Source organism: Meles meles, chromosome 13 (genome assembly GCF_922984935.1).
Source record: "Meles meles chromosome 13, mMelMel3.1 paternal haplotype, whole genome shotgun sequence".
Classification (NCBI taxonomy): Eukaryota; Metazoa; Chordata; class Mammalia; order Carnivora; family Mustelidae; genus Meles; species Meles meles.
In genome coordinates, this window is record NC_060078.1 from 72,386,722 (window position 1) to 73,375,929 (window position 989,208).

A 989,208-nucleotide genomic window follows, 5' to 3' on the forward strand; every position below is an offset into this window, starting at 1 on the left:
AAGGAAAGGCACCCATTTTGTTCTGCTCTAATTAGTATGGGAGGTAGTGCATGACTTTGAGGGCGGGCAGATGCTTCAAAGGCGCTTGTAACAGAGATCTTTATTAATTTCCGCGCTGGATTTATCCTTCTGCCATGTCTAGGCCGGAGGTGACGGCCCAGGAGGACGAGCAGTGCAGAGCGCTCACCAGCCTAAGCCAGGTGTTACCAAGAACAAGTCACCATGGTGAGAAAATGGCATGTTCACAGTCTCCCACGTTCTTCTCCATCAGAAACACAATGTTCATTATTTTATTCAGGGATTCAAAAAATCATTTTAAAGTCAGTAACAAGTCTAATTATAAAGACATTTGCTGTGAAGGTGCAGGGATTAAGGCTAGTTTGCCACCCCCTCTTTCGGAGGAAGCCAGGATGGAATCATGCAGAACGTTCACTCTGCCTTTTCTAATGAGGAAACAGAGACCCATGTGGCAAACTAAGGATGAAGAGACTAATTAGTGCTCTAGTCCTTTTATTAAGCACTGAAATCTTGGTCCAGTAATACATTTGTCCAGTAAAAGGAGCTTCCCTAACTAACTGGTTCTCACCCTTGTTCTTGAAAGGGCCTGTGCGTCCTCTACAGACTCCCAGAGGGGACTTTGCCTCCACTGCTGAGAGACCAAAGCCTCACCTGTTCGAAGTGACATTCTGCAGCTCATGTCCCAGCAGCACTAGAATGCCTGAGCTCCAGCAAGCTGCCTGGATGGTCAGTCCATTTAATTTCAGTGAGTACTTCGTTCTAGTTAACTGAGCATCTGCTTCGTAGAAGGCACTGTGGAGGCTCATAAATGAGAGGAACACTGAGAGTCTACCTGGCCAATAAAACATCACTTTGGGAAATGTTTAAAATGGAGGTAAGCTCCAGGGCTTCCTTTAGGCTAGAATTCACAAGCTCAGATGCCTGCAGAGGTCCAGCTGATGACATAAAGGAGTGATTTGGGCTGGATGTGAAATAATTTGGGGTGGGTGGGTGGGGGCTGTGGGCTGTTTCCAGCTGGAGAGTGCTTTCCTGTTTTAAAGGGGCAGCTGCTACTCATTCCCGGCCAATTGTGTGCCCATGCAGAAAGTCAGGACCAGTCTGGCCAATATTGAAGATTTCCCAGAAAAAGCCAGAAATCTCCATTTTTGGGTAAAATCCCTCAAAAGGACTGTGCAGGCCAAATGGACACAGCTCAGTTTGCTGTCTCCCGCTTAGCCATGTGCAGAGCGGTCCCAGAGAACAGGGCGCAATGCCCTTCGTAATCGTTCTTTTTCATCCCCTGCCATACCTTTCCTTTTCCTGCCTGGCTGTACCCTTTCTTCTCCCCCGCCCCCCTGAACCCAGGCCCGGGTTCAGCGAACATTCCAGAGGAACACTGGAACGTCTATCGTGGGCTCAGTATGAACAAACCTTGAGCAACACTACTCTGGGGTAAGCACCTCACTGTAGATTTGTAATTTTTTAAGAAACGCAATACGCATCATTTTCTTCTTTCAAGGGAGAGCTGTATCCATTTTGGTAGGTGCTTCGAGGCTGACAAAGGTTAGGGCTGTACGAGCATGCGCAGTAGAGAACTCTTTTCTGCAATGAGTGAAAACAGTGTCAAATGCCACGTGAAAGTCACTGCCAGAAGCGTTACATTAGTGTTAAAACTGGGTTAAAAAATTCTGAAGGGACCAATGGACCAACCATTAAAAGACCTGCATGTGACCCCTCTTTCTCTTTCTTTTTCTTTTCTTTCTTTTTTTTTTTTTTTTTTTAAGATTTTATGTATTTAAGGACGCCTGGGTGGCTCAGATGGTTAAGTGTCTGCCTCTGGCTCAGGTGATGATCTCCTGGTCCCGGGATCGAGCCCCAGGAGCCCCACGTCTGGCTCCCGACTCAGCAGAGAGCCTGCTTCTCTCTCTCCCTCTGCCCCTCCACCCCCATGCTCGCTTGTGAATAAATAAAGTCTTTATTAAAAAAAAAAAGATTTTATTTATTTATTTGACAGACAAAGAAAAAGAGCACAAGTAGGGGGAGCAGCCAGCAGAGGGAAAGGGAGAAGCAGGCTTTCTGCTGAGCAACGGGCCCAATGCCGCTCCACGCAGAGCTGGGGCTTGATCCCAGGACCCTGGCAGATGCTCAACCCACTGAGCCATCCACATACCCCTTTCTCTCCTTCTCTTAAAGAGATAATGTGAATGTCAGAACAATAACTGCAGACAGACCGTGTCTACCATATTTAAAACACTGCCTATGACGCAGGCATCAGGAGCTGTCAGCTGAGGGAGCACACGAGGAGTTAATCAGAGATGGGAAACAGAGGGAATGAATGAGATCCGAGGAGGACGTTCCAGTTATCCCCAAGTAGAGTCTGGAAAAGGGAAGGAGCAGACCATCAGAGGACATGGTGTGGAAGAGCAGAGTTATGTGTATTGGGAGAGATGACTCTGGAATACAAAATAGGAAGGTCAGGAGTCAGCAGGGGATGATAGACAACAACGAGCTGAGAAGGGACTAGGGGTTATCTATAAATATATGTACACAAGTACACAAGTACAATATTATACTGGAAAATGGCTAACCAATGGCCCTCCTGGGGTGGGGGGGGAGCCTTGATTTGTAGTATTTGCATATCACGTGGTATAAATACTCCTACAGTGACTAGTTTCAAGCTTTTGACCTGAAAGCATTGAAGGCAGAGCCGGGAAGAGGTGTGCACGGCCGGGCCCTGCAAGGTGGAAGGTAAGCAAGGGGACAGGACAAGGCCCAAGGAAACTCAAGATCCTGGGGTGCCTCAGCGATGAGGAGTAACAAAGTCTGAAGAGCGGCTCGAGTGGAGTGACGGCAGAGGTCCTGAAGCCAGAGAGGTGCGCACAGAGATTAGACGGACACCTCCAGCTAGGAGGGTGACCGTGGAGACAGTTGTGGAGGCTGGAGCCATAGAGGGCAGTGTGACATTGCGCTCAAGGTCAGTGAATGTCAGAAGGAGATGTTGGGATGTTCTGCGCCATCGTCCATTGCAAGTTGCTGAGCATCTTCTATGGGCATGATGCTGGGTGGACTCTAAAGACGTGTAAGACAGCGTTCCTATCCGTTTAGTAGGGAGATGAGGCCTGGACATAGGACATACAGTGTCATGTGACTGATACAGGTTAGGGATCCTATGGATTAAAAAATGAGGCTCTTAATATTCATAATAGGTACCACCTATCTGAGCCCTTAGAATGTGCCCAGCACTGTGTTAGGTAACCTTACCTGCATTTCTTTTAACCTTCAGAACAGCATCCCATTTAACAGATGAGGAAATGGAATCAGAAATTTTAAATAACTCATCCAGATTCACACATCTGGCAAGTGGCAGAGTCAAGCTTGAAACCCCCATCTTTCTAATGCCAAAAAGCCTGTCCCCAGCCGCTGTGCATCCTAGCCCCCTCCCCCTTAAAGACAGGGCTCCGAAGGAGATGAAGGAGAGTGTAATAGGAGATTTGGAGTTTCTTTTTAAAAAATTACTCAGCTTGCATATTCCTAAAGAGTCAATTCATGTTAAGAAATAATTTCCCTTGTGCTCGCATGTGACATGTATTTTTAGGATCTGCTGTTAGCAAGTGTATTTTTGTGTGATTGAGTGGGAGAGTGGGAAAGTTTTTGCAGAGCTGTTTAAACCAGAATGCAGGGGGCACAGCAGAGACTTTCAAATCTCTGTCATCTAACGTCTTGGAAAAACCACAAAGAGACGTGTTCTCAATTTATTATTCTGTGTACATCCCCAGATGAATGACTAGTTAAAGGTATTGTTAAAGCATTTTAAATGACCCACTTCCAGCAGCGAACAGAATCACTTGCTGTGCCAAGCCAACTGGCGTTTCTGAGATTATAAAACCACAAAGTGAGGAAAACGTTAAAACTGCTAAAGCAAAAATGATACACAATAATGGAGAAGGATAAAAACTGAGCTTTATTGTCTGCGTAGGCAGATGGCTGACCACTAGGTGGGCCTCGGTGTAATGTCCAGGGTAATTGGCTGCCGGGGTGTTTCTGGCGAGGAAGCTTCAGACTTCAGCTCCGTACACAAAATCCTGGCGCATTCTTCCCTGTGCCCTGCTCTCTGCCTTCTCCTCACGACTAGATCTGACACTTGATCCAAGCAGGCAATTGCAAGCAGAAAGTTACCTTTATCTTCAAATGCTTTTCTGAAAATAATGACATGAAAAGTAATTAAGGACCGGATTTCCTATCCGCCATTCTCTTCTGCATGTACAATTATCCGCAGATATAAAATTGCCTGCTTTGATAATTATACCCTCCAAATGAGGGGCAAGTGGCTAATTATGCCCACATGTGGCCGATTGCACTCTCCATTAGCCAATTATGTGCACGATTATTTGTGCACATAAATAATTGTACTCATGGAAAATAGCCATCCTCCTTTCAAGTGCTCCTGCTTAGAGTGGCTGATGGAGGGATTGTCACACTGGAAATGTACTTGTTGGGAGTGAAAGAGTATCAGATACCAGGAAACGCACCAGTGACCAGAGCTTGCAGGTGGGCACTGAAGCAAAAGGCAGTAGGAGTCCAGGAGAGCGGGAAGGACTGCGGGACGGAAGGGAGAGTCTGTGGGTGAGGAAGGTGCTTCCGAGGTTGGCGGAGCCGCTCATGTGTGGTGACCTTGGGCAGGTTTATTAACCTTCCCTCGGTTCTACTGGTTCTGCATACACAATGAGAATGATAATAATGCCCAAGTCCCAGCTCTGTTGTAGGATGGATCTGACAATTCAGGAGGGTTTGTCGTCTACTTCGGATAAAAGCACTACATGACAGGAGGCATCATGATTTCCACTTGCCAAGGAGGGGTAATGACCCTCCTTAGCAAAAAAATTTGCTAAGGGAGAGGAGGTACGATAAGAACAGGAAGCTTGATCCCCCAGGGCACTGATGAGACACCAGAGAGTGACATACAGAATTCATTCATTCATTCATTCACCTCTTCAACAGACAAGAGTCAGCCTTTCGCCTGGAGCTTCTCTGATTAGTAATGAGGGGAAATTTACTTCACACCTAAGAAATCTGGCATGGGTTTTCATAGTCTGAATGACAGACAAACTCAGTGCCAGTGAATGTTGTGAGGCAGGGTCCCTTTTAGCAACCCAAGAACTGTGGTTTTGATGCCTGTGCTAAGAAGTAGGAGATGTCACAGTGTCAGGGGGAAGGCCGAGAGGCAAGATTGCAGCCCTGCTGCCTGACTGTGCTCCCGTCTTCCCTTTCACACATGATAGTATTCTGCCTCATGGGGAGAAGGAAGAAGATTCACAGAGGCAAATAGGCTAAGTTAGTTTTGAAAGAAGAGGTGTTTGCCATATGGGTGCGACATGGAGGGATGGGGTCGTATTCTAGAAAACTGAGGCATAAAATAGCCTGTCTAGCGTTAAATGTGTGGACTCTGGACCAGACTCTGCCTGGGTTTGAATCCTGGCTGTGTGATATTAAGCAAGTTACTTAACCTCTCTGCATTTCTGTCTGTTCTTATAAAATGGGGATTCTAATAGACTTAGGTCATAAAGTTTTATAAGGGTCCAATTAGTGCATATGTAGATAGAAGTATTTCGAACAATGACTAACACAGAGGAAGCACGGTCTGCCATTACTGTAATTACTAGACTAAAAATAAACCAAAAATCCCATCTAAGAAAAGTAACACTAGTGGTTCTCAATCTTCAGTATATCCAAAAACCACATGCGTGACTTTGCAAATAAAGCCAATTCCTGGATTCCCGCTTCAGAGGTGCTCCCTCACCAGGCTGGGCTCGAGTCCAGGCGTCTTCACTTCAAACCAGCCTCTCCCCAGTCCCGCCCCAAGTGAGTCCTATGCCGGTGACCCGCGGACCAGGCTTTGAGAAATAGAATCACACAGAAGTGGCCCCTGACCACAGCCCATTCCTTACCTGGGGGATTTCTGCTGACAAGAGCCTCTGCGGGAACAGGCGGCGGGAACCCGGAGCGGCAAGTGCGGGTCTCCTCTGAGGCAGCAGCGTGTGAGCTGCGTGGTCCCATGGGCCCGCTAGCAGCTGCCTCCTGTAGCTCTTCTGTACACTCAGCAGACGGGATTTCTTAAAAAAAAAATTGATATCTCTATGATGAGACAAATCTCGTGTCTTTTAATTCTGCAAATGAGGAAACTAAAGTGTAAACATCTGCACTTAGGAGAACGAGTTACCAAAGCCAGACGCTCCCAGCCCCGGGTGATCCCCAGCAGTGGGAACGAAGGTGGACCTGCCCAGAGTGCAAAATATGGACCTGTGGCTGCAGGCGCCACACCTGCCAGAAAGAACTGGTTCTGCCCGTGGTGCGTCCATGCTTAAGGCAAGCGCTTCTTCAAAATGCTGGTTTTGAAAGCCCGGCTTCCCTAAATAGGAACATTCTAATGGTAGCAAAAATGAAGACGTCTTCTGGATTGAAAAGGGACCCATGGCGTAACGGTTATCACACACCCCTCTCCCTGGCTGATGAGTGGCTGCCTGGCTGGCCTCCATCCCCAGGGTCCAGATGCTAAAGCAATTATAGACAAGATCCCAGGCCTACCGGACACTTCTCAGAAATATGTTGTTGGCATAAAAAGAAATATTGATTCATGATAATAAAAATGTTGGACTTAAATACTACTCCCCCAAAAAAGAAATTTGCTGTCCCCATATCTACATATTGAATCTTCATGAAGACACGTTCCCCTAAAAACCCACTAGTGTCGGAATGTGTGTTGTCCTTTGTGGTGGATGCACACAGATCTGGTAGACCCAGTCAGGAACCGCAGATCGTGAAGGTCATCCGCTCCCGGTCTGAGCCCTCTGCGTCACAGCCCTAAACACAGCCTCTTCCCTCTGCTGGAGGGCGGATTCAGCGGCCCGCTGCTCTCAGCCCTGCTCCAGCGGACGTTTCCATCCTCGGCTTCCAGATGAGACCATCAGGGGTGTGCTTATCTGGAAGGAGCCAGTCAGGCCGGAGGGAGGGATTGAATCTAACAAGACGACATGTGATAAGGATAATCATGAAGCTGAACTCCAGACCGGAGGAATCGAGCACCACATTTTTGAGAACAGCAGAGATGAGCTTTGGTGGCTGGGCACTTCGTCTGCCAGAGCAGCCATTCCATCTGGATGGGTCGAACTGCTGGAAAGTTCTTCTCCACATGGTGCCCATGTACCTTCCGTCCATTCTTGCCGTGGTGCTTGCTTGCCCCGGCTTGCTCACCCTGGCTTCCCCTATCTCTCCCTTATGTTCCCCTTCTGCCTTAGCCCCCTCCTCCTGACTAACGAGTGCCAGCCACCCTGGGGCATTTTTTCGGGTCCTTAATGGACTAAACCCATTCCTGCATCCAAGTCCTTACACCTGCTGTCCTACCTCTTGGCAAAGCTGCCTCCTTCCCGTCCTTCAGGACTCAGCTCTGATGTCTCCTTGCCCAGTGTCAGCTTCCTCCCCCTGTTCCTCTCACTCTCTGTACCCTGTTAACTCCCTTCTAGCGCTCAACATTTATACTTATTTAAAAATAGAGCTATTTGTACACTCTCTCCTGCCCCCCCCCTTCACTGCAAGTCTTCATAAGCTAGTCCTGAAAACCCAGTTAATAGATAGATATCGGACAATTATATATCATTTTCAGTCCATCCTGAGTTGATAAATATATTTTAATGTATTGGGCATGAAGAGAGCAAGGGTATTTGTTCTTCTGGTCTTACCTATCTGAAAAAGATTGAAAGTAGACATTTTGGGGGCCAAAGATGTGTGGTGATGAGACAATCTTCTGTTCCTAAATACTCAGCTCTTCCAGCTCATTGTCCCGGCATGGGCATGTCAGGCCTCGGGTCCCCTTCAGACCGTGTGGTCTCTGGAGCTGTGGCTCTCTAGGGCTGGCAGGCAGAATTCTGCTTGCACAGGACTGGGTCATTCCCGACCTGGTCTGCAGGCCGGAGCTGTCAGGAGCCGAGGAGGTGGGTAGCTGCTGCCGTGAATGCCTTTCCCTGAGTCTGCCAAATGGCCATCAGACAGTGTTAATGACTTTTGATTTAGGTTTGAGCAGAGCAGTCCCTTGGGCCATTTACTGTGCTGTATCATCCTCTCTGGAAAGTGCTCTCTAAGTAACTGCCCAGCAGACTGAGGAAATAAAATGCTCACAGAGGGGGAAAAAAGCCACATACACAGAGAGGCCGACTTCTCATAACACGCTGTTTAGGTCTAGAACTGGATCGTGAAAGGGTGCTTAAATTTTCTGTATTCATTGCATAGAACAGTCATTTATTCCCTCCTTTCCCCTCACACCTGCCTGCCTCTGTCTCTCCACCACACAGACACACATGCACACACACATGCACACACACACTGAGTCATTGCCAATAGTAATAGAGTTGCTTCTTTACCTTTTGGAAAGAAACCTCATTCTGATGAGGACCGTGCTGACTAGCCTGACTCTTAATTGCAGAGACAATGCTTTATGCCATTATCTCTGCACAGCTGAAGGGCCTGGTGGAAGCCATCCTCTAAATGAAATAAGGTAGAGAGATTCCTGCCAAGGGTTGGCAAAACTGCAGTCTTCTCCCCCACGCTCACAGCTTCTGAGAGAGAGAGCAAGGTGGGGGTGGGGGAGGGGGGGCAACAAGCATGTGTGGGCAGGGTCCCCTGAAGGGAAGATGGGGAAGAAGGGTATGTGGAGGTCAGGCTGACTGACAGAAAGGACATACCCCTGAGTAACTGCTTTACCCCTCCGATCCCTGCTCTGAAATACTCGGCAGAAGTTCACAAAAAACCCGATTGCGGGGACTAGAGGAACCCCTTAAGGCTGAGACCTTTATTCCTGCACAGACTCTGGAGAATGTACCCTGCACAGCCGTCCATATTCTTGCTCTGACAATGCCAAAGGCAAGGACTGCAGGTCATGGGCCTTCTCCCGGGATTACGGCGGAAGGTGACATCTCCTGAGGTTCACCGTGTGCCAAGGGCTGATGGAAGTGCTGTACTGTACCATCCCATCCAGTCCTCACAGTTATCAGAAGGGCGTGGGTATGGAGCAAAATCCAGTAAGGGTGTCCAGGAATAGCTACCCTCCTTGGGCCCCTATAAACATAGTAATTGTGTTTTCTTCTTCAAATCCTATGTATTACTTCTGTTGCTGAGATAGTCACTGTAGAAAAGAGACATAATAGTAATAATGTAAAAGGGTGCTGGGCAAGACAGCATCCAGCCACAGTGCTCACTGAAGGCTGAACCTGAAACTCTAGCTTTTGGATCGTCCCATGATGAAGATCGCTTGGTTGGAAGACAAGCCAGGTAAATGGCTACTCTTCGTTACATAAATGAGCAGCCTTCAAGAGAAATGTGAAGAGATCTTTGTATTTTCTGAGATTCAAAAATCTGCCCCACTCTTTGGGTGGCAGGTAAAGGCCGTCCAGGCAAAGCGGGAGCCGGTACCTCTGGTTCTGTAAGGTGGCAGACCCTGAAATGCGAGCCACACTTGGAGCCCATGTGCCCCTGGCTCTGTGCACGGACTGCCAGAGCTAATCACGAACAGCTGAAACTTTGGAACAAGTGCAGCACCTCCTTGGCTAAGGCTGGCCGTGACAAAGAGGGTTGTCGTCCCATAAGAACCCATTGCATGTGTGCTTTCCTCGAGGCTGGAAAAGGCATGATCAGACTAGTAAAAAAGCATCATGAAAGAGGCTGTGACTTCTTGTGGAAATGGTCTAAGTAGCCTCTGTTTCCATTTGGTGTTGGGAGAAAATGGACCCATCTTTGTGCTCAGCAAAGCCTTGGGAGAAGGCAGCCTTACAGAGGAATATACTGTAGTTTGTGCGGTGTGAGGACAGAGAGAGGAAGGGCGAGTGCTGCTGCAGGCAGTCATTCAGGAACCCGGCTGACAGCTCATCTGCCATTTTTAACATTCGGTTTCCAAGGTTATTCCCATCCTTGAAGTCTCTACTGCAGCCCTTGAAAGAGGATGGCTTGGAGGAGCACAGATGGGGATTTTTATGGTCCAGACTTGAAATGGGCATATACCATTTCTGATCATACCCATTGAATGGGGGCTAAGAAATAGAGCCCCAGGAATCAGATTTTGTGGACAGCTAGCAATTTCTGCCACCTAAGACAAGGGGGCTCTAAAGCTACTTATTAGGCAAATATAATTAAAAATGGTGATAGCTAACATTTATTCAAAATTGACTGTACCCCAGCTGGCACTCTAAGAGTTTTCATGGATCAACCCATTTAACCCTGACAGTGGCCCTGTGAAGTCAGTGCTGATATTATCCCCATTTTATAGATAAGGAAAATAAGTCTGGAGGGGCTTGAGTAGAGAAGTGGTCATAATTGTGCCCTCGGGCTTTGAGCAGTTCCTGCAAGTATCACCTGGAATCTGATGTGAGAAATACTGAGACAGGGTGGGAACAAGGAGTAGACGGGCACTGAGACTCAGTTACTCAGTCGGGGATGGATGGATGAGTGGGTTAAGCTTGAAGTTTGATAAAGCTGATGCTTGCCAATTTTGCGGAGCCTTGAATGGTGAGAGGGACTTCACTGGACAAACTGATAGGTCTGGCAGGCAGGAGGCAGAGGAAACTATACCCCCACCACAGAGACACTGGAGAAACTATAGCATGTTTCTAGTGTTAAAGGATAATTCTTTTAAAGGTAAAGTCATGCCCTCATGCAGATATAAAATGAATACATGTCAAATATTTTATTTAATTTTTAATTAATGAGGAAACCAGCAAGATGTTACAACTGGTTCCAAGGAGAATTCAGAGAACCACACAGTGGGCAATGAGGAATGCTGAAGTGAGCTTTCAAGTAGATGCAAAATGGGTTTTCCACAGAGTGAGAATCAGCTGTTTTCTACTAGACATGATTCAGGTGCATTTCCATGCATCATTATCAATTTTGTATAACACGCAGAGTTGTAACATAGCTCAATGCCAATGAGAGGCACGACTAGCCCACAGGGTATGCTAGACAAGATGCCCCCCAATTTTTCTTCCGATAAGGAAAAATTTTTTTCTGATAAGGAGTATCAGCGATTCCTTGTGGCAGGAGATGAGACGGAAGAGACAGCAGAGCCCAGGTTTAAGAGGTGATAAAAGTCCTCCAAAGGCATACGGACAATATCCTACAGGTCAGGGAGTCTCACACTATTAATAGAGACTGCAATAGAGACACCTGTCGAGCTTGTCCTCGTACACTTCTCAGGCCCAGCTCCTAAAGGGTCTGAGACACTAGGTTTCAGGTGGAGCCTGATAACGTGCAGTTGCGTGAAGAGGCCCCCGGGTCATTGAAACGCACTTCGAGAAACATTCGTGGAACTAGTAAAGAACCATCGAAGGTTTTTAAGCAGGATAGAAACCTGAAGACATCTATGTTGCAGCAGAGGAAAGTTGATTAGGAGGGAGAGAAGCCCGATGGTCCTAAGAGCTGCAAAGCAATAGCGAGAACAATTCACATTTGAGGGCTGATGGTGGCCCCCGAATGTGTGAGGCAGGTGGTATGTTGTAGATAGGAGAGCGGCCTGAACTAATTCAGTGTCACGGGGAGGAGCGGAGGGGACAGAGTTGAGAGTGATTTTCACTGCAGCCTGAGAACTCCGCCCCTCCCAAATTCAGACCCAGGGCTGCACCCATGGACGTGTGTCCAGCTTCTTCCTGGACCTGTAGGGATGGGCTTAGGCACCTGATAAATAGGGAGACTTCCCAGCAATGTAAAGCCTAGTCTTTGGAAATCTCTGGATGTGATTCATGCTTTCTAATAACGATGGAGATCTGAACCATAAAAAGAATCCAAGTTCCTCAAGTCATAAAGGCGCTCATCATTTGGAAGGGGTAAAACACTGTCACTATCTTCAGTCATCCGTGAAATGAACATTCTGGGAAGATACAGTGAGTTGATGCACCACCCTTGAGCAGGGGACAGAATGAATGCTCACCGGGGATACTTGGTATTTTAAGAGGATGGCAAAGGGAAGGATAGTGGGGGTGGGGCAAAAACTGAGAGAGATAATTAAATTATAATCTTAATTGAATAAGCATTCATGGGGCCCTATTGTTTGAATTGCCTCCCAATAGTTCATGTACAAATATGATACATTGAACCAAAGCTATTTTAATAAAACATCCATTTTCAGAAGCTGTAATGGGTTCTCCCAAGTCAGATTTGGTAAAAGCTAGAAAGAATAAATGCCAACTCATATTTTTCTGTGATAATGGGAAATAAAGAGAAATGGTTCAAACCAATAGTTTAATTTTAGACAAGAGTTTGACTCCTTCTCTCCTGTCCTTTCACTGGAGCTCTTACCAAGTAACCAAGCCAGTTGGCTCGAATCTCCCTGTTCGGCATTCACACTTATCCCAACCCTCTGTGCAGACAGTCTTCATCAGTTAAATGAAACAGTGGTTGTATAAGTGGGGCTGTCCTGAGCTGGGATTCCTGAGGTCTACGTCCTGGTCCTCTCTTGCCGGCTAAGTCTGTGAATGACCTTCAGCAAGATGCCTCAGGTCTGTGTAGAATTGCAGGCTTGTCATCTCAAAGATGGAGTTGATAATCCCATCTCTCTTGAGCCCACACCGAGAAAAAGATTACATGACTGCAGTTATTGGAGAGCCTCATGGAAAGATGTCTTATAAATATTATAATTAATGTTATCATTAAGTATTGCCTTAGTGCAGCTCTCCCAAGTATAAATATCAGCAGAGTAAGAAGTCAAAACTGAAATTTGAAAATGCAAGTTGGAGGAGCCTATTTTGCCATGGATGATTCCAGAAATTCTGCAACACATACATAATTTTTTTCCTACATGGACTATTGACGACAAATTTTGACTTAAAATTTCTTATTTCTAGGACTGTCCAGAGCCTTAATAATAAAGCCCCATGGGAGGTTTCTAAAATAGTTTCATACAACAGTTTTCATGACCATTAAATTTTCCATATAATATCAGTCTATATAAAAGCTCAGAACCACTATGTGTTTGTCAATTGATTAGAAGAAAATATACTTTAATTGTTATAAATGAGAACATTGACTTATTATATATAATAAACATTTACAAAAATATACACAGTATCATCCTTTGGCTCGTTTAGAGGTTAGAAGAAACTGTTGCAGTGTATTGCAGTGGACAGAGGACAGGACCAGGAGTCAGGACACCTGGGTTCCTAGGAAGCACTTAATAAGGCTGCATGGTACAACTTAGAGCTATTCCAACAGTGGACCAGCCTGGCATCACGGGTTCCTACCCAAGGTCTTATTAGAAATACAAATTCTTAGCTCAATCTACTAAATCAGAATCCTTGAGTGTGGGCCATAAAATCTGTATTTAGCAGATTCTGGTGAGATTCTGTTGTACAGTAGAGTTTGAGAAGTACTATGTAGTTGATCTTGACTTAGACTTACCAGGAATATGATCTTGAATACGCTACATCATCTCACTGAGTTCGATTTTCTCATATTTAAAATCTGCACAATAATGTCTACATTACAGGTTTGCTTGGAGGATTAAACAAGATGTTGACATCTGGTCTAACGCTGACATTGAATAAATGGTAGTTTTCTTGCTTCTCTGCTTTTCTGTAGACTAGTTGGTTAAGTGTGAGCAAGTAATGAAGCTGTTCCCTGTTTAGTTTCTTCATTTGTAAAATGAGGGAGACATCCGTTGTACTCAGTTCACGAGGTAGTTACCAGAATTGGTTGAAATTATGTGTGTGACAGCTCTTTGCACACTTTAAAAGGATTAGACACATCTAAGAGATTAATGGGCCTGGGTTGCTGATTTTTAAGCTCAAGTGGGTAATAAGATTGACCCTGTTCTGCATCCACATAGAAACTCTAGAGAATATGCACGTTTGAAACAGAGGTGTCATCCTGGGAAGGTGACCTGTTCACCCAAACTAGTCCACACAGATTGGTCTTCTGATGGTATGCTGGAGTCAACCTGCCCCAGCTCATCAGGCCAACTGATAAACCTCCAGGAATTTTGTAAATTGGTTGTTTAAACTAGCCATTACTTAAAATTAAGTTATATAAGTTAACTTACAATAATATTAAATAAATTAAAAACAAAGGTAATAATTACTCTACATTCTTCCCTTCCTAATTATTTTACCTGTTGCATACATATGGCAACAATACTTCATAATGGTATGCTGTCTCCTCACTCCACAGACACTGACATTGGGCCAGTAGCTTGAAACTGGCCATGGTGGATGAGTATTTGCATCATGGAGATACGCCAGAGCTACAGATACAGGCTTTTTTACCACTGGTCTTACCTTTGTTAATTTACCGCAGCTCAAGTTCTGACTCCAGCCTTAGAAACCGAGATTTGCCAGCATGCTGAGAATAGAACCATTTTATGGGAAGGACTCATTACCCAGGCTCACAGACTGATATATATACAATCAGAATATCCATTTATTAATTCACAGCAAGGAGAGTTGCCATAGGACATACCCCAGGGAAGGCAAAAGGAGCTACTTACACTTAATGTCATTAAACATTAGGCCAAAATGACATAGACCATTCTTCTCCACAACAGGGACACCAGTTGACTTAAGAGAGGGGCAAGCTAAGTCCTTGGGCAAGGTCATCCTCTCCTTTAGACCTTACATGGGCACTGTCCACTTTGCCCAGGGACTCTCCTTTCTTGACATGATTATAGGCAAGTTGACCTTGCCTTTCTGCCCCCACTGAGGAGCTTATCCTTTCTTAATACATGGCAATGACTCCAGTCAGGTCATAGTCAAAACCGGACAGCTGTTCTTCATCTTCAAGGCACTGTCTTTCAAAGACGAGTTCAAGGACCATATGCATCAGGATCATTTGGATGAGTCTTTAAAAATGCAGATACTCAGGGGGTGCCTGGGTGGCTCAGTGGATTAAGCCGCTGCCTTCGGCTCGGGTCATGATCTCAGGATCCTGGGATCGAGCCCCGCATCGGGCTCTCTGCTCCGCGGGGAGCCTGCTTCCTCCTCTCTCTCTGCCTGCCTCTCTTCCTACTTGTGATCTCTCTCTCTGTCAAATAAATAAATAAAATCCTTAAAAAAAATGCAGATACTCAGGCCTTCCCTACATCTGTTACATCAGAGTTTCTGCCAGTGGGGCCCAGGAATCTGTATTTTCAACAAGCTACTAGGTAATTTCTATCCACACTGCAGGCGTGACAACCAGTCCTAGAAGTTTCTTTGCACATTTCCACTGAATACATGAAGCTATTAATTTCTGAATTTTACTCCCAAGACACCTGTAGCTTCAAGCTCCAGAGGGCACCACACTGCAGTCCCCCTTACTGCTCCCACCACATCTGTCATGAGAGACAAAGCACCAGACAGTGTGGCTATATTAGTACAAATTCACCCCCATTTAGGAAAACTCAGTTCTAATCCTGACTGCGGGCCGGTAGCCACCTTTTCAGTCCCTTTCATTAAGGGCCCACCCATTATTATTCCCCCTTGACAGCGGAGCTAGCGATGCAGGAGTGCAGTTTGTTCTATGTGAAATCTTAAGTGTACACAGAAGGAGGATGCATGGGTTTTGGTACCATCTCTAAGCACCAGAAGGAACGAACTTCGGTGAGTAGGACACGATCAGAATCTTTCTAGCTCAGTGGTTCTTGACCAGGAGTGAATCTGACTCCAGGCAACTGTGGCAATGTTTGGAGACATTTCTGGGTGTTGCAACCGGGGGTGGGGGGGGGGGGTGGGTGATGGGGTGCTACTGGCATCTAGAAGGTGGACACCAGGGATGCTGTTAAACATCCTAGAAAATGCAGAACAGTCTCCCCAACAAAAAATTATCCAGCCCCGGATGTCGATGGCTCTAAAGCTGAGAAACCCTGCTCAAGCTCCCTTTTCTCTTTCACATTCTAGTCATTTGTTTTCCTTTCAGCTTTAGGATTCATCCAACAGCCTCATGCCCCTGCAGTTTCTGGAGAATTTTTAAGGGCTGAATCATTTTAATGTCACAAGAAAAAAATAAATTCCCAGGAAAAGATGGGTCATTTTGTTTAATGATGTTTTGCCTTTCACCCAGCAGGATCTCAATAAACATTTTTTTTATTAAATGGATGAATAAATTAAAACATTACTTTCACATGTGTTTGAATAACAGAAAGATGGCTTCATGAACATTTATAACTTGTTCTGGTATTTGTCTTGAGTGGGTCATCAAATGCAGGCTACATGCTTTTCCCCTTTGAATGGATCCAATAATAATGCTCTTTAAAAAAGAAAGGAAAGTGGCTGTGATTTGCTGAGAGTGTAATGCTCATAAAAGCCAGCCCTGAATCCAACCCCCTAGATCTATTTACGGAATTCAAAGAATGTCGGAAAAGCATGTGGCTTCAAGGTTAATGTGTAAAATTCACAGAAACTTGAAAAACACTGTGACTAAAAAGAAAGTATGAGCACTCTGGATGCCTTTAAGTTAGAACGATGGCCAAAGCCAGTTAATGAGAAAAACAGCTAATTTAACAAGTTTTTACATTTGCCGCCTGCCCCACCTCCCATTTAATCAATATGCCTTAAAGAGAAATAATGAAAAAGCGAGAGCTCTGACCCAAATTTGCTTGATTGTACACACCCCAGTCAAACACTGCATTTTCTATCTGCAACTTGGGGGCGTCCATAGTTTACTAGTCAGGAAGCAATGCAAAGAGAGGAAGAGATGGACCCCAGAGCTGGATTTGGTTTCAGAGCCTGACAACATCATTGAGTGATCTGGGATCTAGGGCAAGCAGGCAAAAGAAGTTCTAGATAAAGGAGCCTCATCATTGTCACACCATAAAATCACAGACTCCTGGAAGTGTACAGACGATGTGATTAGAAATTTAAAAATCCAGTCTTTCTGGTTTTCATCTGAGAAAACAGATGCCCAGAGAGGCTAGCTAAATTGTTCAAGAACACAAAGCACAGACCACCCTAGAATATAAACCCTTTAGCAGAGCATCCCAAGCCTTTGATCTCTCCAGTCAGAATTAGGTAGTGTTTTCCACGGTCTCATATCTGCCTCTGTTTAGCGCATTTGCCAGTCTGATGAGTTTGGGAGTTGTTTCATTATCTACCATCTACCATTATTGTACCATGACCTCCCCATTCCTCTTCACTTGGCTATGCCTTGGACTCAGTAAATGTTGGTTAAATCAAACTGAGTTGAGCCCAGGTTTGCTGATCAGTCTGGTACACTGGGAATCAGGATAGCTTGCGATTTGTCTTACCTTTTTTTTTGCTCATTCACTTTTTCCACATGTAGACTTTCTACAGATGTTATTGAAATCTGATACTAATGCTATATCTGGATTCTTGTGATTAGATATCTCAGATATATCTTGGTAATCTCTACACATCAAGTTGTTCTGAATTTTATTTTTTTAATTAATTAATTTGTGTTTTAAGTAATCTCTACCCCCAACATGGGGCTCGAACCCCAGATCCCAAAGATCAAGAGTTGGATGCTCCATGCCCTGAGCCAGCCAGATGTCCCTGTTCTGGATTTTAAAATGTAATTGGGTGAGCCTTGGGATAAGACCCCAAATGTATTTTTGTTAATTTTAAATTTTTTTCTTTTGTTCTTTTAAGTAACTTTCGTCTTATTATAATTCCTGTTCATTATAGAAACCTGAGAAAATAGTAGATAAATAAAGAAATAAGATAAAAATTACCCATAATTTCTTTTTTTTTTTTTTTAAAGATTTTATTTATTTATTTGACAGATAGAGATCACAATTAGGGAGAGAGGCAGGCAGAGAGAGAGAGAGGAGGAAGCAGGCTCCCTGCCAAGCAGAGAGCCCGATGCGGGGCTCGATCCCAGGACCCTGGGATCATGACCTGAGCGAAAGGCAGAGGCTTTAACCCACTGAGCCACCCAGGCGCCCCAAAAATTACCCATAATTGTACCATACATTTTTTTAAGCCCTAGGTAAATGCTAGGAATGCAGTGTAACATCAGAGGTTAAAGTTTGGAGGAGCATAATTGACTTAAGAAATTTTCCAGGCTGGACAGTTCTTGCTGGGGTAATTTTACAGATGACCTTATTGAGAGAATAAGTGACTGGCCAATCTCACACGGCGAGGAAGGGACTTAGGAGGATATTGGAACCAAGATTTCTAGTTTCCAAGGGTAGTCAAGGGGAAGTTCTAAAAATCTGACAATATCCCTCTGGATGGACATTTATTCTATTACTACAATAAGCCACATGGTAAGTCATAAGGGGCATTTCGTACTTCTAATCTGTCTCTACTGTATTTAGAATCTGATAATGCCACTATTAGAATTCATCTCTTTAAGAATAAAAGGAACCAGGGAACTAAAGAGAGGGTTGCACTAATCCATTAATTATATCCGTTAAGCTTCAGTTACAGCTAATAAGGAATATCACATGACCACGGTGCGTGCTTGTTCTGAACAATAAAGAACATGAGGAAAGATACGATTCAGGACCGAAATGTCCTTCAGCTCTGTGTAGGTAGTGGTGATGAAAGTCATTAAAAGAAAAATTGATTGAGGTATTTTAGTAAACAAAAGAACTCACTGCTTACCCTTCAGGAAGTGTATTGTTAAGATAGTGCCGTTCAGCCTCTTGGAAGAAAATGTTTCTTCATGCTTCTCTCTTTAGCCTAATTCTTATCCTGTCACATTTCAGGCAAAAAAAAAAAAAAGAAAAGAAAAGAAAAAAAAAGACAAGATTGAAAATGATGGCCCTATTTTATTTGCTTCAAGAGAAACAGGCTGTTGCATTGTGCTTGGAACAGTTTACTTTTGGCCTTGACGTAAGTGTGAAAGGAAGACCGTGTAATTGACAAGGCTGTCTCTGGGGAGGCAGCAAATATAGTGTTAAGAAGATGAACAGGGGTGAAAACAATGACTGTTTGGTAAAAGTAAATTTCTGCAGCGAACATGTTCTCAACATACTTTCTTTGATACTGATTTGCTTAATAGGACAGTAACAGAACCGTAAGTAGCTTGTGGGCATTGTCTTTCTGATATTTTTTTTTCTTTTGCATTCTTGAATTTATAATCACTCACATTTGTATTACCTTGGGGTCCCACTGAGGATCTGTAACTTTTATTAAAATCTAGAGCATCCAATACCTGACATATATCTTCATTCTCTGAAATCTTACGATTGAATTAGAACATTCTTGTGAACACTGGTATATTAAAACAGAATTTTTTGTCAACTGAAGACATGAATGCCAGACTGCCATACAGGCTTTAAAAAAGGTCTTGGAGGGGGTGGAAAGAGGAGGGGGGAATTCAGTTCCATGACTCTTGTAATTCACCCTTGATAAGAGTATATAAGGGTGGAAGTTGGAAATCAGGAAGAGAGCATTTTTGGAGAGGGGTGTTGGTTTGCTATGAATGAATGCTGCCCCTCCCCCAGGGGAGATAGCCTAGGGGAGGCCTGTCTTTCCCTCTATGTCTCGTTGGAAAGGGCCCTCCACAAAACCATTTCAAGAGCCTGCTATGGGAAAACTATTGCCCGGGGAGCATAGTCCTCCAGACTCTGACTCCCAGCTAAAGGGGGAGAGACAGTTTGGCTGGCTGCTTTGATGGTGGAGTCAAGATTGCCTGCACTGGACAGCCTTGTGGGGGTCGACTTAAGTCTTATCTGAGAGGTACCCTGGAAGAAAGAACATGTAGCTACAGAGAAGATGGAGGTCGCTTCAGATGGAGCTGAAGGAGAAGTAAGTAACCAATCGGGACTCATTCACCCTGTGGAGGGAATGACACAGGAAAGATCCCCAGTGATGGGGGACAGGGGTGTCTCTATAAATGACAACCCTCCACCCCACATACACACCCCAAAGCAATCAGCTTTAAACACATGCCGAATCTTGGAAAATTCATATACTAAACCACCCCCAGAGCATCTGGCAAGTAAGAACTTTCTGCTCCCCTTACCTCTTCTTCCTCCTTGTGCTCTAACCCTGGCGACCCCAGCAGGATGGGCTGGAGAGGAGCAGAACCCCTGGGCTGGAAATCAGACCAGAAGTCTGCCCTCCTGCAACTGCGGGTTCTCCCTTGCCGCTGGCCTGAGCTGGGGGAAGGAAGGAGATGTTCCTTTTAAATCGAGAATAAAATGTTATTTCATTTAATGCTTTCATTTAAGCATTTATGTATTTATATATCGACTGGATGTCTTAATTATTAAACCAAGACCGTGTTTGGTAGCTTAAAGTGATAAGAGACATCTTTTTATTGCCAAAGAGCATCCGGAAAAGTTGAGGGCCTGCCTGAGTGTTCGTGCAGTGACGGGGAAGAATGAGGTCCTAAGCCGATTTTACAAGTATAGCCAGAGCCCTCAAGGGATTGTTTAATGTGGTGGTTCCGTAGCAGGTTTGTGCACCATAACTTGTGCAAAGGGGAGAAAAAAGAGCTGTCTTATGTTTCTCCCATTCCTTTTTAGAGGAGGGCTCAGCAAACATAAAAGCCCAATTCAAAACCCAATGGGTATATTTGCATATTCAAGTCTAAGCCATATCACGTAAGAACTGAATTATGGCATTCATTATTTCAAGTGACAAGCTGTGGGGGTTTTTTCCCTTCTAATTTAACAAATTAATTTTCTTTGGAACCTTTTGGTTTGGATTTTAAGATTTTAAGCTTTCATCACGAAAAGATGACAGCCTTGAAGATTAAAGTGTGGTTCTTCCCAAGATGTTCTCAGCCCCGCCAAGGATTCTGTGCAGATTCAGGCTTCATTCCTCTCCCATAACCTGTATTTCTTGATATTCTCTTTACATTCTGAAAGACTTTTTTAAAAGAAAAATATCTGTGGTTGAAGGACATTTCAAAGAATAGAGAATACAGTTTTAAATCAAAGGAAGTTTCATGATATGACTTTAGTAGCTCATTTGACTTACAGTGTATCCTTTCCTTATGAAAGTGTTAAAAAGCTCTGTACGGTAAGCCTGGCAGTCTTTCTACGAAACACAGGTTTGTTGGTTTGTTTTCCTGCCCTATAGAATGTATTTTTTCAAAATATGAATATCAGCAGTTAGAAAATAGTACATCTTATATATGTATCTACTATATACATAATATGTATGTCTATATATTTTTTACTTCTTTTTCAAGGTCCTCAAAAACCTATAACCATGAATATTTTCTCTCCTCAGTATTTTTCCCCTCCCGGAAACTTTGAAGTTTCTTTGCATAACACCAGGACAAATATATTATTATTATTATTATTATTATTATTATTATTATTATTATTATTATTATTTTGTAGACATGAAAGAGGGTGCCATATCCCCAACCAGGTTTAGGAGATTCTGAAGTCCTCTATTTTCTTCCTTCGTTTTGCAAAGAGGCCCTTCTCTTTAAGAGAAGTAATTTGTTATTCACAGTTTCCTTGTCCTCATATTATCAAGGGAAAAATTGTAGAAATTTTAAGAAAGCTCTAGGCAATGTTTTCATCGCCGAATCTTTGGGGAGTTATAAAAACAAACAGATTATTGAACCTACAAGAGAAACAATTGTGAAGTCATTCCATGTTAAGCATAAAGCAAAAATCTCCTTCTGGATCATTAAGTTATAGAAGAATAGAGAGATTTTGCTTTGAGATTCTGATAAAGCTAGGTAACTTGGGAGGCAAACAAGTAAAATTTTACAATTCAGGAATATTGACAGCAGTTGAGTATGATAGACTTCTCACATTCCAAACGTAAAGCTTCCTTCACTGAGTTAATCTCTATGTGGCACTGCCACAGGAGATATTTAAGAAAAAATAAATAGAATGAGTCGACAATTTAAATCTAAAATGTGTTTTTTATTCATTCTCATTCACATACAATTTTTAAGTCATCATAAGAACTTTGAAAGGAGGGGGCAGAAAAATCACCCACTTTCCTTCTCCCCAACTGTCTCCTTCAAATGTGTGCCTTTTCCTCAGAGCGAGGCACTCCAAAGAGGGAAGTCTGGGCAGCTCAGTACCCATCAGCCCAAAGCCACTGACCTTCCAGCTTTCTCACCTCCAACTTGTTCTCAGCCCTTGACTTTTGGCTTTGTTTTGGCTCAAGTCCTGTGACCTGATTTGGCTTATCAGAATGAATAGGTTAATGTTCCTCCTTCCCTCTTAATTGGCCTAGCCCTATGGTGGGCCCAGCTTATTCAGAAAACGTAGCCATTCACAAGGACCTGGTTAATTTCCTTCCAACATTTTTCCTGTATCTTCTTTTCCTTTCTAGTTAGAGTAGTACACCCACGCATGTATTTGATTGAATATCTTGTGTTTTTCTTTAAAATCACACTTTAAACTTTTATATCATCTCTGTAATTGTCACTTTTAAAATAATACAATACTCTCCAATTGAAATATAATAATTTCTTTGGTCATTCTGCCATAGAAGTAGACATCTGTTATTCTTCCTGCTCAGCATCATTCTTTCCTTTCAGGAAATGCCACTCCCCCTCATATGAGACTGCTGATTACGGTATTTTCATCCTGCATTTCATCTCACCAAGCGGCAAGCAGATGACCCAAGCCAGGCCAGTTAGATATGACCTCCATATTCTCTGCTTAGAGAATCTTAAGCATGGTATCACCCTACTCAAAATTTAGTTGGTAAGTAGAAGGTGATTGACTAAAAGCTCTACTTTTACTAAGTGAAATAGAATGACTCGGTCCTTCTAACACAGTATGCCAAATAAAGACTGTCCTTACGACCATTATATGAAGGTCCCTAGAGTTACCCTGGTTCCCATCCTTCCTGATGTCATTGATTTGAGGAACTACCCAATCTTCCCAATGTTCTCTTTTGCTAAAGAAAGTCAGATTTCCCGTCTGTTCTTTGCAACTAAGGAACTCTAAATGATAGACTTGTTGCTAGACATTTTGGTTATTTTTACTATTTTGGATACTTCTGTGATAAACATCTTTGTGTGTGTGCTTGTGTGTGCATAATGACTTTTTACATATTTTAAATAATTTCCCAGAAGTGTAATTACTTAGTCAAAAGATATGAAAATTTTTCTGACTCTTAATATAAATTGCTCAAATGTTTTAAAGAGGATTATGTGAATTTACATTTTCTATATTACAAAGAACATTACTAAAAAAATACTACAAAAATCTGCCTCTCCGTTCTGAAGGACCTTGTAATAGATGTTGTGTTGAATGTACTTGATATAGGAACAGTGCTTTCAGTTTGGCTCTAAAATAATTTCACTGGGTTATTCATAAGATCTTATGGAGGTATCGAGAACAGGCATTTAGGGGTTATTTGCATCGGACCCTGGGCTAGTGAACAGATTGTATATTCAACAGCCTTAAGTCTGTGACAAAAAGCTGATACTTGGTATTGAATATACACTTGCTGGTGGCTTTGCATTATTCCATGAAATCTACAAAATGACCCTACTGTTATCCCTATCTTATAAGTAAGGAAAAAAAACCCAAAGGCTGTACTGGGCCTAGAACCCAAATCCACGTACCCCTTAACCCTTCTTATAAAACTGTATCCTAGTCATCTCTTCCTACAGAACATGGGGTCAGAAAGCCAAGTCATACTCATGACTCCACCAAGTAGTAGTTGGATAACCTTGGAAAATCCACTCAATTTCCTTGAAAATTAGTTTTCTAATCTATAAAACTAAAATAATAATACCTACTCTACCTACCACATAAGACTTTGTGAAACTCATACAGATAATGTGGGAAAGTGCTATACAAATGTAAACAATTAGCATGGTGACTTAGAGTTAGCAAACCCCATGGGTAAATATCTCTGAGGTCATAAAAGAACACTGGGGTCTTGGGATACCCATTCTTCTCTTTCTGCCTTGAGTTCTAAGTCATTTGAGACACACATACAAGCCCAATAGATGAGCATGAAATATATCAGCTGGACTGGAAATGTGGTTTAAGTGTGTGGCCACAATGGGCTTCCTAATACTTCAGACTGATTAAGGAGATAGACGTACCCACCCCTCACTGACAGAGTGGGACCCTTCATATCTCTCCCCTGTCTCCTGTTCTCCACCTGTGCCTGGTGGCAGAAGAGAAGGTTGGCTGAAGACAGGCAACTCCAAAACACAAGCATGAATGGTGCTGAGCGCACATGGTCAGGTCCTCCTTCCTAAGTAAACAGTCCCATCATTTGTCCTAGACAAAGGTACTGAGGTGGCATAGAGAAAAGGTTGCAAGACTCCCAAGGTTTACCCTTCTGGGAATCTTTATGGGAATATGGAAATATGAGGTTTGAGAGAGTAAAGTTGCCCTAAGCCATGAAGAATCTCTGTTGATAATAGGAAAGCAAGGACCACGGAGAGTCGTTCTTCAGCTCTACTGCCTCCCACTTGGCTGAACCATCTGAAGATGGCTGAAGGAAGCCATCTGTGGCTCCTACATACAATTTTGTCAACTTTGTAATTCCACACCCACTCTTTAATTTCTCACCATGTGGCCCTAAAACTCCTTTCATATTATTCACTTAAAAAATAAAATGTGTTTCCGCTCCTATAAAATACAGTTCATTGTCAACACTCTTGCATGGTTTGCTGTCTGATGTAACCCTTTCCCACCACTTGGGCTGCTTGCTCTGTGTGTCTCTGTGGGGTCTGTCCAGGTCCAAGTGTGTGCCGGCCTCATTTGGGCAGCAGAAGGCCCATGGAAGGGCATTAGGAGACAAGAGCTAATTGGAGTTTTGTGATTTGCTGTCATGGATGCCTGGTCCTGTCAATAGTGCTCAATAAAGTCACAAGGCCAAACATTTCCTTCTGCATACTGATTGCTGAGTTGGATTTCTCTGTGCAGAAGCACTGTCCAGGCAGTCAATTTTAGAAAATTAGTCTTGGTTCTTAAGTGGTTAAAATCCAAGTCTGGAGAATTGTTTGTTAGGGTTGAGATTTTGCTATGATATTTTTGCCCTTCAAATCTTTCCCCAGTTTCTTAGATCCCTAAATTTTATATCTGATCAGTGATCTCCTTCCAGTCTCCGAGGGTGTAAGTACATATTCTTTTTTTTTTTTTTAAGATTTTATTTATTTATTTGACAGAGAGAGAGATCACAAGTAGGCAGAGAGGCAGGCAGAGAGAGAGGAGGAAGCAGGCTCCCTGCAGAGCAGAGAGCCCGATGCGGGGCTCGATCCCAGGATCCTGAGATCATGACCCGAGCCGAAGGCAGCGGCTTAATCCACTGAGCCACCCAGGCGTCCCGTAAGTACATATTCTACCAGGCTTAGGGGATAGGACTTCTAAACGTCTTTCTCCTTGTCCCCTTTTCCTTCTTATTGCCACCCTGCTAGTCCAGGCCCTTATTCCTCATCTACGCTATTATGATGACCATGAAGGAGGTTTTCTGGGGCTACCCTAGTTCCTGTCCATCCAGAGTTCTGTTGGCTAGCCCTTTTTTTTTTGGTCCTGTGAACTGCCTTGTCATTATATTTCTGTTTTGGCTTAAGTTGGCCAAAGTCTCCTTGCAACCAAAGGACAATAAAGCACCAGCTTGCAATGATCTGTGTTGGTTTCAAACTTCTCCAGCATTTCCCATCTAATTGATCTACTGATTTTTAGTAGTTTCTTCCTTTTAGTGGGTAATTGTCTATTTGTGTGTACATCTTATCTCCTCAAATAGAATGTGGTCTTCTTAAGGTGTTGGGCCATGTTCTCTGCATCTGTAGATGCCTTATAGCACTTAGTGGAGCCTTTAACAATGAAAGTCCACAATAGATATTGATCGATCACTCCATTTTCTTCTTCTTTATCTCCAGCTCCTCCTCAGTCATATTAAACATCTCCATGGGAGTACTAGAGGAAGCACTTTGCTTTACCTGTAGCTATGGGGTTCTATCCCCATGGTAGCTATAAGAGGACCCAGAGAGGCAAATACAATCCTGCCTTGGTATCACGTCCCTGGCCTTCTGAGGGTGCATGGCAAATAGCGGAGTGTGGGGGTTATTGCTTGATCAGCTCCTCCCCCTGTGTACCCACTCCCTGCTCTCTATGGGGTCTAAGTCCCTAAAGTAAAGGGGCCAGATTAGAGAAAATCATTATTTTATTTAGTAATCCAGTATAAATACTGAGTATTCTGGTGTGTGTTTATGATAAGGATACCCTTCTTCATCGGAGAGAAAAAGAAGAGTAAAAACTAGATTATCATTATTATTATGTATTTGTTATAATACATTAGTGTACTATTTAGAATGCTCTGATTGTAAGTGATGGACACTTAACTCAAGCCAACTTGAGTCAAAAAGAAAGTATACTTAATCTTATAGCAAACGTGTCAGGATAGGTGGACTCTCAGGGACAAAGGAATGGGATATGAAGATTAATCCAGTGTGAGTCAATGGCCCATCCCAGAAGTGGTAGTGCTGGTATGGAGTGTTATTAGAGGAAGAGGGGTGTGTTAGGGTGAGGGGAGTGCTGAGCAGATAAAGATAAGGGCAACAACAGCAACTTCTTTCAAGATATGTCTCTAAAGGCAAAGGAAACCAAAGTGAAAATGAATTTTTGGGACTTCATCAAGATCAAAACCTTCTGCACAGCAAAGGAAACAGTTAACAAAACAAAAAGGCAACCCATTGAATGGGAGAAGATATATACAAATGACAATACAGACAAAGGGCTGATATCCAGGATCTATACAGAACTCCTCAAACTCAACACACACAAAACAGATAATCATATCCAAAAATGGGCAGAAGACATGAACAGACACTTCTCCAATGAAGACATACAAATGGCTAACAGACACATGGAAAAATGTTCATCATCACTAGCCATCAGGGAGATTCAAATCAAAACCACCTTGATACACCACCTCACGCCAGTTAGAATGGCCAAAATTAACAAGACAGGAAACAACGTGTGTTGGAGAGGATGTGGAGAAAGGGGAACCCTCTTACACTTTTGGTGGGAATGCAAGTTAGTGCAGCCACTTTGGAAAACAGTGTGGAGATTCCTTAAGAGATTAAAATTAGAGCTTCCCTATGACCCTGCAATTGCACTACTGGGTATTTACCCCAAAGATGTAGTGAAAAGAAGAGCTATCTGTACCCCAATGTTTATTGCAGCAATGGCCATGGTCGCCAAACTGTGGAAAGAACCAAGATGCCCTTCAACGGATGAATGGATAAGGAAAATGTGGTCCATATACACGATGGAGTATTGTGCCTCCATCAGAAAGGATGAATACCCAACTTTTGTATCAACATGGAAGGGACTGGAAGAGATTATGCTGAGTGAAATAAGTCAAGCAGAGAGAGTCAATTATCATATGGTTTCACTTATTTGTGGAGCATTAGAAATAACATAGAGGACATGGGGAGATGGAGAGGAGAAGGGAGTTGGGGGAAATTGGAGGGGGAGACAAACCATGAGAGACTGTGGACTCTGAAAAACAATCTGAGGGTTTTGGAGGGGTGGGGGGTGGGAGGTTGGGTGAGCCTGGTGGTGGGTATTATGGAGGGCACGTATTGCATGGAGCACTGGGTGTGGTGCATAAACAATGAATTCTGGAACATTGAAAAGAAATTTTAAAAATAAAATTTTTTAAAAACTTGAAATAAAAAAAAAAGATAAGGGCCAACAACCATTTTAAAAATGGTTTCCTTTAGGGGCGCCTGGGTGGCTCAGTGGGTTAAAGCCTCTGCCTTCAGCTCAGGTCATGATCTCAGGGTCCTGGGATCAAGCCCTGCATCGGGCTCTCTGCTCGGCAGAGAGCCTACTTCCCCTCCTCTCTCTGCCTGCCTCTCTGCCTACTTGTGATCTCTGTCTGTCAAATAATAAATAAAATCTTTTAAAAAATAAAAATAAAAATGGTTTCCTTTAATGTCTTCCTAAATTTTGCAAATGCTTTCAACCAACAGGGAAAAGAACATGGAAACTATACTAGTGGGTGTTATGTTTGTATCCTGCCTTGTATCCCCGTGCCTGCCTTGAACAGCTCACTCACTTCCTGTACCCAAGGCTATAGGTGCCTGGTGAAAAGCTTCTACAAGTCTGCTCTCGTGCTGGGCTCCTCAGGTGGTGCTGTTCCTTCCCTGATGCTTCACACCACTGATCTCCCTCCTCTACTGACCTCTGGGACTGATGTCTTGTTTGCATGGATTACCTAACTTTGCCCTTCTTTCCTTCCTTCCTTCCTTTTTCCCCTCCTTCCTTCCTCCCTCCCTTCCTTCTTTCCTTCCAACTTCCTAACTTCCTTTCTTTCTTAAGATTGTATTCATTTGAGAGAGAGTGCATGCACATGGGCACACATGAGTGCGGGGAGGGGCAGAGGGAAAAGCAGGCTCCCTGCTGAGCAGAGAGCCAGATGTGGCGCTAGATCCCAGGACCCTGAGATCATGACTTGAGCTGAAGTCAGATGCTTAATGGGGGTTGAGCCACCCAGATGCCCCACTGCTTTTGTTTTCATTCTGGATGACAAAGTCTTCAGATTATCCCAAACCTGATCAACTGTAGCCAACTGTAGCCAGTTGGAGGAGGGGCTAGTTTCCCCCTCCTCCCACTGGACATTGCTCCTTCCCCCTAGCTTAGGTCAAGCACTCCTGGGAAAAGAAAAGTCATGGTTCACAATGGACATTCTGGAAATGGATTGTTTCTGACATGTTGCAAAATTTATTCACGCTTTGGAACTAAAGCATTTTCCCACTAAAACCAACACCAACCAGGCTGCCCCTGGAAGGTAAGGAGGCCCCAATACGGGATGTTCTAGAGAGCTGTATTTGGAACACTTAACATATTCTCCAAAAGATTTGCTTAGGGCCCAGCGCTGAAACTGACACAGTGAGGTCTGTCCTGTCCATGGAGTTGATCTCATGGCGTGCAGCCTCAGAAGGGAATCCAGCTCCTCAGTGTGGCTGGCCTGCTTCCTCTCAGAAGGCAGCTGTGTTTTCTGCTGATTCTCCCCAGGAAAGGCAGCGCCTGAATCCTCAAACCATCACCAGGAGTAGTAAGCACTCCTGACGGTCCCAGGAAGCATCCAGTGCTAGAGACCCAAAGCTTGTGATAGATTATGAGAGAGAAATGAGAAAGCGGAGCTCTTCAGAAACCTTTCTTTTTACAAATCCCCTAATTTGACTGCTTAATTATTTTGAACCCACGGATAATTTGTACAATTTTCCTGTAAGTCATTCGCACACAATTCCTTCTCATGCGACGCTTGGCTTTGTTAACACATATCTATTAGTGAGAGCTGTACTTCTCAAGTGCAAATGTTTTATACGTGTTGTGGCTCTCAGCTTACATATAAAGGGATATTGGGTACTAGGATACCAAGATCTTTTATTTACATATGTAAAGAATTCACTGGATTGGCTAAAATAAACTCATCTGTCAGTTTCTGTACACGCTTGTAACAAAGAAGTCATTAGCTAAGAACAAAAAAACACATTCCATGCAATTAAAAAAACAGACCGACTGTGCCCAGTACAAAAATAAGACAAAAGAAACTGCGTGAAAGACAGTATTCCTTTAATCAGGTCATTGAGAGTCTATTACAAAGTATTTTTTTCTTTAAGGTGAACACTCTCTTGACTCAAGTGAGCAGTGATGAGCTCTTGGGCCCTTTGTGTCCACATAGAGTAGGGGCGTTGCCATAAAACTCTCACCTGACCCAGGTATGAGAAAGCGCTCAGGCTTGCTTTTCAAAGCACTCCATGCGTTTTCACCTTTCAGTGAACGAAAGGGAATTAAAAAATATATATTTATCTCTGTTACAACAGCTCCTCCATTTTCGGGGAAGTCATTCTGCCGGGGTTCTATCTGGTAGTTACCTTTTCCAGTTCATTTAAAGCTGTGCAAGGCCCCAACACTGCTAATTTTTCTCTCACTTGTGATCAGTTTAAGCGTGGGGAATGACGTATTCAGCTTCCTGCCCTTTGGGAAATATTCTTACTGCGAAGATGTCCTAGGGAAGGAACTTAGATTTTTGCAGAATCTGTATTCTCCCTGCCATTACTCAAGCCCATTCAACTGTTCATTCTGTCCACAGACTCTGGGAACGAGGCATGAGGAAGGTGCTGCACCCTCCTCCATTCTCCGTGTGGGAGAAAAAACATGTGTGGCAAGGCTGACCTGACAAAGGCACATTAACACTTGATGACAATGAAGACCTTCTCTAGGTCATTCCTCTTAAGAAAAACTACACACATGCGCACACACGCGCACAACATTACTGCAAAACAACTGTGATTGCGGTTTACGTACTGAAGCTGCTGTTTCCCTAGAATGTTTTATCCAACATCCTCTCCAGACAGTGAATGCAGGAGACCTAGGGTGGAAAAGTGCATTAGCTTTTGATTAAAGGTTGGATGAGGGCCAGTTAAATTTTTAAATCTGAATGAGCTTGCTGACTCAGGCTCCTTAGCAGCATAATGGACAGACAGTCCTCAAAGCTTTCATTGAAAGGGTTTCTGGTAACTGATGTCTAGAGAAATGAGTTGAAATATAATTCACTGAACTACTCAGCTTTCATCTGAAACAGAATCTGTAATCTCAGAGAATTCAACTGGTCTCTTGAAATTTTCAGGTAAAATTAAATTTAAAGAAGCTCGAGCTTAAATATTTTGAAGAAAAGAAACCTCCAGTAGCTTTGTGACTAAATCATTTTATCCTCCAGAATCCTGTATTTAATTCTGTTTATTGCATTTTAAGTGCAGCTGGAGTCACCAATCTGCTGATAATAAAGTCTGGAATGGCTTGTGGGAGGTTCTCAGGATGTATCAGAAACTGATTTGATTTGAGTTTTATTTTTAATTTTGGGTCCTCTCTGAACTCCGCCTTCTCATTTTTGTCTTTTTCTCCTTAGTGGTAGGAACAAACTGTCTTTGCAGAAATCTCCCCGGGAAGCCTAGCTATAAAAAGGCCACAGAAAGGACCCTGACCTTGGAGGCAGTCTCATCAGGACCAGTAACTCTCAATCTTTAGGCTGTGGCCCGAAATAATGCCCACTCTCCTTTTGCAATGACCCTAGAGGTGAAGATGCTCTCTCTCCTGTTTCTCATGAAAGGATGTAAATTATATATTTTTAGTTTCTTTTCCAGGTCCAGTAGTCTCTTGCTCAGTGTGTGAGATTGGATCAGCACCTCTGGAAGGGGGCAGCAACAATAATGGCTGCTTCACAAAATGGGTGACATCTTTGCAGTCAACGCTGGGTTGAATTCTTCATTGATAACTTGTCTTCTCAAGGAGACTGTGAGCTCCTTAAGGCAGGAATTCTATCTTTACTGCTCCCCAATCTCCCCAGCCACTCCCATGCAATAAGATTCCAATAATCAGTTGCCAAGCCATTTATATTCTTTTTTTGACATGTGTAGTAGATACCTTTTAGAGTGTCTGCACAGTTCCCAAAGACCACAGCCCTGTCTTGAAATCAGCCCTAGCAGCCATATTTGTGCAAGACGACTCTTTCAGAGGCGGTAGCTTATTGGAATTGTGATAGGCAACTGCCACTAGCTGGACCGATCATATTCTCTTTATCTCTTTCTCTCCCTCTCTCTCTGGAATTTCAAATTGAGATTCAGAAACAAACCATTTTAGTCTCCGCGTGTGGCTAGAACTGAAACATATGAATTCAGGCTGTAGGGATACAATATTCTACCAAGTGAAGAGAGACTCAAAGGAAGCCAGCCTGCACAGAGAGAATGGAGTAGCAGAGAGAAGCAGACATGAATTTAGAAAAAGCCTGACACCTTTCTAGTTAAATTCCAGTCAGTTCGGAGGCCAGATGCATTCCTGTCCAGGAGCATCACAATCATCTTTTGTAAATCTATGATAACTTCCTTCCTACCCTTTTGCATACTGGCTTAAGTTCTTTTGCCCCTGAAACCAAAAGCGTTCTAAGTGGTATAAAATGGCTGTCATACGGAAAGTAAAATGGCACTTGTCAGGGGCTGTGGGGTGGGAGTAACAGGAGTTGTTTAATGGGTGCAATTTCTGTTCAAGTTGAAAAAGTTCTGGAGATTGGCTGTACACTAATGTGAATGTTCTTAACACTACTGAATTATATGCTTAAATATGCTTAAGATGGTAAAATTTATGTGGTATGTATTTTACCACGATTTTAAAAAGAAATGAGAAGTATCTGTTATAGTGGATTTCCTGTAGTTTCCATTGCCCTATTCAGGTTCCATTGCCCCCGGTGTGGACATCTGTGGTCACCAAACTGGTCTTCCTACTTCCATCTCCTTGGAACTTGGTCCCCAGCTACCAAGCAGTCTACCCTGCATTCCTAAAACAGTGCTCAACCTCTACCTTTCTCCATGCTACCCACTGAATTCAGGATCAAGTACCACTCCCCCGCCTGGCATACAGAACCTAACAAACCTTTCCCACCTTCTTATCCACTGATTCCCTAAAGGAAGATTGTTCTACCTGTTCTACCAAGCTGCCTAGATTGTTCGACCTCCTATCCCGAACAGCACTTACTTACGCCATTTTCTACCTTGGATCCCTTCCTTTTGCTCACCATATCTCATCTCTCTTTCAGAGTCTAGTTCTAGGTCCACTTCTCCCGAGGAACATTTTCAGACCACTGTAGCTCTCTAGGGACATTTGTTATTTGAATCACACTTGTTGACATTTAAATATACATAGTTTTCTATGCAACTGTTTCTTATTTTGCTAGTTTACAAATTGCTTGATGATAGGGACTGGGTCTTACATTCTTTGATTTGATTTTTTCCTTCCTAAATTGTCTACTAAGATACTATATTTTGAGGAGGCTCTTAATAATGCTTGTTGAATGAAATCAGAAATAAGGAGGGGTTGCTTCATCAGCTCGCCTCGTTAGGACAAGCACTTGCAAGGAAGTAACAGAAACATATATTGAACACTTAGTATTTGCCAGATAGCATGTCAAGTGTTTTACATGGACCGTATACCTCATTTAAATCACCCCAACAGCCCTATTAAATAGATATGACTCTTATCCTCATTTTACAGAAGAGGAAATTCAGGTACATACAATTAAATAACTGCCCAAGATCATCTCAACTGTAAGAGGCAGAGTTATGATTTTGAGCTAAATCTATTTGGCTCCCAAACCTTTGTTTTTTCTACTGTATTGCCACACATTCCATACTCTATTGTTACTGCTAGCTTTCTTGCCTGGTTTTTCTGTAAATTATAACTTCCCCCAGGGCAGGAATCTTGTCTTAATATCTGGTAGAGGCTCACTAAAAATCTGTTAAAGAAAGGGAAGACAAGCTGCCTTTCTGTCTCACAAAGGATGGGAAGGAAAAAAGGAGGGAGGTTGGGTAGGTGGGATGGGTAGAAGAAACTTGGGGTAGAGCCTGTCCCCCTCCTAAGCTTGGCAAGGTTCGTTCTTGCAAGGGGCTTGGCTAGAAAATGCTGGCTCATCTTTCTGAGCCATATTCCCAGTGTCATTGATCCCTTTCCTCTGCGGAGTTTATTCAACCATGTGTTCCCTGTGTGGAGGATAGTTCATGATGAATATTCTCTTCCTTTGGTCTCTTCTGGCCGGGGTTCCTTGGCTCCCAGCCTGCTCCTTGCTTGTTTTGAACAGATAGTACATAGCCTTCTTTTCTGTCTGGTAAATGCTGAACTCTGGCCTCTCTTAGCCATTAAGTCTCTAGATAAGAAGAAAATATGGGGCTCCCTGCCCAGCTGTACCTATTTTGTACCCCTGCCTGGTTATGCATGGGAAACTACAGAATATTGGGTGGTGACATATGTTTAAGGATGGATAGGCAGATAACCCTTAACTACAGTTCCTGAAAGCATACTACTGGGGATTAATTCTTTGTGTTAAAGAGTTCCTCCTCCTCCTTTCCCACTGCCACACCCCCTCGCCCCCATATCTCAGTTTCCTACCTATAAAATAGAGATATTAGGGTTGTTGGAAGTATTAAAAGAGTTAACACATGTATGTGCTCAGCACAGTACCCAACACCATGAATAGTAGTTATTGTTGTTGTAATTAGTAGTAGTAGTAGCAGTAGTATTAAGATGCATGATAACCTGGGAAAAGTAGCTCATTAAGCCAGGATTAGTCATGAACTACCTCAGGGGAATTAGTTTACTAGCATTTTTATGCTACTTCCCAAAAGAATGGTTCATTGAGATGAGAAATATGTAGAGATGACTCCCGACAGATTTGGAGTCTGGAAATGAGGAATGCTGTGTATTCAGGTGCAGTGTGAGAAGACAGGAGGGAACTGGGGCCAGACGCAGTAGTGTTCAGTGAAAAATCTTTGGTTTGCAAGGGACAGAAAGCTAAATCAAACTAATTTAAGCCATAAAAGAACTTTTCAGAAGGGTACTGGGTAACTGCAGAGACCAGGAAACAGGGTTCCTACCCCCCCCAACTCCCAATTTTCCTGAATTCTACAAGGTTTTAAAATTTTTATTTATTTATTTATTTATTTATTTATTATTTTTTAAAATTTATTTATTTGACAGATAGAGAGATCACAAGTAGGCATAGAGGGAGGCAGAGAGAGAAGGGGAAGCAGGCTCTCTGCTGAGCCCGATGCGGGGCTCGATCCCAGGACCCCGAGATCATGACCTGAGCCTAAGGCAGAGGCTTAACCCACTGAGCCACCCAGGCACCCACCAAAAAAATTTTTTTTTAAAGATTTTATTTATTTATTTGACAGAGAGAGATCACAAATAGACAGAGAGGCAAGCAGAGAGAGAGAGAGAGAGGGAAGCAGGCTCGCCGCTGAGCAGAGAGCCCGATGCGGGACTCGATCCCAGGACCCTGAGATCATGACCTGAGCCGAAGGCAGCGGCTTAACCCACTGAGCCACCCAGGCGCCCACCAAAATTTTTTTTTTTAAGATTTTCTTTTTATTTATTCTAGAGAGAGAGAGAACAAGTCAGCGAGCAAGCACATGCACAAACAGGGGTGGGTGGGGAAGGGGCAGAGGAAGAGGGATAAGCAGACCTGCATCTGAGCAGAGAGCCTGACAGGGGACTGCATCCCAGGACCTCAATCTCAGGACCTCTATTCCAGGACCCTGGGATCATGACCTGAGCCAAAGGCAGATGTTTAACTGACTGAGCCACGCAGGCACCCCTGAATTCTACAAGGCTTTATTCTCTCTTGCTACAAACAGATTTTCTCTCCACGGTGGTAATGATAACTGACATTATCTCTTACGTCTCCTCTTTTCAGCTCTCTGACTAAAGCCACAAAGCTTCAAGTTTTAAAGAGAATCCCGGGGTGGAGCATGTATTGGCCAGGCCTGCCTGGGTTACCTGTCTACCCCTGGTCTTCCAGTCAAGAAATCAGAAGGAACATTGGTTCTCTGCACAAGACTCACAAGAACAGAGCAAAGTAGAAACTAGTCAAACAGAAAACAACAGATGTCCACTGATTTTATAGTATATGGGTCTGGGAAAGCAGACATCCTGAGATTAGATGGCCTGCACATTTTCTTTCAGGCAGATGAAAACCTACATTCTTCCAGCTAAAATTTTCCATTCTCTTTGTGAGGAGTTTCCATGGAGAGGCTAGCTTCATGGAATAGAGTAGCAAGAACACAGCTCGTGCTGTTTCTCACTAGGGCACGTCCTTTTTGCTACTCCAGTCCAGTCCTTCCCACAGCTCACACGTTAGTCCATACTCTTGTGGGTTATGGGTTTTTTCTTTCTTTACATGCTGCTCATATTCCCTTCCCTAAAAGCTACTCTATTAAGAGGGAGATTAGCCAAGTGGGCTGGTTTGATTATGTGCTGATTTAACTCGTAATCACAGACCTGGAAAAGAAAATGTCAGACACACTTTAATGGCTCGGGATATAAAACACGGAGTACAAAGCAAACGGCAGGCTTTCTCATTGCCGAACTGTAATTCTACTACAGCAGACAAGGCAAGAACATAGTGAAGAATAATATTTAACATCAATTGTGGCAATGTCCAGTTTTTGTTTAGGAAAACTATGGCAGTGGGGGATGGAAGGGGATGACATTAAGTCTTCAGAACAGTGTCTACATGTTTCAAGCTAAGGCTGAATGATGAGAAAAAATAAATACAGTTTCATTGGCTATCTGATTTAGGCCTAGTACGAACTGTATCTGTGATGGTGTTATTAATTTGGAAACATTGGACATTGTTCTTCCCTACTTGGCAGGGTCCTGACTGAGATGGAGAGAAACAATCATGGTTTTGCAGTTTACGAAGCACTTTCCTATAAAAGAAACCATTTTAATCCTCCCAATTAGGCTGGGGGAAGTAATGTTATTCCCATTTCACAGAGTGAGAAAATTGGGCTGGAGCCCAGAAACTTGGCTGATGAGTTTGAAAAGTTGAGCATCAGCGGTGTTAAATTTTAGGGCACAGAAGCCCCTAGCAAACTTCTAAAATGCATGTTCCTGGTTCTCTACAGCCAGCGTCTGGTTGAGTCAGTTTGGGGAAGGGCCCTGGAAACTGAATTTCTATCACGCACCCAGGGGATTTTGAAGAATGTACACTTAAGAAACACTGTCCTTGGCCCTACCCAGGGGGCTATGTGAGAAACTGAAACACACAGACTGTGTGGCCATCTCATTCATCCTTTCCGAGCCTTGGTTTCCTCATCTGGAAAATGGGTGATGGTGATAAAAATAGCTAGGTGCCACACCAAGCAGTTTCCATATGCTGTCTCCATGAACCCTTTCAATAACCCTAGAGGAGCGGTGCTATTGTTGTTCCCAGGTTATAAGACTCAAAGGCAAACTGTTTCTACCCTCTCCCTCTTTGCATAACTGCCAGGAAGAAGAGAAGAAGTAGGAAGTATCTAGCACATACTCGTGATGTCGAATGAACGGCAGCATCTGTTACAATTAACTGCTAAGACTGACAATACGGATAAGACAGCCACCGCTAAGAGGGCCAGAACCAGCTCATCTCCAAATCCCCTTCCAGCTCCCCTGTGCAGTGATTTCAGCATATCAAGTTCTTCTACTGGGGTTCCTACAAAGAGTGTGGCAGTAACTTAACTGAACTATAATGAGTGACCCAATTCTTCCTTTAGATTGAAATTTGTTGACTTTTTTTTAAAAGAGTGAGAATATATAAAGACTAGACAGATAAGGAGAAAAATGAGAAGAAATCTTGGGCTTTGATAGTATGGTTATGGATGATTTTTTTATTTAAGCAGTTTATTTTTACATATGCTTTTTCAAATATTTTTATTTATTTATTTGAGAGAGAGAGAGAGTAAGAGAGAGCACAAGCCAGTGGGGAGAGGAAGAGAGGGAGTGAGAAGCAGACTTCCCACTGAGCTGGGAGCCTGATGCAGGGCTTGATCCCAGGAACCTGGGATCATGACCTGAGCAGAAGACACTTAACCGACTGAGTCACTCAGGTGACTTTTAAATATGTTAATATAGTTTCTATGAGAAATAAAAATTTGGGAGAAAAGCAGGATATCCAATTTGTTTTGTGCTGCCAATTTAATGTATATTTCCCAAATGTATTCTTTATCACAGCCAGCAACTGAAAGTTCTCTATTAAAAAAAATCAACAAAAGAAGGTATCAGGTACCAAGGAAGAAAGACTTCAGAGCTGATGGACCTAAATTACATGCTCATTAGCCTTGACTTATCTCAAAATACTAGAAGTAAAATATCCAGTCTGTATCTCCTGCGCAGTGTCATGTTGTTTAAATAAAGAGTTCTCGGAACAGTCTGTATCATCACTGAAACACGTCATTCAGTTCCTGGGCATTAAATGTAATCTTCTATTCCTGCCGCATATCATTGAACAGTGCTCTCAATTTCATCGCAAAGGCAGCTACTGGGAGCCTAATGCTGTACTTTTTTTTTCTTTTTACATTAGACATAAAGCATAAACATTTACAGTTATGAGCCTAAATTTACTTTGCTCTGGAAATAAGAGTTGTTGATGAAAGAGGAAATCCCTTAGATCCCGTGACCTTACCAGCAACGTATAAGAAAATAATTTGTCTTTCGTTTAAAGCAGTTGTCAGAGAAGGTAATCTGTATTTTCATTTGCTCCTTAATTATCCTTTAGCTTTAACAGAGTGAACCTGCAAAGTCATATTTTGAGTTCAGAGAACATGGTCATTGTAGCAATGAGGGGAGGAATCCATGTCTCAATGTCTTAGATGATACTGGCGTGCACTAGAGAGCGTGAATTTGAAGACGAGGCAGGAGAGTAGAGTGGGCAACGGCATGGACCTCACAGATTCAATAATCTAGGGGTAGAGATGATGGTGGTTTACACTTGGATGCCAACAGCAGAGGAGTTAAGAAGTGCATTATGGATATGCCCGGCTGATTCACTCTTATATGCCCTATGCCTAGGTATGGAACTTGGCACATAGTAGGGACTCAATAAATATTTCTTGAGTGAATAAATGAGGGGGATTTGGGTAAAATTCTCTAAGGCTCAGTTTTCTCACCTTTGAAATGGGGGTGAGGGAGGGAGATACTAATAGTATCTATCTCTGAGGGTTATTGTAGGGATTAAATGGAATAATTCCCATAAAGTGCTTAGCATAGTCACAGAAACATAAGATAATGGTAAGATGTGTTTATGAAACACATAAATATAAAACATTTGGGAAGAGCTTATCTTTGGAGAGATGAAGAGAGGGTAGACTTTCACTCTTCACCTTTTTTGGGGGGGGCAGAGGGGGAGAAAAAGAGAGAGAGTGAGACTCTTAAGCAGGCTCCACGCCCAGGGTAGAACGTCACTTGGGGCTCTGGCTCATAACCCTGAGATTATGACCTGAGCTGAAATGTCAGGCATTTAACGAACTGAGCCACCCAGGCACCCCTTATTCTTCATTTTATACACTAAAAATAAAGAAAAGAAAAGAATACTGGATGGAAAGGTGAGCCATTTTTTACTTCTTCTTTGCACTTTTCACTACTTTTTGAAATTTTTCTCTAATGAACTTGTGGAGTGAAGACAGGAATTAAAAGATAAGATCATTCAGAATTTTAGGATTTTATAAAGCATCGGAAATGTGAGACTTTTTTTCTGCTCTTTCTGCATGGTCCATTTCTCTGGCTCTATGAATGTGGGTATTATGCTTATCATCCTCCTCTCCCGTCTCTTTTAGGTTCAGAGTAAAGTGAGCTTTTGAAGCTATTACAAAACAAGAACAACAACCTAGTTCATCCCCAAGGTCTGGAGCCTCTCATTCCTTCAAAGGAATAAACACATGTATTTAGTGGTTAAGAGTCCCTTGAGCTGAAACCATTCATCAGAGTAACTACACTCCATCTGCCTGAGGTATAATTTATCACTAACGAAATGGGGCTCCTTGTTGGGATTTACAAACCATATGTCCAAAGAAGGGACCTGATGCTTTTTAAGTGGGGGCACCAAAAGGTGGAAAGTAAGGTGTGCAGTTGGAGGCATAAGGGAGGGCAGAGGCCAGCAGGAGATTTGACTGTTACGGCTAACGTTAGCGTCACCTCAAGAAATAACTATGCCAGGATGAGCTCTCAGTGTTTAGCAGGGCTCCTGCTGCCAAACACCAGAGGCCCTCCCTCTTCAATTTCTCTTGCTCTGCTGGTCCTAAGCATCCCCTTCATGTTTGCCATTCTAGTGCTGGTGTGCTTTTTCCTAAGGTTTGCTCCCTGCTCGCACATAGTTGTTGTTGCTAAGATCAAGAAGTCCGTTCTTCTCAACCCTAGCTATACTTAGGAAACTCCTGGGAAGCTTAAAAAAAGAAAAAGAAAAGAGGGTACCTGGGCCCTCTTCAAGACCTGTTAACTTTGAATTTCTTCTTGATGGATCCTGGGCATTGCTTTTTTATTTTTATTTTATTTTTTCCCTTAAGCTTTCCAGACGGTTCTAGCGTGTAGCCTGCATTGAAAACCACACAGAGAATTAAAGCTCAAGAAAGACCCCTCCCAGGGAGAGTTTACTTTTCTTAGAAATCTAGGCGATCAGGAAACTGTTAATACACAAAGGCATCTAATAACACTCTTCACAACAGCAACAATAATAGTAATAATGTTATTAATATTGATAGCTAATGTTCATTGTGCTGTATGTTAATTTCATTCTCATCAACTCATTGAGATAGTTACTGTTATTAATATGCCCATTTTACAAATGCGCAATCCAAGGCACCAATAATTTGCCAAGCAAGGGAGTGCCCGAGCTGGGATTCAAGTCTAGGCAGTGCAGCTTAGCGCCCACAGTCTTCATGACCGCACTCTACTGTCCACTTAACACTGCTGAAATCACAGAGGTGACGGCACTGTGGACACAGTGCTGGCATTCTCTCTCCTCCTTCCTGGGTAAATCCATTCATGTTCCAGAGGACACACTTTAAAAGCAGGATGTGAATACTATATGTAACTTCTCTGATACAATTTGAACTAACTGAAATACCCCATCCTGTTTTTAAAGCAATGTAAATTATTAACCAGCCTTCTATGATTCCTTTTGGAATCTAATTCATGATATAAATCCATGGCATCAGTTAGTATCATAAGTTTTCTATAAATTGCTCATCAATCAGTATGTGATGTAAGATAAAGCAGTAAGAGTTTTCCTCCAAAGAATGGTCTTTCTGTTTGTGACAAATTATTCTTGGCATTATAATTAGCCAGTGGGGTTACTGAAACAGATGGGAAATGTTTCTTCCAAAATTTGAGAACTGGAATGATTCTTATTCTGTCTTGTGATAAATGCCAATTAAAATAGTTTTCCCTTCACAGGAAAAATTCAGAAAAAAATAGTTTAAGGAAATATCAACCCCGATTGCCAGAGGAAATTTGTTTCTGCAGTAAAACAAGCAAAACAAATCAAATCCCTTAAAATTAGGAACAGACTGTCTTCTGAAGTGAAGTTCACATCTGGAGATTTTTATAAAATTTATTGGAAATGTTCCGGTTATATCTATTTTTAACATAACAAAAAGATTCTTGTTTGTTGAATTTGATCTAAAATGTTACTTCTAAGGCAAGTCCTGACACAGCTTTTGCGTGGCTGGAAAATATTCTCTGTGTGGAAAAAGAAGCAAAGATTTTAGATATTGAGGCTAAAGTGGACTATTGATCGGCTGGGGACTCAAATATTCTTTCTAAATTATATCTAATGCCCGTCACCAGGGGTGTGACCAATAAGCAAAAAGCAAAAATACCCATGCAAAATTCAAAGTTCAGAAAATTGAAATGTTCTTTTGGTCTTGCTAAATTTTGATTTTTTAAAAAATCCATGAAAATGAATCAAAAGCTGTTATTTCACAAGTAAATTGGCTTTTTTTTCTTCATCTTGTACTCTCGTCATTTCTTTTTCACAGTTGCCATTTATAATTTTTCTTCCTCATAATTTCGACCTTCTCATAAATTGAGTTCTAACCTTTTTGCTCCTTCTCTACCCAGTGGTCTCACTATCTCTTTCTGCACAAATTTTCAGCTTGAGCTCCTGTTCCTGATTGCTTAATCCTTTCTATATTTCCTAATTCAAATTCCCAAAAGTGAGAATTTAATTGCCCTAGTTCATCCCTGTTTGATTAGAGCTTTTGCGCCAAGTCACCTTGTAAAACTGTGGTGAGCCTAAGGATTGGCTGCCCTGAGACTGGCAGATGCTTCTGTGCTAATTATCTGTGGCAGAAGAGAGCAGAATCATGTGTACCAAACATGGATGCCTAAGTAGGCTTTATCAGTGGAGGATAAGGAAGGATAATTTTCCTCAGAAGGAGTTAAGGGCTTATCTCTCATAATTATCTAACATAGATGATAAAGGGGTAGTGGATTATTCAAAATCCATAATCATGGAAATCTGTAAGTACCTAGACATTTTACTTAACCACATAGATGAACATACCAAAGGTAGAAATTTACCTTGAAATTCTATGATTTTAATGTATCTCAGAAAGAAATAATTTAAACAATACACTGTGAGTATTGAATTAGGTCTAACCCTTTGGAAAATATATAGACACCATCACAAATAGTTCAAAGAATACAGCTTAAAGAGCTGTGGTAATCAATAATAAGTGGCCTGGTTTGTAGAAAATATTGTGGTAATTTCTGTTCTTTTTTACAAAGTGCACATTCTAATTTTGAATGGCATGTTCCATTTACCTTCTTCATCTCAAAAATGACTGAGCCAGATAAGGAATAATTTAGACAACGTCAACTAAAATAATTATAGCCGGTGGAGCAATCTAGAACCCAGGGGTGAATGACTTTTTCGTTGGGGTAAAAAGAGTAGAAGTCTGGTAAGAGCTATAAAATAATACATGTTAAAGACAAGGATAATTGGACATTTTAATTTATATTTCCTAATAACGCAGGACTAAAAGGATACATGATAAAATGGAAAAGCAGAAAAAATTTAAACTAGTGAAAGAGTCTTTTTTTTTTAACTTAACAATTAACTTTAGAAACTTGAATCATGGGATAATTGCTGCAGATAGTTAAGATGATTCAGAAAGATTAGGCATTCATATGAATGAGGATAGCAGTTGCAGCAACAGAGTTAGAATAAAAATAATGAGCACTAGGAAGTCCTGAGGCTTTAGGGCATACACTGATCATAAGCCAGGGAAATGTTTCCACCTGATATAACATTGTAGACCCGCCAGGACTGATGGGCGTCTACAAGCCTTGGGAGTATGTAGGGGATTGGCACTGGTTTCTTTGGTGGTTTCCCCTGAATTACTGCACCCTCAACAGCATCATACCAATGCAATATTGCTGCTTTGCTGTTTATTCATACATATTTTTGGTGTCTGGCTAGCTCAGAATCACCCATATTTTTTTCCTTTTAATGAGGCTGATTTTTTTTCTTATTGTGAGTGATCATTTCCAGTTTCACCCTTTCCAATCTTTCTCTAATAAGTATTTCATTTTGACTAGTCTGCAGTTTAAAAGAAGATCAGTTGAGCCAAGAATCTGTCAGTAATGATGTTATTATTTATGCAGAAGAGACTTGGGGTAAGTCTTAGAGCTAGACATTTCCTTAAGCCTTCTCCTAGCCATTAAAAATAGTCAGAACTCTTGATGATTTCTGCCAGACTTGAATTTGGGGAGGGTGCTTCCTAGTGAAGACCTAACCTTTCATTCTAATTCTCCTCTTAAATTTATTCATTGTGTAGTCAGAGATGCCAAAGACCCACTGTAATTCAATCTCCACTTGGAAGTACGTAGCTATCTACTATGACTGACTTGAGGTACATGTCAAATCTTTCATCCAGGAGCTACTGTCTAAAAAATCTCACTGTTAGTATTTAATTCCTTTGTGTTTGTTCCCTCACTGGCCTTCTTTGAAAAATAAAAACATTTGCTCATGGATGTTATATTCTACTAAATCATTAAAGGATGTTAGGACTCAAAAAAAAAAAAAAAGGAAAAAACAAACAAAAAAAGGATGTTAGGAATCCTCAGGTTCATTTTCCTTTGAACAGACCAGGTAATAGTCAAGGAATGTTCATATTATGTGTGTGCTGTGTGTGCTGGGGTGGGGGCCAGGTTGTTGGAGATGACAATGGGGGTAGGATATATCTTTATACTTTTCTTATATTCCTTATCGCTCAAAACTATCAGGAAATAGGTACAGTCATTCATGTTAATGACTGGTACAAAGTAAGTGTGTTAGCTCTTTAAAGCCCTTTGCAATATAACAAGTGCCCTCCAAACCTTAAGTTAAAGGACAAAACCACGGAGTTCCAAGTTTTTGTCAGAGTGTGGCGGTTGTATGTTTTGTTCTCTGGTCACTGTGGTTCCGCCACAGGTTGGTCACTGACCTCATCTGACATAAGGCAATGCGCTGCGAAGTTGCTGCCTCCTGGGAAAAATGTGATGGGAATCAAGAGGCAGGGGAATTACTATGCTTGCTCTGTGGCTCTCTAGAATCACATGGCCCCTCTGGGTCCTATAACGGTGTTCTTCAGGAAAGAGTGAAAGCAGGTGCCATCAAGTAGAGCTTCACAGTTTTAAGAAATAACTAACATTTTACATCATTTGGCATTTTAATTCTCCCAGCAACATTCAGGGAGGGCCAATATTTCTTGCTATGTTACAAATGAAGGAAGTGCAGGTGAGTGAGGCATATACCGTCCGGCTGTGGAGATTGGATCTTCTCTTAGTCCTGTTCCCTTGGCACTGTCTTGTGCTATCTTCCTAAACTGAAGGACTGTGTCCAGTGGAAAAGAACATGACTGTAAGATATTTCAAAAAATATCTGCTATCAAGCGGTTTAGGTAATTTAATAAACAAAATTCTTGCACATGCTTTCTAGTTGTGGATAAAACATTTTCTCTGTTTATGAAAGAGCCAGTTTTCCTGGAAAAATATGTCCTCTTCATGTGCAAAAAGACTTTCAGACTACATTCCAATTTTTAAAAAAATGGAAAACTTGGGGGTCTTGCTTAAAATCAGCAATGTTCATGTTGACTTTTTTTCATTTAATTTAGAATTTCACATCAGCTTTGCAGAGGGACATGGGCAAGGGACTTACAATAAGAAGAATTGTAAGGCTGGTTTTAATTTACTTGTGTACATTTTCAAAATTACTGTGCCTGGAGTCTTCCAAGACTGATGTTTTTAATAAGTAGAATGTCGTGTTATCAGGATTTGTGGGGCCTGGCTATCATTTGTCAGATATTTTTCTTTTTCTATATATGTGCTGTTTTGCAGTTCTTCTTTGTCTCTGAGCCTTATTCAGGGAAACCTCACCGTGTTCTGATGCTTTGTCTCTCCTGATCAGGTCCATAATTCTCTTTCATGCTCTTTTCCTTGTAAACATAAACATATTTTCCTGTGTCAGGACCCCAAGCAGCTTTCTAAAAGCTAGTATGTTATTCTTATGAATTGTTTATTTTGCTTGGGAGCTTTTGTGTTTTAAGTATTTCCTGTTTTTCTTACTGTGCCTGCTTTTTCTTCAAACAGAGGGAACATGAAACAAACCTCAACTCTACCAAAGGCTTATGGAGATTCTACCTGGTTTATCTGTATGTGGGTGATTCTTTAGGAGTGTAATTGTAGCAGCTGGATTTTTTTACAACTAAAAGAATCCTTTGTTACTCAAAATCACAAGTACGTCCCTGGGTTCCATGACACTACTTTCCAGGGCATGACCCCATTTTAAGTTGGTTTGTTTGGAATTGTAAGATGCCTGATGCAGCTTAGTGCAGTGATGACTAATCTCAGAGTCATCTTGAGAAATTAGAATTACCAATTGGGGAAAAAATTATGACTTTTGAAAAGAAAAGAGTGTGATACCTTCTTTTTTGCTACCTGATTCAAATTGGACTTTTGTTCATTTTTATTGACAGAACTGTATTTTTAAAAAGAGTTTTTCCTACCTTCTCATGAAAGAAAGTGACAGCAAATGATCACCTGGGTGTGAAAGAGAGAAAAGGTCTCTCACTTTTTTATCTTTAAGGTGACCTCATTCCTTTCAGCATTATCCCAGTGAGGAGAGGATAGGGAAGCCTCTTCGGTGTCTTGTAATAGGTTGGAAAGTTCCAAATTTAGTCATCCCTTCTTGACACATTTTGTCAGGCATTGGGCCATGTCTTTTCTTCTTACATATCCACTTTCAAGAGGAATTTTGCTGCTGGTTTGGCTTGTCTAATTGCATTTTTAAAAAAAGTATTCCTATTTCCTTTTTGGCTTTTTTCTCTGTACTCAGGCGGGAACTTTAGTCACCAAGTTAACGGGTATTAATTGATAATTTTTATGTTGCAGACTTTGAGCTGAGCTTTCAATATAGGCCTTTACCTCTGCCAGTAAATTTGCACTTGGTTCCAAGTTTCAGGTTCGAGGTTCATTCTTTGGCTGTCTGTCGTTTGTTTGGTTTAGTTTTGGCTCTGCTCTCACTAACTTGTATGACATTGGGCAAGTCACTTTGCAGAGCTATGGAAGGCCTTTCTGGAACTCAGCACCAATGACAGATAAACCTGAACTTGTCTCCCATTAGCCTGAACTATGAGGTATAGGACAAAGAAAACTGCATTGCATTTCAGAAAAACTAGGGTTTTAGCTCTACCACTGTGTGAGTTTGGATAAGGTACTTCAATTTTCTGGGTCCCAGCATCTCATTTGTAAAACGGATTGGCTCCATCTTCAAAATAATGAGGGTTTCTTATCACTTTGACTGCTTCTTTATGTTTTTGTATTTTGTATTTGTGTGTATCAAACCTAAATCTCTTTCGATTCCATGAATTCAATTCATGGAATTAGAATGAATTCTGTTCCTAAGAGTAGTTTTGATGAACATTAAATATCAAAGTTTGTATAGTGCTTTACCATTTACTGTGTGCTTTCATATTTACGGTTTAGATCCTCATGTGAGCTTGGAAATGGACATGATGCCTAATTTGATTTTCCCATCTTAACAGTGGGAAAACCAAGGCATAGAGGTTAATGGGTCATGCAAGAGTAATCCGTATATAGGGGGCAGAATTAGAAATCAAACCCAAGTTTTTTTCTTAGGCCATATGCTACCTTTAAAATTTTTTATGAACCCATATTTTAAATTAATTTATTATTATTTTTTAGAAGTAAATTTTAATTTTCAATCAAAGAGTACCAAAAGCCTTATAATAAATGCTGCATCTCCTGCCCATTCCCTATTTCCTAAGACAAGGCAGCTTTCAACTCTTCAGTGTAGTATGATTATACTGCTAGTTCTAGATTTGTCAGTTTTGGACATGCAATCACTTCTTATTAAGTAACTAAGGATTTAGACCCACCCATCTTTATCCTTCTCCCATTTTTAAAATTTTGACATATTATAAATTTTTTGTAAATCAATAGTGTTTATATAGTGAGTAGTGTTTACTGATAAACCATCTTGTACAAGTTTCCTTTTTTCCTTTAGTCAATGATTGCTTCGTTTTGTTCATTTACTTGTTTTTCTATGTGCTCATTCCATTTTCCTTCCAAATTCCCCAAGATCTGTCACATATTATTAGTATTTTTTCCCCAAAGCTCAAACAGTTCCAAATACTTGTATCTATTATTTTTCTAGTTATACCTCCCTCCTCAGCTCTGTTCCAGGTTGGACTGGTTGCTCTATTGGCTTGAGACACAGCTGTCTGTCATTCTAGGATATGTCTTTATAATTCTTTAATGTTCCATCTCTTCTCCCTTCACCACTTACCACGAATTTCTTAAAGAATGGCACCCTACAGGAAAAATTTTACAAATGTTTGTGTGTCTGAAAATAACTTTATCCTCATACTTGATTGATAGGTTGGCTGGGTATAGAATTCTAGGTTGATGGTAATTTCCTTTCTACCTCCACTTTTAGTTTTGCTATTGAGAATTTCAATGCTATTCTTATTTCCAATCCATTCCGTTTGCCTTTTCCCCTTTTTTTTCCATTTGTGAGTCTTTTAATTCAATGTTTTGGGCTATAGTGGGTAAGCAGGCTCAGTTTAGTTTTGGGAAATCTTATGTTGAAGTTGATACAACAAATTTTGTCTTCTCCTACATAGGAGTTTTGCATTGTCACATTAATAAATATACAATATTGTAAATTCTTAATTTAAGAGTCTGTTATGCATAATCATTAGTGAATCTCTCCCCCCCCGCCCAGTTTTTCCCTCCTTGATAAGAGGAGAAACTTTGTTTTTTTATTTTAATTTCTAGGAGAGTTCCTAGACTCTATTTTGTAAACTTTCTTTTATTGTATTTTAATTTTGGCTACCCTATTTTCATTTTTTGTTCTCCGAGTATCCTTTTGTTTATTAAGGAGTATCTAGTTCTTTTTTTTTTTTTAAGATTTTATTTATTTATTTGAGATAGAAGGAGAGAGAGAGAGCATGAGTTGGGGCAAGGACAGAGGGAAAGGGAGAAGCAGACTCCTCACTGAGCAGGGAACCCAACGCAGGGCTCGACCCCAGGACCCTAGGATTGTGACCTGAACTGAAGGCAGATGCCCAACTGACTAAGCCACCCAGGCATCCCTCCAGTTCATGTTCTATGACTGCATAAATATTCCCTTGTCACTTGACTGTGTTTCCTCTGATTTCCTTTTCTGTTTGTTTTGGTTTCTTTTATGGCTAATGAATCCCGAGTGCTTGTATTTATAAAGAGAGTCATGAAAAAAAAAAAAGATTGGGTGAGATTTACTGACTCAGCAGCCTTCACTATAGGGTGAGCTGTAGGTTGGTTTGCCATTTGGTTTGGAGACCCCCAACTGACAATATATTTTTCTCTTGGACTATTCAGTTTCTGCAGATAATTATTCTTCAGTTTTCTGCCTGGAGGTTATTCAGTTGACTATAGGTATTCAGGGAACATGTAGGAAAAAATCCACCATTTAATATATAGATTTTTACCTAATTTCCCCATTTTCAGCTCTGTACGTCTCTCCCTCCTTCCATTATGACTGGTGCTCTAAGTCTGGAGCCTCTAGCATTCAATTTCTTAAGAGATTTAATCTCCTGTCAGGGTTGGGTCTGTGGTCATCTTTGGCTGCTTGGGGTGAGGAAGGGGACCATGGGCCTTCATATTTCCCTCAACTATTTTCCTAGTTTTCATCCTTGAGCCCCACCTCTACTTGTCATTGTACCTCTTACCTCTGAGTCCCGGATTCTTCAGGCCTGTTTCTTACTGTTATTCATCTCTGTAGGCATAAATGATTAGTTATTGCTTCTCCATTCCCTTTCCTCCTTCCAAAGCTCTGACACTTTCAAATGCATTGGCACCTCTTATCAACTAGTTGGCTCTTTTCTTACTTTCTTTGTTATTGTGAGTTTGTACCTTTAAAATTAAAAAAAAAAAAATCTTTCCTGTCGAGTTGGTAGAGTTTGGAGTAGCAGTAAATGCTCATACTTAGTCTACTACGTTTAACAGGAAGTCCTAACTCATATTTTTATTGAATTAAATTTCATGAAAGACAAATTTCTGCAACGGACTACTGACTACTAGCAATAAATGTCTTTGGGGGTAATAAGTCTGAATATTTAGGATGAAAGTTGAATTATGTTCATTTTATTTCCAAGTTAAAAGAAATGTAATAGCCCTGCATTGAGAATTTAGAATCTTTGGAGTTATTTCCTTGAATTTACTTATAACAATATGTTTGAAATGTGTTAAGTAGAAAAATTGGCAGGATCAGAGTGTATGTGTGTGTTTGCAAGTGTGACGGCAAGAGAAACTGATAGAATCCAAGAGAAAAGCAGAGTGTTAGATTTTGGTGGGGAGAAGGTTGGTATTTCAGTACATAGCCACATGAATATTTTTAATACCATCAATAATTTTTGATGAGTACCTAAAGTTGATTTTTTCTTTACTATCTAATATCACAGACCATTCATACTCTATCAGTGTCTTAAAAATATGGTCCCAATTACACTAAGGATACATTTGAACAAACAAACTTGTGGCTCTTGTGGCCAGGCTATCTGCAACTCTCATTATCTCAGCTGCTTTCAGAAGCCTCATGAGCCAAACGGTGAACAATAGAGATCATTCTTCAGTCAAGCAACTGAGAAGGGGCTGCTTTGGCTCATTAGCCCAAATAGGATCTTTTACTTTTTGAGTTGCAGTCAAAAGATCAGTGGAACTGTCATTTCTCTTGTTCTTCTTAAAAAATCATGCGGATTTCCTTTAATTCGGCAATGTTAAGTCTTAGCTTCTTGTCCATCATTTTATAGTACCACTCTTAAGTGGTATGAATGGAAATGAAACACATTCCTGAAATATCTGAAGGTCCTGATATACGGCTAATTGTGGAGAAAACAAATATATTTTTCTTATCTCTTCCCCTTGGAGAAACTGTAATAGATAATTCCAATCATAACAGTTTCATCCTACTTCAGTAAAACTGATATTCCCTCTACTACCTCTTTAGAGTAGATTTTCACCTTTCTGCTGGATTTATGACTGCTATTACCAATACTGTGAGTTATTATAGTGTCGGACAGCACTACTAGAATGCTGACTCTACTTTTTTTTAGAAAAAAGAGATAACCATGTTGGAGCTTTAAAATTTCTTGATCATAGAAGACACTGAAACATTAGTCCAGATTCTAGGCAAGTTTTATCACTGACTTTTTGTGTGACTGTTGTAAATCATTTAAGTTTCTGTGTCTACATCTGTAAACTATGTGACCCTTAACTGTATAAGGAATTCCCAATCTACTGAACCCAATAGATAATAGATAAGCTTATCCAGGGGTGAACCTCATGTTTATTTATCTTTGTTTCCTCTTCCTTAAATTCATAATAGTTTAATCAGTAAATGTTGACTTTTAAAAGAGTATGAAAGAAAAAAAATCGGATATAGAGTAAGCAGTAATCCTATGAGATCCTGGTGAGAGTAATTTTATATAGATTTAGTATATTCAGCTTGATTCTAAAGGCAAAGTTGAGAGGAAGACTGTGGGGCTGCATGTTCTTCAGTAACGTGAAGTACTAAGCTGATTATAGTGGTTACAAGATTAAAAGATAGATACTTTTAATGGGCAAATCCTTTGCTTGAATTTAGGCTACAGTGAGCATGTGGCTGAGCAGTGATCTCTCTTGTTAAACCAGCTCCCATGTACCCTTTGAGTTACCTTCACACTCACTGACTGTTTTAAGAGCTTGGCTACCTTCCACATTTCTGAAAGCAACTCTACACGGATGTGAGAAGGATGTGGTTCACTTTAAACTTTGGCTGGCATGAGAGAAGAATGGAGAAGGCAGGAGAGATTGTTCATGTATGGCTACTACTAGAAAGAGTTCTGGATTTTATAGTCATGGAAATTAAACAGTGTAATCCAGAACAATATCCTTCTTTTGTTTTTTTTCCACCCTCCTAGAATGTTCTCCTCTTTCTCTTCCTTCATCCCAGGTAGTCGCTAAGGAGCATCCTGATGTAGAAAAGATGTGAAAGGAAGAAGGGGCTGTCCTCATTTTCAGGTTTGAGGATGACATTATGGGGGGAATTGTGATTTCTTTGTTATATTAATGAAAATCATGGTTTCCTTTTTTCTCCCTTTTCCTTTCAAAGGAGTCACCTCTTTCTGGACCTTTGTTTTCCCTCCTTAAGTCACTGCTGAGGTATTTGCAAACCAAGCCAACACATTTTATTCACCAAAGTAGAACAAAGCAACTGCTAATAGAAATAGCTTGGTAACTAATGGAAAGACACGGGACTGATGGAAGTCACAGGACTTGTATTTAAAGCTCCATTCATTACTTACCCCCAACCTGCCATTGACAAATCTTTCAACATTTCCCAGTCTCTATATCCTCATCTGCAAAATGGGGTTAATGGAGGATTTCATCTGCAAAGTGGGGATAAAAGAGATTAAAAGAGATGACGTGGGTACATGATGCCAGAAATAAACATGAGTTGAATCTTAACAATAATATGACTGTGTGGTTACAACTAAAACTTTTTCTCCTTTTGCTGTCAGAATGGTCTTCGGTAGATTTCAAATTCTTTTTCATACTGTCTGCTCTTCTTTGGTGGGGATCCCATTACATTGCTTGTAACTCGAGTATACATGGCTGCAATTTGTGTTCGGCTTCCTTTCTCAAGGGTTGAAACAGGCTTTTTGGAGAAGGCACAAAAGTACAAGCAAAAATTTCAGCACATGCCATCAAATATTGGAAAGTCATCTAAAGGAGGAAAGATTGCCGCTGAGAAAGGAAAACGGCTCTTTTCTGGGCATCGTTTCTGCTCTTCTGAAGGAAAAAAAAAAAAAAAAAGCCCAGATGTTGCAATATTTTTCAAAGCAGAATATTGTCCCAGATGGAGGAGGAAACATTGACAAGCAGAAAAGGGAGATACCTGGGGTTCCGAGGCAGCACGGGGAAGGGGTGGTGCGCCCCGGGCTCAGAATCTTGTAGCTCTTTGTTGGGGGCGGGGGAGTCATCATTTCGGCGGAAGAAATGGCTCCCCCTTGGAGAAGTCCCCACGCGGCCACGGCTCCAAGACCCTCCCGGCCCCTAAAACCCCGCCCCTCACAGTTCTTGCGGACCCCACAGCGTGTCGGACTGCGGTGCCTTTAAGACTTTTGCCTGCTGCACAAGCTCAGCTCTTTGTGTGTTGTTGGAGTTTTTCTAAGAAAAAAAGAAGAAATAGGCAGGAGGATGGGGCGGAGGAAGGGGAGACGCAGGGGGGAAGAGCGCTGCACTTTTGCAGCTGTAGACGGCCGACGGGAAGGGCTTCTTTTTTGCTGAAGCTGCGAAGCCGGCCGGGTCTGCTCTTTCGCTGGTGGGGCTCAGGGGACGCGTGGTGCAAGCGGGGCCGAGTGCCCCCCGCGCGCCGAGGGGAAGGACACCGCGGGCACGCGGGCCACACCTGGGGGGCCAGTCTCGCTTCAGCTCGCGGGCCGGGCCGGGTGGGCGCGCGCGGGGGAGTCCCCGGTCCCTGTCAGGGCGGGGCGAGACCACAGCGCGGGCCTGTGGGGGGAGGAGCGTGGGCACGCGCGAGTGGGGGCAGGCGGCCCAACCTCCGCGGGCTCCAGCCGCAGCCCGGGTGCCCTGCTGACGGCACAGGAGAGAAGATGGCTGCTGGGGGGCCTTTGGCCGCCGGCCTGGCGGTGCGGGACTGAGCCCCATTTCCCGAATTCCCCTCCCGCGTTGGGCGCGCCCACCTCGGGGGCTCCCGCGGGCCCCCGCCCTCCCTGGCGCGCGGGGCCGGAGCCGAGGCAGTTGGCGCGAGCCGCGGGCGAGGCGGGGCCGCGCGCGGGGTCCCCTCCCCCTCCCTCAGGTCCCCTCTGGAGCGCTCCGCGCGGTCCGCGTCGCCCGCTATCCGCCTCCGGCCCGGCCCGGGTAGCCGCGGCGGTGGGCTCCATTCGCTGAGGACAAGGTCAAGAGACCGAGAGGCGATGCCCGAGTGCGACTGCAGGGGGCCGAACAGAGGCGACGGCGACTGGGATCTGTCCCTCCACACCGGGGAGCGGGACTGGGGCAGGCGCCGGTGAGGAGGAGGAGAAGCGGCGGCGGCGGACAGGTTTTCTCCGGCCGAATTTCCGCCCCCCTCCAACCCTGGAGCATCGCTGTACGCGCCCGCGAGCGCAGCCCGGCCGGGCAGGGGCGCCCGAGAAGATGGAGCCGGGGGGCCGGGCCCGCATTGGCCCCCCGCAGCCGGCGGCCCCGGGGCTGTGGAGGGCTCGGCCGGCGGGCGGCGGCGGCGGCGGCGGTGGCGCCTCCTCCTGGCTGCTGGACGGGAACAGCTGGCTGCTGTGCTATGGCTTCCTCTACCTGGCCCTCTACGCGCAGGTGTCCCAGTCCAAGCCGTGCGAGAGGACCGGTTCCTGCTTCTCGGGCCGCTGTGTCAACTCCACCTGCCTCTGCGACCCGGGCTGGGTGGGGGACCAGTGCCAGCACTGCCAGGGCAGGTTCAAGTAAGTGTCTTCGCGACCCCGCACCTCAGCCCTGCCCCATACCGGTCGTGCCCCCTCCCATCCTCTGCGTCCCCGACCCTCAACGCGGCCTCGGGTCCCGGGCCTGGGAACCGCCCGCAGCGCGCCGCCCCCCTGCAACCCAGGCGCCCGGGGCACTCGGCCGCTCGCCGAGCCCTGCCCGCGGGGCACTCGAAGCCCTCGCGATGGTCCAGGTGTCCGCAGCGGCTTCTGGTCCCTCGCTCTTGAGCATTTATTTTCCATACTCAGTTACGGTGCCAAACACCATTTTTGTTAGGTCACTGTTTTTTAATAAAAAATGGTGCAAGTAACTCATGAAATACTTGAACATTGCGAAACATTCAAACCATGCAGAAGTGTAAAGGTTAAAGTTACGGGCTACCAGTACCTCCCTTTACGCCCATCCTACTCCTCTCTCTAGAGGTAACCACTGCGAACATTTTAGTTTATTTAGTATGGTAATTGTGATCCTAAGAGTTTATGATGGGCTTACTCTGTGCCAAACACTGTTAAGCGCCTGACGTGGATTATCTCATTTGTTCCTCACAACTCCGTTGAGTTCCTAGGATTATTATGCTGGATTTACAGAGAGAACTCGAGGCAGTGAGTTTAAGTCATTTGTCCAAGATTACACAGTACTAAGGGCAGAGTTGTTATTCCAAGTCAACTAGTCTAACTCTAGAATGTTTACTTTTAGCCAATATACTATGTTGAATTTGCTACGGCAGTTTTGATTGGGAATACAAGAGTGACTTTGGGTAACATAAAATGATGAACTATGTGGGCTTTTTTAATGCAGGGAAGGTAATGGGTTTTTCGAACTGTTTATTTCACTATCAGCGGTTGTGTGAGAGCATCACTTTGGTTTTTCTCTGAAGCTCAAGGCCGTAAGAAGTTTGCTTTACAACGGTAAAAGTGCCCTCCCCCTATTGGCTGATGTTTATTACATTCCTGCCTGATATGAGAAGAAATGGGTGAATTTTGGGGAGCAGCAAGTAAGATAGTTGAGGTAGTCATCTGACATTTGCAGATAACAGTCACTGAGTCAACTTCTTAGACTTCTAGATAGTTACTGTGAAATTTGCTGGCTGTTTTGCATCTCTAGAATTACACTATGTAGATTGCTGATATTTATTGTCACAATGATAGCAAAATCTAAGTGAAGTGTTTCGGGCTCTAAGGCAAAGGTAGGAAGTATGGTTCACGTTATTAATGATTATAGGAAAATGTCCTGGGAGTTTTAAATACAGCATATTTTCCATTTATTTATTTATGTATATATTTATTTATTTATTTAAACTATTGCTAATTTAAACCATGCCCCTTAAAACTTGTGAAACTGTATTTTTTTAAAGGGCACTTTTAAATTTTAGGTAGATCCTATTTAAATTAATTTACAGCGGTTTTTGGAAGTGAAATCTTAAAATGAAGCTTCATGAAATTCATTTGTTTCAATAGACTGAAATGTTTTCTCGCTTCCTAATAAATTAGTATAATACTGTACCTTTTTTAAATTTGAAAGAAGTGCTAATAAAAGTTTTAAAAAGTGTTTCAAGATAAGGAAAGATATCTTACTGAATTGTGCTTGTTGGTAGCCTTTTTTACTTAAGTGTTTTGAAACTTTGGCTATGACAATTACAGCCAGACTTTTTATCAAGCAAGAATTTTGAACATATAAACTGGCAGCCAACAATGAATAAAGCTGCATCAATTTTTTATGTCTTTCTATAAGTAGGAAGATAACCCATTGTATATGGGCTTTAGGGATTTTGGCCTTTTTGTGGGTGGATTTGGTCCATTTATCTAAAGAGGACAGAGATTGCTATGATTTTGAGAAGCTCTCTTGTACATTTTATGGTAGTGGAACTCGTTAATCAGCTAGCTAGATCAGCAGCCTGCAACCCCGCTAGCAGATATTGTCTCAGTTAGTAGGAAAGATCGCAGATCAAGTTAAACTATCTTAATAAATAAGATGCTGTTCATAAACTTTACACATTAGTGAGTAAAATAGAAATAGCTTCTTAAATATAGTCAAATAACAGTTAACCCTGAATTAATCATTGAATATAAATCATTTCCTTGGAAACTTTTTTCGTATGATTCAGTGTACTCTATTGGTAAGTACTTTTTCATTTCTCTGTGGAATACGGCTATTAATTATAGTAAATATAACTGGTACTATTCCATGTTTTATGTATACTCTTAGGGGTAAAATGTGGTATTTAATGTTAAAGGGAAGAATCAATTTAGAAGAAAAGAATTCTTCATGGTAAAGTATATGCTAAGCTAAAAAAGGTTTATTTGAGGATGGTGGCTTCTTTTATTCAGCAGTTGAAGGAATAACATAGTGGGAAAGACTAACTGGAAATTCTCACTTCATTAAAAATTAATTAAAAATCTTTTACTAAGCTGAAGGATAGCAACCTAGCAAACAGATATAAAAAATGATCAATCTTGGTAAGCAGGTGTCAAAATTAATTGGCTAGTTCCATGGTAACTTAGTTTTTTTCCTACCGTGGGGATTTCACTAGGGAATAAGAAAATTCTTCAAATGGTTCTTTAGAATGGAAGATTGATGGTGGGTGGGTGGGGGACTGCAGAAGCAAATATGGTATCAAAAGTGGTATGTTAGTTTTCTTAGCACTGATTTCTGTCTTTAGTTTCTATTTGAAAAGAACAAAACACTCAGAATTATAAGCCATTTCTCACATAGGCAAAAATGAATACTTACCTTTGGCTAAAACTAGGCTGAAGGGTTTGAGAATCAGAAAGGACAGTGGCAATATGAAATATAAGAATTAAGGGTATAAAATATGCTAACTTGAATTCTATTTACTTGAATTAGGCTAGTATAACATTAGACTAGAAAACATTTTACTACAAACTTTATTTAAATGAATGACATTCTCTTTTAGAAACTAGTTCTTTAGAATTATTTCTGTAGAGTAATTGAGATTTATATTTATATAAGTTTATATTTTGTGTTCAGACTTGGACATTTTCTTGCTAATGTGACATAGGAAACTATGACTTCTAGTTTGTAAGTAAAATAAACTACATTAATGCTCTGAGATTGGAAAATATCTCATATTGTGAATAATCTCTAAATGTAAATTTATTAAAATTTTTATTGAATATTTTTCTAAAATCATCTTTACATCTTATTATATGTTTAATGTGTATATAGATTTTTTTTTAACTTTTTAGATTAGTCAGATGTGGATACTGAAATTCTCACATTTATAATGGAAGTATTCTATTTCTTCTGACAGCCCCAAAATGGGGATATAATGATGAGGAACTTCATTGCTATTATACACAGAAAGGGGCAGGGTTAAATATGTAAATATGTTTCCTTAGCTATTGGTAAAAAACCACACATTTGGAATCCTTTCTTTTTTTTTTTTTTTTTTTTTTTTAAAGATTTTATTTATTTATTTGACAGATAGAGATCACAAGTAGGGAGAGAGGCAGGCAGAGAGAGAGAGAGGAGGAAGCAGGCTCCCTGCCAAGCAGAGAGCCCGATGCGGGACTCGATCCCAGGACCCCGAGATCATGACCTGAGCTGAAGGCAGCAGCCCAAACCACTGAGCCACCCAGGAGCCCCTGGAATCCTTTCTAATAAGACTAGGAAAACTGTCAGTAACTATAAAGTTGCACTGAATGCTCCCTGACTTCTAGTCTGTATTTTTTCATTTAAAATTTTAATGTTTTTACCCATAAATTTTTTTAAGTTTTTATTTAAATTCTAGTTCATTAACATACAGTGCAGTATTAATTTCAGGTGTATAATACAGTGATTTAACACTTCCATATAACACCTGGGTACTCATCCCATCACCTATCTAACCCATCCTCCCCCCACCCCCTTCTGTAACAGTCTTATTTATTTTATTTTAATTGATTAATTTTTTTAGCAGGAGAGAAAGAGTGCGTTGGGGGGGGCAGAGAAAGAGGGGGTGATAGAATCTATTTTTTTTTGAAGGTTTTATTTATTTGATAGAGAGCAGGAGCTAGCCGGTGTTGGGGTGGATAGGGAGGGGCAGAGGGAGAAGCAGAAGCAGACTCCCTGCTGATCAGGGACCCTGGGATCATGACGTGAGCAGAAGGCAGATGCTTAATCCACTAAGCCACCCAGCCAACCCGAAAGAGAGAATCATAAGTGGGCTCTACACAGCAAGGAGCCCATCCTTGGGCTTAATCTCATCATACTGAGATCTTGACCTGAGCTGCAGTGAAGAAGAGCCTGCTGCTTAACTCACTGAGCCATCCAGGTGCCCCAGTCTTCTTTATTTTAAACTAGGATTATAGGGGCGCCTGGGTGGCTAGGTTGATAAGCGTCTGCCTTTGGCTCAGGTCATGATCCCAGGGTCTTGGGATCGAGCCTCACATCAGGCTTCCTGCTCAGTGGGAAACCTGCTTCTCCCTCTCCCTCTGCCCCTGCTGTATTCCCTCTCTCTGTCTTTCTTTCTCTGTCAAATAAATTAATAAAATCTTTTAAAAAAAGGGGAAAATAGGATTATAATATGTAATTATATCCATGGGTTCTTTTTATGTTATTAAAACATAATTACAGAGTAGAAATTTAAAATTAGAGTATTTCTAAGACCTAAATTGATAAAGTAAGTTACTTGGAGTAACAAGATTTTCAAAGATTTTATTTATTTATTTATTTGAGAGAGAGACAGAACGAGCATGAGCTGGGGAGGGGAAGAGGGAGAGCAGGATCCGGTGGGTGTGGGGGAGGGGCAGCGGGAGAGGGACAAGAGGACACCCAGCTGAACATGGAGCCCATCCTGGGGCTTACAACTTTTCTATGTGGTATGTAGTAGTATCTCATTGTGGTTTTAATTTGCATTTCTTGAATGAGATGATGTTGAGAATTTTGTCATGTGCTTATTTGCCATCTGTATATCTTCTTGGTGAGGTATTTGTTCAGAACTTTTGCACACTGGGGCGCCTTGGTGGCTTAGTCATTCGCTGTCTGCCTTCAGCTCAGGTTATGATCCCAGGGTCCTAGGATGGAGCCCTGCATTGGACTCCCTGATCAGTGGGAAGCCTACTTCTCCCTCTCCCATTCCCCCTGCTTGTGTTCCCTTTCTTGCTTTGTCTTTGTCAAATAAATAAATAAAATCTTAAAAAAAAAAAAAGATCTTGGAGCACCTGGGTGGCTCAGTGGGTTAAAGCCTCTGCCTTGGGCTCAGGTCCTGATCCCAGGGTCCTAGGATTGAGCCCGGCATTGGGCTCTCTGCTCAGCATGGAGCCTGCTTCCTCCTTTCTCTGCCTGCCTCTCTACCTACTTGTGATCTCTGTCTGTCAAATAAATAAATAAAATCTTAAAAAAAAAAAAATCTTTTGCACATTAGAAAAAAGTTTTTTTTTCCTTGTTATTCATTTTTATGGGTTTTTTACGTCTGGATACTAGTTCCTTTTCAGATACATCATTTGCAAATGCTTTTTCCCAGGCTGGGGTTTTCATTCTCTGAACAGTGTTTTCAAAGAACACAGGTTTTAAATTTGATGAACTTCAGTTTATCATTTTCTTTTATGAAATTTACTTTTGGTTTTGGATCTAAGAAACCTTGGCTTAAGTCATAATTTCCCTTTAATTTTTTTTTTCTAGAAGTTTTGTAATTTTAGATTTTACATGTAGGTTTATAGTTCATTTTGAGTTAATTTCTGTATATGTAAGAGGTATGGATCTCTATGGATCTCAGTTCTTTTCTTTTTTTTCATGTAGAAATTCAGTCTTCAGGGCCATTTTAAAAACACTATTCTTGGGAACTGTGGTGACTCAGTTAGTTAAGTGTCTGACTCTTGATTTCAGCTCAGATCTTGATCTCAGGGTCCTGGGATTGAGTCCCACATTGAGCTCTTCTGCTCAGCATGGAGTCTACTTGGGATTCTCTCTCTCCCTCTTCCTCTGCCTATCTCCCACTCTCTCTCTCCCTAAAATAAATAAATAAAATCTTAAAAAAAATAAAACAAAAAGACTCTTCTTTCTCTGAGAAGTCACTTTGTATCTTTGCCAAACTCAGTTGTTCATGTACTTGTGTATTTCTGAATTCTCTGTTCCATTGATTTCTTTGTCTATTTGTACATCAAGACGATAACCTCTTGATTATTGTAGCTTTATTAAGTCTTCAAGTCAGCAAGTGGTAAGTCCTTTAATTTTGTTCTTTTAAAAATTATTCTGGTTATTCTATTGTTTGGTTATTCTGGTTCATTGCATTTCCATATGAATTTCAGAATCAGCTTGCCAATTTCTACAAAAAAAGCCTGCTGGGATTTTACTTTGGATTGTGTTGAAGCTGTAGATGAATTTGGGGGATAGTTGATGCCCTATTAACACTGAGTTTTCTGACTCCTGAACCTGGTATATCTCCTTTTGTTTAGGTCTTTTTATTTATTTATTTATAAAGATTTTTATTTATTTATTTGACAGAGAGAGACACAGTGAGAGAGGGAACACAAGCAGGGGGAATGGGAGAGGGAGAAGCAGGCTTCCCCCTGAGCAGGGAGCCCGATGTGGGGCATGATCCAAGGAACCTGGAATCATGACCTGAGCCAAAGGCAGACGCTTAACACCTGAGCCGCCCAGGCACTCCTGTTTAGGTCTTTTTAAATCTCCTAGTAGTCTTTTAAAATTTTCAGTGAACAGGTTTCACAGTGCTTGTCAGATTTTTCCTTAAATATTCCACATTTTTTGATGCTGTTGTAAATTATATCCTTTTTAATTTTGATTTCTGATTGTTGCTATTATATAGAAATACAACTGTTTTTGTTTATTAATCTGATACCTTTCATTCTTGCTAAACCATTAATTATAGATTTTTGTAATTCCTTATGATTTTCCAAATAGATAATTATGTTGTTTACATATAAAAATACCTTTGCTCCTTTCTTTACAATCTTGGTTCGTTTTCTTTTTCTTGCCTTATTTCACTGGCTGGAACCTCCATTGCTGTGATCTATACTATTCATGATTTAGGGGGACAATATTTAATCTTTAAGCTAAGTGTAATGTTTCTGTAAGTTTTTTATAAATCCCTTTTATCACATTGAGGATGCTTCCTTCCGTTCCTAGTTTGATAAGAGTCTTTATTGGAGATGGATATTGGATTGTGTTTTCTGCATGTGTTGAGATCATCATATCATTTTTCTGATTGTTCATTGATATTATGAATTCTGTTTCTTAGTTTTTAAATGTTGAACAAATGTTACCTTCCTGAGATGAGGACCATCTGAAATGATATATTTTCTTTCTTTATATGTTATTTGGATTTGATTTAAAATTTTGCTTAGAATTTTTGTGTATATGTTCATGAAGGATATTGGTCTGTAGTGTTCTTATAATGTCTTTGCATAGGTTTAGAATCAGTGTAATGCCAGCCTCACAGAATTTGGAAGAAGTTGGAACCTTCCTGTTTACTTTGCTGGAAGAGTTTGTGTAGAATTGGCATTACTTTTTCATTATGTTTTGGTAGAATTCACCACTGAAGCCCTTGAGGCCTGGAATTTTCTTTAACTCCAGATTCAGTTTAATTAATATAGATTTATTTGATTTAGCATATTTAACTACAAGTTCAATTTATATAATATATATAGAATTTGTTGGCCAGAACAAGATTTATTGGCCAGAATATTGTCCATCTTGGGAAGCATTCCTTGTGTTTGTGAGAAGAATGTGTGTAATGGGTAGAATGTTTTATAAATTTAATTTAGCTTGAGTCGATTTGTAGTTTTGTTCGTTTTCTAAAACCTTTCTGATTTTCTGTCTACTTCTATTAGTTATTGAGAGAGAGGTATTAAAATCTTCAATTATAATTTTGCATTTATCTATTTCTCCCTGCAGTCTTATCTGTTTTGCTTCATTTATTTTGAAGCCCTGTTATTAAATACATGAAATTTTATATCTTCTTGATAAATTGACCCATTTTTTCATTATGAGATGAGTATTGAAAAGATTTTTTTTTTTCCATGTCTTTGTACCTTTGTTGAAAATCACTTGGGTATGTCTATCTCTATATTTGTTTCTTGATTCTGTTCTGTTCCTTTGGTCCGTATGTCTGTCTTTTTGAGAGTCTCTTTTTTGACTATTGTAGCTTTGTAGTAAGTCTTGAAATTAGATAGAGAGATTCCTATAACTATTTTTATTTTGAGAATCTATTTAGTTATTCTAGTTCATTTGCTTTTCCACATTTTAGAATCTGTTTATCAGTTTATCAGTTCAAACACTGGGATTTTGGGTGGTATTGTGTTGACTTGAGATCATTTCAGGAAGAACTGACATCTAAACAATACTGACTTCTCCAGTCCATTAACGTGATATATTTCTTCATTTATTTAGGTTTTCATGGATTTCATGCACAAGTATTTTGTAGAGATATATATATATAGATCCTACATGTATTTTATTAGATTTATACCTAGTTTATGTTCTTTGATGCTATTGTAGTTGATATTGTTTCTCTTAATTTCACTTTCTATTTGTTCATCTTTATTATGTGGAAATACAATTGATTTTTGTATATTGACTTTGTATCTTGCCTGCAATGTTGCTAAACCCATTTAGTTTCAGTAGCTTTTCTTATAGATTCCTTGGGATTTTCTACCTAGACATTATGATATCTGTGCATGGAGACAGTTGTACTTCTTCCTTTGCAATTATATGCCCTTTATTTTTCTTCTTGTTGTATTGTACTGGTTAGGACCTTTAGCTTGATATTAAATAAGAAAATAAGAGTGGTTGTCATTGCCTTGTTCCCAACCTTAGGTGGAAACATTCAATTTTTAAGCATTAAGTTTTTTTGGTAAATGCCCTTTATTAGGTTAAGGAAGTTCCTTACTTTTCCTTATTTTGAGAGTTTATCATGTATGGATATTTTTTTCTGAATCTGTTGAGATGATCTTTTGGTTTTTCTTCTTTAGTTTGTTGATATTGGTGAATTCAATCGATTTTCAAATGTTTAATCAACCTTACATACATGTGATAAACCCCACTTAGTCATAATATTTTATACTTTTTATTTATTGGTGTATTTGATTTGCTGTTATTTTGTTGAGGATTTTTGCTTCTGTGTTCTCAAAAAATAGTATTTTGTAATTTTCTTTTCTTGTAATGGGTTTGATTTTCTTGTCATAATGATTTTGTTTGATTTCTTATTATGCCCTATAAAATGAATTAGAAGGTGCCTCTCCTTTTTTCTGGAAGAATTTATGTAGCGTTGGTATTACTTTTTTTCATCAATGTCAGTAAAATTCATCATCATTTAGTTTTGTGTGATACCCAGTGTTCATCACATCATGTGCCCTCCTTAATGCTCAGATGGACCAAAGAAAGGGCTTGCAACTATGAATTTAGTTTTTAAATTAGATGTAAGGACATTCATTTCCTTGATTTCTTTTTGGGTGCATTTTGGTAGATTGTCTTAGAAAGATTGGTCCATTTCAAGTTTTCAAATTTGTGAGCATAACATTTGTACAGTATTCCTTTATTATGATTTTGAAGTCTGTGGCATCTTTAGTAATATTTCTTCCATTTCTGATATTGGTAGTTTACATTTTGTTTCTTTTTTCTTGCTTAGTCTGGCTAGATATTTATTGGTGTTATTGATCTTTTCAAAGAATATATTTGGTTTCATTGATTCCTGCTATTTTTTCTTTTGTTGTTATTTTCAGTTTCATTGATTGCTGCTTCCTTTGTTATTAATTTTCTTTTATTCTAATTTCTTAAGATGAAAAGTTCACATTGTTAATTTGAGGTGTGTCTTCCTTTCTAATGAAAGTTTTTTTAATGCTGTTTGTGTTCTTCTAAGCACTGCTTTAGCTGCATCTCACGTACTGGTATGTAGTACTTTCTTCTTTTTTTTTTTTAAGATTTTATTTATTTGACAGACAGAGATCACAAGTAGGCAGAGAGGCAGGCAGAGAGAGAGGAGGAAGCAGGCTCCCCGCTGAGCAGAGAGCCCAATGCGGGGGGGTAGGGGGGAACTCGATCCCAGGACCCTGGGATCATGACCTGAGCCGAAGGCAGAGGCTTTAACCCACTGAGCCACCCAGGCGCCCCTGTAGTACTTTCATTTTTATTCAGTTCAATATACTTTCTGATTTTCCTTTAGACATTCTCTTTGGCTTATGTAGAACAATTTTGTTTAACTTTCAAATATTTGGGGATTTACCAAAGATTTTTCTGTTACTTATTCCTAATTAAAGTCAGTTATGTTCAAAGGACATACCTTGTATGATTTCAGTTCTAATAAATTTATTAAGACTTGTTTCTGGGGCACCTGTATGGCACAGTTGGTTATGACCTTCGGCTCAGGTCATGATCCCAGTGTCCTGGGATGGAGCCCCACATCGGGCTCCCTGCTCTGCGGGAGGCCTGCTTCTCCCTCTCCCACTCTGTCTCCTTGTATTCCCTCTCTTGCTGTGTTGCTCTCTGTCAAATAAATAAATAAAATCTTAAAAAAAAAAAAGACTTGTTTCTGGAAAAAAATATGGTGTATTGTGGTGAATTTTTACATTTGCAGTTGAAAAGAATATACATTCTTCTGTTGAGTGGAATGTTATAGAAATCTCAATTAGGTCATGTTGGTTGTCGTAATTGTTCACATGTTCTTTATCCGTACAATATTCCATCTAGTTTGGTTGATTACTGAGAGAGGAGTGTTGAAGTCTCTAGCTGTAACTATGGACTTGTCTGTCTCCTTTCACTTCTGTCAGTTTTGCCTGTGTTTCAAAGTTTTTTTGGTGGGTGCATATACAATTAGAACTGCTGTGTTTTTTGGTGAGTTGACCCATTTATCATAGTATCATTTTCTTCCTCTTTTTCTTTGGTAATTGTTTCTGCTTTCAAGTCTTCTTTGATATTAATAGCTATTTTATTATATATACATATTTCAATCCAATCTAGTTATCTCTTTCTATTTGTTTATTGAGACTTTTTACATTTAATATATTTGGATATATTTTGGCATTCTATTTTAATTTGCTATTGGCCCTTTAGGTATATGTCTTTTTAAAAAAATTTAAATTCACTTAGCCAACATATAATACATCATTAGTTTTTGGTGTAATTTTCAGTGATTCATTTGTTGTGTATAACACCCAGTGCTCATCACATCATGTGCCCTCCTTAATGCTCATCCCCCAGTTACCCATCCCCCCACCCACCTCCCTTTCTGCAATCCTCAGTTTGTTTCCTGGAGTTGAGTCTCTCATGGTTTGTCTCTCTGTCTGATTTCTTCCCATTCAGTTTTCCCTCCCTTCCCCTATTGTCCTCTGCACTGTTCTTTATGTTCCACTTATGAATGAAGCCATATTATAATTGTTTTTCTCTGACTGACTTATTTTGGGTATATGCCTTCATATTATGTTTTAGTGGTTATGCTAATATGTTAGTAATTACAGTATGCATATCTAACTTTTTAAAATCTATTCAGAGTTAATATTATTTTTCTTCAGGTAAAATTAAGTTTTAGAACTCTATTTGTCCATTTATCCATCTCCACTGACCTTTGCTATAATTATCATATACATCACATCTACTTGGTATGGCAAACCCTGTTAGATAAAGTTATAAATTTTGCTTTCAACAATATACATATTTGAAAGAACTTAAGAGAAAAAAATTGTCTTTTGTATTTTCTCAGATATCTTCTCTTTCTTTTGCCCTTTGCTTATGGCTAGAGAGAAATTTCCTTTTAGGGTCATTTCCCTTTAGTGTGAACCATTTTTTTTGGGAGGGTGCATCCATTTCTTTTCAAACATGACTGTTGCTGATGTATTTTCTTAAAAATTTTTTGACCTAACGATTCCTTTATTTTGCGTTGTTTAGTGAGGGATATTTTTACAGGAACAGAATCCTGGGTTTTCAATTCTTTTCTTTCAGCATTTTAAAACAGATTGCTCAATTTTTTTCTGGCCTTTCTTGGTTTCTGATGGGAAGTTTTCAGTCATGCTAATTGTTTTTCTCCTATGTATATAATGTCATTTTTCTCTAGCTGCTTTCAAGATTTTTCTACATTTTTTGCTTTAAGCAGTTCAAATTATGTATCTGGATGTAGGTTTCTTTAAATTTACCATGAGTGGTAGGGTTTACTGAGCTTTTTGAATTTATATTTTTGTCTTTCGCCAAAATGGGATTTTAGAAAAACCATTATTTCTTTTAATATATTTGCAGTAGTCTTTTTTGTTTCTTCTCCTGGGACTTCAGTGTCACTAATGTTAGGTTTTTGATTTAGCTACACAGGTCCTTGAGATTCTGATCTTTTTCTTTCTTTTTTTAATCTTTTCTGTCTTCAGATTGTGTTATTTCTTTTGAACTATCATTAGCTTCACTGACTATTACCTCTGTTATCTGCATTTTGCTTTCAAACTCATCCAGTCAGTTTAAAATGTAGGATGTGGTATTTTACATTCTTAACCTTTCCATTTTGTTCTTTTTGATGATTTTTCTTTCTTTGTTGAGAATGTCTCTCTTTTCATTTCATTTTATTGTCTTTACCTTTGTCTCGTGGTGTCTAGTTTTAATAGTTAATGTCTGTCTGATGATGCAAATTTTTGGATCTTAGGATTATCTGACATCCATTGATTATCTTTTTCCTTGAGAATTGTGTATATTTTCCTAGTTCTTTGTATGTTGAGTGATTTTTGGATTTATTCTGGACGTTGTCAAGGTTATCTTGCATAGGTTATGGATTTTGTTATGTTCTGGGGAATGTTGATTTATTGATCTATCTATTTATTTGTTTATTTTTATTTAGTAAACAACAAATCAGTTAGGTTCAAATAGCAAATTCTCTGTCATGCTTTCTGAGGGCAGTGGTTATAAAGCCTTTGGATCTGAATGCACACATGCCACTCAGGAATTATTCTGAGACTTGTGCAGTGTTTTAGTTTTATTTCAGTTCTCGAATCCTTCATTAAGCTGCTTTTGGGTCTGTTCCTCATGTGGGCTACTCAGATTGAATCTGAGTCTTATGTGGGTTCATACACAGAATTAGGGGATTTCCATCATCATCAATCTGTTACTTCGGACCTCTTGCATACTCTGGTAGCAGGGGTACTTTTCCCCAGCCATTTTTAATAGAAAGACAGAATTTCTCCTTTAAGAGTCCATCTGCACATGTATGTATTGCTGTCATTCTCAATGTTTGCCATACTTTTCATCTCTATGGCCATTGTTTTAGTAAAGTCCTGAATTTTTCTCTACTGGGTTGTTGCAGTAGCTCTTTAATTCATTTTTCTTCTAATTTTCCCCTTGCTATTTTCTTCTTTATTGCTACGGAAGTTTGCTTCCTAGGATACAAATTTGATTATATCTCTTCTTTTCCTGAGAGCTAGAATATTTAAAGCAGTGACTCTTAAGTTTTCTGATGATGAATCTATTGTCATTCAGATTATTGTTTTCTAGCTGTTGTGTCGTTTTCTTCTGGCTTTCTTTTTTTCCTTTTAAGTTTCAGAAATTTGCTTATGCTATGTGTGGGTATGGAATTGTTTGAGTTTTTCTTGTTAATTGCTCTTCTTCTTGCTCTGTAGGTTTATATCTTTTTCAGAATTTATAAGATTTTCTGTTATCATTTTTCAGCTCCACACTCTTTCTTCTTTCCTGTGACCCCAAAGAGACAAATATTATATCTTTGTTACTGACTTCTAGGTCACTAAAGCCCTATTCAGTCTGTTTTCTTTCTATTCAGGTTGGATAACTTTTATTTATCTATCTTTATGTTCATTGATTCTTTCCTCTGTTATCTCCATTCTGTTATTGGGCCCATCTTGTGAACTGATACAAAAAGTTTCATTTATTGTATTTTCCATCTTATTCTTTATGCCTTCTGTTTCTTTGCTTGAAACTGTATTTCTGTATTTGTTTTGAAAGTATCTGCTGCTTCTTGTTGTATTATTTTTCTGATAGCTACTTTAAGATTCTTGATAGATAATTCTACCATCTTTACCAGAGCAGTGATGGTAACTTCTGATTGTCTTTTTCAGATGAGTTGGGATTTTCTTGTTTCTTGGTATGGCAAGTAATTTTAGATTATATCCTGGACATTTTGAGTATTGTGTATGACATTCTGGTTCCTGTTTAAAAATTCTGTTTTAGGAGGCAATCAACTTGTTCTGGTTCTGCCTACATGACCTTCACTTTTTTTTTTTTTTAATATAACAGCTTTATTTAGTTATAACTTATATAACATAATACTCACCACTTTAAATGGCTCAATTGTTTTTAGGATATTCAGAGAGTGGTGCAGCCATCACCATATCTAATTTTTGAAAAATTTTTTTTTAATTATCACACAAAGAAAGCCCATTTCTTTCAGCACTCATTCTATATTTCTGCCAACCACCAACTCCACTAATCGGGTAGCCACTAATTTGCTTTCTGTCTCTGTGAACTTGCCTCTTGTGGACATGTTATATAAATGGGATCATATAATGATTCCAGTCTTTTGTCATGAGCTTCTTTCACATATCATGTTTTCAGGTTTCATTCATGTACCATGTGTCCATTCCTTTTTATTGCTGAATAATATTCCATTGTATGGATATTCTACATTTTGTTAATTCAGTTATCAATTATTGGACGTTTGAGTTGTTTCTACCCTTTTGCTGTTATGAATAATACTGCTGTGAATTTTTGTGCCAAATTTTTGTGTGGACATATGTTTTCATTTCTCTTAGGTATATATGGAGGAGCGTGTTTGTCCATTTTTGTGCTGAGATTCGAATGCCAGTTTAGTTTCCAAAGCCTTGGTTGTACCATTCTGCTCTGCCCTGTTTGTCTGCTCCAAAGAGACCATTCTGAAATGCAGGTGATATTCCATACCGTAGTTAAATTCTAAAACTTTTTTGCTTTGTTGGTTGAGATCTATTTCACATACGGGCTACCTGAGAGTGTTGTACCCAGGACTTCATACACAGATTTGAAGGATCTCCTTTTTCATCATCTTCATCTTTGTGTAATCCCTTTCCATTCTCTAGTTAGGAAGATGAGGGGTGCTGACTCTGCTGTCATTTGCGTAGTGCAGAGTGGGGATGGTCTGCCCCAGGATTTCTGCAGCGGCTGCAACCCCAGTGATGAGCGTCAGGGCTGCCGCCTCCTTGCTGGCACTTATTTAGTGCATGGCAGAGATCACTGAGGGACCCTACCTCCACTTTTTCTCCGAGTGGGGAGGGGAAGATACTTAGTATTTTTATAGGAAACATGTAAACATTTTTTTTAAAGCACCATGTACATTAAATACTCTCAAGTTGATTCTCTGTGTCTCATAAAAGAGTAGAAACTCTAAGAGCATTTTCCATGTTTTGATATATTATTTATATGAGTTTTTGTAGGCAGGGGGTGTTCAGCTTTTACAAGATTCTCAAAAGTGATCTCAGATTTCCAAATGGTAAGAATCATTGTATCATAGGAAAGAAAGTCAAATAATGGTCACCTTATATGTATAGCTTGAAAACTTATTTTTTCAAGACATGGAATGGTCTCAAAAGTAGTTTTTTTTTTTTCAAAAATAGTTTTTAAATATATTTTTTCAAAAAGCTTAGGAATATTATACAACAAGGATAAAAGATTCTTCCTGTTTTTAATTGCTCAACTAATCCAAACATTTACATCTATATTACACAGAGAAACATATAGATACAATGTACATTTATATATATTTACATATATTACAAATATATTTATATATTATGTATATACATATATATACCTGACATATTTCTGTAAATACATATCAGAGTGATGGGGAATAGTCCATATTCTTCTATGTATGTATCATCACTTTACATACTCTACTTTTATTTGCTATTTGTATATTGTCTTTCCCCTTTTATAACCATATTGTCCACTCTGGCAGTTACTAGCCACATATATCTATTAAAAGTAGTTAAAGTTAAATTTTAAAGGGTCAGTTCCTTTGTTGCACTGGCCGTAATTCAAGGGCTCAATAGCCACATGTACTGAGTGGCTCCCATATTGAACAGTAAATATATAGAACTGTTCTATCATTGCAGGAGGTCCTGGACAACATTGCCTGGAATGTAAGGTCCAGGAGGGCAAAGACAGTTTCTTTTACCATGTTTTTTCTCCACTTTTTATATTAACGGCTTTATTGAGATATAATTTACATACCATAAATCTCACCAGTTTAAAGTACACGATTTATTGGTTTTTAAATAATTACAGTTGTGAAACTATAACCATACCTTTAAAACATTTTGTTATTCCATAAAATAACCTGAGCAGTCACTTTCTATTTTCTTCCCTACTCCTTAGCACTGGATTGCCACTAATCTACTCTTTAGAGATCTTTTGAAGTTCACTGTTCTTATCCCCCATGCCAGGAATATTGCCCCATTCAATAAATATATCCGAATCAGTGAATGACTATGTGTATATATTTTTTCTGTAGTCTACTTAGGGAGAAAGTCAAACTATATAAGTAAGTTTTTTAAAAAATTTTATTTATTTCTTTATTTTTAAAGATTTTATTTATTTGACAGACAGAGATCACAAGTAGGCAGAAAGGCAGGCAGAGAGAGAGAGAGGCGGAAGCAGGCTCCCTGCTGAGCAGAGAGCCCCATGTGGGACTCAATCCCAAGACCCGGGATCATGACCTGAGCTGAAGGCAGAGGCTTGAACCCACTGAGCCACCCAGGCTCCCTATAAGTAAATTTTTATCTGTGACTTAAAAAAATAATTTACAGGGTATTTTATATAGGTAGTATAAAATCAAACTAATCTTATACTTTAGATATATGAAAATTAACTTTCATAATGATGTTCCTGAGGTATTTAACTATCCTGAGTTATGAAAACACATTAGCTCCAGAAACTTAGTAATATAGTAAGTGTGATAAGGATAATTTTAAGAAGACCCTCTTGACCTTTGTCCCCTGGTGTTACTGTCATAGTTATGTTATATGGCTGAAGGGAGATTATTTGAGTAGACTTAATCAAGTCACATGAGCCCTTTAAAAGCAGTTTTCTCAGGTTGCTAGTAGAAGGGGAAGTCGAAGACTGGAGGTGCAAAGAGAATTTGACATATCATTGCTGGTTTGAAGACGGTGGGGAACATTTGGAAAGGATTGGAGAGTGGCCTCTGGAGCTGAGAGCATCCCTTGACCAATAGTTGTCAAGGAAATGAGACTCTCAGCCCTATAACCTCAAGGAACTAAATTCTGTCAACAAGCTGAATGGGTTTAGAAGTGGATTCTTTTTTTTTTTTTAAAGATTTATTTATTTGACAGCTAGAGATCACAAGTAGGCAGAGAGGCAGGCAGAGAGAGAGAGAGAAGAGGAAGCAGGCTCCCAGCCAAGCAGAGAGCCGGATGCGGGGCTCGATCCCAGGATCCTGGGATCATGACCTGAGCTGAAGGCAAAGGCTTTAACCCGCTGAGCCACCCAGGTGCCCCTAGAAGTGGATTCTTTTCAAAAGGTTCTAGATAAGAGTCTAGCTCACCTCGTGCTCATCTGAGTCCACAGGGACTTCTGACTTATAGAACTGTGAAATAATAAAGGTATGTTGTTTAAAGCTTATATGTTTGTGGCAATTTGTTAACAAAGCACTAAAAAGAAACAAATTCAGGAACACATTAAGCAACAAGTCATTGAAAAAAGGTATTCTTGAGTTTCAGTTAATCATATTGTTTAGTTAACCAGAAAATTAAATTAAATTACTTCCTTAAGCATGGTGGTGAATTGAGTTTTATTATTTTTAACAGCAGTAATAATGCAGGATGATTTGTGAGTTTAGTTTTTTATCATGCTTTGTTTACTTCCCTCTCCTTCCTCTCTTTGGTCTGCCATGAATGATGGGAATTAACACTGAATGGTTGGCATAAGTTTACTAATTAATATTTGGATTCTTGAAGATGCTTTGACATTTTAGCTATCTGATCTATTTAGCCCTATTTGATCCACAGGATACTATTCATACCATTCATTTCATTCTGAAATACTACTTGAGCCAAAGGTAATGATTATACCTTTAAAACAGCTGAACCATATAGCACCTAAAAGTGAATAGGAAAAATACAGACAGCTTAAGGTTTAAAAATGATTAGTAGATGAGAAGTCAGTTTAGCCAGAAGTGAAAAAGGTTGTCCTTATTTATTATTAGATGGTAGATGAATTTGAGAAGAAGGATACCATGGGGAAGACTGTATGACTAAAAAAATTGCTTGGGTTGTATAGTCATCTCAGTGACTTAAGGCAATGCTGAGGAAAAAAATGCTTAATAGGCTAGAATCCTCATATTTGGGAATATAATTATTAGAATTTTTGAGTTCAGAATTAGTTGAGAAATAGGCTCTGAAGTCAGATCATTAATGGTTAAAATATCAGGTTTATGGGTGCTAATATGGAGATGATGATTTTTTTTTAATTTAAAGATTTATTTATTTGAGAGAGAGAGAGAGTGCACATGTGCACATGGTGGGGAGGAGCCAAGGGAGAGAAAGTCTTAAGCAGACTCTGTGCTGAGTGTAAAACCTGCTACAGGGCTCCATCTCATAACCCTGAGATCAAGACCTGAGCCAAAACCAAGAGTTGGATGCTTAACTGACTGAGCCACCCACGCGCCTCTGGAGAACATGACTTTCTTTCATGTGTGGCCATAATGGGCTATCTAATATTTCACTTCAAAATTAAATTTACCTGCAGCCAGAGGTAAGCAACTGCTGGTCTATGTTTCTGGGCAGGGCTCTTACAGTGCTTGGAAGAAAGTAAGCGTAATGCATTCCCTCAGCCTCGAGTTGGTGCAGCTTTCAGCACCCCGTTTTTTTTCTCCTTACCAATCAGAAGCCACCCCTTCTCCATTGAGGAAGAAGGAAGGAGTGAGATACGGGCAGAGAGGCGAAGAGTGTCACTCTAATTAAAATCCTTCCCCGTGGAAATATTAGGAGTGAATAATATATTCTTTCTAACAATCAGTAAAAAATAGATAAGTACAACTGAATCAAATCTCTTCAAAATGAAGTATCTTGCCTGATGACTTAATTTCTTCAACCCTATGCCTGTAGCTTCTTTACTCAGTATGAAGTCAGCTTTACAGTAAGCATATTTAACACGTCCAGAAATCTTGAAGTAAATGCCTAATTATAATATTTGTCCAACAATCTGATGTTCAAATATATGCACGAAAGACTGCTGAGTACCCGATTGGCTGCTATCAATTCCAATATAACTTATGCACAGTTAAGTATTGACACACAGCAGGTAAAAGGTTAAAATGCTGAAATCTTTTTTGATACTGGTCTTAGTAACATCTATCCTGAAGGCACTGTTTGGTCTTGGCAATTATTTGAAGCCTGGTTGAGATTGGGAAATATATGCAGTGGGAATGCAGTATTTTAAAGGAAGGTTTGATTTGCTGGAGGAGAAATGGTAATGGTCTTCCAGTGGCAGTCCACTAGTAGTCAATTATTTTTCGCCTCAAATCATGCAAAGGGTGTGGTATAAACAGCTCCTTCCTCTTCCACTAGATGTGAGAGCACATACTATTTGCTACCACTGAGGCCAGTCAATAGAGGAATTTTTGTTAGTGTGTTCTGGTGCCAGTCAGCTACTGTAGTCAGCTTGGTTAGTGTACTTACATGGGGTAATACCTATTTGGCCAGGATATGATTCGTTCCAATTAGTGTTAAGTGGGATGGTACCTAAGATGACTTATTGGAATGTGGGAAGAAAATATTAGGATTTCTAGTAATGTTATTTTTAATTTTGATTTTTAAAATTTATACTTTATAGTACATAATATTTAATTTAATTTAATTTTTAAAAGTAGGCTCCATTCCCACTCAGCGTGGAGGCCAATGTGGTGCTTGAACTCAGGACGCTGAGATCAAGAACTGAGCTGAAATCAAGAGCCAGACACTTAACTGACTGAGCCACCCAGGGGCCCCTAGTGCACAATATTTTAAATAGTACGTGTATATTTACAGGTAAATATACATATATTTGAGTTATGTAATAAAAACTTTTACTGACAAGGGAGCGTGTAATTAAGGTTTGAAGACTACTTACTGCTCTAGCAGGTGAGGTCACTTAAATTTTTATTAGGAGTTGGATGGATGGAGAAGGCATACTTAGAAGTGGAGGATACACAGTGCTCTGTGAAGGAAAAAGAAGAAATGCAAGCTCAACAGTGTAATACAATAATGACTGTGCAGAAAGGAAAAAGAATAGTTAATACCAATGAATATAATCTTTAGGTACTCTTTACTTTGTTTAAATGTATAAACTGTTAAACAATATTTTAATTAAAAACATTCTTTTAAAAAAGACTTCCTTATGAGGATGGATTGCAAAGGTGACTCTGCATAAAGATTCCCCAAATGGATTCAGCTATTCCTTGAGTAGTTATTGTGAGCACTAAAACCATGTATTTTTAAAAAAGATTTTATGTATTTATTTGTCAGAGAGAGAGTGTATACAACAGGGGGAGCAGCAGGCAGAGGGAAATCAGGCAGGGAGCCTGATGTGGGACTTGACCCTAGGACCCTAGGATCATGACCTGAGCCGAAGGCAGATGCTTAACTGACTGAGCCACCCAGGCATACCAAAACTGTATTTTTTGATAAATAAGATTTATTATCTTAGAGACTTTGTACCATTTAAACTACTGATTTTTTTCTCATTTTTATGTGTTTTAATCAAATTTTGTATTCATACCAAGGATAGAGAACAATATAATTGATTTAGTTTTAGTTTTATTTAATGTTTGTGCTGGGTTTCTTAACAGTCCAGTGTGTTTATTTGATCATGGACTCTAGACTGGGCAGTTTTAGCTAGATGAGACCTTTGAAGACATAGGCATGTGACATGCGTCTGGACAGGGATTGGCAAACTTTTTCTATAAAATGCCAGTTAATACATATTTTAGACTTTGCAGGCCTGATGGTCTCTGTAGCCACTGCTCAACTCTGCTCTTGTAGTGTGTTAGCAATCTTAGACATGTATAAACAAATGTGTGTAGGAGAATTCCAGTAAATCCTCATTTACACAAACAGGCAATGGGCCAGTAGATTGTGGAGCTGTGATCTAGATTAACATGTCAATATGGCTCTCAATTCATGAACAGGAGTGCCACAATAAAAAATTCATTATTTGTTTGAAACTTAGAATACATTGTAGAAGCAACATTAGAAGTGGCAAGTTCAGTGTCTGTGTTTCTGTGGGGACAGTTTCTGACAACCTCTGCAGATGGGCCATACTTTGTTTTTTTGCCTGCTTGGTAATTTTAGTTAATTTTTGTGATGTGATAAGGCTAGGATTAGAAGTTTCTCCCTCTTTAGGTTTTTTGTTTTTTGTTTTTTTTTTTTTTTTTTTTGCATATGTGGGTTGTAGTTCATGATTTTTCTAAACAACTTTTGTAATGCCTGTATTCTATATTGCATATGGTCTCTAAAGTCTCTGTTCTTTTAGCTTGTGGTCAGCTAGTGTTTTGAGATCGATTTCCTTGAATGCCTGGAGCCAAGGAAAAACGAATAACTCTCTAGTCTTTGCAGACTGACTCTTTCAGGGCACTCCTACAGTTGCATAGCTAGGTTGTTTATGACTCTACCTTAGCCTTAATTTCCTTTTTGCTTTCAGTCTAAAAGTTAACCAGAGGTTAACTTTCAGGTCTTTTGTGAGCATGCAATCTTCCCTGGGAATGCATGTGGCTCCCTGTGTTCCCCTGTATGGGCTCACATACTGGATAGTTTTTCAGTACCCTAATTCTTCAAAGAATCTCTCCCCAGATTTTCCTCCCAGGCGTGTGGTGTATCTATTGTTTGCTTCCATTGTGAGCTTTTGCCTCATGCAGGAGTGTTGCTGGTATTTGCCTTTCAAAGTTTTTAAGGAATGCCTTCTGTATAACTGCTTTTTTTTGCTCTTAAGGGGTTTTATGCTAGACATAGGATGATTTCGTGAATTAAATGTAAAAATTTTAGGTAAGTTTAAATTGCTCAAAGGGTTAATGCAATTAAATTTATGGTTCCTTCCTTGAACCACTCCGAGTAACCATTGAATCTATCTTCTCCATTCTTGTAACCACTGTCATCTGGATTTCCCTATAGTCTCATCATTAGACATTCCCAATTGATTCACTGAATGAGTTGTAGTCCCCCAACAGAGGAATGCTATTTCCTGAGCCTCCAAGTCTTTATACATACCTCAGTCAGAATACTGTTATATATATTCTTTTTATAAAGTACTAGATTAAATTTGATTATATTTTGTTTAAGATTTTTGCATGATGGATTATTCATAATTTTCATTTCTTCTGTTGGTTTCATTGAGTTGTACTATTTAAAGAACCATTCCTTTCATCTAAAATGTCAATTTTTTATAAAAAATTTTTTTTTAAATTAAAAAATTTTTTTAAATAAACATATAATGTATTTTTAGACCCAAGGGTACAGATCTATGAATCGCCAGGTTAACACACTTCACAGCACTCACCATAGCACATACCCTCCCCAATGTCCATAAACCCACCACCCTCTCCCGACCCCCCTCCCCCCAGCAACCCTCAGTTTGTTTTGTGAGATTAAGAGTATCAGATGGTTTGTCTTCCTCCCGATCTCATCTTGTTTCATTTATTCTTTTCCTACCCCCCAGCCTCCCCAAGTTGCAGCTCCACTTCCTCATTTCAGGGAGATCATAGGATAGTTGTCTTTCTCCGATTGACTTATTTCGCTAAGCATAATACCCTCTAGTTCCATCCACATTGTCACAAATGGCAAGATTTCATTTCTTTCGATGGCTGCATAGTATTCCATTATATATATATACCACATCTTCTTTATCCATTCATCTGTTGATGGACATCTAGGTTCTTTCCATAGTTTGGCTGTTGTGGACATTGCTACTATAAACATTTGGATGCACGTGCCCCTTTGGATCACTACGTTTGTATCTTTAGGGTAAATACACAGTAGTGCAATTGCTGGGTCATAGGGTAGCTCTATTTTCAACTAAAGAGGGTGGGAATTTATTTTTCTCACTGTCGACTTTGGCTCCTGAAAGACTTTTTGCAGGCTCAAAGTGTAAAAAATATATAGGAGTTCAAGGTTCTCAAGTGCATCTACCCAGATGGCACCCTCCTAGTTATCAGGGTTTTACTTCCTCGTAGGGGCACTATCTTTAGCACTGAAGTTTTGTCACAGCTGTGGATTAAACTTTTTCTAGAATTCTGCTCCTCTCACAGTCTGATCCTGGTCCTGTTTTTCAGCTTGATCCTCCCTTGGATTCAGGAGCAGAGATTTTTTGAATATTAGAGTCCCCTGGCTTTTACACTGTATCTAAAATTGGTGGTTGGTGAACTGGGTCTTACAGGTTGTTGGGAAAAGCTGCTCATTGAGCAGGTGTCTCATAGAGGGACTCTGCTACAATTTTCTTCCTATAGCATATCAGTGACTTTTTATAGCAGTCAACTCATTCCACAGTCCTTCTAATTATCCTTGCTACTGTACTTCTCAAATATTAGAGCTATTGCATTAGCCTGTTGTTCGTGCATAACCTTCTCCTGGAATGCCATGTCAGCTCTCAAGTAGAAGTCTTAGTCATCGTGATGCTGTAACATGCCAGGAGTTATTCCCACTTTGTCTACCATCTTCCCAGTGAGTGATCCAATAGAATCCTGTCCTGAAGATATGATTCCCGGTGGTAACTGTTAGTTTGGCCACCCTCCCCTCCATCACCCTGAAGCAGAAGTATCTGCTTTCACACTGAGCACTGGGCACATGTGGTATACCTGGGAGATGCTGGGACACTGACAGAGTAGTACACAGAAGTCGCCAGTAAGAAGTATATTATCAAGTCCACTACCACAGGGGGCGACCAGAGCTTAATCCAGCAATGATGTAGGTGCTTGCCTGAGGAAGTCAGGCTTAGTGTGTGGAAACAGTAAGGGGGTGTGAGAGGATATGACGGTAGGTAGTACAAAGACTGTTGGCTACTTTAAAAGATATGTCTCTTTTCAACTATGCAGCATAATTGCCAAATTTCTTTGAGGTTTTACTGATTTATTCCTATGACTACTCTTTTTTTCCACATCTTTGCCAGTATTTGATATTATTTTTTAAATTTTGGTCATTTTGTGTATGTGTGTGTGTGTGCATATTTCATTTTGCCTATCCTTGGTTATTATTGATTGGTTTGGGGTAGTCAGAAAAAAGAATCACAGTATTTTCAGCAGGAAAAGTTTAATGTAAATAATTTTTTATTGTAACAGAGATTGGATTAATGAGAAATTGGCTAGTAAGAAGTAAAGGGATCTCCAAACAACATGGAAACAGTGGCTATAAGGAGCAGCCGCTCCTATCCTTATGGTTGAGCTAGAACACTTACGTATAAGACCAGGCCTCCTGGCCTGAGATCCAGACCTTGTCAGGAGGGCATGGCTGTGGCCCACTGAATGGTACCATTGCTGTGATGTTGCACTGGCAGAAAATGCTTGATATCTGCCCTTTGGCACTTGCCATGGTTATCTTATTAAAAGATGGGGCATGCTGTTCATGGGGCAGTGTCCCGCTGAAGTCACTCTGCTGCAGAATTTCCCGAGGGGAGGTGCTGGGAGGAGCTGTTGGTAGCTGGGTTGGGAGCCTAGTCCTGGAGCCTAGTCCTGGAGAAGCCAAGCTGCAGGAGATCATTAAGTAACCCCGGTGCACTCTGTTGACAAAGCATGACAGCTTTAACATCAGGCCATCTGACAAAAAAGTATTTACAGGGCCCAGATCCATTTTCACAGAGTAGGCCAACTGGATTTTGAGGTGACAGGCAATGGATAATTGGCACTACCAATTATTTGATTATTCAGCTTTTTAATGTTTTATTTTTTCTAAACATATATGAATTCCCCTGCAATCAAACAACACTACATTTCTGTCTAAAGATACACATCTTCCTAGTGAAGTTCTCACCCTTCATCCAAAAGGAGGAAGTATGCAGTTGGAAGAGTCAGTATAGCTATGATTGGTTGTATTAATTACTCTTCACATTCAGTCACAGTCATACTGAATATGCCATTATCTAAAGTCTAAATGGTAAAGTTAACTTACAACAACTTGTATGTAAAGTGGAAATGAGGAGAGAAGATATACACATAACAAGAAAATAGAAATTATGCAAAGCTGTTATGATCTTTGTTTCTGTAATGTGTTATAAGATGATAATTGCTCTCTGAGGTTTTGTTCTTCCACTCCCTATTTTTATTTCTCCTGCTCTCAGCTAGAGTTTCAGGTTGTTGGAATTTCACCTGGTGGAGTGACCAAAACCCAGTGAGTTCTCAGTCCCTGCTTTGGTTAGATATTTTTTATGGGTCTGTCCTCATCCTGTTTTAGCTCTGTTTAAATGTGCTGTGTTTAAGTGTAAACCTGTGCCTCAAATTTTCAATTTTGATTTTGGTAGTTTTCAGTATTAGTATGTCTTTTATTATTTTTTTCAAATATATCTCTTACCTTTTACAGTTTTTAACTAAGTGCCAAAATTTTAAGTCTTGTCTTTTGCCTTTTTGAGCTTAGTAAAGTATATTTATTTTATAGGACAGGTCTGACAGTCTCTGTAACTGAAGTATCTTCAGGTCTCTTCCTGTTGTCCCTTTGTTCTTATTTTGTTGTCTTGCATCTTCATATGTCCTAGTATCTTTAATCATGCTAGACATTTTACTTGAGAAATTATTGGCAGAAATAATTTGAGACCTAGAATAATGTTACCTTTCTTTAGAGAGTATTTTTTGTATCTTGTTAGGAGCTTTGGCGTACTAGCAGTTCCAGTAACCCCTTAAGCCAGTTCTAAGCCTTGAGGTTTTCTGCCGTCCAGTTGACTCATAGCTAGGCTTCAGTACACATAGGGGCTGGTTTACTTCTGGTCCAGCCTTACCCTAATAACTGGTCATTGTGTCTCAGTTCAGAGGGCCATCTTGTTTGAGCCCCTACCTTTCATGGGCCATTGACTTCAACTGTTATCTCTCTCCCTATCCTAGACTGCCAAAAGCACTCAACTTTTTGATACTGTCTTCTCAATAGGCAAGTCTTTCCAGAACAAAAGCAGCTCTGAATGCCTGCCTCTTAAAGAATTTGCAACTTCTGGGTCTTGGGTTGGTAGATCTTAACATTTTGTTACTTATAAGATGCTTTTAAGATTGTAAACATTTACTTAGCTTTTTAAGGTTGTTTTCAGTGCAGGATTTGTCTGATTTATCTTTTTTTTAAAAAGATTTTATTTATTTATTTGACAGACAGAGATCACAAGTAGGCAGAGAGGCAGGCAGAGAGAGAGAGGAGGAAACAGACTCCCTGCTGAGCAGAGAGCCAGATGTGGGACTGGATCCCAGGACCCTGAGATCACTACCCGAGCCGAAGGCAGAGGCTTAACCCATTAAGCCACCCAGGTGCCCCTTGTCTGAATTATCTTATCTGGTATTGTTGGAAGTAAAAAATCAGGACAAGTTATTTAACTTGTTCTTTAAATTGTGCCTCAGTTTTCTCTTCTGTGATACAGTATTAATAATTACTTAATTCCTTATGAAGTTTTTGAAAATAAATTTTTTGAAGATTTTATTTATTAGCGAGAGAGTGTGTGTGCATGAGCGGGGGTGGGGGGAGTGGCAGAGGGAGAGGGAGAAGCCGGCTCCCCACTGAGCGGGGAGCCCTATGTGGGGCTCAATCCCAGAACCCTGGGATCATGACCTGAGCCGAAGGCAGACGCATAACTGACTGAGCCACCCAGGTGCCCTGGTTTAGAGATTTTTTTTTTTTTAAAGATTTTATTTATTTATTTATTTGTCAGAGAGAGAGAGGGAGAGAGAGCAAGCACAGGCAGACAGAGTGGCAGGCAGAGGCAGAGGGAGAAGCAGGAGAAGCAAGGAGCCTGATGTGGGACTCGATCCCAGGACATTGGGATCATGACCTGAGCTGAAGGCAGCTGCTTAACCAACTGAGCCACCCAGGCGTCCCTGGTTTAGAGATTTTTAAGTGAAGTAACACATAGTGCTTACATAGGTCCTGACACATAGAAAATGCTCAATTTATTGTTACATTAATTTGAGAGTATTGGAGTTTTTCTTAAAAAACTTTTCCAAGCATGAATTAGCCCATTTATTGCCTAAAATCATCTGCAGGGATTATGAAAGACTTACAAATAACATTCTTACTGACTGGCATTTCTGTCAACCATTATTTAGATAAATGAAATTTTTTTTCTAGTGTACTTTAAGACTAGTCTATAAGGAAAATTTAATTTATCTAAAACTAAATAATGACCCTGAGATCTATGTGCATATGTGTATGTTATGTATAATGTATGTGTTTCTGTATAAGTGAATATATAAAGACTAATCCTTGTGTGTTTGTTTCCGTGTGTGTGTGTCTGTGTGTGTGTGTGTGTGTGTGTGTGTGTGTGTATATGTACTTGCATATATTATATATAAAGGCGAAATAGGAAGGTATCTTAATTACTTAAAGTAGGGTTTTCTGTGGATAAAACAATTGGGCCGGAGCTGAGGAGAACAAAGTGAAGTAGAACTGAGATTTTGTTTTAAATGTTTTTAAATTCTAAAAACTGAATTTTTCTAATTATCTTTTTTATGTTTTAAATGGAAGATAATTATAAAACCTCAATTTATCCTATTTTTAGAATTGATTGAGTTTTTGGACTAGGTATAAAGTAGATAAGAGAAAATGATAATAAAAACAGGCAGCCCTTGGGTGCCTGGGTGGCTCAGCGGGTTAAGCCGCTGCCTTCAGCTCAGGTCATGATCTCAGGGTCCTGGGATCAAGTCCCACATCGGGCTCTCTGCTCAGCGGAGAGCCTGCTTCCCTTCCTCTCTCTCTGACTGCCTCTCTTGTGATTTCTCTCTGTCAAATAAATAAATAAAATCTTTAAAAAAACAAACAAACAAAAAAAACCCAGGCAGCCCTCAAACTCAGTAAAGTCTAGTGACAGCTACCTCAGTAATCCTAGTTTGCAGAAAACAAATACAGTGATATAATGGGACAGATGGTGACTATAGTTGGGGTGAACATAGCATAATGGACATACTGTTAAACACTGAGTTGGACACCTAAAACTAATATAACATTGTGTGTTTACTCAAAATAAATAGATAAAAAACTTATTACTTGAGAATAAACAACATGAGAACTGAAAAAAGCCAAGACCAAAACCAAAAGCAAATATAGCTAACACTGCAAGTTCAGAATGGTATGTACATACACTATTTCTCTATTTCATTGATCTGCATCTTTAAGGTCATTTGACCTTCCTTTTTTTGCCTCCATCTTATTTTTGTACAGAGGCAATTTAACTACATCTATTTTTGCATTAAGCATTAAGCCCATCAGTACAATGTTCGATCTCTCAGTGTGTTTTTTCACTGTGCAAAGTGAAACAGTCAAAATATGTCAAAGTTTAGAGAAATCCAAAATAAATTCTTTTGAGTTGTAGAGAGATATATGGCAATATGAAAGCTTCCCTAATTTGTAAGTAAACTCTCCCTATTGGAAAATGCTTCGTTCCATTTCTTTGGTTAAATGTCTTTTTAATTTTCTTATGCTACTATATGTTTTAAAGTTACTTTAAGGTAATCATTTTCATGATTTTGTTTTCTAGGTTAACAGAGCCTTCTGGATATTTAACAGATGGTCCAATTAACTATAAATATAAAACTAAATGCACTTGGCTAATTGAAGGCTAGTAAGTATATAATTTGGATTAAATTATTTTATTCTGAAATGATAAAGAAGAAGATCATTTTAGTTTTAAAGCATTACAGTATTATTTTATAGGTATATAGCTTATTCAGTTACTTATCGTTCATTCAGCCATTATTCATGATATTTAAAAATGAGATTTGCAACTTTTAGATATCACATTTAATGTAAATTATAGTACCCCATTAACTTGAGATAATAGTTCATTACATATATTTTATTTTTGAGTTATGTTAGTGTGGCAGTTAATCAAGTGGGCACTTTTTGGCTTGCTTTAAACATCTTGTTATAGAATTTGAAGATGCCATAGAAAGTATAAAAATATTTCATGCTAAATTATGCCATTGGTTCATTTGATTCCGCATTTTAGTTATAAGGGTGTTAAAAAAAGAACATTTTGTAGGAGAGAGTTAATTATCTTTTTAGGAAAATTTTTCAGTAATTAGGGTTTGAGATTGAATTGATCTATTTAAACATGCTGTGAATAGATCATAAATGAATTGATACAAGTTATTTTTGAATCATTTATGATTTATAAAGAGTGTATTTGGAAAATGTTTTTCTTTGGGGGGGTTATTTTAGAAAGTTTTTAGAAATTAAAAGTTCCTAATTCCCTTAGCACTTATGGTCCCATTTTGATTTTTTGTGTTTTGTTTGTTTATTGTTTTTTAAATAACCTTTATGTCCAGTGTGGGGCTTGAACTCATGACCTTGAGCTCCATGCTCCACTGACTAAACCAGCCAGGTGCTCTCCCCTTTTTTTTCATTTTGTTTATTTATTAATATATCATTGAGACCTTTTTATTACAATTTCAAGACCATATTAGGGCCTTTAGTTAATAAGCGTTGTGTAGAAATAAGACTTGTTACTTTTTGAATGTTGAATTTTAAAAATAAACTTTATTCAAGTATAATTTGCTTATAATACAATGCATATTAAGTATACAGTTCAACATGCCTTCAATAATGTGTACAATCTCTGTAATGTTCCCTTTAATCAAGACCTAGAATATTTACTGTTGACTAAATTTTTAGAAAATGATGATTTATATATGCAGTCTGTTAATAGATTTTGAAGTTGTATGTCATTTTTACAATTCACTTAATTCTAAAGTTTTATTTATTTCAGTAATCTCTATACCCCACATGGGGCTCGAACTCACAACCCTGAGATCAAGAGTCTCATACTTTTCTGACTGAGTCTGCCAGGCGCCCCTCATTTTTACAATTTAGAGAAGACTCTTTATCACTCTTTCACACTGGTAACTTAAGAATGTATACAAAATTTTCTATAAATAGTTTTTTAATACAGTACTCTTAAAATTTTTCAGACTCTGCTTTGAATGTTACATATTAATTAAATGTATTTTAATATTTTTTTCAGTCCAAATGCAGTGTTAAGATTAAGATTCAATCATTTTGCAACAGAATGTAGCTGGGATCATATGTATGTTTATGATGGAGATTCAATATATGCACCTTTAATAGCGGTTCTTAGGTGAGTAATAGTGTTTAATTGGTGAACTTACAGTCAGTTTTAGAACAGTAACTGTAATTTATTAATTTTAAATATATACTGCTCTGTGTTTAAAATAAATTTAGCAGAGGTATTGATGGCTAAATTCTAAGATGGTTATAATACAAGTTTGCATACTGTGACTGTCAGCTAAATTTTGATTTAGTAAAGATAAACAAGTACTCTTTCAGAAGCGTGTATTTCTTGATAAGTATCCTTTATTCTTTCCACATATCGTTTATTCTTTTAAAGTGATATGAATATGTTTTCAGAGATACCTGGTGGGTAGCTTATTGTGAGCTCTATGTAACAAAGAAATAATAGGCAGATGTATATGTTTTTTATAGTTGTCTTTTTATTTTGGTGAAATGATAGAATTTCCAATTCTGTGAAAAAAGGTTAAGGTATACTTTATGTAATGATTTAATAAATGTGTTTCTTTCAATATTGAATTGGGTTTTGGTTGTTTTACAATACTTATTGTTAGTAGTCAGACTTAATTTTATTTTTAAAAAATATTTTATTTATTTATTTGACAGAGATTACAAGTAGGCAGAGAGTCAGGCAGAGAGGAAGGGAAGCAGGCTCCCCCCTGAGCAGAGAGCCCTATGCGGGGCTCGATCCCAGGACACTGGGACCATGACCTGAGCCGAAGGGAGAGGCTTTAACCCACTGGGCCACCCAGGCGCCCCCAGACTTAATTTTAAAATTACAGTGTTTTCAGTATCAGTTTTAAAAATCCTTTCTGTGCAATACAAATTATTATTATTTTTAAAAATATTTTATTTATTTATTTGACAGACAGGGATCACAGGTAGGCAGAGAGGCAGGCAGAGAGAGAGGAAGGGAAGCAGGTGTCCTGCCCTGCTGAGCAGAGAGCCCGATGCGGGGCTCGATCCCAGGACCCTGGGACCATGACCCAAGCCGAAGGCAGAAGGCTTTAACCCACCGAGCCACCCAGGCGCCCCTGTGCAATACAAATTATTATAAAATGTTTTATGAATAGGAGAAAATATATTAGATATAGGAAATATTCGGATCATTTAATATTGATTTGGGGTACAATTTAACTAAGTTTGTTGTCGATCAGAGTTACTGATTAAATTATTCCTTATATTTCTTATTTCTGTAATACTGCTTACGTGTTCCATCATTGTTAAAATTTTGAATATAGATAAAAGCTTATTGTTCCCCTCAAATTTTTAAAAATTTCTTTCTTCTTTTTACTATTTATGTTGTAAATATTTTATTTACCAGGAATGTGAACTATTGTTTTTTTGGATAGACATGTAAGGACTTGTATTTCTTTTTTTTTTTTTTTAAAGATTTTATTTGAGAGAGAGAGACAGAGAGCATGAGAGGCGAGAAGGTCAGAGGGAGAAGCAGACTCCCGGCAGAGATGGGAGCCCCATGTGGGACTCGATCCTGGGACTCTGGGATCGTGACCTGAGCTGAAGGCAGTGGCTTAACCAACTGAGCCACCCAGGCACCCAAGGACTTGTATTTCTGAAGGAATATTTCACAGTGACTCTTTAGGATCTTAAACATAGTCTGTAATATTGCTATTGCTCTAAATACTTTAAGAATTTAATTTTTGAGTTGTTTGAAAATTATTTAAGGGGTTGCCACAGATAGCCCTTTATCCAAGGGTGATAGAAAATGGAATAGTCGTATGAATAATTACATTGTAAGATAATTTGTTGTGATAATTAGGTAAGATTCTGGGTTCATACATTAATTTTTAGTAATTTAGATTTTCCTCAGCTATCATTATTGTGTTTTTATGGCCTTTCCATTTGTTTTCTTCATAGTTGTAATGACTGCATTAATTAACAGTGATCCATTAACACTCTTAACAATGCTTTCTTGATACTAAAGCAAACTTTTGTAAGGTAAGGATGGGTTTTAGTATATGACTGTGAAGATGGAACCAGTGACTTTTCATTAGCAAATGTTCCTATTAGCTATCTTGAAGGAGATGGAAAGATGTTTATTGAGTATCCCCTTGATGCTAATCAGTGTACTAGGCAGTTTATATGTCATCTAATTCTCACAGGGATCTTGTGGTAGAAGTGCTGTTATCCCCATTTTATTGTTGAGAAAATTGAGGCTCAGAGAAATTGCTTTACTTCTAATAGATGGTGGAGCCAGGATTAGGATATGACATTCTCTGGACTTAAAAGCCTAAAATACTACAAATTCAGAATCTAAGTGTTTAAATCATTCCAGTTTCATAATATACATTACTCAACAAATACGTGATAACTTCCTCAGCTCCAGAGACTGTCATAAGCCTGGAAGATATAGTAAGGAATAAGGTACAGGCATTGCAATGAATTCACACACCAGCTGTCTAGAGTTGGGTCAAACTTCATAGTTGGGTGCACCGCCCTCCATAGGACTGCCCATAGTTCAGATACCAGCTGCAAGTCCAGAGGTCCTCAAGCCCCACCCACACTTCTGACCAGATGGCTGCAGATTTAGGGCTGCCCACCCCCCCTTCAGTTTCAATAATTCACTAGAATGACTCATAGAACTCAGGAAACACTATACTTATGATTATAGTTTCATGATAAAGGTTAAAAATCAGGACCAGCCAAATGAAGAGACACATAGATTGAGGTCTGGGAGGATCACAAACAACTTCTGTGTCCTTGGGATATGTTACGTTCCCAGCATACCAATGTGTCTCATCATCCAGGAAGCTTACCTGAGCTACAAGTGTCCAGAGTTTTTGTTGGGGTTCTGTTGTATAGGCATGATTGATTGAATCATTGGCCACAAGGTCGAACTGTCTCTAGTCCTCCTGCTCTCTCTGGAATTTGGATTGATTTCTTGTGGCTCAAAGCCTCAACCCTTTAATTGCATGTTGGTCTTTTTGGTGTGGCCAGCTCCCATCCTGAGTCCCCTCATTAGCATGAACAATCAGAGTTCCCATGAATAATGGAGACAATCCTATCACTTGGGAAATTCCAAGGATTTGGAGGCCGTATCAGTATACAGCAGTTTGGTACTGGTGGAAGCATGCATACAGTTTTTTTTTTTTTTTTCTTTTACCCAGCACATAAGTATTGTAATTAGATTATGAAAAGAGTGCTATATGATTTTAGAAGTAACTAATTCTTCATGGTGAATTTCATCATGGGCAGAAGTATAATAGACAAAGTGTGGGGGCCAGATGGGACATTCTCGGTAGAGAAAAACATATGTACAAAGGCACAGATGCATTAAAGAGCTTTATGTTTTGGGCTAATATAAGTAGTTATGAGTAATTTGATCCTAGGCTATGTGAAGGGATTGGTAGGAGCCAGATTACCCAATAAACAGTAATCATTACATCTACTGAATGCTTATTATGTGCCAGGCAGTATAAAGAGTTCTTTATATATAATAACTAATTTAATCTTCACAGTAACCCTTTAGTTAGGAATTATTATTGCCATGGAGTTTATAAATTCTCCACTCATAAATAAAGAATTGAGGCACAAAGAGATTCAGAGTGGTTCAAAGTTGCGTAGCTAGTAAGTAATACAGTCAGAATAATAACTGGTTTTATACTCCCTTATCGCTGTAGTATTGCTTCCTTCTTTACCACATTAAGGAAATGGGGCTTTATTCTATAGGCAAGACTTTAGAATGTGGAGAATGGATTGTAATAGAGAAGTGTTATTTTTTGATTGTGTGCTGGACAACTGCGTGCTGGACATCATGCTTGTAAAATCACATGTAGAAATAATTTGAAGCCTAGAAAGATAATATATTCCTATAGAGAGTGCCTGGGGACACTCGCAATCCGAATCAACTGAAGTTAGATAACTGAGGTGATTCACACCCAAGCTGTAATGCAGTCTCCTGGAGGGTTGATCTTTTACTAGTTCACTTTTACTTATAGTTTTGGGGTCCCAGGCCAAAGCAAAGACCTTGGGTTCCACTTTTTGTTTTTCTACCTCTGTAAAACAAACCAATTTCTCAGCCCTTCAAACCTCACTGCCAGCTTTGAAATCAGCAAATGTCCATAAGGAGAAATGGCCCCAGAACCTGGGCTCACCATCTTCTTAGTTCTCCAGTACCTTCAAACTGATTTTTTAAAAATTTTTATGTAATTTTCATTTTTCTCGTTGACTTCAGTGGAAGGGTTAGTTGGTCCAATTGCTTGATGTGTCATATAAGATGTGGAAACCCTCTCTTTTAAAGTTTATTTTTAAAAAATACATACTTTAATTAAATTTATTTACTTTTAAAATAAATTACTCTTTAAAAAAAAAAAAAACACTTATGGGGTGCCTGGGTGGCTCGGTTAAGCCTCTGCCTTCAGCCCAGGTCATGATCTCAGGGTCCTGGTTTGAGCCCCACATCAGACTCTGCTCAGCAGGGAGCCTGCTTCCCCACACCCCCAGCCTGCTTCTCTGACTGCTTTTGATCTCTCTCTCTCTGTCAAATAGATAAATAAAATCTTTTAAAAAACACACACTCATAAATAAATAACCAGTAAACATATCTGTCCTTTGTTTCAGAGAGATTAATTGTATCTATTATAAAGACCTGGGAATATTATTTTTAACAATGTACTCACATCAAAGTAACCTTACTATAGTGAAAAATATATGTAACTAAGACTGGTTAGTATAGATTTAGAATTCTTTTGACAGTCCCCTTTTAAAATTTTTGTTCCTTCACAAACAGGTTAGTAGATGCAGTAATAATTAGAAAAGCATCAAGATTTGATTACTTTTTAACTTGTTTACTTTGAGAATGTGTTTGTAAAATAAATCATTTGATTACTGTATTTCATTTTGTTCTGGCAAATATGATTTGAATGACAGTTCAGTTCCTGGTGACGCCTATACATAAATTTAACATTGCCTAAAGGAATGGACTATTTCGAGTAATGTAATTTGTTGTTAGCAGCTTCTTTTCTCATATTGCATGTTTTCACAGATTTAGAGAGGGTGGGATGGTATCAGTAAATGAAGATGTAATTTTTCCTAATGCATACAGAGATTGAAAAAGGAGAAAGTAGCAATTATTAACTGGTTACTGACTCGGAACTCTTGCGCATTACTATCTGCCTCCCTCCCTTTGTTAGTTTTCTCTTGTGTGAATATGGACTTAAATGTCTTTTGGAATATTAATATAAGTTGTATGAGTATGCAAACATTTTTTCTAATGACCTAAAATACCTGGATTAGTGTCCCGTAAGTGTACAAGTTTAATCAGAATGCCACTGTAGTCCCTTGGCAGGGGTGGAGTACTCTCCTTCCAGCTTCATCAGAATTTGCCACCAGAGGGAGAGATAGCAAGGCTCTATGTCGGCTTTAAGAGAAGGTTTACACGTGACTCAAGAGACCACCTTGTAGTATTATAACAGGATGGATAGGAGGATAAAGGTGGAAGTGGACACTGCGGTCCAGCTGGTGTCAGGGAAGAAGAGGAGGGTGGTGACACGAGAATGAACTTTTGTCCATTGGCAGCAGTAGGAGGGCTAATTGGGTGAAAAATGGAGAGAAGCTTGTTTTAGGCTTATCCTTCTATTTGCTTATTCTGTTACAGATTTTTAGTGATGCTGACAATATTTTTTGAGTAAGTTTTAATGTGATGAAGTCAGATGCGTATTAATATATATTGCATTCAATTTTGCTCTCTTACAGTGGTTTGATTGTTCCTGAAATCCGGGGAAATGAAACTGTGCCTGAAGTTGTTACAACATCTGGCTATGCACTGTTACATTTTTTTAGTGATGCTGCATATAATCTAACAGGTTTCAACATTTTTTATTCGTAAGTATTTTTTTTAAATTCTGTATTATAATGATTCTTATAAGACTTTAAATAATTGATTGTTTTTATAAATGTCTTTTATATGAGGAGCAGGCTAGTGTGTTAAATTTCAAAATTATAAGATCTTTTCCTACGTGACATAAAATCTTAATCATATGCCTCAAAGTACTGTTTGAGTTTGTATTCTAAGTCTCAGGACACTACAGTAGCAAGTTGGGTTGACAATTAATCATGAAATGTAAGATTGTCGGGAAAGGATTAAATGAACAAGTACAAACTAGGGAAACTTGTAGCAGCAGTCATGTGGGATCACAGGGGTCTTCTGTGCCTGTGCTCGAAGGTATTTGAAGATGGGCATGTGAACCAAGTTTGGGTAGTCCTTCTGCTTTCCAGAGGTTGTGCTGGATACTCTGTGTACACTACGTTCTTTGGTTCTCTTTACAACTGTTCTGTCCAGTGGGTATTTTTCCCATTTTACAAGTGAGGAAATTAAGGCTTAAAATAAGGTAAATGAATATACCACTGTCTCCTCTAAAATAAGAAAAATAATTTTTGTTAAGACTCTATTATGTGTCTGATACTTTATATAAATTTTCATGCCTGGAAGTCTCACTTCCATGAAGTGAAGGAGCCAGGTGCTTTCATGGGAAAGGCCACAGCAGAACTTGATACACTTCTTTTTTTCCTTTTCTTCAGGAATGTAGAATATAACTAGAGAATTTTCCTGCATGAGTAAAATGTTCTAAATATCTTCAGACTATTAGAATTTAAAATCAGCAAGTTGTTATAGGATCTATTTATCTCAAGTATGTATGCAAGGAAGAATAAATATGTAGTAGAATGTAATTGGCCAAAAGGCTTTAAAATAAAATGTGGTAAGCATCCCTATTCTTCCGTGGCAGTGTATAGGTGATAGCATGCTATGTAAATATTATATAACCAGGTTAAATCTTAGCTTTTCATTTAATCTCAGGTGTTCATGAATTTAATTATTTTCTGTAAAATGTATATTCAAAACGTTTGAGTACTTAATGCTTTACAAAACATTGTATTTGGAACTGTATATATCCTGAAAATGTTGAGTGTGTAGTTCTTGGAAGTTTGGAGCCTTGGTAGCAAAGTAAACTCATTGAATGAATTAAAGTCAATTGCAAATAAATAATAACTGAATTGCATTAGGTATAAAAGGGTCCAGAGGAAAGAATTGAAGTCACATTGTGAAATTGGGTTAAACAGAACATATCAAATACAACATAAAAGTGATAAATAAGGTTTACAAAATGTCAACCAAAATTCTTTTTTAATTACTTTGAATTTGAATCTATATGTATTATATTTTACAGGATTAATTCTTGTCCTAACAATTGCTCTGGTCATGGGAAGTGTACAACTAGTATTTCTGTTCCAAGTCAAGTGTACTGTGAATGTGATAAATACTGGAAGGGTGAAGCTTGTGATATTCCTTATTGTAAAGCCAATTGTGGCAGTCCCGATCATGGTTACTGCGACCTAACAGGAGAAAAATTGTGCGTCTGCAATGATAGTTGGCAAGGTAAGCATGTGTGGTGTGATGGCTTTTGAAACATTGATTCATATATCTAATAAGATTAAAAGAAATTCTATACTCATTTGTTTTGTTATAGTTTGCACACCGAGATCTCATGTATTTTATTTTTAGAATTTTCAGATGAACAATCAACTTCTTAGGATGTTTGTTTCTTCACAACTGGAGTTGTGTGTACACCTGTTTTGAGAATCAAGTGCTTCTTGGTGATCTTCTAAATTGTGGGTGTGTGATCAGTATGATATTCTGGAATTTTTGGTTGAATCCTGAAAAATTTGATGACTTGACTGAATTTAATGCAGGTTGCCTTCAAATTTGACTTGTAATGGGTAATAGTATACTGCAAAAATGCTTGTCTTCCATGGTACTGCAGGATTTTAACTTTCTTTCTTAGGAAAGACTGACCTCTTGTGGCTATTTTTAAAAGAACAGACTATTTTTTGAAGTACTTAAAAATTTTTCATTAAGGATTGGTATTAAGGATTTCAGCTGCTTATTTCAAGAGTAAGATTCCTGGGGAAGAATTGCTAAACAGCTTTTATAAGTATCTATGATTAAATATTAATTTTAGACTACACTGAAGAGTTTTAGCTTACTTAAGTATTTGGCTATAAAATCATAAATTTTGTCATTGTGGAATTAAGTGAAGAGGTACATCTAGTTATCCATATACTTGCCTATTTGGAGCTACTTTGTGCTAATTGTATTTACATATCGAGAGCTTGCCTTGTGTCAGCATGCTAATCCTGTTGATTGAGGCAGTTTTGACTCAAGAAATAAGTAATCCAAAATCACAAGATCATGTGTTTACAGTACAGGGTAGCAGTAGTAGCAGTAGGTCCTAAGTAAAAACCAAAGAGAAGTGCTCCTCATATGGTTGTAGTCATCATTCTTTAGATGACTTTAAGAAAAAAAAGTTACTAAGCATGATGAGTACTTGTTAAGAGGAATTAACTTAGGCTTTGTATAAATTATGCCCATCTTAAATCCATGATATCTCATTAAAAAAATTAGTTGCTCTGACACAAAATATGAGTGATTTCTTATTGAAATGAATTTGATTACCTATCATGATTATGATAGAGACAGATTTCTCTATGTTCTTTAATTATAGGAGCATGTATTTTATTAAGTGGTTATTTTAATAGTTTGTGATCTTTCTTCTCCTAAACAGTGCCTCAATACACCATTTTTTTTTTCATTTTAGTCTTGAAACTAAAATATTGTCCTTTTCTTTGGAGAGAATGGTACATCAGGAATATATTTACATTTAATGAAATTAAGGCCTGAGAAATAGAAGTGTAGCTTATACACAGTGTTTTTCAAAGTGGTCTTCAATGGCTCTCAGTCTCCCATCTCATTTCAACAGTCTTGAGAGCAAAAGAAGAATCCATTTGTATGCTGTTCTCTGTGAACATCTCTGTTCTTTTTTTATCTTTCTTTCTTTCTTTCTTTTTTTAAACTAGTCCTTCTTTAAAATGCTTTGTTTTCTGGGGGTTTTATAAAGTCTAGCTCAAATGTTATCTTTTGTTTTTTTGGCTTTTGTTTGACCTTTCACATTTTATTATTCTTGTCAGTAGTGCCTTAAGACAAAGGAAATTCCTGACTCTTACATATAAGAAATTGGAAATGGGGTAGTAAATACTGGGCATGTTCACTTTTAAAGCAAAGTGATAATATGAATAGTCCCATATTTATACCCACAGAAATATATCTATATTTTACATACAACTTTTTAAAATAAACCAAAATGTTGTACAGAAGTCAGACACATTTTTATACCACTATTCTTAATAGATAAAGAGTTGATCTCTGAGCTGATGTGAATGTTTTGAGGGTAGGGTGTTTGGTGAAAGTGATATTATGCTTCTTTCATGACAGATGACATACATATTGATTCCTTTGAGCTTCAGACCTGATCCCTGGTTTTGTATTTAAGGAAGTGTAGCTTAAAGTAGCTGGAATTACTACCAGAACTGCTAGGGGGAAAATGATGTTTCTATTTCAGATACGTAGAATGGGGACGAATCATTAAGGGGGAAATGAGAGAGAAATTTGTTTCTAGGACATCTGGGGAATGATCAAAGAACTTGAGATATTTAAAAATGAGAGCTGAGGAGGCAATCTATGATATTCAAAATCTGGCACGTTTTTTTTTTTTGTTTTTTTTTGTTTTTTTTTTTTTTTAAATATTTTATTTATTTGACAGAGAGAAATCACAAGTAGGCAGAGAGGCAGGCAGAGAGAGAGGAGGAAGCAGGCTCCCCACGGAGCAGAGAGCCCAATGTGGGGCTCGATCCCAGGACCCTGGGATCATGACCTGAGCCGAAGGCAGAGGCTTTAACCCACTGAGTCTGGCACGTTTTTGTAAAGTGTTATTTGGAATTGGATTCTTTGGGTTAAAAATAAGATTATTGCTACCTCCATTATATTTTATCCTTTTATGTTGGTTCATTTTACTTTCTCTGTTGGGTCTATGCTAATATACCAGAAAAAAGGAAGTATTGCTTTCTAGAAACTGAGATTTTATTAAAGAGGACAAGTGTGGAGGGGAGCCCAGCTTTGTTAAGTCTTAGATTCCCTTTCTAACATTTCTATAGTGCTTGTCCCACCTGGCTTCTGTTCCTCTTTCTAATTTAGTTTTTTGTGGGTACCTTCAAAGATTTCTGCTTACCCATCACCATACTTTTTCCTCCCTTAACTTTTTCTTCTTTCTTCCTTAATCATTTGCTATCATCTTTTTACTGTTTGAGGAATTTTTCCAAATTACAGAGGAATTTATTTTAATGGAAGATGGCGCTATCAATGTTAACTGGCCCCCCCTCCTCCTGTGGAAAGGCATGTTGAGAGGTGCCTGGGTGGCTCAGTGGGTTAAGCCTCTGCCTTCGGCTCGGGTCATAATCTCGGGGTCCTGGGATCAAGCCCCGCATCGGGCTCTCTGCTCAGCGGGGAGCCTACTTCTCCCTCTCTCTCTCTCTCTGACTACCTCTCTGCCTACTTGTGATCTCTGTCAAATAAATAAATAAAATCTTAAAAAAAATTTATAGAAAGGCATGTTGAAAAGCATACAGGTTTGTTGTATAATGTATAATTATGTCATAATGTATGGTTGTCAAAGATGATATATACATATTAGATTATTTAAAGGGTAGGGACCTCTGTGGGCTCATCTGCTTCTGTGATGATTTTCAGTTAATAGAATTATTTAAGTCTTAATAAGTCACAGAAGGGGAAAAGGGAGTTTTAAAAAGTAATTTTCTTTAGAGATGGCTTCCAAACATTAAGACAGATGAAGAATTTTTATTTTTTTTTTTAAATATTTTATTTATTTATGTGACAGACAGAGATCACAAGTAGGCAGAGAGGCAGAGAGAGAGAGAGGAGGAAGCAGGCTCCCTGCGGAGCAGAGAGCCCGATGCGGGGCTCGATCCCAGGACCCTGGGATCATGACCTGAGCCGAAGGCAGAGGCTTTAACCCACTGAGCCACCCAGGCGCCCCTAGATGAAGAATTTTTAAAAGACATCAAAATCATGATACAACAAATTGAGTTTATGTTCATATGTATTTCAAAGCAGCATCCAAGTTGTAGTATCTCTACCCTTCCCCCCAGGCCATCAATTCTCTAATTAGAGTGGCTCCAGGTTTCTGTCTTTTACATAAATTAAACAAAATCTGAATCGCTGGAAGTCTTTGATTATAAGCAGAAGCAGTTCTGGCTTACCTGAGCAGAAAAGGCACTTATTGGAAAGCATGGCACAGACTGTTGTTGCCCAGAATTCATTTTTCCCTTGTTTTTAGCACATGGCCTTCCAGCTGCATACCACATTTCTCAGCCTCCCTTGCAGCTGGTGTGGCTGTAGTACTAAGTTCAGGTCAGCAGGACATGAGTGGAAGTGCTGTGTGGAACTTTTAGATCATTGAGATCTTTCCAAATGGTGGTAAATGACAATAACATTAGTAACCAATATTACTTGCCCATTTGCTTTTGGAATTTTTCATTAGGGAGAAATTGAATTTTAGCTTATTTAAGCAGCTTAGTTTTGGTTCTCATAACCTGTACCCTAACTAATACAGAAGGGTCCCCAATAATTCTGAAGAGAGATGAAAGGCTAGACGAACCTTGGTCAAGTACAACAGAAAGACAGGTGGGTAGCTTCACAGTTATCTGAAAGATGAAGCCACAGGAATGTTTGATTAGGATATTCGTGTCACTCCACTGGACCCTGGGATCCCACTGGCATCCTTGCTGTGCATACGACATGCTTCAGGCATGGCTAGAGAGAATTCTGAATGTTTCCTACAACTTTGTATCACTTGTTAAGATTCAGAGTCCTGCTTAGTAGCATCTGCTTGGCTGAGGTCCTACTCATACCTTGGCTGCCTAGAGATACATCAAGAGAATTTAGCTTCTCTGATTCATGTAGTAGGAAGGGATCCTGTTTCTGAGCAGAATTCACACAAGAGAGATTTTCCCAAACAAGAAGAGGGTTTATATGATTAGAGTCTCTCAAACAAATACAAAATCCAAATAAAATATTTTTTAAACTTTTTAAAAAAGATTTTATTTATTTATTTGAGAGAGAGTGAGAGAGCGAGCATTAGAGCGGAGAAGTTCAAAGGGAGAAGAAGACTCCCTGTGGAACAGGGAGCCTGATGTAGGACTGGATCCCGGGACTCCAGGATCATGACCAGAGCCGAAGGCAGTCGCTTAACCAACTGAGCCACCCAGGCTCCCCCGAATAAAATATTTTAAAATGTAGATTGTTGCCTTAATTGACAAGGACTGGTATGAGTAGTTCTCTGATGTCTGCTCAGAAAAAAACTTTGCAGTGTGGAACAGATGGTGGAAGTAGACAGGTTAAAAAAAAATAAACCCGTAGGCTTCAACGTCTGATTTTCTTTTTCTTAATCCATTACACAAGACATTTCCCCCTATTTTATAGAGATGAAAAATAGGTCACCGTCTTTATATACATGACCATTACCTAACCATTTAACAGTTGTTCCTGTGATGTTCCTTGTTCCTTTCCTATTCCAGAATGTCCTGCTTAATCCTACTGTTCAGTCCTTTTAAATGTCTTCAGGATATTCTTTGTTTATAGTATTTCAGTTCAGTTAAGACTTGGTTCTCATATAAAGATTGGAGTTTGTTGTGTTAAGCCTTTAAATTATTGGTTAAAAGATAATATCTTACATATACAAATCAGAGAATTTGATAGTTTTATATAGAGCCTCTGATTCTTTATTTAAACTCATACTTTATTTGAACTTATTTCAGTTTCTTTCATGCCTCTTGTCCTTTAGTATTTCACGGCCTTTCTTATTTCTGAATTTCAACCAGGAAAACCTTACCCCATTAATATTCTAAGACCAGGTTGGATTCTCCTGTTGTATGCTTTCCTAGGACCCTACCTTTTTAATTTATAGCACTTAACACATTTATGTATGTATGATTTTTAATTTTCTTTCCTACTGGAGTAAAAGCTCCATGAAATGAAGAATGATTATGTTTTGATCATGTTTGTGTCCCTAGTACATATTATAGTGCTTGACGTGTAGTAGGCATTCAAGTTTTTTGTTGTTGCTGAGGGAATTTATTATTATTTTTTAAATTTATTTTTACTTAGTTAACATACAGTGCAATATTAGTTTCTGGAGTTGAATAAATGAGTAAGATTAGTTTAATGATATATAGACATTCAAGTATAAATGTTTCAGAAGATGAGTACTATAATAAATTATTTAATGTACTTAATTTATAAAAAATGACTTTAAATACTGAGAAAAACAACTGAATTTGAGCATGTGGTTCTTGGATTCTTTGTTTTCCAGTCATTGCAATCCTTTGGTTTCAGATTTTAACATTTGCCAGTAGGTGGCAGTATTGACTACCAGAACATACACTTAACCTCTGCCTTCATTAAAGTTGTAAAAACTTGATATTTTGTTTGTTTTAGAAAAATATAAAACGTTTTAATTTAAACTCATGAATATTTTATCTTGAAGTGTTTTTTTCTTGCGCTAGCCATGTGACATACTAGGACATGCTTAATTACTTTAGTATGTAAGTACGCATCAGAGTATAGGTTGTATTTTGAAAAAATTCACTGGATAAATTACCTTTCCTTTTTATATTTAATAATAATAATAATAACATTGTCCCTCTACTTTATTTAACTTTAATGACAGGTAATGTACTAAATTAAATTCTTTTCTTTTCGTCATTCTTCCCACTAGTAAAATCAGCAGATCTGACTTTTTGCAAGTCAGTAAAATTAAGTTTTTATTCCTAACCTACTTGAAAAATTGACTGTTTAAAGGTAGCATTGAGAATGTGTGTGTGGGTCTGTGAGTGTGTATATATAGCAAAATTTATGTATTTATGTAGCAGAATTTTTTGAGCATCTGCTAAGTTTTAGTCACTATTCTATGCCTTTCGGATACATCGTGGAACAAAGAAGTCAAGGATCTCTATGTAGCTTACTTACATTAAACTGGGAGACAGATCACAGACAATGAACATAATATACACGTTATAAGTATAGTATATTAGAAAGGGATAAGTGCCGTGGAAAAATAAAGTAGAGCTGAGAAAGAAGGGTAGATATGGGGATGGGAGTTACAATTTAAAATAGAGGGGTCAGTTTAGGCCTTACTGAGAAGGTGACGTTTGTGCAAGGACTTGGTACATGTGAGGGAATTGGCTATATCCTTAGGAGAAGAATATTTTAGGCAGTTGGAACAGTCAGTACAAAAGCCCTAAGTAGAAACATGCCCTTTGTGTTTAAGGACCAGCTAAAAGGCTAGTGTGCCTGAAACTGAATTACTAATGGAAGATTAGTCAGATAGGAGCTCAGAGAAGTTACAGAACAGGGGAGGGGATTGGAGATGTGCGGTTTAAGGGTTATTGGAGTGATGGAGGTATGTGAAGAATGGAGCCAGTTCAGCTAAGCCTTAGCATTGGGGACAACTGTAATGATTTTGATTTTCACCCTAAGTGAAATGGGGAACCACTGAAAAATTTTGAGCAGAAGATTGATCTAATCTGACTTAGTTTTAAAAGGTTTCTGTTGGCTTCTAATTGAGAATACTGAAGGCATAGTGCCAGTTAAGAGGTTACTGCTGTAATTATTACCCAGATGAGAGGTGATAGTAGTGTGGGCAGGCAGTGGAGTGGTAAGAGTGGCTTGAGTGCTAAATGGAACTTAAAAGGCAGGGTTAATAAGATTTGCTGATGCATTGCATATGGGAAAGGGTGAGGGAAAGAAAAGAGTCAAAATGACTAAGATTTTTTAGAACACAGAGGTAAGGTAGAGTTACCAATGGATACGAAGAAGAGTTTAGGAGGAAAATTAGTTTGACTTTGGTATGTGAAGTTTGAAATGTCTTTTAGACATCTAAGTGGAGTTGTTGAACAGACAGTTGGGGTTTAGTGGAGGACGTCTGTACTGTAGCTATAAATTTGGGTCTTAAAAATATTAAATTGGAAACTATTGGTGGTACTTCAGCCATGAAATCAAATGAGATCACCAGGAAAGTAAGTGTAGAGAGAGAGTGGAACAGACTGAGTTCCGAGTCACAATACAATTCACGGGATATTGTGTGAGACGAGTAACTTCCCTCCTTAGAGAAGCTTACCTTATGCTGAAACAAGCTCTTGTATTAATGTCTCTGACTTAGAGAATTAGAATAAACAAATCCTGCTCTCAGTCCTAACTAACTCTATGTTAATTATTTTCAACTAATCAGAACCAAAGTCCATAAAGCTTTGTTTTAATCCTTCCATGACTCAAAATAATATGTTAGAAAACACTTTTCTTTGCCAACAGGACAGTTCCTGTCTATATTATAATTGTATCATTGACCTAAACTGAGAGAACCAAATAATCCTGGAACAGAACAGTATAATGATAACCATTCACACAACTCATTGTTCTATAAAATTAAAATACTGTCAAAACAGCTGTGAACATTCACAATACGCGAAAATTCATGCCTGGTCTTTGGAGATCGGTTTAGTGGGGCTAGAAAATGTTTAGAATACTTTGGATACTGAAACAAAATCAGATTTTTCAGTGCTGTTAGAAGATGACTTATACTTTTGTTAACTTGTTTTGCTTTTTATTTGGAGAACTTCAGATTCAGTATACATACTAAATCATAAAATTATTTCTGGAATGATTATAATAAATTACATACACCTCTCTTAAAATCTCCCTTCTCAGCATATTTTTTCCTTTTCTGTTAGCAATCCAACTTCCTTTTGGGAAATTGCCTTTCATTTAGTTAAAGTAGTGATGGGATGATAAATCCAGATAGTTGCCTGTTCTAAACTTGATTTTTTAGCCTCATTTTGAAGTTCTCTGAATTTCTCCAGTAATTCCCATTTTTTTCCCTTAAAGTAGCCGAAATTAGTTTCTGTGGCTTACAACCAAAGAAATCTAGCTGATACACTATACCAGAGTATAGTGGTATTCTGTACTATAGTGCCCTCTATACTATTAGAGTTCATATATATATGTGTATGTATTTTATATTTCTGTTCATATATATATGTGTATGTATTTTATATTTCTGTTATTAGCTTTATTTAAAATACTAAAAGTGATATTTGCAACATAGATGTATTGATAGAAATTTAGCTTAACAATCTGCATTTGGTACAAAGTTAGCATTAATTTAGCGTTTTTAATTGAGAACTGAAAAAAAGCAAATAAATATAATTTGGCCCTTTAAGTCTATACCACCTTAATAATTTTCATCATGACTTAGATTAAATATAAATTAAAAGTATGAGCTAAAACTATATTAGGAAGTCCAAAATTCTAGAGAAAAATTAATTTTTCCCCTGAAAATCCCTTACATGACTGCATAATTTTTTGGTTTCTTTTCTTACTTTAAAGGATACAGAGAAACTCCACTCAGAGTAATTCTTGTTTTTAGAAATCAAAGCCTGCTGTTAAGTTATTAATTACTAAGGAACAATTAATCTCCCTCCTTTTTGGGGGAGATTGAATTTTACTTGCAGGTTTTCCTTTCTGTATCTTTGTACGTAGCAATTACAGGTTTTCTAGTAACATCGAAAATTTGTATTTAAATCTATTAATAATTTTTGGACCTTTGGGGAATTGCTGTTTCACTCATCTGAAAACTTTAAATTTTTATCTTCATATGGAAGCTAAGTTGTTTTATAAATTTCATTTGTTATATAAATAGATTTTTTTGTATTGATTTCCATTATAAAATCAGAGATAGATTCCTTTAGAAAAACTTGTCCAGTTTTTCCAGCGCAAAATACAACACTTTGGAGTGTAATTTAGTGGTCTGGAATTACTTTGGAAGAACTTTAAATATTTTGCAGTTCTTTCTTTATTCTAGGTTTTATCTTTGCATTTTTTTCTCAATTTGATTTCCCTGCTATTATAGGACTTTTTTTTTTTTTTTTTTTTGAGAGGGAGTGAGTGAGATTGATGTGGGGAAGGCAGAGGGAAAATCTCAAGCAGACTTCCTGCCCAGTGTGGAGCCTGATGTAGGGCTGATCTCACTACCCTGAGATCATGATCTGAGCCAAAATCAAGATCAGTTTCCTAACCGACTTAGCCATCCAGGTGCCGCTTGGGATTATAGGAATTTTTTTACTTGTAATTTTCCTTTTTTCTTTGACATGTCTATTTGTAATATCTAATGACACTAGGCTTTATTAACATAGATTGCCTCAAATATACTTAGTTTTCTTATATATAAAATGAGGGGAATGACTTAATAATAAGAATAGGATTATTGGGACACCTGGGTGCTCAGTCTTTAAGTTAAGCATCTGTCTTCAGCTCAGGTCATGATCCCAGGGTCCTGGGATTGAGCCTTGCATGGGCCTCCCCGCTCAGCAGGAAGCCTGGTTCTCCCGCTCTCTCTCCCCCTGCTTGGGTCCCTTTCTGGCTCTCTTTTTCTCTGTCAAATAAATAAGTAATCTTAAAAAAAAAAGGAGGATTACTGTAAAGGAGCTTGAAGAAGTAACTTGCCCAAGGTTTCGTATCTAGTAAGTTGGAAATCTTGGTTTACTTCATAGCTCATACTTTTGATCTTTTATAGCTCTAAGGTTATTTTTATTCATTCATTCAGTAAGTATATACTGAGACCACTCATAGGTGTTGGGCTATGTTAGGAATTTTTCATTTTGTTTGAAGTGTGATGGGAAACCACTGAAGGATTTTGAATAGGAGTGAATTCATATTTTTAATCACTCTGGTTGCATTGTGGAGAGTAGAATGTGATGAGAAGGGAACCAGAATGGAAATAAGGAAACCAGTTTTTGGAGACTCTTGTTCCAAATAGTTCCAAATAGGTGGCTAGGACTAGGATGGTAGCTGTAAAGGAAAGAATTAGTGGTTGGTGTCTAGTAGAAATGACAGAATTTAAAGATGTTTGTCATCGGTAGGGTACAGACACTCAGACACCAGCCAGTCAAAATGGATGCTGGCCTTAGGACTGGAGCTAGATCCTGGAGGAGCCATGCTGTGCCAGGTATCATGCCTTTAGTTGTTGACTGGAGAGGCTTGGATCATCTCAGGAAGGGGCCAGGGGAACTGGGAGGGTAGGCCAGGGGCTTGAGGCAGCATCTGCTTCAATTGAAACCTTTCCATATTTTAATGATCAGAAAGGCTATACGCCTGCATACCTAATGAATGGCAGTCCAGGATTTGTTGATGGATTGGATATGGAATGTGGGTGAAAGAGAGAGCTCAGGAATAGCCCCATGGTCTTTGTCCTGAGCAGTGAGGTGAGTGGAAGTGCCAATTACTGAGATGGTGAACACTAGTGAGGGAGCAGATTTGAAAGGGAAGAGTTAAGATTTTAGTTTTGGACATGTTGAGTTTGAGATTATTATTAGACATCCAGCTGGTGGAGATGTCATATAGGTCATCTGTCTTTGAACCTGGAATTCAAGAGGGATTGTGGGACTAGAGATACACATTTGGGAGAGATCAGAGTGTAATTCTACTCTCTATGATTTTGTGTAGAATGGCATTTTCCCTTCAAAAATATCTCAACAACCTTTACTAATCTCCAAAGTTACAGCATTAGAAATTCATTTATGCTCTTTGGATTATAAATGATGCACAACCTGTGGAAAATGTAGCGTATTAAATCTTTATGAAATCCCCACTGTAATGTGAATTAGTTTATTACATCTTGTTAAGACAACTGAGGTCTGCTGTCCCTTGAGGAGATAGAAGTTGTGCAGGGAGAGTTAATGCAGAGGGGCTGTATAAGGGGCCACATTAGGAAGTGGTAGATAGAGGACTTTTCATGGAGATATATATATATTAAAGATTTTATTTATTTATTTGACTGAGATCACAAGTAGGCAGAGAGGCAGGCAGAGAGAGAGGAAGGGAAGCAGACTCCCTGCTGAGTGGAGAGTCCGACACGGGGCTCGATCCCAGGTCCCTGGAACCATGACGTGAGACGAAAGCAGAGGCTTTAACCCACTGAGCCACCCAGGCGTCCCTCATGGACATATTTTTATAAAAAGGGAGTCTTGGGGTACCTAGATGGCTCAGTTAGTTAAGCATCCGACTCTTAAATTTGGCTCAGGTCATGATCTCAGGGTCCTGAGATTGAGCCCTGCCCAGAGTGGAGCCTGCTTAAGATTCTCTCTCTTCCTCTCCCCGTGCCTCTTCCCCACCCTCTAAAAAAAACTAAAAAGGGAGTCTTTGAGGGCCTTAAATGTAGATATCAATATTAGATTTTTAATGAATGATGAAGCCTTTGTGTATAGTGTATTCTTTGTAGTTATGTTTTAAATTAATGTTGTTTATAAAATTGCATTTTTTAAAAAAGATTTCACTTACTTATTTGAGAGAGAGAATGAGCAGGGGGTGAGTGACAAGTAGATTGTCTGCTGAGCAGGGACTCTGATGTGCAACTTGATCCTAGGACCTGATATCATGACTTGAGCCAAAGTCAGATGCTTAACTCACTGAGCCACTCAGGCACCCTATAAAATGATGTTTTTAATTATTTTAGTTATAGAACACAGCATGCTACAAATTAAGGTATCTAGTTTTCCTTAAACTTTTAAGCCATATTCATAAATCTCATTCTATTTATAAACTTCCTAATTTAGAACAAAATAAAGACAATCTATAGAGTTTGACTATAGACATTTCTTCTAATAATTGCCGGAAGTAAGATATGGTAGTAACAAAGATAAAAAAAATTTTAACTCCTATTTTGTGTAGAAAATCAGATTTCTTAGATTATTGAGTAAAATTTTAAAAACCTCTAGAATCTTGTTTTTCTGTATTAAATAACAATATTTAAATAAATTAAGTAATAAATTTAGTTATACATGTTAGTTTCTTATAACTGCTATAATGAATTACCATAAACCTGATGTCTTAAAACAATACACATTTATTAATCTCTTACTATCTGAGATAAGAAGTGTGAAGTCAGTTTCACTGGTCTAAAAACCTCAGGGCTTGCAAGGTCACACTCCTGGAGGCTCTAGATCTTTTCTAGATCCTTGACTTTTCCTGCTTCTAAAGCTGCAGTTCCTAGTTTTCCCTTCCTCCACTATTACAGCTTACACTACAGCTCACTTCAGTGGTCATATTGCTTTCTTCTTCTGTATTCAGATCTCCCTCTCTTGTTAAGGAAACTTGTAATTACATTCAGAGCCTGCCTGGATAATCCAGGATAAACTCCTGAGCTGGATTCCTAATTTAGTCGCATCTTCAAAGTTCCTTTTGCCAGATAAGGTAACATTCACAGGTTCCAGTGATTAGGACCTAGACTTCTTTGGGGCGGGGGGCTTTATATAGCCTACCACAAACCTGCTCTGAAATATTTTGCTTTAGCACAGATTTCATAAACATATTACGCTTTAAATATGGTTCTGACTCTCAAGAGCTTTATGTGCTGTTAATTCTCTGTCAAGCTCTTTGTCAAATAATACCCAGGTATTATTTGACTGCTCCCAACTCTGTGCCTTTAGGTGGTAGACTCTTTTTAAGTTTTTACTTAGAAAGTTTTAAATTTATGAAAAAATTTCAGAAGTAAGAATAGTACAAAGCCTATCCAAGCGCCCTTTACCCCCAGATTCACCTGTTGTTAACATTTTACCCAATTTGCTTTATTATTCCTGACTTACATGATTTAAAATAAATCTACATTTCCTATTTAAGAGAACAAGATACAAAAATTCATACCAATGAATATATTACTTATATATAACGTCCATATGATCTCATTTCTCGTCAGTTTACTTAGAGATTGGTGAACTGTTCTGTGAGTTTGTCTTTGTAGGCCACACAGTCGGTATTGCAGGTATTCAACTGTACTCGTGCAGAAGCAGTCACCGGTCGTACTTGAACGAGAACGCTGTGTTCTAATAAAACCTTGTTTTCGAAAACAGATAGTGGGCTGGAGTTTGCTTATGGGTTGTTGTTTGCCAACTTGAATTGAATGAATTCTAAGTGATTTAGAATTGGAATTAAAAAATATTTTTGACAGCAGTATGTTCTTTAAGTTTCTTCAGTTACGAAGGAATAGTTTGTAGTCTTCTCACTCAGAAATAGTAACATTTTCTGTATCTGATTTAAAGAATTATGCTGTTATCAAAGAGATAAGATAGAATGTTAACTAGTTTGTACCTGAAAAATATAGCATGCCACCATTGAAAAGGACTTTGAAGATGAATGAGTGAGTGCATGGGTGAGTGAACACATAAATAAATGGAAACTGTACGGGTTAATGTCTCTCACATCAGAGTCTGTTCGGATATTTTAAAATTTTGTGATTCAAGATAATCTAAAACTTTTTGGTATTAACAAATTTAAGCCAAGTGATTGATTTCATAATTGAGTAAAAATGTCACTTGGTTGCAATGTTAGCATTCCTGTTTGCTATGGATTTGAGACCAAGTGATGTTACTTACTATAGGCTAAAAAGAATATTCCTGAGGTGTTTTATGCTTTTGTGATAAGTGAAGTTCAAATGATAATATGGCATATTACTGAATTTAAACTATTTATTAAAGGTAAAGGAAAGAAAAGTGATGGGAGAATTATGTCAAGATAATATAGGTATGCTGAAGTATGTTAAAAAGGCACTGTAGTAATATCATTTTCAACTTGGGACCAATGATTTACTTTGAGCAAAATAGTATTACCATCATATTAAGTAAACATTAATTTTACTGGTTTTAAAAGTTTATATACAATTTATAAATTTTTGTTGGTTTTATATTTATAAAAGTACTTCAAACATAAGGAATTTATATCTAGTTTTATTTCAGTGTATTTTAGTTTCCTTAGAATTAAAATAATTTATGAACCTTAAGTTTGGTGAAATATATTTTTCTCTTAGGCACATTCCTTCAATTAGTTAAGTTTGAGAAACCTGATCTAGGCTAGTCTCCTATATTTTACAGAGGAGGAAACCAAGTCTCATGAGTAACTTGAATGATGGGTAGGTAAAGGCAGTGTTTTTAACTTAAAGTTATTTAAGTTATCCTGCACTTATTAATGCTTTTTATTTTATTATGCATAATAATTTTTTCTGTTTGAGGATAATAACCCTCTCTACTAATACCAATTTTGGTTGTTCTTAATATAGTGATACTAAGAAAAATATAATTTTTGGTTTCATATTTGTTTAATAGTTTATAATTTATAAATGCTTTCATTTCCACTGTCTTTTAAAAAATTATAGTAAACTTTAGGGGATCAATTGTTATTTCTGTTTTCTAAATGAAAGGTTGATGATGGGAGAGACAGACTTGCTCAAGGTCACATTTGCTGTCAGAGACCAAACGAGGATTTGCGTACATTGATTTGCAGTCTAATATTCCAGTAGCATTCTAGTAACGTACTAAAGTAAATATTTCGTATTACTTAAATGATTTTTTTTCAGGTTGTGGTATTTATGTCTGGTTGGGTATATGAATTTTTTGCCCGGTAGGCATCATTTTTGGTCTTAGAAATTTTCCTATAAGTTATATTTTAGAACATTTTATGTATATTGCATTTATAAATATCATGAGCATTGAATTCCTAAATTTTCTTAATCCATATATTCTATTTCTATAACCTAAGGTCTTTGTTTAATGCATTGTGTTTGATTTTTTTTTTAATAGGTCCTGATTGTTCTTTGAATGTTCCTTCTACTGAGTCTTACTGGATTTTGCCAAATGTTAAACCCTTCAGTCCTTCTGTAGGTCGGGCTTCCCATAAAGCAGTTTTACATGGGAAATTTATGTGGGTGATTGGTGGATATACTTTTAACTACAGTTCTTTTCAAATGGTCCTGAAGTAAGTTTTTTTTCAAATGTTCATAATCTATTGGATTATTTTGGTAATAAGACTATATTAAATTTCTTATTTTATTGTTGTCCAAATTTATAAACGGTTATATCAGTGGTAGTAGCTACTTACTACATGGGACTGATTTGAGAATATATGAACTCAGTATATACATAGTTAATTTTTGTCATTGTGCATGTAAGTTTGTTTTGTAGAAATTTTATTACCTCTTTAGAGATTGCTTTTCTCAAATTCTTAGTATGAAAATATTAACTTCAAAGAAGTAGGGGACTGTGCCTGTATCAGACATTAAAAATCCTGTTACCTTTCATTTTCTTAGAATGAAGTGTATTGCTTATTTAAAAATACTTTCAGTTTGTTCCATAAGTTTTAATTTACTTGAGCTTTTATTTTACAAGCTTTTGGGAACACAGTGCCAATATTATAAAATAAATCATTCATTTGCTGTTGGCATAATAGAGATTATCCTTTGCATGATTGGATGACATGAGAAATCACATGGGTGGCAGCTTTATCTGACTTTTTTTTTCAGCTGCCACTTTTATTTTATCAACCATCTATTAACAGAATAAAAGAGGAATTAGAAAGAGTAATTTGATTATCAGCTTTGTTTTCAATATAATAATATAACTGGTACAACCTGGGCATCAACCAGTCAGAACTGACCTTGTTAGTCTTCATTCTAAAATTGTATATGTTGCACGTAGGCTCCTTACAATATGCAATATACAAAATAACTTTAAAAATATGTATTTTTGCTTTTGTTCCAAATATTGCATGGGCACGCTAAAAATTTGTTGGTCGCTTATCTGAAATTCAGATTTAACTGAGCATCCTATATTTTATCTGGCAACCCTACCAAGTGAAAATACTAACCTTGTTACTTTGGAGAATATAAAAAAGTCTGTGTATAAGAGGAGATTGCTTTAAAGCTATGATTGAATACGATTGGAATTAAAGTCTAAAATGAATTCTGGAGAGGATGAAAAGGATAGTGATAGGCCGCTCCCCCTCTCCCAATCCCACCTCCCCCCAGCAACCCCCAGTTTGTTTTGTGAGATTAAGAGTCATTTATGGTTTGTCTCCCTCCCAATCCCATCTTGTTTCATTTATTCTTCTCCTATCCCTCTGCCCCCCCATGTTGCTTCTCCATGTCCTCATATCAGGGAGATCATATGATAGTTGTCTTTCTCCGATTGACTTATTTCACTAAGCATGATACGCTCTAGTTCCATCCACGTCGTCGCAAATGGCAAATACTTAAGTGAAGAATTAGAATTATACCTCATAGTATATGAAGGATAAAATATTCTAAAAAGAATTGAAGGAGAGTTGGTAGGATTAAACAAGTTGTTAAGGTATAAAAAGAACCTGAAGCAGTAATACAATTTAAATGTGGAAATGAGAAGGAAATTAACTATGATTAATGATAATGAAAAGTCTATGAAAATAAAATAAAACTTTGAATTAAACTGTGGTCTTTGAGAAGTAGAGTTGTGAAGATGGAGTACAGTGTTAGGGAAACATGGGAATCTTAAAAATTTGTGTTCTGTACAAGTTTAATAGCATATTTAAAATTAAGTGGTGAATATCATTTGATACTCTTAAGCTTATATATTTCTCATTTGACTCAGGTAGTTTAACTCTTTTTTTTGGTCTGCAACCTGTTTCTTTTGCCTATAGTGTTCAGTTCTGTAGTAAGTCTTGAGGTGTCAGATTAGAAGTAACCTGGTTGCTGTGTTCACAAGTTAGAGAATTTTTTGTTTTTTTTTTTTTTTTTTTTTTTTTTTTGTTTTTTTTTTTTTTTTTTTTCTCATTTTATTTATTTTTTCAGCATAACAGTATTCATTCTTTTTGCACAACACCCAGTGCTCCATGCAAAACGTGCCCTCTCCATTACCCACCACCTGTTCCCCCAACCTCCCACCCCTGACCCTTCAAAACCCTCAGGTTGTTTTTCAGAGTCCATAGTCTCTTATGGTTCGCTTCCCCTCCCCAATGTCCATAGCCCGCTCCCCCTCCCCCAATCCCACCTCCCCGCAGCAACCCCCAGTTTGTTTTGTGAGATTAAGAGTCATTTATGGTTTGTCTCCCTCCCAATCCCATCTTGTTTCATTTATTCTTCTCCTATCTCCTACCCCCCCATGTTGCTTCTCCATGTCCTCATATCAGGGAGATCATATGATAGTTGTCTTTCTCCGATTGACTTATTTCACTAAGCATGATACGCTCTAGTTCCATCCACATCGTCGCAAATGGCAAGATTTCATTTCTTTTGATGGCTGCATAGTATTCCATTGTGTATATATACCACATTTTTATTATTCTGAATGTAATTCAGTTGTAGGTAGGTAAGGATATTTATTGGCTTTTAGAAGTGATGTCAGTCATTAGTCAATTTCTCTTCTATAGAATTTAATTGAGGTATAGATGTTACATTTGTAAAAATCTTTTGCATTTTTAAAAAAGATTTTATTTATTTGAGAGAAAAGTGAGAGAAAGAGAGAGAAATAGAGCATGATCAGGGGTAGGGGCAGAAGGAGAGGCAGACTCCCTGTGAGCAGGGAACCCAGTGTGGGACTGTTTAACTATTAAAATGTTTGACTGAGCCACCAAGATGCCCCTAGATGTTATATTTTAAGACAGAATTGTTCAGTAAGATATAAAATTCTGTATTAGTGTATTAAATTAGAATATTTGACAGAACATATATGATGGGTCCCCCAATGATAGGTCCGTGATCAAAGAAGCGAGACTGATTCAAAGCAAAGGTCAAGCAAAGCTTTATTTCACGCCAAGCATCGAGAATCAAACCGACTGTTCAGGGCTACCTCTTACAGAGAGGGCGACCGCTCCCTGCCTTACTGACTAACTTTTAAAGGGCAAGGGCCATGTGGTTGAGCCTGGCCGCACACAGGTGGCCAATGAGATTGCAACATACAGAGAAAGCTGCATAGTCATGCTAGGTCACACACAAGTGACCAGTTGAATCACAGTTTACCCTATAGTAGATATTCGAACTAGCCTATCACCTTGGTCAGAATCGGTGACCAAAAGGAGCCCAAAAGGCGGGGCCCACACTCCTTGGTAGCTAGGGAGATAGTATGCGTGCCCTACTGACTGGATGTCTCAATCCAGCCTGACTCACCCTTGTATTTGGGCTTTGTTACCTGGGACTGGTTTCCTGGACTTGCTTTTAAGTAAGTCCCCTGGGTGGGGAGGGCAGGGTCAGTTTAAGTTTTACTGCATAAACAACAAAATCGCTGTTTAACCGGATGGAATCGCTCTGACTAAATAGGCCCTTACATTATATACTGACATTAGTGACAATTAACATGCATTTATGGGCATAACAAACTGTTTTGAATATTAACTGTGTGTTTGATATTTGGGATACATAGTGGACATATTAATTGTCCCTATATTTATGGAGTTAGTGAGGAAAGACAGGCAATTAGAAAAACATAATTACCATCATAAATAAGTACATTGTGTTTAAATTATATATATGCATATATATAAAGATAGATACCAAGATAGATAGGATAAGCAAATCACAAAGTACAAAGAGGAGAGTTATAAATGTAGTGGTCAAGGTAGGCATCATGGGAAAGGTGATAACAACGGATTTAAAGATATAAAGCATTGGCAGTGCAGTTATCTGGAGACAGAGAAAAGAGCCAGACAAAAGCCTTAATGTGGAGCTACTTGGACAGTACAAGCAGCAACAAGGAGGCCCCGTAACGCTCATGGAATACATGAGAGGGAAGCATGAAATTCTTGGGATAGTTGGGGAGAGAGACAGATCATGTAGAATGTTGTAGGTTTTTTGAGAGTCATGGGTATCTTTGAGCATGCTTTGACTTGTATTGTGCCTACTTTGTGAAGAATATACTGGGATTGGTAAGAAGAATAGAAATGGGGCTTGAGTTAGGATGAAATCATCCAAGGAATGAATTCTAGGTGGAGAAGAGAACCAAGAACTGAGCCCAAGGCACCATATCACTAGGAGGTCAAGGTAAAAGATGAGAAAACAGCAGAGGAGGCTGTAAAGGAGTGGCCTATGAGGTAGGAAAACCAAGTGTGGTATCTTTGAAGGCAAGGGAAGAGAGTATATGAGGAGGAAGGATTGATTAGCAGTGTCAAATGCTAATGATTAACCAAATCAAGGAAAATGAGGACTGAGAAGGGCCCAGGGATTTAGCAGGAGGAAGCTGGTTTCAACAAAAACAGTTTTGTTGGAGCAGCGTTTGTTGGAGTTTGTTGACGAGAACTCGAGTGTAGAGGTGCAGGGTGGGGTAAGGAAGAATAGGCATAGTAAAGAAATGGTGTGATAGCTTGAAGGGGGAGCAGTAAGGTCAAGAGAAATTTTCCTTTTTTTTTTTTTTTATAAGTGGGGAAAAATAACACCATGTTTTTATGCCAATGGGAATTATCTAGTAAATCCAGAAAGTGGTGATGTAAGAAAGAGATGGGAGAACTGCTAGAATGTTGTGGGATCTAGTGTACCCGGAACACAAATATAATTTATTGATAGCAGAAACAGCCAACTGCCAAGTAGGGGCCTAGGACCTAGATGCTAAGAATGGTTTTGCATTCTTAATGGGCTGTAGAAAAGAACCGAAGAAGACTGTATGAGACCAGTGTGGTACACAAAGCCTAAAATATTTATTGTCTGGCTTTCTACAGAAATAGTTTGCTGGGCCCTAATTTATGGTAACTTGGTAGAAAGCTGTGTGTTGGGTGCAGATATGGTAGGTAGATATAGGTAGGAGTCTGGAAGTTATGTTTATGTTCTGGTTGATTATATTTCCTCATTTATGTCATACACATGTATTTTATAACTCCATGGTAGGAAATAAGTTAAACATGATACTGAAGACAATTTTTGGTAACCCTTTCTCTCTCTTTATTTTATTTTTTTTTGGTGAAGGGAGCTCTCTTACCTTTCTTGATGAGTTGAAGAAAGAGAAGAGGGGAAATAATTGATAATGAGCTTCTTAAACAGTGTTCTAGCCAATTCTTAGCTGGGTGCTTCCCTCTTTTATGTTTTGGCAAATTGAGGAACTTTGAGTGTAGGAGTATGATGGTGGAGTTCTGTTGGATGAGCATTTGAGATTCATAGTTTGGAACTTTTGTTTTCATGTATATATTTTAGAACATATTAATTTTCTTTTTTTATCCTGTAATCCAATAAGTATTTTTACAGAAGCTTCTATCTTACTAGATTCATTTTATTTCAAAAAGTGTTCTGTGAACATGTTATATTTGGCATAGGAAATGCATACTTAGTTAATTTACATAATGCTAAGCTTAGTCTGTATAAAAGAATAAAAATGAATACATAAAGGAAATGGCTGTTATGAAAATGGGGAGAAGTTTTATCTATTTTGAAAAGAAAAAGGTGACTTTTAAAAAAACTTAAAAATGCAGAATAACTCACTTATTATTTAGGATAATCACTTTGTTGAAATTGTTAAGGGTAATTGAACAAATTAATTCCAGTAATAAATAGCCTACTCAAGTTAATATATATTACATGTTTAAATGATTGAATTTTGATTTAGAGTAGGTATGTCTTGAATCAGTATTAAAAATTTCTAGTGTGGCACATGAAATTATGAGTTTATTAGTTAAAATTATTTTTGAGTTCAATGAATACTTGAATACAAGTGAGGAAAACATGCAAATTAAAAAAACAAAAATGAATCTTAGCTTATAAATTTTTTTTTTTGCTTTTAGTTATAATTTGGAAAGCAGTATATGGAATGTAGGAAGTCTGTCAAGGGGTCCTCTCCAGAGATATGGACACTCTCTTGCTTTATATCAGGTATGGATCGTTCTTTTTAAATTCTATTTAATTTTTTTTTTAATGTTTTATTTATTCATTTGACAGACAGAGATCAAAGTAGGCAGAGAGATAGGCAGAGAGAGAGGGAAGCAGGCTCCCTGCTGAGCAGAGAGCCCGACGCGGGGCCCGATCCCAAGACCCTGGGATCACGACCCGAGCTGAAGGCAGAGGCTTGCTAAATCTCAGTTTTATTTCGAATCTTCATGAGAATAGATCATAGATTGCAATAACTTGAGATGTCACAAACTCATATAGTATTTTAGTAAAAAAATAGATTTTAGTACAAATTCTTCATTGAACATGAGAAAAAATGAAGATTGAGTTTTTGTCCATGGCTTTACCTAGTCATCAGGTTAATCACTTTTTATTAAAGATTTTATTTATTTATTTGGAAAAGAGAGAGTGAGTGAGAGAGCAAGCATTGGGAGAGGGAGAAGGAGAGGGAGAGGCAGACTCCCCTCTGAGCCAGAAACCCATTGTGGGGCTTGATCCCAGGATCCTGGGATCATGACCCGAGCTGAAGGCAGTCACTTAACCCACTGAGCTACCTAGGCTTTTAAAAAATTGTAGTAAAGTACGCATAATATAAAATTTACTATTTTAATCATTTTTAAATGTAGTTTGAGTGACATTATTAAGGATATTCAAATTGTTGTACAGCAGTTGCCACCATTATTTCCAGACCTTTTTTCATCCTGCAAAAATGACACTCTATACCCATTAAACAGTAACTCCCCATATTCTTCCCCAACCCCCAGCAACCACCATTCTACTTTTTCTCTCTGTAATTTGACTACTCCAGGAACCTCATATAAGTGGAACCATACAGTATTTGTCTTTTTTTTTAGCCCATTTGGGTCAAATTAATTTTATTATGCTCCATGATGAATTGCCACCAGTGCAAATCCTGTCACTATACATTTCAAAAAAATTCACATACTAAACAAAATTTCTGTTGATACATGGAAATGAATGATTGAAAAGTCTTTATGAATCTCACACATACAATGTGTGGCTAGCTGAAATTGTCTATCACGTAGCATATAAAAAGCCTCATGCTAGTTTGTTAAATGCGAAGGCTATCAGACAATCATTTAGCTGCAGTATATATGGGAAGCTTTCAGACAATGCACAGGTATAGTGCTGCCCACAGTGCAAGGTGACTGGCTTATTTCACTTAGCAAAATGCCCTCAAGTTTCATCCATGTAGTATATGCTAGAATATCCTCCCTTTTTGAGCCTAAATAATATTCCATTGTATGGGCATATCACATTTGGTTTATCCATTCATTCACTGATAGACCCTTGGGTTGCTTTCACATTTTTGACTCTTGTGAATGATGCTGTTGTGAACATGGATATATAACTATTTAAGTCCTGCTTTAAATATTTTGAATAGATAGCTAGAAGAGCAGTTGCTGGAATATATCATAATTCTATTTTTTATTTTTTTGAGGAATTGTCATATTGTTTTCCACAGCAGCTGCACCATTTTACATTTTCACCAGCAGTGCACAGGGTTCTAATCCCTCCACATCCTTGTCAACACTTGTTATTTTTTGTCTGTTTGTTTGTTTGTTTTTTATAATAGTCACCCTTGTATGAAATGGTATCTTATTCTGGTTTTGATTTGCATTTTTTCAATGGTAGGTAATGTTGAGCATCTTTTCATGTGCTTATTGGCTATTTGTATGCCTCCTCTAAATAAACGTATATTCAAGTCTTTTGCCCATTTTTAAAATCAGGTTGGTTGTTTCTTTGTTGTTGAGTTGAAAGGGTTCTTTATATATTCTAAATATTAACCCCGTATCAGATATATGATTTGCAAATATTTTCTCCCATTCTGTGGGCTGTCATTTCACTCTCCTGATACATTCTTTGATGTACATAAGTTTTTAATTTTGGCATAGTTCAGTTAATCTATTTTTTTTTTTTAAATTTTGTTCTCTGGGCTTTTGATGTCATATCCAAGAAGTCATTGCCAAATCTAGTGTTATGAATAACAATGTTATGTTATTTCCCTATATTTTCTTTTAAGGGTTTTAAAGGTTTAGTTTTTATATTTAGCTCTTTAATCCACTTTGAGTTAATTTTTTTGTTTATGGTGTAGGGTAAGTGTTCACTTTCATTTCTTTGCATGTAATACTTCATTTTCCCAGCACCATTTGTTGAAAAGACTGTCTTTTCCTCATTGAATGGTTTTGGTGGCCTTGTTGAAAATCACTTCATCATGTGTGAGGGTTTATATCTTTTTTTTTTTTTAAAGATTTTATTTATTTATTTGACAGAGAGGGATCACAAGTAGACAGAGAGGCAGGCAGAGAGAGGGAGAAGCAGGCTCCCCGCTGAGCAGAGAGCCCAATGTGGGGCACTCGCTCCCAGGACCCTGAGACCACGACCTGGGCAGAAGGCAGAGGCTTTACCCACTGAGCCACCCAGGCACCCCTATCTGGGCTATTCTTTTGATCTGTGTCTGTGTACCAGTACCAGTGGGACACAATTTTGATTATTATACTTTTGTAGTAAGTTTTGAAATGAAGTGTGAGACTTCTGGCTTTGATCTTGTTTTTTAAGTTTGTTTTGCCTACTTGGGATCATTTAAGATTCCGTATGAATTTTAGGTTAGATTTTTCTGTTTCTCCAATGTCATGAAGTTTTTGATAGGGATTGCGTTGTACTCACTTACCCTTGTGTAATTCATGAATTTAGTATGATTAAAATATAGGCTATTTAACTTTTTATTTTGAATCAACAAAGATTCTTGATTTTGTAGTCTGTGACTAGACCCACTAAATAAAAACTTACATATTTTCTGTGCTTATTTAAGAAAATTTGGAAAATACAAGAGTGATGTAAAAAATAATCGTCAACTCTTTTTTTTCGTGAACCACTTCTCGGCCTTTTGGCTAACATCAAGTGTATATGTGTTTGGTCTTGGCACTCTTGTCAAGTGTCAGTTGGCCCTAGATGTATAGATTTATTTCTGGACTCTCAGTTCTATTGATTTATATGTCTGTCTTTATGCCTGTAGTACACTGTCTTGATTACTTTTCCTTTATATTAAGTTTTGAAATTGAGCAGTGTGAGTCCTCCAATTATAATCTTCTTTTTCAAGATTGTTTGGATATTCTGGGTCCCTTGCAATTCCATGTGAATTTTGGAATCAACTTGTCAATTTCTACAAAGAAGCCGTTCAAGAGATTGCATTGAATCTGTAGATCAATTTGGAGACATTGCCATCTTAATCATATTAAATCTTTTGACCAATGAACATGGGATGTCTTTCCATTCATTTAGATCTTTTAAAATTTCTTTCAACCATGTTTTGTAGCTTTTAGAGTTAAAGTTTGTTATTTCTTTTGTTAAATTTATTTCTAAAGATTACTTCTTTCTTGATGCTTTTGTGTATGGAATTGTTTACTTAGTTTCATTTTTCATTTTTGGATTGTTCATTTTAATTCTTGATGCTTTTGTGAATGGAATTGTTTACTTAGTTTCATTTTTCATTTTTGGATTGTTCATTTTAAGTGTATAGAAATAGAATAGATTTTTAGTATATTGATTTTTTATTCTGCAGTGTGGTCTACCTTTTTGGTGGACAGTTCTTGAAGAAAACAGTGAATGAGCATAGCACAAAGCAATATCCATAGCTGGTAAAATTTAAGTGTAAGAAGTAGAGACTCAACAACTGAGATAATTAAAAACATAGTCAATTTATATTAATATAGGTGTTTTAAATAAAGTATTTTAAAGTAACTTTTTGAAAGCATGGATTTTTTATTTTTTCTCCCTTATAAGTAAAAGCATTAATTCCCATTTGACTTTCTATAAATAAAAACTATGCCTTGTGCATGTTATGAGAGATTACTAAAGTTTAGTGTTTAAATTAAACCTTTGTTTTTAATTATATTGCTAAGATGACTATTTTGCTTATTAATATATATTTTTAATTTACAGGAAAACATCTTTATGTATGGAGGCAGAATTGAAACAAATGATGGCAATGTCACAGACGAATTGTGGATTTTTAACGTACATAGTCAGTCATGGAGTACAAAAACTCCTACTGTTCTTGGACATGGTCAGCAGTATGCTGTGGAGGGACATTCAGCACACATTATGGAGCTGGATAGTAGAGATGTTGTCATGATCATAATATTTGGATATTCGGCAATATATGGTTATACAAGCAGCATACAGGAATACCATATCTGTGAGTTACTTTGAAAATGTAACTATATACTCTTTTCTTTATTAGTTGAGACGATTTTTATCTTTAATAAAATCTTCATATGAATTTAGTCAACTGGTGAGTTTTTTGAAATCAGAATTATGAGCTAAGAATTAATACTTTTTAATATAAACCTTTTGATTTTGTGTTAGGTTTTGTCCTTTAATATTTATCTTCTTAGCTAAAAGTGAGGAAGTGTTACATACCAGTTACACATTTTCAAGAATTGAGAATATTTATAAATATGACAAATTCCAACAGATGGTGCTATTTCTTTGGATTTTACTTATGAACCAAGAACTAAAACTTAGTCTCTTTACTATGCATTCCATGATTTCAGGATTTTCATTTTTCAGGGTTCTGTTTTTAATCTTACTGTAAGATCTCTATATGCGTATTTTTCTTTTAAAGTTAGCTTCCTGAAGATAGTCTGTTGTAATCTTTTATAAGAGATTATTATCTGGTGGGTGAAAGTGACTGAGACGATCTACATATGACTTTTTATACTATGCTCTTAAATACTCTTCTTTGTTTTTCTGGTACTTTAAAATTTTTTTGAAAAAATTCTTTCAACATTTTCAAACACAAGATTTTTAAGAAAAATTTATGTACATGTACCTTATGTTCCCTGTTTAGATCGAAGACCATATTCCATTTTTGGCTCTGGTCAGTATTATGAACTCAAGTTTTTGGCTCCTTTGTGTATAGACAGCTATATTCATCTATTTAGAGTCCTTGTGTAGTCTTAATGAGGACTTTCATGCAGAGCAATAAGGGAGTCCTTAATGTGCTCCTAAGACTCCTTTTCTAAAAATACTCCTCTCTTCCTCCTGCAGTCCTTTCAAGTGATAAGTTTTCTTTTCAAAATCCCCACTGCAGCTGAGTGGAAAGTGGAATACATATCCTTCTTACTTCTTATTGCCATTTTACACTATTCCCCTTCCTTCCTCCTTTAAAGCACTCACCTTTGAACCTTACATTGTCAAACTGTGTCACCTATTACTTCTTTACTTTTCTGTTGCCCTCAGATCACTGTGCTTTATTCCTTGAAAAATATAACTTCTGGTTCACTATCATTCTATCCCACAGAATATATTACATTACAATACATTACAAAGCAAAATGTTAGTCAGCTATTTCTCTATCCACTTAAAGAGTTATTCTAATTCTTGGATTCTCATTTTTTTTTTTTTTAATCTCTCTTCTGGGATCTTATTTTCCATCCTATTTGAGTCACTCTTTCCCATTGTCATACTCTTGACCTGTGTTCCTCAATGCATCCCATAATTTCCATTTCAGTTATCTTACTCATTGAGTGCCACTGATCTTTCCAGTTTACTCCTTCTAGTACCCCACCTCTGACAATGTGCAACCTTCCTAGAGCTGTCAGTCCATTGGGCCTCCTGTGGGTTTTCACTATCACTCCCTTATCTGTACTTCTAACCTTACCCAGCTTGAACCTCATAATCACCAGTCTTTCCTCCAACTCTCCCACGTTGACCATTTCATACATTTCCTCTCTATTTCATATATATTTCCTCTCTATACAAATTTATACATTTCATTCATATTTCCTCTCTAAACTTACATTGCTTCTATCTCCACAATTACCCTGAGCCAATGACCTTACTTCTATATCTTACTGGGAAAATAGAACAGATCTAAAGAGAATTCCTGCTGATGGGAACACTTCGGAGTGTAACGGTTAATTAGCGATGCTGTATTGGATAAACTGCTATGTACACACAGTATTGTTGTAACAGACTCATGGTGGCATTGAAGCACACGTGGCTGTCATTGCATTTCTTAGATGGGCCCAAGAGTTGTTTAAGCAGCAGTTAGAAATTTTCTTTGTAGAAAGGTGTTTGTTTTTTGATTTTGTTACTAATTTTTGGTTTTATTATGTTGTTCAGGGAATGTTGTTGGTATTATTTCTACTTTTTGTAATTTATTGAGATTTTCTTTGTGGGCCAGTTTTCATGTTTTATAGACACTTGAAAAGGAGGTAAATCTTATAATATCAAGGTATGGCATTTGATACACACATATATCTATCAAATCTACTTCATTAATCTGTTTAGGTATTCTATTTTTCCTTACTTTTTTTTTGTACTTTATCTGCTATGCTCTGAAAATTAAAGACTAAAAATGTTAGTTTATTTTTGCCTATTTTTCCTTGTATATTCTGGAATTTATACTTTATGAAAGTTGATATTATGGATATTCATAACTGTTAACATCTTTATTGCAAATTTTAACTTTTAATATTATAAATTGTTTTGCTTGCTTAATGTTGACTTGATTTGACTTGACTTGATTTCTCCTTTGTCTGATATTTAATATTATGGCTCTTGCTTTCTGTGGGAAGGGGTTCGGTATTTTCCTGGTATACTTTTGCCCTTTCTTTCATTATTACCCTTTCAGAATCACTTTGTTTTAAATTTGTCTCTTGTGTATAAGAGGGGATTGGATTTTGCTTCATGATTCCATCTGGTTTTTAAACACTGTGTTACTCTGTTGTCTTCTTGTTTTTAATTATGGCTCTTCTTACATTTAGGGAGAGAAAGCCTTTTTGTGGGAAGGAGCGTGGTAATTTTTGAGATCTGCTACCACTAGGTTTCTTCCACACTCCTGTTTCTCATCTTTTCTGCATTCTTGTGGCTTCTTCTATGTGACTCTCTTGGTTTTACTTGCTTTTTTGCATATTCACACCTTATTTGGAGTTTGTAGTTTTTTAAAAGTTCCTAGTTTCTCTGCATATTTAATTTTCTTTTTCTTTCACGTTACCTTCATGTTTTCCTTATTGTTTTACATGTCTTCTCTGAGGAAAATGGGAAGATTCAGAATTAAACTATCATGAAGCTTATGATTGAACCAGAGGTTTTGATTTTTGAAGTATCAAAAAAAATAAAGTCTAGAGTTAACTAGTACGTTCACTCTTTGGTCAACCTCCAATTTATAGGCTACTATTTCTGCTGCTTTACTTCATCTTGTTTTGTTTTAAGTATATTTGACCATATTATCAATATTTTAAACTAAGAGTCACAGTCTTTTCTGTAAAGGGCCGGAGAGTAAATATTTTAGGTTTTGTGGGCCACGTGGTTTTTATCATAACTAGTCAACTCTGCTGGTTTGCATAAAAGCAGCCACATATAATACATACACAAATAAGCAGCTTTGTTCCAAATTGGGCCCCCTTGGGTGTTAGATCGCCTGCTCTAGAGAGAATGTGTACTTCTGGGGGCCTAGCAATCTTGGTCTAAATTAAATTAAAATTTCGGCATGTGGTTTTTTGGAACCTTATTTATATGTAGGGTAAATTCATGCCCATAGTGACATGATGTCTAGTCTATGATGGAAAGTTTTTAAGGGACGCCCTTTCTCCTTCCACATAGGGCCAAGGCTAAAATAGATATTTTCTGCCTGCCTCAGCAGAGCAGATTAAAACAAAACAAAACAAAACCATTTTTCATTGAGGGTATAACCCTGACTTTATGTAGAAGCTCTCTGATTCAGTATTTACATGGGCTCGCATGCAGTATTGGCCGTGAAAACTGAATTTCTAAGTTACCTGATTAGTACATGCCTTCTCTACTCTGCCTCCCAACAATATAGTTTATAGTTCACAGAATACGTTGCTTTTTTCATATTTCCCTTTATTTATTTAATTATTATTATTTTTTATTTATTTTCAGCATAACAGTATACATTGTTTTTGCACCACACCCAGTGCTCTATGCAGTACCTGCCCTCCCTATTACCCACCACCTGGTTCCCCAACCTCCCACCCCCCCCCCCCCCCCGCCCCTTCAAAACCCTCTGGTTGTTTTTCAGAGTCCATAGTCTCTCATGGTTCATCTCCTCTTCCAATTTCCCTCAACTCCCTTCTCCTCTCCATCTCCCCATCTTCTCCATGTTCTTTGTTATGCTCCACAGATAAGTGAAACCATATGATACTTGACTCTCTCTGCTTGACTTACTTCGCTCAGCATAATCTCTTCCAGTCCCGTCCATGTTGCTACAAAAGTTGGGTATTCATCCTTTCTGATGGAGGCATAATACTCCATCGTGTATATGGATCACATCTTCCTTATCCATTCGTCCGTTGAAGGGCATCTTGGTTCTTTCCACAGTTTGGCGACCGTGGCCATTGCTGCAATAAACATTTGGGTACAGATGGCTCCTCTTTTCACTACATCTGTATCTTTGGGATAAATACCCAGCAGTGCAATTGCAGGGTCATAGGGAAGCTCTATTTTTAAGTTCTTGAGGAATCTCCACACTGTTCTCCAAAGTGGCTGCACCAACTTGCATTCCCACCAACAGTGTAAGAGCGTTCCCCTTTCTCCACATCCTTTCCTGTCTTGCTAATTTTGGCCATTCTAACTGGTGTCAGGTGATATCTCAATGTGGTTTTAATTTAAATCTCCCTGATGGCTAGTGATGATGAACATTTTTTCATGTGTCTGATAGCCATTTGTATGTCTGTTCATTGGAGAAGTGTCTGTTCATATGACCATAGAGTTGAGGGTCCATATCTGGGCTCTCCACTCTGTTCCACTGGTCTATGTGTCTGTTTTTCATATTTCCCTTTATTGAACAGTAGTATCATTCAGTTATGATAATCGGTTGTGATTATGCTTTCTAGGGATAGCTAGGAAGGCACATCAGATTTTTTCTAATCTATGAATGGTAAATGTTGATGTAGGTTATTAATTGATAAATTCATTGGCTGGTGGGTTTTTGTTTTCATTTGGAATAATTTGATTATGTAATTTTAATTGTAGTTTTGGTAAAATTTTAACTGTTTCTTAGAGTTCTTTTGGTTTATTCTATAACAACAATACTATTTATAAATAAATTTATCCACAGATTATTTTTGGCTTTACTTTTGTCTTATTAATTGTACTACTTTCAGGCACACTTATGAATGTAGTATAAGATTGATATGGGAGGAATGCATAGTTTATGAGTTTTATAAGAGTAATAGATGAATTGTGGGCAGTTTTCAAATTCTGTGAATTAAGCACAAAGTAGAGCTCATCAACTTTTCTGTAAAATTATGTCTTAATAATAATAATACAATTAACATTATTTACTCCTGTGCATTTTGAATTCACTGCTTATTGAAAGTATGTGATATCAAAGAATAATTGAAGTACTTTCACTTTGGAAAGTACTTACAAATAAAAGAATACAAAAACAATGAGTAAATATAGTTTAAAGATGTTAGAAAAATTAAGTTCTGTATATCATAGAAAAGTGCTTCTTTAGGGAATGATATATTAAGTAGGGCTACTTTGAACATCAGTAATAGGATAATCGATCATTTTAGTTATAAAAGAATACTTGCTGCCATAGAGAGAGTATATATTCATTTTATTTATTTAGTCCTGTTCTTAGTGGGAATTACTACACTGTGTTGGCAGTTTCGCCTCTTTATTCCTGACTGATTTTAATGGCATCAGGTACCCAAATGTAGGTTGGTTTTACTTTGACCAACCTTACATGTTAAAGCTTTTAGACAACTAAGGAAAAAAAAATATTTTTGTATTAAAGAAGGGACTATCTCTTTAACCAGCATCGTGGTGAGGTAACTGAAAAGAAAGAGTAATTCATGAAAACAGGTTATTTTGCTAGGTAAAAATTTACTCAGAAGCATACGCTAAGGTTATTGATCTCATGGTTATGTAGAAATTTTAAAAACAGGAAAAACTCCCAGTTAACAAATGACCCTTATTCAACTTTTAATAATATTGCAAATCATTCTACGGTATTTCTGTTTCTGCATTTAGTAAAATGATTCTTATTTGAGATTTTTGTATTATAATTTAGAACAAAATGACCATTTAGTTAACTTATCTTCAATTATCTTAATTGGAGAATTATAGATTAGCACTAAAAAATCTAAGATACTAGAGAATATTTTTTAACTGCTGTGATTGTAGGTATTGTCCTTGCTATTTTATGAGTTTTAGAGTTTTGTTGATCTAGGGCGTACTTCCTAAACATTGGGTTGACTTTGTAGCATATATGAGCACATTTTGGTTCTACTTGGTTTCAGACACATGCAGTATTCATACCAACAAATGATGAATCAGGCATTTTCCCTTAGCTTTGCAGAGCTTATTTCGAGCAGGGTGATATAGACAATAAAAAATAAATATAATACGGATGTATGCTATATGATGTGTTAGAAGATAGTAAGTTTTATAAAATAGGAGCAAAGTAAGGGGATTGAGAGAGAGATTGAAAGTAAGGGGAGGTAGTTACAAAATAGGAAGGAGACGGTAGATCTCACTGCAAAGGTTGAGTTTTGAGCAAAGAGTTGCAGGATGTGAAGGAATTTACCATGTGAGTATCTGGGGGAAGAGTGTTTCCTGGAAGTGGGAGCAGCTGTGTCAAGGCAAGAGCATGCTGAGCATGTTCAAGGAACAGTAAGGAGTCTGGAGAAGAAAGGATGGAAAGTAAAAGTGAAAGATGAGGTTAGAGGAGTAATCAGGAAGCAAGATTATTGGGTTTTTGCATTGCTTTTTTTTTTTTTTTTAACAGAGTTAAATGGAGAGACCTTGCAAGATTTTGAGCAGAAGAATGACATAATTTTTAAATGCATCATTTTGTGTGTGTTAGAAATAAGCTCTAGGAGGGAAAGAACAGAAGCAAGGAGGCCAGTTAGGTAGTTGTTAAAATAATCTGGACAGCGACGGTGGTAATATTGGAGATGATGAGAATTAGTTCATTTCTCATCAACATCTATATGTTTTTAAAGTAGAACCAATATTACTTGCTGAAGGTTTTGGATGTAGAGTCTGAGATAGATGAGTCAAGGATGATTTCGAGGTTTTTGGTTGAGCACTCAGAGAGATGAAATTGCAATACTGAACACAGAAGATTCTGAAGCAGGTTTGAGGTGAAGGTGGTTTGAAAGTCAGGAGTTAGTTTGGATATGTTATATGTGAGATATCCATTAGGCATTAGACTAGAGAGAGATCTGGGCTGGAGATGTAAATTTGGGGCCTGTTAGGATGTGGAAAGCAGTGAAAGCCATGAGACTGGATCAGATCACTAAGGAAATGGGTGTAGATAAACAGAAGAAAAGGATTGGGCCCCATGGTGTTCCATAAGAAGGAGAAGAAGATAAGCCAGGAAGAGTAGTGTTGTGAACAGAAGCCAAGTGAAGAAAGATTATTAAACAGAAATGTGATTAATTGTACCAGATGCTGCTCTGCTAATGGCTCAAGGAAAATGATTAAAAAAAAAGAGAGAGAGCACCCATGCACGCACACACATGCATGTGAGTAGGGGGATGAGCAGCGGGAGAGGGAGTGAGAGAATCTTAAGCAGGCCCCATACCTAGGATGAGCCTGTTTCGGGCTCAGTCTCAGGGCCCTGATATCGTGACCTAAGCTGAAATCAAGACGCTTAACTGACTGAGCCACCCAGGTACCCCTCAAGGAAAATGATTTCTAAGGATTGGCCGTTGAATTTAGTGCAGTGCAGACGATTGGTGATCTTGGCAAGAACGCTTTTTGTGTTATGGGGAAGGGTGGTAAATGCCTGACTGGATTGGATTTAGAAGGGAGGGAGAGCAGAATTGGAAACATTAGTCAAGATCAATTTTTTCAAGAAATTTGCTTGTAAAGGGGAGCAAAGAAGGTAGTAGCAGCTGGCAGGAAATACAGGATCTTTTTAAACTTGGGTTTTCCTAGAAGCAGACCATTAAGCAAGGATTCAGGTGAGAGAATTTTATTTGGGAAAATGCAGGTAACGCTACTCGCTATTCGAGGAGTTGAGGAGTAATGCCAGCATGAGAAGGCGGCCATGTTCCAAGCCAACAGCCACGGAAGTTATGGAGCTTAATGACCAGGCTTCAAATTAACATTTTATCTTTGAAATGTCCTTCTTCAACTGTTAAACTTCTTGTGAGTTGATGAATCCTGCTAGCTATGTCTCTAAAATCAATCTGTTCTTTAGCCGAAGACGCTTCATTCATTGTGGTGTGATTTATATGAAAATGTGTATAGATGTATAAGAACAGAATACTTGACAAAATAGCTTATGTGGGACACACACAAGTAGGTCTGGCAGGGAATTTTCCATGAGGGCGCCCTAGACTACAACTTCTAAAAGTGCTATATGGCTGTCAGGTGCTTAGGAGTGACAGTAATCCAGTGAGCTTCATGTACAGAATTATTGGAACAATCAGGAAAATGCATAATGAAGAGATCAGCTTGCAGTAAAGGTTCCCTAACCTTTTATTTAATTAACAAAGTAAAGGTGGCTTTCTTAATTATAAGAAATTTATAATTTATAATTATATAATTATTTTATAATTTAATTATAAAATTAATATAAACATAATATATATTATATTTATATAATATATAATATATATAATATAATATATATTATATTATATATTATATAATATATATTATATTATATTTATATTATATATTATATTTATATAATATATATTATATTTATATTATAAAATATAAATTATTATATTTTTATATTATTTATTTATATTATAAATTTATATTATAAAATATAAATATAAATTATAATTATATAATTATATAATTATATAATTTAATTATAAAATTAATTTATAATTATATAAATGGTGAAAAGACTCTTGTTAATCCAGAGCTATATTTGTGGAATTTTTCATTTTTTGGAAGTGGTTTAATTTTCCTCCAAATTCCTGTATCTCTTTGTTCATAAGTGAATTTGACACATATATGGCTTTATATAGATATTCTTCTTGTACTTACATTCTTCTAAGAAGTTTATTTTATTTTTAATTTTTTAAAAGATTTTATTTATTTATTTGACAGAGAGAGATTACAAGTAGAGAGGCCGGCAGAGAGAGGGGGAAGCAGGCTCCCTGCTGAGCAGAGAGCCTGATGGGCTCGATCCCAGGACCCTGAGATCATGACCTGAGCCAAAAGCAGAGGTTTAACCCACTGAGCCACCCAGGTGCCCCAAGAAGTTTATTTTAGAGCAGGAATCCTGCAATATGCCTCTCTGAAAGTGTACTTTCTAGTAAAGAGCTGTGTATTAAATGTTTGGTAAATATCTGAATAAACACATAGGATTTTGAGCACATGTTCTTTAAAAGTTGAGTCTATAGATTTCCTTAGTGTTGTTTAAAATACGTTAGCCAATTTTAAAAAATCGTACACTGTACTTATTATTCTCTTTCTAGTGGTGACTCAAAAAGTGTTATGCTTGATATTCTCCATGTGTCTCTCCAGAACCACCCTTCACCATTTCTGCCCTCCTCCTGTGCCCTCTAGCTTTCACTGGGGGCACCCACAGTAGATCAGAGGGTGGGAGATAAGTGAGGCTGAGGTGTTTTATTTGTCCCACTCCCTCCCTGCTGGGTCATATTGGGTTTGGGGGGTTGCCCTACTGAAGGCTAGACTGTCAGTTGTTTTTATCCATATAGCCACTCTCTAAGAGTTCTGGAAACTGTTACCTCCTCTTGCTTTTTTCAGGCTAGCAGATACTAAAGACTTCCTGCTGTGTTATTTCCAAGATATTACCCTGACCATTGTTTTAAAAGTAGTCTTTCTATTAGACTCTTTATAATTACTCATTTTTAGTATATCATCTGTTTTCTCTCAAGACCCTGGGGATTGTAGCAACTGTTGATTCCTTAGAGATTCAAATATAACTGTTTATCTAAATGATCCTTTACATGTATTTAGGTATTAGGATCCTGGAAGGTGGGAGAAAGAAGTATTTTATAAGAGGACTTCATCCTTTATTAGATGAGAAAAATGTCAGCAGAAATATAAACCTTTTGGAATAGCATGGGTTCTTTGGTCCATTTCTTTCTTTCTTTCTTTTTTTTTTTTTTAAAGATTTTATTTGTTTATTTCACAGACAGAGATCACAAGTAGGCAGAGAGGCAGGCAGAGAGAGGAGGAAACAGGCTCCCTGCTGAGCAGAGAACCCGATGCGGGGCTCGATCCCAGGATGCTGGAATCATGACCTGAGCCGAAGGCAGAGGCTTAACCCACTGAGCCACCCAGGCGCCCCTCTTTGGTCCATTTCTACTACTCTTATTATTGAGTTAAAATTTTTAATACTATGTGGTCCTTTGAAGCATTTTATTTTTTCTTAATGTTAAAGGTTGTTATATTTATTTAACATTTTTAAGAGCATTACCTATTCTAGTTTTTTTCAGTAAGCAGCACTTTTATGTGCCTACATATTGCTTTCTATTTATTTATTTATTTATTTTTAAAAGGTTATTTAGGAGAGAGATAGAGTGAGCCCGAGTGTGTGAATAGGGGGAGGGAAGAGCAGAGGGAGAGGGACAAGCAGACTCTGTACTGAGTGCAGAGCCTGATGAGGAGCTCAGTCCCAGGATCCTGAGATCATGATCTGAGCTGAAACCAAGAGTTGAATGCTCAACTGATTGAGCTACCCAGGTGCCCCAGCTTTCAATTTATTTTTAAAAAACACCCACTTGTTGGTTTCTTATTATGTTTACTCAACTCAACTTTATTTTCATCAGAAAATAAAAAGAAAATAAAGAAAATAAAGAAGTGAATGGTCACTTCTTACTAACAAAAGCACCCCAAAAGTATATTTGATAAGAGGAATATTATGAAAAAATATAACCATTTATTGTAGTCCTTTAAGTTTTAAAACTCTTTATAATTGTAGTCATTAAAAAAATTGTTGGATTTTACAAAACAGTTTTCTGTCTCTCTACTATTCTAAAATCTAGAATTTCTTATGGGTTTGTTTTTAAAAATAGCTTTTTATATGTGTATGCTTATATTGCATATTGTTTTATTTGGTTTTGAGTTTTATAAAAAGGAAATAATATTTTTTACAGTTTTCTGAGGCTTTCTTCTATTTCATTCACCTACTATATTACTAAGGTTCATCTATGTTATGTGTTACTGTATTTAACTCCTTTACATTACTGTGTTTCATTATATGACTCTACCACAATTCCTTCATCCATTCTCCTGCTCATGAGGTTTGGGGTTGGGTGCTTGGTTAAATTCAACCACAGCAGCAATTTTGAGACATCTTGATAAAAATACTGTATTTTAAAAGATAAAGAAAAAATCCTTAGGATTTTCAGGCAGAGAGATAAAATATTTCACAAGGGCAAGAGATTAGCTTGTATCAGATTTCTCAAAAGTAACATACAAATCAAGGCAACCAAAGAGCAAATTTTTCAAGAAACGTAAGGAAAGAAGTATGGTTTAAGGTTTTTATATCTTGCCAAACTGTCCTTCAAGTGTCAAGGTTATAGAAAAAACAGTTTGAACATAGAAAAACTCAGGTAATTTCGTGTATATTTGCCCTTACCTGAGAAATCTAGTAAAGTGGAAATGTGCAGACTTTTTCGTAGAGGTCTAGATAGTAAATTACTTTGGCTTTGTAGGCTACACGGTCGTTACTCAGTTCTGCTGTTGAGTCTGTACACATGCACTGGTATAAAATACATAAGTGAATGAATATGGCTGTGTTCCAGTAAAACTTGATTTACAGAAACAGTTGGTGGGCTGTTTGGCCTGTGGACTGTAATTTGTCAAACCCTGTCCTAGAGAATAAGCATCATCTAACAAAGAGATGAATGGGAACACTTCAGGTAAAAGACTGGTTAGAGGACATGTATTTAATTTTAGAGCTAAGACTAAAATAAGGGTAGAGATGTCAGTAGACAACTAGAATGCAGATATTATGTGTTCCTTCTAAGTAGAAAGGATGCAACTAAAAATGGGAGAAGGGTGAGAGAAGGAGGAAAGCGGATAAAGAGCCTGGATTCTTGCATAGGTAATTCGTAGGAGTCAAGAATGCCATTTAACTCTTAATACCATTAATGTTAGTCGGTCCCAATTTTAGTTGTTTGAACAAGCCTTCCTAACATTCTGTGAAGGCTGTTATTTCATAAATCTCATTCTTTCTTAGAAGTCTTTAAAGAACAAAGAGAACATTTGCTTACTTAAAAACATAGTATAAAATATTCTATCTGCAATTACAGATGGATCTGTTGGATGCTTTTACAAATCTAAGATATACTGTAGGATCTTAGTGTTTATTTTTATTATGTTTTAAAACACTTTGCTATTTCATTTTCCTAGAAATTAATTCATTACTCATCAGTTACTACCAACCAATGCTAAAAAAAAATTAACAAGAAAACAACTTGCTTAGGAGGGTGATATATGAATGAAATATATGGTCACTTTCAGTTTTCTTATTGCAGTGCCCAAAGTATTTTATTATTACATTTAAAAAGGTATAAAAGGACTGGAGGCACCATCATCGTAGCCTGCTCTTAGCTTTTATTGAACACAGTAATTAGATTCAATGAGATAGCCTGGGTTGTGATCCTAATGCCAGAGAAAGTAGAATTCAGGCCACCAAAACATTGTATGAGTCAAGAATACCTTATTGTATTAAAACCACAATTCACCAGAAGATGTAATATACAATAGAAGAATATCTATGTACCAAATAACCCAGCAACCAGCCATTTAAAAGAGAAACTATAGGTAGAAATAGATAGCAGCAATTTCTTTACAAAACAGTTCAAGCATTACTCTGTACACGACAAGACAAAGTAAGAGAAAGTACAAAGATCTAAACAATATAATCAAGCAATGTTAAGAATATATATCAGCACAACCTGATTATGGACAAAGTACTTGTGGACTTCTTAAGTATGCATGGGAAACTCATAAAAAGTGAGTAGACTGTATCTTAGGATATAAAGAAAACATCAGTGGGTCCCCCAAAAATGGAGATACTAAATAAAACCTTTAAGGTAGATATAAGCTTAAGTTACAAAATTGCTGAAAAATAATGACAGTAAAAGCAATACATATAAGAATCTATCAGATAAGTTTAAAGCAGTTATCAGAGGATTATTTATAGCATTAGACAACTGTATTAATATGAGTGAAAATAGGTGAACCACATTCTCAACTCAAAAAGCAAGAAATAGAACAAAATACATACAGACCTAGAAGTAATAGGATTCAAATAGTAAAAATGACATCTGAAATTACTGATGTAAGAACAAAAAGGCAATAAATCAATTTAATAGATTATATTTGTTTATTATAAAAATTTTAAAATAGGTAAGCCTTTAGCTAACTCATTTAATCAAGAAATAAGGAAGAAACCACAAATATACAAAATAAGAAATGGTAAGGGGAGAATAGTACTGGTAAAGAGGAAATTTTTTAAAAAATGAGACTACTTAAAAAAATAAAATGAGACTACTTTGTACATCTATGCAAATAAATTTAAAAATATAGAAAAAATAGATACTTTCTTAGAAAATAACAGTTCCTAAAATTAAACCCAGTAGAGATAGAAAGTTTATATAGATGAATTTCCATAGAACAAAATAGAGAAAGCACCAAGCCTAGATAATGTTATAGGTTAACTTTAGCAATGCTTGTAAATTCTTTTAGAGAATAAAAATGGAAGGAAAACTTACAAATTTACTTTAGAAAACAAGTATAACATTGCTACCTACAGTTATCTCAGAAACAGGAGATTATAGACCTGTGTGATTCAAAATAAGTTGACATGCTTTCCTTTAAAAATCACTTAAATAAAATGAACAAACTTTAACACACACCAAGAAGATACCATGATAAAGTAGGATATATAACTAGGATTCCAGGATGATTCAATATTAAGAAATACATTAATAAAATTCACTATGTTTATAGGTCTAGGGAGACCATGCTAAAAAAGCCCATTCCTAATTAAAATCTTAAAAAATTGGAATGGATGTTTGAACACAATAAATGTATCTATGTCAATCCAAAGCCAGCATCTTATATGGGGAATCAGGCATTTGTGTGAAGGTTAGGATCAAAGTAAAAATGTCCACAATCTCCATTACTACTAGACATTTTTTTGAAGGTAGTAGAGGAAACAATTAGAGGAATAGGACTTTGATAAGGAGAACATAAACTATTTGCAAGTGATACAGAATTCCTGGAAAACTTACACAATAATAGGACTAACTGAAACAATAAAACAATAAAAGAACTCAGCAAGGTAACAGGTTATAAACTTAATACACAAAAAGTGTGCCTGGGTGGTGCAGTCAGTTCAACGTCTAACTCTTGGTTTTGGTTCAAGTGGTGATCTCAGGGTGGTGAGATCGAGCCCCATGTTGGGCTCTGCTCAGTGGGAGTCTGCTTAAAAGACTCTGCCCCCCAATAAATCTTTAAAAATTAGTATGCAAAAATCAATATCCTTCCTGTATATAGTAGGCAATTAGAAGACATAAGAAGGAGAAAAACACATTTAGAAAGCTATAGTGAAGCTAAATCACTTAGGTATAAATTGAACAAGAAATGTTTAAATCTTTTTAAAGAAAACTATAAACCATTCCTGAAAGTCACAAATGTAGGGGGGGAAAAAACCCAACAAAATATATAATAAAAATACATATCAATTCCATTTCAAGGAATTTATGCTTCAGTTTTATCTCCAAAACACAGGAGCACTTTTTTTTTTTTTTTTTTTGTATGGACAAAACATTAACATTATTTAGAAACTACTGGTAGATAAAGCATGGTACATCCGTATTGGTGAAGTACTGTGTGGTTGTAGAAAAGGAAGAACTGTTTGAAATCTTATGATTTACAGGATATATCAAGTGCAAAATAGCATATATAGCATATTACTTTTTGTGTAAGAAAGGGGAAATCAGAAAATACTGTTACGCCTGTTTTTTTAAGCAAAAATGAACACTGGGAGGATAAACTAGAAGATGGTGGTGTTGGCTACTTACAAAAGATAGTAGAGAGTGGTGTGGGAAGGACAGAAAATGAAAGTATATTTCCCTTATGTAGTTTTGACTTTTCAGATTGATCTACATATAAAATCATCAAAAGGAAAGCTCTAAAACTCTAGAACAATGCAAACAGAAACTAATGAACTCACTCACGTCTCAAATGTATAACACAAACCACACTGAAGAGGGAGAAAATAACCCACATGCCTTTTTAACACAGTGTTTGGTTACGTGTCCTCAGGCTATGTGGATGTGGGGAAGAGCTGCTAACAAATTTTTTAAGTTTGTTTTTTGAAGGTTTTGGTGAAGTCATTCTACATTATTTTGGGTGTATTTGACAGATTAAAAAATCAGTAAATGTGTTGTTGGGAGCTGAAATTCTCAACATGGAAGACAGGAGATACAAATATGAAATGGGGAAGGCAAGAAGAATCCTGCCTGATGGACTGGACTTCTAGGTATCACTGTGAGCTTGTGGTATGATAGGCAGGTAGTAGGTAGGCAGGCGGCCCACAGTTACGGGTATAGATTCTTCTGAAAGGGCCTAGAAGCTAAGTCACCCCAGTAGTAGTGAGCACAATGATCACCCATATTCCAAGATCTAGTTTCTAAAAATATTCCCAAGAAAAGAAAGCAAGGCTCTTTGGAAAAGTGGCTGATTCTAGGGCTATGGCAGGAAAAGTAAGGATGAAATTGGTATATCTTATTATATCAAATTAAGGAAGTGTTCAGGAAAATGATGAGTCCTGTCAAAAACACAGAAGAATTGGCTTGAAGGGGGGTCCTTTGGTAAAATCTGGAATACTTTGACCATCAAAATAATTTAGGCAAATAATAAATTATAACATTGAAACAGGAATCCATGAGCTTATACTGATAATGGACAGATTGACAAATAGAGGAGAGGGATACACAGAATGCTGACTGGCATTGGGAATGCTGACTGGAGTTGGGAAAAAAAAATCATTGTTTAATAATAATTGTAGTATACAATTGGTTTGGGAAAGAATCATCAATAGGTTTTAAATCCACAGGGGTGGGGATAAATTTTTGATGAGATATGCATGGTATTTAAATGTCTTTCTCACAGATTGTTTATAAGGTGCAGAGAAAAATAGTACCTTGTCTGAGTAATCAAAATTCATATAAAAAACCATGGGAAATTATACATTGTGTGCCTCTGGATATGATAGCTGCTGAGAGAAATATCACTTAAAACAGAGTTTGGCAAACTATTTGTACAGGTTAAGACAGTAGATGTTGTGTGCTTTGTGGATTATACAGTCTCTGTTTCGTCTACTCAGTCCTGCCATTGAAATTTGAAAGCATGCCATAGATAATATGTAAATGAGTAAATATACCTGTGTGCCAAAAAATATTTATTTAAAAAATGAGCCACCGGCTAGATTTGGCCTATGAGACACAGGTTTCCTACCCAGCATTTTGAGTGGGACTGCCAACTTAAATCTAATCATTAAGCAGTATCATACAAACCTCAAATAAGGAACTTTTTGTTTAAAATGGCAAAGAGCTTTATTCTTCATAAATGTCACACTTGATCTTAGCCAAAAGGCCGAGAAGTGATTATTCTTCATAAATGTCAATGTTGAGGCACCTGTGTGGCTCAGTCAGTTAAGCGTGTGACTCTTGATTTTGGCCCAGGTCATGATCTCAGAGTCCTGGGATTGAGCCCCGTGAGGGGCTCCTCACTCAGTGGGAAGTCGCTGGAGATTCTCTCTCCCTCTCCATCTGCCCTTCCCCCACCCCCGTGCTCTCTCTCCCTCTCTAAAATAAATAAATTTTTTAAAAATGTCAGTGTCATAGGGAACAAAGACTGAAAAATTGTTCCAGATTAGAGGAGGTTTATGAAACATGACAGCTGAATATGGTAGGTGATCCCTGACTGTATTTCTATACTGGATGAAGGACATTACTGGCCCAATTTACAAACTAAAATATTTGTGGATTAAAGCATTCTATAAATGTTAAATTTCTTGACATTAATAGCTATAATATGGTGTATAAAAAGAAAGTCTGTTCTTAAAATATATACCATAATATGTAGGGATAAGAGAAATGATGTATACACAGTTATTGTGTTTGTGTGTGCCCACGTGTGTGCATGCGTGTGTGTGTCTGTGAGAGAGAGAGAGAGAGAGATTGATTGAGGTGGGGAAGGAAAGGGAGGGAGAGAGAAGAAGGAGAAATAATAAAATGAAATAAGGTATTAACAATGAATCTGAGAAATGGGTGTATGGGAATTCTTGGATTACTCTTGCAACTCATTTGTACCTTTGAAATAATTTCCAAATAAAATACTAGAAGTAGATTACAAGAAGTATATGTATTTTTAAAAAATATTTGTTTATGTAGGACATATATTTGAGGTGAATGTTATAGAGAATTCCTGTGAACTTCCTCTGGTGATAAAGGAAACGTCAGTTTGTCCTTTCTGCTATACTTAGAATTACAGCTTTTAGGGAATCTGTAAATCTCAGAGGGGACTTATATGGATGGTTTTACTAACTTGGACCATAAAGCTATTCTGGGTTAGTCCTGAGGGAAATTTATTTCACTTTAGGTTAGCAATACCTCATAAACTTTCTAAGAATCTCAATGTGAATCTCAAGGTTAGTATAATATTAATGTTTTGCTTTAGTATTTTTCATGCTTTTAGAATTTGAAAGGTGTAGTTGGGAAGCCAGTATTAATACCATTTTATCTCCACTTTTTTCCTTTTGATTTAAAAACTGTTAGATATGATACTTTTAGGGACTTTTTTTCCACCCTCTGTAAGTGTAGTGATATGTGACTTTCTCTTCAGCTTGTAACATCACATGTTTTTCAAAATTTGGTGGTGGATTTCAAGTGTGAATTGGACATTGCTTTTCAGAAAACTAGTGTCACAAAATATAATTCTATAGAACAGATGTATTAGGTGGTAGAAGTTAGGAATTTTTAATAGAGGAAATCTCCCCTTTAAAAATAATTCAGTCATAGGAATCATAAAACGCATACTTTTACTGTCTTAAAGTAGGGTTGGCATTTGATATGGAATTTCATTTGTGAAGAGCTTTTGAGGACTAAATAGGTAAAGTAAAACAGTTTCAGTGTAATAAGTAAAATATTGCTTTAATAAAGTGTTCAGTCTGTGTGACAAAGGCTGCTGTTCAGAATATATGTTTTCATATTTTCTAAGAATATCACAATAAAAAAGAACAGTTTTGGTAAGTGACTTTATTATATCATGTTTTTAAAACTGCTTATAAGCTATATGAATATTATATATTTAAAAATATGCATTGGTTATATCAAAAAAATTTCACTACGTATGTGTTCAGGATTCAGAAAATTCTGGTCTTTCTCTGTTTAGCATCTTTCATTGATGAAGATCTTAGTCCCTTAAAAGCTGCTACTGCATTGTTGTATATATTTTAAAAATTCTATTTATATTTAGAAGAAAAATGCACTTCTTGTAAATTTATACTTAGTTTTTCATGAGTATATAAAACTGTATAAGTTCTATAGTGCGAAGTCCCTCATGCTTCCACTTATTGGCTCTACAAAAGTTCTGAGATCTTACTTTCCACTTGCCTTCCATTCTTTAGACTTTTCTTTAGACAAGAATCTCTAGCGCCTTTAGTCTTCACTTGACCGGGCTTACATTCATAGCTTTTTGTTAATGCCTTACATTAAAACAAATGTTAAGGATTTAAAGAATATTTTGTAACAATGATAATAGCAGCTAACATTTATTTGCTGGGGACTTAGTCTGTGGTAGGTGGTATTATAAGTACCTCATGCATGTTAACTCAAAGTGAAATATAAATATAAGCTATTCTTACCCCATTTTATAGGCAAGGGAACTGACACACAGATGTGTCACATGGGTAGCCATGGTCACTCAGCTAGCAAATGGGAAGATCAGGATTATATAAATATAAGATACACATTATCTTAGTTGACCTTTTGTTATCTTGATCACCCTCTCTGGACAAACCATCCTTTGTAACAACCCTTTCAGACTTAACAGCGTTTAACAGAGTGTGGTGTGTTATCTAATGTGAGACCATTACTTTCCCTTATTCTAGATATGATATTTTCTTTTATACTGGTATTACTGTGTTGACCTATAGTTAGCCCAAAGAAAGCAAAACTTCTCATTTAGTTCATTAGTTTTTGTTTTTTATATAATTGCTGTGAAGGGAGATATATACTCTTTCCTATATTTGTTTAATTTTAGAAACTCAGTGAGGGGCTTATTAAAAGAGTTTCAGCCCATTATTGGTATAAGGTTTATAATTTATTATTAAAAGAGTTTCAGCCCATTATTGGTATAAGGTTTATAATTCTGGTATCTAAAGACTTAGTTACCTTGTCCTTTTATTGGGTCAGTGGTCATTTAATAAGTACAATTTTGCCTTCATCCTAGAAATTGACAAAAAATGTTAAAGAGTAAACCATTGGCAATAAAAAAAAGAGTTGGAGAATGTATAGATAAAAAGAGATTTAATAGACATATCAGAATATCAGACAACTGTAATGTGTGGATCTCATTTAGATCCTGATTCCAACAAACTTAAAAAAAAGCTTATAAAATAATTAGAAATTCGAACATTGACTGGAAACTTCCTGATTTAGATAATTATTAATTGTCTGGGTTTTGTTTTTGTTGTTGCTTTGTTTTGTTGTTGTTTTTTGAGAATTGCTATGCAGACCTCTAGGGTTTTGGAACAAAGCTACTATAATCTCTTCTACAGATCACTTTTTGAGAAACAGTTTCTCTTTTGTTAGTAGTCTTGCTGCCTATTATATGAGTATATTATTTTTTCCCTTGTCTGGATGACTTTCAGTTGTTAATACTTTTCCCAAAGATGTTTGGTAGAAATTGGCAAAGACATCTGAGTTTGGAATTTTCTTTGTGGCAAGGCTTTAAAATTACAGGTTTAATTAATATAATAGTTATATAGCTACTCAAGTTTTTTCTCTCTTGTCAGAGTTAGCATTTGATTATTTTTTCAGGATTTGTCTATTTTATTTAAATTTTCAAGTGTATTTACCTAAAGGTCTTCATAATATGCTGTTAGTGAGGTTTAGAATATTTTGTAGCTGTGCTCCCTTTAGGTCCATAATAATGGCTTATTTGGACTTTATTGTCTTGTGCAGATTCTCCAGAAGATTATAAGTATTAATACTTTTCAAAGTACTAACTTTGGGAGTTACTGATTTTTTTGTCTATTTTTTTTGTCTATTCATTTCTTACTTTTATTATTCCCTCCTTTTAATATATTTTGATTTGTTTAGTTTTCCCCCTTTCTTTATATTGATATTCATTGTTTTCAGTTTTCAAAAAATGTTTTTAAAAATATGCATTTCTTCTTTACAGTGTCTTTTAAAAAGCAGATATTTTAAATTTGTATAAACTATATCATAATTTTTTATGGTGTCTGGGTTTTCTATTCTGAGAGATCTTTGTCAAGGTCACAAAGGTTTTTCTCTTAAATTTTCTCCTAGCTGTTTTAGAGTTTTGATTCTTATCCTCAGATCTATCATCTATTTGAGTTGGTTTTTCACAAATGGTATGAAGTAAGGGGTGAGGTTTTTTTTATTTGTTTAATAAATATAAAAATTTTCCAGTAACATTTGTTGAAAAGATTTTCCTTTCCCCGTTGATAGATGTGTTGAAAAGTCAGTTGACCATATGAGTTAATGTTTGGACTCTCTTTTGATCCATTAAGGTATACAGCCACACTTCATTAACTACTGTGGCTTTATAATTGAGGCAGTGTAAGTCCTGTGGTTTTTTTTTTTTTCTATTTCCAAAAAATTTTGGACTATTCTATGTACTTAACATTATCATATAAAATTTAGAATCAGCTTGTCGATTTCTTAAAAAATAAAGCTTGTAGGAATTTTAATTGAGGTTGAATTATGTGTACAGAGAGGAAAATCAAGTCTTTAGTAATATTAATTCTCTAAACTCATGGGCATGGTGTATTTCATTTACTTAGGTCTTCTTTAAATTTTTCAGCAATGTTGTTTAGTTTTTACTGTACTGGTATTGCACGTAGTTTGCTAAATTTATACCTAAATTTAAAAAAATTTTGTGTTATTGTAAATGATGTTTTGCAGGTATTTGTATAGTGTAATGATTGTCATGTTTGCCTGTTAATGGCACTTAAAATTTCAATTTACAATTGTTAATTGCTAGTAAATAGGAAAGAAGTTGATTTTTCATATTGAATTGGTATCCTGCAACTTTGGTAAACACACTTACTAATACTTACAGCTTTTTGGTAGAGTCCTTATTTTCTACATAGATAGATGATCATGTGTTAAAACCATGATAATAAATTTTGTTTATTTTTCCTTTTCAGTCTGCATACCTTTCCTTGTTTTCTTTGTATTATTGCTGTGGCAGTATTTCTGGTACAGTACTGAGTAGGAGTAGTGAAAGCAGCTATTTCTGCCTTTTTTTCCTGTTAAGAGGGAAAGTTCCAGCCTTTTAATTATTACATTAGTGTTATGTTTTCTAGATGCTTTTTATGTGGTGAAGGAAATCCACTTTTATTCTTAGTTCACCAAGAGTCTTTTTCAAATCAATGATGTTAAATTTTATCAAAGAATTTTTATGCATCTATCAAGAAGATCATTTGTTCTTTTTTTTGTCATTTCTTAATATGGTGAATGACATTGATTTTCAGACATTAAATAATGTTTGCATTCTTGGGTAAATCCCATTGGTCATAATGTATTATCTTTTTCATATATTGCTGGAATTGATTTGCTAAAATGTTAAGGATTTTTATGTTTATTCAGAAGAGATACTGGACTATAGTTTTCTGTTTTTATAGTCTTTGTCTGGTTTTGCAATCTGGATAATGATAAAGTGATTTGGGGTGTGTTTTACTCTATGCTATTTTCTGTAAGAGTTTGTATAGAATTGGTATTATTTCTTTCTTAAACTTTTGATGGCGCTCACCAGTGAAACTGTCTGGTTCATGAGCTTTCTTTGTCAGAAAGATTTTGACTATTGCATTTATTTTCTTTAACGAATGTTAGAGATATTTAAATTACCCATTTCTTTGTGGGTGAGCTTTGGTAGTTTGTGTTAAATTTATTGGCATGAATTCTTTTCTTATTCTCTTATTTTTCTCTTCTTTTTAATGTTGTAAAATGTATAATGATATCTGATATGAATTATTTGTGTCCTCTCTTGTCAGTTTGACTAGAGATTAATAGGTTAAACAAATTTATTGATTTTTTTTAAAGATTTTATTTATTTATTTGACAGACAGAAATCACAAGTAGACAGAGAGGCAGGCAGAGAGAGAGAGAGAGAGGGAAGCAGGCTCGCTGCTGAGCAGAGAGCCCGATGTGGGACTCGATCCCAGGACCCTGAGATCATGACCTGAGCCGAAGGCAGCGGCTTAACCCACTGAGCCACCCAGGCGCCCCAAATTTATTGATATTTTCAAATAACTTGCTTTTGTTTCCTTTTTTTCTATTTTTATTGATTAATGCTCTATTTATCATATTTCTTTCCTTATTTGGGTTTTATTCTCTCTGGAAGAATAGATCATTGAATTGGTTGAGCCATTTTCCTTCTTTTTAAAAATATAAGTGTTGCTATAAATTTCTTTCTAAGCTAATGGTTCTCAAACTTTAATATACATAATTATGAATCACCAGGATGGTTGTTAAAATGGATTGTTGTGTCCTAACCCCTGATTTTCTTAGTATGTCAGCATTGATGACTAGAAACTTCCATTTTTAAAAAGTTTCTAAGTAATGTCATTTGCTGCTGTCAAGGAGCCATCTTTGAGAGTGATTGCTTAAGCTGTCTCCTGCATAGTGAAATGTGTTTTTGTTTCCATTTAATTCAAAATATTTTCTAATTTTCTTTGTGATTTTTTTTTTTTTTCCTGGCTCCTAGGTTGTTTAGTAGTATTGGTTTTATCCAAATGGATGAAGATCTTTCAGGTCTCTTTCTTGTCATTATTTCTTATTTCATTTAGCTGTTGTCAGAGACTATTTTTTGCTATATTAAAATTTTTGTGAGTCTTCTGAGAATATGGTCTATCTTGGTGAATGTTAAGTGTCAATTAAAAAGGGTGTGTGTGGGGGCGCATGGGTGGCTCAGTGGTTGAATCCTGTGCCTTCGGCTCAGGTCATGATCCCCGGGTCCTGGGATCGAGCCCCACATTGGGCTTTCTGCTCAGCGGGGAGCCTGCTTCCTTCTCTCTCTCTCTGCCTGCCTCTCTGCCTACTTGTGGTCTCTGTCTGTCAAATAAATAGATAAAATCTTAAAAAAAAAAATTAAAAAAAAAAAAAAAAGGGTGTGTCGGGACGCCTGGGTGGCTCAGTTGGTTAAACAGCTGCCTTCGGCTCAGGTCATGATCCCAGTGTCCTGGGATCGAGTCCCACATCGGGCTCGTTGCTCAGCAGGGAGCCTGCTTCTCCCTCTGCCTCTGCCTGCCACTCTGTCTGCCTGTGCTTGCTCTCTCTCTCTGACAAATAAATAAATAAAATCTTTAAAAAATTAAAAAAAAATAAAAAGGGTGTGTCTTCTGCTGCTGTTGGTTGGGGTGTTATGTGAATGCCAAATGCATGATGATGATGATTGTTCAATATTGGTATTTTGTTTAGTGTTTTCCTTAGAAACCTCCATTTATGGTTGTGGATTTAAGTATTGAATTTTTTGGTTCTATCAGTTTTTGCTTCATACATTTAGATGCTTTGTTATTAGTATTTATATAATTATAATTTTCAGGTCCCTGAAGTAAATTGTCTGCCTTCATTCCAAGTTATCTTCTGTTACCATTTCTGTTATCATCTGTTTGAACAGCTTCTTTAGCATGTCTTTTAGAGTAGATCTGCTGGATTTAGATTATCCTGTTTTTTTATATCTGAGGATCTTTTTATTTCACAATCATCCCTGAAGGATGGTTTTGCTTATCATGGAGTTCTGAGTTACAGTTATTTTTTGGCACTTTAAAAAGTGCTGGTACTTCTTCTGGCCTCTATGATTTCTTAGGATGAAAATCACAGTCATTCAAAATGTAATTTGTTGTTTTTCTCTAACCACTTCTGAGATGTTTTGTTCATTTTGAGTGTTCAGCAGCTTGATTGTGATGTGTTTAGGTCTAGATTTCTTTCGGTTTGACCTGTTTGTGATTTTTTCAGCTTCTTGAATCTGTAGGACCATTAATTTATTAACTATACCTTTTTGTTTTATTTTTGTTGAGGTTGCTCTAGGGATTAATATACGTTTTCAATTTATCAGATTCTACCTTTAAATAATGTTCTACCACTTCACATATAGTGTTAGAACCTCTGAATTTCCTGTATTTCTTCTCTTTTCCTTTGTGCTAGTATTATGTCTCATATGTTATGAACATCATCATAAATTGTTATGCTTTTTGTTTTAGAAAATAATTTATCATTTTAGGGAGACAAAAAAAGGAGAAATTATGTCTTTTATATTTATCCCCCAGAGACCTTTCTTGTAGTCTTCATTCATATATATATAAATCCAAGTTCTGTCTGGTTTCGACTGTTATTTTCATTCAGCTTAAAGAAATTCTTTTGTCATCTCTTGTAGGGCAAGTCTGGAGTAGTACATTATCTCTCTCTTTCTCTCTCTCTCTTTTTTTTTTGTCTGAAAAAGTTTTGTTTCATCTTTGGAAAATACTTTGTTGGGTATAGAATTCTATCTTGATAGTTACTTTTTTTTTTGGTAGAGAAGTCTAGGTTGACAGATTTTTTTTTACACCTTCTGAGTAGTATAAAAATATGAGACTTTATTATCTTTTTTTTTCCATTTTATTTATTTTTTCGAGACTTTATTATCTTCTGACTTACATTCTTTCTGATAAGAAATTAGTTGTAATTCTTATTTTTGTTTTTCAGGTTATACATCTTCATTACTTAATGCTATTCCTTGGTGTGGGTTTCTTTATTTCTTTCTTTATTTTTTCTTGCTTGTATTTCATTGATATAGTCCTGGAGTCTGTAACCAGTCTGCCTTTACACTTTTCAGATTTGTCTCTTGCACTGTTTTCAGTGTCTGTTGTTGTACTTAATTGGGGGGAGAGGAAGAAATGAGTCTATACCATTTTGTTCCACTTATCAACTTTTAAACTTTTGGTGGCTTTCTTCAAGCTATTTGTTAGTCTTTTTCTCAGGGCTGTTTAGAAATACAGAAATGTATGTGAGAATAAAGATTTCCTTTTCCTGTTGCACATCCAAAAATTTGGCATTTTTAATATTTCAGAATTTAATACACAGAAAAACCAGTCTTACTCAACTTTAATCTCTAGCATCTAACATAGTAACTAATATTTATTTAATAATTGTTCTTTGATTAAATGAATATTAATTATACTTAATTTACTCATAAAATGTGCTGTTAGAATTTATTTATTGGTAGTTTGATTATATATTAGTTATATTTTTAAATACTCCTTGAATTTCATGGTTTATCTTCTCCCATTTACAGCATCAAACACTTGGCTTGTTCCAGAAACTAAAGGAGCTATTGTTCAAGGTGGATATGGCCATACCAGTGTGTATGATGAAATAACAAAGTCCATTTATGTTCATGGAGGCTATAAAGCATTACCAGGCAATAAATATGGATTGGTAGATGATCTTTATAAGTATGAAGTTAACACTAAGACTTGGTGAGTAGACTGGGTAAAAGTATGATGAGAAACTTTGTCAATATTTTATTTTATATTTGTATAATAGTGGTGTTTATTAAATATTTTTAGGGAAACATTATTGTCCTTTTTTCCTATTTATTTCAACTAATGAAATTCTGTTGCACAGCAAAGGCAGAAAATAACACGTTTTCTATGTATTCATTATCACTTTAAGTGATTGACTTTAAAATGTTTTCTGATTACATAGATATGCTTATTCTGTATATATTACTTATAAGTGCTGATCTCATGTTCAATTCAGATGAGCAAATTTGCTTACCAATGTAACTTTGAGCTTTGATATTTTTTGCTCTGTGATTTTTTTCTTTGCATTCATATTTTAATGTCATTTGTAAATTTTAAAAGCAGTTCTTCAGTTTCATCATCTAATTTCCTTTGAAATGCAAAGCTTTTGCATTTTTTATTGTTGTTATAAATAGTGTTACATTGTACATCTTGTACTGGTTTCCTCATGCAGATACTTGAGAGTTTTTGTAGGACATATACTTAAAAGTGAAATTGTTGTGTCTGAGGATATTTACATCCTCAACTTTACTACATGTTGCCCAACTGCACTCCCAACTAACTGTGGTAATGTATACTTTCACCAGCCAGATGTAAATACCCCTGTTTCTTCATATTACCACCAACATTTGTAATTGTGAGGCTCTTTTCCTTTTGCACTTGAGGTGGATTTGCATGGTATCTTAATGATATTTATTGTGCATACCCAGATTATTGTTGTGACTAGGCATCTTTTTATAAAAAAGTGTTCATTTGCTACTTGTATTTCCTATTTAGTGAATTGCCTATTTATAACCATAATGTTCTTTTTTATGTTTGAAATATTATTAACTTTTCACTTACTATTTTTTCTATATATATGAGTATTAAAATAGATTTTTTTCTTTTTCTTTTTTTTTTTCTTAAGATTCTATGTATTATTCGACAGAGAGAGGATCACAAGTAGGCAGAGAGGCAGGCAGAGAGAGAGGGGGAAGAAGGCTCCCTGCTGATCAGAGAGCCTGATGCGGGACTTGATCCCAGGACACTGAGATCATGACCTGAGCCGAAGGCAGAGGCTTAACCCACTGATCCACCCAGATGCCCTGAAAGTAGAATTTTTTTTAAATAGAACTTTTGTTGTGCTCAAATATTTACCTTTGTAAAGTCTGGGAAACGATTCTGTTGTTGTTTTAAGACATTGTACATTCCTTTAAACTCTTAGGAAATTACTTTATGCATTGAATGAAAAAGAGTTTTTCACCAAATTTTGATTTGTTCTATCCCCTTCACTTTCAAACATACATTCTAAATTTTATTTTCTTTGAAAAAGAAAGATGGAATTTAAAAAAGAGACATTTCCTTTGCATGATTTGGTAATTTTTATTACTTTTTGTCTAATCAATACATTATTATTCTTTATATTTTTATAAATAGTAAGACTAGTAAATCACTTTTTTCCTTTATATAATTTTTGCATTGCATTTTATTTTCTATTTTAACCTTTTTAACTTTGACTTTTTGTTCTGATAGCAAGAGGAGCTGTGATTTAGTGATTAAGGCACTATCAATCTGCTTAACATATTTTTGTGATGTGAATGGATAAGAGAACTATGGGTATTATTTGAATGAAGTCAAAATGAGAGTTATTTGTTGCTCACCACTTGAAGCGGATTTGCTCAGATTTTGACATGATTTCCTTCCTGAAAGTTTCCCATAGTGAACTTTTATGTAGAAGAATGTAATTATCAATCTTGGCAATTTTAGTATATGTACAAATGCTATTGGATACTTATCCCTTAGGAGAATTTATTGAAATAATTTGCAAATTATTTTTAGTACCTTATTAGATATATATTGTAGATACATATGATTCTTTAATATTTTACTGGTTTCTGTGTTTTTAAAAAATATCATAAAATTATTAGTACTAAAATATTTTTCTATTATTCTTGAAGTTTTGATACTTGTTAGCTTAACTTTAAAGTTTGCTATCATATAGCAATTAGTATGTATAGGTTTATTTGTCAAATGTGATATAATTAAAAAATACATACCTGTTATATATTTTTAAATATATATACATATATATATAAATATATACCTGTTGTACAGATTGATTTTTAAGTTTTAAGTTTTTTTAAGTTTTTATCACCTCAGAACTAGTTTTAGTTTTTAGTAGATATAGTTTAATAGATAGGCTACTTTGTTGAAGTATTAGTAAATGGGTGTTTGGAGGAATTCTTTTTCATTGGTGTAATGGATTATTTTGGAATATTTTTTCCACTGAGAAGAATTAGGAATTACAACTTTTTAGGCACCTAAGAACTATCAAGGCAGTGAGAATCTGTGGGTCAAGATCTAGGAGAGGTGGAATGTCAAGGGAGGTAAAATTGGCATTTTGTGAAACTATTTTCCCTTTAGATGATAATAAATCCTGAAAGCTGTCTAAGAAACTGAGCAGAGCTTTTGTCAATTAATATGGAGGAATAAAATTGGATTTCCAAGTGTGCTAACAAAGATGGACTTCGCTACGCACTTAAGGATTTCGTTTACTCCCTGAAGTTCTAGGCCTACTAGTGTGGATAAGTCCACTTTGAATCATTGGATTATGGTGATCTGCTCATAAACTAAGTAGCCGGCAGAACAAAACTAAATCCTCTCTTGAGGAAAGTAATATCACACAGAGCCTCAAATTATTTCTTCAAAAAACATATGCAATATCTGATACAAAATGAAACAATAATAAGTCTTAGAAGAAGACAAGATAGGAAGAAAACAGCCTTTAGAAGCATAGCTATAGGATAATGGTGTTTCAGACAGAAACTTTAACATAAAAGGTAGAAAGTTAGGAAACAAGGGGAAGAGACGTATACTTAGAAATATCGTGTGATGAAAATCCAAACATGAAGGGAAAAATTTTAAAGCAGCCAATGGGAAAAAAGTCATACTCTTTAAAGGAACAATATTAAGAATGACAACTGATTCCTTCCTCCCTTCCTTTCTCTGTTCCTTCCTTTCTTCCTTCCTCTCCTCCCTCCCTCCATCCCTCCCTTCCTAAAGTTTTTATTTATTTATTTGAGAGAGAATGAGAGAGAACATGAGCTGGGGAAGGAACAGAGAGAGAGGGAGAAGCAGACTTCTCTGCTGAGCAAGGAGCCTCATGTGGGGCTCAATCCTGGGACCTTGGGATTGTGACCTGAGCCCAAGGCAGATGCTTAACTGACTGAACCACTGAGGTGCCCCTAGACTGACAACTGATTTCTTAACTGAAGAAATGAAATCTAGAAAACATAGTCTTCAAATTGCTCAAAGGAAAGAATCATCAACCAAAAATTTTGCACGTGGTGAAATATCTTTAAGAAATGAAAGCAAAATAAAGATATTTTTCAGAAAAACAAGAGTTAAAGGAATCTGACAAGAACAGACCTCCAATAAGGGAGATACTAAAAGAAAATGCTATTGAAGTAAAAGAAAAATGTTCCCAGATACTGGAATGAATAGAGAACTTAAGAGTAAATTGAAATAATTATTTGTTATTTTAAACTATAAAAATAATAGAGGCTTAAATGGATATATAATTTGAATGCATGATAATAACATCTTATACGTCAGGAAGAAGGACAAATGATGTTCAAAATACTAGGGTTTTTGTTACATGTGGGAATTGGTAAGAGAAGTAGTTTATTGGTAAGAGAAGTAGTTTATAGTAGACCTAAATAACTAAGGATTCATATTGTAATTATTAAGCAACAAAAATAAAAGTAGAACTTCATATCTAACAAGCTAATAGGAAGGAAAATAAGAATACTACTTAATGGATTTGGAAGAAGACAAGAAAGGAATGGAATAGATAGGACAAAGTCTAGTTGGGATACTTGTAAAGGAAGTAGGAAGTGTAATTAACTCCAGATATGTCAATAATTACACTAAATGTAAGGGAATAAATATTCCAAGTTACAGTAAATGTAAGGGACTAAATATTTCAATGAAAAGCTAAGGATTTTTTGGACTTAGTTTAAAGCAAAACCTAGCCATATGCTGCTTAGAAGAGATAAAAAAAATCTAAAAATATTTGGAAAAATTGAAAGAAAAGAATGGAAAAAAGATACACAATTGCTAAACAAAAGAAAGTTGGTATAACTTTACTAATACCAGACAGATAAGAATTTAAGTCAGGCATCTACCTGGAGGATAGAACAGTGAATTTATATGTACCTTATAACATGTGTTAAGTAAAGCAAAAAAATGACGGAACAAATGAGGACAGATTATATTGGAATGTTTTTATTTCTTTTTTTTTTTTTTTTTAAGATTTTATTTATTTATTTTGACAGAGATCACAAGTAGGCAGAGAGGCAGTCAGAGAGAGAGAGGGAAGCAGGCTCCCTGCCGAGCAGAGAGCCCGATGTGGGACTTGATCCCAGGACCCTGAGATCATGACCTGAGCTGAAGGCAGCAGCTTAAACCACTGAGCCACCCAGGCGCCCCTGGAATGTTTTTAATCCAGTTATCTTGGGAACTGATAGCACAAGGAGACAAAAAGCAAAAAACAGAAAAGATATGAATGATTTCAGCAGTCTAATAATTTTGTGTTCTTCAGTATTTGAGAGCATATTATCTTATAACTGCAGAATATGTCCTGTTTTTAAGTACATATGGAATATTTTCCAAAATTTACCATATGCGTTTTGATGCAAGTCTCAACAAATTTAAAAAGATTCAAATTATACAAAGTAATTGATCACAGTGAAATAAACAGAAGTAACTAGAAAATCCCTAAGATGTCTGGAATTAATAAATTTCTTAAAACTAAGGTCAAAGGAATTACACTAAAATTAGAAAATATTTTGTACGGAATGATGACAGATCAAAATGTTTATGATGCCAAAAAGAGGGACATTTATAACTTTAAATGCATTTATTAGAAAAGATTTTTAAAAAGCCCGAGAATCAGTGTTATAAACATAATCTTAAGAAGTTAGAAAAAATGATAGATTAGTCCCAAAAGAAGAATAGTATAAATAAAGATAAGAAAAAGAATATGAGATAACATAAATTAATGAAATAGAAAAGAAACATGATAAAGATGATCCATATAGTTACCGAAAATCAATAAAATTGGTTGTTTGGAAAACATTTACTTAAAAGCAATACAATTTATGCTTCTATAAGAACTTTAACAACTATGGAGTAAATAACAACTATGGAGTAAATGGAGTAAATGCAATGACATGTATGTAGGAACTTTACACAGAAAATTAAAAACCTTATTTAAGTGACAAATAAATAAGAGCCAAATAAATGGAGGTTACATTATGATAATTGTTAGAAGAACGGAATAGTGTAGAGATGTCTTTTTTTTTTTTTTTTTTTAGGATTTTTATCTATTTGAGAGAGAGAGAGCACAAGTGTGTGCATGAGCGTGTTGCGGGGAGAGGCAAAAAGAGAGGGAGATAGATAAGCAGACTCCCTGCTGAACGGGGAGCTGGATACAGGGCTTGATCCCAGGACTCCGAGATCATGACCTTGTGAACCAAAGGCAGATGCTTAACTGCGTGAGCCACCCAGGCACCCCTGTAGAGATCTCTCTTTTGCTCAAATTGATCCTGTAAATTTAGTGTAATCCCAAACAAAATTATAGCAAGTATTTTTTTAGAAGTTGATGTGCATATTCTAAAATTTATATGAAAATGCAAATGACCAAGTATAGCCGAAACAAAGTTTAAGAGGAACAAAGCTGGAGGACTTCTCTACCAGATCTCATGATTTTGAAGCTATGGTAGTTAAGTGTTGTTGCAAAGATAATGAAGTAGACCAATGTGGCAAATAGGAGTTCCATAGGCAGACTCACATATTTGTGGACATCTAATTTGTGACAAAGGTTAACTACAGAGCTGTTTTTGTGATAAATTGCTGTGGACCAGTAAAATATACAATTGAAAAAAATAAATATTGGGCCCTACTTCACACCATAACACAAAAATCAGTTTCAGATCGATTGTGGATCCAAATATGGAAGGTAAAATAATAAATGTTGTACAAGATGACATAGGCAAATATTTTTATATCATTGGTGAAGAAAGACTTTTAAGGTAGATTTAAATAATTTCCTTTTTTTTTTTTTTAAAGATTTTATTTATTTGACAGAGAGAGAGCACAAGCAGGGGCGCAGCAAGCAGAGGGAGAGGGAGTAGAGGACTCCCTTCTGAGAAAGGAGCCCAATGTAGGGCTCGATCCCAAGACCTGGGATCATGACCTGGGCAAAGTCAGATGCTTAACTGACTGAGCCACCCAGGCGCTCCTTAAATACTTATTATTTAAATCCTATTAGTAAGCGAGAAGTGATAAACTGAAATACATATGTTTAAAAATATAAAAAAGTGAAAAGGGAATCTGCACTGTGGAAAGTATTTGCAACACAGGAGGTCAACAAAAGACTGTCTCTTCCTGAAAATATAGGGAAGCACTAACAATCAGTAAGAAAATGTCAGATAACTCAATAGAAAATATGTAAGAATCTTGAATAGTTATTTCACAAAAAAGATATTTGGATGGCTAAAATACATATTAAAGGGTGCTCAATTTTCTTTGTTACTAGGATAATTTAAATTAAGACAACATTGACTACCACCACACATCCACTTAAATGGCTAAAATTTACCTGACTGCTAGTATCAAATATGTATAAATTGGTTTGAAGTACTCTGAAAAAATCTTTTCTGCTAAATATGAATACACTCACACTCATGTATGAAGTAGCTATTGTAGTTCTATATCCAACAAATGCATATATGTGTGCACTGTAGTCATATAGAATAGTATTCATGACAACTTATTTAAAACAATCAATAATAAAAAACAGGTGAAATATTTATCATTGGTTCAAATAGATGAGTTATATATTCTTACAATGGAATGCTATATAATAATGAAAATAAAAGAATCATCTCTGTATACATTCAGTTGTATCTCACCAAAATAGTGTTGACCAAAGAAGTCAGACACAGAAGAATATAATATGATTCCACTTAAATGAAGTTTAACACCAAGAAAAATTAATCTGTTTTAACAGGGATTTATAACAGGAAGTTATAACAGGGATTATCCTAGGCTAGGAAGAACTGAGTATTGATTGGGATGAGCAACAGAGAGGCTTCGGGAGGAGTTACACATATGTGTTCACTTTGTGATAACTCATTGAGCTATACCCTTAAAATATGTATACTTTTTGGTATGTATGTTCCATGTTATTAAAGTTTATTTAAAAACAGAAATCTGTATTTGATTTGACTTTGTAGGTTTAATAGTATATACTTATGGTTTATAATAATTGGAATAATGAAAGCGAGTCAAGTTTTTAAAAAATTTCTTTATGTATATGTGTGAGAAAGAGAGCGAGCTCAAGCAGGGGGAGGGGCATAGGGAGAAGAAGCAGGCTCCCCACTGAGCAGGGAGCCTGATGTTGAACTTGATCCCAGGACCCTGAGATCATAACCTGAGCCAAAGACATACACTTAACCGACTGAGCCACCCAGGTGTCCCAAGAGGTTCAATTTTTAATATATAGTTACCAAAATACATTTTTTTTTTTTTTGTGGCATTGTTAGAAAAGGACTGAAATGTAAAAGTTCTGATACACTAAAGCCATTGCTGCTATTCCACTACTTCAGGACTAGTTGAGTCTGGTTTCTTTACATTTAAGGAATAAAAGAGATCAAATGTCCTGTATTTTTAGGAATTCCCATTTCTCAAAAATGATTCCTTATATATTGTTGGAATGTACTATTCATTGATATCATCATTTAAGAGATTTAAAACTTTGCTGTAATGATTTTGGTTACTAAAGCCATTGTAGTCTTGATTTCTTAGCCTTGTTAGATAAGACATCTCATAATATTCTTTGCGCATACCTGTTTGTAGAACTTACAGTAGGAGGCTTTTCTGTGATAGTGGAAATCTTACCTTTTCTAGATCTTCTGTTGAGGTCCTTTCCTCTACTGCTGTCTTCTTTTAATCTGTGAAAAAGACCAGTAAGTTTTAGCACATAAGGAACATTATTAAACATTATCATTTATAACTTACAGATATAATGATCAACTAAGAAATCTTCTTCCATTTTTTTTTAAAGATTTTATTTATTTATTTGACAGAGAGAGAGATCACAAGTAGGCAGAGAGGCAGGCAGAGAGAGAGGAGGAAGCAGGCTCCCTGTGGAGCAGAGAGCCCGATGTGGGGCTCGATCCCAGGACCCTGAGATCATGACCTGAGCCGAAGGCAGTGGCTTAATCCACTGAGCCACCCAGGCGCCCCCCTCTTTTTCCATTTTTTAAGTGGAAAAAAATAGATTTTAGCTTTACTTCTAGAAATATTAAAAAGCTAAGTACAAGTCTAATGATAATACTTTTGTGGTACTATATTAATTCTGTACTTTAAAAAATTTTGGAATCACATTTACCTAAAATGTGTTTTTATAATGATGCTATGTCTGATTACATAAAATGAGTTCTTTTACATTCTTAAATTTGATATAATGGGAGTTATTTTTACATTGAAGGATTCAAAATTATTTTATTAAATTACTGAGTTTTTGTGATTTCTCTAAAATTTCAGCTGTCAGACTTTGGAAAGTGATATAAGACAATTTTATAAATGTTATTAGTTAACTTACCTTTTAGTAAATACTGATGAGCATGGTGTTCATCCTTGCTCATTTCTCTTCACGATGAGTGTCTGAAATCTTTTCAACAAACTTGTTGACTCTGTCAAGCACTGTGTTGGGAATAATTTTATGATATCCTCAGTAAGGAAGACAAATTTTATGGTTCATGTATATTTGGGAAATAATAGAAATACACACATACATATGTATAAAGAAGTGGCATAGCAGACTTATTAAAATGAACAAAATATATAGGCAAAAAATATTGTCTTTATAAACATCATGGTATGTTACGGGATTTAGAATTTTGGAAAGTATGATTAAAATCACACACTGATAATTTGAAGAAATACTTATCTCTTTAAGGTAATTTTGAGATGTGTAGTACTTACTTTTTTCCTAGTGCTCTTTTATAAACTAGGGAATATTGCTTATGGTATCTGAAAGCATACATTTACAGTTTTCGAATAATAATGAAGTGAACACCTTATCTTCCCGAGCTATGTAAGAGGACATTACAATACCCCCATCATGTGTGACTTCATGATGGCATTCCCTTCATTATCCCCAAAAGAGATAACCATTATGCTTAATACTGTGTTAATTATTTCCCTGCTTTCCATTTTTTATACGTATTTGCAAACAAACCACTCAGTTTGTCTCTTTTGAATTTTGCTTCTATTGTTAAACTTTGTATGCTTTCCTTAGAGATTTTTTTTTAAAAAATCAAATCTATGTGTTAGAGATATAATTTAATGGAGGGAGGTAGATAATAAAAATGGAAGTAAATAAAACGTATTTAAAAAATGATAATAATTGCTATGGAGAAAAGAGAAAACATGGAAAGAGGACGAGTTTTAGGTTGTTGCATTTAAATAGGGTAGTGAGAGAAGACATAACCAAGGCCATATGTGAGGAAAGACCTGAAAGAGGTTAGAGAGGGAGCCATGCCAGAATCTGAGGGGCAAGTAGAAAGGTAGTGCAAAAATCTTGAAATGGGAATATGCTTATCATTTGGAATAGCAAGGTGGCCAGTATAGCAGGAGTAGAGGCACTTAGAGTGGATTGGATGAAATGGTAGAAAATGATCTTAAAGTGGTAATTGGGAACACTGTCAACGAGCTCAGTATAAGGATTTTGACTTTTATAGTAATATGGGAAGCGATTGGAGGATTTTGAATAGAGAAGTGAGATATTCTGCCTTAGGATTTTAGGGGATCACTCTGGCTGTTGTGTTGTGGTTATGATGCAAGAGTAGAAGCAAGAACACCATTTAGGTTATTGTAGTAATCTAAGAAACAGATGATAGCATCTGGGACCAATGAGGCAATGTGCAAGTGATGAGGATTGGTTAGATTCTGAATATAGTTTCAAGGTAGAGCCAAGAGAGATTGCATAGACTAAGGGATTGTAAATAGAGCAGTAGAGAGAACAACTGAAAGAGGAATTAGACTTTTTGCCTGAAGACCTGAAAGCATGGAGTTGGTATTAATGGAGATGATGAATTTTTTGAGAGTGGGTTTGGTGTAGAGGAAAATGAGCAGCTCAGTGTTAGATATATTTAATTTGAGATATAGACGACATATCCTAGTGGATCTGTTTAATAGGTGGATAGGTACAGGAGTTTGGGCATCTGGACGCTAATTTTCTGGTCAGAGAAGTAAGGATAAATAATCAGAAAAGGCGACTGAGAATGAGTAGTTAAATGAGCAGAAAAACCAGGGAAATGTATGTTCTAGAAGCCAGGAATGTGTTTGAAAGGAGGGAGAAAATCTGTCACCCATCAGCAGCTGCTAATGGGTGAAGTAATATGAGAATTGGGAGATATTCATGGGATCTGGCAAGTTGAAGTTTTTTTGTGATATAAGTAAGTTCCAGTGGAGTTGTAGATTGAAGTTCTGATCAGCATGGATTTTGATCAGGATGAAAGAGGATTTGGAGAAAAGTACTGGTAAATTTTCTGAGGAGTTTAGTTTTAAGGGAAAGAGAAAAATAGGGTAATCGTGGGTAAAGGAGGTGGGGACAAAAGAGATCTTTTTTTTTTTTTTTAAGTTTGGAGAAGTGATTGTTTTTTGGCTTAAAGGGAAGATCAACTGTATGTAAAAGAAAAAAAACAAACCAATTATGCCAGAGGGAAGAATTTGATAGAAGGAAGTACTTAGAACAAGTAGCCATGGGGTCTAGTGAACACAAATAGTGAGGATAGGTTTTAGGAGCATAGACATTTTATTCATAGGAATAGGAGAAAAGGCAGGGTACATGAATATGGTGCAAGAAAATGGGTAGAGTGATGAGAACTTGGGAAGATTTGATTCTTTTTTATTCTTAATGAAGTAGAAAGTGAAGTTACCAGTTGGGAGAGAATGGGGGATATAGGAAGGTGGAGGATGGGCAGAATGGATGCAGGGAAGTGGGAGATATAGGCTTTCAGTTATGGAGTGTATAATCTAAGGAAATGAGGTACAGCGTAGGGAATATAGTCAATGGTATTGTAATAGTACTGTTCAGTGACGAATGGTAGCTACACTTGTGGTGAGCATAGCATAAGGTATAGAGCTGTTGAATCACTGTGTTATACACCTGAAACTAATGCAATGTTTTGTGTCAGTTATATTAAAAAAAAGAATTGGGGATATTAGAGGTTTGAGGTTTGAAGAGAGAAGTTGCAGTATGAAATGTTCGTTTAGGAGGAGAGTATGGAAGTATGGTAGAATTGCTGGCAGACTGCAGTTGTAGTCTTATGTGAGAGATACTTAAAGTGTGAAAATAGATCCTTTTTATATTTTCTGCCATAGATGGTATTTGGAATGTACCAAGTTTTATATTATGAACCATTATAGTATATATGTTCTTATTGAGTCTTCTCTTGTTTCATATATAGGTTTCTCTAAGCTATTTCCTTAGTATTATAAATGCTTGATCATAGGCAATGTCATGCTCAGTTTTACCCAACTATACTTCAACATCATTTCACTAATTTATACACTTACCAGTCATGAACGGGAGTTTCCAGTTCTCTACAATTTCTCCAAAATGTGATGTTTGAGTTTTAAAATAAATTTTGTCAATAGGATGGGTGTGAAATGATGTTCCCATTTGGTTTTCATTTGATTTTCCCTGATTACTAAAGAGGTGAAACATCTTTTCATGTTTATTGTCCATATATTTCTTCTTCTTGTTTTGTCCTACTGGTTATTTTGCATATCCTTCTTTTTGATATTAATCCTTTGTTAGTCTTCTACTTTGCAAACCTGCTTTCTCTTGGATCATGGCTTTTCATTCTGCTCTCTGTATAATGTTTAATGAATGGAACTTCTTAATTTAAATATAGAAATGATTAATATTTTCCTTTGTGGGTTGTATTTTGTGTTTTGCATAAATACTACTTCCATACCTTAATATTTTCTATATATTTCCTACCATTTTATATCATTTTATAGTTTTGTCCCTCACATTTAGTTTGAATCCAACTGGATAGGGATCTTTTTTTTTTTTTAAATGTGGATATCCATTTGTCCCAGACCATTCCTTTAGTGGTCTGTAATACTAATAAATTTTTGTTAGAATTATTGCTAGGTGTTTGATATTTTTGATATTTTCTAAATGATATCTCTTTTAGCTTTTGAAGGCTGAGATGACAAATTACCACAATGTATCCTTTCACAATTCTGTAAGCTAGATACCAGAATGGAAATCAAGCTGGGCCACACTTTCTCTAATGGCTCTGGGGAAGTCCTTTCTTACCTTTTCCAGCATCTGGTTAACTCTGGGCAGTCCTGGGCGTTCTTTGCTTGTAACTCCATTCATCACTCTAATCTCTGTCTTCCCATTGCCTTCTTTCTGTGTGTACGTATATGTGTTTTCATGTGGCCTTCTTATAAAGACACCAATTATGGGACTTAGGGGTCACCCTCATCTAGTGAGACCTTATTTTACTTAGCTAATTAAGTCTGCAAAGGTTATTTCCAAATAAGGTCTTGTTCAGAGGTTCGAGGTAGACTTGAGTTTTGGGGGATTCTATTCAACCATACATTATCTTTTTATTTCTTTTGGGCTGATATATGGAGATGCAGTTTTTTATATTACTTTTGTGTCTAACAGCTTGCTGTATTTTTGGAACGTATGTGTAGATATTTCTCAGTTTTTTATAATAGATGATCAGATTATATGCAAATAATGATAGCTTTGTTTCTTCCTTTTTGGGTCTTACAACTTTTTATTTTTCTTACCTTATCATTTTAGTAACCATCTCCAGTTCAATGTTGAATAGAAGTTAACAGACATCCTTTATTAGTTCTGAGCTTTAACGAAATGCTTTTGGTGTTTCTCCAGTAAGAATGATGTTCACCATGGGTTTTGTAGATGTTGTTAAGAAAGAGCCTTTTTTTCCTGGTTACCTAAAGGTTCATATCATGAATGGATGGATTCTATCAAAGATATTTTGGGGAATGTTTATCTGATTTTTCTACTCAATAATTTACTGTGGGTAATTACTTTAATTATGTTATCATTAACCTAATTTGGGTTAAGTCAAATTGAGTCAATATACATTACTTGTTTTTTGGCTTGCTAACATTTTGATAAACATTTTTGCCCTGATGCCAACAGATTTGCATGTGGTTTTCTTGCATATTCTTGTCAGTTCTTTGGTGGTGAGATTATGTGGGCCTTATCAAATGGGTTGGGGACTACTTTTTATACTTTGGAACAGTACGTATAAGACTGGGAGTATTTTTTTCTGAATATTTTATGATGATAACCTTCAAGTCAGGTGTTAGAAAACAACTTTATGTGTGGTATTTAGGTACTATGTCCAACATATATAATGGTTATAAATCTTTTTTTTTTTTAAAGATTTTATTTATTTATTTGACAGAGAGAGATCCCAAGTAGGCAGAGAGGCAGGCAGAGAGTGAGAGGAAGCAGGCTCCCCGCTGAGCAGAGAGCCTGACGCGGGACTCGATCCCAGGACCCTGAGATCATGACCCGAGCCGAAGGCAGTGGCTTAAACCACTGAGCCACCCAGGCGCCCTATAAATCTATTTAGATGCTATAATTAGTTCTTAAGTTTTGATGAGACCTATTTTTGGGAATTTATCCAAGAAATCAATGTCTTCTGTTAAATTGTTATAGAGGTGTGTTCATTATATTCACTTAGAATCTTCAGTATTAGCAACATTTGTAGTTATGTTCCCTTTTAATTATTTTTAAGCGCTATCTGTAATTATCTACTTAACCATCTGTTATCTATCACTTATTATTTTTTCTCAATTAATAGTGAGTTGTTGACATGATGTCACTTTTAAACCTAAATATTTTTATACTTATTTACTAAAAAACAAGGACAGTCTCTTCCATAATCACAATATAGGTATCAAATTTAGGGGAGAACATTAATAGAATTTACTAATACAGCCTGTAGATTTTATTCATCTTTCCTAATGACCCTATTATCTTTTTTATGAAAAGGATAACACTTTTTTATGGCTGATTTGATTTCTTAATAAATTTTGCATGTATGTTCACAGGTGAAATTGCCTGTGGTTTTCCCTTCTTATACTATCCTACTTAGGTTTTGATATTTTTTTCCTTGCCAGGTTTTGATGTTCTTTCCTGATCCAGGATTATATCTAAGAACACACAGGTGTTTAGTGGTCGTGCCCTTTTAGTCTTTTTTAATCTGAGACAATTTCAGTCTTTCTCTTGAAGAATTTACCCAATCTGGAATGTTTCTTCATGATTAGCTTCACTTTTTAAATTTTTGGTAGAATACCAAAATAATTCCTTGCATGATTTTTTTAAACAATTTTTGTTTAAAATTGTTAAAATAGCTATCATTATTTGCATAAAATTCATGTAACAATATTCTCCATTTTGACCATTTTTAAAGTGTACAATTTAGTGTTTTTTAGTATATTTATAATGTTTTGCAGCCATCATTACTAATTCCAGAATATTTCTGTCCCCCCCCAAAAGAAATCGTATACCTCCCTAAGCACTCTTCCTCTGTCTCCTACAAACCATTAATCTACTTTCTGTCTCTAGATTTGCCTATTTCTGATATTCCTATAAAGGGAATATACAATATGTGACCTTCTGTGTCTGGTTTATTTCACTTAGCATAATATTTTCAGACTTCATCTGCACTGTGATATGTTTTACTACTTCATTCTTTTTTATAGCTGAATGATATTTCATTGTATGAATATTCCACATATTGTTTATCCATTCACGAGTTGATGGACATTTGGGTTGTTTTCACTTTAGGATATCATGAATGAGGCTGCTATGAACATTCCCGTAGAGGTTAACTTTATATATTGGTTAAAGTGGTGGTTAAAATGGTTCCAGTTTTCTCAACTGTAAAGACACACTTTTTCCTTTTTAAATTAATAAACACCTGTGGAGAGATACTTAGAGACTATGTAAGTATTCTGTTAAACTTTTACCTAATAGTTTTAGTATCCACTGATCATTTTTGTGAGAAAGTTAATACCACGTTGGTTACTGAATAGTGATATCTAATTTTATTATTCCTTCTAAATCACCCTGAATTTTTCTTTATTTTGTTAAATGTTTTATAATGAATTACTGTTTTTCTTTATTTTGCTGCTCAAAGTGTCCCACATTTGGCCACTGTGAGCTCCTTTCAGCCAGGCTGCTGTGTTCTTTAGATGTATCCTCACTGTCTTTTGCACTACTCTACTTTCTGGCACACATACCAAAAAAAAAAATTCCTTCACGTTTTGTTCTTTTCCTGCTGGAATAAGTAATTTCCTCTAGGAACCCACATTCCTTTAGTGGAGAATAGCGTTTAAAAACTGAGATTAGGGCACTAGGTTTGTTTATTGCTTTTTTGATGTGTTTACAGATCCTCTCAGAAGATAAAGCCAGAAAATATGCAAACACACATATCTCTACCTATTTTTAGAAAAAGGCATATATCTCTGCCTCTATATATTTGTTTGTCTGTCTGCCTAAACCCTGTTCTGTCTAAACTGCATAATGATGCAGTACTACATCACAGTATTTATTCTAGCCTTCCCCTCTTCCACATTTGTAAATCCCTTCTGACAGTGAGAAACCTGGATCAAAAGATATCTTGATTTTTTTCATTGGAGTTTTGTACTTTTTGTTACATAGGTATTATATATATATTTTGTTAGATTTATACCTATTTTATTTTATTTTTTGGTGCTAATATAAATGGTGTGTATCTTTAATTAAAAGTATTTGTTATGCTGGTATGTAAGAAATCAATTGACTTTAGTTTATTAGCCTTGTATTCCTTACCCTTGCTATAATCACTTAGTTCAAGGGATTTTCTCCATAGACAATCATGTCATGTGTGAACAAATACAGTTTTATTTATTCCTTTCCAAATTTGTTTATCTTTTATTTCCTTTTCTTAGCTGATTGCATTGGTTAGAACTACCAGTACAATGTCGAATAGAAGTTGTTAGAGAGACTTTTTGCCTTGTTTTTTCTCTTAGAAGTAAAACATCTAGTTTCTCACTGTTAAGTCTGATTTTTTTTTTTTTTTGTAAATTTTCTTTATCAAGCTGAGGAACTTCCCCTCAATTCCTAGTTTGATGAATTTTTTTTTTATCATGAATAGATGCTGTATTTTGCTTAGTGATTTGTTTTCTGTAACTGTTGATATGATCATATGATTATTGTTCTTTATCCTATTGATGTGATAGATTACATTATTTGACCTTCAGATGTTTAATCAGCCTTGCATACCTGGATAAATCCTATCTGCTTAATCATTAGATTAAAACATTTTCAACTTAAAATGTTAAAATAAACTTAGAGCCATTTTATTCCCGCAGAAGGAAACCCTATACTTATTAGTGATCACTCCTTATTTCCCCTCAGACCTTCAGCTCTAGGTAAGCACTATTTACTTTCTATCTCTATAGATTTTTCTTCTGGAGTTATAAATGGATGATACAATATGTTTTTATTTTTTTAAAATATGCTTCTTTAAGCCTAAGTGAGAGCATCATTTCATATTGTAGTGTGTATCAGCACTTAGTTTCTTTTTTTGTTAAAATATATTCCACTATATGGATATACCACATTTATTTATCCACTTGTCAGTTGATAGAAGTTGGGGTTGTTTCTCCTTTTTAGCTATGGCTAATAATACTTCTATGAAAATCTGTGTACATGTTTTTGTGTAGAGGTTTGTTTTCATTGCTCTTGGGTATATATCTAGGAGTGGATTTGCCAGCTCTACAGTTACTCTACATTTAAATTTTTAAGGAATAGCCAGACTGTTTTACAAAGTGACCACACCATTTTATATTCCCACCAGCAGTGTATGAGGATTTTAATTTCTCCATATTGTCAGACATTTGTTTGACATGTTTGTTATTGTCAAACATTTTGTCAAACATTTTGATTACTGTGACCCTAGTGGGTATGAAGTGGTATCTCATTATAGTTTTGACTTGTATTGTTATAATTGCTGTTCATATTAAGCATCTTTTCAAGTGCTTGTTGGCCACTCCCTTGGAGAAATGTCTATTAGGATCCTTTGCCAATTATTTAATTTGATTTATGTCTGTTTATTATTGAGTTACGACGTCTTTATATATTCTAGGTGTAAGTCCTTTGTTAATTATATGAGTTGCAAATATTTCTCCCATTTTGTGTGTTATTTTTCACTTAGTTTACAGAATCCTCTGAAGCTAAATCTTTAAAAATTTGGTGATGTCCAATTTGTTATATATTTTGTCACTTATGCTTCTGTTGTCATATCTACGAATCCGTTGCCTACCCCAGTGCCAGGAATATTTACTTCTGTATTTTCTTCTATGAGTTTTATACTTTTAGTTCTTAAATTTAGGTCTTTTATCCATTCTGAGTTAATATTCATCTATATTGTGAAAGAGGAGTTCTTTTTTCTTTTTTCATGTAGATACCCATTTGTCCTAGAAACGTTTGTTGGAAAGAGTACTTTTTCCTTTATTTGAATTTACAATTATTTCCTTTATTTGAACTTACAATTCTTTGTATTGTAAATTCAATTTACAGTTCTTTGTATTGACTATTTCTACATGAATTTTAAGACCAGCCTGTCAATTTAAAAACAAAACAAAACTCCAGCTGGGACTTTTATGGGGAATGAGTTGAATTTATAGATCAAATTGTAGAGTATGGCCATCTTAACAATATATTATCTTCCAATCCATGAAAATGGGCTATCCTTCCATTCATTTAGGCCATCTTTAATTTCTTTCCTTAATTTTTTTTTAGTTTTTACAGTATAATTTTTATACTTTTTTTGCTAAATTTATTCCAAAATATTTTATTCTTTTTGATACTTTTATCAGTTGATTTTTAAATTATTTTTATCTTAGGATTTTGCATTGGTAGGTATACAAGTTGGTGGGTATAGATGTTCAACTGATATTTGTATATTCTCTTATCTCATAGACTTGCCAAACCCATTTATTATTTCTAATAATTTTTTGTGGGTTCATTAAAATTTCTATAAATAAGATCATGTCATCTGCAAATAGTGAGAGTTTTACTTCTTCCTTGCTAGTCTGGATGCCTTTTATTTCATTTCCTTGCTTCTTTCCCTTTATATAACCTGTAGTACAATGTTGAATAGAATTGACAAGAACTGACATCTGTGTCTTGTTTCTGGTCTTGGGGGAAAGCATTTAGTTTTTCACCATTAAGTATCATGTCAGCTGCTCTTTTTGTTTTTTTAATAGATGCCTTTTTTTTTTTTAAAGATTTTATTTATTTATTTGACAGAGATTACAAGTAGGCAGAGAGGCAGGCAGAGAGAGAGAGAGGAGGAAGCAGGCTCCCTGCTGATCAGAGAGCCGGATGCGGCACCCCGATCCCAGGACCCTGGGATCATGACCTGAGCCGAAGGCAGAGGCCTTAACCCACTGAGCCACCCAGGCACCCCTAATAGATGTCTTTTTATTAGATTTCTAATATGGCTGCTATAACAAGTTACCACACAATGTGTAGCTTAAAACAATAGAAATGAATTCTCTCACAGATCTGGAGGTCAGAAGTCTAAAATCAAATTGTGAACAGGGCCATGCCACCTCCAGAGGTGCTAGGGAAATTCCTTTCCTTTCCTTTTTCAGCCTTTGCTGCCTGTCAGTATTCCTGGAGTTGTGGATGAATTGTTCTGTTGTCTGCCTCCACATTATATTACCTGATCCTCTTTTCTGTGTGTGTCTTTTGTAAGGACACGTCATTGGAATAAGGTTAGCTACATAGTCCAGAATGATCTCATCTCAAGATCCTTAATTTAATTACATTTGCAAAGACACTTTCTCCAAATAAGTTAACATTCACAGGTTCTAGGGATTAAAACATGAATTTATCTTTTGGGTTGGAGTACCATTCAGCCTTTATCAGGAAGTTACTTTCTGTTCCTATTTTTTGGAATGTTGTTATCATGAAAGGGTATTAGGTTTTGTCAAAAACTTCTATATCTATTGAGATTATTATTTTTTTCCTTACTAATATGGTATGTAACATTGATTTTCAGATGTTAAGCCAATTATGAATTCTTGGGATAAACTCCACTTGGTCATGGTGTATAATCCTTTTTATGTATTACTGGGTTTTGATTTTTTAGTATTTTGTGCAGGATTTTTGTGTCTTTCTTTTAAAAGAACTAAATGACTCTTAATCTCACAAAACAAACTGGGGATTGCTGGGGGGAGGTGGGATTGGGAGAGGGGGAGCGGGCTATGGACATTGGGGAGGGGAGGCGAACCATAAGAGACTATGGACTCTGAAAAACAACCTGAGGGTTTTGAAGGGTCAGGGGTGGGAGGTTGGGGGAACAGGTGGTGGGTAATGGGGAGGGCACGTTTTGCATGGAGCACTGGGTGTTGTGCAAAAAGAATGAATACTGTTACGCTGAAAAAATAAATAAAATGGAAAAAAATAAATAAATAAATAAATATGCTGTAGTGTGAAAAAAAAAAAAGAACAGTAGTCTGTAATTTTCTTGTGATTTGTTGGTATCAGTATCAGATTCATACTTCCTCATACAATGAGGTGAATACTATACCATCCTATTTTATATTTTTGAAGAGTTTGTGAAGAATTTACATTACTCTTCTTTAAATGTTTGTTAGAATTAACCAGTGAAGTCATCTGGCCTTCTTTTTTTTTTCTTTTTTTAAGGAAATTTTAAAATTCTTAATTCACTCTCTTTATTTGTTATAGGTCTATTCAGATTTTCTATTTCTTCTTGTCTCAATTTTGGAAGTTTCTATCTTTTGAGGAATTTATTGCATATTGTTTGTATACAGTTGTTTAGTATTGTATTATATTTTGACTTATTTCTGGTAGGTTGGTAGTCATATGCTTTCTTTCATTCTTTATTTTATTTTAAAAAAGATTTATTTATTTATGTGAGACAGAAACAGCAAGAGAGTGTGAGTATGAGCTGGGGGGAGGGGCAAAGGGAGAGGGTAAAGCGGACTCCCCGACGAGCAGAGAGTCTGACTTGGGCTCAATTCCAGGATCCAAGATCATGACCTGAGCCAAAGGCAGATGTTTAGCCAACTGAACCACCCAGGTGCCCTCATTCTTGATTTTAATAATTTGAGTTTTCTGTCTCCTTTTTTTTCTTGTTCAGTATACCTAAGAGTTCGTCAATTTTTTTTTTTTTTTTGGTCTTTTAAAAGAAAGAATTTTGACTTCATTGATTCTATTGTTTTTCATCTATTTTCTATTATTTCCTGTTCTAATCTTTATTATTTTAACATTCTTTTTGGTGTAGGCTTGGTTTACCCTTTTGTCCAGTCTCTTATGGTTGAAGTTTAAGTTATGGTATGGAATTCTCATTTTTTCTTTAAATACGTATTTCTGCAAATATAGATTTCCCTCTGAAGTATTGCTTTTGGTGTATTCCATGTTTGTCTTTGTTTTCATTTTCATTCATCTCGAAGTATTTTTTGAAAAATAAATTTTTTTATTTAATAAAAAAAATTTTATTTGACCCATTTGTTATTCTAGAGTTTTTGTTTCATTTCCACATATTTGTGGTTTTCCCAAATAACTTTGTTTTAATTATTTTAATTTCAGTGTAGTTAACATCAGTGTTATATTAGTTTCAGGTGTACAGTGTAGAGATTCAGCAATTTCATACATCATCTAGTGCTCATCACTACAGGTGCACTCCTTCATTCCCATCATCTATTTAATCCATCCCTTCACACCTTCCCCTGTGGTAACCAGCAGTTTGTTCTCTATAGTTAAGGGTATGTTTCTTGGTTTGACTCTTTCTCTCTCCCTCTTTTTCCTTTGCTTGTTTTGTTTCTTAAATTCCACATATGAGTGGAATCATATGGTATTTGTCTTTCTCTGACTGACATTTCATTAGCATTTCATTTAGAGCTCTGTAAGCTCTATCAATGTCATTGCAAATGGCAAGATTTTATTCTTTTCTATGGCTGAATAATAATCCATTATATATATATATATATATATATATATATATATATATATAAATCACATCCTTATCTATTCATCCATTAATAGACACCTGGGCGGCTTATGTAATTTGGCTATTGTATCCTAAATGATTTCTGTTATTTGTTTTTAATATAATTCCATCGTGATCAGAGAGCATACTTTGTATGATTATAACACTTTTGAATTTATTTAGGCTTATTTTATGACCTAGCATTTGGTCAGTCCTAGAGAAATGTTAAATGTATGCTTGCAAAGAATGTGTATATTGGTGTTGTTGGCTACAGTGTTCTCCATATGTCTGTATGGGCTAGTTTGTTTGTGGCATTATTCAGGTATTCTGTTTCCGTGTTTATCATAGAGTTCATTCCATTTTTGAAAGTGAATTTTGAAGTTTGCTACTATTACTGATTTATCTATTTCTCTTTTCTGCGCATTTTGCCTCATTTTGGGGGGGTTCTGTTGTAACGTCATATACGTTTATAATTGCTGTATCTTTTGATGGACTGATCCTTTTATCTGTGAAATACTACTATTGAAGTCTTGGAACTTTTTTTTAAAATGTCTATTCTGTTTGATGTTATTATACTATATTACTCCAGCTTTCTTATGTTTATTGTCTGCATAGTATCTTTTTAAAATCCCTTTTCTTAATATATTTGTACCCCTCAATCTAAACTATGTCTCCTAGAGAGAGTACATAGTTGGTACCAGTTTTTTTTTTAAATCCTGTTTCACTCACAGTCTGTCTTTTATTTGTATATTTAATAACTTTAATGTTATTTTTGATATAGTTGAATGTCTGTCATGTTACTTTTTAAAATCTCATTTGTTATTGTAGATAATGCTTCTTATTACTCTTTTTTATTGCTCTTTTTATATTAAGTAAATATTTTCCAGTGTAACAGTTTAATGCTTTTTTTTTTTTTTAATACAGTCATTTTAGTTACTTCTTTACTGTTGGTTCTAGGGCTTATCATATATATCTTAACTTACCAGAATATACTTCCAGCTTACTCTAACTTAACTCCAGTGAAATATAAAAATGTTGCTCTTACATATCTCTAGTCCCTTTTTCATTTTTTTGCACTATTATAATTATATATAATATCTGTATTTGTTGTAAGCTCAAAAATATATTGTTACTTTGCTAACTTTATGCAATTTTTGTCTCTCAAAGAGAGAGTAGAAAGAAGAGGAAATATAAATTTGTTTTGGATATTTTTGTGTGCTGCTTTTTCATTTGTTCCTGTTGATTTGCATTACTATTTGGCATCTTCAACAGAATTTTGCTTTCATCTGTCACTTTGTGTGTTATTGTCAAATATATTGTATTTTTTTATGTTACAGATCCAATAATAAATGTGTTGTTTTATAATGTTTATCAAATTTATTAGGAAAAGAAAGGAGAAGAAATATGCATTTATACTTTGTTTTATAATTACATAATTGCCTTTTCTAGAACTCTGGATTGAAATGACTGATCTAAGACTGGAGAACTTCCTTTAATATCTTATAAACCAGATATTCTACCAATAAATTTATAATTTTTATTCATCTGGTAATGTGTTTATCTTGGTTATTTTTTTTCCATCTTCCTTGAACTTTAATTGACAGATAAGAATTGTTTATATTTAAGGTATATATGTGATGTTTGATACACATACACAGTGGGAAATGATTACCATAGTCAAACTAATTAACATATTCATTATCTTACATAGTTCCCCCCTCTTTTTTTTTTTTTGCTGTGTATGGTGAGAATACTTAAGATGCTCTGTCAGCAAATTTCAAGTATACAAGGCAGTCTTATTAACTGTAGTAACCATGTTGTACATTAGATTTCTAGAGCTTATGTATCCTGCATAATTGAAACTTTGTGTGCTTTGACCTATGCCTCTCCTTTTCCCCCATTCTCAGGCCTTGAAAACCACCGTTTTACTCTCTGCTTTTTGAGTTTGACTCTTTTAGATTCCACATATAAGTGAGATCATGTAATATTTGTCTTTCTGTGTCTGGCTTATTTCACTTAGCATAATATTATCCAGATTCATCTATGTTGTTGTAAATGTCAGGATTTCTTCCTTGTAAAAAGCTGAATAATACTACACATACTTATATTTATATTGCATTTTCTTTATTCATTCATTTATTATGGACACTTAAGTTGTTTCTGTATCTTGGCTACTATGAATAATACTTCAGTGAACATGAAAGTGAAGAGATATTTTTAAGGTACTGATTTCATTTCCTTTGGACATATACCCAGAAGTGGGATTGCTGAATAGTATGATAGCTCTTGGTAGTTCTATTTTAATTTTTTGAGTAGGGTCTATAATGTTTTCCAAATTGATTGTACCAATTTACTTTCTCACCAACAGTGTACAAAGTTTCCTTTTACTCCACATCATCATCAACACTTGCTATTTCTTATCTTTTCAATTATAGCCCTTCTAACAGGTATGAGGTCATATCTCATTTTGTTTTTATTTGCATTCCCTGATGATTAGGGATGTTAAGCACTTTTTCATTTACCTGATGACAATCTGTATGTCTTCTTTGGAAAAGTAGTTGTTCACATCATCTGTGAATTGTTTAATTGGATTGTTCTTTTTTATTGATTTTTGTGAGTTTTTTTTTATATTTTGGATATTATATTCTCCATTCTGCAAGGCTAGGTCCAGTGCTGAGGGCCTCCCATTTTTTTCACTTGGGCAGTGCCTGAACTGTTCAGGGTTATGCATCTTCTACCAGTGCAACAGAGTTGACCCAGCTTTCTGTGTATGTTCATGAACATCTGCAGGAGCACGAGTGTGCTACATGAGGAGGGATTTAATGGGTTGCTGGGGGCTATTTGGGGTAAGTTTGCAGGTGATGTATCCTATGAAGTTCATGGGTGGGCCTCTTGTAAGAGTTCATGAGGTGCTTAGTAGAAATGTTGAGTCTTTGTTGAGTTCTGTGCCCCATTTGCTGTGAGCACCCTTTTCTTACTCTGCCAATCTTCTTATCTTTCTGGATGGGATGAGAAAGAAGTGGTCCTCTTGGGCATAATCCTTCTTGGCTGTGGAAGCCAGAGACATACTGTATTCTCACTTCCCCCATGGGAGTAAATGTAGGTTGAAGGGGTTTCTCTTGGGAGGCAGCAGTTTTGTCTTGGGGAGAGGTGATGTGGTAATGTTCTTCCTCCCCTCCTTGGCACTCCTATTCTTGGAATTTTTGCTCCAAGTGGTCCTGGGGCTTCTGGGCACCCATAAAGGTACTCTTATCTCTCCATAGTTGATAAAATCTGTTTCTATGGGAGGATGAGGTCAGAAAACTCTTATTCCTTCATCATATGTCCCTCCCTGTATTTTGATTTTTTTTTCATTCAGCACTTTGCATGTCATTTCACTGCATTTTGACCTTTATTATTTCTAAATAATAAAAGTAAAAGTAAAGTCAGCTGTTTGTCCTATTGGTGTTCTCTTGTATGCAAAAAATCCTCTTCCTTGCTGCTTTTAATATTTTCTCTTTCTCTGTGGTCTTCAACATTTTAACTATTTTACGTCTGAATGTGGTTCTTTCTGTGTTTTTTCCTCCTTGTAGTTCATTGAGCTACTTGAATATGTATATTAATGTTTTTCATCAAATTTAGGAAGTTGTCACACATTATTTCTTGCTAATTTTTTACACTTTACTCTCTGCGCTAGTATTCTCAGTAAATGTGTGTTGTTGCTGTTAATGGTGTTCTACATTTCTTATAGGCTTTGTTCATTTTCTTTTCTTATTCTTCAGATAGCAGAATCTCTATTTTTCTGTCTTCTACGTCATTGATTTTTTTCTTCTTGCTGAAATTTACTATTAGATTTCTGTCATAAATGTAAAAATTTCAATTCTTATACTTTTGAATTCTAGATTTTTTTGGGGGGGGTAATTTCTGTATCTTTTGTTTTATATTTGATATGTCATTGTTTTATTTTCCTTTACTTCTTTAAACCTGTTTTCTCTAAGATTGAACATTTATAATAGCTGCTTTGAAGTTCTTTTTTGCTTCATCTGACATCTGGGTTCTTTCAAAGGCGATTCTGTTGCCTGCTTTTTCCCCTGTGTATAGGTTACTCTTCCCTATTTTGTTGCATGCCATAATTTCCCCTGAACACTGAACATTTTAGATAACATATTCTAGCAACTCTGGATCCTGGTTTTTCCTCCTTTTCTGGAACTGTTGTAATTTTACTTATGTAGTGACTTTGCTGAACTGTTTTAGTGAAGTCATTTTCTTCCTCCAGTGGATCCTCTGATGTTGCTCCTTAGAGGAAGCAGCCTGAGGATGCGTGAAATCCCCCCTGGATGACAGCAGTGTTAGTGGGGCTCTCTGACTTTTCCCTCTGACTTCTGTGGTAAGCTATCTGACCACATTACAACCACATGCTAGCCACCACTAGTTGCTGACTGTGGGTGATTTATTCTCAGCAATACTCTGGGGGCATAAATTCCTCCTTAGTCTGAATTCAATTTCAGCCCTTTTTCAGGCGTAGTCTTTGAGACCAGTTTTAGGGATTCTGAAGTATGGCTCTTACTAGCTGTCTCCCCCCCCACCCCCTTTTCTCTGGTGAACTCCTCTCTATTCTGTTTTAGCTGATTGCTCTCAGGGAGTTGCCAACTGTCTTAATTGCTTACAATGAAAACCGTCATTGTTTTTGAGAGTGCCCTTAGAGCTTGAAGTTTCTCAACCTTTGTTACAAATAAACTCAGTTCCCTTGGGACATCTGTGGCGCTCTCTTTTTCTTAGCCTGCATATCCCTGGTGTGGGATGGAGTGAGACTCTGTGCCACTACTTTGGAATTGTAGGTGGGGTTAGTAGTCTGTTCTCCTGGAGTGATTCCACTCTGTTCTGTGCAGGAAGTAGATGGGGGACAGTGGCCTTTGCTCTTCTCAGCTTGCATAGAACTTCTGCCTATGACTGATGTGGGGTGAAGATTTGTTGGCCCTCTTAGCCTGCTAGACCTGAGCGTATAGCTTACAGCATATGAATGGGGACTAGGTTGAGGATGAACATTCAGACCTCTCATGTATTTCTGGAGTAGAGATTTTGTTACCCAGAACTGGGGGCCATGAGAAGTACTGGCTGTCTGCTGTTCCTGGTTAGAAATCAGTGGCCTGGACTAGGAGGGGGGGGATGAAGGAGCTGTCTGTTCTCAGCTTTACCCACCTGGAGTTGAGCTTCCTCCTTGTTGAACTAGTTGTGTGTGTGTGCTGGAGGAGGGTGCTGATATGGGGAAGGATGGGAGTAGATAGTAGGTTAAGTGTCATGGACTCCTGCTGTTCTTACTGAAATTTCATAGACATTCTTGAGTAAATATTTGTTTGTTGTTGCTCTTACTAAATTTTTTCTGAGAAATTAAATGCTGTTTTTTGTAATTTTTACCAATTATAGTTCTCTCCCTATAGAGGTTGTGGGACTCCTTATCTTGCCATTATGGAAGTCAGCTCCATATTCTTTAAGCATTAATTGCTATGGGTTTTTGAGATATACTATACATATCTTACTCATTATACTGTATGTACTGGGTTTACATTCTGATTCTTTTTTAGTAACACTGCTTTATTTAGAATACTTATGAAATATTGATTCATATTGAGTCATGCAGTTTATTAGATTTCAGTACATAAAGGTGAAATATAATTATAAGCGTATATTTATAGTACTTTCAGTTAAACTTCAATTAATTAAAAACGTTTGTATTAATGTGATGTTTCTACAAATGCATTGTGATTTTACACAATATGGATCTATCTCAGAAATAATCTTGAGCAAAATAATGTGTATACAAATGGATACAAACTATATGATTCTATTTTATAAAGTACAGCAACGATACAAGTAGAACAAACAATCCTAAGATTGGTATGGAACCACAAAAGAATCAGAACAGTGGTAATCTTTTAAAAAAATACCTCAGTACTTTTTACAAAGTTATGTTCATCTGGTGAAATTTCATTGAATTTTAGACTTGTGCATTTTTAATATATGTTCTATTTAAATAAAAACTTAAATAGTGTATTATGGGATCCATGTGAATTATTAGTTTTAACTGAATACAATTCAGAGTAAATTTATTATATTAAACTTTCTATTTACTTTTGTATTTAAAACTTATGGTACTTTGGTCCTCTAGTTTTAAGGACACTTGTTTCCTACTTTTATAAATGAAATAAAAGTTCAAAATATAAATTATAAAATCATGAACAATTATGTATGTTTAATATTGTGTTTCCTCAGAACATTTTAAGAAACTGTGAATCTCAAAATATTTTAAAAATATTGAAATTTAGAGGACATTTATGAATTGTTAAAAAATAAAGCATGTTATTTTCATAATTTGAAGGAAAATTCTATATGCAAGTTAGACCCTTTATATAATATATATAAAATCAGGGAGGTCTCTTTATCCTTTGTAATACATTTTCAAATTTTATCCTGTAGGACTATTTTGAAAGAAAGTGGGTTTGCCAGATACCTTCATTCAGCTGTTCTTATCAATGGAGCTATGCTTATTTTTGGAGGAAATACCCATAATGACACTTCCTTGAGTAACGGTGCAAAATGTTTTTCTGCCGATTTCCTGGCATATGACATAGGTATGTATCTGTTAGGATTGTACAAAGTAGGAAATACCAGAAATTTGTCATATAGAGATTCTCAAGTATTAATTCAACATTAATTGACAGCATGTGTCTATGTCATTTTAGAGATAAATTCAGTGACAGATTATGAATGAAATTCTAATTTCAGCACAATAGTAGTATAGGCCAGGAGAACAGACACTCTAGGTTTAAGCATCCTTTTTGAGGGCTTTTGTATATTGCATCCCTATGTGAGCCCTTTATCAGTCTATTGTGTTGCCATAGTAGTTTTGATAACAGATAGATATGGGGCTCTGTCAAATTATGTAAATTACAAGTGGTAGGAATGCAAGCATTTTAGGGTTAGTATGTATGAGCAAAGATGCATTTAAATTAAACACAGAGTTATAGTTCCTTTGTGTAGGAAGATGATAGAAGTAAAGAGAGGAGTATAGAGACAATAGAGCTCAGGAAATAAGATTTGGGGACAAAATGAAAACCCAGAACATATCTGGGAATGGAAGTAACCAAATAAGAGTATTTTTCAGAGAGCCAGAAGTACAGTGCATTTATATATTTTTCTTAATTTTAATTATGCTATCTGTATTCCTTTAATTTCTAAACATTAAATGAATATATTTTTTGAAATACTAAATTTAGCTACCCAGTGGACCAGTATAGTGAAAATACTTCTCTTTGTGTCATTTTATAGATGAAGACTACTTGATATTTAAAATACATTTAACAGTAGTTTAGAGCAGTTTTAATTGATGGTGTAAAGTAATATGCCAATTTTAAGCCATTATGAAACTTCCTGATAAATAAAAATAAAAAATAAACTAAAGAATAACACACTTAGTGGATTTAAGAGATATAGTTTTGCTCTTAAACATCATAAAGGCACATAGACTACTTTGAAAAATTATTTCAAGTGGTGGTATTTAAAAAAATTTATGCCTATTAGTAAGGACTTTGGTTTTTATACTATTATACATTTGGAAGGAAATTCCTAGTGATAAAATTAAGCATACTTTTTGACTCTAAACTGTGAGTATCTGTCTGTGATTAATCATTATAAAGAATCCACTGCCTTTAGGATTTTTAGATACTAAATAATTAAATCTTTACCTTTTTGGACTAATAATTTGAAGTGATAATTCATTATCAAAATTGGATTGTCTTGGTTTATAAATTAGTGCTGAGATCCTGAAAAATGGATTAAATGATGTTCTGAATCTAGGCTCCTTTTTATGATCTGTCATTGCCAGGCTGGGGCTGCCCGCATACTTTTTTGGCTGTGATGAGACAGTAAGCTTATTCCTCTGGAGGTAGATGAAGGGATTTTGTTTCATTTCGTTTTGTTTTTCTTTTATGAACAAAAACTTAGAAAAGTGTAGAATTTGTTATTATTTTTAAAAATCTATGAAGTGAGATTTTGGACTTTTTCAGAAGATTCTTCAAGGAGTCACCACCTACTTTGTATACTTTAATGAAGGAGTTCATGTTGAGGTATTTTGTAGCTAACATATTGGGAAATTAATTTTATTCCTTCCATATTGTTCAAGATTATTATATCTTAGGGTTTATGTATCAAAAAAGCTTATCCATGTGAAAAATAATAGAGGTATTAGTTTGAGAGAGATCAGATTATCATTATTCTAATTACTATTGTTAAGTGTTTCTAAGGATTAGATAGTAAGCTAAGGACTTTATATACAATATCTTAACCTCTCTAATAATTTTGTAACAAGGTGTTAATAAACTCATTTCTGGAATATTAAGCCCAAAACCATGCAGGTGGTAAGTGGTACATCCAGCTTTTGTAACTCCTAAAACTTGCATAGTCTTTCTACTTGAGTACCTGATGCTGCTGTTTGGTTGGATCCATTTTATGTTCTAATTTTGTAACAGATTATCAGACACTTATGTTTAATAATGTTTTTTAATGCTGTGGAAAGATAGAAGCAAATACGAGTTTCGTTTTTCAAGCAAATTGTTCAGATGGGAGAAAGAATAACATTTTAAGCAGTTTTTACACTTAAACATAACATTAACAATTAACAAAATATTAACAATATTAACAAAACCTAAAACAATCGTATAATTCAACATAGGATAAAAGTGTTCTGTTTTATCTCATTTGATTATTTTTGTGCAGTTCCCAATAAAGCTGTCCCCCCAAATCTGTTTTTATTCTCTTGAATTTGTAGCATCAAATGTTGGAATATTTTCCTGGGAAAAGTATTTTTTGTATTTCAGAAAATGTTTTCCAAAATAGTTGTTTTCCTTGTGGAGTATATTTTATGGGAATAAAATACAACCATTGCATAATGAACCAACTAGAAAATAGATCTGTTTTGAAAAAAAGGTCATCTTGCTAATTTTTCTCTTTAGTACATTACCCTTGGACTTTTATGGCATATTTAACTGGAGTGCACCTGACGAGTTAGCTGATTGTATTGTGTTTTATGATGTTTAAATAAATAGGAATACTTGTGCCAATACATTGCTCTAAAAAGTACAATTTCAACCTTAATTGCCATAGTAAATTTTACTAGTGAATATTGTTAATCTTTGAGGACATAACCTTGACTTCACAGTTCTCATTGTTACACTATAGATGATAGATGTGGAAGGCACATGGCAGTGATTATTTAACATGGCTGTACCTTGGCATCCCCCTTGAAGACTGTAGGGGAAAACTTACATCTGTATAAACTGATTCTCTTAGATTAGGCACTGGGCATTTGTATTTTAAAAAAGTAACTCAAGTGCAATTGGTAATAGACCCAGGGCTGGTGAATGAGACTGAATCAACTCTAATATAGAATGATATATTACTTAACGTTCTTGTTTATAAATCTAGCTTGAAATCAGATAACTTTGTTATTTTTTTGTTATTGTTAGTGGTAGTATTACTGCTTTCCGAAAGCCACCATGACACCTTATTCAAGATGAAAATGATCTTTGTGGTAAAGATAACCTTCGGCTAAAGATGTAATGGAAAAACATGCCTCATGTTCATCTCCTGTTATTAGACATTTATATTCTGAAATTATTTGGCTGTGTGAAGTACGCATTGTCATAAAAGTTAGTTTTCTAAGGTTAGAAGGAAAAAGGTATCAGGTTGTTTTTTTTTTTTTCACATCTCTAAAGTGTCTGTACGTAGTTTGAGGATTTCAGCATTTACAAATGAGAGATTGTCCTGAATTGAAACAGACATTAAGAATGAACTGAATTTTGAGACATTATTTCAGAATCATCAAATGAAGAGCTATTACAAGAATGTTTGGTAGGCCTAACATAGAATTATGACCCTTTAAATACAAATGGTAGTCATTATTTTCCAGTAAGAAAATTTGCCCGGTGATTAAGAGGATGTATAGAATTCTGAACAAGATGAAGGACTACTCAGAGATACAGGGATCATATATTTTTTTCTTCAAAAAGATAGTAGAAACACCAAAGTGTGATTTCCTGAGTAGATTAGAGTAGGATTTGTATTAGAAATATATCTTGCAGAAAGCAGATATATTGAAACTGAAGTGGAAACTTCAAATCAGATCAAAATAATAAGAGTTCTAAAAATTTTTTTATTTCTGGGCACCTGGGTGGCTCGGTGGGTTAAGCCTCTACCTTCGGCTCAAGTCATGATCTCAGGGTCCTGGGATCAAGTCCCACATCGGACTCTCTGCTCGGCAGGGAGCCTGCTTCCTCCTCTCTCTCTCTCTGCCTGCCTCTCTGCCTACTTGTGATCTCTCTCTCTGTCAAATAAATAAATAAATAATTTTAAAATTTTTTTCAAGATTTATTTATTCACTTGAGAGAGAGAAAGAGAGGAGGAGGACCAGAGGGAAGAGAATCTTGAGCAGATCCCCCATCTCGAAGTGCAGAGCCCCAGATGAGGCTCAACCCAGGACTCTGAGATCATGACCTGAGCCACAATCAAGAGTTAGACACTTAACTGAGCCAGCAAGGCACCCCTATTTTATTTTTTTTAAGTGAGCTCTACATTCAATCTGGAGTTTGAACTAAGAACCCTGAGATCAAGAGTTGTGTGCTCTACGAAGTGATCGAGCCAGATGCTCTAATAATAAGAGTTTTTAAACTAAATTTCTTGAACATGACAGTTTTACTTATGACATTAATTTCTTGGTAGGTGATTATTTGAAAAATTCAGTAAAGAGAACTTAAAATTAATTTCATATTTTCAGAAGCAGTATTATTTTAATTGGCAATGTGTAGTTATACATACAGTTAACCACACAGTTAAAACACAGTGAAGTTGTAGTTCACCATACCATTAAAAATCACTTGACTAGTTTATGAAGCTTAGCATGCATGTTTTTGTACACTCCTGTAGAATGTGTGTGTGTGTGTGTGTGTGTGTATACAATGGATACAATTTTATAAGATATAATTTCATTAAAAATCATATTTAAAATAAAACATCTAATTATTTAATTATTTGAACACACCAGCAAAATTATAAAAATCCCAACCTACTTGCTCTTTATAATTATTTTCATTTTCTCGAGGTAATTTTTTTAGTTCCTTTCTTTGTTAATTAATATTTCTCTATACCCTTTGTTAAGTTGCTAGGGTTCTTCTTTGGTGAAATCAGCACCTCTTGCCTGGTCACCTGAAAGAACCCGTTTGTTTCTCTTTGTCATCAGAAAAACTCTTAAAATTATTCACACATTTTTTTCACTGCATTTAGCCAACTACTGTTTTTAGCTTTATTGTATTTTTTGCTCAAGGAGTCCTTTCTATAGTATACTATTATATAGAAGAAGTAGTATCTTCTTTTTTAAAAAGAGTCCAATAATTAAAGGAAAAAGTGACTTTTCATTTTGAGAAAAGAGAGAACTAGTATTTGTCAAACGTTTCCTTTGGTGCTTGGCACTTAACATGTGCTTTATGATATAATGCATCATAACGTCTAATAACACCTATGTAGTATGTATGGTTATATTATTTATAGGGGAAGAAACTGATTTAGCATGGTTAAACCCAAAGTCACATAGGTCATAAGATGGTCTATTTAGAATTTGAACCCAAGTCTAAGTTCAAATTTCTTTTGATTCTACCGCTATGCTATGATAATGATTTTTTCTCTGATTTAACGGAAAAATATTTGAATGATCTTTAATTGGGAAAAGGGCATATAATATTTGCTAATGTGGCAAGTCACTCAAGAAAATTACTTTTATTAGTAGATTTAGAGTTAATTAGATATTTAAGGTATATTTGAGTTTTATTGTGCCTCCCTTCTCCCACTAATTAATTAGAAAATACTGATCTCAAGATAGAAAATCAAGGAAAAAAATGAACAATAAATTTCTCTTTCTCTTAACAGATCTACTAGCGTTTTGAGAGATTGTTTTGAATGCAAAAATTGCTGAATACAGATTCTTATAATAAAATATAAAACTGGAAGAAAAGTTTTCAAATGTCTTAACAAAACCCCAGGGGAAGAAGGCAGGGGAAAGCAGTCATGAATATAGAATAAAAAATTTAAAATAAATTATTAGCAAATAGAACTTGACAGTGTTTCAAAAGTATAACAAACTCTGACCAAATAGGAGTTATTCTAGGAACTCATGTATGATTCATCATTAAGGAACCTGTAAATATTTTTACGTCAAGACTATACAGAAGCCAACAGGAAATATCATTGTATGTTAAAACTATAAAATCATTTCAATTAAGATTGAGAGTTGAATAGTGACACACATTTTTCCTGGCAGAGAGTTAGAAACTAAATAAATAGAAATATTCATTGAGTGAATCACAGGGGACAGATTCCTGAGTGGAGCTGTGGTGAGATAACCTAGGAAGAGTGTGCACCGTTTACATATTAGAAGACTTGGCCTAGTGGACCAAAAACCCAGTGAAGCACCGTCACTTAAGGGGCAGGTGGAAAAATTCTATGAATGTTTTGGCAACATCCATAAGTTTGGTTTTCTATTACAAAATATACAAATCAATAATAGAAGTTTTTCTTTATATCCATCTAGTTTTGAGTCTTATATATATAATATGTGTATTGTTTTTATTAATATGAATACTGACTGACTTTTGAACTGGCATTTCAAGTGGGTTATTGAAAGGATCTTTAAAATATGTCCTTAAAGTAGTATAGATGTATATTTTCATGAAAAATATGAATATTTTTAGAAAAATTAACCAATGACTATGCATTTTCCACCTGCACTGTTTTTTTTCATCATTGATAAAATAAACCAGTCTCTAATTTCAGCATAAGTTCTTAACGTAATTGTGTGGCCCTTCATAAAGAGACAATTTGGGTTTGAGGGAATGCTACCTCTAATTTCTTGATTTTTTTTTTAAAGATTTTATTTATGTATTTGACAGACAGAGATCACAAGTAGGCAGAGAGACAGGCAGAGAGAGGAGGAAGCAGGCTCCCCACTGAGCAGAGAGCCCGATGCGGGGCTCAATCCCGGGACTCTGAGATCATGACCTGAGCTGAAGGCAGAGGCTTTAACCCACTGAGCCACCCAGGCTCCCCTAATTTCTCGATCTCATGTGTATTGAATAAAATTTGTAAATTATTATTTAGTACCTTGCTGTATAAGTGTTTTTAAAAATCTGTATTTCAGAGAGTATATTTTAGTTGGTCGTTAATCCTGTGTGGTTTTTCTATTGTCATGGAATGGTGTTTCTGTCAGTTTTCATGGCGTTAGTAGGCTGTGGGGTTTTGCTCTCATTTGTGTAGCCTTGAAATGTTTGTTAGGTGATAATGACCTGAGTGCTCTGGAAATACATTGTCTTCTTGGCAAGAAATACAATTATAGATTGTAGTTAGATTAATAATAAACAGACTTTTCAATGTAATAATGGGAATAGACTATATGTAAACAAATTATATTAGTTTAATATTGAGCTTTAAGGCATTTGATAACTTCTATGTGTTACAGGAAAACCAGTCTGTGTTTTATAATGAATCCTGGTCAAGAATGTGAAAATTCAGCAACAAAATTTATCTAGCTCAATCTTCTATTTTGTAGCTATTGAAGAAACAGGAAGGGATAAGTAGAAAGCCTTTTGTAACAACTGCCCTTATCCTTTTCTTCTCTTATTCTGTTGAAAAATCCTGGCATGTTGGGCAAATATCAGCAAGGATCAAAGTGTCTATATCCGCAAAAGTTGCTTGCCTCAACAAGCTTTTCATAAGCTTGCAATTTAAATTCTGTTCTTCCTAAACTGTGTTTTTTTTTTTTTTTAATTTTATTGATTTATTTGAGAGAGAAAGAGCACAAGAGTGGGGAAGGGCAGAGGGAGAAGGAGAAGCAGACTCCCCGCTGAGCGGGGAGCCCAACACGGGGCTTGATCACCAGGCCCTGGGTTCGTGACCTGAGCCGAAGGCAGATGCTTAACCAAATGAGCCATCCAGGCATCCCATTTTCTAAACAGTTTTATGAATGAAAAAAATTTGCCAGCAATTCTAAGAAACTGCAGAGGAAACTCACATTTATTGTATTAGTACAGGTTAGTTTATACTGTGGCAACAAACAATCCTGCCTTCGTCTGGGTTTTCTGGAAAGCAAATTCTAAGACAGAGTTTAGTGTTTGGGGGTACTTACTGAGTCATTGGGATAAACAGCTGTGAAAAGGACATTGAAGAAGCAGGATTGGGCAGAGGAAAAATTCACATAGACTTTAACCACTGCAGTCAATCCCAAGGGAACTCTGGAGTTGAAATGTTCATCAGAGTTGTCCTTTGTTAGGATGGAATAGCCAGACCTTGATCAGTCATTGTGTGAGAGTCACTCCCAGGAGTGTAGAAACTTGGGTGAGGAAGCTCTGTGTGTGGAGCTAAGGCAGTCTCCATGGGGGCTGGTAGCTGAATGATGTTGCTTGACACCAGTCCTAGCAGCAGGGACAAGAGGTTCTTTCTGAAGGTGTATTTAGGCAGATCATGTCCATGTTCATCACAATTTGTTCTTTGATCTACTCAGTCTACTTCAAGCACATTTCTCAAGAGCTCCTCTAGGATTCCAGTGACCCATTCTTCCTGGGGGAAACCTGGGTTATTGCTTTGGCTTCTGTAGCTGGTTTCAGGGCTATAACTGATATTCAGCATGTCCCCCTTTTATTATTTTTTGTAAATATTCCTTACTTTCAGTTGGAACCTCTTACAATCTTTGTGACTTACCTGGTGGCATGATGCAGACCCTTACCCTTAGGTATTTGAGCCCTGGTCATTATGTACCTCCTGCTCTGGGTATTGAAGTTGCCTATTTACCATCACTCTTGGCAAGAGCATACCAAGGGACACCCAAGGGATCATCTGTGTACCAAACATATTCCCCTCCCCTTATTTTGTAACAGTGGTCCTATCTTCCTTTAATGGTCAAGGCCAATTATCCCTGCCAAGATGGTGACTCCTTTTTTTTGCCTGCTCGCTGGTACCTTGACAGAAGGAGCCTGAAGTGCCTAAGGGACACTATGGCTTATAGTTGAGAGGGACATTGCTTTGGCCTCTGCCGGAGTATTTCCCCTTTGGGGAATAAGATCTCTAATCCTGCAGAGCCCAGATTTCTGGGATAAGAAGCACAAATTACTCAACTGTATCACTGAAAGTGAGACCACTAAGAGTGGCTTTTACTCCTTGGTTCCTGGACTTTTATATTCTTCCTACTGGGAACAGATTACCATTTAAAGTTACTAAATTCCAAGGTGTATCCTGCATGGTGGTGTTTCATTTGTGCCTATCCAAAGGTCTATCAGACTGTGTGTTACGGGATCCAGTGGATCCCATGGTTATGGGCTCATTTCTATACTTCCTTTACTGTAGTGTGTCTTTTGATTACCTAGGATGCTCTGTGGCTTGATCTATTACTTCATAATTTCTAAGGCAGTCATACTGGTTAAGTCTCTGTGGTTGGGAAAATCAAATTGATACTCTGAGTATGTATCTATTCTTGTCCTAATGAATTGTTGGTCAGATTAGGGTGGAAGGGGCCCATTTTTAATCAGCTTGCCACTAAGTGTTTATTTGGTGGCCTTGGGGAATGGTTTCATCAAGGGACCAGAGTTGATATCTTACTGGCAGGCTGACCAATTGCCAGTAACAGTAGCTCGATCAGCTTTGTTCAGAGGAGCCCATGTTATTGCATCCCTAGATGTCTTCCATCTCTCTATCATGGCTAGTTTGTTCATGTTCTCATTGTGCCAGCACTCAGGTATCCTATAGTGGAGCCTAACTGATGCTAGCTGTTTTAGTCATTTGTTTGCTGGTTGTTTACTGTTGCTTCCATGTTAGATGCTCTCTGATGCCTTTAAATTGTGTCACAAAGATCTTTATATTTTGTGCTCGTTCAAATATATCCATCCACGTGCCTCTACCCCAGGCCCTCTTTGTTTCTGATCTTCCAGTATTTCTTTCTCTATGCTCCCTGATCAGTGAGCTAGACCACTAATTACTGCTCTTGGGCCATTTCTCTTTGCATACATTGTGGATGATACACTGCCCAAAGACCTGCTCCATTGAGAGGCTTTTTCCTTTTCTATTGTTCCTTGAAGTCACTCTTGAGTGAGGTTCTCTAGGTGATGTCCACTTTTGACTTGTGCCCACATATCAAGCTGAAATATTTGTACTTTTCTCTTCTTGGTATCTGGGCATAGAGAATTCTTCATATGACCATAGCTGTAAGATGACAGGTGCTGGTGCAACAGTGTTATTTAACATGGGGCCTGAACTACTTGTTTGTGCAGAGTGCTTGTGCATTATGTGATCTGTCTCATGCTTGATCTTGGGTGCCACTTCCATTTTATGTTCTTATGATTCTTGATGACAGAGTCAGCTCATAATATAAAACTCTGAACACATGGTCAGTTGATAACGCAGGGTCTCTATCTCTGGCAGGACCCAATAACATGGCAGGCATAGAGAATAAAATTTTCCACTGCATGGATTAAGCTGCTGCCTTCGGCTCAGGTCATGATCTCAGGGTCCTGGGATCGAGCCCCGCATCGGGCTCTCTGCTCCACAGGGACCCTGCTTCCTCCTCTCTCTCTCTGCCTGCCTCTCTGCCTACTTGTGATCTCTCTGTGTCAAATAAATAAGTAAAATCTTTAAAAAAAAAAAAAATTTTTTTTTCCACTGCAGATGATATGGCCTTTGGCATGTGTATGGGGTCTGCATTGGAATTCTACTTTCTGTATATTTCATGTGCTACTTTTCCCAACAGTGCCACCACCAATAGCTATAATTCTTCTGGGTCATGCAGCCCTAACTGCAAGTCTGCTTACAAAGTGAAGCCTGAACCTATAGCAGAGCTATTCCCTACCCTGGCATGTACTCAGAGCTGACAGCCTTTCATGTTCTTCAGTATGTGGACTAGAGCAGTATTCCCAGGACTGAAATAAGCTACCTTCAGAACCCAAAGAGACCTACTGGATGGTTTGCTTTCTGCTTTTCATGGGCATTGCAAGATGTAATAATTGGTCTTTCAATTTCAATTGAGCTGCCTGGAAATGTTCTTGATCACTGGTTCCCTAAATATTTTATTAATATGAAATCTGAATCTTTGTAGGTTTTATCTTCCACGCTTTGAAGCCTGTATGTCTTAACAAGGCCTCCATTGCATAAGCCTTTCTTACTCATCTGGCACAGTTAGAATGATGTCATTATAATGTAATGGAACAATGTAATGTTCTGCAAGATGTCCAATTGGACCAAATGTGTTCTACGTTATGATGAACGGAGGGAGAGTTAGTATGCTCCTGAGGGAAAATTGTGAATGATACTATTTCCTCTTCCATATGAAAGCAAACTGTTTTTGATCCTCTTGTTTGAAAGGATCAGCAAAGAACACATTTGCAAAAAATGGTCATGTTAATCTGCTCTAACAAAAATATGCGTTTTGCATAGTGACTACTATTTGGGCTACTACCTGGTAGTAGGCTCTTGTCATCCTCCAGGCTTTGTTTGGTTTGCAGGGCCTAGATTGGTGATTTAAAAGGAGATTTGATGGGGTCCATCATCCCTGCATTCTTTAATTCTTCAGGGCAATACCAATTCCTGCCACCCACACCCCCTGGAATGCAACATTTGTTTAAAATGTAATACATTATCCAGGGGGTGGTTGTTTCCGAAGTTTCCACTTGATCTTTTCCACTGTGAAAGCCAAGGACTCAATGTCAGTGTTGTGCCATTTGCCAGAAACATCCAGAACATGACCACTTCTTAGGTCTGCAGACCTAGTGACTCACTTTGAACAGGACCTTGGCCAGGATGTCATTAATTATCTCATTGCCATATATCTCTCCTGTAAAGAGAGGCTATGATGACACTTTATATCCAGGGTGTCAGTGCTAACTCAGACCTGTGTCCAACTGTACTTGAAATGTTTGTGCTGCTTTTTCCCCTAGTTATGCAAGTAAATGATCATGGGTGACTTTGATAAAGAAGTAGGGGAATTATTACCAGGTACACTTATTGTGGTATTGCAGGTTCATTCCCTGTAGGCATCAGAATTTTAAATATATCAAATCTGGACTTCATAAGTGGCTCAATTTCAGAAACTGAGCAATAAATTGTGACTTTTTATTGCAGCATCTACCGCCAGCCTCCTGATCATCCATCCTTGATTTCTTCTGATGATTTAAGTTAGGTAGTAGTGCCCTTGCTGGCTGCCTATTTTGCTTCTAGGGATGCTGTGGTCTATTAAACATCTCTATAATTTTTAATGTGTTAGTCTCCTTGACTGACGCTCCAACCTTGCTTCTTATTATAAATCTTGCCCTCTACTTGGATTGGATTCTGATGGTTTAGTGTCACCAGTTGGGCTGGATTATCCTCTTTTCTCCATCATTGATCTCAGTTTTGTTGTGGTTTCTCCTACCATCAGCTTTGGTCTGTGGCGAAGAGCCAGCGCATTCTTATTGATTCCAGTACCACTTTATCCCATTCTTCACGACTTTGGTAAATGGCATACCCTCTGGCCCTTTCCATAGATATAAGACCTGGTAGATTTTCTGGTGTTAACATTAGTATATCCACTTCAGAATGCCCATATTTCTAGACTTTTTATCCTGTCTTTGCTCTTCGTTATGGTAATTCTAGCATTTTGACCTTACTAAGCAAAGGCTGTATTTTTTATGTCTCTAGGCATCTTCTTTTTCTTTTTTAGCTTTATTGAAGTATAACTGGCAAATAAAATTATAAGATATAAAAACATGTACACTGTAATGATTTGGTATATGTATACATTGTGATAGGAGTCCCTCAGTATAGTTAATGCATTCATAAGTTCACATTTTTTTAAAGATTATTTATTTATTTATTTGACAGACAGATCACAAGTAGGCAGAGAGGCAGGCAGAGAGAGAGAGCCAGATGGGGAAGGAGTCTCGCCGAGGAGCGGAGATCCCGCTGTGGGGCTCGATCCCAGGACTCTGGGATCATGACGTGAGCTGAAGGCAGAGGCTTTAACCCACTGAGCCACCCAGGCGCCCCTTTTTTCCTTTTTTAATTGGATGTTCTTTGTAGAGTAAATTCTACTCTTTCAGCAAGTTTCAATGACACAATACTCTGTTGTCAAATATAATAGCCATGTTATATATTAAATCTTCATACATGGCTCATTTTATAACAGTAAGTTTGTATACTTTCTATGAACCTTTCCTTATTGCCCCTATTCCTCATCCCTGGCAAACATTTTTTAACTGTTTCTATGAGGTTGACTTTTTTTTCCCCTTTAGATTCCACAAATAAAGACAAGTACTGTGTAGTATTTATCTTTTTTTCTCTGACTTATTTTGCTTGGTGTGATACCTCCAATGTCCATCCTTGTTTTCTTAAATGGCAGGATTTCTTTCTTAGGGCCGAACAATATTCCATTGTGTATGTATACGTACACACATATGTATACGTACATACATACGTACATACATACATATATAATGCACACACATATATGTGTAGATATGTCAGATCTTCTTGAACCATTTAGCCATTGGTGAACACTTCGGTTGTTTCTATACCTTGGCTTCTGTGAATAATGCTGCAGTGAACATGGAGTGCAGAGATCTCTTTGATATCCTGTTTTCATTTCCTTTGGGTTTATACCCAGATGTGGGATTGCTGGATCATATATGATAGTTTTATTTTTAATATTTTGAGGAAACTTCCCGTTTGAGGGACAGTGACCGAACCAATTTATATCCCACCAACAGTGCACAGGGTTCCCTTTTCTTCATGTCCTTATCAACATATGATATCTCTTCTCTTTTTGATGATTGCCATTCTAACTGTGTGAAGTGATAGCTTATTGTGGTTTTGCTTTGCTTTTCCCTGATAACTAGCGATATCAAACACCTTTTTTGTTGTTTATTTATTTATTTGACAGTGTGAGGGAGAGAGAGAGCGTGCGCACACAACTAGGGAAAGGGAGAAGCAGCCTTCTTGCTTAGCAGAGAGCCTGATGTGGGGCGTGATCCCAGGACCTGAGGTCATGACCTGAACTTAAGGCAGACACTTTACCAACTGAGCCACCCAGGCACTTCTGAATACCTTTTCTTGTACCTATTGGTCATTTGGATGTCTTCTTTGGAAAAATATCTGTTCATTTCCTCTATCCATTTAAAAAAAAAAAAAAATTTATTTTTTAAAATTTCTTTTCAGTGTTCCAGAATTCATTGTTTATGCACCACACCCAGTGCTCCATGCAATACGTGCTCTTCATAATCCCACCACCAGGCTCACCCAACCTTCCACCACCCTCACCTCCAAACCCTCAGTTTGTTTCTCAGAGTCCACAGTCTCTCATGGTTCGTTTCCCCCTCCAATTTCCGCCAACTCACTTCTCCTCTCCATCTCCCCATGTCCTCTGTGTTATCCTTATGCTCCATAAATAAGCAAAACCATATGATAATTGACTCTCTCTGCTTGACTTATTTCACTCAGCATAATCTCTTCCAGTCCCGTCCTATTGGTACAAAAGTTGGGTATTCATCCTTTCTGGGTATTTATCCTTTATCTATTTGTCCGTTGAAGGGCATCTTGGTTCTTTCCACAGTTTGGCGACTGGGGCCATTGCTGCTATGAAATTGGGGTACAGGTGGCCCTTCTTTTCACTACATCTGTATCTTTCTTAAGGAATCTCCACACTGTTTTCCAAATTGACTGCACCAACTTGCATTCCCACCAGCAGTGTAAGAGGGTTCCCCTTTCTCCACATCCTCTCCAACACATATTGTTTACTGTCTTGTTAATTTTGGTCATTCTAACTGGTGTAAGGTGGTATCTCAATGTGGTTTTGATTTGAATCTCCCTGATGGCTAGTGATGATGAATATTTCTATCCATTTTTTAATTGGATTGTTTTTTTTTTCTTTTTGTTTCTGAGTTGTGTCAATTCTTTGTATATCTTTGTATATTAAACGTTTAACAGATATATGATTTACAGATATTTTCTACCATTCTGTAGGTTGCCTTTTCATTTTGTTGATTGCTTCCTTTGCTGTAAATAGTCATTTTGATAATGAGCTTACACCATCTCCTGGAGTCCGTTTCAGGGTATAAATCCTGCATCTTGGGAGAGTGCTTTTAAATCTGTAAACTCTCTCTAATCCAATATAAGACCCCTTGGGTCACTTTCCCCTTATTATCTAGTGCAATGTGTACTTCCCCAACTTCTGCCAATATTTGCTTTCTAGGTCTTCTAGATACTTGGGGCATCATCCCTTTCCTTCCTTAGCAGTCACAGCATGTCCCTGGCTGAATTATGCTGAGCCAAGATTATTGACTCCATGGCCAACAGGGAAGGAGTGAACAGATTCTGAGCTGGGGCACAAGTCTTGCTGGAGAGAAGTCTGCATTGTGTTCAAGCAAGGACTAGTACTATCTATGCAGGGGAGGGTGGACAACTTCTGCAGTCTCAGATGATTCTGGAAAATTTGAGTAGATTATCAGAAATGTCAACTCAGATGTCCCCAACCCATGTGTCATGGTCTTTTTCCTTTCCTAGCTGGGCCTTGACTTTGGAATAGCAGACATTCTTTAATTTGCAGACTTTCTATACTTGGCACCCTCTATAGATGGGACTAAGGAGAGCCGCTGGCTTTCTTGGCCTTTCTTATATTTTTATTTATTTATTATTTTTTTAAGATGTAATTTATTTATTTGTCAGAGAGAAAGAGAGAGAGAGAGAGAGAACGCATGCAGTAGCGGGGAAGTGGCAGGCAGAGGGAAAAGCAGACTCCCTGCTGAGCAAGGAGCCTGGTATGGGACTCAATCCCAGGACCCTGGGATCATGACCTGAGCTGAAGGCAGGCACTTAACTGACTGAGCCACCCAGGTGGTTGATTGGCTTATCACCAATAAGATTAGCCACCTATTTATCTTATTATTTTTTAAAGCTTTTATTTATTTGAGAGACAGAGAAAGAGTTTGGGGGAGAGGTAGAGGGAGAGAATCACAAGCAGACTCTTCCCCGAACCCAAAAACGTGGTGCGATCCCACAATCCCAAGATCACATCCTGAGCCAAGATCAAGAGTTGGACACTTGGTTGACTGAGCCACCCGGTGCCCCTCATTATCTTTTTTCTAGAGCTCAGTGGTGCTAAGCTGTAGACATGTGCTTTTAGTATATTAGTAGTTAACTGTTACCAGACATTGGATACTTCACATCTGCTAGAATATTCCCTTCCTTTGGCATACCTTCCTGATTTACCACTGATATAAGTTAATAGTTGATGACATCTTGTGTCAGAGGCTTTCTCTGTTATGCTTACAGCAGTGATAGGTTCTTTACTGCTAGCCTGGTGGTATGTGATGCAGCTCACAACCTCCATCTTACTTCCTGCTTTTCTTGTGACACTCCTGGTACCAGCTATCATAGTTGGGTTCTCTGGGAAGCAGACTCTGAGACAGAGTTGCGTGTTTATGATGTTTGTTGAGAGCCCTTAAAATCAGTGCCTTTGGGAGAGGTAGGGGAGAAAGCAGGATCTGACAAAAGGAAAAGTTGAGTTGTGATGCTGGATAGACAACCTTAGTCAGCTCAACTCACAAGAAATCTGGAGGTAAAATGGGTGGTATGTTGGGATGAACGGACAGGACCTTGAAAACCTCATGTTGATCAGCAGTTGCCTGTGGATCATCCTTAAAAAGATGTGGCCTTGTGTGAAGTGGCCCAAAGATAGTGAGGCACTTGCTGAAGTAGTTTGCAGCTGATGACTGCTCACCAACAGCTCGCCCAGCAACAGGGACAACATCCTTCCTTGAATGAGGTCTGGGCAGTACATATCTATGTCCACCATGAATCTCTAAGTTTTAGAGGATTAAGACCAATAAAAGTTAATTTCTCACTCATACCACATATCTATTGTTGGAGGCAGGGCAGATTAGCTTGTTGTCATCACGTAGGGACCCAGGACGAAATTGCACTATCTTTCATTGGTAATTCAGTGGTTCCATCTAGAAATACAAGTGTCACCGTAACTTGCATTTTATTGGCAGAAACAAGTCATCTTATCACATCCAACTTCTAGGAAGTGTGGGAGTTTAATTTTACCATGGGCCTGAAGGAAGAGAACATGAATATCTGTTAAATAACATCTCATCTGTAATTAAAAATTAATAGTGTACTGTACTATTTCTCTGCAGGGAATTGCATACTTTAAAAATATTACTACTTTCATGACATTAATGTTTATGTCAAAGAGGATATTTTGATGATATAGTGAGAGAGTATAATATAGTAATTAAGATCTTGTTTTGAATATGGACTTCACCATTAAATGACTTTAAGGAAGTTACCAAACCTCTAAAGACTGTTTCCTTACCTGTAACATGGCAACAAAAATATTTACTCCTCTGAGTTGTTTTCAGAATTAAATACTACATAGCATTGATAAGCAGTTAGTATATTGTTTTTATTAGGTAAAAAGTCATGACTACTTATCTCAGGAAGTTTTACCCATTTAAAAAGACTATGAGGGTTTTATGTGTTCTTCAGTTAATTTTATATAATATTATTATAGTAATTAAAAAAATTAACTTTTAGAAGCAACTATGTGCTTTCCTATTTTTGGAGGGAGACTCCAATGGCACTCTTTATATCTCTCTCTTAATACTTGTCACATTCTGTTGTTTTTCCTTCAGGGCAGGAATTCAGTCTCATTCAGTTTTATATCCATAATGTTGTTGTGTCACTGGATCTGCATTACATCTAACTTGAATTACTTAGTGATCGTCCTTTTTTCCAGTATTACCTAAATCTATAAACCCAAATTTCACTTATTTTTTTTTCCTATTCCTGGTTAAGAACATTTGATGAATTCTCAGTCTTCCTTTCTTTGGATTGAAACACCCAAGTTAATGTTTTAGTCTTGTTTCTGTTTTCAAGATTCACTCTTATGAATAGTGAATACAACTCCCTGATCTTTTAGCATTGTTACTAAATTGATATGTTCAGTTTTTATTTATTTATTTATTTATTTATTTATTTATTTAAGATTTTCTTTCTTTATTTGAGAGAGAGAGTGTGAGAGCACAAGCAGGGGCAGTTGCAGAAGGAGAGGGAGAAGCAGGCTCCCTGGTGAGCAGGATGGATCCCAGGAACCTGGGATCATGACCTGAGCCGGAGGCAGATGCTTAAACAACTCAGCCACCTAGGCGCTCTTGAGGTGTTCAGTTTTTAAATGTGCAAACTATTACCTAAATAGGAAGAAACTCAATGGATAAATCTCAAAACCCCATGGTTTTGACTTTCTGAGCCTTGCTCACTTTTGTTAGCTGTGTGATTTTGATCAGTAGATTTGTTTGATCACTTAGATCCCACTATTTCACTGTCTTGGACACACTCCCAGTATTCTTTCCATGTAGTTGGGAGTTGAGTTGGAGTTATCTATCTCTCATGTGCTTTTATTTTATTTTATACTTTATCTTATTTTATTTATTTAAAGTTTTTAAGTATTTCTGAAAATGGAATGTGCTGTGGACCTGAAACAGAAAGTTTGATTAAAAACCTATACAATTAGCTGTTAAATCCCCAAATTCCCTTCTTCAGCTTGTGCAGATGAGTATCTGTCCTGCCTCTGCTCTGCTGTAAGACAGAAGTTTCTTCTCTGTGGATGTTGACCCAGGTACCAGAACATGGTTGAGGGTGTCAGTATAATTTTGGAAACAGTGGAATTGCTGAAAGTGTACATACTTATGAATGGAACTGCTAGCTTTTTTCTTTACTTAGGCCCAGAATACTGTTACCCAGGTGTATAGCTTCTAGGCGGGAGATTGGAGGATTTACCTCAAAGAATCTGACCAGCCCAAGAGAAGGCATGTGCAAAAACTAACATTTGGAGGTCTTCAACTAAAATGATCCTACCTAGCAAAACCCCATACTGCTATATAGTATACATGAAAATTATTAAGAGAGTAAATCTTAAGAGCTATTATAACAAGGAGAAAAATTTTTTCTTTCTTTTTTTTTTTTTTTGGTGTGAAGTAAACCGTGTTTAGTCATTTCACTACACACACACGTCGAGTCATGTTGTACACCTTAAACTTATACAGTGTTGCGTATCAGTTATATTTCAAAATACAAACAAACAATAAGTATTCCAACAGTCAACAGCATGTCTTGGCCAAGCACAGAGTTTCCAAACAGTCTTTTTGTGCTTCATTCTTCAACTTGAAAGGGCAGCTAGTTATCATAGACATTTGCAAAAAACTGCTAAATCTGATGAAAATATCAAATGAATAGGAAAAAAACAAGACATCAAAAGAAATTGAAGGAGATAATAACTTCAATCTTTATGGACAGAAGATGTTACATTTATGAAATAAAAATGTGACTTTTAAAAATAGATCATTCAGAAAATAAAAAATGGGACTTTTGAAATTAAAATTAGGATAACAAATTAATGGATTTTAAGATAAAATGAAGACTGTGTTCCAAAGTAGTATGAACAAAGGAGAGATGTAAACTAAATTTATGGAATTTAAATGATTATTCCAGAAAATTTGCTAAGTAATAGGAGTAGCCAAAATAAAGAACAGAAAATTTTAAATGAGGAAATTATCAAATGAATAATTCAAGAAAAATTTTGGTCTTGAAGTACATGAATTTTCAGAATAAAAGATATCACTAAGCCCCAGAAGAGACTTGTAGCAAAATTGATCATGAAAAGTGGTGAGAGAAAGAAGACCCTAAGAACTCATATATAGAGTAAAGAAATAGGACAGGGCCTTCCAAAAGCAAAATCAGAAGCCAGAAGATTGGAGAGTAATACCTTTAATATCTGAAAATGCTTTCCAAGTTAGAGTTCTAAGTCCGATCAAATAATCATATAAGTAGTACGATGGTATGGTCGCTTTCAGAATTGCAGCCTCTCAACAATTTACTTCCAGTAAATTTACTTCCAGTAAAAAAACACTTTCTCTGGAAGCTACAGAAGTATGTCTCCTACTGATGTATTTGACTAAATAAACAAATATAAATTGATAAAAATTTAAATCCAAGGAATAGAGTAATTAATAGATGTGCAGAGAATCCTTCCTATGCTTCAGCCCAGAGACAAGTTTGAATTGTGGAAGAAAGATGGAGTTTTAGTAGGGATGTCTTCAAGACGTAAATGAAATGGCTAGATAGCTTGATATATTAGAAAATACTGTGAAACTTTGTACACATTTGGTAAAGAGGGATGAAGTAGCAGATCTATAGAAATCTAAACCAAAAAAATGATTTGCAGGGAAAATAAAAAGTTATTCAAGGATAAAATGAATTTTAATCTGCTACATGGCTTATCTGTATATAGAATATATCTGTATATAGAATAATACATAGTGAATACTGAATATTGGTCTAAACAAAATTATAAGTACATGAGGAAGATGGAGGGAAGGGAAGTATGTGTGTATATGTCTGCATAAGAGTTAAATCTTCATCTTTTAAAGAGAAAGTTAGAGATATTATCTGAAACTAAGAACTAAGTATGCCATTTAGAATAAGGAGATAAATACAAAAACAGGCTGCTTCTAGTTTTTTACTTAGAATTCAAAGTGCTTACCTCTGTGATTCAGGAGTAAACATTGAGAAGATAGGGAGCAGGAGAATTTTTTGTGATAAACCTTGTGGGATTATTTGACTTTTAAACTTTGCCCATACATATATTTGATTGAAAACAAGCAAAATAAGAACATACCAAATCAGTACAGAAACAGAGTGAGGCAAAAATAAGTGGATCAGGGTAAATATTAGCTTAATGGTTCTGGGAAGATTGGTATATGGTAATACACAGAAAGGTATAGGAAATACGATACATGGGAAAAATTAAATTAGATTCCTGGAGAAGATGCAAAACTGAGTTCCAAATGGATTGAAGATCAAAATGGTTAAAGCCAAACTGTACATCCTTTAGAAGAATATTGGAGATTAACTTTAAAATCTTGAGTTAAGAGTAAAAAGAATAAATCATGAAGAAAATGATAAGTTTGATCAGGTTTATGTACAAACTTTGGTAAAATAAGACTCCATAAACTACATGAAAATGCATATCACAGCATAGGAGAATATATGTTAATGCATATGATTAGCAAAGAATTGATATTTAGAATACTTAGTAAAGAATTCGTAAACTTATCAAAAAACCAAAATTCTGGGGGCACCTGGCTGGCTCAGTCAGAAGAGCACATGACTCTTGAATTTGGGGTTATAAGTTCGAGCCCCACATTGGGTGTAGTGATTACTTAAAATCTTTGTTAAAAAAAATAAAAAACAAAAATCAGATAGAAAAATGGGCAAAGACTGGAACAGTGATTTTACAGAAAGGTGAAAACAAATGACCTATTACTGTGAAAAAATGCTTGATCTTACCAGTAACTAGGAGAAAAAAACAAACAAACCATCAGATTGGTAAAAATGTAGAAGTCTGAGAAAGCTACATAATGGAGTGGGTGTGAAATAAGAGCCGTCATGCACGGCTAGTGTGAGTTTAAGTCAGTGCAACACTTTGGGGAGCAAATGGGTATCAGAGAAATCTAGTACAATTGAACTTATGTCTTTCCTTAAACCTAGTAATTTTCCGTTTAGAAATCTACCTTGAGAGGGGTGCCTGGGTGGCTCAGTGGGTTGGGCCTCTGCCTTCGGCTCAGGTCATGATCCCAGGGTCCTGGGATCAAGCCCGGCATCAGGCTCTCTGCTCAGCAGGAAGCCTGCTTCCTCCTCTCTCTCTGCCTGCCTCTCTGCCTACTTGTGATCGCTCTCTCTGTCAAATAAATAAATAAAATCTTAAAAAAAAAAAAAAGAAATTTACCTGGAAAAACTCTCAAAACCTGCAAAAGAAGGTGTGTGTAACTGAACAAACCAACATGTGACTTGTAGTAGGAAAAATCTGAAAAAAGTCTAATTCATCTTTAAAAGGATAAATATGTTTTCATATAATCATAATATGGAATATTATAACATGATGAAAATGAGAACATAGCACCACATATGTGCAATAAGTCTAAATGGGTTGTTTAATAGACATTTCTCCAAAGAAGATACATAAATGGCCAGTAAGAACACATGAAAAATCATTTGGAAAATACAAATCAAAACCATATTGAGATACCACTTCACATCCATTAGGATGGCTATTATCAGGAAATAGAAAAATAAGTGTAAGTAAGGATATGGAGAAACTGGAACCCTTGTACACTCCTTGTTGGACTATAAAATGGTACAGCTGGTGTGGAAAAGAGGATGGATGGTCCTCAAAAATTTAAACAAGACTTAACCACATAATCCAGCAATTCCACTTCAGGTATATACCCAAAAGAATTGAAAGCAGGTACAAGAACAGATATTTGTACATCCATGTTCATAGCAGCGTCATTCACAATAGCCAAGATTAGAAGCAATCCAGGTGTCCATTGATGGATGAATGGATAAACAAAATGTGGTATATATGTACAATGGGATATCATTCAGGCTTAAAAAGGATGGAATTCTGACATGCGGCACAACATGGATGAACCTTAAAGACATGGTAAAGGAAGTAAGTCAAAGACTAAAGGTCTAATACTGTATGATTTCATTCATCTGAGGTACTAAAATAGTCAAATTTATGGACAAAGAAGCAAAAAGGTGATTGGCAGGGGCTGGGAGCAAAGGGAATGGGGAATTACTGTTTAAGAGGTACAGTTTTAGTTTTGCAAAATAAGAAAGTGCTGAGATGGATGGTTGTGTTGTTTCCAAAATATAAATGTACTTAATGTCACTGAACTGCACACATAAACATGGCTAAAATGTGAAGAGAATAAAAAACAAAACATAATGTGTTGAAAATAAGCAAGTTGTAGAATTGATATTCTATACTATAATATACATTTGTATTAATACAAAGCTTACCCATGTACGAAAATTACTATATATGTATCATATATATAGAAACACTGATGAGCAAATACAGAATAGTAGTTGCATCCTAAGAAGGAAGACCTAATGGAGCTTGAATTGGAATGAGAGTACACAGGGAGCCTGTCATATCTGTAAAAATTTATTTCGTTAAAAAATCTAAAGTAAATATGGTCAAATACTAGGTTTGGCAACCGGTTAGTGGTACGTAGGTGTTTGTAATGCCATTTTTTAGGCTGTTCTGTGCGCTGAAAAAAAATTCATCTTCTACCAAAAGAAATTGGCTTATGAAATTAGAAGAAATCCTCAGGAAGCCAAATTTTTAGTTAATGCTTGTCTTTATTCTTAGCTCTTTTCCCCCTAATGCCTTAGTTTTTCTGAGCATTTCTGTGGTTCTCGTCTGGAAAATCTGCTTTCCTTCTTGCCTGGTTTGTATTGGATTCTGGGCCAAATTGCTTACCTTTTAGTCCTAGGTTAGCTCAGATGGTTGGATCACTTTCTTTTCTGGACTACAGATTGCCCCCAAATGATCTTAAAGATTCTTCTTTGGAGATTTTTGTAACAAACTGGTATCTGGCAGTCTTACTCTTTCATCTGACTCTTTTCTGTTTTATATCTTTGAAGCATATTCAGGTTTCTAATTCTGTTGTTGGAATACTACAAACAACACTATTTGTAAATCACTGGCCCTGTGTGTGTGTGTGTGTGTGTGTGTGTGTGTGTGTGTGTGTGTGTGTGTGTGTGTGTATTGGGTGGAATGATTGAAATCTATTTGCCCTAACTTATTTACTGTCTCTAACATTTCCATTTCTTTCTTTTTCAAAGCCTATGCCTTTTACAGGTCACCCTTTCCAAATGGGAGTAATCTTTCAGAATCTGCTACAAATATACTTTTAAATGTCAAATATTTTATAATAATTTATAGAAAAACAAAGGTAATCAAAGGGCTTTAAGCAAATTGCCTAACTTCTCCTAGATCTAATTTTTTAATTTTCTTTTTTAAAGATTTTATTTATTTGACAGAGGGAGGGAGAGAGAGAAAGAGAGAGCATAGAAGCAGGGGGAGCAGCAGAAGGAGAGAGAAGAAGCAGGCTCTCTGCTGAGCAGGGAGCCCACGGGGCTAGAATCTAGGACGCTGGGGATATGACCCGAGCTAAAGGCAGACGCTTAATCTACTGAGCCACCCAAGTTCCCCTAATTTTTCATTTTCAACATATGATAATACCTTCTGAATCAATTTCATTGGATTCTTACAAAGACCCTTTTAAATTATGTAGATGAATGCACTTTGGAAGCTTTATAGTACTATACACATGTAAGCATACTTCTTACATGAACTGTAACATGTAAAATTGACGAGAATTCAATTGTATGTTTAGGCCTCCTTCATTGTATTTCCCAAAATGCGATTTCAGAGCATTGGCTCTTAGAAATGTTGATGTGAAAAGTGTGACATGAACAGTGCTTCTGTGGATAAAATATTGGGAACATTGTGTTAGGTATAGTTAGGCTTCTATACGTCTATACTCTCTTTTGAGAGTATTTAATAGGCAGATGTAGTTTGTGAACTAAAGAGAGAGATTATATAAACTAAGGAATAACTTCTCTTGGGGGGGATTTGTGTTCTTTGGAATAGACTTCGGGAGATGTAATTCAAGGTGTGTTTTATTGCTGTCTGTTTTCTAGTTTCATTTTTTAAACCATGCTTTTGGTTTTTATAATTTCTTTGATCTTCATTAGTAGTGATATTGAATTAAAATCCAATTATTATTTTATTACTAGTGTTATAGAGGTAATCATATGAATGGGAAAACAAGTAATTTATTACAACTTTAACTTCTACAACTAACTGTATTTTAGATTATTCTTTTGTTCCCAGAGGGCTTCTAAACTACCTAAAAATAAAATTTGTTTTTAAAAATTTGTTACACCTACATGTTTTTATTAAATACTACTGCCTGCCTTTAGATATGGCATGTCTAAGAAGATGAAATCTAAAACACTGTCCTGAGGATGTCCCTAGTAACTGAAAACTGAATATTTGACATCTCAAAAGCTATGTTAGTGTATGTGTCAATTTTGAAGCTAGATTATATTGAAATGATACACAGTTTTCTATTATCATTTTTCTTTTCATATTTTTATATAGCTCATGAATTATTTAGGTTTTTAAATTTTTTTCTAGATTTTTGCAACTCTTTGCATTCTGTTTTATATAAAATGAACTATTTTGAAATACCAAATCATTAAAATGATTTAATGATTTTATTTTGATGATTCCATTTTTAGGCATTATTTCACTGAATATTATTTATATTCCATTTAATTTCATAAGCATGAATGTAAAATTTGGTTTAGTAATTTAATTTTCTAATAGGTTTGCCCAGTATTGGTATTCATGCAGTTTACTATATGAGCCTTGATTTATTTAATAAAGATTTGTCTTTGGAATTATCCTCCAATAAAAACTATACACCCATTTTTTTTTCATTTTCATCATTCTCATACACTTAAATTTATTTGTGGGAATTTTATGCAGAAGTTGTCTTTATTAAAGGAATGATGCCAGTTGAGTAGTGTTATCAAATTGTAGGTCATGGCAAGTTGATGAAAGTTTTCCTAATTTTAATTATTGTATCATCAATTTGACCAAAGATGGTTTTGTAGTATTTGTCTTGATTTATTGTTTTATTTCATTTTTTTGTTTTGCTGTTCTCTTTTTTCTAGCTTGTGATGAATGGAAAATATTACCAAAACCAAATCTTCATAGAGATGTCAACAGATTCGGGCACTCTGCGGTTGTTATTAATGGGTAAAAAGCATATATTTGTCAGTCATACTATCCACATATTCTGTTACTCTTTTTTTAAAATTATCATTTGTACTTAATGGAATTGGGTATTCTTAGTCTACTGTGGACTACATTTTGGTTCGTTAACTGTATCCTTCATTCTTTTGTGTTAAAATATATTTAAGAGAAAGGGGAGCAGTCAGACAGAGTTAAAACTGAGATAAAACCAAAGATACTTAAAAAATAAAAATCAGGGCGCCTGGGTGGCTCAGTGGGTTAAGCCGCTGCCTTCAGCTTGGGTCATGGTCCCGGGGTCCTGGGATCGAGTCCCGCATCGGGCTCTCTGCTCAGCAGGGAGCCTGCTTCCCTCTCTCTCTGCCTGCCTCTCTGCCTACTTGTGATCTCTCTGTCAAATAAATAAATAAAATCTTTAAAAAAAAAAATAAAAATCATCCTGCCTTTTCTTTTTGTAGAGATCAGACAATGAATGTCTTCTTTAAAAAAGGTCAAACTGAAATGATGAAAAGGCTAGCTGCTTATTTCTATCAAGGAGAACAAGGAAAGTGAGAAGAATTAGATTCTCATTTTAGTTCTGTCATTAACCCTGTGATTTTTGACAAATCCCTTAATGTCTCTAAACTTTAATATCTTAATATCCCTTGGGATTTTGGATGGGATGATCATTAAGTTACCTTCTTTTAAGTTAGTCGCATTTTTCTTTTCTTTTTAAGAAACGATTTAATTTATTTATTAGAAAGTGTGAGAGAGAGAGAGATTGATTGTGAGCAGGGGGCAGAGATAGAGCCAGTAGAGATAGAGGGAGAAGCAGACTCCCTGCTGAGCAGGGAGCCTGATGTGGAACTCAAAACCAGGACTCTGGCATCATGACCTGAGCCAAAGTCTGATCGATGCTTAACCAACTGAGCCACCCAGGTGCCATCATTTTTCTATTTCTACAGCAAAAATTTGGTAATGTGGCAGGAAACAGTGGGTCATTCATTAGGTTAAAATTTGTAATTTATAATGACATTTTTATAGGTTTATTTCATCACCACCTTATTCTATTTATGTAAAAATTCTTCAGGATGGTACTAAAAGCACATAGAAGTTAACCACAATGAAACTCTGTAATTGATATCAGTTAGCTTTCAAAACAGTAGTAAATGAAATTCAGAGTTTATACCTAAAACCTTTACACTTCTTTGTTGCAATACTGTGTTGGTTGACTTTTATTTTACTCTTTTTAAATAATAAAAGATAATATTGAAGCATTTTCTGATCTTTTCTACTTATTAATAATGTTGGAAATTAAAATTATGGTTTTTTAGGGTATAGAATTCTTTGGCTCTGGTAGTTGAATTAATTTGGCAATTGTCTGGACTTCTTTTCCTGAATTGAAGTTTTGAATATCTTTTTGATATTTTACCTTTGGTTTATTTCATAAGAGGGTAGTAAAACACTGAAACACAGATTCTGTATCTAAGTTCACTGTCAGTATTAAAAAATTGTAATTCTAGATAGCAGTTCTAAAGTGTATCTTAGTATCCATGTAGAGGCATTTTCTATTTCTAAAAAAAATTATTTACTACCTTGACAAATGTATTTAAATTTATTTTTCAAACTAGTAGGTTAGACTTTTCTTAATCTTGTTTCTTTGGGATTCTTTTTTTAAAAATAGGTCCATGTATATATTTGGTGGATTTTCTAGTGTGCTCCTTAATGATATCCTTGTTTACAAGCCTCCAAATTGCAAGGCTTTCAGAGATGAAGAACTTTGTAAGAATGCTGGTCCTGGAATAAAATGTATTTGGAATAAAAATCACTGTGAATCTTGGGAATCTGGAAATAGTAATAATATCCTTAGGGCAAAATGCCCTCCTAAAACAGGTAAGTTTTCTTTTTTTCTTTCTCTCTGGCACAAATCTTCTCTATTTGGTTAGAAGTAGTAATACATTTTGCTTATAAGAGTTACCTTGGTATAGCTTTTAGAAATTAAAAATTCATAATCCTTTAGTTAGGAATTTTGAAGTTTGAACTTAGCAGTGATTAACAATTTTTTATTAGCTATTTTTAGTTTTCTCTTTTAATTCTATATGTAATATTATATATACCAATATTTTATGTATAACATGGTCATGTGCATATATATATATGAACTATTTTCCTACATAAGTAAAAAATGCTTTAAAGTATACTCTAGGAACTACTGTGTTTCTAAGAAATACAATGAAATAATTTTTTCTGCACTTGGTAGTTTTTTTCCTTCTTTAGTATTGCCAAGCCAACCACAGAGTTAAAAGATTTTCTAGAATTTTGATGACTAATGTTTTAGTTTAATACTTATTATAAAATATTGAATAAGTAAGTCAAACATGAAAAATTGCTAGTAAATATTTATGAGTGAATGATTTGGATAAAAATTGTTCAATTTTCTTTAAATGGGTGGGGCTTTTATGTATTTTTTTATGCTACAATTAGTGATGTATTTTCAGTGAATCTATGATAACTGTGATGTCTCTGAATATCTTTATGAAGAATGATAACCAATGAGTATTTGTTATAATGTTTCTTTTAGATATGCAGTTTTTTTTTTTTAAATAAAAAACCTGTAAGTCTTTCCTCCCTCCATACTGGATAAATGTTAAATGGCAGTAGGATCCTGGTAGACTGAATAATTAAAATGAGGGTAGGAGGAATCTTAAAGCCTGCAAACACAATTCAAATTCAATATGAAGTTAAGTTCATATTGAAGATGTTATTTTGATGTTTTTGGCCATATTTATGGTGTAAAATGTCTTAGTGATTCTTAGACAGATGTTAAAAATGTGTGAATGAAGAAGTGTGACATTTTCTTTCTCACCCTGACGTGCGAGTCTCCCGTTTGTCCCGCAGCTGCTCCTGACGACAGATGCTACAGATACTCAGACTGTGCCAGCTGTGCTGCCAATACCAACGGGTGCCAGTGGTGTGATGACAAGAAATGCATTTCTGCAAACAGCAACTGCAGTGTGGTTAGTATTTATGGGGTTACCGTGGCTGCTTCCAGTCATTAGCTTCCCATTTAGTAGCCTCGTTCAGGAAGCACCTCACACATCAAGACACTTAGAAAATATGGAAGGAATCCCGCACTGTGTGGTGAAGTCACTCCAGCTTCTCGCTCAAATTTGTTAGTCTAGATTCCAGTAACTTTTGCTTCTTCCCGCCCTCTAAAAGACGACTAGAACTATAAATGTAGTCTTCTGTGCTGATAGAAACATTATATGGGTAAGTATTGGAATGATTTCCGTGCGATTCTGGTCAGACATACACATGCGTGGTAGTGGTGTGGTCTTATGTTTTGTTCACAGGCTTTGTGTGTAAGTTTACTCAGAGGTTGACAGTGGGAGTTTCCCTTTGTCTCCTTAGATCAGTGGTTCTCAACCACAGGCAGTTTTGTGCCTTAAGGGACATTTGGCAACGTGTGTCAACATTTTTGGTTGTCACAACTGTGGGGCTGCTCCTGGCATCAAGAAGAGGCCAGGGATGCTGTTAAAATTCCATAATGCATGAACACTCCCACAAAATACAAGTATCTGGCTCAAAATGTCAATAGGGTTAAGTTTGAGAAACCCTACTTTAAGTAGAAAATTGAAAAAAAGTTATGAAATTAATATTTATGGTAGATGAAAATGGATTAAGGCAGCAAAAATTAATCTTTTGAGCAGGTAGTATCAAAATATCGCATGTTTTTAAGATGTCAACAATTGGAAAGAAAAATTTCAAAAAGTATTAATAAGTATAACATTAAAAGGATTAAAAACTGTAGTAGGACCAAGAATTGTCTTACTGGGCTATAGCTTAAACCACTAAATGATGTCCTTACATATTTTCAACTAAGTGTAACATACATTATTTCTTTTTTTGAATCTTTATTAATCACCAGAAGTATTCACTGGATTTTTCAGAATACTATGTAGAGATAAAAGGTAAAGAAAAGGGAGTTTGAAAATTAAGTAAAAAACCTTTATTTTATCATCAAAAATTTTTCAATAAACAGTCATATTTAAAAATATTTGTTTTATGGTTCTGTACTATAATAATATTCAGAACTTAAAATGGTAGAAATTTTTCAGTTACTAACTCATCAGATTGCAACCTTTGCTTTCATACATATTGTGTTGGTATATACTTTCCCGTGATATAAGTTGCTTTAGTAACAGATATACTTCAATTTTATATGAATTTTAATGTTAATAGGACATGACTCTGCTTTGAAAATTTGAAATACTTTTTCATATTTGCATTAATATTTATCTAATGGGGGTTATTTTAGTGAGTAAAATAAAGCATGGGAATAAGAGTAAACTGAAGAATGTTATTAAATAAAAATTATAAACAGATTGTGTTTAAGCTTTGTTGGATAACCATGAGTTTAGGTATTGTGTTTAGACATTTAAACTAAATGAAAATGGGGTACCTGGGTGGCTCAGTGGGTTAACGCATCTGCCTTCAGCTCAGATCATGATCCCAGAGTCCTGGGATCAAGCCCCGCATTGGGCTCTCTGCTTGGCAGGGAGCCTGCTTTCCCCTTTCTCTCTCTGCCTGCCTCTCTGCTACTTGTGGTCTCCGTCTGTCAAATAAATAAATAAAATCTTAAAAAAAATAAACTAAATGAAAACATGCATATCTCAAAAATTGTGTTATGTAAATTACTATCAAGTACTCATTTTATTTTTTTTTTTTATTTTTTTAAGATTTTGTTTTTTTTTATTTTATTTTTTTAATTTATTTTTTCAGCGTAACAGTATTCATTGTTTTTGCACAATACCCAGTGCTCCATGCAAAACGTGCCCTCCCTATTACCCACCACCTGTTCCCCCAACCTCCCACCCCTGACCCTTCAAAACCCTTAGGTTGTTTTTCAGAGTCCATAGTCTCTTATGGTTAGCCTCCCCTTCCAATTTTTTTTTTTTTATAAACATATAATGTATTTTTATCCCCAGGGGTACAGGTCTGTGAATCGCCAGGTTTACACACTTCACAGCACTCACGATAGTACATACCCTCCCCAATGTCCATAACCCCCTCCCCCTCTCCCAACCCCACCTCCCCCCAGCAACCCTCAGTTTGTTTTGTGAGATTAAGAGTCATTTATGGTTTGTCTCTCTCCCAATCCCATCTTGTTTCATTTATTCTTCTCCTATCCCCCTAACCCCCCATGTTGCTTCTCCATGTCCTCATATCAGGGAGATCATATGATAGTTGTCTTTCTCCGATTGACTTATTTCACTAAGCATGATACCCTCTAGTTCCATCCATGTCATCGCAAATGGCAAGATTTCATTTCTTTTGATGGCTGCATAGTATTCCATTGTGTATATATACCACATCTTCTTTATCCATTCATCTGTTGATGGACATCTAGGTTCTTTCCATAGTTTGGCTATTGTAAACATTGCTGCTATAAACATTCGGGTACACGTGCCCCTTCGGATCACTATGTTTGTATCTTTAGGGTAAATACCCAGTAGTGCAATTGCTGGGTCATAGGGTAGTTCTATTTTCAACATTTTGAGGAACCTCCATGCTGTTTTCCAGAGTGGTTGCACCAGCTTGCATTCCCACCAACAGTGTAGGAGGGTTCCCCTTTCTCCACATCCTTGCCAGCATCTATCATTTCCTGACTTGTTAATTTTAGCCATTCTGACTGGTGTGAGGTGATATCTCATTGTGGTTTTGATTTGTATTTCCCTGATGCCGAAGTACTCATTTTATAAAGTGATCTTATTTATATTTTATTTTCTTTTTTAAAGATTTCATTTATTTATTTGAGAGTGAGAGAATGAGAAGAGAGAGCATGAGAAGAGAGGGGTCAGCGGGAGAAGCAGAATCTCCACCAAGCAGGGAACATGATGTGGGACTCCATCCCTGGACACCAGGATCATGACCTGAGCCCAAGGCAGTCGCTTAACCAACTGAGCTGGCCAGGCGCCCTATATTTTATTTTTTAAAATGATGTGTTAACAAGGAAGGCACTGAGTGAGATAGTATAAGTGACCAGATGGTACTCACTTATAATTTAGATTTTGATGTAATGTCTTTTAGACGATTTGATCAGAATGGTGATTAAATTAAACCAAATGCTAATGGTTACAGAAAGGTCTATGAGATTTTAGTATGAATGATGCCCTTTGATACCCTATTTTGTTATTTGGTCATATTTACTTGAAGTTGCGTATTTTGTGCTCTTAAACCTCAAATAACCTGCTTACTTATTTGGTTCATTAGGCCAAAAAGTACCAACCGTGTTTCAGAGTAACAGTCATCTTTCTTTCATCATTGGTTAAATTGGCCCCTGTTTGTGATTAAAATATAATTTCATCTATTGTACTGGTTCAGCGTCAATAAATGACTCTCCCGTTTGTAATGAAGAGCAGTGGAATTATTTGGATGGTGACTCTAATGGCACCATTGTTAGTTTAAAGACTGGCATTAAAACTGTTCTTTCTTTTATCCTAACAAGTTGTTCAGCTATCCTCCTGTCATTTTTACAGGTGATTCGATTTATCGATGGTTCAAGTAAATTTATTCTTTTCTGTTAGCTGACAAATGTTTGGAGCTATATGCTAATTATTATATAGAATAATGCTAAGATTTATATTATATATTTTTTTTCAGTATTTAAATTTATTTATTTTTTCAACGTAACAGTATTCATTGTTTTTGCACAACACCCAGTGCTCCATGCAATATGTGCCCTCCCTATTACCCACCACCTGTTCCCCTAACCTCCCACCCCCGACCCTTCAAAACCCTCAGGTTGTTTTTCAGAGTCCATAGTCTCTTATGGTTCGCGATTTATATTATATTCTATATGAAGACAGAAAACTACGAATTAGAAAAAGTAACAATGAAAAAATATGTCTATGTTCTGAATGAAAATGTGGTTGAATAAGAGTCACAAAGTAATTTGAGATTTAAAAAATGTATCTTCTGGTTTTTTTAGGATGAATAATGACAAACATTAGTATCTATCTACTTTTTATCTGTTACCTTATAGCACATGTAATTTGCTCTAAAGAAATGAACATCTTTGGAACTGAGGTGACTGCAGTGTGCTTTGTGTGGGAAGTATAGTAGTTTATAGAAAAATATTTGATGGGTGACATTTAAATTACCCAAGAGGATAAAAGTTGCTTCAACCATTTTTATATACGGGATAGGTATAATTAAATTTTAACTGTTAACTTTATTGACTAAAAAGAAATATTTAGCTCCCTTAGTTAAAGCCTGTGTTAAGTATTTGTATCTTTAGAGGAAAAAAAAAAGATTGAAGTGAAGCTCAGTGTTCAGCATTAAGTCCTTTATGTTTTCTTCTCAAGAGTCATGGAAAGAATTGAACCAAAAATTTTAATCATAGATATTGATGACATCATGTAAAATATCTGAACTTTGAAGTTTGTAGGGAACTCCCACCAAAGTTCCTGTGGTGCCTAAATTTTTTTCTTTTCTTCCTCCCCCCTTCTTTTTTTGACCTTTTTAACTTTAATCTCTTAATGCTGGAGTTTAGTTGACATATGATTATGTTTTATGGTAGTATTGGTCAAAGTCTGACTTCTGCGGCTTCTTTGCAGCCACCATAAAGGAAATGTGACAAATCCAGAAGTGTCAATTAACCAAAATGATTATTTCATGTCTGTGGAAATAAAATTAGTTTGAGTTATTATGAAAATAATTTATCTTTTTAGATCGATTTTGATAAAGTATCTCTTTACTTTTTACTACTTATCATTTCTACTTCATTTCTAGGGGTTCGTATGATAGTTTTATTATGACTAGAATTCTTTCATGTGGTCATGAAGAGCAGTGACTCTGCATTGGCTTTATTTATTGAACGGAAGCCTATTATCAGATTCAATAGAAAAGGTTTTCATTAGATGGTTTCTGTTTCAAATAAATGAAACAACATGGGATTGGGAGGGAGACAAACCATAAATGACTCTTAATCTCACAAAACAAACTGGGGGTTGCTGGGGGGAGGTGGGATTGGGAGAGGGGGAGCGGGCTATGGACATTGGGGAGGGGAGGCGAACCATAAGAGACTATGGACTCTGAAAAACAACCTGAGGGTTTTGAAGGGTCAGGGGTGGGAGGTTGGGGGAACAGGTGGTGGGTAATGGGGAGGGCACGTTTTGCATGGAGCACTGGGTGTTGTGCAAAAAGAATGAATACTGTTATGCTGAAAAAATAAATAAAATGGAAAAAAAAATAAATGTGTATTATATAAAAAAAAAAATTACAAAATTTGCACATTTTTTCCAATAAGTATATGTTGTAGTTCCAAAAACTATAGTTTAAAGAAATGAGTAAAAGAGATTCTGATTCAGTAGAATTGGATCTGGGGTGGCTCAGTAGGTTAAACCTCTGCCTTCAGCTCAGGTCATGATCTCAGGGTTCTGGAATTGAGCCCCGCATCGGGCTCTCTGCTCCGCAGGGAGCCTGCTTCCCCCTCTCTTTCTGCCTGCCTCTCTGCCTATTTGTGATCTCTCTCTCTCTCTGTCAAATAAAATCTTAAAAAAAAATAGAAATCTGAATTTTAAAATTTACTTGTGATTTATATTTACGATGCAGTTTAAGAATTATTGCTATACAAAGATAAAAATAACATGCTTTATCTTTAAACTTTCTAGTCTGTGAAAAACTACACCAAATGTCATGTGAGAAATGAGCAGATTTGTAACAAACTTACCAGCTGTAAAAGCTGTTCACTAAACTTGAATTGCCAGTGGGATCAGCGACAACAAGAATGCCAGGCTTTACCAGGTAAAGATTTCAATTTGGTAAATGAATTTCTAGTCCACAGATGAATGCCATTATAGTAAAGAGCATATAGTAAGAACATTCCAGTTTCTAAAATTAAATTAATAGCGAATAAACAATAATATTGGAGTAATAATAGCATAGTTTCTATAAGAAAATTTTGTATGTTTGCTTCCAGTTCTTTTAAGATGTTCAGGATTTCTTATAGTTATTATACTAGTGATTATATCTTAAATCATATCTTAAAAACAAAATAATAAGCACTGAGACAAATATCCAGATTTAATGAATGTTAACATTTCAACCTATTTGGTTTGTTTTTTATGTGCCCCTTATCTTTGAAATTCTGGGAACTTTTTTACTGACTACTTTTTTATTATAAATAACAATTTTTATAATAAGTTTTATATGATTTAATGAGACTCAAGTTATGTAAACCAGAGAAAAGCCCATTTTGAAAAGCAATTTCAAGTAATTTTTTACATATAACACTCTTCTTATTAGACTCTAAGTACTCTTCCTTTTAAATATTAAGGTAAAGTCAGAAACTAGAAGAGTAGTATAGGTATTTAACCAATTCCATCTTCCTGTTACACAGGTAAACTGAGACATACACTGGTTAAGCGACTTCCTCAAAGCTGCATGGCTTGTAAATGGCAAATGTAACTATTAACTGGGCGGTTAGTTCTTGCCTTTGTCTATCCAGTGGTTTTTGTTTGCATGTTATATTTTTTCAAAGAAAAATTTCTGTGCATATGTAACTTTAAAAAGTCCTTGGAAATCCCATCAAAGGATCTATGTCATGCTTAGAAGTTCATGTAATAAAAATTAGAATGCCTTTACAAGTACCATTCAGATTTTAGAATATTCAAATTTTGGGTTTTGTTTATATACTGACCTTTAAAATTTTTAAACAGTGATATGTGCATGTGTGTTCACGTTGAAAAAATTAGAGAATATTATTATTGCAGTTCCAGATTTTGAAAAGCAATAGTGAGATGACACTAACCTTGAAAGTAATATTGGTATCTAAATGTTAAATTCTAAAATTAATATGTAGATCAGTAAAAATACTTACAAAGTTGTTTTAAAAGTCTTGGAGCAAGGGGCATCTGTTGGTGCAGTTGTTTAAGCGTCATGGTCTCAGCGTCGTGAGATAGAGCCCCACCTCGGCTCCGTGCTGGGCATGGAGCCTGCTTAGGATTCTCTCTCTCCCTCTGCCCGTCTTACCCTGTGTGTGTGCTCCCTCTCTCAAATGAATAAATGTTTTAAAAAATCTTGGACCAAAATAAGATTTGACTGAGGGCTATATATATATATATATATATATATATATATATATATATATATTTAAAGGAAGATTGCTACAATGAGAAGGGAATTTGAGTGCCAGCGGAAGTTTGGAAAAATAAGCGAAGTCATATTTGGTCGCACCCATCTACTCATTGCCCAGGAAAGAATATTAGTTTGGTATAAGGGCTCTACTTGGCCAGGCTATTTTGGAGAATAATAAGTAACATACAGTAAATGTAATAAAAATTACATTATAAATTAACTCCCCTTGTTCTAGGGTCATGTTTACTAAGCAGCAATTTGGGTATATATAGTGTGTTTTCCACTCAGCTTGTCTTGAGGAAGTGAATGCTCCAGATGGAGGACCCCATCTATCCAGAGTTGTGCTCTCCCTTGAAGATTTGTGAATTGTATTTTTTAATTGATCTCACATAAACTTGGCAATTTGAATTTATCTCACTAAACTCATTTTAAAAATTTACCGCTCCCCATTTAACTCTGAAGCTGATTTGATGCTCAATATTACACAACCTAAACCCTCAAAATATCTGGGTCAGTGGTATTCTTTAGTTCAGCCCCAAAGACCCATACATTTCTTTTTTTTTTCTTTTTTATTTTATTTTATTTTTTTTATATTCCTTTATTTGTTTATTTACAGCATAACAGTGTTCATTGTTTTGGCATCACACCCAGTGCTCCATGCAGTACGTGCCCTCCCTATTACCCACCACCTGGTTCCTCAACCTCCCACCGCGCCCCCCGCCCCTTCAAAACCCTCTGGTTGTTTTTCAGAGTCCATAGTCTCTCATGGTTCATCTCCCCTTCCAGTTTCCCTCAACTCCCTCTCCTTTCCATCTCCCCATGTCCTCCATGTTCTTTGTTATGCTCCACAAATAAGTGAGACCATATGATACTTGACTCTCTCTGCTTGACTTATTTCGCTCAGCATAATCTCTTCCAGTACCGTCCATGTTGCTACAAAAGTTGGGTATTCATCCTTTCTGATGGAGGCATAATACTCCATTGTGTATATGGACCACATCTTCGTTATCCATTCATCTATTGAAGGGCATCTTGGTTCTTTCCACAGTTTGGCGACCATGGCCATTGCTGCAATAAACATTGGGGTACAGATGGCCCTTCTTTTCACTACATCTGTATCTTTGGGGTAAATACCCAGCAGTGCAATTGCAGGGTCATAGGGAAGCTCTATTCTTAATTTCTTCAGGCATCTCCACACTGTTTTCCAAAGTGGCTGCACTAACTTGCATTCCCACCAACAGTGTAAGAGGGTTCCCCTTTCTCCACATCCTCTCCAACACACGTTGTTTCCTGTCTTGCTAATTTTGGCCATTCTAACTGGTGTCAGGTGGTATCTCAATGTTGTTTTAATTTGAATCTCCCTGATGGCTAGTGATGATGAACATTTTTTCATGTAAGACCCATATATTTCTTTTCATTTGTATGATTTGTCAAATAAAGTGTTTTTGTCTCATAAAAAAATGAGACAGGGCAAAAGTAATCGAAATCCTTCCTTGATTAAATAAGGTAACAAAAGCCATAATAGAGCAAAACTTTTATACCGTTTCCTTAAGTTGATTAGGTACTTTGGATTCCAGAAGACAAGGAAGATTGCTATAGCTGTAGCCTGAAAAAGAAAATAAAGGTGTTTTAACAATCATAGTAAATGATAATTATACTTTATTGAGGTATTGCTATGTTCTAGGTTCTATTCATAGTACCCAATTCGGTAGGACTGCAGTTATTAAAGAACAGGAGTCCCATGCTCATGGACTCTCTCAGAGAGTCCATGAGGTCAAAACTAGTAATACTCATATGATTATTTACTTTTTAAATTCTGGTTCTGTCATGGGTTTATTATGGAGTTTTCCAAAGGCTATGTTTCCAGTAGTTTGGAGTAGATAGGAGACTAGAATTGTCTTATATTAAACCAACATTAAAGAGATGTGCAAAAATGCAAAAGAGTGCTATACTTTTTTCTATTTTTTTTTTTTTTTACAATATTATTTATTTATTTGACAGAGATCACAAGTAGGCAGAGAGGCAGGCAGAGAGAGATGCGGGGAAGCACGTTCCCTGCTGAGCAGAGAGCCCGATGTGGGGCTCGATCCCAGAACCCTGAGACCATGACCTGAGTTGAAGGCAGAGACTTAACCCATGCACCCCCTTTTTTCTGTTTTGAAGACTATATTTCTCTTAAAATAAAATCTACTTTTGATTTTAAGTTGTAATGTTTTTCCCCAACATTTTATTACAAAAAGCATTTTTTTAAAAGATTTTATTTATTTATTTGACAGAGAGGTAGAGAGAACACAAGTAGGCAGAGAGGCAGGCAGAGGGAGAGGGAGAAGCAGGCTCTCTGCTGAGCAGGGAGTCCAACATGGGGCTCGATCCTCATGACCTGAGCTGAAGGCAGAAGCTTAACCGACTGTACCACCCAGGCACCCCTATTTTGAGAATTTTTACACGTACAGAAAACTGGAAAGAATCAGAGAGAGGACACCCACCCAATACCCTTACCCAGATTCTACAATGAACATTTTGCTCTGCTTTATCCTTGATCTGTCTATCCGACCCTCTATTCATTCATTGTTCTTTCTTAATTTTTTGATGCCCGTGGCCTGATTTGAATTGTCAGCTTCTCTTTCTCAGGGAGAGAATTTGATGACACATCTCCTTTGGCCTGTATAAAGGCACAAGACACCCCCAAAAGGTAGAAGAGTGTGTCTGTAATGAATTTTTAAGTTATAATTTTAAGTGAACAAATAAATATATTTTTAAATGGTCATTTAAAATTTTTAATATGGTCAAAGCCAAAAGATAAAAAAACACAGAAAGATCTGTAAAGTCCTCAATAATCTTTAAGAAATAAAGGGGTCTCAAGACCAAAATGTTTGAGAATTGCAGCTTTAGAACAATTCCAGGAAATATGCACTACTGCATCTAGAGCCGAAAGGTCAAAGGGCGCTGCAGCATTTAATGTGGTATGGAAACGAAAATGTAGGCAAACTTTATAGAACAGTGTATTAATGAAGCACTGTATTATTAGCTAGTACACACTAGAGCATAACTTTATAATGTACTTATAAATGTGTTTTAGAAAATAGCACTGTTTTAAGATCAGCTTGTATTCTAAGGATAAACCACTGTTATTGTACAGTATGTTTAAATGTTAAACCTGAATATCTGTATAAAAATAAATGTTAGAAAGCAAAGATTATAGCTTCTTTATTAAACTTAAAAGAAATAAGACCTATCTCCCTACAGTTATAATTAAAGAATCAAAGAACCCAGCTTATATCAAAATAGTGCACCAGGGCTATGGAAATTAGATATGGAAAGGAGGAATAACTTTGAAATTGCTTTTGTTATGTGATATTTATTTTTCTTTAAAGTGATCTTGTATTATATAAATTGGACCTGAAGACGTAAATATAGTAGTGATTTTATTAACTGAGATGCCATATGCCAATACACTAAAAAAACTAGCAGGCAATCAACACATTTTAACAGATTTTATAGCCATAGCTTATATTATGCTTAAGAATTAAAGAAAAAATTAAGATCTTCTGTTTTTATTTTTCACCAAACTATTAGATAAATTTTGTTTAGTAAATCATATTGATATCCTTAGAATTTTTATCATTGGAAGTTTTTAAACAAATAAAGAAGTTGTATTTAGAATTCTAAAATAACTGAAGAATATACATGCCTTTTGGTAATCTAAAAATAAGATAGATTTTTTTTTTTTGTTTGACTAGCTCATCTTTGTGGAGAAGGATGGAATCATATTGGTGATGCTTGTCTTAGAATCAATTCCAGTAGAGAAAGCTATGACAATGCAAAACTTTATTGTTATAATCTCAGCGGAAATCTTGCTTCATTAACAACATCAAAAGAAGTAGAATTTGTTCTGGATGAAATACAAAAGTATACGCCACAGGTAACAGCTCTACTTGTTTATATTGTGGAAATACACAGAAAGTCCTAAAATCACTAGCAATGGTTCATTCTTTTTGTTTTTAAATAAATTATTTTTACAAAATCTTGGAAGTAAAGTGGACATGACTTCAAAGTCAGTTGGAACTGGACTTCATCTGCATATGTATTTGGGAGTAAGATTTTCTAAATTACTCATCTTATGTTTTGCATAGTAAACCACTACATTTCTTACCAAGAAATCATTTCATATGAATAAATATACCTTAAAATACATGTGTATAAAATTAAGATTTTGTTTTAAAGATTATATTTATTTATTTGTCAGAGAGAGAGAGCACTAGTAGGGGGAGCAGCAGGCAAAGCAGTCAGAGGGAGAAGCAGGCTTCCTGCTGAGCAAGGAGCCGGATGCGGGACTCTTTTCCAGGAGCCTGGAATCATCTCTTGAGCCAAAGGCAGCTGCTTAACTGCCTGAGCCATTCAGGTGTCCCACGAATTTGTTTTGAAGTGTAATGTCTTGTAACTTGAGATGTCCCTTATAATTAAAACACTAGAGGGACAGATGGTTGGCTCAGTCAGTTGGGTGTCTGACTCTTGGTTTTGGCTCAGGTCATGGCCTCATAGGTCCTGGGATTGAGCCTCTCTGCTGAGGGCAGAGTCGACTTGGGATTCTCTCCCTTTCCCTCTGTTTCTCCTCCGACTCAGGCTCTCTCTTTCTCTCTCTCAAATAAAGAAATAATAAAAATAATTAAAACACTAGACCAACACATTGGTTACATTTGCATATATGTATTTTTTGTGAGTATGTGTGTTTTTGAATTATGCTATTTTTTTAGGTGTAGATTTGCTTAAAATAATATATTAAGGGTTAGCCAAAATAAAACCAATTTTTAAAGTATGTAGAAGCTGTTGGAACATACAGAACTTAGAAACTGTTTCAAAATTTCAGGGGGTTTTATGGAAAATATTTCAATAAAAAAATGGAATATTTCTTTGAAAACCAGGTGATGGGTATTAAGGACGGCATGTGTGGTGATGAGCCCTGCGTGTTATATGCAACTAATGAATCATTGAACACTACATCAAAAACTAATGATGTACTATATGTTGGTTATTGAACATAATAAAAAAATTTAAAAATGAAAACTGTATTAAAATATTAGTTTATAAGATATTTCTAAGAGGAATTTACAGTATTTTCTACTCTTGGATCTTTAAAATATAGTCAACTCTTAAGAGTAGATTATATAAAGAAATTTGGAAATAATTTACTAAACCTAGTTTTGAAATACTTAGTTCATGTAATTACTTGAAGTGTACTAATACAAACCGTCATAGCATCATAGTAGATTTTTGTATTTTGTTTCAAAAATAAAATTAGAACTCAAAACAGATCAGGTAAGTGATAAGACTAAACAATAATGAAATAAATTTTATTTATTTATAAATAAAATATATTTTTATTTATAAATATAATAATTAATAATAAATAAATAATAAATGCCTTAAATCTGTAGTTTGTACTAGATTTGGCCTCACATTTAAGATAAAAACATAAGACACGCAGAGACACCCTATGGTCAATAATATACAAAGTAGAATAATTTCTATACAAATAATGTAGGTGTGTCTATAATTCAACTGTTACTTTGAAAACTCTATTAGGCCAGATCTCAACGACTTTATTTTGATTTCCAGTTATGATTTTTATTTGGACAAATAGTCTGTTGGTACTTCAAAACTCCACTCTGTATAGGACAGAAGAGACAATTTTGGCTTGAAAATATTTTAGAGCAAATATTACCAATTACTTGCTATAGAAAACTCAAGTAATGTTTTCTTGGTATAGCTGATTTTAAAGAAGCATTGAGGACCATCATCAAAGTGATGGAGAGCATGTAATTGGACATACCACTTATCTTTAAAACTTACTAGCAAGTTAATCTCTCCAGCTCTATATTCTTCATCTGTAACAGGGGTAGTAATCATAGCTACCTTGTAGGTTTATTGTCAGAAAAAATAAGATAATGCATATAAAGAATATATATTTTCTTTTTGAGGGTGTACAGTAATTAATATTGTTTGTATTTTAAGTGTTGTTACTTTTTTAAAAGATTTTATTTATTTATCTGATAGAGATACAGCGAGAAAGGGAATACGAGCAGAGGGAGTAGGAGAGGGAGAAGCAGGCTCCCCACTGAGCAGGGAGCCCATGCGGGGCTTGATCATAGAACCTTGGGATCATGACCCGAGCCGAAGGCAGATGCCCAATGATTGAACCATCCAGGTGCACCGAGGGTTGTTAATTTTGTATCACTTTCTCACTGCTGCTATTACTACTATGTCCAGGAGTCATTACTTAGAATTCTTAGGTAACTAAATGAATTTATTTGATGAATAATTACTACTGATATTAATTGTGGAAAAATATTTGCCCCAGATTACTATGTAATTTTTCAATAGTGAATGAGAAATCCTCCCTGCTACTCCCCAACCCCCACCAACTGCCCTGGGTACTTACACAGGACCTTTTATCTCTTAAGATCATTCCTGATTTTTGATGAAGAATAGGTTGCTGATTTCACCTTTACTAGTAACAAAGGAATATGCATCTTATGTTTAAAAAGTGACATAAGAACAGTTTTTATAAATGCTAAACAAAAATTAGGGGGACTTGTGCACACTCCCTTTTGAAATTTTCGTATGGACATTCACTTCCCAGTTACTGCTTACCCTCACATTTTTGGTGATATTAGCATGTATATTTCTGTTTTTTTTTAAAGATTTTATTTATTTATTAGAGAGAGAGAGAGAGCACAAGCAGGCAGAGCAGAAAGCAGGGAGAGGGAGAAGCAGGCTCTCCACTGAGCACGAGTCTGATGCGGGGCTCAATCCCAGGACCCTGGGATCGTCACCTGAGCCAAAGGCAGCCACTTAACCAATTGAGCCACCTGGCCCCAGCGTGTGTATTTCTTATGAGTATCAATATGATGATTTAACTTAAAATTACAGTTTCTAATTGTAGAGTCCTACCCCACACATTAATAAAATGTTTAAATTAATTATGTCCTAGGCTTTTATAAACATTCAAAATTTTGGGGCACCAGGGTGGCTCAGTGGGTTAAAGCCTCTGCCTTCGGCTCAGGTCATGATCCCAGAGTCCTGGGATCGAGCCTCGCATTGGACTCTCTGCTTAGCAGGGAGCCTGCCTCCTTTCCTCTCTCTCTGCCTTCCTCTCTGCCTACTTGTGATCTCTGTCTGTCAAATAAATAAATAAAATCTTTAAAAAAAATATTCAAAATTTTGAAGTGGTTATCACAATATACTTGTTGACTGTCAAATATTTATTATATGCCTGATATTAATAGAATAAAGAAAAACTATTATAATTAAAATATAATTATAATATATGTGAAAAACTAATCTGTGAAATCATTTTTGTGTGAACTGTAACTATTTTTCAGTGAAGAATGAGCCAGTATTCATTCAGTTAGTAAACATTTTTTGGGCACCTTCAGTGTACCTGGGAATCTGCTTCTTGCTGAGAATAGGGATCAAAAGACAGTCACTCGGGCGCCTGGGTGGCTCAGTGGATTAAGCTGCTGCCTTCGGCTCAGGTCATGATCTCAGGGTCCTGGGATCGAGCTCCGCATCGGGCTCTCTGCTCTGCAGGGAGCCTGCTTCCTCCTCTCTCTCTGCCTGCCTCTTTGCCTATGTGTGATCTCTGTCTGTTCTGTCTGTCAAATACATAAATAAAATCTTTAAAAAAAAAATCTTTAAAAATAAAAAAGTCACTCACGGGGAGATGGAGAGGAGAAAGGAGTTGAGGGAAATTGAGGGGGAGATGAACCACGAGAGACTACGGACTCTGAAAAACAATCTGAGGGTTTTGAAGGGTCGGGGAGTGGGAGGGTGGGGGAGCCTGTTGGTGGGTATTATGGAGGGCACGTACTGCATGGAGCACTGGATGTGGTGCATAAACAATGAATTCTGTTACACTGAGAAGAAATGAAATAAAAAAAAATTTTAAAAAAAGACGATCACTATTTTCAAAGAGATTAATGGTGAGGAAGACAAACACAATTATACTGCAGTGTGATAATTGCAGTAATAAATGGACATGGAATATATGAGGAAAGAAGGTGGAAATCTTAATAATGTGGACTTAAGGAGTTTCCTAGAGTGTGCCCTAGCTAACTTTTGTAGGACATTGAGTTGGCCAGCAGATGAAGATATTTGCAGGGAGGCAATAGAAACATCTGTTTGTTTTGTTTTTTATTAACATATAATCTATTATTAGCCCCAGGGGTACAGGTCTGTGAATCACCAGGTTTACACACTTCACAGCACTCACCATAGCACATACCCTCCCCAATGTCCATAACCCAGCTACCCTCTCCCTATCCCCCTCCCCCTGGCAACCCTCAGTTTGTGAGATTAAGAGTCTCTTATGGTTTGTCTCCCTCCCAATCCCATCTTGTTTCATTTATTCTTTTCCTACCCCCCCAAAGCCCCAACGTTGCAGCTCCACTTCCTCATATCAGGGAGATCATATGATAGTTGTCTTTCTCCGATTTGACTTATTTCGCTAAGTATAATACCCTCTAGTTCCATCCACGTTGTCGCAAATGGCAAGATTTCATTTCGTTTGATGGCTGCATAGTATTCCATTGTATATATATATACCACATCTTTTTTTTTATCCACTCATCTGTTGATGGACATCTAGGTTCTTTCCATAGTTTAGCTGTTGTCGATATTACTGCTATAAACATTCGGGTGCACGTGCCTTTTTGATTCACTACATTTGTATCTTTAGGGTAAATACATAGTAGTGCAATTGCTGGGTCATAGGGTAGCTCTATTTTCAACTTTTTGAGGAACCTCCATGCTGTTTTCCAGAGTGGTTGCACCAGCTTGCATTCCCACCAACAGTGTAGGAGGGTTCCCCTTTCTCTGCGTCCTCGCCAGCATCTGTCATTTCCTGATTTGTTAATTTTAGCCATTCTGACTGGCATGAGGTGGTATCTCATTGTGGTTTTGATTTGTATTTCCCTGATGCAGAGTGATATAGAGCACTTTTTCATGTGTCTGTTGGCCATCTGGATGTCTTCTTTGCAGAAATGTCTGTTCATGTCCTCTGCCCATTTCTTGATTGCATTATTTGTTCTTTGGGTGTTGAATTTGCTAAGCTCTTTATAGATTTTTGATACTAACCCTTTATCTGATATGTTGTTTGCAAATATCTTCTCCCATTCTGTCAGTTGTCTTTCGGTTTTGTTAACTGTTTCCTTTGCTCTGCAAAAAGCTTTTGATCTTGATGAAGTCCCAATGTTCATTTTTGCCCTTGCTTCCCGCCTTTGGAAATGTTCCTAGGAAGAAGTTGCTGTGGCTGAGGTCAAAGATGTTGCTGCCTGTATTCTCCTCAAGGAATTTTGATGGATTCCTTTCTTTTTTTTTTTTTTTTTTTTTTAAATTTCTTTATTTCCTTTTTTAAAAGCGGAGGCTTAACCCACTGAGCCACCCAGGCGCCCCTGGATTCCATTCTCACATTGAGGTCCTTCATCCATTTTGAGTCTATTTTCATGTGTGGCGTAAGGAAACGGTCAAGTTTCATTTTTCTGCATGTGGCTGTCCAATTTTCCCAACACCGTTTGTTGAAGAGATTGTCTTTATTTCATTGGACATTCTTTCCTGCTTTGTCGAAGTTAGTTGCCCGTAGAGTTGAGGGTCTATTTCTGGGCACTGTATTCTGTTCCATTGTTCTATGTGTCTGTTTTTGTGCCAGTACCATACTGTCTTGATGATGACAGCTTTGTAATAGAGCTTGAAGTCTGGAATTGTGATGCCACCAACTTTGGCTCTCTTTTTCAACATTCCTCTGGCTACTTGGGGTCTTTTCTGGTTCCATATAAATTTTAGGATTATTTGTTCCATTTCTTTGAAAAACATAGATGGGATTTTGATAGGAATTGCATTAAATGTGTAGATTGCTTTAGGTAGCATAGACATTTTCACAATATTTGTTCTTCCAATCCGTGAACATGGATAGTTTTTCCAATTCTTTGTGCCTTCCTCCATTTCTTTCATGTGTACTTTATAGTTTTCGGAGTACAGATTCTTTGCCTCTTTGGTTAGGTTTATTTCTAGGTATCTTATGGTTTTGGGTGCAATGGTAAATGGGATTGGTTGCTTAATTTCTCTTTCTTCTGTCTTGTTGGTGTAAAGAAATGCAACTGATTTCTGTGCATTGATTTTATATCCTGTATAAATTCTAGCAGTTTTGGAGAGGAGTCTTTGGGGTTTTCCACATAAAGTATCATATCGTCTGCAAAGAGTGAGAGTTTGCCTCCTCCTTGCCGATTCAGATGCCTTTTATTTCTTTCTGTTGTATAATCGCGGAAGGTAGGACTTCTAGTGCTATGTTGAATAGCAGTGGTGATAGTGGACATCTCTTCTGTGTTCCTGACCTTAGGGGAAAAGCTCTCAGTTTTTCTCCATTGAGAATGATAATCGCTGTGGGTTTTTCATAGATGGCTTTTTTTTTTTTAAAGATTTTATTTATTTATTTGACAGACAGAGAGATCACAAGTAGGCTGAGAGGCAGGCAGAGAGAGAGAGAGGGAGGGACAGGGAGCCCGATGTGGGGCTTGATCCCAGGACACTGGGATCATGACCTGAGCCGAAGGCAGAGGCTTTAATCCACTGAGCCACCCAGGCGCCTTATAGATGGCTTTTTTTTTTTTTTTTTTTTAGATTTTTTAATTTATTTATTTGACAGAGAGAGAGACAGATCACAGGTAGGCAGGGAGGCAGACAGAGAGAGGAGGAAGCAGGCTCTCCGAGGAGCAGAGAGCCAGATGTGGGGCTTGATCCCAGGACACTGGGATCATGACCTGAGCTGAAGGCAGAGGCTTTAACCCACTGAGCCACCCAGGTGTCCCCCTATAGATGGCTTTTATGATATTGAGGTGTGTACCCTCTATGCCTACACTGTGAGTTTTGATCAAGAAAGGATGCTGTACTTTGTCAAATGCCTTTTCAACATTTCTTGAGAGTATCATATGGTTCTTGTTCTTTCTTTTATTAATGTATTGTATCACACTGATTGATTTGTGGATGTTGAACCAACCTTGCAGCCAAGGAATAAATCCCCCTTGGTCGTGGTGAATAATCCTTTTAAGGTACTGTTGGATCCTACTGACTAATATTTTGGTGAGAATTTTCGCATATGTGTTCATTAAGGATATTGGTCTGTAATTCTCCTTTTTGATGGGATCTTTGTCTGGTTTTTGGAATCAAAGTGATGCTGGCCTCATCAAATGAGTTTGGAAGTTTTCCTTCCATTTCTATTTTTTGGAACAGTTTCAGGAGAATAGGTATTAAGTCTTCTTAAATGTTTGGTAGAATTCCCCTGGGAAGCCGTCTGGCCCTGGGCTCTTGTTTGTTGGGAGATTTTTGATCACTGTTTCAATCTCCTTACTGGTTATGGGTCTGTTCAGGCTTTCTTTTTCTTCCTGGTTCAGTTTTGGTAGTTCATATGTCTCTAGGAATGCATCCATTTTTATCAGATTGTCAGATTTGCTGGTGCATAGTTGTTCATAATATGTTATTATAATTGTTTGTGTTTTTTTTTGGTGTTGGTTGTCATCTTTCCTCTTTCATTCATGATTTTCTTTATTTGGGTCCTTTCTCTTTTCTTTTTGATAAGTTTGGCCAGGGGTTTATCAATTTTATTAATTTCAAAGAATCAGCTCCTCATTTTGTTGATTTGTTATATTGCTTTTTTGGTTTCAATTTATTGATTTCTGCTCTTGATCTTATTTCTCTTCTCCTGTTGGGTTTAGGTTTTCTTTGCTGTTCTTTCTCCAGCTCCTTGAGGTGTAGTGTTAAGTTGTGTACTTGAGACCTTTCTTGTTTCTTGAGAAAGGCTTGTATTGCCATATACTTTCCTCTCAGGACCACTTTTGCTGCATCCCACAGATTTTGAACAGTTGTGTTTTCTTTTTCATTTGTTTCCATGAATTTTTTCAATTCTTCTTTAATTTCCTAGTTGACACATTCATTCTTCAGTAGGATGCTCTTTAGCCTCCATGTATTTGCGTTCTTTCCAACTTTGCTCTTGTGATTGAGATCTAGCTTCAGAGCACTGTGGTCTGAAAATATGCAGGGAATGATCCCAGTATTTTGGTATGAGACCTGATTTGGGACCCAAATTGTGATCTATTCTGGAGAATGTTCCATGCGCACTAGAGAAAAATGTGTATTCTGATGCTTTGGGATGGAATATTCTGAATATATCTGTGATGTCCATGTGGTCCAGTGTGTCATTTAGGGCCTTTATTTCCTTGTTATCTTTTGCTTGAATGATCTGTCCATTTCAGTGAGGGGGGTGTTAAGGTCCTGTATTATTACTGTATTATTGTCAATGTGTTTCTTTGATTTTGTTATTAATTGGTTTATATGAAATGTGCTATTTTAGAAGTTGCATATTTGAAGGTTTCTTGTGTTAGTTCCTCATTTTTTCTTGCTTGTTTTTATAGATCATAAACATTGGGCTAACAGTTATTTTGGATGTGTAAGAAACTTAGATTTGAGAGTTTCGTAGGACTAGCATGTCCTACGAAAGAAAAATGTTTTGTTTCATTAGAAAGCTGAGCTGTAGCAAAATTTCAAATGTGGAAGCTTCTGCAGGGTGACATTACATTAAGCATATCTTTATGTAAAATGAATTATATTCTGAGACATTCCAGTTGTATACACTTAAGATAACACTTCCTTGGCAAATAAAGACGGACAAATTCATGCAATTTAAAAAGATATTCTGCGTCAAATAATCATTTACTTATTGGAAATGGCTAATGAAATGTTGTAATGATTTATGGTGTGCTGCAGTAAATTTTCATAATATAGTAAAATTTTGATTTTCAACTCCCTGTCCAGTTCATTTACTGGGTAATAGTTACTTTAAATGTTTTATCAGTGGCTTCATTTTTCTGTTTCTCTCCTCTTCCTCGCAGATCCTTACCATGATGAGTTAGGGAGTAATATTTCATTTTAAATGACTTGTCTTTACTATAGACAGTTTGAAATGTAGGCAGAGTCACTGTAATGTGAAGCACAGTCATTAATCTGAAATATCTATGTTGGATTGACTCCTGCTGTTATTATCAAGAACTATAAAAATGTTATAGTTTTTTTATTATCAAAATATCTTTCAGAATAATGTATGAAATATATGGTGATTGTAAGAAAAAACAGCGTGTGTATTTTTATAATTAGAAACATTTATTAAGTACAATCTCTATGTCAGGAATTGGATGGTAGAAAGTAACCATATCTGTTCTAATGTACTTTGGTTCACAAAATTTATTGACTACCTACTATCTGTACAGCATTCTACTAAGTGATATGAGATCTGTCATAATGAATATTCATAGGATATTTAATTGTAGCTAGGAGATATTTGTTGAGTGTTAACTATGAAATTTATTGTATTTATACACCTTGCAAATTTCTAGGTCTATAGCTATCTTTAGAAGCTCTATAAGACCATTTGTATTACATACTTAGAATAAACACTGGATATATCTATCTTATTTCTGTATGTTAAACATTCAAATAGAGAGACATATTTTTCTCTATCCTGACAGTCCACAATGTAAAAAGGTGACATGAATTTTGAAGTCACCTCACATTATAATATTATTAACTTAGTAACTGAAAAAATAAATATATTATGTGTATTAAGGTAGAAGTGTTTAGGAATAATGTCAGCAAGATGACAGAATGGAAATTTCCAGCTTTTGTCCTGTGTTGGTGGTATAGTGGTGAGCAAAACTGCCTTCCAGCTTTTGTCCCCTCACAGAAACATTGGTTTGAACAACCATTCTTATACAAAAACACCTTTGCAAGAACTAGGTAATCTTAGTGAGAGATTATAGCACTTGGGAAAAGTGCAGGAATAAGAAAGGACACTTTTATATTACCTGCGTCATCCCGTCCCCAAGCCCGTGCAGGGCAGTGAAGCATGGTGAGAGATACCTTCTACAAAGGGGAAGAAAAGTGAAATGAGCACCTGACTTTGCAGCTGACCCTAGCTTCAGGTTTTCTCTGGTGAACCCTGATGCCTGATTGGTTCCTCCTGACCCAGGCACCAGGCATGCTCCAGACTGATCCCCATGGCCTCACAGTACAGGCTGGCTTCCTGTGGCCCTAGGCTCCAGGAGACCTAAAGTTCAGGACCTGCCCAGTATACTCTAGTACTAGGCTGGTTCCTGTGGACCCAAGACCAGGCTCACCCCTGGAAAGTCAAGCTTGACACACTTCCCTGTGTACCCAATCTTCAGGCTTGACCCTGTGCTCTCAGGTACCAAGCCCATCCTTCGTGGACTCAGAATCTGGCCTGCTTCCATGGATTTGGTCATTAGCCTTACCCTAGGGGACCCTGGCACCAGGCTAGTCCCTACAGACTCAGGACCAGGTCCATTCCCATGAGTCCAGGTGCCAGGCTCACGCCAGGACTAAGCTGGCATCCATGGATTCAGAATTGAAAATTATCCCAGTGCCAGGTTAACCTCCATGTTTCCTTCAGTCTGTCCCAAGAGGTTTAAGCTCCAGATTGGCCCTTTTGGACCCAACTACAGGCCTGCCACCATGGACTATCGTTTTAGGCATACCCTCATAAACCTAGTTACCATGACTACTTCAATGGACCCTTGTACCAGGTGGCCCCTATGCACCCAGTGTCCAGGCCTGTACCTACAGACACAGATTCTAGGCCCACTCCCATGAACCCAGGCATTGGCCTACTCATGTGGACACAAACTCTAGACCTATGGCAATGGTCCCAGGCTTGCCCCTCTGAATCCAGGTACCAGGCAGCCCCCTGTAGACCCAGACTCTAGACCTGATTACCCACTGACCTAGCCACCAGGCTAGCCTAGCTGAGTAATCCAGCAGTAAACCTGCCTATGGATTCTACTTTATGGCCCTCTAGAATTTCTGGAATTTCTGGATAGGCTGAATGATGAAGGGTTTCCTTTCTGAAGTCTGTCTATAAAGATTAAAAGAAGTAGTTACTTCTTCAGATGAAACACTGATGCAAGGCAATAGGGATCACAAAAAATCAGGGAAATATGACACCACTATAGCAACAGAATAAAGTACCAGTAACTGACCCTAAATAATGGAGAACTAAAAACTGACAATTCAAAATAATCATCTAAATGAAGCTTAATGCTAAAAGAGATAAAGATAGACAACTAAATTATATTAAGAAAATGATATATGAACAAAATGAGAAGTTTAACAAAGACATGGAAATCATAAAAAAGAAACAAACAGGAATTATAGAGCTAAAGAGCATAGTGATTGAAATTAAAAAAATTCATATAGTACTTCAATAGCAGACACTGTTAGAAGAAAAGAATCATTGAGCTCAAAGTCAAGTCATTTAAAATCATCTAGTCAGAGGTAGAAAAAGAAAAAAAAAAGAATGGACAGAAACATGAAGAAAGCCTCTGGGACCTATGACAGACCATCAAATGCATCCATACATGGTTTTTGGGAGTGCCAAAAGTCATAGAGAAAGAGAAAAGAGACAGAAATTTCCTTTAAAGAAATAATAACAGGAAACTTCTCAAATCTGAAACTCCCCAAATGAATATCCAGATCCATGAGACCCCAAATAGCTTAAAAACATAAAGAGACCTTCACCAGGACACATTATAACAGAGAGCCCAGAAACAAATCCATGCATTTATGATCAACTGATCTTCAACAGAGGTACCAAGAACATACAATGGGGAAAGGACAATTCAATAAATGGTGCTGGGAAAACTGGATATCCTCATGCAGAAGAATGAACGTGGACCCTTATCTCACACCATATACAAAAATCTGAAAATGGATTAAAGACACAAATGGAAGCCCTGAAACTATAAAAATTCTAAAACAAAACTTGCTTGACATTAGTCAGGGCAATGATTTTTTAGAAATGACCCCAAGAGGGGCACCTGGGTGGCTCAGTGGTTAAAGCCTCTGCCTTTGGCTCGGGTCTTGATCCCAGGGTCCTGGAATCGAGCCCCGCATTGGGCTCTCTGCTCGCCGGGGAGCCTGCTTCCTCCTTTCTCTCTGCCCGCCTCTCTGCCTACTTGTGATTTCTGTCTGTCAAATAAATAAAATCTTAAAAAAAAAGAAAGAAATGACCCCAAATAGCAATGAGCAAAAATAGACAAATGGCATTGCATCAGACTAATCAGCGTCTTCACAGCAAAGGAAGCCATCAGTGCAGGAAAGAGACAACCTGTGGAGTGAGAGAATATGTTTGTAAACCATACATCTGATAAGGAGTTAAAGTCCGCAATATATAAGAAGGCAAATAACTCAATAGCAAAGAAAAGAACCCAGAGAAGAAATGGACAAAGGATACGAATAGCCATTTTTCTAAAGAGAATATACAGATCGCCAACAGGTATATGATAAAAGCTGGGTATCACTAATCATCAGGGAAATACAAATCAAAATCAAAGTGACCCTGTTAGAATGGCTGTTAACAAAAAACAAAAAACATAACAAGTTAGAATGGCTGTTAACAAAAAACAAAAAACATAACAAGTTAGAATGGCTGTTAACAAAAAACAAAAAACATAACAAGTTGGCAAAGGAACCCTTGTATGCTGTTGGTGGGAATGCAAATTGGTAAAGTCAATTTGGAAAACAGTATGGAGGTTCCTCAAAAAATTAAAAATGGAACTACCATGTGATCCAGCAATCCCATGTCTGGGTATATATTCAAAGGGAATGTAAACAGGGTATCAGTGAGACATCTGCGTTCCCATGTTCATTGCAGCATTATTCACAATAGCCAAAGTATGGAAACAGCCTGTGTTCATTGACGGATAAATGGATAAAGAAAATGAAATGTGATATGTGATATTGTGTGTGTGTGTGTGTATGTGTGGTATGTGAGATAGATAGATAATGGCACATTATATAGCCTTACAAAAGCACGACATCTTGCCATTTGCTACAACATGTATAAACCTGGAGGACATTACACTAGATGAAATAAGCTAGATACAGAAAGACAAATACTGCCTGGTTGTATTTATATGTGAAATCTAACAAAGTCAATCTCATAAAAGCAGTTAGTAAAATGGTAGTTGCCAGGGGCAAAGGATGAGGGAAATGTAGAGATCTAGGTCAAAAGGTACAAAGTTTCAGTTATACAGGATAAATAAGCTCTGGACACGTAATGTACAGCATGGTTACTAGTTAATAATCCTGTATTGTATACTTGGAATTGAAGATACTAGTGTTAAATGTTCTCACCACAGATATAAAGGTAACTCTATGAGGTGATGGGAATGTGAATCAGCTTGATTGTGGTAATGATTTCATGTTGACTGCATATACCAAAACATCAAATTGTACATGTTTTAGATACATATTTTTTAATTCAGTTATATCCCAAGAAGGTTAGACAAAAATAAAAAAAATTATGAAACCCCACATAATTCAGAAACAAGAAAATAAAGATAATTAAAAATTATCTTAATTAATTATTTTTTAATTTTATTTTATAAAAATTAAAAAATTTTATATTTTTATATAATTATATTAATTATAATAATTATAAAAATTTATAAAAATTAAATTTTAATTAAAATTTAAAATTAAAAATTAGAATTAAATTTTATAGAGTAGCAAAAATATATTTTAATAAACACATTTTAAAATTGATTAATGATTAAAATAAGATCTGTGTATACAGAATGAATTTCTTTTCAAGCCCCTTTTGAAATATTAATGAGAGCGTTAGGAGTATTTAGTTTTGTGGCATTTGGCAGTCTGTTAAATTTTAGGCAAAGGAGTCATATTTTATCAATTTTCTTGATCTCTTTCATAATGAAAGTAGATGACATAACTTTATCTAAAATTGAGTAAAAGTCCTGAGGTACTAGTAGAAGTCTGAACTAGGACAGAGGCAGTTATTCTTCTTAGTCCTTTCGTGAATATGTTAAGTTTTCGCTCACCTCTGTGTACAGTTTGTTGTTTTTATTTCCTGTTCTCTCACAGTGCATGTAATGGCAACTTAGCTGTAGATTCTTACCTCCAGAACTGATTAAATTGTTAAAGTAGAGCAGTGACAGAGCAGCAGCAGCACTATGTTAATTTTTTAGTGATCTTGTTTCATAAGGTAGGTATTTATATCAGACATTTATAACCTCATTTTGTAGAAGAGGCAACTGAGGTTCACAAGGGCTAAACAACTGGCCCCAATTATGTAGCATGAGTGCAAAATCTATTTTTGAAAAATAGTGTTCTTTTCTACATCATTCTCTAAAATATGCTGGAATTGTTAATTATCCTTGGTACAGGAAGTCATTAGAAAGGCAGTTCTATATATTTTAAAATATAATTTTTATTTAAAAATTTTTGTTTTTTGTTTTTTTAAAGATTTTATTTATTTATTTGAGAGAGAGAGAAAGAATGAGAGAGATCATGAGAGGAGAGAGGTCAGCGGGAGTGGGACTTGATGCCGGGACTCCAGGATCATGACCTGAGCTGAAGGCAGTTACATAACCAACTGAGTCAATAAGGCTTCCCTTAAATATAATTTTTAATGATAATGAGGTATTTGCTAAGGAATATGACTTTTTATATCTAACTTTAAAAAATACTCCTTTTGCTATTGTTTACAGAAAGTATCACCATGGGTAGGCTTGCGCAAGATCAATATATCCTACTGGGGATGGGAAGACATGTCTCCTTTTACAAACACGACGCTGCAGTGGCTTCCTGGTGAACCGAATGATTCTGGGTTCTGTGCATATCTGGAAAAGGCTGCGGTGGCAGGCCTAAAAGCGAATCCTTGTACATCGATGGCAGATGGCCTGGTCTGTGAAAAACCTGTTGGTAAGTAGTAAACTAGTATTTCTTTAAAATTATTACCATGCCTTTCCACTTGCGATAGTCTATGGGCTTAAGGTAAATTTCACCGTCTTTTTGTGATGTTGATTCCCTGATAATTTCGGTAAATTTTATCTTTATCTACATTCCCCACTTACTGTTAGTGAGTGTTACCTTGTGAAAATACCAAAATTTTATGGTTTTATGCAATCTTTATTTTTTGATTGAGTCTATTCTTAATTTTGTTAACAACTCTTACTTTTATAATTATAGTGTTTAGAAGGAAGATTTGTTTTTAAGATTAACAACTAATTTTGAATCATTTTCATCTTATAGATCTCTTTCATTTGGCTAGTATGAAGAAATATTTCTGTTCTTTTTTTTCCCTAATATGTCATTTTGTGGTGATTGACTTTTATTATTTTTTATATTGGCCATGACATTCAAACCCTAAACCTGTACTAATTGTGTTGTAATTTTTTATTTGGTTTTATTAGCCAGTATAAAATATTAGACATAGACATTGTTTTTTTTAAGTTTTTATTTTAATTCCAGTTAGTTAACATATAGTGTAATATTAATTTCTGGTGTGCAGGATAGTTACTCAACACTTCCATATACACCTGGTGCTCATTATGACAAGTGCCCTCCTTACTCCCTATCATCCATTTCAACCACCCACCTACCCCCACCTCCGCCAACCTCCTCCCTGGTCACCATCACTTTGTTCTCTATAGTTGAATGTCTGTTTTTTCATTTGTCTCTCTCTTTTTTCCCTTAACTCATTTGTTTTGTTTCCTAAATTCCACATATGAGTGAAATCATATGTGTGTCTTGAAATGGATTTTCATTAAGTGATAAAGGAATATTGAATTATTTCCTCTTTTTAAACACTTTAAAAAAATATATACACAATATAAAATTTACCATTTTAACCATTTTTAAATGCAAAGTTCAGTGTTATTGTGTGCATTGACATTATTGTGCATTAATCAATAGCATGTATCTCCAGAACTTCCTCATCTTCCCAAACTCTATACCCATTAAACAATAACTCTCCATACCTCCATCCCCCAGTCCCTGACAAGCACCTTCTACTTTCTGTGTCTATGAGTTTGACTAATTTATTTACCTCATATAGATGGAATCATAAAGTGCATGAACTTTTATGCCTGGCTTATTTCCCTTAACATAATGTCTTCAAGGTTCATTCCTATTGTAACATATGTTAGAATATCCTTCCATTTTTAATATGAATAATTATCCATTGTATGTACATCCAACATTTTGTTTATCTATTCATCCATCAATGTATACCTGAGTTGTTTTTACTTATTGGCTTTTTTATTGTTTTTATTGGCTGTTGTGAATAATGATGCTATATGTACATGGTTTTACAGATATCTCTTCCAGTTCTGGTTCGTATCTTTTGGGTATATAGGCAGAAGTGGAATTTCTGTATCATATGGCAATTCTATGTTCAGTGTTTTGAGGAATTGCCATACTGTTTGCCATAGAAGTTGTACCATTTTACATCCCTACCAGCAATGAACAAACATTCCAATTTCTTCACGTCCTTGCTAGCATTAAAAAAAATATTTATCTCAAGGTTATGATATTCTATTTCATGTAAAGATTTTATAGTGTATTGTTTTATTTTTATTGTTTGTTTATCAGAGACATGTTCACTGATAGGCATTTTTTTTGATAAGGTGTGGAATGTTTATGGAAAAAATTTTAGCGGGAAAGTAAATAATAAGAGTGTGTGTACTATTTAGCCAAAGACAGAAAACTAGATTATGGGCTACATCTCTATTTATAAGTTTTTAAATTATGTAAACTTATGTACTTTGTAAAGGATTAAAATTTTCAAAAGAAGTATGATTTTCAAATTTGATAATAAATTTAAGAAGTATTAACACCTCATCTTCATTTTCATTTATTGTATCATGTAGTTTTTGCTATAATTTTTATTCCACACTTGGCTTACTTGAAACATACATTCCCCAAACCTCAAAACAAATGAAACCCATATATCTGTGCTAAAATATAGTTAACAAATAAAATAATTGTATTTGTTGATTTATTCCAGTCAGTCCAAATCAAAATGCAAGGCCGTGCAAAAAACCGTGCTCTCTACGGACGTCCTGCTCCAACTGCACCAGCAACGGCATGGAGTGTATGTGGTGCAGTAGCACGAGGCGCTGCGTCGACTCCAATGCCTACATAATCTCTTTTCCATACGGACAGTGTCTGGAGTGGCAAACGGCCACCTGTTCTCGTAAGTATTTATCTAGAGTGACTTTTCATGTAAAGGCAACACAAACCAATTTTTCTGTGATGGAAGGAGGAATTAAACATCTGAAGAAGTTTTTAAAAGATGGGAAAAAGTGTTTGCTTTTGTTGCAGCAAAAACTGTTGTTCTAAAACCTGTAAATGGTATGAGCCCCAGAACTATATTATACCATCATTTTGAATTCTGCTAATTATTTTATCCTACATAGGCACACACATATTTTCCACATTTGTGCTCTCCCCAGCTCTGAGTGTACGTTGCAGAGAGTTTAACACTTCACGAAAGTGCTCATTGTTGCAAAGATTGCATACCACTTTGTCGTGCTCCTTTAGTGTCCTCTAATAGAGCAGAGTTCCCATGCCTCTTTAAAGAATCTACACCATTTGTTTTTTAAGTGTCCCAATTTGGATTTATCTAATTCTTTCCTCATAATCGGATTCAAGTTAAGCATTTGTTGGCAAGAATATCAATCCTATCAGTGGTGGTGCATCTACCACGAAGGCAGGATGCGGTCTTGGAATCACATGGGGAGTCATGGCAGCAGATCGGTACTGCACTTGCTATGGGTTGTACTTCAGGACAAGATCTTACCCCCTTGGGCTCAAATTTGGTAAGGATTTGACTGTATGTATCATATACCACTGTGTGGTTATGAGAGTGGCCTTTCTTGTAACGGCAGATTGCATCAGGATGCTATTGCCAAGGGAATTGCATAGCACTACTGAGAGCACCTGGTGTCCTTGTAGGAATTTGAAACCACATGCAGCTTTTTTTTTTTCCTTTGGGAAAATGTAGAAGCTACTGGTCTCAGCAAGCTTTGTGCGAGCAGAAAATATGGTTTATCTTTCTACAATCTACCGTCTGATGCTGGGGCTTATCAAAACACGCCTTTCCAACAGGGACATGAAGTAATTGGTGTGTTCAGATGTATAATAAGAAGGTAGGAACGATTATTTCCAGTGCTCCTCACCTGCTTTTCAATGTTGAATTGATTCATTCATGCCACACTAATTGGGGTCTGTCCTTTCTGTGACTGATCCAGACTTTGTGTCCTTTTTGGAGAACATATTCTGCTGGTGCCCAGGGTCACCATTCCACAACCACAGTTAGCTCTGGAATCACCTTAAAGTTGGAGTTCAAGTGTATATTCAACCAGAAATCCTTTATTTAAACAAAGCAAAACATCTATTCACTTGCTAAATTCAAGCAGACACAGAAGAATGAGAGGAATATTTTTTTCCTCATCAGTTCCCCACTTCCCAATGCCTGAATGTCTAGGAAGCTCACTGGGGCAGAAGGACCAGGAGTCCTTAGGTTTGTTTTATTTTAGTTTTCTTCCCAATACTATTACTTTCAATAAGTTGGGTTTGCAAGAGTGAATCCAGTTAATGGGTGCCAGGTCCCAAAGGAACTGCAGTTACAGTGCAGTGAATGGAGACAAAATCGCAGCCACTTGAAGCCCCATATGAATTAAACTCAGGAAGATATTGTAGTTGAAGTGTTGAATGGGATAAGGAAAGGAGTACTAAGGGAGTCCTCCTCAGGGGATCTTGTCATCCCACATCCCACATCTTCTCCTAACACTTGCTCTGATAGTTGTTACACATTGTTATGCCTTCTCTCACCTGATCTTTGCAGCTCTGGTAGGTCCAGTTCAGGTCTTTGCATCAGTCCACTGGCTTCCCTCTGTTCTTTCCCTCCTCCAAACAGGCACTTGTAGGTTCCCGAGGAGTTTGGGCCATAACACAGCTTGTTCCTGCAACCTTTTAAAAGTTTCGTCTGAACTTTCTTATCAGCCCGTTGGCATCCTTACATTTCCTTCCAAAGGAACAGCTGCTGCTGATGTAACCATGATGATGTATGGATAAATATCCTAGCAGCAGCATGCATTGTCCGACCATGCATTCTTCCTTCTATCCTTCCTTGAGCTCTCTTGCTTATACTGTAAGAGGAAGGAAGAGCTGCTTCTTTTAAAAGGAGCTTCCTAAGTCTGAGATACCCTTTGGTGGTGAATCTACTATTTCGAGACTTGCCCCTGGGACCTGGTAGCCCACAGACAACATGGCCAACCAGTTAAAAGCTCTTCTTGCTCAGATGAGTGACCTTGTCATTTTGAGGTAATCAGCTGCTTAAGACAGTGCAGATGGAGACTCACTGGCCTTTCCAGAGCTTACATCATTCCCAAAGATACCTCCACAGTCTACCAACCAGCCAAACCTGTATTTGCTCCATATAAGCACCACTGGTGTATGAAGAGCCGAGACAGAACAGTAAGTGCCACAATGTAGGCCAGAACTTCTAGGCTGTGGCTGTTCGGTATATTTGTTTCCCCAGGCTCCTGGCATCACGTGGAGAGGTGTTCCTGGCATGAGCATGACTGGGTATATTAGGTGTTGAGCTCTCGTTGCTATCCTTTTGGGAACTTTATTTATTTATTTATTTTTCACTTTTTAAAAATTTCTTTTCAGCGTGACAGTGTTCATTGTTTTTGCACCACACCCAGTGCTCCATGCAATACGTGCCCTCCCTATTACCCACCACCTGGTTCCCTGACCTCCCACCCCCTGCCCCTTCAAAACCCTCAGGTTGTTTCTCAGAGTCCATAGTCTCTCATGGTTCGTCTCCCCTTCCAATTTCCCTCAACTCCCTTCTCCTCTCCATCTCCCCATGTCCTCCATGTTCTTTGTTATGCTCCACAAACCATATGATAATTGACTCTCTCTGCTTGACTTATTTCGCTCAGCATAATCTCTTCCAGTCCCGTCCATGTTGCTACAAAAGTTGGGTATTCATCCTTTCTGATGGAGGCATAATACTCCATCGTGTATATGGACCACATCTTCCTTATCCATTCGTCCGTTAAAGGGCATCTTGGTTCTTTCCACAGTTTGGCGACCATGGCCATTGCTGCAATAAACATTTGGGTACAGATGGCTCTTCTTTTCACTACATCTGTATCTTTGGGGTAAATACCCAGCAGTGCAATTGCAGGGTCATAGGGAAGCTCTATTCTTAATTTCTTGAGGAATCTCCACACTGTTCTCCAAAGTGGCTGCACTAACTTGCATTCCCAGCAACAGTGTAAGAGTGTTCCCCTTTCTCCACATCCTTTCCTGTCTTGCTAATTTTGGCCATTCTAACTGGTGTAAGGTGATATCTCAATATGGTCTTAATTTGAATCTCCCTGATGGCTAGTGATGATGAACATTTTTTCATGTGTCTGATAGCCATTTGTATGTCTGTTCATTGGAGAAGTGTCTGTTCATATCTTTTGCCCATTTTTTGATATGATTATCTGTTTTGTGTGTGTTGAGTTTGAGGAGTTCTTTGTAGAGCCTGGATATCAATCTTTTGTCTGTACTATCCTTTGCAAATATCTTCTCCCATTCCGTGGGTTGCCTCTTTGTTTTGTTGACTGTTTCCTTTGCTGTGCAGAAGCTTTTGATCTTGATGAAGTCCCAAAAGTTCATTTTTGCTTTTGTTTCCTTTGCCTTTGGAGACATATCTTGAAAGAAGTTGCTGTGGCTGATATCGAAGAGGTTACTGCCTATGTTCTCCTCTAGGATTCTGATGGATTCCTGTCTCACGTTGAGGTCTTTTATCCATTTCGAGTTTATCTTTGTGTACAGTGTAAGAGAATGGTCGTGTTTCATTTTTCTACATATAGCTGTCCAGTTTTCCCAGCACCATTTATTGAAGAGACTGTCTTTTTTCCATTGTATATTTTTTCCTGTTTTGTCGAAGATTATTTGACCATAGAGTTGAGGGTCCATATTTGGGCTCTCTACTCTGTTCCACTGGTCTATGTGTCTGTTTTTATGCCAGTACCACGCTGTCTTGGTGATCACAGCTTTGTAGTAAAGCTTGAAATCAGGTAACGTGATGCCGCCAGTTTTGTTTTTGTTTTTCAACATTTCCTTAGCAATTCGGGGTCTCTTCTGATTCCATACAAATTTCAGGATTATTTGCTCCAGCTCTTTGAAAAATACTGGTAGAATTTTGATCGGAATAGCATTAAAAGTATAGATTGCTCTAGGCAGTATAGACATTTTAACAATGTTTATTCTTCCAATCCAAGAGCATGGAATGGTTTTCCATCTTTTTGTGTCTTCTTCAATTTCTTTCATGAGTGTTCTGTAGTTCCTCGAGTACAGATCCTTTACCTCTTTGGTTAGGTTTATTCCCAGGTATCTTATGGTTCTTGGTGCTATAGTAAATGGAATCAATTCTCTAATTTCCCTTTCTGTATTTTCATTGTTAGTGTATAAGAAAGTCACTTATTTCTGTACATTGACTTTGCATCCTGCCACATTACTGAATTACTGTATGAGTTCTAGTAGTTTAGGGGTAGAATCTTTGGGTCTTTCCATATAAAGAATCATGTCATCTGTGAAGAGAGAGAGTTTGACTTCTTCATTGTCAATTTGGATACCTTTTATTTCTCTTTGTTGTCTGATTGCCGTTGCTAGGACTTCTAATACTATGTTGAACAAGAGTGGTGAGAGTGGGCATCCTTGTCGTGTTCCTGATCTCAACGGGAAGGCTGCAAGCTTTTTCCCATTGAGGATGATATTTGATGTGGGTCTTTCATAGACAGATTTTATGAAGTTCAGAAATGTTCCCTCTATCCCTATACTTTGAAGCATTTTAATCAGGAACGGATGCTGGGTTTTGTCAAATGCTTTTTCTGCATCAATTGAGAGGACCATGTGGTTCTTCTCTCTTCTCTTATTGATTTGTTCTATCACATTGATTGATTTGCGAATATTGAACCATCCTTGTGACCCAGGGATGAATCCCACCTGGTCATGGTGGATAATCTTTTTAATATACTGTTGGATCCTGTTATCTAGGACCTTGTTGAGAATCTTAGCATCCATATTCATCAGGGATATTGGTCTGAAATTCTCCTTTTTTGTAGGGTCTTTGCCTCGTTTGGGGATCAGGGTAATGCTGGCTTCATAAAAAGAATCTGGAAGTTTCCGTTCTGCTTCAATTTTTTGAAACAGCTTCAGGAGAATTGGTATTATTTCTTCTTTGAAAGTTTGTAGAATTGTCCAGGGAATCCGTCGGGTCCTGGTCTCTTGTTTTTTGGGAGGTTTTTGATCACTGCTTCAATCTCGTTACTAGATATCGGTCTATTCAGGTTATCAATTTCTTCCTGGTTCAATTTGGGGAGTTTATAGTTTTCCAGGAATGCATCCATTTCATCTAGGTTGATTAGTTTATTGGCATATAACTGTCGATAATAATTTCTGATGATTGTTTCTATTTCCTTGGTGTTAGTTGTGATCTCTCCCTTTTCATTCATAATTTTATTAATTTGGGCTTTCTCTCTTTTCTTTTGGATTAGTGTGGCCAATGGTTGATCGATCTTATTGATTCTTTCAAAAAACCAGCTTCTAGTTTCATTGATACGTTCTACTGTATCTCTGGTTTCTACCTCATTGATCTTTGCTCTAATCTTGATTATTTCCCTTCTTGTGTGTGGAGTTGTTTTGATTTGTTGTTGATTCTCCAGTTCTTTAAGGTGTAGAGACAGGTGGTGTATTCTGGATGTTTCAATTTTTTTGAGGGAGGCTTGAATGGCTATGTATTTCCCCCTTAGAACCGCCTTTGCTGTATCCCATAGGTTTTAAGACTGAAGCGTCTTCATTCTCATTATTTTCCATGAATTGTTTAAGTTCTTCTTTGATCTCCTGGTTGATCCAAGCATTCTTAAGCAAGGTGGTCTTTAGCTTCCAGGTGTTTGAGTTCCTTCCGACCTTTTCCTTGTGATTGAGCTCCAGTTTCAAAGCTTTGTGGTCTGAGAATATGCAGGGAATAATGTCAGTCTTTTGGTATCGGTTGAGTCCTGCTTTGTGACTGAGTATGGGGTCTATTCTGGAGAAGGTTCCATGTGCACTTGAGAAGAATGAGTATTCTGTTGTTTCAGGGTGGAATGTTCTATATGTCTACGAGGTCCATCTGGTCCAATGTTTCATTCAATGCTTTTATTTCTTTATTGATTTTCTGCTTCGATGATCTGTCTATTACTGAGAGAGGGGTGTTAAGATCTCCTACTATTAATGTATTCATATCAATATGACTCTTTATCTTGATTAATAGTTTTCTTATGTAATTGGCTGCTCCCCTTTTGGGGGCGTAGATATTTACAATTGTTAGATCATCTTGGTGGATAGTCCCTTTAAGAATTATGTAGTGTCCTTCTGTATCTCTGACTACAGTCTTTAGTTTAAAATCTAATTTATCTGATATGAGAATCGCTACCCTGGCCTTCTTTTGAGGCCCATTGGCATGAAAGATGCTTCTCCATCCCTTCACTTTCAGTCTGGGTGTAGCTTTAGGTTCAAAATGGGTCTCTTGTAGACAACATATTGATGGGTCCTATTGTTTTATCCAGTCTGCAACCCTGTGCCGTTTTATGGGCACATTTAGGCCATTCACATTGAGAGTGATTATTGATAGATATGCTTTTATTGACATCGTGTTACCTTTGAAGTCTTTCTGTCTGTAGATTGTCTCTAGATTTTTTCTCTTTTATAGAAACCCCCTTAATATTTCCTGCAGTGTCGGCTTGGTGGTTGCATAGTCTTTTAAGCCTTGCCGGTCTTGGAAACTCTTTATCTCTCTATCCATTTTGAATGTCAGTCTTGCTGGATAAAATATTCTTGGCTGCATGTTCTTCTCATTTAGTGCCCTGACTATATTTTGCTAGCCCTTCCTGGCTTGCCAGGTCTCTGTGGACAGGTCTGATGTTATTCTAATGGGCTTTCCTCTGTATGTAAGGAGCTTCTTTGTCCTAGCTGCTTTCAAGAGGTTTTGCCTACAATCATAATTCTTCATTCTAACTATCAGGTGTCACAAGGACTTTCGAGAATCTAAAATCTTGGTGGGGGGGAACCTTTCTGCCTCTAGTACATGAACGCTGTTTCCATTCGTGAGGTTGGGAAAATTTTCGTAGAAAACTTGTTCCACTATATCTTCTAGACTTCTTTCTTTTTCCTCCCCTTCAGGGATTCCAATAGTTCTGACACTGGAACGTTTATTTCCCTGATTCTGTTTTCGTGGCTTCTGAGCTGTTTGTTCCAGGCTTCCTCCTGATCCTTTCTCTCTGTTTGTCCTCCAGATCACTAATTCTATCTTCTGCCTCAGTTACCCTAGCTTTTAGAGAATTTAGATTAGATTGGAACTCATTGAGAGCATTTTGAACATCATCCCTGGTGGCTTTCAGTTCTGCCCTAACATTGTGAACATCATCTCTGGTGGCTTTCAGTTCTGCCCTAATCAATCCCGTTTGGTCATCCCTGGCTTTCTGCAACCTAGCCATTGCCTGGATAATTGTTAGCCTGAATTCCTTTTCCGACATATTGTCTATGCCGATAGCCATTAGCTCTGTTTCAGAAGATCCATCCTCTGTATTTTTCTTCCGTTGGGCATTCCTCCTCCTAGTCATTTTGGTGAGAGATGACTGAACGGATGTAGCTGGATGTATCGACTGTGTTGCAGTCAAGGTGCACCCTGGAACGCTTCTGAGCAATCAGGATTCCCCACCCAAATGAGAGAAAAGAGAAAAGAAAAAGAAAAAAAGAGAGAGAGAGAGACAGGAAAAAAAGGGAAGATAAAAGAGAAGGCTCAGCCCAAATGGGCCCCAAGGTAAGATTATGAAGTATACAAACAAAAACAGACAAACAAAAAGACAAACAAAAATATTATCAAACATGATAAAAGTATATGACAAGAGAAAAAATATATATAAAATACATTAATATATTATATATTTTATATATTAATATTTATATATAAATAATATAATATTAATATACATTATATATATTAATATATATATAAAATATATATTTTTTGCTCATATATATATGAGCAAAAAAAAGGAAGAACCTCGTCAAAAAGGACCCCCAAGTATAAGATTTATATACTATCAGGACAAACACAAATACACAGAAACACTGGTGGAAGGAAAAGATGGGAGAGTGGTTATAAATTCTCAGTGTTGGCCAGGAAGGTTATTTTGATTCTTCCTGGATGTATCTTGATGTCTTTGTTTAAGGACTCCACTTTCCTAAGATAAAGGGGGATTAAAAATTGGTTTACCTATAGGGGTAGCATTGATTGGGGCAAGGGGATTACTTTGAAGTTTAACTCTATATGTGTATTAGAAAATAAAAATTAAAAAAGAATAAACTAGACTAAACTAAACTAAAATTTTAAAAAATTAATAAAAATAGAAAAGCAAAAGAAAAACACGGGTGTACGTATCAAAAAGTTCAGGTTAGAAGGTTATTAAGGAATTTGATGTACTGGACATCTCACTGTGATGGTAAATGGGTTAAAAAATTATCTATATGTATAAAAAAAAATGAACCAGAATAGTGGTAACGAGTTAAAAATAAAAGTTGTATTTATGAAGTAGTGGTGGTGGTTCTCTTGTCATCTTTTTTTTTTTTCCTTCCTTCCTGGTTGGTTTTCTGGGGGAGGGGCCTGCCACGTGGGTTTTCAGTCAATGATGTTCCCTGAGTTAAGTCCTCCCGCCCCCCTCAAGGGGGTGGGCTAGAGGAAACCGTTTTTTTCAGGCTTTTGTTCTCTGGAGGTTTTTATGTTTGTTCATCTGTTTTCTCTCGCCTTGACAGCTTTTGATGGTTTTTGGAGGTTTAGAGGAGAGCAAACTGTACCCAGACCTCCCTCTCAGAAGCCTCAGAATGTTCTGCAGCACTGCCGGCAGAGTAGGTTCCGAGTCACTGTCCCTGGGGATGCAGGAGGTCCTCCTTGTACCCAAAACCGCGGCAGCTCCAGACCGCCAGAGAGGTTCCAAGGAGCAATCGCATACTGAGATTTTCCCGCTGGCCCGGGCCGGGAGTGCCTGGTTTTTCTGGGTCCCAGAGCTCCCGGCTAGAGCCTGTGAGCACCTCTCCCAGGGGAGGGTGTGGGGTGCACGTATCTCTGGAACGCTGTCTGGCGAGGCTCCCAGCCCCTCATAGGAGCAGGACCCCACACGTTCTCGGGCGCGCTGGTGGCTCAGGCATGCCTGTGCCCCAGGGACGGAGACCTGGTTTCTCTGCCGCACTCTCTCTGGCTCAGCGCCAGGGGAGGCTGTCCTGGGTCCGGGGACTTAAGCCCCTGTCCCTAACCGCCTCGATTCCCACAATCTCCCCCCCCCCCCCCCCCCCCCCCGCGATCCTTTTCTCTTTTTTTCTGAGTGCTTTCAACCAGACTCCAAGCTAATGCTGGTCCCCAGACGCAGGGCACTCTCGTATTGGGGTATTACTTTCCAATGGGTCGCCTATGGTGGCTCCCTCCCCCTTTTGTTTATCTTCCGATATCTGTCCAACGTTCCCACTCCGCTTTACCTGCCACTGGCGTCTTCTGCTCCTGTAGAGATCCAGACGTGTATGACTCTGATCTCAGGCTGATTTCATGGGTGATCGGAGTTCTTTGGTAGGTAATCAGCTCACTTTAGGGGACAGGTTGAAATGGCGCCTCCTCCTACTTCCCCGCCATCTTGACCACCTATTTATTTATTTTTTAAATTAATTTCTTTTTTTTTTTTAAAGATTTTATTTATTTATTTGACAGAGAGAGATCACAAGTAGGCAGAGAGGCAGGCAGAGAGAGAGGAAGGGAAGCAGGCTCTCCGCTGAGCAGAGAGCCCAACGTGGGGCTCGATCCCAGGACCCTGAGATCATGACCCGAGCCGAAGGCAGCGGCTTAACCCACTGAGCCACCCAGGCGCCCCAATTTTTTAAATTAATTTCTTTTCAGTGTAACAGAATTCATTGTGTATGCACCACACCCAGTGTGCCATGCCATACTGCCCTCCCTAATACCCACCACCTGGTTCCCCCAACCTCCCCCCCCCCCGCCCCTTCAAAACCCTCAGATTGTTTTTCAGAGTCCACAGTCTCTCGTGGTTCATCTCCCCTTCCAGTTTCCCCCATCTCCCTTCTCCTCTCCATTTCCCTTTTTTAAATAGAGAATGAGGATGGACCTCATTCAGTGCAGGGCACTGGGGTTGTTGCAGGCATAAAAACACAAAAAACATTTATTAGGAGTCAGCTGCCCAGGGGAGCTGCATCCAGTGATGCAGTCTTAGGGGAACTGATAGTACCAGGCTCTCTTGCCTTCATAATCATGTTTGTCTTTCCACAAACATTAATGTTTGATGAAAGAAACCAGACACAAAAGATAATATACAGTATGGCTCCATTTAGATAAAGTTCAAAAATAGGCAAAACTAAGCTCTCTTGTTTAGGAATGAATATTTAGGTGGTAAAAATGTAGATTAAGGCAAAAAAATTAATGTAAATGATAGATAGTGGATGCTGCTGGGAGAAGACTGGGGTGGGGCTAGGACAGGGGTGCAAGGGAGGCAGTGTTCCACCTTCAGGCTGAGTACAGGCACAGAGCATTTCTGTACAACAACTTATTAATCTCACATTTCTCTGTGGACTTCTCTGTGTGTGTTATAGAATAAAAGGGTAAAGGGTAGCAAAAAAAAAAGGAGCTTGTAAACTTTCCAAGGTCTTACATGCTTAAGAACTTCCTAAAAATTGTTTAGAGTTAAATCTAAGTTGTCTTCACTACTCACAAATCTTTCTTGTATTCCATATCTTCCGTCTCATTATTAACCTTTTGGAGAATAGTCTTCAGTAATTCATTCAAATAAATTCATGGATAGTAATCTTTTTGAGTTTTTGCATGTCTAAAGTGTATTTTTTTTATGTTCACTTGAATGATTAAGTGGCTGGATGTGGGAGTTCGAGGTTATTCTTTCCTTAGACCTTGTAGTGTTTGATGGTGTGAGTGAGAATTTTCCTGTGAATTTGATTTTCATTCCTTTGTGGGGCATCTTTTTAAAAAACAATTCTTCAAGACATAAAAGATTGTAATTTTTTTTTCTCTTAATCCTTGGGATTCCAAATTCTGTAGTTCATTTCAATTTCTAGTAATTGAGTTAGATTTTAAAAATGGATTCTCATTCACTCTTTGAATCTGAAGAGTAGTATCTTTCTTTACTGCTAAAAATGGTCTTTAATACTTACATTGTTTTCTTCTATATATTCTTTTTTAGAAATCTTCTATTTATTCTTCCTTAGAAATCTTAAAATAGTGGTTGGAATTTCTTTTAATTATTATTATTATTATTATTATTATTATTATTATTATTATTATTTAGTCACCATATAGTACAGCATTAATTTTTGATGTAGTGTTCCATGATTCATTGTTTGCATATAACACCCAGTGCTCCATGCAATCTGTGCCCTCCTTAATAAATATAAATATGTCTTGAATTCACTTGAATTTATCATCTCTTAGTTACAATTCAGATGTTTTTTCTTCTTTATGGTTGTTTATTTGGGGATTTTTTATCTGTTTTAAAACAATGTTTTTGAGAACCTTGTATTTCCACCACAAAAATCTAACTGAATATTTTGAGAAGGTGTATGAAACATGATTAAACTCCAGGATGAAGTGTATCTTCACTGATGAACTAAATTATGACACATACTGCTGGGAGGGCTGTCCGCTAGAGGTGTGTACATCAGTTGTTAAGTTCTGCCTTCATGTTTTCTGTTTTTGACTCTTTTCTTTTTTTGTTTTCTTGATTTTGATTTCTTGAGAGTTCTGTGTTCTACTTCAACCATTTTTTCTTGGGCAGTTAGTCTGCTGCAGTTTTCTTTTCTGTAGGTCTTTTCTTTCACTGTTTGTGTCTGTTTTCATATTTACCTTCTTGGTGGCTATTTACAGTTAATTTGTGCTGATGATGTCCAATTATTTTTGTTCCATATCCTTTTAAATTATATGCCCTTCCTTTTGCATCCTTGTAGGGAAGAGGGCTACTGAACTTCTCTTCAAGGAAATCTTGTATTTTCTGGAAGTAAATACAAGTAAATCTGCTGGTGACCTACTCCTTGTGAGAAATAAACTCCTTCTCTATTATGTCATTCTTCTCTGCTTTTAACCAAAAGGCTTTTAATGAGCAATAAGGAAATGCCAGGAAATAAAATAAGGACTAGGAACAAAGGTGGCATCCTTTATCAAAATCCGAGTGCAGGGGTGCCTGGGTGGCTTAGGCGTTGGGCGTTCAGCCTTTGGCCAACATTGTGATCCCAAAGTCCTGGGACCCCATCAGGCTTCCTGCTCGGCGGGAAGCCTGCTTGTCCCTCTCCCACTCCCCCTGCTTGTGTTCCCTCTCTTGCTGTCTCTCTCTCTGTCAAATAAATAAAATCTTAAAAAAACAAACAAACCGAGTGCATAAAGTAGCTGAATATTATTGTTTCAAAGACATCAGCTTTTGGGCAACGTTTTTATCATACTTTTGCTTTTAACTTTATATCTTGTTATCTTGTTAACATTAATTATATACAATGGATTTACATGATCATTTCTACTACACGTGTCTGGTCTTCCACTAAACATTTAACAGTAATAAGTCTTTGAGAACATTCTTAGAGTTATAAATAAAACTGTGTTAGAAATGGTATACATTTTATGTTGCTTTTAGAAAGTTGTTTCAGGGATCATTTGAGGTTTCCTAGTAAATGGAACTGGAAGGAAATTTTTCTTTGCTAATGAGAAACAAATATGGATTTTATAATATTTGCCAGTGTTTTTTTTTTGTTGTGCTACTGTGACATTAGTACTTAAAATTTACAAATTGAAGAAAAGAAATATATCTTAAGAAAAGTTTTGCCTAATGTTTTCTGAGAAAGCTTTGTTAATAACTGCAATTATTAATAATTGAGATATTTTACTTAAAATATTGGTTATTCTCTTTGTGAAAATGATCTTCAAAAGGATAATTTAATGCAGTAATAGGTTTAGTTCTTAATATGTAAAATTTCAAATAAAAATATAATTAAATTGATACAGTGAAAATGGAAAAATAGGAAACATGAGAAAATAGTATACTCTCACAAATCTGTATTTCTTTTGGTATTTTACAAGTTTATGTACATGCTCAATTTAAACATTTTTTTCTCGGCAGTTAGGGAAGGTAATCTTTTAAAATTTGATTAAAATTTATTTTTTAGAGTAGTTCTAGGTTCACGGCAATTTTGAGAAGAATGTGCAGAGAATTCCTTAATGTCCTTTGCCCCCACACATGTATAACTCCCCCCACAGTCAACATCCCACACCAGAATGGTTCATTTGCTACAGCTGATGAACCTACACGGATACATCATTATTGCCCTATGTCTGTCATCCAAAATCCTCTGAGCTCTACCTGTTCATCCCTCTTTCTCTCCTAACTCCTGGAAATCACTAATATTTTTACTGTCTGTGTAGTTTTGCCTTCTCCAGAATGTCATGTCATTTGTATGTAGCTTCTCAGATTGGTTTCTTTCACTTAGTAATTTAAGTGCATTTAAGTGTCTCCATGTCTTTTCTGGCTTGGTAGCTTAATTTATTTTTAGAGCTGAATAATATTCCATTGTCTTTTACCACAGCTTATCTGTTCAGCTATTAAAGTCTTACTGCTTTTGGCAAGTTTTGACAATTATGAATAAAGCTGCAGTAAACATCTATGTGCAGGTTTCTTATTTTCTTTTTTTTTTTTAAGATTTTTATTTATTTGAGAGAGAGAAAATGAGAGAGAGAGAGAGTATGTGAAGGGGGAGGGTCAGAGGGAGAAGCAGGGAGCTCAATGTAGGACTAGATCCAGAGACTCCAGGATTATAACCTGAGCCGAAGGCAGTTGCTTAACTAACTGAGCCACCCAGGCGCCCCAGGTCTCTGTATGGACATAAATTTTCAGTTCATTTGTATAAATACCATGGAGTGTTTTTGCTAGAATGTATGGTAAAAGTATGTTTAGTTTTGTAAGAAACCACTAAACTGTCTTTCAGAGTGGCTGTATTTTGCTTTCCACCAGCAATGAATGCTTTGTTACTTTGCATTCCACATACTCACCAGCATTTGGTGTTGTTAGTGTTTTGGATTTGGACTATTTTAATAGGGGTATATTACTGTTTTTAGTTTGAAGTTCTCTAGTGACATTCGATGTGGAGAATCTTTTTGTACTTGCATCTGTATACCTTCTTTGGTGAGGTATCTGGTTACGTCTTTTGCCCATTTAAAAAATTGAGTTGTTTGTTTTCTTATTATTGAGTTTTAAGAGTTCTTCATGTATTTTAGATAAGAGTCCTTTATCAGGTGTGTCTTTTTGAAATATCTCCTTACAGCGTATGGCTTGTATTTTCATTCTCTTGACAGTGTCTTTACAAGGCAGAAATTTTAAATTTGAATTTAAATTTTAATGAAGTTTAGTTTATCAGTTTTTTTCTTTCATGGATTGTGCCTTTGGTGTCATAACTAAAACACCATCACCAAACTCAAGGTCATCTAGATGTAGCTATCTTCTGGGAGTTTTATAGTTTTGCTTACAATGCTCATCTGTTCACGCATGTTATCATTAGAACTTTCAGCATGTTAATCATAGTTGTTTTAAATTCTGGTCTGATAATTCTGACTTTACTGCGATGTCTGGTCTGATGCTTGCTCTATCTTTTCATATTATGTTTTTTGCCTTTTGGTATGCCTTGTAATTTTGTTCTTGATAGCCAGATATGATTTACAGGTAAAAGAGACTCTGTAAATGGGCTTTTGGTAATGTGGTGGCAGGGTGTGGAAGGAGCAGAAGCCTTCTGTAACTAAGTCTTCCCGTGAGTTTGTGCTTTATGCTGTGAACTTCCCTAGTGCTTCTCAGTTTCTTTCCCTTCTCTCGGGTTGCACAGGATGGCTGGCTGGGTTTGTGCCTTTCTTCCCCCACGCGGAAGGCCCGAGCAGGCTAGAATTGCTTATTTCCCAACAGGTCAGGTGGGCTCCAATAGAACCCCAGCAGTTTGGGCTCTGTTCAATAGTTTTTCCAGGCCTTGTTAAAAAGAACGGAATGCTCTGACGTGTTTCAGAATGGTTCCTTTTTGTCTTCCCCTGCTGGAAGCACAAGATTTTTCTTTGATGTTCACTGTGAGGACTTTGTAGAGCTCCTGGAAGTTAAAGAAGAAAAAAAAGTGTGGGAGTACCCATGTGACTGGGTCCTTCTGGGAATTTTAACTCTCAGAGTTGTCCACACTGAGCTTCCAGCCATTGATCAGCTGTAGGAGGCCCTTGGATCAGGGTTTCTTTCCCACATACTGGCTCCTGCAGAGGTTTCAAATGTGGTATACTACGATTCTCTGCATACTCCTGTCTGTCTCTCCAGTCTTGCAGGCAGTGATTTGCTCTGTGACCTCACTTCTCTGATAGATCTAAGAAGAGTTGTTGACTTTTCATTTTGTGCTGCTTCTTACTTTTTGTTAGGATGGAGTGGTAACTTCTGAATGCCTAACATTCTGGATCAGAAACCAGAAGTCTCCAGTAATCATCTGACGACAGAATTTCTTATGGATTGATTTCTCAACTTCTTACACATTTCAAAAAGCGTATTGAATGTTTAACAACATAATTTATCAAAAAGCCAAAATAAATAAAATAAAAATGATTGCTCTAATTACTTAGAGTTTATACATAGTCTCTCTGCTATTCATAACTTAGGAAAAATAGCATAGGCTACCAAAGCTTCCCTGTATTATTGTCTAAAAAACATTAGAATCTGTTAGGTTTTGAATCAATATTACATACTAAAGAATGAAATTTCTGTTAATCTTTTTAGCAGTGCCTGGTGCTTTTTACTCTTGAGCAAGAGGGAAACCAACATTACCTTATGTAATATTTTCATATGTAAAATAAAGTCAGAATAAAATGTTGCTCTGAACATGACATTTTGTAACTTGTTATTAAAGCCTAAAATCAAGTAGATCAATAGAACTAGAAGATTAAGAGTTTGTCACTCAGCAGTGCAAGAAACCCAGCATTCTTTCATCTAAGATTTCCCTAGTTGTTTGGAAAGTATTAGTAGGAATTCTATACTTGAGAATAGTTTTGATTTACTTTGCATGTAATGCTTGTTCAAGACTTTTTTTTTTTAAATTATATTTCCTTAAAAAGATAGCCCTAAAATAAAAATCACTTTCCTAGGAGATATTCATGGACTCTAAATATAAAACTAGATTTAATGGGGGAGGCCTAGTAAAAATCTACTTCAAATCATCACACAGTACACATCGGGCTTAGCTCTCTCAGGATGGGCAGGCAGCAGTTACACGGGACATCCACAGGCAGGTGCAGAGTTTTTCTTTGGAGGCCCTCCTAGGCCCAAGACCAGCTAACATGGCTCTACACAGGGACAAGGGTAAATGTGATCTGTAGGCCCCTGGAACAGCTTCCAAAAGGTCCTAAAACAGGTAAAAAGTTCTCAGCAACCTTTAAGTGCTGACTTCATTTTTCTCTATGTCATAGTTATCACACCTCTTTTCACCTTTAAGTCAGTCCATTTATCTCCTCTTTGCTCATGATGTATATTTTATTTGGTTTAAGTAATTGCTGTGTTTTAGATATTATTACCAAAAAATGTTTACATCAACTATAGACAACTTTTCCAGTCTTTTTTTAGACTGTATTTATTTTTCCATTACCTTATAATTCCATTTGAATATAAAGTTGTATAACATATTTTGTTCATGTTCCTGTCATGCAGCTCAAAATTGTTCTGGATTGAGAACCTGTGGGCATTGTTTGGAACAGCCTGGGTGTGGCTGGTGCAATGATCCTAGTAATACAGGAAGAGGACACTGCATTGAAGGATCTTCACGGGGACCAATGAAGCTTGTTGGGATGCATAATAATGAGATGATTCTTGACACCAGTCTTTGTCCTAAAGAAAAGAACTATGAGTGGTCGTTTATCCAGTGTCCAGGTAATAAAAATGTGATGAAATTAATTTCAGTTTGGAAACCAAGAATGAGTTGTTCTTTCTTATAGTAAATATTCAGGAAAACAATGAGACTCAAATTTCACAGATGAAAAATTATTCTTCCCTATATTCATCTCTATTGTGCAGATGGCATTCTGTTTGGAATCATTAAATAGGCTTACCAAATGCATGATACACAGTTGTTATATTTGGCTTCATATGAATTGCTAGGAGGAAAAATAATGGGGTCATACCAGTTTTCTACCTTATACTATAGTCTTTTATGTGCACAGTATAATAATAACTTAAAATTCAAGGCAATTCAGAGGATCCAGTCAAACTTCATGCTAAGTGTGGGAATGTTTTAAATGATATTTGTGATGGAATCAACAGGCCTCATTTTGAACACCATTCAATTTTGAAAGTCATTAGTTTTCAGGTTTTTTTTTTTATAGGAAGTCTGTTCTTATACTGAATAAAGCCAATCTCCTAGAAAAATTAACTTACTCAGTATATTTTTTTGAGTGCCTACTATGTGCCAAAGAGTATTTGAAGTGCTAGAGACACAACAATTAACAAATGAGAGTAAAATCACCGCACTCATAAAGCCTGTATTCTAACTGAAATTAACAAAATTAATTATACACATATGAAGTTATATGCTGTTAAGTTGCTGTTAAATAAATGAAGTAAGGAAGGGGGATAAGGCCTGCAGTTTAAGAAGGGTAGTGAGGTAAGAGCTCACTGAGAAATAGCAATAAACAATTCATATAGATGAGGGAGTGAGTCATAGGGATATCTGGGAAAGTGTTCTAGAACAGGTAACAGTCTGACACAAGGACTTGGATGAAAGAGTTTATTTAGGAGGTGAACCCGGGAGGCACAATTGAGGAAACAGAGTTTTGGAGAAGGGAGAAAAACCAAAAATACTAAGCTGGCTGCTGTCCTTAGAAATGTGGCCTCGCACCCACTAGGGACCTAGAAGAACCACGTAGAGTGCTTCTCAGAGTTAATCCACCGACGAAATGGGAGGGTAGGGCACTTATCTATGGATTCTCATTGGTCGAGTGATATCTTTGGAGGTATTGTACTTCTGAGCTGTGCCAGCATGTCTGATCAATAGTTGGCCCTGGCACTAGTGAAAATTCTGAGGTTGAAAAGTAGAGAGACACTGCAGAACTTTCGTTAGGTGAGTCACCAACGGCGTGCTGTCCTGAAACCAGATGGATTGTGGGAATGTGGCACAGAGTGCAATGAAACCTGCTACCTAAATTTTGAAGTATGTGAAAAGCAAAAACGAAAAAAACTATTGGTTTGTACAAGATGATTGAATTAAAAATTTTTTTTGCTTAGTGAAAGAAACCAGGCCCAAAGGCTACATGTAGTATTATTTCATTTATAAAATGATCTGGAACAGGCAGAACTGTGGGGATGGAAAACAGATCAGTTATTTGCCAGGAGTAGCAAAGGTAGGGATTTATTTCAAGGGGGCCTCACAAGGGAATTTTTTGTGTTATGGAACTGTTCTTTATGATACTGTGTTAGGTTGATACATGACTCCGTACATTTGTCAAAACCCATGTTGTTTACCACAAAGAACCAATTTTCCTGAATGCAAATTAAAAGGAAAAGTCAACTAGAATACCAGGGGATACCAGGATGTAAAGTATACTGTGACAAGTAAATTTAACTATATTACAAATGCCATAATGTAATATATGTAAGAAATAAATGTAAGAAAAAAAAAAAAGAAGAGCTGATCTAAGTAACTTTGGAAAACAGTTTGGATACTGTCAAGCTAAGGAAAAAGAAAACTATATATAAGATTGTATTCTGGTTAGTAAATTTGTGTATCACATGATATAAGTTAACATTTCTAATAATACTTTATGCATTTGCTAGGTTTAGACAAATAAATTATGTTTAATTTAAGCTAGGTTTTCCCCTGTCAGAGACAGAAGTTAAAAATAAGCAAGGACTGAAGACTACAAAAACCCCGGGGTGTTGGATTAGGGTCTGAGATAATAATGTGAATTCATGTTTATTCTAACATATATACACCAAAAAGTAAATATAGATACATATGCATACATAAGTTGGTATATATATGCAATGTTATTTCCTAGTTCTGTTTGTCAAGAGGGTCTAGAAGCCATGACATCCCAGTAGCAATGACCATATCTAGTGCCTGCATCTTGGTTTCTGAATACTGTTTTCCAGTGAAAGGAACCATGGCACCATAGAGAAATGGCTAATTCTAGCACTGGGACAGGGAGAAAACATGATGAGCCTGGAGCATTGTTTGGTGACAGAAAGTAAAAAAGAACTTAAAAAAAAAAGAGCGGATGGGATCATGATTATGCCAAAGGAACACAGTGCCAACCTAAATGAGTTCTTCATGGATGAAATATGAGCAAAAGATAATGATTGTATGGCATTAGAAGTCAAAAACCTAAATCCTGATTCCATATTGATTTAATGATTTAATAAATAAACAAATGGTGTGAATGGACAAGAATTCCTTATAGAAAAATTCTAAATAATAAGTGTAGAAGGAGTGAGGAAAATTAAAAAAATCACTCTTAGAATGCCACAGTATTAATTGCTATAAGAATAATCCACTTAATATTGAAATTGAGGAATGAAACTTTAAGGAGAAACAGGGTGCTTGTGTAGCTTTAAGGCTTCTGGTCAGTAATCACTTCTTTTCTTTTTTTCAATGTTTCAAGTTTTTATTTAATTCTAGTTATCTAACATAGTTTGTAATACTTGTTTTGGGAGCAGAATTTAGTGATTCTTTACCAACACACAACACGCAGTGCTCATCACAAATACCCTCCTTTATACCTCACCCATTTAGCCCATTTCCCCTTCCCACTTCTCTCCAGCAACCCCCAGTTTGTTCTCTATAGTTAAGAGTTTCTTTTATGGTTTGCTCCCCCCCACCTTTTTCCTTCCCATATGTTTATTTGTTTTGTTTCTTAAAATTCCACATATGAGTGAAGTCATATGGTATTTGTCTTTCTCTGGCTGACTTATTTCCCTTAGCTTAATACACTTTGGATCCATCCACATTGTTGCAGATGGCAAGATTTCATTCTTTTTGATGTCTGAGTAATATTGTGTGTGTGTGTGTGTGTGTGTGTGTGTGTGTGTGTGTGTGTACTGCATCTTCTTTAGCCATTCTTCAGTTGATAGACATTTGGTCTCTTTCCACAGTTTGGCTATTGCTGATAACACTGCTATAAACATCAGGGTGCATGTGCCCCTTCGAATCACTATTTTTGTATCCTTTGGATAAATACCTAGTAGTGCAATTGCTAGTTCATAGCAACTTTTTGAAGAACCTCCAAACTGTTTTCCAGAGTGGCTGTACTAGTTTACATTCCCACCAACAGTGTAAGAGGGTTCCCCTTTCTCTTCATCCTCGACAAAAAAACCTTGCCAAAAACATTTCCTGTTTTGTTAATTTTAGCCATTCTGACTGGTATGAAGTGGTATCTCATTGTGGTTTTGATTTATGTTTCCCTGATGATGAGTGATGTTGAGCATCTTTTCATATGTCTTTGGAAGAATACCTATTCATATCTTCTGCCCATTTCTTAATTGGATTATTATTATTTTTTTTGTTTTGTTTTAGGTTTGATAAGTTCTTTATAAATTTTCGATACTAACACTTTATCAAATGTCATTTGGAAATATCTTTCTTCATTCCAAAGGTTACCTTTTAGTTTTGTTGATTGTTTCTTTTGCTATGCAGAAGCTTTTATCTTGAAGTCCAATAGTTCATTTCTCTTTTGTTTCCCTTGCCTGTGGAGACGTGTCTAGTAAGAAGTTGCTATAGCTGATGTCAAATAGATTACTGCCTGTGTTCTCCTCTATAATTCTGATGGTTTCCTGTCTCACATTTAGGCCTGTCATCCATTTTGAATTTATTTTTGTGTGTGCCAAGAGAAAGTGGTCTAGTTTCATTCTTCTGAATGTTGCTGTCCAGTTTTCCCACACCATTTTCTATTGGATTGGATTCTATTCTTCCCAGCTTTGTTGAAAATTAGTTGACCATATACTTGTGGGCCCATGTCTGGGTTTTCTAGTCTGTTTCATTATGTCTATTTCTGTGCCAGTACCAGACTGTCTTTATCACTATAGCTTTGTAATGTACCTTGAAGTCTGAAACTATGATGCCTCCAGCTTTGGTTTTCTTTTTCAAGATTGGTTTGGCTATTTGGGGTCTTTTGTGGTTCCATACACATTTTAGGATTATTTGTTGTAGTTCTGTGAAAAATGCTATTGATATTTTGATATGGATTGCATTAAATGTGTAGATTGCTTTGGGAAGTTTAGAAATTTTAATAATATTTATTCTTCTAATCCTTGCCCATAGAATGTTTTTCCATTTCTTTGTTTCCTCTTCAATTTCTTTCATAAGTGTTCTGTAGTTTTCAAAACACAGATCTTAAATTTATTCCTGGATATCTTATGGTTTTTGATGTAATTGTAAATAGGATCGATTCCTTGATTTCTCTTTCTTCTGTTTCATTATTGGTGTATAGAAATGCAACAGATTTCTGTACATTCATTTTGTATCCTATGATTTTATTGAATTCATGTATCAGTTCTAGCGAATATTTTTGGTGGAATCTTTTGGGGTTTCTACATATGGTATCAAGTTGTCTGTGGGTAGTGCAATTTTGACTTCCTTGCCAATCTGGATGTCTTTTACTTTTTTGTTGTCTAATTGCTAAGGCTAATACTTCCAGTACGAGCAATGGTGAGAGTGGATGTCCCTGTCTTGTTCCTGAATGTGGAGGAAAAACTCTCAGTTGTTCCCCATTTGGAATGATATTAGCTGTGGATCTTTTTTATATGGCCTTTGTGATGTTGACTTACACTTCCTCTATCCTTCTACTATATTGAGGATTTTTATCAAAAATGGATGCTGTATTTTTTCAGATGCTTTTAGTGTATGTATTCAGAGGATCATATGGTTCTTAGCCTTTCTTTTATTAATGTGTTTAATCCCATTGATTAATTTGTGAATAAATTGAACCACCCTTACAGCCTAGGAATAAATCCTGCTTGGTTGTGGGGAATGATGTTTTTAATGTACTATTGGATTCAAATTGCTAGTATTTTGTTGAGAATTTTTGCATCCATGTTCATCAGGGTTATTTGCTTGTAATTCTTCTTTATAGTGGAGTCTTCAACTGGTTTTGGGATCAAGGTAATGCTGGCCTCATAGAATGAATTTTGAAGTTTTCCTTCCATTTCTGTTTTTTTGGAACAGTTTGAGGAGAATAGGTATTAATGCTTCTTTTAAAAAAATTATTTATTTATTTTTAAAATTTCTTTTCAGTGTTCCAGAATTCACTGTTTATGTACCACACCCAGTGCTCTGTGCAATACGTGCTCTTCATAATCCCACCACCAGGCTCACCCAACCTCCCACCCCCTCCCCTCCAAAACCCTCAGTTTGTTTCTCAGAGTCCACAGTCATTCATGGTTCATCTGCCCCTCCAGTTTCTCCCAACTCCCTTCTCTCCATCTCCCCATGTCCTCTGTGTTATTCCTTATGCTCCACAAATAAGTGAAACCATATGATAATTGACTGTCTCTGTTTGACTTATTTCACTCAGCATAATTTCTTCTAGTCCTGTCCATGTTGATACAAAAGTTGGGTGTAAGTGTCTGGTAGAGTTCCCCTGTGAAGACATCTGGCCCTGGACTTTTGTTTGTTGGGAGTTTTTTCACTCCCAACAATTTCTTTGCTGGTTATCAGTCTGTTCAAATTTTCTATTTTTTTCCTGTTTCAGTTTTGGTAGTTTATATGTTTCTAGTGTTGTCATATAATTTTTCACAATATTCCTTTATAATTGTGTTTCTGTGGTGTTGGCCGTGGTCTCTCCTCTCTCTTTTGTGACTTTGTTTCCTTTCTGTTTTCTTTTTGATAAGTCTGGCTTATAAGGGGTTTATCAATTTTAGTAGTTCTTTCAGAGAATCAGCTCCTAGTTTCATTGATCTGTTCTCTTTTTAATTGTTTATATATTGGTTATTTCTGCTCTAATCTTTTTTTTTTTTTTTCTGTCTTGTCTTTTTTTTAACTTTATTTTTTCAGTATTCTAAGTTTCATTGTTTATGCACCACACCCAGTGCGCCATGCAATACTGCCCTCCTTATTATTTCCCTTCTTTTGCTGGCTTTAGGCTTCATTTGATGTTCTTTTTTAGCTTCTTTAGGTGTAAGATTAGGTTATATATTTGAGATTTTTCTTGCTTCTTGAGGTAGGCCTGTGTTGCTTTATTCTGCCCTTTAGGACTGCTTTTGCTGCATCCCAGAGGTTTTGGATTGCCATGCTTTCATTTGTATTTGTTTCCATGCATTTTAAAAAATTTCTTCTTAATTTCCTGGTTAACCCATTGTTTATTTAGTAGGATGTTCTTTAACCTCTATAATTTGTGGTCTTTCCAATTTTTTTTTGTATGGTTGACTTCAAGTTTCATAGCATTGTGGTCAGAAAATATGTCATGGTATGATGTCAGTCTTTTTGTACTTATTAAGGCCTGATTTGTGACCCAGTATGTGATGTATTCTGGAGAATGTCCATGTGTACTTGAAAAGAATGTGTATTCTGCTGCTTTAGGGTGAAATGTTCTGTATATCTGATAAGTCATCTTGTCCAGTGTGTCATTCAAAGGCCTTATTTCCTTGTTGCTTTTCTGCTTAAATGACCTGTCCAGGTCATTTAAGTGGGATGTTAAAGTCCCTTACTAGTATTGTATTATGATCAATGAGTTTTTTTTTTTTAATGTTTGTTATTAATTGATTTATATATTTGGGTGCTCCCAAGTGGAGGCATAAATATTTACAACTGTTAGATCTTTTTGTTGGATAGACTCCTTTACTAAGATATTTGCTCTTCTTCATCTCTTGTTATATTCTTTGTTTTTAAAATCGAGTTCATCTGTTATAAGTATGGCTACTCTGGCTTTCTTTTGATGTCCATTAGCATGATAAATAGTTCTCCATCCTCTCTCTTTAAATATGCAGGTGTCTTTAGGTTTAAAATGTGTCTCCTGTAGGCAGCATATAGATGGGTCTTGTTTTTTTTTTTTTTATTGTTTTATCCAATCTGATACCTACGTCTTTTGATTGGAGCATTTATATCATTTACATCAGAGTGATAACTGATAGGCATTTACATCAGAGTGATTATTGATATAAATTTAGTGCCATTGTATTTCCTGTTAAGTCATCATTTCTGGAGACTTTGTTCTGTTTCTAGAAGTCTTTGCTGATTTTAGTCTTTTTTCCCACTCAGAGAGTCCCCTAATATTTCTTTCCTGGCCAGTTTAGTGTCATGAATTTTGTTACTTTTTGTTTTCTGGGAAACTCTTTATCGTTTCTTCTATTCTGAATGACAGCTTTGCTGGATAAAGAATTCTTGGTTGCGTATTTTCCCATTCAGCATATTGCATGTATCATGCCACTTCTGTCTGGCCTGTCAAGTTTTTGTGGATAGATTTGTTGCTAACCTGATTTGTCTTCCATTATGCATGAGGTATTTCTTTTCCCTTGCTGCTTTTAGGACTTTTTTCTTATTAGTATTTTGTAAATTTTACTGTGATATGTCTTCACGTTGTCCTGCTTTTGTTGAATTTGATGGGCATTGTCTGTGCTTCTGGGATTTGGATGTCTGTTTTTTTTTCCCCCCAGATCAGGGAAGTTTTCAACTCTAATTTGTTCAAATAAACCTTTCCCCATTTCCCTCTCTTCTTCTGGGATTCCTACGATATGAATAATATCTCCCCTCATGTGTTCCAGGCATTTCTCAGCCTTCACCCTCTCTGTGTCCCAGCCATCTGCCCATCTGTCAGCACAGTGCACCTGTGTTTTATCTCAGGGTTGCTGGTTGAGTTTCAAATCTTCAAACTTTAGGGACCCAATGTGGTGTGGATCCACGCTGGTCCTCTGGGGGAGGTTCTCATCATACTTTGGCTGGTGCTGGTTTGCCTCAGAAGGGTAGTCATAGGAATGCACAACAGCTTGAAGTTTATGGTAACGCTCTCCAAAATTTATCATCCAGGTTAGCTGCCCTCAGTAAGTGTCTCTACCCTTATGCTATGGAATGGGACAACACAATATGGGAACTGTTGGCTCTTTTGTTCCCCAAAATGCAGAGCAATCTCTCCAAGATGCATTCCAAGAGTGGGGAAACAGCTCTCCCAGTATATCCTCTGATCATGAAATTTCCTCCTGGCCTCTGCCCTTCTTCTTCATATGGGAACTGCTGGCTCCACTCCGTCCACTATGCGTTGGTTTTGGTCAGCAAACCTTGAGATGGCGAATGAAAGGATTGATTACTTCCAACACCTTAGTAGGAGAACAGAAAGGCCTGGGGATCAGGTGCTCTATTGGTGAAAGTCCTTGAGCCAAGCTCTGTCCAGGCTTTCATTATGAATTTAATTAATACACACATGCAAGTCAAGGAGTTCTTGAAGCACATGACCACTACAGGTGCCTGTATTTTAAACATCTACTCCTGGGAAGAGAACCTTGAGCTACAGTAAGACTGTCTGCTTTCAGCCATGAAACGTCAAAGGAGGCCTAGTGTTCTGGGCACTCCTTCTTTGCCTTTCAATTAATTTCATCCAGGGAACATATACAAGTCGGGTTTTATCTATCCAGGCACTGTGAATCCCAAGTGTGGACTTCTAAAACTTCAGTCTTTGAGCTCCGCTGGTAATAATCAACCTCTCTTGTTTTCCCAGTCAGTGATTTTGGTAAGTGTTTTTCTTGTGTGATCCTTTGTGTGCTACTCTTTGTCTGTCTGTCTGTCTGTCTGTCTCTCTCCCTTTCTTCTCTCCATGATCAGGGCTCCCTCTCCTCTCTAGCCCATGATTCTTTTCTTCTCCCAAATCACTTTTCCACACCTCTTATTTTCCATGATGTGGTCTCTTTTCCCCCTCTAGTTGTGCAGTTTGTTCTCTCAGTCCTAGGCGATTTCTTGGATGTTCAGAATGATTTACTATTTATCTAGGTGTGTTTGAGGGATGAGGCAAGCATAAGTTCCTCCTACTAATCCACCATCTTAACTCCCACCTAACAGTCACTTCTTAAACAGGACTCAAAAGATTAACTATATGGGAAAATATGACAAATTGTACTATATTAAGATCTAAGAATTCTTTTCATAAAAAACATTGAAAACATGAGCAAGGAAAGTTACAGAATTGAAGATACTTACTATGTTACCTAATAAAGCCTTTTATCCAGAATTGATATTTATTATACACCAGGAATAAAAGACTACACAAACGAAAAATGGCCAAGCAAAAATGAATATTTAAAAGACCAATAAACATCTGAAAGTTTGTTTAATCTCTTTGTTCTTAAGGGAAATGCAAATGAAAACCGCAAAATGATACCACTAATCCCCCATGAGCATGTCTAAAATGAAAAAAAGATAATTTTAAATGTTAGCAAGGATGTAGAGCAAATGGAAATCTCATATATTAGTTTTTGAGAGCCCAAAAGGTATAAACACTTTAAAAACATTTTGGAAATATCTGTTAAAGCTGAACAAATGTATACCTGATGATTCAAGAATTGCATGTCTAGGCTGTGGCTGGTAAACTGAAGTCTGCTGCCAAATTTAGCCTGTGACTTGTTTCTACATAGCCTGTGAACAAGAATGATTTCACATTTTTAAAACTGAAAAGGAGGAGGAGGAAGAGTGGGGAAGGGAGGAGTGTAGGAGGGAAGGAAATTAAGGAAGGGAAGAATCTTTGACAGTCTATACGCGCCCACAGTGTCTAAAAACACTATTTGGTCCTTTACAAAAAATGTTTGCTGATCCCTGGTTTAGGCCCAATAACCCGATAGGAAGCATAGTTATGTTCATTTACAGGACATGCATAGGGATGTTCATAGCAGCACTATTTTAATATCTCCAATATAGAACTCATCCAAATGTTCATCAACAGTTGGATGATTAAAGAAGTTGATATTATGCACAACAGAACATATAGCATGAGAATGATTAACCTATAATTGTATGGAACAATATGGTGGCTCTCCCATACACAGTGTGGAGAGAAGGAAAGCAGACATAAACAAGACACTGACTCAATTTACCTAATGTTCAAAACCAGGCAAAGCTGTTTTATGGTATTATATAGGTCAGGAAGGTGATTACTTTTGGGGCACAGCAACTAGTGACTGGAAGGGGGTAAAAACGTATTATTTTATTTCTAAGAAGTTTTCTTGGATTATATTTTTGAGTAGACTCTCCATTTCTGACCCTCTTTATTTCTCTCTGAATCACTTTATCGCTTTCTTGGTTGTTTTTCTGCCTTGCTTTAATGCCTCATTAAATTGTGAAGGTTATCTATTTTTCCTCGGATGTCTTATAATTCAGTGTCCATATCGGGGCTTGTTTTCTTTTCCTTCCATAGTTCAGTCAACTCTTTTTTCATTTCTTCCTCTTTTATGTCCATTTCTATTCTTAATTGAATTTCTGATTTAAGGTAGGTTTTAAAAACTCTTCAAATGTTGGTTTAACTATATTTATTGTTTAGAAAGTTGTCATAATTTCCTGCTCCATGGTTATATTTTTCAGGGGAATTTTCTTCAGTTAAGCTATGTTCTATCTGGCTCCCTGATTTTATTGTCATTTTTCTGATTTTTTAGGAATAACTGTGTAGTGTCATTTTTTTTTCTTCCTGTTTCTGGCATTGGTGTAGTTTGTAAGATTTCTGATTTTATGGTCTCTCTTTTGTGAGAACAACAAAGTTGTGGTGGCCAAGGTACGGATTGTGTGGCCTCTGAATTTGTAGCTTTCTTTTTTGTCTTGCAGGAATTTAACTTTCCAATTAATTTCTTTATCCCTTAACCACATGGTCCTAAAAAGGCACCTTTCTTACTTCCCACCTTTTTTCTCCATAATCAAGAGCAGTTCTTCAAATTATCCACACTTCTAAGTCATCTTCTTTGTTTCTGGGGAGACAGAGTCCTAGGCAGCCTTCATTGTTTTCAGTTATCAAAAAGTTCTAGGGTGTTTCCTCATGCCGGAACAAATGGGATTTTAAAGACATAATTTTCTAATGATTTGCTATTTTATTTTATTATTGTTATTTTAAAAAGGTTTATTTATGATAGAGAGAGAGAGCATGCATGCACAGAGTGGGAGGAGGGGCTAAATAAGAGGAAGAGAGAATTTTAAAACAGACTCTATGCTGAGTGCAGAGCCTGACATGGGGCTCAATCCCACAACCCCAAGATCATGACCTGAGCTGAAACCAAGAATTGGACGCTTAACTGACTGCACCTCCCAGGTGCCCCTAATTTGCTATTTTGTAGAAATACATTTTATTTTACTATATAGTATCCCTGTACTAAGTGACCTTGGTGATTTCTTTTGTTCATCCTGGTACATTTCTTATCGATTCCATAGGATTTTTTTTTTAATGTTGCTCTTCAATAAACAGAGTTATTTTTCCCGAATCATGCATGTTATTTTTTTTCCAACACTTTTAATTTATTTATTTTTTCAGCGTAACAGTATTCATTGTTTTTGCACAACACCCAGTGCTCCATCATGCATGTTATTTTTGTTCTTTCCCTATTGCTCTGTCAAGATCCACAGTGCAACATGGTATTGAATTAGTGAGAGTGTACATTAGTCTTAACTGGAAAGTATTTAGCCTTTAACCTTTAAGTAAAATGTTAACTGTTGGTTTTTCATAAATGTCCTTACAGATTGAAGAACTTCCCTTCTGTTCCTAGTTAGTTGAGGTTTTGTTTTGTTTTGTTTATTTGTTTGTTTTAAATCATGACCAGATGTCTAATTCTTCCAAAGACATGCATCTGTTGAGCTGATGGTATAATTATTTTTTGTCTTAGTTAATATCATTAATTCATATTGGTTGGTTTTCAAATGCCAAACCAATCTTACATTTTGGGATAAACTCCACTTATGATGTAGTATCCTTTTAGTATATTGCTGGGTTCAGTTTGTTTAAATCTTGCTAAGTATTTTTGGATTTATATTGTTGAGAATATTTGCCTGTAGTTATCTTAGGGTCTGGTTTGGTATCATTCTCAAGAGCTGGAAAATACTTTTTCTTCTTCCATTTTCTGGAAGAGTTTATGTAAAATTGGCATTATTTCTTAAATATTTGGAGGAATTTACCTATGAAGACATCTGGCCTGGAGTTTTCTCTGGGAGAGAGATTTTAACTACAAATTCTTTTTTTTTTTTTTTTTTTTAATGTAGGTATGAAGCTGTTCAGGTTCACTAAGTTTTCTTGAAGAAGTTTAGTAGTTTGTGTCTTTTGATGAATTTATTTCATTTAAAATGTTACTGACAGATATTCATAATAATTGCTATTATCCTTTTCTCTAAAGTGTCTTTAGTGATAACCTCTCTTTAATTCTAAATATTGATGATTTGTGTTTTCTCTCTTGAGCAGTCTGTCTGGAGGTTTGTCAGTTTTCATTGATCCTAGAAATAGCTTTTCATTGTATTGATTTTCCTTATTGTCCATTTGATAGTTCATTAATTTCTGCTCTTAATTTTTCCTTCATTTTGCTTGCTTATAGTTTAATTTGCTTTTCTTCTAGTTACATAAGCTTGAAACTTAAATAACTAAGTTGATAATTTTTTTCTAATATAAGCTTTTGATGTTATAAATGTTCCTCTTGAAACTACTTTTCAGTAGTGGTTTTATGATACACTTTTTCCATATTTTTACTTTAAGCTACCTGTGTTGTATTTTTAGTATGTTTTTTTATAGATAACACATTTTTAGGCTCTTTCTTTTTAATACAATTTGATAGTGTATGCCATTAAATTAATGTGTTTGGGTCTTTTAAAGTAAATGTTTTATCAATATGATTGACTTAAATTTCCTTCTGGTTACTTATTTTCTCTTTTTCCCATCTGTTCTTTGTATCTGTTTACCTCCTTTTTTTTGCCTTCCTTTGAATTAATTGAACATATTTTATGCTTCATTTATTGGCCTATTGACTATATTACCTTCTTTTGCTTGCTCTTGGATTTCTATTCATCTTTAACTTGTCATAGTCTATATTTAAGTGATATTATAACTTCACAGTAGTTGTAAGAGCCTTATTACTTTTAAATATGTTATAAATCACATAGAGTACTTTTATTAATTTTGCTTTAATGGAAAGTTATCTTTTAATTTTTTTTTTTAATAAAAAAAGACACTTTATCATCGAGCAGAAATGGAGTAACAGTGAGTAGGGTAACCAGCTATCCTGGAATGTGTCCCGGACTGAGGGCTTCCTTGAGATGTGGGACTTTCAGTACAAATACCAGTATAGTCCTGGGAATACTGGGATGACTGGTTACTCTAAAAATGACCCAATTTAATTGCCCCTACTTGAAACAATTAAGAAATGGGACAAAATGAAAAACACTTTTTGAGACATTGGACAGGAAGCCAAAGTTAATGATCCCTCAGAAACAGGAAAGGAATCAGGTGAACCTTACCACTATCCCCCGTTAGTGCTGGAAGAAAGTTTGCATGAGGTGCTGCAGTCAGGGGACAGAAGTAGAGTCTGGTTATCCTGTGTTGGAAAAATGGAACTGGGAATCTGGAGAGTGGAGGCCAAGGTGCCTGGCTGTTCCAAGAGGAGAGTTGAGCAGGGAGAGAGAGAATTGTGGAAAACTACAGAAGGGTATCCTCTGAATATTCAGCTAAAAAATAAGTACAACATTGTAGAAAACTACTTGAGTTCTGCAGGAAGAATTACTTGAGTGGAATACAAGGAATAGTCACCAAAGAGCACACAGGACTGGGAATTGCCTGGGCATTATTCATTGGACATCTTGTAGAGTACTTTAGAAGAATTTGTTTTACTTAATATGGCAAAATTATCACTAGACTAGATGTTGCAATTGTCCTGTGTAACATGGCCAGAGGATCAAACTGTCTTCAACATAGCCAAATTCCAGAACAAAGCTAAAGAATATAGGAATACAAAAAGTTTCCAGCATCCAAAATGTAATAATTAAAATTTACCATGTCTGGCTTCCCATAAAAAAATTAGCATGTATGCAAAGAATAGGAAAACCTTGACCCCTACTGAAAAAGAAAAAACAATCAATAGAAACCAACCTAGAAATTAAATAGATGTGAAGAGTAGACAAGCCTATTCAAACAATGATTATGAAGGTATTTCATATATTAAAAATTAAACTTTTGAGCATGGTAAGTAGAGTCACAGAAATAAAAGAAAACAAAAAAAACCAAGTAGAATTTATAGAGATGAAATATATTCTGAGATGGAAAATGAATGGGCTTAATATCAGATTAGACACTGTAAAAGTAGATTGGTATACTCTCAAAGACAAATAATAGGAAGTACTCAAATGAAGCACAGAAGGGAGAATAACTGAAGCAAAATGAAGAGCACATCAATGAGCTATGGGGCATGAGGCCTCGTATTTTTGTAATTGGATACTCTGAATGAGGGGAGAGAGAAAGGGCTTAGAAAAATCAGGAAAAAAAAATAATGGCAAAATTTTTCTAAATTGGATGAAACCCGAAAATCCAAAGAGGCAAGAATGTCCATAAATGTTAAGCACAAGAAACGTGAGGATATCTATATCAATGCCCATAATAATTAAATTGTTTAAAGCCAGTGATAAAAAGATAAAAGCAGCCCAGAGAGAAATAAGGCTCAGTATGAACAGAGAAACAAAGACAAGTTTGAACCAGATTTCTTAGCAGGAAAAATAAAAGCCAGAAAACAATGGAGCAGCAGAAATGCAGCATCTTTAAAATAGCAAAAGAAAAAAACTTGAAATTCTTTACTTAATGATATATATGTATTTTAAAAATAAGGGTCAAATAAAGACTCTTTCAAAGTTCTAAAAACTCAAATTCATTTTCAGTGGATCTGCTGTATAAGAAGTGTTAAGAAATCTTAAGTCCTTCATTCAGAAGAATAATTTCCATATATAAATCTGATCTACACAAAGGAATGAAGAACAAAAGACATGGTAGCACCATGTGTAAAGACTTTTTTCCCCTAAAACTTCCATATTTAAAAAGGGCAATTGAAACAAGATGGGATTGGGAGGGAGACAAACCATAAATAACTCTTAATCTCACAAAACAAACTGGGGGTTGCTGGGGGGAGGTGGGATTGGGAGAGGGGGAAGGGGGCTATGGACATTGGGGAGGGTAAGTGCTATCGTGAGTGCTGTGAAGTGTGTAAACCTGGCGATTCACAGACCTGTACCCCTGGGGATAAAATACATTATATGTTTATTAAAAAAAAAAAAATTTTGGAAGGGGAGGCGAACCATAAGAGACTATGGACTCTGAAAAACAACCTGAGGGTTTTAAAGGGTCAGGGGTGGGAGGTTGGGGGAACAGGTGGTGGGTAATAGGGAGGGCACGTTTTGCATGGAGCACTGGGTGTTGTGCAAAAAGAATGAATACTGTTACGCTGAAAAAATAAATAAAATGGGGAAAAAAAGGGCAATTAGTGTTTTAAGGCAAAAATGATAAGAGTGTAGTCAGAGTTTAATTTTTATGTGGAAATATACCCACAATACCTCAAAGGCCAAGAAAAGAATATTGGCAGTCTACTGTTGTAAGATTTTTTTTTTTTTTAACAATATGTGAAGTGGTAAATCTTGAACTTAATTTGTAGATGTATATTCTAAACCCTCAAACAACTACTAAAATAACACAGAGTCATAGTCAAGGAAGTAGATAAAATAATCCAAATGAAGGCAAGATAAGGGAAAAAGAGCCATGTAGAACAGATGGGACAAATAGTTCACTAATGGCAAATGATAGATTTAACCTCAGCTATTTCAATAATCATGTTAAATGTAAATGACATACTCACCTTAATAAAAAGGCGAGATTTTCATATTAGCTAAAAGCAAGACCCAATACCCTACCTCTAAGAAACCCATAAGAGACTATGGACTCTGAAAAACAACCTGAGGGTTTTGAAGGGTCAGGGGTGGGAGGTTGGGGCAACCTGAGGGTTTTGAAGGGTCAAGGGTGGGAGGTTGGGGGAACAGGTGGTGGGTAATGGGGAGGGCACGTTTTGCATGGAGCACTGGGTGTTGTGCAAAAAGAATGAATACTGTTACGCTGAAAAAATAAATAAAATGGAAAAAAAAATACAAAGATACATTTTAAAAGTGAAAGCATGGAAATAGATAAACTATGCTAACACAAGTCAAGAGAAAGCTGAATTGGTGACATTGATATAAGAGATACAGATTTTAGAGCAAAAAATATTACCTAGAATAAAGAGGATCACTTCATAAAGATAAATAGGTGAATTCATCAAGAGGACATAACATTCCTAAACATTTCTACCCAACAGTAAACATTCAAAATAGGTGAAGGTTCAACAGTGTATGATAAGGCTTCTCTTTTGATTTCCAGAGATATTGTAGGTTATCACTTTCTACTTAGAGATAAGTAGCTGCTATCACATCAGTTTGTTCATTTTTCTCCCACTGTTCTATTTTGGAGAATGTATTAGTTTTCTTTTGCAGCATACCAAATTACCACAGACTTAGAGGCCTAAACAATACACAGTTATAGCTTGGAATTATAGCTCTTGGATGTGGCCTGGTTGGCTTCTCTGCTCAAGGTCCTAGAGGCTGAAATCAAGGTGTCAGGCTGAGTCTTTGGAAGCTCTGGAGAAGAATGTGCTTCCAAACTTATCCAGATTTTTGTCAAAATTCAATTCCTTGCAGTTGTATAACTAAGTGCCTGTTTTTTCACTGGCTGTCAATAGTAAACCACTTCAGCTCCTGAAGTATGCTCACATTCTTTCCCACATGTCCCCCTCCATCACTAAAACTAGCAACATCATCTCAAAAGCTCACATGAAATCTCTCACTTTGAATCTCCTACTTCCAGTAGAGACCAATTCCTTTTAAAGGATCTTTTGGTTGGGTTCAATCAGAATGAGTTTCCTTTCTTAAAGTCAGCTATGCCATGTAATATAACTGAATCACCAGATTAAGCTGATGACCCTTCTATCACATATACAAGTTCCTATCACACTGAAGAGGAGGCCATTAGTGTTTGATTGAAAAATTGAGTACTGTAACCTAGTTTTATTGACACCAAAGATTAACCACCATACCATACAATTTACCCATTTAAAAGTATATAACTCAGTGAGTTTTTAGTATAATCAGAATTATGCAGCTATCACCACCATCAATTTAAAAGAAATTTTACCATCCCTAGAAGAAAACTTATACTTATCAGCAGTCACTATTAAGCCCCCACTTACCCTTGTCAGCTATAGGCAATCTTTATATCTTTAATGGATTTATGTATTCATTATGTATCTCTAATCTTTACATCTCTATGGATTTATGTATTTTGGACATTTTAAGTAAATTGAATCATAGTGGTAGTCTGTTGAGACTGGTTTCTTTCACATTCCATAATGTTTTCAAATTTGATCCATGTTGCAGCATATAGCAGTACTTTATTTCTTCATATTACCAAATAATGTTCAATTTTATGAATATACCACAGTTTATTTATTCAGTTATCACCTGATGGACATTTGGTCTTTACAATTTGAGGTCTTTTGGATAATGCTTCTATAAACATGCATGTAAGAATTTATGTGTGGACCTATTTTCATCAGTTTTGAAATGGTGTATCTTTACTAGATACAGTTACTTAGGGTCAAACAGCGACTACATCAAACCTTTTGAGGAACTACCAAACTGTTTCAGCTGCTGCTGTTATTTTATATTCCCACTGACAGTTCACAAGGGGTTCTGATGACTCTAGTTCTTTACCAACACTGGTTGTTTCATGTCCTTTTGATTATAGTTATCCTGGTTTTTGTGAGGTGGTATCTCATTGCAGTTTTGATATACAGTTTCTAAGTGGATATGGTGTTGAGCATCTTTTCATGTGCCTATTGGCTTTTTCCACTCTTTTTCAGAGAAATGTCCATAACATTCTTTGCCCATTATTTAATTGGGGTATTTGTCTTATTATTATTGAACCATAAGAGTTCTTTATATACTGTAAATATAAGTCCTTTATCAAAGATTGATCTGCAAATATAATTTCTACTCTATGGATTGTCCTGTCATTTTCTTGATAATGTCCTCTTTTGCACACACAAAAAAATGTTTTTAAAGATTTTATTTATGTATTTGACAGAAAAAGAGAGAGTGAGCACAAGCAGGGGGAGTGGCGCAAAAGGGAGAGGTAGAAGCAGGCTTCCTGTGGAGCAAGGAGCCTGATGCAGGGCTTGATCCCAAGACCAGGGATCATGTCCTGAGCCGAAGGCAGACAGTTAACTGACTGAGCCACCCAGGCACCCCTATTGCACAAAAATTTTAAATTTTGATGATGGCCTATCTGGTTCTTTTTTTTTTTTTTTTTTCCAATTTGGTGTCTTATCTGGAAAACCATGCATAATATAAGATCCCAAAGATTTACTCCTATGTTTTTTTTCTAAGAATTTAATAGTTTTAGCTATTACATTTAGGTTTTTTATCTATTTTTGAGTTAATTTTTATGTTTGATATGAGATATGGATCCAACTTAATTCTTGAACATTTGTTTATCCAGGTGTCCGAGCACCATTTGTTGAAAGATTACTTTTTTCCCATTGAATTTATTTTTTATTTTGTTTTATTTTTCATCTTTTAAAATGGTGTTTTAGTCACTTCTGTATTTTCTGTTTCTTTCCTTTTTATGTTCATGTTTTATTCTATATTCTTGAACATATAAAGCTTATTTATTTATTTATAGAAAGAGCAAGAGACTGGCGGTAAGGACAAAAGGAGAGGGAGAGAGAATCTTAAGCAGACTCCATGCCTAGTGCAGAGCTGATGTGGGGCTTGATCTGAAGGCCCTGAGAGCATGACCTGAGCTGAAATCAGGAGTAGACACTTAGCTGACCCAGCTACTCAGGCGCCCCAATAAAGCATACTTTTAATAGCTGTTTTAAAAATCATTCTGTGCTCATTCCATCATCTGTGATGTTTTCTTGTTTGTTTGTTCTATTGATATTTTTATTTGTTTTACTGATGAAGGAGCAGATGTTCTAGCTTGGTTATTTTTTTGTGGTATTCTAGACATTGTGAATTTTTGGAGTTTTATTATATAGTTTTGTTCTATTTCTTTTAGTGTGTTGTACTTTATTCTGGCATGCAGTTATTTTATTTAGAATCTGTATGATCATTTCAAGAATTGTTTTTAATTTTTTTTTTTTAAAGGTCCTGTACATAGCAGTCCTAAGTTCAGGACTAATTTATTTCCACTGCTAAGTCAGTGTCTTTCTATGGTCTCTATAGAGTGCTCTTTGTATTAAGGGGTCTCCACTCTAGTTGGACTACAAAGTATTCCAGTCCTTTGTGAGCTACTGGCATTGTTTGACTTACTGTTTTCTGGTGGTACTTTCTCTAACTTCATGGAGTTTCACACTCTGTGTTCAGTCATTATGCAGCCAAAGATTTAAGAAAACTCCTCAGCAGATTGATATGTATAGCTTTCTTTCCTCTCATGTTTTATCCCCGAATTCTAGCCACTGTGGCCTCCCCAGTCTTTGATCTTTGCTTTCTCAGCTAAATTACTCTCTGGCCTTTGTTTGGGCTTGCCTCCCTGGGCTGCTTCCTTAAATCTGTCTCCAGGTAACAACTCAGGGGAGTTATAGGCCCATGTTTCCATCTTTCTCAGATGCCATTCTTGAGCCGCTTGTTATGTGAAAGTAGTTGTTTCATATATTCTGTTTCATGTTTGTTGTTTACAAGTGGAGGTCAATTCTTAGAGGGGTTAATGCCTTATTGACAGAAGTGGAAGTCTTCTGTCTGTTTTTATCTACAATAATGAATCTCTTGTAAACAACATATAGATCTTGCCTTTTTTTTGTTTGTTTGTTTTTAAAATCTAGTCTGACAATCTCTGCCTTTTATCAGAGTGTTTAGTCAATTTAGATTTAATATACTGGTATAATTGAGTTTTAGTTCTACCATCATGGTATTTATTTTTAAAATTTCCTTTATTTTTTCTTCTGTTGTTGATTCTTCCTTTTGCCTTTTTTGGATTAATTGAGTGTTTTTAAAGTCCATTTTTACCACTTTTATTGGATTTTTAGCTATACTTCTTTTGTGTTTTTTTTAGTGACTGCTGTAGTGATTGTAATAGTCATCTTTATCTTATCACAGTCTACCTTGAATCACTATTATACTACTTCATGTATAAGGTAAGAATATTACAATAGTGTAATTCCATTTGCTCTTTTTCTGTCCTTTGTGTAATTATTGCCATATTTACTTCTGTATATGTTATTAACCACACAATGCATTATTAGTTTTTGCATTAAACAGATGATTTTCTTATAAAGAAATCATGACAAGAAAAAAATCCTTTTACTAACCCATGTAGTGTTTATTTTCTGTGATCTTCATTTTTTCCTATAGATCTGAATTTACTTCTGCTATATTTCTTTAGCTTGATGAATTTTATTTAACATTTATAAAACTACTGTTTCTCAATTGTAGTTATAAATGATGTTTGCTCTCATATACCTGAGAAATGTTTTTATTGTATACTTGCATGTCTTTATATTTGAAAGATATTTTTATTGGAAATAGCATTCTAAGTTGACAGATACATTTTCCCCCCCAATAATTTGAAGATGTAATTTCCTTTTTCTTCTGGATCCCACTGCTTCTCTTAAGAATTCCTTTATCAGTTTTATTGTTTACTTTTTGAAAGTAGTATTTTTTTTTAATCTCCGGCTGGCTTTTTAAAATAGATTTTTACTTTGTTTTTGAATATCAGCAGTTTTAATATGATGTACCTAAGGATCAGTTTTGTTATTGTGATTGTGAATTATATGGTTTATCTACCCTGTAGCTTGATTTTTTTCATCATTTTTGTATGATTTCCTGCCACTTTCTCTTCAAATACTGCATCTGTCCCATCATGTCACTCTGTCTTCTATTTCTAGGACTTTGCTTTACTTGTGTTAGGCTTTTTCATTATGTTCATAATTTTTCTTACTGTTCTTTGTATTTTATATTCTTGCATCTCCTTTGATCTGTGTCTCAGTTCATTGATTCTTCCTGTACATGTTTCTAGTTTTCTGTTACACTTATGTTTCAGTTATTTATTACTATTTAACATAGTACCCCAAGCTCACAGTATTAAAGCAGTTTTATTCATGATTTTGCATCGTCTCTTTTCTTGTTGAATTCTGCTAGGCAGTTCTTCTGTTAGTCTCCCTTAAATTGATTAATTGGTTGATTGATTGAGTAATTGATTTTTTAATGTGACTGCAGTTATCTGGCTTTCTGATTTGCTTTGACTGGTCTCAAAATGTTTCCCTCACATGTCTAGTACTTTGAGCTGGCTGGTTGGTCTAAGGGTCCTCTGCTATGGATGACTTTTTTCTGCTCTCCTATCATTCTCCAGTTTATAGACTGTGCTCTATACATGTTGTTTTTAGCATTCTAAGGAGAGAGCAGAGTATGTATGCCTCTTGAGGCCCAAGCTTAGAATTTGTATGCCATCACTTCTTCATTCTATTTTTTGAGAAGTCTTGATGCCAGTCCATGTTCAAAGAATGGGAAAAAAAAAATCCCACTTTTTTGGTGAGAGCAAGGATAAAATAATGTTATGTTCAACCTTCATAATGGGAAGAATTCAACCAGTTCAACCCAGATATGGGAAGAATTTGTGTCAATTATTTTTCAGCTCATCTACTTAGCTCTAATTTTTTTATATGTTTGTTGATTGATGTATAACTCATATGGCATATAATCCTCCACGTTAAAGTATATAATTCAATGGTTTGCAGAATAATTGGTAGGTTTGTAACTATCACCAGAATATAGTTCCAGTAAATTTAGGTACCCCAAAATAAAACCCCATACCCTTTAATAGTCATTTCCTAGTCTTCTTTCTCTTGGAACCCAAAAAATACTGATATACTTTATTTATGAATTTGTTTATTCTGGACATTTAAATATGGTTTAAATGTACTGTTTTTAGAATATTCCTTTGATACTTAATATAGTCTTTGGAGAATTATTGTAAAATTATGTAAGAAATAGCATAGAGGATCATAGGGGAGAGGAGGGAAAACTGAATGGGAAGAAATCAGAGAAGGAGACAAACCACAAGAAACTCTTGACTCCAGGAAATAAACTGAGGCTTACTGGAGGGAGGAGGCTGTGGGGATGGGGTAGGTGGGTGATAGGCATTAAGGAGGGCACATGTGGTAATGAGCACTGGGTATTATGTGCAACTGAAGAATCACTGAACTGTACCTCTGAAACTAATAATACACTATGTGTTGGCTAATTGAATTTAAATAAAAAATAAAGACAGTCCCAACATCAAAAATTATAAAATACATAGAAGTAAACTTACTCAATGAGATAAAAGACGTGTAAAAAAAATTAAAAAATAAAACTGTGTTATAACAGAAAAAAAAGTCCTTATTCATATTAGAGAGAGGAGTCAGGGAGGGGCAGAGGGAAAGAGGGAATCCTAAGCAGACTACACACTGAGTGTGGAGCCGACTGGGGACTTGATCCCATGACCCTGACTATGCTGAAACTGAGAGTTGGTCACTTAACCATCTGAGCCACCCTGGTGCCCTGACTTCAGTTGTTTTAAATTTTTTGAGGTCCGTTTTATGGCCCGGTATATATTGTATCGATGGAGAATGTTTTAGGTGTACTTTAAAAGAATGTATATTCTGCTGCTGTTATATGGATTCTTCTCTTTGTGTTTGTTTGGTCTAGTTGGTTTATAGTGTTCAGGTCTTCTCTCCCCTGCTGATCTAATGTCTAGTTGTTATATTCTTGTTGAAAGTATTAAAGCCTCCAACTATTTTGTTGAATTGTGTATTTATATTTTAATTTCTGTGTTTCTCCATGCATTTTGAGGATCTGTTAGTAGGTACATGTGTATTTATACTTTTAATATGTTCTTCATGAATTGACCTTTATTGTTACACAATGTCCCTCTTTATCTCTAGGAAAATTTTTAAAAGTCTATCTGAAATTTGTAACTTGTTACAGTAAAAATACTGTAACTTTCTTATGGTTGCTGTTTGTATGTTAATATCTTTTTTCCTTCACTCACTTTCAATATATTTGCATATTTAGGTGTGTCTCCTATACACAGTACACAATTAGATCTTAATTTTAATCCAGTCTATCTCTTCATGTTTTTTGTACTTAGAATTATGCTTCTTCAATGTGTCGATAACATTTTTTTAATCAAATTAGGGGCATTTTCAGAATTTCAAGTAAATTTTAGCCTCCCCTACTCTCTCTCATCCTTTCAACATTCCCATTACACGTAGGCCTGAGTACTTGATGGTTTCCCACATTTATCTGAGATTTTGTTCACTTTTCTCCATTCTTTTTTCTCTGTACGTACATAGTTTCTATTGACCTATTAACTCTTTCTTCTGTCATTATTAATCTACTATTGAGTCCCTCTAGTGTATTTTTTATTTTAGTTATTAAACTATTCTACTAATTTATTTTTCATTCACTTTTTAAAAATTTGTTTTTACTGTTGTTCTCTATTTGATCAGATATTGTCATCATACCTACTTTTACTTCTTTTATTCTTTGTCTTTCTTTTGAATATTTTCTTGTCTTCTAATTGTCCTGTGAGTCTAGTTCTTGGGCTATCAATTCTCATTTTTATTATCTCTCCCTTTCTTTCTTCTGAGTCTTCTTTTTGATGCTTTGTAAGTTTTCTCTTTGAGGTTTAACCCTGTGTTTTTGTTTATTTGCTTGTCCCCCACTCTCCCATAAGTCAGAGGTTTGCAAAGCAAGGCCTGAAGGCCAGACCTGGTCCCTTGCTTATTTTTATAAGTGGAGTTTTACTGGAATTCAGATATGCTCAACTGTTACGTATTGTGTATGGTTGCTTTTGCGCTATAATGCTCTATAATGGCAGAGGTGAGGAACTGTGAAATTATATCATCAGCAAAGCCTAAATTACTTACCATCTAGCCCTTTACGGAAAAACAGATTTTCTCAGTGTGTATTCTGTGTTGTATTTGTTTGAGTTTTTAGAAGTATTTCTAGGGGCTGTTTACACCTGATTTTGCAAAGTGTATGAGGCTTTTCTTGATTACAGAACAGATTTTACATTAATATTTGTTGTTGGAGTTTTTCTACCATGCGGACAATGTGAATTTCTTCCAATAGATATGTCTGGCATAGGCTTTAAGTTCTCACAAGTGGACTTGTGACGTGCTTTTCTCCCCGATGGATAGGGGCTGCAATTGGAGGCTTCAAGCCTTATAAGTATGGGTTAGTTTTGCTGTCTTCTTTGAGGATGCCAGAGATCATATCACCTGGCCATGTTGGGTTTTCAAACCCATGTCACCTTATTCTTGCTTGTCCATCCTATATATAGTGAAATTCTGTTACTAGCTCAAGATTCTCTTTAACATTCTTATTTTGAATCCCAGCTCTGATTTCTATCATCTGATAATCTCTTTTGTTTTAAGGTAGGGTATGTGTTAAAAAATGTTTTGAGTAAATTTTCTGTCTACATATTTTGAATTTTATTGAGAATGTCAAGCAGATATTTTTAAATGTTTTACATCTGTTTTAGAGAGCACATATTTTTCAAAACTATGTACCTTATTTGCATATCAAATGCTGAGTTTTCCATAGTATTTTTTTTTCTTTCTTTTTTCTTTCTTTCCTTTTTACCTGTTTGTATATATAGATAAGGAACCATCTGGGCTGGTTTTAAAATTTAGACAAAACAGTATGGATGGCTTCTCTTTAGCTTTATTCATGTTCCTCAGCCAGGTTGTTATTAGAACCTTTCTAGTAACAATGTATCCTGGAAGAACTATTAGATACAAGCTTCTATTACTCTTTGCTTCAGCACCCCCGTACTAGTGGGAATAAAACATAAGCATAGGCTTATTGTGTATCTTTTTCTTGTCTGTGTTTGCTACAGCCATTATGTCTGGGTTCCACTTTGTGTAGCATGCTTTCTCTTTTGCCATTGTCACCATGCTAGTTACAGGCTAGGACAATGGCCACCCCCACCCCCCTGCCCTTTTTCCCCCCTTGGAAATTTTGTCTGCAGTCAGATCTAAACTGTACCAACTTTTCGTGTGCTATATTCATTACCTTAAACATTACACTTACCTGTATCACACTTCCCATGAGCTTTATGGCATCAAGCCAATAATATGCTTTGTGATTGCCCTATGGCTCAGAAATGCCTTCTGAACTTCTCATTTGTAGGAAGAGACAGTGAGTGGCATTTTACCAGGGATCCTCTTTTAATTTCCAGAGGTATTGTGGTTTACTACCTTCTAGTTTAATTTGTGTCATTGTCACCATACCCAAATTCCTGTAGTTGCTGGTAAGTTTCCTTCTTATTTTAGTTGTGAGCTAACAAGAGGATATTAGATGTGATTGCTGAATTTAGACATCTTATTCAGAAGTTAAAGCATTTGTTTTTCTAGTGGAAATATGTCACCAGGAGATTCATAAAATACATATAGTAACCCATTTCTTACTTTAACTTTTTCAGGTAATGCTTTACATGTAGTGGGCACTCAATAAATTTGTTTTTACCTGACTGAATTAATTAGTAGTATCAATAATAAAGTTTCTATGAAACAATAACTTACACTTTTAAACAAATATTAAAAAACAAAGTTCTTAACATTATTATTTATTATAGAGCTAATATGAATTTGTTATAGAAAATTGATGATGCAAAAAAAATCTTACTAAACTAAGATAACCTATATTAACTTTCGATAGGCATACTTACACATTTCATTTTATTTTTTTAAACTTTGTTTTTACTTTTATTTATTTTTAAATTTAAGTTCAATTAATTAACATACAATGTATTATTTGTTTCAGGAATACAGGTCTGTGATTCATCCGTCTTACATAATACCCAGTGCTCATTATAACACATACCTTCCCCAATGATCACCCAGTTACCTCATCCCCCTACTCCCTCCCTTCCAGCAGCTCTCAGTTTGTTTCCTTAGATTAAGAGTCTTTTATGGTTTGTCTCCCTATTTTCATTTCTTTAAAGGTTTATTTATTTATTTTAGAAAGAGAGTGCTCTTGCTCTCCAGAGAGTGAATAGGGGGAGGGCCAGAAGGGGAGGGAGGAAGAGGGAGAGAAGGAGACTCCCGCTGAGCATTGAACCTGATCCTGGGCTAGATCTCCCGATTTTGAGATCATGACCTGAGCTGAAATCAAGAGTCAGTCAGATGCTACTGGGTATTTACCCTAAAGATACAAACATAGTGATCCGAAGGGGCACGTGTACCCGAATGTTTATAGCAGCAATGTCTACAATAGCCAGACTATGGAAAGAACCTAGATGTCCATCAACAGATGAATGGATCAAGAAGATGTGGTATATATACACAATGGAATACTATGCAGCCATCAAAAGAAATGAAATCTTGCCATTTGCGACGACGTGGATGGAACTAGAGCGTATCATGCTTAGTGAAATAAGTCAATCGGAGAAAGACAACTATCATATGATCTCCCTGATATGAGGACATGGAGAAGCAACATGGGGGGGTAGGGGGATAGGAGAAGAATAAATGAAACAAGATGGGATTGGGAGGGAGACAAACCATAAATGACTCTTAATCTCACAAAACAAACTGGGGGTTGCTGGGGGGAGGTGGGATTGGGAGAGGGGGAGCGGGCTATGGACATTGGGGAGGGGAGGCGAACCATAAGAGACTATGGACTCTGAAAAACAACCTGAGGGTTTTGAAGGGTCAGGGGTGGGAGGTTGGGGGAACAGGTGGTGGGTAATGGGGAGGGCACGTTTTGCATGGAGCACTGGGTGTTGTGCAAAAAGAATGAATACTGTTACGCTGAAAAAATAAATAAAATGGAAAAAAAAAACAAACAAAAAAAAACAAAAAAAAGAGTCAGTCAGATGCTTAACCAACTGAGCCACCCAGGCATCCCGTACTGATACATTTTAAAACAAAATTGTTGTCATTCTAAATATCATGTTTTGTATCTTGATTTCACTTAAATTATCATGAACATTTTTTCTTGTTCTAAATTTCTTCCTCATTGTTTCATAATGTAATATAAAATATGAAATCTATAATTTTCCTGTTTTATAGAGGATGATGAAGATTATTTAGCATTTCCCCATGATGACTTTATGTTATTTCTATACTGTCTTATAGTAGAGATATGGCTCTGAAAATTTCTATAAAGTATAGGTGTTCAGTTTTTACTGTTCTTGCCTGTGTCTTTCTTTACCTTTTGATGTTAGCTCTTGTGGATGACCCTATGTTACTCTCTTAGGATCTCCCTCTTTCATTTTCGAATTTTCTACATACAATAGCTATGGTATTTAATGTCTGGTCTTTTGATTCATACTTTCTGTTTATGTGTTTGTTTCTGCTTTTGACTTTGGATGGTTGCTTAACCCAGGCTTCCTTCGTGTGGTGCATAAACAATGAATCTTGGAAGACTGAAAAAAAAAAAAAAGTCTTAGAAATGGCCCCAATGTAATACCTAACATATAGAATTATTGTGAGGATTAAATGATATAATTTAGGTCTACCACCTGGTATACTATCTGGCAATTGAGTAGTATTTATATATTTTAAAAGCAATGCAATATGTACACTGACCGATCAGAATAGATGCTGGTCACAACAATTAGGTTGATGGAATATTGACCTCCCTGGCTAGAGTAAGAGGAAGCTCAATTAAGTGCTATCTTAGTTGTAATAATGATGAAAATGATTATGAGGGTGGCAATGATGATGGTGTGTGGACAAGCAGTTACAAAATTAAGTCATTATGTTCCAAATAGGCACAAAAGTCATGAGCTTTCATATATGAACTTTATCTCTCATCTGAAATTCTGTTGTAAAAATAATACCAGAACATAAGATTTCTTATGTTATGAACACATAAAGAAGTCTTATGCTTTAAATGTGATTTTAAATGTGATTCTGTTTAGTTCACATTCAAATAGAATTTTGACTAAACTTTGAAGCTTTTCTTATCCAAAGAAGATAAGATAATTTGTTTTTATGCAAATTAATTTAGAAGTGCTATTTTTATTAATCATACACAGAGTTTTTTGAAGTAAGGGCCTATAGCTGCACAGTTTTTTATATTTATTGATCATTTGTTATTATGTGTAAATATAATTAAGATGCAATTTAACATCCTTTATTAAAGCTATATTATTCATTCTTGTGTTTATATAACTTAATAGATAAATATTCATGTGAATCTTTAAGTAATGTGTTAAAAAAAGTATTCCTTTTTAGGGCACCAGGTTGTTTCGGTCACTTAAGTGTCCGACTCTTGATTTTGTCTCAGGTCATGATATCAGGGTCGTGAGGTCAGGACCTGTATTGGGCTCTATGTTGGGCATGGAGCCTGCTTAAGATTCTCCCCCTCTACCTCTGCCCTCACCCCTGCTCATGCACGTGCTCTCTCTCATAGCTATGTTATGTTTTACTTTATCTCTTTCCCCTATATTTTATAGAACATACAACAAAATTTCAATACAATTTATTACACATATTGTCCTGCATTCATATTTTAGACCACATATGTTTTACATAAAATAAAACTTGGGAAATGTCCTTTGGCCTCTGCTACCATTTAAATTTGTAAAATAAATTCCTTGTCTTGATAAGTGTTATACTTGCTGTGGTTTTGTAGATATTTATAATATTTTTTACTCTTTTCTTTAGCTTGCCAGTGTAATGGACATAGCACGTGCATCAATAACAATGTATGTGAACAGTGTAAAAATCTTACCACAGGAAAGCAGTGTCAAGACTGTATGCCAGGTTATTATGGGGATCCGACTAATGGAGGACAGTGCACAGGTAAGTATATTTTCTTTTACTTCAGTATATTTTTATTACAGAAAAGAAAATTGAGGAAGATACATATCTTGTGGAAAATATATTTTATAAAAGAAAATTTTTTCCATTAAGTTTCAATATTTTTAGAAGGTAGTATTTATTCAGTAGGGGTGATGTGAACTACAACAATTCTGTGAAACACTTTAAAAAGTTCTTATTGCAAAATTAATACATGTTTATTATAGGAAATTTAGCAAATGCAGGCACATTAAAAATTACCTGTAGTCTCACTATTCAAAAATAATGACTATGGATTATTTTTTAATAACAGTAAGTCATTGTTTTGACTCTAGATATAAGAAATAATTAAAGGTATTGTGTATGCCTTATATCAGATAAGCTTTTTTGGGTTTGGAATCAATCCTGTGCTGGTATCCACCCGCACTGCCACTGTTCACGTGTATGGCCATAACCACTCAACCTGTCATTGCCTCATTGTACTCATATGTAAAAGGGAGATGATATAGAGCAAATGAGGTCATATATAATAGAGGCACACGTAAGGAAATTAAAGCACAGTAAAAGAGCATTTAAAGTGCTCTTCTCATCGCATGTTTTTTTGTTCACTAAACTCTACTTTTCTCTATCTTCCTCTGTATCCTCCTGCTTTTTCCTCTTACTTTTTAGGGAATTTTTAGATTTCCTTTTAAAAATTTCCTTCTAAGCTGTGATTTTATAGTAATCCTTTTTTATCTCTATGTTGGTCCTTGTCACTTATGTTTTTAAATTTTCTATTTCTACATGGAGGTTACCCATACAGCACCCACAGACCAGCCTCCGTTGTTGTCTATGCAAAGATGAAGACTCCGTTAAACAGGGAGCGGGCCCAGGGCCTGACCTAGATAAGGATGTTCACACTGCTTGTGTGTTGTGGATAATGCTGCTGTGAACCTTACTGCATACGTCTTTGTTTGAATATTGGTTTTTAGTTCTCTTGTGCATAAACTAGAAGAGGCATTGTGGCAGTTCTGTGTTTAACTTTTTGAGGAATTGCCCCATTGTTCAGGTTTTCCATAGGGGCTGCTTCATTCTACATTCCTGCCAGAAATGTAGAGTATTCCAGTTTCTCCACATCCTTGCCAACATTTGTTATATTCCATTTTTTAAAAATGTTAATCATCTTAGTGGACGTGAAATGATATCCCATTGTGGTTTTAATTTGCATTTCCCTAATGATAAGTGATGTTAACTATCTTTGTCTTTTCATGTGGTTGTTGGCCATTGTATATTTTCTTTGGAAAATGTCTTTAGAAGCCCTTTACCCATTTTAGAAGAATTTATTTTCTTTTAATTGTGGTGAAATATACATAACATAAAATTTACCATTTTACTATATTTATATGTATAGCACAAAGGCTTTAAGTACATTTACATTGTTGTGAAACTATCATCACCATCGATCTCCAGAACTTTTTTCATCTTGCAAAACTGAAACTCCGTACCTATTAAATAACAATTCTTAATTACCCTTACTCAAGCTACTGGCAACCACCATTTTATTTTCTCTTATTATGAACATGACTTCTCTAGATAGCCTAAAATATGTGAAGTTGTACAGTATTTGTCCTTTAGTGACTGGCTTATTTCTCTTAGCACAGTTGTCTTCAATTTTCTTTCATGTCCTAGCATGTGTCAGATTTTCCTTGCTTTTAAAGGCCAAATGCTGTTCTGTTATATGAGTATATGCATTCTGTTTATCCATTCATCCACTGATGGACCCTGAGTTGCTTCCACCTATTGGTATTGTGAGTAATGCTGCGATGAACATGGGTCTGCAGATACTTGTTTAGGTTCCTGTGTCTTTTCATGTAGTTATTGGCCATTTGTAGATCTGTGGAGAAGTGTCTGTTAAGCCCTTTGCCCATTTTTTTATTTGGATTTTTGATGTTGTCATTGAATTATAAGGTTTTTTTTATATATATTCTAGATATTAAGCCCTTACCAGATACATAATTTGCAAATATTTTCTCCCATTATGTAGGTTGCCTTTTCATTTTCTTTATAGTGTCCTTTGAAACACAAAAGTTTCCAATTTTGATGAAGTCCAGTTTACTTATTTATTTTTTTTTGTTGCTTGTGTTTTGGTGCATATCTAAGGATCCACTGCCAAATGCAATGTCATGAGGATTACCAAAGTATTTTTTGCCAACATAGGCAAAAGGAACATTTGAATAACTATATTAGCTATAAAATGTTTTAAATTAGAATGTAAGTTTTATCACTCCAATAGACATAAGTGCTTTTAGAAATATGTTCCCCTTTGGGGATGATACGTCTCTTCTAGGTTTAAGACTAAGTTCAGTTATTCCATACTCATTTTTGTTGCTGACATTACACATCTGGCAAGCTGAGGCATAATGCAATGGAAAATTAAAGGAGATGAAAGATAAATGGCTATCTTACTCAGTACTGCACATTCTCTGGTAGTTTATGGAGCTTTAAATAATACCTTATAGTTTCATTGTTTCCTAAAGTTGGCAAGATATTATTTTGCTGTCTGTGACTTCTCTATGGTGATGTAATATATGAAAGTCATTTTTATTTCTTAGGGCCACATTACCTAACTAAATCAACAGTATGTCACATCTGGCAAATTGTTTTTAATGCAGCTGTGGCTAAAATCAATTTATAAAAAATAAGAAGTATAAATTTACTGATATTTCTTTATTTTTAGTTCACCTTTTTGAGAAAAGTTCATTTTTCATTAGTAGGTGCATTTATTAAGATTCAAAGTCTGCTGATATTAAGGGAAAGAAGGAAGTCGATTTATATTTGAATGGTGAAGTTTTAGAGGTACTGAAGATTCAGAGATTATTTTTTGAATTCAGTCTACTAAAGTCAATTTAACATTGTTGCCGATATTAATGAATGTACTTGTAGATTTTCCTCAGATATTTTTTAGACTATGGCATATTCGTAGCTATTCTTTTATTATAATTAACTATTAAAAGTGGCTTATTAGTAACTGTCAGAGGTTGCCTGGGTTGCTCAGTCAGTTAAGCATCTGACTCTTGATTTTGGCTCAGGTCATGATCTTGGAATGGTGAGATTGAGCCCTGTGTCAAGCTCTCATCACAGAGTCTGCTTGAGATTCTTTTTCTCCCTCTGCCCCTTCCCCTACTTTCTCTCTCTCAAATAAATAAATAAATCTTAAAAAAAAATACTTGTCAGAATGGCTAAAATTAACAACAGGGGTAATCACAGATGTTGGCAAGGATGCCGAGAAAGGGGAACACTTTCACATTGTTGGTGAGTACACAAACTGGTGCAGCCACTCTGAAAAACAGTATGGAGGTTCCTCAGAAAGTTAAAAATGGAACTACCCTATGATCCAGCAATTGCACTACTAGGTATTTACCTAAAGGATACAAAAACACTGAATTGAAGGGACACATGCACCCCAATGTTTATAGGAACGTTATCAACAATAGCTAAATTGTAAAAAAAAGCTCAAATGTCTTCAACTGATGAATAGATAAAGAAGATATGGGATACACACACACACACACACACAGAGTGTGTATTATTACTTAGTGGAATATTACCCAGCCATCAAAAAGAATGAAGTCTGGCCATTTGCAAGGATGTGGTTGGAGCTAGAGTATATTATGCTAAGTGAAATAAGTTAGTCAGAGATTTCACTCATATGTGGAATTTAAGAAATGAAACAGATGTACATAGGAAAAAAAGGAAAGAGAGAATGATTTAAAAAAAGAAAAAGAAAAGAGACAGTTAACTATAGAGAACAAACTGAGGGTTGCTGGAGGTGTGGTGGGTGGGGAGATAGGTTATACAGGTGAATGGGTATTAAGAGGGGCAACTTGTGATGAGCATTGGGTATTATATTTGAGTGATAAATCATTAAATTCTACTCCTTAAACTAATATTATACTGTATATTAACTAACTGGAATTTAAATAAGAAGTTGAAGCAAAAAACTTTTTTAAAAAGTGGTTTATTATTAAAATTATTTTATTTCTCATTGATGTCCAAGAAGATTCTTTGATACACATTTGCTCTGGAGTTGCTGTCTGTCTGTCTGTCTATCTATCTATCATCCATCTATCAATCGTCATAGCTATGGAAGAATATAACATTGTTAATGGCTTGGGCTTTGGAATCATACTGCTTGGGTCCATATCCAGGCAATGCCACTGTCACCTTGGGTAATTATTTAACCTCTTATTGTCTCAGCTTCCTCAGTTAAAAATTATATGAGTAATTTAATTTATTGTGAGGCATAAATGAAATACTTTACATAAGAAATAATTTGTGCTTCTGGCAATGTTTATTCTAGAATGCTGTCATTGTCATTATTACTATTATTTTTATTACAAAAATTTGTTACATCAGTAAACTTAAGTATGTTAATAAAAATATGATTTTATACTTTGTAACAGTATTATTTTTGTCATATTATCTTCACCTTGACTTATAAATGTTAGTAAAAGAACATAAGTGAAAGTTTCATTGACTAGAATGGCTCACTGTACTTTAATGGCTCAACACTATATACTGTATTACTTTGCAATGAAGGATTATCCTCGATTCACAAACAATTATTGAGTACTTAACTATATGCAATACACTGTACTAGGGCTTGAATTTCTATACATTGTAAAGGTGACATAATGGTGTTATGAAGACGTTGAATGATAGAACCAGGGACAAAGAGTTTAATTTGTTTGTTTGTTTGTTTTTGTTAAGAGACTTAACCCACTGAGCCAGCCACCCAGGTGCCCAAAGAGTTTAATTCTGATGGAAGGATCTGGGTGGGCCCTTTGGAGTTGAGTTCAATTTATAAGTTTCACTTTTATACCATTATCATTAATTCCATGCTTTTCATTATACCTTGTTCTAAGTGTAAGACAACTAAGCTATAATGCTATTAATCACCAAAATGTTTAAAAATATTTGTATGTACTTGTTTTATTTGATTATTCATAAAAAGATGCACAATAAGAACAACAACAAAAAAACCCACCTCTTCAAATCATGAAATATAGGCGTTTTAAAAATTGCAGACATGTGTGACCAATAGTTTTTTCATCTAGGTCTTAACTCTTTCTGGCTATTTTATTGCAAGATGTTTAATGGGTTAGTTGGCATTATCAATAAGATTTTTTTCTTTTACACTGCATTCATAATTGGTTTTAACATAGTCTAATTTTGTTATATCTTTTAGTTCATTTTGTTGTTCGTTTTCTAGGCGTTTGAATACTATACTCATCTGATTTTTTTTCTTTCTACATACTTTTTAAAATTTTATTTTATTTTATTTTTTTTCCCATTTTATTTATTTTCTTCAGCATAACAGTATTCATTGTTTTTGCACAACACCCAGTGCTCCATGCAATACGTGCCCTCCCTATTACCACCACCTGGTTCCCCCAACCTCCCACCCCCGCCCTTTCAAAACCCTCAGGTTGTTTTTCAGAGTCCATAGTCTCTCATGGTTCGCCTCCCTTTCCAATTTCCCTCAACTTCCTTCTCCTCTCCATCTCCCAATGTCCTCCATGTCATTTGTTATGCTCCACAAATAAGTGAAACCATATGACACTTGACTCTCTCTGCTTCACTTATTTCACTCAGCATAATCACTTCCAGTCCCGTCCATGTTGCTACAAAAGTTGGGTATTCATCTTTTTTTTTATTTTTTTTATAAACATATAATGTATTTTTATCCCCAGGGGTACAGGTCTGTGAATCACCAGGTTTACATACTTCACAGCACTCACCATAGCACATACCCTCCCCAATGTCCATAACCCCCTCCCCCTCTCCCAACCCCACCTCCTCCCAGCAACCCCCAGCGCATTTTCCCCCCATCTTTTCATGACATTCTCACTCATGCCCTGTAAGTAACCTATCTCAAACCCATCTCTGGTTTCTCCTCCCTATGTTATTTTTAAAATTAAATATGTAGAAACATGCATATTTTCTTAGTTTTTTTACACAAAGCATAACTTTTGTCATTTAATAATGTAACTTGGAAATCATTCCACATTACAGAGATCTTCCTCATTGTTCTTATAACTACCTAGTACTACATTATGAAGTTATACTATAGTTTTTAAAGTATTCTCCAACTGTGAATATTTAGGTGAATTCCAGTAATTTCAAATGTCAGTAATAGTGTAGTGGAAACTTTTGTGTGCATGTATATTTCTGTACTCTGAGAAGTGTATCTTCAGGATAAATTCCTAAAAGGGAGCATGTGAGGTTAAACACACACATTGTATTGCTAGTCATGGTTCTACCAGTCTGTACTCCCACTAGTAGTTTATGAGAGTACCTGTTTCCATATAACTTTGTGAACAGAAGATATTTTTATACTTTTTAACTTTTGTCTGACAGATGAAAATTTTAATTTTTAGTTCTCTTATCATGTGTGAAATTAATATTATCTTCATACATTTAAGGACCATTTTTATATTTATGTGAATTGTCTGTAATTTTTGCTCAATTTTCTGTTGAGATATTTTTATCCTCTTAATTTGGTGAGAGTTCTTTACTTATTTGGACCATTATCTATCTGCTGAACAGTTTTCTCCAAATATGTATCTGTCCTTTGACAATGCTCATGGTGGCTTTTTGTTTGTTTGTTTTGGCTGTGAAGTCTTTATATTTTAATCTCATCAAAGTAATCACTCTTGAGTTAGAGTTAGAATGCTTTTCCTTATATCCAACTTATCCAAGTTACCCATGTATTCTGTTACTTGTGTCGTTTTGCTTTTTTACATTTAGATCATTAATGGTTTTCGAGTTTAATTTTGTGTATGGTGTGAGGTATAGATCTAAATTTACCTTTTTCATCAGTTGTCCTCTTGACATTTATTTTAAAAAATTCATTTTGATCCATGATTTAATATACAAGCTTTTTATATTCTAAAGTTTCAAATGTATTCAAATATATATGGATTTTCTATTCTGCTCTGCTGATCTGTTTGTCTCTTGATGTGCCAGTATTATAATGTTTTTATTATAGGGCGCTTATAAGTGTTTTAATGTCTAGTAGGCTGGTTCTTTGTTTTTTAAGCTTTTCTTTTTTTAGTGTTTTCCTGGCTCTTCTTGCCTGTTTGTTTTTTTATATAATGACTGTTAACAATTTATCTATTCCCATAAAAAACTTGGTATTGGGGTGCCTGGGTGGCTCAGTGGGTTAAAGCCTCTGCCTTCGGCTCAGGTCATGATCCCAGGGTCTTGGGATTGAGACACAATAGACACAAAAAATTCAGTCGCTTGGAATTTAAGAATTTGAATTTGAGGCAAGTAATAATATTTGTGGATAGTTTTTAATAGTGTGTCATTCTTTTTTTTTTTTAAAGACTTTATTTATTTGACAGACAGAGATCACAGGTAGGCAGAGAGGCAGGCAGAGAGAGAGGAAGGTAGGGAGGCTCCCTGCTGAGCAGAGAGCCCAATGTGGGGCTCAATCCCAGGACCCGGGGATCATGACCTGAGCCGAAAGCAGAGGCTTTAACCCACTGAGCCACCCAGATGTCCCCAGTAATGTGTCATTCTTAAAAGTCTCATTTATAGCCCAGGATATTGGTATTTTGTTGTTTTTTTAGATGAATGAAAAACAGATTAAATAAAGTATAAGAAGTCAATTTTAAAGGATTAATATACTTTAATGGTAGTCATTAGCAGCAATCAAGAAATCTAGAAATCTAGCCAGTTAGAGTAAGAAAATAAAATATGACTAAAGGTTTATTCTTTTATAAAAGATATTGAAGCAAGATTAAAGTTACTTTTTTATAAAAGTAAACACAGGTTATTAAGAATTCAATTTTTAGAAGTTGAGTTAAAATTTATTTTGGTGACTTTTTAATATTTTAATATTTTTAATATTTAATGTTTTTGCTTAACTTTCTTCTATTAGGAAAAAGAAAACTAATTGTTTTAAATATGATTTCAGTTTTTAAAATTAAACCAGAATGGAAAGCTGACAAATTATGTGATTGCAGGCTTTGTGATTATAGATCAGGGACTGGCATGCTTTTTTTCTTCTAAAGGGTTAAATAGTAAGTTTTGTTTTTTGTGGGCTACTTATGGTTGCTGCTGTTGCCCTCTCTCCCTCTTCTGCCTCCTTCTCCTTCTCTCCTTTATCTCCACCTTCACCTCCTTCTCTTTCTTCACAATTCTTTAAATGTAAAAACCATTCTTAGCTTATGGACTGTACAATAATAGGAATTGGGCCAGATTTGGCCCCAGGGATATAGTTAGAATAGATGGTTAAAGTTTCTTCTCTCCATTTTTGAATATGTTGGACAGCTTTGGAATATAAAATATAAATCTTAAAGCCCTGTTGGCACTTTATGACTTTCTAACCTATTACTGAAATCCTTGAAACAGTGCCATTTGCTTGAAGGTTCCAGTTATTCCAGTTAAGTTCTGGATTCTTATTTGTCACTTTTTTTTTTTTTTTAAGATTTATTTATTTATTTGAGAGAGAGAGAGAGCACACAAGCAGAGGGAGACCTGGAGGGGCAGAGGGAATCCTCAGGCAGGCTCCCTGGTGAGCACAGAGTCTGTTGAGGGGTTCTCTCCCAGGACCCTGACTGAGATCATGACCTGAGTTGAAATCAAGAGTTGGATGCTCAACTGACTGGGCCATCCAGGCGTTCCTTCTTTGCCATCTTAAGTACAGTTCTAAAACAGTGCCTTATACCCCATCCCATTCAGTAAATACTGGATCTAGGGTTGAATAACTGAGTTTTACTACTTACTCTTTATTTAGGCAAGTACAGGTGTCAAATATCCTGACTAAACATAATCTCTGTAAGTCCGATTGATGGCCCATTTTTAATTATGAGAACTATCACTTTTTCAGTAGGAAAAAAAAATCACTCTCTCAACAACAGGTACATGGCAATAGTTGTAATTCTGGCATTTAAAAAAAAAGTTATTTATTTATTTGACAGAAGAGATCACAAGTAGGCAGAGAGAGGAGAGGAGGAAGCAGGCTCCCTGCTGAGCAGAGAGCCTGGCCCAGGACCCTGGGATCATGACCTGAGCTGAAGGCGGGGCTTTAACCCACTGAGCCACCCAGGCGCCCCTAATTCTAGCATTTTTAATGAGAAAATTCAGATTGTTAAGATAATGTTGGTATCAGCATTTCATGTTTATTTATATAAAAAAGAAGCAGCTATATTCTGTTTCCCCTTTTTCATAAACCATACATCAGTGAAAATTTGGGCTTAGAGTTATAAGTAAAAATGTAAGTCTGAATAGAATTTTAGATCAGCTATTTGAACATTTGCCTTTGTCAGAATTTTTACTCCCTTGAACTATAATGCATAGCAGATCTAGTAAATATCAAGTATAGTACGCTAGATGTATACCGTGCATATTAATTGGACATGATTTCCTAACTTCCAGGAATTATTGTTATAGGTATTCAACAGATAGTAAGGATCTAGCAATGGAAGGGACTTTGGCACATACGCTGACTTAGAAACAAGTCCTGCCAATGCTGACTACCTTTTTTGGTTTCATGTTTCTATATATTCTTCATGTACAACTTGTTAGAATAACCCTTAGAGCATCTTTATTTTTTCTATCCTTATTGTTCAGTCTTGGTTATAAGTTAATATTGCAACTTTATACTGTAGGGAAACAGAAATAATATGTGATCACACAATGTCCCTTTAGTGTGTGTCTACGCTATAAAATCATGATCATATAAAATTTGCCAAACAAGAGGCCACTGTATGATGATTTCATAGGTGCTTATTCAGCATAAAAAGATAACCTCAGATGCTGACAACAGAATAAATTCAACACTTTCTTGAAGTATAAATTTTAAACAATTGAATTTGAAATACATTTGTGCCATTTTAGCCTGACATACAGAACCACAAGGGAATTCTCTCAAAATTGGCTTACATTAAAAGGCATTTTAACACAATTTTTTTTTGGTCTCAGGAATTATTAAAGCTACTATACAATGATAATTCTATAAAGGAAATCTGCAAATATAACTCTTACTCAGTTCTGCCATAAAGGGTAAATAAAATGTTTATCTAAGTTTTAAAATATTAATATGCATCATTATTTTTAGTGAAGTTCTGACTATAAAACAATATTAATGTGAACCTCTGCAAGTTAATATTAAGATATCATGGTATATTCATTTACTATTTATGAAATCCCATGTTATCAGTGTATCTTAGAATCCCGTAAATTCATTTCTGTAATTCTCACATCATGTGTTTCCGTAGTTAATTCTATAAACTTAAAGGAAAATTATGCTGATTTATTTAAATATTCTTTAGGAAGAAAAAATAATAATTTTATGTAGAAATTTCTTCTAGCCAGAAAACCACGTTCTTCAGAATCTATCTAGTAGCAAAACTTACTTTATATGTGTGTGTAGGGGTGTGTGTATTTACTTTATATTAATCATCTATATTTTTCAAAGCAAATAATCATAAACAATTAGCAAGATGCTTAGTTTCTAGAGTATTTTTAAAAAATTTTATTTATTTATTTGACAGAGAGAGATCACAAGGAGGCAGAGAGGCAGGCAGAGGGAGAGGGACAAGCAGACTCCCTGTTGAACAGGGAGCCCAATGCGGGGCTCCATCCCAGGACCTTGAGATCATGATCTGAACCGAAGGCAGAAGCTTAACCCATTGAGCCACTCAGGCGCCCCGTTCTAGAATATTTTATATTTTGATTAAAACTCACTTATTTTTACATGTATATGTGAACCAAGAAAAAAACACATTGTTTCATTTATATCAGAGAGTGGTTTAACTAGCTGGAGGTGTGCAGGACATAGTAGTTCTCACTGAAGTTTTTGAAAGAGCTAGTAGCATGGTTGGCCTGGTCTCTTTAGGCTGTCTCAGGATTGGCAAATGCATTGTAGCCTAGAAATAACTGATGGTAGATCAGATATGTGACTGTATTGTGTCAGTCACATATGACTGTGAATGACACAGTAGTGTCAGTGTATGACGCTGACATATGTCCATGACATATGCTATCCCCCCGAGTACAGTGGTTATCACGATACTAGAGAGATTGGGCAGATACAAGAGAGACTGTGCGTGCTGAAATAGAACTTGCCAGTTGTTTGGATGGTGGACACAATAAATATGGAGTTTGTGTCCCAAATAATTGGAATGCTACTCTTTAACAAGGAATGCAAAATAATAAAATGAAATGAGTCCCCTGTTATGTTTCAGTTAATATTGTGGAATATTAAAACCGAGAGTGATCTCAGAAGATTATGTGGGGCAGTAAAGATTATGTGGGGCAATAAAGAGGCATCCTTTATTTACATGATATATAACTATATTTTTATTATTTTTGGCAATGTAGTAGTGGTAGAAGTAATAGCTTTATTTATTAAGTGCTTGATATGTATTTGATATTTAAAAATAAACAATCTCATTTAATCTTCACATCAGTACTAAGAGCGAAACATTATTATTATTATTATTATTATTATCTTTTACAGATGAATAAAATAAGGCAGAGAAGTTAAATAAATTGCCCAAGGTAGCTGATGATTACAGATGTGCATTTTGAATCTAAGCCTTTTGATTCCAAAATTCTTAAGCTCTTTGAAATTCATTTCCTTATCTAGAAATGAAGAGGAGCCCAAAGAAGAATACAATAATACTTGGATCCATACTTAACTTCAGGATACCCCAAAGTCTTTAAAGAGTTTCACAAAATTTTTCAATAAGTAAATTTACTTCCCTTTAATAAAAAATGAGGTAACTCTAGTTTTTGGATGGCCAGGGGAAAATACATGGTATAAAAATAAAGCCCCAAATGTAATGTGATGCATGTTTGTGATGGAGAATATTCAGTGTCATTTTCGTTTTGACTTACAGCTTGTACATGCAGTGGCCATGCAAATATTTGTCACATGCACACAGGAAAATGTTTCTGCACAACGAAAGGAATCAAAGGTGATCAATGCCAACTGTAAGTAAAAATGACTTTTTAGAACTTTTGTAGATTGAACTTTTGCTATAGACTAACTGTTACAGGCTTTCCTTTTTTAAGTTTAGTGTTGTGCTTGTTAAGCAACCCATATTATTATAAACTAGGTTTACTTGCATTTTATCAATTCTCATAAAAAACTTAAGCCTAAAAAATGGTAGTTTTGTGGAGGCTTTAAATGAACCCATAGAATATCTTTGTCTTTGGTATTTCTCTAAAACAAGAAACACTCTTAATTTTTTTGAAAAATGCATACATTAAATTTTCATTTTATTTTTATGATTTTCCTCCATAGCCTGTTAAATAAAAAATCCTATTTCTTGCCTTTCTTTTGAATCTGTCATTATTAATTATAATTGTAATTATTTAAGCTTTTTAAGTGGTTCCTTATACTTCTTTTTCACTCTTTCACTAGACACGAACACACTCTTTTTACTCACTTTCAATATTTGTTTAAAATATTTTATTTATTTATTTGACACACAGAGGTAGTGAGAGAGAGAGGGTACAAGCAAGGGGAGTGGCAGGCAGGCAAAGGGAGAGGAATAGGCTTTTCGCTGAGCAGGGAGCCCGATTTCGGGCTTGATCCTGACCCCAAGACAGATGCTTAATGACTGAGCCACCCAGGCACCCTGCTTTCAGTAGTTTTACGAATGATTTTTGTCTTCTTATAATTTAATTGTTATTCTCAAGATTTATTCTCTCCCTCAAGAAAATAACCCTAAAAAGCAGTTGTCTCATGGTATCTAAACATTCCTTTTTTCCTAATTTGTATATGCCATATAATATTAAAATAATTTTTATTTTGGAGTTGTATATATGCACTTATATTAGGTATAAATGTACTGTATTTGACACAAATCATCAACTCTAACTATAATAACTATAAAACTATGAAAAAATAAGAAAGGGTGAATACCCAACTTTTGCATCAACACGAATGGAACTGGAGGAGATTATGCTGAGTGAAATAAGTCAAGCAGAGAAAGTCAGTTATCATATGGTTTCACTTATTTGTGGAACTTAAGGAATAGCATAGAGGACTTTAGGAAAAGGAAGGAAAAAATGAAGGGGGGGTGGAATTAAAGGAGGAGAAGAACCATGAGAGGCTATGGCCTCCAGGAAACAAACTGAGGGTTTTGGGGGTTATGAGTGAGCGTGGTGATGCGTATTAGGGAAGGCACGTATTGCATGGAGCACTGGGTATTATACACAAACAATGAATCATGGAACACTACATCAAAAACGAATGGTGTACTGTATGGTGGCAAATAAATACATAAATAAATAAATAAGTAAAATAGCAGGTATTTCCCTTAATTTTTATCTGGACCATATGTATTATGAAGCATCAGCCACATTAGCACTTTCCACATGCATTTATAAAGTATTTTATTTAATTATATTTTTTCACTTTAATTTCAAAATAAAGAACATTTTCCATGGGAAAAAAATAAAACTTTTATATCCAAAGAAGTCTGTTAACCATGGAAAATGATCATTTTGTTTCTTTTTGTTTAAAACAAATATATTATTTGCTGTAGACTTATTTTAAGCATTTCAAGTTAGAAGAACATATCTTTGACTAGCCACTAAGGTGTCATAGGTTTTTAAGTTCAGAGAAGGTGAACAGACCAGTTTTTATTTCTTCTCCATAGTCTCTAAACTTAAAAAAAGGAAGTGAAAGCATAAGATCTTAGGGAAATTCCTATTAAGGAAGGCTGTTTTGGTCTCAATACCAGTGGATTTAAATCAGAGTTCTGTGTTCTAAGACAGAAGATACTTCTAATATTTCACTGAGTACAAAATTCATAAGTAGGGCCACCTTCTTGGGTGTGTGTCTAGAAGGGCATCGTGCTTGGTTTAATGTACTGCTATCACCATCTTGAAATTCTTAATGAATTTTTAGCAAGAGCCTTACATTTTTTTTTTCACTTTCATTTTATTTATTTTTTCAGTGTAACAGTATTCATTCTTTTTGCACAACACCCAGTGCTCCATGCAAAACGTGCCCTCCCCATTACCCACCACCTGTTCCCCCAACCTCCCACCCCTGACCCTTCAAAACCCTCAGGTTGCCCCAACCTCCCACCCCTGACCCTTCAAAACCCTCAGGTTGTTTTTCAGAGTCCATAGTAAGAGCCTTACATTTTTATTTTGTACTGCTTCTTGCCTCCCTCTGCCACAAATTATGTGTCAGGTCCTGGACATAGAGAAGAAATATTTTATTTTTGTTCTAAGATTCCATTATTCCATCAAATAAAACTGACATCTTTAATTTGTACTGTATTTTTACTTAAATGATATAACCATCTATAATTTGTGATGTGGTATTTTAGTAAGATGCTTTTGTTTCCAGATTAGTGAGAGCAGTATTTTAATTCATTGAAATCATGGGATTATCACTTTAGAAATACAAAGTAATAGGATTTGGCATATGTATGAAACAGTAGAAAAATAAATTATATAGTTCTAAATGATGAAAGTACAATTTGCCCTAGTTCTTATTTACAATTTTTGTAAGCAAGGGATAAATGGAATACAAATTTGTACAGTATTTTGTAGATAGCCTTTCTAGATAGAATTATATTCGTTATTTTTTCTTTGTTTTATTTATTTGGCTTTTGAGTGCAGGGCACTGAAAATAGTATCATCATTCTTAAAGCTATTATTTTCTACCATGTGCTTATACTAAAAAAAACCCAAACACTCTTTTTAGGAAGCAAAGCTAGTCATTCAAATTGCCAAATAATTATTAAGTTAGTGCTTATACTATTAATGAAGATGAATATCACATAGTTGTTGCTGAAAGTATCTTTCAGGCTAACAGAGGAGACACCAGCCAAAATGTAATATACTAATTTGCTGTTTCAGTGATTTGAAATGCTTGGGAACCTTTCTCTTTTCACAGGACAGTTTTTGTTTGGCTTTAAATTTATAGTTGGACATCACATCTTGTGTATTTATACCTCCTCAAACTAAAATTTTATAACCTCTTCAAACTAAAATTCATTCTCTTCCTATGTGTTAATGTGTTCCTTGCATTATCGGTGCACTTGCCTGTAACCTTTGCTAGAATGAAATTCTCTGGGGATCATGTCATGTGTACCACAGTGTAAGTGTTCAGTAAGTTTATAGTGGAATGGAATGAAGAACATTTTGCTGGAGTACTGAAAAGGTGGGATTAATTTACCTTGGAGGGACCAGGAAAGTTTGAGAAGAGGATACTTGAGCTGGAACTTAAAGGAGGAGGTGAAATATTCTGGGTGGAGAATATAGTAAACAGAAGGAGAAACTATATCAGTAAAACAAGGGAGTGAAAATGAAGAAGCTTATAGCATTTCAAGCTTTTGCTCAAGGACACAGAGAGCTGGCAAGAGCATTGCTCTGACCTCTACAGTGAAAGAAACAAGAGCTGGGAAAACTATAAATCCATGACTTCTCTGGAAATCATTGCAGAACTGAGATTACAGGGCAAACAAATAGTCAAAAGTCTGAAGGGAAACAAGAGCTTTCCGGGAGACACGAGACAGGAACACTGGCTTACCTGCAGCGAAACGAACTAGAAATGTAGAAGACTTGAACTGAGGTAGTTGATCGACTGCTGCTCTAGTTTGACGGGCAGTAGAGTGCAGAGCTCTTGGGGGAGGAGGCTACACAGGGATTGGGGTCCCCCAAGGGCTCTTTCTAGAGTTTTTTCCCCATGCACCCACCAGTTGCTCTAGGAAGAAAATGGAGAACATTTTAAGAATGCATTTCCTGTGATGTAAGCTGGGGGAGGGGGAATAGCAGAAGCAGACACGGTGAACAGGTCTTAAGTAATGGGGCCAAAATGTTCATTCAAAGGGGCACTGCATTTTTTGCCTTGCCAGGGTTCTGGCTCTGACCTAAACCACAGCTGGAACTCAGAAATGGTCACTTAAAGCATTATTTCATGGAGATATGAACTGTAAGATAAATATGTAATGAGTGAGGTGATAATTCTCTATGACACTTGTTTACTTTTAAGGAGTAACATGCTGACTTCAAAGAAAACACAATATGTTATTTTTGTAACATGTATCAGTTTTACAGTGTGAAGGTAATGCATGTTTGCATTCCGTGAAATGCAGTGTCTCTCACTCACTCAAATTCCTTTTCAATGTAATAGTGTAAGGAAGGTCAGTAGTTAATTTTTTTTTTCTTCAGGCTTATAACAACTGTTGTGATAGAAACTGGTGTTCTTCAGTGGGAGATCATTTATTTTAATAAAATAAAAATGGTAAAAGAAGTTTTGGTAAAATGTTGCGGCAGATAATTATGATGTATCTTGCTTAATAACTCCCTTGGCTGTCATACTTTCACCAAAGCTATAGGGACAGTTTCCCGTCCTTTCCAGTGTGCCACATAAAATAGGAGAATCTTTGTTCCTCTTTCAGTTCCAGAGATACTTATTTCTGCCCAGTGCAACCAGGAAATTTAAGATAGTTTATGCCGAAATGGGTCATCCTCCACCAATGAAGGGTGAGAGTTTATCCTACATTTCCCATTGTGTCACAGTGCTTCCTGAGATGACTGCCCTCAGCAAGCACCCCCATCCTGCCTTGGCATCTGCTACTGAGGTAATTCCAGCTAAGGCGGTTGCTCCTGAAAGTGGCTCTTCGTAACAGACCTTCATCAGGGGATGTTATGGTTAGAAGACTTACCAGGGGCAGTAAGCACTATGTAATTCTAACGGTAAGTGCGATAGTGGTTATTCTGGTGTGCTATAGTATAATTATTGAGAATATTAACTGTGTTTGATAGACTGAAATACAGACTAGAGGAGAAGTGCTGGTTTGTGCAGCAACTTTAGCATTTGAAAGCCTTGGCAGGGGGGATCATAACTATGATCGTGGTCTTGGCTGGCTTTTGTTAACTGCCATAAAGCCTTAAAGAAAGAGACTTCCATCAACTCAGGGCATCCTGTGAATATCACATGGTCTTCATGATAGCATTTGATGAACCTTACCTTCGACAGCTAGAGAGCAGAGTATGTTGAATTTATGCTAGGGATTTAATCACTAGTTCGGCTGGCTGCCAATGAAACTGAAAGATGAGCCATGACAGGTCACCCATGCTAGAGTCACCGCCTGGTGAGAATGAGTGGGAGTTTGAGGCATACAGTGGGGACACTTCTAAGTATGACCTCAGAGTCTTGAATCCTAAATTCATTGCCTGGAAAACTCCTGGGTAGAAGTAGTAATCTTCTGTCATTTGATAGAGTAAGGTCACTTCCCTTTCCCTGGAAAAGATTTCACCTGATGTTTATGTTTCATAAGAAGATGTTTGTCCTCCTCCAGAGTGCACCCTGCCTCCATTTATTGTCTCCAGATCAGTAACAAGTGTCTGGTCTCAGTGTAGCATGATTGGGAAGACCCAGTCTCTGCTGTAAGAGATAGCTTGTCACTGAAAAAGTTGCAGGGCCTGAGCAATATGCAGAGGCAGGAACCAGCAGCGGATATATGAGAGTTACCTTGAGGGTTTAGGATCAAAGAGTGTGAAATCTAATGCTGGAGAAGGGAGAATTTATTGATGATATATCACTCTCCTATGATCCAGGATTTTATGTCTTAGTGATACACCTGTAGTTGCTGATGGTTTTTTAAAATGTGAGCACATTTATATGGGGGGGGAGATGATGGAATTGTCGAGGAAATTTTGAGCATTGGAGTCAGAAAACCCAGGAAGCTGGATATGTTGGAATACACATATTACATAATATCAGATAGACCATTAATTGATTCTGTTTTCTTGGAGGTTTTCCAGAGCACTTTCTTCATTAAGACAATAAAGAGTACAATTGTAAGGGGAACTCTGGAGTCTTTGAAACTCAGTGGTGGCTGTTGTCTGTAGGTCATGGTAGACAAGAGAAAATACTACCTGTCAGCTGGGCTCACTAGTGTCAGAGTGGTTATGTTAGGATTCCAGAATCATAAAGAATGGGTGGTTGTACCTAACTTTTAATTACCTTAACAGTTAGCAAGACCAGATGGCTAACAGGATGTGTTAGTTGGCAGGGATTTGTGGTAATGCCTAAGTGAGTTCTGAGGGATGAACTAATTTGGCAGCCAAGTAGATTATTGTTTGACTTAAATTGCCAGAAAAAAAAAATCGTGAACCAGTAAGCCAAGGTTGATGTCAGCTGTCCCAATGGAAAATTGTGAATCTTCACTCTTAGGATTCCAATCTGAAACTCTGGTTCGAGCACCCATCAAATGAAGTTGAAGAAGCACCTGTACCACCTCATTGATATACACAATAAATACTTTTCCACTGTTTCTCCAATGGGACCTCAACTCATTTAGTAGATAATTGGTCATGGGAAAAGGAACAGAGATACTTCTGAGGGGCTTTGGATAAGGTATATGAATTGATATCAAGCACCAAAATGTCATTAATTTATTTGCTTAAAAAATCTTTTCAATATTGCTCCCATGTATCTTAGGAAGTTGTGTTAGTTCTTCTTAAGACACCATTGACAATTTTTATCTTAATTGCAAGTGAAGAAAAAAAGCAAAAACATGTTTCTGGATTGGCCATAGATTAGAGCTTTTCTAATCTACGACTTTTTTTTTTTTTTATTCTGTTATGTTAGTCCCCATACAGTGCATCATTAGTTTGTTACACACAAACAATGAATCATGGAACACCACATCGAAAACTAATCTACTTCGAATTACCAGAAAATATCTGAATTCCAACAAGTCAGTAAAGTGTTCTTATGTCTTGTAGACAGTAAATGTGAAGGTCAAAGTATTTTGGTTGGGCAGAGGAAAACATTATTAGGTCAATGATTCTCAATGGGGATGGAATAATGTTCTCTCTAGAACTTTATGGATTTTCATAATTAATAATCTTGAAAATTAAGGAATGTTCCTGGCATTTAGAGATGAAGAGTCATAGCCCCTTTGTAAAAATGGGAACTTACGGGGACTAGGTAATAAATTGATTTTTGGTATAAATCTATTTAATTGATTATATTGGGTCTGCAGACTCACTCTGTGGTAATTTTCCCTGTCTCTAAGTGCATAATTGGAATGGGTATATGTCACCTCTTGTGGAACTGCATATTAGCTTTTTGACCTGTGAGAAATGAGCTGTTAAGGTAGAAAGGGCTAAGTGGAAGAAGTCTCTGAAACTCCTTTCATTCACTCTGGACCCAATCAAGATAGTAAATCAGAAACTGGAGATCTCATGCCAAGACAGATAAGAGGCTGTTGAAAGGAGAAAATGAGGAAGTATTACATTTCAAGTATGAGCTTGATCTTTGAGTGGTTAAAATATGAACAAGATTATGATGAAATGCCACAGAAAATATATTTTCCGTCTTAAAGCCCATCACATGTCAAGGCATTCATTCAGTTTTTGATATTTAAAAAGACTTTAGAAACTATATCATTTCATTGATTTTAGGAAATAGATGACAGATTGAAAAAGATACAGTAATATTAGAGCCAAAAGAGTTGGACTGTAGGCTTCTGGGAGCATTTTAAGAGTCCCATGTTGAAAAACAATTAGCAGCCCCCAAGTAAATAATTTTAATGTGTGATTTCTACCACAAAGAATTTGTACTGTAGTGCTACAAATTAAAAAAAATAGGTAGGATAGAAATAATATAACTTTAATCACTTTATTAATGAAATTCAATGCTGCTAGTAAGCTGATACTACTAATATTTGGTTCTTAGTCTACTAAAAGGAGGCTCAGATATTTTCTAGACATGTGGTGTACTCAAAGATGTGTATTGTACATAGCTGTGATGCAATTTTATGAAATGATGAACACATTTTTGTTAAGTTCTAATCAGAATTGTATATGGTGGATTTTCAAGTCATATGGTTGCATTTCTAGAAAATTCAGTGTATGTTGTAAACATGCAAAGCTACTCTGCATTTATATGTAAAATGGATGTAAGTTCTAGATTCACATAATTATGAACAAAAAAATCCTGTTCATGGTTCAAAAAGCCATGTTGTTCAAAAGTTATGTGGGTTTTGGATCAATTTTTTGTTGTTGTTTTGTGGAGTTGCCTTGTACACTCAGGATGTCTACTATCCTTGGCATCCTTTTTAGCCCTTTTAGTAAGTTCTGTTAGAAATCCATAATTGGGGGAGGAGTCAAGATGGCGGAGAAGTAGCAGGCTGAGACTACATCAGGTAACAGGAGATCAGCTCGATAGCTTATCTAAACATAGCAAACACCTACAAATCCAACGGGAGATCGAAGAGAAGAAGAACAGCAACTCTAGAAACAGAAAATCAACCACTTTCTGAAAGGTAGGACTGGCGGAGAAGTGAATCTAAAACGACGGGAAGATAGACCGCGGGGGGAGGGGCCGGCTCCCGGCAAGCGGCGGAGGAACGGAGCATAAAATCAGGACTTTTAAAAGTCTGTTCCACTGAGGGACATTGCTCCAGGGGCTAAACCGGGGTGAAGCCCACGCGAGGCCAGCGTGGCCCCAGGCCCCGCAAGGTCACAGAAGGATCGGGGGTGTCAGAGTGTCGGAGAGCTCGCAGGTATTAGAACGGAGAAACCGGCTGCAAAGACAGAGCCGAGGACTGAACTCTCAGCTCGGGGTTACCTTGAACTGGTCGCGGGCTGGGTGAGCTCGGAGCGCGGCTAGAGGCTGGGGATACGGGAGTGATTGGGTGCTGTCCTCTGGGGGCGCACTGAGGAGTGGGGCCCGAGGCTCTCGGCTCCTCCGGGCCGGAGACTGGGAGGCCGCCATTTTCATTCCCGTCCTCCGGAACTCTACGGAAAGCGTTCAGGGAACAGAAGCTCCCAAAAGCGAACCCGAGCCGATTACTTAGTCCGGCCGCCGGTAAGGGCGGTGCAATCCCGCCTCGGGCAAAGACACTTGAGAGTCACTACAACAGGCCCCTCCCCCAGAAGATCAACAAAATATCCAGCCAGGACGAAGTTCATCTATCAAGGAGAAAGCAGATTCAATTCCTAAGACAGCAGAGCAATTCCAGAGGAGGAGAAAGCAAAGCACGGAACTCATGGCTTTCTCCCCATGATTCTTTAGTCTTGCGGCTACTTCAATTTTTTTTTCTTTTTTCAATTTTTTATTTTTTTTTTTCTTTTTTCAATTTTTTTTCTTTTTTCTTTTTTCTTCTTCTGCTAAATTTTTTTAAAAACTTTTACCCTTTTCTTTTTTAACGTTTTTTGACTAGTTCATCTAAATATATATATTTTTTCTTTCTTTTTTATATTTTTTTATTTGTTTTATTTTTTAAATTTTTTTCTTTTTTTTTTTTTTTTCTTTTTTTTTCAGAACCTGTTTTTGATCCCCTTCCCCCCCCCCCCACAATTTGGGGTCTCTCCTGATTTGGTTACAGCGCATTTTTCCGGGGTCTTTGCCACCCTATTAGTAGTTTATTTGCTCCTTCATATCCTCTTATCTGGACAAAATGACAAGGCGGAAAAAATCACCACAAACAAAAGAACAAGAGACAGTACCGAAGGCTAGGGACCTAATCAACACAGACATTGGTACTATGTCAGATCAAGAGTTCAGAATGACGATTCTGAACATTCTAGCCGGGCTCGAAAAAGGCATGGAAGATATTAGAGAAACCCTCTCTGGAGATATTAAAGCCCTTTCTGGAGAAATTAAAGAACTAAAGTCTAACCAAGTTGAAATCAAAAAAGCTATTAATGAGGTGCAATCAAAAATGGAGGCTCTCACTGCTAGGATAAATGAGGCAGAAGAAAGAATTAGTGATATAGAAGACCAAATGACAGAGAATAAGGAAGCCGAGCAAAAGAGGGACAAACAGCTACTGGACCATGAGGGGAGAATTCGAGAGATAAGTGACACCATAAGACGAAACAACATTAGAATCATTGGGATTCCAGAAGAAGAAGAAACAGAGAGGGGAGCAGAGGGTCTATTGGAGAGAATCATTGGAGAGAATTTCCCTAATATGGCAAAGGGAACAAGCATTAAAATCCAGGAGATGCAGAGAACCCCCCTCAAAGTCAACGTGAATAGGTCCACACCCCGTCACCTAATAGTAAAATTTACAAGTCTTAGTGACAAAGAGAAAATCCTGAAAGCAGCCCAAGAAAAGAAATCAGTAACATACAATGGTAAAAATATTAGATTGGCGGCAGACTTATCCACAGAGACCTGGCAGGCCAGAAAGAGCTGGCATGATATATTCAGAGCACTCAACGAGAAAAACATGCAGCCAAGAATACTCTATCCAGCTAGGCTATCATTGAAAATAGAAGGAGAGATCAAAAGCTTCCAGGACAAACAAAAACTGAAAGAATTTGCAAACACCAAACCAGCTCTCCAGGAAATATTGAAAGGGGTCCTCTAAGCAAAGAGAGAGCCTAAAAGTAGTAGATCAGAAAGGTACAGAGACAATATACAGTAACAGTCACCTTACAGGCTAATGATGGCACTAAATTCATATCTCTCAATAGTTACCCTGAATGTTAATGGGCTAAATGCCCCAATCAAAAGACACAGGGTATCAGAATGGATAAAAAAACAAAACCCATCAGTATGTTGCCTACAAGAAACTCATTTTAGACGCGAAGACACCTCCAGATTTAAAGTGAGGGGGTGGAAAACAATTTACCATGCTAATGGGCATCAGAAGAAAGCTGGGGTGGCAATCCTTATATCAGATCAATTAGATTTTAAGCCAAAGACTATAATAAGAGATGAGGAAGGACACTATATCCTACTCAAAGGGTCTGTCCAACAAGAAGATCTAACAATTTTAAATATCTATGCCCCTAACGTGGGAGCAGCCAACTATATCAACCAATTAATAACAAAATCAAAGAAACACATCAATAATAATACAATAATAGTAGGGGACTTTAACACTCCCCTCATGGAAATGGACAGATCATCCAAGCAAAAGATCAACAAGGAAATAAAGGCCTTAAATGACACACTGGACCAGATGGACATCACAGATATATTCAGAACATTTCATCCCAAAGCAACAGAATACACATTCTTCTCTAGTGCACATGGAACCTTCTCCAGAATAGATCACATCCTGGGTCACAAATCAGGTCTCAACCGGTATCAAAAGATTAGGATTATTCCCTGCATATTTTCAGACCACAATGCTCTGAAGCTAGAACTCAATCACAAGACGAAAGCTGGAAAGAACCCAAATACATGGAGACTAAACAGCATCCTTCTAAAGAATGAATGGGTCAACCAGGAAATTAAAGAAGAATTGAAAAAATTCATGGAAACAAATGATAATGAAAACACAACAGTTCAAAATCTGTGGGACACAGCAAAGGCAGTCCTGAGAGGAAAATATATAGCGGTACAAGCCTTTCTCAAGAAACAAGAAAGGTCTCAAGTACACAACCTAACCCTACGCGTAAAGGAGCTGGAGAAAGAACAAGAAAGAAACCCTAAACCCAGCAGGAGAAGAGAAATCATAAAGATCAGAGCAGAAATCAACGAAATAGAAACCAAAAAAACAATAGAAAAAATCAATGGAACTAGGAGCTGGTTCTTTGAAAGAATCAATAAGATTGATAAACCCCTGGCCAGACTCATCAAAAAGAAAAGAGAAAGGACCCAAATCAATAAAATCATGAATGAAAGAGGAGAGATCACAACTAACACCAAAGAAATACAGACAATTATAAGAACATACTATGAGCAACTCTACGCCAACAAATTGGCCAATCTGGAAGAAATGGATGCATTCCTAGAGACATATAAACTACCACAACTGAACCAGGAAGAAATAGAAAACATGAACAGGCCCATAACCAGTAAGGAGATTGAAACAGTCATCAAAAATCTCCAAACAAACAAAAGCCCAGGGCCAGACGGCTTCCCAGGGGAATTCTACCAAACATTTAAAGAAGAACTCATTCCTATTCTCCTGAAACTGTTCCAAAAAATAGAAATGGAAGGAAAACTTCCAAACTCATTCTATGAGGCCAGCATCACCTTGATCCCAAAACCAGACAAGGATCCCACCAAAAAAGAGAACTACAGACCAATATCCTTGATGAACACAGACGCAAAAATTCTCGCCAAAATACTAGCCAATAGGATTCAACAGTACATTAAAAGGATTATTCACCACGATCAAGTGGGATTTATTCCAGGGCTGCAGGGTTGGTTCAACATCCGCAAATCAATCAATGTGATAGAACACATTAATAAAAGAAAGAACAAGAACCATATGATACTCTCAATAGATGCTGAAAAAGCATTTGACAAAGTACAGCATCCCTTCCTGATCAAAACTCTTCAAAGTGTAGGGATAGAGGGCACATACCTCAATATTATCAAAGCCATCTATGAAAAACCCACCGCAAATATCATTCTCAATGGAGAAAAACGGAAAGCTTTTCCGTTAAGGTCAGGAACACGGCAGGGATGTCCATTATCACCACTGCTATTCAACATAGTACTAGAAGTCCTAGCCTCAGCAATCAGACAACAAAAAGAAATTAAAGGCATCCAAATTGGTAAAGAAGAAGTCAAACTATCACTCTTCGCAGATGATATGATACTATATGTGGAAAACCCAAAAGACTCCACTCCAAAACTGCTAGAACTTGTACAGGAATTCAGTAAAGTGTCAGGATATAAAATCAATGCACAGAAATCAGTTGCATTTCTGTACACCAACAACAAGACTGAAGAAAGAGAAATTAAGGAGTCAATCCCATTCACAATTGTACCCAAAACTATAAGATACCTAGGAATAAACCTAACCAAAGAGACTAAGAATCTATACACAGAAAATTATACAGTACTCATGAAAGAAATTGAGGAAGACACAAAAAAATGGAAAAATGTTCCATGCTCCTGGATTGGAAGAATAAATATTGTGAAAATGTCCATGCTACCTAAAGCAATCTACACATTTAATGCAATCCCTATCAAAATACCATCCATTTTTTTCAAAGAAATGGAACAAATAATCCTAAAATTTATATGGAACCAGAAAAGACCTCGAATAGCCAAAGGAATATTGAAGAACAAAGCCAAAGTTGGTGGCATCACAATTCCGGACTTCAAGCTCTATTACAAAGCTGTCATCATCAAGACAGCATGGTACTGGCACAAAAACAGACACATAGACCAGTGGAACAGAATAGAGAGCCCAGAAATCGACCCTCAACTCTATGGTCAACTCATCTTCGACAAAGCAGGAAAGAATGTCCAATGGAAAAAAGACAGCCTCTTGAATAAATGGTGCTGGGAAAATTGGACAGCCACATGCAGAAAAATGAAATTGGACCACTTCCTTACACCACACACGAAAATAGACTCCAAATGGATGAAGGACCTCAATGTGAGAAAGGAATCCATCAAAATCCTTGAGGAGGACGCAGGCAGCAACCTCTTCGACCTCAGCCGCAGCAACATCTTCCTAGGAACAACGGCAAAGGCAAGGGAAGCAAGGGCGAAAATGAACTATTGGGATTTCATCAAGATCAAAAGCTTTTGCACATCAAAGGAAACAGTTAACAAAACCAAAAGACAGCTGACAGAATGGGAGAAGATATTTGCAAACGACATATCAGATAAAGGGCTAGTATCCAAAATCTATAAGGAACTTAGCAAACTCAACACCCAAAGAACAAACAATCCAATCAAGAAATGGGCAGAGGACATGAACAGACATTTCTGCAAAGAAGACATCCAGATGGCCAACAGACACATGAAAAAGTGCTCCACGTCACTCGGCATCAGGGAAATACAAATCAAAACCACAATGAGATATCACCTCACACCAGTCAGAATGGCTAAAATTAACAAGTCAGGAAATGACAGATGCTGGCGAGGATGTGGAGAAAGGGGAACCCTCCTCCACTGTTGGTGGGAATGCAAGCTGGTGCAACCACTCTGGAAAACAGCATGGAGGTTCCTCAAAATGTTGAAAATAGAACTACCCTATGACCCAGCAATTGCACTACTGGGTATTTACCCTAAAGATACAAACATAGTGATCCGAAGGGGCACATGTACCCGAATGTTTATAGCAGCAATGTCTACAATAGCCAGACTATGGAAAGAACCTAGATGTCCATCAACAGATGAATGGATCAAGAAGATGTGGTATATATACACAATGGAATACTATGCAGCCATCAAAAGAAATGAAATCTTGCCATTTGCGACGACGTGGATGGAACTAGAGCGTATCATGCTTAGTGAAATAAGTCAATCGGAGAAAGACAACTATCATATGATCTCCCTGATATGAGGACATGGAGAAGCAACATGGGGGGGTAGGGGGATAGGAGAAGAATAAATGAAACAAGATGGGATTGGGAGGGAGACAAACCATAAATGACTCTTAATCTCACAAAACAAACTGGGGGTTGCTGGGGGGAGGTGGGATTGGGAGAGGGGGAGCGGGCTATGGACATTGGGGAGGGGAGGCGAAGCATAAGAGACAATGGACTCTGAAAAACAACCTGAGGGTTTTGAAGGGTCAGGGGTGGGAGGTTGGGGGAACAGGTGGTGGGTGATGGGGAGGGCACGTTTTGCATGGAGCACTGGGTGTTGTGCAAAAAGAATGAATACTGTTACGCTGAAAAAATTAATAAAAAGGAAAAAAAAAAAAAAAGAAATCCATAATTATTGGGGCACCTTGGTGGCTCAGTCAGTTAAGCATCTGTCTTTGGCCCAGGTCATGATCTTGGGGTCCTGAGTTCGAGTCCCATATCAGGCTCCCTGCTCAGCAGGGAGTCTGCTTCTCCCTCTGCCTGCCACTCCCAGTGTTTGAGCCCACTCTCTCTGTCAAATAAATCAAATCTTTTTTGATTTATTTGACAGAGAGATCACAAGTAGGCAGAGAGGCAGGCAGAGAGAGAGGGGGAAGCAGGCTCCCCGCTGAGCAGAGAGCCCGATGTGAGGCTCGATCCCAGGACCCCAGGACCATGACCCAAGCCGAAGGCAGAGGCTTTAACCCACTGAGCTACCCAGGTGCCCCCCCCCCCAAAATCTTTAAAAAAAAAGATAAATCCATAATTATGGAGATAACTAATTGTTACACTAGAATTTATCTCCACTGAGAACCAGTTACCTCATCAGTTTGTATTTTTTTTTAACCAAAGAACTTTGTTATTTCATTTATTGCACATCAGATCTCTGACTACTTGAGAAGGTTGTATATATTGTAGTATATATATATATATATAGTAGTATTGTTAGATATCATGTTGGTAGATTAGGGACCAGGCCTGGAATGATGGACATTACTTAATCTTTATTGGTCAGAACCCTATTACATGACCTCCAACCTAACTAACAGTAACTAGAAAACAGCCTAACTGTGTTCAGAAAGTGTTCTGAACTGTAGTATTGTTAGATATCATGTTGGTAGATTAATGAAAATTGATTGGTTGGTCCAGAATCATATTTTATTTTTTCCCACAATAAATTGAAGACTAAATTTCTCAAAAACATTTGGAATTATAAAATAATTACATGAGATATGGGTCACTATAACTATAAGGGTCACTATAAGGACCTTTTAATTTAGTAAATTAATTCATAATTGAATATTCTTTTCCTTATAAACTTTTCACTGATCATGGCTTTTTCATAGCTACTTATGTTAGGCTCAAGATACTAGTTCTCAAAATTAGTGTGAAAAAGAAATCTTTAGAAATATATAGACTTGAATTCTAGCTTGGGGACCCAAATTTTGCTTTATTACAAGTATTCTATGTGACTGTGAAATAATAGTCCTTGATGTACTTTGGGAAATATTCCCATAGGAGGATAGTCTTCTGAGTACTTTTTCCTCCCCAGTTTACCTTGAGGCCAGCAATGTCTAAGATTATTACCCATTTTGTTATATCTAGTCTTTTTTTTTTTTTTTAATGGGAAAGAGGCAGAGGAAGATGTCAATGTCTTTTCCATTTCAGGAAGATCAAACTTGTGCCTTCTTTGCTAGACTAGTTTCTGGCACATAACAGGGACTTTGTAAAATAAATATCTTAGGATTTTTGTTTTCCTGATTTCTCTTGTCACTTTTAAAAGTCTTCTGTATTGGGAATGAGGAAATACAGTACCTATTTCATCACTGTGCCCTAATCTACGTTATTACACAAAAAATACAAAGGAATCATTTGCTGTACAACCTGCCTTTTTATACTGTATCAATTTGCATATCGATTATTAGCTTCATAAACAAGATTGGATAAACAGCTGGTGAATAGTCTTCACATACTAATGCTAAATATTGCTTATGTTTTCTACCTCATTTTTGCCCACTGTAGTCACAACTACAGATAGAGCTAATGGTTTATTTGTGCTGATGAGCCAAGCAGCCTTAATACCTATGAAATAAGATATTTGAGGAACACCTATGCTTGCTTTATTTCAGAAACATTTTTTCAGTGAGATACCATAAAGCCATAAATGCTCATAAATTGAGCAAATAGGTTGCTAATTCAGTTTAATCTTGCCCCAGGTGAAAACAGATTTAATACTATCTACCTCCAATTCTCCAAGAAGGTGCTCTCCTGGTAAGAAGTCCAACTTAAGTAAGAAATACCCCTGGTTTCAAGAATATGTTTGGATTCTTTTGGAATATGTCTTCCTGCATTTAAAACTTTTGGATTTTTAGGAACACACTTCCAAATCTGTTAGCTTTGCAATTAGTCTTTCTAAGCCCCAGAACTGTATTAGATAGTATTTCATTTAGTTATCAATTGTGAAAACTTTCTGAACACAGTTAGGCTGTTTTCTAGTTACTGTTAGTTAGGTTGGAGGTCATGTAATAGGGTTCTGACCAATAAAGATTAAGTAATGTCCATCATTCCAGGCCTGGTCCCTAAAAAGCTATGTGCCACACATCTTCTTTGACCTCATTCAGTAGTACAGTGAAGAGGAGGACGAGGACCTGAATGATTATGGAGCTCAAGAACATCTCAGTTACGGAAGACTGCATGAAGCAAGATGTCTTCCCCAACTCCTCCTCTCTATACTGGACTGTGTCTTAAGTTATAATTAGACATTTATTGTGTAAAAGTACTGAGATTTCAGGGTTGTTTTTTTTTAATAGTAGTTAGCATACCCTTCCATGAGTAATTACTGTTCCTTTGGCACTTTGCTTGGCATCCTTAATTAAAGCACTTTCATTTGAATTACCTTAAATGAAAGGTATTGATTAAGTGTGTCTTCTGGTATTAGTTTAGTGAATTGTCTGTGGGGTGTTTGGGTCAATTTGTTCTTTTATCCACATTCATCTTTTATAGCCTTTGCATACTTTCCACTTCTTTTATTAGAGCTATTCTCATTGGAGGCTGTCTCTTAGGAGACTAGCATAGTCCTTGATCTCCAGTTTGATTATTACATTGATATAAGACATAGCAGAGTTAGTGGTTTTAATTCTAGATGGTCAGAGTAATTCTAGATGGTGTGTAGGTTATACTAATTGTAAGTAATTGGAATTGGAAACAATTACAGAAAGAAACAGACTTAAATACCAAAGAAAAAAAATGTACTTTAAACTTTCAATTTGTTTTGGTCATTCTATATTTATTATTAAAAATTATCTTAACATATCAGAGGATGAAATAGTCTCCTCGTATATTCCAACAAAACCTTCTGTGAAGAAATAAAGTACAGTAAATTTCAACATTTTAATGTAGAACATATATCTGGTATATGTGTAGGTGTTTTATCAAAATACGGATGCATTTCCAATCATGTGCATTTTAAGATGAATTACTGCTATATACTGCTGTGCCGGTTTGATTCATTTCTGGCAGCCCCAGTGCAGCACTTGTACTTCTAGGAAAAAAGACAGATGATTGAAAATATTCCAGTGTGATCTGTTTCTCAAATAATTGTCTTTTGGTTTTGCTTTGACATTTGCAGGTACAAATATAATGTCCTCTATTTTTTAAGTTTTTACTCTTCTTCATCGGTGTCGTTACTGTCGTCATACTTAACATATATTGAACTCCGCCAGATGCCTATCTCTGGGCCGGGTACTTGTATTCAATTCCTACAATAATTTTGTAAAGCAGGTGGTATTAATTGTCCCCGTTTTACTCTTAAGGGCATGGTAACTTACAAAAGTTAGTTTATCCAAGGTCACAATTTAATTACTGTTAGAGTAGAACTTCCATCTAGGTTTCTCTAACTAAAATACCAGTGTTCTTTACTTACTGTATACCCATCATTTTTTAAAATTTTTAAGAGATTTAATTATTTATTTTAGAGTGAGAAAGCATGCGTGCCCATGCACACAGGAGCTGGGAGGGGTGCAGAGGGAGCGGATCTCAAGCAGATGCCCTGCTGAGCCTGGAGCCTGGCCTGGGTCTTGATCCCATGACCCTGAGATAATGACCTGAGCTGAAATCAAGAGTTGGTTGCTTAATTCACTGAGCCACCCTGGCACCCCCCCATCATTTCCTTATTAAGGTTAATTGGCAAAAGAGAATCGAGGCACTATTTCTGGATTTGTTGAAAAATATATGAATAGTATTTGTGAGCTATTAAATCACAGTTTTAATATAAAATATTTAGTAATTAATTAAAATTAAGTATTGTTTAGATAACCAAATTATTAATACTGTTTTTTCCCTAGGGAAAGAATTATATAATGTAGAGATTGATTTTATTCTTCAGAGACTTGTGCTCTAACTCTATTAAGTTTCAGATTAATCACTCTTCAGTTTACATTTTTTTAATGTGAAATACTTTCTACTTTATCAGTAATTTCAATTTTTATTTTATTTTAATCCATTATTTTTAGCTTCCCCCCCTTAATTTTAAAGACATTGAATTAGTATTTTTTTTTTTAAAGATTTTATTTATTCACTCGACAGACAGAGATCACAAGTAGGCAGAGAAGCAGGCAGAGAGAGAGGAGGAAACAGGCTCCCCGCAGAGCAGAGAGCCCGATGTGGGGCTCGATCCCAGGACCCTGGGATCATGACCTGAGCCGAAGGCAGAGGCTTTAACCCACTGAGCCACCCAGGCGCCCCGAATTAGTATTTTTTTAATCTTTTCATTGACTTATTTTGTCAATGTGGATATTTTTTGATGGACTTTAGTTTTTTTTTTTTTAAAGATCTTATTTTATCTGTCTATCTAGCTAGCTAGCTATCTACCTATCTACCTGTTCTATTTATTTGTCAGAGACAGAGAGAGAGCACACACAAGCAGGGGAATGGCAGGCAGAGAGAGTAGCAGGCTCCCTGTTGAGCAAGGAGCCTGATGCGGGACTTGATCCCAGGACCCTGGGATCATGACCTGAGCGAAAGGCAGGCACTTAACTAACTGAGCCACCCAGGCATCCTTAGTGGATTTTAGTTTTTAGGGCAGGTTTTGGTTCACAACAATATTGAACAGAGGTACAAACATTTCCCATATACCCCTTACGTAACGCATAGCTTTCTCCATTATCAATACCTTTTACCAGGCTGGCACGTTTATTATAATTTATGAACATACGTTGACACATCATTAAAACCCAAAGTCCCAGAGTGCCTGGGTGACTCAGTCCTTTGAGTGTCTGACTCTTGATCTTGGCTCAGGCTATGGTCTCAGGGTCTTGGATCAAGCCCCGCATTGGTCTCTGCTCAGTTTGGAGACTGCATGTCCCTCCCCTTCTGCTCTCCCCACCTCCCACATACACTTTCTCTCAACTAAACTAAAATAAAATGACCCAAATCCAAGTTGACTTAGGGTTCACTCTTGGTCTTGTACATCCTGTAGGCTTTGGCAATGTATAAATGACTTGTACCCACCAGTATAGTACCAAACAGAGCAGTTTCAATGCCCTGAAAATTCCCTGTGCCTCTACTATTCATTCGTCTCCCGTAACTCCTTGCAAGCACTAATCTTTTATCGTTTCCATGGTTTTGCTTTTTACAGAATGTTATGTGGTTGAACTCATACAATATGTAGACTTCTCAGATTGGTTTCTTTCACTTAATAATAGACATTAAAGTTTCCTCCATGTATTTTCATGGCTTAATAGCTCATTTCTTTTTAACGTTGAATAGTATCTCATTGTCGGCATGTGCCATAGTTTATTTGTCCACTCACCTACTGAAGGACATCTTGATTGCTTCCAAATTTTAGCAGATATGAATAAAGTCATTGTAATTATTTATTTTCACTTTTCTCTGTGGACATAAATGTTCACCTTCTTTGGGTCAATACTAAGGAGAACAAGTGCTGGATCATATGTTGTCAGTATGTTTAATTTTGTAAGAAACTACGAGAGTGTCTTTGAATGTGGCTGTACCATTTCGCATTCCCGTCAGCAATGACTGAGGGTTCCTATTGCTCCACATTCCACTACTTATGAGCATCTGGTCTTAGTGTTCTGGATTTTGCCTGTTCAAAATTGTGTGTCGTCGTTAAACACAAAAGTCGATACACACTGTGTGTGTATCTTGTTGTTGTACTTTGAGTGTCCCTGATGACATGTGACATACAGCATCTTTTTGTGTGCTTATTTGCTATATCTTACTTGTGTATATTCTTTGGTGTGGGGTCTTTGGCCCATGTTTTAATTAGGTTGTTTGTTTTCTTACTATTGAGTTTTAACAGTTCTTCATGTTTTTTAGATAAAGTTCTTTATCAGATACATCTTTTGCAAATATTTTCCTTTAGCCTGAGGCTATATTGTGTTGTGTTGTGTTTCTCACCCAACAACTTTTGATATTTATCTAAGCTGTTGCATCCAGGTAGCTGTAATTGTGTCCTTTTCAATGATGTAGAGTATTTCGTTGCACTATTATACCACACTTCATTTATTCATTCTCCTATATCTTATTTGATAATCTTAGTTTTGTTTTTGTTTTATATGAAAACTAATATGCTTATTATTCTTCACATGTTTATCTCCTGGTTCACAACTGTGCGCATTTTTGCCAGGCATGTATTTGGTATCCATATTTTCAATTTCAGAGGATTAACTGTTTTGTAAAATTATTACACCAAATTATATCCTTTCCGGGACTGTATAAGTTTTCTTAATGTTTATGCACTTGACAATACTTGGTATTAAAAGATATTTTAGTTTTAAGGATTCTGATGTTGCATGTTGTATTTGGATTTTCTTAAGAATTAAAGTTCTTGGGCGCCTGGGTGGCTCAGTGGGTTAAAGCCTCTGCCATCAGCTTAGGTTGTGATCCCAGGGTCCTGGGATGGAGCCCTGCATAGGGTGCTCTGCTCAGCAGGGAGCCTGCTTCACTTCATCTCTCTCTGCCTTCCTCTGTGCCTATTTCTGGTCTCTGGCAAATGAATAAAAACTTAGAAAATAAAAGAATTAAAGTTCTTGAAGATTTATGTGTTTAATCTTCAAGAGACCAATTTTTCTCTTTTATGAAATTGTCCTCTTTCAAATGTCTTGTGTTTTTTTTTGTTGTTGTTGTTCTCCTGGATTCTTAATCATATGTAATAATGTTTTGTACATTCTGGATGCATGTCTTTTGTTAGTGATATGTGTGGTAAATACCACTATGTGGTTTGGATTTTCATTGTTTTCTGTGTCTTTCATGAAGGGACATTCTTAATTTTAATATAATCTGAAACATCAATCGTTTCCATATGGTTAATGATTTTTGGGGGGATTCTGTTTAAAACTTCCTTGTCGGGGCGCCTGGGTGGCTCAGTGGGTTAAGCCTCTGCCTTCAGCTCAGGTCATGATCTCAGGGTCTCTGGGATCGAGCCCCGTATCGGGCTCTCTGCTTGGCAGGGAGCCTGCTTCCTCCCCTCTCTGGCTGCTGCTCTGCCTACTTGTAATCTGTCTCTCTCTCTCTCTCTCTCTATCTGTAAAAAAGAAAAAAAAAATTTAAAAAAAAAACAAAAAAAAACAAAACAAAAAAAAAACTTCCTTGTCTTCTCCATTATTAGGTAATATCCTGATTGTGGCCAAATGGCCCTAGATTATGTGGAAAGGTCTTAATTACTTCTTTACAATAAGATATAAACTATTCAGTTCTTGAAAAGAATATAAACTATTCAGATTTTTAATTTTTCTTATGTCGATTTTATTCTTTGGTTTTTAAACAGAAATTGTTGGTACACTTAATTCTTCTTATAATTATTTTTTTCATTTATCATGTCAGGAATTTTAGAAAGTTCAGCCAGTGCTCCTCAAATGTTTCTTGTTCTCTGTTTCCTCTGTCTTCTGCTTTGAGACTCTAGTAACACCATATCTTTTATGTCTCTTTCATATTTTTCCCATCTCCTGACCCATTTTCCAGTTCACTTTTCTACTGTGTCCAATTTGTTATTAATCTCATTCATTCGGTTCTTAATTTTTGTCACTGCATTTTCATTTTGTTGTTTATTTATAGTTTCCACTTTTTCAGATTAAATTCTTAAACTTATCTATTATAATTTCTAATTGTCTTTCATTGTTTCTATTTTTAAGGCAAATTTCTCTTCTATTATAATAAAGATCATTATTTTAAGACCTGTGTGTTTTTCCTTATAATATCTGGATTGCCATAGCCCTGTTTCTGGTAGCTCCTGTTCTTCTTTTCTTATCTATTTCCATGTCTGGTTATTTTTCATTTTGTCCTCAATACCATATTTGTAAAATCTAATTATAGATTGAGGCCTTGTATGAAATCTTTTCCAAAGAGAATGTAATCCTGCTGTGTGCATGAGGACAGTAGAATCTTTTTTTTTTTAATTAAATAAATCCACATTTAAATTATATACATGATATATACATATGTATACATCATAGGCCGAGTATCAGGGTTTTTTTTAAAAAATGCAAAGAATATATTACAAATATCCACTATGACATTGTTTGAGCCAAAACAAAGGGATGCAGGCATATATTTGAATGTTTGATTCTAATCAATGGTAATAGAGAGATTCTAATAAATACTGATATATAGATTCTAAACATATAATTAAATACACACGTGACACATATAACAGTATACACAATAACATGTGATATACGGCGTACGTGCTGAATGCTATATGTATTAATTATATACCAGATTTCTATTCTAACTCTAGCCCTTAAATTAGAATGCAGAACTAAATATGCCAAAAAGTGATTCTTTTTGCTCTTTTATATTTTAAACTTCCACAAAAATTCTACATTGTTTTGTAATCATATTCCAGGATTATTAAAACCTTCAAAAGGTTGCATGGTTTGATGGGTTGCCCTCCCAATATTTACTGTTCCCATCTGCAGTGTGGCCCCAAAATACCCCTCTGAGTGGGGCCCCTGTGAGGCTATAGAGATGGACAGACCTCTTTCTGTTCGCTGCCAGCAAAGTACAGAGATGGACTCGGCTGAGCCTTCCAGTCTTCGAAGGCCTGCAGAGGGGTCTTCCTCTCAACTTCAGAGTGGAGCCTGGGAGAGATGGCAAGAGTGGTTGGACAGACGGTTCCCACTAAGTCATCTGTCTTGTCTTCCGCAGACAGTGTGCCTGTGGTCTCCTGGAGCTGTAGGCTCTGGATAAGCAACCGACAAGCTTCCAAGTCAGCTTCCCACACTTTTTCAAGGAGTGGACACTTGCAGCTCCAGGAAAGTTGCAAATAGTGATGAGCTTTTCCGCCTTCAAATATTTCACTCTTCCAACCGGTTCCTTCTCCTATCGCTCCAGAAATGTTAGTGGCTCCCATTGCTTGCTAAAGGACAGTAGAATCTTAATCACTTTTGGAGATAAGTGTCCTTCAAAGTAGATCTGCAGGCTCTGGAAGGCTTCACTATGCTCTAATTCCAAGATTACTCTTTAGGACTTAGCTCACTAAACTTTGGTGGGCCTGGGCTCTAATCCATTTTCCTGTGACATATCCATAATTAGAGACAAGAGGATCCCCAAGATGATCCTGGGAGTCCATCCTTTTCTGCCTCTGGTCCTGGTAATTTTTCACTCTTAATCTTCAGCCTTTTAAGCTGAAAAGTAAACTCTGCCTTTTTTAGTTGTCTGTAACTTACCTGGTTAGTTCTACTTATCATTATTAGTCTCTGAAATCCTTAAACAGGCTTATAATTTTAAAACCTGTGCCTACCTCCTGTACTGTTTGAGGGTTTACCTTACCTTTGTTTCTGATTTTTTTTAAGTTAAATTGCCTTAGAAATAAATATGTTATTAATATTGATATTGTGCTACTCCCTAATATCCTATTTTTCCTCATATAACATTTTAATGGGTATTTTTAGAGAAAAAACAAAACAAAAGCAAGTGTGTTTTATCTTGTGTGTACTTTTTATAATTTCTTGTGAAAATGCAAATTTATTATCAGATTCCCAGCTGTTTTAAATAATCTTTATGATATTTCAAAATTAAAGCAATTAGATGTCCAGCCCCCTTTTTTTGTTTCTGAGTAGGAAAAAAAAGTATATCTCATGATAAGATGTATATGTATGTATATTTAAATATTTAACTAATAGGGACAAGACAAAATGCTATATTTTAGCTCTTAGAATGTGGAATTATTTTACATTTTGCTTTTTACAGGTTATATTTATAATGCAATGTGATAATTCACAAAAGTGATAGTCATTATTTAGGTGATATTTGCCCTTTCAAAGTCCCTAATAAATATTTCAGTCTAAATCTGTTTTCCTAAAAGGTATGGCTATTTGTTTAGTTTGCTTACTGGAACAAGAGGATGATCATCCCTTGCTTTAAACACAGAATACTTTGATGTTATGTTTTTAATTAAACCGTTCAGAAGATTTCTGAAGACTTTTAATGTTTGTATCTAATCCTTATACAGAAGTATTCTGAAGTTAAAAATATTACTTCATCTACATATTAGAAATATTAGTGTAATTTATATTCAGTATTAATATGTTTAAAGAATTATTTATATCTATACTTTCCCTTCACATTACTTGACCTCCTATAATCTGAGTTTGAACTTCTTCAAATAATTTAATTTCTCAAATTGTTTGTTATGTGAATTAGATTAGTATATGTTCATGTCTCAAATAAATATATTGAAATATTTTATAGTAAATTTTATGTGTAACAAAATATTATGGTGGACAGACTTAGATAACTATCAATGATCTCTGCCTCCTGGAATTCACACTATTATATAGTGTGGGCAGGATTTTTGACTTCTAAATCAGAATACATGGCAAGGATAATGGTATATCACTTTATAATTATGGCATGTCACTTCCATACATATGCTTTAAGTATGTCCTTTTTTTAAAGAAGATTTTATTTATTTGAGAGAGAGAGAGCACCTAGAGGGAAAGTGAGAGGGAGAACCCAACTTCCCGCAGAACAGAGAGCCCGATGTGGGGCTCTATCCCAGGATGCTGAGATCATGACCTGAACCAAAGGCAGGCTTTTGACCAACTGAGCCACCAGGTATCCCTTTAAGTCTGTGTCATGCTAGGAAGTTTTGCTTTAGAGAGTTTCTCCCTTTCTCTCTCACTTTGAAGAAGTAAATGGAGTTGAAGGCATCTTCTGGGAGGTGAGGGCAGCCTTCAGCCAATAATAAATGAGAAACCAAGGTCTTTAGTTCTATAGCCATAAAAAAATAAATTCTGCTAGCAACCTGAGGGAGCTTAGAAGCACCCCACCCCATCTAACCTCTAAGGGCAACCCAACCCCAGCTGACACCTTGATTGCAACTATGTAGCAGATCCCAGCTCCAGCCAGTGCCTTGATTGTATTCTACCTCATCTCAGAATCCGAGAACCCAACTTTGCTCTATGTGCAGACTCCAGACCCACAAAATCTGTGAGATAATAAATATTTGTTGATTAAAGTTACTAAGCTTTTGTGATTTGTTACTTAGCAATAGAGAACTACTGCAAATATATCCAATTAATCTTTTATTTACTTGAGTTATATATTTGTGTATTAGATATACAATACACACCTTATGTGCTTTTAGGGTTTTCAAACCAAGAAGGGCATCTCAGTCTTTCATAGAAAAAATATACTTTCCTGAATGGGCAAAGTAATTTTAACAATGCAAATTAAGGCTTTTCTAAAAACAGATTATTTAAAAAGAAATTTTACTTTTGTGTTACTTAACACAATGGTTTGTTACAGAACAAAACATAGCTTGGGGCACCCGAGGGTGGCTGAGTTGGTCCCACTCTTGATTTCAGCTCAAGTCATGACCTCAGGGTGATAGAATCAAGCCCTGCGTTGGGCTCCACGCTCAACAGAGAGACTGCTTGTCTCTTTCCCTCTGCTCCTTCTCTTGCCTGTGCTCTTTCTCTTTCTCTCTCTCAAAATAAATTAAAAAAAAATAAATAAAATCCTTAAAAAAGTAAAACATATCTTAAAACATTTTCCTTAATCAGAATATTTCACATTCATATATGTAAAATTTTAGTAAGAAAGAATTTAGAATTTTCTTCTTCATATTGCTCTCCTTTTGTTGAAAATAATTCTGAGGTACTCCATTCTAATATTTTAATTTCATTTATGTATAAAGTCTATAATGAAATTGACAGGTTTTAATAATCTTGATTTTCATTCACATTATTATGTAGGTTACATGAAAATCTATAATGGCTGTACTAAACATTTCAATATAACAGCTGATTATATTTGTAACAGATTTGCATAAGTGGTTATATTAATTGATTTTGACATGTGGGAAATGAAATGGGAGGATCATTCATTTGCATAACACAGCATTAGGTGTGATACATTTATATATTTTTTTAAAATTTTTACACATATACATTTATATGTTTATTTGAGATTTCATTCATTTCATCTCTTGGTTGTTTTTTTGTTTGTTTTTCATTTCATCCCTTGTAATGAATATATTTTTCCATTAGTGGTAACTCTGCTATTAGAATGCAAAATCTTGGATTTTGATTAGAGATACGACAAGTAGACCTGATTTCTTTTTCTTTTTTTGTCTTTTTTGAATGAATTAGACATGAGACAAATTTGTCTTATAGGATTTTCATGTTTATAAGAAGAAATATTTGATTATTCTTGCCTGGTCTATCTTTACTATGATGATTACCAACTCCCATACTTCTACATTTACCAGTGAGTTTTTAAAATTCTGCTGTTAGCAAGAGCTCTTCCTTCTCCACCATTTATTTATTATTGGGATGAACGCATGAATTCCCGTTTTCTCCAGTCATTGATAAATCACTGTTATACTTAATCACTTAGCACTTAACTTGTTCCAGATTTGGCTAGTGGGGGCTACTTCAGGGAAGCTTGTATTTTTGTGACATATACCCATCATTTTGTGACTACTTCCTTACTTTCTGATATAACAAGATGTTCCAGGCTCATGTTATACCTGTCCTTTCTCAGATCAGCCATTTAAAACATGTTTTTGTAGATCTCTGATTCCTTGTAATGAAGAATTATATTGGAGGCCATTATCTTGGTGCTAGATATGTTCTTTGTTACTGAGGTATCTTAATGGACTGTTCAGTGAACAAAACTAAGAAATATTTATTTATATGTACAGATAAGTACATATATTCATGTACATGTGTGCATATGCATGAACATACACACATATACATATTTTAGAAAGCATTACTTAATACCTAGACTTCCAATTCCAATGCATCCCTCCAAGTTTCTTTTGGACCTTCTCTAGTTTGATACCTCTATATCTCTTCTTCCTCAGTGAAAACACTGGCTTCGGTGATGTAACACCTTCCTTATTTGCTCAATTCTCTAATACAAGAAATGCTTTCAGAATTGCTTTGTCTGTATCACTTTAATAAGCAGACCTAAAAAGATTCCAAAGTTTAACTCGTCCACCTTACTTAGCTCAGGATTGAGGATATATAGTCAGATACTGTGTTATGAAGTTATTTGGAATAGTCCCTCTTTTTTTTTCTTTCCTCCCCTCCTCCCTTCCTTTTTTCCTTTCTTTTCTGTTCTTCCTCACCTCTCCCTCCAACTCTCCTCCCTCCCTTCCTTTCTTTTCCTTCAGGATGGCTATATGGTATTCATTGGAAATTCATTAGATTCATTTCTTTTAGTTTCTGTTTTACGTTTTTTTTCCTCTTTCTCATTCTTACTGGTTTTATGTATATATTTCAGAATATGTTGAACACTGACATTCTTTCAAAAGATAAAAGTACTTAAAAATATACTCAGAGAGATTAGTTCCCATTTCCTCCTTTCTTCTCCAGGGGGTAACTGACTTCATTGTTTCTTGTTTATCCTTCCTGTGATTCATATATATATATATATGTTTTATATACATGCATATGTTTCTTATATATATGTATATATATATACACATATACATAAATATTCATTCTTTTCCTTCTTACACAAAAGGTAACATATCATAGATATGTATCTACATTAGGTCATAAAGATCTTTATTATCTATTTATTTGGTTTTATTTATTGATGTATGGTACTCCATTGTGTTTATGTACTATAGTTTATTTAACAAATCTTGCATGCATGGACATTTAGACCATTTATAATATTTTGTAATTATAAATGATTCTGTATTAAATAAACTTGTGCTCATATATTTTCATAGTGCTGGTGATTTACTTTCAAATTCCTTTAAGTGGGATTTTTGGATTGAAGAATAAGTGCTCCCATATATTTGTTAGATATTGCTAAATTCTCCTCCATAGGGATTTTCTCATTTTGCATTCTCACCAGCTCATAATTTTATAGGAGAGCTGTTTGCCCACAGTCTCATTCATAAGCAGAACATATTGCTATACTTTTAAAATTTTGACAATCTGATGAGGGAGAATTGGCATCTTAGTATAGTTTTTGTTCATATTTCCCTATTTGTAAGTAAGGTTGAACATTTTTTCACATAGTTAAGAACCGTTGTTTTATTTTTTTGTGTGAATTGTCTATGTCTTTTGCCAGTTTTTCTATGGAATCGTCAGTCCTTCCTCTTATTAGAGAGTTCTTTGTATATTAAGGATTTTAGCACTTTTATGTCACATACATTGTCAGTTTTCTCACAATTTGTCATATTTTTTTATTTTACTAATGGCATTCCTTTTACCATGCCTTTCAGTATACCCATGCTATCATGCAGTTTTTTCTTCTAATATGTTTAAAGTTTTATTTTGTATGCTAGGATGTCTGATCCATTTAGAGTTTTTAATATGTGTTTGATATGAGAACTGGATTTGATTTTATATTTTTCCAAATGGCTATCCAGTTTACTATATTTTGCCATTATGGTATTTTACCATAAATACCATTTATGAAAAAAAACTTTACTTTGATCATTTAAAATACACTTTTATCATGTGATATGCTAGAATTTTAGTATATGATATTGAGCTTGTTTATGGAATTTCTATTCTGTATCTTTGGTTTTTCTATCAATGCACTGATACTACACTATTTTAATTGTATTAACTTTGAATATATTTTAATATTTTTAAGTCTAGTTGCCCTCAAAGCTCTTCCTTTTCACTGCTTTTCCCCCTTTTTTAAATTAAATTTTTAATTTTAATTCCAGTATAGTTAACATACAGTGTTATATTACTTGCAGGTATACAATATGGTGATTCAACAATTCTATACATTACTTAGTGCTTATCATTCTAAGTTCACTTTTTAATTCTCATTACCTATTTCACCCATCCCCCTGCATTCCCTGTCTGGTAACCATCAGTTTGTTTATTTTTTTGCTTTCTCTCTCTCTCTTTTTCCTTTTCTTGTTTGTTTTGTTTCTTAAATTCCATATCATATAGTATTTTTTTTCTTCTGAGTTATTTCACTTAGCATTATACTCTCTAGGTTCATAGATGTTGTTAAAAATTGTAAGATATCATTCTTTATGGCTAAATAATATTCTATTGTGTATACATACCTCAATGTTTCTAACTCCTTTAAAATTTGCTGGAATTTTTATTTGGTAAAATTGAAAATTACCTTTCAAATTAACTGCCATCTTATGACATTGCAATGTACCAATGAAAAATAAGGAATGTGTTTGAATATATTTATGCATACTTTTGTGTTTTGCAGGCTGAGTTTTATGCCTAAAGTTTCATTATATTTCCTTTGGAACTTTTTATTTCCTTAGTTATTTGTAAGCATTAGTGATTTTTTTAGATGACAGCTAAAGTTAAATTACTAAAAATTGATGTTTAAGTTCCACTCATAATTATACACTTTGCAAATAATTTTAATACATTCAAAATTGTCTCAATACTTATTAATATAAAGATCTTTAGGTAATATATGATTGTCTAAAGAGTTTAAAATTTAAAAGAGAATATAATTCTATATTGGACACCTTCAAGAACTCTATAAAGCCTCTCTGCTTAATTCTTTTGTTTAAAGGTTTTATTTATTTTAGAGAGAGTGTGAGAGTGTGTGTAAGCACTGGAGCACATGAGCAGGGGGAGGGGCAGAGGAGGAGAGATAGAGAGGGAGAGAGAATCTGAAGAAGACTCTGAGCTGAGCACGGAGCCCATCATGGAGCTCTGTCTCACTACCCAAGATCATGACCTGAGCTGAAACCAAGAGTTAGCCGCTTACCCACCCAGGCGCCCCTCAACTTTGTTCTTAACAAGGTGATATTAATTCCTTATTTCCGTAAGTAATGAAAGGCAGGAAAAATTACTTCCTAAACAAGAATATATAATTTCTTCCTCCTGAGATAATTTGTAGTTTGGAGAAAATAAAATTTTAACCATGCCTTTATAAAAATTATATTATGTTGAAGGTAACATATCACAATAACTTCTAGTCCAATATGATATTAAATAATTTGAATAAACTTAATATTATCAACCAAAATAAATATTGTGTAACTTCCATATGGGGATAAGGTTTGTATCCAGAGCTCTTAATATCAACATATAGGTCAATTAAAAAGTACCTGAAATCCTTAACATTTGTCAAAATTAGTCATTTTTGATTGCTATGGTACTTTGAAAGCCATCTATTTAGACAAATAAGATATGCAGGGAATATCATGCATAACAATGCAGGCACTATTATTTTGAATATTTTCCTATTCTAAAAGTAGTATTGTGGGTTGCCTGCATGGTTCAGTTGTTTAAATACCTGCCTTTGGCTCAGGTCACGATCCTGGGGTCCTGGAATTGAGCCCCATGTAGGGCTCTCTGTTCAGTGGGGAGCCTCCTTCTTCCTCTTCCTCTGCTACTCCCCCTGATTGTGCTCTCTCTCAATTAATTAAATAAAAAATAAAATAAAACAAAAGTAATATTGAGATATCCATTTGCAACAAGTCGTTTTTATATTTTGTGACAGAAAATGGAATTATAATAATATTGTAAATCAGTCCTTCAGTATATGTATATATTTGGTACTAAGTCATGGGATTTATGGAGGAGAGCCTAAAAGAAGGAACAAAAATTAGAAATAGTAGAGAACCTTAAGTGCTTAACCTAGAAATGATGAGTATGATCATTTTCTACAGCCAGAAAACTGTATGTCACACATTTTGAAAGTTGCATTTGGGAAAGTCACAGGAAACCTAACTCTCAAAAGTGTCATTTTTTTCCCAGAGAATAAAGTTAGTCATATAAAGGACTATTATATTTCTACTTTAATTTTGCAGTTAGTATAGAAAGAGATTTACTCTTCAACTCATGAATAAAAAAACTAGCAACTCATGGCTGATAAATGCATTCAGAATGTAACCTGATTATTTAACCTATTTAACCTAGTCTCAACTCTTTGACCTTTTATTAATTAAAAAATATATATTAAAATTATTCCTGTGTTCTGATTAACTCTATTAAAACTAAAGACATTTTGTAAGGTCTTACTCATCTTTTAAACTTTTACATATACTTTAAATATTAAGTCACTTTATTCACTTAGCCTGGTGTGTTTCATTGTATAAAAATTTATTTTGGAGGGTGTTCCAGTGAAAAAACATAATGTGAAATCAAGCTGTATCAGTGTTAGGTGCTAACTCTCATTTTAATTGACTTCTGGAAGCAGAAATAAAAATGTGAACTTATAAATTTTTAGAACATTTATGATCTTCTCCCACTGCTATAATTAAGCATAATTTTGAAGAATTTAATTTAATTTAGAATTCATGATTTGGAATGCTCTTATGTTCTTCTGTTTTTTTATAATCTTACATAAATTCAGAGTTTGAGATACTGAATTTAGAGTTGGACAATTCAGAAAAAAACTTTTCTTTATTACATAATTGGGGAGATCTTTTTGAAAATATAGATTCATGTGTAGAAACGGGGAAAAATATATTGATTTCCAAGAATACCAGAAGTAAGAAAATGATGTAGATTTATAAATTCCACAAACTTTCTTCCTTCCCCTTAAAGTGTCTCTGTATCTTTATCAAGACTTTCAATTTCTTCTCCTATTATTAAGGAAGAATATGTATCTCCAGACTCCTAGTCTTATCCCATCTGCCTTATGACATTCCCTTTTATCATCTTGTGTGTGTGTGATTATTTGTCTTCACTGTTTCTTTTCTCTACTCATGCTCAAATATTGGCTTTCTACATTCATTATTTTAAAGTTTTGCTTTTAAAACTTTGATTAATGATACAGTTTTTAAGATGCTTTAATGTAGAGTTTACTGTTTTTCTTGAAGAAAAATATGGAGTTTTGAATTTTGTTTCTCAGTAGTAAATGAGGTTTTTTCCTAGTTATAGGTTTATTTTTCTCTTTAATTCTGTCATTTTAATTTATTTTTAATTTTTTATTGTGTTATATTTGTCACCATACAGTACATCATTAGTTTTTGATGTAGTGTTCCATGATTCACTGTTTGTGTTTTTATTTCTACAGATGTGACTCTGAAAATCGCTATGTTGGTAATCCACTTAGAGGAACATGTTATTGTAAGTACTTTTACTTTTTCATTTTAAATAATTAGTATTTTTAGTTTTAGGTGATTTTGCAGATTATAAAATTCATCTTGCATGCTGATGTTGTCATTAGTATGTTACCATTTCTATTTCTTAAATCTTATAATACAATTCTATATATGTTGCTAAGAAAGGCAGTCTTTTTGCTGTATTTTAAAAATTGTATTTGGTGCATTTTTTTCTACTCTTGAAGAGTGACATAGTAGTAGATCTTATTCTGGACATGGAAACAAAAATAGGATTTGAGTAATCTCAACTGAATTTAATGTGGTCTTTTCATTTTGATTAAATTTTGAACGAATAGAATTTTGTGATAGATTTTTGCAGGGGGACAGTTTTGGTCATCACTAAAAAGCAGTGTTGATTTTTTACTGTAAGATACTTTCACTGGGTAGTGATCATATGTGAGATGTATGATAAACCTTTTAAGAAAGAATTTTTCAAATGGTTATACCATTTTATATTCCCATCAGGAGTATATGAGTTTCAGTTCCTCAAGTCTCTCAATATTTCATATGGTTAGTCTTTTTAATTTTAGCTGTTCTAGTAGGTGTGTAATGCTATCTAATTCTCATTTACATTTTTCTAATGAGTAATGATGTTAAACATTTGTTGTGATTATTTGTGATAATTGTGATTTTTGATATATATTTTTTATTTAATGAAGTGTGTTTAAATCTGTTTTCCACTTTTAAAAATTGAATTGTTTTCATTATTGAATTTTCAGAGTACTTTATGTATTCCAGATATGAATATTTTATGTGACATATAATTTGCATTTTTTTTTTTAGTTTGTGGCTTGTCTTTTCACTCTAGTAGGAGTATTTTTATTTTATTTTATTTTATTTTTGGAAGAGGAGTTTTAATTAAAATGAAGTTCAACTTATCAATTTGTTCTTTTGAGAAATCTTATCCTAACTTAAGATCACAAAGATTCCCATTTTCTTTTAGAAGTTTTTTATTTTTATGTTTTCTGTTTAAGAATACTGTATATTTTGAGTTAATATTTGTATATATTTCAAGGGATGGATCAATTTTTTTTCTCCATATGGATATCCAAATGTTCTAGCACAGTTTGTTCAAAGACTTTCTTTTATTATTATTTTTTTAAAGATTTTATTTATTTATTTGAGAGAGAGAGAGTGTGTGAGAGAGAGCATGAGAGGAGAGAAGGTCAGAGGAAGAAGCAGACTTTCCATGGAGCTGGGAGCCTGATGCAGGACTCCATCCCAGGACTCCGGGATCATGACATGAGCCAAAGGCAATTGCTTACCCAACTGAGCCATGCAGCCTTTAAAAAGTCTTTAAAAGACTTTCTTTCAAACAATGAAATGCTTTTGGACCTTTGTGGAAAGTCTTTTGCCTGTGTATGAGTATAAGGGTGTAAAGGCTGGGGGCACCTGGGTGGCTCAGTCAGCTAAGTGCCTAGTTCTTGGTTTAGGCTTAGGTCATGATCTCATGGTCATGAGCCTGTAACAAGCTCCATGCTCAGTGTGGAGTCTGCTTGTCCCTCCCCCACCATCCTCTACCTGTTTCTCTCTCTCTCAAATAAATAAAATCTTAAAAAAAAAAAAGTGTAAAGGCTATTTCTGGAATCCCTATTGTGTTTTATTAATTAATTTGCCTACTTTTATACCAAAATAGCACTGTTACAACCACTATAGTTTCGTAATAAATGTTGAAATCATGTAGCATTTATTCTCCAATTTCATTCCTTTTCAATCTTTTGGCTTTGAGTTTAATTTCTTTTGTGTTTACATATGAATTTTAGAATTACCAAAACACATGCTCGGATTTGGATTGAGATTGTGTTTAATTTACAGACCAATTTGGGGGAAATTGATAGTTTAACCATAGTGATTCTTCTGACCAATGAACATATGTCTCTTTTTTTAATCTTAATTATTTTAAAATTTATTCTCAACAATATTTGGTATTTTTCACTATGCAGGTCTTTCACAGTTTTTTTCAGCTTTATCACTACATATTTTATATTTCTGATGCTGTTGTAAAGAGTACTTTTTAATATTTAATTTTTAATTATGTCTGGATAGTAAATATACAATTGATTTTTATGTTGATTTTTTTATCCTTAAGCCTTGTTGAGCTTAGTTATTAGTTGCAGTACTTTTTTTTTTTTTTTTTTTTTTTTTTTTTGTAGATTCCATTATATTTTTGATGTGGACAATAATGTGTTTTGCAATTAATGGAATTGGTTTGTTTTTTCTTCCTCTAAGGATGCCTTTTATTTCTTTTTCTTGCCTTATTGCATTGGCTACTACCTCTGGTACCATGTGTATACTCATACACAGGCAAAAGACTTTCCACAAAGGTCCAAAAGCATTTCATTGTTTGAAAGAAAGTCTTTTAAAGACTTTTTAAAGGTACCTCTGGTACCTCTGTGATGAGCATGGCAATATTCTAGTGTTGTTGATTTTGGATGGAAAACATTCAGTCTTTCACTATTAAGTATGATGTAGGTGTTTCCTAGATGCCTTTATCAGGTTAAAGAAATTCTCTTCTAGTCCTTCTAGAATGGGTGTTTGTATATGTCATATAGTTTTTCTGGATCAGTTTCAATTATCACAAGGTGTTTCTATTTGACTTTGCTAGTATAGCAATTTTAGTTTTTAAAAGTAATAAATGCTACAACATATGGATATACCACTTTTTTGTTGTTCAGTAGATGAACATTGGGATTATTTCTAGCCTTTGACTGCTATGAAAAAATGCTGATATGAACATTTATATGGACTTTGTATAGACATATAATTCCATTTCCCTTGGGTAGATTCCTAGAAGTGGAATTACTGGGTCATATGATAAATTTATGTTTAACTTTTTAAGTAACTGTCCAAAGATTTTACAATATGGCTGCACCATTATACATTCCTACTAGAAATTTATAGATGCTTCAGTAATTCTACATCCTCACCAAAACTTAATATTGTCTGTCTTTTTGATTATAGCTCTTCTAGAGTATGTGTAGTAGTAGCTTGTGGTTTTAATTTATATTTTTCTTATGACTGATAATGTTGAGCTCAATTTCATGTGTCCATGTCCTGCACATGTTTTATTAGATATGTAAAATACTAAATTTCTGGATACCTTTGTTGCTATTTTTTTTTTTAAAGATTTTATTTATTTATTTGACAGACAGAGATCACAAGCAGGCAGAGAAGTAGGCAGAGAAAGAGGAAGAAACAGGCTCCCTGCCGAGCAGAGAGCCCGATGCGGGGCTCGATCCCAGGACCCTGGGATCATGACCCGAGCTGAAGGCAGAGGCTTTAACCCACTGAGCCACCCAGGCACCCCCTTTTGTTGCTATTTAAATAATGTCTTTTAAAATTACATTTTCTACTTACATTTCGTATATAAAATTTAAATTCATTTTAGTACATTAATCTGATACTCATAAACTTTAGTGGACTCTCTTATTAGTTCTAATTATTTATCTATATATTTAGTTTTTAAATACAATTAATTATAGTACATATAAATACAGTTTTATTCTCTTCTATCCAGTTCTTTTGCTTGTAGTTTTTTGATTACAGATTCAGTTTTTTTTTTTTTTTCTAGTAATCACTCTGCTCAAATTTCTTTTTTCTCCCTGATTCAGTTTTGGAAGGTTAGTAATTTATGTCTTCTAGGTTGTCCAATTTGTTGGTATATAATTTTTCATAATATTCTTCATTCTTTGTATTTCTGTGGCATTGGTTATTATTTCTCCTCTTTCATATCTGATTTTATTTATGAGCCCTCTTTTTCTTGACGGATCTTGGTAAAGGTTTATTCATTTTGTTTATCCATTCAAAGAACTATCTCATGATTTCACTCATCTTTTCTGTTGTTCTTTTAGTCTTTATTTCATTTGTTTCTGCTCTAATCTTTTTATTTCCTTCTTCTAGCTTTAGCTTTGTTTGTTCTTTTTCTAGCTCCTTTGGTGTAAGGTTACATTGCTTATCTGAGATTTTTCTTGCTTCTTGAGGTAGGCTTGTATTGCTCTAAACTTCCCTCTTAGAACTGCTTTTGTTGCATCCCAAGGTTTTGGACCATTGTGCTTTCATTTTCATTTGTCTCCATGTATTTTTTTATTTACTCGTTGATTTCTTGGTTGATCCCTTCATTGTTTAGTAGCATGTTTGTTTGGTCTCCATGTATTTCTGTTCTTTCCAGAATTTTTCTTATAATTAATTGTGAATTCCATACCCTCATGTTTAGAAAGATGCATGATATGATTTCAGTCTTTTTGAATTTATTGAGACTTGTTTTGTGGTCTAACGTGATCTATTCTGGATAATATTCCATGTACACTTGAGAATAATGTGTAGTCTACTGTTGTTGGATGGAATGTTCTGAATGTATCTGTTAGGTTGATCTGGTCTAACAAATCATTCAAAGCCACTGTTTTCTTAATGATTTTTTGTCTGGATGTTCCATCCATTGATGTAAGTGGGGTGTTACAGTCCTCTACTACTATAGTATTACTGTTAATTTATTCCTTTATATGTGTTAATAGTTGCTTTATGTATTTAAATCCGTCCATTTTGGGTGCACAGATATTTACAATTGATATATACTCTTTTTGGATTGTTTTCTTTATGATTGTGTCATGTCCCTCTTTGTCTCTTGTTAGAGTCTGTGTTTTAAAGTCTGTTTTGTTCAATATAAATATTGTTACTTCCCCACCACCAGAATTAACCCAAGGAGGTCCACAGCAAGATACATTACGAGTAAAATGACAAAAGATTTAAAAGCAACAGGGAAAAACAGCTACATACAAAGAAGAACCCATAAGGCTACCAGCTGATTTTTCAGCGGTAGCTTTAAAAGGCTAGAAGGGAGTGGCGTGATATATTCTAAATGTTGAAAGGAAAAAAAGCTGCAACCAAGAATGTTCTACCTATCAAGACTATCATTCAGAATAGAAGGAGAAATAGAGTTTCCCAAACAAAAAACAAAAACAAAAACAAAAAAAGAGTTTCTCAAAGAAAAGCTAAAGGTGCTCATCACCAGTAAAGTAGCCTTACAAGAAAGATTAACAGAAATTCTTTGAATGTAAAGAAAAGGCCATAATTTGAAGTAAGAAAATTATGAAAGAAAAAATTTCACAGGTAAATATAAACATATAATAAAAGTGGTAGATCAATCACTTACAATACCCGTATGGATGTTAAATCACAGAAACTGAAAAATCAAGTAAGTTTACAAAAATCAGTCAAGGAATTAATAAAATTTAAAAAAAATGTGAAGTATGACACTATATACATAAAACATGGGGAAGGGAGTAAAAATGTAGCATTTTTAGAATGGGTTCAAACTTAAGTGACCATCAATTTAATATAGATTGCTATATGCATAAGATGTTATATATGAACTTAATGATAATCACAAATAAAAAATCTATCAATGATACACAGAAAATAAAGAGAGAAGAATCCAAGCATAACACTAAAAAACACTATCAAATCACAAGGGAAGAGAGTAAGAGAAGAAAGGAATAGAGAACACAAAAACAACTGTAAAACAAGTAACAAATTGGCAATAAGTACATTATCTATCAATAATTACTTTAAATGGAAATGGACTAAAGTTCCAATCAAGACATAGGGTGACTAAGTGGGTAAAAAAGCCAGATCCATCTATGTGTTGCTTATAAGAGACTCACTTCATACCTAAAGATACATGAAGATTGAAGGTGGATGGATGGAAAAACATTTACTATCAAAATGTAAGCAAAAAGAATTCTGGGGTAATAATACTTAGATCTTTCCAGTTTTTTTAATGCCATACTGGGAAGGTTGGGATCTCTGTTTAAGCACTGAATCAAATGATGGTAGTAGACACTACCATCAAGTAAAGAGTTTGCTGTAACTTATGGAATATTTCCTTTATCAAGTTAAAAAATTATTATCTATTAGTCTGCTACAGAATGTCATCATGAATGAGTTCTTCCTTTACCTTGTTTAGTGTGAAGTTGTATTAATAGGTTTTCTGATATTAAGTATCTTTTAATCATGGAGTAAACCAAACCTGGGCATGACACATTATTATTTGGGACACTGCTAAATGGTGCTTGTTTATATTATATTTAGGATTATTTTCAATATGGATGAGTGCAAACTATACTTTTACATTTTTTTCTAATGAGATGACCTCTGACTGTAATGTTTTAGTTTTTCTTTTCTATTTTCATGCTGGGTAACTAAGGTGATAGCTTTTTTTTTTTTTTTTTAAAGATTTTATTTATTTATTTGACAGCGCGCGCGAGAGAGAGATCACAAGTAAGGTGATAGCTTTTAAAAATAAATTTGAGAAGACTGAAGATCTCTTTTAAAATAGAAATAGTTAAAAAATATTAAGTGAACTTCAAAGACTAGCTAAATACAAACACAATTTTGGAGTCTTGTGCTATTTTATAGGTAGTGTTTTCTCTCTCTCTCGCTCTCTCTCTCTTCCATATTATAACATGGACTTTGGGTTTATACATCCTTTCCGTTGATTTTGTTTTCTAGTTCATCAGTTTTAGGGTTTGTCTAGTAATTTCCTTCTCTTATTTACTTTTTAATTGTTATTGTTTCTTATTAACATTATTTTCTACATAGTTCTTAGCAGACACTGAAGCTCAGTGTTTAGATTGTAATTGATTAGGGGTTGTAAAACTGTGATAACTTTAATTCCTTATTTATTTCTTGATTAGAAAACTTCTCTAAAAATAAATTTCCTCTCATCAAATATTTGGTTACTCATTGCTACAGTTTATATAGGAAAGGCACGGTAAATGTGATATTAGTTGTTTTTATTTACCAGTTTTCAAAGTAATGAATTATTTGCTCAATATCTCTCAAACAGAACAAGTTTTCTTTTTATCATAAACTTATGGACTCATACATACTTATTATGTTTAAATCCATTTGCAATTATTAACCTTACAGATGCTCAAATTGTTTTTTATGTCTTAAAAATTAACTTTATTCTCTAATTTGTCCACCTTAGTTTTGCTTTTCTTTTTCAAACATTCCCGATTTTTTTTTTGGGGGGGACATATTTTTGTGTGATTTTTTTAAAATTAGAAATTCCCCTTTGGTCCTTTTTTAATCTTTAGCTTTTATTGTGTCCCAAAGGAGTAACTAGTTACACTTATGGACATGTGTAAGTTATATTACACTTTTTTAAAAAAATAAGAAATATACTTATATTTAATAAATCTTTTATATTTAAGACTAAGATAACTTTTCTTACAGATCAATGCTATCCAATATAAATATAATGTGAATCACATATGTAATTTTAAATTTTCTACTAGCTACATTAAAAAATTTAAAGGAAACAGGTAAAATTAATTTTGATTATCTATTTTATTTTACTCAACATAGCTGAAATCTCAGTTTAACATCTAACAGTATAAAAACCATCAATGAGATATCTTTCTTTAGTTTTTTTTAAACTGAGTCTGAAATACAATTTGTATTCTATCCTTACAGTAATCTCAATTCAAATCAATTACATTTCAGTAACTCAATAGCCATTGGTGTATAGTGGCTGTCATACTGGATAGCTCACCTCTAGATTACATAGGACTCTCACTCTCTTAAAAATGTTAAAGGAATAGTCATAAAGCACTAGATGGCAGCCTTGCCATTTGTTATGAGACCTTTAAAAGTCAATAATGTTGGAAAGAAATGGTGTTTTAAAAAAGAAAAGGTCAGTAGTTCTTGTAATAGTGTTAATGGAAACTATTCTGGTCTTAAAGATTCCAGTGAAATTCAAAATGCAAGCGCATACTGTAGCTTAAAGCAATTGAGTGCAATGTGGTGTTAACTTAATTGAAAGTAATATACCAGCAGTTGTATCCTATGGACAGTCTTTGTAGTTTTTTGTTCGTTTATTTTTAAGAATTTTATTTATTTATTTGACAGACAGAGATCATAAGTAGGCAGAGAGGCAGGCAGAGAGAGAGGAGGAAGCAGGCTCCCTGCCCAGCAGAGAGCCTGATGTGGGGCTCGATCCCAGGACCCTGGGATCATGACCTGAGCCAAAGGCAGAAGGTTTAACCCACTGAGCCACCTAGACTCCCCTGTTTTCTATGACTTTTTAATCAGTGAGTATAAATAGCTATTTGAACAGAATCTGGCTGGTCCATCTGCAAATAGAGAAGTGACCCTGATGAACTCAGAGAATCTAAATTTTTTTGTTTCCAAGATTGAAGACATGTTGGATTGAGGATGATCTGACAAAACATAAATTGGCATTTTAACTTTATTCTTTGATTCATCAATGTTTTTGTTAAATTTCCTTAAGCTTATAAACCAGTAATTTTAAATTTTTATTTTGGAATTATTAATATTTTAGCATACTTTAAAATGAAGGGCAATATAACACAATTATGAAAAAGTTAAAAATAGCTGATAAAAATTGCTATTGGGAACACCTGGTTGGCTCAGTTGGCTAAGTGTCTGCCTTTGGCCTCAGGTCATGATCCCAGGGTCCTAGGATGGAGTCCCAACGTCAGGCTGCTTGCTCAGTGGGGAGCCTGCTTCCCCCATGCCTTCTGCTTCCCCTGCTTGTACTCTCTTTCTCCCGTTCTTGCTGACAAATAAGTAAATAAAATCTATTAAAAAATTAAAAAATTGCTATCGAATTAATCTAAAAGTGAGATGAAAAATTTCTTTGGCACAATATTTTATATGAAAGTATTAAATTATTCTGGTTATATAAATAATACAGACTCATTGTAAAAATAAATAAGGAAAGTTTAAGGAAGAAATAAAAATGTCTGAAAACATCCCACAGAGCTCCCAAATGGAGTTGGGCAGTCTGTGCCCTCTGCAAAGTTTCCAAGCTGCAGGAGAGAATGGGCACTGATATCTTGTGCTTACGTCTCTTACTAACGCACATAACCCGTCGTGTTATGTATCTGTTGTGAGCAGCGGGTAATAGTTCCTTATTTGTCAAAAGATGCTGAACGGGCAAAGGAAGGCCCAGAATGCTTTTCTAAATAAATCATGCCCTGAGAACGTTTTACATAAAAACTTAAAACATATAAAATATTCTCACCGTGAACAACTTTTTCCTCGCTGATATCTAGCTCATTATTTAGCATCATTTATTAAATAAAACATAGTTTTGGTCCAACCTGGAAAGCAATTACCTGACTTTAAAATAATGATACTAGTTAACATTTATTGAGCATTTACTGTTCCAAGCTAGTCTAAGCTTTTTATATTTATTAGTTTATTTAATCCTGAAATAAGAAGGGTATACTAATTATCAGCATTTTTTGTTTGAGGCAACAGAGGCAAGGAGAGTTTAGTTAATTTTTGTGAAATCACACATCTAGGAAATGACAAAGCCAGCTTCCATTCAGCATTCTGGGTCTATAACCCATACTCTTGACTATGGGTTATAAAACTAGGAAAACAAAAATTAATAATATATTTACCTCACATGTTTTTTTATGGATAAAATAGAAACATCATGTTGAAAGACATAAAAAGAGGTCTAAACATTTAAAAATTCAAACCATTTTCTTAAATAAGAAGTCTTCATATGAAAATATCATACTTAACCAAAACTGATATATACATTTTATGGAATTCCAATTAGAATTTCATTCAGTTCAGATTTTTGAAGTATATACATTAGAATAAATTACTGTAAAATTTATTTTAAATAATACACTTTTAGAATATTCAGTAAAATTATGAAAGGGAAAAAATAGTGAGAAACTCCCACCTGATAGATATCTAGACATAGTGTAACTTTATACTGATTCCCATACTGACATAGGAATCAATGAACTAAGTAGAGGTCAAGATTAGATTTCTCAATATTTGGGAATTTATATGGCAGTTATTTTATTTTTATAAAAGTTCTCAATGACTTAATCTGTTGGGTTTTTTTTTTTAAGATTTTATTTATTTGATAGAGATCACAAACAGGCAGAGAAGCAGGCAGAGGGAGAGGAGGAAGCAGGTTCCCCACTGATCAAGGAACCCGATGCGGGGCTTGATCCTAGGACCCTGGGATCATGACCTGAGCGGAAGGCAGAGGCTTTAACCCACTTAGCCACTTTATCTGTTTCTTTTTAAATATCTTAAACTTTGCCTTAGATCATGGCTTTTGCACTTAATATTATTCTGCCTTAAATACTTTTTCTCTAGCTAATATTCCATCCCACCTAAAATGGACTCTTTCGGGTATCACAATAACTTTTTTCCCCATCCTAGTACTTACATTGTATGAACTTATCTCACTTGGTTTATTTGTTTATATAAATGTGGGTTTTCTTTATTCACTAGAGTGGAAGTCTGTGAGCCCAGGACCTTCTCTTTTTGGAATACGTAGTTAGAAAAGTGTGTGTCTTTTAGGCAGGCTTTAAAAACTTCATAGTAGTAGTACACATATAAATTATCAACAAATAAGTGAATATGTATATATTGTAGCTGTATGAGTAAGTATTTTTATTGGTGGGTGTTTGACCAAAAATGTTTAGAGATCATGTTATAGGTAATCAAGTAAAAGTTGCTTTACATTTATTTTTAAATTTATTTTCATGAAGTAGTGAAATCCACCATTGAACAACTTTAAGCATCAGCCATTGATTTTTAAAAAAATGTCTCAAGACTTTGTTTTTTCTTAGTCTATTGAACATTTGCTTCACATAAAATCTGCGTAGATTTCCATATATCACTGCAGAGTAATAACATAGTTTAGCTACTTGGAGATACTATGACGTAAGGAAAGTGGCTTCTGAAGAAGTCATGACATATATGAAGAATCCTAAATTAGAATCAGTGATATATATGCATTGGTAATCATCATCAATCTTCTTTGATTCCCTGATGAAAAAAGTAAGAACCAATGAGTTTAAGTGTATATCCTAGGAGGCCACAGAATCAGTCATTTTCAGAGTAATAACAAAATATCTTTGTTTTTTCCTCTGAAACTATATCTAGCCAATGTTCAACTTTCAAATTTTACCTTTGGAATTATTCTAAATGTTCCAAGCTCAATAGAAATTTTTATTGTTTTTTATTAACATATAATGCATTATTAGCCCCAGGGGTACAGGTCTATGCCAGGTTTACACACTTCACAGCACTCACCATAGCACATACCTTCCCCAATGTCCATAACCCAACTACCCTCTCCCTACCCCCTCCCCCTGGCAACCCTCAGTTTGTTTTGTGAGATTAAGAGTCTCTTATGGTTTGTCTCCCTCCCAATACCACCTTATTACATTTATTCCTTTCGTACCCCCCAAACCCCCCATGTTGCCTCTCACCTTCCTCATATCAGGGAGATAATATGATAATTGTCTTTCTCTGGCTGACTTATTTCGCTCAGCATATTGCCCTCTAGTTCCATCCAAATCGTTGCAAATAGCAAGATTTCATTTATTTTGATTGCTGCATGGTATTCCATTATATATATATGCCACATCTTCTTTATCCATTCACCTGTTGATGGACATCTAGGTTCTTTCCATAGTTTGGCTATTGTGGACATTGCTGCTATAAACATTTGGGTGTATGTACCCCTTCAGATCACTACATTTGTATCTTTAGGGTAAATACCCAGTAGTGTGATTGCTGGGTTGTAGGGTAGCTCTATTTTCAACTTTTTGAGGAAACTCCATGCTGTTTTCCAGAGTGGTTGCACCAGCTTGCATTCCCACCAACAGTGTAGGAGGGTTCCCCTTTCTCCTCGTCCTTGCCAGCATCTGTCATTTCCTGACTTGTTAATTTTAGCCATTCTGACTGGTGTGAGGTGATATCTCATTGTGGTTTTGATTTGTATTTCCCTGATGCCGAATGATGTGGAGCACTTTTTCATGTGTCTGTTGGCCATCTGGATGTCTTCTTTGCAGAAATGTCTGTTCATGTCCTCTGCCCATTTCTCTATTGGATTATTTGTTCTTTGGGTGTTGAGTTTGATATAAATTCTTTATAGATTTTGGATACTAGCCCTTTATCTGATATGTTGTTTGCAAATAACTTCTCCCATTCTGTCAGCTGTCTTTTGGTTTTGTTAACTGTTTGCTTTGCTGTGCAAAAGCTTCTGATCTTGATGAAATCCCAATAGTTCATTTTTGCCCTTGCTTCCCTTGCCTTTGCCGATGTTCCTAGGAAAAAGTTGCTGTGGCTGAGGTCGAAGAGGTTGCTGCCTGTGTTCTCCTCAAGGATTTGGATGGATTCCTGTCTCACATTGAGGTCCTTCATCCATTTTGAGTCTATTTTCGTGTGTGGTGTAAGGAAATGGTCCAATTTCATTTTTCTGCATGTGGCTGTCCAATTTTCCCAGCACCATTTATTGAAGAGGCTGTCTTTTTTCCATTGGACATTCTTTCCTGCTTTGTCCAAGATTAGTTGACCATAGAGTTGAGGGTCTATTTCTGGGCTTTTTAATCTGTTCCATTGATCTATGTGTCTGTTTTGTACCTGTACCATACTGTCTTGATGGTGACAGCTTTGTAATAGAGCTTGAAGTCTGGAATTGTGATGCCACCAACTTTGGCTTTCTGTTTCATATCCCTCTGGCTATTTGAGGTTTTTTTGGTTCCATATAAATTTTAGGATTATTTTTTCCATTTCTATGAAAAAAATAGATGGGATTTTGATAGGGATTGCATTAAACGTGTAGATTGCTTTAGGTAGCATAGACATTTTGACAATATTTATTCTTCCAATCCATGAGCATGGACATTTTTCCATTTCTTTGTGTCTTCCTCAATTTCGTTCATGAGTACATTATAGTTTTTTAAGTATAGATCCTTTGTGTCTATGGTTAGGTTTATTCCTACGTATCTTATGGTTTTGGGTGGAATTGTAAATGGGATTGACTCCTTAATTTCTCTTTCTTCTGTCTTGTTGTTGGTGTATAGGAATGCAACTGATTTCTATGCATTGATTTTAATTCCTGACACTTTACTGAATTCCTGTATGAGTTCTAGCAGTTTTGGAGTGGAGTCTTTTGGGTTTTCCACATAAAGTATCATATCATCTGCAAAGAGTGAGAGTTTGACTTCTTCTTTGCTGATTTGGATGCCTTTAATTTCTTTTTGTCTGATTGCTGAGGCTGGGACTTCTACTACTATGTTGAATAGCAGTGGTGATAATGGACATCGCTGTCGTGTTCCTGACCTTAGCAGAAAAGCTCTCAGTTTTTCTCCATTGAGAATGATATTCACTGTGGGTTTTTCATAGATGGCTTTTATGATATTGAGGTATGTACCCTACACTTTGAAGAGTTTTGATCAGGAAAGGATGCTGTACTTTGTCAAATGCTTTTTCAGCATCTATTGAGAGTATCATATGATTTTTGTTCTTTCTTTTATTAATGTATTGTATCACCTTGATTGATTTGCGGATGTTGAACCATCCATGCAGCCCAGGAATAAATCCCACTTGGTCATGGTGAGTAATCCTTTTAATGTTCTGTTGGATCCTATTGGCTAGTATTTGGTGAGAATTTTCGCATCTGTGTTCCTCAAGGATATTGGTTTTAAATTCTCTTTTTTGATGGGATCCTTGTCTAGTTTTGGGATCAAAGTAATACTGGCCTCATAAAATGAGTTTGGAAGTTTTCCTTCCATTTCTATTTTTTGGAACAGTTTCAGGAAATTAGGAATTAATTCTTCTTTTAATGTTTGGTAGAATTCCCCTGGGATGCCGTCTGGTGCTAGGCTCTTGTTTTGAGATTTTTTTTTTTTAAAGATTTTATTTATTTATTTGACAGAGAGAGATCACAAGTATGCAAAGAGGCAGGCAGAGAAAGAGAGGAGAAAGCAGGCTCCCCGCTGAGCAGAGAGCCCGATGTGGGGTTTGATCCCAGCATCCTGAGATCATGAGCCAAGCTGAAGGCAGACTTTAACCCACTGAGCCACCCAGGTGCCCCTTGTTTTGGGATATTTTGATGACTATTTCAATCTCCTTACTGGTATGGGTCTGTTCAGGTTTTCTGTTTCTTCCTGGTTCAGTTGTGGTAGTTTATATGTCTTTTGGAATGCATCAGTTTCTTCCAGACTGTCATATTTGCTGACACATATTTGCTCATATGTTTTTATAATTGTTTGTATTTCTTTGGTGTTGGTTGTGATCTCTCCTCTTTCATTCATGATTTTCTTTATTTGGGTCCTTTCTCTTTTGTTTTGGATAAGTCTGGCCGGGGTTTATCAATCTTATTATTCTTTGAAAGAGCCAGCTCTTAGTTTTGTTTATTTGTTCTATTGTTTTTTTTGGTTTCGGTTTCATTGATTTCTGCTCTGATCTTTATTATTTCTCTTCACCTGCTCGGATTAGGCTTTCTTTGTTGTCCTTTCTCCAGCTCCTTTAAGTGTAGGATTAGGTTGTATTTGAGACTTTTCTTGTTTCTTGAGAAAGGCTTATATTGCTACATATTTTCCTCCCAGGACTGCCTTTGCTGTGTCCCACAGATTTTGAACGTTGTGTTTTCATTATCATTTGTTTCCTTGAGTTTTTTCAATTCTTCTCTAATTTCCTGGTTTCCTGATCTCTTTGATCTCTTGTTGGATTTGTAGGTGTTCAGAATGGTTTGTTAAATTATGTAGCTGATCTCCTGCTACCTGATATCATCTCACCCTGCTACTCCTCCACCATCTTGTGTCCTCAATATAAATTTTAAATTAATAATTGTAAACATGGATATTACTGTTCAGCAAGCAAAGAAAAACTAGTATCTATTGAATATTTATTATGTAGAAAACAATATTAATAATCTCATTTAATACTCACAAGAGTGACTTCTTTTTCCTCCTTAATTTACTTACTGAAGAGTTACACTGTTAGAGCTTCGCGAGGATGTCACTTATTGGAATTGACTCACTTTTGTTTATTCACTGAACATGTATCTATTGACTAACTACTTTGTTGGACTCTGGGGATATTACAGAGAACAAAATGGGTTCTGCTCCACTGATGCTTATTAACTAGTAGGGAAATTGATATTATACATGTTATACAATTGCCTAGATATATAATTGTCATAAAAACTCTGAATGAGAAATATAGATGCCTTGGGAATATATTATAAGAGCACCTGACCTAATTTGTGAGACAGGGAATAGGAATGGGTCAGGCAAGAGAATGAGGGAGCTTTGATGTGCAGATAATTTGATAGTGGAGTGGTGTACATGTGAGAAGGGAGGGTAGTCAGAGGGACAGCATGTACAAAGGTCATCTGGCTGGAAAGAACATGGCACGTGAGAAATACAGAATCAGGTGTAGGGAGGCAAGAGATGAGGTGCATGAGATTTGCAGGATCCAAAACATGCAGTGCTTTATAAAACCTAGAGGGTTTTGGCCTTGTAACAAAAATGGGAGCCATTGAAAAGTGTTATGAGGAGACTAAAATGTTAAATTTTAATTTTAAAATAGTCTGTTCGCAATGTGTCAGACAGCTTGGTAAGAGCAATCGAATATGAAAGAAAGCATTTTAGTTCATTTTCTGAGGCATATTTATGGATCTGCATGTAAAAATGTGAAACAGTAGGAGTTAAATTCACACAAATTCTCTCATTTACTAAATATATTTCTAAGTTGGCAAACATGTATTTATACAAATACTATTGTTTAAAACACATTTGGATCCTTAATATTTTTGTCCATCTATGTGCATCCTTTCCTGACCCCAGGATCACTAAATATATGTGTCTGATATTTTTCTCCTAAACATCTTTTTTCCAAGCATTTTCATCACATAAACTAATTGAGTGTAAGTCAATTCTGCCATAAAAGATAAAATCACAAAAAATAAAAGAGGGACATGCATTAAAAAGGACATAAATATGAAAATGTAACAAAATTAAAAACTCTTTATTGTAAAATACAAAATATTTGAATACCTTTAAAATTTGTGTGGATTCATGGCAATACTTTGCAAATAACTGATTTTCTTTTGCTGGTCATCCCTAAGAAATTGTTTTTAAATTCTTTTAGTCATACTGTTACACATTTTTTTTCTTCTGTGTTGATTTGTTTCCTCCTTTAGCATTATAGTTTTTCCTTTTCTGCTAAACATTTTTCCTTCTTTAGGAGGGATATCAGTTTCCAAATAGAAGTATGTATATTGGTACCTGGGATTTGTATTGCATTGTGAAAGCATTCTACACTGTTATTTATTCTTTCATCTTATCACAAGTCCACTGATAGACTTTCCAAAGTTCTGCAGGAAATCTGGGTTCAGAACTATGTGCCACTGTATGGACCTTTATGAGGTCTAAGATTTATATAGTATAAAAATGGGAGCACTGCATCAATGGAGAAGTGAAACCAAACAGGTGTTGAAGCCAAAAATCTGTCAAACCAAACTGTCACCAGTTATTTTTTATCTTTTATGGCAGAATTACCTTATGGCCAATTATTTGTACAACAAATATGCTTGTGGCAAAGCGATTACAGTGAAACTACATAGAACCAAATATATGTGATCATGAACTCATATTTATTTACAAATATGTAATTATATATAAATACACATATGAGAATCTGTTTGACTTTTGAAATTTTTTAGAATTCATTCAGAGCCAGTAGAGTAAATAAGAAAAGTGAAATAACATTTATTGAATGCCTTTATTTTGTAACAGTCTTCTCTAAGCCACGTACACACTGGCACAATTATATTTAACCCATAGAATAATCCTCTGAGATAAGCGGTTTTATCCCCATTGTGGCATCGAATCTCACTGAGGTTAGTTAACCTGTATAACAGAACCTTTTCAGTAAAGCGGAGACTACGATTGAGATCTCCTTAAATACTGTGGATGATGCTCAATTAAAAGTGAAATACAGCATTAATGGTGAAAAAGCAAATCATAAAGCCTCAGTTCCTTTCTCAAAATTTCCAAATTAAAAATTTCTGTAACAATTCAAAATTTATATAACAATTATTCTGGTTCTCAAATGAGCTAAAATTGAATGAACAGTATCATTGATATATACAAGTTAAGATCAATTTCATTTCTGATCCTGATATTTGCCTTCTTGCATCTCAAATATATAGATATTTCCAACATATATTTTGATGATTTTTATCACTGGTTATTATTTTCTTAGAAACTACATTATCACATGTAGCTTTTGTTGAAAGACTACAACAGATACTCATTATTTGCTTTTCATCACCTCACATATATAATGTTCTCAGAAACTTTCTTTACAGTCCAAGTTCTGTTTCAAAGAGCCTTTTGCTGTAGCATTTAAATTTTTAGTCATCTTTCCCAGTAATCATTAGTTTGGCCTCTTTAAATATTTTATACATGTTAAAGTCTTTTCACTTGATATTTTGTTTGCAAAAGCTTCTTTTATGGTGCTTTGTTTATTCATGAACTTAATTTTGTATGTAACATGTTATTCTTTGCAGTAAGTAGCAGTCACTTTTTTTGTTCCATGACTGCTAGTCCAGTACTGACTGAATTACCCCCCAAAAAATCTGCTCCTGCATGTTGGAACTCAACTCTTGGTTTGCTCTAGTCATAGAAGACTAACAAAAGAGACTGAGTATTTTACATGTTTTTTGGGTATACCTAAGAAGTAAGTGAATTAGAAATGAGATATGCCGTTTTTTGAACAGATATATAACTATGTAAATCTAATTACTTAATGCATAGTTTAAATCATTTGAGAAATGTGTTAAAGATCAAGGATCAAAAGAGAAAAGTCCTCTGAGCATCCCGTTTAAAAATCTTTTTTGGCCCAATTATGGAAGTAATACTGCACGTTCATTCTAGAAAAGAGATAGGAAAAAGACAAATTAAAATTGCTGATAATTCTACCTGGAGAAAACTGTTTCTAACTCCGTATTAGGTATTTCCCCAGTCATTTACTTATAAACTGATACTGGTAGGCTGAATAATCCCTCTTTCCCCCAAAGATGTACATATCCTAATCCCTAAAAGTTGTGAATATATTACCTTAAATGATTAAATTGACCATTTGGGGATGGGGAGATTGTCCTTGTAGATCCACTGTAATATGAAGATTTCTTAAGAAAGGGGGCTGAGGGACTACAGCTGTGGGAGATGTGATCATGGAAACAGGAAGCCAGGAAGGGGACAGGGATGAGCGAAGGAGTGAGCAATCTTTAGAAGCTGGAAAAGACAAGGAAATGAATTCTCTTTGAATGCCCCCAGAAGAAACCTCACCTAACACATTCCGTTTACTTTGTAAGGTTCATTTGGACTTCGTTAGGACTTCTAGAACTGGCAGAATAAATTCATGTTGTTTTAAGCCACTGAGTTTGTGGTCAATTTTTACAGCAGCAGTAAGGAACTAATAACTCACAAAGGGAATGTTTCTCAAAAGTATTCTCTAATAATTATTATTAATTATTATTCTTTACTTTTAAATTTATCCTTAGTATCTTTATGTATGCTGTTATTTTGTTCACTTGTAACTATCAGTGTACTTTAGTTTTAAGATATTTTTAGTCATCATTTTTTTTCATAGTGGCAGTTTTAAAAAATTAAATTTAAATTTATCTCATTTTAACATGAAATCTATGCTCTTAAAAATATTTTTGGTGTACAGCTGTAGCACAAATCTCCAGAACTTGTTTATCTTGCATAATTGATACTTTATGTCTCTTATTTATTTATCCTCTCATACCCACCTTTCTGCTCCCTGGCAACCACCGTGCTACTCTCTGATTTAAAAGTTTAACTATTTTAGAGATCTTACACAAATAGAATCATGGAGTATATGTCCTTCTGTGACTGGTTTATTTCACTTAAGTCCAGCAGTTTTACTTCTGAGTATTTATCCAAAAGAATAAAAATCAGGATCTCAAAGAGATAATAGCCGTCAATTGTTTATTGCAACTCTATTCAAAATAGTCATTATGTGAAAACAGCTTAAATGTCCATTGACTGATGAGTGGAAATCCTGCAATATGTATCATGGATGAAACTGGAGGACATATATGTAGTTTTTTAAAAAGTTCTTTTAACATTTTCAGTGTGAAATAATTACAGACTTACATATATTTACAAATATTTCTTTATGACCTTGACTCTTGAAGTATTGGATATTTATAGTATATCCCCCACTTTGGATTTGTCTAGTGTTTTTTCATGGTTAAATTCAGGTTGTGTATTTTTAGTAAGGATAGTGTAGAAGTGATGTGTGTCTTTCTCAATGTATCCTATAGGTGTGCATATGGTATCAATTTTTTCCACCATTGATGCTATTATCTTTGATTGGCTGTTACTCTGTGGTGGGTGCCACTTTTTCACTCTAAAGTTAGTTTCTTTTGTATCTAATGAGTATTTTATGAGGAAATTCTTTGAGATTGTGTAAATATCCTATTTATCATCATACTATTACCCATTATATTTACTATACATGTATTTTACCATACAATACTTACCTGAAAGAGTTTTTAATATACTTGCCAAATGGTGATTTTCTATTCTACTATTTCTTCTGCATTTATTAACTATAAAGAAGAGGTGCTCATTTTCTCTTATTTATTTGATTATTCAGTTATTTGTTTATATTAGTATTGCCTCATGGATATGTATTTATGGCTTATAATAAATTACCATCATTATTTATAACTTCAACTGCTCTAGATTTGGCTATTTGGAAAACCCTCAAATCAGCTCCTGCTTCCTTTGAGCATGACTCCATCATTTTCTGTGTATTTTCTTATTTTCTTGCACTTAAAGATATTTCAGACTTACCTTGTACTTTTCCCCCTTGCTCTGGAATCATCCATTGTTCCAGGAAGCCATGGTTTCTTATAATTGGAGAATGGTATTTAGATACCAACATATGGGAGCTAAGTATGCTCATTTGGTTCTGGGGTGTTGTTCTTTTTTCCCTTTATTTAAAAATTTTATTTTTTAAAATTAAATCACCAAGTATATTCTTTTTCCTCTTCCTCCATCACTTCCTCTTACCTCTTCTTCAACTCTACTATCTTTTTAAAACGCTTTTATTTAAATTCCAGTTAGTTAACATACAGTGTAATATTAGTTTCAGGTGTACAATATAGTGATTCAACAACTCCATAGAACATCTGGTGTTCCTCCCAACAAATGCACTCCGTAATCTCCATCACCTATGTAACCCATCCTTCCACCTCTCCCACCTGGTAACCATCAGTTTTTTCTCTGTAGTTAAGAGTCTGTTTCTTGGTTTGCCTCTCTTTTTACCCCTTTGGTTATTTGTTTTGTCTCTTGAATTCCATATATGAGTGAAATCATATGGCCTTTATCTTTCTCTGACTGACTATTTAGCTTAGTGTAATACTCTAGAGAGTACTGTGGAATTCCACTATCTTGTTGTAACTGAAACTTACTGTATCCTGAAACCTAGCTGTACCTCAAAGGAAGAGTTGACTGTTTTTTCATTCCTAATGTTGATACCTTAGAATGTAGACATGGGAATAGCATCTGCCTTGGTCTCTTTGACATTGACAAATAATTGCTTTTCTATATCTGTTCAAAAATTTCATCTCCTCTGAAGCATTATTCCACCTTCCTTATTCCTGCCTTTCATGGAAATCCTGTGCCCTCCATTTAATATTTTATCTACTTTCTACTCTTTCACCTGCCTCATTGTCTTTCTGTTATTATCCCTCTTGGCATGGTTCTTAGTTTCAATTTCCACATATATTTTAATTATGCATTAATTTTTTATGTTCAACTTCTAAAAAGACTTATATGACTCAAACTCTCTATACTCCCAGGGCAGCTTTATTATAAGCAAAATGTATGGATTTGAAAGAGTCTAGAGGGGCACCTGGATAGCTCAACGGTTAAGTGTCTACCTTTGGCTCAGGTCATGATCCCAGGGTCCTGAGATCAAGCCCCATATGGAGTTCTCTGTTCTGTGGGGAGCCTTCTCTCTCTTCCTCTGCCTGCTGCTCCCCCTGTTTGTTCTCTCTGTCTCCCTTTCTCTCTGACAAATAAAGAAATTAAATTCTTTAAAAAAATTCTTAAGAAAGTATGGAGATCTAAGATATTAGGGCTGTGTACTTGTTACTAATACAATGTGTGGTTTTTTATTTATTTTTGTGGAGAGAGGAGCATAATCACCAGTGTAACCATTGTAGTCAAATAGCCTCAAATCAGAGTTGTAGGTGCTTATATATATATTTTTAAGATTTTACTTTTAAGTAATTTCTATATCCAGTGTGGGGCTTGAACTTACAACCCAGAGATCAAGAGTTGCATGTGGCACTGACTGAGCCAGCCAGGCGCCCTGGTGCTTGTATTTTTATATTATATCTATATACTATATACTTAACTTGTTTATTATTTATTATTGTTTATTATTTATTATTAACTTGTTGATTATTGTTTATTATTTTAGTTGTTTTATATTTCTTTGTAAGCAATCTGTTTTAGACATAGATAATTTTGTTTTCTTCTTTTATTCTAACTTGAAATCTGTCACCTATTCACTGCCAGGCCTTTTCGTTATGCTGTTTCCTTATTTGTATTTGTCTTTTAGTTGTAGAATGTGATGAATAATTTTTTTTAGAAGAGCATATAGATCATGTCTTTTTAAGACATTTTTTACCTGAAATTTATCACGATGTTATTTTTCTGTGTAGCCAGCATGGCTGAGTATACATATTCCATAAATACTGCTCCAGTTTCTTTTCTTTTGATTTATATTGTAACCTAAGAACACTTGTCATCTTGTGTCATCTTCCTTCGTAAATAACTTATTTGTGTGAATGTGTGTGTGTGTGCATGTGTACACATGCTTGTATACAGACATGCTCAGATGTCAGTGATTTTATTTATTTATTTATTTTTTTAGTAATTTTTTTTAAATAACAGCTTTATTGAGATATAATTCATATGCTTCAAATCTTACTCTTTAAAGTGTACAATTCAGTGTCTTTTAGTATATTTGGAAAGTTGCGTGACCATCACCATAATCTAATTTTAGAACATTTCATCACTTCTAAGAGAAACCAGTACATAGAAGCAGTCACTCCTCATTTTTCCTTCCCCCACACCCTAAATAGTCTTCTTTTTGTCTCTGTGGATTTATTACTCTGACATATATAGAAATGAAAATGTGGAATATGTGGCCTTTTGTGACCGACTTCTTTTATTTATCATGATTCAAGACTCATGGTATACTAAGTATTAGTACTTCATTCCTTTTTATGGCAAAATAATATTCTACTCTGTGGACACATTGCCATTTTTTTTTTTTTTCACTCTTTTCCAATGGATGGAAATTGGGTTGTTTTTACTTTTGGGCTATTATGATAATGCTGGATTCTTTTTATTTTTATACGAGATGTTTCAGTATTTAAGTTTTAGTCTTCAACAGATCTTTTCTATCATATAACATATTATATGTATGATATATAAATATACTTTTTCAATTTGTTATGATGTCTGCTTTAGAACATTGGTCATGCTCATATTGAAAATTTCTATGCCTACCTCTTGAATGATTTTCATTTTTGTTCTGTTCTGGGAGGCTTTTTCAGATTTGACCTACATAGCACTGATTCAGTCTTATGTTTTAATTATTCTGTTTTCTGATTCTGTTATTATGTTTAATTTTTCCATTATTTTATTACTTTTTTGTGTTTGTATGTTTTTACAGTTTTAGTTTATTTAATTCCTTTTTACTATAGTTTTCAATGTTATTACCTCATTTTTTATCTTTAATTTTGTGGAGTTTTTTAGATTTCCCTTTTTCTTTGATGCATACCAAATAGATATTTTAAATGACTAGACAGTTTACTCATGTCAAATTATTATATATACTTATATATATAACATTATATATACTGTATGTTCACAAATATTTTTCTTTCTCACTATCCAAGTCAAACTAATTTAACAAAATAAAATAGTCAACTTTTTTGTTATTACTATTTTAATCTATGCAATTAGAATTTGCAGCCAGAATTACGAACAGCTGCATATTCTCCTTAAGTTCTGCCAAGTTATACAAAAAGTGAAAGAGCTGTTTAAAAAGAGTGGCTATTTTTTATGTCTATTTTACCCTTATTTGTAGGCTTCATTTTAAGATACAGTTGGGAAATTTATTGTGAATTTCTAATTTTCCCAAAATTATTAGAGATTGCTCATTGTTAGCCAAAGTATTTAAGAGTTGGGCATATCATTTACAGTTGTTCCAAACTTCAGGCCCCGGGCTGAAAAATCAGAGGATTCATTTATATAGTTTTTATCATTTCTTCAAGTTGTGACATATATCCCTTTGGTATTTTTCTATTCACAAAGTTTTCAAATGATTGTTTCTAGCCAGTAATATATTTAAACATGCAGTATACAGCTTGTATTTTGTAAATCAGGAAAATTTAAAATACACTGAGAAGTATAGTGTACATACTTTTATATATATGTTATATATCCTTCTGTAGTATATATAATATCATTTGGAAGTTGGGTATGTTACTGAGGTTTAGTAAAACTTAACACTTTGCTCTATTTCCTGCAGCAGTACAAGCTCCAGCTCTGCTCACCTTAGTGTAAGATGAACATGGTTTTCAGGGTTCCACCCTACATTTAGTCCCAACAGCAGGATTTTCCTGAGACTTTTTTTTTTTTCCTGTATGAACTTGTTCTTGCTTCCAGATTGTAGCTACTCTAGCACTGAGGTGGGGATATACTGGAAGGAGAAATGACAAACAAGCAAAAACCTCACAAATCTAGGGAATGCATTACTGGGCCACTTTGAGTTCCGAATTCATTGCTTTTTACCTGCAGGACATTGTTCTAAAATTTCTCCTCTCTCATCAATTTTTCCCTTTCTACTAAATTTATATTTATGCCAGTCAGTATAAAAACATGCTACTTCTCTCCATTTAAAAAGTAGTTTACCCTAAAAGACAACCTAATGAATGGGAGAAGATATTTACAAATGACATATCTGATAAAAGATTAGTATCCAAAATATAAAAGAACTTATACAACTTAACACCTGAAAAACAAATAATCCAATTAAAACATGGGCAGAACACATGAATAGACATTTCTACATCATCTTGTCATCTTGTGTCATCTTCCTTTGTAAATAACTTATTTGTGTGAATGTGTGTGTATGTGTACCAGCATCACTGATCATCAGGGTAATGCAAATCAGAGCCAGCATCACTGATCATCAGGGAAATGCAAATCAGAGCCACATTGAGATATCACCTCATACCTGTCAGAATGGCTAAAATCAACATCACAAGAAACAATAGGTGTTGGTGTGGATGTGGAGAAAAAGAAGCCCATGTGCACTGTTGGTGTGAATGCAAACTAATGTAGCCAATGTGAAAAACAGTATGGAGGTTCCTCAAAAATTTAGAAATTGAATTACCATATGATCCAGTATTCCACTTCTGGGTTTTTACCCAAATAATATAAAAACACTAATTCAAAAAGATATATATATCCCTAAATTTATTGCAGCATTATTTACAATAGCCAAAGTATGGAAGCAGCCCAAGGGTTCCATTGATAGAAGAATGGATGAAGATGTGGTGTGTTTGTACAGTTGCATATTATTCAGCCATAAAAAGGAGTGAAATCTTGTCATTTGCAACAACATGGATGGATCTGGAGAGTATAACACTGAGTGAAATAAGTCAACCAGAGAAAGACAAATACTACATGATTTCACTCATATGTGGAATTTGAGAAATAAAACATGAACAAAGGAAAAATAAAGAGACAAACTAAAAAAAGACAAATAAAAACAGACTCAACTATAGAGAATGAACAAACTGATCTTTACCAGAGGGAAGGTGGGGGAGGGTAGTATAAACGTAATGGATTAAGAATGCATGCAGCTTGATGAGCACTGAGTAATGTATAGAACTGTTGAATTTTACTATATTGTACACGTGAAACTAAAACTGTATGTTAAGTATACTGGAATTTAAAAGAAGTAGTTTTCTCACCTCTCTTGATCACACTTATTCCTCCTCTACTTTGTCATTACTCATTAATTATGATAACATAATAAATTGATTGTAGTCAAACAGGACTTCCTGTTTTATACCATAATGAAGTAGTTCATTAAAGTAGTACAAAAACTCATTTTCAAATTATGTACATTTGCCTAAACTTGATACTTATTTTACATTTTTTTTTTTTTAAAGATTTATTTATTTGACAGATAGAGATTACAAGTAGGCAGAGAGGCAGGCAGAGAGAGAGGAGGAAGCAGGCTCTCAGCTAAGCAAAGAGCCGGATGCGGGGCTCGATCCCAGCACCCCAGGATCATGACCTGAGCTGAAGGCAGAGGCTTTAACCCGTTGAGCCACCCAGGCGCCCCCTTATTTTACATTTTAATGTTTTTTGTTATGTGCTGTATTTGGCTATGAAGTTCAGAGTAAATTTCACCATTGAGATACATGTTTTTAGTGTCAGGTAATTATTCGTTGAGACTCCCCTAAAAACACACCAACATGATATTTAAAACTGGTGGGGGGAGAAATAGATCATCTCCTGGTTAAGTGGAAAATTGCACAGTTGGCTTCTGGAGGAATTTGATTCTAAGCATCTTTAAAACAAACCATTTTGTTAGGACCACAAATTTTATTCAGTTTATAGTAGTTAACATTCACTGACAGGTACTCTTATTAGTCACGTGAATTGAGTGATACTCCTACTAATTTTATTCCAGGATTCAGACTTACTTTTTTAGGATTGATCATTAGCATATATATCTTGTACTGATCCTGTTCTTCCAAATCGAATGAGTAAGAAAGAATAGTAAAATCAAAGTTGAATGCCTGGCCAAGAATTTGATGGGATAGGATTGTGCCACAGACCTAGGGTCCATAAAAGCAGAAGAATGGGGGCACTGCAGCCACTGCTCATGGCTGTGGGGTGTCCCTTGTTAGCAGTCCTTACCTCCCAGAGCAGTCTACTCCTGACTTCTTAATACTTTCATGCTAGAAAAAAGTAAATAGAATTATGTAGATTCTTGAAACTAATTTTGCAGTGCTTACATCTCCTCAGTCATATTTTTCCTTCATTTTGAATATTACCTTTCCACAGTATTGCAGTCTTACCTCTAAACCCCTGCCAGCTGGAACTGATCAGGCTGATTACTATTCTCTTTTTTAAACAATGTATTTACTTGACTCCCATGACACTAAATTCTGGTTTTATTCCTATCTCATAGGTTGCTATCTCTGTTTCCTGAGGATTGGTTATTTACATTGGTATGCCTCAGGGCTTATTGCTTGCACCTCTTCTCTATTTGTAGTTGGTGATTTCCTGGCTTCAGGGTTTCAGATCTCATTTAAAATGTTGATAATTTGCAAGTTGTTATCTACTAAACAAGGTCCTAAGCTTGATTCAACATATCGCTTGGAAATTCACTAAGTGGCTCAACCTTCACATCTTCAAAATTAGGCTCCTAAAGTTTCCTCCAACTCCCCCCAAAATAAAATCTAGTCTTCTTAATCATCTCAGTTAATGCTGACATTTTGTGTGGTCGCGGGTCAAAAAAGCTTTACCTTTCTTTCAACTGCTACATCCCATCATTCAGCTAATCCTTTGTGTTGAATGCTACCAAACACACTTGCAACATTGCTTTTTACGAGATTCATAGTTAAGACTGACTTTTTTTTTTTTAATAAGAGTTTTGTACTTGTTTCTTCTGCCTGGATTGCATTTTCTTCAGTAAACTCTGCAGCTTATATTACTAACATCTTTCATCTTTAAATGTTCCTTCTCAAAATTTCAACCAAACTCCTACCCTGACAGCAGTTTCTCTCCTTTTCACTGATTTATTATTCTCCAAAACACTTATTGTCATCTGTTATACTGTATACTTAAGTTATTTATTTATTTCTAATGTCCATCCAATAGGATATAAGAGACATGAGGAGAGAAATTTTAATCTGTGTCTTCAGTGCCTAGAACATACTGGGCTATTGATTTTACCTTTGCAGTTTCTAGCAGTCATATGAAAACTAGAAATATTACCTATTGCATAATTCTCATAATCTCATATAAATTCTGAGAAAGATGAAATGTTGTCTTACACTAAATTATAAGAGCAATGTATAAGGTGGATCTTATAAAAATATATGTAGTAAGCAACATATAAAGAATGATGCCTTGATAATTTTAACAATAATTTCAGTGATATTATTCCTATCCCTTTACTTTTTATTTTAATAGTGTTTAATGGCTGAGGGCATAACATGAAAGGTATGGATCCAAAAAACAGAAGTCATCTCTATTTAAAATAATTTGAAATGTTTTTTTGTAAAGGTGGCAGTTTAACATTAATGCGTAATTCTTCACTCTTGTATAACATATGAAGCTGCTCATGATACATAACCCTCACATGTTTCACCTTGGTTTCAACATTATATACGAACAAATTAAAAATTGTTTACCCAGATTTCTTTTCATCAATTGTTAATGAATTACTTCTGTAGAATGATGTTTATCACAGTCATTTTTAAATTGCTAAAGGTAAAAATTATCGCAATAATAAAGGAAAAAATCAATTCATTAGAATATGTGATGAAATATTATTTATATATTAATGCTCATGTTTTCAAAGAATTTTAATTTTTGAAATTAGGGTACCAAAATGTCTGCCTGTCTATTTTTCTATCTACAAGATTTTAACTGGACTCAAATGCACCAAAATGTTGCTTATATTTTTCTCTAGTTTTAAGGTTATGGTTGACTTTTTCATTTCTTTTCACATTTGTTTACTTTCCAGAATATGTATTCTGTTTGTAGAACTTTTGTAATGACAAGAGAAGTAATAAGTATAATTTTTAAAGAATTAGAATTTCTTCCATAACTGTATTTTGCTTTTTGTTGCTTGATAACAAAGATGTATATATTGGTAGTCTTGAATGGGCCACTAATAATTAATAATAGTTATTTTTAATACTCATAAACAATATGTTTCCACCTAACTTTTCTTTATCAGTTTGTGACAGAGCATACACCAGGATTGTATTTTTTTTTCCCCCACAGACAGCCTTTTGATTGACTATCAGTTTACCTTCAGCTTATTACAGGAAGATGATCGCCACCATACTGCCATAAACTTCATAGCGAACCCAGAACAGGTGAGAAGATAATTTAACTTTTATAATATAATTATATTAATCCTGTGGGATACAATTTTTTTGTTATTTTTCTATTGTAATTTTAACTCCTTCTCAGAATTACCACACTGCAGGGCTTTTGAAGAAAGACTAATCATGTTAAATTTTTTTTTTTGTAAAATTTATGTATCCTTGTGATTGAGGGAGTTTGTGTGTTCGATATTTCAGATCTGCCAACAGCCCTACAACTTAAATTATATGTTTTGGTTATTTTTTCAGTCTCATGACAGTGTTTGTGCTTATAATTATGCTCCTAAACTGGGGGTAACCTTATCTGAAAATAAAAGCTGTAAATTCAAAACATGCTATCTTAAATATGTTATTTTTCTTATACATTGTTGCACAGTAGTAGATTTTCCACTGTCTTTTCTTAAATCCACTGGATTATCTAAGTTAGATGCCTCCTGGATTCTTTTTTAATCATTTTTATTGAGATATAATTGACATATTACATCATATAAGTTTAAAGAATATATAACAGGTTGCTTTGATACATTTATATATATTGCAATATTATTACCATGGTAGCATCAGCTAACACCTCTATTATGTCACATAATTACCATTTCTTTTTTGTGGTGGGAATAATTAAAGTCTAGTCTCTTAGCGACGTTGAAGTATATCATACAGAATTATTGCCTATATAAGCTATGCTGTGCATTTGATCTCTGGGACTTATTTATTTACTGTTTGCAAGTTTTTTTCCTTAAACAGCATGTTCCCAATCCTGCCCAACCCTCAGCCCCAAGGGCTTTTATGAGTTTGGCTTTTCTAGATTCTACATATAAATGATATCATTACAAGTATTTGTCTTTCTTTGACTTAGCTCATTTAGCATCATGGAATACTTGTTTCTTTAAACAATTTACTGCTTCAGTGATATAATTTTAAAAGCTTGTGAAATTTAAATGTATGAAAGATTAATTGTAAGTCATCATAGAAAAAGGCTCGAAGTTTGGTAGTAACACACATCTATTCCTATCCATCTGAGACTGTATAAAGTTAAAAAGTCAAGGGAATAGAAGTATCAATCACACAGTTTATTTGGGTAGAATTTTAGTTCTTTTGAAACTGAAAATAACTCTTTCAAAATGAAGATGTTAAAAAATGAAGATGGTAATGAAATATTTGAATTTTTATTTTTGTTTACTGTGGTTAGAACTGTTAACATGAGATCTAGTCTCCTAAAAAGTTTTTAAGAGTACAGTACAGTATTGTGAACCATAGACATTGTATTATTCAGAGTAGACCTGATTCTTGCATAGCGGAAATTTTATGTCTGTATGTATATATACATACATACATTTATGTATGTATATATATACATATCTGTATATAATGAGGAGTAACTCCTCATTACCTCACTTCCACCCCCACCTCTGGCAATTACCAGTCTTTTCTCTGTATCTATGAGATCTGGGTTTGGTTTGGTTTAGATTACACATATGAGATCATACAATGTTTGTCTTTTTCTGTCTGGCCTATTTCACTTGGCCTAGTGCCCTCATGGTCTCTTCATGTTGTTGCAAGTAGCAAGGTTTTCTTCTTTCTTATGGCAGAAAACTATTCCATTGTATATGCATATCACAATTTCTTTGTGTTTTCATCCAGTGATGGATACTTACATTGCTTCCATATCTTGGGTGTTGTATATTGGCAATGAACATGGAGCACATATATTTCTTTGAGGCAGTATTTTCATTTTCATTGGACAAACATCCAACAGTAGAATTGTGGGATCATATGGTAGTTTTATCTTTAAATTTTTCATAAATTTCCATATTCTTTCCCATAGCATCTGCACTAATTTACATTTCCAACAATAGTACATAAGGGTCTCCTTTTTTCACATCCTCACCAACACTTGTTATTTCTTTTTTTTTTTTTTTTTTTGTAATAACCATTCTAACCTGTGTGAGGGGATAACTCATTATGGTTTTGATTTGCATTTCCCTGATAAATAGTAATGCTGAATACCTTTTTTTGGGCATCAGTGTGTTTTCATTAGAATAAGTCACAGGAATAAAAAATACAATAAGGGAACATAGTCAATGATCTTGTAATAGCATCATATGGTGACAGAAGGTAGCTGCACTTGTGGTGAACATAGCGTATAGAGATGTTGAATTAGTATGTTATACACCTGAAACTAATGTAACATTGTTTGTCAAACTGGACTCAAAAAAGGTTTTTAAAAGCCTATTCAGATCCTTTGTCCACTTTTTATTTTTATTTTTTAATTTCTTTCAGTTTTAATTTAAATTCTGGTTGGTTAACATACAGTGTAACATTAGTTTCAGGTGTAGAATTTAGTGATTCATCACTTACATACAACACCTAGTGCTTATCATAAGTTCCCTCCTAATACCCTTCACATTTTTATTCCATCCCTCAGCCCACCTCCCCTATAATAAACCTGTTTGTTCTCAGTAGCTAAGAGTCTGTTTTCTGGTTTGCCTCTCTCTCTTTCTGCTCCCTCCCCACCCCTTGTTCGTCTGTTTTGTTTCTTGAATTCCACATGTGAGTGAAATCATATGGTATTTTTCTTTCTCTGACTCACTTTGCTTATATAATGATATCTAGCTCTATCTACATCATTACAAATGGCAAGGTTTCATTCTTTTTTATTACTGAGTAATAATTCCATTGTATGTATTTGTACCACAGCTGCTTTATCCATTCATCAGTCAATGGACATTTGGTCTCTTTCCATTATTTGGCTGGCTATTGTTGATAATGCTGCTATAAACATTGGGGTTCATGTGCCCCTTTGAATCAGTATTTTTGTATCCTTTGGGTAAATACCTGATGGCGCAAGTTCTGGGTCATAGGGTAGCTCTATTTTTAAATTTTTGAGAAGTAGCCATACTATTTTTCAGAGTGGTTGGGCCAGTTTGCATTACCACCAACAGTGTAAGAGGGTTCCCCTTTCTCCGCATTCTCGCCAACACCTGTTGTTTCCTGTATTGCTAGTTTTAGCTATTCTGAGAGGTGTGAGGTGATATCTCCTTGTAGTTTTTATTTGTATTTCACTGATGATGAGTGATATTGAGCATCTTTTGATGCGTCTGTTAGCCATCTGTATGTCTTTTTTGGAGAAATGTCTATTCATGTCTTCTGTTCATTTCTTAACTGGATTATTTGGTTTTGGGGTGTTGAGTTTGATAAGTTCTTTATGGATTTTGGATACTAATCCTTTATCAGAGATGTCATTTGCAAATATCTTCTCCCATGCAGTAAGTTGCCTTTTAGTTTTGTTGATTGTTTCCTTTGCTGTGCAGAAGCTTTTTATCTTGATGAAGTCCTGGTAGTTTCTTTTTGCTTTTGTTTCCCTTGCCTCCAGAGAGATAACTAGTAAGAAGTTGCTGTGGCTGATGTCAGGGTGGTTACTGCTTGTGCTCTCTTTTAGGATTCTAATGGATTTCTGTCTCATATTTAGGTCTTTCATCCATTTTGAATTTATTTTTGTGTGTGGTGTGAGAAAGTGGTCCAATTTCATTCTTTTGCATGTTGCTGTCCGTTTCCCCAACATCCTTTGTTGAAGAGACCATCTTTTTTCCATGGATATTCTTTCCTGCTTTGTTGAATCTTAGTTGGCCATAGTGTTGTGGGTTCATTTCTGGGTTCTCTATTCTGTGTGTCTGTTTTTGTGCCAGTGCCATGCTGTCTTGATCACTACAGCTTTTTGGTATAGCTTGAAGTCCAGAAGTGTGATGCCTCCAGGTTTCCTCCCCACTCCCCCCATGATTGCTTTGGCCATTTGGGTCTTTTGTAGGTCTGTACAAATTTTAGGATTGTTTGTTGTAGCTCTGTGAAAAATGCTGTTTGTATTTTGATAGGGACTGCATTAAATGTGTAGATAAGTCCATTTCTTTGTGTCATCTTCAATTTCTTTCATAAATGTTCTCTGTTTTCAGAGTACAGATATTTTACCTCTTTGGTTAGGTTTATTCCTAGGTATCCTATGGTTTTTGTGGTATAATAGTCAGTGGGATTGATTCCTTGATTTCTGTTTCTGCTTTTCATTATTGATGTATAGAAATACAACTGATTTCTGTATGTTCATTTTATATTTTGCAACTTTCCTGAATTCATTTATCAGTTTTAGCATTTTTTTGGTGGACTCTCAGTTTTTCTATATATAGTATCATGTCATCTGTAAATAGTGAAAATTTGATTTCTTCCCTGCTGATTTGGATACTTTTTATTTCTTTGTTGTCTTATTGGTAGCCTAAGACGTTCAATACTATGTTAAATAACAGTGGTGAGAGTGGACATCTCTCTTCTTCCTAACTATAGAGGAAAAACTGCCAGTTTTTCTCCATTGAGAATGATATTAACTATAGGTTTTTCATATATAGCCTTTGTAATGTTGAGGTATGTTCCCTTTAAACCTACTTTGTTGAGGGCTTTTATCATGAATGAATTATTTCGTTCAATGCTTTTTCTGCATCTATTGAAATGATCCTATGGTTTTTATCCTTTGTTTTATTAATATGTTGAATCATATTGATTGAGTTGTTATTATTTTTTTTTTTTTAAGATTTTATTTATTTAATTGACAGAGAGATATCACAAGTAGGCAGAGAGGCAGACAGAGAGAGAGGAAGGGAAGCAGGCTTCCTGCTGAGCAGAGAGCCCGATGCGGGACTCGATCCCAGGACCCTGAGATCATGACCTGAGCTGAAGGCAGCGGCTTAACCCACTGAGCTATCCAGGCGCCCCGAGTTGTTATTATTGAGCCACACTTGCAACTCAGAAATAAACCCCACTGATCATGGTGAATAATTTTTTTTAACGTATTATTAGATTTGGTTTGCTAGCATTTTATTGAGAATTTTTGCAGCTATTTTCCTTAGGGATATTCACCCTGTAGCTTTCTTTTTTTGTGGAATCTTTATCTGGTTTCAGTGTCTGGGTTGGTGGCCTCATAGAATGAATTTGGAAGTTTTCCTTCCTTTTCTGTTATTTAGAATGGTTCAAGAAGAATGGGTATTAACTCTTTTTTACATGTTTAGTAGAATTTATCTGTGAACCTCTCCGGTCCTGGATTTTCGTTTGTTGAAAGTTATTTGATTACTGATTCGATTTCTTTCCTGGTTATCAGTCTGTTCACATTTTCTGTTTCTTCCTGTTTCAGTTTTGATTGTTATTATGTTTCTAGGAATTTATCCGTTTCTTCCAGGTTTTCCCATTTGTTGGCATATATTTTATCATAATATTCTCTTATAATTGTATTTCTGTGGTGTTGGTTATTCTTTTTCCTCTTTCATTTTTGATTTTATTTATTTGAGCCCTTTTTCTTTTTGATAAGTCTCACTGGGGTTTTTCAACTTTGTTAATATTTTTTTTTAATGAACCAGCTCCTAGTTTCATGGGTAATTCTACGGGTTTTTAGTTTCTATATTATTTATTTCTGCTCTCATTTTTATTATTTCCCTTCTTCTGCTGTCTTCACACTTAATTTGCTGTTCCTTTTTTAATTCCTTTAGGTGTAAGGCTAGGTTGTGTAGTTGAGATTTTTCTTGCTTCTTGAGGTAGGCCTGTATTGCTATATTCTTCCCTCTTAGGACTGCTTTTGCAGTCCTAAGACATCACAAATGTTTTGGACAGTTGTATTTACATTTTCATTTGTTTCCATGTATTTTGTTTTATTTTATTTTATTTTTTTATTTGTTTATTTTCAGCGTAACAGTATTCATTGTTTTTGTACCACACCCAGTGCTCCATGCAATACGTGCCCTCCCTATTACCCACCACCTGCTTCCCCAACCTCCCACCCCCGCCCCTTCAAAACCCTCAGGTTGTTTTTCAGAGTCCATAGTCTCTCATGGTTCATCTCCCCTTCCAATTTCTCTCAACTCCCTTCCCCTCTCCATCTCCCCATGTCCTCCATGTTTTTTGTTATGCTCCACAAATAAGTGAAACCATACGATACTTGACTCTCTCTGCTTGACTCATTTCACTCAGCATAATCTCTTCCAGTTCCATCCATGTTGCTACAAAAGTTGGGTATTCATCCTTTCTGATGGAGGCACAATACTCCATCGTGTATATGGACCACATCTTCCTTATCCATTCGTCCGTTGAAGGGCACCTTGGTTCTTTCCACAGTTTGGTGACCGTGGCCATTGCTGCTATAAACATTGGGGTATAGATGGCTCTTCTTTTCACTACATCTGTATCTTTGGGGTAAATACCCAGTAGTGCAATTACAGGGTCATAGGGAAGCTCTATTTTTAATTTCTTGAGGAATCTCTACACTGTTCTCCAAAGTGGCTGCACCAACTTGCATTCCCACCAACAGTGTAAGAGGGTTCCCCTTTCTCCACAATCTCTCCAACACACGTTGTTTCCTGTCTTGCTAATTTTGGCCATTCTAACTGGTGTCAGGTGATATCTCAATGTGGTTTTAATTTGAATCTCCCTGATGGCTAGTGATGATGAGCATTTTTTCATGTGTCTGATAGCCATTTGTATGTCTTCATTGTTTCCATGTATTTTTATTTTATTTCTTCTTTGGTTTCCTCTTTGGCCCTTTGATTGTTTAGTAGCAGGTTGTTTAACATCCATGTATTTATAGTATTTTCATATATTTTCTTACAATTGGCTTCTGGTTTTATAGCATTATGGTCAGGAAAGATACGTGGTATGATTTCAGTTTTTTTGTATATGTTGAGGCGTGTTTTATGGCCTAATATATGTTCGATTGTGGCGAATATTCCTTGTGCACTGGAAACGAATGTGTATTCTGCTGTTTTAGGATGGAATGTTCTGAATATATGTTACTTCCATGTGGTCCAATATGTCATTCAAAGCCATTTTTCCCTTGTCTTTCTATTTAGAAAATCTGTCCTTTGGCTTCAGTGGGGTGTTAAAGTTCCCCACTATTACTGCATTACTATCTATTATTTCCTTTTTAGTTGTTATTAATTGTTTTTTTAAATTAATTAATTTACTTTTTCAGCGTAACAGTATTCATTGTTTTTGCACAACACCCAGTGCTCCATGCAATACGTGCCCTCCCTATCACCCACCACCTGGTTCCCCCAACTCCCACCCCCGCCCCTTCAAAACCCTCAGGTTGTTTTTCAGATTCCATAGTCTCTTACGGTTCGCCTCCCCTTCCAATTTCCCTCAACTTCCTTCTCCTCTCTCTCCCAGTGTCCTCCATGTCATTTGTTATGCTCCACAAATAAGTGAAACCATATGATACTTGACTCTCTCTGCTTCACTTATTTCACTCAGCATAATCACTTCCAGTCTCGTCCATGTTGCTACAAAAGTTGGGTATTCATCCTTTTTTTTTTTTTTTTTTAATAAACATATAATGTATTTTTATCCCCAGGGGTACAGGTCTGTGAATCACCAGGTTTACACACTTCACAGCACTCACGATAGCACATACCCTCCCCAATGTCCATAACCCCCTTCCCCTCTCCCAACCCCACCTCCCCCCAGCAACCCCCAGTTTGTTTTGTGAGATTAAGAGTCATTTATGGTTTGTCTCCCTCCCAATCCTATCTTGTTTCATTTATTCTTCTCCTATCCCCCTAACCCCCCATGTTGCATCTCCACGTCCTTATATCAGGGAGATCATATAAAAGTTGTCTTTCTCCGATTGACTTATTTCACTAAGCATGATACACTCTAGTTCCATCCACGTCGTCGCAAATGGCAAGATTTCATTTCTTTTGATGGCTGCATAGTATTCCATTGTGTATCTGTGTATCTGTTGATGGACATCTAGGTTCTTTCCATAGTTTGGCTATTGTAGACATTGCTGCTATAAACATTCGGGTACACGTGCCCCTTCGGATCACTATATTTGTATCATTTTAATGTAAATACCCAGTAGTGCAATTGCTGGGTGATAGGGTAGTTCTATTTTCAACTTTTTGAGGAACCTCCATGCTGTTTTCCAGAGTGGTTGCACCAGCTTGCATTCCCACCAACAGTGGAGGAGGGTTCCCCTTTCTCCACATCCTTGCCAGCATCTATCATTTCCTGACTTGTTCATTTTAGCCATTCTGACTGGTGTGAGGTGATATCTCATTGTGGTTTTGATTTGTATTTCCCTGATGTCGAGTGAGGTGGAGCACTTTTTCATGTGTCTGTTGGCCATCTGGATGTCTTCTTTGCAGAAATGTCTGTTCATGTCCTCTGCCCATTTCTCTATTGGATTATTTGTTCTTTGGGTGTTCAGTTTGCTAAGTTCCTTATAGATTTTGGATACTAGCCCTTTATCTGATATGTCGTTTGCAAATATCTTCTCCCATTCTGTCAGTTGTCTTTTGGTTTTGTTAACTGTTTCCTTTGCTGTGAAAAAGCTTTTGATCTTGATGAAATTCCAATAGTTCATTTTTGCCCTTGCTTCCCTTGCCTTTGCCGTTGTTCCTAGGAAGATGTTGCTGCGGCTGAGGTCGAAGAGGTTGCTGCCTGCATTCTCCTCAAGGATTTTGATGGATTCCTGTCTCACATTGAGGTCCTTCATCCATTTGGAGTCTATTTTCGTGTGTAGTGTAAGGAAGTGGTCCAATTTCATTTTTCTGCATGTGGCTGTCCAATTTTCCCAGCACCATTTATTCAAGAGGCTGTCTTTTTTCCATTGGACATTCTTTCCTGCTTTGTCAAAGATTAGTCGACCATAGAGTTGAGGGTGTATTTCTGGGCTCTCTTTTCTGTTCCATTGATCTATGTGTCTGTTTTTGTGCCAGTACCATGCTGTCTTGATGATGACAGCTTTGTAATAGAGCTTGAAGTCCGGAATTGTGATGCCACCCACTTTGGCTTTCTTTTTCAATATTCCTTTGGCTATTCGAGGTCTTTTCTGGTTCCATATAAATTTCAGGATTATTTGTTCCATTTCTTTGAAAAAAATGGATGGTATTTTGATAGGGATTGCATTAAATGTGTAGATTGCTTTAGGTAGCATAGACATTTTCACAATATTTATTCTTCCAATCCAGGAGCATGGAACATTTTTCCATTTTTTTGTGTCTTCCTCAATTTCTTTCATGAGTACTTTATAGTTTTCTGCATATAGATTCTTAGCCTCTTTGGTTATGTTTATTTCTAGGTGTCTTAGAGTTTTGGGTGCAATTGTAAATGGGATTGACTCCTTAATTTCTCTTTCTTCTGTCTTGTTGTTGGTGTACAGAAATGCAACTGATTTCTGTGCATTGATTTTATATCCTGACACTTTACTGAATTCCTGTACAAGTTCTAGCAGTTTTGGAGTGGAGTCTTTTGGGTTTTCCACATATAGTATTATATCATCTGCGAAGAGTGATAGTTTGACTTCTTTGCCGATTTGGATGCCTTTAATTTCTTTTTGTTGTCTGATTGCTGAGGCTAGGACTTCTAATACTATGTTGAATAGCAGTGGTGATAATGGACATCCCTGCCGTGTTCCTGACCTTAACGGAAAAGCTTTCCGTTTTTCTCCATTGAGAATGATATTTGCGGTGGGTTTTTCATAGATGGCTTTGATAATATTGAGGTATTTGCCCTCTATCCCTACACTTTGAAGAGTTTTGACCAGGAAGGGATGCTGTACTTTGTCAAATGCTTTTTCAGCATCTATTGAGCGTATCATATGGTTCTTGTTCTTTCTTTTATTAATGTGTTCTATCACCTTGATTGATTTGTGGATGTTGAACCAACCCTGCAGCCCTGGAATAAATCCCACTTGATCGTGGTGAATAATCCTTTTAATGTACTGTTGAATCCTATTGGCTAGTATTTTGGTGAGAATTTTTGCATCTGTATTCATCAAGGATATTGGTCTGTAGTTCTCTTTTTTGGTGGGATCCTTGTCTGGTTTTGGGATCAAGGTGATGCTGGCCTCATAAAATGAGTTTGGAAGTTTTCCTTCCATTTCTATTTTTTGGAACAGTTTCAGGAAATTAGGAATTAATTCTTCTTTTAATGTTTGGTAGAATTCCCCTGGGAAGCTGTTTGGCCCTGGGCTTTTGTTTGTTTGGAGATTTTTGATGACTGTTTCAATCTCCTTACTGGTTATGGGCCTGTTCAGGTTTCTATTTCTTCCTGGTTCAGTTGTGGTAGTTTATATGTCTCTAGGAATGCATCCATTTCTTCCAGATTGTCAAATTTGTTCGTGTAGAGTTGCCTATGTATGTTCTTATAATTGTGTGTATTTCTTTGGTGTTGGTTGTGATTTCTCCTCTTTCATTCATGATTTTATTTATTTGGGTCCTTTCTCTTTTCTTTTTGATAAGTCTGGCCAGGGGTTTATCAATCTCATTGATTCTTTCAAAGAACCAGCTCCTAGTTTCATTGATTTTTTCTATTGTTTTTTTTTGGTTTCTATTTCATTGATTTCTGCTCTGATCTTTATGATTTCTCTTCTCCTGCTGGGTTTAGGGTTTCTTTCTTGTTCTTTCTCCAGCTCCTTTACGTGTAGGGTTAGGTTGTGTACTTGAGACCTTTCTTGTTTCTTAAGAAAGGCTTGTACCGCTCTATATTTTCCTCTCAGGACTGCCTTTGCTGTGTCCCACAGATTTTGAACCATTGTGTTTTCATTATCATTTGTTTCCATGAATTTTTTCAATTCTTCTTTAATTTCCTGGTTGACCCATTCGTTCTTTAGAAGGATGCTGTTTAGTCTCCATGTATTTGGGTTCTTTCCAGCTTTCCTCTCGTGATTGAGTTCTAGCTTCAGAGCATTGTGGTCTGAAAATATGCAGGGAATGATCCCAATCTTTTGATACCAGTTGAGACCTGATTTGTGACCCAGGATGTGATGTATTCTGGAGAATGTTCCATGTGCACTAGAGACGAATGTGTATTCTGTTGCTTTGGGATGAAATGTTCTGAATATATCTGTGATGTCCATCAGGGCCAGTGTGTCATTTAAGGCCTTTATTTCCTTGTTGATCTTTTGCTTGGAAGATCTGTCCATTTCAGTGAGGGGGGGGGTGTTAAGGTCCTGTACTATTATTGTATTATTGTCAATGTGTTTCTTTGATTTTGTTATTAATTGGTTTATATAGTTGGCTGCTCCCACGTTAGGGGCATAGATATTTAAAATTGTTAGATCTTCTTGTTGGACAGACCCTTTGAGTATGATGTAGTGTTTTTCCTCATCTCTTATTATAGTCTTTGGCTTAAAATCTAATTGATCTGATATAAGGATTGCCACCCCAGCTTTCTTCTGATGCCCATTAGCACGGTAAATTGTTTTCCACCCTCTCACTTTAAATCTGGAAGTGTCTTCGCGTCTACAATGAGTTTCTTTTAGGCAACATATTGATGGGTTTTGTTTTTTTATCCATTCTGATACCCTGTGTCTTTTGATTGGGGCATTTAGCCCATTAACATTCAGGGTAACTATTGAGAGATATGAATTTAGTGCCATTATTAGTCTGTAAGGTGACTGTTCCTTGATATTGTCTCTGTACCTTTCTGATCTACTACTTTTAGGCTCTCTCTTTGCTTAGAGGACCCCTTTCAATATTTCCTGTAGAGCTGGTTTGGTGTTTGCAAATTCTTTCAGTTTTTGTTTGTCCTGGAATCTTTTTATCTCTCCTTCTATTTTCAATGATAGCCATTGCTGGATATAGTATTCTTGGCTGCATGTTTTTCTCGTTTAGTGCTCTGAATATATCATGCCAGCTCTTTCTGGCCTGCCAGGTCTCTGTGGATAAGTCTGCCACCAATCTAATATTTTTACCATTGTATGTTACAGACTTCTTTTCCCGGGCTGCTTTCAGGATTTTCTCTTTGTCACTAAGACTTGTCAATTTTACTATTAGGTGACGGGGTGTGGACCTATTCTTGTTGACTTTGAGGGGGGTTCTCTGCACCTCCTGGATTTTGATGCTTGTTCCCTTTGCCATATTAGGAAAATTCTCACCAATAATTCTCTCCAGTAGACCTTCTGCTCCCCTCTCTCTTTCTTCTTCTTCTGGAATCCCAATTATTCTAATGTTGTTTTGTCTTATGGTGTCACTTATCTCTCGAATTCTCCCCTTGTGGTCCAGTAGCTGTTTGTCCCTCTTTTGCTCAGCTTCTTTATTCTCTGTCATTTGGTTTTCTATATCACTAATTCTTTCTTCTGCCTCATTTATCCTAGCAGTGAGAGCCTCCATTTTGATTTCACCTCATTAATAGCTTTTTTTATTTCAACTTGGTTAGATTTTAGTTCTTTAATTTCTCCAGAAAGGGCTTTTATATCTCCAGAGAGGGTTTCTCTAATATCTTCCATGCGTTTTTCGAGCCTGACTAGAATGTTCAGAATCGTCATTCTGAACTGTAGATCTGACATATTACCAATGTCTGTGTTGTTTAGGTCCCTAACCTTAGGTACTCCCTCTTGTTCTTTTGTTTGTGGTGATTTTTTCCGCCTTGCTATTTTGTCCAGATAAGAGGATATGAAGGATCAAATAAAATACTAAAAGGGTGGCAAAGACCCCAGAAAAATGTGCTGTAACCAAATCAGAAGAGACCCCAAATTGTGGGGGGGTGGGAGAAAGGGGACAAAAAGAGGTTCAGAAAGAAAAGAAAAAAATTTACAAAATAAAACAAATAAAGAAAAAATATAAAAAAGAAAGAAAAAAATATATTTTAGATAAACTAGTCAAAAAACGTTAAAAAGAAAAGGGTAAAAGTTTTAAAAAATTTAGCAGAAGCAGAACAAAGAAAGAAAAGAAATTGAAAAAAAAAAATTGAATTAACCGCAAGACTAAAGAATCATGGGAAGAAAGCCATGAATTCCGTGCTTTGCTTTCTCCTCCTCTGGAATTCTGCTGCTGTCTTAGGTATAGAACCTGCTTTCCTTGATAAATGAACTTCATCCTGGCTGGATATTTTGTTGATCTTCTGGGGGAGGGGCCTGTTGTAGTGACTCTCAAGTGTCTTTGCCCGAGGCGGAATTGCACCACCCTTACCGAGGGCCGGACTAAGTAATCCTCTCGGGTTCGCTTTCGGGAGCTTCTGTTCCATGAACGCTTTCCGTAGAGTTCCGCAGGACGGGAATGAAAATGGCAGCCTCCTAGTCTCCAGCCTGGAGGAGCCAAGAGCCCGGGGCCCCACTCCTCAGTGCGCCCCCAGAGGACAGCATCCAATTACTCCTGTATCCCCAGCCTCCAGCCGCGCTCCGAGCTCACCTAGCCCGTGACCAGTTCAAGGTAACCCCGAGCTGAGAGTTCAGTCCTCGGCTCTGTCTCTGTAGCCGGCTTCTCCATTCTAACACCTGCGAGCTCTGCGACACTCCGACACCCCCGATCCTTCTGTGACCCTGCGGGACCTGGGGCCACGCTGACCCCGCGTGGTCTTCACCCCGGTTTAGCCTCTGGAGCAATGTCCCTCAGTGGAACAGACTTTTAAAAGTGCTGATTTTGTGCTCTGTTGTTCCGCCGCTTGCCGGGAGCCGGCCCCTCCCCCCGCGGTCTATCTTCCCGTTGTTTTAGATTCACTTCTACACCAGTCCTACCTTTCAGAAAGTGCTTGATTTTCTGTTTCTAGAATTGCTGTTCTTCTTCTCTTCGATCTCCCGTTGGATTTGTAGGTGTTTGCAATGTTTAGATAAGCTATCGAGCTGATCTCCTGCTACCTGATGTAGTCTCAGCCTGCTACTTCTCCGCCATCTTGACTCCTCCCCGTTATTAATTGTTTTATATATTTGAGTGTCCCATGTTGGATATAAAAATGTTTGCAATTGTTATGTTCTTGTTGGATTTTCCTCTTTATGATTTTTGTAGTGCCCTTCTTTGTCTCTTATTACAGTCTTTGTTTGAATATCTATTTCATCTGATATAAATACTGCTACTCCAACTTTCCGTTGACATTCATTTGCATGATAAATGTTTTTCCATCTCCTCACTTTCACCATTGAATGTTACAGACTTCTTGTCCCAGGCTGCTTTCAGGATTTCAGGATTTCCTCTTTGTCGCTAAGACTTGTAAATTTTACTATTAGATGAAGGAGTATGGACCTTTTCTTATTGATTTTGAGGGGGGTTCTCTGCACCTCCTGAATTTTTATGCTTGTTCCCTTTACCATATTAGGGAAATTCTCTACAATAATTCTAATATACCTCTGCTCCCCTCTCTTTTTCTTCTTCTTCTGGAATCCCAATTATTCTAATGTTGTTTTGTCTTATGGTATCACTTATCTCTCAAATTCTCCCCTCATGTTCCAGTAGTTGTTTGTCTCTCTTTTGCTCATCTTCTTTATTCTCTGTCATTTGGTCTTCTATATCACAAATTATTTCTTCTGCCTCATTTATCCTAGCAGTAAGAGCCTCCATTTTTTATTCTACCTTATTAGTAGCTTTTTTAATTTCAACTTGGTTAGATTTTAGTTCTTTTATTTCTTCAGAAAGGGCTTTTATTTCTCCAGAGAGGGTTTCTCTAATATCTTCCATGCCTTTTTTGAGCCCGGCTAGTACGTTAAGAATCATCATTCTGAACTCTAGATCTGACATATTACCAATGTCCGTATTGATTAGGTCCCTAGCCTTCGGTAGTGCCTCTTGTTCTTTTTTTTATGGTGAGTTTTTCCGCCTTGTCATTTTATCCAGATAAGAATATATGGAGGAGCGAATAAAATAGGAAAAGGGTGGCAAAGATCCCAGGAAAATGTGCTTTAACCAAATCAGAAGAGACCCCAAATTGTGGGAGGGAGAAAGGGAGTAAAAGGAAGTTCAGGCAAAAAAAAAAATTAAAAAAAATGAAAACAAAGAAAAATATAAAAAAGAAAAATATATATATATTAGACTTGTGACTAGAATAGGGTCACACACTTAATTTTGGGAGTATTTTGATCTCTTAGAAGAAACTACCTCCCAAAATTTTAAAGAATGAAAAACATATATAAGGGTAAACACAATGAAGGGATGCAATATGCCTATAAAGGTGAAAAAGATTTTTTTTAATTTCTTTTTTTTTTCAAGATTTTATTTATTTATTTGACAGACAGAGGTCACAAGTAGGCAGAGAGGCAGGCAGAGAGAGAGAGGAGGAAGCAGGCTCCCTGCCGAGCAGAGAGCCAAATGTGGGCTCGATCCCAGAACCCTGGGATCATGACCTGAGCCGAAGGCAGAGGCTTTAACCCACTGAGCCACCCAGGTGCCCCAGGTTTTTTTTTTGTTTTTTTTTTTAATTTCTAAAAACAGAGTTGATAAGATAAGTTGGTTGGGAGAATAGCAAAAAAGAAAGTGGACAGAATTTGCTCGGGTTGGAGACTAGAACAAGCCCGGTGCTAGATTTAGGATGTATTTTGACCTATTAGAAGAAATTGTACCCCAATATTTTTAGAAGAAAAAACCCTATGTGTATATAAAAATAAAGTTAGATACAATGAAGGATAAAATATGACTATAATAATGAAGGTTCGAAAAAGATTTTTTTTTTTATGAAAGGTATTGTTGAGGTAAACTGGTTAAAAATGTTAAAAGAGGAAAGGATAAAAGTTAAAAAAATTTAGCAGAAGAAAAAAATAAAATTAAAAATATTACTTAACTCTGCAAGACTAAAGAATCATGGGAATGACTAAAGAATCAAACCATGAATTCCATGCTTTGCTTTCTCCTTCCCTGGAATTCCGCTGTTCTCCTTGGTAAGTGAAGTTGGTCTTGGCTGGATTTCTTGTTGATCTTCTGGGGGAGGGGCCTGTTGTAGTGATTCATAAGTGTCTTTGCCAGAGGCGGAATTGCACCGACTTTACCAGGGGCCATGCCAAGTAATCCACTCGGGTTCACTTTTGGGGGCTTTTGTTCCCTGAACACTTTCCGTAGTGTTCTGGAGGATGGGAATGAAAATGGCGGCCTCCCAGTCTCCGGCCCGGAGGAACCAAGTGCTCGGAGCCCCACTCCTTAGTGCGCCCTTGGAGAAAAGTGCTCATTCACTCCCGTCTCCCTTGCCTCTGGTTGCACTCCAAGCTCACCCAGCCTGTGACCAAGCGTCTCTGTCTCTGGCACACAGCTCTTCCTGGAGTCTCCGAACCGTGCAGATCCCTGAGCTCTTCCGGGGGTCTCCTCGGATCTTGTGGGGTCCTCACTCACAGAGCAGTGACCTGTGCCATGGCTTACAGTTAAAGGTAACCCCGAGTTGAGAGCTCACTCCTCGGCTCCGTCACTGTAGCCATCTTCCCTGCTCTAATACCTGTGCGGTCTGCGACTCTCAGACACCCCTGATCCTTCTGTGACCCTGTGGGACCTGAGGCCTCACTGTTTCTTCATGGGCTTCACCCCGGTTTAGCTCTGGAGTGTTGTCCCTCAGTGGAGCAGGCTTTTAAAAGTTCTGATTTTGTGCTCTGTTGCTCCTCCACTTGCCGGGAGCCAGCCCCTCCCTGCCGCAGTCTACCTTCCTATCACTTTGGATTCACTTCTCCGCTGGTCCTACCTTTCAGAAACTGGTCGATTTTCTGTTTCTAGAATTATTGCTCTTCTTCTCTTCAATCTCCTGTTGGATTTGTAGGTGTTCAGAATGGTTTGATAAGCTATCTAGCTGATCTTCTGCTACCTGATGTCGTCTCAGCCTGCTACTTCTCTGCCATCTTGACTCCTCCCCCATTCCATCACTTTCAATCTGCAAGTGTCTTTAGGTCTAAAATGGGTCTCTTGTAGGCAGTCTATAGCATATTGGTCTTATTTTTAATCCATCTGGCATGCTCTGTCTTTTGACTGGAGCATTTATCCATTTACATTTAAAGTTCTTATTAAGAGATATGTATTTATTGCTATTTTATTACTTGTTTTTTCTTGTTTCTGGGGATTTTCTCTGGTCCTTCCTTGTGTTTGTCACTTTCCGTCTTTCTTTGCATTCGAAGAGGCCCCTTTACTATATTTTGCAGGACTGAGTTAGTGTTCACAAACTCTTTTAGTTTTTGTTTGTCTTGGTAACTCTTTATTTCTCCTTCTATTCTGAATGATAACCTTGCTGGGTAGAATATTTTTGTCTGCAGATTTTTCCCATTCAGCACTTCTAATATAGCATTCCACTCCTTTTGGCTTGCCAAGTTTCTGTTGAGAAATCTCTAGGTAGCCTTATGGGTCTTCCGTTATAAATAAGGACATCTTTTGTCTTCCTGCTTTTATGATTTTTTTTACAAAAAGTTTTTATTTCTTTATTTTAGAGAGAGAAAGAAAATATGAGTGCGGGAGGTGCAGAAGGAGAGGGAGAAGTAGACTCTCTCCTGAGCAGAGAGCCCACCTTAGGGCCAAATCCTAGGATAGTGAGATCATTACCTGAGCCTAGGTCAGACGCTTAATCAACTGAGCCACCCAGGTGCCCCACTTAATATGATTTTTTATTTAACACTATATTTTGTTACTTACAGTCTTGGTGTTGGCCTGCTTTTGTTGGTTTTGTGGGAATTCTCTGCCTCCTGGCTCTGGATGTCTTTCCTTCTCCATATTAGGGAAGTATTCAGCTATTACTTTTTCAAATCAATTTTCTTCCCCCTTTTTTCTCTCTCTTCTTCTTTTGGGATTCATATAATATGAATGTTATTACATTTGATGGTGTCACTGATGTCTTCTATTCTTTCCCAAGTCCAGTGAGTGTCCTTATGATTATTGCTTTAATTTCTCCATCTGGCATGTTACTTATATCAGTTTTGCTTTGATCTCTGGCCATGACCTTTTCTTGTTCTCTTTTTTGGAATGAATTCTTTTATCCTGGCATTTTGTCTTAGTCTTTGACATCTTTTCTGTGTTAAAAAAGGCAGTTTTGTCTCCTCCTTTTCTTAAAGTAATGGCCTTATGAAGAAGAGGTCATGTAGAGTCCATGGCCTGAGCTTTCTGTAGTAGTTTTGGTATGTGTGACTGAGACAACCTTGACCCAGGAAGGCAGTCCCACCAGTGTGCGGGGGTTTGGGCTTGATATTAGCAAGTTAGGCCGCCAGTGATAGATGCTTCACCCTGTAGGTGGCTCTGTGTTTATGCTGAGGGGCAGGGGAGGGAAATGGCCAGATCATTTTTTCCTGCAGATGTGTATCTATGAATGCTGCCTCTCAGGGATGTGATTCCAGGAGAGAGAATAATCTACTCCTGTGTTCCCCAGATGTTTTTCAGATTGCTCTTTCCACACTGTCTGCCCTGTGATATTTGCCCCCTTTCTCTCCAGGAGGAGCACAGTGACCTTCAGGCCCTTTACCAGTCAAGCTACTGACTTTTAAAACTCCAGACTTTCAGACCTGCTGGTTGTAAGAACTCATGAAATTCAGTCCCTCTCATTTTCCAAGGCAGTTGCTTTGGGAAAATGTTCTTTTGTGTTTCCCTGTGTACTCTGCTCTTTCTCTTGCCCTTCTCCATGACAACAGCTCCCTCCCTTCCACAGCACTCACAATCCATTTCTCCCCTAAACCATATCTCCGTACTCCCTACTTTCTTTGATGTGGCCTCTTCTCTCCTTTTATTTCTGGAGTTTTGTTCTGTCAGTCTTCAGGTCAATTTCTGGGGTATTTAGGATGATTCAATAGTTATCTAGTTTTCATGGGAAGAGATGAGCCTAGGGTCCTCCTACTCTGACACTATCTTCCTACACAGTCTTTCTTTTTCTCACTTTTTTTTCTAACTTTTTCTAAATTTATAAATCATTAAGTAAAAGGCTAACTAAAGAGTATTTGTCTCCATCTGTCCTACTCCCCCTAAGTTTCCACTATGGGCTCTTTTTCAACCTGTCTTTATTCTTTTAACTTAATTTAATTTTTTATTTTTATTTTCTTTTTTTTATTTATTTTATTTTATTTTTATTTTTTATTTTATTATGTGTATTTATTTTTTACTTTTTAAACTTAAATTCAATTAATTAATATATACTGTATTATTAGTTTTAGATGGTAAAGATCAGTGGTTCAGCAATCTTATATAATACCCAGTGCTCATTACATTACATGCTCTTCTTTTTTTTTTTTAAAGATTTTTTTTTTTAAATTTATTTATTTGACAGACAGAGATCACAAGTAGGCAGAGAGGCAGGCAGAGAGAGAGGGTGAAGCAGACTTCCCACTGAGCAGGGAGCCCAATGCAGGGCTGGATTCCAGGACCCTGAGATCGTGACCTGAGCTGAAGGCAGAGGCCTAACCCACTGAGCCACCCAGGTGCCCCACATGCTCTTCTTAATGCCCATCACCCAGTTACTCCAACCTACACCCCCACCCCTCCAGCAACCTCAGTTTTTTTCCCATGATTAAGAGTTTCTTGGTTTTTCTCCCTTTCTTCCCCATGATCCTCTGTTTTGTTTCTTAAATTCCATATATAAGTGAGATAATATAATTATCTTCCTCTGGTTGACATATTTCACTTAGCATAAGAGCCTCTAGTTCCATCTACATTGTTGCAAATGGCAAGATTTCTTTTTTCTTTTCTTTTTTTTTTTTTTTTTTGTTGGCTAAGAAGTATTCCATTTTGTGTGTGTGTGTGTGTGTGTATGTACATATATATATATACATACATACTTATATATATGTATGTATATATATGGCATCTTCTTTATCCTTTCATCTGTTGATGGACATCGGGGATCTTTCCATCATTTGGCTATTGTGGACATTGCTGGTATAAACATTGGGGTACAAGTATTCCTTTTGATCACAACATTTTTATTTTAGGGTAAATACCTAGGAGTAAAATTTCTGGGTCTTAGGGTAGCTTTATTTTTAACTTTTTGAGGAACCTCCATCCTGTTTCCCAGAGTGGCTGCACCAGTTAACATTCCCACCAACAGTTTAAGAGTGTCTCCCTTTCTCCACATCCTCGCCAACAGCTGTTGTTTACTGACTTGTTTATTTTAGCCATTCTGACTGGTGTGAGGTGGTATCTCATTGTGGTTTTGATTTGTATTTTACTGATGATGAGTGATGCTGAGCATTTTTTCATGTGTGTGTTGGCCATTTGTATGTCTTCTTTGGAGAAATGTCTATTCATGTTTTCTTTCTTTTTTTTTTTAAGATTTTATTTATTTATTTGACAGAGAGAGAGAGACTGCAAGTAGGCAGAGAGACAGGAGGGGGGTGGGGGGAAGCACGCTCCCCGCTGAGCAGAGAGCCCGACGCGGGGCTCCGATCCCAGGATCCTGAGATCATGACCTGAGCTGAAGGCAGAGGCTTAACCTGCTGAGCCACCCAGGCGCCCCCATTCATGTTTTCTGCCCATTCTTGATTGGATTATTTGTTCTTTGGGTGTTGAGTTTGATAAATTCTTCATAGATTTTAGATACCAGCCCATTATCTGATATCTCATTTGCAAATATCTTCTCTTATTCTATTGTTTGTCTTTTGGATTTGTGGACTATTTCCTTTGCTGTGCAAAAGGTTTTATCTTGATGAAGTCCCAATAGTTCATTCTCATCAAGATATTAGCCAATAAGATCTAAGAGTACATTAAAAGTATTATTTACCATAATTGAGTGGGATTTATTCCCGGGTTGCCAGGGTGATTTCAACAGCCTCATCTTAATCAGTGTGATACTCTACATTAATAAAAGAAAGGCCAAGAACCATATATGGTTCTCTCAATAGATGCAGAAAAAGCATTTGACAATGTACAACATACTTTCTTGATTAAAATTCTTCACAGTGTAGGGATAGAGGGAATATACCTGAATATCATAAAAGCCATATACAAAAGGCTCACAGTGAATATCATTCTCAATGGGGAAAAACTGAGAGGTTTTCCCCTGAGGTCAGGAACATGGCAGGGATGTCGTGTTTTTCTACATAGTACTAGAAATCCTAGCTTCAACAATCAGACAACAAAAAGAAAGACATCTGAAAATTGGCAAAGAAGTCAAACTCTCACTCTTTGCAGATGATGTGGCACTTTATGTGGAAAACCCAAATGACTCCACCTCCAAATTGCTAGAAGTCATACAGGAATTCAGCAAAGTGGCAGGGTATAAAATCACTGCAGAAAAATCAGTTGCATTTCTACTAACAATGAGACAGAAGAACGAAAAATTAAGGAGTCGATCCCATTTGCAATTGCACCCCAAACCATAAGATACCTAGGAATAAACCTAACTAAAGAAGCAAAGGATCTATACTCTGAAAACAATAGAACAATAGAACTCTGAAAACAATAGAACCCTCATGAAAGAAAGGAAGACACAAAGAAGTGAAAAACATTCCATGCTCATGGATAGGAGGAACAAATGTTGTTAAAATGTCTATGCTACCTAGAGAAATTTATACATTCAATACAATCCCTATCAAAATATCATCAACTTTTTTCACATAGCTAGAAAAAAAAATCCTAAAATTTGTGTGAAGCCAGAAAAGACCCCAAATAGCTAGAGGAATGTTGAAAAAGAAAGCCAAAGCTGGTGGCATCACAATTCTAGACTTCAAGCTCTGTTACAAAACTGTAATCATCAAGACAGTATGGTACTGCCGCAAAAACAGACCCTTAAATCAATGGAATGGAATAGAGATGCCAGAAATGGGCCCTCAATTCTATGGTCAACTAATCTTCACCAAAGCAGGAAAGAATGTCCAATGAGAAAAGACATCTCTTTGACAAATGGTGTTGGGAAAATTGAACAGCCACAAGAAGAAGAATGAAACTGGACTATTTTCTTGCACCACACATAGAAATAGACTCAAAATGAATGAAAGACCTAAATGTGGGACAGGAATCCATCAAAATCCTAAAGGACAACACAGCCTGACCTCAGCCACAGCAGCTTCTTGCTAGACATGTCTTCTACACAGTTTCTTTAATTCACTTTGTGTTCTTTATTTTATTATTTTTTTATTATTTATTTTATTTATTTATTTATTTTATTATGTGTTAAATCCTAATGCTCAATGTGAAGGTATTTAGAGATGGGACATTTGCGAGGTAATTAGGTCATGAGGGTGGAGCTCTCATTAATGGGATTAAAAGAGGACCTTGAGAGCACCCTCACCTTTTGCCATATGAGGAAACAACAAGAAGAGGCTTGTTGGTTAAGTACGAAGTTGACCTCAACAGATACCAACTTTTCCAGCACCTTTATCTTGGGAGTTTCCAGCCTCCAAATGGGTGAGAAGTACAATTCTCCTCTTTATAGCCACTCCCTCTGCCCTAGTATATGGTATTCTTCTTATAGCAGTCCTAGTGGACTAAGAAAATAAAGATCCGGTTTCATTCCTTTAATGTGGATATCAGTTTTCCTAACATTTGTTGAAGAGACTATCCTTTCCTTATTGTGTACTCTTGGCATCCTCATTGAAGATTACTTAACCATATATGTGTGGGTTTATTTCTGGCCTCTCTATTATGCTGGACTGTACATCTATCTTTATGCAAGTACTGTATTTTTTAATTGCTATAGCTTTGTAATATATTTTGAAATCAGGCAGTGTAATACCTCTAGCTTTGTTCTTTCTCAGGATTGTTTTGGCTATTTGAGATCTTTTATGATTCTATTTGAATTTTAAGATAGTTTTTTTCTATTTCTGTAAAAATGCCACTAGGGATTTGATGAGATAATATTGAATTTATAGATTTCTTTTAGTAACATGGACATTTAAACAATATTAAAATTCCCAATCTGAGAACACAGGCTATCTTTTCATTATTTGTGTCTTTTTTCTTTCATCAGTGTATAATTTTCAGTGTATATCTTTCATCTCCTGGGTTATATTCTTAAGTATGTTCTTCTTTTTGATACTATTATAAATGGGATTATTTTAACTTCCTTTTAACATAATTTACTATTAGTGTATAGAAATAAACTGAATTTTTTTAATGTTCATTTTGTGTCCTGAAACTTCACCGAACTTATTAATTCCAACAGGCTTGTGTGTGTGTGTGTGTGTGTGTGTGTGTGTGTGTGTTTCTTGATACACAGTGTTAAGGTTTTTCTACATATGTCATTATGATTATGTCATCCACAAATAGATAATATTTTACTTCTTCCTTTTTGACTTGGGTGCCTTCTATTCATTTCTCTTACTTAATTGCTTTTGCTAGGACGTCTAATACTTTGTTAAATAGAAGTAATGTTAGGTGGCACCCTTATCTTATTCCTGATCATAGAGGGAAATCTTTCCATTTTTCTGTATTGAGTATGATATTTACTTGGGCTTGTCAGTTTGGGCCCTTATTATATTGGGGGTACATTCCTTTTATAGCTCATCACGTTAGTTGATTTATGTATGTTGACCTATCTTTTTATCCCAAGGATAAATCTCTCTATCGTGGTGAATGATCCTTTTAACATGCTGTTGAATTCAGGTTGCTAGTATTTGTTGAGGATTTTTGCAACTGTGTTTGTCAGTATTATTGGCCTAGAGTTTCTTTCTTTCTTTTTTTTTTTTTAAAGATTTTATTTATTTATTTGACAGAGAGAGATCACAAGTAGGCAGAGAGGCAGGCAGAGTGAGAGGGAAGCAGGCTCCCTGCCGAGCAGAGAGCCCGATGTGGGACTCGATCCCAGGACCCTGAGATCATGACCTGAGCGGAAGGCAGCGGCTTAAACCACTGAGCCACCCAGGCGCCCCTAGAGTTTATTTCTTGTACTGTCATTGTCTGGCTTTGGTATCAGATTATATCTGGCCTCATAAAATGAGTTGGGAAGTATTCTCTTCTCTGTAGTTTTTAGAATTTGAGAAAGGTTTATAGTAATTCTTTAAATTGTTGCTAGAGTTAACCAGTGAAACCATTTCTTCCTGAGTTTTTCTTTGTTGGGAGTTTTCTGATTACTAAATTTCCATGCATGTTATTGGTCTGTTCATAGTTTCTAATTCTTCACGATTCTGTCTTGGTGGTTTATATGATTTTAAGAACTATTGATTTCTTTTAGGTTGTCTAGTTTGTTGATATAAAATTAGTCATATTAGTCTCTTTTAATCCTTTATATTTCTGTAGCATAGAATGTAATGTTTCACTTATGATTTTACATTTTAAGTCTTCTCGCCTTAGATTGTGTTGATTTTGATAACTTTTTAAAAAAAGCAACTCGTATTTTGTTGATTTTCTTGTTTCCTACTCTTTATCTCTGTATTGGTCTTTACTATTTACTTCTTTTGTTAGCTTTAAACATAGTTTGTTGTCTTTTGAATTGAGGTGTAAAGTGACGTTGTTTGTTTGAGAAGTCTTCTCTTTTTTAGGATTTTTTTATTTCAGACAGAGAGCAAGAGAGAGAGAATGAGCAGGAGAGGGGGGATGGAGTAGACAGAGAGGAAAGATACTCCCCACTGAGAAGGGAGCCTGACATGGGGCTCTATCCCAGACCCTGGGATCATAACCTGTGGAAGACAGATGTTTAACTGACTGAGCCACCCAGGCATCCCTGAAAGCGCTCTTCTTTTTTAATATAAGCATTTGTTACTTTTAGTTTTCTCTTTGAACTAGTTTTGTTGCATACCATTAAGTTTTGGTATATAACTTTTTCATTTTATTTTGTCTCAACATATTTTCTGATTTCCCCTTTGAATTCCTTTTTGATACATTATTTCAGAAATATGTTATTAAAATTCTACATATTTTTAACTTCTAAAATTTTCTCCTGCTATTGATTCCTAGTTTCATTCTGTTTAGTCAGAAAAGATAACTGATATGTTTTCAGTCTTCTTAAATTTGTTAAGACTCGTTTTGCGACCTAACATGATATATTTTGGAGACTATCTCGCATGCATATGAACAGAATGTGGATTCTGACGCTGTTATGTGGAATTTTGTTTCTGTGTCCATTAAGCACTTGTGTTTTCTAGTGTTGTTCAAGTCCCCTTTTTCCTTATTGATTTTTCTCTTTGAAGTCCCTTACTTTTATTCTACTCCTCTTATTCTTCCCTTCAGTAGTGTCAATGTTTGTTTCTATATTTAGATGCTCTCATAGTGTGTACATATACATTTATTATAGTTATATCTTCTTGATTAATTGATCCATTTATCATTATATAATGTCCTTGCTTGTCTCTTGTTAAAGATTTTGACTTAAAGTCTGTTTTTTTCTCATATAAGTATACTACTTCTTCTTTTGTTTCTTATTTTCATGGAATATCTTTTCCAATCCCTTTTCTTTTAGTTTATAAGTGTCCTTAAATCTGAAATGAGTCTCTTTTAGATAGCATATTGTTGGGTGTTTTGTTTTTGTTTTTGTTTTTTTAATTCAGTTGTCTACTCGATGTCTTTTGATTGGGGGGGTGTTAATGGATTTATGTTTAAAGTAATTATTGATAGGATAGGACTTACTATTGCCATTTTGTTAATTATTATCTGAATTTTTTGTTCCTCTTTTTTCCTTTGCTGTCTTTTATTGTGCTTTATTGATTTTTTGTAATGATATGCTTTGATTTCTTGCTCTTTTTCTTTTATCTTCTATATGTATTTTCTTTGTAGTTATCATGAGACTTATTTATAATACATTATAGTTATAGCAGTATTTTTTAAGCTGTTAAAACATAATTTCAATCACATACCAAAAGTCTATACTTTTACGTTTGTCTCCCCTCTCACTCTGTCATTGATTTTTTTTTTTTTTTTTTTTTGTAAAGCAGATCTAGTGGTGATAAGCTTCCTCCGCTTCTGTTTGTCTGGGAAGTATTTATCTCTCAACTTTTCTTTTCTTTTTTTTTTTTTTTAAGATTTTATTTATTCATTTGAGAGACAGAGATCACAAGTAGGCAGAGAGGTAGGCAGAGAGGCAGGCAGAGAGAGAGGAAGGGAAGCAGGCTCCCCGCTGAGCAGAGAGCCCTATGCGGGGCTTGATCCCAGGACCCTGAGATTATGAGCCGAGCCAAAGGCAGAGGCTTTAACCCACTGAGCCACCCAGGCGCCCTATCTCTCAACTTTTCTAAGAACAGTTTTATCAGGAATTGTATTCCTGGTCAGTATATTTTTCCTTTGAAAACTTTTAATTTGTTATCTCAATCCATTATGGTCTGCAAAATTTCTGCTGAGAAATCCACTCATAACCTTATGGGGCTCACTTGTATGTGATCAGTCACTTTGATATTGTTTTTTTCCAAATTCTGTCTTTGACTTTTAACAATTTGATTTGATTTCTTTGGGTTCATCTTCCTTCTGTTTTCTTTAAGTTCATGAATCTAGATGCCTATACTTCTTGGATTTGGAACATTTTAGGCCATTATATTCTTAAATAAGATTTCTGTCCCTTTATATTCTTAAATAAGATTTCTGTCCCTTTCTTTCTCTTCTTTTTCTTGGACTTTCATAATATATATATTGGTTTTTCTTGAAGTATTACATAAGTTCACTAGGCTTTCTTCACTTCTTTTCTTTCTCTTTTCTTTTTGCTCCTCTTACTATGTAACTTCAAATAATTTGCCTTTGAGTTCACTGATTCTTTCTTCTGCTCAGTCGAGTTTGTTGTTGAGGCTCTATATTGATTTTTCTTTTTTTAACTTAAGTTACTGTATTCCATGGTTCTTTTTTTAGTTCTATCTCTGTTGAGATATTGACATTTTGTTCATATATTGTTTTCTTGATTTCATTTAATTGTCTTTCTGTGGTTTCTTATTACTCCCTTACTTCTTTAATATAATTATTTTGAATTACTTGCCAGGCAATTCTAGAGCTCCATTTATTTAGGGTTACTTACTTGAGATTTATTTTGTTGCTATAGTTGTGTCATATTTCTCTAATCCTTCATTTCCCTTGTAGCTTTGCATTGGTGTCATTGCATTTGAAGAAACAATTGCTTCTCCTAGTCTTTATAGACCAACTTTAAAGGGGAGAACCTTCATCATTCAGCCTAGCTAGAGATACTGGGAGCATCTGAAAACTTTTCTATGAATGATCATGTTCAACTCTTCCTTCCTCCTAGGGGATAAGTCTTAGTTTGCATGTCTTTTCTCAATTTCAGAGAGCCATTCTGGATATAGTGAGCTGTCTACCTTTTCCCCTTGGAAAATGCACAGAAAATTCAGGGTGTTGAATGCACACCCCATTCATTCTCCCTTCTGAAGGAGAAGACTCAGGGTTATGCACCTTCTCCCAGTGTTGCAGAGCCATGACAGCAGCAGTAAGCCACCCACTTACATTATTTTTAGCTGCTGTCAGAAGGCTGAACTATGCTTGTTCTCTTAGTGCTCTGGATGAGGTGAAACGGAAACAGACCTTTTGTGCAGTGCAGTGAAAGGCCAGGGATGTTGGATATATGCTACACTCTCCCTTTTCCCTGAGGGAGAAGTCATAAGCTGAGATGATCTCTTTAAGGCTGAGTGCTGCCCTGGGGCAGGGGCTGAAATGGGTAAAGTGAACTTGCTCTTCCTATCCATTATAATGTGGCTGTGGTTAGTTTTGTATTAATCTTTGGACTGCAACTTTTAAGCTGCATTTTGATTCTCTCGTAAAGGTATTTTGGTCATATAAATAACATTGTTAAATCAGTGTTTTTATGAAGGGTAATTGTTGGTACTTAACTATTTCACCATCTTGCTGATGTCACTATTGCTGTTTATTATTATATATTAATTTATCTTTTAATCCATATCATTTTTAAAATGAAGCTAAATTTAATTAATTTTTTTTTTTGAGAGAAACAGTGAGAGAGGGAACACAAGCAGGAGGGAGTGGGAGAGGGAGAAACAGGCTTCCTGCTGAGCAGAGAGTCTGATGCTGGGCTCCATCCCAGGATCATGGGATCAAGACACTTAACGACTGAGCCTCCCAGGTGCCCCTCCATTATCATATATTTTAATAGTTTATCAAATAGATGAAACTTCAGAATATATCCTGCCATTTGCTAGCTTCTTTCCTCTAAAGTATTTTCTTTGATTTGCCAATAAATAACATAATTTCTTAAATTTTCCTTTTACAGTAAAATAGGATTCCTTTTCTCAAAAAGTAGAACAGTTCATTTTATGTTACTCTTTATTCCTTTGTTTTTAAGGAAATGTCTGTATTCTTGGGAATATCAGAAACTATATTCTTCAGTGTGATAAGAAAGCTTCACAATCACCACTGGCTTCTTTTTTATTGTAAATATACATAAAATTGATCATTTTAATCATTTTTAGATGGACAGTTTAGTGGCATTATTACATTCACAGTGTTGTACAGTCATCACCATCCATCACCAAAATTTCTTTTATCATTCCAAACAGAATTTCTAAATCCATTAAGCAATAATTCCTCATTTCTTCTCCCTGTAACCCTGTTATTTTACTTTTTGTCTTTATGAATTTGTATATTCTAGGTATACCTCATACCATACAATATTGTAACCATGCAATATTTGTTCTTTTTTGTTTGGCTTACTTCATTTAGCCTAACATTTCCAAGACTTATCTATGTTATAGCATGTTATCAGAATTTCATTCTTTAACATTGGTCTCTTGAACATTTAATACCAAGTAACTGGAGTGTAATTCCAAACTTATGGACTTTGAAGATATAAGACATTAATATAATTTGGAATATCTGAATCAAAATATGGGTTTAGGGGTGTCTGGGTCACTAGGCGAGTTAAATGTCTGCCTTTGGCTCTGGTCATGATCTCAGGGTCCTGGGATGGAGCTCCCTGCTCAGCAGGGAGTCTGCTTCTCCCTCTCCCTCTGCCCCTCTCCCCACTTGTTCTCTCTCTCGCTCTCTCAAATAAATAAAATCTTTACAATAAATATGGGTGTGAATAATATTTCTCCACAATATTATCCATAGTGTCACACACGTAGGTCCAAATTAGCTGTAATTCTAGTTTGCTTCTCTCTTGACCGTCCTTTCCCTTTTCAACTTCCTGAAATTCTTGACTGCTTCCAAATGTCATAACTTTCTGTTTTACTTTCTACTATCTTGTCCCAATTGAAACCAAGAACCCAGACATATTTTCTTTGAAATGATAGGTTGCTAAACTATCATGAGAAGGGCATTAAGAATGCTTATAATAACATCATTATATCTAATTACATAAATATAACTTATACCTAAAATGATATTCAACCTTGAACAGTTACTGATATTAATACAGATTAGTGGTCAGGGCTTCCTACTTATCCTACATACAAAAATAATAATAAATAGGTACCTTAATTATTTATGCATTTCTTCTATTTTGACAATAGATTTAATTCTAACCCATTTTTACCTTAGAGTTCTGGTTTATGTATTTTATATATATTTTTTCACTACAAAAATGTGTGTATAATACTACAGTATGCACCTAAGAAGAAATCTTTCAACAAAGCAATAATATTACATTACTGTAAAATTATTTTGTACTAACCCAAATCTGTATCATTTAACTATTATCTACAGGTCAACAAAGAAAATCAAAATACAAACAATCAATTTCAGCTGCCTCTGGTTTACATACAGAAGGCTGGATTATAGTAGGGAGGATAAATGGGAAATTTAAACTACCTTTGAATTTATCACCTATATGTTTTCATTAAAAAAGAATAACTGACATCTATACTTAATTGAATAGTGACAAAATATATAAAGTCTGTGAAATATAGCATGGGCATAATTAAAACATAAAATATTATTTAGTGTAATTTGATTTTTTAACCCTAATATTTTCTTTCTTGGTAGTCAAACAAAAATTTGGATATTTCAATTAATGCATCGAACAACTTTAATCTCAACATTACATGGTCAGTTGGTTCAACAGGTAAGAGGATTTTGTTGTCACATGTCTCTTTCACATCTGTTTATAGAAGGTGTTCTAACATGGCCTTTTATTCTTAATTCAAATAATTGAAACAAAAAATATATGTTATTGTGCTAATTCAGGTAAAAATAATAAGTAGTATTATTAATAAAGTTTCATTCCTTTGCTAACTTTGTCCCTTATTCAATTAAAATTAGATGGGTAACAAATATTGTACACCACTTAAAATGGCAGTTTTATGAATTGCTATGATTTTAATTAAGATAGATTACTTCTTTAATGACTAGGGACTGAGATTTCAATTATTTGATTCACTATTGAAGCTATAAATTTAACTATTAACCTTAATATTGATACAAAACAATGACGTTCTGTGCATGTTGATTTCTATTACTTTCAAGCTTAGAAATGTACTATTCCCTTTGTCAGCTTCAGTGCTGAAAGAAGGTTAAAAAAAACCCTATACTTAATATGTCTTCCATAATAAGGTTTATAAGTTGAAGTTTTTGGCTTTTAAAAAATGTAACCAAGTTGAAATATAAACTATGTTGGATTATAAAAAAGTATGCCCACATTTTTTTTTTTTTTTGTATTTACATCTTAGGAAATTCTATTCGTTTTTATTTTCTATATCAAAGGTATACTCTTGCATCAAAGTGTTGGAGTCTTATTTAAAGAAAATATGTGTAATCTCAGTTATCCATATTTGATTTCTGAAAATCAAGTCATTATGCTATTTTAATATGTAGAATCATGGAGATGTAGATTTCAAGAATGATGAGGTCTTTGCAGTTCTAGAACCTACATTACATGTGTTAAAAATGAGAAGTTTGGGCAACTGTGTAGATGTTTTGTTACGGATACCAAACGTATAGTAAAATCTTGGTTTTTTGAGCTTCACTGATTAAGAATTCATGACGGAACACTGGGCTTGCTCAGTCGGTAGATCATGTTATCTCTTGATCTTAGGGTTGTAAATTCAAGTCTCATGTTGGGTGTAGTGATTACTTAAAAATGGAATCATTTTTAAAAAAAAAGTAATTCATGGGGAGCCTGGGTGGCTCAGTGGGTTAAAGCCTCTGTCTTCAGCTCAGGTCATGATCCCAGGTCCTGGGATCGAGCCCCGCATCGGGCTCTCTGCTAGGCAGTGGGCCTGCTTCCTCCTCACTCTTTGCCTGCTTCTCTGTCTACTTGTGATCTCTGTCTGTCAAAAAAAAAAAAAAAGTAATTCATGAAAACTTGTACTATTAATTTGAAATTTTCTTTGGCACAATAAACTGACTCTAGAAGATTTTTAAAATTTGTTAACAAAAATATATAAAACCTTTGTAATTAGTTTAGAATGGTCATTTTTTTTTTTTAAATGGAAGAAGTTGTTATAACTTTTAGATTCCCAGAACTAAATCTCAGAAATTTTTATTTTTGGGGTTAGGAGACGGGGTCAGGAAATCTGCCTTTTTTAAAGATTTTTTTTTTTTATTTATTTATTTGACAGACAGAGATCACAAGTAGGTAGAGAGGCAGGCAGAGAGAGGAAGGGAAGCAGGCTCCCTGCTGAGCAGAGAGCCCGACGTGGGGCTCGATCCCAGGACCCTGGGATCATGACCTGAGCCGAAGGCAGCGGCTTAATCCACTGAGCCACCCAGGCGCCCCGGAAATCTGCCTTTTATAACAGCATCCCACATAATTTTGAAATAAGTGATGAATTTAATTCAACTGCTCAGTATACTAATTCTAAATATTTTTACTTAGTTAAGTAAGTAAGGGGGAAGTCTTGGTAAGATTCTTGGAAATGTTTTGTTCCATCTGGTTAATTTCAGTAAATACTTACTGAGTATGTAATATGTGTTTAACTAATTGAACATTTAGCTCATGTTTTAAATTGTAGCCTCCTTTCAATTTATTCAAAGTAGTAATGGTTCAATTTGTGAGTAAGACAAATAAATTGATTTGTTTTCCATTTTTTAATTGGAGTGAGACATGTCAAATATGTCCTGATTTGTTTTTAGAGGAAATGGAAGGAACTCAGTATCTGGAGCTAATATATATATATATATATATATATATGTATCAGAGTTCCAAAGAGGAATTTACCATTCAGTCGCTATAAACTTAACTTTCTGAGGATCAGGTTTCAATTTGAAAAATAGAGATGGACTACCTCTGGGATAAAACTGTTACTTGAAAAGAATGTAAAATCTCTACATCACTGTCTAGTACATAGCACTTAATCAGTGGTATTGTTTTTAAAAATGATTTTTCCATTACATTTATGATGAATCTTATTTTATTTCTCCTTTGTCACTCTAAATAGTGAACAAGTTTATTTTGATAATTATGTTTTTATATGTACAGTTCTAAAAATTAAGTAAATAGAACTTATATTTTTAAGTTCATAAAGATCCTTTTTTCCTAATACGAGTTTTAAAAATTTGTTATTATTATTTACCTTTTAGCTGGAACAATATCCGGGGAGGAGACTCCTATAGTTTCCAAAACTAATATAAAGGAATACAGAGATAGCTTTTCCTATGAAAAATTTAACTTTAGAAGCAATCCTAACATTACATTCTATGTGTACATCAGCAACTTTTCTTGGCCTATTAAAATACAGGTAAGTGTTAATAGTATTTAACGTAATGCCCATTGAATATTTTCTTCACAAAAACAATGCTGTTATTGTTCAAAGTAATGATATGGATAAGATTTCTATGTTTTGAACAACATGAAACATGTATTGACCCTTGATAAAAAAGGGTACTTTGAATGTCTGATGATGAATGTGTTTATTTATTTTTTGAGTGTTCGAGATCTATTGGTTTAATGTTAATTACAGTTTTCTTTTCTGGTAACAATGGAGTGCCAGTGAGGCAATATTATTTTGCCTAGTTTATACTCTAACTGAAAGGGTAGGAAAACAGAATCCAAGTACAGAAAGTTTATCTACATGGTTTCGAAGTTTAAGACCCAGCACAGGTAGAAGATAGGTCAAGAGTAGAGGGCTTTCTCCTTCTTTATATTAGCTCAAAGGGAAGGTTTTGGCCTGATTAAAGTACAGGTGGTAAGTCTGAGGGCTGGTGTCCAGGAAAGGAGTGAAAAGCTGGCTATTTCTTGGGACTGGACTTTGCAACAGACAGCAGATCTGCTCAGTCTCTGTGTCCAGGCTTTTGACGCCTCTCACAGTTATGAGAGCCATGGAAAAATATGCTCGAGTGTTCCTCAGGGGCTCCAAAGAACCAGATTCCAGGTTTAGAATATCACAGCTGCCCCCTGGCCTAGGCAGCATGTTTCTCCCTTTCTCCTTTATTTTACCTTTTTGGGAGGGCAAAATCTAGTGAAGGGCAAAATCTTTGTTGCTTTAACACTTCGTTTCCCTGTGGCCCAGCAATGAAAACTGTCAGTTATGTAGTCAACAGATTATCTGTCCTACCTTCAGATTGTGAAACTTGATTGCCTTACATTTCTAGTTTACTGGTTCTCAAAGTATGGTCCCCAGATCACAAGCAGCTGTGATAATGAACATTTTTTTAAAAAATGTTCAAATTAATGATACTGACTCAGTAAAAGAAAGTACTAATATTTCCATGAAATTGTATTCTAAGAAATGCATCAAAACTTCAGATAACTAGATTGGGTTTTGTGATAAATTGTATACTTCATCTGAGGGTTAGATACTCTGTTCTTACAGCTCTACTTGAAATTATTTGCTTTGTTTAGAATCTCATTTTTGCTTTATTATATACTGAACATAATTTAAACTTCATTAAAAATTTAGGGTAAGCAGTACTTAACAGTTCTTTAAGATCCACTACCTCTCATTGTTGATTTCTTTATGCTACATATAGATGTTGGATATTTCTTTCCTTTTTTTAAAATTAAAGTTGTATATTTCGTTTTTATTGTGTTTAGTGATAGGCTGCTAAAGGCTTAGATTTACTGCTAGGAAACATTTAGGATGTTCTTTTTATCTTGAATTAGTCAGGGTTTGTGTTCTTTATTTATGCATTTATGAAAGAAAAGCCTGTATGTTGTAATGTTGGATTTGTTCATATTTCATTCTTTTATGACTGATTATTTGATTAGATTGAATTCAAATTAGTATATGGAATAGTTCCTATGTACTAAGCCCTGTGCTAGGTCGTTATGTTTTAAAATCCTTAAGGGGTGCCTGGGTGATTGATTTAGATGCTAATAATTAGGTCAGAAAATGCTGGAAATATTTTGACCTTGAGGATGTTGGATGCATCATTTTATTTTCTAGAATTTTTACAGAAATATGAATCAGATTTCACTTGGTATATTCAAATTATGATTGAAGGCAACCAAAGGGCTCATCTATTGAGCTTATTAAGTAGTAATTAAATTAGATATAACTGTTATATCTTAAATAGTTTCATGTACTTCATGTCTTGGTTATCTAATTATTTTATTTTTAAGCAAATTATATCATTATTATTGAAGGTTAATATTTAATTGTTAAAATTAAATTTTTAAAATTTTTTTTTTTCAGCATAACAGTATTCATTGTTTTTGCACAACACCCAGTGCTCCATGCAATACGTGCCCTCCCTATTACCCACCACCTGGTTCCCCCAACCTCCCACCCCCGCCCCTTCAAAACCCTCATTGAATTTTCTTTTGAGAATATACTAGTTCTAGAAACCACACCAGAATTGTATAATAAAGTTGGAATATTCTACTCTCCCCAAATAATAAAATTTAGAAAGAAAGTAACTGATGGTTAACATAGTTACAGCCTAATTCTTCCTCTTTCATTATAATCATTTATATTAGGGTGGCTCAGTGGATTAAGCCTCTGTTTTTGGCTCAGGTCATTATCTCAGAGTCCTGGGATCGAGCCCCACATTGGGCTCTCTGCTCAGTAGGGAGCCTGCTTCCCCCTCTCTCTGCCTGCCTCTCTATCTACTTGTGATCTCTCTCTCTCTTTGTCAAATAAATAAGTAAAATTGTTTAAAAAATCATTATATTAGTTCTGAGGAATATGTCATATTAAAGCATATGAGCACATGTGTTTGTTTATAGAATTATAAAAAACTTTCAATTATTAAACATAAAATAGTAAAGTTATTTCAATTGAGCGTTATTTGCAGTAGAATTGAAATACCCATTTTTAAAGGATTTTGAATGCTCAATCAACCTTGTTATACAGGGGTAAGCTCCAGGTGGTCATTTTGTATTTTTTTAAATTTATTGTTAGATTTGATTTGTTAAAATTTTATTAAGAACTTTTATACCTATGATTATGAAGGGTATTAGTCTATAGTCTTTTATTGTTGTAATCTTGTTTGACTTTGTATCATGGTACTGCTGGCCTTATAAAATGAATTAGGAAATATTTCCTCTTAATTTTTTGAAAGACTTGTGTGGAATTGATATTACTCTTTTTCTTTCTTAAATTTGTGGTAGAATTCAGCATTTAATGTATTTGGACTTGCAGTTTTCTTTGTGGGAAGGTTTTAGCTAAAAATTCAGTTTCTTTAATAGATTTAGAGCTTTTTTGGTTTTCTGTTTCTTCTTGAATAAGTTCTATCAGTTTGTGTGTCTCAGTTATATTTCTCCCATTTGATTTAACTTATAGAACTTATTGGTAAGATTATTAATAGTATTTACATGTTATCCAGTGGATATCATCACTTTCATTTCTGGTATTCATAATTTGTTTCTCCTTTCTCTCTTTCTCTTTTCTTTTTCCTTCATCAGCCAGAGAGTTATCAATTTCATTAATTTTTCTTAAGAAAACAAATTGTTTCATTTGTTTTCTCTGTTTTTTCTATTTCTTTCATTTCTTCTCTTTATTCCCTTTCTTTTGCTCACTACGACATTAATTTGCTCTCCTTTTTCTGTTTTTTTAAGACGAATATTTTCCAATTTCCTTTTTGATTTCTTTCTTTGTCAGTGGATTATTTAGAAGTGGGATATTTTATTTGCAGCTATTTGGAAAATGTCTAAAAATGTTTCTGTCATGTATTCCTAATTTAACTTCATTGTCACAGAACATATTTTGAATGATTTAAATTTCTTAAGTGAGACTTATTTTATGATCCAATGTGTTTGGCAGAACAATGGCTCCAGAGAGGTAACCACATCCTAATCCCTGGATCTATTATCTTACATACAAAAGGGGAGTCTGAACAAGTGATTAAGGTTAGGACGTTAAGATGCTTACCCAGGATTGCTAGGTAGACCCAACCTAATTAGCTTGGTCTCAAAGTAATGTTTGCTGCCTGAAGTCGGGGTTAGAGAGGGATGTGCATACAGAAGAAGGTTAGAGAGAAGCAGGATTACTAGCTTTGGATATGGGAGAAAGGGGAATCTAGAAACTGGAAAGGTGGAGGAAACAGGTTCTTCTTTAGAATACCTGAAAGAAAACACAGCCCTGCCAATACCTTGACTTTAGTCCATCGAAACCTCTATCAGACTGCTCACAACAGAGCTGTAGGAGTAAATATGTCAGATTTCTAACATACAGAATTGTGTTAGTAAATGTGTATTGTTATTTAAGCTACTAAGTTCATGGTAATTCCTTGCCATAGCAATAGAAAATGAATAAATCTGGTGTCTTAGTACACTGGATTGCCATAACAAAATAACACTGATGGGGTAGTTTATAAACAATAGAAATTTTTTGCTCACCATTCTGGAGGTTGGAAAATCAATATCAAGGCATCAGTGTAGTCAGGTATCCTCTTTCTCATTCATAACGTAGCACCTTCTCATTGTATCCTCACATGGTGGAAGAAGATAGGGAACTCTGTGGGACCTCTTTTGTAGGAGCACTAACCCCTTCATGTGGGATCCACGCTTGTGACCTATTCACCTTCCAAAGGTCTTGCCTATTAATATCATTGCCTTTAGGAGTTAGCATTTCAACAGATGAATTTTGGGGCATAAACATTCAGATCATAGCATCCCAGTATATGATCTATGTTAGTAAATGTTCCTTGGACACTTCCAAAAAAATTACATTTTGCTGTCATTGGATGGAGTGTTCTACAAATGTGAATTAGGTCAAGTTGCTTGATGGTTTTGTTAAGTCTTCTAATATTCTCATTGATGTTCTGTCAGTTTGAGAAATGAATGTTGAAATCTGTGACTGTAATTGTGGATTAGTTTATTTGTTCTTGCAATTCTAACAATTTTTACTTCATGTATTTTGAAACTCGTTTTTACTTTGACATAAATGTTTACGGTTTTTATGTCTTTTTGATGAATTGATGACTTGACTTCGTTAGGAAATCACTTTCTGTATTCCTGGTAATATTTACTCTAAAATTTACTTTTCCAGATATTATTATAGCCGCTCTAGCTTAGTGTTGATTATAGCTAAAATGCTATAAATTTTTTAATGTTTTGTTTCTATTTAAATTCTAGTTGGTAATATATAGTGTAATATTGGTTTCAGGAGTAGAATTTAATGAGTCATCACTTATACTATCACGCAGTGCTCATCACAACAAGTGCCCTCCTTAACACCCATTACCCGTTTAGCCCATCTCCCTAGCCACCACCTGTCCATCAAGTCTGTTTGTTCTCTATAGTTAAGAGACTCTTTATGGTTTGTCTCCCTTTCTTTTTTTTTCCCTTTCCCATATGATAATCAGTTTTCTCTTTTAAATTTCACGTATGAGTAAAAGCATATGCTGTTGGTCTTTCTTTGACTGACTTATTTTGCTGAATATAATCTCTAGCTCCATCCACATCATTGCAAATGGTAAGATTTCATTCTTTTTAAAGGCTGGGTGATATTCCATTGCATATATATATATATACACATACCACATCTTCTTTATCCATTCATCATCAGTCAGTGGACATTTGGGCTCTTTCCGTTATTTGGCTGGCTATTGTTGATAATGCTGCTATAAACATTTGGGTTCATGGGCCCCTTTGAATCAGTATTTTTGTATCCTTTGGGTAAATACCCGGTAGTGCAATTTCTGGGTCATAGGGTAGCTCTATTTTTAACTTTCTGAGAAGTATCCATACTATTTTTCAGAGTGGTTGGAGCAGTTTGCATCACCACCAAGAGTGTAAGAGGGTTCCCCTTTCTCCGCATTCTCACCAGCACCTGTTGTTTCCTGTACTGCTAATTTTAGCTATTCTGACAGGTGTGAGGTGATATCTCATTGTAGTTTTTATTTGTATTTCACTGATGGTGAGTGATATTGAGCATCTTTTGATGCATCTGTTAGCCATCTGTATGTCTTTTTTGAAGAAATGCCAATTCCTGTCTTCTGTTCATTTCTTAACTGGATTATTTGGTTTTGGGGTGTTGCGTTTGATAAGTTCTTTATGGATTTTGGATACTAACCCTTTTTCAGAGATGTCATTTGCAAATATCTTCTCCCATGCAGTAGGTTGCCTTTTAGTTTTGTTGATTGTTTCCTTTGCTGTGCAGAAGCTTTTTATCTTGATGAAGTCCTGATAATTTCTTTTTGCTTTTGTTTCCCTTGCCTCCAGAGAGATAACTAGTAAGAAGCTGCTGTGGCTGATGTCAAGCAGGTTACTGCTTGTGCTCTCTTTTAGGATTCTGATGGATTTCTGTCTCATATTTAGGTCTTCCATCCATTTTGAATTTATTTTTGTGTGTGGTGTGAGAAAATGGTTTGATTTCATTCTTCTGTATGTTGCTATCCAGTTTCCCCAACATCCTTTGTTGAAGAGACCATCTTTTTTCTATGGCTATTCTTTCTTGCTTTGTTGAATATTAGTTGGCCATAGTGTTGTGGGTTCATTTCTGAGTTTTCTCTTATGTTCCATTGATCTGTGTGGGCATTTTTGTGCCACTGCCATACTGTCTTGACCACTACAGCTTTTTAGTATAGCTTGAAGTCTGGAAGTGTGATGCCTCCAGGTTTGCTTTTCTTTTTCAAGATTGCTTTGGCTGTTTGAGGGACTTTTGTGGTTCTGTACAAATTTTAGGTTTGTTGTAGATCTGTGAAAATGTTGTTCATATTTTGTGTTTTTGTGCGTTTCTTTTGGTTTGTTTTTAAGATTATTTATTTATTTTTTTGACAGAGAGAGAAAGAGTGAGCACAAGCAGAGGGAGTAGCAGGCAGAAGGAGAGGGAGAAGCAGTCTCCCCATGGTGGAGGGAGCCTGATGCAGGGCTCAATCCCAGGATCCTGGGATCCTGACCTGAGCCAAGGGCAGATGCTTAACTGACTGAGCCATCCAAGCACCCATGCTGTTTGTATTTTGATAGGAATTGCATTAAATGTGTAGATGCTTTGGGTACTATAGACATTTTAACAATATTTGTTTTTCTAACCCATTAGCATAGAATGTTTTTCTATTTCTTTTTGTCCTCTTCAATTTCTTTCATAAGTGTTCTCTAGTTTTCAGAGTACAGATGTTTTACCTCTTTGGTTAAGTTTATCCCTAGGTATCTTGTGTTTTTTTGTGGTGCAGAAGTCAATGGGATTGATTCCTTGATTTCTCTTTCTTTATTTCATTATTGGTTTTCATTATTGGTATATCGAAATACAACAGCTTTCTGTGTGTTCGTTTTGTATCCCGAGACTTTACTAAATTTGTGTCTCAGTTTTAGCAATTTTTTGGTGGTCTTTTGGGTTTTCTACATAGAGTGTCATGTCATCTGTGAATAGTGAAAGTTTGACTTCTTCCTTGCTTATTTGGATGTCTCTTATTTCCTTTTGTTGTCTAATTGCTGAGGCTAAGACTTACAGTACTATGTTAAGTAACAGTGGCAAATTATATAAGACTGATGAATCATAGACCTGTACCCTGGAAACAAATAATACATTATATGTTAATTAATTGAATTTAAATTAAAAAATAAGAGTGAGACAAAAAATGAGAGTGGACAATAAACCTGTCTTATTCTGGACTGTAGAGGAAAAGTTCTCAATTATTCCCCATTGAGGATATTACCTATAGGTCTGTCATATATAGCCTCTATGATGTTGAGATATGTTCCCTTTATCCCTACTTTGTTGATGGTTTTTATCAAGAATTGATGTTGTACTTTGTCAAATACTTTCTCTGCATCTATCGAGAGGATTATATGGTTTTTGTCCTTTCTTTTATTAATGTGTATCACATTGATTGATTTACAGACATTGAACCACTCTTGCAGCCCAGGAATAAATCCCACTTGATCATGTTGAATGATTCTTTTAACCTGCTGTTGGAATTGTTTTGCTAGTATTTGTTAAGAGTTTCTGCATCCGGGGCGCCTTGGTGGTTCAGTTGTTAAGCTGCTGCCTTTGGCTCAGGTCATGATCCCAGGTTCCCTGAGATCGAGGCCCACATTGGGCTTCCTGCTCAGTGGGAAGCCTGCTTCTCCCTCTCTCACTCCCCCTGCTTGTGTTTCCTCTCTCTTTGTATCTCTCTGTCAAATAAATAAATAAAATCTAAAAAAAAAAAAAAAAGTTTCTGCAACCATGTTCATCAGGGATATTGGCCTGTAATCCTCCTTTTTAAGTGTAGGGTCTTTGGTTTTGGAATACAAGTAATGTGGTCTCATAGAATGAATTTGGAAGTTTTCCTTTCATTTCTATTTTTTGGAGCAGTTTGAGAAGAATAGGTATGAATTCTATTCAGATGTTTGGTAGAATTCCCTTGGAAAGCCTTCTAGGCCTGGGTGTTTTTTGATTATTGATTCAATTTCATTGCTGGTTATCTGTTCAGATTTTCTCTTCTTCCTGTTTCAGTTTTGTTAGTTTATACCTCTCTAGGAATTTATGTAATTCAGATTGTCCAGTTTGCTGGTGTAAATTTTTTCATAATATTCTCTTAAAATTGTTTGCATTTCTGTGGTGTTGGTTATGATCTCTCCTCACTCATTCGTGATTTTACTTATTTGGCTGCTTTCTCTCTGTTTTTGAAAAGTCTGGCTAGGGGGTTATCAATATTAGCAGTTCTTTCAGAGAATAAGCTCCTAATTTCATTGATCTATTTACTGTTTTTTATTGTTTCCATATTTTTTATTTCTGCTCTAATATTTATTATTTCCCTTCCTCTGCTAGATTTAGGCCTCATTTGCTGTTCTTTGTTTAGCTTCTTTGGATGTAAGGTTAAGTTATGTATTTGAGATTTTTCTTGCTTCTTTAAGTAGGCTGGTATTGCTATATACTTCCCTTTTAGGACTGCTTTTGCTGCATCCCAAATGTTTTAGACTGTCATGTTTTCATTTGCATTTGTTTCCATGCATTTTAAAAATTTCTTATTTAATTTCCTGGTTAACCCATTCATTGTTTAGTAGGATGTTTTTTAATTTCCATGTATTTGTAGTCTTTCCAAATTATTTCTTGTGGCTGACTTCCAAGTTTCCAAACATTGTGGTCAAAAAATATGCATGGTATGGTCTTTTTGTATTAGTTAAGGCCTAATTTGTCACCCAGTATGTGATGTATTCTGGAGACTGTCCATGTGTACTCAAAAAGAATGTGTATTCTGTTGCTTTAGGATGAAATGTTCTGAATATTTCTGTTAAGGCCATCTGATCCAGTGCATCATTCAAGGCCCTTGTTCCCTTGTTGATTTTTGCTTACATGATCTGCCCATTGCTCTAAGTGGGGTGTTAAAGACCCCTACTATTATTGTATTATGTATTGTATTGTATTATGATCAATTATGATATGTTTGTTATTAATTGATTTATATATTTGGGTGCTCCCAAGTGGGGGCATAAATATTTACAACTGTTAGGTCTTCTTGTTGTATTGTGATATATTACTCTTCTTCATCTCTTGTTACAGTCTTTGTTTTAAAATCTAATTTGTCTGATATAAGTATGACTACTCTGACTTTTTTTTTTTTTATGTCCATTAACATGATAAATGGTTTGCCGTCCTCTCTCTTTCAGTATGCAGGTGTCGTTAGGTTTAAAACGAGTCTCTTCTAGGCAGCATATAGCTGGGTCTTGTTTTTTCCATTCTGATATCTTATGTCTTTTGATTGGAGTATTTAGTTCATTTTCATTCAGAGTGATTATTGATAGATATAAATTTAGTGCACTTATATTACCTGTTAAGTTGTCTTTTCTGGAGATTTTCTCTCTTCCTTTCTAGTCTTTGTTGATTTTGGCCTTTCTTTCCCACTTAAAGAGTCCCCTGTAATACTTCTTTCAGGGCTGGTTTAATGGTCATGAACTCTGTTTTGTTTTGTTTTTGTTTTTGGTTTGTTTGTTCTGTCTGGTAAATTCTTTATCTTTTCTTCTATTCTGAAAGACAGCTTTGCTGGGTAAAGTATTCTTGGTTGCATATTTTTCCCATTCAGCACACTGCATATATGATGTCACTCTTGTCTGACCTCCCAAGCTTCTGCGGAGAGATCTGTTGCTAACTTGATTTGTCTTCCCTTGTAAGTGAGGGATTTTTTTTTTTTTTTCCCTTGCTGCTTTTGGAATTTTTTCCTTATCTCTATTTTGCAAATTTTATTATGATGTGTCTTGCTGTTGGCCTGCTTTTGTTGAGTTTGATGGACATGGTCTGTGCCTCCTGGATTTGGATGCCCTTCCCCCCCACCCCAGATTAGGGATATTTTCTGCTATAATTTGCTCAAATAAACCTTCTGCCTCCCTTTCCCTTTCTTCTTCTGGTACTCCTGTGATGCAATGTTATTACACTTTATGGAGTCTCTGAGTTCCCTAAGTCTACATTTGTGATCCAGTACTTTTCTTTGCCTCTTTTTTCCAGCTTCATTATGTTCAATTTTAATCTTCTATATAATTATTTGTTTATCTCTTTTCCATCTTTGTGGTCGTTACACCCAGCCATTTTCACATCTCTGTTATAGCATTTTTTATTCAAGCCTTAGTAGTTTTTAGGTCTTTTGTCTCTGTGGTAAGAGGCTTCATGGTGTCTTCCAAGCATTTCTCAAGCCCAACTACTATCCCAATTGTTTAAAATTCTGGATCAGGCATATTACTTACATCTGTTTCAATTAGATTTCTGACTGTGACCGTTTTTTGTTCTTTCTTTTGGGATGAATTCCTCTATCTTGGCATTTGTCTAGGTTTCTGTCTTTTTGTTGTTAGGAAAACCTATTTTGTTTCCTGCTCCAGAGAGTAATGCCCTTATTAAGAAGAGGCCGTATGATGTCCAGGGCCTAGTGTTTCAAGAAGTGTTATTGGTATATGCACTGTGCACTGTGCTGCTATGTTATGGCTGTTCTTTTCCTCCGGTCAGTCCTCTGCAGAGTTTCTCCTTTACCTTGGTGAGGAGTGTTTACAGCTTATCCATTGTGTGGTGAGTTTTAAGGAGGTGTACTCTGGTCTGCTTGTTAAAAGATCTTTTTTCCACTAGATCTGAAGCTTTGTAGCACTCTCTGGTAAGTAGACTTGGTATATGTGGGAGTTTGTGCTGGTCTTCTGGGGGAGGGGCCTGTTGCTCTGGCTCTCAGGCACCCTTGCACTAGTACAGAAGCACCTGCGTAGTGCAGGGTAGTGGGGTTGCTGTAAGCATGTCAGGCCTCCACTGTGAGCATTGTGCTGCTCAATGAAGTCCATCGGTGCTAATGGGTGGAAAAGAAATTGGTGCTCTAAAGTTCAGCTCTAAAGAGTGGAGTTTGTGCTTGCCACTGTCCAGCAAGCCCTCAGAGAAGAATAAGCAGTCTCCCCTTATGTGTCCTAGGTGTCCTTCAGATATGTGCCTTCACCCTGTCTGTGTCCTAGCTGTCTGCCCACCTGGCAGCACAGTTCACTTGTGTTCTATCTCAGGCATGCCCGCTGAGTTTCAAAACTCCAAATTTTAGGGACTTGGCATGTGCAGACCCTTGCTGATCCTTTCGGGGAGTCCCACTGCACTGGGACCAGTGCTATTTTGTCCCAGAAGGCTGGCCAGACAAATGCACAGGAAGTAGAAGTTTTAAAGTAAAGAAGAGCAAAAAGCCACAACCAGGTTAGCTGCCCTCAGCAGGTGTCTCTGCCCCAATGCTAAATAAACGGGACAGGGTAATGGTTCCCCCAGTCTCTTTTTTCTCCTGAGAGGCACTGCCACCTTTCCCAAATGTACTCCAAGAACTGGAACCTTCTCTCCCAGTCTGATGCAAGCTATCCTCAGATTATCCTGGTTTCTCCCCTTCTTTTCCACTGTGACACCACTATGCCCAATGGGCTCAACACCACCTACAATGCAAACTTCTGTAACTACAATCTTTCAGCTCTGCTGGTTGTAAAAACTCATGATAATCAACTCTTCTCATTTCTCAGTCAGTGATTTTGGGAAATTGTTTTTCTTTGCAATCCCCTGTGAGCTGCTCTCTCTCCCTCTCTCTACTCTTTCTGTGATCAAGGCTGCTTCTCCTCCACAGCAATCTCGATACTTTTTTCCAAAAATCTTGTGTCTGCACCTCCTACCTTCCATGATGTGGCCTCTTTACTCCCTCTACTTGTGCAATGTGTTCTCTCAGTCCTCAGATCAATTTCTTGGGTGTTTAAACTGATTAGATATTTATCTAGCTGTGTTCTAGGGACAAGGCAAGCATAGGGCCTCCCTACTACTCCACCATCAGGACTGCCTCTGTAGAAAACTCTAGAATGCTATATCATTTTTCATCCTTTTACTTTAGTCTATTTTTGATTTTATATTAAAGTGGGTTTCTTTTAAGCAGCATGTTGTTTACCCAATCTTAAACCATGTACAGATGATACACATATATCTTTGGGTTTTAATCTTCTTATTATTTGTTTACTATTTGTCTTTTGTTCTTCATTTTTCCTTTCTTCCTTTTGTCTTTTTTCATTATTTTTTATGATTTCATTTTATCCTCTCTTTTGGTTTATTAGCTATAATTCCTTTTTTGTTATTTTAGTCATTATTTTATAGTTTATCATATTTCTCTTACACTTTTCATTGACTAATTTCAGGTAATATTACATCACACATTTTTTGTATCTTAATTCTAAACCAATATACTTTCATTTTCATCTTGCTGGGATTTGAGCCATTGCTGAATATGTTTTACAGCTTCTTATAGTAGAAAATCCACACTACACTGTTACTATTTTTTATATAGTCAGTTATATTTAGATATATTAAAAATAAGAAATAATCTTCTACTTTACCAGTGGATTAACTCTTTTCAATATTCATCTTTACTTTTTTTACCTTTTTGTAGATCCAGATTTCTATCTGGTATCATTTCTAACTGTGTAAGGACATAGACATTTAACAGTCTAGTGTAGATCTGCTGGGAATGAAGTGTATCAGTCTGTATTCTGAAGACATCTTTATTTTACTTTTTCAGAGGTTGAAGAATTTTAAATTGTAGATTTTTCTTTCTTTAGTTAAAAGTGTTTCTCCACTGTGTTTTGGTTTGCAGTATTCTTAGTGAGAAATCTGCTTTTAATCTTATTCTTTTTATGTAATGGGTCTTATTCCTTTTTCTCCAATTTAAAATTTTTTTTTCCCATTTTATTTATTTTTTCAGCGTAACAGTATTCATTCTTTTTGCACAACACCCAGTGCTCCATGCAAAACGTGCCCTCCCTATTACCCACCACCTGTTCCCCCAACCTCCCACCCCTGACCCTTCAAAACCCTCAGGTTGCCCCAAACTCCCACCCCTGACCCTTCAAAACCCTCAGGTTGTTTTTCAGAGTCCATAGTCTCTTATGGTTCGCCTCCCCTCCCCAATGTCCATAGCCCGCTCCCCCTCTCCCAATCCCACCTCCCCCCAGCAACCCCCAGTTTGTTTTGTGAGATTAAGAGTCATTTATGGTTTGTCTCCCTCCCAGTCCCATCTTGTTTCATTTATTCTTCTCCTATCCCCCTACCCCCCCCATGTTGCTTCTCCATATCCTCATATCAGGGAGATCATATGATAGTTGTCTTTCTCCGATTGACTTATTTCACTAAGCATGATACGCTCTAGTTCCATCCACGTCGTCGCAAATGGCAAGATTTCATTTCTTTTGATGGCTGCATAGTATTCCATTGTGTATATATACCACATCTTCTTTATCCATTCATCTGTTGATGGACATCTAGGTTCTTTCCATAGTCTGGCTATTGTAGACATTGCTGCTATAAACATTCGGGTACACGTGCCCCTTCGGATCACTATGTTTGTATCTTTAGGGTACATACCCAGTAGTGCAATTGCTGGGTCATAGGGTAGTTCTATTTTCAACATTTTGAGGAACCTCCATGCTGTTTTCCAGAGTGGTTGCACCAGCTTGCATTCCCACCAACAGTGTAGGAGGGTTCCCCTTTCTCCACATCCTCGCCAGCATCTGTCATTTCCTGACTTGTTAATTTTAGCCATTCTGACTGGTGTGAGGTGATATCTCATTGTGGTTTTGATTTGTATTTCCCTGATGCCGAGTGACGTGGAGCACTTTTTCATGTGTCTGTTGGCCATCTGGATGTCTTCTTTGCAGAAATGTCTGTTCATGTCCTCTGCCCATTTCTTGATTGGATTGTTTGTTCTTTGGGTGTTGAGTTTGCTAAGTTCCTTATAGATTTTGGATACTAGCCCTTTATCTGATATGTCGTTTGCAAATATCTTCTCCCATTCTGTCAGTTGTCTTTTGGTTTTGTTAACGGTTTCCTTTGCTGTGCAAAAGCTTTTGATCTTGATGAAATCCCAATAGTTCATTTTTGCCCTTGCTTCCCTTGCCTTTGCCGTTGTTCCTAGGAAGATGTTGCTACGGCTGAGGTCGAAGAGGTTGCTGCCTGCATTCTCCTCAAGGATTTGGATGGATTCCTTTCTCACATTGAGGTCCTTCATCCATTTGGAGTCTATTTTCGTGTGTGGTGTAAGGAAGTGGTCCAATTTCATTTTTCTGCATGTGGCTGTCCAATTTTCCCAGCACCATTTATTGAAGAGGCTGTCTTTTTTCCATTGGACATTCTTTCCTGCTTTGTCAAAGATTAGTCGACCATAGAGTTGAGGGTCGATTTCTGGGCTCTCTATTCTGTTCCACTGATCTATGTGTCTGTTTTTGTGCCAGTACCATGCTGTCTTGATGATGACAGCTTTGTAATAGAGCTTGAAGTCCGGAATTGTGATGCCACCCACTTTGGCTTTGTTCTTCAATATTCCTTTGGCTATTCGAGGTCTTTTCTGGTTCCATATAAATTTGAGGATTATTTGTTCCATTTCTTTGAAAAAAATGGATGGTATTTTGATAGGGATTGCATTAAATGTGTAGATTGCTTTAGGTAGCATAGACATTTTCACAATATTTATTCTTCCAATCCAGGAGCATGGAACATTTTTCCATTTTTTTGTGTCTTCCTCAATTTCTTTCATGAGTACTGTATAATTTTCTGTGTATAGATTCTTAGTCTCTTTGGTTAGGTTTATTCCTAGGTATCTTATAGTTTTGGGTACAATTGTAAATGGGATTGACTCCTTAATTTCTCTTTCTTCAGTCGTGTTGTTGGTGTACAGAAATGCAACTGATTTCTGTGCATTGATTTTATATCCTGACACTTTACTGAATTCCTGTACAAGTTCTAGCAGTTTTGGAGTGGAGTCTTTTGGGTTTTCCACATATAGTATCATATCATCTGCGAAGAGTGATAGTTTGACTTCTTCTTTACCAATTTGGATGCCTTTCATTTCTTTTTGTTGTCTGATTGCTGAGGCTAGGACTTCTAGTACTATGTTGAATAGCAGTGGTGATAATGGACATCCCTGCCGTGTTCCTGACCTTAACGGAAAAGCTTTCCGTTTTTCTCCATTGAGAATGATATTTGCGGTGGGTTTTTCATAGATGGCTTTGATAATATTGAGGTATGTGCCCTCTATCCCTACACTTTGAAGAGTTTTGACCAGGAAGGGATGCTGTACTTTGTCAAATGCTTTTTCAGCATCTATTGAGAGTATCATATGGTTCTTGTTCTTTCTTTTATTAATGTGTTCTATCACATTGATTGATTTGCGGATGTTGAACCAACCCTGCAGCCCTGGAATAAATCCCACTTGATCGTGGTGAATAATCCTTTTAATGTACTGTTGAATCCTATTGGCTAGTATTTTGGCGAGAATTTTTGCGTCTGTGTTCATCAAGGATATTGGTCTGTAGTTCTCTTTTTTGGTGGGATCCTTGTCTGGTTTTGGGATCAAGGTGATGCTGGCCTCATAAAATGAGTTTGGAAGTTTTCCTTCCATTTCTATTTTTTGGAACAGTTTCAGGAGAATAGGAATGAGTTCTTCTTTAAATGTTTGGTAGAATTCCCCTGGGAAGCCGTCTGGCCCTGGGCTTTTGTTTGTTTGGAGATTTTTGATGACTGTTTCAATCTCTTTACTGGTTATGGGCCTGTTCAGGTTTTCTATTTCTTCCTGGTTCAGTTGTGGTAGTTTATATGTCTCTAGGAATGCATCCATTTCTTCCAGATTGTCCAATTTGTTGGCGTAGAGTTGCTCATAGTATGTTCTTATAATTGTCTGTATTTCTTTGGTGTTAGTTGTGATCTCTCCTCTTTCATTCATGATTTTATTGATTTGGGTCCTTTCTCTTTTCTTTTTGATGAGTCTGGCCAGGGGTTTATCAATCTTATTGATTCTTTCAAAGAACCAGCTCCTAGTTCCATTGATTTTTTCTATTGTTTTTTTGGTTTCTATTTCGTTGATTTCTGCTCTGATCTTTATGATTTCTCTTCTCCTGCTGGGTTTAGGGTTTCTTTCTTGTTCTTTCTCCAGCTCCTTTACGCGTAGGGTTAGGTTGTGTACTTGAGACCTTTCTTGTTTCTTGAGAAAGGCTTGTACCTTTCTCAGGACAGTCTCAGGACTGCCTTTGCTGTGTCCCACAGATTTTGAACTGTTGTGTTTTCATTATCATTTGTTTCCATGAATTTTTTCAATTCTTCTTTAATTTCCTGGTTAACCCATTCATTCTTTAGAAGGATGCTGTTTAGTCTCCATGTATTTGGGTTCTTTCCAGCTTTCTTCTTGTGATTGAGTTCTAGCTTCAGAGCATTGTGGTCTGAAAATATGCAGGGAATAATCCTAATCTTTTGATACCGGTTGAGACCTGATTTGTGACCCAGGATGTGATCTATTCTGGAGAAGGTTCCATGTGCACTAGAGAAGAATGTGTATTCTGTTGCTTTGGGATGAAATGTTCTGAATATATCTGTGATGTCCATCTGGTCCAGTGTGTCATTTAAGGCCTTTATTTCCTTGTTGATCTTTTGCTGGGATGATCTGTCCATTTCAGTGAGGGGAGTGTTCAAGTCCCCTACTATTATTGTATTATTATTGATGTGTTTCTTTAATTTTGTTATTAATTGGTTTATATAGTTGGCTGCTCCCACGTTAGGGGCATAGATATTTAAAATTGTTAGATCTTCTTGTTGGACAGACCCTTTGAGTAGGATATAGTGTCCTTCCTCATCTCTTATCATCTCATCTCATCTCATCTCAGTAAAGTCTTTGGCTTAAAATCTAATTGATCTGATATAAGGATTGCCACCCCAGCTTTCTTCTGATGCCCATTAGCATGGTAAATTGTTTTCCACCCCCTCACTTTAAATCTGGAGGTGTCTTCGCGTCTAAAATGAGTTTCTTGTAGGCAACATACTGATGGGTTTTGTTTTTTTATCCATTCTGATACCCTGTGTCTTTTGATTGGGGCATTTAGCCCATTAACATTCAGGGTAACTATTGAGAGATATGAATTTAGTGCCATCATTAGCCTGTAAGGTGACTGTTACTGTATATTGTCTCTGTACCTTTCTGATCTACTACTTTTAGGCTCTCTCTTTGCTTAGAGGACCCCTTTCAATATTTCCTGTAGAGCTGGTTTGGTGTTTGCAAATTCTTTCAGTTTTTGTTTGTCCTGGAAGCTTTTGATCTCTCCTTCTATTTTCTATGATAGCCTAGCTGGATAGAGTATTCTTGGCTGCATGTTTTTCTCGTTGAGTGCTCTGAATATATCATGCCAGCTCTTTCTGGCCTGCCAGGTCTCTGTGGATAAGTCTGCCGCCAATCTAATATTTTTACCATTGTATATTACAGACTTCTTTTCTCGGGCTGCTTTCAGGATTTTCTCTTTGTCACTAAGACTTGTAAGTTTTACTATTAGGTGACGGGTTGTGGACCTATTCTTGTTGACTTTGAGGGGGGTTCTCTGCACCTCCTGGATTTTAATGCTTGTTCCCTTTGCCATATTAGGGAAATTCTCTCCAATGATTCTCTCCAATAGACCTTCTGCTCCCCTCTCTGTTTCTTCTTCTTCTGGAATCCCAATTATTCTAATGTTGTTTCGTCTTATGGTGTCACTTATCTCTCGAATTCTCCCCTCATGGTCCAGTAGCTGTTTGTCCCTCTTTTGCTCGGCTTCCTTATTCTCTGTCATTTGGTCTTCTATATCACTAATTCTTTCTTCTGCCTCATTTATCCTAGCAGTGAGAGCCTCCATTTTTGATTGCACCTCATTAATAGCTTTTTTGATTTCAACTTGGTTAGATTTTAGTTCTTTAATTTCTCCAGAAAGGGCTTTTATATCTCCAGAGAGGGTTTCTCTAATATCTTCCATGCCTTTTTCGAGCCCGGCTAGAATGTTCAGAATCGTCATTCTGAACTCTTGATCTGACATATTACCCATGTCTGTGTTGATTAGGTCCCTAGCCTTCGGTACTGTCTCTTGTTCTTTTGTTTGTGGTGATTTTTTCCGCCTTGTCATTTTGTCCAGATAAGAGGATATGAAGGAGCAAATAAACTACTAAAAGGGTGGCAAAGACCCCGGAAAAATGCGCTGTAACCAAATCAGAAGAGACCCCAAATTGTGGGCGGGAGAAAGGGGATAAAAACAGGTTCTGAAAAAAAAAGAAAAAAAAATTTTAAAAATAAAACAAATAAAAAAATATAAAAAAGAAAGAAAAAAAATATATATTTAGATGAACTAGTCAAAAAACGTTAAAAAAAGGGTAAAAGTTTTAAAAAAATTTAGCAGAAGAAGAAAAAAGAAAAAAGAAAAAAAAATTGAAAAAAGAAAAAAAAATTGAAAAAAGAAAAAAAAATTGAAGTAGCCGCAAGACTAAAGAATCATGGGGAGAAAGCCATGAGTTCCGTGCTTTGCTTTCTCCTCCTCTGGAATTGCTCTGCTGTCTTAGGAATTGAATCTGCTTTCTCCTTGATAGATGAACTTCGTCCTGGCTGGATATTTTGTTGATCTTCTGGGGGAGGGGCCTGTTGTAGTGACTCTCAAGTGTCTTTGCCCGAGGCGGGATTGCACCGCCCTTACCGGCGGCCGGACTAAGTAATCGGCTCGGGTTCGCTTTTGGGAGCTTCTGTTCCCTGAACGCTTTTTGTAGAGTTCCGGAGGAAGGGAATGAAAATGGCGGCCTCCCAGTCTCCGGCCCGGAGGAGCCGAGAGCCTCGGGCCCCACTCCTCAGTGCGCCCCCAGAGGACAGCACCCAATCACTCCCGTATCCCCAGCCTCTAGCCACGCTCCGAGCTCACCCAGCCCGCGACCAGTTCAAGGTAACCCCGAGCTGAGAGTTCAGTCCTCGGCTCTGTCTCTGCAGCCGGCTTCTCCGTTCTAATACCTGCGAACTCTCCGACACTCCGACACCCCCGATCCTTCTGTGACCCTGCAGGGCCTGGGGCCACGCTGGCCCCACGTGGGCTTCACCCCGGTTTAGCCCCTGGAGCAATGTCCCTCAGTGGAACAGACTTTTAAAAGTCCTGATTTTGTGCTCCGTTCCTCCGCCGCTTGCCGGGAGCCGGCCCCTCCCCCTGCGGTCTATCTTCCCGTCGTTTTAGATTCACTTCTCCGCCAGTCCTACCTTTCAGAAAGTGGTTGATTTTCTGTTTCTAGAATTGCTGTTCTTCTTCTCTTCGATCTCCCGTTGGATTTGTAGGTGTTTGCAATGTTTAGATAAGCTATCGAGCTGATCTCCTGCTACCTGATGTAGTCTCAGGCTGCTACTTCGCCATCTTGACTCCTCCCCTGCAATTTAAAATTTTTAACTTTGTCACTGATTTTGGCCAATTTGATTATGATGTATGTAGGTTTGGTTTTCTTCCAGTTTCTTGTGATGGGTTTTACTGATTTGTAAAATTATAGTTTTCACCAGATTTGGAAAGCTTTCCCAATTTTTTTTCTCTACACCTTTCTTTATCTTTGGGAATTGCAATTGTACATATATTAGACTGCCTGAAATCGTTCCTTGGCTCTCTAATGCTTTGCTTTTGTTTTTTATTCAGTCTTTTTTTCTCCTTTGTGTTTCATTTTGGGTATTTTCTTTTCCTGTATCTGAAATTCATTAACCTTTTTTTTCTGTAGTGTCCGTCCAGTGTATATTTCATCGCAGACATTATATTTTTTGTATCTAGAATTTTGATAAATTTTTTTAGAAAATATCTTCCGTCTCTACTTAACATGCTCTATTTTTTTCCGCCTCCTTAATATATGGAATACAGTTATTATAACTCTTCTATAAATGGTCTACAAATTCTATCATTTGTGTCATTTCTGAGGTTTTTTTTTTTTTTTTTCTTGTTTTATTTTGCTGCTCCTTATGGGTCATATTTTGATTAGATAGCAAACATTCTGGATTTTATATTTTTGGGTGCTAGGTATTTATCAATTTTGATAAATAAGTTTAAGCTTTGTTCTGGTATGGAGTTTTTCTTGGAAAAAATTGATCTTTTCAAGGCTTTGTGTTTTGTATTTTGCTAGGCAGGAACAAAGTAGCATTTAGTCTGGAGTTAATCCTTTCATTACTGAGGCACTGTTCTTCTGGGTAATGTACTCTATGATGCATGAATTATAAGGTTTTCTACTTTAACTTTTGGGACTATGACATATTCCCAACTCTATGTGAGTTTTGAGAATCTTTTTCTCTGCTCCTTTCAATTGGCTTCCCTCCCACCCCAAACTTGGATAGATTTTTTTGTTTGTTTGTTTGTTTTGTTTTTTTACCAGTAAATAGTATTCACTGGATGACTCATGGGGACCCTCAGCAAATCTCTGTAGCAATCTGGGAAGTGGTCTCTTCTCCAGTATACTGTCCTATAAACTCTAGCCACCTTGGCCTCTTTAGGTATTCCCCAACTTCAGTTGAGGCATTCCCCAACTTCAGAAAATTTCTGGAATATATATGTGTTCACTCTCCTTTTGATATAGCCTCAAAATCACAGTAATCTCTGACATTTAAGTGCTCACCTCATTTTTTTTCCTGCACTCAGGAACATTTGTCCTACATTGGTTGATATCCAATTTCTGAAAACAAGTGTTTTATATATTTTATCTATTTTACTAGTTGGTTTGGCTGGAGAACAAATTCATTTCCTCCATATGGGGAGGAAGGAAAGATGCTACATGTAATTTTGGGTCTAAAGAGTAAATAGAATAAATATGCTAGCCATAGGTTTGTTCACTAGATGAGTGAACCACATATATACTTACTATAAATGTGGTTTTATGTTTTTACTTGTAATATGTTTTATTTAGTAACTTAAACTTGAGCTTCCAAGTAATTTGTAGATAAATGACAGTCAGGTTGTAGACATATGTCTATGTATTTTAGATTTCATAGGCACGTACTGTTGTGGATTCCAAGCTGCAATTTATGAGAGAATTTATAGTCCATAGATGGAATTGTTCACAAATATTTACAAACTACACTCTATGGAAGTAGTTATTTTGAAAAGTGACTGAAATAAAAAAGTACAAAAAACCTAGTTCCTATTGAAAGATATCCATCAGACCAGGAGATACCAAGAAATATTCAAAAATAAATACCGCTTTTATTTTCACAAAATTTTTTCAAGGGTATTTCTATTGTTTTTGAGATAAATTAACATTTAACTTTTTTTTTTAAAGATTTTGTTTATTTATTTGACAGAGAGAGATCACAAGTAGGCAGAGAGGCAGACAGAGAGAGTGAGAGGGAAGCAGGCTCTCTGCTGAGCAGAGAGCCCAATGCGGGACTCGATCCCAGGACCCTGAGATCATTACCTGAGCCGAAGGCAGCAGCTTAAACCACTGAGCCACCCAGGCGCCCTAACATTTAACTTTTATAAAGATCATTTTTACTTAATTTATTTTAACATTTGTTTCAGTAGAGTTGCTACAGAGGAGAGAACATTCCGAGTATGGTTGAAAGAAAGTGCTTCAGATTACTTTAGCCCTTCTATTTGTAAAGTGCTTCAGGTTACTTTAGCCCTTCTATTTGTAATTTAATTCTTTGTATTCTTACATGCTATAGCATAAAAGATGTATGAAGAATTTAATATTTAATTATTTGTTGTTTGCATAACAAAATGCCTTTTTATCATATCCTTTTGGTAAGTCAAACATTTCACATAAATTTTATGTAAATGACTATCAATAGTATTTTTATAATTTTATGTGGTACTTCATTTTTTCCATCACAGTTCTTTTGAGCACTTTCAGTTCTAATGTTTCCCTATACATTTGAATAGATTGAACAGACCAATTTAAAAGGTATTACTTGAGTAAGGAGAAGTTTTTACTGATATGCAGGAAAGTAGAAAAATATTTCATTTGGCTTGATCCAACATGGGTCTAATCTTGTTATTAATAAGATGAAACTTACTAGTGTGATAATAGAGCTTTGTGTATTTCTACAAATGATGAACAAAAGAAGACAGTGTAATGATTGTTGCTTACTTAGGATCCTCTGTATTTTGTCAGTCAAAGACTGATATACAGTAGTGCTTCGTACAGAAATGACTGATATCAAATATTTTAGTAAAATTTTGTCGATACTTTCAAGCAATTAATGTTTCAATCTTATGCAAGAAATTTTGCTAACATATAAAATAATACAAAGTAATCTCTACCTTCATGTAGCTCACAAAATATATTAGTAAGTATTCTTTGTTATAAATAAAGATATCTAACTTTAAATTAGGTAGGCTTAGAAAATGGGGCATCCAGAGGAAATGCCTTTGGGGACTTCAAGAACGCAATTACACCTCCTCTGACCATCTTACCTAAAACTGCATACCTTAAAATCCACTCATGATAAAAACTCTCAATAAAATTTTTGAAGGAACGAACGTACCTCAACATAATAAAGGCCACATATGAAAAACTCAAAACTACCTTCATCCTTAATGGGGAAGAACTGAGAGCTTTCCCCCTAAGTTCAGGAACAAACAAGAATGTCCACTCTCTTCACTTTTATTCAACATAGTACTGGAAGTCCTAACCATAGCAATTAGACAGCAAAAAGAAACAAAAGGAATCCAAATTGGCAAAGAAGAAGTGTAATTTTAACTATTTGCAAACCACATGATACTATATAAAACTTCATCCCGTCATGTTCTTTATTCTGTACTATATAAATAATTATTGAATTAACTGGATTCACAATGTACGTTGACTATATTGTATTCTATTTTAGTTGTACTTATAGCATCCAAATTTAGCAATCCCAGAGAGTAAAGGGAAAAGACTCCCTTCTTAATGTCTTTATATAGAGTCTCAGAGATATACTTTGATTTTGTGGTCATAAGATATTCTTGTGGTCATAAGATATTCTCTGAGGCATTTGCTGTCACTGATATGATGTGAAAGTTATTTATGACTTGGAAAGTTCTAGATTATATGTCCATCTTTGTGATTATTACAGAGGTGATATTGATGCAAGAAAGAGTTATACTAAAACAAGATTTTGAAGGATAAGTAGAAGTTCAGAAAAGGGACATGATACATAAGAGTGAATTCTAGATAAGAAGAATGGATTAAATAATTTTAATCAGGGAGGAAATTGATTTTTAATAGTCAGAAAATAGGTAGTATGATAGAAAAGCATGATCAGGGTGGTGGTGCATTAGTATATGCATATGGCTGCAAGTAGAAACAAAATGTAGCTGGAACATTTTCCTGGAACAAAATGATAAAGTATTTGTAGAGTTAATAATGAAATGTGCGTTTTATTTTTTAAAAAGATTTATTTATGTATTAGAGAGAGAGAGAGAGAAAGCACCCACAAGTGGGGGGAGGGGCAGAGGGAGAGAGAGAATCTCAAGCAGACTCGACACTAAGCACAGATCGTGATGCAGGGCTTGATGTCACCACTCTTAAGATTATGACCTGAGCTGAAACCCTGAAACCAAGAGCGAGATGCTTAACTGACTGAGCCGCCCAGGTGACCCAGAAATGTGCATTTTAGAAAGAGAATTCAGACAACCATGTGGCTGAAGGGTTGGACTAAAGAGGATTTTTCTGAAAATTAAACCCAAGATGTGTTTATTTTTTAAAATTTGCCACTTATATAAGGAATTTTCTGTATTTTGAATTGGCAACCAAAATAATAAGACTATCATTTTCAAGACAATATTGACATATTCCAAAAGAGGGTGTTCCGACTTAAGAAATGTCCTGTTATTTTGCACACTAGTTGATGGATCTGTCTAAATAATCAAAAGCATTTCAAAATGTCTACGCAGAGAGGAAATTTTTTTCTAGGAGTGTTTCTGAGTTAAAATGTCTGTTTCTCAAAAGAGAGGAAAACCAAGAACAGACTCTTAACTGTAGAGAACAAACTGATGGTTATCGGAGGAGAGGTGGGGCAGGGAGGTGGGTGAAACAGGTGATGGGGATTAAGGAGGGCACTTTTTGTGATGAGCACCAGGCATTGCATGGAAGTGTTGAATCGCTAAATTTACACCTAAAACTAATATTAACATGGTAAGTTAACTAACTGGAATTCAAATAAAATTTAAAGAAAAAAAAATCAAAATTCTCTTTCTTTCTTTATTCAAGTCAATAGATAATAATTGCATGCTTAGTATGGTGAGGCACTATACTACATATTACTAGTATACATATAGTATATAACTATATTACATATTATTGTTATCCACATTGCCAGTTTGTAATTTACAATTTACAATTACAATTGTAATTACAAATTACAATTTACAATTACAATTTATTTCTTCTTCTACCTCAGTCCTATTTCTATCCATATTGCTCCTTTGAAGCTATTAAGACATAGGCCATAGACAACTTACAGACACTGACTTTCCAGTTTCTCGCTTCAGTCTTACTTGACCTATCAACAGCATTATTAGATCCTGGTTTTAAACACTCCTTCCTCTTGGTTTCCATGCCACCACATTTTCCTACTTTTCCTTCCTCCTTTCTAAACCAAGTTTTATTTACTTTTAAATATTTTCCTTCTGTCATTATTTAAATTCCTTTATTCCTTGGGTCTACAATTTAGATATTCTGTCCTTAGACAACAAACTTTATGTTTTGGTTTCATTTACTATATGGCTTCAATAGTCAGTTATGTGCAGATTATTTATAAATCAGTATTACTAGTTGAGGCCTTGCTTATATGTTCCAGTATATCTCATATGTCTTCTTATCCATTGCTGCTTGTCTCAAACACCCACACATTTTTGCTTGAACCACAGACTTGGGTTTTGACCGTTGGCCTCAATCTGTTCTTTAGTCAACAGGCACAAACCACACATTCAACTAATTGCACCAATAGTATTCCACCTTTTTCTTTTAAATGTCTCGTTAATCCATTCTTTTTTTTTTTTTCAAGCACCTGCTGCCAAGCTAGTTCAGATCACTACCCTGTTCTTCCTAGACTCCTGCAGCAGCACTTATTTCTCTTGTCCTAAATACTGCTTTTCAATGGTTTCTTCACACTGTAAACAGTGTTATGTTTCTAATATGCAAACTACATTAGTTTACACCTATTCTTTAAACCTTCCAAGGCATCCCTTAACCCTACGATCAAGCTCAAACTGCCTAAAATGGCTTGTGTGGTGCTACAGAATCTAGTGACCTAGATTTGTGTAGTCACATTTCTTAGCACACTTTTCTCTGAGCTCCACAATCTAGTAATACTACATTTCCTTCAATTCTTTCAAAGTATTATTGCCTTTTCTTTCTGCTAGGCTTTCATCTGTGCTCTTTCTTATGCTTTTCTCCTTTTCACTTAATTTTTACTGCTCTTTCTTTTTGATCTTGTAATATCCATTTTGTCTTATGCTTCTGAGTCTGCAGGTCCACTGCAGTTCATTTGATTTAGGTGTAGCTCTGCTGGATGGCTCTGATTCAAGGTGCAGGTCAGCCAGACTTAGTTTAGCCCTATGGCTTGGGTTTGTGTCTGCTCCATGTACGATCATTCTGGTGCCCAGACAAAGAGGTAGTGGTTACCCAGGAAATGGTCTCCTACTAGTGGATCACAAAAGACAAGAAAAACAGTGCGAAGACATTTGAATCTCCATCCATATACTACATTGGCCAAAGCAAGTCAGATGGCTATGCCTGATATACATGAGTGGGAAAATATATTGCACTCAAGGGAAAAGGGAGTACATATTTGCTGAATACTAATTCAAGCCATCACACTTACGGTAGCCTATTTTTATTAAATATTTAACGAAGGATTCTTTGGCAGTCCTTTCCTTTAAACTAGAATGTTGAAGATTATGAAGTCTCTGGTATATTTTCACCTTTGTTCTGATTTTCAGAATACCATTATGAAAGTCTCTATCAAATTGAAATTTGGGAATATTTGTTCTTCTGTATTTCATATAATAGTATTTGATTATAATGGAGACCAGTGTCAGAAGAGATGTGCTATAGTGATTTAGAATGCATTGTGTGGTATGTAAAATAATTCTTGGAATATTTTTCCCACACAGAAGTTTCTCTCTTTCGTAAGCCATATAATAGGATATTTCTTTGCTGTTTGTCTGTTATTTAGTATATCTATTCAGCTTCCTTTTGATTGCTTTTTGCATGATATATCTTTTCTTATTTTTAAATTTTTTTTAATTAAAAAATTTTTTTAATTTGGTAATGTTATTTTTTAAATTTTTTAATTTTCTTTTTTACTTTCAGCCTTTTGTATTTTCTGATGTAGGCTGTGTTTCATGTAGACAGCATGTAGTTGGAGTCTGGTTTTGTTTTGTTTTTATTTCTTTAAATCCAGTCTCACAATCTCTGCCTTTCAATTGGATTTTTAGTTCACTGATATTTAAGACTCTGATATAGTTGAATTTATGTCTACCATTTCATTTATTGTTTCTTTTATGTCTCATTTCATTTTTGTTTCTGTTCCTTTATTGCTTTCTTTTGCATCAGTATTTTCTAGTGTAGCATTTTAATTCCTTTAACTGTTTTTCAGTAATTTTTTAATTTTCAAGTGTTTTTCTTTAGGAGTTACCATTTATATGTTAACTTACCAGAATCTACCTCACATTCAAACTAACCTAATTCCAGGGAGGGATAGAAATTGTACTGTTAGGGAGCTCTAGTCCATAGTCCCTCCTTTTGTTCTATAATTATTAAACATTATATCATAAATATATGTTACAAACCCAATATACTGTTAAAATAACTATATAATGTTATGTCTGTTAAATGAGCTGAAAAATGAAAGGAGAACAAGTGTATGTTTATAGAGCTTCTTATATTATTTGTCATTTCTGGTTTTCCTCTTTTCTTCTTGTGGATTCGAGTTATGATCTGATCTTACTCCGATACACATTTTTCTCCATTTGCTTTTATTCTCAAGTAAATTACATTTCTATGTGTTATAGGCCCAATATTATAGTTATATACATAGTCTTACATAATTCCTTTTTAAATCATTTAAGAGAAGAAAGAAGAAATATGCATCTATATTTTATACATACCTACTTACATAATTACCTTTACTGGTACTTTTTTTTTTTTATTTGAATTGCCAGCAGGGGTCAATTTCTCTCAACCCGAAGAAATTATAGCAACACCTTCTCCAAGTTTTCAAATATATGGAATCTACTTTGCCTTTGTTTAAAAAAAAAAATGGTTGACGAGATATACAGTTTTTTTCCTTTAAGTATTCGGAACTTGACATCCCACTGCCTTCTGGCTTCCATTGTTTTGGATATAAAGTCAGATCCTCATTGATATCCCTTGCATATTCTAACTCATTTTTCCCTTGCTGTTTTCAAGATTTTTGTCTTTGTCTTTCAAAACTTTTAATATGTTATTTCCTGTTGAGATTCTCTTTGTGTTTATCCTATGTGGAATTTATTGAACTTCTTAGATATATAGATTAATGTATTTCATCAAATTTGGGAAGTGTCTACCATTATTCTTCAAATATTTTTTTTCTGCTACTTTCTGTCTCCTGTCTATTTGGTAACTCTAGCATTCTTGTGTTGGTGTACTTAATAATATTCCACATTTTTCTGAGGTTCTGTTCATTTTCCTTCATTTTTTTTTCTCTTTGTACTTAAGATTGCACAATATCTATTGAGCTACATGTTTGAGAACTCTTCTATATGGTTAAATCTGTTGAGCTTTGATAGTGAAATTTTCATTTCAATTATTTTTAACTTTAGAATTTCCATTTGATTCTATCTTTAAAATTTCTATCTGTTGATAGTCTTTATTTCATGAAAGATTGTTATCACATCTTTTTTTTTTCCTTTTTCTTTTAGCATGGCTTCCTTTAGCTATTTGAACATATTTATAATAGCTCCTTTGATGTTTTCATTAAATCCAATATCTGAGCCCTCTCACAGTTTTTGTCACCTGTTTTTTTATTCTGTGGATGGGTTATGCTATGCTGTTTCTTTGCATGTTTTGTATTTTATTGTTGTTTTTGTTGAAAACTATACATATTAGGATATTTATTATGCCAACCTTGGTTATTGATTTTCCTTTGTTGTTTGCCTGTTTATTTGAGTTGGCTAGACTATTTTAGTAAAGTCTATTTATTCTGCAGTGGGAAGCCTGTGGCCTTACTCTCCAAAGGGTATTGTCTTTGCATGGGCATAGTCACCATGAGATAACCGTGGTTTTTACATTTTTCTCTTTGAGTGTCTTACTCCATGATCTCTCTGTTAAGATCTCTCCTACATATGGGATGACAACGTGTTAATCTGTCCTAATTTTCCACTGATTGCTGTGTTGTGTTCAACAGTGCCCCAGGGCATAAATTGCTCCACATTTCTGATCCGGTTAAAATCTGAGTAGTTTTGGGGCTAGTTGTTATTTTTCTTCAACCCCACCTAGGCTTTCATTATCTCTTTTTCCCTTGTTCTCTCTAATGAACCTGCTGGCCTGTGTTGTAACAGGTTGCTCTTAATGAAAAGAATCTGAAAAAAAAAAAAAAAAAAGAAAAAAAGAAAAAAGAAATCTCAGCAAGTTAAGAATAGAGGGGAATTTTCTCAACTTGATAAAGAGAACATTTTAATAGTATATCTCTATACACTGTCAGTGAACATGTGAAAATTGAAATTAAAGTCATGTTAGTATTTATAGTTGCTCTAAAGAAAATGAAATTAAGTATACATTTAATAAAACATATACATGATCTGCATGCTGAAAATTATAAAATGATGATGAAAGATATATAGGAAGACCTAAATAAATGGGTTATTTTTGGGTTGAAAGACTTATCATAAAGAACTACACCAGTTCTTTCCAAATTGACCTATAGGTGTAATCCAATTCCTATCAGTATCCCAGGAAGATTTTTTATAGATATAGGCAAGCTTCTTCTAAAATTTATATGGAAAGGAACAAGCCCTAGAATAGCTAATATGATTTGACAGAAATCTAATCATATTAGTTTTAGTTTAGTTTAGTTTTAGAGAAAACTAAACCAGGAAGAATTACTCTTTTTTATATTGTCTTACTACATAAGTACAGCAATCAGGAGAATATAGGATTGGTGGAAAAACAGACATATAGTTCAGTGGAACAGAATGGAGAACCCAGAAATAGATCCACAAAAATATATTTGACTGGCTTTTTACAAAGGGACAAAAGTATCTCAATGAAAAGGATAGTTTTTTCAGCAAATGATACTGAAACACTTGGAGGCAAAAGATGAACTGGAACCTAAATCTTATACCTGTACAAAAGTCAACTCTAAATGAATCAATATACTAAAATGTAAACTTAAAGCTATAAAAATTCTAGGAAAAAATAAGAGAAAAATCTTAAGAATGTAGGGCTGAGCGAAAGGTTCTTAGGCTTGACACCAAAGGCCTAACTTATGAAGGAAAATATGATACATTAGAGTTCATAGCTATTATAAATTTGCCTTTCAAGAGCCCATATCAAATTAGAATGTAAGCTATACACTGGGAGAAAATATTAATAAATCACGTTTCCAAGAAAAGACTAGTGTATAAAATATATGAAGAGCTCTTAATACCCAGCCTTTAAGAAACCAAATATGGTGATTAGAAAATTCACAAAGACATGAAACAGTGATCTAAAATTGCCAAATGAGCATATTAAGAGGGGTTCAAAATCATTATCAGGGAAACGAAGAGTAAAAACCATAATTAAATATCACTACACACTTAATCAAATGGGTGAATAATAATGTACTAAATGCATTCAAGGATATGGAGAAACTGTATCACTCATACATTTCTTACAGAACTATAAGATGGTAGAACTACTCAGGTAGATAATGCATTAGTGTCTTATAAAACTTAATATGAAATTATCATACTATAGCCATTTTATTCTTGGACATTTATCCCAGAGAAACGAAAACTTGTGTTTATATACTGTACACAAATGTTCACACACCTTTATTTGTAATAGCCAAAAACTGCAGTCATCATTTAGCAGTGGAATAGCCAAACAAACTGTGGTACCTACATACCATGTTATACTTCTCAACAATAAAAAGGAACAAACTGTTGACTCATATGATGCTCTAGGTGAATCTTTTAGAAATTATATGAGTAAAAAGAAGCCAGTCTCAGTAAGTAACACATTGTATGATACATTTAGTTAATAATTTACAACGATATAATTTTAGAAATGGAGAACAAGTTAATGATGCCTAGGATTAGGGAGCAAAGTGGGTGAGGTGAAACAGGGATCAGAGAGAGGTAGATGTGAACTTCACATGACATCTCCAAAATCCTTGTTAGTATTGGAACTATTCAGTATGTTGACTGGTGATGGATATAGGAACCTACACATGAGATAAAGTGCACACATAAATGAGCACAGCTATAATTAGGGAAACATGGGTAAGATGAATACTAATCTCTGGAGTGTCATATCATAGTTTTGGAAAATACTACTTTTGGGGTAAACTGGGCAAAGTATAGTAGACCTGTCTTTGTATTCTTATAACATGTGAATCTATAAATTATGTCAATAAAATTTTCAATTAAAAATTCTACATAGGGGCGCCTGGGTGGCTCAGTGGATTGGGCCGCTGCCTTCGGCTCAGGTCGTGATCTCAGGGTCCTGGGATCGGGCCCCGCATTGGGCTCTCTGCTCCGCAGGGAGCCTGCTTCCTCCTCTCTCTCTGCCTGCGTCTCTGCCTACTTGTGATCTCTCTCTCTGTCAAATAAATAAATAAAAAAAAAAATTCTACATAAAGGTCAAGGAGTTGATGTTTCAAAAGGGCAAACTGAATCAAATATAAGTATCTATTAGGATTTGGGTCCACTTTTCTATGAGGAAGAGTTAATGGTATTTTACACCACAGTTTGCTGTACCTTTTTGCCACGTGTATATATGAGCTGAACATAATTGCATGGCCAGAGAAAGGTCTGTTAGAAATGCATTTACCTGGTGTGAAGATCCTATTGTACACTGGAGTATGAATACTGAAGGAATGTGGGCAATACCCAAAGAGCAGCTGCTACTCAAGGTGCTAGGGAGATGAAAATTGGCTTGCAAATCCGATCTTCTGCCAAGGAGAAGAGACCCTGGCAGATGTTCTAAGCTTTCAATTGTGTCTCCTTAACTGCTGTGTTCTCTAAGTCAGGTTCCAGCAGATAGCCTCAAATTATTTCATTCCCTGATTTGATCAATGTGATCAGTCCTTCCTTACTTTTCTGAAAAATAGAAAAATCTTTCTGGAAGAAACTAAAATCCCCTGCATCTGTCATTTTTGATATATAGTGTCACATAAAGAATTAAAAGTTCTCAGTCATTAGGAGGAATGGGAATAAAAGATCAAATCCAAGAGGAAAAAGAAAAGACTACAGAAAAAGATCCCCATGGTAAATAAGATTTTATTAATTTTCAAATATCTGTGATTAATCTTCAGGAAAAAAGGTTAACTAAAATGAAAATTTCATTAGAAATATATCTTTAATAAGAATAATCAAATGGATAAAAGGATTAAAAATAAAATCAGTAGAATTAGTTTCTCCATGAATGGGTTTCACAGATTAGACCAGAGGAAGAGAGAAATTAGAATGTAGTTGTGGTAGATTGCAGTATTGTCCAAGATTACCTTTGCTGGTAATCGCTCTTTTTTATTTTGTGTGATTTTACAGTTTCTTGGATTAAAGCTGTAGAGTATATTTTCTCATCCTTGGCTTTGGGTGTAGATAGTTGTCCTACTTTTGTTAGTTAATGAGGCTAAGGTAGGGTTTGTAAGTTTTAAGCCTAGAACTTAGAGGACTTGTGTATTTCCACTTTCTCCTCCCACCTCTGAGAAGTTCATGGTCAGACCAGTCTAATTGCACCAGTGCTGACAGGTGACTTCACAATAGAAACCATTAGCCAGGAGAAAATGAATGACATCTTAATGCGCTGAACGAAAATATCTGCCAGCTATAAACAACAAAAATATTTTTCAATTCAAGGTAAAAAAGGCATTTTCAGTCAAAATCTGAAGGATTTTACTCGCTAGGTGGGTGACGAAAGAAGTACCACAGAGAGGAGCTTAGGCCAAAGGAAAATGATCTCAGATATAAACATATAAATATGATAGTAAGTGAAGAATAACAGATTAGGCAAACTTAAATGAATACTGAGTAGAAAAAATAGACTGGGGCGCCTGAGTGGCTTAGTCAGTTAAATGGCCAACTCTTGGTTTCAGGTCAGGTTGTGATCTCCACATCCTGGGATAGAGCTCTGCATCGGGTGCTCCCTGCGCAGTGGGGAGTCTGCTTGAGGATTGTTTTTTTCCCTCCCTCTCTGCCCCTCCCGCCACACTCTCTCAAATAAATAAATCTTTAAAAAAATTAAAAAATTAAAAATAACTCATGAAGTTAAATTTTCTAAGATTTTATTTATTTATTTGTGAGAGAGAGAGCGAGAGAGAGAGAGCGAGTATACACGAGTAGGGGAAGGAGCAGAGGGAGAGGGAGAAAGAGACTCCTGGCTGCAGAGGAAGCCCAAAGCAGGGCTTGATCCTAGGACCCTAGGATCATGACCTGAGCCAAAAGCAGACACTTAACTGAGTCACCCAGGCATCTCTCCTCATGAAGTTTAATATATGTGTAGGAAAATAAAAATACACAACAATAATGTGAACAACAACGGGGTAAGCAGAGCTAATGTAGTCTAAGTGGCAGTCAGTGAAATTGTAAAAGGTTGCAAATCTTAAGAGGTTTTAATTTTTACAATTTGTAGGGTAAATCTAGAGAAGAATAAAGGATAGCGTGAACTAACAAGTTGATCGAGAATTTGAATTGATTAATAAAAATATTTTATGAGCTCACAAGAAAGTATGAAAAGAGAAACAGAGGTCCATAACAAAGATGGTTCGAGGTCATAAGTCATAAGATCATAAGTCTAAACTGAACTATATTATTAATCACATTAAATTTCGATGGATGGGGATGCCTGGGTGGCTCAGTTGGTTAAGCGGCTGCCTTCGGCTCAGGTCATGATCCCAGCGTCCTGGGATCGAGTCCCACATCGGGCTCCATGCTCGGCGGGAAGCCTGCTTCTCTCTCTGTCTCTGCCTGCCACTCTGTCTGCCTGTGCTCACTCTCTCTGACAAATAAATAAATAAATAAAATTAAAAAAAAAAATTTCGATGGATGATGTACATCAAGTAAAAGCCCAAAACTATCATTTAGGATTGAAAAAAATTGCTTAAAAGAGGCATACTTTAAATATAATGATTCAGGGGTGCTTGGGTGACTAAGTCGTTAAGCGTCTGCCTTTTGCTTGGGTCATGATCTCAGGGTCCCGGGATGGAGCCCGCATTTGGCTCCCTGAAGCAGAGAGCCTGCTTCTCCCTCTCCCTCTGTCATTCCCCCTGCTTGTGCTCTCTCTCTCTCTCTTTATCTGTCAAATAAATAAACAAAATCTTCAAAAAAAAAATACAATGATTCAAATGATTGAAATTAAAAGTATACCCAAAATATTCTATATAAACCTAATGAAAAGAATGCTCTGTTGATCACACAATGTAGTTTATAGCAAGGTGCATTATTAGAGCTAAAGAGGGATGTTTTGTAATAATAAAGAGGTAGTAGATCCCTTGGATCTGAAGAGGACCCAGTCCTGAATCTGTATGTGTCCAATATGTAACTTCACATTACTGTAGAAACAATACTGATCCACAATCCAGTGGACTAATAATTACACAGGACTCCATGAACTGATGAGAAAATTCAAAGTGTGGAGTTATTTGGAGGGGCTATTATATTATTTTTTAATATTCTGTTTTCTAATAGATATCTGATGAAGGTGTTTTGTTTTTTGGTCTACAGAAATTAATTTTCTTGTCTTAGTAGTGGCTTAGTGACAACAGGCTTTAGATTTGCTGATGAGCCTATAAGAAAATTATATTTATATTTAACTATTATGATTAACTATTCTTGCTGTGAAAATATCATGAAATCAACTCTTTGGGGACCAAGAATAGTTTTTGGAGACACTTATGATTTGAAAGGAGATGATTGGGAAAGACTGTGCAAAACTTGGAAATAGGCAAAATTGATTATTGTCTAACTTATCGAAATTATGCTAGGTGTTGTATAGTGGATTCCCTAAGGGGTTATCTGATTCTCTAGAGTGTATAACTTTGACTGATTTGTTATTATTTGGAATAATGTATAGTTGGTTTTTTTTAAGATTTTATTTATTTATTTGACAGAGAGAGAGATCACAAGTAGGCAGAGAAGCAGGCAGAGAGAAAGGAGGAAGCAGGCTCCCTGCCGAGCAGAGATCTCGATGTGGGGCTCGATCCCAGGACCCTGGGATCATGACCTGAGCTGAAGGCAGAGGCTTTAAACCACTGAGCCACCCAGGTGCCCCAGGAATAATGTATAGTTTTTAAATAATTGGTATTTATACCTCTAAAAGATCCAATAAATATGTAAATGAGTTTTGTTTTATAACAAAAGAATCTGCAAAAGATTCTTATCCAGCAGTAGTTGGACAAGAATCAATTTACTCCAATAGAAATATAAATGATTTCATCCTAGTAGACAATATATAGTCCCTACAGTTTTATTGATATAAAGGTATCACAAATTTCATATTTAAATTACTAATATATTAAGGTGTTCTTCTAGCCACTATAGCTTCTTTCCATGTAATTTTCTGTTAACATGAATACTTCTTTTTCTGCAATTCCAATTTCTGCATTGTTTGGACTGTCCTTAATACCTTCCTATTTCCCTCTTTAATTACTTAAAGACATCTGTGAAGTCTGTGGCATTTGCTTATGTACGTGTGTGTGTGTATGTGTGCGTGCATGTGTGTGTAGACAAAATCATCGTAGAGATTTTATCTTACTTTTAACTCTTATTAGCTAATAGAATAAAAGAAATAAAGTATCTTAGTATCATAACCCTAAGATAAAAGATCTACACAGCACAATAACATGACTGTGTGTTTATGTATACGTGAGGGAGAGAGAACGTAACATACAATGACAGAATTGATATACTTCTGAAGTACACATGGAACTTTTAATAAAAACTAATAAAAGGCAATTTACTGGACAGGTCATTGGAAGTAAGATGGGGTAAATACATAGCAGCCTTTTTCTCCCACTGAACATAACCAAAAATATCTGGGCCAAATGTATAAGTTAGCCATTTGGGGTCTCTGAGAAGTAATCATCAATAGGTAGATTAAAGAAGAATGTTAGAATTTAAAGACCACTGAACTGGTGAGACCACCATTTCCCCTCCCTGGAATTCACTGACCTGAACTCAAGACAGCCTCAGCCCCAGAAGTGAGCACTGTGTTTCAGAGAAAGTGAGTTGCAGAAGAAACCCTCCACTTCTGGTCTGAAGTACGAAAGAGGGAACTTCTAAAGGTCAGGAACTGTAGGGGAAGGCCACCATTTTTTTCTAATCAAGGGAGTGACCTTTTCCATCATTTTCAGATTTAAGGGAAGGGATACACAGGGTATGTACATTAGAGACTGGGAATCTTGTGGGCCATCTTACAGTTCTGCCTAATACACTCCCTTAGGGTAGTTTCAGAAATTAAAAAGATAATACATGTCATAAAAAATGTATAATAAGTGCTTAGTGTTAGCTATAATTAATAGTATTTAACTGAAAAACTCTTTGATTGTCATTACAAGCAATCATCTGAAACTGAAAAGGCCTTCAGATGTGAAGAGGTTGTAATTTCTTGCTAGATTATAGACTATATATTTTTTAATAAGATGTCCACTCAGATTTAAATATTAAAATTAATGCCATATCATTCCAATTCTTATTACTGATTCTCTCTTTCTGAATCTTCCTCTCTTCTCTCCCTTAAGAATTTTTAAAAGATTTTATTTATTTATTTTAGAGAGAGAGAGAGCATGAGTTAGAGGAGAAACATCGGGGTGGGAACAAGCAGACTCTGTGCTGAGCACGGAGCCAGACACTGGGCCCCATCCCACAACCCTGCGGTCATGACCTGAGCTGAAATCAAAAGTCAGATGTCCAACCGACTGAGCCACCCAGGTGCCCCAGAATATTTTGTTTCATATTTGATATTCTTTCATTTTCCTTAATGTGTCTAGGTGTGAGATTTTTAGTCATTCATCTTTTTTTTAATTAAAGGAAATGTATCTCCATTGTGCTTTCAGATACTTCTTCCAGTCCATTTTTCTTTGCCATTATAAAATTCTTAATAATAATGTTAATAATATTAATATTAATATCAGACCACATTTCTATATCTCTCTTCCATATCTCTTAGTCTTTTAAATTTTCTCTTTTTTCTCTCCCTTTGCCTCCATCTGGTTTTCCAGCATGCTAATTTGTTCTACTCATATATCCGTCTACTCTACATTTTATTTCACCTACTTTCTTTCCTTTTTTTTTTTTTTAAAGATTTTATATATTTATTTGACAGAGATCACAAGTAGGCAGAGAGGCAGGCAGAGAGAGAGGAAGGGAAGCAGGCTCCCTGCTGAGCAAAGAGCCTGATGCGGGGCTTGATCCCAGGACCCTGGGATCATGACCTGAGCCGAAGGCAGAGGCTTAACCCACTGAGCCACCCATGCGCCCCACACCTACTTTATTTCTAAGTGTTATCTACTTACTCATTTATAATTGAAGTATAGTTGACATCCGTATCCGTATTAGTTTCAGGTATACAACATAGTGATTGGACATTTATACACATTGTGAAATGCTCAGCCTAAGTGAAGTTTTCTCATTCTCCTTTCACATTGCTGATAAATTCTCTTATATGTTTAAAATATACTCTTGAAGATAATTTGAAATTCTTGGGCAAATTTTTGGACCTAGGGGTATTGGCTATTCTGAAAAGTACTGCATATGAAGGACAGCCAGGACTAGATGACTCCAGTGGAAGAGATGTTGAAAATTTCTAAGGTGTAAATCTTCCGGTCACTAGAAGACTATTATTTCTAAACTTATACCTAAACCCAGGCCTTTTTTTTATAAACACTATATGTGCATATCCAGCTACTTTCTTGATCTGCCCACTTGAATATACAATAGGTATTTAAAAAACTAACATGTCCAAAAATAAAGTCTATGATCTGCTCACAAAAACCTGCTTGATTTTATCGTACTATAAGCATATAGAAGACGTCCAGTTCTGGTTGCCTCATAGTAATAGGGACATTAACAAAACTATGATACATCCAGAAAAGGTAAACTATAGATTGAAATTATATCATATGAAGAAGATTTAATGAACTGTAGCTTTTACATGGAGTAGAATTTCTATGGAACCCTAGAAAGTAGAACTAAAATCAGTCAGTTTGATGTTATAGAGAAATATATTGTGGTTTAAGGCCAAATTTCTAATGAATAAAGATGTCCAAAAGAATGGTTTGCCAGGCTTAATAGGGAGCATTCCACTTCCAAATCTGAGTAAAGGCTTTATTATAGTCATAATATTGTAGAGAAGATATATGTGGCTTTCTGACTATCTCTAATGGTATAAGATTAAATAATCTTCTAATTACAGTCTGAGATTTTACTTTTAAGATTTTGAATAGACAATGAAATTTTTATACCACTTAATTATTGGAATATAGTAATTGATACATGTTTGATTTACAAAAAGTTTCTTTTGGGGGGTTAAATTTAAATGATAAAAACAGTGAAAATTATTTAATTTTAAAAATATTCTCATATGATTAGAAAATGAGGTATATTAGTTTTCCCCTTGTCACACGAGGCATTCTTTTTTGACCAAACCATTTCATGTCCTCTTTTCTGGCTGTCATCCTATTCCATTAGTACTTTAGGAACAATGGCGTACAGAACAACCGACATTTTTCTGGAGGTAGCTGTACTTTGTTTGCAAACAAAAAGAGAATGGATCATTCTGTTTTATTTTTTAGCTTTCTCCTTAACATTATTGAGATATAAGTGACATATAACTGTAAATTTAAGGTGTACTGTATAATGTTTTGATACATTTATATATTGAAAAATGTTTACCAAAGTAAGGTTAGTTAACACATTCTTTACTTCAGAGAATTAACCATTTTATTGTTGTTGTTAAGTGAGAACATTAACTACTCATAGCAACTTTCACATCTGAAACATTTGTTCAAAACTGAGTGCCTCAGCTGACATCCAGGGCCCCTTAAGATCAAAGAAAAAACTTCTGAATTGCAAAAGAAACCATCGACAAGATAAAGGGGCAGCCTACAGATTGGGAGAACATATTTACAAATCATGTATCTAATAAGGGGTTAATATCCAAAATATATCAAGAACTCATACAACTCAATAGTAAAAACAAAACAAAACACATAAAAAAAAAATTAAAAAAACCCCAAACCACTAGAGGTGAATTATATGACAAACAAGCAGTCCTTGTGGTGTTAAGACTGCATGTGGGTAAAGATTGTGATAATTGCTGAATTAAAGGGCAAATTATGATGTCTCATTCTGAAAGCATTGTTTCTGCCAAAATCCACTGGCTCAATGATTTTTTTCAATGTTTATTGAAGTGTTTGAAGAATGAAACATCTTTGTTGAGGATTTTTATTTTATTTTTTTATAAGTATTGTACCAGTTTTTTTCCCTTTACTTTCTGAGTTGTTCCTGAGTTATATATATTGTAAAAGTTTAATTCTTAGAGCATCATAAAGCTTATACTTACTAGTAGCATTTTAGAAATCAAGGAAATGATTATTTCTCCTTCATATCATTTATCAGAGTAGGAAATTTTGAGTATGTGACTATTTATACACAATTATTCAGACTTAATTTAATATATTAATTTATATATTATATAATATTAATGATATAATATTTAATATTTATCTGATCAATTTATATATTTAAGAAGGCTATATTAATTTAATGTAAATCCTTCTAGTGTTAAATTTTTTTCATTGTCTTCAATAGAGTATTTTATAGATCATCAACCACTTTAGCATTCAAATATCCTTAAAAATTCTGTGACTGTGAGATATATAGGAGCAGTGCTGTATGATAACTATGTCAATAATCTATTAATTAAACATGAATTTTTTTTTCTTTTGGAATGCTAGTAGTTGTGCTACTGAGTTGATTTGCATCAGTTCCTAAAGTGAGATTTTATTTTGGTAACATTCATTCTTTATGACTTCTAATGCCATGCAATTGAATCTTGATAATAAAAAAAGGGAAAAAATTACTACTATAACTGCAGTGCTAATAACTTGAAAAACAAAAAGAGTGCATTGCGCTTAAGTACTTTGTATTCTCCTACAATAGTGCTACTCATCAACTCTTATACATCACCACTTAAATTAAATTAAATTAGATTGAATCTAAATTACCTGTTTCTGAGTAAATGGGATTTTGTAATTTACTATTAAGTCAATCTGCAAACTGATGTCATAATTTAGATTTGATTTTTTTTTATGAGAATGATGCTAGGAATCATTCTTCAATTTGCAATTCTAATTTCCATAGTAGACTAGGTACATCCCCTTAGTAATAATGGTTAACTTAAACAGAACAAAATAGGAAAGAACAGAATCCTAATGCTGATGTCTGTAAATTTTTATCACAAGTGTTTTAGAATTTTTGAACACAGAAGATAAGTCATTTGAGCACAAAATAAGGTTGGAAAGCTACTGGATATGTAGATATTAAAGTAAAAGAGGCAGTTTTATTTTATGTGTGTGGTTTGTGAAGTGTTATCATAACAAATGTGCTGATATAGATACCCTTGTATAATATTTTCTCAAATTATCCCAAAGGATATATTATTTTATTTCCCTTCCTCCTATTACTATTGTTGTTGTTGTTGTTTTGCTTGTTTTTTTCCATATTTTTATAAGCTTGAGAAATTTATCATATAAATTTTCAAATATATTTTCCTGTTTTTTAAGCTTCAATTCTTTTGTCATTAAACTTAGGGTGGCATATGTTCAAGAAATGGTATTGGAAATTGTTGGTTTTATTCATTATTTAACTAATATATCAATTATATAATCAGAAATTATAAATGTGAGGAATATATATATAGTCATACTTAAGAAACATTCTTATAGAGACAAATGGAAAAATTTATGACAGCTGCAAAATAAGATTGGTTGGGATAGGTATGGATGTTCTGGAGTTCAAAGAAGGAAGATATATCAAGTTGACCAGAGCTCAGTTTCACAACCCTGAGATCCATGACCTGAGCTGAAATCAAGTGTTGACTACTTATGTGACTGAGGCACCCAGGCACCCCTACACACAATTAAATTAATTCATCTTAAGTGCACAATTTTATGAATTCTGGCAGTCACACACAATAATATAATCTCCACTGAAATCAAGATTAAAAATTTCATCAACCAAAAAGTTGCTCTACATATCATTGCTATTAATCATCTCACTGACCCAGACTAGTAGAAAACTGATCGCTTTTCTATCATTATAGCTTTGCTTTTCTATAATTTTTATATAATGGAATTATATAGTATGTATTTGCTTTCTCATATATTTGAGATTACTCAAGTTGATATCTCTGTGAACATTTGTTTCTTTTTTTATTATTGAATATATTCCATGGAAGGGAGATATAATAATTTGTTTATTCATTCACTAGTTGATGAATTATGGGACTCTGTCCAGTTTGGGGCAATTTTCAATTAAACCACTCTAAATGTTCACATATAGGTTTTCTGTGGTTATATGCTCTCCTGATATCTATGTGTAGGACAACTAGGTCATGTAGTAATTGCATGTTTACTTTTATAAGTAATTATTTACTGAAATGGTTGTACAATTTTGCATTTCCATTTATAGTATGTTAGCATTCTACTTACTTCCATCTTCAACAATACTTGATATTGTCAATTTTCTTGTTGTTTTGGTTTTAGCTATTCTAAGATATGTGAATGGTAATTTGTTGATTTAATTTTATTTTTCCTAAAAACTAATGGTGTTAACCATCTTTTCATGTGTTTAGTTTGCATTCATGTATTTTCCTTGGTGAAGTATCTGTTCCAATCTTTGCCCAGGTTTTTTTATTTTGATAGTTCTTTATATATTATGGGTACAAGTCCTTCTAAAATGTGTGTTGCAGTATTGCCTCCCAGATTATTTCTTGTTATTTTGCTCTGTTAATATTCTTTCAAAGAACAGAAGTTTTTAGTGTTAATCAAGTCCAATTTATCGGTTTCTCTTTTTTTAATGGACCATGTTTTTGATCTTATGTTTAAGAAATCCTAGCCTAAACCAGGTAACAAAGATTTTTTCTCCTGAAATTTTATAATTTTTAAAATAATTTTATGTTTTACATTAAGGCCTATAATTTTTAATTTTTTTATATGTTTCAATGTATGGGCTGATATTTACTGTTGGCATTTTGTTGTATATTTCAGCAACATTTATTAAACAAGAATATCCTTTCTTCATTGAATTGTCCTTGAACCTTTGTCAAAAATCAATTGATTTTGTTTGTGTACATTGATTTCTAGGCTCTCTGTTCTGCTCCATTCAGATACGTGTGTATCTTTTCATCAGTTCGCATTGCTTTGGTTACAGTAGATTTTTTCTAAGTCTTGAATCAGATACCATGACTCTTTCAGTTTGTTCTTCCTTTCAAAAATCTTTTGGCTATTCTATTTTCTTTGCCTTTTTACATAAATACTAGAATCTCCTTTTTTAACTTCTATAAGAAATCCTGAGATTTTGATTGAGATTGCATTGAATTTATTGGTCAGTCTGGGGAGAATTGTCATCTTAGTTCTACTACGCTTTGTAATTCATGACTATAGTATATCTGTTTATTTAGGTCTAATTTGATTTCTGTTGTTAGTATTTTATAATATTCAACAGATGTGATTTGTACATGTTTTATCAGATATAATTTCATAGTTTTTGATACTATTACAAATTGTGTTTTTTCACTTCTATTTTCAATTGTTTATTGTTAGTATATAGAAATGCAATAGAGTGTTGTAACTTTGTATTCTGCAAAGTAACTTATTTATTATTTATTATTAGTTTTGGGGATTAAAAATCAAGCTGCCTGAAAATCGAGTTTTATTTCTTTCTTTCCAGTTCTAACTTTTTTTTTCTTTAATTGTATTGGTAAGAGCTTTAGTGTGGTACTGAGAAGTTTTGAGAGCAGACCTTGTTGCCAATCTTTTTTTTTTTTTTTAATTTTATTAACATAATGTGTTAATTTGCCCCAGGGGTACAGCTCTGTGGATCATCAGGCTTACACATTTCACAGCACACCCCATAGTACATACCGTCCACATGTCCATAACCCAACCATGCTATCCCTACAGCCTCACCCCCCAGCAACCCTTGGTTTGTTTTATGAGATTAAGAGTTTCTTATGGTTTGTCTCCCTCCCGATCCCCTCGCTTCATTTTTCCCGTCCCTACCTGCCATTACCCCCTGAACTTCCTCTTACATTCCTCATATGAGAGCGATCATATGATAATTATCTTTCTCTGATTGACTTATTTCGGTCAGCATAATATCCTCTACTTCCATCCATGTCGTTGCAAATGGCAAGATTTCATTTTTTTGATGGCTGCGTACTATTCCATTGTATACATATACCACCTCTTCTTTATCCATTCATCTGTTGATGGACATCTAGGTTCTTTCCATAGTTTGGCTATTGTGGACATGGCTGCTATAAACATTCAGTGCACATGCCCCTTCGGATCACTACATTTTTATCTTTAGGGTAGATACCCAGTAGTCCGATTCCTGGGTCATAGGGTAGCTCTATTTTCAACTTTTTGAGGAACCTCCATGCTGTTTTCCAGAGTGGCTGCTCCAGCTTTCATTCCCACCAACAGCATAGGAGAATTCCCCTTTCTCTGCATCTTCACCAATGTCTGCCATTTCCTGACTTGTTAATTTCAGCCATTCTGACTAGCATGATGTGGTATCTCACTGTGGTTTTGATTTGTATTTCCCTGATGACGAGAGATGTTTTACACTTTCCATTTGTCTGTTGGCCATCTGGATGTCTTCTTTGCAGAAATGTCTGTTCGTGACTTCTGCCCATTTCTTGATTGGATTATTTGTTCTTGGGTGTTGGGTTTGCTAAGCTCTGTATAGATTTTGGATACTGGCCCTTTATCTGATATGTCATTTGTGAATATCCTCTCCCATTCTGTCAGTTGTCTTTTGGTTTTGTTGACTGTTTCCTTTGCTGTGCAAAAACTTTTGATCTTGATGAAGTCCCAATAGTTCATTTTTGACCTTGCGTCTCTTGCCTTTGGCAATTTTTCTAGGGAGAAGTTGCTGTGGCTGAGGTCGAAGAGGCTGCTGCTTTATTCTCCTCAAGGATTTTGATGGATTCCTTTCTCACATTGAGGTCTTTCATCCATTTTGAGTCTATTTTTCTGTGTGGTGTAAGGAAATGGTCCAGTTTCATTTTCCTACACGTGCCTGTCCAAATTTCCCAACACCATGTGTTGAAGAGACTATCTTTTTTCCATTGGACATTCTTTCTCCTTTGTCGAAGATTAGTTAACCATAGAGTTAAAGGTCCATTTCTGAGCTCTCTATTTGGTTCCATTGATCTATGGGTCTGTTTTTGTACCAGTACCATACTGTCTTGATAATGACAGCTTTGTAATAGAGCTTGAAGTCTGGGATTGTGATGCTGTCAATTTTGGTTTTCTTTTTTCAACATTCCTCTGGCTGTTTGGGGTTGTTTCTGATTCCATATAAATTTTAGGATTATTTGTTCCATTTCTTTGCAACAAATTGATGGTATTTTGATAAGGATTGCATTAAATGTGTAGATTGCTTCAGGTAGCATAGACATTTTTCACAATATTTTTTCTTCCAAACCTATTGGTGTACAGAAATGCAACTGATTTCTGTGAATTGATTTTGTATTCTGACAATTTACTGAATTCCTGAATGAGTTCTAGAAGATTTGGAGTGGAGTCTTTTGGGTTTTCCACATAAAGTAACATATTGGCTGCAAGAGTGAGAGTAACTTCTTTACCGATTTGGATGATTTTTATTTCTTTTGTTGTCTCATTGCCAAGGCTAGGACTTCTATTACTATGTTGAATTGCAGTGGTAATATTGGACATCTCTGCCGTGTTCCTGACCTTAGTGGAAAAGCTCTCAGTTTTTCTCCATTGAGAATGATATTCACTGTGGGTTTTTCATAGATGGCTTTGAGGATATTGAGGTATGTACCCTCTATGCCTATGCTGTGAAGAGTTTGATCAGGAAAGGATGCTGTACTTTGTCAAATGTTTTTTTCAGCATCTATTGAGAGTATCATATGGTTCCTGTTCTTTCTTTTATTAATGTATTGTATCACATTGATTGATTTGCAGATGTTGAATCAACCTTGCAGCCCGGGAATAAATCCCACTTGGTCATGGTGAATAGTCCTTTTAATGTACTGTTGGATCCTAATGACTGGTATTTTGGTGAGAATTTTTGCATCTATGTTCCTCATGGATATTGGTCTGTACTCCTTTTTGATGGGGTCCTTGTCTGGTTTTGGGATCAAGGTAATGCTGGCCTCATAAAATGAGTTTGGAAGTTTTCCTTCAATTCTATTTTTTGCAACAGTTTCAGGAGAAAGGGTATTAATTCGCACTCCAAGCTCACCCAACCTGGGACCGAGCGTTTCTATCTCTGGCACACAGCCCTATCTGGAGTCTCCAAACCGAGCAGATTCCTGCCACATGCTCCTGCTCTCCTTCTCCCGGAGGAGGAATGAGGGAGTCTCTCCAGATCTGCTACTTATGGGGTCCCTGCTTGAAGAGCAGTGGCCCAAGTGCACCTTTGATCACAGCTTAAGGTAACCCCAATCTGAGAGTGCACTTCTTGACTCTAACTCTATAGCCAGCTTCCCTGCTCTGTTTCCTGGGAGCTCTGCCACATTCAGACATCCCCAATCTTTCTGTGACCTTGCAGGTCCTGAAACCACACTGTCCGCTTGAGGGCTCCACCCCTGATTAGCCTCTGGAGTAGCAGATTTCTAAAAGTTCTGATTTATGCTACGTTGCTCCACTCCTTGCTGGGAGATGGCCGCTCCCACACAGTCTATCTTCCTTTTGCTTCAGATTCATTTCTCTGCACGTAGTACCTTCCAGAAAGTGGTCAATTTTCCGTTCCTGGAATTGCTGCTCTTCTTCTCTTCTATCTCCCGTTGAGTGTGTAGGTGTTCGGAATGGTTTGATAACTATCTAGCCGAACTCCTGGGACCTAATGCTATTTCAATCTCCTACTCCTTCACCATCCTGCTTCCTCCACTCACCTTGTTGCCAGTCTTAAAAGGGAAGCATTCCATTCTTCACCATTAATTATTATGTTAGCTAAAGGCTTTTCAAGAAGTTCTTTAGAGAAGTTTTCTTCTTTATTATTTTACTGATAGTTTTTTAATCAATTATTGGTGTTGAATTGTTTCAAATATGTTTCTGCATCTTGTGGAATAGTTTTCTGGTAATTCACTTTTAGTCTTTAGGCTTGGTAAATTGCATTGATTAACTTTGAATGTTGAACCAGTTCTGCATTTCTGGGATAAGCCACAGTTGGTATTGATTTATTATCCTTTTTTTATATATTGCTGGATTCAATTTGCTCATATTTATTGAGATCTTATTCTGCTTCTATATTAATGAAAGATATTTGTGTCTAGAATTTTTTTTTCTTATAATGCCTTTGTCTGATTTTTTTCCTCAGAATAGTGCTGGTCTCACAAAATAAGTGTTAATGAAAGTGCTATTTCCTTTTCTGTGTTCTAAAATAGGGTGTGTAGATGTGATACTACTTAAATATTGAGAATTCTCCAATGAAGTCATATGCCTATAGTTGATTATTTTGTTGTTTTGGTTGTGTTCTTTCAAGGTTTTAAATTAAAAATCTAATGTGCTTAATAGCTACTTAGGTTATCTATTTTTTCCTTAAGAGAGCTATATTAGGTTGGGTATTGCAGTGAAGTTTTCCATTTCACCAAGGATATTGAATTTATGGGAATTTGTTTATTTGAAAAATTACCTTATTATCCTTTTCATTTCTGTAGGTCTATAGTAATGTCCCCTCTTTCATTGCTGATATTGGTAATTTGTGACTTCTCTTACTCGATTTGACTAAAGACTTACAAACTTTGTTGATCTTTTAACAGAATCAACTTCTAGAAATCTATATTTCTAGATATATAAATATATATATTTATCATATATAATATTCCTCTATCTGATGAAAGCTATCTTAAAAGCATGTATAGGGGCACCTGTGTGCTCAGTGAGTTAAGGTTTCTGCCTTCGGCTCAGGTCATAATCCCAGGGTCAGCCTGCTTCCCCCTCTCTCTCTGTCTGCCTCTCTGCCTACTGTGATCTCTGTCTGTCAGATAAATAAATAAAACCTTAAAAAAAAATAGCATGTATAGACATCCGTATGAACTCATTGTTAGCTTAATATAGAGACAAATGATTATAGGTGTAGAAATATTTATAGATATGTGTACATCCACAGGTTAGTAAACACACACATATTTCCTTGTTCTGTGAGCCTAGAAGGCCTAGAAACAATGACAACATAGTATCAACAAGCAAGCCTACTACCTAGGGTTTAGTTTCTAATAACATTCTCCAGTAAAGAAACTACTTGGAAGAAATGGTTGATTCAAGGACTAGGGTAGCAAATGCTCAAAATGATCTTGGAGTATTTTATAGTGCCAGAAAATAAGGAAGTGTTAAAACAAATAACAAAAGACAATTATGGGAATATTTCAAAAGGATACAAGAATCAAATGAAAGACCTCCCAATGGCCAAAGCTGGAACAGTTTCAGCAACAAAGAAGTTAATATTGGATCATACTGTAAAGTATAAAAAAGGCATACATATTACCATACTGATATAAATAAATAAATAAATGGACAAATTTCACATGTTTCCAAATATATGTAAATAACATGTGTCAAAGAAGGTAGCCTGTTAATTTCCCACTTCTTAAATGTGCATGAGAATACTTTCTAAAGAGTGCAATATGGCAAAGTATTAAAAAGAGTAATTTTACAGGAGAAACCAAACCCTTGACAAACACTGTCTCAGCCAGGTCCACAATGTTAACAACAGCAGAAATAAGTCACATTGATGGTCTGTACCTTTAGTATGAAGTGATAATAATTGTACTTTAATTTCTTTGGTCTTCCTTTAAAAACTCCGTAACCTCAGCCTAATCATAAGAAAAGCACTTGACCAATGCTGCTTGATGTACATTCTACCAAATACCTTACTATTACTCCTCAAAACTGTGAAAATAATATAAAACAAAGTCTGAGAAATTGTCATAGCCAAGAGGACCTAAAGAGACATAATGACTAGATGTTATTTGTTATCCTGGATGGAATCCAGAAATAAAAATAGGATATCTGAAAATATTATGAACTTTGGTTAATAATGACGATATTTGTCAGGAGAGTGTAGAATTGTGGAAAGGGGAATTACAGAAATATTTTTCAGTTTTAAAAAGAACATTTTGTCATCTGGGTGAGGAGTGACCAGAGCATTCTGAGATGAAGACAGGAAAACCATTTCTGTTTTTGCATTAAACGAGGAGGAAATTTATGAGGAAGGTGAGGCAATTATTTGCTCTATAAAGAATTAAACCCATTAATTTTTTTTAAACAATGTTCAGGAATGTATAATCAGAAATTTGTGTAATATTTATGCAGAATTGGCTGGTATATTCATTTCATATGTTTATATCCAGAAATAGGCTTTATTCTTTTAAAAATCATTTCTTTTTCATTTAGTTCTATATTTTGAAATATTTTTTATCAGGAATGATACAGATTATTACATTGATAAACATCATGTTAATGATCTCTAGGAATTTTATGCTTATCTGGAATAGATTATCATGGCTGATTTTATCCAGTAATAACTAACTTAAGCTCCAGTTTGCTTTTATTTATTTAAAAAAATTGGATATATAAACCCACAAGATCTTGAATTGCTTGGCCTAAAACATAGCTTGTCTTTGACGTATCAATAATTTACTAACTTCCATTATGTAAGTATGCTTTTATGTCATCATTTTGAAAGACTGATCTAAACAATGGTTTGAAGATCTTCTCCTTTACTTTCAGTTTGTTAAATGAATTTGATGATTTCAGCACATCCCTTTATATTTTCATTTTTGTTTATCTCATATTATAGTGGAGTTTATTTATGGCAGGCTGACATTTTGCACAAACACACCAATTTGTCCTCCAAATTAACATTTTTTTCTCTCTTACAAATTCTGACATTTTGTGGTAAATATCAAGCTATTAATTTATTTCTCTATCCAAAGATATTTAATGGAGATTTCTTCATCAAATCATCAACTCAAAATGTTGATCATTTTGATTATTAATTATTATTAATTAATGAAAAATGTAGCATATCTTACATTCAGGTTTTAGATTTTAGACATGTTTTCAATATGAATTTGCATGTAAGATCAAATGGTTAAACTATATTATCAACATCACTGTTGCTACAGTTTTGGCTCAGTTTTTTAGCATGTCATTTGTTTGGGGGCTTTTTAAAAACTTGGAGAAAATTAGGATATTATGAAATTTTACCATTTTACCATAATTGGTCTCTTGATTTTGATTAATTTTCTTTGAATAGTTATGGGATCACTTGAATAACATCACTATAGGAAAAGGAATTTCAGTGGTGCATTTATGCTAGCGCAAGTTTAAAACTAACTTTCAGTGCACCTTGAGTGAACTTCTCATATTTTTCATGGGCAAGACGACAGAACCAAAATGGAACATATTGATTATCTGTAAAGGGCCATGTTCTAGCAATGGCATCAGCCAATGGAAATCTTTCCAATTAGATCCTAACAGATTTTAGGGTCAGAAATATTCTATATCCTTAGGAGATATACTCTAAGGGACACTACAAAGTTATGGTGTTGTTATTGGTATTGATTTGAGTCACTGTTTTCTAAATAAAATTGTCTAAATGATCACCTTTTTAAAGCAGTCTTATTTGTTTTTTCATTGGCTTAAAAAATAATATTTCAGGTAATGCCACCTATTTTAGATAAAATTGTAGTCTGATGCAATTCACCTACTGAAAGAAATTTCTAGAAGCCAATAGGTTTAAAAATGTTTATTATTGAAATTAAGAAGGTGAGGTGAAAATACATATTAAGAAATCATTTCTGATACCCTGATGTCAAAATATTATAGCTAAAATTGTAAATGGTAGACCTTATAAAATTTTTCTATGACTAAAAATAAATAAAAACATTTTTTATACAAGAAGCACATATTTTCTATCTTTTGAGCTGTCTAAAAACATCAGTTTTGGGCACCGGGGTGACTCAGTGGGTTAAAGCCTCTGCCTTTGGCTCAGGTCATGGTTCCAGGGTCCTGGGATCGAGCCCCACATCGGGCTCTCTGCTCAGCGGGGACCCTGCTTCCCTTCCTCTCTCTCTCCCTGCTTGCCTCTCTGCCTACTTGTGATCTCTGTCAAATAAATAAATAAAATCTTAAAAAAATCACTTTTATAAGGAAAAATAATATATTATGATCTGTAATAAGCAGATAGTTATAGTCTATACGATTACTGATTTATGAAAGAAATTCAAATACATAAAAAATTCAAAATATTTTTCAGAATAACATCTATACCTACTTCCTCTCATGGCACTTAAGGACATATGGAGTCCTCAGAATACTCTCATGCTAAGTTTTGTTATTCACTATATTCATTTATTTGACAAAATTAGTAAATGCTTACTGTGTACCAAATGCTGTTCTAGGTATTAGAACAGTGCTATGAACAATATGAACAAGGCTACTGTTCTCATGGATCTTACATTTTAGTGGAGAAAGACATTTTAACTAATGATCAACTAATAAAATAAGGTAGTTTCAGGCTAAAGTATAAAAGAAATAGGTTCATATAAGAATACAGAATAAGGGAGACAGAACCTACTTCAGAGAGTGTTTTAGAGAAGTGTGTAATTTCAGGTGAGATCTGGATAAGAACGAGCCAGCCATCCATGTGAAGACCAGTGCTCAATCTCACTTAAAATGGTTCTCCTCTGTATATTCTTATTCCTTTTCTTGTTGGCCTCCAGTTTCATTGGAAAGGGCCTGGAGCTGCTGGATTCTGATCTAAATTGAGAAAAAATGAGGACAGCCAGATACCTTAAACATGATGTTATGTTTCATATTTTTCTGCTACCCCTACATTTCCTCCTGTCTCTTCTCAGCACGTCTACATACTTTTAGACACGAAGGAGTGATTTCTTGTTTCATATGTTAGTATAGAAAATATAATACTTTTAAAAATTATAGTTAACACACAGGGGCGCCTGGGTGGCTCAGTGGGTTAAAGCCTCTGCCTTCAGCTCAGGTCATGGTCCCAGGGTCCTGGGATCGAGCCCCGCATCGGGCTCTCTGCTTGGCAGGGAGCCTGCTTCCTCCTCTCTCTCTGCCTGCCTCTCTGCCTAGTTGTGATTTCTCTCTGTCAAAGAAATAAAAATTAAAAAAAAAATTATAGTTAACACACAATGTTACCAAAAAATAGGAAACTTTAATATTTCTTTTCCCAGTAGCACTTACCAAGTTCTAACACATTATATAATTTTTATTATGACCTTTTTTGTCTGCTGTCATCACCACCACCACCACCATTAGGAACTTTGATGTTATTTTTCACTGATAAATTTAAGAACTTGATATGATATTCAGAGTGTAGTAGATATGAAGTGAATTTTTTTTAAAGATTTTATTTATGTATTTGACAGAGAGAGATCACAAGTAGGCAGAGAGGCAGGCAGAGAGGGGGACGTAGAGAGCTGATGTAGGGCTGGATCCCAGGACCCCGAGACCATGACCTGAGCCGAAGGCAGAGGCTTAACCCGCTGAGCCACCGAGTGAAGTGAATCACCTGAAGTGAAATTATTTGGTGGGTGAATAAGTTGGCACCATATATGAGGGAATTTGCTTGAATTAGTGAATTAGTGTCTGCTAGGCCTTGTTCACCAGTGATACCAAATCATCCTTGGGTTGGCCTTCCATTTCTAGAATCAGTGCAATCTGATTAGTAAGCCTGTGTCTGACATAGTATTTTCCAGGGCTGTCTCCTGTGGAACTTCCTACAGATAATCTCAAGTGAAGAAACATTGTGAAAGATTTTCACAACACTTGTAGTGCTGACTTTCCTTTTGAACAAACAGAATGGAGTGCTTTTCAACTTGAGGCTCAAGCATCCAGATGATATGCTGAGTACAGAGATTGCTTATGCCAAGTCTGCTTTTAATCTTGAGTACATTTGTGCCAAGACATTAGTTACTTTAGGGCCTTACTTGCTTCTACTTTTAAGGCAGTTTGTATTTCAGATACAGTTTCTGACAGAGACCTCCCCCATCAGTTTTTACCCCATCATCATGCTCCTCAGAGTGAAAGGTAGAGTATTCTCTGTAACAAAAGTAGGTCGAAGTCTGCAAACAGTACTTTACTTCATGTTCAAGCATTACATTGCAACTTAATTTGTGAAGAACTGTAGCTGGCACTGTGACAAATTAGAAATTGTGTTAATTTGGAAAGTCTATGTGTCTCATCACCCCATGGGAGTGGAATCCCAAATTATTCTCTACATGTAAGCTAGAGTCAAAATATCATTCATATCACTAATGAAAACTTTCATTTTTTCTTTATTATATTAATAGGTAGAGTTAGATAATATAGTTGAAGTTTTAAAATGTTTTAGTGCTGCAGTTCATGGTTATAGCTAGCAGAACTTCCTTTTAAATACTACTTTATTCAGATATTCTTTGGGAAAAAGTAGGAAATTGTGGATGTTTTCATATGTATCAGTGTTTTACTTACTTGTCTCGAAGTATGATTTTTGCTCCAAAGTACTTAGCTATGTGGACCCAGAAAGGGCAAGATCTGTTTCGAACATACTGTCATGGATAGTCACCTGCGGAGAAAATTCATTTGTATTTTTTTGATTTAAAAAGACATTTTTTTCTTAAATCTTTTAAGACATTTTCACCTATAACCAATCTCCTACAGCAATTATCTTTCCTCACTCTCTATATAAGTGCTCTGTAATTCTTCAAATGCTTAGAAGCTTTTTGGAAATGAATGTCACTATATTTAAGCCATCATGTATATGCCAAAAATTAGACCATCTTCTCAACTGACTATAATTCTTTATTTTATATAAGAGATACTGATATTTCTTATCTAGAATGCCATTTAAATTCCTTAGTGTTATTTCTTTGCACTGAAAGCTGGGATTATTGTAAGTCTCATCTCTTTTGTTTTCCTTTACTTATGGATTATGTCTTCCTCTACCTTTTGTCCAATGTCTCGAAGTTTTTGTTTTCATATACTTTGTATTGTTTTCTAGTTGTTTAAGGGAGGAGATATCTCTCATCCGTGAAAGTCTATTTGTCCTGGTTGGAGATTCAATTCCATGTTTTTGGATAATTTTAATAAAAAATTATTAAAGGAAAAAGAGATTTCAATACTTTAATGGTTAAATTTCAGCTCTCTGGGAAAATTCACTTATGTTGACCAACTCCTCTATACATGATATAAAAGTATAATAATATTCACTATATCATACCTACTATATGCCAGGTATTATGCCAAGGATTTTTATTAATTCAGTTGATCTTTCCTCTAGCATTATAAAGTAGGTATTTTATTACTACTTTTCACATATGTGAGAACTGAGACGCAGACAATCTAAATAGTTTTCCAGGTGATTTCAAAATCAGAAATTCTCTTTTCAGATACTGCATTTTTGACTAATACACTATGTAGCACTTCCTGAAGAACTGTGTTACAGTAAAATCTCTATGTTAGCAGAAATGTAGAACAACTTTAGCTTATTGGCCAGTTTCATCTCTGAAAATTCATTTCTTATTAACACGAAATTATAAAACAAGATGACATATTTCACTTTTTGAGTAAAGTATAGCAAAATAATTATATGAATACATACAGTTTCTTTAGACAAAAATATATGGGAAAGAACAAATCCTCTGTTTCCTTGATAGAGTAGAAATTTATTATCTTTTGGCTTACAAGCAATTATTAGTTGTATTAATAGGCACTGTGATCATTATTAAATGAAGAAACTCATTTACATGTTTTAGTTAGGTACATTTAATATGTTATAGGATTACATGTGAAACTTCACATACATTCTTGAAGTAATTTCGTAATAGTTTTTTTAAATTATCTTAATAAACATATAATGTATTATTAGCCCCAGGGTACAGGTCTGTGAATTGCCAGGTTTACACACTTCACAGCACTCACCATAGCACATACCCTCCCCAATGTCCATAATCCCACCACCCTCTCCCGAACCCCTCCCCCCAGCAACCCTCAGTTCGTTTTGTGAGATTAAGAGTCTCTTATGGTTTGTCTCCCTCCCGATCCCATCTTGTTTCATTTATTCTTTTCTTACCCCCGAAACCCCCCACATTGCATCTCCATTTCCTCATATCAGGGAGATCATATGATAGTTGTCTTTCTCTGGTTGACTTATTTCGCTAAGTATAATACCCTCTATTAGTTCCATCCACGTCATCGCAAATGGCAAGATTTCATTTCTTTTGATGGCTGCATAGCATTCCATTGTGTACACACACACACACACACACACACACACACACACACACACATACACCACATCTTCTTTATCCATTCATCTGTTGATGGACATCTAGATTCTTTCCATAGTTTGGCTGTTGTGGATATTGCTGCTATAAACATTTGGGTGCACATGCCCCTTCGGATCACTACTTTGTATCTTTAGGGTAAATACCCAGTAGTGCAATTGCTGGTCATAGGGTAGCTCTATTTTCAACTTTTTGAGGAACCTCCATGCTGTTTTCCAGAGTGGTTGCACCAGCTTGCATTCCCACCAACAGTGGAGGAGGGTTCCCCTTTCTCCGCATCCTCGCCAGCATCTGTCATTTCCTGACTTGTTAATTTTAGCCATTCTGACTGGTGTGAGGTGATATCTCATTGTGGTTTTGATTTGTATTTCCCTGATGCCGAGTGATGTGGAGCACTTTTTCATGTGTCTGTTGGCCATCTGGATGTCTTCTTTGCAGAAATGTCTGTTCATGTCCTCTGCCCATTTCTCTATTGGATTGGGTGTTGAGTTTGCTAAGTTCCTTATACATTTTGGACAATAGCCCTTTATCTGATATGTCTTTGCAAATATCTTCTCCCATTCTGTCAGTTGTCTTTTGGTTTTGTTAACTGTTTCCTTTGCTGTGCAAAAGCTTTTGATCTTAATGAAATCCCAAGAGTTCATTTTGCCCTTGCTTCCCTTGCCTTTGCCGATGTTCCTAGGAAAAAGTTGCTGTGGCTGAGGTCGAAGAGGTTGCTGCCTGTGTTCTCCTCAAGGATTTTGATGGATAAGTCTGCTGCCAATCTAATATTTTTACCATTGTATGTTACAGACTTCTTGTCTCAGGCTACTTTCAGGATTTTCTCTTTGTCACTAAGACTTGTAAATTTTACTATTAGGTGACGGGGTGTGGACCTATTCTTATTTATTTTCAGGGGGTTCTCTGCACCTCCTGGATTTTGATGCTTGTTCCTTTTGCCATATTAGGGAAATTCTCTACAATAATTCCCTCCAATATACCTTCTGCTCCCCTCTCTCTTTCTTCTTCTTCTGGAATCTGAATTATTCTAATATTATTTCATCTTATGGTGTCACTTATGTCTCGAATTCTCCCCTCGTGGTCCAGTATTTGTCTCTCTTTTGCTCACCTTCTTTATTCTCTGTCATTTGGTCTTCTATATCACTAATTCTTTCATCTGCCTCATTTATCCTAGCAGTAAGAGCCTGCATTTTTTATTCTACCTCATTAATAGCTTTTTTTATTTCAACTTGGTTAGATTTTATTTCTTTTATTTCTCCAGAAAGGGCTTTTATTTCTCTGGAGAGGGTTTCTATAATATCTTCCATGCCTTTTTCGAGCCCGGCTAGAACCTTGAGAATCGTCATTCTGAACTGTAGATCTGACATATTACCAATGTCTGTATTGATTAGGTCCCTAGCCTTCTGTAGTGCCTCTTGTTCTTTTTTTTTGTTTTGAGGTTTTCCACCTTGTCATTTTGTCCAAATAAGAATATATGAAGGAGCAAATAAAATACTAAAAGAGTGGCAAAGATCCCAGGAAAATGTGCTTTCACCAAATCAGAAAAGCCCCCAGATCATGGAGGGGGGAGAAAGGGGATAAAAATAAGTTCAGGAAAAAAAAAAAATTTAAAAAAGTGTGTGTGTGTGTGTGTGTGTGTGTGTGTGTGTGTGTGTGTGTATTAGACTGGTGACTAGAACAGGGTCACCCACTTAATTTTGGGAGTATTTTGGTCTCTTAGAGGAAACTACCTCCCAAAATTTTAAGGAATGAAAAATATATATAAGGGTAAATACAATGAAGGGATAGAATATGAGTATAAAGATGAAAAAGAAAAAAAAATTTATTTCTAAAAAAGGAGTTGATAAAGTCAGTTGGTTGGGAGAATAAAGGAAAAGAAAGTGAAAAGAATTCACTCATGCTGGAGGCTAGAACAAGCCTGGTGCTAGATTTAGGGTGTGTTTTGATCTATTAGAAGAAGTTGTACCCCAAATTTTTTAGAAGAAAATACCCTATGTGTATACAAAAAACAAAGTTAGATACAATGAAGGATAAAATATGACTATAATAATGAAGTTTCAAAAAAGATTATTATTATTATTTTTTAAAGGTATTGTTAAGATAAACTAGTTAAAAAACGTTAAAAGAAGAAAGGGTAAAAGTTAAAAAAAATTTAGCAGAAAAAAAAATAAAATTAAAAAAAATTAATTTACTGCAAGGCTAAAGAATCATGGGGAGAAAGCCATGAATTCCATGGTTTGCTTTCTCTTCCTCTGGAATTCCGCTGTTCTCCTTGGTAAGTGAAGTTGGTCTTGGCTGGATTTCTTGTTGATCTTCTGGGTGAGGGGCCTGTTGTAGTGATTTTCAAGTGTCTTTGCCTAAGGTGGACTTGCACCGACCTTCCCAGGAGCCAGGCTGAGTAATCCACTTGGGTTCGCTTTCGGGAGCTTTTGTTCCCCAAACACTTTCCGTAGAGTTCCGGAGGATGGGAATGAAAATGGCAGCCTCCCAATCTCTGGCCCGGAGGAGCTGAGAGCTCGGGGCCCCACTCCTCTGTGCGCCCTCAGAGAAAAGTACTCAATCACTCCAGTTTCCCTGGACTTTGGCCGCCCCTCCGAGCTCACCCAGCCTGTGACCAAGCGTTTCTGTCTCTGGCACACAGCTCCCCATGGAATCTCCGAACCCCACAGATCCCTGAGCTCTTCCAGGGGGTGTCTCCCTGGATCTTTAGGGACCCCACTCACAGAGCAGTTGCCTGTGCCACAGATTACAGTTCAAGGTAACCCTGAGTTAAGAGGTCACTCCTCCCCTCTGTCTCTGTAGCTGGCTTCCCCACTCTAATACCTGAAAGCTCTGTGACACTCAGACACCCCCGATCCTTCTGTTATCCTGTGGGACCAGGGGCCACGCTGACCCTGCGTGTGCTTCACCCCAGTTTAGCCTCTGGAGTGATGTCCCTTAGTGGAGCAGACTTTTAAAAGTTCTGATTTTGTGCTCTGTTGCTTGGCCGCTTGCCACGAGCTGGCCCTGGCCCCTCCCCCGCTTCTATCTCCCCATCACTTTGGATTCACTTTTCCACTGGTCCTACCTTTCAGAAAGTGGTCGATTTTCTGTTTCTAGAATTGTTGCTCGTCTTCTCTTCGATCTCCTGTTGGATTTGTAGGTGTTCGGAATGGTTTGATAAGCTATCTAGCTGATCTCCTGCTACCTGATGTTGTCTCAGCCTGCTACTTCTCCGCCATCTTGACTCCTCCAGCTGTAATAGTTTTTTACAATCATTTATGTAATAGCATATTTAAAAGTCATCATTGTTGGCTGTTAACTTTACTAGGTGTTCTAGATGAAGTTTTGATTTCACATACATGATTTATAATATAGTGTTCCAAATATTTTCAAGATTTCAAAATATTGTTTTACAAATGTGATGAAACATCACCACATATATTGGGAAGGAACATATATTGAGTTTCAAACTTTCTTTTATTTTGATTTTTCAGATTGCATTCTCACAACACAATACAATCATGGATCTTGTGCAGTTTTTTGTCACCTTCTTCAGGTAATTTGCTTTTACTGACTTTGAATTTATTAAACCTATATTCTAATGATGTTCTATCAACGTGTTAGGTAATTTATCAAATCTCTAACCTTCAAATATAATAATGTGTCTTGAATGGCTTTATATGCTTAAATATATACCACAGAGCTGAAATATACTTGTCAAGTATACTTGAAATATACTTATCAAGATTATTTTGCTATTGTACTGTTTAATTGCTAATGGGGTCAGTGCAAAGAAGTCAATAACTTTCTGTTCCTGTCGCATAGGTAATTAAGGCCTGCCTTATTTAATGAAATTAGCACTATATCCACTATATTGATTAGGTATAGCATTAAATCAATTCAATTGTTTGTTGGGAAATTATCACATTTAGCACACTGTACTCAAAATCTGTAGGGAATGTATTTATTGTCCTCAGTGAACTTCTAATCTGGAAATGCTAAATATGACTTTGAGTATAGCATCATTCCCTAGAACATTATTGTCTGAGGTATTAATAGTAAGTTAATAAGAAAGTTTCTGTAATTAACAACTCTGGAAAATAGGGCTCTTTTAGTTTGGTTATAACTAACATTACTTCTACTACTGATGTTACAAGTTTTTTTTCCCCTTTAGAGTTTTTAATGTGCTAATTTGCAATGTATCTTTCTAAAAGAGAGGGTAGAGTTTGTAGCGTTTCTCAAAACATGAAACCCTTTCAGGGAACATCTATTATTTCCATGGGATGTAAATAAAGAAACATTGAATTGGGAGAGGCAGCGAGTCAGTGATAGGATATCTTGTTATGGCATTTTAGATCATCTGGATAGGAAGAGAGGTTATTTTTGTTAATATGATTATTGTACGTGCAAGTTGTGCTGGCCCACTGGGTGCTTTCATGCAAATTAGAAAATTTGTGTCCTCCTTTTGGCAGAGGACATATATCATGGCACACAGCTTTACAGAGTTCAGTATGAATTTTGGCCTCCATTCACCAGTTGGCTTGGGTTATACTAAGTGAAGAAACCCGTACAGTCCAATTCTTGACATAGATGATATGCCAAGCACTTTCTTAAACGCCAATGTAACCATTGTTAGTTATCTTGTCCAGATATCCATACAATACTTAAATTCCCAATACCTTCCTCACAGCAAACAATTTCTGTACAGGGCCAAATATTTCAGGATTTGTGGGCTATACCATTTCTGTTGCATGTGTGCGAAGCTGCTGCTATAGTATTAGAGCAGATAGAGCCAATAAGGAAACAAATGGGAGTGGCTCTATTCCAAATAACCTTTATTGCAAAAACAGCTGGTGGGCTGAGTTCTGCCTATAGACATAATTTGCCCAACCCCTCATCTAGCTTATGCCCGAATGCCTTTAATGGCGAAATCGTACCATCTCCTGAGATAGCATTTTCTATCTTCAGATAACTAATTGTTCTTTATAATTGAGATGAAATCTGTCTCCCCATTACACCACTTCTCATTCATCCATATGGTCCAACACAGAGCAAGTCTCATCTCTCATCTCCATTTATAGCCCTTCAGTTTTCTAAACTCTTTTTTCCAATTTACATATTCCCTGTCTCTTTATCCTCTTCTGTTGTTGAAGCCTTTGTCACTTTGGTCACTTTGCTCTGAAAACAGTCCTGTTTGTCTCTGTCCCTTTAAAAGTTGTAATTTCCAGAATTTAATGCTATAAACACATGTATCACTAACGTGTGCATACTTTAAATTTGTCCCTTAAAAATGAAAAGAGGAGACATCTTAAATATACTTAATGTTTTATGACTTTGTTCTTCTGAGTATAAATGGATTTTAGGGCTATTTATCAGGTTCTAGTTTGTTTTTGGAAAGTATTAGAAGTTACAATCGAACAACCATTATTAAAGCATCAAAATAAAACTGGTTTTTGATGCAGAAAAGTGTGGATGGAAATATACTGAAAAGTTCAACTCTGTATCAAAATTCACAAAGTTGAATATATATGTAAATTATTAAATGTTTAGGGTTTTATTTTAAGCTTTTGAATTTGTATGCATATTTAAGTTCAATAGCTTTTTTTATTAAGTAAAAGCTAGTGTTAATGTGTACCATGTCTTAGAGATGATCCTATTTATTATGTTGTCATCATGGACAAAGTGAAATAAAATATTCTACCTGTTGTGTGAGATAAAATATATTTGATGTGCTTTTTTGTCATTTAAATTTCTTTCAGTAGTGAAATGGAAATTAGTTTTAAAATTATCTCATTGTTAAGAAAAAACATGGATAGAATTTTTAAAGTTTTTTTTTTTTTTTTAAATAAAGCTACTGCTAAGTTTTAAAAGAACCTTTTAAACAAGTCAGCATTTATGGACATCGTTCAGTCAGGCCGCTATTACTGCTGCGGCTGTTTGAGTTACTGATGTAGCAAAGGTGAATGTCAGCTTTTCAGTTTAGCCATGATTCGATGGAGGCCGGTTCACAAACTTCGCCAGTTTTTACCTCTCTGTTGGGCATAGTTCAGGGGTAACAGGATTGGGCAAGTACAGGGAGATCATTTATAGACATAGCCTGGCTCTGATCTTATCTTTCTCTACAATCATAAGTAGCTCATAGTTAGATGAAAATCTTCGTTCTTTCATATACAGAACTAAAGGATTTTCTTATTGTGAGAGTCTGTAGTATAACATAGTAAATGGTTAGAAAACTGGAAGGGAATTATTTTGAAAATAAATGTTGGGTGTTACACGCAAACAATGAGTCATGGCACACTACATCCAAAACTAAGAATGCACTGTATGGAGACTAACGTAACATGGTAAAAAAATAAAAATAAATGTTTTTGTCTGGTACGTAAAGTGGAAAGGTAAGTCTGTGTGAATCTGAAATGTTAAGCCTGGCAAATTAAATGGAGATAGAGTAGGTACCACTGCCCTTGCACCTTTTAGAATTTTAAGGTGGTACATACTTGCACTAAGCCCCTGGGATGACAATGCTTTTAATTTACCATCTTAACCAGATGGAGGGTAGTTTTAGAGGTTGCCGCTTGGTCTTTATCACTGTGATAGATCTTACCAACAGGCCAGGGACACAATGTAGAGATTGCTCTAACCACCTTCTCCATGAATTCTTATTATACACTTACGAACTGGGGAAATTATCACTGCTTGGATCCATAGACACAGTTGGTCCACAGTGAGCCAGAATTTAGCAAAAATTTGTTACATGACTCCTGAAGACACCCCAAATCTAACAAGGGGCCATTATTGACATTTAATCCATGAGTATCTGTGTCCTCTCTCACCCGGTATCTGATATTGATTAAAATATCTACTTATTCCTCTTGTACTGTATATATAACCATTATATGCCTATATATATATATATATATATATATATATGTATACACACACACATACACACACACACAAATATACAGAATTATGGATAGGAATCACACAAAGGTCCCCTTGAGGATCACTTTACACACTTTTCAAGATGTTTCAAGATGTTCCTTCTTCTATGGACCCAGCTACCTGTTCAGTCAATGGGGATCTGGATCTGGAAATTAGCTTATCTGGGAACTGGACAGAGGATCATGATTTTTCTATCAAGAGAACAATTCTCAGCCTGTTCTTTCCTCATTCTCGCTTAAAACAAAAGTAAATGTTAAATCGCACCATTGTTGTCTGCCCACCTATTTGAGCCCTGAAGATGCCATGCATTATGAATCATCTCCACAGCTCTTTGTGGGCAAGTCCCCTTGTCTGCTCCAACAGTCTTATTGATCATTATGGTAATTTTGGGCCCTGGATTTTATCAGCCTAAGCCCTGACACCTGGTGTCTTTTACTTAGGGGTCCCTTTCTTAATGTCTACCCCTATTACTGCCTCTACTCTTGTCAGCTCTGGTCTGCAGAAGAATGCCACCACTGAACTTCTTAGTGAAGCTGATGCCCCTCTCATCAACATGTTCCTTCTCTAGTGCCCTTGGTGAATGATGTGTCCGATGGGACATAATCTGCTGGTAGTTCTTTTGGCTTTACATAGTATACCCATTCTAGCACATTCCCTCTGTTGACTTCTTTATTCCTTTCTCTTCCATCTGCTTGGGCAACTCAGGCATTTCCATTACACTTTCAATAGACCATTGCTTTTTCCAGGCTTCTAAGAATCACTCCAGCAGCAAGTTTTCCCCATCCCCTCCTCAGGAGTCCTCAGTATGACATTTTATCTCCTGTGGTCTTGAGAATATGCACGAAAATTCATGAGTTCTTGATTATCCAGTCTTACCTGCCGTCCTTCTTGAAGAAACACTGCCAAAATCCAATTCCTATCATACTCCCCTGGTTCATGCCAGTACATTCTAGTTGGTATAGCTCTTTCAAGTATATGTATCTTCCTTTTCTTATGAGGCCAAGATGTATTATGCTGTCATTAAACCCTAGTTATGGGGTGCCTGGGTGGCTCAGTTGGTTAAGCATCCATCTTGAGTTCTGCTCAGACCATGATCTTAGGGCTGTGAAACCAGGCCTGCTTCACTCTGGGCTCAGCATGGAGTTTGCTTGTCCATCTTCCTCTGCTCTTCCCCCTACTTGTGCATGTTCTCGTTCTCTGTCTCTGTGTGTGTGTCTCTCTCTCGCTCTCTCTCTGCCAAATAAGCAAATGCATAAAATCTTTAAAAAAAATAGATATCAGACTGGCAAGCAGGAGAGGAGGTGGTAACAGCTCATTAGGGACAAGTCTATTGTCTCTGTTACTAGGGAAGGGAATTGTAGAACCAACAGATTCATACTTAAAAGCACTTTTCTTGATATTCCATCCTAAATATACCTATCCCATATTCAAGGGCTAGTTTTTCCCAGCCATGGCCCTTGTGTGTTCATGAGAGAACTGGTCTGGCTGAGCATTTGATAACCATGGACTCTGCAACTCTAACAATTAGATTATCAGTCTGCTGCTGATCCATATTGGCTTTCCCAATGTCAAAGATAGGGACCTCAGTGAAAGCTATAAAAGGGACTCTCTAGCCTTTGTATTTAGTTACTAATGTTTGTTAATGACCTTTAGTCTCTTGTTATCACACTGCAGGTATTAATACAACATAGGAGCAATCAGCCAACCTAGTCTTTTTTTTTTTTTTTAAGATTTTATTTATTTATTTGACAGAGAGAGATCACAAGTAGGCAGAGAGGCAGGCAGAGAGAGAGAGAGGGGGGAAGCAGGCTCCCTGCTGAGCAGAGAGCCCGATGCAGGGCTCAATCCCAAGACCCTGAGATCATGACCTGAGCCGAAGGCAGAGGTTTAACCCACTGAGCCACCCAGGTGCCCCAACCTAGTCTTTTTTGAAGGTGATTTCCCCAGGTTTCCACTGGTGAAATCTTTAGCAGTTGCAGCGTTCTTCCATGGACTGTCTGTGCCTCACTACCAATGCTGATGGTGTTCTTTTATAGCCTGCCAAGGAATAAGTGAGCCATTTCTAAATCCCTTTTTTTAAACCTCATGATTACCTAGACTAAAGTCCTCAGAGAAGCAGACAACCAAGATGGGATTAAACATGCAATAAATGTATTAGGGGAAACTCCTGCAAAGGAAAGAGCAGGGAAGAAGTTTAAAGATCTTTTATATCACAGTGCTGATCTGATCTTTGTGAAGCAGAGCAGGAAGAAAGGGAAGTTCAGTGATAGAGCTTGAGATTTCTGTGCACTCCTCAAGCGAAATCACTCATCAGAGGAGTTTTGCGTCTCCGAGGATCAGGCCTACTTTGCCATCCCTGCCATGCTTAGTCTTTGACTGGAGACAGCCCTTGGGAAGTGTGGCATTCACATGAACACAGCGATGGATTTCAGAGTGCAGTAGCTGGTGCCCTTGATTAATTGTGATAGCTCTAGTCAGTGATTAGTAAGGCAGATTTTAATGACTGGTGTAATAGATTTGTCTGTTGCTTGAAAGTTTGGTACAACTGCCCTATAAAACCATATGAGGGCAACTGTCTCAGGTCCCCTTCCTCCTTGGGAGCGTGGTACTATCACTTAGCTATGGCTCAATAAACCTTGCTCTGCTGCCCACCAATCAGTCAGTCAATCAACCAGTCAATAAAACCATATGAATTTGGTAAGGCTTTTAAATTTGCTTTTGTATCTGGCCGGTTAGCTCAGTTGGTTAGAGCGTGGTGCTAATAAATTTGCTTTTGTATGATTTGATTTTTTTGTGAGTAGATTTTAGTTTCTCATGAAATTTCAATAATATTTACATCTCAAGTTTTCTATTTTTTCTTGACATAAGTGATGATTTTCTTTAGGAAATTTCCCATCTTATTTTTAAAATTTATTGCCATATATTTTCCAATATTAATATTCCAAAATTTATCTTATATTAGAATTATGTCTCCTTTTTCATTGTGAATTTTGCCTCTTTTCCTATTCCTTTTTTTCTCAATAAGCCATATAAGAGTTTTGACAGTATTGGGAATACTTGTAAAAACTAGGTTTCATGGTTTCATTCCATTGTTTTATTGTTTTCTAATTCATTTTCTGCTTTTACTTTACCTTTTTTTAAATTTGTTTTATTATTTTCCAAATTTTTTATTTAAAATGTAATCAGGCTTATTAACTTCTAGCTATTTGGCTCTAATATATGCATTTAGGGCTACCAATTTTTTTAAAAAAATTCTGTTTCAGCTGAATTCCCTGGAGTTTAATATATAGCATTTTATCATCCTGCAAGTCAAATAATTTTCTAATTCCTTTTATGATTTCCACTTGAATTATTTAGAAGTCTATTTTTGAATTTCTAAATGTGTAGGATTTCTTCTATGTGTCTTTTTATTGGCTTTTTCTTCAGTCAGTAAGAGATCTTTATGATATTTTGGTATTTTGCTGAGTTTTTTTCTGTTGTCAAATATATGATCAATATTTGTAAATGTTGCACTTACTTGATAAGAGGAGAGTTTCTTAGATCATTGTATTCAGAATTTTATAGATGGCCCATTAGCTAAAACTTGTTAGTTTTTCCTGTATGTTCATGTTTCATGTTTCATCTACATATTATTAAGTGAGATTTATTACTGTGTCATTTATTACTTGTGAATTTGTCAACTTTGTTTTAATATTTTTTCATTTTAATATTACAGCTTTAGGTACAAATAAGTTAGAATTATTAAATTTTTCTTATGAATTACTGTTTTTTCTTCAACATTTTATTATGATAAAACACATATAAAACTTGCCTTCTTAACCATTTTTAAGTGAATATTTCAGTGATATAAAATATTATCATATTATTATGTAACTATCACCACTATCCATCTCCAGAATGTTTTGTCTTACACAACTGAAACTCTATGCCAGTAAATAGTAATTTCCCATCTCCTTTTCTCAGCCCCCTGACAATTACCACCAGCCTTCTGTCTCTATAATTTTGAGTATTCTAGTACATTTTATTAAAAAGTATCACAGAGTATTTTTACTTTTGTCACTGACTTATTTCTTTTAGCAAAATATTCTCAGGATTCATCCCTATTATAACATATATCAATTTCCCTCCTTTCCAAGGCTGAATAATATTCCATTGTATGTAAATGCCACACTTTCTTTATCCATTTTTCTGTTGATGGACATGAGTTATTTCTCATGTAAATAATGCTGCTATGAACATGAGTGTACAAATATGTATTCAAGACCTCACTTTCTGCAGGAACTCAGAAGTGGAATTGCTGAGTATATGGTGATTCTGTTTTTAATTTTTTGAGGAAACTTCATACTATTTTCCACAGCAGTGTACTATTTTACATTTTCACCAAAAGCACAGAAGGATTCCAATTTTTCCATATCCTCCCTTACACTTGTAATTTTTTTGTTTTTTGATAGTAGCCACCCTAAAGAGTGTGAGGTAGTATCTTATAGTGATTTTGATTTATTTTTCCCTAATGATTAGTGATGTTTAGCATCCTTTTATGTGCTTATTCACCAATTACATATCTTTGTAGAAATGTCTGTTCAAATCCTTTGCCCAGTTTTGAAGCAGGTTCCTTGCTTTTTTTGTTGTTGAGTGGTAGGAGCTCTTTATATATCCTAGATATTAATCCCTGATAATTAGTCAGCTATATGATTTTCAGTTATTTTTCTCCACTAAATATCCTGTTTTAACTCTAATGATAGTGCCCTTGATGAATAGACGTTTTTAATTTTTAAGAAGCCCATTTTGTCTCTGCCTGTGCCTTTGGTGTCATAGCCAAGAAATCATTGCCAAACAAATGTCTTGAAGCTTTTGGCCTAAATTTTCTTCTAAGAGTTTTATCATTTTAGCTATTGTGTTAGGTTGTTGATCCTTTTTGAGTTAATTTTTTGACATGGTATTAGGTAAGGGTCTACCTTTATTTTTTTGCATTTGGATATCCAGTTTTCCCAGCACCATTTGTTGAAAAGCCTATCCCTTCTTTTTTGAATGGTCTTGGCACCCTTGTCACAAATCATTTGATCCAATATGTGAAGGTTTATTTCTGGGCTTTTTATTCTATTCCATTGGTTCTATATGTCTATCTTTATGCCAGTATCAGACTGTTTTAATTATTATAGTTTTATAGTAAATTTTGAAATCAGGAGGTATGAATCCTCCAACTTTGTCCTTTTATTAAGATTATATTATGTTGGGGCGCCTGAGTGGCTCAGTAGGTTAAAGCCTCTGCTTTCGGCTCAGGTCATGATCCCAGGGTCCTGGGATTGAGCCCCACATCGGGTTCTCTGCTCAGCAGGGAGCATGCTTCCCCCTCTCTCTCTCGGCCTGCCTCTCTGCCTACTTGTGATTTCTTTCTCTGTGTCAAATATATAAATAAAATCTTTAAAAAAAGATTTTATTATACTATATTATATTATATTAATTTGCTATTTAGGTCCTTGAGGTTCCATATGAATTTTAGGATGAATTTTACTACTTCTAAAAAACAAAACAAAACAAAACAAAACAACCCCCCCCCAAAAACACAGAAATATTGTTGGGATTTTGATAGGGATTGTATTGTATGTGTAGATTGCTTTGGATAGTATCAACATCATTACAATATTGATGTTAATACCATTACAGTAGTAAGTCTTCAAATCCATGAACATGAGATGTCTATTTATTTGCCTTTTGTTTTTGACAATATTTTGTACTTTTTATTGTATAGGTCTCTCAGTTCCTTTTTAAAGTGAATTCCCAAGTATTTAATCCTTTTTGATGCTACTGTTAATGGAGGTGTTTAGTTAATTTCTTTTTAGATTGTTTATTAGTATATAGAAATGCAACTGGTTTTTTGTGTTAACTTTGTGTCCTGCTACTTTGCTGAATTTCTCTATTAATTCTAAGTTTTTTTGCATGTGTGGAATTTTTAGAGTTTTATATATATATGTTCATTTCATTTGCAAACAGGTAACTTCTTCTTTTCCAAATTGGATGCCTTTTATTTCTTTTTCTTGTTAGTTCTATTTAGGACTTCGGTTACCATGTTGAATAGAAGTGGCAAAAGCTGGCACCTTGTTTCTGATTTTATTTTATTTTTTTAAATTTATTTGAGAGAGAGAGAGCATGCGTGCTTGCATGCATGTCCAAGTGGAGGCGGGGCAGAGGGAAAGAATCTGAAGCTGACTCCCTTGATCTCAGGACTCTGAGATCATGACCTGAGCTGAAATCAAGAGTCGGATGCTTAACCAACTGAGCCACCCAAGCGCCCTTCTTCTTTCTGATTTTAGAGGAAAAGCATTTAGTCTTTCACCATTTAGTCATTCACCTATAGAAGCTGCAGCAAATCATCCAGAAGATCTAGCTAAGATATTAACAAAGGTGGCTACACTAAACAACAGATTTTAATGAAGGTGAAACAGCCTTATTTGGAAGAAGGTGGCCTCTAGGACCTCCATAGCTGGAAAGGAGGAGTCAATCATGGCCTGGCTACAAAGACTCAAAAGAAAAGCTGAATGTCTTGTTAAGGCTAATACAGCCAGTGATTTCAAATTGAAACCATTGCTCATTTACCATAGGGTTTCCAGTTCCAGGCAATACTGAGTAAACACAAAACCCTTTCTATTTCCCACTGATTTCAACTATAAAACCTGGATAAAATGCATGGATAGCTATTTGATAATTCTGAAAAGTATCAGTAGGGAGATCAAGGAAGACCCAAACTCAAAGTGCCACTGAACCTTTTGGGAATTTACTGTTATTTTCATCTGGTATCCCCTGACTTGAAACTTAATGCAGGCTGAAACCTGAGAGTGACTACTGAGGTCTAGACAAGAAACATCATGGAAATATCCCCTAGTTCTGAGTTAGGGCAAGGAAAAGGAAAAGGAAGCTCTTAAAACTCAAGAGTGAGCAGTGGAGACCCTCCATTTTTTCTCTCTCTCCCTAGTTCACTCACCCCCACCCCCAAATCTCAAGCAGTCCTACAACAGTAACATGGCTGGAATGAGAAGTTGCAAGAACCAAATCTCCAAGGGAGGGGAATCTTCCTTTACATACGGTAGAGCTGTGGTTACAAGAGGGCTAAGACAAATGCCATTGCTTTTTCCTTTCCTCTGTCCTCCCAGCCCAAAATGTGGCACATTCATGGAAGTGGGCAGTTTCTGGCCAAAGGATGACAAGTGGAGCCCAGGGAATCAGGAAGGATCTGGGAAATAACAAAGAGAAAGTCATCCCATAAAGTTGTTTATGAATTTCTGGGATCACTTTGAGCAGCATATGTGAGGATCTGATCCTAATTAGCATACCAAAGAATTTGAGACCTGACCTAATGGTTAGAACTCTGGCCAGACCCCAGACTGAACCTGAAGGGCAAGACTCAAATAGTACTGAAAAAGTTTTAGGTGAATTATAACCACAGCCTACAGATGGCTAAAACAAAGTTTTGCTATTGGGAGTATCAACATTCTCTATAGAATGTTATAGACCCCAGTCCCTCAAGAAAGTTAATGTAGCAGGAGAGAATTTTGGTAGAGGGAGCAGCAGAAAGGTCTGGGATGGAAGTGGGCCATTCTTAAGTTTTGTTGGCGAAGTCCACAACTGTCAATGTTTATTGCTTTATGAAAAAAACCTTTTCATAATGTTTTGGTGCTGGATCTATTAACCATGCACATGGTAGAAAAATAACATTAGACTCCTAGCTCATGCTAAATATAAAAATAAATTCCAGGAGAAAGGGAAGACAGTGAAATATATAGAAGATGATATAGGAATTCTTCTTCATAAGTTTAGAATAGGGAAAATTATACACAAAGCACTACAATAAAACTACCGTAAAACTAAAAAGTTTTGTCATCAGAAGATACCCATAGTATTATAAAAAATCTAGCTTCCCAGTGGTATAAAATATAATCTGCATAAAGGACAAAGGTCTTACATTCACAATACATAACTCATATAAATCAGTAAAAACAGTGTGAAACTGTAACCCTTCCCTGCAAAAACGGTGAGAGACTTGGACAGGCACTTCACAAAAGAGGATATGATATCTAAGTGACTAACAAAACATAAAAATGTGCTCAATTTAATTTTTATTGGGGAATGCAAATTAAAGCCACAATAGAATACAACTTACTATATCCTCATCATAGAGGTGTAAAATTAAAAAACAAAAACAAGAACAAATGTAGGAGAGGATGTGGAACTCTCAAAACTTCTGGTAGTCTAGAAACTGGAACAACAACTTTGAAAACATCTTGACATTATATTCTAAAGTTGAATTGACTCATACTCCGTGATCCAATAATTCGATTCCACCAAAAACCACATAAAAATAGGGCATTGTGTTTGTTTGTTTTTTGTTTTTTTTTGTTTGTTTTTCATTTTATTTATTTTTTCAGCGTAACAGTATTCATTGTTTTTGCACAACACCCAGTGCTCCATGCAAAACGTGCCCTCCCCATTACCCACCACCTGTTCCCCCAACCTCCCACCCCTGACCCTTCAAAACCCTCAGGTTGTTTTTCAGAGTCCATAGTCTCTTATGGTTTGCCTCCCCTTCCAAAATTTTTTTTTTTAATAAACATATAATGTATTTTTATCCCCAAGGGTACAGGTCTGTGAATCGCCAGGTTTACACACTTCACAGCACTCACGATAGGACATACCCTCCCCAATGTCCATAGCCCCCTCCCCCTCTCCCAATCCCACCTCCCCCCAGCAACCCCCAGTTTGTTTTGTGAGATTAAGAGTCATTTATGGTTTGTCTCCCTCCCAGTCCCATCTTGTTTCATTTATTCTTCTCCTATCCCCCTAACCCCCCATGTTGCTTCTCCATGTCCTCATATCAGGGAGATCATATGATAGTTGTCTTTCTCCGATTGACTTATTTCACTAAGCATGATACCCTCTAGTTCCATCCACGTCGTCGCAAATGGCAAGATTTCATTTCTTTTGATGGCTGCATAGTATTCCATTGTGTATATATACCACATCTTCTTTATCCATTCATCTGTTGATGGACATCTAGGTTCTTTCCATAGTTTGGCTATTGTAGACATTGCTGCTATAAACATTCGGGTACACGTGCCCCTTCGGATCACTATGTGTGTATCTTTAGGGTAAATACCCAGTAGTGCAATTGCTGGGTCATAGGGTAGTTCTATTTTCAACATTTTGAGGAACCTCCATGCTGTTTTCCAGAGTGGTTGCACCAGCTTGCATTCCCACCAACAGTGGAGGAGGGTTCCCCTTTCTCCACATCCTCGCCAGCATCTGTCATTTCCTGGAATTGTGTTTTATGTAACCAAACCCATAGAATATCCCAAATACCCAAAAATAATTGAATAGAGAATATAGCCATTTAATGGAAAAATATGGGGTAATGAAAAAGAACAAATGACTCCTACAAGAATGATACAGTAGTCACTCACAAACATAGTGTTGAACAAAAGAAGCCAAAAACAAAAGACTAAATACTATAGGATTTCACTTGTATGAAGTTCAGAAATATGCAGAACCAAACTATAGTGTTAAAAATCAACATGATAGCTACCTTTGAGGAGGAAGGAATTGGTGAATTGCTATTTCTTTATTGGGGTGTTAGTTACATGGGTATATTATCTTTGGATAATTTATTGAGCTGAATGCTTGTGATTTCTCTGTGTGTATTATGTATTGATGTTCTGGGAAAGTTTTTTAAAAAGAGCATTTCCTACTTTTAAACTATTAAGAAAATTTTATAGTTAAAACATTCTTTCTAACTACATGATTTCAAAAAGGTATGCCTTAAGTAAAGATTGAGTTTAGAAAGGAGCATTGTATACAATGATCTTTATCATTTCTTTGAAAAATTGGAAGATTAAGATATTATCTAGGCAGGTTATTTGTAACAGGAGGAGTTAACTAGGAAGGTCTTCCATATTAGCTGTTGCTTGTCCTTTTAATATCTTGCCAGGGAGGCTTGAGAGCACTCTACTTGTTGTAAAATATTTGAAGGAAGGATTGAAGAGTTATCAAAGATGCTTTGTAGATTTTTAAATGTGTTAGTAGTTTGGAGGAGGCTCATTTGGGTATTTTCCTATGAATTTTACAGAAATGGTATCTGAAATTGATTTTATGGATTATTTCTCAGGCTTAATTTAACTTCTTACATATGGCTATACAGCAATGATTTTATTTGGGGGGGATTGATCCCTCACTAGCTTCATGGGTAGGCTAAAGCTCATTTGTGGGTAACCTTCAATAGCCAAATGCTAGGTGAAGAGTGAGAATATGTGATGGTATGTAATGTGAGTCCTGGAATTCTTGCATCCATTTTTGTTCCTAAGCGGGAAACAAGCCTGAGGATAGAGCTGAACACAGCTAAGTATATAGGTCAGAGAATCAGAGAACAGTGTAGTTAGGGTGCTGATTAGTCCAAACCTGGAAGTTATTCTTCCTTTTGACTTTGGGGAGTGTCTTGGTCTGCTTGGGCTGTCACACCACAGACCGAATGGCTTTAACAATAGAAATTTTTTAATCTTACAGTCTTGCAGGCTGGAGAATCCAGGATTTGAGTGCTAGCATTGTTGGTTTCTGGTTTGAGAATTCTTGATTTGCAGATGGCTGTCTTTTTGCTCTCTGTTCCCATCATCTTTCCTCAATGCCTGTACACGGAGAGAGAGTGCAAGCTCTCTGAGGTCTTTTTGATAAGGACACTAATTCTGTTGGCTCAGGTTTCTATCCTTATGACCTCATTTAACCTTAATCACAACTCAAAGTCCCTATTTTCAAATATAATTGCATTTGGGGTTAAGAATTCAATATACAAGTTTTGCAGGAACATAATTCATCCATTGCATTCTGCCTCTGGCCTCCCATAATCATGTTCTTTTTACATGCCAAATGCATTCATTCTATCCCAACAATCTCAAAAGCCTTAACTCATGGTAGGAGCAACTCTAGAGTTTGAAGTCTCATCTAAACACCGTCTAGATCAGGGGCACCTGGGTGCTCAGTCGTTGGGCATCTGCCTTCGGCTCAGGTCATGATGAGCTTAGCATGGAGCCTCACATGGAGCCCCACTGCATCGGGCTCCGCATTGGGCCCCCTGCTCAGCAGGAAGCCCACTTCTCCCTCTCCCACCCCCTCTCCCCATTCTACTTATATTCCCTCTCTGGACGTCTCTCTCTCTCTCTCTGTCAAATGGATAAATAAAATCTTAAAAAACAAATAAACACCATCTAGATCAGATATGGCTGAAATTTAGGATATAATTCATCCTGAGGCAACATTTTCTCTACCTGTGAACTGTGAAACCAGAGAACTTCTATGATTCTGAAATGCCATGGTGCTGCAGGCATAGCATAGATATTTTCAGTTCATAAGGGGGTTATCTGAAGAAGAAAGAGGTAACTGGTCTTAAGCAAGTCTAAAACCTAGAAGGCAAATTCCATCAGATCTTAAAGATTTGAAAATAATCCTCTTTGGTTCAGTACCCTACCTCCAGGTCCACTGGGGTGGCAGCATCACCACACAGCTCTACTGAGTGGCCCTGCCCTTTTAGCATGACGAGGTGGCCCTGACCTTGCAGCAGTATGCTGCAGCTTTGTCGCCAAGACACTGGGTTAGTGACATCTTGGTCCCCCAAACCATAGGTGGAACCAGTCTTGCCCTTATAATCTCTGACTTAACTTCAGGGTTACTTCCTTTTCTTAAAGGATAAAGCATGTTCCTAACTGAATAGTATTATGGTTCTATCCCGTAGAATCCCAAGAAGGCTGACAGCCTTTTTTTCATCTTGTCTTGCTTTCTCTGTCCCCTTTAAACTCACAGTGTTTCTGCTGGTATAGTCCCATCTCTATTCCTGATTCTGTGGAGATGACTAATTAAGTTCCCACATCATACCCATGAGCTCCTCGTTATAAATCATTGCTCATCCACACCCTTTGTGTTATCTTCAGAACAGGACTTCTCAGCTTTCACGATATGGGTTAGTGGAGAATTTTCCAAATCTCTAGGTCCTGGTTCCTTTGTTCTAAACAATTCCTTCTTCAAATCGTCTCTCCTCTTGCACTTAGCTATAAGCCGGAATGAGGTCCAAAGCTACATCTTCAATTCTTTGCTTAGAAATATTCTCTGCTAAATTTAGTTTTATAGCTTTCAAGTTCTATTATCCAGAAAACACTAGAACACAATTCAACCAAGTTCTTTGCCATTTTATTTATTTATTCATTTATTATTTTTTTAAAGGCAGAGAGAGAGTGAGAGCAGGAACACAAGCACAGAGGAGTGGAAAAGGGAGAAGCAGGCTCCCCGCTGAGCAGGGAACCCGAGAAGGGACTCAATCCCAGGACACTGGCATCATGACCTGAGCTGAAGGCAGAGTCTTAACAACTGAGCCACCCTTCTTTGCCATTTTATAACAGGGATGGGCACAGGGTGCCCGGGTGGCTCAGTTGGTTGATTGTCTGACTCTTGATTTCAGCTCAGGTCATGATCTCAGTGTCCTGGTATTCAGCCCCACCTGGGGCTCTGCACTCAGTGGGAGTATCTTGGAGATTCTCTTTCTTCTCCGCCCCCCCCCCCCCCGTCTTCCCCCAGTCATGGGCATGCACTTGCACTCACTCTTTCTCTTAAATAAATAAACCTTAAAAAAATTAATAACAGGAATGGCCTTTCTTACAGTTTCCATTAACCCGTTTCTTATTTACATCTGAGACTTCACCAGAATGGTTTTTAACATCCATATGTATATCAACATTCTGTTTGTAATTATTTATGTATTATCTAAAAAGATACTTTCTCTCTAGCTGTTCTTTTTTTTTTTTTTTTTTTTAAGATTTTATTTATTCTTTTGACAGATAGAGATCACAAGTAGGCAGAGAGGCAGGCAGAGAGAGAGGAGGAAGCAGGCTCCTGGCCAAGCAGAGAACCGGATGTGGGGCTCGACCCCAGGACGCTGGGATCATGACCTGAGCTGAAGGCAGAGGCTTTAACCCACTGAGCCACCCAGGCGCCCCTCTCTACCTGTTCTTGATTCTTTCAGAGCTGTCACCAGATTGCCTTTAATATCCATGTTTCTTCAAACAGTCTCTTCACAGCAATCTATGCTTTCTTTAGCTCCTCAAAATTTCCCCAAGTTCTACTCATTACTCAGTTCCAAAGCTGCTTCCACATTTATAGGTTTTTTGTTACAGCAACACCTACTTCATGGTACTGAAATCTGCCTCTGTTCATGCTGCCATAACACAATACAATAGACTAGTGGCTTAGACAACAGAAATTCATTATCTCACCATTCTGGAGGCTGGAAAATCCATGACCAGGATGCTGGCATGGTTGGTTTCTGATGCTTTCTATGTTGGCTTGCAGATGTCCACTTTCTTGCTGTGTGTTCATATGGCCTTTCCTCAGTTTGTGCTCACTGGAAGAAGAGTGGGAGGGAGGCAACAAGGTAGAGAAGGGAAGAGAGAAAGAGAAGAAAGGAAGGGAGGGATGGAGGGAGGGAAGGAAAAAGGAAGAAAGGAAGGCAGATAGGAAGGTAGGAAGGTAGAAAAGAAGGAAAAGAAGGGAAGGAAGGAAGGTAGAAAGAAAGAGAAAAAGAAAAGGGGAAGGAAGAAATAGAGCTAGAGAGCCTGCAGGGGTCTCTTCTTATAGAATGATCCTGTTGGATCAGGGTCCCACCCTTATGACCCCATTTAACCTGATTACCTCCTAAATTTCCTATCTCTAAATATAGTCACCTTGGATGTTGGGCTTCAGCATAGGAATTTTGAGGGAATACAATTTATTTCATAACAGGGAGTATGAAATCCATTTAGTCCCAATACTTTTTATGCCATTTTGTGATAGATTTGTGTCTCTTGCCTTTGAAATCATTTTAATTGACAGTGTATCCCAAGGTGTAGTTAATTCTTGCTTTAACAATCCTCAAAGAAAGTGTACCAGTTTATGACAATGAACATACTGCTTTTCCACTTTTACCCACTAGGCTTTGTTGATTTTTCATCATTCCCAACTTAATAACTGAAATAATTTTTTAAAATGCAGTTTTTATTGTATTCTAAGTTGGCAATTTATTTTGTTATTATTTTAGTTGGTAAGAAAAAAGACATCCCCAAGTGTTAGGGAGGTATTTTTAAAACCCTTAAAAGATATTTTTTGGAATAGCAATTATTAGGAGGTAAATTACCTTTTAAAATAATATGTTTCTATATTTCAACACAATTCCCTGGTTTGTAACATTCTTTCAGTGAAATACAAGATTAATATGCCTAAACTATCTTTTAAAATATGTATTTAAGACTTGAATTTTATGATCAATTAACCTCAAATTGCTATAAAATAGTGACAATATTATCTCTTTTTGCATTTGGCCAACTAGATTACCACCAGAGGATATTTCTTTGTCACTAGAAGCCTGCTTTACAATATAACCTTATACCACACTGTGTTACTTTTATTGAATTCTTTTTAATTTTCGCTAAATGAGAATACCTAATGAGTTCCATGGTTTTTCATATTAAGAATCCTTTCCATAATGACCATTTTATGAAGGTTAAAATCAAATTATTGAAATATCTCTCCCTAAGTTCCTGTGCTTTCCTTTTTTTTTTTTTTAAATCCCTGCAGCTCATGTACTTGCTTTTTAAAATATTTCTTTTCTTTTCTGTTTTTTTCTATTTCCATTAGGAGTATTTTACTAAAGGATGTTGAACCTTTCAGATCTTCTGGCATTATTATACAGCAGACTTTATTAAAAAATAAAAGCCCGATTATTCCTGCATGCCCCCACCCATATCTGTTTGAAGGAGCAATAGGAGCTATTGTATAATATGGTATAAAAAATATGAAAGAAAGCAGTGAAACTAGTTTTTCTCTGACAAAAGTGCCACATAGTGGATTAAAGGATATTAATGCTTGATGTTGCCTATTAAGACTTTTGACTTAAGAAATATATTAGGAAAACTTATTAAACAGATAAACCCAGAAATCTTAGTCACTTTATTGAATAACAGTTTATTTCTCACCCGATGTCCATTGGGCATAATGGGAACCAGTGGAAAGAACAGGGTGGTGTGCAGGGCACTGCTTTCCAGGATTGTCAGTAGAGACTGGGATTTTCTGGTAGTCACAAAATGATGAGTTTTCAACAATGCTGGGTAAATTTGTCAGGTGTTTTTAGTTTTTTGCTGTTTAATAAAACAAGTGTTCTCAATAAAATGGTTCTGTTTTAGGTAGATTTTATTTATTTTTTTTTCTTCCATTTTATTTATTTTTTTAGCGTAACAGTATTCATTCTTTTTGCACAACACCCAGTGCTCCATGCAAAACGTGCCCTCCCCATTACCCACCACCTGTTCCCCCAACCTCCCACCCCTGACCCTTCAAAACCCTCAGGTTGTTTTTCAGAGTCCATAGTCTCTTATGGTTCGCCTCCCCTTCCAAATTTTTTTTTTAATAAACATATAATGTATTTTTATCCCCAGGGGTACAGTTCTGTGAATCGCCAGGTTTACACACTTCACAGCACTCACGATAGCACTTTGCAGTTTGGTTTATTAGGAATCAAAAGCATTTATAAACATTACCTTGATAGAAAGGATAAAATTGCCAAATAGGACATCTGATGTCAGAAACAATTAATAGTTTTTTAAATCAATTAAAGAACTAGTTCCATTCATTTAATGAAACCTTAATGAAAACTACTATATGCCAGGAACTGAAATATATTTTCCTGGGTTTTTAATATTTATTGGAGATTATTAAAATTTTAGTAGAAGAATATTTTTTAACTATTTTTCGATTTCTCCTACTTGTTTATATCATGATGGTTTCTCTTACTTTTACTGATAACATAATATGAATTAACGTAGAAAGTATTTGCTGCAAACCCCTGAAGTGTTTATCTCCCCTTCACAAGAAGGAGAAATTATAAACAAAATATTATATTGGCATTCTGCATCATTATAAAGATGACACTTTTTAGTTGAGTCATGATGTTTAGATCACAAAGAATTTAGATTCCTCATGGAAAAATTAAACCAGTCTTCAGCACCTTGAACTGAATTGCTATCATGCATGTAACTGTTTTGGAGGATCTACTGTGAATTACAGATTATTGAATAAAAATGCATTTTGGTACTTAAGCTGTATTTAATTACTGAATGTAAATGAATTTTGATGTGTGTAGTATTATTGTCTATTATTACATGTATTTTGAAAGAAACAGTTGGTAAGATTTGTCGTTGGATTCAGTACAGGGATTTAAAAATGAATATGCTTTTACATTTTACCTGAAAAGTAATGGTAAAACAAAGAAGTTAGGAGAAAGAGAGGACTTGTAATTTTAAGACTTTTGTTACTTATGTGACTTACTTAAATTTGCCATGACTCAGTTCTGTTATCTTTTAAATAAGTACATAACAGTATCATAGTATATCATGTGTGTTTGTGATAATTAAATAATACGGGTAAAACATAGAACATAGTGCTTGGTACATATTACTGGATGGATGTTAGGTTGTTTTTTTTTTTAATTTTTTTTTCCCATTTTATTTATTTTTTCAGCATAACAGTATTCATTGTTTTTGCACAACACCCAGTGCTCCATGCAAAACGTGCCCTCCCCATTACCCACCACCTGTTCCCCCAACCTCCCACCCCTGACCCTTCAAAACCCTCAGGTTGCCCCAACCTCCCACCCCTGACCCTTCAAAACCCTCAGGTTGTTTTTCAGAGTCCATAGTCTCTTATGGTTCGCCTCCCCTCCCCAATGTCCGTAGCCCGCTCCCCGTCTCCCAATCCCACCTCCCCCCAGCAACCCCCAGTTTGTTTTGTGAGATTAAGAGTCATTTATGGTTTGTCTCCCTCCCAATCCCATCTTGTTTCATTTATTCTTCTCCTATCCCCCTAACCCCCCATGTTGCTTCTCCATGTCCTCATATCAGGGAGATCATATGATAGTTGTCTTTCTCCGATTGACTTATTTCACTAAGCATGATACGCTCTAGTTCCATCCACATCGTCGCAAATGGCAAGATTTCATTTCTTTTGATGGCTGCATAGTATTCCATTGTGTATATATACCACATCTTCTTGATCCATTCATCTGTTGATGGACATCTAGGTTCTTTCCATAGTTTGGCTATTGTAGACATTGCTGCTATAAACATTCGGGTACACGTGCCCCTTCGGATCACTGTGTTTGTATCTTTAGGGTACATACCCAGTAGTGCAATTGCTGGGTCATAGGGTAGTTCTATTTTCAACATTTTGAGGAACCTCCATGCTGTTTTCCAGAGTGGTTGCACCAGCTTGCACTCCCACCAACAGTGGAGGAGGGTTCCCCTTTCTCCACATCCTCGCCAGCATCTGTCATTTCCTGACTTGTTAATTTTAGCCATCCTGACTGGTGTGAGGTGATATCTCATTGTGGTTTTGATTTGTATTTCCCTGATGCCGAGTGACGTGGAGCACTTTTTCATGTGTCTGTTGGCCATCTGGATGTCTTCTTTGCAGAAATGTCTGTTCATGTCCTCTGCCCATTTCTTGATTGGATTGTTTGTTCTTTGGGTGTTGAGTTTGCTAAGTTCCTTATAGATTTTGGATACTAGCCCTTTATCTGATATGTCGTTTGCAAATATCTTCTCCCATTCTGTCAGTTGTCTTTTGCTTTTGTTAACTGTTTCCTTTGCTGTGCAAAAGCTTTTGATCTTGATGAAATCCCAATAGTTCATTTTTGCCCTTGCTTCCCTTGCCTTTGCCGTTGTTCCTAGGAAGATGTTGCTACGGCTGAGGTCGAAGAGGTTGCTGCCTGCATTCTCCTCAAGGATTTTGATGGATTCCTTTCTCACATTGAGGTCCTTCATCCATTTGGAGTCTATTTTCGTGTGTGGTGTAAGGAAGTGGTCCAATTTCATTTTTCTGCATGTGGCTGTCCAATTTTCCCAGCACCATTTATTGAAGAGGCTGTCTTTTTTCCATTGGACATTCTTTCCTGCTTTGTCGAAGATTAGTCGACCATAGAGTTGAGGGTCGATTTCTGGGCTCTCTATTCTGTTCCACTGATCTATGTGTCTGTTTTTGTGCCAGTACCATGCTGTCTTGATGATGACAGCTTTGTAATAGAGCTTGAAGTCCGGAATTGTGATGCCACCCACTTTGGCTTTGTTCTTCAATATTCCTTTGGCTATTCGAGGTCTTTTCTGGTTCCATATAAATTTGAGGATTATTTGTTCCATTTCTTTGAAAAAAAATGGATGGTATTTTGATAGGGATTGCATTAAATGTGTAGATTGCTTTAGGTAGCATAGACATTTTCACAATATTTATTCTTCCAATCCAGGAGCATGGAACATTTTTCCATTTTTTTGTGTCTTCCTCAATTTCTTTCATGAGTACTGTATAATTTTCTGTGTATAGATTCTTAGTCTCTTTGGTTAGGTTTATTCCTAGGTATCTTATAGTTTTGGGTACAATTGTAAATGGGATTGACTCCTTAATTTCTCTTTCTTCAGTCGTGTTGTTGGTGTACAGAAATGCAACTGATTTCTGTGCATTGATTTTATATCCTGACACTTTACTGAATTCCTGGACAAGTTCTAGCAGTTTTGGAGTGGAGTCTTTTGGGTTTTCCACATATAGTATCATATCATCTGCGAAGAGTGATAGTTTGACTTCTTCTTTACCAATTTGGATGCCTTTAATTTCTTTTTGTTGTCTGATTGCTGAGGCTAGGACTTCTAGTACCATGTTAAATAACAGTGGTGATAATGGACATCCCCGCCGTGTTCCTGACCTTAACGGAAAAGCTTTCCGTTTTTCTCCATTGAGAATGATATTTGCGGTGGGTTTTTCATAGATGGCTTTGATAATATTGAGGTATGTGCCCTCTATCCCTACACTTTGAAGAGTTTTGATCAGGAAGGGATGCTGTACTTTGTCAAATGCTTTTTCAGCATCTATTGAGAGTATCATATGGTTCTTGTTCTTTCTTTTATTAATGTGTTCTATCACATTGATTGATTTGCGGATGTTGAACCAACCCTGCAGCCCTGGAATAAATCCCACTTGATCGTGGTGAATAATCCTTTTAATGTACTGTTGAATCCTATTGGCTAGTATTTTGGCGAGAATTTTTGCGTCTGTATTCATCAAGGATATTGGTCTGTAGTTCTCTTTTTTGGTGGGATCCTTGTCTGGTTTTGGGATCAAGGTGATGCTGGCCTCATAAAATGAGTTTGGAAGTTTTCCTTCCATTTCTATTTTTTAGAACAGTTTCAGGAGAATAGGAATGAGTTCTTCTTTAAATGTTTGGTAGAATTCCCCTGGGAAGCCGTCTGGCCCTGGGCTTTTGTTTGTTTGGAGATTTTTGATGACTGTTTCAATCTCTTTACTGGTTATGGGCCTGTTCAGGTTTTCTATTTCTTCCTGGTTCAGTTGTGGTAGTTTATATGTCTCTAGGAATGCATCCATTTCTTCCAGATTGTCCAATTTGTTGGCGTAGAGTTGCTCATAGTATGTTCTTATAATTGTCTGTATTTCTTTGGTGTTAGTTGTGATCTCTCCTCTTTCATTCATGATTTTATTGATTTGGGTCCTTTCTCTTTTCTTTTTGATGAGTCTGGCCAGGGGTTTATCAATCTTATTGATTCTTTCAAAGAACCAGCTCCTAGTTCCATTGATTTTTTCTATTGTTTTTTTGGTTTCTATTTCGTTGATTTCTGCTCTGATCTTTATGATTTCTCTTCTCCTGCTGGGTTTAGGGTTTCTTTCTTGTTCTTTCTCCAGCTCCTTTACGCGTAGGGTTAGGTTGTGTACTTGAGACCTTTCTTGTTTCTTGAGAAAGGCTTGTACCGCTATATATTTTCCTCTCAGGACTGCCTTTGCTGTGTCCCACAGATTTTGAACTGTTGTGTTTTCATTATCATTTGTTTCCATGAATTTTTTCAATTCTTCTTTAATTTCCTGGTTAACCCATTCATTCTTTAGAAGGATGCTGTTTAGTCTCCATGTATTTGGGTTCTTTCCAGCTTTCTTCTTGTGATTCAGTTCTAGCTTCAGAGCATTGTGGTCTGAAAATATGCAGGGAATAATCCTAATCTTTTGATACCGGTTGAGACCTGATTTGTGACCCAGGATGTGATCTATTCTGGAGAAGGTTCCATGTGCACTAGAGAAGAATGTGTATTCTGTTGCTTTGGGATGAAATGTTCTGAATATATCTATGATGTCCATCTGGTCCAGTGTGTCATTTAAGGCCTTTATTTCCTTGTTGATCTTTTGCTGGGATGATCTGTCCATTTCAGTGAGGGGAGTGTTCAAGTCCCCTACTATTATTGTATTATTATTGATGTGTTTCTTTAATTTTGTTATTAATTGGTTTATATAGTTGGCTGCTCCCACGTTAGGGGCATAGATATTTAAAATTGTTAGATCTTCTTGTTGGACAGACCCTTTGAGTAGGATATAGTGTCCTTCCTCATCTCTTATTATAGTCTTTGGCTTAAAATCTAATTGATCTGATATAAGGATTGCCACCCCAGCTTTCTTCTGATGCCCATTAGCATGGTAAATTGTTTTCCACCCCCTCACTTTAATTAGCAATATTCGCGCCTCGGATAAACCTCATTGGCTACGATACTGCCACTGCGCAAAGCTCACCCCCTCACTTTAAATCTGGAGGTGTCTTCGCGTCTAAAATGAGTTTCTTGTAGGCAACATACTGATGGGTTTTGTTTTTTTATCCATTCTGATACCCTGTGTCTTTTGATTGGGGCATTTAGCCCATTAACATTCAGGGTAACTATTGAGAGATATGAATTTAGTGCCATCATTAGCCTGTAAGGTGACTGTTACTGTATATTGTCTCTGTACCTTTCTGATCTACTACTTTTAGGCTCTCTCTTTGCTTAGAGGACCCCTTTCAATATTTCCTGTAGAGCTGGTTTGGTGTTTGCAAATTCTTTCAGTTTTTGTTTGTCCTGGAAGCTTTTGATCTCTCCTTCTATTTTCAATGATAGCCTAGCTGGATAGAGTATTCTTGGCTGCATGTTTTTCTCGTTGAGTGCTCTGAATATATCATGCCAGCTCTTTCTGGCCTGCCAGGTCTCTGTGGATAAGTCTGCCGCCAATCTAATATTTTTACCATTGTATGTTACAGACTTCTTTTCTCGGGCTGCTTTCAGGATTTTCTCTTTGTCACTAAGACTTGTCAATTTTACTATTAGGTGACGGGGTGTGGACCTATTCTTGTTGACTTTGAGGGGGGTTCTCTGCACCTCCTGGATTTTAATGCTTGTTCCCTTTGCCATATTAGGGAAATTCTCTCCAATGATTCTCTCCAATAGACCTTCTGCTCCCCTCTCTCTTTCTTCTTCTTCTGGAATCCCAATTATTCTAATGTTGTTTCGTCTTATGGTGTCACTTATCTCTCGAATTCTCCCCTCATGGTCCAGTAGCTGTTTGTCCCTCTTTTGCTCGGCTTCCTTATTCTCTGTCATTTGGTCTTCTATATCACTAATTCTTTCTTCTGCCTCATTTATCCTAGCAGTGAGAGCCTCCATTTTTGATTGCACCTCATTAATAGCTTTTTTGATTTCAACTTGGTTAGATTTTAGTTCTTTAATTTCTCCAGAAAGGGCTTTTATATCTCCAGAGAGGGTTTCTCTAATATCTTCCATGCCTTTTTTGAGCCTGGCTAGAATGTTCAGAATCGTGTTTCTGAACTCTTGATCTGACATATTACCCATGTCTGTGTTGATTAGGTCCCTAGCCTTCGGTACTGTCTCTTGTTCTTTTGTTTGTGGTGATTTTTTCCGCCTTGTCATTTTGTCCAGATAAGAGGATATGAAGGAGCAAATAAACTACTAAAAGGGTGGCAAAGACCCCGGAAAAATGCGCTGTAACCAAATCAGAAGAGACCCCAAATTGTGGGGGGGAGAAAGGGGATAAAAACAGGTTCTTTCAGAAAGTGGTTGATTTTCTGTTTCTAGAGTTGCTGTTCTTCTTCTCTTCGCTCTCCCGTTGGATTTGTAGGTGTTTGCAATGTTTAGATAAGCTATCGAGCTGATCTCCTGCTACCTGATGTAGTCTCAGGCTGCTACTTCTCCGCCATCTTGAGAATTCATGTTAGGTTTTTTTAATCATTAGGAATGTTTATCATGAGTTCTCCTGATTGAGAACCAGTGAACTAAGGGCAATCCTGTAGGCTTTTTCAAATATATAAAGAAGCTTTAGCATATAGAAGAGGAATATACTGATTCAGTGTAAACCAGAAGACAGAAGGAAACAGCACTGATGGATAAAAGTTAGAAAGCTTAATAGAAGAACAATGTTATAGATTGAGCTAGCTAAAAATAGAATGCAGAATGCAGTGACTAGCGAGTCAGCAGCTGCTCAGTTTAGATGAGTGTTTAGAGGCAGGATCACAAAGTTGTGCTGGGTATTTCTTTCCTGGGAGGGTGTCTGAATTAAATCTCTTAGATTACCTTTAATGATAAGATGCTCTCATTTGGGCAGGTGTAATGATAGAGGTTTGTAAATCATTCCAATTGAGGTTAGAGTTGAGGCCATGAGGATAACTGAGTTCATTCTCTCTGAGAGCAAGAGAAGGTGACAACATGGTATGAACTGGGTTTTAGGGAATGTCCATAATTTAAAAGAGGGAACCTGGAATGCAACGTACCTCATTGACCCTGTACTATGTCAGGAAGGATGAAGGGAAACCAAGAAAATTGAGGACTTTCTTTGAAAAAAAATTAATAAAATTGATAACCCCCTAGCGAATCTTATGGAAAAGAGGAGGGACCCAAATAAATAAAATCACAAATGACAGAGGAGAAATAACAACCAACATCACAAATACAAACAATTATGAGAGAATATTAAGAAAAACTATATGCCAACAAACTGGACACCTGGAAGAAATGGATTAATTCCTAGAAACATATAAACTACTAAAATTGAAATAGGAAGAAATAGAAAACTTGAACAGACCAACCAGCAAAGAAATTGAATCAGTAATAAAAAAACCTTCCAACAGTCAAAAGTCCAGGGCCAGATGGTTTCACAGGCAAATTTAACCAGAGATTTTAAAAAGAGTTAATACCTATTCTTCTCAAACTATTTCAAAAAATAGAAAAGGAAAATTTCCAAATTCATTCTATGAGGCCAGCATTACCCTGATACCAAAACCAGATAAAGACACCACAAAAAAAGAGAACTATAAGCCAAAATCTCTGATGAACATGAATGCCAGAATTCTCAATAAAATACTGGCAAATGAAATACATTAAAAGAATCATTCACCATGATCAAGTGGGATGTAGTCCTGGACCGAAGATGTGGTTCAATATTCGCAAATCAATCAATGTGATACATCACATTAATAAAAAAGAATAAGAACCCTGTGATCCTTTCAATAGATTCAGAAAAAGCATTTGACTAAGTACAGCATCCATTTATGATAAAAACCCTCAACAAAGTAGGGATAGAGGGAACATACCTCAACATCATGAAGGCTGTATATGAAAAACCCATAGTTAATATGCTCAATGGGGAAAAACAGAGCTTTTCCTCTACAGTCAGGAACAAAACAAGGATGTCCATTCTCACCATTGTTATTTAATATAGTATTATTATTAATTAGTATATTATTAGCCACAGCAATCAGAGAACAAAAAGAAATAAAAAGCCAAATCAGCAAGGAAGAAGTCAAATGACTTTTTGCTATTTGCAGATGACATGATGTTCTGTATAGAAAACCCTAAAGATGGAACCAAAAAACTTCTAGAACTGATAAACAAATACAATAAAGTTGTAGGATGCAAAATCAACAAAATCAATCAAATGCCTATATGCATTTCGATACACCAAAATAAAGCAGTAGAAAGAGAAATCAAGGAATCCATCCTATTTACAATTGTCCCCAAATTGTAAGACACCTAGGAATAAACTTAACCAAAGTACTCTGAGAACTATAGAACACTTATGAAGGAAATTGAAGATAACACAAAGAAATGGAAAAACATTCCATGCTCATGGATTTGAAGAACAAATATGTTAAAATGTCTGTATTGCCGAACACAATCTACACATTTAATGCAGTTCCTATTAAAATACTAACAGAATTTTTCACAGAGCTACTACAGTTCTAAAATTTGCGTGGAACCACGAAAGACCTCAAATATCCAAAGCAACCTTGAAAAAGAAAAGCAAAGCTGGAGGCATCACAATTCCATACCTCAAGTTATATAACAAAGCTGTAGTGTATACTGGCACAAAAATAAACATATAGGTCAATGCAACAGAATAGAAAACCCAGAAATGAACCCACAACTGTATGGTCAGTTAATCTTTGACAAAACAGGAAAGCATATCCAAGGGGAAAAGGGTGTCTTTAACAAATGGTGCTGGGAAAACTGGACAGCAACATGCAGAAGAATGAAACATTCTGGACCGTTTTCATACAGAAACACAACAGTAAATTCAAAGTGGATTAAAGACCTAAATATGAGATAAGAAAACATTGTAATCTTAGAGGACAATACAGGCAATAGCCTCTTTGACATGGCTGTAGCAATTTCTTACTATATATGTTTCCTGAGTCAAGGGAAACAAAAGCAAAAATAAGCTATTGAGATTTCATTAAAATGAAAAGCTTCTGTACAAGGAAGGAAATAATAAAAAATCCACTGCATGGGAGAAGATATTTGCAAGTGACATATCTGATAAAGGGTTAGTGTCGAACATATATGAAGATTAATAAAACTCAACACCCAAACAATAAATAATCGAATTAAAGAATGGGCAGAAGATATGAATTGGTATTTTTCCCAAAAAAGACAAACAGATGGCCAACAGATACATGAAAAGATGCTCAACAGCACTCAGCATCAGGGAACTGCAGATCAAAACTACAATGAGGTATCACCTCATACCAGTGAGATTGACTAAAATTAACAACACAAGAAACAGCAAGTGTTGATGAGGGTGTGGAGAAATGGGAACCCTCTTACACTGTTGGTGGAAATGCAAGTGGTACAAACTCTGTGGAAAACAGTATGGAGGTTCCACAGAAAGTTAAAAATAGAAATGACCTATGAGGAAGTAGTTGCACTACTAGGTATTTATACAAAGAATACAAAAATACTAAATACAAAAATACTAAGTTGAAGGGATACATGCACCGATGTTTACAGCAACATCATTTGCAATAGCCAAATTATGCAAAGAGCCCAAATGTCCATTGACTGATGAATGGATAAAGAGGATGTGGTATATGTAAGTGTGTATACATACATACATATGTATAATGGAATATTACTTAGCTATAAAAAAGAGTGAAATCTTGCCATTTTCAGTGATGTGGACGGAGGTGGAGAGTGTTACGCTAAGGGAGATAACTCAGGGAATGACAAGTACTATATGATTTCACTCATATGTGGAATTTAAGAATCAAAACAATAATCATAGGGGAAAAAAGAGAGAGAGAAATCCAAGAACAGACTCTTAACAACTGAGAATAAACTGTGGTGAGCAGAGCAGAGGTGGATGGGAGGAGATGGGTTAAATAGGCAATGGGGATTAAGGAGGGCACTTGCTGTGATGAGCACTGGGTGTTGTATGTAAGTGTTGAATTAATCAATTGTATAACTGAAACTAATATTACACTGTATGTTAACTAACTGGAATTTAAATAAAAAATTTTAAAAAGAAAAAGTTTTAAAGAATGGATGGCTAGTATTATCAATTAAAAAGTGGGAGTCTGTTAATAGAGAAAAGACCAGTTTATTTAATATATAGAAAATCAGGGTGAGGAAAGTATCCTCTAAAATGCTGCGTATTTTATAAACATTGATCATTATTAATACTAACAACTTTATGTATATATAAGCCAGATGCCACATTGCGAGAAGTTGAACAGGACTAGGTTGTGAGGAAATTGACATGGAGGTGGCTACACTGAATACTTGCTTGATAGATAGAGGAAGCAGTGGGCTTAATAAAATAAGGTTGTTGTTTTTATTTTTCAGGAGATATGGGACTTTGGTACTTTTGGAAATCTAAATTAAGATGAAGTAAAAAAGAAGGAGTTTATAAATATTAGGGGGGAGATAGTTATTAAAAAAACCCAAAAGACACCATACTAGTTAAAAAAGTTAGTGTCACAGACTTTTTTCCCTTTTTTAATCCTCTTTATTTGATTCTGGATAACAGATTAGAGAATGCAAATGGAACTACAACTATGGTGAGATTGTATGCAAAATCAGAGTTCCCAACAGTTGGGGAGGAGAGAGTTTGAGGTTTAAAATCTGGATTTGAACTTTGACTCTACCACTCACTAGCTTTGTGACTATGAGCAACTTACTTTGAACTTTCTGAGCCTTGGATTTTTCTTTTTTAAAATAAGAATAATATATTCCGTCTGGGAGTGTTCTTCTAAAACCAAACCCAAGCATCAATGTGAATGAAGTATTTGGCACAGTATCTGAAATGTGTTCAGTGCTCATTGGATAGGTGCTATTGCCATTTTCATCATTGAAGGGTATTCTAAGATCTTCTAGTGAAACAAGGAGAAAAAGTGTATTAAAGAAGTAACAAGGATAGAAAGCACTGAAATTTACACAGCTTATGAGTTAATCAGTTTAAGAATACAGAGATTATCAGTTAAGGATGAAGACCAGGATTTTTGTAGTGACCAGTGACTGCGGAATTTGCTCATCTCTGGGTCTATTCGTAGCATAATGTGTGACCAGAGAGCAGAGAGAGGGGAAACAGTGGTACATGGTTGGAACCAATGAATCGGATCCACATGATTCTGTTATTTTGAGATTTGTTAGTCTCAAGTCACTACTAACAAAGTATCCTGCATTTTTATATCTTGTTGCATATTATACCAAATATGTATAAACACTGTAATTGAATTGTTTCTTAGTGTAAACATTAGTGTATACTAGGTTTTCTCAACTTTAGTGTGACTGATATGTTGGACTGGATAGTTCTTTGTCATTGAAGGCAGTCCTACGCCCTGCAGGATAGTTTAAAAAGCAACATCCCTGGCTTTATCATCTGATACAACTTGTACCCCATCAATGTTGTGATAATCACACACATCTCCAGACATTGCCAAATGTGCCCTGGGGGTGAGTAGGGAACAAAATTGTCTTCAGTTGAGAAATGCTGGAATATTCTCATATCTAAAATAGTTACCAATAAGATAAAATGAATGAACCTGTGTGAAATTTAAATTTGTACAATTGCCAGCTTTTACAACTCAATAGCAATTCTAAATAGATTTCTGTTGCTGTATAAGACCAACACAACTATAGACTCACAGTCCTTCTGACAGGGAAAATCTTAAAGATAGACTATCCTGTATAACAAGAATATAAATAATTATTCTATGTGTATACTTTGTTTTTACTTGAGAATATTTTAAACACGGCTTATTTATCCATTTTTGCTTTAATTATTTGCCAATGCAGAATGGTTAGTTCTATATATTTTTAAATTCTGTACATATTCTCGAATATTTCATTACATGTTTCCAGTGTATTAAGCACAAATTACTTGTGTTTTATTTTCCAGTTGTTTTTTATCCTTATTGCTGGTAGCTGCAGTGGTGTGGAAGATCAAACAAACATGCTGGGCTTCTCGACGGAGAGAGGTATCAGTAATATTACTTAATCTTTTGTTTAAAGATCTGAGTAAACATGAATCTGTTTTGCTTAATTAACCTGTGCCACTCATGTACAGGGTTTCAAATCAGCCTTACTCATTAAGATTGAACAAATCGATCTAGAATTTTTAAGCTTTAGAGCAAACTTTACCACTGTCATTTAAGTCAGTATCTGTAGAAATATTGGTTAATTGCAATGTTAATTGCAAAGTTATATCATTTTAAATAGTATTAGAATTCATATTGAATATATGTCTTAATACTGTTGATTAAATGATTTGCAATCTCTTTAGGTAGTTATAAAAATAATTTATTTGTATAAGTATGTCTGTTATAATTTAAAAGAAAATTCTCAGTGATAAATATTTATTTTTGGCTTTTATTGCCTAGATTTTTTTAAGTAATAAAATCTTTACCATTTCATGATTATCTGATAATTTAAGTATGCTGAAGTGCACCTCAATTTGATACATCTCTGTGTCAGAATTAATCATTTATGTTCCATCTAACCCTAAAATTGATAAAAAACCATAGTACTCTTGCAGAATAACTAATGATATAAATATATTAGATAGTTTCATAACTTTGTATATATTAGTTAATTGAAAGGACAAAACAATATAATAATCTGGGTGTATAAATGTGCAGTAGATTTATTGTTCTCTACTTATATAATGAAAAAGCAAGTTTCTGTTTTTATTAGTATTATAGTCTATGAGTATTAATATTAGCATACTGTTATTAGTATTAAAAGTGTTCTATTTACTGTTGCATTTCATGGTATATTTTCTATATATAATTTTGTGCAACAGTATGAAGCAGTAGTATAATTGCTTGCCATCTTTTTCTCCACATACAAAATATTATATTTGAAGATAGAAAACTAATCCAGAGTATTCTAAGCTATATAATTAGTGAATGAGATGAATTGTTCTTAATTACTCTTCAGTTTTCAAACATCCATGAAAACTCAGTGTCTGCCTATGTTTGGCAACTTGACAGCTCTCCCCCAGAAATAAATAATTCATCTCGATCATCTCTGTCTAATTTTCGGTATATGGCCAATGCAACATCAATAAGAATATACTTGGTATGACTCTATCATAAAGTAATCCAGTTGAAAGGATCTTATTAAATATAAATACATAAATATTTGACAAGAAGTGGAATTCTGTGTGGAGTCTTCTACACATGTTAAACCATCTGTTAGATGAAATTATGGATTCTGGAAGTAAAAACAATCGGTAGACAGGCAATGTGAAGGCCTTCCATAATGGCATAGGCCAAATGACAGTTTATGCTTCTAATCATTAGAAAAGAAGTCAAGATCAATCAGGGAGCTTGGGTTCTGACCTCATTATAACTAACACTGTTTAAATATCTTATTTCTAAATTTATAGACTGCAACTATATAAATGTAGCTTTGTGAAGAGATCAGTATATGACTCTGTCATTAACAAGTTTCTGAAAATGGTTAAGTGTCCTAATTGAATTTCCTTTCCGCTAATGAGAAGGGATTGTACTATATAACTAATTCCTCAAGCTCTAGGAATATTTAGGAATATAGTATTCCTAAAGTTTAAAAATAGTATTAAATATTTGAGAAAACTAATGTGAATAGTTCATTTACCTATAAAACTTTCACACTTCTCAAGATGAGAAATTGCTTTTGGTTAGGATTATATCAATTCAAGGAAATAATGTTGTTTTTATTAGAAGTTTAGTAAGCTGATATTAAACTTTAATTTGTAAAATACAAATTTAATTTATCTTTTTATTTAAAGTCAAGATCTTTCAAAATATGTGCTACACATGGACAGAAAAAGGGAGAACTAGGAAGGGAGAACTTAGATTAGGACCACTGGGCCATTTCTAATCTGTGCTCCTAAATATTACCATGTCCTCTGGATATTCCCTCAATATAATATCCCTTTGTCAAGAACTCATCTGGGTAGTGAGTCTTATAATAATGATTGAATTTAATTTGCTACCTCTACTGAAGTACAAAATTTATCTTGTTGAGATGTCATGTGATGTTTATAATATGTTAAAAATATTGAGGTGTTTTCTCAAATATAATTTTATTAATCTTTTGAATACAGAGCTCTAAATGTCATGGAAACTATTCATATGTTGATGCCCAAGTCAAGATGCCATTTTGATGACTTACAGATCAGTTATTAGATAATAATTTTGTATTATTAAAAGATTTTCATTTTGGTTTTAAATGATTTAAATGCCCAAAGACTTTTAACTACAGTAGTTGTAGCTAATATAACATTTATAGACTTTATTTGGATGGAGGTAAAGATCTGTTTTTATTTGATCTTCTCTTTATTCAGTTTTAACTGCTAGGTTAACACAGATAGTCCCAAAAGGGAAAGATCCCAATATGTTTTCTTTATGTGATATGTCACTTTCTCTAACATTAAGACATCAACTATTGTAAGCCTCAGAGGACCCCTATGATTAGTATAAGCGCAATTTATTTGAAACAGTATATGAAAATTATTTAAAGGATTCTCCTTTCTTAGTATTTCTGTGATTTTTGTTAGAGGAATTATACTATTTGCTTTTCTAAATATTAGGACTGGTTTAAAATTAAAAAAAAAAAAACTTTGGATTTTTAATATATATTTTTGAAAACAACCAGTCATGTTGCTTTTTTAAAAAGAAACTGTTTCATGCTTTGATTTCTCATAAACACATATATACTGTTTTTGTGGTATAATTTTAGTAATCGAAGCCTATTATTGATGTAACACTTTTTGAATAACACTCCTGACAACTTAGGGGCTATGGGAAAAAGGTCTTAGTGCAACACAACTTACATAAAAAAAGAGTGACCACAAGGCAGTCTGTACTATAAACAGGTTAAATTCTGTAATACCAAAGTTGATGTGTTGCATATAAAACTTATTTTCTATTACTAGGGTGTAAACTTGATACATTGTCACATTTTAGTTTCCCGCTTACTGGAATGCTTAATGTCCCATTTATAAATATTGTAAAGTAGTTTACCTAAAACATGAGGCATTTGGTAACATTCTTAATGGTAGAGTTAATTTTTCTCTAGATTTTAGAAAGTCTAGAAGTTTCCTAAGGTCACATAAGAACTAGAAATCCACTTAAAATAGGAATTTTCATCTTTAAAGAGAGGTTTGGGTGAAGAGGGAACTGGAGATTAAATTAAGCCCAGTTTGAAGAGGTGTGATGGTCAGATACTCAGATAATTTGGACTGGAGTTCAGGGTAAGCTGTTTTTAGTTTGAAGTTGTTTTGGAGGTTTTTCTAAGTATTCCAAAAATGGAATATTGAGTGATAATTGGAAGTAATGAACAGGATGAAAAAGCTCTTTAAAGGTTATTGTGATTTTTATAATGGCATATAGTAATTGGTAAATTAATAGTATTTGGGTGATAATCTAGTTTTTGGCATTAGATAGCTGTCAAATCTCAGCATTAGTGCATTTGATAAAACAACTGAATCTTGACCATTTGAACTAGTTCCTCTGAGTAGGCATTTTTCTTATGAAAGTGCAATTAATTAAAACGCAGCTTGGAATTAAGGCAAAAAGCAGAGGACAACCTGGTAGGCAAACAATGCTGAATGAAATGCATACCATAGCAGCTATAGGCAATAGGAAGTGACTATAGTTGAAAAGATGGGCATTTTCCAAGTTAGGTAAAATGGTCTTTTAATGATACTACCAGGAGTACTGATAAGGCCTGTAAATAAACTAATAAAAGGTTTTGTCCACAACTCAAAAAAAAAAAAAAAAAAAAAAAACACAACTACAAAGGACTTTCATTTAAATATACCTCTTCATATAGGAACTTCACATTCATTTCTATGATACCCTATTAAGAATATGAACATTTGGGGCACCTGGGTGGCTCAATGGGTTAAAGCCTCTGCCTTCGGCTCAGGTCATGATCCCAGAGTCCTGGAATCAAGCCCCGCATCGGGCTCTCTGCTCAGCGGGGAACCTGCTTCCTCCTCTCTCTCTCTGCCTGCCTCTCTGCTTACTTGTGATCTCTGTCTGTCAGATAAATAAATAAATCTTTTTAAAAAAAAGGAATATGAACATTTTAATGTGGATGGATGGAAACAATAAGTGGATATTGATACGTGGAAATATTTTAATAGACTAGAAAGATAAGTTCATTTTTTTATAGTTTGTGCTTATTACAGGGCTATTATACCATTTTATTTCAATGTTACATTCAATTTTAGATAGTCATATTACAAAAATATTTGTTAGGAGGAAGTATACATTAAAAGGAGTCTATTGAAATATTGTCGTGCTTAATAATCTTCATTTTTAAAGTGAAATTTGAGTTTTTAGTAAGTATCATAAGGCACAAACCCATCCAAATGTTATAATTAATGCTTGCATTGAAGATATTTAATCTTATGTTTGACTAAGGTGAGTGAAAATATCCTGCGTATCTTAATAGTTACAAGAATTTATTTCTTTTGAGTTGAAAACATTTTTTCCCACATTTTGAGTAGTTTAATTATAGTTTGCCTCAGTTAAAATCTAACTGCAGGGGTGCCGTGATGGCTCAATTGGTTAAGGTTCCAATATTTGATTTTGACTCAGGTCATGAGATCCATCCTGGGCTGGAGTCCTGCCTCTGGTTCCTCACTGGGTGTGTAGCCCACTTAAGATTCTCTCTCTTTAAAAAAGAAAAATCCAGGGGCACCTGGGTGGCTCAATTGGTTAAGCGCCCAACTCCTGATTTTGGCTCAGGTCATGATCTCAGGGTCCTGGGATCAAGCCTGTTTTGGGCTCAGAGATCAACAGGGAGTCTACTTGTCTCCCTCTTTCTGCCCCTCTCCCCACTTGTGCATGCACTTGTGTGCATACGTACTCAAGCTTTCTCTCTTAAATAAATAAATAAATAAATAAATAAATAAATCTTTTTTAAAAGTCCAACTGCAAAATCCATAGACTAATAGATCCTATAGGCAAATGCGAGGTTATTTATTTTATTAAGAAAAGATTTATTTATTTATATATTTGATAGAGTGATCATGGTGGGGGCGGGACGGGCCAAGGGAGAGAAAGACTCTCAAGTGGACTCTCAACTGAACACCAAGCTGAAGTGGGGCTCCACCCAGGGCTCAATCTCATGACTCCGATGTCATGACCTGAGCCCAAACCAAGAGACCGTGGCTTAGCCGACGGAGCCACACGGGGCCCCTAAGGTTATTTCTAATCAACTTCATGTTTCTAGTGGGTTTGTGTGTTTGAATGTTTATTACATTTCCTCTATCAGCAACTTTTCCTTCTATAATTCTCTTTAATTTTCAGTCTTTAAAAGTTAAAAAATTATATTACTGTGGAGCTTTACCACATGATTTGTTTATCTTTCATAATCAAGTATGATTTTCTAATGCTTGAAAATCAATAAAAACAGCATTGCCTGGGATAAGACAATGTCCACTGAGCGACTGACCTTGTGTTTATGATGCGCTACTTTCTTGCACATTTCGTAATCATACTGCATAAAACCTAGATTTGAATTTAGCATTATCAATCTGAAATTTGAGTTAAAAATAAACTAAAACGCAGAGATAGGATTCTAGTAGCTATGAGTAGCAAACTACTTTTCTATAGGCAAATACATGGTCTTTCCATCTCTAATTGTTTTATGGTCACAAAAATAGAAGAAGTAATAATATCATGAAGTTATGCTTTACTGAGGTCATTCATGGGTAAATAATTAACGATAGAATATTCTCTGAGATGCTAAATTTGTGGTAAATGAATTCCTATTAATGCAATGTTGCAGTGTTTATAAAATGAGTTGTTCTATCTCCTTAGACACCCACCTTATTTAGAAGAGAGGAGTGGTCATGGTGAAGAGAGTAATGAGAAAATGTTATTTTGGGTGGAGAAATTAAACTTAATAAATTATATACTGTATGCAACTTCTTACAGAATTTCTTAGTATTTTAAGAATCTATTTTATATAATGTTTAAATATTTTAATGTCTAGGTAAAGATTTCCATAAAACATATTCTTTTGTAAAAACAAGATTTTTTAAAACCATAAATAATGCACTCAAATAAATCTCTCTCTTTGTATTTAATGGCCTTAGTGTTAATTTATTTTTTCTTATCATTTTCTCTTATTGGATTTCAAAATGTAATGATTCCCTTGCTTTATTTATTTTTCACTTTTTCCAGTAAGACTAGAAATTACAGATGTTCAGCATGCCTGTTTATATTATCATAGTTTTAAAAATTAGCCTGTCTACTTAAAAATAACTTCAGTTGAGAAGTCGAGCATAAGATTTGGAAGTTAACTGATTTTTGCCTTCTATACCTGTTGCTAAAATCTTATTGTAGGTATAGTGCTTTCATTTTGTTCAATTCAGCAAAGATATATTAATCTCTTGCAATATTCCAGACAGATTGATAAATACTACAGATATAAAGAAAAAGACACAGATTCTTTTTTGGGGGGTGATTCATACCTTTAGCAATTTCAATAAGATACACACACATACATGTACACACTCTCTAAGGAATACTTCAATTTACTTTGTTGTGGTATCATCCATAGGGGGAGATACAGTATATCAAAAAGTTTTCTGGAAGTAGGATTAGTAATGGAAGTAATATAAATTGTTTTATAACTGTACATAGAGTTAATTTCTAAAAAAAAAAGATTGGGAGGGAGACAAACCATAAATGACTCTTAATCTCACAAAACAAACTGGGGGTTGCTGGGGGGAGATGGGATTGGGAGAGGGGGAGCGGGCTATGGACATTGGGGAGGGGAGGCGAACCATAAGAGACTATGTACTCTGAAAAACAACCTGAGGGTTTTGAAGGGTCAGGGGTGGGAGGTTGGGGCAACCTGAGGGTTTTGAAGGGTCAGGGGTGGGAGGTTGGGGGAACAGGTGGTGGGTAATGGGGAGGGCACGTTTTTCATGGAGCACTGGGTGTTGTGCAAAAAGAATGAATACTGTTACACTGAAAAAAATAAATAAAATAAATTAAAATTGCAAAAAAAAAAAAAAGAAATATATGAAAAAGTATACATTTTCTATTCGATATAAAAATTCTCTATGTATTCATTAAATTAAATTTGCTAATATTTTCACTCCAAAAAAAAAAAAAAGATAAAAATTTTTAGCATTGTACTATATATTTATTATAATTATAAAAATTACCTAAAATTATAGTATTTATTTATTATATGTTGTATCTTTAACTTAGACCCAGTTATTTATATAGATTAAGAAATGGCCCAGAATATTGAATTTCTGTCAATAAATTTTAATCTGATTGATCATAACATGTTATAATATAACTTAAGAATCTGTTTGTTGTAGGGGGAATATGCTAAATTTCATCTAATATTATGATAACTCAATCATTATTTGATGTACCACTTAGAAGGAAAATGCAGTGACAATTAAACTATCCCATAGTACTCTCATCACTAAAAATACTTATTTTATGCTTACTGAAACTGCTCTTATAGACTTACTTAGAGATTTTATTATATATCATTCACATAATGTACACTGAAAGGAAAGTAAAAGCAGAATAAATTGATAAGGTATTGCTAAAACTTATGTACATTCTTCACTTGATCTTAGCCAAAAGGCAAAGAAGCGACAAACTTACATTCTTAGTCCAGTTTTTTATAAATCACTTTTTGATTCAGGTAAATGTTTTGTTTCACATAGTATCATTGACTAGAATAATCAAATTTGTGTCTTTGCAGGGCATGGCATATATATCATAAATGGCCTCTGGGCCAGTAGGGGTTGTGTGATTTCACTGATTATAAGACACATCAGGTTTTAGAGATATTAAGATGGGAAAACAAAATGTGTCTTAGAATCAAAATATGGTAGGGTTTACTTTATAAGGTTTTTAGTACTAAGTGAATTTATGCACAATAAGTTCTCACCTCTCTGCCTTTTCCTTACCAGAATTCAACAAATGTTGCCTGTTATTGTTGTTGATATGTAATAGAAATAATGATTAACATTATATTATTCATTAATATTAGTAACAGCAACTCCTATATATCTTGGGTTCTTCTCCTCCATGTATACTCTAACACGGTTGTTCTCAATTCAGTAGGCCCTTTAGAGTCACCTGTTGATTTTTTTTTAAATTATATTTATGTATCCTTGAGCACCACTCCACTGTTCTGCCCCCACCAAACCTATAAATCAGAATTCTGTGAGGCTCAGCTTTATGAGTCTATTTTTAAAACACACAATCAATTCTAATATGCACCTTTGGCATTGAAACTCTTCTTTGGCTTTTACTCTTAGAGAGATGGAAAACCATTGAAGGGATTTCAACAGAGGAGATAAGTGATTTGAGTTAAAAAAAAAAAAAGATATCATAGACATTTTCACAATATTTATTCTTCCAATCCAGGAGCATGGAACATTTTTCCATTTTTTTGTGTCTTCCTCAATTTCTTTCATGAGTACTTTATAATTTTCTGTGTATAGATTCTTAGTCTCTTTGGTAAGGTTTATTCCTAGGTATCTTATAGTTTTGGGTACAATTGTGAATGGGATTGACTCCTTAATTTCTCTTTCTTCAGTCTTGTTGTTGGTGTACAGAAATGCAACTGATTTCTGTGCATTGATTTTATATCCTGACACTTTACTGAATTCCTGTACAAGTTCTAGCAGTTTTGGAGTGGAGTCTTTTGGGTTTTCCACATATAGTATCATATCATCTGCGAAGAGTGATAGTTTGACTTCTTCTTTACCAATTTGGATGCCTTTAATTTCTTTTTGTTGTCTGATTGCTGAGGCTAGGACTTCTAATACTATGTTGAATAGCAGTGGTGATAATGGACATCCCTGCCGTGTTCCTGACCTTAATGGAAAAGCTTCCAGTTTTTCTCCATTGAGAATGATATTTGCGGTGGGTTTTTCATAGATGGCTTTGATAATATTGAGGTATGTGCCCTCTATCCCTACACTTTGAAGAGTTTTGATCAGGAAGGGATGCTGTACTTTGTCAAATGCTTTTTCAGCATCTATTGAGAGTATCATATGGTTCTTGTTCTTTCTTTTATTAATGTGTTCTATCACATTGATTGATTTGCGGATGTTGAACCAACCCTGCAGCCCTGGAATAAATCCCACTTGATCGTGGTGAATAATCCTTTTAATGTACTGTTGAATCCTATGCTACCTAAAGCAATCTACACATTTAATGCAATCCCTATCAAAATACCATCCATTTTTTTCAAAGAAATGGAACAAATAATCCTAAAATTTATATGGAACCAGAAAAGACCTCGAATAGCCAAAGGAATATTGAAGAACAAAGTCAAAGTTGGTGGCATCACAATTCCGGACTTCAAGCTCTATTACAAAGCTGTCATCATCAAGACAGCATGGTACTGGCACAAAAACAGACACATAGATCAATGGACCAGAATAGAGAGCCCAGAAATAGACCCTCAACTCTATGGTCAACTAATCTTCGACAAAGCAGGAAAGAATGTCCAATGGAAAAAAGACAGCCTCTTCAATAAATGGTGCTGGGAAAATTGGACAGCCACATGCAGAAAAATGAAATTGGACCACTTCCTTACACCACACACGAAAATAGACTCCAAATGGATGAAGGACCTCAATGTGAGAAAGGAATCCATCAAAATCCTTGAGAACGCAGGCAGCAACCTCTTTGACCTCAGCCGCAGCAACATCTTCCTAGGAACAACGGCAAAGGCAAGGGAAGCAAGGGCAAAAATGAACTATTGGGATTTCCTCAAGATCAAAAGCTTTTGCACAGCAAAGGAAACAGTTAACAAAACCAAAAGACAGCTGACAGAATGGGAGAAGATATTTGCAAACGACATATCAGATAAAGGGCTAGTATCCAAAATCTATAAGGAACTTAGCAAACTCAACACCCAAAGAACAAACAATCCAATCAAGAAATGGGCAGAGGACATGAACAGACATTTCTGCAAAGAAGACATCCAGATGGCCAACAGACACATGAAAAAGTGCTCCACGTCACTCGGCATCAGGGAAATACAAATCAAAACCACAATGAGATATCACCTCACACCAGTCAGAATGGCTAAAATTAACAAGTCAGGAAATGACAGATGCTGGAGAGGATGTGGAGAAAGGGGAACCCTCCTCCACTGTTGGTGGGAATGCAAGCTGGTGCAACCACTCTGGAAAACAGCATGGAGGTTCCTCAAAATGTTGAAAATAGAACTACCCTATGACCCAGCAATTGCACTACTGGGTATTTACCCTAAAGATACAAACACAGTGATCCGAAGGGGCACGTGTACCCGAATGTTTATAGCAGCAATGTCTACAATAGCCAGACTATGGAAAGAATCTAGATGTCCATCAACAGATGAATGGATCAAGAAGATGTGGTATATATACACAATGGAATACTATGCAGCCATCAAAAGAAATGAAATCTTGCCATTTGCGACGACGTGGATGGAACTAGAGCGTATCATGCTTAGTGAAATAAGTCAATCGGAGAAAGACAACTATCATATGATCTCCCTGATATGAGGACATGGAGAAGCAACATGGGGGGGTAGGGGGATAGGAGAAGAATAAATGAAACAAGATGGGATTGGGAGGGAGACAAACCATAAATGACTCTTAATCTCACAAAACAAACTGGGGGTTGCTGGGGGGAGGTGGGATTGGGAGAGGGGGAGCGGGCTATGGACATTGGGGAGGGGAGGCGAACCATAAGAGACTATGGACTCTGAAAAACAACCTGAGGGTTTTGAAGGGTCAGGGGTGGGAGGTTGGGGGAACAGGTGGTGGGTGATGGGGAGGGCACGTTTTGCATGGAGCACTGGGTGTTGTGCAAAAAGAATGAATACTGTTACGCTGAAAAAAAATAAATAAATATTATTAGTATATTAAAAAAAAAAAAAAGATATAATTTAAACTGATAGTTCTGCTACTGTGTTGAGACTAGACCAAGGGAGATGAGTATGGAGGTTACTACTCTACGGTGAGAGATAGCAATTGCTCAGTTGAAGAGGTGGCAATGGATATGGCAAGAAGAGATCAGATTATGGATATGTTTTGGAGATAACACAATTGCATGGATAGGGAGGTATGAGAAAGTATTAAACCAACCATGACTTCAAGAGTATAAACCAAGCATGACTTGAAGGTTTTGCCTGAAAAACTATATAGAGATAAAATTGCCATCAACTGAAATGGAGTTGATTGCAAGTAAAATTGGCTTGGGAATAAAAGGAATTTAATTTTTACATGTGAAGTTTGAGATATCTATTGGACATCCAATTAGATAAGTCAAGGAAGCAGGAGTTGGCTCTGGCATATGGAAAAAGATCTTAGTAGGAGAGACATATTTGGGAATCTCAGTATATCAATGGTATTTAAAAGCAAGGGACTAATAGTATCACCAAAGGAGGAGGATTAAGCCCTCCAGTGTTCAATGTAATGGGTTGAATATGTCCCCTCCCAAATCCATATGTTGAGGCTCTAAACCCAAATGCTATGGTATCTGGAACTGAGGTCATTAGGAGGTCTTTAGGCTTATGTGATGTTGATATTCTCATGATGGAATTAGTGCCCTTTAAAAGAGAAGCATTCCCACCAACAGTGTAAGAGGGTTCCCCTTTCTCCACATCCTCTCCAACACACGTTGTTTCCTGTCTTGCTAATTTTGGCCATTCTAATTGGTGTCAGGTGGTATCTCAATGTAGTTTTAATTTGAATCTCCCTGATGGCTAGTGATGATGAACATTTTTTCATGTGTCTGATAGCCATTTGTATGTCTTCATTGGAGAAGTGTCTGTTCATATCTTCTGCCCATTTTTTATATGATTATCTGTTTTGTGTGTGTTGAGTTTGAGGAGTTCTTTATAGATCCTGGATATGAACCTTTTGTCTGTACTGTCATTTGCAAATATATTCTCCCATTCCATGGGTTGCCTCTTTGTTTTGTTGACTGTTTCCTTTGCTGTGCAGAAGCATTTGATCTTGATGAAGTCCCAAAAGTTCATTTTCGCTTTTGTTTCCTTTGCCTTTGGAGACATACCTTGAAAGAAGTTGCTGTGGCTGATATCGAAGAGGTTACTGCCTATGTTCTCCTCTAGGATTCTGATGGATTCCTGTCTCATGTTGAGGTCTTTTATCCATTTCGAGTTTATCTTTGTGTACGGTGTAAGAGAATGGTCGAGTTTCATTCTTCTACATATAGCTGTCCAGTTTTCCCAGCACCATTTATTGAAGAGACTGTCTTTTTTCCATTGTATATTTTTTCCTGTTTTGTCAAAGATTATTTGACCATAGAGTTGAGGGTCCATATCTGGGCTCTCCACTCTGTTCCACTGTCAATGTGTCTGTTTTTATGCCAGTACCACACTGTCTTGGTGATCACAGCTTTGTAGTCAAGCTTGAAATCGGGTAATGTGATGCCGCCAGTTTTGTTTTTGTTTTTCAATATTTCCTTAGCAATTCGGGGTCTCTTCTGATTCCATACAAATTTTAGGATTATTTGCTCCAGCTCTTTGAAAAATACCAGTGGAATTTTGATTGGAATGGCGTTAAAAGTTGGTGGGAATGCAAGTTGGTGCAGCCACTTTGGAGAACACTATGGAGATTCCTCAAGAAATTAAGAATAGAGCTTCCCTATGACCCTGCAATTGCACTGCTGGGTATTTACCCCAAAGATACAGATGTAGTGAAAAGAAGAGCCATCTGTACCCCAATGTTTATTGCAGCATTGGCCACGGTCGCCAAACTGTGGAAAGAACCAAGATGCCCTTCAATGGATGAATGGATAAGAAAGATGTGGTCCATATACACAATGGAGTATTATGCCTCCATCAGAAAGGATGAATACCCAACTTCTGTAGCAACATGGCAAGACTGGAAGAGATTATGCTGAGCGAAATAAGTCAAGCAGAGAGAGTCAAGTATCATATGGTCTCACTTATTTGTGGAGCATAACAAAGAACACGGTGGACATGGGGAGATGGAGAGGAGAGGGAGTTGAGGGAAACTGGAAGGGGAGATGAACCATGAGAGACTATGGACTCTGAAAAACAACCAGAGGGTTTTGAAGGGGCGGGGTGAGGTGGGAGGTTGAGGAACCAGGTGGTGGGTAATAGGGAGGGCACATACTGCATGGAGCACTGGGTGTGGTGCAAAAACAATGAATACTGTTACGCTGAAAATAAACAAATTTTTTTTAAAAAGCCATAAAAGAGGAGCAGAGGAAGCATGCTTTGTCTCTGACAGTATACAAAGAAGAGGTCATGTGCGCACACAATGAGATGGAAGCTGTCTGAAAGCCAGGAGGATGGCCCTCTCCAATAACCAAATCTACCAGCATCTTGATCTCAGTCTTCCTAGCCTTTAGAATTGTGAGAAGTAAATGTCTCCTGCTTAAGTCATTCAGTTTATGGTATTTTGTTTTAGCAGCCTGAGCTGACTAAGATTCAAGATGATAGAGAGAAGAGGATGACAGCAAAGAATACTATGAAGTTGGAGAAAAGCTAGTCAATGTGGGTTCTCGGAAGCTGAGGAAACACTGTAAAAGAGAAAAGAGTTTACAAGTGTCTCATGGGCTGCTGATGGGCAAAGCAAAGTTATAACTAAAAATTGATCATTGGATTTAACTATTTGGAAGTCATTTGTGACCCTGGCAAGAGCAATTTTAATGGATCAAAGCTATGAAGACTCAACTGAAGTGTGATTAAAAGAGAACAAGAGGCAATGACTTCCAGAGTAACAGTAAAAGGAGCTCCATGGACTTAAAAACGTAGCTGACAAACAACTCTAACTGGTGAACATTATTTTTTTTAAAGATTTTGTTATTTATCTGACAGAGAGAAGAGAGAGATCACAAGTAGGCAGAACAGTAGAAAAAGCAAAAGGGAAAAGTAGGCTCTCTGCTGAGCAGGGAACCTGACACAGGTCTTGATCTCAGAACCCTGGGATCATGACCCAAACTGAAGGCAGCTGCTTAACCCACTGAGCAGCCCAGGCACTCCTGGTGAACATTATTTTTAAAACAAATAAGCATCTCTGGAATCTGTCTTAAGTACAAAAGCAATTCAAGAAAATCTAAATCTTAGTTAAAAAGAAGCAGCAGCAGCAGCAGCAGCAGCCAGTAGCATTTGAGCCATAACCTGCCCTCTTCTTATCCCCTCTCAGCTCAATATGTTCGCATCTCCCACAACCCTTGCCCAGTTATGTTTGCAGAGGTTCTATTTCAGGTAAAATCAACTGAGATCTGAGGCTCTTTTCCTTCACCAAGTCTTGTCTTATTGGTCAGAGTTCTTCCTCCAGGAGAGTAGACTGAGAATTCCAGAGTCCCTATTGCCCTCATCACACTTTGCTCAAAGGGTGGAGATTTTGTGCCAGTAGAGACAATCTGACAATATAAGAGGCTGCCATACCTGCCTGGCACTATCCTCATGAAAAAGGAGAGTCATTTGAGAGAGATATGAGCCACTGTCTCCACCACCAGCTCTGGAACTGTGGCACAGAATTTTTTTCCACGGGAAGAAGTTTGTTTGAAACAAACTATGCAGACGTTCAACCCTGATGGCTTCCTTGAAAAAAAAAAAAAAAGGACATTGTGGTAGTAAGCAATGCAGAAGAGGCTGATAGCTCAACCATAAATCAGCTAGATGTTTACCAGAACGATCCAGTGGTAGAGAAAGTTAAGATCTCTCCTAGGGTTATAAAAATTGTGAAACACTAGTCTCAAATATTACCCTACAATGGACCCAGAATTAATTGAATCAGATTAGGGAACAATTTAAACATGAGAGCATTATCAAAAACAATAGTCAGTCATCAATTCATGGAGACAGACTAGCTGGGTGTGATACCAAAGGAGGCAGGGGGCTTAACAGAAAGATCTTGGGTAGACACAAAGAGAGCTCGGATAAAACTAGTTATCCCACCTGACCATGCACATGCCCAAAGCTGCACCCTCTGAGGAGCAACATCACAGGCTGCACTACAGAGAAAACAGACTTCACTAAAATACCTCCACCAAGTCACTAAACAAATCACTATACAGAATTATTGTAGTCTATTACCTATTATTGTAATCTATTACCTAAAATGTCAGTGTTTTTCAACAAAAAAATTATGGGACATGCAAAAAGAGGGAATTGTGGCTCATAGACGGGACAAATAGCAGCAGGTAACAGAACAAGCTTGTTAGAGGGCCCACTGTCAGAATTAGCTGACCAAGATTTCAGAGTAGCTGTTGTAAATATGTCCAAAGAACTAAAGGAAACCATGATTAAGGTAGGATAGAAATATCTCATAAAACAGATAATATCAGTAAAGAGATAAAATCATAAAAAGAAGAGAAGCTAATGGAAAATCAGGAATTGAGAAGTACAGAACTGTGATAAAAAAATTTACTAGAGAGACTCAATGATAGATTTGAACTGACAGAAGAAAGAATTTACGAGCTTGAAAATGGATCAGTAGAGATTATGAAACAAGAACAGAGAGAAAAAGAATGAAAAAAATAAAGCCTAATGGAAATACAGAATACCAGTAAGTGCACCAATATATGCATAACAAGAGTGCCACAAGGAAAGAAGAAAGAGAGGAGCAGAAGAAATATTTGAAGAAAGACTGCCTGAAATTTAAAAATGCTTAGAGATGAATGAAAATGAAAACACAATATACTAGAATTCATAGGATGAAACTAAGGCAGTGTTCAGTGGGAAATAAATAGCTGTGCATGCCAATATTTAAAAGGAAAGATATCTTAAATCAGTAGCAAAAAGCTACAAAAAGCTACAAAAAAAGCAAAAAGCTACAAAAAAATTAAACATTTTTATTTAAATTACAGTTAGTTAACATACAGTGTAATATTAGTTTTAGGTGTACAATATAGTGATTCAGCATTTGCATACAACACCAAGTTCTCATCACAAGTGCACTCCTTATTCCCAATCACCTATTTCACCCATTCCTCCATCCCCACCCCTCTGGTAACCATTAGTGTGTTCTCTAGAGTCAAGAATCTATTTCTTGGTTTGCCTCTGTCTCTCTTTTTTCCCATTTGCTTGTTTGTTTTGTTTCTTAAATTCCAGATATGAGTGAAATAATGGTATTTGTCTTTCTCCGACTGTTATTTTGCTAAGCTCCATCCTAACCTTCCACATTAAGTAATGTGAAAAAGAAGAACAAATTAAGGGCACCTGGGTGGCTCAGTGGGTTAAAGCCTCTGCCTTCGGCTCAGGTCATGATCCCAGGGTCCTGGGATTGAGCCCCACATTGGGCTCTCTGCTCCACAGGGAGCCTGCTTACTCCTCTCTCTCTGCCTGCCTCTCTGCCTAGTTGTGATTTCTCTCTGTGAAATAAATTTTAAAAAATTTAAAAAATAAATAAAATTTTAAAAAGAAGAACAAATTAAATCTACAGGAAACAGAAAAGGAAGGAAATAATAAAGATTAGAGAAGAAATTAATGTAAGAGAGAATAGGAAAACAACAGAGAAAATCAATGAAAAAAAAAGTTGTTTCTTTGAAAAGATCAATAAATTGACAAAATAGATAGACTGACCAAGAATAAAAGAGAGAAGACTCAAATTGATAAAATCAATACTAAAAGCAGAGATATTGTTACCAAACTTCCAGAAATAAAAAGTATTCTAAGGATACATTATGAACATCTGTATGCCAACAAACGGAAGAATTTAGATGAAATGAAAAATTCCTAGAAAGGCATAAACTGCCAACATTGATTCAAGAAGAAATAGAAAGTCTGAATACATCTATAAAAAGCAAAAAAAATTGCATTCGAAATTTTAAAATTTCCCTCCAGATGCATCAGCAGCCTGTCTGTAACAAGCACATCTAGTGTCCGATCTTGCTTTGTTTGTTTCATGTTTTTATTTAAATTCCAGGTAGTTAACATTGTGGTGTAATACTGGTTTCAGGAGTAGAATTTAGTAATTCATCACTTACATACCAATCTTGTTTTCTAATACAGCTTTCCAATAAAAGAAACCAGGGCTCCTTGTAGAACCAGAGCAGAAAACACACACGCTGAGTTTTATAGTTTCTAATTGTATAATCAGTACATCATGTAATTATAAAGTTGTACCGTATTTCTGTGTGAAAAAATAGTATACACTTATGCCATTCAAGAACTAGTCTTCAATCTAGTACATGTAGAGCAACTTGTGTTTACTTACCTTGGCCAAAATTCCTTGCTTGGGAAGTTGACTTATAATGATTTTGAAACACAAACTCACCACCTGCTAATAATTTTAAATGTATCAGATTTCAAATCTACACATAGTACTTTTAAGTAAAAAAATGTAAGATTATAATTAAAAATCCAGAAGTCATCATTTATTTTTGCTATTTCCTTTTCACTATGTGTAATTTTTGCTATAGGTATAAAATCATATTTTTCTTAAAAATGCCAAGTTATTCAGCATTATTTACAATAGCCAAAATATGGAAGCAAACCAAGTGTCCTTTGATAGATGAATGGATACAGATGAATGGAGATATATATATATACACATATATATATTTTAAAAATGTAATAATGGAGTATTACTCAGCCACAAAAAAGGAAGAAATTTTCCCCTTTGAAACAACATGGATATAGTTAAAGAGTGTAATGCTAAGTGAAATAAATCAGAAGAAGACAAATACCATATGATTTCACTCATATGAGGAATTTTTTTTTTAAGATTTTATTTATTTATTTGACAGAGAAAGAGGGATCTCAAGTAGGCAGAGAGGCAGGCAGAGAGAGAGGAAGAAGCAGGCTCCCTGCCAAGCAGAGAGCCTGATGTGAAGCTCGATCCCAGGACCCTGAGATCATGACCCGAGCCGAAGGCAGAGGCTTAAGCCACTGAGCCACACAGGCGCCCCTCATATGAGGAATTTAAGAAACAAAACAACCAAAGGAAAAAAGAGACAAATAAACCAGACTCTAAAATACACAAAAAGAACTGGTGGTTATCAGAAGTGAGCTGGGTAGGGAGAATGGGTAAAATAGGTGAAGGGGATAAAGAGTCCATTTATCGTGATGAACACTGAGTAATGTATTGAATTGTTGAATCACTATATTGTATATCTGAAGCTAATATAACACTGTCCTTAATTATCCTGGCATTTAGAAAAAATAAAAATAAAACTGAATGCCAAGTTATATCTGTAAAAGCACATCAATTTCTATAATGTATAGGTCAGCAAGATCCTACTTAGACTATATCTTTTAAGGTGCCTCACCAAGAATATTAACGTCTCACTTCTTCTTAATACATCCTAGAGTTTTGACATTGTGGACTCCAATGAGGTTTATGATTGGAATATTGACTTTGACTTTCAAAAACCATACATAATTGTTTAAACAATCCTATATAAGGCTCATAGTTAAATCAAAATGGGAGGTATACACCATTCTCAGAAGCTAATTTCGTATTGTATAATTGAATATAAAACATTTATCTCAGATATAGACAATTTATTATTGCTTTCAGAATAGCTATTTGCCTAACACATGAACTAACTACGAATTAAGCAGTAAGTCAGTTTTGCTTCCTTTACAAAATTAGTAATTTATATATAACCTTTGGCTATTCCTTTATCTTAAAGTATTGATACAAGTCGCATAAAATTATTTTCTATATAGAAAATGCTTTGAAATATAACATTTAATTAAAATTCACTACTATTTTAGGGTAGTTGTGTTCTAAATGATACCATAGAGACTACTATGGATATTTAAGGAGTCTGAATGGAATGTATAAAGGTGCTATATTATAATCTTTATGGATGACTGTAAGTCATTTTATCAATTATTTGAAACAAGTGAAAAATGCCAAAGTATTTAGAGTATTACTTTTTTAATACATCCTGTACAAGAAATTACACTATTTCTTGCCATAATAGCCTTTTTCATATCAAGGTATACATTAAAAGGATAAGTTCTTAAAATACTCTAAGGTAAACAGGTAAGGCTTATTGTGAATGCAGGAATCCTACTCAGGGTCTCTAACATAGACCCCTGGAGGCTTCCCAAGAAGTGAGGACATCAATACATTAATGACCAATTACCGCACACTTGTTCATGAACCATACCCCAATTACTGGCAGCTGAAATCCAGTTTTGGAGAAGACACGGTAAATGGTGCACTTGCCTGTCAGATAGGTCCTGCAAACTGTGTTTACCCAGAGTGCCTTATTTGCTTATCATATTGTTAGCAACTACCCAGGACTGGGTAAACAACTCTGTTGTCTTTCATTCTAAAACTTTGAAAAGTTCATAGGTTTTTGTTAAGATTGAGTAGAATCTTGTGGTGGCTAGAAACTTAAGTGGCTGGATGATGATTGCTCAGAATATTAATATCTTAGATCATAGCTTTTTATTCTTAGTATTTCACAAGTTAGAATTAATAAATGTTTTATTCCACTATCCTGTTTTTTCTTTACTGTGTATGGCAAAGTGGATTACTCTGTTTTAATATATTGCTGAGATGAATGGGGGTAATTTTTTTCCAGATGAAAGCATCTCATTTTGTTTTAGAGATTAATTCATAATTAGAGTTTACCTAAATAAATTTATTTTCCATTTAATTTTGATGGATCTATTTTATCAAGAAAAATGTAAACTAATTGAAAGTACATATCAGATAAGTCAGTCAGGGATGGCCTATATGCCAATAACCAATTAAAAGATTAAAAAATTTTAAGATTCATTTCACTTTGATGTCTCTGTTGATAGTTTTAGTCTATTTTTAATTTAAAAGTATAATCATATACTGATTCAAATTGTATGTAAAGATATAACTTTAGATCAATGTAGGAACATATTTTTTCCTTATTTTGTTAGGACTTACTCATTTTTTTATATCTTCTAATTAACAAATTACCTGCTCATTAGTTAAAAATTACAAGGTATTTTAATAACAGAAAGTTTAATTAAGATGGTGAAAACCAAATAAATTCTCCAGAAAGTTCTTGCAAGGAGAATAATGCATAATAATAAGTAACAGTCACAATGTCTGTGATTCCTTTTTGTTTAACCTTTATAAAACCTTTATCATCTTGCTACCTGATAAGTGAAATATTTGGTGGCAGTTTGAGTACTATCATCCTTTATCTAGTTGTTATTCTACTTAATATGCCTCATTATTGTGCCTAGAATTACTTTTTATTTCTCTTAAGATAAATGTTTGATTTCAAATGAAGGTGACTTTGATGCTCAAAGCTGGCAGTTAACGATAACAGTGAATAACTTTTTATGTGTGTGGTACATAGACTCATGTCTAGCAGAGGTTATTGTCATACATATAAGTGGCTGGCATATTTTGTGCAGGCTATTAAATCTTGGTGATATGTGTTATTTCAGCTACAGGAAAAAGGATATTATGGTAAGTCCTTCTTAATATTGAAGTTTACAAGAAATGGAACACATTCTAATTGGCTTCACCTTTTTTTTAATGCCAAAAATTTAATATTGAAAGTGAACTTAATAATCTGAGTACAGAAACATTAAAGAAAATAAATGATATCCATTGAAGTTTGGATATCCAATTACTAAAATCATGTTCTAGCTTTTTATTGTATTAAAGATTTTAAATTCCAGAAATATCACTTTGGTAATAATATTTTCAGTTATTTTGACCATAAAGACATATTGATCATATCTACAAGGATTGGGTATTACCCTAAATTTCCATGCCAGAATTTAGATCTTGAATATAAAGCCCTCAGCAAGTTTTCAATGTTTGGTCAAAACTCAGATTTTATTGTAGCAAGAATATGATGTGGTGAGTAAAAAGCAAGTACAGGTTCTTTTGAACAGTATTTTTTAATTGATTTTATAGTACAGGTTTTTATTTTAATTAGTTTAACTTTTAGATGAGTAATACATTCACATCGTTTAAAACTTAGAACAAAATAGACTTCAGAGAAAGATGGTGGAGTAGGAGGAACCTAAACTCATCCTCATCCCATGGGTACAACTAGATAACACTCACGTTAACGCAAATAACCCAGAATGCATCTGGAAGACTGGCAGAACAAACTCCACAACTAAATGTACAGAAGAGGCAGCATAGAAGAGGTTATGAAATAGAGAGGGGTGGATAGCTAAACCCCTGTGATATCTGCACTGGAGGGAGGGAGCCTCTCGCATGGATAGGGCTGAGAAACAGAGTATCACACTGGGGAGCTGCATAGGGAAGAAAAATCCCCATAGCATTTGGCTTTGAAAATATATAGAACATTCCACCCTAAAACAACAGAATATCATTCTTTTCGAGTATACATGGAACATTCTCCAGAATAGATCACACACTGGGTCACAAATCGGGGAGCAACTGATACCAAAAGATTGAGATTATCCCCTGCATATTCTCAGACCACAGTGCTTTGAAACTGGAACTCAACCACAGGAAAAAGTTTGGAAGGAATTCAGACACTTGGAAGCTAAAGACCACCTTGCTTAAGAATGTTTGGATCAACCAGGAAATCAAAGAAGAACTTAAACAATTCATGAAACCCAATGAGAATGAAGACACTTTGGTCCAAAACCTATGGGATACAGCAAAGGCAGTCCTAAGGGGGAAATATATAGCCATCCAAGCCTCCCTCAAAAAAATTGAAAAATCCAGAATACACCAGCTCTCTTTACACCTTAAAGAACTGGAAAATCAACAACAAATTAAGCCAACCCCACTGAAAGAAGGGAAATAATCAGGATTAGAGCAGAGATCAATGAGATGGAAACTAGAGATACAGTAGAACATATCAATGAAACTAGAAGCTGGTTTTTTGAAAGAATCAGTAAGATCGATAAACCATTGCCCAAACTAATCCAAAAGAAAAGAGAGGACCCACATCAATAAAATTATAAATGAAAAGGAAGAGATTATGACTAAGACCAAGGAAATAGAAACAATCATCAGAAATTATCAACACTTATATGGCAATAAGTTAAGCAACCTAGACGAAATGGATGCATCCCTGGAAACCTATAAACTTTCAAGACTGAATCAGGAAGAAACTGACAACTTGAGTAGACCTATGTCTAATAACGAGATTGAAGCAGTGCTCAAAAACCTCCCAAAAAACAAGAGCCCAGGACCTGACGGATTCCCTGGAGAATTCTACCAAACATTCAAAGAAGAAATAATACCTATTCTCCTGAAGCTGTTTCAAAAAGTAGAAAAAGAAGGAAAACTTCCAGACTCTTTTTATGAAGCCAATATTACCCTGATCCCCAAACCAGGCAAAGACCCCACCACAAAGGAGAATTTCAGACCAATATCCCTGATGAATATGGATGCTAAGATTCTCAACAAGGTCCTAGGTAATAGGATCCAACAGTATATTAAAAAGATTATCCACCATGACCAGGTGGGATTCATCTATGGAATGCAAGGGAGGTTCAACATTCACAAATCAGTCAATATGATAGAACAAATCAGTGAGAGAAGAGAGAAGAACCACATGGTTCTCTCAATTGATCCAGAAAAAGCATTTGACAAGATACAGCATCCGTTCCTCATTAAAATGATTCAAAGTATAGGGATAGAGGGAACATTCCTCAATTTCCTAAAATCTATCTGTGAAAAACCCACAGCAAATATCATTCTCAGTGGGGAAAAGCTGACAGCCTTCCCTCTGAGATTAGGAACATGACAAAGATGCCCACTCTCTCCAGTCCTGTTCAACATAGTACTAGAAGTCCTAGCAACAGCAGTCAGACAATAAAAAGAAATAAAAGGTATTCAAATTGGCAATGAAGAAGTCAAACTCTTTCTCTTCGCAGATGACATGATACTTAATATGGAAAACCCAAAGACTTCACCCTCAAACTACTAGAACTCATACAGCAATTCAGTAATGTGGCAGGATACAAAATCAATGTACAGAAATCAGTTGCTTTCTTACACACTTAACAATGAAAATATAGAAAGGGAAATTAGAGAATCGATTCTATTTACTATAGCACCAAGAACCATCAGATACCTGAGAACAAACCTAACTTAAGAAGTAAAGGATCTATACTGGAGGAACTACAGAACACTTATGAAAGAAATTGGAGAAGACACAAAAAGATGGAAGACCATTCCATGCTCGTGGATCGGAAGAATAAACATTGTTAAAATGTCTATACTGCTAGAGCAATCTACTTTCAATGCCATCCCAATCAAAATTCCACCAACATTTTTCAAAGAGCTGGAACAAACAATCCTAAAATTTGTATGGAACCAGAAGAGACCCCGCATTGCTAAGGAAATGTTGAAAAACAAAAACAAAACTGGTGGCATCACGTTACCCGATTTCAAGCTTTACTACAAAGCTGTGATCACCAAGACAGTGTGGTACTGGCACAAAAACAGACACATAGACCAGAGACCAGTGGATCAGAGTAGAGAGCCCAGATATGGACCCTCAACTCTATGGTCAAATAATCTTCAACAAAGCAGGAAAAAAATTATACAGTGGAGAAAATTCTCTTCAATAAAAGGTGCTGGGAAAATTGGACAGCTACATGTAGAAGAATGAAACTCGACCATTCTCTTACACCATACACAAAAATAAACTTGAAATGGATAAAAGACCTCAATATGGCTTTGAAAAAGGGGGTGAATCTCCTGGATTCTTACAACCAGCGTGACTTAAAGCCAGGAACTTTAAAAATCAGCAGACTCAGCTCTGGGAGAGCCCAGAGGGTAATAGGAAGTTGAGTCTTCACCCTTAAAGAGATAGCACAACAAACAGCCAGAAGTAGTAGTTTGGAAGGTACCAGGGACATACTTGAGGGAAAGTTAGTTATTAATCTCAGAATTCCCTGAGGGGCTTCTACAGGAACAAAGGAGCTGGCTGGCATCATTTCCCTCCCCTACCCCCCAGCATAATCATAAGTCCGTCTCTAGCAATCAGTGCTTTCAATACTTAATGCGTTTACACTGCACTTTGCCCCCTGCAGCCAGCTCTGCCTCAGTCACAGTGCTACGGGTACTCTCCCCCAGAAGACCAGCACAAATCTTCTCAATACTACGTCTCCTGACCTCTTGCAGAGGACACATGCACCTTGTTAAAACTACACTCCCTACATTTTGTGGAGCTGCTCCAGCAAGACAGTTTTCAGTCTCTGGGGCAGCTGTATGTCCCTTGTGGAAGAGGACCAATGCCACCTTGTTAAAAGTGTGTCCTCCACCCACTACTTTCAAGACATAGCTGACTTTCCTAGCACACAGAGCCAGACACATGATAGGCAAAATGAAGAGAGAAATATGAACCAAATGAAAGAACAGGACAATATCACAGCAAGAGACCTAAGTAAAATGGAGATAAGTAATATGCCTGATAGAGAATTTAAAGTAATGTTCATAAAGATACTCACTGGACTTGAGAAAAGAGTAGAGGACATCAGGAAGGCGCTTAACAGAAAAGAACCAATCAGACATGAAGAATACAATAATTAAAATTAAAAATACACTTGACAGAATAAATAGCAGACTAGAGGGAGCAGAGGAATGAATGAATAATGTGAAAGACAGAGTAATGGAAAGTAATCAAGCTGAGCAAGTGAGAGGAAAAAATATGCAAAATGAAAACGGACTTAAAGAACTCAGTGACTCCATCAAACTTCATAACATTTACATTATAGGAATCACAGAAGTAGAGAGGGAAAGAGGGCCAGAAAATTAATTTGAAGAAATAATACCTTAGAACTTCTCTAACCTGGAGAAAAAAACAGATATCCGGATCCAGGAGGTACAGATCCCCAACAAAATCAACCCAAGGAGGCCCATGCTAATACATAGTAATTAAAATGGCAAATATTAGTGACAAAGAAAAAAGCTTAAAAGGAGCAAGAGAAGACAGTTACATAGAACAGAGTCCCCATTAGGCTATCAGCTGATTTTTCAGCAGATACTTTGCAGGCTAGAGGGAAAGGCAATATATATTCAGAGTGCTGAAAGGGAAAAAGCTGCAGCCAAGAATACTATGTCTAGCAACGTTATCATTAATAGAAGGAGAGATAAAGAGTTTCCCAGACAAATAGAACATAAAGGATTTCATGACCACTAAACCACCCCTACAAGAAACATTAAATGGGACTCTTTGAGTGGAAAGGAAAGACCATAAGTGAGAGTATGAAAAAATGAAGAATGCAAAAGCAGTAAAAATAAGTAAGTCTGTGAAAATCAGTCAACAGACTGGCAAAGTAGAAGGATGTAAAATATGACACAATATATCTAAAACTTGGGGTGGGAGGAAAGGAATAAGGAAGGGATTTAATCAACTTTATATAGACTGCTACCTGAAGATGTTATGTACTAACCAAATGGTAATCACAAATCAAAAACCCAGTAATAGATATGCAAAAAATAAAAAGAAAGGAATGCAAGTATATCACAAAAGAAAGCCAGCAAACCATGAAAGAGAACAAGAGAAGAAAATATCAGAGAAAAACTACAAAAATAACCTTAAAACAAATAACAAAATGGTAATAAATATATATCTCTTAGTAATTACTTTGCATGTAAATAGACTAAATGCTGCAATCAAATGACATTTGGTGATAGAGTAGATAATAAAACAAGGCCCATCAATGTGTTGTCTATAAGAAGGAGACTCATTTTTTTAAATATATTTTTTAAAGATTTTATGTTTATTTGACAGAGAGAGATCACAAGTAGGCAGAGAAGCGGGCAGAGAGTAAGGAGGAATCAGGCTTCCTGCCGAGCAGGGAGCCCTTTGCAGGGCTCAATCCCAGGATCCTGGGATCATGACCTGAGCCGAAGGCAGAGGCTTTAACCCACTGAGCCACCCTGGCGCCCCGAAGGAGACTCATTTTAGACCTCAAAATGCCTGCAGATTGAATGAAAGGGGATGAAGACATATTTGTCATGCAAATGGATATCAAAAGAAAGCCAAGGTAGCAATACTTATATTGCACCAAGTAGACTTAATTTTTTAAAAGATTTCATTTGTGTATTTGAAAAGGAGAAAGAAAGAGAAAAGGCAGGGCGAGTGGCAGAGGGAGAGGGAGAAGCAGTCCTCCCACTGAGCAGGGAGCCCGACACGGGTCTCCATGCCAGGACCATGACACGAGGGGAAGCCAGATGCTTTATCGACTGAGCCACCCAGCTGCCCTGACAAAGTAGACTTTAAAACAAAGACTGTTGGTGCACCTGGGTGGCTCAGTTGGTTAAGCATCCGACTCTTGATTTCAGCTCAGGTCTTGATCTTAGGGTCATGAATTCAAGCCCCTCGTTGGACTCCACACTGAGCATGGACCCTACTTAAAAAGCAAAACAAAGACAAAACAAAGACTGTTATAAGAGACAAAGAAGGACTATATAATAATAAAGGTGACACTTCAACAAGAAGATATAACAAATCTAAATATTTATGAGCCCAACATTAGAGCACCCAAATATATATAAATTAATTAATAACAAACATAAAGGAACTAATTAATAGTGATGCAAAAATAGGAGACTTTAACACCCCTCTTATATCAATGGATCATCCAAAAGAGCATCCAAACAGGAAATCAACAAAGAAACAGTGGCTTTGAATGACACACTGGACCAGATGGACTTAACAGATATATTCAGAACATTTCATCTTTTTTTTTTTTTTAAAGATTTTGTTCATTTATTTGACAGAGAGAGAGCTCACAAGAGACAGAGATGCAGAGCAGGGAGAGTGGGGAAGCAGGCTCCCTGCCGAGCAGAGAGCCCGATGCGGGACTTGATCCCAGGACCCCGGGATCATGACCTGAGCCGAAGGCAGAGGCTTAACCCACTGAGCCACCCAGGCGCCCAGAACATTTCATCTTTAAACAGAATACACATTCTCTTTGAGTACAAATGGAACATTCTTCAGAATGGATCACATATTAGGGCACAAAACAAGTCTCAACAAATTCCAAAAGACCTAAATCATACCATACATTTATTCTGACCACACACTGTGAATCTAGAAATCAACCATAAGAAATAATTTGGAAAGAGCACAAATACATGGAGGTTAAATAGCGTGCTAAAAAATGAATATGTCAATAAGGGAAGAAATTTAAAAAAATACATGGCAATAAATGAAAATGAAAACACAATGGTCCAAAGTCTTTGGAATGCAGGAAAAGCAGTTCTTAAAGGGAAGTTTGTAGCACTATATGTCTACCTTAAGATGCAAGAAAAATATCAAGTAAACAACCTAAATGTATGTCTAAAAGAACTAGAAAAATAAGAACAGACAAAATCCCAAACGAGCGGAAGGAAGGAATAAGATTTGTTATCACAAAGATTACAGCAGAAATAAGTGATACAGAAACTATAACAAAGCAAAACAAACAGTAGAAGAGATCAATGAAACCAGGAGCTACTTTGAAAAAATAACAAAATGGATAAAACTTTAGCCAAATTCATCAAAAAAAAAGGAAGGTTTATAAACAAAATTGTAAGAGAGGAGAAATAACAACCATTACCACAGTAAAAAAATAAGTGTAAGAGAATATTATGAAAAATTATAGGGCAACAAGTTAGAAAACCTAGAAGAAAAGGATAAATTCCTAGAAACATGTAACTTCAGAAAATTGAATCAATATGAGACAGAATATTTGCACACACCAATTACCAAAAATAAAATAGAAGCAGTAAATTAAAAAAAACAACAAAACTCCCAAAGTCCAGGATCAGATAGCTTCCAAAGTGAATTCTACCAATCATTTAAAAAAAAGAGTCAATATTTATTCTTCTCAAACTTCTCCAAAAAATAGAAAACAAAGAAAAACTTCCAAATTTATTCTATGAGGTCAACATTACACGGACACCAAAACCAGACAAAAACACCACAGAAGGGGCATCTGGTTGGCTCAGTGGGTTAAAGCCTCTGCCTTTGGCTCAGGTCATGATCCCAGTGTCCTGGGATTGAGCCCTGCATTGGGCTCTCTGCTCAGCAGGGAGCCTGCTTCCCCCTCTCTCTCTGTCTGCCTCTCTGCTTACTTATGATCTCTGTCTTTCAAATAAATAAAATATTAAAAAAAAAAACAAAAAGAGAACTATAGGCCAGTATCTCTATTGAACATAGATGCAAAAATCTTCAACAAAATACTAATAAACCAAATCTAACAATACATTAAAAAGAAATCATTCACCATGATCAAGTGGGACTTATTCCTAGGATGCAAGGGGTGATTCAGTATTTGGAAATCAATCAAAATGATACAGCACATCAAAAAGATAAAGAATAAAATCCATATAATCATTTCAATAAATGTAGCAAAAGCATTTGACAAAGTCCTGTATCCATTCATGATAAAAATATAATAAAGACAATATATGAAAAATCCACAGCTAATATCATTCTCAATGGGGACATACTGAGAGCACTTCCCCTAAGGTCAGGAACAAGATAAGGATGTCCACTCTTACCACTTTTATCCAACATGGTACTGGAAGTCCTAGCCACAGAGATCAGATAACAAAAGGAAATAAAAAGCATCTAGATCACGAAAACCTTTCACTATTGCAGATGACATGATATTATATATAGAAAACCCTGAAGACAAACAAAAAACTACTAGAACTGACAAATTCAGTAAAGTCACAGCATACAAAATCATTGTGAACAAAATCTGTTGCATTTCTATACACTAATAATGATGCAGCAAAAAAGAAAATAAGAAAACAATCCCATTTACAGTTACACCAAAAAGAATAAAATGCCTGGGAATAAACTTAACCCAAGAAATTAAAGACCTATACTCTGAAAACTGTAACACATTGATGAGGGAAATTAGAGATGACACGAAGAAACAGAAAGACATTCCTTGCTCATGGATTGGAAGAAAAAATATTGTTAAAATGTCTATACTACGCAAAGCAGTCTACACATTTAATGCAATCCCTGTCAAACACCAACAGTATTTTTCACAGAACTAGAACAAGCAATCCTAAAATTCATATGGAACCATAAAAGACCCCAAATACTAAAGGCAATCTTGAAAGAGAAAAAAACAGAGGTATCATGATTCCAGAGTTCAAGTTATATAACAAAGCTGTAGTCATCAAAACAGTACAGTACTGGGGCACCTGGGTGGCTCAGTGGGTTAAAGCCTCTGCCTTCGGCTCGGGTCATGATCCCAGGGTCCTGGGCTCGAGCCCCGCATCGGGCTCTCTGCTCAGCGGGGAGCCTGCTTCCTCCTCTCTCTCTGCCTGCCTGCCTCTCTGCCTACTTGTGATCTCTATCTATCAAATAAATAAATAAAATCTTTAAAAAAAAAAACAGTACAGTACTAACACAAAAACAGACACATAGATCAAAGGAATAGAATAGAAAATCCAGAAGTAAACCCACAATTATATATTAATTAATCTTTGACAAAGCAGGAAAGAATATCAATGAGAAAAAGACAGTGTCTTCAATAAATGGTTCTGGGAAAGCTGGACAGCAACATTCAAAAGAATGAAACTGGACCACTTTATTACACTATACACAAAAATAAATCCAAAATGGATTAGAGATCTTAATGTGAGATCCAAAACCATAAAAATCCTAAAGAGAGCATAGGCAGTAATATGTCTAACGTGGGCCACAGCAACATTATTCTATATAAGTCTCCTGATGGAAAGGGAAATAAGAGCAAATAAATAAATAAACAAACAAATAAATACTATTGGGACTACATCGAAATAAAAAGCTTCTGCGTAATGAAAGAAACAATAAATAAAACTAAAAGGCAACCTACTGCATGGAAGAAGGCATTTGCAAATGACATATCTAATAAATGTTTCATCTCCAAAATATATAAAGATCTGATACAACTCAACACCCAAAAACGAAATAATCCAGTTATAAAATTAGCTGAAGTCATGAATAGACATATCTCTAAAGAAGACATACAGATAGATGGCCAGCAGGCACATGAAAAGATGCTCAACATCATTTTTCATCAGGGAAATGCAAATCAAAACCACAATAAGATACCACTTCACACTTGTCAGAATGGGTAAAAGTCAAAAACATAAGAGACAACAAGTGTTGGCAAGGATGTGGAGAAAAAGAAACCTTCGTGCACTGTTGGTGGGAATACAAACTTGTGCAGCCACTATGGAAAACAGTATGGAAGTTCCTCAAAAAGTTAAAAACAGAACCACCCTATGATCTACCAATTGCACTATGAACATTCATGCCCAAAATATAAAAATACTAATTCAAAGAAATACAGGCACCACTATGTTTATTGCAGCATTATTTAAATAGCCAAAGTGTGGAAGCAGCCTAATTGTCCATTGATAAATGAATATAAAGAAGATGTGGTATATCTATATGGTATATCTATATCTATATCTATATCTATATCTATATCTATATATGGTATATCTATATATATCTATATATCTCTATAGAGATATATATATCATCTATATCTATAGATATATATATATCTCTATAGAGATATATAGATATATATAGTATATATATCTATATATATCTATATATCTCTATAGAGATATATATCTATATATATCTATATATATCTCTATAGATATAGATGATATATATCTCTATAATATCTATCTATCTATCTATATCTATCTATATATATATAAAGAAACATTATTCAGCCACAATATCTATCTATCTATCTATCTATATATATAAAATGAAACATTATTCAGCCACAAAAAAAAGAAAGAAATCTTGCCATTTGCAATAACATGGATGGAGCTAGGGAGTATAATGCTAAATGAAATAAGCTGGTCAAAGACAAATACCATATGATTTCAGTCATATGGAATTTAAGAAAAAACAGATGAACAAGAGGAGAGAGAAAGAGAAACCAAGAAACTGACTCTTAATTATAGAGAACAAACTGATGGTTATCAGATTTGGAGATGGGTGGGGGGTGGGTGAAATAGGTGAAGGGGATTAAGAGTATAGTTATGAGGAGCACTGAATATGGTATAGAATTACTGAGTCAATATATTATACACATAAAACTAATATAACACTATATGTTATCTATACTGGAATTAAAGTAAAAAACTTTTTAAAAAAGTGGAAACTAGTCCTCCAGCACAGCAGTGGGGTAGGCTATTACTCAAACTTAGGAGCTGCACAAATGTCATTCTTATATCCTAATAGCAAAATTAAAGTCAAGGATTGTATAATATATTTAACAAACCGTGGTTAACCCCTGGGGACAAAAAAGAGATGAGTTCTGATCCAGTCTTATTTAAAAAAAGAAATTAGAGGGGCGCCTGGGTGGCTCAGTGGATTGAGCCGCTGCCTTCGGCTCGGGTCATGGTCTCGGGGTCTTGGGGTCGAGCCCCGTATCGGGTTCTCTGCTCCGCGGCGAGCCTGCTTCCTCCTCTCTCTCTGTCTGCCTCTCTGCCTACTTGTGATCTCTCTCTCTGTCAGATAAATAAATAAAATCTTTAAAAAAAAAAAAAGAAATTAGAACAAAATAAACATATATAGAGAAGTTTCACATCTAATTACAGCTTTGTCTATTCCTTTACTTCTCTACCCATAGAGCACTGTTTCTTATGTATCCTTTTATTTTTAATGCAAATATCAACAAATGCAATGATATCATCTTATTTACCACATTTCTTATACAAAATAATATATTTCCATACTTTTTCAGGCCTGAGATATCATGCAGTGTTATGGATAACATTTTTAATGTATCACCAAATAAGAAAAAAAGGCTGGCAATTAAAATGTGACATGGCATTAATTATACAGTACATCACAATGCCAGAAATATTAAGTTGAGAATAATTTCATATTTTAGAATAAAGAAATATGGTATGTATCCTCTGCTATCCATCACTCTTGCCATTTAAGAACATAACCTGAATATCTTTGCATTGCAGGCCTTCTTTATTACTTTTTTTACAGGTACATAATATTTCATAGCATGTTGTAGTCTGGTTTTATTTCACTCGTATAAATGGACACTTGGTATTTTTTCCTGTCTTTGAAGCTTTGTGCATAGGTCATTTTTTATGCATTGCAGGTAAAACTACAGTATACATTCCAAAAGAGATTACTGTTACTGGTAATTACATTTCTAATTTGTATGGCTTTTACCAGAAAGTACAGTTTTAGCTCTGTATTTTCCAGCCAACTGAATGAAGAATATGTTGTCATATTGGATTTTTTGCCAATTGAGAAGTGAGAAATGTATTTCAGAATGGTTCTAATCTGTACTTCTTGAATAAGGTCGAGAATATGTTCTCTTGTTTAAGGACCATTAGTTTTTCTTTTTCTGCAAACTGTTCATGTTCTTTGCCCATGTTTCTATTAGATTGTTCATTTCTTATTATTTCTAGAAATTCTTTGTAGTTTGCCTTTTCTCTCTGATATGGGCTAAAGTTTCTTTTCTCAGCTCGTTATTGATTCTTTACCTACTTTTAAAAAAATATGAAGATGTTATTCATATTTAATATCAAATTGTTCAACTTCTCTTTTTGACTTCCAGAATTTGAGTCATAGATTATAAAGGAGTTTTCCATGTTTTCTTCTAGAAATGCCATGGCTTTTTTTTTTTTTTTTTAACATTTTGTTTATACTTGTACTTTGGTACCCTCCCCACCATGACCCATATATTCACACCCTTGTGTAAGCCCTTTCTATACTGACTCTAGACTGGGGCTATCTGACTGCTTTGACTAATCAGTTTTGTTTGGAGAGGTGCTTTGTCAGTTTGATACCTAGTCCTTAATGAATGGGAAGTTCTTTTATCTTGGAAGCTTACCAATTAAATACTCCTTCGTGCCCAACCACCATGTAAGAAGGCTGCCCCATCTGAGAGGCCCATTTCAAAGAGAATCAGCTCCAGCAGAGAGTAGCCTCAACTGAGGTCCCAGTCGGGTCTCCAGAAGAGAAAGGTTATCCAGGTGCTGGACCTTTCATCCCACCCGGGTTCTCAGTTGAGCCTCTAGTTGACTGCAGTCATCCCAGCAAAACAACTGAAACCAGGCAGGCAGAACTTTCCACTTAACATACAGAATTGTGAGAGATAATGCATTGTTGCTTTAGGCCAATAAATTGTTTCACCTCAAATCTTAGTGGCTTAACATAACAAAAATCATCATTGCTTATAATTTAGGCAGGGCTCAGGAGAGAAGGAGAAATGGCAGGGACTTAGCACATCTCTCTCCCACATGGCATCAAGGGAGGCAGTTACAAGTTGTGCTGGAGAATCTTCTTGAAATAAGTCTTAATGACAGACTGGCCCTTGGTTAAGGGCTCAATGCGGGCTATTGGCTATGGGCTTCAGTTTTCTTCCAGATGAGCCAGGTAGCTGAGTTTTGAGAGGGAGGAAGTGGCAGCTGCAGTTTCTCTGGAAGTCTAAGCCCATTACTTCCATGTAATGCTATCACCTCCACTGTATTATGTCATAGGAGCATCTCAGATTCAAGGGTATTAAGAAATAGATTGTCCCACCTCTTTATGGGAGAAGTGATACAGAATTTTTGAACATCTTTAATTTATCACATATTTAAATATTTGATACAACTTAATCTTTTCCCTGATAGCTATCAGGTTATTCCATCACCATTTATTGACAAATTCTTCTTTCTTTCAGTATTTTGAGATGTTCTCATTAACACATTCTAAATTCTTATAATTTCTGTGTTGCTTTCATAGGTCTCTCTGTTCATGCGCCACTAATAAATATTATATGTTATAAAATATTTTCTCTCTGGTACATTGGCTACCACTCATTCTTTTGTTTTCATAATTTTATTGGGTATTCTTAGAAACTTATTTTTATAATTAAATTTTGTAATTGGCTTGTCATATTCTGGAGGAAAAAGAGACTATTGGTGTAAATACTGAGATTAAATTAAAATTATAATTTAATTTAGGTAGAACTGTTACCTTTGAGATTTTCAGTCTTCCTAAACAAGAGTATAATATGTCTTACCTTCTACTTTTGTGTCTTTAAGTAGTATTTTAAAGATTTTTTCAAATAGGTTTTGTATATCTTCCTTTAAGTTTATAGACACATGTATATAAGACATGCACACATAGAAAGATTTACTTATATTTACTAATTGAACATGCTGTATGCTGTACTGAATTCCCTTATTGCTTGTAATAATATTTCAGTTCATACTTAAGGGTTTTTATGTGATATATAGTCACATTAACTAGTTTATTTCCTCTTTCTAATATTTATACTTCAGATTTATTTCTTTTGTCTAATTATACTGGCTAATATATCCAACACAGTGTACTAATGGTAGAGGTGATGGTGGACATCCTTGTCTTATATCTAACTTTGGTGGAAATGTCTTCAGTGATTTCCCATTAAGTAAAATGCTTTGGGGCTTTTGGCTCAATTGATTAATTTATCTATCCACGAAATCATATTAAATAATATTTTCATTGTAATGAGTGTTTTTTTTTTTTGTAATGAGTGTTTTTACTAAGAATTTATGTTGAATTTGTATCAAATACCTTTTTATTATCTGTGAAAATACATTATTTTCTTCTTAAATCAAGCAATATGTTATATAGTAATAACATATTTTCTAATATTTAACCATTCCTATAATCTTGTAATAAATACTCGTGATCATGATCAATTATTATTTAAATGTGTTGCTGGAATCTGTTTGCTTATTTCATTTAGAAATTTGCATCAATATCTAAAGTGATATTGCTCTATAGTGTTCTTTTTGTGTGTGTAATCTTTTTTAGTCTTTAGTATTTATATGCTACTCAATTCACAAGTAAGATTTGGAAGTATTCCTTCTAGTTCTCTGCCCTTAAACCATCTAAATATCATTGGAATTTCTGTTACTTAATGGTTTGGTAGGATTCTTTGTGAAAATGATTGGATTGTGCTTTTGGAGGGGCTAACTGACTATTTCTTAACTACATCAGTATAGACTTTTTTATCTGTGAGAATTATCTATATTATCTATATTATTAAAATGATTTGGGGTGCTTAAGTGGCTCAGAGGGTTAAAGCCTCTGCCTTCGGCTCGGGTCATGATCCTGGGGTCCTGGGGTCCTGGGATCGAGCCCGGTGTTGGCCTCTCTGCTCGGCTGGGAGACTGCTTCCTCCCCTCTCTCCGCCTGCCTCTCTGCCTGCTTGTGATCTCTGTCTGTCAAATAAATAAAATCTTAAAAATGATTTGCATAAGATGATAAATACATATAAACTCAAAAAGAATTTATTCTTTTACCAAAGTGAAGTTAAGCTAGAGCTAAATAACAGGAATATAAATAGGAATTTCTATATATTTAGAAACTAAGGAGTCTGTTCTATGTAACCCATGAGTCCTAGATAACATTATAATAGAAATTAGAGAATATTTTGGATGAAATGATAAATCAACTGCAAATATTAAAATTTTGTGACAGGCAGCAACAGAATGCTTACCAAGAAAGTGGTAGTTTTTTTTTTTAAGATTTTATTTATTTATTTGATGAGAGAGATCACAAGTAGGCAAAGAGGCAGGCAGAGAGAGAGTGAGAGGGAAGCAGGCTCCCTGCTGAGCAGAGAGCCCAATGCGGGACTCGATCCCAGGATCCTGGAATCATGACCTGAGCCAAAGGCAGCGCCTTAACCCGCTGAGCAACCCAGGCGCCCCGAAAGTGGTAGTTTTAAATGCTTATATCAGAATAGATAAAAGGCTGAAATCAGTGATATAAGAATCCATATCAAAAGTTAGGAAGAGAGGGGCGCCTGGGTGGCTCAGTGGGTTAAAGCCTCTGCCTTCCGCTCAGGTCATGATCCGGGGGTCCTGGGATCTAGCCCCACATCGGGCTCTCTGCTCGGCGGGGAGCCTGCTTCCTCCTCTCTCTCGGCCTGCCTCTCTGCCTACTTGTGATCTCCCTCTATCAAATAAATAAATAAAATCTTAAAAAAAAAAGGAAAAGAAAAAATTAAATCCAAGTAAAATGGATGGAATGAAATAAAATAATGGATGGAATGGAATAATAATAAAGGCAAAAGCAGGAATTAATGAGATAGAAAATGAAATATAATAAGATCAATGAGTCCCTAAGTTGATTGTTTGAAAAAAATTAATCAAATTGATAAACCCCAAGGAAGACTAATCTTGGAGTCTTCAGGGTCTTTAGACATATTCTCTCCACCAGAAATGTTGGCCTTACTCTGTTTTTTTTTTTTCTTTATTCATCTCTCAGTGCTTACTCATTTTTTCAGATCATAGTTCAAATGTTACTTTCTTAATGAAGATTTACCTCACCCTCCCAGATGAATTTAGTGTCTTATTGAATTTGTTCATTTAGTAAATTTGTGTTTCCTTTTAAGTAAGCTGGGAAGTCATTAGATTTTATGCAGGAATTACACTAGATGATTTATACTTTTAAAAGATTGCTCTGTACTCCCTAAAGTGATCTATAGATTAAACACAATCCATAGCACTATCCCAGCTGAATTATACAAAAAATTGGCAATCTGATCTTAAAATTCACGTGAAAATGCAAAGGACCCCAAAGAGCCAAAGTAGTCTTGAAAAGAACAAGTTTGAGGACATACACTGGCTGATTTCAACATTTACTGCTAAACTACAGTAATCAAACTAGTGTGGTAGTGTCATAATGATATAGACCTATATAGATCAGAGAAATAAAACTAAAAATTGAGAAATAAACTCTTACATTTATGGTCAATTTGTTTTTGACAAAAGTGCCAAGACAATTCAGTTGTGGAAATGTCTTTTCAACAAGTTGGGCTGGGAAAGCTGGACATCTAGATGTAAGAACATAAATTTGGGTCCATACAATACAAAAATCTAAAAATGCATCTTATATATTAATGTAAGGGCTAAAACTATAAAACTCTTTGAAGAAAACATAAGAATGTATCTTAATTACCTTGGGTTAGGCAATGATTTTTTAGATATATCACCGAAAGCTCAAGCAATAAAAGAAAAAATAAGTTGGACTCCATCAGAATGAAAAAATTTGCACTTCAAAAGACACAATCAAGAAACTGAAAAGGCAACCCACAGAATGAAAGAAAATTTTGTAAATCACTTATTTCATAAGAATCTGGTGTCCAGAATATATAAAGAACCTTTGAAACTTAATAATAAGACAAATAACTCAATTTAGAAGTGGGCAAATTATTTGACTATACACTTCTTCTAAGAACACATGTGAATGATCATTGAGCACTTTAAAAGATGCTCAACATCAATGTCACTAGGGAAGTGCAAGTCAAAAACCACAATGAGACTGGGAGCAGGGCATGGAACTTATTGCTGAATGGGTATCGGGCCTCTGTTGGGGTGTTGAGACATACTGTAAATAGTGATAAATGTCATAAACATTCTGAATATAATTAATACCATTGAATTGTATGCTTAAAATAGTTAAGATGACAAGTTTTGGTGCATATATATCTTTTCACAATGAAAAAATAATAAACATACATACAATGAGATACCATTTCATATGCATTGGGATGGTACAATAAAAAAGACAATTAGAAGTGTTGATAAGAATGTGGAGAAAGTGAAGGTCTCATGCATTGCTGAAGGGAGTTTAAAGTTGGTAGAGCTATTTTGGAAAATATTTTGTCAGTTTCTCAAAATATTAATCATAGAGTCACTACATGACCCTGCAATTCCATTTCTAGGTATTTGCCCAAGGGAAATGAAAAAGATTGTCCACACAAGAATGTGTGTGTAGTGTTTATAGTAGCATTATTCAAAATAGCCAAAAAGTGGAAATGATCCAATTATCCATCTACGGTTAAGGAATAAACAAAATCTAAAGGAATGAAGGCAGACACAAAGTACCAATATTGTATGATTATGTTTATGTGAAATGTGCAGAAAAGTTAAGTATATAGAGACTACCTGAGACTGGATGTGGGAATGAAGACTGACAGCAAATAGGCAAGAAGATTGCTTTCGGCATGATGGATATGTTCATTAGATGATGTGATGATGGTTGAACAACTTTTTAGATATACTACAATTCACTGGATTCTACATTATGGTGAATTTTATGGTCTGCATATTCTATTGCAATAAAATTGTTAAAATAAAAGAAAACTAGATAGCTCTGGCTGCTGTGTGGATAGTGGAAGTAGGGAGACAACTTAGAGGTTAGGGTAGTCCACAAAGAGAAGATAGTGATTTGAACGGTTTTTGTCTTCAATACCTGCGTATATAGTGGCACAACCTGAGATGATAAGAACTAGGACAAGTTAGGCAGCAATCAAGAGCACTAATTGGTCTTGTTAAGTTTAAGATACTTATTAGATGTTCAAGGGGACAGGTCACTTAGGCAGCTGGACGTAAAATCAGTTGGATGTCCAAGTCTGGATTTCCTGAGAGGTCTAGATTGAATATATAAGTTTGCAAAAACTGTTGCCATAAGAACGATACTTAAGACCTAAGACTGGATGAATGTTAAATGTTGCTTGCCAGAAATAGTTTAAGGGTAGAGGTCACAATGTCTTCGGGGACCTCAGAATTCAGTGAGTAAGTATACTTAAAGAAGTGGGTATATGCAAACTGTGCTAAATTTCACCACTAGGTGGAGGATAGGTAGTTAGAAGTAGGCCTGATCAAATAAGAACCATTTGAGCTATCAAAGAGTACACATTTATTTAATGGAGAAATTGGTTAGGATGTTATTCATTGTCAATATGGGTGGAGAAGACACCATGGGAAAATACTGGAAGATATGAAGGTACCCATTGTTTTCAAAATACTGAATAATCCAGTGTGAATGTGTAAGTTAAAAGATGAAGAAAAAAAAAAAAGCTCTATTTGTGTCTGATTATAGGAGAAGTTATGACAAGCAAGGAAAGAAAATGGAAATGGTAATTGGATAAATCATATAAAAGAGAATATTCTTTGAAAATGGTTATCTCAATTATTCCTTACAAAATCATAATGCCATCTCTCCTACTTTTGATAAGAAGCTATAGCCTCCATATATGTATATAACATCCGTATATACATAAAGTATGAGTATACCATGCTTTTACATTTTTCTAAAAAAAAGCTTATAGTTTCCAATATTATTCCATTAAAATAGTTTTTCAAATTTACATTGCCTGTTTTTATGAACTAACATCAAGAGACTGTATTCAGTATATCATTAACTATTAAGAATATTTCAGTACAAATCTACCTTCTCAATCTTTTATATTTTTTCTGCAACATATTTTGAACATTTAGCTGAAACTCCTTGTAAATGCATTATATCATTTTCTTCTATTTTAATTACACTTAAATTCTATGTTCTTTGGGCACCAAATGTTTTTTAGTTGATTTTTTTATGAAGATTTTCAGTAGCCCCAGAAACTCTCTGACCTATATGCACATCAAAGCCAGCTGAAGTTTCTCAACCCTGATCTTCACAAATAATTTTTCTACTCATAGCAGGATGCTAAAACAAAAATTTCCATCTCTCTTTTCCTTGCGTATTCATTTTGGACATAGCCTATTTTCTTTGTAAATACTTAGAAGCATCTCTTAACTAAATAAAATTACTAAGTAAGCAGATGTAAATCATTTTGAAATGGCTATAACTTGTGGAAACTTAAGGTAATATTTCAAAACCGTATACAGCACTATAGGTCTGATGCTTAACTTTAAAGATATTAATATAGTGTAACTGATAGATACCATGTAAAAATAGAGTTATAGTAAATATTGATGCTTTTTTCTTGAACCTGTGAAATTCATCGTTTTAATGGAAAAAATGCTTAAATACTCTATCTCAAGAATTTATAAGTTATACTATTTTAAAACATTATATTTTGGAGATTTAGGCAGAGTGTATAATATATATTCATTTTTTTCCACTTAATGTTGAGTTTTAGAAAATGTATGTTGTTAATGGGCCATGCACTTTCAAGTCATTTTGTTTACCAAGCTAGAACTGAGATCTGAGTGATTACCTATGTCGTAAAACCTTTAAAACCAGAATGCATTGCATTAAAGAATGCTCATGTTCTTTTGCAGTGAAGTATAGTGTAAGAATTTTGCCCTAAGTAGGATTAAATTCAGATGCAAACTCTGTGTACATTGTTGCATTTATTATTATAAATAATAATCTGAATGTTTAATGTTGACATTTGGAATGTTTTCCAACATGCTTCATAATGTGTTTTACTCTTTTCATTGTTAATCACGTAGCCATTTTCAGTTCCTCTTAGTGTTTTTCAAGTGTTAGAAACCTTTTTACTTTTTTGCATGTTAATGAAATCTCATTGCCATAACTATATTTTTATAAACATCCTAGATGTAGAATTCAGGTAGACTTAAAACAACTGTAAGTGATTTCCTTACATGTCTAGTACTTATCATGTATGGGATTTTTGCAGATGATTAGACCACTAATATTTAGTGCTAAGGAGTTATGACTCTCATTCCAGCTGATAGTACAGTGAACAGTAGTGGTCATGGGAAATGATAAACAAAATAATAAAAAAATGCATATCTCTATGAGTTGTAATAGTGGATACTGGGAAAAAATGAATAATTTAAGATAAAATTAGGCCATGACTATAATATAAAAATAAAATATATTTTAAAATTATCAACCTGCTTATGATCTATAAGGCATAAGCCAAAACCTTCTAATAATGTCAAGGAATTATGTGCAATGATTATTAGTTGTATGAAGCTGGAGGAGTATTTAAATAATCTATTTAAAATCAGTTACTCTTTTAGCAATAATCTTTGACAGTCCTTACCATCTTTCAGAAGGGCTACCTTGACCAGTATGGAGATTATCATATTTATTCACAGTCTTTTATCATTATACCCTTGCTTTGTCATTGGATTCTCATTTGCTTAATGAAGAAAACACTTTGAATTGTCATAGGGACAATATTTCAGTATTTGGTCCTTTGACAGTAATTGTATAAGAGCTCCAGACATCACACAGCTGGTCTTAAATTCTTATTTTATAAAGAGTGCTTTCAAATGCTTTCAGAAAGACAAATGAAGTTTCCTTCTCCCTTATTATTTGGGTATTTAGGATAAGATATTTCCTGGACCCAGTTAATCTATACACACTTGTGGCTATCTTTTTGACAATATCTTTTGACAAAGATTTAACAGTTCTCATTAATTTTGATTTTAACTTTGAGCGACATTGTTTTAAATTTAATTTGCTTATGTAACACATAATTTCTGCTCCCCCTCAAAGTCTTTTGAATCAAAAGTATCAGAGGGGCTATTGATGAGAGATGAGCCTGTTAACCTTCCAGTAGCAAGGTCAAGAGTCCACGGTCAGTAGTAGTCTTCGCCGACACTCCATTTGGCAACAGGCCATCTCCTTTGCTGCTTTTATCATTTTCTGTGTGAAGCTAGATTATAGCTGACACGGCTCAGTGTTGGTTCTCAGTAAAATTGCCCTAATGTAGCAGCTTACTCTGTGCTGTGAAAGTCCCAGTGTAGAATATACTGTAGCAAAATAAATGAATTCATTGTTGTGCTAGTTAAATTGAAAGTATTGACTCTAGCAGCCCGGAGAATAAATCTGAATTGTAAAGAGTCTGATTGTTAAATGAAACAATCATTTATTGCCATAGGCCACAAAAATTAAAAAGGTCTAAGTGCTTCTTTTAGACAGAGATGCAGAGACTAATTTTGCATGAATGCATATCCTAACAAGATTAGGAGGCTTATGCTGGCACATGAATTGTGCTTTTGTTCATTGCGTGCAACACGCTTGCATCTTCAGTTTCACCCTGTTTTTATCATGATCTTAAGTTCTTTGCTTTAGCTTGCTTTCTTTGTGTGTTTTAACCTTTAGTTGTTTCATTATTGTTTCCTTCGGTAGAGATTTAGTATTTTCTTTGTGCTTTCCATTATTTATGTTACAAATTCATTGCTTATCTAGTCATTAAGCAAATATAAAAAGAGAAAGGGGCAGCAGATTGGGGAAGGAGAAAAGGAATATTTGTAAACAATAAAAAAGTCGACTGCAGTACATTTCCTACACATACAAACTTCCCTTCTTTTTATATATGAAATTCACTCACTGCCTAGCTACCTCCTCCAGGAAGAAACTCAAAAGTCCCATCTAACTGTTCAATAACTTTGAAATAAAAATGCAAGTTATCTAGCTCCCTCTCCTTCCACATTCAATATTCAGTAGTGAGATGGGACAGGAGAACCGTGGTAAGCACCTCCACTGGAAAGGGTAGAAGGCACACAGCAGTCCCTGACCACAGCATTTCTAAACTGTCACTGGTCAAGCGTTTTACCATCCCACTCCCTATGACTAGGATATCTTTGCTTAGGTTTTCTGGGAGCAGTTCCCAGAAACTGCTTCTGGCTCTGACCTGTGGGAAATCCTTCCGTTTTTTTTATTTTGCTTGGTCATATCTAAGGAGAGTATGCAGAATCTATCTTCTTGAGAGTCTGAGTGTTGAATCAGAGACTATGAGGGATTTGAAGTTACTATACTTGCACAAATATACATACACACATGTATGTGCATGTTTATGATGTATATGCTACACACACACACACACACACACACACACACTGATTTGGAGATAGATTGTTCACACAGCAACTATATCATGTTCCTATGCCTTATTTTTCCAGAGGGTGACACAGTAAAAATCAGGTGTGTTCTGCATTTGAGTAGGGTTTGTACCACAAGAGAAATTATGAATCTTGGAGCTTCTATAGAACTGGCAAATACGACCTTCCCCTCCAGATATGGAAAAGAGCCCTTTGTTCTGGATTGTAAATGAAGATCTCTGAGGGAGATAATCCTAAATCTTAGAGGTCTCTGTCTTTAAATGATAACATTTGTTTAGTGTTCAGTCAACCTTTAACCAAGGTTGCCTGTAATATTTTTTTTCTGAAAACCTTGATTGTGCAGAAACATGAAAATATTTAAAAAGTACTATCTCCTGATATTGAGAAGTTTTTTCAACTTGTCTCCCTCCTGGAAGGTTGGGATTCCAAAGACGGTCCTCTACTACTCTTTCTACTCGTTTTCTACTACTTTCTTTAAATATAATTCATACACTATATATTTCACCCATTTAAGTGTGCAGTTCAGTGGTGTTTATATACTCACAAAATTGTGCAACCATCACTGTAATTCTAGCACATTTTTATCACCCGCCCCAAACCCCATATTCGTTAGCAGTCACTCTCCATTTTTCTCACTCCCTTCTCACACCATGGTCTAGGCCATCACCTCTACTATCTGTCTCTATGGGTTTACCCATTCTAGACATTTCATGTCAGTGAAATCATACCATATGTGGTCCTTGTGATGGGTGTCTTTCACTTGTCATAATCTTTTCAGCATTCATCCATCTTGTGGCATGTATCACTCCTTCATTCCTATTTATTGTTGAGTCTTATGGTCTTTTCATTTCTCCAGCAGTCATAGTCTCTTTTCATCCAGACTGGTGGTACTTGTGATAGCACAAAGTCCTCAAAAACAGTTGTTTTCATTGTTACTACAGCCTGCGTATTTGATTACAGTCATGGGCCTACTCGCAATTCTTTATAGGCAATACCAGTGTCTATCTCTCTGTCTATATATATTTTTAAAGTTATTTATGAGAGAGAGACACACACACAGAGAGAATGAGCACAGAGGAACGGGAGAAGCAGACCCCTGCTAAGCAGGGAGCCTGGTACAGGCTTGACCCAGGGACCAATCAACTGAGCCACCCAGGTGTCCCTCTCTCTATCTTTCTATGTATCTAATTACAGGTATTTCTTTGAGATTATCAATCTTTTTTGGTATGTTTTTTATCTATCTTACCTTAGACATTTTGCCCAAATGAGGACTAACATTTACTGAGAACTAACTTATCCAACCAGAGATGAGTAAAAGGTATGACATGTCACTGAATTTCTAACCTCTCTATTCTTTCTTTCATCTCTTCCTGAAAACAAGACAGTTTTTTCCTGAGCTCAATTTTATATTATATTAACTTCTCATTTTTAGCAATAATAACTAGTTCACATTAATAATATTGTCCTTTGAAAATTGGTTGCCTATCACCACACATTGATTTTATGTGAAACAGTTTTTTATCGTTAAAAGATTACAGATTCACCAACTGTTTTCCTGCTGCATAACAAGGATGTCTGTGTCAAGCCTCCAGCAATAACCTCTTACCTACCTCCTACCCTTTCAGTTAGTGCCACATATTTTAATTTGATTTAACAGTACCCACTTCTACATACCACTTTTTTTTATATCATCTTTTTATTAATAGTAACAACTCAGGGACACCAAGCCAAACCATGCAATTGATTTAAAGCTCTGTCAGGACATTGCATTTATCATGGCACTACACATTTCATTGACTAAAGCAAACAACATGATCGAGCCTGGAAGATTACTTCCAGGGCACATGAGGGGAGGAGTGGGTGACAAGATGAGTATTTATGATCAATAATTCTGTTTTCCATAGAAAGAGAGAAAGCATGATCCTTTTTCCTTTGTGTCAATTAGCAACTTTCAGTTACTAAGAAAATGAATTAAATGGTCAGTGTCTATCAACTGATGAGTGGATAAAGGATATGTGGTATGTATACACAATGGGATATTACTGAGCCATAAAAAAGGATGAAATCTTTCCATTTGCAATGACATGGATGCAGCTAGAGAGTATTGCACTGGATGAAATAAGTCAGAGAAAGACAGATACCATATGATTTCACTTCTATGTGGAAATTAGGAAACAAAACAAGCGGGGGGGGTGTGGGGAAGAGAGAGGCAAACCAAGAAATAGAACAGACTCCTAACTATAGAGAACAAACTGATGGTTACCAGAGGGGAGGTGGTGGGGCGATGAGTTAAATAGGTATGGGGTTAAGGAGTAGACTTAGTGTGATGAGTACCAGGTGGTGTATCTAAATAGCTTTTTTACTGTTTCAGAATATTCTGTGTGGTTATTTGTTATCAGATATGGTTTGTGATTATCAAATGTGCTACATTTGATAGTCTTATAAGAAAAATAGTCTTATAAGACTTATAAGATTTTCTTATAGAAAATAAGAAAATTTTCTTATAAGAAAAATAATTCCTTTTCTATCATTGGATTAAAGGTTTATTTCAAATATGGGCTGATATATTATTAAACACTGAAAATGACTAGATTATTGGGAATCTGAAAAATCAATATTGAAACTTTGGCTTCTAAACACAAAATGATTTCATTTTACAAAATACTTTATCTGAATCCCATAGAAACATTAGCTCCTATGCCGTTTTTGAAATTAATTGTTTCTTTAGTAAGATTTTATTTTTTAACTAATCTTTACACCCAGTGTGGGACTTGAACTCACAACCCTGATATCAATAGTTGCATGCTTTCCTGAGTGAGTCAGCCAGGCAACAGATGCCCTCATTCATTCATTCATTCATTCATTTGTTCATTCCTGTTAGTTAACATACAATGTAACAGTTTCAGGTGTACAGTATACTGATTCAACACTTCCATTCAACACCTTGTATTCCTCACTATAAGTGTATTCCTTAATGCCCATCACCTATTTAACCCATCCATATTCCATTTTAGATATTATAAGTAGTTGGATGTGTGCCAGCCCATAATTTCTTTGAGGAAATAGTTTGGTTTGGGGACACAAAATCGATCTGAATTTTGTTTTTATTATAGAAGGCTTCTCATAAAATCAAGTGATTCTAAACTTGATTTCAACAGATTGCTAACATTTATTTTAGTCTCATATCTGTATGCACTAAGATAATAAACCATGCATCAATTTTCTATTTTTGAAAGTTTTTCCTTTTCATTAAAAAGTGATATATTGTTCAAGTAAAATTTGAAAGTAACACAAAACAAATCATAATAAACACATCATCTTACCACAATCTAATATGTTGTTAGGATCATTGTATATATGGAAATTTATATTCTTTTTAAAATCAACATCATATAATAAACATTACCAATACGTCTGTATTTTAATGATAATTTTCCCAATTATATCTAAAATTTACATGGAAACAAAATTTGTGTTGGCACTTTTTAAAATTATTCTGAGGTCATTGTTAAATGGGTAATTTTGTCCTACAAAAGAAATCTTTTGTGGGTACCTGTGTGGCACATCAGTTAAACATCTGACTCTGGGTTTCAGCTCAGGTTATGATCTCAGGGTTGGGAGACCCCCATGATGGGTTCCTTGCTCAACGTGGAGTCTGCTTGAGATTGTCTCACCCTTTCCCTCTATCCATCCCACTCATGCTGTCTCTCTCAAATAAATGAATCTTAAAAAAAAAAAAATTTTGCTCATACTTATTATTTTATCTTGCTTTATAGTGAAGATTTAATTGATTGTCTTACCTATTCTTCATGTAGTATGTGATTATTTTGTTTAAAAAATATGTATACTTTCCATGTTGCTGCAAATGGCAAGATTCATTCTTCTTTAGGGCTGAATAATATCCCATAGTAAAAATATAACATATATTCCTTATACATTTATGAATTGTTGGATCTTTAGGTTACTTCCTTTTCTTGGCTACTATAAATAATGCTGCAGTAAACATAAAGGTGCATAGATCTTTTCAAGATAGTGGGGTTTTTTCCCCCCTTTGGAAAAACTTCTTTGCAGGTTCTTTGCCCATTTTTTAATTGGATTGTTGGTGTTAAGTTGGTTCTTTAAATATTTTAAATATTGACCCCTTACCAGATATATTATTTGCATATGTCTTCTCCCATTCACTCCCATTCACTCTCTTAGGTCTTACATGGATGGACCTGGAGGGTATTATGCTAAGTGAAATAAGTCAGAGAGAAAAAGACAAATGCTGTGTGATTTCACATATACAGGGAATCTGAAACAAAACAAAATAAGCAAATCGAAATCCCAGACTCTCAAATATATTGAACAGACTGGTGGTTGCTGGAAAGGAAGGTGAGTGGGGGAGGGAATAGGGTAAAGTACATGAAGAAGATTAAGAGGTACAAACTTCCAGTTATAAATAAGTCATGGAGATGAAAGCTATAGCATAAGGAATATAGTCAATAATATTATAACATTGTATGGTGACAGATGGTGACTACCCTTAATTGTGGTTAACACTAAGTAAGGTATGGAACTGTTGAATCAATATGTTATACACCTGAAACTAATATAACATTGTATGTCAATTATATTTCAATAATGATCTAAAAAAAAGTTAGCAGCCAAATATCACACATAAAATATGAAGTTCTTATAAAGTATCTATAAATAGTTCAAATCAAGGGAATTAATTGCCCTGCTTTTGCATAAAATAAAGTACATTTGACTGCTAAAATATCTATATAGAGTATATATTAATAATAGATTAAATTATATATAATTTATATATAATTAAACTCTTATAAGTAGACTATATATAAATATATAGTTATAGAATAAATTTATTTATAAATAAACCACATATGAAACTCTTATAATTAAATTATATATTAATCTACTTAAATGACCCAGGAGAGATGAGTTTTCATACCTTGCTATGAAATAAACTCTATAAAACGTATAATTTAGTCAATAAGATTCCAGATATCTTTGTTTTTAATCTATTTAAATCAGCTGTAACATCATTCATATTTACTTTTACTGGTTCAGAAGGAATAAAACTGTGATTTTACATAACTATGAATGATTTATAATTCTTTCTTGAAGAGGAAGAATCACATAGCCCATCCTTGATATCTAAAAGTAATAAATGCTTCATGATCCTAAATACTGTTATATATATATCATATATGAATCATATATTATAAATAAAATATTACCTAATATTTCTAATCCCCCCGTAAATGTTACATATTTTATAATTGATATATTTTTGTTATATACATTTTAAGCTAAAGTTTACCTGATTTTAGGGTCTTTTTTTTTCCCCTCTGGGGAAATTTCACCTTTACTTCAATAAACTTGCTTAAGGACTCTGAAGATTTGAGTTAGATAAAGAGTTTTGTGTAGTGTGAATCCAGATGGACCTTAATTTGCATTTCCTCACCAGGGACTCTAGAATAAGAAAGTAATTCTTCAGTAACCCTATTTCCCTGAAATCCTCCAGCTCCCCAAAGAGGTCCCCAGGCAATATATGGCTCCAAATCAAAGTAGAGTTCTTAGAAATTACATGTTTTCCTTCTTGGGTCATCACCCCTTTTCAAGTCTCCAGTCTTGGGTGCTTAGTAGTTCTCTCTTTGATTTTTCTTTTTAACTCTTTGTTAGTTCTTTATTGGGTCGCCTTCCTGTTGAAGTATAATCTGTAAGCAGAACAGGAAATAAATTGGAAGCTTATTTCTTGTTCACTCCTCTGTAACTACCTTTCATCTACATCTATCTACAGAAGGAAATGAATGCCACAGAAGGTCCACTCGGCTTCCTTCCAGTCACAGTCCTCTGCAAAATAATGACTATTCTGATTTTTAAACTAAAATAATCTATGATTATTGTGGATGTTTGAAATATTTTTTCCCTTTCTTTCTTCATTCCTTTCATCTTTTTTCTTTTTTAATTTTAAAAGGAGCCAAATATGAGATGCTGATATAATCTATATAATATTCATTTTTAAGTGGAAAACATCAAGTAGAAGTGAAACATGTTCTTTTTCTGAATATAGACCTCCACGAGATAGGTAATATTACATTTTATCTAGTCAAAATAGCTATTAAAAGCTGTGATACTGTCTTTCATTTAGTATTTCATTCATTTTTTAATTTAAATTATTATTTGGCTAATATGTTAAGAAAATTGTTAAGGCAGTATTTAAGAACTCAGTTTTTATGCAAAAGAAATAAAGTTTTTTCCTTGAGTATTTATGTATTACACTCCCATTTTATTAATAGGTAGAGCTATTTTTTCTTTAAGACTTAGCTATCATGGGGCCTCTGGGTGGCTCAGTGGGTTAAAGCCTCTGCCTTCGGCTCAGGTCATGATCCCAGGGTCCTGTGATCGAGCCCCACATCGGGCTGTCTGCTCTGCAGGGAGCCTGCTTCGTCTTCTCTCTCTCTCTCTCTTTCTCTCTCTCTGCCTGCCTCTCTGCCTACTTGTGATCTCTGTCTGTCAAATAAATAAAATCTTTAAAAAAAAAAAAAGAAGACTTAGCTATCATGATAACATTTGATTCATTTCAATCTTTTTAGACATGAAAATAACAGTGTAGCCATTCAGGTTTTAATTTATGACTCAGCATTTTATGAATTGATTTATCCTTCAACTGAAATGTTACAATTTGCTCTCAATTTGAAAGGTTATAGTTAATTATGATGAAACACTAAACATTGATAATTAGAATTTGAAGTCAAAATGTCAGTATATTTATTATGAACCTACTTGAATGGGCTGAGAATTTCACTAATATATGACAATCACCAATCATAAATACCCCAACACAGTTCTAAAGATAACACTGTCTTTAAGTTATCCTTCAATTTTTTCTCTCTGTGATCTTGTAAGTAGAAAAGTTATGAGTTGAATAAGTTGTGTTTGTATCTGGAAATGAGTCACACCTGAATTGCCTCATTATTCTTATTTGAATCAATAGGCATAGATTATCATTTAAATATATGTCCACATACTCTTTTCAACTCATGCTAAACACAAAGACATTCATAGATAAAATTAGTAACAAATGGAAAGGAAGGTCTTTATACTTTCTTCTGTCTTAGTAATTTTATGGAACATTTTATAGGAGAGAAAATGGGGTAATAAAGGAGTAGAAGCAGTAGTCATGTTCAGTGATTGGGGAGATTTACTGGACTTAAACTGAAGATGTTTTTGCAGGTTGATTTGGTTGGAATGGGGTAAAAGAACTAGGACAGTATTGGAGAACTGTGATTGTCAGATGAATTGAGAAACAAGATTGTATGTGAAAAGTTACTTTGTCAAGCTTTAAGGTAGTATGAAATTATTAGTTATTATTAGCCGATTTATTTTTAATATCAGTTGAAAATATTATTTCTAATATTTAGTATTGAAATACAACTCAGAGATGAATCATTCTTTGTTTATAGGATCACACTATTGGTATCTTAAATTCAAATTAAATATATTGTACACCATAACTGATGCATAATGTTACATTTATTTTTTATTTATCTATTCAGCTGACAACAAATTTGAACAACAACGGCAAGAAGTTTTTAGAAAGAACTGATATCGTTTTCAACCTTAAATCAGTTTAATTTAGCTTACATAATGTATTTAAATTAAGCTCAATTAAATTGTATAATTAAATTGATTTAGGATTGAAATATTTGGTTACTATGTTAATATATTTATATGACTTTTTTAGGACTTATACAATTCACTGGCTTAAGTGAGAGCCTTAAGTAATTTTGGTAAAACAAGAAACATGAGAATTCCATCTTTCTATTGCAGAAAAATAGCACAGAGGAAAAATATGGTCTTTTAAAATAATTTAATGATCTATCCTTTAGAGTAAACTTAATAAAAATGTTTTACTAAAGTCTAGATCATTAAATTATTTTAAAAGTAAGATCAGGGGCTCTAGGTGTCTCAACTAGTTAAGTGTCTGATTCTTGATTTCAGCTTGGGTCATGATCTCAGGGTTATGGGATCAAGTCTTGCATTTGGCCCCATGCTCAGTGTTTGAATCTGCTTAAGATTCTTTCCCTCTGCCCCTCCCTTCCCCGCTGCATGTACATTCCCTCCCTCTGTCTCTCTGAAAGAAAGGAAGGAAGGAAGGAAGGAAAGAAGAATAAAATTAAATTTAAAAATTCAAATTAAATTTAAAAAAAAGTAACATCATATTTTCCCTCTATGTTTGCTGGAAAATTCAGGTAGTGAATCACGGAAGTCCTACAACACAAATATTATTCAAATGTAAATTTCAAAACTAATTAAATAGTAATACAGCCATAGTTATAAAAACTCTTCTTTGAATGGTTTAAAAATAAGGTTATGTGATGCAACGTAATTTTTATCTTTATGCCCACCTATTTTATGACATAATTTTGGAAAAAGATATTTTAGTTTTACTAAGTACTTAACTATCATGTGAATTAAAATAGTAATTAAATATAAATGTGGTTTAATTATGTTTAAATTTTATTATAAAATATTAGATAAATATTTTGAGAACATGATCTGAAATATTTTATTGGCAGCTGGACCAGGTTCAGAACTCGGAGCAGGTACTCCCAAGTCAGCTCTCAGGATATTCTTTCTGCTTAAGAGATTACAATGTGCTGACAGAAGACAGGGGCAAACATTGGCATATTTCATTTGTTTCTCTCTTTTGTTTTAGGAATAACTGTTATTCAGGCTCTTTCCCAATACCCAGAAGCAATTCTTTCATATATTCTATCCATTTTTTCAAATTGTTTCTGGCAGAAGCATAATCTGTTCTCTATTAATCAAAGCCAGATGTGGGAATCTTAATTAATTAATTTATTTTTAAAATGTTTGTATTTCCAATTTGATTTCTAAACGATTCAAAGATATTTCTTCTATTTTAAAGTGTAAGCTTTGTGTAGAAAGAGTCAGGTGATAAAGAATTGTAAAATTTTGAACTATTATAAAATGTGAACATTTTTACATGAGCTAATATGGATGCTATGTTAGGAGATGGCTAAGTATGCATGACAACTATTCACCAAATATGTATATTTTGTGGCATTTTTATGCAATTTCATAAGCATACATAAATTTAAAGGTTCATTTACTACACTTACTATCTCTTTATAATGTCTTGCCTTACAGAGATTGTCTAGGTCCAGTATTGCTATCATGTTTTTTATTCACCAGAAAACATTGCTCTTATCACTGGAAATAAACAGAATTGTTGGTTTCTTTCTCCATTGATGGTAGTAATTTGGCAATTTACTTATAAATAGTGTGCGAGGTCTTGATGATGGATTAGGCTTACCTCTACGGGGATATACAAATATAACTACTAATAATAGGAACACTCTGTAACTACAGTTAGAGAGAGAGAGAATTCTTTAATGATACACCTTTATGTAGAATAAAAACATTTATGCTTATCTTTACATTTCAAACAACTTTTATAGTAGAGCAGTGAATAATTAAACAAAATGCCCTTTAATATGTATTGTACACACACACATACACACACACACACGCACACACACAAATATATACAGGCAGAGAAATACACAGGCAAAATATCAGTGGCTCTCATTAATCAAAATATTTAAACCTTTTATATTATGGTAACTATTTCTAAATTATTTCTATCTCAATTTCTGTAGATTTATAACTCAGTTCTCTTAAATAAAAATTTGAGTGTTACGATTTCTACTACACTAGCAAGAAATTCACATACACAGTGATTTGAACAGAAAAAAAGAGGGAAGAAAGAGAAGTTAACTGAGGATATTTTTATCTGAGTTTGTCATATACCCATGTGTTGAAGTCCAATATCCACTCTTTGACATTAACTGTTCTGGAATAAATTGAAATGTATTAGAGATGATTTTGATTGTCATATTGCAAATGTACGATGTTGTGTTTTTCAGAAATATTTTTTGCACAGACCCTTGAATTGAGAGGCAAAAGTTCAGATAGCAGTTGTATAGATTAGGCTTTCATATTTGATTCTAGGAATGTACATTCTCAGCATGGTACTCAGAATTAAATGCACAGCTGCCAAACTGTTAATGGGAACTGCATGCTTAATTTAGTGCTACACTGAAAACATATCCCTTCCTGTTCAATATATTCAATCAAAAAAATTCATTAAGAAGTGTTCTTATCTACTTTTCATTTTCAAGGTACAACAAGAGACTGTTACATCCCATTAAAAATGAATGTTTAAGTAACGAATTTCAGAAATAAAATATTGACTTTTTGAAGTGCTTTGGGGAAAATTTAATTTATGAAAAAAGAAAACTCCTGGAATATGGTTGTAGCATTTCAAGGTTTTTTTTTCTGGGCTTGCAATTATTATGCAAATATTCCTGCTGTTGCAAAAGACCTTTGTCATGAATTGCTTTGTAATAGAGCAAAGCTACTGAACACTATTTTTCAAATAGATGTGTCTATGACAACTTTAATACATAAGACCTAAGATAAATTGCTGGTGGTAAGAGACTAAGCAAATGCACCCACCTCTTTTTTCCTAAAGTGCCAGAATTAAAGATGTTTATCCAAATATTTTAAATTAATTTATTTTTATATTTTTTAGCTATGCCTGTGGGAGTAAATATGAAACAATGATTATATTCAGCTTTCTTCTTTATCTGTCACTAAGATGGTGTCATAATGTTTAGAGATAGGCTCTCTTAACTGTCAGCATTTGTTACAGTTCAGTGATGCATGACAAAGTGTGAGGGACATTGTCTTCCCTCACTGCTAAATATATTAATGCAGTAATGATATTTCCCAGTGGCTTCTTACTCAAGGTCAAAATAATGAGATTCATCTGTATTTTGCAACAATTTGTTTAATCAATATATTTTCCATCTTAGCCAATTTCCTCAAGTTTATGAGGTACTTTCTAAATATTGAGGCAAATATATATTAAAACTTAGAGAAGGGCTTGTCATTTTTAACCTTTAATTTTGTTTTAAATAATCAACTATGACTTCTCAGTTTATCTTTTAAAATAAATAAGCAGCACTCTCATTTGTTCTTTTTGTTGCTATCTATGAAAAGATAACTTGAGGCAGAATTCTAGATTCCTCTATTGAAATTCTCTTCCTTTTTATGGTTTTAATAAATATAAAAATTATTTTATAAAACAGTAATTGCTGGGGCGCCTGGGTGACTCAGTGGGTGAAAGCCTCTGCTTTCGGCTAGGGTCATGATCCCAGGGACCTGCTCGGCAGGGAGCCTGCTTCACCCTCTCTCTCTGTGCCTGCCTCTCTGCCTACTTGTGATCTCTGTCTGTCAAATAAATAAATAAAATCTTTAAAAAAAAATTGCTGAATGATAGCCAAGTAGTCATCCTGTTCATTCAATAATCCTCTATTACTCATATAATGCCTTACAGTTTGCAACTTATCTTCACGGGCAATATTTATTTTCATCCTAATAGCAATTCTTTGTGGTAGGTATTTCAGAAAATATTACCCCCATTTTACAGATGAGGAAATTGAGTTCAGGGGTGTTAGAACCCAAAATTCACACAGATTAAACTTGAAGTTAGGCCTTTTTTTTTTTTTTCATTTTATTTATTTTTTTCAGCGTAACAGTATTCATTGTTTTTGCACAACACCCAGTGCTCCATGCAAGAAGTTAGACCTTTTTGACTCCAATTGTGCTATCATTCTTTCTATTCCATTCTTATTTGTTTATATTTATTGAAAATCTGATGATTGCTTTGGTATAAATATTACAATGTGCTTTTATAGAGTAACAAAATTACTACTTCAATTAAATATTCATTGCTTCTGGATTAATCTTTCTTAATCATCACTTTCAGTGATGTCACTTTTTACTTAAACTCCAGTGACTCATTGCCAACCCTGTTCCATCTTCCTATATCTGTATAACCATTTTCAAAAGAAACATTAACTCAGATAAGAGGTGTCATTGTTTGTAGATTTTCATTTACTATAGTTGGTCTCATTTCACTGAATAGATTACATATTGATTACAAATGTTTGCATGGGATAATTTCATTTTACTGGTTTAATAGGAACCCAGTGTATGCTATTGGTTTAATAAGAGCTGTCTTTCCAATTCCAATCTACCTAAATGTCATAAATGATCCTTAATTTTTCCCCATAGCATATTTAGACATTTTGAGGACTCAATTTGCACTGAAATTTAAACTATCCAATGGTATCTTTCAAAGCAGGCTCTGTAAATCTTTTAAGTTCTGTATTATTAGCAATTATATGTGTCAATTAACTTCCATTACTTGTAACTACTCTTCTGCAATGAAGAGCTTGAAAGAGTAAAATATATAATTCAGATACCTGTACTCTGCTGTTCAAAAATACTCAAGATCAGTAGAAGTAGTACCCAGAGGTCATTTGAAAAGCAGATCTGAACTGTGAAGTTCTATGTCAGAATTTTCATTTTAAAAACTCCCTTTCGATTATATGCTAAGGATCATGAACACTATGTACTCATGTAGATACTTTTGGACAAAAGTTGATTATAAATGTATACTGTGATAGTGCAAATATGGGACACTGGCTTCACAGTTATTGCTAAAAGCACGCCTTCAGATTTTCAGCTCTTCTAGTGACGCTGTATGGAGAATAACTGGATTTTTTATTAAAGGTCTATGAAGTAAAAATGCATAATATAGGGGCACCTGGGTGGCTCAGTGGGTTAAAGCCTCTGCCTTTGGCTTGGGTCATGATCCCAGGGTCCTGGGATAGAGCCCCGTGTCGGGCTCTCTGCTCAGCAGGGAGCCTGCTTCCTCCTCTCTGCCTGCCTCTCTGCCTACTTCTGATCTCTATTTGTCAAATAAATAAAATCTTTTGTAAAATGCATAATATATCAAAAATATATATTACAGTTACTAAATAAAATTTCCATTGTTGAAAGTTTGAAGTATTTTCCTTAAATATGGTTCTTAAAAGGATATGGTTCAGCAGAAACTTGCCCGTTAAAGCTACTTACATTAGTTTTCCTCAATCTTTAAAAAAAATATGATTTGAACTTTTGATTGTCAGTAATGAGTTCCTCAATAGTTTAAAATCTCAGTAAACAAGATGAACATTGCTTTAAGTTTTTAGTTAATAGTAGGAACTAAATTTGGTAATATTTGCTAGGGATTTGAATTTTTTAATCACATGGATAACATGAGTTTACTGATGATGTGTAAGTGCAAATAAGTACTTCTGCTATTAATGTAAAATGCTTTGTAGCTAATATATATATTTATTCTTTTTTCTTTTTTTAGAATTCCAGTATAATTAACATATAGCATTATATTAGTTTCAGGTGTACAGTATAGTTTTTCAACAGTTTTATAAATTACTCAGTGATCATCACTATAAGTGTAAGTCCTTTCGCCTCTTTCACCCCCACCCCATTTTTCCTCTGATAACCAACAATTTGTTCTCTATATTTGAGTCTATTTTTTTTGTCTCTTTTCTGTTTTCAGTTGTTTGGTGAGATCTTGTAGTATTTGTCTTTCTCTGACTGACTTACTTCACTTAGCATTGTATCCTCTAGGTCTATCCATGTTGTTTTTAATAGCAAGATTTCATTCTTTTTTATGGCTGAGTAATATTCCTGTGTGTGTGTGTGTGTGTGTGTGTGTGTGTGTGTGTTTCTATTTTTTATCCATTCGTCTATCAGTGGACACTTAAGCTGCTTCCATATTTTGGCTATTGCAAATAATGTTGCAATAAACATAAGGGCGCATATATATTTTCAAATTCATATTCTTTGATACTCAGTAGTGCAATTACTAGATCATATGATAATTCTCTCAGTTTTTTTGAGGAACCTCCACACTGTTTTCCACAGTGGCTCCACCAGTTTGCATTCCCACCAACAGTGGGAGAGGGGTCCTTTTTTCCACAACACTGGTTGTTTCTTGTGTGTGTGTGTTTGTGTGTGTGTGGTATCTTGTAGTTTTGATTTGCATTTCGCTGCTGATGAGTGATGTTGAACATCTTTTCATGTGTCTGTTGGCCATTTGTATGTCGTGTTTGGAAAATGTCTGTTCATGTCTTCTGCCCATTTTTAATTAGATTATTTATTTTTTGGCTCTTGAGTTGTGTAATTTCTTTATATATTTGAGATATTCATCCTTTATTGGCTATGTCATTTGCAAATATCTTCTCCCATGAAGGAGGCTGGCTTTTAGTTTTGTTGACTGTTTACTTCACTGTGCAGAGCTTTTTATTTTCATGTAGTCCCAATAGTTTGTTGTTATTGTTGTTTTTGCTTTTATTTCCCTTTGCCTCAGGAGCCATATCTAGAAAAAGGTTGCTACAGCTGATGTCAGAGAAATTACTGTCTATGTTCTCTTCTAGGATTTTTATGGTTTCAAGTCTCACATTTATGTCTTTAATCCATTTTTTTATTTTATTTATTTATTATTTATTTGTTTTTATTTATTTTTTTTCCATTTTATTTATTTTTTCAGCGTAACAGTATTCATTGTTTTTGCACAACACCCAGTGCTCCATGCAAAACGTGCCCTCCCTATTACCCACCACCTGTTCCCCCAACCTCCCACCCCTGACCCTTCAAAACCCTCAGGTTGTTTTTCAGAGTCCATAGTCTCTCATGGTTTGCCTCCCCTTCCAAATTTTTTTTTTTAATAAACATATAATGTATTTTTATCCCCAGGGGTACAGGTCTGTGAATTGCCAGGTTTACACACTTCACAGCACTCACGATAGCACATACCCTCCCCAATGTCCATAGTCCCCTCCCCCTCTCCCAATCCCACCTCCCCCCAGCAACCCCCAGTTTGTTTTGTGAGATTAAGAGTCATTTATGGTTTGTCTCCCTCCCAATCCCACCAGTTTCATTCTTTTGCAAGTTGCTGTCCAGTTTTCCCAACATCGTTTGTTGAAAAAACTTTTTCTCATTAATATTCTTTCCTGCTTTGTCAAAAATTAATTGACCACATAATTGTGGGTTTATTTCTGGGTTTTTATCTGTTCCTTTGATTTGTGTGTCTGTTTTTATGCTAGTACCATCCTGTTTTGATTATTGCAGCTTTGTAGTATATATTGAAATCTGGGATTGTGATATCTTCAGCTTTGTTCTTCTTTTTTAAGATTGTTTTTTCTATCTGGGCTTTTTGTGATTAGATCTATTTAAATGTAGAAATTAAGTTAAAATATTATTTTAATATTATTAAAATGGAATATAGATAATTTATATGTATTATGTTTTGTGAAAATTCTGAATTTTTTAAAAAAGGCATATGATTTTAATAAGATTGCAGAGGCTTCAATCTATCAAAATTGTATAGTTTTTGCCACAAGCATCACTGCTTCCTTAGTTTCCTTGTACCCTGTTGCTATGATGTGGAGCTGACAAGTGAAATAACCAGAATGTGTCTTGTAAAGAGTGCTGTTTCAGATCACAGTGAAATCCAGAGAAGGAAACTCTTCTTTGACCTGCCAGGAGTTACATCTACAGGTTATCTTATCTCAGCTTTGTATTTGACATAATTTAGCTATAATTGTAAATTAAGAGTATTTAATTTAGAGTTTAAAAAAATGACTGGTTAAATCTTTCTATTTTGAATCACTGTTTTATAATCATTATCAAAATTGTGTCAGGCCTTTAGGAACTCATATTTTAAAAGAGAAAAGACTATTTCCTATGTTTAGAAGTATACACAGTTGTATTTTATTATAACTGCAAAGCATGACAATTATTGTTTTGTTTACTTTCTCCTGTTCTTTTTTTTTTTTTTTTTGGCACATTGCCTAAAAACAGGAAAATGAGCAATGTGGGGTGTGTTGGGAATAAACAAGGGAATGAATCTCAAATTTTAGCACCTTAAATACAAGACAGAAAGGGATGGATCTGATAGTCAATCATTTGGTTACACTCAGCAGAGGTGGAGGATGAAAGATCTGGGGTCTGTAGTGCCTACAAACGTGGTTGAAGGGGAATAGATTCCGCTTAAGAAAACCATGGTTTCCTCTCTCTGCTTCTGGGACATGAGGACATGCATATGCTGATCTTGTGAGATGTTAGAAGTCTAATCAAGTGGACATAAGATAATTGATAAAGGTAATAAAATTATTTACCTTTTATTATGCTGGGTTCTGTGCTAAATTCCCTCTAAGAAATCTATTTCATTTTTTCTTCACAATTTGTGAGGTAGACAAAATCATTATCTTCACTTTGTAAATCAAGCTTGTAGAGATTATGTAACTGCCCAAGAAGACACAGCTAGTAATGGAGAAACCAGAATGCAAATCTAGGGTGTCATTGTTCTAGAAAATGTGCTCTTAATCACTACTTTCTGGTGCATTCTGTGGCCTTTCCAAACGTGCAGTAAAACCAAACTTCAGTAGAGTAAATTTAATAAACAACTGAAAGCAATTGAAATCTATGAAAATTGTTTTATATTATAGAATCTGTACAACTACAAAAGACTTCATTTTCTCTTGGCTTGATTTCTAGAGAAATGATGAGCCAAAGCTTTATAACTGTTTATAATTTTATAAGTAAATTAATTTTGGTTATGATTAACTTTAATAGACTTAGAATAACTTGCTGCTCAAACACCTATTTTCAAATCTTGGTCATTTTCTTAAATTTCTCTGTGAGTTAAGGAAAATAACAGTACCTTCATCATGGAATTGTTGTGAACAATAAATAAATTGCTACATGTGAGGTTCTTAGAACACTTATTGCCTTGTCTAAGCACTTAAGTTATTTAATTAGCAATTATTATAGAAGGGAATTGCATGTCAAAGTTACGAATTTCAAGGTTAATGCTATTTAATAAAGTTCAACTAAATATCATCACTTTTGGTTATATTTGTAAATAGTATTCAAAACGGGAGAATGAACTATATTGTCAGAATTTGAGTTAATGAGATTACCATGAAATGTAAATAAATATAATCATTTGCCTTTGTTTTACATTTTCAAATATATAGATGATATATTACTCATATGTAGAATTTCAAGATATAAATCCTCTCCAAACAACACAGCAGTTTTCAAAGGACTTTTTTTTATTATATACTTCATGAAATAATGAAAGAAGACTTAATAAGGTGGAACTGATTGGATTGGACATTTGTATACCTCTGTGCATATTGTTTAATTGTCCATGAGATTGAGTTGTTAAATAAGCAGATTAATATGAGTAACACATAAAGAAAGAAAATAATAAGAACATTGGAAAAAGGGGCGCCTGGGTGGCTCAGTGGTTTAAGCTGCTGCCTTCAGCTCAGGTCATGATCTCAGGGTCCTGGGATCGAGTCCCGCATCGGGCTCTCTGCTTGGCAGGGAGCCTGCTTCCTCCTCTCTCTCTCTCTCTGCCTGCCTCTCTCCCTACTTGTGATCTCTATCTGTCAAATAAATAAATAAAAAAAATCTTAAAAAAAAAAAAAGATTTAAAAAAAAAGAACATTGGAAAAATAATTTTATTTCTAATTATAGGTAGCACTTTTGGACATGTAAAATATGTACATTTCATTGGGAGAGAAATTTTTACTTATCAGGATTAGTTTCTATTTCATATATTATTTGTTAGGTATTACCAAAATAGAGTATTTACAATTAAACAGAAGTAGACATGTTAGAAAGTACATTGATAGGTGACAACTGTTAGGATTATATAGTTCAATAGATTTAGCTTACATCTTAGTAAGTTAAGTACACTCATGAAAGATTTTAGTCTACTGTTTCAAGTGTTTCTCATTATCCTAATGTAATTCTTTTTGTAATGGGGCAAGAAGCATCATATTTATAATGTCTTTTTTATGGATTTAAAAAATACAATTTAAATAGTTAAATAGTGCAAAGTATTTAGTTAAATACCATCAGTTATCATCTCATGCATATAGACATAGAGTTTTTGGTTAATATTAGCTTGATTAATATTATTTGAATCATATTTTATAATTTATAATAATTTAAGATATTTTATAATTTATCCAAAAATTAGAGCCCATAGTATAGGGACTTCTACTGACAGGATAGGTTAATCAGATTAACCTTTCCACTGGATTTTTAAACACTTGATATAATTTGTACAATTTCCTAAAAGTATCAGTGAGCCCAGTTGAATAAATAATAATGACAAAGCAAAAAAACCTAGGGTGAAGGAGAATTGAGAAGTAAGAAGAGTACTGCAGAAGTTTTGCTTTGCTGGCCTTTCTCTATAAATGGAAACTTGACATTTAGTTTGTTGACCTCAGAGTATAGGGAGAACAAGGAAAAGCCCTAGGAGCACTGGGAATCTGGTAGAAAATGCTCACCATACTAAAGTGGAAGTTCAAAGAGAGCACATTCAGGGTGTGAATTGAAAGTCAATCTGCAACACTCTCATTTTGTAGCTACAAGCTGTGCCTTCAATATCTGCAATATCCAAACATATCTTGAACCTTGAGTTTAGTTAAAAGTAGCAACTGGCAGAAGAAGGAAATCTCTGAAGGAGTACAGGTCATTCAACTCCAAAGAATTTCCCGGCATATTTTTTGAAGACAAATAAACAGTATACAATCAAAAATTACCAAACACAGAGGTAATAAAGTACAGTGAGCAAGGACAATAAGAAATGATACATAAGTAGAACAGACTAGAAGATTTTATTTATTCATTTATTTATGTTTGAGTGTGTTTTTTTTTCCTAGGCAAAGAACTTTATTAATCTTGTTTCAAACTTTATTCCCAGGCTTCTTCAGCTTAATTAGCTGCAAAGAATGAATTGTGTATAAGCAAAAACTGAAAAGAGCTGCAGTGTCCAAGGGCCTTGGGCTTAAAAATATTAGAGATCTAGATTTTATCAGATCCATGAACAAAATTTTTAAAAGCAGTCATAATATAAAATAGCAGCTCCCAGTAACTTCTTCAAGTTGTATCTTCTTCAGAAGTTGACTCAGTTCAGTTTGCTTCATTCTTGGAAGCTTCATCAAAATTCTCCACAAGATCTGGAACTTCATCCTCCTCCTCCTCTCCGGTAGCAAGTGGTGCTTTTCCATCCACAGATTGTTTGGGCAGACCTTCAGCCAGTCTTCTTAAACTAGTCAGACTGTCTGCACCAAGTTGGTTTAAGATACTGGGTAGCTTTTCTGTCAGCTGCTTTGTCTCAGCATGGCCTGTGATGGTGAAAGTGTTCGCTGCCAGCGATGCCTGAACTTTGGGGTTGTTAAAGTGGATCACTGTTCCTTGGTTTGTGAACATATTCACTTCTTCAATACCAGAGATATTGTTTACCCCTAACTTCTTTAAGGAGAACTGAAGTTTTTTATCATCTGCTGTGGCTGTTCTATGAACCACCTTCTTCTTCTGGTGAGCAGTTCCTTTCCCACCAATGCGCACTTGTGCTTGCAGTTTGGCGAGTTTCTCCTGGTTCATGATAGTTTCTTTCATCTTGTTGGAGCGGAAGTGGGACCGCGCGGGGGACTTGGGTTGGCGCTCAGGGGGTCTCGGGCGGACCAGCTGAGATTAGGTGCACACACGCGGGGACGCAAGATGGCAGCTAGAGGGCTATGTTTGAGTTTTTAATTAAATTCTAGTTAATATGTAGTGTAATATTGGTATCAGGAGTAGAAATCAGTGATTCATCATTTACGTGTAACACCCATTGCTCATTACAAGTGCCCTCCTTAATATCCATCACGCATTTAGCCCATTCCCCACCCACCTCCCCTCCGTCAACCCTGTTTGTTCTCTATAGTTAAGAGTCTTTTATGGTTTGCTTCCCTCTATTTTCTCCCATGCCCCTATGTTCATCTGCTATTTCTTAAATTCCACATATGAGTGAAATCATAAGATATTTTTTTGATTTGTTTCACTTAGCATAATACATTCTAGCTCCATTTTGATGGCTGAGTAATAATTATATTTTGTGTGTGTGTGTGTATGTATGTGTGTGGGTGGGTGGGTGGGGGTGTGTGTGTGTGTGTGTATATATATATGTGTGTGTGTGTGTGTATATATATATATATATATATATATATATATATGATATTTTTCCAAAGACATACTGGCCAACAGACATGTATATATACCCCACATCTTCTTTATCCATTCATCAGTTGATGGACATTTGTGCTCTTTCCATAATTGGCTATTGTAGATAATGCTGCTATAAATATCGGGGGCATGTGTCCCTTCACATCAGTATTTTTGTATCCTTTGAGTAAATACCTAGAGTGCAATTGCTGAGTCATAAGGTAGTTCTATTTTTAACTCTGAGGAAACTTCATACTGTCTTCTGGAGTGAAGGTACCAGTCTGCATTCCCACCAACAGTGTAAGAAGGTTCCCCTTTCTCTGCATCCTCATCAACATCTGTTATTTCCTGTATTGTTAATTTTAGCCATTCTGACAGGTGTGAGGTGATATCTTGTAGTTTTGATTTGTATTTCCCTGATGAGGAGTGATGTTGAATATCTTCACATGTGTCTGTTAGCCAATATGTCTTGGGGAAAAATGTCTTTTCATGTCTTCTGCTCATTTCTTAACTGTATTATTTGTTTTGGTGGTGTTGAATTTGATAAGTTCTTTATAGATTTTTGATACAAACCCTTTATCAGGTATGTCATTTGTGAATATCTTCTCCCATTCCAGAGTTTGCCTTTTAGTTTTGTTGATTTGTTTCCTTGGCTGTGCAGAAGCTTTTTTTTTTTTTTTTTTTTAAGATTTTGCATTTATTTATTTGACAGAGAGAACACAAGCAGGGAGAGAGGCAGGCAGAGGGAGAGGGAGAAGCAGGCTCCCCACTGAGCAGAGAGCCTGACATGGGGCTTGATCCCAGGACCTTGGGATCCTGACCTGAGCTGAAGCTAGATGCCCAACCCACTGAGCAACCCAGATGCAATTATCTTGATGAAGTCCCAGGTTCATTTTTGCTTTTGTTCCCCTTGCCTCTGAAGAGTTATGTAGTAAGAAGTTGCTTCAGCTTATGTCAAAGAGTTTATGGCCTGTGTTCTTCTCTAAGATTTTGATGGTCTCACATTTTGTACCTTGTCTTCATTTTAGAAAGATATTTTCACTGGATATAGAGTTTTAATTTTAAATTAAGGTATTTTTCAGTTTTATAAGTTCTATTTGGTTATATCCAAATGTGCTATGTTACTTTTTATAGTTTCCAGTTATTTCTAGATATTTTCAAACTCCTTTTTATTATGTTCAATATAGTAAGCGTGGATATCTTGTAGTATGTATGTAGTATGTAGGGTAGGTTGGGGTAGAGATTACTAACTTTCTGCAGGCTCAATTTTAAATATTTATTTTAAATGGTGCCCTGGAAAAAGCAGAATGGAAGCTTGGGATGGTTATTCTAAGCTCAGGTCCTTGTCTGAAGACTTTGGGTGTGAGCAGCACCCAAATGTCTAAATGTCTAAATGTCTAGGCAGCAATTGAAAATAGTTATTTTTCTCAGCACAGGATAAATAGAAATGACAGAAATTCAGTAAGATCATAGGTTTCATAAGATGGGTCTATGTGATATTTTAGTTTTAGTGGACATTGCATTTAATGAAAAAGAGATGAATATATTTGAAAAAGTACATTTTTGTTCTTCAAGCCAAATGCCTTCTATAGCCCCTTATACTGATGACTTGGAATCAGTGGGTAAATGTATGCTTTATACAGTTGTGTAGCTAGAAATTGTGTGGATGAATTTGAAAATAGGAGAACTGTCAGTGCAAATTTTCGAGCTGATAGAAACTTGGAATTGCCTGAATTTTTTGTTTTGGCAATTTAAAAAATATATATAATAAATCACAAAAAAACCAAATAAGCATTCATAGTCCCACAACCCCAAATGAAAATGAAGCATATTTACTTGTAGTTTTGTTCCCGTTTTTTAAAAGAAGAGAAATCACTATTGTTAAAAACTATGCATGTTTATTGAAAATATTTTTTTAAAGTGTAAGAATGATAGAAAAAACAAAGTATCTCTGTCTAGAACTCATCATCCATAACATTCTGGAAATAACTTTATATATATATAAAGTTATTCATCCTGCATTTTATATATATACATATATGTATATATATAAACATATATGTATATATATAAACATATATGTATATATATAAACATATATGTATATATATATAAACATATATGTATATATATAAAATGCAGGATGAAAGGAAAGAAGGCCAATATGTAGGAATAAAGACTTATGGTAAATGTACTTGCCACTGTTATGAAAAGAATTTTATTTCATTTGACTTTAATTCAATGAAAACTAAAGTTAAGCCAAAATAATTCTGAACATAAAAAATTTATTACCAAAGGAAGTATTAATTCCTAAAATATTCCTCTAGGATTAAAATAAGACATTATGACAAATATTGAGAATTTAGAATCAAATGGATTTTTAAACTTCATGATTTTAGCTTTAGAGAATTTTTTGATAGCATGCTTTGATCAAAGAGAATATCAGTGCTTTCATCTTCACTGTACATCTCCTCTCCCCAACCCTCCCAATTTTTTTAATTGTATGGTTCTTATGTTGTCCTGATTTTTCAGATTTACTTTCTGTTCTATGGATTCCTAGGGTTGGATAGTATTAGTTACTAACTAACTAAACTAAACTAACTAAAGTATTAGTTACTTATTTGATGGATATGATACACACTAGTACTCTTCTTACTGGAGCTAACTCTTGAATTTTTATTTATCTCTTAATTGACTGGTTTCTATTGTCAAGTAGGTGTTGTTTTTTTTTTTTTTTTTGATTGTTTATCTTAGGAAACTTCCATGAGAGCTACATTTCCCAAATATGACGTTCCAAATTTTTTTGTATTCTAGCACCTTTAGAGTATCAGTGACTCTTTCACAATTAGACCCAAAGAAGTACCTAATGGTTTTTGTTTGTTTTTTTTTTTCCTAATGGTTTTTTTAATGAAATGGTTAGGTTCAAACAGTTCAACAAGTATTTGTATCCTAATGACTTACAAGTTATTTTAAAAATGCACAAAAATTAAAAAATAATATTTTATTTCATTCTTGAATAACCTTCATCACCTACTAATGAGATGTACATGCCTGCTGGACACTACGCAGCTTCTCAGATCTTGGAATCATATTATGCAATACACATTTACTGTTCCATATTTATTTTCATGTCGTTCTTGCTTTTTGTCATAGCAACTGCTGAAAATTCAGTCTCACAAAAATGTGACATTAATTAAAGGATAGTTGCACATTCTGTTGAAATTGGTGTCTACTTCAAGCAATAATCAATGCAATGTGCTTATAAGTATGATAAATGTGTATATCAGTATATACACATTTAGTGTTTGATGAAAGTTTTGCCTATTGCATTAATATTATAACAGTCATCATTTACTCTATAATTTATGGTATTTTCCTATTTGTGAACCAAAATTGAGCCTGGGAGGATAATTGCCATATCCCTGACTGAATTCCCAGGACTCCATTCTTGCGTCTGAAAGCAATTTAATCAAGGAAAATGCTGAAAAACAATTTAATCAAGGAAAATGCTAAATGACCCTGTATGTTTATATACTTTTTACCTTAATGAACAATCTCTTCTCTCTCCAGAGGTAACTTTGGCACCCTTAAATCAAACCCATCAAACACCCCCAACTTCCCTTTTGTTAGTGTATTATGCTCAACTGTGTACTCTTACTCAACTGATCCCACACCTTTTCTTTGACCTCCTGAATTTGCCCCAGTCTACCTTGAAGAGCAAATAGCTTATTAATTATATTTCCTACCATTTGATATGTGTCCTCACCATCTGAGATTGGTACTGACTTGAAACAAGATACCCAGTAGTAATAAACCTTTCTTAAATAGGTTGGATATCTATCATCATTTACACAGACACGTGCACACACATACTAGGTTTGTTAAGAATATATTAACTATAACTAAACAAAACTCTTAAACAGGATGACATACATAACCTATAAATTGTGGGATGAATAGGTTGAATTCCTGTGTCAATTGTTATAGAGTGGGGAAAAAGGATTACAAATAATCACATTTTATAAATTGCTCAGTTGCCAAAGCAGCATAGATTCATTTGAAACATCAGCTGTCCTGGTAATTATCATACTTAGAGTTAACAGTAATTTGGCTCAAATAATTTATTTTTGGTCTCTATATTGCTTAAGCATCTGTTCATGAATTAGTTTTTGTAATGTTTCAATATGTTCTGGTTCATGTTTGGCATTTTTGGTTCTGCTACAATAATGAGATAAAACCATAGATTCTCTAAGTAGTCCTTGGACAATATTTAATATGTTGTCTTAGGCAGCCAAATAAATTATTTCAAGTTATTTTTCATAATTTTTAATCTTACTCATATTTGATATTATTAGTGAACTTATAAATCAGTTTCTGAGAGTACACAAACTAAATTTGTTCCAATATGAAAGAAAAACAAGCGATTTGTCCAAAGGAAGATATTCTGTTACCGATTTATGTATAGATATAAGGTATATTTTCTAAAAATCAATTTATGACATTGTTTTTGTCTTACATATGAATAAGAGGAAGTCGACCATCTAGCATCTGTGTAAGTCATTTTCTCATGTAGAAATCAGCCATAAATATGGTATACTCTTGATTAGCCACTCTTAAAAAATCATTGGCATATATATATCCAAATAGTGATGTTTAACATATTTCCTGTCCCCATAAAACTCCATATTTCATGCTTTGATGATAGATATAAAATTAGGTGATAAATGAGTAAATTTTTAAAAATATTATTTGAATAAAGTGAAATTCACAAAACAAAATGAGATATTTTGAGGTAAACCATTCAGTGTCATTTAGGGCATTCACAGTGATGTGCGACCACCACCTATATCTAGTTCCAAAACTTTTTCATCACTGCAAAATAAAGTGCTTTATCCATTAAGCAGTTGTTTCCCATACTTCTCTCCCCCTACTGGATACCTGGCAATGACCAACCTAAGTTGTCTCTATGGATGTACCTATTATCAATATTTCATATAATTGTGACCACACATTTTTGCATCTGGCTTCTTTGATTTCACACAACATATTAAAGTTTATTCATGTCATAGCACGTATCATTATTTCATTGTATGTATATACTGCAATTTGTTTATTCATAAATGGATATTTGGGCTTTGTCTACATTTTGGATATTGTATTATATCTATAAATCATAATGTTCCTATGAACATTATTCTATAAAAATTTCAGTTATTTGGAGTATATTCCCAGGAATAGAATTTCTGATTAATATCGTTTATTCTATGTTAAACTTTTTAAGGAACCATTAACCTGTTTTCCATAGCCCAAAATGAGCCATTTTATAGGCCCATCAGCATGTATTGGGGTTCCAGTTTCTCCACATTTTTGACATTTGCTATTTTCCACTTTTTAAAAATTGTAACTATCTTTTGGGTGTGAAGTTGTATCTCATTTTGATTGGGGTTTGCATCTCTAATGACTAAAATTTTTGAGCATCATTTTATGAGCATTTTGACCATTTTTTAATTGTTGTAATATATTCCATGTAGTAGACCCTTAACATATATATTATATATTATCTGCAAATATTTTTCCCATATATTGTCTTTTTACTTTCTTGAAAATCTTGTTTGATGCACAAAATGAAATCTAATTTGCATGTTTTTCTTTCTTTCACTGTTTGTGCTTTTGGTGTCATATCTGAGAATTTGGTGCCAAATCCAAGGTCATGAAGTTTTACCCCTTTGTTTTCTTCTAAGAGTTTTATGGTCTTAGCTCTTACAGTCAAGTCATTGATTCACTTTGAGTTAATTTCTGTGTAAAGTGTGAAGTAGGGTTCTGACTTTTTTTTTTTTTTCTTAAATCCAGTTGCCATAGTACCATTTCTTGAAGACGTATCTTTTTCCCTCATTGAATGAGTCTGGTTCCCAAATCAATTGGCCATAGATATGTGGGTTTGTCTCTGAACTCTCATTTTTATTCTATTGGTTAATATGTTTATCTTTACAAATATTTTAAGGCTAAGTAAAATAGGAATTGTGAATTATCCACACATTTAAAAAATTATTTGCCTGTAATTTTTTTTAATTTTTATTTTTTTATTTTAGTTTTAAGTTATTTATTTTTTCAGCGTAACAGTATTCATTGTTTTTGCACAACACCCAGTGCTCCATGCAAAACGTGCACTCCCTATTACCCACCACCTGTTCCCCCAACCTCCCACCCCTGACCCTTCAAAACCCTCAGGTTCTTTTTCAGAGTCCATAGTCTCTCATGGTTCACCTCCCCCTCCAATTTCCCTCAACTTCCCTCTCCTCTCCATCTCCCAATGTCCTCCATGTCTTTGTTATGCTCCACAAATAAGCGAAACCATATGATACTTGACTCTCTCTGCTTGACTTATTTCACTCAGCATAATCTCTTCCAGTCCTGTCCATGTTGCTACAAAAGTTGGGTATTCATCCTTTCTGATGGAGGCATAATACTCCATCGTGTGTATGGACCACATCTTCCTTATCCATTCATCCATTAAAGGGCATCTTGTTTCTTTCCACAGTTTGGTGACCATGGCCATTGCTGCTATAAACATTGGGGTACAGATGGCCCTTTTTTTCACTACATCTGTATCTTTGGGGTAAATACCCAGTAGTGCAATTGCAGGGTCATAGGGAAGCTCTATTCTTAATTTCTTGAGGAATCTCCATACTGTTCTCCAAAGTTTGCCTGTAATTTTTAATTAAGTTACAATTATGTAGATAGTTTTGTAGGCACTCTGCTAGGCAGAAGGAACATAAAGTTGAATACACACTACCCTTACTTTTGAGAAAGAGTTTAATGTTTAGTGTGGAGCCAACATAACTAAATCAACAATTTAATTTTTTTGTTTGATAAGGATGAATATTTAGAAGGGCACATGATGCTATAGGAGTGTAGGGGGTATAATGAGTATTCACCTATGTCAATTGAACAGGTAATTAGTCTAAATTAATTATAGAACCCTATTCCCCTTGCCAGGGATTTTTCTTTTCCAGTGATGGGTTGCTAAGTCGCTTTAAGCTAGGAGAAGCCCCAGGAAAGGTTACTGAGGGATTTGTAAAGGGAAGTTTTATCTCTCTTTAGAGAAAGCCACAGGAAGTTGATCTCTTTCCTTTGGAAATTAATGAGGAAATGTATTCCTCACATGTTACCAGCAGTCTTCCGTGAAGGCACACTGGAGACTCTCTGAACAGAGTCAAAACTGAACTGAATCCTTGATGGCATGATTGAACCACTGCCTTAACCAACCCTGAAAACTCACCTACCTCTATGCTAATTCATAAATTTTCTTACTATTTATGACAGTCTGTGGCAGATAAAATTTATGGGGAACATAGTTCCAGAGTATATATACGTGGTTAAGTTTCAGATATAGCTTCCCCGAAATAGTGATGTTTGAATTGAATGTTAAAGAATAAGTAAGTTAGCTAAGCAAAAAAGGAACATGAAATGTGAAGTACAAAGTGGAAAAAATGAGCCCTGATAATAAAGAATTTACAATATAATTAGGATAATAGACTATAGATGTAAAAAAGCAATGCATACTCTCATATGTATTGTATCTTCATTTTCACATCAACACTGTCGAAAAGGAACACCTAGGTGGTTCAGTTGGTTAAGCATCTGACTCTTGGTTTCAGCTCAAGTCTTGATCTCATGGTTGTGAGATTGAGCCCTGTGTCTAGCTCCTTGCAGAGTATGGAGCTGGCTTAAGATTCTTTCTCTCCCTTCTCTCTCTGCTCCTCCTCACCCCGACTCCTGCACACTCCCTCTCTATTAAAAAAAAAGAAAAAAGAATAAAGAGAAGGAGAAGGTAAATGAGTATAGGAGAATAGAGGGGAGAAACACTCAGGAATGCCAGACCTCAACAGTAACACAAATAAGTAAACAAGTAATTGGGGTTTCGTTTTGTTTTTAAAAGATTTTATTTACTTATTTGACAGAGAGATAGAGGGCACAAGTAGACAGAGTGGCAGAGAGAGAGAGAGAAGGAGAAGCAGGCTGCCTGCTGAGCAGGGAGCCCGATGCAGAACTCTTGGATCATGACCTGAGCTGAAGGCAGCTGCTTAATTGACTGAGCCACCCAGGCACCCCTAAACGGGTAATTATTGAGGTCAAATGTGCTGATACCACTTACCTGAGGGGTTTTCAAAGCTTAAGAGTTGTAATTAGGAGATTATGATATATTCTAGTTAATGTCTGCCTATAATAGTACTGTGTTAAATCTGTGACATACAGTGCTCTTACCAAATCTAGGATGGTGATTCCTTCTAATATGATCAAGATTGCATTTTGAAAAGAGGAGACCACCTAATGGATGTTTTCAGTGGGTTTCTAGGACTCACATGGGTAGTGATACCCTGACAAAATGGCAGTCTAGTCTGCTTAGCAAGAAGGAGGAAAACCTGCAACTATGGCGGAAACTTTGTTTATCGAGATGGAAATGCTTATTACTCCATGGCATTTTCACTGTGATTTAATTTCCCAAATAGAAAGGGTCAGTGAAAGACTCCCTTACTGACAAAACTGCTAGTTGTGTCTCACATTAATTTTTACTAATATAAAATTAGTGAAGTTGAATTTTATTTCTTAGGGTTTTTTGAGTCTTGATTCTGATGAAGCAGTATGATATATGAAGACTACGTACCCTGGGGGCGCCTGGTTGGCTCAGTGGGTTAAAGCCTCTGCCTTCGGCTCCGGTCATGATCCCAGGGTCCTGGGATCGAGCCCCACATTGGGATCTCTGCTCAGCAGGGAGTCTGCTTCCCCAACCCCCCCCCCCCCCGCCCCTGCATGACTCTCTGCCTACTTGTGATCTGTCAAATAAATAAACAAAATCTTTAAAAAAAAAAAAAAAGACTAGGGGGCGCCTGGGTGGCTCAGTGGGTTAAAGCCTCTGCCTTCGGCTCAGGTCATGATCCCAGGGTCCTGGGATCGAGCCCCACATCGGGCTCTCTGCTCTGCCGGGAGCCTGCTTCCCTCCTCTCTCTCTGCCTGCCTCTCTGCCTAGTTGTGATTTCTCTCTGTCAAATTAATAAAATATTAAAAAAAAAAAAAAGACTACATACTCTGGGGGTGACTGGGTGGCTCGGTTGGTTAAGCATCTGCCTTTGGCTCAGGTCATGATTTCAAGGGTTCTGGGATTAAGTCCCATGTTAGGCTCCCTGCTCAGAAGGGAGTCTGGTTCTCCCTCTCCCTGTGCCCCTCGTCCTGCTTATGGTCTCTTTGTCTCTCTCTCTCTCTCTCTCCAATAAATAAATAAATGAAATCTTAAAAAACAAAACAAAATTGTATATTCTTGAGCCATACTGACTATTTGAGTTCAGATACAAACTCAGTCATATAGTAGCTGTATAGTTGAGACTCACTTAAGTTCTCTGCCTGTTTCCTCATCTATAATGAAGGGATAATAATTATAGAACATTTCTTATTTAGTTGCTGTGAGAATTAAATGTTATCCATGTTAAATGTACTGGATAACTAGAATACTGCCATAATATTTGGCATATAATCAGTGGCCAATAATCGTTATTCTAATAGCTATTTTATTAATATTCAGTTATTTTGGCAGTAATTCCTTCTAAATCATCAATAAAAACAACTTCTCAGGTCTAAGTGACAGAGGGCCAGAAGTTGTGCTGCATTGGGGCAGCCACGTTATCTCTGCTAAAGGATACGGTTCAGCAAATAGCCAGTGTCCTTGGGCTAAGCACTTGCATCCACGGCATGTGTGCTGTCATTGCTTCCCATGACAGAGTAAGTGAGTAGCCATCTGATACTGGCAACAGACCTCTAGAGTGAAAGTGATTTTCCCAATGTCACACAGCAAGTCTTAAGGCCTGAACCCTAGTAACCTGATTCCATAATCCTATGATCATTTCATTGTCTAATGAAAATATAAAATTTTCTAGGCCTCCTGCTTTTTTTTCCTGAGGTTAATAGGATTTATATAAGCAAATACAGTTAAATGTCACCCAAGTGGTCTGCTGATTAAAAGCAACATATTTCCTGTAATATCGTACCTCTTGTCATATGGATGCTTCTCATTCTAAAGCAAGTTCAGTTAAAACATAATGCAGGGGGGCGCCTGGGTGGCTCAGTGGGTTAAGCTGCTGCCTTCGGCTCAGGTCATGATCTCAGGGTCCTGGGATCGAGTCCCGCATCGGGCTCTCTGCTCAGCAGGGAGCCTGCTTCTCCCTCTCTCTCTCTGCCTGCCTCTCTGCCTACTTGTGATCTCTCTCTGCCAAATAAATGAATAAAATCTTAAAAAAAAAAAAAAAAAACATAATGCAGGAAGATCTTCTAGAAAATAGCACTTAGGTAATTTACATATTTATTCTTTAAAATCTTTAAAGATATTGTTCTTTAAGAACAAATTTTGATTTCTCTCATGAAAATATGAATCATGTATTATATAATTCTTTTTTTTAAAGATATACTTACTCTAGAGAGAGAGAAGAGAGAGAGCAAGAGCACACCCATGAGTGGGAGGAGGGGTGGAGTAAGAGAATCTTCAAGCAGACTTCCAGCTGAGCACGGCGCCAGATGTAGGGCTTGATCCCATGACCCATGAAATCAGGAACTGAACCGAAACTAAGAGTCAGAGGATTAACCGACTGAGCCATCCAGGTGCCCCATGTATTATATAACTGTATCACAAAACTATAGTTAATGCATCTTAATTTTTCATAGCATGCACATATAATTTATATGATTTAGATTATTTTCATTTAGAGTGCAGGCTTAGTGCTGCGATGGAGAAATAAACCAACATGGTAGACAAGTGTTTGTCTACCATAGTATTCTAGGGCTAGTGAGTGGCTCAGGGCAGGCAGGCAACTCGTTCCACAAGTCCACAAATGAACGCTGGTGTGCTCTAGGGGGTTCTCCTTATTTACATGCCAGAGCTGGCTCTCAAGCATCACATCCTTATATTCCAGCCCATGTGACCATGAGCAATAAGAAATCAGAACTTTTTCAGATTCATTTTTTAAAGAGTGTGATAGTCACCTTCATCAGTCTGTTCATATTCCACTGTTCAAAATTTAAATTACTAGCTGTAGAAAATTATGGGAAATACGGTCTTTAGCTATGTGGCCTTGTACCTGTCTAAAATTCACTGTTACCAATTAACAGTGTTAAATAAACCCACATGGATAAGTGACTTTTAGGGAGTAGGTGGAGGTAAGGAGATCATATGGCTGAGTAATCATCCACTTATCTGAATGTGAAGTAATAGATGATCCTGTCAGGCTTGTGTGGTTGGAAGTGAGTCAGATTGTGTGAATCCAATAAATGTTACTGTGGAAAAAGCACAATATCTTTATGACGAGGACAGAAAAAAAGAAAACATTCATGCTTGATTATTTTTTATTATCTTCAGTGAATAAGCAAGTTGGCAATAAATAAGAACTCCTTATCTATTATATTCAAAGTAAAACTAGATACCAGAAGTTGGAGGTTTCTTTCTTTAAATAAGCGTTTTATAATTTTTAAAGAATCTATTTAGCATAGGACATCAACTCTCTCTTATTTTACCCAAATATGTAGCCAGTTTTATTTATCTGAGCAAGCTACCTAATTTTACTTGTTGCGATATTTTGGTATTCTTTTAGAGTTCTCAAAAACTATTAATATAAAGAGAATATGCATATGTTGATGGAATATACACTCCATTATTTATTTGTTATTTACCATACTGGAAAATTCTACTAGGTAGAGAATAGTGAGATTATCACATAACACAGTTTTTTTTTTTCCATTTTATTTATTTTTTCAGCGTAACAGTATTCATTCTTTTTGCACAACACCCAGTGCTCCATGCAAAACGTGCCCTCCCCATTACCCACCCCCTGTTCCCCCAACCTCCCACCCCTGACCCTTCAAAACCCTCAGGTTGTTTTTCAGAGTCCATAGTCTCTTATGGGAGGCGAACACAGTTTTTTGATAAGCCACAACACATGAATAATATAAAGCCAAGCTTTCAAATCTTCAGTCAATATTATAAATACAAATCTTAAGCCCTAAAGCTAAAATTTCAAGGGACATTCCTCTTGTCCATTATTCATTACAAAAATGCACATATCTCTAATGGGAAAACAAATTCTATCATGAAATACAGAGGATGTGTGAGTCTTAGTTCTGTCTGTGCTAATGTAAGTATTTTTATCACTACAGGCTTGTAGGCTCGGTTGTTTTGGGATTCATCTGTGACAGTTTCTTTCTGTGTATTTGAACTTGACGTATAGATTTATGCTATGAGGACACAAGCTAATTCTCTTCTTGTATAGGACTTTTAGAGTCATTTCAAAGGCATGAGTTAAAATATCTTAGTACCAAAAAAAAAAAAAATTTCATAGCAGACTGATAGCCATGGGTTTTAATTCAAATATAAGTCCAGACAGTAATACTAATACAGGGCTACTTGCATTTGTTTCCAATTGTTTCCAAGACTAATGGAATGAATAGTAGTTTATTAGTATTAACTCCTCATCCTGTCCTATTGAGTGTGTGACATGTGCATTTTAAAAGTTGTAAATACTACAAGCAAGACCTAATAATGCCTTTTTTTAACCTCATTAGCAGTTTTAGCAACAAGTCCTTTATGCTTTAGAAATAATCAAAGATAGAGATTCTGAAGTAATTTGATACTACTGAAGCCTTAGAAAGTGTGCCTTTTCAAATTTACCATGGTAGGCATGAAGCAAGATCTATATTTAGAATTAGCTGTGAGTAAAGACATTTTAATTCATAAAACAAATTTACCTCTAGTATCTTTATTTTTTATTATCCTTAAATCTGTCATCATTCCTATAATAGAGAAAAGAGGGAGAAAAGCAAGTGTTATATGTAATATCTTCTAATGAAGTATTAATAATACTGGTATCTGAAAATTAAAATTATTGTCTATAAAAAAGTCAGGTAAACTAATTTTATCCATTAAAACATTTTAAATCACTTCAAATTTTGATATATATACAACACACTATGATTATTATGCACTTTTATTATCCTTGGCAAATTATCCTTACCATTTTCTAAGTCACTACAATAAAATGGATTTTCCATTTCATGCTACACAGTAGCAATTCATTAGTGTCTATAATGACACTTGAATTCAGTCAACCGTATTAAGCACTGACCTATTTCCAGAATGGTTCAAAGAATAGTGATACATTTATTTGGATTTTGATAGTCTTAGATTCTGGTAAAAGGCAACATATTTTATGGTTGAAAAAATTCATACTGGAACAATGAGTTTAATTGACCACCAGACAGTAAGCAAATAAGATGTCAAAAATCCCTGTAATTTAGTAACCCATTAAACCTAATGTAACTACATATGCTAGAGGATTTGACAAAATTGTATTTTAGATAATCATTATCATCCTTTACCATTTAGATAACATTTAGATAAAAATGCTTAATCTGAAGATTTTAAATTATTATACATACATATATATATATATATATATATATATTTTTTTTACTACATGGAAGTAAGTATTTTGCCCAAGTATTTAAAAAGTAGACACAATTGATTAGTGCCAGAGGGATAAGTTACAGAGTAGGAATAAATATTTTCAATGCATAAACGTGACAAATGATTCATACTCATAAAGATCAGTTTTACAAATCAATAAAAGAAGACAGATAAACCAGTAGGAAAAAGGGTAAGGATTTGAACAGACACTCCATAAAAGAGGATATCTGAATACCCAATAAGTATATGTAAAAATTTTCAGTTTCATTATTCATTAGAAAAATGTAAAATAAAACTACAGTGAGATAACACTATATCACTATCAAATGGCTAAAATGAAAAAAAGATAATTCTAAGTGTTGTCAAAGATGTGTAGCAATTGAAACTCATTCAATACAGTAAAGAGTGTAAGTTGGTACAACTCCTTTAGGTAACTGTTTAGCAATGTCCGTTAAAGTTAATCATATGCATATGACTGATATTTTCTATTCCTAGGTGCCCGATAGTTTACTAAAAACACATGCAAGAATGTTCATAGTAGTATTATTAGTAGTAGCCAGATCCTGGTATACTCAAATACTCATCAACAGTTGGAATTTTTTTAAATTTAATAGTGGTATATACCCTCAGTGGCACACACAGGAAAGAAAATGAGTGAGCTTCTACAATTTCATGTTAACAGTATAGATGAATCTCACAAGCATAATGACTGCCTAAGGGGAAGAAAAAGACCAGAAACATAAGAATAAATACTGTCTGATTCAGTTTATTTAAAGTTTAAAAACATGCAGAACTAACCAGTATGTTGTTTCAAGTTAGTACTCACCCATGTGAGGGGTAGTATTTACTGGGAGTAGTATAAGGAGGCCTTCAAGGGTGCTGCTAATAATAAGATTTCTTATTCTGGCTCCTCTTTATACAGATATATCTAACTTTTGAAAGACAATTAAGCTATGTACTTATGATTTATAGACTTCTGTGTGTTTTCTATTTCAGTAAAATTTTAAAACTATATTTGGTGTGAGCAGGTGAACAGCAGAAGGGACCCATTCATAACAAAGAGACCAGTCCTAGAAGCCTCTTTGTCCTCTAGGGTTTAAGACTCTCCTCCCTCATGCCAGAGACATAGAGGCAGCCTAGAGACACCGACACAGGGATCTCACCATGTTCTTATCCCACAGAGGTAGCCTAGGGCAGGCCTGGGAAATCCCTTCTAATTCCTCAGATAATTCTAGAAGTTACTAGGTAACTGGGAGCCCCCAGAAACACCAAATATACCATACAGACCAAAATAAGACTACAAAGACTCTGAAAAACTGCTAGCAGAACCATAACCTACAAAAGTATGCCCGGATCTGAGTACTAAAACTAAATAGTGTTAATGTCTGCTATAATAAGATATTTAATAGAATTCAGAGTCTTCTATCAAAATAAACAAATGTCTAGCATGCAATTTAAAAAATTACCCTTCTTATCAAGAACCAAGCAAAGCACAATGTATATGAGAAAAGATAATCAACTGATATCAACATAGATGAGTGAGATAAAGGAATTTTCAAATAAGGATTTTAAAGCATCCATCATAAAAATTTTCAACAATGAAATACAAATTCTCTTTAAAAATTAAGAATGGGAAAGTTCAGCAAAAAAATAGAAATTATAAAAAACCCATATACCAAAACCAATTGTATTTCTCTACACTAGGAATGAATAATCTGTAACTGAAATTAAATGTAATTCCACATATAAAAGCATAAGATAGAATAAAATGGGAACAAATTTAATAATTTCAAGACTTGTACCCTGAAAACTACAAAATGTAGTTGAAAGAAATTAAAGAAGCCCTAAATAAATAGAAAGATACCTCATGTTTATGAATTAGAAGACTTACTGTTGTTAAGATGGCAATACTCCCCAGCTGGTATGTAGATTTCATGAAATTCCTATCAAAATCATAGCTGCCTTTCTTGCAGATGTTAAAAAGCTGGTCTTAAAATGCATACGGAAATTCAAGGGATCTATGATTGCAAAACCACTCTTGAAAACCACAAAGCTAGAGGACACACAATTTCTGATTTCAAAATTTATTGTAAAGCTATAGCAATAAAGACAATGTGGTTCTGGCACAAAAATAGAAAAAAACAAGAATAGAATTGAGATTCCAGAGTAAACCTTAACATTTATGGCTAATTGATTTCTGCTAAGGGTGCCAAGACAATTCATTGGAGGAAAGAATAGACTTTTTAACAAATGGTGCTGGGATAACTTGCTGCACACATGCAGAATTATGAGGTTGAACACTCTACCTCACACCATGTACAAAAATTAACTGAAAATAGATCATACATCTAAATATAAAACTATAACTATACAATTCTTAGAAGAAAACATAGGGGTAGATATTTATGGCATTGAATTATGTAGAAGTTTCATAGATTACTTAAAAATCACAACAACAAAGGAAAAATAAATTGAACTTCATAAAAGGAAAAACTTTTACACTTCAAGAGATATCACTGAAAAAGTAAAAAGACAGCCTGCAGAATGGGAGAAAATATTTGCAAATATGATATCTTGTATCAAGATAGGGACTTGTATTCAAAATATAGAGAATTCATTCAACTCAATATAACAAACAAAATCAATTTAAGTACAGAAAATAAGCAAATAATTTGAAATGATTTTTTTTCCAAAGAAGATAAATAATGGCTAATAAGTACATAAAAAGTTACTTAACATCATTCGTGATTAGGAAAATGCAAATCAATACTACAGTGAGATACCACTTCACATCCACAAGACGGACAATAACAGGTGTTGGTGAGGATGTGGAATGATTGAACTTCCAAAAACTGTTGTGGGAATGTAAAATCATGAAACCTTTTTGGAAAATAGTTTGGCTGCACCTCAGAAGTTAAACATAAAATTACCATGTGACCATGCAATTTCACATGTATATACCCAGGAAAAATTTAAAAATATGCCCACACAAAACTTGTTCACAAGTGTTCTTAGCAATATTATTTGCAATAGCCAAAAAATAAAACAACCCAAACGTCTATCAACTGATGAATTAAAAAACCAAAAAGTGGTACATACATACAATGGAATACTATTTGGTAATAAAAAAGAATGAAGTATTAATACATGCTATAACATGGATGAACCTTGAAAACATCATGCTAAGTGAAAGAAGTCAGACACAGAAGGTCACATAATGTATGATTCCCTTTATATGAAATGTCCAAATCATGTAATCTACAGAGATAGAAAATGGTGGTTTTCAGAGACTAGGGACATAGGGAATGGGGAGTGACTAATAATCCGTATGGAGTGTTTTTTGAAGGCGATGAAAACATCCTGGAATAGATAGCAATGATAATTGCAAAACTCTGTGAATAAACTAAAACCACTAATTTTGACACCTTAAGAGGATGAATATTTTTTATTTTATATATATTTATATATCACAAAAACTATATTTAAGGGGCATCTGGGTGGCTCAGTGGGTTAAGCCTCTGCCTTTGGCTCAGGTCATGATCCCAGCCAGGGTCCTGCATCAGGCTCTCTGCTGCAGGGTCCAGCAGGGATCAAGCCCTGCATCAGGCTCTCTGCTCAGCAGGGAGCCTGCTTCCCCCCCTCTCTCTGCCTGCCTCTCTGCCAACTTGTGATATCTCTCTCTCTCTCTGTCAAATAAATAAATAAAAATATTTATTTTAAAAAACTATATTTAAGAAAAAAGAAGAGAAAAATTATAAAACCTAAAAATTCAGTAACAAATTTTTAAAAATCCTTCCTGAATGGACTCTGTAGTAGAGTGGAGATGATAGAATAGAATTATTGAACTTGAGGACAGAACAATGGGATTCACTCAGCAGAGAAAATGGACTAAAACAATGAACAGAACACTAAGGATCTGTGGGATAAGAACTTGAGAACCAACAGTCCTGTCATCTGAGTCTCAGAAGTTGTGGAGAAAGAGAGTGAAACTGAAATGGTATTTGAAGAAATAATGGCTAAGAACTTATTAAACTTGGCAAAGGACACACACCTACAGATCCAGGAAGCTGATTGAACCCCAATAGGATATACCCCAAATTATTCCCACCTAGAAATAATCATAATTAAATTTAAAAATAAGGACAAAGAAAATTGCAGTCCGAGAGAGCTAATGTGCTACATCTACAACACCAGTTTGTATGTCAGTGAATTTCGCTTCTGAAACCATGGAAGCCTGAAAGAAGTGGCACAGTATTTTTTAAATTATGAAAGAAAAGAGCTTTCAACTATGAGTTCTATATTTGGAGGAACAATCTATCCTTCAGGAATGAAGGGGAAATAAGACATTCTCAAATGAAAGAAAACGGAAAGGATCTGTGTCCTACAGACCTACCAGTTATGTAATGGAAATTCTTCAAACTGAAAGGAAGTGATAAAGGCCTGAGATTTGGGGCATCAGGAAGAAGGATCAATAAGAAGAATAGAAATATAGGTATAAACCATAGACTTCCTTTTACTCATGAGATTTATAAATCTTTGATTACTGAAAATAGAATCATAGTGCAATCTGATACTCAATATAATAATGTTTATTTTTTTAAAGGTTATTTATTTATTTGAGAGAGCAAGAGAACACAAGCAGGAGGAGTGGCAGAGGGAGAGGGAGAAGCAGGCTCCCTGCCAAACAGGTAACCCCATGTGGGGCTCAATCCCAGGACCCTGAGATCATGGACCTGGGCCAGAGGCAGTTGCTTAACTGACTAAGCCAACAAGGTGCCCCTGAATACAGTGATATTTCTTCCTTTATATATATATATATAATAATATATATATATATAATAATATATATATATATATTATTAGGTTCAACTAGCTAGCATATAGTGCATCATTCGTTTTTGATGTAACGTTCAACAATGCATTAGTTGCATATAATACCCAGTGCTCATCACTAAAGTGGGGAAGGTAAAGGTCAAAATTGGAAGTGAGGTTCTGCATTTCATTGTAACTGGTAAAATGTAGATTCTGGTGGACTATTTTAAGTCACATGTGCATGTAGTAATACCCAGAGCAACCACTATGAAGACTATACAAAGAGATATACTCAAAACACAATAAATAAGTCAAGCCAGATTCCTTAATATGTTCACATAACTTAAAGGAAAGTAAGAAAAGAGAAAGAGAGGAATGAAAACAAACAGAAAATAAGCACAAAAATGCAGACTTAAATGCTAACATATTAATAATGTCTTTAATATAAATATCCTTTGGTTAAGGACAGAGATTAAAGGACAGAGTTTGGCAGAGTGGATAAAACCACAAACTGCTGCCTACAAAAAAAAAAAAAAAAATTCAAATTCATCTACCTAGGTAGATTGAAAGTAAAAGGATGGAAATATATATATCATGCAAACATTAATCAAAAAATAGTATGGTAATATCTGATAAAATAGACTTGAAAGCAGTGCAAATTACTAGTGATAAAGAAGGACATTATGTAATGATTAAAGGATCAATCCACCAGGAAGACCTAATAATCCTATGTGTGTAGGTACCAAACAACAGATCTTTAAATTATATGAAGCAAAACCTGATAGAACTAAAAGAAAAATAACAAAATCAATGGTTAGTGCTCGCTTTGGCAGCACATATACAAAATCAATGGTTATATTTGGGGACGTGTACATGTCCCTTACCCCAGGAGCTAATAGCACTTTTTAGACTAAAAATCACCAAGGACATAGAAGGTTTGAATAACGCCACCAATTTACAAGATAAAATTAACATGTAAGAATATTCTACTAAACAACAAGGGACATTCACTAAGATAAAAATTCTCCTAGGCCATAACGATAACAAATTTAAGAGGAAGCATACACAATGTGTATTCTGACCATAATGAAATGAAATTAGAAATCAGAAACAGAAAGAAAACAAGAAAAAAATCTTTAAACATTTGAAATTACACAGCAAAGTTCTAAATAACCCATTAGTCTCAAAGAAAATGTTTAAAAATTTTAGAACTGAAGCAAATTGGAGGAAAACAGAAACACAGCATATCAAAATATTTGGGATGTAGCCAAAGTAGTGCTGAGAGGGAAATTTATAGCACTAAATGCTCATATTAGAAAGAAGGGTCTCAAATCAATAATCTAAGTTCCTACATAAAGAAACTAGAAAAAAAGAGTAAAAAATAAACACAAATCAGGAAAAAAGAAGCAAACAATAAAGATAAAACAGAAGTCCAGGAAGCCTGACATAGGAAAATGAAAATCAGTGAAACTTAAAGCTGATTCTTAAAAAAAAATCATTAGTATTTATAAATCTCTAGAATCTAACTTGAAAGAGAGAATCTAGAAAACACAGAGACACAAATGGTATCAGAAATGAAATGGAAGTTATTACTATAGATTCTGCAGCTGTTCAGAGAATACAATGGATAGCTTTATGCCCATAAATTTAATAATTACAATGAAATGGACCAATTCCTCAAAAATTACAAATTACTGAAACTCAACTGAGATGAAACAGATACTCCAAATTGTCCTAAACCATGAAATAAATCAAATTTATAATTTTATTTTATTTTTCAATTTTTAAAAGATTTTATTCATTTATTTTAAAGAGAGAGAGAATCTCAAGCAGACTCCAGGCTATGCAGGGAGCCTAATGAGGAGCTTGATCCCAGGAACCTGGAATCGTGACTTGAGCTGAAACCAGAGTCAGACACTTAATCAACTGCACAACCCAGGCAACCCAAGTTTATAATTTTGAATCATTCCTTAAATTAATTCCTTAGAAGTAATTTCTAGGCATAGTTGGTTTCAATGGAGAATTCCACCAAACATTAACATGTAATGTATTAACATTGTTACACATGTAATGTAAACAATACATTAATATGTAATGCATTAAATTAACATGTAATGTAAAAACCAAACACAAACATGTGTTCTTTACTTCTACAGAAGAAGTAACAAAACTTCTACATAATCTCTTTTACAAATATAGAAAAGGAAAGTGCACTTCCTAGCTCATTTTAGTTTTTTATTACTCTCATACCAAAAACCAGACAAAGATATTACAAAAAAAAAAAAAAGAAAGAAAAGAATAATCCAATACCTCTCATGAACTTAGAAAGGAAAAATCTGTAATATTAGACAACTGAGTTAATCAATATAAAAATAATTATTCTATGCTACCTAAAGCAATCTACACATTTAATGCAATCCCTATCAAAATACCATCCATTTTTTTCAAAGAAATGGAACAAATAATCCTAAAATTTATATGGAACCAGAAAAGACCTCGAATAGCCAAAGGAATATTGAAGAACAAAGCCAAAGTGGGTGGCATCACAATTCCGGACTTCAAGCTCTATTACAAAGCTGTCATCATCAAGACAGCATGGTACTGGCACAAAAACAGACACATAGATCAGTGGAACAGAATAGAGAGCCCAGAAATCGACCCTCAACTCTATGGCCAACTCATCTTCGACAAAGCAGGAAAGAATGTCCAATGGAAAAAAGACAGCCTCTTCAATAAATGGTGCTGGGAAAATTGGACAGCCACATGCAGAAAAATGAAATTGGACCACTTCCTTACACCACACACGAAAATAGACTCCAAATGGATGAAGGACCTCAATGTGAGAAAGGAATCCATCAAAATCCTTGAGGAGAATGCAGGCAGCAACCTCTTCGACCTCAGCCGCAGCAACATCTTCCTAGGAACAACGGCAAAGGCAAGGGAAGCAAGGGCAAAATGAACTATTGGGATTTCATCAAGATCAAAAGCTTTTGCACAGCAAAGGAAACAGTTAACAAAACCAAAAGACAGCTGACAGAATGGGAGAAGATATTTGCAAACGACATATCAGATAAAGGGCTAGTATCCAAAATCTATAAGGAACTTAGCAAACTCAACACCCAAAGAACAAACAATCCAATCAAGAAATGGGCAGAGGACATGAACAGACATTTCTGCAAAGAAGACATCCAGATGGCCAACAGACACATGAAAAAGTGCTCCACGTCACTCGGCACCAGGGAAATACAAATCAAAACCACAATGAGATATCACCTCACACCAGTCAGAATGGCTAAAATTAACAAGTCAGGAAATGACAGATGCTGGAGAGGATGTGGAGAAAGGGGAACCCTCCTCCACTGTTGGTGGGAATGCAAGCTGGTGCAACCACTCTGGAAAACAGCATGGAGGTTCCTCAAAATGTTGAAAATAGAACTACCCTATGACCCAGCAATTGCACTACTGGGTATTTACCCTAAAGATACAAACATAGTGATCCGAAGGGGCACATGTACCCGAATGTTTATAGCAGCAATGTCTACAATAGCCAGACTATGGAAAGAACCTAGATGTCCATCAACAGATGAATGGATCAAGAAGATGTGGTATATATACACAATGGAATACTATGCAGCCATCAAAAGAAATGAAATCTTGCCATTTGCGACGACGTGGATGGAACTAGAGCGTATCATGCTTAGTGAAATAAGTCAATCGGAAAAAGACAACTATCATATGATCTCCCTGATATGAGGACATGGAGAAGCAACATGGGGGGGTAGGGGGATAGGAGAAGAATAAATGAAACCAGATGGGATTGGGAGGGAGACAAACCATAAATGACTCTTAATCTCACAAAACAAACTGGGGGTTGCTGGGGGGAGGTGGGATTGGGAGAGGGGGAGCGGGCTATGGACATTGGGGAGGGGAGGCGAACCATAAGAGACTATGGACTCTGAAAAACAACCTGAGGGTTTTGAAGGGTCAGGGGTGGGAGGTTGGGAGAACAGGTGGTGGGTAATGGGGAGGGCACGTTTTGCATGGAGCACTGGGTGTTGTGCAAAAAGAATGAATACTGTTACGCTGAAAAAATAAATAAAATGGAAAAAAAATAAAGTGTACAACTTGAAAAAAAAAATAATAATTATGCACCATGATGAATTGTGATTTATTACAGATATACAGCCCTGGCTTATCATTTGGAAATCAGTGTAATCTACCATTTGAACTTACTAAAGAAAAAAATATCATGTATTCATATGATGGAAGAACACATTTCACAAAATCCAACACCCATTCATGATTTAAAAAAAAAAAAAATCAGCAGTTTGGGAGTAAGGGGGAATTACCTGAGCCTAATAAAGAGCATCTACAAACAAACAAAAACAAAACCATGTTTAGCATCATAATTAATGGTGAAAGACTGAATGCTTTCCCTGTAAGATCAAGAACAAGGCAAGGATTTTCATTTTCAACACTTTAGGTTTGGTTAAAGACCTTAGAATTTAATTTGAACTTTTTCTTCACTGACTTCCCCTTTGTAGTTTCAACAGTGACATTATTTAAAGTGTACTCACTTACAATGAAATATGATGAAATGTGAGAAATGTGCTTTAGAAAGGTAGAAAGAAAAAGGCAGTTACAGTTGATCCTTGAACAATGCAGGGGTTAGGGGCACTGAACCCTCTGCACAGTTGAAGTTCAGTTGGCATCTTCGATGCTCCAAAACTTAACTGCTAATTGTCTACTGTTGACTGGAAGCCTTATCAATAACACAAATAGTCAACACATATTTTGTATGTTCGACTGCCTTCGACTCAGGACATGATCCCGGGATCCTGGGATCGAGCCCTATGTCGGGCTCCTTGCTCACCAGGGAGCCTGCTCTCTCTCTACCTCTGCCTGCTACTCTGCCTGCCTGTGCTCTCTCTCTGTCAAATAAATAAATAAAATGGAAAAAAAAAAGAAAATCATAAGGAAGGGAAAACACATTTACAATACTGTATTAAATGAAAAAAATCTACAAATACATGGACCTGCACAAGTCAAACCTGTATTGTCAAGGGTCAACTGTACTAACAAACACTGTTATTTTACCTTGTTCTAGAAGATGTACCAAAGTAACTATGTAAGAAACATATGTATTAAAATGCAATAAAATCTACTGAAAAGTTAGCAGAAACAATAAGATAATTCATTATTGTGAATAATTACAAAATGAATACTAAAGCTTTTTTAATTTTTTTGCCCATGTAATATTATAGTCTCCTTTTGAAATGTGATCTTAACTTGATCATATTATCATTTGGTGAACTGTGTATTGTCTTCTGGGCTGGAATTTAGGAGGCTAGAATTTACTTAGTTTGGAAACTTGTCAAGTGAATAGAGAGCCCAGAAATTACCCATGTTACATAGGGTCAACTAAGCTTTGATAAGGAAACCAAACACACAATGTGAAAAGAATGGTCTCTCTAAAAAATGATGTTGGAAAAATTGGTATCCACATGAAAGAGAATGAAACTAGACTCCTGTCTTACAACACTCACAAAAATTAGCTCAAAATGGATTTAAGACTTGAATATAAGACCTGTACATACAAAACTCCTACAAGCAAACATAAAGGCAAATCTCCTTGACATTGATCTTAGCAATGAATTTCTGGATATGACACCTAAAGGACAAGCAACAAAATGAAAAACAAGTGAGAGTACATCAAAGTGAAATGTTTCTGCACAGCAAAGGAAACAATCAACAAGATGAAAAGGCAATCTACAGACTAGGAAGAAATATTTGCAAATCATCTATCTGATATGGGGTAAGTATCTAAAATATATAAGAAAGTCTTATAACTCAATACAAAAATCTGATTAAAATATGGGCAAAAGTCCTGAATAAATATATTTCAAAATAAGATGTCCAAATTACAAACAGGGACATGAAAAGGTATCACCATCACTAATTATTAGGAGAACACAAATCCAAACCACAGTAAGATACCACCTCACACCTGTTAGGATAGGTAACAGAAAGACAAGTGATAATAGGTGTTAGCAGGGTGGTTGGAGAAGTGGAAATCCTTGTAGTCTGTTGGTGAGAATGTAGAGTGGTGCTGCCACTTTGAAAAACAGTATGGGACTTCCTCAAAATATTAAAAATAGAACTGCCATATGATTCAGCAATCCCCTTTCTTGGTATATATCTGAAGGAAATGAAATCTGTATCTCAAAGAGATATCTGCACCCTCATGTTCATTATAGCATTATGCATAATAGCCAAGATATGGAGCAGCCCAACATCCACCAATGGATGTATGGATTAAGAAAATGTGGTGTATACTTAAAATTAAATATTATTCATCTTTAAAAAAAAAGGAAATCCTGCCATGAATGTAACTAAATCCAACATGAATGTAACTAAAGGACATTATGCTAAGTGAAATAAGCCAATTATAGAATGACAAGTATTTCATGATTCCACGTAGATGCAGTATCTAAAATAGTCAAACTCCTAGTAGCAGAGAATAGAATGACGGTTGCCAGGAGCTTGGAGGAGGAAAAACAGAGAATTGTTTTTCGAAGAGTATAAAATTTCTTTTATGCAAGGTAAATAATTTCTAGAGATGATCTGTACAACATAGTATCTACATTTTTATTTTATTTTTTTATGGTTTATTTATTTATTTTTTCAGCGTAACAGTATTCATTGTTTTTTGCACAACACCCAGTGCTCCATGCAACACGTGCCCTCCCTATTCCCCACCTCCTGGTTCCCCCAACCTCCCACCTCTTCAAAACCCCCAGGTTGTTTCTCAGAGTCCATAGTCTCTTATGGTTCGCCTCCCCTTCCAATTTCCCCCAACTTCCTTCTCCCCTCCATCTCCCAATGTCCTCCATGTCATTTGTTATGCTCCACAAAGTATCTACATTTTTAAACGTGATATTGTACACTTTAAAATATGTTAAGAGGATTGGTCTGGATAGATCTCAAGTGTTCTTACCAAAACACACACACACACACACACACACACACAGAGAAGAATAGAAGTAAATTATGAGAGATGAATATATTTAACATATTAGATATATTTATATGGATATATTTAATACCTTGGTTGTGGTGATGGTATTATGGGTATATGCCTATGTCCAGACTCACCAAGATGTATACATTAAATGTGTACTTTCTTTGTATATCAATTATAACCCAATACAACTAAAAACCTTTAAAAAATGTGAAAAAGTACATTATGTAATGTAATACTAAAAGGTTTTCAAAATCAGGACAAAGGATACAAAGCCAATACTTTAAAGTATGGTATTTCTATATATTGCCTTTGAACAGTAAAACATCAAAATAAATAAGAGTGACATTTACAGTATCTCTGAAAAACATGAAATGTTTAAGTAAAACTTAACAAAATACATGCTGAAGACTTATGAAACACTGATGAAGGAAATCAAAGAAGACCTAATTAAATGAAGAAATATACTTCTTTCATGGCTTGGAAGAATCAATATTGTTAAGATTGTAGTAGTGCTCAAATTGATCTACAGATTTAACAGAATCCTGATAAAAATTCCAGTATATTTTTAATATAAATCAATAAGCTGATTTTAAAATTTATATGAAATGGAAAGGAATTACAATCACCTAAACAAATTTGAGAAAAAAAACAAGTTGAAGAATTCATAAAATTTGGTTTCAAGTCCTATTCTGAAGTGATTTTCCTTTTTAAAAATTTTTTTAATTTAAATTCAGTTTAGTTACATATAGTGTATTATTAGCTTTAGAAGTTAGTGATTCATCAGTTGCATATAACACCCAATGCTTATTACATCAAGTGCCATTCTTACTGCCCATCACCCAATAACCCCATCCCCCCTCCCACTTCCCCTCAGCAACCCTCAGTTTGTTTCCTGTAGTTAAGAGTTTCTGATGGTTTGCCACCCTCTCTGTTTTTCTCTTATTTTTCCTTCCCGTATGTTCATCTGTTTTGTTTCTTAAATTCCACTTATAAATGAAGGAAACGATTGTTCTTAACATGGGGACCATTTTGCAACCTCGAGAACACTTGACAATGGTCTGGGGACATTTTGGCTCTCAGAACTGGGAGGCTGCTAGTGGCGTTGAGTGGATAGAGGCTAGAGATGCTGTAAACATTTACAATGCACAGTTTACTCCCAAACAAAGAATTGCCCTGCTGGAAATATCAATTATGGTAAGGGTGAGAAACCCTCCTCTAAAACTCCTTGATGAGCACTGGCTGTTAGATGCAACTTAAAATTATTGAACACTACATCTGAAACTAATGATGTACTGTATGTTGGCTAATTGAATTTAAATAAAAAAATGTTCTTAAAAAGGAAAAGAAAACTGTAGTAATCAAGACAGGACAGCATTGGTGAGAAGGTAGATGTGTAGATCAATGGAATGAAAATATACCAAAATATGTAGTTAATTAGTTTCAGCCAAGATTAAAATGTATTTCAATAGAGCATGTATAGACCCTTTCTTTATCAAATGGTGTTGGAACTATTAGATATCAATATGTAAAAAAATAAATAAACCTTACATTAATACGTAAAAAATTAACTCAAAGTCGATTATAAACTCAAATTTAAAACCTAAAATCATAAAATATCTAAAAGAAAACATGGAAAAATCTTTGTGACCTATGTTAGGCAAAGATTTTTTAGATATATCAAAATTATGACCTATGGAAGGAAACACTGGTAGATTGGACTTACTGAATGAATATGAAAAACAAACCATGGACTGGGAGAAAATCGTTGCAAAGTACGTATCTGATCAAGAACTTAGATCTAAAATGTATGACAAATTCTCAAAAGACGAGAAAACAAAAAATACAACTTTTAAAATATGCAAAAAATTTGAACATACATTTCAACAAAGAAGATGTATGAATGCCTTATAAGCACTTGAAAAGATTTTCACTGTCATTTGTCTTAGCGTAAATTAAAACAGCAAGTGATATTACTACTGCTGCTGCTATTACTACTACTGCTTCTGCTACTATTACTGTATTACTAGTACTGGTAGTACTAGTAATAAAGAAAACTCTTACAGCAGCAGAAAGGATGCATAACACCTGAACTCCCAAACACTGCTTTGGTAATGCAAAGTCATATGGTCACTTTGGAAAAACAGGCAAATTTTTATGTAGTTAAACAAATACACACCATCTGTCATAACAGTCCCATTCGTTCATATTTACCCAAAAGAATTAAGAATTTATGTGTACACAGAATTCATATATGAACATTTATAGCAGCTTTATTAATAAACATGAAAACTTGGAAGTAATTCCAAAGTCTATCACCTGTTAAATGAACAAAGTGTGGTATATCTACATAATGGAATGCTACTTGGCACTGAGGGAAAAACAAAATAAAAAAAAAAAACCCTTGGAGAACAGCCTGGTTGAATCTCAGATACATTATGCTGAGTGAAAAAAGTGAAACAATAAACTCAAAAGGTCCTATTTGATTCCATTTGTATGGGATTTGGAAAGCTCAAAATTATAGGGAAAAATGGGATTTGGAAAGCTCAAAATTATAGGGAAAAATGGATCAGTGGTTAGCAAGGGCTCATTGTAGGAGGGATTAGCTTAAAAAGGGCCATGAAAGAATATCTTGATATGATATATTGTTTGATTTCTTGATTATAGTGGTGGTTACACAATTTTATATATATAACAAAATTCATAAAACTGTAATTTAAAAGCTGAATTTTACAGTGTGTAAGTTATACTTCTGATCTTAAAAATAAAAGATCTTTATTTATTTCATTTATTCTTCTCCTATCCCCCTAACTCCCATGTTGCTTCTCCATGTCCTCATATCAGGGAGATCATATGATAGTTGTCTTTCTCCGATTGACTTATTTCACTAAGCATGATACGCTCTAGTTCCATCCACGTCGTCGCAAATGGCATGATTTCATTTCTTTTGATGGCTGCATAGTATTCCATTGTGTATATATACCACATCTTCTTTATCCATTCATCTGTTGATGGACATCTAGGTTCTTTCCATAGTTTGGCTATTGTAGACATTGCTGCTATAAACATCCGGGTACACGATGGGATTGGGAGGGAGACAAACCATAAATGACTCTTAATCTCACAAAACAAACTGGGGGTTGCTGGGGGGAGGTGGGATTGGGAGAGGGAGGGGGCTATGGACATTGGGGAGGGTAAGTGCTATCGTGAGTGCTGTGAAGTGTGTAAACCTGGCAATTCACAGACCTGTACCCCTGGGGATAAAAATACATTATATGTTTATTAAAAAAAAAAAATTTGGAAGGGGAGGTGAACCATAAGAGACTATGGACTCTGAAAAACAACCTGAGGGTTTTGAAGGGTCAGGGGTGGGAGGTTGGGGGAACAGGTGGTGGGTAATGGGGAGGGCATGTTTTGCATGGAGCACTGGGTGTTGTGCAAGGAGAATGAATACTGTTATGCTGAAAAAATAAATAAAATGGAAAAAAAAAGATCTTTAAAAAGAGTCTCAAGATTTTAAAAAATAAAACCAGATACAGTGTCTTCTGTTTAATAAAAATAAAAAAAAATGCTTGCTCCTATTTCCAACTACGTATGTATGTGCATACGGATTTTCTTCATTTATTTCAACTCAAGCATGTGTCATAACACAGTGAAAGCAGAATCATATATGAAAAATTGATCATTCTTTACTGAGCTAGATATTAAAGAGATTTGTGAGCATAAAACCATACTTCTCACAAATTTTTAGTTGTTAAATTTTTTTTTTTAAATGAATTGTTGCTGTTGTAAATCAAAATGATTTTTCAAATGTTCAATTTTTATTTCTAATGTAGTGAATTTTGAGAGCAGTAATTTACAAAAACAAAAGCTCTTTGGGATCCACAACTTCTTTTAAGAGGAAAAAGAGTCTTGACATAAAAAAAGTTTGAAAAGACCAGTGACTTGCAAGGAAGCTGGTAACTGAATTATCATGAGGAACAGAGCTGCTCTGGCAGTCTGAATCAATAACATTAGGATTGTTTTGTGATACAGAAATAAATTCCTTTGTTCTTTATAATCAGTCTATTGTTGGATTCCTTCGTGACAAAAACCAACAACACCTTAACTAAATATAACTGTGAGCCAACCACCACACGAAACACTACTGTATTCTCACATTTAATCTCCACAACAATATTGTATATAAGCATTTAATTTAATTTTTTTAAAGATTTTATTTATTTATTCAAGGGAGAGAGCTAGGGGAGGAACTGACACTAGCTTGGACTCCACACTGAGCTTGGAACCTGTCATGAGGCTCAGTCCCATAACTCGTGATCATGACCTGAGACAAAAACCAAGAGTCAGACACTTAACTGACTGAACCACCCAGGCACCCCATATGCAAGCATTTAAAATTCATTTCTACACATGAAGAAAATGAGTCTCATAGAGGAAGTAACTTGCTCAAGGTCATACAGCTAATAAGTTTCTTATTCAGGCCTTATTCCAAAACCTAAATACTTTGATCATGTAGTGTACACACTTGGAGGCAGACAGACCTGGATTCATATTCTTGTTTAATCATTTACTACTGTCAAGATTTGATAGCTATTAAATGGAAATTTGGGTAGCATTTATTTCATGGTGCTGTGAGAATTTTCAAAAAATAAGTAAATGTAAAATTTAGTCCAAGATATATGCTAAATAAATGTTAACTATTACTACATCTCAATGCCTCTCTTCATCTGGTACCCTACTAGGGATTTCATGGTGCTTTGAAAACTATGTGTAAGGTGCTGAGAACAACATACTCTAGCTATAACTTATGAGAACAACATAAGTTCTAGCTATAAATATTATTCCTGCATTTGTCATGCATGATTATTTGAGGAAACCCCCTTTGTTCTAGCAGTCTTATTCCTACAATCATTTAAGTATCTTGTATTTCATCTAAAATTTCTAGTGAAGCACTCACAGCTCCGAACTAGTCATTTTCAAGACAGAATCAGGTATTACCACTTCTGACATTATTTTTCAGTTGAGTTTAGAGAACATGCAGTCAGGGACATTATCTGAGATACCAAGAATTTTTCTCATCACTCAAGCCTAATGGACAGGCTGAATAGTTTACTTTTAAGAGACTCTGAAATACACATAATAAGACTTTCATTGCTTACTGTGTTTTTCTGTGTTCAACAATAGGAGAGTATATATCTGGCTTATCTAGTCCATACACACGTAAGTGAAATTTTATAACATAAATGAAAAAAATTATTAGGGTTTGTCTTTATTAAAACCCATGAATTGCTCATGAGATTAAAAAAAGGCATTCTTTCGATTTATTATGTATTTATTTATTTAAAGATTTTTTTTAATTTGACAGAGAGAGAGACAGCGAGAGAGGGAATACAAACAGAGGGAGTGGGAGTAGGAGAAGCAGGCTTCCTGCTGATCAGGGAGCCAGAAGCAGGACTCGATGCAGAATTCGATCCCAGGACCCCGGGATCATGACCCAAGCGGAAGGCAGATGCTTAACGACTGAGCCTCCCATGCACCCCTGCATTCTTTCAATTTAAATACACTGTCCCTCTTGAAGAAAGTCAACAAAAACATAAAACTGAAAATTTTCCTTTTCTCCCTTGTTCTTCATCCTACACAGTTCCCATTTCATTCCTAATGGTTTCTAATTTTATTAGTTTCATATATATCGTTTCAGAGGTTTCCTTTTTAAATGCACATACAAGCATCACAGAATTTGCTAAGAATTTTGGCATTTAACCAAACCGGGTTTTCACCGTAAACATTAAGTTGAAAAGATCTGCGTCATATCGTGTGGACCCATAGTTTGCCTGCTGGGAGACTTGACAACAGCAGACATTAGAAACATACTCTGAATGTTAATCTAGTGGTTTTATTTCTTCTGTTTGTCTCTGGCAGTGATTTAGGGTAGAGTTTGCGTGGAGTTGTTATTGAACTCCTCTAGAAGCCCTACTTATTTCCCACCACCCCATCTCAATTGTGTTTGAAATAGAAAGCTGAAGAGCGAAGATGGTGAAGATGAATGTGGACATGTTTTAGTCCTTGGCATCTCAAGGCAAAATTGGTACTTGAAACCAAATCTCTGCCTTCAGATCCCATAGTCTCTGTCTATACTATGCTCCAGACCGTTCTCTCCTTGTTTTTGCAGATTTTTAAAATTTACATTATATATGTACTTAAGCTGAGGGCATATCAGAAGTTATGGGAGATTTGTATAAAAAAAGCTTATGTTTATTGAAAGGGACTTAAATTTATACTGATTTTAAGAAGTAGGTGTAATTCTTTTCTAATGTTCCTTTATTTTTTCCTAATCTTCCTTTAAAATGATGCTTTGGTATTTTGTAATAATTGTCGCTGTTGTGTGAAAATTAATGTCCATCAGGTCTGTGTTGGGCCCTTGATTAGTTGAATAATGTAATAGTGCTAATTTTAGTAACCAAAGGAACTTATTTCTCTTATGGACCAGTTTAATGTATCTGTTCTCTCCAAGAAGCTGCTTTCTCCCATCGAGCGAGTCCTTTGCCTTTCATCTGTGGCTCTGTCATTCCCAAGGTATTCCAGTGCACAGAATGGTAAATAGATTGGAGGAGGTACGCTTCCTTCTTAAAAACCATGGCCTGGAAGTGATACACACACACACATCTGATGCATTCCATTAGGATGAAATTGTAATAAACTACCTTAAAAGAGTAATTTCGTCCACTGACAGAGAGCAAGTTATGTCTGGCACAGACTTTTTCAGGGTAGTTTATCACTTTAGGTGTCTCATTGCGTGGCCTGTAATTGTGTACATTAGCAGCATTTTGTGAAATACTGTTTTGTTTTGTTTTTTTACAGAGAGAAATTTATTACCATGACTTACAAATTTGAAAATATTCATACTTTTCACTCAGCGATTCTGTTTCCAGCAGTCTGTCCAAAGGAAAAATAATATACATAATAATAAAGAAATACATATTATAAAATCACTCCTGATTATATATCTTAATATAGAGAAATTTACCCTAAGGGATTGATAAAATAAATTATGGGTGAGGAAGAATAGTATTATCCAGCCACCAAGTGCAATGTTTATAGGTGTTATGTGAAATCTCTATTATAGAATATTAAGGGAAAAGCAATGTGAATTGTGCACATACGTTGAGCCCAATGAAAAAAAAATGACAAAGAGAGAAAAAAGACTGTTCCCTACCAAACCCCTCATGACTGACCCTAAGAACCTGACCTTGACTGCCCACTGCACGTATGGTGGAGTGATCCGGTTGCCTCTAGCTCCTTATAACGCTAAAATCTCCACTCAAGGGGGGCACAAGCTTATTTACATAATGTATGTGCAGGCAAGGTTCCTCAGGGCGCATGCTGAACCTCATACCCGCCTCTAGTAGGTCTGACGACAAGGCTACTGTATTTATTTATTTATTTATTTATTTATTTATTTTGAAATACTGTTTTAATTCAGTGCAGTGGCAAAGTATCAACCAATACACTTGGTGTCGAATATTTATGTATAGGTGCTCATAGTGTAAAGAGTATTTCTAGAATGAGGTACGTGACCTTGGGAAGATCATTTAATCCCTTGGAGCTTGTGTTTGTTTCTTCATCTGTAAATTCAGGAGATCGTATGCTCTCCAAAGGTCCTTTCGATGTTAAAATTCTATGAAATTAGAGTTATGTAAATTTTTTTAAGTTTAAAGTGTCATTTTTTCCACTTGTTTATTTGTTGCTTGAATTTAAATGAAATGTAATTTCATCATTTTAAGGCAATAGTCCTCACTGAAAGAATTGAAAATTGGTATTTATATTTATTCATGCCTAGTTAAATTTAACAGCAACATGAAGTAAATGATTACCTGTTTGGATATAATTTCATAATAAGGCCTCTGAAGGTCGTTTGAAATACTGCACTAATTAATGTTTTATTTCCAGCCTTCCTTAATTATTCTAGCCAGATGGTCCTTTATTTATGTTATTGCTAGAGGTTTCCAGCTGAGGTTGTTTGATTGTTGAAGAAAAATATGTGACGGCACCATAAGATAACTGTAATTGAATTGTTAGGTCTGTTAGAGCATTTGAGCCTTCTGTCCCTGTTCTATCCACATCTGGGAAATAAGTTTGTTAACAAAGCACTTTGACACCTCATCTGATGCTTGAGTGAAATTCTGAACCGCGTGGAAGGAATTCAAATGGGAAAATGACACTGCATTTTATTGTAAAAGGAGACACTTTGCATGTATCTCTCTGTACAAAATTCATTTTGTGAATGATTCAAAAAACTTTAAAATAAGTATACTTTTAAGGACATGATCTGTTTTCCAATATCCTAGTAACTTCAGGAATAAGCTGTTCCATTAAGGTCAAATTTAAAATTTGTGCAGATTAGCCACTATTTAGGAAGCAGTTAAATGGAATTTTTATGGCATAGAACTTCAAAAGTCTAAATGAATTATCAGCTGAATAGATAGTCCAATAAAAGAAACAGACTTAAAGTGGAAGATAAAAGTGATAAAGTGACAGTAAATTAGAGAATAGAACTAAAAGCTCCATTGTTATGAAGAATAACAATAGACCTGAATTATCTATGTTTCTTTAGAAAGTATCCCTTCTTCTTTCACTTGTGAGTTTAGAATTACTAAATAAATTAATAGCATTTGAGCTGGAAGCTTCTATCAGCCACGTTAGGTAGGAAGCCTTATTAACATGGCTGTTGGCAACTTAACACTGGACAATTTTCTTCCAAGTGAACGTGATTTCATTATTATAGTACTTAAGCTGTGCACATGCAGAATAAATCAGTTCAATGACCTTCTTCCCAATATGTTCAAAGACTTTGAAACCTTAGCGTATGCAGAGCTGATGCAATTGGACATTATTGTCCAAACATTTTGGTGATGCGGTCTATAGGCTCTTTGTTTGTTTCTTGGAGGCTTTGTCCTGTCTTTGCTTACCATGATGCATATGTAAATGAAATTTTATTGATAAGAAGGTTATTTTCTTGAAATCATCTTACTGCTTGAATTAATACATTTAATAGGTATTTATTGTTAATAATTAAAGAGGTAAGAAGTCTGAGAGATAATTTGATACTTAATGAAATGAGCAAAACCAAAATAAGTGATTCTCAACAGAGGGTACATGTATACACACACATGTACATCCATTTGAATAGAAAAATTGATCATATGGATTTAAAAAGATTTTTAAGGAAACCAAAGAAGGTAAAAATGTGAGAGGATTGTATTGTTGTTTTGTCTTCTTTTTATATTTTTCTATCATTTTGCTTGCTTTTGGCAATAAATATTCAACAGCATACTTAAGTCACCCATCTGAAAAGCACTGAATGATGCCTTGTAAGAGAAAGAGCTTAATAGAGTGTTGTTGGGGTGTTTTTCTTTATTAACTTGTCCCCATTTCTGCCATTATTTAGTTGACTATTTCAATCTGAATAGTTTCTCTCTGCAGTAGGCTTTTGGGCCAATTGTTGAAGTAAATCTCCTAATTTATAACCCTGAACATATTTTAATTTGACCTCGTGGAGCATATACTAAGAACATCCACCTGTGTATCATTAAGTGTACTTAGTTCTGGGCAGAATGAGAGTCAGTTTGAGTGTTTTCTTGGCTTGCCACGGAAAAACACATAACCACAAGCCCTTACTTCAGCTCTTGGCCACCACCTGCTTTATAAACTAGGGGAAGATCAATGCTCCTAAAGTGGGCATGAAATAAAATAAAAGTCATGTTTGAAAAGATGACTAAGGTTTTTGTGAAAGTCATAAAGATTATGAGAAACTAGATGGAAGACCTTTACATAAGTATCTTGCTAAGAATTATTAAATGTGCTTCAATGCAGATTCATAAAATGATTAAGTAGTACTTTTGACCAATTTGATTATGTGCTTTGAGGTTGACTTTCCTAGTTCTCTTCCTTTACCAATGGTTGGTTAATGCTGAATTATCTCCCTGTTATATGGCAACAGTATATAAATACCACATGTGGATCTTAACATTGGCCAACCAAATCCAGGAATATACACTGGAATGAACTCTTCAGTTATCTCCCATTGTAATTATGAAGACTACTGTAGTTTTCTTGTTTAAAAGCTTTATAAAATAAGTTATAGGAATTTATGTTTTCTATGCACTTGGGGCCATCTTGTGAACAAGTGTAGTTATAGATTTTAATAAATTTATGCCACATAGTAGAATCCTAAATAATTGTTAGTAAAGAATTATTCTTTGTAGTTTTTGTCTTTCATATAACTTTTCATATTTTCATAGCTTTAAAGATAGTTTTTCTCTATCCAAAAGAACCTGCCAGATCACTGTTTTTTTGTATGTTTTGACTAATACAGTCTAAGGAGAGTTGGATTTTTTTTTTCTCATACATTTGAGATGGTAAAATCGTTCATCATTTTCAATTACTAGAAAAGAATTCACTGTGATATGAGTCAAAAGCCAGATGCATAGAAGACCCCTGCACTGACCAATGATAATTGGTACTGATACACATTTTGTCTATAGCACTGCAATAACATAAGCTTCCCCAATGATTTATGAAATATACCTGACCAGTGGAAGTGAGCATGGACAGAGGGCTTGCAGAATAGAGAAGACATTTAGGAGAACCAAAATAATGGAAACATGTATGTAGCCATTCCTGTTAATTGATGATAAAATGTCATTGATTTTTCAAGGGCAAAACCTTAATGAAGCAGTATATTCAGGGTTTCAGATAGTCTCAAAGCAACTCAATAGAATTAGAGCATACTATTCTGCATACATCTTATTTTTAAGAGACGTAGAGTACCTACAGATTAAATATTTGCTTGTAATGGTAACATTGTCATGTAATAACTAACAATGCCATTATATGGTATTAAGCGTGAAAACCACTAGATAAGAAATGTTTGCTTGTTGTCTAAATTTTGATAAAGATGAACCTTTTTCTGAATTTGTCTGATTTTCTAAATTATTATTGGTCATTTATTATAGGTGAATTATTAGAAGTCTATAGTGTGTGTTGATTCCCTTTTAGTTTAATAAAATGGTAACTCTATTATTACCAATTTAAATATTGTATTGTATAGTTTCTAGTTAAAAATTAGGCAGAAGCTTTTGTATTAGTCACTTTTTAAGTAATAGTTTATATTTGTCACTGCATAAAATAATTATAACACTGAAACTGTAAACACTAAATCAACAGGCAATCTAATAAATGCCAGCAGTTGAAAAAACACATTTGGCCCATAAATAAAACCCTTCAGATTTATGACATTGTTTAAAAGCTTTCACATGCTTTTCTTTTTGAGCTCTGAAATGTGCCTTTTTAAAAATTTACTGACTGTTTACAAATATGCTTTTGTATATGTGGCTATACATGTGTAAGTAGTCATCTGAAATTATGGTGTTCATTTATTTTGTCCATTAGTCCCTCCTCCTGTCTTTCAGTATGAAATCCATGCTTATCATCATCAAGTAAAAGACGCTAAGTGATGTGATCATAGTTTTCTCACCCAGGCTTACCTTCCTCCTCCAAATTGTTACAAAGCCACACTGGCTTTGCCCTGAATCCACCTGTCTTTTCCTTTCCAAATCTGCTAGCCATCTTTGCCCCACTCTTTGAGATGTTTGCTAATAACTCCATGTATTCAAAACTGCCACCTTTCTCAATATCCTTCCAATGGACTTTCAGTTCTCAGGTTACCATTGTCCCCTGGAGGGTCTTCCCAGGCAATCAGCCCTCATTCTGAGCTAAGCATTTCACCTTTGTCCCTTTATAGCAGCCTGCAGTTACCCCCTTTGTGGGCCTTGTCATACTGTCACAGAGTTGCCTGCTTACTTATCTCTCTCTCCTTGTTTGCAAAGATTATGTCTTCTTTTTTTTTTTTAAGATTTTATTTATTTATTTGAGAGACAGAAAGCACAGGCAGGCAGAGAGAGAGGAGGAAGCAGGCTCCCTGAGGTGCAGAGAGCCCGATGCGGGACTCAATCCCAGGACCCCGGGATCATGACCTGAGCCGAAGGCAGAGGCTTTAACCCACTGAGCTACCCAGGTGCCCCAGATTATGTCTTCTTTAGTCTTTATATTTTCAAAACAATGCAGCACATTCCCCTGGCACATAGCAGGCACTCAATAAACGTTTGTTGATCAAACAAAATAATTCATGAGGTCCACCTATTAAAGCAATCTTAAATGTGCGTGTGATTACATCTTCTATATGCAACGTTTCTGGGTTTAGATAATGTATCTTGAATATTAATATTAAATATAATCATCTCTGGTTTCTCTTGTGGGACAATGAAATAGCCCTCCCTAGTTGTCTCTGAAAATGCGTTTATCCTCAGAATTGAATACACTATTAGCAGGCTAATAACGTTCTTTCAATTATTGACATTTTGTCAAAATAGGGAATGTCTTCCAGTTATTTGCACATGGGAGAGATTGGCATTGCTGTTGTAGACAGAATAGGAATTTGTGGATTTCTAACAAGTCTCTTCTCCCTGCTGTTATTCTCCTTTTCTCCTGACTAGTTTAAAATGTTACCTAGAAAACTATTTATTTCACTATTTTTACTTGCATTTTCCATTTTCCATTAGACCATTCACTAAGGGGGAAAATAAGCCTAATCATATGTACCGGTACTGCTAAATATTCCTTATTTGCACATGGGTTTTCTCCTTATGATGTTAGTAGCATCGGTCAGGGACTGGTGACCAGAAGAACAAGGAATAGCGCCTCCGCTATTACTAGCTAGGCTTCCAGCTGTACTCGTTGATCTCCAGCAGCGCTGTTGGGTCCCCTCACTCTTGTCCTTCCAAGAATTTAATCCAGTGATCTTCTATTCCATGCCATTATAAGAAATATTTTTCAGTGTCCCCTTTATTAACATGGAATGAGACTTATTACCAATGTAACTTACATAAATACATGATTTTAAAAAGCTGTAAGATGTCCTAATGTAAAAGAGGCAAACGAAAATGATTTATGAAAAACTAATGTATATTCTAATATCCAAATGTTTGAGTACATCTGTGCTTCCAGATATGATGAAGTAGTCAGTAGTCATCTATCTATTCAGAGAACTACCACAAATATGACAGCTGCAGATGCTAACTAACCGAGATTTGTCATATTGGTGACCCATCCCTAAGAGGGGCTGGGCAGTGTAGTCACGTGATTCTTCTGACCATGCGAAGGACTCCTGGTGATGTTAGGAACAAAGCAAAGGATAGTGTTCTCTTGAAATGCATGGTGGGTGCATCCCTAAAATAGTCATTGTTATAACAACTGTGCGAAACATACTTAGTGTTTATATGACAATGTAGTTAGGTGTTGGGCTTAAATAGTTACAAACAGGTGAATGCCTGATAAGGCTTTTGAATGTTGTGCAGGAATCAGGACATTTTATGGTGGGGGAAGTGTCTTGTGCTTCTCCTATTAAATGCCAGCCCAGCCATTTCTCTCATTCAGTGTACCAGTTCTTGCAACGACACACACCAGGCAGTTTTCCGTAGTGCCCCTCCACGATGGCACTTCCACCGAGTATGAACTTCAGCTTCAAACACTCTCTTCTCTTTGATCCTGTGTTTATACCCCAGCAGCTTGCTGATGATACATGCCTCCTGAATTCTCGGGGTTAACATGTAACAAATTCTTCTGGCTAAACATAAGATGAAGTTTTACCAAACTTGTATGATGACATAACTTTTTCTTATAACATCTCTTACTTAAATAAATTCTGTGTACATACATCTTGACATCTAAATTTCATACTTTTTGCTTAACTAGTGTTACTCATTATTTCCCATACTTCTTTATTTTCTTAGCAGATGTGCATACTTCTGTATACATGTACACACATGCACACACGTATTCTTTTGTTATTACCCCATTAGAGCAAGATCATATGTTATGGGAAATACGATGCTGGGTAATATGGCTTTGAAGTCCTCAGGAGAAGGTGAATCACTGACAGGCAGGAGATGAAGATGGAGCAGCCGGGGAAGCAAATTCGGACGTTTCTGTATCACATGCCGTGGAAAAGGATACTGTAAGAACGCTTTGAGAAGACAAAATAAGGCCTGAGAAGGGCTCAGAGAAAGAAACTAGCAAGGTGACAAAGCAACCTTGCCTAAGGCAGTTTTGTTGGAGAGACAAGGATGGAAGCCAGATTAGAGAAGTAAGATGTGAGGAAGTAACAGGAATAAGTATAGGCAAGTATTTTTCAAGCTTTTTTTTCTCTGCAAAGGAGAGGATATGGCTGTAGTTGGGTAGATTTGGTCATGGCTTGGGGACATGGATTATGTTTTTCGTATGTACCAGTGTAAAGGCACACATAAGTTTGTGTGCATGTATGTACATTAATGGAGGTATCTTAAAGAGGTATAAATGCTAACAGAAATAGGCAGTAGAGAGTAAAGTTTAGGGGAAGGAGAATGATTAATAGATTTAGATTCATGGGAAAGAAGGAGAGGAACAATATTGTTACCAATTTATATTATGCTTTCCTACTAGCCCTTAAAAGACAGAAGTTATGAATTTCTTTGTACCCCTAGCACATAAATTATTACCTACAGGATCTTCCATATTTTTTCTGAAGGAGAAAAGGAACTGTATCCTGCTAAGAGAGTTAATTTACCTCAGAACTTGAATACCAAGATCGCGTACCAATATTTTCATTATATCCCACCTTCAAAAATTGTCAAACTTATGTTCCTTATATATTTTACCTATAGAAACCTTTTAAATGATCTATCTCATACATTAAGTGTTTTAATAATTTTGAATTAGCATTAAGTATATAATTTTAGTGCTCTTCTAACAAGCACTAAATTTTAAAAAGTAATAAATGTGAGAAATGAGTTAAATCAATATGGTTAAATTTAATAAAATACAAATTGAAGAACCTACATTATTTCTAGAGTAATATCTGTAAGATAGTGACAAAGACATCATATATACAGGCTCCGGTAGGAAGAGGATTATGTGCAGACAGCTTTTGTTTCTTGGTCCTGTACCTCACCTGTTCTTTTTTATTGATTGATCCGATTTCGGCAGACTCAAGTCTGTTTACATTAGATTAGATTGTATACCAGCCACATGGTTTTCTGTTATACTAAAATCTCAGATTTAATAAATGATCAGAAGTAATCTAGATTCTATAGTAATAAATCATAATATAGTTCATAGGGCTTGCCTAGGTGACTCAATTAAAATGAAATTCCACCTAATTATGTTGGTGGGGGTGGGATGCATTTGATGCCAGTGTCCTGTGTATTTTTTGATCAGTTGCATGCAGCTTTATTGTGATTTTCTGAAGTGTATTGAATAATTATATACTGTTAGAAATAATTTGTATTTTGAGGATTTTCAGTAAAATACTTATTTGGGAATACCATCTACTTTATGACTTTAGAGGCTATCCCTCATAATAGTTTCGAAACATCAAAAATAATTATTTTTTAAATGATAGGAAAAGATAAATTCCAACTACCCGATCATTGCAAGGGTAGAATTATTGACTTGATGCTAAATTGACCCTCATATATCATACAAAAGGATGCTCCAAATAATACAAATCATTTTACTGAAAATCTTATTTATTTAAGAGAAAAAGAAAACAGTTAATGTATCCCTGACATTAGCTGATGAAAATCAGATTACTTTGTGTTAACATTTAAAGTAAATAATGTTAAACATGGGAAATTTTAAGTGAAGTAATATATCTCTTCTGAAAGGTGATTCAGATTTTTATTATAATATAAACTAAAATTTAGTGTAATTTTTTAAACTGGTTGTCCTTTTTTTGCCTTGTTGGTATATGTCAGGGCCTGTGGCAAGTGCTTTACATATATTATCTCATTTAATTTACACAAAAACCCTATAAACTATTATTTCTATTTTACAGTGAACAAAGGTCCAGAGAGTTTACATGACTTAATTTGGTCATAAACTAGTAACTAGACAAAACAGAATTTAAATCTGGGTTAGTCTGACTTGGAAGCCAATGTTCTTGACCACTTTGATGTGCCATAGTCTGGGAAACTTCTAACATTTTACTTATACTTTAAGTATAATATTTATACATGCACAATATAATTAGCTATATTTGTTTATATTTTTAAATGCATTACATGAATATTAATGTAATACCTATTATTATGTCTAGAACAGCACTAGACATGAATTTCAAAATGTGTAACAAGCTATCTACTCTCAAGGCATATTCAATCTAGCTAGAAAAGGGTGATATATATTTATATATAGTTATAAAAATTGCTTTATTTACATAAATAAAACAATTAGTGATGGTATAGTTCAAATTGCATTGGATATATTGTTATATAATGGTATAATATGCAAAAAATATGTATGCTGGAGATAAGTCCTCTAGAGGAGTTTTAAAAAAAGAGTTTAGTGTCATATGTCTTCAGGAGAGCTTTTTGGAGGAGATAAGAACTAAGCATTTAATGGATATAAAATATTTGAATTTATTTGGATACACAAAGTGGCCTTACTGAGATACATCTACTTTAGGATTAAGGTTCTCCTTAAAATGAGTAAAACCAAGCATTTTCTGGTTCTGAAGGTACTTATCAGACAGTGGCCCCATATATTTCTCTGATGCAGCCAAGGCAGTTTATTTAGAATCCTGGTGCATACCTTAGCTAATACCATTCCCTACAACTCCTGCATTTTCTGAGTTTTATTCTGGAGCATCTGGTCTACCATATTCCCATCTAAAGTCAGCCTTCTTGCCATAGCACTCTTCCGGGGTTTCAGTTCTCATTGAGTATAATTTCCTCATCCCTTTACTAATGTTCTCCACTGGAGGAATGACTAGGTACTTCTCAGCTTCAGTGTCTAACTGCCCCAGCACTGGCTAACTCCCTACGCTAATCTATAGTAACCCTCCGATTTATTAACATGCTGGTCTCCGTGACCAAGAAAAACATCCTGCACTTGTGTTTTAGTAGCAGGAACAACTGCATGGCAAAGAAAGACAGTGAATCATCACACCATTTAAAATCCCAAATATCAGAGTGCCTGGGTGGCTTAGTTCATTAAGCATCTGCCTTCGGCTCGGATTATGATCCCACAGTCCCCGCTGGGCAGAGAGCCCAATGTAGAGCCTGCTTCTCCCTCTCCCTCTGTGGCACCGTTTGTACTCTCTTTCTCTCTCTGTGTGTCAAATAAATAAATAAAATCTTTTTAAAAAAAACCCAAATGTCATTTTTCTTTCTGTGCTATTAGATATGAACAATTATAATTTATGAAGATAGTATGTAGATTGTGGATAATTTCTGATTTCTGATATTCATATTTATATTCATTTCTAAATTCTGATATTCATATAACTCATAGAAAATCAGAAATTATATATAAAATATGTATATATATAACTATACACACACAAATATTTTTGCTCAAGATGGTCATTATTTTGCTTATTAATTTTTGTGTCCTGTCATCACATATAAATAAGCATACAGCTTTGAACAATTTAATGTTTTCCAGTAAAAAAATTCGGACATAAAAGAGGTGTGCATTTTTCAAGTTGATCTATTTTTATCTTCAAGGTTTACAATCACTTTCCAATATATGAAAATTACCATATGAATAATTTGACATAAAATTTTTTTCTCTTGACATTTCAAGGTTTATTTCTAGAAAAAGATTTTTTTTCTCTCTCTCTTTTTTTTTTTCTCCCTTCTACTCCTGGAATTAGAATCCAAACCATTTGCAAGTATTTTACAGCTTTCTTTTTTATTTACCTCACTCTAATTGTATCCAATGGTAAAGCCTACAGGATCAAGGTTACCTTGCCCTGTGTCAAGCTACTCCACTTCTTAACTGTTTCTGCATTTTAAAATATATATTATTAGACATTAAATTCTGAGTTTTTTTCATTTAATTTTTTTTAAGATTTTATTTATTTTTTTGACAGACAAAGATCATAAGTAGGCAGAGAGGCAGGCAGAGAGAGAGGAGGAAGCAGGCTCCCCGCTGAGCAGAGAGCCCGATGCAGGGCTCAATCCTAGGACCCTGGGATCATGAGGCTTAACCCACTGAGCCACCCAGGTGCCCCTGTTCATTTACTTTTAAAGCCATGGCTGAATTGGTTCAGTTTAGGAACATTATCTCAGAAATAATCTGTGTACTTGGTCATTTGACTACTGATTCTGGAGACCAGATGGGAAAACATCTGATGGTTTCCCCGTAGTGCAGAGGATGCAGTGATAGAAACAATACATTTGTTTTGGGGGCCAGCATTAAAGGAAGAGTTATCAAGAAGCTAAAGCCTGCTGATGTGGGTGGAGGGACAGGAGTTGGGAAGAGGAATTGAGGCATTATTTCTATTAGAAACCTATTACAGAGTCATGGGTTATTAAAATTGTGAAGATACTTAGAGATCCTCTAGTAAAAATTTTCCTAGGGGAAACTGAGTCATAGAGAAACTAGGTGACCTTCCCTAGAGCACCTAACCAATTAGTAATTAACCAAGACTAGGAAATATTCAATATCATGGTTAATTTACAAAATTTATATTCAATTCACTTTGAACCAAATTTTAACCAATTTGTTGTTGCTTTTTTGTTGTTTTTATTGTATATTTGGATTATTCATGGTTTCCTTAAATCTCATTACTCTAGTTTATTGAGAGCTGTGTTGGTTGCTTTGGGAAGCTGCTTTTCCATAATTCTGAAACTCTATCATTCTTCAATTAAAATATATTTCAAACTTATTATTTGGAACTACCTTCAAAAATAATTGGTGGGCACCTGGGTGGCTCAGGGGTTAGGGCTCTGCCTTCGGCTAAGGTCATGATCTCAGGGTCCTGGGATTGAGTCCTGCATCGGGCTCTCTGCTTGGCAGGGAGCCTGCTTCCCCCTCTCTCTCTGCCTGCCTGTCTGCCTACTTGTGATCTCTCTGTGTCAACTAAATAAATAAAGTCTTTAAAAAAAAAATTGGTAAATCACATGAAGAACCGACTGCATTGCTTATAGCTATTATGTTTTTCCCTGAAAAGATAAAGATCTGAGCTTTCCAGTTATTCTACTAGTCACATATGGCTACTTAATTAATATTTAATTAAAATTAAATAGAATTAAAAGTTTAGTTCCTTAGTCACACTAGCCTCATGTCAGGTACTCAATAGCCACACATTATTAGAAGCTATTGTAGTGAGCATTGCAAATATAAAATATTTTCATCATCACAGCAAGCTCTGTTGGATAGCACTTAGACTGACCATCTACCTTCCTTGCAGGTCTTGTCACTAGAGCTTTTAAATATTTGCAATATTCACATCCAGTTTTAAAGGGTAAAAATATTTTTCAGCACTAAAGATACTCCACGAGGTTTGCTATAGACTCTAAAGGAGAGTTCATTGTTCAAAAGTATTTTGAGCAATATACTAAATACATGTTGTTCAGGGACTATAGAGGAATACTTTGAGTGCTTCAGGGTGTGTATTTTGGTAGATGTGCTGGGTGTAATCTTTATGCTCCTTCAGGTCCACTCTTCATCCCTTTCTATCCCATTCTCTGCCCAGGAGCTGATTTATAGGTCCTATGCCAGTGGACTCCCTCACTTTCTTTTTTTCTAGTAGGTTTGATGTGAACTATGAGATCAGGGTATTTATGTCACCAGTTCCCACCTTGCAAGGTTCTATAGGCTGACTGTATCCTGCAACCCAAGCCGTATTTGCTACCTACTGTTGTATAACAAACAATCCCAAATTCTAATGGCTTAAAACAATAATTTATTTTCCACAGTTCTGTGGATTTTCTGGATTCTCTCTGGGGTGTTCCTCTTTTCCATGTCGTGTTGGCTGGGATCCCTTATGGGAGGTCATCTGGAGTCAGAACATGTCTGACATCTCAGCAGGAGTGGCTCGAACAGCTGGGAGTGGTTGGTCCTCTCTTTCAAGTAAGGTAGTCTCTTTACATGATGGATCAGGGGTTCCAGAGGTTGAAAATAAGTTTTTACACCTCTTAAGGCCAAGGCCAGGAACTAGTACAATATTGCATCCACTACATCTTATTGGTCAAAGCAAGTTATGGAATCAGCCCATTTCCAAGGGACAGAGGGGAAACTCTGGATTGGAGAAGCAGCATAGATACACAGAGATGGGAAGGGTTGTTAGCGGCCATATCCACCAGTCATAGATCTTTCAAAGGACTCTTCACAAAGACTCTTTTTTGTTTCCCAATAACCACATGTCGCCTTTATCCTTCCAAGTCTAGGGGTGGTGTGGCTCCCCAGTTCTTACTAATCCCAAGATACTAAATGATACCTTGTGAATTTCTTAAACTTGTCCACCTCTTGGTCAATATTCCTTTTTATTTCCCCCCAGCTTCCTTTTATAAACTTTACTCAGGTGACTCATTTAGAGAGTTCTTTTTCCTACATGATCCTGTTTCAGCACATTTATTAGTTATACTACTTACACCTGGATTTATTTATAATATCCTATTAATTTTATTTTTTAGCAATCAAAGGTATTTAGGAATTTCCTCTACCCAGTTTACTTTATGTTCAATTTTTGTGATTTTTTTATATGAAGATTTAATCTTGAGAATGAATATTAAATGTAACTAATGAGGTATTCTTCAGACTTCTCATATCTCACAACTGGGTGGTAGCTGCAATCTTTAGTGACAGGACTTGCAATTTCTAATTGCATGACTCAGTTCTACATTGACAATGTCAGTACAGTAAAATGTCTATTTTTTTCTAGGATTATAGAAATCTTTTACTTTTATGTCTTAAGCAGTGCTAAAGCATTTCACTTTAACCTTCTAGATTGTCTGTGTTCCACAGAATTCATTCCCTTCACTATTTCCATCAATATTTCTTTTGTTTCCATTCTGACTTAATTGATTTCTGTTTGAACACTTGAGGTTTAAAACAGCTGATCACATGATCACTCAGTCTTTAAAGAATCCAGGAGTTTCAAAACTAAATTACAATGTTTCCTTCAGACATACTGATTTCTTGGTATTAGTTGTGTTAGAGTGTTTTGAACTAGCTTCCTATTCAAAAAGGAAGAAGGCTATCCCCTTCTGAATTTGCATGAAAATGGATTTTCAAATGATAACTTTATAAATATTTGATACCATATTACATTTCTTTAAAATTTGTTTTGATTCTGATTAAAGAAAAAAATCTTTAGCAATCGTAAATAAATTGGACCACTACCCTGAGACTTAAGAAAGCATTTGTACTAAACTATTTAATGATATTTATGTCATGTCATTGAAAGTCTGAATTTTTGTTTCTTTTTCATACTGCTGGTAGAATGTAAGAGTAGTCTGGAGAATATATGATGTTTACAATTGGGGATGTAGCAGATACACATCAGAATTTGAGTGTATCTAGATACAGCAATATTAGATTTCTTTATTGCAGTCATATCACTATGGTATTTCATTGCATCTATAAGAAATTTGTATGACTTACCATAAGGTAAATGCTAACTTTGCAACATGTATCACTTTTGTAACTGACATTCTGTGTTCAGGTTCATTGTGTTCCTGACATATCCCCATCATTTCCTTTCATGAGAGAATCTCTTCCTTGTGAACCACAGTGACTTTTTTATTGACATGATACAAGTGCAAAAGCTTTCCAGTAAAGCATTACTTTGTAACAATAGGCCAGACACATTCTGCCAAGCAATAAATCATCTATATAGTCACTGGAGCGCAAAAATATTTCAGTGATAGACCAGGTAAAAATTGATATGCGAGTAGGAAGATTTTGATTAAATGCTCTTTTTTTCTGCAGCTTTGGTAAAATTTCAGGTATTTAATTTCCATATATAATTATGTTCTGAACTCCATATATACATTGTTACATTTTTCAACTGAATTCCCAGCTGAATATAAAAACTGAGAACAAGAAGAGGTGTTATTACTTAGAGGTGTTTTTAACAGTTCTCCAATTTCATAACTTGTCATTTCCTTTTTTGACTTAGAAAGTGTTATACTCCTGGAAGTTTTCATATTTGATATATGCAAAAAATAATTTGAAAGGGATTATGCTAATAAAGTAGTTAAAAACTCGGATTCTGAAACCAGACAGCCTGGGTTTTTAATCTCAGCTCTGATCCTTACTTGCTTTCTAACTTTGTGCCTATTACTTTCCTGCTCTATACTTCAGTTTCTTCATCTTTAAAAATGGGAATAAGAGGATAATACCTCATAGGGTTGTTATGATGATTGAGTTAATATATGTGAAGTGCTTAAAATTGTGGATGTCATATAGTAAACTTGATGTGTTTGCTACCATTATTGCTATCGAAAAAGTGAAAACATTTGCTTCAATCAATGAGCATAATTAGTTTCAATCATTGTTTTTATTTCAATTTCCCTACAGTGAAAAAGAATGCAATGAATTCCTTTGCCATTATTTGATATTTTAAGTTGTATTTTTCATGGCCACATATGAAATGTCCCATGCTGTTTCACAATGTGTTAGATATTGGGAATTTAATAATAATTTGTTTGAGTAATGTTTCCACTCACAGAGACTCTACACCATCCTAACTAGGGAAAGAAAATTATTGTCTTAACTAATAATAAGCAAGTAGTCTCTTTAAAATCACCCCATTCTGTAGATACCATAGATATATTACTCTTTAAGCGTGTTAATGGTTGATATTTTTCTGTTTCTCATCCTATGAGAGATTAAGGCCTTGTAAAGGTATATTTCTTTAAGAGGGAGAGGAAGAGTGTGCCCTTGCACTTCTCAAGTGAGGCAAAGAGGTACAGTAAAATGAGCAGTGGAGTAGAAGGCAGAACACCCAAGTTCTGGCCCTGGCTCTGCCAGTAACAGCTGTATGATCCTGAGTGGATCTCTTACCTTTGTGACTTACAGTTTCTTTACTAACTAACTCTTGATTATTGTAAGAATGGAATATGAGAATTAGTCAAAACATTTCGGATACTAAAAAGATCATGCAAATGGAAAGCAGTATTATTGTTCATTTTAATTAGAAGCAACTCTACCCTTACCCTGATAAAGAGGTTAAGGATTAAACTGACTTTTAATATGCATTATGTAGAAGTGAGTTTAGGGTTCTGCAGACCATGTTGATGTTCATGCTTAGGAAGAGGGACAATAATTATTTCCAGCCAATTCTTAGAGTAGGGCAGCAACCCTCAGAACTGTGTGAAGGTAAGGAACAGGCTGCATTTGGCAGAAGTGATAATTTCTTAATCTCTGCTAGAGGGCAGATTAATGGTGTCTAAAAGATTATTTAGAAGCCTTATTTTTGTCCAAAAGCTTTTGAGAAATAGCCTATCAAATGTTTTTCTTAAGTATTATTAATGCATGACAAAATTAACAGTTCAAGCATTCCTCCTTTCATCCTTATTCATCATGGTAGAGATGTTAATAGTTCTAGATAATAGACCAAAAGAAAGAAAAAAATAATGGACAGACTAGGTACTCATAATATGAAACAATTACCAATTAGCTGAGTGCTGTACCAGAAAAGGAAAAATATTTACATTATTTTGACACATATTTATTGTGCTACACATTTGATAGAGTTACAAAGATGATCCTTGTCCTTAAGAGCCTTCTGGTCTATTTGAGGAGCTATGTACCGAAGAAGGTATTAAACTGCTCCTGCCCAAGCTAACTAAAAGAGATGCATTGTTCTTCTCATCAGGATGTTGGGTAAAGATAAAGATGAGAGCATGGGTAGTTGAGTCTGGGGACAGGGGAACACTGAAGACCACTGACTCAATGGGGAGAGAGGGAGTAATTGGGACCGTGGTCCTTTGGAGCAAAAGGTTTAAAGGAAATTGTTTATGAAGTTTGTTTTGAAGTAATATAACCCTTTATTCTTGTCCCAAAGAAACTGTCACTAAACTCTTATATTTTACTGCAAGTTTTTTGACTTAGATTTGTAGGTACTTTATTTTTGGATGTGATATTATGCTAAGAGTAGCCATAAGGTAAGAGGACAAGATGGCCCAATGAATGTCACATACAGACTTATTTAAAAAAATACATAAACTGTGCCACCAGATTTGACATATTAACTTTAACTGCAGTTTTTAAATGGTAAACGTTATTGGCTGCAGGAAAAGTCAATGATTGACACATATATAAGCAACATAATTGTATGACATATATTGTTCTTATTATGATTAAAACTACTACCACGATTGAGTGTAACAACCAAAAATTACTCGAGGTGTTTTTATATCATCTGATATTAACAATAATTTGAAACATAGTAAATGTTGATATCCGCATTTTAAAGATGAGAAAAAGGGGGTGTAGTGGTTAATTGATATGCCCCAGATCACAGCCCAGAAAGTTGCAGAGCTCAAATTTCATGTGAAGTTGACTCCAAAAGCCTATTCTTTTTCTAACTTACTTGGTTCCTTGGGGAAGAATACAACTTATTTTAGGAATTACTGGTAGAAGTATCTCCCATTAATTCTACATTTGTAATCTCATAAATCAAGCCTTAAATTATAGCATTTTATAATATAGTATATTAAAAAGTGGAACATATTTGGACTAGAACAAAGAAATGATTAAACTGATAAAAATAACCCAGAGCAATAATTTAATTTAAGCAAATTTAAGCTGAACATTGAGAAGTTAAGAATATTAAAATCTTAGATTTTCAAAGCAATAACATTTCTTACTGGAAACTTCATTTTATGTAAGGCATTGATTACTTAAAAACAACAACACAATAATAGTCATTTGTTATTAGTATTCCCAACCTACTAAATTAGTTATATTGACCAATTTTTGTATTTGTTAAATTATTTTTGATCCAGTATTCCTATCTCATTTTGTGGTGGGGGTGGAGGGTAGAAGAAAGGAAAAGAGAAGAAATCCCTTTTTGAAATATATATATATACACACACACACACACACACACATACATACACACACATATACTTCAGCATATATATATGTTGAAGTTTTGAGTTTATAGTAAATTAAGTACTCTTATTTGTCCAGTCTATGATGCTTTAGTATCTTTTTGACCACTCACACCACATCTTGTTACAGCAATTTCATTTATTGCCAAATCCTGCCACTTCTCACTTTACTTCATTACCATTTTCAATTGATATTTTATTTTTCTGACTTGGGAAAAACAGTGACTATGATCTTCTTACTGACTAAAAGGTGCCTCAGAAATTTGTGTTGTTTCCTAGTGTTAAATAAAGCATGTAAATATTGAAATATTATAGGACATTCTAATGGAGTTACCTATCAGGTATTTGGGATGATAAAAGAGAAGTCAGAGTTTAGGATGCTCACTTGAAACAATAGTTTCAAACTTGAGTGACATAACGGCCTACATTTAAAGGAAGCAAAGAAGAAATCTCGCCAACCTTGTGGCTGACTCAGATTTATTTTATTCTTACTTTTATGGTTATAAACATTATATTAGATATGATAAATCGCTAGGCTTATAAAGTTACAAAAACAAAGCTAAAATGCCTTTAAAATTTTAAACAAAATGAATACCCCAAATTAAAAATTCTGATGAAGAAATTGAAGACTTTCTATAATCCTTTGCTCTGTTACAATCTGTCCATTCCTCAGGATTTGAATACAATTCTACCTCTTCCAAGAAGTTTTTCTTTCTTTCTTTTTTTTTTTAAAATGAAGTATAGTTGACATATAATATTATATTAGTTTCAAGTACAAGAAATCTTTCTTAATCATCCTGAATATAGTAAGAGATCCCACTCTCCTAAAACCCTATAAAAATCACACATCCTTCTCTTATGGTACTTACCAAATAGCATGTTAATTATACTGAAATTTTAAAAAATTAATAAAATATTTTATTAAAATATTAATGTATAGCCTCATTTTATTTTTGTATACATTTGTTTTGTGTAGATTAGTATCTTCTACATAAATATTTGTTGAATAAATAACTTGAGTTTTATCGTAAGGCTCTGTGTCTATGTAAGGATTTGTATGTATGTTTGCATTGTTTTTATCATTTAGCCAATGCTTTTGGAGATATGATTGGGTCAAACATTGAGTACTGTCTGGAAAAACAGAATTAAATACAATTTCTGCACTAAAGGGGCACATAGATATTTTAGAAAGACAGAGGAACCAACAATTATAGTACCATTAACAACAAACCCAGGTTAGGTCCAACTTCCTTCCTAACTCGTATAAGGCTTATTAAAGTAAACACTCAAAATTGAGACACTTAAAACTAAAGGATGCAAAACCCACCATGGGACACATCAGATAGCAGTACAACATATAGCTCATTACTTTCTTTTTCTCTCTTTCCAACTTAGAATTCAGCTCTTGCTTCTAGGGATAGAAAATTTCTTGTGATGAAGCTACATAGTTTTATGAATGAGCTGTTTTTGAGCTAATATCAGATGCTTCATTGCCTATTTCCATTTTCACCACTATTTCAGATATCCTCAACTTTAATTTATCTTAACAGGAACCTAGAGATTAATTTGTGTTTCTTTCTGATGCACATGTATCATCGTGTGACCGCAACTAAGATATTTACTAATTTTAATTAATAAAAATTAACACAAGACACAACTGTTCTAAGTAATAAAAGGGTATTAAGAGATTGAAATTTCTCTCAAGTCATTTAAAACCCACTACAAATATAGAATGTTACACGTAATAAGTATAGTGATTCATTGTTTCTAACACATATTTTTTTACTGCCTATTACATACCAAGCTTTGAGCTAGGTCCTAGAAATATAGCAAGGAGCAATGGACACATTTCCAGCTCTCACAGAAGTTATAGTCCAGTGGATGATAGAAATATACACAAGTTGACAAATTTTCATTTATAACTTAGTTTTTAAATTTGTAAATGTATTTTTCTTAGATAAAATGTATAAGTGGAGTTTGTTTATAAAAACATCTTGTTATCCTTATTTTTATGAAGTATAATTAACACAGTATTTTATTAGTTTCAAGTGTACAACATATCAATTCAACAATTCTCTACATTACTCAGTGCTCTCCACAGTAAGTATAATCACCATCTGTCAACACACAGTATTATAATATTATTGTCTATATTCCCTGTCTTGTATTTTTCAATTTTAAATAATTTATGTTGAATGAAAATTATAGTACTAGTGACTCCTTAGAACCTAACTAGTCCTGGGAAAATGCATATCAAGAATCAAGTTGAAAAGCATATGCCATTTTCTTACTCTAGAATGAGTAGTGAGAGCTAGAACACTCCCATTCACATCTTGGGATTTCCAGAAGCAGTAGCTCTTCCAGTGATAGCTGGGATGCAAAGGCTGCTGGACTACAATCCCAGACAGGCATGGAAGTCTCAGTGGCAGCAGCATTTTCTAGAAAACAGTGATAGAGGAAATGGAATGGTAGGAGAGGCCATTTTTATGTACCACTAATTTTTTTTTTAAGATTTTATTTATTTACTTGACAGAGATCACAAGTAGGTAGAGAGGCAGGCAGAGAGAGAGAGGAAGGGAAGCAGGCTCCCTGCTGAGCAGAGAGCCCGATGTGGGGCTCGATCCCAGGACCCTGAGATTATGACCTGAGCCGAAGGCAGTGGCTTAACCCACTGAGCCACCCAGGCGCCCCTATGTACCACTAATTTTTAAGTCAAATATAGTTATGTTAAGATCAAGAACTATATGCAACTAAATTCTAGCTAAGGTAAAAGTAAACCAAATATATATGACCAATACTAACATTTGTGACAGACTTTATTTTCCAATAATGGCCGCCGTATCTCCTATTTCACATGCTCTTCTACACTGTGAACTTGGTACTCTCTTATCAACAGGTGGAAGCTTATTCTTCTCTGCTTGAATGTGGACTGGCCTTAGCAACTCACTTATTACCATCAGATTAGAGTAGAAGCTATGTGTGTGCCTCCAAGGCTACGTTGGGAAAAGCCTGCAGCTTCCCCCTTGTTTTCCTGGCCTCTTGGAACACTTGCTTTCTGGATGCTTCTATTTGGAGGCTTCCTTTCAGGAGGTGCCATGCTATTAAAAGTCCAGGCCATATAAAGAGGTCACATGCAGGCCCTCCAGTTGACACCCCCCCCCCCGCCCCGGGTCCCAGTTCCACATCATTCCAACCTAGATCCAGGTACATGTGAGTGACCTTGTATATGTGCAAAGGAGAAAGCAAAGTGATATTTGGTGACCAGAATGATGCTGTGGCAAAGACAGTAATATTCACCAAATATTCCATCTTTTCTCCCCTTGGAATCAGTTAGGACCAAGTGATTAAACCTGAAGAACACACCAATGGATACATGTCATTTCCTGGCCATAGCAGAGACCATCAGTTGATATTTAGATAGCCTGGATCCTTAAGTCATTATGTGGAGTAGGAAAAAACCTCAACTATTCTTGAATAATATACTTTTCTCATTTCTCGTTATTCCATTGTATTTAATCACTCATTCTTTCCACTTACAGAGCTCCTACTATGTTCCAGGCAGGTGCTGGAAATAGAGATGAAGAAGACATAGTTCTGATTCTGAAGGGGCTTAGCGTCTTATGGTGAACTTCTTCTAAATATTTAATTGTTTACTTGCCACTTACACACTTTCTTCAGAAGAAATCTTTAAAAGTCTCAGTTATTCAACCAAAAATGCATGGCCATGCCAAACTGACCTTAACTTATCATTCCTGTATTATTTTCTGTTAACACATTCCAACCACACCAGAAATTTCATTTTCCTTATAAATAGACTCAATTTCTAGGCTATTATGATTTTGCATATGCTGTTAATTTTGCCTAAAATGACCTAAATTACCATTGTTTGTCAAAATTCAACCTACTCTTTATAACCCAGTTTAAATACTACTTCTTCATGACATACTTCCTGAACACCTCACCAAATATGATACATTTTTCTGTTAAGTTGCAGTGACAATTTGTGCCCATTAATAAATTAATTAATAAATGCCTTCAAATCAACAAATTTCACCTCTAGATACAGATTGACAAGGAATGACAAGGAAGATGCAACTTATCTACATAGGTGATCTACTCTGACTTCAAAATCCAATCAAACTTGGAAATTAAAATATGTTAATGTTTGGCAAGAACCAAAAACAATGCAATGTTCATAAGTTTCAGACTGAAAGTCTTATTTTGTGTCCTGAGCCATATTATTTGCTTATGCCAAACAGTCTATTTAAGAGATTCTATCTTGCCTTATGTACTTGTTCCTCTGGAAATACACAGTAATGAAGGTACTCTTAACAGATGTTCCTCTTGACATATTAACTTCCAATGTTCACTGTTCATTTTATTCACCACAGCTATTTTTATTACAGCAAGTAAGAATGGGAAAATGCAGAAGGTCAAAGGACTTCTCTTCCAGTACCTACTGTGGTTATATACTAGCTACATGTCATTAATAATACTGTACTTGCTCACACTTACTGATCACTCACTATGTGCCAGTCAGCCTTCTAAGGGCATTACACATGTTACTCATTTTAATTCTCATAAAAAACCTTATGAAATACGTTAATTGTTATCACCACCTTATAGATGAAGAAACTCTGGCACAGAGAGGTTAAATAACTTGCCCAAGGTTAAAAAGCTAGCAAGCTGATAAACAGTGAGTCAGGATCCCCATATCCCAGGCTATCTGTCTTCAGAGCCAGCACCATTGGAAATGTTCTAAGCAAGGAAGGAAATTCTAAATCCTACGTAGTTGTTCTTAGATAACTTTGGGTAAAATTTTGCAAATTTTTCTTTTTGGAAAGAAAATATAATAGCCATTTCAGTGATTGTTAACCAATAACAAGTTCACAGAGCATTTAATTAGTTTCCTAAGGATAATTCTTAACTTAGATGAAATTTACTCTGGCATGTGAAGTGATCCACAGCGATAATAAGGGAAGGTTGTTTTGATGTACTAATACTACAAAAGCTAAAGAAAACAAGTTTTCCAAGTAATCAGGGCTAGAACCAAAAACTGAAAGGGTAGAACACAGTTACTCTATTAAAGAGATAATAAAAAATATTTCTGTAGAAGTGTATATTTATTGAGCAATAGCTTGGTTTAATGGTTTATGCAAATTTCAATAGAATTTATCAGTTAACCAAATAATCCTACTTTTTTGGCAACTTAACTTTACAGACAAGGATGATATGGTAGGTTAATTATATATGATCTGGAGTGAGTAATGGAGATCCCTGTCTATCTCTATCTCATCTGTATTTATACCTGTTTATGATTCAGTAAGCATGACTATGAGAACACAACCTGGAATGTTCTAACTTATAATGTGCCAGTTTTTGTCAAATATATTTTAGAAGGAAAGGTGTTATGATGTGTTATGATGTGTCCATATCAGTCCATCAGTTGTAATGAATGTATCATTCTGCTAGGGAATATTGATAATGGAAGAGACTATATGTGGGGGGGGGGCATAGAGTATAGGGGAAACTTGTGAACCATCCCCTTAACTTTTCTATGAGCCTTTAGGCTCTAAAAAATAAGGTCATCAAAAAAAGGCAAAATAAACCCACACTTTTGTAGTCACAATCTATGGTAAATGAAGGAAGAATACACTATGGGAGAAGGGTCTCTTCAACAAATAGTGCTGGGAAAAACTGGGCAGCTCCATGCGTAAGAATGAAACTGGACCACGTTCTTGCATCATACACAAAAGTAAACTAAAAATAGATCAAAGACCTAAATGTGAGACCTGAAATATGATTTCACTCATATGTGGAATTTAAGAAACAAAACAAAGAAAAAAGAGACAAACAGATTCTTAAACACAGAAACAAGCTGGTGGTTGCCAGTGGGGAAGTGGGCAGGGGATGGGTGAAATAGGTACAGAGGATTAAGGGTATATTTATCATCATGAGCACTGAGTAATGTTTACAATTGTTGATCATCATATTCTATACCTGAAACTAATAGAATACTGGATGTTAATTATACTTGAGTAAAAATAATACAATTGACCCTGAACAACATGAGTTTGAACTGTTTGGGTGCACTTATGTGCGTTTTTTGGTTTTTTTTTTACAGTACAGTACTAAATGTAATTATATTTTGTCTTCCTTATGATTCTAATAACAGTTTTCTCTGAATTCGTTTATTGTAAGAATATAGTGTATAGACATACAAAAATATGTGCTGATCAGCTATTTATGTTATTGATCAGGCTTCCCGTCAGCAGCAGTACTTTTAGTTTATTAGTAGTTGGGAGAGTCAAAAGCTATGCATAGATTTTTGACTGGGCAGGAGGCTGGCACCCTTAATCCCTACATTGTTCAAGGGTACTCCAGGCAGCCACCACTAACTGATTAGAGGTAGCACAGGACAGCAAGCCTATTTGCCATTCCTGACCCAGAATGCAGCTCCATTGGAGTCCTCTCCTCTCTATGCTATAACTGTGGTTGGCTTCTATATTCAATATATTCTATATTGTAATTTCTTAGGAAGGGGGGATTTTTTTTTAAACCACTTAGGCTTTGCAGAAAAATGTTGAGTAACGGTAAATTAATGGAACATTTTTTTTAAAGCAAACATAAGTCAAGGGAAAAGGACATATAGAAGAGAGAGAAGGAATTAATATAAGGGCTAACCGTGGGGAAATAGGGCGAAAGGAAAAGGGCAGATAAGCCAAGCGGGATATTAAATAACTTTCAGCAACAGCTCAATGGACATACCCACAAAGAACATTCATGTCAGATAAGTGTAAATACTGAACTCATTCCTGGGTTCCTGTTTTTTGCTGTTAGATCTATAACCAATATTTCAGTTAAAGAAAGTAGAAACAAAGGCAAGTGAACTGTTGAGTTCCTGTTACATACCTTTCCTTGGCCACTTATTTCAGTGCTGTAGTTACTTCTTCTGTATCTGGCTGCCGTACCAGCATATGTAAGCATCTGTGAGAGCTGATCATGCTCTATTTATCTTCATTTTCTCAATACCCAGCATAGTGTCAGAAAAAAAAAAAAATACCCAGCATAGTGTCTTACATATAGCAGGCACTTGGATAATATCTGTTGAATAAATACGTGTATGCATAAGTAGATAAAAGACAATAAGTTGATAATGGATCACCAATATGCATAACTAATCTCATGGCACAAATGTTATGAATGTAAGTGTAGGGGATCCCAGGGATTTAGGGGCTGGTCAGGATAAAGACGTGAGCACAAGTTGGCAGCAGCACACACAAGCGTTATGTGGGTAATGCTTTGACAAGTTTGCATACGGGCAGAAGTCCCTCAAGATAGGAGACTGTTAAAAACTACCACGTGGGGCCACTACCAGAAGGGAAAGAGGACCAGGAAACTCCTGGGGGATAAGGGGGGAAGAGACGGGGGCTACATGTCTAGGTGATATTGCTCAGCAGCACCTAGGGGAGTCTCTAGGTCAGAAAGCTCCAAAGGGCATCAGTAGCTTCGGGTCTTTATATTCTGGGGTTTATCGCTCAGGGCTAGTAGACATGTGGCACAGTTTCATGTGGCATACAAACAGGCAGGCTCTAACTGCCTAAAAATCTGCTTATGTGGCCTATGTTAAAAACAGGTGGATGGGTGGAAATTTGAGTTTGGAGCTGGTGGGCCTTTGAGCTTATGGGTCTCAGCCTGCTGTGAAAAAATAAACAACCTAGAGGCTAATGTACAGAAAGCACCTTTGGCTCCTTTATGTAACAATAAGTAGGCATGATATGAAAATATGATAAGGGAGGTGGGTGGGGATGAGTGAAACAGATAAAGGGGATAAAGAGGTATTCGATAATCAAAGATAACAGTAGAAGAGACAGGGTCAGCAGAGTCAACACTCCCGCCCGAGAACGAGAGGAATGGAAGCTGAGCGACTGGCACCTGTCTGTAAGCTTTCTGAAAACTCACAGTGACTGTGAGCGTGAGGAATCCTGGTTGGCTGTTGCACATCAGTCCCTAGACAGATGCTCAGGAAGGTACCTCCTTCCTGTTACACTCCTCGGCTATATCTGAAATAGGGGTTGTAGAATAGCCCTTGGGGCTATGAAGCTTTTTCTTCCTCCTTCCTGCTCAAACAAAGTTGGAAGCCTAAGTGTAATTTTGAGTCCTGAACAGTAGTATTTTTTTTATTACAGGTTTGTGGTTCCTTTGGCAGTACAACTCTCTCAGAAACTCATGGGGCTTCTTCTCTTTTTGATTACAGTGAGTTCCATGTACCAGTAACCCTGCCCACGGTTTCTTTAGAGATGTATTCTCAGATCTACATTGCTTTTTTTTTGCTTTCCCCATGCCTCACTCTTCTAGACTCAATGGGGGCTGTGTTGAGGCTATCTGATTTCTGTAAAAAGGCAAAGCTTTCTATCCGGTCTTTGCTCTGAGTTATTTTATCCAGCCAAAATATTTTAGGGTGCATCACCCCAGGCTAAAATTTGTCTGAGGTATCATAATCAACTCAGTAATTTTGAAAATGGGCATAAGGCTATACTTTTAATGTGATCTTTGACATAAGATTAAATTTTAGTGGGCATTTTATCACTCAAAGTCTCTCTCAGCCGTATTTCTTACTCTTTAAGGTCTATAGCGGTTAGTTTTCCAAAAGTGTAAGGCCTTGAATTTTTGGAGGTTCTATTCCATTTTATATCTCTTTACAAATGAGTTCTTTCCTGATTAAAGGTCTTTTCTTAATATCTTACCAAATGCAAGTCAACATATTCTAGTAATGCTGTTTTCCAATTTCTTCCCATAATGCTTAAAGCCACTAGGTACATGATTTATTTCCCAAGTTATCAAAGACAACATTTAACCAAATGTTTTCACCAGATAACATGGATTGCTACCTGATCAACTTCTAATATCAGTTCTCTCATAACCTGACTACTAATCAATGCCACATAGTTTAGGTTTTTGTTACAGCAGTGCCCTACCCTGGTACCAATTTCTGAATTAGTCAAGATAGGCTTTGTAATGCTGTGATAATAAATTAACCTTGAAATCTCAGCCTTTACAGTGTGAAGGCTTATCTCTCAAACCTGTAACACCAAACGTAATCAGCAAGGGATCTCTCTCCTACGTAGTCACGCAGAGACATAGACTGACAGATCCACCTCTAAATTCTCACTGGTCAGTCAAAGCAGATGCAACAAATGTATGGAGAATTCACATTTTTTGCTTTGGCCCAGAATAGATGTCAATTGTAGTCACAGCTCATAAGATAGAATTAGTCATATGGCCCTGCCTAATTGCAAGATGTCTAGGAAAAATAAGGGATCATATGAAATATTTCGTAAGCATTGCCATTTCTCCTATGAAGAAAAATTATTCAAGTATATAAAATTATGAAAAATATAAATAAATTAAGGGATCCATGTATTTGCCAAATTTGTAGTTTCAGAACTTCTAGAATTGGTCTCTGTAGCCTTGGAATGTATTTTCAGATAAATAAAACTAAGTCTCTTTCAGTGGGTTGATAATATACTTATTAAATTCTTTAAGGAATGATATGGGCAAAAATTAGAAAGTAGGCTCAAGAAAGAGATGTGTTCAAAATAGTAGCCCAGTATATAAAATGTAGATTTTAGGAAACAGGTGGTATTTGAAGTATATCCTTCAAAAGCAATCATGTGAATACCATACTCTCCAACATGCAGATCCTTAGTTGGACTAGAGAGAGACTACTTTTCTGAAGGAGTCTAGCACTTTCTGTGTGTGTTTCAGAAGAAACAATTTACACTTACAGTATATCCAGATTTGAAGTCAAATGTGGTTCCCTGACTCAGTTACAGTCTATGAATGATGAGCCTTTGTAAATTATAAAAATTTACATTACATACCTCTTTCCAGACCTGTAATGAGAGTCTGCAAGTACTAGCAAAAATATTATGATGAGTCTACCTTTCTCACATATGAAATTAAAGTGTTGAATATATAGCTTTGAATGTCAATTATAGGATCATTAAAGAGACTGGATTTGTTTGGTTCTTTATGCCATTTGTTAGTTATAGGTTAAGACCTAAAGTTAGCAAATTAAAATTTATACAAAATAAATACTGGAAAAACTATAATATGTTATTCATTGAAGTATCACACTAAGGATTTTTATCTCATCGTATTTATTTCTCATAATCTATGAGGTAGTAAAATGATGGCAAAAAGGTTCAGCAGCTGATCCAAGGTCACACAAGTTGCAGGTACTGGTATCCTAACTAATCAGTCTGACTCTAGGCACCACATTCTCAGTTAACTGCTGAACACCACCCCTCTCTGTGTGATGGAAGGTGTTTGTACTGCATCACTGAATTGAACCATCTTGAGAGTTTGTGTTGGTAGATTTCATTTCAATAGTTACCGTGTCATAGTTGGCTAAGGGGAATTCTTCAGATTGCATAGATCTTCTTCCCACTCTTTCCCCTACTCTCCTGTCATCTATTCAGTTTGTTTACTTAAGTGAATGTACCTTTAAAAAATGCTTTTATGTTATTCTAATACACCTCTCCAACCACCACCCCTTCAAGAACCGCTGCTCTAGTTTGTATTAGTACCTCTTTTTTCCCATGTAAAGGTAAAGGAGACATTTAAAAGAAATATAGGTATTTCTGATCTCAGGAAGGCTTACCATAAATTGGTCCTAAAATGTAATATAATGGTTAAGACTGAAGGATTCGTGATCAAAGTGTGAACTTTGTATGCAGCCTTTCATTGTTGCAGTGATATTTTTAGAGTGTCTAAGACTCTGTGTCTAACACTGGTTCTTACTCCAGCTGTGAGAATAAAAGTCTCTTGGGCACTGCTTTCTGTTCTCTCTGATAGCTAGATGGATAAATTAAATACAGGACTAGCTGCACAACGTAATTACTGTATAAATATAGGCAAGTTACTTTTTGATTCTGTGTCTTTGTTTCCTAATGTGTTAAATAGAAAAATAATAATATGTACTTCCTATATTGTTGTGAGAATCAAGAGTTACTTGCAAACTGTCTAGAAATGTCCCTATTACATAGTAAGCACTCAATGTGTAATAATAGATATAGTAGTGAAAATTATTATTATGTAAGACAAGCTAGCGAATTCACTACCTAATTCACTACCTCTACCATCAGAAATCTCCCACAAACAGAACAAAACAACTGGCCACTTTAGACCTCTAGGTCACACTGTTTCTTAAAAGAATCTATAAAATACGAAGTAGGTGTTTCTTAATATCACAACGGAGGCACTATTGGGATAAAGGTTAGAAGTACAGAATCTGGGATGAGATTGCTCAGAATTGAATCCTTACTCTGCCTTTTACTATGTGATCTTTTACAAGTTATATATCCTCTCAGGAGATAATTTCCTCTTTTGTAAAAAAATGAATGAAGGCGCAATCATAGTTCTTTTCTCATAGGGTTATCATTAGGTACAGAGGAGTATCACTTACATTGTTTGTAAAATAAATGAGCAAAGTTTTAAACATACTTTATGAATATACATTTTATTCCATGTTAAAATACTTTTTCTATTGGGGCTCCTGGGTGATGCAGTTGGTTAAGCATCTGATTTCTTTTTAGCTCAGGTTGTGATCTCAGAGTCATGAGCTTAAGCCTGGTGTGGGGCTCTCCACTAAGCACAGAGTCTGCTTGGGATTCTCTCTACTTCTCCTCTTGCCTCTACTGCTCATGCTCACACTTTCTCACACTGTAAAAATAAATAAATCTAAAAATATATTAGTTCGTAGAATTCTGGCCAACAGTGGAGCAAATACTAAACTTTAGATTTGACTCTGTACTAGAAGACAAAGCAGAAAGAAAGACTGTCACTTATATAATTACTATTATGAAAAGAAAGAAACTTCTCCTTGTCTCAAATTTATTGTCACTTAACCCCTCTGAGACTTAACTACATTATAAGGAATTTATTATTTTTACCACCTGTACCTTTTCTGTAATTTTTGATCCTCTGACAATGAATATGAATGTGCTTTCTATATTGAAAAGAACCTTACAAGGAACCAAGGTATATGGGAGAAAAATAGAACTAGCAATTTTTGCATGCCTAATACAATAAACACTTTTTGATATATTTACTCATTTAATTTCACAATAACCCCACTAATATCACTTAACAATACAAATACTCAACTAACATTATGTAATGAATAAATGGTAGTGCTAGAAAATTCAACTCAGATTTACCTCCAATATCCAGAGAGTACAAATAATTGAAATTCAGATGAATCACAGAGAATTGTAGAACCTAGCAACCAAATTCTTAGGTTTAAATTTGTATAAGCAGCAATATTCTAAAAAAACTTACTATATATTTCAAGAACATTGATAAAACATATGACATAGAAATAGCATATAAATAAGTCTTGCCCAAGAAAATTTTCATTGGCCATTCAGTCTTAATTTAGCCAATTTGATTCTGTTGAAGGGCATCTTGGTTCTTTCCACAGTTTGGCGACCATGGCCATTGCTGCTATAAACATTGGGGTACAGATGGCTCTTCTTTTCACTACATCTTATCTTTGGGGTAAATACCCAGCAGTGCAATTGCAGGGTCATAGGGAAGCTCTATTTTTAATTTCTTCAGGAATCTCCACACTGTTCTCCAAAGTGGCTGCACCAACTTGCATTCCCACCAACAGTGTAAGAGGGTTCCTCTTTCTCCACAACCTCTCCAACACACGTTGTTTCCTGTCTTGCTAATTTTGGCCATTCTAACTGGTGTAAGGTGGTATCTCAATGTGGTTTTAATTTGAATCTCCCTGATGGCTAGTGATGATGAGCCTTTTTTCATGTGTCTGATACCCAAGCAAATTTATATCTCTAAGGTTAATTTTTAATCTTTTAGGCCAGAATATTTATAATAAATAATACCACTATCCTTCATTCAAATAGAATTGAGTGTTGTTCTTAAGAATGAATAATTTAAATTAAAATATGAACCTCTGGGTAAAACTTCCCTAAGAAAAACTCCTCTATGTACTATCTCAGTGACTTTGGGTTAATTATCTGACCTCCCTGAATCTTCATCTTCTCATCTATAGAAATGGGAATGTCAGTATGTCATTCCAGAGTTGTTGGGTGAACTGGATCCTGTATGTATCAATGTCTAGCATGTAATGGCATTTGAATTTTAGTCTTCTTCCTCATTTTTTCTCAGTAATTTAATTGATTTGTTGCTGCTATTGCACAGTACAGTATATTCTACAGTATTTTTTACAATAATTTTCAAAATATGAGAAATGGATAGCTATCAATCGATAGGACTAATGACTTAGAGTGCATCAGTGATTTCCAGTAATGAATTCATGGGTGGTTCATAGCTACATTTTCACTCTATAACTAGAGAAATAAGGACAATTTTAAGTTTTTCATAAAGCTAAATGAATTCCATTGAAATCTTACATTCTTTCCAATTATGTTGTGATTAAGGTGTCTTATATTAAATTATAGTAAAAATAGTGATTTGGGGGGTTTTAAAAAAATAACCTTTAGAGCAAAAGAAAAAAGTTGGAACTCCTGTATCAGTGACCCAAACTTCTTTTAGACTTTATTTTAAATATCAACTCTGTCACTCGTTACCTATATAATTTGGGGCAAGTTATTCATCCTCTCTCATGCGTTGTTTTCTCATCTGTAGAATGGGAATACCAATAGTAATCATCTCATGAGTCTTTATTAAAGTAAAATTAAGACTCATAGAACAGCACTGGAACAAATTAGCATTCCACAACCAGCTAGAGTTACTGTCATTATCACTGGTCTGAATCCAGACTGCTGGGAACCCTGCATTTAGACAATTTGCCTTATGTCCAGATCACTTTTGAAGTAAAGAAAACTTATGTTTGTAGATGATGTAATATCTGAAAGTCAGAGATAGTCTTTGTAGACATATGAGATTGTTATCTTCTGTGAAAGTATTTAAGAAAATATCCCTGTTTTCTGCGTAAGTTAAATACTGTCATTGAACACCACCCATAATTATGTGGTTATTTTTAAAGACCTGTCTTTATTTTTATATTAGATTAGGCTTTGGTGCTTTTGTTCAGCCCAAGAAAACAATTTTTGGCTATATTATATTTTGCATTTAATTTAATTATCAAATTTTCCTCCCTTAGTTTCTCGACATTTCTTAGAGCAAGTCTTTTCTATATACCGATTGCATAATTATGAAGGTCTACATAGTTTTATTGCAAGTAAAAATAAATAATTGTGAAATATGAAGCATAATTTTTCATTTTTTTCACATTGAGTTACTTTATGTAATTTATTTCCAGAAGTTTAGGGAAATTAGGATGGTGTTTATTATTTACTGTTTCTGCTATTCTTGTAAGGCATCACAAGGAGAAAAACAATAATTAGGTAACTTTTTTTGAAAAGCTTAGCATTTCCTTTAATTTGCATAGCATTTATTCTGTTTTCTCAGAAGAAAGTGCTGTTGTGTTCATTTTGAGTTTTTAATGCCATACCACACCATAGAAAAAAAACCTACAGCCACATGTTTGAATGGTCGAAGATAAAGGATTTCATTTTGAGGAAAAATACAGTATAGCAAATGGCTCCTTTGAGGCAAAGATATTGCTCCCTTGTAGGCTTTGTTTTAGAGCATTCTGGTCTGACGGAATATCTCAACTTAGCACCTGAGCTACATTCTCCTAAAAATTAAAGCTTTGCCCTTTGTCCTCATAAGGGAATGGGAGGGTTTGGGAGGGACTGCCTGGATCCTCAGTAATCTGTATTTTTGCAGCAATAACAAAATTCTGTTCCTGGGATATAAGGTATGGGTGGCAGGACTTCTACCTTTTTTTTTTTTAAGAGTTTATTTATTTATTTAATAGAGCAAGAGAGGGAGGGAAAGAGAACACAGGCAGGGAGAGTGGCAAGCAAAGGGAGAGGGAGAAGCAGGAACCCCACCGAGCAGGGAGCCCAATGTCGGGCTCGATCCCAGGACCCTGGGATCATGACCTGAGCTGAAGGCAGAGGCTTAACTGACTGAGACACACAGGCACCCCCTCCTATTTTTTCTTTAAAGATTTTATTTATTTATTTATTTGAGAAGGAGAGAGAATGTGAGCAGGGGGAAGGGCAGAGGGAGAGACTCTCAGCAGACTCCACACTGAGCATAGAGCCAGATGCAGGGCTCTATCTCATGATCATGACCTAAGCCGAAACCAAGAGGTGGTTGCTCAACCAACTGAGCTGGCTAGGCTCCCTGGGACTTGACCTTGTTTGCCTTTCATCCCTAAAACCTAGTATGCATGTAGTATGATGTTTGCTTGACATATTAGTAGGTGCTCAGTGAGTATTTGTAAAATGAATACATGTTAAGCCAACTGACCAAAGCAGCACATGTCAAATTAGATTAATTGTGAAGTTAATTGCAAGTGAGTCATTTAATACTACTTTCACACTAATAGGCTTGATACCCAAATTAACTTCTGGTTTCCCTGGACCTGTTACAGAATTGAGAGAAAATCTGACTACTACATTTGGAACAGAACTTGGCCAAACATCTTAACTGAATGATGAATATAAAATTTGAACTTCACTAATGAAGCTTTCTTTGATTCATAATGTTCTGAGACTCTTCCCAAAGTGGAATAAAATAATATATTTTTAATTCCTAATTCCTGAACAATTAAAGAAAACATGATTCCCCTCAACTACAATAAAATAAAGTTTTGGCTATTAATAGATAGCTGAAGTCTTGTTAATAATATGCGGAGCTGATAGGTGTCTGATGGGACCTCATTGCTTTAGGGATCCCATTGAAACCAGAACTGTTCTTCCATTATGAGACTCCCGAAGCGGAAGTTCAGGAGTAATTGTCAGTAAGCAAGACAGTGCAAGAACTTGTGGAATAAATTGCCATATAGTGTTGGCAGTGTACAAAGTTGCAGTCAAGAGCCATGAACCCTACGCACATGTTGCACTAGATATGTTACAGGTGAAGACCATCCTATTACCCTTATGAATCAGTGGGTCCCGGAGGGCTTTACTTGACATCAGATGATTGCTTCATAAGAGATTTGTAGAATGGATTTGATAGTTATGAAACAAAATAATAGTTGCAGGAAAGGTGGATATTTTAGAAAATAATATTTGACTCATTGTTCATTCTGTGTATGCCTAATGCTTAGGCCATTATCATTTTACCATAGATAATCTATGAGAAAGGCAGAGTCTTTGTTTCTCTATAGCCTCTTTTAAATGCAATGTACCTCTTTAAATATAAGCATTGCTTCCAAGCTGCCATATCCTTTAAAAGGCACTTAGCAAAACCATTGAAATTTGATACATCTGTGTACTGATGAGCAATTTCTGTGGAAAATTCTTTCCTAAATTAGTTGGATTTTTTTATATGTAATAAAGTAAAAAGGGAAGTTTTATTCAAATAAGGGTATATCACCAACTTTTGTTTTTATGAAGGATAGCAATACCTTCGTGACTTATTTAAGTAGCAAAGAGGTAACTACTTATTTCAAAATGTTTTTTACAACTATTTCTTTTTTAATATCCTATTATGGGCAGGAGTGAAACTGGACTTAAATTCAGATTATTACCAATACTCTAATAGCTATAAATGCATCACTATTTCATGTGCGTGAACACTGGCTGAGATTTAGCAAAGCTATTGGACCAGAAAAATCTATTTATCCAATGGCTGGCTTACAGCTTTTCAATAGAACATTGAAATAGAACATTTTTACATTTTTTTTGTTAATGTCAGTATCCTTTGTCTGTACCAAATTACTCTCAAATCTAACTGTGAAGTAAATACAAGAAAAATTGCTATTTTTGGTGGGGAGGATGGAAAGAAAGGGCCAGAGCCTTGCCAAATTTTATACTCCCATTTCCCCAGCCCCATATCTCTACCACCAAAGAACAATTCAGAAAAGGTCACTTGAATGGAAAATTTAACATGTAAATTAGATGATTATTGATATTTCTGATAATCTAATTATAAATCCTAAACTAATCATAATACTGGTTTCTGATCTGTTATCACACCCAATCCCACAGTCTACACACACACACACACACACACACATATACACCACTCACTCATCCTATGGTGGCCAAAGATCAGGACAAAAGAAAAATTTTAAAGTAGCTGAAGAAGATGCATGTTCCATTACTACTCGATCTTCTTTCAGTAATCTCTCTGCAATTAAACTTGGCCCCTGCTTATTTTCTGGGGGTGTAGCATTCAACTTTCCATTGCTCCCCATTGAAGTCAACCTATCCTAAGCTAAGTTCATTCTCTCAAAGTCCTAGTAAATAATATGCATCTGTTAAACAGATATCATATTTATTAGTAATATACAATGAATTTATTTAGTTTCTTTTTCCTCATCATATTTAACACCCTAATAGTTATATATGGTTGTGTAATACAACTATTGTACAACAAGGAATTAAGTTTTATGGAACTCTAGTAGTTGGGCTGATAAAATATTTTTTATGAATATCATACAGTTGAGTAAACACTTAATGATAATGTATTAGATTTGTGCAGTGCTTATACTAAATTCTTGAAATACGTTAGCTGAGTGTTTCCCAAAATATGGAAACCAAACCACTACTGATGTGAAATATGATTTTAAGTGGTGGCCAACACAGTTAAATGTGATATATAAACACCTGGAATTAAATAATACCAAAGTATATGTACATTTGTAAGTTATCTTTTTATCCTTTGAAATCTCAAGAAGAAAACCTTGGGTTTTTTTGGTCTTTTTAAAAAATTTTTTTACTGTGTTATGTTAGTCATCATAACTATCATTAGTTTTCGATGTAGTGTTCCATGATTCATTGTTTGCATATAACACCCCATGCTCCATGTAATACATGCCCTCCTTAATACCCACCACCAGGCTCACCCATTATCCCACCACCCCTCCCCTCTAAAACCTTCAGTTTGTTTCTCAGAGTCCACATTCTCTCATGGTTCATCTCCCCCTCTGATCCCCACCCCCGCCTTCACTTTTCCTTTCCTTCTGCTAAAGTCCTCCATGTTATTCCTTAAATTCCAGAAGTAAGTGAAACCATGTGATAATTGACTTACTCTGCTTGACTTATTTCACTCAGCATAATCTCCTCCAGTTCCATCCATGTTGATGCAAAAGTTGGGTATTCATTCTTTCTGATGGCTGAGTAATATTCCATTGTATATATGGACCACGTCTTCTTTATCCATTTGTCTGTTAAAGGACATCTTGGCTCTTTCCACAGTTTGGCTACTGTGGACATTGTTGCTTGAACATTGGGGTACATATGACCCTTCTTTTTACTACATCTGTATCTTTTGGGTAAATACCCAGTAACGCAATTTCAGGGTCATAGGGTAGCTCTATTTTTAATTTTTTGAGGAACCTCCATACTGGTTTCTGAAGTGGCTGCACCAACTTACATTCCCACCAACAGCATAAGAGGGTTCCTCTTTCTCCACATCCTCTCCAACATTTTTAATTTCTTGCCTTGTTCATTTTTGCCATTCTGACTGGTGTTAGATGCTATCTCAATGTGGTTTTGATTTGAATTTCCCTGATGGCTAATGATGATGAATATTTTTTCATTTGTCTGATAGCCATTTGTATGTCTTCATTGAAGAAGTCTCTGTTCATGTCTTCTGCACATTTTTTTTTTAACCTGATTATCTGTTTTTGGGTGTTGAGTTTGAGAAGTTCTTTATAGATCTTGGATATTAGCCCTTTGTCTGTAGTGTCATTTGCAAATACCTTCTCCCATTCCATGGGTTGCCTCTTTGTTTTGTTGACTGTTTCATTTGTTGTGCAGAAGCTTTTTATCTTGATGAAGTCCCCAAAGTTCATTTTTGCTTTTGTTTCTCTTGCCTTTGGAGATGTGTCTTGAAAGAAATTTGCTGTGGCCAATGTCGAAGAGTTTACTGCTTATGTTCTTCTCTAGGATTTTGTTGGATTCCTGTCTCATGTTGAGGTTTTTTTAATCCATTTTGAGTTTATCTTTGTGTATGGTATAAGAGAATGGTCGAGTTTTATTCTTCTGTACATAGCTGTCCAATTTTTCCAGCACCATTTATTGAAGAGACTGTCTTTTTTCCACTGGATATTTTTTCCTGCTTTGTCAAAGACTATGTGACCATAGAGTTGAGGGTCCATATCTGGACTCTCTACTCTGTTGCATTGGTCTGTGAGTCTGTTTTCGTGCCAGTACCATGCTGTCTTGGTGATCACAGCTTTGTAATAAAGCTTGAAATCAGACAACATGATGCCCCTAGCTTTTTCTTTTTCAACATTTCCTTGGTGATTTGGGGTCTAGAAAGCCTCATTTTGGTGTGAGTTTTATTTTGAAATAAATTTGCTTTGTAAAAGGTAAGCAGATTTAAGTTAAAAGTCTAGGTAAATAATAGCATTATGTGGTATTAGGAAATGTCAAAATTTACAAAGGCAGTGCTGAAATTACTTGAATTTGGGAAACTCCATTAACTCATTTGCTCTTCATGAAAAATTCCTGAGTGGGTAGTGTAGCTATTCTATATCCATTTTTTCAGTTAAAGGAACCAAAGCTGAAAGGTAGGTTTAGTAATTTGTCATGTTCACACAACAGCACTTGACACTGTTGGAAGTGAAGGTTCACACATTTGCTCTCTCTTGCCAAATTTCAAGTATACAATATATAATTATTAACTATAGTCACCGTGGTGATACATTAGGCTTTCACAACTTATTAATATTACAACTGAAAGTTTGTGCCTTTCACTGATATCTTCCCTTTACCCTCTCCAGCTCTGGTAATCACAATTCTCCTCTGTGTTATTATGACATTGAACTTTTTTTTTTATTCTACATGTGAGTGAGATCATGAAATATTTGATCATGGTTTTATTTCACTTAGCATAATGCCCTACAAGTTCATCCATGTTGTTGCAAATTTGGTGTAGATATATTAATGAGCTTGATCTTGGTAACTGTATCACAATATATATGTATATCAAAGCATACTACTTAAATATACACATTTTTTATTTGCCAGCCATACTTCAATAAGCCAGAAAAAATGTCCAACACCAACAAAAAAATAAATAAAACCACAAAGCATAAATGTGATTTGTATTTTAATCTCATTCTATAGAGTACATATATATGGTGTTAATAACCATTATGTGTGTGTGTGTATATATATATATATATGAAGTATGTCATAACTGTTATAAACAATGAACAGATTAATATTAAATTAAGTGGAAAATAAAACACTTACATATTCATGTGTTGGTAGTGAGAAAAATCATAAAATAAAAAATTAGTTGACTAAATATATCTAACCACCTAGGAGTGACATGATAATAGTTGAAGAATGAATGTCACAGTAGAATTTTTTGGAATTCCTAAAAGGCAGGAATTGTGTCTTATTTACCTTTGTAGCTCCACACCTAGTGCAACACCAGGTTATAAGAGGATGTTCAGCTAATGTTTCTTAAATCGATATACTCTTTTTAAAGCAAAAGCTTATCATCTTATACTCTTTCTAGGATTTTAACTCTCTTTTCCCTGCATGTTCTTATTTTCCGTCATGGATAAAGTTGTATCTTACTGTACTCCATATTCTACTTTTTTACCTCTGGGAGTAGCCATGATCATGTACACCTTCTGTACTTGCCTTTAATAGTCAGCTTCAAATCCAAGACGAACCTGGATTAGCTATTGTTTACATTTTCCTTAATTCCAGTTAACTAAAATAAAAGTGTTGTAGGGGCACCTGGGTGGCTCAGTAGGTTAAAGCTTCTGCCTTCGGCTCAGGTCATGATCCCAGGGTCCTGGGATCAAGCAAGGCATAGGGCTCTCTGCTCAGCAGGGAGTCTGCTTCCTTTCCTCTCTCTCTCTCTGCCTGCCTCTCTGCCTACTTGTGATCTCTGTCAAATAAATAAATTTTTTTTCCCTTTTTATTTATTTATTTTTTTCAGCGTAACAGTATTCATTCTTTTTGCACAACACCCAGTGCTCCATGCAAAACGTGCCCTCCCCATCACCCACCACCTGTTCCCCCAACCTCCCACCCCTGACCCTTCAAAACCCTCAGGTTGTTTTTCAGAGTCCATAGTCTCTTATGGTTCGCCTCCCCTCCCCAATGTCCATAGCCCGCTCCCCCTCTCCCAATCCCACCTCCCCCCAGCAACCCCCAGTTTGTTTTGTGAGATTAAGAGTCATTTATGGTTTGTCTCCCTCCCAATCCCATCTTGTTTCATTTATTTATTTATTTTTTAAAAAAGTGTTTTAGTCTTCCTGTTTGGTGTCATAGGTAGACTGATACCTCACCCAATAATGTCTGTAAAATATTGTTTCTATTATAAGAGAAATATGGTCTCTGAAGGAATAGAATCGTGGATAATGTAAAGAGCTTGTTGTGTTCTGCCATGTTAACAGCATATCACAGTTGGAGCTTGTACTTTATAATATGAGAATATCATATATTTTAAAAAATTAAAAACTTCAGTGTGTTAGATATAGGATTCCACTATAAATCTGTATTTATGAATGTACATATTATGGGACATACCATATTTTATGTTACTTTTATACTTTCGTTGACTTAGAGGTCTTTAATAATATCTTAATGGTACCAAAGCAAAACATTCTTTACAGCTAAGAAGACAAAGCCTCCTTTTGACCATGTCATTGCTACTATCCTGTACTTGGCTGTCCTTTTTGTTGTAAATTAAAATAGATGAAAGCTGTCGAGCCAAGTCAATGATGGAGGCTAATTTAATGTGATATAATTGATGAACTCTAAATTGACCCACTTTTCCTTTTTGAAACACAGTGAGTAGAGCTTAAACTTTCAGAGTATTTTGATTTATGCTCTTTGTCACATTGATGTTGAACAACTCATTGTAGTGATAGAGAAATAGCGATTAACTCTTTTTATGGATATTTCCATAGTTTCTGTATATTTGGCAGTACAACAGTCAGAGAAATGGACCCAGGTTAAATATACTACCTGAGTAACCCTTAAAAAAAAAAAAAAAAAAAAAAAGCAAAGAAGAGAAGAGAAATGTTACCCAAGACAGAAGGGAGGAGGATGTAGAGGTTACCAAATTAATACTAAAGAAGTTAATCAAATGCTATGAAAACAATCAAATTATTGCAAAAGGAAAAAAATGAAGTAAAATGAAGTCCAAGTAAAATATTGGGCTTGTATCACCATGATTTTCATAGATTTTAGAGAGTCTGAATGCCCTTGAAGCAGAATATATGCCAAAATTTACAAGAGGAGAAACCTTAGGCATCCCAGCATGATGAATCTTCCCAGCTTATGACATGCAGATAGAGTTCAGTAGAATTTTAAGGGCGCTATTGTTGTGTCTGAGTATCCAGAAGAAACATAAGAAGGCAAAAAAGAATAACTATCCAGAAATTATCATTACTAGCAATATTTGGTTCAGTGTTTTTTCCAGGGATTATGTCAAAAAGACCATCAACAGTGCACATCCACAGAACAGTGCTTTGTGCTTACATAATCTGTGTAGGATAGCTAACAGAGAAGAACAAGGAAAAAAATCAAGACTTACTTAAACAATATCCACATACCTTTTACTATTTGGCAGGAGTGTTAGGGGCTACACTAAGGTTGCTGATCATTAAATTTGGCTCATGAATTGAGATAGTGGAGCTTTTCTGTAATCATTGATCAAACAGTGTCATTCTCATGATAGACTGAGATCACTTGGGAAGTGACAGGTTAAAGATAAAATTTCAAAACTGGCGGCATCACGTTACCCGATTTCAAGCTTTACTACAAAGCTGTGATCACCAAGACAGCGTGGTACTGGCATAAAAACAGACACATAGACCAGTGGAACAGAGTGGAGAGCCCAGATAGGAAAAAATATTCAAAGGAAAAAAGACAGTCTCTTCAATAAATGGTGCTGGGAAAACTGGACAGGGATATGTAGAAGAATGAAACTCGACCATTCTCTTACACCGTACACAAAGATAAACTCGAAATGGATAAAAGACCTCAACGTGAGACAGGAATCTATCAGAATCCTAGAGGAGAACATAGGCAGTAACCTCTTCGATATCAGCCACAGCAACTTCTTTCAAGATATGTCTCCAAAGGCAAAGGAAACAAAAGCAAAAATGAACTTTTGGGACTTCATCAAGATGAAAAGCTTCTGCACAGCAAAGGAAACAGTCAACAAAACAAAGAGGCAACCCACGGAATGGGAGAAGATATTTGCAAATGACAGTACAGACAAAAGGTTGATATCCAGGATCTATAAAGAACTTCTCAAACTCAACACACACAAAACAGATAATCATGTCAAAAAATGGGCAGAAGATATGAACAGACACTTCTCCAACGAAGCATACAAATGACTACCAGACACATGAAAAAATGTTCATCATCACTAGCCATCAGGGAGATTCAAATTAAAACAACATTGAGATACCACCTGATACCAGTTAGAATGCCCAAAATTAGCAAGACAGGAAACAACGTGTGTTGGAGAGGATGTGGAGAAAGGGGAACCCTCTTACACTGTTGGTGGGAATGCAAGTTAGTGCATCCACTTTGGAGAACAGTGTGGAGATTCCTGAAGAAATTAAGAATTGAGCTTCCCTATGACCCTGCAATTGCACTGCTGGGTATTTACCCCAAAGATACAGATGTAGTGAAAAGAAGGGCCATCTGTACCCCAATGTTTATTGCAACAATGGCTACGGTCGTCAAACTGTGGAAAGAACCAAGATGCCCTTCAACGGATGAATGGATAAGGAAGATGTGGTCCACATACACAATGGAGTATTATGCCTCCATCAGAAAGGATGAATACCCAACTTTTGTAGCAACATGGACAGGACTGGAAGAGATTATGCTGAGCGAAATAAGTCAAGCAGAGAGAGTCAAGTATCATATGGTCTCACTTATTTGTGGAGCATAACAAAGAACATGGAGGACATGGGGAGATGGAGAGGAGAGGGAGTTGAGGGAAACTGGAAGGGGAGATGAACCATGAGAGACTATGGACTCTGAAAAACAACCAGAGGGTTTTGAAGGGGCGGGGGAGTGGGAGGTTGAGGAACCAGGTGGTGGGTAATAGGGAAGGCACGTACTGCATGGAGCACTGGGTGTGATGCCAAAACAATGAACACTGTTATGCTGTAAATAAACAAATAATAAAAAAAAAAGATAAAATTTCAACTAAAAAGCCGAAAGCAGAAACATCACACAGCTGCCCAATGTGAATAGAATGGCAAATCCAAACCATAGTCTCATATGTGCAGTAATTGCTTTCTTTTTTATTTTTGTTTGATTGTATTTTGTTTTTTGGTTTTTTTTTTGTCTCATTAATGAAAAATTATAATGGTCCTAAACCACATGGGCAACCAGAAGAGTTCTTTCGGAACATCCAGTGCTGTTGATGGGCTGAGAAGTGCGTCTTGTAAATAGTAGTCAGCTACAACCTACTGAAATTTTAGTTCCCTGTTTGTGAAAAATTATCAGGAGAAGAAAGCCAAGTCCTTCCTATTAAACTTCTAAATTATCAGGACTATAAGAACAGTTTGTTGCCAAGAAAATTAAAGGGCCAATAAAATGAAAGAGAATTATGGAGTAAATTCTTAAAAAATGGAAACCTTTTGCCAAACTCAGTTCAAAAATACTAGTACATGAATTCAGTCAAGCAGATACATTAAAAAAATTTTGTTTATACCAGGTCAGGACAATGTCAAAAAGAATAAAAAGCATTGTCATCCGTCTGTTAAAGGACAGTGACAAAAATCAGGAGCAGACTATGTCTGTTACATTTGAACGCTCTTACTGTTTAGGAGTTTTCCCTTCCTTTAGCGCTTGTAACTTAATGCAGTCTTGGTTCTTTAATCACCTTTGTGATTAATCCTTATTATTATTTACTCACTGTCATACCTCTGAATATCAATGTTTATTGTATTTATAGAAGAGAGTCATATGGTCATCACAGTAGATACAGAAAATTCAACATCATTCATGACTAAAAGAATAACCTTGGCAAACTAGAAATACAAAGAAATTTTCTTTAACTGATAAAAAGTATCTATAGAAGTCCAGTACAGAGAAAACATGGTACTCAGTGGAGAAATGCACAAAACACACCTTTTAAAATCATAAACAGGGAAAGAATACCTTCTTTTTTTTCCCCCATTTTATTTATTTTTTCAGCATAACAGTATTCATTGTTTTTGCACAACACCCAGTGCTCCATGCAAAACGTGCCCTCCCCATTACCCACCACCTGTTCCCCCAACCTCCCACCCCTGACCCTTCAAAACCCTCAGGTTGTTTTTCAGAGTCCATAGTCTCTTATGGTTCGCCTCCCCTTCCAATTTTTTTTTTTTAATAAACATATAATGTATTTTTATCCCCAGGGGTACAGGTCTGTGAATCACCAGGTTTACACACTTCACAGCACTCACGATAGCACTTACCCTCCCCAATGTCCATAGCCCCCTCCCCCTCTCCCAATCCCACCTCTCCCCAGCAACCCCCAGTTTGTTTTGTGAGATTAAGAGTCATTTATGGTTTGTCTCCCTCCCAGTCCCATCTTGTTTCATTTGTTCTTCTCCTATCCCCCTAACCCCCCATGTTGCTTCTCCATGTCCTCATATCAGGGAGATCATATGATAGTTGTCTTTCTCCGATTGACTTATTTCACTAAGCATGATACGCTCTAGTTCCATCCACGTCGTCGCAAATGGCATGATTTCATTTCTTATGATGGCTGCATAGTATTCCATTGTGTATATATAACCACATCTTCTTTATCCATTCATCTGTTGATGGACATCTAGGTTCTTTCCATAGTTTGGCTATTATAGACATTGCTGCTATAAACATTCGGGTACACGTGCCCCTTCGGATCACTATGTTTGTATCTTTAGGGTAAATACCCAGTAGTGCAATTGCTGGGTCATAGGGTAGTTCTATTTTCAACATTTTGAGGAACCTCCATGCTGTTTTCCAGAGTGGTTGCACCAGCTTGCATTCCCACCAACAGTGGAGGAGGGTTCCCCTCTCTCCACATCCTCTCCAGCATCTGTCATTTCCTGACTTGTTAATTTTAGCCATCCTGACTGGTGTGAGGTGATATCTCATTGTGGTTTTGATTTGTATTTCCCTGATGCCGAGTGACGTGGAGCACTTTTTCATGTGTCTGTTGGCCATCTGGATGTCTTCTTTGCAGAAATGTCTGTTCATGTCCTCTGCCCATTTCTTGATTGGATTGTTTGTTCTTTGGGTGTTGAGTTTGCTAAGTTCCTTATAGATTTTGGATACTAGCCCTTTATCTGATATGTCGTTTGCAAATATCTTCTCCCATTCTGTCAGTTGTCTTTTGGTTTTGTTAACTGTTTCCTTTGCTGTGCAAAAGCTTTTGATCTTGATGAAATCCCAATAGTTCATTTTTGCCCTTGCTTCCCTTGCCTTTGCCGTTGTTCCTAGGAAGATGTTGCTACGGCTGAGGTCGAAGAGGTTGCTGCCTGCATTCTCCTCAAGGATTTGGATGGATTCCTTTCTCACATTGAGGTCCTTCATCCATTTGGAGTCTATTTTCGTGTGTGGTGTAAGGAAGTGGTCCAATTTCATTTTTCTGCATGTGGCTGTCCAATTTTCCCAGCACCATTTATTGAAGAGGCTGTCTTTTTTCCACTGGACATTCTTTCCTGCTTTGTCGAAGATTAGTCGACCATAGAGTTGAGGGTCGATTTCTGGGCTCTCTATTCTGTTCCACTGATCTATGTGTCTGTTTTTGTGCCAGTACCATGCTGTCTTGATGATGACAGCTTTGTAATAGAGCTTGAAGTCCGGAATTGTGATGCCACCAACTTTGGCTTTCTTTTTCAATATTCCTTTGGCTATTCGAGGTCTTTTCTGGTTCCATATAAATTTTAGGATTGTTTGTTCCATTTCTTTGAAAAAAATGGATGGTATTTTGATAGGGATTGCATTAAATGTGTAGATTGCTTTAGGTAACATGGACATTTTCACAATATTTATTCTTCCAATCCAGGAGCATGGAACATTTTTCCATTTTTTGGTGTCTTCCTCAATTTCTTTCATGAGTACTGTATAATTTTCTGTGTATAGATTCTTAGTCTCTTTGGTTAGGTTTATTCCTAGGTATCTTATAGTTTTGGGTACAATTGTAAATGGGATTGACTCCTTAATTTCTCTTTCTTCAGTCGTGTTGTTGGTGTACAGAAATGCAACTGATTTCTGTGCATTGATTTTATATCCTGACACTTTACTGAATTCCTGGGCAAGTTCTAGCAGTTTTGGAGTGGAGTCTTTTGGGTTTTCCACATATAGTATCATATCATCTGCGAAGAGTGATAGTTTGACTTCTTCTTTACCAATTTGGATGCCTTTAATTTCTTTTTGTTGTCTGATTGCTGAGGCTAGGACTTCTAGTACTATGTTGAATAGCAGTGGTGATAATGGACATCCCTGCCGTGTTCCTGACCTTAACGGAAAAGCTTTCAGTTTTTCTCCATTGAGAATGATATTTGCGGTGGGTTTTTCATAGATGGCTTTGATAATATTGAGGTATGTGCCCTCTATCCCCACACTTTGAAGAGTTTTGATCAGGAAGGGATGCTGTACTTTGTCAAATGCTTTTTCAGCATCTATTGAGAGTATCATATGGTTCTTGTTCTTTCTTTTATTAATGTGTTCTATCACACTGATTGATTTGCGGATGTTGAACCAACCCTGCAGCCCTGGAATAAATCCCACTTGATCGTGGTGAATAATCCTTTTAATGTACTGTTGAATCCTATTGGCTAGTATTTTGGTGAGAATTTTTGCGTCTGTGTTCATCAAGGATATTGGTCTGTAGTTCTCTTTTTTGGTGGGATCCTTGTCTGGTTTTGGGATCAAGGTGATGCTGGCCTCATAAAATGAGTTTGGAAGTTTTCCTTCCATTTCTATTTTTTGGAACAGTTTCAGGAGAATAGGAATGAGTTCTTCTTTAAATGTTTGGTAGAATTCCCCTGGGAAGCCGTCTGGCCCTGGGCTTTTGTTTGTTTGGAGATTTTTTTTTTTTAAGATTTTATTTATTTGATATATAGAGAGAGATCACAAGTAGATAGAGAGGCAAGTAGAGAGAGGGGGGGAAGCAGGCTCCCCACTGAGCAGAGAGCCCGATGTGGGGCTCGATCCCAGGACCCTGGGATCATGACCTGAGCTGAAGGCAGAGGCTTAACCCACTGAGCCACCCAGGCGCCCCAGTTTGGAGATTTTTGATGACTGTTTCAATCTCCTTACTGGTTATGGGCCTGTTCAGGTTTTCTATTTCTTCCTGGTTCAGTTGTGGTAGTTTATATGTCTCTAGGAATGCATCCATTTCTTCCAGATTATCAAATTTGTTGGCATAGAGTTGCTCATAGTATGTTCTTATAATTGTCTGTATTTCTTTGGTGTTAGTTGTGATCTCTCCTCTTTCATTCATGATTTTATTTATTTGGGTCCTTTCTCTTTTCTTTTTGATGAGTCTGGCCAGGGGTTTATCAATCTTATTGATTCTTTCAAAGAACCAGCTCCTAGTTTCATTGATTTTTTTCCTATTGTTTTTTTGGTTTCTATTTCATTGATTTCTGCTCTGATCTTTTTGATTTCTCTTCTCCTGCTGGGTTTAGGGTTTCTTTCTTGTTCTTTCTCCAGCTCCTTTACGTGTAGGGTTAGGTTGTGTACTTGAGACCTTTCTTGTTTCTTGAGAAAGGCTTGTACTGCTATATATTTTCCTCTCAGGACTGCCTTTGCTGTGTCCCACAGATTTTGAACTGTTGTGTTTTCATTATCATTTGTTTCCATGAATTTTTTCAATTCTTCTTTAATTTCCTGGTTAACCCATTCATTCTTTAGAAGGATGCTGTTTAGTCTCCATGTATTTGGGTTCTTTCCAGCTTTCCTCTTGTGATTGAGTTCTAGCTTCAGAGCATTGTGGTCTGAAAATATGCAGGGAATAATCCTAATCTTTTGATACCGGTTGAGACCTGATTTGTGACCCAGGATGTGATCTATTCTGGAGAAGGTTCCATGTGCACTAGAGAAGAATGTGTATTCTGTTGCTTTGGGATGAAATGTTCTGAATATATCTGTGATGTCCATCTGGTCCAGTGTGTCATTTAAGGCCTTTATTTCCTTGTTGATCTTTGGCTTGGATGATCTGTCCATTTCAGTGAGGGGAGTGTTAAAGTCCCCTACTATTATTGTATTATTATTGATGTGTTTCTTTGATTTTGTTATTAATTGGTTGATATAATTGGCTGCTCCCACGTTAGGGGCATAGATATTTAAAATTGTTAGATCTTCTTGTTGGACAGACCCTTTGAGTAGGATATAGTGTCCTTCCTCATCTGGAAAGAATACCTTCTATCTCCACTTCTCTTTAAAATTGTGCTGGGTGCCTTTAGCCAGTGCAGTTAGTTAAGAAAAAAAGTAGAAGTTATACTAAGATCACAAATAAATACACTTTTCATTATTTATAAATTGTATAATTGTCTATTTAGAAAATATAAATGAATACATTAAAAAAATTTTGTAGATAATAAAAAGTTAGCAAGTAACCATTTATACATTTAGTACACTAAACATGCAAAAGAAAAGTTTATACAAAAAGCAACAAATAGCTATTGTGATCTTTAAAAATATTATTTATAGTAGCAATAAAAATATAAGCTAATTAGAATAAATTTTAGCAAATATGCAGATTTTTTATGTAGAAAAATATGAAGTTATAAAATAATAAACTTGTATGAAGTTGTATTGAGACATTTTAATGAAGATACAACTAAATGAAGAGAAATTTCTTCATGGATAGGAGGATTCCATGTAGTGAAGTTATCAATTCTACTCACACTGATCTATAGATTTAATGAAATCTTCATTGAAAAAAGTTTTTATAGAACATAAAAGATAACCTTAAAATTTCCATAGGAGAACAAGCATCTGTCAGTGCAAATCACTGGAGATAAAAGAAAGAAATTATAGCCTCACATAACAACATGGATGAATGTTAGAAAAATAAGCTTAAGTGAAAAAAGCAAGTTGTAAAGTTGTATTATTCATAGCTAGAGAACATTTTAAAAACAGTAGAATGAGCCTGAACTATTTACAGTGGTGATTACCTTTAGAGTGGGGAAGCAGGGGAACGAAATAGGAAAAGAGCACATAGGTGGAAGGAAGTTTTAGTAATGGTCTAGTTCTTGAGTTGGGTGATGGGTTTATGGGTGTTCATTATATTATGCTTTTAACCTAATGAGTATGTATAAGGTACACATTAACTTATAAAACTAGGCCAACACATATTTTAAAATAATTCATGTTAAATAAATAAATAAAAGATGGAAGCAGCCCAAGTGTTTATCAACAGATGAATAAACAAGGAAGATTTAGTGGAGATATATATATATATATATATATATATATATATATATATATATGCTGTGGAATATTATTCAGCCATAAAAAAGAGTGAAACTTTGCCATTTGCAACAACATGGATGGAGCTAGAGAGTATAATGCTAAGTGAAATAAGTCAGTCAGAGAAAGACAGATACATGATTTCACTCATGTGTGGAAAGCAAGAAACAAAACAATCCAACAAAGAGTAAAAAGAGAGAGAGAAAAGCCAGGAAACAGACTCTTAACTAGAAAGAACAAACTGTTGGTTACCAGAGGGAAGGTGGCTAGGGGAATGGGTGAAATAGATTCGTATATAGACGGGGATTAAAGAGTGCATTTGTTGTGATGAACACCATGTAATGCACAGAATTTTTTAATCACTACACTGTACACCTGAAAGTAATGTAACATGGTCTGTTAACTGTACTGGAATTAAAACAAAAAATTTAATAAAATCAAATAAATAAATTTAAAAAACCCCACAATACTCTAGAAAAAGATGAAACGGTTTGGGGGAATTGTCTTTCCGGAAATCAAAATTAACTGTGATGCTTGCTTAAAGATACATCACTTATGGAATTGAATAGAAAGTCCAGAAATAGACCCCACATGAATGTATGGAAATATATGGGAATTTCATTTATGGCTTTATTTGCATAGTGGTGGGGAAAGAATATAATATTTAATAAATGATGGTGGTACAATTGATTATCCATATGGAAAAAGGAAATAGGAGCCCAGTTTGCTCATGCACAAAGATTAATCTCAGATGGGTGAAAGGTAATCAAATTTCATTTAAAGTAAAAAGCCAAACCTTTCAATTTAAAAAATCATAGGACAATAGTTTAGCAAAGTTGAAGATACACATCATGAATTTGTGGATTGCTCTCCCAAAGACACTTGCACATTTGCACTAGGAGATTATATATAAAATTTTTCTTGACAGTATTATTTTTGATAGCAAAAGCTAGCATTAACAGGTGTCCATTTATAAACAAATTATGCTATATTCGTATATAGAACGGTATGAGTAAAAAGGAGAATTACCTACATAGAGAGGCATCAACATGAATAAACCTTGAAAACATAACACAGGTATTCCCCACTTTTTGAAAGCTCACATTGGGCCACTTTGCTTTTATGGAAGAACTTTACATTAATATGGGTTTTTTGCAAACGAAATCTGAAGAGGATTTTCACTTTTATGAAATAGGTGAAACTCAAAAATAGCACTCAGTGTTTTGCAGCCATTCCTTATAGGGTCAGTGCACACTCTGAGCCCAGAGTGTAGTCTTGGTTCTTCCCATGGAAGTGATTCAGATCCTTCCCTGGGAATGATACTGAGCATCTCAGCATCAGGCTGCCAGAGCTCTGAAGTGTGTCTGTGAGCATCTGTGCTTTATCTCCATTTATTTTGTGCATCTGTTAGCAAGATGTGTCTTAAGGTATTAGAAAAGCCTCAGGAGAGGTTATTTGGGGGTCTGGGAATGCTAAATATTTTTTCCCATTTAAATTAATGGAAATTGCTTCTTTGCTTTAAGGCCGTTTTGGCTTATGAAAGACTTCATAGGAAACACTCTAGTTTCAGAGAGTGGGGGGATCCCTTCTCGGCCTTTTGGCTGAGATCAGTTGTAGTATTGTTCTTACCAGCTCAGAGAGTGGGGGAACGTGTAGTGTGCAGGCAGAGCAAACTGCTGGCTGTATACAGCATGGAAAGAATGAAAACAGCTGTATCAAGTGTTTTATTGTTTAGCAATATGCACATATGTGGGAAACTATTTAAAATAAAGAGAACTATCCACACAATATTCAGGATATGGTATCATCTGAAAGGATAGTGATATAATCCAGGAAAGGAACATAGGAGCCTCAAAGAGCCTGACCATTCTCTTCCTTAAGCAATTTCAAGTACATGGATGCTCATTATGTAACTTGGTTTTCTAGGGCTGCTCCAGCCAAGTACCACAAACTGAGTGACTTAAAAACACAAATTTATTGTCTCACAGTTCTGCAGGCTGTAGGTCCAAGATGAAGATGTTGGCAGGGCTGCTTCCCTTGAAGGCTATGAGAGAGAGTCCATTCATGCCTCTCTCCTGGCATCTGGTGCGGTGCTGGCTGTGGCTTTCCATGGCTGGCAGACGCCTCACGCTGGTCTCTGGCTTCATGCTCACATGGCCTTTCCCCTTTGTCTCTGCCTTTTTGCATTACATACTTTTTTTGTTTTTGTTTTTATTTTTGTTTTTTTAAGGACACCAGTCATATTGGATTAAGGATCCAGACTTCTCCAGTGTGACCACATCTTAACCAATTATATCTGAAAGCACCCTATTTCCAAATAAGGTCGCATTCTGGGGTCCTGGGGGTAGGACTTCTAGGTATATTTTGGTTGGTGTGGGGGGGGGCTTGATTCAAGCCATAGCAATGATTATTCTTCAAACTGTATACAGGAGTTATATATACTATTTTCAGAAACATTTCATAATTTAATTTTTAAGAAAAATATTAGCCAGGATAAATTTTTAAGCGATTATAACTTACGAACAATAAAGCGTTTGTGTCTTGCACTAAAAGCTTTAAATTAAAAAACAGAAGCTACCATACCTAGATTCCCCATCTTCTGTAGTACGCTTTGAGATATGGGTTTCAAAGGCTTGCCTACCTAACTTTGTTTCCACTGCTTTCCCGTATGTTCTAAGGAAAGCAAAATGTTGACTATTCCATAGTATTTTATTTTATTTTATGCCTTTACATTTCCTATTCCAGTCTTTCTGCTTAATATACTTTCATTTTTCTTCTCTATTTACCCTCCTTCCTTTTCCCCTTAACCCTCCTCTCCTTGATAACCCTAGTTATCACCTTCTTTTTCAAAATTTGTCCGAAAACCTTCATAGCCCACCATTTACTTACTCTTCGTATGAGTTAAAAGACCCTTCTCTTTTGCTCCCATAGCTGGTATGGATTTCTCTTTCATGGCATATTTAAATTATGTGTTTTAAAGACAGGTATGTCTCTTTTCTGCTTGCTTGGCACAGTCCCCAGAATCTGGTCTGTAGTTAGTAAACGCTTATTGAATTAAACCAATCACCTTAAATATATGCATGTATGTTTCCCTTGTTCTTCACTTTGACCTTGCCTATCAGACTATCTCTTTCCCTCTGAATCCTAAGAACTGAAGAACTAAGTCTGTACACTTCTGTTTTTCAAGTGTAAGTACACATTATAGTCATTCAAATACAATAGACATTTTTATTTTTAGTATCACAAGTAGAAATTTTCTTCTTTATGTCCCAGAAAACAGGATTGGTTAAAATCATCAGGCTTTGATAAAGATAGTAAAGGGAAGGAATATGCTGAATATTACTTCTCAGACCAGTGCTATCTTTTCATTTTGTTGAATTTATTGAATTTTATCTCAAGCTTCATTTTACTCTAAGTCTGTTCTTCACCACAGGCTAACTGCTTGCTTTGGTTAATATTTAACATTTTAAATATTTTATATCACATTACATTGGGTAGTGAAATGTGTGCCCACTTTAAGAGTTCTGCCATGTGTTAAGGAAGAGCTTTAAAACACCTGTAGAGTAAAATACATTCACTCTTCTATTTTTCTAAATTACCTAGTCAGGTCACAGGGATTATGGTAGAAAAGACTTTCTGTGTGCATTCTTTTTGGTTTCTTTTCTGAATAATTTTGACAACTTTTTCCAGGCTGGGAAAAATTAGTTTGTGTAATAATGCAGGTTCTTGACAGACATAGTCTTACTTGGGATCAGTCAGTGTAGAATGCTAATTTTCCACACCTCTTCTTAATGTGCTTGTATCGCTCCAGGCGCAGGCCTTCTTCCACATACCTATGGTATTAGTTTTCTATGAATACTGTAACAAATTGCCACAGTTCTGCTGAAAAAAATACACATTTATCCCCGTACAATTGTGGAGGTCAAATTCTGAAATCCACTTTACTGTGCCAAAATCAAGGTGTCAGGGCATACCGCCTCTGACTGAAGAATCTAGGAGAAAAGGCTTCATCTTGCCTTTTCTAGCTTTTAAAGCTCTATTCCTTACATTCCTTGGTTCCTGGCCCCTTTCTTCCGTCTTCAAAGCCGCAGTGTCTCTTCTTGCTTTGAAGTTTCCTTGCCTTCTCTCCTCTAGTCAAATCTTTGTCTGCTTCCCTCTTATAACAACACTGTGATTGCATTTAAGATACCAAAATTGTCTTCACCCTGTAGGCCCAGTTCAAAATCATGACACTGAAACATTAAGTGAAGATATCTGATTTGTTTCCCACCAGATGGCAAACTTTGTCATAGTACTCCTAATCCTAATCTAATCTAGTTTTGAAGGCTAAAGAGTTAAATATGCCAATTAAAAATCAGTCATAGTGCCATGCAGTGTTGGATCAATGGAACTTGTATTATCTAGATCGTTTCTGATGAGAATAACTACACACAATCAGATCTTTAAAATTGTCCTCTGAGCTATTTCAGTGGCCTCTGAAACAGAGAACTACTTCTCTGGTTTCAACACCAACAGTCATATTTCCATTTAATTAAGATTCTTCTATTGCTGTACTCACTAATTTTTCCAGTAACTCTTTGTAAGTTTCCTAAATTTTATTAAGAATATACATAGTACCTGGGAACCTGGGTGGCTCAGTTGGCTGAGCGTTCGACTCTTGATCTCCACTCAGGTCACAATCACAGGGTCCTGAGACTGAGGCCTGGCTCAGGCTCTGTGCTGGGTGTGGAGCCTGATTAAGATTCTCTCCCTCTCCTTCTCCCCCTCCCACCATTCTCTCTCTCAAAAAAATAAAAGTATATGTAGTACCAGTTAAGATAAATAATTGACTATTGACTATTATTTATCTTAATTGTAATTATTTACATACAGGATTTCTCCTAGAACTTGTTTCATTAGTACTTTTATCTCAAGCAAGTACTAATCCTTGCCACTTTAATCTTGTGGTATTATGTAATATATAATATAAATAATAGGCACAAATACACCACTTTCAAAAATACCAAAAGTTATTACTCTATTACTTTATTGGCTTTGTTTTTCAAATCATACTTTCTTATGGTAACAGTTTCAACAGTTCAGACGCTTCAAAAGAATGATGGAATATTCTCCTTTCTTTGTTATAGAAACCTCTATAGAAAAGTCAGGAAAAATATAAATTTAAATGAATTAAAATTCGTGTTCTAAAAATAAAACGTCATTGTATTTCCTCCTGGACATAAAGATGTAGGTTAAAATGATATAGATATATAAATGGGATCATACTTAACAGTGATCTTTTTCTTTTGTACTTCATGCAAAATATGAGATTAATTATGTTGGTCCTTCCCCATTCCTTCATCCCCAAACCCAAAGTAAACATTTCAAATCTTATTTTTATCATATATAATTTTACATATGATTTTATATATATGTGTATATGTATTATACATGTAATTACATCCTTGACATTTTCCAATATCATTATAAATTCCTTGAAAACATAATTTTAATGGTTATATAGTATTTTAATTTTTTGATATTCTAGTTTATTTAGCCAAATTGTCTCCAATTTTTCATTATTATAAATTGTACTTTGGCTGGAATTTGTAAATGTTGCTCTTTGACAGGAATTTGTAAATCTTGCTTGTGTCAATGATTATTTCATTAATAGGGAGTCATAAGGTGGAATTACAGAGTCAAAGTATGAGTGTACTTTGGATGTTCTTAGTATCTATTAGCAAATAACTTTTCAAAAAAGCCAACTGATTTTATTCTTTTAATACAATTACTGAAGTTCTTCACTAATCTTTGCAAATCAGTTAAAAATATTCCTTAATGTTTTCTTGTTATCAATTTTTATCTTATGAATCTCTTCCTTTCAAATTATTTCAATTACATATATAATAAAATTGAGATAAAAGTCATCATTCATCCTGCTGTACTAATATTGGGGAAAGACATAAACTGCTGGGAGGATAAATACGATTTCTAAAGATGGTAGGAAATACAGGGTAGAACTGAGAACACTACCAATTTGCTGAGGGTTCTCTCAAGCTTCTAATTTTGTATAGATCAGAGTTGTCACCACTGCAATAGAGAGACAAGGAGAGTAGAAGTAAGTAGATCTCTTAACTAGAGTTGATTTGTGCCCTTTTAGCAAATCCTAGATATGCTTTGTGACTCACTATTCCCTAAGGAAATTGGAGCCTGGCATGGCAAGTTTCTTGTGATGACACAATTATTTTCAAAGTGTAACATTCCTCAAGGGAATTATTGCTCTAATAAAAAGATATATCAATAGATAATAAAAATACATTTGAAAATTCATAAACTCTTATTCACTTTTTAATACCATTTATTTGAAAGAATTAAGAGCTCTTTCTGTAGAAAGAGGGCATCGTTTCCAATGACATTATGCTCATTCTTCCTCTCTTTTTGTTTGCACTAAAGAAAATCTTGCCAAATTTGATATATTATTCTCTGAAGGTATGTTTGCATCATTTCCAATTAAATGTTTTAAGTCAGCAGTATACAGTAAATTATCATAAATGTTATTGTAAGTTCAAGCTGAAATGTTAGCAAGAGAATTGCTAACGGGCAGCGTTTAAACTCTTATTGACTCTGTATTTTCTAATGTCTGTGGTATATACTACTTAGCCTGATGAGCTTACAGTAGCTTCCAACTTGAATTAATATATGGTGTTCATCTCTCTTTTTGTGTTTTGAGGTCAATACAACATTTAAATTGGAATAACATTTGCTTACTTTTTTGAAAAAAAAAGTTTTTTTCTTTGAAAAAAATCACTTTTTTGAAACAAGTAGGTAATGATTTGGGAAAATAAATTATAATTTTTTCCTTGGGATCCTTAGAATAGAAATATGCATGTGTTTTGTTGAAAACGATGGCATTCAGTGGATTGAGTAATAATTTATGTTTTTTTTTATTTTTATTACTGACAAAAACTCTTCTCTAGAAGAGTTGTTTGAAAAGTAGGAGACACCAATTAAATTTTCAGGTGTATTTTAATAGTATCTATAAAAATTCACTTACTCTCTAATAATCTATATATTTCTTTGACTCTTGACCCACTTGGCCTTCAAACTGTTGATAGATATAAGGTGATTTCTTAATTAACAAAGCCTAAAACATTCAAATCAATGGTAGAATTCTTTTGGTATTTGTTGGCACGTGATACCCTTGGATACCATGCTTGTCCAACTACTATATACTGCACTGTCTGTTGAGCAAAGCTGATGACACAGAAATGATCGATGCAAATGTAGTTATGTTTTTCAAATCTTGGTAATCCAGACTTATCCCAATGTGTTTGAAGGGCAAAAACTTATTTCCTATGGTTAAATGTAAAAAGGTGTAGAAAAGGCAGGGTAGAAAAAGATCTATGGAATTCAGAGTTGACATAATTTGAGTGATTCCAAGAGAATGAGAGCAGGAAAGAGAAACATGTATAGTGTTTGACAAATGAAAAGCAATGATATGCAGGAATTTGTAGTATACAGAAATAAAGGGCCTTGTTTATTCTTATAAAACATAATTGTTTTATAATTGTGAAGTGAAAGAATTATTCACACCCAAATTATTGTTTAATTCTCATAATATGGTTCATCAAATTCAGCAATTCCTTTAAGTATCAGCTCTGCCTCGCAGACTTCGTGAAGCCTTTAGTACCAGTCTAGTCCATGCAGATATTGTCTTTTTCTCAGATCATAGCATTTGTTTATGCCACTCATTTAACAAGTGATCACACATTTACATTTCTGATTTGTTTTATCATTAAAATCTTCTATTGCAAGTTAACATTTCATTATTTAAATCTCAATCTCCTATGGATAATATAAATCTGGAAGACAAGCACTCTGTCCTACTTCTTGCTAGTCTCTACAACCTTGGCAAAGTATCTTGCATATCTCAGTTTTCTAATGATTGAGCATAAGATACACTATTTTTCACTAAAGGAAGTCACTCACCCATATTAAGAGAAGAGATAAAATATCATTGAAAGCATTCAAAGACTTGAGTGAAATTTAGAAGCTTTAAAACTTGTAGATTAGTTATTTATTTTGGTCATGGTGTAGATCTGAGGTGGAGGATTGGTGTTTGTGAGTCAAGATAGTATTAATAAAAGGGGATAGTAAGTAGAAAAGGGGTACCTGAATGACAGTTTTACTTTTTAGAGTTGGTGGTTCTAATGAGTATTGCGCTTGAATTAATTCCAAAGTATATCCCTTGAGCTGAAAGTGTGTGTAGTCATAATTGCATGACCTGTGATAAATTGTCTTTGTCCCAAGATAGATTACAAAACTGGCACTGTATCAAGATAGAGTAATTGTAGGAGAATAGAAACCGTCTGGACATCTGCTAAAGGCACATTCCACAGAAAGCTGAAGATATGATCAGTTCTTGAGTTGCTTTGCTGACAGTTTCAACTTTCAGAAGGGAGACAGAATAGTGGAAGAAACTACCAACCATGCTGGTGGTGTAGAAGTCCTAAGGAAAAGAAAATTGATTTCCTTTTAGAGTATATAACAGCAAAGAAAATGAATATAGGAGATATGCATATGTGTATTACACATTTTAGCAAGATAGATTTCAAAATGTTTAAAGAAAAACTGTATTCAATCAAATGGAAAGAGGTGCTAAAATAAGGTATCCTAATTAGCATTTATTTGTTTATTTACTTACTGAGTAAAAGCAGTGGTGTTAGAAAGTCCAGAGCTGCCAGTCAGTTAGTACTTCAAATCTGAACTATTTTTCTTTTTTGTTAGGATAACTTGGCTAATACAGCAAGAATAGTCTACAGATATGATATATCTTAACTTCAGCAAGGGATTTAACAATATCAGATGTTTTGAAGAAGATAGAGAAATGGACACTTGGGTAACAATACAGTTATTTCTAGGGGATAGGGACCAATTATTAGCACTCTCCTCTCTATCTGAATTCTAAGCAAATGTGAGCTGAACAATTAAATGGTGAACCTAATGAGTTTGAAAATTTTAAACTTCAAATTTAGTCACCTGCCATGGATAATAGACTAGGGCATGGTTTACCCCATGGAGATCTTCCCAGATAAGAAGTTATAAGATGACGGAGCAGAGTATAATTCACATCATCTGAACATATCCCCATTCATCAATAGAACAAGTCACTCCACCTGCTATGGTCAGCCTTGGGAGTGGTTATACACCCTGGGGAATAAACCAGCAATTTGTCAGGATAGCTCTGTGCCCACCTTCAGGAGGAAGGATACCAATTCCTATCACTGATTCTCTGGGTATTCTCCTGGCACCCATGGTGGTCAGTTTTGATTTCATACCCAGAAAGCTCTGAAATGGATTGGAACAGTACATATATCAAATCAACTCCCATGATACTCCTGGTAATTTATCTGCAATGTATTCTCAAATTATGTCTCACTAGTTATATGACCACATTAAATAACTTATTAAATACTAAATGCTGAATTAAATGATAATTGCATTAAATACTAAAATACATAAAGATAGATCAATAATAAAATTTCAACAAGGTAGAAATGCCCTAAATTGAAGAATCACCTGACTTTATCAAATTTCAAGGGGAAATTATTAAAGTTTAAAAGATTTTGTTTTCAAGTTAAAATCATAAGTAAAGTCCAAAGTAAAATTATTTTGCCTTTGTGAGTTAAAAATTCTTCAAATAAATTCCAAAAACTATCCTTTAATATTACTTATTCTATTTAGTCTTTGCCAGAACCATTCTCCACTCACATGTAGATTTGGGATTGTCTCTTACCAAGATACATGAAAAGCTCCTTTCAGTTGTATTAGTTCAGTAGCAAGTCTTTCATAGGCCTTATTTTTAAAGAATACAAATCCTTACTAACTCACAGAGCATTTTCATAGCACTGGCCCCACAATTACCAAAGTTAGAAAATAGGCCAATCTTTAGCCTCTACTGGAATTATCTCAAGCAAAATTGTGTTGCCCAGGGATGCTCAGATGGCTCAATCAGTAAAGCATCTGCCTTCAGCTTAGGTCATGATCTTAGGGTCCTCAGATCAAGTCCCACATTGGGCTCCCTGCTCAGCGGGGAGCCTGCTTCTCCCTCTGCCTGCTGCTCTCCCTTTTGTGCTCTCTCTCTCTCAATCTCTCTGTTAAATAAATAAATAAAATCTTATAAAAGAAATTGTGTTGCCCAAACTTAAGTCTTAGTGTTGTCAAAAATCATAGCAGAGACTCAGTGGTATCTGAATTGAAAGGGTCTCTGCAAGTTTTCCAAAATCTTGCGGGTTTAAGTGTGAGAAATCTCTAAGCAAAATATTAATTTTGGTTTTAGGCTTACTTATCCCTTAGGCGGTTCTTGCAAAGTTTAGAAATTTGTTATGGTATCAGCCACGAGCACCGTATTCAAATGCCTTTTTCCCCCACACTGTCTATTCAAATACCTCTTTGTTTCTGTTCACCACAATACTAAGTTGAGAGCACCTGTTCTGGCAGGTAGCCCCCATGCTAAGCAGCATGTCCTTCCTATTTCCCTGTGGCTGTTGCCACAGCACATCATTATGGCATTGCTCCTGAGGAAAACTTTGTCTCTCAGATGGTATTAGAGACAACCTGAGACCACATGGTGAAGAGTGACCTTGAAGCATATATTCATACCACATGATTCATCCATAAGTCCTTCCTTGGTCCTAAATTAATTCTTTAATTCAACAAATATTTAGTAAACATCTGCAAGGTACCAAGTACTTTTGGCACTGAGATTTTAACATGGACAGTGGGACCCACTCCTCATATGAAATGTATACAAAGTGTAAAAATTAGGATTCAACAATGTGTGACCCAAAAAGCTTTACTTTAGGGAAAAATCTAGGGAGGCTATGTTTTGGATAAATTTTTACAGTGGAAAGAGGATGATTTCACACAGTATGAAAATAAAAGAGTGTATACCAGCTGTGGAACTTCTTAGGTATCAAATACCTATTTTCTCCCAGGGTGGATATTTGGATATGGCCCATGAAAATAAACCAGATATTTCTAAATCCATACACTTCATCTGTTCTATCTTTTGACATCACTATAAGGAGGGAACTCTATAACATAAAGAGCAAAAGTCATTCTCTTGGTGGCGTTTATGATTTACCTTGGGTTACTAGAAAGTAAGGCAATTCACTGTTCTGATAGTTCTCTTCGTCATCAAATCTTGCCAACCTGGTCAGAGAGAGTGAAGCCGAGGCTCAACACAAATGATGATATGGGGATAACTGTTCATTATGTTAGCAAGGGTTCAAAATATCAAAGACAACTCTGCACTCAAGGGAAAATAGGATTAAAAATAATAACAACACAAACACATGAGAAATTAAACAAATACAATGTAAAGTTCTGGATTTCCATGTAGAAACTCAGTTGTAGAAGTTGTAAGTAGGAACACTCGTTTTGATCAAAGTTCATGTGAGAAAGACCTGGAATTGTTGACGGGGTCCAACAGTGCAGTGGTTCTAAAAATTAAACAAAACCAAAACCAAAAAACTGGTTTAAAGCACATGTGGATGTGGAGTACATTGAGAGAAATACTTCTGCCGTGTTCTACACGGGTCAGCTCACATCTAAAATATGCGTTCAGTTTGCATTTTAAGAGGAACATTGAAAAACGAAATGCTGAAAACCATGTTAAATGAGAAACAGTTTTGTGCTTTTTATGAGACTATGAGTAAACTCCTTGAGAACAGGACTATATTTCATCTGTCTAAAGTGGCAGTGTCTGGCCTTCTTCCCAGAGCATTGAAGTATTCCATAAATGTTTGCTGCATGAATAATGAATGCAAAGTTTAAGATATGGGAATTGTTTAATTTGAACATATAAGAAAAATTTCAACAATAAATATTTGAAAGAATTTTAAGGAGGTTAAAAGTATCCTATTTAACTTTAATGATCCCCCAAAATCCCAAGAATATAAGTTTTTGTTCAGTATAATGAATTCTAACTGTATTATAAACCTTTTGGGGGAAAAATACTGCCTTGATAAAAAGTGATTCTTTTGGGGTGCCTGTGTGGCTCAGTGGGTTAAGCCTCTGCCTTCGGCTCAGGTCATGATCTCAGGGTCCTGGGATCGAGTCCCCCCATCGGGCTCTCTGCTCAGCAGGGAGCCTGCTTCCTCCTCTACCTCTGCCTGCCTCTCTGCTTGTGATCTCTGTCTCTCAAATAAATAAATAAAAATCTTTTTAAAAAAGTGATTCTTTTGCTAGATATAAGTGAGGATGCTAGATGACCATTTGTCAAAAATTTCAGAGCACTTGGGAACATTGGACTAGGTAACCTCTAGGATTCCTTCCAATTCTGAGAATGAGTTATTTCAATGAGTCTGCGATGACCACTGATTTTTCTTACAATTTGATTTTTATGGTATAAAATACCATTCTGAGTACATAAGAAAGGCAACTTATATCAGTCATGAGTAATTTGTGCTGCATCTAACTGTCCTTCACATTTAAAAATTCAAGTGATTGAAATTAGTTTTAAAAATATTTATATCCTATCTCCTTGCACAAAAGATTAAAAATAAATAACTGCATATTAATCTATCATATTGATTAGTCCATGAAAAAAGTAGGTATCTTTCAATAGGCTTTAGAAAATCGTAATTAACAGATGTCTTATTTCACAAAGAAACATTTTACAGAAAAACCATTTTTAGAGTTTCTCAATATTGAACCGAAAATGGCTCCATTCGCTAATAGCAAAATAATCACATTTTCCTTAAAGGAAAAAAACATATTTTAATAATATCGATTAAGAGGAAAATGCCAGTGTTTGAGTCACTTATGTCTCCAGGAAGATTTAAGTACTTCTTCAAGAACTTTAAAATTATTGTCACAAACTACTTAAATGTCTGACATGAACCTCTTATACAGTAAATGTAAAAGCTAACTGGATTATGTTGCATTTAGAATTTCTTAACTTAGACGCTAGCATATTGTGGTTCAAAATGAATCTTGAGCTTTGTATTGATTCCCAGAATCATGAAGAGAAAAAAATACTTCTTTAGTAAATTAATTCTTAAGAGGGGGGAAACGCTACTGAAGGATTGATCTGAGCTTTATTGTAACAAGAGCCTCCAGTCATAAATTACTGGCACACAGGCAGGAGTCGATGTGTCGTTTCTATTGTAATCAGCTGCTTTTATATTCCCACTCGTCAAGGTTGACTTGATCATATTGTGCATGTCTTGGATGTCAAAGGCATTCATTTGCTCTTCTTCTTGAAAGCAGGACAAGTATTTCTCAGACAACTTAGACCTCTAACTTGAGGAAGTAATATATTCTGCAATATGAGTGTGAGGGTGTTCTATGGGGGGAACATTTTTTTTTCTAGCACATGTTTCAAAATTTGAAGTTATCCAGTTTCCCATTTTCACTCTTTGAGGAGTAATATGTATTAAATATCCATTCTGGGGATCCAGCTTTTAAATGACCTTTTCAGTACTCATCCTTTTGCTCATTTTGATTTGCTCAGATAAATTACAACCACCTGGCCTTTTGTATTAAAGAAGGTTACATACAAAATTGACCTTTTGATACTTATCGGGAGATCTAGGTTCATTGTATTTGAGATTAACTGCTGTTACTGTTTTCTTGGTTATGTCTTAAATAACTTTATACGAGGATGGTAAAGCCCTTTGTTTTGTTTTGTTTTCTGTTTTGCCCATTTGTTTTGAGCTATTTCTAACACCATAGGGATAGACTCTGAACAATACAAAAAGAAAATATGTTTGAAAAAATAATAAATATGATTTCTTTAGATCATATGATGTCTGATGATTTATATATGTTATTTCAATTTCTCTTAGCCTTGATAAAGCCAAAATTATCCTTTGACCATTCTGCTCCTTGCCGCATTGCTTAATAAGACTCAGCCTTCCATCGTTTCTTGAGTACTTTAAGGTCAGACTTTGCCTCCAGAACCTTCCAGTTGCTGTTCCCTCTACCTGAAATGATCTTTTCTGGCTTCCCTTGTTCCATTCACCTAATATTCTACTTCTTCCCCTGCATTTTCTTGGCCTCTGTGTGGTTAGGGGGGGCATGTGACTAGTTATGGGCCATAAGGTATGTCGCTTCTGGTTTGAGGCACTGGAAAGTCCATATAGGATACACTGGCCTTTCTGCCTTTACACTCAAGGAATCCTTGGGTTGAGATGCAGAACCTCAAGACTGAAGCAGTCTGTATTACTGGTTTACCAGATAGGAGGTTACTAAGATCTGTAGAAGGTTTTGTGTGAGCAAGAAATAGACTTTTCTATTTTAAACTACTGAGCTTTGGGGTATGCATGCATATCCTGAGTTTCAAGGTTTTAGGTTAAATGACATTTCTTAGGACACCTGTAGTCATCCTACCTAAAGCACTTTCTCCTTCTGCTAGCTCTTTCTCCCAATCATTATATGTTTTCTGCAGTGGTTTATTTAAATTTATGTTGAACAAACAAGATTTCTGTATGCCGTTAGTAATGATTTTTTTTCCCATTTTATTTATTTTTTCAGCGTAACAGTATTCATTCTTTTTGCACAACACCCAGTGCTCCATGCAAAACGTGCCCTCCCCATTACCCACCACCTGTTCCCCCAACCTCCCACCCCTGACCCTTCAAAACCCTCAGGTGGTTTTTCAGAGTCCATAGTCTCTTATGTATATATACACAATGGAATACTATGCAGCCATCAAAAGAAATGAAATCATGCCATTTGCGACGACGTGGATGGAACTAGAGCGTATCATGCTTAGTGAAATAAGTCAATCAGAGAAAAACAACTATCATATGATCTCCCTGATATGAGGACATGGAGAAGCAACATGGGGGGGTAGGGGGATAGGAGAAGAATAAATGAAACAAGATGGGATTGGGAGGGAGACAAACCATAAATGACTCTTAATCTCACAAAACAAACTGGGGGTTGCTGGGGGGAGGTGGGATTGGGAGAGGGGGAGGGGGCTATGGACATTGGGGAGGGTAAGTCCTATCATGAGTGCTGTAAAGTGTGTAAACCTGGCAATTCACAGACCTGTACCCCTGGGGATAAAAATACGTTAGTAATGATTTTTAAGTGTCTAGAGTAATCTTTAAAATTGGCAATCAGCATTTTGTTTTTGACTTTTTGTTTAAATGTCAAGAAGTGCAAACAAACCAAAATAAAATACTGCCTTGCAAAGGTCCATTGTATTTCCTATTGATCACTAGAAAGGATGGTCTCATATCAAGCAATAGCTGAGTTCTTAACTTTTCTACAGAAATCCATTCTGTATGAAATGATTTCTTTCATTCAGAAGTGAGGTCATCTTTGGCAAATTCTAAATTAACGATGCCATCTTTGTCACAAAGAAAGGACTAAGAACCCAAATTTCAGAATTTCCTGAAGTAACCTTCAAAATTCTGCAATACTTTTACATGTCTTAAAGTTTTTGCTCACTAAGAAATAGATAAGTCTTTGTTACTTTTAAATCCAGGCTACATAAGTATTTCATCTAACATCAGAGTATTGTCTGTCTCTAGTCTCCTGGTAGGTGGTCTAGAAGAGTCCTGATAGGTTTTGTTTTTTTTTTTGTTTTTTAATATCATGTAAAAGCTTACTGAATTTAGAATCAAAAGAGTCACCTTTTATATATGTAGGAGCTGAGTAATTTAGTGCAGCAGTGTGTTGAGTGGCTGATGGAGGACAGGCTCGTAGGACCGAGGAAGGGGGTATTGGTGCTGGCCCTGCCCCTTCCCCAGGCCCTTCTGCAAGTGGGGAAGGACGCAGCCTTGTGGCCACAGTGGAGAAGTGGGCAGCAGTGACCCCCCCTGAGTTGGGGGAAGCCCGTACCCCATGCACCCCAGGGGCAAAAGTTCTTTTTCAATGAATGGATGATCACAGCCAAACTTATTCACTAAGTAGATGAAGATATGAATGAACTCTCTATCAAATGGTTCTAAGAATGGCCTTTTACAAAGGAAGGAAGGAAGGAAGGAGGAGAAGGAGGGAAAAGAAAGAAAGGGGGATGGAGGGGAGAGGAAGGGAAGGGAAGAAAGAAAAAATTCTGCTCAGAATTTTAGTTTAAACTCTTTAAGATTCATCTTTTGGAATGCCAAGTAAAAAAGAATTTCAGAATCTCCTTTTGTTCCTTAATGAAATTTCTTGATAAGGCAGGAGACTTTACTGAGAATTATTTTCTTATTGCTGATGCATGAAGAGATGACATACAGTCATACTTCTTTTTTCATTGGTGAATTAAATAAAATATGTTGCTAACTATAAGATAAAAAGAGATATATAAAGGCATATCATCTGCATTATCAAAGTGTTGCATGGGAAATCAACTATTTATTATTATTAAGATACAAATTATTTTCTTTTGAAAGAGTTCACAAGATGGAATTCTTCACTGATGCAGGCAACAGGCACACACAGTTGATGAAAACCAGGAACTGGCTATGCTAGGACATGTTAGTATTTCACTTAGACGACAGAGAATGAAGCTACCAATTCTATCCTAACTTACTTCAATATGTTAAAAGAAATGTTAGCAAAGATTAGCAGTTTCTGGAGTGGATATGATAATTTGATAGAAATATTATTTCACTTTTCCTTGTTTTCTCCACATCAATATGAGCTTGATCTTTCCAAACAGAATGGTTCTCCCACGGTTTATCCAATGATACAGCTTAACTGATTTGATGAACAACCTTGTGGGTGCTTTAAGAAATAGCTTTTGTAGTAAGAAAAAAATCCCAAACTTTGGTAAAGGTCTAAACCCTTTCAGATTAAACCATACAGACTTACAGTGATTGATACTGAGAGACAGTTGTCAGGAGCTCTTTCCATTTTCTTGGCTTCAAACTTCAACTGGGAAGAATTGTGCCATGTAAGAAGTACTGTTTTGGCTCCTATGCATGACAATGAATACATAAGGATAAGGAAGATCTTTCATACTTTCTTTTCTTTGACATTGCCTGAATTAACCTAAACAAAGACAGTCCATACTTAACTGCCCTACTTGTAAAAGTAAGATATATTTTCTTTAACTCCTGTCAGTAGAGAGCTTTTAAGACCTTATTATAGGCAAATGATGGTGATACTATCAGGCCATACAATTTGTGCCACTCTGCTCCTGAGAGTATGGGCAATTTTTAGAGTTCCATGAGAATTATACTACATGGAAGCTATTTAAAATCAGTAAGGGGGCACCTGGGTGGCTCAGTCGGTTAAGCGCCTAACTCTTGATTTCAGTGCAGGTCATGATCTCAGGGTTCTGAGAGCAATCCCTGCATTGGGCTCTGTGCTGGGTGTGGAGAACTGCTTAAGATTCTCTCTCTCTGCCCCTTCCCCCCTCAAAAAACAAAACAAAATAAAGTAAGTATGTAAGACTGATATGGAGATAAAATCATTCAGTCTAGAATATAGGTGATATTGTACATACAACCTCATAAACATTGAAGTTTAAGAACCTAGCTTGTCATCAACAAGCTAGAGGAAGAAATAAAAGGAAACTTTAGAAATAGATGTTTGGGCTTTTGAACCCATTTTGCTTTTAAGGTCTATATCAAGTTCTTTCTTATCCAATGAATAGGGATGTATAGAGAATTCTAAAGTAGTCTTACTTGCTTTCATTATTTATTCTATTTTATTTTTAAGCATTAATAGCTGTTGAGAAATTTGTTGAAAGTATTTAAGAAAATAGTAGAGTTACATTCTGGGTCTAGATGAGGGGCAATTAGCTTCTAAAGACAGTAGTAAGTTAAATTATTGAATCTATTGAAATTGCAAAGAAAAAAAATTTGAAAAAATGGGGTGGGAGGTTGGGGGAACAGGTGGTGGGTGATGGGGAGGGCACGTTTTGCATGGAGCACTGGGTGTTGTGCAAAAAGAATGAATACTGTTACGCTGAAAAAATAAATAAAAAGGGAAAAAAATGCAATAAAGCTTGCTATTCTTATTAAGATCAAAAAAAAAATTTTTTTGAAGAAAAGTATCATCTATTAGTGCATTGATTTTCTGGTACTCATCTATTTATTCTTTAGAGGCTTGTGCTCTACAGGTTGAAGGATTTGTGGCCTAGAGGATCTCTAAGTTCCTTTTCAGGTCTAAGAATCTATGAAGACTATGCCTTAATGATACCAATTATGTGCACAGTGTTATCAAAATGACAACACCTTCTTTTGCTGACATTATTTAATCTTTATCTTGGCCTTCTATGTATGAGTATTAACTGTAATTTGAGTGTAACTTATAACATATTTACTCTGAATTATCAATATGTATAATTTTATGCATATTCACATATACACTTTCACACAGACATTGACATGCATATATAAATATATATATTTATAAGGCAATATAGCCTGTTAGCATTATAGAGAAAGTATTGAACTTTGTATTTTGGAACACTTAGAAACATTTTCCATTGTTCTCTTCTTCCTCTGTCTGGTCCAAGGTTTGATGATAGAAAAGGTAGGTTTTATTTTTGTCACCTTATTGCTCAAACAACCCTCTGTACCTGAACAATCTACCTGGAAAATCTGCTATGGTTGTTTTACAACTGAGGACATTTTGCCTTAAAATAAGGAAGAAAAGCTGAGTAAACATAAGGTTTAATGGGATCTTCTGAGTGATGAAATCCCTTCTGAATGGTCACTGAAGTTTATTTTACAAGTTAATACAAATTTGTAAAAATACCAATTCAAAAATCACTGAAAGTGAACATTTTCAGTGAATACCTGTCAAGAAGGTGAACACCTGTCAAGAAGCTCTTAGAAAATTTTTGTTTTTAAGTAAACACCTATTTCAAGAAAAGCATAGTCCCAATAGGTCAAAGATTGCAGAAGTCTAGAAAAAGGTAATTAAAGTAATCTGAACAAGAATGTTATGCCAGGCCACTCCCATAAAATGCTAATACTAGTTTCAAACCAGAAGACTGGGAAGCGAAACATTCCCAGTATTCTGAATAAGAATTTGAGACTTGCGCCTTGCAGATTTAGTTGTATAAAATGCTAGAATATCATACTCTCCTAATTTAAGGATACAAAAATTTATTGCCACTTCTTTTTACTTTCTTGCACCATCCTAATACCAAAATAACAAAATTGATTGTTCACCTCTATTGCTTTATGTTAGCTGTATTTGTGTCAAACACAGCTATTGATACTAAACAACAGAAATACTCTTTTTCATAAAATGTCGCTTAATCTCTAATTCAAGCACTTTGTTCATTTTGGTATGGAGTTCAAGAGTAATGACTAAATCATCTTGATTGCTCCTTTCATGCCTTTCTAAAATCTTGGGAATGTAATCGCTATTAAAAATACGAATGCATTATAATGACTTTATGGCAGTTTTTTTTTCCATAATTTTTGCAGTATTACAGTAAGGCAAATGAAAAGCAACATGAAACCTGCCATTGATTTGTTGGGTCCACAAAATTGCCCTATTCTAAAAAAAAAATAAATATTCATTTAGTATGGAGGATAAAATTCTAGAATATCAGGGACATAATACTTTTTTTTTGGACCCATACTTTTAAGGGCTTAATCATAATTAAAATTAGTTTTATCATAACTTGCTTTCACTCACATTTGGATGATATAGATTTTTATACTTTAAGTCGCTCATTAATTGTTCATTCATCAAGTACTGCTGACTACCAACTAGCACTGTGAGTAATAAAAAACAAATAAAAACAGATCTTTTTCTTAAGTAAGATTTCAGAAAAGTCTAAAGGTATTAGAAGATAGTACCATACTAATGTAGTAAATAATTTATAAGTGAAATGATTACTTCAAACTTGGGGTGAAGTAGAAACACCTTTGGAAGTGGGGAAGAAGGCTGGATAGAACCTAGACATAGAATGAAGGAGACATGAAGACAACTGGGGACAGTTAGTTACTGTTCTGTTGTGTGAGTTTTTAAGGATTATTTTCCTAAAATCTGTTAGAGAGTTGTATGGCTTTTGTTGGAAATGTGGTTAGTATGAACTTTGAAGAATGATACATTATTTGAAATAGTAGTATTGAGTAGAAAAATTATCATATATACATTTGATAGAATCAATGATTATTCCTGGTTGCCACATTTAAGCCAGGATTTTCATATTATTTTTAATTTCATGATTTTTTGTAAGACATTTTGAATAATAAAATAGTTATTATAGACAACAAACATGACACTAAGAACATCTCTTTAATTTTTAAATTTTCTTCACCACAGTGTTTATGGCAACATGATTATAATCTATTGTATTATGGTCAATTTGTTCTTTTGGCTTTATCTTTATGCTGAATAATTGGCAATAGCAGATTAGTTATAAAACAGATCATCTGTTTTATGGCTTCTTATTGCTGTACAAAATGTTAAACTTCATTTTATATAAAAATCACAATCACAAAATTAATTTAATTTCAAAAGTTCTTAAGAAAATATTCTATATTTCCTCCCAATTTGTAGGTTGAAATTTTATCATTCTTAGTCACAAATAGCAGAAAGCAGTTCTAAGTCTCAATTCATTTTACCACAATCATGACATTTAACAACTGTGTCATAAATTCGCAACATTTGTTAAAAGGGAGAGTAGTGGAGCAAAATGTGTCACTAGTGCTGAAGAAAATGGACCTCTGGTAATTAGTGTGCCACCTTCAAAGACAAAATTAGTGCTTGAAATTTAACATAATAATTGTACCAATGAACAGTTACCAAGTGCTCACAATGTTCCAGTCTTTGTGTTGAGCTGTCCAAGGGAATTACCTCTTCAGTGCCTTATCCCTTCTGATATTATTGTTACTCCCATTTTTATGGAGAGAAATAATAAATATTAGAAAGGTCTGAGTAATTTGACTACGGTCCAAGAGTTTGTGGATGGAGAAGCTGGGATTCAAAACGAGCCCTCTGAGGTGTAGTTGTAGGTGTAGACACTGTTAATATCCCAACTATTCCAATGAGAAAAATTGAGGCTTAGAGAGCTCTAAACAATTTGGTTAAGCTGAAACAGCTAATAAGTGAAAAAAAAAATGGTGTTCAGACACAGGACCTTCTCACTCCAAAGTCTGGCTATATTGCCTGTCAGATAAACTTTGACAATATTGAAGTCACAGCTTGTCATTTACATCTTTTTTGTTCTGACACAGAGGGGACTAAATTCAGGAAGGAATGCATACAGATATTACCTGGTAAGAGGGGGAGCAATTGGTAAGGATATGGCTCAATGCCAGAAATTGGTAGCAAAGAGAATCTCACTTTATTCCACTTCATTATTTTAGGGCCATCATATCAAAGCAAAAGTGTTTCAGGAGAAAGTGACTTACCTTTTCTGAGTTTCAGTCAAAATATTTGCATTAGTTTTCTAAAGTCAGAAATTCAGTATTCAGCCAGTCCTCGAACTAGTCCTCTACTAAGTGGCCCAGAGTTCATTTGTCTGGCTAATTCCCTATTTGTATCTTTTAAAGTACACTATCTTGTGCCCTAATTATTTTTATATTACCATGTCTCTTTTTATGTATTACAGTGTTATGGTCTTGGGCAAGAATAGTGTTTTTCTTCTGATTTTGCAAACAGTATTGTAGGAAGCTTTGATTCTTAAAAAGCGATGGAAATTCAAACCTCAGAGGACGGATTAGAATCTTTAAAAATACCTTTGTATTCTATGAATCTTTTTTTAAATGAACAAAAGTATTAGATAGTCATTGATTTTTCTTTATTATGAGTAGTGGGGTTCACAGTAATACATTACAGTCCAGAAAAATATATTCTTTGTCAAAGATAGTGAATTTGGAATATTTATAGACTTATATTACAATTTGTGTTATTGAGTATTCATGAATTATATTTTGTAGACCTTTTACTTTTAGATCTAGGGAAAAGGTAAGATAAGGAAACAGAGCTGTTCATTTTGTTAAATTCTCTAAACTAGAGAAAACAAACTGAGGGTTGCTGGAGGGGAGGTGGGTGGCGGGATGGGCTAAATCAGTGATGGGGAAGGATGAACACTGGGTATTATATCCAAGAGATGAATCACTAAATTCTACTCCTGAAAGCAGTGCTATACTATATGTTAACCAACTTGAATTTAAATAAAATGTGGAAGGAAAAAAATCTCTCAATTATATGAGCTGTCATTTGTAATCTGAGGAGAACTAGTATAAATGAAGAAAAAACAATTTTTTTGAGAGAGGGAGAGAGAATGGGGTTGGGAGTGGCAGAGGGAGAGGGAGAGAGAGAATCTTAAGCAGGCTCCACACCTACCATGGAGCCCAATGCTGGGCTCAATCTCACAACCTTGAGATCATGACCTGAGCCAAAATCAAGACTTAGACACTTAACCGAGTCATCCAGGCACCTCCACATGAAGAAACTTTTTAATACAAATGTTAGAAAATTGTGTTTAAACCCAAACTAGAATTTACAATTTTCTCATGGGAATTTGTACATTTTCCATAGGAAAGATAGTTTGCACATTTGTGTGTGTGTGTTTGTGTGTCTGTGTCTGTATCTATGTGTGGGTCTATATGTATATTTTTATCTGAGAGACAAAGAGCATTGTGTCTTCTACACTTGGTATCCCTTGACATCTGAAGTAACGTTACATTTGCATTTGTATAAACAGAATGTTCAGATCTATTGGCCACTCCTAAGGCACAAACAAGATTCTATTTTCTAGCAGCTGTATTTTTAATAATGTAATTTTGAGGTTATATTAAGTGAATAATTTGGTGGTTTATATCATTCACTTTTTCCTTTGACTATGTTTTTAATGTGTCTTCATTGCTTTTAAATATACATATAATTTAGGAACTTAAACTATTACTCAATAATAAGTGTATTATTTCTATCCCATCCATATTGGCCTGTGGATATTCTCTTTTTAATAATGACAAAGCAAGGCCTTAAATTATATTTTAGATGCTCATTTCATGAACACTGTCACTGCTGTGTTACTAGTGTTAAAACAAAAATGTTAAATAATAAACTGCCATCAAGGGTTGGCTTTTGTTCCTTCATCAACTGAAAGCGAATTTTATGAATGATGCATCACGACACGACATACATTTACATTCAAATACCAGTTGTTAATGTTTTAAGTTAATGCCAGTGAATCTTTAAAAATCTCTGTGAATAATGAAGCTATTCGTTGTGTTCAAGGATTTTGCCTTTTTCAATGATAGGATTTTCTTCTCATTTGAAAGAGTACTTAATTGCATCACTCATCCACTTTTAATATTTAATAATAATTTTATTAGCTGTGTAGAATGAGAAGGGCAAGATTTGCAATATCTACTGCTGGTCATCAATTTTTTCTTATCATGACTTAATGAATATTATAATTACAAGGAAAGGCAGAAATATAAATTAGGTTGGTAGTTGGCTGGGACTTGCTAGTTTATTGCTTTTAGCTTGGGCAAAGCCCAGAGTAGGCACAAGGAAAAAGAAACAAATTCAGAAGCCCTGGCACAAAATTTTTGTAATCTACTAATCATTGCTCGTTTTAAATAATGAACACAGACTGTTTGAATCAAGTTACAAACACTGTCAGTAAAAATTCCTGCTGGTTCCACAGCAGTTGACAGAATCTTGACGACTTCCAAAACTTAGTCTTGGCAGGTGTATATTTCTTTAATCTCTATTAATGCCTTTTGAAACTTTTTTTTTAAAGATTTATTTATTTGTTTGTTTGTTTGTTTATTTGACGGATAGAGATCACAAGCAGGCAGAAAGGCAGGCAGAGAGAGGGGAGGAAGCAGGCTCCACACTGAGCAGAGAGTCCAATGCGGGGCTTGATCCCAGGACCTTGGGATCATGACCTGAGCTGAAGGCAGAGGCCCTAACCCACTGAGCCACCCAGGCGCCCCCTTTTGAAAATTATTATTATCTTTTTCTTAAGCACGTTTTCTGGTATTTACCTTCAGCTGAGACAAAAGCTGCATTATTTTGAGTGGGAAGATTTGGCATATCCATCCATCATCATAGCAGGGCCTTTGACTGAACTAGCCCTCCCATCTTGGGTTTTCAGAATGCTTTTGAGTACATTTCATTAGGTCTGTGGGATAGAAGTCAGGGGAAAAGTTCTTTACAGTCATCATGCATTCAAAGCCTCTGTGGATTAATGACTCAGGCCATGGGGAAAAAACAATTTTTATGTTAGTGATCTAGGTATAGATATGTGTATCAGATGATTCCTAAGTTTGAGTACCATTTGTTCAAAGTGGAAACCGATCTTGTTGAATTTCCCGTGTTTTTAAATCTATTTTAAACAAATCATTTTTAACCCCCTCCAGCAATTGCTTCGAGAACGACAGCAGATGGCCAGCCGTCCCTTTGCTTCTGTTGATGTTGCACTGGAAGTAGGAGCCGAACAAGCAGAGTTTCTGCGAGGGCCATTAGAGGTAGGAACTGTGGTACCGAAAGGGGACCACTGTGATTTGCATATTTATATTGCTTCTCTAATTTGCATCTGCTTGTACAGCCAAATACAGTCTGATTATGTAGAGTTGACAAGATTCAGCTACATTTGTGATGCCACTTCCAAGGCACATAGTTTTAATAGTATGACATGAGCTGTAACAAAAGCCACTGGAGAGTCTATTAGTCTAGGCAAGAGTGACAGACTGCTCACTGGCAGCCTGGAGCTGACAGGTAGGAGCTGAAGGAATTTAAGATACAGGTATGATGGAAGAAACAAAGCACCTCTATTTAGTCCTTGGAGTGCCCAACACCTTTTAGTTCACAATTCACATTTATCTTTATTAACGAAGTTGACTACAACAGGTGCGTGGAAATGAGTTGCATTTTCATCACAGAGTTGCATTTTTGAATGTTGAGAATTATAGAATATTGTGAATATTTTCATTTGTGGTAATGGCTGTATTAGTATAATCTTTTTATTGCACAGGCAGAAATAGAGTATGGTGAAGGAGAAATCATTATGTGCAAGTAAATGTGGTACTGGACTCCTGCAATAATGCCTGCAATGGTTTCTGAAAATAATAACACACAGAGAGAAAAAATCCACAGATTGTGATTCACGACTAATCAGAGCATTTTGAGGCATAGTACTTTAGTTATATGCTTATTATTTTTTATTTCTGTTTCACGGATGGTAAAACGTTTAAGTAGGAAGATTAAGAAACACTGGAGAATTGAAAATTGTTTTCCCTTTTTAAAAATGTCCTTATATGACTAATTTCATGTTGCTATTTTCAAATCTTGCTTTTCTTCAAGGAAAGCAAGGAATATAAAAATAGACTCCTCCAAAAACCTAGGTACAAATAGAATTGATTCTGTCTCTAGCATTTTAGTTATTTGGGGGAAAAAAAATTAAACAACTGAATCAGGCCTTGCAGATGCTATCCAAAGAGCCAGTTTCTAGAGGACATTTCTCTGTGAATTTTTGTGTACTTGACTTACTATTCTAGATCACAGATTGCCATGGAAGCTCAGATCATTAGGAAATTTGTTTGTATACTTTCCATTTCTTGGGCAGAAATTAGAAGACAGAAGATTAAATGGAAATTACAGGAAATGCTCTGATTTCATGTTGGCCCTTTGCCTCACCTCACTTTAGTACAAAATCTTTAACAAAGAGGAAACCTGCGCTGTTTGAATCCAACTTCTTTTTCTCCTCATCTGTTAAAAACATTGTCCAACACTGCGAAAACACAAGTCACAGGAGAGAAATGAATGTAAACAATACATAGTCCATAGAAGAAAGGGCCCAATCAAAGAACTAGAAAACTCACAAACGTAAGGAGCGAATGTAATTCACGTACATATGTACCTCCATGGTGGGTTAGCTGCTGCTCACGAGTGCTCAAGAGTGTATTGTTAGGTGTGTGTGTTCCTAATCTTTCCATTTCTTTGTTTTATTTCTTCCAGATTTTATTTCCTTATCATTGTCATTTTTAACATTAAATTTTATTATATAGAGTTTAAAGATTTCTGCCTCTATTTATAGTTTGTGTTTGCCTACTAGTCCTTTTCTTCCTACTTCTCTGTATCCTTTTGTTTCCTACTTATCCCTTGTAGAGGTGACTATTCACTTTATCCTGTCATCCTGTAGTCCATCTTTTGATTAATTGCTTGAAGCTATTTACATTGACAATAATTACTATCCTCCCAAGGATTATTTTAGCTACTCCATTGTGTGTGCAGGTGTGTGTACATGTGTGTGTGCATTGTTCTTGTTGTTGTTACTACCCTTCTGTTTTGTTCTTTTTCCCTATTGCTCTTGGATAAATTGATTTCCTTCTAATAGTGTTACATATTCTATTTCTGTTTCTGATGGTTGCACATTACGTACCAAGATTCATAATGATGGTTATTTTCCCTATCACTATCTAAGCTTATTAATACACATTTCACTCTGCCTGTCTCAAACAAAATTAATATTTTAATATGCTTTTAACTCCTTCTGTTTCTCCTACCCTATGTCAATACTGCTTGGAAATATTAATCCAAATATTATGGGTGTACTTTTTAAATTTAAGTAACAATGAACTATCTTTACCCTTCTTTATCTTTATATCAGGTTGCTTACTCATGCATTTCATTTATTTTTCACTATAATAAATCCTCCAACATACCTTTCAAAGAGAAATTTTATGTGGCATGCTCTTTGAGACCTCAAATGCCTATCAGTATGTTTATTTTGTCCTCACATGGAATAACAATTTAATTAGATATAAAATTCAGTTTCAAAGTTCTCTTCTTCAGAACTTCAAAGGTATTAATTGCTCCCTTGTCCTAAGTATGATGTCAATTTGATTCTCTGTCCTTTGTAAATGATCTCCATTTCCTTTTTGCAAGCTTTCAGAATTTTCTTGTTTCTCAGTGTTCTTAAATTTCTCTTGGATATCTACCCATTATCTCATATTTGGCAATCTATACCCCCTTTAAATCTGCAGCCCTATAACTTTGTATTACTATGGATAATCTTTGGTTACTATATCTTTTATTATTTCTTACCGTATTCTTTCTTGGAATTCCCATTAGATGTTCTTGATACTTCTGTCATCTGTATTTCTTTTTTATTTTTTTAAGATTTTATTTATTTGACAGAGAACACAAGTAGGCAAAGAGACAGGCAGAGAGAGAGGGGGAAGCAGGCTCCCTGCCAAGCAGAGAGCCTGATGTGGGGCTTGATCCCAGCACCCTGAGATCATGACCTGAGCCGAAGGCAGAGGCTTAACCCATTGAGTCACCCACGTGCCCCTTCATTTGTATTTCTTAACTTGTCTCTCGTTATTTCTACTCTTTTGATTCTTCCTGGTGCCTCTGGGAACATTCCTCAATCTGCCATTCCAGTACTGATTTTTCTTAGCGTGTATCCTTCTGTTATTTAACCTATTCACTGACTTCGTATCATCAATGATATATTTTGTTGTCAATAGCTGTTGTCAATAGTTGTTTTCATAACTGCTTGTGGATGTCTCATATTTCTAATATCCTCCCTCATCTTTCTGAAGCCATTCATATTTAATTTAAATATTGTTATGGGCTTTCCCTTATATTTGACTTCTCTGGTATAGATCATTCCATATTTCTACTTTCATGGTGCTTACACTCTTCAGAGGCCTCCTTTCTTTTTTCTATGTACACATATTTTATTTCAGCTACTAAGATCCACTTAGGAAGAATAAAGAATAAAATCCTTGACTCTCAATTGTACTCTTTTAAGCAATTAGTGGTTGGGGGAGAAGAGCCTGCCTATGACATATAATCTGGCTTCAGTCACCACTGCTCATTTGTCATGGATGTCCCTTTCACTAGCAAGACTTTAAAGTACTTCCTTCCCAAGCATTATTCCCAATAGATGGTAGCCTCTCTCTGCTGAAGTTGGAGGGCCACAGTTGAGATGGGGAGAAGTGAATGCTTAGGGGTTGTCCAGACCCCCAACATGTATGGGTCTGGGATTCTATACCCCATCTGAGCTCTAAAGCTACTCTATCATTAGTTTGCAGCCTTGTGCTGACACTGGGCTGTTTCTGCTGCTTTCCTGCCACCCACAGGTGGGGTAGGCATCACCTATCCAGACAGCATGGACTCTGACCCTCTCTTAATGCAGGATACCATTTACCTCCTATAAGAGGCCTAACCACCTTCTATCTTTCCAACCATTACTTCAAGTTTTTGTATGAATTGCTGTGTGTGTTCTGACAACCAGCAGAATTCTTATAACTTATATGTTATCACTATGTTTGAACTCAGGGGAGGGGACAAGTAACTCATTTTGTTTTATCATTTGTTGGTAACAGGACCATGTGTGTACTTTCAAGGGTAGCTCTGTTCTCAAGTTTTTGAGGAACCTCCATACTGTCTTAGAGTGGCTGCACCAGCTTGCATTCCCACCAGCACTGTAGGAGGGTTCCCCTTTCTCCACATCCTCTGCCAACATCTGTCATTTCCTGATTTGTTAATTTTAACTGTTCTGAGTGTTCAAAAACTATGGTTTTGATTTGTATTTCCCTGATGCTGAGTGATGTGGAGCACTTTTTCATGTGTCTGTTGGCCATCTGGATGTCTTCTTTGCAGAAATGTCTGTTCATGTCTTCTGCCCATTTCTCAATTGGATTATTTGTTCTTTGGGTGTTGAGTTTGATAAGTTCTTTATAGTTTTTTTGATACTAGCCCTTTATTTGATATGTCATTTGCATATATCTTCTCCTTTTCTGTCAGTTGTCTTTTGGTTTTCTTGACTGTTTCCTTTGCTGTGCAAAAGATTTTGATCTTGATGAAGTCCCAATAGTTCATTTTTGCCCTGGCTTCCCTTGCCTTTGGGTTTACAATGTTTCTAGGAAGAGGTTGCTGGGGCTGAGGTGAAAGAGATTGCTGCCTATGTTCTCCTAATGGATTTTGATGGATTCCTATCTCACATTGAGGTCTTTCATCCATTTTGAGCCTAGTTGTTCCAGTTTCATTCATCTGCATATGGCTGTCCAGTTTTCCCAACACCGTTTGTTGAAGAGACTGTCTTTTTTTCCATTGAACATTCTTTCCTGCTTGTCAAAGATTATTGACCATAAAGTTGAAGGTCCATTTCTGTATTCAGTTCCATTGATCTATGGGTCTGTTTTTGTGGCAGTACCATACTGTCTTGATGATGACAGCTTTGTAATAGAGCTTGAAGTCTGGGATTGTGATGCTGCCAACTTTGGTTTTCTTTTTTCAACATTCCTCTGGCTATTTGGGGTTGTTTCTTGTTCCATATAAATTTTAGGATTATTTGTTCCATTTCTTTGCAACAAATTGATGGCATTTTGATAGGGATTGCATTAAATGTGTATATTGCTTCAGGTAGCATAGACATTTTTCACAATATTTGTTCTTCCAATCCATGAGCATGGAAAATTTTTCCATTTCTTCCTCCATTTCTCTCATGAGTACTTTATAGTTTTCTGAGTACAGATTCTTTGCCTCTTTGGTGAGGTTTATTCCTAGGTATCTTATGGTTTTAGGTGCAATTGTAAATGGGATTGACTCCTTAATTTCTCTTTCTTCTGTCTTGTTGTTAGTTTATAGAAATGCATTGTGCATTAATTTTATATCTTGACACTTTACTGAATTCCTGTATGAGTTCTAGCAGTTTTGGAGTGAAGTTTTTGGGTTTTCCACATAAAGTAACATATCATCTACAAAGAGTGAGAGTTTGCCTCCTCCTTGCCAATTTGGATGCCTTTTATTTCTTTTTGTTGTGTAACTACTGAGGCTAGGACTTCTAGTACTATATTGAACAGCAGTGGTGATAGTTAGCATCCCTGCCATGTTCCTGACCTCAGGGAAAAAGTTCTCAGTTTTTCCCCATTGAGAATGATATTTGCTATGGGTTTTTCATAGATGGCTTTTGTGATATTGAGGTATGTACCCTCTATCCCTACACTGTGAAGAGTTTTGATCAAAAAAGGATGATGTACTTTGTCAAATGTTTTTTCAGCATCTATTGAGAGTATCATATGGTTCTTGTCCTTTCGTTTATTAATGTATCACCTTGATTGATTTGCAGATTTTGAACCAACCTTGTAGCCCAGGAATAAATCCCACTTGGTCATGGCGAATAATCCTTTTAATGTACTGTCAGATCCTACTGGCTAGTATTTTGGTGAAAATTTTTGCATCCATGTTCATCAGGGATATTGGTCTGTAATTCTCCTTTTGATAGGGTCTTTGTCTGGCTTTTGGGATCAAGGTAATTCTGGCCTCTTAAGATGAGTTTGGAAGTTTTCCTTCCCTTTCTATTTTTTGGCACAGTTTCAGGAGAAAAGGTATTAATTCTTCTTTAAATTTTGGTAGAATTACCCCAGGAAGCCATGTGGACCAGGAATCTTGTTTGTTGGGAGATTTTTGATGACTGCTTAAATCCCCTCACTGGTTATGGGTCTGTTCAGGTTTTCTATTTCTTCCTGTTCAGTTTTGATAGTTTATAAGTCTCTAGGAATGTGTCCATTTCTTCCAGATTTTCAAATTTCCTGGTGTATAGTTGCTCATAATATGTTCTTATAATTGTTTGTATTTCTCTGGAGTTGGTTGTGATCTCTTCTCCTTTATTCATGATTTTATTTATTTGGTTCCTTTCTCTTTCTTTTTGATAAGTCTGTCCAGGGGTTTATCAATCTTATTAATTCTTTCAAAGAACCAGCTCCCAATTTTGTTGATCTCCTCTAGTGTTCTTTTGGTTTCTATTTCATTGATTTCTTCTCTGATCTTTATGATTTCTCTTCTCCTGCTGGGTTTAGGCTTTCTTTTCTGTTCTTTCTCCAGCTCCTTTAGGTGTAGGATTAGGTCGTATATTTGAGAACTTTCTTGTTTCTTGAGAAAGGCTTGTATTGTGATATAGTTTCCTCTCAGGACCTCCTTTACTGTATCCCACAGATTTTGAACCATTGTGTTTTCATTATCATTTGTTTCCATGAATTTTTTCAATTCTTCTTTAATTTCCTGGTTGACCCATTCATTCTTTAGTAGGATACTCTTTAGCCTCCATGTATTTGAGTTCTTTCCAACTTTCCTCTTGTCATTGAGTTCTAGTTTCAAAGCATTGTGGTCTGAAAATATGCAAGGAATGATCCCAATCTTTTGATACGTGTTGAGACCTGATTTAGGACCCAGGATGTGATCTATTCTGGAGAATGTTCCATGTATACTAGAGAAGAATGTGTATTCTGTTGCTTTGGGATGGAATATTCTGAATATATCTGTGATGTCCATCTGGTCCAGTATGTTACTTAAAGCCTTTATTTCCTTGTTGATCTTTTGTTTAGATGATATGTCCATTTCAGTGAAGATGGTGTTAAATTCCCCTATTATTGTCGATGTGTTTCTTTGATTTTGTTACTAATTGGTTTATATAACTGGCTGCTCCCATATTAGGGGCATAGATATTTAAAATTGTTAGACATTCTTGTTGGACAGACCCTTTAAGTATGATATAGTATACTTCCTCATCTCTTATTATAGGCTTTGGCTTAAAATCTAATTTATCTGTTATAAGGATTTCCACCCCAGCTTTCTTTTGATGTCCATTAGCATGGTAAATTATTTTCCACCTCCTTACTTTAAATCTGGAGGTATCTTTGGGTCTAAAATGAGTTTCTTGCAGACATCCTATCAATGGGTCTTGTTTTTGTGTTTTTTAAAATCCATTTTGATACCCTATATCTTTTGATTGGGGCATTTAGCCCATTTACATTCAGGGTAACTATTGAGAGATATGAATTTAGTGTCATTGTATTGCCTGTAACTGTTACTGTATATAGTGACTGTTACTGTATATAGTCTCTGTTCCTTTCTGGTCTGTTACTTTTAGGCTTTCTCTTTATATAGAGGACCTCTTTCAATATTTCCTGTAGGACTGATTTGGTGTTTGCAAATTCTTTTAGTTTTTGTTTGTTCTGGAGGCTTTTTATCCCTCCTTCTATTTTCTGTGACAACCTAGCTGGATATAGTATTCTTGGCTGTATATTTTTCTTGTTTAGTGCTCTGACTATATCATGCCAGTGCTTTCTGGCCTGCAGGTCTCTGTGGATAGGTCTGCTGTCAATCTAATATTTATACCATTGTATGTTACAGACCTCTTGTCCCGAACTGCTATCAGGATTTTCTCTTTGTCATGAGAATTGTAAGTTTTACTATTAGAGGACAGGGTGTGGACCTATTTTTTTATTTTGAGGGGGGTTCTCTGTGCTTCCTGGATTTTGATGCTTGTTCTCTTCGCCAAATTGGGGAAATTCTCTGCTATAATTTGCTCCAATATACCTTCTGCCCTCTCTCTCTTTCTTCTTCTGGGATCTCAATTATTCTAACATTGTTTCATCTTATGGTATCACTTATCTCTCAAATTCTCCCCTCGTGGTCCAGTAGTTGTTTGTCTTCTTTTGCTCAGTTTCTTTATTCTCCATCATTTGGTCTTCTTTATCACTAATTCTTTCTTCTGCTTCATTTTTCCTACAGTAAGAGCCTCCATATTTGATTGCACCTTACTAATAGCTTTTTAAATTTCAAATTGGTTAGATTTTAGCCTTTTTATTTCTCCAGAAAGGGATTTTATTTATCCAGAAAGGGATTCTCTAGTATCTTCCATGCTTTTCTCGAGCCCAGCTAGCGCCTTGATAATTGTCATTCTGAACTTTAGTTCTGCCACATTACCAATGTCCATATTGATTAGGTCCCTAGCCATTGGTACTGCCTCTTTTTCCTTTTTCTTGTGGTGAGTTTTTCCACCTTGTCATTTTATCCAGTTAAGAATAGATGAATGAGAGAACAAATTATTAAAAGGGTAGCAACAACCCCAGAAAAATATACACTAATCAAATCAGAAGATATCCAAAACTTCCAGAATATGGTTGCTTTTCTGTTCCTAGAATTGCTTCTCTTATTCTCTTCCATCCTGTTGATTTTGTAGATGTTCAGAATGGTTTGGTAACTATCTGGCTGAACTCCTGGGACCCAATGGTATTTAAGTCTCCTACTCCTCTGCCATCTTACTCCTCTGTCATTCGATCTTGCTCCTACCCCCACTGAAAAATGCTATTATGAATGTTTATGTACAAGTATCATTTCTTGGCCATGGTAATTAAGAATAGAAATGCTGGGTCATATGGTAACTTTTTATTATTTATTGAAAAAAATTCTTTCCCATTGAATGAGCTTGGGACCTTTGTTGAAAATCAATTGACCATAGGTGTAGGGATTTATTTTTCGGACACTCAATACCATTCCATTGTTTGATAGGTCTATCATATGACCGTACCACATATCTTGATTATTATAGCTTTGTAGTAAGTTTTGGAATTGGAAATTATGAGTCTTTCAACTTTGTTCTCTTTGAAGATTGTTTTGGTTCTTTAGGGTCTCTGAATTTCCACATTAATTTTAGGGTAAGTTTGTCAATAGGGTAAGTTTGCTACAATAAAGCCCACTAGTATTTTTTTTTTAATGTATCTTTCTTTTTTTTTTTTTTATTTCTTTTCAGCGTAACAGTATTCATTGTTTTTGCACCACACCCGGTGCTCCATGCAATACGTGCCCTCCCTATTACCCTCCACCTGGTTCCCCAGCCTCCCACCCCCCGCCCCTTCAAAACCCTCAGGTTCTTTTTCAGAGTCCATAGTCTCTCATGGTTCATCTCCCCTTCCAATTTCCCCAACTCCCTTCTCCTCTCCATCTCCCCATGTCCTCCATGTTCTTTGTTATGCTCCACAAATAAGTGAAACCATATGATACTTGACTCTCTCTGCTTGACTTATTTTGCTCAGCATCATCTCTTCCACTCCCGCCTATGTTGCTACAAAAGTTGGGTATTCATCCTTTCTGATGGAGGCATAATACTCCATTGTGTATATGGACCACATCTTCCTTATCCATTCGTCCCCTGAAGGGCATCTTGGTTCTTTCCACAGTTTGGCGACCCTGGCCATTGCTGCTATAAACATTGGGGTACAGATGGCTCTTCTTTTCACTACATCTGTATCTTTGGGGTAAATACCCAGTAAGCCCACTAGTATTTTGATAGGACTTATGTTGAATCTGTAGATCAATTTGGGGAAATATGTAATATTTTAACATTTACTTTATTAAGGTGGTAATTTCATTAATTGAGTACCTTCATGCTCCATGCCTAAAATCCTAAATTCCATAATAGGTTTCTTCTCTCTTGGTAAATATGATTTCTGATGTTTGAAATTTCCCTATAGCTACATATGTCTAACCATGTTAAATAAATCCACAATATAGATTTAAAAAAAATACAAGCTGAAAACATTATTGTTCAGTAGATTGTTTTAGAGCTTGAATTGTTTCTTTATTTCTTCCTGTAAAATTAAAATTCAGAAGTAAATCTGAGCAGCTGCTAGTATCTTCCTTTAGAAAATAATAGCAGTAGAAGTAGAATGTTTAAAATTTTATTTTCTTTTCTCCTTTGCTAAGCATTTTGTGATAATTACTATTAAGTGGAAGTTATCTATCTGAAATGTATATACATACATATACATATATATGTGGAATTTGTTTTCCATTTTTACAGTACACTGGAAATGGGTCCAAATCTCTTTTTTTAAATATACATAACAGTACAGTGTGGTTTATTGATTTGCTTACACAGTGAATTCCAAAACTTAGGCTCTGAAATTGCATTAGGGATTTTATTTAAACCTAAAAATCAAAGTAATATTAAAGTTTCTCTGTTGGGTTTTTCTTAAAATGTAGTGTTTAACTTCAGTACAAAGCCATAGGTTACCTGGCTATTACTGTTCTGTAAATATTTTTTGAGTGTTCATAATGTAGTAAGTTAAGAAATGGATTTCTTTTAAATTAAATTTGACTCATGTGCCACTGAGTTCCACATCTGTACAGTCAGGAGAAAATGTAAGGTGCAATATGGAATAATTACTTCTGATACATCTGTGGTTAATTGTGTGCTACTATACAACAAATGGCCTATTCAATGAAGTAGATGTTTTCCTGAAAATTTTTACATATATATTAATTACATTTTTTAACAAGTGAGAAGTGTTGAATCTTTATAGGACCTTCGTGTGAAGACCTAGGTGTAAAACCATTTGTGACTGAAAAAAAACATACATCTAGTGTGAATAATCACACTCTAAATTGTCTATTAGCAAATACAAATCATTATATATTATTTTAGTGACAAATTAAAATACAGTATTAAAATTTAATAAATGCACTTAGAATGTAAATTTATGTACAAACTCAATGTATTAGTTGGTTTCAAACTTATATTAAAAAGAGGATTATTTTGGGGGATGGGGGTTATGGACATTGGGGAGGGTATGTGCTATGGTGAGCTCTGTGAAGTGTGTAAACCTGGCGATTCACAGACCTGTACTCCTGGGGATAAAAATACATTATATGTTTATAAAAAATAAGAAATTAAAAAAAAATAAAAATAAAGGCAAAGTTACCACCATAAAAAAAGAGGATTATTTTTACAGTAATAATGTGGCCTATAGTATATGTGTATCATTTTTCTTCTAGCCAGAAATAACATGAAAATTTATGGTAATTGTTCAGCTGATTTTTATGGAACACTTCCTGTGTGTTGGTCACTGTTCTAAGTACTTGAGAAACATCAGAGAATACAACAAAGAACTCTGTCCTCATGTTTATATTATAGCAGGGGAGAGGAAATTATTTAATATGTTAGGAGGTGGTAAGTGTAATGGAAATGGAAAAATAAAGCAAGATAAGCGTTTTTAGAATTCTTTGTGGAAGTGGAGGAGAGTATGAGGAATTGAATAGGGTGGCAGTCAGGGTGACCTCATTTAGAAGGTGAGATTTGAATTAACCTTGAAAGAGGTGAAGGAGGTAAGCCGGCAGGAGATTCCCAGGGAAAAATGTGTTCCAGGCTAAGGGAATAGCTGGAGCAGAAGCCCTAAGGTGGGACATTCCTGTCAAGTTCAGGGAACAGCAAGCATGGGGTAGGAGTAGGCAGATAATAATAGGGCCTCATAGACCTTTGTAAAGACTTTGACATTCAATTCTGAGTGATGAGAAGAGCCAATTATAGGATTTTATGAGAGGACAGACATAATTTGATGGTTTTTAAAAGGATCACTCTTGGGGCACCTGGGTGGCTCAGTGGGTTAAGCCGCTGCCTTCGGCTCAGGTCATGATCTCAGGGTCCTGGGATCGAGTCCCGCATCGGGCTCTCTGCTCGGCAGCGAGCCTGCTTCCCTCTCTCTCTCTGCCTGCCTCTCTGTCTGCTTGTGATCTCTCTCTGTCAAATAAATAAATAAAATCTTAAAAAAAAAATAAAAATAAAAATAAAAGGATCACTCTGCCTTTAGGGTTGAGAGTAGTTTGAAGAGAAATGTCTTCATATAGTTCTCTGAGAAACAGACACCATGAAGAAGAGTTTGTTCATCTGGGATTGAGGAATATACTGGTAGCAAAGTAGAGCCTTAAAAATGGAAACAGAAGGTCACCAATACCACCAAAACTTAATCTCCTTGGGAATCACATATCAGACTATGGACACCTGAGGCAATAGGGCCAGAGTATTTACCCCCAGCTCCTTTCAGTTACCAGTTAAGGGCTACTTCCTAAGAAGTCAGAGAAAGTCCTCAGGCAAAGAAAGGCAGGCTCCAGCATTGGCAGTTAGCAAGAAAACTGACATGGTAACTGAGGGGTAGTGGAAATCAACCAACACTCCCTGCTACTACTGGAAGAGAACAGAAGAAGAAAGACTTGTTAACAGGCTACTATAGGAATCCAGGCCACAGATAATGGTGGCAAGACCGACTAAAGTGATGGAAAGTGATCACATTCTGGACAATATTTTTAAGGTTCCTATAAGTATAATATTTTCATTTTGAAAGTTTTTCCAATGACATTATGTTTGTAAAGTCTAAATAGAAAGATAAGAAAATTATTTTCAGTTCCTCTTCAGGATGGAAACATAGAAAGATCCTAAACTTACCTCCTCCCACAGACACACTGAATCTACAGTTATATATGGAACAACTTCCTTTAAAAAAAAATCAAACCCTAAAAACTGGTGGAGCAACCCCTTCACATTAAGTAAATGAGAGGGATACTGCACTGAAGTAGGTAGGAAAAGGTAAGGCATTATCTTGCCATAAACCTCACCCAGCACAGCAACTCACCCTCAGGAAGGAACTCACAACCCAGAGCTTCTCCCTAAGGAGTAAAGAGTTTGTACTACACATCAGCATTCCAACTTTTAAGACTGTTACCTGGGAGATGAGCCCTGAAAACATCTGACTTTGAAGACCAATGTGACTGTTGTGCCCGAAGGGCAGGCATCTGGTTTGGTATACTTAAAAGGGGCCACAGAGGTGTTCTCAGGTAGTGTTGGCTGGTGGACACAATCTTTGTGCTCTCCCTTTTCTTTGCTCCAGCTTGCTGGTATCTTCTGGGATAGTGTTTATACCCTTGTCTGGTGCCCTGATTCTTGCAGCTGCTGCCAAAGAACATCTCTTCATTGCTGGCTCTCGTAACTAGCAGGGTTTATGCTTAGGTCCCACAGGACTATAACCAAAGCAGAAAGACTTCTTGACTAGGTAGTACCCTCAGCGCACAGAAAGAGGCAAAAAACTCAGGAGCTCAGTCTTTCTATGAAAGAGGCCTATTAGTCTTAGCTAATTATAGCTGCAGCCTGAGAGCCAAGTTTCTCATTAAATAAACTTCTAAAGGCTGACTGTAAATCATACATGTGATAAGGGGTTAATATTCTATATACATATATATGTTATATATATATGTATTATATATATATATGAAGAACTCAACCAACTCAACAACAACAAAAAACAGATTTAAAAAATGGGTGGAGGGGCACCTGGGTGGCTCAGTGGGTTAAAGCCTCTGCCTTCGGCTCAGGTCATGATCTCAGGGTCCTGGGATCGAGCCCCACATCGGGCTCTCTGCTCTGCAGGGAGCCTGCTTCCTCCTCTCTCTCTGCCTGACTCTCTGCCTAGTTGTGATTTCTCTCTGTCAAATAAATAAAATATTTAAAAAAAAATGGGTGGAGATGGGGCATCTGGGTGGCTCAGTTGGTTAAGCAACTGCCTTCAGCTCAGGTCATGATCCCGGAGTCCCAGGATTGAGTCCCACATCAGGCTACCTGCTCTACAAGGAGTCTGCTTCTCCTTCTGACCTTCTTCCCTCTCATACTCTCTCTCAAATAAATAAATAAATACAATCTTTAAAAGAAATGAGCAGAGGATCTGAATAGACATTTCTAGAGGTGACACACAGTTGACCAATAGGTATATGAAAGTGGTGCATAAACAATGAATTATGGATCAGTGAAAAAAAATTTAATTAAAAAAAAAGATGCTCAGTTATCAGAAAGGCAAGAAATAATAAGTGTTGTCAATGATATGGAGAAACAGGAACTCTTATGCACTGTTGGTAGGAATGTAAATTCCACAGTAGCCACTGTGGAAAACTTCATGGAATTTCCATAAAAAAATTAAACCTAGAACTACAATATGATCCAATAATTCTACCTCTGGGTATTTATCTAAGGAAAATGAAAACACTAATTTGAAAAGATATCTGCACTCCCATATTTATTGCAGAAATAGCCAAGATATGGAAACATCATAAGTGTCCATGCATAGATGAATAAAGATGTGACATATATATTGATATATGTGTGTATATTTATACATGTATACACACACACATATGTGCACCCTATATACATATATACTCCATATTTATAAACTCTTCAGCTATAAAAAATGAAATCTTGCCATTTGCAACACTATGGATGGACCTTGAGGACATTATGGTAAATGAAATAAGTCAAATGGAGAAAGACAAATACCCTATGATCTCACTTACATGTGGAATCTAAACAAAAAAAAAAGAAAAAAGAAAAAGTGAGTTTATAGACACAGAGAAATGATTGATGATTGCCAGAGGCAAGGGTGGGGGGCTGTGCAAAATAAGCAAAGAGAATCAAAGTACAAACTTCTAGTTATAAAATAAATAATCATGGGGATATAATGTACAGTATGGTGATTATAGCTAATAATACTCCATTGTATGTTTGGAAGTTGCTAGGAAAAAATCTTTGAAGTTCTCATCACAAGAAAAAATCTTATATGTATGGTGACAGATGTTAACAAGACTTATTGTGATGATCATTTTGCAATATATACAAATATTGAATCACGTTGGCTCATTATGTTGTACACTTGAAACTAATATAGGAGTTTGTCAATTATACCTCAAAAAATTCAGAAAAAGAAAATTATTTTCTCTTTTTAAATGGCACTACAATAGTTCTAGAGTTTCTGATGCTGTTGTATTTATTCATTGAGATACATAATAGATGCATTCTGTCTCATTGTAATTTTTCACACAACCAAATATGTGCTTTTCTTTAGTAACTGATAGAAACCTTAAGAAATGGAGGCAGGGGCGCCTGGGTGGCTCAGTGGGTTAAAGCCTCTGCCTTCGGCTCAGGTCATGATCCCAAGATCCTGGGATCTCTGCTTGGCAGGGAGCCTGCTTCCCTCTCTCTCTCTGTCTGCCTCTCTGCCTACTTGTGATCTCTGTCAAATAAATTATAAATAAAATCTTTTTAGAAAGAAAGAAGAAAGAAAGAAAGAAAGAAAGAAAGAAAGAAAGAAAGAAAGAAAGAAAGAAAGAAAGAAAGAAAGAAATGGAGGCAGTAATACCTATTGCCCCTTAGGTGACTGACTGGGTTTGTTAGGTCTGGGGTCACAATCACAGCCTACAAGTGGATCACAAACAAGTGAATGTATAGCCCTTTAGCTGAAAAGATGATGATGTTAAAAAGGTACACTCCCAGGTGCCTGAGTGGCTCACTTGGTTAAGCGGCTGCCTTCGGCTCAGGTCATGATCCTGGAGTCCCAGGATGGAGTCCCGCATGGGGCTTCCTGCCTGGCAGCGAGTCTGCTTCTCCCTCTGACCCTCCCCCTTCTCATGCTCTCTTTCTCTCTCTCTCTCTTAAATAAATAAAATATTTAAAAAGAAAGAAGATACATTCACTATTCATGGTGAGTTTTTTTGGTTTTTGTTTTGTTTTGTGGGTTTTTTTTTTTTTTTTTGCTGGGAGTATAAACTTGTGTGAGTCCTTAAATTTAATTGATGGTTTTTGCTGGGATAGTTTTCTTTGTTTCTATTTTTATTTCTAATAATTATTTAGCAAATTATTTTTACCATTACTTTTAACACTGAAAAACAAAACCACTTACTGGCCTACAATAAAGGACTTCTTAATTTATTTTATGTAACACAATAGTATATACATTGTGATCTAATTTGGATAAACATGGAAAAAGTAAATTTTTAATTAGTAGTTCTGTCTAGATGGGTGGTATATATGGGCTATTTCTTGTATAGTTGTACTGTCCTTTCTGTGATGCCATGAACTGCTTTTTTTTTCTAAACAAAGAATTAATAAAAGTATAAAATATGAGCTATTTTTTCCCAATTTTTAGACTCATGTATTTTAGACTCCACATATATTTGGGTTTGAAATTTTGCCAATTATTTAAAATGAATATCTCTGGTTATCATTTCTATTTTAGGGGGAAAACCCCTTATTTATACATATTCTGGGCTGTTCTTTTACCTCTTAACCCACTATAATTAATTTTTTTACATTTCAATTTTTAATAATGGGAAGGACAATTGAGATATATTCTACAAGATTTGCGCTTAGTTGTGCACAGGCATGCATTAAGAGATAGCTTTCCAGACCATAGAAATAAGGATTCACATGCCAAGGTAAGGAACCTGAGCTTGATCTTCCTAGGTGATGAGAACAACTGAAGTATCTATGCTGAGTTGAAGGTCGTGTTTTTCAACATTCATTTACATACACTATCTCAACCTCATTTGAGCTTTATATTAATCTTAGAAAAAAAGGCACAGAAATTTCTTTGTCTTTTACCACTGAGCAAACTGAGGCTCTGTGAACTTAAGACCTTTGTTCAAGCTCACAAATTCATTCACCTGTAGACCAAGGACTGGGCTCTGAATCTCAGATTGGCTCAGAAGTTTCTCTTACACCAATTTTTTTTTTAAAGATTTTTATTTATTTATTTGACAGACAGAGATCACTAGTAGGCAGAGAGGCAGGCAGGGGTGGGAGGGGAAGCAGGCTCCCTGCTGAGCAGAGAGCCCGATGTGGGGCTCGATGAGTGGCTCGATCCCAGGACCCTGGGATCATGACCTGAGCTGAAAGCAGAGGCTTCAACCCACTGAGCCACCCAGGCGCCCCTTTCTTACACCATTCTTTAAACACACTAATTTTAGTTGAAATTGAGAATATATCTTAGGCACCAACGTCTTGGTGGAATATTTTCTTGTAAAGCTGTCTGTGAACATGGAGTTACTTGAAATATTATGTAGTATTCTTTGATTTCAGGTGCTCAAATAGACATGAATTGTTGAGACCATTCAGCCTAATACACATACTGTGTAGAAACCGCTTGTCCAAGTTGACAGGCACATTGTCCAGGCCAGACAAAATGAGCGTGGTGGCTTCCCTGCAGGAGTGGTATGAGCTGCTGGGCACAGCCGTGGCCCCCAGCACTTCCTTCCTGTCTGCCGTCTTCATGGACCACAGTTTCCTGCAGTTGGCGTCAGTGGCTTATTTACTCCTCCCTGGGTTTCTAATTTTTTAGAGTGTTACAGCCATCTTGTGATATGTGAATTTTAATTATTTTATTAACACTTACCATTAATATTTAATTATGTAAGTAATAAATCCTTACTGTAGAAAAATAGTGCAGGAATAATCAAAGTTAAAATTAAAATCTTCCACAATCCCACCACCCACAAATATTCACTGCCAGAACTTTTATCTCCTTCCAGTAACATTTTCCTTTTGCACATGCATTTTTATAAAATTGAACGTATATTCTATATTTGATTTTACATTCTGTTTTTCTCACTTAGTGTTAATAAGAACATTTTCTTTTACTTCTAGGTTTGATTTTAAAATGTCACGTTAATTATTTTGTAGTGTAACATAATTTATTTCCTTATTTTATTTTCAATTAGCTTGATTCCAATTTCACACTATTATAAATAAGAATATAATTAATTTTTATATATAACTTCTGATCTTAATCTATAAAAGAGAAACTATTAGATAAAAAATTATAACGTTTGGTGGACCTTGAAATATATTGCTTATTTACTTTCCCAAATGCTCCTATTCATACTACCTTTAGTAAAACATAAGAATTCCAGTTTTCCGGGATCCTTGTAAAAAATTATTTTTCTAAAAGTTTTATTTATTTATTCAAGAGGTGGAGGGGGTACAGAGGGAGAGGAAGAGAGAGAGATTGAAACAGACTATGTACTGAGCATGGGGCCAACATGAGGCTCAATCTCACCACCCTGAGATCATGACCTGAGCCAAAACCAGGAGTCCAACTCTTAACTGACTGAGCCACCCAGGTGGCCCTCAAAAATGATTTTTAAAAGCATTGTTAAAAACAGTCTTGTTGGGGCGCCTGGGTGGCTCAGTGGGTTAAGCCGCTGCCTTCGGCTCAGGTCATGATCTCAGGGTCCTGGGATCGAGTCCCGCATCGGGCTCTCTGCTCGGCAGGGGGCCTGCTTCCTTCTCTCTCTCTCTGCCTGCCTCTCTATCTACTTGTGATCTCTCTGTCAAATAAATAAATAAAATATTTAAAAAAAAAACAGTCTTGTTAATTTTATATGTGAAATGTTGTCTTTTCTTTTTCTTTTTTTAAGATTTTATTTATTTATTTGACAGACAGAGATCACAAGTAGGCAGAGAGGCAGGCAGAGAGAGAGGAGGAAGCAGGCTCCTACTGAGCAGAGAGCCCGATGCGGGGCTCGATCCCAGGACCCTGGGATCACGACCTGAGCCGAAGGCAGAGGCTTAACCCACTGAGCCACCCAGGTGCCCCGAAATGTTGTCTTTTCTTAATCAGATTTCTCATTACTTGTGAAACTGAAAATTTTCATATTGTCTTTGACCATTGTGTTTCTCCTCATTCATTTCAATGGCCAATATTCCCTTGTTTTCCTTTATTTTAATAGCATTTATTATTGGTAATCTGGCTATACAAGATATTCTATATCAATTACAGAAAATTTGAAAATGTTAGAATAACTTTTGTTTTTTTCATTTTTGTTTTGGAGCATTGTTTGCTTCTTATTTAGAAATCAAATATATAAAATGTATATTTTCTGTTATAAATACTTTCCTCCTGAATATAGCTATTAAATTTTTATATTTTTTCTTTTTTTCTATTAATCAGACTATCTTAGTAATATTTTCAGGGATCACCCTTGTTTTCTGTTTATCCTGAATTTCCTATTATTTCCCCCTCTTTGCTGGCCTTCTGAATTGAAGATTTTTTTAAAAAAAATTGATATTTCGCAACTTTTTTCTCAAATTTCCTCAACTTTTTTCTTAACTAATTTGTATGTTTTACACTCTCGCTCTTTAGTAATTACTCTTAAAATTTTAACAGTCATAGTTTAAGTCTGAAATTAGTGAACATTTCTATTTCTTTGCAAACAGAATTTTTAACAATTTAAAACAATTTAAATCTTATAGGACATAGTTCTCTTTTTTATAGCTGAGTTGTGTCACTAGTTGAATTAAACATTGTTATTGCTGCTTTTGCTTTACATGACCAATATGTGTTTGTCTTTTTTTAAGGTTTTATTTATTTATTTGAGAGAGAGACAGAGAGAGCACAAGTCGGGGAAGGGGCAAAGAGAGAGGGAGAAGCAGACTCCCTGCAGAGCAGAGAGCCAATGTGGGCTTGATACCAGGACCCTAGGATCATGACCTGAGCCAAAAGCAGATGCTTAACCCACTGAGCCACCCAGGGACCCCAATCGATATGTGTTTAAATTTACTTACATATTTACTATTTCTTTGCTCACTGTTTTTCTTTGCATTCAGAGCTTTCTTCTGGAATGTTTCCTTTGTCCCATGACTTATCCTAAGAAATTCCCTTACCGTGTTGTCTTTTGGTGATAAACTCGTTTAGCTCGTTACTTACAGCTCCCCTTTTCAGTTTTACCAGTGACATGGAGCATCCTTTCATTTGCTTACGATACAAGAAATATTGAAAAATATCTTTCATCAAGCATCTAGTTATTTTCCAATGGGAGGGACATACTTGCACATTTTGTTTGTTTAAAAATTGTTCTCACATTTGCCTTCCATGTCACACCTGAGAAATCTTCTAACAGAATAATTGCTCTTCCTTTGCAGCTAATCTGGCCTTTCTTTCTAATGGCTTCTGTCTCTGGTATTCTGCAGTTTTACTATGAGTTTCCCAAGCATGAATTTATTTGAAATTATGTTGCTTGTCCTATTTTGTGCTTCTATGTCTAAGGATAAAAATTAGCATTTATTATCCCTTTTAATGTTCTCACACCCTATTTTCTCTGTTTTCCTTCTGAAATTCTGACTATATGCATAATGAACCTTCTCAACGTATCTTCAAAATCTCTTAACCTCTTAGGAGTATTTTCCATCATCTTCTCTCTCTGTGTTTCTTCTGACTTATTTCCTCAGAGCCTTATTCCAGTTCACTAATTTTTTTGTTGAATTGTATATAATCTGGTTTTTACCCTATTCACTGAGTAACTTTCAACACTTCTTTTTTTTTTTTTTCATTTTTAAAAGTTCTGTTTTGTTCTTTTTCAAATCTGCTTAGCAGTTTTTTAAAGTCTTTTCCCTTGCTGGTTTTTATTACTTCATGTCATTCCAAACATAACCATTTTAATATTATATTTGATTATTCCAAACTCTGAAATCCTTGGAAATCTAAATCCATTGCTTATTTCTGTTGGCTCTCGTTTGTTGTGGCATATTTCCTTGTTTATTTGGTGAGCTTTGTGAGCTACTATTTATTTGATCGTAGTCTATTGTTTTCTACTGGCCTAAATAAAGAATGCTCTCCTCCAAAGAGGATTTTTCTGCCAGAAACCAAGGGCCTGCCATTATTTGTTAACCACTTCTTCGAGGGTCCCTGGCATAGGGCAAGAATCTCAAGCTCAGCTTTCTTATCTTTTGGGTTACTTGTACTGGCTTTTGTCCTCTGGGCTGTTCTGCTTTTTATTTTCTACTCCCCTCTCCAGTTTTGGCAGGTCGCCTTGGAGAATCCCTTACCACCTGCAATGTTAGCATTGCACTGAAATGCATTAAGAATTTGGTGTTTTAAACTGGGAGGACCCTTCTGACAATTGTGGTTTGTCTTCCATAGAAGCTCTGTTTTACTGGGGAGAGGGTCTTTGGATTGCTGTTTCTCTCCCTGGCATTGGCTTGCTAGTTTCATCAATGCTATTTCTAAAATCCAGTCTGACAACCTCTGATGGGGAAAGGTCTCACTACTTATTTGTGGACTGGTCATATAGAAGCAGTCAAGCCCCCAACTGACCTTCCCAACTGACCTTCTTGTACTTCCTAAGCCTCAGGAGGAGGGAGGACTTCCAATACGAACTCTGATTTTCCTAGCCTCCTGGGGGCCAAACAGTCCAAGGATGTTCTTTTAGAGACAATATTGACTTTCCTCTTGGTGTTTATAGATCTTTCCAGACCAAATCTCTGTAAAATCCTTATCTTGATGCTAGTTTCTATGAACTTGTCCAGTCCAAAGAGGGCAACATTAGGCCAAGTTCCCTCAGCCAGAACTTACACAGGACACAAGCCCTATTTGCACATAGCTAGCCATAGGCCTCAGGAGAGATTTGCCTTAAAGATGGAGATGATTTTCAGTTGATAGTAGAGTGAAGGAAACTGTTAAGGTCACATCTTTTCATATTCCCCATAATAAATGCTTTAGAGGATAAAGAATTTCTTATTTTAAGAAAAATATTTAGAGTGAATAGGAGATTTTTATAGGCACACTTTTAGTCTTGAAGTATGGAAGAATCTGGATTCCCTAGTTGCATTTTCAAGTTTTCTTTATCTTTATTTTAAAATTATAAAGGACCTTTCATCACCAAAACCACTGACCAGACAATGTTTTCAAAACATTTTAGGAATATAAGATTTGGAATTATAAAAGCGTATCATTAATTTTGTGAATGAATGGAGCATGAATTGAGAATTAAAGGTGATTCTTCAAAATTAACATGATAGGAATAGAACCTAGCAACATGGTATGAATATATACTTAAGTTATGGGAATCTCCATGGTCCTAAATTAATGTAATCAGACATCATAATACATTTAGGAAAGAAAAAATCCATTTCTTTCCAGTTTTTGGTAAATAGCTTATCAATGTCATAGGTAAACTACATGTAAGTAAAATACTGCTAGCATATTTCATACAGAATTCAGTGAGTTCAAAGCTAAGTGTATACATTTATATTTCTTACATACTTTCAAAATAAAATTTTTTTTAAAAAGTTTTCATCAACATGTTAAAACCTTATGGTTGTCTTACCGCAATCATTTAAAATGAATATAAACTATGATGAAGAAGAGAACAACAGAAAGATAAACCCATTTTTACTTCTCAGTGGCTGATATGATAAATAGAAAAATTGGCAAATGCAAAGTCTTATAACCCTGAGCACCCATATTCATATGGGCTATCATTCAGCAGAACATTGTATTACTTACGGGTATGGTCATATCACAGCTGAAGCAATGCTAGCATAAATTACTTATATAGCAATCTTACAAGTAAGAAGTGGCTATGTAAAGTGAGGTTATAACATAATTTATTGGAAAGTTATAAGTGCAGTTTAGCAATTCTTGGGGGCAGTGTTCCAGCTCTGAGTAAAAAAAAAAAAATTAATTTCCAACCCTATCCCATCCTTCACCTGCTCTCAGATAGAACAAGTAATATATGGGACCCATCAAAAAAAAAAAAAAACCCAAAACAAAAAAACTATGCTCATCAGATTGGGCAGATCACACATACTGCAACAAAGAACATTCCACAATCTGTGAAATACAGTAGGGTGTTTCTGAGTACTTTCAAACACTTTTAATATTCATTTTTATATGTATGTTGAACCATTAATATTTGATACATTAACATAAAACTAATATTAATATCTTAGTACTGGTTGCTCATAATAACAATGACAAAAAACTTATAGTATTTTTTCTCCTTATTCTAACTCTTTAGAATCCTTTGAAGCACTTTTTGTGTTCTGGTAGTCTGCAATAGTTATTTTCTGATTACTGTTTAAATATTTTATGAGGATGTAGATCTCTATGACAGTTGCTATTGCGTTAAATTTATGTTTCTGTTTAATACATTTTTTTGCTTACATTTCATGTGAAATCAGTTACTAATTTAACCTTTATTTCTTCTTCCTTTCCACTGATAGATAATCTGATGAGGTTTATATCCTCAAGGGAATAACTGACTGTAAGAATTCTATGAAATGCTGTTAAATCATATGGAAATCTTATAAAGTGAAATCTCAGATATTAGAATTGTAGTGCTAGATATTTTATATGTAGACTCAAAGAAACTAATAATGTTATACTTTGGCCAAGTAAATATTTTATATTTTGCTTTCTTAGAAAGTAAAACAGTAACTAGATAAAAATTTAGGGTATTAAATCTGAAAATTTACCTAGTATCTTAATATACATTCTCCTTTTACACAGGGTCATGGTTCTATGCTATTCATACAAAAAGCCTTTGTTCATGTTTATACCTTATAATTTCACTCGTGTTTATTTTTAGCCCCTTTTAATTTTTGGTTCATGAAGAAACACTCAATGTTAACCATTCACAGCATATAAAAATAGGGCAGACTATGTCATATAGGTAAAGTGTGTGTGCAGTTTTTCATGAAGAAAAAGTCATTATTCTTAATGCATTTCTCATCTCCAGGACATCTTAGGAAACAAAAGCAAAATTAACCTAATTTCATTTTTCCATATTTCATAATGGAAAATCTATCTTAAAAACAAAATGTCTAGGGCACCTGAATGGCTCAGTGGGTTAAAGCCTCTGCCTTCGGCTCAGGTCATGATCCCAGGGTCCTGAAATCGAGCCCGGCATCGGGCTCTCTGCTCCGTAGGGAGCCTGCTTCCTCCTCTCTCTCTGCCTGCCTCTCTGCCTAGTTGTGATTTCTCTCTGTCAAATAAATAAAATATTTTTTAAAATGTCTATACTATGAAAAATTGGTTCAACAAATGTTTACCAGATTTCCTATGTGCAAAGCATTCAAGAAGATGGATATGGAAAGACATTGTCTCTTTCTTTTTTTTTTTTTGTATGATTTAGTTTTATTTATTTTTTAAATTATTTATTTATTTATTTATTTTAATAAACATATAATGTATTTTTATCCCCAGGGGTACAGGTCTGTGAATCGCCAGGTTTACACATTTCACAGCACTCACCATAGCACATACCCTCCCCAATGTCCATAAACCAACTCCCCCTCTCCCAACCCCCCCTCCTCCCAGCAACCCTCACTTTTTTGTGAGATTAAGAGTCACTTACTGGTAGTCTCCCTCCCAATCCCATCTTGTTTCATTTATTCTTCTCCTATCCCCCTAACCCCCCATGTTGCATCTCCACTTCCTCATATCAGGGAGATCATATGATAGTTGTCTTTCTCCGATTGACTTATTTCACTAAGCATGATACCCTCTAGTTCCATCCACGTCATCACAAATGGCAAGATTTCATTTCTTTTGATGGCTGCATCGTATTCCATTGTATATATATGCCACATCTTCTTTATCCATTCATCTGTTGATGGACATCTAAGTTCTTTCCATAGTTTGGCTATTGTAGACATTGCTGCTATAAACATTCGGGTGCACGTGCCCCTTTGGATCACAACGTTTGTATCTTTAGGGTAAATACCCAGTAGTGCAATTGCTGGGTCATAGGGTAGTTCTATTTTCAACATTTTGAGGAACCTCCATGCTGTTTTCCAGAGTGGTTGCACCAGCTTGCATTCCCACCAACAGTGGAGGAGGGTTCCCCTTTCTCTACATCCTCGCCAGCATCTGTCATTTCCTGACTTGTTCATTTTAGCAATTCTGACTGGTGTGAGGTGATATCTCATTGTGGTTTTGATTTGTATTTCCCTGATGCCGAGTGATGTGGAGCACTTTTTCATGTGTCTGTTGGCCATCTGGATATCTTCTTTGCAGAAATGTCTGTTCATGTCCTCTGCCCATTTCTTGATTGGATTGTTTGTTCTTTGGGTGTTGAGTTTGCTAAGTTCCTTATAGATTTTGGACACTAACCCTTTATCTGATATGTCATTTGCAAATATCTTCTCCCATTCTGTCAGTTGTCTTTTGGTTTTGTTAACTGTTTCCTTTGCTGTGCAAAAGCTTTTGATCTTGATGAAATCCCAATAGTTCATTTTTGCCCTTGCTTCCCTTGCCTTTGCCGATGTTCCTAGGAAGATGTTGCTGCGGCTGAGGTCGAAGAGGTTGCTGCCTGTGTTCTCCTCAAGGATTTTGATGGATTCCTTTCTTACATTGAGGTCCTTCATCCATTTTGAGTCTATTTTCATGTATGGTATAAAGAAGTGGTCCAATTTCATTTTTCTGCATGTGGCTCTCCAATTTTCCCAGCACCATTTATTGAAGAGGCTGTCTTTTTTCCATTGGACATTCTTTTCTGCTTTGTCCAAGATTAGTTGACCATAGAGTTGAGGATCTATTTCTGGGCTCTCTATTCTGTTCCATTGATCTATGTGTCTGTTTTTGTGCCAGTACCATGCTGTCTTGATGATGACAGCTTTGTAATAGAGCTTGAAGTCAGAATTGTGATGCCACCCACTTTGGCTTGCTTTTTCAATATTCCTTTGGCTATTCGAGGTCTTTTCTGGTTCCATATAAATTTTAGGATTATTTTTTCCATTTCTTTGAAAAAAAAATGGGCGGTATTTTGATAGGGATTGCATTAAATGTGTAGATTGCTTTAGGTAGCATAGACATTTTCACAATATTTATTCTTCCAATCCAGGAGCATGGAACATTTTCCATTTCTTTGTGTCTTCCTCAATTTCTTTCATGAGTACTTCATAGTTTTCTGCATATAGATTCTTAGCCTCTTTGGTTAGGTTTATTCCTAAGTATCTTATAGTTTTGGGTGCAATTGTAAATGGGATTGATTCCTTAATTTCTCTTTCTTCTGTCTTGTTGTTGGTGTAGAGAAATGCAACTGATTTCTGTGCATTGATTTTATATCCTGACACTTTACTGAATTCCTGTACAAGTTCTAGCAGTTTTGGAATGGAGTCTTTTGGGTTTTCCACATATAGTATCATATCATCTGTGAATTTCCTCTTGTGATTGAGTTCTAGCTTCAGAGCATTGTGGTCTGAAAACATGCAACGAATGATCCCAATCTTTTGATACCGGTTGAGACCTGATTTAGGATCCAGGATGTGATCTATTCTGGAGAATGTTCCATGTACACTAGAGAAGAATGTGTATTCTGTTGCTTTGGGATGAAATGTTTTGAATATATCTGTGATGTCCATCAGGGCCAGTGTGTCATTTAAGGCCTTTATTTCCTTGTTGATCTTTTGCTTGGATGATCTGTCCATTTCAGTGAGGGGAGTGTTAAAGTTCTCTACTATTATTGTATTATTATTGATGTGTTTCCTTGATTTTGTTATTAATTGGTTTATATAGTTGGCTGCTCCCACGTTAGGGGCATAGATATTTAAAATTGTTAGATCTTCTTGTTGGACCGACCCTTTGAGTATGATATAGTGTCCTTCCTCATCTCTTATTATAGTCTTTGGCTTAAAATCTAATTGATCTGATATAAGGATTGCCACCCCAACTTTCTTCTGATGCCCATTAGCATGGTAAATTGTTTTCCACCCTCTCACTTTAAATCTGGAGGTATCTTCGCATCTAAAATGAGTTTCTTGTAGGCAACATATAGATGGGTTTTGTTTTTTTATCCATTCTGATACCCTGTGTCTTTTGTTTGGCGCATTTAGTCCATTTACATTCAGGTAACTATTGAGAGATAAGAATTTAGTGCCATTGTATTGCCTGTAAGGTGACTGTTACTGTATATTGTCTCTGTACCTTTCTGATCTACTACTTTTAGGCTCTCTCTTTGCTTAGAGGACCCCTTTCAATATTTCCTGTAGAGCTGGTTTGGTGTTTGCAAATTCTTTCAGTTTTTGTTTGTCCTGGAAGCTTTTTATCTCTCTTTCTGTTTTCAATGATAGCCTAGCTGGATATAGTATTCTTGGCTGCATGTTTTTCTCGTTTAGTGCTCTGAATATATCATGCCAGCTCTTTCTGGCCTGCCTGGTCTCTGTGGATAAGTCTGCCGCCATTCTAATATTTTTACCATTGTATGTTACAGACTTCTTTTCCTGGGCTGCTTTCAGTATTTTCTCTTTGTCACTAAGACTTGTAAATTTTACTATTAGGTGACGGGGTGTGGACCTATTCTTGTTGATTTTGAGGGGGGTTCTCTGCATCTCCTGAATTTTGATGCTTGTTCTCTTTGCCATATTAGGGAAATTCTCTCCAATATTTCTATCCAATAGACCTTCTGCTCCCCTCTCTCTTTCTTGTTCTTCTGGACCCCCAATTATTCTAATGTTGTTTCATCTTATGGTATCACTTATCTCTCAAATTCTCCCCTCGTGGTCCAGTAGCTGTTTGTCCCTCTTTTGCTCAGCTTCTTTATTCTCTGTCATTTGGTCTTCTATATCACTAATTCTTTCTTCTGCCTCATTTATCCTAGCAGTGAGAGCCTCCATTTTTATTTCACCTCATTAATAGCTTTTTTGATTTCAACTTGGTTAGATTTTAGTTCTTTTATTTCTCCAGGAAGGGCTTTTATATCTCCAGAGAGATATATCAGATATCTCTAATATCTTCCATGCCTTTTTCAAGCCCGGCTAGAACCTTGAGAATCGTCATTCTGAACTCTAGATCTGACATATTACTAATGTCTGCATTGATTAGGTCCCTAGCCTTCGGTACTGTCTATTGTTCTTTTTTTTGTGGTGAATTTTTCTGCCTTGTCATTTTGTCCAGATAAGAGTGTATGAATGAGCAAGTAAAATACTAAAAGGGTGCCAAAGACCCCAGAAAAATGTACTTTAACCAAATCAGAAGAGACCCCAAATCGTGGGCGGGAGAAAGGGGATAAAAAGAGGTTCAGAAAAAAAAAGAAAACAAATAAAGAAAAAATATAAAAAAGAAAGAAAATATATATATATTAGATAAACTAGTTAAAAACGTTAAAAAAGAAAAGGGTAAAAGTTAAAGAAAATTTAGCAGCAGACGAAAAAAATTTGAAAAGAAAAAAAAAATTAAATTAACCGCAAGACTAAAGAATCATGGGGAGAAAGCCATGATTTCCGTGCTTTGCTTTCTCCTCCTCTGGAATTCTGCTGCTGTCCTTGGTATTAAACCTGCTTTCCTTGGTAGGTGAAATTCATCCTGGCTTGATTTTTTGTTGATCTTCTGGAGGAGAGGCCTGTTGTAGTGACTCTCAAGTGTCTTTGCCTGAGGCGGAATTGCACCGCCCTTACCGGGGGCCGGACTAAGTAATCCGCTGGGGTTCACTTTCAGGAGGTTTTGTTCCCTGAACGCTTTCCATAGAGTTCTGGAGGATGGGAATGAAAATGGCGGCCTCCCAGTCTCTGGCCCAGAGGAGCCGAGAGCCCGGGGCCCCACTCCTCAGTGCGCCCTCAGAGAACAGTGCCCAATCACTCCCGTATCCCTGGCCTCCAGCCGCGCTCGGAGCTCACCGAGCCTGTGACTGGTTCAAGGTAACCCCGAACTGAGAGCTCACTCCTCGGCTCTGTCTCCATAGCCGGCTTCCCCGTTTGAATACGTGCAACTCTGCAACACTCCAACACCCCCGATCCTTCTGTGACCCTACAGGACCTGGGGCCACGCTGACCCCCTGTGGGCTTCACCCCTGTTTAGCCTCTGGAGCAATGTCCCTCAGTGGAACAGACTGTTAAGAGTCCTGATTTTGTGCTCCGTTGCTCCGCCCCTTGCCGGGAGCCGGCCCCTCCCCCCGCGGTTTATCTTCCCGTCGTTTTGGATTCACTTCTCCGCCAGTCCTACCTTTCAGAAGGTGGTTGATTTTCTGTTTCTAGAATTGCTGATCTTCTTCTCTTTGATCTCCCATTGGATTTGTAGATGTTTGCAATGTTTAGATAAGCTATCTAGCTGATCTCCTGCTACCTGATGTAGTCTCAGCTTGCTACTTCTCTGCCATCTTGACTCCTCCCGACATTGTCTCTTTCTTCCAGAAACTTACAAACTATGAGGAAAGATAAGCCATGTAAAAGTACCTCTAATAAAAAATACAGTGTGATTAATGCTAAAAGAAAAACATACACAAAGAAGAGGGGAAAAAAATTGAAAAACTCAGGATAATGATGAATGTTTCATGAGAGATTATAACAGGAGATGTTTCCATTTAAAAGTAGATAAAATGTCAAGACAAAGCTAGGAGTAGGGTTGAGATGGGGAGAGTAAAGAGACATGCCAAGCTGAAGGAGCAATACGTCCAAAAGACAGAGACAGTGAAGAGTGGTGTGTACGTGGTGTGTTAGAAGGCAGGACTGGCAAGCGGAGGGAGGAATTGTGGAAATTAAACTAGAAGATATAGATTATATTATGAAAGTTAATTTTAATGAGATGATAAGGATCACATAAAAATGTTTTTAAGCAGAAGAAGTTTATGATTGATTTTAGACAAATGATACTAGCAGCATTTTGTAGCATCCATTGTTTCGAGGAACAATTGGGAAGGAGAAACATGGGCAAGTTAAGTCCTGAACTGGTGACTGTCAAAAAGTAAAGAAGTAAATATATTGAAACTGCGAAGAAGCAGAATTTATAGAACTAAATAATGAATTGAATATGGAGATGTGACTGGGGCAAAGAGGAGGGTCAGAATGCTAGGAATTCTTTACACATACCTGAAGTCATGGGAGTGAGAAGGGAAAGGAGAATCAAAGACAGAATGTAGGAAAATTGCTATAATTAAAATGTGGAGGCACATTGAATGAAGGAAAGTATCAAATGACAGGCTGAGAAATAAGCAAATTGAGAAGTTTAGGACCATTAGAATTAAGAAAAACAAGGTAGCCAAAAAGGATGAAGTGGCAAAAGATGTTATGCATTTCATAAGCAATCAAGGAAGAGGGGAACTGAGGAGGGGAGGTGGAATCTGGTAATTATGCAGTCATCAGTGACTATTGAGGAAGTCGATTGAATGGCAGAAACCAGACCAAAAAAAAAGCTGCGTTGAAGATGAGAAGGTGGATGCAATAAGGCTAGACTAGACTACCATTTTGAAACCAATAATATCAAAAGGAAGGAGAGAATTGAGAATGGTAATTTGAGAAATTGGCAGATCCAAGAGAAAGTTCCTCTGGGAGAAGAAATATTGAAGGGGAAAAATGTACATTAGAATAGATAATAGATGAAAATAAGGAGAGGATCAAGGAAACAAGTAAGAAGATTAATTTTGGGAAGACAAGAAAGGATAAGAAAATGGTGAGTAAAGATTAAAGAGAATTTGAGCAGTTTCACCTGATAAAAGTTTACCTTTGATGATGATCTTTCATGTGTGTGGCAACATTAGAAGGAAGGTCACCTGCAGAGAGAAAGCTATGGGTATAAGTTTGAGGCCTAAGAATTATAAGAGAGACATAGAACACTTGTGGGAGAGACTTGATAACAAACAGGTTAAGACAGAAAACAGAATACCAAGATTTCTCCTTCTACTCTATTCTTCATTTTCTGTCATTGAGCAATGTCAGTTGTACAGCCAAAATATGTTTTTTTAAATTTTATTTTATTTTTTCAGTGTTCCAAGATTCATTGTTTATATACCACACCCAGGGCTCCTTGCAATACGTGCCCCCTTAGTACCCACCACCAGGCTCACCTAACCCCCTACCCCCCCTCCACTCCAAAACCCTCAGTTTGTTTTTCGGAGTCCATAGTCTCTCATGGTACATCTCCTCCTCCAATTTCCCCCAATTCACTTTTCCTTTCCTTCTAATGTCCTCCGTGTTTTTCCTTATGCTCCACAGGTAAGTGAAACCATATGATAATTGTTCTCTGCTTGGCTTACTTCTCTCAGCGTAATCTCCTCCAGACCCATTCATGTTGATACAGAAGTTGGGTATCCATCCTTTCTGATGGAGGCATAATACTCCACTGTATATATGGACCATATCTTCTTTATCCATTTGTCTGTTGAAGAGCATCTTGGCTCTTTCCACAGTTTGATGATTATGGCCACAAAATATCTTTTAAATCCATTACTTCATCCCATACTGCTGTAATGTCAAGCCTTCAAGACCTTTTTTGTGAATGTGTTATATTACTCTCTTTACTGGTCTTCCTGCCTTTCTCTACCTCCTTCTTCCAGGCTTTTTCCCACATTGCCACTGAAGTGATCTTTCTAGGGTACAAATCTGCTCATATCACCCTGCTCAGAATTCCCCAAGGGCTCCTCATCTCTTACATTGTAAAAATTCAAATTTGTCTGCATAATGTACCATAACCTACAGCAATCTAGTCCCTTCCTTCCTATCTGGTCATTTCTTGCTATCTCACCCTACAAACCGGATCCCCTTCCAACATCTCTTACCTCTATTCTTGTTTCTGTCATTCCCTTGTCCTGGAAGAACTTGAATATTTGGTAGAATTTGACTAAATTCTCTAGTATGAAGAAGAAGAAAAGAAGGAGAAGGAAGAGGAGGAAGAGAAAGAGGAAGAGGAGGAGAAGAAAAGTATGAATAAAGGATGAATCCAATGAAATACATTGTCTTAAGGTGTCAAAAAGGATTGCTGAGCAGTAAGAAAAACCCAAAGGAATTAAGCATGAAGTAGGATAATGACTTTGTCTTACAATGACCTTAAAGCTAGACTCAGAAGTGAGGAAAGCAGAAAGTGGGGTTCACTCAGGGTTAGATATTAGCAAAGTGAATAAAGATAGAGAGTCAATGGGGCACCTGGGTGGCTCAGTGGGTTAAAGCCTCTGCCTTCGGCTCAGGTCATGATCCCAGGGTCCTGGGATCGAGCCCCACATCAGGCTCTCTTCTCAGTGGGGAGCCTGCTTCCCTTCCTCTCTCTGCCTGCCTCTCTGTCTACTTGTCATCTCTGTTAAATAAATAAATAAAATCTTTAAAAAAAAAAGATAGAGAATCAAGTTTCTGAGAGATTCTGGGATTTTAGTATGAGAACCCCTTTTAAATGTGCTGAAGGTGGGAGTGAAAAGGTTGATGGTGAAAGCAAAAGTCTGTGTCTGGGAATATGGATAGCTCAAGGGATAGAGAATTGAGGTTAATTAGTTAATTAATTCATTATTTTCTTGCTAATCTAAACTTTACTGTGTATCGCCAATATTTCAAGCTTGGAGAATACAGAAATGAATATGGGGGCATAGTCCCTATTCCTGTGAATAACAGTTTGATTAGGAGTGCGAGGGGAATTCGTTGTTTAAGATCTTAAAGAGATTTGACATATAAAGTAGTTGGGACAGATTGATTTTGCCTTAGTTAGTCACTATTCTCAATTAAGTAGTTGTGTTCTGATTACTAAGTTTTGCAACTTCCTTCTTTTACTTTAATGCACAGAAACACACAAGCAATATCCCACAGTTAGAAAAAAAAAATCAAATGCTTTGTTTAGAAAATATGGTGATTCTGAGTAAACAGGCAACATTTTTTCGTAACCACAATGGAAAATCTTGTCCCACCACTATTTTGTATACATACACATATTTTGTACATGCATATTTTGTCCTGGGGGAAAAATAAATATAAATTATTCTCTACTCTATGTGGATAAATACTGATATTAGTAAATCTACATACTTTCAAAATATGTTTTTTAGAGCAGTTTTAGATTCACAGCATAATTAAGTGGAAGATACAGAGATTTCCCATATGCTTACCTACTACCTCCAGACATGCTCTATGTAAGTTTTCTGCTTATAGCTTCATGTTATAATATACACTTTTTCAAAATTATTGTATTTTTCAGGTGTCTAATATATATGTGGCCCTTGAATCTCTCTGAAGTGATATGTTATGACTTCTGTGTTTATGCTTTTGGGAATTATTAGAAAGTACGCTTATAAAATAGAATAATTTTATCTTACATAAACTGAGTTTCAAGCAGTTCCATATAACTTTTAATGAACTACTTTTAATAAAGCACATTAAAATTTGATGGCCTCATTCAGCAAAATAAATAAATAATTTAACATTTTGAAAATGTACAATGTACAATATGAGGCACTGCAGACAACAGAAAAATGTTTATGCTACAGTCAGTGCTCTAAACTACCCTAGAATGTGCTGTGGAGGATGGCATGAATTATCTCACTCTTTCATTATTTAATTACCCCTTCCTGCTGCTGCTGCTCCTTCTTCCTCCTTCAGGCTGGTTCTGTTACCCACACTTTCCTGCATCATACTAACTGATACATGTATGACGGCAAAGCTGAGGCACCATAAGATTCCAGAATACTTTTGACTTATCAAAGAAAGCTTACTTTTGGTATAGTTAGTTATAAAGCTATTTTATTACTGTTACACATTTATATGTGATCATTCTCTCCACCGTAATATTTGGTTAAATACCTCCAGTCTCCCACTGTATTGAATGAAGTATGTGTGTGTACATAAATGCACATGCACAGTTTTCATAAAATTCTGAGAGAAAATGTGATTGACATATTGTTTGGTTATTTTCCTATGTAATCTTGAATTGTCAAGACAATACAGTTGTCATAGCACCCATTGTTACTATTTTTTTTTTTTTAAGAAGCTGAGAGAGGTGGGAGGGGCACAAGGAGAGGGACAGAGAGAATCCCAAGCAGGCTCCACACCCAGTGCAGAACTGGATGCAGGATTCCATTGCACAACAGTGAGATCATGACCTCAGCCAAAACAAGAGTCCAACACCCAACCAACTGAGCCACCCAGGCTCCCCTGTTAATACTTTTTAAATAATGTTAGTTTCTTCCTCTGACTAAAAAATTTAAAATTCTAATTATGGAAAATTTAGAAAATACAGGAAGGCATATTATAAAAATAGAAAGCCTCATCCATACCCCATCAGCTCAATAAATGGATACAGTCATGGAGGGACCACCTCTATCTAGATGTAAAATATGTCTGTCACGGCAGAAAGTTCCCTCATGCCCTTCCATAGTCAGTCCCATCCATCTACCCCAAAGCCCTGGCAACCATTCATTTGATTTATGTTATTATGGTTTTGTTTTTTCCAGAAAGTCATATAAATGGAAACCTGTACAGTGTAGCCTCTGATATCTGGCTTTTCACTTGACATGATGCTTTCCAGATCTATCTATGGAAATACATTTTTATTTTTCTTGGGTAAATATATATCAGTAAGGTTGTTGGGTCATATGGTAAAAGAATGCTTACATTTAATAATTTTCCAAAGTTTGAGTACCATTTGTATTCCTGTCTGCAACATATGAACGTTCCCATTGTTCTGCATCCTCATTAGCACCAGGTATTTTGATTTTTTTTTTGTATTTTATTTTGTCATTTCAGTAGATGTGTGGTGATATATCATTGTTGTGTTTGGTTTTGAGGAGAACTAAATTTCTTTCAATATAGATGGGGCCTACCTACCCATTTATAGGTGTGCATACCTTCAACTGTTTACTTTTCCATAGACATATGCATAGACATCAACCAAGGGATATTCTGAAATAAAAGGCAAGGAGCAGGGAATATCTAATATGTGCCTATAAAACAAGAATTCAGAAAGTAACTCTGAGAAAAATATCTTCATAAAGTAGTTCTATTTTTCTAGCTTCCTTTGAGACCTTCTTCAGTGAAATAACTCTGTTAACTACAAAATAAAATATTAATATCAAAGATTAATTTTTAACTTTTATAATAAAAAAATTAAGCGTACATAGAAATAGAAAAATGAATCATATCGTCTAGACTTAGCAAGTGGTGACTCATGGCCAATCTTGTTTCATCTCTATCCCCACTTCCCCCTAACCCCACCAGTGATTATTTTGAAGCCAAATCCCAGACATCAAAGATTAAATTTTAATTGAATCTCTGAGTTCTTGATTTATCATATTAGCATTGAAAATAACTATTTTAAAATGTTTAATTTTAAAAATCAATTTCTGGTATTTATCTCTAAGGCTTTACTAGTTTTCTGGTTTGACCTATTTATATGTAAAGTATTTGCTAGGTATTTTATTCCAGGCACTTATCCAATAAGTAATGGGAATTCATCACAAATGAATAGAAATAAAAACTCATTAAGTGAGATTATTTTGTTTTATTGGCTATCCTATATGTAGTTTCTTTAGTAGCATTGTATAGACATCAAGTTAAAACAACTACAGATTTTACTTATTGAAGGTGCTACTTAAGTTAGCAATAGAGGTCATTTGATCCATTTTCTATTTAGTATATTTTGTTTTTAAAATTACACATTGAGTATAATCCTAGGATACTTTCTTAATTCTTATTACAGTACTGATGTAATTTTTCTCACTGGGTAGCTCAACTGAAGTACATAACCAGTTTTAATTAAGAATAAAAAAGGAAAAAAAAAACCCTCACATCATTAGGAATTCTGATTTTTGCTGCTCTAACAAAAAAGACCATGAGCAATATGAGATTAGTCAGATGTGAGGAATGATAAGCAACCATGTTAGGGACCACCTATGACTAACTACATTAATTGGGGAAATAACCTTGACATTTTTCAGTCCAAGTATGAATACCTATATTTTATTAAATAAACCTATAGTTTATTATATCCCAGACAGTATCCATTACAAAAGATGTAGGACCAAATTAACTTTAATGTTGCTCTCTTCACAAGACATTCCATAGCTTTAAGATAATGCTGTTAAAATAAGAATTTCAATTATAAGGCCGATGAGACTGTGAAAAACATGACAGCCTTAATGAGAAGTAGGAGTTGGTATTCACTTTGATAAGGAACATAGTTATCATAGATAGAAAGGAAAGAAAATACAGCATATAGCCTTTTCTTATTGTATCATGTCATCCTCTATTGATAACAGCTTTGGGTTCATATTCATTTTTATTCATTTTCCCAGACTGGTACTAGGATGATGATCCTATGACTCTTTCCGTTGCAGCTAGAATACCTTCAATTTCTGTAGTGCTTCATCCTTCCAAGTAGTTGAAAGCATTTTCTCTTCTTTGGTCTTAGCACATCTTTGTTAAGAATGAAAGAGAACTAAGGTGATGGTCTCTTTTTGCAGGTGGGAAAACTGGGTCAGTAACTCAGTGCAAACATTGCAAACAGATTCGAATTACTTGAAACGTCACCCAGTGCTAATCAGGGGCCCAATTTTAACCAAGACATGTTATGAATATATATGACTCAAGCACAGTATCATTGTTTGTGTTATATTACATATACCCTTGTGGTTTTTTGGGGGGGGTACTTTCTTTTTTAAATTTTATTTTATTTTTTCAGTGTTCCAAGATTCATTGTTTATACACCACACCCAGTGCTCCATGCAACATGCACCCTCCTTGATATCTACCAGCAGGCTCACCCATCCCCCCGCTTCCAAAACCCTCAATTTGTTTCTCAGAGTCCACAGTCTCTCATGGTTCATCTGCCCTTCGATTTCCCCCAGTTCACTTTTCCTTCCCTTCTCCTAATGTCCTCCATGTTATTCCTTCTGCTCCACAAGTAAGTGAAACCATATGATAATTGACTCTCTCTGCTTGACTTATTTCACTCAGCATAATCTCCTCTGGTCCTGGCCATGTTGATACAAAAGTTGGGTATTCATCCTTTCTGATGGAGGCATAATATTCCATTGTATATATGGACCATATCTTTATCCTTTCATCTATTGAAGGGCCTCTTGGCACTTTCCACAGTTTGGCAAGTGTGGCCATTGCTGCTATGAACATTGGGGTACAGATAGCTCACTACATCTGTATCTTTAGGGTAAATACCCAATAGTGCAATTTCAGGGTCATAGGGTAGCTCTATTTTTAATTTTTTGAGGACTTCCACGCTGTGTTCCAAAGTGGCTATACCAACTTGGATTCCCACTAACAGTATAAGAGAGTTGCCCTTTCTCCACATCCTCTCCAACATTTTTTATTTCTTGCCTTGTTCATTTTTGCCATTCTGACTGGTGTAAGGTGGTATCTTATTGTGGGTTTTGATTTGAATTTCCCTGATGGCTAATGATGATGAACATTTTTTCATTTGTCTGATAGCCATTTGTATGTCTTCATTGAAGAAGTCTCTGTTCCTGTCTTCTGCACATTTTTTGATGTGATTATCTTTTTTTGGGTGTTGAGTTTGAGGAGTTCTTTATAGATCCTGGATATCAGCCCTTTGTCTATACTGCCATTTGCAAATACCTTCTTCCATTCCATGGGTTGCCTCTTTGTTTTGTTGACTGTTTTATTTGCCGTGCAGAAGCTTTTTATCTTGATGAAGTCCCAGAAGTTCATTTTCGCTTATGTTTCCCTTGCCTTTGGAGATGTGTTTTGAAAGAAGTTGCTGTGCCTATGTTCTCCTCTAGGATTTTGATAGATTCCTGCCTCACATTGAGGTCTTTTATCCATTTCGAGTTTATCTTTGTGTATGGGTATACCCTTGTTTTTGACATTACAGTGGTAGAGAGAGATGGAACTAGTGTATGTCTCTGGTGGGAAAGATCAGAAGAGAAAAAGGCTGCCATAATAGCTATTTATTTTATCTGCTTACTGATAGCTAGCCCTTAAGTGTGGAACTACTCCTACACTGACCGTCTTACTAGCTTTGTTGGCCAAACCCATGAGTCATGTGCAGTAAAGTGTAATCATGTTTCTCCTGGTGTGGCTTAACGCAGAATCCCATGCCTAGGGCACCTTCATGGAAGCACAGTTACCTATCCTGAAGCTTCAGTGCTATTTTATACAATTAAGGAAAGCTAAGAGGGCATCCTGCTCATCTCATTTATAATCCATTTGTTTAGTGTTAGTCATCAGCTGTACCATTTTTGCCTCTGTGTTGTAAATTGTTAGGGACTGTAGTTTCTTCTTGTTCACTTTAAATTTTCATATTTCATGTGCAAATGCAGATTTTTCTTTGCATAAAGAATAAACCTATATGATAATTCTGGCTATTTTTAGTGGTCTGGAATTCTTTTCTGCTTCTGAAAAAGCCTAAAGACTATTTTAGTTTTAATTTACCCTATATATCACTATTCACCACTTACATAATTAATATAAACATTTTCTCAATTTCCTTATAAATATATTTCTCATGGAGCATTTTCATCCATATTGCTTGCTCTAGAGCATGACCAATTTTCATAGTCTTTACTACAATATGCTGTAAAACACTCATAATGTTTGTGCTGTCTCCTTTCATATTTACTTAATCTATCATCACAGGGAGCATGGCTGATGCCTTTAAGTGAACCAATCGATTATACAACATTATGTTTAGCTTCCACAAGCAGAAATTTCATTTTCTCCCTTAGGAACCTTAATTCTAGAAATGAGCATTCCATTCAGATTCAGAATGTTCATTTATTAAATTCAAATTTATTTTAGCTTACACAATACATATTTAAATGACAGACTTATAGAGGAACAATAAAATGTATAAGGTGATTTATTAACATCTATGATGATTTTAAATATAACAAAAAATGAAACTGATTTGAATTACAAATATTGCAGAAAATCTTTCAAGATGAATCACAGAGCTCAAATGCAAAGTTGATGTTCTTAAATTAATCAGTTAGTTAATATGTTGTCTAACAAACTAAAATATAATACCGTATTAGTGGAGCAAATTTGCCAAACAGATCTTATGCTTTTTAAATATAAGAACATAGTGAATTTCAACCATATTCTTACAATCATTTTATATCTGGCTTTTATATATCTATTTTATTTTCTTTCCTTCTTTATCACTAGAAACAATGACCCAATGATTCCAAAAGAAGGAAAACTCACTTTTTTTTATTGTTCATTTCTTTTTGTCCTGTTAATTATATTTAGAAACACCACATTATCATTTACTAGGTTTCTTTTGTGTATTGCCTTGCAGTAATATCTGAACATACAGTTTCACATATAAATTTTAAAAATTAGTAAAAATTAGTCTCATACTGTTAGTAAAAATGTGAAGTATAAAAACAGTAAAAGACATATAAACAGTAGCCATGTTGAACAAAAAAATGTTTTTTAAATCTAATATCACTTCAAACTTGTAATTAATATTATCACTCTCAGAATATGTTTAAAACTGATATTTTAAAAATGTTACTTCAGCTCTCATCCACCAAAAGGAAGGAGAATATCTGGTTCATCAAATTATTAATCAGATTTAGACCTTAATAACATGTAAGTCTCTTGGATGAATGTTATTTTAGAATTGGAAGAGAAATAAAGAGGAATGAAATCAAGAACAATGATACAGTCATTTACCTCTAACATTAAGAGCATTAAGTTTGAAGTCAGAAAACTTAATTTCAGTTTTAGTTCTACTTTTTACTTATGTGTATGTGACCTTCAGAAGGTAATTTAAACATTTCTGAACTTCGAGTTCCTCATTTATAAAACAGAGGTTAGATACGTTCTCTGCCTATCATTTAGAGTTCTTGTTGAATTAAATAAGGTTTGCAGCATTTAGATGGCAAACTCAACATTGCTATCTAAATATACAGTATTCTAGCAGACTTACTGTCTAATGTTTTCATTTATACATTTTTAAAAATGATTTATTGATTATCCTCAGTGTGCAAGGGACACTGCCAGACATTAGGGAAATAAAAGTGGGTAATATAATACCCAATAACCTGAAATTCTAGTGGGGAAAACATATAAATACATAGTAAAATAATTTCAGTCATTGACTTTAATTGACTTGTTGTTGGTTGAGTGTTTTCCAGGTATAAATAATTATTTTATTGGCAAGAGGTATCATAAATGTTTAAAAGAAAGATCAAAAAGGAAATAGAATTAAAAATCTAGACATAGATCAAATTACATATGGAAATTTAGCATATAAGAAGTGGCATATCAATCAGTGGAGAGAAAAATGGGCTTCTCAGCAAATGGCATATGTGACTAGAAAAACAAAAGCAAAAACAAAAACAAAGGTGAATTACTCTATAAACTCAGAGTGGCCAAACGTTTCCTAACTATGATTCAAAATCTAGAAGCAGGGGCACCTGGGTGGCTCAGTGGGTTAAACCTCTGCCTTCTGCTCAGGTCATGATCTCAGGGTCCTGGGATCGAGCCCCGCATCAGGCTCTCTGCTCAGTGGGGAGTCTGCTTCCTCCTCTCTCTCTCTCTGCCTGCCTCTCCATCTACTTGAGATCTCTGTCAAATAAATAAATAATATCTTTTAAAAAAAATCTAGAAGCAATAAGGGAAAGATTAATAAAGTTTACTTTACAAAATATACTAAAAATTTTCCATGGCCCCAAAATTTACAAGGTAAAATGAAAAATATGAAAATATTTACAGTTTATATCACGGACAAAGAGTTGATAGAATATGAAGAGCTTTTAAAATTACAGGGAAACAAAAACCAACAATTCTATAAAAAAGAGACAAGAGTTACCAAATAGTTCACAGGAAAAGAAATGCAAAGGGCATAGGAAATGGGACTGTGTGTTCAAATTTACTCTTAATAAAAAGTGTAATTTAAATTAACTTAAAGTTAAAATTAAATTAAAATAAAATGTCAATTAAATTAAAATAAAATGCCATTGCTTGTCAACGAGATTGTAAAAATCTGGAAGCGTGGCAGCATACTTGAGGTAGGTAGAATATTGACTCCCAAAGAAGTCTATATCCTAATCCCCAGAACTTCACATGGCAAAAGGGACTTTATAGCTATGACTGAATTGAGGATTATGAGATGTGAAGATGATTCTGGATTATTCAAGTAGGCTTAATGTAATTACAAAGATCCTTACCTTAATTAGTGAAAGAGGAGACAGGAGAGTCAGTCGGAAGAGACATGATGAGGGAAAGAGAGGTCAGAGATGTGATAGCTAACTTTGAAGACAGAAGGGGGCCACCAGCTGAAGACTATGGGCAGCTTCTAAAAGATGGAAAAAACGAGGAAACAGATTCTCCCCTGGAGCCTCTGAAAGGAAAAGAGTCCTACTGACATCTTGATTTTAGCCCAGTGAGACCTATTTTTTGACTTCTGATTTCTAGAACAATAAGATAACAAATTTGTATCATTTTAATCTATTAAATTTTAATCTATTAAATTTGTGGTAACTTGTTACCATATCAATAGTTAACAAATACCATTCTCCAAGAGGAAGGTTGTGAGCAAACCGGCATTTTCATATCTTGATGGGAATAGAAATTGTTCAGTGAATTTGGAGGAAATTTTTGCTATATTTACATTTATACTTACCTTAGTTCCTGCAAACCTTTCTCTGCCACTGTCAAAAATATGAAAAGATACACAGAAGGCTATTGTAGCCCATTTGTAATAAAAGAGATTGGTAACAATCTCAAATCTCAAACCCAAATATCCATCAATAGTTGACTGATTAAATTAAATGTGATACAACATTGTACTATTTGGTTATTAAAAATAGTATTTCTGTATTTTGCTGTGAAATGATCTCAAACATTATTGTTAAGTGAAAGTGGCAAGGTGAAAGAAAGTGTATTTAGTATCTGACTATTTATCTAATAAGGGGGATAATATAAATATAAATAAATACACATATTTTCTTTTAAAAATTAAAAGGTGTGTGTTGTTTGGTGATTGATAGGGCATGAAGGAAACAAGGATAAATGGTATATCCTAGTGTACTTTATTTTGTAGATCTGGCCCTAGAACCAAACAAATGCCTTAAAATTATAAAACAGAATTAAATAAATTCTGCAGAATTTATTTTTAAAAAAGCATAAATAAATTAAATCCACCTCCTCATCAACCCCTCCCCATTAATCTAAATAGAGATTGAGTCAGTGGCAGAACCAGAGAGAACCTGTTTCAAGTGATTTTTTAATACACAGTATTTGACTATATCCTTAGTGGGGTATATCCTCATGATGATAAAGAACAAAGAAATCAATTTGGGGGCACCTGGCTGGCTCTGTCAGAAGAGCATGTGACTCTCAGTCTCAGAGTGTGAATTTGAGCTGCCTGTTGGGTATAGAGATTACTAAATAAATAAAACTTTTAAAAAAAGAAATCAATTTTTATTAATTGTATTTTCAGATAGAATATAAAATATATATAAATTTGTACTGTAGCATAAAAGTAATTATCAATATCTTTAAGTATCAAGATTTTCAATGTAAGAAAAAAGAGATACGAAAACTCAAAGAAGTTAAGTAAAACAACTTAATTTGAATAGTAACCAATTCATCACCATGAATTTAGGGTGTATTTTTTCTCTTAAAAAAAACTCTCAGTAGGGAGGGCACATTGATATTTTACACAGATCCCCCTGTTTTAAAGATGTGTTGCCCTGCTTCTGAGATGCTGTTGGCTATTTTCAGCTGTCAGCCCATTCAGGGATTACCATAACAGAAGAGAGGTGCCTTCCCCAAGATCATGACCATTCCCAGGGCAACCAGTGTGTAGGAACTGATCCTTGAATGAGTATAAAAGCCTGGCCCTCTGGCCCAGCTAGGTTATTGAAAGATCATTCTAGCTCCAGATCTCCACATAGGTCTGTGTCACAGTTTAACCCTTTATCTCTGTCCTTTCCCTTCCACTTTTTTTTTCTTTAGTTCATAAGAACTCCATCTCCCAGGGAGTCTGCTTCTTTGGGAATAAATCTATGACACTGAGCTATGTTACCTAAAATTTCTTAGGACAGTGACCAATCCAGTAGCAGTAAATACCTCTCACATTTAGAATGAGATCTCTATATACCACTCCCAGCAGGCATCCTTAGAGAAATATCTGATTACCGTTCTGGGACAGGAAGACAAGGAAGGCAAGGAAGCCGTGAAAGGCTTTCGTGCATGTTAGAAGAACTAAGGAGCCAATTTGAAGACATTCTCATAGTTCAAAGATAATACAAGTTGAACAATTAACAGAACTCGTGTTAACAAAAGTTATTACTACTACTAATAGGGAGGTAAGTATTTAGCCTACTTTTCTTATAAAATGTGTATAAAACTCTTAGTAATGTAGAGTAGAGTAGAGGGGAACTTCCTCAACTTGATGAAGAATATCAGCAAAAAATCTACAGCTAACATCATGCTTAATGGTGAGAAACTTGAAGTAGTCCCACTAAGATAAAGTACAAGGTAAGGATGTCCCCTTATCGCCAATCCCTTTCCACATTGTACTAGGAGCTATAGCTAATATAATATGACAAGAAAAGGAAATAAAAATATATACAGATTAGGAGGAAGAAATGAAACTCTCTTTATTCACACATGATGTGATTGTCTATATAGAAAATCCAAAAGAGGGATGCCTGGGTAGTTCGGTTGGTTGAGTGTCCAATGCTTGATTTCACCTCAGGTCATGATCTCAGGATCATGAGATTATATATATTAGATATATCTACATATATCTGTATATATAATGTATATATATATATATTTATATATATTTATTTGTGTGTGTGTGTGTGTGTGAATATAGCCAAGTATTCCATTTATTAACAAAATAAGTTTTACCAAGGGAGAGCTCTATCCAATCCAAACAGGTCCCACAGCCCCTGCACTGCTGCACAAGACCAGGCGGGAAGGAGGGTGTGGAAAGAAGACCCAGGGGTCAGAGTCTTCAATCCCAATTACTGAGGGAGCCCACGGAAGCCCACGGCCAATTTTGGGGATTCTGTTGGGTCAGGCCTGGGAGGGGGTGATGGGGCTACTGTGATCCATGTACTCTGCGGCTCCCCAGCTGTCCCCAGGAGTTATTATTTCAGGAATATTTTGTTGAGATACACACACACACACACACACACACACATATGTGTATATATATAAAAGAAGAAATCCAAATATATATATATTTATATATATATATATAATATATATATTATATATAATAAGAATATATAATATATAATAAGAATATATATATTATATATATAATAAGAATATATATATATATATATATAATAAGAATATATAATAAGAAATCCAAAGCAATCAACAAAAATACTCCTGGAATAATACACAATTATAGCAGGATTCAAAGATACAAGGTTAATATGTGAAAATCAGTTGCTTTTCTACATGCCAGGAATAAATAAGTGGAATTTGAAATTAAAGATATAATAGCATTTACACTACTACTCTCAAAATGAAATACTTATATATAAATATAACAAAATATGTACAAGCTCTACATTAAAAAAACTACAAAACTCTGAGGAATAAAACAAAAAAGGATTAAATAAATAGATATTCTGTGTCCATGGATAAGAAAAATCAGTATGTCAAGATGTCAGTTTTCCCTAACCTGGTCTATAGATTCAAAGCAATCCCAATCAAAATGCTAGGAGGTTATTTTATGGATATTGACAGAGTGATTCTGAAGCTTGTGTGGAGAGGCAGAAGACCTGGGATAGCCCACAGGATATTGAAGAATAAAGTTGGAGGCCTAACACTACACGTTTTCAAGACTTACTACAAATCTACAAGACAGTGGGTTTGAGCAAAAGAATAGACATTTATATCAATAGAATGTAATAGAGCATCCAGAAATAGATCTACATGAATATAGTCAATTGATCTTTAACAAAAGAGCAAAGGCAATGCACAGAAGCAAAGGTAATCTTCAATTAATGGTGCTGGAACAACTGGACATCCACATGCAAAAAAAAAAAAAATGAATCAAGGTACAAAGGATATTTGTGATAACAAATTAGAATAAGCAAAAACCAGTGAGAATCACTGCTTTAAATGTTAGCATAGTAAAGTTCTAATTAGTAAGATTCTGGTTAGTATGTTTTGTTTAATACTTAAAGATAATGAATTAGAAGGTAGTTTATAATGTAGTCAGTAATATTTGAGTAAATAGAATTTTCTAATTGTGAACATACGAAGTTATTCTGATAAAAATTTAAAGAAAAATATGAATGTTTGTCATAATATATGTAAATATATATTATTTTTTTCTATTTACTCATTACATATGATTTATTCTATAATACTTATCACAAATATTGCTCCCCACTCTACCCCTTTTACCCAAAACAAAACAAAAGGCTAAATTTGTACTAAATATGCTTGTGGTTTGGTTTTCACTGGTTTTTTAAGATTTATTTATTTATTTGAGAGAAGGAGCAGGGGGAGGGGCAGAGCAAAGAGAGAGAGAATTTCAAGCAGACTCCCTGCTGAGTATGGAACCTCATGCAGGGTTCTATCCCAGGACTCTGAGATCATGACCTGAATCAAAATCAAGAGTCAGACACTTAACCAACTGAGCCACCCAGGCACCCCATGTCGGTTTTGTTTTTGATTTTATAAATACTAATTAATTTTTGGAGGAAAGAAGCTTACTTTTATTTTTTGCTCTAGTACATAAAGTGTCATCTCATAGATTTTTTAATTTTTTTATATTTTACTTATTTTGAGAGAAAGAGAGAAAGCATGGGCAGGAGGAGGGGCAAAGGGAGAAGGAGAAGTCAACTCCCCACTAAGCAGGGAGCTTGACGCAGGGATTGATTCCAGGACCCTGAAATCATGACCTGGGCCGAGGACAGACTGAGCCACCCAGGTGCCCCTCTTAGATGTTTTTTATAATTCCATGACATTTCCTCCTTTTAAAGCCATTGAATTTTAAAACAAAGTAATTCCAAGCTATTTCACAACACTCCTATATAATGTCTAGAAGATTTTAAAACATTGAATAAAATAATTTCAATTTAATTATATTTTTAGGACATTTTCTGTTATCCTATTATCCTTCATTTTAAAAAGATAAATATAAATGAGTTATCATTAGTGTAATGAAGACATTGAATTTTAAACACTTTTTTTTGAAACGAAGCATGTATTTAATATATATATATATAAAACATTATAGTTTCTTATTAGCTATTGATAAAGGAAATGCATGTTTTATATACTGGATAAAAGATAACAAAAACAGAAGATAGCAGCTGAAACTTTTTGTTCTACTTGTGTGAAAGGTTATCAAGTAGTAAATAATGTGAGCAGAGCCTGAAAATGACCAGTAATTCAAGAATAAATTGGACAAGGTATAGTTTGTTGTATTTTTAACTACAGAAGGCCGGTCAATAGCTGGACTCAATTTGCTGTTGCTTCCTTCTGGAAAGCTCAGTTTGTTAGCTTTAGGATAGGCTCAGTCAATGGATTCTTTTTTACTAAGAGAAATGATCCATAGGAGGTCCCCTAAGGAGTAAAGTCATGAGAAAACACAGGCAGCCTTTCATGCCGTATAGCTCTAGTAGGGAAGTTAAGACTCTGACCTATTTGAGATAGAGTTTCAAAGACTGTGGGTTTGGAGCTCTTTAAAAAAAAAAAAAATCAATTCGCATTATCAAAAGAAAGCTGAAAATGATAACAAAAGGCTGTTTTTATTAGAAAAGCTTTTATTATAATAATACATTATTTGAAGTGCTTGAAATGGGCCTCAAATAATACTAAAATTCATATTAAACAAGATAATAATTACACTTTATTAGTTTGCCTGTTTGTAGGTACCTTTTGCCATCTCCTTGTAGAACAATTTGAGGGGTGGGGAAGACACACAGATTTGGGTGAGATAAGCAGAAACACGCATTCATTAATAGTATGTGACTTGACTTAGAGAAAAAGGATATAGCACCCGGTGATCTCTATCTATGTATATATTTATATGTATGTGCATATTGATAAGACAAAAAACCATAAATAATTTATCATGTTCCATACTGCCGACAATTAAATTCTCCATTTGCACAAATACGACTGAAGAGCAATGTCCCTTTTGAGAGTATTACTGTTGTTGTTATTGTTATTGTTACTATTTTCTCTCCTATTTCCAAAAAAGAATTGAAGTGATTAGATGAAAGGGACTATAATGAAAGGGACAGACAAAATAAACGCAAAGTTTTTTGTTGTTGTTGCTGCTGCTTTTGCTTCTGGGTTTCGTTTTTGTAGTTTTGGGGTTTTTTGTTTGTTTGTTTGTTCATTTTTAGAAAAGAGTGGTACAGTAGAATAAACTTTAGGGTCAGACAGGCTTGGATATAAATTCTAGCTTTTTTCTCTTAAGTCCATCTTGGGTAGGTTAATTCAGTTTTTTGAATTTTGCTTCCCGAAACTGAAACAAGCACAGTAGTGACTACCTCAGGATTGCTGTGAGGATTAAATGACCTAAAACTGGTAAAATACCTAGCAGAATACCTGGAACAAAGTACAGGCTCGATAATGAACACGTCTTTCCCTCTGGTTTTCCCTTCTCTAAGGAGATGGAGATTTCAAAGAAGCTTGCCCAAGAAGGGCTCTTTTCCCCTTCTTCCATCAAATCACTATCTTTTAAATATCTAAGAGCCCAGTAATGAAAGAGTATCCAAGTTTTGCATGAAGAAATCAGAAACACTCATTTATTTATTCAACACACTGTTTTTGAGCACCTACTCCGTGTAAGAAAGCTGGCTGTGGACTGCGGGGGATAGGAGAAGCATTTGAAGAGCCCAGCCCCAGCAAGAAGGAGCTTTGCTTTTTGGGAAAAGGAATTTAGAAATGGGGTGGAGGGTACTGAGTGGCTCAGGTGGTTAGGCCCCTGGCTCTTGGTTTCAGCTCAGGTCATGATCTCATGGGTCTTGGAATGGAATGGAGCCCTTCATAGAGCCCTGCATCGGGCTCTGTGCTCAGTGGGGAGTTGCCTTGATTTTCTCTGTCTGCCCCTCCTGCCACTTGTGCTCTCTCTCTCTCAAATAAATAAATAAATCTTAAAAAAAAAAAACCTCAATTTTCTTCTTTCCTCCTGTTTTAAAAACCCTTAGTAGATATGTCATTATATCTGAGAGTTGTAATCAACCTGGCTCAGACTGTGGTGATGACTTCTTTAAAATGCCTGCCTAGTCTTTCGGCAGATTTGCTAGGATGTGTATGACTTCATCCATGAGGATTGAAAATACGCAGATGAGACAGATTAATTGAATGCAGAAAATCTAGTACTTCCTAAGTAATAATGAAATTAAGAGTAAGAACTAGAAATAGTTCTTATATTTCTATTTCTAATAGAAATAAGAACTAAGAAATAATAAAATTAAGATTAAGGATTCATTGATAGAATAGTCACTTAAGTGAAAACAAATGCCACAGTGATATAGAACTCAAAATCTGAAAAAAAAAAGTCAGGATTTATAAATTTTTTTTAAAGGATCAATTTGAGGAACTGAAATTTACTATTTAATTTCTTTTAATTATAATATGAGTTGGACGAAAAGGGTGTTTTTATATCCCATCTAAGGCTAAGCCTCTCAAAAAATACTATATAAAAATAAAATTAAAAAATCACTCCATACTTTAGAAAGTAACTATCAATAATTTATACTGACAGATTCTAACTACAGAAAAATTTTAAATGTGAGCAGTTAATCATTAAAATTACTCTAACAATTTCATTTTTAAAATTTCTTTAGTGGCTTAGAAATAACAACTTGTAATTTTTATTTTTATTCATTCATTTTTGTTTTTTTAAGATTTTATTTATTTATTAAAGACAGAGAGAGAGCGCACACAAGTGTGGGGAGGGGCAAGGGCAGAGGGAGAAGCAAACTCCCCACTGAGCAGGGAGCCTGCTGCAGGGCTGGATTCCAGGTCCCTGAGATCATGACCTGAGCCGAAGGCACACAACTGACTGAGCCACTCAGGTGCCCCTTTTTTTCATTCATTTTTAAAACAGCTTTATTGAGATATAATTCACATTCCCTGCATTTCACTCATTTAAACTGTACAGTTTAGTATACTCCTAGATATGTGGTATCATCTCTGTATTCCCCCATATCCTCCTCCAGCCCTACATAATCACTCATCTTCCCTACCCTGTAGATTCTCCCTCCCTCCATAAGGCTTTCCGGTGTTAATTGTTGAGGACTTCTCTTGTTCATTTGTTTAGTGACTTCTCCAAACTAATTTTGCAAAGGTTTTATTCCTTGTCATGTATGCTCCTTGAAGTCTCAGTTCTGTTATCTCAGCAGGCAGGTAGTGACCAGAAGATACTACCTTCAGTGCCTAGAGACAAAAAGGAAAATAAAAGCTCCCTTAGTCTTTGCATATTGGCTCTGAGCTAGGATATTCCTTCAATGCTAAGTCAAACTGACTGTAACTCTTCCTTAGCCTTCAATTCCTGCTTGTGTCCAGTTCAAGCAGCCCAAGGTATAAGTCAAGGGTCTTCTCAGGTGTGTTTTTAGCATGGGTCTGACCCTGGCCATGCACGTTGCACTCCAGATTACCCTGCGAGCTCCAGAGCTCTTCACAGCTCTCTTCGCGAGAATCTTCCTCCTCAGCCTCCTCATACTCGGGCTTTTGTGTGGGTCTGCTGTTTGCTTCATCCTTTATTCCTTGCCTCAGGCAGCAATTGGTAGCATATATATTTAAATGTTTCCATCAGATGTCACCAAGAAAGCCACTCCACCTTAGAGGAACAAAATAAAAGTTGATCTCAGTGCTGGTGCCTTGGGGAATCAGCTGACCAGTTTTCAAGAACATGAAACTGTTGCTTTTCCTGACACCAGGAACACAGGCCATTGTCCATAAGCTTGGGGACTAGGAGATGCTAGGCAGGTAAGCAAAAACCACACAGTGCCTCTTACCAAAATTCAGTGACCTGTTTGTTTATTCAGCGCTCCTTGATTGACAGGGTTGTTTGTTTGGATTCTAGAGTTTCAAAAAACATGACTCTGTCAGTTTTTATGGGCTTAATTCTTGTTGGAGAGACCATTTCTTACAAGAGACCAATACTTGGAGCTCCTCTTTATGCTAATTCCGTGATGTCATTTCTGTTGCCAAGTACTTCGGAGAGCAGTTTGGCATTTTGTAGTAAATCAAAAGATACACAAACCAGCAATTTTCCTCCTCATTATTTACCCTAGAACAGTGATTCTAAACTGGGGCCATTTTGCCTCGTCAGTAATATTTGGGAGTGTCTTGAAACATTTCTGGTGTTCATAAAAGTGGGTGTACCACTGGCATCTACTAGGTAGAAGCCATGGATGCCGCTAAATGTCCTGCAGCACACAGGATAGTCTCTTCCCCACCCACCTCAAAGAATGATCTAGAAAAATTTACCAAAAGTTGAGAAACCCTAATTTAGAGAAATGGGTATTCATATGCACAAGGAGAAAGCCTATAACCGCCCTGTTTATAATAGTTCTAAATAGGAAGTTATTCTAACAACCTAAATATCTTTCAACAATGGAATAGTTGTATTCTTATATAAACATTTGTAGAACAATTTATAGCAATGAAGATGATGAAGAAAAGCAAGAAAGTGTTTTCCCTAGTTATTAAGAGTGGTCACTTGGAAAAGGGGGAGTGGTTAAGACTGGGAAAGAACACTTGAGATCTGGGATTCTGACAGTGTTCTGTTTCTTGAACTGGGTGGTATTCACATCAGTGTTCAGTTTTTTAAAACTACACACTAACATTTTGTACTTTTACATGTATTTTATAATAAAATAGACAAAAGCTGTCAGTAACTACAGTCTTTATTCTATTATGCTCCCTATTCTGATAGATCATGTTTTTCTTTCTAATTGAAATATAACATATACAGTATAAAATTACTTACAGGCATACAACAGAGTGATTTGAAATTTGTATACATTGTGAAATGATCACAATAGGTCTACTTAATATATGTCACCATACAAAGTTAATATAGTATCGACTATATTCCCCATGTTGTACATTTTGTTTCTGTGACTTCTTTATTTTATAAATGGAAGTTTGTACTTTTTGATCCCATTCACCCATTTCACCCCCACAAACCACTCCATCTGGCAACAACCAATCTGTTCTCTTTCTTTGTTTTGTTTTGTTTTGCTTATTTTTTTGTTTTGTTTTGTTTTTCAGATTCCACATAAAAGTGAAATCCAGTGGTATTACTCTTTCTCTGACTTATTTCATAGAATAATACTCTCTAGGTTTAGATCTATTGATGTTGTGACAAATGGCAAGATTTCATTCTTTTTTATGATTGAGTAGTATTCCATCATCTGTGTGTGTGTGTATGTGTGTGTGTGTGTTTGTATACACATGTACATATAGTTTTTTAAAAACTGAACTTATCTAACACTTATGATGGATATAGGTAGATTAGATGGATAGATAGAGGAAGAGAGGAAGGGAGAGAGAGAGATAATTATTTATTCATTTATCCATCAGTGGCTCCTTGAGTTCCTTCCATATCTTGGCTATTGTGAATAATGCTGCAGTGAGCAGGGAGTTACATATATCCTTTTTTTTTTTTTTTTTTTTCTGGAGAGTGAGACGGGGAATGCACACAGGTGGAGGAGCAGAAGGGGAAGCAGAGAGAGAGAATATCAAGCAGATTCCATGCTGAGCATAGAGCTCAATGCAGGGCCTGACCTCATGATTCTGAGATCATGACCTGAGCTGAAACCGAAAGACAGATGCTTAACCAACTGAGCCACCCAGGTGCCCCTATATAGATCTTTATGATTTAGTGTTTTTGTTTTATTCAGATAGATATCCATTAGTAGAATTGCTGGATCATATGGCAGTTCTATTTTAATTTTTTTGAGGAACCTCAATACTGTTTTCCATACCGGCTGCACAAATTTACATTCTCACTAAGCGTGTCCAACGATTCCCTTTTCTCCATATTCTCACCAATGCTGTTTTGTTTTGTTTTGTTTTGTTTGTACTAGCCATTCTGATAGGCATATGGTGGTTATCTCATTGTGGTTTTGCTTCACATTTCCCTGGTAATTAGAGTTGTTGAACATCTTTTCATGTGCCTGTTGGCCAATTGTATATCTTCTTTGGAAAAAATATCTTCTCAGAGCCTCTGTCCATTTCTAAGTTGGATTGTTGGTTTTTTTGTTATTGAGTTATATGAGTTCCTTGTGTATTTTGGATATGAACCTCTTGTTGGATGTATGATATCCATACATGATTTATCTTCTCTCATTCAGTAGATGGCCTTTTCATTCTGTTGATCATTTCCTTCATTGTACAGAAGCTTTTTAGCTTGATGTAGTCCCTATGCTCATTTTTGCTTTTGTTTCCCTTACCTTTGAAGTCAGATCTAAAAAACAAGCAAACAAACAAACATGGCTAAGATCTTTGTCAAGGAACTTACCACTTAGCTTTTTTTCTAGGAGTTTCATGGTTTTAAGCCTTACATCTAAGGCTTTAACCCGTTTTGAGTTAATTTTTATATATGGTGCATGATGGTATCCAGTTTCATTCTTTTGTATTTTTCTCTTTTTTTCTTCTTTTGTATGTACCTGTCCAGTTTTCCAAATAATATTTATTGAAAATAATGTCTTTTCCTCATTGTATATTTTTGGCTCCTTTGACACAAATTAACTGTCAGTATATAAGTGGGTTTATTTCTGGGTTCTTTATTCAATTGAGCTACATGTCTGTTCTTATAACAATATCATACTCTTTTGATTACCATAACATTATAATATAGTTTGAAATCAAGGAGTGTTCTTTGTTCTTTTTTATCAAGATTGTTTTGGCTATTCAGGGTCGTTTGTGGTTTTACATAAATTTTAGAATTATTTGTTTTAGTTCTGTGAAAAATGCCATCAGAATTTTGAAAGGGATTTCATTGAATCTGTAGCTTGCATTGGGTAGTATGAACATTTTAACAATATTAATTCTTCTAATCCATTAGCATGAAATATCTTTCCATTTATTTATGTCATCTTTAGTTTCTTTCATTAATGTCATAGTTTTCAGTGTACAGATCTTTTACCTCTTTGATGAAATTTATTCCTAGGTGTTTTTCTCTTTGATGTGATTGTAAATCAGATTATTTTCTTGATTTCTCTTTCTGATAGTTCATTATTAGTGTATAGAAATATAGCAGATTTTTGTATGTTAATTTTGTAATCTAAAATTTCACTGAATTTATTTATTTGCTGTAACAATTTTTTGGAATGTTTATGATTTTGTATTTATAGTAACATGCCATCTGCAAAAAGGGACAGTTTTACTTCTTTTCAAATTTGCATGCTGTTTTTTTTTCCTTGACTAATTGCTCTGGCTAGGACTTCGAATATTATGTTGAATAAAAGTGGTGAAAGTGTGTATCCTTGTCTTATCCTGATCTTAGAGGAAAAGCTTACAGCTTTTCACTGTAGACTATGATATCAGCTGTGGGGTTGTCATGTATGGTTTTAATATGTCAAGGTACATTCCCTCTATACCCACTTTGTTGTTGTTTTAAATCATAAATGTATGTTGAACTTTGCCAAATGCTTTTTCTGCATCTATTGAGGTGATAATGTAATTTTTATCTTTCATTTTGTTAATGTGGTGTATCAGGTTGATTGATTTGAAGGTGTTGATTTATCCTTGAATCCCTGGAATAAATCTCATTTGACTATGGTGTATAATCTTTTTAATGTATTGCTGAATTCAGTTGTTAATATTTTGTTGAGGATTTTTACATATGTGTTCATCATGGATATTATACTATAGTTTGTTTTTTATTTTGTCTTGTTTTTTATGGTGTCCTTGTCTGTTTCTGGCATCAGGGAAATGCTGGCCTTGTAAAATGAGTTTGGAAGCATTCCCTTCTCTTCAATTTTTTGGAAGGGATTGAAAAGGCTAGGTATTAAATCTTTTTGAATATCTGGTAGAATTCACCAGTGAAGCCATCTGGTCCTGGACTTTCATTTGTTAAGAGGTTTTTGATTACTGATTCAATTTTTTTTACTAGTAATTAATCTATTCAGATTTTTTTCTTTCTTCATGATTTAGTCTTGGAAGATTAGAAGTTTCTAGGAATTTATCCATTTCCCCTAGTTTGTCCAAATTGTTAATGTGTAAAATTTGTTCACAGTATTGTTTTATAATCTTATATTTTTGTGATGTCAGTTATAACTTTTCTTTCATTTCTAATTTTATTTGAACCTTTTTCAGCTAAAAGTTTGTCAATTTTGTTTATCTTTTCAAACAACTTTTAGTTGTTTTGGTTTTTAGTTTCATTGATCTTTTATATCATCTTTTTAGCCTTTATTTCATTTGTTTCCACTTGATCTTTATTGTTTACTTTCTTCTACTAACTTTGAGCTTTGTTATCCTTTTTTCTGGTCCCTTTAAGTATAAAATTAAAGTGTTTATTTGATATTTCTCTTGTTTCTTAAGGTAGGCCTATATTGCTATGAACTTTGCTCTTAGAACCACATTTGCTGCCTTCCATAGATTTTGATATGTTGTGTTTATCTTCTCATTTGTCTCTAGGTATTTTTAAATTTTTCCTTTGATTTTTTTGTGACCCTAGAGTTGTGCAGTAACATGTTATTTGTCATTATTTAAGTATCATTATGTAATTATTTATTATGTCATTACATAATTATGTAATTATTTATTATTATTTTGTTGATTTTTTTTTCTTGTAATTGTTTTCTAGTTTCATACTGTTGTGGTCAGAAAAGATGTTTGACGTGGTTTCAGTCTTCTTAAATTTATTGAGAATTGTTTTGGGTCTAACATGTGATCTGTCCTGGAGAATGTTTTTTGTGTGCTTGAGAAGAATATGAATTCTCTTTTGAGATGGAATGATTTACACATACCTACTAAGTCCATCTGGTCTAATGTATCAGTTAAGGCCAATGTTTCCTTACTGATTTTCTGTCTGTAGGATTTATCCATTGATATGAGCTGTTAAAGTCCCGTACTATTATTATAGTGCTGTTAATTTCTCCCTTTAGGTTTGTTACTATTTGCTTTATATAATTTGGTACTCCTATGTTGGATGCATGTATATTTATAAGTATTATACCCTCTTGCTGGATTGACCCCATTATCATTACATAGTGCCCCTTTTTGTCTTTTATTAAAGTGTTTGCTTTAAAGTTTATTTTATTGATATGAATAAAGTGACACCAGCTTTGTTTTTGTTTCCATTTGCATGGAATAACTTTTTCATCCCTTCACTCTCAGGCTGTGTGTGTCCTACTTCTGAAGAGAGTTTCTTGTATGCAGTAAAAAGATATGTCTTCTTTTTCTTTTTTCTTTTTTTTTTAATCAATTCAGCCACTCTTTGATTGGATCCAGTCTTTTGATTGGAGAAATTATATGATTTACATTTAAGAAAATTATTGATTGGAATATAGTTTTTGACATTTTGTTGATTGTTTTCCGGCTGTTTTTTGTAGTTCCTCTCTATTTCTTTCTTCTTCTCTCTCTCTTTCCTGCAGTTTGATGGCTTTCTCTATTGTACGTTTAAATTCCTTTATCATTTTCTTCTACATTTAGTATAAGTTTTTGCTTTGTGATCACTGTAAGGTTTACATATATCATCCTATGTATATAATAGTCTATTTTAAGTTGATAGCAACTTAAATTTGAATATATTCCAAAGTCCCCTCACATTTTGTTTTTTGTCATAATTTACATCCTTTTATTTTATGTATTCCTTAACTAATTATTATAGTTTTTATTAATTTTACTACTTTTGTCTCTTAACTTTTTTTTTTAAAGATTTTATCTATTTATTTGACAGACAGAGATCACAAGTAGGCAGAGAGGCAGGCAGAGAGAGAGAGAGGAGGAAGCAGGCTCCCTGTTGAGCAGAGAGCCCGATGCGGGGCTTGATCCCAGGACCCTGGGATCATGACCTGAGCTGAAGGCAGAGGCTTTAACCCACTGAGCCACCCAGGTGCCCCTTGTCTCTTAACTTTTATAGTGAGTTATAAGTGATCAATCTACAACCTTTACTATAAACTTACCTTTTTCAGTGAGATTTTTTTTTACTTGTTTATGTTTTCCTGTTACTAATTAGTGCCATTTCTTTACAGCTTAAAGATATGCTTTTACCATTCTTGTAAGATTGGTTTACTAGTGAGGAGCTCCTTCAGCTTTTGCTTGTCTAGAAAACTCTTTATTCTCTTTAATTCTGAATGATAACCTTGCTGAGTAAAGTATTCTTGTCTAAAAGGTTTTTTTCCTTTCAGTACTTTGAATTTGTCATGACTCTCTGTTCTGGTCTGTAAAGTATCTTCTGAGAAATCTGCTCATAGCCTTATGGGTTTCCCTTGTATATAACAATTTGTTTTCATTTTGCTACCTTTAAGATTCTCTCTTTAACTTTTGACATTTTAATTATAATGTGTCTTGGTGTGGATCTGTGGGTTCATATTATTTGTAACTTTCTGGGCTTCCTGGACCTGGATGTCAGTTTCCTTCCCTGGATTGGGAAAATTTTCAGCTATTATTTCTTCAAATAAGCATCTGTCCCTTTCTCTCTTTGCTCCCTTCTAGAATAGCTATAACATGAATACTATTCTACTTGTTGTTCCATAGGTTTAGTGAGTATCTTCATTTAAAAAAATTTTTTTTCTTTTTGCTGCTTTAGCCAAGTAAGTTCCATTGCGTTGTCTTCCAGCTTACTGATCTGTTCTTCTTCTTTATTTAGTCTACTGAATACTTTTCACTTCAGTTATTGTATTCTTCAGTTTTGTGACTTCTATCTCCCATATTTTCTGTCTCCTTGTTGAAGTTTTTATTATATTCATGCATTCTTCTCCTGAGTTCAGTGGGCATTTTTATGACCATGACATTGAATTCTTTATCAGATAGATTACTTATCTCAATATCATTAAGATCTTCTTGTGAAATTTTATCTTAGTGTTTTATTTCGAAAATACTTCTTTGTTTCCTCATTTTTGCTAGACTCTCTGATTTGTTTCTATGTATTAGGTGAAACAGCTACTCTCAGTCTTGAACGGGTGGCCTTGTATAGGTGATGAACATTGTTGTTCAGTCTTCTTCTAATTCTTGTCTCTGAAACCTTCATGGTTGTCTAAACTGCCTGATTTATTCTTGATATGTCCTCATTGTCGAGGGTATGCCAAGACCTGTCATTGTTTCAGAGGGAGGGATCTCCTTTACATTCTAGTTTTAGGCTGATTGGAAGCCAGATACTCAGGCAGCAGCTTTTAAAGTCTGTAAATATATACAGTTCCTGTGGGGCTGTAATTGTAATCCCTGCTGGCCTGCAGGCCAGGAGATCTGGGGATGTCCCCTGAGTGACAGTTGCAAAATTCTGGGCTCTGGGTGAGTGTATAAGCCCCTTTCTGGGGGATCTTGTCAAGCTGTAGTAAGGCCAGTGTGGTGTTTAATGATGGTGTCTATCTGTTAATGTTCTTTGTCAGCACCTTCTTAGCCTCTAGATGGGTGGGAAATATGAAGTCTGTCCCTCAGGCTGAAGCTCCAGGCTAAGTAAATAGGTCCTTTTCACAGGAAGACTGGTTGTGTTTCATTCTGTTGTCTGTGCAGTGTCCTGGGGGGTGGTAGTCTGCCAAGAACTTTCTTCCTAATTGTTACATTCCTGTGGAGCTCAAGAACCCCAGCCCCTTGGCCACGAGGACAGGTGATCAAGGGGTACCGCCTGTGTGGATTATGAGCACTCACTGATTTTAGCTAGGCAGCTAGAATATATAAGATGTGGGCCCCAGCACTATAGAAAGGCAGGAGGGGAAAATGTCTTGACTTTGGGTACCCAAGCGCTTCAGTAATGCAGTGGGAAAGTGACTTGTCATTGTGTGGTGCTAGCTTTAGGCTAAGAATAGGAGAATGTCATGACTGCTCATGCTAGCAGGGAGTGGGGGAGTGTCTGGTTTCAGCAAGGCAGAGGAATGGTGCCATGAGCTCTCATACCCATGTGTCTTACCAAGGCATTGAGAGGGTGTCCTGTCTGAGCTTACCCACTATGCTAACAGGGTAGGTGGAGAGTTATAAAATGGTGTCCTTTACCACTTTCAACTCCAGAGATTCAACTGTCCCCTGCCCCTCCTGCATATTCTTTTAAATTAGCAAATGAATCTCCATAGATAGTCTAGCCACTTAATAAAATTAATAAATAAATAAAACCCTTGTGGGTCTTGGGGTAAGTTAGACAGCATGCAAGCCCTTTAAAATGGAGATTTCAGTTTCCTATCATATTTTGGGTTCTTTGGACATCAGCCTTGATGGTTTTCTAAGCCAGACATTTTGAGGGCTTGCCTCTCCAGTGCAGATCCCAGGGGTCGGGGTCCCTGTTGTAGGGCACCCACCCTTCACTCCTCTGGGAAAAGTAGGGGACTGGTGAGATGCAGAGGAGGGGAAGGAAATGGCGAGATTACATCTTTGCCTTGTCTTGATATGGTCTTTTTATCCTTTCTTGCGGAAAAGCCAGTCATCTAGTTTCAAATCTTTTTCAGAAGAAATTGGTCCATATGTAGCTGAGATTTGGTGTGTCTATGGGAGGAGGTGCATTCAGGATATTCCCATCCTGCCATCTTACAGAAATATCTATAAGCTCATAATTTTCAAATTGTGTTTGAAATATCTTTACCCCTTTTGTTTAAATTATTGAACTAGTCCTTCTCAACTTAAGTAAAAATTAGGTCTGTAAAAACACTAGTGCTTAAATTATAAAGGGATTGTATTAAAATTTTCTCTTCTTTTTATGGCATTTGTATAATATTGGATAACATTTCAGGTAGGTTGTGAAAGTTTAAGTAATCTGTACAGTTATCACAAAAATTATAATACAGTAAATATAATGTACTCATATTCTTACCAATCAAGGCTTTTTTGGTTTTGTTTTGTGGGTATGTTTTAATCATATTACTGTATGCAGTTTCCACAAAAGGTTAGGATTTATCCATGAATTAATCTATTTGTTCATTATTCAAGAATCCTTATTGAACAATTATCATAGATCTGCCACTATGATAAGGTTGCATACGCAAAGATGAATAAAATTCAGGCCTCACCCTTTTGGCGCTCATAGTCTATTGAAAGAGAGACAGACACTTGACTGTGTGGCATAACCATGAAGAGATGTTCATATTCTCCAGGAACAAAGAGAAAGGAGAAACTAATTATGATCATAGGAGAAGTGGAGTAATTGTTCCAATGAAAGCAAGATTATTTCAAAATTATTTCAATATTTGAGTAAAAGCTTGGGGGGAAAAAAAGTAAAAGTTCCCGTAGACAAGAGAGGCCATTCCAGGAAGGTAATCAAGAGGGAGCATGGTATAGTTGGCCTGCAAATGGACTCTAGGAAAAATGGTGAGAGGCAGAAAAGGGAGTGGTGGAGAGTCACAACGGGTCTTATTCCTGTAAGCAACGGGAAATTAGAAAAGATATTAAAGCACAATAAATTTATATTCTCAATAAATCCTTCCAGTGATATTATGGGGAATAAATTGAAAGAAAAAGACTGAAGGCAGAGAAATATATTAGGAGTCTGTCAGATGATGAGAAAAGAAATGTGAGTAAAGGAAGGCTGTTTTTTCATTCCTTTATTCATTACGTCAACAAATATTTGATTTCCAACTATATGCCAGGCACTGTTCTAGGCACTAGTAATTCAGCACTGAAAAAAAAACAGACAAAATTCCTGCTTGTGAATTTTATATCCCAGGCAGGAAAGGATTTAGGGATTCTTTTTCCACCCTTATCCAGTTGTTTATCCAGGACAAGGGTGATTTCTTAATAAACTTTTGATTCATGTTGTATTTTTAATAAATTAAGAAAATCTGTTGACGTGTGTGGAGTATGTGTATGTGTATATAGATGATGGATGGATAGATAATATATGCATGCATATATATATTTACACACATATACATAAGTTTGTATATTTTTTAAACTTACAGCATGAAGATACTTTTAGAAAAAATATTGAACTATTTTACTAGGTATTCAATGCCTATGATATAGCATTCGTATTAAAAAATCAAAAGATATAGAAGAGGATATAGTAAAATGAGAATTAAACCATTCTCTCACCTTGATCCCCTAGCCACCTATTCATCTTCCTAGAAGTAACCAGTATTTTCAGGATTTTTTGTTTCTTTACAGAAATATTTCACACCATTGCTAATATCAGTGTTCTTTATAGATGCAGTGCTTTTCACTTTGCAAGACAATTACATATTAGCACTTATGGATAACTACTTTTTAATGGCTGCATAGTGTTCCATAGCTCCATAATTTATTTAACTATTTCCCCACTGATGTAATTTTCCCAACACTTAGGTATTTCGAACCATGTTGCAGTACATATTCTTGTCCAGATCTTATTAGCCTTCCTTCCTTTCCCCCCCACCTAAAGCTCTTATCCTCTAATATACTATGTATTTTCCTTGTTTCATTTGTAATTCCTATACCCACCCTGCATTAGCATGTTAACTCCAAAAGGCAAAGACTTCTCTCAGGTTTGTATCCTGATATAATCGTAGCTCCTAGAGTAGATATTCAATGAACATTTATTGAGTAAATGGATTTGCACATGTATAACTACATGTAAGAAAAACAGTAGAAGTAAAATTTCTTGTGGAAGAGGAATATGCATTTATAATTTTGAAAAAGCTTGCCAAGTTGATCTTTATCCAGCAGGATATCTCAGCCACAGCACTGTTGATATTTTGGGCCTGATCATTCTTTCTCTGGAGGACTGTGCCTTGTACTCTGTTGGGCAGCATCTTTGGCCTCTAACTACCAGATGCTACTAGATATGACAACCAAAAATGTTTCCAGACATTGCAAATGTCCTTGGTTTTAGGACATTTGTAGTAGTGTCTTAGACTATCTTAGACTCCCACCAATAGTTATGACAATGATTGTTCCCTACAGTCTTGCCAATACCCTAAACATTTGCTTCTTTGAAATCTGATGGTGAAAACTAGTACCTCATAGTTTAAGCTGCCATATGAATTCACATTTTAATAGAACTTTGATATAGTGAATCCCTGGCATTGTGTACTGCAGTGATGAAGGTGAGTTTGACTTTCCATTATAGAGCGAAAGAGAGAGAATATATGAAATCTAGAATCATTTTGGGGAAAAAATGCTATGTGCCCTTATTTTTCTTCATTAAAATATGTAAGTTTTATAAATCCTTTCTTATCCTTTGTACTATTATGACTTCATGGACTGAATCTTGTCTGGAATTATATAAGTTGGCCTTAATTAATGAACAAAATTTGGAGTCAAAAGACTTGGATTTGAGTCCAGGTTTTCATAAATACTAGTTGTGTTATCTTGGAGAAGTCACATAAACTCTGAGCTGCAATTTCTCATATGAAAATTGTGGATAATAACATTTGCTCTCTCTACATCATTGAATTATTATAAGAATTATTATTTTTTTTTAGATTGGGAAGCTTTTCACAATTGCAAGGGCTTAGGATAATTATTATGAAGGCTTTATGACCCACTGCTTTTTCATATGACTCATAGTGTCCCAAGAGTTTATCACTGCTCAGCGCTTCAGTAATCCCTTTTAACTGTTCTCACTCATTTATTTATTAAACATAGACATTTTGTACCTTACCATACCTTTGCTCCAGCTCTGTAGTCTTAAATCATTATAGTACAATTTTCCTCATAACTGAGCAAGTCCCAGACAGACTCATCATTCATTGATTCACTCAGTGAACATTAAATAAGCCCCATTATCTTCCCCCCAACTGACTTTCCTTTTGAACAGCTCCATTTTTGTCAATGCTGTTATTAATCTAGTCTTAAGGGTAGGAACTTTGGAGTCATCTACCTTGCTTGTGTTCCTTATTTCATTGATCCTGCTTGGCATGACCAGACTTATTATGATAGAGTACCACCTTTTTCAGTTCCTTCCCACTAGTTTGTAAGCTTATGAGTGCTGCCTGTTGGCTACCACATCAAATCCAAGTTATTTTTTACTAGCACTTGTTATTACACTCACCCGTTCAATCTCGTAACTACTTTCCCTTTCATTGCACCAGGCCCATTCCTGCACCTATGCTTTTGTTCATAACCTTCTCCTTTATCTGTTCTTTCACCTACCAACCAGCACCATCTGTCAAGGTCTCTATCATTCCCATTACTCCTTATTCTTCTTTTCTTGACAGTTCGCCCTACTCTGGCCTTTTTATTGTCTAATTCTTATTCTTCTTGGCCAGTTTCACTTGATGTATCATAGAGGATCTCAATCCTGGCTGCACATCAGAATCACTTTACAAATTTTGTTTGTTATCTTGGTACATAATCCCAGGGCCACCCTCTGAAGACTTTATGAATGGAGCTTAGTCATTGTAGTTTCGACACGGAGTGGCTTGAACATTCTTGTGGATATTATAATTATTTAATTTTTCTCTTCCCAATCAAGAAGTGTAAGTGGTGGTAAGAATGCTAACGGTACATGGTCAATAAATGATTGGTCAGGACTTTGAGTACCAAAATGTTTCTTATTCATTTTCTGCAAAACCTATAATTTGTATCCTACCTCTTCCAATTTCTGGCTCTGTGACTTAAATAAATTGCTTGCTTTCTTTTAGCCTCATGTATCTCCATATGTAAAATGGCAATAATAACATCTGTGTTTCTAAGTGTCACGAGAACACTTATGTGCATATAAATCATCCACACAGCTAATACTTGATAAATAGTGGCCCCTTTTATTAGTATTAACAGTGTACGGCACCTGGGTGACTCAGTAGGTTAAGTGTCTGCCTTCAGCTCGGATCATGATCCAGGGGTGCTGGGGTGAAGCTCCATGTCCAGCTTTCTGCTTAGTGGCGAGTCTGCTCCTGCTCCTCCCACTGCCATTCCTCCCTCTCTCTTCTCCACCACCCCCTACTTTTGTTCTCTGTCTCTCTCTCTGTCAAATTAATAAATAAAATCTTTAAAAACACACAAACACATTGTATACCCTCTCTGCTTTTCTGGAGATGCTGGGAACCCCCCTTTTCTTGCTTGCTTTAGGATTTGCTATTTTTTATGACTTGGTAGATATGTTATCTACATTATTATTGGAATTAGGAAGACAAGATAGCAAGGCCCTATCAAATCACTGTGCCATTTTTATGTCCTTTAAATCTAATTACATTTTCTCATTTCAAGGAGCAAATGAGTATCCCATTTTTTGACCATCCTTGGTTGTTGTTCCTTGGTGATAGGAGAATATGCGCCATTACAGTTTTTCCTTGTCAGCAGCCACTCTAAGTCATGAATATTGTAAGTTTACGCATCCTATTCACTTCACCTGACATTGTCAAGTGGCTCGTTCTTCTTCCTCACTGCACCTTAAAGGAAGATTTTAATTTATTAATTTAACTCACTTTTATTGTACAGTTTATAATTATTTCATTTAATTTTAAAGTTAGGGAAGAGTACCATTATTCTATTAAATTTAGTCTCACCATATTTATTGTGCTCTTGTGAGAATTAGTAAGACTACGTAGTGAATTTTGTTTTCCACAAAAGATTATTACATGAATTACCTTTATTAAGTTCTATGTCTTCAGTGAGTCATTTTTCATCTTTTACTTTTCTTATTAATAAAAAAACTGAAATTGCATTTTTAAGTAAAACATCCAGATAAATGAAAAAACAAGTATTATTTATTGACTTTTTCCCATTACATTCGATGAAAATAATAAGAAAGGAATTAACCGAAGTGATACATTGTCAACCACAATATAGGAGAAAAAGTCCAGAGCAATTAAATGGGGAAAATCATTTCTTCAAGCATGGACATTTACACTTGTTTTTCAGTTTCAAAGTTGAAAAGTAATGATGGAGGCCAACCCCTCCTGCACCGGAATTAGAAACCATACAGGTTTCTTTGGAATGCTTCTTATCATGGAAGTTATCCCCGTAAGTTAATCAAACCTGAAGATGCAACACTGCTGAGCAGTGCACATTTTTAGTTTCCAAAATTCTTGCAACTGAAATTTATGCAGATGTCAACAATACTGAGGGCTCAGGGTTGAAATGAAAGTGTTTGAAACATTTTGTGAATTACCCTTCTTACAGTAGAGTTAAGGGGTCAGATGTATGTTTAATTCTCTTCTCATCTATTATGTGGATGTATTTATACTTCCTCAGTTGTTGGAAGGATTAAATGCACTTAGCATAGGAGACTGACACATACTGCTCAGTATATCGGAGTAAAGGAGCATGTTATTTCTGGAAGATGATATGGAGAGAGGGACAACCCAGACTGCATCTTCTCAAGAGTCTACACTTTTCTTTTTTAATTTAATTTAATTTTTATTTACTTAACAGACAGAGATCACACGTAGGCAGAGAGGCAGGCAGAGAGAGAGGAGGACGCAGGCTCCCCGCTGTGCAGAGAGCCCGATGAGGGGCTCAATCCCAGGACCCTGGGATCATGACCTGGGCTGAAGGCAGAGGCTTTAATAACCCACTGAGCCACCCAGGCACCCCTCTATACTTTTCTAATAGTTGGCTTCAAAGTGGGATTTCTCGGCGGGGGGGGGGGGGTGGTGGTGGAGGAGGAGAAGAGTAGTAGGGAGGGAAGGACAGGCAGAGACCACCTTCAGAGCTGGCTGCAGCAGCTCAGGACAACCTGGAAGCCCCCTCCTCAAGAGCATGAAAGGGATGATGAGTCTTATGAAGTGTTGGATTTAACAGAGTAAGCGAGAAGACACCATTGGTGCAATCAAGTGTTTGGCCACAGTTCAGGACCTGTGGTAGAACAATGCTCAGTAACCATCCAGATTGCAATAGGTGGAGTGACAGGATGCTGTGTGGGATTTTTGTTCCAGAAAGTTGGAAAACTAGCAGCAATCACAATATAATTAAAGAAGCAGCAGAATTTATCAAATAGAACATTTGATATCCCGTGGACTTGTTGGAGGCTTTCTCCCAGGCCTTGTGTCTTAAGGATATGATGTTCTATCTCAGTGGAGTCACTGGTAAGAAGAGAAATGGTGGCAATAAAGCGTTTCTCAACATTACTCACCGCCAGAATCTCTGGGGCCATGAGATACAACTAACTGGACAATACCAAACTCACAACTTAGTGTTTTGCCATTGAAGTTTGGCAGTCTAATATTTGCTATAAAAACAACCTGTACGGTGTACTTATGACAGTATTCCTGAGTAAACCATGGCATTCATTATTTTTTCAAAATTTGCATTTGTTTTTAAATTAGGCTATAAAATACCACTATTGGATGTAGATATGTATAGAAAAAAATGTGTTGGATACATTCCCCAATGAAATATTATCCTTGGTCGTGGCAGTAATTAAAAATTTGTATTATAGCTTCAACATTAGGGTTGACTTTTTTTAAAAGATATAGTTGCAATAAACTGTAGAACTGTAATTCCCTTTTGTGGAAGGATTTAGAAGTTACAGAATTATTAGAGATATTAATCACATTTAAGAGAAAAGAAAGAAAGACAAAAAGAAAGAGGAAAAAAGAAAAGGAAAAGAAAAAAGGGAGGGAGGGAGGGAAGGAAGAAAGGAGAATGAAAAGGCTCGTTTGTTCAGTTAGTTTTGATTATCTCAGAATTTGAGTAATTCACACCTGGTTTCATATTTCAGGTGTATCTCCTGATAGCTGGTTGATTTTCGGTAATATCACTTTACTTATCTGAGTTTCCTTAACTTACTTCAGTTTCCTCATCAATGAAATAGAAATAAATAATAGCAGCCTCATAGAGTGGTTTTAAGTTTTAATGAGAAGATATATATGAAGGATTTTCTGTGCCTAGTACATTTTATGAGCACTTTTTAAGTAGTAACTGTTATTACTCTTATTTTACCACTAAACATAGTGTCTTGGGGTCTAGATTTGTTTGCATGCATATCTTAGAATAATATGGAAGAGTCAAACAGCTATTGCCCAAGAAGTGGATTGACTTTGAAGCTAATGAAACTTAAGCCTAAAGGCCCCTCCTATGCACAGGATGCTTACAAATGCTGATATTTTATACTGTATTCTTAATTTTATATTCTTTTTCTTATAGAGGGTTTCAATAATCAAAAGTTTTGGGTTCCACAAAACCTAGATCTAGGTTGTACTGCCCTAAAAGTTGTGGGTTTTTTTTAACTGAAAAAAATCAAAGGGAAATCTGTATAAAGAGGTCTAAAAATTGGTGCCATCTAATGAACACATTGATCACAGTATTTATATTAAATTACTATTTTAAGCCCAAATCCCACCAATTCATAAAAGCTTCAAAATGATGCTGCCAGTAAAAATGGCATATTAGAAGCAATGAAGATCAGAGGTCACTAGAGCATGGCAGTAAAACTCTAAAGATATGTAATCAATGTACAAAATTGTCTCATTTTTTATCCTCAATATTTTCTAAGCTGTTTTTCGTAAAGAAAGGAAAATAGTTTTAACAGACCAGTGAGTAAGTTAACTGATTAAACTTACTTAAAATAAATGCCAGTCCTCTTTAAGTTAAAGTATGTCAAAAGCATATTGAGGCATAGATCTTCCACCAAATTAACAATTAAATGTCTATTACTCACACATACAGTAATTGAAGCTGAGAAAATTACATATTTGAAGTCAATAAAACAAACCCTGGTATTGTAAAAATAAGCTGCAGTCTACAGAAAATAGATTCCTATTTAAAACAGCTAACTTCCAGAATTTGAAGAAAAAATACTTAGAGGTCTTTCTGGTGATATCTGTTAGTGAGTTTGAATAAGGCATTAATAAAAGCACTGAAAATGCCTTGGAATTTATATTGTTAATCTTGGTCTTTTCAAGAATTTATTGATGGATTTTCTTAATATACCTACATGCTCAGTAGGTGTGAAATATGAAAAATATAATGTAAAGCAATTCAGAAAAATATTCTTGAGTTACAAGTCAGGTGTTTTAAAAATATGTGCTCTGGGGCACCTGGGTAGCTCAGTGGATTAAAGCCTCTGCCTTTCGCTCAGGTCTTGATCCGGGTTCCTGGGATCAAGCCCCACATTGGGCTCTCTGCTGGGCAGGGAGCCTGCTTCCCTTCCTCTCTCTCTGCCTGCCTCTCTGCCTACTTGTGATCTCTGTCAAATAAATAAAATCTTAAAAAAACATATGTGCTCTACCTTTAAGAAGTATACATCTACTTCAAGGTAAATGAAGTGCATTAAAAATGTTTCACCTAAGAAACACAAAATTTTAAAAAAACACATTTTGGTAGGGGGTTTGGGGAGTAGGGAAGGAAAAAATGAAGCAAGGTGGGATCGGGAGGGCGACAAACCGTAAGAGACTCTTAATCTCATGAACCAAACTGAGGGTTGCTGGGGGGTGTACCAATAGGGTGGCTGGATTATGGACATTGGGGAGGGTATGTGCTATGGTGAGTGCTGTGAAGTGTGTAAGCCTGACAATACACATTTTATTATATGTTAATAAAAAATAATTAAGAAAAAAACACATTTTGATCTTATGGAACAGATGATAATAACTTCTTAGCCAGAATCTTACAGGAATTAAACTACATTTAATAACAGAAAAGATCCATTATTTATCAGATATGTTACTTTAGCACTGTGGTAAGAAACATCATCCCCATTTTACAGAGATAATCAGGATTAAATAATTTTCCCGAAGTGACTGATGCAACCAAGACAAGCATTCTCAGTCTCCTTGCTTACAGTCTGTCTCTTAATCTTGTTAGGTCACATCGTCTCTCAGCATTTTTAGAAAATGCCCTTTTTTTATTATGTTTTCAGCAGACTGTGAATCTAATATACCAGCTTTACTCTTTTCCATGCTTTCCTTCCTTGAGTATATTTTCAGGAGAGAAATCTGTTCTAGTTTTCTGTCTCTTCCAAATAGTTAAAAACATAAAAGATCAGAGATGTAGTAAATTAGTTTAGAATCTCGATGACTTGATTGGGATGTTCAATTTTACTATAATAGCCTAATCTGAAATGTTATCTGAAATGCTTACTCCTTCACAATTTTTTTTCTATGCTACAAAAATTGTTCATAACAAGAACAATCTTGGGGAAAAAACAAGATGAGATGTTTCAGACAGCTTAATGGGGCTGCCACTGTACTAGATAACCATTGTTTAGAGGAGTCTTGGATTAGCTGAAGGCTAGTATAGACTGAACATGTTGAACAATGTCTTAAGTTGCACTTTAAAAGTCAGGATAGACAGTTCTCATAAGAAATGAAAGCTCCTTTGACCATTATAGGTGTTCTGTAGCTAAAGATGAAGTGCCATACTAACAGAACAGAGCTTGCAATTTGTGGAATTGGATTCCAAGGTGAAAGAGAAGGTTAACAGTTTTTTGTAAAATTTTTCTTTCCCGAGAATAGAAATTCCAAGATTATAAAGTGCAATATTCACAAAACCATTTTATACTGTGCTTATAAGTAGGAGTTAGAGTAAATATCATCTTGCTCAATATTTTGGCAACTGATTTTAAAAGCCTTCCTAAACAAGTCCAACTGAATTGCTCCCTTACAAAAATTTGAACCTTATTAAGTATCTAACTCATTGATATGGTCCATTTGAAGAAGCAATTTATTAGTCTAATGGTTAACACCTGTTAGTTGAAGCTAAAAATGAAAAGATTTTAATTGAAAGCAAATGCAGTAAATTCTGCTTTTTTTTTTTTTCTGGTTTCATAAAAAATTCACACACACACACTAACACAATCTCCTTTCCCCTGGATGATTTTAGTACATTTTCCCTGTGAGTTAAAAGCCATAAGTATCCCCACAGATATTTTTTTGCAAGTGAAATTGCTTTTCATTTGGCAAAAACTAAACCTATGATTCATCCAGCTTAGAGCGCTCAAGGCCAAAGAGTACATCTTGCTTGCTTTGACTGACATTTTTGCGGGATAAATCAGACCTGCATGATTCAGCTGCATTGAGATTCATTATGCTGTGAGAGGGGAGGTTTAGGGGTGGTGTAAAAGAGCATGAAGGGAAATCATCTTGGAAATCGTGGCTAGTGGCTGAGGTAAAAATCACCCACAACCAATAGGCAGTTTCAATTGGTATTTGATTGGGGAGGCAATATTTTCCTGCCACACCCTTTATACAAAGAGCTAGCAAAGAACATTGAGGAAGAGTTAGTAAAGGAAATTTTTGAGGGGCGCCTGGGTGGTTCAGTTGGTTAAGTGTCTGCCTTCAGCTCTAGTCATGATCCTGGGGTCCTGGGATCAAGTCCCTCATTGGGCTCTCTGCTCAGTGGGGAGTCTGCTTCTCCCTCTCCCTCTCCTTCTGCCCCTGCTCCTGTGCTTGCTTTCTCACTCACTCTGTCTCTCAGATCCATAAAATCTTTAAAAAAAAAAAAAAAGAAAGAGAGAAAGAAAAATTTTGAGCGGAAACAGGAAAAGGGATTTTCCTTTGCTGTGAGAAGTAAAGTTAAGGTAGAGAGCAAGAGAGTAGAGTAAATGGCTAATGCATTAAAAGTAAATCAAATTTGTATTTTGTGTAAAATACATCATCAAAAACATTTACCCTAAACATCCATCATTAGTAATTCATTCCTTTTAGATATCTTCATTAGGTTTGTCCATCAGTTCCTTTTAAATTTCCTATGCCCAGAAGGAGTTAAAATCTTCCTACATCAGGTACTTCCCTATCCAGCCTTAATATAAGGAGAACACAAGAAAATTGTGGAATTTGGGACATCAGGAGAGAAGAGTGTTTACAAAGGATTACAGTAGCTAACACTCCATTTTTGCTTAGTATTTGGTTTATTCTCTCTCAGTGTTGATATATAACACAGTCATAACAGATTTTATTCAAGACCAAATATATAATATACAGTGCAAAATGAATATACAGAGCCTTTTGTTCAGCTCTTTTTAAGTATCTCAAGATGGGGGCGACTAGGTGGCTCAGTCAGTTGAGCTTCTGCCTTCAGCTCAGGTCATGCAGCCTGGGTCCTGGGATTGAACCCCATATCAGGCTCCTGCTCAGCAGGGATCCCATTCCCCCTACTTGTGCACTCTCTCTCTCTGTGTCAAATAAATAAATAAATAAAATCTTTAAAAAAATTTTCAAGATGGAGAATCTCAAGAATTTCAGCAAAGTATTTAATCAAGTTGGGGCACCCCAACCTTAGGGCCCTGTGTGGCTGCCCAGGCCACAAGCCCATGAGGTCAGTCCTCATTTTATTCATTATAGTAGAAATGGTGAACTCTAAGCTTGGTTAATAAAAACGTTTCATTAAAGATGTTCAGATACTTCCACTTGTGAATTCTCAACACTAATACTAAAATTTTGAAACCAAAATTTTTTCAAGTTAATGTGGGCCTTTAGAAATCACTGAATTTAACTTATTAAATTCTATATGAGTGATCGATCTTATCTGCCCATCTATCTTTCCTTCTTTGCCTGACCTTCTTTGGGAATATATAGGATTTATGAGTTCCTACCTTATTATTTCAGGTTTGGACTGTATGCCCTTACCCTTATTCCTGAGATTCAAAAGTGTAGTCTCCTTTTACCCTTCCTAACACATGAGCCATTCAAGTGCATAAAGTCAATGATTGCTGTCTAGAGTCTCCCCAAATAAGCGCTCACCTGGAACAACAAGCCATATTTCAGCCCCAGGTTTGAGGTTAGAATGTGTATGGTTGATACCTGGCTATGGCAAATCCTGAAGTAGGTCAATGAAAGCTAAGGATGGTTTAGGTAATGTTCTCTAAAATCCCAGTTAATAGGGAAATTAGGCCTACAAGTGTCTTGGTCATGGAAGCCATAAAAGGTACCTTTAGGGGGTGCCCAGCTGGCTCAGTCAATAGAGCATGCACCCCTTGATCTCGGGATCATGAGTTCAAGCTCCACTTTGGGTGTAGAGATTACTAAATAAATAAATAGATGGCACCTCTTGGTAGAATAGGTTTCACATTCCTATCCAAACCTGAGCTAACTGCTATCTAAGCCAATATTCCTTTCCTTTCTAAATGTTTCCAACAGTAGAATGCCTTATAATTCTTCTATTAAATTGTCTCTTCATCTTTTGTTGACACATCATTGTAATTAATATTACATTAATCCCTCTACTAACAGAATGCCCCAGGATTTTTTTTTATTTTATTTTACTTTTCAAGATCGGGTGTTGCTGATAACTCTTCTGACTTTTTACTCTTTTACTCAATTGTGTTTAGAGTAAATGAGGTCATTCTTTTGATGTGAGGCTTTATTTTTTTTTCTCTCAACCCACAGGCATCAACAAAAGTTAAATGAAATAATGGCATTTTTATGATGTTGACTAATAGTCATAAGACATTAGCTGAGAAATGAATAGCATTGAGGTTTTGAATAATCTTCTGTTAATTTTTAATGTTATAACTTAGGAAATAATTATAAATCCTGTTTTTGATCAGAGTTGACCACTAAAACTCTTTTTTAGTAATATATGTTGAGTAAGTACATTATGTCTAATGCGATTCTAAGTACATACTTCTAAAATATCTGTCTATAAATTTTCTCTTCTAAAATACACAACAATAGCTTGTCAATTTATTAGCAAGTGAAAGTGAATAGTTTAGTTAAAAATGTTGAATCATCTTTGCAATACTTGACTGGGTTTTTAAAAAAATAGTATGATTATTTTATGTTTTTAAAAGAAAACACTTATATAAAATAGTACTCTTTTTTTTATTCTATGTATTGTATGCAAAGTGTTCCACTATCAATAGATAACTTTGACTTTAGGAAACAGAGTTGACAGTATTTTCTCTTCAATCAGAAAATGTTTACCCAGTAAGTATCATTTTATAGCATTGGATTATTCTTCTGAAAGGAAGCTTTTAAAGATTTTATGGGCTTCCAGTTATAATCCAATATAACAGAATAAACATGAAGCCAAGGCTCTGTAACAAAATATGAAAAGTTATGATGTTTGAACTAAAAAAGACAAATGCAGTATGTAGACTTCAAAATATATAAGAAATCTGGAAGAATCAGTACAACAATTTGTTTGAGGTGAAGTGTTTAGAAGAGAGGAGAAAGTGAATCTACAGAAAAGTCAAATACTGTTTTATTGAAGGAACTTTAGTATGCTAGAGGTAATATTTAAACAGTGTTAATAGGCTTTATGCTTTCTTGATGGCATAGCCAATTAGTCTGTAATCTAGTCAGTTACCAAGCTTAATCGTGAATGCAAGATAACACATCTTTAAAATAAATGTGATCATTTAAGTGTAAATAGTATGTTATCTAGAAAGTAAGTTCAGTACCAAAATCAGATATAAAGACCTTGCTTCAAAGTAGATCTTTGCCTCTAATTATATAAGGCACATGTTACTCCTCACATGGTGTGTCTGTAGCTAGATGTTATATATTACTACACAGGTACATTTGTCCTCTCTGAAAGAATATGAACTGGTAAAGGGTAAGGAAGCTTTCATAATAATATACAGTTGCTAAGTAATCTTACCTTTTTGATAAATTAAAAATGTCCTTGAATTCTTTAAAATTCCTTTTGTCAAGGGGTAGGGGTCTAGGTTCCTCTTCTTGAATCTGGGTAGGTTCTGTGACTGTTGGACCAACAGAATATAGGGGAAATGAAGTTTCCTAGTTTTAGTGTTTATGCTTTCAGAGTCTGGAAGCTTCCACATTCTGTGTCATGGAATATTCACTTTTGGAAACTAAGCTGCCATGCTATAAGGTAGCTTATACATCCCAATATATGGAAAGGGCCATGTAGAAGGGAACTAAAGCCTCTGCTCACAGCCCATGCTGAGCTGACTGCTAAATGTGCTAGGCATATGAGTGGGTCATCTTGGAAGAGATCCTCAGAGATAAGCTAACTCCTCCAAGCCCTCAAATTACAGATTTGATTGCACCAGGGAATTCTGGGATTGGCTCCTTCATTTGCAGCAGTTAGGATCATAAGAATGCATGAAACGTAAATTACAGATTTGATTGCACCAGGGAATTCTGGGATTGGCTACTTCATTTGCAGCAGTTAGGATCATAAGAATGCATGAGAAGTAAAGAGCCAAGGTATGAAAGAATAAAGGATTGGAGGAGACAGAGTATGTCCGTTTGCTTTCTCTCATTTCTTATTTGGACATTTCCCCCAATATCTCTTTAGGTTGGGATAATATCCCTTTTCACAAAGACAAGAAAAATGTGTTATCATTAGCCCTTAGAATGTTTGGTAACATAAGCTAGTGAACATGCATGTACACTAAATATTCCAAACAGGTTTGCCCACATCAAGAACAATGCTAAATCCATAATTATCGGAGTGAGCCAACAGATAGTTAGGATAATTAGGGTACTGTTGTGTTTTTTTAATTAGAACAACTTCTCTATGTAGAGTTTTTTTTTTCCTTCAGTTACATTTTCCTAAAGATATGAAACCATGGGGCGCCTGGGTGGCTCAGTGTGTTAAAGCCTCTGCCTTCGGCTCGGGTCATGATCCCAGAGTCCTGGGATCGAGCCCCGCATCGGGCTCTCTGCTTGGCGGGGAGCCTGCTTCCTCCTCTCTCTCTCTCTCTGCCTGCCTCTCTCCCTACTTGTGATCTCTATCTGTCAACTAAATAAATAAAATCTTTAAAACAAAAAAGATATGAAACCATTTGTCATGCCACTCAATTATTATTCTTTTTTTCCCTAAGAAGATATCGTCAATGAGTACATTAACCTATAATGTTATTTCATTTGCAACCCAGTTCTTTGAGAAATTGAAAAGATCTTTCATTTTCATTTTTTAAAATTTTTTATTTAAATTCCAGATAGTTAACATACAGTATAATAATATTAATTTCAGGTGTACAATATAGTGATTCAGCACTTCCACACATCACTGGTGCTCATCACAAGTGTCCTCCTTAATCCCCATCACCTAATTAAACCATTCTCCCACTCACATTCAATCATGGCCTTAATCCAAACTGCCCATAGGGCTCATCAGAATCTCCGAGTAAAATGCAAACTCCTTAGTCTGGCATTGCTTCTGAAATCAAGTACCATTTATACTTTTCAACCTTATCTCCCCCTGTGATTCCAGATCAAACCTCTGTTCCTAACCATATTTAAGCTGGATATGCCTCTCAGCCTTGACTTTTTCTTATTCTCCTGAAAGTCTGACTTACCTCTAAAGGCCAACTTCAAACTTTTGTGAAACTGTTCTTAATCATAGCAGCTGATATTCCTTTGCCCATCTCCCATACTTCTATGTGGTACTGGTGGAACATATGGACTTCTTTGTTTCATATTTCTTTCTATCCACGTCACACCCCTCTCAAAAGTCTGTGATATTCTGAAAGGCTGTTAACAAGTCTTATATTTCTCTTCAGTTCGCCATGGAGCCTAGCAATACATTGAACAATGTAGTTGAATTTGTCCATTGATTAAATATTCACTCTTAAAGAAGGTACCAGACTAGATGCTCTTTACATTACAGATAAGAAAGGATTACATTACTACATTTTCTTTTACCATCAAATAGAAATGACTGTACGATTCTATTCCTTTTTATCTCATGATCTCATGATCGCTTTTGCCAGAAACTTGTCAGGTACCTACCAGCAAAAGCAAAACAAAATGAAACAAAAAACCCGTTATAAAGATTTTTTTAAAAATTTATTTATTTGACAGACAGAGATCACAAGTAGGCAGAGAGTCAGGCAGAGAGGGGGAAGCAGGCTCCCTGCTGAGCAGGGAGCCTGATGCAGGGCTCAATCCCAGGACCCTGGGACCATGACCCGAGCTGAAGGCAGAGGCCCAACCTACTGAGCCACCCAGGTGCCCCCCAAAAACCCACTATAGCAATGCAACAAATACAACTCTCTAGGAATGTTATAAAAATTAAGTACGTTTGAAAAATGTGGTATGTTTATCCTATTGAGATCAGAGCGCTTGTAGATATGGAGAGAAGATTTACTCCATAGCGTTAAGGTCACTTTTTGCAAAGTGGAAATTTTATTAAGAACAAAATTTAAATATTTCCAAATAGTTTAGTTATCCCCTGGATTTTGTTCAAATAAGGTTTGACCTGTAAGTCATTCAGTTGTCTGTGTTTTTATTACATTATAACTGGAGGTTACCTGTAAGATTTTTCTCTCTAGGAGAAGCCTGTTCTAATCAGTGGTTCTCAAATTATAGTTTTTCACATTTACGAGGGGAATACTTGTTAAAAGGAAGATTCTCAGGCCCAGTCCCCTCTGACACTTTGAATTAGCTAATCTCAGTAAGCCCCTGAATTCTTATTCTTCAGTTTAATAAGCACTCCTATCAAGTCTCTTGAGTCTCTAACCACTGTTAGAGTCTCTAATCACTGAGAACTAATACTCCAAATGACACTTTTTTGTTTTCTATAACTTTTGCTGAAATGGCAAGAGTATAAGAGAGAAAGATTGTGAATGGTGAATGAATAAGATTCAGAATGTTCTAATCTGAGCTACTCAGTCAATACTGGTGGGAGTGTCTTCTGTGACCCATCTTATAAAAAAAGTAACTAAGGATTTGCCCACTATAACCTTAAGTGAGCATAACAACTGGGAAGATGTCCTATCCCAGCAACCATTAGTGTCAGTGCAGAAATCCTGAGACAGGTCACTTACCTAGGAATCCTAATGAATAAAACCAATAACAGCATTTTAGAAAAGTACCAACCGCTCACAGCTACTTCCACAATTATCTTCACAGTTTGATAGAGACAACCAAAAACCCAGGCCCTTGTAGGAATCGGCACTGTGAAAGAGCTTTAAGAATATGTGGATCACAAAAAAAAAAAAAAAAAAGAATATGTGGATCACTTTTGTATATCTCAATACCCCCATAAAACTCCAAGACCACTCTCAGGAGATCTTAAGAGGCTAAAAGCTTAAAAATGACTTCATTGGCAAATATCATTAAGCAAATAAGTTATCACAGCCGTTTGGAGTGGTCTTGTGCGTATATGCATAATTGTCAGAGACTTAGGAAAACTTTGGAACACATGAATTGTTTTGTTATTTAGGATCTTGAATTATAACTGCCACAGGAAGCATCATAGACATCACTGACATTTTTTTTTTCATGTATATGTATATCAAAGGACCTAGCTAGAGACAACATAAAGGAGCTATCATTTTCAGACTTGACCTACCAGCTTAAAATTGACATAGGTAGTGGAATGCTTGCCTCATTTAAAGAAATGTGAGAACCAGCACTTTCACATCACATTCCCTATGACAGAAATTCCCTATGACATCACATTCCCTATGACAGATTTTTGAAAGGTATGTTGAATTGCCACATGAAGAAAAATGTTTCTAAGAAATTTTTGCAAGTCTATGCGATTAAGAAAAATTCCATTTGATTGAATTAAAACTCCACTCAGAACAAATAAGCATGAACATTGATAAATAATACATGTGAAAGTTTTGACAATGAAATCTATTGATGTCCGCAACTTATTTTGACATGTTTCAAAAGAAATGGATTGATAAATGGACAAATGGGTAGATCCATTTGATAAAGCTGTGATAAAGCAAATAAAGCAAAATGTTAAGATTTGTAGAATTGGAGTGCAAGTATATGGTGGTTACTACACAATTCTTCCAACTTTTCTGCATGCTTGAATAGTTTCATAATGAATTGTAGTTGGGAAAAGCATTCATCAGTAGAAAAGGGGAACAATCCTTTTTCTTGTTGGAAAGGCAGTCAACCTACCTTTTTCAACACAAGATTTATAGTCAGACAGACCAAGAGTAGAATCCCTTTTTTTACACAGTGTCTGTTTGACCCTGGTGATGTTAAATTAATCACTAAGCTCTCATTTTATCATCCATAACAGGAGTGTAATAATACCTACCGTCTACTGAATGTGTAAGAATTAAATATATGCCAAGTGTCTGAAAACCAGCAAACATTCAAAGAGCAGAAGTTATTGTTTTTTTTTAATTGTTACTAGTTTTGATATCTGCTATTAACTGAATAACATAAAATAATTTATACATATTAATTTCCTTTTAAAAACTTTCTAAATTCAGGGACGCCTGGGTGGCTCAGTTGGTTGGACAACTGCCTTCGGCTCAGGTCATGATCCCGGAGTCCTGGGATCGAGTCCCACATCAGGCTCCCAGCTCCATGGGGAGTCTGCTTCTCCCTCTGACCTTCTCCTCGCTCATGCTCTCTCTCACTGTCTCTCTCTCAAATAAATAAATAAAATCTTAAAAGAAAAACAACTTTCTATTCAAAAGATTTATAGGAATTGACTTTAATGTTATGTAAAGACATGTAAAGTTCTTGCTAAGTAAATAATATATTTTCTATAATTCCAAATTCAACAATAATCCTATAACATTAAGGAAAATTAATTGACATAAATTCCATGGCATTTGATGTATTTCAACATTAATTTTACCAAATTTAATCTTAATTCTACTAACAAGAGAGAAGGAGGTATCTAGTATAAATTTCTAGCCAACATATTTTCAACAAAACATTTCATTCAAAAAAAAAAAATAGCCCTGTGTTAGATGTTGGGGAGGAAAATGGAGCTTAATACAAGGCCCTCATCCACAAAAGAATTTCATTGTGGCTAGGAAAAAATATCCAGCCCTTGGGAAATAAAGAACAATGCATGAGTTAAAAATATAAGACATGTAACAAATATATGATTAAGAACCAAATGAGTGATGTAAATAATATGTGCTGAGAGTTCATAAAAGGGAAAAATTCATAATGGCCTTGAAGTAAAAGTTCTGGGGATTCTGTGCCTATTTAAACCCTTTGGAACATGAAAGAAACTATTGAGAACATGTGGTTTTGATGAGAGGCAAAATGCAATTGAATAGATAGTATTGTTCAGGGCAGGCCTTTCCTTGGGAATTATGAACAGGAGGGAAGAACAAGAACAGAATATTTAACAACAATCACATGATTAGTAACTGAATATTATATCCTTCCTTCATTTCAAGAAGTGTTTATTTAGAGCCTGGTTCGTGTAAAGAATTGGAATGGTTGCTGGGGGCTCATATGAGTGAGATTTGGCCCTAACTCCAAGGAGTTTATGAGTGACAGTAAATAGAAGTATTATTAAATGCTAAGTGTATGCCAGGCTAGTTGGAACTTATAGTCTATGAGAACTAACACAAAAATCTGAGTTATATGAAGTATAAAAAAGCAAACACCTAGGAAGATGTTGCTACGGCTGAGGTCGAAGAGGTTGCTGCCTGCATTCTCCTCAAGGATTTTGATGGATTCCTTTCTCACATTGAGGTCCTTCATCCATTTGGAGTCTATTTTCGTGTGTGGTGTAAGGAAGTGGTCCAATTTCATTTTTCTGCATGTGGCTGTCCAATTTTCCCAGCACCATTTATTGAAGAGGCTGTCTTTTTTCCATTGGACATTCTTTCCTGCTTTGTCGAAGATTAGTTGACCGTAGAGTTGAGGGTCGATTTCTGGGCTCTCTATTCTGTTCCACTGATCTATGTGTCTGTTTTTGTGCCAGTACCATGCTGTCTTGATGATGACAGCTTTGTAATAGAGCTTGAAGTCCGGAATTGTGATGCCACCAACTTTGGCTTTCTTTTTCAATATTCCTTTGGCTATTCAAGGTCTTTTCTGGTTCCATATAAATTTTAGGATGATTTGTTCCATTTCTTTGAAAAAAATGGATGGTATTTTGATAGGGATTGCATTAAATGTGTAGATTGCTTTAGGTAGCATGGACATTTTCACAATATTTATTCTTCCAATCCAGGAGCATGGAACATTTTTCCATTTTTTTGTGTCTTCCTCAATTTCTTTCATGAGTACTTTATAATTTTCTGTGTATAGATTCTTAGTCTCTTTGGTTAGGTTTATTCCTAGGTATCTTATAGTTTTGGGTACAATTGTAAATGGGATTGACTCCTTAATTTCTCTTTCTTCAGTCTTGTTGTTGGTGTACAGAAATGCAACTGATTTCTGTGCATTGATTTTATATCCTGACACTTTACTGAATTCCTGTACAAGTTCTAGCAGTTTTGGAGTGGAGTCTTTTGGGTTTTCCACATATAGTATCATATCATCTGCGAAGAGTGATAGTTTGACTTCTTCTTTACCAATTTGGATGCCTTTAATTTCTTTTTGTTGTCTGATTGCTGAGGCTAGGACTTCTAGTACTATGTTGAATAGCAGTGGTGATAATGGACATCCCTGCCGTGTTCCTGACCTTAACGGAAAAGCTTTCAGTTTTTCTCCATTGAGAGTGATATTTGCGGTGGGTTTTTCATAGATGGCTTTGATAATATTGAGGTATGTGCCCTCTATCCCTACACTTTGAAGAGTTTTGATCAGGAAGGGATGCTGTACTTTGTCAAATGCTTTTTCAGCATCTATTGAGAGTATCATATGGTTCAACGGCAAAGGCAAGGGAAGCAAGGGCAAAAATGAACTATTGGAATTTCATCAAGATCAAAAGCTTTTGCACAGCAAAGGAAACAGTTAACAAAACCAAAAGACAGCTGACAGAATGGGAGAAGATATTTGCAAACGACATATCAGATAAAGGGCTAGTATCCAAAATCTATAAGGAACTTAGCAAACTCAACACCCAAAGAACAAACAATCCAATCAAGAAATGGGCAGAGGACATGAACAGACATTTCTGCAAAGAAGACATCCAGATGGCCAACAGACACATGAAAAAGTGCTCCACGTCACTCGGCATCAGGGAAATACAAATCAAAACCACAATGAGATATCACCTCACACCAGTCAGAATGGCTAAAATTAACAAGTCAGGAAATGACAGATGCTGGCGAGGATGTGGAGAAAGGGGAACCCTCCTCCACTGTTGGTGGGAATGCAAACTGGTGCAACCACTCTGGAAAACAGCATGGAGGTTCCTCAAAATGTTGAAAATAGAACTACCCTATGACCCAGCAATTGCACTACTGGGTATTTACCCTAAAGATACACACATAGTGATCCGAAGGGGCACGTGTACCCGAATGTTTATAGCAGCAATGTCTACAATAGCCAAACTATGGAAAGAACCTAGATGTCCATCAACAGATGAATGGATAAAGAAGATGTGGTATATATACACAATGGAATACTATGCAGCCATCAAAAGAAATGAAATCTTGCCATTTGCGACGACGTGGATGGAACTAGAGCGTATCATGCTTAGTGAAATAAGTCAATCGGAGAAAGACAACTATCATATGATCTCCCTGATATGAGGACATGGAGAAGCAACATGGGGGGGTAGGGGGATAGGAGAAGAATAAATGAAACAAGATGGGATTGGGAGGGAGACAAACCATAAATGACTCTTAATCTCACAAAACAAACTGGGGGTTGCTGGGGGGAGGTGGGATTGGGAGAGGGGGAGGGGGCTATGGACATTGGGGAGGGGAGGCGAACCATAAGAGACTATGGACTCTGAAAAACAACCTGAGGGTTTTGAAGGGTCAGGGGTGGGAGGTTGGGGCAACCTGAGGGTTTTGAAGGGTCAGGGGTGGGAGGTTGGGGGAACAGGTGGTGGGTAATGGGGAGGGCACGTTTTGCATGGAGCACTGGGTGTTGTGCAAAAAGAATGAATACTGTTACGCTGAAAAAATGAATAAAATGGAAAAAAAATAAATTAATTAAAAAAAAAAAAAGCAAACACCATAAAGGAGAACAGAAAAAATACTAAGCAAACACAGAGAAGAATTTTCTTGAAGTTGACATAAGGAAGATACTCATGTAAGAAGTTAACAGTGAGTTGGTCTTTGAAGAAGAATGAGTAGAATGTAGACAGAGATGCCGTGAAGAAATAAGGGAAAGAATAGGAGTGAACTAAGTTCCAGAGATAAAGCATATACATGAAATAGAGTACATGGTTCTTTCTGGAAACTGTATGGAGAGAGGGAGAAGGAAAAGAAGGGAGATCACCAAGGCCTTGAGTACCAAGCTAAATTTTGAACTTTATTCTGTTGGCAATAGGGGGCTATTATGTGCTAAAGAGATTATGTGCTAAAGAATGAAATGTTCAGAAATTGTTACTTGTTTTTACTCTGGTAGCCTATATAAGATGAACTGGAAGAAGAAAAGTCTAAGTGCAAAATGACCATAAGGCAATGAGAGCCTGAGGCTAGGGACATAGAAAGAGTTATCTCAGAGGATAAAAGGACATAACTTTATAACTTACTCAACTTCAAGAACACAGGGACAGCAGAGTGTACCAAAGTGAAATGTGGTGGGAGACTGACATGGTTAAAATTTCCAATAATTGGTAATAATAAAAACCTTACCCATTTTTAGTCAGTTTTATTGTTGTTTTCAATTCTCTACAGACAATGCCCTCTTTATTGCCTGCACCCAGAGAAGATTGCTCCCACTGCCTCCAATCTTTGTATATCACTGCATGGGATGGAAGCAATTAGAGAAGTTTCTCAGATCTAAGCTTAGCACCTGAGGTTTTGAGGTTTCTTTTAATAGAAATAGAAATCAGAGAGAGAAAAGAACAGATTTGAGAATGAGTTTAATTTTATACACGTTAAATATGAGTTACTGGTCCAACAGCTAAATAGTAATATCAACACTGGAAACGTGAGCATGGATGTAGCCCAGAAGTTAGGATAAAGATCTAGGCTCGGGAGTCATCTACTGAGAGGTGGCAACTAAGACGAGTGGAATGCCTAAGCTTTGAGGGCTACAATATTTATAACTGAGTATCTACAGTATGAGCCACATATTTGGTCTCTACGTCATATGAATTTTAAGCCAAATAATGCTCAGAATATGTGCAGTCATGGGTGTCTACTAGAAATCTCCATCTTGATTTGTCTTTCTTTAAGCTCCTGCCAATATTACAGTTGAGACTATTGATACTTGAAAGCAAAGTATAAGAAGAATTTTAAGCAGATTCCTTTTATTTTTAAATATAATATCACTGCAACTGATATTATATTTATATAATATATATAACTGATAAAATAATTGTTTATAGTAAATAAATTCAAATATCAAAATATAGTTCAAATTGAGTACATTAGAATGTAACTTCCTAAAGAAATATTCTCCTGATTTACAAGGTAATGTTCTGCTTTGGCATTCCTTTAGAATTGGCACAATACAGAAAAAAAAAGTCAAAGTAGTCATAAAACTAGCAATTACATTGTTTTTTATACACACATGATACGTCTTTTTTGTAACTGTGTTCCTAGAAAATGGTTATCTTTTTCCCAAGAATTTTTATGCTTCCTGTGTCTGTCAGTGAAGATCCCTTCTGGTCTTTGTCACTAGGAATTTCAAACTATATTTAATGATCAAGGACATTAACCATCTTACCATGAAATATTAGGAGAACGATAGCCCTACTTGACCTATTTAGGCTTTATTCCTAAATGGTATACATGTGAATTTTATTGTTAGTTATTTCAAACATATTAAGGAATAAGTCAGGCTATAAATAACAGTAGTAATAAGTAGTTGAAAGTGTGACGCTAGATGATATTTTAAAAAATTTTTCGTTAAGGAGGTAGTGAAAAAAGAAGAGCCAGAAGAAATAGCGCAATATATTGAAAAGGGAAAAAAAAGCACCATCCCTATGATCTGAATAACAATTGCTATTTGTTACATATACAGAGTTCTAGGTACTTTGCATAATTATATTAGTAACGATGATAACACCATATTATAAAGAAGAAAATTAAGAATCAGAGAGCCACTGGTATTCTCTACTAATGAAGGTGGAAATTGAACAATGATACCACTAACTTCTGGAGGATATATTTTGTCCACTCATCAAGGCTCTATCTTTAGAACATATGCTCAAAATATGTCACTTACTAGTTATTTTCTCTTGGCCTCTCAGGGATATTTTAAGCCTGATACTCTATGATTTTAGAATGAAATTGAAATAGCAATCAATAGAATATGAAGTATAAAAATTTTACCATTGACAATAACATCAAAACTATTAAATACCTAAGAATAAGTATAACACAAGAAGTATGTAAGGCCTCTACAGTGAAAACTAAACATTGAGAGAACTGGAGATTTCATAGTAAACGGAATGATAGACCATATTTGAGAATCAGAAACATAGTATTACAGTCATGTCATTTCTCCCTAGATTGAAAATAGATTCAGTGTATTTCCAATAAAAATTTTTTTGTAGAAATTAACAAACTGATTCTAAAATATTTATGGAAATCAAAAGGCAAGGAATATCCAAAGAAGAAAACTATATGCTACCAGATATCGAGACCTATTATAAAACTGTAATAACTAAGCCAATTGGAATGGGTGCCAGGATAGAAAAATAGATCAGATAGTGGAAAGTGTGGTATGATACATGACAAAGGTGGCATTGCATTTCAGTGAAAAAAGAATGGTCTTTTCAATAAATCATGCTAGATCAATTGGATATCCATATAAGAAAAAAAATTATTAGGATTCCCATCTCACAGAAGTCAAAATCAGATGGACTACAGATCTACAGTGTAAAAATTAAACGAAGTTTTTAAAGGAAAGCAAAATAGGTTCATGACTTGGAGATATTTCATGATTCCTTTAACATGCAATAAAAAGTAGTAGCCATAATAGAAAATTTGGTATATTAAACTATATTAAGTACTTCTTTCATCCAGTGGTACTGTTAAGAGAGTGAAAATATAACCTATGTAATGGGACAATGTATTTCCTACAAAAATATCTTTAGAAAGGACTCATTCTTCATTGTATATAAAGAATTCCTCCAAATTAATAAGAAGAGATGCGATCAGCTCAGTAGAAAAAGGAGCAAAACATTTGAGCAGGAACTTCATAAAAGGATATCCAAAGGACTAATAAACTTATGTAAAGGTGCACAACTTCATTAGTCACTGGGAAAATGCAGATTAAAACTACAGTGCAACACCATTACCTATCGACACAAATGGCTAAAATTAAACAAAGACATCAACAAATCTTGGCTGATATGAAAACAACCATAATACTTATACATTGCTTTTGGGAGTATAAATTGGTACAACTATTAGGAAAAATAGGTCAAACATTTTAAAGATAAACATATACATACCCATGACCAAGAAATTCTCCTCTCAGATACAAGCCCAACAGAAACAAAGGTGTTCATCAAAGACACATGTAAAAAAATTGTTCATAGCAGTACCATCTGTAGATTACTTTGGGTAGTATGGATATTTTAATAATATTAATTCTTCTAATGTATGAGCATGGAATATCTTTCCATTTATTTGTGTCATCTTCAGTATCTATATCTTACTTTGGTCAGTGTGCAGATCATTCCCCTCCTTGGTTAAATTTATTCCTAAGTATTTTATTCTTTTGAGTGTAATTATAAATGGATTTTTTTGATGTCATTTCTTTTGATGTAATTATAAATGGTAAAGAAGTCTTTTCCACAAATGATATTGGGAAAATGAACAGCCACATGCAAAAGAATGGAACTGACCCCCTTACACCTTAGACAAAATCAATTCAAAGTAGACAAAAAACTTGAATGTAAGACCTGAAGCCATAAAACTCCTAGAAGAAAACATAAGGGGGTAAACTCCTTAGCATTAATTAGTCTTGACAGTGATTTTTTTTTTAATTTGACACCAACGCAAAGGCAAAAAAGCAAAAATAAACTAAGTGGGACTACCTCGAACTAAAAAGCTACTGCACAGTGAAGGAAACAATCGACAAAATGAAAAGGCAGCCTATAGAATTGGAGAAAATATTTGCAAATTGTATATCTGATAAGTAAGGTTTTATATATAGCTTTATATAATTTTATATATAACTTTATGTAATTTTATATATAAATATAATACATATATTATATTAAATATAATAAGGAACTCATACAACTCAACATCAAAATAACCTCCCCCTTCCCAAAAAACTTATCTGATTAAAAATTGGAAAGAGGAACTGAATAAACATCTTTCCAAAGAAGACATATAAATGCCCAGCAGGTACATGAAAGGGTGCTCAGTATCACTAATCCTTAGGGAAATGCAAATCAAAACTGTAATGAGATATCACCTCATTCCTGTTAGCGTGGCTGTCATCAAAAAGACAAGAGATAGGTCTTGGCAAGGAGGTGGACAAAAGGGAATCCTTGTGTACTGGTGGTAGAAATGTAAACTGCTGCAGTCACTTGGAAAACAGTATGGAGATTTCTCAAAAAATTAAAAATAGAGCTACTATATGATCCAATAATCCCAATTCTGAATCCAAAGGAAAAGAAAATATTAACTGGGAAAGACAGATGCACCCCTACCACCATCACCCTCCCTCCCAGCTCAGTGCGGCTTTACTCACAATAGCCAAGATAGGAAATAACTATGTGTCCTTCAATGAATAAACGTATAAAGAGGGTGTGAGGGTGCCTAGGTGGCTCAGTTGGTTAAGCAACTGCCTTCAGCTCAGGTCATGATCCCGGAGTCCCAGGATCAAGTCCTGCATCAGGCTCCCAGCTCCATAGAGAGTCTGCTTCTCCCTCTAACTTTCTCCCCTCACATGCTCTCTCTTGCTCTCTCTCTCAAATAAATAAATAAAATCTTTAAAGCTGTATTTTCTTTAAAAAAAAAAAGGAAGATGTGAAATACATATATCATATCATATTATATAGAGAGAATATATACCTACAAATTAAAGATATTAAGACAACACATGGGTCATCTTTGGACTTTAACATTCAGACAATTTTATTTCAGCTCATAGAGCAGTTGCTCTTCCTCTAGTTCTTGTAAGTAAATTACCTACAGGTGGTAAGCAGGAATTCCTTATGTCAGATAGTATGAAGAGAGAAGTATGAAATAATTTAGAGTCAGAACTGTGTTGAAGACCTAGCTTTGTCATTTCTTTGCTTTGTGAGCTAAAGCAAGAAATTAACTTCCCTGAACCTCAGTTTCCTTTTCTGTAAAATCAGAAAAGTACACTTTATGCAGTTGCGTGGAACTTATAGGAGACTATATAATCACACACCACCTATTAACTATTAGGATTGTTAAGATTTTTTGTTTGTGCCAGGCATAGTCCTAGATGTTGGGGATACAAATAGGGAAAGACCTGAACCCTGCCTTCAAATCCATAGACCACTGTGGAGGAAATATATGAAGAGATAATGTCAACACAGCGAGATAAGTCCTGTGATAAAGGTATGCCCAGGGTTCATGGAGCAGTAGAATTAGACAAGACTTCTTACAGGAGATGGTCCTAAACTCAGGACTGACAAATGAATAAGGTGTATGTTAATTGTAAGATGAGTTCTGGATTAGTTTCCTAGGACTTTCATGACAGATTACCACAAACTGAGGGACTTAAAACAATAGAAATGTATTATCTGCCTGTTCTGGAAGCTGGAAGCTCCAGGCTCTGAAAGAGAAATAATTTTATTCCTTTTCCCTAGCTTCTGGTGGTTGCTGGGAACGTTTGTGTTCCTTGACTTACAGCTGCATTACTCCAATTTCTGCCATAGTCTTCACATGGCCTTCTGACAAAGATACCAGTCACTGGATTTAAGCAGGCCCACATCTTAATCCAGTTATTTCTCCTCTTAACTAATTATATCTGGAAAGACCCTTTTCCAAGAAAGGTCACATTCTGAGGTTTTGGGAGGACATAAATTTGATGGGACACTATTCAGCCCAGCACAATTACCCAGTGGTCCCCAGAAATTCATATCATCTTATGTGGAAATATATTCACTCCATTTCAACATCCCCAAAGTCTTACCTCATTCCAGTATTAACTTTAAATCCAAGTTCTCATCTAAATATCAACTTGAAAAGTTCAAATCTCAGCATGTAAATCAGGTATAGGTGGGTATGATCCATCTTGGAGCAAAATTCCTCTATATTTGTGGATTTATGAAACTGGAAAACAAGTTATCTGATTCCAGAATAGAATGATGGGACAGGCACAAGATAGATATTCCCATTCTGAAAGGAAGAAAAAGATTTATTTCAAACAAATCCGAAACCCAGAAAGGCAAGTTCTATTAGATTCCAAGGCCTGAAAATAATCCTTATTGGCTCACTGCTCTATTGTTGGGACCCATGGTGGCCCCTTCTGGTTTCTGCATCTGTGACTCTGCCTCCAGAGTCATTCATCATTTCCTCCCATCTCTGTACCTTTCCATCTAAGCTGTGGCAGTGTTTCTGTTGGTCTAAATTTCTCAAAAATCTTGTTGGTCTCCTGGGCAATACAAGGAGTTCATCCACCCCATCACACAAGATGGTCTCCACATATCTTTCCTGGATAACCCCATTAATCCCATCTCTGCTGGCTTCTGCTGAGATTGGTTGATTGGATCCATGAGTCAGATATCTAATTTCTCCAACAAAATGTGGTCCAGCTACAACATTTGTACTCTCTACACAGTTCTGGTTCCTTTTTGCTTATCACAGTCTTGGCCCTAGTTTATCTCTTTCTTCTCACACTTTACTGTAAGCAGTATGAAGAAAACAGGCATACCTTCTGCACTTTGCCTTTCCTCCACTTTCTTATTATCCTTACTTTCATCTGAGACCTCACTAGAAACACCTTTAATGTTAAGATTTTTTTACTTATGTTCAGTTAGCCAACATATAGTACATCATTAGTTTTGGTGCTTCACTTATTTCACTTAGCATAATCCCCTCCCTTTCCATGCATGTCGATGCAAATGGTAGGTATTCATCCTTTCTGATGGCTGGGTAATATTCCATTGTGTTTATGGACCACATCTTCTTTATCCATTCATCTGTTGAAGGACATCTCAGCTCCTTCCACAGTTTGGCTATTGTGGACATATAGCAACATTCTGTTAATGATAATGTATGTTATTCTCTAAGACAATAGAACCTTCCTCTACAGCTCCCTTCACTTCTTTCTGAGCTCTCATGAGAATGAGATAGTATCCATATTTCTACCAACAGTCTTTTCAAGGAAATCTAATCTTTCTATCAAGTGCCTCAAAATTCTTCCAACTTCTTCCCATTACCCAGTAGCAAAATCCTTTGCAGTTTTTTTTTAAGCAAGTAACTTTTTTTTTAATATTTTATTTATTTTATTTGATAGAGAGAGAGGTCACAAGTAGGTAGAGAGGCAGGCAGAGAGAGAGGGAGAAACAGGCTCCCCACTGAGCAGAGATCCTGATGCGGGGCTCGATCCCAGGACCCTGAGATCATGACCTGAGCCGAAGGCAGAGGCTTAAACCACTGAGCCACCCAGGCGCCCCCAAGTAACTTTTTTTTAAAAGGTTTTATTTATTTATTTGACAGAGAGTGACAGCGAGAGACCGAAAGCACAAGCACGGGGAACAGTAGGCAGAAGGAGAGGGAGAAGCAGGCTTCCCACTGAGCAAGGAGCCCAATGAAGGGCTCGTTCCCAAGACCCTGAGATCATGACCCCAGCCAAAGGCAGATGCTTAACTGACTGAGCCACCCAGATGCCCCTCATTTGCAGATCTGTAGGTGTTTATTAGAGAAGCACCTCACTTCCTGGCGCCAAAATCTGTATCAGTTTCCTAGGGCTGCCATTAACAAATTACCATAGACTGGATGGTTTAAAACAAAAGAAATTTGATCTCTCTTTATCACAGTTCTGGAAGCCAGAAGTCCAAAATTAAGGTGCTGGCAGGACCAGGCTCACTGTCAAGGCTCTAAAGAAGAATACTTCCCTGCTTCTCTCCTAGCTTCTGGTGGCTTCCAATATTCCTCACCACTTTTTTTTTTTTTAAGATTTTATTTATTTATTTGACAGACAGAGATCACAAGTAGGCAGACAGGCAGGCAGAGAGAGAGGGGGAAGTAGACTCCCCACTGAGCAGATAGCCCGATGCGATGCGGGGCTTGATCCCAGGACCCTGAGATCATGACCTGAGCCGAAGGCAGAGGCTTTAACCCATTGAGCCACCGAGGTGCCCCAATCCTCACCACTTCTTGATTCGTAGCTTTATCAATCCCATCTCTGCCTTTGTCATCACATGAATTTCTTTCTTCCCTGTGTGTCTTCATATGGCCTTTAAGGACACTGTTTGTTGGATTTAGAGTCCATCCTAATCCAATATGAACTCATTTTAACTAATTGCACTACAAAACCCTCTTCCCAAATAAGTTCATATTCTGAGGTTCTTGGTGGACATAAATTTTGGAGAGACACTGTTCATCTCATTACATGTTCTTTTAGATCCCCAATTCTCCTTCAGCTCTCTTATGGTTGACCCTGCTAATATTAAGTTCCTATGGTGAAAGTTTATTCATCTGACCTACTGTCTGCATCCTAATCCCCTGGTTCTTTTCAAACTGTGTTTCTTAAATGTTAAACCTTTAAACTGACAGATGCACTGATGGCAATATCTTGAGAAATCTGAATGTTATGTTTATGTGGAGATGGGAATTTTGCCAAGGTGTGGTGAGAAACAGTGAAACATTGTTTTTAATTCATTGGATTAATGTGTCTGATACTTACTGTGGTTAAGTAATAATCTTTGTTTTTGTTTGTAGTTAATTACTTGTTGAAGTTGAAAATATCAAGGGTTCTTTAACTGATTCTATGAATTGATATTTAAAACATGGTCTGCCATGGTTACCCAGCCTGGGATTTGTTACTTTAACATATCAATCAATGGCAAAGTCAATGTGTAAGTTGCTAGTGGTTTTGAAAGTGTCTTTGTATTCAATAGTCTTGTACCTTGTTTGTAACTGAAGGTCATTCTTTAGGAGAAGAATGATATCTAAGACTGTAAATTCATTGTACTTTCTAAACTCTTGAGATTAGAGATTTACAGCATCAATATATGTGAGCTTTACCCATTCAGGCTGCTAAGGCTGATGCTTATAGCTTTAATTATTTTCACATGATGCAGCTAATTTCAAGAATGTTATTCTTTACTTACTTGGCTCTTAGAAAATATGTCTATTTTATCATTTGAAGCCTATTTAATAATACCCTTCTTTTTGTTTCAGCGAAGCCCCTTCTTTCACCAAAACACTTGTTAGATTTTACTTGTCTTATCTTCATAGCAGTCCATGTATAAGGGATATTATATTTAGAAATTATATCTCATATTAGTTATAAACTGGAATGTTGTTTCTTGAAGTTGGTGATGAACATGTGCTCCAATCACCTGTTTCATAGGGGTATTGTATAGACTAAAACCATTCCCCTACCCACCACCTCCAAATATTTGCATCCTAATCCCCAAAACCTGTGAATGTGATCTTATTTGGGAAAAGAGCCTTTTCACATGTGATTAGGTTAATGATCTTGGGAGGGGAGATTATCGTGGGTTATCCTTGTGGACTCTGAATATGATTGCCAGTGTCTGAGTAGAGAAGAGTGGAAGACGGAGATTTGACACTAGAAGAGGAGAAGGCAATGAGACCACAAAGACAGTAATTGGAGAAAGGCAGACACAAACTAAGGGATGCCAGAAGCTGAAAGAGGCAAGGAGCCTATCCTCCTATAAAGTCACTAGCCTTGCCCATACCGTGATTTCAGCCCAGGAAAAATGATTTTGGACTTCCCGTCTCCATAACTGTGAGAAAATAGATATCTGTTGAGTTAAGCCATCAAATTTGGGTAATTTGTTATAGTTAATGTGGGAAACAGAGGCAGAAGAAAAAAATTATTAAATTTCCTTACCCGCTGACAAGCCCTTGAAACAGGCAGAGTGACATTCCTCTAGGGATTCTCCACCTTAAGGCTTTAGGCAAAGGCAATCCTAGCCTGACTGACCTCTACCCTCAACCAGGATTCTCTAAGTCTACTTTAACAATTCCTTTGGAAACTTCCTTTATCTCTAAACCCTGCAAGATAGTGTTGACAATCTTGCCCAAGCATATGGCCCACTGGTATACATCTGAGGGTCTCATAACAAAGGTTTTATTACTGGTAATGAATAACCTTTTCCCAACAACAGCTGGCCTCTCAAGGTCCTAGAAACCTTGCTTCCAAAATTCCTTAGAGACTTATACCATCCCTGACCCCCTCCCAACTTGCAAGCATATATTGGACCACTCCTCACAGCCCCTGGGCAGCAGCTCTTTCTGACCAAGTGTCCTGTCCCCATTATTCAATAAACCACCCTTTTGCACCAAAAATGTCTCAAGAATTCTTTCTTGGTTGTCAGCTCCAGATGTCACCCCACCGAACCTTACTAACATTCTAAAACTTCATCATAGTCACCTCAGGAAACTAATATAGGTGTATAACATTTTCCCTTGGGAGATATGAGATACACCATATCCCATCAAAAGCAGATTTACTTACTAGATTTACTTATAGTAATTATGTTTCTTAGTAGTTCTATGGAGTAAGCTTGTCCTCTGAGTTGATACTGAATTTTGAGTAACGTATCTTTCCTTTGACTTTAGGTTTAATACCGAATCTAGCTGTCAAAATCACTCCGAACTTCCCTATAGAATTGTTTCTTAAATTGGGAGACTATTTCATTGATATCTCTTAAAAAGAGGCACTTCTTTCCCTACCTGAATAGCATATTTCAAATTTCCTCCTCCTGTAAATATTCATATTCCTTTATAAAATCTCAAGCTCTGTTCAGTTTTCATTTCACATTATAGATTACAAATTAAACCAAAGCTTCCTTTATGGGTGCAAAATTGATGGTACAACTAATTGTTCTCTCAAATGGCTAATTATATTTCTAGTTGCCTACTTGAAGGTCTAATTAGCCAATTGCATATGCTTATGTGGGGGCAAGGAGATAATTGGCATTCTCAAGCAGGTAATTAGAAAAGCAATTAGTAGTGCCCACAACTAATTACAAGAATGAAAATTGTACCCACCAAGATGGTACCAGTGTCTGCTGAGCAGAAAACCAGTCTCTGGAAAGTGATAGGAGACTTACTACCTCTGGCAATATCTTAATGAGAAGCAGTAAAACCAACCAGGAACTAGTAGGCCTTCCTGGATCTATAAGCTACCTTTTCCTGGGGCTGCCAGAGTCTCTCCCTCTCTGGCAAAGGGCTGCCTTTGGGGCAGTTTTCCTATTGCCAATACTAATTTGTCAAAAACAACTTGCCCCTGAACTTCTAAGCACATCAGGAGCACTATGATCTTCAAAGTTCTTTGATTTCTGGAGCTAATATATTGGGAAATCAATCTGGGGTAGTGATTTTTGATGATGTGTTATCAGCATCTCCTTTTCACGGGTTGTAATATAAAGGGTCCTACGAGGAGCATCATTTTGGTTTTGGCTGTTTTTCCACGGTACCTGACCAGCCTCTTGACTTAACAGAGCTCCAGTCAAAGTTTCAGCAAATTCACTTTGAGCAGAAAGCTTCCTGTGGGTCACAGGTTTTGTTGTTGAAATCCCTGCAGGTTTTATGCCCCATTAAGTTTCTGACTGTGTTCTTTGTTGCCCAAACGTAAACTACTGATTCCATGTTAATGAGAAGGGATAGAAATGGGGAGATGTGTTTTCTGGGACTGCTAAGTCAAAAATTTAGTTCTCAGGTAACAAGAAAATAAAACTTGAGAGTTTGGTGCTCTGAATACCTGAAAATATTAAATCTGCTGTCAAGAAAAATGAAAAAGCCTGAATCATTCCCTCTCCTGACACGTTTCAAAATGGGTGTACCCGGCACAAATTGCGCAGTGGTGCTGGTGATCCCAGGGGTCCAGAGCTCCTCCCACAGCCCCCAGCTCCGCTGCTAAGGGGACCCAATGGTGGGGGTTGTGCATAGGTAGCAGCCTGGAGAGCTAAGGAAGTTAAGGTCAAGAGTTTCCCAAAATAGAACAAATATGCCAAAAAATTTAATGATTTAACTAAGAAAAATGCCTTTGTCTTTTTTTTTCTTTTTTCCTATTTTTTAAAGTTCTTTGCCTTACCCTCTATTTTCCCATCAGTCCTCTTAGTCTGTCTCAGTCATCTCCTTTAGTCAGGACCTCCTGCCTTGTGCACCAGGGCAAAATGTCTAGGACTGTGGAAAAAATTTACCTTGAAGAAAAGTCCAAACAAATGCAAATCTGCTATTATGGTTCAGCAATTTAAACACTGCAGCACAACTGAGGATTAAAATCTGGAAAAGAATATCCAAAATAAATACATAACCTGGAGGTTATTTTTTAAATTAGCTGTGATTGAGGGATAATACAGAAGAGGGATTAGAGGTATTAATTACACAACAGATAAAGAATAAGCAGCCCTTGCTTAAAATGTAGTGTAGTCTTGTCAACTATCTGTTCTTAAACAGTGGCAAAACAATAGCTCAATTAAATGTATATTCAACCAGAGGTACATTATTTCAAATTGGCGCCAGGATGGAAAGAGGGAGGGAAAATGAAATATTCTGCCTCATTTAGCTGTAAAAACATGTAACTTGACTTTTTTTTAAACTGAATATGTTGCTTCAGAGAGATCTAACCTGGATATGTCTTTAGAACTTCTGCGCTTAAGGTAATATTTCATTTACTTTTCTAGCTATATTCCTTTTCTCCTGTCTTCTCCTACTTAGTTTTAAAAAGCTTAGGGGCGCCTGGGTGGCTCAGTGGGTTAAGCCTCTGCCTTCAGCTCAGGTCATGATCCCGGGGTCCTGGGATCGAGCCCCGCATCGGGCTCTCTGCTCGGCGGGAAGCCTGCTTCCTCCTCTCTCTCTGCCTGCCTCTCTGCCTAGTTCTGATTCCTCTCTGTCAAATAAATAAAATATTTAAAAAAAAAAAAAAGAACCTTAAAAAAAAAAGAACCATTTAAAAAGCTTAAAATGGGGGGGTGCCTGGGTGGCTCAGTGGGTTAAAGCCTCTGCCTTCGGCTCAGGTCATGATCCCAGGGTCCTGGGATCGGGGCGAGCCCCATGTCGGGCTCTCTACTCTGCAGGGAGCCTGCTTCCTCCTCTCTCTCTGCCTGCTTCTCTGCCTAGTTGTGATTTCTCTCTGTCAAATAAATAAAATATTTTTTTAAAAAAAAGCTTAAAATGGGAAAAATTAAAAGATACCTATTTTGTTTACTCTCGTTTCTCACCTCATATATATTTCATGCTTCCTGCAGAAACTTCATTAGTTTTCAGCTGGACCCATTTCCTCTTACTCTGGCCATCCCCTAACCGAGTACAGTCTCGGTGTGATTTACATGAAGCAACCCAAAGGAGTCAAAAACATCAGTGAAATTTAAGAATCAATTTGTCAGGTGATTACTAGCAACCACGGTAATTTTAGGGAAACTACTGTGACATCTTCCTTCTGAGTGCCTTTTCCCTTCCTGTTGCCTCTTCCTGGAAATCCTTTCCCACCCCCAGAGATCCACACAGCACACTCCTTCACCTGCTTCAAGTTCTGCTCCGCTGTCACCGTTTCAGTGAGGCCTTGCCAGGTCTGCCTACTTAAAATTGTATTTTCCCCTTCTTTAAGCCCATACACTTCTAGTCACCTCCCCTCCCTGCTTTTTCTCTGTAACACTCATCATCTTCCATGTACTTTTTCTTATTTCATTTGTGAAACATCATTCACAAGGACAATATATTAATCATAGGTAAGTTTGGAGAAAACAACTAGATAAACAAACACTTGTGTATCTACCACTCAGGTTAAGAAGTAAGAGGCTCCCATGTGTTCTCCCTCTCCCGACTTTCTTGGTAATCACTCCCTTGCATTCCTTCATTATATATGTACACAGTACTAATAATACATAATTTACTTATTAATTATAGTTAAAACAGTGATACCTGACATTTTTTGTGCAGATGAATTTTTAGACCTATTCCAGGGCACCCCCAGACCCATCCTTAGCCAAACAACTTGCCTCTTTCTTCACCAGTTTCCTTGGCTTTACATATTTTACCCCAATCTTCCACCCCCTCCCAGATTTTATTCCCTAGTTTAGCATTCATTTCAACCTCTGATATATACCCTTGCTAGATTTTCACATTCTTTCCCAATTCCCTTAACAGGACAATCTTCGCTTTTGACTTAAGTCAGAATCAACTGACGAAAGTAATGTAATTTTACTGAAAATAACTCACCCCTCAGATTGCCAATGCCTGATATTGGGCACATGACATGTAATTTCTTTCATTTCTTTCATGCCTGAAACACACTTAAATGCTTACAGAGTTTCCAATATCTGTTACCTGTTCTAATAGCCGGAAAGCTTAGGCTCATCTTGATCGCCAAACTCTTTCTGTTCTCTGGCCCAGTCCTCAGAGTGACTTTGCTCTCTTAGGTGTATTGCACGTACGAGCCACAATTTCCATTCTGATTGATCCCAAGGATTCTAACAAACATCCTGCTTCACAGATGATCTCATTTTGTTTTGATAATGTGCCCAATCATTCCGTATACAATCAAAATGTGTAATCAGAGGTGATGCAAATGAAACCTTATCATCATTGGGACCTCTGCCTGTTTGCCAAGTGTCCTTCCTCTTCATCTGGTAGAAGTTAGCCATTATTCTCTTCATAGTGCTTTCAGTTGAACAATGTCCACCTTTCTATTGTACACTATGGAGTCTAGAGAACAGTGCTCACTTTCTTTTAATGTTGTTAGAATTAGATGTACCATTCATCCATAACCTGCTTTCTACAATAGCAGCAATCACTGTGTCATTGGCCCCTAAAATGATTTCTTAGATTCTGCAATCACTGCACTATCAACATAAATCAGGTGTAGCTTCTAAATCTTCCATTGAGAATATGTTGCCATTTTACCTATCCAAAGCAGTATGCAGTAAGTGTAACAGTATATATCTAAATTTACTTCTCTTGAGGCATTTATCAGTGTTCTGCCTTCTCACTCCATTTCGAAACAAAAATTGTGGAACAACAGATTATTCATATATAGTCTAGGAACTCCTTTGGTGAAGGAGAAATATGGAAACTTTTATAAGAAAAAAATGTGATGTTTTCATTTAGTTTTCTTCTTTATTAGCTTCACTATTTTTGCATTTCTTCATTTTAAGAAACAGATTTTTAAGTGATGGTTGAGATTATACCCTATGCTTAATAATTGAAGTTTAGATAGAATAAAACATACACAAAACAATACTTCAAAAAATGTAATTGAAGTATCTTTTTTCAGTTTGAGAAATTTATTTTATATGAAAATAGCAAATGGAAGATAATTATAAAGATGCCAATCATAAATAGATGTATTATCAATCACCTATTGGCAATGCATTTGTCAAATATTTATCGACTACCTACTATGTGCCACTATATCCTGCACCAATAGAGAGTGGAATAAGTTTTCAAAATAAAATTAGTGGTGGAAATGAGGAATGACTGCTAATGGGTATGGGTTTGGGGAGTGACACGGTAAAAATGTCCTAAAATTAGGTGTCCTAAAATGATGGATGCACAACTGTAAATATACTAAAAACCACTGAACTGTGCACATGCACTTTAAAAGAGTGGATTTTGTGGTGTGTGAATTATATCTCAATAAAACTATTTAGAAAAAAAGCTTTATTGATGGATGATAAGACAAAATCATAATGAAATTCATTATAATATTGGCTTCTAGTGTTGACCAACTAGGCAAGTATGTACAGTTTATGAGGCAGTCCTGAAGAAGGTGGGCCACTTCAATTTGAGAGTAGTGTTTGCTCTCCTCTGGATGTGCAAGAAAACTTGGGCCCTGTGGCACATTATGCTTCAAAAAAAAAAAAAGAACAATAAAAATTCACATGAAATTTACATGTCAGAACTTTTATTCTTGCACCATTTGAGAGTAAGTTGTCATCTGAAATCCTTCCATTACTTCAGTGTCTATTTCCTGAAAATAAGAACATTTCCCTGCACAAGTACAGTATAGTCATCAGTACAGGGACACTCACATTGCCATATTAGCACCATCCAGCCCTCAGACCCTGTTCAGGTTTCAATTGTCTCAATCCCGTACAGCAAAATCATTGCAAGAGAATTGAGTCTAGAATCAAGCCTTGTGTTTGGTCTTCCTCAGTCTCAAGTAGTTTCTCAGTCTTTTTTTTTTACTTTTATGAGCTTGACACTTTTGAAGAATTATTCTATAGTGGATTTTCAGATGTCTGTCAATGGGGATTTTCTCACATTTCCTCATGATTACATTCAGGTAGTGCAGTTGTTAGCAGCAATACTACAGAAGTGATCCTGTGCTCTTCTCATTGCGTCTTATCAAGATGTGCACAATTTCAATTTGCTCCATTACTGATGCCATTCACTTTAGTTATTAAGGTGGTTTCTCCAGGGCTTCTCCAATATACCATTACTCTTTTTCTTTTTATAATTAATCAGTATTTTATGGAAGGTACTCTGAAATGCCATACATTTCACATTATCCATCAGACTGTCCATTTGTTATTTACTTACTTCTGTAGCACAGTTTCCTGTTTTATTCACTGAATAATAATCCATTACTACTGTGATGTTGATGCTCAAACTGCCTGAGATCTGGGCATCAAGACCCTCTTTAGGAAGGCTTCTGTGTCCTTCTGCTGAGTCTCAATGCTCTTTGAGTACTCCCTTGCTTTCTGGCACAAGCTGTTCTGGTCCCATCTTATTCTTGCTCGGCTCCAGTCATTTCTCCATGAGGTCCTCATGCCTTGCGGTGGGGAATGCTAAGTAGAAGTCAAGATCTGGTCTTACACTTGCCCTTGCTGTTGAGGTGTTGCTGCTGTCAGACCTCTGGGTAGACAGAGCTAGAAAATATATGTACATTTATATACATTTGCATGTGCATTCTTTTCTCTCTTTATTGAAAACTATGAATTTGCACTAATAACTATAATTCCAGTTCAGTGTCTTGGGGTTTCATGTCCTTTCCATATTTATAACTCCTTTCTCTAACCAGGTGATGAACCTGTCTTCCATTATCCTTAATATATTTACTTTTTAAAAAAATAACATTCGTTTTATGTTAACCAGCCTTCCATATTAGTGGCTGTTTCCTCCCCAGTGCAGAATCCCTCCTCCACCAAATCAGTCTCCAGCACCCCATGCCTGGCTGGTCTGTGTTGCCCACAGATGCCTTCCTCATCCCGCTAAGGCTCTCACACTGTATGCCGACCACTACTCGATCTGGACTCCCTCCTCACTCTCTGTGTACCAGGACTCCAAGTCCATGAGCTCCCTCCCTGCCCACCTCTCAGGTACACACTTCTCACACTTCTCACCCCACTCACACTGAATCCCCATGCTTGGCCACACCCTCCCTAGCTGGGGTACTCACACCACATGCTAGGCTGTCTCCACAGAGATGTCTATATCTCTGCCCTTGGGGACAGCTCAGGCCATGTTCATTTGTGGGTACCCACCTCACCCCACATCTGCCCTCCTTTGCAGGTCCCTCCTTACCTCTGGGGCTCTAACAGCCTGTTCTAGAACACTGTGACTTCCCTTTTTCCCCTGGCCTGGGCACCTCCCATGCTCTGCCCCACCTAATGGCTTTAGGACTGAATTGTTTAGAAAGGAGAAGGGAAGAGCTCACATTATACTTAACTTGACCCGTCTTTCTTACCTGTTAGACTGAAGCCTGTGGGGGATGGGACCACTTTTTACATCTTTTAATTCTCTGTTCTTAACAAAGTATCTGACACGTAGAGGTAGGAACTCAATAAATGCTTGTTAAATCAACCTTATCCAAGTTGAAAGCTGAGAACTTATATAATTCCAGGCTTTAGTTATTATCAGTGATCTTGGTAAAATCTTCTGAGCATTATTACAGAGAGGAAGGTGAGTCTTAGGCAGTTTTTCCAGTTGTCCTTCAAAGGTTATTTCTGGAAAAGTACAACAAAATGAACTTGTTTTTTTGACAAGGGTTGAAACTTCTATATACAATTTGCAGATAACATGAACCAAATCTGTTGATTTATTTTGAAATCATACATTTAATAACAGGAATATTAGTTAGATACACAACTTTGTTCTCATTAAGTAGCAAAAATCGTAAGTGATCAAAATTATGCCTATTTCCTTTATTTTCATAATATAGATAAGCGGATTAGATTCTGTATATGCTCAATCTTACAGCTAATCCAAGAAACATAATACATTGAAAGAAAATCGAAGTAAGTGATGTTTGAAACGAAGCATTACATAACAATAATAAAAACTGACCATTTACTCTGACTTTCAGTCATATTTCAATGTGACTTTTAGTTCCTGTTATTAGCAGGAACAAGCTTTAGTTTGTTTGTATCATGCCTGGGAAATTTGTTCATTCATTCATTTATTCGCACTAAAATGTAGCACTTTTCCCTTTCTTCCGTGGTCTCTCTTTTGACCTGTGTGGTGTTCTTTATTTACTGTTTAATTGTACACTTGGAATTCTCATCAGGCAAGTGTGGCTCTTAATAGGCTCTGGGAGATGCCTGGGAGCAGTTGGTAGGGGTTGGTGGAGGGACAGGCACAGTTGGCCACTATGTGCGGTGCCAGTTGCTAGACTGACATGGGATAGTAGAGTGAACAAAACAGGCAAAAAGTCCCTGCGTCATGAAACTTACATTCCACAGAAGACACATTAAAAAATGAGTGTGAATGAGAATGTGTGTATGCAGTATCGGTTAGAGAGCGATGAGTCTTGTAGGCGATAAATTAATAAAACAAAAGAGTGGGATTTGGAGTATTCATTCTAGGATAGGAAGTGGGGTTGCAACTTAAAATGGGGACATTTGGAAAGACGGCCCTCAAGCAAAGACCTGGCCTTGAGGGAGCCAGCCTTGTGGGTAGACCAGGGCGACGTTGCTGCAGACAGAAGGAAGGGCAAAAGCAGCTTCTCTTCCGTTGACGCTACACACTTTCCCATTTATAACGTCGGCTTTCCCAGGTCAGCATCCACTTCTCCCCCTCCTTCTCTGCCTTCCTCCACATCACAAACCTTGCTTCTGGAATCTGTTTCATCTCCTCTCCCAGTTGAGATTCCTGCCATCTCTCACTGAACACAGGGATATCCGAACTCCTGGCTTGAAATCTCTCTGCCTCCCCCGTCTTGCTGCCCATCTTCCTTACACAGCTGACTGTTCCTCTCACTCAGAAACCCAGCCATGTGGCTTTTACTCATCATACCAAAATATGGAAGTGGAGGACCATATGTTATCTCTGAAATACCACGAGAGGGTCTGGTTATTTCCTCTAAGGGAACATCAGCAGCACGTTGACACCCCGCTGCTTGTACTCATTCTGGAATACGTTCTTCCCGTCTCACACTGTTGAACACTCACTCATAGATGACACCTCAGTTCCAGTGCCGCCATCTTCCCGGAACGCTTCCTGACTTATCCGCTGGGAATGAACTCCAGGCATACCTCGTTTTCCTGTGCTTCGCGGATACTGCGTTTCTTACAAAGTGAAGTTTGATGGCTTCAAGGCTACAGGCCCCGTTTTTCCAACATTTGCTCATTTGTGTGTCTATGTCACATTGTGATAATTCTCAGAATATTTCAGACTTTTTCATTATATTATGATCATCTATGATCAGTGATCTTTGATGTTACCATTGTAATTATTTTGGGGTGCCTTGAGCTGCACCCACATAAGATGACAAACTGGATAAACGTATGTGTTTTGTCTGCTCCATCCACTGGCTGTTCCCCATCTCTCCCCTCTCCTTGGACTTCCGTGTTCCCTGACACACAACAATATTGAAAGCAGGCCAATTGGTAACCCTACAGTGGCCTCTGAATGTTCAAGTGAAAGGAAGAGTTACATGTCTCTCACTTTAAATCAAACGCGAGAAATGATTAGGTCTAGTAAAGAAAGCCTGTCAAAAACGGAGAGAGGCTAAAAGCAAGTCCTTCTGTGTGAAACAGTTAGCTAAGTTGCAAATGAAAGGAGAGTTCTCGAAGGAAATTAAAAGTGCTGCTCCAGTGAACACACAAATAATGAGAAAAACAACCTTATTGCTGATATGATGAAAGTTTTAGTGGTCTGGATAGAAGACCAAACCAGCTCCAACTTTCTGTTAAGCCAAAGTCAAGTTGACAGCAAGGCCCTAACACTCTCCAGTTTCGCGAAGGCTCAGAGAGGTGAGAAGCTGTAGAAGAAAAGTTGGAAGCTAGAAGATATTTGTTCATGCAGCTCTCTCTGTAACATAAAAATGCAAGGTGAAGTGCTGATGTAGAAACTGCAGCAGGTTCTCCAGAAGATCTAGCTAAGATAATGAATGAAGGCGCTACACAAACAACAGATTTTCTTTGTAGATGAAACAACCTTATATTAGAAGAAGATGCCATCTGGGACTCCTATAGCTGTAGAGGAGAAGTCAATGCCTGGCTTCAAGCCTCAAAAGACAGGCTGACTTTCTTGTTAGGGGCTAACATAGCTGGGACTTTAAAACGAATGCTCGTTTACCATTTTGAAAATCCTAGAGCCCTTAAGAATTAGGCTAAATATATGCTGTCTGTGCTCCATAAATAGAACAACAAAGCCCAGATCTGTTTACAACATGGTTTACCGAGGTTTTTGTTAATTTTTTGTTTTGTTTCTTTTTTGGTTCACTGAGTATTTTAAGTTTACTATTGAAACCTACTGCTCAGGAAAAAAGATTCCTTCAAAATATTATTGTTCTTTTGGCCATCTGGGCAGCTCAGTCGATAAAGCATCACCTTTGGCTCAGTTCATGCTCTCAGGGTTCTGGGATGGAGCCCCACTTGGGGGTCCCAGGGAGTCTACTTCTGCCCCTGATCCCTGCTTTCTCATGCACATGCTCTCTCTCTCTTTCTCTCAAATAAATAAGTAAAATCACACATATGTACACATATGATTTTATATCCTGTATGAATGATATGTATCACTGACAATGTACCTGGTCACCCAAGAGCTCTGATGGAGATGTGCGATGAGATTAATGTTTTCATGCCTGCTAACCCAACATCCAAGGGTATTAGCCCATGGATAAAGGAATAGTTTTGACTTTCAAGTTTTATTGTTTAAGAGATACATTTTGTAAGGCTGTGGCTGCCATAGGTAGTGATTCTTCTGATAGATCTGGGTAAAATCATTTGAAAACCTTCTGGAAAGGATTTACCATTCTAGATGCCATTAAGAACATTTGTGCTTCATGGGAAGAGGTCAAAATATCAACATTAGGGATGCCTGCGTGGCTCAGTGGGTTAAAGCCTCTGCCTTTGGCTCAGGTCATGATCCCAGGGTCCTGGGATCGAGCCCCGCATCGGGCTCTCTGCTCAGCAGGGAACCTGCTTCCTCCTCTCTCTCTGCCTGCCTCTCTGCCTACTTGTGATCTCTGTCTGTCCAATAAATAAATAAAAAATCTTTAAAAAAAAAACAACATTAGTAAGTGTTTAGAGAAAATCATGGATGACTTGGGGTTGAAAACTTCAGTAGAGGAACTAACTGCAGACGTAGTAGAAATAGGAAGAGAAGTAGAATTAGAAGTGGAGCATAAAAATGAGACTGAATTGCTGCAATCTCATGATAAAATGGATGAGGAGTTGCCTCTTACAGATGAGCAAAGTGGTTTCTTGAGATGGAATCCACCCCTGATGAAGATGCTGTGAAGATTATTGAAATGACAACAAAAGATTTAGAATATTACATAAACTTAGTTGATAAAGCAGCTGCAGGGTTTTGAGAGGACTGACTCCAATTTTGAAACAAATTCTATTCTGGGTAAAATGTTATCAACCAGCATCACAAAGTACAGAAATCCTTCTTGAAAGAAAGAGCCAATCAATGTGACAAACTTTAGTATTATTTTAAGAAATTGCACAGACATCCCAACTTTCAATAACCACTACCCTGATCAGTCAGCAGCCATCAACATCAAGGCCTCCACCAGCAAAGAGATTATGACTCGCTGAAAGCTCGGGTGATGGTTATCATTTTTTAGTAATAATTAGTATTTTTAATTAACATATGTACCTTGTTTTATAGACATAATGCTATTGCATACCTAATAGGTTCCAATATAGTATAAATACAACTTTGTATCACTGGAAAATATATTTGATTCACTTTATTACAATATTCCCCCCCCCCCCTTTTTTTCAGTATTCACTTTAGTATGATGATCTGGAAATAAACCCACAATATCCCCAAGGTATGCCTGTACTCACCTGGCTTCAATTTTATTTAAATATCTCTCTACCCACTGGATATTAAGCTTTCAAGTTCAGAGATTCTGCCTTACCCATCTTTACATTCATACTACTTATCCATTTGCTTTGCACCAAACGTGATTAATACATATTTGTTGAATTTAATATTAACACAATTAATATCACTTATAAAGCAGTAATCCTGCTATAATCCACCTAGCAATAATACAAATTAGAATAACTTGAATTCAAATATTGGATGATTAGCAAGTAACTATTGTAATCTACCTGATCCCCTTTATTCAGTCAGGAAGGAGACATGGAATCTAAGATGATGCTGGACTGGGCAAATTTAGGATAATCCCATCTCAGGAAGCGGGAAGGTGGGGAGTAGGTCCTCAGTATTCTTCCAGTCCAGTCTCTCTGCTTCAGGCCAATAAAATGTGTATCAACTAAGCAGGAGATTTCTGCAATCACTGCTGCTATTCTGGAAGTCCCAATGTGCCCATCAATTTTTTTTTTAAGCTAGAGCTATTACCACTAGGTGGCACCAAACTTCAGCCCAGAGTAGGAGGAGTTTGGCTCAGACACTGAACTCCCAGATGGCCTGGCTCACCTCTGTCACTTAATCAGTTAATCGGTTAATCTTGTGACACAACCTCATATTGTACACAGCTCAGGTTTTTGAGCACTGTCTTGGTCTATTTGAGTAACTATAACAGAATACCACAGACCGAGCAGCTTATACACAACAGAAATTTATTTCTTATAGTTCCGGTGTTTGGGGAGTCCAAGAGCAAGGCACAGGCTGATTCCACCTGTGACAAAGGCCCACTTCCTGGTTCATAGAGAGCCATTTTCTCACATGGCAGAAGGAGCAAGAGAGCTCTCTGGGGTTTCTTTTATAAAGTCATTAATCCTCTTCGTGAGGGCTCCCCCCTCACCTCCTAATACTTAATATCATCACATTGGGAGTTAGGATTTCAACATTTGAATTTGAATGGGGGCACATACACTCAGACCATAGCAGACACCACTGTTTGCAGTAGGCAGAGTTCTATTGTACCATTTTTTAAAGATCAGATACTGCACCAGTCAGGTTATATGCTTTATCTCTAATCCTTACAGTAACCTATAAGGTAGTCGGTACTGATTAAAAATAGCAGTTTTTAAAGAGTCTGATGCTAAGAGAAGAAAAGTTCCTGTCCTAAGATTGTACAGCTAAGTATGTGGGAGACCTAGGTAAGAATTAAAGCCTGTGTGACTCCCATGCCATACTCTTCATAATTTCACTGGTAGAGGGAAGAAAGAGATTGGGGGAGCTGGGAGGAAGAGTGGAGAGAGAAAGACATTTTTGGAGCAAGGAAGAAAAGTAATGAACGTTGCCATCTCTGTTTCCTTAGCCCCAGAAGTCTGATTCTGCCCAGGAAAGAGAAGCTTCCGACTCTATCCTTTATCTCTTTTCCTTCCCTGCTCATCTCTCATACCAGAGACTCCCACCTCTGGGAGGTGGCTCTCATGGCCACATGGCTCTCAAGGACTCAATGTGTTTCTCTAGTGTTGAAGTCCTAACCCCTCATGTGATGGTATTAGTAGGCGTGATCCTTGGGGGATAATTAGGTTCAGATGAGGTCATGAGGGTGAAGTCCTCATGGTGGGATTATTGCCCTTAGAACAAGAAATCAGAGATCAGAGAGTCCCAGCCCTCTCTACCCCTCCATATGAGGACACTGTAAGAAGGTAACCTCCTAGAAGCCAGAAAGAAAGTTCTCACCAGAACCTAACCATGCTGGCATGCTGATCTCAGACTTCCCAATCTCCAGAGTTGTGATAAATAAATGTCTGTTCTTTAAACCATCTAATCTGTGGTATTCTGTTATAGGAGATGAACAAGACAATGACTTCCTATTTTCTTTAATTATGAAAGTGAAAGGCCTTTTGCTGAACCACCTGCCTCAGAGGCAAGTTCACAACCCCATTTCCCAGCTTTTGATCAAGATGGCAGATTTTCTGTCTTTCTGGTCATTGTCGGCACCCAAACCTAAGGCTTTCCCATCTATCTAGTCTTACTCTAGTCCTTACCTCTGGTAAGGGTAAGCCCTTTCTCTCTTGTTTTAATGCCCTGAGTTTTCCATTAGTTAATGGCTCAGACTTCTGGGAGTGGTAGGTTAGTTCATTCTTGTCTGACTTTAAATGATTGACTGTTTGACCTTGAGGAAATACATATCCTTCAAGGACTACAGTCTTTATGGCAACTTAGAAAACCTTAAGATGAGGTAGGGTACTTTGCCGTGGAGGAAACAATGAGGGAGAACAAGAATAAAAGCCAGTAAGAGAAAGAGAGAATAAAATGTAGGTACAAAAAGTTCTAAAATTTCAGTGAATTATTATTCTTCCAATTGTGTTTAATAAATCATTCTGCCCTTTATTTGCAATAAGAGTGTTGGAATATTATTATATTTGAAATTCAAATTATGTGGTTAACCACTGTTCACTTTCTAAACTCTTTAATTATTTAACATGTGGATGGAAGATCATTCATGGACTATATTGGTTAAGAACCAGGATGATCTCTACCCACATAGCTGTGAGTTATTGTAATGTGACCACTTTCCAGTTGCCTTCTGAAAACATGACTTCAGCATTCCGAGAAACTCTTGCCCAGAAAGATAAAATTGGCAAATAACACTCTTGTTCCTTTTAGGAACTTTTTGAAAATCCATTTAAAGGAATATTAAACTACTCAACTTTAAATAAATAGCATCAGATGATTGCTTAATCTCCAAAATTCACTTTGAACCCTTCCCCTGCGTGTCCATCAATTCTAAATTATTATATAGTAATCCTTAGGCAACCGCAATCAGGCCCTCCCCTGGTGAAGGACCTGCCTTAAGTCAGAACCTCCACCCTCAATTCTACCCTAAGGAAACCTCTTAAATATCCCACCTTGCTCTCACTTTTCTGGGGCAGTATCTAAAAGTGTGTTAAGAAAGCAGTCTCTCTTCTGGTGGTAAGCAGTGAACTCAACTTTGTCTTATGAACAGCCTTTATAAAAGCAAATTTTGCCAGTATTTTGAGGGAGTCACCATTCAGCAGGGAAGTGATTGAAGCCATTCCTCTCAGGCTTATGGAATGAAACTAAAGGTCTAATTCTGTCCAGGAAAGGGAAGCCTCTCATCTTTATCCTATGGCATCTATAAACTCATCATACTTTTCCTTGAAAAAAATATACTAATTGTCAAAAGTTTATAATACTGACACAGAAAGGAAAAAAAAGAATCATATTTGTTAGGGAAAGCTTAGTGGAAAAAAATACAAAATCATTACAAAAACAATTCATATGAAGTTATATTTTGAGATTACATTATTTTCTCTCTGGCATTCAGACACCTGAAATTCGTTTGAAAATATGTTGGTGAACAATTCTCATTCTCCAGAAGTACATTTTTTAAAAAGCAGTATTTCATAATAGCAATATAAAATGAAAATAATTGACTATCTTGCCCTGTGGGACTTGGCTTTTAATTTAAATAGAGTTGAAAATAATGCCATTCATCTATAGGAGACATTGGTAGCCTTAAGAGACATTAAGTCACAAACCTGTAAGACTAGTTCATAAATCAGTAAATCAGAAAATTGGTAAAACTTTTCTAAAACGCTGTCCAGGGACTACTTACTCCTTTGCAATTTGTTACCTATTTATACATCTTTTTAGGAAAGGCTGATCTCCCATTAAATGTTTGGCAAAAAGAATATATAAAATTAGAATTTACAAAAGCTTACAACTATTAGTCATTTTTGATTTAACATTTTTTTTAAGACTTGTGCAAAAATTACTCCTGATTTTAGTTTTCTTTGTAGTTCTCTAAAATGCTGCTGTTCTCAGGACATAGATGCCATAGAGCCAGTGGTAGAAATGCTGTCATGTAACCATTAAGACTGCACTAAAAGGCAAAATGTTGCAGCTAAAAGTATTTTTAATGACTTGAAATTGCTTGGAGTGCTTTCTAGAAGTAAAAAGATGCTGATTTATTTACCTAGTATACTTACCTAAATTAATTTGGCAGGATTACTTAGGTCCTCTTACAATGAAATTTATATGTTAATATTTTTAATGGTGCATCATTTTCCCCCCAAAGGATACAATATATCGCAATGACGTGAATCTACCAAAAGTCATTAAAGAACGAAGTAAATTAACCCATTGTTGAAATAAGAGCAAGGACTACTTTTTTACACAGACTACATTTATGATTTTCTGTGACCTTGCAGATAAAACATCACTATGTAAAATGTTAATAAGAATAAATAGAATTACATTCTATTTTTAGATTTCCCTCGGATATAATGTCCACTTAGAAATATGGAAGGGGCTTTACTCTGGCATGATTTTTGTTGTTTTTTTGTCACAAGGTTTTTTAAAATTTTAAATGAATGGCCTTTTTGCACATCTTTTTGATTAAGCACAATCTTTACTACAGATAGAATCTCAAGGAGATTTCTGTATAGACCACTTCTCCATGTATTTTTATTCTTTCATGGAAATAATAACCATAATCATTTACATATAAATAGTAAAGTCAGAACAGGTGTACTTTGTTATATGCATATTCACTTATTCCATTTTTACGTCTTGTGTTTTTCTCTGGTTATGGACATCTCCTTGGTACTTAGGGTTGTGGCCTTGCCAACCAGTACAAATATAATGAGATGTGTATGAACTGTGAAATACATTTTTATATAATTAATAATTGATGTGCCTTTTAAATGAACATGTCAGGTCCATATACCTGAAATTTAATTTGCTTTGACTGTGGGCCAAGTAGTGTTGTGAGCATGTGCTATGAATGAACTCTGGTGCCCACCCCCAGCCTTTCATATGTTGGAATCCTAGTCCCCGTTGTGATGATATTTGAAGGTGGGGCCTTTGGGAGGTAGTTAGGTCACCAGGGTGGAGTGTCCTTAAAGAAGAGACAGAGGAGAGATGGTCTTTCTGGGTTGCGTGAAGACACAGGGAGACACTGGCCACCTGCACACCAGGAAGAGGGCCCTCACCAGCAACCTAACCATGTCGGCCCCTGATCTTAGACTCCCAGCCTCCAGACTTTGTGTGAGAAATAAATGTCAATTGTTTAAGCCATTCAGTTTATGGCATTCTGTTGTAGCAGCCTGAAATGATCAAAATGGCATGTTGGATAATCATCTTTGTAATTCTTATAGGAACCATTGCTGTCATTACTTTAGGAAGGAAAAAACAAAGGTTAGAAAATTAAATGACTTGTCCAAGACTCACAGCAACTAAAAAGGGTCCAGAACTTGAATCCAGGTTTGCCTACTACTCCCTACATGGCTCTTAAGGACTTTTAAGCATGGTCTTTCAAGCTAATTTGTCTTGATTGTCCATTTGACTGACATCTCCCCAGGACATACAAAACACTTGAATCCGTGCATGCTGCAAACATCAAAGGCACAGGAAACCTGAAATGAGCCACAATTTACGGAGTGCATTGTGGTATTATGTAGTGGAGGTGGTTTCCTCCCTCCTACGTATGCCACCCGTGGGAAATGTATTAAAGTTATAGGAGAGTCCACTTGAAAATATTATTTAATATGCAAAAAATTTATTTTCTACAACTCCTTGGGAACACATCTCGACTCATGTTAAAGAAGGTTCATGTAACCATAGATTAGTTTATAGATTAGTCTATCAAAGTATAGGTTAAATCTAAAGAATAATTTGCAAACTGTAGGTTTATATGTGAGTTATGTGGATGAAGATGGAGTTCAGAGCAGTATACACCTTAGGAAAACCTGTGAACATCTAGGAGGTATTTTTTTTTTTCAAGGGGGCCCACATTCAAGCTCAAAGATTACCCATCTTCCTGCTAAAGGTTGAAAGGGATGTTCCTTTGTTATTCAGCCCATCAATTCATTGCAGCCTTGTCTACAATCCCTTGACCATGGGAAACTCTCCCAGAAGATGGCATCTAAAGTGATTTTTGGGTCCTTCACTCTCCTGTGAAAGCAACTTGTAGTAGTTCCAAGATAGTGCTTTTTTTTTTTTTTTTAAACAGTGTCATGATTCCTCTCTATATATCTTGAAGTTATCTACTGCCACAGGTCCGTTCTCTGTTCACCATTTACGATCCTGTAAGGTGATTTTCGTAAATGCATAAAACAATGGTTATATAATCTGCAAGTTTGTACCACTCATGTTTTAGCTGTTCTAAATCAGACATTTACTACTATTTTCCCCATTTCACTCCACTGCGGCATCACCTACTTACCTCTGCTTTGCTGGAGGTGTGTTGAGAGATGATCAGGGAGTTTAGTTGTACATATTCTGATGGAGCCAAGAAGCAAATTTGACTTAACAGGATCCTCGTTTCTTCAGCAGCAGGGGATGACGCATCTATGTACAAGCAGCCTCCGAAGACAGACCTGGCATGTTTGTCAGGGACTTTTAAAGACCTAGATTCTAAAAATCAACCCAATAATAACCTTTTATTGTGTAAGAAAACTCTACAGTGGAATGGATTTTCACATTCAGAAATTATGTGCATTTTCCCAGCGTGATATCTACTTACCTAACGCTTTATGCCACATAAAACGATAGATTATCCAGTGTAATCTAAAACCATCCGAGACATTTAAAAGTTTTATAGTACAGTATTTTAAGGTTTACTAACCATTATATAAAATTAATAAGATAGTTTATGCAGTTTCTTGCTTTATTGATTGTGGGTAATAACCTTTAGATGGGAATATAGTAGAATGATGTGACTAACTGCCTTTAAAAGAAACTTATTTAAACTTGAATAATTTATTTTGGGTTTCTTGGATTCCTTTCACTTCTGAAGTCTTAGAGAGGAACGGTCAGATATTGAGTTGCTTTATTCTCTAAAAATTTTGTGGAGAATTTCTTTAAGGGAAGATGTGGATTTTAATGCATAAATTTTTTAGACAGACTATTGAAGTTGAAATTTCATTTCAAGAGGCAGTCAGCTTTGTTTAACTCTATATTTTTAGTATCCAAAATTACTGAACCAGATTTTGCTTTAATTAATAACTATAGGATGTGAGGCAGTTCCAGTGCTGCTTTTTCTATTAACTTGCAATTTCCTGTAGGAAATTAATAAAATGGAAGGGGGGGGCAGCAAGAATAAATACATGCTACAGTTGCAAGTCACCAAAATTCATCAGAATACAGTAAGCTGCACAGTTTTGTTTTGTTTTAATTCTATGGAGTTTCTTAATTTTTAAGGCGAATTTGACAAAGAAACAGGGCCATTCAAATATAAACTTTAATATAAATAACTTTAATATAAAGACATTATTAAATTGGTTAAGATACAAAATTTTACTGAAAAATGTAGCTTCATGTTTAAGAAAACAGAATCTAGAAACAGATTGCCTGAGTTTGAATTCTGTGGTAGTGCAGGCAATTTACCTACCATCTTATATCTCTTTTTTGTTTAAAATGGGGACCATGATAACACCTGTCTCATAGGGTGGATGTGAGGCTTCAATGAGTTATTCTGTATAGTATCGGCTACACTGTGTGTGGTGCATGTGACTGCACTTGGTGTATTTTTCTTCGCTATTAAATCTTCTTAAAAATCTTTTCATGTAGCTATGTCTTCCTACAACTACTAGAGCCAAATCTTTAGAAGACAACTTTAAGCTTTTAAGATATTGCCAAAGTTTCTTAAACTTTTGAGTCATTCCCTGTTAATTTGCCTGGTTTTTCATTGATTTACGCAGGAATCCAAAGGGGGTCCATAGCTGTGCATACAAAACTTTTAAGTCAGTATTATAGGTACCAAATTCCTAGTGTCTGATCATTTTTTCCAGTAAAAGAATTTCTCTAGCTGAGATTCTTAAAAAAAAAATTGGAAGAATATTGCCAATTGACTAGAATATACAAAGAAACAAAGCAGCTGGGTCCTTTAATTACTCGTGTTTCAGATCTGCAATTCAGTCACATTGGTAAGGGCAGCAGGCTTTTCCTAGTGTGGTTGCCTTTTCATAGTTATGCTTGTGCTCATTCTACAATCAATATGTATTGCAATTTAAATAAAAACATAATAAAATGTAGAATTAAGACTGTATGGTTTATCTAGTTAATACATTAACAAATCTTAGTTTTGGCTTCATTCGAACTGCATGTAAATGCCTCGTCAATGACATACCTGAAATAGCTTCTTGTTCTTTTTTATTATGTGCTTGTGTGCTCATCTGAGCATGTCTTGTTACTAGGATTGCCTTATAAAAGTTGCTTTTAATTTCCCTAGTTAATTAAAGGTTTCTCTTACATTTACAGGCTCCCTAGTTTTGAGAGGGTTTTTTTTTTTTTTTTTCTGGGAGGGGGAACGTTGGTAGAGTGGTACCTTTTATCATACCATCATATATGATTTATCTTTGCTCTGTGAATTATTAAATTATTACTTTTTATGAAGTAATAATGAGTAATTGAAACAAATGTTAATGGAATGACTGAAGTATATATGCTAACACATTCATCTGTTGTTTTTTTCTTCCTAACGCTGATTCAAGTGGATTACACTTCAGAAGGACCTTATTTGAAAAATGTTGCTAATTTGTTGTTTTTGTGTTGGTAATGACATTCACAAAATGTTCAAAATGATATCTTTTTCAGTGTAACACATTTAAACCAGTGCTAGGAAGAAATTTTTCCATACTATGGACGTTTCATAATCTATTTATCGGTTTATGGACTCATAATTTATTTTGTTTCCAGTTAGAAGCTATTATGTATAAAGCTACTGTGACCATCTGTATACAGATCTTTTTGTAGACACATTTTTTTCATTTCTCTTAGTTACATACCTTAGAGTGATACTCTATTGGTAGAGTATATAATAAATATATATTTAATTTCCTGAGAAACTGCCAGGTGCCTTTTGAAGAATAGATGTTTTTAATTTTGATGGTGTGTAATTTACCTTTTTTCTTTTGGTGGATCATACTTTTGATAGCAAATTAAGAAATCTTTGCCTAACTCAAGGTCATGAAGATTTCCTCATGTTTCCTTCTAGAACTTGTATGATTTAGCTCTTATATATGGATTTGTTTGCATGAGGTTTTGTTCTGTTGGGTTTTGTTTTGTTTTTGCTTCAGTGTGAGGTATGGGTGTAAGTTTTGTTGTTGTTGTTGTTGTTGTTGTTTTTCATATGGATATACAGTCATTCCAGCACTTTCCTTGCTCCCACTTTATTACCTTGGCTGCTTCAGTGCAAATCAACTGACTATATATGTGTGGTTCAGTGTATTGATTCTGTTTATACATGTGTTTATCTTTATGCTAGTCCTACAAGGTCTTGATTATTTGGCTTTCTAGTAAGTCTTAGAAAAAGTAGAGTGAATCCTACAATCTGTACTTCTTTTTCAAATTTGTTTTGGCTATTCTAGGTATTTTGCATTCCCCATATAAATTTTAGAATCAATTTTTCAATTTCTCAAAACAAAAAAAAAAAAACAAAACAAAAACCAGCTGGGATTATGATTGGAATTGGGTTGAATCTATAGATTAATGGGGAGAGAACTGACATTTTAACAGTCCTGTGTCTTCTAATCTGTAAACAGGGTAATATGTCTTCATTTGTTTAACTTTTCTTTAACTTCTCTCAGCAATGTTTCATAGTGACATATTTTGTTAAATTTGTATTTATTTCATTTTTGATGCTATTTTAAATGATACTTTCTTATTTTAGTTCCCAATTATTTGTGACCATTGAATGCTGAAATACAATTAATTTTTGCATATTGATCTTTTACCTTGTCGTCTTACTAAACTCATTATCAATTTCAACAGAATTTTATAGATTCCTTGGGGTTTTCTATGCAGAAAGTTGTATCATTTGCAAATAAATGGTCTGACTTCTTCTTTTCTCATCTTATGCCTATTATTTCTTTTACTTGCTTTATTGCTTTGGTTAGAACTTCTAATACACTACTGAATTGAAGTGTTGGCAGCCAGTATCTTCGCTTTATCTTAGGTTTATACTGGGAAAAAAATGCTTTATATTAGGAAAAAAAAATTCAATCTTTTACCAGCCATTAAGTGTGATGTTAAATTAAGGATTTTCTAAAATGTTCTTTATTAGGTTTAAGAAATCTCCTTTGTTTACTGAGAATTTTTGTCTGGATTAGATGCTGACTTTTGACAATGGTTTTCTGAATTTTAAAGATAATCTTATGGTTTTGTTTTTTTAGATTGTTCATATGGTAAATTAAGTTGATTGGTTTTCCAATGTCAAACTGACATTGTCAAACTAAGGAATTGATTTCACTTAGGCATGGCTTACAATCTTTTTTATATATGGCTGAATTCAATTTGCTATTTTTAAAGGCCCCCCCTTTATGCTCATTAGGTATATTTGTCTTTAATTTTGATTATTTATCAAGTCTTTCTGCAACTTGATATTATTATTAATTATTAATAATTAATTATTAATAATTATTAATTATCAGAGTAATGCTGGCTTTTTAAAAAATGGGTGAGGACATGTTCCCTCCTCATCTATTTTATGGAAGACTTTATAAAGAACTGGTATTCTATAACCCTCAAATGTTTGTTAAAAATTACCAGGCGTAGAGCTACCTGGACCCTGGGGATGTTTCGTGAGATAGTTTTAACTAATTCTTTAATAGACTGGATTTCTTTAATAGATTATAGGGATGTTCAGGTTATATAATTCTTCTTGAGTGAGTTTTGATAGTTGGTATTTTTCCAGGAATTTGTCATTTCATCTAAATTGTCAAATTAATTGGCATTCCTTTTTTATCTTTTTAATGTTCGCTTATTATTTTCTTGAAGTCTGTAGAATCCATAGTGATGTCTTCTCTCATTCCTAATATATGTCTTATCTTTTCCTTCATCACTCTGGCTACAGATTTATCAATTTATTGGTATTTCCCAAGAAACAACTTCTGGTTTTATGGGTTTTCCTTTCGTTTTTCTGCTTTGCATGTTATGTGATATTTGTATCATTATTATTTCTTTCTATCTGTTTGGGTTTACTAGTTATTTCCTGGGTGGCCTAACTTGGCTCATTGATTTGAGGCCTTTCTTTTTAGTATAAACATCTGAAGGTATACATTTCCCCCTAAACCCTCCTTTGACAACACTGCACATATTTTTTAGGTTGTATTTTCATTTTCATTCAATTCAAAACATTTCCTAATTTTCTGTGCGAATTCCTTCTTGAATTTTGGGTAGTTAGAAATAAGTTTTTTAATTTTCAGGTATTTAGGGATTTTTCAGATATCTTTCTGTGATTTATTTCTTGTTTAATATTTTTATGGTTAGGGAATATTTTTGTATGACTTCCATCCTCTTAAATTTGTTGATGTATCTTTTATGGCTCAGAATATGCGCTATCTTGGTGAGTGATCCCTGTACACTTGGATAGAATGTATATTTTGTTCTTGTGTGGAGTTCTAGGTCAGGTTCAACGAGGTTAACTTCACTGATAATATTAGTCAAGTCTTTTACATTCTTAATTCTATAGTCTTACTGGGTTGTCCTTAGTTCCTATTCCAAAATGTCCCAACTATAATTATGGTCTTGTCTATTTCTCCTTTAAATTGTCAGTTTTTATCTCATGTATTTTGAAATTGTTAGTAAGCCTGTATACATTTAGGGTCATTATGTTATCTTGATGAACTGACTTTTTTTTATCATTATAGAATGTTCTTCCTTTTTCCTAGTAATATTTTTTGGTCTGAAATTTATTCTTTCTGCTGTTAATATAGCCAACCCAGCTTTCTTTTAATTAGTGGTGCATGGAATATCTTTTTTCATCTTTTTACTTTTAATCCTTCTGTGTTTATATTTAAAATGAGTCTGTTGTGGACAGCTATAGTTAGGTATTGCTTTTTTATCCTATATGATGATTCCACCCTTTAATTCCTTTATTTAGATACATATGTTTAATATAATTATCAATATGGTTGGGTTAAAATCTATTATCTTATTATTTGTTTGCAAAGTCTTTGCTTAGGTCTTGCTCTACCAATACATTCTCATACATATTTTACAACATTTCGTTTCTCCTACTCTGCATGTAGGCATTATAATTTATTCTAATTCCTTCAGTGGGCCATATTTTCACAGCCTCATGATATTTCCACAAGCTATTGTCTCTGCCAATGTATCCTGCCTCTTCTTCCCCTGTTTCTCAACTTTATTTAACTAATTCTTGCTCATCCTTCAGACTACAGCAAAGATTATATCCCTCTGAGAAGCTTTTCTTTTATTTCAAGCCTGGGGTAAGTGCATTTCCCTATCTTTGCTTCATCTACCTTACAGTTTGTTATACTAGCATTGGTTGTTTAAGTTCTGTATATGAGTATGCTAGAGTGAATGACAATGTCTTCTTCAAAAGGAGAACCCATTAGCCAGATTGCCATGAGAGGCTGGCACTCTGTCACACTCTCAGAATCTCATTTTGGAGTACGTCTTTTGGAGTTCTTTCCCCATCCTGCCTGATACCATCTCAGTTAAAGTAATAAGAGAGTCCCCTAATATGTCTGCAAGGATATCTTTTCCCTACATATAATCTGTTTAACTACAGTATAGTTAGGCATTTTTATATCATTTCTTTAGAGAACCAAAGGAGGTTTCTCTTTTAGATAATTTCTATTTTTATCAAAATAAAAAATCATGTGTATCTGCTAGAAAACTGAAGCTGAGTTGCTGAAAATTCATTGCTGTTGTTTTTCACTAATAGTGGTCTGAATCGTTTCACTGGCAGAGTACCAAAATCTGATTTTATGCTATTGAAACAGGATAGCTGCTGGTTGTACTTAGTACCCTTATGAAACAGCATTCTTTTTGTATTAGATTATTATGAAACATTTAAATAACCTTTTCTAAATTGATTTTTTTAATTTCTACAACAAAATTCATCACCATTTATATATCAAGATAGCAGCAATTGTAAAATGGTACTAAATAATAGATGATGTCTAAAGAACAAAAATGTCGTTTTTTTTTTTTTAATCCCTACAGGACAAATTATGGTAATAAGTATTGACAAGAAATGTGGTTTATCTATTTATAGAAAACATAATTATAGCAGACATTTTCAAGTATATTTTTTCTTACTCCCTTAATTAACTTTAATCAGACATTCTTAGAACATCTTGTACTTACAGAAGGTATTCTTTGACAACCAAATGCAATCTGAAAAGGAGACTTTTATAGGAGTTATTTATTTTTTCATGTGACCCATAATGGTGAATCTCATTTTCATTATGTTGGTGGTAGGACGCTTAAGTTATGTTTTGTTTTCTGTAAAGAGTAGAAAATTAGATCCTATTTAAAAAAAACTGAATAAAATAGGTCAAAACCCAGTTTGTTCTTAGTATAGCACATAAATATAAGATCTAAATATTCCTATACCTTAATTTAGGGATCAAACATGAAAGTGTAATTAGTGAACAGTTAATAATTTTAAAAATTCTACTTGAGTCATCCTAATATCAGCCATAGGGGCACCTGGGTGGCTCAGTCGGTTAAAGCCTCTGCCTTTGGCTCGGGTCATGATCCCGGGGTCCTGGGATCGAGCCCCACATCGGGCTCTCTGCTCAGCAGGGAGCCTGCTTCCTCCTCTCTCTCTGCCTGCCTCTCTGCCTACTTGTGATCTCTGTCTGTCAAATAAATAAATAAAAATCTTAAAAAAAATAATATCAGCCATAGTGGGGAAAACATTGTGATGTTGATTTGGTTAGCAGTGGTAACTTACCTCCCCCAGAATATGTGTTTTGGGATGTGTTTGGTTTTGTTGTTGTTGTTGTTGTTGTTGTTTGGTTTTTTCACTTGAAAAGTTTTTTTCTAAAGGGGTTTTTCAGAACTTGCTATTGGCAGAAGATCAGAATGTGGCTGTGGTTCCCTTTATCATATATACATATATATATATATCTCCATTTTAACCATTTTAGTTATTTTAATCTATCCAAAAGATCTTATTAAAATCAAAATACAGGTCTAATCTTTAAAAGTAAGTTGCTATTTTGCAGGAAACATTCCAGGTATGTGCACATACATGATAGTGAGCTACTAGCCGTGTTGAGATTCAAGTGTTAAAAAGAGCAATTGGCTAACTAGACAGTATTTAGTCCTGAGCCCAGGGTGTGAGATCTAACTCTTACACCTAGTAGGTATAAAATCAGAGGCCAGCTATCCAGCCTCTGTGTGCCTAAGTTTCCTTATCTATTAAAAATTCCTTTGCTTTGGGGCGCCTGGGTGGCTCAGTGTGTTAAGCCTCTGCGTTTGGCTCAGGTCATGATCTCAGGGTCCTGGGATTGAGCCCTGAATCGGACTCTCTGCTCAGCGGGGAGCCTGCTTCCCCCCCACCCCGCCTGTGTCTCTGCCTATTTGTGATCTCTGTCTGTCAAATAAATAAATTAATTAATTTTAAAAAATTCTTTGCTTCCTACATTCCTGACACAATTCCTACAATCGTCTCAAAAAGCCATTTTCAAGTGCAAAGCATGGTACGTATATTAATTACAACTCACATACATGATCAGATTAGGGAAAAAATATGAGAAGCACATTTCCAAAATTACCCACCTACATAATTCTGCTGTGAATAGGCAGTAGCCATTAAACAAACAACAAACGCCAAAATATCAGTCTCATGGTAGTATGAAATCTATAATCCATTTCTATATTTCTTTCAGGCTTAACTTAACCTCACTTCAAGTTGAATATAATAAAGACTCACAAGCTAAGACTGGGGGATGAGAACCTCCTCCTAAATTGTGAGAACACGACTTTGTAGAAAAGTATACTTTTATTACTTGAAATTAATAAAATTACTCTGTTTGTATATTTTCATTTTTAAATGTCTAAAAATAAAGTTGCTATTGCATTACCTCAGCACACATCCAGACACTCATTGGCATGTGTGTATGACATGTATGTATATATAGAATAGAATATCATACAATCATGATTTTTTAAATTATATTTTCTTTATTGCTTTTCTTAAATTACGGATTATGTGAAACTTGATAAATATCCAAAAGATTTAGTAACCAAAAGATTTAGTAACCTGCAAAACAGCCTACTATCTTCAGGTCAATATTAGTGAATATCTTTAAGTGGAGAGTGACTTCGGAACAGAATTTTTTTTCTTTAACTTATCATTTCTTTTTGTCCCCTTATCAGGCGATATTTAACAAAGCAAAAACGCATGTACACGTACCAAGAATAAGTGAACATAATGGGAGAAGCCTCTAGGCCACATTTATTTTGGAAAGGTTAGAAAATGAGAAAGTGGTAGCACTCTGAATAGGTGTATATTTTATCTTCTCAGTGTTATAATTCTTTTAAAAATCATATTTCAATCTCGGACTGCTGGGCAAGAGCAGAATACATAGGAAGACAAGGTGATTCCATGAACATCCAGTCCTGTCCCACATGCAGTGTGGGACTAATTATGTTCTCTGGGAACACTCCTTAGAAGCAGGTTCAGTGAATTACAGTCTTGCGGTTAACCAAGACAATTTTAAGCAAAAAGAAACCCTTCTACAATGTGACAGTGGGAAACAAGAAACATTCTTGTTATCACCATAATTCATTGAGCACAAGCTTTAATCTCTTCATAGCTCCTCTACCTGCCAAATGGCTTGAATTCTTTGTGGGGGTGTTCATACAACCTGATATGCCAATTGCAGTTTCTCACACTCTGCCACTTTGTTCTTCAAGGGAACCCTGGCTACATTGTATCCCTAGGTTCTTTTGACTATTGCCAGACATGAGTGATGCTGAACAGTGGGAAATCAATTCAAACAGTGGCTTAAGAATCAGGTGTATTATATCATTCATTCATTCATACCTTCATCCAACACTTAATGAGCATCTTCTGTGCCAGTTACTGGGGCATGCCTTATAAGAATTTTTATTTGGACTCTGAAGAAATCACGTGCCGAGAAGCAGATAGTAGAGTTGTGTTTACCTGGGGTGCAGACGTGGGGGAAATGGAGAGATTATGGTCAAAGGGTAAAAAGCTGTAGTTATGCAGAATGAAGAATATCAGAGATCCTGCTGTATAGCATGATGACTATATTATGATGACTATACTATATTCAATATGAAATTTCCAAATAAAGTCAATTTCAGGTGCTCTGATCACATATACCAAAAAAAAAAAAAATCACTATATATGGAAATGATATCTTTTTTTTTTTTTTAAAGATTTCATCTATTTACTTGACAGAGAGACCACAAGTAGGAAGAGAAGCAGGCAGAGAGAGAGGAGGAAGCAGGCTTCCCGCTGAGCAGAAAGCCCGATGCGGGGCTCGATCCCAGGACCCTGGGACCATGATCTCAGCCGAAGGCAGAGGCTTAACCCACTGAGCCACCTAGGTGCCCCTGGAAATGATATCTTAATTACCTTGATGGTTGTAATCATTTCACTATGTATTTATACATCAAACCATCATATTGTACACCTTAAATACACACGTTTTATTTTTTAAAAAGTAAATATTTCACATCCAGATATTTCTGGCTGTAACGTGTATTCTCTTTCATCTATATCATATACACTAATGTGAAGAGTAGAGGGAAGAAAATGAGCACCTTCAATGTATAGTATATCTGTCAACCCTTTTCTTGGGAATTAGAATGGAATCATGTCCAGAGTTATATGTGGGTTATAACAGGTATTCCCCAAATCTTATTTTCCTATTACGTAGAATAGAAACTCTTTTCTCTTACCAACTTTTCCTTTTCCTACTGCACTGTTGGATAATTTGCAAAGAAATTGATTCTCTAAACACAAATCCCAGGACAGAACGGAAGTGAAGAGCCCAGTCCACTTGTAGGTGCTTGTGTATCATGCTACTGCCTTTTGGGAACACCCATGTCTTCATTTGCATGTTTACTTGTATTCTAAGGACATCTTCTTTAAAGCCAAGAGTTTAAGCTCCACCTCCTTGTCTAACTTAAATAACTAAAATTATAAGGCTTTTCCTTGACTCTTTGAATTGAGAAATAAATATGATTATTCTGGACCATTTCTTTTTAATTTCAGAAAAATTTTAAAATTATATATGAGGCAATAAAAAAACACGATTTAGTTTCCTAGTGTAGATTTCATGAGGCTAAATTATCTGAGGACAACTGAAAGATCATCATTTGTTTATCTAACCAATATTTATTGAGTACTAAGCATAAAATATAGTGCCAGGGCTCAGGCAGAAATGAATGAGACATAGCCCTTGACCTCAACAGTATTTACAGGCTAATAAAGACAGACACAGACACATAGGGTAGAAGGGTGTGAAAGAAGAGCGAGACGCATGTGTACCCCCTGAGAAATATTGAAGAGTGATTGTGTTGAAGTAGAGCTTATTAATCTTAGTTTTCCTTCTACCTTTCCTGATTAACTAGAAAAATAAAGCCACCTCTTATATAAGAAGGAAAAGAGGGAAAGGAAACTGTCAAGATGTTTCATGGTTTGAATTAGCACTTAGCATTAAATGTCTAAGCTAAATGGCTCATAAAAAGTGGTGGTTTTTTTTGGTGTTTTATTTTGTTTTTGATTGGGAGATACTTATTCCTGTGACATAGGCTACTTCTCAAATACAAAATTTTAGTATATGGTTTATATTTTATGTTGCATTGTTTCCTGTTTCAATGATCAGTTATACTAAACTTGAAGTTATCATGGTTTGAACAGACAGTTTTAGATGTCATTAGCTAATGTTTTATTATCAGGGAGAGACTATTTTACAACAAATTCCAAAACAAAACTTTTCCTCCATTACACAGTATCCATTCTCCACTCCCTCCTCCTTTTGCTGCTCCATTAGTCTGTATAAATTGCCTTTCATTTTATTACTTTCCAGGGCTTTTAAGTGCTTGTTTAGAAACAAATTTTCTTAAGTCCAAGCTAAAGTCCAGAATTTATTTGATTCCTTTTTTTTTTTTAAATCAGCCAATCCTTTATTCATTAGTTTCTTCTGTGAATAAGAACCAGAGACACGGAGCTGCTAAAGCTTTATGGAAGAAATGTCCATTTGGTCTGTGAGGCCAAGTGTAAGCAAGTTTGTTATGTTCCTGAACTAGTTTCAGGTTAAGCAACAATTGGAGCCTGTTTGCTTTGTTGTGTTATTTAGGATGTAAATATGATCTGGCATTATATTGATTATTAAACACCCTTTGTTTTTTTAATACCTTTATTATAATTATTTTATTTTGTATTATATTTTCCTATCCATCTAGCAGTCAACCAAATAATATAATGCAATTCCATTTTAATTAAACTGTTGTTTAAAAAAAAAAGGCATTATGGCCTGGAAACTATACGTTTGCTATGCCATCCCTAATGGATTTCACATTTCTAACATTTTAAACATTATTTATTATGTTTCTTTCTTTCCAGCCACTTTTACTGTTCTTTCCCCATATGAAGGGAATTTCCTAATTGGCAAGTGCAGTAGGTGCTTTCTAGTCCTTGATATACTTGACCTGGCTATAGCATGTTGCATGTTGTGTTCGTTAATAGACTAATAATTAAGCTCTATTAATAGATATAATTCAACAATAGATGCTGTGCTAGTCATTGGGAAGAGCTTTTCATCCAGCAGAGAATTTGAAGACAACAGCAACTGCTGAAAACAAAACTCTCTTCTCTTTAATTTCATGACTTCATTCAATCCTAATTTTTGTCTTTTCAGACCTCTCCATCACATCATTTGCTGGATGCATTTCCTTTATGTTAAACATGGTTGTTACTCAGGCTTCCTTCCCAGCCCCCTTTTAGCTCTACCTTGTTTTCTAAAGGTGATCTTATCTCCTCCTCAGACACTGACCATCTTCTATTTGCCTGTGATGCCAGTTCCCTTGATCTGCAAACCCAGTAGCCAACAACTTGCTAGTATCTCCACTGAACGGTTCTTGTGGCACCTCAAACTCACGTTCAGAATTGACCTCATCAGCTTTATTATCTTTTCTTCAGACTTTTCTCCGCTCTCCACTTATTCTCATTTTCTTAGCTGATAGTATCACTGTCCACCTAGAATATTTTCAGTACTGTTTCCTATGAGAACAGAGAACTTCTCTGACCAGGTCCGTACCTCCGGTTCTTAATAAATACGGGTATTCAAAACACGTGCCGAATAAATTAAGAGGTTTTCTTGACTCTTCTGTCTCCCTCACCACTAATAAAATGTATTCCAGTCATTCTTCAGGTCGGAAAATTGTATCACTGACATCTTTCTAGAATTCATCCCTTGTCATCATCTGCACAGCACTTTACCTAGTTCAAGCCCCTTCTTACCTACTTCTAAAGCCCTGTGTTTGTCCATCTCTGGCTTTGCTTCTCTCAAAGGCACCCACACCCGTGTCCCTCCTATGCCGGATCAAACTGTATTTCATAGGTGCCGAGAGCCCAGATGCGGTTGCTTGAGGTATGCAGACTCTGCCATGTCCTTCCACCCCCAGTCCCTGGCCCTTGCCACTAAACCCTGACCATCACCTCATCTCAACAAAGCTCTCTTCCTCGTCTTCTTCCATTTAGAAGATAGAATTCTCTTTCCAGGAAATACATTTCTTAAAATCCTAGCCTCTGGTTAATGTGAGGAATAGTACCAGGTCGGGGAGGGGGAGGTGAGGCTGTTGACTAGGAGATGAAACCAGAAGGGGCTCTGTTAGGACTCTCGTACTGTAGCCCTAACCCACATGTGCAAATGGCTTCCAGAGTGTGGCCCAGTGGAAGTCACCCTCTTCTTACCATTTATGTAAATCCCTCTTTAAGCATGGGCAAAATATAGTTCTTTCTCTGATCCTAATACCCTGAAAATCACTGTGGCTTTAACAATGAAAGAAATTCCATAAATTATCAAGTAAATGTCATCTTCATGCCTATCAAATTCACTCTAGTACTGATTAGTACATTTTTGTTACCATAAAATATATTGATTGACTCCTCCAGCTGTGTGCATCTCCACCTTCCCACAGTGTTCATTGCAGGGAGCCCCATTACCTGACTACCCTAGAACTGTCACGCTTCCTTCGTCCGTATCCAGGAAGGAGATAGAGCCATCTTGGAACAATCACCAAGGGCTTTTTGCTATCTATGTCAAGACCTTGGATTTTCATGGGTTAACCACTGACTTCTGAAAGTTTGGTGTTTTTTTTGTTGTTTTTTTTTTCCCTAGTGATGACAGATAAACCAGAACTATGTCACATCGACTTGCTGCAGTCTGCCAGAGGCTAAGGGCTCTGGTTTCCATGTCTTCTCTCTCCAGTGTCTCGTCTTTGTCTCTAGAGCTTCTCCTCCAGGACCTCATCCAAAAAGCAGTGCAGGGTTGCGGTAAGGAGTATGTGCTCTGCTCCAGAACAGGTAAACTGTTCCAACCCTACCCAGTAATAGCTCTGGCACCCCTGGCTCACCTCTCTCCGTGCCACAATCTCCTCATTTTCTAAGGGGAGGATAAAACCATCTACCTCATTGGTAGTCATAAAGATTAAATATGTTATACATCTCACGTGCTTAGAAAAGTATCTAGCGTAGAGTACCTTTCTATACATTTGACAGTATTGACGTGCTCCACCCATGCCTGAAATTTTCCTGAGTTTCACCCCCCACCCCCGCCCAGGCATGGCTTCAATTACCTAAAACACATTTAAAGTTTTAAATCCTTGGCCTACAAATGTCACGGAAGGCACTTTGGTATCTGCCCACACTCTGCCTTTCCAGCCCAATCTCCCACCTTTTTCCTGTTCTGACCCCTGTGTTTTAATGATATCATGCTTCATACTAAGCTCTCTCAGGCGTCACACACACTAATATAAATTAAGATCCAACTCTCAGTCCAAATGCTCCCTTCTCAGGGAAGATCCCCAGTTAGCCCTTGAAAGGCTAATCAACTGTGTGAGCTTGTACGACCTGTAGTTCATTGTATCATGACCATTTCTTGAGGCATCTTCTGCTCCATGAAAGACTTTTCCACCTGGTGTGCTCAGTGCCCAGCATCTAGCGCACAAATGCTGTTCAATAAGTTTGCTGAATAAAGGAGTGCTATACACAGAAATTAATAAAGGTGTACGTGAGGTTTTAGCTTTTATTGATGTAGCTTTTGGTTTGTTGTTAAGCATCTCGAAGTCTTTTACAAGGCTGAACTAACATGAAATAGACACATCTCATAAAAACTAGCTTCTTAGATGGCTATTGCCTGGAGTTACCATAGATGATCATGTTAGCCATGAACGTGGCCCCACCTCATTTTCAGAAATGGATCAACCAATATACTGTCCCATTATTTTCAGATCTGTCTGTCTCTGAATTTCTCTCGAGTTTCTGGACACTGGTGTCCTCTATTCAGGTATCATACATCATGGAGCTGTACTTTATCAAAGTGAACATACCCACAGGCAGATTCATTTGTGAAACTGGGTGGAGGTGGGCAGGCATCATGTCTGCCCGCTCTTATGCCAAGTGATAGGACATGGACATGCCCAAAGTCAGAGCTCCAGAAGACAATGTCCCTGCCTTAAGGGAGCCCCAAAATCTGCAGATCTGATAGCATGACTCCCAACTCATTGATTTACTGAAGGCAAATAGCTAAACCCATGAGGGAAGAAAGAAAGTATTGCCGCTCAGGCTGCTGATTATAGAGGCTACACCCCTGATAGAAAATTTGTAACATGGGCCTGTGCTCTGGGATTTCACAATTTAAGATATGCTTGATTATGCCTCTAGTTAATGGGTTATTTCAGCACACACACACACACACACACACACACACACCAGTTCAGCAAAGAATGCTGGCAGGCCCCAAGCTGTCCCAGACACTGTGTTTCCTGTTTGGTTGCATCAGTCTGAAGCCTTCTGAGGTCAGAGGCAGGGTGCTGGTTGATGTTATTGTTGATGATTATCCAAAGGAATGACCACATCATGAACATATTGTACAATGTGGTGTGGGTTTCACTTTTCTTATGGACAAAAGAATTCTGACAACATCCTAACAGCTGTACCAAACTGCTGCCTAGGATAGATGTTAAATCAGAGAAGGGATGAGAACTCCCTTGTCATCAGAATGGCTTCCGTGTGCCACATGTTGGCATAGGTAAGAGATGACGTAAGAGCAAAGACAGTTGTCTGATCTCGCACAAGGGAGCGACCCTGGATTCCGTGAGCTTGCAGGTGGTCAGACATGAAACCCAGACTAGCTGTATGCAGTGGTCACAGTGAAATCATGACTAAAGAATGTTCCCATGGGGCCGCCTCTACAGGCAATCCCATCAGAGTCGATTCTCACTCAGCACCCAGGAGAAGGGGGCCGCGGAGGTCTGCAGCAGCCCCAATGAGGTAGAGGGCAGAGATGTTCACAGAGACCCTAACACATGCAGAATGGAATGAATGCTTCAAGAAACACTAAGCTTGGCGTGAGGCTCGGAACAGCAGACTGTGTGCAGCTGTTAAGGCTGTGTGGAAAGGCGCTGTGGAAAATGGAAATCAAGGAAGTAAAGCGGAGATTCTTCATGGCTTGTCAATTATTTTACTCTAAAGGACATTTCAATTGCAATGAGAGGTTTGAATAGATGGGTAGCTACGGTTCCTATGTCTGCTCACCCTCATGCATAGCATAGTGGCAGCTGTCTACCTATTTTTGTTGTTGTTTGCTTTCAAACTTCTCAGGGTTTTATTAATGTTTTACGTCTCTGCATTCTTTGGGCGAGCTCAAATGATAGTCATTGTATTTACCTCCCTAAATTTTACTACTATTTCACAAGTCCATTTGCGGGGGGAGGTTTGCTAATCTAACCTTCTCATCTATTAAATGGTTGCTAGGTTTCACCTCGGTCCAGTCTGTGCCGGTAGTGAAATACGTACACACTCGTCATCTTATAGGAGACATCTGAGAGTTTTTGCCTAAATTTAAAAGAGACTGACCAAATTCTTGTTTTAAAAAATACGATGTGACATGATTGGCCCTCTCCAAACTCCTCATTATTAGTGATAATATGTTTAAGGGAGAGGAGCTCGGATTAAAAAGAGAGTTCTAACTTCTGCACGTGGGCATTATTTTATAATCTTCCTTTCCTCAGTCCTCCTGTCTAGACTTTTCCTCCATAAATACCACATGAGGACTAGAAGTGAAAGCTGATGATTTATAAAGTATTTTGAGCATAAGAGTAATGTGCCACATAGCACTGGGGGGGGGGGGGGCGGGAAACAAGGGAAGACCAGACCTACAGCAAGATGATACTTTGTCCCTACACATTTTCCCTACTCTAGGAAAAAAAGGAACAATTTTGGCAAACCCAAGTTGAGAGTATCAGACTGGTGGATCAGCGTGTGAAGGGACTAGTTCCCGCCTGGGTTGGGGTTTAACAGGAACCAGCAGAAAGAGAGATGATCACAGTGAGACATGCAGGTGGACAAAGAGGAATTTTAGGAAAGTTTATTTGTGTTATATAATCAAGTTTGTATTGATTTCCGCATTTGCAGTCTCTTCTTAAGGAGATTTCAGTGAGCGTCCTTCTTAAAAATAAAAAAATAATGTAAGAAGAGAAGTAATGCTGCTGGCATTGAGAACGGAGGAGCCCAGGGCTCCCTGGTGTGTACTCTACCTTCCCCACCTGAGCCCACATACTCTTTCAAGCTAAAAAAGGATGCCCTTTCCCAAGACCCTATATCTTATGCCACAAGAAATTCCACTTCGGGAACACAAGGCCAGGGGATATTTTCTTTTCCTTTCTCATTTTGGGGACTCTCCAAGAGCTAAAGCAGAAAAATAGTCAACACTAGATGGCCCTAGAAGATATACTCTTAATAATTCAGCCTCTTGTCCGATTACCCTGGGAATAGTTCTTAGACATTTTCCAACACACACCGATGCCACCTCAGCCCCCATTTATTTGAACTTTCCACAACTAATGCTCCACACTTTCAGTTACATGGTAGGAATTCATCTTGGTCTGGGTCAAACCCTTAACATAAGGGCTGACCCTATTTTACGGCAGTGCAGTAAGTGTTTGCTACTATTACTGAGAAGACTTGCAAGGAGATAATCCATTGTTACGACAAAATTCTCCTGCCCTCATGCTGACAAAGGCTGGCAGCCTGTGCATAACGCCTGGTGTGTTGCAGCATCTCAGGAAATATGTGTGTGTGGATGTACAAGTAAACAAAGAAAAGGGTTTTGTTGTTGTTCTTGTTGTTGTTTTGCTTCTTTGGCAAAAAGGAATTCATCTGGTCAAGTGACTTAAGAGTGTGCAGAGATAGAGTTACAGCCCAAAAAAATTCTTGTTTGCTCCTTACGCTGTTGGAAGTGGTTGAGGTAAGATTTGAGGCGTCTCTTTATTAGGAATTCAGCAAGACCAACCTTCTCTCTCATTATACGGAGCAGCGCACTGAGTAATAAGAAATCTGGCGTGGCTACAGTATCTTGCACATAGGCTATGCTCAATAAACACTTATTGAATGACTGTCTTGTTACCAAGACTTTGCAGCGATAAGCTTTAGAGGTTTTCGTCTGACCATCTGCTTGAGTGGAATGAGTTGTGATGTTGATAGTTCAAATTGGGTTTGTCCTCACAAATTCCTGAATTCCAAGTAAGATAGATGCAGACCCTCTGTCAGAAAATATTGCACTATCTGGAAATCTATTGCTTTTCAAGTGAAAGGCACGGAGGTGGGGCTCTTGTACACTGATGGTTTCAGGGGGAAGTAGGAGCCCTTGGGCACATACTGAGGAAGTTTCCAAAACTGAACTTTTTCCTTTGGAGCACCTCCACCAAAGCTGCCTGGTGTTCTTCATGGAAAACGAATTGCCTTTGGCCAGTCGCGCTAACGTGGCTTCTTGACAGTTCTTCAGATGATGGCTAATTTCTGTCCATCCGTCCTCACTGCCTGAGTGACTTTTCTTCAATTCATATGAAAATATGTAGGCGGGAAAGTGTAAAACACAGTTCAGGACTCGCCTTCTTATTCCATGAACCCACACCGAGCCACAAACTCAGTCTACTGATCCCTTCTGAGCTACATTCCTGCACAGATTTCCTATGTGCATGTCTTGTGGAAAATATCAAGGAAAGCCATTTTCTTGGAAAAATACCCCCAGCTTTCCTTTGTTCACTAAGAAACACACCCAGACTGGTTGTTTGTTGGTGTTTGCTTATTTGTTTCCCTTTTCTTACTGTGGATTCACAGCCCGTGGGAGGTTTCCCTAAGTGCCATTACTAACTGCTTGCTGCTGGAGAGAAAGTGTGACGACAAAGGATGCTTGTCGGTGGTCCTCTCCCTTCCCAGCTCCTCTTGTCCTCCTTCCTTTCGTACATTCCCTTCCCCTCTCCGTATCGCATCTTTCGTATTTACAGTAGTGTACAGAATTGTTAGAGGAGAGACGATGTGAGATCTATAATTTTTTTTTCAACAGATTAGATTGGTCAGTATTCTTTAATAAATAGGAACAAGAATCTCATAGATGAGTACAAGTGGGTGGGCCTAATACAGTCCAGAGATCACCTGAGATCGTAAGAAATCTCCTCCAGTGGGAAGGACGTCATGTTGGGGTAGAGTGGGTGTGGAAAGCAGATCAGTTGGGAAAGTGCGTGTCTGGACTAGGAAGAGTCCAGGAGGCGTCGTTCACACGTTCCCTTCTTGCACCCGCCAGCATAACGTGGCAACTTTCTGTCTCCTCAAGTCTTCACTCTCAGAGCCTCAGTTGCGTCATAAGTCATGTTTGGAAACTAAATACTCTTCCGACCCCTCCACAGAGTAGCTGTACGAGTCACATGAGATTTTAGAGAGTCCTGTCAGCCATTAGGTACTTGAAAAAAGGGCTGGTAGAGATTGTTATCCAAAGAGACAATTTTATTTTATTTTATTTTATTTTAAGATTTTATTTATTTGACAGAGAGAAACCACAGAGAGGCAGGCAGAGAGAGAGGAAGGGAAGCAGGCTCTCCGCTGAGCAGAGAGCCCGATGTGGGACTCGATCCCAGGACCCCTGAGATCATGACCTGAGCCGAAGGCAGCGGCTTAACCCACTGAGCCACCCAGGTGCCCCCAAAGAGACAATTTTAAATTACTGTAACTACCTGCTATTAACTAAACGCATTAGGCAACTTTACAACTAACGCCGAAAAATAATATGATTCAATTTTCTGACAAGTGATAATTTTGCCTTATTCAGAATTTGTCTTATTTTTCTGAGGTGATCTCAGAAAATGTAGAGCAATTTACAGAGATTAACCGGTCCCAACTTTGCTTTTTTGAGGAAAATAAAGGGGAAAAGCTAAAGTCATAGAAAACTTGAGGGCTGTGTTTGCTAGAGTTGGAGAAATTAGTTTATGTTTATAAAAATGTTTAGGTTCATGGAAAAGGGGTATAGTCCTTTTAAAAATAAAGCTGTAGTCAGAGAGCTGTCTGGGCACCAGTGTAAAATAGAGAATTTTCTCACAATTAGTTGGTGCTGATGTCTTCTGCGGGGTGAACCTCTTGGTGAGGAGCGGCCAGTGGCCTGTTGCCTCCACCAGCACGGCTGGGAAGATTGACTCCTATCATCAGGAACCAGAGGACAGTGCTGAAGGAGAGTTAGAAGTTTGGAGGTTCTTTCTACATTTCTTCATAACTTGACATTCATTTTATTCTTGTCTCATTTCTTCAAATCTCATAGACTCTCTGGGTTCTCAGCCTTGAACTTTAAATAGTCATGTGTCTCCTGTGACATCACATAACTTCTAGATGAGATGGAGAATTGGGAAAGAACCAGGCACTAGAATCACGACAAGCCTCGGTTTGAGTCGTGATGCTTCCGCTTACGTTGCATAGGCAAAGAGTGGCCGCCATGATCACGTATACCGCTCCTCAACCCACAGCCAACTATCTGCTCTCTAAGTCTCTCCTCACTTATGCTGTCCTTGTTGGCTTCAAATCCGTGCCTCTGAAGATTGTCACTGACTGACCCCTGGCTGCCCCTGCCCCAGCTCTGACAGTAACAGGAATTATAGTCTCAACGGACAAAGATCTATGGTTGTGAGATGCAGTTAAGTAGCAAGGTAATTCCCTTCTGAATCGAAAATGACCATCACAAGTATTTTCATGACACAGTATTTCATTTTAGTGCATTTTAAAATAATTCTTTCAGGACATACAAGAAAAGAGAAAAAAAGGAAATTGAAATAGCAAACTAAGAATTGATGGTATTCGAATATAGTAAGTAGGCAAGTTAAAGGCACCTCTAATTAAGAAGAAAAACAGGGCTAAGTAATAGAGCTGCCATTTATTGAATGCTTACATTATGCCACAGAGTATACCAAGGACTTACATAAATAAGTTGTCTGGTTTACTCATTGCTGAAACCCCATGAGTTACTGGCACTATTTTTATTTCCTTTGTAAAGGTGAAGATACTTGGGCCTGACATCACATGGTCTGTAAGTGGTAGAGCGAGGATTCAAACCCAGTTTTGCTTTTCATAGTATAATATACCTGTCTGCAAGAAGGACCTCAAAGCCTGTGTCATATCAGAACCACATGTAATGTTGGAATGTTCTATCATAAATTAGAATATTAAAGCTGAGTTATAAGAATAAGTTATTTTTGTAGTAAAAAATGCATGATAAGTTTGGGGCGCCTGGGTGTCTCAGTCAGTTAAGCGTCCAACTCCTGATTTTGGCTCAGGTCATAATCTCAGGGTCGTGAGATTGAGCCCTGGGCTGGGCTGCAGGCTCCGTGGATGTCTGCTCGAGATTCTCCCTCTCCCTCTTCCTCTGCCACGCCCCTCCACCACTCTCTAAAATGTACAAATAACTATTTTAATAAAATGTATAGGTTAAACAGCCCATTGAAGAATAACAAAACAAAATAACAACACTAGCATTTACTGAACACTTGCTCTATGTCAGGCAGTGTCCTAAATGCTTTAGAAGTATCAGCTTATTTTATCCTCACAACAACCTGACGAAGTAGATAGCATAATCGTTGTCATTTTGCAGACGAGGAGGCCACACACAGAGTTAAGAAATGCGCTCGTTTTACACAGTAAGGGGTAGGGTTAAGAATTGCGTCTAGGTAGCACTCAATCAGAGGCTCCCCTTGTAACCTCTGTCCTATACCAACCACCTGCTAAACTCTCCTCCCGTGTTCCAGTTGCCCAGAAGTCTCACATGCAACGTATCGTCTTTTTTTTTTTTTTTTTTTAACATTTATTTGACAGAGACAGATCACAAGTAGATAGAGAGGCAGGCAGAGAGAGAGAGAGGGGGAAGCAGGCTCCCTTCTGAGCAGAGAGCCCCACGTGGGACTCGATCCCAGGACCCCGAGATCATGACCTGAGCCGAAGGCAGCGGCTTAACCCACTGAGCCACCAGGCGCCCAACGTATCGTCTTTTAAAGCTGGAGTGGGAAGCTCGGCCTCACTGGCGGCAGTGACCTACCCTTCACCACTTGGATTTAATACCTGGCTGGTTCTTGGTGAAGAAATGCAAGGAAGGAAATACTTCTTAGAAAACGATTCTTCATGTCTGTGCTCTGCGCGGCTGCTGGAGCACTTCGCTTGCCCACCGTCACGGACGGACCCGTAACTGACCTCTTTTCCCTCTCAAGTCAGTGGTTCCTGGGAGTCAGCTCTATCGGACCCGTCCAAGCCCCACCTCCTTGGCCCACTCCGAGAGCTCGGTCCCCCAATTGGCCTGTGAGTCTGACATGACATACTCTAGCTTCGCTTGCTGCCGTCCATTAGAAAGTACACAAAATTCCTTCTTTATCCTTTATAGTGTTTTGGATGACACATCTTAAACCATCCTGTCCCTTGAGCCATATTATTTTCGATTCTTTAGTGTTGGGATGATACCTATGTTTCTCCTGAACTTTTTGAAAGTCACTTTACTAAGTATGAGGATGCTTGTCTGAGTCTCAGAACACTCAGCACCGCTCATTTGGTGACCTAATGGCCCCCGTCTCTCTTGCCCCTCGCAGTCTCCCACTTTATCATCAGGAACTCACAGTGTCATTAGGCAAACCCCTATATTTTCAATCTCCTCAGCCAATTAGAATATTTCCTTTACCTTGTTGCTCTAACTGAAGCCTGGCTGTCCCCCGAGGAAACGACTTCCCCTGCAGCTGTCTCAGGGTGTTCCCGTGGCCCTTCCTTCTCTAGACCCAGAAAGCAGGGCATGCGCATCTCTGCTTTTTTGGAAACTATGACATCACTGCCTCCAAATACTGGATTTCATACATCCTATTCTCTGACACCTACCCTCTGTAGTTCCAGCTCACTTACCCTATTAACCTCTGCTTCCCAGAGTCTTTGATCTCCACTGGGACCTCCAATCCATAAACCTGAGCACTTTCTTCATTGTGAACACCCCCCCCCCATCACTGTAATCTTCTCCTCACCCTGCTTTACATTTCCTTTCACACCCTGAACAACCTGGTCTCTCTCCCTTGCTCCTGTGTCCTCTCAGACTTCCTCCAGCTTTGGTTAAACCTAATTTGCCCAGTTCTCTGTCTATTCCAGTTCTGCCCCCAAGCAGCAAAAAGAGGCTGGAAGAAACCCAAAACAAAAATGGTTGTATTTTAACCTCATGACCACAACTTTGACAAATCTTACATTGCCCAAGTCCATTTGTTGGTCTTTTTCCTGGTGCTTGAATGCACCATTTCCATTCCTCCCTGGGGACCTTTTCCTTTAATGCGACTTCTCATTGGTTTCTAACTCTTCACATGGCCTCACCACCCCTGCCCCACTTCATTCAGGTCATGCTTACGTTTCACTTCCTCTGAGAGGCCTTTCCTGATCATCCTCTCTAATGTAACCTGCTTGACCTGCTCTAATCACTTATTCTTCTATGATGTTATGTTAAATATATATTTGTTTTTTAATCATCCTCTTCCCTTCTCTGGAAAGGGAAAGATCCTCTCTGTCTTGTTCTCTGTTCTTTGCCTAGTATCTGCAACAGTCCTATTCAAAGCATGTGCTTAAAAAGTATCCGTAGGACGAATGAATTATTTTGGTCCAGTATTTTAAATTCTAAAAGAGCATGGTCATGCTCTTGAATGCTCTCGTTGCATTCCTGTTTAGTTCTATGCTAATCAGAACCAGACCAGAATATCTGCTTCTTTATTCTTTTAGCCCAAGAAATGAAACTGTCAATTGCTTAAGTTATATAATATCATCAATTTCTGCTTGCTTTGAACAGAATGAGACTGCCAGCAGCCATATAGCTAGTGTTAGGTTTGGAATCCGTATTAAGAAACATCATCCTAGTTTTTTTCTCTATTGGATGTCTGCATTGTAGTACTAGTTACATTACCTCATCCCCCGGCCGAGTTCCTTCTGTCAGACATCCATCCTCAAGGTGAAGCTTTCTACCCCGGTATGTATCTTTTAGCCTTGCTGTGAGAGGAGTCAACCTTTACAGGAAAGTCTTGATGGAGATGTTCCTCCCAACGGGTTTAGTTTGCTTGTAGCAGTAGATTTTACAACCAAATAAGACTTAATCATGTTCTGGGTTGAAAAAATCTGTAGTCTTACTAATACTTAGAGTGCGTGTTAGTATGTCCCACAGTGTTCAGTAACTGCTCTTTGGTTCACCTACTCCCTCTGCCCAAGAGAGTTTCAACACATAATTAGTGCTCGAGGAATAAGGGCTGCAGTTCTTCCTCTTACTATTATTATTGTTAGAGTGAACATAAATAAATAAATTCGTATTTACTGAAAGCATCTGACTTAGCAGACCAACAGAAGAAATTAGTATTTTCTCTGCCATCCCTTTTGACACCTTATAAAACCTCAGTGATATTAATTAATTTCTCCTCTTCTGTTGTGCTTGCATGCAAAATAAGGATGACCTCTTTCTCTGGAAGCTTCATGACTTAACAAAAAATAAGATACATTGAGTCGTTTGAAAACTAAGTGTGAAGGGTAAGCAATGCTTGCTCAGTTCTTTAGACTATTGACCTAGCCGTGGAGTGAGCACTGAGATAATCATTTCTGCCCTTTTCTGAAGGGAAAAATAACCATCAGAGTTCGCCAGGCAAGATAGGAAAAATTAAAGAGGAAAGCCATGGTCCCAACGAGAAGCATTGTTATGGGAAGATTAGTGATGGCAATAACACAGAAGCTTGACAAACCGTGTGAAAAACAGAAGTGGACATGTCTAATAACCCTATCTGTACTATAACATATTGTATATGGACCTGGCCAAAGTCACTTTCTCACCAACAAGGACATTTTTTATTAAAGCCATGAATGCTGTGGTGGGGTGGGGAAGTACTGCCCCGGGCCCCCTTCAGGATGGAGCCTGTTAGTCTCACAGCTCACAGCTCTGGGTCCCTCTCCAGGAATTGCCCTCTGCTGAGAGAAGCTGCCTCACCAACACTATGCCACCCTCCCGTGTCCCTGGGCGGGGGGGGTGTTGAGTTCTCGGCCTCTTGCCTCCATTGATTCAACTCCGAAGGTCCAGCCCACTCATCACAAATGAACTTTTCCCTCTGCACATCTCTGCTTCCATCACCCCACACAGATTCCTGAGGGTACGTCCCAAAAAACTTCTTGCACACAAATCTCAGAGTCTCAGAATTTGTTTCCTAGGAAACCTGACATATAACATATACCATGTCTACAATCTAAGGAATAGTTATTATGAGCATTTCCAATTTTATGAATATCATCAATTTTATGATGATCACAAAATTTGCGTAACTAAGTGAATTTCCCCATTGACATTTGCCATGCTATGTGATATGGGGCTTATTTCTCAAATGCGAGTAGCTTCAGTGACCCCCAAATAGGGAAAATGCCCTGAGGGATTGGTGTTAGTCACAGTTTCGGTATTATACTTCATGATCACTTCCAAACAGCAGAAAAAGATGGCAACCAATCAATACTCTGTTAGAGGTCAGATTGTGACCAGGGAGACTATGTGTTTCCCACAGCTGCCATAACAAATTACCACAAACGTGGTGGCTTAAAATGACAGAAATTTATCCTCTCACAGATCTGGAGGCCAGGAGTCTGAAATGAAGGTTCTGGCAGGTTTGGTTCCTTTAGGACACCCTGATGGAGAACCTGTTCTAAGACGCTGTCCGGCTTCTGGTGGCTGCTGGCAAACCCAGGCATCTCCCAGCATGGAGCTGATCATGCCACCACCTCTGGTCTCCCTACGGAGTTTCCCCTCTGTGTGCTCTCTTCTCTTTCGAAAAAGCCATCAGGCCCACCTTAATCCAGCATGACCTCTCCTTAACTAATTACATCTGCAAAGGCCCTGTTGTCAGATGTGGCCACATTTTGAGGTTGTGGGTGGACATGACCTTCTGTGGGGATACTGTTCAACTTGGTACAGAGACCACATGAGGAAGCAAACCAGATTTCCTTCCCTGTGGGCACTTTTATTTGTGCTATGAATCTTTTAATTAACCTGCTGTCCTTTTTAAAGAAAACACAGTGGGCCAGATGTGTGCAGTGGGCCACGCCCAGTGACAGAAGGCTCCTCAAAAGTTTAATCAATCAGATAATTAGTAAGACCAAGAGGGAGCAGCATGAGTGAAACCAGAGGAAGGATCATTACACAGACTCTGACCATTAATTTTTAGTCATACTGAAAAAGGAGCTTTGGGGGGAAAAAGATCTCGAGAGAGATTTTATTCACTGCCGCATACTTCCATTTTTTAAAGCAAGCTCTGATGAGGTAGCTGAGTTCACACAATCAGATCATTTATGGGAAAGGCCAAGAGGAATGCTATACAAATATATTTGGTTTGGTCATGGAAGGAGTCTACATGTCTCAGGTCCTAGGCAGGGCAGCAAGCCTGCCCCGTGGGTTCCAGAGACTCTGAGAATGACCAGGGTGACTGAGTGACTGAAAGCCTCCTCCACCCACTGTTCACTTTCATTTTCCCCCTTTTGGCCCTTTGGATTATAAAATCAAGGAAATTTAATCTAGCAAGCAATGGTGAGAGAGCTGGTGAGCAAAGAGGCTTCCCAGGCTACACAGAGACACATAAAAACACTCTTAGGAACCTATTCGTCCATAAGAGAGTTTTCTGTTTGCTGTATAAGCCAAAGGTTCAGTGGAATATTTATCTTTTTAATAGCTTTCCCCCCCTGAACTTTTTACCACTTGTGCTGATCAATTATCATCTTCCCTGCAGACTTGGAACTTCATTCCAACTTTAATGTACAGGCACTGCTGTGGCGGTGCCAAACTTCGGAACCAAGTCTGAGTGAATGGAAGTGCCCAGGAGGGAAAGATTAGAAAAGATCTGGACACATTAACCTCCCTTACTCCACTGCCGTGAATCACCAGAACAAAGGGGAAGAGGGGGTTTTAGGGTGGAATAGATAACATAGCTAATATTCAGTTGGATTTGACTTAAAAAATTGTGTTTGCGCATGATTTGACCTAATATAAAAATTTAAACACCAGTTTTTTTGACAGGCACTATGCTAAATACCTAACTCATATGTTGTCCTTTATCAACTCCTTCAGAGTAACTTTTCAGGATTAGCGTTATAAATTCTATTCTTCATCTAAGGAGCATGAGGCATCATAAAGTTAAATAATTTGCCTAAGATCCCGTAAGATTTGAACCCAAGTCTGCTTTACATGCAGTCAAGGCATCTGGGCATGATGAATATATCTAGACTTTATAATAAGATTACTTCTAAACCTTATACTAAAATTATTGGTATTAGAAAGGCTACCCTGCCCACAAACCTCAAGGGACCTAAGAGGATTGCTACAGACTGTCAAGATGTTCATGGGACTGGTGGCAGAGAAATGCATCAGGGCTTTGAATAATGCTGACATGTCATGACACACGGACAGCAACAGGGTATAGATATTAGGGAGGATGAGAAAACTCCTTGGGAAGAAGGTCACTTCGGTGTTTGCATCAGTGATGAGCTTTAAAAGTGGTTGTGTTAGCCACTGGCGGCCATGCAGTCTTCAGGGTGCCTTATATAGAGACAAATAAGCAAAAGGAAGTTGACATTGGTGGCTTTTTAAGGAAGAAAAAGGGAAGAAAAGAAACCCCCGGAACTATAGCTATAATGTCCTCATTCGTGCGTACATCTGCAGCTCATAGTGGGTTTCTATTGTATTGTGAAACTGATATTCAGAATGGTGATCATGGGGCAGCAAGACAGTGTTAAATTATGTTCAGTCTATTCTGGTCTTGTCGGATAAAAGGGAAATGGATATTTATTTTGAGATTTCATACTTACTAAAAAAAAAAATACCTGAAAATAGCAAAGTCTTGGTCCTTACAGGGTTAATGTTCAGCTTTCTGGGAAAACTCTGTCAGCCATAATGACTCATTGTTTAAGAAATCCAGGTAGGTTTTACTGTATCATAATTACATGCATGTTTTTTGTAACAAGTCAAATAAGCTCTTCCATTCAGAATTTTGTCCATGCTTTTGTTACTTATAATAGGCTGTGATTGGTTTAATAACATAGTAGAAAGTCATTTATTATGCTGGATCTATTAACATTTGATTCCTCATTAAGAATATTGCCTTGTCTGCACTTTCATTCTTTCTGCTGACAGTTAGTTTTCACAGTGCTTCTTGATTTAGTTTTATGATTGAAGTTTCAGGAATAAATGTTTTAATTTAATGTTCACTTGGTATAAGAGATTTGACCAATAGTTTAATAAAAGAGCATTGTGAGTTCCTGATGGAGAAGGGCTTGCTGGTATGCATTTGGGATGATTTGCACCATGTCTTAATGAAGGTCACAGAAACCCACTATGTGCTGTCCTTGTCAGATCCCATCTGAGCACCCAAGCATGCCTTTCTAGGCAAGTAGTGATGATCTCAGTCATCCCAGCCGGGAAGTGTGCTGAGGGGCTGATGAGGGACCTGTTTCACGGAGGGCCCCAGTGTTCTTCTCTGGTCTCTTCTCATCCCTGCCTACCGAACGTTTCCTAGGCTCTATCCTTAGTGAGCCTGTAGCAATTTCTGAAATAAGCGATGTGTCTTTTACCTCTGCATTCACATTCCTTCCGCTAGAAATCTCCGTCCTTCCTTGTTCTCCTAATGAACTGCAAGTCACCCTCAGCCAGGTAAAATCCTTCCCCAGGAGACTCCCTCCTCTACTACCCCCAAGTGTCTTTGCATAACTCTATGAGCTGGTTCGCTGTTGGTCACAGTTGCCATCAGCTTGAGGGCCCTGGGGGAAGAACCACCAGGGCAGGCACTGGGCGTGTGCAGCACTCTACCCCACTTGCCAGCCGGGGACCTAGCACAGTTACCCCTTGCGTTGAGTTGATCTGTCAGTTGCAGGGCTAAGGTCACATCTTGCATGGATAATGTAATGTGTTTTGGAATGGACCTGCCTGGAGCGTAATACCAAGATCTTGATTTTCCAACTTTTCTGCTGGTTTAGATCTACCTGCAGTAGATTGAGCTTCCGTTTGTAACTTTTGTCATTAAGCGTAGAGATTTACCTTGTGCACAATTTGGGAAAGAAAGAACAAATACCCATTTATCCATGAAATATCTATTGAATAGCACAGCCTTAGGTGCCAGGGAAAGTCTACTCTGTGTAGCACGTAATGCTCTCGTCAGATTAGACACCTTGGTCAAAGCATGGAAAAATGGGCAGATTTTCAGTGGCAGTGTAGATGAGACATAATGGGAAATTTGGCATTGGGATCAGATTTTCCCCACTCTATAAGCCATCAATAAAATCCTCTCCTGGAGGCTGAATTTCTTAATAAATCTATTTCAAACCATTAACAGAGATTTAAAACAATATTGTCTCTGCCCTAAGATATATAGGTAGAGAGAGAGAGAGAGAAATTTTTTTAATCCTCCTAACAACACTATGAGGAAGGTATAGTTATCCCATTTTCTAGATGGGCAACTCGAGGCACAGAGAGGTTGTGATCTGACCAATGTCACACTTAGGTGGGTGAGAGAGCAGGACCTTGAACCAGGCAGTGGTGGCTAAAGGTTTCTCTCTTAACCACATTACTCTTCCCTTCAGTGGTTATGATAGGAAAAATGATTTACTCCTAATTATTATTTTTTTTAAAGATCTTACTTATTTATTCATTTATTAGCGAAAGAGAATGAGCATGGGGGGAGGCACAGAAGGAGATAATCTCAAGCAGACTTTCCGCTGAGCATGGAGCCTGGTGTGGGGCTCAATCCCATGACTCTGAAACCATGATCTAAGGAGAAATCAAGAGTCAGACTTAAATGACTGAGCCACGCAGGTGCCCCAACTCCTGCTGATTGAGAGAAAGTAGAGTGAGGAAGTCTTGGAGTGGCCTAGTATGACCTGGGATGGCTTCTTGCAGATGAATTTTGAGGCAGATCTTGCAGAAATGGTAGATGTTGGCAAGTAGTCTAGGTGGATGAAATGGCCTGAGCAAAAGCACAGAGCTGGTCTTAAGCAAGACAGGAAGTCAGCTGATTTGGCAGGCACGTTTGTCTCGCACACTTAATACTTTTTGAGGTAAAAAAGGATGGTCCTAATTTTTGAAATAAATATATGAAGTGTAGTGGATAGGTTGCTTTTTGCACTGGAGAAAAGTGAAGGCTGGCATTTGTTTAACAAATGATCAATTTCGTATTTTTTAAAATACTGTCGGGAAGCACCTTTTAGAGACTGTGTTCAAAGTCACCTCCTATTAGCATTCATATTTATTGAGCAATTCAGGGCAAAGCATGATTACACAATATCTCCAAATCAGATAATATCCTCATTTTCTGGGACCTAACTACCTATTTAAAAATCAGTTAGTAAAACTGCTGTGATCACAACCAGCCTCTTCACTCCACAAGTCAGTGCCACACAATTAAAATAAATGCAAAGCTCGGTTCGGTTAAACCAGATATTATACTATAGATATAAACCTGTGTGTGTGTATGTGTGTGTGTGTGTGTGTGTGTGTGTGTGTGTGTATGTAGTGAGAGATTTTGAACAGAGATCGAACACAGGCATTTCAAAAATGGAAAAAAATACTTGGTACAATATGAAAATTAAGCTTACAATTGGAATACCTTTGGAGTCTCAAGAGCAGCATACTGATTCTGTGAATATTATGTTTTATTCCTTTACCTATTCCCACATGTAATCCTTTATTCTCTTTGAATTTGCTTCTAATGCAGTTTAACCCCGGTTTTGACAGTGTCCATCAACTTAATTTCTTTTATTAATATGAATTCTTCTCTTAGCGAGTAAAGCTAGCTAATGTGTTTTTTCCCTTTATCATTTCATGCAGAGCAAATAGTAAATAAGGAAGGAATATGATTTTCACTTCCGTTTTTCCCAAGTGTAAACAATGAAATCAGAGAATCTGTGCCCGAGATCTAGAGCCTTGGTATTTGTTGATCCTATGGAATCAACGGCCTTGATTAGCTATAAACCAAGCCATCAGGCTTACTTAACTCTGTGCTCAGTAAATTAATTCTATTTTACTAATGTGACTAAAAACTAAATTTCATATCAATATAAACACTCATTAAACTGCAAATACCAAGTTGCACAAGCTGTTGAAAAGACTCATTTTTATTTATAGATGGATTCTGATAAGAATAGCATTAAAAGTGGTTTAGTAGGGAAATGTTAGAGTGATTAATGTGCAGTTGTTTGCATTTTTAATATTTCACTCATATATCAGATTAGTATTTGTGCATACTGTCAGACTTTATTCTGTCCTTGTCAAAACACTTATTACTGCTGACAGGTATAACATATCCACATTAATCCTTAATTCCTTGATTCAATTTTCTAATTGCTTTTTTGGCATGCGATGGTGGCCATTTAGTCTTATGTGATGTATTCATCATATGGTATAATAATGTGCTTTAAAAATTAGACGTGTCATTTAAAGTAACTGAACAAGAAAAAAATGACTAAAGATTGGAAATTTCAAATTTCACTGTATTAGACAAAGTATTAGATATTGGTTTGTCACACATTCTGGAGATAGTCCATAAATCATGGTCACGGAATGTTAAAGGGACCCTAAAAATCATACCATCTATTTGTTCATTTTTCAGTTGGGGAAATTGACTTAGTAACATGCCCAGTATCACACAAATCCATGGTGGCAGAGCTGGTCCAAGATCTCAGGTGTTCTGAACCCTGGTCAGGAATGAAGCAGGTGCATGCATATGACTTTTAAAAGTGATATCTGAAGTTCACTCCTACATTAATAGCCAAACTGAAAGAATGAAATATTCTTTGTCTGCTTAAGTTGTATTTTTAGCAGTATCATAAGGCGGTTAAAAACCAAGATACTAGAATCAGACAAATCTGAGTTTCAGTCTGTCCCTGGACCTGCCCCTCCCTCACTGTGTCACCCTGAGAATATTATCTGACCTTTCTGAATTTTAATTTCTTCATTTTATATAATAGAAAATAACATAATAATGCATGTAAAATGCTTAGCACAGCACTTGAAACCAGTAAGTACTCAATAATTGTTAGTTAATATTGTTTTTTTAATGTCTTATTATCCCCTTAATATCTATAATTTGGAGAAACTGAGTCATGCCTACCATGTGACAGTTTCATTTATGCTTTGATTCACGCACTTGTCGTGTGAAAGATGTCCTCTGTTAGTTGGTATAGGTTAACCAAAGAACTCCAACATGGTGTCTGGCTTAGTGGAGCAGGAATCTAACAGAGGCATACAACATGTACGTCAGTAGCTCAGGTAAAAGATTGGGAGACATAAGTCCCCAAAGGTGGCACAGGCACCATGCTTAGGCATTTCAAAGAGAGATGGTTGAGTGCAGGGGTGATAAGGATAAATAAGAAACTGGGCCTGTCCTCAAAGAGTTTGTTCCAGTGGGATAATAGGGTATTTATGCAAGTGTCATCCAAGGTGGAAAATGAGGAGGGCCATGAAAGGTACAATTAAAAAACTAAAGGGAGCAATTGCACTACTGGGTATTTACCCCAAAGATACAGATGTAGTGAAAAGAAGGGCCATCTGTACCCCAATGTTTATAGCAGCAATGGCCATGGTTGCCAAACTGTGGAAAGAACTAAGATGCCCTTTGACGGACAAATGGATAACGAAGATGTGGTCCATATACACTATGGAGTATTATGCCTCCATCAGAAAGGATGAATACCCAACTTTTGTAGCAACATGGACGGGACTGGAAGAGATTATGCTGAGTGAAATAAGTCAAGCAGAGAGAGTCAAGTATCATATGGTTTCACTTATTTGTGGAGCATAACAAATAACATGGAGGACATGGAGAGATGGAGAGGAGAAGGGAGTCGAGGGAAATTGGAAGGGGAGGTGAACCATGAGAGACTATGGACTCTGAAAAACAACCCAAGGGTCTAGAAGGGGCGGGTGGTGGGAGTTTGGGGGAACAAGGTGGTGGGTATTAGTGAGGGCACGTGTTGCATGGAGCACTGGGTGTGGTGCAAAAAACAATAAACACTGTTATGCTGAAAAGAAAAAAAAATAAAGTGATGTATGTTTAAAAAAAAAAACAACTAAAGGGAGAGAGACTCAATACCTCAGACCAAGGAAGGATTCATGGATGAATTGGCTTTGGGAGATGTATGATTTTAGAAAAACTGAAGGCCTATAGGAAACGTCTCCTAGACACTAGGAATATTATGCGTGAAGACGGCACAGATTCTGGAAACCCTGGGCACAGGGTTGAAGAGTGAACACTTACACAGACTAAAACGTGGAGCTTGTGCAGAATAAAAGATGATGTTTGACAAGAGTCTGGCAGTCCTAAAATGCCGTGTTTGGACTCCATGTTACAGAGATCACAAAGTACCAGTCATCAAACCATTTTGGCCCACAGATATCTTCTTTTGACAGCAACAGTTTTGAGATGTAGTGTCTTTAAAGAAATCTCATACTTTAGTAGTACCCACTACTTTTTGTTGTCTTCTTCTAGAAGTTAAGATAGTCTTCCTACCTATTGTAGGCATTGTGCATAGTGCTTAGGCATACAAGCTCAGACGATAGGTTACATTTTTCCAAATCATGGCCCTGTCACCTACTAGGTCTACAACTCTACTTATGTTACTTGAACTCTCTGAACTTCAGTTTCATTATCTGTGAAATGGGAGTGGTTCCTAGCTCATGGAGTAAGGTTAAACTCATGTAAGCATACAGCACAGCACAAGGCATATTGTGAGCATTTAAGAAATGTTGGCTATTGTTAAATTACCCACCTGGGCCTTAAAGGAATTTGAGTTCGCAACCTTACTTTGAAACTAGTGAACATTTTTGAGAAAGGAAAAAAATGTTTTTTTTAATCTTCTGAGGCCTAGAGTATCAGACTACTTAAATTGTTAAGACTAGTCCAAGGACATCAAATAATTCTGTTAAATCCTCAGCTGCTGGGGTGAGGGTTTCCAGTAATGGGGCTTCAGTGTTGATTTCTGGGAGTGAACCACTCACACATTTACTCACTCTCTAAGTGGGCCAATGGAGGAAGGAAGAAGTACGTGGCCCTCTTTGCCCAGTGGCGTCTTCCAAGCATCCCCTGATTCTTGCAGTACCAGTTTCCCAGGCTATGTCGAATGGTGGCCTCACTTTCAGAATACTTCTTTTTCAGTCATTATAAATTTAAAGAACTGTCATCTTGAAAATCCTTATGATTCCAGAAGCTTCTCTGGTAACTTGCTTGTCTTCAGTAGCTGAAAAATGGAACGAGATAACAGAATTGTTGCCTCTAAAAACAAGAACTTGAAAATATGAGTACAATAGTTTCAAAAACACTAGAGTGAACAAAAGAAGCCTTTTTCACTCTAAAAGTGCTGTGTGCTTAATAAACAAAGACTGCTAATTATATAACTGTCAGTGAATTTTCTGGCATGGTCTAACACCAGTTTCTTGTGGTACAACAAATATGAAACTGCCTGGAAGTAAATCACAGCCTCTAAGTGCTGCGGGCAAACAAATCCATGCCTTATCTCTTTCAAAGGAAGCCATGGAAAATGCATGATAAATTGCACAGTTCGGTGAACATGTTATGTCATTGTGAAATGATTTTGATTCATGGTTATATATCTATCGCTAAACAACTGGCAAACCTCAAGGTATCAGAAATATCATTCATGGGGTTTTACTATTTTCTGCTACAAAAATCAAGTGCTATAAAGTGGGGCTTTTTTTTCTTTTTATTTAAAATTCTTTATTGAAAGTGAGATTTGCCACAAATTCTTTGGAAACAATTTTTTAAGTTATGTGAATCCTTGCCAGAAAAGTCAAAGGGCTGTGCTCATCACTAATATTCTTAACATAATGAATAATTCATACTTTTGCTAATATCCTTTTATGAAAATTTTATAGCCCAAATAGAAAAACTTGTAAGCCAATTTGACTTTAAAATAGAATTTTAAGCTCTTTTCACATAGCTTATCAATATAAAAAATTTCTGAATGTTTTTGGTACAACAGCAGCAGAATTAAGAGTAGGGAATTATTGTAAGAATGCTTTCTCAGAAGTGGCTTTTGTACGAGCATAATTTCTTTTCTGTGGTCAAGATATTTTACTACACTCTGCATCTGTTGCTGATTCTCTGTCATTAAATAATTAAGTCGTTTTCCACCCGAAATTTAGTTATTTTTTACTAATTTTTCCCTCAGTTAGTGCTTTTGGCATTAGCATCTAATGTTTAAAACCTTTTCTTCCAGTGTTAAAAACAGCAGAAAAGGGGGCACCTGGGTGGCTCAGTGGGTTAAAGCCTCTGCCTTCGGCTCAGGTCATGATCCCAGGGTCCTGAGATCGAGCCCCACATCGGGCTTTCTGCTCAGCAGGGAGCCTGCTTCCACCTCTCTCTCTGCCTACTTATGATCTCTGTCTGTCAAATAAATAAAATCTTAAAAAAAACAAAAAACAGAAAACAAAAAACAGCAGAAAGGTAGCCTGACAACACAGTGAACTGATGTGCTCCCAAATTGTTTCCTGTTTTCTAAATCCCCTAAACCAGGAACCAGTTTCTCAACTGGTTTTTGTTGTTGTTTTGTTTTTTGTAATCATAAACTTGTTTTCTTCTCATTTTTGTAATCAAATATTTTAACGTAAATTTATAAAATTTGAATAGTTCCAATTATTGCATGGAGAGCTTGAAAACAAAACAACAAAGAAAACCTTGCCTGATGGTAGAGAGGATAAGTATCTCTTAGGTATATTAAAGAGGATTTTAATATATCTGATATATCACCATTATTTAAACCTGAATTTATTTTATTTTCTCTTCGTATATTTTAACCAATTGACCTTTACATATACTTTGCATTTATTATATTAGAATAAATTTCAGAAGCCTAGAAATATGGTTCAAAACATTCATAGTATTTTTCTGTTAGCCTTGGAATATGACAAGCCTATTCTCTAAATATTTACATCATTGGAGACTATCTATGTACTTATGCTGATTTTGACTTAACATTTTCAAAAATAAGTCTGTTAAATTAAATGTAAGCTTTAAAGTGTAAAACCATAGATCATGTAACTTGATACAAAGTATTGCAACATGGCTTACAGCATATTCCTGGAAGATTTTTATGCCCTTTACTTCTGCCATCATGGCCACTTTCACCTTTATATTGAAAACTCCCAAAATGTATCTGTATGAGGATAATTTTAAAACCCGAGATTTATGTTGCTATAAAGGAGAAATCCTTTATAACCACATAAAACTGTTGTCACCAGAAATTTCAGTCTAAGTTTTACATGAAAGGGGACATATTTTATCTTTAATGCCTCATTAAACTTTCTGGAAATGGCAGTATTCTAAGATATTCTTGGTGAATGACTACATATGTCTGTATTTCTTCGAGAAGTTCAAATACGATCAACAAAAAACCCCAAACAAATCATTTGTTCTAATAATTAAACCGGTGGCATTTTTCCTTCTATTTTGTCTTCATGCACAGACCTTGCATGGACACGTCAGCCGTGTCCCAGCTGCATTTTTTTCAGGGAAGGAGCCCAAATCACCTTTCCTATGCTAAAATGATAGCCTTGCTATTTCAGAGGTGACATTGGTATTTACACCTTAATTCCTTGTGCATGTTTGTATCCACACGTGTGCATGGAATGTGTGTGTTCACACACCTACCTATGTGCTTGCACGTGTATTTATGCCACACGTGTGGCATATGTTTGTTTGCACATGCACACATATGATAAACTACAGCGTGTGGTTAAGAGGATGGACTCAGGAGGCAGCCTGCCTTAGTGTAAATCTCAGCCCTTCTCCTTCCTAATTATATTCATTTAAATAGGTAATTTTAACTTTGCTTCAGTGTTCTTACTGTAAGATTTAAATGAGTTAATATATGTAAAGAATTATGAGTATCTAATTCATAGTAAGTACTTAATACAAAACTAGCTATTACTACTATAATCATTATATTTTCACTGACTCTATTCCTAGGGTCATGTTATTTAGACAAGTGCCTTAGTTGGTGATTATGACATACGTATTTCACTGAAGTGATATTAAAGATATGCTAACAAAATATTTTGTGTTGTGATCATTTAATTAGGTAAACTGTATTGTGTAGTGCATCCTTGGTGGCAGGAAACAATTATGAGAAAGCCAACGAAAGTTGCATACCTTTGTGGTTCACAGACTACCCATCAAATATAGTGACATGCATTCATTTATTCAAATGTAGGCCTACTGCACATCCCTTTTGTGCCAGGATTTGGTGTTACAATGAAACATGGCACCATACAATCCAGCAGTCATATTCCTTGATATTTACTCCAAGGATCTGAGAACTTCTATCCACACAAAAACTTACTTGCTAAAAAGGGAACAGCATGAAGGGAACAAGGGTGGATGGTAAACTTCTCTAAATGTACTTTATTTCTTAGATCTGACCCTGGAGTCATATCAGCATCTTAAAATCATAAAGCAATATTAAATAAAAATGGAAAGGGGAACAATCCCTCAAAACAATCAGCCTCTAAATTCACAAACTTACCTAAATTGGGATGGGCTCAGTGGTGAAACCACACGGAGACCTATTTCAAGTGATTTTATTTTATTTCTTTTTCCAAGTGATTTTAAACATGCAGTATTTAAATACGCAATATATTCTTTGCAGGATCCTTAAGACAAAAAACCCTCCAAACTACAAAGAAATCAATTTTACTTAGTTTTATTGTCACATATAATATAAAAGTATTTAAATTGTATTTTATGCTATAATAAAAGTAATTATCAGTATTACTAGGTATCAGATTTTCAATCTAAGAGAAAAGAGATACAAAAATGCAAAGAAGTTAAAGCAAATTAAATTTGAATTGGCAATATCATTGTGAATTCATGATATATTTTTCCTTTTTAAAAAAATTCTGAGCTGGGAGGGCACATTGATATTTTACACAGTTCTACCTTCACTGAAGACATGATATCCATTTTCGGGGAAGGCTGTTCACTGTCTTCAGCTGTCAGCCTCTTCAGGTATTACTGTAACGCAGAGAGCCACCTTTTCCAAGGTCATGACCCTTCCCAAGGGCAATGACATGTAAAAACTGGTCTTTGAAGGAGCATAAAGGCTTGGCCCTCTTGGCCCAGCTTGATTGTTGAAAGATCATTCTGGCTCTAGGTCTTCTCTTGGCCCTGCATCTCAGTTCAGCCCTTTCCCTCTATCTAACAAGGCTTCCTTCTTTTTCCTTCTAAGTTTTTTTTTTTTCAACCATAAGAACCTCTGCTTGGTAACTCTCTCCCAGGGAGTCTGCTTCTTTGGAAATCTAATTTATGACACTGAGCTCTGTTGTTAAAATGTACTAAAAAAATGGCCATCCCAGTAGTAATAAATACCTCTTATGTCTGGAATTAATACCACTTCCCAGCAAGTTTCCTTAGAGAAATGTCTGATTATAGGCCTGGGACAGGCAGAAGACAAGGAAGCTATGAAAGGCTTTTGTGGTCATGTCAGAACTCAGGAGTCAATTTGAAAACATTCTCATTGTTCAAAGATTTTGAATGTTCATTAGAACAATTTGAACAATTAATAAAACTAATAAAAAAAATTATAGAAGCTACCAATTGAAACACATCAGAAATATTAAAAGTTATAAATCTATAATGATAATATAAATTGTCATGTTTGGAGAATGCTAGCAAATAATTATTTTGAAAACTGATAAATGAAAGGGAATAATCAAGTATTTAGCCTACTTTTCCTATAAAAACTGTATACAAACTCTCACTGAACTAAGAACAGAGGGGAACTTCCTTAACATGTTGAAGAATATTTGCACAAATCCTACAGCTAACATCATGCTTAACGATGAGAAAGTTGAAGCATTCCCACCAAGATCAAGTACAGGGAAGGTTGTCCCTTCTCACCACTCCTTTTCAACACTATACTGGAAATTGCAGCTAGTAACTTATGACAAGAAAAAGAAAAGGAAGGTATAAATATGGGGATGCAAAAAATGAAACTCTCTTTAATCACACATGACATGATTTTCTATGTAGAAAAGTCCAAAGAATCAACAAAAGTACTCATGGAATGATAAGCAATTACAGCAAGGTTGCAAGATACAAGGTTAAAATACAAGTCAGTTTCTTTCCTATGAACCAGCAATGAACAAGTAGGATTTAAAATTAAAGATATAATAGCATTTATACTACTACCCCTCAAAATGAAATACTCAGATATAAATCTAACAAAATATGTACAAGACCTGTATGAGGAAAACTATAAAAGTTTGATGAATAAAATAAAAAAGAACTAATAAAAGTTAAGTTATTCTGTCTTCATCAATATGGATGATCTATAGTGTCAAGATAGCAGTTCTTCCCAACCTGATCTATAGATTCAAAACAATCCCAATAAAAATACCAGCAGGTTATTTTGTGAATATCTACAAATTAACTCTAAATTTTATATGGAGAGGCAAAAGATCCAGAATAGCCAACACAGTATTGAAGTCGGGAGGCCTGACACTATCCAACTTCAAGACCTACTATGAATCTACAGTAATCGAGATAGTGTAGTATTGGCAAAAGAATAGACAATTAGATCAATGAAACAGAATAGAGTGCAGAATTAGACCTACATAAATATAGTCTATTGATCTTTGTCCAAGGATAAATGCAATACAATGAAGCAAAGGTAGTCTTTTTGAGAAATGGTTCTGAAAGAACTGGACATCCAGTGCAAAAAAATGAATCTAGATAGCTACCTTATACCTTCTACAAAAATTAATTCAAATGGATGATAGACCTAAATGTAAACTGCAAAACTATAAAAGTCCTGGATAACCTAGAAGAACACCTGATGACCTGGCATATGGCAATGACTTTTTAGAGACAACACCAAAAACACAATCTATGAAAGAAATAATTACAAAGCTGGAATTCATCAAAATCAAAAACTTCTGCTCTTTAGAAGACAATATCAAGAGAATGGAAAGACAAAACACAAACTGGGAGAAAATATTTGCAAGAAAGACATCTGATAAAAAAAATTGCTTTCCAAAATATACAAAGAACTCTTAAATCTCAACAATAAGAAGCAAGCCAATTAAAAGTTGTCCAAAGACCTTAACAGATGCCTCACCAAAGGAGACATACAGAATAGCAAATAAGCACATGAAAAGATCCTTCATATCCTATATCATCAGAGAAGTTCAAATTAAAACAGCAGCAAGATGTCACTGCACACCTTTTAGAATGGCCCAAATCTGGACCACTGACACCATTAAATGCTGGTGAAGAGGCAGAGCAAGAGGAGATCTTATTCATCGATGGTGGTAATGCAAAATGATACAGCCACTTTGGAAGACAACTGATGGTTTCTTAAAGAACTAAACATACTTGTACTATAAGATCCAGCAGTCACACTCCTTGATGTTTACCCAGTGGAGCTGAAAACTTACATTCACACAAGAGCCACCACATGGATGTTTACAGTAGCTTTATTTATTTTATTTCCTTATATTTTTAGAGAGAACACATACAAATGGGTGGGAAGGGACAGAGGGAGAGAGAGAATCTTTTTTTTTTTTTTTTTTTTTACCTTCTAATCAGTTGCTCTAGGTTTGTTTTTTTTTCCCCATTTTATTTATTTTTTTCAGCATAACAGTATTCATTGTTTTTGCACAACACCCAGTGCTCCATGCAAAACGTGCCCTCCCTATTACCCACCACCTGTTCCCCCAACCTCCCACCCCTGACCCTTCAAAACCCTCAGGTTGTTTTTCAGAGTCCATAGTCTCTTATGGTTCGCCTCCCCTCCCCAATGTCCATAGCCCCCTCCCCCTCTCCCAATCCCACCTCCCCCCAGCAACCCCCAGTTTGTTTTGTGAGATTAAGAGTCATTTATGGTTTGTCTCCCTCCCAATCCCATCTTGTTTCATTTATTCTTCTCCTATCCCCCTAACCCCCCATGTTGCTTCTCCATGTCCTCATATCAGGGAGATCATATGATAGTTGTCTTTCTCCGATTGACTTATTTCTCTAAGCATGATACGCTCTAGTTCCATCCACGTCGTCGCAAATGGCAAGATTTCATTTCTTTTGATGGCTGCATAGTATTCCATTGTGTATATATACCACATCTTCTTTATCCATTCATCTGTTGATGGACATCTAGGTTCTTTCCATAGTTTGGCTATTGTAGACATTGCTGCTATAAACATTCGGGTACACGTGCCCCTTCGGATCACTACGTCTGTATCTTTAGGGTAAATACCCAGTAGTGCAATTGCTGGGTCATAGGGTAGTTCTATTTTCAACATTTTGAGGAACCTCCATGCTGTTTTCCAGAGTGGTTGCACCAGCTTGCATTCCCACCAACAGTGGAGGAGGGTTCCCCTTTGGGAGAGAGAGAATCTTAAGCAGGCCCCCTGCCCAGCATGGGACACAACGTGGGGGCTGTCTTATGACCCTAAGATCATGACCTGAGCCAAAGTCAAGAATTGGACACTTCCCTGACTGAGCCACCCACGTACTCCATATAGTAGTAGCTTTATTTTTAATAGTGGAAATTTATAAGCATCCAAGGTGTCCTTCAGAAGGTGAATGGATAAATGAACTGTGGAACCTCCAGACAATGTAGTGTTTCTCAGCACTAAAAAGGAATGGGCTATCAAGACAAGAGAAGCCATGGAGGAACCTTAGGTGCCTATTTATTACTAGTGAAAGAAGTCAACCTGAAAAGATTAAATTCTATGATTTCAACTATATGACATTCTGGAAAAGGCAGAACTATGGAGCCACTAAGATCAGTGGTGCCAGGGTTTGGGGTAGTGAGGAAGGGATAAATCGGTGGTGCACAGGGATTTTGGGTAGTGAATATACCCTGAATGATACTATAATGGTGGATTCATGTCATTTACATTTGTCTAAACCCACAAACTATAACACAAGAGTGAACCCTAATGTAAACTATGGGCCTCTGATGACTATGATGTGTCAATGAAGGTTCATCAGTTGTAACAAATATACCTGAGGTGGGGGCAGTTGATGATGTGGGAAGCTATGCATATGTTAAGGCAAAGTGTGTAGGGGAAATATTGTACCTTCCTCTCACTTTGTTGTGAACCTAGAACTGCTCTAAACAATAAATTCTATATCACATGCTTGTACTATAAGACTGATGAATCACAGACCTGTACCTCTGAAACCAATAATACATTATTTGTGAATTTAAAAATTTAATAAAAATAATCCTGACAATTGTTAAAAAAAACAAAGTCTAAAAAAATCTAAAAAAATAAAGTCTATCAAAGGAAAAAACAAGCTAAAGATAGAAAAAAGAGTACTTTTTAAAAAAATAAATATGTACCAATATTTAACTCCCCCCCCCAAAAAAAGTCTTCTAAATGTTAATGACCACCACTACAAAAACACTGTATTACAATGAGAAAACAGTCAATTGAACTATTAGAAAATGAGGCATTTTCTGTCCCCATCCACTGGGAGTGTATGGTTTAACTGACTTCAGCAAGGGTAGGAAAAAGTAGAATCACAGTGTCCTGTCAATTATGCGAATTTAAGATTGGGTTTTCTTTTTCAGGGAGCACCCAAGCCCATAGCCATTGAACCATGTGCTGGGAACAGAGCTGCTGTTCTGACTGTGTTTCTTTGTCTCCCTCGAGGATCATCAGGTGCCCCTCCTCCTGGACAGTCAGGTAAGACGAACGTGGAGCCATCAGCAGTAAAACAAAAACACATAGACTAAATGGAAGACATAAACAATACCATCACGCAGCACAGTGAGGATACTTACATCGTTCTAATGGAAAGTGTGGTAGAATTTCTTAGAATGCAAACTTTTACCAAAATATCTAGAAATCCGCATTGCTATAAATTCAGATTTGCCAATGTTTCTCTTAGAAGTACATGTTAAATATATGTGTATGTTTGTGTATAATGTATGTGAGTATGTATGTTCACACACACACACACCCCAATGTGTTGTTGTAACTACAGTAAGAAATCTCACTGACATGGCAAGCAAATTTTTGACCCCTTTGGGCCACTTATTTTTTCCCAGTATGTGCGTCATATAAGATGCCAAATTATAAATGTGATTAGAAGTTTGCTTTGTAAATATGGAACCAAATTAAGGAGTTTACTTGCATGTTTGGAATGTGTAGTGTCAGAGGATGATGGCTTGATGCCACGATCTCAGTATACTTAATATATATTCTTGTTCTCAGCACCAGACAGCTGGAGCTCATGGGTCAGGGAATCCTCCCCCTCAGATGGCACAACCAGTCTTCGCCTCTGGTTCTTTTCCTACCTGAAAATCATATTTTGAATTTGGGGGTAACTGGATGTGCCCTGTTGGAGGTCTTCTCGTTGCTGTGATGTTGTCCACATTGTACACACACACAATGTTGAGTATAACTTGTAATTAAATCACAAACTGTGCTTATGTCTCTCTTTTTACATATTCTATTCCATTGTCTTACAATGTGTAATTTTTCTGTCTCTGATTATTTGCTCTTTCCAACTCTTATGAAAGGGATGCTTTTTGAGGGTAAGGGTAATTTCCAATCTTTCTCTTCAATTCCCCTTAACCAAAAAGTGCCAGAGATCTGGCAAGTTCTCAATAACAGTAATTGATGCTCAATTCACTTCCCTGATTACTTTCTCTTTTCTTGGTTCCCTAGCGAGCCTTGACCTTGCATCTCACTTTCTTGATTTGTATCCAACCTGACACAGAAATGGAAGCTGTATGACTTTATTCCCTGTAAACTTAAGATACTCCTATAATGGAGTTTTTCCCATATGGAGACAGAGGGTTTCCATCATTTAAAAATGATTTGTCACTTACGGTACCTGATGATATCCTGTTGCAGGAATTTCTACACAAAGTTTATTTGTAGGTGTTTGTTCAAAGAAATGAACATTCTCTGTACTCTCTCATATATTGAGTGAATGCCTTGCTTTTCTTTCACATCTTCCAAGGTAAACGTAAATGGGATGCAGTAAGTAGAATAGTTTGGCACGGGTCAGATAAGACGGATAATTATAGGTACTGTGCCCAGCTAATGGAAGTATTGTTTTAGGGCTGGGATGATTTCCAAAACAAACCCTTCACTAATGAAAACAGGTCTGTGTGATATACACCGAGGTTCTTCTGGATCCTTGACAAGATGACGTACTGATGGGCAGAGTGAAGGCAACTGCCAATATCTGTCCCTTTAACCTTTGAAATCTTTTTGACTGATTTGAAAGAACCCAGTGGCAGTGTGGCCCATTACCTTAGCTGTGTTCCATTGCAGATGCATTATGATTCCTAACAATAATGCTACCTTAGATGTGCATAGTGCTTTAATCTACACAAGTGTTCTCTTATTTTTTGCATTTGATCCTCATGACAAGCCTGTGCAATCAGTAGTATAAAACTCACTTTGTAAAGGAGGGAATTGAGGCATAGAAATCTATTTCTACACCCAAGGAATAATTAGGAAACTACTAGAGTGTAGAGAAAAAAAAAAATACTGATAGCCAACATGCCAGGTAGTTTCCCCTGATGCTACATAGCAGAGAGCTTATTTCTCTATACTCCATAGCCCGTGTCTTCACAAAGCCCAGCATTTGTGGGAGTACTGAAAATGTCTATAGCGTTGATAAAGGTACACAAAACTTTGAGTTAACTTACCATACTTTCTCAGAGCCTGTCGATTGAGCTATATCGAAAATCTGTGTGCATAATTCAGAATGAGCTTGTTCTTTGTTTAAAAAAAAAACTCATAAATTTATAGGTGTTTTTATAGGATTAGGAATACTCTTTGAGTCTACTTCAAAACAGTATTGTGTGCTGTCTGCAGTCTACTTTGAAATGCATCAAAAACATGGTATTGATGTATGGATTGTAGGTAGGATGGGTGGATAGAAGCTGCATTATAAAGCAGGTCAAGTAATTGTTAATGGTAGAATGCAGGTGGTGGGAATACTGTCGTTAAAATTCTTTCTACTTTGCTACGTGTTTGAAATTTTTATAGTAAGATGTTAGGAAACAATAAAACTTAAAAAAAAAAAAAAAAAACTCCTGACTTCACTGCAACCACAAACAAACAAAAAACAGGCAGTGTTTGTAGAGAGAAATTTTCTAATGTTCCCATCTCAGTTTTCCCTAAATAAGGCAAATACTGACACCAACATACAAATTATATGACTTATTTTTTTACTCTTCATCAAGATACTTGGTGTGTACACAGCCAACTAAAACTTAACATAGTACCATCTATTACTTGAGAAGAAATGCATTCCAGGGATCACTTGAGAACCATATTGGCTCTTGGAAAGGAAATGTTGACATTGGTTATCTCATTTCTAGGGTTTGGTTTACCTCCTATCTTTGCAAGAAGTTCGTCTATGTGCCTGTGCTCATCCCAGTGCCCTACACACAGAAAGCAGTTCAAAAACACTTTTCGTGATGATGGTGGTAGAGAAAGAGCTTCATGGATCAACTCCTGATGCCATCCCCACTATGGGACGAATACAGTGCTAGGAGCCTTCTCCTGGCTCTTGAGTGACTTATGTCTCCAGATACTAGCATATCTATTCAATGACGAATATGTCTTATTTATTAGATTAATAGTTCTCTTGCGGTCCTTAGCCCAGTCTCAACATTTTTTAAAGTAGCTTTCCAAATGTTGAGTGATGCTTTTCGTAAGGTTTTCTTCATTAGCATGAATGAAAGCCCTGAAGACAAGGGTCAGTTTGGGGATAAAGAGAAGGCGGGAACATCTGAGGAGCTTGGTGGTCTTCTCTCTGAAACTGAGTGTCGGCACCGACAAATACGTGATTCGGAGACACACGCGTGCTAGGTTGCTCGCCCTCTCTTTTGAGCAGCAGCCAGTAATTTTTTTTTTTAATTTAAAATATGACATTGTCTTTCTAGTTCATTCTGTTTCCACCAGAAAGTATTTAGGAATGCTTAGCAAGTCATAAGGGTCTAAAAACGTGTGAAGTCCTTTCCATGTCTTTCCTCTTAACAGAGGTCGAGAGAAAAGCTGCAGATTCATCCATCAGATTACCCCATGCACTAATCTTTTTTTTTTTCTTTTTTATTTTTTTAATGTAATGAAATTAGGTGTTTGTGAGCAATTCTCCCTCTCAGTGGCTTAGAAGAGTAAAAGCGAAAGATATTAAATAGGCTTTTTGGCATTCCTGGAGCCGGACTAATTAGGTTCCCAGCTCCCCCACCCCGTAAACCTGCTGCTTCATTATTCTTTGTGAGAAACTGCGGCCAGCCATGCCAGACTCTTTGGGTTAACGTGGGATTTCTGCTGTTGACATATGTACACTATACACCACTTTCTCTACTGACCTCAAGATGGTTGAAAGACTGACAGCCCCATGAAAACAGGGCCCATCAAGTAATTGCTGCATGACACTCAACAACAAAGCAGGTCTCCAGTCACCTTGGATGGCAAGGTCCCCAAGCGTTTTAGAGTCACATTAAGATGAAACGTGGACAAAGTAAATAGAGCTCTTCAAAAGCATAAATTGAAAATGATAATGATTGCTGTCACTTTGTGATGGAAGATTATGGATTTCATAGTTTATGGATTCTCACTAATAAGAAGCAGATTAAATCTTCTCACTGGATTAAAAAATCCCAGAGACCCATATGTCCTCAGCCAAAAAGAAGTTAATGTGCTTCAACTAAAAGTGGAATTTCGTCCTGGTCTTGCCTCATATTTGGCTGAGTCTAACAATTCCAAAAAGAACACTGTAAAAAGGCTAAGATTTTGATTTTTTTTTCTTTAGGCTTAGAAGTTTTGGCAGGATGACCAGATTATTTTAAAAAATCTAAAATATTGTGTAATGTTTAAAATGATAGTCTATTTACAGTGTCATGGGTCATGATGACACTAAAGAAACTTCGATTTAATTAAATGAAAAAGAGGTGGGAGAAAGGGAAGTAGTAATTCTGAGCATTGTCTCAGGTGCTTTCCATACAGCCATTGGTCTAACCCTCTTAATGATTCTGCAAAGTCGCTATTGTTATCCCGCAGCACCCGTGAAATATAGAAGGTCCTTGCAGTTCCAGGGACAGATTGGGTCTGCAGGTTCTCAGCGTGGGACTCTTTTCCTCTGAAACCTGTTTTTAAGCTAATTCACATTTCCGGAAGCTTCTGAGTTTTCTCGTCCCTTAAGACTATTTTCCTTCCATAAATTTGCCACTGGATCTTCACACTTGCAGAAACACACCTGTTGATCTAATCTTAGCACTCTCTCTGTTAGAGGTGGTTGGAATAAGAAATAAAATTACTGAACCATATCAAGTCTTCGTTATGAAAAATCTGGCATGGTAGTTACCTTTTAACCTCAAATCCAAATATTATTTACATACACCATATGTATCTTCATAAAGAAGAAAGAAAAGAGGCTTTTCATGGCAAAATAAACTATAAAATTAGGCAGAGAGCCCAGGCAACAACAAAGAACCACCTGGGATTATTGTTAATAAACATGACTCTATGTCAAAAATACACGTGCTATTAAAAAGTCCCACAGATCAATCATAGGAAGTAACTTTGTCTTCTATCCAAAGTACAGTTATATCATTACTGTGAGTCTTCATGTAGCACCTTTATTCATTTGAGAAATATTGAAATGTGTCTGCTGCAGGCCAGGCACTGGGTGTATGGTGGTGAACAAAAACAGAGTTCCTGCCCCTTTAGGGGGTACCCCATGTGTGGAGATAAACGTGAAGTAAGTAGTCACACAAATAAACCAGTAAGACAAATTGTGCTAGGTGCTAGGGACACAGAGTAAACAGTGCTGTAAGAGAGAGTTATACGGTCACTAAGCTTAAGATCCTTCTAAGGGAGTAACAAAATGACAGTCACTCAAATCCTCTTTTCTCAGTTCTCACTTGCCACTAAGTCTTTGTCTGGCTTGACAGTTGAATAGTCCCTACCCCGCCTCTCCAGCTTCTGGAAACCCTCCCCTCTGGTGTGCCTTGATGGACCTCAGGCACCTACTTAGAGAGGATGGACGTGGAGCACCTCCCTTCAGTTCTTGGTTTGCCTCACCTGCCTCATGTCCTTTAGCCAGCCTCTCATCTTTCCCCATGCTGTCCCCCCAGGTCTGTGCCCTAACTCCTGACTCCGGATCTCCAGCCAGTACTGCTCACCTGTTGAGCACCAGCATTGCAACCTGGATTTGCTGCCCTGTAGGCATAACGTCACTCTTCCTTGACTCTCTCCCTGTTACACCGCCTACTTCCCTACTGTTTTTGTAAAGTTCATTTCAGAGTGGCTCAAGTTTGAAATCCTGGAGTTGCTTGCCTTCTTCACTTCTCCCATCGTGTGTGTAAATCATCATGAAGATCTTTAGATTTTGCCCCTGTGGCAGATAAGGCAGACATCTTGTTTTTGCCATTCTTCCTGTCTCCAGTTTTCATCTGGGCACTGGCTGTTCTCACTGGACTTCGGCCAAGAGAGCACAATTCTTTTTTTTTTTTTTTAAGATTTTATTTATTTATTTGACAGACAAGAGATCACAAGTAGACAGGCAGGCAGAGAGAGAGAGAGAAGCAGGCTCCCCACTGAGCAGAGAGCCTGATGTGGGGCTCGATCCCAGGACCCTGAGATCATGACCTGAGCTGAAGGCACAGACTTAAACCACTGAGCCAACCAGGCGCCCAAGAGAGCACAATTCTAATCATATCACTCTCTTCCTCATAAACCTTTGCTGGCATTTTATTGCCTATTGATGTGAGTCCAGACATCTAGTCTGGGGTGTGAGGTCCTCCTCAACCTCTCTTCAGCCTTCTTTCAGGTTTCACATCCACCCACAGAATCCTTGCCAGCCCTACCTACAGAGCACCACAGGCGAGCCTGCCCTTGGGCAGTTATTTTAACCTCTTGGACCCTCAGTTTTCTCATCTATAAAGTAAAGAAGATGACCACATGCTATATTTTTATGATTGCTGCCAGGCCAGTAGTTCCACATGCCTGTTTCTTCCTATGATTCTGTGAGTGTATGTGTGTTCTCTGGCACACACTGTTGTTCCTCATACCTGAGGTGCATTCTCCCTCTTAGCTGCCTGTTTCCAAAGCCCAGCTCAAAAGCCAGTTCCTCTTCCACGAAGACTTCAGTCTCCTCCATATACATGTGACCTCACTCTCCTTGAAGTCCCATAGATCTACCAGTTCAATTCATTACTGCCTCCTAACATGTATCAGAGTCGCTGTGCTCTTTCCTTAACTTTCTTCCCAGGTGGTGAGCTCTCTGAGGGTAGCGGCTGTGTCTTATTTTGTCTTTGATTCCCCAGCTGCTAACAAGATTTGGTACTTAGTAATTGCTTGACAAATATTTAATTGATGAATAAAATTAATTATCCCTAAATTATAGAACTTCTTCACCAAAAATATGTTGAAAATCTATAGTTACATACTATACAAATGTACAATTTACTAGTTATAATTTGACTTCAGGCCAATAATCTTTGATAGACGAGATTTTATGTATTTATGATTCATGTAGCATTCATGTTACAGATCTTGTACACTCAAATCAAACTCAACATTGCACCTTTGATGAAAAATATTAAAACTTGGTTGTTTGATTTAAGGTTTAAGGAAAATCAGAATATTAGGGGACTATGACACAAAAAATAAGGCACTGTATGTTTCCAATGTAGCATGTACTAAACCTATCATAAACATATTCTATTTTTTATTATTTGAACGTTGATTTCTTTTTTGATAATAATTTTTACAAAACCATGTTTTTTCAGTTTGAGAGAGCACAACTAGGTTCCACCCTTTGTGACCAGAAAAATAACTTTTTGAATCTTATGGAATAAGATTAATCTTATTATTAATCTACATATTCCATAAGGAAAAAGAAAAGATTTGGATAGAGCATGACAATGTGAGATTTTCTGGTTTTAAATTCTGGCTCAGTAATTTATTTACTATGTGGTTATAGGAAAGTTGACTTAAACTCCATGAGTTTATTTTTCTCACCTATGAAAGAAAAGTTATATTATATACTTCATAGGGTGATTATATTTCAAAGAATGGTAATGAGCATAGAGCAGAATCACAACAAATAATATGTGTTAATAATAAGTACAACAGCAACTGATACTTTTTATTTGCTAGATGCATTTTGTGAGGTTATCTTTCCTGACTATAACTAATATGGAGACATTTATTCCCTTATGGGAAGTGGGGTGGGTTATGGTCAAAGGCCATTAGCTATATGCTTTGAGGGATAGTGGAGACTTTCTTTCCCTGCGCAGTGTCTCTGTGAAGTGACATGGCCATGGTCCTCCCATTTGAGATTTTCATTTTTTTCTTTGTGTCATTGGTAATGGAGAGAAACTAATTAATGTGCAAAAGGAACAAAGAAGAAAATAAGGACAAGAAACATGAAGAATAGTGAACATGGCTAATTAAATATGCAGTAGAAGTAAGTGAAACAGCCTGGAAGTTAACTCACTCTCAAGATAGAGCAATTAGAAGCAAACTCACATGAAAAGTCAGAATTTATGGACGTGAAAAGTGAGACCCCCGGCACTAAAAGCATGGCCCACACATTTTTCTTTTCTTTTTCTCCCCACCTGCCACTCTGTTCAGGTATTTCTAGAATTGACTGGGAAATAATTACTGTGGTCAAAGAGAAAAATAGGAAAAACTAAGCAACTCAACAAATCAACTTAGAAAGCCAAAGGGGAAAATCAAAATTTGTCTGGTATAAGTAAGCTGCCTTCAAAGCAACAGAACAAGAAAATAAGAATTTTGCAGGGATGAACAAAATTTAAAGCGTAAGTCAGCCAGCCAGTATTTCCTATGCTGGTTGACACCACGGTCTCTTTACAAAGCTTCCAATTAGTAAGATGTTTCACTTTTAATTGGTCATGAATTAAATAGTCCTGCTTTACATACTTTAGGGGAATTTAGCAGAAGGCCACCTGCCTTAAACAAAGATAGATGGGTAATCCTGAGTGTTAGACAATTTTAGAAGTTTAGGAGCTTTAGAACTGAACTTAGAAACCATTTACTTCTATCCTGCATTTTGCAGTAAGAAAGAAAGAAAGAAAGGGAGGGAGGGAGGGAGAAAGGAAGAGAGAAATAAAGAAACCTGGAGAGCCAGAAATTGGGAGAGATTTGTCAAGCTCGTAGCTTGTGGAGACTAGAACCAAGGTCTCTGGATCTCTCTTAGAGGGAGGGAATTTACCCCACCTCATGTTTATTATGCCATGTTGTAAAGCCTGACAAGAAAAAACCACAATAATAATCCCCTCATTGCCAGAAAGCAGGACTGCACACCTTTCACCTGGGGCCCAGAAATGGCAGATGGAAATGAATTCCCTAGGTCCAAAAAGAAAAATTAAATGACTTGAGAAAATATGTCTCCTTATCAGCCAACTGATAAAATGCTAAGAAAATGTGGGTCAAAGGCCCTGGGAATTTCTTCTTTTCACATAAACATTTTTCTGGTGGCCACTCCAAAAGGTCAGTGGTCCCTTAGCAAATTCATCTGGAAGGAGTATATTCAAGGTTTGATAAAAATTCCATGTTATACTGACAGCTGATTTAATCTCCTATCATTTACTGTAAAATGGTGCCACAGGACCTACCAAAGACATCTTTGTGTGTGACTTTCCCTTCATTCTTTTTTTTTTTTTAAGATTTTATTTATTTGACAGACAGAGATCACAGGTAGGCAGAGAGGCAGGCAGAGAGAGAGGAGGAAGCAGGATCTCCGCTGAGCAGAGAGCCCAACGCAGGGCTCCATCCCAGGACCCTGGGACCATGACCTGAGCCAAAGGCAGAGGCTTTAACCCACTGAGCCACCGAGGCGCCCCCTTTCCCTTCATTCTTAATGAAAGGCCCAGTGGAGAAGCTCGCACCAATGGTAGTAGTGTTGTAACTCTAAACAAGGTAAACACTGATTATAACAACATTAACCACTTAAGGCCAGAATCATCTCTCTCTAGGGACTTTTAGGGAAAGAGTTAATGGTCCTCTGCAAAGTGAGTAAGTTGCCTTCTTTTATACACTGTATCACTTGCCAATGAGTTCTTCTTGGTCCCTGGAATTATCATTTAGAAGGCTTGGAGGAATAAATGAATTCTTGCCCCATGAACCTGCTGTCTGACATAATTTGAACCGAACCTCGAAGGCCCTAAAAGTCTGGATGCAGTGACCATACATTCAGTTCCATTTATTCAACAAGCCAGGCAAGGATCATCAAATCAATAACATGACTGTGCCATCTGCTTTCCCCTTGCTCACCATCATAATGAAAAATGACTCCTTAAGTGTTCTGTGAGGCAATTAGTTCTGAATGTAGAGCTGTAATGGTGAGAGGCTGAGTCACATTTGTATTCAAAACTTTACTGGTAAAATGGAAAGGCAACTATTGTCCATATTAATAGATACATAAAATGTATAAATGGGGTAATTTGGTATTACTCTATTTATGCATAATATTATAAAATTGCAGAAACACAGAGATAGGAAGGGCACTGTAATGACACCTGGCTCATGGCTTGCGTCCACAGCTAGTGACCCTGTTCAGATCATCTTGGACAGACAGACTATTTCTAAAAACTTTCCCAAAAGACATGCCCATAACTTCTGGGACTAACTCGTTCTGTTATTTAAAAGTCTTCACTGGGGCGCCTGGGTGGCTCAGTGGGTTAAAGCCTCTGCCTTCGGCTCAGGTCATGATCCCAGGGTCCTGGGATCAAGCCCGGAATCGGGCTCTCTGCTCCGCAAGGAGCCTGCTTCCTCCTCTCTCTCTGCCTGCCTCTCTGCCTACTTGTGATTTCTCTCTGTCAAATAAATAAAATTAAATTAAATTAAAAAAAAATAAAAGTCTTGGGGCGCCTGGGTGGCTCAGTGGGTTGAGCCTCTGCCTTCGGTTCAGGTCATGACCTCAGGGTCCTCGGATCGAGCCCCACATCAGGCTCTCTGCTCAGCGGGGAGCCTGCTTCCTCCTCTCTGTTTCTGCCTGCCTCTCTGTATACTTGTGATCTCTATCTGTCAAATAAATAAATAAAATCTTAAAAAATAAAATAAAATAAAAGTCTTCACTGCAATTTTCCCATTTTCTTTTGTTCTCTCTCTCTCTCTGTTTTTGTTTTTGTTTTGTTTTGTTTTTGTTCTCATCCCTCCAGAAATAGAGAACAGCTGATTGTGTTCCTTGGGTCATCTCATGGCTCTCAGAATGTCCCTCAATCTTCCCAAAGCTCATTTGCTCAAGAGTCATGGAATAGAAGGAGATTCTGGAGATGGTTCTATCTCTGTTCGAAAGAGGAGGAAACTAAAGTTCACCTGAACTTCCTTAGTGCCCACCATCCTCGAACCCAGGGGGCTCTCTCTGTGTCATCATGCCTTAGTGCTAACATCTCTTCTAAAACCAGCTGCCCTGCCCTGCTGGTTACTTTTGCCCCACAGTTCAGTAGGACTTCTTTGTCCCTTCCTGACCCTTTCTGCCATTCTGCATTTTGCATTTATACCTACTGTTTTTCTTGCACAAGGAAAGGAAGCAGTCCATGTCAGTTAGTCTCTCTGATGTTTCAAGGTTTTTTGAAGTTTAATACCATTATTCTAAGCTCCGTTCTCATGCCCTGTGTGCCATTTGTGTCATCTGCAAATATGAAATTTTAGAGAGACAAAAAATACTTCACATTGCTGGATGCTAAAGTAATTTTTAAGATGCACTTTGATGTTATGAATAGACTGCACCCCTGTCCTGAGATCTGACGATCTACCTAAACTATCCTCCAACACACAGCAACCCCCACACCTCCCCTCCTAACAAAGGAATGCCACTTTGAGGGTCACTCCCTCTGTGAAACCTGTTTCCATCCTCAGTCCACTCCTTTATTTTTTGTTTGTTACTATAACATTTTTATTACAGGGTCTCTCTGTTATTCAGACAAGCTGAAGGCAGGAGTGTTCCCCTTGTTTATCATTATATCGCTGGGTGCTAGGTGGTAACGAGCATGCAGTAGAAAGCACATGTGCTTAATTCTTCTACTCCTTTCTCTTCCTCACCTGTCCTTACTGGTGCTAACTTCCCAGAGTCCAGCGCTTAACTCACTGTGAATTTTCAACTGCATTTTCCCATGTACTTGTTATAGATTAATCACAATATAAATTATAATATAAATTAATTCTATATGTTTCTCAATTTTAAAAAGTGGGGAAAAAAAAACCCTCCCTATCAGACACATGAAAAAATGTTCATCATCACTGACCATCAGGGAGATTCCAATTAAAACCACATTGAGATACCACCTGACACCAGCTAGAATGGCCAAAATTAGCAAGACAGGAAACAACGTGTGCTGGAGAGGATGTGGAGAAAGGGGAACCCTCTTCCACTGTTGGTGGGAATGCAAGTTAGTTCAGCCACTTTGGAGAACAGTGTGGAGATTCCTCAAGAAATTAAGAATAGAGCTTCCCTATGACCCTGCAATTGCACTGCTGGGTATTTACCCCAAAGATACAGATGTAGTACAAAGAAGAGCCATCTGTACCCCAATGTTTATAGCAGCAATGGCCACGGTCGCCAAACTGTGGAAAGAACCAAGATGCCCTTCAACGGATGAATGGATAAGGAAGATGTGGTCCATATACACGATGGAGTATTATGCCTCCATCAGAAAGGATGAATACCCAACTTTTGTAGCAACATGGACGGGACTGGAAGAAATTATGCTGAGCGAAATAAGTCAAGCAGAGAGAGTCAAGTATCATATGGTCTCACTTATTTGTGGAGCATAACAAATAACATGGAGGACATGGGGAGATGGAGAGGAGAGGGAGTTGGGGGAAACTGGAAGGGGAGATGAACCATGAGAGACTATGGACTCTGAAAAACAACCAGAGGGTTTTGAAGGGGCGGGGGGGTGGGAGGTTGAGGAACCAGGTGGTGGGTAATAGGGAGGGCACGTACTGCATGGAGCACTGGGTGTGATGCCAAAACAATGAACACTGTTATGCTGTAAATAAACAAAAAATAAAATAAAATAAAGAATATATTTTGATATGAAAAAAAAAAAACCCTCCCTAATCTCTGGCCTAAAATTTGGCTTCTGAAATAGGACCAAAAGCTCTACCGAGGTTAAATCACCTGTTTCTTCATTGCTGACTAGACCTGTTGTTTCAGCCCCATTCTAGAGGACTGCTTGTCTCAAGTCATGTTGGTTACTTTGCAATATGTGGTTTTTTTACTCCCTACATTTAACAAGTTCCTTTGGGTCTTTGAATATTTTTTCCCATACATAAAAATCTTACTTTGATGATTTGGACATACATAAGATCATGGTTTGACCTTTTCTAAGACCATCCTTTTTTCTTTTCTTAAAAATAAATGTTTCATAGGCTCCTCTTCATTCTGGGTGCTTAAAGCAGGAACAGAGTCCCTACTCCTTTTCTTGGTGGCCTAGGAGTGAGTCACCAGACCCTGCTTCTGCTGTTGACCATCCTTTTACAGTCTGCTCTGATTCTTGCTTGGCTACGTAGCTTCTATATCCTTTGTTGTGGGTTTTTAGATCACAGCTGTTCTTTAAGACTGACGTTTTTCAAATGCTTTGAGTCTCTCTATTTTGATATTTGTTTCTAACCTTTTCTTTTACATGTAAAAACAAATCAATCTTTTTAAACCTGTCTTCTGCTTACTGCGTTACAGATTATGTTCCATTTCCCTTTATATCCCCAGGGGTCATTTTCATCTTTGCATTAATGTTTTTCACTTTCCCCAACATTTCAAAATTATCCCTGTATCCTAGTCTCTTTAGGTGACTTAAAGTCTTGTCAGGACACTCCAAAGTCCCATGTTAGCTCTCTGTACACCTCTTTTCTGTCCATCTGAGCTTTACCTCACTTCCTTTTTCCTCTGCATTACAAGTATTTCTAGGATTGCAAGTATTCTCACCTATCACGTTGGTGAAAATTAAAAAGTGTGACAACACATTGCTAGTGAAAATGCAAACTGGTACAGCCCTATTGGAGGGGAATTTGGCAATAAATACGTAACAAAACTACACTTGCACTCTTTTAACCCAGCAATCCCCCTCCTAGGAATATACCCGAAAATATACTTCCAGTAATGTGGCAATACATGGACATCCATTTCACCATTGTTTTTAATCACATAACATTGGGAACAACTTACATGAGAATACATGGGAAAGTAGTAAAATAAATTATAATACATCCACAAATAGAGTACAATGCATCTGTAAAAAAAAAAAAAAGATGAGGAAGATCTCTATAAACTGATATGAAATTATTTCCAGGATATGTTATTAAGTGAGAAACATAAAGTGTAAAAGAATATTTAGAGTATGCTATCTTTCATATAAGAAATAAGGGAATTTTAAAAATGTACAGATATCTACTCAATTTTTCAGAATACAGGAAACATAAAGGAAAAACTAATGAGACTGGTTACCTACAGGGAGTGGAAATGGAATATGAAAATGGAGAAATAGAAGAGGGGGGTATAGGAATGTGGGATGAAGGGAGAGTGACACTTCTTTGAGTACCTTTTTATATACTGCTAGAAACATTGTAGTGTTTCACATCCCAAAAAATGAACAAAGAGAATCAGGATATGGGGAACCCAAAATGGAAGACAAACCATAAAAAAATGGACCTAAATGCATTTCAAATGAGTAACATACCTGCACAGAGGGGATAGGAAAGAAAAGAACAGCCTACGTAACTTGGCAAAATAATATTGGATTGTATACTATAAGGCTAAAAGCAAATAGAACTATATGCAAACGTTATACTGTAGTTAGTACATCTGTTTCTTTGGAAATGGTGGTGGGGCATGGGTTTGCAATGTTGACACTATGTCGATGCCACTGTTAAACAAAGAGATGAAATGCCTTGTGTATAGTGAGAGCTGGGTTTCTCACTGTCAGAGAAAAACAAAGTGAGAAGAGTAGAGTGAGTCCTGTGGTACTGGACTGGTATTAGAAGCATCAGCAAGGGCTTATTCACATCCATGAAGACATATGTAGAAACATACACAGCTGTGTGTATATGGATTAGCATACATATGTATGTTTCTACACTGTGTCTTCTGAGAGGGCTTGGAAGCAAGGATATCCTCAGTAACAATGAACACTCTGAGTTCGCATCTCTGTGTTTCCTAACCTCATCCTGCAGTAAAAGGAACCAGAACTTTCCAGAGAAATGGTTGACTCCAAGGCCAGGAAGGGAAAATGCAAGATGAGCTTGGGACGTCTTACAGTTACAGGGTTCAAAAGTTAAGTGTTCAAAAAGTTATGAAGACATGTTGGAAAGACACAGGAGTCCACCTTGAAGGAACAACCATCTGCCAAACCTGGAGTAATGAATAATAGAATAAATACATGTACCATTGGATTATGACTCAGAGAATAAATTAAATGCCCACCACTCCATACTAATATAGATATAAAAATTGAATAAATTAAAAAATGGCAGAGAAAGAACAGCTCTTCCTTACAGTAGAGTTCTAGTTAATGGATATACAAAGAATAAGGAAGATAGAAAAGTCATCTTAGACAAATACCACAGTGGTAATTACTGCAGGCAAGAACAATTGATGGAGTCTAAAATTAATGGGAGAAAATATAATGTAAAACAGCACATTCGCAAAGCCTCAAAAGTATCTTCCCACAAGACATTTCTAATTACAAAGGGGAAAATAATTAGGTTATATTAGAAAAATGTAGCAGACATGACCTTATCCAAATGATCAGGGTTATAATATCATCGGTAATAAAACATAAAGAAATCATACACCCCCTCATATGTTGCCCTAAAAGACCAAAACATCACTACTGTTCTCGTTAAATGCATAAGACTAATATAATTATGAGTGAAGATCAGAACAAATCTAAATTGAGGGAGAGTCTACAAAACAAACTGACAAAAAGTCTTCAAAAGTGTCAAGGTCATGAAAGACAAAGAAGGACTGAGGAATTAACACTAATTAGAGGCTAACGACATCTGCATGCAGTCAGATCCTGAATTAAATCCTGGAGCAGAAATAAAAGATTAGTGGGAAAACTGGTAAAATTCAAATAAGGCCTACAGATGACTCAATAGTACTGTGTCAGTGTTCATTTTCTGGTTTTGATAATTATTTGATAAGACAGTATCAGGGGAAGCCAGGTAAAGGGCAAATGAGAACTCTGTACTCCTTTGTAACTTTTCTGTAAGTCTAAAATTATTTTAACATGAAAAGCTAGTAAAACATATTTTTCAGGACTCTTCTGCATTTGGGTCTTATTCCAAAACTTAACCTATAGATTATGGGCTGTATGACAGACCATTCATGCAATTTGGAATATCTGTCCTTGTGACTTTCAGTTTGGGGCTCAAATTTTGAAAGCACTGTTTTCCCTGTCCATGGTCTCTCCCAATCAGCAACCACATGGGCTTTCTGTGTCTGAGTTTCAGCTGCTCAAGGGAATGGCTTCCATAGTCTTTGAAGCTATTCCTCAAAATTTCCAAAGTAAACCTTATATATACCACATAGTTTATATTAAGGCATACCATCCCAAACATACCTCCAAAATGGTGAAAAAAATATCTAGCCATTAATATGTGATATTTAACATATAAATAAAAAAACATAACTTACAGGGGCGCCTGGGTGGCTCAGTGGGTTAAGCCGCTGCCTTCGGCTCAGGTCATGATCTCAGGGTCCTGGGATCAAGTCCCGCATTGGGCTCTCTGCTCGGCAGGGAGCCTGCTTCCCTCTCACTCTCTCTGCCTGCCTCTCTACCTACTTGTGATCTCTCTCTGTCAAATAAATAAATAAAATCTTAAAAAAAAAACACAAAAAAACCTAACTTACAATAATTAACAACATCATGTATAACCACGATTTACTGAGCACCTGCCATGTATAGCCACTGTCCCAGGTGCTTTGTGTATATTTAAACCATTTGATTTTTTGACTATAACCCATGGGTGAAATTATCTGTTTTACAGCTAAAGAAACCGTGCTTCAAAAGGTTATTTTACTTGCCAAAAGTTTTTTACTTGCTGAAGATTTTAGAGCAAGCAAGTTGTAGAGCTGGTTTTAAAGCCTGGTCTCTGTGCCCCATATGCTGAGCTGTCTTGTTGTTGAAGTCTCTGAGGTCCTGTCTGCCAGGCCACTTGTTCACACGTTAAAGACATTGAAAATGAGCAAATCTTATGAATGCCTTGATGCTATCCTCTTGGAATTTTCTCCTTTGATTCTTGAACTGCTTGTTCATTTTTATTTTGTTCATTAGAATGCTATAGCTCATAGATTTTTTTTCTAATTCTGTCTTCCATCTTTAAATCATATTTAATGTGTAAATCAGAAAGTGTAGGACTTCTAATGCAACATGGAAAGCAAGACTAGTAAACTTAAAACAAGATGATGCATATTTACTAAATTGTATGTTTTACCATATTTCTTGATGAGAGAGAGCTGGGGAAGGGCAAAGGGAGAGGGAGAGAATCTTAAGCAGACTCTAGCCCCCACACAGAGCCTGACTTGGGGCTCGATCTCATGACCCTGAGATTATTACCTGAGCTGAAATCAAGAGTCAGACACTTAACACTTAACTGAGTCAACCCGGAGCCCTATTTTACCATATTTTTTGTTAAAGTTTTGAAAATGTTTAAAGAAATTAGTCATCCCAAGACCATGAAAAGGCTAAGAAGCTCTTTCTATTAAAAATATTCTTAAGTTACTTTGATCTGGAAATATTGTGCTGAATAGTTACCAGGGGGAGGGGGAGCATCCTAATGCAAATATCATTTCTCTTATGATTTTTCTCAATTTAGAAAATATATTCAGTGGCTGTGCAAATGTCTGAAATGAGCAAAGGTATACACACACAACTACACACACACACACACACAAACATACAGTTTATTGGGTATTTACTATGAGTCCATTGCTGTAATAATATTTTCCATGTTTTCTCATTTAATATTGTACTAATCCTGTAAGTTGGATCATACCATTTATATTTAGCAAACAAGGAAAATTGAGTTCAAAAACTTGTAGTAACGGGGCGCCTGGGTGGCTCAGTGGGTTAAGGCCTCTGCCTTCGGCTCAGGTCATGGTCCCAGTGTCCTGGGATCAAGCCCCGCATCGGGCTCTCTGCTCGGCAGGGAGCCTGCTTCCTCCTCTCTCTCTCTCTCTCTGCCTGGCTCTCTGCCCATTTGTGATCTCTGTCAAATAAATAAAATCTTAAAAAAAAAAAACTTGTAGTCACTGATAAACTCAGGATTCCACCCCATTTTTTTTTCTGACTCTAAAGCCTATGCCATTAATCCCTATATGCTACTATTTCCCCAATAGGAAAATATTAAAAACAGCATGGAAAAGTACAAAGGCAAAAAGGCACTTACATGAAATATGTTAAGCTTACATCTAATTTGCTCTATTTTGTGATTTGGAAAAAAAAAAAGTGGAGCAAAAAGAAAGAAGAGATTTTAGAGAGTGATTCAGAGATCAAACATTATTTTATCTTTTGTCCCAGAGCGCTTCAGATATAAACCCAAGGCTTCGCTGTTGCTAACGTGCAGCCCTCTCTGTGTCTTGTAATTGGTAAATTTACATCATGTGTGTCACCAGCAGCTTAAGGAAGGCACGGATATCAGTTTTGGAAATCCTGGGAATTTCAGGCTTGCTCAGACTAATTGGTCCAATCAATAAAATGCTAATGAAAAAATAAATCCAAACCTTTACCATAGTAACTGAGTTCTGTCCACGAAGATTAGTATAACTGCCTTTCTGGAATCCTTATATTTTCACACAGTAAAATGTATAAATATACATATGTATATAATTTTACATAGTATTTTGTTATATATATGTTTAATGTAATAAGTGGTTTAGGGATGTATCTACTCAAATAAGTATATTTAATCTTCCAAGGTAACAGCCTTAAAGGGAGCAGCAACCAATTCAATAATGTATATATTTATATTTATATTCATATTTAGATTTATAGATTTATAGATATTTCCTTTAAAAAGATAAAACCATGGCTGTCTATTTAAAAAATTATTACTATGTTAAACTGGTAATGGAAAGATCACCATTCTAATTACAAATGTTAGCTGTTTAATAAAACTAAATTCGAATCACTGTCACATTTTCTTAGAACAACTATATTCCATGTGTCACCTGTTGACTTTAAAGTCATCTTGGTAACACATCTAGGAATTTCAAACAACCAACTAACTGCTTAAGCGTTAATGTCTCTCTGATACCGTATAATCAGAGGAAGCCCCATTTGTTTACACTGTCTTTAGTAGCAGAAAAATGGTACAGAACAAGGTCAAAGCCTGCTTACTGGAAGCAGCAGCCTGCTAAACTGTCTTGGGTTCCCGGTATGTTTTTTGCTCCCTGCACTGGCCCTCTTTCCTCTCTTTCCATCTCAGGATCATTAGCATAACAGGATCAGACAACTGGAGCTCATCTTGTTCAGCCCCCTGTCTCATGCAGCATCCATTTCACATTTTTTAAACATATCCACAGAATGAGACTGCACAGGTTCTCACTGTAATAATTTCCAGATCTTAATTTCCTTTTAGTATTTGGAATGTGGCCACTGCATGATTGATTTTTATACAAACATACTAGAGCTTATACGTTGAATTGGTTGCTGCCCGCTTTGAGGCTGTTACCTTGGAAGGTTAAATATACTTATTATATGAGTGGATATATCTCTAAAGCACTCATTAGACTAAACATTATTTATCTGTCTGCCTCCCTAACTAGACGGTGAGCTCCATGCAAGCAAAGACCATCTTTCTTTATCACAGTGTCCTCCATGTCCAGCATAGTGCCTGACACATTGGGCCAATACTTAGCTGAGTGAATGAGTGCATGATATTCTGTCCCTGTACTTTTTACACATATGAAAGCCCTAAAGAAGGCGTGCAGTTTGCCCCAGGGCATAGAGCTGATTATTGGCAGAACAAGCAGGTGACCCCAGCTCTTCTCTCTCCCAAGCCAATGGGTTTCACATAATACTGACATTACCCAAAAGAACTTTTGGCTGCTTCTTTCTAATTGCTCTCAAAGCCCAGAGTATATTCTCTTGAATATACTTGGTGGCAAATCTTTAATCTCTTGAGTGGTAACTTTGATGTTTGGAATCATCCTAACATAACCAGAAGCCCCTGTGATCCGGCCTCAAACCACCTTTCTCCATTACTACCACTTGCAGAGCCTGCCCTCGCAGAAAGAGAAGACTCAGTCCCTGTCATACACAGCCTGCTGTGCCCAGCTTATAGCCCTTTGATTGTGCTCGGCCCTCTGCCAGGAATGTCCTTCCTCTTTCCCCCCTCAAATGTCAGAATTCTACTCATCTTGGCTCATGTGCTTTCCAAAACAAGGATTTGAGCTGTAGGGGCAGAGGGAGGAAGGAGGTGAGCGTCAATTGAGCTAATGTTTTCATATTTCTAATAATATTTCATCTCACTAAATGGAAGCCAGAACGTAGACAGGAACTTGTTCAGTAAAAAGAAAGGAGGAAAAGCCAGTGAGTGTCACCATCTATAAAATGCATTACAAAACTCTGTGAAGATATGTGCAAAAGGAGACTCCAGCCTCATTTCAACCTGAAGAATTAAGGCCCCGTTATGAGAGAGTTATCAGAGCCAGGCTTCCGAGTCATTTGCCTAAAAATCACACTGCAATGATTTGACTCAGTTTATATTTCTAGTAACCAGGAATCCCAGCCTTTATGGGAAGGAGCTACCTGAGATTGGTAATTAGGTGTTTGTAGATGTGTATGCACCTTTGAATTCACCCTTTCTTATACACAGGTGCTAAGGCCTGGGGAGGCAGAGGAAGGTGCAGGGGAATAGGGATATTTCTCCAGGAAAGGGAGGCCGTGTTTGGTGCAGGGGAATCAGGATATTTCTCCAGGAAAAGGAGGCCGTGTTCTCTTCTGCTGTCCGCCTCTCACCACCGTCACCACCACCACACACACTGCCGGTTCTTCTCCCTGTAGCTCACGGGTATTCGTCCTATCAGCTGGTTTTTATGACTATAAAACTAATATTTATTTTTTAAAAGTTGAGAAAAGAGAAAACAAAGTCTTACAACCCAGAGATTACTAACAAAAGACATATGTCCTCTCAGGACATTAGATATATTTATACATATATATATATATATATTTTTTTTTTTTTTTTTCCTTAAGGAGCATCATTTTTTAATGAAGTGCTGTATTCTGCTTTTCCACTGAATGTTATATAATGAGTATTTCTCTGTGTCATTAAAAATTCTTCAGAAACATAATTTTAATGACTGCATAGTATTGCATTTTATGGATATCATAAACTTAATTATTCTCCTCTTCTTGCCTATTTATGTTCCCAGGATTCTTCTTCCATTCTTGTGTGTGTGTGTGTGTGTTGTAAATAATGCTGCGATAAAGATTCTATGTAAAACCTTTGTCCACATCTCTGATAATTTTTTTAGGATAAAGTACTTAGTTCTGGGGGCGCCTGGGTGGCTCAGTGGGTTAAGCCTCTGCCTTCAGCTCGGGTCAGGATCCCAGAGTCCTGGGATTGAGCCCTGCATCGGGCTCTCTGATCAGCAGGGAGCCTGCTTCCCCCCCTCTCTCTCTGTCTGCCTCTCTGCCAATTGTGAACTCTCTCTCTCTCTCTGTCAAATAAATAAATAAGATCTCTAAAAAAAATACTAGTTCTGAAGCAGGTAAGAATGATTTTTTTTTTAAGGTTTTGAACACATGTTGTTAAGTTGCTTTTCAGGAAAATTTTACCAATATATTTATTCAACTGAGGCATTTCAAACGTCATGAAAAAAACCATTGTAGTAAATTACAGCCACATTCCCTCCCAAATGAAAATACCCATGGGACATAGGGAGACAGACTTCATAATAAAGGGATTAATTGCAACTGACTAGTGACAGGTCCTGCACTTGGCATACCAGGAACATCCACAGAGGCCTCGTCGAGGAAAAGTATAGTAGAAAGCATCTGAAATAAGGATAAAAATTATCCATTAGCATATGGAGAAGTGGTAGTAAGGTTGCCAATATGTATCTAGGACTTTGGTAGGACGTGCTTGGTTATTTACAGCCCACCTGTACCCGGAAAGCATTTGAGGGGAGCACTGGTCATCTGAGGCTCTTCCTGATGGAGTGTTTGTTCTCTGAGCTCCCAAACCTGCATAACTGAGTAACCAGACTCCAAAGCAGAGACTTAGGTCCTCATGTTCAGTGGGGCCTAGCCAATCCATCTCTACTTGATTACTGATAATATCATGACTATCTCTATACATCAGTCAAGCTTTTTATGAAAGACAGTAAAACGTTAAGATGGTTAAAAACATAGACTGTGGAGCCAGACTGCCTAAGGTCTAATTCCTGGCTCTATCATTTAATAGCTGTGTGCTCCTGGGCAGTTTACTCAATATAGATGTGCCTTAATTTTCTCATCTATAAATTGAGGATACTCATAGTCCTTCCCTTTAGAATTGTCATGAAGACTAAATAGGTTAATATGTGTAAAATGCTAGGAACTTACTACTTAGCAAGTGCCCATAGTAAGTGCTACATAAAAATCTCCTATTATTTCAAGCTGCTAAGAATTAACTTCAACACATGAACTAATGTCAGTTAATAAAAATATTTTAAAGTTGCTTCAGGGTGCCTGGGTGGCTCAGTTGATTAAGCATCTGCCTTTGGTTCAGGTCATGATTCTGGAGTCCCGGAAATCCTGGAATCAGCCCTGTAGGCTCCCTGTTCAGCAGGAAGTCTGCTCTCCCTCTGCCTTTCACCTCACTCATGCTCTCTCTCTCTCTGTCAAATAATAAAGTCTTAAAAGAAAAAAAGCACTTTCCTAGACTCTGCAGATAAAAGGAAAACATTTTTTTAAGTAGGTTCCCAGGAATATTCTGGGTCCATCTTTGAAAAGTTATTTTATGGTAATTCTGCTAAGTAAACTTTTGCATCTCTCAGAAATACTGAAAGCCGTACCTTATACTAAAGATAAAGACCATTAGCATTATCATCTCAACAGACACTTTTTTCCTTCCAACATTAAAGAAATTATATACTTTATCATCAGACATTTAAAGAATTTAGCCCTCTATCTTGTCTAAGGTAAAGAAATCCCTAAAGTAACACTTAAAATCCATAGCACTTTCCCATAGTCTCACAACCCAAATATAACAATGGCAGTGAAAATAAAAGATTTATTTCCTTTCAGAACATTTTTTAGCCATACCATTTCTCCTAGATTCATCTCACAAATCTCACTGAGTTATACATGTGTGTTTAGCATTTGACAGGCCTAGCCCTGAAAAGATTTGGTCAGAATATGATTTCCAGCCATGGACTACTGGAAATCTAATTCTACTGAGTGATCCTGATAAACAAGTAAACTAAATGAAAAAAGCATCCAAGTAAAGGGACTGTTCAAAGAACCAGGAACTGCTTGACCAGCAGAAATTGGGCCATGGACCTAAGAGTATAAAACTGTAGGCCATCAAGGATAATTGAAAGTCATAATCTTCCAAAGGGCTTTAATTGAATATTTGGAAATGTGTATGAAAATAAACTGAGTCAACTAAATAGAAATAAACAGAGCTCAACTAACCAGTATAAATCTTCAGAAGACGAACCCTAATTAAAAAGATATATTGCACTTCCTACACTTTGCCATTCTGGTTGTTTTCAATATTATGCCACTGGGAAAATACAACTGTTTTTAATCAAATAATTTAAACTCCCATGCTGGGGCTTAAGGGTGGGTTTTCTCATTTTTCTCTTCCCACTTGTTTTGGGGATAAAACTGTGCAAATTATTCAGACACCAATCAGATTTATCATCCTGTGCCTTTTGATGACATCCATCTGTTTATCTAAGAAGCCATTAAAGACTTATTGAGTTACAGCCCTATGGAGAAAATTGGGTTATCATCTATGGTTAAATCCAATTCTTGCATCTGCCATCTTTTCAGCTTATGTGGTATATTCTGAAATTACCCTGACTTGCAGACCTGCACTACAAGAATACATTTGCTTCATAGCCTTTTTATGTCATTTCTAGAGAATTTCTAATGCATGAGCAATTTGTGGTTCAGGAAAATGTTGACAGAAAGATGTCAGAGCTTTTTCTTGTTAAAAGTTCAAAAGCTGCACCCACTTAAAAGTCTTATTCCAAAGTGGGCACCGTTCAATTCTGAGTTCTGTATTTAGAAGAGCCTATTCAAAGAAAAAACTGACTAGGTCACAAAGGTCGAATTGTGTTAATCAGAAGATAAAGATAAATTAATATCAAGTTGAAATTCAAATGAACAGGAAAAAGTGAGAGCTCATCACAAATGGCATTAAATAAATACCAGCAGGTAAACTGATAAGACACAAAGGACCCAATCTTCCTAGCGAATGACGAGGTAGGAGTTCAGCGCTTATCTCGCAAGTCAAGCAGCTTAAGCAATACTAAAAGTCATGTTTTCTGAGCTGGCTGAAGAGGCAGTGGACTGTGTGGCGAAAACTAATTGAAATAAAGTGAATATTTGCCATTTCCTGGAGACACTGTTAGAGCCTGACTGCAGGAGCTCCAGAGAAAGAGCAACTATGAATCTCGCAGATGCTTCAACTTGCCAGTTTTTCTAGCATTTGTCAGAGAAATGAGAAAGAATCCACGAGGAAAGCAGTTCCTTGATTTGTTTATGTAAATCAAGCCAGATTTCTGGGAAGCCTAGGTTTTCCGGGAATCTTCGAAGATTACAGCGTGGCTGCTCTTCCTTAAAATCTAGCTGTACACACTCTCTATGGGCCATTTAAGGAGTTCCTTCCGATCGTATTTCACAGTGCCCTTTCATTGTTTGCCTCGTTATAAGATAAGTACCCGGACATGGGAGACAATAGCAGCACAACTGCTGAGCATCATCAGTTGAGACCGACACGCTGAGTGTGGCTGGTTTCAGAAAAAGATTCCTTTGTCTCCCTACCTGTTTGCTTGTCTGTGACCCTCATACGGTACTGACTGCGCTGTCCACAGAGAAACCGTTCTTATAACGTCACCTGTGACGCCACAAAGACAGAAAGCTGTTGCCAAGCCAAGGATGCTCAGGAACCAGGATTAGACTGCAGGGTAGCAAATAAGAGGCAGAGGAGTCTTCAGGAGTATTTCATATCCTACTGCATTCATCCAAAAAGTGAATTTGAGGAGGACCAAAAGAGCTCCTGTTTAGAGTGAGAAATTGTATACTTTATGACTTTAGACCTGTGGCCTTTCTCTCATCACTGCCCTACTCCACCCAAAAAATGCTTCCCCTAACTTGCTCAGGTCTGAAATTCTATAACTTAATGTAGTTTCTGGTTGGGGAACAGAAGGAGTAAGGGGGGCCCTTTGAGACAAGAGAAAACACTTTGTTGCTCCAAAGCCTTATTTTCAGATCTACTCCACTGATGATCTATTAGTAAAATATACTGGCAACTTTTCATTTATTTATTCAAAGATTAGTTTCTTTTTTTTTTTTCTTAAGATTTTATTTATTTATTTGACAGACAAAGATCGCAAGTAGGCAGAGACGCAGGCAGAGAGAGAGGGGGGAAGCAGGCTCCCTGCCGGGCAGAGAGCCCAATGCGGGACTTGATCCCAGGACCCTGAGATCATGACCTGAGCCAAAGGCGGAGGCTTAACCCACTGAGCCACCTAGGTGCCCCAAAGATTAATTTCTGAACACCTACAGACTATTTGATAATGTTAATTAATTTTACTGTTCAGGTAGGAAAAATGATACTGTGAATTCTTTCAGAAAGTTTTCAGTAATTCCATTGATTAATCAGTTAAGGATGTCAATCTAGATACAAACAACTGCTAGAATGGCTAAAAGAAAGGTTCTGAATATTGAATTGCTGGAAGCAATAGATCAAGGAGAACCAAAATGAGAGACCACAATAATGCCCAAAGGTAGTACCACCATTCTCCTCTCTTGTATCTTTCCCATCCCCTTATCTCCTACACAGTTCACCGTGCTTCTCAGTCTGGGGGCAGGTGTGATTTCTGTCTGACAACCGGCTGGAAAAGATCTGTTGCCTTTTTGCCTGTCGGTGACATCCCCCTCCACATCTTGTCTTTACTCTATGGCTTCTTAGAATGCAGGGGCCGGGGCGCCTGGTGGCTCAGTGGATTAAGCCGCTGCCTTCGGCTCAGGTCATGATCTCAGGGTCCTGGGATCGAGCCCCGCGTCGGGCTCTCTGCTCTGCAGGGAGCCTGCTTCCTCCTCTCTCTCTGCCTGCCTCTCTGCCTACTTGTGATCTCTCTCTCTGTCAAATTAAAAAAAAAAAAAAGAATGCAGGGGCCACAGCCAGAGATGCCTTGTATTTGCTGGACTGAGTTCTTCCACCTTGAAGATTACCTCCCTGATTGACCTACCTTTCAACTGAAGTCTCCATTCTCACACTGACCAGTATTAACTGAAGCAGGTAACATCATCTGTTGGCAATCAGATCCTGCATGATTTTAGGCTGTTCCATTAGGTTGTTCTCCATTACTGACTTAAGACATGAAGATGTTTACCTTTACAGGAGTTCCTTAACAGTCAGTTTCTCAAGTGGACACCATTGAAGAAGAAATTACTATAATATTAATTAATGCACAAGCTTTAGGGATAGAAAATTTAAATAATTACTTTCCTGAAGAAGACTATCATTTCCTTGGGCAGACAATAAATAAATATATAAAAATTCCATTTCTACAGAAGAAAAATGAGAGAGAAAAAACTTTTACTAAATGTTACAGACTGATTTGTGTTTCCCCAAATTCATAAGTTGCACCTCTAACCCCTAGTGTGACTATATTTAGAGGTAGGGCCTTCAAAGAGGTATTTAAGGCTAAGTGAGGTCATAGGGTGGGGACTGGTGTCCTTATAGCAAGAGGATAAGACACCAGGAGTGTCTACACACAACAAGGGGATAAGACACCAGCAGTGTGTACACACACACAGAGGAAAGAACATTTGAGGACAGGGAGAGAAGGCGGCCAAGTGCAAGCCAAGAAGAGAGGCCTCAGGAGAACTCAAACCTGCCAACACCTTGATAATATAGAAGGAAAAAGTCATTCTAAACCAAGGGGCTCATGAGCAAAGAAGAGTCAGAAGTCAGAGTGATGTGAAACTGGAAGGTTGCTATGGAAAATGGAAGAAAATGGTAGGTGGGCCCTCACTCCCCAGATGAACTTGAATTTTATTTGGTGGGAATTGGAAAAAAGAACAAAGACTGATCTTAAAATGAAGAGTTTTAAGAAAATTAGCTTTGCTGCAGTTTATGCTAACTCAGTTGTACAAGATTAAGACTAAAAGTTGAAGACCACTTAGGAAAAAATTACAGTGATCCAAGTAGGTAAGGGCCCAGATAGTGGTAGAAAAGGAGAGTATCTGATAAATTTGAAAGTTACTGCAAAGTAGGAAGTGATAGGACTTGGTAACAAAATTGAATTATGTTAATAAATCATTTATTTTTTTGTGCATCTCAGCATTGTACATCTCTACGAGTGAACTCGTTGGAGATTTTTATGTTAATAGAAAATTTCTTAACATAAGTTAATTTGAGAGCTCTTTTCTAATTGAATAAAGTTGTTGAGCTGTTGGAATTACCCTGAAGATCTTATTAAGCAAGGAATCATTTAAAATTATGTAATCTATATAAATAAAGCATTCAGAAAATTGAAACTTACTGCCATGACCCAGTCTGGGGAAGAAGAGGGACTAGAGAGTCAGATAACTCTTTGGAATTAGGTAATCCTGAGGGACAAATCGAGGAACCTAGTTAAGGCCCATTTTTTCTAAAAATAGTCAGGAAAGGGATTTTGAAAGAAATCCCTCTATACCGAGATGTTAGTCCTTGAGACAAACATAGAATTGATGTAAATATCCAAGTATATAAGTAAAGTTCAGTCATTTATAAAATAATATTACTAATGTGTATTGAGTACCTGCTATGTGCTAAGAGTTTTGCATAGTTTGTTTTATTTATATGCACTGAGTACTTAACTAGGTGTTAGTTCAAGCATGGTCCCTGCCCTTACGGGACTTACAGTCTGGTGTGGGTGATAGGCATCAATAAATTACTGCACAAATACATACCTGATTAAAAATTGTGACAGTATCCCTGAGTAGATGACCAGGAATTGGCTGGGGAAAGACTGGAAGAACGAGATTTGGGGCAGAAGTGAGGCCAGTGATTCATAGGGAGCCAGAGGACTGGCTGTTGGCATTCCAAAGATAAGGCAGCATGGGTTGAGATCTGGTTATCAAGAGACTTGAGTTCATTTGCAGAGAGTTTATCTTAGTCCAGGGTTTAGATAAAACCAACCCTTAAAGAGCAGGACCTTCTTACTGCAACGTTCAGTCATAGGAACATTGAAAGGCAAAGTAGAAAACCAGATTGTGGGAATCTTGGATACAAAGTGAAATGCAACAGATATAAGTATAAGCTGTGAGGTCCCCATATTACCCAGCCCAGAACCTACAGGCCCAAACCAAGTAGAAAGCGTTGTGTGGTTTAATGGTCAGAACACCAGGATTATACTCAGATGCTTGTGGACCACTTCCTAGGTGTTTTATTATGGGAAACCATTTAGCCTTTGTCAGATTTAGTTTTTCATTCTATAAAATGGGGATAATACTATCTATTCCTTAGAAACGGTGTAAAGCTTGAAAGAGATAATGTCCAAAACATGCTTAGTTCAGTGCCTGACAGACAATATATGCTCTTCCTTCCTTCACATGTCACCAATATTTTTGCTGTTCTTTTGACTCATATTTATTTGGTTAATAACATGAAGATACCTACATACTCAATAAAATGTATGAACTTTATAACTGATGTTTTCTTTGTTCTTCAGAGCCTGTCTGACTCTTTTCCACTTTTATGAAATTTTATTGTTTTTAGTTTTAATTCCAGTATAGATAACATATAGTGTTTTATTAGTTTCAGGTGTATAATATAGTGATTTAACAATTCTATACATTGCTCAATAATAAATAATACTCTTTAATTGCCATCACCTATTTCACCAGTCCCCCCATGCACTTCCCCTCAGTTTGGTAACCATCAATTTATTCTCTGTAGTTCAGAGTCTGTTTCTTGTTTTGTAAACATCAGTTTGTTCTCTATAGTTAAGAGTCTGTTTCTTGGTTTGTGCCTTTTTCCCCCCTTTGTTCTGTTTTGTTTCTTAAATTCCACATGTGGATAAAATAATATAGTATTTGTCTTTCTCTGACTGACTTATTTCACTTAACATTAGGTTAAGTTGTCGTGTTCAAAGGCAAGATTTCATTATTTTTTAAGGCTGAATAATATTCCATTGTATATATACCACATTTTCTTTATCCATTCATCTATCAATGGACAAATGGTTTGCTTCCATAATTTGGCTATTGTAAATAATCCTGCAATAAACACAGGGAACATACGTCCTTTCAAATTAGTGTTTTTTGTTTTTTTATTTAAATACCCAGTAGTGCAGTTACTGGAACACATGGTAGTCCTATTTTTAAATTTTTGAGGACTCTCCATACTGTTTTCCACAGTGGCTGCACCAGTTTGTATTCCCATGAACAGGGCACGAGGGTCCCTTTTTCTCCACATCCTTGCCAACACTTACTGTTTCTTCTGTTTTCCCAATACTAATTCCAATTCCAATACCTATGAGGTGATATATCAAAGTAGTTTCAATTTGCAATTCTCTGATGATGAGTGATGTTGAGCATCTCTTCATGTGTCTGTTGGCCATCTGTGTGTTTCTTTGGAGAAATACCTATTCATGTCTCCTGCCCATTTTTAATTGGATTATTTGGGTTTTTTGGCTGTTAAGTTGTATGAGTTCTTTATATATTTTGGATACTAATCCTTCATTGGATATGTCATTTGTAAATATCTTCTCCCATTTAATTGGGTGTCTTTTAGTTTTATTGTTTCCTTCACTGTGCAGGAGCTTTTATGTTCATGCAGTCTCAATAGATTATTTTTATTGTTATTTCCCTTGCCTCAGGAAACATACCTAGAAAAGTGTTGCTGCAATGTCAGAGAAATTACTCCCTGTGCTCCTGTCTAGGATTTTTATGGTTTCAGATCTCACATTTAGGTCTGTAATCTGTTTTGGTTTATTTTTGTGTATGGGCTAAGAAAGTGGTCCAGTTTCATTCTTGTGCATGTTGCTGTCCAGTTTTCCCAACACCATTTGTTGAAGAAATTTGACTTTTTCCCACTGCATATTTTTGCCTCTCTTATTGAAGATTAATTGAGCATGTAATCATAGATTTGTTTCTGGACTTTCTGTCCCGTTCTGTTTATCTATATGTTTATTTTTGTGCCAGTACCATACTGTTTTGATTACAATAGTTTGTAGTATAATTTGAAATCTGGAGTTGTGGTATCTCCAGCTTTGTTTTTCTTTTTCGGTCCCATACAAACTTCAGGATCGTTTGTTCTAGTTTCGTGGAAAATACTGTTGGTATTTTTGAAAGGAATTGCATTAAATCTACGGATTGCTTTGGCCAGTATGGACATTCGAACAATATTTGTTCTTCCAATCCATGAGCATGGAATATCTTCCCATTTGTTTCATTTCCGATTTCTTTCATCAATGCTTTATATCTTTATAGTACAGGTCTTTCACTTCCTGAAGTTTATTCCTAGGTATTTTATTATTTTTGGTGCAATTATAGATGGGATTGCTTTCTTAATTTCTCTTTCTGTGGCTTCATTATTAGTGTATAGAAATGCAGTGGTTTCTGTACAATTGATTTTGTATCCTGTGACTTTACTGAATTCATTTTTCAGTTCTAGTAGTTTCTTGGTGGAGTTTTCAAGGTTTTCTATACAGAGTATCATGACATCTACAAATAGTGAAAGTTTTACTTCTTCCTTACCAATTTAGTTGTCTTTTATACCTTTTTCGTGTCTGATTGCTGTGGCTAGGACTTGCAGTATTTTGTTGTATAAAAGTGGTAAGAGAGGATATCCTTGTTTTGTTCCTGGTCTTAGTGGGTAAGCTCTCAGTTTTCCTCCATTGAGTATGATGTTAGCTCTAAGTTCTTCATATATAGCCTTTATTATGTTGAGCTATGTTCCCTCTGAATCTACTTTGTTGAGTTGTTAAGGACTGTTATCATGAATGGATGCTATACTTTGTCAAATGCTTTTTCTGCACCCATTGAAATGACCATATGTTTTTTAATCCTTTCTCTTATGGATGTGATGTATCACATTGATTGATTTGCAAATATTGAACCACCCTTGCATCCCAGGACTTGATTATGGTGAATGATTTTTTTTTTTTAAACGTGTTGTTGGATTCTGTTTTCTAATATTTTGCTGAAGATTTTTGTGTCTATGGTCATCAGAGCTATTGGCCTGTAGTTTTCTTTGCTTATAGTGTCTTTATCTAGTTTTAGTATCAGGGTAATGCATGCTTCATACAATGAATTTGGAAGTTTGTCTTCCTCTTCTAATTTTTGGAATGGTTTGAGAAGAATGGGTATTAACTCTTCTTTAAATATTTGGTAGACTTCACCTGTGAAGCCATCTGATCCTGGACATCTGTTTTTTGGGAGGTTTGGTGTTCTTTTTTTCTTCCCCTGATTCAAATTTATTGTTGGTAATTGATCTGTTCACATTTTCTGTTTCTTCCTGATTCAGTTTTATGAGGTATGTTTCTAGGAATGTATCCATTTCTTCCAGGTTGTCCAGCTTGTTGGCATATAATTTTTCATAACATTCTCTTCTAATCCTTTGTATTTCTGTAGTATCAGTTGTTACTTCTCTTATTTCATTTCTGATTTTGTTTATTTGGGTCCTCTCTTTTTTGAGGAGTCTGACTAAAGGTTTATCAATTTCGTTGACCTTTTCAACAAACCAGCTCCTGGTTTCATTGATCTGCTCTATTGTTTTTTTGGCTTCTATTTCATTTATTTCTGCTCTAATCTTTATTATTTATTTCCTTCTATTGGTTTTGGGTTTTATTTGTTCTTCTTTTTCTAGCTCCTTTAGAGGTAAGGTTAGGTTGTTTACTTTAGGGTTTTGTTTTTTTCTTCTTCTTCTTCTTTAGGTAGGACATATTGCTTTAACCTTCCCTCTTAGAACAGTATTGGCTGTATCCCAAAGATTTTGGACCACTGTGTTTTCATTTTCATTTGTCTCCAAGTATTTTTTTTTTCTCTTTGATTTCACGGTTGACCCATTCATTGTTTAGCAGCATATTATTTATCCTCCATGTATTTGTGCTCTTTCCAGATTTTTTCTTGTGGTTGATTTCTAGTTTCATAGTATCATGCCTAGAAAAGATGCATGGTATGACTTTGATCTTTTTGAATTTGTTAAGATTTGCTCTGTGGCCTAATATGTGATCTATTCTGGAAAATGTTCCATTTGTACTTGAAAAGAATCTGTATTCTGCTATTTTAGGATAGAATGTTCTGAATATATCTGTTAAATACATCTGGCCCAATGAGCATTCAAAGCCACTGTTCCCTTTTTGATTTTCTGTTTGGATGATCTGTCCATTGATGTAAGTATGATGTCAAAGTCCCCTACTATTATTGTATTACTATTAATTGCTTCCTTTGTATTTATTATTAACTGCGTTAAGTATTTTAGTGCTCAGTGTCTTTCTTAGTTTCTCTCTACAGTCTTTGTTTTAAAGTCTATTTTATCCACTATAAGTATTGCTACCCCAGCTTTCCTTTTACATCCATTTGCATGATAAATGCTCCTTCATTCCTTCACTTTCAATCTGCATGTGTCTTTAGGTCTGAAATGAGTCTTTTATAGAAAGCCTGTAGCTGGATCTTACTTTTTATCCATTCAGTCACTATTTCTTTTGATTGGAGCATTTAGTCCATTTACATTCAAAGTAAGTATTGATAGATATGTATTTATTGCCATTTTGTTACTTATTTTACAGTTGTTTTTGTATTTTTTCACCATTCCTTTCTTCTCTTGCTCTCTTATGATTAGTTGGCTTTCCTTAGTGATGTAATTGGATTTCTTTCTGTTTATTTTTTGCGTATCTATTACTGGTGATTACTATTCAGTTTATATATAACAACTTCCATATATAGTAGTGTATATTAAGTTGATGGTTGCTTAAGTTTGAGCCCATTATTTACTCCTCTCCTCCTCATGTTTTAGGTATATGGTGTCATACTTTACATCCTTTTATTTTGTAGTCTCTTGACTGATTTTGACAGATATAATTATTTTTACTGCTCTTGTGCTTCCAGTTTTCCTTACTCTTGCTTACTCTCATTCTGCTCAAAGAGTTCCCTTTAATATTTCTTGTAGGGCTGGTTTAGTGATCATGAATTCCTTTAACTTTTGTTTGTCTGGGAAACTGTATCTCTCCTTCTATTCCGAATGATAATCTTGCTGGACAGAGTATTCCTGACTGCAGATTTTTTCCTTTCAGCCCTTTGAATATATCACACTACTCCCTTCTGGCCTGCAAAGTTTCTGCTAAGAAATCAGCTGATGGCCTTATGGGGTTTCCCTGGTATATAACTGCTTTCTTTTTTCTAGCTGCTTTAAAAATTCTCTATCACTACTTTTTGCCATCTTAATTACTTTATGTCTTGGGTGTGGACTTCCTTGGACTGATTTTGTTGGTGGATCTCTGTACCTCCTGGATCTGGATGTCTGTTTGTTTTCCCAGATTTGGGAAATTTTCAGCTATTATTTCTTCAAATAATTTTTTGCCCCCTTTTCTTCTTCTTTTCCTTCTGGGATCCCTATAATATGAATGTTACTACACTTGATAGAGTTGCTGCATTCCCTAAGTCTGTTCTCATTTTGCATACTTTTTTTCTCTCACCTGCTCAGCTTTGTTACTTTCCATTATTCTGCCCTCAAGGTCACTAATTTGTTCTTCTCTTTCATCTAAACTAGTATTTATTCCAGCTACTTATTTTTAATTTCATTTATTGTGTTCTTCATCTTTTTTTAAAGATTTTATTTATTTATTTGACAGAGAGAGAGAGAGAGAGATCATAAGTAGGCAGAGAGGCAGGCAGAGAGAGAGGGAGAAGCAGGCTCCCTGCTGAGCAGAGAGCCTGATGTGGGGCTCAATCCCAGGGCCCTGGGATCATGACCTGAGCCGAAGGCGAGGCTTAACCCACTGATCCACCCAGGCTCCCCTGTGTACTTAATCTTTGATTGTTGTGTTTTTGGGTTTTTTTTTTATATATATCATTGTTAAGGGTCTTGCTGATGTCCTCCACTCTTTTCTCAAATCCATTGAGTATCTTTATGACAATTACTTTGGATTCTCTATCAGACATATTACTTAAGTCTGTTTCATTTAGGTCTCTTGCTGTGATTTTGTTCTGTTCTTTCATTTGGGACATATTACTCTGTCTCCTCATTTCCTCTAACTCTCTGTGTCTATCTCTGTGTTAGGGAAGATAGCTACAACTCCTGCACTTGAAAGTAATGGCCTTATGAAGAAGAGGTCCTGAGGTGCCCTGCTGTACAGTGTTCCCTGTTCAGCAGGACCTGGTGCTCTAGGGATGTCTTTTGTGTGTTATGTGCACTGCGCTGTTTTGGCTGAGCCACTTTTTCCTTCAGTCCATTTGTCTGCAGTGGCTCTGTTTTCTTGTTAGAGGCAGTTTTTGTCACTGTGGTGTTAGTGGGCCAGTCTAGGGGACGCCTCAGACTTCAGTTGAGTCAGACCAGGTGTTTGTAAGAGATGCAGTAGCACCAGACTTCAGGGTTCTTTCCCTGTGTTATCTCTGAGGAGCTTTTGTTGGTGGGCAAGGCCTACGATCAGACTACTTGTCTCCTCTCAGCCACTGCTGGGAACTCTGTCTGACTGGTGTGTGTGGTTATCTTTCTTTCTCCCCAGCACAGGAGTCAGTTTGGAGTGGTGCTGGCCACTGGAGGGGCTGCTTATACACTGACCAGCTGCCCTGTATGGGCTCTGGACAAGAGAGTATTAGAGAGGATGGATCTACCAAACACAGCAGAGGGCATGATGCAGCGGGGAAGCAGTGCTAGCAAGCTTTGTGTGTCCCAGTCCTCTGTGGGAGGGGCCCTGCTGCTCCCAAACTGAGGCAAGCTGTCTGGATGAATTGGTGGAAGCACAGCACAGGGAGCAGAGCCATAGTGCTAGCAAATTGGGTTATGAGTCTTACAGGTGGCTGTGTTTCTGTTGTGGGGCAGGAGTCAGAAATGGTGCCTGCCAGTTCCTTTGTTCCTGGAGGAGTTCCCCCGCAATTTCTGTCCCTCTGATAAATAACTGTCCTTCCTTATTCCCCAAGAACCTTTCATACTGCTGCTTCTATGCTATATCTTTGGGGGCTGTTTGTTGTGCTGTCTAGAGATGGAGACTCAAGTTCCTCACACCCTCTCAGTTCTCCCAGAGTCCTGCCTGCTGATTTTTTCTTTTTAATTACAGGTTTTGAGTACTGCTGGTTATAAGAACTCATGAAATTAAGCCCTTCTGGTTTTTCAAAGACACTTGTTATGGGGCTTCATCTTCCCTGTGGGGATTCCAGGTGTGGAGGTCTCTTTCTCTCCCCTCTCCACGCTTTCAGTGTCTCTACCTGCTGTAGATAGTCCTATGAGTCCCTTTGGTTCCCAACCATGTCTCCACCCTTCCTACCCTCTTCAGTGTGGCCTCGTCTGTACATTTAGTTGTGGAGCTTATTCTGCCAGTCGTTGGGTTATTTTCTGGGTTATTTATACTGATGTGAGTGTTACCTTTTGTCCATGGTATGAGGTAAGACTAGGGTCCTCCTACTCTACCATCTTCCCCTCTTTTCCATTTTTTTCTTGATTTATAATCATGTTTCATATTTTGAGTCTCTTTCAGATGAATCTCCAGATTGGGGGAGGGTCATGGGATTAGTATGTAAATTTACTCATTTAGAGATAGAATTCAACCTGTGCTCAATTAAGACTGTATGAATGAATGGTTGCTGTTTAATTACAGAGATTTGACAGTGATAAGCATAGTTAATTAATTGTGAAGATGGTACATATTAAAAATAATTTTAAAACATTTTTTTGTAATGTGTGTTTTTAAGTGATTAGTAAAGTGAATTCTAACCTCTTGCTCTCTGAATATTCTCTTAGCTATAAGCCTACCATGTTTTAATTAGAGAACTGTTCTGACAGTTCCGGGAGAGGAAACATTTTTTCTGTTTAAAACATTCCTAGCATTTCAGCTACACAATTTATCTAGAATGATATTCCCTTTAAAAGGAATAGTAGACAATTAGAAGCACAGCACTGTAAATTTTCTGCCTTATGGATTGAAGCCAAGAACCATACAACTTTTGTGCTTTATAAGCAGTTGCAAACTAAAATGAGTAACTGGTGTATTGTAATAGAGTTGCTTTGAGCTGCTATTACCACAGAATACTTTTCTAGCTTTCTTAGAAGCATGAGAACAGAATTGAGAAGAAGGCATCTATCTGATTAAAGCTAGAATGTTGCTTGCATTGTACTTCACTTTAGGCAGAGTGGTAGTCATTTTATTTGCTATTAATATGAATAAAGAGATCACTTCTTTTCAGAATGCAGCCTGCAAAAAAGATCTGTAGCCAATACACATGGCTAGAAATGAAGCTGCCTGTATAAACGTAGACATCCCTGAGTCTGGTAAGACCCTAGAAACTGTCCTGAAAATCACAGTGGGAAGACTGTACACTTGTTCAAATCAACAATGTCTGTGAGGAAGTTATTGGAACCTCCCCTGAGCTCTTCCTTCAGAATATAGGAGAGCAGGTTGGGCCAAACCGAATAGTCCCTATTCATGTGACAGCTTCTATCAGGATTAGGTTAGTGACAAGACAGCAAGGTACACTGGTGTTTGAATATTTCCTTTATGATAATAACTGGATGAAATTATTTTATTCAGACTTTAGAAATAAAAGCATTGCTTGAGTATGTTTAAATTCTGCTGAATATAAATAGTAAACAAAATGTACACAGTTAACTTTATATATTCCAGCCAACCACATATCCGTACAAATGCTATGTTAGTTCAGCCTCTTAGGGACTTGGCAATATTTTTTCTTTGGCAAGTAGGTTTCACCCTTTTATTCATTTTCTCAAAAGTATTTACTGAGTATAGAAAAAATCCCAAGCACTGTATTAAACACTAAGTATACAGTACCTAGTAAGTCAACGAACACTAATTCCCAGCTTTTCGATACTTACAATCTACTGTGGGAGACAGAGAGGAATCAAATGGTGCCACAATATCCTTTCTCCAGGTGAAATCTTTGAAGGAACACTAATGGATAAAAGTAGAGCAGTTCTGGTAGAAACGGAATAGGCCAAGGAACCTGCTGTTCCGCTCCTACTCACTGCCCTCTTGGCAAACCTCTTTAGGGCTCTGTGGACTTAGTCTGAAAATCATTTTAATCATTTACATGCAGTCAGATGTGCAGAAACATGGGGAGCCTCTGCTCCGCAGGATGTCATTCTGGCTAAATCTACTTCAGATGGTGCTAGCTGGCCTCACCAGACTAGCCACACACCATGGACACAGAACTTCATTCTAACCAGCCTAGTGCTCTTTGCAATGAGAAACACAGCATATTTATTGCCATGGGTTAGGCAGGAGGGAGTGCCGCTATAAGACTCTTCTCCCAAGAAATAGACAACTATAGAAACTATAATTATATGAAGGAAATTGATATATAGAACTGATGAGAAACCTCAGTATACCTATACACACCTACTTGCATGTGCACACACACACACACACACACACACTGATGTTAGCCAAATGCTTTGAACCTGCCAAAGGGGTCTAAACTTGCAGAGGATCAGATAATTAGATACTTGGACCACATTCATCCGGGGCAGGGAACCAGGGAAGCCTACCAGCCTTCTCTGTTGCTTTTTCTCCTTCCAAGAGGGACCTGGGGATTCATTTACACTGAGAATAAGAGGGTCCTATTCAACATTAAGCTCTGACTCTGTAGTTCCTAGATTCTCCACTCTCTGATGCATACTGTGTGTGTTCTGTTAACACCCATCCCACTTAATAGTGATGCCCCTAGTACTAGGTACACATGAGTAGTGCAAGTAGTTCCTTGGCCTAGCAGCAACAAGGCCTGTACATGTAGAAAAATTTCCCTTCTAACTCCTCAAATATTAATTGTTTGATTGAGGATTGGGAGATTCCAGTCATAAGAATGAAAGAACATGAAAACGTGAAGTTTTAGGCATAAAAATAATACAAGGAAGAGAAAAATTTTACTGGATATCCTATATATGTCACATATTCTGTGCCGGATATTATTAAAAAGGCTTATGGACATGCGTCCTCATGCTCACTGAGACATTACAGCAGCCCCATGGGATAAGCCCCACACTTACTGCTGAAATTTATGGATGGGGAAGACAAGGTAAAGCACCTCTCACAAGATCACACAGAGTCAGGATTTGAACCCAGGCTGTCCAGCTGCCAAGTCAATGTTCCTAGAATAACCCTGTGCAGCCACGGTACTGGAAGGGCCTTCTGCAGAACATGTAGACAGAGGGAAGATTTATTCCAACAATAAATGGGTGTGGGGGCGCCTGGGTGGCTCAGTCATTAGGCGTCTGCCTTTGGCTCAGGTCATGATCCCAGGGTCCCGGGATCGAGTCCTGCATCAGGCTCCCCTGCTCAGCGGGAAGCCTGCTTCTCCCTCTCCCACTTCCCCTGCTTGTGTTCCCTCTCTCACTGTGACTCTCTCTGTCAAATAAATAAATAAATAAAATCTTAAAAAAAGGAAAAAAGTGGGTGTGAACTCTGTGAGGCTATCTAATAAAGAGAATTGAGAGGAAGGAAATGAAGGACTTTGAGAGGAACGGAGAACAAGTTAACCAGACCCTGACTGCGATGACTAGACCTGAACATAAAAATAATAGTTACTTAGCTACTTTAAATCCTTTTCTGGAAACAGACAGTAGATAAATTCCAAATAAAAAATTGTCACATGAGGGTTTTGTTTTTGTTTTTGTTGTTTTGTTGTTATTTAAGAGGAAGACTAGAGATTGTGGCCCAGTTGGGGTTCACGTGGCTTCCAGCAGAGCAACTTCAGCTTCAACCCGGAGCCGAGACTGCGCTCACTCACGGGCACCTGTAGGCTGGGGAGCCAAACAGAGACTGTGGGTGATGGACGGCAACTAGTTGAAAGAATAGTGTAGCAAAGCCTGAGGTCACGGTGGAGCAATAAAAGCTGATTTCAGGAGCCAGGAACATTTTCAGAAACTAGAAATCAACATTCACCAGATGGTAGAAGTCAACACAGCCGAGACGATGCCAAGAAGTATCTGGAACTGAGGCAGTGCCTGCCTTGGACAGGAGGCAGCTTACATTTTGGACCAGGATCCAAAATTATTTCAGGATAGTCTTTTTGCTTAGGCCCTCAAGTAGAGTGCTTGACCCTGACTGGCTGCCTCTGGCAGCCCAGGAAGTAGATGTGTAGCCCGCACTGAAATCTCCCTTTTGGAAGGACCCACAGATCAGAGACACCAGCTTCAACCTGAGCCTTGCCGTGGGAATGGGTGGTCTAGGGAGAAACACGAGGAACCTCGGGCTCTTGCTCAAGAAGACCTGTGGTAGTGAAAATGGCCACGCGCCTGGAAGGACCCAGAAGCCTGTGATTCAAGTGGTAAAACCCCTCGGCAAGCTGTGTCCCTCTCCCAAGCCTAACTAGTACTGAATTTTCATCCTGCGTCTCCGGTGCATGTGAGTGTGTTTAAGCCCTTTGCTCTCTGAAGTGTTTACTATGCCCAGTAGTGAAAGGTTGCCTTGGGAAGAGAGGGAAGCCCTTAATCACAACATAAGGTTTGGTTTGGTTTGGTTTCCCTTGAGAAAACAAAAGGAACAAGTTTCGGATGGGCAATTGTGAGGCCTCTTCCCACTTTGATATTCTTGGACTATCTGAATCGCCTGCCCCTAGAGGATTACTCAGAGAGGCAGGGGCTCCCTACCCATGTGTCTGTGGGGCTGCACGAGGCCTGTGTCCGCAGGGCCTGACCTGTCTTTTCACGGGCCACGGGCTCCCTCTCCCGTGGCTTTCTGAGTTTTGCACTGAGGCCGATGCCTGGCTGGGGTAAGGCTTGGGCTCTCCCATCTCCGAGCACTCCCTCCGGCCCCCCTCCTCACTTCTCCTCAGTGGATGGCGTGTTCTTCTTGCCAGGGCCGCCACTGGCTCGCATACTGCCCCTGAGCCGAGGTAGGACCACTCCAGAGTTCACGGATTGGTTCCCAGAGCGTTCTTGCACACGGACGGCTGGCACAGGCACTCTCAGCACTCTGGGGACGGCCTTGCCTCTGCCTGGCTGCTGGCACCCAGGACTCCAGTGCCCCGGGGCCATACTTTAACTCAGTAGCTTTCTCTCCCAGATCACTCTTTCCTGCATTCTCTCTGTGTGCCGAACCTAAACATTCAAGTCCTTCCCACCCCCCACCAACCTCTGTGTGTAGTCAAACAGCAGTCTTGATGTCACCCCAGATTTCTGAGCTGCTTCTGTAGTTGACAAAGCCAGGTACCCAACTCTGCTTTCACTCGTTCTAGGTCAGTATAAATGCGGGGACTGATGCTTACACAATTTGAGTATTTTGGCCTCAAATGCATGCCACCTCCCCAGGTCTGTGTGCTTCAAATCCCAGGGCCTTTTGCCAGCATTGCAAGATGTGCAGCAGAGGCTTCACGGCCTCCACGTGGCCTCCCTGCCTCCCGCTTCCCTCTGCCACACCGTCTCCCCCCACCAGACTGAGACCAGCACAGCCAAGGCCCCGGGCACAAACAGTAACTGTGAGATGCTGCAGGCTCAGCGCCAGGCATGCACAAGCAGGTGTTGTCTCTAGGAGAGGGATTTAAGGGGTGGGGGAGGGTGAGCCACCAGAGGCCTTGAATGAACACAGAGCGGAGCAAAGACACACATGCATCGGAACGCCTACAGGTGCCCAGACAAGTCTGTCCGCCCAGTAGTGAATGTGAGCATGCAGGTGGACCCGGCCGTCGGCTTCTCCCCTTTCAGGGCTGCTCAGGCAAAGCTGACAAACTGACTAAACCCCTGGCCTTAAAAACACCACCCAGGCTGTGACATCCACATTCAACTTTCTTGATTTCTGGCAGGCACCCTGTATGTTCAGACTTCTGTGCCTTCGCCTGTGATATACCTTCAGCCAATATGGCATTTTGTCACCTGGAAAAATCCCGTCGCTCTCCAGGGCCACATGTTATTGTCAACTCCTCTGTGAAGCCTTACAGGGTCCTCTTAGGCAGTGTAAAAACCGTTTGCTGGTTCACGGAGGAGTAGAGAGAAAATTGGGGGGAGGAAGGTGTCAGAGCTGGAGTGAGAAGTAAAATGGGGAATGGAATAACATTTATTCCCCACTGGCCCTTGGGTGTTTGCTCATCGTACTGCTAATAGCACTAACCACTCTGAGTGTTGGCTGGCTTTATAATTAACCAGATGCCTACAAATACTTCAACCCTTGCCGGATAGAGAGCATTAGTTCCTGCCTCCCAGTGGGCTGCTAGTTATATCTGGAAGTCCCCAGAAGAATGAACTATGGTTAGTGTGACTTCAGTGCTGTTTTGAACCCTCTGACTCCAGCTGTCCCTTATTCCTGTCCTCTGCCCGTGAAGTCTTTAGATACCTTCCAGTGCCATGGCCTATCAGGGAAAGATGCCAGTAGCTTCCAAAGCTGTAGTCTCTTGATATTCCTGAACTCCTATCTTCTAAGGCAAAAAACCTGAGCTCACTTTATGCAGGTGGTGGGAATGTACCCTCTGGTTCCTGGACACCTCTCTTTGGGCCCACTGAAACATGCAAGCACGGCTTTACCCCTTCTGTACTGGGGACTCACATCCAGCCCACAAGCCCTCGAGGAAAAGTAGACCCCATTTCTTTCTGCACTTCTCATTCCATCTCAGACCCACTCTTCAGCAAGACTCTCTTCTCTTCTAAAGAAACAAAGGTCTCATGCACATGGCTGAGTGAGTTTTAGCTGTTAGGAGTCAGCAGGGCAATGATATTTTTAAGTCTAAACCCAACAGAAATGGGTATACCAAAGGACATAAATAGGAATGTTCATAACGGCATAATTATAGTAGCTAAGCACTAAGAACAAGCCAAAGCCCATCATCAGTAGAGCGGATACAGTGTAGCATATCCATACACAGGACTAGTACACAACAATGGCACCCACCGTCTCTACATGCTGCATTGCAGATGAACCTCACTTAAGTTGGGCCGAGCAAAAGGAGCCAACCATGAAAGAGGACTTGTTAATAGCATGATTCCACTTATATAAAGTTGGGGCTTTTTTGTTTTTTTGTGCATTTTTTAAAAAGATTTATTTATTTATTTGAGAGAGCGTGCACAGAGAGAGGGGAAGGGCAGAAGGAAAGGAAGAGAGAGAATCCCAAGCAGACTCCCTGCTGAGCATGAAGCCACACGTGGGTCTCAATCTCACGACCCTGAGTTCATGACCTGAGCCAAAATCAAGTATCAGATGTTTAACCACTGGAGCCATCTAAGTGCCCCTGAAGTTATTTTTTGTGTGTTTTTGTTTGTTTTGTTTTGGATAACAACTAATCAGTGGTGATAAGAATCAGTTTGGTAGTTAACTTCTGGAGAGGAGAGAGCAGGAGGAGTCTTCTGGGACTCGAGTCTAGAGGGAACTATGGTGCGGCGGATGAATGTTCTGAGTAAGGCTAGGCCTTCTGCTGGGGTAAAGGATCTCAGCACGGTTCAGAAATCGCTTGCATCGTTCGACTGGACACACATTCTTGCCGTACTCTTCGTTCAGCCTGTGGTGGGGCATTTGCGGTCAATGTGGAGAATGACATTTTTCAGTAGCTTCGTGTCCACTCTGTTCATAGGAAGGAACCTGGTAGTTGATGCTGTAAATATAATTCCAGGAAAAACAATGCGCACTCAGATACGGGCTCTGATAGCTGCAATTCTAGAGCCGAGGAATGAGGGAAGCGGCCGTCATAAACAAGCGAAAGAAAATAGCACTTTCCATCTGGACCGTACCTTCGCAGGGCTGTTTTAGCCATCATCATTCCAAAACAGATTTGAAGCTGTATTTTACCTCATTGCTCTTTATATCTGGCCCAATATTTCTTTTGATAATCCATGCTATGAAGCACTTATAAACAGAATCCTGGCCTATTTTCAAGGATGGGAGATATGACACACCAATTAACTATAGAAAGATTTGAATTTAGGATGGTTTTATTTCACAATGCAGAGTGTGTAAGCCGTTTCTGCATAGAGCCGGCTACTGCAAATTCTAATAACAGAATCACATTGCTCCCACAGTGTATCGCCCCGGCTGTCAGGAGATTCTCTGCAAACAACAACAACAACAACAAAAAGCATTAAGCCGCTTCTTCCTAATTATGGCGTGCTCTAAATATCTAATTATTGCTGAGAACAAATTGCATGTTGCAGGGATAATATTATGGGGAATCGTTCATCTGTTGGGCTTCTGCTTTTGAATTCCTGAGTCGCTGCGGCAGCTGCTGGAGCAAAAAATTTTGCCACCTGGACACTTCGTTATGATTTCATATTTAAATGCAAAAGCTGCTGAAGAGGGGCTCTATTTGATGGGCTTGGCTTCCTCGGGCATTTTGTACTTAGATGTGCGTCACGTGTACAGCTTTTCCAGATTTCCCAGGTAGCTGGGAATATTGAATAATTGAGCATTTAGAGGAACAGCAATACATAGAAGCAACAGGGATAGAGTAAGACCAATACGGTGACAGGGAAAGCAACTTCTCTAATAATTTTTCTTTATCAATGCACAAAGGTCTGCAGCTCTTTATGACATTCCTCAGTAACTACATGGGATTTTCTTAATAAATGCTGATCCAAAAAGTACACATTCCCAAAGATTACCTAATAATTACACCTACTGTAATATGCTTAAAGCTAATTAACATTCAGTCTTCACTTTAGAGAATAGAAATTACCAGGTACTTATCCTATAATTACATCTTTGTGCACTCACTATTGTAATCCGTGGCATTAACTATATAATTAAATGATGAACAGTGACTGTATAAGTAGAGAGTACTTATGTAAAATTTGTGCCTTATCCAAAAAAAACAATAAACAGACTCAAAGAATCACATCTCATTTTAAATTCCATTGTTCTCATGGAGATGGTATAGTATGTCAAGAATTAATAATAATATTGTTAGCTCCTTGGAAGGGGGACAATGATCATACTGCCCCACTGTCAGGAGGATGGCCACTGCAGTTCAGCTCACTTTTGAGGATGAGTTGCGCCAAGCAATTCTCACTGCTTTTGTTTCTAGGTGCACATCAGATAACAAATACGTAGAAGCTGTCTTACTAAATATGGCCTGTCTCTAAGCTATTAAGTCCAGTAGTTTTGTGTCAGATGCTGTGTGTAAGAATTCTGTTAAAAAGTAATGCTTTTATCTGATTTTAAATGCTAATATACATTCATTGTACAAAGTTTTTAAAATATTGAAAAAATACACAGAAGAAAATAGAAATCACTTACAATACCATATCAATGTTAACTTTTTATTCTTCCAGTCTCTTTTCTTCCAGTCACTTTTCTAGAAGAATCTTTCCTCCTCGTTCTCTCCATATATATTATATATATCAAATATCATAACCTGCTTTTAAATATCATATCATATATGTTTGATATAAATATCAAATATCATAACCTGCTTTTTTAAAGCAGTATTATGACCATTCTAGTGAAGTATTATTTCTTATCATATTGACCATGATCCCATACTATTCTGTAATACTGACAGTCCCTAAATAATTTAACTATTTTTAATGGACATTTGGGTTATTTCCTGTTTTTCATCCTCAAGTATTATTTCCCTCATCACTGTGTAAGAGTTCTCTGAGAGAATTTTTAAACCTTGTGTCTCCATGAAAGCTCTACACCATCCATTCTAAATAATTGCCTTGGGACAATCTCAGTTCCTGAGTCTACCTCTGGATTCACAGCCTCGTGGAGCCGTGGTGCTTCACAGCCAACACCACGCACCGGCAGAGATCCACTTAATGAACAAATGGTCCACCCAGTGAAACTAAAAGACTTTATAGTGTACAGGACAAACGCAAGTTCCAACAGAGAACAGTAGTGACAAGATTGTCATCCCACAGCAGTAGCATAGATACATCAAACTCAAAAAATCCACAAGAAGTTGATACCATATTTACCACAGCAAGCAGTAATCCAGGTTCCAATAAGTACCATCAGGCACTCGGGGCAACTTGGTGGCTCAGTCAGTTAAGTGTAGAACTTTTGATTTGGGCTCAGGTCATGATCCTAAGGTCCTGGGATTGAGCCCCATGTCAGGCTCCGTGCTCAGCACGCAGTCGGCTTGGGATTCTCTCTCACCCTCTCCCTCTGCCCCTCCCCCATTTATGTTCGCTCTCTCAAATAAATAAATAAAATCTATTTTAAAATGTCATCAAACACCCTAAATTAATGCTGTTGGTTTGAAATGTATTTGTTTGTATGTATTGTATTTAACTTGAAAATTTGTTTTGCATTTTTTTGGTGGTATACTTTGAGAGCTATAATCGTAAAGAGTTACTATGTAATTCAGATTTTCACACGTTTAAGTAACACAGTAAAAATAATTTAACATGGGGGGTTCTATAACAAGTTTTCTGCTAAGGTGGATCCATACAGTTTCTCCATTTGGGTTGTACTGCTCTCAGAGCCACTTCCTTATGCATAGCCTTGAAATAAATGACTTCCTTGGGGAAATTTCCTAGACACAAAATTGCTGTCAAATGTGGTAAACATTCGAAGGCTTTTGATGTTCCTGTCAAATGCGAGTACAGATTCTTCAAGTTACTTTTTCTCCCTTTAGTTTCACCTTTATTTTTAATATTTTCCACAGTAGTCCATTCATTTGAGTTTGCCCAGTACTTACTGAGTGCTAACTCTGCGTAGGCATCATGCCTGCCATTGGGCCTTCCAAGACGTGAAGGACTCTGTCCTGAAGGAGCCCACCCGCTAACAGGAAGGCAGTGACATAAGACAGCAGTTCTCAAATGTTCGTTTTCACTTTTAAAAATGATTGAGGACCCAAAGAGCTTTTGTTTTTATGGGTTATATTACTGCTATTTACTATATTAGAAAATGGATAAATTTGCCAATGCCTTCTTATTTTCACTTCAAAGCTTATATTTTAGCACTGGTCACACATATGGCCCCTTGTTTTTCCTTAAAGTAACAGCCTTTACTTGGTTCATCTTTTTTTTTTTTTTAAGATTTATTTATTTGACAGATAGAGATCACAAGTAGGCAGAGAGGCAGGCAGAGAGAGAGAGAGGAGGAAGCAGGCTCCCAGCCAAGCAGAGAGCTCGATGCGGGGCTTGATCCCAGGACCCTGGGATCATGACCTGAGCCGAAGGCAGAGGCTTTAACCCGCTGAGCCACCCAGGCACCCCTACTTGGTTCATCTTTGAGAAAATATCTGCCATATACCCAAGTCTGAATAACTGTAATTGGTCAGTTCTTCGTTTAAGAACAAATGGCGTCCCATTAAAAAAAGGGGGAGTGGGGGAGCAGCTCGTTCAGCTGGCAATTCCAACAGTCATGTGAGTGCTTTCCTTGAGACACCTGTCACACGCTGGTCCACAGCAAGAGTGCTTCTGTGTGCTTCCCAGGTCATCACACAAAATACTTACAAGACATGTCTATGACAGTCAAGTCTTCATGGATTAAAACATTCTTAGGTGAAACTGTTGTTATTTTTGCTGGGAGTATGTAGCTGATGGAAAATATCTGGCTGCTCCTGACTTTTGGTGGCATTGCCCAGATTCATACCGAAACTCCTGCCATTTTGCCCACCATACCATTTGCACCATGACACAATAAAAATGGGGCAAATAATGCCTAGTGATTTTGGCAAGTGATGGCTTAACATTATGAAAATTATTTTGACCTCGTGACAGCCCTGAAAGAGCCTCAAGGTCCCCCAGGGTCTGCGGAGCTTACTTTGAAAAACCTAGCTGTGGAGTAGGGTTATTCTGTGTTGAGTACATGCACAGTCTACTGTGACAGCACAAGAAAAGGAGGGCCTGAGTCTGCAGGGAAATCAGGGAAGGGTTGATCAAGCTGAAGGAGATACCATTAAAAGCAAAAAGTCCAGGATCCCACATTTGCCTCCCATTGCTGCTTCATCTCTTAATCTCTTCACATTAAACATCTCTGAAGAATTTACTATGCATCCTGACCCCATCTCCCTACCTTCTACCTAAGTCCACTCCAGCCTATTTTCTGGCCCCATCCTGCACCAAAACTATCTTGCCCCTTCTTGCTTAAAATGCTCTCCTGCCCTGAATTCAGTTGTATAATATTCTCCTGGGTTCCCTCTTTTTTTTCCCCCTAAGATTTATTTTATTTATTTGATGCAGAAAGAGAAAGAGAGAGGGCACAAGCAGGGGGAGCAGCAGAGGGAGAGGGAGAAGTAGACTCTCTGCTGAGCAGAGCCTGACACAGGGCTCAACCCAGGACTCCAGAATCATGGCCTGAGCCCAAAGGATACTAACTGACTGAGCCACCCAGGCGCCCTTCCTTTTATCTTTATATCTATCCCTTTTTGCCTTCTTTGGGGGCTCATATTCCTCTACCCAGCCATTGAAAGTTGATGTTACTTAAGACTCAATTCTAGACCGTGATCTCCAACCACTCTGGATTTTCTCTAAGCACTCCCAGCCAAACCCAAGTCTTCAGTTACAGTTTCTCAAAAATTTTAGCTCCAACCGGATTTGTCCTCAACCCTTCCTACTTAAAGTGTGGTCTGTAGATCAGCAGCATTTGCATCACCTGTGAAATGTTAAAACTGCAGAATCATGGACCCCATCCCAGGCGTACTGAATTAGAATCTGCATTTTAACCAGATCCCCGGGTGACTGTGGGTATATTCAAGTTCAAGATGTTGTGTTTCAAGAAACAGGCCCAGAGGTCGAACTTCTTCCCTGGCATATCCTCTTGGCTGTCTCAAAGACACCTCAAACCCAACATGCTCAAAATAGAACTCAATTTTTTTTCAGCATATCTAGTTCTTTATCCACTTTGCCTTCCTTCAACAAATGGCATCACCAAATGTTGTATCATGCAAATGGGAAACCTTCATCTATGTTATCCTCTTATTCAGTTTATCACCAAGTTCTCCATCTCTCACATCTGTCCCCTTCTCTCCATTTCCCTCCTCACTGACACCATCCTTGCCCAGATGTCCCTTCTCTGTTACCTGGGCATTTCTCGATATCCTCCTTAACCAATTTCCTTGCTTTGAATCTCACCACCCCTAGTCGATTTTCCACAGTAGTTTGTGAAAAAGAGTAATCTTTGGATTCACATATTGGCTTTCATCATCATCTTGCTTAAAACATCCCAATGACTTTCCATTGCTCTTGTGATAAATATGAAAATCCACAATATGGTCGTGTGAGATCTGCCCCTACCTGCCCCCACCTCCAGACTTGTTCTGGGCCAAGTTCCTTAAGATTCCTGTTCCCTCACACCTGGCTCTCTTGCCACCAACATAATTTATCTAGTGAACTCTTGCTCTCCCTTAGGTCTTAGCTCAATCATCTCTTCCTCAGGGAACCTTCTTCTCTGGCCCCCTTAATTGAATCTCTTCCTCTTATTCTGTGATCTCATTATACCACGTATTGACCTGCATATTTGTCACAGTTGTAACTCAACATTCATTTTTTGTAATTCTTTGATTAATATCTGACTCCTTCATGAGACTGCCCGCTCCATTAAGGTGGAAACCACACGTGTTCTCTCCCGCTATTGTAACCTAGCTCTTGCCCGGCAGATAATCAACAAGACTTACAGGTTCTTACCTCTCCTCCTTTGTTCGTGAGTAATTCTTCCTTTCTTCCTTGTCATCAGATAGCCAAATAATACCTGTCTTTCAGATTAGACTACAGTGGTATCTCCTGTATGTGGCCTGCACAGTGGAAGTGCTCTTCAGATCCTCCAATATGGTACTTACCACCTTCTACAATAATTACTATGTGTCTTTTCTCTCTCTGTATTAATTAGTGTAAGTCACTGTAAAGATAAATAGAAGTTTAATTTTCACTCACATCTAGTTCAATGGATCGACTGAAGCAGTTCTCCAACGAGTAACTTGGGGATTGGGTTTCCTTCATGATATGCCGCTTTCCTCGCATATGGCTTTCTCCACATACCTTACCTCAATGAATGGCATATACTGCTACAGGGCATGGACGTGGCTCAGTCTCTTAAATGTCCTGGCCCAGAAATGGCATGTTACTTCTACTAGAACTAGTAATCTGACCCCTCCTGAATGGATAGGAAAATGGAGTAGAGTCTTCCTATATGCCAGTAAAGTGCATAGTATCAGATAGGAGAGAAAACGAGTCATCTCAACCAAGCCAGGAACTCCTCAAAGAGGACAAGATCTAAATCTGGGTCACCTTTATAAAACACAGATGTATTTGATATTTCACAGGTTTAGCAATTAATCCAAATTACTGGGGCGGTAAATAATTGATGATTTCAGAAGACAAAAATGAAGAGGGAGACAAAACCAGCAAGAAGCAGAGTCGCAGATATGGGACAACACTAGCAGGTATCTCTTTCATAATCCAGCGCTATTCGTTTCCAGCGCTGACACCCATTTGGGTGGTGCTAACTAACCTGGTCAACAACCCGAGTCCCTCTTCCCACCCCAAACAGTCCGTTTTTGATGAAACATTGTGACTTCCTGTGCTGTGATGATATAAATGAAAATTTCCAGAATGACATTATGTGCTGGAGAGCGCACAAGGGGCTTTACCTATGCCCCCACACGGTGGTTCTTTCAACAGTTCTGCAGTGCAGCCATTCCTGTCTCAGGGCTGACGTGTCTTGTTCCAGGCCACACAGCTCACAATTAACTGTCTCAGGAGGTGGGCTCAGATGCATCTGACTCAAAAACCTACATATTTACCCATGATGTCGCACTGCAGAGGTCGTTAAACAGCTGAATATTTGTCAACCTCAAGAATGAGTACATATAAGTAGTAGAATTAATAAGCCCATTGTAATCCCCATGACCTAACTTGGATCACTTGTAAATTTTGCCAAGACTGTAGGCTCATTCTAAGGAATATTAAGTGTCTGTGTTTAACTAACTTACATAGTCTAAAGCCAAGGTGATATTATCATAATTGGTCAGTGTTGTTTGGCATAACATGTTTCTGGTGTGTGTGGAGAGCAGGGGGTTTCCAGAGGAGACAATGGCCCTGAAGTGTCTTGTCTTTTTTCCCTCTGATTTATACAACCCATCTGTGTTTGCAGAAGTAAGACTAGCTTTTGGCTTTCTGCTTGGTTTTATGTACAGTCAAAACAGTGAATCATGAAAGTGTTCATCACAGGAAGGCCAGAGAAGCCCTCTCAGCCCTTCTATCACTGTTTCTTACCCCTATTGCTAGAAGTTGCAGCCTTGAAAATACACCAGGGAGAGTGGCAGTCTGTGTCGTGTGAATATGGAACCTCTGAAGTACAGACTGGGAAGCTGAGAGATTCCATTTTCCCCCAGCTATAATGCAGTTAATTTTTAAAGCTATTTATTGAACACAAAGACATCTGATTGAGCACTTGGGAGTATGAATCTTTCTCTGTCACCCTCATTCACCACCTATTTTCATGATATCTTTGTTAAAATTTGCAGTAATGGTACTGTATAAAGGGCCTTTGTGTGACTCACAGTGCCTATAAAATAAGATTTTTTTTCCGTGATCATCTTTTGAAAGTTACTGTTTCTTGTTATATCACATTATTTTTTTTCCAGGTGCACTAGGTTTACCTGCTACAGGAAGATTATTTAAAGAAACATACACTTTTTATTTTCTTTAATAGCTTGTATTATGATATGTTTGATAGTTCACGAAGGACACTGTCAGGTTTGAAGAAGGAGCCAATAAACTTTCGGTGCTAAGAAATATAGCCTCATAATATGCCTACTCATATGCAGAGATATTTTATCAACTTAATGGTACCTTTTAGTATCGGACACCTTTGGTTTACAGATTTGCTCAATGGCCTATTTGCCTCTGTGTCAAATTAGTGTTGAAGGAGGTTTCTGATGAGAATATTCAGTTTGGATATTAGATTTATGGTTGTCAATGTGGAGATGGTCCAGTTTATCTCAGACAGCACTCTCTACTGCTGATGCCAGCTGGGGACTCATGAAATGCCAGAGAAACTCTTGTTTGGCCTTAAAGATAGAAATCAAGGTGTTTGGGCACGAGAGCACCTCCAGCCATGGCATTAATAGTGTTTTCTTTGATAAAATGTGTTCTATCTTCCCTGGGTAAAAATTTAAAAAAAAGAATCATATGTTCCTTGTATTTTGAACATATTCTTTTAATGGTAAATGAAATCCTGCATTATGTGAAATGCCGTCATCATTATATTAAAAATATGGGCGGCCAAGGAAGAGAACTGGGAGAAAGACGTTCATGGAAGGGGAAATTCAGATCACGAAGCAAAGAATGTAAAGTCTAGTGTCCCAGAAGCCAGGGCAAGAGGAAAGTCCGGCGGTTAACTTTAAACTGCCTGGGCCTGTGAACTTCATCCAAGAAAGAACTGGGATTGGGCTTGAGGGCTTTGTCTTTCTCTTTTGAAATGCAGAGTTTGCCAAATAAATGAAAGGATACATAACTGTTTTCATGCAGAATCTTTCCTGTGGACAATATATCAAATTAAATTGCCATGTTTGGAGCAAATGGCTGAGTTTCAGAGTGAATGGTCATGGATCTGTCAGTCATTCCTCCATGCTTGGATCTGTTGATCTAATTCCTCAATTTCTTCCGTTTCAAATGCATCTTCTCCAAGTACTACAACTCACTTAGCCCTTTATAGAGAATTTTTGTCCTCAAAATGGACAGGAACTTTCAAATGCCCTAAGAAATGATAGCTTCAGTTTTCTTTTATTTTGGCAATCTGGATGAGATTCCTTTAACTTGGCCAGGTAAGCAAGTAAAAATTTGTTTTTTCTTAGTAAAATATACTGTTGTGTTACATTGATCAGATAATTTTATGTATTCTAAAGGTGCTGCAGTTTAAATGGGAGTTCATTATTATTCCTTATTATCAATTCAGCTCTTCGGCTTATTACAAAGATGTGGTGCAGATGCCCACACCTTTCCTGACTGGATGACAGAGACAGGATAGGAAAAAGAGCTCCATCCTTATGTGGGTGACAGCAAAACCCTGTGCACAGAGACTTTTGTGGCTGTGAATAGGGACGTGTCTACCGAGTCTCTTGAAATGCTATCAAATGCTTTTTTTCTTTTCTTCTGCTATATTTTCGCAGCTTATTCTAGAATCAGGGCATGTGACACTTTTTCTTCTCTCAGAAGCATATTTTTCAACCTTCAAGACATTGTAATGGTAGTTTTCATTAAAGTAAAATTTTACGGCTTTTTTTTTCCTTTAAAGAAACTTGCCAGCTAATGAAAACACAGCCATTGACCATTCCCTCCTGCAAGAGTAGGGTGGAGTTTCACATAAGGGATTGTTTACCCAATAAAAGGAAATTTATAGTTTCGAAAAGTATGATGTAGAAATTCACTAATTTTAAACTATTTACATCTAGTAATACATTTTCTGTTCTATCTAGCCACCAGAAATTTCAACATGTACAGAAACTATTAAAAACATTTATGTGACACAGAGTCATTCAAAGTAATACTGCTTTTCTTACTGTTTTATAATAAGAATAATGGATTCTAGGCTAGCAATCACGCTGATAATATATATCTTGTCAGACTGAGAACTCTTTGAAAGCAGGCACAGCAAGTATATAATTTAAACTATACTGTGTGCTTATTTGGGGAGGAAACAGATGGAGAGTACAGAGGACTTAAAGCCCCCTCAAGCCACCCATATTTATAAGTCATGGCACTGCATATCATACAACGGATTTGAAGTCTGGGAGAAATCTTTCATCATCAGGGAGAATTTAGGTAAAGGAAAGTCAGACAACTGGGAAAGAAGAGGGATTGGGTTGTCTCATAAGCCTGCTCATGCCCTTGTGCTTGTAATTGCAACTCTAATTATATTTGTACTATATTACAATTAAGTGATCTAATTAAATATTCCATATACTGATAAAATGTTCACTCAAAAAGGTTCCTATTGAAATTAATGCTTTAGAAACACGTAAGACAAATTTCTTTAAAAAATTGCTGTTGGATATGTGGACATGTATGACATGGAAACCAAGAGAGAAAAGGGTTTCAAGAAGAATATGCTCACTCATGTCAAATGCTTCAAAAACAGAAAAATAAAGAATATGGAAAGACTTGGATTTGTCAACTCAGGAGCCATTGCTGACCATGCAATTTAGAGTTTCATTATACAGGTTAGAGCAAAAACTGAATTTGAAGATGATAAGCATGAGATGGTGGGAGAAGGGCATACGACATGGAGACTGTGATTATGGGGATCATTCAGCAACCAAATAAAGTGAGGGAAAAGGAAGGTACAGAGAAAATGACAGCCTACAGCTGGGAAGGAGTTCATTAAAGGGTTGGTGCTGAAGAGAAGTTCAAGCTTTTGGCTTTGCAAACTTTGTGCCTTCTAGCAATATATTTAAATTCTTGTGCAACTATGTATTCTATTCCTTCTATAAAACTGAAATAATGACACCTAATTAAAAGATTCTTGGGTAGGGGTGCCCGGGTGGCTCAGTGGGTTAAGCGTCTGCCTTCAGCTCAGGTCATGATCCCAGCGTCCTGGGATTGAGCCCTGCATGGAGCTCCCTGATCAGTGGGAAGTCTGCTGCTCCCTCTCCCTCTGCCCCTCCCCCCCCTTTAAAAGAAGAAAAAAAAAGACCGTTGGATATATAAATTCAATGTGATTATATAGCAGCATTTTTTTTCTTCTTTATATTTCAACTTTCGTCTTGGAAGGGTGAATCTTGTCCAATTGGAAGACTGCATTCTGCTGAGCATATTGATGGATTAGCATAAGCATTTGGGAGCGACCAGAGGAAAGCTGAGTTGCCCTGCATTTAGAGCACAGAGATCTGGCTGCCCCCACAGGAGATTCAAGGCAGGGACTGGGCAGATGGGAATACAGGTGGGAAGGGAAGGCCAGCCATGGGACAGGCAGCTGGCATGGTTTGAAATATGACTCCTTCTTAGGAACCCCTTCCAAAAATAATATTTGTAATGTCTTTTGGACTCACAAATGCTTGATGTGGATATTTTTATAGTGTTAACCAAATAAGGACCTTTGTTTCATGCCTGGGTCAATAAGACAAAGGAAATTTCTCAAGGAAGTCAGAACTCAAGGAAATTCAGAAGACCACTGTAAACCCCATATTCAAGAATGAACAAAAATCTTTGGAAGGACTTTATATTTCCACAGGATGAGCAAAGAGGCAAGAGGACTAGAAGGGGACTTCCAACAAGACTTTAGGGTGCAAGGAATCCCTGAACTGACTCTTGTGTTACGTGTAAGCCTAGTGCCTTGAACATAATTGATACAGAATCGGGGATGCTAATTAGCATAACCTTTGAAGATGCACCAGAAGGAATTCTAGATGGCCCACTGTCCGGAGCAGTTGGGGGAATGGGACTGAGATAATAGCTGGATTTCTCTACTTCACAGGCCATGAGATTAGTGACTGGAACAGAACTTTGGCATCATGTTGCTTTTCCTTATTTTGCTGTTCTTTGGGAAATCACACTGAGCTTTGCTCAGGACCTTGCTGGCCTTGTCACTGTTTCTCCAGCAAGCTGTACTTAGTCTCACCTCCACAAAAATCTGAGAGATTTGAAACTGGCCACAGACAGGTGCAATAGATGTAAGGTAGTGGTACCAAGGGAATTTTTATTCCTTTTCTAAAATTACAAAGACATTTAGCAGGCCTCTGCAAAATGCTGAAATTGTAATATAAATGTGCTGGCAATCTCTAAAATACCCCAAGGAAGATTAGTTTTTGAAGTAGCTACCAAGATATTAGCTATTGTTGCATTGTTAAAATGGTTACGAATATGTTCTTATAAAAGAAAAGAAATATTTATCCTATTTGTTAAAGTTAACAGCAAATTTGTGGGTGTCTATGATGCTACCACATAACACTCCTGGGCAGTGAGAGTGGCAATATCATTTCTTTTAAAATCTACCACAAATATCTACCTCCTTCTGTTTATACAAAGGCAACCATAATGACTTTTACTTCTGGCAGGCTGAAATAACATGTGGGGCCTGTGTAGAAACACTTGGAGCCTACAAAATGAGCTTTTAGTTTATCCCCTGGTAGTTAATTACTATACCTCTAGGTCAATTAGATGCTCCTAAGAGCTCGGTTGTAACTGTGGTTTCACTCACAAGCTGTGTGTGGTAATTCTGGTTTACTTGTTTTCTTAAGTAAAACTCAAATTGCCATGTGTATGAGATCCAAAATAATGATCAAAACTCAAGTATGCCAAAGTGGGATCCATAATTAAAACAATTTCATCAAAAGCTTCTTATTTTCAATTGCTGTTATACTGTTAATGTTCTCTTGGTTCCTCCAAAGATCATTTCTAAGAAAAAATATAAAATAGAAGGAACATTTGCACCTTCATTACTTTAGCACGAGTGATTAGAGATTTGCATGACCTGAAATTAAACAAGAGATACTGAGTGGTTGTGTGTATTCAAGGAACGACGCCACATTGGTCCACTAGGGATACAGCTGAATCACCTAGAGGCATTTGTTGTCATTCGGTATTTCTCTAGTGCAGTACCTTCGCAGCTGCCAAAAAGTTACTGCTCCAGCGGCGCATTGCACACAGTCCATGCTCTTCCTGCTGTTCTAATGTAAATGCACTATTTCCAGCTCTGGGACTCCTGCAAGTTTATGGTTCCTTCCTCCCCCTTTTGGACTATGACTCCTCCGTCTGAGAAATGCCCAGTGAAACATCTTCTGCCTGCGTCTGCCACCCCACTCCCACCCCAAGAAAGCCACTACCCCTGCTTTGTGCCTTCAGTGGACACTTAATGAACATCTACTAGTAGCAGACATTGCCAAATACCAGGCAGATAGAAGGTGAATAAACCTAGACTCTGTGCTCAAAAATGGTAATGCTCTATGAAGGAGACAGACGTTTAGACAAGTAACTACAATAAAGCATGATAAGGACTCTTAACTGAGATGCCCACAAAGTGACGCAGACAAAAAGAAGGAGCACCTGATGGTATCCAAGTGTGATGTAGGGAAGAGGAAACAGAGAGGCCTTCATGAAGGACCTGGTGCTTGAACTGGGTCTAGAAAAATGTGAGAAAGTTGTCAAGTAGATCAAATAGGAAATGGAGACGTTACCAGACAGAAGAAAGAGCACGAGTAAAGGCAAAAAGGATGCCTTCTGTTTGCGAACTTGACCAACCAGGTGGGTGAGGACGTCATAAACCAAGAAAAGAAAATTAAAGGGGACAATGGAGTGCATGTAGGAGCCCGGTTCATTTTCTCTCTGTCACTGTCACCATTAGCACTGAACCCTATGTCCCTAATTCATTCCCCTAACACATTAATGGATTGATAAAAAGGCTATATTGCCCATTCTAGGTGGGCTTCGTTGTTTGTTGTCTTCCTCATATACAACATATACTTGATTGCTGTCTGCCTGTTCTGTACTTTTAAATTATAAAGTAATTCATAATCCACAAGTTGGAAAACTTAAATTGACCAATAATCACAAAATAACTTAAGAAAACTTTTTTAAAGGTACTCCCTAAAAAATGCTAGATCCACATGGTTTTATAAGAAAATTATTTTAAACCATCAAGAAATAAGTAATTCCAAAGCTAATTAAACTATTTTAGAGCATAGAGAAATAAATCAACTTTTTTGAAGCAGGAATAGCCATAATGCAAAACCTGACAGAGAAAGCAAAGTAAAAGGATACCTTGACAAAATGGTTATATGGTCTATTTAAAATGATAAAGATATAAAAATATCTACTAAAAGTCTGGAAAAATAATAATGACTATAATAATGGGAAAGGAATAATTATTCTAGATGTTAAAACATAGAGCTGTAGAACTGAAACAATATTGGGCTTAGATTCAATACAGAAATCAGTAGAATAAAAAAATACAGATATGGTCACAAATGTATAAGGCAATTTAGTGCAATAATAAATAAAGAATATCAAATAAGTGGAGGAAGGATGATTTTTCAATAATAGTCTCAAGAGAGTTGGCTACATACTATTAAAAAAATACTAATTCAAGCATCACTCCTTCCATGAAAATAAGTTCCAGGTGGGTAAAATAACATACTATAGAAAGATGCACATAAATATATTGAATTAAAATATAAGTAAACATTTCTTCAAACCGAACTGGGAGGACCCATAAAGAAAAAGACTAAAGGCTATGACTGCAACATTGACACATAAATTCTATAGCCAGAGCCTCAGTGAAAGACTAAAATGCACTGGCATACTTTAGGACATTTATGCCAGAGTCAATATTCCTAACATAAAGAGTCCCTACCAGTTAATTTTTAAAAATAAATATGCCAATAGAACACTAGGCAAAGGAAGTAACAGGCAATTGATATGCATACATGCTAATGAAAGAAATAGGAAAAGCCTGTAGGAATATTAAAATATATTCAACTTTGCTAATAATTTAAAAATGCAAGTTGTGACTATAATAAATGATCACTGATGACTAACTATTAGATAAGCAAGGAAGAAACAACTTCATAATATCCAGTGTTGGCAGTGTGCAAAGAAAGGAGCATGCCTGTGCGTTGTCGATGGGAAAGTTTGGTAATATTTATCAAAATGCAGAATGTATTTCATCAATCTCTCTTATGATTTACATATTTGAATCAGTATTCAAAGGTAGATTCAAGGCTAGTGATTTCAGCTTTTTATATAAAAATGGAAAGTTAGAAATATCCTACATGTTAATCAGAAGAGGATACCGTTCATCTAGGTAATATATAAAAAACTTAAATGCCTAAGATGGGTCATGACAATAGTTACGTAAAGGAAGTGGGTCAGAGGTAAGACCGTAGAAAGGGATGCAGACTATAGAAATGGAGGGCATTTCCTTTCTCAAGCGGATAGCCACTCTAAGGTCCAACTCTTTGTTGCCATGAAATAACACTAAGCCAGGCTGCAAGATTTTCCAATTTTCCTGACACAGGAGTTCGAAATCGGATTTGAAGTCTAATTGTAAATACCTAACACTGTGTAGGTCCTGTATATGCATGCCACGTTTAACTTACAGAACCCATTTGCACCATCTGATTTATACAGAGAAATGCTATATAACCAGCCTTGTGGTAGATTGTTCCCACATCTGTTTTCCCTTCCTTGAAAAAGGGTTGCATGTCCTATCCTCTGCCGTGCCTAGCGAACTTTCTGTGGGAGGAGTACACCGCCCCGTCCTGCTAACGTCAGACTCCGTGACTTGTCTCACTTTGACCACAGAAATGTGTGTGGAGGTGACACACAGCGTGTGTCTTGCGTGTGCAAGAAGCAGTACGTGCTCCACGGGGCCTCCCCTCAGCCTCTGTCCTACATGGGGGCTGCCTAAGGCCTGAAATGAGATATCATGGGAAGGAGAGCCGTGAGGGGTGACCCCGACCTCAGACATGCCTTGTACTCACCAAATACATGTTTGTATTTATAAAGCACTGAACTGTTGGGGTTGATGCTGCGGCCAAGCTGACTAATAAACTACTAAAAAGTATGGCAGGGGCGCCTGGGTGGCTCAGTGGATTAAAGCCTCTGCCTTCAGCTCAGGTCATGATCTCAGGGTCCTGGGATCGAGCCCCACGTCAGGCTCTCTGCTCAGCAGGGAGCCTGCTTCCCCTCTCTCTCTCTGCCTGCCTCTCTGCCTACTTGTGATCTCTCTCTCTCTGTCAAATAAATAAATAAAATCTTGGAAAAAAAATGACAGCTTTCACTGACATAGATCTTTCAATGTGTTGTTGAAAAAAAATAGCGAGCAATAAAACAATGCATAATATGAATTTTTTTGTGTAAAAACTTGTCTATAAGTATACCTCTGTATAGGTATATGTATTAAAGAGAAGTCTGAAAGGTATATAAAAATCATTGATAGCAAATGTCTTGAGAGGTGGAACTTAAGATAATTTTCAGTTTTGTTTTTGTATTTTCCTGTATTTTTTTTCAATCAAACAAATCATTTTTGTAAAAAGAAAATAATATTTTTATATGATTGATGATTTTTAAAAAACTCAAAAGCCACATAAAATATTATAAAACTATCCCATTTAGAGAATTCCAACCCCCCAAAAAAGTACATATCTGTCTTCTTATAAAAATTTGATTGTAAAGATGAAATGAGTTAAGGCACTCCCAGTGAAAATCAAAGTGCAGAGATTTGCTTTCAGGATTTCAAGAATTATTATAAAGCTATAGTAATTAAGACAATGTAAAAAAAAAAAGACAATGTAGTATTGGCACAATGCAGGTATATGAACCAATAAGAAGAACAATTGAGAGTCTACTCATATCCACGAATTTGATTTGTAACAAAGTTGACATTGTGCACAAGCGGGAAAGGAATGGATGTCCAATAAATGGTATTGAAAATTGGTTGTCCATATTTTTTAAAAAAATGAAATTGGACACCTACTTCACATTGTAGCACAAAATTAATGTCACATGTCTTAAAATTTTTAGTATAAAAGGTAATATAAAACATTTAGAAGACATTCTACAGAAGATTTTAATGATTAAGGAGTCCCTTAATATAAAGTTCCTTAATATAAAGTTCAAACCATGAAAACAATTGATTAATTCAATCACATTAGAGAACTTCTCTTCATTGAAAGATGTCATTAAAAAATGAAAATATAAACTACCGAAAAGGAGATATGTTAAAAACCTATAACTGACAGATAATATTTGGTGATTTTTGAGTGTTACTATGTGCCAAATACTGTATGCAGTACTTTTTTTTATATATTTTATTTATTTATTTGACAGACAGAGATAGACAGAGAGGCAGGCAGAGAGAGAAGAAGAAGCAGGCTCCCCGCCGAGCAGAGAGCCCTATGCAGGGCTCCATCCCAGGACCCTGGAATCATGACCTGAGTCGAAGGCAGAGGCTTTAACCCACTGAGCCACCCAGGCGCCCCTGTATGCAGTATTTTACATACAAGAATGAATTTTGCTTTCACAACTACCCTGTGAGACAAGTAGTGTGATTCCCCACATCTAGACAGTACCAAGGCACAGAGAGGTTAGGAAACCTGCTCAAGCCCCCACAGTAAGTGGTAGAGCTGGAATCTGAACCCAGGCAGACTGGCTCCGAAGTCTGTTCTTTCAACCACTTCCATACTGTATTATGCTGCTTTAGCTATATTATATTATATTACATTAATAAAGGAAGATAATCTAAAATATATAAAGAATATCCACAAATCAATAACAAAAAAGACAATGCAATGAAAATAGGTCAAAAGACAACAGTTACTTCACAGAAGAGGAAATATTAATGGTCAGTAAACATATCAGTAGTGCTCGATTCACTAGCAACTGGTGAAATGCAGATTAGAGCTACAAAGGGATACAGTTGCACCAACTGATTGACAAAGATTGGGAAGTTTGTTGGTATAAAAATGGCAGGGAGAGAGAGAGCAGGGGGAGGAGCAGAGGAAGAGGGAGAGAGACAATCTGCAGCAGACTCAGCACTGAGTACAGAGCCTGACCCGGAGCTTTGTCGCAGGACCCTGAAGCCATGATCCAAAATCAAGAGTGGGACATTTAATGATTGAGCCTGGATGGCGCCCCCTACTATGTAAAGTCGTTGTGGGGGGGAAAAAAATCTTTTATCTTTCTAAGCCAGATTTTTCTTTATTTGACACACAGTTTATCTAACGTGGACACATGGAGTAGTCTCACCAAAAATAGAAGCGGATATGTTTCGATTTATAAAATATGCATGGAGAGTTTATTAAATGGCTTGTAAAATATAAAATTAGTCTTTAAAAACTGAAGGAAAAATTGAGTCTCATTGAAGTCTATGTTAATTAAAAAGATGTTACATGTTTGAGTGAAAAATATTATTTAACTTGTTCTTCAGAGCTTATTTAAGAAGAACTTTTAGATCAACTGGGAGGGGTCAACAAACCAAAATGTTAACTTAATCAAATTGCAGGTGTAAGGGAGGAAAATTTTTCCTTTCTTCCCTTCTAGCTTATTTGTCTAGTCTAATAATTAAATTGACATAAAGCAGATTACAGGAGAAAAACAAATTTAATTTCACACATACAAGAGCTCATAAAAATATGAGACTCAAAGTGACCAAAGCTGGAAGCTTTTGTATCTTTCAGAAAAAGAGACAATAAATTTGCGAAGAATTGACAGGACAGAGTTTGGGCTTGGGGTAGCAAATTAATGAAGAAGTAACACGATTTTGTTTATACCACTTTCTGGGCCCTAAATATTTCTGGTGCTAAGGGTGGCTTCTACCCTCCAGGTGCAAGGAGGGTCGTGGCACATGGAGAATATAGTTCCTGCTTCCCAGGGAACAGAGGCCAGTCAGAGTGCCTTTCTTGTTCTGGCTGTTTCTTAAGTAACTTTAATTGAAAATGATCAGTACGTCAAAGTGGCTTATTTGGGGGCCGCCTGCCTTAAATCCCATCACAGGTTTTTAAGCTGTGTTTTTTCATCATTTAATCTGATGCCTCTTTTTCTCACTGTCCTTATATGATATTTATCTTAAAATATTGAATCAGCAAGGGAAGTGTCAGAAGATTACAGCTCAGTTCATCTCAAACCACTTTACACTGACCTGCAAAACAGTCCTAGTGGTGTTATAAAAGGCCAGAGAGGAAAAAAATTAAAAAAGAATTTAAAAAAAAAAAGTCTCCCTCCAAAAAAAACTTGCTGTTCTAAAAAGTTCCTAATATCAGTGCTAAAAATCATCATGCTTTGAGCCATCGTTTTTGACTAGGTAGTAGTAATAGAGAGACTAGCCTTTGACCCCTCAGTGCAGTCCTGCAGCATTGAGTCCTGGAGGCAGCTTCTGTCCAGTTTGTTTGAGATATTGATCTGCAAAAGATCCCAAAGCTGTCAGCATCGTAGGGGCCGACGTATAATAATAGGGTAAATTATGTTTTCTTTTCCACATCTGCACACCGAGATTGTTTTGGAGATCTTTCAACTTAACTCATTATAATCAAGTTGTACCAGCCTTTGTTTTAATAAGATTGTAATCTCCAGGTCTATCCTTCTCATCAATGACTTTACACTGTTAATTGCTTTCTTGTCCTCCATTAAATTGCAGTTGCAATTGCTTCATCTTAACAGGCGCCTGGTGCTTTGTATTCTGCCCCATGCTCTGCAGACACACTTAGTAACATCATCTTCCAAAAGAACAAAATTACCTATTATCCCTTTAATCTTGATGTACTTTTTTTATGTCTATTTGGTTCCTAGCTAGTGTCCAACCAGGAAAGCTGCATATTATCTTCCCTTAAAAAATGTGTTGTTGTTGTTTTTTTAAAGCAGCATAGTATGGATGACCAGAATTTATTTCTAGATAGAACTCACACAGTGCATTCATTTATTGTTTTATAGGACCAATTAAAAAGACAAAGGGGTCTATTCTCCCCCTGATACACAAGAGTGACTTCCATTAACATTAATGGAAGGGAAACACTTGCATGGAGATGAGTGGAACCACCATATTAGAAAGTGGGGAAAAAAGCAGAATCTGAAACGAACGTCTCCATGCATTTCACTAGAAAAGCTACACAAAAAGCAAACCGTTCAATTCACAAATGTTTTTTTCCCCTACACTTGCGGCTTGTTTGTATATTAAAGAAAATCGTGAATAATTTTGAGGCGGTTCCTTCCTTCACGGATCAATCAGATGTGAATTTGTTATTTTAACACAAATGGCACAACTTGTGTAAGGAATTCAGTAATGAAAAGCGGTCAGGGGCTTTGACAGGTTTTAGATGAAGAGGAGTCCTGTGAGACCTGCTTTTGGAGGCAGAGGTGAAATAGAAATTGGTTACCTGAAGAACTCTGTACACAAAAGCTTAATTTTCAAGGGAAACGGGCTGTCCGTGTCAAGCTTATCTTTTGACACATCTTACCTGAAATCTATCAAAATCGGGGAACTGATTCTGACTCCAGTGGAACCTTTGAATCTTTGACCCTCTTGGCCCTCTTGCGTGCCTTCTGAAAATATTAAATTGTAGACAAGCATCACCTGACACAAATTTGGACCTTTCCTTTCTGTCATTTCATTTTTTGATTAATTGTTTGGGAGTTAAATTATTTAAAGTGTGACCAGCTCCCCATGCTAACATCTTTTCTTTAAAAATATTCACACATTCATTTTGTATCTGGTAGATGTTAGTTCCAATTAGATTTTAACCTTTGAAAATGTGCTTCAAACATAGAAGCTGTCTGTTGAGTGACAGCCCTCTCTTTGGTGTCCCTCCATCTGTCCTCAGCTTCCCTGGCCCAGACTTTCATTAACTACACAAACCAGGCTCAGCAGTATCTTCTCTACCTCCAGTCTGTCCCTTTCCATGCCTGCTTAGCACTGTCTCTGGAATGTTGTCACTGTTCATACTGACCTGGAAAATGCTTCTGAGATGTTTCCTACTTTAATTGCTTCTTTCTTAACTATGACAAATTCCCTGCTTCAGAGCATTACGTGCAACTTTCTTTGGAGCCCAGAGATTCAACTTTTTAGCCAGAGTTCCTTTTTTTAGCTTAAAATGTGACTATATCCCTGTCGTCTACTTCTCACTTTTAGTATCCTCCCTTTTGTCTTGGGATCCGGCTCAACCTGATCTGCTCTGATCCGAATTCTCTAAAGATGCTCTTCTCGCGGCAAAAACCATGTTTTTTCCACACTTGTATTACGATGCAGTTTGTGTAACGCATCCAATGGAACCTGGAGCAGGGCAAGTGGAGGTAGCAAGAAAGGAGTTCCGGGCATTTCGTTTTAACTTGACATTTTAAAACTGCTTTCATTCTCTCTAACATTCTACAGCGTGTTCGTTCAGGTCCTCTGAGAGGTGACTCCAAGATGAGATTAGATGTGCAAGGTCTGTGTTAGGGGAAATGCTGTGAAGGATACAGGGCAGAAGCAGGAGTAAGTAAGGGGAGCCCCAGATCAGGATGTCTCCGTGGAAGCACACCCGTGGCAGGAGGGAGGGAAGGAAGAATGATTGGGCAGGTGTGGCACCATTCGAAGTTTTGGACAGACCAGCAGGAAAGTCCTGAAGCCAGTCGCCTGTTAGAGAAGTGACATATCAGGCAGGAATGGGGCTTCCCTTGTGCTCCCGTCATGCTCACCAATGGCTGGGAACCACCTGGGAGAAGCCTGGCCTCCGTGTACATGGTGTTGGACCCAGAGGGGTGGCAGCTGGGGCCAGGGGGGCAAGGGTCAGCCACCTGGGTAGGAGACCTGACTGGCACCTTTTTAGGCCACCACACCCAGCAATTTTTTTTTCCCACTTGCAGTGTGACTTGTCCTTGAGGGAGGAAATCAGCGAACTATCAGGACAGCTGCTCCTGCCGGCCATTCTTCCAGTGCCAGCTACTGCCCTTTGGGGGTTACTATGCCACTGACGGGCACTGTAGATTTTTTTCCTGGAAATTGATGAGAACCGTTTATCAGTTAAATTAGCTCCAAGGCTGTGCTGTGGCCAAAGCTGAAAATCTATTTCCTCTTCCCTATTCCAGATTACGTGCAGCTGGGTTTCCAAAAGAGCGCTTAACAGCTCGTGGAGATCAAACACAATTAAGATACTTCGACACTAGTCCACCAACACAATGGTGCCCTGAGTTTGAATATTAACCCACTATCGTTTTCAAATTCCTTGGGAAAATTTTAAGTCCAAATATTTAATTGATTTACAAATCAAAATCCAAAGAAAATAAAGTCTGCAATCTTAGGTCCTCTTGTCCTGATGAATTAATTTTTTTTTTTGAAGTCCAAAGGTTATTCTCCCCAATTTCTTTTTTTTTTTTTTAAAGATTTTATTTATTTATTTGACAGAGAGAGATCACAAGTAGGCAGAGAGGCAGGCAGAGAGAGAGGAGGAAGCAGGCTCCCTGAGGAGCAGAGAGCCTGATGCGGGGCTGGATCCCAGGACCCTGAGATCATGACCTGAGCCGAAGGCAGCGGCTTAATCCACTGAGCCACCCAGGTGCCCCTCTCCCCAATTTCTTAATGTTGCTCAGTGGCAACCAGTAGAGCTCTTGATACCGGCGGGGAGTTAGGGTTTCTTCAGCAGCTTCATCCCGGACTATACCCATCACTGGAATGGACATAGTTCTTTTAGTGCTTCATAAATTACAGCCTAATTTCCAAAGAGTCCAAAAAAGTTCATAGGAACCTCAAGAGCCTTACAACCCCAGCCTCATACTTACCCAAACTAGAAAAGGAGCTGGTCCCCAGCCCCTAAAGTAAATATCCCAGTACCCAGGGTGACCAAAACCAGAGCAGAGATTCAGTGGTAAGTGAGTGTAAGAAGGTACATGGAGAAAATTTCGGTTTTAGTCTTCCAAGGTTGCCAGTCAATCTATGCCTGATGCCCAGAATCCATGACCTGTGAGTATAAATTCTACTGGGAAAAACCTCTCCATGAGAGGTTAATTAGACCCTATATATTTATATCTATGGGGAAAAAATCCATCTGTGTAAATGTTCCACTCCAGTAAATGTTCTCAACCCTTTCAAAACACTTATCCCGAGGCCAAGAACTATGTCTGTCATGTGCACCGTGGAATCCCTGGCATCCAGCACCTTGCCTCACGTATGGAAGGGGCATGATAAATCATTGTAATAAAAATAGAATTTAATAGAAATTAGTTCCTTCTCCTGTCATTCAAGCTTCTATATTGCCTTAGTTGAAGAATAGCCTGGTTACAAGGTGACCTGTTAAAAAAATCTGTTCAAATTTACAACTGTGTGTGCAGGATTTTCTAAATACTATGCAACAAAAAGAAAAACAGAAATTAATCAGGCTCAGGGACCAGTAACTGTGGCCATCATCCATAATGTCTGATTTCAAGTTTTTATGCTCATCAGGACAGCCACACTATTTTCATTGATTGACTTTATGACAGATATTTACAGTTTGAACTATAGCTGTTAAAAAAGTTATAAATGTATCTTATATTTATACTAATAAAACAATGTATTTAACAATGTATGATTTTTTTAAAGCTAGGTTTCTACAAAGTTTGAAATCTGCTGGTTCAGCGGTAGTAAAATTGGCGTTGAGCCTGAGAGTTTTACCTGGATTCAAATTCCTTTCTGCCTTAACATACCTGAGACTCAGGTAATTCTTTTGTAAAATCAGAGTGATTATACTTGTCTCGAAGCTTGTTGGGAGGTTGAGAGATTTAAATTTAAAAATCTGGAAAGTTCTGGCACAGGGCAGACTGTCTCTGTGCCTTTATACAAAGCAATCACAGTGGATTACATAGGACAGCAAACAAAACAGGCACTATTATGTTTTAATTAATTTTAGTTTCAATATTTGAAGATCCTTAAAGATGTTTTAAATAGTTTCAATTCTAACTGGGAAAAACATTTTTCATTATTAAAATACAAACTTTCCTATAAATTTTCAAATTACTTTGTTCATACCTGGGCACATGCTTCCCACTATAATTTAGTGCTTCGAGCATAGGGATTGTGTCCCAGTCTCCATCTTGGGGGCCATACAGTTGAACAGAGTATATTCTGAATAAATACTTTTTTTTTTTTTAACTCAGGAAGCTCATATATCGAACGTATGTACCAGTCTTTGTTGCAAATGCTTTGTAAATATCAACCCACTTAATCGGCAGAATCCTCTGAGGTGGCTGCTGTTATTACCTCCATTTTACAGATGGGGAATCGAGACTCAGGGGGCTTAAAGTCATACAGCAAAGTGAGCAGGAGACCCCAGAACTGGAGCCCAGTGGCTTGAAAGTCCATTCTCTTGATCACACAGTAGGGTGTCCTCCTTCCATGAAAATGATGATGATATCGTCGAAAAGAGAGTTGCAGGAGCAGGCTGATTGAATTAGTAATAATTTAGTGCTAGAATTTGTATTATAGTTTCCATAGTAACCTTAATTCTTCCCGCTTGGTGTGTGTACATTGTAAAAGAAGCATTCATAGTTGTAAGTGTGGTGTTGATCTGCGGGACCGTTTCATCCATTAGCACTATGAGTATGGTGCCTTGGGCCTATGAAAATGTTGAAGAAATGAAACAAAAATTTTATTCTAAGATAAGGAAACTACAAAATCGAAATTAAGAAATATCAATAAAATGTAATCTAACGTCAACTGTATTAATTGTTAAATTTAGGATTCATAAATATTTCAATGTACTTGCAAACAACCCGTAGGTTTAATTTGCTCACTTCATTAGAATTCCTAAGCAGGATCATTATAGAACAATCATAACCAATCATAGGTTACATAAGATACTCATAGTAAATATTTTAAAAATAAAAATTTTGAAAAACTTTTCAAATATTTTATAATAAAATTGAATTACATGTGAGTACACTTTACTGTGCTTCATATGACATGTAGAGGGGTCTTTGAAGGTCTTCAAGTGGTCTTTATTTTTTTTTAAATATTTTTTTTTAATATTTTATTTATTTGAGAGAGACAGCGAGAGAGAGCATGAATGACGAGAAGGTCAGAGAGAGAAGCAGACTCCCTGTGGAGCTGGGAGCCTGATGCGGGACTCGATCCCGGCACTCCGGGATCATGACCTGAGCCGAAGGCAGTGGTCCAACCAACTGAGCCACCCAGGCATCCCTTCAAGTGGTCTTTTTATGATTCACTTCAGTTCTCGACAGACTACGCAGCGAGCTGCCTGCTTCTCTGTACGCGGGTAGCCACTCTGAATGAGGCAAAGAAGAAGGTGTACAATTTTATTTGTAAGTCTCATAAGTCACCAGTTTTTAAACGTAAGTTATTTTTCCAATACATTACCATACAAATACTTGCATTTTTCCTCCTCCGTTTTTCTGACTTTGTAATTCAGAGAATATTTCCTGTAAGAAGCAGCAGAGAATAGCATTATAAGGACAAAGGGAAAGTGCTTGTGTGGGGTGGGGGGCAGGAGGGACGGATGAACTCACCCCACCCCCATTCATACTCTCCCAGAGGAGGGCGGCACATCTGGGTTCCGAGAACTCCCATGCTATGAATATGTATCCCAGAGCGCTGGGCTCATTTGCATGAGTTTAAATATCCCATGACTCCCGTCAGCAAGCACCTCGCACCGTTCTGAGCCTGTAGGGAGACGTTAGCTTCCTAATGCTGCTGTAACAAATTACCGCAGACGAGGGGGCTTACAACGACAGAGATTTATCTTACCGTTTTGGAAGTCAGAAGTCTCATCTGGGTCAGAAGCGTCCCATTCGTTCGGGAGGGTCCAGGGAAGAATTCGTTTCCTTGCCTTTTCTAGCTTCTAGAATTGGCAGCGTTCCTCAGTTTGTGGCCTCCTGCCTCCATCTTCAAAGGCCGCCCACCTGCTGGAGACTTCTCACTTTGCATCACCGGCGCCAACTCTTCTGCTTTCCTCTTCCACTTGGCAGGCACTTCGTGGTGGTGTTGGGCCACCCAGATAATCCAGGATTCTGTCCCCTTTGCCCTCAGTTCAGTCACCTCTGTACAGTCCCTTTTGCCATTTAAGTTGGATTCCAGGGATTAGGATGTGGGCGCGGGCATCTTTGGGGAGGCGACGTGCTTCTGCCCACCAAGAAGCCCTGGGCAAGTTCTAGGCGAGCGGGCGCTGCGGCGGCACCTGGGCGAATGCTAGTAAATCTGCTTCGAGTGACTCTCAGAGGCTTGCTCGGTTTCCCTGGCTGTGTTCCTGCTACAGCTTCCCTGATGTACTTTAATTCTGCCTCTAAAGTTGCCGCTGCCTCTCTTCCCACTCATTATTTCCCCCTTCAACCTAATGATAGGGAAGTTGTAGAAGTCACTCTCTTCCTTTTATTCTCCCCGTAATAGTACCCTGGGAGAGGGACCCTGGGTGAGAGGGGGAGCCTCGTTCAGGATTGCTTGTGGGGATTCTTCTTTCCCATCTTTATCTCCGGGTTTGCACTACTGTATATTAAGAGCATTTTTTGTTGCTGTTTAGAAAATTGCTTCATGGGTGGAATCCTTCCAAGACACTGTGCGAGCCGATAATGCACGCGGCTAAGAGTGGGCTTGTTCCCTGCTTCTCCCTGCCCTGTCCCCGACGCCCCCTCTTCCTCCTCCTCTGTCAGGGATGAGAGGCAGGGACCCTGCCACATCACATCTGCAACTTGGCTGTGATCCTCGGCAAATGCCTCGATTTCTGCACCTCCATTTCCTTCGATATAACACGTGAATAACAGCTTTTCCACTTCATACCACCCTCAGGAGCTGCTGTTTCATCTTTGTCTTTATTAAAACACATCTGATTTCCAAAGCAGCTGTCAGGCTGCCTGAGACTAACGCCTGCAGGGTAAAGGCCAAAGGCTGCAGAAAAGAAGTTCTTCAGGCTCTATCCCACCCGAACTTTCCAGCTTCGACTCCCACCGCTTCCACGGCACACAACACTCCCACAAAACCCACCTGCTTGTCATGCCCCCGTGTGCCAGAGAGAGAACACGGCTTAAAGTTCTCTCTCTCTCTCTCTCTGTGGTTTTTGTTTTTCGGCTTTTTGTTTGTTTGTTTGTTTTTCATTTCAGTAGATAGGAAAAAGGGTTGAGGGTGGGGAGAGCAAGTGTTAATTATTGTTAGACAGATTTTCTAAAATATTACAATGTTTACCTTGCTTTGAAAAAAGAATAGTTAGGCATTTAAATTTAGATAAAATGTATGTTTCAGTTTAGAACATGCAGCTAATCAGAGCTAACTCTGTGGTGGTCAGTGATTCCCGACCAGAAAGATGTTTTAAGCATTATTATATTTTATCTGCCCTAAAGTAGATGATAGAGCCAAGGATAACTGAGTTCCTGCTTCACTCAGTGGGCTTTGGAATAAGTAAGTAAGTGAAAAGTCAGCTTCTACTTGGAATGTTGCAACCGGACTTGGGGAGGGGAGGGGAGGGACACCGTGAGAAGTTGCACCTCTAGGCAGGACTTGGTATTCCTGAAGGATCCTTCTTCTTACTCTCCTGATGCCTTAGCACCATTGACCTGGAGAAAAGCAATCACAGACAACGCAAGGAGGACCAGTGACATCACAACCTCCATAAAGTCACTTTCATAGGGAGGAAGAATGCCTAAACCAGGAAAATCTTCTACGAGGTCTCAAGAACAGAAGAGAGAGGTTGTTACTACATTGTGGGCTTCATTCTTTGTCCTTATACCCTTTATACAGAACTCTTTTACTTTTAAGAGCCGTGTTAAGGGTGCTCAATTTGATTGTTCTGGGTGGCTGAATTTTTGACAGGTTGTTTTCCACAGCAGCCATCTCTGCCTCTCAGAAAAGCCATCCAGGACCCATGCAATGCCCTTTCATACCTCGAGAATTTCCTACGTGCTCTTCCAGTAAAACCGCCCTCTCACCCTCCCCACTTGCACACCAGGCAATTCCTGCCCGTTGCCGGTACTCAGCATCGTATCTATGAAGTCTTTCCTAATGACCAGCACACCCCGACACACAGAGCAAAGAAAGGTCATTAATTAATATTGTATGCTAACCTTTAATGTATTATACAAGCTGTATGCGTGTATGACAGAATTTTCCTGCAGATTTTTCATCAAAACATTTTGTTCAGCAGGCTATTCTGGTCACCATAGAAATCAAGTTAACTAACTTTAGAGCTTGGTTTTAGGGACATTCAAACATGTATCATGGGGCAGGGAGCAAGAGAGGGAGGGGGAATTAAAGGAAACCAGGGGGCGCCTAGGTGGCTCAGTGGGTTAAAGCCTCTGCCTTTGGCTCAGAGTCCTGGGATCAAGCCCCACATTGGGCTCTCTGCTCAGCAGGGAGCCTGCTTGCCTTCCTCTCTTTCTGCCTGCCTCTCTGCCTACTTGTGATCTCTGTCAAATTAATGGATAAAATCTTAAAAAAAAAAAAAAAAGATTTAAAGGAAACCAGAATTGTCATCTGAAAAAAGTCATGGCTTCTTGTCTTGGTCGTCAGTGAGTTTTTCCCGTAAGATACTAAGTAACAGCAAAACTTCCATGAAAATGCTGACTTACAGTTCCTTTTGCTGCACGGTTCACAGGTTGTTTTCATATTGATTCTCTCACTGGATCTTGGCAATACCCCTATGCAATACCCATTTTAGATGGTGAATTGGGGGTGCCTGGGTGACTCAGTCGATTAAGCATCCAACTTTTCGGATTTTGGCTCAGGTCATGATCACAGGGTTGTGAGATTAAGGCCCACATCAGGCTCCATACTGGGCGTGGAGCCTGCTTAAGATTCTCTCTCTCCCTCTCCCTCTGCCCCTCCTCCCACTCACATGCTTTCTAAATCAATCAGATTCAGAAATCTGAAATGGAGGCTCAACAAGGGCAATTGGCTTGTCCCAAATTACCTCTGGAGAGGAGGTGTGGTCCTCCACGTGCCTGTCCTCCAACAAGCCCTTGCAAACCGCTGCTTGTACTGGGAGCTAATGAGAGCACAAAGGAAATGCAGCTAGAGCTCCTCCCCTCAAGGAACCGCCACCTTGTTTTTCCCACACACTATCCTGGGTTTCTCCGTCTTACTCCTCCTTTGAGGGCTTATATTTCAGTAACTGTTCCCTGCTCAGTTTGGAAAATTTGAAGCCTGGATAGTCATAGTTTGTGATTCATTTCCTATGTCTGCATCTTAATAGAACTCTGTATGATGTGCTCCCTTGACGTACTGTTTTTCTGACCACCACATCAGACTATTAAATGATTTAATTCAATGCCTCTGACATAAAGAGCTTCCCATCCCCTGGGGTGACAGGAGGAACTCGGTGGGAGGAACTACGGGGCACAGAGAGGCACCCCAGCCTCTGATAATGAAGACACAGAATGGCAGCTAAGTGAGGGGGAATCTGAGGAAATATTACTCATAAATATGGTAAAACATCAACTACTTATTATTGAGGAAACTTATACAAATCAGGTTATGCAAATAACTTCGGTGCAAGAAGGGACAAAGTATACAAATAATTGATAAAGGGACTAATGACTAATAAAAGATATGAAAATCCCACAGTCTAATAGTAGTTAATAAAAAGATATTAAAATGATAATCCTGACTTGCAAATTAGTGAAAGATTCAACATCTATTATAAGTATATATAGTGAAATAGGCACATTTTTGAACACTGCTGGTAGAGGTACAGCGTAAGTCTTTCCATAGAATAAATTGGGACTATGTATTCAGAGCTTTAAAATGGTTCCTATTCTTGCATTTAATAATTTCACTTTTAAGAATCTCCGGGAGGGAAACAATAAGAAATTTGGTCAGATAATCAGAAACAGAGACCATCAGCCCAGCATTATTTGTAATAGTGGAAAATTAGGAACTTAAATAAACAACAGTAAAAAAAAATGTATAGAAATTAGCTAGCTATGTGTTATGTCATAATAATGTGGAGAATACTTAATGACATGGAGAAATGTCAGATTGTCAAATGTCAATTTGTTCACCTAAAATCTTAGAAGAAGGTAATTGTTCTCATGCTGTGGCAGCAGCGAGGCAGGGCCGTTCTCCACACCTGGGAGGGTGTCAAGGCCGGGAGGGAACACCAGGGCCGGCGCCCCAGCTGCTGCCATGGACTCACCGTGGGGCCTGGGCAGAGTCACCAGACTACCCAGCCCCCCGCCTCCTGCGGGTGCTCCCCGCTTCTACCTCAGCAAGAGAATGGTGAGGCGGTGTGTATTAACTGCCTTGTGGGGAGGCAGTGGGCTCCTCTTAGCACAGAAGGCAGACACTTGAGAGAAAAAAATTATTAGTGGGATAAAGAATAAACTGTGAAAGTACTTTACAAATGAAATTGCAGTATAAATAGTATTTTAACTGATTCCTAATTTTCATATTTCCACATATAGAACATTCATCTCCCCAGTTGTCATCAGTATCTTAAACATGACCCTAATTGCCTGGTCACCCGATGCCCTCCACAAACAGCCCTGAATCTTTGGATCGCCCCCACCTACACCAGCTCCCCGAGATGGCCGGGGAGCCTTGCAGGGTGGCGCTTGCGGGGAGCTTGGGCTGGCTTGAGCCAGCGGTTCCAATCCCGGCTTTGTCACATTCCCATTGCTAACCTTAGCCAAGGTGCTTCACTGCTATAAAGCCAGACAGTTCCTTCAACTCCCGAAAATGGGGACAGCAGCCTCTGCTTCCCTGAGGCAGTGGGGGAGTAGACGAAAGGACCGGGGTGAAGGGCTTGGTCAGAGCAACACCTGGCACAGAGTCAACAATGACTGGTCAGCTTCATTATTACAACTGCCCCTAACTCCCAGCTTCCAGGTTCCAGTGATGGACAGTGCTCGAGCCCGACCCTCGCATCCCCACTCTCCCAGCACATTCTGGTGGAGGAGGCTTAAAGCAGCCTCCAGAGCCCAAGACAATGTCAGCCAGTGCAAAAACCACAGATGATCACAGAACTGGAGGGAGACGCTTGTGGATGTCCAGACTGCTCATGGGTACCCCCAAACTTTGATCCCCGAACCCCGGGCCCCTATTCTGAGGTAGGGTTCGAGTATGAGCGCAAATTGGGAATGGTGAGCTTTTGAAAACCCTCCTGCTGTGTCAGCGGAAACAGGATATGCACAGAGAGGAAGAAATCCGGTGTGGTCCATAAAACATGTGGAAGTGATGGAATTCCGAGGTAGTCTGACCAAAGAGCAGGCACCTGGGGGTCCCACGAAGGCCATAAACAAGTCAAAGTAGATGGAAGTGTTCATATCCCCTATACACCGAGCTAGAGTGGTCACGCTGTCAGTGAGCAAGCCGGTAAGGGGCACAGCCTCTCAATGTGTCATGGATTTCAGCCCGAAGGCCAGTCCTGGGCTTTTTCCTTCCTGTCTGTTCACACTCTTAAGCTTCTCTGTGCACCTACTGGGTCCTTCTGCACACTGGTGGTCACGTAATCCTCACCCTTTCTTCCTGTTGACTGGTGGAGACCTTTTCCATTTTAGAGTTACATTCCCTCTCCTCATTTTGCAAATGTTAAGCTGTGAGATAGAGAAGTGTGGGCTCTGGAGTCAGTAGAGGGGTCAGACCTCAGCTCTGCCACTTCCTCCTTCTGGGTCCTTGGGAAAGATACTTAATTTCATTAAGCCTCCATTTCTATATTTGTAACATAAATGTAAAATTACTATGTCCCAGCCCACTGTTGTGAGAATTCATTGAAAAAAAAAAAATATATCTGTGGAGAAACTAGCATAGAGTAGGCAGTTAGTAAATACCTTATTTCTCTTTAGTTGGGAAATGCTTAAATGCAAATATTGCATTTTATGCATTTGCAATGTTTACCGACAAACATTGTGCTTGTGGTTTTATGAGTATCTAATCAAATATGCTTGTAAGTGCTTCGATGATTAAAAATATTTGACAATTACAACCAGGTCAAGTGCTAAGATAATAATGATAAATAAGAAAAAGTTCTTGCCAGCTGGAGCTTTCATTCTAGTTGGGAAAGACAGCAGATAATTAACATGGATATAAATAATGCATAGACAAATATCTTTCTAGAAAAATAAGATATCTGTGTGTGCTTAGTTTGCATGACTTTTCAATGGAGATTTTACCCATTGAATGATTGATGATCTCAGCTGGTGATGAGGGCATGCGAATAAATCCCACACGTTGAAGTATCAGGTCCTACAGAGATTAGAGTGAGGAGGTAGATTTTTAGCTGAGAAGGATCGCGTGCTGATGTCTAAGTAAACACGTTCTATAAATTGTGACACCTCTGAAAACCAAGTCAGCTGGCTTTCCTAGGCCAGCAAATTGCTGGTGACCCTAGAGAATTGTGTGAGGCCACAATTTAATTGCACAAGCTTTAAGAGATCTGCAGTCTTTTATCCCATTAATTCAACCTGCAACTTTGTTCTCCCGTCCTTTTGAATATGCAATTCTCATCGATTTCAATGGGAGTTAGAGACACAGAGAAAGGGAAGAATTGGGCCAATTATCTGTTCAAAGCAGAGCATCATTTAAAGTACAGTCTTAAAATGTTTGCAGGCACATTAGTGAGTCAGTTCCTTCTTCCTCGTTTGTCCAGAAGGCTTTCCAGTTTGAATGGACCCTTTTAAAGGGCAGTCTCCTTCCCTAAAATCTCGGTGTCAAACTCATGCACCAGTAATTTGATGTGGCTGCTGGGAGGCAGTGACCTCCCATTTTAGTCTCGATTTTACTGCTGAATTGTTTTAGAGTTAAGCTATAGCCTAATCATAATTACCAACCCCAAATAACATTATTAATTCCTGCAATGCCTACTGGGTTCTGACCAGTGCTGCATACAACCAGTTAAGTCAGCCCAGCCTCGGCCCTCAGAGACCTTTTGTTTGAAATAGTCTCAGTCCATTGGTCATACACCAGCCTAGCGCAAAAAGGGAAAATGGTTGCAAACAGAACATTCGAAGTGACTACACGTGTACAGACGGTGAACACAGCGTTGTGATTTCAGCTCTCCCTCACCTTATGGACTATGTGTTATAGCATTTAGCTGCACTGTACATTTCTGTAAAGCAAATCCCACTTTTTCTACTGATTTCCGTTCCATAGTTCCATGCTATGAGAACTCGTGAAGGTCTTATTTGAAAACTCTTGTGGTGGAGAGATCTAGGTGATGTGGCGTACCAGACACCCCAGCTCCACCACCCGTCTGCGCCTCTGAGGGACCTCTCAGTGTGGAACAGGTTACCGCCCCGGGAGCTCAGGATCTTCTCCTTGTTGAGAGCTCTTTGTCCGACCCACAGAGGTGTTGCTCCCACCCTTAGAGACACCCTGCCTTCCTGCAGCAACACCCTTCTGTCCTTCTGTCTAGGTATTTATAACGCTTTGTAGGACCAGGCTCAGAACTGGTCTCCGGCAGGTGTGGCACAGAAGTTGAGTTCAGTTTGTGTTCAAGTACACCGCAGGTGAAGAGGAATGCCATGCGCAGTCGTATAGGTTGTGTAATCCCCTGTCCGTGGCAAAGCTGTCACCTCGCAGGATGGTAATCACAGGAATATTGTAGGGGCTTTAGGAAGCACTCTAAGTCTGTCTTCAAGCTTAGGAGCTGTGAGACCTTGGAAGAGCTCTGGGGTGTTTCTGCCTCAGGAAGGTGAGGACTCACTGTCCACCTTCTAGATTGTTTGTGGACTAGCTATGATAAAGTATGTAAAAGTCTGCTCGGTACGTCGTGGTTTTCTGTTTGGTGTGTTTTGTTTTCAATGAGAAGGGTTATTGAAATGTATTATAGATTTTCTGTGGAGTAAAAAGTCCATATGTGATTAATATTTTAAAGAAAAAAGCTCTTGCTTATTTTTCTCAAATGCTATTTCATAGGGAACAAAGTCCCTGTGAAGTAGCTCAGCAAATAGTCTTGACAATCATATATTGTTCATAATACTACATTTTTAAATGAAAATTTTCTGCAGACCTTGATTACTATTTCAGGTTTGCCCAGTGCTTACTCACCTGGTACGCTCCCTGTAAACAAGGAAAATCAAAATAAGTGGGGGCAACAAAAATCACTGCTATTATCTTTATTACAAACAAGTACTTTTGGGTGGATTGACTTTTCTTATATGAAATCCCATGTCTAATAATTGTTAAAATAGTAAATAATAGGCTCCAGAGATAATAATTACTATCATTTTAAAATCTTTTTAAAAATGCTTCTTACCTGGCTATAAAATGAGGAATCTGAGAATCGAGAGATACGTGCCCTAGCTGGCAGCCATTTCTTTTCCAGCATCTTCTCCTTGCCTTCTGAGTAATTCTACAGATGAGCAAGGAGTGCTAACTACATTCCTTGTAGAATATACAGTTATGAACTTCTTAGGAAAAGGTTCAATAATTTAAAGACAATGATCTCAATAAATTTTAAGAAATAACTAGATTTTAAAAATAATTAACAACTGAGTATTTCCGCAGTAGAGGTATAGTGGGGCTTGGGGTCAGAGGAACCACTTTAGCCTTAGCTGAGAAAATGACAATAAACAATGTAACCATCAGGGATTATGTAAAGCAGATCTTAGATGCTCAAGAAGTTCAGGAGAGAAATTTTAGTGAAGTCTGTGGTAAGTAACCAGAAGAGCTTGGTCTTCAGCTGGGTCTTAAGCAATAGAGGAACAGAATTTGGATAGGCAGAGAAAATGTGTTTCTTATGGTTTTTATACCTCTCATCTGCAGTAGGAAACTGTGAATTCCTTTGCAATTTCAGTATATGAGATATTTCCTGGTAATTAGCAAACATAAGAACCTGACTGTGAGCAACTAAAGTGATTGGCCCTTACTCAACAGGAGAACTTCACAGCCGTGACCGCATGGGGGGAAGAGGAGACACTCTCAATGAGGCCCACCCTTCCAGTTGGCATCCAAGATTGCCTTGAGTCTTTGCATGCAGATCTCCAAAGGATAAGGGGTCAACAGATTGTGTTGATGCAAATGAGACGTTCAGATTCTTCTTGGGAGCACAAGTAAATAGTAAACAAGAGAACCTGAAAGTTGCTAAATTGGGAAGCTGGCTGAAATGCTAAATAGAACATACTTGATAAGAAATGATGGGTTCATTCAGCCTGGAGGAAGAGCAGCAGAATGGAGAATGTGTTCTAATACAGCTCTACTCATTACGATCTCAGCTCCAAGTTCTCCAGTGATAGGTGCAGAAGGCACTCCGAAAGCTTTCCACATGTCTAATTATTTCCTGCAAAGTCTTTCATCAAAAAGTGGAAACATATAAAAATCCAGTGAATTTTTTTCTATTTTCCATGAGATAAAATGAGGCTGCAGGTTTTGGAGTTCTGGGCTATAGATGAAAGATATGGATACAGAGGTAGAGATGACGAACAACTGAAGCTTAATGGTTGCCCCAGGAAGCATGACCCTCAGTATCTCCTCAACTCAGTGCAACCCCATCCTTCCTGACTCCCCTCAAACCCAGACCCACTGCCAGCCATTCTTCTCACACTGTTTCCCCACACTCCATGTCCACGTTTAATTAGATTCATGGGAGTTCTATTAAGTCTAGGTCTTTCGTGTTACAAGCAGGGACAGCTTATCCCTGGCTTTGATGGCTATGGTGGTTTTAAAGTATATCCACAAACTTTTTTTTTTTTTTAGATTTTTTAAATTTATTTGACAGAGATGACAAATAGGCAGAGAGGCAGGCGGGGGTCGGGGGGGGGGGTGGTGAAGCAGGCTCTCTGCTGAGCAGAGAGCCTGATGTGGGGCTCGATCCCAGGACCCTGAGATCATGACCTGAGCTGAAGGCAGAGGCTTTAACCCACTGAGCCACCCAGGCACCCCTATATCCACAAACTTTTGATAATCTTCCTGTCAACAGGTAGAGCCCAAATCTCCTACCCCTGGGGATGGTCTGGACTCAGTGACTCTCTTCTAACAGAGTAACACAGATGTTACGGGGTCCAGCTTTCACTGCTGGGTTACAAAAGGCACTTCCGCTTTTGTTCATTCTTTCTCTTGGATCACTTGCTATGAGAAAAGCCAGCGGCCATCATGAGGACACTTGCCATGGAGAGGCCCATGTAGTAAGAAACGGAGGCTCTGGTCAGCAGCCAGGAAGGAACTGAAGCCTTCTGATGGCTACATGCATGAGCTCTGAATGGGTCCTCAGGTCCCAGTCAGGCCTTCAAGTGGTTGTCACCATGGCCAACATCGTAGCTGCAACCTCAGGAGAGGCCTTGAGCTCAGCTCATCTAGTCCCAAATTTTGACTCACAGAAACTGTGAGAAACTGTGAGATTAGTAAACACTTGTTATCTTAAGCATATAACTTTGGGGGGTATCTTGTTATATTATTGATACCTAATACAATGACCTACAATGCTATCCCAATGTAAAAAAGTCTCACAAAGAATTAGGTGAGAATTCTTCATGTTTTGATAGGCCTTGAAAAGGAAGAATCAGCTTTGGCCCACCACTAAGATTTTCACATCGTATCTGAAGGAACACACTTATAACAGTGATTCTCAGCAGAGGCAATACTACCTCGTAAGACTTTTTCAGAAATTTGCAGAACATTCTGGGTTTTCATCATGACTGGGGCCACTTTACAAGCAGTTAGTAGGGAAGGCGCAGTGGTCTCAGATGCCCTCTGGAGCACGGGACAGGACCACACGGTGTAGAGTGACACACTGGCCACTTGTGAAGGGAAAGACAAAAAAAAAATTGTTTAAAGCTGTCTGAACTTAGAATTTCTGTTTCACATTAAACTCATTTTTAATGCTTTTAATATATACTGAATTTTCCAGAAATATCTTCCATGTAAGTTGATAGATTAAACTTTGTTTCTTAGAACCTTTCTAGAGTTGTTCAAAAACACCTCAATGGCAATCGTGATCCATATATATATATATATATATATTTTTTTTTTTTTGTGATCCTCATATATTAAGTTGCTAATAAGACACACAGCAGTCTGCATTTACACCTGAAGAATTCCTAGTGATTCTACAAATAGTTAAAAAGTATCTGACTACTCATAATATAGCCATATGCAAGCACTACATTCGGAGAACCTTTGCCCTCAATTGGGACAGATGTGTTGAGAGATAGTATGGCAGAATAAGGTGACAGACAGACCTGGATTCAAATCCTGATTCTACCATTTGTTGTGAGTTAGTAACTTTTTACTTCTTTCAGGATCAAGTTTTCTCATCTGGGTAATAAGGTAGTAACAACTACATTGCAGATTTTTGGAAGGGTTAGAGTTAACATTTCAAAGTGTTCAGAGTAGTACCTGGCCCACTGTGGGTGTGTAATAATGACACATATCGTCGTAAATAATAGTACATGTTTTGATCCATTCTGTAATGGTAAATCAGTGTGCTTGTTCCTCCCAGGTGTGCTAGATAGGACGCCAGCTTGATTCTGAAGCTAACAATAGTCATGATTTAAAATAACAACAGAGAAACCCAATGAGATACAAGGTATTATTTAGCTTAAGAGTAGGGACGGAGCTTCTACAGTCGGTTGTGAGCTTGGAAGTACACGATAAAATTATTAGGAAGCTAAAGGATGTCCAGTTTTTTCAATATGGATTAGCATTTTCAGTGACTTTTTGATACAGAAACTAACTGTCCCCCATGCCACAAGAGGTTATAAAAAGCTGCAATAAAAGACAGCGAATCTGGAATTTGCCCTTCTCACAGGCTCACTGCGGACTCCACTGTCCACACCCCTCCTCTCCAAGCAGAGACAGCGACTGGGTTACATTTGTGGAGTGTCGGTGTGTTTGGGAGCGTGCTGTCTTCCGATCTCTCCTCTGTGTTCATTAGTGGGTAGCACCTCCCTCTGACTCTAGCACACGTGTGCAGGTGTGCCAAAATGTGTTCTGTCCTCAACTCAGTCTTTGCTACTGCTCATGGAACTCAAGCCAGCAAAAGCCAAAGCTACCCCAAGCCTTCCAAAGAAATGCGAAAAGCCAGACTGTGGGCAAAAGGAGGTCGTATTAAGACTCTAATTCTGAGACACTCGACTATCCTCTGCTGGGCGTAGTCTGGTGCCTTACAGACACCCAGAGTCTAAGAGGGGCACGAAAACCCATCTAGCCATGTCTGGCAGGAGAGTCATTTGCTACAGATCCCAAGAGGAACCCTTAGAAGGGGCCAAACAGCCCAAAGGTGCATGGAATGGATTTAAGTCATCCTTTAAAGTGACCTTGTATTAACCAAAATCTGGATTAATTTGCATTGTACTTTAAAAAAAATATATCACCTTTATAACCTCAGATAGAAGCATTAATACAAGAGGGAAATCTAGTCAGCATCATAAAAAGAAGTCATATAAACTCAATTATTTTATAGATGGGGTACTAAAATTCCAAAAAGAAAGTTTTAAGAGAAAAAATGAGTATGTTAAGAATTATCAAAATATCAGTACTTCTTTCGACAACTGATGTATATATAGAGGATATTTAAATATAAATTGCCTGTGAACCAAAATTAGAAGAATAGCACAATAACAGAAATGGTTATTGAAACCATCTGAAATCCCTTCTACGTTCTACAGCATCAAATAATGATATGACAGTCCAAGTTGCTCACAGAATAAGACAGCTTTAGAGAAATTTTAGTAGACATTTCACAAAAGGAGGTCCCTGAAAACTTAGAAGATGTTTTAGATAATGCAATTGTTTAATCAAGAATGTCAAAGACCAGCCATCACACTACCTGCTTTTTAAAAAGTCAAAGAAGCTGGGAACTAAAGAGGGTATTTTAAAAAGAAGCAGAAGAAGAACAAATGACAAGAGAAAGAGAAAAATTATGACATCCAGCCTAACGGAGATGATCATAGATTGTAGCTCTGCACTATTTTCTCATAAGTTTATATACGAGCTAATATGTATGAAAAGATTTTTAAAAATGTAGAAACTAGTAACTTTTTTTAAAAAGGATGAGGTAAGAGACCTAAGTTACAATGTTTTTTTTAAGATTTTGTTTATTTAAGAGAGAGAGCACAATGGGGGGCAGGGAAGAGCAGAGGGAGAGGGAGAAGCAGGCTCCCCACTGAGCAGAGAGCCTGATGCAGGGCTCCATCGGTCTAAGGACTCTGGGATCATGACCTGAGCAGAAGGCAGAGTCTTAACCAACTGAGCGACCCAGGTGCCCCTGAATATGTTTTAAGTCAAGGCACTTTGATTCTTTTCCCTCCTCCTCCCATGTTTCCAGGTTTCACTGGTCCGCAGTTTGAGATACATTCCTCATTTACCTTTATGCTGTCCTTTATCAGGTAGCAGGTGCCTCATAAGTGTACCTAATATCAGTACCAGGAGAAACAGAACATGAATAATCTTCACGCAGTGGCTGATTTCCTAAAAAGTGGTATCAATATAAAATAGTAGTGAATCTCCTGATTTCGAAAGGGAATAACCTTAAATTTAGTAACCTTTTTATAACTGTGTATTTTCAAACATTATAAAATAAAAACAGATTAACTTGAATATCGTGGAAATTCAGGCAGGGTTAACCAAAACTTTCTGTGTTTCAAAACCTGTGAGTGAAAATGTTTCTCACACATTAGCTGGCTTCCCTACCCCAGTGCTTGTGACTCATCTAGAGCGGGGGTGAGGCAGGTTTGCTCAGCTGACGAGGCTCCTGCAGCCTCATTGCCCAGGGGTGCCCGTCCACACGTGCTGCATGAGGGCCTGAGCCGTCCCGGAATCCAGCCCTCCATGCTCACTGTCATTTTGGCACTAAGATTTGGTTGAAATGAAAAAAGTCTGTGGATATACATAAGCAGTTTAGCGTGGCCTGTCTTTGGGAAAATATTTTTATTCTAATCCTTATTTTTTAGAGAAACACCAGAATTTGTCAACTGGGATTTGTATGTTTTACTAAGGAAACCAGAATCAGAAGTAGTTTTTCTGTAATCATTTGGCTAAAATTTGATTTAATGAAAGGGGTGCCTGGGGGGTGCCGTTGGTTGAGCAGCAACTCTTGATTTGGGCTCAGGTCATGATCTCAGGGTCATGGGCACTAGCCCCATGTCTGGCTCCTTGCTCAGCAGGGAATCTGCTTAAGCTTCTCTCTTCCTCTCCCTCTGCCCCTCCCCCAAGTGTACATGGATGTGTGTGCACCCTCTCTCTCTCTAAAATAATAAATATAAACATATAATGTATTTTTATCCCCAGGAGTACAGGTCTGTGAATCAAGGTGAACCATAAGAGACTATGGACTCTCAAAAAGAACCTGAGGGTTTTGAAGGGTCAGGGGTGGGGGAACAGGTGGTGGGTAATGGGGAGGGCACGTTTTGCATGGAGCACTGGGTGTTGTGCAAAAACAATGAATACTGTTACGCTGAAAAAATAAATTAATTAAAAAAATAAATGAATAAACTTGAAGGGAAAATTCTAAAAAATAAATAAATAAATAAATAAAATAATAAATAAATCTTTAAAATTTAATGTTAAAATTTTCTGAAGATAAATAGCCAATCAAAATTAAGTGTACTTTAACATAAAATAACATGATCCCTTTATATACATAAATAATCTAGATAATTTTCTTTTTTTAAAGATTTATTTATTTTAAAGAGAGAGAGCAGTGTTGGGGGGCAGGGGCAGAGGGAGAGGGAGAAGGAGAGAGAATCTCAAGCAGACCCCCTGCTGAGCAAGGAGCCAAACATGGGGCTAGTGCCCATGACCCTGAGATCATGACCTGAGCCAAAATCAAGTGTTGGACACTTAACCAACTGAGCCAACCTGGCACTCTGATAATATTCTTTCTTAGTAGTAAGGATTATCTCTGGCAAAAAAAAAAAAATTCTCTTTTCCAGGCTGGTATATGTGGTATTATAAGAACAGATTTTAAAATTTTTTTTTAAGATTTTTTAAAAAATGTTTTTTATTTATTTGACAGAGAGAAATCACAACTAGGCAGAGAGGCAGGCAGAGAGAGAGGAGGAAGCAGGCTCCCTGCGGAGCGGAGAGCCCGATGCGGGGCTCGATCCCAGGACGCTGGGATCATGACCTGAGCTGAAGGCAGAGGCTTAACCCACTGAGCCACCCAGGCGCCCCAGATTTTAAAATTTTTAAATTAATAAGAAAATAAGTAAGGCAATATCTTTCATATAAAGAATAACATATAGAAAAAACAAATTGTAAGTTAAAAGAAAAAAATTAGATTTACTTCTATAGAGACAAAGACCTGAAAGAGCAAAACTAACTTAGTATTTTTAGCATAAGGAAAATACAGCTCGTGTAATAAGTGGGCTCATGGGTTATTTTCTTGCTCTCCTTAAGATATTCATGTTCTTTACCCCACGGTAAAGGGAGAATAAGAATCATTTCCATAATTTAGTGTAATGTTTGAATTACAAAGAACTATTCAATTTTTTGTTAAGATCATTCTGTAGACACTTAGTCTTTTTTGATCAGAGTCTTTACTTAAGGATTAAAATCCTTCTAGTGATGATGAAGTGGTCCCATGATTTAAATTGCGACCCAGCAATGTCTCATACATACATATGCCCACATAGATTATGTGTATGTAGTAGATCAAAAATTAGAATTGCATTAATTCACTGGTGATTGATAAAGTTTGAACATTTGCTAAGAATATTGTGATCGCTGTTGCCTCCAGCAACTTCTTTTGTATTTTCTTAATAATACAAAAAAATTAAATTAAAAAGAAAACCAATTGGGGCACCTGTGTGGCTCAGTCAGTTGAGCATCGGGCTCTTGATTTTAGCTCAGGTCATGATCTCAGGGTCCTGGGATCCAGCAGCAGCCCCACATCAGGCTCCACTCTGCAGGGAGTCTGCTTCTCTCCCTCTCCCCTCCCTCTGTCCCTTCCACTGCTCATGCATGAGGGCTCTCTTTCTCTCTTTTTCTAAATAAATAAAGAAATAGATAGATAAATAAATAAATAAGTTTTAAAGAAATAATAATGAAAAATAAAGCAATAGGAGAAAACATGAGAACACCTTATTATGGTCTAAGTAAGGAAGACTCTTCCAAGTAGCACAAAAATATACGAGTCATAAAGATCATCTGTAACTTGAACTACATATGAAAGCAAGTTTGATGCTAAGAGAAAAATAAAGTAAAAAGACAAATAGCAAAATTAGAGAAATATTTGCAACACAGTATACTACTGTTGAATGTTCCTTTATCCAAACCTTTTTACAGTGATACAAATTTGTAAATGTATTTGACAGTATTTCATTGACTTGTCAAAAACATCAATGCACAATGGAGGTGTCAGGAACAATCTGAGTGCTATTTTCAGGCTATTGCTTAAAAATCTAAATTCTGCGCTAAGTGTTTCACATTATGATTCAGCATCATCTCTGAGCTCAAACCATAGTCTCAAACTGCAGGGACCAGAATCAGCAGGGTTCAGGTGGAACTGGAGTTATTTAAATGCCAAATTAGTACTTGAATAATTCTAACTTTTCTGTGTTTTCCAATGGAGAAAATGAAATAATCCCCCTTCACTACTCCACCCCAGCCCCCTGACAGTTTTGGATACTGACCTGTTCTTTCCCTATATGTTAAACCGGGAAATTTCTAAGATTCCTTCCAGCTCTAAAATTCTCTGGTTCTCTGAATACCCCCATTATTATCATGACATCTCATTTTGCTGAAAGAAGGTTAAATCGGTAGTCTCTTATCTTACATCTATCTTTGTGAGAAAGAGTAAAGAAAACTGAATTCAGTTTCTTCATGATTAATGCATTTGTCAAATTCTTTCCAAGTAGCAAATTAATTTATTGTGTTTTTTCATGAATGCAAATTAAAGCTGTTCAAACTATTGTAAAACTTAGCAGTCCTTTTTCATAAATTAAACCTAACTGATTTAATGTTAATGAAAGGAACTATATTCAAATACAAATTTTAATAACCTGGGTGGAAAGAAAACCTTAGATCATAAGCCTTTCCTTACATAAAATTCATGTAACTTGAACAGAAAGTCATTAAAAAGTAATTTTCTATATTGAAGCCTGTATTAATTACCTTGTATGAAACTCTGAAAAGTTCCTTAATAAATGTCTGGTCCTATGTGTCCCTGAGAAGGAGAATTGTCTATTGATTAGTTAATTATCCCAAACCAAGGTCCCCAAATTCAGTTTCTGATGCTCACTGTCTTACCTTTTTCCTTGTTTGAAATTCTCATCAAACCAAAACTAAAACAGTATTGTTTTGTTGTTGTTTTTTTTTTAAATAAGGGAGTACTTTGCTTAGTCTGTTCATATGGATAATAAAAAGGGTACCAATATAAATGTAATAGGATATTTTGCAATTTGTTGGTTCTTAGGACTTAATCTAATACTCCATAAGTGTGCATGCATGTGTGTGTGTGTGTGTGTGTGTGTAAAGCATCCTTATTGGAAGGATCAGATTTTAAGAATGATTTTAGAAATCTGTCCTGTAAACTTGATTCTTTCATACTTGTAACAATGCCTAAATTTGCTTCAACAGGATTATAAGAAGCAAAGCATTACCAAACTCACTGAATCCTTGTGTTCTTCAACATAACCATACTGAGAACCCCATTTTGTCAAATCCTTCCCTGAAGAACAAGAGAGAATCAAAATCAGTATTTTCCTTTGAGTTTGAGTTGTAACTGCGTTGTGCTCGATTTTCACTCCATTCAACAAGGAGAAATTTCAATTTCTGTTCTAATAAACTATAGGGGCTAATTTAGGCTCACATTTTTAAAAAGGAAAATTTTGTTTATGCTAAGTGTGATCACATATATTTCCTACTGGGATTTAGGAATTTTTTGTATAATAAAAGTCTCTATTTTTTAATATTAAACTTTTCAACATTTACTGAATTCAAAAGGCAGTGCCCAATTAGATTTAATGTTCACTAATTCTGGGGTTAATCATTTAAATTGAGGAAGAGAAATCTAAAACATAAATCTTTGACACATTTGATATGATTTTTGTGTTACACCAAAGTCATAAGAATCAATAAAATAATGAGATTAAAGCTGAAATATGTCCAAACTCTTTTTGGCTCATCATCTAGGAGCCAGAGAAGTAGTAAGTTTGAAGGAGTCTGTGCTTGACTACGTCCTTTCATCCTGCTTGCAATAGTTGTTCCTGTTGGGTTCACTTTAGGACAAAATGAGCTCATGGAGAAGCACTGTAGGCTTCCTGTGATGAACACATGAAATATTTTCACCCACTTTTTCAGTATATCTTGGCTACCTTACCATCTTCCAAAATGTCAGCTGTGATTAGACTACATTATGGGATAATTAATATGAACTTTTATCTCAAAGCTAATTTTGAGTTAATACTAGAACAAAACACATGTCAATATGTTAAAGATGGAGAGTGGAACAGACTGCTTTGGCATATAAAAATATATGTTTTTCTCTTTTCAAATGTCAGTCTAATATAAACGTTTGAGAAAGGTTAAGTAATCTGTGAAAAAGCATCTTTGTGATGTTTGCGGTGTAGTTCCCAAGTCCTCTCACAGAATATGGTACAGATCCTTTCGTATTAAAGTACTGGTCATGTTAAGAAGTTAAGCAAGTGGGGGTGCCTGGGTGGCTCAGTGGGTTAAAGCCTCTGCCTTCAGCTCAGGTCATGATCTCAGGGTCCTGGGATCAAGCCCTGCATGGGGCTCTCTGCTCAGCAGGGAGCCTACTTCCTCCTCTCTCTCTCTCTCTCTGCCTGCCTGTCTGCCTACTTGTGATCTCTGTCTGTCAAATAAATAAATAAAATATTAAAAAAAAAAAAAGAAGTTAAGCAAGTGTCTCCTCCTGGACCTGGCTTCAGGGCACGTGGCTGTGGATGATTAACTATATCCAATGTACACTCGAATACCAGCGCTCCGTATTTTAAAATGATCTTCAGGAGCCATCCTACGCCTTGTTTCCTTCTTCAGAACCAGCCTTTTTCCACATCAGCTACAGTGAGTCAATAATTTATTTCATCTCACAGTAGTTCTAGAGGTATAGATTTCTGATCCTAAGATGCCTGTGCATGTTTAATTGCGCTTCTAAATATAGCTCATGTTCAGGATTACAGTGTATCAACTCTGCATGTTGGATCACAGAGTTCAAGACATGGTCTAGACATGCCATCGAGGCCACCGTAACTGTAAACCAATCTGAATGGCTCAGCCCAACAGCCAGGCTATTACGCCACCCACAATTTAATTCCTGCTTTGAATTAAAATTAAATTTTGGGTATAAGTGGTTTAGCTCCTGATTCAGCTGGGTCGGTTCTGGCCATACGAATAGTTTCTGTACAAAGACAGCCATATTTTGTCTCAGGCAGCTCACCCAATATTTTCTTACAGATAACTCTGTTTATAATCCCCTGCAAAGAAGGCTCTGTGGTATGCAGCTAGGCGTAGTGCTTGATGGACTTTGGACATCAAGTCCCTGAGCCTTAGGATCTACTACTTTGTACACTCACTTTCCATCCTTTGCAGATCATCCTAGTTTTCTACAAATAATGGGTAGTTCTTTGGCATTGTAGCTTATTGACTCAAGGTCAGTACTTTCTGCTCTACCTTCTCATTTCTCGATTAGTACTTGACCAAAGAAATAAAAACAGCTCATTGGCCATTTTCACCTCTGGAAAGTGAAACAGGAATGAAATGTAATTCATAAAAACCTGCAGCTATTCATAGGGCATGTGCATTTCTTCTGATTATTGCAATCCTTGTTTGTCCAAATGTGTTTAAAACGTAGTCTTTCACACACAAAAAAAAATAATAAAAATTGTAAAAGCAAGGGAGACTAAGTGTACTTAATTATAAATAAGTCACTTATAGTTGCTTTTCAGTATCTCCTTTACATCGTTCAAGGACAAGTCTTAAGTATCTTTGTAAATAAAATTTTTAATCTACATTCTCCAGCTCTAATAAGTGAGGGTTTTGAAGAATTAAAAAAAAAAAGTAAGGATTTGGAGTAAGGAATATAAAACAAAATCTGATGCTATGTATATACTTTTGTGTGTGTGTCTGATGATATGTATATACTTTTGTGTGTGTGTGTGTGTGTGCGTGAACCTTTTTAAAATTTTTATTATTGCAGTGTAGTTGGCATACAATATTATATTAGTTTCAGGTGTACAACATAGTGATCTGACAATTCTGTATATTACTCAGTGCTCGCCACAATAGGTATGGTTACCCTCTGTCATGATACATTGTTACAGTGTTATATACCATATTTTCTATGCTATCTTTTTCATATTTATTTTATAACTGGAAGATCGTACCTCTTAATCCCCTTCATCTATTTTACCCCTCCCTCCACTTCTCTTCCCGTCTAGTGACCACCAATTTATTCTCCATCTTTATGAGTCCGTTTCTGGTATTTGTTTGTTTGTTTTGTTTTTTAGGTTCCATGTGTAAGTGAAATCATATGGTATTTGTCTTTCTATGAGTTATTTCAACTTTATGTATCACCACCGTGTGGTCACAGTTGGCAAGATCTCATTCTTTTTTATGGCCGAGTAATATTCCTTTATATTCCAATAGTCCAATATATCATTTCATATCATCTTTATCCATTCATTTATCAATGGATACTTAGGTTGTTTCCATATCTTAGGTATTATAAATGACACTGCAATAAACAGAGGGGTGCTTTTATCTTTTGGGGTTAGTGTTTTCTTTTCCGATCATATGGTATTTCTATTTTTAATTTTTTGAGGTATCTTCATACTGTTTTCCGTAATAGCTGCACCAATTTACATTCCTACCAACAGTGCACAAGAGTTCCCTTTGCTCCATATCCTTGCCAACATTTGTTGTTTCTTGTCTTTTTGATGCTAGCATTCTGACTGGTATGAGATGATATTTCATTGTGGCTTTTGGCTTGCATTTCCCTGATGATGAGTGATGTCGAGTGTCTTCTCATATGTCTGTTGGCTTTCTGTATGTCTTCTTTGGAAAAATGTCTATTCCTATCCTTTGCCCATTTTTTAATCAGATTATGTTTTTGTTGTTGGTTTTGGTGTTGAATTGTGTAGGTTCTTTATGTATTTTGGATATTAGCCCTGTATCAGATATATCATTTGCAAATGTCTCCCGTTCAGTGGGTTACCTTTTTGTTTTGTTGACGGTTTCCTTTGTTGTGCAAAACCTTTTCATTTTGGTGTAGTCCCAATGGTGGATTTCTGTTTTTGTTCCCCTTGCCAGAGGAGACATAGCCACAGATATCTTACTAAGACCAGTGTCCAAGAGATTACTGCCTATGTTTTCTTTTAGGAGTTTTATGGCTTCCAGTCTCAATGTTTAGATCTTTAATCCACTTTGAGTTTATTTCTGTGTGCTTGCTTCGGCAGCACATATACTAAAATTGGAGTTTATTTCTGTGTGTGGTATAAGTGGTCCACTTTCATTTTTTTGCATGTAGCTGTCGAGTTTTCCCAACACCATTTATTAAAGAGACTGCATCTTCCCATTGTATATTCTCCTGCCCGTTGTCATAGATTAATTGACCATATACGCATGGGTTTATTTCTGGGCTCTCTATCCTGTTGCATTGATCTGTGCGTCTTGAAACATAAATATTTTTTAAAACCAGATAGTACCATACTTCTGCTATACTTCTATAGTTTCTTAGATTTAATTCCTCTAAAATGCAACTTTCTTTTATTAAAACAAAACAAAACCAAAAAAAAAAAAAACAAAACACTTTTCCTCTAATTATGAGAACTCATCAACCATCGGGCTGAAAGTCAGCAGCAGCTGGATGGTGAACTGGCCCCTTGCCCAGACCTCAGAGTAAGACTAATTTGAAAACCCTTTACAGAATGCAGCTCAGAGCCTGCTGCTCAGAAGATCCTGTTCTAATCAACCATTGATCATAAGAGATTTCCTTTATTGACCTGAAAGCAAGTTTTTTCATCTCCCTGCCAGCTAAGGCACTTACTGAAAGTAGGTAGATAAAATCCAAAGTGAATACACCTAATGAAGAAGGCAAAGTCTTCTATCTCTCCCACAAATGACATTCTGATTCTCTCTCCAGTGGGCCCTCTATAATGACATGTACGAATACCAATTTCTGTCTCTATCCATCTCTTAACCCATTTCATTGCCACCCTGTGAAGAAGCTATGATTAGCAAGATATCCCTTCTACAAATACATTTGGATATTTAGGAAACTATAATCAGAGACTGTAGAACAATATATGGGACTTCTTTTTGTGTCTACAGATACCTTGGAATGAATGCAGGACCATCTTTATCCCTCTGGATATAACATCAGAAAGTTCCAGATCATTCTGAAATGTGCTCCCTCTATGATTTACCTGCCTGTAGAGTTTGAAAGGTTCCCACTAGTGCTGACTCTTTGTAACACTTCTCAATTTACAGTAGCTCAGGGGACACTTTGATTGTTTCCAAAGGCAAAGTGGGGCAAAATGACACTTTTTTCACTCAGAAGGGTCAGCCTTTATGGGACATGCTCAGTCAGATTCTCAAAATTGCTTCAGAGAATGAAGGTTTCTTTTATACTATTTTCTGTTAGATTAAAGGAGGTCATTTAAACAAACTACTTCTCCGAAGTCCCTGTTTTGAATTACTGGAGAGAATGTATACTATCTGGGGCCTTGGATCACTTAGCAAACATCAGAGGCATGGTTTGGAGTCTTTTTTGGGAAATACACTGTCCAACTACACTGCCTTTTCCTTCAGCAAAGGAGATTTATCAAGGATCAATTTGGTTACAGACACATCTGTTTTTGTTAAAATGCCTTTGGCCATTAAGTTATCTGTAATAACTTTCGGTAAGGTCTAAGCAATTTATAATAATATTAATGGAAAAATCATGATCCTGTATAGCATTTTTCCCTTCCGTTTTATCTAAATGGCTAGCAGTGAGGATTTGAATAATTTTATCTTGCTTTTTTTTCCCTCCCATTTTTGCTATGATCTGAGAGTTTTAAATGGAAGGCACAAATTGGCAGCAATGAATTTAGGGGAGCAGAAACATCACCTTGGACAATACTAAACTTTATTTTTTTTAAGTTGATGGCTTGTCTTTTAGTAGTCAGTGTGGTCCATAGGCACTATGTGGTATTTAAGCTTGAGCCTGCCTACTGTACTCTCATATATTCTTACATAAATGCTGTGGAAAGCAGTGACTCACAGCACACCAACGCTGTTTAACCTTGACTGAAAATCATAATCTAGTTCCTAATAAACAGATATCAGAGCTCAAAAAATTATTTGTGTTTTTTGTGTTGGCTCTAACTTGGCACAGATCTCCAGAGAGAGATCAGAACTTGAAAGGTGAACTGATTTTTCCTTTTGGGAAGTGGTTCATTCAGGAACTGAAAGAAGCTTACGATGGGCCTTCCCGAGTTGATTTAAAATTCTCAGTCTCTCCAAAGACATTTAGGGAGAGCTGAATTGCTAATGCTTCGCTGCCAAGCAAGTGTGGCAGCTGTTTCAATTTTTCATCAATATTGTACACACAGCCACAGATATTAAAACCTGTTTATAGACCATGTTGACCAAGATACTGGGCCAGATGCTCACTGGTGTAGCTCTCACTGTCTGGACATAAGCATGTTCAGGCCTTCAGGGGAGCACAATGGGACCATGCAGGAGACTCTCCCTGGGATCTCCTTTTGGACAAGAGATTGTTTATAGGTACACTGCTGCTCTGGTGGACCCTCCCTGCCCTGCATCATCCCCACGCTCCGCTCACTGTCTTCTTTGCAGCTAAGCACCGGGAGAGAGAAAAGAAGGAGGCCGGCCTCTATTTCCCAATACCTTCAAGATAAAATAACACTAAGACCTCTAATCAGAATTCACTTCTTTATGATGATATTGCATTTACTCCTCATTCAAGTGGTAGTTGTTGACTACCTATTTTAGACTAAGCATTGGGATATAAAGGTGAATAAAAACATAACTCTTACATTTTAAGTGCTCCCAGTCTGGGGGTAGGCAGAGTTAGAAATGCAAAATTCTATTATAACATGAAGAGTTAAAAAATCAATTTTAAAAAGTAATCTATTCAGTTGTTCAGAGATTGCTAGACATAATGTTAATCCCAGCCTGGTCTTTGACACCATGCATCCTCCTTATCTCTCTGATATGAAACTTAGAACCAGGTCTTGGTTGGTGTTCTTGGCGTCACGGAAACCACGTCTACCGGGAAGTACCTACCATACCTACTGTTACTGGTGTGGTTCTCACTCTGGTAGAAGTCTGTCCAGGCCTTCACGGGGCCATAGACAGCAGGAACAAAGGCTCATCTCCAGCAAGGAAGTCCTCGGACGCAGCCAGTCCCCAGACTCTGCAGTTATGCTCATGGCAGCCCGCTCTGCCGCCCTTGAGAGCCTGTACAAGAGAGGAGGCCTGTGGCGGAGTCTGGGTCCTTGCTGCAGGCCTGCTGAAGAAAGGCAGCTGCAGCCATAAATCTAGAGAGCCAGAGTGACCTTAGGAACCACCGACTCCAACTTCCTTCCAAGAGAAACCTCTCCAGGGACATTCTGAATTTCAGGTCAAGAAAAGCTTGGAAGCCACACACTCAGCTTATAGTTGTCATGGAATTTTGTGGCTATTTGTTACAAACAGAAACGGGACCCACAGGTTAGAACTAGCCCCTGACTAGTCTTCTTAGAGTCTTGGACAGTCTCAGTTCTGCCTTCCTCCTGCCTCTCTGAGTGGTCTGTCTTCCCATAGGCTCCCCTCCACCACTGCCAGTCCTCTCCTCTCGGGCTCACCTCCTTCTTCCTCTCTTCTTCCTACCAAGGGCAGTCTCCTCCACCTGGTGGCAGAGACTGCTGGCTTCCCACCCAAGATCTGCCCCTCCCTCCTTTAGCGGAGAGTTGTTTCTGCAGAGGAGGACTTGCTAATGGCATTGAGGCAGTACCATGAACTTCTCTACCTTCTCGTCTCCCACCTGCCACCTAGATGTCAATGCTCCAGGCACTCGTGGAAGCCCCAGCTGAAGATGGCGGAATCCCCGTCAGCTTGGGTCCCTGAGTTACTGCACAGGGCAGGGGCTGCACTCACTCCCTCGTCCTTCCCCCACACATGTCCTGACACCAATCAGGATACTCATCTGGGACTTTTACAAAGTGAGAAATGAACTAACATGTTGAGCCACTGAGACGTCAGGCTTTAACTATTACAACACCTGCATTACTTACCTATACTTACTAAGCCTTCAGATTCCATCCATGCAGAACACCCTGGTTATCTCTGGGCTAGACTTTATTCCTGAGCTTCCCACTGGCATATCTAGCCAGACACCGCCCCCCCCCCGCCAAGATGTCCCACAGATAGCTGAACTCAGTACATCCAGAACAGAACAAATGATCCGCCATCTACCGTGGTGATTCTGTCCCTCCTTCACATACCAGTGAATAACATTTGTATGCACTTGGCTCTTCAAGCCAGCAAGCTGGGAGTTGTTCTAGATCACTCCCTATTTTTCATCTCCCGTATTAATCTCTCCTAAAACATCTGTGCTGTTCATCATTTTTCCCTCTCTTTATTGCCGTTTTCTTATCTGGTTATAGTTATCTTAGCCTTACCCCCAACTCCCATCCGTCTCAGCTACCACTCGGAGTGTCTCTTTGAAATCAACATATGGTGATGCCTTTCCACTCCTTAAAATCATCCCATGGCTCTTTCCAGCTTGCAGATGGAACATCTATTTCCACGTTTGGCACCTGGGGCTGTCTCCTGGACTCCTTTCTGCTTCCCTCTCTCCCTTCTCTCTCACTCTTCCCCTGTTCGCACCTGTGCTCCACCCAGAGCAAATGTCCAAAAGTTCCAAATGCCCTTGCCCTTCGTGCTGGCGAAGTGTTAGTTCCCTGTAGCCCGAATACACCCCAGTGCTCAGGCCTGGCCTTTTCTCCCGAGTAGTCCTTTCTCATCTTTCACACCTCAGCTCAGAAACCACCTCGCCTGGGAATCTTTGACCTCCACACCCACCCCAGAGGTCTCCCCTCTACATTTTTTTCCCTCATGCTTTGGGCCTACTTCATAGAATTTATCTCTGTGTGATTATTAGCAAATCTAGGAGTGCTTGTATTGTTGCCCTAGCTTCACGCTATTTGATAATGACTCTTTGACAACAGCCCACCCCAACCATGCTATAGCTACATAGCTGCCCTCAACACGGGTTTTTCAGTTGAAGCTACACTGTCGTCTGCTCCTATTTGCATAAATGGATAAAATGATACACATCCAGTGCTGAGGGCAATGACTGCATTAGTAAGCATTCAGTCAATGTTAACAGAGTAGGGATTTAAAAAATATAAAAAAAAAAAAAATAATAAAAATAAAAATAAAAAATATATATATTATTGCTATTATTTTTATTACCATCAACATTAATTAATGCCTTTGACCTTCACTGATTTTACACCTCTACCAGTTTTTGAATTTTGGGTTCCACCCCCTGCCATTTGGCTCAATATCATGTGTTACTCATTTGTACTTAGTAGCAATTTCCTTCTAATGGTATGAAGTGAGCAGAGTTCAAGTCAAAGGATCTGGAGGCCTGAGTTCAGGTGCCACCCCCAGCGCCAGCTGCGTGGCCCTGAGCTAAGCATTTCATCACTCTGTGCCTCATTTGGCCATCAGTGAAGAGGGGATACAATGAGCTTCCTGACCCACTTCAGCCAAGTAGACTCGAGAAACAACCTAGATTATCAATGGGAAAGCATTTTTTTTAAACTCTAGAAAGTGGATAAAGGTTAATTATTAGATTTCCAATAATACAGTAATATTAATATAAACAATGCTTTCTCTGTTGCATGTTGCCTTTCCTCTATTTTGCCATTACCGCTTTCAATTATTTTCATATTCTATAATGAGGAGCAACACACATAAGTCTTCTGTATCTCTATGAGCAAGTTCTCAATTTGGTTATCCAAGGCATCAAAATAATTCTGGTTTGAGGACTGACCACAGTACCACCTCACTGACAATGTTGCTCTAAATTGATGCCATCCACAAGTCTTTGAGTCCCTCTTTCTATTTAACTTCCTTATTTGGCATTCCACACAGTAGGCACACTACTGTTGGGTGAATGAATGAATGCTATTAAAGGATAGAAGCAAAGTCTTGAGTGCTCTATGTTTTGTCAACTGCTCGCTACTTGACTTCAGACTTCTCACTTAGTGATGATGGTGATGGTGGTGGTGATGGTGATGATGATGATGGTGATGGTGATGGTGATGGTGGTGATGGTAATGATGGTGATGATGATGGTGATGGTGATGATGGTGATGGTGATGATGGTGGTGGTGATGGTGATGATGGTGATGGTGGTGATGATGTTGGTGATGGTGATGGTGGTGATGGTGATGATGATGATGGTGATGATGTTGGTGATGGTGATGGTGATGATGGTGATGGTGATGATGGTGATGGTGATGATGTTGGTGATGGTGATGGTGGTGATGGTGATGGTGATGATGATGATAGTGATGGTGATGGTGATGGTGGTGATGGTGATGATAGTGACGGTGATGATGACATTTTTGAGCTCTTAGGTACCAGGTACTTTTCCTAAGCACTTCACATTTAATCTTCACAATAACTTTGTCGAAAGAAAACAAAAGCTTGATCCATTATAATGTAAGTTCCATGGGATATCGGATCTTTTATGTCTTGTCTGTCTTATCCATTGCTAAATTCTTAGGGACTCAGTGCAGTGCCTGGCATATATAGTAGACACTCAAGAAATAATAGTTACGTGAAGTGATTTGCTCTTCAAACACTTTCTTGATATTTGAGGACTTCGGAGTTTTCTGGACATTCATAATTTGACTGATTTCTTACTGGTAGTCGTAGTAACTGATTATTTAATTATTAAAATTATTAATTACCTTTGTATAGGACTTTATAAATATTTTCACACATAATCTCATTTAATTTAAAGCAACCAATAAAATTTTACTACTAGAAATGTTGAAATACAATGTCTCTACCTAATGGAAAATAAAATATTACCATTATTACAGTATTACCATGGTTTGATTTTTCCAATGAATGATCGGAAAGCACTTTAATTAATTTAAAGATGATTAGGGCTTAAAATAAAGAATTATAATTTATCAGATTCCTTTAAATAAGGAAGAAAATACCAGGAAATATTTGCCCAGGTGGCTTAGGATGAGGAAATTCTGAATTGGAAATTTACTTAACAATGTGGAAGGGTAGCTACAAGGCTGATTCTTCTAATGTCCGTGACTCTTAAAAAAAAAATCACTAAATATTTTAAATGAATTCGTAACATTTTTTACTATCTAATTGAAATTAGAACTGTTAATATCCAAAAGAAACTTTACTTGTTAGGAAAGCATGAGGATTTGCATTAAACCATGACTTGGGATAGGATTGACCATGATTTACTCAGCACATTCCAACCAATCAGAGAACAGTCCATATACAATTTAGGGAGAACTTAGCAATGTTACAGAAGGTGGCATCTGTGGTGCTGGGGTAGGATTATATTTCATAAAACTTGCACGGTGTGTCTTTAAATGAAATTTTAAAATATTATGGGGTGTTAAAGGCCAAACAAAATTGTATAAGCAGAATACATTTACAATTTGTATTGAAACACTGACATCTATAGTTGTCATTGGTTTTTGGTAGGTGAAGGGAAACATTTCTTTAAACTCTCAGACAAATATGACTAGTCCATTTGTCATTCCAGTGTTTTCAGTACTTGAAGCATTTCCATTTCGGTTCAACAATGTAACCTTTGGAGTTCTGCCTAATAATGACTTCAGTTGCACTGGCCTTCCAACAGATAAATTAAAATGGAAATGCATATTTTCTAATTATGCATCCAGCCCTAGTTGCATATTGGCAAGGATGGTCACACTGAATGTTAAATTAAGTCTGCACAATAGCTAAAGTCGAGGTAACATCAAAGTTTCCCAAAGTCATTTTCTTAATCATGTGAAGGATAGCCAGGACTCTGATCAGTAGTATGTAGCTGTATACAATCAGAGGGAAAACATTTAAACATCCCAGCATGGTATTTCCATTTAAATCTGATTACAGTGAAATAAAACTGTAGCCATTAAAGGTTTAGAAGAACTACAAATACAAGCCGTAAAAGAAGACAGATAGTAAATGAGGTAGTAAAACATTTCAGCAGGGCAAACAGTTTACAGCACCCATTCAAGTCGTCCTAAAGCAGACTGTGTAATTCACTGCAGACCCTGCACCATTCCCTGAGCTCCACTTAAACCTGCAATTAACCTTTCACGCCTAATGAAGCTGTTTTCCTGGAAAATTAAAATATATAGTGGTGCCTGCTTTTACACAGACTTGGGAGGAGAGCATTTCAAAATGAATGACTTTTCGGAGGCTTTGTTCAAATGTAAAATGGAAGTGCTATGTTTGTATATAAAGAGGATGTTCTTTCCAAGGCAATTTCACTCGATGTGCAGTATTTTATTACTGTACTTATTAATTGTTCTGCGTAATTGTAAAAAAACACACATCAGTAATTTTATGATTACATTGTTACAGCCGGAGCCTACTAATACCATTTCACTTCCATTAGGAAAAACTAGAGTTTTACTAAAGATAACTCAATCCCTGATGTTTCTCCTTGGTGGTTTTCATTGCAAATTTAGCGGTTTAAAAAGATATATTTATTTACCATGTAAATATGTAGCTGTTAGTCGTTTCTATTGTTTTTGTTTTGTTTTGTTTTTTAAGGGCATGTCTGCACGTGTTTATTGAGAAACAAAGTTCTTAATTTTAGGAAGAAAGGGTTGGAGGGTTTTTTCCCCTAAGAATCTGGGTAAAGGTCTAATTTTGGTATATCTTCTACTTACTTCCTAAATTTTACCCATGGTAGCTCTTGGCATCCACACCAGTAACTACTAAATAGTGCCCCTATTCTGAAGGAAATCTGCATGGTCCCAAAGGAGTCTGTTTCCTTCCCAGCTCACCCAGCCCCAAGTGATGGAGAATAGCCACCAGTGACATGCCACCTTTGTAAGGGCTAGTTTGCTACATCAGGACGCCTCGGCAGGTGGAGTAGGAAACAGAAGATGGTACCTTCTTTCTTATGAGGTTTATAATTCATATTTAAATAACCTAAATGTCATCGTGTCTGGTATTTAAAAACTAGAAGTGCAAAAAGGTAAAGCTTATAATAAATATTTAAACCCCAGCATTTTTATTGAATCTCCCGGCATATTTTGATGTAAATTCTGCAGCCTGCAGCGTCTGTGCATCATCTTGACACGGTAAATGAAATTCCTTTGGACCACCAGTCTAAAATAATGAATTGTTCCCCCGGTTAATTGTATTGCTTTGATAACAAGGAACTATGCTAGGCCCAGAGAACACAATAAGTGGATTTCATCAGATGATTTGTGTGACGTTTTGAAAAATGATCTTCTGGAGTGACCTGATTTTAATGGAACTCAAACCCGGGGCAGCATGCACCGCCGCATGGCGTCCTGTTGGCCAGAAGCGCTTCCACTACGGGCACCGAGAGTGGGGGTTCGGCACCTGGAAACCTCTTCCCTGGCACAGATTTCCAAGGGAACTCTAAACAAGGAGAAAGGGTTTGCCTCAAAGAGCAATATGGACGAATTATTTTTAAGTTGTTTTTATTTATTGATGCATTAAAAAAAACAACCTAGGACAGATCTCAAGCTACCTTTATCTCTTCATCACCCTTATGAAAATAAACCAAGACCAAAGAAATAACAAGCAAGGCTATTTATTCAGAACTTGCTCCAGCAAGGGAATCACCCAACAGTCAGTGCTTGCATTTCAGCAGATGCTTAAAAATAGGCAAATGTATGGGATATAGTGGAAAAAAAGAGAAGACTTCAAGCATGCCCTGATTGGAAGCTATTGGCATAGGAAAGCTAGAAGCAGGTTAACTAGACATGGGGCATCCTAGATAATTGGTTAGGGGTCCTTATTTGCCTTTCCTGGGTTGGCCCTAAGTTGGAAGCTTGGACAAAAATTAGGGAAGTTGTCAGTTATTAACAAAGTTCGGTAGGTGAGACCCGTTTTTACCGGGTAATCACATGACCTCCTGGATTGTTACTAGAGATAGCAGGCTGACTTCCCCAAACCTGCCACTGCAGGCTGGCTTCTTAGTCTGGTTATTGTAGATGGGCGTTGGTTTCTTGAGCAGGTCGCTGCATTTGTGGGCCCGAGTCATGTTATTGCCTGTTTATATAGTCAGTCTCCCACCAGCATACACATGTTTCATGCAAGGAGAAGGCAGAAATATTGGTTTTCTTAAAGAACTACTGACAACTTTTCTTTTTACCAACTAAGATTCCCTACAATAGAGTATACTGAAGGGCAAGGAGAGAAACTAGTTTGATTTCTCCATCTCTCTCTCTTTTTTAAAGGGACTTCCAAATACTAGATATTTTGGGAAGACTGGGACCTGTTTTCTCATGTTTACTCCTCTATTCAGGGCTTCTTGAAGGTTGAATGAGCACCTAGCAATTTCTGGGTTGTTGTGTTAGAGTTCTCCATAGAGTACAATATAAAGAAATGCAAAAATGGTAATAAAAACTTACGCCCAATAATTTGATTCATACATGCCTGCAGTTGTTATGATCATTATGCTGTTCTTAATTAAATTATAAGATTATTAAAAAAAAAAAAGTAACTCATGAGATGCTACAGCTGTGTAGTCCTGTAAAGGACCCAAGTTTAAATCTAAACGAAAACATGGTTTGGCCCTTCCGGAGGATGAGAGCCGGTCATGCATCCCCTGGAGCCTACTCTGAGGTTACATGTGGGGGACACTAAACATCACTGCAGGAATTCAAGGTTCCTACCTGCATGTGCCATTTATGCAAAATCTGTAAATGTAGTTGATAGTTCTATATCCATAGGAAAGAACAAATATTTGCCAAATTAAAAATGAGCATGATTTGCGATTTTATTTGTAAATCAAGGACTGAAATATGGTTTGTGATTTATTATTTTCAATGGAATGTGTTTCCAAACTTAAAAATCATTAGCAAACCCAGGATATGAGAGACACCACTTTAATTTGGCTTCGGACTTCCAATAGCCTGGATTACAACAGTACAGTGGCAGTTTCAGATTAGCAAGGAATTTCCTGTTTGGGCAACTCAAACTGCTTCTCTCCTGACATTATATCTTCTGTGAAGAAAACAACATTTGCAGCCACATGTAAATGGAAGAGTATTGTGTTTCAGAGCTCGTTTGGACTGGGTCATGCAGTAGTTTAATGAATAACATGATTTCATATTTAGAAGCTGTGATCATTGCAATTACTGTAAGTGGTCTCTGTCTACATTAGAAGAGACATATATTCTTTGTCATATTTGGCTGCTCTGGAAAAGATGGTGCCAGGAATGAAGTAACAGAAGGTTGTGAATTATGACAGAAGGATGCCAAGAGATCTGTGGAAACTTAAGGTCTGCCTGTACTGAATTTTTTGTTAGCACAACCCTGGCCTGTGAGTCTTTTTAAAACAACAGCAACAACAACAACAAAACATGTGCTTCAGCTGCCTCCCTTGAAGAAATAACAAAGTAATTATTTCCTACAGCAGAAATATCTGTGTGGGACACTTCAGAAGTTCCTGTGTATTCTTCAGAGGTCAAGAAAGCAATATTTATTTAAACTTTGAACCTTTAAACTTGCGTTATCTCTAAGCAATTCAGAATGTTTATTTAATGTCCTGAAAGAGCAGGGTATATAACAGCAGCCCTTAAAAGGCAAATATCTAAGATTATCAGCCTAGGCAGTGATTACTGTAACTTTTTAATCCTTTCCCTCCCTAGCTTTGTTAATTTCTTCTCCACAAATACCTTTTCTTCTATTTTCACATGTACATAAAAACTCCTTTTTCCTTTGAAAAATGTGTGTCCTCAGATGATCCTCTGTATTCGCATTTATCCCATCTGACCTGTTGCTTTCCCCGTGTACCAACTCACCTCTTTGCAGTGCCAAACGGCTTGAACATGGTGGCTTTATGTGTTCTCACATTTCCTCTCTCCCCATTCCCTGCTTAACTTTCAGACTTCCCTCCTCAGTTAGGTATGGACATGACTCAAACATCGTCCAGATCATCTTCGAGGAAATCTAATGTCCTCGCATCCAGCCTCCGTGCTGGCCCATCTAGGACTCTCCGCAGACCCCCTGAACGTGGCGTCCCTTGACTTCTACAGTAGTGCACTAGACTGGTTGACCCTCGTCTTACACTATCTGTTTCCCTCTATCGGCATTTCTTTCTATCCACAGACCTCTGGAGTTCTGTTCTTGCCAGATCCTATTTGAGGCTTACCTAGAGAAAACTGACCCACATGGAGTCAATTATGGAGTAAAATAATTCAGTGGCATCTTTCATAGCCTCAGATCCAAAGTGAGACCTTCTTCTAAGAGCAGCACATTGAGGAGATGTCTGTAGGGCTCAAGGCTTGGTTCAGGTCAACCCAGGGTCAAGTCTTCAAGACCTGGGAGATGGGAAAATGAACCAAAAGTCCTTTAGTCACCTCCTTAAACCAAGCAGGCTGGTCTCTTGGTTTAGTATGGTGACTTGGCACATTTTGTTTTTCTCAAGAATTATATGAAACTAACTTAACAGAAACTAAAATGGTCCATGTATAGCTATGATAAACCAGAGTATCTGGCTGAACCATTGCTTATACAAATTTAGGAAAGTCTTTACTATCCACGAACATCGTACCAAATGCCCTTGTCAATTAATAGACAAAATGACATAACAAAACAATATTCTTTAAATTACCTATGATAACTAGAGATCCACTTTTGTGCTGATAGTCTGCTGATAATACTCGGGATTTGTTCTTATTTTTAAGAAATATCAAGCTGTCTTTCTTCCGTGTCTACTTGTCCATAACACAACTCTGTGCCTGGGTGTTTTCTTACTTCTTAAAAGCACTTGAAAAAAAAGAGAATGAAAAAGCAGGCCACAGATTTGGAGAAAATATTTGCAAAACACATATCTAATAAAGGACTAGTATCTAAAATGTTAATTAAGTCTTAAAACTCAACAATAAGAAAACAAACCGTTCAATAAAAAAGGGTGAAAGATCTGAACAGACACCTCACCAAAAAAAGTGTGCATCTGACAAATAAGCAAATGAAAAAGATGCTTAACATCTTATGTTATTATGGAATTGCAAATTAAAACGACCATGAGATATAGTTACGTACCTATCAGAATGCTAAAATCCCACACACCACCACCACCAAATGCTGACAGAGATGCTGTCAAATGCCGGTGGGAATGCAAAATAGTACAGCTCCTGTGCAAGATAGGTAGTTTCTTTCAAACCTAAAAGCCAGGCTCACCACATGATCTGATGGTCATGCTCCTAGGTATTTGTGAACTGGAAATTTACATCTACATTAAAACTTGCACATAGGTATTTACACTTGCCTTATATATAATTCCCCCAAATTGGATGCAGTTAAAATATCCTTCAGTAAAGGGGACGGACAAACAAACTGGGGTACATCCATACGATGGAATATTATCCCAAAAAGAAATGAACCATTGAACCAAAAAAGATATGATGGACCCTAAAGGTATATTGTTAAGTGAAGTAAGGCCGTCTGAAAAGGCTATGCACAATGATTCCAACCATATGATGTTCTGGAAAAGGCAAAACTACAGAGACTTTTAAAAAAAGATCAGTGATTATCAAAGGCTCATGGGACGGGGAGGGATAAACTGGGAAAGCCCAGGGGATTTTTAAGGCAGTGAGACTACTGTGTGATACTCTAATGTTGAATATATGACATTATGCATTTGTCCAAACCCTTAGAATGTACAATACAAAGAGTGAACCCAAAGAGTAAACTGTGGACTTTGGTTGATAATCATGTATCAGTATTGGCTCAGTTTTTCTTTAAACCTAAAACTGCTCAAAGTTTCTAGAAAAAAAATACTAGTACAATGGCTTTTTATTCTATACGCATAAAAATAATAGGAGCACTGAAAATTCTGTATACAGCTAAAACAGACTTGTGTTCAGACATGGGAACTAAGGTGTGGGATCCTGTCCACAGCTGGTGGTGATGTCTTTGTCACACACACTGAATTTGACCATCTGAAGTCAGAGTCAATTAGCTGTCAGATCCTTGTTCTTCTTTCTCTGTCCCGTTCGTATGTCTCAGTTGAGAAACATTTTAAGTAAAGGGCAAGCTACATGATAACTTCCAATAAACAGTGAAATGTTTGATGACTAAATATAAAACAATAAAAAACAGGGTGCTGAAATACCACTGTCACTCTCCCGGAAATGTCTAACTAAATATTTGAATGGTTTTCTCCTCTTCTTACAGGCCTTGCAATTGCCAGTGCCCTAATAGATATTTCACAACAGAAGCCTTCAGATAGTAAAGACAAGACTTCGGGAGTCCGAAATCGAAAACACCACCTCTCAACACGTCAAGGAACTTGTGTCTGAGAAACAGAAGCTGCTCCTGGATATTCCAAAATGTTTCGATTTTGTAAAATGACTTCCATTAAGGCTGGTCTGTGGCCTCAGTTTTTATGGAGGCGAATCTCCGTATGGTCCCAGGGCTCACGTACAGTTCCCTCCAAATGGGCAATGACCCGAGTGGCCAGAGAATGTTCGTGACTTTTATGAAAGTAACAGTATTGATGGTCACGGACGATAAAGTCAGTTTTTACGACTCTCTTAGGCTTATCGTAGATAACATTAAATTACGCTGGAAAAAGATGTATATTGTTTCTTAATGCAGATGAAAATATGTAATTCATATAAACCAAACTGTTTATATCCCAAGACTTTAAAGAAAGACATTTTATAATGCCTGGATGATGAGAATTGTACAGTTTTTGCCTCATAAGCAAAGTTAAATCACTTGTATATGAACAGGAAATGAGCAAATTGCAATGGCTTTAAATGCTGTTTTATCTCACTGTAAATGTAAAAGCAAGATTTTGGTTTAGTAGGATGTAGGTAGTATATTTAAATATTCCACGTGACCATATCGTGTCTACACTCGGTTTGAGAATGTGACTATTCTCCACCTAACGGGAACGCAGACCACAATTGATCACATTTGGATGGATGGCATGTGCAACTTCACAGGAGGTTTATTAGAATTCTGAGTGAAAAGGACATTCCTGTCATCCTCGCCAACTGCCTAACTCATTATCAGAGCTGATAGAGCATGGAAAAACCTGTCCAGCAATCAATGTTTCCCCTCCTTCCAAAACCCCTCCGAGAGCAAACCTGGAGAGAGCTGAAATGGTTATTTCAGTGTGTGCAAAGCTTCAGCTCTGCTGTGGTAATTTTCTTAATTGGTTAGGAACCACTGGATCAGACCTAAATGATCCATCTGCATTTTCATAAGAACGGATCATCTTCTGTGGCCCTTCCTCTCCTAGCTGCTCGATTTTTATCTACCCTTTACAAATATCATGAAAAGTATTTTAGAGGTGACACCTCCCAAGTTTTAACGTGATCCAGGTCCCTTCCTGCCAGCCAGCCATTTAGAATACAAGTAGATGTCTACAGTATCCTTATTTCTAACCTGGACACGTTGATGCCACGAGAGGAAGTTTCCAATTTAGAAAATAAGTTCATCACTGCCCACATTGAGCATATTCTTAACGATTCACACATCCAAATCATGGCGGACAGAAAAAAGGATTTCAAAGTGCTTTCACATTGGGACATAGAATCCTTGGTGTCCTCGTTTTGACAACAGTTCACTAGAACTCAGTAGCATTAACAGATCTCGTTTGAAACGTTTTCTCCACCTCAGGGGGACAACAGGATATGTGTAGAAAGCAGTGACAGAGATATCCAAAGCTGCCTCATACAACACAGCTTCGTTCACTACGAAAGTCATTTCAATATAATTGATGTTTAGTACTATCTATGTACTTTTCACGTTCTTTGGATTTCTGGAAGGTAAACCACTTAACTGTTTACAGCTGATGGATGCATAGTCCCTTGCATGCTGTGATCGTGCAGTAGCAGAATATGACCCTATTGTGATACTCAATGTTTATTTCATGATGCCATTTATACATAGCTTCATTCGATGAGGACTGAATGTAATACAGAAGAGGAATGACCATACAATAGGTAGTTGCATCGTATATAAGATTGCTAGGTTGCATCAAGCCATGAGTATCATTGTTTTGATAATTAGGCACTTGCTGATTATAGTATATATTCTTCGTGTTGGCATGATAATTTTGCTATTTTCTATGCATTAAAAATAAGACTAATTCTTAGAATAATTTCATCTATAGCCTGTGGGTTTTTTGGGAGAGGGGGCGGGAGTGGAGCTGGTTGTTTTTGCCTCCCTGTGATGTTTTCTCTCTCTCAAAAAAAAAAAAAAAAAAGTGAGCAAAGTTTGTAAATGTCTCCTAATAACAATCAAGTAATTTTATTAGCTTCTTTTTGGACCCTTTAAATGTTGATTTTTCTCCTGGAGAAATAAATTGACAAAACTGGTGACTACAAAAATATAATCATTTAAAAATAAGATGATTGCCCGATTTGTTTTAATTCTCGAATGATTATCACGAGAGAGGCTTATATAACAAAAACACAAAAGCATAGAGAGTTGTAGGTAAAATCTATTTCAGCCGTCCTTTTGGAGAGGCCAAGCAAACAGTATTACTATGAAAAAATTGCCAAGCTTCATCCATCTTGAATCCCACTAGGTTCCTAACACTTGAAAATTTGAATTTTAGAGAATTACAAGACATCATGCAATGTGAAGTTAAAGTCATACTGTATCTTTCCGGGCCAAATATTGCTAACTCCGTGACTAATTATGCAATATCTTCTCAAATTATCAAAGCTTTTTACTGGCAGTAAAATTCTTCACCCTCAGGTGAAATGGATTGAAAAGACCTTAGGGATTCTCACTTTGAATCTATGTCATGTTCTTTTTGTCCCCATATCCCAAACACTTTAAATTCAGATGCCCCCTTCTTTTTTTAACTTTTTAAATTCAATCCACACATATACATACAGATCCTCTTCCAGAAGTATACAGTGAAATGACTGATTCTCTTGAAAACTTTATCTTTGTGGAATTCTGTACCTTTCAGTTTAGGATAACTTTGAAACATCCTTTAGATTTTAGGATTTCTTATTCTTCCAAGTATTAAAAAAATTTTGTTAAATAGAATGGAGTTTTAAAATTTTACCTGGGCATGGGGGTGGGGGGGAGGGGGCAGGTGGTGCCTGGGTGGCGCAGTCGGTTAAGCATCAGACTCTTGGTTTCAGCTCAGGTCATGATCTCAGGGTCATGAGATCGAGTCTTGTGTCCAGTTGAGAGCTCAGTGAGGAATCTGCTTGAGGTTCTCTCTCCCTCTCCCTCTACCCCTCCTGTTCGTACTCTCTCTAAAATAAATAAATAAAATTAAAAATCTGCCTAGGGACAATATTTGGACAACTAGAGAATCTTGTTGAAGGGACGGACATCCTTAGAGGTCAACTTAATACATTTTAAGGAGACTGGGATTTTCATAATCGCTTTTGAGTGGAAATTTATTTCAGTGACACACATCGAAGGAAAGTGTATCCACATACTACTGTGTTCAAATAGGACACATTTCAACGGGGAATCAATACTTGCAGTACTCCCCAAGACCGCATTTTTGGGGAGTTTTGTCAGACAGTGGTCATTGAATGGCTATGGTCCTGCTGCGAGTCCCTTAGAGTGTAGAGCAGCGGACACGCCTGAGAACAGACGCTGGAACCAGCTTCGAGCTGCGTGGTGCTGGGCACATTTTGACCTCTAGAAGCATCCAGACTTTGCATCTGTGAAGGGAGATGTGGAGCTGCTGTGAGCCCAGAAGGTAATGAACATAAACCTCTCACAGCAGCTTCTCTATGCAGTGTAGCTGGTCTTGACCATCCTGGGGCTCCCAGGCCACTCCTTTTCTACCACCTGTTGTATGAATCCATCTGTTAATATTTCATCCATCTTTTCACCGTGGCTGAAGGTCCAGTAGGTTTTTATAGGTAAAAGTTTCATAATGATCTTCAGTTCCTGTATTTCTAAGATATAGAAATTTCTTTAAAAAAACTACTTTGATGTTTGAGTCCTTAGAAGTTTTGACTCTTTCAAAATATGTACAGCTTTAGTATTTCTTAAATGACTGCTTGATGACCTTCAGGCAGGAACAGTCATTGTCTCTTCCATTCAAGTTGGGCCAGGAGAAACCAGTCCTTACATTTGGTTGGTATACATGGTACAACTTTTTGTCATGAAATGTAAAATGATGACTTGAGTGTTTTATGTGAAAGGTTTTAAGAAAATTAAAATCGACTGAATGGATGAATTCTCCCACATACTCTGAAGAACAAGTCAACTTCCAAAGCCCATTTGCCATTTTACTAGAGTGAGTTCGGAACATACCTGATCATAAGAACTCCCCACCTTCGTACAGATGCCTACTTCTGCCTCTAGAGATTAAGAGTCAGAAGGACTGGATTAGACCCTGGAGATTCATATGCTCGATAAGCACCTTAGTGATTCTTACCAGGAGGCAAACGAGGGAGACACTGTGCTGGGCCAAAGAGCTCCCTTTATCTATAGTTAGAAGAATTTCTTTGAGTAACAAAGTTATCGCTCTAATTCAAAATGCTTTAAATGATTTTCCAGGGAATACAAGCCCTTGGGTTGGTGTTACAGCAGTGTTTTCAGGACAGTATCCCTTTGACAGTGGGGAGTTATCAAATTTCTAAAATTAAGACTTATAACCATATCAATGCACACATACACAGGTGTGCATGCCAGTGTTAGCACAGATTGGGTAGAAGTTCCAACCTGCTTTAAAAAGTCCACCATTTTCTGCCACAGTGTGCTATGAATCAGGAGTTTAATTACTGGAATAAAACCACTGAATCTTCCAAGCCCCACTGCTAAACACAGTTTTGTTTGGTTTGGTTTCTCCTCCTCCAAAATCACACAGGAAAAGCACCCAGCCCCCGATAGGGCAGCCCCTCTGCCATGGAAGACTGGTTTGTAACCTTTGTGGTCTTCAACTCCACATGGGAAATACATGTTTCTCTCTTTCCCTCCTCACCTAACTTTCACTGGTCTTTTCTACGCATTCTCTCTGAATGGCATGCTGGACACTTGGAATGTTCCCGACAATGGAAGCAACATGCACATGAGCCCAAGTGGCCGGGATTCCAGCTCTAACCACAGGTCTCGGGCCCAGCCATGTGCGCGGTGTGTACAAACATTGTGCTTACGGTAACAGTCCGCTTTCAGAGACTGGTTCCACCATGGCAGAGATGAGCGGTTTTCTAAGAGTCTGCTTGTTCTTTGGCAGGCTTTGGGTTTCATCCCCTGGAGGCCATCTGTGTCCTTGCTCTGTATTAGTGCCCCTGCTCTGCTGGACCTCACAACAGAATTACTGAAAAGGAGCTGCCAAGGAGTATCCAAACATCTCGCCTGTGTGTGGCCCCCACAGGAGACCCAAGCACCCATGACCACTCTTGGGCTCAGGGTCTTGGCCTAACCTTGAGCTGGGCCCCTGCCTGTGCCCTAGCCGATGGAATGGTGGTATCCTTCCAGGTAGCCCTCCACCACACCTCCCAGGGTTCAGGCCGGGGAGGAGGCTGAGATCAGGAGGCCCAGTCATCCCTGGGAAACAGGCCCAACCTGGCTGGCGTCGCCCAGCAGCTTTAGAAGAAAGAGAGGACCTTCCGTATGGACCCTGCTGAAAATGTCCCCAGAGTGGGGAGAGCACTGAGCAGATCCTAGAGCCCCCTTTCTTTTACAACAGAAAGCAGCAGCTTCTCTGAACATCTGAGCCTCGCGCAGGCTTTTCTAAAGCTTTTTGATGGTGAGTCAGTGGCTAACAGGAGATTTGAAGATTTCAGCTCAGAACCCATCCTTCTCTGCCCCAACGAAGTTTCCCTGCAGGAGTCACCCATGAGCCACTGAAGTGAGGGGAGGCCCCTCCCTGCAGCCCTTTCTCCCTCTCCAGAACTGAACACGTTTAGCAATATGGCATCTGCCATAGCCAGAGCAGCTAAGATTTTGTGGAGCATTGCTTTCTCCAGCCCTACAAATGAAAACAGCAAGTATTATTATTTTTCTTTCCAAACAGGAGACCACATTATCATTTTGGATGAGCTTTTGTAAGCGAGAGCCTCCAGCCCTGCTGCCCCCAAGTCTGACCTATCCGCTTCCCAGGGCTCCCCGCTCCCTCCAGGAAAGAATTCTGCCCCATTCAAGTAGTTGCCAAGCAGTCCTCACTGAGCACGAAACCAAACTCCTCAAAGAGTACTGCAGAGACGCTGTCTTCTGCTGAGCATCAAATGGTTTCACCAATTTTATTTTTGGCAGAAGTGAAATTTTCACGCAGGCAAGATAGCTGTTTAAGCATAAGCTTCTATAAACGGCTCCGTGTACGGTCAGATAGGAGATCTCGCTCCAGAAAAATCCGCCTAGGAAAATAGCATTAGTGAGCAAATTCTTGTACCACTTCTTTGTGCATCTGTAGCCCTGGTTGCTGAAAGAGATCTTAAATTTTGTGCTTTCCAGTTTTGAGTTATCTTAGAGAGTCCTGTTGAGCGACGCCCTCAAGTTTTAATGTAAACTCAAACCACTTTTTTTTTTTTTTTTTACTGCCTTGGGCCAGTTGTCTTAACCAGTTCTAAGTAACCTATGATAAAAATGCTTACCTAGGTACTTCACCTAGGTCGTGTGATGGGTTTTGTTGTTGAAATGAGAAGTGGATCAGAGTTAAGTGTGTTCAACTTTTACTGGGAAAAGGCTCAGGTTAAATTCAATACATTGCAAGCAACGATTATCCCTGGAGATTTTTCTGGTAACACTAAAGCACACATTGGTGCCAAAGTTCCCAAGCAGTCAAATTCCAGTAGAAACCAATGATACATGTTACGTGATGACTCAGATGTGTGCTTTCCAGGGTTTGTTTTTTTGTTTTTGTTTTTTACAAAGTCTATCATATATTTCAAATATTACCTTCCTCAACTTTAAATGGTAATTTTGCAGCAAATACTAACAGAGTGTGTTAGATTTTCTTTCCCGTCGTCACACATCCTTCCTAACCCTTCATTGACTAATCTGCTCCTTTCCTCCCAGCAGTAAAAGAACATCTCAGACCTCTCTCAATGCTTAAAAAATAAAGAAATAACCTAAAATAGGTCTTGCACATCCTCGTTCCCTTGTGACGACGATGCATGCAGGCAGCCGTTGTCTTTTCCTTCAGATCAGCTTGTTTGAAATACGACGGCACTTAAAAGGAAGGCCGGCTGGAAGGACACCAATAAAAATACCAACTCAGCTTAAAACAATCTGTTTTCAACCCAAAATGGATTACCTTGCAACACAGATAGATAATGGCACACAGGATATTCTACTTATCAAGACTGTTCCCTGATCCAGTCAGAACCCCGGGTTCATCTGAAACTTGTTGCCTGGTGGAGGTGGGAGAAGCTGGTCTCCCAGACATTTATGTGTGCATGGACCTGCTGGAAGAAGGAACAAGATCTGAGTACGCAGCGTCCACTCCTTGCTGATTTCTGAAGTGACAGCTCCCATTCGACCTTTGAATGCAAAAATCCTCAGTTCATCCTTTCGGATGGAGGCATAATACTCCATAGTGTATATGGACCACCTCTTCCATCTTGGTTCTTTCCACAGTCTGGCGACCGTGGCCATTGCTGCTATAAACATTGGGGTACGGATGGCTCTTCTTTGCACTACATCTGTATCTTTGGGGCAAATACCCAGCAGTGCAATTGCAGGGTCATAGGGAAGCTCTATTCTTAATTTCTTCAGGAATCTCCACACTGTTCTCCAAAGTGACTGCACCAACTTGCATTCCCACCAACAGTGTAAGAGGGTTCCCCTTTCTCCACATCCTCTCCAACACACGTTGTTTCCTGTCTTGCTAATTTTGGCCATTCTAACTGGTGTCAGGTGGTATCTCAATGTGGTTTTAATTTGAATCTCCCTGATGGCTAGTGATGATGAATATTTTTTCATGTGTCTGATAGCCATTTGTTATGCCTCCATCAGATGGATGGATATGCAACTTTTCTATCAACGTGGACGGGACTGGAAGAGATTATGCTGAGTGAAATAAGTGAAGCAGAGAGAGTCAAGTATTATATGGTTTCGCTTATTTGTGGAGCATAACAAATAACATGGAGGACATGGGGAGATGGAGAGGAGAAGGGAGTTGAGGGAAATTGGAAGGGGAGATGAACCATGAAAGACTATGGACTCTGAAAAACAATCTGAGGGTTTTGAAGGGGCAGGAGGTGGGAGGTTGGGGGGGGGGGTAATAGGGAGGGCACGTATTGCATGGAGCACTGGGTGTGGTGCATAAGCAATGAATTCTGTTACGCTGAAAATAAATAAATAAATTTTTTAAAAATCCAGTCAGTTTGCTGTTAAGGGACCTTGCTGTGAGGGCAAACCACCCAATAGCATCACCTTCCTTCTCAGGAGGCAACATCTATGAGGCGCTCTACAAACTAGAAACTTGTCTAAAGACACATAAGGATGTGTTTTCGTGCTTTTATACGTAACGTGTGATGTTTTAGTGACAAGATTTTCCTTTTCTAAACCATATCCAGAGGATGGTTGTGTGGTAGACCTTTTATGAGTAATTCTTATTTTGTAAGTATATATCAACCACGTACATTTTGCACATCGGTGAATGGTGAATTATTTTGTCCTAAAGTGGAATGTCCAAAGAAAGAATACACTTTCATCAAAACCCCTTGGGAAGAAAACAGTAACAATTTTCCTCCTCTATCAAAATGTTATAACCATGTTTATATCCTTCCATACTGCACGAATATAATGAATGATAGCCTTCTGCCTCTTCTTCTTCCTCTTCTTCTGCTCCCTCCCCCGCCACCGCCTTCTCCTGCTGCTGAGGCATCTTCTTTCTGTTCTTCCTCCACTTCTTCTTATGCAAATTATTTTGTATGGACATTCTCTTTTGGTCCGATTTTTTGGTATAGATATTCTTAACGCAGTCTTAATTATCGTCCTTGTAATTTACTCTCTAAGGAGATATTTACAATATTTGCAAAGATTATGGCAATGTCGGGTTTATGATCTTGATGGAGGATAGAACAAAGAATAGTGATTCATAATGTCTACAGAGTTTGAGACCTATTATGACTGTTGGCATAAAGTTTAATTCCATTCATAAAACAAGTCATTTCATGTCACTTAAAGTAAAGTGCAATTTTCTAAATTTGGGTCTTAACCACATTAATATCAAGCCCAAATGGCAGCCCCATTTGGGTGTTTTGTGCCATTATGTTATATGAACAAGTCTGTATCAACTATACATGAACCAAAAATATCCAAGGAAACGGGGGTGCATGAGACAATTTTGGCAACTTTTCTTCAAAGTCTGTCAAGGACATGTGATCTAGGGATTAAAGTGGACATCTGGAAAAACTAGAATAAAACCAAGATCCTTAGCTGAATGACCAAGCCTCACCATGCTTTATGTACCCCATGTACAGAAATGAGGACTCTGGCTCTCTCCTTCCAGGTGCTTGTGAGAAATACACTCGGTGTTCAGAGCCTCAGAGCCAGTCCCGTCCATCTCGCTGCCATTATCAGAAGGCTGTGCCCATGGCCTTGTGTATAAGCCTGGGGTAAATACTCTTTACATTGTGATCACACTTGACTTCCTAACACTGTTGCCATGGGCTACTATGCTGTGTTTTCTAGGCTTTGAAGGTGGAGGGATACATCGTATTTCACGGCCTACAGAAGCTATTGTAACTGTCGTATCAGTACGCAAAGGAATGAATGCCCAGGGTGCCATATCCTGGTTTGAATTTCCATTTGTAGCTGCATTTTCCGAAGTTCAATACTTTGGATCTTTCTGTTCCAGCATTAAACGATGAAGTTACTCATCCATACAGAAGAATCTGAAGTTTTATCAGGTAATTACATAAATGGAATATTGTACACAAAGCATTAAAATTTGTATCAGAAAGAACAGCTCGCATTATTCCTCAATCAATATTGGCATATGTAAAACACTTTGAAAGCTCTCAACAAAATAATAAACTAAAACATGCTCCTCTCTTCCCGTTCGTCGTTATCTATATATTTTTCTTTTAGATAAACAATCGACAGTGTGTTTACTGAAGCTTGCATTGCTATTCCCCAGTAGTATTTGCAACTGGAGTTTTATTCCAGCAGCTACACGAAATGAGTCCACAGTGCAGAGAAGGAAGGCCCCTCTGGAACCTGAGATTATTTGTTCTCTCACTGTTCTAAAGGTAATTAAGGAGCATTGCATGTTTCTCAATTAATGATTTCTCATTCAACAGGGGATCTTTGATGCTAATTTGTTTTAATCAGGGCAGAGGCTGCTCAAAAACTCTAAACAATTCAGTGAAGAGGAACTAGGAATTTTTAATCAAGTGGAAGAGATTTAAATGCTATGAGGGACACATCCATCATGCACTTTCAATTCCTGTTCGTTTAACTATGTTCTTTTACGTTTTATAAACCAATGTGAGAATTATTAAAGAAAGCTTATTGGATTACATATCACTATTTTCCTTATGCATTTGTGTGCACGTATAATGGATGTCTCCCATTGAAAGCCTACTTCTATACAACTTGCATATCTCTCCCTGTCTAGTATGTATTGATACATCTATCTTATATTCTTATTTATTATGTATACTTGGAAATGTAGAATATGGATATGTAAGGGTATATTCACGAATCTGTAGCCAAAGAATAATGGAAGAAACGTTATGAATGAGCATTAGGTTTAAGACAATCTCTCACGTCTCAGACAACTGTCCCGAGTGGCCATTCATAACCTGAGCTGTTAAGTCAAATTGCATCAGGCACATGAAACATTTAAAAGCTTTGCATCCGTTGCACCTGAAAGAGGCATGGCAGTATGATTAGACCTCAGTTCGTGGAAAAGGTGACTTCACCAGGTGACTCTCTCTCATGGAAGTAAATGCTAAAGCAGTGAAGTCAGAATCCTGCCTTTTTTTCTCATGATCAATTTCTGATCATCTCGTTCTGATGTCTTTAAATCAAGTCTACTTTGCAGGAATGTCAATCATAGGAGAATGAGGTTTGTTTGGATTTTCTCCTTCCTCTAACTGAATATAGAAAAAAAAAATCTCAAGAAATGCTCCAGACGCTTAACTAGTTAAATACTTATGGGTTATGGGTTCACTGTATTGCAGTAGGTGGGAAGACGAACTTTTATTTTTATTTTTTTGAAACTAGTGGCTCTCAAACTTTGGAATAAGTCAGAATCACCCGGAAGACTTGTTCAGTTGGATGCCTGGGGCCCACCTCCTAGAACTTAGGATTCAGTAGGTCTGGAATGGGGCTTGAGAATTTCGGTTTATAACAAAGTTTTCAGGTCGTGCTGAGACTAGGGCTTGGAGAACTCTGGTTATGATTGAGAATTGTGAGAATGAGGGGGCCGTGGTTTGACTGCAGCATTGAGCGATGACTCCGCGTTCTTCATAAAGTCCGATGTATTTTTCACGTCTTCTCTGCCAGGAAGCGGGCAGGCCTTGTGTGTGCGAAGTGGCCTCTGGGTGAATTTCTGGATCCGTTGGGCAGGGGTTAAGTGCTGCACTTGGATGACATTCATGCCCACATTTTAATTCATGGAGATCCCCTGGAGGTTTGCTGGAATTACAAACATCTGAAAACAAACTTTTGAATGGAAATAATGATCTAGGACACCTGCGCTAATGGGCAATGCCAACCACCAAACCGGCTGGTGAAAAGATAGACCAGGATACTGTGTTTTCCAACCCTGCTGATAATAAGAATGATCCGGGGCTCTGTTTTTAGTAAGGTTTTTAATAAGGCCTCCAATTAACCCAACAAACAAGTCTGGGGGACTCTGCTTAAGGACTCAGTTCTTTTCCCTTATAACTATTCTTCATAACGCTACTAAAATTGCCTAGAGAGAGCTTTGGAAGGAAGGCCATTCACAGAGCCTCTGTCTAGGGCACCCACACACAGGCTGACCTCGTTTGCTTAGCTTTCCCCGACACAGGGCATGACTGGGTTGGTAGCAGTGAATTCTCCCATGTGTCTCTCAGAATATGATCATTTCAGTGGTGATTTTCTTGGATTCTGTCAATATTTTTTTAGACTCCCCTATCATACGGCAGTTTGGGGGTAGGGGGACTAGGTTCTCCTGTTTAAATATGAATGGTTATTTAATTTCATTTACATTCACCCTTATGATTAAATAGTGGGCACAGAATTAAGTGCCTGAAGCTCACCCTGTTTTGAAATCTATCTTCTGCCAGTTCAGAAAGTTAATAACACCTACTATGTGCCTGACACTATGCATGTTATTTAATCCTTGTATTACCAATAAGAAAAGAATATTAGAATCCCTGTTTCACAGATGAGAAAACAGAGGCTCAGAGCATGAACCTGACTGAGCTCAAGTGGCAGCTGTGGGAGAGAACGTAGCACGGCGTGCTGCTCCCCGGAACCTGCCCGTGACTAACGCACAACCTTCAGACAATGGCAGGAAGAATGATGTCAGAAACTCCCACGATCATTCCCTTACCATATTGCCTCATGACAGAAACATTTCTAACTGAAGGGACACAGTCTCTATTCTAATGAGCAATCGAACCTTTTGGAGTTATCATGGTTCACCATGAAAGAAAAGGGGCTCAACTCCCCCTGCTCCAGGCGGTCTCTGACTTCCGATGCCTGTGACCCGTCGTGCCCGTGAGTCAGCCCGCTTAATCACCCAACCGTCCTGTGCGTTCGTGGGCTGGCTTCAGACCTAATCATGTCATATCATTGGGTCACACAAGTGCTAGTGATCTAATCGAAAGTGACTTTGCAATTACAAGTCACATCTTGATGTGATCATATTGTCAGTATTCCACTTTGCTGGGACTTAACAGATCTCCAGACCGAAGTTGGAATGCTTGTCTAAGCCCAGTGCAAAAAGTCATCAGGAGGTGGTCGGGGCCTTTGCGGTGACTCTCTTGTCCACATCACTGCTTAGTTTGGAGAGTGTTAACACACACAGCACCTCTCTGGCCCTTTGCAGAGCCACCCTTCCATGCGGGATTCTGCCTTGCACCCTCGCTTACCAAGCTCAGTCCTGGGTTCTAAGTTCTGGAAGAAGAAGGCACAGGTTATCGGGAAGCTTGGGATTTTCATCAGATCAAATCCCATGACAGGTTGCAATCAAAGGCCCTCAAATCTTCTCCTGGCTCTGTAGTGCTGAGGACACTCTAAGCTGGGAAGTCTTTTCTTTGCTGGGTCCCACAGTAACAGAAAGCGACACACTGAAGCGTGTCTGGGGGAGTAGTCGTGTTCCTTCTGGTTATCTGTCTCAGTTCTCTCATTTGTCTAGTGAAGGTCCCCCTCGGAACATGCTGGCTGGTTCTCTCTGAATTCCTACTGGGTGACAATACTACTGTGCTGACCTGGGTTGCTGTGCCTTAGATTTTTATGAAACCAGCCCTAAGAAGGTTATGTTAGAACCCATCGGGTGACCTCAGCTTCACAAGAAACATGTCCTTAAGATAGCACACAAATCGTCATAGGCATTTACAAGGTCAAAGTTTCTGTTCGGTGATTTTGGATTGCTTTGGTTACACTTTGGATTGGCAGGAGAGTGTATGGAGAGAAATGGGTATACTAGCCTTCTCGCCCATTTCCTTAGTCTTTTCTCCTGGAGACCCTTTGAACTGTACTTTCTTCAGATATCCTTTCTTCCCCACCACCAAAACACTAAATTCTCACCTTCTTCCTCGGTGAAGCTTAAATTCTCCCCAAAGGACAGTGTATTATGACTCCGTTGTTAGGGCTGTGTGTCGAAACTTCATGGCCTCTAAAGGGACCTTCCAGAATACATTGTTTCTACTCAGGAGATAAAATGGAGGTGCAGAGAATTCATAAATTATTTGGACATCAAAAGAGTCTACATAAAGAACTGTTAGTTAACAGAGACAGGAATGTGAATGTTTTTTAGTCCCCTAAAAAGACTGTGGGCAATGGTTTTGTGGCAGCCAACTTTCAGAAAGAACGTCACGATTATTTTACAGTTGTATTGAAGGGGAACAATCCTTCTCCATTCAGGGCCAAAATACATGGAAATTCTCCATCCAGGGTGGCCCTAACAATTTAGAAAGAAGCCAACACTAGGTAACTAGCTGGAGTGTTCATTTGCAACATGCCGATGTATGACCTAGATCCATCTCTAAAAATTAATTTAACGGCGCTGCACTGGGCCCCGCTAATACTCGAACAAGTTTTTTTTTTTTTTTTCCTTTTCTTTAATGATGAGCATAAACCCTGAGGGCATTGTGTTTGATAGAAGTGACAGCTCTGCAGATGCAGGCTGCTCGGAGACTGAGTGTGCTGACTCAGAAAATAGACGGACAGGGCTGCATGGGAGGGGAGTTGTCAGACCCATCAGTAACCTTCTAGATTAAAAGTTATGTAGCTAATCAGTGTTACGGGCAGACTTTGCCCGTATCCCCAAGGAGGGGCTGATTTCCTTAGGATTTATTTCTTAAAAGAAAAACCAGCATAGAACTTAAAAAGGGCATCACGAGATGCCCTGGGTCCTTCTCCTTCGGTTGTTGGACATATTCTCAATTCCTGTATCATCTGAATAAAGGAATTTATGTTTCCTTCTTCTTTCTTTCTCCTTTTCCAACCACCCCCGCACCCCAGACTCAAGGAGATCCATCGTGTTCCTGAAACCACACAGGACATTGAAATCTTTGTCTTTCAGATAGGCTTAGAAATCAAATTGCAGAGGTGTGTGTTATTTCTAAGATATTGCATAATTAAGTCTGATAGCAGTGAGGGAGCTGAAACAAATAATTCAGCAAGAAAAACTGGTATTGATGTCTACTTGCCTGGGATTTTCTTGAAAGTGGCGTAAGTGACACCCAGGATTATTTAATCTGGTAGTTGATTGCTGGGATGCACAGAGCCCCGGGTGCCCTGGCTGGTTTGGAAAGTGTGTGCCTGAGATCTGCCAGCACCCAGACTGGAGTAAGCATCCCGAGAAGGACGTGCATGGAGGAGCGAGGACAGTGCTTTTAGGTATTTCTGATAAAAGGGGAAGCGAGACTCAAATGATTAGCAGCTCAGGGTTGGCATCGTAGTCCTAACTATTGCAGAGAGGATTAACCTCACTCAGGTATCATTACACTTCAGGAGAATTTTGAATTTGTGGCTTATAAAGATGATTCGAATGTTCTTGCGACTGTGTTCCAAACTTGGGAATGAGAATGGTGGACGCGCTTACTGTATAGTCAGCTCCGCGTGGAGATGCCCAGCCATGCTAAGGTGCCATGTGGTGGCTTCAGACTGCCATTGGTGTGAAGGATCGGGGTGCCTGAGTCTCCTTCTGCTAGTAGCACCTGGACTCTAGTCTCCGGGCTTCATCCCTGTTGTGTTGGTTTTGGTGTTTGTTTTCCATCTCTTGGGTGTATTCAGTACAAATAATGGACAACCTGAAACCAGTAGATTAAACCATAAGGAGTTCATGTTTCATTTAACAAGAATATCTTGGGGTTTTGATGACTCAAAGATGGTCCTCTCCTCCCCATCGTCAGTGGATAAGCTTTTATCCTCAAGTGCGTCCCTCTTTGTCCTCTTTGTTGTAAGATAGCTGCCACAGCTCAGGAGCTCATCTCCTCACGTGGCATTGGATAAAGCAGGAACAATTCCTTATGATTCTCTTATCTTTCCTCAGGAAGGAAAATCTTCCTCAGAAGCCCACCCTGCCTTCAGCATATCTTCTCATAGTTTTCTCTGTTTAAGATTAGGTCACATGATTACTCTGAACCAATCCCTGGCAAGGGGCAATGGGCTTGCTGACATTGGTTGAGACCCTCTCCACTCCAGGTGTGATCTAAGTGGGAGCACATAATATAACTTTGGGGAGTTTTTTAGGATTGTAGGGTCTCAGACCCGCCCCAGACCTACTAAGTCTGAATCTTCATTGAACAAGAGCCCTCTGGTGATCAGAGAACCTGAAATTGTGAGAAGCCCCAGCCCGAGATCAATGACGAGTCATCCACTAGGGCTGGACATGTTGCAACTTGGGAAAATCAGAATTATGCTAGCATGGAAGGGGGGAATGGCTTTTGGGTAGGCAAACGTCAGTGTCTGCCAATATCTTGTTCTCCCTCATTGATTAGACAGGTGTTGTCAATTGTTTTGGTGACTATTACTTTCTCTCCAAAAAGCTCTGCAAATTTCTGTTTGCTAACATTACGTGCTACTCCGGGGAGTAGCATGGTCCACTTGAGTTGACTCTACATCTCTCCTTCATCTTCGAGCCCTTGGATCGTATCAATATTTTCCTTGAATGCTGAAGCAAAGGGTACATGTGTCGTCCCACTTCCCTTCATCAGGATCACTTCCTGAGTAGGGTCCAAGCTCAAAGCGGTCCTCTGTTATGGTAGGACGAACGGTTCCCAAAGGTCTCCAGGTCCTAATCCCTGACACCTGTACATGCTCTCTTACATGATGGAAGAGACTTGGCAGATTTGAGGAAGGTAAGGATTTGGGGATAGGAAGATGATCTGGATTATCCAGCTGGACCGTAACTATGAACACAAGTGTCCTGGTAAGAGTAAGGCAGAGGGAGGGTTGACTTCAGAGAGAGGCAAATGGCCGCAGAAGTAAGGAGCGGAGTGATGCCGCTGCACGCTGTGGAATGCCAGCAGCCACCAGGGCCGGGAGAGGCAAGGAGGAGATTGTCCCCTGGAGCTTCCAGAAGGAACGAGCATTGTCAATGACTTTGTTTTAGCCCTAGAAGACTCATTTTGGACTTCTGGCCTCTGGAACTGTAAAAAAATTCATTTCTGCTGTCTTAGGCCACTAGGTTTGTGGCAGTTTGTTCCCAAAGCCACCAGGAAGTGAATACACACATCTCACACCCCCTGGCATTCCCTGTGTCACAACTTTAAATCCAGACATGTTCCCTTTTCATTGTTTTAATATAGTTTACAGTTGGAATGACAGATTAATTTTCACAACTCAGTCAAATACTGTTAAACTAAGATACTCAGTGGATTAGGATAAGAAATTAGACCCTTGGAAGCCTAGAGAGGCAATTATCTGCCCATCACAGTTTCAGGTCCTTGGTCACCATCATCATCATCTTGCCCCTAGCGTCAGGGTGACAGGAGGGGGGGAGGGAGGGCCTGAGAATCACCCTGTCTCTCTCCCCTGTACCCCCAACAGACACGCAGCCTGGCAGCTCATAGAGCAGGGAAAAAAGCACAATTAGAAAACGAACTTCGCATAGCTTGTCCAGATCCTCGGCTATAGTGAGCCCAGTCAATGGCTCTTCTCTCCACCAAAACCATTTGACAGGACAATAAAGACCGAGAAAGGTCAGAAGCTAAGGCTGTGAGGAGACTAAACATGCCCCTGAAATGAATAAAGGGGGGTCACTAGCAGCTGTGAAGATGCATGAGATGGATCTGGAAAAGACTTAGAGGAGACAGGGAGGTCTCACGCCAAGCAGGCACCCGCCCTGGGCAGAGGCCACAGCTCAGGCCTGTGGGGGCAGCCGCAATCCTGCGGATGGTGGGGCCTGACCTCCAGCAGCGAGAAAGAGCCGTTCCTGGAGCTGGCAGGTCTGTGCTGAGGGAGGCTTTTAAATATGCTCTTTGGACAGTGTTCATCGCAGGCCATTGGGATGGAGATGGATGAGGGTCTAAAGTGAGGCAGACTAATGTGAAGAATCATTGTTTTCACTGCTGGGAAGGAGGGGGAGGAGGCTGTCGCAAACCTGCAAGTTCAGCTTTTTCTCCGAAATGAGCTCTCAGCCCTGAAGTCTGTCTGCTCCTAAACTCCATGTTCTGCTAAATGGTGCTAATAACGCGTGGCCCACCCTGGCCACCATCCCGCCATCCATGAGTCATGAGGCTCCGGAGCCATCTTGTCCATTGCCGGTTCTGCCCCGCACAGAGCCTCGCCCCCAACCCCTCCCCAGTCCCGACGCCTCCGTTTGGACCGAGACAGCTAACTTTTCACTGCTGGCTCCCTCACAGCCAGGGCTGAGCCTTATGGTATAAACTTCCATCAGTAGAAAGGGCTCATATGTGAGGTTTGTTGGGTAGGTTCCTGCATTTGTCATTTTCTGGACTTTGCCCTTGAAATTCCTCTGTTGATACCATCTTACTGGTGCATCTCCCCAAATAAAACAGATCATCAAGAAAAGCAGACTTCAGCTCTTAGCCTCCAAAGAAAGAAGAATCAAGTGACATACAAGAAGAAATAAAATACATTAGTATTCGGTTCTGGATTTTTTGATTCCTTTGGCTCAAGGCCTAGTGCTCTATAGGTTTGACAGAATATTTAGTCGATAGGCCCCTGCCCTCAGCCATCCCCAGCCACAGAGAGGGGCCATGATCGATGCCTGCGTGGAAGACAGGGAGAACCTACAGAAGAAGAGAGAGTGAGATACAGAGTTGAAGCCCTTGACCTTCCAGATTAAAACCATTGGTGTGCAGAGCACATGTCCACACATGTGGAAGGTCTTGGCTACTGGCAGCTGTTGTGGGTCATGCAAGGCCAAGGCCAGTGGAAGACCAGCTGCTGCCCTCAGCAGATACCAGCGGGAATAGATGTCGATGGTCAGAGCAAAACAGGGTGGTGGCCGTCACCAGAGAGGCCAGCATGGACAGAAGTTGGCAGGGGACAGGGAACCTCTTTCCCATTGACAAGGAGGTACGCCCATTAATCTACCCCATAAAAGTATAGCCATGGCATTAGGGACCAAAATGACTAGAAAACCTGAGAGAAAATTCAAGTAGCTGCATTTCCTTAACTTGCCTAAAATTTGACCACAGTTGGAATGGAAGCTTAAGAAAAAAATAAAAAAAATAAAAGGTTGAATTAGAAGGAAATAGTTACCCATTTTTACACACATATGAATATGGCTTATGAATTAATATACTTGATATGCTAAGTTTATTACACCTGTAATGAATTTAAAAGTTGCCTTAAGCTCTAGATTTCCATTCCAATTGGAAGAGAGTTTGGTTGGATGCGTTTTATCCGCCTTTACTTCCTTCTCTGTCCTTCCCAGCAGAGCTGATCTACACAGAAGACAGCTTCCTCTGAGTGGTTTCATTCGCCCTGTGAATTCACTGAATGTGCTTTATGTGTTCCTGAAAATATTCAAGATACAAGCAAATAGCCACCCAAAGGGGACTAACATTTATTAAATACCGGTTATGATGCCATTGTTCCCCAAACGTGATGAATGGTACCTTCCTCCGTTCAGTCCCACCGATTACCTGGGATGTGGCTGCTGTCATTCTCCAGGTACAGAGGAGGAAGCAGAGCTTTGGTGGCCTACCCAAGGATGCGTGACTTGTACTGAACTGCCCTGCCGACGCACTCGGAAGCACACTGAATATAAGATCCACAGCAGACGAAAGTGTTAGAAGGCAGGAAATGCCAGCTGAGAACAAATGTAGGGTCTGACCACCATTTTCCCTCTGCTCAGTTCCCTTCTGAGAACACAGCCCTCAAAGTGTTCTGGCAAAGGTGGATAGCTTGTGAAGAAAAGGCGATTGGGTCACAAGAGGATACAACAATGAGTCGCAGACCACCATCCTCTCTGGTACAGAGAAGAGGGTCTGGGTGACTGGTTCCCGGGCACGGGCAGCATCCTTGTGCAGACCCTGGTGATGAGCACAACCTGGCTCGCCTCACCTGTGCCCTTGATGCATGGACAGATGGTGTAGCACAGAGGCTAAGCATATAGGCTCTGGGGCCCCGGTAGCTGGGGTCCATATCCTGGTGGGTCCTGGGCAAGTCATTTGACCTCTCTGTGCCTCCGCTTCTTCATCTGCAAAGCAGAGATAATAGTACTATGTACTCCAAGGCAGTGTGCAGATGAGTGAGTAACATGCATAAGATATTTAGGGTAGTGCCCGGCACGTGGTTAGTGCCGTGAAGACATTAGTGGTCGTTATTCAGTGGTCGTGGGATCAGATGACAGGGTGCACCAGCTCAGCAGCTGGGAAGGTTTCCCCGGGGAGCTGGTTCAGAATCTAATTCGCAAACCAGTCTCCTTGTTACTCTGTAACATCTAGTTGTGTAGGAAGGCTTCTTGAATAAAGTGGGACCTCTAATGCATCCTTGTTTTACATCTTTGGAAACTGGGAATGGCAAGACTCGTTTGCTCTGACATAGCCCATGAGATAATTACCCCACAGGCTTCAGAGAACTGAGGCATTTTCTGGGCAATCAATCTGACTTCCAGCCTAATAGAATCAAGCGTGGTAAATGGTACCATCTACCTGAATGAGGAAACGGGGCAGCCAAGGTGGTGGTGATCGTACTAGGGCCAGGCCCGAGGGCCCACTCTATCTCCTGACACGTCTCTGTGAGGTATCACCGGCCTCTTTGTAGAAGCGAGAAAGGAAACCCCAGAGGAGCTAAGGTACCCCCAAAGGCCAAGGGCTCATGCGTTGAGCAGGTCTCACTCAGGTCTGCCTGATGGCGAAGCCTTGGGCCTTTCCCCCACCTCGCCTCCTTTATCCTTTGTTTTTTAAAAAAAATTTTAAGTCTTTCTTTGTCCTGCCTTTCAGGGACATGCTGCCCTCAGCCACTCTTTATACTTTACTCCTGGCTCCTATCTTTTCTGCTCAGGACAGCAACTCCTTCTGTTTGGGGGTACTCACGCCCCCCCCATTAACCAGGCTCTCTCCTCATCTCCCTCCCCGGTGGGCCGCTTCAGCAGAAGCTAAGAAAGTCACTCCCAATGGTGACTGTGAGAGGGCGAGCTACGTGTCTCCCTGGGGACATGCGTGATGCCTCAACCCAGGGGACTGCCTCTCCAGAGACTGGGATTCAGTCTGGTGGATGATGGTTGAGAGAATAAATGCAAAATGAGGCATGATCAGTAAATACTGGGTTCTAGAACACTGAACAGTCTGATTAAATGGAGGTCCCAGGGAAAATCACAAGCCCACGCGTGGCCGACCAGTAAGATCTAGTATAACCATGGCTTCCAACAGAGAACCTGGAAATCCATGAAGATGCAGATGACAGGGCTGGGGGCAGCTGGGGCCGGTCCCAGTTCCTACACACTTCTGTTCTCTAAGGTGCTTTAAGGCGGGTTTAGCCCCAATGTCTTCTTCCATTCTGGTTGCTATAACAAAATACCATACACTGGGTGTCTTAGAAACAACAGAAATCTATTTCTTGCAGTTCTGGAAGCTGGTAAGTCCAAGATCACAACACCAGTGGATTTAGTGTTTGGGGTGGGGGGGGGGTCTGCTTCCCAGATGGTCATCTTTTTACTGTGTCTTCACATGACAGAAGGGACTAGTTGGCTATCCGGGGTCTCTTTTATAAGGATACGAATCCCAACCACAAGGGCTTCACCCTCATGACCTAATCACCACTCAAAAGCTCCACTTCCTAACACTATCACCTTTCGGGTTAGGATTTCAACATATGAATTTCAGGGGGACACAAATATTCAGACCATAGCACCCGACAAGGAGAAACTGGCTATAGCCCCGAATGAATGCACTATGTCCAAAGCATTCATTAGAGCCAGGGCTGCTTGGGAGAAAGCTCATGCTCCATTTCTGTGTCCTTCTCTGATCCCCCCACCCTGGGGCATCCCAAGAAGGAAAGATGCTGACATTTATTGAATAGCTACTATGCTCCAGGCCCATTTTACACCCATTGCAGATTCTGGAAAGCCTTTATGATCACACTCATGCTGCGGGGTGGGTGTCAGGAAAGTTCCTTGGGTCGCGTACACCTGGGATTGCCCCATGTGAGTCCTGTGTGCTCAGGCTCTTTCTTCCTTGATTCTATACCCACTACTCCTGACTTCCCTGCCCTGCCTGCTGAAATGTTGTTGGTCTTTTGAGGTCCCCTGAAAATCCTGCACAAATGCATTTCCTGACCACATCCCCATGACCAGAACTTTGGTTTTGGGGTCTGTATGCCTCCTTGATAGGATCTATCTTTGTACTACAGCATCTAGCTGTGTCCACAGTCATCTCCCCCAAAGCTCCTTGAGGAGTTCACAGAACTCAACTGAAGCCACCTTTCCCCACAGAGAGCAGGAAGTCACAGCAAAGCACAGGTCAGACCCATGCGGGCTGATTCAAACTGATTCTGCCACTTCCTAGCCATGTGACAGGGGGTAGGTCACTTAACCTTCTATAACTCTTTGTAAAATTAGGATATAAAATCAGAAGGTAATGGTCTCTCCAAAGGTTTCAGTGATGATGTTATGAGATAACACCAGTAATGTATCAGCTTTCATAACAGTTATCATCATCCGTCTGCAAGCATCTTTCATCCAGGTGCTCCGTTAGCTGTGATCTGGTGCCCAGCACAGTGCCTGGCACATAGTGGTCACTCCAGTATTGTTCTGCATGAAAGATGGAATGACCCAAGGTACCCAAATAAGAACTCTAGAAGACTGAGGTCAGGGTATATGCAGGGATATACACATTTTCCCCTTTCTTTAGTTCCAATCTGATTCTAACTTAGCTTGAGGAATTCCTACAACCCAGTTCTATTGACCAGGATGTGACATAAATTACTGTTTTGCCCCATACCATATTGGATTCTAAAGTATTCTGAATATCTACTAATCCCTTCACCCATTCATACATGGCATGTTCATTGAGTTTCTACTTTGTGCCAAGTCCTTTTCTAGGATATAATAGTGAGCAGAATAGATAAAAATCCCTTCACTCATAGAGCTTACATTATAGTAGGAGGAGACAAATAATAAATATAAGTAACTGAATAATGTAGTGTAATAGTAAGTTCTAGGGGCTATCGAGGAAAACAAAGGGGGGGGGGTGTGGAGAAGGCTGGTTCCTTGGAAGGTGGCATTTAAGCAAAAATCAAAAAAGTAAGGAAGCAAAGCCTGTATAAATCTGTAAAAAGAATGTTCCAGAAAGAGGAGCAGCCAGCCCAAAGGCCCTGCAGTAGCAGTGTGCCTGGCTTGCTGGTGGAGGCCAGCTCATATGGAATCCAGTGAATAAGGCAAGAGACTAGGAGAGGCCACATCAGGCAAGGCTGAGCGGGCCCAGTGGTACTTTAACTCTGACTCTGAGTGACATGGAACTGTTGGAAGGTCGTGAACATAACAGTGACTCGATATTATTGGCTTTCTACTTTATCTGTGATATTTATCAACTCTTACAAAACACTTGGCCTCAAAAACTCCTTTTAAAAGTATCAGGTAGAGGGATACCTGGGTGGCTCAGTAGGCTGAGTGTCTGACTTCGGCTCAGGTCATGCTTCCAGGGTCCTGGGTCAAGCCCTACATCGAGCTCCTGGCTTAGCGGGGAGCCTGCTTCTCCCTCTGCCTGCTGCTCTCCCTGCTTGTGCGCTCTCTCTTTCTCTCTCTGAGAAATAAACAAAATTTTTTTAAAATTTGGTTAAAGTATCAGGTAGAGTAAAAATGCCAAACATATAGGGAAAGAATTGTGCAGAAATTGCATTATCATCACCAAACTCCAAGTGTTTGCTGCTTGGGGTGCATCGAATTGAATGCGACGCAAAGAACTTTTCATTGTTTGTCATAAGTAAGGAGACAGGGAGATAGCTCCCAAAGCACTCGCTCCCTTGGGGTTAGTTCAGGGAGCTCTTACTCCATCTACCAGGTGGGGCATGGGCTGGGAGCTGCCATAGGCACGTTTTGCTCGTTTGTGCATGCCCAGTGTGTCAATCTGCGTACAGATACACTCAAAAAATGGCGGAAAAGCCCTCCCATAGGAGGAGATTTGAGGATAATGATGAGCTATAGGTAACTTCAGGACCACCCAGGGGAACTTCTGCACAGGTCCTCAGCTTTAATCCAACTCAAACTGGCTCACATAAGGGCTATCAGCTGGGACACACCTAGCACGGGGCCACCAGGTGAAACACCTCGTTGGGCATCTCCTTGGCTGGAACTGTTGCCTCTGCAAAAAGAAACACATTCCTTCCCTGCTTCTATCTCTTCTCTCTTATTTGAGGGAATGGCTCTCAGTCCTCTTATTTCGGTAACTTTCCCATTGCATCCTAGCTCACGCTATGAGTGCCAATTTTCTTTTACAACCGCACTCCTTTCATTTAAAAAGTACTTGTTTCATATACACAGATCCAGAGAACTCAAAATTTGCATCAAATCTTTACAACTATTGGCTACGAGTCGCTACAGGAGTTTACATTATCTTCATCACTATTTTTAAATCTTACACCATTATCTCAAAAGTTTTATACTTTATGGCAGTGTAGCACACGTGTACAGAAGCACAGAAATCATAAGGGGGCCACTTGATGAAACTTCTCAGAGCGAGTATCCTCTTTAACCAGAGCTAGATGGAGAACCACATTCCAGCATCCCCCAAGTGTGCCTTGTGGCTTCTTCCTGTTGCCACTCTGCCCCTCACCCAAGGTAGTTTCTTTCTTGACCTTCACCACCATAGACTAGTTTGGTCTCGCTTCAGATTTTATCTAGTGGATGACGCGCTGTGTTCTCTCTTGTGTCTGGCCTCTTCTGCTTGGAATTCTTGGTGAGATTCATCTGTGTGTAGGAGTGGTTGTAGAGGCTTAGTTCGTCCTGCTCTGTCATTGTGTGGATGGACCATGATGCATTTCTCGATGCTGCTGCTCATGGCACATTCAGACCCTTCCAAATGGTGCTGCTCTATGACTGTTCTCACAGATGTTCTCTGGGGATCATATGTTCATATTTTGAAGTGACATCATAAGGTACACTGTCAGCTTCCGTAGTGAAGTATGTTAAGGGAATTAGTCTGGCTTGCTGTGTTAAGAACAGACTCAAAGATGTCAAGAATCGACACAAAGAAACCAGGGAGAAGGCTTAGAGGATGGCCCAGGTATGAGTGTTGCTTGGACCAAAACGGAAGCAGTCTGGGTGGGGAAAGGTGGTTGAGGTCTGCATTATTTTAGTGATCCCTCTTCAGAGAGCTGTGATCTTGCTGATGGTTGGTGACCCAGCATTGTCTTGTCACCTCAGCAGAGGTGCCGTGTCAGGAGGGCACAGAAAAGCATTTCGTGGTATGGCCTTGTTTGTCCTCTGGAGTTTAGTGCCTTGTGCAAGCCTCAGTCCTTGACATGGTAGCTGCAGTAACTATGACCACCACCACTGGGGCCAACAGGAGATCTCAGAAAGCTCTAGATGGCCAGTGGTAGCAAGATTAGAGGGCAGCTTTTTTTTTTTTGAAGATTTTATTTATTTATTTGACAGAGAGAGAGAGAGATCACAGGTAGGCAGGGAGGCAGACAGAGAGGACGAAGCAGGCTCTCCAAGGAGCAGAGAGCCAGATGGGGGGCTCAATCCCAGGACCCTGGGATCATGACCTGAGCCGAAGGCAGAGGCTTTAACCCACTGAGTCACCCAGGCGCCCCAAAGGGCAGCTTTTTAAGTGGTTTTCTTCTGAGTGAGCTTGCTGCCCTCAGTGACAGGACTGCCATTAAAAGTTACACAGATTTTCTTAGAAGATTCTTCACTCACTTCTCAAAGGGACCAACTTACAGCTTGGTCCATGGGTAACTTGTTTTCCAAAAGCTTTTTAAGCAACCAGAAATTCCTGTTGTCTAAAATATCTGACCTGCTTCAGGACTCCAGTGAGTTTCCTCCAGCTTCTTCCTTCACACAGACGAACATTTCTCTTTGCTGTCTCTACGGTTGCGCCTCCAACGCTATTCGTGGCCCTCACAGGAATTCAAGTCTGTAGGAATCCAGGATGAGACATGGGAAAAAATCTCTCTGGAGCCCCTCCCCTCACACCCTGGCCCTTTGGTTCATTTCTCTCCACTTCTGAGTGTTATGAGACAGATTCCCCCCTCTTTGTGGATCATCATTTTCACATAACTTTCTGGGTTCTCCTGAATTGATTGAGAGCATAGACAGTGCTTGATTTTGTTCAACGTTCTCTCTTTTTGACATTAGCAGAACTCTTTTTAACCTGTACAGAGCTTCTCTTTCACATAATAGAACCCTCTTTTTCTTCCAACGAAACACGGTTACACATGCCTGCTTAACTCAATCAATAAGCAAATGGATCATCAAGCATCCTTCAACTAAATAGCCTATACCGCTTGACTGCCAATGCGAGCGACATCGTTGAGCTAAACCTGATAGAGGAAGACTGGACTAACTGATTCCTATGTGGGGTTTTTTCTTGTTGTTGTTTCTTGAGATAAGATGAAACTTGAGCCTTCAGACAACACTGTCATCGATTTTTAGGCTTTTATCCTCCATAAAAGAAGTCCCCTTGTTCCAGCCTTAGCAAAACAGCAAACAGCTTTTGCTTCTTTGAAGAGTTCTGCCTGCTCTCCCCTCCTCACCTCCCTTGGATTAGGGGGTCCTACAGCCCACGTGACACAGGATGGGTAAGGAAAGGCCTCTGGACCGCCCTCATCTACTGAGCCCCTTGTCACCTGTTAGAACACAGTTGGGGAGAGGGTGCTGGGCAGCAAGTGGATGGGAAGGCACATGGTTTCTGCCAAGAACAAGTTTACTGGGAAAGGCTGCTGAAAAGCAATGAGGTGTGGCATTTGGTGGGATTTGAAAATGTATGATGCACCAAAAGATGGGGGAAATATTGAATTACTGAAGACCAAGGACATGAGCTCACAGCACTCCGGTGCAACTGAAGAAGAGCCTGAGGGGTTTCCCTGCAAATGTCTGCTTCTGATAAGCCACCAGTTCTCCCGGACCTTCCTGGGATTCTGGCTCCCCCCGACCCCCCATGAGAAAGTGCAGCTGATTATCCTACTGGACCCTTGAGTGCCTCCTAACCAGCCAGCCAGGAAGCCTGCTGTCATCATCCCCTTCCTCTAGCGTCATCCTTTGTTCAGATGACTGCTGGGCACCTGCTAAAGGGTCAGGACTGTAGCAAGAGTTGTAGAGAGGAGGAAACCAAGGCTTTAAGGTTTTTAGGATATACTGTCTGCAATGCAGTGTGATAAAGCGCTGTGAGGAAGTAATCAGGGCCAACACGTGAGTTCTGCTCACCAGACACAGGTTTACATGCATTATGTCATGGGGTGCCTTCAACAGCCTGGAGGAGGAAGGCAGTGTTACACCCATATCACAGATGTGAAAACTGAGGCGTCGAAACTTAAGGAGCTCCTCAAGGTTGCAGCCTTGTCTGTGGGAGTCCAGAGCCCGCGCTCCCATCAATGCAGAGTTAGAGGGAAGAGGATGGGTTCTGGAGGGCATCCTGGCAGCTTTCCAGCCAAATTTTCCAGATCCATGAGCAAAGACTCAGGTCTGAAGAAGAAGCAGGGTTAAGTTTATCTGGGAAGGAAGAAAGTCCTTTCAAACCAAAGGAGCAGCAGGGCCCACAGGCACATGACTGGTCTGGGGTTTGGCTGGTCTGAGGCCAGTGCCCCCCACCCTGGGGGTCATGACTGAGGTGGATGGGACAGCCAGTGAGGTCAGAATCATATGCCCGTGGATCCCAGTGTTGGTTGTTGTCCAAGCCTGGCTTCTGGTAGCAGCCCCTCTGCTCAGAAATGTCCCGGTTTGGATCATAAATATCATGGTCACTCTGGGGACAGAAAGAGGGACTGTGACAAGCTTCTTAATAAAGAACAAACCTTCCTCCTGCAAGTGCTGGGGCCTGCAATGTCCATAGGAAGGCTCTGACTGTAGCTGAAAGTGTGGCCAAGGTTATCCTGAGAGTGTGGAGGAGGGTCGGAAAAGGAAAGAATGGAGGACCCTCAGATCCGGAGCCCAGCCCTGGGGTCTGGGATGTGAGCCTGAGCGCCGGCAATGGTGCGACAATGACAGGAAGGGACAGACCATCCCCAGAGGTACCTAGGAGCTTAAACTCTCCCTGGAGCCTTTCGGTGAAAGAGGAAGGTGTATGGTCTTCCCCTAAGGCACAGAGAGAGCATGAGGATGGGGAAGGCTGGATTTCCAAACTCTTGAACTTGGGTGCTGCTGAGGGAGCTTCCTACAGGGGAAGGAGACTTGGGACAGTGAGTGTGAATGGAACAAGACTTGGAAGGTAGCTTCAGGAGTGCGCAAGGAGACACTGACATTCGAAATGGAAGGAATGTTTGCAACAAGGACGCAGGATAGAGGAACAGGAACAGAGGCCAGGGCAGGGCCCCGAGGGGACAAGAGCAGCAGTGAGCACAGGGAGACGCAGAGCTGGCAGAGGGAGGTCTGCGGGCCTGGGGCTGGGTGCCCCTGGAAGAGAATGGTAGGTAGCAGGTGCAGGTAGGACCTGGAGACAGTGAGTGGAAGCTTCCTTCGTGCCTCTAAAGGGACTGAGGCTGGAGAAGCCGGGGTCTGGGATCCACTGGCTGGGTTCTTGAGGCCCGCGGGCTCACCAGGCCTCTCCACCACACTGTGCCCTGGGGTACTGATGACCTCACCCCCAAGTCCTTGTCTCACAATTTCTCACAACCCACAGAGAACCAAGCAGCAAATCCTGTCTCTGTTACCACAGATGCCCCCACTCTGGCCATCCCCAGGCCCTCCGCTGCCACCGGCCAGAACCCCACTGGCCCTGCTGCTCTCCTGGGGGCTGGCCTCCCTTCTCCACACCGTGGCCAGGGCCGGGGGTGGACCTTTGCACGTCTGAGTGACATCATGTCACTCTGGCCCAAAGCCATCTGATGCTCCCCAGACAGCGTAGCAGCTCTGATGTCCCTCCCCACCACCGCCCCACTCTCCAGTCGACTGTTCCTGAAACCCTCCCTGCTGCGGGGGCCTCAGGTCTCTTCCGTGTGTCCCTCAGCCTGGAACCCTCTGCCTCCTAGATGCGCTGCCCCACGTCCTCCATCCGGTCTCTGCTCACATGTCACCCACCCCCACCTTCCCCGACCGCCCCCTAAAGCGCACCCCCACATCTTCCGCTTTCTCTCCCCTTATCCTGATTTGTTTTCCTTCATAGCAATGATAACTTCCCATTATATTTTTTTCTATTTCTCTGATGTAATCTGTGTGCAGTGAGACTCACTCCTTTTAACCCAAGGTTCTCTGAGTGTTGACAAAAGCAGGCAGTCCTAGGGTCACAGGCAAGATGCAGAGTATTTCTGTCATGTCCCCGAATTCACTTACGCCCCCTTGGAGTCAACGCTTCCCCACATCTTCCCTAGCATCCACCGATCTGTTTTCTGTCCTCGTAGATTGGCCTTTCCCAGACTGTCATGTAAATGGAATCACTAGCCTGTGGTTTCTTTCGCTTCGCGTAACGTATGTGGGATCCATTAATGGTGTTGAATATCATAGCTCAATCCCTTTGATCGCGGCCTAACATTCTATTGTGTGCATAGACCACGGTTCGTTTATCCATTCCTGCTTGAGACCATTTGGGTGGTTTTTAGTTTGGGGTGAACGTGATTGATTACAGCTGCTCTATTCACTTGTGATCAAGTTTTTGTGTACACGTAAGTTCTCTTTTGGGGGCTAAAACCTAGGAGCAGGGTGGCTGAGTCACATGGTATGTGCATATTTAACTTTGTAAGAATCTGGCAAAGCCTTCTCCAGAGGGCTCAGACCATTTTACACACCCACCAACAATGCACAAGGGGCGTATTGGTTTGTGAGACGGAATCTGCAAACAGCGGCCAGATGGAGACAACGAAGAGCCCCAACCCACCCCCTCGGCCACAGCCTGGCCCCAATGGTCTGGACCCGATCAGTGAGTACAGTTCCCTCTAGTGCTGCCCCCCTTCTAACTCTGGACCCCCTAAGAAAGCCAGATATGCTCCCCTAACCAATCGCATGGGGTGCCCCGCTTCTGGTTAGCCTGGTTAGCTGCCTGCAGCTCCTCTGGGCCAGCAGCCTCCGGGCAGGGCCCACGGGAAGCCTTCTGCCTCGTCCACTCTAGAGCGGTCCCACCCTGCGTGCCTTCGCATCTCTGCCAAACCAGGTACTTGCTGACCCCTTGCTGTAGCAAGCTCCGAATACACAGCCTCCGTGGGTGGGCTCCATGTTCTTTCCCAGGTTTGTGTGAGCCCTTGCCCCACCTCCGTCTGGTCAGGCAGAATCTACAGCCCAGGGAGTTGCCAGGCAGCAGGGTCTGGAGATCTGGACTGTCCCCTGGTCTCTGCAGGGGAAGGAGGACCCCAACGTCCTCCTCTCCAGACTACCTGCCTTCTTGTCTCCTGCTCTCTGCAGGGGAAGGAGGACCCCAACGTACCTGCCTTCTTGTCCCCTGCTCTCTTGCCCCATCTGAGCCACTTCTGTCCCCGACAGGGAGAGGGTCAGGAGATTGGGGCCAGCTCAGGGGGGTGGCAGGGAAAGCTTTGCAGTTCTTCTCAAGATCTTGTTTGTTGTGAAAGAATATGGAGCCGGGGGGGGGGGGGGAAGAATCTACAGGAGCAGACTCTTTCTGAGACTGCCAGAATCTTCTCTACTTCTAGAAACTGCCCCGTAAGTGGGGAGGCCTGTTGGACTAGATATCATGCTGTCCCAAATGCTGCCGATTTGGGAAGCTCCTCTGGCTGTGCCTTCTCCCTGGGAAGAGGGATTTGGAAACCCTCAGGCTGCAGTGGTTCCGAGCACACGTCAGCTCCAGAGCTTTCTGAAGGCCCTTCTGGAAGTCAGGTTTCAGAAATCGAACCTGTAGTAGTAGCAAAAAAGCGGATGCCCCAGACCTGGATGAAGTGGGGATCTGGCCCTGGTCTCCCCAGAGCCCGCGCCCCAGGATACCTGCTGGGGGACCCCGGAGCCCTAGAGGTGTCTGCTCTAAAGCAAACGATTAGAAATAAACAACGGAATACAACTTTCAGTATCTGCGTCTCCCCTTGTGAGGGATTTTGTTTTGTCACTGCACTATCAAGATTTATTTTCTTAAAAAAAAAAAAATCTGACTGTGGCTTCATCAGCAGTTGTTGAAAACACCTCCATTTCACCCCAGACTAAGTATTTAATGATCTGCAAACAAAGATTTGAAGATGCTACTTAACAGGGCTCTGATCCTTTTGTAATATGATCTGTTTCACCCTCTCTGTTCAAAACCCAGCAAATGAGTTAAGCAGGTGCTGCAGGGAGAGAGGGAGAGTCCACACCCCCGCTGAGGTTTGTCCCAGGAGGTAACTCAGCTGGAAGAGATCTGAGTGGCAAGCAGACGTAGGCTGTCCATGGACGAGGCTTTTGTGGATGTGGGCTCTCTCCTGTCCAGCGGGGAGGGGGATACAGCAAATCTTCCCAGTGCCCCCATCACAACGATGTGGCAACTCACAGGGTTTGGGCTCCCTGGGCAGCACCGGATGGTTATTCCAGACACACAGGTTGAAGTTGCAAAAGAACTGGACAGAATCACAAAGCTAGAAGCAACTTCACCCGTTGCCTAGGACTTTTGGTTGTGTTTTGGTGGAAAGAGTTTCATATACGGCTCGTTTCATTTCTACTTGGTTAATTTGCTATTTCATTAGCTTATCTGGCAACTCTCCATGTAGGATATACTCCATCAAAGTTTATTTCTGGAGGAGAAATAAAGACAGTTAAGAATCGTAATTACTGACAATGAATGAATGAATGAGCGAACAAAAGAATGATTTGACGGACACTGAGTTCTTGGCTTGTGCAGGTGTTAGGTCAGGGGCCTTCACATTTTCTGTTCTTATGTATCTCGCAAAGACTTCTTGTGAAGCCGCCTTACAGACCAGGAAACAGAGGCTTGCTCAGGATCACCGAGGGGCCAGGATGGAGTGTGACCTCAGCTAAGGGGGCACCCAGGGCCAGTGAAGCCCTGGACATGGGAGGACTAGAGAGCTCATCACGATGGGCAGTGTGGGCTGTTCTCCCCTCGTCCAGCCCTGGGGGGAGAGACCTTGCCCAGCTGGCTGCTGAGCCACAGACGGAGTCCTGCAAGACGGAGAAGAGAGGGGCTCGCTGAGGAAGGGATCCCTTGAATCTTTCCCTCCATCTGAAGTTTTCCCCTAGAGCTTCACCGATGGTATTCTGAGCCCTGACATCTTCCATCTCCTGCATCGGTAATGAACGACCGCCCAGGCCTCTGCCGCTTCTGCACCATGTTTCCCTGACCCAGCACTTTTTCCTCGGTGCATTATTTTCCCTTATTTTCCCTTAGATTTTCAAATTCCCCATGGACAACAATCAGACAGCAAGCTCCCCACACTTGGCAAGTTTTTTGAGTTTTAATAAAAAATCATGTTTATTCCTGTAAAGACTTTTTTTTCCTTTCCTCGCGAATTCTCCTAACAAGTGCAGTTTTTACTTGACTCAGGCTTTTTCTTGAGTTTGGTTTCTTAAAGCGGACTCTGTCCCCAGGTTCTTTCTGCTCTCGTGAGCCTGGAGCCTGCTCTGTGTCTCCAGGTTTGACAGTCCCTGAGCTGGGGGAAGATGTGCATTATCCCCCTTCTGGTTTTCAGTCTTTGTGTGTCCAGAGGGATTTAGAACATCTGTGGTAAATGGGAAGAGAAAGAAGAAAAGCGCCCCCCACTGCCTGCACAATCGCTGCCCAGGGCCCAGGCATTCTCATTACAAGGCATTTGAATGTCAAGTGTAGTTTATACGACAAAGGAGGGCATCGTGTGTTGCATTCAGCAGCTGGGGAGGCACAGGCCATCTGCAGTGTCTAGAGCCCTCAGTTCTGTCCCAGGGTTCCCTGGGCAAGGGGGCACCCCCACTGCTGCCACCACATTCAGGGGAGATGAAGTTCACAAAGGAGCGTGGCCCCTGCCACCAGCCCTTCCCCTGCCCCAGCCACGGCAAGTCGCTGGAGGCAGTGTCTTCCTTCTCTCCCTTGCCATCAGTGAAGTAGGGGCAAAAGGGACAATCAAAAGGCAGCAAGCAGGGGTAAGGATGCTGGAATGCTCACTGGTGGCTGAGGACTCACTAGGTGCGGGGTCTGGGACACAGACGGGGGCTGTGGATGCCACTCCCAGAATGGCCCCGAATCCCATTGTCGTAATGGCGAGCTGGAGTAAGAAATAGGTGTCAGAAACCCTGGAATGGGACGTACTGGGTCAGGCAGGGTTAGAAACCCGGCAGCGCCGGAGTCATCCCCCAGCTGAAATTCCATTTCCGCTCTCACTAGCCTGTGACCACAGGGATGTTTCTTAACCTCTCTGAGCCTCAGTTTCCCCCTTTGTACAAAGGAGACAGTGCCTACCACTCAGGTCTGTCCCAAGGAATATATAAAAAAACCCATGTTGCTGGTTTCCGCGGAGACGGGTAATCGACGGCTCCAGGCTCCTGCTGCCCACTGCTACTTTTTCTCACTACTCCTCATTTCCAGGCAAGCTGGTTTAAGTTACTGGGTGAGCACAGGGACAGCAACCAAGAACCCCAACTCCAGTGCTCGCTTCGGCAGCACATATACTAAAATTGGAACCCCAACTCCAGGCTGAGCTGGCTCTGTATCCTTGGACAAATTATCAATCTCTCTAGGCTCAGTTGGCTCTTCTAAAATGGGGGTTGCCCATAATGTTTGCATCACAGGACCGCAGCGAAGATAATAAGAGAGGATGCCATGAGTGTTCCCCAAATGTTGGCTCTCAGGATGGCTCTTTAATGACTATTACGAAGTATCAGTCCTAAAGCAGGCTCAGAACTATAAAGGTGAGTGGATATGAACCTTGATGTTTCCCTGCGCGCACACGGTGGGCAAAGAGAGGGCCCTCTTTCCTGGAGTTGGGGAGGATGAAGACTTTCAAAAAGGATTGAAATGACTGCCCCAACCTCTGCCCCCAACGTTTCGAAGGCCAATTTTACACGGTGGTTGGGCCCAGAGTTGGGGCTGGTGTGGAAATGACAGGGCACAGGTGTCTGTTTGCCCGGAACATGAAAAGGGAATTTTTAAAATGAAATTTCGTCTTTTCAATAAAGTAATATATTCACATCATTTAAAAATCAAAAGGAAAACTTAAGTCCACAGAAAAACCTGCACACACACATTTACAGCAGCTTTATTCATAATTGCCAAAACTTAGAAGCAGTAACGATGTCCGTTAGTGGGTGAATGGACAAAGACACTGTGGTCCGTCCAGACAATGGATTATTCGTCAGCACTAAAAAGAAATGAGCTATCAAGCCATGAAAAGACATGAATGGATCTTAAATGCATACTATTAGCTGAAAAAAGTCAACCTGAAAAAGCTAAACAGTATGTGATTGCAACTCTGAGACATTCTGGAAAAGGCTACACTGTAAAGACTGTAAAAGGATCAATGGTTGCTGGGGTTGGAGAGGAGAGGGATGAATGGGCAGAGCACAGAAGGCTTTTTGGGCATTGAAACGACTCTGTTTGATATTCTGATGGTGGACACATGTCATTATAACATTTGTCCAAACCCAAACACCTCTAGAATGAACCCTGAGCTAAACGATGGCCTCTGAGTGATGGGGATGTGTCCATGGAGGTTCATGGATTGTAACCCATGTTCCACGCTGGTTGGGGATGTTGGTGGGGAGGCCAAAGGTGGGGGGGGGCAGGGGGTAAATGGAAAATCTCGATACTTTCCTCTCAATTCCCTGTGAACTTAAAACAAAGTCTTTTTTTTTAAATCCAAAACATTCAAAGAAGGACACATAGACAAATTTTCCTCACACCCATTCTCGTCTATCACACCTCACCTGCCACATCCACACGCACTTTTGTTAATTAATTGAGAATTCATGCACTCTTTCTTCATACAAATCCGATCAAATGCAAATATGTTCTTTTCCTCTTTTTTTACTCAAAATGTAGCCTACCTTATACACTGTTGCATAAATGTATGGTTTGCTTTTTCTTCTTAAAATGTATCCTGGAGATGTCTCCATGTCAGTGAAAGTTCTTGATTTTATGCTCGTGTGTGGTGGAACCACTGTGTGAGTGGACCTTTGCTTACTTATTCCCTACGGGTGTGCTCTTCAGCCATTTCCAGCCTTTCATGACTACACACATGCTTCCTTGACTCAGCTTGATTGTATCTATGTGAATTTGGATATGTGTGAGAGTAAAGGAAGGAAACTGACCCAGAAGTGGGACTGTTGAATCATATGTTACATTCGCAAATTTAGTAGATGTTACCAGATTGTACTACACAGGGATGGTATCATTTTGCACTCCCATTAAAAATGCCCATTTGCTACAGGTTTCCCACTCTTCTCAAGGTTTTGTGTTTTCACTGGTCTCCCAGGGAATCCATGGTATCTCTAGCAGGATTTTAATTTCTCTGAGGTTGAGTATCTTTTCATTGGCATAAAGTCTGCCTGAGGTTGAGTATCTTTTCATTGGCATAAAGTTCATTTGTATTTCTTTTTCTGGAACTGTCTGGTGATGTATTTTGCCCATTTTCCAATTAAGTGGTTGTTCTTTCTCTTCCAGAAGTTGCTGCTATATTAAAACAATATGCCCTCTCTCGCCAGAGCAGGAGGGAGGAGAGCTGCCCATCAGCAGAGGTGTTGGCAGGAAAGCAGGAGGGCCAAGGGCTGGATGGGCAGGTGTTCCTGGTAATAAGAGCCTTGTTAATACCACTGCCCATGTGTCAAGGCTAAGCTCAGATCTGACCTCTGCCAAGAAGATTTCCCCGGTCTGCCCAGTTTGAATTCTCCCTGCCTATGAGTCTGCCTTATGTTGTTGAGTGTTCATAGTCTGGAAAGAGTGTTGGTGGGGAGAGGGAGCCTTGAAATCTACACCCCCTCCTTAGTCATGTCCCTCCCGAGTCTGGGCTTCAGTGTACATATTTGGATGTTGGAAGAATGAGAAAAGATTATTGTCTGGCAGATTCACCTGGGAGGCTTTTAATGCTACACCTGCCTGGTCCCCACCTCAGACTTAAGAGGCTCAGAAGGAGGAGTAGCCTGTATTCTGAAGATTTTCTTTGACAGAGAGTGAGAGCACAGAAGAGGGAATGACAGGAAGAGACAGCGGGAGAAGCAGACTCCTTGCTGAGCAGGGAGCCCACTGTGGGACTCAATCCCAGGACCCTGGGATCATGACCTGAGCCGAAGGCAAACGCTTAACCGACTGAGCCACCCAGGTGCCCCAGCCTGTGTATTTTGATGCGTGTCCTTTGGTTGAGATGAATTGGTGAAAATGATGACCATCAGGGTCCCTCTGCCTCCAGATGCTTGGTCAGGGCAGGTCTCTGGTTTGAGACCATAACACTCCAGACCGTCCCTCTTCCCAGAGGTGTCCGTACCCCTCATCGACACATAGCAGGCACTCAGGAAACGTCGGTGGAATCCAACAAATGAAGTTGTCTTCTTAAGTCTCATTTTCTTATTCCTGCTGCTTATGAAAATATATTGGTGGGAGAGAACAATTCTGTAACCTCTAAACTGTGTGGATTTGATCCATTTATAACACAAAGTTAATCTAACCCAAGTTAATCACCCTGAAGCTATTAGCCATTTCGAATCTCTCTCCAATGGGATGAGAGGTCATGTATTTGCAACCTGTGGGTTTTATGAATAATTGTTTCCTCTTCCCTGCTGAGTTTGTGTTTTCTTGATGAAAAATCCATGATTTTTCCCCCACCTGATCTGAGACCACTCTTGGCATCTGGGGCATCTCGGAACTAGCTTTAATAACTCTGGCTTCTCTGACCTTTACATCTCTGCTGTCATACTTGTGCCCCTCATAGAAAAATCCAGTGGAAAAATCCAGAGTGTGTGTCCAGCAAATGGCCTCCAGGGGAGCCTGGCCTGCGGGCTCACTGACTGCATTTTCTCGTGCTTTCACATTTTAAATGCTCCTAAGCAAACAGCTGGCACTGCTTGGTCATTAGGGGAGCCGGGGACACAGAACCAGTGAGCCAGCCCTATTACTAGGGCGCGTCCAGCAGGCTTTCTGCTGCAGGTCCGGGCCCGCGGCACTTCAAGTGTAATCGGTGCTCTGGCAGCCTGAGAATTTGTTTTAGGCTTAATTGGCCTGAGGCTGCTACATGGACCCCAGCTTTGTCCCCTAAAGCGATGCACAGGGCCCTGCAGTCATGGAGGGGGCGAACAGCTTTAGCAAGGCCCTTCGAGGGAGGAATAAAGCCTCCATGCTTGCTGAACCGGAAGCAAGTGGCAGGGACCGCCTGGTCCCCACACAGGTCACCTCCAGCTTGCTGGGGACAGTGGCAGGCGGTGTACCTGAAATGACAAAGAGCACATTTCTTTTTAATTTTCAGCTCCAGCCCAATGTTTTCCCATGTGACGATTTCCTCCCATAAATCAGCCCGGAGAATAAAGAATGTGTACAAACAAACCTATCTTACCAGTCAGCTTTTATTCCCGCTGCTTTCTAGCAAAATACAGAGCTGTGTTTTCCCCACTCCAGGCCCCAGGAGTGGGTGTAAGGAGTGCTGGAGGGGAAAACAGATGACAGGCTGGAACCTAGGCTCCGCCCTGGTGCACCACGTGACTTCTAGCCTTAGTTTACCCATGGGGGAAAATGGGAATACTACTACCTATCCTATCCGTCTCACTGGTCATTACACGCATGGAGTGGAACCCATCTTGGCGAAGTGCAAAGTCATCCAAATGCATAGTGTTATTAATTTTGCTCTTTGAACTGGGTGTTTTCTTCCCTTGAGATCTCCTGTGGTGGACTGTTTTTCATCCGTCACGAAAGTTTCATCAGAGCTGGTGTCTCTGGAAGCAGAAGTGAAGCCCACCTTGCTCATCCGTCACCATTTGTCGCATCTCCTGAAGACGAGCTCTCTGCAGATCATGCGCCAATTTGCTGGGGGGCAGCTATCCATCAAGGTGGAACCTTGATCATCCATCTTTAGACTGGCAGGTGCTGCCAACACAATGCAGACACTTTCCCGAGGGGTAAGAAAGGACAAAAACAGCTCCTCTGAGAGGCAGCCACAGTGCGCCGTGACTTGTAGTGCATGCATTTGGGAAAGAAATTCCAGAGAGCAGAGGTGTGTTTGACACTACGCACCCCCCCAACACTCCAACCTGGTTCCATGTATCTCTTATCCAAATCTTAACCCCCAAGAAGGAAGGCATGATTTCAGGAGACTCTGGTCCTCTCTCCAGATACCTTAAATGTCAACATTATAATTGCTATTCAGCTCACAAAATTGATGGAGAGCCCAGGTGAGGCTTTTGTGACCACTCAGACTTCCAGGAATTAGACATTCTTGTGCAGTGAATGTTCGAGTGTGCACTCTGCTCTGGAAGGACAGTGGAGAACAAGCCAGACAGAGCCTTTCTTCCAGGGATCCAGGAGTCCAGAAGGAGGACGAGATGACAGGTAACAGACAATCCTGCATAATGTGACATGGAGATGGGCGGGGTTTGGGAGGAAGCAACAAATCAGGATGAGGAGATTCAGGAAAAGTGATGGAATGTTAACCAGGGCTGGGTGGCAAGGCTGTGGGGTTCAAGGCTAAGGGTGAGCAGGTGTAAGGCCCAAAGTGAAGGCAAAATGTACTGCATTAGGGCAGGCTTCCCAAACCTAAGAACCTGTTAGAAATACAAATTCTTGGGCTTTGTGGCAAGCCTACAGAATCAGAAACCCCGCGGGGAGGGCCCAGGGGTCTGTGTAAATAAGCCCTCGGATAATGCTGACGCACATCCTACCCTGGGAACCAGCATGTTAGAGGAGTAGGAAAGCATTTAGCCTGGAAGTTAGCCACACTGAGCATTTTTCTTTCTAAAAAAACATTACCGCTGTCTTTGCCACTGTGTTGGGGTTCCTCCTTGCACCCCACACTCCCATAGTGTCTCGAGCTGCTGCCCTCCCCTGTCATGGTCAACTATGGTCTTTTATCCTCCACTCTTGCTGGGGCACTACTCAACCTTCTAACCTCCACATTCCCGACATCCCAAAGAACTGCAGAGAGAAAGATACACATCCACAGTTATATTCCGAGATGTCATCAGCCCTCTCTCTATAACGGAAAGAAAACGGAAAAAAAGAAAATCAATCAGTATGTAAGAGACTGGAACAAAAGTACCATCCAACCTGACCTAACTGGCATTTGTAGAACATTCTACCCCAAAATAGAAAAGTACATGTTCTTTTCAAGTATGCATGGAACATTTACCAAGATAGATCATATTCTGGTTATGAAATGGGCTCAATAAATGTAAAAGGATTCAAGGCACACCAAGTATTTCTATAACCACAGTGCAATTAAGTTAGACATCAATTACAGAAAGATATCTAGAAAATGCCCAACTATTTAAAAACTAAATAATACACATTTACATATCATATGGTCAAAGAAAAGATCAAAAGGGAAATTAGAAAATACTTTGAACTGAATGAGAAAGAAAACACAATATATCAAAATTCGTGGAATGCAGCTAACATAGTATTAATAGAGTTATTTTTAGCACTAAACACCATAAAAGAAAAGAAGAAAGAAAATTAAATGAGCTCTGTTTCCAACTTAAGAAAAAGAAAGCAATCAACCAAAAATAAGCAAAAGGAAAAAATAATAAAGATTAGAATGAGAATCAATGAAGTGGGAAACAAATAATAAAGAGAAGGAAAGCAAAATCTATTTCCAGGAGAACATCAGTGAAATCAATACTACCTCTAGTTAAACTAATCAGGAAGAGAGAGAAAGACACACACACACACACACACACACACACACACACACACACACAACCAGTATCGGGAATGAGAGAGAGGACTTTACCACATACCTGTGATTCTTTAAATATCACAACAATAATAAGGGTACACCATGAACAGATTTATGCCAATAAATGTAACACCTTGGATGAATGAACAAATTCCATGCAAGATGAACAGGTGAATGGATAAAGATGTACACATACACACACACACACACACACACACACACACACACACACCATGGACTATTACTCAGCCATCAAAAAGTGGACTCTTACCATTTGCAACAATGTGGATAGAACTAGAGGGTATTATTCTAAGCAAAATAAGTCAATCAGAGAAAGACAGTGATCATATGATCACATTCATATGTGAAATTTAAGAAATAAAACAGGATCATAGGGGAGGGAGAGAAAAATGAAATAAGACAAAATTAGAGAGGGAGATAAACCAGAAGAGATTCTTAACTACAGGAAATAAACTGAGGGTTGCTGGAGGGGAGGAGAGTTGGGGAATGGGGTAACTAGGTGATGGGCATTAAGGAGGGCACTTGATGTAATGAGCACTGGGTGTTATATGCAACTGGTGAATTCCTAAATTCTACCTCTGAAACTAATCATACACTGTGTTAATTAATTGAATTTAAATAAAATACAATTTTTAAAAAAGAAGAAATAGGTAGCCTGAATAACTCTATAGCTTTAAGGAAATTGAGTTTATTTAAATTTTAAACTAATCTAAAACTTTCCCTTAAAAACCAAACCAACCAAAAAACAAACAAATAATAAAACTCCAGACCCAGATGACTTCATAGGTGAATTTTATCCAAACATTTAAGGAAAAATGATATCAATTCTATCCAAATGCCTTCAGATAATAGAAGAGGAAGGACTATTTCCCAAATCATTCTAGACTGGGATTACTTTGATACTGAACCTACACAAAGACATTGCAGTGAAACTTCAGGCCAATACCCCTCATGAACACATATGTAAAAATTCTTAACAAAGTTTTAGCATATATAATTAAACAATGTATCAAAAGAACCATGCATCATAACAAGTGGGACTTGTACTAGGAATACAAGATTGGTTTAACATTTGAAAACCAATCAGTTCAATTCATATTAACAAACTAAAAATAATAATAATAATAATAATAAGCCCAGCTATATAATCTTCTCAACATTTGACAAAATCCAGCATTTATTCCTCTTAAAATATATCATCAAACTTGGAAAAGAAAGACATCTATGGAAAACATACCATTAACATCATACTAAATGATGGCCAACTGATTGGTTTGTGCCTAACCTCTGGACAAAGCAAAGATGTCTGCTCTCATCACATCTATTCAATACTGGCAGGTCCCGGCCAGTGCAATAATGCAAGGAAGGGGTATCCAGATTGGAAATATAGGAGTGGAACTCTATTCACAGTCAGCATGATTGTCTGCAAAAGACATCTACCCAAACAAAAACCTACAAGAATAAGTGAGTATAGTAAGGTCGCAGGAGGCAATATCAATATAAAAAGTCAATTACATTTTAATTACTAGAAGCAAGCAATTGAGAATTAAAACAAAAATACCACTTATGATAGCAACAAAAATATGAAACTTAGGGATTAATCTAACAAAAAGATGTGCAAGACATGTGAAATCCTAAGGAAATCCTAAATAAACGGGGAGAGATATTTTGATAAGAGATAAGAAAATCCAATATTGTTAAAATGTCAATTATCCCCAAATCAAAATATGGATTCAATATATGTGGAAAACACATAAAATAGATTATGATGCAGCCTTAGAAAGGAAGGAAATTCTGACACCTCTTACAATGTGGATGAACCTCATGGACATTATACCAACTGGAATAAGCCAGCCATTAAAGGACAAAGGCTGTATGATTCCATTTACATGAGTTCCCTAGAGTGGGAATAGATTTGAAACAGAAAATGGAATGGTAGTTGTCAGGATCTGGGGAAGGTGGAAAATGGGAAGTTATTTGTGAATAGATACAGCAATTCAGTTTTTCAAGACAAAAAATTTCTGGATACTCATTGATATGGTATCTGCCCAACACTATGAATGTACATAACCCTGCTAAACAGTAAATGTAAAAATGGTTAAAATGGTAAACTTGATGTGAGGCATACTTTATCACAATTTTTTTTAAATGGCATAAGAAAACCTTTGGAGGTGGGCGCCTGGGTGGCTCAGTTGGTTAAGCAACTGCCTTCAGCTCAGGTCATGGTCCCAAAGTCCTAGGATCGAGTCCCACATCAGGCTCCCAGCTCCATAGAGAGTCTGCTTCTCCCTCTGACCTCCCCTCTCGTGCTCTCTCTCACTCTGTCTGTCTCTCTCTCTCGCCAAATAAATAAATAAAAATCTTTAAAAAAGAAAAAAAAAGAAAACCTTTGGAGGTGATATGTATGTTCATTATCTTGTTTATGGTCATGGTTTCATGGGTATATACAAATGTCTTAAAATCAAATTATATACTTTAAACATCGACAATTTGTTTTATGTCAATTATACCTTGATAAAGGTGTTGAGAATATTTAATCAAAAGAATTGAATGGTATAAAGACTGGGATTCTTGGAAAGTCTGCCTTGATGCTTTTTAAGTGTTTGAAAACATTATATATTGTTAATTAATTAATTTTTTTGAGAGAGAGAATGGGGGTGGGGTAGAGGCAAGAGAGAGAGAATCTCATGTAGATTCCCTGCTGACCACGGAGCCTGATGCGGGGCTTGATCTCACGACCCTGAGATCATGACCTAAGCTGAAATCAAGAATCGGACACTTAATGTACTGAGCCACCCAGATGCTCCTGAAAACATCTTAAAGTTCACTTGGAAGAGTGAAGAGATAGGCGTAGCCCTTCATACCTTGTTTCTACTGCCTTGTATTCCTGTCTTCCCCTTTCCCACAAAAAGAAGTCCAGCACAACCTTTATCAAGGAGCATATTAGACACTCATTTGTTTGTCTTGCTCCTACTTTTGGGATCCTGCCACAGGCCATCCACCTGTCCTGTCAGGTGGTGGAAGAGTACCCAGTCTGAAGCATCTGGCTCCCAGGCTGTTGGAGGACAACTGGAAAACCATCATGTGAGGGATACATGAGGAAACGGAGAAATTCCTGACCATGTATGACTGTTTGTGGTGATATTTCAGTTGAACCTTGAGACATCTATACATGTCAAAGGAGGAGAGGTGAGGGAAGGGCTTTCCAGAGACATGGACCAAAGCATGCAGATGGGACCACACAAAGGGGTTGTGGAGACTCTCTCTGTTGTTTTTCTCAGACTGCTGTGACACAGTGCCACACACGGATTGGCTTAAACCAGAAATGTAGCCTAAAACACTAGCCTCACAGTTCTGGAAGCTAGAAGGCTGAAATCAAGGTATCCGCAAGGTCATACTCCCTCTGAAGTCTCAAGGGAAGGCTCCTTCCTTGCCCAGTCAACCTTCTGGTGGTTGCCAGAAATTCTTGGTGTTCCTTGGCTTGGAGCAGCACAGCTCCAGTTTCTGGCCCCATCTTCACATGACTGCCTTCCCTTGGTATGTATCCTGTGTCTCACTAAGGACACCGGTCATTGGATTGGGACCCACTCTAATCCAGTATGACTTCATCTTAACTAATTATATCTACAAAGACCCTATTTCCAAATAAGGTCACATTCTGAGGTTCTGGTAAAAACAGACTTTGGAGGGACACTATTCCACTGAGTACAGGCTCTGCGGAGGATGCATCAAAGGATGGATGTCTAGTAAATTACATAGCTGGGATTTTCATTCAATGCTAGAGCGTGCAGATCCATGGACAAAGTCTGGAATATTCTAAAGGCGATAAACCTTTTCATGTTTCTGAACAGGGGACATAAAGGATCAGATCAGTGCCTTTAGAAACTGTGTGGTATCCATGTAGTAGATAATTTCAGAGAACAGAAACTGCATAAAGCACCCCTAATCTGGGGCTTTATAATTGTCCTCCTTACATGCGAGAAGGCAGAGCCCACAGGTATGGACAGGAGCATGACGGGATTACGAGGACGGGTGCTGGTTGGAAACCTCCATGAGATGAATGTGGGAGAATAAAGGACAAAAGAATTGAAGGGGAACACCAGGTTTCCATCCTGGAAAGAAAGAAACTTTTCCTGAAGGAATTGCAGAACGCTACGGAAGGAACAGTGATGACATTATTCAACAAGGATGACAGACAGAAGAGCAGCTAACTCCTTCTGTCTAAAACTAGGGGCTGAAGGCTCATGGGTGGCAGTCCAATTTGGTTACAAAAATTGAATCCAACCATGAGTCTTGTGGAACAATTGTAGATAAACGATTTTGGAAAGGTCGGGGACGACGGTGCTCCTGAATGCCCGCCATGACTCTTCTGTGGCGCAAAGCTGGGATTTCCCTCAGGCAGCTGGAAGGAGGGGGCTGGAGCTCAGGAGAGACATGGAAACTGCAAATGTGTATTTGGGAATCGGTTCTGTAACAGGGATAACTTGATTCACCTGGGACGTGGATGCTTCTGCTCCAATGGAGGAAGCTGCCTCTTCCTATGGTTTCTCTTTCCCTCAAATTTTGTTGGCTGGGGTTAGGCTGCAAACCTATCCTGAAGCAGTCAGTAGCAAGGGGAGATGGAATTAGCATGACTGTGTTGGACCAGTCATCTGCAGCTGGGGCACAGGGGCATAGAATACATAGAATACATGTGTGGAAGTCCACCCATCTCCCAGAGTGTGTAAGTGCTGACGGGGCTTGTGGGTCTCCACTCTGATCTCAATACAGAACCATTTTTGTATACCCAGTTTGAGGAAGGCTGTCCTACAGTTGCCCTATTAGAAGAGCCCTCAGATAAAGGCTGAGCAGGAACTGGCACGGAGGTAGGAGGAGAGCAGGTGCCCAAGGCGGGAGATCCAGAGGAGTTTTAAGGACGTGAACGTGTTCTCTAAAGGCTCTGTTTTAACCTTCCTCCACAAGGTAGTTTGCATGTGTCGGCCTCAGGGAATAAACATCCACCCTCTGCAAAGTCCTCTTCTCCTTCCCACGTCCACACCCCACCTACAGCCCATCTGTTCTGCTTCCACAGATTCCACAAACCAGGAGCTTCCCCTCCATGTGCATTGTCAAGACGCCCTTGGTCCATTGCTCGCAGACCAGCTGCCGTGCACAGGCTCATTCATTCGCTCAGCCAGGTGTCTTGTTTGCAAAGCTGAAGGGGGTTCACGTGCGGCTGTGGATCGGTGCACGAGTTTCCAGTAGGTGTGGTGTCTGCAGACAGCGCATTGTTGCTAGAGTTTTCTCCCAATGAGACAGAGATTAATTACAGGAGGTAAGCAAAGAATCCTATTCATGAGTGTGGGCAGTGCAGTGGTGAAGCCAGTGACATATTAGGAGTCCCTACGCCCGTCGGGAGGATTCCCGCAGATGGGCTTGAAATGCACCTACTTGGGAGGACTGTTTCTTTCTCCTGGCAGGAAAAGATGTCTAAGGAGGATATCTGGTTACAGAACAATAATGTTCACCATCTGCATTTCAGAATCACTGCGGACGATGGCTCAGGGATGGAAAGAGAAGTCTGAGTAACTATCTCAGGTTTGGAGGTGGGCTCGCCCGTCAAAGCAGCACCTGTCACTGATGGAGCAGCTTTTACGCACCTGGTCCTGCAGCGTAGTCGAGAGGCCTCCACTCCTCGGAGTTCTCCACGGCCCATTAAGCTACTCTCGGGGAGTGGGAACTGCTGACCTTGAAAAGGGAAAGCAGCGTGGATAGTAAGAGATCTGCACTGACCTTGTCAAAGGTGGGACGCTGGGACACTGACGAGGAGGGGTCTTTCTGAGAGAGCTTCGTCTCCAACTGTGGGCATGTATTGACAAGCCTCCTCCTTTGGGCGTGTGTCTCTGAAAACTGCTGGGAACCTGGCGTGTGTGCTTCGTGTTCTCTCTGACTCCCAGGGCAAGAAGATGGCAGGGCCACATGGCTGAGCACATCTTCTGCTCCCACCCCTGGCCTGGGGCGGAGCTCCAATGAGCCACACAGGCCAAGCCCAGCCCTCTGGTCCTTGGAAAGGTAGACGCAGCTGTCATCTGGGGAGGAAGGATCCTGTAGTAAGAGTAGGCGGGGTCAGGAATAGAATAAGGGTGGGTATGGGGTGAGTGGGAAAGGGGAACCCACGTAGGTTTTAATATAACTTCTCCCTATTAAATCTTAAATACTGAGGGCGCCTGGGTGGCTCAGTGGGTTGAGCCTCTGCCTTTGGGTCAGGTCATGGTCTTGCGGTCCTGGGATTGAGCCCCGCGTCGGGCTCTCTGCTAGGGGGGAGCCTGCATCCCCCTCTCTCTCTGCCTACCTGTGGTCTCTGACTATCAAATAGATGAATAAAATCTTAAAAAAAAAAATCTTAAATTCTGAATCTGGTTCGTCACCGTTTCCTCAGACTCAGAATTCTTGCATTATCTCTCCCCAGAACTTGTCTTTCTCCCCCTCTCCCTCCCTCCCACCTTCCTTTTTTCCTTCCTCTCTCTCTCTCTTTCTCTTTTTCTTCCTTCCTTCCTGATTTATCTATGTATTTGAGAGAGAGCGTGCATGAGAAGGAGAAGCAAGCAGAGGGAGAGAGAGAATCTCAAGCAGACTCCACGCTGAGTGCAGAGCCCAACATGAGGCTCAGTCCCAATTCCCTGAGATCACAACCTGAGCCAAAACCAACAGTCGGACACTCAACTGACTGTGCCCCCGGGTGTCCCCAAAGTCTTTCTAAAGAGTAGTTGTTCTTCAACTTCAGTGCTCATTCACGGGCCTTGCTGCTGATTTATTGCCTTGGAATCTGAGAGTGGAGCTGGGATGGGGCTGAAGCCTGAACTTCTATAAGCAGCTCTACAAGCTGGTCTGGATCATACAGGATTTTAAAAGGGCCTTTGCTTCTGGAATTCACATGTAATGAGACACTGGGGAGCCAAGACCTTGACAGAGTCCTGCAAAGCACAGCATCTTATTCTTGGTTTTGATCTGTCTCATCTGTAAACTAGTCTGTCATTATTTACTCATCAAAACGGACAAGAGGAAGGGAGGCATTAGGCAATCTCTCTGTCTTATACTGTGAATAAGCTCTTGCATATTCTATTTTTGACTGCACTTGAAATTAATCAAAGACAGAATGTCCTGTCTGATTATAGAAGCCGTCTTGAATGCAAGCTCTATCATGCACAGTCGACAGCGAACAGGACTAAGCTTGGGCCAGCTCACACGGGCTGATGGTGTGTCCCTCTTCCCCAAGAGCCTGTCTGGCGACATCACAGTGGTAGCTGGAAGCCACCTGTCCTGGGAGAATTTACGCCACAGAAATTGTCAAGGGCTATGAATCAGGCTTCTGTTAATCATCACTGACTCTGGGCTGGCCGGCCACATCTGTTGGGAAGGTACAAAATCTGACTTTTGAGTTCAAGAGAATGTGAGAGAACAAAAGGTCCCTGAACAGGGCTACACCATCACTGGGGCCAGGGCTCAAAGCACAACCAGGTGTGTTCCTACAAGACGCCACATTAGGAGGGCCAATGGGACTTCCTGTTCTATACCGTAGAACCTTCTGGGCACCACCTCACCATGCCTTCTGCCTACAGTGGTCACTTCCTCTGATGCCACCAACACTGATCTTTTTGTTTATCCTGTTGATCAGCAACATTAGCCAACAAGTATTTCCTGAACATAGATGGGCCTACCCTGGGCCTGTTACTGAGAAGCATGCAAAGGTGTTTGAAGGTCTGTCCCTGGAGAACATCATGGGGTGGGGGGAGGAGGATCAAACGAAGCTGAAACTTGTGAATAAATTCATGAGCAGCAAAGTGAAAAATTGGCGGCAACCGGAAGTTCTGCAGGATCAAGGAGAGCTGAAGGCCCCTGAATTAGGTCCTTGATGCTCCGTGACCCTCCCGGTAGCTGGACCTTTCTCCTTACTCTGCAGCCTGTCTGCGTTGTCATGCCTGCCCTTGCCCTTCTCCCTGGCTCGTGCTTCCAGGGACACCAGAGGGAGGACACCACTGTGATCTGTTCACCTTCAGTGGACTCGGCAGATTGCAGTGGGTACCTGGCCCCAACAAGCGATGGGAGATGGAAGGTGAGCAGATGGACTTGAACTTGAAGAACGGGCGGGACTCTATCATCAGGGGAGAGCTGAGATTCCAGCAGGAGTGCAGTGGACACAGAACGCCTGAAAAACACTTAACTCGGGGCCCTGAGAAGTCAGCCCTCTGACGCTGGAAATGCCCATGGGGGGAGCCAGGGGAATGAGGCTGGGAGGGGAAAGGGAAATGCAGGTGAGCTTGGACCTGGCTGAGTAGGTCAGAGATTTTCTAATCATGTTCTTCCGCAGAGCCCTGGGGCATTACAGAAGTGCTCCGGGAGCTCTGTAAATAATTTAAATTTAATTTTCCAAATTACATATTTTAAACAGTAATACAATTACATTGGCACACACAAATTTGGTTTACGCTAAATTTTAACACGTTGTCGACCTCCAGTGGGTTAACTTGTGCTAACCCGGTCAATTCTCCGAATAAAACTCTGACCATAGCGGTTGAAGTGAAGACTATTCTGAGATGGCAGCATGTGCTATGAAGCTGCAAATGGTGTCAGTTTTACTGATATGAATCAAGATTTTCTCCATTTTGCGCAACTTAAATCAAATACGGAAGTAAATTACACGCTGGGGCTGATAGAAGATTGCCGTTTTCTTCCAGAAACCCAGATTTCCAAGTTTTATGTTCGTCAAAACAGACTCATTATTCGCATTGACTGACTTCATTGAATTCACAAATGTTTAATCACTTGGACTTATGAAATAAATTCATATGAATGTTGCAGAGTACCTAAGTGGAAAAGAAGACCCTAACATTTTTGAAATCTTATTGGGCTGAAGCTAAGAAGCAAAGGGAACACCCAACCTGCCTCTTCAAAACCCAAGCTGATTATTTGGAAAGAACAGATGATGTCAAAATTCCTTTGGGGTAAATGATTTCTTTGCTTTGGGAAAAACACCCAGCTGAAGCCTTCAATTATAGAAATGTAAAGACAAGACATTTGAGATTCAAGCCAGAGCTGTAAGAAATTCCCAACCGCCGAGGGAGTGGGGAGGGGAGTTAGCTGGGTTTGGGGGACATAAGCAAAGATGCTTCTGATCGAATTGTGTCTCCCAAAAAGAATATGTGGGATTCATAAGCTACAACAATTCAGAACTGACCTAATTTGGAGATAGAAGGTAACAAAGGTAAGACAAGGTTATTAGGGTGAGCCCTCATCCAGTATGACTGGTGTCCTTATAATAATCGGAAAAACGGACATAGAGACAGACATGCACACAAGGACAAGGCTATGTGAAGACTATTACGTCACCAAAATCCAAGGAACTACCAGAAGCTAGGAGGGAAGCCTGGAGCAGGTCCTCCTCTAGAGCCTTTTGAGCAAACATGGCCCTATAACACCTTGACCTGAGACTTCAGCCTCAGAAATGAGAGAGTAAATTTATGCTTGGTTTGTGGTTCTTACTGCCATGGCCGTAGGACACTGATATAGTAGACTAGGGAACATGATGTTCAGGGATCATGTTCAGGGAACATGATGGAAGTGTCATGGTGTCTGTTGTGCACCTAATCCCCTACCCCCCTACCCAAACCCTCAGTAGCGGTTGAGCCCCTGTGGCTACAAAGACGAGGCGGGCAGACCTGGGGGAGACTTCTCACTAACGGAGCACTGGGCTGCCTCTTCAGGGCCCAGTTCCGTCACAGGCTGGGATTCTCCACGAAGCTGTTTGGAAAAGGAATTCTGACATTATACAGAATTCTTGCGGTAGACCATAGGAAAATTTTGAGCTTCAGGGTGGCCCAACAAATGATTAATTAAAATTGGGAATTAATTTTACCTATTTTCCTTTTACTCTTTGTAAGTTGCTGCTGGAAAATTTCGAAGGACATACGCGGCTTGCGCTCGTGGCTCTCAGCGTAATTCGGTCGAATATCCCTGCTTCGGTGGCATAATCACAGGTGCTGTTACTTTCATTTTACAGGTGAGGACAGTCGAGCTCCAAGAGGTCAATAAATGACTCAAGGCCATGTGGGCAGTAATTGAAGGAGCTGGGATTTGACCCCAGGCCTCTCTGGCTCTAAACACTATACATGTGACTATTTCCTTTTGCTGGAGTCCAGATTTATGGCTCACTGAGTGTATTTTGATTCTCACAGGAGATTAAAGCCCACCCCTGGGCTAACGGAGGAGGGGGCGTTTGAGTGTCTCACACAGCAGCATGGCGTATCCCAGGAGTCCTCCTTCCTTGGACCCGAAGAGGCTGGGAACCCTTGCTTTTCAGGTTCAACCCTGGAGTCCCCGCCTCGGAGCATCCCCACAGTTCTGCCCGCCTCAGGAATGGCAGGCTTGTTCAGTGTCTTCTTCTAGAAGCAGGGCCTACGGCCTCCCTCTATACAGGTTTGTCGATTGATGGCAGAGGAAGCAGAGGGAATTATGCTCTGATACGTTCTCAGAAGTAACGGCAGAGGTCCGAGCCACAACCATCCTGTGTAGAGCAAATGACCATGGCCAGGGACACACTCAGATTTGCGAATTCCGTCGAGACCTTCCAACCTGTCACTTGGATCCGTCTTTAATAAAAGGCATTTCCCTCTTCCTGATAGCCAGAAGAGTGGTATCACAGGTCAGGGGGTTGGGGTCTGACTGGAAATCAGCAATTTACCTTGGGAGTCTGGGCACGGGGAGGGGAGCGGGAACCCAAGTACCACTTGCAGTTCGTGAGCGTTTTCTAGACATGTTTTCGAGAGCAACTTCATTTCAAGAAAAGGCAAGAACAAAGCAGCCTTTGAAGATGGAGCTTTTATTGCTCTTCTCAGAAAAATACCCAAACGCAGTGCGGTTGTACAAGTGCCACAAAAGAAATTAGGTTTCTCTCTTTCCCTGCAAGAACAAATGTTTATAAGTGTGTCATTTACTAGGTCTCATGGTAAGGAACATAAATAAACGATTTTGCTTTGTTTTCCACCCAGGGCAAAAATGAGTGACAGCTGTGAGCATGTGTGTTTTGGGGGTTGGTGCCTGGGGGCTAGACGTAGCTTGTAGGAGAAGAGGAGAAAAAAAGAAGAGGAAGAAGATGAAAAAAAAAGGCCTCACTTCCCCTTTTGTCTGCCTGGCTAAAAACCCAATTAAAACTTTTCTGCCCGTTTGTGGGGCCACTGACAACAGGTTCCATGTCACTGAACTTTGGCTGCTGTCCTGCTTCCAAACTGGCCTCGGTGTTAATCAGGGCCACGCGGGATGGAGCTGTACAGACTGCTAAGGGCTCTGAACCAGTATGTTCATTCATTTATCTTGCTTTTCCCCGACATGTCTGCTGTCAGCTGCACAGCTAAATACTGAGGCATTCGGAGGTGGTTAACTTCTGCTGAAGCCGAGAAAATAGCTTTCGGAGCCCCTTATCACCAAATCAATCTATCTGGTAAACCCCTGAAACTAAAATAATATGTTTTCGAAAATTCTCTTCTGGTGTTTGTCGGCCCCGAGAAGTTACTTTTTTCAATTTAGTTTAATTTCTCTTTCTCTCTCTCTCTCTCTCTTTTTTTATTTTTGCAAATTGAGTTTTTATTTCCCCTGTTCATTATTCAAAACTCCTTTGGAGGCAAAGTTCAGAAGAGCTTTCTGTGGGTTTTTCTGGGTTTTTTAACCCAACGCTGCCCTGTCCCTGACTCACCTCTCATCTTGTATGCTGAGAGGGAAACAGCTAAGCCCCGGGGTGTGTTAGCCCAGTGTACGGGGAGCTGCCTCTGGAGGGGGCTTTGGGTTAACTTGCTGGCCCTGTCACCTGAGCAGGCTGTGGCCTTGAGTTCCCAGAAGGGTCTCAGCGGTGACAATGAAGTCAGATCTTCAGATGCTCGCCTGGCTTGGACTGGGAGCCAGGACAGGGCAGGGGACCGGGGGAGATGCCATGGCCCAAGTCAGTGCTGTCCAGTTGAAAAGTAATGTAAACCACATAGGAAATTGCAGTTGAACCTTGAATGACGCAGGAGTCAGGGGCACCGATCCCCCCCTCAGCTGAAAATTTATGTATAATTTTTCACTCCCCCAAACTTAACTACTAATAGCCCACAACTGCTTGGGAAACCGTACTGAAAACATAAACAGTTGATGAACACATATTTTGTATGTTTTATGTATTTTATACTGTATTCTTACGGACAAGCAAGCCAGAGGGAAGAAAAAGTTGCTAAGAAATCCTAAGAAAGAGAAAATACCCGCACAGTACAGATGGGAAAATTCAAACCGGGCTGTGCACAGATCAACCGCATAAAAATTTTAGTAGTTACCTGAAAAAAAAATGGAGAAGAAATAGGTGAAATTACGTTTAATAATACATTTTATTTGGCTCAAGATTTTAAAATGTTATTTGAACATGGAATAAATATGAAAAAATTACTAAAGAGCTACTTTATGGTCTTTTTTTTTTTTTTTTTTTTTTTAGGACGAAGGCTACACTATCCTATGTATTCGATGCCAACAGCACGTGTCATATTCCAAGGGTTCAACAGCCCCATCTCTCTCTCTGGTGGCTCCCATGTGGGACGACACAGGTCTAAGTTGGCAGACTTCACCCTTTCAGTATCTACTGGCTGTTTGGGAAGAGCCACGTGACGGTTGAAGGAGGACCGTGCCGAGTCCACGTGGGAGGTAGACACCGTGTCCCTGGACAGAATGACTGGGAAGAAATTAATAGGGCGCTGGTGGCCGGGGACTAGAATTGCTAGGAAAGATTCCAGGAGGCAACAGGACACAGCAAGTGTTACACACATGTCACCAAGCACAGAGGAACCGTAAACTGGTTGGGGAGCACTGGCACCTCCGGAGAGAGCGAAACTGAGGCAGGACATTCCCCTTCTCTTCCCTGTACCTCCTTCCTTAAGTCAGCTTCTCAGCAGACCAGGGATCTGTGGTCAGAGGACAATCTATCTATTTAGTGTGATGCAGAGGGCCTGGTCCATACAGCAGCAGCCCTCGGAGATGCTGCCCCTGGGCTGCACAGCACAGCAGGCCACATAGGGCTCTCCATGCCAGCCATCCTGACTTTGTCACTTAGAGGCTGCTGGCTTTGGGCAAAGGGTTGAGACTCTGGGTGAGTGTGCCTCATCTGGAAGACGAAAACAGCAGGAGCCCCCACCTCACGGGGGCAGCTGACAAGATTAAGTGATGTTCCTGGCACATGCCTGGCAGGAGCCCTAGGGCTTCTGGGCCACGCGAAAATGTAAAAAGGGTCTGCGTGGGTTTCTGTCACAGGCAGCACCAGCAGGTACGATGTGAGTCTGGTTGCACGTCGTGATTCTCAAGGTGAGAATGAAGGTGAGAAGGAACAGGAGGTTCCAGGTAGCTCGGTCGCTTTCTGTTCGTTGTTTGCATGGAAAGTTCTAGCGGGCACATTCAGTCGAGGCACGGCATTCCTCCTTTCGTTCTCACACGTTTTCCTGCCCGTACCATGTTTCTGATCAGTTCGGCTCAGATCACGCAATCTCTTTGTCAGCGTCCTCTTCAAAAATCGATAACCATGCTGGAGGAAATGCATTTCTTTTGTGGGGGGAAGGTGACAGGAGCGTTGGGGTTAATCATTATGATATAACCAGCATGCAGGTGTGTTTATGTGTGTGTGCGTGTGACTGTGTGTGCGTGTGTGTGGACGTTCCTCAACAGGAACCTACCCCAGCGGTCATATTTTTCACAGTACTTACATTTCGTCTGGGTTAATTTGAATGGATTTTCCATTCAGCTGTGTGGCCTATAATGGCATTGCAGCCTGACCTGGCCTTGGTGTCTCCGTCTGCAATGGCACCTGCCTGCAGCCTGTGGGCAAGAGGAGAGTTGAGACAGATCCCCCCCTCTCTGAATTTTCCTTTCCATAGCTTGGTACCTGCTCCCAGCACTGTGGCCCCATGTCCATGTCCAAGGCTTGAAGAAACCCTTCAAAGCCAGAGCCCACATCCATAGGGACGGAGGACATGGAGGCCCTTACTGTTCCATCACCAAGTCCCTATAATCTTCATTGTCTCCACCATTTATTAAGCTTTTACTCTGTGCCAAACAGCCATGTGCATTTTCTCTAATCTCCCTAATAGTCGTACAGGGTGGGGATAGTTATACCCTTTTCCTCCATCTCTGGCTGTGAGAATGACCCGTTAGCCTCCAGGACTGCTTGCTTCTAAGCCTGGGAGTACACTTATCCGCAGAGAAATAAGCTTTGTTAAGACCCGGTTCTGTAAGGGAATTGACTGCTTTTATGCTTTTATCTGATCTGGGCACTATAACTTTGACTGCAAAGTCAGGCAGGGACTGCTCAGTTCACATTCTTATCTCTAACAGCATGTCGAAATGTTCTTTCAGTGGGGACGCTGTAGACAGCCAACAAATTAGTTGGGAACAAGTAAAAGCAGAGTGTGGAGGAAATACTCTACACTACCATAGTCAGCTAGGGTATTTACGACAGCTGCTGATCTCAATGGGTCTCTTCCTCCTGCTCCTCGTCCTTGTGATTAGTAAGTAGAAGTAGTGTTTACCTCAGGGGGAACAGTAGAGGTAGTAATACTTCCCGAGCTTCAGGTTAATTTTGAGTTCTTTTCACTAAAGAACTAGCAACATTTTAACAGAAATGGTTACAAAGAGAAAAGATGTCATGATGGCTTGCCAAGACACCATACCCATTCTCAGACCCGGTGTGTATGCCACTCTGTCCTCACATTCTCCCACCTGGCATGCAGAGTTTGCCTCATTGTCCCAAGATCTTTCAGCCTCTGTTTTGGGACTTGCTCAAATTGAAGCACAGACTTCACCAGTTCCATTGCACAAAAGACGGTGTTTTCCTCCAAAACGTCTACATGTCTCATTACCCCAGGCATGGCTTCTCCCTCTCCAGGTTTGATGCACAAATTTGCCTTGGGGTGGGTTTGTAGATTTTTATATCCTGCCCAATGCCATGATTGGTGGAGCATATGGAACAACTTTAAGGGTTTAAGCTGAAAAGGAAATTTCTCGTTGGACAAAAACATGAAGACCATGAGTGGCACTATTCCACATTTTTCCTCCTCAGTATCGAAGCCCAGGGAAGCCTTCTTCTTCTCCTGTTAACACTTCACGCTTATTCACACATCCCAGTGGCCAGTGTGAGTGGAGGAGTGAGCACTTGGGCTCCTGTGGCCACCTGTTTGCTCTGCAGCTGTTCTGAACCATGCTCTGATCGTAGATGAGACATGGAGAGAGCTGGAGCAGGAGGAAAGGGAATGGTACAAAGGGTTCTTGACCAAAAGCTCACAACCAAGAGAAAAAACCTGGAGAAACACAGAAGACACCATTTCTCCAAGAGCAGAGTTTTCCTGAGCAGCAGAGTAAGCAATGCAGGTGACATTTTCTAAAACCTGAGCAAGGGGGAAAGCATTGTTGACCAGAGAGTAAAACAGGGGGGCCATGGGGTAAGGAGTGGACCTGGAGTACAGGGTAGGCTTGCTACATAGAGGGGAGTGGGAAGGGCACTCAGAGGAAAGGGATAAGCAGATAATGGAAATCTTTAGTGATAAGACCCACTTGAAAGAGACCACCAGCCTGGCTAGAAAAAAGACTTCACAACAAGTAATAGAAATGGAAAGAAATGTCAGTGCCCAGCGAATTGTAGGACTGTGCGGTCCACTGTGGTAGTCAGTAGGCAGATGTGGCTATTTACATTTAAGTCCACATGAAATTAAGTCCATTAAAATGTTAGTTCTTTGCTTGTCATTGTCACATTGCTAAAGCTCAAGAGTCTCATATGTCTAGTGGCTGCTGTACTGGACAGTAATGTTATAGGACAACTCCATCATCGGAGAAAGTTCTAATGGACATCCCACGATGTTGAGCCCAACTTCATATGGACATTTTTCATGAGGGCAGTGGGGAACCATTTATGGTTCTTAAGCAGGTTACAGGAGGGTGAAATAACTTAATTTGTAAAACTAAATGTGTGTTGAAGATCTTATTTAACTCATTAATGAATGAGGGGACCGGTAAGATATTAAAAGCAGTTCAGTAATTGGAATTTTTTTAATTGACGTGAAATTCACATCACATAAAATTAACCATTTTAAAGTGAGCCGCTTAATTTTTAGTTGTGGTTAATAAGGAGTTTTTCAAAAACACGAACCCTAGGGCCATGAGCAGGATGGACTGGAGGGTCAAGAAATGGGAGAAAGGGAGACCAGCTGGAGGTCTGGGCAGGGCACTTAGGTCTGAGCAGCTGAGGCTGGTTGCAGGAAAGTAGGAGGGGGCCAAGGCGCCGAAGAAAACCAGCAACTTTTACAGGCAGAGCGGGTCAGACTCACTGACTGGAGAGGGGAGTGAGTGGCAACTGACAGTCAAAAATTCCTGCAAAGCGGAGAGGTTACTGGCTTGGAGGAGCTGATAAATTCAGACACGTCCTTACTCTGAATTGCTGAGGAGCCCTGCAAGCAAGGAGTGTCTTCTGCAGAGCACTGGCGGTGAAGTCCGAGAGAGCAGCACGCGGTGCGGGATGGAATGGGCTGCCATGCAAAGGTGTGCGCATGCGTTGACTCAGAGCAGGGCAGGGCGGGCACATCCTGAGCGTTGAGGCACATGCGCAGTGGGGATGTTCTGCTGAGCGAAGGAGAAGGTGGAGACATAGGATGTGAGAGAGAAGGGCTTGGTTCATTAGCGACTATTTATTGAGTGCCTGCTGTATGCAAAGCATCACGATGGTGCTGAAGGTACACGGCAGTGATGACGATACCCAAAACCCAAACAGCTCCCGACTCATGGTGCACAGAGTCCAGTGAGGCTAGAAGACAGAATTTCAGAAACAGGGAGAGGTGGTCGTTTCTGAATGTTGCCCAGAAGTCAGTGAGGAAAAGAAGGCTTGAGTAAAGTCTTCGGGTCTGGGGAGAAGCAGCGGTGGCCGGGGGCTTGGAAAGACAGCGGACTGCTGAACAGGAGGGGAGAAGCCAGACTGCGCAAGACTGAGAAGCGACCGGCAGGCGGGGAAACAGACCCAGACGCCATCACCACCTTCCTGGCAGGTGTATCCGTAAGAAGAGAAAAGCTTCTCTGGAGAAGGCAGCAGATCTGAGCAGAAGCTGCGGAGGGTGGGGAGCGGGTCAGCACGCTTAGCAGGGAACCCTGGAGGACGCTAGAGCAGAGCAAAAGGGGAGAGCTACTAGAAGGAGGAACTAGGTGTGGGGGTGGGGTTCCCAGGAACTGGGAAAGGATGACATCGAGTGCGCAAGTGAGGATTTTTTGTTTAAATAACTTTTTTTGAAACAAACTAACAAAACAAAACCTGTGAATGATCATGGTAAAAATTCAGAGAATGAAAAGGTGTTTCCGGGCGCCTGGGTGGCTCAGTGGATTACAGCCACTGCCTTCGGCTCAGGTCATGATCCCAGGTTCCTTGGATCGAGCTCCCCATCGGGCTCTCTGCTTGGTGGGGAGCCTGCTTCCTCCTCTCTCTCTGCCTGCCTTTCTGCCTACTTGTGATCTCTGTCTGTCAAATAAATAAATAAAATCTTAAAAGAAAAGAAAAGGTGTTTCTTCCCGCCTTGCCAGGGGGTAACTGGTGGTGCCAGTTCCTTATGTAGTCTTCTAGAACTGCAGAATTGCATACGAAACCGTGCGTGTGTTCGGTGCACATCTGTAACCCCAACCCCCTTTTTTATACAGTTGAGAGCACACGCTGTTTTTTTTTTTATTGTTGCAGAGTTTTTGTTTTTGTTTTTTTTTTCATTTTACAAATAAGGTTTGGAGATCATTTTCTATCAATACACAGAAAGCCATCTAATTATTTTCAATGGCTGCATTTTCTTTAATGTGCTGTAATTTTTTTTACCAACCCCAAATTCACAGGCGCTTATGTTATTTCTTGTCCTTTGTTATTACACACAGCGTTGCCGAGAATATCTTACACTAGTATTTTTTTCCCTTTCTTGTGATAAAATATTTATTACGTAAAATTGACCATTTTAACCATTTTTAAGTGTGCAGTTCAGGGGCAGTAAGCACATTCACATGTTCATGCAAACATCATCACCAGCCATTTCCAGAATTTTTTCATCTTGCAAAACTGAACCTCTGTACCCATTAAACATTTCCCATTCCCCACTCCAGCCCTCCCCTCCTCCTACCCTCTGCCAACCACCATTCTACTTTCTGTCTCTATGAATTTAACTACTTTAGCTACCTCATATAATTGGAATCCTATGGTATTTGTCTGGTTTATTTCACTTAACATAATGTCCTTAAGGCTCATTCATGTTGTACCAGAGGTCCCTGTTTCCTTCCTTTTTAAGGCTCAATAATATTTCATTGCATGTTTTTAGCAAAGTTTGTTTATTCATTCATCCATCGAACACTTTTTTGTTGTTTCTACCTCTTGGCTATTGTGAATATTGCTACTGGGAACATGGCCGTACAAACATCTGTCTGGGTGCCTTTTTTCCATTCTTTTGGGGAATACCTAGAAGTGAAGTTACTGGATCACTCAGTAATTCCATGTTTAGATCTTTGAGGAATTGTCTTGCTATTTTCCCCAGTGACTGTATTATTTGATCTTTGCACCAGCCATGCACAAGGGTTCCAGTTTCTCTATATCTTCATCGACACTTACTGTTTTCTGCTTTATGTTTTGTTTTTGCTTTTTAATTATAGCCATCCTAATGGAAGTGAAATGGTACCTTATTGTTGTTTTGATTTGCATTCCCTAATGATTCATGATGTGGAGCATCTTTACATGTGCTAATTAGCCATCTGTATAACTTCTTTGGGTAAGTATCTATTCAAGGTCTTTGCCCATTTTTAAATTTGGTTGTTTGTATACTAATATTTTTATACATATTTCTAAAGTAAACTTCTAGCTGTAGAATTGCCAGGTTAAAGACTGGGTGCATTTGAATTTTTATACATATTGCCAATTTATCCTTACAAGAGGCAGTAAGGATTGCTTGTGGTGGTGTAATGTGTGCATTTTGAAAATTTTGTGAGTAGACTCATACAGCCTATAATCTTGACTTTTTGTCTTCTTTTGATCAGCATAATTATTTTGAGATTCATCTGTGTTTTTGTGTATATCAGTAGTTTATTCCTTCTTATTAATGGTAGTATTCTATTGGATATATGGATATACCCCAGTTGGATGGACATTTTGTTTATTTCTAGTTTTTGGTTATTACAAATGAAGCCTCTATAAACATTAATTTATAGGTCTTTATGGAAGCACATGTTTCCATTTCTCTTGGGTAAATACCTAGGAATGGAATAATGACTGGTTGTAGGGTATCTATATTCTTAAATTTCAAAGACTGTCAAACTATTCTCCAAAGTGGTTGTGCCATTTTACATCCCCCAAAACAATAGGAGAGTTCTGGTTGCTTCCTGTCATGGTCAATAGTTGCTTTGGTCAGGCTTTGTAATTTTAATCATTACTATCATTACTAGTTGGTCTACTTTGGTATATATTAATGTGGTTTTAATTTAGATTTCCCTAATGACTAATGATGTTGAACATCTTTCTGGGAGCTTACTTGCCATGTGTCTATATTCTCTGATGAATTAGCTTGTTTTCTTTATTACAGTTAAGTTGTAAGTGTTCTTTTATAATCTATTCACAAGTCCTTTCTAGAATATATGTTTTACATGTATTTTCTCCCATACAGTGGCTTCCATTATGTATTTCATAATATTGTCTTGTAAAGGCACTTCAGATTGATGGATCCCAATTTGTTGATTTTGTTTCTTTTGTATTTGTGCTTCTTCTGTCCTATTTAAGAAATCTTTGCAAAATCCAAGATAACTTAGGTTTTTTTCCCTATTTTTTTCTAATTAAAGTTTATAGTTTTAACATTTTCCTTTAGGTCTATGGTCCATTTTAAATAAATTTTGGGGTATGGTATGAGATAAGGGTTAAGGTCCTTTTTTTTTTTTCTAGTTAGGTTTTCTTCTTTAGCTTTATTGCGTTATTTATGTATTAGCTATCCAGTTCATCTAGCACCATTTGTTTAAAAGATCATGCTTTCTGTATCACCTTAGAACTTTGTCAGCATCAAAAAGACTTAAGTAAATCTGTTTCTGGACTCTTCTATTACATTGATCTCTATGTCTATCTTGCACCAATACCATATACTGTGATCACTATAGTCTTGTAATAAGTTTTTTTTTCTTTTTAAAAAATATTTATTTTTTCAGTGTTCCAAGATTCATTGTTTATGCACCACACCCAGTGCTCCACGCAATATGTGCCCTCCACAATACCCACCACCAGGATCACTTAACTCCCTGCTCCCCTCCCCTCCAAAATCCTCAGTTTGTTTTCAGAGTCCACAGTCTCTCATGGTTCATCTGCCCCTCTGATTTCCCCCAATTCACTTTTCCTTTCCTTCCGCCAATGTCCTCTGTGTTATTCCTTATGCTCCACAAGTAAGTGAAACCATATGACAGTTGACTGTCTCTGCTTGACTTATTTCACTCAGCATAATCTCCTCCAGTCCTGTCCATGTTGATAAAAAAGTTGCATATTCATCCTTTCTGATGGAGGCATAATACTCCATAGTATATATGGATCATATCTTCTTTATCTATTCGTCTGTTGAAGGGCATCTTGGCTCTTTCCACAGTTTGGTAACTGCGGCCATTGCTGCTATGAACATTGGGGTACAGATGGCCCTTCTTTTCACTACATCTGTATCTTTGAGGTAAATACCCAGTAGTGCAATTGCAGGGTCATAGGGAAGCTCTATTTTTAATTTCTTAAGGAATCTCCACACTGTTCTCCAAGCTGGCTGCACCAACTTACATTCCCACCAACAGCGTAAGAGGGTTCCCTTTCTCCACATCCTCTCCAACACACGTTGTTTCCTGCCTTGCTAATTTTGGCCATTCTAACTGGTGTAAGGTGGTATCTCAATGTGGGTTTGATTTGAATCTCCCTGATGGCTAGTGATGATGAGCATTTTTTCATGTGTCTGATAGCCATTTGTATGTCTTCATTGGAGAAGTGTCTATTCATGTCTTCTGCCCATTTTTTGACATGATTATCTGTTTTGTGTGTGTTGAGTTTGAGAAGTTCTTTATAGATCCTGGCTATCGGCCTTTTGTCTGTACTGTCATTTGCAAATATCTTCTCCCATTCCATGGGTTGCCTCTTTGTTTCGTTTACTGTTTCCTTTGCTGTGCAGAAGCTTTTGATCTTGATGAAGTCCCAAAAGTTCATTTTCGCTTTTGTTTCCTTTGCCTTTGGAGACATATCTTGAAAGAAGTTGCTGTGGCTGATATCGAAGAGGTTACTGCCTATGTTCTCCTCTAGGATTCTGATGGATTCCTGTCTCACGTTGAGGTCTTTTATCCATTTCGAGTTTATCTTTGTGTACGGTGTAAGAGAATGGTCGAGTTTCATTCTTCTACATATAGCTGTCCAATTTTTCCCAGCACTATTTATTGAAGAGACTGTCTTTTTTCCACTGTATATTTTTTCCTGCTTTGTCAAAGATTATTTGACCATAGAGATGAGGGTCCATATCTGGGCTCTCTGCTCTGTTCCACTGGTCTATGTGTCTGTTTTTATGCCAGTACCATGCTGTCTTGGTGATCACAGCTTTGTAGTAAAGCTTGAAATCAGGCAATATAATGCCACCAGTTTTGTTTTTGTTTTTCAACATTTCCTTAGCAATTCGGGGTCTCTTCTGATTCCATACAAATTTTAGGATTATTTGCTCCAGCTCTTTGAAAAATACCAGTGGAATTTTTATTGGAATGGCGTTAAAAGTTGATGGGAATGCAAGTTGGTGCAGCCACTTTGGAGAACAGTGTGGAGATTCAAACTGAATTATTGACAAACTAATTGCTGACAAACAAAACAAATTGAAAAAAAAAAACAATTTCCTGTCATCCTTATCTATATTACTGTCTACATAATATTTTTTTTTCTTTTCTTGGGTTTAAGAGTGCAGGTTTACTACAAACCCTGGACCATGATTAGCTTGCATTCCATCACTCATTGTAGTTGTTGTTATTTTTATGACAACATTTTTAGAACTCCTACTGTTTGAAATGAATGTCTTTCTTTCTTCTTTGACCTTATATTTGACTTGTGAACTTGCCTTAAATCTGGAATTTTTTTTTTTGCCATAAATGTCCTTCTTTTTCTTGACTAGTGTTTGCTTCTTAAATTTAGTGCGATTTTTATAGTTGGTCAGCAATTATTTTTTTAAAGTGGTAAATTTAGGTATTCTAGGAATAGGAGGGCTTTGGGAAAAGTCCTTCCTTAACTCTTAGCCAAATCTTAATTCGGAGAAAAATAAAACCCCGGTGAAAACCTCAGTAGGTTTTCCTCTAACGCTGTGATCACCAGAGTGCAGGGAGAAAAGCCACGAAGCTCTGTTTTCCTAGCACCTCCTACCACAGGCATTTAAGGACTTGAGTCATGCTTGTCAGAGCTGATGTTAAACAGAGGCTTGACAACCTCCAGAAGTTTTGATTCTTTGGTTTCACTTCCTAATTGGCTGCCCCTGAAGATCGCAGTCCCCTCAGCCCCAGATGTTATGATGATCCTGACCCACTGCCTTTCTCTCTGGGGTCACCAGAAGTTCAACAGAACTGAGCAGAAAAATCACACATTTCCAAGTTTTAGATTCCACAGCAGACATTCTTATGAAGAGCTGGGCTTCTCAAGTTGTGTTTGTCTACCTGGAGCTTCTGACTCCATGCATCAGCAATGGAAATGCATGTTTGTTTTCCATTAGAAGGGGGGAGGAAGCTGCTGGCTCCCATGCACAGATTTATACACCATCAGTCAAGCCCTTTTCCCTGGAGATTATCTGATGAATAAATTAGCTTTCTATAAATATATGTTGTAAGCACTCTTATACCATGCAAAGCCATTATTATAATTCATCAAAGCAAGTATATAAATGGGGCGCTATATCAAAGGGGAAAATTAGGACATAAGGATTCGCCTGTATGTCTGGGCAGATCCTTGCCTTCTATTTGGCACCCACAGTATTTGAACCTTTCCAGTGTCCTTGGAGACATAGCAGCCCCATACCTGGCCACCTTCCCACTTTCTTGACCTTTTCGCTTGAGATAGAACACATTGCATATGATGTCTGATCTTTTCTGCTAGATAATGCTTTGGGCTATTTTTTAAACAAAGCACATAAGCTGATAAGAGTCATATTTTTCCCATCTGTATTTCCAACATATTGCCAGAGGTTCTGAGCAATAGATATGTTTTTGAGTAAATAGAATACTAAATCAAGGCAATGGATCATAAGTTTAAGGCAACGAGGCTCTCTCGTCACCATCCAATAAAAAAGGTCACTAGACAGTGAGAAAGAAATGGAATGGTGGGAGATAGAAAGTTTTAATAATGCAGTCATCAGAAAGATCAGTCGAGCTTTTCTTCCTCTTCCTGGACCTGAGAAGATAAAGTCCTCCTCAGAGCACAGGAAACATGACTGTTTCCATCCCAAATGGCATGTGGTTCTGGGGGATCGATCACAGCAGTCCCTGCTCTTATCTCCTGAAAATTCATCACACTTGTCTCTCCTGGGTTTGGGGCTTGAGTCATTGCCCTGAGGAGGTTCAGGGAGGCACTCAGTTATTGGCCTTTTGTGCACCAAAAAAAAAAGAAAAAAAAAAAAAAAGAAAGAAAGTAAAAGGAGAGAGAGAAGCTGCTAAATCTTTCCCAGGCAGGCCAAGCCTTCGGTCAGCTGCGAAATCCTTACTTCTAGGTGACCTTTTGCCAATGGATAAGGCAGAAGCAGGACAGAGTGAAAAGGGGTGCCCACATCTTTGGTGGCCACTTAGGTGAAAAGGGGTGTACAGCCGACGGGGGGGCAGGAAAACCTTCTCACCTCTCTCCCGCCCAAGCCCACGTTGAAGGGTGGTGTGTGCATTTAGACTTATAGGAAGGGCAGCAGGGGCGACTGGTTGTCAGAGCGTGTACAGAGAAAGCAGAAAGCTAGTGTTCTGGACTTGGCCTTTGTCTCTCTCTTTGTCATTGTCACTCCACCTCAGAAGCCTGAGATTTTGAACTTGGCCTTGTTTTCTCAGAACAATTGACAAAAGGAGGGTAATTAAAAATAAATAAATAAATTCAGCCACAGTGCCAAGTAATGTTGGTCGTGAATTACCTCTTGCAGCACCGACGCTGCTGTTAGAAAGTTCTGTTGGTCAAATAAACATACTCCTCTTTCCGCTAATAGTTCTGAGCTCTACGGTGGCTCAACGCCTCGTGTGGTTTATGCAGTCAGTTTCAGAAGCAATAGGCCGTAATACAGTATCTTGGGAAGTGATCTTCTCTCTTCGGTTTAACTGGCATCTATGACTCTGCGAAATTTTTTCAAACTTTTTTTTTTCTGTCTCTCCTACTGCTTCTAAGCTTTATGTGATGTTTTATTTAATATGGCATGCAAGATATTGGTCTTCAGTCCAAATTGCAATTTCACATCAAAACGGATTCTCCTGACAGTTAGATGTAGATGGTCCATTTCTGAAGTTTACATGCTGCCCTGGATCTTTAGGGAAAAATGAACAGCTCACCTCCTTTGAGACTTTGTCCACAATAAAAAAAGACACCCCCCCCTCAACTAATGTGAGGTAATTTACTAGTCTTCTTCAAGTGCTTTGGTGCAATAAGGGGTTGTGTTAAAATACTGCAGACATTTCCCAAGAAACAGGCCCATCAGCACTTCAAATTTATATTGGCATGCATCCCTAACATTAGTAAGAACTTGAGGGTGACTGAGGCAATTACCTGTGAATTTTTGAGTTCCTCTTTCACTAGATCTGGGTGCTGCCTAGCCTCCCAAGTCTTTGTGGAAACTGCAATCTGATCACAAGCTTCTACAAACCAGTCTTATTAATGACAGTTGGGCCAAAGTCACCCAAAGAAAAAATTCAAACTCATGTGCTGAATTTCTTTTTAGCTCTAGCAGCCTAAACAATGTGTTCCAAAATGATGGCCTATGAAAAAGAAGATTACAATTTTTACAATATATTAATAATTGTTTTTAAGGTTGAAATGAACAGAAATGCCCTAATTCTTTACAGAACATAGGGTGGCATTCAACTTTCTTTAAAGTCTGACCCCAATTAGCCTTCCTGCTTTATCTCTCACAGCTTCCCCATTCACTCATTAATTTATTCAGTCTGTGCAGACTGTATTCTCTGAGTATCTTCCACGTGCCAGGCACTGTGCTGTGTGCTGAATAAAACTTTCCCCTTCTCTCTACCTATCTGAATCCTGCCATCCGCCAAGGTCAGGGAACATTTCCACTTTTTTGCACACCTTCTCAGATGCTCGAGGGCCACAGGGATCCCTCCTGACTCCTCTGCATTCCCTTTAAAGTTCATTTTGCACAGACTCTCTCATGTTCCTCAAGCAATTCTTTCAGGTTTCTGTGTTCTGAGTTGCCAATGGGCTTATGACCTCCTTGAAGGCTAGGATTGCTTCTCTGCCTTTCTCCCCAGGCCCTGCAGCTCCCAGTAGGTGTTCAGTGTGTGTGTGGGTGAGCAAGTGGTCATAGAACCCCGTTGCCTTGCCTCTCCCGACCCCAGCATCCTTCCCTGATGTTCCTGTGAGCACATGGCTCCTCGGAAGCTCAGTACTCACTGTCTGGAATTTTTTGCTATTGATTATCTGCACGTCTAACTCCCTTCAGGTCCCTGCTCAGGATCACCTCATCAGGAAGGAGTTACCGGATTACTTTATGTGAAATAACACCACCCCCCACTTGGCCTCATTCTTCTTTATCATTAACAGCTAGACATATTATTTGCTTATTGGTCTGTTACCTCTTGCTAGGGTATAAGCTCCTTGGCTTAGGGAAGTTTGCCTGTTTTGATCACTGCTGTATCTTGAGTGTCCAGATAAGGGTCTGGTTTCTGGGAGGTGCTTGGATATTTGTGGTACTCACAATAGGGAAACATGTTTTTAGGGGCAGATCTGCCCGCAGGGTGGGTCCTTCCTACATGATTTGTGTAGCACCCATGACAGTTGTCAGTGACCACCTCCAGAGGCCAACTCTGGGTGGACTTGAACTAGCCAGGATTCATGACATGAGCTCTGGGGTCTGCTACTCTGCCAGAGTCCCGAGCCTCATCTAGCTGTGTGTATCCTGGCAAGTTAACCTCCCTCACCTTCAATCTCTACCTGTGAAATGAAAATCTTTACCACTGAGAAGAAGAAATAAGAATATAGGAGACGTGCTAGCAGAGTACTTGGCACCCAGGAAACGCTCAGCCAACGTAGGTTATTACTGAAGTGGATGGAATGGCTCACATTTCATGTTCACCACTAGAAAGGCAGTTTGACTTTGCAAATGTTCGTAGTTTAGGAATTTTTGAGAATGTGGATGTCAGCAATTGGGACTGAACGGAATGGGAGTATGGCCTTCAAAGGCAGGTCTACAGTGTGGTAGTTGCCCAAAAAAGAAGCATCAGAGCCATGAACTTAGCTGCGCCTTTCACTCAGGCCCATCCCTGTGAATGCGTCCCCAAATGCCAGGGTCCAGGTGAGGGCAGTATTTCTGGGTTTGCCATTGGTTGATGCTGGTCTGGCACACAGAGAATGGAAGAGAATGCCAACGTCAAAAGCCAGATAAATTTCCAGCTAATTTTGAGAGGAATTTTGGGGAATTCTCTCTTAATCTCTTTGAACTGCACAGATTGACTTTATTTTTTGTGCCTTTCATGCTTTCATTTAAACCAAGAGAAGAACATATGAGCTTCTCATGCTTTGTCATGGCAGCTTTCTGTCTTATTCCCATGGTAAGCATAACTGTTTCCTGCAACGTCCCTTAACATGGTTTACTGTAACCTGCAAACACACCCAGGGCCTTTGGTCTAGTCGCTTCTGCACGTGCAGGTCAGACACTGGGCATTAAGCAGCCCTGGAGCCAACACGGAACTCACTCAGGGCCTGGCTGCCCACCCATCTCAGGCAATGTGTGCCTCTCTCCGCACAGTACATACTTCTCTCATTACCTAAGTTTAGCATTTGATTAATTCTCATTAACTCTAAGAAGGGATTTGAGTTCTTTTTCTATTACCTATCATTAGGATGCCTAGAAGTAATTTTCCTTCAGTGATCCTAAATATTCTTCAAAGACCAATTTGACCTTGAGAAGAAGAGTCATTTTTATAGGCAATTTGACAGTAGATTTGAAAAATCACCTCTGCGCATTCTAACAGGCACTGTCTTTGGGGAAAGCCAAGAAAAGCTGAGAAATGATGTGTAGGCTGTCTTCAATCATGTTTTCTCAAAAGGCATATCCGGTCTTGAAGTGATGGAGTCTGGGAGAGAAGATCAAGTTTAAACACACACACACACACACACACACACACACACACACACACACACACACACACACACCAAAAACAAAAAGAAAGGCTAAAGGCATTTTGCGTCCCTGATCAAGTTGAGACATAGTGGTCAGGCTTTTTTTCTTATCATGCTATTACCTGACATTGCATTTCTTACCAGAAATTTAAATAAAAACAAAGAAAACAATTACCTACCATTGTCTGCAACCATCTCACTTTTTGACAGGACTTGCACTGCTTTCTTGAAAATGGCTCATAAGCTAGGGCTGTAGCCTTCAGGAGAGGGGACAGGGGATTGGTTGGGGGGCTCTGTCTGCAGCCTCTGTGTCTCTGGTTCAGGCTGACTGTACAGGGACCTCCTTGTCTCCACATTTCAGAGCCCCCGATGAGGGAAGAGCATGGCATGATCAAAGGGCTTGAGGAATGTAACATTGGTAAGGGTTAAGATGGCAGGCTTTGTACTTGGGTTCAAATCCAGATCCCTCCATGTACAAGTGGCTAGTTCTCTACTGACTCAGTTTCTGCAACTTCACCATGGAAATAACAACGCCTTCTCAGGAGAGAGGGACCCAGAATGAGGTCATTCATGTCAAGGACCTAAACCAGGTCCTGACCATCTACGGTGCAGACCTCACTGCTGTTGCACATCCTGGCGGTTATAAGACATGGAGTCTCTGGGTCTGGGAGAGCAGGATTCCTGGAAGCAGGTCTTGGGGGGACTTTGAAGGCATAAAATTTAAAGACTCACACATTGTTTTGCTTCTACTATTTTCATTTCTATGCCAAAACCAAAGTCTGGGTTGTGATTTTGAGAACTGAGTGTTGACAACCCTGGGAATGCCATGTGGTATTCTTTTAAGCCCACAGGAGACCATTGACATACCTGAGTGTTGGACATATGCAGTTTAGACACCGTCCCCCATCCCAACCCTCTCCCCCAGGGAAGGAAGTCCAGGCTTCTGTCTTCTCTCTCTGGGGAGAGACAAAGTTTCACAGCAAATTTTTTCCCCCAAACCTCGATCATATTCAAGCCACTCTCATGTCTCCTGCTGTGTCTCAGTAATACCCAGAAACTATCATTTACTTATTGTTAGCCTTCAAAATTCCCTAAATATACTGACTTTTGTAACTTTGCTGTCCTCTTCTGAAAGCTCGTTTGCATGTGCTGACCGTGTTTTTAGCATAATACACAAGAAAGTGACTATACAGCAATTAGATGAGAATGATACTCACATTTGTCTCACCTAAAATGATCTTTCTTGCCTTTGGATCATAAGTCACCCATAGGAACACTGCCCTGAGAAGCTGGTGGGAGAGCGAATTTCTGAGGAAGGAGTGATCTGTTTGAGGCAGAACCATAACCAAAGCCCCCTGCAACACTGTGGCCCTGGGACCTTTGGTTTTGCTCTCCTGTTAGTCAGTCCTGAACCCAGGGCTCCAGAAGGACAGACTCAGAGGAGCTATTTTCTGTCAGTGTAAAGAGAGTATGTCTCAGAGAGCTGTCACTGAACAATTAATCTTCAAAATGAGATCTCAGTCACCAAACATGTGTTCTCATGAGCAAGGCCTTATTCTCATCATCCAGAGCTGCTATTAGACACAAATAATATATACTTTTTCCATTCATAATTATCTCCTCTTAATGCAGTTTCCATGATTATGATGTATGCTCTAACTGTTGATTCCTCACTGTTGGAATTGTTAACATATTGTGAAAATATGCACAAGATCATTCTTTCCAAGCTGCCTTCTGCTGTTAAAATTAGAAAGACCAAGTTGAGTTTGAACAGCGTGATAGGAGGAGTAGATGATCAATTCCTAAGTTTGGAAGTGCAATTGCCTCGCTGGAGCCAGGATTTCTTGCTTCCGCATCTTCTTCTCGTGCTTATTATAATAAAGACAATAAAGTAAAGTGAAAGGGGGTGGCGGCAGAGAGGGAATAATGGAATATTTTAGTATAGAATGATTTTGATTTAAATATTTTTCTATCTAACAGATAGACTCGGCTATTAGAAAACTTGACACAAATAAAATGCATTTGTTTTTCCATGTCGAGGGCTTGAAGTGACTTTTTGTTTCTAATAGTTCTGGATTTGCTGCTCATCCAGAAGAGAGAGAAAAAGTATTGAATATCAAAAGGAAAAATCCAGACAATATACATAGCTTTAAAAACAATTGTCACTAAAATTAAGCACATATCTATTGAACTGACAAAAGCCAAACCCATTTGTTCTGATCTGAAATTTGGCAATGGTGTCTCCCAAGAGGTCAATGATTCCTTTGATTTTTAATAACAATTAGGATTTTTGTTTGAACAATCATAACTGGATGGAAAATACTTTCTTGCTCTATTAGAAAAATAACCACTTTCTGTTCTTTCTCCCGTCCCCTTGGAGAATCCCGATGGTTTCCTGCCCAGCATTGGTTTTCTTTCTGCCGCTGTTCCATGGGCATTTTGTTCCATGAAACCATTAGGGAAACAGGTCAGGCATTCATAGTTGCAGTTAAATGTTTCCAGCTCTTCAGTCAGGAAACATTTGGGACCCACAAGTCCCAGAACCAGGGTCCAAATGCCACTCCACACCCCCACCTCCTCACCAAGACAATTCATGTTGTTTTTCTCTGACCCTAAGGAGACCTTCCCTGACTCTAGTGACAACTTTCTTCCCATCTTCCCTGCAGGGGCTCCAGCTTTTGCAGGGGAGCACCTTCTCCTGGGAAGCCTGTATTGGCAAACCCCCAAAAGTTGTATTGAAATGTCAACACTTTCCTTGTTTTGAATTGTAAGCAGAGATCGGCAGAGCTGTCTGTCCCTCCGGCCTCAAAGGGGTATTTTAAAACTTGAATATTTTACTCATACCCAGCACTAATGAGAACTGGAGGATGATAAGAAGAGAGGAAGTTCCCATAAGCACATATTATAAAAAATTAATGTCATCCCAACGCAGACCACCCAGACAGAAAACATGTCTCCTATACAAATGAGGGATGTGGGAAATACTTCTAATTAAAGTTTCAATCCTCCATCCAGATCGGTGTTAAGGCATGGAGATTTTTTTTTTCTTGGATGTTTGGTTTCACTATGGATATTTTGCAAAGATAACACCAGGTTTTGCTTATCACTAGAATCTCCATTAATACTTATTTCTACTGTCCGGGTTCAAGGCCTGGAGCTCTCTGTAGGAAAAGGAAACTAATCCAAACCCTGTTACAACATTCTCCTTGGGTTACTTTTTTTAATTGTACTTAAGATTTTATTATTCAGATGTTTAAGGAAACATGGCTTCAAAGTTAGAATAACCTAGTTATAGGCCCCTGCTTCTGTATTTCATGAGAAATCTCTGGAATTTAGGCCTTTACTGGAGTTATGGAGTAAGTGAAGATCTGGAACATTCTTGAGAGAGACCTAGTCAGGTTTCTTTCAAGTTCGATACATAGGTCACCTTTGCTGAAGTCTTGGTGCAGCATTGTTCAAAGTTGTGTATGTGGTTTTACTTGACCATTCCAATGGATTACTTGGATTTCAAATACATAAGCTCAAAGATGTGGTTTTAAACACGCAGAACAAGAGAGCAGGAAGTCCATATGGCAGGGAATAAAGACACACACTTCTGAACACTTAAAAGGCTGTCATCTGCTAAGCCTGCCTGTAATAGCCACTCTCCAAGATAATTGCCACCCATGTGTCCTTGATGAAAGTGCACTATGCTGCCCAGGAAATTGGCTTAAACTGCAACAAGAAAGATTTTGATTAGCTGAGGCAGAACTTCCTGCCTGAACAAGCCTGGATTCTGAGAGAGAGGAGCTGGGGGGAGACCCTGAGATGGGCTTGAGCGTCCTCAGCTTTCCATCCCTTCTCCTTCTCTTTGGCCCTTGAACTTCTCCCTGAGATGTAGAGGAGGCAGGTTGTTACTGTCTCCCAACACAAGACATGCGGAAGCACGACTTTTAAGAAGCTTAGCTTCTTTCCTCTCTTCCCTTGTGTGCAACTGGGACAGATTCTGATAAAATCAACCTACAAACGATGACCGAGCCCCGTTCCATGTTGCTCTGGGGGCTGGGTGGCTGCCCTGGGCGGTGTATCGTCTAGCCAAGGGGGCCAGCCAGGGGCACCCAGCAACCTCACACCATAGGCAGAATGGCAAGAAAGTGAGGGGGGGATGGGTAAGCAATGGGTACCATGCAGGAAAAGGTTCCACCTGCAGGGGAAGGCACCTTCAAAGACAGGTAGGAAGGGGACCGAGGGGAAGCTTAGGGCAGTGTAATGGTGGATGAACAGCCAGAATCAAATTCACGAATTCCCAGTCCATGCCTGCAGGAGCGGAGGCTGGGAGCAGGAAAAGTCAAAGAGGGAAGCAGCCCATGTATGAGAGCTTACTCCATCCTGAGCATGGTGGGGCACGCCGCCGGCTTGCAGGCTCATCGTGGCGGGGACCGCCAGGGAACCCAGTAATCTCTATTCCATTCACAGGTAAAAGCTTTCGATTCGTTAAGTGTTTTCTTGAATCTCTTAGAACAGTGTAGGTTAAGAACATCTCGTCACTGATGGGTTTACCACTTCTGTACACAATGAATGTGTCATGAGCCCTATTCTAGGATGCCTTAAACACATGGGTGGACTGACCAAATGCTGGTGACTTTTGTCAATGCCTCAGAGTCCGTGTCTATGGGTCCTTCATCCTGGGAGCAATGCCATCTGTGCTGGCAGCTCACAGGGGCCTCGTAGGGGCAGCTGGGGGCAGGAGGGAGTGGCTGGCACTATACTTGGGGGTCTGGAGCAGGCACCTCTCGTGAGCGACACAGCCTTCTCGCACTGAATGTTCCACGGTGCCTACCCCTGTCTTCCATGGGGCAGCCTTGGGACCCACCCCTCCCTGGCCCCACCTCCTGTCAGAGCCACACACGCATGCCCAGGCAAGGAGTGAGGACGGAGCAGGGGCAGCCTCCCGCCAGCTAGGCGTCAGGTCCCAGGGCCCCATACCCTCCTCGGTCGCTGTGTTCAGCTGGAGGCCCTTTGGGCAGTCCTGGGAAATGCCCTTGAGCTGCTTAATTTGTGCTCCTTTCAGAGACCAGCATATTAGAAAGAATTATAAACACTCCTTTCTGTGGGTTCTGGGTTATTTTGTCTATTTGGGGTAATAATTCTCATTATGCTTTGTGGTCCTTTTTAATAAAAATGACATTCCCCTTATCTTTAAAGGTTGAAATCTCAGCCTAATGTATGACCCACACTATCCTTGGAGAGTTATAACAATTAGATTATATAACCTCCCATTTCCCACTAATGAACATGGTGATGCTTCGGCCCAATGAGAGGGAGACAAGAGATGGGGATTTATGTTTTAATAATCCTGCTTAGATTGGTGTGTGTGGCCGTGGGCAGCAGGCCGCCGATGGGCGCAGCGGGCACTGCGGCTTTCCTGGCCAGCAGGGCAATATTTTTACGGCAGTAAATCTCTCTTGGGTGAGGGCTTCTTACACGGTACCAGGGGACGGTTGTGGCTGTGGCTCAGTGTGTGAAATTGCTCTGAAAATAAGACTCTTCCTATTGCCTAGGAAAAAGCTGCCTGACGCTGCTGTTCTTTGAATCTCAATGTAGAGATGCTGTCCTGGGCACCAGTGGATCTTACACCGGGTGACGTGATGCTGGTTGGCATGTGTGCCATTTTGTCACTTAGTCCTCACAACCTTCCTATGAGGTGGACACTGAGAGTGTCCCTGTTTTATACCAGGACCTTCCTGTGGGCAGAAACCACGTTTTCATTTCAGGATCCCCACGTCCCGGGGCAGATATTAGTAGGTAACTAGTCAGTATGGCAGAATAAGAAATGAGGTGGTCAATGTAATGTGTCAACTTGGCCAGGACATAGTCCTCAGATATTTGATCAAACATGATTCTAGAAGTTTCTGTGTAGGTGTTTTTGGATGAGATTAACATTTATGTTGGTAGATGTTGAGTAAAGCAGATTATCCTCCATCATGTGGATGGGCCTCATCTAATCTGTGGAAGGTCTTAACAGAAAAAGACTGGCTTTCCCTAAACAAACTGAATTCTGTCCACCAACTGCCTTTGGGCTGGATCTGCAACTTTTCTTTAAAATAAATCTCTTTCTCTCTGTGTGTATCTATCTATCTATCTATCTATCTATCTATCTATCTATCTATCTGTCATCTGTCTATCTATCCATCCATCCAGATAGAGAGAGCTACCTAGGTGTATTTCTATCTCTATCTCTATTGTTCTTATGGAGTATGTTTCTCTGAATAACCCTAACTAATCCAAGACCTAATATATTTTCAAATATGAGCCATATTTGGACATATTTAGAACACCTAAAGAGCTTAAAACAATACTGACTCTCCAGGTACCATAACCATTTATTCTGAGTTTATTCATCAGGTTATAGGTAACAAACCAGTATTTCTTAAAAGCTCCCTAGGTAGCCATCAGGGAAATGTAAATAAAAACCACAATGAGATAACTCACACCCAATAGGATGGTTATAATAAAAAATACAGATAATAATAAGTTTTGCCAAAGATGTAGAGAAATTAGAATCCTCAACTGTTGCTGGTGGGAATGTAAAAATATGCAGCCACCTTGGAAAACAGTCTGAAAGTTCCTAAAATGTTAAATGCAGAATTATCATACGACCTAGCAATTCTAGTCCTAGGTATAAATTCAAGAAAGGAAGGAAGGGAGGGAGGGAAAACATATATTCACCTAAAAGCTTGTGCATGAGTGTCCACAACAGCATTATACACAATCAAAAAATGAAAACCACACAAATGCCCATCGACTGCTAAACTGATCAATAAAAGGGGGTGGGTCCATACAATGGACTATGATTTGGCAATAAAAAGGAATTAAGTTGACATAAGCTACAACAGGAATGACCTCTGGAAACTTGTTAAATGCAAGAAGGCAGACACAAAGAATTCAACTCAAATGAATCCTTTTATGTAACATGCCCAGACGAGGAAAATCCGTAGACAGAAAATAGATGCGTGGCGGCCTGGGACTGAGGAGAGACTGGAGAGAGACTGGGGAAAGACTGCTAAGGGACACAGGGTTTCTTTTTGGAGTTATGAAAATGTTCTAAAATTAATTTTGGCAATGCTTATGCAATTCTGTGAATATACCCCAAACCACTGAATTGTACATTTTAAATGGATGACTTACATAGAATGTGAATTATATCTCAATAAAGCCATTTAAAAAAAAAAAAAGTTCCCCAAGCAGTTCTTCTGCGGCCTAGATTTGAAAAGCACTTGCCCTAATGTGGTCCAGTCCATGGAGTGGCTGCACTGGGCTCCCCTGGAGCTCATTAGAAATGCAGATTCTCGGGCCCCACCCCAGACCCAGACCAGAGTCTGCATTTTAATAAGAGCGCCAGGTGGGGCGCCTGGGTGGCTCAGTGGGTTAAAGCCTCTGCCTTCGGCTCAGGTCATGATCCCAGGGTCCTGGGATCGAGCCCTACATCGGGCTCTCTGCTCAGCAGGGAGCCTGCTTCCTCCTCTCTCTCTCTCTGCCTACTTGCGATCTCTCTCTGTCAAATAAATAAATAAAATCTTAAAAAAAAAAAAATAAGAGCACCAGGTGCTTCCTGGGTAAGTTTGAGTTTGAGCAGCAGCTACTCCCGGAGACCTTCCCACGCCTCTGGAGTCACTCATTGCCTCTGTCTGCCCCGAGAACCTCATCCTGACAGTTCCTGGACCTTCTGGGAAGCTTCTCCAAGAGAAGTCACTGGACCAGCATCCCCAGAGTGTAATTTGCTGGAAATGCCTATGTTGCATTTGGGCCATTTGCATTTAAAAGAAGTGAAGACCCTTGTGTCAGTTTTCACATCTTGAGAGGATGAATAGCAAGGTGGCAAATGGGGAGGACCGAGAAGGCCCTAGAGGGCTCCGCCTGCTCTCTGCCGCTGGAGTCTGGCATTAATACTTGGACTTGGAGGCAGCTCTTCCGTGGGGCTCTCTGAGGGTGAGGGGCACTGGTGCGGCCACTGTTAAATCCCGACTCAGCCAGGTGAGTCCTGCAGGAGCAGGAAACACATCTGATGCTCCCACCTGGCCCCGGAGCCCTGCCCTCAGCAGATGGCCCTTGACCGTGACTGTGACCATGACCGTTCCAGTGTTGAAAGTGACAGCTGCATTTACAGAGGATGAGTTTCCTCCGTGCCGGCCCGGTGTGGAGCCATCCCCTGACTTGTCCCACTGGCTCCTCACCTCAGCCCCAGGAGGTGGAGGGGGTGCCGCCTTCTGATCCACGTGGAAGTGGAGGCACCTGGATGCGGAGAAGTAACTTGTCCCATGTCATTCAGCTAATATCTGGTAGGGCCAGGATTCAAATCCCAGCAGATGGGTGGATATCAGACTAATTTGGTGGATTTGGATTTTTTGGTCTGGTGATGGGGGGTGGCGTGATGCTGGGTTGAAGCCCCATGGAGCTAGCTGTCCACGGGGCATTCCAGAGGGTTGGGAAGCTGGGGCTCATGCCAGGAGAGGTTGGCCAACCCCACCCTCCTCATCCCCTCCCCAGCAAACAGTTGCTGGAACAAGGAACCAGATTGAGCTTCCACTTGCTTCTCAGTACTATACCTAGTCACTACCTCTTCCTGTCACTCCTGTCTGACCTGGCCTGCTGCCTGCCTTGGATCCTAAATATGTTGCCATTTCAGTACCATTCCAGTTCTTTTTTGTAATCCTTTTTGTTGGAACACCGAGCCCTTGATCAGAGAGACCAGCAGCAACAGATGGCACATCGGAAGAGCACCTGCAAAGTGCAAGCCTCTTTCTTGATCCTCTGATTGTCAGTCGCTCTTTCCCATTCCAGTAATTGCAGGAAAAGTGCCCCCGAATGTGTGACGGTGGGTGTCTCTGGCTCTCTGCACCTCCACTTAGCAAAGATGCGCCGCAGGCCCTCTGCCCAGGGTTTTGATCTGATCTGAGTCTGCAGCCAGGGCGTTGAGTCTGAGCCAGCTGTACTAGCACATCTGGGAAGCCCGTCCACCTCCCCTCTGGGCATCCTGTCCAAATTCACCTCGGTTTCCAGCCCTAAGTACTCTGTTTCCCGAAGACTACTGACCAGCACAAGAGCTGGTTTGGTGTGTCTTGGAGAGGCTCTCTCCAAGAAGTCCACACAGTCAGAAGAAAAGTGGCCTCTAGACCCTGGGGTTTTCCCTCCACCACGCTGCCTTCCAAGTCCGCCACGAGCACGCCAGCAGGGCCCAGGTCCCCAGTCTCGTTCATGGCCTCAGTCCACGCCCGTCCCGCTTGCCCTTGGCCCAGCTCCCACAGCCTGCCAGGTTGCTGCATTTACCCACCTCCCTACCTCGCTTTTCAGCAACCGCATCAAATAGCTGTTGCTATGTTACAGATCACTCCACACGTGGTGGCTGAAAACAACCACCATTTGGATGGGTTACAATTCAAGGGGTTGGTCATTTGGGCTGGTCTCACCTGGATGGTTCTTCTGGTCTTGGCTGGGCTCATACCTGCAGTGAGCTACCTGAGGCTTTGCGGTCTGGGATGGCCTCTGATGACACAAGCGGGCTCTGCTCACGTGACCTCTCCTCTGCCCGTGGCCCAGTTGAGCTCGGTCACACAGCTGCGGCAGGGTTCAGAGACAGCGTGGAAGTTTCAAGGCCTCTTGCAACCTGGACTCAGAACCAGCTGCCCTGACATGTCACACCCACTGTGCCCTGTCAGGCCAAACATGTCCCAAGACCAGTCCTGATTCAGGGGTGGAGAGCTAGATGGCGTTTCCCAAGGGTGCGGCTGCAAAGTCACCTTCCAAAGGGAATACGTACAGGGAGGAGTGGAAAATTGGGGCCGGTTCTATAATCAACATACCCCATCCCTGCACTGGGCCTGACCTTGGCCTTCAAAACTCGGAACTGATACAACTCTTAGGATCTCGGCCTCCCTATCAAAGACAGAATTTTACACTCACCTTCTGGCTCCGTCCACCTCAAGATGCCACTGACAATACCAGGGCTCCCTTGTTACACTCAGTCTGGCTCTCCTGGATGGGTATGGCCCATCCATATCCAGTGCACCCAAATGATACCAATTTAATATGTCAGTCTTTAAGAATATCTCTAAGTTTAAGGCAAAACAAATAGAAAACACCCAGGGGACAGCAAACAAAAAACACAAAGTTGAATAGTAAAATATCAGGGTGTCTGGATTGGGATGCCATATTCACCACTGCTTGGCTGTGGACAAGCTACCTCAGCTCTCCATGCCTTGGTGTGGGGATAGGAATAGGTCTAGCTCCTGGGGTTGCTTTGAGGATTACATAAGTTTGCATTGTAAATTACTTAGGACAGTTCAGGGCACATGGCGCATGCGCAAGTGGGAGCAATGGTTAGGCACCAGGAGGGCAGTTGTTAGGGAAGGCTGTTCAAAGGAGGGAGTTTCCCCAGAAGTCCTCAAATGTAATGTGTAATTATGTCAACTGACCGTGGTGATGGATCCACCAATGAAGACACAAACCTGCCCAGAGGGATCTCCTCTCGAAGGAGGATCAGGGGCTTCCTGAAACGTACCCCATGTGGCCAGTCCCTCTGCTCTATGCCGCAGGGTGGTGTGCTGAGATCAGGAGAAGGACACTCGGCTCTCTGGCTGGTCCTGTGCTGCTGGCCCATCCCTGCGAACTATGCTGTGCTCCTCTGGCCCAGCAACCATCTCCCTCATATGCCCCAGGTCACGCACAGAGGCTCTCAGGAGGAGGTTAAGAAGGGTCTTCCCTTAAGTCCTTGAATATGGTGTAGATTCTGAAGAGCAGGGATGGGAGGTTGAGACTTTATTTATTAAGCTCACCACCCACTCTGCTCCGGCTGCACTGGCCATCCTTCTACTTCTCAAGCACACCACGGCCAAGCTTTGGACCTGGGCACAAGTTATTCTGCTCTCCTGGAATGTTCTTCCTCTAGATCTTCTTGTCACTCTGGCCTTTGCTTAAATATCACCTCCTCAGGAAAGTCACACAAGCTAAATTATCTCCCTAATTTCTCTATCACCACACCACACACCGTATTTTAAGATTCCATATAGTAATTATCTCTTATTTCTCTCTCTCCTTCTCTCTCTTGCTTTTGTTTTATTTAGTTGTTGGTTTGTGTTCCCTACCCATTCTGTTCCCCACTGGAAAATTTGTTTTAAGATGTCAAAAGCCTTGTCTTGTTCATCACTATTCCCAGTGCCTAAAACTTAATTGGCACCCTAGATGCTCAATAGATAGATATCTTTTGAGTGGGTAGATAGTTAGATGGATGGCTGAGTGGATGGACTGGTTGGTGGGTGGATGGATGGATGGATGGATGGATGGATGGATAGGTGAATGGATGGTTAGGTGAATGAATGGATAGGTGGATGGATGAGTGGATGACCCAGAATAATTTTAATAGGGCGATAGGCTCTTGTTTTTGAAACCAAGTACAGGATGAGGGGCTGAAGCTTTTCTTATTTAAAAGATCACTCTGATTGCAATGCTGTGATTGGTTTTGGTCCCATGTAGCATAGTTTGTCTCTAGGAATTTGTTTGGTTTCAAAGTTTCCATGGCCTGTTCCATAAGAGTAGTGTATAATCTCCTTATTTCTAAAACGTGCAAAAAAACCATAATCATAGCTTCATTTGCTAGGTACTGTTGTCACCTTCCTGGCTGGGTTTTCATTTTAATGGGAATGCACACAGACAGAAAAAGACTTTTCTAGAGCTACCATCTAAATTCCTCCTGGACAACAGGGGGAGGGTGGGAGGTTCAGCTATTTTGTCTTGGAGTATCTGAAATGAGAGGGGGAAATAGATCATTGTATTACATAGGGCTTCCTACGAAAGAAATTTCTTTAAAAGAAAAAAAGCTATGAGTTTTGTTGTGGATATCTTTGGGTTCATTTTGCTTGGGGCCTATGAAATAGATTTCTTTGGGCTATAGTAGATCATTTCTAGGGGAGAGCTCTCCACTTTACTTCTAACCAGCCTCCCTTTACTGTCTACCATCTTAGAATTTAAAGAATGGATTGGAAATGCTTGTTTTCCTCTCATTTTAATCCTTACTGAGCCAGAGCTTATCAGGAGTTTAAGAGTCAGAGAAAGACTCAACCCAGCACCATCACCCTTGATGCTTGCTCTGTTCCTGGTAGAGAGCCATCTAGGACTATCTCTGACATTTGACAGTTGCTTTGGTCATTACTTAGCAATGGCTGTGGATAACCTAAAACCAGTTCTCTCTGCCATGTTTCCCAGAAAAACTGCATCCCCTCCTTTTGTATCTGCTTTCACAAAGACTTTCCAGTAGCCCAGAAAACAAAACAAACAAACAAAACACAGCAAGTGTGCCAGTTTCCGTGATAACAAATGAAGTAAAAATCAGAAGTGGTTATCAGGATCTCATTAAAATGTAAAGCGTATCACATTTTTTTCATTCTCTCAAAGAACTTAGGTAAAATTATTCCCCATGGGAAGGCTGAATTTGGCAGTCAGATCTGGTCACGAGAGAGCTTTCTATTCACAGCATCGTTAACTGCTGTGAACCCATTGCCAGAGTTGTACTGACCCAGATCTTGAATGATACCTGGGAGGCTTGCTCATAGTTTTAGATACCAAAGTCAAATTATTGCTTTACATTGGTGAGAGCTAAGTCATAAGGCCTACTGTGCAAATTGCTCAAAAATCTGAAGTTCTTGAATGCCCAGGTAAGATTTCTAGTTCCTATAACTAGCCAGCGCACAAGATCTGTAGCCTTCAACTCTTTCTAACTAACCTTTCCCAACCTCACAGGTATGGCCCATCTTGGTGCTCCTCTCATTACTTCTTAACAGAAAGCAATTTGGGGGGGGGCACCTTGGGGGCTCCATGGGCTAAGTCTCTGCCTTCAGCTCAGGTCATGATCCCAGGTCCTGGGATTGAGCCCCACATCAGGCTCTCTGCTCAGCTGGGAGTCTGCTTCTCCCTTTCCCTCTGCCCCTCTCTCCACTTGTGCTCTCTCTCTCAAATAAATAGATAAAATCTTTAAAAAGAGAAGGGAATATTGTTCTTCTTTTACTTTTTATTGTGAAATATTTTATACTTTCACGAGAGGATGTGAATATATATATGTAGTTTAAAGAATAACAATGAAAACTACCTGAGTACTACCGCTACCCAGGTTAGGAAACTTGCCTGTGCCTCGGTGTGTCTCTCCCTGTTTGCATTCCTCTTTCTTTACTTTTAACACCTGTGTTTATTTTGAACCTTTAGGTCAATGAAATCATTAGATATGATATGATATGATATGATATGATCTGATATGATATGATGCGATGAGATGCGATGCGATACGATATGATATAGATTATTCTGGGACTTCTTTCATTTACAATGGATTTTGAGATTAAGCATTTAGGTGTAGCTCTTCTATTGTCACACCTGTATACTCTTCTACTGTTTAAATACACTACAATTTACTTTTTCATTCCACTCTCAAAGGGCCTTTGGGTTATTCCCAGCTTTTATGACTTTGTTTTGTGAGAAGAAATAATGCCACTATGAATGTTTTTTTACATGTCTCTTGACAGACACATACAAGAGTTTCTCTAAGAGAAGCACCTAGCTAGCTCAGTCAGTAGAACATGTGACTCTGGATCTTGAGGTCATGAGTTCAAGCCCCACGTTGGGTGTAGAGATTACTTTAAAACAACAACAATCCTTTTTTTTTTTTTTTTAAAGAGTTTTCTTTAAGGGCAATACTGTCCAATTGAAATATAAGATCATAAATGAAAGCCCCATATGTAATTTTTAAACTTTCTAGCAGCCATATTTTTAAAAAGCGAAAAGATGAAATTAATCTTAATAATTAACCCAATATATCCAAAATACTATCATTTTGATATGTAGCTAAATAAAAATTCCTAAGTAGATATTTCACATTATTTTTCTCCCATACTTTGTCTTTGAAATCTGGTGAGTAGTAATTCATAATTATAGCACATCCCATTTCAGGCTAACCACTGTCACGGCTCAACTGTCCTGTGAGTGTCTAGTGGCTCCTAGTTACTGATTTGGACAGCATTGCCCTAGGACATACACATTAAGTAAATCCAACTATTTCCTATCTACAGAAGATATATTTTGGATTCAAAGGCATAAAAAGATTGAAAGTAAATGGAAAAAAAGATCTCATGCAAATAACAGGACAACAGAGTTTGCATTGCTATGTAATATCAGACAAAGGTGACTTTAAAACACACACACACACACGTTACTAGCAATAAAGAGGCACATTTAATAATATAGAAAAGTTACCCCAACAAAGATGATTGATTGATTTTATTAGACCACGCCAAAATATTTTCCAAAGTATTTATATTACTTCCATCGATATGTGTTGTCCAGATGGACTCTGTCCTTGGGAAGGCTTAGTATTGTCAAACTCACATATGTGGCTGGCTGGTGGGTTGTAGTGGTATTTCCCAAGGGATTTAATGTGAAGTTCCCCGATTACTAGGGTACTTAATCATCTTCTCATATGGTTATGGGCTACTGCTCTGGAAGGTTTTTTTAACCCATATTTTTCTATTGGATTTCCCATCTTTTTATTTTCTATTTATAAAAATCCTTTTTATATTCTGTGTCCTATTTCTTTTGACAGTTATATTTGATGAAATATCTTCGATTCTGTGACTTTTTAAATTACTCTCTGAATGGAATCTTTTAGTACTTTTTTTTTTTAAGAGAGGGTGAGAGGAAGTGGAAAGGGGCAGAGGAGGAGGGAGAGAGAGAGAGAATCTTAAGCAAGCTGCTCTCTGAGGGAGGAGCCTGACTTGGGACTTGATCTCACAACCCTGAGATCATGACCTAAGCTGAAATCAAGATTTGGACACTTAACTGACTGAGCCATCCAGGTGCCCCAAGGGATCTTTTAGTATTTTTTAAATTTAATTTCAATTGTAACAGTTTTCTAGAGATAGAACTCATATACAGTTCACCCACTTATAGTGTACAATTCAAGGATTCATAGCATATTGACAAAGCTGTACAAATACCACAATCACTTGTGAAACATTTGTATCACCCCTAAAAGAAATACTATACCTGGGGCACCTGGATGGCTAAGTGGGTTAAAGCCTCTGCCTTCGGCTCAGGTCATGATCTCAGGTTCCTGGGATCGAGCCCCACATCAGGCTCTCTGCTCAGTGGGGAGCCTGCTTCTCCCTCTCTCTCTGCCTGCCTCTCTGCCTACTTGTGATCTCTGTCTGTCAAATAAATAAATAAAATCTTAAAAAAAAAAAAAGAAATACTATACCTATTGGTAATCATTTCCCCTATCTCCAGAGATAATTCTTAATTAACCTTATGACATAAATCACCTGGAAATTGCTTATCAATCACTGGGTCTCAGAAAGGGCCAGGATGACCCAAAGTGATGAGAGATGATGTTGGTAAGGTCAACAAAGGTCAGACGGTGAAGAGGCTTGAATGACCTGAAAAATCAGATTTTATTCTAGAAACATTGAGGAACCCCTGAAATACTTTAAACAGAGAAATAATTCATAATAGTTCATCAATTTTCACTCTAATTTTAGTTACTTCTTTCCTTCTGTTTGCTATAGGCTTATTTGGCTCTTCTTTATCCAGTACTTTAAGTAGAAGATTATTGGTTTGAGGTCTTTCCCCTCTTTAAAATATAAACATTTCTATAAAATGTCCTCTAAGCACTGCTTTAGCTGTATCCCATAGCTTTTGGTATGATATGTTTTTCATTTTCATTCATCTTCAAGTGTTTTCAAATTTTTCTTGTGATCTCTTCCCATTTAAACATATTATGGAGAGAACATGCTTTGGATGATAACAGTTTTTGAAATTTTTGACATTTGTCTTACAGCTAATTGTAGCCATATACTTTGAAACATATACTTCAGTGTCCAAACAGGGACAATTTTCTTTGGGATAAATGCAAACTGGAGAGAAGTTCAGACCAGCAGTATCTACAGGTACTGTCCTAGAAACCAGAATGTATGTCACCCTATTAATGGCTGAGTGTGTGATGACATTTTTAAATGTTTGCTGTGTATTGGGAAAGGATAAGTATTATACATTTGTCTGGCACAGTATTCTATATGTGGCCATTAGACCAGTCTTGTGGATCATCATCAAATATTCTTTATTCTTGCTGAATTTTTGCCTGTTTAATCTCTCAGTTGCTGAAAGGTATGTTAAAATATTCCAAATGGTTAGAAATAACTATCCTTGTGATTTGTCAATAGTTATATCCCATTGGATACAGATGGAGTCTAGGATGCATACAAATTTAAAACCAGTATTACTCTTGTGTGTTTTGCTTTTATCATTGTGAAGATCTTAGTCTCAAGTATTGTTTTTGTCTCAGAATCTATTTTATTGGTTACTAATACAGCTGTATCAGCTTTCTTCTAGTAGAAAGCTGGTTAGAATTGAACCCTCTAGGCACTACCATCATCATCATCGTCATCATCATCATCATCATCATCATATCATCATATCATCATCAACACCATTTGGGACAATCAATGTTTCAATTTAAACCAATTCTTTCCATTATTCATCCTTTAATCTCAGACATGCCATGTGGAGCCCTTTTGGTTCTGCCTCAAGTATATCCTGCAGACTTTCCTTTACTGAGAGTCTAGATTAAGAAAATTCAATTTTTGTTCCTCTGAAAGTGACTTTCCCTTGTTCTTGAAAGCTGTAGTCAATAAGTATAAAATTCTAGGTTGACAGTACTTTTCTCTCAGCACATTACAGATGGCCTATTACTGCCTTCTAGTTTCCGTTTGTTGCTACTGAGAAATTAGCTATCAATTTTTTGAAGGTGGTTTGTCTTTTTTCTGGCTTTTTTAAAAAAATAACTCTTTAAAGTGCCATGGTATGAACAATTGTATTCCCTCAAAATTCATATATTGAAATCCCAGCGCCTGGTGTGAGGGTATTAGGAGGTGGGCTTTTGGGAGGTGCTTGGGTCATAAGACAGAACCCTCATGAATGGGATTAGTACCATTATAAAGGAGGCCCCGGAGAGCTTGCTTGCCCATTTTGCCATGTGCCAATACAAGGAATAATCTGCAACCTGGAAGAGAACTCTTATCCAACCATGCTGGCACCCTGATCTCAGATTTCCAGCCTCCAGGACTGTGATAAATAAATTTATGTTGTTATAAGTCCCCCAGTTTGTGATATTTTGTTATAGCCAACCAAACAAATTAAGATAATAGGGGAAATGTCTAAGAATACAAAATGGTATAATGAACCCTCATGTAATCTGGCTTTTTAAATATTTACTCTTTCTCTTTGGTGTATTAAAGTTTAATATTTGTGCATTTCTTTTTATATACTCTTGAGGAGGATTCATTGGGATTGGTTTCTTTTACCTTTTCAGTTTTTACATTTGCCCCGTTCCCTCTATATTCTAATTCTACAACTTCACGTTGACCCAGATTTCTCAAACTCAGTACTCTTGCCATGATTCTCCGTTGTGCAGGGCTGTCCAAAACCTTGCAGGATAGTCAATAGCATTTCCTGGCCTCTGTTAGATGACAAGAACACATATACCCTACCTTCTGCCAGTTGTGACATCAAAAAATGTCTCCAGACATTTGTTGCCCCTGGAGAGCAAAACTGCCCCTGGTTGAAACCTGCTGGTTTAAACATATATTGAACCTTTTTATCTATTGTCTCTGTTTCTTAATGTCTTGTTCATATATTTCAGACCTTTGTTATTTCTGGAATGTAATTTGAATAATTTCTTCACTACTTCTCTTTTCAGCTATATCTTCTTAGTCATTTTTATAGTTACTGTGTCTCTGCTTATATTCCAACATATTTTTAATTTCTATAAACATAATAATTTTTTATTCTGTCTCTGATAATTTCAGTATCTGAAGTCATCGTTACTAATTTTTTGTCTTTGCCAGTTCTTGCTTTTGTTCCTTCATTTCCTTGTGTGCTCAGCAAATGAGTTGCTCGCTTTCCTTGGAACTTTCTTTGTGGGAATTCTTTATCTGTGGGATGAAAGTGAATTTCTCCAGGGAGGATTTCATTTAGCATCTGCTAGATGCTTGGGATGGCTGCTAATCTAGGACCACTTAAACTGTTGGTTTCAGGGTTTTCAGATCTAGGCCATAAGGATTCTGGCTGAAATCCTGAGTGAGGGCCAGCTTGTGAGCATAGATACTCAAAGGTTTTTTCTTCTTCTCCTCTGTTCCAAGGTTCTGGAGAGGTACTATTTCCCATACTCCCATTGGTGGTAAGGAGGTAGTGGAGTTATTTTTAATTCACTTTTACACTTAAAGTTAACTCATGGGTTGTGGTTTTATTCATTAGGGTCTTCTAGTCAATGCCCTTCCTCCCAGGTGGACTCTGTACCTTGTCTATGCTGTCTGCAAAGCAGTGCAAATTTCAGCTCAATCTACCCGGTTTTGCAAATGCCCCAGGGTGATAGCTATTTAGTTTGCTCCTTAACTCACACATATACACCCTTAGTTTTTGTTTTTACCTTCATGCTCCTTTTCTTGCTAGCTCATCAATACACGTTAAAAGGTATTCACAATTTTTTTTTTTGCCAGAATTTCTAGTTATTTTCAGTAGGAAAATTGGTCAAGGAACCTGGTTTGTTATTTTGCTGGTAATAATTATTGAGTTAGCTTTTTTCTTTCCCTAGTTACAGGATCCATTAGTTTATTGTGCACGCCATTTAAAATCATACCTGTTCTATCCACCATACACAGCTAGCCTGAATTTTCTAGGTCAGTGTTTTACAGGAGTTGCAGATGGAGAAATAAACCAGGAGCACTATTAGATTGCTGTTTACAGACCTTTGCTTTGCCTTTGACTCTCTGACTGGAACCAATTTTTTTTTTTACATTTATTTATTTTTATTTGTTTATTTACAGCATAACAGTGTTCATTGTTTTGGCATCACACCCAGTGCTCCATGCAGTACGTGCCCTCCCTATTACCCACCACCTGGTTCCTCAACCTCCCACCCCCCCGCCGCCCCTTCATAACCCTCTGGTTGTTTTTCAGAGTCCATAGTCTCTCATGGTTCATCTCCCCTTCCAGTTTCCCTCAACTCCCTCTCCTCTCCATCTCCCCATGTCCTCCATGTTATTTGTTATGCTCCACAAATAAGTGAGACCATATGATACTTGACTCTCTCTGCTTGACTTATTTCGCTCTGACTGGAACCAATTTTAGAGCGACATGTGTGAACTTAATGTAGTCCCCAGTTATTGAGGCTTGCCCAGAACATGCACTGGGATACCACTGAGCAAATCACTGTCTCAGCACAAATGGTTACTGGGTTGATCAGTTAATAATTTCTAGCATCAAGGAAACACCTTCTGGCATCCACATCTTTTTAAACTTGTTCCTCAGTGACTGGGTGCCATTTTTGAATGAGCTCGAAGTGTGCCCATCTGCAGTGAAGAATAGAAAATGATACCAGGGAGACTGTTTGTTCTTACAGTCTGGGAATGGTCATTAACAACAATAATAATGATCATAACGAGCATGAGGACGATGACAGTGGTATTTACTCTGTGCCATTCACTGTACCCAGGGCTTACCTCGAAGAAACAATCCAGATGATCTCATCTAGTCTCATGATCAACTCATCCTGTTGTTTAATTATTGCCAGAATCAAAACTGATTAGAATTCTTGTATAGCTAATAAACCACCTCAGCAGCTTCACCTTGTTCACTCATCTTGGCGTGAATTTTGGTAACTCGCTCATAGAGGTGGGGCCATCAGCACTGCGATCCACGGATCTTTCAATAGTGCATTTTTGTGGATGACGTAGGTGTTTGGTTTTCCTACCGCAAAAATGCTCGAAGGTAAAATTATTACAGTAATGCCCTATGATGTGAACCTTGGAGGCACCAATCCCCATACGTCTGTACTAGAGGTTTCAAGATGTGCCCCACGGAAAATCTTTGCTCTGTCTCAAGTACAACTTGATCGCCTCTGAGTGGGGCTGGAGTGGCCTCCTCTTCTGTTTTCAGAATCTTGGTATCTGGCCCCTCTATTCCGTGCACCCATGATTTTCAAAACTTTTTGCGAAACCATCTCCAACCAACCAAAATGTTTGTCAAGCACATTATAAATGACTTTTTTGTCCTCAAGGACATGAGAGTGAGCTGTTGATATGATATCTCATTGCCCCCCAGCTATTTTTTTGGTGTAGTTCCTGCACATTTTAATATTCTTCCACATGATTACATTGACACTGATTACAACCTAACCAGAAAACCAAGAAGTTAGCCTTGCTATATCACGACCATCTAATCCTCATACTTGATTCTAATTTCAAGAATCATCATCATCTTTCATAGCAAAAAGATATAGTTCAGGGTCACGTGTCCATTTTTGTTGTTCTATATTTTGGTGTCTTTTCCCTAGTCTTTCCTAAACTTTTATGACCATGACATTTTATAAAATTACAAGTCAGATATTTTATAGAAGATGTCTTAATTGGGTTTTGTCTGCTGTTTCCTCATGATTCAGAGGATATGCATCTTTTGCAGGAATGTCACCAAAGTGTCATGGGTTCTTCTATCCTTCCTCTCGGGTAGCACCTCAATGTGGACTCATCCCATTTCTGATGATGTTAACTTTAACTCTTAGATTAAGGAGGTATCTGTCCTTCCCCACTGTAATGTTACTTTTACTTTTTAAATTAATAAGTATGTTATGGGAAGTTCTTTGAGACCAATTAAACACCCCAGTCTTCATCAAACTTTCAATTCATTCCTTTAGCTCCATCAATATCGACCCATGGTCTCCTATTTTATTCCAATTTATGTATTTTGATATTCAAAATTTCCCAGGTGTGACCAATACTTTCTCCTTCACTTAACATGTCTCCATTATTCTTTGAGTGTTTCCTTGCTTTCTGACCTGAAGTAGTCCAGGCTTGTCCAAAGTCCTAGAATCAGCTATTCATCTAAGGAACACTGCTTTCTTTTAGTGGAGAATGGTGTTTAAAACCAAGATCTGGCTAAGGTGTGTGTTCACTGCCATTGGGATGTCACTGTTCCCAGGCCTGCTGATGGACAGAACAGGGGATGATGTGTATGCACAAATACACACCACTTACACCTATATTTATCTCAGAGTCTATATGTTGAAAACCGTGAGCTTACACAATACTTCCAATTCCAATTCAATACCACAAAGCTCATTCTAATTTTCTCCATTTCTTTATTTGTAATTCTAACAGTAAGAAATGTGACTTGTATTATCCTTTTTTTTTTAAGATTTTATTTATTTGAGAGAGAGAGAAAGAGAGAGAGCATGAGAGGAGATAGGTCAGTGGGAGAAGCAGACTCCCCGCTGAGCAGGGAGCCTGAGCAAGTCCCACTTGAAGTATTTTCTAAATAAATAGAGGCTTTTTCAAAATAAAGTTATTTTAATAGCATGTTACATTAGAAAGTCCCACTTGAAGTATTTTCTAAATAAAGAGGCTTTTTCAAAATAAAGCTATTTTAACACCAAGTTATATTAGAAAACCTAAACTATACATGGAAATTAGCTCATAGAGTATTCTGTTCATTCTGAAACTTAAATCACTGCCCAGTAAAAATATGGATACTTCAAAAGGCACATTTGCTCTGAAATGTTACTGCCACATGTAAACTAGCCCACTGTAGCAGTAGTGTGCTAAATGGCACCCATTAATGTCTCATTATGTAGAAGCTTATTTTAGAAGAGCTTCTACTCTCTTTCAGAACCCACGGAAAGAACAGAGAAAACTTCATTTTCAGTACTAACCACTAAGTAAATTTGCCAAACTTAAGATAAGTGCTCATGATCGGTGTAATCAATTTTTTAAAGAAAGGAACTAATACTAAGAGACATCAAGTTTCTTACTGCTCTTGGTTCCGGGACTCCAGGATCATGATCTGAGCCAAAGGCAGTCACCCAACCAACTGAGCCACCCAGGCGCCCCATGACTTGTATTATCCTTAATACACCAATTACTTTGACCAGTAAACCATAGGTAAACAGTCTCCTGTCACTGCCACCCACTGCACCCACAGCATGGGCTCCCTCCTTATTCTACCAATACTTCTGCACCCTTGCCATGGGGCTCTGCCGCATGAACGTCCTCCAGTGGGGTTGTCCTACTTATCCTGCTTAGGTTCTGACCCTCAATGCAGACTGATCTGTGCAGAAGCCCTCCCCATGGGCTCTGCTTCCCCATGTGAGGCGGTGTACAACCCCACCTCGCCTATATTCGGGTTTTTCTGGTGCCTTCCTCACCTCTCTTGAACACTGGATCCCATGTTGGGCCACCTCTGCACATGACTCGGGTGCCAAAGCCTGTGCAGGGTGACCTTTCTTCCCCCTTGGATATCCAACACCAGGCACAAAGACACACCCCAGCATGAATGTCCTCCTTGCTGCTCTTGGTCTCTGGCATCACACCCATGTCCTGGGCCACTGTGGCTCACCCCTCAATGGTGTGGTCACCTACCTGTCTCAGTCCCATCTACTATCTTTTACATTAAATTGTTGGGGAAGAGGAACAAGAATTTTAAAACTTTTATAGCCCCAGGTTCCTTTCTTCAAATGAAATTTTTATATGTTTATGAAATTATTTTAGCTTAAATGTACATCCTTTTTATAAAGTTAATACATGAAAACAATGAGATTATTAAAAAATTTTAAACTTTTTGAGATCACTTTAGATTTGCAAAAGAATCACAACGGTAGTATATAGACAAATGTACCTATCACCCAGCCACTCCATTAACATCTTAAATAAATTAGATAAATTCTTCAAAACTATGAAATTAATATTCTCACCATACAATTAGTTAAACTGTAGACTTAAGTGTCTCCAAGTTTTCCATTAATGTCCTTTTCCTGCTCCACGAGCCGGAGGACCACATCGCAGTTGGTCATCTTATCTTCCCAGTCAGTGAGGCTGTTTTCATGAATCCAAAACTAAAATCAGCAGTTCTGGGGCATAGTTGAAAACAGATGGCAGAGAGTTGAAGGCAAACCTAATTTGTGTTCATGTGGGTTTAAGAGTATCTCGAATCATACGGATAAGTGGGTACAATTGGAAATATTTGTTTCTTCTATGGCTTACCTGGTCTTCTCAAGGACACTTCTGTTAACCAATATGGCAGGACTCATTGTTCAGACTCCGGAAGAACACATCAACTCAGCAGCACAACTCACCGATCCAGTAGTTTCCAAAATGTTAAAACTTGCTACACAACACATTTGTTTATAGGTGGTTTGGTTACATATTTATGATACTTAAAATACGTTAAGAGTAAAATGTAGAATAAACATTTGCAGGACCCCAGAGGCAACCTTCAGGACCTTGGGGTCTGGCTACATTGCTCATGACACCCTAAAATTTGGATTAACTCAGATATTGGTGAGGAAAGGTCCTGGACTTAATTGCAAGGCCTCTTAGAATTGTATTTTCTCAACAGTGTGCTGGAGTGATGCCTTTGGGCTGTGTCTGTGTCTGTTGACAGTCATGACTGACTGATTACGGTGACGTTGATGAGGACATTGGCCCCTGTTGCATCACAGAGGGTCATCCGTATGAGGCACCTTGGAGCAAATGCTTTTGTATGGTAGATTCAGGAATGGTGGTGCTCCTGTGTTTCTTTTGATCTCATGAGTGCTATCAGTCAGTGACATTGTAATTAGTCCTCCTTTCTTTACTGTTGTCTGCTTTAGACCCCAGCTAGAGTGACAAGAACTTGGGGGGCATGCGTGTTAATGTCTCCATGTTTGTTTACTGTTGCCTCTTCTGTTCTCACAGACTTTAAGTTTTTGTTTGACTAAATTGTATGTAAGCTGCCAAGGTTCCTTGTAGAACCAAGCAAGCATGAAGTCAATAAATAAGGAAGGAAGGAAGATGGTAGATTGATAAGTAGGATAGAAAAGTAGCCAAAAGTGAATTCAGTAACTCCCATGAGCATGTGCCAGGCTGGCGCGTCTATCTACCCAAGGGCCTTTCTTTCGAAAGTTGCTCATTGACTCATGTTGGTAACAATGCCTTACCCTCTTACAGTGTCTTTGTCGTAGCTGATAAGGTAATAGTTTAATATTTATTTTTAAAATAGAGTTGGATGTTCTTTTCATTGTTTGAACTAATGGTTCAACATTTTTATTAAAGGAGAGAGAAATTTCCCACAGTCCCGCCCTTCAAAAAAGAACCATCATTAGTTCATGTTGTGCCGCTCTTGGAGACTTCTGGAGCTGATCAGCCACAGAGGCAGCGCAGCTCAGGGACACAGAGTCTTGTTCTGGGAAAGCTGGATCTCCCTGGGCCTCCTGGTGCACCCGTGCTCCAAAGACTAAAGATTTTGATCTGCCTGGGATGTGTCCTGGCGGGGTACCAGGGCCTCTGCCTCCACTCAGCCCCTTTCCCTGCCTGCTGCCTCCCCCACCGCTGCCCCCTTCAGAGGTTTCCTGGTCAGGACACTGATTTCTGAAAAGGGGCTGCCCTTAGAAGCAGCCCTCTGGTGACAGAGTCGGAGAGACTGGTTCCTGAAGTCGCACTTGTGTCGGGATCCCAGCTCTGCCACTTGCTGTTTCTTGGGTCACAGGATAACACGCCCTTCTAGGCCAGTCGGGAAAGTGGGGCTTCCTGCACTGCCTTCTGATTTCCCTCTTATTTAGAGCAAATGTCTCTAGAAGCACTTAGCTGCGTTCTTGGTGCATAGTTAGCGCCGAGCCAAAATGAGCTTCTCACTCTTGTTTTCACCTTTTCAAGTGAAGCCAGTGGCCGGCCATTCTAGCAGAATCCACGGGGGGTGGATTCTTATCCACTAGGGCCAAGGTGTTCTGTGACCTGAGCCGGAGAGCAGTAACCATCACATCACTGCCTTACCCTAGGCAGTGGGTCACCTCGGCTCCCCTCTCTTGGCAACTATGTTTCCTCGGAGGTGTTTGCAGGTTACAGGCTCATTATTTTTGTTTCCATGTTGGCAGTATTTGTCTGCAAGTCACTTCTCAGTTTTGCCTCCTGCGTGGGTAGAGATTGAAGAAAGCTTAATGCAGTCAAGACCAGATGACACCTGTCTTGCCAAAATAAGGGAAATGACCTTATTTGTAAAGAACACGGACACCAGTATTTGCCAGCTGGAGTTTGGTTCTCCCCTTGTTCTTGCCAAAACCAGACGAGCTTTCAGATGGGCATCTGAGGGGCAGGGATCCGTGGCCCTGGCTGTGGGGTCTGAGACTCACCAGTAAAGAACTCCCCAGAAATTTCTTGGGACTCACAGCTTGGCAAGGACATATGCGATGGTTAAGGGGAAAGAACCTTTTCCTGGGCAAGGGACGCAGGGTAATAAGGTATTTGGCAGTAATAGGAAATGCTGTGTGCATTTTCTCTCAGACGGTGTGCCCCCCCCCCCCCCCAGGACTTTGGCTTTCTGGATACTCTCCGTCATTCTTGTGTTTAGACAGCCTGCCTGTCCCTGCAGGAGTGGTGGCTCCAAGCGGGGCAGGCTTTGCGAAGTGCCTGAATGGTCCAGCTGTGTAGCAAATTAGCATAACTGGCAGGTCCCATCTGTCCAGTTTACACTATGTAAGTGATGCTGCCCTATCTTCTTTTGTTTAAATTCTTAAGATGGTTTGAGTCTCAACTGTGTCATCACGGTAGAGAGGAAAGGACGTGAGCCTTGGACTCTCCCTTCCCCCAAAACGCTCACTAAGGAATGAGATGCATTAAGAAGTCTCATCTGGAAAATGAGGGAGATGATCCTGCCTTCCTTGTGGGCCGTCCTGAGCAGGAGGAACCTCAGGTGCTGGGCTAGTCTCTGGCGTGTGGTGGGGGCCCCATAAGGGTCCCCGAGATCCTTATGGAGGTGCTGGAACTCAGTGAGCCTTTTCTCTCAAGTGGGTGGGGCCGGAGTAAGCCCATCGTGGGGCTGGAGACCAGTATTCTCCATCCCCCGTGCTCAGGTTCTTAGACGCGCTCAGGGACTGGCTGGCTGCATTGCCTTTTAAAGGAGTCACTGGCCACTGTGTTTTCCCAGCATGGCTCTTTGGCGGCAGGTTAAACATCTGGTCCCGGTGCTGGAAGCTTCTCTGAGCATCCACTTCTATCCTCTGCCCCTTTGCTCGGTGTCCCCACGCCAGGGAACTTCAGACATGTTGACATGACAGCATTCCCCAGGAGCTACTATGTAAACGAGGACAGGGAATGTCGAGTGGGAGGATAACAGGACGAGGAGCCCTGCCTACCCCTTTACCTCAGCACTGACCTGGGGAACTTACACCAAAATCTGCAGCGCTTCAGGGAGTGATGAAAGCCACTGCTGTGGACACCTGAAACTCCCTCCCAGAGGGCTCTCCTGGCTTTGCCCTGGGTGCTCACCGAGTGCGGCGGTCAGTGGAGGAATCTTCCTTAACCTCTGGCTGTGTTACTTACCAGTCACTGCCGCTGCCTGCCTTCGGAGCCCACGTCTCAGCTTCCATTGTTGCCCGTGTGACTGTGGGCAAGGGACTTGTTCTCTGTGTCCCAGTTTCTGTATTCTTGGCTCACAGACTGGCCCCATCCACAGAGGGCAAGGAGAGCCCAAGGAAGACACAGGCTACTCGAGATACCCCAGATGGGTTGGGTAGTGGCACATATCTGGGGCTTACCCTGGGGTGCTACAAGGCAAGGGTACCTCCACAGACCTTAGAAGGTTACATAGAGGTTTTCCCTGGGGTCAGCCCATGCACTGTCCAGCTGGTCTCAACACTATATCACTGTGTACAGGCTGTCTCCTTGGGGCAGCTTCTGGGAATGAGGAAGGCAGGTGGAATGCACATTCCGATGATGGGGAGGGAGTGCGACCCTCCACTTGCCGGGGCCCAGCTCATGGGTCAACCAACCATCACACCTTCTCCATGACTTGCCCCAACACACATCTGTAAATTGGGGTTGTGGTGAGGTCAAATCCCGTTGTACACGTAAACTTTACAGCTTGGTGCTTGTCGCGTTATAAATAAGTGTTCGGGGAATCTTAAATAGTGATATATTTGTTATTTATATACACACCATGCCTTTCTTTTTATTTTATTATTATTATAATTATTATTTATTTGAAAGAGAAAGAGAGCAAAAGTAGGCAGAGCAGCCGGCAAAGGGAGAGGGAGAAGCAGGCTCTCCACTGAGCAGGGAGCCCAATGCTGGACTCAATCCCAGTACCTTGGAATCATGACCTGAGCCAAAGGCAGCCGCTTAACTGACTGAGCCACCCAGGCGCCTCTCCCATGCCATTCTTGTTCGATTCTAAACAATCGAGCAAATGTACAGTCTACCGCTCAATATGGGGACCTGACACAGGAGTATTCAAACGCTCGGAGGAATTTTGACTCCAGTATAGCTTTGAGGAACTGTGGTTCGGGCTTCTAGATCATTATTTCTCAATGAGTAGGCTGGACACCATTTCTCTCAGAAGACTCCTGAGTGTCTGCAGATGCCTAGACCCTACCGGACCGACATCTCTGGGTATGGGGCCCAGGAATCAGCATTTCAACATAATCTTCTACGCATGTGCCGCAGAGGACCCCGGATGTGGATGCTAATCCTTGCCTCTGGGTCTATCCTATGCTCACAGGACTTCTCTCAGCCTTGAAACAGTAATCCTTTTGTTCCCTTTCTGTCAGTCTATCTGCATCCATATTTAATTTTGAAAGATTCCTCTACCCTGTGCTGTCATAAATCAGCCCATGCCAGAAATATTGACTTCATCCCCCCCAAAAAAAGTCTTGTGAAGTTATTTATCCTCTGGTTTCAGTCCAGATGTCATTTTGGGGGCATCGGGTCTTTTTAAGTGTCCAGGTCCCACGGGGTAACAGTTCACTTGTAACAACAAAGGCTCTGCATTTTTCATCCATTTATCTTCATGGTGAAGACTTATTTTGGTTCCACAGAGGCAACTAATTAATTACTTAATGTTCTTTTGTATTTTTACCAGCATTAGGCCAAATTTACGTCGTAGAACAAACCATCCATACAGTATGTGTCATAATTACTGTTTTGCAATTTCACACCAGCAAAAATTTATTAAAACTTCACGACTCATTAATAGTAAGTGATCATAATCGCTTAATAGAAAAGGAAAGTGTGCTAATGATGGCAGCCTTGATTAATGTATTTGACCTTAAGTCATGAAGTCAAGTGAAATTAATATCACTGAACGTCGAACATAAGGTTTTTTACAGTGCACATCATTTCAATCATCATAAAAGGCAAATAAACTAGTTTTGAGTTTGACTCGATTGGAAAGCCTTTTAACGCTTCACAACAAATTAAGGGAATGTTAATGAACTCCTATACAATGACAATTAAGTAACAAAATGGGAGTAGATGCAGAAATGGCTCTTTTCTCCCGAGTGCTGGAGGAACGTCGTCCAACTGGCTGCTGAACGTGCAGACACTTTGCTGGGGTACAGCTTTTCGCCCCACAATTTAGTATGTGCAAGGACGAGACTCAGCCGTCCTCCGAAGATTTTACTCTTTCCTAACCAGACAAAGTGGTGGGGGTCTATGAAGCATTATAGCCCAGAAGGATTTTAATCCTATCTGTAAGGACTAGCGGTCCCTCTGGACACCACTGACTGTGTCCTGTGCCCCACGTGCAGATGAAATGTTCTCCTTGGAGGGACTGAGGTCTGGCCTGCCCCTCCCTGGGAAGTCTGCATTCTTCAGAGCCTGGGTGCAGGGGAGGAAACAAAAGGTTCATACTTCCATGGGGCAGGGATTATATTTCTTTGTTTCCCAGACATTGCGCCCATCACATGGCAGGCCTCTGGGGAATTTGTGAAGCAGGGAGGGGCTGAGCCTGGGGGACACTGAGTTCACCCATTCTTTCAGAATGGGTCACAAGTTGTGCGCACAGATCCCCGCTGCATGCCAGGTCTGGGGCCCGGCGTCCCATTCAGTTTCCATAGTCAGTGTTGCCGTCAGTGTTTACGGTCATTCGATTCACCGCAGCGGCTGTTGCCAACACGGGAAGCTGAGAGCAGCCCAGTGAGCTAGGTTCTCTTATTTACAGCTTTTGACACTTGGGGAAATGGAGGTTTGGAGAGGTCAAGAGATTTTGATCGTAGAGTTTCTACTCTTTGCCACCCAATGGGGATAGAAGGGGGAGTCTGTCTTCCTTTTTGGGGGGCATATAAAGCCTTGCTAGGTGGGGAGGCTCATGTTCATAGAGCTAAGCAACAGAGCAAGGTCACAGATGAGCAGAGGAGCCAGTGAGATGCGCTGGAGAGCTGCGGGACACCTGGAGGATAAGAACCCGCTGTATGTTGGAGTGACTTGGAAAGGCTCGCCAGAGGGGAGCTGTGGGTGGGTGTGCGGTGGCCGTGGGTGAGGAGGTCTGCTTGTTTGTGCAGGGAGAAAGTCCGACAGAAATTTGGAAGGCAGTGTGCAGTCAGGGCCTGGTGGCAGTGACGTTCGGGAGAACGTTCTGGAGAGGGAGAGGCAGGGGATAGCCCGTGGGAGAAGGCAGCAGAACAGAAGGGAAGACTGGATGCAAGGGAAGGTAAAGCCCTGCAGGCTCGTGGGACACGGGCAAGGGAAGAGAGGACGAGTCCCGTGAATGCTGGAGTTGGGGTTGGTGACGGGGCTTGCAGGCGTCCCACCCACACTTAACGAGAGAAAGTTGGGTCTTTTCCACTCCACTCTCTTGGACCCTCTGCTCTCCCTCGTGGGTCCTCCTCTGCAAAGGGGCCCAGCCTGGGGGGTTCTGCTTGCTCCCCCTTCACTTCCAGGCACCGGCAAACCCCACCAGTTCTGCCTCCCGAACCCTTCCACTCATCTCCCCACAGCATGAGCACAATAGAGCCTGCCCCGCCCTCCTGAGCATGGGCCACGTCCCAGCCCTAATTGTTCCCTCTACCTCTGGGCCGGCTACAGGCTGAAGGGTGTCCACCAGCCTACCGTGTCTGCAGGGTCCCTGCCACCTCCTCAGCCGCCCGTTTCTCTCCCCAGTCCCTCCACGCTAGCCCATTGGACCGATTGTTCTTTCCGATGCACCATCACCTCCCTTCCCACCTGGGGCTTTCACACCGCTGTTGCCCCTGGATTGCTCTCTCTCCCCCCACTGCTGGTGCTTTCTTAAGGTTTAGGCTTTATACCTGAGGGTGCCTCCTGGGAGACGCTTCCTCTGGTCTCCCAGATTAAAGCTGCTTCCTGGTTCCGTTCGTCCTGGCACCCCATTGATCCCACAGTAATAGCGCCTTACGTGTCTTTGGTCCTTTGCTATGTGCCCACACTGAAAGCCCCTCACCGGAAGTGGCTCACAGCATCCCCAGAGTCACCGGGGGAGGTTGGCCCCGTACCGTCTTCACTTTACAGATGAGGAGACTGAGAGCACGTGTCAGCGAGGACCGCACTTGTCACTGTCATATTTTATTTGTTTACCTTCACAAAGGCTCTCCGGGTACTGTGTACGCTCAATGAGCCTTCCCGGGCCGGGGACCTGTGTGCCACTTACACGGGCAAAATCTGCCATCAGAACTCATTAAAATGTCGCCAGCGACGATGGCCTAAGGAACAATTCTGTTTCACTGTCAGTAAATCCCAAATTAGGAAAAAAAAAATCCAGACACATACTTGAGTTCTTCACATTAAAAGAGGATTACCAGTTTAAAACCTCAGGTTTCCTTAAAGATCTAATCCCTCTGTGGCTTTGAGAAAGGGGGGATTTGCAGGAAGCCTCTTCTGGAGGCGCGGGGTTGCGGGAGCACCCTGAAGTTAGAGACGCAGACCCTCCAGTTGGGCTGCCGGGTTCAGATTTTGCCCCCCACCCCGACCTGTGGGGGCTTTGCCAAGTGACTTAGCTTCCGAGTTTCTCTTTCCTGATCTGCAAAATCAGGAGAGCGGAACCTGCCTCAGAGGCTGTGGTGAAGATTTGCAGGGATGCTCAACGTTACGCCGAGGAATGAGGGGCCCAGGGGAAGCACAGATTCGCTACTGCAGACGAGAAAAGGCAAGAAGCAAGCAGGGACTAAATTAGAAACGGACTCGAGGGTGGGGGCTGTAGGAAGATCTAGAGGCTCCAGGTGGCGCCTGGGTGAGCGGGGCTTTGCGGGCTCTGTGCAGGTGGGTTCCATGAGTTGCACGGGTAGGGCAAAGCTGAATGGGGGGCTCCCTGCAGGGCAGGAAAGGCCAGCTCACCCAGCACCTAGAGGTCACCGGTCCACGTGGGGGCAGCGCTGGCACCTCCCTCATTGCCCCTGTCCCCTGACATTGGTTTGCTACCTGGATGCATGGACTTGTCCAGCGAGGAAGCCACCATCCCACTCCTGTGCTCCATTTGGTGGCCCACCGTGGCTGAGGCACATGGGCAAGGGGACAACATGTAACAAGGTCACTTGGCAGCCCAGTGCTGAGAGTCTGAGGTTGGCTCGCCCCTAAACACAGAAGGGGTTGACCAAAGAACACTTAATACCTATAAAAAAAAAAATGCCTGGAAAAACTCGGCAGAATAGCAGAAGAGAGTCTACAGTTGTGCTCCGCAAAAGTGGACAATTAAAATAGTTGGCAATCCCTGGGTGAGCAGAAAGATGCCAGAAAAAAGGCAGAAAGGAAGCCGAAGGAGAAAGTTCCATCACAGGGGCCGGGGGGCTTGGGGGTGCTGGAGTGAGGGCTGTAGAGGCTTCCCTGCCACTGGCCGGATGAAAGCCTTTCCGGGTCTCGTCCTTCTGCATCCACGAGATGGGGAAAATCAACGAGCGGCCACCCTCCATGGGTGGAGTCAAAGGAGGACATGTATGAAGGTGCTCTGTGAACCAAGACGACTTCTAAGTTGAGGAGATGCTATCCGAGTACCCAACGCACCCTCCAGGGACAAAAACATCTTGGAAGAACCAAAACAAACAAGCATTGTATCCGAGTGTGGCTGCTTTGCTGTTCTGATGCTGGGTACTTGCGGACGAGGGTGGTGTCAGGGATTCAAGGTCCACGGACCACGAGGGGAAACAGACGCGGACGAGAACCACGTCTGGTAGGAATGACCTTCTCATTGTCGGTTGTATATTTTCTTTTCCATTTGGGCACAATTTTCTGAAGCTGGAATGACATCCTTGCAAATGAAGGAGTGGAGCCCACGTTCCATCCTAAGTAGATGCCCCAGTCCGAGGTAGGACTGTGACGACTGCTTTTGGGTGTTTGCTAGAAGCCTGCCTCCACCACAGGCTCTCCTCCCCCGTCTCCATGTTTTCTAGGTGGGGGCAGAGTGGGAGGCGGCAAAACTTAGGGCAAGGCAGTGATTTCACGGAGCCGGTCATCCTGCCAGGCAGATCTGGCTGCTCTCCTCCAGCACTGCCCCGGGGGCCAGAGCGCCCACTGTCTGCTGTCATGAGTCCAAAGACAGCAGCGGCCCAGGGAGTGACGGCAGGGGATCTGATTAGGGAGAGTTGGCACCCCCGAGTTGGAGCCGGGCCAAGCACTTCCAAAGTTGTGCAAGAACAGGCCAGCTATGTTTTTCTGGGCACAGTCTGTGGGTAAATTAGATCTTTAAAACACTTAGGCAGGCTTTTGTCACTTGGTGTTAACTGTGTACCTTGCAACTACTTTAATTGGTTCCGTGTCTAGAATGAGGGACGGAAATGGAAGTGTGACTCTCAGGGGATCAGTCCTGGCTCTCCGATGGCTTGTCATATTTCTTTTTTAATCTGCTCTTCTCTTCCTTAAGGTGAGGGAGGTAATCTAATTATCTTTTTGAAGACAAGCTCATGCCGCAATATGTCGGTTTGGGCTGCTCTTATAACATGGCCCCGAGTGTGGGTGGAGGGAAATGAAACGGGGATGTAGGGTGAACCTGTGAGTTCTCCTGCTCCAAAGCCAGGAGACATTGCCTCCGCAAGGCGTGAGGGAGTGAACAGGTGAAATGGGCAGTGGTGTCGGAAAACTGAATCTGAGCCCCACTCTACCTCCCTGGGCTGTGTGACTTTGCGCTAGTCACTTGCTGTCTCTGAGCCTCTGTCTCTTCAGTTGCAAAATTAGATTGATTCTGTCTTGGAGTGGGCAGGAATGAGATCACATGCCCAGAGCCCATCCATCCTAGTGTTGGGGAGTGGGGCGCGTGGTGAGCGCTCAGTAACCAATGGCATTTATTATTGGGCCTTTATTACCATGAGCCTTCTGTGGCACTGTCCACAAACCAATCCTTGACAGTCTTGTCACAAGAGAGCTGACCCAGTCTCCCTGTCCATGTAGAGCTAACTCACCCTATGTCAATGACCACAAAGTGAGGAATTACTAAAAACCCTCCAGGATACACTGTATGCACAGTGCCTAGAAGGTGCCTCTTTCCCAAATTGCAGCAATTCATCCTGAAAGAGGTTCTGTGGGGCAGACGCTCCCTGCCTCCTGGGCTGCGTGGAGCTTGGCTGGATGAAGGAGAAAATTCTGGTCCTGGGAGTGCTCTGAGCCAGGGCTGCACCTGCCTCTTTCCTCCAAAGAGCAAAGGCCAAACTTTGACTGGGTTCCAGCAGCTACAGAGTTCATCCTTCCTTTATCTTTTTTTTTTCTTTAATAAACAACTAGTTAAAAAAAAAACAAAACGGTACACAAACATGGCAAAAACTATATCTAGGTAGAATCTATCCATCCAGCTATCATCACTTATCCATCCATCCATCATCCCCCCACCCATCCACCCATCCATCCATCCACCCACCCACCCATCCACCCATCCATCCATCATCCCCCCACCCATCCATCCATCCATCCATCCATCCACCCATCCCTTTATTGTCTATCATCTACTTATTCTCTATCTATCATCTATTTATCAACTAATCTATGTTGCTACTATGGATACAAGGAGGACCATATTTTCCTTTGTTCTGTACTTTGCCTTTCCACTGAATAAACCACAGACCACTTCCAGTTTCAGTGGGTCTATATCTACTTTTTACAAATGGCGGCACAACATTCCCTTGTCTAGAAGCACCATGAGTTCTTTAACCAGCTGGCTACTGATGGGCATTTGGGTGGTGGCAAGGACTTCCCTATTACAAATTATCCTGCAATGGCAATCTTTTTGCATAGACCTTGGCACATGGTGTAAGAAGGCAAGGTAAATTCTTTGCAGTGGAATTGTTGGCTCAAAGGGGATGTGGATTTTAAATTATGATCACATTGTCAAATGGTTTTCTTAAAAAGATCATCCCTATCTATATACCCACCCAAGGTGTTCTCAGGCCAAATGCTCCCCTTATCTTTTGAACATGGTGAATTCTTGGCCTCGCAGCCGAGATGCGGGAATCTTCGTGAGGATCAAAGCAGGCGGTGCGGCCAGTGGCGCCGGTGTCTGTGACTTTTACGGATACTCCGCTCCTATCTCTCACATCGCTGTGTTTTTGTTTATGCTTTATTTATATCAGCCAACACAAGCAGCCCTGTATCTTGTTCCTGTCACAGATTTTATTCACTTTCTTGGCATTTCTCTCAGGGTTTTATTAGTCATTTCTTGTTCCAGCTCCTAAAATTTCTATCACCTGCATCCTGGGGATCTGGCTGTATGGAGAAGGTAATTAGAATACTAACGGCCTGGGGAGGGAAGCCTGATGCCCCAGGGCACCGTTCTTTCCCCATTTCTGCTAGGATTCAGGGAACCTCAGAGTCCTGCCCACCCCCAGGGGCCTGCCCCCGATGCGGACATGAGGGGCTTCATTTCTCGGGGAAGGAACGTGGGGCAGCCTGAGGAACCCCAAGCCAGGAGACATGTTGGAATCTGGGGTTTTGTTACACTTCTAAAACACAGGGCCCAGACCCAAATGCTCACGAACTTTTTATCTGAATTATGGAGCCCAGTAGAAATCATTCTAAACTTGGTCATTGGAAGGTAGATCCAGGAGACAAGGGAGTAGGAAAGCCCAGTTGAATTTAAAAAAAAAAAATTTTTTTTTCATAAAATTGTGTGCTACAGAGAACCGCCTGTGAAATGCAGGCTCTGTCCTGTACTAGGCCAGGTCTTCTTGCTGTGCCGTGGATTGCCAAGTCGCAGACTGAAGCGAACAACGCTGGTGATGTTAATTACTGTGTTTTGTGCTCCAATATTTTGCCTTAAAACTCCTGATAGTGATAAGGTGCCAGAGATTACAACCTCCCAGCGAGTCCTATTTTGAGCTATCAGGACCCTGATGCTATTGCCCACGTATCAAACACAGCCTCATGCAGTGTAAAGTAACTTTTCCTTGCCAGGCACTGGGCGATAGCCTGGAAATTGGGAAAACAACCTATTCTGTCTTTACTTTTTATCCAGATACTATTTGTAAGTTTACACAAATAATTCAACATTTATGATAGTATCTAAAGAATTCACTAGTCCTATCCTCTAATTACAGAACTGTATGTTGAAG

General features: G+C 37.4%; 2 protein-coding genes, 1 long non-coding RNA gene and 1 pseudogene across 3 annotated transcripts; 1 reads left to right on the forward strand and 3 right to left on the reverse strand.

Moving 5' to 3' along the window:
• Positions 1-3,940: 3,940 nt before the first annotated feature.
• LOC123955733 lies at positions 3,941-6,316 on the reverse strand. The gene is made up of 2 exons (XR_006821327.1): positions 5,943-6,316; positions 3,941-4,193 (listed from the first exon to the last, which is right to left on the reverse strand). It is a non-coding gene; the product is annotated as an uncharacterized LOC123955733 (long non-coding RNA).
• A 46,462-nt stretch (positions 6,317-52,778) lies between these two features.
• Positions 52,779-889,401, forward strand: ATRNL1 (attractin like 1). Its single transcript, XM_046027294.1, has 29 exons — positions 52,779-53,214; positions 81,839-81,922; positions 83,324-83,437; positions 89,104-89,232; positions 90,576-90,784; positions 105,940-106,114; positions 111,869-111,956; positions 115,935-116,190; positions 141,516-141,699; positions 169,326-169,480; positions 194,565-194,649; positions 196,307-196,515; positions 197,521-197,639; positions 203,298-203,430; positions 208,503-208,684; positions 223,389-223,602; positions 225,689-225,877; positions 242,490-242,708; positions 271,488-271,625; positions 283,517-283,610; positions 316,332-316,384; positions 344,382-344,476; positions 373,966-374,044; positions 376,501-376,658; positions 433,733-433,794; positions 464,775-464,853; positions 632,462-632,569; positions 783,900-784,014; positions 887,240-889,401. The coding sequence occupies exons 1-29, from the start codon at positions 52,916-52,918 to the stop codon at positions 887,362-887,364; spliced, it is 4,149 nt and encodes a 1,382-aa protein (XP_045883250.1). The 5' UTR covers positions 52,779-52,915; the 3' UTR covers positions 887,365-889,401.
• Positions 457,693-457,844, reverse strand: LOC123955832 (annotated as a pseudogene).
• LOC123955347 (transcription factor BTF3-like) lies at positions 526,315-526,952 on the reverse strand. Its single transcript, XM_046027295.1, has one exon. It carries the CDS (start codon positions 526,839-526,841, stop codon positions 526,353-526,355), a length of 489 nt encoding a protein of 162 aa, XP_045883251.1. The 5' UTR covers positions 526,842-526,952; the 3' UTR covers positions 526,315-526,352.
• Positions 889,402-989,208: the final 99,807 nt, after the last annotated feature.

Coding starts and splice junctions, on each gene's coding strand:
- ATRNL1 (XM_046027294.1), top strand. CDS start 52,916: ATGGAGCCGGGGGGCCGGGCCCGCATTGGCCCCCCGCAGCCGGCGGCC. Junction 89,233..90,575: donor GGTTTCAACATTTTTTATTC/GTAAGTATTTTT, acceptor TATATTTTACAG/GATTAATTCTTGTCCTAACA. Junction 208,685..223,388: donor TACAAAAGTATACGCCACAG/GTAACAGCTCTA, acceptor TATTGTTTACAG/AAAGTATCACCATGGGTAGG.
- LOC123955347 (XM_046027295.1), bottom strand. CDS start 526,841: ATGAAAGAAACTATCATGAACCAGGAGAAACTCGCCAAACTGCAAGCA.